The sequence below is a fragment of the Ranitomeya imitator genome, chromosome 7, assembly GCF_032444005.1.
Source record: "Ranitomeya imitator isolate aRanImi1 chromosome 7, aRanImi1.pri, whole genome shotgun sequence".
Taxonomy (NCBI): Eukaryota; Metazoa; Chordata; class Amphibia; order Anura; family Dendrobatidae; genus Ranitomeya; species Ranitomeya imitator.
In genome coordinates, this window is record NC_091288.1 from 100,419,349 (window position 1) to 101,487,153 (window position 1,067,805).

Sequence of the window (1,067,805 nt, forward strand, 5' to 3'; positions counted from 1 at the left end):
CCTTACCTGCAGGACCCCGAGGGACCCCGTGGCCATCTTGGAGCTGGGGATCGATCGCATTGCATTTTCCTAATGGAGGCGCGCCAAGAGCCCCCTCACTGAGCAATGCTTATCTATGCTGCTGTCACTACTGACAGTGGAATCAGAGGGGTTAAATGCCCATTATCGGTGCTACCACCACCAAACGCACTTCCCGCAGAGAAGTACTAGTACGGCGCATGTTGTGAATTAGGTTAGTTACCTCTTATCTTAGGGACACTTCTGACTTCTTACAGTCGATCAGGACTCTAGGGACTATCCCACGTGGCAGCAGGCTGATGACCCTTGATATCAACAGTCTGTATACTAGCATTGGTCAGCAAGATGGTTTAGAATCTGTGGTGGCATTTCTGACCAAATGTACAGCATTCACTAGGGACCAAATACAATTCTGTAAGGATCTACTTACATTGATTCTCACAAATAATTTTTTTCAACTTGAGGTCCAATTTTTTTTTTTCTAAGAAGGAGAATGGCTATGGAGTCAAATGTGACACCTCCATATGCCAATATATTTATGGCGCACTTTGAGATCATTGAGTCATTTGTGTATAATCAACCACTGTTTTCTACCTCTGTCATGTATTGGAAATGATACATTGATGATATCTTCCTTATCTGGACAGGCAGTGATGAGACCCTTCTTCTCTTCATTGAGGACCTTAACGCCTATATTTCAGGACTTACTTTTTCTATCCATCGGGACAATCGATCCATCAATTTCTAGGACACTATAGTGACAATTACGGCTGATGGAACTGTAGAAACAGGCTTATACATCAAGCCCACTGATAAAAATAGTCTCCTCCACTATACAAGTTGCCACTGTCAACATGTAAAAAGGCACTTCCAAAATCACATCATCATAGAATCAGTAAGATTGTTTAATAACGCGAACTGTGTAATTTGAAACAGAGTAAAATGGATGTAAGATTTCGAAGCAAGGGTTATCCCAATGAGGTGCTAAAAGCTTCAGAGAGACCATCTTCACCAAAGTGAGAAAGGACAGAGAGTAGCCTTTGTAAGTACGGTTCAACCTTTTAGTCAGCGGATTAATCAATGTATACTTAAACACTGGAGAATATTGCAGAGTTCGTATCCAGAAATACCAGAATTCACCTCAAAACCAATCATGTGTTTTAGGAGATCCTACAATATCAGAAACCATCTGGTTAGAGCTGATGTGGGCCCCTCAAGAATGGGATCAATACAACGTACTCTTACCACACCTCGTAATGGCAGCTTTCCATGTTTCAGATGCCTACAATGCTCCGATATCTCTAAGGGTGACTCTTTGCACACGCACGATCAGGATGACGCTACCCGATCAAGGGGTACTTCACCTTCAAATTTTCTTATGTGGTTTATTTGATAAAATGTCAAACGACAAACCATTTCAGAAATCTTGTCCAATATTTTTAGCTGCATGGAAGGTCGTATAGAGGTTCCGGGAGGGTGGCGATAGGTGAAGAAGGAATGAGCTTGAGAACTGCAGGGACGATGTTATCCTGTAGTTCCCATAAGTCATACACTTACTTCATGTCTATATATTAACGTATGTACTGGAGATCACATGACTCAGCTTCCTATAATAAAAAGGAGGGAAAGTATAGATGTAACTAAGGTCAGATGAAAAACAAAGAGTTTGGATAACAATTGGCATTATACAGTGAAGAGCAAAAGGGTAGCAATGTTTTACACTTTTGACTTTCAGCCTTCAAATCTTGCCATCCACTACCGCGTTGATCATGAGACTACCATCATTTTGCAGAGAATCATCTTGGATATCTCATACATAGATTTGACTTGCAGCTATTTAGCATATGATTGTAAAAGAAAATATTGACATACAACATTTACCCTCTGCTTTACCCTGAGGAAGCCATGCTCTGTGGCGATACACGTGAGGCTCCTTTCTCCACATATCATGGTGTAACCGTGTGGTCTTTACTTACCTCATCCACTAATAGGTCTTATATAGCCTTGTTCTCTTGGGACTTATATTTGTGCTTCAATAGCTTGTGTTATATCCTCTACACTTAGGATTTGCCTCTTTTCCCATTTACTACTCTTTGGGATTCATAGTATCATAGTTATTAAGGTTGAAGGAAGACTTTGAGTCCATCTAGCTCAACCCATAGCCTAACCTAACATGCCCTAACATGTTGATCCAGAGGAAGGAAAAAAAAACCCATGTGGCAAAGAGTAAGCTCCACATTGGGGAAAAAATTCCTTCCCAACTCTACATACGGCAATCAGACTAGTTCCCATGGATCAACGCCATATCAAGGAATATAATAATAATAATCTTTATTTTTTATATAGCGCTAACATATTCCGCAGCGCTTTACAGTTTTGCACACATTATCATCACTGTCCCTGATTGGGTTCACAATCTAGAATTCCTATCAGTATGTCTTTGGAATGTGGGAGGAAACCGGAGTGCCCGGAGGAAACCCACGCAAACACGGAGAGAACATACAAACTCTTTGCAGATGTTGTCCTGGGTGGGATTAGAACCCAGGACCCCAGCGCTGCAAGGCTGTAGTGCTAACCACTGCGCCACTGCGCCACCGCAGTAGTGTATATACCCTGTAACATTATAATTTTCAAGAAAGGCATCCAGTCTCCTCTTAAATTTAAGTAATGAATCACTCATTACAACATCATACGGCAGAGAGTTCCATAGTCTCACTGCTCTTACAGTAAAGAATCCACGTCTGTTATTTTGCTTAAACCTTCTTTCCTCCAGACGTAGAGGATGTCCCCTTGTCCCTGTCTGAGGTCTATGATTAAAAAGATCATCAGAAGGGTCTTTGTACTGTCCCCTCATATAATTATACATTAAAATAAGATCACCCTTTAGCCTTTGTTTTTCCAAACTAAATAGCCCCAAGTGTAATAATCTATCTTGGTATTGCAGACCCACCAGTCCTCTAATAACCTTGGTAGCTCTTCTCTGCACCCGCTCTAGTTCAGCTATGTCTTTCTTATACAATGGAGACCAGAACTGTACACAGTATACTAAGTGTGGTCGAACTAGTGACTTGCATAGAGGTAAAATTATGTTCTCCTCATGAGCATCTATGCCTCTTTTAATGCATCCCATTATTTTATTTGCCTTTGTAGCAGCTGCCTGACACTGGCCACTAAATGTGAGTTTGGCATCCCCCCATACTGCCAGGTCTTTTTCATTGACGGATTTGCCCAGAGTTTTAGAATTAAGCACATACTTACATATCTTATTACTTCTACCCAAGTGCATGACCTTACATTTATTCCAATTAAAGCTCATTTGCCATTTACCAGCCCAAGCTTCTAGTTTACATAAATCCTCCTGTAACATAAAATTGTCCTCCTCTGTATTGATTACCCTGCAGAGTTTAGTGTCATCTGAAAATATTGAAATTCTACTCTGTATGCCCCCAACAAGGTCATTAATACATATGTTAAAAAAGAGGGCCCAATACTGACCCCTGTGGTACCCCACTGCTAACCGTGACCCAGTCCGAGTGTGCTCCATTAATAACCACCTTTTGTTTCCTATCCCTGAGCCAGCTCTTAACCCACTTACAAATATTTTTCCCTATCCCCATTATTCTCATTTTATGTATCAACCTTTTGTGTGGCACCATATCAAAAGCTTTTGAATAGTCCATATACACTACGTCCACTGGGTTCCCTTGGTCCAGTCCAGACCTAACCCTTCATAGAAATTGATCAGATTAGTCTGACAGGAATGGTCCCTAGTAAACCCATGCTGGTATTGGGTCATGAGGTTATTCCTCTTCAGATACTCCAGCATAGCTGTCATGGTTAGGACAAGGTTGCAAAAACACAAATAGGCGGGCACCGCACACAATATATCCCAAAGGGATCAACCATGTGCATATAAAGAGCATCAGAAAAAACAAAAAAGAAAAAGGACTATGCACATAGTGGGATCAACCTTATAAATTTTATTTTATTCCAACAATTCACCATACACAAAGGCACAGAAAGGGAGAAACAAACATTTGAAAACATTTAAAAATCTGCTGGAGCTCCTTGATGAGAGTGAAGGGGAGGATGGTAAGCGTCGGAGGTTTACGGGGCGTATCCCGTCCCAGGCCTCACCCCCCTTTTCCCTTTTCCTGGTGATACAAATCTTTTTTGAAACTGTAAGCAGGGATATTCACAATCTAAAAATAAAGAACTTGGGGTTAAAAAATCTTACCCGGGAGGAGATATACTGTTTGAGACATCTTAAAAAACAGGACACTTTCGTCATCAAGGAGGCTGACAAAGGGGGCAATATTGTGATCTGGCCTAAGGATATGTACGTGACTGAGGCCAAAAGGCAATTATTAAATACTTCTCATTATCAGGTCTTACCCTCGGATCCCACGGACATCTTTAAGAAACATCTCGATGGATTGGTCTTGACCGCTTATGGTTTGGGAATTATCAACAAAAGAGAGAAGGACTTCTTGGTTATTGAGACGCCCAAGGTGCCCACGTACTACATGCTCCCCAAGGTACATAAAAACCTGGATAACCCCCCAGGTAGGCCTATTATATCTGGCATCGGGGGGTTATTTGAGAGGCCTTGTATATATTTGGATTACTTCTTGCAGCCCCTGGTCTTCTCTTTGGGGTCGTACATTCGGGACTCTATGCATCTGATAGAGATAATTGGCAAATTGGAAATACCAAGGGACACTCTGATTGTCACACTTGACGTAGAGTCCCTGTACACCAGCATTGACCATCAGCTTGGGTTGGAGGCGGTTGCATACTTCCTGGACAAGAAATCAAGCAGAGACAGGGACCATGATTGTTTTGTATTGGACTTATTGAGGGTGGTTCTGGAAAAGAACTATTTTACGTTCGACCGTACCTTCTATAGACAGGCATCTGGCACCGCTATGGGTGCCAGGTGTGCACCGTCTTATGCAAACCTTTATATGGGATGGTGGAAAGAGACCCATGTGTACAAGCTTCAACAGTTCCGCGAGCATGTGCTAGAATGGCACAGATTTATTGATGATGTTTTATTTTTCTGGGTTGGGACTCTGGATACATGCAATAACTTTATTGATCTACTTAACAGGAACCCATGGAACATCAGGCTTACATCTAAGGTTTCCCCTACCAGGGTGGACTTCCTGGATCTAAACATCATCATGAAGGACAACCGCATTATTACGAATCTACACAGGAAGGAGACGGCTACTAACAGCTTACTCCATTACGGCAGTGCACATCCGACTCACCTTCGTAATAGCATACCCAAGGGACAGTTCCTGAGGGTTAAGAGGAACTGTTCGGCTGAGGATGATTTTCAGGCGGAAGCAAAGAAGCTCACTGATAGGTTCCAAGCCAGAGGATACCCACGGAGAGTGATCTCACGGGCATTCCAACACTCCCAGCAGTGTGAGCGTGAGGATATACTCAAACCAAGACAGAAGAAGAACGCACGGACAATTGATTTGATTACTGTATATCATAATCAATGGGGGGATGTGCATGAGATCCTTAGGAAGAATTGGAACATTTTGCTTACGGAACGTAGACTTTGCCTCTGGCTGGCACCTACCCCCAGAATGGTGGCCAGAAGATGACGGAACCTTAAGGATGAGTTGGTGTCTAGCCATTTTAAACGAGCATCCGTTAAGACCAACAGTTGTGGCCGCATTTTTGGCTCTTATCCGTGTGGGAACTGTAACATATGTAGCTTTATGATATCTGATATGGGTTTAACACTCCCGCACATCCCAAAGAGGATTGAACCATCAGCATACTTCAATTGTCGCACTAAAAATTTGGTGTATGCTCTGGTGTGTGGGTGCCCGAAAATTTACGTGGGGTACACGACACAAGAGCTAAGACGCCAAGTGCAGCAACATCTGTCAAGTATTAACACGGCCAAAAGAGATTGGGAGAAGGTAAAAAAAAGCTTCCATCGGTGGCAGGACATTTCTTGCATGAGCATGGGGGCTTTGTTGGGGATTTGAGGGTTATGGGGTTGGAAGGTGTGAAACTTGATATACGGGGTGGTGACATCACATTGGACCTGCTCAAGAGGGAGTCTAAGTGGATCTACAATCTGAATAGCTGGGCTCCGGTTGGGATTAACGAAGAGCTTCTCTTCACCGGCTTCTATAAGCAGGTTTAGCCCAGGTTCAAACTTTAAAATCACCAGGCCCCTACTGTGCCACCAACCGTGTCTTCCTCTTTGCCCTTTTTCTTCCCCCCCTTGCTGCTCACTGACTATTTATACACAGTGGCGAGCTTTGGATACATACATACAGGTGGTTACCCTATATGTCTATTCCTTGTTTCCCCTTGATATAAGGAAGGGAGTAGAAAGAATAATAAAGGTGTGTTTCTCTATATAGGAATTCAAGTGTTCTTTTGTATATGGGGTGCATCAAAGTGATGTTATCTTGGGGCCACGGATAGTGGTTTAGGCTATGGCCTCCTTAGGTTATGCTTGCATCACTCTGTGGTCTCGGGTCCACTTATTATTACTTTTATTTTTATTTTTCTTACCACCGCATGGAAGGACTTCTTCTGTTTACTAGATTCGTTGGCCCATATGTCATTTATTTGGGCGCACATCCACACCCCTTATTGGTTGTCTGGGTGGTTATCTAAACAGACACCTTTGGTCATCAGACAGATATGGGCAACAATGTGGTTTTTGTCCATCTTGTGTGCGCAACACCATTATGGGAGATGGGGGATGCATATAGCTCGGCGTATTAATACATCAGTTGCTGTATGAGTGGTGTGGATGTGGTACCAGACTGCGTGTGTATCTGACCAATTCTTTATGGTCCCCTTTTTTCCACGCTAGGGGGTCTCCTTTTGGGTTAACTGGTGCTTGTGTGCGCAGGACTTACTACTGCGACAGACAATAAATATATATTTGTTCTGCCTCCATCATGCATGCCCGGTCACCCCATTCATGGTAACCCGGGTACATGCGCAGAAACCCCATTGTAAGCCGATCTGGCGTTTAACCGCATGTCACAAATACTTATGCTTTAACATCCCGGCACCTCTCCCAGGATGACTGGTGTGCGTGCGCACCAGGTCTATGATTGTGAAAGCGAAAATTATCCCTGGTCTCCACTGCGCATGCCTGAGCGCCTTCCCCATGGCAACCTGTGCCTGGGCGCATGGATCTTATCGGCGAATCGGCGCTCGTTTGCTGGACCTGTGCGTGTGCGCACTGGCCCTGTTGTGGCCTTTTGTCCAATCGGCGCAGGTCTTTGAAACTTGCTTTGCTTGAGCGCATTATGGTGGATCTGATAGGTCGGCACTTATGCTACCGCTGTGCGCATGTCCGGAATCTCCTCTCCAGTGCCTGGCGTCTTTAGGGTCTCTGGAATATCGCCGGCAGCTTCACAGGTGACTCACATTTTGATATATTAGGTTTCACATATAAAAGGCATGTCTGGGAGGTTATCCTCACTACCTTCCCCTGACGAAGACGCTCTAGTAGCGTCGATACGCGTGGGGCCTCCATCCCCCCTTCTTTTTGGATCTCCCCGGTCTTGGCTCTATTTTCTGTCCCCCCTGACCTCACCTAGGTGCACATATTTATGTGTATTCGCTGCTTTTCATACTTTGCTCAAGGGCACATCTATCCACTGACATCAATGGGGTATTGGCACTTTAGTGGCTGGAAAATTGGTGCTATATTTTGGTAAAGTATGATATGGGGTGTTAGTACTAGGGTAAGATGGCAAGCTAGTTGCATCAGACACTTGGCTGATTTAGCACCTGATCTTTGCTTAGGACAGTATGCTTATTGATCACAGGTTTGCTGTGTGACTGGGGGGTATCCTTTTGCATTTGGATCCTTACTTCGTATAACGCTTTTTTTGTATGAGGGTTCTTTAAGTGGGCAGCACAGAGTATTTAATAAATGTGTCGGCTACTGTATTGATCTGCCTCTTTGTTTAAGTGCCCTTGCATTACTTCTATATTTATCATATGGTGTTATATGGATCCCTGTTATTGTATATGGGGGGATGTGGGTAGGTCTGTTTAGTTTTTAAATGTTTTTAAATGTTTGTTTCTCCCTTTCTGTGCCTTTGTGTATGGTGAATTGTTGGAATAAAATAAAATTTATAAGGTTGATCCCACTATGTGCATAGTCCTTTTTCTTTTTTGGTTAGGACAAGGTTATGTCTTGTACTCTAGGGTTAATGTTCTTAGCCTCTCTTTCAAGATGGGAGGGCTATTTATACTCGCTCCTAACCTGGTATCCTTGTCAGCTATAGGCTTTTCTGCAGTCTGTATGCTTGACCTCTGAAGTGTGTGCTGTCTAGCTTTGTGTCTTGCTGTCACCTGCTTTATTCGTTTTCCTGCATTACTGACTTCTGGCTTGGCTTCTGACTATTCTTTGACCCTCCCTGTTAGTATCTTGTAATCTCCTAGCTACGACCTCTGTTTGTTTCACTATTCTTTTATGCTTATCCCTTCTCTGTTTCCCCGGCATCTGGCTCCGCCCCCTGACTGCCCCCCTCTCTGATCGTAGGTCACATGATCGTTGGTCTTATTGCTTTACCTGATCACTCTGTCTCATGTGGAAGGTCCCGTTGGTGTTCATGTTAGTTACCCGGTGTCTGGTCCAGCTCCGTTGCTGCTGGGTGCAGTTTCCCCTGCAGCCTTTATACCCGGTATCTTGTTAGCGATTGGCTCCCTGTGTGGTGTCCACGCTATTTAAGACCGCCTGTCAGCCATGTTTGTATGCTTGAAAAAGACCAGCATATGGTCGAAACGTCGCTTGTGCTTAATGGCCGAATAAAGGATTTATTTTAATCTATACACCCGGTGGAGCGCTGTTCCTTTGTTCAGACTGTTTATACCCGGTATCATGACAATAGCACCCCTTAGAATGCCCTCCAGGATTTTACCCACAGTAGTGGTTAAGCTTACTGGCCTATAATTTCCAAGTTCAGTTTTTGTCCCCTTTTTGAATGTTGGCACCACATTTGCTCTATGCCAGTCCTGTGGTACAGACCCTGTTATTATGGACTCTTTAAAGATTAAAAATAATTGTCTATCAATGACTGTACTTAGTTCCTGCAGTACTCGGGGTGTATCCCATCCGGGCCCGGAGATTTGTCAATTTTAGTGATTTTTAGACGTCGCCGTACTTCCTGCTGGGTTAAGCAGGTGACACTTAATGGGGAATTTTTGTTATCACTATCACTAGTCATTTTGTCCGCCATGGGATTTTCTTGTGTAAATACTGATGAAAAAAAGTAATTTAGCATATTGGCTTTTTCCTCACCCTCATCCATCATTTCACCCAGACTATTTTTAAGGGGGCCAACACTATCATTTTTTAGTTTCTTACTATTTCTGTTTTGGGGTTTATTTGCTTAGGACTATTTTTATCTGTTCAATTTTAATTGTCTTGCCTATAGCTTGTTACTATGTATCAGATTGACTGCTATGCTATTTGAACAGCTTTTTTCCTGGGACTTTTTTGGGCGTGCGATATCTATAGCATACCCCAGGTGCACAAAGTGAAGGAGTCTGATTGGTCCTTATATCGTTCTCCAGCTGTTATTTACATTAGTCCTTATGGCTTTTTAATTGTTTTTAAATGTGTTTTTTTCTTGCTTTTATATTTGAAACACAATAAATTTAATTTATTTTGTTCATAACGGTGATCCTTGCCATGGTTTACACACTTCTTTCTCTCCCATTCTTCTGTATTTAGCATATGAATAGTTATGAAGATTCTTGTCATGTCACTGCATTGTTGCTGTTTTGCTCCTGGTGGTGAAAAATTATTTTTCTTCCTGAATACTACAAAATATAATCTGTTCTCACATTCCCTAATAGCTCAGTGTTATTAGGCTGATTCCCAAATGAAAGATTATTGGTTTGAATCCAGTAGCAGCCATGAAGACAATTTTCCAAGAAAAGAGAAACAGCATCATTCAGCTCATTGATAGCTGTCTCTGGTCAAGAAAATAGCCAAACTGCATCATGTGAGTGACATGACAGTTGGAAGAATATGAAATGAAGTCCATCCATCCAATCAGAAGCCAAGGGGTGGACATTCAGGCAAAATATCGGCGTCAATATGTCAGCTCATCCCAAGCTCTATCAGTTCTGGAGTGACAAACAGAGCAGTGGAGGTGGCTAAAATGGTTTACAATTGTGGTATCACAGGCATCAATCCAAGAACCGTGTGCAACACATATTACACAAGTCTGGAATTGTGGCCCGAAAAAAATCTGAAGAAACCTCAACTTTAATATTGTCATAAGAAGCATTGGTTCGACTTTGCAAACAAGTATGAAAAGTGGACATTTAAAGATTTGAAATGGGTGATTTGGAGCGATGACCCGAAAGTCAATAGACTAGGCTCTGATAGGTGCAAATGGGTCTGAAAGAAACAAGAGAAAAAGGGGTTAACGGATTCAGAAATTGAAGGAATTGTCAAGTTCGATAGAAGAAGCCTGAAGATATGGGGTTGTTTCACAGTCAAAGACATTGTATACTTGACCAGGATCAATGGTGGTCTCAATGCTGAGCTATATGTGAGTATCCTACAAGATAAGTTACTTTGTACACTTACGTACTATGGGTATGAAAAGGACAACATAGTGTTCCAACAGGGCAACAATACGAAGCATGCGTCGAGATTGGCAAAGAAATGGTTCAATGATAATGAACTAGATGTGCTGGATTGGCCCCCACAGTCCCCAGACCTCAACCCAATCAAACACTTATGGGTAGAATTGAAGAAAAAACTCTATACATACCCAAGTGAGTCGACTAGTATGCACCAATTTTGGGAACATGTAGAAGAAACGTGAGATCAAATTTCAGTCGACACATGTTTGAATCTTATCAAGAACATGCCCAGAAATATTTGGTCAGTGTTGAAAGCAAAACGTGGATTTACAAAATACTAACAAAATAATAAAAAAATAAATTTATATCTTTAGTAGCAAGAGAGTAACAATGCAGTGACATGACAAGAATCTGCATAACTAATCATATGCTAAATAGTTGCAAGTAAAATTTAAGTTTGAGATATCGAAGATAATTGTCTATAAAATCATGGTAGTCTTAAGTTCAAAGCACAAGGGGATAATGAGATATGGAGCCTGAAATTCAAAAGTTTAAAACATTGCTAGCATTTTGCTCTTCACTGTATGTGCACAGGAAACAAATGTTGGAGAGAGTTTCAATAAAGAGGACCTGTCCCCAGATCAAATATTGCCAGTTTTTGCTATTATTTTATCTCTGTTGCTCCTCTGAATATGCCATTGTTTATTAGATCCGCCATATGATTCCAGAGATCCATTTAGCTTGGCATGATCTATTATTTTTAATTTTTTAAAAATGACTTGTCACCAGGTCAAAAGTGGAAAACGATATTCTTTTTAAAATCAGCCATCCAGTTCCAGAGATCTGGGTCTTTTTATTTAGCAATACTTTTTCCATTTTTTTCCCTAAGGGGAATGTTGCCCACAGGATTCTCTAGGGGTGTCTTTAGGTTGTTATGCATCTTTACCCTATAAGCTACATCACCTTGTAAAAACCATATAAATTAGCACAAAAGATAAAGTGCTGATATCTCTAGAACCACATGATGGATTTAACGGAGACCCCCCACCTCACCCCCCAAAAAAACAGAATGGAGCAGAAATAAAATATGAGCAACTACCTGCCACTTTTGACCTGAAGACAGGTCCTCTTTAAATTTTAAAACAATAGATCATACCAAACTAAATGGCATAAATCTCCTAAAAATTATGTCAAGCTTAAGGAGAGGCATAAACCAAAGCTCCTAGGGTATCTAAGTATCAACTGTAACACCCCCTTCTACTCTTGTGCATTTATGATACCGGTGTAATTCTCTGGTTCACAAATTTCCCATTTTCCAAATTTGCTGATCGGTGAATTTCAAACCTGCCAAAATGGGGGAAAAAATAAAAAAGAGAATATTAAACACATGTACTCTACCGTCTTTCACTCTGTAGGTCTTGTATGGATTTCTGTGTCTTCAACAGCTCAGATTTAATAAACTTGAGTGCCTTAAAAGAAGAAAAATCTTATTTTTTGGGAACAAATACAAAATTGTTCACAGCCAGGACATATAGTTTTATTTCTAAATGTAAGCAAATGAATGGATCATAACTAGTGCTGAAGTATAACATAGTAAAATAGTATTTAAGGTTGAAGGAAGACTTTAAGTCCAACTAGTTTGACCCATAGCCTAACATGTTGATCCAGAGGAAAGAAAAAAAACAACATGTGGCAAACACTAAGCTCCATATTGGGGAAAAAAAGAACTGTTTGAGAAGGCCAACAATAACCAGCTTTGGATACAGCATTTCTCATAGTTTGATATTTAAAGGGGGAGATTGTACTTTTAGTACTTTACATAAGTTGCCTAATTAGGACAACCCCTTCTCTAACAACAGCAGCAATCTGATGTAATCTCCAGGAAAAGTTGCTACTGACCTCCAAAAGAGCATATCACACCTTCCCTATACTTCTTTCTTGCACTCACAGTAGATGTGGCAGGGACATTAGGTAAATGTTAGGTCAAAGGTTATTACATCATATTCTAAAATATTAAATATCAAGTTATAGTATGCATATACAGACGTAGACAATTTTATAATGCTATAATTTCAAACCCATGACATTAATCTCTATTCTATATGATGTCAGATACTATTATATGACCACAATATCTCAGATATAACTAATTATTAATTCTACAATATTTCATTTAAATAAAATCAGAAGATAAAAATAAAACCAAGACCACATGAGAATAGTTAAATGAAACCTTGCACTTAACCCCTTCGCCCAAAGCCTGTTTTCACCTTCCTGACAAGGCCAATTTTTTACAATTCTGGCCACTGTCAATTTCTGAGGTCATAACTCTGGAACGCATCAATGGATCCCAGTGATTCTGAGATAGTTTTATCGTGACATACTGTACTTTTTAATAGTGGTAAAGTTTATTTGATATGACTTGCGTTCATTTGTTAAAAAAAAAGTTCAAAATTTCAATTTTTATGTCCTTAAAACAGAGTCATATCCCACAAAATAGCTAATAAATAACATTTCCCACATGTCTACTTTACATCATCAAAATTTTGGAAACATAATTTTTTTCTCTTAGGAAGTTATAAGTAGTGTTGAGCAATACCTTCCGATATTTGAAAGGATCGGTATCGGATGGTATCGGCCGATATCCAAAAAATATCGGATATCGCCAATACCGATACCCGATACCAATGCAAGTCAATGGGACACAAATATCGGAATGTATCCTGGATGGTTCCCGGGGTCTGAAGGAGCGGAAACTCTCCTTCAGGCCCTGGGATCCATATTAATGTAAAAAATAAAGAATTAATATAATAAATATGGCTATACTCACCCCTCCGAAGGACCCTGGCTATCACCGCTGCGAGCGTCTGCCTCCGTTCCCGAGAATTGCAGAGAGTGAAGGACCTTCGATGACGTCGCGGTCAGGTGACCGGTCACCTGACCGCTCACGTGACCGCTCACCTGACCGCGACGTCATCGAAGGTCCTTCACTCTCTGCAATTCTCAGGAACGGAGGCAGACGCTCGCAGCGGTGACAGCCAGGGTCCTTCGGAGGGGTGAGTATATCCATATTTATTATTTTTATTCTTTATTTTTTACATGAATATGGATCCCAGGGCCCGAAGGAGAGTTTCCTCTCCTCCAGACCCTGGGAACCACACGCACCGCACACGCCGAAGATGACTAGGAACTTCCGATTCAGATTTCCGATATCACAAAAATATCGGAACTCGGTATCGGAATTCTGATACAGCAAATATCGGCCGATACCCGATACTTGCGGTATTGGAATGCTCAACACTAGTTATAAGGGTTAAAATTTGACCAGTGATTTCTCTTTTTTTTAAAAAAAAAAAATTGCAAAACCATTTGACCAAGTGACCTTGAGGGGCCTATATATAAAATAAAAATACCCCAAAATGACACCATTCTAAAAACTGCACCCCTCAAGGTACTCAAAACCACATTCAAGAAGTTTATTAACCCTTCAGGTGCTTCACAGGAATTTTAGAATTTTTGGAATGTGGATAAAAAATAAACATTTACTTTTCCTTCACAAAAATTTTCTTTAGACCTAATTTTTTTTACTCTCGCAAGGGTAACAGGAGAAAATGGACAATACATTTTATTTTGCAATTTCTTCTGAGCAAGCCGATACCCTATATGTGGGGGAAATCTACTGTTTGAGCACAGCAGTGCTCAGAAGGAAAGGAGCACCATTTCACTTTTTGAACGTAAAACTTGCTGGCATTATTAGCAGCCGCCATGTCATGTTTAAAGAGCCCCTGATGTGCCTAAACAGTGGAAACTCCCAACAAGTGACACCATTTCGGAAACTAGACCACTTTGGAAACTTATCTAGATGTGTCTAGAGCACCTTGAACCCACAGGTGTTTCACAGAAGGTTTTAACATTACGCTGTGAAAATAAAAAAAATCATATTTTTCCCAGATTAATTTTTTTAGGTCCAAATTTTGCATTTTCATAAGGGTTACAAGAGAGATTGCGCTTTACAATTTGTATTGCAATTTCTCCAGAGTACATCGATACCCCATATGTGGAGGAATACAACTGTTTGGGTGCACGACAGGGCTTGAAAGGAAGAGAACGCCATTTGACTTTTGGAATGTAAAATATGGTGGAATAATTAGCAGTTGCCATGGCACGTTTGGAGAGCCCCTGGTGTGCCTAAACAGTGGAAACCCCCACAAGTGACACCATTTTGGAAACTAGACCCCTTAGTGAACTTATCTAGATGTGTATTGAGCTTCACAGAAGTTTATAATGTAGAGCTGTGGAAATAAAAAAAATCAAATTTTTCCCATATAAATCTTTTCTTGCTCCATATTTTGCATTTTCATAAGGGCTACAGGAGAAATTGCTCCATACAATTTGTTGTGCATTTTCTCCTGAGTACGCTGATACCCCATATGTGGGGGAATACTACTGTTTGGGTGCACAGCAGAGCTTGGAAGAGAAGGAGTGCCATTTGACTTTTTGAATGCAAAATTTGATGGAATAATTAGCGGACACCATGTTGAGCTTGATGAGCCCCTGATGTGCCTAAACAGTGGAAACTCCCCACAAATTACACCATTTTGGAAACTAGTCCCCTTTGGGACCTTATCTAAATGTGTATTGATCACTTGAACTCGTTATTTCACAGAAGTTTATAATGTTAACCCATGAAAATTAAAAAAAAAAAAAAAAAAAAAAAAAAAATCACATTTTTCCCACAAAAATAATTTTTAGCTACAATTTTGTATTTTCACAAGGGCAAAAGGAGAAAATGGACCCCAAAGTTTATTGTGCTATTTCCCTGGGGTCCAGTGATACCCATATGTGGTCAAAAACAGCTTTTCAGGCACAGTGCAAAGCTCAGAAGGGAAGTAGCACCATATTACAGTGCATTTTTTTTTTTGCTGCACTTGTTTGAGGGTGCCATGTTACATTCGCAGAGCCCCTGAGGTGCCAGAACAGCAGGACCCCCCATAAGTGACCCCATTTTACCAATTAAACCTCTCAATGAATTCATCTAGGGGTGCAGTGATTATATTGATACCACAGGTGTGTCACAAACTTTTATATCATTGGGCAGTGAAAAAATAATTTATATTTTTACCACCAGGATTGTGTGTTAGCCCCAAGTTTTACATTTTCACACTGGAAAACAGTAAAAATGTCACAAAATGTATCCCACAATTTCTGCTGAATGTAGAAATAGCCCATATGTGGCTGTACAGTACCACACGGAGAGACTTGGGGGGATGGAGCGCTATTTGCCTCCTGGAGCACAGATTTTCCTAGACTCGTTTGTGGACTCCATAAAAAGAGCCCCTAAGTGCTAGAAAAGCAGAATCCCCCCACAGGTGACCACATTGTGGAAATTCTAACCCTTTGGGAATTTATCCAAAGATGTAGTGACGATTTTGACTCCATGGGTGTGTTCCAGAAACAGGCAGCAATGGATGTTGCTGAGTGAAAATTGCAAACTGCCGTTGTAGTGACCAGTACTCTGTAGTGACCAGTATGTTGCAGTCACCAGAATATTATGCCCAGCTCATGCTTCTGCAGACACACACCTGTAAGTTAGGCGGGCTCTCATGACTACAGAATTGTCAAACATGTGGGTGCTAAATGTGGTTTAGACACACTGGGGCTCTGAAGGGAGGGGGGCTTTTGGATTTGGGAGCGCAGAATTTTCTGAATTTCTTTTGGGGGGCGAGGAGTCATTTAGCTTTTTCAGAGCCTTTGCACTACTAGTAACATGGAAGCCCCTATATTTCTGTTAACAGATGAAAGACCTGAGTGGCGACTTGCTTTTTTTGTGGATTGAGTTAAAGCTTTTATTGGGAACATTTTACATAATATTTTGGATCACAGTTTTCCCACGCTCTACGCTGAATATTTACTTTGTGGCTTCCATCTAAATCTCTGAGTGATGTGACAGATGAAACCTCTGATAGATCCACTCACTATAATGAGGCAGCAGATTTACTCTGGACTCCGTCTGGCCTCTGATCAGCGGTGTCCTTTTCAGACATGAACAAAACTTTGGCAAATGGCACCTTTATATGCAATCCTAAAAAGACAATCACCACCAGATCACAGGTCAGACGGCGACCACAGTGCCTCCATCTGCCTCACTATAGGGAATCTTCCGCCAGGGGTTCTGTCTGAATCACGTATTTCAGAGATTTACACGGAAACCCGGATGTAAGGGCTCAGCGTAGAGCGCAGGATAAATGTGCGCCAAGCCTTACTGCGATCTTTGGAAGGCAGAATGAAAAAAATCAACAGCAGGTGAAGAATTGGCTTAATTTATTTTTTACGTTCCTCATGAAGTGTAAGTTATTAGGCGACTTTATTCTTCAGGTCCGTGCAATTACAGCAATACCAGATTTATATTGGGTTTTTATGTTTGGCAGCTGTCATGCACAAAAAGACGCTTTTTATTGCGAAAACTAGTTTTTGCACCACCATATTTTGAGCTACAATTTTTCCACATTTCGGCTGACAGAGTCATGTAATGGCTTGTTTTTTGCAGGACAAGCTGATGTTTTTATTGGCATTATTTTCGGGCACATGACATTTTTTGATCGCTTTCTATTCTGATTTTTGGGAGACAGAATGAACTAAAACCAGCAATTCAGAAATTGCTTTTTGTTTTGTTTTTTTTTCATACCGTTCTGCATGTGGTAAAATTGGTAAGGCAGCTTTATTTTTCGGGTCAGTACGATTACAGTGATACCCCATATACATTTTTTTTTTATGTTTTGGTACTTTTACACAATAAAAACTATTTCATAGAAAAAAATAATTATTTTTGCATTGCCTTATTCTGAGAGCTATAACTTTTTTTTGCGGGACAAGATGACGTTTTCAGTGGTACAATTTTTTTTTTACATCTTATTGTTCGGTGGTATGATGATAAACCATTGTTTTTTGCATTGTTTTATATTTATTTTTTATTACGGTGTTTACTGAAGGTTTAACTAGTGGAACAGTTTTATAGAGCGGGTTGTTATGGATGCGGCGATAACAAATGTGTACTTTTATTGTTTTTTTTTTATTTACATAAATATATGGATTAATTGGAAAAATATTTCTTTTTTCTTTATTTAGGGATGTTTTAAAAATAATATTTTTAAACATTCTAATATTTTTTCTTGGAGACCATAAGAACAAAGCGATCGTATCAAGTTGTTCTGATGGAAGCACGCAGGGAGCCCCCTCCCTGCGTGATGCTTCTCTATGCCGCCGTCACTACTGATAGCGGCATCAGATGGGTTAAATGACTGAAATCGGTGTTTTCACCAATTGTGGGCATTGCTGTGGGATGTCAGCTGTCACATACAGCTGACACCCGCACCCTATCGCCGTGGCACTCAGCTTGAGGCCGCGCAATCGTGTGCTGTACATATACTTCTCTTTGCAGGAACGCAACTTCCACAGAGCAGTATATTTACGGCACATGTCGGGAACAGGTTAAAGAAGTTGTCTACTACTTGGACAACTTCTTCTCATTCTCCACGTTTGGCCCAGATAAAATATAAAAACTTATACTCACTGCTCCCGAGTTCCACAGTGTCAACATTTGCTCTCCTGGGAGCTCTCGTGCTGTTGTTGTGACATGTGACCCTGGTGCCCAATCAGCGCTGTGATCACTGTCCACACCTCCTGTCGAATTGAACATGAAAAGGAAGCGAGAGATCAGGTGCAGCACAGACTTCCTCTTCATATTTGATTTGTCCGAAGGCGGGGCAGTGATGCCAGCACTGTTTGGGCACTGGAGATACATGCCACAACAACAGCACGAGAGCCTGGGACATGAGTGCGGACACCACTAGAATGACACCAGCACAGGAGTTGAGTATAGTTTTTTTTATTTTAATGAGGCCCAAATATTTAGTTCCATTTAATTCCAAGCCCCTAAACCATCATTCATGTACAGATAAAAAAAACATCATTGTGAATCAGTATTGCACGTTGCTCATGCAATTTCCATATAAAGAAACATATAGAAAAAAAGATTAAAAAAGCTACGTAAGAATGACACTCACTTTGTGTGTAGACTTATTTTACTATAGATTCTAAAGTAACATAAATTTGTTACGTTAAATGTTCTATTCTCATCCATTTTTTGCAAATCAGACATTCAAGTCCAACAAAAAAATGGATGAAAAACAAAATACATATATTTTCCATCAGTTGTCCATTTGATTGTTTTAATTCTCCTATTTCAAAATGAAAAAAAATAGACATCATTGCAAATGTGTTTGCAATAAGACATGGTTCAACTCTGCTGTACGGTCTTAAATATAATCAGACACACCTCTGCAGCAGGCCAGACAGAACTATGAGAGGACAAGTGCTGCTACAAACATTTGTAATGAGGCAAATTTCACTTCTGCTGTACTGTGTTAACTTTGCCTCACTGTGTTTTCTCTGATATATTGTGTTAGCTCTGCTGCACTGTGTTAGCTCAGCTTCACTTTGTTAGCTCAGCTGTACTGTGTTAGATCTGCAGCTGTTGTGAATTCTGCTTTTGGGCTCCCTCCGGTGGTTGTAGGTGGTAATGCAGTTGTCTCTGGGCTGCAGTCCTGGACAGGTGTTTCTACTGATTGCAGTTCTGACTGGAGTATTTAGGTTTGCAGGACTCATTAGTCCTTGCCAGTTGTCAATGTTTCTTGGGAAGGATTTGATCTCTGCCTGGCTTCTCCTGCTTAGCTGCCAATTCAGCAAAGATAAGTGTTTGTTTCTTTTTCTATGGCACACAAGCTGTGTGCTTGTTTTTGATTGTATTCCTGCTCTGAGTTTAGTAGTCTCTGGAGTTGCAGATATACATTCCACGTCTTTAGTTAGATGGAGGAATTTTTGTATAATCTGCTGTGGATATTTTTGGAAGGGTTTTAATACTGACCGCACAGAACTCTGTCCTATCCTTTCCTATTTTAGCTAGAGCGGCCTCTTGTGCTTAATCCTGTTTTCTGACTGTGTGTGTTTTTCCTCTCCTACTCACAGCCAATATTTGTGGGGGGCTGCCTATCCTTTGGGGTTCTGCTCTGAGGCAAGGTAGTATTCCCATTTCCATCTTTAGGGGTATTTAGTCCTCCGGCTGTGACGAGGTGTCTAGGGCTTGTTAGGTACACCCCACGGCTACTTTTAGTCGCGGTGTTAAGATCAGGATTTGCGGTCAGTATAGTTACCACCTACTCCAGTGAAAGTTTTCATGCTGCTCCAAGGTCACCGGATCATAACATGCCGCACTATGTTAGATCTGCATTACTGTGTATGATTATGAGAGCAAAGTGTCAGTCATTACACAACTCACACTGGTAACACATTGTATCATTTAAAATTAGCTCTGGAGGCAGATTTTAGGGGAGATTGGAGTCCAACCCAGAGAAATAAAAATTTAAGTCTCACAGAAGGACTAACTAATGAAGTTTAAAAAAACTTAAAATTTAAAAAAAACAAACAAAATAACCAAGTAAATGAAAAAAATAAAAATATTATACTAATAAATACGTATATTTATGTAAATACAAGAATAAATGCTGTCTCTTTACGGAAAGCACATTAAAGAGATTCATCTTTCCTACAGCATTCCTAATACTTTACTCCCAACCCTCTGTAATAATTACAGCCAAAGGCTATTTCTCCCAAAGCTTTAATATCCTTAATGGAACTAGGCAAGGTTGTTCTCTCGCTTCCTCCCTCTTCACACTATTTATGGAAATTCTTATACACTTATACAAAAAAAAAAATCAGACAAGACCAGATCATTTAGGGTACAAAAATAGAACATTTAGAACTAAAAACTAGATTTTGCCGATAATTTGTTACTTCTACTTGAAAACCCCAAGATATCCTTCCCCAAACTTATCAAACTCTTTAAACAATTTGAAAAATTATACAATTTTAAAATTTATCTAGATAAATCAGAAGCCCTCAACATTTCAGCCCCAAAAAGTGATATTGCTTCCTTCCAGAAAAATACCCCATTTAAATGGCCATCAACGCATACCAAATATATTTAGGTGTCCAAATTACCAGCAACCCAAGAGACTAATACCGAAGCAATGTCTTCCACCTCATCAACTCTGTAAAAGCCCTTCTAAATCCTATGAAGAAAAACACTTTTTCTTTCCCTTTACCTGTGAAGTGAGTACACCGATGAAGGTCGTTTGAGACCAAAATGTCTCTACTTATTTATGGACTGCAATTAAAATCAAGACATTTGTTCCAAAATTCATTTGAGTGCCAGGTTTTTGATATAATTCTAAAATCCTATGTGTTAGGGCTAGAGGAACGCACCAAATAATAAGACAGATAGAGTATGGTGCGTTCGCAGCCCGGGGTCCACCGTGCAGAGACGGAACCTGCTGCCAAGTAATGACGGACTATATGGCGGTACTCATAAGTATACACACGTGGGTTAAACTTCACCCAGCGTGAAGGAAGCGATCCTGTTGCGTCACAGGACCGCGGTACCGCACATAGAGCGCGAGCAAGTAGTCAGCGAACTCAACCCCAACTAGGATTGAAGTCCGATTAGACCCTTGCTGGCACAACACCGCAACTGGGTGTGTAAAGAAACTAAATACCAATATTAAGGCACAAGAGTGCACGCGGTGCCGCACTGACGAACGCCACTAACCACCCAGGCTTGGGTAAGGAAAGCACAGAGGAAGTGCACGGCGCTGTACTAGCGGTCACAGCAACTGGACGCTGTAATGTGTGATTCGTGCTGTAGGATAAGTCGGGCGCTAGATAGCAAACATACACCTTCCGCGAACAGACATTCAATAGGGTAGGGGTATCCAAGGACGACTTGCACTCACAACATACACACATTAACAATTGTACACTAGCGCATGGCCGTGCGGTCATGCGCAGTTTATATAGTTGCAGCACAGGAAGTGGCCACAGAAACTTTGCCCTTCCAAGACCTGCCAAGAGGACCAATGGAATGTGCTGCAGAGCCTGAGCACATGACCCTCGATCTCCAACGGGAGATCTTGCCCTGGGCATGCTCAGTGTGTGCAGACAAGGACTTAGTCCCAGAGAAGTCCGCTCGCTGCTGACCAGCACTGGCTTTAATGGCAGAAGCTGAAGAAGCAGCAGTAACTCTCTGTACAGAGTGAGACTGAGCAGACTCCACTGTGGCTGGATAAGAATGGGAGACCGCAGCGGAGATGGCTCGAGATTCCCCCTGAGCAGAAGCGGGAACTCGAGACCTAACACTATGGCTCTTCAAATGTGACATGGTGTCCGCAATCTATTCCAGCCAAAATGGCATCCCTTCCAAGCTGTTCCTTGTTCCCAAAGAGTAGTTTTCTATACTATATGAGGAATCTGTGTCCTCCGGAAAATTGCACAACAAATTGCCGTGTCCATTTTTTCCTCCTACGCTTATGAAAATAAAAAAAATTGGGCTTAAGCAACATTTTTGTGGGAAAAAAGTGATTTTTAATTTCTGGTTCTGCAGGTGGGGACCACAGACCACATCTCAGTACCAATGCTTTCTGGCTGATGTTTTGGTCACTTTTGAATGTTGGTTGTTCTTTCACACTCGTGGTAGCATGAGACGGACTCTACAACCCACACAAGTGGGTCAGGTAGTGCAGCTCATCCAGTATGGTACATCAGTGCGAGTTGTGGCAAGAAGGTTTGCTGTGTCTGTCAGCATAGTGTCATTAGGCTGGAGGCACTACCAGGAGACAGGCCAGTACACCAGGAGACGTGGAAGGGGCTGTAGGAGGTCAACAACCCAGCAGCAGAACCGCTACCTAAGCCTTTGTGCAAGGAGGAACAGGAGGAGCACTGCTGGAGCCCTGCAAAATGACCTCCAGCAGGACACAAATGTGCCTGTGTCTGCACAAATGGTTAGAAACCGACTCCATGAGGATGGTCTGAGTACCTGACGTCCATAGATCGAGGTTGTGCTCACAGCCCAACACCGTGCAGGACACTTGGCATTTGCCACAGGACACCAGGATTGGCAAATTTGCCACTGACGCCCTGTGCTCTTCACAGATGAAAGCAGGTTCACACTGAGCACATGTGACAGATGTGACAGAGTCTGGAGACGCCGTGGAGAGTGATATGCTGCTTGCAACATCCTTAAAGGGACTCTGTCACCTGAATTTGGCGGGACTGGTTTTGGGTCATATGGGCGGAGTTTTCGGGTGTTTGATTCACCCTTTCCTTACCTGCTGGCTGCATGCTGGCTGCAATATTGGATTGAAGTTCATTCTCTGTCCTCCATAGTACACGCCTGCGCAAAGCAATCTTGCCTTGCGCAGGCGTGTACTACGGAGGACAGAGAATGAACTTCAATCCAATATTGCAGCCAGCATGCAGCCAGCAGGTAAGGAAAGGGTGAATCAAACACCCGAAAACTCCGCCCATATGACCCAAAACCAGTCCCGCCAAATTCAGGTGACAGAGTCCCTTTAAGCATGCCCGGTTTGGCAGTGGGTTAGTAATGGTGTGGGGTGGCAATTCTTTGGAGGGCACAGCCCTCCATGTGCTCACCAGAGGTAGCCTGACTGCCATTAGGTACCGAGATGAGATCCTCAGACCCCTTGTGAAAACATATGCTGGTGTGGTTGGCCCTGGGTTCCTCCTAATGCAGGACAATGCCAGACCTCATGTGGCTGGAGTATGTCAGCAGTTCCTACAAGATGAAGGCATTGAAGCTATGAACTGTCCCGCTTGTTCCCCAGACCTGAATCCGATTAAAGATATCTGGGACAACATGTTTCACACCATCCACCAACGTCACGTTGCACCACAGACTGTCCAGGAGTTGGCGGATGCTTTAGTCCAGGTCTCGGAGGAGATGCCTCAGAAGATCATCCACCGACTCATCAGGAGCATGCCCAGGTGTTGTAGGGAGGTCATACAGGCAAGTGGAGGTCACACACTACTGAGCATCATTTCCTTGTCTTGAGGCATTTCTACTGAAGTTGGATCAGCCTGTAACTTCATTTTCCACTTTGATTTTGAGCATCATTCCATCTCCAGACCTCCATGGGATATTAGTTGTAATTTGCTTTGATAATTTTTAGCTTTTATTGTTCTCAACACATTCCACTATGTAATGAATAACGATTTACAACTGGAATATTTCATTCAGTGATATCTAGAATGTGGGATTTTAGTGTTACATACACTGCTCAAAAAATAAAGGTATGTATATATATATATATATATATATATATATATATATATATATATATATATATATATATATATATATATATATGTAATACCGAGCTCGATGCTTAGTAATGACCAGGTGTCAGCCAGATACCATCATTAATGAAATGGTAAATAGTTAAATAAAAGACACACACGAAATCTGCGTGAAACGCAGTATCTATTTAATTTTCAAAAACTTTATAAGGGTATGTTTCCAAGGTCAGTAAACGCTGCAGGTTGGACGCTGTGTACATCCGCAGCGTCCAACTCGCAGCGGCCAAATATTACAACATAGTGGATGGGATTTGAAGAAATCCCATCTCCACTATGTGTGCACCGGCACCTGCGGCTTCCCTGTGGAGACGGACGTGAGGTGTGTCTTTCCAGACCACAGCATGTCAATTTATCTTGTGGAGACGCTCAGTCTCAGCAAGATAAACGTCCCCGTACACTGTACTGGGCGCTGTGATTCCGCACAGTTCAGTGAACACATGCAGAATCACCTGCATTCAAAAGGCAGCGCTTTGGACGGAGCGGACATGTGCTGCATCCAAAGCGCTTCCGGTTCCTGACCGTGGGAACATATCTAAAAAAAATTGTGTGGACTCCCGCATAATTTTCTAAACCAGCAGAGGTTAAGCCGACTGCTAAGGGCTGATGTTAATATTTTGGGAAGGAGCCAATAGCAATAAAGGTTCCCAGGCTATTAATATCAACTCCCATATGTTTGCTTAGCCTTTACTGGCTAGTTTACAGGGGAACCCCAGAAAAACTTGATATGGGGTCCCCCTATAAAATCGAACCAGCAAAGGCTAGGCAGACAGCTGTGTGCTGATTTTAATAGCCTGGGAATGGGCCATGGATATTGGCACCCCCCAGTCTAAAAACATCAGCTCTCAGCCGCCCCAGAAATTGGGCATCTTACAGATGCACCAATTCTGGCACTTAGCCTCGCTCTTCCCACTTACTCTGTAGCGGTGGCAAGTTGGGTAATATTCGTGGGGTTTATGTCAACTTTGTATTGTCAGGTGACATCAAGCCCACGGCGTAGTAATGGAGCGACGTCAATAAGACACCTATCCATTACTAATCCTATTGTCATAAAGTCCTTTATTAATCTTAATTAACCATACTTACAGCATTGCCTAATCCCAAATCCCTCGATCTCCTGCAACAAAAATAAAATAATAAACCAACATAAATACCCCTGTCCGCTGTCCATTTAATAACGAGCGTCCCACGACGATCTGCCGTGTAGAACAGTCACATCGGGAGAGTTCATCATGAGAATTTTCTCATGCAGCGGTGCCACAAGTGACAGCACGAACTCTGGTGAACTCTCTCATGGCAGCGCAGTGATACACTGCGGGAGGGTACCTCCTGTCACTGTATCACCGGAAGTTGGGTAGAGCTGCCTGTCACATCTCCTGATGTGACTATTCTACACGTGAGATCGTATGGGACACTCGATATTAAAAGGACTACGGCGGAAACGTAAATATATGGTGGTTTATTATTTTATTTTTATTGCAGGAGATCGAGGGCATCGGGGAATTAGGTGTTTGGTGAGTATGAATATTGTATGTGATTATGTAAATTTCGCTTTTGCTTTTTTTTACACTTGTACACAGTCAACAGATGTTGGGACTATTGCCCCATCATCAGCTCATGCTGTCACTGTTATATGTGACAGCAGACATAGCTGGATGGGAACAGTACTCTCATCAGACAATGCCTGGCTACACACACAGACACCCGCAGACTGACACACAGACCTGCACACAGCCGCTCACACACCCGCAGACACCCGCACTGACACACGCAGACACCCACACAGACCCGCGCACAGCTGCGCACACACCCGCAGACACAGAGATACACACAGACACCCGCATACACACAGACACACACAGACACCTGAACACACACACAGATACACACAGACACTCGCACAGGTCCGCACATATTCTCCGCTCACACATATTCTCCGCTCACACACATTCTCTGCCCACACCCACATTCTCCACCCACACACTCTTCCTCCTCCCTTTCTTCCTTTCTGCAGCATTCTTGGCATGCAAATCCGCATCTAATCTGCAGACCTATTTACACCTGTGGTTTAGCTGCGGATTTGACTGACTCAATGTAAGCCATTGGATGAAGAAACGCTGCAGATCCGCAAAAAGAATTGTCATGCTGCGGAAAATAAAATACTGATAATGTGTGGAATTTTCCACAGCCTGTGCACACCAATTTTGGATTTCCATTGATTAACATTGCCTGCGGATTTGGTGCAAATCTGCAAGGAAAAAAAGCTGTGGATCCGCAACAAAATCCTCCATGTGTGCACATAGCCTCATCATTTTTTACATTAAAAATATGATTTCCCTATCCATCATGCTATGTACAGTCTATACACTATGGTGCATTCTAATTACCAGGGTCATATTATGTTTACAGACGCAAGGTAAACCCCCCATGTGATTTATACTGCTCCGATATCTGTCAATCTGCCCATATCACAATTAATGGTATTTAATAGTGCAGCATTAAGGAATTTTTTTATGTAAAGGTTCTATCCCTCATACAGTATCTAAGCTGCTCTCCTATCAGCAATGGCAATTTATAATGAAGCACACCAATCGAGTTGAAGATACAATCCACACTGTAAATTTTGTTGGAATAATGAAAAATTGTGATAGGATCTCACAGTGACCAAAGTAAAACAAAAGGGAAGAATCTTCCTCTGCCGGCCGGCACATCACGACTGGCGCAGTGCGCATGCGCCCGCCATTTTCTTCACGGAGGAAGAAGTCGGCGGCCAGGAGGGGACACAGGAGTACCCAGGGACACCGGTAAGTATAACAGGGTCCCTGAATCCCCCTATTTCTCTGTCCTCTGATGTCCGCTTTTTTTTTTTTTCGGTCGCCGATAAACGGTTAATTACCGGCGATTGCAAAACAGGGGTCAGTAAAAACCGACTCCGATCATGTTCTTTGGGGTCTCGGCTACCCCCGGCAGCCGAGACCCCAAAGATCTGCCGGGTGCTGGTGCGCCCAACATTTTTTTCCCGGAAAAAGATGGTGGCGCCCATCAGGAGCCACGAGGAGCATCAGGGGAGACGGGTCAGTATCGGGGGGGCTATCAGGGACCCCATTTCTCTGTCCTCTGATGTGTGATCACATCGGAGGACAGAGAAATTAAATGGGAAATCGCATTTTGGTTTTTTTTTGTGGCTGCCGGTAAACGGTTATTTACCGGCGATCGCAACCCGGGAGTCGGTAAAAACCGACCTGAATCATGTTCTCTGGGGTCTCAGCTACCCCCGGCAACCGAGACCCCAGAGAAAATCTGACTCTGGGGGGCGCCGTACACTTTATTTTTTTTTTGTTTAAGTACCCTTAACTGCCGCCGATAAAAGGCGTATCGGCGGTCGTTAAGGGGTTAATTGAAAGAATGAAACAGACTCCTTTATTAATTTAAATTAAACCTTACTTATGTAATCGCCTTGTCCACAGAAGCCAATGTCTCCTGTAACAGAATTAAAATAGTAATCAACAATATTCTTTACCTGTCCGCCGAGAAGATAATAATCCAGTGGTTACCACGACAGTGGGGAGCCAGAAGACCGCAGTGTCTGATTGCTGCTACTCCAGTGTTATAAATAAGAACTTCTTCATTTTAATGGTGTTTATTCCTTCTGGCAGAACAGGGGTTAATCGGCCATGTTGGAAATCTCTGTGCTCACAGCTGCACTCAGTTAGCCACTTCTTTCCCCTTTATAATAAGGGACTTTTTTCAAATCCTTGTCAGAGCTAGCATTTGCTGCATGGCTAATTGAGAAAGAGGTGTTCATATGAGAAGGAGAGTTGGAGAAGTTATCTGTGATTGTTGCTTGGTTTGTATGTGTGGTAATTCCCTATCCTTCTCTATTTTAGTCTATTCCGCTAGCTCCACTCCCTGAAGCATTCCACTGTTATATGTAGATGAATACTTTGTATGCCTGGAATTTTCTGTTAACCCTTGTTTGTGTTGCCTTGTTTGTCAGGTTGGTGCACTATGGTGCACAGTAGTGCCCCCTTCCTTGGGTGGGGGAAGAGAACAGACAGAGGGCTGATTCAGAAGATAAGGCAAGGGTGGAGGCCGCAGCATCTTCATCTTCAGGAGTATCTTGGGGAATAGGGCGAGCTAGAGAACCCCCTAGTTTTACGGACAGGAAAGGAGTCACTGCTCCCGGGTCACCCAACATCTGTGTCGTGACCGCATTTTATTGTAATAGCAGTTTTTCTCTGCCTTGTAAATCTGTCACATTTACCATTGAGTATTGCTCACAGTCTGTAGTGATTGTTCTGCAAGTAATATACGGTATATGTATAGCAGGCTTACATTCAGGGACCTGAGGTAACTCAGCCTTACTCTTTGCACCTCCTCCCATTGGAGGTCTTTTCCCACCCGGTTTTGTCTATTGTTAAATGATTTATATATTAATAAAGGATACTACTTTATTTTAGCTAGACTCTCTTTTGTGTCCTGTGGCATCATTCATAGCTGTCAGGGACTGTGTGTGTGTTAATGCTTCATTGGAAGTGTCTAGCATCCAATGCATTGAATTTGGAACATATGTGATTAATTTAGCCTGACAGCCTGCAGAGACACTGAGAAGCGTATGCTAGTGCTGCTCAGTGTCTCGCAGTGTACTCCTATGACCTGACTGATGCCACCGCAAGCGTGATAAAGTTCTCACGCTCGCAGTGCCGTCAGAAAGGTCCTGGGAATTCACAGCCAATGAACTCAGTTTAATTCACTGACAGGAAAAGTTGTAATGGCGCTCGTGCTGACGTCAGTGAGTTGAACTGAAGTAATTGGCTGTAAACTCCCAGGAACTCCCAGTGTTTCTTTCTGTTAATGTTGATGATTATGGCTTGCAGCCAATGAAAACCCAAAATCATTATCTTAGAAAATTAGAATAATTAACAAAAAACACCTGCAAAGGCTTCCTAAGCATTTAAAAAGGTCCCTTAGTCTGTTTCAGTAGGCTCCACAATCATGGGGAAGACTGCTGACTTGACAGATGTCCAAAAGGCAGTCACTGACACACTCCACAAGGAGGGTAAGCCACAAAAGGTCATTGCTAAAGAAGCTGGCTGTTCAGAGCGCTGTTATCTGCTATTGTAGGTCCACTGTGTTTTATCAAGACCAAAGTCAGCGCAGCCATCTACCAGAAAATTTTAGAGCATGCTTTCCTCTGCTGGCAAGCTTTTTGGAGATGGAAATTTCATTCTGCAGCAGGACTTGGCACCTGTCCACACTTCCAAAAGTACCAACACCTGGTTTAAAAACAACAGTATCACTGTGCTTGATTGGCCAGCAAACTCGCCTGACCTTAACTCCATAGAGAATCTATGGGGTATCGTCAAGAGGAAGATGAGACACCAGACCCAACAATGCAGATGAGCTGAAGGCTAGGGTTGAGCGAAACGGATCGTTCATTTTTAAAAGTCACCGACTTTTGGCAAAGTCGGGTTTCATGAAACCCGATCCGACCCTTGTGTGGGGTCGGCCATGCGGTACGCGACTTTCGCGCCAAAGTCGCGTTTCAATGACGCGAAAAGCGCCATTTCTCAGCCAATGAAGGTGGACACAGAGTGTGGGCAGCGTGATGACATAGGTCCTGGTCCCCACCATCTTAGAGAAGGGCATTGCAGTGATTGGCTTGCTGTCTGCGGCGTCACAGGGGCTATAAAGGGGCGTCCCCGTCGACCGCCATCTTACTGCTGCTGATCTGAGCCTAGGGAGAGGTTGCTGCCGCTTCGTCAGAAGCAGGGATAGCGTTAGGCAGGGTCCATTAACCACCAAACCGCTTGTGCTGAAGCGATTTCCACTGTCCAACACCACCTTTTGTTTGCAGGGACAGTGGAAGCTACATTTTTTTTTCCTCAGCGCTGTAGCTCATTGGGCTGCCCTAGAAGGCTCCCTGATAGCTGCATTGCTATGTGTACGCCGCTGTGCAAACCAACTGCTTTTTTCAAAGCACAAATCCTGTTGTTCCTTCCTTTCTGCACAGCTACCTTGTTTGTTTGTCCACATTTTTTATTTCATTTGTGCATCAGTCCACTCCTTATTGCTGCCTGCCATACCTGGCTGAGATTACTGCAGGGAGATAGTAAATGAAGGACAGTCCCTGTTATTTTTTTTTTTTTGTGGGAGATTAAGATTGGCATTTCTGCTAGAGTGCCATCCCTGTGTGTGTGCCATCTCGCTCACATAGTGGGCCATAGAAAGCCTTTTCATTTTTCTGTTTTTTTTGTGGGGTTTATAAATTCTCCCTGATAAAAAAAAATACAGTGGGAGATTAATATTGGCCTTTGGGCTTATGTGCCAGTCCTGAGTGTGCCATCTCTCTCTCAAATAGTGGGCCATAGAAAGCCTATTAATTTTTTTTTATTGGGTTTCTAAATACTCCCAGAAAAAATTTAAAAAAAAATCAGTGGGAGATTAATATTGCCCTTTCTGCTTGTGTGCCACTCCTGACTCCTGGGTGTGCCATATCTCTCTTTCAAATAGTGGCCACTGGGCCATAGAAAGCCTATTTTTTTTTTTTATTGCGTTTCTAAATTCTCCCTGAAAAAATCAAAAAGAAATCAGTGGGAGATTAATATTGCCCTTTCTGCTTGTGTGCCAGTCTTGACTCCTGGGTGTGCCATCTCTCTCTCTCAAATAGTGGGCCATAGAAAGCCTATTTTTTTTTATTTGGTTTCTAAATTCTCCCTGAACAAATCAAAAAAAAAAGTGGGAGATCAATATTGACATTTCTGCTTGAGTGACAGTCCTGCGTGTGTGGCATCTCTCTCATTTGGTGCCACCGAAAAAAGAGTGTGTAACATTGTGCCTGATTTTCCTTGCGGTCTCACCCACCTGTAAAGGGATATCTAAATCATACTGAAGTTATAGCTCACCATGTAAGTTGTTGGACAGCAACAAATACAGTTACTTTGGTTACGTTTTTAAAACAATGAGGAAGTCTGGTGGAAAAGGTTGTGGCCGTGGGCGTTCATTGTCAGCTGGTAATGATGGTAGTGGTAGTGGAGCATCAGGTGGTCGTGGGAAAAAAAATATTGCACCTAAGCCTGGAGTTGTGGAGCCAGGTTCGTCATCTGGCTACAGAAGGCCTCAAACGCTCCCTTTTCTGGGAGTAGGAAAACCGCTTTTAAAGCCGGAGCAGCAAGAGCAAGTTTTGGCTTACCTTGCTGACTCAGCCTCTAGCTCTTTTGCCTCCTCTTTTGAAACTGGTAAATGTAAAAGCAGCGCATCGTTAGTGGATGTTCACGGTCAGGGACAAGTCGCTTCCTTGTCCTCTTCAGCAAAAACAACAACAGAGAAGGATGCAGCAGGCGACACAACCGGTTACTCCATGGAGCTCTTTACACATACCGCCCCTGGCTTAGAAAGTGAAGCAGTTAACAGTCCATGCCCATTACAAGTTGAATCTGACATGCAGTGCACTGATGCACAGCCACAGCCAGACTACGATGCTGGTCCTTTGACTCAGACCACAACATTGCCCTCGCAGGGTACTGATCCAGAATCAGACCCTGATGAGACTATGGTGCCCCGTCACGAACGCTATACCACCGACTTACACGGTGACACAGACGAAGTTGCGCACGAGCTAGAAGAGAAGGTTATAGATGACCCAGTTGTTGAACCCGATTGGCAGCCATTGGGGGAACAGGGTGCAGGCGGCAGTAGTTCTGAAGCGGAGGAGGAGGGGCCGCAGCAGGCATCAACATCGCAACAGGTTCCATCTGCCGGGCCCGTAGATGGGACAAAACGCATGGCAAAGCCAAAAACTGTTGGAGGACAGCGTGTCCATCCGGTTAAAGCTCAGTCTGCAATGCCTGAAAAGGGATCCGAGGCTCGAAAGAGTGCAGTCTGGCATTTTTTTAAACAACATCCAATTGATCCGCACAAAGTCATCTGTCAAAAATGTTCAACTACCTTAAGCAGAGGTCAGAATCTGAAAAGTCTGAATACAAGTTGCATGCATAGACATTTAACCACCATGCATTTGCAAGCCTGGACTAACTACCAAACGTCCCTTAAGGTTGTAGCACCCTCATCCAATGAAGCTACTCACCAACGCTACATCCCTGCCGTCACTGTAAGGCCACCATTTTCCGCACCACCTGCAGTATCTGTGCAGGTTTCTTTGCCAGGCCAAAGCAGTCAGGGTCAGGGAATCACCAGTTTCGTAGTAGGAAACACTGCATCTAGGGCACAGGCGGAAACAATACCGTCTCCAACTGTCTCTAAGTCTGCCATGTCCACCGGCACACCCGCTAGTTCCACGATCTCCAGCTCTCCAGTCCAGCTCACCCTACATGAGACTCTGGTTAGAAAAAGGAAGTACTTATCCTTGCATCCGCGTACACAGGGTTTGAACGCCCACATAGCTAGACTAATCTCGTTAGAGATGATGCCCTACCAGTTAGTTGAAAGTGAAGCTTTCAAAGCCCTGATGGACTACGCTGTACCACGCTACGAGCTACCCAGTCAACACTTCTTTTCGAGAAAAGCCATCCCAGCCCTCCACCAGCATGTTAAAGAGCGCATGATCCATACACTCAGGCAATCTGTGAGTACAAAGGTGCACCTGACAACAGATGCATGGACCAGTAGGCATGGCCAGGGACGTTACGTGTCCATCACGGCACACTGGGTGAATGTGGTGGATGCAGGGTCCACAGGGGACATCAATTTCGGGACAGTTCGGCCTAGCCCACGGTCTAGGAAACAGTTGGCTGTAGGTGTTCGCACCCCCTCCTCCTCCTCCTCGTCCTCCTGCAGAAGCGAGAGCTCGTCCACAGATCGCAGTCGCCCAATCACTCCATCTGCAGCTGCCACTGTTGCACACCAGTTGTCCCATTATGGGGCAGCTACTGGCAAGCGTCAGCAGGCTGTATTGGCTATGAAGTGTTTGGGCGACAACAGACACACCGCGGAAGTTCTGTCCGAGTTCTTGCAGAAAGAAATGCAGTTGTGGCTGGGCACAGTAGATCTTGAGGCAGGCAAGGTAGTGAGTGATAACGGAAGGAATTTCATGGCTGCCATCTCCCTTTCCCAACTGAAACACATTCCTTGCCTGGCTCACACCTTCAACCTGGTGGTGCAGTGCTTCCTGAAAAGTTATCCGGGGTTATCCGACCTGCTCCTCAAAGTGCGCGGACTTTGCTCACATATCCGCCGTTCGCCCGTACACTCCAGCCGTATGCAGACCTATCAGCGGTCTTTGAACCTTCCTCAGCATCGCCTAATCATAGACGTTGCAACAAGGTGGAACTCAACCCTGCACATGCTTCAGAGACTGTGCGAACAGAGGCGGGCTTTAATGTTTTTGTGGGAGGATACGCATACACGGGCAGGCAGTAGGATGGCAGACATGGAGTTGTCAGGTGTGCAGTGGTCAAAGATACAAGACATGTGTCAAGTCCTTCAGTGTTTTGAGGAATGCACACGGCTGGTTAGTTCAGACAACGCCATAATAAGCATGAGCATCCCCCTAATGCGTCTGCTGATGCAAAGTTTGACGCACATAAAAAATCAGGCGTCTGCAGCAGAGGAACAGGAAAGCCTTGATGACAGTCAGCCATTGTCTGGTCAGGGCAGTGTACAGGACGAGGTAGCGGGCGAAGAGGAGGAGGACGAGGAGGATGATGGGGATGAGTATTGTTTTAATGAGGAAGCTTTTCTGGGGCCACTGGAAATTGGTGGCGTGGCAAGGCCGGGTTCTGGTTTTTTGAGGGACACAAGTGACGTAGATTTGCCTGAAACTGCCCCTCAACCAAGCACAACCGCTGATTTGACAACTGGAAGTTTGGCCCACATGGTGGATTATGCCTTACGTATCCTCAAAAGGGACACACGCATTACTAAAATGATGAACGATGACGATTACTGGTTGGCCTGCCTCCTTGATCCTCGCTATAAAGGCAAATTGCAAAATATTATGCCACATGAGAACTTGGAACTAATATTAGCAACCAAACAATCAACTCTTGTTGACCGTTTGCTTCAGGCATTCCCAGCACACAGCGCCCGTGATCGTTCTCACACGAGCAGCAGGGGGCAGCAGAACAGAAGTGTTAGAGGTGCAGAAATCCGAAGTGGCGTTGGACAGAGGGGTTTTCTGACCAGGTTGTGGAGTGATTTTGCTATGACCGCAGACAGGACAGGTGCTGCTGCATCAATTCAAAGTGACAGGAGACAACATTTGTCCAGTATGGTTACTAACTATTTTTCATCCCTTATCGATGTTCTACCTCAACCGTCATTCCCATTTGATTACTGGGCATCCAAATTAGACACCTGGCCAGAATTGGCAGAATATGCATTGCAGGAGCTTGCTTGCCCGGCAGCTAGTGTCCTATCAGAAAGAGTATTCAGTGCTGCAGATTCAATATTAACCGAAAAAAGGACTCATCTGGCCACCCAAAATGTTGATGATCTAACCTTCATTAAAATGAACCACAACTGGATTTCGAATTCTTTTGCCCCACCTTGCCCGGCCGACACCTAGCTTTCCTATGAAAAGGTATTGCCTGTGGACTACTCTGAATGACTTTACCAATCTCGTAATTTGCAGCAGCTGATTGTCCAGCATACAACATGTTTACACCTCCCTAAATGGCCAAACTCCCCACACAGGGCCGTGGTATCGCCACTTGGCGCAAGCACCCGTGAGAGTGCTGTTTGTCTGAAGAGCTGGGTGTGCCCGCTTTTGGTCTACGGCACTGCCACTGGGTCCCTCATAGTACAATAAAGTGTCTCTGGCGGTGGTGGTGCGCACCCAACGTCAGACACACTGTTGTAACAAGAGGGGCCCTGGGCATGTACCGCCGGCCACAAGAGAGTTCACCCACCCCCAGCTCAAACATTGCTCTACCACTTGCACAATTGTCTCTCACAGTTACACCAATGTTTAGTCTATGCGCTGACATCCGTAAATTACTGCCACTGACAATACCATTGTGTTGACATGTAACATAGTAACATAGTAACATAGTTAGTAAGGCCGAAAAAAGACATTTGTCCATCCAGTTCAGCCTATATTCCATCATAATAAATCCCCAGATCTACGTCCTTCTACAGAACCTAATAATTGTATGATACAATATTGTTCTGCTCCAGGAAGACATCCAGGCCTCTCTTGAACCCCTCGACTGAGTTCGCCATCACCACCTCCTCAGGCAAGCAATTCCAGATTCTCACTGCCCTAACAGTAAAGAATCCTCTTCTATGTTGGTGGAAAAACCTTCTCTCCTCCAGACGCAAAGAATGCCCCCTTGTGCCCGTCACCTTCCTTGGTATAAATAGATCCTCAGCGAGATATTTGTATTGTCCCCTTATATACTTATACATGGTTATTAGATCGCCCCTCAGTCGTCTTTTTTCTAGACTAAATAATCCTAATTTCGCTAATCTATCTGGGTATTGTAGTTCTCCCATCCCCTTTATTAATTTTGTTGCCCTCCTTTGTACTCTCTCTAGTTCCATTATATCCTTCCTGAGCACCGGTGCCCAAAACTGGACACAGTACTCCATGTGCGGTCTAACTAGGGATTTGTACAGAGGCAGTATAATGCTCTCATCATGTGTATCCAGACCTCTTTTAATGCACCCCATGATCCTGTTTGCCTTGGCAGCTGCTGCCTGGCACTGGCTGCTCCAGGTAAGTTTATCATTAACTAGGATCCCCAAGTCCTTCTCCCTGTCAGATTTACCCAGTGGTTTCCCATTCAGTGTGTAATGGTGATATTGATTCCTTCTTCTCATGTGTATAACCTTACATTTATCATTGTTAAACCTCATCTGCCACCTTTCAGCCCAAGTTTCCAACTTATCCAGATCCATCTGTAGCAGAATACTATCTTCTCTTGTATTAACTGCTTTACATAGTTTTGTATCATCTGCAAATATCGATATTTTACTGTGTAAACCTTCTACCAGATCATTAATGAATATGTTGAAGAGAACAGGTCCCAATACTGACCCCTGCGGTACCCCACTGGTCACAGCGACCCAGTTAGAGACTATACCATTTATAACCACCCTCTGCTTTCTATCACTAAGCCAGTTACTAACCCATTTACACACATTTTTCCCCAGACCAAGCATTCTCATTTTGTGTACCAACCTCTTGTGCGGCACGGTATCAAACGCTTTGGAAAAATCGAGATATACCACGTCCAATGACTCACCGTGGTCCAGCCTATAGCTTACCTCTTCATAAAAACTGATTAGATTGGTTTGACAGGAGCGATTTCTCATAAACCCATGCTGATATGGAGTTAAACAGTTATTCTCATTGAGATAATCCAGAATAACATCCCTCAGAAACCCTTCAAATATTTTACCAACAATAGAGGTTAGACTTACTGGCCTATAATTTCCAGGTTCACTTTTAGAGCCCTTTTTGAATATTGGCACCACATTTGCTATGCGCCAGTCCTGCGGAACAGATCCTGTCGCTATAGAGTCCCTAAAAATAAGAAATAATGGTTTATCTATTACATTACTTAGTTCCCTTAGTACTCGTGGGTGTATGCCATCCGGACCCGGAGATTTATCTATTTTAATCTTATTTAGCCGGTTTCGCACCTCTTCTTGGGTTAGATTGGTGACCCTTAATATAGGGTTTTCATTGTTTCTTGGGATTTCACCTAGCATTTCATTTTCCACCGTGAATACCGTGGAGAAGAAGGTGTTTAATATGTTAGCTTTTTCCTCGTCATCTACAACCATTCTTTCCTCACTATTTTTTAAGGGGCCTACATTTTCAGTTTTTATTCTTTTACTATTGATATAGTTGAAGAACAGTTTGGGATTAGTTTTACTCTCCTTAGCAATGTGCTTCTCTGTTTCCTTTTTGGCAGCTTTAATTAGTTTTTTAGATAAAGTATTTTTCTCCCTATAGTTTTTTAGAGCTTCAATGGTGCCATCCTGCTTTAGTAGTGCAAATGCTTTCTTTTTACTGTTAATTGCTTGTCTTACTTCTTTGTTTAGCCACATTGGGTTTTTCCTATTTCTAGTCCTTTTATTCCCACAAGGTATAAACCGCTTACACTGCCTATTTAGGATGTTCTTAAACATTTCCCATTTATTATCTGTATTCTTATTTCTGAGGATATTGTCCCAGTCTACCAGATTAAGGGCATCTCTAAGCTGGTCAAACTTTGCCTTCCTAAAGTTCAGTGTTTTTGTGACTCCCTGACAAGTCCCCCTAGTGAAAGACAGGTGAAACTGCACAATATTGTGGTCGCTATTTCCTAGATGCCCGACCACCTGCAGATTTGTTATTCTGTCAGGTCTATTAGATAGTATTAGGTCTAAAAGTGCTGCTCCTCTGGTTGGATTCTGCACCAATTGTGAAAGATAATTTTTCTTGGTTATTAGCAGAAACCTGTTGCCTTTATGGGTTTCACAGGTTTCTGTTTCCCAGTTAATATCCGGGTAGTTAAAGTCCCCCATAACCAGGACCTCATTATGGGTTGCAGCTTCATCTATCTGCTTTAGAAGTAGACTTTCCATGGTTTCTGTTATATTTGGGGGTTTGTAACAGACCCCAATGAGAATTTTGTTACCATTTTTCCCTCCATGAATTTCGACCCATATGGACTCGACATCCTCATTTCCTTCGCTAATATCCTCCCTTAAAGTGGACTTTAGACAAGACTTTACATAGAGACAAACCCCTCCTCCTCTCCGATTTTTACGATCCTTTCTAAACAGACTGTAACCCTGTAAGTTAACTGCCCAGTCATAGCTTTCATCTAACCATGTCTCGGTTATTCCCACTATGTCAAAGTTACCTGTAGATATTTCTGCTTCTAGTTCTTCCATCTTGTTTGTCAGGCTTCTGGCGTTTGCGAGCATGCAGTTTAGAGGATTTTGTTTTGTTCCAATCTCCTCGCTGTGGATTGCTTTAGAAATGTTCTTACCTCCCATCTGAGTATGTTTTCCTGGGTCTTCTTTGTTCAAGTCTAATGTTTTTCTTCCCGTCCCCTCTTCTTCTAGTTTAACGCCCTCCTGATGAGTGTAGCGAGTCTTCTGGCGAATGTGTGTTTCCCAGGTTTGTTGAGGTGTAGTCCATCTCTGGCGAGGAGTCCATCGTACCAGTAATTCACACCGTGGTCCAGGAATCCGAATCCTTGTTGTCTGCACCATCGTGACTCTTAGCCAGTTGTTTGCATCAAGGATCCTGTTCCATCTCCTGGTGCCATGCCCGTCTACTGGAAGGATAGAAGAAAAAACTACCTGTGCATCCAGTTCCTTTACTTTCTTCCCCAACTCTTCAAAGTCTTTGCAGATTGTCGGTAGGTCTTTCCTTGCCGTGTCATTGGTGCCAACATGTATCAGAAGAAATGGGTGGACGTCCTTGGAGCTTTAGAGCTTTGGTATCCTATCGGTCACATCCTTGATCATCGCACCTGGAAGGCAGCATACTTCTCTTGCAGTTATGTCCGGTCTGCAGATGGCTGCTTCTGTGCCTCTCAGTAGTGAGTCTCCCACCACCACCACTCTTCGTTGCTTCTTGGCTGTACTTTTTGCTGTCACTTGTTGCTGTGTGCCCTTTTCTTTTTTGCTTGCTGGTATTGCTTCATCCTTAGGTGTGCCATCTTCATCCTCTACAAAGATTTGATATCGGTTCTTCAGTTGTGTGGTTGGTGATTTCTCCATGGTCTTCTTGCTTCTTTTGGTCACATGCTTCCACTCATCTGCTTTTGGAGGTTCTCTGACACTTTTTTCACCTTCTGTGACCAGTAGAGATGCTTCTGTTCTGTCTAGAAAGTCTTCATTCTCTTTGATGAGTTTCAAAGTTGCTATTCTTTCTTCCAGACCCCGCACCTTTTCTTCTAAAAGGGCCACTAGTCTACACTTCTGACAGGTGAAATTTGATTCTTCTTCTGGTCGGTCTGTGAACATGTAGCACATGCTGCAGCTCACCATGTAGGTCGTCACATCTGCCATGTTGCTCCTAGATCCTGCTGACTTGCTGTGTGTTTTCCTTCTTGTGTAATCTACTCAGCCAAGCTCTCTTGCAATAATATCCTACAGGCAAAAATTCGCGCGCCGTAAGGCGCACGGTTTGGCGATGCTTTCCAAGCAGCTGGTCCCGGCTGTACCCAACGATCTTCTAGCTTAGGGAGACTTCGCTTTTCCAAGAAGGCACCTGGAATATGCAAATTAGCCTCCTCAAGCTTGAATCCCTGGTTTGGCGATGCTTTCCAAGCAGCTGGTCCCGGCTGTACCCAACGATCTTCTAGCTTAGGGAGACTTCGCTTTTCCAAGAAGGCACCTGGAATATGCAAATTAGCCTCCTCAAGCTTGAATCCCTGGTTTGGCGATGCTTTCCAAGCAGCTGGTCCCGGCTGTACCCAACGATCTTCTAGCTTAGGGAGACTTCGCTTTTCCAAGAAGGCACCTGGAATATGCAAATTAGCCTCCTCAAGCTTGAATCCCTGGTACTTAACTTGAATCCCATGTTAAGTACCATGTATGATGGTACTTAACATAGTCAGGGGCAGTGTCCTATATTTACCCAAGTAAATACTTTGTGCAAAATTACTAGGTCTGAAACTACGCAGAGGAGCCCAACCCTGTACCTAATGATTGCACCCTTTTGGTTTTTCTTTTTGTTGTAATGTGAGACATTAACATGTATTGATTTTTTGGGACTACTAACTGGCAGACACTCATTACAATCGTCCGCCGCTGACAACACCAATGGTGCCCACTGCCTGTGTACCCCTGCAAGAGAATTCAAAGTGCCTACAGCCCAATTTTATTATGTTAGGCCTTCGAAGCCTGTCTGCGGTCCCTCCTTCCACTAGGCCTCCACTGACCAGTATACTGCTGCCCGTGTTCCCCTGGAACCAATGTTCAAGTGCCTACAGCCCTAATTTATTATGTTAGGCCTCCGAAGCCTGTCTGCGGTCCCTCCTTCCACTAGGCCTCCACTGACCTGTCTACTGCTGCCCGTGTAACCCTGGAACCAATTTTAAAGTGCCTACAGCCAAATTTTATTATGTTAGGCCTTCGAAGCCTGTCTGCGGTCCCTCCTTCCACTAGGCCTCCACTGACCAGTCTACTGCTGCCCGTGCACCCCTGGAACCAATTCTAAAGTGCCTACAGCCCAATTTTTTTATGTTAGGCCTTCGAAGCCTGTCTGCGGTGCGTTCTTTCTACTACTCCTCCACTGACCAGACCACTGCTGCCCGTGTACCCCTGGGACCAATTATAAAGTGCCTACAGCCCAATTTTATTATGTTAGGCCTTCGAAGCCTGTCTGCGGTCCTTCCTTCCAATAGTTCTCCACTGACCAGACTAATGCTGGCCGTGTACCCCTGGAACCCAGCTGAAAGTGCATGGAGCCTCCTTTTTTTCTTTGTTTTATATTTAGAAAGCCCAGATGAACTACGCTGTACCACGGTTCAAGCTACCCAGTTGACATTTCTTTTGCGAGAAAAGCCATCCCAGCCCTCCACCGGCATGAAAAAGTCTGCATTGTCATAGCACTCAGGCAATCAAACAGTAGAAAGGTGCACCTGACAAGAGACGCATGGACCAGTAGGCATGTCCACAAAAAGTTACGTGTCCATTACGGCGCACTGGGTTAATGTGTTGGATGCATGGTCCACAGGGGACAGCCTACAAAGTCTGTCTGCAGTCCCTAATTCAAATTGTCCTCCGCTGACCACACCACTGCTGCACGTGTACCCCTGGAACCAATTTTAAAGTGCCTACAACCTAATTTTGTTATGTTAGGCCTACTACGCCTGTCTGCGGTCCCTCCTTCCAATACTCGTCCACTGACCACACCACTGCTGCCCGTGGACCCCTGGAACCTATTTTTAATTGCATAGAGCATCCTTTTTTTAATAGTTGGCGTACAAAGTCTGTCTGCGATCCACTATTGAAATTGTCCTCCACTGCCCAGAGCAATGCTGCCTGTGTACCCCTGTAACCTTTTTTAAACTGCAGTGAGCCACATTTTTGGTTTAAGGCCTACTACCTGTGTCTGTCTGCGCCACTCAATACAGCTGTCCTCCTTTGAAAAAAGCAGAGCGTCAATAGTCGTGTTTTCAGCCTCTGAGAATTTTAAAACTGCATTGGGGCTACTACTTTGGTAGGGCCTACTAACGGTGTCTGCCGCCCCAAGGTGTGCCCCAGGTTTCCTCTCCATTGCTTCGATCTTCCTACTCTCGTTTAGTAGTTGTTGCAAACTACACTGCATTAGGCCTACAAATTGGGTATGGGGTGTAGAGACGGTGTGTCCCACTCCAAGGTGTTCCCCAGGTTTCCTCGCCATTGCTTCGATCTTCCGACTCTCGTTTAGTAGTTGTTGCAAACTACACTGCATTAGGCCTACAAATTGGGTATGGGGTGTAGAGACGGTGTGTCCCACTCCAAGGTGTTCCCCAGGTTTCCTCGCCATTGCTTCGATCTTCCTACTCTCGTTTAGTAGTTGTTGCAAACTACACTGCATTAGGCCTACAAATTGGGTATGGGGTGTAGAGACGGTGTGTTCCACTCCAAGGTGTTCCCCTGGTTTTGTCCACATTGCTTCGATCTTCCTACTCTCATTTAGTAGTTGTTGCAAACTACACTGCATTAGGCCTACAAATTGGGTATGGGGTGTAGAGACGGTGTGTTCCACTCCAAGGTGTTCCCCTGGTTTTGTCCACATTGCTTCGATCTTCCTACTCTCATTTAGTAGTTGTTGCAAACTACACTGCATTAGGCCTACAAATTGGGTATGGGGTGTAGAGACGGTGTGTTCCACTCCAAGGTGTTCCCCTGGTTTTGTCCACATTGCTTCGATCTTCCTACTCTCATTTAGTAGTTGTTGCAAACTACACTGCATTAGGCCTACAAATTGGGTATGGGGTGTAGAGACGGTGTGTCCCACTCCAAGGTGTTCCCCAGGTTTCCTCGCCATTGCTTCGATCTTCCGACTCTCGTTTAGTAGTTGTTGCAAACTACACTGCATTAGGCCTACAAATTGGGTATGGGGTGTAGAGAGACGGTGTGTTACACTCCAAGGTGTTCCCCAGGTTTCCTCGCCATTGCTTCGGTCTTCCGACTCTCATTTAGTAGTTGTTGCAAACTACACTGCATTAGGCCTACAAATTGGGTCTGGGTTGTAGAGACGGTGTCCTCCGCTCCAAGGTGTTCTCCAGGTTGCCTCTCCATTGCTTCAATCTTCATGCTCGTGTTAAGTAGTTGTTGAAACAACACTACATTATGCCTACAAGTTGGGTCTGGGTCATAGAGACGGTGTCTTCCGCTCCAAGGTGTTCTCCAGGTTGCCTCTCCATAGCTTCGATCTTCTAGCTCTCGTTAAGTAGTTATTGAAACAACACTGCATTAGGCCTACAAGTTGGGTCTGGGTTGTAGAGACCGTGTCTTCCGCTCCAAGGTGTTCTCCAGGTTGCCTTTCCTGAGCTTCTATCTTCAGGCTCTTGTTAAATAGTTGTTAAATGGAACAACTGCATTTGGCGTACTAGTTGGTTTGGGGCCTACTAACAGTGTCTGCCGCTCCTTGCTGTTCTCCTGGTTTCCTGTCCTGAAATTCCATTTTCAGGCTCTCGTTAAGTAGTTGTTAATGTTAGACTGCATTTGGCCTACTAGTTGGGTTGGGGCCTATTATCGGTGTCTGCCACTCCTTGCTGTTCTCCTCCACTGAACAAAGCTGTGCCGCCTGTTTACTACTGTTGCCAATTTTGAAATGCATTTCGACTACTTACTGATTTGGGCCTACTCTCTGTGTCAGCCTCTCATTCCAGTTGTCCTCCACTGCAATGCCCCCTGGTTAGTCCTGTGTTACCAATTTTGAACTGCATTTAGCCCACTTTATTCTTTTGCCCTATATCTGTGTTTCCTCCTCATCCTGCCCATTGCCCAGCCAGTGATAGATGAGTCTGCTGGTACATTGACCCATAACGCAACATTCCCCGTGCACGCTACACAGCAAGATTGTGACCCTGCTGAAAGTCAGGTTCCTCTTCCCGCATACCATACCACCTTACACGGGGACAAAGAGGAAGGTGCAGATGCCTTCATCAGGTGGGGGGAGGAATACTAGTTGGTGACGTCACTGGCACAGGGCCTCTCATAGTACGCAAAAGTGTTGCTGCCGGTGGGAGGCACCCCCACCGTGCAAACACACCGCTGTACTTTGAGGGGCCCTGTGCCAGTGCCAATGCCAACGAGTGGGCCCCCCCCTGCTTGCTCAGGATCACAGCACTTGCAAAGTTGAAATACTTACCTCTCCCTGCTCCACTGCCGTGACGTGGTCCAGATTTACTGGGCCCATTAATTACTTGAACCAGCCCTACCCCCCACAACTTTAGCCAAATGACCCCCAATTTCAAATGCCTTCCAATTATTATAAGCTAAATTACGATTGACAAGCTTCTGTAACAAGAATGGATGTTTTTGCCATTAAAATGGGCAGTGTAGGTGTTTTCCTGGCCTCCACTCACTGCCGGCTATGCTCCCCCATTGACTTGCATTGGGTTTCGTGTTTCGGTCGATACCCGACTTTTCGCGATAATCGGCCGATTCCACTCGACTCGACTTTTAAGATAGTCGGGTTTCGCGAAACACGGCTCGACTCTAAAAAGGTCAAGGTCGCTCAACCCTACTGAAGGCTGCTATCAAAGCTACCTGAGCGTCCATAACACCTCAGCAGTGCCACAGGCTTATTGCCTCCATGCCACACAATATTGATGCAGTGATTTATGCAAAAGGAGTCTTGACCAAGTATTCAATGCATTTACTGAACATACATTTCAATAGGCCAACATTTCGGATTTTAAAATGATTTTCAAGCTGGTGTTATACAGTATTCTATTTCACGGAGATAATGACTTTTGGGTTTTCACTGGCTGTAAGCCGTAATCATCAACATTAACAGAAAAAACACTGGAAATAGATCACTCTGTAATGACTCTATATAATATATGAGTTTCACTTTTTATATTGAAGAACTGAAATAAACTAACTTTTCGATGATATTCTAATTTTGTGAGAAGAAACTGTATCCTATTCTATCTATTCTATTCTGTTTTGTCACGCTGTGATTTTACTGTATGCGGCAGATAAAATGTCGGATTTTCAAGGACATAGGTGCGTAAAAATAGGACAGTGCTCGCATGGTCCGAATGCCATGCGATTTTTTTAATCACACCTATTGACTTGCATTGGCGAGATTCGTCAAAGAGACGAGGACAATTGCAGCATGCTGCAATTTTATTTTCTAACTCTGATTTCAGCTGATTGATTATTGATTGCAGATGAGCAGGGAATTATGAGTTAACATTAGTCAGAGTGCAATCCGATTTTTTTATCGCATTGCAATCATCTGTTTTCCTTGCAGAAGAGTATGAGCCCAAAAGGTGATAAACTTGTGGCTTTGAAACAAGGTCACCCGGTGTGGTAGTCCCATCCGAGTCAACTTAGGAAACAGTCAGTGAGCACCCTGGGTACCTTGTACAGAGGTGGATCTGATGAATACAATCCACAGGCACGGTCTATAGTCCAGATAATTAAGTCCAGGCTGACGTCTGTGGTCCAACAGGGAAAGCAAACTTTAATGAGAACAGAGATGAGTAGAAGAAAATATAACACCGGCTTCCTGCTCTTTCCCTGACACTGTCCACGGCTGTACCCACAATGGCCACGGTAGCTGAGATCAAGCAAGCAGTCCACATGCTGGAATCTGGATGCATAAAATCCCTTCAGCAAGGGTCCCATCCAGAGTCCTTGGGTCCGTGTTACAGTCCTTAAATCCTTAGTCCTTAATCTTTGGTATGGGGCAGCAGATCCTCTCCCTCCTGGGAGTCTGGCAATGCCCCGGCTGCCTTTCCTGCTGCTGGCCCAGCCCCTATCATTAACTATTGATTGTCCCTAACATAACTACAGCTATACAGAACTGCTTAATCCCACAATACGCCACACAAACACAGTGCAATGGAATACACAGTGATACATCAGATAATATAGTGAACACATTTACATGAAGTGCATACAGCAGCAGACACATATTAGCACACATAACAAGATACAGCATAACACAGTTAATTCAACAAAGTGCACAGGGTCAGCAGCATTTAGGGGGCAGAGAGAATTTCCTACAGCTTTACAAATTGTCTGTCCAACTATTATTTTTCACTTATCTACAAACATATTAAAAAGTCAGATTGTATTTCAGATTTTTTATTCATTGCCATTAACATCAATCTCCCATAAGTTTCATTTTAACTAGTATCATATGATTTATTAACCCCTGACAGGGACATTTTCCATGTTTGCACTTTTGCTTTTCTCTCCTCTTTTTCCAAAAGCTATAACTTTTTAATTTTTGCATGGAAATAGCCATATGAGGATTTGTTTTTTTTGTTGGACAAATCGTAGTTTTGAAAGATACCACTCATTTTACCATTTAGTGCACTGAAAAAAGTCCAAGTCTAGTGAAATGGCACAAAAAATGCATTTCTGAAATAGTTTTTGGGGGTTTGGTTTTACAGTGTTCATTGTGGTCTATAAAATGACCTAGCAATATTATTCTTCAGGGCAGTATAATTATAATGATACGAAAATTGTATATTTTTTTTATTTAAGTGGTGAAAAAAAAATTGGACATCTCTAAAAAAAAAAATATTTTGGTTTTGTCGCCATTGGGACCCATAACATTTTAAGTTTTATTTATAAGCTGTGTGAGAACTTGTTCTTTTGCATAGTTAGTTGACGTGTTTATTGATTTTAGGGTAGATATAACCTTTTGATCGCTGCTTAATGCATCATTTGGCAGAGTTGCAGCAACAGAAAAACTGAATCTGGGTCTTGATTTTTTTTCTCTTTACTGATCACGTTAATTAATTTTACATTTTGGTGAATCAGACTTTTATGGACACAAAATATGAATCAGACTTTTACAGACACAAAAAGAAGGGTGATTCAAGTTTTTATATATTTTTTTCATATTTTTAAAACTTTTTTACTGTATTTTTTTGTTTCCTGCTTAGGGTACTTGAACCTGCAATCATCTGACTGCATATACCAAATACTGCAAACTACAGTATTGCTGCAGTATATAGTAAAATAGACCCTGTGACTGATCTTCACTGAAGGACCAAGAAGACAACAGCGCGATCTTCAGCAGGCCTCTTACTGACATAGTAACACATCAGTTCCACACTTTCTTGGTTTCAAGTAGAAGGCAATGCGCCGCTGTCAGATATTAACAGCGGTATTTGTGTTAAACAACAGTGAGTGGAGTTGAGGCTATGTATCATAGATGGCATTTGTCTGGTATTGTGCAGGCTCAGCTCCTAAGCCTGCTTCATACACAGGGGATATACTGTTACACACTGGCAGACAAAGACAAAAAGGGCCCCGTGCAAGAACATTATATGGGTCCTTTGCAGTCCAGTTGCTCATAAAAATGCACAATTGCACCTGTTTTGGAGGTGAAAATGAACCCTCTTACTTCTTGGGCCCCTATGAGGCTGCACAGGTTGCACCAATATGTCCTCCCCAGCATTACTATACCAGACATAGCACCAAGACAGAAGAAGCACTGTGGCAAAAAATACAATTGAAAGGATGTTCTAGATATTGTGGGTGCACTAGCAGTCAAATCTCACTAGCCTGATGTTTTTTTAGATACATAATTCTATTGTAGAACTGTACAAATTATTAATTTCTCTGCATAACTTCTAATGAGCAGCAAGGACCAAGAGACCATGAAGCAGAGCAGGGATCTCTGTCTCCTATGGTGCATGTAAGCGTCCTGCAGCTCAAGCAGAATCTACTAATCACGGTACATGGACAATGATGGACAATTTGTGTACAATAATTATTTTCCTGTATGACTGGAGGTACACTTTACTGTCTATCAGAAAACCCCATTTACAACATCTATAATATAACGCTGGGAGCGTCACTCTGTCCGAAGCCTTTATAGACTGCGCAAGCGCCGGCGCAGTCTGGCCCCCACAGAGTGACGCTCCCAGGAGATCGCGGTATACGTAAGCACTGAACGCATACCGCGATCTCCACCGGAGAGTCAGGGACCGCCAGGAGGGTAAGTATATTCACCTTTCCCCGTTCCAGCGCTGCGTGCGGCTCCGTCTCCTCTGCTGTGACAGTTCAGAGGGCGCGATGACGCGCTTAATGCGCGCCGGCGCCGCCCTCTGACTTACCAGTCACAGGCAGAGGAGCCGGAGTGTGTCTTCAAGAAAATGGCGCCGGAAAGCGCGGACTGCGCAGGCGCCGATTCCTGCTGCCGGAATCGGCGCCTGCGCAGTCCGAGCTTTCCGGCGCCATTTTCTTGAAGACACACCTGCAGTGGAGCCGGACGATAGGTGAGTATGGTATTTTTTTTTTTTTATATGGCAGCATACGGGGGCATACACACTGGAGCGTCTTATGGGGAGCACATGACAGAACGGGGGTAGGATGGCAGCAGCACATGACAGAACGGGTGCAGGATGGCAGCAGCACATGACAGAACGGGCGCAGGATGGCAGCAGCACATGACAGAACGGGCGCAGGATGGGAGCAGCACATGACAGAACAGGGGAGCAGGATGGCAGCAGCACATGACAGAACGGGCGCAGGATGGCAGCAGCACATGACAGAATGGGGGCGCAGGATGGGAGCAGCACATGACAGAACGGGGGCGCAGGATGGGAGCAGCACATGACAGAACGGGCGCAGGATGGGAGCAGCACATGACAGGATGGGAGCAGCAAATGACAGAATGGAGGCGCAGGATGGGAGCAGCACATGACAGAACGGGGGCGCAGGATGGGAGCAGCACATGACAGGATGGGGATGCAGGATGGAGCAGCACATGACAGAATGGGGGCGCAGGATGGAGCAGCACATGACAGGATGGGGACACAGGATGGAGCAGCACATGTCAGAATGGGGATGCAGGATGGAGCAGCACATGACAGGATGGGGGCGCAGGATGGGAGCAGCACATGACAGGATGGGGACGCAGGATGGAGCAGCACATACCAGGATGGAGACCATATACCAATATAAATGCTCGCCACCCGGGCGTAGAACGGGTTCAATAGCTAGTACAGTATATGGACCTACAGTACAACAGCTTAATAGATAGGCGATCTACCTGCAGTGGTGCAGTATCTACATTTTCCGGAATATGCATCTCGCCCTCCTTGCATTGTTCAGACGGCTCCATACATTCTTGTTGAGACCGGTGATCATTCATGTCTAATAAATAATAATAATCACATATACCAGTTGTTAGTAAATTTGCACCGATGTAATAATATCATTATGAACCAATAAACTTCTGAATTATGCTGGAACTCTTTATTATTGCCCAATTTCACACAGTGTCTTGGGTTTTCTAGATGACATTGACTTTTTTTGTCACAATATTCTCATTGAATAGGATAATTATCAATGTTTTAACTATCTCAAGTCACGTTTCATTTCAGAGGAATTGGAGACATTTATTAAAGAATCCAACTGTAAAATGCTTTGATTAATCTAAGCATTATATATTGTCAATATGTCAAACAAGTCACAAAATGTATCAAGGTCACTGCAGAAAACCATATTTTCCACACGTTAATCACCAACACATTTCCATGTCTTCAGCAATAAAGCTTATCCTGCCTTCGTAACCTATTGGGCAATGTTCAGTCTACTTTTGTATATAGATTGGTAGGAGCTCCAAGTGCATACACCAAACTCATGTATAGAGAGGCACTCAGTCTGCAGAGGTGACAACAGTTAGGCCGGCGTCACACTGGCGTATTGTATCCGATGCGAGATCATCAGATGCGATATGTGTTGTGAGTTCTGTTTTTGGGCTCCCTCTGGTGGTTACTGATGGTACTGGGTGACTTGTGTTCTCTGCGGTCTCTGGTGTCCACCTGTTCCATCAGGTTATGGGAGTTTCCTATTTAACCTGGCTTTTTTGTCATTTCCTCGCCGGCTATCAATGTAATCAGCGTGTCTTTTTACCTCTGCTCCCTGCGTCTGTAATCTTCAGGACAAGCTAAGTTTTGATTTTCCTGTTCCACGTTTTGCTTAATTTTTGTCTTAGTCCAGCTTGCAGATATGTGATTCCTTGCTGCTGGTTGCTCTAGTGGGCTGAAATTACTCCTCATGTTCCATGAGTTGGCACATGAGTTCAAGTAATTTCAGGATGGTTTTTTGAAGGGTTTTTCGCTGACCGCGCAGTTCACTTTTGTATCCTCTGCTATCTAGCTTTAGCAGGCCTCATTTTTGCTGATTCTATTTTCATAACTACGTATGTGCTTTCCTCTCATTTCACCGTTATTACATGTGGGGGGCTGCTATTTCTGTGGGGTGTTTCTCTGGAGGCAAGTGAGGTCTGTGTTTCTTCTTATAGGGGAAGTTAGTCCTTCGGCTGGCGCGAGATGTCTAGGAATCATCGTAGGCACGTTCCCCTGCTACTGCTAGTTGTGTGTTTAGGTTCAGGATCGCGGTCAGCTCAGGTTCCATCACCCTAGAGCTTGTTTTGTTTTTGTGCTTGTCCTTTTGTGATCCCCTGCCATTGGGATCATGACAGATATGCTAATGACACTCGGCTCCTGCTCTGCTGTCAGCAGGAGCCGAGTGTCATGCGTCTGTGCTCCGATTCTCTCACACAGGGAGGATCGGAGCACAGCTGCGGAGGAGGCGGAGAAATGAATTTCTCCATCTCCTCCATTGCTGGGGTCCGCTTATAACGCACATCACTCGGATGATATCCAAGTGATGTGCGCTGTCTCACTCGCACCCATAAGCTTATATGGGTGCGAGTGAGCCGAGAGTTTTCCTTGGTCTCAGACCGAGGAAAACGGCCAACAAAATGTCGGCTGGTGGGAGCTGCCCCATAGCTTAACATTGGTCCGAGTGCAATGAGATTTTTTAATTGCATTGCACTCAGCCGTTACAAAAAGCCAGTGTGACGCCGGCCTTATACCTTTTCTGGCAGTATGGTATAGTATTGTAAACCATGTTATTCCATAGTAAGGAACACAGTAAAATGTATACTGTGCAGAATACCCTTTTTTACAATAAGAGCCTATTAGCCAGTATTCCACTGTGCAGTGCGATGCCCCAGAGCCTTATATTGGAGATATACAGTACATCAGGATATCCTCTAAACTCTGAGGCCACGTTCACACAAGAGTATTAAAAATCATCAGAGTTTCATCCAGAAAAGTTAGACTTTTTTTTTCACTTGTTATCTATGTGCTGTCCATATGCAATCTATTTTTACAGTAAAACCTATTAATAATTTACAAGACCATTCACATTTTCTTTTGTTAGAGAACTGCATAAAAAATCTTTAAAAAAAATGGATTCTACGCTGTGTCTCTGTATGCTATTTTAGTTGCGCATCCAAAGACATGATTTGGTGAGTCTCAACCAACACATGAAACTATTGCATGCTGCAGTTTATTCACTTCCTCTGCACTGCTCCATTGAACAACATTGGTCCGAGTGTTGTCCATTTTTCACAGCCAGCTCTCGGACCCTAAGCATGATGTTCACAGTTTTGGCCATCACTCATATGTTTTTTTTTGCTATTCAACTAGAATATAATTTACTTAATTTACATATCCTCTTGCACAATAGTCAGGCCAGTAAATCTTGGCGTATAAATTCAATATATGCATTGAGAAATCCTACAGACTAGTGATGAGCGAGTATGCTCATTGCTCGTGTTTTCCAAGCATGCTCAGGTGTTCTCCGATTATTTTGGGCGTACTCAGACATTATGTTTAAGTTGCCAAAGCTGCATGATTTGTGGCTGCTAGACTGAATACATGCAGGGATTGCCTGTTTGTTAGGGAATCCCCACATGTATTCAGGCTTTCTAGCAGCCGCAAATCATGCAGCTGTGGCGACTCAAACATAATCTCCGAGTACGCCCAAAATACTCGGAGAACACCTGAGCATGCTCGGAAATCCCAACTAAAGAGCATACCCACTCATCACTACTACAGACACATACAGGAGATTTATTATGTCCATAAGCCCCAGGAGACCCAATGGATGCTATTTATATTCTTAGGCTACACCATCACTTTTGGGTTAGTGTGATTCTCTGGGTGTCCCACCAAATCTGAAAATGAAAGGACTGTAAGATTGATTTAATTCTTCCTCCTCTTTTCCCTTCTAAATGTTCGTGACACAGACGTTCACAATCTCATTTATTTGAATGATCCAGTTACAATTCAACGCACGGTTGTTAGCTGGGGTACAGTGATACCAGTGAAGCTTTGTGCCATATACACACAGCCCTATTAAATACATAACTGCACATAGCTATGCTATATTAACACATGCATACAGATTTTAAGCTAAGTGTATACACTGCAACATTTTGAACTTTGTTTAAGGCATTTGACTGATCTTATAATCTAAGAGGTTCTTCAACTAATCAGGGGAAGATGTGCAGATTCTGCAAAGTTTCTCTCCTGCCTTAGACTGATCAAATAGATCAGAATCAGGCTAAAGGAGAGAGAACCGCACAACTGCATAGTTCTCTCATTGATCGGGACAGGTGCCGTGTCTCAGTCACAGGAAGAAAGCTGCCTGCAGACTATAAGATGCACAGGCAGCGCCCCAGGGTCCTGGTCGTTGCAGTAATGTCATTTTCCTCTAGGGGAGAGTGATATTATGTTTGGAGGCAAAGAAAGACAACTTAATCCAGGTATCACAAATATGCAACACATTTCACACTCCAGGCCACCAGGGGGAGCTCTGCTCCTATTTATTAGGGCACTCCTCACACTTAGGTAAAACTGGTTGCCTGGGGAGGAAGTTAGTTACTTGCTGGCTGAGCTTTGCTCAGGTAGTTGGTCCCTGACAGGGGTGGAATCCTGTCAGAGATCGAGGAAGAAGGACACGGAGCTGTGCATGCCCTGAGAGCTGTAGCTTCCAGAAAGAGACATTGAAGGAGAACTGTATTGCAGAGAGGGTGAAAGAAGTCGTAGCAAAGGAGTGGAATCCAGGAGGGGAACAGCCCTACACAGGCTGCCTCCTTTTGTGGCGCAGGATCCCGGTAGCCGGAACACTGAGGGAGCAATGATCCTTTATGCCTTGCTCCAGAGACCGGCAGGACAGCTAATTTCACGTTATCTGCCTGCCCTATACCCAGGAGGCAAGGTGGCACCCCTTAGAGGCTGGGGCATGATAGAGTCCCTGTAAAACGCCTCAAGCCACCGGTCATACAGGTTTGTCCTATCCATCTGGGGGACAGAGAGAGAGACATAACACCTACATCTGTGAGGACCTTATGAGAAGCTTAGCAGTAAGGCACTACAACACCACGGTGCTGGAGGAAGGCTACCGATTTCTACCTGGACAAGGGGACTCTCGACTTGCCTCCAAACCGGCCGAACTCTGTCTGCCCTGTGATCTTGTGCTCTGGACTGTGGATGCTGAAGCCTTTAGTAAAGGTAAAGAGACTGCAACCTTGTGTCCTCGTTCTTCACTGCGCCTCTCACCATCCACCATCTACACACTGGGAAGCCCTGGGGACATACTTCATCTGTGTGAAGGTATACAATCTAACTGCCATAACATCACCCCAGCGGACCCCTTAAAGCAGCGTTGGTCACCCTGACCGAATACCACAGGTTTCATCACGAACATTTCCCCTTTAAAGACCTTTCCCTTTTACACGGACGTCCCAGGGCCACGGACCGGGTCAGCCACCGTGACATTCCCCTGTCAACTGAAGGACCCAGTACCAAGTACTCCGCTGCCCTTGGGGGCGCTCCAAATCTTTTGGCGTCACGAACAGGATCTACTTAAGCCTGAAAATCAGGTCATGTGCGCCTAGAGACAGTGCCAGAATCGTGCTTGAACTGTGATTTATTGAAGGACTGTGTATTGCAAAAGACCGCCAAAATTCCCGCCCAAACTACCACCATTACCACACCACGAGGAGCGCTGGAGTAGAAGGGCGTGCCGTTGTGGGCGTGAACGAACTGAGACGCGCAAAAAATAATGGCCGCTTAGTCCAAATACCTTGAGGACGTGTCCATCAGCAGCCGAGATCTGCCTCCTGATCCTAAATGACGGGAGGAGACAAAGAAAGAGAAACTACGCCCGGAGGAGAGAGCGGGAAAAAGACCGGGAAGGAGCCAGCCACGAGGAGGACGCCATGGCCAGCCGCCATGGAACCAGAGCGTGGGGTGGAAGCAGAGCACTCCCCCAGCCACCTGGAGTGACACCACAGCCAGGCATCACCCGTTGGCCCTGACTTCCTGCAGGCCGGTGTGGAGGAGTTAATAGACCAGCTCCTGCAGATGCGGCTAAGCGCTAAGGCCACATGTCGGCCGGCGCCTGCGGAAGAGCCATCAGCACTGCTTCCAGCACCGCTTCCGGACCTGCTGCCAGCACCGCTGCTGACTCCACCACCAACGGAACAAACAGGCACCGGAGGGACCACATTTGAAGCAGGTATGAGGAACAACCCTGCCCCGGTGACCAACCCCACTCCAGCGACAGCTTGTGCTGCAGCTACTGACTCCGCTCCAATGACTGACTTTACTGCGGCCACTGACTGTGCCACACTGCAAGCCGATGAGTCACTGGTAGGCCCACTCCCAGCATAAGAGAAAGTAAAAGAAAGATTGTGACTGTAAATAGTTAACTGTTTGCTGCAATTTCCTGAATTGACTGTTGCTTTTTTCAAGTTTGTTGAACCCGACTAGGGTTATGCCTTAAAGGAGTCCTCAGTTATAGGAGGATTCCAAGTTCTGCACCTGTTTTTCACAACTTACTTCCCATTTAAAGACACTGGAGTCATGGACAGTGAGTGGCTCACAAACTTTGCTGTAAATAGTTTGCAACTTCTTAAAGGTGCTTCCTACTGGTATTACAACAGAGGCTTTTACAGAGACTGCCTCCAATAGAGAGTGTTACTAATCATGTTGTGAGAACTGCTTTGTTTTTCAGAGACCTGAAGAAAAACCCGTGGGTACGGCAGAATTCCGGGTCAGGATACACGCCTTGTAGCCCGCCCATAGCCAACGTTGGGGGTTAATAACTGGTCCATCGCACCGTTCCTGCTGTTATAATGTTGATAATTGACTTGAAATATTGATTATTTTGCAGTACCTCAGAAAAGACTTGAGTTCACCCTTAGAAGGGAAGTTTCATTGTTGCCTTTGAAAGAGTATATTAAAGAGTTAATATAATAGATAGAATGGTGTTTACACAGTCAATAGAATGTAGCTGGCAATATAGAGAATAATAATAAAATTGAGATTAAGGCAGATAATAGAAAAATGTTTAATGATGCACTTTTGAATAAAAGGAAGAGAAGGAAAAATGCAGTGAGCCCGTGGGGGTTGATAGATAGTCCTGCATGTGAAGAATAGGAGTAACAAAATGTTGATTTGCACTTTGGGGTTTTAAGATAGTTTACCCGTATGGGTAATTGCACTTCATAGTTAGTTAAAGTACTGTTTTGCTAAATTGTTCTATTTCCGAAAGTAGGCCTACCATGTACAAATGTTTTTGTTATGTAACATTCAAGAGACCTCACCTCCCATAAAGGGAAGCATCAGTTTATATTAACTTGTTTTACAGCATTTCAAAAATTTGTATGTCTTTTGCTAATGTATTGTTGTTTTCTTTTCCCAGTCCAGGAGTACTGGATTTAACGGGGAAGGGGGATGGGGTTGATGTGCGGCACCCCAGGGTCCTGGTCGTTGCAGTAATGTCATTTTCCTCTAGGGGAGAGTGATATTATGTTTGGAGGCAAAGAATCCAGGTATCACAAACATGCAACACATTTCGCACTCCTTGCCACCAGGGGGAGCTCTGCTCCTATTTATTAGGGCACTCCTCACACTTAGGTAAAACTGGTTGCCCGGGGAGGAAGTTAGTTATCCAGGAGGGGAACAGCCCTACACAGGCTGCCTCCTTCTGAGGCGCAGGATCCCGGTAGCCAGAACACAGAGGGATGTTGTGAATTCTGTTGTCAAGCTCCCTCCTGTGGTCGTGAATGGTACTTCGGCTGGTTCTGTCCATGGGCTTCCTCTGGTGGTTGTGAGTGGGGCTGCGGCTTCTGAGTTTCCTTCCACAGGTGACGAGTAGGGTTGAGCGAAACGGGTCGAACATTTTCAAAAGTCGCCGACTTTTGGCTAAGTCGGGGTTTCATGAAACCCGATCCGACCCCTGTGCGTGGTCGGCCATGCGGTACGCGACTTTCGCGCCAAAGTCGCGTTTCAATGACGCGAAAAGCGCCATTTCTCAGCCAATGAAGGTAAACGCAGAGTGTGGGCAGCGTGATGACATAGGTCCTGGTCCCCACCATCTTAGAGAAGGGCATTGCAGTGATTGGCTTGCTGTCTGCGACGTCACAGGGGCTATAAAGAGGCGTTCCCGCCGACCGCCATCTTACTGCTGCTGATCTGAGCTTAGGGAGAGGTTGCTGCCGCTTTGTCAGAAGCAGGGATAGCGTTAGGCAGGGTCCATTAACCACAAAACCGCTTGTGCTGCAGCGATTTGCACTGTCCAACACCACCCTCGGTGTGCAGGGACAGTGGAAGTTTTTTTTTTTCCCCTCAGCGCTGTAGCTCATTGGGCTGCCCTAGAAGGCTCCCTGATAGCTGCATTGCTGTGTGTACGCCGCTGTGCAAACCAACTGCTTTTTTCAAAGCACAAATCCTCTTGTTCCTTCCTTTCTGCACAGCTATCTTTTTTGTTTGTCCACACTTTTTATTTCATTTGTGCATCAGTCCACTCCTTATTGCTGCCTGCCATACCTGGCTGAGATTACTGCAGGCAGGGAGATAGTAGCTGCCTGCCATACCTGGCTGAGATTACTGCAGGCAGGGAGATAGTAATTGTAGGACATTCCCTGTTTTTTTTTTTTTTTTTTTTTGGTGGGAGATTAAGATTGGCAATTTGGCATTTCTGCTAGAGTGCCATCCCTGTGTGTGCCATCTCTCTCACATAGTGGGCCATAGAAAGCCTTTTCATTTTTCTGTATTTTTTTTTGTGGGGTGTATAAATTCTCCCTGATAAAAATACAGTGGGAGATTAATATTGGCCTTTGGGCTTGTGTGCCAGTCCTGAGTGTGCCATCTCTCTCACAAATAGTGGGCCATAGAAAGCCTATTTTATTTTTTTTGGGGTTTTATAAATTCTCCCTGAAAAAAGGGAGATTAATATTGGCCTCTGGGCTTGTGTGCCAGTTGTGAGCGTGCCATCTGTGCCAGTCCTGAGCGTGCCATCTCTCTCACAAATAGTGGGCCATAGAAAGCCTATTTAAATATTTTTTTGGTTTTATAAATTCTCCCAGAAAAAAAGGGAGATTAATATTGGCCTCTGGGCTTCTGTGCCAGTCCTGAGCGTGCCATCTGTGCCAGTCCTGAGCGTCCCATCTCTCTCACAAATAGTGGGCCATAGAAAGCCTATTTAATTTTTTTTTTGGTTTTATAAATTCTCCCAGAAAAAAAGGGAGATTAATATTGGCCTCTGGGCTTCTGTGCCAGTCCTGAGCGTGCCATCTGTGCCAGTCCTGAGCGTCCCATCTCTCTCACAAATAGTGGGCCATAGAAAGCCTATTTAATTTTTTTTTTGGTTTTATAAATTTTCCCTGAAAAAAGGGAGATTAATATTGGCCTCTGGGCTTGTGTGCCAGTTGTGAGCGTGCCATCTGTGCCAGTCCTGAGCGTGCCATCTCTCTCACAAATAGTGGGCCATAGAAAGCCTATTTAATTTTTTTTTTGGTTTTATAAATTCTCCCAGAAAAAAAGGGAGATTAATATTGGCCTCTGGGCTTCTGTGCCAGTCCTGAGCGTGCCATCTGTGCCAGTCCTGAGCGTCCCATCTCTCTCACAAATAGTGGGCCATAGAAAGCCTATTTTTTTTTTGGGGGGGGTTTTAGAAATTCTCCCTGGAAAAAAAAAGGGAGATTAATATTGCCCTTTGGGCTTGTGTGCCAGTACTAAGCGTTCCATCTCTCTCTCTCTCTCTTAGTCAGTGGGCCATAGAACGCCTATTTTTGGTTTTATTTGTTTTCTAAATTCTCCCTGAAAAAATCATTTTATTTTATTTGGTTTCTAAATTCTTCCTGATAAAATCATATTTTTTTTATTATTTTTTTTTCTAAAGTCTCCCTGAAAAAAAAAAAAAAAAAAAAAAAAACAGTGGGAGATTAATATTGGCCTTTCTGCTTGTGTGCCAGTCTTGACTCCTGGGTGCGTCATCTCTCAGTCAGTGGGCCATAGAACGCCTATTTTTGGTTTTATTTGTTTTCTAAATTCTCCCTGAAAAAATCATTTTATTTTATTTGGTTTCTAAATTCTTCCTGATAAAATCATATTTTTTTTATTATTTTTTTTTCTAAAGTCTCCCTGAAAAAAAAAAAAAAAAACAACCAAAAAAAACAGTGGGAGATTAATATTGGCCTTTCTGCTTGTGTGCCAGTCTTGACTCCTGGGTGTGCCATCTCTCTCTCTCTCTCTCTCTCTCTCTCTCTCTCTCTCTCTCTCCAATTGTGGTCCATAGAAAGCCTATATTTTTTTTCCTTGATTTGGGTTCCAAAATCTACCAGAGAAAATAACTACATCAATCATTGGTAGAAAAATATTGGCCTCTGGGCTTGTGTGCCACTTCTGATTCCTGTGTGCGTCATCTCTCAGTCAGTGGGCCATAGAACGCCTATTTTTGTTTTTATTTGTTTTATAAATTCTCCCTGAAAAAATCATTTTATTTTATTTGGTTTCTAAATTCTTCCTGATAAAATCATATTTTTTTTATTATTTTTTTTTCTAAAGTCTCCCTGACAAAAAAAAAAAAAAAAAAAAAAACAGTGGGAGATTAATATTGGCCTTTCTGCTTGTGTGCCAGTCTTGACTCCTGGGTGTGCCATCTCTCTCTCTCTCTCTCTCTCTCTCTCTCTCTCTCTCTCCAATTGTGGTCCATAGAAAGCCTATATTTTTTTTCCTTGATTTGGGTTCCAAAATCTACCAGAGAAAATAACTCCATCAATCATTGGTAGAAAAATATTGGCCTCTGGGCTTGTGTGCCACTCCTGATTCCTGTGTGCGTCATCTCTCACTCAGTGGCCCATAGAAAGCATATAGTTTGTTACATTTGTTTTCTAAATTCTCCCTGCAAAAATCAAATTTCTTTTTTTTTTGGGGGGGTTTCTAAAGTGTTCCTGAAAAAAATAAAAATAAAAAACAAATAATAGTGTGACATTAATATTAACATTTGTGCTTCAGTGACAGTCCTGCGTGTGGGGCATCTCTCTAATTTGCAGCCACCAAAAAAAGAGTGTGTAACATTGTGCCTGATTTTCGCGGTGGTCTCACCAACCTGTAAAGGGGTAGCTAAATCATACTGAAGTTATAGCTCACCGTGTAAGTTGTGTGACTGCAACAAATAACGTTAGTTTGGTTACGTTTTTAAAACAATGAGGAAGTCTAGTGGAAGAGGTCGTGGCCGGGGGCGTTCATTGTCAGCTGGTAATGAGGGTAGTGGTAGTGGTGGAGCATCAGGTGGTCGTGGGGAAAAAAATATTGCACCTAAGTCTGGAGCTGTGGAGCCAGGTTCGTCGTCCGGCTACACAAGGCCTCGAACGCTCCCTTTTCTGGGATTAGGAAAACCGCTTTTAAAGCCGGAGCAGCAAGAGCAAGTTTTGGCTTATCTTGCTGACTCAGCCTCTAGCTCTTTTGCCTCCTCTCGTGAAACTGGTAAAAGTAAAAGCAGCGCGTCGTTAGTGGATGTTCACGGTCAGGGACAAGTCACTTCCTTGTCCTCTTCAGCAAAAACAACAACAGAGAAGAATGCAGCAGGCGACACAACGGGTTACTCCATGGAGCTCTTTACACATACCGTCCCTGGCTTAGAAAGTGAAGCAGTTAACAGTCCATGCCCATTACAAATTGAATCTGACATGGAGTGCAGTGACGCACAGCCACAGCCAGACTACTATGCTGGTCCTTTGACTCAGACCACAACATTGCCCTCGCAGGGTGCTGATCAAGAATCAGACCCTGATGAGACTATGTTGCCCCATCACGAACGCTATACCACCGAACGACACGGTGACACAGACGAAGTTGCGCAGGAGGTACAAGAAGAGTTATTAGATGACCCAGTTCTTGACCCCGATTGGCAGCCATTGGGGGAACAGGGTGCAGGCGGCAGCAGTTCTGAAGCAGAGGAGGAGGAGGGGCCGCAGCAGGCATCAACATCGCCACAGGTTCCATCTGCCGGGCCCGTATCTTGCCCAAAACGCGTGGCAAAGCCAAAACCTGGTGGAGGACAGCGTGGCCATCCGGTTAAAGCTCAGTCTGCAATGCCTGAAAAGGTATCCGATGCTAGAAAGAGTGCAGTCTGGCATTTTTTTAAACAACATCCAATTGATCAGCGCAAAGTCATCTGTCAAAAATGTTCTACTTCCTTAAGCAGAGGTCAGAATCTGAAAAGTCTCAATACTAGTTGCATGCATAGACATTTAACCACCATGCATTTGAAAGCTTGGACTAACTACCAAACGTCCCTTAAGGTTGTTGCACCCTCGGCCAATGAAGCTAGTCATCAACGCAACATCCCTTCCGGCAGTGTAGGACCACCATTTAGCGCACCACCTGCTGTATCTGTGCAGGTATCTTTGCCAGGCCAAAGCAGTCAGGGTCAGGGAATCACCAGTTTCGTAGTAGGAAACACTGCATCTAGGGCACCGGCGGCAACAATACCATCTCCCACCGTCTCTCAGTCTGCCATGTCCACCGGCACCCCCGCTAGTTCCACGATCTCCATCTCTCCAGTCCAGCTCACCCTACATGAGACTATGGTTAGAAAAAGGAAGTACTTAGCCTCGCATCCGCGTACACAGGGTTTGAACGCCCACATAGCTAGACTAATCTCGTTAGAGATGATGCCCTACCGGTTAGTTGAAAGCGAAGCTTTCAAAGACCTGATGGACTACGCTGTACCACGCTACGAGCTACCCAGTCGACACTTTTTTTCCAGAAAAGCCATCCCAGCCCTCCACCAGCATGTTAAAGAGCGCATCGTCCATGCACTCAGGCAATCTGTGAGCACAAAGGTGCACCTGACAACAGATGCATGGACCAGTAGGCATGGCCAGGGACGTTACGTGTCCATCACGGCACACTGGGTAAATGTGGTGGATTCAGGGTCCACAGGGGACAGCAAGTTTGGGACAGTTCTGCCTAGCCCACGGTCTAGTAAACAGTTGTCTGTAGCCGTTCGCACCCCCTCCTCCTCCTCCTCCTCCTCGTCCTCCTGCAGAAGCAAGAGCTCGTCCACAGACCGCAGTCGCACAAACACTCCATCCGCACCTGCCACTGTTGCACACCAGGTCTCCCATTATGGGGCAGCTACTGGCATACGTCAGCAGGCTGTATTGGCTATGAAGTGTTTGGGCGACAATAGACACACCGCGGAAGTTCTGTCCGAGTTCTTGCAGCAAGAAACGCAGTCGTGGCTGGGCACTGTAGATCTTGAGGCAGGCAAGGTAGTGAGTGATAACGGAAGGAATTTCATGGCTGCCATCTCCCTTTCCCAACTGAAACACATTCCTTGCCTGGCTCACACCTTAAACCTGGTGGTGCAGTGCTTCCTGAAAAGTTATCCGGGGTTATCCGACCTGCTCCTCAAAGTGCGTGGACTTTGCGCACATATCCGCCGTTCGCCTGTACACTCCAGCCGTATGCAGACCTATCAGCGTTCTTTGAACCTTCCCCAGCATCGCCTAATCATAGACGTTGCAACAAGGTGGAACTCAACACTGCACATGCTTCAGAGACTGTGCGAACAGAGGCGGGCTGTTATGTTTTTGTGGGAGGATACACATACACGGGCAGGCAGTAGGATGGCAGACATGGAGTTGTCAGGTGTGCAGTGGTCGAAGATTCAAGACATGTGTCAAGTCCTTCAGTGTTTTGAGGAATGCACACGGCTGGTTAGTGCAGACAACGCCATAATAAGCATGAGCATCCCCCTAATGCGTCTGCTGATGCAAAGTTTGACGCACATAAAGGATCAGGCGTCTGCACCAGAGGAAGAGGAAAGCCTTGATGACAGTCAGCGATTGTCTGGTCAGGGCAGTGTACATGACGAGGTACCGGGCGAAGAGGAGGTGGAGGATGAGGAGGATGATGGGGATGAGTATATTTTTAATGAGGAAGCTTTCCCGGGGGCACGGGAAATTGGTGGCGTGGCAAGGCCGGGTTCTGGTTTTTTGAGGGACACAAGTGACGTAGATTTGCCTGCAACTGCCCCTCAACCAAGCACAACCGCAGATTTGACAACGGGAACTTTGGCCCACATGGCGGATTATGCCTTGCGTATCCTCAAAAGGGACACACGCATTACAAAAATGATGAACGATGACGATTACTGGTTGGCCTGCCTCCTTGATCCTCGCTATAAAGGCAAATTGCAAAATATTATGCCACATGAGAACTTGGAACTAATATTAGCAACAAAACAATCAACTCTTGTTGACCGTTTGCTTCTGGCATTCCCTGCACACAGCGCCCGTGATCGTTCTCACACGAGCTCCAGGGGCCAGCAGACCAGAGGTGTTAGAGGGGCAGAAATCAGAAGTGGCGTTGGCCAGAGGGGTTTTCTGACCAGGTTGTGGAGTGATTTTTCTAGGACCGCAGACAGGACAGGTACTGCAGCATCAATTCAAAGTGACAGGAGACAACATTTGTCCAGTATGGTTACAAACTATTTTTCATCCCTTATCGACGTTCTCCCTCAACCGTCATTCCCATTTGATTACTGGGCATCCAAATTAGACACCTGGCCAGAATTGGCAGAATATGCATTGCAGGAGCTTGCTTGCCCGGCAGCTAGTGTCCTATCAGAAAGAGTATTCAGTGCTGCAGGTTCAATACTAACAGAAAAAAGGACTCGTCTGTCTACCCAAAATGTAGATGATCTAACCTTCATTAAAATGAACCACAACTGGATTTCAAAATCTTTTGCCCCACCCTGCCCGGCTGACACCTAGCTTTCCTATGAAAAGGTCTTGCCTGTGGACTATTCTGAATGACTTTTCCAATCTCGTAATTTTCTTCACCTGATTGTCCAGCATACGACATGTTTCCACCTCACGAAATGGCCAAACTCCCCACACGGGGTCGTGCTATCGCCACTTTGCGCTTGGACCCTTGAGAGTGCTGTTTGTCTGAAGAGGTGGGTGAGCCCGCTTTTGGTCGACGGCACTGCCACTGGGTCCCTCATAGTACAATAAAGTGTCTCTGGCGGTGGTGGTGCGCACCCAACGTCAGACTCACCGTTGTAATATGAGGGGCCCTGTGCCTGTACCGCCGGCCACAAGCCAGTTCCCCCCCCCCCCAGCTCAAACAGTGCTCTACCACTAGCAAAATTATCTCTCACAGCTTCACCAATGTGTAGTCTAGGCGCTGACATCCTTCAATGACTGGCACTGACAATACCATTGTTTTGACATTTTTGTTATGTTAGGCCTTCGAAGCCTGTCTGCGGTCACTCCTTCCACTAGACTTCCACTGACCAGACCACTGCTGCCCGTGTACCCCTGGAACCAATTTAAAATTGCCTACAGCCATGTGTGATTATTTTAGGCCGTCGATGCCTGTCTGCGGTCACTCCTTCCACTAGGCCTCCACTGACCACACCACTGCTGCCCGTGTAACCCTGGAACCAATTTAAAATTGCCTACAGCCAGCCCAATTTTTTTATTTTAGGCCTTCGATGCCTGTCTGCGGTACATTCTTTCAACTACTACTACACTGACCAGGGCACTGCTGCCCAAGTACCCCTGGAACCAATTTAAAATTGCCTACAGCCATGTGTTAATATTTTAGGCCTTCGATGCCTGTCTGCGGTCACTCCTTCCACTAGGCCTCCACTGACCACACCACTGCTGCCCGTGTAACCCTGGAACCAATTTAAAATTGCCTACAGCCATGTGTTATTATTTTAGGCCTTCGATGCCTGTCTGCGGTCACTCCTTCCACTAGGCCTCCACTGACCACACCACTGCTGCCCGTGTAACCCTGGAACCAATTTAAAATTGCCTACAGCCAGCCCAATTTTTTTATTTTAGGCCTTCGATGCCTGTCTGCGGTACATTCTTTCAACTACTACTACACTGACCAGGGCACTGCTGCCCAAGTACCCCTGGAACCAATTTAAAATTGCCTACAGCCATGTGTTAATATTTTAGGCCTTCGATGCCTGTCTGCGGTCACTCCTTCCACTAGGCCTCCACTGACCACACCACTGCTGCCCGTGTAACCCTGGAACCAATTTAAAATTGCCTACAGCCATGTGTTATTATTTTAGGCCTTCGATGCCTGTCTGCGGTCACTCCTTCCACTAGGCCTCCACTGACCTGTCTACTGCGGCCCGTGTACCCCTTGAACCAACCTAATAAAATATTTAAAAAATTAATTTGATTATAAAAAATAAGATCGTGTTGAGATCTCAAATGCAGACATTTTAACATTAAAAACAAACACACAACAAAAATCTGGAACTGTACTAAAAAGGTCCACCAGCTACAATTACTTTCTCCTGCAAGAAGTTAACTGAAAGGTTTTTTTGGAGTTGTTAACACAGATATGGCATCCACCGAGTGTTGTCCTGTCGCGTCTCCTTTAAATTATTTCCAATAAGATGTTAAACTATTAATTTAATAAAATCAATAATTAAAAAAATAATTGAGTAAGTCAAAAGCACATTGCAAATAAACATTAATTACAAATCAAGAAGCATGGCGCGTCCGAGGGTGAGTAGATACCGAATAAGAATATAATCACCCTCGGGCGCGCAATGCTTATTTACAACAGCCTTCCTTCCTAAGAATCAGCCCTTCCGTGGTGTAGAGAGAGGTTGTTGTTACACTCCAAGGTGTTCCCCAGGTTGCCTTTCCTGAGCTTCGATCTTCCGGCTCTCGTTTACTAGCTGTTGGAAACTACGCTGCATTAGGCCTACAAATTGTGTATGGGTGAAACAGTGGCGCATCTGCGGTCCCTCCTTCCACTAGGCCTCCACTGACCTGTCTACTGCTGCCCGTGTACCCCTTGAACCAACATCTTAAAATAAAAAAATAATTATTTTGATTATAAAAAATAAGATCGTGTTGAGATCTCAAATGCAGACATTTTAACATTAAAAACAACCACACAACAAAAATCTGGAACTGTACTAAAAGGTCCACCAGCTACAATTACTTTCTCCTGCAAGAAGTTAACTGAAAGGTTTTTTTGGAGTTGTTAACACAGATATGGCATCCACCGAGTGTTGTCCTGTCGCGTCTCCTTTAAATTATTTCCAATAAGATGTTAAACTATTAATTTAATAAAATCAATAATTAAAAAAATAATTGAGTAAGTCAAAAGCACATTGCAAATAAACATTAATTACAAATCAAGAAGCATGGCGCGTCCGAGGGTGAGTAGATACCGAATAAGAATATAATCACCCTCGGGCGCGCAATGCTTATTTACAACAGCCTTCCTTCCTAAGAATCAGCCCTTCCGTGGTGTAGAGAGAGGTTGTTGTTACACTCCAAGGTGTTCCCCAGGTTGCCTTTCCTGAGCTTCGATCTTCCGGCTCTCGTTTACTAGCTGTTGGAAACTACGCTGCATTAGGCCTACAAATTGTGTATGGGTGAAACAGTGGCGCATCTGCGGTCCCTCCTTCCACTAGGCCTCCACTGACCTGTCTACTGCTGCCCGTGTACCCCTTGAACCAACATCTTAAAATAAAAAAATAATTATTTTGATTATAAAAAATAAGATCGTGTTGAGATCTCAAATGCAGACATTTTAACATTAAAAACAAACACACAACAAAAATCTGGAACTGTACTAAAAGGTCCACCAGCTACAATTACTTTCTCCTGCAAGAAGTTAACTGAAAGGTTTTTTTGGAGTTGTTAACACAGATATGGCATCCACCGAGTGTTGTCCTGTCGCGTCTCCTTTAAATTATTTCCAATAAGATGTTAAACTATTAATTTAATAAAATCAATAATTAAAAAAATAATTGAGTAAGTCAAAAGCACATTGCAAATAAACATTAATTACAAATCAAGAAGCATGGCGCGTCCGAGGGTGAGTAGATACCGAATAAGAATATAATCACCCTCGGGCGCGCAATGCTTATTTACAACAGCCTTCCTTCCTAAGAATCAGCCCTTCCGTGGTGTAGAGAGAGGTTGTTGTTACACTCCAAGGTGTTCCCCAGGTTGCCTTTCCTGAGCTTCGATCTTCCGGCTCTCGTTTACTAGCTGTTGGAAACTACGCTGCATTAGGCCTACAAATTGTGTATGGGTGAAACAGTGGCGCATCTGCGGTCCCTCCTTCCACTAGGCCTCCACTGACCTGTCTACTGCTGCCCGTGTACCCCTTGAACCAACATCTTAAAATAAAAAAATAATTATTTTGATTATAAAAAATAAGATCGTGTTGAGATCTCAAATGCAGACATTTTAACATTAAAAACAAACACACAACAAAAATCTGGAACTGTACTAAAAGGTCCACCAGCTACAATTACTTTCTCCTGCAAGAAGTTAACTGAAAGGTTTTTTTGGAGTTGTTAACACAGATATGGCATCCACCGAGTGTTGTCCTGTCGCGTCTCCTTTAAATTATTTCCAATAAGATGTTAAACTATTAATTTAATAAAATCAATAATTAAAAAAATAATTGAGTAAGTCAAAAGCACATTGCAAATAAACATTAATTACAAATCAAGAAGCATGGCGCGTCCGAGGGTGAGTAGATACCGAATAAGAATATAATCACCCTCGGGCGCGCAATGCTTATTTACAACAGCCTTCCTTCCTAAGAATCAGCCCTTCCGTGGTGTAGAGAGAGGTTGTTGTTACACTCCAAGGTGTTCCCCAGGTTGCCTTTCCTGAGCTTCGATCTTCCGGCTCTCGTTTACTAGCTGTTGGAAACTACGCTGCATTAGGCCTACAAATTGTGTATGGGTGAAACAGTGGCGCATCTGCGGTCCCTCCTTCCACTAGGCCTCCACTGACCTGTCTACTGCTGCCCGTGTACCCCTTGAACCAACATCTTAAAATAAAAAAATAATTATTTTGATTATAAAAAATAAGATCGTGTTGAGATCTCAAATGCAGACATTTTAACATTAAAAACAAACACACAACAAAAATCTGGAACTGTACTAAAAGGTCCACCAGCTACAATTACTTTCTCCTGCAAGAAGTTAACTGAAAGGTTTTTTTGGAGTTGTTAACACAGATATGGCATCCACCGAGTGTTGTCCTGTCGCGTCTCCTTTAAATTATTTCCAATAAGATGTTAAACTATTAATTTAATAAAATCAATAATTAAAAAAATAATTGAGTAAGTCAAAAGCACATTGCAAATAAACATTAATTACAAATCAAGAAGCATGGCGCGTCCGAGGGTGAGTAGATACCGAATAAGAATATAATCACCCTCGGGCGCGCAATGCTTATTTACAACAGCCTTCCTTCCTAAGAATCAGCCCTTCCGTGGTGTAGAGAGAGGTTGTTGTTACACTCCAAGGTGTTCCCCAGGTTGCCTTTCCTGAGCTTCGATCTTCATGCTCTCGTTTAGTAGGTGTCGGAAAGTAGGCTGCATTAGGCCTAAAAAATGGGGAATGGGGTGGAGAGAGATGGTGTGTTACACTCCAAGGTGTTCTCCAGGTTTCCTCGCCATTGCTTCGATCTTCCGACTCTCGTTTAGTAGTTGTAGAAAACTACACTGCATTAGGCCTACAAAATGGGTATCGGGTGGAGAGAGATGGTGTGTTACACTCCAAGGTGTTCCCCAGGTTTCCTTGCCATTGCTTCGGTCTTCCGACTCTCGTTTAGTAGTTGTAGAAAAGTACACAGCATTAGGCCTACAAAATGGGTATGGGGTGGAGAGAGATGGTGTGTTACACTCCAAGGTGTTCCCCAGGTTGCCTTTCCTGAGCTTCTATCTTCAGGCTCTCATTAAATTGTGGTTAAATGGAACAACTGCATTTGGCGTACTAGTTGGTTTGGGGCCTACTATCGGTGTCTGCCACTCCTTGCTGTTCTCCTGGTTTCCTGTCCTGAAATTCCATTTTCAGCCTCTCGTTAAGTAGTTGTTAATGTTAGACTGCATTTGGCCTACTAGTTGGGTTGGGGCCTACTATCGGTGTCTGCCACTCCTTGCTGTTCTCCTCCACTGAACAAAGCTGTGCCGCCTGTTTACTACGGTTGCCAATTTTGAACTGCATTTCGACTACTTACTGATTTGGCCCTACTCTCTGTGTCAGCCTCTCATTCCAGTTGTCCTCCACTGCAATGCCCCCTGGTTATTCCTGTGTTACCAATTTTGAACTGCATTTAGCCCACTTTCTTCTTTGGGCCTATATCTGTGTTTCCACTTCATCGTGCCCATTGCCCAGCCAGTGATAGATGAGTCTGCTGGTACATTGACCCATAACGCAACATTCCCCGTGCACGCTACACAACAACATTGTGACCCTGCTGAAAGTCAGGTTGCTCTTCCCGCATACCATACCACCTTACACGGGGACAAAGAGGAAGGTGCAGATGAAAGTGCAGGTTCCTTCATCAGGTGGGGGGAGGAATACTAGTTGGCGACGTCACTGGCACAGGGCCTCTCATAGTACGCAAAAGTGTTGCTGCCGGTGGGAGGCGCCCCCGCCGTGCAAACACACCGCTGTACTTTGAGGGGCCCTGTGCCAGTGCCAATGCCAACGAGTGGGCCCCCCCTGCTTGCTCAGGATCACAGCACTTGCAAAGTTGAAATACTTACCTCTCCCTGCTCCACTGCCGTGACGTGGTCCAGATTTACTGGGCCCACTAATTACTTGAACCAGCCCTACCCCCCACAACTTTAGCCAAATGACCCCCAATTTCAAATGCCTTCCAATTATTTTAAGGTAAATTACGCTTGACAAGCTTCATTAAGAAGAATGGATGGTTTTGACATTAAAATGGGCACTCTAGGTGTTTTCCTGGCCCCCACTCACTGCCGACTATGCTGCCCCATTGACTTGCATTGGGTTTCGTGTTTCGGTCGATCCCGACTTTACGTCATAATCGGCCGATTTCACTCGACCCGACTTTGGACATAGTCGGGTTTCGCAAAACCCGGCTCGACTCTAAAAAGGTCAAGGTCGCTCAACTCTAGTGACGAGGTTAATTCGTTAGCTGGCTGCTCTATTGAACTCCACTTAGATCATTGCTCCATGCCACCTGTCAATGTTCCAGTATTGGTCTTGTTCTCTCCTGGATCGTTCTTGTGACCTGTCTTCCCAGCAGAAGCTAAGTTCCTGCTTGTTTTTCTCTTGTTTGCTGTTTTTCTGTCCAGCTTGCTATTTTGATTTTTGTCTTGCTTGCTGGAAGCTCTGGGACGCAGAGGGAGCGCCTCCGCACCGTGAGTCGGTGCGGAGGGTCTTTTTGCGCCCTCTGCGTGGTCTTTTTGTAGCTTTTTGTGCTGACCGCAAAGTTGCCTTTCCTATCCTCAGTCTGTTCAGTAAGTCGAGCCTCACTTTGCTAAATCTATTTCATCTCTGTGTTTGTAATTTTCATCTTTACTCACAGTCATTATATGTGGGGGGCTGCCTTTTCCTTTGGGGAATTTCTCTGAGGCAAGGTAGGCTTTATTTTTCTATCTTCAGGGCTAGCTAGTTTCTTAGGCTGTGACGAGTTGCATAGGGAGCGTTAGGAGCAATCCACGGCTATTTCTAGTGTGTGTGATAGGATTAGGGATTGCGGTCAGCAGAGTTCCCACGTCTCAGAGCTCGTCCTATATTATTAGTAACTATCAGGTCATTCCGTGTGCTCTTAACCACCAGGTCCATTATTGTCCTAACCACCAGGTCATAACAGAAGGAGCAACAATCCTTTATGCCTTGCTCCAGATACCGGCAGGACAGCTAATTTCAAGTTATCTGCCCACCCTATACCCAGGAGACAAGGTGGCACCCCTCAGAGGCTGGGGCATGATAGACTCCCTGTAAAACGCCTCAAGCCACCAATCAAACGGGTTTCTCTTATCCATCTGGGGGACAGAGAGAGAGACATAACACCTGCAACATCTGTGAGGACCTTAAGAGAAGCTTAGCAGTAAGGGACTACAACACCACAGCGCTAGAGGAAGGCTACTGATTTCTACCTGGACAAGGGGACTCTGGACTTGCCTCCAAACTGGCCGACCTCTGTCTGCCCTGTGATCTGGTGCTCTGGACTGTGGATGCTGAAGCCTTCAGTAAAGGTAAAGAGACTGCAACCTTGTGTCCTCGTTCTTCACTGCGCTTCTCACCATCCACCATCTACACACTGGGAAGCCCTGGGGACATACTTCATCTGTGGGAAGGTATACCATCTAGCTGCCATAACATCCCCCAGCGGACCCCTTTAAGCAGCGTCGGTCACCCTGACCGAATACCACAGGTGGCATCACGAACATTTCCCCTTTAAAGACGTTTCCCTTTTAAAACGGACGTTCCAGTGCCACGGACCGGGTCAGCCACCGTGACATTCTCCTGAGAACCGAAGGACCCGGTACCGAGTACCCCACTGCCTTTGGGGGCGATCCACACACACTTTTTAAAAAGACTTTTTTTCTTGCTAAAAAGCGCAACTTATAATCTAGAAAATATGGTATATATTTGGTATCATCCTAATCATACTAACGTCTAGAGTTATGGTGCAAGTCATTTTTACCAAATAATGAACAATACGAAGCCCCAAATTAATAGAAACATTGTGTTTTCTTAACCATTTCACAACAGTTAGAATTTTTTCCCCCCAATTTTTGGTGTATTACATGGTTAAGTGAATAATATCATCACAGCGACAACTTGTCCCCTAAAAAACAAACATTCATACGGCTATGTCAATGGAAAAAAATGAAAAGTTAAAAGCAACTCTTTTAAGAAAAGAATGAAAAAAATTGAAGAACAGAAATTCTCTTCAGTAAGGGATTAAAATGCTGCCATAGTAATTTACATTAAACAAGAAGTAGAAGCAAGGAACTAAAAGATGTAGTATAAAAATTTACGAATAACGTTTTGTAAGCAATATAACTTAGCATTCTGTCCTTTATTAACCCTAGCGGCATTAGGATGTTGTATTAAGATCCTCAGCAAGAGTTCTCAGGTGTGGAGTGGGCTCCAGCGGTGAGCTCCCTCCACGCGCAGTAGATACTTCTGACTTCTTGCTGAGGTTATTAACTATAATCAGTCATTGTGACTCAATCATGGGGAACTGATGGGTTACTATCGCAGCCTAGAGTCTGCTGAAGACCTCCGTTGCTGTCATCTCAGGCCTCCTGTGAAGCTCAGCCATAAGCTTAGCTCCATTGGAGACTCAGATTTTCACTGTGCACTGCAATAATATAGTATCGCAGTATACAGTATAGATGATCAAATGATCAGGTTGAAGTCTCTTATGGGGACTAAAAAATAAAGAAAAAAAATGAAAAAATAAAAAAATATATGAAAATTCAAATCACCCCTTTTACCCCTGTGAGATAGTGCTCCCTGAGTGCACTGGGCGACACTCGTTTGGCAACAGGATTAAAGCACTCAGGCACGTTTTCTCACAAAAACAGTCTATCCGGTTTATTAAATATCATAAACCGTACCACGAACAGTTCATTACTTACATCAGCGAAACATCATAAGCACTGGCAGTCTGTTCCAAGGGCAGATACTTCTCTGCCCGTAACCCCCTTTATCTGGAATTACCTTACAAGAGCTCCTGCTCCACATACTGACTCCTGTGAGTCCTGGTTCCCAGGGAAGCTGCCAAACTGGGATCACCGTCCTTGTGACCAGGGCACTTCAGATAGTCCAGACCTGCAGACAGAACTGTAGCTTCCCCAACACTGTAGCCATCACAGGCTCTGCAGACACGGCCTCTCCATGCGCTAGTCTGGAAGTCCAGTCCCAAGCAACGCCAACACACAGGCCCTCAGTCCATAGCCTCACCAGGTGCTTCCAGGAATCCAGTCCACTCCAGGACATTCCAACACACAGGCCATACACAGGACCTCACACTCTGACCATTCAGGTCCATACACTTTCAACATGTGACCCAAACCCTGGTCACATTATGTACCTGTAACCACCCCCATAGGTGGGAGGTGTGTGTGGTTAGCCAGTCCCGCCCAGCCTCCCTTTTAACTATACAAATACTTGTGGGACTACAGGTCCCAGAACAACAATACTACAGGCAGGCTTACAGCACAGACTCCCTCTGTGACACATACCGGCCATTTACAATCATACCGGACACTGTTTCATTATTACCATTACACATACGCCTCCATTCGTATCCTGAGGAGCACATACAGCACCCCTTGGCTGTAAAATGGGTCACTGCGTCACACCCCGTTTAAAAAATAAAGAAAAAGAAAAAAAAGAACATTTTTGCCGCATTCAGAAAACTCCAATCTATTTAAATATGGAATTAACCTGATTGATAAACACTATAAAAAGAAAAAAATGAAAATGCCATAATTGCATTTTTTTTATTGATCCCCTCTTTAAAGTCTCCTTTACACAACCATATAACACACGTACATGACAAAACAGTTCTGGTGTTAACAGTGCATCATAAGTGTGTCTGTTTTTACGATCAGTATTATCAGCATTTTTACAGTACGGGTATAGAAATAACTAAATGACAAAGCTTCTCTTAAACTTAGCAATTTTAAATACGGGCAGCACACGGATTGTACACTGATGCCTCCCATGTGCGGCACGTGTTTTGCATTGACCTATAGTCTTGTATTGGCCTTTGGCATCCGTGCTGCCAGAAAAAATGGACGCATCTCCATGTTTTTCTTGGACATATGGTCTAAGTAAATATACGGACTCATGCACAGCAGCATAGATTATAATGGGTACTCGTGGTATCCGAGAAAAAAAGGGATGCCACACGTACTGGAAACACAGACATGTGAAGGAGCCCGAAGTAAGCGTAATAATAAGCAATCAAAGCATAGTATATACAAAAACTTATTGTCAATAAAAACGTTAAATCACAGCATAAAAAACAAGCCCCTCAGGTCTCAAAAAATGAAGACACAAAACAACATTTTTTTTCAATACTATTAATATTTTTTCATTGCTTAAACAGAAAAAAAAAAATCGATGCATTTTTGTCGCTGCCGTAATCAGACAAAAGTGATAACCATGTTCCCAGGTAATTTCTATCACACAACAATAGCTGTAAAACTAAACCCCCAAAAAATGGTGGAATTGTGTTTTTTTTTTTTCAACATTTCATTCTACTTGGAATTTTTTTTACTGTTTTTCAGTATATTATACAGTAAAATAAATGGTGTCATTCAAAATTCCAAATCGCCCTCATGCAGCTATGTGGATGGAAAAATAAAAAAAGTTAAGAATCTTGGAAGAAGAGAAAAACTAATCAAAATGCAACGAAACAGGTAAGTTTAATCAGCTCACCAGTGATCGGGGCACCTGTTTGCACAGCAGGGTGTCTGCGCCCGAGTCAGGGCTACAGTGAACCAAACTTATTTACCATGATTAAGACTATGCGCCAAAACACGTGGCTTTATCAGGTTCTATGTGGATTTGCTGTAATCACTATTTAGTATTTTTCTGATCTAAAATAAATCTAAGTTTTATCCATATCCATCTATTCATCTTTGAAGGATTCCTTTTCTTCTAGGGAAAAACTAAAGTGCAAAATATCCTTGTTCTTAATCTACATTTTGACATAATCCTGTCACAAGGCATAAAAGCTTTTTTAAATTCTTCTTCATATTCTGATGATTAAACAGGCTCCTACCTTTTTTCACCTGTATGCTGTCCTCTTGTCTGTTATTTATGCTCCAAAATAAATAGAGAATAAAATAGAGAAATGTCTGAATTTTCCCTGTAATTGTGCGACCTGTCCCAGATAAAAGCTACCTGAGCACTACCTGCTGCCTGCTGGAGAGAAGCTGCCTGTACTGTGCCTTACAGCAGAATGTTCTGCACCCGCAGCTAATGAACAGGCGCATTAATTAGTAATATGCAGCTTCAATAATTAAAGTCCTCTCTCTCATCTTCTTTTCAGTAGATTATTCACCCTTATACCATAGCCATGTTATTTCCTTTTGGTGAAGTTATACGCAGCACTTTCTGGTTGCTGCAGGAACTCAATATCTCCATAGCAACACAAAAGCAAATGGATTAGTCATGATTGGGCCAAAAAGTACAAAACCTCAATTAATTTAATTAATTAGATACCGCCTGCAAGTGTAACAGAGGGGAGTGATGATGACAGGTTACACAAATGAAGCTGATCAGACATTAAGTGGCACGTTTTACCATACGGCACACCTTTATTGTTCAGCCCCGGGTTTCATGGAAGAATATATTGAATTTATAATAAACTATTAAATTGACATGACAGTGTTTTAATAGACCTCAGACAACTACAGATGTCGTCATGTAACTGTGCAAATCCAGAAATCTAATTTTGCTTGAACAGGTTTTAATATACAATGGGGAAAATAAGCATTTGATACACCGCCGATTTTGCAAGTTTTCCCACCTGCACTGAATGGAGACATCTGTAATTTTTATCGAAGGTACACTTCAACTGTGAGAGACATAATCTTAAAATAAAATCCAGAAAATCACATTGTATGATTTTTACATAATTAATTGGTATTTTATTGCATGAAATAAACATTTTATACAATAGTAAAACAGAACTTAATATTGGGTACAGAAACCTTTGTTTGCAATTACAGAGGTTAGATGTTTCCTGTAGTTCTTGACCACGCTTGCACACAATGCAGCAGGGATTTTAGTCCACTCCTCCATACAGATCTTCTCCAGATCTTTCAGGTTTTGGGGCTGTCACTGAGCAAAATTGAATTTCAGCTCCCTCCAAAGATTTTCTACGAGGTTCAAGTCTGGAGACTGGCTAGACAACTCCAGGAGATTGAAATGCTTCTTTTCAGCCACTCCTTAGTTACCCTGACTGTATATTTTGGGTCAATGTCATGCTGAAATACTCAGCCATGACCCATTTTCAATGAGGGAAGGATGTTTTTGGTCAAAATCTTGCGATACCTGAATCCATCCATCCTACCTTCAATATGGTGCAGTCATCCCAGGGCCGCCATCAGGGCATTACTGCCCTGACTGGCATATTTGGCCCGGGGGGCAGAGGGGGCCACTGGACCCATGTGCAGCCCAAAACTGGATCCTGTATTCTAGATGTGGCCTCACCAGTGATTTATAAAAGGGTAACAATACGTTGGGATAGCAGGATTTTATCTTTCTTTTTATACATCCTAAGATCTTGTTTGCTTTTGCTGCTGCTGTGTGACATTGAGTACTGCTGCTCTGCTTACTTGTAACCAGAATACCCAAGTCCTTCTCTTCATCTGCAGTCCCAAATATACTCCAATTTAATGTATATGTAGCAATGGGATTACTCTGTCCTAAGTGCATTACTTTGCATGTATCTACATTCAATCTAATTTTCCAAGTGTTTGTCCATTCAGTCATCTTGTTCAGATCGTTTTGCAATATTGTAAAGTCAAGGTTAGATTTTAATATCCTAATAGACTTTATGCTCAATCCCATCCACAAAATCATTAATAAAGAGGTTAAAAAGAATAGGTTCTAGCACAGATCCCTGTGGTTAACACTGCTGACTATATCCCATATAGAGAACGTACCATTTATGACAACTTTGTTTCCTGCCATTTAGCCAATTCCTTACCCATCTGCATAGAGTTTCCCCCAGTCCCTGCTTCTGTAGCTTCAGTATAAGGCTGTTATGTGGTACAGTATCAAATGCCTTTGCAAAGTCCAGATAAGTCACATCAGCCGCATTACCAGCATCCAAATTTGCACTTACCTCCCCATAGAAACCCAACATTTTAGTTAGACATGACTTATTCTTCATGAATCCATGCTGGTTGTCAGTTATTATATTACTAGCTGGTGGCCCGATTATTTCTGATGGTCATCTCTTATAATACCCTTAAAAATTTTGCACACTACTGATGTCAGACTTACCGGACGGTTGTTGCCTGGATCCACCTTCTTTCCTTTCTTAAATATTGGTACTACATCAGCCATTTTTCAATCCTGAGAAACTAGCCCTGTTACAAGAGAGTCTAAGAATATGAGATACAGTGGTCTGTGAATTATTGAGCTCAATCCCCTCAGTATCCGTTGATGAATGCCATCCAGGCCTGGGGATTTGACAATGTTTAAATTGCTCAGCCGTAGATGTACTTCTTTTAGTGTTAAACTAGTAATATCAGGTGGTGAATTTTGATTTTTGCCTTGTTGAATGATCCCTGTAACGGACAGTTCATTGGTGAACACGCATGAAAAGTGCCTATTTAATATCTCAGTCTTTTCTTTAGCCTCTGTAATTAATTATCTTGTTATTGTCATCTTTTAAGGGGCTGATACCATCTGTTCTTTTCTTTTTGGCATTAATGTATTTTTAAAAATGTTTTGGATTTATTTTAATGTTGTTGATGATTTGTTTCTCTGTAGATAATTTTGCTAGCTTGATTTCTTTTTTACATTTCTTATTTAGATCTTTATACTCCTGAAATGCTATTTCAGTATTCTCGGCTTTCACGATTTTGAATGCCCTTTAATTTTGTCTTAATAAACTTTGTACTGTCTTATTTATCCATAACATTTATCCTTTACATTTTATTACCACAGTGTATACGTTTTATGCAGGAATCTAGTAGTATTTCCTAAAAAATGCCCAATTTATGTTCGGTATCCCCAGTTACCATGATGTGGTCCCAGTCTACACGATTAAGCTCTTCCCTTAATTTGTTGAAATCAGCTTTTTTAAAGTTCCAGGTTTTGGCATTTGCCCTTTTGAATGTTTGATTGAAAATTACATTGAAACTTACCACCTTATGGTTACTGCTTCCCAAACCTGTATCTGGTATACTTGACAGAACCAGGTCATCGGGGTCCAAAGGAGGAGGGGGACCCCTGCAGGGCGGCTAATGAGGGCAATCTGGCCTGTTTCCCCAACCCAGTGGCTCTGGGGGACCCCTGGCCAGATTGCCCTCATGTGCGCCGGGCACAGAGAACAATCTCTACAGCTGCTGTGCCTACATGAGAAAATGGCAGAGGAAGGGAGCTGCATGGATCCGTCCTGTGCTTCCTGTCTGGCGGTTCCTGTCTGACACAGTTGCGTGGCTGGATGACGTCAGCATTCAGTGTGTGGCTGTGTCAGAGAGAGGAAGCTGCAGAGAACAGTGATGCTGTGTTTTTTTGTTTTACCAAATGCATTGGGGGACTGTGGGGTGGTGGGGGATAGGGCACTGATGGAGATGGTGGGGGAGAGGTCAATGATGGAGGTGGTGGAGGAGAGGTCAATGATGGAGGTCGTGGGGGAGAGGGCAATGATGGAGGTGGTGAGAGGGCAATGATGGAGGTGGTGGGGAGAGGGCAATGATGGAGGTGGTGGAGAGGGCAATGATAGAGGTGGGGGAGGGGGCAATGATAGAGGTGGGGGAGGGGGCAATGATGGAGGTGGTGGAGAGCGCAATGTTGGAGGTGGGAGACAAGGCAATGATGGAGGTGGGGGAGAAAGCAATGATGGGGTGGTGGAGAGGACAATGATAGAGGTGGTGGAGAGGGCAATGATGGAGGTAATGGAGAGGACAATGGTGGGGTGGGGAGAAGGCAATGTTGGAGGTGAGAGACAATGCAATGATGGAGGAGGGGGAGAAAGCAATGATGAGGTGATGGAGAGGACAGTGATAGAGGTGGTGGAGAGTGTAGTGATGGAGGTGATGGAGAGGACAATGATGGAGGTGATGGAGAGGACAATGATGGAGGTGGTGGAAAGGGCAATGATGGAGGTGGTGGAGAGAGCAATGTTGGAAGTGAAGGATAGAGCAATGTTGGAAGTGAAGAAGAGGGCAATGTTGGTGGGGAGATAGCAATGATAGAGGTGGTGGAGAGGCAATGATGGAGGTGGAGAGAAGGAAATATTGGAGATGGGGAGAGGGAATTTATGGAGGTGGTGAGGGAGAACAATGATGGAGGTGGTGGTGAGGGCAAAGATGGATATGGTGGAGAGGACAATGATGGAGGTGGTGGAGAGTGCAGTGATGGAGGTGATGGAGAGGACAATGATGAAGGTGGTGGAAAGGGCAATGATGGAGGTGGTGGAAAGACCAATGTTGGAAGTGAAGGAGAGAGCAATGTTGGAAGTGAAGGAGAGGGCAATGTTGGAGGTGGGGAGAGGTCAATGATGGAGGTGGAGAGAAGGCAATATTGGAGGTGGGGGAGAGGGAATGCTAGAGAATGAAATTTCCATATTCAAAAAGCTTGTCGGCTGAGGGAAGCATGAAATGCTCTAAAATTTCCTGGTAGACGGCTGCACTGACTTTGGTCTTGATAAAACAAAGTGGACCTAGACCAGCAGATTACATGCCCAAGCCATCTCTGATTGTGGTAACTTAACACTAGACCCCAAGTAGCTTTTATTTGTGTGCCTTTCGACTCCAGACTCTTGGACATTGATTTTCAAATGAAATTAAAAATTTACTTTCACCTGAAAACAACACCTTGGACTACTGAGCAACAGTGCAGTTCTTTTTCTCCTTGGCCCAAGTAAGACACTTCTGGCATCTATTGATCATGACTGGCTTGACACAAGGAATGTGTCACTTGTAGCCCATGTCCTAGATACGTCTGTGTATGGTTGCTCTTGAAGCAATTACTCCAGCAGCAGTCCACTCCTTGTGAATCTACCCCAAATTTTTGAGTGGCCTTTTCTTAACAATCCGTTCAAGGTTGAGGTTATCCAAGTTGCTTGTGCACCTTTTTCTACCACATTTTTTCCTTCCACTCAACTTTCCATTAATATGCTTGGATACATTACTCTGTGAAAAGCCAGCTTGTATAGCAATGACCTTTTGTAGCTTACCCTCCTTGTGGGTGCGGCAGTGACTGCCTCCTGGACATCTGTCAAGTCAGCAGTCTTCCCCATGATTGTAGAGCCTGCTGAAACAGACTAAGGGACCTTTTTAAATGCCTAAGAAGCCTTTGCAGGTGTTTTTTGTTAATTAATTTATTTTACTGAGAAAATGACTTTTCTGTTTTCATTGGATGTAAGCCATAATCATCAACTTTAACAGAAATAAACAATTGAAATAAATCAGTTTGTAATGAATCTGTATAATATGAGTTTCACTTTTTGTATTGAAGAACTGAAATAAATTAACTTTTTGATGATATTCTAATTTTGTGAGAAGTAACTGTATGCGACTGTGTTTTTTTCAGGGCTGCGATTATCGTGACAAGATGAGGCATGGCTGGGAGATGTTGACATGAAGGTCTGACCAGATGAAGCAGCAGAAACCAGCTAATGACTTATTCTACAGTCTCACATTTGTGTGAAATGTCCACATGCTTCCAGATTTTTTTTATTAGATGACACAAGGACTCAGAGTTTCATAGGTCCATTCACACATTCATGAAAATCACAGATCTGAGAATGAGATCCATGAGGGTCAGAGAATGTCCTGTTTTGAATTGTTTATTGAGGATCAGAATACGACATGCTCAATGGCTCAGTAAAAAGCTCACAGCACACTGACACTGCACAAATACAGGAATGTTGCCCTATTATGTTTAGCACAGTTCCTTAACAGTGTACTCACTTATTATGGATAGCACAGTCCCTTATTATATAGTGTACTCACTTATGTATAGCGCAGTCCTTTAGTATATAGTGTACTCACTTATTATGTGTAGCACAGTCCCTAATTATGTAGTGTACTCACTTATGTGTAGCACAGTCCCTTAATATATAGTGTACTCTCTTATTATAAATAGTACAGTCGCTTAGTATATAATGCAATCATTATTTATAGCAGTCCCTTAGTATATAGTGCAATCACTTATGTATAGCACTGTCCCTTAGTATATAGTGTACTCACTTATTATGTGTAGAAGAATGTCTGCGTATATAGTGTACTCACTTATGTATAGTACACTCCTTAGTTACATAGTTTCCGCCTTCATTATGTATAACACCGTCCCTTATCCTCTCTAGTTATATATGGTGCCATACCTTATTATATAGCTTCCTCTATTGTTATGTACAGCACTGTCTCTTACATAGTGTATTCTTATTTTTATTATTCACAGAAACCACTTAGGCTGGTTTCACATTTGCGTTTTTTGCCGCTGTGTTTTATCGCAAAAAAGCATGCTTTTTTCCCTATACTTAACATTAAAAATGCATGCGTTTTTTTGCATGCGTTTTGCCGCATTTTGATGACGCATACGTCGTTTCTATGCATGCGTTTTGTTGCAGAAATGCAACATGTAGTAATTTCTAGCAGCTTTTTTTAAGCACATGCGTTTTTAAACGCATGCGTTTTAATAGAAAAACACAAGAATAAACACTGATAAGCCACGCCCAACCCTAAGGGATCCTAACCCTAACGCTAAGGGTTAGGATCCCTAGGGTTAGGGTCCCTAGGGTTAGGATCCCTAGGGTTAGGGTTAGGATCCCTAGGGTCACTAGGGATCCTAACCCTAAGGGATCCTAACCCTAACGGTTAGGGTTAGGATCCCTAGGGTTAGGGTTATAGTTAGGATCCCTAGGGTTAGGATCCCTAGGGTTAGGATCCCTAGGGTTAGGGTTATGGTTAGGATCCCTAGGGTTAGGATCCCTAGGGTTACTATGGATCCTAACCCTAACCCTAGCTATTTCTGTTTATAGTGGGTTTTCTAGTTGATTTTGATGATTGGCAGCTGTCACACACTTCTCATCATGCGTTTCAAAAACGCAAACGCAGGAAAAAACGCATGTAAACGCATCAAAACGCCACGTTTGTTTGAACACATGCAAAAACGCATGCGTCTAAAAAACGCACCGTTTAAACGCGTTTTTTTACCACATGCATTTGCATTTAAAACGCTGCGTTTTTAAACGCTAATGTGAAACCAGCCTTATATGGCATAGTCCGGTCTTTTATTAGAATATCAAATGACTGCTGATGGTGCAGCACCTGACCAGGAGTCAAGTCCATCAGCTTATACAATATATATATATATATATATATATAATGTAGATTTGTCATCATAAAAGGAGGGGGGCCGACACATTTCTTGTACAGGAACCCCAAACTGTCAATGTCCGCCCATGATGCTGATAATGATTCTGTGGTCGCCAAGAACTAGTATCCTGACAGGATTCCCAAGGATGTGATATTATCAGAGGAATAGGGTGTTGGCATCAGCAGTACACAGCGCAGGTGAGGTGCGGCTGGAGGATCTCGTGGTGCAACATCGGCTGATTCTGTGGTCAGCTCTGGAGCAGATGATGTTGCATGCACTGCTGGTGGATAAGGCTCTAAAGAATCTTAAAGTTCTGATGGCGGTAGAGGCATCTTCTGTGTGGGAGTTCTTTTGCATGTTGCCAACAGGTGATTATCTTAGGCAGTATATACTGTAGACTCTGAAAGAGGAAAGTAAGCTGTGGATGTCCTGGCTCACAGAATAGAAACTACAGCTCTCCATCAGAATATGATGTAACATCACCTGCTCATTTAGAAAAAGCATGGGGGTCAGCAAGCCTCAAGTTGTCCTCCTCTCACTTTTCATCAAGCTAATCTATCAGTCAGGCTCCATGCACATTTAGTACCTTGTTAGTGTCATCGCCATCAAGCACTAGTGGTTGCTGTACTCCAAGTACACCTCATCTTTCCATTTCACTGTATAATATTGAACCTATTGTGTATCAGCAGATGTACGCTCATAGTCATCTGCTAATTTGTCAACCAAACTCTCACCTAGTCAAGTTGCTAGTGGTACAGTTATGTCTGCACCATGTCACTAGAAGATATTCAGGTGTAAATATTTGTCTCAAAAAGGGGTGCTCACTTTCTGTCTCAAATGCAGGAGAATCTAGGCTGCCCCGTTAACTTGTGTTTAAGCTCTAATGTGCACTGCACCTGGAGTGGAAACTATGGTCAGGAACAATACATGGGTTTCTTGGCCCACTGGCAGAAAATTTGCAGTGGCAGTGATGCACCACTGTAACCGCAACAGGTGTTGAAGCCTACACGAGTGGGCGCTATATCTGGCACCCCAGCTTTTATCTGTCTCCTTTCCCTGGATCCTACTCAACCGGCATGACCGCTTTCCACACATTGACCGCACTCATTTGTATTATGGCAAGAAAAAAGCAGCTAAGTAAAAAAAAACGAGTGGCCATCATTACTTTAAGAAATGAAGGTCAGTCAGTCCGAAAAATTGGGAAAACTTTGAAAGTGTCCCCAAGTGCAGTGGCAAAAACCATCAAGCGCTACAAAGAAACTGGCTCACATGAGGTCCGCCCAAGGAAAGAAAGACCAAGAGTCACCTCTGCTTCTGAGGATAAGTTTATTCGAGTCACTTTTTTGTTAAGTATATAATTCACATGTGTTAATTCATAGTTTTGATGCCTTCAGTGTGAATTTACCATTTTCATAGTCATGAAAATACAGAAAAATCTTTAAATAAGAAGGTGTGTCCAAACTTTTGGTCTGTACTGTAAATACTGGAAAAAACACTCAACAGAACGCAACAGAGCTACCGGAAAACAGCATCTTGCACATGTTTAACACCATCCTATGTCTGTTGGGTACCGCAGGATTAGGAGAAAGAGGAGGATGAGCAGCAGCAGCAGGTGGATGTGGACATAGAATTGGCATAGAAAGAGGACAAGGTGCACAGAGTCAAAACAACAATGCTTGCCATTAGAACTGTTACAATGAGGTGATGCAAATGAGTCAACAAGGTCCTTGGTTATATTGGTCAGCCAGGCAAGCTGTATGCTGGAATGCTTGTAAGATAATAGGCGTATTGTTGCCTTGAAACAAAGGAATGACTATTGGGGAGACGCTTGTTGACTGGATGACTGACCACCAGACCTCTCTGCAATTCCTGCAAACCCAACGAACCCCAACCCTTGCCAATATTAGGCCTACAACAAATAGCTGAAGAATGTGAACACACTCACAGAAATGACATGGATCCCACATGAAACATTTAGAAATATAGATAAATATCTGGTTCTATCCATGTAAATACTTGGGGACAGTAACGTATACTCCCAATACTTGAAACAACAAAGAGAAAAATGGAGTTCTATACGAAAGTAATAAATATAAATATATTTTATTAAAGTTACATAGAAAAAATATATATCATAAAATGAACAAACAGAAGCAAGGAGACCCTAGTAAAAAGACATCCTGGTCCCAGGCACAGACATAAGTACAGTCACCATGGTATTAGTACCAAAGCACCTATATAAATATATAACAAAAGATATGGTGTATTGCCATATGAAACTGGCTAACCGTAGCATATAGTGTGAAACACCCTATCATAGTAAACAGTAGTTGCTTCCATGTGGACAAGTGTCACCCATACATAAAGGAAACAAAACCGTTAAAATCCATATAGGAAGCAAACAATCTTACCCATGATGTAAGTAATCAGCGCCTGGGACCCTGGAACAACCCCCCTAACGCGCGTTTCGCGTAGCTTTCTCAAAGATCGCTTTTTTAAAAAACTCTGTTAGCTTTGCAAAGAGGGCAATGCTAACAGGATTTTCTGGGGGCTTGTCTTTAGGCTGCTCTGCATTAAAACCTTGTGAGCACTGCCATATTGGTATAGAACATACAAAGTAGCGTAAAAAAGGCTTATATCTTTGGAATTGTGGAACAGATTAAAAAAAAAAGAAATGTAATGAATCTCTATAAACCAATATAGTGTACTCTGTGTTTTGAATGTATATATCCAAACAGAGAAAATTCTTTCATACTTAGCAGAGCACCCTGTTGCTCACAGCTAAAGCTGCCGCCTGCCATGCCAGACATGGTGAGTGCCAACGCAGACACAGATCACGTTTAAAGGGAACCTGTCACCCCGTTTTTTGAGATTGAGCTATAAATACTGTTAAATAGGGCCTGCGCTGTGTGTTACTATAGTGTATGTAGTGTACCCCGATTCCCCACCTATGCTGAGAAATAACTTACCAAAGTCGCCGTTTTCGCCTGTCAATCAGGCTGGTCAGGTCGGGAGGGCGTGTTCACAGCGCTGGTTCTTCCTCAGCTTTACGTTGGTGGCGTAGTGGCGTAGTGGTGAACAAGCAGCGCGCGATCTGCGCTGTCATCCCTTTCGTCGGTGGGGGCGGCCATCTTCCTGGGGCCGCGCGTGCGCAGATCGAGTGCTCTGCTGCACGGGGCTTCAGGAAAATGGCCGCGGGATGCTGCGCGTGCGCATTAGAGATCGCGGCGGCCATTTTCCCAAAGCCGAGATGCAAACTCGGCTTTGGGAAAATGGCCGCCGCGATCTCTAATGCGCACGCGCGGCATCCCGCGGCCATTTTCCTGAAGCCCCGTGCAGCAGAGCACTCGATCTGCGCACGCGCGGCCCCAGGAAGATGGCCGCCCCCACCGACGAAAGGTATGGCGCGCTGCTTGTTCACCACTACGCCACTACGCCACCAACGTAAAGCTGAGGAAGAACCAGCGCTGTGAACACGCCCTCCCGACCTGACCAGCCTGATTGACAGGCGAAAACGGCGACTTTGGTAAGTTATTTCTCAGCATAGGTGGGGAATCAGGGTACACTACATACACTATAGTAACACACAGCGCAGGCCCTATTTAACAGTATTTATAGCTCAATCTCAAAAAACGGGGGTGACAGGTTCCCTTTAAAAAAAGTGAAGAATTACCATAATCAAATGAATATGCAGAGAGACGCCGGGTACCGGATTTAGAGTTGGAACTGCATAATCACAACCGCATCCTCTCCTCATTAGAACATTCGTGACTGTCTTGCTGGATTAAGGACGGTTGTGAGCTGTCGAATTTGTTTCCCAGTTACTTTACTAACTAGAGATGAGCATTTATCTCAGAATTTTACTGTGATTTATTTATTTTAATTCCTAGAAGTGCATGCATTGTGTTTAGTATTGCCCTATTGATTCAGCAAACATTTGGCTGCACTATTTTTGTTGTAAAAATGCCCCAGCTAACATCACACTGAAAACACAGCATTGTTATAAAAAAATGTGACTGAAGGCACCCGGGTTGCAATTTAACATATACCTACCATTTTAGGTGACTGATCAGGATTAACTGTCATATGTGTGTACATGAGGAATAACACAATGTCTGCCATTATATGAGTGCAAAAGGTTTAACCTCTGCAGGCGTTATTGCTAATTGTCAGATATGTCAGTGGGTGCAGGCTCGCTACTATAATGGCTACCATTCTTGACATGCACAGACAAGAAAGATTTGTGATCTTCTGTCTCTATGTAGCACATATCCGGAAGCAGCAACAGCAAAGAGGGCACTATATAACAGTATTAAACAATGTAGCTGTGAATCCAGCTCTGTTGTGAAATAAAAACATATTAGAAAACAGCAAGGGTCTGTGACTTTCTGCCAATTTGTCTCTCACTCTCCTCTTCCTATTTTCTCCACAGAATTTAAAGGGACACTATCAGCACAGAATGACCGAAACCAAGTACAGGTGGTCAGTGCATCATGTTGCAGCAAATCATTTAAATACATTTTCTCACCGTTTTGTTTTCTATCTATCTCCTTACTTTTGTGACTCTATGTAGCCAGAACTGTCAATAAAAGAAGAAGGGGCAGAGATAGATGGAAAACAAGCAGGTGGGAAAGTGGATATAAATGATAGGCCCTAAACCGATGCATTGAGCGCCTGTACTTGGTTTCAGCAGTCATTCTGTGCTGACAGAGTCCCTTTAATAAGAAGGAAGATTTGGGCCTTTTTTCACAGCGGGTGGCTAGTTCTCGAGGCATGTGGTAGGGGAAGAAATGGCTCCCAAGTGTTTAAAGATGCAGATTCCTCTGAAAAGATATATTACCTTTTCTTACATTCACTTTTACTACTGACTTATGCAGTTAGTTGAAAACACAGTGATCATTTAATTGCGATCCTAAAGTGTCTCTTCTAGTAAATATTTGAATTGCCTTACAAACATCGTTAGAAAACATTCTCTAAGAATTCTGCATGATGTCGTTACTCTGTTATTCCTTCTGAGAATGTATAAATGAACTCAAAACTGTGTTACCATTTTCCTTGTCAATGGAGGGTGTCCTAGAGTATGACACTTTCATGGATAATTTATGGTAAATGCAGCAATTTACTCAAACCAACATATCAGGGTGTTTACATGTCCTCTTTAACTCCTTAACAACCGCCGATACGCCTTTTAGCGCCAGCAGTTAAGGGGCCTTCTTCCTCAGCTTTTTAATGGCGCTAAGAAATAAGTGTATAGTGCCCCCAGAGCCTCGGCAAATCTCTGGGGTCTCAGCTACCCCTGGGAGCGGAAACCCCGGAGAACATGATTCAAATCAGTCTTTACCGACCCCAGTCACGTGATCGCCGTCCGATCCCATGAACATATCACAGTGATCAAATTAACAATAAATCAAATCCCTTTTGTCATCCCTTTAGTTAGATAAAAATAATAAAATATATATATATTTTTTATTTGAATCCATTCTTTGCAGTTATAGGTAGGGTTGGGGCTAGGATTATGACTTAAAAAGAAGATCAACAGGTTACAAAACCGATGAGGATGAGGATAGGAATAATTTGAGGATGCCTCCCGCGCTGCTGTGTATGGAAAATGTCACATCTCAGCGATTTATTCAAACAGTGGCTTTTATTCAAGTCAACGCTTTTAAAAGCGTCAATCACTCCTTCCTCCGGAAATGACCACATAAGTGTGTACTGTATGTAACGGAGGGAGAGACTGGCTGTGAAAAGATATGAATGGACTTATCTGTGAAAGAGATACACAAACATATAGATAGTTGGGGATGTGAAATCCTTCTGGCAAATGCCCTTTAAGTTATTTTCCTTTCTCAGTTACGTAAACATTACTTCTTATGCTTTTGTAATAACTGATAAAAAGTCACTGAGTAACAAGACATTATGTAGCAGTAAACCAAATAGGAAAGTTGTGACGGTGTATTTCCACTTTTAGAGCAAAATTTCCTAAAGAATTGATGTATTCTAAAATAACAAATCAGCCTTACTTATCGCCTGTGGCTTCAGTCCCCTCTACAGTGTTCAGTTAGACTTAGGCCTCTTTCACACTTCCGTCGTTTGGCATCCGTCATTTTGGGCAAAAAACGGATCCTGCAAATGTGCTCGCAGGATGCGTTTTTTTGCCCATAGACTTGTATTAGTGACGGATTGCGACGGATGGCCACACGTCACGTCCGTCGTGTTTTTTGCGGACCGTCATCACAAAAAAACGTTCAACTGAACGTTTTTTTGTCCGTCACGTCCGACATTTTCGACCGCGCATGCGCAGCTGAAACTCCGCCCCCTCTTCCCCGGACTGCAGAATGGACAGCGGATGCATCGAAAACTTGCATCTGCTGCCTATGTCATGCAAAACTTTCACAACATGTGTCGGTACGTTGGCCCGACACAGTGCGATGGACCCATACCGACGGAAGTGTGAAAGAGGCCTTAGCTGACATGGCTGTTACACTGAAGTCACCACTATGTCATGTAACTGCTGCAGCCAATTACTGGGATCGGCAGTCTTGTGCTGTCTTCCTGGCCATGACCGCTGAGCCCTGTGATTAGCTGTAGTGGTCACGTGTAGAGGTGACGTCCCCTGAGCAGCCATGTCAACAAAGACCAACAGAGAGCAGAAGAAAGGTGGTGCTTAAGTGGAAGTCAGCACATTCAGTTGTTTGTTTTTTATTTCAAACTTTATCAAGGTTTTTGGAAATGTTGCTATGAAAGCAGACAACCACTTTAACAGAAAGAACTTTAGCTAGGATGGTCAGCTGATTCTTGGATATTTAGTTGATCTTCATCATTAGGTAATGGTGAGTCTTCTTTCACTTCTTTTGACAAATTATCCTGTTCTGAAACAAATTGATACATGCAACATCATATTAAAGAAATTAAATAAATTGTTATTTCCATAACACTAGTGTATTTTCTTTTACAGTATGTAAAACATACAAAACAAAATGACTCCATATATTACGTACTCTATATACACGTCTTTCCCTGAACTATCATTTACCAGGAGTGGCCACGGTTCCATCTTACTGTGGATTCCCTCCAGCGTTCAGCACTGAATTGTTGACTGCAGAATTCTAAAATAAATTGCTATTTTTTTGCCATCACACTACTACATTTAGCCAGTAACAAGTCATTGTTGGGGAAAATTATTCCTGAATAAGTACAAAAAACATGTCTAGACTAGGGTTGAGCGACTTTTACTTTTTTAGGGTCGAGTCGAGTTTCGCGAAACCCGACTATCTCAAAAGTCGAGTCGAGTGGAATCGGCCGATTATGGCGAAAAGTCGGGAATCGACCGAAACACGAAAACCAATGCAAAGTCAATGGGAAATCTAATTCATTCTCTCTCTCTCTCTCTCTCTCTCTCTCTCCCCCCCTCCGTCCCTGAACAGAAAAGCTGGTGTTACACATTGCAAATCGCTACAGCGCACAAGCCACAAGATGGCGATAGGCGTCCACGCCCCTAAGACCTATGTCATCACTCTGCCCACGCTCCTTCATTGAAGGAAACCCGACTTTGCCAAAAGTCGGCGACTTTTGAATTTGTCCGATCCGTTTCGCTCAAGCCTAGTCTAGACGAACATATACTACACATTATGCCTATTACCGATAAGTTCTTCTCCATTGGGTTCTTCAGGTGCAATTTTTTCTACTTGAAGAATTCCAAAAGCAAAGTTCTTTTCCTGAAATACAGATACACTACTATAGAATAGTAAAAATGAATAAATCATACTTAAGCCTCATTAAGACATCGAACTTTCCAAGAACGAGGAAAACCGTGTGAGTTTCATCAGTATTTTTCATTAGTGTGTCAAACGAGTTTCATCAGAGTTTGGTGCATTTTTCCTCAGTTTTTCTCATATATGAGAAAAAAGGTTTGACACCCTTTCCTAACAGTCTGTGAAAAACAGACAGTGCTCTAATGGCATCCAAGTGCTGTCCGACTTTTTATATGGACCCATTGACTTTTATTGCAGAGATTGATCCAACGCTCAGATCACTATCGGACATGTCTCTGCGATTTTGCACTGACCAAAATCACATACCTGGGAAAAACCAGATAGATGATCATAGGTACGAAGTGTTTCCCATGAAAAATAAGGATAGCACTTATAATCGAAAAGCTGATGTGTGAAAGCTGCACAAATGTATATATTATTATCAAGGGAATATAGATAACCTATTTTGTTTATGGATCTATAGAAGTTCGAAATACCTTTGAGGGGCCTACTCATTGGAATATCCCCAAAACTGATACCAATGTTAAAAACTGCACCATGTAAATGATACTAAAATGCTGTCAGAAACTTTGTTAACTTTTCAGGTGCTTCACATCAATTAACACAAAATGGAATGAAAAACTGAAACATTTTATTTTTTCCACTAACCTATTGCTTTAGTCTGAAATATTTCATTTTTACAAAGGGTAATAAGAAAAAACGAACCCAAAATGAACACATAGAGATGTGTTCAAAAACTGCTGTCTGAGCACACGTCAGATCAGAAGGGAAGAAGAGCCATTTGATTTTTGGAGCGCAAATTTGACAGGAAAAGATTGTGGACGCCACATCGCATTTGCAGAGCTCCTTAGGTGCCAAAACAGCAGATAGACCCCAAAAGTGACCCCATTTTTTAAAAACTACACCTTTCAAGGAATTTACCAAGGGATAAAAAGTATTTTGAATACAAAGGTGCCTCAAAAGAATTTTACCATTGGGCCGTGGAAATAATTATATTTTTACAACTAAACTGTTATTTCAGCTTAAAAGATACATTTTTACAAGGGGTAACATGAGCAAATGGACTCCACAATTTTTTAAGCCATTCTCCAGAATGTTTTGACAACCGATATGTTGTAAGAAACTATTGTTTGGTCACAGAGCAGGGCACAAAAGGAAGCAACTCTGTTTGACTGTTCAAGCAGATTTTGATGGAATAGTTTGAGTGTATTATTTGCAAATTCCCCAAGGTGCTAGAATAGCAGAAAGTCCTCTAAAGTGACTCCATTTTGCAAATTACACCCCTCAGTAAATTCATCTACTTGTGCAGTGATTATTTTGGACTCCCGTGTTTTCCAGAGAACAAAAAAAGTATAAAACAAACGTTGCAGAATGAAAATAGCAAATATACCAGCTTAGTGCTCAATACACTGTAGTGCCCAGCTTGTACTTCTGCATACATGTTCCCCGGAAATTGCTACAGCAATTGTCAACGCATGGACGCTAACTACAGTTTAGGTCCACTATGAGGCTCAAAAGGAAGGAGGCATTTGGGATCACAGAATTTTCTGTTTTCCATTGTTGGTGCTATGTCATTTTTCCTTTGAGCTATCAGTTCGAAACAGCGTATTTCCTGAAATGCCCGGAACTAATATAGGTCTCCAGGCTGACGCGTCTAGCCTTATATGTGACTATGAGACCATAATTTCAAGTCTGGAGACCGGCATTAAGTCTGAGCCTTGAAGCTCGTACAGAGATATTGAAATAAGCCTGTCTGAATTCTGCCTAACATGGAAGCTCCTTTTTTCCATTGGAAAATGATGGCACCGAGAGGGGGATTGCTATTTGTAGAACGAGTTGAAGTTATTATTGGTACCATTTTGGGATAAATAACGCGCAACATTTTATAATAGTGTTTCATTTTGATTTTTCAGGCACAAAATGAATAAAAAAACTCTGGAATTGTTTTTTTATCTTTTGTTCCACTGTTCATCATGAGGTACAAGTGATAGAATGGGTTTGTTCTTCAGGTCCATATGATTACAGTGATACCAGATTTATACAGATTATTTTTTTTTAGATTTTGCTACTTTCGATTACTAAAAAACATTTTTTTTTACAAAAAATATGTTATGATAGGTATAACTTTAATTTTTTTGCTGTTATAGGTGGTAGACCTCGATACCCTTAATTTGCCTCAGATTGTCATGGCAACCTTTTGAACCCTGCAAACATTGGGTACCAATGGGGTTAACAGAGGGAGCCTGCATGAATTTTAGCCTTTATTGTTGCTCTATCTGTATAAGTTTTGTAACTAAAACCTAATTTAGTTTGTAGGATTATTCATATATTTAATTTTTTTTCATGATTCTATTACCTTGATTAACTCTACCGCTGCTTGTAACAGGGTCTCCTTGGCATCATCCTGAATTGTAATATCTGTGCATACCTGCCAATCACCATTCTGAAATGTAACCGGCATGGAGAAAACAATATCATCGGGAAGATTAAAAAATCCTAAAAGTAATAGGGAATAAAAAACAGCATAAGAGTATCTCACCATTGCTATTATAAATTATAAATAAAAAAGTCACTTTGGATGTAGTCTTCATTTGTTTTTTTAACCCCTTCTCACCTATGTCAGTTTTTACCTTCTTGACCAGACCAAAAAAAAAGGCGAGCCTTGCCCCTGACCAGGCCAACTATTTCAAATATGACATATCACTTTATGTGTTAACAGATATGGAATTTCGCGATAGACTGTACTTTAAATTCATTGTAAATTGAAGTCAAATATAATTTTCATTCATTCATGAAAATTTTGAAAAAAATGTAAAAAATTCTGAATTTCCATGTCCTTAACCCCTTCATGACCCAGCCTTTTTTGACCTTAATGACCTGGCCGTTTTTTGCAATTCTGACCAGTGTCCCTTTATGAGGTAATAACTCAGGAATGCTTCAACGGATCCTAGCGGTTCTGAGATTGTTTTTTCGTGTTAGTGGTAAATTTAGGTAAATAAATTCTGCGTTTATTTGTGATAAAAACGGAAATTTGGCGAAAATTTTGAAAATTTCGCAATTTTCACATTTTGAATTTTTATTCTGTTAAACCAGAGTTATGTGACACAAAATAGTTAATAAATAACATTTCCCACACGTCTACTTTACATCAGCACAATTTTGGAAACAAAATTTTTTTTTGCTAGGAAGTTATAAGGGTGAAAATTTGACCAGCGATTTCTCATTTTTACGACGAAATTTACAAAACCATTTTTTTAGGGACCACCTCACATTTGAAGTCAGTTTGAGGGGTCTATATGGCTGAAAATACCCAAAAGTGACACCATTCTAAAACCTGCACCCCTCAAGGTGCACAAAACCACATTCAAAAAGTTTATTAACCCTTCAGGTGCTTCACAGCAGCTGAAGAAACATGGAAGAAAAAAATGAACATTTAACTTTTTAGTCACAAAAATGATCTTTTAGCAACAATTTTTTTATTTTCCCAATGGTAAAAGGAGAAACTGAACCACGAAAGTTGTTGTCCAATTTGTCCTGAGAACGCTGATACCTCATATGTGAGGGTAAACCACTGTTTGGGCGCACGGCAGGGTTTGGAAGGGAAGGAGCGCCATTTGACTTTTTCAATGAAAAATCGGCTCCACTCTTTAGCGGACACCATGTCACGTTTGGAGAGCCCCCGTGTGTCTAAAAATTGTAGCTCCCCCACAAGTGACCCCATTTTGGAAACTAGACGCCCGAAGGAACTTATCTAGATGCCTAGTGAGCACTTTAAACGCTCAGGTGCTTCACAAATTGATCCGTAATAATGTCCTTTTTTTTCACAAAAAATTCTTTTAGCCTCAATTTTTTCATGGGCAAAAGGATAAAATGGATCTTAATATTTGTTGGGCAATTTCTCCCGAGTACGCAGATACCTCATATGTGGGGGTAAACCACTGTTTGGGCACACGGCAGGGCTCGGAAGGGAAGGCGCGCCATTTGACTTTTTGAATGGAAAATTAGCTCCAATTGTTAGCGGACACCATGTCGTGTTTGGAGAGCCCCTGTGTGCCTAAACATTGGAGCTCCCCCACAAGTGACCCCATTTGGAAACTAGACCCCCCAAGGAACTTATCTAGATGCATATTGAGTGCTTTAAACCCCCAGGTGCTTCACAGAAGTTTACAATGCAGAGCCATGAAAATAAAAAATAATTTTTCTTTCCTCCAAAATGATTTTTTAGCCTGGAATTTCCAATTTTGCCAAGGGTAATAGGAGAAATTGGACCACAAATGTTGTTGTCCAGTTTGTACTGAGTACGCAGATACCCCCATGTGTGGGGGTAAACCACTGTTTGGGCGCACGTCAGGGCTCAGAAGGGAAGTAGTGACTTTTGAAATGCAGACTTAGATGGATTGGTCTGCGGGCGTCATGTTGCGTTTGCAGAGCCCCTGGTGTGCCTAAACAGTAGAAACCCCCCACAAGTGACCCCATTTTGGAAACTAGACCCCCCAAGGAACTTATCTAGATATGTGGTGAGCACTTTGAACCCCCAAGTGCTTCACAGACGTTTACAACGCAGAGCAGTGAAAATAAAAAATCATTTTTCTTTCCTCAAAAATGATGTTTTAGCAAGCAATTTTTTATTTTTACAAAGGTAACAGGAGAAATTGGACCCCAGCTATTGTTGCGCAGTTTGTCCTGAGTATGCTGGTACCCCATATGTGGGGTAAACCACTGTTTGGGAACACGTCGGGGCTCGGAAATGAGGGAGCACCATTTGACTTTTTGAATACAAGATTGGCTGGAATCAATGGTGGCGCAATGTTGCGTTTGGAGACCCCTGATGTGCCTAAACAGTGGAAACCCCTCAATTCTACCTCAAACACTAACCCCAACACACCCCTAACCCTAATCCCAACTGTAGCCATAACCCTAATCACAGCCCTAACCCCAACACACCCGTAACCCTAATCACACCCCTAACCACAACCCTAATTCCAACCCTAACCCTAAGGCTATGTGCCCACGTTGCGGATTCGTGTGAGATTTTTCAGCACCATTTTTGAAAAATCCGCGGGTAAAAGGCACTGCGTTTTACCTGCAGATTTACTGTGGATTTCCAGTGTTTTTTGTGCGGATTTCACCTGCGGATTCCTATTGAGGAACAGGTGTAAAACGCTGCGGAATCCGCACAAAGAATTGACATGCTGCGGAAAATACAACGCAGCGTTTCCACGCGGTATTTTCCGCACCATGGGCACAGCGGATTTGGTTTTCCATAGGTTTACATGGTACTGTAAACCTGATGGAACACTGCTGCGAATCCGCAGCGGCCAATCCACTGCGGATCCGCAGCCAAATCCGCACCGTGTGCACATAGCCTAATTCTAAAGGTATGTGCACATGCTGCGGAAAACGCTGCGGATCTGCAACAGTTTCCCATGAGTTTACATTTCAATGTAAACTTATGAGAAACAGAAATCGCTGTACACATGCTGCAGAAAAACTGCACGGAAATGCAGCGGTTTACATTCCGCAGCATGTCACTTCTTTCTGTGGATTCCGCAGCGGTTTTACAACTGCTCCAATAGAAAATCGCAGTTGTAAAACCGCAGTGAAATGCGCAGAAAAACCGCGGTAAATCCGTGATAAATCCGCAGCGGTTTAGCACTGGGATTTATCAAATCCGCTGCGGAATGATCCGCAGAGGACCAGAATACGTGTGCACATACCGAAACCCTAACCCTAACCCTAACCCTAGTTCGTACCTCAACCTTAGTGGAAAAAAAAAATTCTTTATTTTATTATTGTCCCTACCTATGGGGGTGACAAAGGGGGGGGGGAGGGGTCATTTACTATTTTTCTTTATTTTGATCACTGTGATGTGTGATTTTATCACAGTGATCAAAATGCACAATGGAACGAATCTGCCGGCCAGCAGCCACAAATCGCTCTGATTGGCAGTTTCACTTTCAACAGCCAATCAGAGCGATCGTAGCCACGGGGGGGGGGGGGGGGGTGAAGCCACCCCCCCTGGGCTGTAGTACCACTCCCCCTGTCCCTGCAGATCGGGTGTAATTGGAGTTAACCCTTTCACCCGATCTGCAGGGACGCGATCATTCTGTGACACAGCATATGCGTCACAGGTCGGATTGGCACCGACTTTCATGACGCATTTGCTGTGTCACAGGTTGGGAAGGGGTTAAAATGGTTACTTTATAAATAACACTCATTATATTTCTGCTTAACATGAGCATAATTTTTGAAATGTCATTTGTTTGTTGCTAGGATATACAAAGGGTTAAAAGTTTAGCAGCAATGTTTCATTATTTCAATGTATGGTAATTTAGCGACCACTTCAGGTTTGATGAGACTTTTAGCATATATTTCAGAAAATTCCCAAACAAGACAACATTTTAAAAACCGCACCCCTCAAGGTATTCAAAACTGGATTCAGAGAGTTTGCTAACCCTTTAGGTAGTTCACAGAAATTAATGTCAGGTGGAATGAAACATTACATTTTTTCCATCAAAATGTTGATTTAGCCCCAAATTTCTAATCTAATTTTCATAACAGCGACATGAGAAAATGGACCCCACGATTTGTTGCACAATTTCACCTGAGTATGCAGGTAACCAATAAGTGATTGGAAACTATTGACTGGGCACACAGCAAGGCTCAGCAGGGGTGGAGCATTACTTGACCTTTGACAGGCAATTTTGGGTGGAATAGACTGTGGACACCATTTTGCATGAAGAGTCCAGAAGATGCCAAAACAGCAGAACCCCCATCCCACAATTGACCCCTCAAGGAATTTTATAACAGTTAGTGGTAAATATAAACAATCAGAAAATGGACCCTTGAATTTGTAATGCAATTTCTCTTGAATATGTATATATATCCAATATATGGTCACAAACTACTGTTGTCGCACACTGCAAAGCTCAGAAGGGTCGGAGTGTCAGTCTAGAGGGCAAATTTAGCTCTAATGGGTTCTAGGTTCCATGTCTAACTGGCAAAGCCCATGAGGTGCCAGGACAGCAGAACCCCTAAAAGTGACCCCATTTAACAAACTACAATCCTCAATTAATTCCTCTAGAGGTATAATAAGTATGTTGACATGTTGACACCACCAATGTTTCATAGAATTTTATACCATTAGGCCATAATGTTTTCATAAAATGTTGGAATTCATCTATGTGTGTACTGACTATTTTGGCCAAAAAGGTATTTTCCAGAAATAAGCACACAGTTTGTGCTGCAGAGTGAAAATTGCAAATATACCAGCTTATAGGCCAATACATTGTGCCCAGCTTGTGCTTCTGGAGATGCATACCCCATAAATTAAGTGGGCTCTCCCCACTACAGTAATGCCAAACATATGAATGCTAGCTGTGGCTTAGGCATACTTTGGGGCAGGTATATGGACATTTGGATTCAGGTACATGCATTTCACTGTTTTTTTTTTTTTTTTTGTTTTTTTTTGGGGGGGGGGGGGTTAAGGGATATATGGAAGCATTTCCAGAGCCTCAGAGCCACCAGTAACTTGGAAACCCACTATATTTCCGTTGAGAGATAATGGACCTGATACAGGGACTCGTTTTTTCTGGGTTTAAGTTTTTATTGGTACAACTTTTGGGTATATAATTTTGGATCATTTTAAAGGACATGTTCACATTTACCCGGACCTCTACACTGAGCACTTACATCAGTGTTTCCATTTAACAATGTATGCGTCATTCAGACATAACCCTCAAGAGATCCAATCATCAGTGAGGCAGGAAGAGTGGCTTCTGACTTCTGTTCCAGCAAAATGTGGCTTTTTAGCTGTGCACAGAGCTGTGGTGAACTGAGCTTTTGTGCATGCCTAAAAAGATGGGACAGCACTGGGTCAAAGGCAGACGGCAGATGGGACCTTTCATGAGAAGTTTTGTTAGTTTTTCACACATTAATGTCTACCATGTGACACGCACCTCACCACAGGTCATCATGAATTAGAGGAGCTGTTGCTTCATGCCCCCGTCCTTCCCCATTTTGCTGGAGCTGGCCGAAACAAGAGTTAAAACACCAAAAATCGCTACATTTTTGGACAACTCAGTGTTGGGCAAAAATGCTGTGAGTTTTCAAAGTGATTTATGCCAGAATTCTAGTGCAATCACTTTAATGAATAAAGGTTTACACTTTGAAAGCCAAAACTTTTTAAATTTTCTATAACAGAGTTATAGGAGGTCTTGTTTTTTGCAGTGTGAGTTGATGTTTTTGGGGTATGTGATCACTTTCTATTCCACGTTTTGGGGGAAAGGATTAACCAAAAAAATAGCACTTCACACATTTTTTACACTGTTCATCATGTGGTAAAAGTGATAAGATAGCTTTGTTCTTTGTGTAAGTACAAGCAATACCAGATTCTTTTTTTGTGTGTTTTCTTTCTTTTGCACACCAAAACTTTATTTTACAAAATATCATTTGTTTTTGCATCACCATATTGTGCGAGCTATAACTTGCTTTATTTTTCTGCCAACAGAGGCATGTGAGGACTTGATTTTTGAGGAACAAGATCATGTTTCCAGTTATATAATTTTTATCTACATATGACAGCAATTTATTCCACATTTTCTGAGGCAGCACAATGAAAAACAGCAATTATTACTGTTTTTTTTTTACTTTGGTGACGTAACCCCAAACTCTGCCCCCTCCTTTCCCGCGGCATCCTCAGCGTTGCTTCCGGCCGGGTCACACTAGGACTTGCCGGCTCCCAGCCTAGCGGTCACACGCTAACAGCTGACAGATTAGCGGTCTTCATCCACAGCACTGTGGCTATCTCCTTGGATTAGAGATACATTACACGCTCCCTAACATCAGCGAATAAATCAGTGAATACCACTAATTTATTTTTCCCTTACAATATTACCCATACATACTCACTGAGCTGTAGCCTAGTGCTGAACTTACTCAGCCTAGTGCTGAACTTACTCACATCTATATGAGTACATAGATATATATACCACGTCCTCAATAGAATCACTAGTAAGTATATTAACTGCAGGATTTACTCTATTTTGATCAGATTAACTAAACTGACTACTATCTTGTTCAAACTAGGAGCATTTTACAGTAAACCACATCTTTTACTTATTTGATCCCCATTGGTGAATTTTCCACACAGAGGATCCATGAACCACACCATCCAATATTTATCAATACGGATCATCAATATATCACACCATCTATTGTGACCCAAGTAAGTCCGCGACATGACAACTATTGGCTTCTGGTGATCACATCGTAGGGGGCTCTTATGGAGTTAGACAAGGACCCCTTCTCTCACAATCTTCTAAATGCCATGATTACAATGATTGTGGATTGACGTTTACAGGATTAACAGCCGGGAACGTTGCTAGCATCAACCCTAAGATTTGCTGTAGGACTTTGGCTGCAAGGTAAGAAGAGCTCCCAGTGGTGATTGTGCTCCTTTCCCAGCATATTTAGCATGACATAACTGTACATCATAATGAGGGAAGAGCTTCCCAATCATGATGTAGATTTACTTTAAATGTTGGGAAGAGGTTAAAGAGAATCTGCCACAAGGTCAAAAGTGGACAGTGTTTGCTACTACTTTATTCCCCCTGCACCACTAAGTATTCCAGGGTTAATCGTGGATCTAGTCCCAACCACTCATTGGTTACAATTTTCCTAATGACAATGATGTTTAATGCCTAAAAACAATAAGCATGCATACTGTTATTGTGTAACTTTTATTACACTTCAGTCCAGTGACATGTATTAGGGGTTTTACAATTAGACCTCCTAATAAGAAATATTGAGTTTATAGAGATGGGGAAACCCGTGAGACCTAATGCAGGATGCCAGTGGAAAGAGCAACTTCTGATCTGGGGGACTCAAAAGACTAACCATGGAATACAAAATATAGATCACGTGAAGTGGTATGCTGCTTCCCAGGAAAACTTAGATAATTAATGAGGGTTTCAGAAGCTGGACCCATGGTAGACATCTGATCGCTAAAGTTTTTCCTGTTGAAAATGCCTTAAGGCTCCCATATACAAATTAATGTCAGCTAAACCTGTCGATATCAACGTGTTTGTTGTATAGTCTTATGTATATTGGGACATTGGCCAACTAATCGGGAAGATGTCAATCAGCCTTGTCCAATTTCTGAATGCCGATCCAATTATTCTCCCGGAGATAAGCCTCTGGCCGATGTGTCAGCTGGTGGCTTTCTCAGAGAGAACTCAGGAGCATTCTGCTGAACAAGTGACCATGTTTATGGGAGAGTTGGCGGAGATGGCTGACGGCTGAACGATTGACCGAAGCATTGTTTGACTAACAGCCATCTAATGTTTATGGTGCTTTTAGTGATAATGGGTTTCGTTATGGTACAGTTACTGTTTTTTACCTTCATTGCGAACACCCAGTGAGACAATCCTTCCGGCGCATGAATCCTGCTGCCAATAAGATATGGCTGTTGCAATGGAATGAGCAGCTGAAAGACCAGAGCGATGTTCCTTCCGTTTTTTCCACTCTGTGACAACATCATTTTTCAGCCATTTTCTGCAAGTAATACAATAAAATAAAAATACATAAAAATACATTAAAAAGGTTCTTTTTCATGAAGGCAAACCCTATCCTAGTCAGGGCCTTAACTCAGGACCCTGCTCTACAATTGTCTAGTGGACATGAGTCTGCCATGCAGAACACGGATATTCAACTGATTGCCGACTATGCAATACTGCATTTACAGTGGCAGCTGCAGGAAGGACGTCTGCTGTGGCGCTGACCAGCAACGGCATCAATCTTAGAATTGGGCACAGGTAATGTATCTTTATACACCTTAGGGCAGGTTTACATAGGTGTATAAAAAAAAAAAAATCGCTCAGCGCTTCATTCAGAGAGGTTGGATGATTTTCTTCTTCCTTGTCATCGTGCGCAATCCATTTTTTTACATTAGCAGCTATTAACGATTTACAAAACCATTTACAGTTTTCTATATGACAGAACAGTAATGTTTTAGTAATAATCAGATGCTATACTGTGGCATCTGATTTTTTTGTGCATTCACAGATTTGGAAGAAACTAAAACTGCGATTTTTTTCACACTGATCTTCCCTAACCCATTTAGTAATATTGGTCCAAGGGAGGACTGCTTTTCTTTTCACTGACACAACTTGGACAAAAAATACTGTCATGTGAATGTGGAAACTCTTAGCATCCATTAGCTTAGGAGCTTCTTTCATGATAGAGGCAATTTTAATTCAGGTCTGACCTATTGGTTTTAGATGACTGCACCACATTTTTAATACTCAATTGTTAATCATTATAATAAGCTAAATTGTATATCTAAATTTCATACATACCGGTCATGTATCATGTGGAGCAATGGTCTAGAGAAATTTGATGGACCCCAAATAGAACTGTCATATTTGTACATTTTGGCCAGATGAAGATCAAGTAGGTTGATGCCACTAATGTTACCCCAAACTACCACATCTTTGATAACTGTAGGGAATGTGAGAAAAAGTATTTGTGAGTTCCATGAAAAACAAACCTCTAATATAAATTTTCAAACAAGAATCCAGAAGAAAAATATTAACTGAAAATTTAGCACATATATTGGCCACTTAGTAATACATCAGTTTCCAGAGGTTAGAACAGGCTTTCTCACAGTAGAGTACAGCAGAGCTGACAGTGCCTTAAGACAAAAGCTGAAAGAGGTGTTTATAATGACAGATAACAATGGTCTATGCCTCATTCCCCCACACTGACTGCTGTGAGATGAAAGCTGCTAGAGGTGTTTGTAATGACACATAGCTTGCTCTAGTCTACACAGATGCCAGCAATCAGATCATGGAGGAAAGTACGTTTGTGTGTCTTGATATGTCTCAAGGGAGAAAGTCTGTTCTGACCTCATAGTCCGGTTCACTATGTATTGATTTAGGACTTCGCCGGATTTTTTTGGAGAGTCTGAAAACTATACATTTTTGGAAAGGTTATAGTATAAGCAATACGAAAAACAATGTTTCCATTTGCCCCGAGTCCCACGTGACCGCCATATTGGATTTGACAAAATGGCTGACGTAAAACCAATTTTCGTTAATATCTCAGCTTATAAATAACATAAAAATAAAATTTGACAGCTAAACATACATTTTAGGGCTAAGAAATGCAATATTACTAGTTGCAGATGTGTTTTAGATATTTACTACAGCAGTTTTTTATAATTAATTAGTATTGACATAATAATACATAATGACAGGAATCACATGTTTTTTTTTTCTTTTATTACAGGAGTTGAACATGACAGACAAACCACAAGCTACTGAAGTCACTTGTGAAGGTGAGGCACCTATCAACTGGAAGCTATGTATGCTCTGTCAGTCTTCCAATGGCAATGAGAAGTTGGTGCAAAATCCTCGGATACAGTCTTACCAGCGCGTTTTGGACATAGTAGCAGAGAGGGCAAGTTTACAAGATGGCAACTATGTTGATATCCATCGACGGATTAGCAACAGGAAAGACACAATCGCTACACATCAGGCAGTCTACCATCGAAGTTGTTACACAAATGCAATTAACAACGACCAAATACAACGAGCCCGGGACCGTTATGCACATGCATTAGCTACTGGTAGCCACATTACCAAGAAACGAGGATTAAAAAGAGGACGTGCTGAAATGGACGAATCAGGTTCATTAACATCTGACTCTTCATCACCATTCACGAGGTCACATACATGGCCACTGGATAAGGAAAAATGTTTCTTTTGTCAGAACGATGAGAATGAGAAGCTTTATAATGTGAGGACAGTCAACGCAGGGAAATCGTTGAAACAAGCTATTGAAACATCAGATAATTTAACACTGAAAACAAGACTGAACACATGCATTGCACCAGGGGAAGCACATTCTATTGACGTCCGGTACCACAAAAGCTGTTGGACAAAGCATGTTTTTCATGGACAACGAGAACGTAGTACCAACAGAACAGACCACAAAGAACCCTTATTACAACGTGCAAGTCTGCTAGAGTTGATAAACCTAGTGGATATTCAAACACAGAACCAATCATATCTATCTATACAAGATATCGAAACCACTTATTTGAATATGCTTGGTATAGAAGGCGTGGAAAATCACAAACCTACATTCACTAGAAAGTGGCTCAAAGAAATTATAATGAATGCCTTGCCACATCTGAAATCCTGTCTTTCAAAAAACAGAAGGGAATCAGCAGTTCTTTATTCACCAGAAGCCTGTGAGGAAATCATGGTTAATTCTGCAATGGAATGTCGTAGTGATGATGCAGACAACATGCAGACAATCTACAAAGCAGCACAGTTAATTAGGAAAAGCATTGCTAATTTTACAACGGAAGTCAATGATAAAAACACCATAACGGTCACTAGTGACATAAACGACGTTCCAGCAGAATTATATTCCGCTATCCGTTGGATCATAACAGGGCCGATTGACAGCCTTGAAACTTTATCATCTGGAGAAGTTTTTTACATGCATGATGTCTCCTGCTTTTGATTGGTTAAGGCTACTTTCACACATCAGGTTTTTCGCCGGATGCCGGTTCCGGTGTCGCGCCGAAGCACCGGATCCGGCTTATTTTGGGAAAACAGGATGAGACGGATCCGGTTTCAGTCTCATCCGGTTGTCATCCAATTCGTCCGGTTTTCCATCCGTTTTTTGACGGATCCGGTTTTTAAAAATGCCCCCTGACAGGCTAAAAATGTGATTGGCCCCCTGAAAACTATATATACAGTGTTCCTACAGGCCATCAGTGACAGGTTTGAGAGGAGCAAGATACAGAGCAAGATGAACGGCATTATTGCGAAGATTCTGCAGAACAATGTGGATTTCATCGTGGAGGTGAATCGATTGAAAACAATTGTTCTTGAGAAGGAGCGAAAGAGACAGCGCATCATGCGTCTGCGCCAATGCCGTTTGTGGATCCACCCCATCATGGCACAGAGAATGACGTGGGGAGTCTTTTCTACTTTATACATGGAGCTACGAGGAGACCCAGACAAGTTTTTAAGCTATTTGCGGATGAAAGTGGAGAACTTTGATGTATTGGTGGAGCGGATTGAACATCTAATAAGAAGTAGTGATACATATTGTAGATTCTCCATTACACCGGCTGAGAGTCTGATGGTCACTCTTCGGTAAGCATTCTTTTTGGATGTACTCTTGTAGCGCACTTTCATTGATTGATATTTTGAATTTGCAGTAATTTCTGCCTTGCTTTTGTTCACAGATTCCTAGCTAGTGGAGAATCCCTGTCTTCACTACATTTCCAGATCAGACTGGGAATTTCAACCATATCTGGAATAGTGAGGCACACTTGCCGTGCACTGTGGGACTCTCTGCACGATGATTTCATTCCACATCCCACAATGCAGACATGGTTGGAAGTAGCAGACAGATTCCAGGAAGTGTGTCAGTTTCCCAATTGCTTGGGCACGGTGGATGGGAAACATATCGTGAAACCGGCTGGTTCTGGATCCGAGTATTTCAACTATAAAAAGTACTTTTCCATCGTGCTAATGGCCATCGCCGATGCGGATTACAAATTTTTAGCGGTGGATATTGGGGCGTATGGCCGCTCAAATGATTCACAAGTTTTCAAACTGTCTTCTATGGGGCGGCATTTGTATGGACAAACCTTTCAATTCCCCCCCAAGACCACTGCCTCAAAAAACCTCTGAGCCACCAATGCCTTTTGTTTGTGTTGGGGGATGAAGCCTTTCAGCTTTCAGAATATCTTTTGAAACCCTACTCCAGCCATGGTTTAAACAATACTAAAATAATTTTCAACTACCGACTCACACGTGCACGGAGAATGGTGGAGTGTGCGTTTGGGATACTAACTGCCTAATGGAGAGTTCTCCTGACATCCATTAACTTGAAGACAGACACTGTGGATGAGGTAGTGAAAGCGTGTGTTGTCCTTCACAATCATGTGCTATCCAAGGAACAGATTTCCATTGAGATCGAACAAACCACTTTGGCTGATTATAGCAACCAAATGTATAGAAGTTCTGCCACTGTTTCCAGAATTCGGGATCAATTTGCAGAATATTTTATTTCACCCAAAGGAAGAGTAGACTGGCAGGATAAGAGAATTTGAACAATTTGTCTTTTTCCTTGTAACAAGTATTTTACCTGTTACCCAAGTTGTGTACCTGTTTGGTTTTACCTTTTACCCAAGTTTTGTACCTATTTGGTTTCACCTTTTACCCAAGTTGTGTACCTGTTTGGTTTTACCTTTTACCCAAGTTGTGTACCTGTTTGATTTTACCTTTTAACCAAGTTGTGCACTGTTTGGGTTGTACCCAAAGTATTTTACCTCTGACCAATAAACCTTGTTTAACCAAAGTTTATCTATATCTTATAAAGATTAAATACAAAATAGCTGTAAACAACACAGTTTTATTATTTTTTTTTTAAATAACAAAAACAAACTTTTATTTTGAAACACAAAAATAAACTTTATTTTGCAGCACACAAAACTATAGATTGGAATAAGTCGGGGTGGAGATAGTGCTGGAGGGGCTGTCGGATAGGGACACTTCGACAGTGAGAGTGTGGAGAGAGGAATGTGTTGGTGGTGGGGAAGGATCAATAGGTAGTGGTGAAGGAGTGGAGAAGGCAATTGAGCGGGTGGACAGGAAAGTGGGATTGGGGTTAGGAATTTGGTAGGATGGAGGGGTGTAGGTGATGTTTTGGGAGGATTGGGAGGCCGAAGCAGTGATATGTGGAGAAAAGCTTTGGGAAGGAGGTGAAAGAAGCTGTTGGTAGTGGGCAGGGAGAGGAGGCACAGATGAAGTAGATGGGAAGTGGTATGGGTTGGGATCATCATATTGGTGGGAAGGGGCACGGGTGGGAGGCTGGTAGTGTGGCAGGTGGGAAGGGGCACGGGAACGCTGGAAGTGTTGTGGCTGGTGGGACGGGGCATGGGCACGGTGTGGGTGATAGTGAGGTTGGTGGGATGGGGCACGGGCAGGTTGGTGGTACAGGTCAGGAGGATGGTAGTGGCTGTAGAGATAAACAGTGGAGGAAGAGGGGGGCAGTTGCCGCATGGGTGGCTAGAGTCTCTGCTTTTGAGGCAATGAGCGCTAGAGTCGACTGGCAGGATTCTATTACTTGCATCTGGTGAGCGTGATCTGTGAACAAAAGCAAGGCAGAAATTACTGCAAATTCAAAATATCAATCAATGAAAGTGCGCTACAAGAGTACATCCAAAAAGAATGCTTACCGAAGAGTGACCATCAGACGCTCAGCCGGTGTAATGGAGAATCTGCAATATGTATCACTACTTCTTATTAGATGTTCAATCCGCTCCACCAATACATCAAAGTTCTCCACTTTCATCCGCAAATAGCTTAAAAACTTGTCGTCCGTCCCTACCGGGGACTGTCCAACACACAAGCATGTGACCTGTCCAGGTGCTATTCAGGACGTCTGTCCAACACCCCAGGCCACCAGGTCCAAAGTCCCACCATGTGCTCTTCAAGGAGACAACACTCCCAACACATAGGCTCTCCAGGACCTTCCAGCATAGACCATTCAGGTCCACACTCAGCGACCATGTGACCCACACCCTGGTCACATTATGAAGCTGTAACCACTCCATAGGTGGGAGTGTGTGTGTGTGTGGCTAGTTCAACCCGCCCATCTCTCATAGCTAGCCTAGTAAGTCTCCCTTCGCCACTATACAAACACTTGTGGGACTACAGGTCCCAGAACAACATTACATCAGACTTACCACGCAGACTCCCTCTGCGACACATATCGGCCACTTACAACTCTGCCAGTCACTGTTTCACCACCATTATAACAACAGATACGCCTCCATGCATATCCCGAGGAGCACACACAGCGCCCCCTAGCTGCCACAGGGGTCACTGCATCACTCCGTCACGATCGGAGCGGGAAAAAAACCCATTGAGAACAGAAACATAGGATTTTATTGGCATGAATGCAATGTGATTTTTAATCGGATCGCATTCGTCCGAATTAATAGCAAGTGGAGCGAGCCCTATGGCTGAACTTCACAAGAGTACCAAGATGGCAGAATAAGGGGCCTTCAGAATCCACCCAAATGACATGGGAACCCATCAATGCCTTGCAATAGCTCCATTTAACCTCCATGGTCAGAGGCTGACAGCGCCATTTCAATGGCTAACAACAACGATCGGAGCTCAACTCTGGACGTGGTTGTTAGATACAGATGCCAGCTATGTAACATGGCCAGTAACTATGTATGTGGAAGAAGCTCGGCTCCAGAGCCCCAGCCACACCGGCAGACATCAGAACTGATACACATACATCATTTTAGAGCAAGGTGTTAAACAGTTATAAAAAACGTAATAATATTGTGAATTCATTATAATAGAAAAAAACAGACATAGAAAACAGACTATGGAACATAGTCAATGGAGACAGAGAAACATTACTGGGTGATCATCAGAATGTAACATAGACAAACATGAATATGACCTCATGACAATGAATCTCCCCCTAGGAAAATAGAATGACTATTGTCACAATTCTCCAGAGAATAATGGAAAATAACACAACATCATCACAAAGGAGAACTGACTACCAAAAGTGGATTTATGTTTTGTGACATCATCAGGGTAAAAGAAAACGTGCAAAGGAAAGATGTCAGAACAGTGTTTGTTCACTATGGAATAACAAACCCTAATGTTACATCATCATAATGAAAACCGCTAAAAAAGTTAACATTCACTATCAACACAATGCAGTATACACAAGGAATACATTGAAACAATTTTTATGACTTGTAGCATTTCCCTAACACTCGCTTTGCACGAGAATAACGCATACAGGCTCGGTTTTCTTACAAAACACAGTCTCTTAGGTTTATTTCACATCCACATAAACAACATCTTCAGGAACTTGACAACAGGATGAACACCGTCTGTACATATTCAGCTTTATCACAGTACCTCACTGATCCCGATCAGCATAACACACGGTTTTCAGACGGTTACCCGTTGGCAACCTACACGGGTTCCTGGACACCTCTTGGCCACAGATGTGCCCCAGACACAATGTCTCTCTCTTTCTTTCACTCTGACCCCGGTCAGTACAACACGGATCTCCATCCGTTACCTGTCGTCGCTGCACAGGTTCTCGGATACCTCTCTTCCTTAGAGGCATCCTTCCAACATTTTCACTCTGACCCCAGTCAGTACAACACGGATCTCCATCCGTTACACAGCCTGGTCTGTGCAAGGTCCAGAGCCCCCTCCATGTGCTCTTCAGGGAGACAGCACTCCCAACACATAGGCTCTCCAGGACCTTCCAGCACAGACCATTCAGGTCCACACTCAGAGCCCATGTGACCAGCCCTCAGTCACATTATATAGTTGTAACCCCTCCCATAGATGGGAGTGTGTTTGGCTAGTTTGACCCTCCCATCTCTCAGAACTAGCCCTGCCAGCCTCCCTAGCTAAACAACACACTTCACTTGTAGGACTACAGGTCCCAGAACATCCTTACTTCAGGCTGACAGTGCAGAGTGGCTTCCTCTGCGACACACACACTGGCCATTCATTCACAACAATGCCGGACTTTGACTCATCACCACAGTTACATCTGCGATTGCCATCCATTCCTATGGCCTCCATGCACACTCTGGGTAGCTCATACAGCGCCCCATACCTATAACATAGGTCACTATACTACAGACTTTACAATCAAGTTCTGCAATGGAACTGGGACAATCACTAATGTGACATCATTCCGGTGGAAGGTTGAAAGTGAAGAAAAGCAAAAACAATTCAGATATCATAATCTGCTCCCACCTCCCATAAGTACTCATACATACCTGATGAATTTATATTCAGCTTCTTGGCGATCTGAGCTTTTGCTTCGAACTCTAGCTGTGTTGGTAGAGCCACTATATTATGAGGGTTGATAGAAGGTGCATGTTTTATGATAAGCAGGGCTATGAGGTTTACATAATTAGTTCCGGATACAATCACCTTCACGTCTTTTCTAGCATTCTGATCAATGAGTGCTCCATACCGAGTGCACTGTTCCTTGATCTTGCTAATCTGAGCTTCTGAACATTGATCCTCATTGGCAAGTACATCATTAAGGACAATTACAAAGTCTGCTTGAAGAAATGCATCATCAGTAATTGTGTGAAGGGTCACTTTCCGTAAACATGGATACGCCAGGTCTTCAGCCTCCATTTTCAGCCCTTGTAAAGTGTGCTGGGAGTGACTGTGGTCCAGTAAATGTAACCAGAGGCCTTGTTTCACACCAAGAACATCACCACTGGCCAAAATAGGGATAAGACTGTAGCAGGCTGGCATTGAAGCTCTAAAATAAAAGCAGAGGAGAAATGCACTCACTTTGGGAATCACAAATGGCATACAAGCACACGTTCAGTATTTGCGGCAGAAACATATTCTTCAAATACCGGAGTATTGAAGAATTGACTTGTTAAGGATTTGAAACTGCTTTAAATCTGCAAGTTAAAAAAAGTAGAATGTGGACGAGATTTCAGAAATCTCGTGCATTTAGCTGGTACAGTAGAAGGCGCGAGTTTTCATGGCAAAGAACAAAAAGTGGTAATAATGTGGAAAACTTGTGAACATACCCTTACAGTAAACAGTGCTGTGAAAAAGTATGTTCCTTGATCTGATTTCTTCTATTTAAGCTAATTTAACCTATTTTAATGTCTCAGATCATCCAACTAATTTTAATGTAGGGAAAAAGATAATACCAGCTAACACAGAAATCAGCTTTTAACCCCTTCACCCCAAAGCCTGTTTTCACCTAAGTGACTGGGCCAATTTTTACAATTCTGACCACTGTCACTTTATGAGGTCATAACTCTGAAACGCTTCAACGGATCCTGGTGATTCTGACACTGTTTTCTCATGACATATTGTACTTCATGATAGTGGTAAAACTTCTTCGATATGACTTGCATTTATTTGTGAAAAAAACAAAAATTTGTCGGAAATTATGAAAATTTAGCAATTTTCAAACTCTTAGTTTTTATGCCCTTAAATTAGAGAGTTATATCACATAATATAGTTAATAAACAACATTTCCCACATGTCTGCTTTACATCAGCACAATTTTGGAAACATAATTTTTTTTTGTTAGGACGTTATAAGGGTTAAAAGTTGACCAGCGATTTCTCATTTTTGCAACAAAATTTGCAAAACCATTTTTTACGGACCACCTCACACTTGAAGTGACTTTGAGGGGTCTATATGACAGAAAATGCCCAAAAGTGACACCATTCTAAAAACTGCACCCCTCAAGGTACTCAAAACCACATTCAAAAAGTTTATTAACCCTTCAGGTGCTTCACAGGAATTTTTTGAATGTTTAAAAAAATTGAACATTTAACTTTTTTTTCACAAAATTTTTACTTCAGGTCCAATTTGTTTCATTTTACCAAGGGTAACAGGAGAAATTGGACCACAAAAGTCGTTGTACAATTTGTCCTGAGTACGCCGATACCCCATATGTGGGGGTAAACCACTGTTTGGGCACATGGCAGAGCTCGGAAGGGAAGGAGCGCCATTTGACTTTTCAATGCAAGATTTGCTGGAATTGAGATCGGAGCCCATGTCACGATTGGAGAGCCCCTGATGTGCCTAAACAGTGGAAACCCCCACAAGTGACACCATTTTGGAAAGTAGACCCCCTAAGGAACTAATCTAGATGTGTGGTGAGCACTTTTAACCTCCAAGTGCTTCACAGAAGTTTATAATGTAGAGCCGTAAAAAAAATTTTTTTATTAATTTTCACAAAAAATGATCTTTTTGCCCCAAATTTTTTATTTTCCCAAGGGTAAAAGGATAAATTGGACCCCAAAAGTTGTTGTGCAATTTGTCCTGAGTACGTCGATACTTCATATATGGGGATAAACCACTGTTTGAGCGCATGGCAGAGCTCGGAAGGGAAGGAGTGCCATTTGACTTTTCAATGCAAAATTGGCTGGAATTGAGATCGGACGCCATGTCGCATTTGGAGAGCCCCTGACGTGCCTTAACAGTGGAAACCCCCCACAAGTGACCCCATTTTGGAAAGAAGACCCCCTAAGGAACTTATCTAGATGTGTGGTGAGCACTTTTAACCCCCAATTGTTTCACTAAAGTTTAGAATGTAGCATTGTGAAAATTAAAAAATCATTTTTTCTTTCCACAAAATGATGTTTTAGCCCGCAATTTTTTTTTCCCAAGGGTAACAGGAGAAATTGGACCACAAATGTTATTGTCCAATTTGTCCTGAGTACGCTGATACCCCACATGTGGGGGGGAACCACCGTTTGAGTGCATGGCAGAGCTCGGAAGGGAAGGAGCACCGTTTGAAATGCAGACTTAGATGGCATGGACTGCAGGTGTCATGTTGCATTTGCAGAGCCCCTGATGTACCTAAACAGTAGAAACCCACCACAAGTGACCCCATATTGGAAACTAGACCCCCCAAGGAACTTATCTAGATGTGTTGTGAGAGCTTTGAACCAACAAGTGTTTCACTACAGTTTATAACGCAGAGCCGTGAAAATAAAAAATATTTTTTTTTCCACGAAAATGATATTTTATCCCCTATGTTTTTATTTTCCCAAGGGTAACAGGACAAATTGGACCCCAAAAGTTGTTGTCCAACTTGTCCTGAGAACGCTGATACCCCATATGTTGGGGGGAACCACTGTTTGGGTGCACGGCAGAGCTCGGAAGGGAAGGAGCGCCATTTGAAATGCAGACTTAGATGGATTGGTCTGCAGGCGTCATGTTGCATTTGCAGAGCCCCTGATGTACCTAAACAGTAGAAACCCCCCACAAGTGACCCCATATTGGAAACTAGACCCCCCAAGGAACTTATCTAGATGTGTTGTGAGAGCTTTGAACCAACAAGTGTTTCACTACAGTTTATAACGCAGAGCCGTGAAAATAAAAAATATTTTTTTTTCCACGAAAATGCTATTTTATCCCCTATGTTTTTATTTTCCCAAGGGTAACAGGACAAATTGGACCCCAAAAGTTGTTGTCCAACTTGTCCTGAGAATGCTGATACCCCATATGTTGGGGGGAACCACTGTTTGGGCACACAGGAGAACTCGGAAGGGAAGGAGCACTGTTTTACTTTTTCAAAGCAGAATTGGCTGGAATTGAGATCGGACGCCCCCTGATGTGCCTAAACAGTGGAAACCCCCAATTATAACTGAAACCCTAACCCCAACCCTAACCCTAGCCCTAACCCTAGCCCTAACCCTAGCCCTAACCCTAGCACTAATGGGAAAATGGAAATAAATACATTTTTTTACATTTTATTATTTTTCCCTAACTAAGGGGGTGATGAAGGGGGGTTTGATTTACTTTTATAGCGTTTTTTTGGCGGATTTTTATGATTGGCAGCTGTCACACACTAAAAGACGCTTTTTATTGCAAAAAATAGTTTTTGCATCACCACATTTTGAGAGCTAAAATTTATCCATATTTTGGCCCACAGAGTCATATGAGGTCTTGTTTTTTGCGGGACGAGTTGACGTTTTTATTGGTAACATTTTCGGGCAGATGACATTTTTTGATCGCTTTTTATTCCGATTTTTGGGAGGCGGAATGAACAAAAACCAGCAATTCCTGAATTTCTTTTAGGGGGGGCGTTTATACCGTTCCACGTGTGGTAAAATGGATAAAGCAGTTTTATTCTTCGGGTCAGTACGATTACAGCGATACCTCATTTATGTAATTTTTTTTATGTTTTGGCGCTTTTACACAATAAAAACTATTTTATATAAAAAAATAATTGTTTTTGCATCGCATTATTCTGAGAGCTATAACTTTTTTATTTTTCTGCTGATGATGCTGTATGGCGGCTTTTTTTTTGCGGGACAAGATGATGTTTTCAGCGGTACCATGGTTATTTATATCCGTCGTTTTGATCGCGTGTTATTCCACTTTTTGTTCGCCTGTATGATAATAAAGCGTTGTTTTTTGCCTTGTTTTTTTTTTTTTTTTTTTTGCGGTGTTCACTGAAGGGGTTAACTAGTGGGATAGTTTTATAGAGCGGGTCGTTACGGACGCGGCGATACCAAATATGTGTACATTTATTGTTTTTTTTGTTTTTTTTACATAAATAAATGGATTTATTGGGAAATGTTTTTTTTTTTTTATTTGGGGATTTTTTTTTTTTTTTTTTTTACACATTCTACTTTTTTTTTTTTTTTACTTTCTAACATTGTCCCAGGGTGGGACATCTCTGTATTAGATCAGATCGTTGATCTGACACTGTGCATAGCACACTGTCAGATCAACAATCTGACAGGCAGCTTAGCTGGCTCTCCAGCGCCTGCTCTCAGCAGGCGCCGGCTAGCCAGGTCACTTCATGACCCGGAAGGAGTCCGGCGGCCATCTTGGATCCGGGGACTCCTTCCGGGTCACCGGAGCAACGCGATCTCATTGCGTTGCTCCGGTGGGAGAGAGCAGGGAGCCCCCGTCCCTGCGCGATCCCCCTCTATGCCGCTGTCACTACTGACAGCGGCATCAGAGGGGTTAAATGCCCGCGATCGGCGATAGCGCCGATCGTGGGCATTGCTGCGGGGCGTCAGCTGTCGTATACAGCTGACACCCGCACCCGATCACCGCGGCGCTCAGCGCGAGACCGCGGTGATCGGTGCGCCGTACTAGTACTGCTGCTGGCACTAATGCAGTGCCGGCAGCGCAGTACTAGTACGGCGCATGTCGCGAAGGGGTTAAAACAATCAATTAATTGACGATAACATATATATTCATATCCATGCAAAATAGTAAGTGCCGCCTCTAAACCAAATAGCTAGTAGGGCCACTGTCGGCGGTCCAATTTATCAAAATATAACATTATTTAACTCAGAGTAAATGTTGTAAAGAAAAGAAAAATGAAGAGTGCAGAAATGTGTTATTTGGGTCATCACACCACATGAAAAAATGCAATAAAAATGCTGAAAATATCCTGTTGCTCCATCAACAGAAAAATTAAAAAAAGTTATAGTTCTCAGAAAATGGCTTCACAAACCAATTTTGTGCTACTGTAATTATATTGACCTGCAGAATCCTATCACAAGGTTGTTTTCACACACTGCCGAAACCCAAACAGCAACGGGAGGATTGCATTTTTTTTACCATTTCAACCTACTTTAATTTTGTTTCCTCATTTTTCAGAAAATTAGACGATGAAGTGAATAGTTGTAGTCAAAATACAACTTGTCCCATAAAAAACAAGCCCTCATATGGCTATATAGAAGGAAAAATATAAAAATGATGATGCTTGGATGAGGAAAAAATGAAAGCACAAAAACAAAAATCACTTACAATGAGTAGAGAGTGAGGTCTTGCTACAGCATCTTCAAGTTAGGACTTAAAGAGGTATTTACAACTCAGAGATCCTATCCCAATATGTAGTAGGTGTAATAATAATAATATTAGCAAATACCTCCAATTAGAAATGTTGTATAGTTTTTCTGATTCACTGTCTCTTTCCTCATGTGCAGGCATTGCAGGACCTTAGGTATCCATAGTTACGACTACTGATATAGTTACAGTTAGTTAGCTAGTTGCTAGTGGTCGTAACCATGGATACCCAAGTGTTGTGCATTCCGCTCTTGGGCTCCCTCCGGTGGTTGTAAGTGGCACTTTTGTGAGTTCTGCTCTTGGGCTCCCTCCGGTGGTTTTAAGTGGTATGGCTGCTCCTTGGATTTAGCAGTCTGCAGCTGCTTCCACTGATTGTCTTTCTGCTCAGCTATTTTTGCCTGGCTCTTCCCTTCAGCAGTGCCACTTGCCAATGGTTCCTGGTTGGATTCACATCTCTCTTGGATTTCCCTGATATCCTGACCAGTTCATCAAAGTTAAGTCCTTGCTTTGCTCTTTTCTGTCCACATGTTGTGGACTTATTCGTTCTGTGCATTCTATGTTTTGTCCAGCTTGTTAGTATGGATTAATTCAGTTTAGCTGGAAGCTCTGGGAAGCAGGTTTACCCTCCATACCTTTAGTCAGGTGTGGAGATTTTTGTAAATTCTGTGTGGATTGTTGTAGTTTTTAATACTGACCGCACAGTATTCTATCCTGTCTTATCTATCTAGCTAGACTGGCCTCCTGTGCTACATCCTGGTTTCATTCTGTGTATGTCTTTTCCCTCTCCACTCACAGTCATTACTTGTGGGGGGCTATCTATCCTTTGGGGATTTTCTCTGAGGCAAGATAGTTTTCCTGTTTCTATCTTTAGGGGTAGTTAGTTCTCAGGCTGTGACGAGGTGCCTAGGGAGTGACAGGAGCATCCCACGGCTACTTCTAGTGTTGTGTTGAGCTTAGTGACTGCGGTCAGTACAGGTACCACCTCCTTCAGAGCTCGTCCCATGTTGCTCCTAAACCACCAGTTCATAACACCCAAGGTCCCAAAATACCTGCCCATAAGTAAAGAGACATAGAGAATCAGAAAAACTATGCTACATTTCTAATTGGAGGTATTTGCTAGTATTATTATTACACCTACTACATATTGGGACAGGTTCTGGAGATGGGAGTCCAAGAAGGACTTGCTTGTGAGCTCTGGATCACTGTCTTGCTGCATAACCCACCTGTGCATGAATCTGAGGTCATGAACTAATGGTTGGATGTGCTCTGATAGTAGATTTCATGGTTCCAACAATAATGAAACGTTGTATAGGTCGCGACAAACCAAAACAGACCCATACCATCACATTACTACTATCACAGAGAACCAAGCCCAACACTTTCTTAGATCATGAATTACTTTCCTTAGAAATAATGAAATAATGTAAAGTCAGAGTACAATTTTAGCTATCATCACCAAAAAAGGAGTAATGTTATCCAGAAGTTCAGCTTCTTACATGTAAAAAGAAAAGCATCAGAGCGTATCACATGAAATATTTTTCAAAAATGTATTGTCTATTTTATTAAAGACAACCATCATCTCTTTTGGTAGTCTCTGGAGCTTGTTTTGGGTAGCCTCAGGGTCATCACAAAAGTGGTATTTTTCATTCAGACATTAGGGACACTATGAATTTTGTTGGATATATGAAAGCAAACGCTTTTCTTACGCAGTTCTTTGCAGATTGATAAAAGAGCCTTTGGCTTTTTTGTTGAGACATACTGAAAAAGAAAATAAGTGTGGTTCTTAAACTGAATGTGAAAGCATTTTCTATGATTCTTTAAGATCTTCACCTTGTCTTGATAGTTGAATAACTTGAAAATAACCAGATGTGGATGATCTATATTATTTTGATAGTCAGGGTCCAAACCATGAGCTCTTTCAACAATGACTGCAGAAGGAAGTTGCAAGGCGTTGGGGAGTCAGATTGAAGTAAGATGTAGAAGACCGTTAAGTGATACTGTAACACAAATGAATTTCCGGTTGTTCCAGCAGCTGCAGAATTCAAGGTCAACTACTTCCTCCATTAAAGTTGTTATCCACTACTTGAACAACTTCTTCCCAATCCCTATTTTTCCTCCTTGTAAAATAATATTTATACTCACCTTTGGTGCCACCGCTGTTCCAGTGGTAGACACTGGCTCTCCTGGGGATTGCATATCATTGTTACGTCACGTGAGCCCTGCGGCCAATCAGCGCTTACATCACTTTCCCCTCCTAGGTGCTCTCACTTCCTCCAAATGTATATGATTTGTCTGAAGGTGGAGAAAGTGAAGCCAGCGTTGATTGGCCGAAGAAATCGCGTGATATAATGTTACGTGATCCCCTGTAGAGCCAGTGCCGACACCGCTAGTATATAGGGGGCACCAGAGGTGACTATAAGTGTTGTAATTTCACTGGGGGGATATAGAAGGGGTTGTCTAAGTACTGGAAACGCCTTTATACTATGGAGTGTTTGTTCTTTGTCTTGGATGTTAGAACTAAAAGGAGGCTGCAGAAAATCTTTGACCTTTAGAATTTTTATTGTGTTCTGTTGCTTGAGACAAGAGGTCGACGGAAGATTGGATGGATTCTAGTCTCGTAACAATAGCTGGCATTAGTATATGTGATATCACTTTGGCTATACTTTGTAAGGAAACCTCAAGAGAGAGAAATCTTCTGCCTCTGTGGCTGTTGGAGCTTGAGAATCTTTATTTTTCATTACAATTCTCATAGAAGAAATAGTTTGAGAGAAATGAACATATTTGTCCAAGTCTATGACAGGTGGAAGAATCGTGAGAGCATTGGCATCAGTGAGCTTGTATGTGGCAGGTAGGGATGCCTATATACAGATTTGTTACATTGTCAGGGTGGTCAAGAAACTGCAGCAAAAGGGCTATTGTCACAGTACAATGTCACTTTGATGTAAAAGCTTTCTCTTGTTCGTGAATCAACACATTTTTGGTATACAGTGGAAAGTATTCATACCCCTTTAAATTTTTCACTCTTTGTTTCATTGCAGCCATTTGGTAAATTCAAGAAAGTTTATTTTTTCACATTAATGTACACTCTGCACTCCATCTTGACTGAAAAAAACAGAAATGTAGACATTTTTGCAAATTTAATAAAAAAGAAAAACTAAAATATCACATGGTCATAAGTATTCAGACTCTTTGCTCAGACATTCATATTTAAGTCACATATTGTCCATTTCCTTGTGATCCTCCTTGAGATGGTTCTACTCTTTCATTGGAGTCCAGCTGTGTTTAATTAAACTGATAGGACTTGATTTGGAAAGGCACACATCTGTCGATAAGACCTCACAGCTCACGGTGCATGTCAGACCAAATGAGAATCATGAGGTCAAAGGAACTGGCCAAGGAGCTCAGAGACAAAAAAGAATTTCTGCAGTACTCAAGGCTCTAAAGAGCACTATGGCCTCCATAATCCGTAAATGGAAGAAGTTTGGGACCACCAGACGTCTTCCTAGACCTGGTTGTCCAGCCAAACTAAGCAATAGTGAGAGAAGAGCCTTGGTGAGAGAGATAAAGAAGAACCCCAAGATCACTGTGGGTGAGCTCCAGAGATGCAGTAGGGAGATGGGAGAAAGTTCCACAAAGTCAACTATCACTGCAGCCCTACAACAGTTGGGCCTTTATGGCAGAGTGGCCCGACAGAAGTCTCTCCTCAGTGCAAGACATGAAAGCCTGCATAGAGTTTGCTAAAAAACACATGAAGGACTCCCAGACTATGAGAAATAAGATTCTCTGGTCTGATAAGACGAAGATAGACCTTTTTAGTGACAATTCTAAGCGGTATGTGTGTAGAAAACCAGGCACTGCTCATCATCTGTCCAATACAATCCCAACAGTGAAACATGGTGGTGGCAGCATCATGCTATGGGGGTGTTTTTCAGCTGGCAGGGACAGGACAACTGGTTGTCATTGAAGGAAACATGAATGCAGCCAAGAACATATCCTGGATGAAAACCTCTTCCAGAGTGCTCTGGACCTCATACTTGGCCAAAGGTTCACCTTCTAACAAGACAATGACCCTAAGCAAATAGCTAAAATAACAAAGGAATGGCTTCAGAACAACTCTGTGACCATTCTTGACTGGCCCAGCCACAGCCCTGACCTAAACCCAATTGAGCATCTCTGGAGAGACCTGAAAATGGCTGTCCACCAACGTTCACCATCCAACCTGATGGAACTGGAGAGGATCTGCAAGGAAGAATGGCAAACGATCCTCAAATCCAGGTGTGAAAAACTTGTTGCATCATTCCCAATAAGACTCATGGCTATACTAGATCAAAAGGGTGCTTCTACGCAATACTAAGCAAAGGGTCTGAATACTTATGACCATGTGATATTTCAGTTTTTCTTTTTTAATAATTTTGCAAAAATTACTACATTTTCTTTTTTGGTCAAGATGGGGTGCAGAGTGTACATTAATGAAAAAAAAAAACTTTTTTGAGTTTACCAAATGGCTGCAATGAAAAATTTAAAAGGGTCTGAATACTTTCCGTACCCACTGTATATTAGGAAATGTTATTGATGAAAATCATGCTCTGTATGTAGTAGATTGTAGGTGGTGTATAAATTGCATCACTTTAAGAAAACTTGGTATAAGTGTAAATCTATCTCAGCAGCTTTGTGTGGTGATGTAGCAGGTTTACGCCAAAATTAGTGGTTTGTGTTTTGGTAATTAGTAAACTACATAGTTAAGGTTGCTTTTATCTTGAGGATAATCTGAAGACTGGATAACTGGACACAGAAATATTTGTTAGCGCTAACCCCATATAGAGGCAAGTGTACAAGTCATTAGCTGTATAGGCAGTTGAACATCTATTTTGGAATAGGAGCTGTATCATAGGGCTATCACCCCACAAAATGATTAACCCCTTCACCACCTAGTCTGTTTTCACCTTCATGGCCAGGTTAAATTTTACAATTCCGACCACTGTCACTTCATGACTTTATAACTCCGGACCACTTCAACGGATTACACAGTGTTAGGGGTCAAGTTCCCGCCTCTGCAAAGGGGGAATCTCAAACCATCTCCACTGCGGTCTCCTATTCTTCTCCAGCCGCAGTGGAGCCTGCTCAGTGGAGACGTCGGTCCCAGCGTCTGGCTCAGCCTGATACTGTGCGGATGGTTGCTGCTGCCTTTCCAGGCTCAGCCATTGTAGCCAGTACCGGTCAGCGGCGAGCAGACATCTCTGGGACTAATTCCTGCTTTTCCGCTTCTGAGCATGCCCAGGGTAAGACCTCTCATTGGAGGTTGGGGGTCACATACTGTGGCAGCTCCTATTGGTCCTCTAGGAAGGTCCTGAAGTTGCTCCGGTACTGTAGCAGCTCCCATTGGTCCTCTAGGAAGGTCCTGAAGTTGCTGCAGCTATAAAAGGCTCGCATGGCCGCATGGCCATGCGCTAGTATCAGTTTATGTTATGAGCTTTAGCTACACAGTGGTCTTGCCTGCTTGTGGTCAGGGTCCGGCTGAAATAAGCCACTAGAATACCAGCACCTCCGGTGAGGAGTTTGTGGTGAATTCAGGACTGGCGTAAAGCCATTAGAATTCCGGCTCCACCGGAGAGGAGGTGTTTGTGTGCTTGCTACTCCCTGACCACTGATTGCTTTTGTTCTGTTAGGCAGCTGTGTTCCCCTGTGACGCTAACAGGGCACAGCGTTTTCCCTTCTGTTCGACTCTGTGAAGTAACAGAGTTCGTTTTTTCCGCCATATTGTGTTACCATTTGCTAGCAGCAAGTTGGTCTCCTGCACGGTGGACCCCGGGCTGCGAATGCACCAATAATATCTAAATATACTCGGTGCGTTCCGCCAGCCCTAACACACAGGTTCTGAGAATGTTTTTTCGTGACATATTGTACTTCATGCTAGTGGTAATATTTGTTCGATATGACTCATGTTTATTTGTGAAAAATGGAAATTTGGTGAAAATGTTGGTAATTTTAACCCCTTTCTGACCTCGGATGTGATAGTACGTCCGAGGTCAGAACCCCCGCTTTGTTGATGCGGTCTGCGGGGGTGAGCTCCTTGAGACCTCTATGGTTACCGATCCCCGGTAGCTGTGAGCGCGTCCCTGTGGTCAGTGCTCATAGCACACCTGCATTTCTGCTGCATAGCAGCGATCTAATGATCGCTGCTATGTAGCAGTGCCGATCGCGTTGTGCCAGCTTCTAGCCTCCTATGGAGGCTATTGAAGTATGACAAAAGTAAAAAAAAATGTAAAAAAAAATGCCCCATTCAAAATAAATCAAGAAAAAAAAAAAAATCAAACCTACACATATTTGGTATTGCCGCATTCAGAATCGCCCGATCTATCAATAAAAAAAGCATTAACCTGATCGCTAAACAGCGTAGTGAGAAAAAAATCCGAAACGCCAGAATTACGTTTTATTGGTCACCGCGACATTGCATTAAAATGCAATAACGGGCAATCAAAAGAACGTATCTGCACCGAAATGGTATAATTAAAAACGCCAGCTCAGCAGGCAAAAAATAAGCCCTCAATCGACCCCAGATCATGAAAAATGGAGACGCTACGGGTATCGGAAAATGGCACAATTTTTTTTTTTTTAGCAAAGTTTGGAATTTTTTTTCACCACTTAGATAAAAAATAACCTAGTCATGTTAGGTGTCTATGAACTCGTAATGACCTGGAGAATCCTAATGGCAAGTCAGTTTTAGCATTTAGTGAACCTAGCAAAAAATTCAAACAAAAAACATGTGTGGGACATCACTTTTTTTGCAATTTCACCGCACCTGGAATTTTTTTCCCGTTTTCTAGTACACAACATGCTAAAACCAATAATGTCGTTCAAAAGTACAACTTGTTTTGCAAAAAATAAGCCCTCACATGGCCATATTGACGAAAAATAAAAAAGTTATGGCTCTGGGAAGGAGGGGAGCGAAAAAAGAACACAGAAAAACGGAAAATCCCAAGGTCATGAAGGGGTTAAAACTTTTAATTTTTATTCCCCTACATCAGAGAGTTATGTCACACAAAATAGTTAATAAATATTTACCAGCAATTTCTAATTTTTCCAACAATATTTACAAAATCATTTTTTAGGGACCACATCACATCTGAAGTGACTTTGGAGGGGCCAATATAACAGAAAATATTCAATGACACCATTCTAAAAACTGCACCCCCTCAAAGTCACAATCAGGAAGTTTATTAATTCTTCAGGTCATTCACAGGAATTAATGCAATGTGTAAGTTAAAAATGAACATTCTACTTTAGTCAAACATTTTTTTACTTTAGCCCCAAATCTTGCATTTTCACAAGGGTAAGAGGAGAAAATGGATCCCAAAATTTGTTGTGCAATTTCTTTTGAGTATGCCAATACCCCATAAATGGGGTAAAACTACTGGACGCATGGCAGGGCTCGGAAAGAAAGGAGCACCGTTTGACTTTTTGAATGCAGAAATGTCTGAAATCGAGAAAGGACACCATGTTGCGTTTGGAGAGCCCCTGATGTGCTTAAACAGTGGAAACCCCCCACAAGTGACCCCATGTTGGAAACTTGACCCCTCAAGATACTTATCTAGATGTGTGGTGAGTACCTTGAAACCCAAATTTTGCATTTTCACAAGGGTAACAGGAAACAATGCACAGCACAACTTGTTGTGCTATTTTTCTTGAGTACCTGATACCCAATATGTGCAGGAAAACTACTGTTTTGGTGCACGGCAGGGCTCGGAAGGAAAGGAGAGCCATTTGACTTTTTGAACGCAAAATTGGCTGGAAACGTTAGCAGATACTGTGTAACATTTGGAGAGCCCCTGATATGCCCAAAAAATGGAAACTAGACACGTAAAGGAATTTATCTAGATGTGTGGTGAGCACTTTGAACCCCTAGGTGCTTCACAGAAGTTTATAACATTGAAAACTAAAAAATAAATTTTTCCTGCAAAAATGTTGGTTTTGTCACAAATTTAGGTAACAGGGGCCAAATGGACCATACAATATGTTGTAGATTTTTTCCTGAGTACACTGACACCTGAGTACACTGACACCTGCAGACCATTTTGTCAAAGTCTGCATTCCAAAACGTCACTCCTTCCTTTCTGAGCCCTGCTGTGTGCCCAAACAGTAGTTTTACTCTGGATATGGGGTATCTGCGTACTCAGGAGAAATTACACAACAAACTTTGGGTTACATTTTCTCCTGTTACCCTAGTGAAAATAAAAAATTGGGGCTAAAATACCATATTTTAGAAAAATCTACAAGTGAACGTTATAAACTTCTGTGAAGCATCTGGAGGTTCAAGGTGCTCACCACACATCTAGATACAATTATTTTAGGGGTCTAGTTTCCAAAATGGGGTCACTTGTAGGGGGAGGTTTCCACTGTTTAAGCACACAAGGAACTCTCCAAAAGGGACATTGTGATTGCTAATGATTACAGCAAATTTGGGGTTAAAAGTCAAATGGCGCTCCTTCCCTTCTGAGCCCTGTCCTGCACCCAAACAGTAGTTTTTCCCCCACATATGGGGTATCAGCATACTCAGGAGAAATCGTACAACAAATTTTGGTGTCCATTTTCTCCTGTTACCCTTGTGAAAATAAATAAAATTGGGTCTAAATTAAAATTTTTGTGAAAAAAATGTAAATGTTATTTTTTTCCTTCCACATTGCAAAAATTCTTGTGAAGAACCTGAACGGTTAATAAACTTATTTAATGTGGTTTCGAGCATATTGAGGGGTGTAGTTTTAGAATGATGGCAATTTTGGTATTTTCTGTTATATAGGCCCTCAAAGTCACTTCAAATATGACGTGGTCCCTAAAAAATGTTTTTTTAAATTTTTTTGGAAAAGTGAGAAATCACTAGTCAACTTTCAAACCTTTTGGCCATGTTCACACAGTGCGTTTTTTACTGCGGAACCGCAGCGGTTTTGCCGCTGCGGTTCCGCAGCTGTTTTCCATGCAGGGTACATTACAATGTAACCCTATGGAAAACAGGAACCGCTGTGCACATGGTCCTGAATTTCACTTAAAAAGCCGCGCAGAATCGGTGCGGGAAAAAAGAAGGAGCATGTCACTTCTTTTTCCTAAACCGCAGCGGTTCTGCACCCATAGACCTCCATTGTGAGGTCAAAACCGCAGTAAAACCCGCAGATCAAAAATATATCTGCGGGTTTTACTGCGGTTTGATGTGCAGAACCGCTGCAGCAGGAAGTGCGGGGAAGCGGGAGGAAGTCCGTGGGCGGAAGTGCGTGGGCGGAGTGTCGTTCCTGAAGAGACTGTCACCATGGAGGCATACCGTCGCATGGGGATCGATGTCGGGCGTCTGATTGATCTGGTATGTCTGTGTGTCCGTCCCCATGCGACGATATGCCTCCATTGTGCTAAGTCGCCGTATGGGACTACTACTCCCATCCGGTATTAGGATGGGAGAGTTGTCCCTGTGTCCGGCGACTTAGCACAATAGTAAAGTTTACACCAAACACCAACACACAATACACAAACATGACACACAGTACAGTACATACAACACATAACATAGAGTATATACTCACCAACACCACACTTGTAGGCGAAGCCCTCGATCCTCCATAAAAAAATCCAAAAATAATAAACCAAATTCATACTCCCTGTCCGCAGAATCCATAACCGAGTGTCCCACGCCGATCTCCTGCTCTCCGGCGATACACTGCCAAGAGCGAAGCTCCTAGCAGTGTATCGCGTACTGTCTCGGAGCTCAATGGCGCCGGCTTCTCGGTTAACGGCAGTACAGCTGCGTTGAACTTTCCCACGCAGCACTGCCGTTAAGCGAGAGTGCCGGGGTCAATGACCGCCGGTAAACTCGCTCGCGCATGCGCAGTAACACACCGACAGGAACTATGGCTCCTGTCAGTGTGTTGCTGCAGCCGTGGAGAGCAGACACATCTCTGGATGTGTCTGTTCTCCATGGAAGATCTTCGTGGGACCCTCGATGGATTTCTGCGGACAGGGCCAGGGAGTATGAATTTGTTTTTTTGTTTTGCCTTTTTTTCAGGTCGAGGGTCTTCAGGACGGATTAAGCGTAAAATAAAACATGGTCAAAAAGTGTGTGTCTTTATTTCATTAAAATATTTTTTTCTAGTCTTTGTGGTTTTTTTTTTAACCCTTTCATTGGCTTAATAATGGATAGGCGTCTTATTGACGCTTCTCCATTATTAACCGGGCTTAATGCCACCTTACAATAGCAAGGTGGCATTAACCCCTCATTACCCCATATCCCACCGCTACACGGGAGTGGGAAGAGAGGGGCTAAGTGCCGGAATTGGCGCATCTTTTTGATGCGCCTTTTCCGGGGCGGCTGCGGGCTTATATTTGTAGCCAGGGGGGGGGCAAATATCCATGGCCCCTTTCCTAGGCTATGAATATAAGCCCACGGCTGTCTGCGTAGCCTTTCTGGCCTAAAAATATAGGGGGACCCCAACACTTTTTTTTTTTGGGGCCCCCTGTATTTCAGTGCCAGAAAGGCTACACAGACAGCTGTGGGCTTATATTCATGGCCTGGGAACAGCCAGGGGTATTTTAACCCCTTCCCGGGCTTCAAATATTGGCCCACGGCTGTCTGCCTAGCCTTTCTGGACTAAAAATATAGGGGGACCCCAACACTTTTTTTTTTTCGGGGCCCCCTATATTTTAGTGCCAGAAAGGCTACGCAGACAGCTGTGGGTTAATATTCATAGCCTGGGAACAGCCATGGGTATTTTAACCCCTTCCCGGGCCTCAAATATTGGCCCACGGCTGTCTGCCTAGCCTTTCTGGACTAAAAATATAGGGGGACCCCAACACTTTTTTTTTTTCGGGGCCCCCTATATTTTAGTGCCAGAAAGGCTACGCAGACAGCTGTGGGTTAATATTCATAGCCTGGGAACAGCCATGGGTATTTTAACCCCTTCCCGGGCCTCAAATATTGGCCCACGGCTGTCTGCCTAGCCTTTCTGGACTAAAAATATAGGGGGACCCTATGTATTTTTTTTAGGGGGTCCACATATATTATAGTAACCCTTAATAGGATTAATAATGGATAGGCGTCTTATTGACGCCTCTCCATTATTAACCGTGCTTAATGCCACCTTACAATCGCAACCCTATCATTAACCCTAGGATCCCTGAGTTAGGGGTAGGGTTAGGGTTTGGATCCCTTTAGGGTTAGGGGTAGGGTTAGGATCCCTTTAGGGGTAGGGTTAGGATCCCTTTAGGGTTAGGGGTAGGGTTAGGATCCCTTTAGGGTTAGGGTTAGGATCCCTTTAGGGTTAGGGGTAGGGTTAGGATCCCTTTAGGGGTAGGGGTAGGGTTAGGATCCCTTTAGGGGTAGGGTTAGGATCCCTTTAGGGTTAGGGGTAGGGTTAGGATCCCTTTAGGGTTAGGGGTAGGGTTAGGGTTAGGATCCCTTTAGGGTTAGGGGTAGGGTTAGGATCCCTTTAGGGGTAGGGTTAGGGTTAGGATCCCTTTAGGGTTAGGGGTAGGGTTAGGATCCCTTTAGGGTTAGGGTTAGGATCCCTTTAGGGGTAGGGGTAGTATCACTTTCCGGTTATGATCCCTTTAGGGGTAGGGTGCTTAGGGTTATGAGCCCTAACCCTACCCTACTATTTCAGTTTATAGTGGGTTTTTTACTTAATTTTTTTGATTGGCGCACGCACCGCTCAGGATTGACGGCGCCAGAGCTAGTAGTAAAAAAACTGCACACGAACGTTTTTATTGGTGTTTGTGTTTTCAGTTTGTGCTTGTGTTCATTTATTAGGGGTTACTTTTATATATTTAAAGCATTTGTGTAACATTACTTGGTCGTGCTATAGATTATGAGATGACACTATTGTATTTATTGTAGGTTCGTGATTATCCGGCCTTGTGGGACCCATCCGATGAGTCCTATAAGGACAAGTACTTCAGGGAGCTAGCCTGGACAAAAATAGTGCGCGACCTGATCCCGGATTGGGATAAATATCCTGGGAATACACAGCAGAAAATCGGTAATTTTAATTAAATTTATGTAGTAAACCTTGAGTATATTACAAATATACTTTGGTGAGATCTCTTAAAAATTGTTGTTGTTTTTTGTAACCTTTTTTTGGTAGATAAAGATGTGAGGCAACGTTGGCGCTCCATTAGAGACCGTTTTACTAAATTCCTCAATGAATGCTCAAGGAGTGGCTCTTCTCCAAGCAAAAGTAAATTCCCGTTTAGTGAAGAGCTGCAGTTTCTTGTGACCAGCAGGACATTGAGAAAGTAAGTTAAAATCCACTCCACAAGATTTTTTATATATAATATGTTGTGCGAAAAATTAATGGTTTTTTTTCCCCAACAGGACGGAAGGAAACATGTCGGTAGCTGATTTGGAGGACAGCGACACAGAAGATGGAGCAGGCAGTTCCTCTGGAGTGGGAGGGACCATCTCGCCCTCCACTCCCTCAGCTTCTGCTGAATCAGCATCCACTTCAGCAGCTGCTGCATCAACATCTACTTCAGCAGCTGCTGAAGCATCTGATTCCGCAGAAGCTGTGAGAGTGGAGAAGAGAGCTGTCTATCCGGTGGCAGCAGAGAAAAAAAAAAAAAAAACCAAGAAGAACCAAGATGACCAAACTGTCCAAATTGCTTGTGACACATTAGATTTATTAAAAAAAACAAGTACCGATGACCATTGCGACTCCTTTGCACAAACTGTCGCCAGAAAAACACGCTCCCTGCCACCGGATAGACAATCTCTTTTCATGTCTATGGTGCAGATGTCCCTCACTGCTCTGGAGGACCCTGCTCCGATTTCTCCCTACAATGAAGTTCTGATGGGGGTGTTGGGACTTTTCAGGCCCCGTCACAGAACACCGGACACACCTGCGAGACCACAGTATTTGGCCCACAGCCAAGGAAGTTCTGGAGACAGAGGCAGTTCACAGCATATGGGGGGAGCACCGTATCAATCTGAGGGAACAAATTTCCTCTATTCTCCCGAATATACATTTCTTAATTGAACGTGGGCAAAAGTTTTCAGTTGCACTACCTTGTGCTTTTGTTTGAAGCCACAGTTGCCATTTTGGATTTGAAAGGGGCTGTTTATTTTTTTGTTTTTTCAAATTGAAAAATCTTTTGGTAAAATTACCAAGAAATTGTGTTCTTAAAAATAAATTTTCTTTCACACAAAAAATTCTCTTTTTTAGACAATGGGGACAAGGCCGCTGTCCTGGGTTTATGGGCTATCGATTAGTGGTTTATGGGTTTATGTGTTAACAATTGTATACCTCATACTGCTGTTAATTTCTGAAAACACCAACCATTTTTTTGACATAAAAAAAAAAACCAAATTCAACCAAAATAGATTTTTTATTTATATTACAACCAATTTTTTTAAACTTTTTTTGGTAACATGAAAAAAAAACTTTTTTCTTAAAAATTTTTGTGTTGGTTGCTGTCGTTTATCATTCTTCGGGATGTTTTCAAAACTGTTAGCAGCGATGTCGGCAACTTTTTTTGGGGGGTCAGTGTAGATGCATCCTTCTCTGCTGGTCAGGCTGCTCAACACCAGCACAGGAGTATTGCCAGTGCACGGCACCTTCTGGACTCATAAAGTAGTCAGTGAAGGATTCTCTCACACGCACACCCGAGTTGGACGGCCTGCCCAGACCCCCGTTGACCACTGGATTAAATACTGGCTGCTGGTACTCCACATCTACGTCAGTGTTGTACTCACGAGCATAGTTGTGGAGTACACAGCAAGCTTTTATCACAGCATCAACGGTGTCTGTGTCCAACTGAATGGCAGTGTGAAAGATCCTCCACTGACTAGTCATGATCCCAAAGGTGCATTCCACATATCTGCGTGCACGACTCAGCCGATAATTAAAAATCCTCCGTCAGGCATCCAGTCCCCTTCGTGGGTATGGGCGCAGCAGGGTTGTCGTTAAGGGAAACGCCTCATCCGATACCATCACAAAGGGCACTGGATGTGTGGAACCCGGCAAAGGTCTTGGGGCTGGGAGCGTGCCGCCATCTCGAAGAATTTGCATCCCAATCTGTGACGTTCGCAACACCCGAGAATCCCCAGTACTACCATAGGCACCAACGTCAATGGCAACAAATTTGTAATGGGCATCAGCCACCGCCATCAGGACCACTGAAAAATACTTCTTATAATTAAAGAAGCGTGATCCTGATCGTGGTGGCTGCTGAACCCTTACATGTTTACCATCGACTGCACCTATGCAGTTTGGGAAATTGGCCACAGACTGAAAGCCTGCTGCAACCTGCAGCCAAGTCTCCTCGGTTGGGGAAGGCATCACCATGGGCTGCAACTTCTGCCAGATGACGGTACATGTACACCTCACAATGTTAGAGATGGTCGATTTACCAACTCTAAATTGGAGGTGCAGGGATGTATAGCTCTCTCCTGTGGCCAAAAATCTGCAAAGAAACAAAAAAGAAAATTAGAAATGTCACACAAAAAGGTAATTACAACACGTCACACGTTAAGGCCGCTATTATATGCGTCCAGCACCATTCAATAATGCTGGTATTAAAACCCAGCACAACACAAAGGGTGTTAAAAACATTAATAAAAGGCCTGATGGGACTTGTGCACACACGCATGCAAGATATGACCGAGTGTTGCATGGTAATCCCCGGACCTGCTGCATGCACTCCGTTGTGGAGCGTGCGGCTCCATGTATTGGTATGTGGGTGCACACTCCGCTCCAGAGTGCAGGCAGCAGGGCCGGTGATTACCATGCAAAACTCGCCCGTATCTCACGTGTGTGTGTGGATGTGTGCCCCCTGTCCAACAGGAGGACTGGGTGGGTTTAATCACACATACTGGACACAGAGACGTGTAAAATAGAGACCTAACGACATTCCCCCCCAAAAATTGTTACTTACCGCAAGGTGATGAGCAGCCTTTCCTCAGCAGAGATGGACTTCCTCATCACTGTGTCTTGCAGTGTTAAATGGGGTGCCAGAATGGTGAGCAGTCTGTCAAATGCCATAATTGGTAGCCGACAAAAAGAGAAAAATTTTTCAGGATATCTGAAAATTGAAAAAGAAACACAAAAAAGGGTTACTTCACAAGTATTGCTAGCAAAAAAATGTAAATTTGGCTACGTTCAGATAAGCGTTTCCCAACGCTGCGTCGGGAAACGCAGCGGCGACGCACGCGTCATGCGCCCCTATGTTTAACATGGGGGACGCATGCGTTTTTCTTGTTGCGTTTTACAACACGTGCGTCGTTTTTGACGCTAGCGTCGGACACAAGAAAATGCAACAAGTTGCATTTTTCTTGCGTACGATTTTCGTCGAAAAACTACGCACGCGTCGCAAAACGCAGCGTTTTTGCGTGCGTTTGCATGCGTTTTTTCGTGCGCCGTGCGTTGCGTCGCCGACGCAGCGGCGCGCAACGCTAATCTGAAGGTAGCCTTAGTCATTCAATATATTTCTACTTACGTCCTCAAATCATTGTACAGCACATAAAAGTGCCCCTTCTCAGTTCGGTCTGCTACAAGCGGGTGCACCCACATTCGTTTCTGCGCACGTCTTCTCTGCCGCCGCTGCCTCTAAAATAAAAAAATATTTTGTAAACACAACAATTAGAAAAATATATCAAACATGCCTGGAAAACAATGTGGATTATGTAAGGGTACGTGTCCACATTCAGGAAGGCCCACCCCCTTCTGGGACGCAATGATGCCAGATGTGTTCATTGTACAAATCCAGCATCATCGCACCCCACGCATAGGGCCCTGTTTTCCTTGCGGAGCCGCAGTTTCACAACAAGGAACACGGACATGCTGTGATCATAAAAGACGCGCAGCATGTCCGGAGTCGCAGGGCTCACGGATGACACAAAGTGGACACGTGATTTCATGACATCACCTCCACTATACTGTTACATGTGGACGCTGCATGTTTGGCGCTGCGGCCACACGCAGCGCCAAACATACAGCGTTTCCAGAACGTGGACATGTACCCATAACCCAATATAAAAAACAAACAGACATCTGCTTACCTGACGTGCATGTCGATTCAGAATTAGAAGCATCAACCCCAGGATCGCAATCCGGTGTGGCGTGCGGAGCTGGATCCGTGGGCTGTCATCTGGCCGACGCTCAGCACGTCCACTCATTTTGATGTGTAAGTTCCAAAATGGAGGATGGAAGAAGAAAAGGGTTGGACAAGGAAATGACATCATTTTTTTTTTTTTTTCCCCCCACTGCAGTAAGCTTTATTTGTGTCAAACACAGACAATCTGCAGAGAAAACTGCATCAAAAAACGCACCAAAAACGCACCAAAAAACGCACCTGCGTTTTCTGCAAAGACCTGCGGTTTCAGTCCTGAAAAAAAAAGGATGGAAATCAGGAACGTGTGAACATACCCTCAACCTTCCTAACAAAATAAAAAACATTTCAAAAATTTTGCTCATGTAAAGTAGACATGTGGGATATGTTATGAATTAACTATATTGTGTGACATTCTGTATTTACCGTATATACTCGAGTATAAGCCGACCCGAGTATAAGCCGACCCCCCTAATTTTGCCACAAAAAACTGGGAAAACTTATTGACTCGAGTATAAGCCTAGGGTGGAAAATGCAGCAGCTACCGGTGAATTTCAAAAATAAAAATAGATGCTCCATACCATTGATTATTGCACCATAGATTATCCATATATAGCTGTGCCATATAGAATGCTCTGCACCATTCATTATGGCCCCATAGATGCTCCATATAAAGCTGTGCCCCATATACAATGCTCTGCACCGTTCATTATGGCCCTATAGATGCTCCTTATAAAGCTGTATGTAAAGAAGCTGCGGAGACACCATCACGTGTTTCTCGACGCAAGCAGTGAATAGCCAGGCCTTTCCCCGGGAAGGAACAACCACAGGAAGGGCAGCATCCTATGAAGGAAAGCCACCTATGCCAAGCATGGTATCCATCCACAGACAGCTGTTTCGGGGTTTTTGACCCTCATCAGTGTGGAGTAGGAATCTGGCTATTAGGAGCAGTGCCTAGTAAAAAGGCTATAAAGGCAGATGATTGGCCTCGGGGAGACCAAAACATCCAACACCGCGGAGACACCATCACGTGTTTCTCAACGCAGTGATTCTAGAACACTGCCCCCATCCCTTATGGGAAATATGCAGATGCATGTAAAGAAGCTGCGGAGACACCATCACGTGTTTCTCGATGCAAGCAGTGAATAGCCAGGCTTTTCCCCGGGAAGGAACAACCACGGGAAGGGCAGCATCCTATGAAGGAAAGCCACCTATGCCAAGCATGGTATCCATCCACAGACAGCTGTTTCGGGGTTTTTGCCCCTCATCAGTGTGGAGTAGGAATCTGGCTATTAGGAGCAGTGCCTAGTAAAAAGGCTATAAAGGCACAGATGATTGGCCTCAGGGAGACCAAAACATCCAACACCGCGGAGACACCATCACGTGTTTCTCAACGCAGTGATTCCAGAACACTGCCCCCATCCCTTATGGGAAATATGCAGATGCATGTAAAGAAGCTGCGGAGACACCATCACGTGTTTCTCGACGCAAGCAGTGAATAGCCAGGCCTTTCCCCGGGAAGGAACAACCACGGAAAGGGCAGCATCCTATGAAGGAAAGCCACCTATGCCAAGCATGGTATCCATCCACAGACAGCTGTTTCGGGGTTTTTGCCCCTCATCAGTGTAGAGTAGGAATCTGGCTATTAGGAGCAGTGCCTAGTAAAAAGGCTATAAAGGCACAGATGATTGGCCTCGGGGAGACCAAAACATCCAACACCGCGGAGACACCATCACGTGTTTCTCAACGCAGTGATTCCAGAACATTGCCCCCATCCCTTATGGGAAATATGCAGATGCATGTAAAGAAGCTGCGGAGACACCATCACATGTTTCTCGACGCAGTGAATAGCCAGGCCTTTCCCCGGGAAGGAACAACCACGGGAAGGGCAGCATCCTATGAAGGAAAGCCACCTATGCCAAGCATGGTATCCATCCACAGACAGCTGTTTCGGGGTTTTTGCCCCTCATCAGTGTGGAGTAGGAATCTGGCTATTAGGAGCAGTGCCTAGTAAAAAGGCTATAAAGGCACAGATGATTGGCCTCGGGGAGACCAAAACATCCAACACCGCGGAGACACCATCACGTGTTTCTCAATGCAGTGATTCCAGAACACTGCCCCCATCCCTTATGGGAAATATGCAGATGCATGTAAAGAAGCTGCGGAGACACCATCACGTGTTTCTCGACGCAAGCAGTGAATAGCCAGGCCTTTCCCCGGGAAGGAACAACCACGGGAAGGGCAGCATCCTATGAAGGAAAGCCACCTATGCCAAGCATGGTATCCATCCACAGACAGCGGTTTTGGGGTTTTTGCCCCTCATCAGTGTGGAGTAGGAATCTGGCTATTAGGAGCAGTGCCTAGTAAAAAGGCTATAAAGGCACAGATGATTGGCCTCGGGGAGACCAAAACATCCAACACCGCGGAGACACCATCACGTGTTTCTCAATGCAGTGATTCCAGAACACTGCCCCCATCCCTTATGGGAAATATGCAGATGCATGTAAAGAAGCTGCGGAGACACCATCACGTGTTTCTCGACGCAAGCAGTGAATAGCCAGGCCTTTCCCCGGGAAGGAACAACCACGGGAAGGGCAGCATCCTATGAAGGAAAGCCACCTATGCCAAGCATGGTATCCATCCACAGACAGCGGTTTTGGGGTTTTTGCCCCTCATCAGTGTGGAGTAGGAATCTGGCTATTAGGAGCAGTGCCTAGTAAAAAGGCTATAAAGGCACAGATGATTGGCCTCAGGGAGACCAAAACATCCAACACCGCGGAGACACCATCACGTGTTTCTCAACACAGTGATTCCAGAACACTGCCCCCATCCCTTATGGGAAATATGCAGATGCATGTAAAGAACCTGCGGAGACACTATCACGTGTTTCTCGACGCAAGCAGTGAATAGCCAGGCCTTTCCCCGGGAAGGAAGAACCACGGGAAGGGCAGCATCCTATGAAGGAAAGCCACCTATGCCAAGCATAGTATCCATCCACAGACAGCTGTTTCGGGGTTTTTGCCCCTCATCAGTGTGGAGTAGGAATCTGGCTATTAGGAGCAGTGCCTAGTAAAAAGGCTATAAAGGCACAGATGATTGGCCTCGGGGAGACCAAAACATCCAACACCGCGGAGACACCATCACGTGTTTCTCAACGCAGTGATTCCAGAACACTGCCCCCATCCCTTATGGGAAATATGCAGATGCATGTAAAGAAGCTGCAGAGACACCATCACGTGTTTCTCGACGCAAGCAGTGAATAGCCAGGCCTTTCCCCGGGAAGGAACAACCACGGGAAGGGCAGCATCCTATGAAGGAAAGCCACCTATGCCAAGCATGGTATCCATCCACAGACAGCTGTTTATAAAGCTGTGCCATATATGCTCTGCACCGTTCAGTTTGGCCCCATAGATGCTCATTATAAAGCTGTGCCCTATATGCTCTGCACCGTTCAGTTTGGCCCCATAGATGCTCCACATAAAGCTGTGCCATATATAACGCTGCTGCTGCAATAAAAAAAAAAAAAACACGTACTCACCTCTCTTGCTTGCAGCTCCCTAGCGTCCGGTCCCGGCGTCTCTCCGCACTGACTGATCAGGCAGAGGGCGCCGCGCACACTATATGCGTCATCGCGCCCTCTGACCTGCACAGTCAGAGTGGAGAGATGCCGGGAAGATGGAGCGGCGCCCGGCGTGTGGATCGTGGACAGGTAAATATGACATACTTACCTGCTCCCGGGGACGGTCCCTGGCTCCTTCTCCTGGACAGCTGGTCTCCGGGTGACGCAGCCTCTTCCTCTATCAGCGGTCACCGTTACCGCTGATTAGAGAAATGAATATGCGGCTCCACCCCTATGGGAGTGGAGTCCATATTCATAAGTTTAATGAGCGGTCCCACGTGACTGCTGTACAGGGGAAGAGCTGCGGCACCCGAAGACAGTGTGACGGGCAGGGGGAGCGTCAGGATCGCCGGGACTAGGTAAGTATGCCTCAGACCTCTCCCCCCCTCACCCGCCGACCCTGCCACAGACCGTGACTCGAGTATAAGCCGAGAGGGGCACTTTCAGCTGAAAATCTCGGCTTATACTCGAGTATATACGGTATTTGGTTTAGGAGCATAAAAACTAAAAGTTTGAAAATTGCAAAATTTTCAAAGTTTTCGCCAAATTTCCAATATTTTTACAAATAAATGCAAGTCATATTGAACAAATTTTATTACTACCATGAAGTACAATATGTCACGAGAAAACAGTCTCAGAATCGGCAGGATTCGTTGAAACGTTCCAGGCTTATTACCGTGTATACTTGAGTATAAGCCGAGATTTTCAGCCCATTATTTTGGGCTGAAAGTCCCCCTCTTGGCTTATTCTCGAGTCATACCCAGGGGTCGGCAGGGGAGGGGGAGCGGGGGCTGTGTAATTATACTCACCTGCTCCTGGTGCGGTCCTGCAAGTCTTTTTCCTGGCGCTGACAGCTTCTTCCTGTACTGAGCGGTCACATGGTACCGCTCATTACAGTAATGAATATGCGGCTCCACCTCCCATAGAGGTGGAGCCGCATATTCATTACTGTAATGAGCAGTAACGGTGTCCGCTCAGTACAGGAAAAAGCTGCCAGCGCCAGGGAACAGACGTGCAGGGACCGCACCAGGAGTAGGTTAGCATAACGGGGAGCGCTGCGCTGCGAGATATATTAACCTGCTCCTCATTCTGGCGCCGCTCTGTCTTCAGCTGTGACGCTCAGGTCAGAGGGTGCGGTGACTTGGTTAGTGCGCGCCCTCAGCCTGAACGTCAGTGCAGGAGACGCTGAAGATGGAGCGGCGCCGGAACGAGGAGCAGGTGAATATTGAAAGTGCCGGGGGCCTGAGCGACGGAGAGGTGAGTATGTGATTTTTTTTATCTTTTTATCGCAGCAACAGCAAATGGGGCACGTGTCTGCATGGAGCATCTATGGGGCCATAACGTTTGTGCAGCATTATAGCATTATATGGGGCCATAACGTTTGTGCAGCACTGTATGGGGCCATAACGTTTGTGCAGCACTCTATGGGGCAAGTGTCTGTATGGTGCCATAACGTTTGTGCAGCACTATATGGGGCAAGTGTCTGTATGGGGCAAGTGTCTGAATGGGGCCATGATCAACGTTTGTGCAGCACTATATGGGGCAAATATCTTTATGGAGCATCTTATGGGGCCATAATCAACATTTGTGCAGCATTATATGGGGCAAATGTGTCTATGGAGCATCTTATGGGGCCATTATTAACCTTTATGCAGGATTATATGGGGCATATTTTAATATGGAGCATCTTATGGGGCCATCATAAACTTTATGGAGCATTTATATGGGGCTCCTGATTCAATATGGATATTCAAAAACACTTTACCTACTGATGTCTCAATTAATTTTACTTTTATTGGTATCTATTTTTACTTTTGACATCTTTTGGTAGCTGCTGCATTTCCCACCCTAGGCTTATAATTGAGTCATTAAGTTTTCCCAGTTTTTTGTGGCAAAATTAGAGGGGTCGGCTTATATTCGGGTCGGCTTATACTTGAGTATATACGGTACTACATAAAGTGACACTGGTGAAAATTGTAAAATTTGGCCTAGTTCTGAAGGTGAAAACAGGCTTGGGTGGGGGTGAAGGGGTTAAAGGTTAGAAGTTGTCAGGCATCCAATATGCAGGCACTTTATCTGAACAATGTGCCCATTAAAGTCCCAAGAGATATTTATTCAGTGATAGATGTTATTTATATAGCCAATCCCTAGTCTGCATAGGGAGGTGCATAGTAGCAATCTCTCAGGAAGATGACTATATTGAGGTTTGCAGTGAGGATATACTGTGACAGTGAAGCACAAGGCACCTGTACATTGCTGGGCTGAGCTGGCCGGCGGCCTTGGGTTCTTCAGCTTTCAATACGACTGTACAGATCACAGAGATACAGTCTGCCTTGTGCCAGTCTGAGATATCGCTTTGATCCCGGCCAGCGGGTTATCTGAGCAGATGTAGCGACGGCCTCAGCAATCATCCACACATCAGGTCGGGCAGTCTTGGACTAGCTTGTAAAAGTGACTCCAATTGTCATTGGAATTTGTATAACTGATTCACTTACTGATATTCACAAATGACAAATATGCAACAATTGGGAAGGGCGCAAACACTGTTTCACAGCGCTGTATATTATTATTTTCATTTTATTACCACTCTACGAAAGAGAAAAAACAAAACCCAAGTTATCCCTAGTTGTAGTGTAGGCTCACTATTTCTGTAAATATCACTATAATATACAGTGGCTTGGGAAAGTATTGACCCCCTTAGGCCTCTTTCACACTTCATTCTTTTCATCAAATAGCGGATCAGCCATTTTTTTTTTTTAGACTTGCATTAGCGACGGATTGTGGCGGATGGTCGTCCGTTCCATCCGCCACGTGACGGATCCGCCGAAATTTGGCGGACATCGTCTAGACATTGACGGACATTGCAACGTTTTTTGTCTGCGCCAAAATGGCGGTTCGCGAACCGCCATTTCATAGAATGGCGGCCTATGGGCGACGGATCCGTCACGACCGTCATTTGGCGTATCCGTCGCCCCAATCCGCTTTTTCAATTTAGCATGCTCCAAAAACTACATACTTTTCCCAGATACATGGATGCGTAAAAAAAACGGATTCGTTAGAACCGTTTGCTCAACAATTTTGACGGATCCGTCGATCCGTCACAATGTCAGAGCAGACTGACGCCAAACAACTGAAGTGTGAAAGAAGCCTTAGCATTCTGTTTTGCTACCTCACAACCTGAAATTTCAGTTTTTTCGGAGGGTTTGCATAATTTGATGTAAAGAACATTTGGTTTTCTTTTAATTGTTAAGCAAACAACAAATACAACAAAGTTACTGAAAAAGTCAGTGTGCATAACTATTCACCCCACCACACCACCCCAAAGTCAGTACTTTATAGAGACTCTTTTTGCAGCCAGCAATTATAGCTGCAAGCCTCTTTGTATAAGGCTGGGTTCACACTGCGTTAGTGTGACCCGTTTAACGGACTACGTTACACCGCGGCTTAACGTGGTGTAACATAGTCCGTTAACGCCGCCATTACTTTCAATGGCGGACGCATCGCTAGCGCACGCCCACAATGGGCGTGCGCTAGCGATGTGCCGTCATTGAGTGACGGACCCGAGACGCGGGCTGCAGCGTTTCCGGGTCCGTCACTGCTAGCGCTCTGCTAGCGCAGATGGAGCTAGCAGATGCTCCATCTGTGCTAGCGCTGTGCAAACTAGTGCAGTCCGTTTAACGGATGTGTTGAAGGGACTGCACAACGCAAGTGTGAACTTAGCCTAAGTCTCTATGAGCTTTCCACATCTTGCCACTAGGATTTTGGTCCATTCGTCAAGGCAAAACTGCTCCAGCTCCTTCATGTTAGATGGTTTCCTCTGGTGAACAACAATCTTAAAATCTGACCACAGATTCTCAATTGGATTAAGGTCTGGGTTTTGACTAGGCCACTTTGCTTTGGGTCATTGTCCTGTTGGATGGTCTCATCTGACCACAGCACCTTCCTCCATACATTTGGGGAGTCTCCCACATGTTTTTTGGAAACTTAAAACGAGCCTTACAATTTTTGAATGTAAATAAATGCTTTTTTCTGCCCACTCTTCCATAATGGCCACCTCTATGGAATGTACTGCTTATTGTGGTTGTATGCAATGATACTCCAGCCTCTGCTTGGGGACTCTGCAGCTCCTTCAGGGTTACCTTTGGTCTCTATGTTGCCTGTTGTGAATTCTGCTCTTGGGCTCCCTCCGGTGGTTATGAGTGGTAGTGCTGCTGTCTTTGGATCGCAGCATTTATCAGGTGTATCCACTTTTTGCAATTTGGGCTGGGCTATTTAGTCCTGCTTTATCCTTTAGTCAGTGCCAGTTGTCCATTGTTTTTGGAGGATTCACATCCATACCTGGTCTCTCCTGTTTTGCTGTTCATTTCAACAAAGATAAGTTCTGGCTTTGTTTTTGCTGTCCACCTGCTGTGGACCTTATAGTTCTGTGCATTTTCATGTTTTGTCTTGTCCAGCTTTGTCTGTGAAGGATTTTTTTGCAGCCAAGCTGTGTCTCTGGAGATGCAGATATACCCTCCATGTCTTTAGTGAGATGTGGAGATTTGTATTTTCTGTGGTGGATATTTTCTAGTGTTTTAATACTGACCGCATAGTACTCTGTTCTATTCTTTCTTTTTAGCTAGAATGGCCTCCTATGCTAAATCCTGATTTCAAGTCTGCGTATGTTATTTCCCTCTCCTCTCACAGTCAATATTTGTGGGGGGCTGTTTATCCTTTGGGGATTTTCTCTGAGGCAAGATAGTTTTCCCGTTTCTGTCTTTAGGGGAAGTTAATTCTTAGGCTGTGTCGAGGGGTCTAGGGAGTGTTAGGTACTCCCCACGGCTACTTCTAGTTGCGGTGCTAAGTTCAGGGTTTGCGGTCAGCACAGGTACCACCTTCTCCAGAGTACGTCTCATGCTGCTCCTAGGCCACCAGGTCATAACAGTTGCCTCTCTTATTAATGCCCTTCTTGCCCGGGCTTAGAGTTTTGGTGAGCGGCCCTCTCTTGGCAGGTTTGTTGTGGTACCATGTTCTTTACATTTGTTAATCATGGATTTGATGGTGCTCCGGGGATCATCAGAGATTGGAATATTTTTTTATAACCCAACCCTGACTTGGACTTGTACTTCTCAACAACTTTGTCCCTGACTTGTTTGGAGATCTCCTTGGTCTTCATGGTGTTGGTTGGTTATTGGGGCCTCTTGTTTAATGGTGTTGCAGCCCCTGTGGTCTTTTAGAAAAGGTGTGTATATACTGACATGTGACACATAGATTGCACACAGGTGGACTTACTTTCACTAAGCATGTGGCTTATGAAAGGAATTGCTTGCACCAGAAATATTTAGGGGCTTTATCACAAAAGGGGTGAATACATATGCGCATGACAATTTTTAGTTACTTGATCCCATAAATTTAATTTACGCCTATAAATACTTTTGCAAGCCACTGTAATATCAGTCACTGTGTTGCATCATTTACGCTCATGTAAATGTTATAATTAAAAACTATGCTAAAACAGCAAGTCTCCCGTCCTGACCTTTGCTCCGATAGTATCTTACTAGTATGCTTCAAGACATGTCCACCACAAATGCTTGCTAGCTGTGGTGTCACCTCCACACACCCACTGATCTGTGCTCACTGCATTCTCTGTGCCCGTTAGTGGAGAGCTGGCTGCATTTTCATAAAGCCCATTCCATTTTAGTTGTGAAGTTGCAGAATGAGCGCCGTAGTATTTTCAGAATAGATAAATGCAGTGTTAATGTTCTGCACTGCATATCATCTCTTAAAAACATTGTCCTCTTTAAAAGATTGGAACTCTGGAGGTTAAGGTGGGCATAAAATACCAACAGAAAGGAACAAACTGAGCTGTTCCTCACCTTCCTGGAGTCCAGCCCTTGCTCTTGCTGCTGCTCGGGTGATTGAGTACAGGCAGCAGAGGAGAGGTCACATACATACACGGTGCTGCAGTCAATCACTGAGCTCAGGGGGCCCATACTGTGGACATCAGCTGTACTGAGTGACTGGCTGCAGCGCTGTTAACATGACATCACTGCTGCAGCCTGTGCAAAATCACCAGAGAAGCAGTGAGAGGCAGCGCTGGACCATGGGGTGGTGAGTAGCAGCTCAGTTTGTTTCTTTTATGCCTCCATTAGCCTTTGGAAAGATGATGTTTCTCATAAAACAGATTGGTCTCTTTTTGTGCCAACATTCGAGTTTTTGGACAGAGCTCTTTTGGAAATGGAGTAAAATGCTTTTCAAAAATACAGTATATTAAAAAGCTTTGGCAAACCCCTGTCCTCCGCACCGCAGGTACGCTTCATCTGCTGACTGCACTGTCTACAGAAGACATGGGTAGGGGATAGTTACACATGGATCTCACTGTAAGTCTATGGGGAATTCTGATGGTGAGGGGGACTGTGGGATGAAGCCTCCTCGGAGTTCACCCTTTTCATTGCAAAGGAGAAAATCTGAAATGAAACTTCACAGTTTTTCCGCACATCTGAAAATCTACAGCATGTGAACAAAAATGTTGAGCTGCACTTTACCAAATAGAAAGTGACAAACAGCACAGTTGTTATTTCCACCGTACCCAGTAATCCAGATATGGAGCGGATTGAACTGTTTCCTAACGTTATCTTCCTCTTCTTCTAAATCAAGGTGGGTTTGCATATTCTCTGCTGAAATCCCCTTCATTAGATCACTCATCATGGCTGATGTTACATTGTAATACTCCTGAAAAACATCATAATAAAGCAATAATAAGTAAGAATGGAAGGTAATAAAGAAAGCTTTATTTCTGATAAATATTATAAATGATTGACAAGACTGTGCATAAGAATGCTAAATGTCAGTGTGTACAGTACTTCCATCTACAGACACATATAAGAGCACAGGTAGCACCTCTATATTACTTATAAGCCAGAATGAATTTGGAGGTTGGTTAGAGTCAATCAAATAATAAGAACTTAATATAAATCCCAGTATGCAGCACCATTTGCTCTTGGCGGGAAAAATGGATACAATTTTAGATATTAAATGGTAATTCCCAAAATTGCAGCATTTTTCAGAAATCGCAATATTAAATTTCTGCTCGCACTTTTATATCTTTATTTTCTCCAATCTGCCCTATGTGCATCCAGCGTCACATAACTAAAAGGGAGGTCCTATTCTTACACTGCTATAACTACATTTCCTAACCGCACACTACTTCTCCTCAGTGCTGCAGACCCCTACCTCTCCTATGTGCTTCTAACTAGCCCCACCTCTCAGAGCTCGACTGGAAACTAGCTGACTGAGGAATATGTAAAACAGCATAGCCATTCCAAACAGCTCTGCTATAATGGGCTCAGCTCTGCTGCATCCACCAGCTACTTGGCACATTATCAAGATAATCTATGTGTAGAATGCACACTTTTATATACTGTATGGTCCTGCATAAAACTCTGCCTGAAGGATTTTATCATCTGCCATCAGCAAAACACAACTGCCTTCACAACAGAGCTTGTAAAAACAAGACCAAGCTGAGCTGAAGAAAGCAAGGCTGACTTGTATTTGATGCCTGCTGCTGACAGATAAATGGTGTACAAATGGAAATTCTGTTCTACAGATGCATATGCCAGAGGATTATCTTCTGCCATATACATTAATAGAGCAGCATTTTCAGTTTCACATAACTAATCTGTCGGCAGCAGGCAGCAAAGACAGCTCAGCCCTGTTTCTTTGTTTTGCTTGTGTGATCTCTGGCAATGCCTCCTTTTATTTAACACTAGCTGAAGAGCCCGGCGTTGCCTGGGCATAGTAACTGACTGTGGTTAGCTATAGCACCTCACTTCTCTCATTTTCCCATCAACATCTGTCACTTTCCCCTCAGTATATGCCTGTATGCCATCTCCTCTGTAAATAGTATATACCTGTATGTCATCTCCTCCTGTATATAGTATATACCTATAGGTCATCTCCCCTGTAAATAGTATATTCCTGTATGTCATCTCCTCCTAATATAGTATATACCTGTATGTCATCTCCCCTGTATATAGTATAGACCTGTATGCCATCTCCCCTGTAAATAGTATATTCCTGTATGCTATTTCCTCCTGTATACAGTATATACCTGTATGTTATCTCCCCTGTATATAGTATATATCTGTGTGTCATCTCCCTGTATATATTATATACCTGTATGTCATCTCCTCCTGTATATAGTATATACCTGTATGTAATCTCCTCCTGTATATAGTATATACATGTGTGCCATCTCCTCCTGTATATAGTATATACCTGTATGTTATCTCCCCTGTAAATAGTATATTCCTGTATGTCATCTCCTCCTGTATACAGTATATACCTGTATGTCATCTCCCCTGTATATAGTATATACCTATGTGTCATCTCCCTGTATATATTATATACCTGTATGTCATCTCCTCCTGTATATAGTATATACCTGTGTGTCATCTCCTCCTGTATATAGTATATACCTGTATGTCATCTCCTCCTGTATATAGTTTATACCTGTGTGTCATCTCCTCCTGTATATAGTATATACCTGTATGTCATCTCCTCCTGTATATAGTATATACCTGTGTGTCATCTCCTCCTGTATATAGTATATACCTGTGTAAGTCATCTCCTCCTGTATATAGTTTATACCTGTGTATCATCTCCTCCTGTATATAGTATATACCTGTATGTCATCTCCCCTTTATATAGTATGTACCTGTATGACATCTCCTCCTGTATATAGTATATACCTGTATGTCATCTCCTTCTGTATATAGTATATACCAGTATGTTATCTCCCCTGTATATAGTATATACCTGTATGTCATCTCCTCCTGCATATAGTATATACCCTGTATGTCATCTCCTCCTGTATATAGTATATACCCAGGGTCGGACTGGCCCACCAGAGAAACAGAGGATTCTCCGGTGGGCCCAGGCACTGACACCTGCTGGCATATTGGCCAGCAGCTGCCTAGGGCCCCCACTGCTCCAGGGGCCCTCCAGCCAGTGGAGTGTCGCTAATAGCGGCACACCCAGCTGCTATGGGGCCCCTGAGTCAAGGGGGGCCCTTCTGGTGCCAGAGAGCAGCAGACGGACATGAGCCTGTCCCCGCTGCTAAAGAGAAATGAATATTCACGCTTCCCCACGCCCCCATGGGCGTGGAGAGGCGTGAATACCATTTCACTTTAATGGCGGGCAGCGTTAGCCGCAGGCTGAGGCTAACACTGCCCGCCGCTGCTGCTGAATGGGGGGCCCCAGAGGTGGGCACCTAAAGGGCGGCGATCCTTGATTGTGATCCCTGCAGCTTGGGACCACAGCGGAGCTGCAGGGATCCACGTCATCCACCTTCCTGCCCGGCACTTCCTGTCTGAATCAGCGCAGCTGGATGACGTCATCATTCAGCGCAGCTGTTTCAGACAGACAGTTGTCGGGATGTGCTGAGGCTGCTGGGAATGTGCGGAGAGGTGAGTGGGTGCTGTGTGTGTGAGTGTGTGTGCGAGTGTGTTTCTGTGGCTGTGTGTGTCTGTGTGTGTGCCTCCATGCGTGCAGCTGTGTGTGTGTGTGGGGGGAGGCAATGATGACGGTGCTGGAGGCAATGATGACGGTGCTGGAAGCAATGACGGTGCTGGAGGCAATGATGACGGTGCTTGTTATGATGCGGTGGTTTAGGAGCAACATGGAACGAGCTCTGAAGGAAGTGGTATCTGTACTGACCGCAGTCCCTAAGCTCAACACAACACTAGAAGTAGCCGTGGGATGCTCCTAACTCTCCCTAGGCACCTCGTCACAGCCTAAGAGCTAACTACCCCTAAAGATAGAAGCAGGAAAACTATCTTGCCTCAGAGAAAATCTCCAAAGGATAGATTAGCCCCCCACAAATAATGACTGTGAGTGGAGAGGGAAAAGACATGCACAGAATGAAACCAGGATGAGCACAGGAGGCCAGTCTAGCTAGATAGATAGGACAGGATGGAATACTGTGCGGTCAGTATAAAACACTACAAAAATCCACGCAGAGTTTACAAAAAACTCCACACCTGACTAAAGGTATGGAGGGTAAATCTGCTTCCCAGAGCTTCCAGCAAGACAGAATTAATTCATACTGATAAGCTGGACAAACATAGAAAGCACAGAACGGATAAGTCCACAATCTGTGGACAGAAAAGAGCAAGCAAGAACTTAGCTTTGCTGAACTGGTCAGGATAACAGGGAAATCCAAAGAGATGTGAATCCAACCAGGAACCATTTACAAGTGGCACTGGCTGAAGGAAAGAGCCAGACATAAATAGCCGAGCAGAAAAGACAATCAGTGGAAGCAGCTGCTGACAGCTAAATCCAAGGAGCAGCCATACCACTTGAAACCGCAAGAGGGAGCCCAAGAGCAGAACTCACAAAAGTGCCACTTACAACCACCGGAGGGAGCCCAAGAGCGGAATTCACAACAGTACCCCCCACTTGAGGAGGGGTCACCGAACCCTCACCAGAGCCCCCAGGCCGATCAGGACGAGCCAAGTGAAAAGCACGAACCAAATCGGTGGCATGGACATCGGAGGCAACAACCCAAGAATTATCCTCCTGGCCATAACCCTTCCACTTGACAAGATACTGAAGCCTCCGCCTCGAAAAACGAGAATCCAAAATCTTCTCAACCTCATATTCCAACTCTCCCTCAACCAACACCGGGGCAGGAGGGTCAACCGAGGGAACAACGGGCACCAGATATCTCCGCAACAAAGATCTATGGAAAACATTATGAATGGCAAAAGAGGCTGGAAGAGCCAAACGAAAAGACACCGGATTAATAATTTCAGAAATTTTATAAGGACCAATAAACCGAGGCTTAAACTTAGGGGAAGAAACCTTCATAGGAACATGACGAGAAGACAACCAAACCAAATCCCCCACACGAAGCCAGGGACCAACACACCGACGGCGGTTAGCAAAACGTTGAGCCCTTTCCTGAGACAACGTCAAATTGTCCACCACATGAGTCCAAATCTGCTGCAGCCTGTCCACCACAGAATCAACACCAGGACAATCAGAAGGCTCAATCTGCCCAGAAGAAAAACGAGGATGAAAACCAAAATTACAAAAGAAAGGTGAAAACAAAGTAGCCGAACTAGCCCGATTATTAAGGGCAAACTCGGCCAACGGCAAGAAAGACACCCAATCATCCTGATCAGCAGACACAAAGCATCTCAAATAGGTCTCCAAGGTCTGATTAGTTTGCTCAGTTTGGCCATTAGTCTGAGGATGAAACGCCGAAGTAAAAGACAAATCAATGCCCATCCTAGCACAAAAGGCCCGACAAAACCTAGAGACAAACTGAGAACCTCTGTCAGACACAATATTCTCCGGAATGCCATGCAAACGAACCACATGCTGAAAAAACAATGGAACCAGATCTGAGGAGGAAGGCAACTTAGGCAAAGGTACCAGATGGACCATTTTAGAGAACCGGTCACAAACAACCCAGATAACAGACATCTTCTGGGAAACAGGAAGATCCGAAATAAAATCCATGGAAATATGCGTCCAGGGCCTCTCAGGGACCGGCAAAGGCAAAAGCAACCCACTAGCGCAGGAACAGCAAGGCTTGGCTCGGGCGCAAGTCCCACAGGACTGCACAAAGGCACGGACATCGCGCGACAAGGAAGGCCACCAAAAGGACCTAGCAACCAAATCTCTGGTACCAAAAATCCCAGGATGACCAGCCAACACTGAACAATGAACCTCAGAAATCACCTTACTTGTCCATCCATCAGGAACAAACAGCTTCCCCACCTGACAGCGGTCAGGCCTATCAGCCTGAAATTCCTGAAGAACCCGCCGCAAATCAGGGGAGATGGCAGAAAGAATCACCCCTTCCTTAAGAATGCCAACCGGCTCAAGGACTCCAGGAGAATCAGGCGAAAAACTCCTAGAGAGGGCATCAGCCTTAACATTCTTAGATCCCGGAAGATACGAGACCACAAAATCAAAACGGGAGAAAAACAGGGACCATCGAGCCTGTCTAGGATTCAGCCGCTTGGCCGACTCGAGGTAAATCAGATTCTTATGATCGGTCAGGACCACAACGCGGTGCTTAGCTCCCTCAAGCCAATGTCGCCACTCCTCAAACGCCCACTTCATAGCCAACAACTCCCGATTGCCGACATCATAATTGCGTTTCGCAGGCGAAAACTTTCTGGAAAAAAAAGCACACGGTTTCATCAAAAAACCATCAGACTCCCTCTGAGACAAAACGGCCCCTGCCCCAATCTCAGAAACATCGACCTCAACCTGAAAAGGAAGAGAAACATCCGGCTGACGCAACACAGGGGCAGAAGTAAATCGGCGTTTAAGCTCCTGAAAGGCCTCAACAGCCGCAGAGGACCAATTTGTCACATCAGCGCCTTTCTTCGTCAAATCAGTAAGGGGCTTAACCACACTGGAAAAGTTGGCAATGAAACGGCGATAGAAATTAGCAAAGCCCAAAAATTTTTGAAGGCCCTTCACAGACGTGGGTTGAATCCAGTCATGAATAGCTTGGACCTTAACAGGATCCGTTTCTATAGACGAGGGAGAAAAAATAAAACCCAAAAAAGAGACCTTCTGAACTCCGAATAGGCACTTAGACCCCTTCACAAACAAAGCATTATCACGAAGGATCTGGAACACCATCCTGACCTGCTTCACATGAGACTCCCAATCATCGGAAAAAATCAAAATATCATCCAAATATACGACCATGAATTTATCAAGATAATTGCGGAAAATATCATGCATGAAGGACTGGAACACAGATGGAGCATTAGAGAGCCCAAATGGCATCACAAGGTATTCAAAATGGCCTTCGGCGTATTAAATGCAGTTTTCCATTCGTCACCCTGTTTAATACGAACAAGATTATATGCCCCTCGGAGGTCAATCTTAGTAAACCAACTAGCCCCCTTAATCTGAGCAAACAAATCAGAAAGCAAAGGCAAGGGGTATTGGAATTTGACCGTGATCTTATTAAGAAGACGATAATCTATACAGGGTCTCAAGGAGCCATCCTTCTTAGCAACAAAAAAGAAACCCGCTCCCAATGGTGATGAAGAGGGCCGAATATGCCCCTTCTCCAAAGACTCCTTAACATGCGGCATGCTCTGGCACAGACAGATTGAAAAGTCGTCCCTTAGGGAACTTGCAACCAGGAATCAAGTTAATAGCACAATCACAGTCCCTGTGCGGTGGAAGGGAACTGGACTTGGGCTCATCAAATACATCCTGGAAATCCGACAAAAACTCAGGGACCTCAGAAGAGGGGGAAGAGGAAATTGACATCAAAGGAACGTCACTATGTACCCCTTGACAACCCCAACTAGTCACAGACATAGTTTTCCAATCCAGCAGCGGATTATGTTCCTGTAACCATGGAAAACCCAGTACAACAACATCATGCAGGTTATGCAACACCAGAAAACACCAGAAAACGGCAATCTTCCTGATGTGCTGGAGCCATGTACATAGTCATCTGCGTCCAGTACTGAGGTTTATCCTTGGCCAAGGGTGTAGCATCAATACCCCTCAAAGGAATAGGGCTCTGCAAAGGCTGCAAGGAAAAACCACAGCGCCTGGCGAATTCTAAGTCCATTAAGTTCAGGGGAGCGCCTGAATCCACAAATGCCATGACAGAAAAGGACGACAATGAGCAAATCAGGGTCACAGATAAGAGAAATTTAGGCTGTATAGTACTAATGGTAACAGACCTAGCGAATCTCTTAGTACGCTTAGGGCAATCAGAGATAACATGAGCAGAATCACCACAGTAAAAACACAGCCTATTCTGACGTCTGAATTCCTGCCGTTCTGTTCTAGTCAAAATCCTATCACATTGCATAGGTTCAGGACTCTGCTCAGAGGACACTGCCATATGGTGCACAGCTTTGCGCTCGCGCAGACGCCGATCAATCTGAATGGCTAGAGACATAGATTCGCTCAAACCGGCAGGCGTAGGAAAGCCCACCATAACATCTTTAAGGGCTTCAGAAAGACATTTTCTGAAAATTGCAGCCAGAGCCTCCTCATTCCATTTAGTGAGCACAGACCATTTTCTAAATTTCTGGCAGTATAATTCTTGTTATGTTTGCTAATGACAGGTGTTAAGAAGGCAATCCAGAAACACAGTGTGCTTAGCGATCAGAGCGCACACAGTGATCTGACAAATACCCAAAAATACAAGAACGAGCTCTGAGACGTGGAAACTCTGTAGACTGCACACCTGATCCTATCCTAAACACAACTAAAAGTCGCTGTGGATTGCGCCTAACAACTACCTAGGCAACTCGGCACAGCCTAAGAAACTAGCTAGCCTGAAGATAGAAAAATAGGCCTGACTTGCCCCAGAGAAATTCCCCAAAGGAAAAGGCAGCCCCCCACATATAATGACTGTGAGTAAGATGAAAAGACAAAACGTAGGGATGAAATAGATTCAGCAAAGTGGGGCCCGATATTCTAGGACAGAGCGAGGACAGTAAAGCGAACTTTGCAGTCTACAAAAAACCCTAAAGCAAAACCACGCAAAGGGGGCAAAAAAAACCCACCGTGCCGAACTAACGGCACGGCGGTACACCCTTTGCGTCTCAGAGCTTCCAGCAAAACAAAAGACAAGCTGGACAGAAAAAAAGCAACAAAAAAAACAAAAGGCACTTAGCTATACAGAGCAGCAGGTCACAGGAACAATCAGGAGAAGCTCAGATCCAACACTGAAACATTGACAAGGAGCAAGGATAGCAGCATCAGACGGAGTTAAGTAATGAAGCAGTTAACGAGCTCACCAGAACACCTGAGGGAGGAAGCTCAGAAGCTGCAGTACCACTTGTGACCACAGGAGTGAATTCAGCCACAGAATTCACAACAGTACCCCCCCTTGAGGAGGGGTCACCGAACCCTCACCAGAGCCCCCAGGCCGACCAGGATGAGCCGCATGAAAGGCACGAACAAGATCGGAAGCATGAACATCAGAGGCAAAAACCCAGGAATTATCTTCCTGAGCATAACCCTTCCATTTAACCAGATACTGGAGTTTCCGTCTAGAAACACGAGAATCCAAAATCTTCTCCACAATATACTCCAATTCCCCCTCCACAAAAACCGGGGCAGGAGGCTCAACAGATGGAACCATAGGTGCCACGTATCTCCGCAACAACGACCTATGGAATACATTATGTATGGAAAAGGAGTCTGGGAGGGTCAAACGAAAAGACACAGGATTGAGAACCTCAGAAATCCTATACGGACCAATAAAACGAGGTTTAAATTTAGGAGAGGAAACCTTCATAGGAATATGACGAGAAGATAACCAAACCAGATCCCCAACACGAAGTCGGGGACCCACACGGCGTCTGCGATTAGCGAAAAGTTGAGCTTTCTCCTGGGACAAGATCAAATTGTCCACTACCTGAGTCCAGATCTGCTGCAACCTATCCACCACAGAATCCACACCAGGACAGTCCGAAGACTCAACCTGTCCTGAAGAGAAACGAGGATGGAACCCAGAATTGCAAAAAAATGGAGAAACCAAGGTAGCCGAGCTGGCCCGATTATTAAGGGCGAACTCAGCCAACGGCAAAAAGGACACCCAATCATCCTGGTCTGCAGAAACAAAACATCTCAGATATGTTTCCAAGGTCTGATTGGTTCGTTCGGTCTGGCCATTAGTCTGAGGATGGAAAGCCGAGGAAAAGGATAGGTCAATGCCCATCCTACCACAAAAGGCTCGCCAAAACCTTGAAACAAACTGGGAACCTCTGTCAGAAACAATATTCTCAGGAATGCCATGCAACCGAACCACATGCTGAAAGAACAAAGGTACCAAATCAGAGGAGGAAGGCAATTTAGCCAAGGGCACCAGATGGACCATTTTAGAAAAGCGATCACAGACCACCCAAATGACTGACATCTTTTGAGAAACGGGAAGGTCAGAAATGAAATCCATCGAAATATGTGTCCAAGGCCTCTTTGGGACCGGCAAGGGCAAAAGCAACCCACTGGCACGAGAACAGCAGGGCTTAGCCCTAGCACAAATCCCACAGGACTGCACAACAGTACGTACATCCCGTGACAGAGATGGCCACCAGAAGGATCTAGCCACTAACTCTCTGGTACCAAAGATTCCAGGATGACCAGCCAACACCGAACAATGAAGTTCAGAGATAAGTTTATTAGTCCACCTATCAGGGACGAACAGTTTCTCTGCTGGACAACGATCAGGTTTATTCGCCTGAAATTTTTGCAGCACCCGCCGCAAATCAGGGGAGATGGCAGACACAATGACTACTTCCTTGAGGATACCCGCTGGCTCAGATAAACCCGGAGAGTCGGGCACAAAACTCCTAGACAGAGCATCCGCCTTCACATTTTTAGAGCCCGGAAGGTACGAAATCACAAAGTCGAAGCGGGCAAAAAATAACGACCAACGGGCCTGTCTAGGATTCAAGCGCTTGGCAGACTCGAGATAAGTCAAGTTCTTATGATCAGTCAATACCACCACGCGATGCTTAGCTCCTTCAAGCCAATGACGCCACTCCTCGAATGCCCACTTCATGGCCAGCAACTCTCGATTGCCCACATCATAATTACGCTCAGCGGGCGAAAACTTCCTGGAAAAGAAAGCACATGGTTTCATCACTGAGCAACCAGAACCTCTCTGTGACAAAACCGCCCCTGCTCCAATCTCAGAAGCATCAACCTCGACCTGGAACGGAAGAGAAACATCTGGCTGACACAACACAGGGGCAGAACAAAAACGACGCTTCAACTCCTGAAAAGCTTCCACAGCAGCAGAAGACCAATTAACCAAATCAGCACCCTTCTTGGTCAAATCGGTCAATGGTTTGGCAATGCTAGAAAAATTACAGATGAAGCGACGATAAAAATTAGCAAAGCCCAGGAACTTTTGCAGACTTTTCAGAGATGTCGGCTGAATCCAATCCTGGATGGCTTGGACCTTAACTGGATCCATCTCGATAGTAGAAGGGGTAAAGATGAACCCTAAAAATGAAACCTTCTGCACACCGAAGAGACACTTTGATCCCTTCACAAACAAAGAGTTAGCACGCAGGACCTGAAAAACCATTCTGACCTGCTTCACATGAGACTCCCAATCATCTGAGAAGATCAAAATGTCATCCAAGTAAACAATCAGGAATTTATCCAGATACTCACGGAAGATGTCATGCATAAAAGACTGAAACACAGATGGAGCATTGGCAAGTCCGAACGGCATCACTAGATACTCAAAATGACCCTCGGGCGTATTGAATGCAGTTTTCCATTCATCTCCTTGCCTGATTCTCACCAGATTATACGCACCACGAAGATCTATCTTAGTGAACCAACTAGCCCCCTTAATCCGAGCAAACAAGTCAGATAACAATGGCAAGGGATACTGAAATTTAACAGTGATCATATTAAGAAGGCGGTAATCAATACACGGTCTCAGCGAACCATCCTTCTTGGCTACAAAGAAGAACCCTGCTCCCAGTGGTGATGACGATGGGCGAATATGTCCCTTCTCCAGGGATTCCTTCACATAACTGCGCATAGCGGCGTGTTCGGGCACGGATAAATTAAATAATCGACCTTTAGGGAATTTACTACCAGGAATCAAATTGATAGCACAATCACAATCCCTATGCGGAGGTAGAGCATCGGACTTGGGCTCTTCAAATACATCCTGAAAATCAGACAAGAACTCTGGGACCTCAGAAGGGGTGGATGACGAAATCGACAAAAATGGAACATCACCATGTACCCCCTGATAACCCCAGCTGGATACCGACATGGAATTCCAATCCAATACTGGATTATGGGTTTGTAGCCATGGCAACCCCAACCCGACCACATCATGCAGATTATGCAACACCAGAAAGCGAATAACTTCCTGATGTGCAGGAGCAATGCACATGGTCAGCTGGGCCCAGTATTGAGGTTTATTCTTGGCCAAAGGTGTAGCATCAATTCCTCTCAATGGAATAGGACACCGCAAAGGCTCCAAGAAAAACCCACAACGTTTAGCATAATCCAAATCCATCAGATTCAGGGCAGCGCCCGAATCCACAAACGCCATGACAGAAAACGACGACAAAGAGCATATCAAGGTAATGGACAGAAGGAATTTGGACTGTACAGTACCAATGACGGCAGACCTAGCGGACCGCTTAGTGCGCTTAGGACAATCAGAAATAGCATGAGTGGAATCACCACAGTAGAAACACAGACCATTCAGACGTCTGTATTCCTGCCGTTCAACTCTAGTCATAGTCCTATCGCACTGCATAGGCTCAGGTTTAACCTCAGGCAGTACCGCCAAATGGTGCACAGATTTACGCTCGCGCAAGCGTCGACCGATCTGAATGGCCAAAGACAAAGACTCATTCAAACCAGCAGGCATAGGAAATCCCACCATGACATCCTTAAGAGCCTCAGAGAGACCCTTTCTGAACAAAGCTGCCAGCGCAGATTCATTCCACTGAGTGAGTACTGACCATTTCCTAAATTTCTGACAATATACTTCTATATCATCCTGACCCTGGCACAAAGCCAGCAAATTTTTCTCAGCCTGATCCACTGAATTAGGCTCATCGTACAGCAATCCGAGCGCCAGGAAAAACGCATCGACACTACTCAATGCAGGGTCTCCTGGCGCAAGAGAAAATGCCCAGTCTTGAGGGTCGCCGCGCAAAAAAGAAATAATAATCAAAACCTGTTGAATAGGATTACCAGAAGAATGAGGTTTCAAGGCCAGAAATAGCTTACAATTATTTTTGAAACTTAGAAACATAGTTCTATCTCCAAAAAACAAATCAGGAATAGGAATTCTTGGTTCTAACATAGATTTCTGATCAATAGTATCTTGAATTTTTTGTACATTTATAACGAGATTATCCATTGAAGAGCACAGACCCTGAATATCCATGTCCACACCTGTGTCCAAAATCACCCAAATGTCTAGGGGAAAAAAAAAAGTGAACACAGAGCAGAAAAAAAAAAAATGATGTCAGAACTTTTTCTTTCCCTCTATTGAGAATCATTAGTGTGGCTCCTTGTACTGTTATGTTTGCTAATGACAGGTGTTATGAAGGCAATCCAGAAACACAGTGTGCTTAGCGATCAGAGCGCACACAGTGATCTGACAAATACCCAAAAATACAAGAACGAGCTCTGAGACGTGGAAACTCTGTAGACTGCACACCTGATCCTATCCTAAACACAACTAAAAGCGGCTGTGGATTGCGCCTAACAACTACCTAGGCAACTCGGCACAGCCTAAGAAACTAGCTAGCCTGAAGATAGAAAAATAGGCCTGACTTGCCCCAGAGAAATTCCCCAAAGGAAAAGGCAGCCCCCCACATATAATGACTGCGAGTAAGATGAAAAGACAAAACGTAGGGATGAAATAGATTCAGCAAAGTGGGGCCCGATATTCTAGGACAGAGCGAGGACAGTAAAGCGAACTTTGCAGTCTACAAAAAACCCTAAAGCAAAACCACGCAAAGGGGGCAAAAAAAACCCACCGTGCCGAACAAACGGCACGGCGGTACACCCTTTGCGTCTCAGAGCTTCCAGCAAAACAAAAGACAAGCTGGACAGAAAAAAAGCAACAAAAAAAACAAAAGGCACTTAGCTATACAGAGCAGCAGGTCACAGGAACAATCAGGAGAAGCTCAGATCCAACACTGAAACATTGACAAGGAGCAAGGATAGCAGCATCAGACGGAGTTAAGTAATGAAGCAGTTAACGAGCTCACCAGAACACCTGAGGGAGGAAGCTCAGAAGCTGCAGTACCACTTGTGACCACAGGAGTGAATTCAGCCACAGAATTCACAACAAATTCTGCCACTTCCTGACCTTGACACAAGGCCAACAGGGTTTTTTCTGCATGATCCACAGAATTAGGTTCATCATACAATAATCCGAGCGCTTGAAAAAATGCGTCTACATTCAATAATGCCGGATCCCCTGTTTCAAGAGAAAAAGCCCAGTCTTGAGGGTCACCACGCAGCAAGGATATGATGATTTTTACTTGCTGAATGGGATCACCAGAAGAACGGGGTTTCAAAGCAAAAAATAATTTGCAGTTATTTTTAAAGTTCAAAAACTTGGATCTGTCCCCAAAAAACAAATCAGGAGTAGGAATTCTAGGCTCTAAAGCCGGAATCTCGACAACATAATCTTGGATACTCTGTACTCTTGCAGCAAGTTGATCCACACGAGAAAACAAACCCTGAACATCCATGCCAGAGCATAAATCCTGAACCACCCAGAAGTCAAGAGGAAAAAAGAGACAAACCAGAGCACAGAAAAAAAAAATGGTTCAGAACTTTCTTTTCCTTCTTTTGAGATGCGTTTAATTCATTTTTGGCCACTTGTACTGTTATGATGCGGTGGTTTAGGAGCAACATGGAACGAGCTCTGAAGGAAGTGGTATCTGTACTGACCGCAGTCCCTAAGCTCAACACAACACTAGAGGCAGCCGTGGGATGCTCCTAACTCTCCCTAGGCACCTCGTCACAGCCTAAGAGCTAACTACCCCTAAAGATAGAAGCAGGAAAACTATCTTGCCTCAGAGAAAATCCCCAAAGGATAGATTAGCCCCCCACAAATAATGACTGTGGGTGGAGAGGGAAAAGACATACACAGAATGAAACCAGAATGAGCACAGGAGGCCAGTCTAGCTAGATAGATAGGACAGGATGGAATACTGTGCGGTCAGTATAAAACACTACAAAAATCCACGCAGAGTTTACAAAAAACTCCACACCTGACTAAAGGTGTAGAGGGTAAATCTGCTTCCCAGAGCTTCCAGCAAGACAGAATTGATTCATACTGATAAGCTGGACAAACATAGAAAGCACAGAACGGATAAGTCCACAATCTGTGGACAGAAAAGAGCAAGCAAGAACTTAGCTTTGCTGAACTGGTCAGGATAGCAGGGAAATCCAAAGAGATGTGAATCCAACCAGGAACCATTTACAAGTGGCACTGGCTGAAGGAAAGAACCAGACATAAATAGCCGAGCAGAAAAGACAATCAGTGGAAGCAGCTGCTGACAGCTAAATCCAAGGAGCAGCCATACCACTTGAAACCACAAGAGGGAGCCCAAGAGCAGAACTCACAAAAGTGCCACTTACAACCACCGGAGGGAGCCCAAGAGCGGAATTCACAACAGGTGCTGGAGGCAATCATGATGGTGCTGGAGGCAATGATGATGGTGCTGGAGGCAATGATGATGGTTCTGGAGGCAATGATGACGATGCTGGAGTCAATGATGATGGTGGTGGGGGCAATGATGATGGTGCAGGAGGCAATCATGATGATGATGGTGGTGGGGGCAATGATGATGGTGCTGGAAGAAATGATGATGATGATGGTGCTGGAGGCAATGATGATGGTGCTGGAGGCAATGATGATGGTGCTGGAGGCAATGAGGATGGTGCTGGAAGAAATGATGATGGTGCTGGAAGAAATGATGATGGTGCTAGAGGCAATGATGATGATGATGGTGGTGGGGGCAATGATGATGGTGGGGAAGAAAGCAATGATTGTTGTGGTGTAAAGGACAAAGATGGTAGTGGTGGAAAGGACAATGGTGGTGGAGAAGGAGGCAATGATGGAGGTGGTAATGGTGGAGGGGGAGAAAAATTATGATGTGGAGGGGGCTGCATTATACCCTATGAGGGGGCTACATTATAATTCTGTGGGGGCTGCATTATTCTCTGAGGGGGCTACATCATGCTATATGAGGGGAGCTGCATTATGCCCTATGAGGTGCTACAGTATACTCTATGGGGGGCTGCCTTATGACGGGTTGGCATTATAGTCTGAGGGGGCTACATTATATTCTGTGGAGGGGCTGCATTATTCTCTCAGGTGGCTACATCATACTATATGAGGAGAGCTGCATTATGCCCTATGAGGGGGCTACAGTATATTCTATGGGGGGTTGCATTATACTCTGAGGGGCTACATTATATTCTGTGGAGGGGCTGCATTATGCCGTATGAGGGAGCTACATTATATTCTATGGGGGGCTGCATTATACCTTATGAGGGGGTTGCATTATATTTTGTGGGGTGCTGTATTATACCCTATGATGGGGGCTGCATTATATTCCATGAGGGAGGCTACATTATATTCTATGAGGGATCTGCATTATAGTCTATGGGGGGCTACATTATATTCTATGAGGGGGGCTACTTTATATTCTATGAGGGGGCCACCCCAACCCTTGCTACAAAATTAAGACATGTACTACCTTATATTATGCCCTGATATTAGCGTGTTTTACCGCACAATTGATGGTCTTGAATGTATTTCTATGTAGATACATAGTGGGCCCCAAGAATGATTTTCTCTGGTGGGCCCAAGGTGCTCCAGTCCGACGCTGTATATACCAGTATGTTATCTCCCCTGTATATAGTGTATACCTGTATGTCATCTCCCCTTTGTATAGTACAAGCTTTGTTATAATGAGAATGTCCTTTGTTGCAGAGCTCAGATTAATTAACTGTAGCAAAATAGAAGCTGAGCTGTGATTGGTTGCTATTGGTAGCGTGATAAATCCCCAGCCAACAGGAAGCCCTCCCCCCTGGCAGTATATATTAGCTCACACATACACGTAATAGACATGTCATGTGACTGACAGCTGCCGTATTTCCTTTATGGTACATTTGTTGCTCTTGTAGTTTGCTTATTAATCAGATTTTTATTTTTGAAGGATAATACCAGACTTGTGTGTGTTTTAGGTCAAGTTTCATGTGTCAAGTTGTGTGTGTTGAGTTACATGTGGCGACATGCATGTAGCGACTTTTGTGAGGTGAGTTTTGTGTGGCGACATGCGTGTAGCAACTTTTTGTGTGTCGAGTTGCATGTGACAGGTTGGTGTAGCAAGTTGTGTGTAGCAAGTTGTGTGCAGCAAGTTTTGCGCATGGCGAGTTTTATGTGTGGTGCGTTTTGAGGATGTGCAAGTTTTGTGTGAGGCAACTTTTGCATGTGTTGCAACTTTTGTGCATGTGGCAATTTTTCCGAGTGTGCAAGTTTTGCGTGTGGCGAGTTTTCCATGAGGTGAGTTTTGCACGTGTGGCGAGTTTTGCGTGAGCCTAGTTTTGCATGTGGCAAATTTTGCGCGTGGCAAGTTTTGAGTGGCGACTTTTGTGTTTCCACTTTTATGCAGCGAGGTTGGTGCATGTGTGGTGAAATGTGTGCTGAGGGTGGTATATGTGTTCAAGCACGTGGCAGTGTGTGGCACATTTTGTGTGTTTGTTCATATCCCCATGTGTGGTGAGTATCCCATGTCGGGGCCCCACCTTAGGAACTGTACGGTATATACACTTTGGCGCCATCGCTCTCACTCTTTAAGTCCCCCTTGTTCACATCTGGCAGCTGTCAATTTGCCTCCAACACTTTTCCTTTCACTTTTTCCCCATTATGTAAATAGGGGCAAAATTGTTTGGTGAATTGGAAAGCGCGGGGTTAAAATTTCGCATCACAACATAGCCTATGACGCTCTCGGGGTCCAGACGTGTGACTGTGCAAAATGTTGTGGACACACACACATTCAGCTTTATATATTAAATAAGCTCTGGAGGCAGATTCTCCTGCAGATCAGTGTCCGGCCCATAGTCCTGAACAAGTCATGTACATATAAGAAAAACGTGGATTTCTCTGGAATATAAGATATCAGATCACATATCAAAGTGACATTTTATTCAGCTTCCTATGGCCTACATGCCCTTATAGACGGCTTAGGATGGTTGATACTGACAAATGCCCTTTAACAATGAGTTATTGGCACAAATGAATAGCTATATATATGCAAATTGCCTCTTCTGAGAAAAAGAGGACTTAAACTCTATAGCGCCACCTGTTGGAAGTAGCGATCCTACAAGTCACAATCAACCCTTTAACGAGTCGTGCAATATGACTTAGGATAAAAGCCAAATCAGTATCTCATTTCGCAGTCGCGGTGTTTTGGGCTGTTGGCCCTCGTCAGTGCGAAGCTATATATGTACATTATTATAAGACCACATTGTGATATTGGGAATAAACCTTAAAAGATATTATTAAATAAGAAAACATGTATACGGACCGATAAGCTTTGGAAAGGAGAAAGTAAAAATATGAATAAAATGACTATATACACAATGTTATCACAAATATCATTTCTTAAAACCAGCCTGGAATGGGTAACACAGGGATTATATTAGTAGCTTGCTGCTATTGCTTTTTGCTAAATTACAAGAAACAAACAATTAGGATAATGAGATATATTAAAAAGACATCACATTGATTCCTGGAATTACCTGGGCATGTTCCATGAAATCATTGAAGCCTCCTAGTAGTAATCCCTTGCTTCCACGATCTAACAGCTCTCTCCATATTACAGGAGAGCGCTTGTGCTTCCATCCATTTCTTAGACATACGTCCGCCAGCCACTCCTACAGAAGAGAAAACAATCTCAGGATTTCTTCTGCACAGACAATACTAGTCCTGAAGGTCGGCCACAGCACATCAGAAGAGGTGTACAGGGGAGAAGACCACCTCTCCATCACACGGACACTGCAGATCGGCTCCGGACCGTGTGAAGCGTCATCACAGTGTTCCCTCTCTGCTGTGCACTTTGCGGAGATTTGGGCGCCATTTCTACAGAGAACACTGTACAACTTGTGCAGAATGCCATTCTAAATGAGTACAGAGCTACACGCAGGGATCTCGTACCTCCCAGGTATCAGGATGTTGTGTCATTTTGTGAATCCGGAAGTTTGGCAGGTTTTTCTGAAGGTAATCTGCTAGAAGTTCAGCTTTGGCATAGTAGGGACAGTCTGCCCTTCCTGTGAATAAAGAAATGAACACATAAAAGAAGGGTGAGCACCCAACGAGAGATGCTTATAACATTATAAATGGGCCTCGTCGTCCAGAGCAAGTCAGTCATTAGCCAGAATTCATCAGCTGTGTAAGATTTACATGAAAGGGAATCTGTCAGCAGGTTTTTGCTATGTAATCTGTGAGCACCATGATGTAGTGGAAGAGACCCCGATTCCAACAATATGTCACTTACTGAGCTATGTTTTGCTCTTGTCAATACTGTAGTGGTTTATCAACAGTAGATTATCACCCCAGGACAACTGTGCTTGCAAGTCCACCCACACCCCCAGCACTGTAAGCAGCTTTCTGTCTCTATATCACTGGAATCAGGATCTCTGTTCCTACCTCAAGCTGTTGTCAGATTACAAAGCAAAAAACTGCTGACATATTCCCTTTCAATAAAAAAGATGTTGGAGACAACATGGAGGTATGTCCCAATGAGAACAATATAATTGAAAGGGTTTGCATCATGATCTGAAGTTATTTCCCATCCATATGAATGCACTTCACTGTTGTGTTCCGATTAGCGGTTATAAGATCTGGTGACGGCTGGATGAAAACGCTGAATGGAGCTGCATTGTACACCCCCGTTCAAGATGTAGTGCAGCTGCCGGGTACTGCAGATCAGCTCCTACTCTCTTTAATTGGATCTGATGTGCAGTTCCTGGCAGTGGCGGTTACATAGAGAACGGAGATGTACAGTGCAGCTCCATTCAGTGTTTACATGCCACCTCTGCCAATCTGATACTGATTACCTATCCTAAGGATATTAATATCATGTGTATACCAGGTGTGCCCTGCATCAGGCAGGTGCTGGCTGTCTTATACCACTGGCATTTGCCTCTAACAACAGTGACTAGAACTAGGTCTGATTGCTGCGGTTTAACCATCTAGATGCCACTGTCTATCACTGACAAATGACTGGGTTGCCAGTTAGCTGATCACCATGGTTGCCATAATGGGTTGCCATAGCAAGCCCCCCATCACTGCCATCTTGGTACTCCTATGCACTGGCGGACACAGACAGACAACAGCCACTGTGCTAGAAGAGTATAAGGACCTTTCACAATCAAACAGGTCAACTAAATGCTCAATTCCATATGTTTTGGAGGTGGAAATAGGCCCCCTTACCTCATGGGCCCCCATTGCAGCTGCAAAGGCTGTACCAATGATATGTCCACCTTTGCTCCTATGTGGTCCTTCCTGTGGCAGGGCTTCATAGATTGTAATATTTTACCATATCCTCCAATACTCAAATATTGTAGTATCAGACAGGGATGTCTCGCAGCCTGGCACAAATGGGTTCTGGGCATAACAGCCGGCATCAAAGTGGGCAAACAGCCAATTATCACAGATTTGAATAAGTAACTGGTGTTTTTACATTGTTAAATGACTTTGGGCCACTGATCTCACACCACCATTACACAGACAGTGATCGGGGACTTGTCAGCAGGCTGGGGTGGTCCTGATGTGATGTAAGTATAATGACATATACAATGGCTCCCACTAGCCCTTCACACAGTATAATGGACCCAACACAACCCTCCACATTGTATAATGGCCGGCATATAGTATAGTGACCCCACCACACAGCCCTCCAAACAGTATAATGGCCCCCATACAGCCCTCCAAAAAGTATAATGGCAATGCATGTAGAAAAGCCGCGGAGACACCATCACGTGTTTCTCAACGCAAGCAATAAATAGCCAGGTCTTTCACCGGGAAGGAACAACCACGGGAAGGGCAGCATCCAAAAAGGAAAACCACCTATGCCAAAACATGGTATCCATCCACAGACAGCTGTTTGGGGGTAATTGCCCATCATCAGTGTGGAGTAGGAAACTGGCTCTTATGAAGCAGTGCCTAGTAAAAGGACTATAAACATAAGGATGAATGACCTCGGGGAGATCAAAACATCCAACACCGCGGAGACACCATCACGTGTTTCTCAACGTAGTGATCCAGAACACTGCCCCAATCCCTTATGGGAAATATGCAAATGCATGTAGAAAAGCTGCGGAGACACCATCTTGTGTTTCTCAACGCAAGCAATAAATAGCCAGGTCTTTCACCGGGAAGGAACAACCACGGGAAGGGCAGCATCCAAAAAGGAAAACCACCTATGGCAAAACATGGTATCTGTTGTGAATTCTGCTTTTGGGCTCCCTCCGGTGGTTGTAGATGGTAATGCAGTTGTCCCTGGGCTGCAGTCTTGGACAGGTGTATTTGCTGATTGCAATTCTGACTGGGGTATTTAGGTTTGCAGGACTCATTAGTCCTGGCCAGTTGTCAATGTTTCTTGGGAAGTGTTGGATCTCTGCCTGGCCTCTCCTGCTTAGCTGCCAATTCAGCAAAGATAAGTGTCTGTTTCTTTTTTTGTGGCACACATGCTGTGTGCTTATATTCTGTGCTATTCAATTGTTTTCTATTGTCCAGCTTAGACTGTGTCAGTGTTTTCTCAGTCTGGTTGGATTCTCTGGAGTTGCAGATATACGCTCCACATCTTTAGTTAGGTGGTGGAGTTTTTGTATTTTCTGCTGTGGATATTTTTGGAAGGATTTTAATACTGACCGCTTAGTATCCTGTCCTATCCTTTCCTATTTAGCTAGAAGTGGCCTCTTTTGCTAAATCCTGTTTTCTGCCTGCGTGTGTCTTTTCCTCTACTACTCACAGTCATTATTTGTGGGGGGCTGCCTATCCTTTGGGGTTCTGCTCTGAGGCAAGATAGTATTCCTATTTCCATCTATAGGGGTATTTAGTCCTCCGGCTGTGTCGAGGTGTCTAGGTTTTGTTAGGCACACCCCACGGCTACTTCTAGTTGCGGTGATAAGATCAGGGTTTGCGGTCAGTATAGTTACCACCTACTCCAGTGAAAGTTTTCATGCTGCTCCAAGGTCACCTGATCATAACAGTACAACTGGCCAATAATGAGTTAAATGCATCTCAGAAGAAGGGAAGAAAGGTCTTGAGCCATTTTTTTTTCTTCAGTCTGCTTTGTTTTCTCCTCCCTCTTTATTTCTGGGTGGCTGAGGAGCCTTGTGCTAGCATGAATGTTTAGGAATTAGCTTCTCGTGTAGACCAGCTTGCTGCTAGGGTACAGGGTATTTCTGATTATATTGTTCAGACTCCTGTTTTAGAACCGAAGATTCCTACTCCTGATTTGTTTTTTGGTGATAGGTCCAAATTTTTGAGTTTTAAAAACAACTGTAAACTGTTTTTTGCTTTGAGACCTCGATCCTCCGGTGATTCCATTCAGCAGGTTAAAATCGTCATCTCCCTGCTGCGTGGCGATCCACAGGATTGGGCATTTTCCCTGGAATCTGGGAGTCCGGCTTTGCTTGATGTAGACTCCTTTTTTCAGGCGTTCGGATTGTTATATGATGAACCTAATTCTGTGGATCAAGCTGAGAAGACCTTGTTGGCCCTGTCTCAGGGTCAAGAGGCGGCTGAATTGTATTGTCAGAAATTCAGAAAATGGTCTGTGTTGACTAAATGGAATGATGATTCTTTGGCGGCAATTTTCAGAAAGGGTCTTTCTGAATCCGTTAAAGATGTTATGGTGGGGTTTCCCACGCCCTCCGGTCCGAGTGATTCTATGTTTCTGGCCATTCAGATTGACCGGCGCTTGCGGGAGCGCAGAACTGTGCGCGCTGTGGCGTTATCCTCAGAGCAAATTCCTGAGCCTATGCAGTGTGATAGGATTCGGTCTAGAACGGAACGACAAGGTTTCAGACGTCAGAATAGGTTGTGTTATTATTGTGGCGACGCTTCTCATGTCATTTCTGTCTGCCCTAAGCGGACAAAGAGGATCGCCAGCTCATTTACCATCAGTACTGTACAACCTAAATTTCTGTTATCTGTGTCCTTGATCTGCTCATTGTCATCATTTTCTGTCATGGCGTTTGTGGATTCAGGCACCGCCTTGAACTTAATGGACTTTGAGTCTGCTAGGCGTTGTGGTTTTCCCTTGCAGCCTTTGCAGAACCCTATTCCTTTAAGAAGCATTGATGCTACACCCTTGGCTAAAAATAAGCCCCAGTTATGGACACAGGTGACCATGCGCATGGCGCCAGCCCATCAGGAAGATTGTCGATTTCTGGTGTTGCATAATTTGCATGATGCTATCGTGCTAGGTTTTCCGTGGTTGCAGGTACATAATCCTGTTTTGGATTGGAAGTCTATGTCTGTGACTAGTTGGGGTTGTCAGGGGGTTCATAATGATGTTCCTTTGATGTCAATCGCCTCTTCTTCCTCTTCTGAAATTCCAGAGTTTTTGTCTGATTTTCAGGATGTATTCGATGAGCCCAAGTCCAGTTTCCTTCCACCGCACAGGGACTGCGATTGTGCTATTGACTTGATTCCAGGCTGTAAGTTTCCTAAGGGCCGACTTTTCAACCTGTCTGTACCTGAACATACCGCCATGCGGAGCTATATTAAGGAGTCTTTGGAGAAAGGGCATATTCGACCATCTTCTTCACCGTTGGGAGCGGGGTTCTTTTTTGTTGCTAAAAAAGATGGTTCCTTAAGACCCTGTATTGATTATCGCCTCTTGAATAAGATCACGGTCAAGTTTCAATACCCTTTACCTTTGCTTTCCGATTTGTTTGCTAGGATTAAGGGAGCTAGTCGGTTTACAAAGATTGACCTTCGTGGGGCATATAATCTTGTTCGTATTAAGCAGGGTGATGAATGGAAAACTGTGTTTAACACACCCAAAGGCCATTTTGAATACCTTGTGATGCCATTCGGACTCTCTAATGCTCCATCTGTTTTTCAGTCCTTCATGCATGATATCTTCCGGACTTATCTTGATAAATTCTTGATTGTATATTTGGACGATATTTTGATTTTTTCCGATGATTGGGAGTCTCATGTGCAACAGGTCAGGATGGTATTTCAGATCCTTCGTGACAATGCCTTGTTTGTGAAAGGGTCTAAGTGTCTTTTTGGGGTGCAGAAGGTTTCTTTTTTGGGCTTTATTTTTTCTACCTCGTCTATAGAGATAGATCTGGTTAAGGTTCAGGCCATTCATGATTGGATTCAGCCCACATCCGTGAAGAGCCTTCAGAAATTTTTGGGTTTTGCTAATTTTTATCGCCGTTTCATTGCTAATTTTTCCTGCGTGGTTAAACCCTTGACCGATTTGACGAAGAAAGGCGCTGATGTGGCGAATTGGTCCCCTGCGGCTGTCTCTGCCTTTCAATTAGACCAGAAAGAAAAAAAAAAAAAAAAAGATCATGTCCATAAAAATGGGAGCACCTCGGACAGATAAATAAAATGCAAAGTTTTTATTATATAGCAACAAGATAATATACCACACACAAAAAACATAGAATATAAAAACATTTAAAAGTGCAAAGTGCAACAGACAAAAGGAAAAACACAGCAGTCATATCCTAATATAGGGAAAATGACAATCCACAACCCTATCTTCTCCTAAGATAACAAGGATATATATATGTACACAAACGTGGTAACCCAAAGAACAATTCCGCGATCACATATACTATATAGATAAACAATAGGAAATTCTCAACCTCAGAAGGGACAATGCAGTCCATACAAGCGCATGTCGCTACTTGATATCACAGTACCATATAGACCTACAAAAACAACCAAAATGTAATGCTCACCGGCACGTGCAATCCCATGCCTGGGCAGTTGTTGAAACAAGGCTCCTAGCACCTAGGTAAAGAGCATGCTGGACACAATGGTCACATACATGTCAAAATTAAACAGGAGCCCACACTGCAAAAAGATCCATAGGCATATGAGAGACCGGATCGTATGCAGGTAACAGAGGGAGAAACATGGGAGAGAAGAAAATGCGCTGTGGGGTGCAACCCACGCGTATCGCCGCAGCTGTGGCGGCTTCCTCAGGGAAAAATCAGCATCACCTGAGGAAGCCGCCACAGCTGCGGCGATACGCGTGGGTTGCACCCCACAGCCCATTTTCTTCTCTCCCATGTTTCTCCCTCTGTTACCTGCATACGATCCGGTCTCTCATATGCCTATGGATCTTTTTGCAGTGTGGGCTCCTGTTTAATTTTGACATGTATGTGACCATTGTGTCCAGCATGCTCTTTACCTAGGTGCTAGGAGCCTTGTTTCAACAACTGCCCAGGCATGGGATTGCACGTTCCGGTGAGCAGGGCCGGCGTCAGCACCCGGCGCACCCGGGCAAATGCCGGGGCCCTGGCAAGACGGGGGGGCCCATTTGGTAGTACACGTCAGCCGCCAGCGCGTGTCACTCACTACATCCACACGTCCCCCGGCGGCGCCTTGGCTGCAGGGGGCACAATCAGCTGTGTCTCTGAGGCCATTTCGCTGGCACCTGGCGCTGCGCAGCTGCAATACTCACCGCCGCCCGGCCCTCACCATGGATACAGAAGAGAGAAGACACTTCCGGGTCGCGACGTTGGGTCATCTCTCCTTACATCCGGTCGGCGGGCAGAGAGGACAGAGTGAGAGAGAGAGTTGCGGTTCGGAGTTGGACCGCGCCGCCTGAAGCCTTCCCATTCCAGGCACTGGTCCAGAATCTATCTGTCCAGGCTGCGTCCACCATCCGAGTCCAGATGATCCAGCACAGGAGAGGACAGATCCGGACTGGCAGCGCCAAGCAGGAGGAGAAGAGGACGAGCAGCAGCTGCAGCCTGCAGGGAGGACGGTGCACCCTCTCCTGCTGTGTCCACAACGAGGGGACCGGCGAAGCAGTGAGTACTGTCTCTGTGTGAGTCTGTCACTGTCAGTGTCAGTGAATCATCTTCGGTGAGGTTAAAAGAGGGTGAGGGTCCGTCCCAACTCCCAACGCTGCACTTTGCGGGGGAAAGGGGGGGGGACCAGCCGGGGCAGTGGAAGTAAGCGCTATAACTACTGAGTCAGTGGTGGAAGTTATGACTAAGCAGTGAATCTAATGTATTCAGCCACCTGTGATACTCGTACAGTCTGCAGCTTTCATGTTTGTTTGTTTTTTTAACAGATTTAAATCGTGAACTGAAAGTCTGAAAGTCACATCTGTGCACATATACATCATGGTTCGCTGACAGTGTAGACTCACGGGCTGTGTGCTATATCCTGTGTGGGCTGTGCGTTATATACTGCGTGGGCTGTGTGTTATATACTGCGTGGGCTGTGCGTTATATACTGCGTGGGCTGTGTGTTATATACTGCGTCACAGACTCACCAGCTGTGCGTTATATACTGCGTCTGCGTGGGCTGTGTTATATACTGCGTGGGCTGTGTGTTATATACTGCGTCACAGACTCACCGGCTGTGTGTTATATACTGCGTCTGCGTGGGCTGTGTGTTATATACTGCGTGGGCTGTGTGTTATATACTGCGTCACAGACTCACCAGCTGTGCGTTATATACTGCGTCTGCGTGGGAAGTGTGTTATATACTGCGTGGGCTGTGTGTTATATACTGCGTCACAGACTCACCAGCTGTGCGTTATATACTGCGTCTGCGTGGGAAGTGTGTTATATACTGCGTGGGCTGTGTGTTATATACTGCGTCACAGACTCACCGGCTGTGTGTTATATACTGCGTCTGCGTGGGCTGTGTGTTATATACTGCGTGGGCTGTGTGTTATATACTGCGTCACAGACTCACCAGCTGTGCGTTATATACTGCGTCTGCGTGGGCTGTGTGTTATATACTACATGGCTGTGTTTATATGCGATCATGAATTGTGGTATGTGTTAAAGGGGGGGCCCACTGAGACTCGTTCGCCCGGGGCCCTCAAAAACCTGGAGCCGGCCCTGCCGGTGAGCATTACATTTTGGTTGTTTTTGTAGGTCTATATGGTACTGTGATATCAAGTAGCGACATGCGCTTGTATGCACTGCATTGTCCCTTCTGAGGTTGAGAATTTCCTATTGTTTATCTATATAGTATATGTGATCGCGGAATTGTTCTTTGGGTTACCACGTTTGTGTACATATATATATCCTTGTTATCTTAGGAGAAGATAGGGTTGTGGGTTGTCATTTTCCCTATATTAGGATATGACTGCTGTGTTTTTCCTTTTGTCTGTTGCACTTTGCACTTTTAAATGTTTTTATATTCTATGTTTTTTGTGTGTGGTATATTATCTTGTTGATATATAATAAAAACTTTGCATTTTATTTATCTGTCTGAGGTGCTCCCATTTTTATGGACATGATCTTTTTTTTTTTTTTCTTTCTGGTCTAATTGTAGCTTTTCAAGTCCTTGGTGAGCCCCAGCATGTAATTATTTAGACATATATCTAGTGGTGCCCTCCGCTTTTCTCTATGTTCACCTGTCTCTGCCTTTCAGGAACTTAAACGTCGATTTACTTCTGCTCCGGTGTTGCGCCAACCGGATGTTTCTCTTCCGTTTCAGGTTGAGGTTGACGCTTCTGAGATTGGGGCAGGGGCCGTTTTGTCTCAGAGGGATCCTGTTGGTTCCTTAATGAAACCATGTGCCTTCTTTTCCCGTAAGTTTTCGCCTACTGAACGCAATTATGATGTTGGCAATCGGGAGTTGTTGGCTATGAAGTGGGCGTTTGAGGAGTGGCAACATTGGCTTGAGGGAGCTAAGCACCGTATTGTGGTCTTGACCGATCATAAGAATTTGATTTACCTCGAGTCTGCCAAACGGCTGAATCCTAGACAGGCTCGATGGTCCTTGTTTTTTTCCCGTTTTGATTTCGTGGTCTCGTACCTTCCGGATTCTAAGAATATTAAGGCTGATGCTCTCTCTAGGAGTTTTTTGCCTGATTCTCCTGAGGTCTTGGAACCGGTCGGTATTCTGAAAGAAGGGGTGGTCCTTTCTGCCATTTCCCCTGATTTACGACGGGTTCTTCAGGAATTTCAGGCTGACAAACCTGACCGCTGTCCTGTGGGGAAACTGTTTGTTCCTGACAGATGGACTAGTAGAGTGATTTCTGAGGTTCACTGTTCCGTGTTGGCTGGTCATCCTGGCATTTTTGGTACCAGAGACTTGGTTGGTAGGTCCTTTTGGTGGCCTTCTTTGTTGCGTGATGTGCGTTCTTTTGTGCAGTCCTGTGGGACTTGTGCGCGGGCCAAGCCTTGTTGCTCCCATGCTAGTGGGTTGCTTTTGCCATTGCCGGTCCCTGAGAGGCCCTGGACGCATATTCTATGGATTTTATTTCCGATCTTCCTGTTTCCCAGAGGATGTCGGTTATCTGGGTTGTTTGTGACCGATTCTCTAAGATGGTTTATTTGGTGCCTTTGCCTAAATTACCGTATATACTCGAGTATAAGCCGACCCGAGTATAAGCCGACCCCCCTAATTTTGCCACAAAAAACTGGGAAAACTTATTGACTCGAGTGTAAGCCTAGGGTGGAAATGCAGCATTTACCGGTGAATTTCAAAAATAAAAATAGATCATTATTTCCCCATAGCTGTGCCATATAGTGCTCTGCACCGTTCATATTTCCCCATAGCTGTGCCCCATATAGTGCTCTGCACCGTTCATTTTGTCCGATAGCTGAGCCCCATATAGTGCTCTGCACCGTTCATTTTGTCCCATAGCTGTGCCCCATATAGTGCTCTGCACCATTCATTTTGTCCCATAGCTGTGCCCCATATAGTGCTCTGCACCGTTCATTTTGTCCCACAGCTGTGCCCCATACTGTGCTCTGCACCGTTCATTTTGTCCCATAGCTGTGCCCCATACTGTGCTCTGCACCGTTCATACTGTCCCATAGCTGTGCCCCATACTGTGCTCTGCAGCGTTCATTATTGTCCCATATCTGTGCCCCATACTGTGCTCTGCAGCGTTCATTCTGGCCCATAGATGTGCCCCATATATGCTCTGCAGCGTTCATTCTGGCCCATATATGTGCCCCATACTGTGCTCTGCAGCGTTCATTCTGCCCCATAGATGTGCCCCATACTGTGCTCTGCAGCGTTCATTCTGCCCCATAGATGTGCCACATACTGTGCTCTGCAGCGTTCATTCTGCCCCGTAGATGTGCCCCATACTGTGCTCTGCAGCGTTCATTCTGCCCCATAGATGTGCCCCATACTGTGCTCTGCAGCGTTCATTCTGCCCCATAGATGTGCCCCATACTGTGCTCTGCAGCGTTCATTCTGCCCCATAGATGTGCCCCATACTGTGCTCTGCAGCGTTCATTCTGCCCCGTAGATGTGCCCCATACTGTGCTCTGCAGCGTTCATTCTGCCCCATAGATGTGCCCCATACTGTGCTCTGCAGCGTTCATGCTGCCCCATAGATGTGCCCCATACTGTGCTCTGCAGCGTTCATTCTGCCCCGTAGATGTGCCCCATACTGTGCTCTGCAGCGTTCATTCTGCCCCATAGATGTGCCCCATACTGTGCTCTGCACCGTTCATATTGGCCCATAGATGCTCCACATAAATCTGTGCCGCCGCCGCCGCTGCTGCTGCAATTAAAAAAAAAAAAAAAGCCATACTCACCTCGCTGCTTGCAGCTCCCGGCGTCCGGTCCCGGCGTCTCTCCGCACTGACTGATCAGGCAGAGGGCGCTGCGCACACTATATGCGTCATCGCGCCCTTTGACCTGAACAGTCAGAGCGCAGATAGACCCCGGGAAGATGGAGGCACCGGGAAGATGGAGCGGCGCCCGGCGGCTGGAACGTGGACAGATGAATATTACATACTTACCTGGTCCCGGCGTCCAGCTCCCTCTGCCTGTCACAGCTGTCTTCGGTGCCGCAGCTTCTATCTCTAATCAGCGGTCACCGGCAGCGCTGATTAGAGAAATGAATAGGCGGCTCCACCCCTATGGGAGGTGGAGCCGCTTATTCATTTCTCTAATGAGCGGTCCCACCTGACCGCTGAAGAAGGGAAGAAGCTGCAGCACAGAATACCCGTGGGACGGCAGGGACAGCGCGAGGATCGCTGGAAGCAGGTAAGTATGCTTCAGCGCCCTCTCCCCCTCACCCGCCGACCCTGCCACCCACCTTGACTCGAGTATAAGCCGATAGGGGCACTTTCAGCCCAAAAATTTGGGCTGAAAATCTCGGCTTATACTCGAGTATATACGGTACCTTCCTCTTCGGATTTGGTTCCCTTGTTTTTTCAGCATGTGGTCCGTTTGCGTGCTATTCCGGAGAATATTGTTTCCGACAGAGGTTCCCAGTTTGTTTCTAGGTTTTGGCGGGCCTTTTGTGCTAAGCTGGGCATTGATTTGTCTTTTTCTTCTGCATTTCATCCTCAGACAAATGGTCAGACCGAGCGAACTAATCAGACTTTGGAGTCTTATTTGAGATGCTTTGTGTCTGCTGATCAGGATGATTGGGTGGCTTTTTTGCCATTGGCCGAGTTTGCCCTTAATAATCGGGCTAGTTCGGCTACTTTGGTTTCGCCTTTCTTTTGCAATTTTGGTTTTCATCCTCGTTTTTCTTCTGGGCAGATTGAGCCTTCTGACTGTCCTGGTGTGGATTCTGTGGTTGACAGGTTGCAGCAGATTTGGGCTCATGTGGTGGACAATTTGGTGTTGTCTCAGGAGGAGGCTCAACGTTTTGCTAACCGTCGTCGGTGTGTTGGTTCCCGGCTTTGGGTTGGGGATCTGGTCTGGTTGTCTTCCCGTCATGTTCCTATGAAGGTTTCTTCTCCTAAGTTTAAGCCTCGGTTTATTGGTCCTTATAGGATTTATGAGATTATTAATCCGGTGTCTTTTCGACTGGCACTTCCGGCCTCGTTTGCTATCCATAATGTCTTCCATAGATCTTTATTGCGGAAATATGTGGAGCCCGTTGTTCCCTCTGTTGATCCTCCGGCCCCTGGAGTTGGAATATGTTGTTGAGAAGATTTTGGATTCCCGTTTTTCGAGGCAGAGGCTTCAGTACCTTGTCAAATGGAAGGGTTATGGCCAGGAGGACAATTCTTGGGTTATTGCCTCTGATGTCCATGCCGCTGATTTGGTTCGTACCTTTCATCTGGCTCATCCTGATCGGCCTGGGGGCTCTGGTGAGGGTTCGGTGACCCCTCCTCAAGGGGGGGGTACTGTTGTGAATTCTGCTTTTGGGCTCCCTCCGGTGGTTGTAGATGGTAATGCAGTTGTCCCTAGGCTGCAGTCTTGGACAGGTGTATCTGCTGATTGCAATTCTGACTGGGGTATTTAGGTTTGCAGGACTCATTAGTCCTGGCCAGTTGTCAATGTTTCTTGGGAAGTGTTGGATCTCTGCCTGGCCTCTCCTGCTTAGCTGCCAATTCAGCAAAGATAAGTGTCTGTTTCTTTTTTTGTTATAAAGGCACAGATGATTGGCCTCGGGGAGACCAAAACATCCAACACTGCGGAGACACCATCACGTGTTTCTCAACGCAGTGATTCCAGAACACTGCCCCCATCCCTTATGGGAAATATGCAGATGCAGGTAAAGAAGCTGCGGAGACACCATCACGTGTTTCTCGACGCAAGCAGTGAATAGCCAGGCCTTTCCCCGGGAAGGAAGAACCACGGGAAGGGCAGCATCCTATGAAGGAAAGCCACCTATGCCAAGCATGGTATCCATCCACAGACAGCTGTTTCGGGGTGTTTGCCCCAAGGGATGGGGGCAGTGTTCTGGAATCACTGCGTTGAGAAACACGTGATGGTGTCTCCGCAGTGTTGGATGTTTTGGTCTCCCCGAGGCCAATCATCTGTGCCTTTATAGCCTTTTTACTAGGCACTGCTCCTAATAGCCAGATTCCTACTCCACACTGATGAGGGGCAAACACCCCGAAACAGCTGTCTGTGGATGGATACCATGCTTGGCATAGGTGGCTTTCCTTCATAGGATGCTGCCCTTCCCGTGGTTCTTCCTTCCCGGGGAAAGGCCTGGCTATTCACTGCTTGCGTCGAGAAACACGTGATGGTGTCTCCGCAGCTTCTTTACCTGCATCTGCATATTTCCCATAAGGGATGGGGGCAGTGTTCTGGAATCACTGCGTTGAGAAACACGTGATGGTGTCTCCGCAGTGTTGGATGTTTTGGTCTCCCCGAGGCCAATCATCTGTGCCTTTATAGCCTTTTTACTAGGCACTGCTCCTAATAGCCAGATTCTTACTCCACACTGATGAGGGGCAAACACCCCGAAACAGCTGTCTGTGGATGGATACCATGCTTGGCATAGGTGGCTTTCCTTCATAGGATGCTGCCCTTCCCGTGGTTCTTCCTTCCCGGGGAAAGGCCTGGCTATTCACTGCTTGCGTCGAGAAACACGTGATGGTGTCTCCGCAGCTTCTTTACCTGCATCTGCATATTTCCCATAAGGGATGGGGGCAGTGTTCTGGAATCACTGCGTTGAGAAACACGTGATGGTGTCTCCGCAGTGTTGGATGTTTTGGTCTCCCCGAGGCCAATCATCTGTGCCTTTATAGCCTTTTTACTAGGCACTGCTCCTAATAGCCAGATTCCTACTCCACACTGATGAGGGGCAAACACCCCGAAACAGCTGTCTGTGGATGGATACCATGCTTGGCATAGGTGGCTTTCCTTCATAGGATGCTGCCCTTCCCGTGGTTCTTCCTTCCCGGGGAAAGGCCTGGCTATTCACTGCTTGCGTCGAGAAACACGTGATGGTGTCTCCGCAGCTTCTTTACCTGCATCTGCATATTTCCCATAAGGGATGGGGGCAGTGTTCTGGAATCACTGCGTTGAGAAACACGTGATGGTGTCTCCGCAGTGTTGGATGTTTTGGTCTCCCCGAGGCCAATCATCTGTGCCTTTATAGCCTTTTTACTAGGCACTGCTCCTAATAGCCAGATTCCTACTCCACATTGATGAGGGGCAAACACCCCGAAACAGCTGTCTGTGGATGGATACCATGCTTGGCATAGGTGGCTTTCCTTCATAGGATGCTGCCCTTCCCGTGGTTCTTCCTTCCCGGGGAAAGGCCTGGCTATTCACTGCTTGCGTCGAGAAACACGTGATGGTGTCTCCGCAGCTTCTTTACCTGTTTCTTTTTTTGTGGCACACATGCTGTGTGCTTATATTCTGTGCTATTCATTTGTTTTCTATTGTCCAGCTTAGACTGTGTCAGTGTTTTCTCAGTCTGGTTGGATTCTCTGGAGTTGCAGATATACGCTCCACATCTTTAGTTAGGTGGTGAAGTTTTTGTATTTTCTGCTGTGGATATTTTTGGAAGGATTTTAATACTGACCGCTTAGTATCCTGTCCTATCCTTTCCTATTTAGCTAGAAGTGGCCTCTTTTGCTAAATCCTGTTTTCTGCCTGCGTGTGTCTTTTCCTCTACTACTCACAGTCATTATTTGTGGGGGGCTGCCTATCCTTTGGGGTTCTGCTCTGAGGCAAGATAGTATTCCTATTTCCATCTATAGGGGTATTTAGTCCTCCGGCTGTGTCGAGGTGTCTAGGCTTTGTTAGGCACACCCCACGGCTACTTCTAGTTGCGGTGATAAGATCAGGGTTTGCGGTCAGTATAGTTACCACCTACTCCAGTGAAAGTTTTCATGCTGCTCCAAGGTCACCTGATCATAACAGTACAACTGGCCAATAATGAGTTAAATGCATCTCAGAAGAAGGGAAGAAAGGTCTTGAGCCATTTTTTTTTTCTTCAGTCTGCTTTGTTTTCTCCTCCCTCTTTATTTCTGGGTGGCTGAGGAGCCTTGTGCTAGCATGAATGTTTAGGAATTAGCTTCTCGTGTAGACCAGCTTGCTGCTAGTGTACAGGGTATTTCTGATTATATTGTTCAGACTCCTGTTTTAGAACCGAAGATTCCTACTCCTGATTTGTTTTTTGGTGACAGGTCCAAATTTTTGAGTTCTAAAAACAACTGTAAACTGTTTTTTGCTTTGAGACCTCGATCCTCCGGGGATTCCATTCAGCAGGTTAAAATCGTCATCTCCCTGCTGCGTGGCGATCCACAGGATTGGGCATTTTCCCTGGAATCTGGGAGTCCGGCTTTGCTTGATGTAGACTCCTTTTTTCAGGCGTTCGGATTGTTATATGATGAACCTAATTCTGTGGATCAAGCTGAGAAGACCTTGTTAGCCCTGTCTCAGGGTCAAGAGGCGGCTGAATTGTATTGTCAGAAATTCAGAAAATGGTCTGTGTTGACTAAATGGAATGATAATGCTTTGGCGGCAATTTTCAGAAAGGGTCTTTCTGAATCCGTTAAAGATGTTATGGTGGGGTTTCCCACGCCCTCCGATCTGAGTGATTCTATGTCTCTGGCCATTCAGATTGACTGGTGCTTGGGGAGCGCAGAACTGTGCGCGCTATGGCGTTATCCTCAGAGCAAATTCCTGAGCCTATGCAGTGTGATAGGATTCGGTCTAGAACGGAACGACAAGGTTTCAGACATCAGAATAGGTTGTGTTAGTATTGTGGCGACGCTTCTCATGTCATTTCTGTCTGCCCTAAGCGGACAAAGAGGATCGCCAGCTCATTTACCATCAGTACTGTACAACCTAAATTTCTGTTATCTGTGTCCTTGATCTGCTCATTGTCATAATTTTCTGTCATGGCGTTTGTGGATTCAGGCGCCGCCTTGAACTTAATGGACTTTGAGTTTGCTAGGCGTTGTGGTTTTCCCTTGCAGCCTTTGCAGAACCCTATTCCTTTACGGGGCATTGATGCTACACCCTTGGCTAAAAATAAGCCCCAGTTTTGGACACAGGTGACCATGCGCATGGCGCCAGCCCATCAGAAAGATTGTCGATTTCTGGTGTTGAATAATTTGCATGATGCTATCGTGCTGGATTTTCCGTGGTTGCAGGTACATAATCCTGTTTTGGATTGGAAGTCTATGTCTGTGACTAGTTGGGGTTGTCAGGGGGTTCATAATGATGTTCCTTTGATGTCAATCGCCTCTTCTTCCTCTTCTGAAATTCCAGAGTTTTTGTCTGATTTTCAGGATGTATTCGATGAGCCCAAGTCCAGTTTCCTTCCACCGCACAGGGACTGCGATTGTGCTATTGACTTGATTCCAGGCTGTGATATCTCTTAATTTGGTGTTTGCTCACAATAAAAAACCACGTTTGTTTGGCAAAGAAATTTCAAGACTTCTTTTTTGAGTGCGACTGTTGTTGTCCAGGACTATATTTTGGAGGACTCCTCCAGGTTCAGTGTGCACCACCAATAGCGAGAGTGCACGTCTTACCCTCTACTAAGGTATCCATCCACAGACAGCTGTTTGGGGGTAATTGCCCATCATCAGTGTGGAGTAGGAAACTGGCTATTAGAAGCAGTGCCTAGTAAAAGGACTATAAACATAAGGATGAATGACCTCGGGGAGATCAAAACATCCAACACCGCGGAGACACCATCACGTGTTTCTCAACGCAGTGATCCAGAACACTGCCCCCATGCTCCTTATGGGAAATATGCAAATGCATGTAGAAAAGCCGCGGAGCCACCATCACGTGTTTCTCAACGCAAGCAATAAATAGCCAGGTCCTAATAGCCAGTTTCCTACTCCACACTGATGAGGGGCAAATACCCCGAAACAGCTGTCTGTGGATGGATACCATGTTTTTGTATAGGTGGTTTTCCTTTTTGGATGCTGCCCTTCCCGTGGTTGTTCCTTCCCGGTGAAAGACCTGGCTATTTATTGCTTGCGTTGAGAAACACATGATGGTGTCTCCGTGGTTTTCTACATGCATTTGCATATTTCCCATAAGGGATGGGAGCAGTGTTCTGGATCACTGCATTGAGAAACACGTGATGGTGTCTCCGTGGTGTTGGATGTTTTGGTCTCCCCGAGGTCATTCATCCTTATGTTTATAGTCTTTTCACTAGGCACTGCTCCTAATAGCCAGTTTCCTACTCCACACTGATGAGGGGCAAATACCCCGAAACAGCTGTCTGTGGATGGATACCATGTTTTGGCATAGGTGGTTTTCCTTTTTGGATGCTGCCCTTCCTGTGGCCGTTCCTTCCTGGTGAAAGACCTGGCTATTTATTGCTTGCGTTGAGAAACACGTCATGGTGTCTTCGCAGCTTTTCTACATGCATTTGCATATTTCTCATAAGGGATGGGAGCGGTGTTCTGGATCATTGTGTTGAGAAACACATCATGGTGTCTCCGTGGTGTTGGATGTTTTGATCTCCCCGAGGTTACTCATCCTTATGTTTATAGTATAATGGCAATCACATAGCCCTTCAAACAGTGTACCGGCCTCCACATACTCCTCGAAATAGTACGATGGTCCCCCCATGTAGCACTCCAAATAGTACGATGACCCCACATACTCCACCAAACAGAATGATGGTGTTCCACATAGCCCTCCAAATAGTATGATGATCCCCACAAAGTATTCTCAGTTCCCCCACTGCTCTGGTGTCTTCAGTGTGTGGCCTGAACAGAAGTCTGCTGAGCACACAGGTCACGATGTAGTAAAGTCATCGGGCCCACTGCGCTGAGACGTCAGATGTACAGGGAGAATGATGGAGGAGGAACAGACGGCTCTCTGTTCTATAACTGAGCTCAACGGTAACTGCATCCAGGATAGGGACACAGCCGAAAGTGCGATGCCGGGTGGGGTAAGACCCCAAACAGCGGTGGGACCCCAAGCAATATTGAAATTAGCCCAAGAATAAGACTGTACATTTTTTACTCAACCTGGTAAATCTGAGACAACACATTCAAATAAATAAACAATAATATCTTGCCCATTTCATGCCAGGTTAATGGCAGGAGTGGATTGTTATACATGGCATTGCCATCTGTGCGCGGCAGGGTTACATCAAAGTCATTTAGCTCTTAACAAACCAGTAACTCATTCACATCAGTACAAAGTTGGAATTTGCCCACTTTGATGCCAGCTGTTATGACCAGGAACGATTTTGAACAGCCTGAAGCAATCTGATTTTGATGTGGGGCTTCCTGTTCTGTGCGTGCTGGTGGTGTTGACCAGTGGTCAATGACAGTGGAGGTGCAGAATTTCAAAAAGGAGGTAAGTCACCGAATAATCATTGACCTGGACAAGAAGCAGAGGAGGTTGGTGGAGGAGGACGCGGAGAACGAGCAGAAGACCCTGCCCCACCTCCCGCCCCAAAACCACAGAACACCCATTTTCTGAAACCATCATAAGGTGAGTACTCAGCAGCCACTGAGCAGCGTCACAGTACTATTATAGCCATGTGCAGCAGTACAGGTAGAAGCCTCCAGCTCCAACAATAACATGGAAAATCTTTCATTGCAGTACAATAACATTGAAGGCTTTGTTGTGAAGAGCCACAAATTGTAGCGAGAAGTGGGCGTCAATCATGGTGATGAGCGGCCGCGTTCCTAACAGTGTGAGTTGTTAGACTCGATCTGTGTCCGCTCATCACCATGGTAGACACCCACTTCTCGCTACAATTTGTGGCTCTTCACAACAAAGCCTTCCATGTTATTGTACTGCAATGTTATGGGATCTAGTTGGAGCTGGAGTCTTCTGCCCTTATTCCTGCACATTGTCTCTGCGTCTGGAGGAGACAGAATCCTGTGCTCCCCACATGGACCCTGTGAAGGCCTCTACAGGGGAGAGCTCAGTCTACTCCATGTTGACTGCCATTATGGCCTTTAGCTTATAGCGCTATATCCGGCTGTATAATGGCCTGTCTGCCCACCCTGATGCCAGCTCTGATGCCTCGGGCCTATTGGGGCCAGGCTGGAGGGACTTGCCTTTCACCTGGCACATCCCGGGATCTTTAAAGCTCATGTGAGGTTAGTGGCTCAAAGTGATCTAATTCTTTATAAACACCAGTGGAAATTGGCCCTGTGCCCACACTGATGCCCAGAACTTGCTTCGGCCAGGCTGGGATGCCCTGTGTCAGAGGCGGACATCACTACATGTGTCTCTGGTGGAAGACCAGTGGCCCAAAGTCATTGAGCCCTTTAACCCCTGTACTGCCTTTGATGTGGGCTCGCACGCCAGGCCCGTATATTGCCCGGCACTTGGTGGCAGATCTAATCAGCCATCCAGCGCCTCTAACGCCTGCGGGCGGAGCGGGTAACCAGTATAATGCTGCTGTCAATCACTGACGGTGACCATTAACAAGTGCCAGGGCAGGCTGGGCAGGCTGGAGAGCGCTGCCTTAGATGGGACATCACCACCTGTGTATCTGTGGTGTGAGATCAGTGCCACAAAGACATTTAACCCTTTTCCTACCGCCCTCCGGTGCCCACTCTGATGGCCATTTTTGTGCTGCTGTTCTCTCTCAGTTATAGTCACGTCCTGGCTCCGCCGCATTGTATTCTATTACTGTGATCATCTATTATTGTTATTAAACCTGTAAAAAAATCCCGGTCCACCACCGCGGTAATCCGGTGCTGATGAGCCGGCACTAGACTGTGTGCCCGAGCCGTGCGCCACCTGCTGGCGGCTCACCATAATGCACAGCGCATGGCCGGTATTACACGCATTAGTGAGTGACAGCCCGGCGGCGGCGGCCCAGGAGAACACAACACTTCTAACCCCCAGGAAACACTAACCGCTTTACCTGCGAGAACGAATTTCGCCATGACAGCCGCCTGTGCTCACCGGAGAGGCGACGCTTGTTGCCAAGCAACGGGAAACACAAGGCGGGCGCTCCTGATTACGTCATTTCGCCCATGTCGGCTTTTCTGGTCTCTTAGCAGCAAGTATCACACATGAATTATCAATAAATATAAAGAAATCCGGGCCGCTAGTTCCACTTTCCTTTGCCGTTTTCTATAGTTCACTCTTTCGTTAAAAAAAAAACACGCCGATACAAAACTTAAAAACGCCATTTTAGAACTTTTGACTGTTGTGAGATGCCGTAGTGGTGGGCGTGGTTTATGTGACGTCACACAATGGCGCTGTCCAAGTAGCAGGCACGTTCTGTCAGCTGTGTGTCGAATGAAGGTGAGTGCAGGGGAGGACGATGACCGCCGTGTCCGGGGTCACAGGAGGGGCCAGTGGGCGCACACTACCGGGCCGAGCGCTCAGGCAGCGGGGTCAGTGTGCACCGCAGCGTCCGCTCCTGCACCGTCACGTGGGAAACGCCAGAGTCTGCAGCTATTAGCGCAGTAGCCGCCGTTAGCGCATTAGCCGCCGTTAGCGCAGTAGCCGCCGTTAGCGCAGTAGCCGCCGTTAGCGCCGTAGCCGCCGTTAGCGCCGTAGCCGCCGTTAGCTCCGTAGCCGCCGTTAGCTCCGTAGCCGCCGTTAGCTCTGTAGCCGCCGTTAGCTCTGTAGCCGCCGTTAGCAATGTAGCCGCCGTTAGCTCTGTAGCCGCCGTTAGCGCATTAGCCGCCGTTAGCGCATTAGCCGCCGTTAGCGCATTAGCCGCCGTTAGCGCATTAGCCGCCGTTAGCGCCGTAGCCGCCGTTAGCGCAGTAGCCGCCGTTAGCTCTGTAGCCGCCGTTAGCGCAGTAGCCGCCGTTAGCGCAGTAGCCGCCGTTAGCTCTGTAGCCGCCGTTAGCTCTGTAGCCGCCGTTAGCTCTGTAGCCGCCGTTAGCGCAGTAGCCGCCGTTAGCTCTGTAGCCGCCGTTAGCGCAGTAGCCGCCGTTAGCTCCGTAGCCGCCGTTAGCTCCGTAGCCGCCGTTAGCTCTGTAGCCGCCGTTAGCTCTGTAGCCGCCGTTAGCAATGTAGCCGCCGTTAGCTCTGTAGCCGCCGTTAGCGCATTAGCCGCCGTTAGCGCATTAGCCGCCGTTAGCGCCGTAGCCGCCGTTAGCGCCGTAGCCGCCGTTAGCGCCGTAGCCGCCGTTAGCGCAGTAGCCGCCGTTAGCTCTGTAGCCGCCGTTAGCGCAGTAGCCGCCGTTAGCTCTGTAGCCGCCGTTAGCTCTGTAGCCGCCGTTAGCTCTGTAGCCGCCGTTAGCTCTGTAGCCGCCGTTAGCGCATTAGCCGCCGTTAGCGCAGTAGCCGCCGTTAGCTCTGTAGCCGCCGTTAGCGCAGTAGCCGCCGTTAGCTCTGTAGCCGCCGTTAGCGCATTAGCCGCCGTTAGCGCAGTAGCCGCCGTTAGCTCTGTAGCCGCCGTTAGCGCATTAGCCGCCGTTAGCGCAGTAGCCGCCGTTAGCTCTGTAGCCGCTGCCGTTAGCGTGGTAGCCGCTGCCGTTAGCTCTGTAGCCGCCGTTAGCTCCGTAGCCGCCGTTAGCTCCATAGCTGCCGTTAGCGCTGTAGCCGCCGTTAGCGCTGTTGGCTCAGATGGCCGTTACCTGCACCGTTATATGTCCCGGGCACTGCTGCGCCACCAAACTGGGAGTATTCATCAGTCGGCGCCTAAGCTCTAAATAAATAATTTAAAAAATAAAAACGCTGTAGGTTCCCCTGTATTTCTGATAACCAGCCAGGCATAACTCACAGCTGGAGACTGCAACCATCAGCTTTCATCTTCAGCAAGGCTTATTATCAAGAATGGAGTGGTCCACACAATTTTTTCAAATTAAATAAATAATTTTGAAAACGCTGCAGGGGGGTCCCCCCCCCCCATTTTTTGACAACCAGCCAAGTGAAAACAGTCAGCTGGGTGCTGGTATTCTCAGGCTGGTATGGGGCATGGATATTGGTTCCCACAGCCGCCCAGAAAAGGAGCTATTAGATGCGGAAATTCTGGCTCTTCCCACTTGCACTGTGCGGTGTCAAGTGGGGTTCATATTTATGGGGTTGATGTCACCTTTTTATTGTCAGGTGACATCTATGACACCTATCCATCACTAATCCTATCTTTATATTGTAGATAAGCACACAGACAGAATAAAGTCATTTATTTCAAATAAAAACACACTTTTACTTTTTATTTAAAAATAGCAAGCACCGTTATACTCACCTAACACCCATTCCACTGAAGCCATTGTCTCCTATAAAAAAACAAAAATAAGAGACACCCATATCCCTTACCTGTCTGTCATTCTCTCCCATGCTGTAATCCAGGTCTGTGGATAAACAGTTTTCAACCTGGACAGTGCCAAGATGCGACCGTCCAGGCTGAGAACCACTGGGGAATGAGCTGCTGCGAGCACAGCCTCAGTGACTAGCAGTGACGTCATCGAGGTTACCGCAGGTCACTGAGGCCGGGCCCCTGAACTGCAGAGACCTCTGTGATATCAGCGCTAGCATGGTGAGAAAAAGTCACGGTGTAGCCGTGAGTTCACCAGGGAAAATTTCTCCTTTCTCAACGTGAACTCTCTGAGCTCATCGCTGCACCATGAGACTTTTTCTCTCTGTGCTAGTGGGGATCTCACCGAGGTCTACGCGGTTCAGAGGTCCGGCAGGGAACGCAGCCTCGGTGACCTGCGGTAACCTCAATGACGTCACTGAGACTGAGCTTTCAGCAACTCGTTCCTCAGTGGGTTTTCAGCCTGGACAGTCGCCTCTTGGCACCAGGTTGAAAACTGTTTATCCCAGACATGGATTACGGCATTGGAAACGACAGACAGGTGAAGGATATGGTTGTTTTTATTCCCGTTTTTTACAGGAGATCATGACGTCACTGGAATGGGCATTAGTTGAGTATAACTGTGTTTTTTACTTTTTTATTTAAAATTAAGTGTGTTTTTCTATTTCAAATAAAAGACTTTATTCTGACTGTGTGCTTATCTACAATATAACTATAGGATTAGTAATGGACAGGTGTCTTATGGACGCTTCTCCATTACTAAGCCGTATTCTTGATGTCACCTGACAATACAAAGGTGACATCAACACCACAAATGTGAACCCCACTTTCCACCACTACAAGGCAAGTGAGACGAGCCAGGCAAAGCGCCAGAATTGATGCATCTTTCCTGGGTGGCATCGGGCTGCTATTTTTAGTCTTGGGCGGCTAATATACATGGCCCCCTACCAGCCTGAGAATACCAGCCCTCAGCTGTCTGATTTAGCAAGGCTGGTTGTCAAAACTGAGGGGGACCCCATGTTGTTTTTTTAAATTATTTAAAATATTGGCATGGGCACCCCTCTTTTCTTGATAACCAGCCTTGCTAACAGATGAAGGTTGCAGCCCACAGCTGTCAGTTTTGCCTGGCTGGTTATCAAAAATACAGGGGAATCCACGCTTTTCTTTATCATTTATTTAGAGCGCCGGCTGTTGGGTACTCCCTTCAGCCGCCACCTGCTCTTGCTGGTATTAGCGGCACAGGCATAGGTTGATGGGACTAGCAATCCTATCAGCCGACACCAGTGACTGGAGGTAACCTTTTACCTTCAATCACATCTGGGAACAGCGGCTCTCTGGCCGGCGGTAATGATTTTATTGCCGATCAGAGGTAGTGTTTGCCACACTGTTATGCACATGATAGTGCAACAAACACCTGGTGTTCAGGGGGCCGAACAGTAACACAGATACCTGGCAAAGTCCATGTTCGGGGTCCATACCTGAACAGTATGTGTTCAGTATCGAGCCTGAACGTTATTGTTGCGGTTCGTCCTTCTCTACGTCTGTATTAATTTTTTTTTTGTCCATTGTACAGTCACAGCAGCTTGCACCTGTTCTCACTTGCTTTGTTCTATCAGAAAGTGATAATCGGTTTTCTTATTTTAATCTACGGTAGATACTATGTGGATACCTCAAAACCCTTTAACTGTTGTGTTCCTTCTTACAGCCAGTGCTCTGGGACAGGAATACTGTTGAAGAACATTACTGGATTTTTTTTAAGAGACTTTCAAAATGCACGAGAAGCCTCTCTCCTGCCTACTACGCACCGTGCGACTATTCCAGTCATGCCACTGTTTATTAGGGGTGAGAATACCTTCACTTCAGAGGAACTATAGCACAAGATCTGAACTTCTGCTACTTCGTGAGGTCAAGCCTTGGACTCCAGCGCCCATCAGGTTTTTACAGCAGACTTCAGTAAATGCAGAAGAGAACAATCCAGTATCTGGAAGCAGAGGCTCCAATCATGACCATGTCCGTGTTGTCCGCAACGAGGATTGCCAGACTGATCCTGGTCTGGAAGGAGAGGGGACTAAGCTCCAGGCTAGCGCTATAGGACCCCCAACAAAGTTATCGTGTGTAGATGTATTGGATGCATTCACCAGTAATTTGCACAGTCAGCAAGACCTCCTTTGTAGTGTCATGAATCTGTGGCGTATCCTCGCTAGTAATAACACATTGACTGCTTCTGACAAGCGGCTTATTTCTGAACACCCAAATTTTTATACCTTATGCAATGAAGTAATGAAGTTGGCCCACTCAATGTCAAACAGCTTCTTGGTTTGTGGCCTCCAGGTCTTTGTGACTTTAGATGTGAATCAGAAGACCCGGCTCATTCAGACTCTTCTTACTGTTTGCCAGGTGAGGACGAAATTTGCAATTTTCAAACTTTTAATTTTTGTACCCTTAAATTAGAGAGTCATATCACACAAAATAGTTAATAAATAACATTTCCCACATGTCAACTTTACATCAACACAATTTTGGAAACATAATTTTTTTTGTTAGGACGTTCTAAGGGTTAAAAGTTTACCAGCGATTTCTAATTTTTCCCACAAAATTTTAAAAAAGCAATTTTTTTAGGGACCACCTCACATTTGAAGTGAGTTTGGGGGGTCAATATAACAGATGCCCAAAAGCGACACCATTCTAAAAACTACACCCCTCCAGGTGCGCAAAACCACATTCAAAAAGTTTATTAACCCTTCAGGTGCTTCATGAGAACTAAAGCAATGTGGAAGGAAAAAATCAACATTCTACTTTTTTCATAAAAAATTACTTTGGAACCAATCTTTTTTTATTTTCACTAGGGTATCAGGAGAAAATGGATGACAAATTTGTTGTGCAATTTCTCCTGAGTACACCGATACTTCATAAATGGGGAAAGCCACTGTTTGGGTGCATGGCAGAGCTCAGAAGGGAGGGAGCACCGTTTGACTTTTTGAATGCAAAATTGTCTGGAATCAATGGTGGACGCCATGTTGCGTTTGGAGATCCCCTGATGTACATAAACAGTGGAACCCCCCCAATTCTAACTCTAACCCCAAAACACCCCTATCCATAACTCTAGCCCAACCCTAACGCTAGCCCAACCCTTTTTCAAACAAACTTTATTAAAGTTTGTAACATGCAAAAATATGGGATAGGAAAGGAAGTTAGGTAAAAGAAGGAAAAGGGATAGGGTAGTTAGCTTTGATAATCTTTATTGCGGAAAAAAACTGGAAGGAAAGTCGGAAGGAAAAGGGGCTGGCCCAAACCTAACCCTAGCCCAACCCTAACCCTAGCTCCCAACCAAAGCTCTAGCACAACCCTAACCCTAGCCCAACCCTAAGGACAGGGTCACACTTGCAAGTTCAATGCGAGAAACTAGCACTGCCGTCAGCACTCGGAATCGAATAGAAATACATGCAGCCACAAACTTCGGTCCCGAGTGCCTGCGGCAGTGCTGGGACTTGATGCGAGAGACTCGCTCGTGTGACCCCGGCCTAATTCTAGCCCCAACCCTAACCATAGCCCAACCCTAATAATAATGGAAAAATGGAAATAACAAAAAATAAAATTATTTTATTTTTTACCTTACTAAGGGGGTGATAAAGGGGGGTTTGATTTACTATTTTTTTTTTTTTTATCACTGTGATAGGGTCTATCAGAGTGATCAAAATGAACCAATAGGAAAAATTTCTTATTGTTGCCGAGTGCCGGCCAGCAGATCTCGGCGAGCGCACTGGGCATGCACCTGCCATTTTCTTCCCAGAAGAAGACGCTGATGGCTGGGGGACAGGACCGGGGGATACAAGAGGGTCCAGGGACACTATAGTTACCGAGCGGAATCGGGGGACCCCATTTCTATCTCCTCTGATGTGCTAATTCACATCAGAGGAGAGAGAAATAAATAGGAAATCTGACTTTTTTTTTTTTTCTGCAGTCGCCATCTGTGAATAACGGTGATTGCAACACTGGGGTTGGTAAGTAGCGGAGACCCCTGAGAATTTCTGACTCTGGGGGGCGTTATAACCTTATTTCTCAGTGCCGTTAAAAGGCGTATCGGCAGTCGTTAAATTGTTAAATAAAAAAAGCTTAAACAAACAACTGTAGCTGTCCATATTCTTTAAATCAACCTGTTAGGTCATTGATTCTGATGAAACAATGGTTCCTGTGCCTGCTGGCTTCTCCTGGCTTGGTTTGATTGACAGGTAGCTCTCTCTATTTGAGTGTCCTGATCACTGTCCTCTCCATTTCCTCCTGCTTGTTAAAACATGGCTGCCTGGTTCATGTTGCACCTGGTTTCTGCAGTATGAATTCCCTGACTTCACTTTGTTAGCGTTCAGGATGGGAAATTCAGGAAGATGATAATATTTCCAGTAATCAAAATGTAGAATAAATCCGACAATCTTTCTGATGGTCGAGCAACAGCTGTCGCTGGTAGGTAAGTGCCTGTGCCAGAGGTGTTGCTCTATCCAGGGCTGTGGAGTCGGTATAAAATGCACCAACTCCGAATCCTGACATATGTAATAAATTGGGTACAGTAGTACAATGCAGGATGTGATGTAAATGTTTTCATAAGAATTTGGGAAAGTTATGGAATGTCCTGTAAATGCCTGTTCTGTTCCTGATCTAAGGATCTCGGCTGTTAGCTGAGATGAATCTGTGCTGCACTTTATGCACATGCTCAGTAATGAGGCTGTGCTGGGGAAATTGAGGAGTGGTAGGTTTGGCTTTCTGACTCCATGGCTCTGGCTCTATCCCCAGCGATCACCTTTTAGCTCTGAGACAGCTCATATTGCTCCAAGCAGACACTGGTCTGGGTTTGATAAAGGTCTTTTGTGACCAAAACGTCATCTTGTACACTATACTTTGGATGGTACAAATAAATATTCTGTAAACAGTGCTGGATTTATTCTAGATTTAGGTTTATAGAGTGTGGCCCAATCTGAGCACCTACATACCCCAGGAATGATGTATGTAAATGCTTTCTGAAAAGCCTCCAGAATATCAATGCTACGCAGTTACATGTACCTGATGTAAGATTCTGATAGAACGGTAATGGGACATCTTGTAGACCGCAAAAAACAAGAATGGAAAGTGTGCTGGAGCAAGAAATGGCTAAACATTATATCACTGTTTTATATAATACATATGTTGAAAACAAATTAGTGCATGCAAGAGCCAATGCAAGAATCATACAATGATATTGAATAGTAGCAAAAAGATGGATAACCTGTAATTGGAGAATCAGTATCTGACGGGACTCCTCCACGTGCATAAAATCACAAATTCCCGGGGAGAATAATGAACTACAAGTCTCCATGAGTAACATGAGGATGTGTATCCTCCCCGAGCCTAAGCACCAGGCAACATGGTCTGTGGTCAAAAGGCTTGTGCACACCATAATACTGTGGCCAATAAAGGCTCGCACTGTTACCACCCCTGTAAATCTCTAGTAAACAACCCTGGCCCTATAAGACATATGGACATCCTGGCGATGATGAGCTGGAATGGGGAGATGCTCTGTAAGGCTGGATGCACGTGATCCGGAACTGGCATTGAACGCAGGTGAATCCTCTGTGATCACTGGACCGTGAGGGTTCACCGCGTCCAATACATTCTATGGGTGAAATTTCTGTTGCGGAGATTAGCGTCTCTCCAAAAGGGAAATTGACATGCTGTGGTCCTGAAAGACGCTCCACATGTCCGTCTCCCCGCGTGATCCACAGCGTCTCTGGACGTATAGTGGGCATGGGATTTCTAGAAACCCGTCCACTAGAGCTCCTGCCCTTCTGACTATATTGCCGACTGTCTGCTGGGCATAGCGTGGCACCTTCATTTTAGGAGTACGTGTCTCTGATGGGAGAGCACATGTTGTGTCCGTGGCCTCATAGTAGTAATATCTACAGCCATACCGTCTGTACGATCTACCTGTGCTTCTTTTTCCTTTTTTTTTTTCTTGATTTCAATCCTTTTGTCACATATTAATGATGTCACTTTTTTGCAGCAACGTCTCGGCACACTAAAATTGGATGAAATTTCTATACTGGCCAATTGTCTGAAAATGATGAAAAATGACAAAAGCGTGGAGATTTTAAGCTCTGGTCTCTAGTAAGTGTAACTTATCATGATGTCTGTATTTCATAAAGCAAACCCATCTCTTCCCCATTAGTAGCCACACCACGTCGAACACGATGCTCCTGGTCGGTGTGTATTACTGTACATCTAGTTTAGGGTTGGAGACCTTATACTACAGTCAGCCCCTCTATAGTGTCTTCTCTGCTACGTGCATCACCTGACTAGGAAGGTGCACAGATCGAGGGGACCCCCAGACTGGAGATACCACCCGAGAGCTTTATAAACCACTGCCGGCAATGACTGCGGACTTGTGTTATGAGCAAAAAAGCTCTAAAAGGGAATCTGTCACTACATTTCACAATACAAACTGTGCACATTATTGAACAGATCGCTGAGACCTATTGAGCTTGGTGTATTTATTTATAATTCATGTCAGACTGGCTGTGTGATTCTGATATTAACATAAGAATTATGAGTCCAGCTATACAATAAAACATGTCATCCTCCACCCACCCAGCCTGAGAGGAGCCCCCACGTGTGCGGACTGGAGTAACAGCTGTCTGCACAATGTTACACAGCCAGCATTTGTGTCTCCCAGCTGTGATTGGCGCTGAGCTCTGGTCACTACTGTAAACCATTTAAATTCCATTGTCAATTGCTGACCGTGGTGTTTAAAAGGCATACATGCCAGTGTTTGTGTGCATTAGCCCTCAGTGACCCGATCACAGGGCACTGATGGGTTAACATGGCAGCTGGGGATCTGTGAAGCTGAGCTTTGCAGAAGACTCACAACTATGGTACATGCAGTATATAGTATGAGCGATCACACAGTCACAGGTTCAAGTCCACTAAGGACATTAAAAACATAAAGTAAAAAATGTTTTTAAAAATATAAAAACCTGTTTAAAAATTGCAGTCATCCTTTTTCCTCCATTAAAAATAAAGACGTTCAAAAATAAACATAGTTGATATCACTGTGTGTAAAATTAATTAACCCCTATGGCAGACGCTGTAAAGAGAAAAACATTAAAACCCCAGAATTGTGTTTTTTCAGCCACCACACCTCCCTAAAAATGTGATAAAAAGCGATCAAAACGGTATCGATATTGGTAATGTCAATAAAATGGCTCTCCACAGAAAAACCGAGCCCTCACAAAGATCAGCCAAGGGAGAAATGAAAGTGGAACCATGGAGAATGCGCGGCCCGTTCTGCATGCGTTCGTACAGGGGATGGCCAGTATTATATATCATTGAGCTGACTGTGAATGTGCTGATCTCCTCGCTTTCCCACACTGCTATAACCTGAGTTATACGCTTTTATTGGCAGTTTACAAATAGAGCTGAAATGTGAAGCCATTCCAGACGTCCCAACACTTCAGAGCTTGATGAGAATCGCTCCGGCCCACCTCAGACGGAAGCTGCAGGTAATATAGGCACTGCGCTGCTTTCTGTTATGTATGTGGGCTAATATTTAGGGGCGGCTTCACTAAGACCGGCGTCGTACGTGGAGGAGTGAGAGACCCCAATTCATTAGGAGAGTGCCCACCACGTAATGGGTTAGGGGGGTCTTAGAAGAGCCGTGCGCCTCTGTCGGAGATCTTACTCCAGTACCGTGGCATAAATTGTCATGGATTAGAAGTGCGGGCTTAGCTAGCTGTCCGGGACTGGCACGAGAACACCAAAAGTTATAACATTCTGAAGTAAACCCTTTAAAAGTCAAAACATTTGTACATAGTTTCCGAGTTGTACAAATATTAAGCAAATTTTGAAGAATTTGACACCTGAATACTGGCATCAACACCCTAAAGGGAACCTGTCACCAGGTTTTCTCCATATAAAGTACGGCTACCATCATTAGGACCATTTTTACTGAATATTGGAAGGCTGTAAAAGAAAAGAGTCCCCAATCCAGTCCGCAGATCCTAAAACATAGCGTTTATTATACTCGGATGGTGGCCCTCTCCGGTCTTGATCCTGGTCTTGCCTAACATCAGCGGTCATGTAGAGGGAAACATGCAGGCTCATTGTCAGAGCCCGCATCAAATGCAGGAACATGACCTTGGATGTACCTATATGTCCATGGTTGTAGGGGGTTAGAAGAACTGTCAGCAAGTTTTTGCTGTTTAATCTGAGAGCACCAGTCCAGCTAATCCGTGTAACCCCGTGCCCACCACTGGTTGTCAGCTCGCTGACAGTGCACACAGGATTGCCAGTCAGGGTGCGGGCAATGCAGAGTTTAGCCCTCATAGCACTGCTACATCTACAGCAGAGAAAGCAGCAATTCTATCACAACTACACCAAGCAGCATTGTAAGGGACACATCACTGGAATCAGCCTCTCAGCCCCTACTTCTAGATTCCTTTTTGTTCCATGTTAGGAGAACCCTGCTGCCATAATGCCCTTATTACATTACCCCTCGTTAATTGTCCCGTCTTCAGCTCTTTTATATGTGCAGTATAAGCTGGATCACGATTGTGCACAGTCTTCCATAGCTTCTTGTGTTCTGTCCATGCTTTCTGTTACGGAAAGGCTTTACAGATGATTGACAAGTTCACGGTGTCCCAGTGCCACCACATGTTCTCCGTCCTCGCTGAAATGAATCTGCATTCAGAGGCTCTTCTGGATTCCTGTAGCCACAAACTCATGGGTGAGTTGATTTCCGGCTCGTTTCCTTCTCGGCCGCGGATGTAATGATGTTTCATGTGCTTTCAGCAGTAATGAGCCCGTCCTCGTAGTAGAAGATATAATCGCAGTGTGATTGTATTATATATCGTTTAGAGAAGATTTCACAAGATTAAATGTTATTCCTTTTCCACTGTTGTCCACCAGTCCACAAAGGTCATCACTTGTGTGAACTTAGTCCTACAGACATGCTCTCTGCATCAGTCCTATGGGCAATGAATGCTCTGCTACTGCATACAATCGGGGGGCACAGGACCCTCTCTCATTGACACGATAGATGATAATTGTAGTTGTTGGACAAGCCATTAATGATAAAATTCATACTGCCGGTAACCACCACTAGGGGGAGCTATGTTCGTACAGTATAGAAAATGAACTCCATAGTAATCCTGTAGTGTTGTTGTGTTCTGTGTCTGCGGTGGACTGTCTACAGAAACATCCAGTGTAACCTCTTGATGAAACACACGCTCGCTAATCATACCTAAGGGTGGGAAAGCCTCTTACATAGGGGAGTAGTTTTCCACCTCTTCACCTACTATAGAAAACCGTTTCCCCCCTTTTTTAGGTTGCTTAGAAGAGCTTTCCTGCAAAAGAATCGTGTCCCTGAGCGGATACTGCTCTAAACTCTCATATTTCAATGAAAAGCTGTTGTCCGCGATTGGAGATAACATAATGAGCAGCATTTATATGTGGAATATATGGCAGGTAAGCGTCCATCAGCGGGATCTTCTGTAAGACGCCGTGTGTGCGCCCCTCTGAATGGTACCATTACAGTTATTCTCACCATAAGTATCTGTCACAAATTCAGTTTGTGCACCTGGAAAAGAAAAGACTGGTGAAGTTCCTTACTGAGAAGTAATCCTTCATATCTCCACGTCTTGTCACAGATCTCCATCGTTCTCAGGAACATGGCCTTCCTCCGTTTCCGATATGTCCCATTACTGGATAACTTTGCTGATAAAATCATCCAGGAGTCAAAACCACTGAGAATAAACCATCTAGTAACAGCCAGCAGAGTGTTCTCCAACTTAAACCACCTCCCCGAGGGAAAGAAAGAGCAGTAAGTATGATGGTCATCTCCTGATGTCACTCATAGTGGCCTGGTCCCCATCTACGCCATTCTGGAGTCTGCAGGAGCGGAGACCATGTACACATGGTTCACTCCAAACACCACGTTTTTCAATTTATTGTATGTACTCAGGCTTCAGATTGGCGCCTTTATCGTTTAAATTAAAAATTGTGGAGCCAAATAACGTTATCTTAATTAAATGTTTGCAAATGTTTTAGACAAGGTACCATATTTTTTAGATTATAAGACGTACTTTTTTCCCCAAAATTTTATAATGTGGATATACCTTACCAGCCGCAGTGGAGCAGGGTTCCAGGGTCGCTGCTGGAGGCAAGAGTGAAGAGTTTCTGCAGGCCGCAGGCTGGGATGAGGGGGCGTTTGGATGTGCGCTGCTTTGGTTGTTCGGTGGTGCGAGGGTTGTACCGACATTTTGTGAAAGCCCAGAGCCCCTGCACTTACATGGTTTACTATGCGGTGGACTCCGGGAAAATGGCTGCTGGGGGCGGCGCATGCACAGATGGAGATCTCGGCACCAAGATCTCAGGAGATGAGATTTCAGCGCCAAGATCTCCATCTGCGCATGCGCCCCCCCCCCCCCCCAGCAGCCATTTTCCCAGAGTCCACCGCATAGTAAACCATGTAGGTGCAGGAGCTCTGGGTTTTCACAAAATGTCGGTACAGCCCTCACACCACCGAACAACCAAAGCGGCGCACATCCAAACGCCCCCTCATCCCAGCCTGCGGCTTGCAGCAACGCTCCACTCTTGCCTCCAGCAGCGACCCTGGGACCCCGCTTCACCGCAGCCACCACCCTTGGGAAGCAATAAGACGCATGGACTGTAAGACGCACCACCATTTTATTAAAAAAAGTTTTTTATTCTTGTTTTTCTCCTCAAAATTTGGGGAGCGTCTTATAATACGGTGCTTATTATAATCCGCCAAATCCAGTATATAATGCTGAACACTAGCTGAGTGGTCTGTCTGTATGTTTAGCGTGGAAAAAGAAAGTGGCATTTATTCACCCCCATCCAGATTCTGAATTTTCTGCTCGGACTACCCCATGGGGTTTGTTGAGAACTTTAAAGATCAAAAAAGACCAATATGTCCATCATTGGGAAATGAAATAAAAAAGATGTTCATCATGGAGGCATGAAATCGTTCTGTACCTATGACATAGAGATTGAGTCGTTGCCCGGCGTGGTGCATACTCTGTCAAGATTCACCAGTATTGCTGATGTGAATGGGACGTCACATGAATGGATGGATGTGATTTGCATGCATGTGGTCATATGCCGACTAGACGTTCTCATTTTCTCTTTATTCACTTGTGTTGAAAGAAGCCGGAAAATCTAGTTGGCATGTGGCTGCATGTATCCAAATCTCCCACTTGCCCGCTCTTGCCAACAGAGCTGGTGAATTCTGATGTGCACCACACGCTGTCAGGATTCAGAAGTGTGCAGTTACAGTATATCGGGTTTTTTCAGACTCTTATCAGACATCTGGAATCACTTTAGTAAATGTATGCCCAGTGCTGATATAGGAAGGTTACTATTAAACCGAGAGGCCTTCTGGATGTGGACCTCGGCGCTCGTATTTCTTTAGGCTTAAATGTACATCATCATGCATAATTACTGAACATGAAATGTGTCTTACGTATTATTTCTGTCTTTTCTACGTCTTTCTTATTATTTTTTGTGTACAATGGTTTTAGTGATATCAGGAGGTGAATTATTACTCGTTAACAAATGAAGTTTCCATGACTTCCTATGTTCCAGTGTACGGTGTGAGTACAAGTGCCTAATGCTCAAGAATGGACGTCCTCTTATGTGATGCACTGTGAATTTTTTTTTAGTGAAGCAGTAATAGCAGACATTTTTCAGTAATATTAATTCTGTGGAATCTCAATGGTGGGGCTAGCCACAAATGATTATAATTCTAAATTTGTCACCATTTTCAAATTTTAGGTCCCATGTGCCATTATTTTGGTCACCTGGTTGCCTAGGGAAAAAAAACTGTACACAAATGGTGACATTTCAGTAATTTTACTTGGGTTATAGAAAATAAAGGCAGTTACAAAGAAATAATGCGCCTGTTCAGCTACGCCACAAAGGGGCTTGAAAACAAGGTAGAAATGTTTAGTTGTTGAGAAAATTATCATTTGGTGGATAATCTTATTTCAATGACTAATGGAAGAATTCACAACTGATTTTAAAATGATTGTCCATTACTAGGAACAGCCCCTTCCTGATGTTTGGCCCTTATAAAATAATAAAACCTATACCCACTTCCTGTGTCTGCACCGTTTCCGATCTCACTGGGTCTCTTGTGCAGTATTGTGACTCTGGCACCCAATCAGCGATGGCGTCACTGTCCCCGCCTTCGGACAAAGGCGGACTGAAGTTGCTGACGGCTTGGTCTCTTAGCTGAATTGGATTTTTGTAATCTCATCCTCTGTATAGACCTAGCTTTGACTACTGTTGTCAGTGATAAGTTCAGCTGCCTGGCTAGGAGTGTGGAGGAGCATGGTGTTAGGAGCTTGGAGTTTTATCTACTTAGATTGTTGTCTGCTGATTTGGTTGCATGTTAAACCTGTTTCCCTCCTTTGTTGTTGCTACCCTTTTTCCTACTCAGTGTTTCCTCTGTGGTTGTGTGAGCTTTTGGGGTGTTTTCTATTTGTTACCTTGTCTGTAATCCCTGTCTATTTGTTGTTTTGCTATTTTTGTGCAGTCCTATTTCCGGGGGGGGGGGGGGGGGGGGGGGCACTGATGGGGTTTACTCAGGAGACAGGGATACGCTGGCGGCTCAGGCCTCCTAACCATTATAGGTACCCCTGAGATAAGGGCAAGTCAGGGCCCCTTTATAGAGTCAGGGATAGGTGCGGGTCCCAGTACACCGTCCTGCCTCTATATCGCCGTTTACAGCGTGACACCAGCGTTGATTGATCACAACACCGTACGAAAGCATCGGGGAGAGGCAGTGTTGACACGACGGGAACAGCGCCGGCACGGGAGCTTAGTATAAGCTTTATTATTATTTTATTGGAGCCAAGCGTTGGGGTATAACAAGATGATGTCCAAGAACTGGTCAACTTCTATAAACTCCTATGCCTTTATTCTCTCTGGTACAGGTTCCTGGAGACCTTGAACACTGCACTGGATGTACATATGAATAGTATGAGGAATAAAGAACTTCTTAAAACTGTTTACAACTTCTGCTTACTTGGACTAGTTCTTCCATTTGCTATCAACAAACTTCTAGAAGACAAAAGTTTGATAAGTGAGTAGGGGAACTACCTTACATTTTCTGCACTGCATTTAGCCTCTTTACTAGGGTACGGTTGCAATAAAAAGTATATATGCAAGTTGTCTCTTCAGAGAGGAAGAGGACTAGGACTCTAGTGTCACCTACTGGAAGCAGCAATCCTAAAAGTCCATATTGACCCTACAATGAGCCTGGCCACATGACTTGTGGTAACAGCCAAACCAGAATCTCAAATTGCAGACACGTGTTTCTGAATGCTTTCCTTCCTCAGTGCAAAGCATGAGATCTGATTTGGCTGTATGAGAGGCCTCTGTCTGGGGTCTAAAGGCCTTCCAATGCTCTGGGAAATTGACTATGCAAATAGCGTCTTCAAAGAAGACTAAACACATTTCTGCAAACTTGAGTTTCTGGTCTGGCATTTAGTCATATGGCAAAGTTCATTAAAAAGTCGATATTGACTTTTTGGATTGCTACTTCCAATAGGTGGCACTACGGTTCTAGTCCTCTTTCTCTCTTACAGTCCATTTTTGTGCTTGGTGTCCTCTCTCTGAAAGCATATCAGGATTTAGTACTTTTTTATTATCATTTAGGTTTTCTGTGCACATGTCAAAAGTGTGTAAAGCTTCCTCATTACCTGAGGTACAATATGGCCAAAAACAATTACAACAGATAGCTTAATTGAAGATACCCCAAAAATATAGTATCCCAGCCTGAAAACTACTATAAACAAATTATTTTTCATTCCTTGCAATTTCAGTGTGATTTACCAGGATACATAGGACACATGTTTGATATTCGCTGAGCGTTTGGCATTTGCCTTGTGTAGCTCAGCGTGCTGCAGCGTCCCTTGCCTGTCGTGCTGCAGCGTCCCTTGCCTGTCGTGCAGCAGCGTCCCTTGCCTGTCGTGCAGCAGCGTCTCTTGCCTGTCGTGCAGCAGCGTCCCTTGCCTGGCATGTACTGGAACTCTAGTGAATTTGTCTTTGCCATGGCTTTCACAAAGTTTTTAATCAATCTCAACTTTATACAGTCATGGCCAAAAGTATTGACACCCCTGCAATTCTGTCAGATAATAGTCAGTTTCTTCCTGAAAATGATTGCAAACACAAATTATTTGGTATTATTATCTTCATTTAATTTGTCTTAAATGAAAAAACACAAAAAGAATTGTCCTAAAGCCAAATTGGATATAATTCCACACCAAACATAAAAAAGAGGGTGGACAAATGTATTGGCACTGTTTGAAAAATCATGTGATGCTTCTCTAATTTGTGTAATTAACAGCACCTGTAACTTACCTGTGGCACCTAACAGGTGTTGGCAATAACTAAATCACACTTGCAGCCAGTTGACATGGATTAAAGTTGACTCAACCTCTGTCCTGTGTCCTTGTGTACCACATTGAGCATGGAGAAAAGAAAGAAGACCAAAGAACTGTCTGAGGACTTGAGAAACTATTGTGAGGAAGCATGAGCAATCTCAAGGTTACGAGTCCATCTCCAAAGACCTGAATGTGCCTGTGTCTAACGTGCGCAGTGTCATCAAGAAGATAAAAGCACATGGCACTGTGGCTAACCTCCCTAGATGTGGACGGAAAAGAAAACTTGACAAGAGATTTCAACGCAAGATTGTGCGGATGTTGGATAAAGAACCTCAACTAACATCCAAACAAGTTCAAGCTGCCCTGCAGTCCGAGGGTACAACAGTGTCAACCCGTACTATCCGTCGGCGTCTGAATGAAAAGGGACTGTATGGTTGGAGACCCAGGAAGACCCCACTTCTTACCCCGAGACATAAAAAAACCAGGCTGGAGTTTGCCAAAACTTACCTGAAAAAGCCTAAAACGTTTTGGAAGAATGTTCTCTGGTCAGATGAGACAAAAGTAGAGCTTTTTGGGCAAAGGCATCAACATAGAGTTTACAGGAGAAAAAAAAGAGGCATTCAAAGAAAAGAACACGGTCCCTACAGTCAAACATGGCGGAGGTTCCCTGATGTTTTGGGGTTGCTTTGCTGCCTCTGGCACTGGACTGCTTGACCGTGTGCATGGCATTATGAAGTCTGAAGACAACCAACAAATTTTGCAGCATAATGTAGGGCCCAGTGTGAGAAAGCTGGGTCTCCCTCAGAGGTCATGGGTCTTCCAGCAGGACAATGACCCAAAAAACACTTCAAAAAGCACTAGAAAATGGTTTGAGAGAAAGCACTGGAGACTTCTAAGGTGGCCAGCAATGAGTCCAGACCTGAATCCCATAGAACACCTGGGAGAGATCTAAAAATGGCAGTTTGGAGAAGGCAGCCTTCAAATATCAGGGCCCTGGAGCAGTTTTGCCAAAGAAGAATGGTCTAAAATTCCAGCAGGGCATTGTAAGAAACTCATTGGTGGTTACCGGAAGTGGTTGGTCGCAGTTATTTTGGCTAAAGGTTGTGCAACCAAGTATTAGGCTGATGGTGCCAATACTTTTGTCTGGCCCATTTTTGGAGTTTTGTGTGAAATGATCAATGTTTTGCTTTTTGCTTCATTCTCTTTTGTGTTTTTTCATTTAAGGCAAATTAAATGAAGCTAATAATACCAAAGAATTCGTGTTTGCAATCATTTTCAGGAAGAAAATGAGTATTATCTGACAGAATTGCAGGGGTGTCAATACTTTTGGCCACGACTGTATGTAGTGGAGGAAGAAATATTTTTGTTGGAGCAACTAAAGGATGATGCTGAACATTGTCTCTACCTGGAGCATAGATGCTTCTCTGTCTCCAATCATGACGAATATAATGCTCTATGTATTTCTACTGTCCCATAAACAGAAGAAGCAACAATATTTTGTGAAACCTTCCCATTCTCATTAGCAGACCAATCACTTTCAAATCTCCAGATATTCCATTGATGATGCTTATATTGTATAACATCCAAAACAACTGGCAGATTTTCATAACTTTCCTTTAGATGACATGAGTGAGCAATAGGGATTGATGGTTTCATATTTCCATTGTGAAGCAACACTGCTTTCAAACGTCTCTGAGATGAGTCAATAAACAATCGCCAATCTGCAACAAAATTCTCTTGATTCAGTTCTTCAAAGAGACCATTCACATTGTTACAGTACACCATTGGTCCATCAACTGTGAAAAATTGTGTTAAATTGTTACTTCTGTTTCGGTAATAACACACCTTGACATCATCAAGGGTCAGCCTATTCCTTAAGGTACCTTCACACTCAGCAACTTTACAACGAGAACAACAACGATCCGTGACGTTGCAGCGTCCTGGATAGCGATCTCGTTGTGTTTGACACGCACCAGCGATCTGGATCCTGCTGTGATATCGCTGGTCGGAGCAGAAAGGCCAGAACTTTATTTGGTCCTCAGATTGGCGTGTATCATCGTGTTTGACAGCAAAAGCAAGGATGCATGCAATGATTTACATGGAGCTAACGACCTGTGACGACCTGTGAGAACGATAAGTGAGTAACCCTTACGTCACTGGATCGCTCCTGCATCGTTCTGGAGCTGCTGTGTTTGACATCTCTACAGCAACCTAAACAGCGACGCTCCAGCGATCGGCTCGTTGTCTATATCGCTGCAGCGTCGCTGAGTGTGACGGTACCTTTACAGATGAGCAGATGAGCATTTGCAGACAGGCAGTTTCTCAGTGTGATATTGGCTGCTTTCAGGTTCTCTCTCTGTGGAGACCTTCACCCAGTTACATCTCAGTGACTGAGCTGTATTCTTCCCTCTGAGGCGACTTTCCCTCCCAGAAATGCAGTGAAAATCCTCTCACAATGGTGGCTGTCCGCTGCCTTCCCTTCTATCTCCTTGTGGCAGTGCTCAGATCCCTGTAGAGTCCTGTCTCCTGTCAGTCTCACATACTAGTCCTTGCTGCCATCACCATCCTTTTCTGACGGACTCAAACCTTACGGCCTCATAACATTTAGCTCCTCCCCATAACATGTGACTTTCCGAGAAGCAGTTATTGGTTGACTGCACTATCAATACTCCTTCCGATAAAACTCACTAAAACCTTTACTCATGTTGTCCCTGTAAGAAAATTCACAATTAAGTAAGACAAGCAAAGAAATGGGAATAACATAGGAAAAACCACATACATTGAAAATGTAGAATAATGTAATAACAAAAATACTTCTATCTCAGAAACTTTATGTGCTAGAGCAAAACTAAGCATATTTTTGAATCGGCACATCAAACTCCATCAAACAGACATATTACCTTTGCTGATGATTTTTTTTGTGTTAACTAGATCGCGGCGTGGCATAGAGGCGATCAGCCTGTGGCACTGCTGAGGTGTTATGGAAGCCCAGGTTGCTTTGATAGCAGCCTTCAGCTCGTCTTCATTGTTGGGTCTGGTGTCTCATCTTCCTCTTGACAATACCCCATAGATTCTTTATGAGGTTAAAGTCAGGTGAGTTTGCTGGCCAATCAAGCACAGTGATACTGTTTTTTGTAAACCAGGTATTAGTACCTTTTGGCAGTGTGGACAGGGGCCAAGTCCTGCTGGAGAATGAAATTTCATTTTCCAAAAAGCTTGTCGGCAGAGGGAAGCATGGAGTGCTCTAAAATTTCCTGGTAGACGGCTGCGCTGACTTTGGTCTTGATGAAACACATTGGACCTACACCAGCAGGTGACATGGCTCCTCAAATCATCACTGATTGTGGAAACTTCACACTAGACCTCAAGCAACTTAGATTGTGGCCTCTCCACTCTTCCTCCAGACTCTGGGCCTTAATTTCCAAACTAAATGCAAAATTTACTTTAATCTGAAAACAACACCTTGGACCACCGAGCAACAGTCCAGTTCTTTTCTCCTTGGCCCCGGTAAGATGATTCTGGCATTGTCTATTGGTCATGAGTGGCTTGACACAAGGAATGCGACACTTGTAGCCCATGTTCCGGGTATGTCTGTATGGTGGCTCTTGAAGCACTGACTCCAGCAGCAGTCCACTCCTTGTGAATCTCCCCAAAATTTTTGAATAGCCATTTTTTAACCCCTTCCCGACCTTTGACGCACCGTATGCGTCATGAAAACCTGTGCCAATCCGACCTGTGACGCAGCATATGCGTCATGGCCAGATTGGGCTCCTGCAGGCCGGGTGAAAGGGTTAACTGTAATTTCACCCGGCCTGCAGGGACAGGGGGAGTTGTACTTTAGCCCAGGGGGGGTGGCTTCACCCCCCGTGGCTACGATCGCTCTGATTGGCTGTTGAAAGTGACGTTTCACTTTCAATCAGAGCGATAGTAATATTTTAGCAATGAAAATTGGTGAAATATTACGATCCAGCCATGGCCGATGCTGAAATAGCATCAGCCATGGCTGGAGATTGTGATCTGACCACCCCGTTAGGGTTAGGGTTTGGGTTGCGGCTAGAATTAGGGTTAGAACTAGGCTTAGGGTTAGAATTAGGCTTTGTGCTGCGGATCTGCAGCAGATTTGGCTGCTGATCCGCAGCGGATTGGCCACTGCGGATTCGTAGCAGTTTTCCATCAGGTTTACAGTACCATGTAAACCTATGGAAAATCAAATCCGCTGTGCCCATGGTGCGGAAAATACCGCGCGGAAACGCTGTGTTGTATTTTCCGCAGCATGTCAATTCTTTGTGCTGATTTCTCAGCGTTTTACACAGGTGAAATCCGCACAAAAAACACTGGAAATCCGCGGTAAATCCGCAGGTAAAATGCAGTGCCTTTTACCTGCGGATTTTTCAAAAATGGTGCGGAAAAATCTCACACGAATCCGCAACGTGGGCACGTAGCCTTAGGGTTAGGGTTGGAATTAGGGCTAGGGTTGGAAATAGGGTTAAGATTAGGCTGGGGTTAGGGGTGTGTTGGGGTTAGGGTTGGGATTAGGGTTAGGGTTGGGATTAGGGTTAGGGGTGTGTTGGGGTTAGGGTTGTGGTTAGGGGTGTGTTGGGGTTAGGGTTGTGATTAGTGTTATGGCTAGAGTTGGGATTAGGGTTAGGGGTGTGTTGGGGTTTAGTGTTGGAGTTAGAATTGAGGGGTTTCCACTGTTACGGCACATCAGGGGTCTCCAAACGCAACATGGCGCCACCATTGATTCCAGTCAATCTTGCATTCAAAAAGTCAAATGGTGCTCCCTCCCTTCCGAGCCCCGACGTGCGCTCAAACAGTGGTTTACCCCCACATATGGGGTACCAGCATACTCAGGACAAACTGGGCAACAATTATTGGGGTCCAATTTCTCCTGTTACCCTTGTGAAAATAAAAAATTGCTTGCTAAAACATTTTTGAGGAAAGAAAAATGATTTTTTATTTTCACGGCTCTGCGTTGTAAACGTCTGTGAAGCACTTGGGGGTTCAAAGTGCTCACCACATATCTAGATAAGTTCCTTGGGGGGTCTAGTTTCCAAAGAGGGGTCACTTGTGGGGGGTTTCTACTGTTTAGGCACATCAGGGGCTCTGCAAACGCAACGTGACGCCCGCAGACCATTCCATCAAGTCTGCATTTCAAAAGTCACTACTTCCCTTCCGAGCCCCGACGTGTGCCCAAAGAGTTGTTCACCCCCACATATTGGGTATCAGTGTACTCAGGACAAACTGGACAACAACTTTTCGGGTCCAATTTCTCCTGTTACTCTTGAAAAAATAAAAAATTGTGGGCTAAAAAATAATTTTTGAGGAAAGAAAAGTGATATTTTATTTTCACGACTCTGCGTTATAAACTTCTGTGAAGCACTTGAGGGTTTAAAGTGGTCACCACACATCTAGATTAGTTCCTTTGGAGGTCTAGTTTCCAAAATGGGGTCACATGTGGGGAAGCTCCAATGTTTAGGCACACAGGGGCTCTCCAAACGCGACATGGTGTCAGCTAACGATTGGAGCTAATTTTTCATTCAAAAAGTCAAATGGCGCTCCTTCCCTTCTGAGCCCTACCGTGTGCCCAAACAGTGGTTTACCCCCACATGTGAGGTATCGGTGTACTCAGGAGAAATTGCCAAACACATTTTAGGATCCATTTTATCCTGTTACCCATGTGAAAATGAAAAAATTGAGGCTAAATAAATTTTTTGTGAAAAAGTACTTTTTCATTTTTACGGATCAATTTGTGAAGCACCTGGGGGTTCAACGTGCTCACTAGGCATCTAGATAAGCTCCTTGGGGGGTCTAGTTTCCAAAATGGGGTCACTTGTGGGGGAGCTCCAATGTTTAGGCACACAGGGGCTCTCCAAACGCGACATGGTGTCCGCTAAAGATTGGAGCCAATTTTTCATTGAAAAGGTCAAATGTCGCTCCTTCCCTTCCGAACCCTGTTGTGCGCCCAAACAGTGGTTCCCCCCCACATATGGGGTATCGGTGTACTCAGGACAAATTGTACAATAACTTTTGGTGTCCAGTTTCTCTTTTTACCCTTGGGAAAATAAAAAAAAATTGTTGCTAAAACATCATTTTTGTGACTAAAAAGTTAAATGTTCATTTTTTCCTTCCATGTTGCTTCTGCTGCTGTGAAGCACCTGAAGGGTTAATAAACTGCTTGAATGTGATTTTGAGTACCTTGAGGGGTGCAGTTTTTAGAATGGTGTCACTTTTGGGTATTTTCAGCCATATAGACCCCTCAAACTGACTTCAAATGTGAGGTGGTCCCTAAAAAAAAATGGTTTTGTAAATTTTGCTGTAAAAATGAGAAATCGCTGGTCAAATTTTAACCTTTATAACTTCCTAGCAAAAAAGAATTTTGGTTCCAAAATTGTGCTGATGTAAAGTAGACATGTGGGTAATGTTATTTATTAACTATTTTGTGTGACACACCTCTCTCGTTTAACAGAATAAAAATTCAAAGTTTGAAAATTGCAAACTTTTCAAAATTTTTGCCAAATTTCCATTTTTTTCACAAATAAACGCACAAATTATCGACCTAAATTTACCACTAACATGAAGCCCAATATGTCACGAAAAAAAAAATCTCAGAACCGCTAGGATTCGTTGAAGCGTTCCTGAGTTCCTCATAAAGGGACACTGGTCAGAATTGCAAAAAACGGCCAGGTCTTTAAGGTCAAAATAGGCTGGGTCATGAAGGGGTTAACAATCCTTTCAAGTCTGCGGTTATCCCGGTTGCTTGTGCACCTTTTTCTACCACACTTTTTCCTTCCGCTTAACTTTCCATTAATATGCTTGGATACAGCACTCCGTGAGCTGCCCGCTTCTTTAGCAATTACTTTTTGTGGCTTATCCTCCTTGTGGAGTGTGTCAGTGACTGCCTTCTGGACATCTGTCAAGTCAGCAGTCTTCCCCATGATTGTGGAGCCAACTGAATTAGACCAAGGGACCTTTTTAAACACTTATGAAGCCTTTGCAGTTGTTTTTTATTAATTATTCTAATTTACTGACATAATGACTTTTGGGTTTTCATTGGCTGTAAATTATAATCATCAACATTAACAGAAATAAACACTTGAAATAGATCACTCTGTTTGTAATGTCTCTATATAATACGAGTTTCACTTTTTATATTGAAGAACGGAAATATGTTTTTGATGGTATTCCAATTTATTGAGAAGCACTTGTAGATTAGTGTGAGCCACGATTAGGGAACAGCTATCTCTGGGATTGGGAAACATGCGAAGTCTGCATTCTCCCACATCACAGGAAGCTGCCTCTGGACTATAAGATGCGCACACTTTTAACCAAGAGTTTTTCTTGCTAAAAAGTGCATCTTATGGTGTGTGTGTATAATATATATATATACTAGCTGAAGAGCCCGGCGTTGCCTGGGCATAGTAAATATCTGTGGTTAGTTATAGCACCTCACTTCTCTTATTTTCCCATCACGCCTCTCATTTTCCCAATCACATCTTTCATTTTCCCCCTCACATCTCTCATTTTCTCCCTCACACCTTTCATTTTCTCCCTCACTCCTCTCATTCCCCCCTAACACTTGTCATTTCAACCTCACATCTGTCATTTTCTGATCACTCCACTATTTTTCCTCACTCCTCTCATTTTGCACTCACACCTTTTCATTTTCACCTCACACCTCTCATTTTCACCTCATCACCTCAGTATATACATGTTTGTCATCTCCCTTATATATAGTATACATCTGTATGTCATCTCCTGTATATAGTATATACCTGTGTCATCTCCCCTGTATATAGTATATACCTGCTGTGTCATCTCCCCTATATATAGTATATACCTGTATGTCATCTCCTCCTGTATATAGTATATACGTGTGTCATCTCCCCTGTATATAGTATATATCTGAGTGTCATCTCCTCCTGCATATAGTATATACCTGCATGTCATCTTCTATATATAGCATATACCTGTATGTCATCTCCTCCTGTATATAGTATATACCTGTATGTCATCTCCTCCTGTATATATATGTACCTATATGTCATCTCCTCCTCTATATAGTATATACCTGTGTGTCATCTCTCCTGTATATAGTATATATCTGTGTGTCATCTCCCCTGTATATAGTATATACCTGTGTGTCATCTCCTCCTGTATTAGACCTCGTTCACACGTTATTTGCTCAGTATTTTTACCTCAGTATTTGTAAGCTAAATTGGCAGCCTGATAAATCCCCAGCCAACAGGAAGCCCTCCCCCTGGCAGTATATATTAGCTCACACATACACATAATAGACAGGTCATGTGACTGACAACTGCCGTATTTCCTATATGGTGCAATTGTTGTAGTTTGTCTGCTTATTAATCAGATTTTTATTTTTGAAGGATAATACCAGACTTGTGTGTGTTTTAGGGCGAGTTTCGTTTGTCAAGTTGTGTGTGTTGAGTTGCGTGTGGCGACATGCATGTAGCGACTTTTGTGAGATGAGTTTTGTGTAGCAACATGCGTGTAGCAACTTTTTGTGTGTCGAGTTGCATGTGACAGGTTAGTGTAGCAAGTTGTGTGCAGCAAGTTTTGCGCATGGCGAGTTTTGCGCGTTGCGAGTAGTATGTGTGGTGCCTTTTGAGTATGTGCAAGTTTTGTGTGAGGCAACTTTTGCATGTGTTGCAACTTTTGTGCATGTGGCAATTTTTCCGCGTGTGCAAGTTTTGCGTGTGGCGAGTTTTTCATGAGGAGAATTTTGCACTTGTGGCGAGTTTTGCAAGAGCCTAGTTTTTGCATGTGGCGAGTTCTGCGCGTGGCGAGTTTTGAGTGGCGACTTTTGTGTTTTGACTTTTATGTGGCGAGGTTGGTGTATTTGTGGTGAAATGTGTGCTGAGGGTAATATGTGTTCAAGCACGTGGTAGTGTGTGGCGCATTTTGTGTGTGTGTTCATATCCCCATGTGTGGTGAGTATCCCATGTCGAGGCCCCACCTTAGCAACTGTACGGTATATACTCTTTGGCGCCATCGCTCTCATTCTTTAAGTCCCCCTTGTTCACATCTGGCAGCTGTCAATTTGCCTCCTACACTTTTCCTTTCATTTTTTCCCATTATGTAGATAGGGGCAAAATTGTTTGGTGAATTGGAACGCGCGGGGTTAAAATTTCGCCTCACAATATAGCCTATGACGCTCTCGGGGTCCAGACGTGTGACTGTGCCAAATTTTGTGGCTGTAGCTGCGACGGTGCAGATGCCAATCCCGGACATACATACATACATACATACATACATACATACATACATACATACATACATACATACATACATACATACATACATACATACATACATACATACATACATACATACATACATACATACATACATACATACATACATACATACACACATTCAGCTTTATATAGTAGATTGGAGGCACCATATCGAGAGGGGATTTGCCCTGGGATGCTGTACCATATATCGGTTTCGGTTTTGACATTTCGACTATGATAAGCTAAGTAACCCCTTATCAACATGTATTGCTCCTGATGAACCTCATGTAACAGTGAGGGGAAACGCGTCGAGTCTACAAGGGATGCTTTTGCAAATATATAAATTGAGTCTATAAGTGATGCTTTTATAGATACATTATTAAGATATTTTGTCGGCCCAAAAGGGTTTTGTACGGATTCTTAATAACAAGGGTACCGACTGATTGTGGTCTTTTTTCTTTTGGTCCGACTGGGTGTACCACCCAGTGTTTTTGGATTATGTATTTTGGTGTCCAGTCAGTGTATCAGACTGATCTGGATGAACATTAGACCAGATATTTATATCTTTTGTATATCAAACTACATTTTGTCTGGAGTACCTGGATTATGAATGTGTGTTATATTAAGAGGATCCATACATGTATGTCTAACCCTTGGGAGTATTTAGACATGGTTTACAAGCACTACAGCACCTTATTATAAATACAATATCTTATTTCCCTAAAACATCTAATAAGGGACAGGCTAGTGGACAGTCGTCGTTGAGCGGGGGCGCCACTGTCGTACTATAATAGGGTGCCAACCTCCGCTGACAGGTAGGGGTAGAGCAGGTAGCAATATAGACTCCCCCTTTCTTTCTATCATACATACTATGGTATTTTTGTATGACTGTTTTTGTGTTCCCATCCCATCCTATTAGGGCCCAATAGGGGTAGGAGGGATAGTCGACGGTGAGCGGGGGCGCCAACTGTGCAGGATTATAGGGTGCCAACCTCCGCTGGTAGGTAGGGTGCAGGTAGTGCAGTATAGGGCTAGGCATCACCTTGGTCTTTTCTATTATATGTTGTTGTCATGGTGACTGTTTACGTTAAGTGCACTTATTTTTGATAGGTTTTAAGATTAATTAATAAAGGTATTTTTATCTAGTTTACACTGGGGATTTTTTTCTGTGAATTTATTACTGAGACGTACATTTTCAGCACCAGAATGACTAGGCAAATCTACACATTTTCTCTTAATTATAAACCCTGCCCAAGGACCCAAATCGATAGCAGCTAGGCATTGTTTGGTCTCTAAGCATAGATAAAATACCAATACAAAAGATGACATCAGTCTCGACCTTCTGTAATCGCACTATGAGGAGTTATTGTATAAATTAGGACTTCCTAGAATCAATAGGACTGAGACCAGCCCACAACCGCCCCGTGTGAGGTCATGACAGGGGAGGGTGTTGGTGGGACACAGGGTCTAATAAAAGATTATCATCAGTGTTCGTACAGAGAATTATATATCCTGTGTATGCAGGGACCCCATTTTTTTGAAGGCCAATTCGAAGCGCTCTCCTTCAGCTAAAGTGAATCGTCTCTACGATCGGTGTAGTAAGTTCTCCTGTTAATCCCTTTTATTTTATGGTAACTGTTTATGCTGTATTGTTTTGTCCCTCTTGAAAAATCTTTAGTATATTTTTCATAAACACTGCCTCCCTTTGGATTAAAGGTAACCTGTCACCCCCAAAATGGAAGGTGAGCTAAGCCCACCGGCATCAGGGGCTTATCTACAGCATTCAGTAATGCTGTAGATAAGCCCCCGATGTAACCTGAAAGATAAGAAAAAGAGGTAATGGTACCGTCACATTAAGCGACGCTGCAGCGATATAGACAACGATGCCGATCGCTGCAGCGTCGCTGTTTAGTCGTTGTGTCGTCGCTGGAGAGCAGTCACACAGACAGCTCTCCAGCGACCAACGATGCCGAAGTCCCGGGTAACCAGAGTAAACATCGGGTTACTAAGCGCAGGGCCGTGCGTAGTAACCCGATGTTTACCCTGGTTACCATTGTAAATGTAAAAAAAAAAACACTACATACTTACATTCCGGTGTCATAGTAGCCCATTTAATGAAGCTTCTTAGGTTAAAGATAATTATCCCTGTGGTGTAGTATTCCATACAATGTGATATGGTGTATCGGGGTCTTTGCACAGGTGCTGACAAAGGAAGGTTCCACACAGTAGGTTCTGGTGTGGAGCTGTCGCTATCTGTTGGTGGCACAGTGGTAGATGCTGACACTTCAGTGTCTAAGCGAGGTGTACACCATATCACATTGTATGGAATACTACACCACAGGGATAATGATCTTTAACCTAAGATGCTTCATTAACCCCTTCATGACCTTGGGATTTTCCGTTTTTCTGTGTTCGATTTTCGCTCCCCTCCTTCCCAGAGCCATAACTTTTTTATTTTTCAGTCAATATGGCCTTGTGAGGGCTTATTTTTTGCGGGACAAGTTGTACTTTTGAACTCCATCATTGGTTTTAGCATGTCTTGTACTAGAAAATGGGGAAAAAATTCCAAGTGCGGTGAAATTGCAAAAAAAGTGCAATCCCACACTGTTTTTTTGTTTGGCTTTTTTACTAGGTTCACTAAATGCTTATACTGGCCTGTCATTATGATTCTCCAGGTCATTACAAGTTCATAGACACCAAGCATGTCTAGGTTCTCTTTTATCTAAGTGGTGAAAAAAACTCCAAACTTTGCTAAAAAAAAAAAAAAAAATTGTGCCATTTTCCGATACCCGTAGCGTCTCCATTTTTCATGATCTGGAGTCGAATGAGAGCTTATTTTTTGCGTGCCGAGTTGATGGTTTTATTGATACCACGTTTGTGCAGATACGTTCTTTTGATCGCTCATTATTGCATTTTAATGCAATGTCGCGGCGACCAAAAAACGTAATTCTGGCATTTCGAATTTTTTTCTCGCTACGCCATTTAGCAATCAGGTTAATCCTTTTTTTATTGATAGATCAGACGATTCTGAACGCGGCGATACCAAATATGTGTAGGTTTAATTTTTTTTTTTTATTTTGAGTGGGGCAAAAGGGGGGTGATATAAACTTTTATATTTTTTTTTATTTTTTTCACTTTTTTTTTTTTTTACTTTTGCCATGCTTCAATAGCCTCCATGGGAGGCTAGAAGCAGGCATAGCACGATCGGCACTGCTACATGGGAGCGATCATCAGGTCGCTCCTATGTATCTGAATTCCTGCATTGCTATGAGCGCCGACCACATGGTGGCGCTCATAGCAACCCGGCATCAGCAACCATAGAGGTCTCAAGGACCTCTATGGTTACTATGCAGACGCATCGCTGACCCCCCGATCATGTGACGAGGGTCAGCGATGCGCTCATTTCCGGCCGTGCGGCCGGAAGCACCGATTAAATGCCGCTTTCAGCGTTTGACAGTGGCATTTAACTAGTTAATAGTGGCGGGTGAATCGCTATTTCACCCGCTGCTAATGTGGGCACATGTCAGCTGTTCAAAATAGCTGACATGTCCTGGCTTTGATGTGGGCTCACCGCCGGAGCCAGCATCAAAGCGGGGGTACTGACATCAGACGTACTATCCCGTCCGAGGTCAGAAAGGGGTTAAATGGGCGACTTTGTGATCAAGGCTATTAACTGGCCGAAACGTCATTTTGCCTGTTGCTTCAGCAATCACTATTAATAAATTCTCACTTGAAGCATAATTTTCAGCTCGTACATGTGCAGTGTTTTTTTAAACTATTGGGCTCACATACATTGGCCAATTTATGTGCGAAGTACCTTCCTTTTTTCATAACAATTTTTGCAGATAAATATTTTGTGTACATTATATAGCGCTTTTTTCCTATTTCCTATGGCAGTAATGCATTTTCAATGTTCTAGAACAATAATTCTTGGTAAATAATGGTGCAATCTTTATCGTTTTTCAAATTACAATCCCTGACATAAACCATCAGCCATAACAAAGGTTGACCCTGATGATAATGTTACTGTGTAGGTACAGGCCACAGCGTGTTGTGTGAATATGTACCATAGACTGAAGCAATCCTTTACCTGAACACTTTGTCCCTTTTTCCCTAAGGCACGCTGGACAACTCTGAAAAATCTTTTCTGAGCCATATGAAACAGTGTTTGTTACTGGAGTTGGGTACATGGCCATTTTCAATAGATGATATGAAGAAGATTGAGGTCAACCATAGTCATTCGGTCTTCATGTGTCACACTTTCCTGATCAGCTATTTTAAAGACCCAGCATTGTACCAAGAAAACATGCAGTTTCCCAGCAGCTACTTTATAGGTAAGGACAGTCTGATTAGTGCGTGATCTCATTAAAAGGTTTATAGAAATATTCGCAATTGTAACAAACCCATGAGCTCCAGCATGCCTGTACAGACTTCTTGTTCTGGATTAGTGTGTGTAATATTCACCTGTAAATGCTCAAAAATGCAAAAACCTCATCGCTGCCCAGCAGCCAAACTGTCCTTATCCCCTTGACGCCGTGGCCAATTTCCATGTTTTCCTTCCCTTCTTCCCAGAGCCATAACTCTTATTTTTCTGTCCACATAGACAAATGAAGACTTGTTTTTTTGCGGGACGAGTTGTACTTTTGATTTATACCATTCATTTTTTCCACATACTGTATTGGAAATTGGTAAAAAAAAAAAATCCAAGTGCCATTAAATTGTGAAAAAAAAATGCAATTCTGACTTTGTTCTTTGAGAATTGTTTTTATGGTGTACAGACCAAAAGTTTGGACACACCTTCTCATTTAAAGATTTTTCTGTATTTTGTATGAAAATTGTGCATTCACACTGAAGGCATCAAAACTATAAATTAACACATGTGGAATTATATACTTAACAAAAAAGTGTGAAACAACTGAAATTATGTCTTATATTCTAGGCATAGCTCCCCATCACTCTCCTTCTTTGTCAAATAGCCCTTACACAGCCTGGAGGTGTGTTTGGGGTCATTGTCCTGTTGAAAAATAAATGATGGTCCAACTAAACGCAAACCGGATGGAATAGCATGCCGCTGCAAGATGCTGTGGTAGCCATGCTGGTTCAGTATGCCTTCAATTTTGAATAAATCCCCAACAGTGTCACCAGCAAAGCACCCCCACACCATCACACCTCCTTCTCCATGCTTTACGGTGGGAACCAGGCATGTAGAGTCCATCCGTTCACCTTTTCTGCGTCGCAAAAAGACACGGTGGTTGGAACCATAGATCTCAAATTTGGACTCATCAGACCAAAGCACAGATTTCCACTGGTCTAATGTCCATTCCTTGTGTTCTTTAGCCCAAACAAGTCTCTTCTGCTTGTTGCCTGTCCTTAGCAGTGGTTTTCTAGCAGCTATTTTACCAAGAAGGCCTGCTGCACAAAGTCTCCTCTTAACAGTTGTTGTAGAGATGTGTCTGCTGCTAGAACTCTGTGTGGCATTGACCTGGTCTCTAATCTGAGCTGCTGTTAACCTGCGATTTCTGAGGCTGGTGACTCGGATAAACTTATCCTCAGAAGCAGAGGTGACTCTTGGTCTTCCCTTCCTGGGGCTTTCCTCATGTAAGCCAGTTTCTTCGTAGCGCTTGATGGTTTTTGCCACTGCACTTGGGGACACAAAAAGGGGTCAAAAACTGAACTCGGAAATTATAGGCCAGTAAGCTTAACCTCTACTGTGGGTAAAATCCTAGAGGGCATTCTAAGAGATGCTATGCTGGAGTATCTGAACAGGAATAACCTCATGACCCAGTATCAGCACGGGTTTACTAGGGACCGTTCCTGTCAGACTAATCTGATCAATTTCTATGAAGAGGTAGGTTCTGGACTGGACCAAGGGAACCCAGTGGACGTAGTGTATATGGACTTTTCAAAAGCTTTTGATACGGTGCCACACAAAAGGTTGAAACATAAAATGAGAATAATGGGGATAGGGGAAAATATGTGTAAGTGGGTTAAGCGCTGGCTCAGGGATAGAAAATGAAGGGTGGTTATTAATGGAGCACACTCGGACTGGGTCACGGTTAGCAGTGGGGTACCACAGGGGTCAGTGTTGGGCCCTCTTCTTTTTAACGTATTTATTAATGACCTTGTAGGGGGCATACAGAGTAGAACTTCAATATTTGCAGAAGACACAAAACTCTGCAGGGTAATCAATACGGAGGAGGACAATTTTATATTACAGGATGATTTATGTAAATTAGAAGCTTGGGCTGATAAATGGCAAATGAGCTTTAATGGGGATAAATGCACTAGGGTAGAAGTAATCAGATGTATAACTGTGTGCTTAATTCTTAAACTCTGGGCAAAACCGTCAATGAAAAGGACCTGGAAGTATGGGTGGCTGACAAACTCACATTTAGTGGCCAGTGTCAGGCAGCTGCTACAAAGGCAAATAAAATAATGGGATGCATTAAAAGAGGCATAGATGCACATGAGGAGAACATAATTTTACCTCTATACAAGTCACTAGTGTGACCACACTTAGAATACTGTGCACAGTTCTGGTTTCCAGTGTATAAGAAAGACATAGCTGAACTGGAGCGGGTGCAGAGAAGAGCGACCAAGGTTATTAGAGGACTGGGGGGTCTGCAGTACCAAGATAGGTTATTACACTTGGGGGTATTTAGTTTGGAAAAATTAAGACTAAGGGGTGATCTTATTTTAATGTATAAATATATGAGGGGACAGTACAAAGACCTTTCTGATGATCTTTTTAATCATAGACCTGAGACCGGGACAAGGGGGCATCCTCTACGTCTGGAGGAAAGAAGGTTTAAGAATAATAACAGACGCAGATTCTTTACTGTAAGAGCAGTGACACCAGTGGGGACTGGATGCCTTTCTTGAAAAGTATAATGTTACAGGGTATATATACTAGATTCCCTGATAGGGTGTTGATCCAGGGAACTAGTCTGATTGCCGTATGTGGAGTCGGGAAGGAATTTTTTTCCCCAATGTGGAGCTTACTCTTTACCACATGGTTTTTTTTTGCCTTTCTCTCGATCAACATGTTAGGGCATGTTAGGTTAGGCTATGGGTTGAACTAGATGGACTTAGTCTTCCTTCAACCGGCTACAAACCCACAGTGACCCAGTACTCTTGTGCCCGCTGTAAGAGAAAGTGGGCTTCAGTCCAGCCGTCGCCTTTCTGTCTGGACTGCAGGACAGACAGAAAGGCGACGGCTGGACTGTCTGTCCTGCAGTCCTTCCATCATGTCCGTCCCTCAGGAAGCTCCTATTGCTTGGGATGAGTGCACTCCCCCAGAGTGGGCTGTTGCTATGTCTGTCAGTCTCAGACCTGACAAAAGTGTCCCAGTCCCTGGTACAGGTCCTGGAACGCTTGTTGCTTCTATCTTCTGCCACCAGTGCCACGAAGTCCTCCCATGGCGATTCGCTCGCACCCGACCACTACCCGCACAGGGTCAGATTGGAGAAAGGATCCAGAAAGAGGACTCTGTCTTTTTGCTCATCCAGCTCTCCGGACCTCGCGGCACCATCTAGAATACCCCTCTCCACCCGTTCGCCCTCCTCTGAGGCGGACGTCGGGTCTGATGTACTTTCGCACTCAGAGTCTGATTCATACAGATCAGACCTCTGGCACGCAGGACATGGTAGATAGCCTTATTTCGGCTATTATTCAAACCCTTGAACTTAAGGAGGAGGATTCCACCTCCCAGGAGGGCTCAGTTTCATTGAAACGGCCCTCTAGAGTTTTTCTCAACCACAAAGAGTTTGAGAAGACTCCAAGACCCTCCGGATCTTTTATCGCAGGGGCCCCTCTTCCACCCGAATTCTCGGTCTCTGAATTTCGGCTTTGCAGGTTTGCAAAGCTGCAACCTGGTCGTCCCTTCACACCTTCGTAAGGTCCTACAAGGTGCATACTCGGGCTTCTGCGGATGCAGGCCTGGGTAGGAAGATACTGCAGGTGGCGGTTTCTCACCGGCCGACCTAAGTCTTCTTTTCTCGAACTATTTTTTTCCCACCCTTGGGACAGCTTTTGGAAGTTCCATGGTTACCTGTGTCCGCCAATGAAGCGAGAAAGAAACAGGGTTTTTTGGTTCTTACCGTAAAATCTCTTTCTTGGAGCCTTCATTTGGGGACTCAGCACCCTCCCTTTATTTTGTACCGTGTTGGCCAACGTGCCGTTGTTTTGTTTTGGTACATAGGTTGAGTCCCTTATTCTTACTCCTACGACTGCTTTAGCACCAAAATGTGTTGCATTGTGCCTGTCGGAGGGTGTATACTGCCGAGGAGTTAACGTTTCCTTATTTGCATAGTTTCAGCCTCCTAGCGACAGCAACATACACCCATGGTTACCTGTGTCCCCCAATGAAGGCTCCAAGAAAGAGATTTTACGGTAAGAACCAAAAATCCCTCTTTATACCTCATGGTAATTTTCAGGTTTCAGTCATGTGTTTGGCATCGGTTCAGTCTGTATTGTGAGCGGTGGCCGTAACCGCACCCCCGGCAGTGACTGACAGCAGGACATCATTAAAGTTGACTGTCAGTGAATGTAGAGGGTGTGGTTTCACCCTCCGCTGTCTATACACAGAGCGGTGACTGACCCTACGCCTCCACTGCCCCTGTGACTGAAACCCGAACACTAACAGGAGAAATAAAGATAAGTTTTGGTATTTCATCTGAAAGCAGCCTGATGTATGGGCTGAGAGCCTGATTACAGGGATGTTTTGAATGCTGTAGTTTCAATAGAATCAGTGTTTTATCAGCAGGAGATTATCACATCATTTCTAAGTGTTGTGTGCCAGGCAGTCCAGCTAATATAGGTAACCCTGCCTGACCACTGATTAATAGCTTGCTGGCTGTTTACAGCAGGGCTGTGGAGTCAGTAAGCCAAACCACCGACTCCTCAATTTCTCTGACTACTGACTCCCTATCACAGCTCAATATTCAGTGCACAGAACAATAACTGCGTAATCAGTGCTAAAGGGTGTCTCAGGATAATAACTCCTCACATATGTACAGGACCACTGAGACGTGGTGGCGACCAGTCCTAAGGACGGGCCTTTGAAGTCTATGTGTCAGTTCCCCAACGATATCTATTTCATGTCATTATGGTGGCCGACCCCTTTATCTTTTAGTTAATGGAGTTTTTTTTTTTTCTTGATCGCCACTAAATCTTCCAATCATTTTCTGGCAGACTTTGTGCTCACTTTGGATAGAGAACAGAACAAGCTGGTTCCAGCAGGGGATTGTTCCACGGACACAACACGGTAAGAAAGGACTGTTGATACGTCATTTGCTTTCTCCTTCCTAACTGTGCCCAAAACATCGGTAAAGTTGGATGAGTGCTACTAAATATGTAGTTGTATTAAGTACCATGGTTTTCAGACTATGAGGCACTTTATTATGCGATACATAAAAAATAAAAGGCAGAGATGCTGGGACTGCTAACACTGCCTCCAGGAAAGCGTTTAGGCAAACACTGTTGTGGATTAGCAGATATAGCGGTTAGTGATGAGTGAGCTGGGATAAGGTCGGTGTTATCCGGGTGCTAACTGAGACTCTTCGCGTGCTTGAATACTATGTTCCAGTCCCCGCACCTGCATGTCTCGTGATTGTTCGACATCTGCAACACATTCAGGAATTGCCTAACAAACGGGAAATCTCTACGTGTTGCGGCTGTTGAACAACCACGAGACATGCAGCCGCAGGTACTTGAATATTTTTTTTAACACGCCGAAGACACTGTTAGCACACGAGCATATGCGGATAACACCTTATCTGAGCAGGTCCGCTCATCACTAATAGTGGTACAAAATTGTGAGCAAAAAAAGAAAAAAAATTGGCTGCACAGTCTTAGTGCTGAAATTTAAACCAGAAAAAGCCCAAAGTGATCCCATTTTGCAACCTTCATCCCCCTTACTCCCCAATCAGTTCATCTATGGATGTACTGCACATTTTCACACCACAGGTGCCTCACAACATTTTAGAACATTTTATAGTGAAAATGAATAATTCATGTGGTTGCACACTACTGTTTAGAGTGCAGGTTCGCTGGAATGGATTGTGGACACCTCGTCATCAGTATGAGATTGTTGGGCTTCCAATAGCCCCACTTATGAGCTGAAAACGGCATCAGCAATGGAAGGCAAGTCATGGACAGGTGGGACTCACCAGCCCCATACAGTGCTTATTGGCCGCTGCCAAATATTGCAGCACATTCACTTGGACGGGAGATCACAAACAGATGGAAACATCATGTTGTCTGTCACATATGCCCCTATACGAAGCACTACATTCTTATGTTATATCAATAAAGCTCCGGTATCAAAAGATTCCAAGTTAGAATGCGGTTGATTTTCTACAAGTGCAATGCTCAGCAGCAGTCACTAGGCAATGATTGGGGCTCGTGTTCTGCCCATACATCACCTTAGCTCCAATCGCTGCCAAAGCAGTTTTCAGCTCATTGGGAGCATCAGACCACCGCCAGTCTTGGATTGATGAGCGATCCTGTAGATAGGTCATCAGTCATTAATTTCTGGACAGCCCCAGAGTTCTTCTCTCTGCAACAGTGCCATACACATCGGAATTATCTGTAGTTTGGCACACTGCAGGACTTAAACCCTATTCACACATCAGTTTTTTGCCATCAGTCATAATCCGTTGACTCAACGGATCCGTCGCAGATTGTGAAAAACTGATGCGACTGATTTGTTTTTTTTCCGGATCCGACTAGCGGATCTGGCTAATTGGATCCGAGCAAGCTCAGTTGAAAAAAAGCTGAATCCGTCGCCGGATTCCGTCATTTGACGGATTCGGCGCCATATGCTTCACTTCTAGCAAACGACGGACAGTGACGGATCTGTCGCTGTCCAATTTTTCAACGTACACAAAAATGTTACTTTGTCCGTCGTCTCCGGCCGCCGGACAAACAATTTTCGACAGATCCGGCAAACGACAGATGAAACGTGAGGCCATTTTCAGGGGGTGAGGCTCTCTATCCCCACCCCCTGAAGATGGCTGGACCATCATTGTAAATACATCATTGTAAATACACACCTGTACTTTGTATCTCCCCCACCTCATTGTAGATTGTAAGCTCTCATGAGCAGGGTCGTCTTATTTTGCTTTAATTATTGTATTGTTAACATTGTTACTTATGACTGTTGTGTTTGAAATTGTTAAACTGTAAAGCGCTGCGAAATATGTTGGCGCTATATAAATAAAGATGATTATTATGAGAAAAAGACGGATCCGGTGGCATCAGTCGCTGGATCTGTTTTTCTCCTTTGTCTCATTGAGGGACACAGGACTGTGGGTGTATGCTACTGTCGCCAGGAGGCTGACACTAGGCAGATAAAAAAAAAAAAAAAAATTAGCTCCTCCTCTGACATATACACCCTGACACTGGCCGAGACAGCTCCAGTTTATGCTTAGTGTCCATAGGAGGCACATCTCTGGGTTTTTTCCCAGATCCTTTTCCTTTAAAACCATGAAGATTAGACAGGGGCGACGGACCCTTTTGAAGGGGTCCGATCTCCCCAAACCTACAACGGGCGAGCACGTGGAGTGTCGCCTCCACATATCCTCTCCCGCGACATGAGAACACTTGCCAGACTTGCCCATGTCCACCCTAAGGTAATGAAACCCTAGGCTGTACAGGCACATATTGTCTGTCCGTGCAGCCTCCACTTCATCACCAATGCACTGACAGCGGTGATTGAGAGGCAGACAGTCCCTCTCCTCACCTCCTGAAGGGGTGACTGAGTTGGGGTGCCTGCACCGTCTTATACATAAGCCCCCCCTCTGACCTTGGTTCTGGCAGTGAGGGGCTGGAGGGCTCCGACAGCGCTATGGTTTATTTTGTGTGCCAGGATGGCGCGGTTTCGTTCCGCAGCAGTGGCGCTGCTGGGAACTATATCCCGGGTACTCCCTGTGCGCCGGCTAATTAAGTTCCCGGCTGTTGGCATGTTAGGCCGCAGGCGGAAGTCCCGTCTCTTACTGCGTCTTCTTCCAGCGGTCACGCCTCCTCCCCTGGAAAGATCCAGGAGCAGAATCTAGGCCCCGGCTTCTGCCTGTAGTAGGCCGCAGCCGGAAATAACCCTTCCCCCTCGTGGTGGATCCGACCTCCAATCGAGCGCACTGTGTTATAAGGATGGCGCTAACACTTCTCCCAGTGACAGCCTTCACTACAGGCATGGGGACACAGGACTGGGGTAAGTGCTACTCCCCCCAGACTGACAGCTGAAATACTTGATTCAGCAGCGTTATTTTTTGAGGGCACGGTTTTAAATACCACGTATGTTGCCTGCCGGTCTTCTTTTCTGCATGCCCAGAGCAACCGTCTCTGTGAGGCCTGCGATTCTGAGCGTGCTCAGGAGCCCTCCCCTGTGTCTCTGTCCAGTGTGCCTGTATCTGAGACTGCGGTGTCCCCCCCTGCATGGTTCGCATCCTTGACACAGTCTGTCGTCCTTAACTAACACGATCGAGTCCCTCCAGACCCCGGCTGGGGCCAGGGACGACGGTTCATCTGTCTTAGAAAAATCCTCCGGTTCACAGGAACCTCCGGCCTGCAGGGGCCGCGCTCCCTCTAGGCATACGCGGGGGAAACAAACTCATACAGCGTCTCCCAGTCCATCAGGTGCATCTGCATCCTGGAGTTCCGTGTCCTGTTCTCCCTCTCCTGCAGAGGTGAGTGAACATGGTTCAGACTATGACTCCGAAGGTTCACTTGATTTAGAGGCTCCTGATTACCAGGAGTCAGTAAGACAGCCTCATCGAGGCCGTTAATCAAACCTTGGGAGTGGAGGATGAAGCCACCTTGACTTCCGGTCATAAGGTGTCTTTTAAGAGGTTCAAGCAGCCTCATACTTTTTTCCGCTCATCCTGAATTTGGGGACCTAGTCCAGAGCCACATGGAGAGGCCTCTAATACTCTCTTATCCCTGCCCAGTGGTTCCTCTATTAGGGATCCAACGGATTGGCTCATAGAGAGTTTAGCTCGTTCTGTTTTTGAGGCTTCTGGCTCAGCTCTCGCGCCTTCTTTTGCGGCGACCTGGGTAGCCAAAGCCATGATATCCTGGTCAGAGTCTTCGATAAGGCTCTTCAGGATAGAGGATTACCGATAGATGTGACAGAAATGTCAAATCAGATAGCTTTAGCCGGAAGTTACCTGATCAATGCATCCTTGGATGCAGCAAATTGTGCTGCATTAGCAGCTGCTAATGCAATATCCATTAGAAGGGCTCTATGGTTGAGAACTTGGCGGGCGGATTCTTCCTCAAAGAAATCTCTTACAAATCTCGCCTATCAGAGAGGCCGACTTTTTGGCGAAAAGTTGGATCAACTCATTTCGGATACCACAGGAGGAAAGAGTAATTTCTCCCACAACAAAAGGTTAAACAGCCGTTTTGTCGCCATTTTCCGGCAAGGTTTAAGCCCTTTCGTATCTCCAGGTGGACCACAGCAGCAAACCCTGTCGGTCCAGGTCGGTCTAGCCAAGACAGATCATCAGGTCTCATATAGAGCCAACCCATTGGGAAGAATGCGGTCTCAATGGCCAAGGTCAAGGGGATCTAGATCCCATCAGTCCTCAGTCAAATGACTGGAGGCATCCACGGCTCATTTCCAACAGAGTAGGCGGTCGTCTGCTCTTGTTTCATCAGTCTTGGCTCACCGTCATTTCCGACAGATGGGTAAGAGACCTGGTGTCTTCGGGGTACAAGATATTTTTCTCTTTTTTCCCCGAGCCGTTTTTTTCCATCCCGTCTCCCCAGTTCAAAAACCCGTATGCAAGCGTTGGTCAAAGCCGTCTAATCCCTTCAGCTCAACGGGGTCATTTCTCCTGTCCCAAAGGAACAAAGGTTTCAGGGGTTTTATTCCAACCTGTTCATCATTCCCAAAAAGGACGGAACAGTAAGGCCCATTTTGGACCTAAAGTGTTTAAACAAATTTGTCTGCATTCGTCGGTTCTGAATGGATTCCCTCCGGTCAGTCATTGCGGCTATGGAAAAGGGAGACTTCCTAGCTTCCATAGATATTCAGGATGCCTATCTTCATATCCCTGTATTTCCTTCACATTGAAAGTTCCTACGCTTTTCCATAGGCGATCGGCACTTCCAGTTCACAGCCTTGCCCTTCGGGCTTGCCACAGCTTCCAGAATATTCATAAAGGTAATGGCAACAGTTGTGTCTATTCTGCATTCTCGGGGCATAGTCATCATGCCATATTTAGATGACGTTTTGGTAAAAGGTTCAACTTTTTTGGCATGCGAGGAGAATGTCAACATTACTATGGATACTCTCTCGCCTAGGGTGGCTAGTGAATTTAAAGAAGTCGTCTCTGGTGCCATCCCTGAAAATTTCCTTTCTAGGGATGGTCTTCGACACCTCCCGAGGTCTAACGGTCCTTCCCCAGAACAAGGTCCTGACCCTCCGGCAGGAAGTGAGGGTCCTTCGCCAGCCAGGCGCCCACACGATCAAGTTTTGCATGAGGGTCTTAGGAAGGATGGTGGCAGCAATAGAGGCAGTGCCTTTTGCGCAACTTCATCTTCGCCCTCTCCAACATGCGCTTTTAACATCCTTTGACAAAAGTCCATCCTATCTCAATCTCAGGTGTCGTATGTCTCTCCAGGTCAGACAAGCTCTGACATGGTGGACAATGAGTCCCTCTCTGCAGCAGGGGAAGCCTTTTCCCCCAGCCCATTGGCTGGTGGTCACAACAGATGCCAGCCTGCTCGGTTGGGGAGCAGTATTTTGCCACCACCCAGCCCAAGGACGCTGGTCCTCAAGGGAGTCAATCCTTTCGATCAACCTGTTGGAGATTTGGGCGATTCGGCTGGCTCTGCAGCACTTTCATCCCTTTCTGGCAGGCTTCCCGGTCAGGATCCAATCAGACAATGCCACGGTGGTGGCATACATAAATCACCAGGGAGGCACCCGCAGCAGGGCAGCCATGCACGAGGTGAAACAAGTCCTCGGCTGGGCCGAGAGGAACCACTCTGTTATCTCGGCGGTTCATATACCGGGCAAAGAAAATTGGGCAGCGGACTTTCTCAGCAGGCCAGGGCCTTGCGTCCGGGGAATGGTCTCTCCATCCCGACATGTTTTGCAGATATGCCAGCATTGGGGAATCCTGGACGTGGATCTAATGGCCTCAGGATTGAATGCCAAGGTTCCCAGGTTCGTTGCCCGGTATTGAGATCCACAGGCAATTGCGGTGGATGCATTCGTTCTACCTTAGAACCAGTTTCGGCTTCCATATCTATTTCCCCCTCTGGCACTACTCCCGAAGGTGGTCAGGAAGGTAAAGATAGAGGGAGTTCCTGCAATTCTAGTGGCCCCAGATTGGCCTCGTCGGTCATGGTACGCAGACCAGGTGCAGTTGCTCGCCGAAGCTCCTTGGCGGCTGCCTGCCCGTCCGGATCTTCTGTCACAAGGTCCGATATTCCACCAGAACTTACAGGCTCTGCGTTTAACGGTTTGGCCATTGAATCTTGGATTCTGACGCAGGCTGGGTTTTCTCAGAAAGTTGCTGATACTATGATTAGCGCCCGGAAATCCACCTCAGCGCGAATTTATCACCACACCTGGAAGGTTTACCTTTCATGGTGCAGGAAGCAAAGTCTTCCCCCTCTTCGTTTCTCCATTCCTAACATCCTAGCATTTCTTCAGTACAGCCTGGATTCGGGCCTCACACCTAGTACCCTCAGAAGACAAATATCAGCATTGTCGCTGCTCTTTCAGCGTAAGATAGCTATCAATTTGCAGGTAAAAACTTTTTTACAGGGAGTTTCTCACAAAGTACCGCCTTATAGGGCCCCCCTGGAAGCCTGGGACCTTAATCTGGTCTTAAGTGCACTACAGAAGGCTCCTTTTAAGCCTCTTCAAGATGTCTCTTTATCGTACCTCTCTTGGAAAGTTGTGTTTTTGGTGGCCATAACCTACATTAGGCGGGTTTCAGAGCTGGCGGCCCTGTCCTGCCAGGCTCCGCATTTAAGGTTTCATCAAGATAAGGTTGTGCTCAGGCCAGTACCTTCCTTCTTGCCAAATGTGGTTTCCTCGCGCCACATTAACGAGGATATTGTCTTACCTTCCTTTTGTCCAGCACCAGCCCATCGTGTGGAAAAAGCTCTCCATATGTTAGACCTAGTGAGAGCTCTGAGGAGATACGTTTCAAGGACTGCATCTTTTCGTCAGACAGATGTTTTGTTCGTTCTTCCTCAGGGTCGTAGGAAGGGACTCGCAGCCTCAAAATCTACCTTAGCCAGATAGATACGATCAACTATTCAGGAAGCTTACCGTATCAAGGGTACGGTCGTCCCGGCTGGGATCAAGGTGCACTCAACTCGAGCAGTGGGGGCTTCCTGGGCGCTTCGGCACCAGGCATCAGCAGAACAGGTTTGCAAGGCCGCAACCTGGTCCAGTCTGCACACCTTTGCTAAGCACTATAACATCCATACTCAGGCCTCTGCAGATGCAAGCCTGGGTAGAAGGATTCTTCAGGCAGCGGTAGCACACCTATGGGCGGTAAGTGCCTAGGGAGTTATTCAGCTGGGTTTTCTTCCCCCCCCCCCCAAGGACTGCTTTGGGACATCCCACAATCCTTGTAGAAAAGCCGCGGAGACACCATCACGTGTTTCTCAACGCAAGCAATAAATAGCCAGGTCTTTCACCGGGAAGGAACAACCACGGGAAGGGCAGCATCCCAAATGGGAAAACCACCTATGCCAAAACATGGTATCCATCCACAGACAGCTGTTTCGGGGTATTTGCCCCTCATCCCTTTTGGGATGCTGCCCTTCCCGTGGTTGTTCCTTCCCAGTGAAAGACCTGGCTATTTATTGCTTGCGTTGAGAAACACGTGATGGTGTCTCCGCGGCTTTTCTACATTCATTTGCATATTTCCCATAAGGCATGGGGGCAGTGTTCTGGATCACTGCGTTGAGAAACACGTGATGGTGTCTCCGCGGTGTTGGATGTTTTGATCTCCCCGAGGTCATTCATCCTTATATTTATTATCCCACAATCCTGTGTCCCCCAATGAGACGAAGGAGAAACATGGATTTTTGTGTTACTCACGGTAAAATCCTTTTCTCCGAGTCATTCATTGGGGGACACAGCTCCCGACCCTTATTTTTATTGATTATCTCTTTTCAGCTGGTGGAGTTATTCTAGACATGTTGTCTCTATATTAATGCTGTTTTACTTTCTCCTACTGCTTTTGCACCAAACTGGAGCTGTCTCGGCCAGTGTCGGGGTGTATATGTCGGAGGAGGAGCTCATTTTTTTTTATCTACTTAGTGTCAGCCTCCTGGTGGCAGTAGCAAACACCCACAGTCCTGTGTCCCCCAATGAACGACTCGGAAAAAAGGATTTTACGGCGAATAACACAAAAATCCATGTTTTTCAAAATTCGACGGATTGCGACTGATGGCAAAAAAACGATGTGTGAAAGGGGCCTTAAACAGGAGGGGGAATTTGGCTTTGGGAGCCTTTTTTTTGCTGGATTGGCTTTTGGGAGTCGTGTAATTTTTTCACAGCCAACTAGTAATGTGAAAACCTCCTATTTTTCTGTGGACTGATGAATTGAAGTTTTTTTTGGCAAAATGAATTTTAAAAAAAAACAGCAATTCGGGAAACTTTTTGTATTTTTTTTTTTTTGCCCCATTCACCATGCAGTAAAAGTGTACAGAGAACTTTGTTCTTTAAGCTTATACAATTTCAGGAACTATAGATTTATATATGCATACATACATTACACACATATATATATGCACACACATATATAATATACTGTATATGTGAATATAAAATATATCAAATATATTTAGCTAGTTTTGCACCCTTAATTTATGTTTTAAAAATATATACTTTTTTTAAGTTTAAAATGTACATGTAATTTTATCAAAATATGAATTCCATCCATAGGCTTGTAGCTTTGGTGCTTCTTATGTCTTCTCTGGTGTTTGAGCACATACAGGTGTTATCATGCAGAGAGCCCCTAAGCTGCTGCACAGTTACTGGTCATGCACACTTTCCATGAGAGGATACCCAGCCGGGAGGAGGTTACAGCATTTCCAGCCTAGACTGAGAACCTTCTCTCTGTATTGTTGCGTTAGCTGTGGTAGAAAAGAGATGGTGATAAGTCAGCAGCACATTGAGAGTCAGAGGACAGATGAAGGTGGTGGAGTGGTAGAAGAGGAGATCAAGCTGAGGGGCAGCAGTGTGCATAGGAATGGTTTGTGCCTGGTTGGGTCCTGTTCAGATATGAGACAGGAGCTGCGACAGGCAGTGACATACTCTGTGAGCTATTGCTTACAGCTGTATGGGAAGTAAGAATTATTATTTATTTATTATTATATTCTTAATATATCCTTACCTTGTAATGTCTTCATATCCTGTTCTGCCCAGATGTGTCCGGATCCCAGAATTCCAAGAGGCAGAATTTCACCGACCGCCATATTGGGACACCAATATGCTGGTACCAACCTATTACGCGGTACCACCAACGGAACACCGTTGCACCACACACACACTCACTCACACACTCACGCAGCCTTTTGCATGGTACCACTGGCGAAACACCATTGCACCACACACACGCACCACACGCACGCACGCACACGCGCACACACACACACACAGTATATGCTGTACGCACCACACACACACACACACACACACACACACTGTATATGCCATACGCACCACACACTCTGTATACGCCGTATGCACTACACACACACATTGTATAGGCCGCACGCAGCCTCTTGCGTGGTACCACCAGCGAAACACCATCGCGAACACGCCGCCGCCAGGATCAGCTAAGTGATTCACTGACCGCCGCCATCTTTGTACAAGAGGAGCGCATGTGCAGTTTTAATGTGACCGCTGCTGTCTGTCTGCACAAAGATGGCGGCTGTCTGATTTCAGGGTGAGTGCATATAGGAAAGAGGGCACACGGGGGGAGACAGCTCAAATGAGAGAATACATGAGGGAAGAAGACAGCACAGTGATGGAGGGAGAGCACATGGGGTACACAGGTCAAAGAAGACATGACATGAGAGGAGAAGACAGCAGATGGGGGAGAGAGAAAGCGCACAGGGGTGAGAGAGACAGAGTTCAGGGGGAGACAGCTCAAACGGGACAGCACATGAGGAGAACACAGTACAGGAAGGAGAGAGACAGCAGACAAGGGGGATAGCACATGGGGTAGACAGGTCAAAGAAGAGAGCACAGACGGGAGAAGTCAGCACATGGGGGGGAGAGATTGTCAACACTGCAAAGCCTGCCCCCATTGTGACATTACTGTCCTCCCAATGAGATAGCATCGGGCCTCCATCTAGTGTTATATAATTGGAAAGTAGGTTATGGTTCTGCAGCAGAGCTGAGTTGTAGGGATGGAGGACAGGTAATACTGTGTGGACAGTGCAGAGATGGGGGAGAGGAGGGACAGAAGAGTGACAGTGAGTAAGCGGTAAGCGGCGGCCCCCACGTTCTGTCTGCTCTGGGTACAGCCGCTCACAGCAGAAGCAAAGTCCTGCCCCACATCCAGAGACCAGTCTGTGCTTCTGGTACTAGAGAGGATTTGTCCAAACAAGGAGTGAGCAGCAAGATACAGAGGAAGGGAACGCCTAGTGCCCTGCTATGTTACGGTAGTGATACAGGGGGGACACAACGTATTTACAGTTTTCCTATTTAGTAAACTAAGTATAAAATGGAGAAAAGTGTATAGAAACAACAGTAACACCCTTTAATGTGTCTTGCAACATAACTATGGATACCAGTTGAACCCGTTGCAGACAGCTCTTTTGGGGTGAGTGGTACTGGTTTCCTAGAGGAGATATGCAGGAGACAAGCTGCTGTTTCCATTGCACCGCTTCTTGGCTGCTGTGCACAATAGCAGGACTGTCTCCACCATTTATGTACACAAGGATCTGGCTGGTGGGACTGAGCTTGTGTGGCCTCCGGCACAGTATGGATGTTCTGAGAAAAGGTCAGGGCGCCATACTGAGTATGTGTCCACCAGTATGAGGGTGCAAGGATTCCAATTTTATTACACTTCACATGATGTTTATCTATGCTATGATCTATCCAGGAGACGTCCCCTGTAAGGTGTGCAGCTGGAGGCCATATATCTGTGCAGATGGATTTGTCCGTGTGATTTTATGTTTGTTCTCAATATATTAATAGGCAGCCGGCCCTGAAATCCACATTCTGCAGGTGGATCTTCTGATTCAGGCCTTTCTATACTTTGGCTTACAATTGCCGAGGACTTTACCAGTGTCTGTTTTGTATCCCTCCCTGTAGGATTGCTGTGTTATGCTGCACTGCCAATGCTTTTACTTTGGGAAGTCTTCACCCAGTTGGAAAGACGGCTTTAAAAATGAGGCAGCTAGAAGCGCTGGGATTCACTGTTGTGGTGGTGAGTGTCTTATATAGGAAAACTGTTATAGTAAAAAAAAAAAAAAAAAAAGTCGAGATAAACCTTACTGGCTGCAAATAGCTAAACTATCGCAGAAAAGATCAACTTTGTATCTTCATGTAATGGAGTCCCCGCATGCTCTGAGGATGGACTGCTTCTCCGCATTATGCTCTGCCTCGCACCACATGGACTTGACTGACTTCTCTTCGGCGCCATTACTATTGGCAGTGAAAGCGGAGTCCGTGCCTGGCTCAGCACATGCGCAGTGCTCGCCCCTCTGTGCCACTGATGGACGGCACATGCCTAATACTTCAGGAAGCACACAACATGTAAGAGATGTTACACCAAGAAGTCTATTTCATGTACACACTTCACACCCTTGTAATTTAACACAGTGTCTGTACATCTCTATTTTTTTCTGCCCTACCATTTGCAGCACTGTTGGAGTGGCTTATCTACTCACTTTTTACATACACACTAACTATATATATATATATATATATATATATATATATATATATATATATATATATATATATATATACAGTGGGGCAAAAAAGTATTTAGTCAGTCAGCAATAGTGCAAGTTCCACCACTTAAAAAGATGAGAGGCGTCTGTAATTTACATCATAGGTAGACCTCAACTATGGGAGACAAACTGAGAAAAAAAAATCCAGAAAATCACATTGTCTGTTTTTTTAACATTTTATTTGCATATTATGGTGGAAAATAAGTATTTGGTCAGAAACAAACAATCAAGATTTCTGGCTCTCACAGACCTGTAACTTCTTCTTTAAGAGTCTCCTCTTTCCTCCACTCATTACCTGTAGTAATGGCACCTGTTTAAACTTGTTATCAGTATAAAAAGACACCTGTGCACACCCTCAAACAGTCTGACTCCAAACTCCACTATGGTGAAGACCAAAGAGCTGTCAAAGGACACCAGAAACAAAATTGTAGCCCTGCACCAGGCTGGGAAGACTGAATCTGCAATAGCCAACCAGCTTGGAGTGAAGAAATCAACAGTGGGAGCAATAATTAGAAAATGGAAGACATAGAAGACCACTGATAATCTCCCTCGATCTGGGGCTCCACGCAAAATCCCACCCCGTGGGGTCAGAATGATCACAAGAACGGTGAGCAAAAATCCCAGAACCACGTGGGGACCTAGTGAATGAACTGCAGAGAGCTGGGACCAATGTAACAAGGCCTACCATAAGTAACACACTACGCCACCATGGACTCAGATCCTGCAGTGCCAGACGTGTCCCACTGCTTAAGCCAGTACATGTCCGGGCCCGTCTGAAGTTTGCTAGAGAGCATTTGGATGATCCAGAGGAGTTTTGGGAGAATGTCCTATGGTCTGATGAAACCAAACTGGAACTGTTTGGTAGAAACACAACTTGTCGTGTTTGGAGGAAAAAGAATACTGAGTTGCATCCATCAAACACCATACCTACTGTAAAGCATGGTGGTGGAAACATCATGCTTTGGGGCTGTTTCTCTGCAAAGGGGCCAGGACGACTGATCCGGGTACATGAAAGAATGAATGGGGCCATGCATCGTGAGATTTTGAGTGCAAACCTCCTTCCATCAGCAAGGGCATTGAAGATGAAACGTGGCTGGGTCTTTCAACATGACAATGATCCAAAGCACACCGCCAGGGCAACGAAGGAGTGGCTTCCTAAGAAGCATTTCAAGGTCCTGGAGTGGCCTAGCCAGTCTCCAGATCTCAACCCTATAGAAAACCTTTGGAGGGAGTTGAAAGTCCGTGTTGCCAAGCGAAAAGCCAAAAACATCACTGCTCTAGAGGAGATCTGCATGGAGGAATGGGCCAACATACCAACAACAGTGTGTGGCAACCTTGTGAAGACTTACAGAAAACGTTTGACCTCTGTCATTGCCACCAAAGGATATATTACAAAGTATTGAGATGAAATTTTGTTTCTGACCAAATACTTATTTTCCACCATAATATGCAAATAAAATGTTAAAAAAACAGACAATGTGATTTTCTGGATTTTTTTTTCTCAGTTTGTCTCCCATAGTTGAGGTCTACCTATGATGTAAATTACAGACGCCTCTCATCTTTTTAAGTGGTGGAACTTGCACTATTGCTGACTGACTAAATACTTTTTTGCCCCACTGTGTGTGTGTATATATATATATATATATATATATATATATATATATATATATATATATATATATATATATATATATATATATATATATATATATATATATATATATATATATATTTATTTATATATTAGATTGTGGCCCGATTCTAACGCATCGGGTATTCTAGAATATGCATGTCCCCGTAGTATATGGACAGTGATGATTCCAGAATTCGCGGCAGACTGTGCCCGTCGCTGATTGGTCGAGGAAACCTTTATGACATCATCGTCGCCATGGCAACCATTATGACATCATCGTCGCTGTGCCCGTTGCTGATTGGTCGATTGGCCTCGACCAATCAGATTCGCGGGATGTCTACGTCCTTTATGACATCATCGTCGCTGTGCCTGCCGCTGATTGGTCGAGGCCTGACAGCCTCGACCAATCAGACGCGGGATTTCTACGTCGATACTGTGCCCGTCGCTGATTGGTCGAGGCCTCGACCAATCAGAGACGCGGGATTTCCAAGACAGACAGACAGACGGACGGAAAAACCCTTAGACAATCTATATATATAATTGTCTAAGGGTTTTTCCGTTTGTCTGTCTGTCTCTGTCTTTCTGTCTGTCCTGGAAATCCCGCGTCTCTGATTGGTCGAGGCCAGGCGGCCTCGACCAATCAGCAACGGGCACAGCGACGATGATGTCATAAAGGATGTAGACATCTCACGTTTCTGATTCAGCGACGGGCACAGTATCGACGTAGATGTCATAATGGTTGCCATGGCGACGATGATGTCATAAAGGTTGCCTCGACCAATCAGCGACGGGCACAGTCTGCCGCGAATTCTGGAATCATCATTGTCCATATACTACGGGGACATGCATATTCTAGAATACCCGATGCGTTAGAATCGGGCCACAATCTAGTATATATATATATATCTATAATATAATGCTGGGAACGTCACTCTGTCCGAAGCCTTTATAGACTGCGCAAGTGCCGGCGCAGTCTGGCCCCCACAGAGTGACGCTCCCAGGAGATCGCGGTATGCGTAAACACTGAACGCACACCGCGATCTCCACCGGAGAGTCAGGGACCGCCAGGAGGGTAAGTATATTCACCTGTCCCCCGTTCCAGCGCTGCGTGCGGCTCCGTCTCCCAGGTCCTCTGCTGTGACGTTCACAGTTCAGAGGGCACGATGACGCGCTTAATGCGCGCCGGCGCCGCCCTCTGACTGAACTGTAGCAAGTTCTGGGGGCAAGTGCTGGGGGCCTGAGCTAGCGGTGATACCGGTACCTGATCCCCACAGCGCGTCAGGCCCCCAGCACTCGGCGCCCAGCGACCATAGGTGAGTATGGTATTTTTATTTTTTTTTATATATGGCAGCAGCATACGGGCCATATACAATGGAGCATCTTATGGGGGTCATATAATACAATGGAGCATCTTATGGGGGTCATATAATACAATGGAGCATCTTATGGGGGGCATATAATACAATGGAGCATCTTATGGGGGGCATATAATACAATGGAGCATCTTATGGGGCCATCAACCATAATGGAGCAGTGTACGGGGGCATACATTATGGAGCGTCTTATGGGGGCCATAAACCTTTATGGAGCAGTGTACGGAGGCATACACTATGGAGCATCTTATGGGGGCCATCAACCTTTATGGAGCAGTGTACGGGGGGCATACACTATGGTGCATCTTATGGAGGCCATAAACTTTTATGGAGCAGTGTACGGGGGGCATACACTATGGAGCAACTTGTGGGGGCCATAAACCATAATGGAGCAGTGTACGGGGCATATACTATGGAGCATTTTATGGGGGCCATCAACCATAATGGAGCAGATTATGGGGCATATGGATGGGAGAAGCATATTAAAGAATGGTGGCGCAGGATGGGAGCAGCACATGACAAAACGGGGGCGCAGGATGGGAGCAGCACATGACAGAACAGGGGCACAGGATGGAAGCAGCACATGACAGAACGGGCGCAGGATGGGAGCAGCACATGACAACAGGGGCACAGGATGGGAGCAGCACATGACAGAATGGGGGCGCAGGATGGGAGCAGCAAATGACAGAATGGAGGCGCAGGATGGGTGCAGAACATGTCAGAATGGAGGCTCAGAATGGGTGCAGCACATGTCACAATGGGGGCGCAGGATGGGAGCAGCACATGACAGAATGGGGGCGCAGGATGGGTGCAACACATGACAGAATGAGGGTGCAGGATTGGAGCAGCACATGTCAGAATGGGGGTGCAGGATGGGTGCAGCGCATGACAGGATGGGGACGCAGAATGGAGCAGCTCATGACAGGATGGGGACGCAGGATGGAGCAGCACATACCAGGATGGAGACCATATACCAATATAGATGCTCGCCACCCGGGCGTAGAACGGGTTCAATAGCTAGTCTATAATATAACGCTGGGAGCGTCACTCTGTCCGAAGCCTTTATAGACTGCGCAAGCGCCGGCGCAGTCTGGCCCCCACAGAGTGACGCTCCCAGGAGATCGCGGTATGCGTAAACACTGAACGCACACCGCGATCTCCACCGGAGAGTCAGGGACCGCCAGGAGGGTAAGTATATTCACCTGTCCCCCGTTCCAGCGCTGCGTGCGGCTCCGTCTCCCTGGTCCTCTGCTGTGACGTTCACAGTTCAGAGGGCGCGATGACACGCTTAATGCGCGCCGGTGCCGCCCTCTGACTGAACAGTCACAGCCAGAGGAGCCGGAAGATGGCGGCGCGCAGCGGTGGAACGGGACAGACAGGTGAGTATAGCAAGTGCTGGGTGCCTGAGCTAGCGGTGCTACCAGCACCTGACCCCCACAGCGCGCCGGTGTCCCCGCCTGCTCAGGCCCCCAGCAATCGGCGCCCAGCAACCATAGGTGAGTATGGTATTTTTATTTTTTTTATATATGACAGCAGCATACAGGCCATATACAATGGAGCATCTTATGGAGGGCATATAATACAATTGAGCATCTTATGGGGGCCATATAATATAATGGAGCATCTTATGGGGGGCATATAATACAATGGAGCATCTTATGGGGCCATCAACCATAATGGAGCAGTGTACGGGGGCATATATTATGGAGCATCTTATGGGGGCCATAAACCTTTATGGAGTAGTGTACGGGGGCATACACACTGGAGCATCTTATGGGGGCCATCAACCTTTGTGGAGCAGTGTATGGGGGGCATACACTATGGTGCATTTTATGGGGGCCATCAACCATAATGGAGCAGCTTATGGGGCATATGGATGGGAGAAGCAAATAAAAGAATGGTGGCGCAGGATGGGAGCAGCACATGACCGAACGGGCGCAGGATGGGAGCAGCACATGACAGGATGGGTGCAGAACATGTCAGAATGGAGGCGCAGGATGGGTGCAGCACATGTCAGAATGGAGGCGCAGGATGGGTGCAGCACATGTCAGAATGGGGGCGCAGGATGGGAGCAGCACATGTTAAAATGGGGGCGCAGGATGGGAGCAGCACCTGACAGAATGGGGGCGCAGGATGGGTGCAACACATGACAGAATGGAGGCACAGGATGGGTGCAGAACATGTCAGAATGGAGGCGCAGGATGGGTGCAGCACATGTCAGAATGGAGGCGCAGGATGGGTGCAGCACATGTCACAATGGGGGCGCAGGATGGGAGCAGCACATGACAGAATGGGGGCGCAGGATGGGTGCAACACATGACAGAATGGGGGCGCAAGATGGGTGCAACACATGGCAGGATGGGGGTGCAGGATGGGTGCAGCACATGTCAGAATGGGGGTGCAGGATTGGAGCAGCACATGTCAGAATGGGGGTGCAGGATTGGAGCAGCACATGTCAGAATGGGGGTGCAGGATGGGTGCAGCACATGACAGGATGGGGACGCAGGATGGAGCAGCTCATGACAGGATGGGGACGCAGGATGGGAGCAGCACATGACAGGATGGGGACGCAGGATGGAGCAGCTCATGACAGGATGGGTACGCAGGATGGAGCAGCACATACCAGGATGGAGACCATGTACCAATATAGATGCTCGCCACCCGGGCGTAGAATGGGTTCAATAGCTAATATATATATATATATATATATATATATATATATATATATATAATTAGCTATTGAACTGGTTCTATAATATAATATATATATATATTAGCTTTTAAAAAATAGGATTACATGTATAATATATCTAAGTAATCGGATAAGATGATAATTTTCAGCTCACTGGAATCCTAAAAGTACGTAAAAGTACATATGGTAAGATAGAATAGGTACATGAAAAGTATCAAGTTTACAAATAATGTCCACAGTGGTAAAGAACCTACATTATAAACATGAACCTATTCACATACCGTTAGGGAAAATAAGTATTTGATACATTGCCGATTTTGCAAGTTTTCCCACTTACAGAGAATAAAGAGGTCTGTAACTTTTATCGTAGGTACACTTCAACTGTGAGACAGGATGTTAAAAAAAAAAAAATCACATTATATGATTTTAACATAATTGATTTGCATTGTATTGCATGAAATGTGTATTGATTAGTTATGAGCGAATTTATTCGTTACTTGAGATTTCCCGAGCATGCTCGGGGGTCCTCTTAGTATTTGTTAGTGCTCAGATATTTAGTTTTCATCGCCGCAGCTGAATGATTTACATCTGTTAGCCAGCATAAGTACATGTGGGGGTTGCCTGGTTGGTAGGGAATCCCCACATGTAATCAAGCTGGCTAACAGATGTAAATCATTCAGTTGCCGTGATGAAAACTTAATCTCCGAGCACTAACAAATACTCGGAGGACCCCGAGCGTGCTCTGAAAATCTCGAGTAACGAGTATATTCGCTCATCACTAGTATTGATACAATAGAAAAACAAGATGCTAATGAAGCAAGAGGAGGCGGCGCCCGACCACTGGCAGCTCTGAATTCTGTGTCTGAATAGGACAGTGGCCATACTTGTGCACCCCTGCTCCATTTATTCTCTATGGCAGATAGCAGAGCACAGCGCTCGACTTCATAGAGAATGACTGGAGCTGAATAATGGATGCCATTTAGCAGCTATATTATGTCAATTAGAAAATGAGTTTGCTTTACCTCCTACAGCAGTAATCCTTCATTTGCTGGATAATATTGTATTATAATAATTTTTTACCATTCCTTATCTCCGTCTCCTTTTTCTTTTCCAGGTTCCTGTAAACCAGTTTATAATGATGACTGAAGCTCAGAAAGTGGAGTTCTTGGGAGAAAATATTTTTGGGGGTCTCTCCTCCAGTCAAAATTTAGTGCAGGCAGATAAAACACAACAGATTGAATCTCATGAGAACGATATAATTTAATGGAACCTGATAATGGGCTTCTAGGATTCAGAATGGCCTTTCTGCTACTTCGTCAGTCTTTTTAACTATGTAAAATTATTTGATAAATTAAAAATCTCTCCCATTTTAGCAGTGTCTTTGGCTTATTTGATTAATCGACTAGTATAATATAAGATGAGCTGATAAATCCAAGCGGACTCCATGTCCTGTCTCTTCATAGAACATTAGACACAAGGACCTCGTCAAGCACTTGTGAATAGTCCCATTGGCCGGATTTATCAGCACTGGCGTTGTGCATTCCCGCCTTAATGAAGGGGTGCGTTGGAGTAAGATGCCCTAAATTCATTGAGAGGTGTCCTCCTCTTTAATGTGTTTGGCATATCTTTCAGCTGGTGTGTGCCATAGTCAGGTAATGGAGGAACATTTCTTTCCTGATTTATGACACTTTTAAGATGTAAAGAAGCTGCGGAGACACCATCACGTGTTTCTCGACGCAAGCAGTGAATAGCCAGGCCTTTCCCCGGGAAGGAACAACCATGGGAAGGGCAGCATCCTATGAAGGAAAGCCACCTATGCCAAGCATGGTATCCATCCACAGACAGCTGTTTCGGGGTTTTTGCCCCTCATCAGTGTGGAGTAGGAATCTGGCTATTAGGAGCAGTGCCTAGTAAAAAGGCTATAAAACAGCTGTCTGTGGATGGATACCATGCTTGGCATAGGTGGCTTTCCTTCATAGGATGCTGCCCTTCCCGTGGTTGTTCCTTTCCGGGGAAAGGCCTGGCTATTCACTGCTTGCGTCGAGAAACACGTGATGGTGTCTCCGCAGCTTCTTTACATGCATCTACATATTTCCCATAAGGGATGGGGGCAGTGTTCTGGAATCACTGCGTTGAGAAACACGTGATGGTGTCTCCGCGGTGTTGGATGTTTTGGTCTCCCCGAGGCCAATCATCTGTGCCTTTATAGCCTTTTTACTAGGCACTGCTCCTAATAGCCAGATTCCTACTCCACACTGATGAGGGGCAAACACCCCGAAACAGCTGTCTGTGGTTGGATACCATGCTTGGCATAGGTGGCTTTCCTTCATAGGATGCTGCCCTTCCCGTGGTTGTTCCTTTCCGGGGAAAGGCCTGGCTATTCACTGCTTGCGTCGAGAAACACGTGATGGTGTCTCCGCAGCTTCTTTACATGCATCTACATATTTCCCATAAGGGATGGGGGCAGTGTTCTGGAATCACTGCGTTGAGAAACACGTGATGGTGTCTCCGCGGTGTTGGATGTTTTGGTCTCCCCGAGGCCAATCATCTGTGCCTTTATAACTTTTAAGATGCAAATTATGATGAATTTGTCTGCAGCTCTGACTCACCTTCTCTCTTCTAAGCTTTATCAAAATTTGTTGGAGCTGGTCAAAACTCACCTAAAAATGCCAAAAGCTATTAAGCCCATATTGATTAGATTACTGTATCTTGAATACTGTAAACTTTGGTAAACCTCTAAAATCCAAAACTTGTCACTGTCCAAATATTTCTGGGCCTAACTTTACAAGGAGTCTTCTGTACTCCATTTTTTTTTTCAGTTTTTATGTTCCATTGTTTCCCCACTCACATACTTGTGACAAAAGGCAGACAAGAGTTTTACAAGTAGGGGTGGTCTAACCTATGCAAAAATGGTATTCCTGCAGGGGACCAGCAGAGTGGCTGCGTTATAGCAGAGGATAGGTGGGGTACTTTATGGTTGATTGTGTATGAGACTAATTAGTCTTAGGCAATTTTCATAAAATTCTGAACAGTGCGTGACTTTAAACAGAACCTGTCATCAGCATTTTATACCCCAACTAATGGCATTTATTTATAGGGGCTTTATTGATGATTGAATCCTTACCTTTCTTGTAGAAACCTGTTTTACAGAAATCTATGGTTTGAAGAGGATAGTCCCATCTCTGATATACTATCCCACATATATGTATGAATGAAAACCTATAGAGGGCCAATATGTAGGGGTACTTCCCAAAATAGATATGTATCAAAAAAACAGAAGCAGACAAATCCCAAATAATAAAATTGACAATTGTATTAAACTGTTTTGTTTTTGCTTGTTTCATTAAAAGGGTGAAAACTGGACTGAGAAAATCCCCTGCATAGAACAGTCTATGCAGATTCCAAATAAATGAAATTGAATACTGATCATTACATGATTTTAAGTGTTTAAGGTCCATACAAACATTATATATATATATATATATATATTACACCCAATTATGACAAAAGTGATCATAAAGGAGCGTAAATATGAAGCTACAGTGAGTAAAAATATTACTTATAAATAAATGCAATGAGGACGCCAAGTGGTTCCATAAATAATTACACCATAAATAATGAAACTATTTGGAAATGGAAGGAGCCAATTAAAAGACTAGATGGATCAGATAGAACATGGAAAGTAACACAGATATGCACCAGATAACATTGGTCCAAAGCAGCTCATATGATTTATTTACTTTTTACAATTACACCACTGTGTGTGTGTTACTTTTCTTGTCACCAGTCACTTGTTGCATTACTTTCTCCTATAAATAATATCCTATGAGCTGCTTTGGATCAATGTTATCTCGTGCATATCTGTGGTACTTTCCATGCGTCGTACATCTCGTTGTACGTCTCAGACATGTGATGCAGCCACGATGAGCAATGCATCTTCAGCCTGTGGCTGTGACCATCAGCATCCGTGGGTCTGCAGCTTGCCTAGGTGGCAAGGGTTGCCTAGCTTGGGCCTTTTTTGACACTGCAAAGGATGAGCCAACTCGCGTAATCTGTCAACTTTGCAAAAAAATTTGAAGTAAAAAGTACAATTTTTTGACTACTAAATGTAAGAACCTTGCACGATCAACATGTGTTACTGTGGGAATCCCTCTACGCAAAAATGTGGACCTCAACACCCATCAATCGCATCTGCTGCTTCTTCCTCCTCTGTGTCCATGCCATCTATTGGAGCGCAGGTCTTCGACCGCAGAATCTTGGGTTCTTTAACCGCTCCAGTCATGCTGACTGAGAGCCAGCCATCAGCTGTAACGGAAGTGGACATGCCAGTTGTTTTTGACCGATTTCCGAGAATGAGCTCACGGCCCAGCAGTTTGTCCACTTCACCGTACTCCACCCTCTCTCAGCACTGCAGCCAGCTCACGGTTCCGCAGTTGGGGTCACGTAAAAGATTGTTTCCTCCTACGCATGACAAAGCTAAGAGGTTGAACTCTACCATCTCCAATCTGTTGGCCACGAAAATGCTGCCTTTCCGCCTGGTAGATACAGACCGTTTCTGATAGCTGATGGCCAGCGCAGTTCCCCAGTACCAATTGCCCAGTCGCCATTTCTTTTCTAAGAAAGCTGTGCCTGCGCTACACCAGCATGTCGCAGACAACATCACCCGTTCCTTGACTAAATCTGCCAGGGTACATTTCACCAGACACTTGGCCAAGGGCGTTGCATCTCGGTGACTGGTGGCTGTGGGGGAGGCGCTGCTCCACAAGTCTTGGAATCCCCAAAGCTTGCAGGACAAACCTCTACATTTAACACTTCCTCCACTGCTTCTGCCTCCTCTATCTCCTCAAGGGCCTCCACCTGCACCCTCAACCTCTGCCTTAATGAGACCCGCGTTCCAACAGTACAGAGCGAATCCCCACCACCTCTACTGCACAGCCAGGGTTCACTGCAATCAGGCAGTATTAAAATTGATATGCCTTGGAGATCGCGGTCATACAGCTGAAGAGTTGTGGACAGCTCTCCAGGCTGAGTTTGATCAATGGCTGTCCCCACTGAACCTGCATCCAGGAAAGGCACTTTGCATGGCTCACGTCCTCAACCTGGTGGTACAGCATTTTCTCTGCCACTATCCTGGCCTGGGTGAGCTGCTGCAGAAAGCACGTAAGCTGTGTGCTCATTTCTGACGTTCACACCCCTCAGGTCATCGACTTTCAACGATACAGCGGTCTTTGTCCAAGGACCTCTGTACCCTTCTGCACCATCATCTATATGCTGGAGCAGGCTTTGAATAGCTTGTGGGAGGAGATGGTGGTCCCAGAGGAAGCGCAGGATGCAAAAGGGATAACATTGTCTCTAAAGGTACCGTCACACTAAACGATATCGCTAGCGATCCGTGACGTTGCAGCGTCCTGGCTAGCGATATCGTTCAGTTTGACACACAGCAGCGATCAGAATCCTGCTGTGATGTCGTTGGTCGCTGCAAAAAGTCCAGAACTTTATTTCATCGCTGGACTTCCTGCTGACATCGCTGAATCGGCGTGTGTGACACCGATTCAGCGATGTCTTCGCTGGTAACCAGGGTAAACATCGGGTTACTAAGCGCAGGGCCGCGCTTAGTAACCCGATCTTTACCCTGGTTACCAGCGTAAAAGTAAAAAAAAAAAAAAACACTTCATACTTACATTCCGCTGTCTGTCCCCGGCGCTCTGCTTCTCTGCCCTGTGTAAGCACAGCGGCCGGAAAGCAGAGCGGTGACGTCACCGCTCTGCTTTCCGGCCGCTGTGCTCACAGTCAGTGCAGGAAAGCACAGCGCCGAGGACAGACAGCAGAAGGTAAGTATGAAGTGTTTTTTTTTTTTTTCTTTTACGCTGGTAACCAGGGTAAACATCGGGTTACTAAGCGCGGCCCTGCGCTTAGTAACCCGATGTTTACCCTGGTTACCGGGGACCTCGGGATCGTTGGTCGCTGGAGAGCTGTCTGTGTGACAGCTCTCCAGCGACCAAACAGCGACGCTGCAGCGATCCGGATCGTTGTCGGTATCGCTGCAGCATCGCTTAGTGTGACGGTACCTTAAGTTCCAGACTATCACCACACAGGCGGGTTCCAAGGGAAGGTGGATTACTATGATGGGGGGGGGGGTGATTTCAGACAAACCTGTATCGAAAGTGCAAGATCCGAGGAACAAATGGAGGAGAAAGAGGTGATGGGCGTGCAACTGTCAGATGAAGAGCATAATCCCCTCCTCTCTTGTTCGTGGTTTGCGGGAGGGGATGGAGGAAACAATCCATTGTTACCCAGCCACCAACACATGGGCTTGGACCTCATCGTAGTGCCCGACATATGAGTGCCTCCTTGCTGCAAAATGTTCCCCGTACTGTTATCATACTGCTGAAAACTGGGTTGCCACTCTGTTAGATCCACGTAATAAAAACAAATTTTTCCAGGTACTTCCTGCTCTGGAAAGGGACCTGCAAATGCTGGAGTACGGAAACACGCTTTTACACAACCCTAAGAGAGGTTTTCCCCAAGACAGCAGTCAAGCACACAGTTCGCATCGCAGCTTTAGACTTCCAACCTGCGGCATGTCAATGCCAAAACATTCTGAGGACTAAGAACGCTACACGTGTTCGAAACGCGTTCAGTGGTCCATGGCATTTTTCATTGGCAAACGCCGATCATTTGTAAGCGGCTTCTCATTTTAAAAATATCAAAATAAAGACTTTTGCTTTTATCTCCGAAGCTGGATACCTTTTTTTGCTCCTCACATTGGTCTACATCTGCTGGGTTAGCTGTAGTGAAAGACGTGTCGGTCCCAATTATACTATTTCTATTCTCGTGACATTTATTAGATTTTGGTGGTGTCAGGCCCTCATTTTTTAAAATGTGAAAACTCCAGGTTGGGTGTCCATCTGCTGGATTGGATGTATGGGAAGACCTGTCTGTCCCTATTGTACCATTTCTACTGTGGCGAAATTGATGCCACTTTGGTATTGTCTGCCAATATTTTTTGGAAATGTGAACACTCCTGGATGTGTGTTCATCTGCTGGATTGGGTGTAGTGGAAGACCTGTCGTTCCCTATTATACTATTTCTACTGTCCAGCAGAACACCCAACCGTGAGTGTTCACATTTCCAAAAATTATTGGCAGACAATACCAAAGTTTTCTCACGGTGCTAGCGGCGATCTCACTGAGGTCACGCAGTTCAGCCGGGCTGGAAACGCAGCCTCAGTGACCGGAGGTAACCTTGGTGACGTCACGGAGTCTGCACTGGACAGTCGCATCTTGGCACCGTCCAGGTTGAAAACTGTTTCCCCAAACATGGATTATGGCGTGGGCCAGAATAACTGACAGCTTAGGGATATTGTTGTTTTTTATTTTTGTTTTATTACAGGAGAATGAGGGCTTTGGTGGAATAGACGTGTGGTTGACAGGGACCCCATGCCATTTTTTAAAATAATTTAATTAAAATATGGTATGGGGACCGCTCTATTCTTGATATCCAGCCTTGTTGAAGCTGTGAGTTGCAACCCCCAACTGTGAGTTTTGTCTGGCTGGTTATCAAAAAGACAGGGAAACCCACGCCGGTTTTTTTAAAATTATTTATTTACAGAGCAGGAGCCGGCTATTGAATACTCCCATCAGCAGCTCCTGCTCTCGCTGTTATTAGTGCAGCAGATATCGGATGCTGGGAGCTGTAGTCCCATCCGCTGACACCAGTGACTGGAGGTAAACTTTATACCTCCGATCACAGCTGAGCGCTCACACTGTCTTTGGTGGGAACCGCAGCTCTCTGACCGGCAGGGATGATTTCACCGCTGATCAGAAGCGGTGTTTGCCGTGTTGTCATGCACATCACAGCGTGACAGACACACCCGGTGTTCGGGCAGCCGAACCCGAACAGTAACACGGACTTCCTAATGAAGGCCGTGGTCGGTGTTCGTGCCCGAACAGTAGGTGTTCGGTACGGACGTCAAACTTTACTGTTCGAGTTTGCCTACCTGTTGTGTCTGCCAATAATTTTTGGAAATGTGAACACTCCTGGTTGCGGCCTACTGCATGTTGCCTGTAGCAGTAGACCTCCGAGACCGTCAGTCCTCCACTTCCTTTCACTCAACTACCCGTGTTTTGTTACTATCCTTACATTTTTCTGACAATGGTTGTCTACAAAACTGATATTTGTGTCACCTGAGTGTGGCTCAACATGAAAGCAGGTAAAGGTGTTGCATGTGGTATCAAAGCTCCAAGCAAAGGAGGCCTACATCGATCCATCACCCACCTCGTCTTCCTGTGACATTCAATTGAAAGCTGTAAATGCGGTCCCAGACACCGATACCTCATGGATTGCTGCAGTGCCATGCTACAATTTGCACTGTGGGTGAATTGAGGCCACTTTCCTGGTGTCTGTCCCTCATTTTTTGTGCTTTGGGAACATTTGGGGCCATTATACGGTGCTGTGCTTGCGTTTATTTTTGCCTCCCATTGACATGAATGATGTTCGGCGAATATTCAATGAATTAATCAGCGATATTCCAAACTTAGCGATTGTAATCTGAACCGAACATTGAAATATTCGTTCATCTCTAGTCTTCACCGCTTTTCAGTGCTGATTCGGTCCTCTTCTCAATGACATGACATCAAGTCAGACTAGCTGGATCATGCATGTATTTGGGGGCCATGATAGGGGTAACATGCTGCATAGTTAGTTACACCTATCGGCCTCATTAAGAGCATTATTTCTGTATGGATGCATATGAAGAACTGGACAATATTTGGTATTGTCTCAGCACCACAGAACGTGTCCCTCTTTATCTTTTAGGCCATGTGCCCACGTTCAGGAAAGTGTGCAGAATTTTCCTGAGCAAATCCGGACTACTTTCACAGGAAATCCGCACCCGTATTTTCTTGCGTTTTTTGTGCGTGTTTTTTGCGGATATTTTGTGTTTTTTTTCCGGAGCTTCCCAATGCAATAATATAGCTGGAATCCACAAAATTAATGAACATGTTGCGTTTTTTTCCGCGATGCGTTTTATCACGGAAAAAAACGCAACATGTGCACAAAAATTGCGAAATGCATTAAAAATGATAGGATGCTTAATGTAAGCTTTTTTAAGCGTTATTGCAGCAGAAAACCACCGAAAAAACGCGAAAAGTCCGCAACGTGTGCACATATAATCAACCACAATCCAAAATTAGCACACACAAACCTCAAAAACGATAAATATACTCATTTCCCCAAAACAGAAAGGAGAAAAACCGAGGCATACGAAGATAAAAATTGTATAACAAAATTTTATTAAAGAAACAATAAAGAACAAAAATTGATGAGCCCAACGGATATATAAATACAGAAAAACTCAATAAAAACAAACAGCAACGGACCAACATGAGAAACAATAAAGAAATTGCCATACAATGGCATGGGCTATGAAATAAAGGCGCTGGAAAAAATATATATACGACCAATTATAAACATGTACCAAAATCACGACTAAAGTGCTCAGTGCTAGAGAAAAGCAGTCTCAATGGAACTGCAAATCACTAAAAGTGCTAAAGTACATGTCAAATGAACATTTACCAGCTTCCTGCCTCAAATACTGAACGCTATTGTAGCAGCCCAACCGCCATAAGGCTAATATACAAATGGATGTAACTTACATGCTGCGTACAAGTGTACCTATCCGGTCCGTGCTGCCACCCCGACAGCGCCGTTTCGCCTACCAGGCTTCTTCCATATGGGGGTAAGATGTGTGTCTATCAGAAAATCTCTCCTCTTATAGTGTGCAGTGAAATGAATTGCACCTGTGAAGTAACGCCGCATGGTACGATCCTCAATAGCGCATGCGTCGTCCAAATAGCCTCACCTGCATAGAAAAAGAGACTTCCGACCGACCGCATCTGAGACGCAAGCGTGGAACGCTCAGGTCACATGGTGAGCGGGACCGGAAGTCATTGGGAGGCTAAAGGTGAGGCATGCGCAGTATGGATCAACAGCCCCATGGTAAGTATAGGTACTATCGCAATACACAGTCGCTAAGTGACATGAATTACTAACATGTGAAGACTTAATAACTGCATCTACAGACAAGTGAATAAGATAGTGTAAGATGAGCAATTATGCATCAGCCGCAACAAATATAATATAAAACGCCAAAAAAGGCGCCTGATATGAATATGGGACAATACAGAAAAAGGGACTATATAAAAAGAATAGCATATATATATATAGGACAATACAGAAAGGGACAATATAAAAAGGATGATATATATATATATAGCCATGATGTGTGCCGGTAACACTGTGAAAGTGATCACAATATTACCGCAGAGAAACGTCACGATTTGCAAGACGCTATACAGGATAAAAAGAAGTGTCTATATATGAATAGTCACCAACACCTATAAACTACCCCTATACATCCTGCTACCAGAATATAAATGCTAATACGTGATAAATATAAGAGTGCAACATACGCAGTGTGAATAAACTATTTTAAGTAAAATCGCAATACCTACTTCACTAGGTGACATGATTTGCTGCCATGTGAACAATTGTCAATATCTAAACCAACATAGACATGAAATAAGCTACAATTTGCCGCAAAAACACGGCAAGGATAAACAAAAAGTGCAAATATGTATAGCAGCACCTGTAAATTACTCGATGCATACAGGTGAAAAATATATTACAAATTATGGTACAATAAAATGCACTAAATAAACGTGAACCACTGGAATGTGGTCCACTGGCGAAAATCCTACAATCTGCGACAATCAATATAAAAAAACAACCTAGACACCAATGGACCATACAGCCACACTAGTGTCAGGTAAGTCTGTACCCACAATATAAGGACACAGCGAATTCATACACAGTAGAACAAACTGACACTACAAGTAAATAAATATAGGAGAAACGTCCATGATGAACTCCAACCAAACTTCTTATCATGAATTTTGATAGTAGATTTCACCAAAAGATGATACGGTCCATGGAATATTTCAGATCCTGAGGCAGATCTCTTTCATCCTGACGAAATCAAACGGAACCTCTCAGAAATGTCACCATAATAAGAAACGATGGGCTAAAATCCAACTGACAAAAATAAAACAATAAATATCAAAACAATAAACACACATATGATTAAAATCCGGAAACAGGATGTACTTCAAATATCACCTAAAGTAAGGGATGGCACAGAAAAAGAGCAGGTGGGGCCTAAATTTATAAAAAGGAACTAAATCCCATAGTTTCATTAAGACCTTGTGGTGTTAAAGTGCCAAGTTGGTATATCCACCTACTCTCCTTCTGCGCCAAAACTTTCCCCAAATTACCCCCTCTGCAATTCAGAACAACCTGATCAATAGCTTTGATCTTAAGGCCTGTTGGATTAGAGTTGTGAAAAAGTCTGAAATGTCTGGGAAGGGTCTTCAACATACTCACGTCTTCAGCCGCCGCAGCTTTCTCAATATCGAGCACATGTTCTCTGGTGCGTAATTTGAGCTCTCTAGTTGTTAATCCAATATATACCTTTCTGCAGGGACATTCGGCATGGTATATAACCCCTTTTGACACACATGATAGATTTTTCCAAATGGAATAAGTCCTAGAGCCATCATGGTTGCAGAAAGATTGACTTTTACTATGGTTACTGCACGCCTTACACCTATTACATGGGAAAAAACCCTTTCTAGTAGATGCAGATGCTCCAGATGTGTTATCTTTGTTTGAAAAGTGGCTGTGTACCAACATATCTTTCAGATTTTTGCAACGTTTTGGCACTAAAGATGGATGTTTTGGTAAGATATTTTTCAAAATTGGATCACAAAACAACACATTCCAATGTTTGTGCAAAATAGACGTAAGCTCCGATCACTGTTTGTTGTAATTAGTAATGAACCTCACTTGGTCATTCTTTCATTGACTAACCGGAAAATCACGTCTTCCATAGAGTAGTTCTTCCCTTGGCATTTTGGACGCCCTTCTGCAGCCCCTTTTTATCTGCCTATTACTATATCCTCGATCTTGAAAACGGCAGGCCAAATCTTGTGATTGTCTTTGATAATCCTCTTCATTAGAGCAGATCTTTTTTACCCTCAAGAATTGTCCTATCGGGATACCATTGATTGTAGGCTTAAAATGCGATGATGAGGCATGCAGAAGGGTATTCGTTGCCATGGGTTTTCTGTGTACATCAGTAATGATTTTGCCACTTGGGGACACCAAGATTTTGAGGTCCAGGAATTCCAGAGATCTGCCACTTTTATACGTGAGATTAATGTTGTAGTTGTTAGAATTAAGTTTTTTCATCAATGTCACAAGTTGGTCGTCACTGCCTTCCCAGATGAAAAGGATGTCGTCGTTATAACGACTCCATCCATGTACGAAATTAATTTCCTCTATCTGGTCATTCCGGAAAACCTCTCTTTCCCAATATCCCATGAATAGATTGGCGTATGCAGAGGCGCAAGTTGCGCCCATGGCAGTACCTTGTTTTTGAAGAAAAATATTTTTATTAAAAATAAAACAATTATGCTCAAGGACAAATTTCAACAAAATCAAAATCAAATCTATCAATGATTTCTCCAAATTACTCCCATTATTTACATGAGAGTAATTTGGAGAAATCATTGATGGCAACCCATGGCAACGAATACCCTTCTGCATGCCTCATCATCGCATTTTAAGCCTACAATCAATGGTATCCCGATAGGACAATTCTTGAGGGTAAAAAAGATCTGCTCTAATGAAGAGGATTATCAAAGACAATCACAAGATTTGGCCTGCCGTTTTCAAGATTGAGGATATAGTAATAGGCAGATAAAAAGGGGCTGCAGAAGGGCGTCCAAAATGCCAAGGGAAGAACTACTCTATGGAAGACATGATTTTCCGGTTAGTCAACGAAAGAATGACCAAGTGAGGTTCATTACTAATTACAACAAACGGTCGGAGCTTACGTCTATTTTGCACAAACATTGGAATGTGTTGTTTTGTGATCCAATTTTGAAAAATATCTTACCAAAACATCCATCTTTAGTGCCAAAACGTTGCAAAAATCTGAAAGATATGTTGGTACACAGCCACTTTTCAAACAAAGATAACACATCTGGAGCATCTGCATCTACTAGAAAGGGTTTTTTCCCATGTAATAGGTGTAAGGCGTGCAGTAACCATAGTAAAAGTCAATCTTTCTGCAACCATGATGGCTCTAGGACTTATTCCATTTGGAAAAATCTATCATGTGTGTCAAAAGGGGTTATATACCATGCCGAATGTCCCTGCAGAAAGGTATATATTGGATTAACAACTAGAGAGCTCAAATTACGCACCAGAGAACATGTGCTCGATATTGAGAAAGCTGCGGCGGCTGAAGACGTGAGTATGTTGAAGACCCTTCCCAGACATTTCAGACTTTTTCACAACTCTAATCCAACAGGCCTTAAGATCAAAGCTATTGATCAGGTTGTTCTGAATTGCAGAGGGGGTAATTTGGGGAAAGTTTTGGCGCAGAAGGAGAGTAGGTGGATATACCAACTTGGCACTTTAACACCACAAGGTCTTAATGAAACTATGGGATTTAGTTCCTTTTTATAAATTTAGGCCCCACCTGCTCTTTTTCTGTGCCATCCCTTACTTTAGGTGATATTTGAAGTACATCCTGTTTCCGGATTTTAATCATATGTGTGTTTATTGTTTTGATATTTATTGTTTTATTTTTGTCAGTTGGATTTTAGCCCATCGTTTCTTATTATGGTGACATTTCTGAGAGGTTCCGTTTGATTTCGTCAGGATGAAAGAGATCTGCCTCAGGATCTGAAATATTCCATGGACCGTATCATCTTTTGGTGAAATCTACTATCAAAATTCATGATAAGAAGTTTGGTTGGAGTTCATCATGGACGTTTCTCCTATATTTATTTACTTGTAGTGTCAGTTTGTTCTACTGTGTATGAATTCGCTGTGTCCTTATATTGTGGGTACAGACTTACCTGACACTAGTGTGGCTGTATGGTCCATTGGTGTCTAGGTTGTTTTTTTATATTGATTGTCGCAGATTGTAGGATTTTCGCCAGTGGACCACATTCCAGTGGTTCACGTTTATTTAGTGCATTTTATTGTACCATAATTTGTAATATATTTTTCACCTGTATGCATCGAGTAATTTACAGGTGCTGCTATACATATTTGCACTTTTTGTTTATCCTTGCCGTGTTTTTGCGGCAAATTGTAGCTTATTTCATGTCTATGTTGGTTTAGATATTGACAATTGTTCACATGGCAGCAAATCATGTCACCTAGTGAAGTAGGTATTGCGATTTTACTTAAAATAGTTTATTCACACTGCGTATGTTGCACTCTTATATTTATCACGTATTAGCATTTATATTCTGGTAGCAGGATGTATAGGGGTAGTTTATAGGTGTTGGTGACTATTCATATATAGACACTTCTTTTTATCCTGTATAGCGTCTTGCAAATCGTGACGTTTCTCTGCGGTAATATTGTGATCACTTTCACAGTGTTACCGGCACACATCATGGCTATATACAGTGGGGCAAAAAAGTATTTAGTCAGTCAGCAATAGTGCAAGTTCCACCACTTAAAAAGATGAGAGGCATCTGTAATTTACATCATAGGTAGACCTCAACTATGGGAGACAAACTGAGAAAAAAAAATCCAGAAAATCACATTGTCTGTTTTTTTAACAATTTATTTGCATATTATGGTGGAAAATAAGTATTTGGTCAGAAACAAACAATCAAGATTTCTGGCTCTCACAGACCTGTAACTTCTTCTTTAAGAGTCTCCTCTTTCCTCCACTCATTACCTGTAGTAATGGCACCTGTTTAAACTTGTTATCAGTATAAAAAGACACCTGTGCATACCCTCAAACAGTCTGACTCCAAAGTCCACTATGGTGAAGACCAAAGAGCTGTCAAAGGACACCAGAAACAAAATTGTAGCCCTGCACCAGGCTGGGAAGACTGAATCTGAAATAGCCAACCAGCTTGGAGTGAAGAAATCAACAGTGGGAGCAATAATTAGAAAATGGAAGACATACAAGACCACTGATAATCTCCCTCGATCTGGGGCTCCACGCAAAATCCCTCCCCGTGGGGTCAGAATGATTACAAGAACGGTGAGCAAAAATCCCAGAACCACGCGAGGGGACCTAGTGAATGAACTGCAGAGAGCTGGGACCAATGTAACAAGGCCTACCATAAGTAACACACTACGCCACCATGGACTCAGATCCTGCAGTGCCAGACGTGTCCCAATGCTTAAGCCAGTACATGTCCGGGCCCGTCTGAAGTTTGCTAGAGAGCATTTGGATGATCCAGAGGAGTTTTGGGAGAATGTCCTATGGTCTGATGAAACCAAACTGGAACTGTTTGGTAGAAACACAACTTGTCGTGTTTGGAGGAAAAAGAATACTGAGTTGCATCCATCAAACACCATACCTACTGTAAAGCATGGTGATGGAAACATCATGCTTTGGGGCTGTTTCTCTGCAAAGGGGCCAGGACGACTGATCTGGGTACATGAAAGAATGAATGGGGCCATGTATCGTGAGATTTTGAGTGCAAACCTCCTTCCATCAGCAAGGGCATTGAAGATGAAACGTGGCTGGGTCTTTCAACATGACAATGATCCAAAGCACACCGCCAGGGCAACGAAGGAGTGGCTTCGTAAGAAGCATTTCAAGGTCCTGGAGTGGCCTAGCCAGTCTCCCAGATCTCAACCCTATAGAAAACCTTTGGAGGGAGTTGAAAGTCCGTGTTGCTAAGCGAAAAGCCAAAAACATCACTGCTCTAGAGGAGATCTGCATGGAGGAATGGGCCAACATACCAACAACAGTGTGTGGCAATCTTGTGAAGACTTACAGAAAACGTTTGACCTCTGTCATTGCCAACAAAGAATATATTACAAAGTATCGAGATGAAATTTTGTTTCTGACCAAATACTTATTTTCCACCATAATATGCAAATAAAATGTTAAAAAAAACAGACAATGTGATTTTCTGGATTTTTTTTCTCAGTTTGTCTCCCATAGTTGAGGTCTACCTATGATGTAAATTACAGATGCCTCTCATCTTTTTAAGTGGTGGAACTTGCACTATTGCTGACTGACTAAATACTTTTTTGCCCCACTGTATATATATATATATAATCCTTTTTATATTGTCCCTTTCTGTATTGTCCTATATATATATATATATATATATATATATATATATATATATATATATATATGCTATTCTTTTTATATAGTCCCTTTTTCTGTATTGTCCCATATTCATATCAGGCGCCTTTTTTGGCGTTTTATATTATATTTGTTGCGGCTGATGCATAATTGCTCATCTTACACTATCTTATTCACTTGTCTGTAGATGCAGTTATTAAGTCTTCACATGTTAGTAATTCATGTCACTTAGCGACTGTGTATTGCGATAGTACCTATACTTACCATGGGGCTGTTGATCCATACTGCGCATGCCTCACCCTTAGCCTCCCGATGACTTCCGGTCCCGCTCACCATGTGACCTGAGCGTTCCACGCTTGCGTCTCAGATGCGGTCGGTCGGAAGTCTCTTTTTCTATGCAGGTGAGGCTATTTGGACGACGCATGCGCTATTGAGGATCGTACCATGTGGCGTTACTTCACAGGTGCAATTCATTTCACTGCACACTATAAGAGGAGAGATTTTCTGATAGACACACATCTTACCCCCATATGGAAGAAGCCTGGTAGGCGAAACGGCGCTGTCGGGGTGGCAGCACGGACCGGATAGGTACACTTGTACGCAGCATGTAAGTTACATCCATTTGTATATTAGCCTTATGGCGGTTGGGCTGCTACAATAGCGTTCAGTATTTGAGGCAGGAAGCTGGTAAATGTTCATTTGACATGTACTTTAGCACTTTTAGTGATTTGCAGTTCCATTGAGACTGCTTTTCTCTAGCACTGAGCACTTTAGTCGTGATTTTGGTACATGTTTATAATTGGTCGTATATATATTTTTTCCAGCGCCTTTATTTCATAGCCCATGCCATTGTATGGCAATTTCTTTATTGTTTCTCATGTTGGTCCGTTGCTGTTTGTTTTTATTGAGTTTTTCTGTATTTATATATCCGTTGGGCTCATCAATTTTTGTTCTTTATTGTTTCTTTAATAAAATTTTGTTATACAATTTTTATCTTCGTATGCCTCGGTTTTTCTCCTTTCTGTTTTGGGGAAATGAGTATATTTAACGTGTGCACATAGCCTTAGAGTTGCAAAGCTTGCATTATAGGAACATTTATTTAAAGGAATAAGGGGAAAATACATTTTACTGGGAAGCACAGTTAAACAGCCGTATAAATACAGATGTCGATTGCATCACAATGCTCTGACTGGCTGTCGGCTCTCCTGACCTAGAGTGACAGCATGTAATTCTATAAGGAGAGCTGCCGGACAGTCTGAACATTGCAGTTCGATTATCATCCGTGTTATATGGCCGTCTGAATGCTCCCTTAATATTACATTCAGCAGAGAGATTAGAGGTGCTATGCAAGCCCCCTGCTGTGCTGACTGTAATCTCTTGTAACAAGTAAGCCCACCTTTCCCTCTGAACCTGCTCTCCACTAATGTGTCCTCAGGGTGGAGCTGTTGCTCCATGTGTTTCTAGGACATGGCGCCCTCATGCTTATTCACAGAGTGGAGCACAGTGCTCACCCAGGGAAAAGGTGGCTTTGCTATTTTGTGAGTGTTTAAGCTTTGTCCTCACCGACTCCTCTTGTCCTCAGAGAGTAGCGCAAGAACATCTGCAGCTTAACCCAAACTGATCTTTTTTTAGCAGGGTATTTTGCTCGTATGATGTGACCGGCTTATTACTTTCAGAGTGTCTTGTGAAATGCAACATTTGATAACTGCAGCTATTATACCCAGAGTTGTGTTTGCTTCGGTATCAATTTATAGTATTAAATGTAGTGTATATTTACATTCACACACTTGTAATTAATAACTTGTGTGTAAATATGTGTCCTCTATCTTTTGCTAACAATACCAGTAAGGGCCCATGCCAAAATGAGCAAATGATAAACAACAAGCTGGTCAGATTGTGGCAACTTAGTAAAACTACGAAGCACCTGCAAAAATGAGGGATCTCACTCAGAATTCATAATAAATGGACGATTTGATCGTTTTATTTAAAAAAAAAAAAACAATACAGTATTTAAGGATTTGTCATGCCAACAAAATATGTGACAGTCACTGGTCAGATGTGAGTAGTTCCCAATGACACATTACACCTAGGGGATGAGCGAATAGTTTTGGATAAGAGCCTATCCGAATAGTTATAGCACTTGCCGAATAGCTGCCTCGGTAAGCTGGGTACCTGATAATCAACTGTTTGCCTCCTCAGCTGCATGTGTCACGGCTGTGTGACAGACATAACAATCAGGCTCTCCATACATGTGTTATGACTGCAGCTGACACATGCAGCTGCGGAGCCCAACAGCTGATTATCAGGAGCGCTCCAGGTAGCTGGGTTACCGAGGCAGCTCTTATCCAAACCTATTACATCAACCATAATTACAACACAATACCCAGTAGTAAGTATCATTACCTAGACAGTGACGTGTTTGAGCCTAGTTCTACATAAATGGACTAAATCAGTAAAATATAATAGCAGCAATGTTAAAAACAAGAAAGTGTTTGACCCTGATTCATCATGGTGTTTTCGCCTGAATTGTGGTGTAAAACTCCTTCAAATGTCGCAAAATTTTTGCACAGCACAAATTTGCAGAAAAATTTAGTGACTTGTCACTCCAGTTTTGGCTAACTCCACCAAAATGGGTGGGTCAGGGTAGGGAAGGGCAAGACAAAGCCCACCTGATAAATGAAATAAAAGTTGCGGCGTACCTTACCCAGATACCCATTCTTTATTAAGATGCCTTAAACAGGATCAGCTATCACTTGCTTGAAAAAAAATGAGTTAAGTAACTTATAAATCCTTGAGTTCCCCTGATTCTGCCACTTCTTATGCTGTACCCTGTCACTCCATTGCAGAAATATTCACATCTGTTTATTCTGCAATATAGTATATGAAATCTCTACTTGCAGTTCAACGGAGCTTTTCTTCAGAGTCTCTCCTTGAGGCGTGCACATTCACATTCTCTCAGACTCTGCCAATTTCAGCTTAGCAATGTCAGAGATTGCAAGATCAGGAATCAAAGGAGAGCAGGGTGTTTAAATGGTATTTGGCTCAATTTTTTAAGCAAGTGACAGATCCTTTTCAAAGTGAAATTGACAGTAGGATCAACCCTACTAAGCCATATGGTCATGTAGGTCAGAGGAAGCTGAATAACATAATACCTTGATGTCTGTGATTTGATATCTTATTCCAGAGAAATCCATGTTTCTTAATATGTAAATAAGCTGTTCAGATCTATGGGCCGGATGTAGATCTTGCAGAGAGTCTGCCTCCAGAGCTTATTTTAAATGAAAAGGGGCATTACCAGTAATGACTGACCTTCTGTTCTCCTGCTCCACATGTCTCACACTGGTAACATCCCCTTCCATTAAAAATAAGCTCCACAGGAAGATCTCAAGGAGATCTATGTCCAGCCCATAGATCTTAACAGCTCATTTACTTCTCTGGAATAAGACATTGGATAGCAGATATTAAGGTACCATTTTAGTCAGCTTCTTATGACCTACATGCTCATATAGATGACATAGGAAGGTTGATGATCCTATTAAAAAATTTCCTTTAAGACATCTTAATACAGGCTGGGAAATGGTTGGTGTGCAATTCAGAAGTTGATTGGTTTGTTGTGTGATTGCCATTTCTCCAAGGTGACCGAGGAGACTATTTTCAACATGACAATGCCAGGCCACACTTTGCTTGTGCTTTTGTATGTATCCTGCGTCACCTAGACATACTACCATGGCCTGAAGTGTCTCTGGACTTGTCTGACATCAACCACATCTGTGACAGTTGCAAAGGTAGCTGCCAGCAGTGGGTCTTGATGATTCCACCAAGTGCATTCAGCATGGCAGAACATTCCTCAGTCAACCATTAGTAACCTCATAGACAGCAGCCAAGGAGTGTGGCTGCCGTCACACTAGCAGTATTTGGTCCGTATTTTACATCAGTATTTGTAAGCCAAAACCAGGAGTGGAACAATTAGAGAAAAAGTATAATAGAAACATATGCACCACTTCTACATTTATCACCCACTCCTGGTTTTGGCTTACAAATACTGATGTAAAATACTGCTGACCAAATACTGCTAGTGTGACGGCAGCCTTAGTGTGGGTATTTCTACACGTGTACTCATACTGAATAAATCAAGTTGTAAAAATTTTATTTCCATCACTGGAATGTCAGTGACATGCTATAATAACTTTTCCTTCTATGTGTTCCAATTTCAATGTTGTAAATTTTTTGATAAGAACGAAGGATAACGGAAAGGTATAAAGCTCGCTAATAATCTGGGACAGCTGTGCTTGCTTAGTCTTCAGTGCACATACGAACAGTAAAAATTCAGGTGTGAGATGGCAAAGTAGTAAGGAAAGTCTGATTCTAAAAAGTCTGCTCTGGAACATTAGTACGAAAGTGCTGAGCCTTCTTCAGAGCTTTATGCTGAAATAATAACTGCGTAGATGGAGATACCTTACTCTATAAAATATTGAGCTTCGTCAGCAACGTGACCGTACACATCAAACAACAGTCAGACATTAATGAGTAATGGGGACAAATTCATTAATCAGATTCAAGCCTGATCTGGGAACGCGCTGCCGAGCGACAGAAGGGGACGAATCTCTTAGCACCATTCTGTTCATTTGTGCCTGTCTGACTTAACCAAGACTCTGTCCATTAACCCATTGGCCTGCTAGAGGCGAGCTGGAAATTTGCATGATAAAGGTATATTGTCCTAAAGTAACCGATGTACTACACGCAGCTGAAAAAGATGTCAGAAGAGAAAGCAAGGAGTCATAGGCAGCGTCTGATGCCAGGCTTTAAGGATCCAAGCGAAACCCTCTGTCTGTCAGCCGTCACAGCTGGAAAGATTACCGTAGTTATTGAGAAAGTGCAGGAACGGTAAATGACATTGTCCTTTTATTTAGGCTGCTTTGTAAAACAGAATCCCCAGAATATACAAATGTTTCACATGAATAATAATCCTTTTATGTTCATAACACAGGATGAAATTCACAAAGTGCATCTAAGCGGAGCTTCACTTAATTCTTTTTATATAAAATTCTGACATTTCTGAGAATAATATTAGCCATTAATTAATGTCCTTTATCTGTTTTTATATAACTTGTGCTGCAATTATTCTCATTCTGGCAGCTGTATACAGTGTAGTGTATTGTGGGCATTTGACTTGTGCTACTCAATCATACTGACACCTATGGCATCTGTGGCTTTGTACTTTTCTGTCTGATTCGACCCCCATATGTGAGCCATAACGACCCGCTATGATAAACCAGGCTGAACCATGCATTACATGGTTGTCCAATCATTTTTAGTCCACATGTCTTGACCAGCTATGTGAGCTGATCACCTGGGGTTAAAAAGACTGGAGATACTGCTGAACTTGGGACAGTTTCTGAAGACACAAAAGAGAATAGTAAAACCAAAAACACTCAGTTTGAAAAAATGTTGCAGTAATCCGCAAGTGCTAGTAAAAGTTGTAAAAAACAGGGTATTTGGTTGATACGTTTTTTGCAAAAAATGTATACTAAGCTGCTCTACCAATCTTCACGGTATACCCTTATCAGAGCAGTCCTAACTAATGTATGCAATCCCTATCTGATGTATTTAAAAACCTGATCATCTGTATATAACCTGTGTGAACAGGGTTCAGAGAGGAAAAATCCATGTGTGCATACAGGGTAGAACAGCTTTTGTGCAGATAGCCCAAGAGGAGTGGTGGAACTCCCCAGTCTTGTAGACACAAGAGAACAATTATGGAAACAGGAACACATGGGCTACTTGCACAGTGAACAAGTCTGTATGATCATGTTCACACACCACCAAGAAACCTGAAGACACAAAAGAGAATAGTAAAACCAAAAAACACTCAGTTTGAAAAAATGTTGTAGTAATCCGCAAGTGCTAGTAAAAGATGTAAAAAACAGGGTATTTGGTTGATACGTTTTTTGCAAAAAATGTATACTAAGCTGCTCTACCAATCTTCACGGTATACCCTTATCAGAGCAGTCCTAACTAATGTATGCAATCCCTATCTGATGTATTTAAAAACCTGATCATCTGTATATAACCTGTGTGAACAGGGTTCAGAGAGGAAAAATCCATGTGTGCATACAGGGTAGAACAGCTTTTGTGCAGATAGCCCAAGAGGAGTGGTGGAACTCCCCTGTCTTGTAGACACAAGAGAACAATTATGGAAACAGGAACACATGGGCTACTTGCACAGTGAACAAGTCTGTATGATCATGTTCACACACCACCAAGAAACCTGAAGACACAAAAGAGAATAGTAAAACCAAAAACACTCAGTTTGAAAAAATGTTGCAGTAATCCGCAAGTGCTAGTAAAAGATGTAAAAAACAGGGTATTTGGTTGATACGTTTTTTGCAAAAAATGTATACTAAGCTGCTCTACCAATCTTCACGGTATACCCTTATCAGAGCAGTCCTAACTAATGTATGCAATCCCTATCTGATGTATTTAAAAACCTGATCATCTGTATATAACCTGTGTGAACAGGGTTCAGAGAGGAAAAATCCATGTGTGCATACAGGGTAGAACAGCTTTTGTGCAGATAGCCCAAGAGGAGTGGTGGAACTCCCCAGTCTTGTAGACACAAGAGAACAATTATGGAAACAGGAACACATGGGCTACTTGCACAGTGAACAAGTCTGTATGATCATGTTCACACACCACCAAGAAACCTGAAGACACAAAAGAGAATAGTAAAACCAAAAACACTCAGTTTGAAAAAATGTTGCAGTAATCCGCAAGTGCTAGTAAAATACGTATCAACCAAATACCCTGTTTTTTACACCTTTTACTAGCACTTGCGGATTACTGCAACATTTTTTCAAACTGAGTGTTTTTGGTTTTACTATTCTCTTTTGTGTCTTCAGGTTTCTTGGTGGTGTGTGAACATGATCATACAGACTTGTTCACTGTGCAAGTAGCCCATGTGTTCCTGTTTCCATAATTGTTCTCTTGTGTCTACAAGACTGGGGAGTTCCACCACTCCTCTTGGGCTATCTGCACAAAAGCTGTTCTACCCTGTATGCACACATGGATTTTTCCTCTCTGAACCCTGTTCACACAGGTTATATACAGATGATCAGGTTTTTAAATACATCAGATAGGGATTGCATACATTAGTTAGGACTGCTCTGATAAGGGTATACCGTGAAGATTGGTAGAGCAGCTTAGTATACATTTTTTGCAAAAAACGTATCAACCAAATACCCTGTTTTTTACATCTTTTACTAGCACTTGCGGATTACTGCAACATTTTTTCAAACTGAGTGTTTTTGGTTTTACTATTCTCTTTTGTGTCTTCAGGTTTCTTGGTGGTGTGTGAACATGATCATACAGACTTGTTCACTGTGCAAGTAGCCCATGTGTTCCTGTTTCCATAATTGTTCTCTTGTGTCTACAAGACTGGGGAGTTCCACCACTCCTCTTGGGCTATCTGCACAAAAGCTGTTCTACCCTGTATGCACACATGGATTTTTCCTCTCTGAACCCTGTTCACACAGGTTATATACAGATGATCAGGTTTTTAAATACATCAGATAGGGATTGCATACATTAGTTAGGACTGCTCTGATAAGGGTATACCGTGAAGATTGGTAGAGCAGCTTAGTATACATTTTTTGCAAAAAACGTATCAACCAAATACCCTGTTTTTTACATCTTTTACTAGCACTTGCGGATTACTGCAACATTTTTTCAAACTGAGTGTTTTTGGTTTTACTATTCTCTTTTGTGTCTTCAGGTTTCTTGGTGGTGTGTGAACATGATCATACAGACTTGTTCACTGTGCAAGTAGCCCATGTGTTCCTGTTGGGACAGTTTCTATAGACTGGAGATACTGCTGAACTGGGGACAGTTTCTATAGACTGGAGATACTGCTGAACTGGGGACAGTTTCTATAGACTAGAGATACTGCTGAACTTGGGACAGTTTCTATAAAGACTGGAGATACTGCTGAACTTGGGACAGTTTATATAGACTGGAGATACTGCTGAACTTGGGACAGTTTCTATAAAGACTGGAGATACTGCTGAACTTGGGACAGTTTCTATAAAGACTGGAGATACTGCTGAACTTTTGACAGTTTCTATAAAGACTGGAGATACTGGTGAACTTGGGACAGTTTCTATAGACTGGAGATACTGCTGAACTTGGGACAGTTTCTGTAGACTGGGGATACTGCTGATCTTGGGACAGTATCTATAGACTGGAGATACTGCTGAACTTGGGACAGTTTCTGTAGACTGGAGATACTGCTGAACTTGGGACAGTATCTATAGACTGGAGATACTGCTGAACTTGGGACAGTTTCTGTAGACTGGAGATACTGCTGAACTTGGGACAGTTTCTATAGACTGGAGATACTGCTGAACTTGGGACAGTTTCTATAGACTGGAGACACTGCTGAACTTGGGACAGTTTCTGTAGACTGGAGATACTGCTGAACTTGGGACAGTTTCTATAGACTGGAGATACTGCTGAACTTGGGACAGGTTCTATAAAGACTGGAGATACTGCTGAACTTGGGACAGTTTCTATAGACTGGAGATACTGCTGAACTTGGGACAGTTTCTGTAGACTGGGGTACTGCTGAATTTGGGACAGTTTCTATAAAGACTGGAAAAACTGCTGAACTTGGGACAGTTTCTATAGACTGGAGATTCTGCTGAACTTGGGACAGTTTCTATAGACTGGAGATTCTGCTGAACTTGGGACAGTTTCTATAAAGACTGGAGATACTGCTGAACTTGGGGCAGTTTCTATAGACTGGAAGTACTGCTGAACTTGGGACAGTTTCTTTAGACTGGGGATTCTGCTGAACTTGGGACAGTTTCTATAGACTGGAGATACTGCTGATCTTGGGACAGTTTCTATAAAGACTGGATATACTGCTGAACTTGGGACAGTTTCTATAGACTGGAGATACTGCTGAACTTGAGACAGTTTCTTTATACTGGGGATACTGCTGAACTTGGGACAGTTTCTATAGACTGGAGATACTGCTGATCTTGGGACAGTTTCTATAAAGACTGGAGATACTGCTGAACTTGGGACAGTTTCTATAGACTGGAGATACTGCTGAACTTGGGACAGTTTCTATAAACTGGAGATACTGCTGAACTTGGGACAGTTTCTTTAGACTGGAGATTCTGCTGATCTTGGGACAGTTTCTTTAGACTGGAGATACTGCTGAACTTGGGACAGTTTCCATATAGACTGGAGATACTGCTGAACTTGGGACAGTTTCTTTATACTGGGGATACTGCTGAACTTGGGACAGTTTCTATAGACTGGAGATACTGCTGAACTTGGGACAGTTTCTATAAACTGGAGATACTGCTGAACTTGGGACAGTTTCTTTAGACTGGAGATACTGCTGAACTTGGGACAGTTTCTTTAGACTGGAGATACTGCTGAACTTGGGACAGTTTCTATATAGACTGGAGATACTGCTGAACTTGGGACAGTTTCTATAGACTGGAGATTCTGCTGAACTTGGGACAGTTTCTATAGTCTGGAGATACTGCTGAACTTGGGACAGTTTCTTTAGACTGGGGATACTGCTGAACTTGGGACAGTTTCTATAGTCTGGAGATACTGCTGAACTTGGGACAGTTTCTATAAAGACTGGAGATACTGCTGAACTTGGGACAGTTTCTATAGACTGGAGATTCTGCTGAACTTGGGACAGTTCTATAGACTGGAGATACTGCTGAACTTGGGACAGTTTCTATAGACTGGAGATACTGCTGAGCTTGGGACAGTTTCTATAGACTGGAGATACTGCTGAACTTGGGCCACTTTCTATTTTAAAAGTGCTTGATGTACTGAAGTAACCCCTTTAAGGGGCTTGTATGATATTAGTCTAAATGTTTTCCCTAAAATAGCGCAACTCAATCCCTGCCTTTATATTGTGAGTCGTGACTGTTAAGTTACTAAGTGTTGTGTGATTACATTTTAAAGGTAGTCTATCACCAAGTTTTTGCCCTCACCTCTGAGAGCAGCATGATGTAGGGGCAGAGATCCTGATTCCAGCGATTTATAACTTACATTACTTGGTGCTGCAGTTAAAATTTTCTCTGTTACAGGTCTAGCAGTTCTCTGAATGCTGAGCCCTGTATAAAGTGCTGCACTTTATATACATGCTCAGTAATGACTAGTGCTGTGGGGTCAGGAGTCAGGGAAATTGAGGAGTCGGAGGTTTGGCTTATAGACTCCACAGCTCTGCAATAAAGCCTGCAAAAAAAAGTCTGAAAATGTATAAACCCTGCTAATTCCTAATTTATTTGGACCAATGACTCATTTCTCAATATATATTGTTTTAAGTAGCAATTAAAAGAAGCATTCAAAGTACTGTATATTCTGCAGATATTTTTTTAATTTAGGCAATGATTTCAAAGGTAGGTGTAGAAGGATTTGTGCTTATGTCTTGATAAGATTTGGATAAACACCTTACTTTTCTGTGTTGGTTTTCTTGTGCAGAAAAGATCTGCAAGAGCACATTCCACCCATTCTTCTTATTCTTGCCAGTCCTTAATTATTAATTAATTATATTGGTCAAAAATAAGCATCTATGATGGACTTGGCGTCCAGTATACCTCCTGTATGAATATCTGAATTGAGCAGAGATTATAATTTCATGAGTCACACTTTCCGATTTGTGAAATGTACAGAAAGCTTTTCAGACATTATCTTGGGCTGTTGGAGCTATAATTGATGAGCGCTCTTGCCTTAATTTTAGATAGCAAAACTGAAATGTCTTCAAAATATTGTGGTTTTGAAAAAAAAGAATCATAATTTTCGAATCTTCTGTGCTTTTATTTGTGATTTTCGTTTAAATTTGCAATACGGACGGTTATTAAAAAATTTATAAAATTACAAGCATATCTAAAACTGATACTAGAAGGAAAGTTAGGGGAAAATGACAAATGAACACCATGAAGTCAGTCTCCAATTTACTTTTAAAACTGGAAAGTTTCACTAATACCATGGCATCCCTGGTGTGATTGAAACACAGCCATGACTGCCAGTGGTGTATGGTTAGAGTGTCTTAGGCTCTCCACCTCAAATGTATTTTTGCAAGAATCTGATTAATATCACAGTCAGGGATTGGAGAAGAGTGATTTCAGGTCTTCTGTGTTTCCTTATCACTCTTACACCCTATATTCATTTAGCCTTAACAAGGGTAACCTGACCATCCTATATAAAAAGCATATTTTTTGGGCAGTATGCCCCTAGCCATCAGGTTATCAGACAAGGCTGTGCAACTAAAAATTGTCACCGAGCTGACAGATGGGAAGGTATGAAAAAATATGTGACCTGCAGGTATTGTGATGGCGCACACCAGGAAAACTAGTAGCCAAGTGTATCGTGCTGGTCTTGGAGGTCCACATTTCGCAGGAGATTTACTTTAATCTATAATTTAAGTGTCCTAGTTCATTTTGTTTTCGACTTGTTATACATATCTGCCACATTTATCCTTCAAGTTATGTCAATAGGAGAACTGTTAAGAATGTAGAAAGAAAAGCATACGAATAAAGATTCCCACAGGTTTTTGATGCCTGATTCGGGAAATACTTGTCATTCACATACTCGATAATTTTCAGTACACCGGCCATGGTTTCTTCACATGTTGGTTGAATTTGGTCTTCTGGCAATACAAACTGGTAAGTGCCATTGTCTCTTAACTCTATAGTGTAAGAAAACTCAATTCCAAGGTCGTGGACCCAATCTTGAGATGTCCCAGAGGCTTCATCTAAAACACAATATCACATGTAACAAGAAGTAAAGTTAAGCTTTATATTAGAAGCAGAAACCCAAATGAGACAGGGGAAACATCCAAACATTGAGAACAAGAACTGACTTGGCGAATAGCGGGAATTTGAATCAAGGTCTAAACAAGTTCTTTTTGGTTTTCAATCAGTGGTGGAGCCTTATAATGGAGATCAAAATCATCTCATAGTGCTGGTTTTGTCACCTAGAATAATGAGTCCTATGGTGGTGAGGAGGCTGGCACTGACATGGCTTCCATCACACAAATCACATCACTAAGGAGCTCTTGGGTAGGCGGAGTCCATTGTGAAGTCTCTGACTTGTGTGCATGCTTGTACACCACTGAGCACATTCAGAACCATGTGCAGCAAGAATCAGAGCCTGGCTGCATGACTGCAACCAAGTATGTTTTATTATGAAAAACTGTGGCCTTTCTGAGTAAATATACAGGGTGGGCCATTTATATGGATACATCTAAATAAAATGGGAATGGTTGGTGATATCAACTTCCTATTTATGGCACATTAGCATATGGGAGGTGGAAAACTTTTCAAGATGGGTGGTGACAATGGCATCCATTTTGAAGTCAGCCATTTTGGATCCAACTTTATTTTTTTCAATGGGAAGAGGGTCATGTGACCCATCAAACTTATTGAGAATTTGTCAAGAAAAACAATGGTGTGCTTGGTTTTAACGTAACTTTATTCTTTCATCAGGAGACCTGGAAAGTGGATTGGTCGTCGTGGGCCATTTGAATGGCCATCAAGGTCTCCCGATCTGACCCCTTTAGACTTTAATCTTTGGTGTCATTTGAAGGCAATTGTCTATGCTGTGAAGATATGAGATGTGCAGCATCTGAAACAACGGATACTGTAAGCCTGTGCTAGCATTTCTTCTGCGGTGTTGCTATCAGTGTGTCACGAGTGGGAGGAGAGGGTTGCATTGACAATCCAACACAATGGGCAGCATTTCGAACACATTTCATAAGTGGTCATAAACTTGTAAATAACTCATGAAAGAATAAAGCTACATTAAAGCCAAGCACACCATTTGTCTCTATGTAAAGTCTTGTCTAAAGTCCACTTTAAGGGAGGATATTAGCGAAGGAAATGAGGATGTCGAGTCCATATGGGTCGAAATTCATGGAGGGAAAAATGGTAACAAAATTCTCATTGGGGTCTGTTACAAACCCCCAAATATAACAGAAACCATGGAAAGTCTACTTCTAAAGCAGATAGATGAAGCTGCAACCCATAATGAGGTCCTGGTTATGGGGGACTTTAACTATCCGGATATTAACTGGGAAACAGAAACCTGTGAAACCCATAAAGGCAACAGGTTTCTGCTAATAACCAAGAAAAATTATCTTTCACAATTGGTGCAGAATCCAACCAGAGGAGCAGCACTTTTAGACCTAATACTATCTAATAGACCTGACAGAATAACAAATCTGCAGGTGGTCGGGCATCTAGGAAATAGCGACCACAATATTGTACAGTTTCACATGTCTTTCACTAGGGGGACTTGTCAGGGAGTCACAAAAACACTGAACTTTAGGAAGGCAAAGTTTGACCAGCTTAGAGATGCCCTTAATCTGGTAGACTGGGACAATATCCTCAGAAATAAGAATACAGATAATAAATGGGAAATGTTTAAGAACATCCTAAATAGGCAGTGTAAGCGGTTTATACCTTGTGGGAATAAAAGGACTAGAAATAGGAAAAACCCAATGTGGCTAAACAAAGAAGTAAGACAGGCAATTAACAGTAAAAAGAAAGCATTTGCACTACTAAAGCAGGATGGCACCATTGAAGCTCTAAAAAACTATAGGGAGAAAAATACTTTATCTAAAAAACTAATTAAAGCTGCCAAAAAGGAAACAGAGAAGCACATTGCTAAGGAGAGTAAAACTAATCCCAAACTGTTCTTCAACTATATCAATAGTAAAAGAATAAAAACTGAAAATGTGGGCCCCTTAAAAAATAGTGAGGAAAGAATGGTTGTAGATGACGAGGAAAAAGCTAACATATTAAACACCTTCTTCTCCACGGTATTCACGGTGGAAAATGAAATGCTAGGTGAAATCCCAAGAAACAATGAAAACCCTATATTAAGGGTCACCAATCTAACCCAAGAAGAGGTGCGAAACCGGCTAAATAAGATTAAAATAGATAAATCTCCGGGTCCGGATGGCATACACCCACGAGTACTAAGAGAACTAAGTAATGTAATAGATAAACCATTATTTCTTATTTTTAGGGACTCTATAGCGACAGGGTCTGTTCCGCAGGACTGGCGCATAGCAAATGTGGTGCCAATATTAAAAAAGGGCTCTAAAAGTGAACCTGGAAATTATAGGCCAGTAAGTCTAACCTCTATTGTTGGTAAAATATTTGAAGGGTTTCTGAGGGATGTTATTCTGGATTATCTCAATGAGAATAACTGTTTAACTCCATATCAGCATGGGTTTATGAGAAATCGCTCCTGTCAAACCAATCTAATCAGTTTTTATGAAGAGGTAAGCTATAGGCTGGACCACGGTGAGTCATTGGACGTGGTATATCTCGATTTTTCCAAAGCGTTTGATACCGTGCCGCACAAGAGGTTGGTACACAAAATGAGAATGCTTGGTCTGGGGGAAAATGTGTGTAAATGGGTTAGTAACTGGCTTAGTGATAGAAATCAGAGGGTGGTTATAAATGGTATAGTCTCTAACTGGGTCGCTGTGACCAGTGGGGTACCGCAGGGGTCAGTATTGGGACCTGTTCTCTTCAACATATTCATTAATGATCTGGTAGAAGGTTTACACAGTAAAATATCGATATTTGCAGATGATACAAAACTATGTAAATCAGTTAATACAAGAGAAGATAGTATTCTGCTACAGATGGATCTGGATAAGTTGGAAACTTGGGCTGAAAGGTGGCAGATGAGGTTTAACAATGATAAATGTAAGGTTATACACATGGGAAGAAGGAATCAATATCACCATTACACACTGAATGGGAAACCACTGGGTAAATCTGACAGGGAGAAGGACTTGGGGATCCTAGTTAATGATAAACTTACCTGGAGCAGCCAGTGCCAGGCAGCAGCTGCCAAGGCAAACAGGATCATGGGGTGCATTAAAAGAGGTCTAGATACACATGATGAGAGCATTATACTGCCTCTGTACAAATCCCTAGTTAGACCGCACATGGAGTACTGTGTCCAGTTTTGGGCACCGGTGCTCAGGAAGGATATAATGGAACTAGAGAGAGTACAAAGGAGGGCAACAAAATTAATAAAGGGGATGGGAGAACTACAATACCCAGATAGATTAGCGAAATTAGGATTATTTAGTCTAGAAAAAAGACGACTGAGGGGCGATCTAATAACCATGTATAAGTATATAAGGGGACAATAAAATATCTCGCTGAGGATCTGTTTATACCAAGGAAGGTGACGGGCACAAGGGGGCATTCTTTGCGTCTGGAGGAGAGAAGGTTTTTCCACCAACATAGAAGAGGATTCTTTACTGTTAGGGCAGTGAGAATCTGGAATTGCTTGCCTGAGGAGGTGGTGATGGCGAGCTCAGTCAAGGGGTTCAAGAGAGGCCTAGATGTCTTCCTGGAGCAGAACAATATTGTATCATACAATTATTAGGTTCTGTAGAAGGACGTAGATCTGGGGATTTATTATGATGGAATATAGGCTGAACTGGATGGACAAATGTCTTTTTTCGGCCTTACTAACTATGTTACTATGTTACTATGTTACCTTACCATTGTTTTTCTTGTCAAATTCTCAATAGGATTGATGTCACATGACCCTCTTCCTATTGAAAAACTAAAGTTGGATCCAAAATGGCCACCATAGTCACCACTCATCTTGAAAAGTTTTCCCTCTCCCATATACTAATGTGCCACAAACAGGAAGTTGATATCACCAACCATTCCCATTTCATTTAGGTGTATCCATATAAATGGCCCACCCTGTACATTGAAACCCCAGCTGCGCACTACAGACCACTTGCATTTGTTTTTTCATCTAGTTTATTGCATTTTGCACTTTTTTGGTTTGCCATTAATTCATTATTCTATTTTTGCCTTTTTTAATGTCTATTCTATATGTGCTCACCAGTTTTTTCTTTTTTATTCTGCTTTGTGGACAGAGTAAAGCAATTCCAGATGGTTTTGCCTGATTTATTAATGGCGACTTTTTAAAAAGGCGCTAGATTTAGTGCAATTTCACTCCATTTACCGCCATTTCCGATGCATTTTTTGAGTACACTAGGTTTTGGTGCATTTTTTGTGAATTTTGGCGCCAAAAGTGACAAAATCAATTCAAGACTGAGAGAAAGCAATTCTTGGCTTTCTGTCTAATTCAAGAATCTTGTCCGTCATTTTGATTAATTTGATGCCCAAAATGGCAACTTGTACCACAAGGCAAAAAAGGAAAGTCACTTAAGAAAACCCCGCAAATGATGATTTGGAGCCTACGTGTTTCATGCCACTAGTCCAAGTCAGGTTCCCGGAGGCTGCTCACCACATATGGAGAGACTTGTCAGTCACCTGGAGCAGGGCAGGGCAAAGGTGGCTGGGGACCTGACTCACCAAATGCAACATATCATGATGTGTCAGCCTTCAATACCATATCATAGTGAAGTATATCGTGGCACAACTGTGTCGGTGCTCAAGAGAGGTTTCCCACACCAGTATATATAGTAAATAAATAACTTGGCACTCAACTTAGTGGGTATTGAAAATAAACAGAAAATTTTTTATTACTTGAATTGCAGCCCAGCATAAACGTTTCGGTTTTACATTTAAACCTTCTTCAGTAAACCGACTGCTGGCGTAATGGTGAATATGGGGCACAGATGTATGCAGAGAGGGTCCTATGATGTAGTAATTTGTTGGACCTCAATGTTATAGGTAGGTATCCAGATAAATGAGATACGTATGTATATTTTCGTCCAGAATGGGCTGGTAGAGTAACTAGCTAGTACGAATAACTAGACCTATAAAAGGTGCTGGAATAATGCCAAAGCTCAAGATAAAGAGTGGTATCCAAATAGATAGCCTGGAATAATGTATTCTGGCCGAAGTAGAGATATATTACACCGGAGGAACGGATGATAATCTAATGCACAAATTTTCATGGAGAAGATTCCATAGTGGAGGTATGAGGCAGGTCTACTCCGGTATATAGTGAGCAAGAGGTGTGCATCAACGTGGTGTCCGCAGCTAGTTGAATAACTAGCGGCGGACACCGCGTTGATGCACACCTCTTGCTCACTATATACCGGAGTAGACCTGCCTCACACCTCCACTATGGAATCTTCTCCATGAAAATTTGTGCATTAGATTATCATCCGTTCCTCCGGTGTAATATATTGCTACTTCGGCCAGAATACATTATTCCAGGCTATCTATTTGGATACCACTCTTTATCTTGAGCTTTGGCATTATTCCAGCACCTTTTATAGGTCTAGTTATTCGTACTAGCTAGTTACTCTACCAGCCCATTCTGGACGAAAATATACATACGTATCTCATTTATCTGGATATCTACCTATAACATTGAGGTCCAACAAATTACTACATCATAGGACCCTCTCTACATACATCTGTGCCCCATATTCACCATTACGCCAACAGTCGGTTTACTGAAGAAGGTTTAAATGTAAAACCGAAACGTTTATGCTGGGCTGCAATTCAAGTAATAAAAAATTTTCTGTTTATTTTCACTACCCACTAAGTTGAGTGCCAAGTTATTTATTTACTTCAATACCATATCAGACTTCAGCACTGTTCCTTCTCTCCAAAGCACCTGTCTCCAGTTCCTGGCTTCACTACTACTCTCCTAGGACTCTCTGCATATTTGGTTACTATATTACACCTTCAAATCAGCGCAGTAAATTCTGCTTCTTTTGAGATTTGTAACCAGAAATAGGTATACCGTAAATTGTCTTTGAAATGCACAATTCATAAAAATGTGCAGTCTATGAAATGAAAATATATGATACTCACATAGGAGGTTGGCAAAACTCCCCACTTTATAAACCGTGCCATACTTTTTCTTCAGTTCTGAAGCTGCCATCTCTGCAACTTTTATCTGGGAAAAAATAAGGTTTACAATTTGGTCAAACCAGAAAAGTACTGGCTTAAGGTGCCTTCATACAAAAACGGTAGATTTCAAAAAAACACTTTTTTTTGCAGCATATTTTCTGTGGTTTACTGGCATATGGCATCGTACTGCTGGGACTCCTCACCAATGCTGATAATAATCAATTTGTTTGTAATGCTGGTTTAGCTCAGTGGATCCTTCACAGTTTTTACCTGCATGGATGAGGTCTTGGAAGTGTCAATGGAGTTGCATTCAATTTAAATGGTTTATCTGAGACTACTTTATTTTTTCTCATGGGCAAAGAAGTGACAGACAAGAAGTTGTGAAAATTACCTGCCTGATCTGGCTGAAACCAGCTCAGAGAAGTCATGACTGCTCCTGCTGGTGATTCAGCTGCTTCATTTGACCTCACATCAATGGGGCAGCATTACTTTTTGCCAACGTCATGCTGAAGGACAGACAGCTCCTCACAGCAGCGAGCTAGTTGTCCATTATCATGACGTCAACAGTCACGCCCTGTCAACAGAGCAGATTGGTAGAGAAGCAGTGTCTCTGTTCATGTGTCATCACGCAAAGCTGCACAATCGGCAGGAGCTGTCTGTGACTGCTCTAAGATGGCAGAGATCAGACCTGGGCACAACAGGCAGGTAGTTAGCAATTACCTGCTGGTAAGTTCTACGGTCTATAAGAAAAAGAAAAAAATACTCACAGATAACCTTTTCAATGGGATAAATTCTCATGATCAATTTGGGACCAAACCCAATATACAGTATCTAATGGATCTCAAGCCACTACATCAGACTGAATCCACAGACTTGTGACAATGTTGGAGTCATATTCGAGATCCAAAATCATTGTGGGCATATTCAAAATAAATTAGATAATGAAATTAAGAGGAATCCTCAGAGCAAATATGACATTTACATAAACTTTCACAACTGATGTCACTGGAGCCATTTTTGTGGCTAGAAATTGTCTCCACATGGATAACAATTGTTAGTCTAAGTTCACATTTGCGTTGTGCGCCGCAGCGTCGTCGCCGCAACGCACAACGCAAACAAAAACGCACCAAAACGCATGTACAACGCAGCGTTTTGCGCCGCATGCGTTCAACGCATGCGTCGCAAAACGCTGCGGGTTTTTGAAACGCAGTTGCGTTTTTACCAAAAAACGCAGCGTTTTTAGACGCATGCGTTTTTAGTGCAGTGAGTCATTCATCATCCCCCACCCACAATAAAAAGTGTCTACACAATAGATAAAGAACCACCAATGGCTAGAAGAGGGTTGGTGTTAACAAATGTGTATATACCCTGGCAGAGATGAATTCCTCACATTTTGCTGGTATTCATGATGGAGCGAACCATGAACAGTATCTACATGGATATGGATATGGAATTTGCCTTGGCTCATGCCTATGCTGTTGCCTGTTTTAATGAAAGGGAAAGGGAAAGACGGAGATGGAGTCGTCGCCGCTTTTGGATCCACCCTATAGTTGAAGTCCGGGAGAGTCGTGGAGCATACCATTGCTTGTTTGGCGAACTGAATGACAACCGGGAAAAATATTTCGAATATACCCGGATGTCACAGGAGAGCTTCCGCTATCTTCTGCGTCGGGTGGAAGGATCCATTAGCAGGCAGGACACGCAGCTCCGGAGAGCTATTTCCGCAGAGGAACGGCTGCTGGTGACTCTACGGTACGTTGCTGTTTGAATGACTGTGATATCTATTTACTTTTTATTTTATTTTATTAATTTTTTTCAATTGTAATGGTCAATGTACTTTTATAAATTATAATGTGCTTTATTCAAAATTTCTTTATCTTCTTTGCAGTTTCCTGGCTACCGGAGAAACGTTTAGGTCACTTCATTTTCAATTCCGGATTGGAGTCTCCACTCTTTCAGGAATTATTGCTGAGACATGCCGCGCTTTGTGGGATAATCTCCGGGAGGAATATTTACCTGTCCCTACAAGTGCAATCTGGGAGGCCAACGCACAGAAATTCAACCAAGTGTGTAATTTTCCAAACTGTATTGGCGCTGTCGATGGAAAGCACATTCGGATTACCAAGCCTGCGAAAAGTGGATCCCTTTTCTACAATTATAAAAAATACTTTTCAACTGTTCTCATGGCAATTGCCGGTGCGGACTGCCGTTTTCTCGCAGTGGACATTGGTGCATTTGGGCGTGCAAATGACTCGCGCACATTTAAAGAGTCGGATATGGGCCAAAAGTTATATGGAAACAATTTTAATTTCCCACAGCCACGACCTCTTCCCCACACCGAAGGCCCGGCGATGCCATTTGTTGTGGTAGGGGATGAGGCATTCCAAATGTCTGCCAACCTATTGAAACCCTACTCCAGTCGGGGCTTGGACCATACAAAAAGGGTTTTCAATTACAGACTGTCCAGGGCCAGAAGGACTGTGGAGTGCGCCTTTGGCATCCTCGTTTCCAAATGGCGGATATTGGGATCGGCCATTAATCTTAAAATTGAAACAGTGGATGAGGTGGTGAAGGCTTGTGTGGTTCTCCACAATTTCATTATGGCCAAAGAGAGAATAAATGTTGAACTGGATGAACCCATAGCCAACCCCTTGCCCGATTACCATGATCATCCTCTGAGGACAAGTGTGGAAATTGCGCAGATGCGTGATCGTTTTGCGGCCTATTTTGTGTCAGATGTTGGCCGTGTGTCATGGCAAGATCAAATGGTGTAGTAATGTTACTTTTGGACTGTCTTCTGATTGTAACTACACCAATAATACCTCTACTGTGACAGTTAGAAATATATTAAAAAAAAATAATTTTACATTAAATGTGCAATCAAAGTTCCGTTTAGGTTGGTTTGGTATATGTCAAATTTTGCATCTAAGTATAGTTCACAAATTTAATGTTCCTATAAAAACTTGAACCTGTTGTTTTTAAAATATTAAAGAAAAAAGTTTTTAAATTCTATACCGATTCAAATACAATTTTTATACCATAATATTACATATACTTGTTTGTCTGATCGACCTGTATCTTTGTGTTTTACCTGATAAGCAACGATAACAGCGATGTTTTCCAATTGAAACCAGGGTAAATATCTGAAGCGTGGCCCTGCGCTTATCAACATGATGTACGTGGGCCTCTGCATCGTTGTTCGCTGGAGAGATGTCTGTGACAGCTCTCCAGGGACCAACCAGCGGACGCTGCAGTGATCTGCATCATTGTCTGTTTCGCTGCTGCATTAAGTGTGAACACCTCATACAGCAATGAGAGACACCCAAAAAAAGACAAACTAAAAATTGAAAAAATAGTGTCTGACATTGCATATATGAGGTGTTTGAAGCACAAAATATGTGTAGACAGCACATGGCGTGATTTGCCGAGAAAAATTCTGGAAAATAATAGCATAAATAATAACAAATAGTGTTTTTTAAAAATAACATTTTTTATTGGGGGAAAACAGAAAACAAAAAGGGTTCTTAAACTTAGGGGGTTTCCACCTGTGCCACCAGAGGGGAATGGTAGGTGTCTTCTCTGGAATGGTGAGAGAAATGGGAGGATGATGGAGAAGATGACGATGATGGCGAAGAGGAGGATACATAGTCAAGTAGACTTGATGGGAGATCCAAACCCTCCCCAGGGTATACTGGGGAGGAAACCGCCACCTCTGTAGGGGAGGGAGGAGGCAACACAAGCCTTGTTTGGCCATGGCTGCTCCTACTGCGACTCGAGCCCCTACGGACAGTTGGTGTTGTCACTGGAACAGCAACCTGAGCCTCTTTGTGTGCCCGTCTGTGTTTCCTCTTTTTTTTTTTTTTTTTGGGTCCTGTGGCAGGTTCCCCAGCATGATGACGCCTACGGGAGGATGAAGGCATGGCAGGAGCAGGAGTCGGCGGCACTATATGGTGCCTGTGGTGGCGTCGCTCGGCACGTGGACCACGGTGGGGTGGCTGGAGTGGCTCTCCAGCAGGAGTGGGAGTCATGCTTGCCAGCGACGGCACTACTGCCATTGTCGCTGACTGCATGACCCCAGCCTGCTGGAGAGCCCTCACGTAGGAAGTGTTGCAGGACTGCATCACTGAAATCTGTAGTTCCGGCGTAAGGTGTTCCACCATGCCCTTAGCAATGGTACTAAAAAAATGTTTTGCCGGATTTGAGAGCTCGGTTTCAATTGTTTCAAGGCGCCGGTCGATATTGGACAGACGAGTGTCCATGTTATCGCTCAACGCCTTGAAACAGTTCTGGAAAACCGTGCTCAAATGCAAAAATTCGGGCATGGTTGGCCTGTCCGAGGCCCGCTGGCGCTGTCGGGAATACCCAAACGAAGGTGCGCCAGAGGCCTCGGCCAGGGGAACACCTGATGTACCGGCTGCCGGTTCACCAGATGGTGGTGCAAGCCTGCTGTCGCTGTGGGAGGGCTGTGATGGATCAGATGGCGATTCATGAAGGACCGCTTCTGCGGGGCGAGCTCTCTCGAGGGTGCTGCTGTGTGTCCTGTGAAAAGATAATGAAAAAATTAGTCTTCAATGAAAAACCTCTCCCATACGCCAACTCCTGGAATAAAAATAGCATTACATTACACAATAATACAAATCCTCTGTCTCACAGTCTGTGTGGCCAATAATTAATTTCTGATTGTTATCGCCAGCTGACCGTTAGGGCCGACGATAACAATCATGAACATTCCCGCTGTCAAAGCATTTTGACCGTATACCACTGTGGGTATAAAAATTTTGTAATCGAAAACTCTTTCTGGAAGCTGCCTATGCCACAAAAATAGTTGAAAATTTAATGTCAAGATAAAAAATTAAATAAAAAAAAAACCAGTGATTTCACTGATCTGATTGCAGGAACGACCATGATGTTAGACTCATGTGATCGAGACTTCATCATTATTCCTGCAATCAGAACTACCCTGACTCAGAACTTAACCTGTCATGGACTACAAGGACTCACGCTTAACCCAAAAAATTAACTAATGGCCTATATAGCATTTTAATAGGGATACATTTACGTGGATGGCCAATATGTTACGCTGACTACATGGATGGGCAATACAGTATGTGCCTGTGAAATATACTATGTGGATACGTGGCTAGAACGTGTGGTATGTGGCTGCGATATTGTTACCTGCCAATATACTATGTGGATGCACAATGTACGTGGCTGGGCAATGTACTATGTGTTTGTGCAGTAGGCTATGTGGCTGGGCACTGTAATGGGGCTGTGCAATATGTTTTGTGGACAAAATACTTACTGACGGCGGCCAAGGACTGGTCTTAAGAACTGTAAACATTTGGAATATTTATAGGGCACAGACTTGGCCGCAGCAGCACCACTCTTCGAGCGCTCCTCCTCTGCCCGTAGCCCCTTATTGAAACGGTCCTTGATGGATCGCCATCTGATCCTCAACCTTTTAACTGTGAATGCAAAGGAAAAAAAAGGTTACATATGTAGCATTTGAAATGGATAAAACAACCGTGTGCGATGCAAAACTTTAGGTGTTTATTGCATCACACACGGTTGTGTTTATCCTGGAAAGATGGTGGGTCATAGCAACGTATCTGCACGGCGTATCAGCAATACTCACCAAAGTTGGCTTTGTCCTTTGCAGGAGCTATGTCAAAGCCCTCCCACAGCGACTTTGCCACCTCTACCCACAAACGCCTCAACACCACCTGGTCCATGTGCCGGGAGTCACGGCTGTCCCACAACGGGCCACGCTCCTGGATGCTTGATATGAGGAGCTCCACATCAATGACTCCATGGTCCCGTTGTGAAACCTAGAAAAATTACAAACAGAAAAGGTTACAAATATGCAAATATTAACAAACACCAGCACCTGTCATGATATGTACCTTGGCCCTATCCTTTGTCATTTGATATATGTATATTGATGGTTTCTACACCTGTATTTTTGAATGTTTTGGTTGTTTCACCTTTGCTATCTTCCCCCAATACTTGCTACCCTGAAAAGTTTGAATGTAAGCTTACTAAACATCCCTAGTGAAAGCAGGATGCTAATCAAAAAAAAAAAAAGAAATTGTTTAATAAAAATACTCACTCGCCGTCCTGACGCCACACCTTGGCCCTGACCTCTCTGCTCCCGCTGACTTCCTTCACCCTCACTTGAAGAAGCCTGTAAAAATTGTATAAAGAAATTATTTTAAAAACTACAAATGACTGCGAATAGTAAGGAAATTGACATAATTACTCACCACACTCCCCTGCGCCGATTGGCTCGATTCTGACACAGTGGCCATTGTAGCACGTTTGTTCTGGCATGAAAAAATGAAAAAAAAAAATCAAAACAAAACCTAAATATGGCACATACAATAAAATATGCCAAAAATTTTTTACAACAACCACATTTGACTTTTGACTGATCGGACAAAGCAAAAATAAGAAAGCGACACCACAACGCCATACATTGCAAGAGAAGACAATCAATAGAAGAAACTATACAAGAATAGACCCAAACCAAAAAGCAAAAATAGACACCTATGTCCAAAAATGGACATATCAAAACTTTCTGAAAAAACATTACAGGCACAAAAATACAATGAAAGAGCAAAATAATGAACGCAATACTTTACAATTGCAACAAGACATGATCCTAAAAAACAACATCTTGTGACATCTAACCACAGAAAGACAAAAGGCAATAAAAACCATTCTAGATAACAAGCAATAAACATTACGGGTCAACCGCTGTAAAAATATACAGCAACCCAAACATAAACCATAGCCAAATAGAAAATAAAACACATGGAATTTTTAAAAAAGGCCACCACCAAAAATAATATAAACAAATAAAAATTATACTACACACTTCGCAATGCAATCAGTCAATGAAGGAAGATATATGCCATACGGAAAACGACGTAAAAACATCAGCGATATTTTTTAAAATAAAGGGAAAGTACAATTGAAACTATAATGGCATAGCAGCAGCACGGAACTATACAATACAAAGACATCATAAATGTTGCCCCCCCACCAGCAAGAAAATACACTCAAGGAAAGAAAAAATAAAGCCAACAGCATAATCCAAAACACAGCAAGACATGAGCCAAGAAAATGCCACACAGTTACCACCAACAATAGAAACCAGAAAAACATGCACCAGAAATTTTACAAGACAAAATGAGCAAAAATCAATACATTGAACAACCACATGACACAAGAACAAAACACATAACCAAACCCAAAGTAACGTAAAAAAAAAAAATAAAAGAAAAAAAAATTAAATAAAATAAATGCAATCCTATCAGAACCAGACAAACAATTTTTCAATAACAACCCATAACCGTAATAGCACAGACCAAACATTACAAAAATATAGACAAATCAAGAAATAAAACACAGAATACAAAATGTGCAAAGAGAAATATATACTTACAAGTTTGGAAAGCAGATTCTCCAGTCTAGTCTTGTCTGGTGTGATGACTTGTGAAAGACAATGGCAAACCCCTCGTTTCTTTATATATATAGGTTGTTTTTTTTGTGTCTAGACAAAGTCTAGACAATGTTTTGCATTTTTTATTGGAAAACGCATGCGTCGTACAACGCACCACGACGCAAGTACTTGCGTCGTCTGCGTTGTCAATACAAGTCAATGGGAAAAAAGGCGCATCGCCGACGCAAACACGACGCAAACACGACGCATGCGTTTTTTAAAAGGTCGGCGCCACCAGAAAAATGCAACATGTTGCGTTTGCCGCGCCCAGACAGGTGCGCCCTAACGCCGCATGCGGCGTAAAACGCAACACAACGCAACACAACGCATGCACATGCGGCCCCATGCGGCGCCAATGTTAAAGATAGGGCCGCACGACGCATGCGTTTTGTTGCGGCGGCGACGCTGCGGCGCAAACCGCAAATGTGAACGTACCCTTACAGAGACTATTTGTTTTCCAGCCTTGTGTATCCTCATAAAGGTTATGTGGATATAACCTTAGCACGCTCCTCATTACCAGAGACTATTATCCAAGTAGCAGGGCTTGTACACTGCTTTCTTGTTTACCAGACCATAACTAAGTAGCATTTATGGCCATGCCGCTTGTTTCCTTGCAGCACTCTGTGATGAACTGTGATCACTGCCCAGTATTCTGGATTCACTGGGATGGGGCGGCACATCCTGGTGGGTAAATCAGGTGAAGATGACATATTAGTAGAGTACACGTCACATAGCGTAAGTAGAAATATTCACCAGCTAAATCATGTTTTGCTCCTATTCAGATACTGTCCAACCCGATATATTATCTAAGTGTTACAGTTTGTTAGAGACATCTAGATATTTCAGGAGCAATCTTGTAAAGCATTTTCCTTCACAAGCTTCTCAGCTAGAAGATCCCTGGCCCTTGAATACTCATTTTCCTTGTCACCTTTTTCAGTATTTTTTCCAATTATTCTAATTTTAGATTTTCATTTCCATTAAAATACACGTAATCTTAGATATTTAACCTCTGCCGGTATCATTCCTAAAATATCTTTTTAAATATTTTTATTGAAACTTTGCATAAGAAATGGTAGGGGATAAAGGGAAGGGAAGATGGGGAAGGGGTTAACATTGGAAAAAAAAGGGTGAGGGAAAAGGGAATCAATATAATTAGAGAACCAAATATCAATCTCGAATAGACAAGAAAAAAAAGACATTAAATATGATCTTTTGAATAGAATATACTACAATTTTTCTTATGCAATGCATTGGAAAAAGATATAAAGTAACAATCTTTATCCACTTTGCATGACTACAAGAAATTTACTCTTTACAAAACTTGTAAAAGTTGGATGATTGTCTTTCGCTAATTTCACCTCCTGTAGAAATACAATATTGGCACGAGAACGAATAATCTCTTTCCAAATGGTAAATCTTTTATTAGGGCTGTTGATGCCTCTAACATTATAAGAAAGGATTTTCATTATTAATTATGAATGAAACAAAACTGAGCGATAAAGATAAATACAACAAAACTGGTGGTTGGCCTATCTAAAACTAGCCAAAATACACAAGAACTAACTTAGGGGTTCTCCTGGAGGACTCCAAATTTATTGAGTCTCACGTAAGTGTGGGGTATACAAGACTTGTGGCTGAGGCCCACAAAGACACCTCAGAGTTAGAGGTCTAATGAAAGAATGAAATTATGAAAATAATAATAAGCATATTTTCTAATGTTTATCTTTAAAGGCAGGTTCTTCCATGAGGAATTTAATAAATCTCAAGCCTTCTTGAGGGGTATCGATTGGATAATTTTTGCTGTTGTACCACACTAAGAGTTTTGTTGGGAAGCCCCATCTATAGGGCACTTTGAAGTCTCTAAGTTTAGCTGTTATGTCTTTAAATGATCTATGCGCATCCATCGTCGCTTTGGAGAAGTCTGAGAACAATTTTATGTTCCTATACGGGTCAGGGAAGGAACCTTTTTCCTTGATGCCTTTCAAAATCTTTTATTTTGTATCGAAGAAATGTACTCTAAGGATAGTATCCCTGGGCTTGTCTTGGGGTATCCCCTTAGGATGTGGCAGGTGATGGATACGGTAAATGTTCAGTTGTAAGTCAGAGAGATTGGGGACCAGTTGTTTGAATAGATTTTTAGTGTAGTTTCAGAGGTCGCCTTGCAGGACGGATTCAGGAATGCCTCTTATCTTTAAGTTATTTCTTCGACTACGATCTTCGAGGTCTGTTAACTTATTTTTGAGGGTAAGGATCTCAGCTTGAAGATTAGAATTCTGTTCGGATAGGTAAATGGTGTCTTTTTCAACAAGAGTTAATCTTTTTTCATTCTTCTCGAATCTTTGAATGAAATTGTTGCAAGTTTTCTGCAGGGTTTTGCTCTGTAATTCAAATCCTATCCTCATAGATTCATTAAATGACCTAAAAAAGCTAGCCAAGAAACCTTCAGTGGCAGGCTTGTTAGAACTAAGTAATTCATCCAGGTTAATTAAAGGAGGTGGGCTCTTCGCTATTGGTGGCACCTCTATGTGATCTGTTTTAACTCTTTGTCTGTCTGGGCTATTGTTCGGTGAATAGTCATCAGACTGGTTGTCCAAATCTTCAGTGGAAGGGTCATTTTTACTCCCATGGTCACTAGGACCTTTTCTTTTAAATGATCTGGAAGTATCCATTTCATTAGGTGAGATGGTATTTAGAATTGGAAGTTTGGACACTCCATTGGGGTCTCCTTTACGGGATGACATGCTTATTGGCAATTTGGATGTTGAATTTTTTCGTATAGTCCCTTCCTTTGTAGCTTTACTATATGTTAGGAATGAGAATTGTTTTATATATGTAGAACTTGGTTCCCCTGACTTAACAGGGGACCTTGATCTAGTAGGACTAGGTGAGTTGGGGAAATCTTCATAAGATTTAGAGTGAGCCCTTTGTAGAGATTGTCTACTTGTTTGGGATTTATTTTTTGTTTTCCCTGTTTCTGTCTGCATTTTGGTCGGTCTCATTTATTGACACTTGGATAGATATAATAGTATGATACAATTAATTATAGTATATAGCCCTTGGAACTCAATATACAGGGGGGACGTGGCCTAGGCAGCAATGGTGTAAGGTGTGCGGTGCCTAAGCTCCTGAGTGACATCGTCTGAAATCAACTCAAACCATGGAAAAACAGCATCCTTTGGTAAAAATAATCGAGGATATGTTCCCAGTATCTCTCTAGGATAACAGAGAGCCTAAATTTGTGACTTAATTGTCTCTTCTGAGAGAAATTCCTGTCAGCATTTTGAGGCCTGTCAATCTTTGTGACAGGAATCCTCAGCTGTTTTTCCTGCCGGTTTTCTCCCTGTTAAATTGACTGTGATTCCTCAACTTGTCCACCAAGTACTGTGACAACCCACCTGACAACAGAAGAACCCTCAAAATTAACGGGTCACAGAGTTTATTACCTTTACCCCGACACCGGCCCGGCTAATTAGAGAAGTACCAGCTCTCCGGGCGCCATCTTAGAAAATCGTCATCTGACACAATAGGAGTATTTACCTGCCCATCTCTATACAGCACCAAGCCTCCCCGGTCTGAAAGGCGGAGGCAGAAAAGAACAATTAAGGATTCAGGGAGGATCCGGTGAAGTGACAGACAGCGCTTCTCGCCACCTCCAACACTCCCCTGGACTTTGCATCATAGGAGAAAACAGAAGACGCCGCCATTTTATTAGTGGCCAGCGGCGGACCAGGCGACACACACGACCGACTCCTGTTAAAGCTGCGCTGGACAACCCAAGCTGGACCCGATCAGCTGCAAATCTAATCGGCGGTAAGTTCCAGCTCCTGGCTGGGAAAGACCCTGCACCGGAAGACGACAACGCGGCAACACAAGCTGAGGACTTAGACAGCCGGCCGGACTGCTTCAGCGCCATTTCTGGAGGTGGTGAGTTCCAGCTTATGCTGGATGCTGCATCACAGGGGGTAGAGAGATTAACGGAGTCCGACGGTCCGGAACGCCGTTGGCTTTGAAGACCCTGCCAGATCCACTAGCAAGAAGAGGAGACTACAACACAACTAATCCTGCTGACGACTAGTTAGGAGCCTGAAGGGCTTTTAATGCAAAAGAGCTATAACCTAATTTCTCTGGTAGGATCAAACCCAGGTGAATAGTATTAGTTTACACACCCCGCTGCATCTCTGCATAGTCATAACTACTGCCTGCCTATATAGTACCTTCTCTCTCCTAAATTATATTCTTAGGGTTATTCTAATAAGCAACCCTTTGTCTCTTACTTCAGAGTTACCAGTAGAGAATTCTGATTAATCCTCCCTGAAATTCTTCCACGACAACATATAAATCATTCTATATAACTCCAACTTTGCTGGGAGATTTAGAGTGTGGGCAACCCTCCTACCCTATTCTGTGACTGTCTTAGTTACTACTATCTGAATTCTAGAGCACGGATCGGGGATAATTATGAGTAAATCCTCGGCCAAACCCCAATTCTTAAACATGGCCTTATCTAATTCTCAAAAAGCCCAAAAATTTAAAGGGGTAGGGCGAAATACATCAAAAGACTTGATAACTAAAACAAGTCCCAATAGGTCCAGGTCCCCACTAAAAGATGAGGAAGATTCAGACCACGAAAAACTCTGTAACCAAAATGAAGTAAAACAATCCTCCCCCACTACTATTATAGAGATGGATTCATCTACCTCTTTAAAGAGGAAAATTCCAGAGGTTATAGCCGAAAAATACACTACTCCACATGACTCATCTGACGAGGTCTCAGAAACCTCTCCTAACTTGAGTCCAGCTAAATCCAAGCAAAAAATAAGCAACCCAAACATAGACGATACCCAGGGATTTGATCTGAATTCTGTGGGGATTCTTATATCTAAATTGACAGAGAAAATGGACAAATTCGAAAATGGTATGAATGAAAAATTCGATAAACAAAATAAATTACTAGAAGACTCATTGTCCCTCCTCAGCAAAAGGATGGACGGGTTTGAGGACAGAATTAAAAAAATAGAAGAGAGGCCAGATCTAACCTCTAAAATAAATAAAGACATCACAAAAGAGTTGCACAAGCTGAAGCTCAAAGTAGCGGATTTAGAAGATCGAAATCGCAGAAACAATATTAAAATTAGGGGCATCCCCGAGACCATAGGCCCAAACAAACTGGAGGAATTTACCAAAAAATTATTCAGGAAAATTATTCCCTCCCTAACAGAGCAAGAGCTAGAAATTGACAGAATACATAGGCTGCGAAAACCGCCCACCATCCCTAAAGACCTACCCAGAGACACACTCATGAGAGTGCACTTCTTCAAAGCAAAAGAAATAATCCAAAATTACTTTAGAGAAAATAAACATTTCCCTGAGCCATTTGAAAAACTAAAAATATATGCTGACCTCTCCAAAGAAACGATTAAAGGGAGGAAAACTTTTCAAAGCATTACCATACCTCTCAGGGACAATGAAATCTCCTATAAGTGGGGATTCCCACTCAAGTTAATAGTCAACTACAAAGGCAACTTTATCGTTCTTAATTCTCCAGAGGAAGGCAGAGACTTCTTGCACTCCATCAGTATTCCTCTTCAACCACGACATAAGGATCGCCTTGACTCTGATGGTAAAACATGAAGAGTTTTTGTTCAAGTTTATTGTTTACTTAAATGGGAAACTATCCCGATAAGAAGCTAATACCTATTTTTGGTCGTTCTTGTTAATGTTGCATGGGTATAAGTTCAACAACCAAGAAGGTGTTGCTTGGGAGCTAGTAACACGAACTTTTCCCCCAACAGGTGAAGTCAGGTTCACTGTAGTGGACCACTTCAAGTGGACATTACAGTTTATTGTTTATTGTTCTTACTCTTACTTAACGTATATTGATTTCTTAATCCTCACAGGTTTGCTGCTACACAATGAGTTTAAAGACATTATCTTACAATGTTAGAGGCTTAAATAGTCCACACAAAAGACACACCCTTTGGAGAGAACTATCCAAAAGCCATGCCGATATAATTTGTTTACAGGAATCCAAATTTAAACACTCAGACAACCCAAAATTTTCGCATAAAAATTTCCCACATATTTACAAGTCGGACAACACAAAAAAGAAAGCCGGTGTGGTCACAATCGTTAAAGGATCTATCTCATTTGAATTTCTAGAGGAGATCAAAGATGCTAAAGGGAGGATTCATATTCTTGTTTGTTCCTTGAATAACCAGATTTGCACAATCATCAATATTTGCGCCCCCAACACAGGTCAAATAGGTTTTCTGAACAAAGTAAATAAAAAAGTAATGTCAATCAAGAGAGGTGCCATGATTTGGTTGGGAGACTTTAATTTGGTACCAAATGCAAATATGGATTCCTCCACCCCAAATAGATACCGACCACATACTTTAGACAATTGGATACACCAAAATGAATTATTTGACATCTTTCGGTGTCTAAACACCACTTCAATTGAATACACCCATTTCTCTGACCCTCATCAATCAGCGTCACAAATTGATTTAATCTTATCGGACATTTTTACGCTCCCTAAAATCTATAGAATCACAATAGAAAGGAAAACATTCTTGGACCACTCCCCAGTTTCAGCAGAAATCCAAATTGGCCACTCGGTTAATAAAAATTCACTATGGAAATGTGACGCTAACCTACTACACCACCCTGACCATAGATCAATATTAGAAAAATCACTAACAAATTATTTCACAGAGAATTCACCTACTGAAACATCCCCTTTCACCCATTGGTGTGCCCATAAGGCAGTCATGAGGGGTATCATGATCCAAATCTCTGCAAAAAGGAAAAGGTTGCTTAGAATTCAGATTGAAGACATTCAAAATAAAATAAAAGACAAAGAAAACAAACAACTAAGTTTAAACCCCCCGTCTACTCAAATTAAAATAGAGCTACTGAACCTCAGGCAGGAGCTTAAGAAAATCATATTTTCATCATTCCACACCATGGTCAAAATTTCCAAAATGAAGCAATATTCCTCAATTAATAAGCCAACGCGTTACATGATTAATAGAATGAAAAAAATAAGACAAGCAAACAGGATCACCAAAATACAAACAAAAAATGGTACAACGGTATCTCATCCCCAAGATATAGCCAACTCCTTCGCAGATTATTACAGCAAATTATATAATTTACATTCCCAGCCCTCCACCCCACTTCCAAATGTTTCTGACATTGAAAAATTCTTGACCTCAATTAGCCTTCCAAAATTGACCCTTGATGATTTAGAAAACCTAACCTCCCCTTTTTCCCTAGAAGAAATAGAAAGAACCATTCTTCAACTCAAGGACTTTAAATCGCCAGGCCCTGATGGTTTTGGAAATGAATATTATAAAACCTTCACCAAATTACTCTCCCCACATCTACAAAACCTTTTTAATATAGCTAGTTCCTCAGGTAAATTCCCAGCAGAAATGTTAGAATCGACAATTATTTTAATTCCCAAACACAATTCGGACTTAACCCTTGTTAATAATTACAGGCCAATTTCCTTAATCAATACAGATCTGAAAATTTACTCCAAGCTAATTGCAAATAGGCTCAAATCCTATTTGCCGTTATTGGTTCATGGGGACCAAATGGGTTTTATAACAGGTCGTCAAGCGTCAGATGGTACTAGAAGACTTATCAACTCAATTAAATTGATTCATTCCTCTAAAGTGCCATCTGTAATTATTACTCTAGACGCCGAAAAGGCTTTTGACCGATTAAACTGGCTTTATTTAACATCAGTACTTCAAAAATTTGGGTTTAATGAAAAATATATCAACAGCGTAATGGCACTCTATTCAAAACCAACAGCCAAAATTTATGCAAACAACTACTCCTCTACACCATTTAACATTTCAAATGGTACAAGACAAGGGTGCCCTTTATCTCCGCTGCTTTTTATTTTATCAATGGAACCACTAGCGCAATCAATTAGGCAAAATAATTCCATAAAAGGTCTACAAACGCGAACACGCCATTATAAGATAGGGCTCTTTGCCGACGACATGATGTTTACCCTGACGGACCCCTATGAATCAGTTTCGGAGCTACAAAAAACCCTTCAATTTTTTTCAACTATTACCCTTTTTAAGATAAACGAAAATAAATCCAAAATATTGCCATTTTACTTGACGGAATTAGAAACAAAGAAAATAAAAGATATAGTTTCATTCAGTTGGTCGGAAGGAGACCTAGACTATCTAGGTATAATCATTTCAAAAAACTTAGACACATTAATGAAGAAAAACTTGAACAAACTCTTGGAAAATATAAACAAAGACCTGGGTTTCCTCGGTACAAAAGGCCTCTCATGGTGGGGCAGAGTATTGGCAACTAAAATTTTTATTGTCCCAAAAATCTCTTATATACTGAGAACACTTCCCCTAAAAATCAACACTTCCTACCTGACTAGCTTCCAATCAACAATAAATACGTTTATTTGGAATAAAAAAGGGCCCGCATTTCCACAAACATTCTATATAAATGCAAGGAATTTGGGGGCATAGGCTTACCAAACATTACAGCTTTATATCTATCGAATTTAATAAAACAAAGCCAGTATTGGTTCATGAAAGAAGATCCTCCGAATTGGCTTGACCTTGAAATTGAACTTAACCATAGGAAATCTCCCAAAGAATTGGTTTTTGACCATATTCTCAACAGACCTTATAAGGCATACGCCCATCACCCTATCTTTTCTCCCATTATATATGCCTGGAATAAATTGTCCAAACGAAAGAGAGGCTCCAACAGGAAAATCCTCCTCCAAAATACCCCTATAGAGATTATCATGCTTACCCAAAATATTAACCCCTCCCCCATATGGAGAGACAATGGGATTCAAAAATTAAATGATATTCATGATGGGGTTAAATTTCTCACCTTCAGCTCTATTAGACAACAATTTAAAATACCCTCCTCAGCCTTTTTCCCTTACATGGTACTAAAGGATCAAGTTCAAAAATTCATTACAAACAAACCAAAAATATCTGAAGCAACTATTAATTTACTAAAAAATCCCACACACAATTTATTTTGGAATAACAAGCAAATATATCGGTGGTTTAACAATGACATACAATTCAATAAGTTAGCTCATATGATAAAATGGGAAGGGGATCTGAATGTAACGTTCACTCCAGAACAGTGGGAAAATGCAATCCACTTTACTTATGCATCAAACATCTGCATGACACTGAAAGAGGCCTATTATAAAATAATAACAAGATGGTACTATACTCCGGCTCGCCTTTCTCATCTGCCGTCAGGAGGATCTCCATTATGCTGGAGAGAATGTGGAGAGCGTGGAAGTTTGCTACATGTGTTTTGGTCATGCCCCCGGGTAAAACCCTTATGGAGGCAAGCCATAAAATTAATTAACAAATTATTAACAGGTAATATTATAGTTACCCCTGCAATGGCCTTGTTGTCCCTGAACTGGGAAAAAATAGACACAAATGTGAGATCTCTTATCATCCATATCTGCCTTGTGGTCAAACAAATTATAGCTTTCCATTGGAAGAATCCGACTTTACCGGCTTTTACTGAAATTATAGACCAAATTAACTTACACAAGACATACGAAGAAAACTTCGCAATAGTAAATAATTACTATACGAAACATGATAGGAAATGGAAGAAATGGGTTGAGGTAAACTCCAATCTATCGCATTAAAGGAAAGATGATGGCTTCTACATACCTGTGAGGTTATTACGACTTATTATATGCTCTTTGCTATTATTATATGCTATTATATGTTACTATATGTTAATCTGTTAAAAATTGTTAATCATTATCAAATTTTGTTTAAAATGGACAGTGTGTCCACAATGTTGTTCTTACCTTTCCCCAAACCCTCCCCACCTCCTTCCCCTATTCCCTTGTGAGCTGACTCCACATGCTAATATTAAATTTCAAAGATATAATAAAATTATTTGAATAAGTATGATCACAGGTTACCATTCCCCAAACCCATCTCCCCTACCTCCCTCCCTCTCCTTACCCTTATTCCCTTGCGAGCTGACTATATGATTATTTCCACATGCTAATATTAAATTTCAAAGTTATAATAAAAATTATTTGAACAGGAACTCAATATACAGGTAATTGCATGTAAATATTGCTATATTATACAATATATTGATAAAAGAATAGCTGTCAGTCAAACAAATAAAGTTGGTAACCTGAAACACAAGATACTACACACAAAGGTTCAGCATGCGAAGCTTACAAGTTAAAGTAGGCAGATAATTACCTCATAGGCCTCTCAAGTTTTGTAAAGAGTAAATAGGGTAATGTAACTTTTAGATCTAGAATCTTTCATGTGGTAGCGTAATGAGATTTATATCCAGCCAAGAAAGAGGTTAAAGATTAAATAAACAGCCTGTGTAAGGTACAATGGGAGTATAGGAAGATTCTTGATTCCTTGATCAGGATGAAGAAAAGAATACAATGATTCCTATTCCTCAAATTTGCCCAAACAAACTGCGAGTAACAGAGCTGAGCCTATGGATGACAGTAGGATTAGAAGATAAGGGGAGTAAAGTCTCATTAATATTATGTATTATAGGACACTTATAAGTCCCCTAATTAAATATATATGGGGCTTGGATGCCACTAACCAAAATGAAATATGAACTATAAGGTATAAACTTATAAGGCACTATTTATGAGATGGTCTATATACAACCCCTAAATCCTCTCCCTTTGCATTCTAGGTACAAGTAACCTTTAAAGTTCTCTGAAAGCCGTCAATTCCTTATGGGACTGAATCCCAAGACACCACCCAGGCAACCAGAGTCGCCTTTTTTGTTTCAAAATGTCTTCACCTTGAGATTCTTATCTGGTTGATAGGGAAACAGGATCCTACAATGATGGGTGCTATTTAAAAAAAAAAAACAAAAAAAAAACTATCCTCCTCCTTTCTGGTGTTCCAAAATTGCAGTCTCCTTCGGTGTTCTGTCTTCAAACAATTCAGCCCCTTTGATCTTAGATAAGCAATGTATCTGTATTGATGGTCGGCGGCGTGGAAGCAAGTGCCTGAAGTGCTCCTGGATCTGTAATCTTGCTGAAGCAGGAGCTTGCCGCAGTAAGTCAAATGGAGCGTCCGGAACTACTTTCTACCTCAGGTGAAAATGCTGTTAAGCTGTGCAGTATTCCAGCCGGGTTTTACTGGTAAATCTCGGATGTGCCACCTCTAATCTTTCAGATATATGTGTCAAAATGACAGGATGATAAATCTAAGTTGTCCACTGAGTTAAAACTAGGTGCACTGGTCATCAATTTAATTATATCCTGCAGTCAAAAATATATGAAGTGGGTATCCCTCCGCCTTTACACCGTAGGGAAGAATGCAGTTTCAGTGCACAAGAGACCCAAATAAAAATAAATCTCAGCAATATGGGCACCCAAATGACCAGGGATAACTGTCCAATTGGCTCTTAGGTGGAAAATGCAAGCACTGACCTTAAAGTTGAATCCTGGTGTGAAAAAATAAAAAAATAGGTAAAGGTATCCCTCCGCTTTTCAAAATGTCGTCTCCGGTTTTATCTCCTACATTCTATGAAGTAAAAATTCTTGATTGAAAATGTTTTTTGACAGTAAAATGTTCCAATTCTGTTGTAGAGGGATAATAACTCAATAAAAATTATAAATAAATGCCTCTTGTGGATTTTTTTCGTCGCTTTTTGGGTTCTTTAGTGGGAGCTCAGAGCTCTTACCGCCTACATCGCCAGAGCTCAGGCCACGCCCACCTCATTCCTAAAATATCTAACCACTTTCCTTTTTTCTTAGTGCTTAGTGCATCTTCTCAAATTCCAGTAACTTTTTGAAACCTATCTTTCAGTCTGGCAAATAGTTCTCCATTCTGACTGTGCAGTGCAAAACTGCGTCTCTAAGCAGAAAGGGGACAAGGGGAATGGGCGCCAAATTTCATAAAATGACTTAATATTCCAGCTACAGGTCAGTACATCTAGCAGCCAAACAGCACAAAAACGTTCTGCCATTTCACTAACAGGAATATATGAAGTCCATAGCAATGCGTCGGCTATATCCATGCAAGAAGTGGTCCGCTGCCCCTCAGCACAAACAGACTGCTAATCACCAGCCCACCAGACTCCTCTCATCAATACCGAACTCAGAACCCTCAGACTACTGTATGCTTTCAGCACTCCGAAGAGCCAAACAGCACAACGTTTTGTGCCATTTTTGCTACCAGGTGGATGGATCTGTAGATACATATTAAATGCCGCCAGAATGTATCTTTTCCCTAAGAAAGAAGTCACAAATAATTTGGATGCACTACCTCACTTTTACTTCATCCCATTGATAATTTTCACCATTTTTTGTATGTTAGACTACCCACCATGTTAATATTATAATTTTAGCTTATGTGATTTACATACATACGGACACATGCCTACTAGATGGGCGTGGCCTCACTCAATGTAAGTGTATTGAGCGAGACTGGATACAGTCTAGTCAGAATGTGGTCGAAAGTATGCAGATCGCACCCGCTATGAGGATTCACATGTCTGCAGTCACATAGACTAACTGCAGACTTGTAGCCTAAGGCCAGACAACCCCATTAAAGTCTTGTAAGTTGTCAGGTGGGGTCCCCATGCATCCAACATCCCGCAGACACTCAATGTGACTGAGGTCTTGAGATTTTAGTGGGAAAGTTATACATTAAACTCTTTGTTACATTCTTCAAACTATTCGTGAAATGTGTTTGGAGTATGACAGGATGCATTACTGCATTACTCTTCTGAAAGATGCTACTGCTGCTGGGAAATACTGTTGCCATGAAGAGGTGAGCTTGATCTGCAACAATGTTTAAGCAGGTGATACACTGCAACGTAACCTTTGCATAAAGGTATACTGCCTCTGCCGACTTTCCTTCTTCTTAAAGTGCATCCTTGCGCCATCCCCTCGCCAGATAAACAATGAACAATGGTAAAAGAAAGCATAGTTCATCAGATCAAGCCGTGCCCTTAGGGCATGTGCACAATGATTTTTTTTAGGCATTCATAGAGCACAGACTCTTCAAATACTCCTAAAAACACAAAACTCCTCAAAATCTTGAAGTTTCTGGGTAGTTTCCACTTCAAAGACTGAGCAAAAAAACTCCATGTGAACACCTCCTTACACTGATCCACTGTTTCGATGCATTGTTCACATGCTGATAGTAGGTGCTTTTGACAGTGGACAGTTCCATATAGTCGGACCAATCTGAATGAGCCCTAAATGTATATTGCTTCATAGCTGAGGAAAGGGACAAGAACATTTTACAACTTCAAGCTCTGAAAGGCTGAATGCAATGAAAAAAGTTTAATTACAGAAATAATCCAAAGTTTAATTACCGTTTCATTATAGCTGTTTGGAAGATTCTTCGTGTAGCCATGTGCAGTTAAGATGAATTGACTGTATGAGTGTATTGTCAGGAAGCAAATCATTTCTGATTTTCTTATCTCCACAAAATCTACTACAGCCTTAGTTTCTGGTTCTGAAACAGGTGACGTTCCGCAGAATAAATTACTTGTGCAATTTGTAGATGATCCAAAACCTGAAGAGATAAAATACACAAATAACAGAAAGATATATTTTTTATTTAATACTACTGTGACTATTGATATAGGTTTTATTGCTCGCAGTATTAGAAACAAAATAAAACAATCATCTTCTAGATATGGTACCTTTAATTTAATGACTAACAAACCTGAACAAAGAAAGTTTGAGAAATGTCTCCTCTCTTCTGTGCTTGTATAGATATATTTTTCCTCAGACCTAAGGCTATCGTCACACAGTAGGGTCTTGTAGGGTTTTTTCACGTGAATCCTCTCCAATAATGCTTCCTAATCATTTCTACGAGAAATCTAATTTGCTGTTTATATCAGTAGAGTTTTTTTTTTTTCTTTTTTTTTTCTTGAGGAGGTTTTGGAAACCAACTTAAGGATAAATAAAAGAGCATGTAACTTCTTAGAAGTGCACCCTGAAGCAATCTGCTCCAATCTTGACACCGTCAAATCTAAAGGCTACAAAAACTGTTTCAGGCAAAAACTCTTTCAAGGGTATGTGCACACAGCATCTTTCACAGCAAAAAAAACATTTTCATAGACTGATTTTGATGGCATCTTTTCAGATGTTTTTGCGTTGGGTCCACCGCTGGTGTTTTTTATTCAATAGTATAGAAAATGGGCTTCCTAGCAGAAGCTGCCCGAAGGGGGGACATGTTACTTTTTTCATCCACTTCACAGTTTCTGAAGATTCCGAATCCTGAAGCAATTAGAAGAATTGCCATAAGATGGAACAATGTCATTTTGAAATTTCTGTGCACTTACGTTAATTTTATCTGGTTCTTTTGGGGCATTTGTTTTAGGTGTATTTCAAACTGAATCCACCTGAAAAAACACACATAGTGCACATACCCTAAAACTGTTCAAATCCATTTTAAAAGAGCTTTAGAAAAAAGAAAAACTCCTCAAAAAAATCTCAAAATGGGGCATTTCCTGAAACAGTTTCCACTTAATATTATTAAATTTATGTTTCCTGAGCATTTTTCCTGTATTTTTTCTGCTGGCGTTTCTTGGGGTGTTTTTTCCAGGTGTTTTTAAACTCCATTAAGCAATACAGAAAACACTTTCATTTTTTTCTGGTGGAAACGCTAAAAAAAGTGTGAAAAAAATCTTCCAAGAGCCATCTTTTTAGCCTTCTCCTTGACTTGTATTGTAAATATAGAGTGTTTTTCGAGAAGAAAATGCCAGAAGAATGTATATTTCTTCTTTTAAATACTTTGTGTCTTTTGAAAGCCTAAAGCATTTACAATACACACAAAAGCCTGAACATATGAACAGCAAGTCATTTTTATATAGAAATAGATGTGTTTATCCTTTTAAGCAATTTTTTGTGGGTTTTTTTGCTGCATTTTCTATGCAAAAATCAGCAGAAAAACACGCAGTGTGAGAACACTCAAAAGTTAAACTCAAAAGTTTATTTTATAATATAATTTCTGACTATCCTACTGTAACTCTACATCCTGATTCACTTCAGGCAACAACTAAAACAAGTTTACTTATTCTCCATGTGTTTCTACGGTATACAAAAAAAATAAAGTCTGTATTTCATTGTGATTTCTTAAAGACAACAATACTCACTGCACCACTTCACATTGAAGTTGCGGTTAAGGTCTACACCATAACAGGTGCCATTTTCATGCTTGGAACGAGATTTCCTCCAGAGTCTGTCCTATTTGGTGATATTGAAGAATTAGTTTTCGCCATAGCTAATAATATGTCTGTTGATTCATACATTCATTTTATCTGTTTACAACATATTGTTTTTATTTTGCTCTATTTAATCAAGCATTTCCTATCATTGTGCTCTCCTATATTTTCTATAGCTTGTGTGTAATTCATTCTTCATTTCAGGCTATTGTGTGTAATTCATTCTTATCAGTCGTCCATGACAGCACCACGGAGAGAGGGGATCCGCCCTTCAGGAACAGGAAACCTACAGCTACATAAGGGCGGCACCTCTCCCACGCATCAGTTGGTTTCCTGTTCCTGGAGGACAGGATTCCCTACAGATATGACTTCGTTCACCTATCAATACCTAGGCTGGCTGTCCGACCCAGGTAGCGAGGGGGTCTCCTACCTTGGGCAGTGCGGGTCCCTGGAAGCGCCACGGTGGGTCCGGATAGGGCTCCATGACAGTGAGCGGTGCAGAGTGGAACGGCGTCCGGAGGAGGTTCGTCTCCAGAAGCCAGCGAGGTAAGTATGTCTCCCTTCACTGGGGGTCCATTCACTCTCTTGGGCCTCTGTCTTCCCTGCCTCTAATCCTCGTCGGTGCAGTGCCAGGCTTCCTGGAGCGCCCCTCTGCGCTCCTTTCGGTTCAGAGGTCGGCGGAGCCAGGAGTCGGACGCTGGCTTCTGCCACAATCGCCGCCGTGCTGTGGCCGCACGCGGCGATGGTGTAGCGGCGTGCGGCTGGGTGGCCGGCGCCGCCGTCCATGGCTTCTGGGCGCATCCCTGAGCGCACTGCCCGATACCGGAAGTGACGCGCAGGGGGCGGGGCCGGGACCGGAAATCAAACGCCGGCCGGCTTTAGCTGGGAACGCCGCTGTCCTGCATGCAGCAAGGGTGGCAGGGGGGAGCGATCAGAGGTGGAGGGGGGTGGAGCAGTGACCAGCACGTGGGGGGATGGATTCTGGCCACACACCTGCACATGTTCCGGATCCAGGAGAAGGGCTATATATAGCTGAACAGAACACTGCAGGGCTGCTTGTGAGCCCATCTGCAGCTATGGATGAGCTGGAAGCTACCGTCGGTCTGCTGGAGCAGGAGCAGGACAGAGCCTCAGAGAGGTCCCATGCAAACCCCCAGCCGAAGACCTGCGGACGCAGTAACCAGCCCAGTCGCAGATCCAAACAGAAGGATCTGGGGAGACCCCCCAGTAATCCGGTACCTACCGCTACTGCCTGGGTAAGAGATCTTCGTGAATGTACCCTGATGCAGTCTTTTCCTATGTTTATTTCCTTAGGGGAAAAAATGCGCTGGTAAGGTAAAGAACAAGGAGTGCGCGCTATGCGCTTGCCCTTTGCCAGACGCCTACCCTAAAAGACTTTGTCAGTCATGTGTGCGGCAGACGGTAGGGAATAGATTGATGGGAACACTGTATAGTGGTAGCACCGGATAAATTACATAGCCTTTTTCTCCGCTTCAAATCTCCTGATTTTACTTCAGACCTTAGGGAGATTATCAGGAAGGAAGTAAAAGATTCCTTAAAATCCCTGTCCCGGGGGGAGCCTTCCAAAAGAAGAAGGGAGGCTAGCGCCTCAGATTCGGATTCATGTGCTGGCCCTAGAAGGGAGAATGATTCAGAAACCGCTGTCTCCTCGGCGTCCTCTTCAGAAGAGGATTCTAATCGTTTCTGCTTCCCGCTGGACCAGATGGACAAGCTGATTAAATCAGTTAGATCCACCATGGGGGTGGCTGACGAAAGACCAGAACTTTCAGCGCAGGACCTAATGTTTGGCGGGCTAGACCCGAAAAAGCGTAGATCATTTCCGCTTAATGACAAGGTTCAGAACCTTATCAAAAGGGAATGGAAAAAGCCAGAGAAAAAAGGCTCCTTTCCACTGGCCTTTAAACATAGATATCCCTTTGAGGACCCCCTGGTGAACACGTGGGATAAGGCACCAAAATTGGACTCAGCGGTGGCTAAGGCGTCTAAAAAATCATCTATTCCCTTTGATGACATGGCTTCCCTAAAGGATCCTCTCGATAAGAAGGCAGACTCGTTGCTTAAAGGGACATGGGAGATGTCAGCGGGTGCCCTAAGACCTGCAGTAGCTGCGACATGCGCAGCCAGATCAATGATGGTCTGGCTGGATCAACTAGGGTCTAAATTGGAAGATGGCGTCTCCAGAGAGATTCCATGTTAAAATTCCTGCCAACAAATCAGAATGCCGCTGCCTTTCTCGCGGACGCATCTGCAGATTCTGCAAGAATGGCGGCTAGAGCAGCAGGATTATCAAATGCAGCACGCAGGGCCCTATGGCTGAAATGTTGGCCAGGTGACCTTCAATCCAGATCCCGTCTGTGCTCTATCCCATGCGAATACCTGTTCGGTCCAGTCCTAGACGAACTGCTGGAGAAAGCCGGAGACGAGAAAAAGAAATTTCCCAGTCTACCGACTACTTCTTACAGGCGTCCCTTCACAGGGAAAAGGTTTTTTCGAAGAAGACCAGCTAGAGACCAGAGCAGATGGGACGATAAAGAGAAGAAAGGTACTGGATTTATGTTTGGAGGTGGGGGACATCAGGAGCCATCCCGTGAGGTAAAAAAACCACCCCAATGACTAGTCGCCCTGGTGGGAGGTAGACTATCTGCCTTCTACCCGGCCTGGTCCAAAATTTCCAGTAGCGATTGGATTTTGTGAATAATAGCTACGGGTCTGCGGCTAGAGTTCTCCTCTATCCCTCAGAATTTCTTCACAATTATCCCACTCAGGTCCTCTCCAGCAGAGCAAGTGGCCCTGGAAATGGAAGTTCACGACCTGCTCGATAAGAGTGTCCTATCGGAGGTTCCAGAAGGAGAACAGGATAGAGGGTTCTACTCTCCTCTATTCCTGATACGTAAACCTGACGGCTCCTTCAGAACAATTGTTAACCTTAGGGCTCTTAACAACTTTCTGACCGTACAATCATTTAAAATGGAGACTATTAACACCGCAATAAAGCTGCTGTTTAAAAACTGCTTTATGGTAGTATTGGATTTAAAGGACGCCTATTACCATATCCCCATTTATGCAGGACACCAACGATTCCTGAGGGTGGTGGTACGGTTGGATGGGGTAGTCAGACACTTCCAGTATAGGGCCCTCCCTTTTGGTATATCGGTCGCCCCTCGGGTGTTTACCAAGGTAATGGCTGAAGTTATGGCCCACCTACATGAGTCTGACATTCTAATAATTCCCTACCTGGACGATCTCCTTATCGTGGATAAAACGGCGGATCACTGTTTAGATCAATTGCATAAAGTAATGTCTGCCCTGGAGCATCTGGGGTGGTTGCTGAATGTCAAAAAATCACGGTTAAAGCCCATGACAGTGCAGCGATTTTTAGGCCTGACCCTGGATTCCCTGGTTTTGGAATGCCATTTACCTCACGAGAAAATTGATCGCCTGCACCTTCAGGTGCTAAACGCCTCTAAAATCCCCACCATGTCCCTGAGAAGAGCCATGTCTCTGTTAGGCTCTCTCTCGTCCTGTGTTCCAGCGGTCCGATGGGCCCAGTATCATACAAGGATACTTCAGGGCGAGGTGCTGTCACAACTAGGGTTGAGCGACTTTTACTTTTTCAGGATCGAGTCGGGTTTCGCGAAACTCGACTTTGTCAAAAGTCGGGTCGGGTGAAATCGGCCGATCATTGCGAAAAGTCGGGGGGCCGACTGAAACACGAAACCCAATGCAAGTCAATGGGGAATAAAAGTCGGCAGTGAGTGGAGGATAGAAAAACACCTACAGAGCCCCTTTTAATGTCAAAAACATCAATTCTTGTTACTTAAGCTTGTCAATCCTAATTAACCTTATAATAATAGTTAGGTATTGAAAATTGGGGGTCATTTGGTTAAAGTTCTGGGGAGGGGGAGGGCTGGCTCAATTTTTTCTTGGGCCCAGGAAATGTGGAATACATCACGGCGGTGGAGCAGGGAGAGGTAAGTATTTCAACTTTGCAAGTGCTGTGATCCTGAGCAAGCAGGGGGGGGCACACTCATTCGCATTGCCACTGGCACAGGGCCCCTCAAAGTACGGCGTTGTGATTGACGGCAGGGGCGCCTCCCACTGGCAGAGACACTTTTGCGTACTATGAGGGGCCCTGTGCCAGTGACGTCGCCAATGAGTATGCCCCCCCCACCTGTTGAAGGAACCTGCACTTTCATCTGCACCTTCCTCTTTGTCCCATGTAAGGTGGTATAGTATGCGGGAAGGGGAACCTGAGTTTCAGCAGGGTCAGATTCAGGCTGTGTAGAGTGCAAGGGGAATGTAGTGGTCTGTGTCAATGTACCAGCAGACTCATCTAGCAGTGGCTGGGCAATGGGCAGGAATGAGGAGGAAACACAGATATAGGCCCAAAATAAAAAAGTAGGCTAAAAGCTGTTAAAAATTGGTAACAGGAGTAAACAGGCGGCATTCGTTTGTTCAGTGGAGGAGAACAACAATCAGCGGCAGACACCGTTAGTAGGCCCAACCAAACAAGTAGGCCAAATGCAGTTTCATATTCTAAATATAGGCCGAAAACCTGAAGATTGAAGCTCAGCTTTGTGTAGTAGAGGAAAACAAGAGGCAGCAGCAGACAATGTTACTAGGCCCAAACCAAGAAATAGGCCAAATGTAGTTTCATATTGTTGTTACAGGCCGAAAGCCTGAAGCTTCAAGCTCAGCTTTGTTTAGTAGAGGAAAACAAGAGGCGGCAGCAGACAATGTTACTAGGCCCAACTCACCAAGTAGGCCAAAATGCAGTTTAATATAAAAAATATTTAAACGAAAGCCTGAAGATTGAAGCGCAAGAAAAATAAACCAGGAGAACACCAAGGAGTGGCAGACACCGTTAGTAGGCCCCAACCCAACAAGTAGGGCAAATGCAGTTTAATAGTTGAAACGGGACAACAGTTGAAGTTCAGCTTTGTTCAGTGAAGGAAAAAAAAGATGCAGCGGCAGACACCGTTATTACGCCCAAATAATAAAGACAGTGGTAGTAGGTGCAAAGTATTTAATGGAGTCCAGGGCCCCTGTATATTTTAACTATCATCTATCATTTCAAATAATTCGTATTGGCAGTGCCATTTCAGGTTTTACCCGCACAGACTACACAGTGGTGGAGCTAGGAGAGGTAGTATTGCAAGTGGTAGAGCACAGTTCAATCTGGGGGGGGGACACTCTCTCGTGGGCGGCGGTACTGGCACAGGGCCCCTCATATTACGACGGTGTAATATGAGTTGTGGTTCAGTGTCTTCCCCCCAAAAATGAGGAAGTCTGGTGGAAGAGGCCGTGGGAGGGGGTTGCCAGCTGCTACTGATGGTGCTGGTGGTGTTGCATCTCATGGTAGTGGCAAAAGCACAGTAGCACCTAAGGCTGGAGGTGTTCAACCTGCGTCATCGTCTGGCTACACAAGGCCTCGAAGGCTCCCTTACCTGGAAGTAGGAAAACAGCTTTTAAAGCCGGAGAAGCAGGAAAAAGTGTTGTCTTTCCTTGCTGACTCACCCTCTAGCTCTTTCGCCTCCTCTTCCCAAAGTTCTAAATGTAAGAGCAGCCAGTCGTCAGTGGATGCTCCCGGTCAGGAAAAAGACGTTTCCTTGTGTCCTTCTCCCAAACCAAAAGTGAAGGATGCAGCAGGCGACACTGCAGGCTACTCCGTGAAGCTCTTTACACATACCGTGCCTGGGTTCGAAAGGGAAATTGTACACTGCCAATTACAAGAAGAATAGGACATGGAGTGCACTGATGCACAGCCACAGCTAGATTGTGATGCTGTTCCATTGACTGTGATCACTACATTGCCCTTGCAGTTTACTGAGCCAGAATGTGACCCGAATGTGACTATGGTGCCCTGTCCCGAACGCTATAGCACCTTACACGGTGACACTGAGGAAGGTGCACATGACATTGATGAGGAGGTGATAGATGACCCAGTTGTTGACCCAGATTGGCAGCCATTGGGGAAAGAGGGTGCCGTTGCCACTAGCTCAGAAGCGGAGGAGGATGATCCGCATCAGCCATCTACATTGCAACAGCTGTCATCTGGCAGGCCCGTATCAGGCCAAAAATGTTTGCAAAAAACAAAAACAGTGTTAGGAGAGCGTGGTCATTCGGTGAAAGTAGTACAGCACACAATGCCTGAAAAGGTTTTCGATAGTAGGAAGAGTGTAGCGTAGCAATTTTTTCACCAAGATCAGAATGATCAGTCAAAAGTTATCTGTAAGAAATATTCCAAGACCTTTAGCAGAGAGGAGAATCTTCAAAATTTAAATACAACGTGCATGCTTATACATTTAACCACCATGCACTTGCAAGCCTGGACTAACTACGAAACGTCCCGTACCATTGGTTCACCTGCTCGGAGTGAAGGTAGTCAGCAATGCTACATTGCTTCCCTCACTGTAAGCCCACCGGTTAGGACACCACCAGCAGCAAATGTGGAGGTATCGTCGTAAGGCCAAAGCAGTCAGGGAATCACAAGGTTATTGGTAGGAAAGACTCTATGTTGGGCAACAACAAGAATACCATAACAAACTCTCTCTCAATCCGCCATGTCCACCACCACCACCACCGCTAGTTCCGCCATATGCAGCTCTCCAGTCCAGCTCACCCTACAAGAGACTCTCGTTAGGAAAAGAAAGTACTCATCCTCTCATCCGCGTACACAGGATTTGAATGCCCACATTGCTATACTAATCTCATTACAGATGATGCCCTACCGTTTGGTTGAAAGCGAAGCTTTCAAAGACCTGATGGCCCACGCAGTACCATGCTATGACCTACCCAGTCGACATTTCTTTGCGAGAAAAGCCATCCCAGCCCTCCACCAGCATGTCAAAGACCGCATTGTCCATGCCTTGAGGCAATCAGTCAGTGGAAAGGTGCACCTCACAACAGATGCATGGACCAGTAGGCATGGCCGGGGACGTTACGTGTCCATCACGGTGCACTGGGTTAATGTGTAGGATGCAGGGTCCACAGGGGGCAGCCATAGTGCGACAGTTCAGCCTATCCCACAGTCTCAGGAAGTTGGCATACAGCGTTCGCAACTCCTCCTCCTCCAGAAGCGAAAGCTCGTGCACAGAGCGCAGTCGCCCTACCACTCCATCCGCAGCTGCCAGTGTTGCACACGGGGTGTCCCATTATCGAACAGCTAGTGGTAAGCATCACCAGGCTGTGTTGCAAATGAAGTGTTTGGGCGACAACAGACACACCGCGGAAGTACTGGTGGAGTACTTGCAGCAACAAACTCAGTCATGGCTGGGCAGTGTACATCTTGAGGCAGGCAAGGTATTCAGTGATAACGGAAGGAATTTTATGGCTGCCATAGCCCTATCAGAACTGAAACACATACCTTGCCTGGCTCACACTTTTAACCTGGTGGTTCAGGGCTTCCTCAAAAATTATCCAAAGTTACCAGCCCTGCTCCTGAAGGTGCGAAGGCTTTGCTCGCACATCCGCCAGGTGCCCATACACTCCAGCCATATGCTGAACCATCAGCGATCGCTGAATCTTCCCCAGCACCGCCTAATAATCGACGTTGCAACAAGGTGGAACTCCACACTGCACATGATTCAGAGGCTGTGCGAACAGAGGCGTGCTGTTATAAATTTGTGGGAGGATACACGGGCAGGCACTTGGATGGCAGACATGGAGTTGTCTGGTGTGCAGTGGTCGACGCCATCCTAAGCATTAACATCCCACTCATGCGTCTGCTGATGCAAAGTTTGACGCACATTAAGGAGCAGGCGTCTGCAGCCGAGGAGGAGGGAAGCCTTGATGACAGTCAGCCATTGTCTGCTCAGGGAACTGTACAGGACGAATTGGCGGACGAAGAGGATGAGGAGGAGGATGATGGGGATGAATATGTATGGGAGGAGGATGATTCTCAGGTGACAATAGAAACTGGTGGCATTGCAAGGTCTGGTACAGGTTTATTGCGGGACACTTGTGATGTTGATTTGCAAGAAAGTGGGCCTCAACCCAGCAGAAACAGTTAATTCACACCTGGAACATTGGCCCACATGGCTGAGTATGCCTTGCGTATCCTAAAAAGGGACCCCCGCATTTTTAAAATGATGACCGATGACGACATCCGGTTGGCCTGCCTCCTGGATACAAGATATAAAGGAAAACTGCAAAATATCATGCCACATGAGAACCTAGGTCAAATATTGGCTACCAAACAAGCAACTCTTGTAGACCGTTTGGTTCAGGCATTCCCAGCACACAGCGCCGGTGATGGTTCTCACACGAGCTGCAGGGGGCAACATGGCAGAGGTGCTTTAGGTGCAGAAATCCGAAGTGGCGTTGGACAGAGGGGTTTTACGACAAGGTTGTGGAATGATTTCGCAATGACTGCTGACACGACAGGGACAGCTGCATCGATTCAAAGTGACAGGAGACAGCATTTGTGCAGTATGGTTACAAACTACTTTTCCGCCCTTATCGATGTTCTCCCTCTCAGGTCATTCCCCTTTGATTACTGGGCATCTAAACTAGACACCTGGCCTGAATTGCCAGAATATGGATTACAGAACCTCGATTGCCCTGCTGTCAGTGTGCTTTCAGAAAGAGTGTTCAGTGCTGCTGGTTCAATACTGACCGAAAAAAGGACACGTCTGGCTACCAAAAATGTTGATAATCTAACCTTCATTTAAATTAACCAATCATGGATTTCACATTCTTTTGCCCCACCTTCCCCTGCTGACACATAACTTGCCTGAAAGATGACTTGCTTTTGGGCGGAGACACAGAACCCCAACTCTGGCCCTGTGGTATAACACAACACTATGAACGTGGAACAAAGTGTCTGCCTGATATACGATGCACTAGCAGTACAGCTAAATATACACTGTGTGAGAATTTGAATCTCCATTTTTGGGGGGGAGACACTGAACCCTAACTCTGGCCCTGTGGGATAACACAACACTATGAACATGGAAGAAAGTGTCTGCCTGATATACGACGTACTAGCAGTACAGCTGAATATACACTGTGTGAGAATTTGAATCTCCATTCTTGGGGGGGAGACACTGAACCCTAACTCTGGCCCAGTGGGATAACACAACACTATGAACATGGCAGAAAGTGGCTGCCTGATATACGACACACTAGCAGTACAGCAGAATATAAACTGTGTGAGAATTACGATCTCACTTTTGGGGGGAGACACTGAACCCTAACTCTGGCCCTGTGGGATAACACAACACTATGAACGTGGAAGAAAGTGTCTGCCTGATATACGACGCACTAGCAGTACAGCTGAATATACACTGTGTGCGAATTTTAATCTCCCTTTTTTGGGGGGGAGACACAGAAGAACAACTCTGGCCCAGTGGTATAACAGTAAACTATGAACGTGGCAGAAAGTGGCTGCCTGATATATATGACACACTAGCAGTACAGCAGAATATACACTGTGTGCGAATTTTAATCTCCCTTTTTTGGGGGGGGGAGACACAGAAGCACAACTCTGCCCAGTGGTATAACAGTAAACTATGAACGTGCCAGAAAGTGGCTGTCTGATATATACGACACACTAGCAGTACAGCAGAATATACACTGTGTGCAAATTTTAATCTCCCTTTTTTTGGGGGGGGAGACACAGAAGCACAACTCTGGCCCAGTGGCATAACAGTAAACTATGAACGTGCCAGAAAGTGGCTGTCTGATATATACGACACACTAGCAGTACAGCAGAATATACACTGTGTGCAAATTTTAATCTCCCTTTTTTTGGGGGGGAGACACAGAACCACAACTCTGGCCCAGTGGTATAACAGTAAACTATGAATGTGCCAGAAAGTGGCTGCCTGATATATACGACACACTAGCAGTACAGCAGAATATACACTGTGTGCGAATTTTAATCTCCCTTTTTTTTTGGGGGGGGAGACACAGAAGCACAACTCTGGCCCAGTGGTATAACAGTAAACTATGAACGTGGCAGAAAGTGGCTGCCTGATATATACGACACACTAGCAGTACAGCAGAATATACACTGTGTGCGAATTTTAATCTCCCTTTTTTGGGGGGGGAGACACAGAACCACAACTCTGGCCCAGTGGTATAACAGTAAACTATGAACGTGGCAGAAAGTGGCTGCCTGATATATACGACACACTAGCAGTACAGCAGAATATATACTGTGTGCGAATTTTAATCTCCCTTTTTTTTGGGGGGGGAGACACAGAACCACAACTCTGGCCCAGTGGTATAACACAACACTATGAACGTGCCAGAAAGTGGCTGGAATTATTATTTAAAAAAAAAAAATAAATAAGAAAAATAACAAGCTTCCTACAATGAGCTGAGGACAAGTATGGCAGCAATAAAAAGGACTGCTTAACACAAAAATGTGCACAAATAAACAAGATAGGTAACTGTGCAGAAAGGAGCAACAGGAATGTTGCTTTAAAAAAATCAGTTGGTTTGCACAGCACCGTGCACACAGCTATGCAGCTGCTGCACTAAAATACGACCTCCACTGTCCCTGCACAAAAAGGTGGTGTGGGACAGTGAAAATCGCTCCAGCACAAGCGGTTTGGGGGTTTATATTTCCTCCCTAACTCTGTCCCTGCTTCTGACTAACTGCAGCAACACGTCTCCCTATGCTCAGATCGGCAGAAGTAAGATGGCGGTCGGCATGCACGCCCCTTTATACCCCCTGTGACGCCACAGACAGCAAGCCAATCACTGCCATGCCCTTCTCAAAGATGGTGGGGACCGAGACCTATGTCATCACGCTGCCCACACTCTGCGTCCTCCTTCATTGGATGAAAAATGGCGGTGACAGCGTCATATGAAACGCGACTTTGGCGCTCTGATCGTGTACCGCATGGCCGATCCCACTGTAGGATCGGTTTGGGTTTCATGAAACTCGACTTTGCCTTAAAGTCGACGATTTATGAAAATGACCGATCCGTTTCGCTCAACCCTAGTCACCACAAAAAAGGTTGGGGGGATGTCTGGAGAGCCTGCTGACCCTATCCCATGACGCTATTGTATCCCTTGAATGGTGGCTAGACCGAGAGAACCTGTCCGCTGGGGTCCCCTGGACCCCCCATGCCTAAGGGCTATGTCAATATCTAACCTATGGGTCTTGCCAGACATCCCGGATCTCCTATCCCAGGGCCCAGTCTACCATCCTCTTGAGCGGGCGCTGTTAAGTGATAGGGGGTTCTCTCCGGGCCTCATTAACACTCTGCTGAAGAGCAGAAAAATAATCACCACAAAAATTTATGTCAGAATCTGGAAGAGATTTCTTCAGAACTCAGGGGTATTAGCTGGTCAGTCAATACCAATAGACCAGATTTTGGAATTCTTACAGAAGGGGTAGATATGGGGTTATCCCCAAATACGTTTAGAGTACAGGTATCGGCCTTAGGGGCCCTCTTTGGCTGCAACATTGCTGAGAATTACTAAGGGCTACAAAATGGTCTAGGCCAATGGTGAAGAATAGGGTCATGCCATGGGACCTGAACCTAGTCCTCTCAGCCATGACAGAGGCCCCATTTGAACCAATTTCTTCAGCATCTATTAAAAATCTATCTCTTAAAGTAGCCCTAAAATCGGCACGTAGGATAGGAGACATCCAGGCATTATCCAGGGTTCCCCCTTATATGCAGCTTAGGGATGATAGAGTGATACTGTCCCCTGATCCAGCATATCTTCCTAAGGTTGTGTCCAGATTCCACAGAACACAGGAGATAGTTCTTCCATCGTTCCTCCCTAATCCTACTAACGATAAGGAAAGGAAAGGAAGCTACACACTTTAGATGTAAAAAGATGTATCCTGGAATATCTAGCAGTGACTGATCCTTGGAGGATAGATAACGCCCTATTCGTGTCCTATCAGGGTAGCAGGAAACGTCATAGAGCATCGAAATCTACATTAGCTAGGTGGATCAGGGAGGCTATCTCGCTAGCATACATCTCAAAGGGCAAGCCGGCGCCTGAAGTTCTAAAAGTGCATTCCACTAGAGCTATGGCGGCCTCGTGGGCGGAAAGATTGGAGGTGTCGATCAACCAAATTTGTAAGGCTGCTACTTGGTCTTCTCCAACCACATTCTATAACCAATATAGATTGAACCTGGGTGCCTCTTCGGACCTCTCTTTCGGTGTAAGGGTGCGGCAAGCCGTAGTCCCTCCCTAGATAGTTACTCTCTGTTAGGGTTGAGCGACTTTTACTTTTATAGGATCGGGTCGGGTTTCACGAAACCCGACTTTTTCAAAAGTCGGGTCGAGTGAAATCGGCCGATCCTATAAAAAATTCGGGGTCGGGGTCGGCCGAAACACGAAACCCAATGCAGTGCATTGGGTTTCCAATGGTTCCCAGGGTCTGAAGGAGAGGAAACTCTCCTTCAGGCCCTGGGATCCATATTTAAGTGTAAAATAAAGAATTAAAATTAAAAATATTGCTATACTTACCCTCTGACGCGCCCTGGCACTAACCGGCAGCCTTCCTTCCTTAGAATCAGCGCGTGAATGACCTTAGATGACGTCGCGGCTTGTGATTGGTCGCGCGACCGCCCATGTGACCGCTCATGCGACCAATCACAAGCCGCGACGTCACCGAAGGTCCTTCAAGCGCTGATTCTTAGGAAGGAAGGCTGCTGGAAAGAAGCAGGGCGCGTCCGAGGGTGAGTATATTCCTATTAGGTATATACTCACCCTCGGACGCGCCCTGCTTCTTTCCGGCAGCCTTCCTTCCTAAGAATCAGCGCTTGAAGGACCTTCGGTGACGTCGCCGCTTGTGATTGGTCGCGTGAGCGGTCACATGGGCGGTCGCGTGACCAATCACAAGCCGCGACGTCATCTAAGGTCATTCACGCGCTGATTCTAAGGAACGAAGGCTGCCGGTTAGTGCTAGGGCGCATCAGAGGGTAAGTATAGCAATATTTTTTATTTTAATTCTTTATTTTACACTTAAATATGGATTCCGATACCGATTTCCGATATTGCAAACATATCGGAACTCGGTATCGGAATTCCGATACCAGATTCAGAAGATCGCCGACCTCATGGCCGACCCCACGCAGGGGTCGGGTCGGGTTTCATGAAACCCGACTTTGCCAAAAGTCGGCGACTTCTGAAAATGGCTGACCCGTTTCGCTCAACCCTACTCTCTGTAATTCTCTCCGTGGTGCTGTCATGGACGACCAATAAAGTCTTAGTTACTCACCGGTTAATGGTGTTTTTCGGAGTCCATGACAGCACCCGTACATACCCTCCCGTCTTCTTAAGTTCTGGGTGTACACCTCTTCCTTTATTTATATAATTCACGGGTAGTGAATAGTTAATTGTTGTATCATTGTTTATTAAGTATGCTATTAACCTTGGTGGTCTTCTTGTGCTCTGTAAACCAACTGATGCGTGGGAGAGGTGCCGCCCTTATGTATCTGTAGGTTTCCTGTTCCTGAAGGGCGGATTCCCTCTCTCCGTGGTGCTGTCATGGACTCCGAAAAACACCGGTAACCGGTGAGTAACTAAGACTTTCATTACAGGTTCTGGACATACTCTATAACTTTAATACCCACAAAGTTTGGATGCTGTGTAAAATGTAATGAAAAAACAAGAATGCAATGATTCAGAAATCTCTTTCACAATAGAACATAAAATAATTTGAGCATCAGACATTTTTTCATTTCATGTGAAAAGTTAACTCATTTAGAAATTGATAGAAGCAACACATCTCAAAAAATGTAAGACAGGGCAACATCTACTTTTACATAGTTAGCAACATAGTAACATAGTTAGCAAGGCCAAAAAAAGACATTTGTCCATCCAGTTCAGCCTATATTACGTCAGAATAAATCCCCAGATCTACATCCTTCTAAAGAACCTATTAACTGTAAGATGCCATATTGTTACGCTCCTGAAAGACATCCAGGCCTCTCTCGAACTCCTCGACTGACTTTGCCAACACCACCTCCTCAGGAAAGGAATTCCAGATTCTCACTACCCTAACAGTAAAGAATCCTCTTCTATGTTGGTGGAAAAACCTTCTCTCCTCCAGACGCAGAGAATGCCCCCTTGTGACCGTCACCTTCCTTGGAATAAACAGATCTTCGGAGACATATTTGTATTGTCCCCTTATATACTTATACATGGTTATTAGATCGCCCCTCAGTCATCTTTTTTCTACACTAAATGATCATAATTTTGCTAATGTCTCTGAGTACTGTAGTTCCCCATCCCCTTCATTAATTTTGTTGCCCTCCTTTGTACTCACTCTAGTTCCATTATATCCTTCCTAAGCACCGGTTCCCAAAACTGTACACAGTACTCCATGTGCGGTCTAACCAGGGATTTGTACAGAGGCAGTATAATGCTCTCATCATGTGTATCCAGACCTCTTTTAATGCACCTCATGAACATGTTTGCCGCTCCAGGTAAGTTTATCATTACCTAGGATCCCCAAATCCTTCTCCATGTCAGATTTACCCAGTGGTTTCCCGTTCAGTATGTAATGGTGATATTGATTCCTTCTTCCCATGTGTATAACCTTACATTTATCATTGTAAAACCGCATCTGCCACATCTTGGCCCAAGTTTCCAACTTATCCAGATCCATCTGTAGCAGAATACTATCTTCTCTTGTATTGACTGCTTTACATAGTTTTGTATAATCTGCAAATATTGATATTTTACTGTGCAATCCTTCTACCAGGTCGTTAATAAATATGCTGAAGAGAATAGGTCCCAACACTGACGCCTGCGGTACCCCACTGGTCACAGCAACCCAGTTAGAGAATATACTAAGCAGAGACACATAATAAGAAAAGCTTTTCCTTCTTGTTGGCAGTCTCCATGTAACAGGAGATTCTCTCTCTCTACTCTGTGTAAACACAAACAGAAAACATAATTAAAAAATGCCAAAGTTCACTCAAGGTCCTTGTTATCAGAAGTGTCATCCAACTGTATAGAAATAACACATTACTCCATGATCCATAGGGATTCTTATACTTGATACAGTGTGTGCACTTGTGCTATTAAATCATGTGCCCTTGGCTTTCTGCACTGCTGATCAGCTATTTTACTATCTTACTGTATTCTTACAATCATTATTACTGTAACAGGCAACAATTTTTAACTTGACTTACTGTGGTCCAGGTATAGATGTAGCCATCAATGTTTAGAACAGGCAGGACATACAGATCTATATTCTTCAGAACTTTCTGTATACGGGAATCTCTCTGGTGGTTCAGTACAATCTGACAAGGAGAAAATAATTTATTTCACATAGTACCACAAATGCGCACAGTACTGTGAAAACGTTTTAGGCAGGTGAGGAAAACAATTCATTTTATTCACTTTATTTTTATCAATTAATAAAATACAATCAACATATCTATTTTTAAAACATTCTAACTTTGCCACTTTTTTCAATAACTGCCTTAATTTTTTGCATAGTACAATATATATATGAAATTTATTTGTTTGTTGTTGTCATGATTAAGGGAGCTTAGTCTCCAGAAACGCGTTGAGATTCTTACCCATATGGTTCGTGCTAAAGTCTGTATCCTCTATGCTTAAAGTTTGTGAATAAAGAAAACTATTTTTTACGGATTCAGTGAAGCTGGACATTCTCTTCTTTTTTTGGACTTTATACGCCTGGACACAGCGGGTCCGTGCTCCTGAAGTTTGGTTTATGCATCACGGGTGAGCTGGCTTATATTTCTTCTTTCCTACATTCAGACGTCCATATAAATCGACCGTGATTGGACAGCAATGCACTAACAGGTGACGGGTCTCCTGAACTCTGAAGCATGACAGCTTCATAGAAATATCTGAATCTCTCATGATCGGGTCGGGAGACCCGTCGGCCAGTCTGTGCATTACGGTCCATTCTCAGTCTGATTTAAACAGATGTCTGAATGCACCCTTAGTGATAATTGTCAGTGCACTAAATCACTAAGTTTTCAAAAGATACATGGTCCCTTACACTCACCTTTTGTTAAACAATATAAATCACTTAATTTGGTTTTTTTTTTCACCACTATCGGGAATTTGGGTCAAGCTTATTACATAGTGACTTATAAGGCTACTTTCACACTAGCGTTTTTTTCAATACGTCGCAATGTGTCGTTTAAGGGAAAAAACGCATCCTGCAAAGTTGTCTGCAGGATGCGTTTTTGCCCCATAGACTAACATTAGCGACGCATTGCAACGCATTGACACACGTCACAACCGTCGTACCACGGTTGCGCCGTGTTGTGGCGGACCGCCAGGAGCAAAAAACGTTACATGTAACGTTTTTGCTTCCGACGGTCCGCCATTTCCGACCGCGCGTGCCCGGCCGAAACTCCTCCCCCACCTCCCCACACCTCACAATGGGGCAGCGGATGCGCTAGAAAAATGCATCCGCTGCCCCCGTTGTGCGGCGCATTCACTGCTAGCGTCGGTACCTCGGCCCGATGCACTGCGATGGGCCGAGTACGACGCTAGTGTGAAAGTAGCCTAAACTGTAGATTGGAAAACTCACCTCTTTAACAAACCACTGGCAGAAAGCTGGAGCAATCCATTCACGAGCGTGAATACCACAGTCCATCCAGATAATTTTTTTAGGGTCATTTGAAGGTTTACTGATCTGCAAAAAAAAATGGTATTAGATTATCCATTTTGTGATGTGGTGTCAGTTATGCCTTGTACAGAAGTAATATCTTAGTGACAGACCAATGTTTTTTAGTGGTGATTTTTTTTATCCTAAAGAAATATTGTTTTTTCTTGTTCATGGAATATATTATGCTTTTGTTACTCACCTGTCCCAGCACCAGTTGCAGGCCTTGCTATATTCCTAAGGCTAGTTTTACAATTGCGTTTAAATCCGCAGCGTTTAAAACGCTTCCGCAAGTGGTGGAAAAAATGCATATAAACGCGTACAAACGCAGCATTTTTTAGACGCATGCGTTGTCGCATGCGGTTAAAAAAATGACGCGTTTGTACGCGTTTACATGCGTTTTTTCCTGCGTTTGCATTTTTTGTGCGCATGATGAGAAATTTCACAAGAGAAAAATCAAGATAACCAGACACCACCAATGGAACTACAGAGGGCATGTATTATGGGATCTCTATGTATAGACCCTAGGGCTACTGAAAATGTAACAGTTTGCTACTGTATCCTGTGTCATGATGGATCTTCGCATGGAGAGCTTTTATTTCAACCTGGATTTCAGCTTCAAGCTGTTTCTTGCCTGTGTTTTTGCTTGGGAGCAAGACAGAAATCGCGAAAGATGGAGAAGGAGACAACGTAGGCGTTTTTGGAGGCACCCCATTATCGAACTACGTGAGAGCCGTGGAGCCTATCACACGCTCTATGCCGAGCTTAATGCCAACCCGGAGAAATTCCAGGAATACACACGAATGTCGCAAGATTCGTTCTGGGATTTGCTTTCTCGTGTCCAAGGAGCCATACGGCGACAGGACACCCAGCTCCGTAGAGCGACTCCACCCGAGGAACGTCTGCAGGTTACATTAAGGTACGTTCAAAATCTAAACCAATGACAGTCCAAATTTAGTGTTTTCTGACATGTATTTTTTGGGTATTTTCCTTTCTTTATCGTAACCACACCATAAAAAGAATAGATTGTAATTTTTTTTGTGTTTGTTTTTCTTCCAGATTTCTGGCCACCGGAGAGAGTTTATCATCCTCCCACTTCCAATACCGGCTTGGAATATCCACCCTGTCTGGAATAGTTGTGGACACCTGCCAGGCTTTGTGGAATGTACTCCGGGATGAGTTTATACCCCTACCCACCTTGGACATGTGGCTTGAAATTGCGGAAAAATTCTAGAATGTGTGTGATTTCCCCAACTGTTTAGGAGCGGTGGATGGAAAGCACATTCGCATTATCAAACCAGCCAGAACAGGATCGGAGTACATCAATTACAAAAAATATTTTTCTGTGGTGCTCATGGCAATAGCCGATGCGAACTGTCGCTTCATCGCCATGAACATTGGAGCTTTTGGCCGTGGCAACGATTCCCAGACTTTCAAGAACTCGGATATGGGCCGCCGTGTGTATGGTAACAATTTCAATTTTCCACCGCCACAACCTTTCCCCAACACTCAAGGTGCACCGATGCCATTTGTTATGGTTGGGAATGAGGCCTTTCAGATGTGTGAAAACCTACTGAAGCCCTATTCCAGTCGGGACTTGAACCACACTAGAAGGATCTCTAACTACAGACTGACCAGGGCCCGAAGAACAGTAAAGTGTACCTTTGGCATTCTGGTCGCTAAATGGCGCATTCTTGCATCAGCCATAAATCTAAAAGTGTAAACAGTCGACGATTTGGTCAAAGCCTGTGTGGTTCTGCACAATTATATAATGGTTAAGGAGCAACCCAACATTGAACTGGATGAACCAGTTGCACACCCACTGCCCGATTTCCAGCATCACCCGCTGCAGTCAACTGCAGCCGTTGGTCACATGCGGGACCAATTTGCTGCCTTTTTTGATTCAGATATTGGACGTGTGTCATGGCAGGACAATGTTGTGTAAATGTCCTGTTGTAATTACATCTGTACCAGTAATTTTCTACAATGATAATAATATTTCTCATTAACAAACTTTAGTTTTGGTTGTGTTGACCGTCTCTCCTATCTTTTTCCTCTCCAAACCAAGGCTGTCCTAAAACTGGCAGTATTTGAACTGTATTTAATATCAGTTTTTGTAATCCAAAACCAGGAGTGGGTGATAAAGGCAGAGGTGCTAGTTATTATGTTAACCCCTTTACCTCCAAGGGTGGTTTGCACGTTAATGACCGGGCCAATTTTTACAATTCTGACCACTGTCCCTTTGTGAGGTTATAACTCTGGAACGCTTCAACGGATCCCAGTGATTCTGACATTGTTTTCTCGTGACATATTGTACTTCATGACAATGGTAAAAATTATTTGATAGTACCTGCGTTTATTTGTGAAAAAAACGGAAATTTGGCGAAACTTATGAAAATTTCGCAATTTTCCAACTTTGAATTTTTATGCAATTAAATCTCAGAGATATGTCACACAAAATACTTAATAAGTAACATTTCCCACATGTCTACTTTACATAAGCACAATTTTGGAACCAAAATTTTTTTTTGTTAGGGAGTTATAAGGGTTAAAATTGACCAGCAATTTCTCATTTCTACAACACCATTTTTTTTTAGGGACCACATCTCATTTGAAGTCATTTTGAGGGGTCTATATGATAGAAAATACCCAAGTGTGACACCATTCTAAAAACTACACCCCTCAAGGTGCTCAAAACCATATTCAAGAAGTTTATTAACCCTTCTGGTGCTTCACAGGAATTTTTTGAATGTTTAAATAAAAATGAACAGTTAACTTTTTTTTCACAAAAAATTTAATTCAGCTCCAATTTGTTTAATTTTACCAAGGGTAACAGGAGAAAATAGACCCCAAACATTGTTGTACAATTTGTCCTGAGCACGACAATACTCCACATGTGGGGGTAAACCACTGTTTGGGCGCATGGCAGAGCTCGGAAGCGAAGGAGCGCCATTTGACTTTTCAATGCAAAATTGACTGGAATTGAGATGGGACGCCATGTTTCGTTTGGAGAGCCCCTGATGTGCCTAAACATTGAAACCCCACACAAGTGACACCATTTTGGAAAGTAGACCTCTTAAGGAACTTATGTAGATGTGTGGTGAGCACTTTGACCCACCAAGTGCTTCACAGAAGTTTATAATGTAGAACCGTAAAAATAAAAAATCATATTTTTTCACAAAAATTAACTTTCGGCCCCCAATTTTTTATTTTCCCAAGGGTAAGAGAAGAAATTGGACCCCAAAAGTTGTTGTACAATTTGTCCTGAGTACGCTGATACTCCATATGTGGGGGTAAACCACTGTTTGGGCGGATGGGAGAGCTCGGAAGGGAAGGAGCGCTGTTTGACTTTTCAATGCAAAATTGACAGGAATTGAGATGGGACGCCATGTTGCGTTTGGAGAGCCACTGATGTGCCTAAACATTGAAACCCCCCACAAGTGACACCATTTTGGAAAGTAGACCCCCTAAGGAACTTATCTAGAGGTGTGGTGAGCACTTTGACCCACCAAGTGCTTCACAGAAGTTTATAATGCAGAGCCGTAAAAATAAAACAAAAAATTTTTCCCACAAAAATTATTTTTTTAGCCCCCAGTTTTGTATTTTCCCGAGAGTAACAGGAGAAAGTGGACCCCAAAATTTGTCGCCCAATTTGTCCTGAGTGCGATGATACACCATATGTGGGGGGAACCACTGTTTGGACGCATGGGAGGGTTCGGAAGGGAAGGAGTGCCATTTGAATGCAGACTTAGATGGAATGGTCTGCAGGTGTCACATTGCGTTTGCAGAGCCCCTAATGTACCTAAACAGTAGAAACCCCCCACAAGTGACACCATTTTGGAAAGTAGACCCCCTAAGGAACTTATCTACATGTGTGGTGAGCACTTTGACCCACCAAGGGCTTCACAGAAGTTTATAATGGAGAGCCGTAAAAATAAAACAAAAATTTTTTCCCACAAAAATTATTTTTTTGCCCCCAGTTTTGTATTTTCCCGAGGGTAACAGGAGAAATTGGACCCCAAAATTTGTTGTCCAATTTGTTCTGAGTGCGCTGATACCCCATATGTGGGGGGAACCACTGTTTGGGCGCATGGGAGGGCTCGGAAGGGAAAGAGCTCCATTTGGAATGCAGGCTTAGATGGAATGGTCTGCAGGTGTCACATTGCATTTGCAGAGCCCCTAATGTACCGAAACAGTAGAAACCCCCCACAAGTGACACCATTTTGGAAACTAGACCCCCTAAGGAACTCATCTAGATGTGTTGTGAGAGCTTTGAACCCCCAAGTGTTTCACTACAGTTTGTAACGCAGAGCCGTGAAAATTGAAAAAAAAAATCTTTCCCCCCAAAATTATTTTTTAGCCCCCAGTTTTGTATTTTTCCGAGGGTAAGAGGAGAAATTTGACCCCAAAAGTTGTTGTCCAATTTGTCCTGAGTACGCTGATACCCCATATGTTGGGGGGAACCACCGTTTGGGCGCATGGGAGGGCTCGGAAGGGAAGGAGTGCCATTTGGAATGCAGATTTAGATGGAATGGTCTGCAGGCGTCACATTGCGTTTGCAGAACCCCTAATGTACCTAAACAGTAGAAATCCCCCACAAGTGACCCCATATTGGAAACTAGACCCCCATGGAACTTATCTAGATGTGTTGTGAGAACTTTGAACCCCCAAGTGTTTCACTACAGTTTATAACGTAGAGCCGTGAAAATAAAAAATCTTTTTTTTTCCCCACAAAAATTATTTTTTAGCCCCCAGTTTTGTATTTTCCCAAGGGTAACAGGAGAAATTGGACCCCAAAAGTTGTTGTCCAATTTGTCCTGAGTATGCTGATACCCCATATGTTGGGGTAAACCCCTGTTTGGGCACACGGGAGAGCTCGGAAGGGAAGAAGCACTGTTTTACTTTTTCAACGCAGAATTGGCTGGAATTGAGATCGGACGCCATGTCGCGTTTGGAGAGCCCCTGATGTGCCTAAACAGTGGAAACCCCCCAATTATAACTGAAACCCTAATCCAAACGCACCCCTAACCCTAATCCCAACAGTAACCCTAACCAGTAACCACACCTCTAACCCTGAAACACCCCTAACCCTAATCCCAACCCTATTCCCAACTGTAAATGTAATCTAAACCCTAACCGTAACTTTAGCCCCAACCCTAACTGTAGCCTTAACCGTAGCCCCAACCCTAACTTTAGCCCCAACCCAAACTGTAGCCCTAACCCTAGCCCTAACCATAGCCCTAACCCTAACTTTAGCCCCAACCCTAACTGTAGCCCTAACCCTAGCCCTAACCATAGCCCTAACCCTAGCCCTAGCCCTAACCCTAGCTCTAACCCTAGCCCTAACCCTAGCCCTAACCCTAGCCCTAACCCTAACCCTAGCCCTAACCCTAGCCCTAACCCTAGCCCTAACCCTAGCCCTAGCCCAAACCCTAACCCTAGCCATAGCCCTAACCCTAGCCCTAATGGAAAAATGGAAATAAATACATTTTTTAAATTTTTCCCTAACTAAGGGGGTGATGAAGGGGGTTTGATTTACTTTTATAGCGGGTTATTTAGCGGATTTTTATGATTGGCAGCCGTCACACACTGAAAGACGCTTTTTATTGCAAAAAATATTTTTTGCGTTACCACATTTTGAGAGCTATAATTTTTCCATATTTTGGTTCACAGAGTCATGTGAGGTCTTGTTTTTTGCGGGACAAGTTGACGTTTTTATTGGTAACATTTTCGGGCATGTTAAATTTTTTGATCGCTTTTTATTCCGATTTTTGCGAGGCAGAATGACCAAAATCCAGCTTTTCATGAATTTCTTTTGGGGGAGGCGTTTATACCGTTCCACGTTTGGTAAAATTGATAAATCAGTTTTATTCTTCGGGTCAGTACGATTACAGCGACACCTCATTTATATCATTTTTTTATGTTTTGGCGCTTTTATATGATAAAAACTATTTTATAGAAAAAATAATTATTTTTGCATCGCTTTATTCTCAGGACTATAACTTTTTTTTTTTTTTTTTGCTGATGATGCTGTATGGCGGCTCGTTTTTTGCGGAACAAGATGACGCTTTCATCGGTATCATGGTTATTTATATCTGTCTTTTTGATCGCGTGTTATTCCACTTTTTGTTCGGTGGTATGATAATAAAGCGTTGTTTTTTGGCTCGTTTTTTTTTTTTTCTTACGGTGTTTACTGAAGGGGTTAACTAGTGGGCCAGTTTTATAGGTCGGGCCGTTACGGACGCGGCGATACTAAATATGTGTACTTTTATTGTTTTTTTTTTATTTAGATAAAGAAATGTATTTAGGGGAATAATATTTTTTTTTTTTTTCATTATTTAGGAATATTTTTTTTTATTTTTTTTTACACATTTTGAAATTTTTTTTTTTACTTTTTTGCATTGTCCCAGGGGGGGACATCACAGATCAGTGATCTGACAGTGTGGAAAACACTCTGTCAGATCACTGATCTGACATGCAGCGCTGCAGCCTTCACAGTGCCTGCTCTGAGCAGGCTCTGTGAAGCCACCTCCCTCCCTGCAGGACCCGGATCCGCGGCCATCTTGGATCCGGGGCTGGAGGAAGCAGGGAGGGAGGTGAGACCCTCGCAGCAACGCGATCACATCGCGTTGCTGCGGGGGGCTCAGGGAAGCCCGCAGGGAGCCCCCTCCCTGCGGGAAGCTTCCCTGTACCGCCGGCACATCGCGATCATCTTTGATCGCGGTGTGCCAGGGGTTAATGTGCCGGGGGCGGTCCGTGACCGCTCCTGGCACATAGTGCCGGATGTCAGCTGCGATAAACAGCTGACACCCGGCCGCGATCGGCGGCGCTCCCCCCGTGAGCGCCGCCGATCGCGCTGGACGTACTATCCTATCCATGGTCATGGGGGCCCACCCCACCTCGACGGGATAGTACGTCCCATGTCAGAAAGGGGTTAATATCATAATTTACCTCTAATTGTTCCACTCCTTGTTTTGGCTTACAAATACTGATATAAAACACTGGCCACATACTGCTAGTAATGGCAGCCATGTTGCTTTATTGGTAAGCTTGTTGATGTCATTGCGTCATGATTCTCTTCTCCTGTATCCATTGGACACAAACTGAAGAGACAATCACTGTCACACTATCTATACTCATCAAGTCAGGTGTCAGACATAATAAATTCATGATAAACATATACAGGCTCATGAATTCACTATTTCTGACACCTGTGCAGGTGAGCATAGATATGTAGTGTGTGACCACCATTGTCCCCTCAATTTGTGTGTAATAGATTATGTATAAAGAAGAGAAAATGGTGGTTATACAAGGCAGTTATCTACTCAACAGGTCAGGTGTCATAACTAATGAGTTTTTTGGCACCTGACCTGTTCAGTAGAGGTCTGCACCATTTTCTCTTCAGACTGCCACACTAGGTACAGACAAAAAGAGATTATGGAGATACATGTAATATTTTTTGGCCCACCTCATATCTGTATACTAAAGACACACAAAGCTGCAGTCTTTTTATTTTTAACTACTGGAGATATGATGTGGCCCAAAAAGTAAGTGTGTGGCGACGTTTCTTGGCGCACGGTATGTGTTGCCGGCGGCAGAAGACACAATAAACCAAACATAATTGTGGCAAATCAAGCTTTTTTAATTTTGTTAACAACTCAAAAAATTATTTTTTACTGCGCCGGCTTGGGGTAGAGTGATGTAAACGGGGGGTGTGAAGAACTGAGGCCTGGCTAACCGTGGACGACGCAGAGGTGGCAGGAGAAGGGGCAATGAAACTAGAAGGGTCTGGAAGTTCAAGATGGGGCTTGACACATGACAGGCTTGAGACGCACTGGAAGGGTGAGACAAACCTGACATTACAGACACATTGGTAGGTGAAGGGGGAGGAATGCTAAGAGTCCTCTGTTTTTTTTCCTGTGTTTTTTTTTTGGTTTGCCTGGTTGGGGGAGGTCTTGGTGGGCTCATATGGCGTGGCGTGGTGGCGGGTGACCTGTCAGGGTCTGGCTGCACTGTGTCAGAGTCCATAGTGCTCGTAGATCGTGCAGCCATGCCAGAGTCCATAGTGCTCGTAGAGCGTGCTGCCATGCCAGAGTCCATAGTGCTCTGTTATGACCTGGTGGTGAGGACAATAATGGACCTGGTGGTTAAGAGCACACGGAATGACCTGACAGTTACTAATAATACAGGACAAGCTCTGAGACGTGGGAACTCTGCTGACCGCAATCCCTAATCCTATCTCACACACACTAGAAATAGCCGTGGAGCGATCCTGACGCTCCCTAGGCGCCTCGTCACAGCCTAAGGAACTAGCTAGCCCTAAAGATAGAAAAATAAAGCCTACCTTGCCTCAGAGAAATTCCCCAAAGGAACAGGCAGCCCCCCACATATAATGACTGTGAGTAAAGATGAAAATTACAAACACAGAGATGAAATAGATTTAGCAAAATGAGGCCCGACTTACTGAACAGACAGAGGATAGGAAAGGTAACTTTGCGGTCAGCACAAAAAGCTACAAAAAGACCACGCAGAGGGCGCAAAAAGACCTTCCGCACCGACTCACGGTGCGGAGGCTCTCCCTCTGCGTCCCAGAGCTTCCAGCAAGCAAGACAAAAATCAAAATAACAAGCTGGACAGAAAAATAGCAAACAGAGAAAAACAAGCAGGAACTTAGCTTCTGCTGGGAAGACAGGTCACAAGAACGATCATGGAGCGAACTAGACCAATACTGGAACATTGACAGGTGGCATGGAGCAAAGATCTAGGTGGAGTTAAATAGAGCAGCCAGCTAACAAATTAACCTCATCACCTGTGGAAGGAACCATTCAGTAGCCGCCGCCCCACTCACAACCACCAGAGGAAGCCCATGGACAGAACCAGGCGAAGTACCATTCATGACCACAGGAGGGAGCTTAACAACAGAATTCACAACAGTACCCCCCCTTGAGGAGGGGTCACCGAACCCTTACCAGAGCCCCCAGGCCGACCAGGACGAGCCAAATGAAAGGCACGAACCAGATCGGCAGCATGAACATCAGAGGCAAAGACCCAGGAATTATCTTCCTGACCATAACCCTTCCACTTGACCAGGTACTGGAGTTTCCGTCTCGAAATACGAGAATCCCAAATCTTCTCCACCACATACTCCAACTCCCCCTCAACCAACACCGGGGCAGGAGGATCAACGGATGGAACCACAGGCGCCACGTATCTCCGCAACAACGACCTATGGAATACATTATGGATGGCAAAAGAAGCTGGAAGGGCCAAACGAAATGACACAGGATTGAGAACCTCAGAAATCTTACACGGACCAATGAAACGAGGCTTAAACTTCGGAGAGGAAACCTTCATAGGAACATAACGAGACGACAACCAAACCAAATCCCCAACAATGTCAAATTGTCCACCACATGAGTCCAAATCTGCTGCAACCTATCCACCACAGTATCCACACTAGGACAGTCCGAAGACTCAACCTGCCCTGAAGAGAAACGAGGATGGAAACCAGAATTGCAGAAAAACGGCGAAACCAAAGTAGCCGAGCTCAGCCAAAGGCAAAAAGGACACCCAATCATCCTGATCAGCAGAAACAAAGTATCTCAGATATGTTTCCAAAGTCTGATTAGTACGTTCGGTTTGCCATTTGTCTGAGGATGGAAAGCCGAGGAAAAAGACAAATCAATGCCCAACCTAGCACAAAAGGACCGCCAAAACCTCGAAACAAACTGGGAACCTCTGTCCGAAACGATGTTCTTCGGAATGCCATGTAAACGATCCACGTGCTGGAAAAACAACGGCACCAAATCAGAGGAGGAAGACAATTTAGACAAGGGTACCAAATGGACCATCTTAGAGAAGCGATCACAAACCACCCAAATGACCGACATCTTTTGAGAGACAGGGAGATCCGAAATAAAATCCATAGAAATATGCGTCCAGGGCCTCTTCGGGACTGGCAAGGGCAAAAGCAACCCACTGGCACGAGAACAGCAGGGCTTAGCCCGAGCACAAGTCCCACAGGACTGCACAAAAGAATGCACATCCCGTGACAAAGACGGCCACCAAAAGGATCTAGCCACCAAATCTCTGGTACCAAAGATTCCAGGATGACCAGCCAACACCGAACAATGAACCTCAGAGATAACTCTACTAGTCCATTTATCAGGGACAAACAGTTTCTCCGCTGGGCAACGGTCAGGTCTATCAGCCTGAAATTTTTGCAGCACCCGCCGCAAATCAGGGGAGATGGCAGACAAAATTACCCCCTCTTTGAGAATACCCGCCGACTCAGGAACACCTGGAGAGTCGGGCACAAAACTCCTTGACAGGGCATCAGCCTTCACATTCTTAGAGCCCGGAAGGTACGAAACCACAAAATCAAAACGGGAGAAAAATAGCGACCAACGAGCCTGTCTAGGATTCAACCGTTTAGCAGACTCGAGATAAGTCAAATTCTTGTGATCCGTCAAGACCACCACGCGATGCTTGGCTCCTTCAAGCCAATTACGCCACTCCTCGAATGCCCACTTCATGGCCAACAACTCTCGATTGCCAACATCATAATTGCGCTCAGCAGGCGAAAACTTTCTAGAGAAGAAGGCACATGGTTTCATCACCGAGCCATCAGAACTTCTTTGTGACAAAATAGCTCCTGCTCCAATCTCAGAAGCATCAACCTCGACCTGAAACGGGAGCGAAACATCTGGCTGGCACAACACAGGGGCAAAAGAAAAACGACGCTTCAACTCCTGAAAAGCTTCCACAGCCGCAGGAGACCAATTGACCACATCAGCACCCTTCTTGGTCAAATCAGTCAACGGTTTAGCAACACTAGAAAAATTACTGATGAAGCGACGATAAAAATTAGCAAAGCCCAGGAACTTTTGCAGACTCTTCACAGATGTCGGCTGAGTCCAATCATAAATGGCCTGGACTTTAACAGGGTCCATCTCGATAGTAGAAGGGGAAAAAATGAAACCCAAAAATGAAACTTTCTGAACTCCAAAGAGACACTTAGACCCCTTCACAAACAAAGAATTAGCACGAAGGACCTGGAACACCATTCCGACCTGCTTCACGTGAGACTCCCAATCATCCGAGAAGACCAAAATATCATCCAAATATACAATCAGGAATTTATCCAGGTACTCTCAGAAGATGTCATGCATAAAGGACTGAAATACTGATGGAGCATTGGAAAGCCCGAATGGCATAACCAGGTACTCAAAATGGCCCTCGGGCGTATTAAATGCTGTTTTCCATTCATCGCCCTGTTTAATACGCACCAGATTATACGCCCCTCGAAGATCTATCTTGGTGAACCAACTAGCCCCCTTAATCCGAGCAAATAAATCAGACAGCAGCGGCAAAGGGTACTGAAATTTGACTGTGATCTTTGTTGTGAGTTCTGTTTTTGGGCTCCCTCTGGTGGTTACTGATGGTACTGGGTGATTTGTGTTCTGTTGTCTCTGGTGTCCACCTGTTCTATTAGCATTTGGGAGTTTCCTATTTAACCGGGCTTTCTTGTCATTTCCCCGCCGGCTATCAAGGTTATCAGAGTGTTTTGTTACCTCAGCTTCTGGCTTCAGTAATCTTCAGGACAAGCTAAGTTTTTGATTTTCTTGTTCCACGTTTTGCTTTATTTTTGTCTTGTCCAGCTTGCATATAATTGTTTCTTTGCTGCTGGTTGCTCTAGTGGGCTGTAATTGCTCCTCATGTTCCATGAGTTGGAACATGAGTTCAAGTAATTACAGGATGGTTTTTTGAAGGGTTTTTTGCTGACCGCGCAGTTTACTTTTGTATCCTCTGCTATCTAGTTTTAGCGGGCCTCATTTTGCTGAATCTGTTTTCATACTGTGTATGTGCCTTCCTCTCATTTCACCGTCATTATATGTGGGGGGCTGCTATTTCTGTGGGGTATTTCTCTGGAGGCAAGAGAGGTCTGTGTTTCTTCTAATAGGGGAAGTTAGATCTTCGGCTGGTGCGAGACGTCTAGGATCAACGTAGGCACGTTCCCCGGCTATTGTTATTTGTGTGTTCAGGTTTAGGGTCGCGGTCAGCTCAGGTTCCATCACCCTAGAGCTCGTTGGTGCTTGTCCTTTTGTGATTCCCTGCCATTGGAATCATGACAGATCTTATTAAGAAGGCGGTAATCTATACAAGGTCTCAGCGAACCATCCTTCTTGGCCACAAAAAAGAACCCTGCTCCCAATGGTGACGATGACGGGCGAATATGACCCTTCTCCAAGGATTCCTTTATATAACTCCGCATAGCGGCGTGTTCTGGCACAGATAAATTGAACAGTCGGCCCTTAGGAAACTTACTACCAGGAATCAAATTGATAGCACAATCGCAATCCCTATGAGGAGGTAGGGCACTGGATTTGGGCTCATCAAATACATCCCGGTAATCCGACAAAAACTCCGGGACTTCAGAAGGGGTGGATGACGAAATAGACAAAAATGGAACATCACCATGTACCCCCTGACAACCCCAGCTGGACACAGACATAGATTTCCAATCCAATACTGGATTATGGACCTGTAGCCATGGCAACCCCAAAACGACCACATCATGCAGATTATGCAACACCAAAAAGCGAATATCCTCCTGGTGTGCAGGAGCCATGCACATGGTCAATTGGGTCCAGTACTGAGGCTTATTCTTGGCCAAAGGCGTAGCATCAATTCCTCTCAATGGAATAGGATACTGCAAGGGCTCCAAGAAAAAACCACAGCGCCTGGCAAACTCCAAGTCCATCAAATTCAGGGCAGCGCCTGAATCCACAAATGCCATTACAGAATCGGATGACAAAGAGCAAATCAGAGTAACGGACAAAAGAAATTTAGACTGTACCGTACCAATGGTGGCAGACCTAGCGAAACGCTTAGTGCGCTTAGGACAATCGGAGATAGCATGAGTGGAATCACCACAGTAAAAACACAGCCCTTTCCGACGTCTGTGTTCTTGCCGTTCAGCTCTGGTCAAAGTCCTATCACATTGCATAGGCTCAGGTCTATGCTCAGATAATACCGCCAAATGGTGCACAACTTTACGCTCACGCAAGCGTCGATCGATCTGAATGGCCAAAGACATAGACTCATTCAGACCAGCAGGCATGGGAAATCCCACCATGACATCCTTAAGGGCTTCAGAGAGACCCTTTCTGAAAATTGCTGCCAGCGCACATTCATTCCACTGAGTGAGTACAGACCACTTCCTAAACTTCTGACAATATATCCCTACCTCATCCTGACCCTGACACAGAGCCAGCAAGATTTTCTCTGCCTGATCCACTGAATTAGGTTCATCATAAAGCAATCCAAGCGCCAGAAAAAAACGCATCAACATCACGCAATGCCGGATCTCCTGGCGCAAGGGAAAATGCCCAGTCTTGAGGGTCGCCACGTAATAAAGAAATAATGATTTTCACTTGTTGAACAGGGTCACCTGAGGAGCGAGGTTTCAAAGCAAGAAACAATTTACAATTATTTTTGAAATTCAGAAATTTAGATCTATCCCCAAAAAACAAATCAGGAATTGGAATCCTAGGCTCTAACATCGGATTCTGAACCACAAAATCTTGAATGTTTTGTACCCTTGCAGTGAGATAATCCATACAAGAGAACAGACCTTGAATGTCCATATCTACACCTGTATCCTGAACCACCCAGAGGTAAAGGGGAAAAGAGAGACAAAACACAGTGCAAAGAAAAAAAAAATGGTCTCAGAACTTCTCTTATCCCTCTATTGAGATGCATTAGTACTTTTGGCCACCTGTACTGTTATGACCTGGTGGTGAGGACAATAATGGACCTGGTGGTTAAGAGCACACGGAATGACCTGATAGTTACTAATAATACAGGACAAGCTCTGAGACGTGGGAACTCTGCTGACTGCAATCCCTAATCCTATCACACACACTAGAAATAGCCGTGGAGCGCTCCTGACGCTCCCTAGGCGCCTCGTCACAGCCTAAGGAACTAGCTAGCCCTAAAGATAGAAGAATAAAGCCTACCTTGCCTCAGAGAAATTCCCCAAAGGAACAGGCAGCCCCCCACATATAATGACTGTGAGTAAAGATGAAAATTACAAACACAGAGATGAAATAGATTTAGCAAAGTGAGGCCCGACTTACTGAACAGACAGAGGATAGGAAAGGTAACACACGGTGCGGAGGCGCTCCCTCTGCGTCCCAGAGCTTCCAGCAAGCAAGACAACAAATTAAATAGCAAGCTGGACAGAAAAATAGCAAACAGAGAAAAACAAGCAGGAACTTAGCTTCTGCTGGGAAGACAGGTCACAAGAACGATCCAGGAGCGAACTAGACCAATACTGGAACATTGACAGGTGGCATGGAGCAAAGATCTAGGTGGAGTTAAATAGAGCAGCCAGCTAACGAATTAACCTCGTCACCTGTGGAAGGAACCTCAACCTCAACCTCAACCACTCACAACCACCAGAGGAAGCCCATGGACAGAACCAGGCGAAGTACCATTCATGACCACAGGAGGGAGCTTAACAACAGAATTCACAACAGTGCTCGTAGAGCGTGCAGCCATGCCAGAGTCCATAGTGCTCGTAGAACGTGCAGCCATGCCAGAGTCCATAGTGCTCGTAGAGCGTGCAGCCATGCCAGAGTCCATAGCGCTTGTAGAGCGGAAGGCCATGCCAGGGTCCTGCTGCATCATGGTGGTGGCAATACGGAAGGCCATGCCAGGGTCCTGCTGCATCGTGGTGGTGGTGGTACAGAAGGCCATGCCAGGGTCCTGCTGCATCATGGTGATGGCGGTACAGAAGGCCATGCCAGGGTCCTGCTGCATCGTGGTGGTGGCGGTACGGAAGGCCATGCCAGGGTCCTGCTGCATCGTGGTGTCAGTGGAGGAGGTCCAAGCAGGAGCAGCGGTGGTCATGGTGGTGGTGGTGGTGGGATATCCAATTGCACTCGGCATGGTGGTGCTGTAGTGGTGTCTGGCTGTGGAAGGAATTGAGATGGCCGTGCAGTGGGATGCAGCATAGGTCGGCATTGAGGACAATCATGACAGTGAAGGCACAGGTGGATATGCCCCCACTGTCTGCTGGAAATACCGACTCTGCTGCATAGCCTGCACGTAAGCAGCATTGCAGGCCTGCATGACACTCAGCTGGAGATCAGGAGTAAGGTGTTCCAACATGCCCTGCTCAATTTGATTAAAAAAATGATGTGCTGGCCTCTGGAGGTCGGTTTTCACTTGATCAAGGCTTTTGGTGACCTCCTGGATACGTGCATTTAAGAGGTTATGTGAAACATCCATTCGGTCACCCAAAGCCTTGATTGCGTCGTGTAAAACCGAGCTCAAGTGCAAAAACTCGGGCATGAGTGAATTGTTTGAAGCCCTCTGCCGCTTCCGGGATGAGCTCCAAAAAAAGGGGGCAGTGGAAGAGGACTGCGGAAGGGGAAGACCTGATGGACCAACTCCCTGGTCTCCAGTTAGTGTGGAAGGCCCACTTGCTGCTGCACTGCTGGATGGCTGGGACAGGCCCGTGGCTGTCGGATGAAGGACCGCTCCAGAACCTGGACCGACAGTCGTGCTGTATGTGCTGTGAAAAAAGGAAAAAGAAAATTATTATCAAAAATTTACCAGACGCAAAATCCTGTGGAATTTAAAAATACAGATTATGGCAATACAATACAACCTAATGCACGTGATAAATACTTACGTTCTCTGGACAAGGACCGCGGTCTTAAAAATTACAGAACGCGATGGTATTTGTAGCGTCTGATCCTTGCTCCTGAACCACTGGGAACACGGCTCTCTTGACGCACGTCCTTGTTGAAGCGGTCCTTCATCGAACGCCAACGTGTTTTGACTTTGCCCACTGTTAAAAAAAACATTATGGTCAGAAAATGGACTTTTTGCTGTGCTCACACAACTGTGTGTGATGAGAGAGACTCCTGAGAGTTTCTCTCATTACACACAGTTGAGTGAGCACGGCCAAGGTCTCTGCTGCTTCACACTGCAGTGCAATACTTACCAAATGCAGTTCGGACCCATGTCGGGGTGTTGTTCCAGCCATCCCACATCGCTTGGGCCACCTCATTCCATAACCGCCGGATCGTGATGTTGTTCGAGTGCAGTGGATCCCGGCTCTCCCACAACGGGACTTGCTCCTGGACCAGGGTGATAAGGAGGTCATTCTCTATCAGATCATCATCCCGTTGTGAAACCGAAAAATTAAAGAAAGTCATTAAAGTTTGCTCAATTACATAAGGAAAAGAAAGAAAAAAGATGCTGAGAAATGGCATGAATAGGAAAGTCAACATACAAAAGGATTCCAGAAAAAAAAGTAAAGAAATACGAGTGGAAAGAAAGGAAGATTCAAGAATATTACACTGAGGACAGTAAGCTTTGTATACGTACCCGCTGCCGTCTTTCCACCGGACCTTGACTCCGCTGCTCCTGCCCTGTCTCTGCCGCAGTAGAAGAGCTCTAAAAAAAAAGGAAAAATCAAATTGTCACATGTGTCGATGTGAAAGTGAATACTTACCAATCTGACGAGGCAAATACTCACCTCACTGACATGCTCCACTTCCGACTGTCCTGGCCGAAACTCCTCACCAGATGAAGAATCCGAAGAAGACATTCTGATGCATGTAGAAAGAAAGAAATGGCAGAAATTAGGACATGTAGAGACAGAAAATAGAAAATAAAGGCATTGGCTAGGATATACTCACATTGTTCAGGGTCTTGTTATCCTCCAAGATGTAGCCTGTCTGTGTCTCGTCTGCTTCAGAGTCTGGTGAGAAGTGACATGCAACTGTCCACACCCTCCCTTTTATCACCTTGATGGTGGGGGGTGGCTTATCAGTGTCTAGACATGTTTTTCTCAATTGAAACGCATGTGTTCAAAAACGCAACCAAACGCATGTGCTTAAAAACGCATGCGTTTACCTAGACAGCAATGCGTTTTTTTGACGCAAACCTTGCGCAATCGACCGCATGCGTTTCCTGGCGGCAAATAGATGCCTCTAAAAATTACTACATGTTGCATTTCCGCGCCAAGCCGCAAACGACGAGACGAAGCATGCGTCGTCAAACGCGGCGAAACGCGAACAAAAAAAAACGCATGCTTTTTAATGTTAAATATAGGAATACACGACGCATGCGTTTATATGCGGTACAAACGCTGCGGCAACAACCGCAAATGTGAAACCAGCCTAAGTGATCCAATGAAGTATCTATTTATCTTCCCAGCTACTTATGTCTGCAGTCCAGCAATCAGCTACTAGTTACAAGTTTAGTCTAGCAACTTCTGGCTTTATTGCACTCTCAACTCTAACTGCATCTCTGTAAGCAAGTTCCAGTTTGTCTAGACATCTCTGTTATTCCTGTGTCTAACTGCATCTCTGTAAGCAAGTTCCAGTTTGCCTCTGCATCTCTGCTATTTGCGTGCATAACTGCACTTTTGCAAGCCAAATTCCACTTTGCATATAGATCTCTGGTATGTCTGTGGTTATCTGCACTCCTGCACAAAGATACCAGTTGCCTACATATCTCTGCTGTTCCTATACTATCCACACACCTGGCTCAGCTGAATCTAATGAGTCTATCTTCACTTGCCCACCTGCTGCCCTGCATACCCTCATCACTGATCTGCATGCCTTTTGGCAAGTCCTACTCCACAGCATCATTGCCTCCAGGCTGTGCTGCTCACTCTGATATACAGTTTAGATAGTCCACCTCACCAGGTGATCCCTTAACACCATTAAAATAGTACTAAAAAAGAAGCAGTAAGCATTATAATTTTTAGATATGAATACATTTTGCTTCATTGCTTCCATTTGTAACACATTACTAGAAAACTATATAAATACAAGACCTACCCAGATATTTCTGTAGTCTACCCAAGTAATCTTATACCAAATGTATCAATGTACAATCTCATATGTTGTACCTTAACATTAACAACATGCACTACACCTTGTTCTGTAGGTAGCTGGTCACTTTGAGACTGTCGTTTTGTGCATGCCTTGGCACGATGGCAATATTGTGTCAATCGGCCCGCTTCTTGCTACTGTTTGACACCAGATATGCCATGAACTGGAGTTAGGTGAGGATATGATTTTTTTTAATGCTAATAATAACTGTAGGGTGACTATAGAGGCAACATACAGTGCGGTGGCCTCTGTGGGGTCTTCGTAAAGAGTGGGTCATTATACAGTGTCTGGGCTACCTTGAGGACCATCAAACTGTGTGGGATATGCTTTGGGGCATCATACTGTGGGGTCATCACACATTGTGGGGACTACTATGAGTACAATCATGCATAGTGGGGACTATTTTGGGGGGCATGATATAGTGAGTGTGGAGACGACTGTGAGGGCCATCATACAATGTGGAGACTACTGTGGAAGCCATCATACAGTGTGGGGACTATTGGGTCCAGCATACAGTGAGGCTATGGGTGCATCATACCATGTATAGGACTACTGTGGGCCCATCATACTAAATATAGGGGGCTGTGGGGCATCACACTGTGTGTTGGAAACTGTGGGCCCATCATAATGTATACTGTGTGCACAATTAGGCAACTTGTATTTTTGATGATTAATTTTAATATTGAACAACTAGAGTGCTGTTGGTCAATACAAAAGTTTAATAAACCTAAATGTTTAAGAAAGTGAAATGTTGTCTTTTTGTGTTTGTATATCTTGATATATTTGACTTTTCCTGACATGAAAATACCAAATATGTTTATTTTTTAAATAATTTCTTTATTTTTGAAGGTGGAATTTTTTTTATACATATAAACATATTTTTTAAACATTTTGGAGTAATTCTTTTTTTGGCCCTGTATGGGACTTGACCCTGTGATCATTCAATCACTTATACAATAGCATGCAGCATCACAGTATTGTGGTTTATAGTGATATTGTGGTTCCTCTATAAAGATCCTCACAGGAGGACCAAGATGGCCGTTATGAGGCCCTTCAGCAGGCCCCTGGCTGCCATGGTAACACATAATTTCCCAGTGATTACATAATTTAAATGCAGCTGATAGAGATGGGCAGCAGCGTTTAAGTGACTAACTACAGGCAAGCTCCAGTCGCTGTAGTGATGGGCAGATGCCAGCTATGTAACACTGCTAGCGTCTGCTTAGTATGAAGTGGGCTCCGTGCCATAGGTAAGGCTCAGGCTAAGTTTCATAGGTCAGGTTCAAACTTTTTGTTTTCAGTTGTTTACCAGTTAATTTGATGGTTGACGATGCAAAAACATATGTTCACCAAAAGTTCAATATTTTTATCAATAGAAATATATTCTATCCTAATAACTAGTAAAACAGAAGATGATAGAAGTTAGATTTTATACTAGGACCAACCTTTAAATAATGAATTGGCCTGGACTCGTAGGTGAAGCCCAAGTTGTGCTGAGTTACCAGATCACCGTGCTTCTCTGTCATTAGATTGATCCAGTCGTAAATCTGGAAGTAAAGAAACAATAAATGTTACCTGTATCGGAAAAATGTGTTTTTCCCACTGATTATAAACTTTTTCTTGCATCTGTTACATTTCCATAGCTCAAGTCCATCAACTTTGGTTCACATGCCCAATGTGAATTCTCTGTGATCGGTGGTTCCCTTCAATTTTTTATATTAAAAGGGGTAAAGATTTTTATTGGCTTTTACTGCAGGCCATTTTTCACAAATTAATCATGTCAGGACTTTTTCCTGCATGAAATTCACCCATAATCTGTACAAATTCATTGAGAAACAATCTGAAATTATTTTGAGGGGAAGGCGGGGTGGGAAATGAAGTAGCGAAATTAAAATAATGTAGTTGCTTAAGTGTGAGCACTCTCTTATAAGATGTGGTTGTGTTCAGAATTTGCAAAATCACATTTACACTGATGTTAAATAGTAGTCAGTACATAGCTGCCATCATACAAACTGATCCTGATTAACACCATGCAACAGTAAATTGAGAGGATAGCGGCACACCACTGATGAAAAAATGAAAAAGCTTTATTTAGGTATAGCAAGCCATATTAAAAACATGAACAGCCTTACGCGTTTCAGGTGCATGCAGGATATACAATTAAAATCACAGCCAGAAGAAATATCAATGAACAACCAATCACAGATGACAAATGATTAATTACATATGCACAAGATGTGGATGCAAACACATCAGCGAAGGGGAAAAAAACACATGTCAACAAATATAAAATAAATAATTTCTTGAGTTCATGCCCATCAGATATCTCGTGTCCAGCTCTAGAATCCAGAATGCCTCCCTTGAAGTCAATAGTTTGTTTGTTTCCACCCTGAATAGGATTAAAAATCTTTTCAAATGTATAAAAAGCAAAATGTGTGACGTCTCCTTGGTGAATATTCACAAAGTGTTTTGAGGCACAGGCGTAAGACACATTTTTGTTTTGAATATTGGCTAAATGTTCAGCTATGTGTTTTTTAATCTTTCTGTAGTGCAACCAACGACAAACAACAGATGCAGTAAATTACATATTGTGTATCACAATTCATGAAAGACATAACCTTCTGTGAAAAACCGGAAAAAGAACTAATAGATTTAGTTTCATCAAGTGCGTAAACGCACACATTGCAAAGATTACCAGCACATTTGTAAAAACCAGTAGTGGACAACCAGGATTTAGGAGTAGAATGTTGTTTGAAAACACTAGGAGAAAGCGCATTACCTAAACTAAAACCTTTCCTTGCTACATATCTGCTGCCATTCCAGGTAATTTGACGTACCGTATATACTCGAGTATAAGCTGAGATTTTCAGCCCAAATTTTTGGGCTGAAAGTGCCCCTCTCGGCTTATACTCGAGTCAAGGTGGGTGGCAGGGTCGGCGGGTGAGGGGGTGAGGGCGCTGAGGTATACTTACCTAGTCCCAGCGATCCTGGCACTGTCCCTGCAGTCCCACGGTCTTCTGTGCTGCAGCTTCTTCCCCTCTTCAGCGGTCACGTGGGACCGCTCATTAGAGAAATGAATAGGCGGCTCCACCTCCCATAGGGGTGGAGCCGCCTATTCATTTCTCTAATCAGCGGTAACGGTGGCCGCTGATAGAGAAAGAAGCTGCGGCACCGAAGACCGTGGGACAGGCAGAGGGAGCCGGACGTCGGGACCAGGTAAGTATGTCATATTTACCTGTCCCCGTTCCAGCCACCGGGCGTCGCTCCATCTTCCCGGCGCCGCTCTGTCTTCCCGGCGTCTATGCGCTCTGACTGTTCAGGTCAGAGGGCGCGATGATGCATATAGTGTGCGCGATGCCCTCTGCCTGATCAGTCAGCGCCGGCCGGCACCGGGAGAATCTTTGGGGTCTCGGCTGCCGGGGGTAGCCGAGACCCCAAAGAGCATGAGCGGGGTCGGTATTACCGACCCCTGTTTTGCGATCGCCGGTAATTAACTGTTTACCGGCGACCGCAAAAAAAAAAAAAAAAGTAAAGTGTTCTCTGTCCTCTGATGTGATCGCACATCAGAGGACAGAGAAATAGGGGGATTCGGGGACCCTACAATACTCACCTGTGTCCCTGGATCCTCTTGCTGCTCCTCCTGGCCGCCGGCAGAAGAACATGGCGGACGCATGCCCAGTGCGCCCGCCATCTGTCTCCATCTGCCGGCCGGCAGGAGAACAGCAGTTGGAGCTAAAATTAGGGTTAGGGGTAGGGTTAGGGTTAGGGGTAGGGTTAGGGTTAGGGGTAGGGTTAGGGCTAGGGTTAGGGGTAGGGTTAGGGGTAGGGTTAGGGTTAGGGGTAGGGCTAGGGCTAGGGTTAGGGGTAGGGTTAGGGGTAGGGTTAGGGGTAGGGGTAGGGTTAGGGGTAGGGTTAGGGGTAGGGGTAGGGTTAGGGGTAGGGTTAGGGGTAGGGGTAGGGTTAAGGGTAGGGCTAGGGTTAGGGGTAGGGTTAGGGCTAGGGTTAGGGCTAGGGTTGGGGCTAAATTTAGGGTTAGGGTTGGGGCTAAATTTAGGGTTAGGGTTGGGGCTAAATTTAGGGTTAGGCTTCTTTCACACTTACGTCGGTACGAGGCCGTCGCAATGCGTCGGCCCGACATACTGACGCACGTTGTGAAAATTGTGCACAACGTGGGCAGCAGCTGTAGTTTTTCAACGCATCCGCTGCCCAATCTATGTCCTGGGGAGGAGGGGGCGGAGTTACGGCCACGCATGCGCGGTCAGAAATGGCGGATGCGACGTACAAAAAAACGTTTCATTGAACGTTTTTTTGTGCCGACGCTCCGCCAAAACACAACTGATCCAGTGCACGACGGACGCGACGTGTGGCCATCCGTCACGATCCGTCGGCAATACAAGTCTATGGGCAAAAAACGCTTCCTGCGGGCACATTTGCAGGATCCGTTTCTTGTCCAAAACGACGGATTGCGACGGAATGCCAAACGAAGCAAGTGTGAAAGTAGCCTTAGGGCTAGGGTTAGGGTTGGGGCTAAAGTTAGGGCTAGGGTTGGGGCTAAAGTTAGGGTTAGATCTGGGATTAGGGTTAGGGTTTGGATTAGGGTTGGTATTAGGGTTAGGGTTGGCATTAGGGTTACGCTTGGGATTAGGGTTAGGTTTGGGATTAGGGTTGTGATTAGGGGTGTATTGGGATTAGGGTTAGGTTTGAGGTTAGGGTTGAGATTAGGATTAGGGGTGTGTTGGATTTAGGGTTTTGATTAGGGTTATGGTTAGGGTTGACATTAGGGTTGTTTTGGGGTAAGGGTTGTGATTATGGTTAGGGTTAGTGATTAGGATTATGGATCAGGTTGGGATTAGGGTTAGGGGTGTGTTGGGGTTAGGGTTGGAGCTAGAATTGGGGGGTTTCCACTGTTTAGGTACATCAGGGGGTCTCCAAACACGACAGCCAATTTTGCGCTCAAAAAGTCAAATGGTGCTCCCTCCCTTCTGAGCTCTGCCGTGCGCCCAAACAGTGGGTTACCCCCACATATGGCGCATCAGCGTACTCGGGATAAATTGGACAACAACTTCTGGGGTCCAATTTCTCTTGTTACCCTTGTGAAAATAAAAACTTGGGGGCTACAAAATCTTTTTTGTGAAAAAAAAAATATTTTTTATTTTCATGACTCTGCATTCTAAACTTCTGTGAAGCACTTGGGCATTCAAAGTTCTCACCACACATCTATATAAGTTCCTTGGGGGGTCTAGTTTTCAAAATGGGGTCACTTGTGGGGGGTTACTACAGTTTAGGTACATCAGGGGCTCTGCAATCGCAACATAATGCCCACAGACCATTCTATCAAAGTCTGCATTCCAAAAAGGCGCTCCTTCCCTTCCGAGCTCTGCCATGCGCCCAAACAGTGGTTTACCCCCACATATGGCGCATCAGCGTACTCGGGATAAATTGGACAACAACTATTGCAGTCCAATTTCTCCTGTTACCCTTGTGAAAATAAAAACTTGGGGGCTACAATATCTTTTTTGTGGAAAAAAAAAATATTTTTTATTTTCACGACTCTGCATTCTAAACTTCTGTGAAGCACTTGGGCATTCAAAGTTCTCACCACACATCTAGATAAGTTCCTTGGGGGGTCTAGTTTCCAAAATGGGGTCACTTGTGGAGGATTTCTACTGGTTAGGTACATCAGGGGCTCTGCAAACGCAACATAATACCCGCAGACCATTCTATCAAAGTCTGCATTCCAAAACGGCGCTCCTTCCTTCCGAGCTCTGCCGTGCGCCCAAACAGTGGTTTACCCCCACATATGGGGTACCAGCATACTCAGGACAAATTGGACAACAACTTTTGGGGTCCAATTTCTCTTGTTACCCTTATGAAAATAAAAACTTGGGGGCTAAAAATCTTTTTTGTGGAAAAAAAAATATTTTTTATTTTCACGGCTCTGCATTATAAACTTCTGTGAAGCACTTGGGCATTCAAGGTTCTCACCACACATCTAGATAAGTTCCATGGGGGGTCTAGTTTCCAAAATGGGGTCACTTGTTGGGGGATTTCTACTGTTTATGCACATCAGGGGCTCTCCAAACGCGACATGGCATCCGATCTCAATTCCAGCCAATTCTACATTGAAAAAGTTAAACGGCACTCCTTCTCTTCCAAGCTCTGCGGTGCGCCCTAACAGTGGTTTACCCCCACATATTGGGTATCAGCGTACTCAGGAGAAATTGCACAACAACTTTTGTGGTCTAATTTCTCCTGTTACCCTTGTGAAAATAAGAATTTGTGGGCGAAAAGATCATTTTTGTGTAAACAAAAGCGATTTTTTATTTTCACGGCTCTACGTTATAAACTTCTGTGAAGCACTTGGGGGTTCAAAGTGCTCACCACACATCTAGATAAGTTCCTTAAGGGGTCTAGTTTCCAAAATGGTGTCACTTGTGGGGAGTTTCCACTATTTAGGCCCATCAGGGGCTCTCTAAACGTGACATGGCGTCCGATCTCAATTCCAGCCAATTCTGCATTGAAAAAGTCGAACGGCGCTCCTTCACTTCTAAGTTCTGCGGTGCGCCCAAACAGTGGTTTACCCCCACATATGGGGTATTGGCGTATTCTGGAGAAATTGCATAACAAAATTTATGGTTACATTTCTGTTTTTACACTTGTGAAAATAAAAAAAATGGTTCTGAATTAAGATGTTTGCAAAAAAAACTTAAATGTTCATTTTTTCCTTCCACATTGTTTCAGTTCCTGTGAAGCACGTAAAGGGTTAATAAACTTCTTGAATGTGGTTTTGAGAACCTTGAGGGGTGTAGTTTTTAGAATGGTGTCACACTTCATTATTTTCTATCATATAGACCCCTCAAAATGACTTCAAATGTGATGTGGTCCCTAAAAAAAAATGGTGTTGTAAAAATGAGAAATTGCTGGTCAACTTTTAACCCTTATAACTCCCTAACAAAAAAAAATTTTGTTTCCAAAATTATGCTGATGTAAAGTAGACATGTGGGAAATGTTATTTATTAACTATTTTTCATGACATATTTCTCTGATTTAAGGGCATAAAAATACAAAGTTTGAAAATTGCAAAATGTTAAAAATTTTCGCCATATTTCCGTTTTTTTCATAAATAATCGCAAGTAATATCGAAGAAATGTTACCACTAACATGAAGTACAATATGTCACGAAAAAACAATCTCAGAATCAGCGGGATCCGTTGAAGCGTTCCAGACAGCCAATTTTGCGCTCAAAAAGTCAAATGGTGCTCCCTCCCTTCTGAGCTCTGCCGTGCGCCCAAACAGTGGGTTACCCCCACATATGGGGCATCAGCGTACTCGGGATAAATTGGACAACAACTTCTGGGGTCCAATTTCTCTTGTTACCCTTGTGAAAATAAAAACTTGGGGGCTACAAAATCTTTTTTGTGAAAAAAAAAATATTTTTTATTTTCATGACTCTGCATTCTAAACTTCTGTGAAGCACTTGGGCATTCAAAGTTCTCACCACACATCTATATAACTTCCTTGGGGGGTCTAGTTTTCAAAATGGGGTCACTTGTGGGGGGTTACTACAGTTTAGGTACATCAGGGGCTCTGCAATCGCAACATAATGCCCACAGACCATTCTATCAAAGTCTGCATTCCAAAAAGGCGCTCCTTCCCTTCCGAGCTCTGCCGTGCGCCCAAACAGTGGTTTACCCCCACATATGGCGCATCAGCGTACTCGGGATAAATTGGACAACAACTATTGCAGTCCAATTTCTCCTGTTACCCTTGTGAAAATAAAAACTTGGGGGCTACAATATCTTTTTTGTGGAAAAAAAAAATATTTTTTATTTTCACGACTCTGCATTCTAAACTTCTGTGAAGCACTTGGGCATTCAAAGTTCTCACCACACATCTAGATAAGTTCCTTGGGGGGTCTAGTTTCCAAAATGGGGTCACTTGTGGAGGATTTCTACTGGTTAGGTACATCAGGGGCTCTGCAAACGCAACATAATACCCGCAGACCATTCTATCAAAGTCTGCATTCCAAAACGGCGCTCCTTCCTTCCGAGCTCTGCCGTGCGCCCAAACAGTGGTTTACCCCCACATATGGGGTACCAGCATACTCAGGACAAATTGGACAACAACTTTTGGGGTCCAATTTCTCTTGTTACCCTTATGAAAATAAAAACTTGGGGGCTAAAAATCTTTTTTGTGGAAAAAAAAATATTTTTTATTTTCACGGCTCTGCATTATAAACTTCTGTGAAGCACTTGGGCATTCAAGGTTCTCACCACACATCTAGATAAGTTCCATGGGGGGTCTAGTTTCCAAAATGGGGTCACTTGTTGGGGGATTTCTACTGTTTATGCACATCAGGGGCTCTCCAAACGCGACATGGCATCCGATCTCAATTCCAGCCAATTCTACATTGAAAAAGTTAAACGGCACTCCTTCTCTTCCAAGCTCTGCGGTGCGCCCTAACAGTGGTTTACCCCCACATATTGGGTATCAGCGTACTCAGGAGAAATTGCACAACAACTTTTGTGGTCTAATTTCTCCTGTTACCCTTGTGAAAATAAGAATTTGTGGGCGAAAAGATCATTTTTGTGTAAACAAAAGCGATTTTTTATTTTCACGGCTCTACGTTATAAACTTCTGTGAAGCACTTGGGGGTTCAAAGTGCTCACCACACATCTAGATAAGTTCCTTAAGGGGTCTAGTTTCCAAAATGGTGTCACTTGTGGGGAGTTTCCACTGTTTAGGCACATCAGGGGCTCTCTAAACGTGACATGGCGTCCGATCTCAATTCCAGCCAATTCTGCATTGAAAAAGTCGAACGGCGCTCCTTCACTTCTAAGTTCTGCGGTGCGCCCAAACAGTGGTTTACCCCCACATATGGGGTATTGGCGTATTCTGGAGAAATTGCATAACAAAATTTATGGTTACATTTCTGTTTTTACACTTGTGAAAATAAAAAAAATGGTTCTGAATTAAGATGTTTGCAAAAAAAACTTAAATGTTCATTTTTTCCTTCCACATTGTTTCAGTTCCTGTGAAGCACGTAAAGGGTTAATAAACTTCTTGAATGTGGTTTTGAGAACCATGAGGGGTGTAGTTTTTAGAATGGTGTCACACTTCATTATTTTCTATCATATAGACCCCTCAAAATGACTTCAAATGTGATGTGGTCCCTAAAAAAAAATGGTGTTGTAAAAATGAGAAATTGCTGGTCAACTTTTAACCCTTATAACTCCCTAACAAAAAAAAATTTTGTTTCAAAAATTGTGCTGATGTAAAGTAGACATGTGGGAAATGTTATTTATTAACTATTTTTCATGACATATCTCTCTGACTTAAGGGCATAAAAATACAAAGTTTGAAAATTGCAAAATTTTAAAAATTTTCGCCATATTTCCGTTTTTTTCATAAATAATCGCAAGTAATATCGAAGAAATGTTACCACTAACATGAAGTACAATATGTCACGAAAAAACAATCTCAGAATCAGCGGGATCCGTTGAAGCGTTCCAGACAGCCAATTTTGCGCTCAAAAAGTCAAATGGTGCTCCCTCCCTTCTGAGCTCTGCCGTGCGCCCAAACAGTGGGTTACCCCCACATATGGGGCATCAGCGTACTCGGGATAAATTGGACAACAACTTCTGGGGTCCAATTTCTCTTGTTACCCTTGTGAAAATAAAAACTTGGGGGCTACAAAATCTTTTTTGTGAAAAAAAAAATATTTTTTATTTTCATGACTCTGCATTCTAAACTTCTGTGAAGCACTTGGGCATTCAAAGTTCTCACCACACATCTATATAAGTTCCTTGGGGGGTCTAGTTTTCAAAATGGGGTCACTTGTGGGGGGTTACTACAGTTTAGGTACATCAGGGGCTCTGCAATCGCAACATAATGCCCACAGACCATTCTATCAAAGTCTGCATTCCAAAAAGGCGCTCCTTCCCTTCCGAGCTCTGCCGTGCGCCCAAACAGTGGTTTACCCCCACATATGGCGCATCAGCGTACTCGGGATAAATTGGACAACAACTATTGCAGTCCAATTTCTCCTGTTACCCTTGTGAAAATAAAAACTTGGGGGCTACAATATCTTTTTTGTGGAAAAAAAAAATATTTTTTATTTTCACGACTCTGCATTCTAAACTTCTGTGAAGCACTTGGGCATTCAAAGTTCTCACCACACATCTAGATAAGTTCCTTGGGGGGTCTAGTTTCCAAAATGGGGTCACTTGTGGAGGATTTCTACTGGTTAGGTACATCAGGGGCTCTGCAAACGCAACATAATACCCGCAGACCATTCTATCAAAGTCTGCATTCCAAAACGGCGCTCCTTCCTTCCGAGCTCTGCCGTGCGCCCAAACAGTGGTTTACCCCCACATATGGGGTACCAGCATACTCAGGACAAATTGGACAACAACTTTTGGGGTCCAATTTCTCTTGTTACCCTTATGAAAATAAAAACTTGGGGGCTAAAAATCTTTTTTGTGGAAAAAAAAATATTTTTTATTTTCACGGCTCTGCATTATAAACTTCTGTGAAGCACTTGGGCATTCAAGGTTCTCACCACACATCTAGATAAGTTCCATGGGGGGTCTAGTTTCCAAAATGGGGTCACTTGTTGGGGGATTTCTACTGTTTATGCACATCAGGGGCTCTCCAAACGCGACATGGCATCCGATCTCAATTCCAGCCAATTCTACATTGAAAAAGTAAAACGGCACTCCTTCTCTTCCAAGCTCTGCGGTGCGCCCTAACAGTGGTTTACCCCCACATATTGGGTATCAGCGTACTCAGGAGAAATTGCACAACAACTTTTGTGGTCTAATTTCTCCTGTTACCCTTGTGAAAATAAGAATTTGTGGGCGAAAAGATCATTTTTGTGTAAACAAAAGCGATTTTTTATTTTCACGGCTCTACGTTATAAACTTCTGTGAAGCACTTGGGGGTTCAAAGTGCTCACCACACATCTAGATAAGTTCCTTAAGGGGTCTAGTTTCCAAAATGGTGTCACTTGTGGGGAGTTTCCACTGTTTAGGCACATCAGGGGCTCTCTAAACGTGACATGGCGTCCGATCTCAATTCCAGCCAATTCTGCATTGAAAAAGTCGAACGGCGCTCCTTCACTTCTAAGTTCTGCGGTGCGCCCAAACAGTGGTTTACCCCCACATATGGGGTATTGGCGTATTCTGGAGAAATTGCATAACAAAATTTATGGTTACATTTCTGTTTTTACACTTGTGAAAATAAAAAAAATGGTTCTGAATTAAGATGTTTGCAAAAAAAACTTAAATGTTCATTTTTTCCTTCCACATTGTTTCAGTTCCTGTGAAGCACGTAAAGGGTTAAAAAACTTCTTGAATGTGGTTTTGAGAACCTTGAGGGGTGTAGTTTTTAGAATGGTGTCACACTTCATTATTTTCTATCATATAGACCCCTCAAAATGACTTCAAATGTGATGTGGTCCCTAAAAAAAAATGGTGTTGTAAAAATGAGAAATTGCTGGTCAACTTTTAACCCTTATAACTCCCTAACAAAAAAAAATTTTGTTTCCAAAATTGTGCTGATATAAAGTAGACATGTGGGAAATGTTATTTATTAACTATTTTTCATGACATATCTCTCTGATTTAAGGGCATAAAAATACAAAGTTTGAAAATTGCAAAATTTTTAAAATTTTCGCCATATTTCCGTTTTTTTCATAAATAATCGCAAGTAATATCGAAGAAATGTTACCACTAACATGAAGTACAATATGTCACGAAAAAACAATCTCAGAATCAGCGGGATCCTTTGAAGCGTTCCAGAGTTATAACCTCATAAAGTGACAGTGGTCAGAATTGCAAAAATTGGCCTGGTCATTAAGTACCAAATTGGCTCTGTCACTAAGGGGTTAAGTATATAAGGGGACAATACAAATATCTCTCTGAGGATCTGTTTAGACGAAGGAATGTGACTTTCACAATGGGGCATTCTCTGCATCTGGAGGAGGGAAGGTTTTTCTACCAACATAGAAGAGGATTCTTTACTGTTAGGGCAGTGAGAATCTGGAATTACTTGCCTGAGGAGGTGGTGATGGCAAACTCAGTCGAGGGGTTCAAGATAGGCCTGGATGTCTTCCTGGAGTGCAACAATATTGTATCTTACAATTATTATGTTCTTTAGAAGGACGCAGATCTGGGGATTTATTCTGACGTAATATAGGCTGAACTGGATGGACAAATGTCTTTTTTCGGCCTTGCTAACTATGTTACTATGTTACTATGTATGTTATAAAAAAAAGACTATCCTCATCAGGAAGGGGTTAATTCATGGCAGCAAAGATTACCTATTGTATTAAATTTGTCATAAATATTCACCTTCATTTCTTCTTTGAACAAAACTAAGTTATGTTCGGACAGCACGATGGCTCAGTGGATAGCACTGCAGCCTTGCAGCGCTTGAGTTCTGGGTTCTAATCCCACCTTGGACACCATCTGCAAGGAGTTTGTATGTTCTCCCCGTGTTTGCGTGGGTTTCCTTCGGGTTCTCCGGTTTCCTCCCACATTCCAAAGACATACTGATAGGGAATTTAGATTGTGAGCCCCATTGGGGACAGTGAGGATAATGTGTGCAAAACTGTAAAGCGCTGCAGAATATGTTAGCGCTATATAAAAATAAAGATTATTGTATTGTATATTATTAAGTTGCTCTTGCTTCAGTTGGTTATTATGATCATGATCATTAGTAAAGGCTATCTTACTTCTTCCATTGGATGATATTTGGTGTAGTCATAATCTGATGTGGATCGTTGCTGTCTTATTCTTGTTTCCTTTGGACTGCCCGTTAGCTGCGATAAATTGTCAACCAGAATTCTATAAAATAAAAGGAGGACCACTTATTACTTATATGTCTGATTAGTTCATATGAGCACAATCTATTATTATCTACAATGAGGAGGACTATAAACTGTTGATTGAATCATGAAATTGACACTTCTTCTTGCAATGAGGCACTGAAAATGTATATGTCGCACATCACCATTTACGATACGATACGATACGATACACTTTATTGATCCCAGGGGAAATTACTTTATTACAGCAGCAATACAAACAGCAGTACATAAAATATTAGGACACAAATCTTACACAAGTATACCAACATTACATAACAAATAAATGTGTGTAGTTCAGGTATATACAGTAAGTACTATTAATTGACATTAGTACACCTGCAATCAGTCATTGTTGTCTACCACCCTTAGGAAATTATGTAGTAGGTACAAATGATTTCCTGAATTTCTCCTTTTTACACCTTAGTAGGATTAGTCAGCTGCTGAATATGCTATTCTGAATGTGAATGTTGCGAAGCATTAACTGATGACTTTTCACTAAAGTTAAATGAAAATTTTATCTGCATAATTTGTGCCTTCACTTGCCAAAGGACTGAATGAAGGAAGGTGGCTTCAGCATCCAAGGATTATTATTGCAGTACAAATCCAGGAACAGAAGCAACGTCTCAACCCCTAGTATAGATCTGAGCCAACGGACTGAGAAAGGGACATATACATTCATTGCCTGTGCCCCTCAATTAAAAGAATGTTGCATAGAACCTCCTCAGGACCCAGGTACAATTGAATAGAATGTTGAGGCAAAAAGCCGGTGGAGAAGTCTTTTATTTACCACTAGATGGTGGCCCGATTCTAACGCATCGGGTATTCTAGAATATGCATGTCCTCTTAGTATATTGCACAGCCCACGTAGTATATTGCCCAGGCACGTAGTATATTGCCCAATCACATAGTATATTGCCCAGCCACGTAGTATATTGCCCAGCCACATAGTATATTGCACAGCCACGTAGTATATTACCCAGTGATGTAGTATATTGCCCAGGCACGTAGTATATTGCCCAATCACGTAGTATATTGCCCAGCCACGTAGTATATTGCCCAGCCACATAGTATATTGCACAGCCACGTAGTATATTACCCAGTGATGTAGTATATTGCCCAGGCACGTAGTATATTGCCCAGCCACATAGTATATTGCACAGCCACGTAGTATATTACCCAGTGATGTAGTATATTGCCCAGGCACGTAGTATATTGCCCAATCACGTAGTATATTGCCCAGCCACGTAGTATATTGCCCAGCCACATAGTATATTGCACAGCCACGTAGTATATTACCCAGTGATGTAGTATATTGCCCAGGCACGTAGTATATTGCCCAATCACGTAGTATATTGCCCAGCCACGTAGTATATTGCCCAGCCACGTAGTATATTGCCCAGCCACGTAGTATATTGCCCAGTGATGTAGTATATTGCCCAGCCACGTAGTATATTGCCCAGCCACGTAGTACAGGTCCTTCTCAAAAAATTAGCATATAGTGTTAAATTTCATTATTTACCATAATGTAATGATTACAATTAAACTTTCATATATTATAGATTCATTATCCACCAACTGAAATTTGTCAGGTCTTTTATTGTTTAAATACTGATGATTTTGGCATACAACTCCTGATAACCCAAAAAACCTGTCTCAAAAAATTAGCATATTTCACCCATCCAATCAAAAAAAAAGTGTTTTTTAATAACAAACAAAAAAACCATCAAATAATAATGTTCAGTTATGCACTCAATACTTGGTCGGGAATCCTTTGGCAGAAATGACTGCTTCAATGCGGCGTGGCATGGAAGCAATCAGCCTGTGACACTGCTGAGATGTTATGGAGGCCCAGGATGCTTCAATAGCGGCCTTCAGCTCAACCAGAGTGTTGGGTCTTGCGTCTCTGAACTTTCTCTTCACAATATCCCACAGATTCTCTATGGGGTTCAGGTCAGGAGAGTTGGCAGGCCAATTGAGCACAGTAATACCATGGTCAGTAAACCATTTACCAGTGGTTTTGGCACTGTGAGCAGGTGCCAGGTCGTGCTGAAAAATGAAATCTTCATCTCCATAAAGCATTTCAGCCGATGGAAGCATGAAGTGCTCCAAAATCTCCTGATAGCTAGCTGCATTGACCCTGCCCTTGATGAAACACAGTGGACCAACACCAGCAGCTGACAAGGCACCCCACACCATCACTGACTGTGGGTACTTGACACTGGACTTCAGGCATTTTGGCATTTCCTTCTCCCCAGTCTTCCTCCAGACTCTGGCACCTTGATTTCCGAATGACATGCAAAATTTGCTTTCATCAGAAAAAAGTACTTGGGACCACTTAGCAACAGTCCAGTGCTGCTTCTCAGTAGCCCAGGTCAGGCGCCTCTGCCGCTGTTTATGGTTCAAAAGTGGCTTTACCTGGGGAATGCGGCACCTGTAGCCCATTTCCTGCACACGCCTGTGCACGGTGGCTCTGGATGTTTCCACACCAGACTCAGTCCACTGCTTCCTCAGGTTCCCCAAGGTCTGGAATCGGTCCTTCTCCACAATCTTCCTCAGGGTCCGGTCTCCTCTTCTCGTTGTACAGCGTTTTCTGCCACATTGTTTCCTTCCAACAGACTTACCATTGAGGTGCCTTGATACAGCACTCTGGGAACAGCCTATTTGTTGAGAAATTTCTTTCTGGGTCTTACCCTCTTGCTTGAGGGTGTCAATGATGGCCTTCTTGACATCTGTCAGGTCGCTAGTCTTACCCATGATGGGGGTTTTGAGTAATGAACCAGGCAGGGAGTTTATAAAAGCCTCAGGTATCTTTTGCATGTGTTTAGAGTTAATTAGTTGATTCAGAAGATTAGGGTAATAGGTCGTTTAGAGAACCTTTTCTTGATATGCTAATTTTTTGAGACAGGTTTTTTGGGTTATCAGGAGTTGTATGCCAAAATCATCAGTATTTAAACAATAAAAGACCTGACAAATTTCAGTTGGTGGATAATGAATCTATAATATATGAAAGTTTAATTGTAATCATTACATTATGGTAAATAATGAAATTTAACACTATATGCTAATTTTTTGAGAAGGACCTGTATATTGCCAAGTGACGTAGTATACAGCACAGAGCCACGTAGTATATTGCCCAGTTACGTAGTATATTGCCCAGTGACATAGTATACAGCACAGAGCCACATAGTATATTGCTCAGTTACGTAGTATATTGCCCAGTGACATAGTATACAGCACAGAGCCACGTAGTATATTGCCCAGTGACATAGTATACAGCACAAAGCCACATAGTATATTGCCCAGTTACATAGTATACAGCACAGAGCCACGCAGTATATTGCACAGCGACGTAGTATACAGCACAAAGCCACATAGTATATTGCCCAGCCACGTATGTCACAGGTTAAAAAATAAAAAATAAACATATACTCACCTTCTGAGGGAGCCCTTGTAGTCATGTCGCCTGTGTGCGGTGTACTCGGTAGCTTCCGATCCCAGGGTTGGTAGCGCAGGACCCGTGATAACGTCGCGGTCACATGACTGTGACGTCATGGCAGGTCCTTGTCGCATACCATCCTTGCCACTGGAAGCTGCAGCTTGCATGGAGCGGTTAACGGAGCGTCGCGAGGAGCTGGAAAAGTGGCGGAAGGTGAGTATATAATGATTTTTTATTTTTTTATTATTTTTAACATTAGATCCTTTTACTATTGACGCTGCATAGGCAGCATCTATAGTAAAAAGTTGGCGACACACAGGGTTAATAGCGGCGGTAACGGAGTGAGTTACCCGTGGCATAATGCGGTCCAATACCACTGGGATTAACCCTGTGTGAGCAGGGACTGCGGGGAGTATGGAGCCGGTGCCGGACACTGACTGGAGGGGAGTAGGGAGGGACTAATCGGACTGTGACCGTCGCTGATTGGTCGCGGCAGCCATGACAGGCCGCTGGCGAGACCAATCAGCGACAGAGAGAGACAGAGGCCTCGACCAATGAATATGCGTGACAGACAGAAAGACAGACAGAAGGACAGAAAGACGGAAGTGACCCTTAGACAATTATATAGTAGACACTGCCTAGGTAGAGCCTGAAAAGGTCCTGCAAGTGCCTGTGTCTGTAGGGCTTGGAGGCATCAAGAGCATTATACTGCGGTCTGCGTAAGAGGGGCTGTGGGTGAGTCATACTGTGTGATGGTTTTGGGAGCATCATATTTTATGGGGGCTGTAGGGAGATAATACTGTGTGGGGAACTATAGGGGCTTCATACTGATTGAGAGTGTGGGGGAATTGCACTCTGTTGGAAACTGTAGAGGCATCATACTGAGTGTGGGGCATAATGTTATTCCAGGGGCTGTGAGGGGCATCATGCTTTCTGGGGGCAGGGCTTAGCTGTCAGCCAGAGCTTTGAAACTTCCAAATGAAGAACGGTCTTGATGAGCTTTGAAGTGGCAAGTAATCCTTGCAGTGTGACTGACTTGTTTATCAAGTGGTTTGTGCATACATAATTGTGCACATGCTGTGTGTTTGTGCTTGCCTGATATACATATATACATATATATATATAATTGTCTAAGGGGTACTTCCGTCTGTCTGTCTTTCTGTCTGTCGGCAACTTCCGTTATGGAAATTCCACGTCACTGATTGGTCTTGCCAGCTGCCTGTCATGGCTGCCGCGACCAATCAGCGACATGCACAGTCCGATTAGTCCCTCCCTACTCCCCTGCAGTCAGTGCCCAGCGCCCGCATACTCCCCTCCACTCACCGCTCACACAGGGTTAATGCCAGTGGTAATGGGCCGCGGGTACCGCACTCCGTAACCGCTGCTATTAACCCTGTGTGGACAAGTTTTTACTATTGATGCTGCGTATGCAGCATCTGTAGTAAAAAGATCTAATGTTACAAAAAAAAAAACGTTATTCTCACCCTCCGACGTGGCGCTGTCCTCGGCAGTGCAAGCGGCAGGTTCTGGTGCTAAGGATGCTATGCGAGAAGGACCTGCCATGACATCACGGTCATGTGACCGCAACGTCATCACAGGTGCTGCGCTTATACCAATCCTGGGACCGGAAGCTGCCGCGTGCACCGCACACAGGCACCAGGACTACAAGAGCCCTTCAGAAGGTGAGTATGTTTATTTTTTATTTTAAGTCTTTTTTAACCTGTTACATACGTGTCTGGGCAATATACTACGTGGCTGGGCAATATACTACGTAACTGGCCAATATACTACGTGACTGGGCAGTATACTACATGTCTGTGCTGTATACTACGTGGCTCTGTGCTGTATACTACATTGCTGTGCAATATACTACGTGGCTGGGCAATATACTACATGACTTGGCAATATACTATGTGGCTTGGCAATATACTACGTCGCTGGGCAATATAGTACGTGACTGGGCAATATACTACGTGGCTGGGCAATATACTACGTGGCTGGGCAATATACTACGTGACTGGGCAATATACTGTACTACGTGACTGGGCAATATACTACGTGGCTGGGCAATATACTATGTGGCTTGGCAATATACTACGTCGCTGGGCAATATACTACGTAGCTGGGCAATATACTACGTGGCTGGGCAATATACTACGTGGCTGGGCAATATATTACGTGGCTGGGCAATATACTACATGGGCTGTGCAATATACTACGAGGACATGCATATTCTAGAATACCCGACGCGTTAGAATCGGGCCACCATCTAGTATATCTATATACATATATATATACTGTATACTGTATATTCTGTTTGTGTTCTGCAAGTCTGTGCTCCATGCTTGTCTGATGTGTCTGCTGTGCTTGTATGACATGAAAGATGTGTGCGCTATGCTTGTGTGATGTGTGCGCTGTGCATGTGTAAAGGTCATCCAGGGCAGTAGTCGTGGCTAGGTTTCTCTGGCAAGATATACCCTTTTCTCCCCTTACAGAAAACTCATATGCCTCTTCATTCCTGGCGCCCGTGGGGCCTACCCTCCTTTTCGTTGGGTCGCGTTTGGCCTTACGCGAATGAACAGAGACACAGTCCAAGTATAACTCAAAATGCAAAACTTTACTTTCAGAACTTTGCAGCACATGCAGATTAATTTCATCATTGGCGACAGCTTCCACATTGTACATTACTGCATCTTTCCCTTCTCTTCTCTCCCTAACACACGGCTCGAGGTCAAGTCGTACCATCCTGTACATTTTCCCGTCATCCTCATCATATGGGTTCACAGCGCGCTGGGGATCCCTCATCTGTTTCGCACCGGCACCAAGGGAGTCTACCCATTCTAGCAATCTCCACATCTTGAGCGACCTGGCTGCCTGTCCTGCCGTGTCCTGTTCTGCAGTCTTCTTTTCTGGGAATCTCTTTCCCCTGTCACTGACGCTGTCACTCCTTTAGCTGTCTTACTATTTCTGGATGGCTGGGCCTTTCCTTTAATGTCACAGGGTATTGGGATGCTTGTGCATATTGCACACCTGAGCACTGTGGGTTTCCTGCCTAACTGACTCCAAACTAGGAAGTCCTATTCTCTTACTCCCCAGCAAACCCCTCCTATGGTTAACTATTAACAGGGTGACTAGACGAAGGACTCTGTATCCCCATCTAGTGGCTTTAGCACTAACAACACTGTCCCTATAATATACATTGTGCAGCAAGAAGATATGTAACACACATATACACTACCGTTCAAAAGTTTAGGGTCACCCAGACAATTTTGTGCTTTCCATGAAAACTCATACTTTTATTAATCAAATGAGTTGCCAAATGAATTTAATGTCTAGTCCAGACATTGACAAGGTTTGAAAAAAAGATTTTTATTTGAAATAATAATTTTCTCCTTCAAACTTTGCTTTTGTCAAAGAATGCCCCTTTTGCAGCAATTACAGCATTGTAGACCTTTGGCATTCTAGCAGTTAATTTGCTGATGTAATCAGGAGAAATTTCACTCCATACTTCCAGAAGCCCCTCCCACAAGTTGGTTTGGCTTGATGGGCACTTTATGCCCACCATATGGTCAAGCAGCTCCCACAGCAGCTCAATGGAGTTGAGATCTGGTGACTGCACTGGCCACTCCATTACAGATAGAATACCAGCTGCCTGCTGCTTCCCTAAATAGTTCTTGCATAATTTGGAGGTGTGCTTTGGGTGATTGTCCTGTTGTAGGATGAAATTGGCTCCAATCAAACGCTGTCCACAGGGTGTGGCATGGCGTTGCAAAATGGAGTGATAGTCTTCCTTATTCAATATCCCTTTTACCCTGTACAAATCTCCCACTTTACTAGCACCAAAGCAACCCCAGACCATCACATTACCTCCACTATGCTTGACAGATGGCATCAGGCACTCTTCCAGCATCTTTTCAGTTGTTCTGCGTCTTACAAATGTTCATCTGTGTGATCCAAACACCTCAAACTTAGATTTGTCTGTCCATAACTCTTTTTTCCAATCTTCCTCTGTCCAATGTCTGTGTTCTTTTGCCCATATTAATCTTTTCATTTTTTTAACCAGTCTCAGACATGGCTTTTTCTTTGCAACTCTGCCCTGGAGGCCATTTTGAGAGTTTAATGGAGCCAACAAATGTAATGCTCCAGATTCTCAACTAGCTCAAAGGAAGGTCCGGTTTATGCTTCTCTAATCAGCCAAACTGTTTTCAGCTGTGTTAACATACTTGCACAAGGGTTTGCAAGGGTATTCTAACCATCCATTAGCCTTCTTACACAGTTAGCAAACACAAAGTACCATAAAAACACTGGAGTGATGGTTGATGGAAATGGGCCTCTATACACTTCTGAAGATATTGCATTACAAACCAGATGTTTGCAGCTAGAATAGTTATTTACCACATTAACAATGTATAGAGTGTATTTCTGAATCATTTAATGTTAGCTTCACTGTAAAAAAAAGATTTTCTTTAAAAAATAAGGAAATTTCTAAGTGATCCTAAACTTTTGAACAGTGGTGTATATATACAGCAGCATATATTATTACATTACACAGGAGGACGTGTTTAAGGGCTTAGCGGTGTAATATAGTCCTTGTAACCCCTTACATTTCCCCTTCCTTTTACCATTGTCATCCCGGACAATCTTACACCAAAAATACAACTTTATTATGTTACAATAAATGCTCCACACAGGGAGACCTCATATATACAGTAGCTCAACAGGAGCCAAGTCCAAATGAGTTAAGTGTTCAATATTTTTTTTCCCTAGTGCCTGTACAGACAGTCCATAGGTGGTGTCCATTATATCACCAATATATAGGGTAGGCCATTTATATGGTTACACCTAAATAAAATGGGAATGATTGGTGATGATATCAACTTCCTGCTTGTGGCACATTAATATATGGGAGGGGGAAACTTTTCAAGATGGGTGGTGACCATGGTGGCCATTTTGGATCCAACTTTACTTTTCCCAATGGGAAGAGGGTCATGTGACACACCAAACTTATTGAAACTTTCACAAGAAAAACAATGGTGTGCTTGGTTTTAACGTAGCTTTATTCTTTCATGAGTTATTTGCAAGTTTATGACCACCTATAAAATGTGTTCAAAGTGCTGCTCGTTGTGTTAGATTGTCAATGCAATCCTCTTCTCCCACTCTTGACACATTGATAGCAACACCGCAGAAGAAATACTAGCACAAGCTTCCAGTATCCTTTGTTTCAGATGATGCACATTTTGTATCTTCACAGCTTAGACAATTGCCTTCAGATGACTCCAAAGATAAAAGTCTAAGGGGGTCAGATCGGGAGACCTTGGTGACCATTCAACTGGCCCATGATGACCAATCCACTTTCCAGGAAACTGTTCGTGCAGGATGGCTCGGACCTGACACCCATAATTTATGGTATGGTGTGGTATATGGGGTACAAAGATAGTGGGGCCATTCTTCATCAATGGAAACCTCAATGCCACTGGATATCTGAAATTGCTACACTGAAAGCATCAAAACTATGAATTAACACATGTGGAATTATATACTTAACAAAAACGTGTGAAACAACTGAAAATATGTCTTATATTCTAGGTTCTTCAAAGTAGCCACCTTTTGCCTTGATGACTGCTTTGCACACTCTTGGCATTCTCTTGATGAGCTTCAAGAGGTAGTCACCGGGAATGGTTTTCACTTCACAGGTGTACCCTGTCAGGTTTAATAAGTGGGATTTCTTGCCTTATAAATGGGGTTGGGACCATCAGTTGTGTTGTGCAGAAGTCTGGTGGATACACAGCTATTAGTCCTACTGAATAGACTATTAAAATTTGTTTTATGGCAAGAAAAAAGCGGCTAAGTAAAGAAAAATGAGTGGCCATCATTACTTTGAAATTAAGGTCAGTCAGTCTGAAAAATTGGGAAAACTTTGAAAGTGTCCCCAAGTGCAGTGGCAAAAACCATTAAGCGCTACAAAGAAACTGGCTCACATGAGGACCGCCCCAGGAAAGAAAGACCAAGAGTCACCTCTGCTTCTGAGGATAAGTTTATCCGAGTCACCAGCCTCAGAAATCGCAGGTTAACAGCAGCTCAGATTAGAGACCAGGTCAATTCCACACAGAGTTCTAACAGCAGACACATCTCTACAACAACTGTTAAGAGGAGACTTGTGCAGCAGGCCTTCATGGTAAAATAGCTGCTAGGAAACCACTGCTAAGGACAAGCAACAAGCAGAAGAGACTTGTTTGGGCTAAAGAACACAAGGAATGGACGTTAGACCCGTGGGAATCTGTGCTTTGGTCTGATGAGTCAAAATTTGAGATCTTTGGTTCCAACCACCGTGTCTTTGTGCGACGCAGAAAAGGTGAACGGATGCACTCTACATGCCTGATTCCTACCGTGAAGCATGGAGGAGGTGTGATGGTGTGCGGGTGCTTTGCTGGTGACACTATTGGGGATTTATTCAAAACTGAAGGCATACTGAACCAGCATGGCTGCCACAGTATCTTCCAGCGGCATGCTATTCCATCCGGTTTGCGTTTAGTTGGACCATCATTTATTTTTCAACAGGACAATGACCCCCATCACTTATTTTTCAACAGGACAATGACCCCAAACACACCTCCAGGCTGTGTAAGGGCTATTTGACCAAGAAGGAGAGTGATCGGGTGCTACGCCAGATGACCTGGCCTCCACAGTCACCAGACCTTAACCCAATCGAGATGGTTTGGGGTGAGCTGGACCGCAGAGTGAAGGCAAAAAGGCCAACAAGTGCTAAGCATCTCTGGGAACTCCTTCAAGATTGTTGGAAGACCATTCCCGGTGACTACCTCTTGAAGCTCATCAAGAGAATGCCAAAAGTGTGCAAAGCAGTCATCAAAGCAAATGGTGGCTACTTTGAAGAACCTAGAATATAAGACATAATTTCACTTGTTGCACACTTATTTGTTAAGTATATAATTCCACATGTGTTAATTCATAGTTGTGATGCCTTCAGTGTGAATGTACAATTTTCATAGTCATGAAAATACAGAACAATCTTTAAATGAGAAGGTGTGTCCAAACTTTTGTTCTGTACTGTATATATATACTAGCTGAAGAGCCCGGCGTTGCCTGGGCATAGTAAATATTCGTGGTTAGTTATAGCACCTCACTTCTCTTATTTTCCCATCACGCCTCTCATTTTCCCCATTACATCTTTCATTTTCCCCCTCGCATCTCTTATTTTCTCCTTCACACCTCTCATTTTCCCCCTCACTCCTCTTATTTTCCCCCTCACTCCTCTCATTCCCCCCTCACTACTCTCATTCCCCCCTAGCACTTGTACTTTCGACCTCATATCTGTCATTTTCCGATCACTCGACTATTTTCCCTCACTCCTCTCATTTTGCACTCACACCTTTTCATTTTCACCTCACACCTTTCATTTTCACCTCACACCTCTCATTTTCACCTCACACCTCTCATTTTCCCCTCAGTATATACATGTTTGTCATCTCCCTTATATATAGTATACACCTGTATGTCATCTCCTGTATATAGTATATACCTGTATGTCATCTCCCCTGTATATAGTATATACCTGTATGTCATCTCCCCTGTAAATAGCATATACCTGCTGTATGTCTTCTCCTCCTGTATATTGTATATACCTATGTGTCATTTCCTCCTGTATATAGTATATACCTGTATGTCATCTCTTCTGTATATACAGTAGTATATACCTGTATGCCATCTCCTCCTATATATAGTATATACCTGTATGTCTTCTCCTGCATATAGTACATACCTGTATGTCATCTCCCCTGTATATAGTATATACCTGCTGTATGTCATCTCCTCTATATACCTATGTGTCATCTCCTCTTTTCTATAGTATATACCTGTATGTCATCTTCTCCTGTATATAGTATATACGTGTGTTATCTCCTTCTGTACATAGTATATACCTGTGTGTCATCTCCTCCTATATATAGTATATACCTGTATGTCATCTCCTCCTGTATATAGTATATACCTGTGTGTCATCTGCTCCTGTATATAGTATATACTGTACCTGTGTGTCATCTCCCCTGTATATAGTATGTACCTGTATGTCATCTCCTCCTGTATTAGACCTCATTCACACGTTATTTGGTCAGTATTTTTACCTCAGTATTTGTAAGCTAAATTGGCAGCCTCATAAATCCCCAGCCAACAGGAAGCCCTCACCCTGGCAGTATATATTAGCTCACACATACACATAATAGACAGGTCATGTGACTGACAGCTGCCGTATTTCCTATATGGTACAGTTGTTGCTCTTGTAGTTTGTCTGCTTATTAAACAGATTTTTATTTTTGAAGGATAATACCAGACTTGTGAGTGTTTTAGGGCGGGTTTCATATGTCAAGTTGTGTGTGATGAGTTGCGTGTGGCGACATGCATGTAGCGACTTTTGTGAGATGAGTTTTGTGTGGTGACATGCGTGTAGCAAGTTTTTGTGTGTCGAGTTGCATGTGACAGGTTAGTGTAGCAAGTTGTGTTCAGCAAGTTTTGCTCATGACGAGTTTTTCGCGTGGCGAGTTTTATGTGTGGTGCGTTTTGAGTATGTGCAAGTTTTGTGCGAGGCAACTTTGCATGTGTTGCAACTTTTGTGCATGTGGCAATTTTTCCGCGTGTCCAAGTTTTGCGTGTGGCGAGTTTTCCATGAGGTGAGCTTTGCACGTGTGGCGAGTTTTGCGTGAGCCTAGTTTTGCATGTGGTGAATTTTGCGCGTAGCGAGTTTTGAGCGGCAACTTTTGTGTTTTGACTTTTATGTGGCGAGGTTGGTGTATGTGTGGTGAAATGTGTGCTGAGGGTGGTACAGTATATGTGTTCAAGCACGTGGTAGTGTGTGGTGCATTTTGTGTGTGTGTTCATATCCCCGTGTGTGGTGAGTATCCCATGTCGGGGCCCCACCTTAGCAACTGTACGGTATATACTCTTTGGCGCCATCGCTCTCATTCTTTAAGTCCCCTTGTTCACATCCGGCAGCTGTTAATTTGCCTCCAACACTTTTCCTTTCACTTTTTCCCCATTATGTAGATAGGGGCAAAATTGTTTGGTGAATTGGAAAGCGTGGGGTTAAAATTTCATCTCACAACATAGCCTATGACGCTCTAGGGGTCCAGATGTGTGACTGTGCAAAACTTTGTGGCTGTAGCTGCGATGGTGCAGATGCCAATCCCAGACACACACACATATATTCAGCTTTATATATTAGATATATACAGTAGCATACATTATTACATTACAAAGGAGGACATGCTTAGGAGTTAGGGGTGTAGTATAGTCCTTGTAACCCCTTACACATGCATGACATATCTGATGTGTGCTCAGTGATTTTGTGGTGTGTCTGATTGGTGCACTGTGTTTGTGTGATATATGGGCTGTGCTTATGTGATATGGCTGATGTGTGCGCTATGCTTGCGTGATGTGTAGAATCTGTGTGCAGTACTTCTGTGATGTGAATGATGTTTGCTTGTGTGATTTGTCTCATGAGTGCTATGCTTGTGTGGCATGTCTGACGTGTTCACAGTGTGCATTGTGTTTATGTGATATGACCAATGTGTGTGCTGTTTGGCTAATGCTTGCATTGTGCTTGTGTTATGAGTTTGATGCGTGCAATGTGCATGTGTGAAGTATTTTATGTTCGCACTATGCTCTTGTGATATCTGTGTTGTGTGCTCCGTGCTCATGTGATGAATTTGCTGTGCTTTTGTGGCGTGTCTGATGTGTTCACTATGCTCTGTGGCATCATACTGTGTGGAGGTCTGCGGGGTCATCATACTTTGTGAGAAGGGATGTGAGGGCATGATACTTTGTACAGGAGAATGTACTGTGCGGGGCATTATACTATGTTGTGGGTTGTATTTTAAGGGTTATTATACTCTGTGTGGGCAGATGTACTTTAGTGGTTATTATACTGTGTGTGAGGGGATTACTGTGAGGCATCATACTGTGGGGGAATGTACTTTGGGTGCATAATACTGTGTGTAGCATCACTTTTTTGCATGGAAAAGACTGTGAGAGAATCCTACTGTATTTGGTAGCATGATACTGTGTGTGGAGTGATGTTCTTTGGAGGCATGATACTGAGTGTGGAGTGATGTTCTGTGCAAGCCTTATTCTGTGTATAAGGGGGAATTTAACAACTGAGAAGGGATTGGTCAAGATTCCTCCTATATGAATGTTTGGTCACAGTGGATGACAGTTCTGATGTCCAATCTAGGAATGGGGCATGTTGAACTGTCAGTATGGTGATGGACATATCAGCCGTCCAATCAGATACTGAGGCATGCTGAGCTATCAGTGTCTGGAGTGACAGTTTAGACATCCAAGTGCAGCGCCCGAGAGATCTGGTCGTTGCAGTATGACACTCCAGCCACTAGGGGGAGAAAAAGGCTTTATTTATTGGGCCACTCCTCACACTGGTAAAACTAGGGGCTGGGGAGGAAGTTAGTCAGAAGCTGACTGGGTTGGATTCAGGCAACATCCCGTGGCAGGGGGTGTTGCGGGGAGAAGACACAGGAGGGTCCCTGTCAGGCGTGGGAACCTGGCAGGAGCCTAGCGAACAGAACAGAACGTTACGGAACCGCGCCTGCACTTCCTTGCAGCGGTATCCTAAGAAAGAGATAAGAAAGGGAAGGATATTGTGGAACAGTGTAAATGAGATCAAGCAAAAAGGAGTACCAGCAGGAGTCGTGCCGTGAGACCGAGGCAACATCCTACTGAGGCGTGTAGCCGGTGGCCGGAACACCGCGGGAGTAACTGACTTCAGGCCTTACTTCGAACTCCGCAGGACAGTTAATTATAGGTTGGCTGTCTACCTTAAATTTCCTAAGAAGACATAGGGGGCAACATTGGGAGAGGGGCGTCTCTAGGGTCCCGGAAGACCTCTAAGCCTTCCCGTCATACGGGTGCGTCCTAGCCAAAACATACTGGGGGACGAGAAACTAGTAACATCTGGAACAAAAGAGAGAGAGAGAGCTGTAGAGAACGAACGAACGAGAACAGCAGTTGTGAGGACTATACCGAATGCTCAGCAGGGTAGGACTACAACACACAGGCGCTAGTGGTAGGCAACGATTTCCATCTGCGTGGGAAACTCTGGAAGTGCCCATCAGATCGGCCTGTCTCTGATAGCCCTGTTAAACGTGCTCTGGATTGAGGATCCTGAAGTCTTCAGTAAAGAGGTAAAGAGACTGCAACCTTGTGTCCTCGTTATTGCCTGCACCTCATACCATCGCTACCTACACCACTGGGAAGCCCTGGGGACCTACTTCACCTGTGGGAAGGTATACCATCCAGCTGCCATTCCATCACCCCAGCGGACCCCATAGCAGTGTCGATCACCCTGACCGAACACCACAGGTGGCGTCACGAACCCCTGACAGACTGTACCACCACTTTCATTTGGATGCCCCTTAGCAGGGTCACGGACCGGGTCTAGCCACCGTGACAACCTCAGAACCGAACCAGAGAGGCCTGGTACCGAAACGCGTGGCCCTGTGTCTGGGGGCGATCCACAATCAGGACCAGGGTGTGCCGAGACTTCCTCCATGTGTCTGTTGTCCAAAGTAATTACCTGGCCATTTAACAAGATCTCTACCTTCAATTCCTGCCAATTGTAGTTTTGCTCATGAGGTGTGTGCTTGCCTTGCTCTGTGATCCTTGTCTGGTATTCTGATCTTTGCTGCTCAACCTAGGATTTGTCTGGACCATGCATTTGCCTAGCCCTTTTGTTGTGATACGCTATCTTCTTGGAACATTGACCACGGACTCTTTCCTGACTACACCTTCATCTCACCCCATTGTCTGTGATGTACTTTTTTGTCTCTTGACCTCAGACCTCTTGACTACCCAGCCTCAAGGCTTATCCGTGAGTAGTGACTAGCATCACAGGATTGTCCAAGTAGGGAACAAGCCCTTTAAACATTAACTGGATAAATGCGAAAACGCACACACTGGCACTCTCCACACTCAAGGACAAGAAATAGGTGATAGAAAGTGAAGTTATGCACCCTATTAAATGGCAGAACAAAAATGATTACCTCAATGAACAAAAATAAAAAAAAAAGAATTTGTGATAAATATTGACCTGTCCATTCAAGGACATTTTAGCTATAGTATGAAATCCTGTTTTTCTTGTCTGTGGAATTGCCTTTGTACTGTTTGTTGTGAAACTGCCGCCCACGAAACTGTTTTCTTTTCTTTTCTTTCTTTCCTGTTTTGTCTCTTTGTTTAAACATGCAAAACTTGTATAACCACTAAACCTACTGAAACAGCTATATAAAGAAGGGATAGCACATTGAAGGCAGGCGTGCTTCAGAGACTTCCCAGTGATACACTATACAAGACGTGTCTTGTGTATTATTTCTGGTGATTCACCACTTCCAAAGGCTGCTCCGACTGAGTGTGATCCCGACATTTCCTGGCGCCTGAACAGGGACCCGAGGTCTGTGTATTCCTTCAAGAACACCGGCAGAATACGAACGAAAAGAGAATCTGGGATAATGGACGGCAGATGAACAAAAACCTGGCCAGGTAAGAGACACTGTTAGATGTCTTATATCTGCCCTGCACTGTCCGTAAGATTTTCTGTGTCGTGTTCTTTAGCGGGTAGTTCTAGTAGAGGAGGATACCTATAGCTCGGGTTCTTGAACTATTTAGGAATTGATCACCTCACGGAGTACGGCATTGAATGAGAGTGAATGTGAATAGAAGGTGTGTGGAAGTTGGGAATAGCCCTATAAGCCGCCCAGGGGGTTGAAACAGAAGAAGTGACTGTCCCACTGGGCAACGTGGTTGCGTCCTTTCGGGGAGACCTCCGCGCCTATGTTCAATCTCTCTGATCCTGTCTTTGACAAAAACCTGGTGACGGATAAGTGTATGATAGTATGAGCCCAGGACAGATAAATTAGCCTGGGACAAGAATACGTTGTATGTGATAGTATGAGCCCAGGACAGATAAATTAGCCTGGGACAAGATACGTTGTATGTTCTTTTTCTTTTTCTGTCTGGTTGCATTTGTGTTGTTTGCTATAGGTGTAGGAATCAGGATTTTCTTACATCAACACAGTTTAAACATCCTAGCTCCTTAGGAAGAAGGTAACGAGGTATTCTCATACCCAAACGCCACCTAGGGCAAGAAAAAGACATCCTAGCTCCTTAGGAAGAAGGTAACGAGGTATTCTCATACCCAAACGCCACCTAGGGCAAGAAAAAGACATCCTAGCTCCTTAGGAAGAAGGTAACGAGGTATTCTCATACCCAAACGCCACCTAGGGCAAGAAAGCTCAGGATAAGAAAATGGGGAATAAGCAAACAAAGTCGGAACCAGAAGAATTAGATATCTATACTATCATAAAGGAGAGAAGTGGTGAAGATGCCACTAAGGGGCTGAAAAAGATTTTTAGTAAGTTTGGAGTTACTAGGGCAGAAGCTTTTAGTAGAAAACTATGGGAAGGAATTCAGGAAAGGAAAAAAGGCATAATCAGAGACAAGAAATGGATAGATCAGATCCAAGCATTGATTGATGTCTCTAGGGTAGCAGAAAATGGGGGATGGACATATAATCAACAGAGTAAAAAGTGGTGTATTAGACCCACAGGCTGTGGAGAAAAACAAAATGTGGAATCTAAAAATACCCCACCCCCATACCTTAACCCACATGCCCCATCTTTTCTCCAAACACCACCTCAAAGTTTAGCCGGACCAGGAGGATGGGTATGTCCGCACTGTGGACAACAAAATCCAGACTGGAGAAATGATTGCCTAGCCTGTGGTACACCTAGACATGGCACTGTACTTGCCCCTGTTAGGGTAGTACCAAGACCCTTTAGGGAACCTGGTGCTGACGGAGTAATGGGAACTAGATATCACCAAACTCGACAATATTTCCCTTGGTCCCCCGCTGAAGGCATGTCTCTCTTGCATAACGCACCAGATCCCACCCAGTGTCCAGTTAGATTTGCACAATATATACAGCAAATTATGCAGACTCACGCTGGAGTTTGGGCAGATGGAGAAGAATTATGTAGAATGAAAATGACTCCTGGACTCTTCCAGGAGCTATTAGCAAATCTACAGGTACATAGGCCCCAAGCAGGAGATGGTGCCTTACAAACGATAGAATCAGGTACACAATTTGTAGATCACTTAATGGTTTTCATGAGGGAGAGACAGAGGCAGAGAGGAACAACGGGAGTGGTGGCTCAGAAATCTGGACAATCAGTAGACGAATATTATCTAAGTGTAGAAAATAATTTCAGAGATGAAGGCATGGATCTAACCGCTCCAGGAATGATGAGGTTAGTTACAAAAACCTTTATAGATGGATTGTCTCCAAAAGTGAAGGAAAAGCTTAAGGCCGCAACCCCTGATTGGAGAACCTTGGAAGACCCACACCTGGCTAGACAGAAAGCTGTAGGGATAGAAATGGACTTAAGAGAAAATTCTAAGCCAGTAAGAATTGCACAGGCTAATACTGGCTCTGCTAATCAAAAGTTTACTTGTCATTACTGTAAGAAGCCAGGACATTTCCAAAGGGAATGTAGGAAGAGAAAAGCAGATATAGATTCAGGAACCTTTGTACCCAAAAATAGGATAAATAACCCAGTGCCTGATCAAACAGACAGCTCAGAATGACTGAAAGTTATGCAGGTCTCTCTTCCTTCTAGAAGACCAATAATACAAGTTGAAGTTGAGGGTAAAAATGTACCTTTTCTGATAGATACGGGAGCAACATCCTCCATTTTAAATCAGGACTTTTTACCATATCCTGACAATATATCCTCAAAGGTTACATATGCAGAAGGGTATGATGGTAAAATTCAGGCGTTGCCCTTTACAAAACCTTTAAATGTGAGCTTTGGCCCTAAAACTTTTGTATCCAAATTTTTATTTGCTAAAGGTGCACCTACCTGCTTGTTGGGTACTGATGTCTTAAGTAAAATGCATGCAAACATCCATTTTAGAGAAGATGGCACAGTTATGCTGACCATCCCTGAAGATGCAGAAACTCTGGAACCATATGTTAGAATACAGGCAATGGAGGATTTTCCCGAAATTTACACTCAACAAGCAAAAATTGACTTGTCTCGGGTTCCTGAGGAGACACTGATGTAGGATTTTTATCAGTAGCTCCTATACTGTTAGAAACTGCCCCGGGAACCATATTACCTCAGCTTAGGCAATACCCCATCAGCGCCCAGCAAGAACAGGCGATTTCTCAACAAATTCAGGATTATGTGTTACAAGGTGTTTTGGTAGAAATCAGGTCACCCGCCAATACACCCTTATATCCTGTTAAAAAGAAAGTGTCCTCCAAAGAAACTATGGTGAAATATCGCATGGTGCACGACTTACGGGAAATCAATAAGGTTTTGGCACCGGTCACCCCTGTGGTACCGAATCCTCATACCTTACTGTCTCAAATTCCCAGCACTGCTGCATATTTTACGGTAATTGACTTATCAAACGCATTTTTTTCTGTGCCACTACATAAGAACTGTTGGCATTTGTTTGCCTTTACATTCAAGGGTAAACAATTAGCATGGACAAGATTGCCACAAGGTATGGTACACTCACCAACTTTGTACTCTGAAGCAATGCAGACCGTGCAAAAAAATTTCATCCCAGAACCAGGAGTAGTCATTCTACAGTATGTAGATGACTTACTTATTTGTTGCCCTGATGAACAGACGGCAGTTACCTCAACTGTTAATTTCTTAATTTTCCTAGCGCAAGAAGGCTGTAAAGTAAATAGACAGAAACTCCAGGCTTGTCAACAAACAGTCGTGTTTTTAGGTCACTGCATATCACAGGGCATCAGACACCTCACACCTCAACGTACGGAAGCCATACGTAACATGCTTGAACCCAGGAATCACAAACAGCTGCGTGCTTTCCTAGGTATTGTTTCACACTGTAGACAGTGGATCATACATGCAAGTCAACTCATGCAGCCTTTATATGACTGTATTGCCAACACACCATATTCACTCAGTGAAGAGGCTAAACAGTCATTTTCCTCTTTGAAAACAGCACTGGTATCAGCTCCGGCTTTGGGACTCCCAGACTACACTAAACCTTTTCAATTGATGGCAGCTGAGATATCCTCACATGCTACAGGGGTGCTCACACAAAAACATGGAAACAAACAGAGACCTGTGGCATACATATCAGCTCATCTGGACCCTGTAGCTAGAGCCGCACCTTCTTGTGTAAGAGTAGTAGCCGCAATTTCACTGTTATTAGATAAAGCTTCTGAGATTGTTCTTGATCACCCACTTCTAGTTCAGACCACTCATGATGTACATGGCATTCTTAACCAGGTCCAACCTAAACATATTTCAATGGCCAGACACCTCCGTCTCCAATGTTCCCTACTACTGCCGCCCAACATTTCCTTTGCCAGGATTCAGACTCTTAATCTCGCGTCTTTGCTCCCTTTAGAGTCTGAGGGGGGTACCATACCTGAGGAAACTGCACTCTCCAACTCCTTTGACCCATCAAAGTCAATGCATGATTGTGTACAATTAATGGAACAAGAGACTCAGGGCTTATGTAATGTACGTGACAAGCCACTCTGTAATGCTACATTTGAACTTTTCATAGATGGCAGTAGATATGCAGATATGAATGGACAATTTCATACAGGTTATACGGTAGTAACTCAGCATGAAGTGCTGAAAGCAGAACCTCTCCCTGCTAATCAGTCTGCAAAAGAAGCAGAACTTACGGCATTAGTTGAAGCTCTAAAAATAGCCAAAGATCAGACAGAAAACATATACACTGATTCTAGATATGCACATGGCATTATTTTCGATTTTGGCGTAATATGGAGAGCCAGAGGTTATATGACTGCTTCAGGCCAACCTGTTAAACATGCCTCCCTCATTAGACAGATTCTGGAGGCAGCACAAGAAACTAAAGAAATAGCGGTGATAAAGGTAGCTGCACATGTGAGACTCGACACCGAGGAAGCCAGGGGTAACGATAAAGCCGATAAGGCAGCAAAACAGGCAGCACGTAAACCCTTACATCATGCCCACACACTAGATAGCTCTGAAGATGATGAGGAAAGATTGAAGGAAGCTCAGAAACAGGTAGACGACGAAGAACGAGGGCAGTGGCAGAAAAAAGGGGCAGAAGATCAGCAAGGATTATGGAAAAAAGGAACTTTGTTGTGTTTACCCAGAGCCTGGTACCCCGCAGTGGCAAGTGACCTCCACCTACCCACGCATGTGTCGGCAAATGGTATGACGCTCAAGGTAAAAGAAAGGTGGTTGGCTCCAGGCTTTGGTAATTTTGCTCGGAACATGTGTGCTGCATGCGCTATATGCCTGGCACACAATCCAGGTCAGGCCATTAAAACCCCAACCAAGCATCATGTAAGACCACTGTATCCCTTTCAAAGACTCCAGATCGACTACATCCAACTTCCTAGGTACAATGGATACGAATATGTGCTTGTGTGTGTGGACATGTTCTCAGGGTGGCCAGAGGCTTATCCAGTTCGTAAAGCCTCAGCAAAAACTACTGCCATTAAAATAGCACATGAACTGATACCCCGTTACAGCATGCCTGAGGTGATCGAGTCAGATAGGGGTACCCATTTTACTGGGGAAATATTCCAGAATGTTATGAAAATGTTGGGAGTAGAAAACCAGTTTCACACTCCATATCATCCACAGAGTTCAGGTAAAGTGGAAAGATTAAATGGGACAATAAAATTAAAAATCCAGAAGGCCATGGCAGAAACAGGAAAGCCTTGGACCGAGTGTCTACCACTTGCCCTGTATTCCATCCGAAATACCCCAAGGGGGAAGGCTAAGCTGTCATCACATGAGATTCTTTTTGGTAGAGCAGCAAATTTGGGTTGTTATTTTCCACAACAACTGATGTTGAATACTGAGACTTTAACTGCTTATGTACAAGAATTACAAAAACGTTTAACTAAAGTGCATTCGCAAGTTTTTGCTTCCCTTCCAGATCCAGAAAATCTCGAAGGAGGCCACAAGTTGGAACCTGGTGATCAAGTCTACGTGAAAAGACACACCAGAAAGACTCTGGAACCGAGATTTGACGGACCTTTCCAAGTCCTGTTAACAACTCCAACAGCAGTCAAGCTTGAAGGAAAGGCATCATGGATACATGCAAGCCATTGCAAAAAAGCAGTATAAGACTCATGATATTGATGTTAATAATGTTAACCTCAACGGAGGCATGGGAAAGACTGAATTCTCTAGCCCCTTTGAACAATAGATTCGTACAACATCATAGAAAATTAGTGCATGACTTGTTAAATAATACGCAACCCCTGGCAGATTGTTGGATCTGTACCCATTCACCAGGATCAGCCACAAGTATACCTTTTCTTTTCTTAACCCGGCCAATTGGTTCAGAGGGATCGGTGGGTGGGTTACCGGGATTATGCAAAGCCTAATACATACAGTTATGGTTATTGTAATTATATATGTATTATTCAAGGTTGTACTCAAGGGTATCTCGGTATGCACAAATAAATTTTGTGTAATGGATGCGAGAATATAAAGTTTTTTTTTGTAATATCACAAAAAGAATGACTAAAATGATCGACAAGGTTTTGAATGGAATATGTCAAAGGGGGGATTGTGAAGAGCAGAACAAAAATGATTACCTCAATGAACAAAAATAAAAAAAAAAGAATTTGTGATAAATATTGACCTGTCCATTCAAGGACATTTTAGCTATAGTATGAAATCCTGTTTTTCTTGTCTGTGGAATTGCCTTTGTACTGTTTGTTGTGAAACTGCCGCCCACGAAACTGTTTTCTTTTCTTTTCTTTCTTTCCTGTTTTGTCTCTTTGTTTAAACATGCAAAACTTGTATAACCACTAAACCTACTGAAACAGCTATATAAAGAAGGGATAGCACATTGAAGGCAGGCGTGCTTCAGAGACTTCCCAGTGATACACTATACAAGACATGTCTTGTGTATTATTTCTGGTGATTCACCACTTCCAAAGGCTGCTCCGACTGAGTGTGATCCCGACAACCCCTAGCTGCTTGGGACCACAAACCAGGATCTGTGCCTATCCTGAAAACAAAAAATGTATCACAAGAAAAACAAAGTGATGCCGCGCTCAGGGGTGGATGCAGCGTGGTGTGGCCACTACAAAGGGGGGGGGGGTTACTTGTGGGTGCTTGATAGTAGCCACAAATATACCCTCGTTAGGGATCGGACATGACCTATGCACTAACCGAAACAAATGCGCTTATGTGTATACACCTAAATGCTATGTAATATAAAGGTGCTTACCCGATGCATAGATGCGCTAGTGGATGTATTGATGGTCCCGCTGTGGCTGTACTAGTGGAGGCGTACGTGTTCCCAATGCAGGAACCCGGAGGGTGTCCGGTCCGGCCGCCGCTGGAGGCTGGTGCGGCGAGTGGGGAAGATAAGGGAGCGGGGGGATGAATAGCAGCTGCGCGATACCTAGGAGCCTCGGCCAAAGGCGTCCCTGGTAATTGCGAAGGGAAAGATGGTTGCTAGGGCCGGCTCGCGCGTGCCTGTACTGTGACGTCACTGAAGGTACGGAGCGGCGTTGGGGCCAAAAAGGGAATGACTAACCAACGCGTTTCGAAGGTACTCGGCCTTCTTCCTCAGGGTACGCCGCTCCGTACCTTCAGTGACGTCACAGTACAGGCACGTGCGAGCCGGCGCTAGCAGCCATCTTTCCCTTCGCGGTTACCAGGGACGCCTTCGGTCGAGGCTCCTAGGTATCGCGCAGCTGCTATTCATCCCCCCGCTCCCTTATCTTCCCCACTCGCCGCACCAGCCTCCAGCGGCGGCCGGACCGGACACCCTCCGGGTTCCTGCATTGGGAACACGTATGCCTCCAATAGTACAGCCACAGCGGGACCATCAATGCATCCACTAGCGCATCTATGCATCGGGTAAGCACCTTTATATTACATAGCATTTAGGTGTATACACATAAGCGCATTTGTTTCAGTTAGTGCATAGGTCATGTCCGCTCCCTAACGAGGGTATATTTGTGGCTACTATCAGGCACCCACCAGTAACCCCCCCCCCTTTGTAGTGGCCACACCACGCTGCATCCACCCCTGAGCGCGGCATCACTTTGTTTTTCTTGTGATACCCTTTAAACATTCTTTTTACTAGCCTAGCAATGTAGTGAGTTTGGTAATCCTAAAACTCTTAACAAGTTATTTTAAAGGGAATCAGTCACAAGGTTTTTGCTACCCCATCTGAGAACAGACAAAACCTAAGATAAAAACAGAATGATCAAATACTGTGCAGTAAATAAATATAAAGCAATAATGCATGAAAATAACAGAGTACTTAATAATTTTGATAAAAAAACATAAAAGCCATCTCACTGTATCAAGGTGACCCTAAAGAGATTAACTGGAAATTGTTAGTATGCATGCAATGTTTAGGCACATGTTCACACTGGCCAATAACAGACAAGACCTAAGATTAAAACAAAGTGAGCAAATATCCTGCAGTAAATAAATAGCAATAGTGCATGAAAATAACATAGGGTACTTAGATAACATAATTTTGATTAACAAATTTGTGATGGTCCTAATCTCTATTATTAAAACCTTACCATATGTCAAATGACGTAAATGTGACTAAGGGCTGAGTAGGACTGACCATTAGGGTTGAGCGAAACAGGTCGAGATTTTTCAAAAGTCGCCCAGTGTGGGGTCGGCCATGAAGTCGGCGATCTTTTGAATCTGGAATCGGAATTCCGATACCGATTCCCGATATGTTTAAGATATTGGGAATTGGTATTGGAATTCAGATTAAAGTGTAAAATAAAGAATTAAAATAAAAAATATCGCAATACTTACCCTCTGACGCGCCCTGGTACTAACCGGCAGTCTTCCTTCCTTAGAATCAGCCTTCCAGGACCTGGCGGTGACGTCGCGGTGACGTCGCGGCTTGTGATTGGCCGCGCGGCCGCCCATGTGACCGCTCGCGCGACCAATCAGAAGCCGTGACGTCACCGAAGGTCCTTCAAGCGCTGATTCTTAGGAAGGAAGGCTGTCGGAAGGAAGCAGGGCGCTTCCGAGGGTGAGTATATTCCTATTAGGTATATACTCACCCTCGGAAGCGCCCTGCTTCCTTCCGACAGCCTTCCTTCCTAAGAATCAGCGCTTGAAGGACCTTCGGTGACGTCACGGCTTCTGATTGGTCGCGCGAGCGGTCACATGGGCGGCCGCGCGGCCAATCACAAGCCGCGACGTCACCGCGACGTCACCGCCAGGTCCTGGAAGGCTGATTCTAAGGAAGGAAGACTGCCGGTTAGTACCAGGGCGCGTCAGAGGGTAAGTAACATAGTAACATAGTTAGTAAGGCCGAAAAAAGACATTTGTCCATCCAGTTCAGCCTATATTCCATCATAATAAATCCCCAGATCTACGTCCTTCTACAGAACCTAATAATTGTATGATACAATATTGTTCTGCTCCAGGAAGACATCCAGGCCTCTCTTGAACCCCTCGACTGAGTTCGCCATCACCACCTCCTCAGGCAAGCAATTCCAGATTCTCACTGCCCTAACAGTAAAGAATCCTCTTCTATGTTGGTGGAAAAACCTTCTCTCCTCCAGACGCAAAGAATGCCCCCTTGTGCCCGTCACCTTCCTTGGTATAAACAGATCCTCAGCGAGATATTTGTATATATATACTTATACATGGTTATTAGATCGCCCCTCAGTCGTCTTTTTTCTAGACTAAATAATCCTAATTTCGCTAATCTATCTGGGTATTGTAGTTCTCCCATCCCCTTTATTAATTTTGTTGCCCTCCTTTGTACTCTCTCTAGTTCCATTATATCCTTCCTGAGCACCGGTGCCCAAAACTGGACACAGTACTCCATGTGCGGTCTAACTAGGGATTTGTACAGAGGCAGTATAATGCTCTCATCATGTGTATCCAGACCTCTTTTAATGCACCCCATGATCCTGTTTGCCTTGGCAGCTGCTGCCTGGCACTGGCTGCTCCAGGTAAGTTTATCATTAACTAGGATCCCCAAGTCCTTCTCCCTGTCAGATTTACCCAGTGGTTTCCCATTCAGTGTGTAATGGTGATATTGATTCCTTCTTCCCATGTGTATAATCTTACATTTATCATTGTTAAACCTCATCTGCCACCTTTCAGCCCAAGTTTCCAACTTATCCAGATCCATCTGTAGCAGAATACTATCTTCTCTTGTATTAACTGCTTTACATAGTTTTGTATCATCTGCAAATATCGATATTTTACTGTGTAAACCTTCTACCAGATCATTAATGAATATGTTGAAGAGAACAGGTCCCAATACTGACCCCTGCGGTACCCCACTGGTCACAGCGACCCAGTTAGAGACTATACCATTTATAACCACCCTCTGTATTGCGATATTTTTTATTTGAAATCTTTATTTTACACTAAAATATGGATCGCAGGGCCTGAAGGAGAGTTTCCGCTCCTTCAGACCCTGGGAACCATGGAAACCCAATGCTCTGCATTGGGTTTCGAGTTTCGGCCGACCCCGACCCCGACTTTTTTATAGGATCGGCCGATTTCACTCGACCCGACTTTTGAAAAAGTTTCGTGAAACCGACCCGATCCTATAAAAGTAAAGGTCGCTCATCCCTACTGACCATCTGAGAACACCGTGATGTACGGTCAGAGATTCTGATTCCAGGGATTTATCACTTTCTTTGCTCCTTGCCTATTTTTAATAAAATCAGTTTTCTCTGTGGCAGATCTACCAGTTATTTGAATGCTGAGCTCTATATATGTCCACCCACACCTAACTGTATACATATTAACCAGATGGATTAACACATTATCACAAATTCGGGGCCAGTTAGTGTCATATCATATACATGTTACTATTGTCCTGTCTGTGAGGCATTGACTTTGCTGCTTCAATGGAACATGAGGAGTTGTTCTCAAGTGTTGGGCGTTTCTATTATTTCCCATTTCTCATATACATTGGTAAACAAATGTTTAAATGCGATGAAAGCCACATAAAGATTTAAGTATGACGACTTGGGATTCTAAATTTCTCATTCTCTTGCCAAATCACGAGTCATAAAGAGAATGAGATTTCATATCCACATAATGGTTCCTCGGTTGACTACATGAGCCATCCCTTCTCTCTGGCTATAGATACGCAAGTACCTACCAGCAGCGTTTATATACAAGGTAATTCCCTCAGTGACTGTTACTTCTGAATTGCTTTATCACCTCCCCTAATATGAGAGGCAGCACCACTTCACTACCGGTTATTGTAATGCAGTTAAAGATCTGACAAGTAAATTGAAACTAATGAAATAAATGTTTATATCTCTCCAGTAATGCGAACACTGGTGAAAAGCTTTTAGTAGCTGAAAATTTAACCCTTTCACCCAAGCTGCGAATTCTGCACAATACCAGCACGTATCCTTACAGGCAAAAGCAGTTAATATTTTCTTTAATTTCCACAATAATTCAGCTCATAAATGCCACCCAGAAACTGAGGAGCAGAAACGTATTATTATTAAAATGAGCAGTGCTTGTTAAATGGAAAATGCTTCATCTAACATAAGCTGTCCCCTGATATTTCACATAATGTGCGCAGCGAAATATCGTTGTGCTAAAGTAAGATCCTCGCCTGCCTCTTGGCTCTTCATTTAAATGAGGATGTCTCATTCAGATAAATCTTTTACATCTCATTTATCACGGATTCTACTATGAGACGAGCCATTTGTTTTCATGAGCTTTTCTAAGTATGTCCTTTATAAAGCAATTCTGTCATTTCCTAATAATTTATTACAGAATACACTGAGTGGCTACTGTGTCACATCCTTCTTACCAGAATGGGTTTTCTCCTTCACTTGTACTCACAAAATTTAGATTGTTTTTTTTAAGTTGACTAAATTACGGTAATTTTTAAATCTTTTATACTCTATTATATTCTATATAGATCACCCTGCAGGGTGTGCCTACATAGCCCACCAATCTCTTAAAAGATCAGTGAGAAGTGGACGTCACAGGAAACAGAAGAACACAGTTCTGGATGGAGCAATCGCACAGAGTTGAGTACAGATTCCATAGAAAATCAATGGAATTTGAGCAATCAGAGGAGATATCAGGACTAGAGTTGAGAGAATATGTTCAGAATCTTTCACCGAATCTGATTTTGCCACATTCGTGCCATATTGGTATCCTATTCTTACCGAATTTATGTTTGATGATCAGTTCCTAACATATTCGGACATTTCTACTCCCATTTACTCCAATGACATTTGGCTGTGTTCAGCGAATATTGCATAAACAATATTTACCACTGATCTTAATCGGAACCAAATTTTGAAAAATTCACTCAACTATACTCAATACCCAGACTCCCACTGCTCTACAGGGAATTTACAGGGTTCCAAAATATAAAGAATTTTACCAAAGTTGAGTTACAGTTACATTTCCTGTACAAAGCTTTCCCAACAGAAGGTTGATTTAACAATGTCAAGTTGTATGGTCAATGTATTCATTATGTCTCGTTATAAGATTCCAGAACAACATGAATTTAGCTTCACCAGGAAATGTTCTTTCTTATGATTCACCTTTCAAATATATCATTCACACTGTGTGTTAAACTACAATAAACACATTTTGATAAGAAGATTGAAAAAGATTGGCTTCATCCATGAAAAAGCCTTTTTAGTTTCCACTACTGTACAGTTCATAAGATTGACTGACTGATCAATACCTGCATGATTCATCAAATATAAGAAAATCATAGTGTTTCCTCAATGAAGCTAGCCAGCTACTATGAAACATTGAATGCTAGGAGTTTGTCTTTATTTTTATTTTTCTAGAAAAGTTAAGCTACATTTACACTGAAAGATAAACCCCATCACATGTGCCGAATATATACGGCACATATTGTGTCTCCCCCTTTGATGTGAGCTCCAGCGCTGAGACCACATCTTTTTAGGCACATGGCAGCTGAATTTATCAGCTGACATGTGTCCCTAAGAGCCACAGGTGGAATCGCGATCCACCCACTGCTGTTAACATGTTAGATGCTGCTGTCAATCTCTGATAAACCCTGCTCATTGGCACCCCTGTCACATGATCGTGTGGTGCCGAAGGGTTGGTATGACAGCGCAAGGTCTGCAGGAGACCCCTGTGGTTGTCATAGCTGATCTACTATGAGCGTCGTCCAGTGGCTGGCGCTCATAGCAGATGAACATTTCTGCTACACAGAGAAGGGCTAAAGCTCTGCTCTGTGTAGCACAAGTGATCAGAAGATCACAGCTTGAAGTCTCCTAAGAAGACTATTGAAGCATTTAAAAAATATTAAAATATATATATATATATATGAAATGCAAATCCACCCCATTTTGCCTTATCGAAAATAAAACAAATAAAAAATAAAAAATACACATTTCTAGTATCGCCATGGTCAGAATCTCCCGATCTATCAAAATATCAAAAGAATTAATCAGATCGGTAAACGTCATAAGGAGAAAAAAAATAAACATGTCAGAATTACGTTTTTTGATCGCCACAACATTGCAACAAAATGCAATAACAGGTGATCAGAACATCATATCTAACCCAAAATGCTATGAATAAAAACATAAGCCCTCACCCAGCCCCAGATACCAAAAAATAGAGACGCTATGAGTTTTGGAAAATTGCGTCTTTTTAAACAAATATTGGATTTTTTCCACCACTTAAATAACTAAGTTTCGTATCTACAAACTCAAAATTACTTGAAGAATTATAATGGCAGCTCAGTTTTAGCATTTGGTGAACATGGTAACAAAAAAAAAAACAATTGTGGAATTGCACTTTTTTTTGCTATTTTACTGCACTTCGAATTTTTTTCCCGTTTTCCAGAAGGTTACGGCAAAATCAATGCAGTTGTTCAATAGTAAAACTCGTCCCACAAAAAAAACAAGCCCTGACATGGCCATATAGATGGAAAAATAAAAAAGTTACGGCTTTGGGAAAAAGGGGAGCAATAAATGGAAATGCAAAAACTTAAAATGGCCCTGAAGTGAAGGGGAGATATCACACGAACAAAGTTAGTTTTAAAGTTCATTTTAATCCATACATCTTGGAATAACAATAATTTCCACAATTGGATATGTTTAAATAAAATGTCCCTGTGCTGAGATAATCTTATAAATGTCCCGTGCTGTTCCATGCACATGAGGGCTTGTTTATTTTTAATGGAGAAAAAGGGAGGCGATTTGAACTTTTATATATTTTAAATCATTTTCATCTTTTTAAACACATTTTCTATTCACTGTAAACTGCATTTGCTAGTTCCCTTAGGAGACCTAAAACTGCGATCATCCAATCACTAGTATTATACCTAGCAATATCATAGTATTGCTGTGCATAACAAAAATCACAGTCTCCTATGAACGCCAGCTACAGGAGTAAAATCAGCAGACAACTGGCCATCATGGCAACCCATTGGCACCCCGTGATCATGTCATTGCTGACGTGCATAAAATCTTATTGTAACAGATTTACAATGACATTTAACTGACATTTAACAGGTTAGCAGCCACTGCTCCACCAGTGGCTGTTAGAGGCAGATGATGGCTGAATAGTCCAGCCATCATCTGCTGGGAAAGATGTTGTTCAGTCTACCAGGATTTCATATGTTGGTAAGGGGTTAAACGTGGAAAAAGTTCTGAAATTATTCTTTTAGGCAAGAGTTTAGTTTACATGTCAAAAACCTGGCATTTTAACAGGAGTGTGCAGATTTGTTTTATAGTAGTCAAAGCCTATTTTCTCATCCTGAGAAACACCCTGAACTCTGCATTAGTCAAGAGACTTCACCAAATACTTATCCCACGGAGAGATGCACATGTCGTCCCACAAAATAATGGTTTGCTCCAGCCATTTCAGTGTCCCCCACAAACAAAGAAACTCCAAAACTACCATTTATTGAACATACTACTGGGTTCGTATGAGAGTGTAGGTTGGTGGATCAGTGGTTAGCACTGCTGCTTTGCAGTGCTAGAGTCTAGTGTTCAAATCCCACCAAGGGCAACTTCTGCAAGGAGTTTCTGCGTGGGTTTTCTCTGGGTATGTCGGCTTTGTCCCACACTCCAAAGACATACTGAGGGAATTTAGACTGTGAGCCCCAATGGGTACAGCGATGCTGATGTCTGTAAAACACTGTAGAATTATCCAAACTGTATCTAAAAATAAATAGAGGCAACATTAAAGGTTGATGTTGAAAATGCCCCATATGTTCTTCACAAACATTGATCGAGGAGACTAAAATACACCCTTTCAAGGGACACAAAACAGGATATTTTGTTGCTCTTCATCACATAGATTGGGTCCAACTCGCTCTAGATATTGGGTCCAACTCGACAGGGGGCCATCACACCAAGCTTGCCAATACTGCTCCTGTCTAAGATCTTATGGGCAAAACTACTGCTGACATTTTCAATAGAGTTTCTCCAACACTTCCGATGTTCAGACCCCATACTCACTAATCGTGGACCTGCCTTGCAATCTCAACTCTTCCATGGGCTGTGCAAGCACCAAAATTATAGAGATAGTAAGAAGCTTTTGCACTCAATGTTCTGTCTTCCTCCACGTAGGATGCTGTGTGGATTCCAACATACGGCTAAACCTTCATCCACATCCCAGTAAACAGACTGTGTTGATGCTTAAGTCTTATTTATTAGGGTGATGATAACCAAAACTATAACGTTGAACAACAATGGTGGACAGTATTCATAGTAGATGATCGAATAGTGAATGATGTTGATGTACAAAGTGGATGTTCAGTGAATAATCATAGTGGATGACTGATCATAGTGGATGACTGATCATAGTGGATGACTGATCATAGTGGATGACTGGTGAAAAACTGTAAAGAATAACAGCATTTCAGTATAAGCACATACAGGGTGCAATCACATAAATAACTGGGACATTACAGCAGAAATTATACAGAGTGCATTACACAGTAATTCTGCAGCACTGCCCTATTCTATACAAAGATGCATCTATCTAAATGCAGAGTACACATTAACCTAACTGCAAGCTGCAAAGCACATCTGCCTAACTATATCTGACTATAGGAGCTGCATAAGGCTTAAATACTAACACAAACATAAGATGCATTAAACCTTTATGAACGTACCGAGATCCGTTAGGACAGGGGTAAGAAAGTAAGCGAAACAGGAGCACGTGTGCCTCTCTGCAGATCTGAGGAAAAATGGCTACTGAAGCTTGTCTTCACAAGAAGAATGTGGGCGGAACTAACCCATAAGACATTGCTCTCGGAGGGAAAGGTTGGTAAACAACATGACAAGTAGGCAACTGATGACCTCCAGTGGCCACAACTTGAATAACATGATAATTAACTTTCTGCACATTAAGATGGGCAGAACACTCCCCGCTTGGCGTCAACAGATGCCACAATTAGGTTCTTTTGGGGAAAATAATAATACAAGCTCGGTATCAGGCCTGAGGAACAGTTTGTTTTCTCCAAGCTTGCACACTCTGACTTCTACTTTCCGCACTTTCCCATCTTTACTGGGAAGGGTCTTAATGACTAGGCCGAGTGGCCACTCGTTCCGATGTGACTGACTGTCTTTGACGAGTACAACATCGCCAGATTGAATGTTTGGGCGGTCTTTCTGCCACTTTGTCCTGCTTTGCAGAGTGGAGAGATACTGTTTCCTCCATCTATCCCAGAAGACGTTGGACACGCTTTGTACTTGCCTCCATTGTCGTCTGTAGAGGTCTTTGTAATTGAATTCTTTGAGTGGAGCTTTCGGGACACAAGTTCTGCCATAGGTTTCTCTTTGTACGACACGAAGTATTATAACCTTGGCTCTTTCCAGGTCGGGAGCAGTAAACGCAAGCCTGCAGTGATGCCAACCTTTACAACGTCTCTGGCTATCAGGTAGTGCTGACTTGTAGGACTGGGTTACATGAAATAGACAAGCTATAGCTCGAACAAGTGACTTCCAGGTTTAGAACCTGCTGAACCGGTGAGATTCGAGGTGGCAGCTTGAAATCTCTGTATGTAGAGCAGACACTTGAGGTCGGATCACTTCGTCTGCGTCTGGACCCACTAGTTCGAAAGTTTCAGGCCTGCTGATGTGGGACATCGAACGGTACAAAGAGGTAGGACCTGTGAACCATGAAGTGTCCTTCAGATGACTGGGTGCAATGGATCTAGTCGCGTGGTCCGCAGGATTGTGGTGAGTAGGTACGTAGTGCCACTGATTAGGGTCGGTGGATCTTCTTATCCGAAGTACCCGGTTGCTGACGTAGACGTAGAAGCGTCGCGTCTCGTTACAGATGTACCCCAGTACCACCTTGCTATCGGTGTAGAACTCTGCATCCTTGATCTTCAGCCTCATCGCATCCGAGATCAGTACGGCCAACTCAACTGCGAGGACAGCAGCACAGAGTTCCAGTCTGGGTATCGTGTTCACGAAGTGGTGCCAATTTCGTCCGACTCATAACGAACCCGATATGGCATTGTCCGCTTACGTCTGTGGATTTGAGGTACGCTACTGCTGCAATCGCTTTGACTGATGCATCACAGAAAATACAAAGTGTTTGCGTTTTGACCTCTGTGGATGGCACAGGAGCATACGGTCGTTTCACACGAAGGTTGGTCAGGGCTTCAAGAGACTTCCTCCACTCTGCCCACAGGTCAGCCTTTTCTGCTGGAAGTGGATCGTCCCAATCAGTAGTGTCTTGGGTGAAGTCCCTGAGCATCATCTTCCCTTGGATGGTTACTGGAGCTACGAACCCCAAGGGGTCGTACAAACTATTCACGAAGGAAAGAACTCCTCTGCGCATGAAGGGTTTCTCATCCTTGCTGATCTGAAAGGTGAAGGTATCGGTCTTCAGGTCCCACAGCAATCCAAGGCTCCGCTGCATGGGAAGGGGGTCGATGCTGACGTCTAAATCCTTTAGATCGCTGGAATAGTCTTCAGAGGGAAAGGCTTCCATCAACTCTCGGCTGTTGGAAGAAATCTTGTGTAACCTTAGGTTAGACAGAGCGAGCATGTCACGAGTCCTCTTTAGTAGACTGATTGCGGCCTCACTTGTCACTTGTCGGTGTGGACTTCAAACAGTCATCCACGTAAAAATCCTTTTCCACAACGGACCTGACGTCCGAGCCATACTCTTCTTCACCCTTTTTGGCAGAATGTCGGAGGCCGTAGATTGCGACCGCTGGGGAAGGACTGTTCCCAAAGATGTGTACCCGCATCCGGTACTCTGCGATGTCTTCGTCCGGGTCGTTGTCACGGTACCAGAAGAACCTCAGGTAGTTTCTGTGTTCCTCTTTGACGAGAAAACAGTGGAACATCTGTTGTATGTCAGCCATAAATGCCACTGAATCTCTACGGAAACAGAGTAATACTTCCAGAAGTCTGTTGTTGAGGTCTGGGCCCAACAGTAAGACATCATTCAATGACACGTCTTCGCATTTGGCACTTGAGTCGAATACCACTCTAATTTGACCTGGCTTCTTAGGATGGTACACTCCGAAGATGGGCAGGTACCAACACTCCTCTCTGTGTCGAAGTGCAGGTGCAATCTCTGCGTGGTTGTTCTGGAATATCTTTCCCATGAAGGTAAAGAAATGTTCCTTCGTCTCAGGTGACTTCTGAAGCTTGTGTCTTAGGGAGATGAATCTGCTGTAGACCAATTCCTTGTTGTTGGGTAGGCGTCTCCTCTGAGGTCGAAATGGTAGAGGTGCGACCCAACTATTCGACTTATCCTTGACTATTTGTTCGTCCATGATGTCCAGGAATATCTTGTCTTCTATAGACATCGCTACCTTATTGTCTTCCTTCGTCCTGTGGAAGACTGTACATCCTATGTGGTCTTGTTCACCTTCACAGGCGTGGTCTTCGTTGGTAGGAACTGAGAAAGGACAAGGTAGGGGAGTGCTGCTCGGTAGTTCCTTTACCAGCAGACTATTGTGACACGGCTGGAAGAGAGATAGACGTCCATTTTCTAGTGTGCTGGTAAGCATACTGTTGACTGAGACCGGCTTGTGTGCTCCTCCTAGACAGACATCTCCTACAATGACCCATCCAAGGTCTTGCCTCTGCACGTATGGAGCATTCCGTGAGCCGTTGATATATTCTCTAGTCTTGTGGACTCGTAGTATATCTCTTCCCAGAAGTATAGCTATTGGCGCTTCTGGTTCCAACTCAGGTATCAGGTGGGCTATACGCTTCAGGTGGGGGTGATACGTTGCCACCTCTGGTGAAGGTATCTCAGACCTGTTGTCAGGAATCTGGTTGCACTCCAGGATGGTCGGTAGTGACAGACAGGTCTGGCCATCCATGGACTCCACTTTGTATCCGGTTGCTTTCCTCCCCGCCGTCTCGATGGTACCTGAACATGTCCTAAGGGAGTAGGGAGAACCGGGGCCTACAATGTTGAAGTTGTCAAAGAAGATGGACCTGGCTAAAGACCTATTACTTTGGTCATCTAGGATTGCATATATCTTGAGCGCTTTGTCTCTGTGGCCTGTTGGATAGACTCGGACAAGGCAGATTTTTGAGCAGGATCTTCCTCCCTTGAGTCCCTTACAGATCTCCGTACATTGAGAGGTGACCGCAGGGGTGTCTTCGTCAGTGTTCTTCTGTTTCTCATCGTGCTCCTCTGCTTGTGACAACACTCCTGGAGGTGGTCCAGGATGTAAGGCTGTATTGTGATCCGTGCTGCTGCATTCTGCACATTTCACGCTAGCTCCACAGTTCCTGGCGAAGTGAGAGGTTGTAGCACAGCATTTGAAGCAGATGTTGTTTTCCTTGAGGAAACCTTTGCGATCCTCTAAAGTCTTCTCCCTGAAGGCTCTGCACTTTAGTAGAGGATGTGGTTTCCTGTGTAGAGGACACTGCTTACTGACATCCTGAGGTTTGCTCTCTTCCGTAGGGGGCTTAGTTGTCTTGTGTGGAGGACCTGTGGAATCAATATCAGTTTTATGGACTGCCACGGGTGTCTTACTGGGTTTGACACCAGGGGTAGTGGAACATGACAGAGTGAAATCAAAACTAGGGTCATTTCTGATCTTGGCTTGCTGGGTGACAAACTCAACAAATACAGTAAAAGGAGGGAATGGTACGTTATGAATTTGTTTATACCGTGAACCATGTATAATCCACCTTTCTTGAAGATTGTAAGGAAGTTTTTGTACTATTGGATTGACACCCCTAGCAGTGTCTAAGAATGCCAATCCAGCCAAGTGACCTTCCTTCTGGGCGACCTGTAACTCTATCAATAAATCACTCAATTCTCTAAGTCTTTGATAACCCTTGGGCCCTATCTTAGGGAAATCATCAATTCTTTTGAATAAAGCATTCTCTATTACTTCTACGGACCCATAGCATTCATCAAGTCTTTCCCACACTTTACTTAAACCTATGTGTGGGTATTCTATGTTAATGTCTCTTAGTCTTTTAGCATGCTCGACCGATTCAGTTCCAAGCCACTTTACCAGGAGATCTAACTCCTCACTACTAGAAAGGTCCAGTCCCTGAATGGCGTTCTGGAAAGAAGCTCGCCACGACCTGTAGTTTTCGGCTTTGTCAGTGAACTTTACAAGTCCTTTTGTTACCAGTTCTCGGCGGGCAAAGAACTTTGCCAAGTCTATGGTGGCTTGATCAGTGTTGGTACGAGCCGGTATGTTATAGCCATGTCTAGTGTGTGGTGCATCACCATACCTGTGAGACGCTCTTGGCTTCGGACAGTCTGCATAGTACCTTTCTGGTGAAGAAGATGTCTCTTTAAGGTGAGGTGGGAGCTGTACCTTCTTCTCAGTGGAACGGTAGCTGTGGTCGACTCCTCTGTGTTGGACGTCTTCTTGTTTGTAGTAGTGAAGTTCGGGGTTGGATCGATGATAATCGACGTAGGCTGATCGTTGTAGTCTGTCGAGGGTGTTGTCCATGCTGGAGTGTCGATGAACGTACTCTGCGACGCGCTGAGCTGGATCTTGCTGCTCTAGATCTGTTCCTAGAACGTTGCTGCGTCTCTCATAATCAGGATTCTTCATGGCTTCCAAGTACTCTGCCTTAGCTATTGCAGCTGCTGCCTCTTTGTCTACCATAAGTCTTTCTAGAGACACTTGCAGGCGCGCACCTTCTGCTTCTTGCTCTGCCCGCAAACGTGCGGTTTCAGCCTGCAAGCATGCATTTTCTGCTTCATGCTCTGCCCGCAAACGTGCGGTTTCAGCCTGCAAACGTACATTTTCTGCTTCATGCTCTGCCCGCATACGTGCATTGTCTGCTGCATGCTCTGCTTGTCTCAGCTTTAGATGCATTTCTTTCTCAGCGAAGGAAGACCTCGCTTTGGCTGCTTCAGCTTCAGCACGAGCGACAGCAGCCAGCTCTGCTAATGATGACCTGCTAGAGCTTGCTCGTGACCTCGTCTTGAGTGAGGATGTGCTGTTTCGAGACATTGTGCGCTTAGCTGCGTACTGCTGAGTGTTTTGGCGGGAAACTGAGTCTAGGTGCGGTGAGCTTCCGCGTGGCGGGAATGATGTAGCTCCTCTTGGCGGGCTGCAGTATAGTCCTGCGGCTGTATGGCGGCTGCTGTGATACCCGAATGCGGAGCAGTGTGGGTGTTAGCGGTTCCGTACAGTCTGAACAACTACAGCCTGCGACCGGCTATCAGTTTCACTGAAGGCAGCTAATCTGTTCTTACTTTACAATCACCGCCTGCGACTGGCGGTCTCGTTTTTCACTGTTCTTTCTTCCTCCACGTAGGATCATGTGTGGATTCCAACATACGGCTAAACCTTCATCCACATCCCAGTAAACAGACTGTGTTGATGCTTAAGTCTTATTTATTAGGGTGATGATAACCAAAACTATAACGTTGAACAACAATGGTGGACAGTATTCATAGTAGATGATCGAATAGTGAATGATGTTGATGTACAAAGTGGATGTTCAGTGAATAATCATAGTGGATGACTGATCATAGTGGATGACTGATCATAGTGGATGACTGATCATAGTGGATGACTGGTGAAAAACTGTAAAGAATAACAGCATTTCAGTATAAGCACATACAGGGTGCAATCACATAAATAACTGGGACATTACAGCAGAAATTATACAGAGTGCATTACACAGTAATTCTGCAGCACTGCCCTATTCTATACAAAGATGCATCTATCTAAATGCAGAGTACACATTAACCTAACTGCAAGCTGCAAAGCACATCTGCCTAACTATATCTGACTATAGGAGCTGCATAAGGCTTAAATACTAACACAAACATAAGATGCATTAAGCCTTTATAAACGTACCGAGATCCGTTAGGACAGGGGTAAGAAAGTAAGCGAGACAGGAGCACGTGTGCCTCTCTGCAGATCTGAGGAAAAATGGCTACTGAAGCTTGTCTTCACAAGAAGAATGTGGGCGGAATTAACCCATAAGACATTGCTCTCGGAGGGAAAGGTTGGTAAACAACATGACAAGTAGGCAACTGATGACCTCCAGTGGCCACAACTTGAATAACATGATAATTAACTTTCTGCACATTAAGATGGGCAGAACACTCAATTCAATGAGTGTAGGTGCCCAGAAAGAAAAACAATATGCAGTAGTAGAAAACACCTCTGGCACTCAAAAAAGGGATAATTTTTGAGAATATTCCGTGTAACAAGAAAATCTTTATTTACAGCCGATATATGACATAGACAAGACAAAATATCCGAAGTTTCATCTCTCAGGTGTTTATCAAGGATGCATGTCACAAGATGAATTGGTGTGCATGGTGTGCTTGCACCCAGGAGAAAGCACGCCATGCACTTCGATTCATCTTGTGACAGACATCCTTGATAAAGGCCTGAGAGCCGAAATGGCAGAAATGTTGTCTTTTTCATGTCATATATCAGCTGTAAATAAAGATTCTCCTGTTACACAGAAAATTCTCAAGAACTATCCCTTTTTTTGAGTACAAGCATCAAAATTGCAAGAAAATATGCACCACTACTTACCATGCACAGGGCAATGGACTGTGTGAGAGAATAAACTAAGTGTTACGCTTGCACCCTGAAAGATTGGCGTGAGCGTGGAGGGTGTGGCCCCATTGTGCCACAAACCAGACTACCCAAGAAGGGGCGTGACTAAGCAGCTACCTTGGTGTTCACTGGAGCCTCTGCTGGTGAAATCAGGCTTGTGCGGCAGGTAGCTGCCAGTTACCACTACAGTGTGGTGTCTGGCTGTGGCTGCTGATCCCACTGGAGGACGGAATGCTAGGACAGGAGCAGGCAACGGGCTTGACTGGCAGACACAGCTGAGACACTGGCAGCCGGGCACGGCTGAGACACTTGCAGGCGGGTACGGCTAAGACACTGGCAGGCGGGAACGGCTGAGACACTGGCAGGCAGGCACAGCTGAGACACTGGCGGGACAGGTACTGACTTCGTTGGGACAGGAATACTGGCAGGTATATGGAAACAGGTAGGGACCTGTTCAGACTGGAAGGTATATGGGAACAGGTAGGGGCCTGACCTGCAGGTTGCAGAACAGAAGTAGAACAGAGGCGCTGGTTGCAGTGCAGCAAGCGGAAACGCAAGGAGCGGATGCGAAGCAGAACCGCAAGAGGCGGAGCAAAGACCAGAACTGCAGGAGGTGGAGCAAAGACCAGAACCGCTGGAGGCAGAGCAAAGACCAGAACCGCAGGAGGCAGAGCAAAGAACAGAACCACAGGAGGCGGAACAAAGAGCAGAACAGCAGGAGGCAGAGTATAGCCGAAGGATGAGGAGCAAAGAGCAGAGCCGAAGGAAGCAGAGCAAATAGCAGAGCCAAAAGAGATGGAGCAAAGACCAGAACTACAGAAGGCAGAGCAAAGAGCGGAACAGCAGGAGGCGGAGCAAAGAGCATAGCCGAAGGAGGCAGAGAAAAGAGACGGAGTGAACACAAGGAAACACACAGCAGATTAGGAAAGGCTACACACAGGGACACAAACAGACACAGGTATACAAATAGGTTCAGACAGGGTCAGGAATGGGAACAAGGCACAGAAACAAGGACTCAGACCTGGGTATGAAGCCCCACTCGGTGGCAGAAACAAGAGACACAGGTACAAGCCAGGATATGAAGTCCCTCTGGTGGCTGACACAAGAGAAATAGCAAGACAGGACCTGGCACCTCAGCAGCAAGACACTAACTGAGGAAATAAGTTGCTCAGGCATCCTCCTATGGGCAGGGATGCCTTAAAGGGAAGGTGCCACAATTTTGTTTTTGTATTAAAAATGATTGTTTATATAAACAATTATTTTTAATACAAAAATATTTTTTTTAACTTTAATATTTTTTTATTATTAATTATTTTTGCAGCCACTGGGCGCCGCCATTTTGCATTGCAGGAGTGTAAGTGTAGCTGCACGACACCTACACTCTGCAAATACGGCAGCCCTGGACATAGGACTCAGCAGTTGGCATCCGACAGCATACCTATCATTGTGCAACGTGCTGCTCCCTGCTGTGATGTGGCCACGCCCCCTGGGCTGTCTCCACATCACAGCAGAGGCAGGAGGTCGGCGCCATCTTTCTTCAGCCACAATGGAGTGTACCTGTGAGCTCCACTGTGACTGAGAGCTGCGCTGTTGGAGAGGCAGCTCCATCTGTCTCCCCTCACATTGTCGGCGGCCGTTCCCTGTCCTCTGCTGCCTGTCTGATGTCCTCTTATCACGAGCTGCAGAGGTAACACGGGGGAGGGGGAGTGTTGTGAATTCTGTTGTCGAACTCCCTCCTGTAGTCGTGAATGGTACTTCGGCGAGTTCTGTCTATGGGCTCCCTCTAGTGGCTATGAGTGAAGCTGCTGCTTCTGAGGTTCCTCACACAGGTGACGTGGGTTATCCTTTGGTTGGCTTCTCTATTTAACTCCACTCAGATTGTTACTCCATGCCAGCTGTCAATGTTTTAGCATTGGTTCAGTTTGCTCCTGGATCTGCTTGGTGACCTGTCTTCTCCTGCAGAAGCTAAGTTCCTTATTGTTATTTTTGCTCATTGTTTCTTTGTCCAGCTGGTTATCCTGATTTTGTCTTGCTAGCTGGAAGCTCTGGGATGCAGAGTGGCACCCCCCGCACCGTGAGTCGGTGCGGAGGACCCTTTTGCACACTCTGCATGGTCTTTTGTAGGTTTTTGTGCTGACCGCAAAGATTCCTTTCCTATCCTCTGTCTATTTAGTAAGTCTGGCCTCCCTTTGCTGAAACCTATTTCATTTCTGCGTTTGTGACTTTCATCTTTACTCACAGTCATTATATGTGGGGGGCTGCCTATTCCTTTGGGGAATTTCTCTGAGGCAAGTTAGGCTTTATTTTCTTCTCTAGGGCCAGCTAGCTCTGAGGCTGTGACGAGTCGCCTAGGGAGTGTCAGGAGCGCTCCACAGCTATTTTTAGTGTGTGCGATAGGATTAGGGCTTGCGGTCAGCAGAGCTCCCACATCCCAGAGCTCGTCCTGTATGAGTTTAACTATCAGGTCGGGTGCTCCTAACCACCAGGTCATAACAGGGGAGAGTCTCTCTGTGCTGCTCGATCCCTGCCTCTCACTGCAGCCACTGATCAAGGACATCAGACTGTGGTGTATCTATGACTATACTGTGTGATACTGACTGCTGAACCGAGTATGTAATCCTCTGCTGTGTGATACTGTCTGCCAGCCGTGTATCTAATTCACTCCTGTGTGACACTGACTGCTGAGCCGAGTATGTAATCCTCTGCTGTGTGATACTGTGCTGAACTGTGTATCTAATTCTCTCCTGTGTGATACTGACTGCTGAGCCGTGTATCTAATCCTATCCTGTGGGATGCTGACTGCTGAGCCCTGTATGTAATCCTATCCTGTGGAATGCTGACTGCTGAGCCGTGTATCTAATCCTATCCTGTGTGATACTGTCTGCTGAGTTGTGTATCTAATCCTATCCTGTGTGATACTGTCTGCTGAGCTGTGTATCTAATCCTATCCTGTGTGATACTGTCTGCTGAGCTGTATATCTAATCCTATCCTGTGTGATACTGTCTGCTGAACCGAGTATGCAATCCTCTGCTGTGTGATACTGTCTGCCGGCCGTGTATCTAATTCTCTCCTGTGTGATACTGACTGCTGAACCATGTATGTAATCCTCTGCTGTGTGATACTGTGCTGAACTGTGCATCTAATTCTCTCCTGTGGGATACTGACTGCTGAGCCCTGTATCTAATCCTATCCTGTGGGATACTGACTGCTGAGCTGTGTATCTAATCCTATCCTGTGTGATACTGACTGCTGAGCTGTGTATCTAATCCTATCCTGAGGGATACTGTGCTGAGCTGTGTATCTAATTCTATCCTGTGTGATACTGACTACTGAGCCGTGTATCTAATCCTATCCTGTGTGATACTGTCTGCTGAGCTGTGTATCTAATCCTCTCCTATGCAATCCTCTCCCCCTGCATGTCTTTCCCCATTGCACATACAGCTCAGTGCATGCAATAACAGGAGCAGCTGCGGTCATGCTGTATTATGGCATTATGTGTGATCTATGGCTGTATTATGTGATCTATATGGCAGTATTATTTTTATCCAGTATTGTGGAATGATGTAAAAGCTATACGACGGTATATGAGAACAAAATTGTGGGATTATGTGTGATATGTGGCGGTATTATGTGAAAATTATATGGTGGTATTGTGTGTGTTCTATGTGGCGGTATTATCTGAGACGTATGTGGTGGTATTATGTGTGATCTATATGGCGGTATTATGTGTGATCTATATGGTGGCACTGTGTGATCTATATGGCGGCATTATGTGTGATCAATATGGTGGCATTATGTGAGAACACTATGGTAGTATTATGTTAGAACACTATGGCAGTATTATCTTCAGAAAGGGGAGCCATTCTAGGGTGGTTGTGGCTGAGCACCTGCACACGGGTCTAGGGTAATAGAGGGGGCAGCATGACCTCCAGTTAAGTGCAGTCAAGGGAGGGCTGGTGAGGCAGCTGAAGAGAGGGGTCTCATTTTTATCGTTACTATATGGCTACATTTCCTTCCCATCTTTCACACATTGCCAGGACAGGATGGAGAAGACAGGATCTAAGGAAGGGAATGGGGTCTTTGCATGTAATGTCTGGATCAGAACAGGCCATCAATCCGCAGAAATGTTTCCTGGATTTCTGTGAAGCAGACGGTCCATCCATGTGTATAAAAGACAGCGCTCTATGTACAATCCCTGGCTGCTCCACGCACCAAACAGGGGGCCCCCATAAACCAGCACATTGCTCTCCTGAAATACTCTGCGCTGCTGTCACCCTGTTCCCTCCACCATATATCTCCCAGAATCCTTGCTGCCTGCCATCCTCTGTGACTGTCTACTTGTCAGTATAACTTTGCAATCACCAACAAAATGGCTGCTCACTGGGTTCCTGAATATCATCCTCTTATCCCTTAGCAAACACCCAGAAGGGGAGGAGAGGAGACATCACACACATGTCAGCAGACTCCGCCCATATTTACTGCAGTGCTGTAATGTGAGCTAGTTGTACACTAGCTTTTTGTCAAATTTCAGCAGCTGCTCCCTCTAGTGTTTAAAAATGGAAATGCCAAACCTTTTCAAATTATTTTTCATATTTTACTAAATTATAAACAAATGATAATGTTTTTTAAGAAAATGTGAACATTAATTCTTTACATTTTTTCAATTGCTGGAAAAAAATTTTTTTTGATGGCACCTTCCCTTTAAGTACCTGAGGCCTCTTGACAATTGGCTGGGGACACCTTAGCAAGATGCACACTGACTCAATAAGAATCAGGGAGTGCCGGCGCCACTCCCCCCATGGCCCGGAGTAGTGAGTAAGTTGGTATGTAAGGCAGGTAGGGGATGGGAAGCCATGCAGTGATGTCGGCAGAGTTGTTACAGTATTCCCTTTGCGCCCCCTCTTCTTCAAGCCCGCCAGAATGACCTGCAGAAGAAGAATAGGACTACACACAGTCCAAGCCATCATGACAACCCTCAGGTAGAATGAGGCAGGTGTGTCCTCAGGAATCTCAGAATGGCAAGTCTCTCCATGCCTGACGAGGTCAGCTCCCTCCACAGAAGATATAAAGGCCTGGACCTCTTCCTTCAGATTGGTGGAAAGCAGAGACTTAGAAGCTTTCATCTTGGCATCTTCATCACGCGACCACCTGGAAGCTGAAGATACTCACACTGGATCCATCTTCCACCTGTTATCCTGAGAAAACTGGACCTCCTCTTCCGAGTCAGAGGAAAGCAGAGATGAGTAAACTTCCGTTTTGGTATCTTCACCAACTGGCCACTTGGAAGCTGAAGGTACCCACATAGGATCCATCTTCTGCTCATTATCCAGAAGAAAACATCCAAGAGGCAGGGTTGTTCCTGGGAACAGATCACTGGTATAGTTGTTGGGGCAGTGTGGAGAGAACGCCACTGCTTCCCCTTGATTGGAGACATTCTCACCCCTTGACTTGATGACTAGCAGACCAGATGAAGAAGACGACACTGCTAACTGACTCTGATGCAAGGGAACCTGACACCTCTTGCAATTTGGTTGTTTCAATCGCAGCAGCTTGCTGGGTCTCCAGAACTGAACAGGAAACAGAGTTCTTGGCTCAGAATGGCCCATGGACATACCAGACAGCATATGAAAGATGAACTTCTTTGTGTACAATTCTTCAACTTGGAGCTGAAATTATCCCTGAAGGATTAGACTGCTCTTAATTAGGGCTCGACCATCACCAGACAACACCCTCACCAGATTCTGGAGCTGTATGACAGAGATCACACACCGACTCCATATGGCTGGCGGCTTAAACACACCAAACATCCCAGAAGACAGAGACACAGTCATTGACTTTAATGGAGAGAAAGTACTTTCGCCAAGGGCAGCCTCTCCTACTGGCCCAGGATTTTGGAGTATAGGCTTCACAGGGCAGAGACCATCAGGATGTTCCTTACAACCGCAGTAATTCTGTATTTCATTCTCAGGACTAGATTCAGGCTGCAGGTGTGCTAGCCCACTTTTATCAGACCTCTTGGATCTTCCTCGGGTGGCTGCTTTGGCAGGTTGTGGAACAGGTGAGTCTTGGACGGTCATGGACGGATGTGATGGTTTATTTTGTCTGGTCCGTCTCTGTGAGCTTGAGGGGGAAGACTTTTTAGAAGACGCTGTGCTAGACTTATCGAAGACCTTACAGAAGGCCACCAGGAATGCCAGCAGATTCGAGGTGATGGGGTCCCCTGCTTCCCAGAGGGGGTTGAGCCACTTCAAAGCATCTCCTGCTAGATAGGTCATTAACCCCTTCATGACCCAGCCTATTTTGACCTTAAAGACCTTGCCGTTTTTTGCAATTCTGACCAGTGTCCCTTTATGAGATAATAACTCAGGAACGCTTCAACGGATCCTAGCGGTTCTGAGATTGTTTTTTCGTGACATATTGGGCTTCATGCTAGTGGTAAATTTAGGTCAATAAATTCTGCGTTTATTTGTGATAAAAGTGGAAATTTGGCGAAAATTTTGAAAATTTCGCAATTTTCACATTTTGAATTTTTATTCTGTTAAACCAGAGAGTTATGTGACACAAAATAGTTAATAAATAACATTTCCCACAGCACAATTTTGGAAACAAAATTTTTTTTTGCTAGGAAGTTATAAGGGTTAAAATTTGACCAGCGATTTCTCATTTTTACAACGAAATTTACAAAACCATTTTCTTAGGGACCACCTCACATTTGAAGTCAGTTTGAGGGGTCTATATGGCTGAAAATACCCAAAAGTGACACCATTCTAAAAACTGCACCCCTCAAGGTACTCAAAACCACATTCAAGAAGTTTATTAACCCTTCAGGTGCTTCACAGCAGCAGAAGCAACATGGAAGGAAAAAATGAACATTTAACTTTTTAGTCACAAAAATTATCTTTTAGCAACAATTTTTTTATTTTCCCAATGGTAAAAGGAGAAACCGAACCACGAAAGTTGTTGTCCAATTTGTCCTGAGTACGCTGATACCTCATATGTGGGGGTAAACCACTGTTTGGGCGCACGGCAGGGTTTGGAAGGGAAGGAGCGCCATTTGACTTTTTCAATGAAAAATCGGCTCCACTCTTTAGCGGACACCATGTCACGTTTGGAGAGCCCCCGTGTGCCTAAAAATTGTAGCTCCCCCACAAGTGACCCCATTTTGGAAACTAGACGCCCGAAGGAACTTATCTAGATGCATAGTGAGCACTTTGAACCCCCAGGTGCTTCACAAATTGATCCGTAAAAATGAAAAAGTACTTTTTTTTCACAAAAAAATTCTTTTAGCCTCAATTGTTTCATTTTCACATGGGCAACAGGATAAAATGGATCCTAAAGTTTGTTGGGCAATTTCTCCTGAGTACACCAATACCTCACATGTGGGGGTAAACCACTGTTTGGGCACATGGTAAGGCTCGGAAGGGAAGGAGCGCCATTTGACTTTTTGAATGAAAAATTATCTTCATCGTTAGCGGACACCATGTCGCGTTTGGAGAGCCCCTGTGTGACTAAACATTGGCGCTCCCCCACAAGTGACCCCATTTTGGAAACTAGACCCCCCAAGGAACTTATCTAGATGCCTAGTGAGCACTTTAAACCCTCAGGTGCTTCACAAATTGATCTGTAAAAATGAAAAAGTACTTTTTTTTCACAAAAAAATTCTTTTAGCCTCAATTTTTTTCATTTTCACATGGGCAATAGGATAAAATGGATCATAAAATTTGTTGGGCAATTTCTCCTGAGTACGCCGATTGCTCATATGTGGGAGTAAACAACTGTTTGGACACACGGCAGGGCTCAGAAGGGAAGGCGCGCCATTTGACTTTTTGAATGGAAAATTAGCTCCAATTGTTAGCGGACACCATGTCGCGTTTGAAGAGCCCCTGTGTGCCTAAACATTGGAGCTCCCCCACAAGTGACCCCATTTTGGAAACTAGACCCCCCAAGGAACTTATCTAGATGCATATTGAGCACTTTAAACCCGTAGGTGCTTCACAGAAGTTTATAACGCAGAGCCATGAAAATAAAAAATAATTTTTCTTTCCTCAAAAATGATTTTTTAGCCTGGAATTTCCTATTTTGCCAAGGGTAATAGGAGAAATTGGACCCCAAATGTTGTTTTTCAGTTTGTCCTGAGTACGCTGATACTCCATATGTGGGGGTAAACCACTGTTTGGGCGCACGGCAGGGCTCGGAAGGGAAGGCACGCCATTTGGCTTTTTAAATGGAAAATTAGCTTCAATCATTAGCGGACACCATGTCACGTTTGGAGAGCCCCTGTGTGCCTAAACATTGGAGATCCCCCAGAAATGACCCCATTTTGGAAACTAGACCCCAAAGGAACTAATCTAGATGTGTGGTGAGGACTTTGAACCCCCAAGTGCTTCACAGAAGTTTATAACGCAGAGCCATGAAAAAAAAAAAAAAATATTTTCTCAAAAATGATCTTTTAGCCTGCAATTTTTTTATTTTCCCAAGGATAACAGGAGAAATTTGACCGCAAAAGTTGTTGTCCAGTTTCTCCTGAGTACGCTGATACCCCATATGTGGGGGTAAACCACTGTTTGGGCACATGCCGGGGCTCGGAAGTGAAGTAGTGACGTTTTGAAATGCAGACTTTGATGGAATGCTCTGTGGGCGTCACGTTGCGTTTGCAGAGCCCCTGATGTGGCTAAACAGTAGAAACCCACAAGTGACCCCATTTTGGAAACTAGACCCCGAAAGGAACTTATCTAGATGTGTGGTGAGCACTTTGAACCCCCAAGTGCTTCATAGAAGTTTATAATGCAGAGCCGTGAAAATAATAAATACGTTTTATTTCCTAAAAAATAATTATTTAGCCCAGAATTTTTTATTTTCCCAAGGGTTACAGGAGAAATTGGACCCCAAAAGTTGTTGTCCAGTTTTTCCTGAGTACGCTGATACCCCATGTGTGGAGGTAAACCACTGTTTGGGCACACGTCGGGGCTCAGAAGGGTAGTAGTGACTTTTGAAATGCAGACTTTGATGGAATGGTCTGCGGGCGTCACGTTGCGTTTGCAGAGCCCCTGGTGTGCCTAAACAGTAGAAACCCCCACAAGTGACCCCATTTTAGAAACTAGACCCCGAAAGGAACTTATCTAGATATGTGGTGAGCACTTTGAACCCCCAAGTGCTTCACAGACGTTTACAACGCAGAGCCGTGAAAATAAAAAATCATTTTTCTTTCCTCAAAAATGATGTTTTAGCAAGCATTTTTTTATTTTCACAAGGGTAACAGGAGAAATTGGACCCCAGTAATTGTTGCGCAGTTTATCCTGAGTATGCTGGTACCCCATGTGTAGGGGTAAACCACTGTTTGGGCACACGTCGGGGCTCGGAATTGAGGGAGCACCATTTGACTTTTTGAATACGAGATTGGCTGGAATCAATGGTGGCGCCATGTTGCGTTTGGAGACCCCTGATGTGCCTAAACAGTGGTAACCCCTCAATTCTACCTCCAACACTAACCCCAACACACCCCTAACCCTAATCCCAACTGTTGCCATAACCCTAATCACAACCCTAACCACAACCCTAATTCCAACCCTAACCCTAAGGCTATGTGCCCATGTTGCGGATTCGTGTGAGATTTTTCAGCATCATTTTTGAAAAATCCGCGGGTAAAAGGCACTGCGTTTTACCTGCGGATTTTCCGCGGATTTCTAGTGTTTTTTGTGCGGATTTCACCTGCGGATTCCTATTGAGGAACAGGTGTAAAACGCTGCGGAATCCGCACAAAGAATTGACATACTGCGGAAAATACAACGCAGCGTTTCCGCGTGGTATTTTCCGCACCATGGGCACAGCGGATTTGGTTTTCCATAGGTTTACATGGTACTGTGAACCTGATGGAACACTGCTGCGAATCCACAGCGGCCAATCCGCTGCGGATCCGCAGCCAAATCCGCACCGTGTGCACATAGCCTAATTCTAAAGGTATGTGCACACGCTGCGGAAAACGCTGCAGATCCGCAGCAGTTTCCCATGAGTTTACAGTTCAATGTAAACCTATGGAAAACAAAAATCGCTGTACACATGCTGCGGAAAAACTGCACGGAAACGCAGCGGTTTACATTCCGCAGCATGTCACTTCTTTTTGAGGATTCCGTAGCGGTTTTACAACTGCTCAAATAGAAAATCGCAGTTGTAAAACCGCAGTGAAATGCGCAGAAAAAACGCGGTAAATCCGCCATAAATCCGCAGCGGTTTAGCACTGCGGATTTATCAAATCCGCAGCGGAAAAATCCGCAGAGGACCAGAATACGTGTGCACATACCGAAACCCTAACCCTAGCCCTAACCCTAGCCCTAACCCTAGCCTTAACCCTAACCCTAGCCCTAACCCTAGCCCTAGCCCTAACCCTAGCCCTAACCCTTTTTTATTTTGATCACTGTGATAGATTATATCTCAGTGATCAAAATGCACTTTGAAACGAATCTGCCGGCCAGCAGATTCGGCGGGCGCACTGCGCATGCGCCCGCCATTTTGGAAGATGGCGGCGCCCAGGGAGAAGACGGACGGACCCCAGCAGGATCGGTAAGTATGATGGGGTGGGGGGGAGCACGGGGGGGGTCGGAGCATGGGAAGGTGGATCGGAGCGCGGGAGGGGTGGAACGGAGCACGGGGAGGTGGAACAGAGCACGGGGGGTGGATCGGAGTGCAGGGGGGGTGATTGGAGCACGGGGGGGTGATTGGAGCACGGGGGAGCGGACAAGAGCACGGGGGGAGCGGAGCACAGGACGGAGGTGAGCCGGAGCAGTGTACCGGACAGATCGGAGGGCTGGGGGGGCGATCGGTGGGGTGGGGTGGGGGCACATTAGTGTTTCCAGCCATGGCCGATGATATTGCAGCATTGGCCATGGCTGGATTGTAATATTTCACCAGTTATAATAGGTGAAATATTACAAATCGCTCTGATTGGCAGTTTCACTTTCAACAGCCAATCAGAGCGATCATAGCCACGGGGGGGTGAAGCCACCCCCCTGGGCTAAACTACCACTCCCCCTGTCCCTGCAGATCGGGTGAAATGGGAGTTAACCCTTTCACCGGATCTGCAGGGACGCGATCTTTCCATGACGCCACATAGGCGTCATGGGTCGGATTGGCACCGACTTTCATGACGCCTACGTGGCGTCATGGATCGGGAGGGGGTTAAGAATCCTACTTTAATCCAATCTGTGGTGAAATAGGGAGCATGCCATTTGAAATAACGTAAACACTGCTCCAAGAATATACGGCACTGCTTTGGATCCCCATCTTAGCTTGGCGGATCGGCTGGGATGAATTCAACTTTAGGAGCGCAAGTAAGCCACAGCTGAATGATTTACATCTGCAACCCCACGTGTACTTATGCTGGCTAACAGATGTAAATCATTCAGCTGTGGCAAGAAAAACGAAATCTTCGAGCACTAAAAAATACTCGGAGGACCCCCAAGCATGCTTGAGAAATCTCGAGTAACGAGTATATTCACTCATCACTAGTAGCAACACAAGACACAAATAATGAATGTTAATGCAGTGGTAGCTGATGAACCCCGGTCACCTCACTTATGGCACTGCTCACATTGTTGGAAAATTCTCACTAAAAATTCTCACTCAGCAAGTGTTGCCGTAAGTGAGGTGACCGATGTTCATCAGCTACCACTGCATTAACATTCATTAATTGTGTCTTGTGTTGCTATATATTGTGCCCTCATCGATTTGACCGTTTACTATTTTTTATAACTTTGTACATTGGAAATCTATTTTTATTAGTCTCAATAAAATATTTACATTTTATATAAATTTTATATACTCTTCATTAGTTTTTTCCATCTCCTGGGGGTTTATGTACTCCATGTTTTTCCATTTCTCTATTTCTTCCCATTTTGTGGATTATGATCCCCTGGCAATTTTTATATATGTAGGATGATGAGAGTAGTACTCTGATTGTCTGACACATTTGATTGGCGGTAACCTTTTTACACAGTTCACACATCTGATAGCGTGGGAACCGCAGTGCTCTGACAGGTGGTAATGATCTGGTACCCGAACCAAACTTTTAAAAAAATGTTATGCCGAACCTGAACATCCACGGATTCACGCATTAATTTTTTCTTGACCACCCAATGGTATAAAATTCTGTGACACATCAGTGGTGTAAATATGATCACGTCACCCTTAGATGAATTCATTAAGTGTATTTTGTAAAATGGGGTCACTTATGAGGGTTCTGCTGTTATATCACCTCAGAAATTAGGTGAAATATGGGTATATCAAACTCGACTTACAAAAACATAATACGCTTTAAAAGTATACATTTTATTAATAAAGATTAAAATTTACCAAAACCATTTGTGTACACATGTGAATTAAAATTATTCACCATACATAGATATGTAAGTAGAGAGAGGGATACTTTCCCTGATCTAGACTATGAGTCTGTCCCTACCTGGCAGTAGAGGTTGGCAGTTGGCACCCTAGGGAAATTTGAATTGGTGCCGCCGCTCCACAGCGGCTTACTCTCAGTGTTCTATATTCTCCCTATAAAAGGGACAATATTTCAACACTCTTGCCCATGTAGAAAGGGTTATTAGTAAAATTATGTCTTATGCCCTGATGGAAGGGTTATATTAAGGTAGAATATTTGTCCTAATTTGGACACAGTCAGTTAATTACCAGTTTTAGGGTCACAAGATTGTCCACCCTTGTCAGACCAATCTCTACCCAAAAGAACATATAATACTAGATAGGACAGTCATGTCAGCAGTGATTATATTGTTTGTTTGTTATTATCCCTCTTAATCATCCTAAATTGATAAATACATATAAGGGGATAATCGATATATATAATTGTCTAAGTGTCTGTTTGTCTGTAACCGAAATCCCGCGTCTCTGATTGGTCACGCCAATAATATGGAGGACAGTCTGTGAGGGAGAGAATAGCATGAAGGACAATCTGTGAGGGAGAGAATAACATGGAGGACAGTCTGTGAGGGAGAGATTAACACGAAGAACAGTCTGTGAGGGAGAGAATAACACGGAGGACAGTCTGTGAGGGAGAGAATAACATGGAGAACAGTCTGTGAGGGAAAGAATAAAATGGAGGACAGTCTGTGAAGGAGAGAATAACATGGAGGACAGTCTGTGAGGGCGAGAATAACATGAGGACAGTGTGTGAGGGAGAGAATAACATGGAGGACAGTCTGTGAGGGAGAGAATAACATGGAGGACAGTCTGTGAAGGTGAGAATAACATGGAGGACAGTCTGTGAGGGCGAGAATAACATGGAGGACAGTGTGTGAGGGAGAGAATAACATGGAGGACAGTGTGTGAGGGCGAGAAGAACATGGAGGTCAGTCTGTGAGGGAGAGAATAATATGGAGGACAGTATGTGAGGGAGAGAATAACATGGAGGACAGTCTGTGAGGGAGAAAATAACATGGAGGACAGTCTGTGAAGGAGAGAATAACATGGAGAACAATCTGTGAGGGAAATAATAAAATGGAGGACAATCTGTGAGGGAGAGAATAACATGGAGGTCAGTCTGTGAGGGTGAGAATAACATGGAGGACAGTGTGTGAGGGAGAGAAAAACATGGAGGACAGTCTGTGAGGAAGAGAATAACATGGAGGACAGTCTGTGAGGGAGAGAATAACATGGAGGTCAGTCTGTGAGGGCGAGAATAACATGGAGGACAGTGTGTGAGGGAGAGAATAACATGAAGGACAGTCTGTGATGGAGAGAATAACATGGAGGACAGTCTGTGAGGGAGGGAATAACATGGAGGACAGTCTGTGAGGGAGAGAATAACATGGAGGACAGTCTGTGAGGGAGAAAATAACATGGAGGACAGTCTGTGAAGGAGAGAATAACATGGAGGACAGTCTGTGAGGGAGAGAATAGCATGGAGGACAGTCTGTGAGGGAGAGAATAATATGGAGGACAGTGTGTGAGGGAGAGAATAACTTGGAGGACAGTCTGTGAAGGAGAGAACAACATGGAGGACAGTGGGTAAGGGAGATAATTAACATTTTCCCCGTTTTTAAGTTTATTATATGGTAAAATAAATGGTGTCTTTGAAAACTGTAAGTCATCCTGTAGAAAACAAGCTGCCATACAGCGATAGATGACTAATAAAGTTTTGACTCTTAAAATAAAGACAGGAGAAAAACAATGGCAGTGTGTCCAATGGGTTAAAACATAAATGTAAGCACCAATGTTTATATGATTACTAGATGGTGGCCTGATTCTAACGCATCGGGTATCTACTATATAATCGTCTAATTCTGTCTGTTTGTCTGTAACAGAAATCCTGCATTGTTGATTGGTCTCACCAGCTGCCCGCGACCAATCAGCGACAGGCACAGTCCGGCCACGAATTGGCGCGGGATTTGAACCAAGCTTCGCTGATTGGTCGCGGCCGGCCGGGTGCGACCAATCAGCGATATTGGCGCAGTCTGGCCGCGAATTGCACGGGATTTGAACCACGCTTCACTGATTGGTCGCGGCTGGCCGGGCACGACCAATCATCGATATTGGCGCAGGATTTAAACACCGCTTCACTAATTGGTAGCGCCCGGCCGGCCACGACTAATCAGTGATATTAGCATGGGATTTAAACACCGCTTCACTGTTAATGTATATATTTCACCCGGAAAATCCTGTGTATTCATTGCATTATTCTTAAATCTTCATAAATAAACTACATACATATTCTAGAATACCCGATGCATTAGAATCGGGCCACAATCTAGTCTCCCTATAAATGCCTAACATATACTTTCCCTACTTGCCAGCGGAGGTTAGCATCCTAGTGGAGACAAAATATGGCACCCCCGCTCTACAGTAGCTGTCCCTTCACTTTCCTTAGTTAACCTTTTCGAAAGGGGAGGGTAAGTGGGGGAGGGGTTATGTTGATGAAAGGAAAAATAAATATAGTTTCTAATGTCACTCATCAAAAAATATATAGAGTATATACTCCTATCTTCATGTTGTCACTCATCTCAAACATTAGTAGGATATATTCTCCTGCCCCTATGCGTTTCCCCTCATTCCAGAGGTTCCTCAGAAGGCTTTACAATGATTAGGTATGCACTCTCTGATATAGCCAGATCTCCATTATTCTGCCATGATATCCATCTCATGAATGATATATATCTTTTGATGAGTGGCATTAGAAACTATATTCTTTTATAATTGTGCAAACAATGCCTATGATCATCTTTGTTATCTGCTATCTACTGGTCTCCATACATGGTTTATTTACTGGTCATCTTATTTAAATTTATGAGTTGGGATACATATATATTTTTTCTTTCATCAATATAACCCGTCCCCCACTTACCCTCCCCATTTTGAAAAGGTTAACTAGGGAAAGTGAATGGAGAGCCGCCGTGGAGCGGGGGCACCATATTGTGTCCCCCCTATGGTGCCAAACTCTGCTGGTAGGTAGGGACAGACTCATAGTCATAGTCTAGAGCAGGAAAAGTATCCCATTATCTACTAGCATATCTATGTATGTGAATAATTTTTATTCATGTGTGTACACAAATGGTTTTGATAAATTTTAATCTTTTTTAATCGGTATCCAAGAAGTATTGTTTCTTGTTGTGGAGAGTGACATGTTAAGCATGCCGGGATGAGAAGACTTAAAGCTGCAATGCAAATTGTCTCTTCAGAGAGGAAGAAGACTAGAACTCTTGTGCCATCTATTGGTAGTAGCAATCCTAAAAGTCATTGTCGACCCTTTAACGAGCCTTGTCACATGACTTGCTAATTTGCAAATTGAGATTCTGGTTTTGGCTTTTATCCTAAGTCATGTGACAAGGCTTGCTAAAGGGTTGACATTGGCTTTTAGGATTTCTACTTCCAATAGGTGGCACTTTTGTTCTAGTCGTCTTCCTCTCTGAAGAGACAACTTGCAATCTTTTTAAATAAAATTTATACTTTTAAAGGGTATTATGTTTTTGTAAGTCTGTCACCTCAGAGGCTCTTTCAGTGTGTCATGACTAGTGTTGAGCGATACCATCCGATATTTGAAAGTATCGGTATCGGATGGTATCGGATATCGCCGATACCGATATCCGATACCAATACAAGTCAATGGGACACAAATATCGGAAGGTATCCTCTATGGTTCCCAGGGTCTGAAGGAGAGGAAACTCTCCTTCAGGCCCTGGGATCCATATTGATGTGTAAAATAAAGAATACAAATAAAAAATATTGAAATACTTACCCTCGGACGCGCCCTGGTTGTCACCGCTGCAACCGCCATGATTCCCTTCCCAAGAATGAGCGCGTTAAGGACCTTCGATGACATCGCGGCTTGTGATTGGTCGCGTGAGCGGTCACATGACGCTCATGCGACCAATCACAAGCCGCGAAGTCACCGAAAGGTCCTTAACGCGCTCATTCTTAGGAATGAGCATGTTAAGGACGTTCGATTACGTCGCGGCTTGTGATTGGTCGCGTGAGCGGTCAGATGACGCACACGCGACCAATCACAAGCCGCGACGTCATCGAAGGTCGTTAACGCGCTCATTCTTAGAAACGGAAGCATGGCGGTTGCAGCGGTGACAACCAGGGCGCGTCAGAGGGTAAGTATATCAATATTTTTTATTTTTATTCTTTATTTTACACATGAGTCTTAATCCCGATACCGATTCCCGATATCACAAAAATATCGGAACTCGGTATCGGAATTCCGATACCGCAAATATCGTCCGATACCCGATACTTGCGGTATCGGAATGCTCAACACTAGTCATGGCACCTGCAAACCATAAAAGCCAAATCTGCACTATAATATGGCGCTCCTTCCCTTCTGAGCTTTCCATTAAAAAGTAGCTTCAGATTGGATGTAGGGAATTGGCGTACTTAGGAGAATTTGCACAACAGAATGTGAGGTCCATTTTTTCCCATTAGCCGTTATAATAATTAAAAACTTGGGGCTAAAACAATATTTTATTGGTAAAAATGTAATTATTTTCTCTTCACCGCCCAATCGTATACATTTCTGTGAGACACGTGTTGTCAATATGCTCACTGCACCCCTAGATTAATTCACTGAGAGGTGTAGTTTCTAAAATGAGTTCATATATAAGGGGTTTCTGTTGTTCTGGCATCTCAAGATCTCTGCTAATGTGACATGGCACCCTCAAACCATACCAGCAAAATCTGATCTCCTATATGGCACTCCTTCCTTTTTGAGCTTTCCACTGTGCCTCAATAGTAGTTTTCAATGCCATATAGGGTATTTATTTACTCAGAAAAAATTGTGTAACAAATTAAATGGTTCATTTTCTCCTATTACCCTTTTAAAAGCAACATTTTAGTGGAAAAAAATGGTAATTTTTCATTGACTCAGCCCAACGATATCACATTCTGTGAAGCACCTGTGGGTTCAAGGTGCTCACCACGACTCTAGATAACTTCCTTGAGGGGTATAGTTTCCAAAATGGGGTCAGTTGTGGGGGGTTTTCCACTGTGTGGGCACATCAGGGGTTCTCCAAATTCGACCTGGCATCCGCAATCAATTCAAGCCAATTTTGCTTTCCAAAATTGCAAACCTTTTACCAATATTCCGATAATTTCACAAATAAACAATAAAAAATGTCAGCCTAAGTTTACAACTAACATGAAGTGCAATGTGTTGTGAAAAAAAAATTCTCAGAATCACTGGGATACATTGAAAGGTTCCAGAATTACTATCACATAGAGTGATACTGGTCAGAATTGTTCGGGAGTGCAGAAATTAATGTTGCTAAATTCTTTTTCCTTACTTATTCTTACATTACTAAAAAATAACTTTATTAAAGCCTATATCTAAAATGAAATCATATTATGTAAGACACAATAGAAATCTGTTTCAACATTTAAAAAATCATTTGGCAGAGAGCTCAATTACCCCACAGAATAGCAGATGTACGAGGTCATTTATAATTTATGTTCTCTCTCTAATATCTCTGCTTCCATTCTTAGACCCTACTTTCCAGTAAGCCTTGGGGAAAGATATTATGGTAATTTTAAACTTGCTTTTGATTTTATTATATTATGTATTAAAGCAAACCTGTCACTTCTCTTCTGTGTCACAGCGGTGAGCCCTGGTGTTGGACTAAAGACATAACTCAATTATTTTAATCTAACAGTGTTGTTTCCCTTAATCTTACTATAAGGGCTCACTCACGCAATGCGAGAAAACATCAAATTGCACTATGACCAATGTTATTCAATGAGTCAGTGCTGATCTGCAAGTTTCTCCCCAGCTGTAATTGGGCTGAGGAAAAAAATCACTGCATGCAGGGTGTGGCTGTGTATATTGGAAGAGACTCGCCAATGCAAGTCAATGGGTGTGAAAGAGAAAACGGACGGCACATGGACCATGCATGTGCTGTCCGATTTTTACACACACACCTCAAAGGAACCAGGAAATTTCATCAGCCAAGTTCAGGAAATTCACAGCCAGAACCCTCAGAATAGATAGATACTATAGATAGATATATAGATAGATAAATAGATAGATAAGATAAGATAAATACTGTAGATATCCTGCAGATATATAATGCCACAAGCCTCTCATATATAATAAGCTCTTACCATTTAGTGCCTTTTATGCGGCACCAAAGGGTGTTTATCCTTGTTTATCCTAATAAATAAACAATTAAAAAAACTATGTGTTCCCCCTATTTTTGATAACTGGCAAAGGAAAAGCAGACAGCAGAGATGATATTATCAGGCTGGTAAGGTCCATGGTTATTTGGCCCTTTGCAGCCTAAAAATACCAGCCGGCAGCTGCCCTTGAAGTGGCACATCACACTAGATGTGCCAACTCTAGAACTTTGCCCGGCTCTTCCTTATTGCCCTGGTGTGGTGGCAATTGGGGTAATGGTATTTGGTGTTGATATCAGCTGTAATTTGTCAAAAATCACAAAAATCAGATACCCCCACAGTAACTAAGTAATAAAAAAAAATCACAAACACAAAAATAAATTATATTTTAAAAAAAACACTCCCTGGCACGTTCTCTGGTTCACCAATATATTTTTAACTAAAATAAAAAGCCACACAGGTCCACTGCAGTCCAGGAAATCCACTGTAGTCCACTGAATCCGCTGTAGTCTACCAATGGAAACCTGAAAAACGTAAAGACAGAGAAAAAAATAACAATACACTATCCATCATTCACCAGTTTTATTTGAAGAAATGTTTCCACGCAGGTCCAATATAATCCAGTGTTCCCCAAAACCAGCCCTGTTGACTCTGAACAGAAGTAACATTACAGCTATTCACAGTCTCTGGGAAGTGACGTCACTGCTCATCAGAATTGCGAGACCCGGGGGGCATGGCCTGCATGCAGACTAGAGAGGAAGCATAACTCACAGGCTCCTGCTACTCTGGACTTAAACCGGCTAATATCAGCACTTTTTATTATCTCTTCTCCTCTCTGTCCACTGTTACGGCTCCCGGAAGATCTTGGGCACATGATGACTCGAGGGAGATCGCAGAGACGCAGTTCCCCACCGAAGCTCCCGGATTTCTTCCCCTGGAGACAGTCTGCACATGCGGCAGGTAAAATGGCGGCAGCTTCCCCCTCAGCTTCTTCCAACTCGTCTGGTGGCTCCGGAGGGAGGGAGACATCTGAGACTCTCAGCAACTTAACTCCTATTACTAAAGGAGACATGAAAGAATTTTTAGCCTCTATCCGTGCTTCTCTAAAGGAAGACATGCAGTCTATGCTGCAGGAGATTAGGGGGGAAGTCTCGTCCTTGGGGGAGAGGACTGCACATGTTGAGAGCAAGATGGCTGAATATGCCAAAGCTATAAATGCTTTAGTGGATGAAAATAAAGCTTTGAGGGAGGATATGGATATGGTTCAAGATAAGATGCATGACTTGGAAGATAGATCACGGAGAAATAATGTACGTGTCAGGGGTATACCGAAGGACATTCCAGACAAAGATCTAGCTGACTTTTTACTTAAATTCATGCAATCTGTGCTCCCTTCCTTGCTCCCCAGGGATTTCCTAATTGATAGGATACATAGACTCCCTAAGCCTCGGCATGTGAACCCAGCCTTGCCCATAGACACTTTGGCGCGCATTCACTTCTATTCTACCAAAGACACCTTCATGCAGAAGATAAGAAAAATCCCTGAGCTCCCTGCTGAATACCATGGCTTACAAGTGTTCCCGGACTTATCAGCGCCCATGCTGGAAAAGAGGCGAGAATTTGCTCATGTCTGTAAAGCGCTACATGATGTTCATATCCGATACAAATGGGGATTCAACCCTGTCAAGCTGATAATTTCCTATGAAGGTCGTGGTGTAGTCTGTCAATCTCCCAAGCAGGCTGAGATCATGCTAACTGAATGGAAGATTTCCTTCGCTCCCCGTCAAAATCCAACAGGAAAGAAAATTGTCCAGGACTGGTTTCAAACTTGAAGAGGAGAATGAGATGATGTCCGGATGCAGGACTATGCTGTGAGGGTGCTACGGATTTTACACTCTGTTTTTCTATTTTTGTTGTTTTTTCTTTCTCTCTCCGCCTTTTTTCTCTCTGCTCCAGCACCCCGTCCAAGATAACTCCCGGTTATTTTCATCTGTTTGGGAGTGACTCTTGGAATTGCCCTGAGCTGGCATCCACCTACGGTCTAGGACTGACCTTCTAGGTGTTTATTGCCTAACCAGCCTGGCCTTTGGCCTAGTGGCTACATGACTTTGTGCTTAGAAGTTCTTCTAGTTTTCTTTGTGTTTTGTTCCCCTTGTCTTCCTTTCTTTAGGTACTCCTTCGATATGGGTCTTTTTAATGTGGTTCCTGTGATCTTTTATGTGGCTAACACAGGTGCACTGATGCGGGTGATGTGGGTTAATGAAGATGTATGTGTGATAGCAAGGTTTAGAATGTTCAATTATGAGTGTTACCATTATGTCTCTAAATATTTGGGGGTTGAACTCCCCCTGTAAGAGGTCCATCCTATGGAAAGAAGTGAAAAAATCAGGTGCGGAGATCATCTGCCTGCAGGAGACACATCTGATAGAAGATGATAATTTTAGGCTTCGTCACCCGCAATTCTCTAATATCTACTTCGCTAATAATAACACTAAAAAAGCTGGGGTGTGCATTCATCTTTAAAAATACCTTAGCCTTTAAGTATATTCGGATGGTGGCGGATCCTGCGGGCAGATTTCTGATCCTCATATGCACATTGAATGGCGAGTTGCACACTATCACAGTCCTGTATGCCCCAAATCATTCACAGCAGTCATTTATCCGCATGGTATTACAAAGAGTGGATGGTTTGGCACCGGGTGAAAAGTTATATTGCGGAGACTTTAATCTCCCCATGGATAGAGAGCTAGACTGCTCTCGAGGTGGTGTTCGGCCTAGGGGGGAGTTGAAAGGTTTAATCAAAGAATATCATCTACATGATTTCTGGAGATACTCCCATGTGAGCGAAAAAGATTATACCTTCTATTCTTTCCGACACTGTACATACTCTCAGATAGACCATATTTTGGTAGATACTACGGTTCTTTCCAGATGCGTCTCCTCCAACATAGGACTAATTACCTGGTCTGACCATGCCCCCATTGTGTTACAGTTAGCATTAAAACATCATGTGAACCCTGCCTTTAGATGGCGTCTAAACCCTTCTCTCTTGCTAAATGAGAGGGTGACGTGTGGTATCTCTAATGAGCTGACCCACTATTTCCACGTTAACGATAATGGGGAAGTTTCAGATGAAACGTTATGGGCTGCACATAAAGTGGTTATTCGGGGATATCTCATCCAACAAGCCTCCATACTGAAGCGCAATAGGGGGTTACGGGATGACCTCTTAACTAGACTTGATCAATTGGAATCACTGAACAAAACCTCACCCTCTCAGGCGGTATCGGATGAGATATACGGAGTTCGCTTTAAATTGCGGGAGAATTTGCTCTCTACCTATGCCCATAATTTACGTCAATTTAAAACTCACTTTTATGCCACTGGAGACAGGGCGGGAAATATACTGGCCCGTAGGGTACGCAAACGAGAGGCTAAATCCAGATTGGATGGTTTGCTAGGTCAGAATGGGTGTTTGGTTAGGAATCCGATTGAAATCGCAGAGACTTTTGCAAAGTATTACTCCCATTTATATAACTTACATTCTGACCAGCAGACCCGTCAACCCACCCAGGTATCAATCGACTCATACCTACAGTCAGTTAATTTACCATGCATATCCCAAGAACAATTACTCTTGTTAAATGCCCCATTTAGAGAGGAGGAGATTAAAAAAACCATTAAAAGTAGTAAGCTGCACGCCGCACCTGGTTCAGATGGGCTATCAAATGAATATTATCGCACTTTCCAAGATATTCTGGCTCCATATCTATTGAGGTTGTTTTCAATTTGGCGGGATTCAGGCAAAGTTGCTGTCTCCAATCTGGAAGCTATTATTACCACTCTCCCTAAGCCAGGTAAGACTCCTGATAGTCCTGGAAATTTTAGGCCCATTGCTTTAATGAATTGTGATTTAAAGATATATACCAAATTGTTAGCCTCCCGCCTTCATTTGATAATCCCCTCTCTTGTCTCTCCCGACCAGGTCGGTTTTGTGGCTGGCCGAGAAACTAAGGATGGTACCCGCCGAATGTTGAATCTCATCAGGGTGGCGTAACTGTCAGGCCTTCCCAGTGCCTTTTTGTCCTTGGATGCTGAGAAGGCTTTTGATAGGGTACATTGGGGTTATTTGGGAAGTGTTCTTCGAAAGTTCGGTTTGGAGGGCCCCATCCTATCAGCGATTTCAGCCATATATTCCACTCCATCTGCCAGAGTTCTCGCCTCTGGAGTAGTGTCTGCTCCCTTTCTGATCACCAATGGGACGCGGCAGCGATGTCCACTATCCCCCATTATATTTGCATTATGCATGGAGCCTTTGGCAGAGAAAATCCGTGGTAACTCTGATATCTCAGGTTTGATGGTGGGCCCGGCTGCTCATAAGATTGGTCTTTACGCGGATGACGTTATCATAACCTGTGTGGACCTGGAGCAGTCGTTCTCGGCCGTCATGGCTGAACTAGAGGAGTTTGCGGCAGTATCCTATTACAAACTGAACGCATCCAAATCTTTGGTATTCCCTGTCGCGGTCCCTTTGGTCGACTCGTCAGAACTGAATTAGAGAATAAGTTTCCCTTTCGTTGGACTGATCAGGGTATCCCTTTTCTTGGTATAAAGCTTACATGTTCTCAACATATTATAGAGGTGAATTATTCTGCTCTATCCAGGTTGATTAAGACTGAGTTAGACTCCTTGCATATGTTCATAACATCCTGGGTGGCCAGAATCAACATTTTCAAAAATTCTCCCCAAGATATTATATTATTTTAGATGTCTCCCTTTGAGGGTTCCAAGCAAAATTATAACAAACCTTCAACGCTTAACAAATAGATACATATGGGCCCACAAAACTCCTAGAGGTTGAAGCTTTGGGGCCGCGGACAGGTAGGCTCCCTCTACCGACCATGTCTACTGCACTGCATTTTTGGACACAGACGGTCCCGACCCTTATTAAGATTCCATTAACTGAAGTGTCACTGAAGGCACTAGAATTACATATTCCATATTTAGATTTACAGCCATGGATACGGGCTGGTGTAAAATCACTTCATCAGCTGCTTGATGACACAATGATTAAACCATTTGATCGCCTAGTTGCGAAACACCCTGATATTCGGCATAGATTTTATCAGTTTTTACAATTAAGACATCTTATACACACTACACAACTGACGCCTTTTTTTAATAACAACCTAGTTCGTACAGTAAATGGTCTTTTCTTGGTGCCTGGTCCTAGTACTCGCAATGTATCTATTTTGTATAGAGCCCTGAATGATCCTGACTCAGAGGTTAAGTTGAAATTCATGAGTCAGTGGGAAGATGACTTGCAGGTCACCCTAGCGCCTGATGGGTGGCGGGAAGCGGTGTTAGAGGTTCGGAGCGTGTCCTCCTGTGTAAACCATCTGGAACAATTGAAAAAAGTCCACTTACACTGGTACTACTACCCAGTTAAAGTTGCCCATTTTGGCCCTCAATGCTCCCCATTGTGCTGGAGAAGCTGCGGTATGTTGGGGACGCTTAGCCATATGTGGTGGTCGTGTCCGAAATTACTGAATCTTTGGGTTAGTTTGGAGGACGTGATAGCGGAGGCGACTGGGATTCGGATGGCCCTGCGACCTAATATGGTTTTATTGCATATTGGTTTGGATGAGATCCCACATGAACTGAGAGGTGTGTTCTCACTTTTGTTTATAGCCGCTAGACTGGCAATAGCTTCCAAGTGGAGAGTGACTAGCGCACCAACCATACAATCTGTGATTGATAGGATGAACCTTCATTGCCAATACGAACGAGCGCTGGTGTTATCTGCATCATCAAGAACAAAAAAGTCTCAGATCTGGAAGCCGTGGCTTGATAGCCGGTTTTCCTTTATCCCTTCGTGAAGAGGATTGTGCTGTGGTGATCCGGGATCTGATACTCTCGGACCGTGACAAATTCTTGCTCTGTGCCTGGCTGTTTAGTTTATATGGCGCTTTGACTTTCAGGAACCGGTATTTTGGTAGGTTAGTTAATGTTTAGACCTTCGATCTAAGAAATCTACAGTTGCATACCTATGTGTACCTACCGCCTTCCCCCCCCTTTGAGTTGGATTGTGTTTTCTTATTGTATTATTATTCTACTCTGCTCTGTTTGCAGAATTGTTTTGTTTATCTGTTTAATCTGAAAACAAATTTTTTATAAATATGATTCAGTAAAAAAAAAAAGAATTGCGAGACCCCATGACTCTGAACAGCGGTAACGTCATTAACTATACCACTCATCAGAATTGCTGGGTCTCGCGTGGGAACATTTTTTCAAATACATTGGTGAACAAAGGGTAGTGAATTGTTTTTTTTCTCTATTTTTATGTTTTTCAGGTATCTATTGGTGGACTACGTTATATACGGTGGATTCCCTGGACTATGCCGGACCTGCATGGCTTTTTTTCCTTATTTAACCCCTTTCTGCCATTGGACATACTATTCTGTCCATGTGGGGTGGGCCTTAATTCCCAAGGACGGAATAGTACATCCAGCGCGATCGGCCGCGCTCACGGGGGGAGCGCGGCCGATCGCGGCCGGGTGTCAGCTGCTTATCGCAGCTGACATCCGGCACTATGTGCCAGGAGCGGTCACGGACCGCCCCCGGCACATTAACCCCCGGCACACCGCGATCAAACATGATCACGATGTGCCGGCGGTGCAGGGAAGCATCGCGCAGGGAGGGGGCTCCCTGCGGGCTTCCCTGAGACCCCTGCAGCAACGCGATGTGATCGCGTTGCTGCGAGGGTCTCCTACCTTCCTCCCTGCAGCAAGGCCCGGATCCAATATGGCCGCGGCATCTGGGTCCTGCAGGGAGGGAGGTGGCTTACCAAGTGCCTGCTTAGAGCAGGCACTTGGTAACGCTGCATCGCTGTTTGACAGATCGGTGATCTGACAGAGTGCTGTGCAAACTGTCAGATCACCGATCTGTATTGTACCCCCCTGGGACAAAGTAAAAAAGTAAAAAAAAAAATTTCCAAGTGTGTAAAAAAAAAAAAAAAAAAAATCCTAAATAATGAAAAAAAAAAAATATTATTCCCATAAATACATTTCTTTATCGAAATAAAAAAAACAATAAAATTACACATATTTAGTATCGCCGCGTCCGTAACGACCCGACCTATAAAGCTGTCACACTGGTTAACCCCTTCAGTAAACACCGTAAGAAAAAAACAAAAACGAGGCAAAAAACAACGCTTTATTATCATACTGCCGAACAAAAAGTGGAATAACACGCGACCAAAAAGACGGATATAAATAACCATGGTACCGCTGAAAGCATCATCTTGTCCCGCAAAAAACGAGCCGCCATACATCAACATCAGCAAAAAAATAAAAAAGTTATAGTCCCCAGAATAAAGCGATGCAAAAATAATTATTTTTTCTATAAAATAGTTTTTATCGTATAAAAGCGCCAAAACATAAAAAAATGATATAAATGAGATGTCACTGTAATCTAACTGACCCGTAGAATAAAACTGCTTTATCAATTTTACCAAACGTGGAACGGTATAAACGCCTCCCCCAAAAGAAATTCATGAATAGCTGGTTTTTGGTCATTCTGCCTCACAAAAATCGGAATAAAAAGCGATCAAAAAATGTCACGTGCCCGAAAATGTTACCAATAAAAAATCAACTCGTCCCGCAAAAAAAAAGACCTCACATGACTCTGTGGACTCAAATATGGAAAAATTATAGCTCTCAAAATGTGGTAAGGCAAAAGATATTTTTTGCAATAAAAAGCGTCTTTCAGTGTGTGACGGCTGCCAATCACAAAAATCCGCTAAAAACCCCGCTATAAAAGTAAATCAAACCCCCCTTCATCACCCCCTTAGTTAGGGAAAAATTAAAAAATTTAAAAAAATGTATTTATTTCCATTTTCCCATTAGGGTTAGGGCTAGGGCTAGGGTTAGGGCTAGGGTTAGGGCTAGGGTTAGGGTTAGGGCTAGCGTTAGGGCTAGGGTTAGGGTTAGGGCTAGGGTTAGGGCTAGGGTTAGGGCTAGGATTAGGGTTAGGGCTAGGGTTAGGGCTAGGGTTAGGGCTAGGGTTAGGGTTAGGGCTAGGGTAAGGGTTAGGGCTAGGGTTAGGGCTACGGTTAGGGCTAGGGTTAGGTTTAGGGCTAGGGTTAGGGCTAGGGTTAGGGTTGGGGCTAGGGTTAAGGCTACAGTTAGGGTTGGGGCTAAAGTTAGGGTTAGGGTTTGGATTACATTTGCGGTTGGGATTAGGATTAGGGGTGTGTCTGGGTTAGAGGTGTGGTTAGGGTTACCTTTGGGATTAGGGTTAGGGGTGTGTTTGGATTAGGGTGTCAGTTATAATTGGGGGGTTTCCACTGTTTAGACACATCAGGGGCTCTCCAAACGCGACATGGCGTCCGATCTCAATTCCAGCCAATTCTGCGTTGAAAAAGTAAAACAGTGCTCCTTCCCTTCCGAGCTCTCCCGTGTGCCCAAACAGGAGTTTACCCCAACATATGGGGTATCAGCATACTCAGGACAAATTGTACAACAACTTTTGGGGTCCAATTTCTCCTGTTACCCTTGGGAAAATACAAAACTGGGGGCTAAAAAATATTTTTTGTGGGAAAAAAAGAGATTTTTTATTTTCACGGCTCTGCGTTATAAACTGTAGTGAAACACTTGGGGGCTCAAAGTTCTCACAACACATCTAGATAAGTTTGTGGGTGGGTCTAGTTTCCAATATGGGGTCACTTGTGGGGGGTTTCTACTGTTTAGGTATATTAGGGGCTCTGCAAACGCAATGTGATGCCTGCAGACCATTCCATCTAAGTCTGCATTCCAAATGGCGCTCCTTCCCTTCCGAGCCCTCCCATGCGCCCAAACGGTGGTTCCCCCCCACATATGGGGTATCAACGCACTGAGGACAAATTGGACAACAACTTTTGGGGTCCAATTTCACCTTTTACCCTCGAAAAAATACAAAACTGGGGGCTAAAAAATAATTTTGATGGGAATTTTTTTTTTTTTTTCACGGCTCTGCGTTATAAACTGTACTGAAATACTTGGGGGCTCAAAGTTCTCACAACACATCTAGATTAGTTCCTTGGGGGTCTAGTTTCCAATATGGGGTCACCTGTGGGGGGTTTCTACTGTTTAGGTACATTAGGGGCTCTGCAAACACAATGTGACGCCTGCAGACCATTCCATCTAAGTCTGTATTCCAAATGGCGCTCCTTCCCTTCCGAGCCCTCCCATGCGCCCAAACGCTGGTTCCCCCCCACATATAGGGTATCAGCGTACTCAGGACAAATTGCACAACAACTTTTGGGGTCCAATTTCTCCTGTTACCCTCAGGAAAATACAAAACTGGGGGCTAAAAAATAATTTTTGTGGGAAAAAATTTTTGTTTTATTTTTACGGCTCTGCATTATAAACTTCTGTGAAGCTCTTGGTGGGTCAAAGTGCTCACCACACATCTAGATATGTTCCTTAGGGGGTCTACTTTTGAAAATGGTGTCACTTGTGGGGGGTTTCAATGTTTAGGCACATCAGTGGCTCTCCAAACGCAACATGGCGTCCCATCTCAATTCCTGTCAATTTTGCATTGAAAAGTCAAACGGCGCTCCTTCCCTTCCGAGCTCTCCCATGTGCCGAAACAGTGGTTTACCCCCACATATGGGGTATCAAAATACTCACGACAAATTGTACAACATCTTTTTTGTCCCAATTTCTTCTTTTACCATTGGGAAAATAAAAAATTGGGGGCGAAAAGATAATTTTTGTGAAAAAAAAATGATTTTTTATTTTTACGGTTCTGCATTATAAACTTCTGTGAAGCACTTGGTGTGTCAAAGTGCTCACCACACCTCTAGATAAGTTCCTTAGGGGGTCTACTTTCCAAAATGGTGTCACTTGTGGGGGGTTTCAATGTTTAGGCACATCAGTGGCTCTCCAAACGCAACATGGCGTCCCATCTCAATTCCTGTCAATTTTGCATTGAAAGGTCAAACGGCGCTCCTTCCCTTCCGAGCTCTCCCATGCGCCCAAACAGTGGTTTACCCCCACATATGGGGTATCAGAGTACTCAGGACAAATTGTGCAACAACTTTTGTGGTCCAATTTCTTCTCTTACCATTGGGAAAATAAAAAATTGGGGGGCAAAAAGATAATTTTTGTGAAAAAAAATAATTTTTTATTTTTACGGTTCTGCATTATAAACTTCTGTGAAGCACTTGGTGGGTCAAAGTGCTCACCACACCTCTAGATAAGTTCCTTAGGGGGGTCTACTTTCCAAAATGGTGTCACTTGTGGAGGGTTTCAATGTTTAGGCACATCAGGGGCTCTCCAAACGCAACATGGCGTCCCATCTCAATTCCAGTCAATTTTGCATTGAAAATTCAAATGGCGCTCCTTCCCTTCCGAGCTCTGCCATGCGCCCAAACTGTGGTTAACCCCCACATATGGGGTATCAGCGTACTCAGGACAAATTTTACAACAACATTTGGGGTCCATTTTCTCCTGCAACCCTTGGTAAAATAAAACAAATTGGAGCTTGAATACCGTATATACTCGAGTATAAGCCGACCCGAGAATAAGCCGACCCCCCTAATTTTGCCACAAAAAACTGGGAAAACTTATTGACTCGAGTATAAGCCTAGGGTGGAAATGCAGCATTTACCGGTGAATTTCAAAAATAAAAATAGATCATTATTTCCCCATAGCTGTGCCATATAGTGCTCTGCACCGTTCATATTTCCCCATAGCTGTGCCCCATATAGTGCTCTGCCCCATACAGTGCTCTGCACCGTTCATTTTGTCCTATAGCTGTGCCCCATACAGTGCTCTGCACCGTTCATATATCCTCATAGCTGTGCCCCATACAGTGCTCTGCACCGTTCATATATCTTCATAGCTGTGCCCCATACAGTGCTCTGCACCGTTCACATATCCTCATAGCTGTGCCCCATACAGTGCTCTGCACCGTTCATATATCCTCATAGCTGTGCCCCATACAGTGCTCTGCACCGTTCATATATCCTCATAGCTGTGCCCCATACAGTGCTCTGCACCGTTCATATATCCTCATAGAAGTGCCCCATACAGTGCTCTGCACCGTTCACATATCCTCATAGATGTGCCCCATACAGTGCTCTGCACCGTTCACATATCCTCATAGATGTGCCCCATACAGTGCTCTGCACCGTTCATATATCCTCATAGATGTGCCCCATACAGTGCTCTGCACCGTTCATATATCCTCATAGATGTGCCCCATACAGTGCTCTGCACCGTTCATATATCCTCATAGATGTGCCCCATACAGTGCTCTGCACCGTTCACATATCCTCATAGCTGTGCCCCATACAGAGCTCTGCACCGTTCATATATCCTCATAGCTGTGCCCCATACAGTGCTCTGCACCGTTCACATATCCTCATAGCTGTGCCCCATACAGTGATCTGCACCGTTCATATATCCTCATAGATGTGCCCCATACAGTGCTCTGCACCGTTCACATATCCTCATAGCTGTGCCCCATACAGTGCTCTGCACCGTTCACATATCCTCATAGCTGTGCCCCATACAGTGCTCTGCACCGTTCACATATCCTCATAGCTGTGCCCCATACAGTGCTCTGCACCGTTCACATATCCTCATAGCTGTGCCCCATACAGTGCTCTGCACCGTTCACATATCCTCATAGCTGTGCCCCATACAGTGCTCTGCACCGTTCACATATCCTCATAGCTGTGCCCCATACAGTGCTCTGCACCGTTCACATATCCTCATAGCTGTGCCCCATACAGTGCTCTGCACCGTTCACATATCCTCATAGCTGTGCCCCATACAGTGCTCTGCACCGTTCACATATCCTCATAGCTGTGCCCCATACAGTGATCTGCACCGTTCATATATCCTCATAGATGTGCCCCATACAGTGCTCTGCACCGTTCACATATCCTCATAGCTGTGCCCCATACAGTGCTCTGCACCGTTCACATATCCTCATAGCTGTGCCCCATACAGTGCTCTGCACCGTTCACATATCCTCATAGCTGTGCCCCATACAGTGCTCTGCACCGTTCACATATCCTCATAGCTGTGCCCCATACAGTGCTCTGCACCGTTCACATATCCTCATAGCTGTGCCCCATACAGTGCTCTGCACCGTTCACATATCCTCATAGCTGTGCCCCATACAGTGATCTGCACCGTTCATATATCCTCATAGATGTGCCCCATACAGTGCTCTGCACCGTTCACATATCCTCATAGCTGTGCCCCATACAGTGATCTGCACCGTTCATATATCCTCATAGCTGTGCCCCATACAGTGCTCTGCACCGTTCACATATCCTCATAGCTGTGCCCCATACAGTGCTCTGCACCGTTCATATATCCTCATAGCTGTGCCCCATACAGTGCTCTGCACCGTTCATATATCCTCATAGCTGTGCCCCATACAGTGCTCTGCACCGTTCACATATCCTCATAGCTGTGCCCCATACAGTGCTCTGCACCGTTCACATATCCTCATAGCTGTGCCCCATACAGTGCTCTGCACCGTTCACATATCCTCATAGATGTGCCCCATACAGTGCTCTGCACCGTTCATATATCCTCATAGATGTGCCCCATACAGTGCTCTGCACCGTTCATATATCCTCATAGATGTGCCCCATACAGTGCTCTGCACCGTTCATATATCCTCATAGATGTGCCCCATACAGTGCTCTGCACCGTTCATATATCCTCATAGATGTGCCCCATACAGTGCTCTGCACCGTTCATATATCCTCATAGCTGTGCCCCATACAGTGCTCTGCACCGTTCATTTTGTCCCATAGATGCTCCACATAAATCTGTGCCGCCACCGCTGCCGCTGCTGCAATAAAAAAAAAACACATACTCACCTTTCTTGCTTGCAGCTCCCCAGCGTCCGGTCCCGGCGTCTCTCTCCGCACTGACTGATCAGGCAGAGGGCGGCGCGCACACTATATGCGTCATCGTGCCCTCTGACCTGAACAGTCAGAGCGGAGCGACGCCGGGAAGATGGAGCGGCGCCCGGCAGCTGGAATGCGGACAGGTGAATATTACATACTTACCTGGTCCCAGCGATCCTGACGCTCCCTCTGCCTGTCACAGCTGTCTTCGGTGCCGCAGCCTCTTTCTCTATCAGCGGTCACCAGCACCGTTGATTAGAGAAATGAATACGCGGCTCCACCCCTATGGGAGGTGGAGCCGCCTATTCATTTTTCTAATGAGCGGTCCCACGTGACCGCTGAAGAGGGGAAGAAGCTGCAGCACAGAAGACCGTGGGACGGCAGGGGGAGCGCCAGGATCGCTGGGACTAGGTAAGTATGCCTCAGCGCCCTCTCCCCCTCACCCGCCGACCCCACCGCTAACGTGACTCGAGTATAAGCCGAGAGGGTCACTTTCAGCCCAAATTGGGCTGAAAATCTTGGCTTATACTCGAGTATATACGGTAAATTTTTTGTGAAAAAAAGTTAAATGTTAATTTTTATTTAAACATTCCAAAAATTCCTGTGAAGCACCTGAAGGGTTAATAAACTTCTTGAATGTGGTTTTGAGAACCTTGAGGGGTGCAGTTTTTAGAATGGTGTCACACTTGGGTATTTTCTATCATATAGAGCCCTCAAAATGACTTCAAATGAGATGTGGTCCCTAAAATAAAATGGTGTTGTAAAAATGAGAAATTGCTGGTCAACTTTTAACCCTTATAACTCCCTAAAAAAAAAAAAATTTGGTTCCAAAATTGTGCTGATGTAAAGTAGACTTGTGGGAAATGTTACTTATTAAGTATTTTGTGTGACATATCTCTGTGATTTAATTGCATAAAAATTCAAAGTTGGAAAATTGCGAAATTTTTCAAAATTTTCGCCAAATTTCCGTTTTTTTCACAAATAAACGCAGGTAATATCAAAGAAATGTTACCACTGTCATGAAGTACAATATGTCACGAGAAAACAATGTCAGAATCACCGGGATCCGTTGAAGCGTTCCAGAGTTATAACCTCATAAAGGGACAGTGGTCAGAATTGTAAAAATTGGCCCGGTCCATAACGTGCAAACCACCCTTGGGGGTAAAGGGGTTAAAAATAAATAGGTGAACAAAGGAAAGTGTTGGGGAGTATTTTTTTCAAATAAAATTTATTTTTCTGTGTGTGTGATGTTTTTTTTATTACTGGGTTAGTGTCTGATAGACAGCTTTCCATTTCTAACACCAGGGCTTGATGCCAGCTGTGATTTTTGACAAATCATAGCTGACATCCACCCAAATAACATTACCTCGATTGCCACCACACCATTATATATACTGTATATATGTTGTGTCTTTCTATATCCTTACATAAGATTGCTTTATTAGTTTGCTAAACTAGCTTTAAGTTATACAGTGTGTTATAGTATGTAATAGATGATGTTAAAAACAGATGTTATACAGATGCTAGGTGAGAAAAAAATCACTCGCATTGAACTCGCATTACATATGGAGTGACATACGCATGACACTTGTATGACTCTTATTCAGCTTTTCAGGATGAACATCAGAGCGATTTTTTATACGATGATGTGTGTGAGATGTGTGTCGGACCACCAGGGCGGTATAATTGAGGATACTTGTATGCAAGTCTGACTAATCCCTATACTTGCTGCAAATGTATTTGTTTCTTTATAGTTAACTTTGTTAAGCCACAAGATGTTGCTGTTGTTGAACATGGTTAAGAGACTGTGTTATGCTATAAGATGTGTTAGCAGGGTTTTATAAAATGAAACACAGGAAAAGGAAGCGTGGCCATCTTTTGCTGGATCTGCAGGAATTAGGGGTGAGTGAGGCTGTGCTGGAGAGGTCATTTGGTACCGTTAGTACCTTTATTACCCTTTATTTATTACCTTTATTGCCCTTTATTACATTTTTTCTCCGATCCTTTTGTTGCTCCCAGCTGTCTCACCAAGAGGTCTCATTGTTTATGTATATTGTGTTTTAATTATTTCTTATTAAAAATATATTTTTATTCAATTGGTTACGGTTGCTCTAGCCTCTTTTTTCCCTTTATATTCTGATATGGGAAAGTTGGTTTATTATGAATATTATGAGGTGTGCACTATATGGTTTGTGGACATATGATAAAATTATAGTGTGCTGGAGAGGAATCTGACTCTATCCTCTCGTGACAGCACCCCTCTGAGTTAGAAGCAGTGGCAGATTGGAGCTGAGCCGGCCCGGGATCTGAACCTGTTAAGAAACAGAAGGGACTTGGACCTGGAGAGAGAGGTGCTATGCCCTGTCACACCCCAAGCATCTTCGATATCGCTCACCGACTGGAGGAACTCTGCATCCACCTGCGTGTGCAGATTATTTTTTTCTGAGCAGACCCGGTGAAAGAACACTAAAGCCCACTGCGACACCGCAGTAAGTAAGTTAGTCAGTTAGGTATATTGACTTTACGGACCGCCTTCTATTGCGGTTCAGTAACTGAATATTCTATTCTACTCTTGGTGCTGGCACAGAACGCAGGGAACACCAGAAAAGACTTGTGTTTCCTATTTGTCTGCTGGAAGAGGAGTCTCTATGGAACAATATAAAATGGAGCAGTGGATCAGCTCCAGCAGACTTGGTCTTGGTCAGACTTTGCTGATATGTTTGTAAATATGGTTAATTTTGGAATATTCTTAATATAGTCGAGGACAGACTTTTCCTCTAGTTTTATTGAGATTATACTGGAATGGGAGGGGAATATTTGATTGGGAAATAGGTAAAGAAGTATATATTCTTAGAATTGAAGAATTGAATTAGAATTGTGAAACACTGTGCTTTGCATTCATTTAATTAAACCATCTTCTCTCAGGGTGTAATAAGGTAACGGCGGCTGGTTCATATGAGCACGCCAACAGGTAAATTTACGTAGAAAATATAACAGAAACAGTTGTCTTGGGTGCCAAGCTGTTCAGCAAAGAGAATATAGCCTTCTGGCAAAATATTTGCTTGATGTGTTCTCTTTGTGTGGTTATCAAAACCAAGTAGGAATAATTTCATCCCTAAGTAAAATAGTTACAGAAAGTGACTCCGCTGTATCTGGAACAACAGCCTCGGTGCATGATTTACAATGTGAGAAAACCCTAAAGCATATTTTGGTGCATTATGAAATATTTACCCTTAAAAATTCACCTGTTAAGTTGATACAACTTTCAAGCATTTTTTTTCTTGAACATTTGTCTAGATCCCAAAACTCTGCAAACTTAAGCAGTTTTGCAATCATTTCCTGGTTTCCTGGTGTGTCTTTTTAACCAACTGGCTAGGCAAAGAAAATTCAAGGTACAAGTGATTTGTTTTTTTTTTCTTCCATTTTTTTCTTTGGTGAGGGGGTGGGGACTTTTATAATAAAATACATGTATCTCTTCCCCTTTGTCATTTTTTGCACTATTTAACTTGCATGAAAAGCTGCAGAAGGCTATTACTAGCCCAAACATTTAAAGAGCTTCTCTAACAGCTTGCTCTCCTTCTGGCGCAGCCAACAGGGGGGCACCATTGGGCCTCCTTATGCGGTGGTCTGAGGTGTCTCCCCAGTTGCTGCCTTTTTCCTGCCCCGTATTCTGGGATTCAGCCATCCCCTGAGGCAGCAGAGAAGGTGCAGTACGCTGTCTCTCAGTAATCAACTGTACTCGCGTCTTTCAGACCCGAGTACAATTAAAGCCTTTGGCACTTCCGGGTCAGGGCAACATCAGCAGCATGATCAGTTCATATGATCACGCTGCTGATGTCACTCACTTGCTATGCAGAGGCAAAGATGACAGGGCATAGCGTTGGTGGTAAGTGCTCCAGCCTCTAATGGAGGTGAAGACACTGATGATGAAGGTGGAAATTTGAGGACCTAGTTTGGGGGGATAGGAAGGGATGTGTGGGGATGCAATATAGGGAGTCATGGTGGGAGAAGTTTGAGTACCCAATATGAAGAGCAAGGCAGAGATGGGGGTATGTATGAGAAAACAATAACAAGTGGGGGATGAGTGCAGACATATGTATTGGGAGCAGGGGTGAGAAATTGGAGGACAGTTTGAGGAGCAAATTGGCTGGATGGGTGCATACACATGTATGGAGAGCGGGGGAGATACATTTTAGGACAGTATGAGGAGCGAGTACCATTTACTCACAGTATGGGGAGAGAGGTGGGATGTTTACGGACACATTATGAGGAGTAAGGGGGAAATGTAAGTGGACACAGTATGGGGAGCGATGATGATGGGATGAGTGCAGACACAGTATGGGGAATCAGGGAGATGTGTGAGGAGGTAGTATGGATTGAGCTGGTAAACATATGAGGAGACAGTATGGTTAGCAGGAGAGGAGACAATATGAGGAGAGAGGGGGAAGTGTGTGAGGAGACTATTGAGGGGAATACTGTGAAGAGACAGTATGGGTGGAGAAAAGTGTGAGTGGACACAGAATAGTGACTGAGTAGTTTGTGGGGGTTTACATGGGGAGACAGAGTAAGGGCACAGCCAGGAGGGGACAGTATGCCAAGGAGAGGGAGTGTGATGATGGGGGAAACATTGTAAAGAGGGGGCCAAGTATGGAAAGAGGAGGACTGTGTGGAAGGCATGTCCCATAAGAGGGACAGGGTGTGGGTCATATTTTATGCAGGGAATTTAGTGAGGGGCAATTATTTATTCAGTATAGGGCAGATATTTTCATTTGGGAGCATTATAATGACTCTGCTATTTTTAAGGGTATCGTGTGGGGAGGTGCTGCAGAAGACCGGAGAAGATGGAAGTCTGCAGAGAAGAGCTGTAAAAAGTCATCATAGCCTCTGGACAAGAAAAGAAAGAGAACGACCCCAAATCAGAGACAATGTCATCTATCGGGTACCTGCTGGAAAAAAAAGTGGAATAAAACGCGATAAAAAAGATGATTGTAAATAAAAATAGTATGCCTGAAAATTTCAACATGTTCCACAAAAAACAAGCCGCCATACAGCTCCATCAGCGGAAAATTAAAAAGTTATAGCTCTTAGAATACAGCGATGCAAAACTAATTCTTTTTTTCTACAAAAATTTTTATTGCGTAAAAGCACCAAAACATAAAAAATTACATAATTGAGGTATTGCTGTAATCGTACTTACCCAAAGAATAAAGCTGGCTTAACAATTTTACCACATGTTAATGGCATAAAAAAAAAATTCCTGAATTGCTGTTTTTTGTTAATTCTGCCTCCCAAAATTTGGAATAGCAAGTGATCAAAAATGTTATGTGCCAAAAAATGGTACCAATAAAAACGTCAACTAGTTCCACAAAAAACAAGCCATAACATGACTCTGTTGGCAGAAATATGGAAAAAATAAAGCTTTCAAAATATGGCGATGCAAAGTCTAGTTTTTTTTTTTTTTTTTTTAAAGTGTCTTTTAGTGTGGGATAGCAGCCAAAGATACAGAAATATATAAAACTGGTATCACTGTAATCGTACCAACTTGAAGAATAAAGTTGTACTAGGAACAGAGTAAAAAATAAATAAAACCAATTCTTCACCTGCTGTTGATCTTTTTTATTTTGTGTCCCAAAGATCACAGTAAGGCTACGGTCATGCTACCAGTATGTGGTCAATATTTTACATCAGTATTCGTAAGCAAAAACCAGGAGTGGAACAAACAGAGGGGAAAGCTATACTAGAAACACATCACCAAGTCTGTATTTTTTACCCACTCCTGGTTTTGGCTAACAAATACTGATGTGAAATACTGACCAAATACTGATAGTGTGACCGTAGCCTAAGACTCGGCGCACATTTATCCTGTGCTCTATGCTGAGCGCTCACACCGCGGTTTCCATGTAAATCTCTGAAATATGTGATTCAAATGGAACCCCCGGCAGAAGATTCCCTATAATAAACCAGAGGGAGGCAATGTGGATGCCATCTGGCCACCTGTGATCAGGTGGTGTCCGTATTTTTAGGTGTGCATAAAAGCAAGGTCGGCTACAGTTTTGTGCATTTCTGAAAACAAGGACACCACTGAACAGAGGCCAGATGGAGTCCAGAGTAAGGGCTTGTTTCCACTTGCGAGATATACGTCCGTGTCTCGCATGTGGAAACGAAGCTCTGGCGCCGGCACTTTGGAGCGGAGCGTGCAGCCGCATAGCAACACATGCAGCCACACGCTCCACTCTGGAGTGCCGGCGCCAGAGCTTCGTTTCCACATGCGAGACATGGACGTGTTCCTCGCAAGTGAAAACAAGCCCTAACTCTGCTGCCTCATTATCCCCGGTCCCGCACGCTCGGTGCCTCGGGGTGATCCTTGACTCTACCCTCTCTTTCAAGCCATGTGGCCATCCAAGCCCTTGCCTCCTCTTGCCGATTTCAACTCAAAAACATTTCCCGGATCCGTACATTCCTTGACCACAAAACCACAAAATCACTAGTACATGCCCTTATCATCTCCCGCCTCGACTACTGCAACCTCCTACTCTCTGGCCTCCCTTCTAGCACTCTGGCACCACTCCAATCCATCATAGACTCTGCTGCCCGACTAATCCACCTGTCTCCCCGTTACTCCCCAGCCTCTGCTCTCTGCCAGGCCCTTCACTGGCTTCCCATTGCCCAGAGGCTACAGTTCAAAACACTAACAATGACATACAAAGCCAAACACAATCTGGCTCCTCCCTATATCTGTGACATGGTCTCCCGCTACCTACCTACACGCATCCTTCGATCATCTCATGATCTCCTACTCTACTCCTCTCTCATCTCTTCCTCCCACAACCGCATCCAAGACTTCTCCCGTGCTTCCCCCATACTCTGGAACTTTCTACCCCAACACATCAGGCTCTCACCTACCACAGAAACCTTCAAAAGGAACCTGAAGACCCATCTCTTCCGACAAGCCTACAACCTGCAGTGATCCCCAGTCTACTGAACCGCCGCATGACCAGCTCTACCCTCACCTAGTGTATCCTCACCCATCCCCTGTAGACTGTGAGCCCTCGCGGGCAGGGTCCTCTCTCCTCCTGTACTTGTGTGTGCTTTGTTTTACTCATGTTTATTGTACTTGTCTATATTTGCCCCATTCACATGTAAAGCGCCATGGAATAAATGGCGCTATAAAAATGAATGATAATAATAATAATAATAATAAAAAATTATATTGAATAGATCCCTCGGGGCCTTCATCTGGATCACATCACTCAGAGATTTAGATGTTAACTCCAATGTAAGTGCTCTGTGTAGAGCGCAGGCTAAATGTGATCCAAAATATTGTGTAAAATGTTCCCACCAAACGCTTCAACTCAACCCAAAAAAAAAACAAGTTCCCATTCAGGTTCGTCATCTGAAATATAGGGGGCTTCGATGTTACTAGCAGTACAAACGCTCTGGAAAAGCGCTATGGCTCCACTTCCCCCAAAATAGTTTTAGTGAATACTCAGCTCCAATGCCCCTCTTCCTTCTGAGCCCCACAGTGTGCCTAAACCACATTTAGCGTCCACATGTTTGGCAGGGGTATTATTTCCAAAATGGGGTCACTTGAGGTGGAATTCTGCTATTCTAGGAAAATTTGCGCACCAGGAGGAGCTCCTTCCATTCTGAGTCTTGCCAAAAGACTGAAGTGTGAAAGAGGACTAAGCAGTACTGTACAGCCAGATATGAGGTATTTTCACGTTCAGCAGAAATTGTGTGACAAATTTTGGTGCCATTTTTACCTATTTCCCTGTGTGAAAATGTAAAATCTGGGGCTAAAACAAAATATTTGTGGTAAATATTTAATCACTACTTTTTCACTGCTCAATGGTATAAAATTCTGTGACACACCAGTGGTACCCATATGATCACTGCACCCTTAGATGAATTCATTGAGAGGTGTAGATTGTAAAATGGAGTCAGTTATGGGGGTTCTGCTGTTCTGACACCTCAAGATCTCTGCTAATGTGACAGTGGGTCATGGCACCGAAACAGTAAAATCTGCACTATAATATGGCACTCATTCCCTTCTAACATTTGCACTGTGCGTCAAAAGTAATTCTTGATTACATGCAGAGTATTAGCGCAATCAGTAGAACTTTCACTCTGAGATCCAGTTTTTCCTTTTAGCCCTTATAAAAATTAAAAATTTGCGGCTAAAACAACATGGTAGTGTTAAAAATTTAATTATTCTTTCTTCATGACCCAATGGTATAAACTTCTGAGAGGCCCAAGTGGTGTCAACATGCTCATTTTAACCCCTAGATAAAATCAATGAGAGGTGTAGATTGTAAAATGGAACCACTTATGAGGGTCTCTGCTGTTCTGGCACCTCAGGGGCCCTGCCAATGTGACATGGCACCCTAAAACCCTTCCAGCAAGATCTGAACTCCAATATGATGCTTTTGCTCTTTGGGCTTTACACTGTGCATCAAAAGTATTTTTTGACAACATATGTGGTATTGGCGCACTCAGGAGAGACTGCGCACCACATTTTACTTTCCAAATATTTTTTGTGGGAAAAATTTGATTTATTGTTTCTACAGCTCTATGTTATAAACTTCTGTGAAGCACATGAGGGTTAAAGGTGCTCACGACACATCTAGATACCTTGAGGGGTCTAGTTTCCAAAAATAGTGTTACTTATGGGGGGTTTCCACTGTTTAGGCACATCAGGGTATCTCCAAACGCTACATGGTGTCTTGATACCAGCCATTTTTTACATCAAAAAGTTAAACGGAGCTTCTTCCCTTTTGAGCCCTGTCATGCACCCAAATAGTAGTTTTCACCAACATATGGAGACTCAGGAGAAATTGCACAACGAGCCTTGCAATATCACACCAATGAGATAATTTGCATATTTAATTAACCAGTGGAGCATGCAAGGCGTTTAAGTCTCCTCTTACTGTCATGTAAGGCCTGGTATGTCACAAAGAGAAAACTTACCCTGTAGTTCCCAGTCTTAGCCTCTCACCTAGCCAAATCAGATTTCTTACTTTGGACAGTTTCTGCAATTGAGATACTGATTTGGCTTTTATCTTAAGTCATGTGGCAAGTCTTGGTAACACCTTACCGACCTCCGCCGTACTAGTACTGCGAAGGTCAGATCCCCTGCTTTGATGCGGGCTCCGACGGTGAGCCTGCATCAAAGCAGGGACATGTCAGCTGTTTTGAACAGCTGATATGTGCCCGCAATAACGGCGGGTGGAATCGTGATTCACCCGCTGCTATTAACTAGTTAAGTGCCGCTGTCAAACGCTGACAGCGGTATTTAACTGCCGCCTCCGGCCATTGGGCCGGAAATTAGCGCATCGCCGAGCCCGTCACATGATCGGGCATCAGTGATGTGTTGGCATAACAACCAAAGGTCTCCTTGAGACCTCTATGGTTGTTGATGCCGGATTGCGATGAGCGCCACCCTGTGGATCGCTCCTATGTAGCAGAGCTGATCGAGTTGTGCCAGCTTCTAGCCTCCCATGGAGGCTATTGAAGCATGGCAAAAGTAAAAAAAAATGTTTAAAAAAAAAATATGAAAAAAATTAAAAAAAATATAAAAGTTTAAATCACCCCCCCTACACATACTTGGTATTGCAGCGTTCAGAATCGCCCAATCTATCAATAAAAAAAAAGATTAACCTGATCGCAAAATGGCGTAGCGAGAAAATATTTGAAACGCCAGAATTACGCTTTTTCGGTCGCCACAACATTGCATTAAAATGTAATAACGGGCGATCAAAAGAACGTATCTGCACCAAAAACGTCAGCTCGGCATGCAAAAATAAGCCCTCACCTGACCCCAGATCACAAAAAATGGAGACACTACAGGTATTGAAAAATTGAACATTTTTTTTTTTTAGCAAAGTTTGGAATTTTTTTTTACCACTTAGATAAAACATAACCTACACATGTTTGGTGTCCATGAAATCATAATGACCTGGAGAATCAAATAGCAGGTCAGTTTTAGCATTTAGTGAACCTAGCAAAAAAGCCGAACAAAAAACAAGTGTGGGATTGCACTTTTTTGCAATTTCACCGCACTTGGAATTTTTTTCCCGGTTTCTAGTACACGACATGCTAAAAATAATGATGTTGTTCAAAATTAGAACTTGTCCCGCGAAAAACAAGCCCTCACATGGCTATATTGATGGAAAAATTAAAAAGTTTTGGCTCTGGGAATGAGGGGAGCGAAAAACAAAAATGCCAAAACGAAAAAGGGCAATGTCTTGAAGGGGTTAAAGGGTCGATATTGGCTTTTAGGATTGCGCCATCCAATTGGTGGCACTAGAGTTCAAGTAGTCTTCCTCTCTGAAGTGACAATTTGCATATTGGCTTATAGACAATTGACTTATGGCTGTAATGCTCTATATTTACATAGGGAAACATATTCAACTGATAGATCTGCTTTAAACATATGTTGAAGTTCACAGCACACACTTTTAAACACAACACGGTGTTACCTGGCCTTGTTTTCTGACAGTTAAGGCAAATCTGTTACCAGATTTCACAATAACAACCGAATACATTATAAAATAGATCTCTTAGCAAGTAGGCTGGTGTACTTACTTTGAATATCCATGTCAGAATGACTGCATAATTCTTTAACTGTAGTCATGCGCATGTTGTTTTTGATATCAGGTGAGAATATTTTCAAAAAATATTATATCCATTCTTTTTCAGAAAAATCCTGTATTTGCCTGTTAAAATTTAAATGTCCATCTCTTTGATAGGGAGGGTTGTTGGTGGGTATGATCAGGCTAAAATCATTCCTAACCGGACACAGAAACTATTTTATTGGGTCCCTTTAAAAACACCCATTCTATCTAAAACCTAACGCCAAGAATGAAGAAAAGTAAGCTATCAGACGCATATACAGCTCTGGCAAAAATTAAGAGACCACTGCAAAATGTTCAGTTTGTCTGATTTTTCTCTTTATAGGTATATTTTTGAGCAAAATGTAAATTGTTCCTTTATTCTATAAACTTCTGACAACATGTCTCTGGATTTCCAAGAAATACATTTTGTAGTTTTTTTTTTTTTTTAAACCCAGTGCTTTCAGACCTCAAATAATGAAAGAAAACAAGTTCATAATCATTAAGAAACAACAATACTAATGTTTTAACTCAAAAAGAGTTCAGAAATCAATATTTTGCGGAATAACCATGATTTTTAATCACAGCTTTCATGCGTCTTGGCATGCTTTCCACCAGTCTTTCACACTGCTCCTGGCACAAAAATGTAAGCAGTTCTTCTTTGTTTGATGGCTTGTGACTATCCATCATCCTCTTGATCAGGGGTGTCAAACTGCATTCCTCGAGGGCTGCAAACAGGTCATGTTTTCAGGATTTCCTTGTACTGCACAGGTGATAATTTAATCACCAACTCATTATCTGCGTAGGTGATTAAATTATCACCTTTGCAGTACAAGGAAATCCTGAAAACATGACCTGTTTGCAGCCCTCAAGGAATGCAGTTTGACACCCCTGCTCTTGATTACATTGCAGAGGTTTTCAATGGGGTTCAGGTCTGGAGATTGGGCTGCCCATGACAGGGTTTTGAATTGGTGGTCTCTTAATTTTTGCCAGAGCTGTATAACGTGACAGTATTCCCCAGTTGCTGCCTTGTGACTCCCGTGTGGCCCGTGTGTATGGTTAGTGTGTATTATACATACTGTAAGTGTCTAGGAATGGCTATAAAGATATATCTGAGGTCTTGCTGTCTTATAGGTCCTTACAATAAGGAAATATGAGAGGATAGATCCAATATTATTGGTCTTTCATATAATTTTCCTTCCCTGAGCCAAAAAGATTGCTTGCTCTGAACTTTTCTTTTTTTTTGTTTTTGAGTACTGATTGTATAGTAATCTTGCGATTGAAAATAATAATGCCTGTGTAAAAGTAGATTGTTTTCTGCACCTTCGAACATGCCTGATGTGCACTCTCCACTTCAGCGTGTCACTGCATGACTGATACTCAATTCCAACCAAAGTCTAGAAGATTAAAACTGCTCAACTCACATCAGTTCACTTACTTAAAAGATAGTGAACAGTGAAGCATGGCTTCGTTCACGGGCTGCAGAGCAATGGATGGGATCCTGACATGCACTACACTTCTGACATTGATATCTTCTGGCTGGAGAGGCTTCCATAGATCCAACTGTTGGAAAATAATAATAATAATAATAATAAATCACACATCATGCAGTTTATGAACAGAACAAGGCTCACAATGAATGATACCTAGGAATAATGGTCATTAGTATTCAGTATGAAGAAGGACAGGCTGAGATTTACTGCGCTACACGCATGCCATGCTTAATTGCTTTCCCTCCACATTAATTACTCTATATCTGTAATTCACAAGAAGCCAGGTGAATCTGCAGTAATGAGGTCTAATAAAAGGCTCTGTGGTAGAACACTTTAGATGGCCCATCAACAAAGCTACATTTACACATTGTATTTACCAATATCTATGGTGGTCATATTTGGCTACATATGATGGTATGTCTCATACAGTTTAACCATATATAAGATGAAGACAATAGACAAATTATCTGGGAGTGAGGCTAACGTGGGACATTTGTTATGGCTGGCAATCAGGCAACACAGCGTGCAGTAATCAGCGCACATACAGAGATCTGGCAATAACCAAAAACAATAGGACGAGCTCTGAGACGTGGAATCTCTGTAGACTGCAGTACCTGATCTATCCTCACACAACTATAAGCAGCAGTGGATTGCGCCTATCAACTACCTATGCAACTCGGCACTGCCTGAGGAGCTGACTAGCCTGAAGATAGAAATACAAGCCTGACTTACCTCAGAGAAATACCCCAAAGGAATAGGCAGCCCCCCACATATAATGACTGTTAGCAAGAAGAAAAGACAAACGTAGGAATGAAATAGATTCAGCAAAGTGAGGCCCGATATTCTAGACAGAGCGAGGATAGCAAAGAGAACTATGCAGTCTACAAAAAACCCTAAAACGAAAACCACGCAAAGGGGCAAAAAGACCCACCGTGCCGAACTAACAGCACGGCGGTGCACCCCTTTGCTTCTCAGAGCTTCCAGCAAAAGTTAATAGCAAGCTGGACAGAAAAAACAGAAAACAAACTAGAAGCACTTATCTAGCAGAGCAGCAGGCCCAAGGAAAGATGCAGTAGCTCAGATCCAACACTGGAACATTGACAAGGAGCAAGGAAGACAGACTCAGGTGGAGCTAAATAGCAAGGCAGCCAACGAGCTCACCAAAACACCTGAGGGAGGAAGCCCAGAGACTGCAATACCACTTGTGACCACAGAAGTGAACTCAGCCACAGAATTCACAACAGTACCCCCCCCTTGAGGAGGGGTCACCGAACCCTCACCAGAACCCCCAGGCCGACCAGGATGAGCCACATGAAAGGCACGAACAAGATCTGGGGCATGGACATCAGAGGCAAAAACCCAGGAATTATCTTCCTGAGCATAACCCTTCCATTTGACCAGATACTGGAGTTTCCGTCTAGAGACACGAGAATCCAAAATCTTCTCCACAATATACTCCAATTCCCCCTCCACCAAAACAGGGGCAGGAGGCTCCACAGATGGAACCATAGGTGCCACGTATCTCCTCAACAACGACCTATGGAATACATTATGTATGGAAAAGGAGTCTGGGAGGGTCAGACGAAAAGACAAACGTAGGAATGAAATAGATTCAGCAAAGTGAGGCCCGATATTCTAGACAGAGCGAGGATAGCAAAGAGAACTATGCAGTCTACAAAAAACCCTAAAACGAAAACCACGCAAAGGGGCAAAAAGACCCACCGTGCCGAACTAACAGCACGGCGGTGCACCCCTTTGCTTCTCAGAGCTTCCAGCAAAAGTTAATAGCAAGCTGGACAGAAAAAACAGAAAACAAACTAGAAGCACTTATCTAGCAGAGCAGCAGGCCCAAGGAAAGATGCAGTAGCTCAGATCCAACACTGGAACATTGACAAGGAGCAAGGAAGACAGACTCAGGTGGAGCTAAATAGCAAGGCAGCCAACGAGCTCACCAAAACACCTGAGGGAGGAAGCCCAGAGACTGCAATACCACTTGTGACCACAGAAGTGAACTCAGCCACAGAATTCACAACAGACATTTCTCCAAGGGAAGGAATATGCCACAGGGTTACTGCAACAGAGAGGACCTAGAATACCGCAGCGTCTGATTGCTCCTACTCCTGCACTGAAAAGAAGCACTTCTGTTCTTTTTAAATGGTGTTTATTTCTTTTGGCAGTACAGGAGTTAATCAGCCATGTTGGGAGCTCTGGGAGTCTTTGCTCCCAGCTGAGCTTGGTTAGCCACTCCTAACCCCTTTATAATTGGGAGCTGTTTGTAACACATTGTCAGAGCTAGCTTATGCTGCATGGCTTGGAGGAGAGGTGTTTTGGTGCTTGTGTTGAGAAGGAGTTTGGAGGAGTTATGTGACTGTTGTGTGGACTTGTAAGTATGATAATTCCTTTCCATCTTCTTATTTTGTTTTTTCTCCATCTTCCAATTTCTGGGGCATTCCTCTTTTATACGTGAGTGAATATTTGTATGCCTGGTATTTTCATTTACCATTGTTCATGTTGCCTTGTTTGTCGGGTTGGTGTACTGTGGTGCATGGCAGCTCCCCTCTTCCCTGGGTTGGGTAAGGAAACAGACTGATGGCAAGGCAAAAGGTGGAGGCCCGGCATCTTCACCTTCAGAAGTATCCCAGGGAATAGGGCAAGCTAGGGTGCCCCCTAGTGTTCGGGACAGGGAAGGAGCCCCTGGTCCTGGGTCACCCGACAGCTGAGTAGTGACTAGTGTTGAGCGATACCGTCCGATACTTGAAAGTATCGGTATCGGATAGTATCGGCCGATACCCGAAAAATATCGGATATCGCCGATACCGATATCCGATACCAATACAAGTCAATGGGACATCAAGTATCGGAAGGTATTCTCATGGTTCCCAGGGTCTGAAGGAGAGGAAACTCTCCTTCAGGCCCTGGGATCCATAGGGATGTGTAAAATAAAGAATTAAAATAAAAAATATTGATATATTTACCTCTCCGGCGGCCCCTGAACTCAGCGCGGGTAACCGGCAGGCTTCTTTGTTCAAAATCAGCGCTTTTAGGACCTGAGAATCACGTCCCGGCTTCTGATTGGTCGCGGGCCGCCCATGTGACCGCCACGCGACCAATCACAAGCCGCGACGTCACCGCAAGCTATTAGCGCGCTCATTTTTGAAAAATGAGCGCGTTAATGACTTTCAAAGACGTAGCGGCTTGTGATTGGTCGCGGCCACGCGACCAATCACAAGCCGCGACGTCACCGCAAGCTATTAACGCGCTCATTTTTAAAAATGAGCGCGTTAATGGCTTTCAAAGACGTAGCGGCTTGTGATTGGTCGCGTGGCCGCGACCAATCACAAGCCGCTACGTCTTTGAAAGTCATTAACGCGCTCATTTTTCAAAAATGAGCGCGCTAATAGCTTGCGGTGACGTCGCGGCTTGTGATTGGTCGCGTGGCGGTCACATGGGCGGCCCGCGACCAATCAGAAGCCGGGACGTGATTCTCAGGTCCTAAAAGCGCTGATTTTGAACAACGAAGCCTGCCGGTTACCCGCGCTGAGTCCAGGGGCCGCCGGAGAGGTAAATATATCAATATTTTTTATTTTAATTCTTTATTTTACACATCTCTATGTATCCGATACCGATACCCGATACCACAAAAGTATCGGATCTCGGTATCGGAATTCCGATACCGCAAGTATCGGCCGATACCCGATACTTGCGGTATCGGAATGCTCAACACTAGTAGTGACAGAATGTTTCTGTTGTGTTCTAAATTGACATTAGCAATGGCCTCCATACAAAATGCATACCAATTAACCAGTTTTCCCACCCTCTTTTAAGTCTGAATCTGATGTTGCTATGAGAATCTCCACTCTTATGTGAGGACTAGGTATATGATGCTTCAGGTTGCAGGGTCACCAAGATTCTGTTCACATCATATGTTTGATCTTCATATTATGATTATTAAAAACTGTATTACATTTGTGTCCCAAGACAGTCTCTCTATGGCTAGATAACAGTTGGTACTCAGGTGACAAACAGCTTGTGGACATTATTGCAAAGATTCACAACAACATGGCATTTTAGTGAGGTATCCTCCCATTTTTTTACCTTAAATCCTAATAAATGTGAACTTTACTGACTGAACTCATAGGTCGCAATCCACAGGATAGTCTCCTATTAATGGTTAGGTTGCAGGGTCAGAAATTTGGTCAAAATAGATCTGTGTCAGTAAACAGGTAGTTTGGTCCTGAAATCGGTGGCTGAAGACAGGATCAGGAGCCAATCATCCAGTCCACTAATATCCTGTTTTTTACTGATGATGAGCAGGAAACAATGGCCCTCTTCTCTTTTTTTTTGAGGAGTGCTGTTCTCGTTGAAATGAAACAGCTCTTTTCTGGAAGGAAAAAGCTAATTTGTGTCCCGTCTATTAACATAAAAGTACTAGTATCCAATTTCTAGATCCTCTCATTGATATAGAAATTGTATACTAGAAATTGTATACTAGAAATTGGATACTAGATCCTCTCATTGATATATATATATATTTTTAATTCCTATGAAGTTCTCACATGGTGTGGCTACTCGTTGATTACTTCATTTTGTAGCAAAAGAGTTATTTCACTTGGAAAGCCTTATGGCCTATCAAAACTGTCAGTTGTGAATGCAGCCTAACATGGGCTACAGCTATACGGAGACATTTAATAGTCGCACTTGTTTTCTATACAGTAAAGATGAGTAGATGAAATCACGGAACTCCAGTCCAGCGTCTAGGTCAGTGATACTTGGCCACTAGATGGGAGGCCCACGAATCTCTTACCTTCTGGTGTCCCCGGCATGACTTTTGATTAGCCAGGGCTGGCACAATGCCGTGTGTGTAATGTCGCACAGATGAAGATGTGCCAGCCCTGACAAATCAATAACTATGCAATGGATGCTTGAAGGTAAGAGATTCGCCAGCCTCCCATGTAGCAGCGAGGTGCTACTGACCTGGATGCTGAACGCGAGTCCTGTGAATCGATCTACTCATCTCTACTATACAGTAAACCTTAAGAAGTTTCCAAATTTCCAGAGTAGTAGGAGGCTTTAAAAACCTTATCTTTTCCATGCAGTTTAATCTCCAGACTTAGGCTGCTTTCACACATCAGTTTTTTGCCGTTAGGCTCAATCCGGCGAATTCTGAAAAAAACGGATCCAGCAAAAGTTGCCGCCGGATCCGTTTTTTTTCTCATAGACTTGTATTAGCGACGGATTGCGACGGATGGTCTCACATTTCTTAAATTTTTTGCCGGATCCGTCGAAAATTGGCTTTCCGGCGGCTGAAAAAAAAATGGACATAGTAACTTTTTTGGGTCCGTTGAAAAAATGGACAGCGACGAATCACTCACCGTCTGTTGTTTGCTAGAATGGAAGCCTATGGTGCCAGATCTGTTAAATGATGGATATTTTATCTGAGCATGCTCCAATCTTGTTGGATCCAATTAGCTGGATCAGCTAGTCGGGTCCGTTGACAAAATGGATCCGTCGCATCAGTTTTTCACAATCTGTGACGGGTCCGTTTTTTTCAACATTCGAAGGATTGTGCCTGACGCCAAAAAACTGATGTGTGAAAGCAGCCTAAAGAGAACTTGCAGCTCACTATCCCTTAAGAGCATTATGTGACCATAGAACTATGGGAGCTTTAGTGATAGTAATGCCCCAGACCATTAGAAAAGGATGGTCCCATCTTGCAGAAGCCCCCTGAGGAGATGAAGATAAGACCCTTGAGGAAGGAAACAGGAACAAAATTTAGCAATTTGAATATAAAGTTTAGGTACTGCATTTGTCAGGGCGGTAGTCAATGTGGGGCCTTTGAGAGTCCAAAGCAATACAGGTGTGTAACAGGGATAGAATAGTATCCTGACCTGCTATACTGTAGGACAACTACATGAATGTGATGTCAATAGGTGGTACCACAGTCGGGATGTACATACAGTAGAGACCAAAAGTTTGGACACACCTTCTCATTTAAAGATTTTTCAGTATTTTCGTGACTATGAAAATTGTGCATTCAAACTGAAGGCATCAAAACTATGAATTAACACATGTGGAATTATATACTTAAAAAGTGTGAAACAACTCAAAATATGTCTTAGATTCTAGGTTCTTCAAAGTTGCCACCTTTTGCTGTGATGACTGCTTTGCACATTCTTGGCATTCTCTTGATGAGCTTCAAAAAGTCGTCACCGGAAATAGTCTTCCAACAATCTTGAAGGAGTTCCCAAAGATGCTTAGCACTTGTTGGCCCTTTTGCCTTCATTCTGCGGTCCAGCTCACCCCAAACCATCTCGATTGGGTTAAGGTCTGGTGACTGTGGAGGCCAGGTCATCTGGCATAGCACCCCATCACTCTCCTTCCTGGTCAAATAGCCCTTACACAGCCTGGAGGTGTGTTTGCGGTCATCGTCCTGTTGAAAAATAAATGATGGTCCAACTAAACGCAAACCGGATGGAATAGAATGCCGCTGCAAGATGCTGTGGTAGCCATGCTGGTTCAGTATGCCTTCAATTTTGAATAAATCCCCAACAATGTCACGAGCAAAGCACCACCACACCATCACACCTCCTCCTCCATGCTTCCAGTTGGGAACCAGGCATGTAGAGTCCATGCATGCACAAAGACACGGTGGTTGGAACCAAAGATCTCAAATTTGGACTCATGAGACCAAAGCACAGATTTCCACTGGTCTAAAGTCCATTCCTTCTGTTCTTTAGCCCAAACAAGTCTCTTCTGATTGTTGCCTGTCCTTAGCAGTGGTTTCCTAGCAGCTATTTTACCATGAAGGCCTGCTGCACAAAGTCTCCTCTTAACAGTTGTTGTAGAGATGTGTCTGCTGCTAGAACTCTGTGTGTCATTGACCTGGTCTCTAATCTGAGCTGCTGTTAATCTGCGATTTCTGAGGCTGGTGACTCAGATAAACTTATCCTCAGAAGCAGAGGTGACTCTTGGACTTCCTTTCCTGGGGCGGTCCTCATGTGAGCCAGTTTCTTTGTAGCGCTTGATGGTTTTTGCCACTGCACTTGTGGACACTTTCAAAGTTTTCCCAATTTTTCGGACTGACTGACCTTCATTTCTTAAAGTAATGATGGCCACTCGTTTTTCTTTACTTAGCTGCTTTTTTCTTGCCATAATACAAATTCTAACAGTCTATTCAGTAGGACTATCAGCTGTGTATCCACCAGACTTCTGCTCAACAGAACTGATGGTCCCAACCCCATTTATAAGGCAAGAAATCCCACTTATTAAACCTGACAGGGCACACCTGTGAAGTGAAAACCATTCCCGGTGACTACCTCTTGAAGCTCAGCAAGAGAATGCCAAGAGTGTGCAAAGCAGTCATCAAAGCACAAGGTGGCTACTTTGAAGAACCTAGAATATAAGACATATTTTCAGTTGTTTCACACTTTTTTGTTAAGTATATAATTCCACATGTGTTAATTCATAGTTTTGATGCCTTCAGTGTGAATTTACAATTTTCATAGCGATGAAAATATAGAAAAATCTTTAAATGAGGTGTGTCCAAACTATTGGTCTGTACTGTATGTACCACCATGCTCATCGGTATCCCCACCAACAAAAAAATTGTAATAGCACTTATTTCAAAGAAAGTTTTCACAGTGATGAAATGAAAATATAAACACAATACTTAAACTACATGGTGCGCAAAGAACAAAAATAACTTAAAGACACAAAAAACAACTCTCACATCCTCTCCAACCCCACCAAAAATAACTAAAATATAATTTATTTATACCCTAAAATGGTTCTATTAAAAATGTGTTGTAATATTGAAAGCAAAAAAAGCAAATGGTAGCATGTTGTGGTTATTTTTTTTTTTTGCATAAGAAACATGCAATTATTATGTAAAGGTAGTAAACAGAAAAACAACTGTTTGTATTCCAATACACGGAATAAAGCTCTAGGGTCTCTCCATGCACAGAATCTTCCTTTGTCAGGGCTGGAAGTCCCGGCCTAACTTGAGAGGCCCTGAGAGGTTAGTGGTAATGTGAGTATAAGTATTTTTTAACCTTTTGATGGCCTCTCAAGGCTCAGAAAAATGTTGGCCAGTGGTCGCCATTTTGCTGAAACAGCAAAGAGTGGAATTACAAAACATCTGCATTTAAATTCCACCCAAATATATTGGTTCCTCTCTAGCTTGTATGATTACAGTGACATATCAGATGTTACATTTATTTCAGGGATAATAAAAGGATGAGTCAAACAAATTACGGAAGAACATTACATAATAGAAGGTATAAGGCTGGGGTCACTAGAGAATTATCATTTCATTAATAACAATAAAAAATCTGCGCAACAATATTTGTCACAATATTTCTATTTCTGTTTTTCTCCCTGAGTATAGCCATCTTTTATACCAACCTGGAAGGTCCTGCATACACGCTGAAAGCATTCAACTTGGTCCTTATGCTCTGGGATGATTTGTAAAACCTGGTCCCTAGATGAAAAAGAAGACTGATGGCTGGCACATCGAAATATATTCATCTCCATGTGGGCAATCACAATTCACATAGAAAACTGTTGTAACATGAAAGAGTTTTAACGATGCCGGTTTTAAGCTAGCGCCTAAATAAGAAATATATAGCAGCTCCTCCCCTGTCAAAGCTGACAATAATGAATCCTTTATGAATACATTCATGCCTTCCTCATTTAATAACTGTAGCGACCTTGAACATTTCTGCAGGATTCCTTTTTATCTGTCTTACATCTTAAATTCGCAGGCATGGTAATCTGCTAGAATCGATTTTTATTTTCCAAAAGAGAGGCGTTCTTAACCCTCTGAGGGAACAATTAATGTGCTTAATACAGCACTAAAGTTTAGCGCTAAATCTGAGGCATATCCCATCGAGAATACAGTTTACATGGTTTCTCCAATTTAGAGGTTTTATAGCATTTGTAGGCGAAATGGCTTCAGTATAACTTTTTACTACACTAAAGGGCATAGATTTTCTGTATACAGTTTCCTCATATAAAAATACATGCAAAATGAAAAGGTACATTTTAGAATCTGCTGCCTGTCACATCCCTACTGGTGTCTCTAAGAGGTTTTGTATGTAACTAACACACCTACACTTCATAATGTAAAGTTTTTCTGTGCTTTAACACCTTCTCGACCTTGAGTTTTTCCACTTTTAAGTTTCCGTTTTTTGCTCCCCTTCTTCTCTCAGAGACATAACTTTTTTATTTTTCCATCAATATGGCCATTTGAGGGCTTGCTTTTTGTGAGACGAGTTGTACTTTTGAACGACACTATTGGGTTTGCTGTATAAAATACTACAAAATGGGAAAAAATTGTGTGTGGTGAAATTGTAAAAAAGTGCAATTCCTCAATAGTTTTTTATATTGCTGTTCTATCACGTTCCCTAAATGCTACAACTGACCTGCCATTATGAGTCTCCAGGTCAGTATGAGTTTGTAGATACCAAACATGTCTATATTCTTTTTTATTTAAGTGGTGAAAAAAAAATCCAATGTTTGTAAAAAAAAAAAAAATCACAATTTTCCGAGACCCTGTAGCATCTACATTTTTCGTGATCTGGGGCTGGGTAAGTGCTGATTTATTGTGTGACAAGATTATTATTATTATTATTTATTTATTTATATAGCACCATTAATTCCATGGTACTGTACATGTGAAAAGGGGTTACATACAGGGTTATAGATATCGTTAACAGTAAACAAATTTACAATGACAGACTGGTACAGTGAGGAGAGGACCCTGTCCTTGCGGAATTACATTCTTCGGGATAATGGGGAAGAGACAGGAGGTCGGTGTGCTGCAACACTGGTGGTGGTGAGGCGGCTGCTCTGGTGGTGGTGAGGCGGCAGCTCGGGTGGTTGGTGAGGCGGCAGCTCGGGTGGTTGGTGAGGCGGCAGCTCTGGCAGTGGTGACGTGGCAGCTCGGGAGGTTGGTGACGTGGCAGCGACTCGGGTGGTTGGTGAGGCGGCAGCTCGGGTGGTTGGTGAGGCGGTTTTAAGATGACGTTTTTTAAAGATACCATTTTGGTGTTGATGCGGTCTTTTGATCACCCATTATTGCATTTTAATGCAATGTCGCGGTGACCAAAATAATGTATGTAATTCTGGCATTTTGATTTTTTTTTGTTACGCCATTTAGTGATTTAATTAATTCTATTTGTATATTGACAGATCGGTCATTTCTGAATGCGGTGATACCAAATATGATTTTTTTTTAAATAATTTTGTTTTACATTGAATGGGGCAAATGGGGGGTGAATTGAACTTCATATTTTTTTTTTTTTTTAAACTTTTTTTTACTTGCTTCAATAGTCTCCAAGGGAGACTAGAAGATGTGATTATTAGAAGCTTGCTTCCGCCCTGCTCTATGGAGCTAAAATGATCACTTGTTATGAGCGCCGACTGATGGGCTGCGCTCATAGCAATCCGGCAGTGACAGCCACACGGGTCTTCTGCAGACCGCGGGTTGTCATGCCTACATATCGGCGACCCGCATGTTAGGAGTTGAGTTTCCTCTGCTGCACAGGGGGAATCTCGACCCGTCTCCGCTGCGGTCTCCCATTCTCCTCCAGCCGCAGTGGAGTCTGCTCAGCAGGGACGTCGCTCCCAGTGTCTTGCTCGCTCTCACTCTGTACAAAGAGTTACTGCTGCTTCTTCAGCTCCTGCCATTAAAGTCAGTGCTGGTCAGCGGCGAGCGGACTTCCCTGGGACTAAGTCCTTGTTTGCGCACACTGAGCATGCCCAGAGCAAGATCTCCCGTTGGAGATCGGGGGTCATGTGCTCTGGCTCTGCAGCGCATTCCATTGGTCCTCTTGGCAGGCCCTGGAAGGGCAAAGTTTCTGTGGCCACTTCCTGTCCTGCAATTATATCAACTGCGCATGACCGCACGGCCATGCGCTAGTGTACAATTGAATACGTGTGTTTGTTGTGAGTGCAAGTCGTTCATTAAATACCCCTACCCTATTGTATGACTGTTCGCGTATGGAGTATGGCTGCTATCTAGCGCCCGACAAATCACTCAACGTGTCACACACGTATCAGCGTCTATTGCTGTGACCGCCAGTGCGGCACCACGCGCCAGTAGTGCGCTTCCTGACCCACGTCTGGGTGCTTAGTGGTGCCTGCCAGCACGGCACAGTTCGCACTTCGGTGCTCTAATTATAAGAGTTGCCTAACACACCCTGTTGCGGTGTTGTGTCAGCAAGTGGTCTAATCGGACTTCAATCCTAGTTGGGGTTAAGTTCGCTGACTGCTTGCTCGCCTTCTATGTGCGGTACCGCGATCCTGTGACGCAACAGGATCGCTTTCTTCACGTTGGGTGAAGTTTAACCCATGCGAGTATACTTATGAGTACCGCCATATAGTCCATCATTACTCAGCAGCAGGTTCCATCTCTGCACGGTGTGTCATGATTCCAATGGCAGGGAATCACAAAAGGACAAGCACCAAAGAGCTCTAGGGTGATGGAACCTGAGCTGACCGCGACCCTAAACCTGAACACACAAATAACAATAGCCGGGGAACGTGCCTACGTTGATCCTAGACGTCTCGCACCAGCCGAAGATCTAACTTCCCCTATTAGAAGAAACACAGACCTCTCTTGCCTCCAGAGAAATACCCCACAGAAATAGCAGCCCCCCACATATAATGACGGTGAAATGAGAGGAAGGCACATACACAGTATGAAAACAGATTCAGCAAAATGAGGCCCGCTAAAACTAGATAGCAGAGGATACAAAAGTAAACTGCGTGGTCAGCAAGAAAAACCTTCAAAAAACCATCCTGTAATTACTTGAACTCATGTTCCAACTCATGGAACATGAGGAGCAGTTACAGCCCGCTAGAGCAACCAGCAGCAAAGAAACAATTATATGCAAGCTGGACAAGACAATAATAAAGCAAAACGTGGAACAAGAAAATCAAAAACTTAGCTTGTCCTGAAGATTACTGAAGCCAGAAGCTGAGGTAACAAAACACTCTGATAACCTTGATAGCCGGCGGGGAAATTACAAGAAAGCCCGGTTAAATAGGAAACTCCCAAATCCTAATAGAACAGGTGGACACCAGAGACAGCAGAACACAAATCACCCAGTACCATCAGTAACCACCAGAGGGAGCCCAAAAACAGAACTCACAACAGTACCCCCCCCTTGAGGAGGGGTCACCGAACCCTCACGAGAACCACCAGGGCGACCAGGATGAGCCCTATGAAAAGCGCGGACCAAATCATCAGCATGAACATCAGAGGCAACCACCCAAGAATTATCCTCCTGACCATAACCCTTCCACTTGACCAAATATTGGAGTTTCCGTCTGGAAACACGAGAATCCAAGATCTTCTCCACAACATACTCCAATTCTCCCTCCACCAGCACCAGAGCAGGAGGCTCAAGCGAAGGAACAACAGGTACCTCATACCTCCGCAACAACGACCGATGGAACACATTATGAATAGCAAACGATGCCGGGAGATCCAAACGAAACGACACAGGGTTAAGAATTTCCAAGATCCTATAAGGACCGATGAACCGAGGCTTGAACTTAGGAGAAGAGACCTTCATAGGAACAAAACGAGAAGACAACCACACCAAGTCCCCAACACGAAGTCGAGGACCCACGCGGCGACGGCGATTAGCAAACTGCTGAGCCTTCTCCTGGGACAACTTCAAATTGTCCACCACATGACTCCAAATCTGATGCAACCTATCCACCACCATGTCCACTCCAGGACAATCAGAAGGCTCCACCTGACCAGAGGAAAAACGAGGATGAAACCCCGAATTACAAAAGAAAGGAGAAACCAAGGTAGCAGAACTAGCCCGATTATTAAGGGCAAACTCGGCCAGCGGCAAAAAGGTAACCCAGTCATCCTGATCAGCAGAAACAAAACACCTCAAATAAGTTTCCAAGGTCTGATTAGTTTGCTCCGTCTGGCCATTCGTCTGAGGGTGGAATGCAGACGAAAAGGACAAATCAATGCCCATCTTAGCACAGAACGTCCGCCAAAATCTAGACACAAACTGGGATCCCCTGTCAGAAACGATGTTCTCCGGAATCCCATGCAAACGAACCACGTTCTGGAAAAACAGAGGGACCAACTCAGAGGAGGAAGGCAACTTAGGCAAGGGTACAAGATGAACCAATTTAGAAAAGCGGTCACACACAACCCAGATGACGGACATTTTTTGAGAGACAGGGAGATCCGAAATAAAGTCCATGGAAATGTGCGTCCAAGGCCTCTTCGGGATAGGCAAAGGTGACAACAATCCACTGGCTCGAGAACAGCAAGGCTTAGCCCGAGCACAAACCTCACAAGACTGCACAAAAGAACGCACATCCCTCGACAAGGAAGGCCACCAAAAAGACCTGGCCACCAAGTCTCTAGTACCAAATATTCCAGGATGACCTGCCAACGCAGAAGAATGGACCTCGGAGATGACTCTACTGGTCCAACTATCCGGAACAAACAGTCTCTCAGGCGGACAACGATCAGGTTTACCCACCTGAAACTCCTGCAAAGCACGTCGCAAGTCTGGGAAGACGGCCGACAAAATCACCCCATCCCTAAGGATACCAGTGGGCTCAGAATTTCCAGGGGAGTCAGGCACAAAACTCCTAGAAAGAGCATCCGCCTTCACATTCTTTGAACCTGGCAGGTATGAAACCACAAAATTGAAACGAGAGAAAAACAGTGACCAACGAGCCTGTCTAGGATTCAGACGCCTGGCAGACTCAAGGTAAATCAGATTTTTGTGATCAGTCAAGACCACCACACGATGTCTAGCACCCTCCAGCCAATGACGCCACTCCTCAAATGCCCACTTCATGGCCAAAAGTTCCCGATTATCAGACAAAAATACAGGAACCTCAGAACGAGTAGATGAAGCGATAGAAATCGGAGGTGCATCATCATGAACCCCCTGACATCCCCAGCTTAACACAGACATTGTTTTCCAGTCAAGGACTGGATTATGAGTTTGTAACTATGGCAGACCAAGTACTAGAACATCATGTAAATTATACAATACCAGGAAGCGAATCACCTCCTGATGAACGGGAGTCATACGCATGGTCACTTGTGTCCAGTACTGAGGTTTATTCATAGCTAAAGGTGTAGAGTCAATTCCCTTCAAAGGAATAGGGACTTCCAGAGGCTCAAGACTAAACCCACATCGCTTGGCAAATGACCAATCCATAAGACTCAGGGCAGCGCCTGAATCTACATACGGAAATGGATGATAATGAGCAAATCAGAGTCACAGACAGAATTAACTTAGACTGTAAAGTACTAATGGCAACAGACTTATCAACCTTTTTTGTGCGTTTAGAGCATGCTGATATAACATGAGCTGAATCACCACAATAAAAGCACAACCCATTTTTCCGCCTATAGTTTTGCCGTTCACTTCTAGACTGAACTCTATCACATTGCATTGTCTCAAGTGCCTGTTCAGAAGACACCGCCAAATGGTGCACAGGTTTGCGCTCCCGTAAACGCCGATCAATCTGAATAGCCATAGTCATAGACTCATTCAGACCCGTAGGCGCAGGGAACCCCACCATAACATCTTTAATGGCCTCAGAAAGGCCATCTCTGAACTTTGCAGCCAGGGCGCACTCATTCCACTGAGTAAGCACTGACCATTTCCGAAATTTTTGACAATATATTTCTGCTTCATCTTGCCCCTGAGAGAGAGCTAATAAAGCTTTTTCAGCCTGAATCTCCTGGTTAGGTTCCTCATAGAGCAAACCCAATGCCAGAAAAAACGCATCCACATTAAGCAACGCAGGATCCCCTGGTGCCAATGCAAATGCCCAATTTTGAGGGTCACCCCGCAGGAAAGATATAATAATCTTAACCTGCTGAGCAGGGTCTCCAGAAGAGCGAGATTTCAAAGAAAGGAACAGTTTGCAATTGTTCCTAAAATTCAGAAAACTAGATCTATCTCCAGCAAAGAACTCTGGAATAGGAATTCTAGGTTCAGACATAGGAGTATGTACAACAAAATCTTGTATATTTTGAACCTTAGCAGCAAGATTATTCAAGCTGGAAGCTAAACTCTGGACGTCCATGATAAACAGCTAAGGTCAGAGCCATTCAAGGATTAAGAGGAGGAAAAAAAAAAAAAAAAATCAGCCTGGCTGCAATTAAGGCTAGGCAGCAACCTCAGAGGAGAGAAAAAAAAAAAAAAAAACTTCCTCAGACTACTTTTCCTCCTACTTCAGCCCAAACATTTTGGCCGGCTATTCTGTCATGATTCCAATGGCAGGGAATCACAAAAGGACAAGCACCAAAGAGCTCTAGGGTGATGGAACCTGAGCTGACCGCGACCCTAAACCTGAACACAAAAATAACAATAGCCGGGGAACGTGCCTACGTTGATCCTAGACGTCTCGCACCAGCCGAAGATCTAACTTCCCCTATTAGAAGAAACACAGACCTCTCTTGCCTCCAGAGAAATACCCCACAGAAATAGCAGCCCCCCACATATAATGACGGTGAAATGAGAGGAAGGCACATACACAGTATGAAAACAGATTCAGCAAAATGAGGCCCGCTAAAACTAGATAGCAGAGGATACAAAAGTAAACTGCGCAGTCAGCAAAAAACCCTTCAAAAATCCATCCTGTAATTACTTGAACTCATGTTCCAACTCATGGAACATGAGGAGCAGTTACAGCCCGCTAGAGCAACCAGCAGCAAAGAAACAATTATATGCAAGCTGGACAAGACAAAAATAAAGCAAAACGTGGAACAAGAAAATCAAAAACTTAGCTTGTCCTGAAGATTACTGAAGCCAGAAGCTGAGGTAACAAAACACTCTGATAACCTTGATAGCCGGCTGGGAAATGACAAGAAAGCCCGGTTAAATAGGAAACTCCCAAATCCTAATAGAACAGGTGGACACCAGAGACAGCAGAACACAAATCACCCAGTACCATCAGTAACCACCAGAGGGAGCCCAAAAACAGAACTCACAACAACGGTGGACCCCGGGCTACGAACGCACCGTACACTATCAGTCTTATTATTTGGTGCGTTCCGCTAGCCCTAACATTACACTAGCGCCAGGGTCTGGCTAGTGATGACGGACAAACAGCAATCCCTGCGGTATATACAGCAGCTGGAGGGTAGGTTGGCGGCTCTCGAGAGCGCAACCTCAGCTGTGGATGTTACCGCAGTTGCTGTACAGGCTGCCAGCGTGGCTGCAGCAACTTTGTCCATTGCCACCCCTGTTCCGACATTTTCTCGCCTCCCGCTGCCAGAAAAATTTTCTGGTAATAGCAAATTTTGTAGGGGATTCGTGAGTCAGTGCTCTATTCATCTCGAGCTTCTGGCTGCATGTTTCCCCACAGAGCAGGCTAAGGTGGGATTTATTGTGTCTCTATTGTCGGACAGGGCGTTGGAATGGGCTACGCCGCTGTGGGAGCGTGGCGATAATGTGGAGCAGAGTGCTCCTCTGTTTTTGAGCACTTTAAAACAGGTCTTTTTAGGACCTCAAGTCACCCATGACACTGCGCTCCAACTGCTGGCATTAACTCAGGGTGAGTCCTTGGTCAGTCATTTTGCCGTCCAATTCCGCACTTTAGCATCTGAGCTGGAATGGTCGGATAAAGCTCTTATCCCCATATTTTGGAGGGGCTTGGCTGACCATGTAAAGGACGCTCTGGCCACTAGGGAGATTCCTGCCACACTGGAGGAGTTAATAACAGTCTCCACTCGAATTGACCTCCGTTTTAACGAGCGGAGGTTAGAGCGAGCCCAGTGTAGGCAGAGGTTTCGGCTGGCTCCTACTTTCGCCAAACCTCTGGAATCTCAGGTCCTTGTTCCTGAGTCACATGAGGCCAGGGAAGTGTCACAAGCGGGACCTAAGTCCCGGACCGCTTGTGCACTCAGGGTCTGTCATGTTTGCCAGCAGTCTGGACATTTAGCCACCAGATGTCCTCAGCGGTCGAGGAAACGTCAGCGTCTAGTGGTCGTAGGTGGAGGTACACTAGACACGGCGACGTTTGCCTCTAAATTGTCCTTTAAGGGGACAATTACTATAGGCTCATTCTCCCACTCGGTAGAGCTCTGCGTGGATTCTGGGGCGGAGGGCAATTTTATGTCTTCTGCCTTCGCCCAACGCCACGCAATACCTCTGGTTATGCTAGCTCAACCTGTAACGGTACGAGTGGTGAATGGGTCGACTCTGCCCTCACAGATAACTCACCAGACCATCCCTTTTACTCTGTCCATGTCGCCATCTCATCAGGAGATTATTTCTCTGCTCGTCATTCCAGAGGGAATTGATGAAGTCCTGTTGGGAATACCTTGGCTACGGTACCACTCTCCTCATATCGAGTGGTCCTCAGGCAGAATTCTGGGATGGGGTGAATCTTGTGGGGGTAGGTGTCAGAGGGAGTGCGTTCAGGTAGCTACAACTGAGGTACCCGCAGATCTTTCCTCTCTCCCCAAGCAGTATTGGTCGTATGCAGACGTATTCTCCAAAAAGGCGGCGGAGACCCTTCCGCCCCATCGCCCCTATGACTGTCCTATTGACCTCTTGCCTGGTGCTGAGCCTCCCCGGGGTCGAGTCTATCCGCTATCTCTCCCGGAAATGGAGGCAATGTCACAGTACATCCAGGAAAATCTGGCAAGAGGGTTCATCAGGAAGTCAGTGTCACCTGCTGGGGCAGGGTTCTTCTTCATGCAGAAGAAGAGTGGGGAATTGCGTCCATGCATAGACTACAGGGGTCTTAACGCCATCACCATTAAGAATAAATATTTATTGTGGTCATGGATCATGGTAATTACATTCAGATGTGCGTTTCCATTCTTTCTGATAGATCATCTTATGAGATACTGAAAAATGATCCAACGATGGATTATACTGCTGAGTTGTCACGTATTTTGGCACGGGCCTTTGATTTGAGACTCATTTCTAAAAATGAATTAAATTTTTTGTTACCCAAATTTCCTGTGGTGTCTACCTTTTATGCCCTGCCCAAAATCCATAAGGGCTTGAGTCCCCTTAAAGGACGCCCTATAGTGTCGGGGGTTGATGCCTTATCTCAAAACTCGAGTGTTTACCTGGACAGGTTACTAAGATCTTTTGTTACAGCTCTCCCCTCGTATATTAGGGACACTAGTGACCTTCTAACCAAACTAGAGGGGGTCATAATTGAGTCTGACACCATCATCGCCTCCATAGATGTGGAGGCGTTGTACAGTAGCATTCGACATAAAGATGGACTGGGAGCTATTGGATACTTCCTCAACACCAGAGGAGTGCATTGTGGACGCCATAATGCATTTTTACTTGAACTTTTGGAGTTCGTTCTGCAGCGAAATTATTTTCTCTTTGGCGGGAAGTACTACCACCAGCTCAGGGGCACAGCGATGGGGAGCCCTTGTGCCCCCACATATGCTAATTTGCTCCTGGGCTGGTGGGAGGATAATTTTGTTTTCAAAGACGAGGATGAAACGTGGAGCCCCAGGATTGTTTTCTGGGGACGTTTCATAGATGATATTCTTGTCTTGTGGAAGGGTGATGCCTGTTCTTTTACTGGTTTCGTTAATTACCTCAATACCACCATTGAAGGTCTTTTTTTCACCTACGAGATCGGGGGACAGAGCATAAATTTCTTGGATGTCAGAATTTGCAGACAAATGGATGGCTCTCTCAGTACTACAATTTTTCGTAAACCAACAGCTACTAATAGCTTACTGAGATGGGAAAGCCACCACCCCTTTCCGCTAAAGAGAGGTATCCCTAAGGGACAGTTCCTGCGACTTCGGAGGAACTGTTCCTCCCTTAGTGACTTTGAGTATAAGTCACTTGAACTGCAAAATCGTTTCAGAGATAGGGGATATCCGCAGGACGTGATTGACTCTGCTTATCTTGCAGCACGTAGGTCAAATAGAACATCGCTACTGATACCTAAGACCAAAACTGATGGTTCAGCCATTACACGGCTAATTGGTACTTTTGATGACCAGTCTAGGAGGGTTTTCGAGATTTTTAAGCGACATTGGCAGATACTTAAATCGGACCCTGTTACGGGCAGTTTTGTGTCCCCACATCCGTCTATCACATATAGGAGGGGGAGGTCTATTAAGGATAGTATTGTCCATAGTCATTTTGTCCCCCCGAAAAAACAAAGCACGTGGTTAACTAATAGAGCCACTGGTACTTTTAAATGTGGACACTGTTCCTTCTGTAAATACATTGGGGTGTCTAAAACATTTAGTAGTTCAGCTACGGGAAGGATTTTTTCTAATAGGCAGTTTGCGAACTGTAAAACTGTTGGTTTGGTGTATCTGTGTACGTGTTCCTGTCCCAAGGACTATGTTGGAAAGACCAAACGTGAATTTCGGGTTCGCATTAGTGAGCACCTTGGAGACATTAGACACGGGAGAGATACACCAATAGCACGACACATCAATGTTGAACATGGGGGTGACACTGGGTCTGTATCGTTTAGAGTCATTGAAGTTATTACTCCCTCGGCTAGACTTGGGGATTTGGATAAGAGAATTCTACAACGTGAGTCTAGGTGGATTTACCTGCTCAGATCTATGAGTCCTGTTGGCCTGAATGAGCAGTTATCCTTTGCTAGTTTCATCTAGCTGCTTTTTCGTGGTTTTCCTGTATATGAACATATGGCCATATATATTTATATAGTTCATAATGAGGTCTATTTAGTTGATTCTCTCTGTATTTTACTATTGTATGACCGTGTATTTATTTTCGTTTTGTTCAAATAGCCACTTTCCATTATAGGTACTTTAGTAGTGGCTTTAATACGGTATATTATGTTCTAGTGTGTGTATTTTTATTTACCGCTGGTATTTTTTGCCTGTAGTAGCATTTTAATAGGCATTGCCTAACATCATATGAGGCAAGCAATACGTATGTATGGCTGCAGCTGTTTTCTTGTAGCGGTACGTAATTGCACCCCTATCCTCTATCTATTTGCCTATGCGCATGCGCGGCGGCTATGTGGTAAGCCGCTCCAGTGTGCTTTGGCTGCAGCGGCCATTTTCTTGTAGCCGTACATGGATGCGCCTTTATTTTCTATTTATCTGCCTATGCGCATGCGCGGCTGGTACGGCCATTACAACGCCGTTCTATTATGTAGCAGTCGCTACTGTGTTATGCTGGATGCAGGCGCCGCACGCTAGAACGTCACTTCCGGCTCACTCCACGTGGAGCCGGTTATCGGCACTATCTATCAGTGTATATAAAGATTGATATGGTGAGTGGCATACACCTTTACAGCTCCTCTATTTCGTGTGTGGCTGCCTACCCCTGATGAACCCCCGTCATTCCCTATGGGGGAGAAACGCGTCGGGCACTGTTTTGGGACAACATGATGACAGCTGATTTCGGCAACTTGTGATGAACCATCTGATATTCCGGTAGCTTTGTGATCTACACCTCGAGAGACCCCAGTGAATAGATAAGTACATTAGTGGCTGTATATCTTGCTACTTATCTCACTGTACCAATTGGATGATAGAGTCCTTTTTATTCGGTTGTTTGCATGAAGGAGTCTCTCCATATGTGTATTGGGTGTGATCTTTATCAATTTCTTTTGCTACCGTGTATTGTCTGTTACCTTAGTCCACGTTTTGATCTAACACTGCTATATCTATGGAGTGTGGCTAGTGTGAACATTTGTCTGCTACTTTATATGCTTGTTGTCCAGTTTTTCCATGACTATTGACATAGCATATTTTGTCTATTTTGGAGGACATGTTATAGTCTGTGTTCTACACTTATCACTGACACACTAAGACAGTGGTACAAGTGTGGACAACATTTAATAAGATTAATGTGGACGATATTTAACAAGATATAAACGAGATTAATGTGGACGTTACTGAACAAGATTCACTGTAGGAGTGTATATAATGATATCTTATTGTTTAATATAGGCATTAATATGCTATTTTATCCTATTTGGACAAAACATATATCTTTTCTACACTCCATGTACCCGTTGGGTTTAAACATCTGACTGCACTCTATTAGGTGGGCATGGCTCGTTTAGTTATTATGCTCTACAGTGCCTTTGTTCCTGTACTCAGGTGAACTACATTTATCTATTTCGATAGTGAGGGAGGCGTTATTTTGTAGACATTGCATCTTTTATTGCCCCCTCTGATACATTGACAAATTATACATATGTATATAATTTTTTTTGTGTTGTTTCTTGTGTTTAGTTTTTTTGCATTTTGTTCTGCTTTGTGTTTTTTCTCACGGGTATTGGAGTGATATGTGGGACATTATCTTTTGTCTATCTCTTTATTTAGGGATGGTTAGGGACCCTAGGGTCAGCCGTCGTTGAGTGGGGGCGCCTACCGCAGTAAATTAGGGTGCCAACCTCCACTGTCAGGTAGTTGTTTATTGATAGGTTCTTATAGGGCCCACCAGCTTTTCCTTATTATAGGTATCTTTTAGGGCTTGGTAGGGTGAGCCGTCGAGGAGTGGGGGCGCCTACCGCAGTAAATTAGGGTGCCAACCTCCACTGCCAGGCAGGGCTTATTGTAGCTTGACGTAGGGTCTTTATAGGTACATTTAATACTATTTTATCTTATACTTTGAAAAAACGGTCTTTTTAGATGTATTATTAAAAGTTATTTTTTAGGGATTCTTGTTTTTTTTGGTTTATACTCTCTTCTGGGATTCATAAGTATTGTAGGTTGGTTTAGTTTAGCATTAAGAATAAATACCCTTTGCCTTTGATATCTGAACTGTTCGATAGGCTTCGGGGAGCAAGGGTATTTACTAAATTAGATCTGCGGGGTGCTTACAACCTGATTCGCATCCGTGAGGGGGACGAATGGAAGACGGCTTTTAACACCAGGGATGGGCACTATGAATATCTGGTGATGCCCTTTGGGCTCTGTAATGCCCCAGCCGTTTTCCAAGACTTTGTGAATGATATCTTCCGGGATATGCTTTCCACCTCGGTCGCAGTCTATCTGGATGATATTCTCATCTACTCTCCAGATATTGACTCCCACCGGAGAGATGTTTGCAAAGTCTTCGACCTCCTACGGGCAAACTCCCTCTATGCCAAGTTGGAGAAGTGTATGTTTGAGCAGGAGTCCTTAACTTTCCTAGGCTACATCATCTCAGCCCAGGGATTGGCTATGGATCCTGCCAAACTACAGGCTGTGATGGACTGGCAGGAACCCCATTCTCTTAAAGCGGTGCAGCGCTTTATGGGGTTCATCAATTATTATCGCCAGTTCATCCCGCACTTCTCAACTTTGGTAGCTCCCTTGGTTGCCCTCACCAAGAAGGGGGCGAATCCCAAATTGTGGTCTGAGGAGGTCTCCAAGGCTTTTATCTCTATAAAGTCACACTTCGCTAGCGCTCCCATTCTTCATCGCCCCGATGTTGATAAGCCATTTATCATGGAGGTGGATGCCTCTTCTGTTGGTGCTGGAGCAGTCCTCTTCCAAAAGGATGCTCAAGGTCGGAAGCATCCTTGCTTCTTTTTCTCCAAGACCTTCGCACCAGCAGAGAGGAATTATTCCATCGGGGACAGGGAGTTGCTAGCCATGAAGTTGGCTTTCTCAGAGTGGAGACATCTCTTGGAGGGAGCACGTTTTCCCTTCCAAGTCTTCACAGATCACAAAAATTTGGTGTATCTGCAGACAGCTCAGCGGTTGAATTCTCGCCAGGCCAGATGGTCCTTGTTCTTCTCCCGGTTTCATTTCACCCTCCATTTCCTTTCTGGGGAGAAGAACATTCGGGCCGACGCTCTCTCTCGCTCCGTTGTGTCATCTGCGGAGGAGGAGGAGGAGCCTCGGCTTATTGTCCCCACCGAGAGTTTGAGAACCGTGGCCCCGGTTTCGCTGGAGTCTGTGCCCCCGGGCAAGACTTTTGTTCCATCTAGTTTGCGACCGGAGGTTCTCTCTTGGGCGCACTCGTCCAGGGTGGGTGGACATTTTGGTACTAAAAGGACATCAGTGTTGTGAGTTCTGTTTTTGGGCTCCCTCTGGTGGTTACTGATGGTACTGGGTGACTTGTCTTTCCTGGGTTTCTGGGTTCCACCTGTTCCATCAGCATATGGGAGTTTCCTATTTAACCTGGCTTTGCTGGCATTTCCTCGCCGGTTATCAATGTATCCAGTGTGTCTTGTTACCTCTGCTCCCTGCTCCTAGAACCTTCTGGACAAGCTAAGTTTGGATTTTCCTGTGTTGTGTTTTGCTTAATTTGGTTTTTAGTCCAGCCTGCAGATATGTGATTCTCTGCTGCTGGTTGCTCTAGTGGGCTGAAATTGCTTTTCATGTACCATGAGTTGGCACATGAGTTCAAGTAATTTCAGGATGGTTTTTTGAAGGGTTTTTCGCTGACCGCGCAGTTCACTTTTGTATCCTCTGCTATCTAGCTTTAGTGGGCCTCATTTTGCTGAAACTGTTTTCATACTACGTATGTGCTTTCCTCTCATTTCACCGTCATTATATGTGGGGGGCTGCTATTTGCTGTGGGGTATTTCTCTGGAGGCAAGAGAGGTCTGTGTTTCTTCTGATAGGGGAAGTTAGATCTTCAGCTGGAGCGAGACGTCTAGGATCATCGTAGGCACGTTCCCTGGCTACTTTTATTTGTGTGTTAGGTTCAGGGTCGCGGTCAGCTCAGGTTCCATCGCCCTAGAGCTTGTTTGTATCTGTGCTTGTCCTTTTTGTGATCCCCTGCCATTGGGATCATGACACATCAGAGTTACTGGCGAGGACATACTGGTGGCCGCATATGGCTCGTGATGTCACGGAGTACGTTCGGGCGTGTGTCTCTTGCGCCAGGAACAAGACTCCTCGGCAACGGCCAGCTGGGTTGCTTTATCCTCTGCCCGTGGCTGACAGGCCCTGGGAGATGGTCGGGATGGACTTTGTGGTTGGCTTACCCAAGTCTCGTAATTGCACCATTATCTGGGTGATCACCGATCATTTTTCCAAAATGGTGCATTTGGTGCCTCTTCCACGGCTACCATCTGCACGGGCGTTGGCTGTCTTGTTTATCAAGCATATCTTTCGCTTACACGGTATGCCAGACAAAATTGTTAGTGACCGGGGTCCCCAGTTTGCGTCTCGATTCTGGAGGGAGCTATGTCGTCTACTCAGTATTGAGTTAAATCTCTCTTCGGCATATCATCCCGAGACGAATGGGTTGGTAGAAAGGACCAAACAAACCTTGGTCACATATCTGCGACATTTTGTTTCTGCCAGACAGGATGACTGGGCATCCTTGCTACCGTGGGCAGAGTTTGCACTTAACAATGCCGTAGCCGACTCTACCGGTCAGACTCCATTCCTCTTAAATTACGGCCAGCATCCGCGTGTTCCTGTGCCCATGCCTGTGTCTTCCGCTGATCCCAGGGTGGCAGACTGGGCTGTGGAGGCACGGAACATTTGGGATCGCACGCAGGATGCCATTCGGGCCTCCAAGGAGAGAATGAGGTCCTCCGCCGATGTTCATCGGCGCCCCGCTCCGACTTTTGTCCCTGGCGACTTGGTGTGGCTCTCCGCCCGTAACATCAGGCTGCGAGTTGAGTCCACTAAGTTTGCTCCTCGCTACTTGGGTCCCTTCAAGGTTCTCAAACAGGTTAATCCTGTGGTCTACCGCCTGGCTCTTCCTCCACGCTTGGGTATCACCGACACCTTTCATGTGTCCCTCTTGAAACCCGTATACATGTCCCGGTTTTCCGAGTCATCTACCGGGACATCGGGTTCGTCTACGGACGATTACGAGGTGAACGCTATTTTGGGGTGCAAGGTGGTACGCGGCAAAAAGTTTTATTTGGTGGATTGGAAGGGTTATGGTCCAGAGGACAGGTCTTGGGAGCCTGCTGAAAACATTCGGGCCCCACAGCTCATTGCTGCCTTTGAGCCTAGCGAGGCCCAAGGAGGGGGGGGCCCTAGGAGGGGGGGTAATGTTAGGAGTCGAGTTTCCTCTGCTGCACAGGGGGAATCTCGATCCGTCTCCGCTGCGGTCTCCCATTCTCCTCCAGCCGCAGTGGAGTCTGCTCAGCAGGGACGTCGCTCCCAGTGTCTTGCTCGCTCTCACTCTGTACAAAGAGTTACTGCTGCTTCTTCAGCTCCTGCCATTAAAGTCAGTGCTGGTCAGCGGCGAGCGGACTTCCCTGGGACTAAGTCCTTGTTTGCGCACACTGAGCATGCCCAGAGCAAGATCTCCCGTTGGAGATCGAGGGTCATGTGCTCTGGCTCTGCAGCGCATTCCATTGGTCCTCTTGGCAGGCCCTGGAAGGGCAAAGTTTCAGTGGCCACTTCCTGTCCTGCAATTATATAAACTGCGCATGACCGCACGGCCATGCGCTAGTGTACAATTGAATACGTGTTTGTTGTGAGTGCAAGTCGTTCATTAAATACCCCTACCCTATTGTATGACTGTTCGCGTATGGAGTATGGCTGCTATCTAGCACCCGACAAATCACTCAACGTGTCACACACGTATCAGCGTCTATTGTTGTGACCGCCAGTGCGGCGCCACGCGCCAGTAGTGCGCTTCCTGACCCACGTCTGGGTGCTTAGTGGTGCCTGCCAGCACGGCACAGTTCGCACTTCGGTGCTCTAATTATAAGAGTTGCCTAACACACCCTGTTGCGGTGTTGTGTCAGCAAGTGGTCTAATCGGACTTTAATCCTAGTTGGGGTTAAGTTCGCTGACTGCTTGCTCGCCTTCTATGTGCGGTACCGCGATCCTGTGACGCAACAGGATCGCTTCCTTCACGTTGGGTGAAGTTTAACCCACGCGAGTATACTTATGAGTACCGCCATATAGTCCGTCATTACTCAGCAGCAGGTTCCATCTCTGCACGGTGGACCCCGGGCTACGAACGCACCGTACACTATCAGTCTTATTATTTGGTGCGTTCCGCTAGCCCTAACACTGCAGTTATGTGAAATGGGAGCCGATGGGCAGGATTAGGATTAAGATTGTTCAAATCAGCTGACATGTGCCGGAAAAGTTGTGGCCTCATCGCCGGAGCCCGCAGCAAACAGGGGGAACCCACCTTAGACATAACTATATTTTTAAGGTGGGAAAGGGGTTAGTACATCTTTTAGATCATTTCCTTATTTTCTTTCCTTGCGATCAGCAAATTGGGACATTCTTCGAAGAGTGCCACCCCATAAAGCAGAGGTGCACATCCTGCAACAAAGGGGCAATATGAGCCCTTCCAAATCAGTTGGACACCGACATGTTTGTCTGTATTTTGGGGATTAAGGAAGAAGCTGCAGTGGAAAGACAGAGCAGAAATGTCTTTCTGTGTCGGCCTCTCCCACTTTGCCACCAATGATGGCTCTCTTGACCTGGATCGCGGTCCCCGGTGCACTGCCAATGGATTTTTAAGCATCTTTAGTCTCTAAGGAAAAGCGTGCACATACAGCACCGTTACCGCTATCTACTTTAGTCCCAGCCGGCTCAAGGCTACACGGCAAATTCTTTCCTGGTTAGATGTTGTATATACACCATTCCTCATGCTCTCTGTTGGGACCATTGGCCATATATTCCTATATGAGGTTAAGGCTTGGTCATCTTCTCTATTGATTATCTCAACACAACAAAACATCCAGTTATAGAAACGAACCGCCACAGAGGCATTATTGTGATCAAAGCCACTGGGTGGCCGAAACGTTAATTGCCTGTAATTACCTGTCGTTTCATCTCCATCACCATATTCCAATAAAAATGTTCACTTAACTAACTGTAGTTATAGGAAGACAGCCATCAGTGCAGGACTTGGAAGATACATGATAGCGCCCCCTAGTAGCTGCTCACATGAAAAATTCATATGGCAAAAAGCAGCTCGGCTTGTTGTAGCTTGGACAGGTAAATGCTAATGGTGCACTGTGTGGCTGACACTGTTTAGGGGGTTATGTATATTCGGCACTGTATCTCTGTTACAGTTAGGCAATGTACAATGCAGATATTCTCTGGATTTCCTATATTAAACATACAATGTCATAGTCATAGTCATATATGTGATGTCATGCACAATGTCATAATGACTGAATCAGTAGACAAATACTGAGGTTCAGAAGGTAACTGCTCAGATCAAGAGATGTCAGTACAGGAGCCATGATAATGGTAAATGCAGGCTCTTATGTTATTATCCTAGCATTCTGAATTTGACACAAGATACCCACATATTAGCCATAAAAGAGATGCTGAGGTTATAAATAATTTACACATGATTATTACGAGTGACCAGGAAACTTTACAGTTTTGACATTCTGGGGTGGATGGGAGTTACCTATTGATTTCTACACGGCAGTAATATTGGCCTTTTGTGGTGATGTTAATTACTTATAGTACTCAGGAAAATTGAAAGCTGCTTTGATTGGTTGATATAGGCAACCACCATAGTTTATGTGAATCTACCCCATTTTGCTGTGACTCAGAAAAGGAGCAGAACCGCGCCTGATCCCGGAGAAAATGGCGGTAGGTGAATATATTAATACACTCTCACACTTTTCATTTAAAAAAATATAGATGGGAGTGTTTTTTTTAATGATGTTTTATGAAACAAAATCAGAATCTAGTGAGATCTTTAATGACTCAATCATGGATGTATACTATATGCTAAAACCCACACATACCTCTACCTATTCTTTAACATTTACAGCCATCGGGACCCATGAACAATGTTCAGTTTTAAAAGGGATCAATTTTTTTTTATAAGTTATGAGAGAGGTGTAGCTACAAAAAGTACAATTGCGGAGAAAGATAAGTTTGTACATTATTTGCTATGAAATAAAGCCAAATGAAGGATGATACGAAGAGCGGTAGAGAGATAGATAGGGGTGAGTAGCGGAATGACACGGCATCATCAAGTATGATCTAGAGTAATGCAATAATCCACTCAGATGTGAATGGGTTCAGTGTTGGAATTTATTACAACAGGAGCCGTTGGTAATGTTTTGCTGTTTATTTGATTTTAGCAGCAGGAGGTAAGAATCTGTCCATACTAACTCAACCTTTCTAGCTTCGGTTACTTATGATCCGTTTATCCTCTCAAATGTCATAATATAAGGCATTAGGATACCAAATGTAATTGAAAAATACGATTAATCGAAGTTGCATTTAAAGTGGACTGGTCACCGGGCCAAAAGTGGGCAGTTGTTGCTCTTATATTGTTCCTGGGGCCCTCCATATTATTCAGTCTTTAGTGTTTTATTTCTTAAATCTACCTTGTGGTTCCAGAGATTTGCACATTTCTATCTAGTGCTAATTTTTATGGTATTTACAAGGGGGCGTGGCTCACAGGATTCTCTGGGGGTGTGTCACACAGGAATCTCTGGGGGCATGTCTCACTGGATTCTCGAGGGCGTGGCTCACAGGATTCTCGAGGGTGTGGCTCACAGGTTTCTCTGGGGGGGTGTCACACAGGAATCTCTGGGGGCGTGTTTCACAGGATTCTTTGGGGGTGTGGCTCACATGATTCTCTGGGGGTGTGACTTACAGGATTCGCTGGGGGCATGTCTCACTGGATTCTCGAGGGTGTGGCTGACAGGATTCTCGGGGGCATGGCTCACAGGTTTCTCTGGGGGTGTGTCACACAGGAATCTCTGGGGGCATGTCTCACTGGATTCTCGAGGGCGTGGCTCACAGGATTCTCTGGGGGGTGTCACACAGGAATCTCTGGGGGCGTGTCTCACAGGATTCTTTGGGGGGGTGGCTCACATGATTCTCTGGGGTGTGGCTCACAGGATTTTATGGGGCGTGTCTTAGACTTCTTTGCACTAAATGATCGATGTTTTAGCATCTTGTTAAAGACCATACAAATTAGCATTCAGGGCACAATAAAAAAGGACATATAAGTGGAAAAATATGGCAGATTTAAAAAAAGAAAAAATCAGAATACTCAGGGAACACAAGGAATAAAATAAGAGCAAAATGGATCACTTTTCACTTGCGTTTTTGCCTTTTAATTTTCTCCTCCCCTTCTTCCAAGAGTGATAACATTTTTATTTTTCTGTCTACATGTACGTATGAGGGCTTGTTTTTTTCTACAGGACGAGCTGTGCTTTTGAATGACACTGTTATTTTTAGCACATAATGTACTGGAAAACTGGAAAAAAATTCCAAGTGTAGTTCAATTGGAAAAAGAACACAATCCTGACAATGCTTTTTGGGAATTGTTTTTACGGTGTATATTGTGTGGTAAAAATTACTTGCCAATATGATTCTCCTCAATAGTACAATTATGATGCTACTCACCCCTATTTATCTCTATAAAACTCTTCGTATCATCTTGTCCTTCATTTGGCTTCCTTTCACAGCAAATTATGTACAAAGTTATCTTTCTCAGCAATTGTACATTTTGTAGCTAGACCTCTCTCGTAACTTACAGTAAAAAAAATATGTGATCCCTTTAAAAACTGAACATCGCTCAGGGAACTCGATGGCCCTCCTCATCCTCATGTTAATAGAGTGGTAGTGCCCATGTGTGCCCACCAATCCCATAAACAGTGACAAGTGCTGCTGTCAGGTGTGCACACTTTGGCTAGATGATCAATGTTTATCATTGGATAACCCCTATAATCATCTCTAATAAAATAAGATATATTGGTGGGCACAAGCCTTTTACTATTGTAGCTGTAAATGTTAAAGAAAATGTAAGTGAATACTTTTCTGCCCATTGATGTCAAAAGTATTCTAGGAGTGACGCCTTTATTGGCTAACCAGAAAATAATATGTACCACAATACAATTTGTTATTGTACATCAAAGAAAATGTAAAGAATAGGTATAGGCATGTGTGGCTTTTAGCACATGGACAGCACAGTGGCTCAGTGGTTAGAACTGCAGCCTTGCAGCGCTGGGGTCCGGGGTTCAAATCCCACCAAGGACAACATCTGAAAGGAGTTTGTATGTTCTCCCTGTGTTTGCGTGGGTTTTCTCTGCGTTCTCTGGTTTCCTCCCACATTCCAAAGACATACTGATAGGGAATTTAGATTGTGAGCCACAATGGGGACAGTGTTAATAATGTTTGTAAAGCACTGCGGAATTAATGGTGCTATATAAGTGAGTAAAATAAATATAGTATACATCTATGATTGATTCACTAAATACCTCATTGGACTCTGATGTTGTCTCATAAAATGTCAGTAAAAAACACTCCCATTAACATTTTTTTTAATTAAATGTGTGAGAGTGTATTAATATACTCACCTACCGCCATCTTCTCCAGGATCCAGCTCTGTTCTGCTCCTCTTCTCAGTGACATCACCACTCTGCAGACTCTCCGGGTCACACTGTGTTCTGCGAGACCCAGAAATGGCTTCTACAATGTAAGTCTATGGAGCGTCAGAATGAGACTTTCATTGTAAAATAGACTTCCGGCTCAGGCATAGAGCATAGAGTGATCTGGAGAGTCTGAAGAGGGATGACATTACTGAGAAGAGGAGCAGAGCAGAGCTGGACACCAGAGATCTGCGGTAGGTGACTATATGAATATGTTCACACTATTCCATGCACATATACACCCATTTAATAAAAAATATTAATGGGAATGCTTCTTTAAAGACTGCACCTACAAGTGTATCTGTGTAACTTACCTTAGTAATCATTGATCAATTGCAGTCTGCTAATACACAACATAATAAGTAATATGATCCCTACCCAATCATTCATCCATAAACCCCGAGCTGGGCAAGCAGCTAAAGTATACCAAGGAGGTATTGAAAAAGATTTTCCATTATTTATATTTCATAGTACTATAGCGAGAATGAAAAGTTGTATCATTCAGCAACAATTTGTGTGTAATTATACACACAAAGGACATAAGTGTGTATAAGAAAACATGTGTAATTGCAATCATTTTCTGGAAGAAATATTTTGTTTTATGGAACAATTTCAAGGGTGCCAACACTTTCGGCCATGACTGTAACACCAATTCTGCTCCCCGCAAAGCTTCTGTGGGGGATATTGACTACAAAAGCTCTTGTTCTGGTCCAAGAATGATAGGAATTTTGCTTTCTTTACTGTACTTTGCCAGTGTAGCATAACCATGTAAGTATGTGATGCTAGATACATATCTACAGTTATTGAAGCATATAATAACAAACACGATCCTAGAGTCCTGCCCATTGTTAATTCTAAATGTGTAACGCTGATGCTAAAAGACGACAATCCATTACCCCCAGAAAGCCTTCTGCTAAATAAACCTCAAAGGGGGAATGTCTACATATATTAAGCTGAACACAAGAATATGTAAGCCCATACTTATCAGGACACGTACATAGTCACTACTCCACTATGGTTCATTTTGAGGAGAAGCATGTTTTTTATAGACACTTTGTAGATCTTTTTACTTGTACACTGACCTAATGCAGAAGTCACAGCAATAATGATTGAAATGCATTCACATGGCCTGTCTGGCAGAAGAGCAGACTGCCAAGGACACACATCGGTGACAGATATATGGAGTAGATTTATGGCGGCATTGAAACAGACAAGGCGTGCAGGCACTGTTCTGATTTGGGACATTTTTATCCAGACATTAAATTAAACTAGAAGAATACAAGTTAGGTTGACTGTAGGGAGAAACTGGCAAGTCTTTAATGCCTACTGCCCTAAACACCACTAATAACGCAGATCTGCCATGTGTAATGTAAAGCAGCCAAGAATTTATCAGAAAATAAGGGAAATTCTTACCCATCATAGTTCATCTTCATGGCCAGCATCGGCGGGATCAAAATTCCCAGAACACCGGTGTTCCACAGGACAAGATACATCGTGTTGAAGCTGCATAAAGACAAGTCAGTTAACAGACTGTAACCTGCTGACTGGACTTTGGAAGACTGATCGCTCGCTCCGCACACTTACAGCAGTTATTAACCCACACCTATCTGAGACCGAGGAACACTTTGGGATTCTTCCCAAACCCTCCCTGAAGGCTAAATCAGTGGAATCCTCATTCTGCTGTGGCATCAGACATGCTGGCATTCTGGCTGATATATGCCATTGTCCTTGTTTCATTTAACTAGCATTGTCTAGATCCTTAATAGGAGCGATCATATGATGTGAGGAGCGAGGGGCCTCTGCACTTCCACAATAGAGATCACTGCTTTACAATGGATTCAATATGCAAGAAGACATAACTAAGTGAAATAATACAGAACATGTAAAACGTAAACCTCGTTTTCAGATGTTTTTCATAAATCAATAGTACACATTAAAATGAAAAACTTTGTAATATATCTTAACAGATAAATCTGCTTCTTTCTTTCCCAAAATTGATCAGCCGTTATCAAAATTCTCACTTCTGAGGTAAAATCTGTATCCAGTGCAGGCAGCCTGTCCCATTAATGAGATAGGAGATGGCAGATACTGCTGATAACAAGTCTATAGATGAGGGAGGAGCTCTGACTTTAGCCCCTCCCCCTCCTATCTACATAGGAGATGGCAGATACTGCAGATAAGAGTCTATGTAGATGAGAGGGGGAGGAGGAGGAGGGAGGAGCTCTGCCTTTAGCTCCTCCCCCTATGTGCATAGAATGGTATCGGGGCATCATGACCACATACCACATTAGTCTGCAAAAATATATAATTCATCTCATTGTTATTGTCTTGTATCTAATGTAATTAGTAAGTTAGCCTCTTGCATCATTCAAATGCCTATAATATAGCCAGTGAGGTGCAGACATGTGGATGAAGTTTATATTTCCTCAAACTTTGGCATTTTGACTATATGTGATGTAGCACTGTAGAAACTAGACACATAGTGGTCATAGTGATCATTGCGTTACTCTGTTGAATTTACATGTGCTTATTATTAATTTTCCATAATGTTTATGAATTTTTAGAGACAATATACACCTATCTTTTCTTTGGGTGGTATTCATAGATTGTATCTGTAGTATCTGCCTTCTTCTGCCTTCAGATTTTTCCTCAGAATTGAGAATTTTGATAATGACTAATTAATTCTGAGAGAGAAAGAAGCAGATTTATCTGATAAGATATGTTATAAAGTGTATTAATTTCATGTGTACTATTGATTTATGAAATAAAAATTACAATCATGGTTACGCTTTCAAATATATTGACAAATGCAAACAAAACATAATCCCCTGCTAAGAGACTCAAAGGACACATATAAGATATACAAACAGTATCTATCAACATGATAGGGAACAATAAACATGTATTATACTCAGCCTACCTTATTTCATCATCTGGGGGAACCCCTGTTGAATTAAGAGACCTGACGGTTGTAAGGTAGGACTTTATGTATGATAATGAGTACTCATACTCGGAGCTGCTAAGCAGTTACCAGAAACATAGTAGAACAGTATAAAAACGTGTGTTATGGCTTCCATACATATTTTTTAAAAGTTGGCTGAACTCCCCAATTTCAGTGGGATCAACTCACTAGCTAATGTGTAAGGGGCCTCCCATCTCTTCCCCAACCGGCACAGAAGGATTGGGCAGTTTGAATTGTAGCACCCAACTTGTTTTTTCTTATCACCTTTAGGGAGAATGGCCACCACCAGGGTTGTGTGGCCATGGCCTCTCTACATTGAAACCACATTAATGCTTGGCTGAGCCAAACGTTCATATGAATTGAGAGATAGCTGGAAGCTTTCACATATGTATGGTCAGCCTGAGTGTTATGCTAGTGTAACAACTCACTCCGAAAAATAGGTGACACACTAAAAACTGCAGCTAACTCTGCCGATTACTGTACAGAGTAGAGATCCTGACCGAACAGTCCTAAGTTGTTCCTCCGTGAGCTGAGATAGCCCTTACCACAGAAAAGACAATGGTAACTCGGATCTATGCAGAGCAGAGTGGAAATTACCTACAGAACAGAAAGTGTGCTGAAATAGAAAGTGATCGCAGAGTCAGTAAAACAAACCATGAAATACAAAATAAAGGATTAAGTAAGCACTTCTAGAGAATATGTCGCCTATATCCTAAGCTAGAAATAGAAGTTAAGTGCTTGGTAAAGAACATAAACAGCAGAGAGATAAACTCTAGCTGGTCTTACATTGCCTGGCTAACAGTACAGCAGTATGGCTGGACATCCAAATGAGACTATCATCAGCAGGAAATAACAGCAGGGGAAAAGCAGGAAGTACTGTATTTTTCAGTCTATAAGATGTACTTTTCCCCAAAAATTTGGGAGGAAAATGGGGGTGCATCTTATGGTATAAATGTAGCTTACCGAGGGGGCACTGTGGTGGAGCGGTTTCACAGGATTCAGGGTCACTACTGCAGGAAGCGGGCAGTGGCGGCAGGAGTGAGGCAAAGTCAGAAGGGGGTGTCCCTGGGCTTCAAGAAAATGTCGGTGGTCAGGCAGGAGCGAAGTCCCCACTCAGTACATTGATTTCCTGGTGGTGGACTTAAAGGAACTTGCTGCCGGAGGTGGCACATGCACAGATCTAGATCTCTGCCCTACCTCCTGTGACCCAGCTCCTCAGCTGCTGCCCCCTTAGTACTCTAAATTCAGGCTGTAGGATGGATCTCCCCATTTTAACATTAACATTCTTTTCCTATTTTTTCCCCTCAAAATTTGGGATACATCTTATGGCCTGGTGCATTTTATAGTCCAAAAAATACGATATATAAAGCCGTACCATAAGGTGATAAGGCAGACAAATGAGTAAATAAATATACCTTTTCTCTTGAAAAGACTTAAGCAAAGATAGCAGAAACTAAACACTCAGAGAAAAGATGTATCTGCTGTGGCTCGGGGGACAGAGAGGCTAACCACAAAACACAGGCTCAGGGGTTCGAACCAAGTTTATGACACAGACTCAGAACCATAACTTGCTGGCTTGGGTGAATTCTGATGGTGAGAAAGAAGTTGTTATGGAATTGTTGCTGAAATGCACGAGAAAAATCAAGTTAATTCTGCATATAATGATCATTTATAGTCAAAAAGTTAATGTGTTGTGTTGTGGAATTATGTCAATCGGTGTAAATATATGACTAGCAGAGCTATATTAGGTGCAGAGTTTGAAATTTCACATGAGCACTGGAGACTAGGTGGGCCCAAAAGGTTCCTTTGCCCTGTGTGAAAATACTTCCTATTAAAGAGCTGTGTTAGCTGAGGGCCCTGTTGGAGATTTTGCATTGGGGCTCGCAAGCTTCAAGTTACGCCCAATGATCCCAAGCACACCACCAGGGCAACAAAGGAGTGGCTTCGTAAGAAGCATATGAAGGTCCTGGAGTGGCCTAGCCAGTCTCCAGATCTCAAACCCATAGAAAACCTTTGGAGGGAGTTGAAAGTCCGTGTTGCCCAGCGACAGGCTCCAAACATCACTGCTCTAGAGGAGATCTGCATGGAGGAATGGGCCAACATACCACCAACAGTGTGCACCAACCTTGTGAAGACTTACAGAAAACGTTTGACCTCTGTTATTGCCAATAAAGGATATATAACAAAACTTTTGTTAATGACCAAATACTTATTTTCCATCATAATATGCAAAATGAATCTTGCCAATTCAGACAAGGTGATTTTCTGGATTTGTTTTCTCCATTCTGACCCTCATAGTTGTGGTCTATCTATGATGTCAACTACAGGCCTCTCTCATCTTTTAAGTAAGAGATCTTGCACAATTGGTGGCTGACTAAATAGTTTTTTTCCCCACTGTATATACCCCAGTGTGGTCACTGCTAACTCCACAAAAACCTAAGAACTACTCGCTGCCACCACCAATTGCTTTTTAAAGGCCGATCGGACACCTGGTTTATGGTAGCATATGACTTTCAGGAGTGTGGTTTAAAGAACAGAAGGAAAATAACTATTACATTTTATATTTCATCCAGAGTAATAGGTTGTGTTTAGAAACAAAATATACAAAATATTTTACAAATGGACAAACAATACAGCATATAGAGTTACACAAAATAAACAGGATTAACAAAAGAAACTATTTGCTAGTCACAGAGATGGTCAGAGATTAGCAAAGAAGAGCACTTCGATTGGAAATGCCCAGTGAACGTGGGTCATGCACACACTGATATGTATCTCTCTGCAAGGGATCCAGATCATAATTCACCTCGTCCTTTTATCAGCACCTAAGTTACACCCACACACTTCCCCTGGATGACTCATAATAGGGCTGATCATGGGATGTGGCTTCAGTTTCATAAAATTATGATATTCCCAACATTTACAATATTTTCACTCCTGACAATCACATACATTCGATTTTGCTGTCATATTTTTTTAATCATGATTTTACCTTTTTATAGATAGGAAACATTTCATGGCTGTCAGCGATCTGGACCCTATTGATTTGATATGCATATTGTCCCCTATTAGTCCTGTAGTTTAAAATTTGTGTCTCATCAATATCTGATCTGATTGGTGCATTCTGCTGCAGAATATTGTGCTCCAGTATAGTAGTCACATGAATGCAATCGACACTCAGCTGAACAACTCTATGCACATAATATCTGGTGCCATCAGATCTATGCCCATCCACTGGTTACCTGTCTTGAGCCATATCACACCTGCAAACCTGAGAAGACAAAAGCTCCTACCTAAAGAATACACCAAAGTAGTGAATAATGAAAATCTCCCAAATCATCAAAATGTCCAAGATGTTCAAATACAGCGACTGAAATCAAGACATCCACCCATCTGAACTGCAATTACTTTGTATGAACATGATTTTAATTCAGAAGAGAATTGGCGAGAACTTTGGGTCAGTGTAGTAGACGGTGAGCTTCAATCGTTTCCTCACTTACAAAATCCCCCAAGGAAAACCTGGGTTACTCTGAATCGTATCAAAACAAACTTTGTTGTCTGTACAGATCTTATGCATAAGTGGGGAAAATCTGACTCTCCTACCTGTGACTGTGGAGCTGACCATCAAACAATTCAGCACATTGTTGAGGAATGTCCCCTCAGATCTTACACTGGTGACAATAATGATTTTTACACTGGAAATGACAATGTTATTGTATACATAGAGAATCTCGATATTTGATTTGAGCTCTGTTCCTTTGTTCCTTTTCAATCACTGTTTATTGTTCATTATGCATTCTTATATGAGATCGCATGTAGCGATGCCCAAACATTTGAACAGCCACGGTCACATGAAGGCGATGGTGGGAAAGTGTCACAAGAGGTGGACGATGATGAGACACAATTGCTAGAAAGTCAGGAGGAGAAGCGGGGTGTGGATGTGGAAGACGAGGTGGTGGATGACATAGTGACTGACCCAACCTGGTAGGAGGACATGCAAAGCGAGGACAGTAGCACACATGAGGAAGGAGGCATATCACCCCAACAGGCAGGAAGAAGCAGTGTGGTGGCCGCAGACAGAGGCATGCATCTGTTTCCCGTAACACCAACATGACAGAAGTTGCCATTCCAACTGTTAGATCTTTCCGAGTCTGGTTATTTTTTTAAAGACTCTGCCAACAACCCCAAACAGGCAATTTTCAGCACTTGCCATGCCCGCATCAGCAGGGGTAGCAAAACTACCATCCTGACCACCACCAGCATGATTAGGCACATGACAGCAAAGCACGCGACTTTGTGGGCTGAACCCCAGGCTCCAGGAACACTGTCTGCAGGTGACAACACTGCTTCTTCCACTGTTTTGCATAGAAGCTAATCCCCAGTTCACCGTGCCTGTGAAGATGCCTCAGGTCCTGCACCTGTTGTTGCCCACAGTCAACCAGCACCATCATCAAGCCCGTCCATGTCCTTGTCCCAGCTCAGCCTTCAGTTGGCTATACCCCAGTCATTGGAACGCAAGCGGAAATACCCAGCCAATGCCTCACAGTCCACAGTACTTAATTTGAACATTTCTCATCTGCTTGCGCTCGAAATGTTGCCTTTTAGGTTCGTTGAGATGGAAGCTTTCCACAACCTGATGGCGGCGGCAGTCCCATGGTACTCCGTCCCCAGTCATCACTATTTCTCCCGGTGTGCCTTACTGGCATTACACCAGCATGTGTCCCACAACATTACCCATGCCTTGAACAATGCTGCTACTGGGATAGTCCACCTAACCATGGACACGTGAACAAGTGCTTGTGGGTAGGGATGGTACATCTCACTGACGGCACACTGGGTTAACATAGTGGAAGTCGGGACCCAGTTGGACCTTGGGGTGGAACACATCCTCCCCACGGCGTTGATTGTGGGCCCTACGTCAGTCAGGGTTGCCCCCACAGTCTACAGCTCCTGCACCTCCTCCTCTTCTTCAGTCTCCATCTCTGTAGTGAACATATCAGTCAGAAGCTGGAAACACTGCAGCATTTCCTTAGCCAAGTGGCAACAGGCTGTGCGAAAGCTAATCTGCATAGGTGGACAGTGCTGAAAGAGCAGTCAGACATTTGGATGATACTGCTGAATCTACAGCCAGGCATGGTTGTGTGTGTCCATGGCCGGAACCTGGTGGTGGCTCTGAGGCTAAGTGAGCTCACCCACGTACATTGCCTGGCCCATGTGCTTAACCTCGTCATTCAACATTTTCTGAAAAGCTACCCGGAGCTGTCGGATCTGCTAGTGAAAGCAAGCCATCTGTCTCCCCATTTTAGAAAGTCAGCTACAGCTTCAGCCGCCCTTGCCATGCTTCAGCAGCGTTTGCAGCTTCCGGCTCACTGACTGATGTGTGATGTCCCCACACGTTGGAACTCTACTCTGCATATGTTGGAAAGGATTTTTGAGCAGAAGAGGGCAGTTGTTGACTACCAGCATTAACAAGGCTGTCGATATCCAGTTGAGACTTCACACATAAGACCTCAGGAGTGGACATGGATGTCAGACATATGTACCATCCTCCAGAACTTTGAGGACTGCACCAAGATGGTGAGCGGTGATGATGCCATAATTAGCATCACCATCCCGCTTTATTAGCATTCTGAAAACCTCTCTGCTCACAATTAAGGAGGATGCATTGCAGGCAGAGCATGAGGACATGGAGCAAGGAACCATACAGGGTGATTACACTCAGCCCAACCTTATGTCATCACAACTTGGATTGGTAGACAATGAGGAGGAGGAAGAACAGGAGCTACTTTCATGTGCTATAGACAATACTACAAGCACAGCTGTCATACCGTCTATTCAGCGGGGATGGCCTGAGGATGAGGAGGACAGTGAGTAGGGCAATGGGGATACTCGGTACCGGGTCCAGTCGCTCTTAAAGGGAATGTCACGGTGGCTGCGACCCGGTCCGTGGCCCTGGGCGCTCAGCAAAAGGGGGAAAGCGTATTAAGGGTTTTTAGTAATAAAGTCTATTCTGTCCAGGTTGAAGGTTACAACAGTTCCTGACTGTATAGGTCCACTATTGGTAGGTCTAGCTGCACGGGACAGAGCTTTAGCTAGTAGGTTCCTTTTCTCCATAGCCTCCCATCTAGCTCTATGTTGTTTTTCCTCTGTGGCCAGTTTTAAGATCTGCTGTCTGCAGTAATTTTCTGTTTCAGTTATTTTAACACTATTAGCTGCGGATTGGGCCTCTATTTGGAATCCCATTAAGTCTGTTTTAGGATGCCTCCAATGAACAGTCTCTTTGGGCCTGCATTCTTTCAAGGGCAATGGTTCAGGTACCATTGGTTCAGTAAGTGCGCCTCCCATATCAGGCATATGGTCCCAGGATACTATGACTGTCACTGATTGGCCAGGTGATAAAGTCGGTGGGGTTGCTAGGGGTCCCACTAGGGTGTCTTCAGCTACCGGGGCAGTTTGCATACCTGTCTCACCGGTGCCTGGTCTTTTTCTGCCTCCGCTGGGGTCAGAATCGCTGGTTGCAGGGACTGGTGCTGCGGGGTTGTCATCTCTGATTGCGGCGTCTTGCTTTCTGGCTCCACTGAGGTCACAAGTGCGGGCTCCGCGTTCTCCGTTGGTGTCGTCTCACTTTTCGGCAATGCCTCACTTTCTGTCTCCATCGGGGTTACAGGTGCAGGCTCCGAATCTGTCCCTGGCGCCATCTCCTGCAGCACCGTCACTCCCTCTGGCTCTGCTGGGGCTGTGAGCGCTGGTGGTAAGCTCCAGTGAGTTTCAGTCTTCATTCTGCAGATCAGGGACTCCTTCCAGGTGGCCACCGCTGTCATCTGGGTCCGCAAGAGTCGCAGGGCCAGCTCGTCCATCTCCGCAGCGAGGAGCTCCGGGTCTAAGATAGGCTTCGGGTCTGAGGTTTCTTGCCGCTGCGGACTGGGGGTCTTTCTGTTTGTGTCAGCAGGTCTCGGCGGCTCTGCACTGCTGTCCGTCAAAGCATTTTCGAGGTATCGTGAAGCCACGCTTTCCTGCGTCTTTCTCCTTCTTCATCCATGGACTTTCTGGGCGGTGTCTTTTCCACTTTCCCTCCAGCCATCTCCAGGGGCGTATCCGTCCTGGTGACGGACATGTTTTGTTGGCATTAGAGTCTCTGTAGGGGGTGCATCAAGCTTTCACGCCGGTTATTGAACTCCACCCATGGCAACAGATCTTCTTCCTCCTTTATCCGCCTCGTGGTGCAGCAATGGCGGCCATTAACAATTTTACACAGTCCATTATAGTCCATGGTGCACAGAACCCATTCCAATAGGTCGGTCCATCCTGATCGTGACACCAAGGTTTAGTCGCCTAGTAGGGCAATGGGGATACTCGGTACCGGGTTTGGTCGCTCTTAAAAGGGATGTCACGGGGGCTGCGACCCGGTCCGTGGCCCTGGGCACTCAACAAAAGGGGAAAGTCTTTAAAGGATTTTTGGTAATAAAGTCTATTCATGATGCCACCTCTGGTTCTCGGTCAGTGGGACCGACGCTGCTTAAAGGGGTCCTCTGGGGTGGTGTTCATGTAGCAAGATGGTGACGTTTCCCACAGCTGAAGCGGGGTCCCTAGGGCTCCCAAGGTGCATGGCAGGGGTAGTGTATGCTGACGAATAAGTGAAGGACACAGAGTTGTAAAGTCTTTACCCGGTTTACTGGTAGAAGCAGTCCACAGTCCAGGATACCAGGCACGGGTGGTGATGTGGTCCGGCCGGCTTGGAGGCAAAGGTGACCCCTTTCCCAGGTGAGGTCTGTAAGCCTTCCTACTGCGCTAATATGCGAGGTCCCTGCTGCTCATAGCTTGCACTCACTCCTGTCCTAGAACAGGTACTCGTATGATGGACAGCTTGAGCCATTTTACAGGGTCTCTATCAGGAGCCGGGCTCTTCAGGTGCTGCTTCACCTCCAGGTGTGGTGTGGGCAAATCACATAAAGTTCTAAGCCCTCAGGTTCTGCTAAGTGTCCTAGAGTTCCATTAAAGCCTCAGGCTCCTGGTGCCCGGTCTCTGCGCTTCAGCTCTGAGAGTGCCCGGTCACAGTTCCCCTCCGAGCCCTTTTCCTCTCCTGTGCCCTTTCCTCAATTGCTTCACTGCACACATCAACTCCTCGGGTTCTTTTCCTTTCCTGGAGCTGCAGCTCAGTCCTGGCTGCACAGCTCCATAGTCTGCTCTCTGCTCCAGACTTCCTTTCTTCTCAGTGTCTCTCTCCAACTGAACTAACTCCTCCTCCAGACAAGAATACTTAAAGTTGGGGAAGCTCCCCTGAATCTGAATCATGAGCTCCCCCTTCTGGCCTGTATTCAGAATGTGTTGTGTGTTGGTAGATACCTGGTAAAGAGAATCCTCCTTGCCTCCACGCATGATATTGCCCTCCCCGAAAGGAAGGCAACATCACTGTAACAACCGATTACCTGGGGTGTTACAACAGCATGTTCAGTCGTCCTGTTGGTGAGGACACGGAAGTCTTGCCTGTTAGTAGTCTGGCACGCATGGCTGACTTTATGTTGTGCTGAGTTTCCCGTGACCCTCGCATTATTAAAATTTTCAGTGACATTCATTACTGGTTGGTGACACTTCTAGACCAACACTACAAGTTGTATAAAAATATTGCTGTATCAGAGGGCCCTTGTAGTGGAATTACTGAAAAAATTCCCATGTGAGAACGCTGGAAGCAGACGTCAGAGTTTGTTGTACAACCAAGGAGTCCAAGCGAGAGAGAAAGAAGTACAATCCAGTTCAGTCAGGGGAACAATGGCAAAGTTCTGGGACAGTTTTCTCAGACCCTCCCATCGTGTCAGCACAGAGGCAAGGGGTGCTGGCACAAGAAGTGCAATGTTTGGGAAGATGCTGAGGGAGTACCTTGCACATGTGGCATGAACTGGCTCTCTACACCTTGGAGGTCCTGGCCTGCCCTGCTGCTAGCATTCTGTCAGAGCGAGTTTTTAGTGCCGCTGGTGGAATTATAACAGATAAGCACATTCGCCTGTCAACTGACAATGTTGACAGGCTGACTCTTATAAAAATGAACAAGGTTTTATTGGGCAAGACTTCTGTGCACCATCGAATAAAAACAGCGAAACATATCCTCAAATACATTGTCTTTTTTGTGAAGGTGTATCTCATGCACCTCTTCCCAACCACACATGAGTATCCTCTTCCAGATTTTGTCTGTTTGGTGTTATCCTCCTACTTATCCTCATCCTCATCATACACAATACCAGAGTGAACGTATTCCGTGATGCAAAAGTCACTATTAGGGTTGAGCGAAACGGGTCGTTCATTTTCAAAAGTCGCCGACTTTTGGCAAAGTCGGGTTTCATGAAACCCGATCCGACCCCTGTGCGGGGTCGGCCATGCGGTACGCGACTTTCGCGCCAAAGTCGCGTTTCAATGACGCGAAAAGCGCCATTTCTCAGCCAATGAAGGTAAACGCAGAGTGTGGGCAGCGTAATGACATAGGTCCTGGTCCCCACCATCTTAGAGAAGGGCATTGCAGTGATTGGCTTGCTGTCTGCGGCGTCACAGGGGCTATAAAGGGGCGTTCCCGCCGACCTCCATGTTACTGCTGCTGATCTGAGCTTAGGGAGAGGTTGCTGCCGCTTCGTCAGAAGCAGGGATAGCGTTAGGCAGGGTCCATTAACCCCTTCATGACCAGGGGATTTTTCATTTTTCCGTGTTCGTTTTTCGCTCCCCTCCTTTCCAGAGCCATAACTTTTTTATTTTTCCGTCAATTTGGCCATGTGAGGGCTTATTTTTTGCGGGACGAGTTGTACTTTTGAACTACATCATTGGTTTTAGCATGTCTTGTACTAGAAAACGGGAAAAAAATTCCAAGTGCGGTGAAATTGCAAAAAAAGTGCAATCCCACATTGGTTTTTTGTTTGGCTTTTTTGCTAGGTTCACTAAATGCTAAAAATGACCTGCCATTATGATTCTCCAGGTCATTACGAGTTCATAGACACCAAACATGACTAGGTTATTTTTTATCTAAGTGGTGAAAAAAAATTCCAAACTTTGCTAAAAAAAAAAAAAAAAAAATTGCGCCATTTTCCGATACTCGTAGCGTCTCCATTTTTCGTGATCTGGGGTCGGTTGAGGGCTTATTTTTTGCGTGCCGAGATGACGTTTTTAATGATAGCATTTCGGTGCAGATACGTTCTTTTGATCGCCCGTTATTGCATTTTAATGCAATGTCGCGGCGACCAAAAAAACGTAATTCTGGCGTTTCGAGTTTTTTTCCCGCTACGCTGTTTAGCGATCAGGTTAATACTTTTTTTTATTTGATAGATCGGGCAATTCTGAGCGCGGCGATACCAAATATGCGTAGATTTGATATTTTTTTTATTGATTTATTTTGATTGGGGCGAAAGGGGGGTGATTTAAACTTTTATGTTTTTTTTATTTTTTCCACATTTTTTTAAACTTTTTTTTTAACTTTTTCCATGCTTCAATAGCCTCCATGGGAGGCTAGAAGCAGGCACAGCACGATCGGCTCTGCTACATAGCAGCGATCTGCTGATCGCTGCTATGTAGCAGAATTGCACGTGTGCTGTGAGCGCCGACCACAGGGTGGCGCTCACAGCGACGGGCAATCAGTAACCATAGAGGTCTCAAGGACCTCTATGGCTACAATGGAGACGCATCGCCGACCCCCGGACATGTGACGGGGGTCGGCGATGACGTCATTTCCGGCCGCCCGGCCGGAAGCGGTAGTTAAATGCCGCTGTCTGCGTTTGACAGCGGCATTTAACTAGTTAATAGGTGCGGGCAGATCGCGATTCTGCCCGCGCCTATTACGGGCACATGTCAGCTGTTCAAAACAGCTGACATGTCCCGGCTTTGGTGCGGGCTCACCGCGGAGCCCTGCATCAAAGCAGGGGAGCCGGCATCGGACGGTATAGTACGTCCGATGCCGGTAAGGGGTTAACCACCAAACCGCTTGTGCTGTAGCGATTTCCACTGTCCAACACCACCTTCGGTGTGCAGGGATAGTGGAAGCTACATTTTTTTTTTTTTTCTCAGAGCTGTAGCTCATTGGGCTGCCCTAGAAGGCTCCCTGATAGCTGCATTGCTGTGTGTACGCCGCTGTGCAAACCAACTGCTTTTTTCAAAGCACAAATCCTCTTGTTCCTTCCTTTCTGCACAGCTATCTTGTTTGTTTGTCCACACTTTTTATTTAATTTGTGCATCAGTCCACTCCTTATTGCTGCCTGCCATACCTGGCTGAGATTACTGCAGGGAGATAGTAATAGTTCCTTTTTTGTTTTTTGTTTTTTGTGGGAGATTAAGATTGGCATTTCTGCTAGAGTGCCATCCCTGTCTGTGCCATCTCTCACTCAGTGGGCCATAGAAAGCCTATTTATTTTTTTGCTTGATTTGGGTTCTAAAATCTACCTGAAAAAATCACTACATCAATCAGTGGGAGAAAAATATTGGCCTCAGGGCTTGTGTGCCACTCCTGACTCCTGTGTGCATCATCACTCACTCAGTGGGCCATAGAAAGCCTATTTATTTTTTTGGTTGATTTGGGTTCTAAATTGTACCTGAAAAAATCACTAAATCAATCAGTGGGAGATTAATATTGGCCTTTGGGCTTGTGTGCAAGTCCTAAGCGTGCCATCTGTCTCTCAAATAGTGGGCCATAGAAAGCCTATTTATTTTTTTTTTTATTGGGTTTATAAATTTTCCCTGAAAAAAAAAAAAAAAAAGTGGGAGATTAATATTGGCCTCTGGGCTTGTGTGCCAGTCCTGAGCGTGCCATCTCTCTCACAAATAGTGGGCCATAGAAAGCCTATTTATTTTTTTTTTTTTTGGTTTTATAAATTCTCCCTGAAAAAAAAAAGGGAGATTAATATTGGCCTTTGGGCTTGTGTGCCAGTCCTAAGCGTACCATCTCTCTCTCTCTCAGATAGTAGGCCATAGAAAGCCTATTTATTTATTTTTTATTGGGTTTATAAATTTTCCCTGAAAAAAAAAAGTGGGAGATTAATATTGGCCTCTGGGCTTGTGTGCCAGTCCTGAGCGTGCCATCTCTCTCACAAATAGTGGGCCATAGAAAGTCTATTTATTTTTATTTTTTTGGTTTTATAAATTCTTCCTGAAAAAATAAAAAGGGAGATTAATATTGTCCTTTGGGCTTGTGTGCCAGTCCTAAGCGTGCCATCTCTCTCTCTGAGATAGTGAGCCATAGAAAGCCTATTTATTTTTTTGGTTGATTTGGATTCTAAATTCTACCTGAAAAAATCAATAAATCAATCAGTGGGAGATAAATATTGGCCTCTGGGCTTGTGTGCCACTCCTGACTCCTGTGTGCATCATCTCTCACCCAGTGGGCCATAGAAAGCCTATTTTTTGTTTTATTTGTTTTCTAAATTCTCCCTGAAAAAATCATTTTATTTTATTTGGTTTCTAAATTCTTCCTGAAAAAATCATTTTATTTTATTTTGTTTTGTTTCTAAAGTCTCCCTGAAAAAAAAAAAAAAATCAGTGGGAGATTAATATTGCCCTTTCTGCTTGTGTGCCAGTCTTGACTCCTGGGTGTGCCATCTCTCTCTCTCAGATAGTGGGACATAGAAAGCCTATTTATTTTTTTGGTTGATTTGGGTTCTAAATTCTACCTGAAAAAATCAATAAATCAATCAGTGGGAGATAAATATTGGCCTCTGGGCTTGTGTGCCACTCCTGACTCCTGTGTGCGTCATCTCTCACTCAGTGGGCCATAGAAAGCCTATTTTTTGTTTTATTTGTTTTCTAAATTCTCCCTGAAAAAATCATTTTGTTTTATTTGGTTTCTAAATTCTTCCTGAAAAAATCATTTTATTTTATTTTGTTTTGTTTCTAAAGTCTCCCTGAAAAAAAAAAAATCAGTGGGAGATTAATATTGCCCTTTCTGCTTGTGTGCCAGTCTTGACTCCTGGGTGTGCCATCTCTCTCTCTCAGATAGTGAGCCATAGAAAGCCTATTTATTTTTTTGGTTGATTTGGGTTCTAAATTCTACCTGAAAAAATCAATAAATCAATCAGTGGGAGATAAATATTGGCCTCTGGGCTTGTGTGCCACTCCTGACTCCTGTGTGCATCATCTCTCACTCAGTGGGCCATAGAAAGCCTATTTTTTGTTTTATTTGTTTTCTAAATTCTCCCTGAAAAAATCATTTTATTTTATTTGGTTTCTAAATTCTTCCTGAAAAAAATCATTTTATTTTATTTTGTATTGTTTCTAAAGTCTCCCTGAAAAAAAAAAAAAATCAGTTGGAGATTAATATTGCCCTTTCTGCTTGTGTGCCAGTCTTGACTCCTGGGTGTGCCATCTCTCTCTCTCAGATAGTGGGCCATAGAAAGCCTATTTATTTTTTTGGTTGATTTGGGTTCTAAATTCTACCTGAAAAAATCAATAAATCAATCAGTGGGAGATAAATATTGGCCTCTGGGCTTGTGTGCCACTCCTGACTCCTGTGTGCGTCATCTCTCACTCAGTGGGCCATAGAAAGCCTATTTTTTGTTTTATTTGTTTTCTAAATTCTCCCTGAAAAAATCATTTTATTTTAATTGGTTTCTAAATTCTTCCTGAAAAATCATTTTATTTTATTTTGTTTTGTTTCTAAAGTCTCCCTGAAAAAAAAAAAATCAGTGGGAGATTAATATTGCCCTTTCTGCTTGTGTGCCAGTCTTGACTCCTGGGTGTGCCATCTCTCTCTCTCTCTCCAATTGTGGGCCATAGAAAGCCTATTATTTTTTTTGCTTGATTTGGGTTCCAAAATCTACCTGACAAAATCACTACATCAATTATTGGGAGAAAAATATTGGCCTCTGGGCTTGTGTGCCACTCCTGATTCCTGTGTGTGGCATCTCTCACTCAGTGGGGCATAGAAAGCCTTTTTTTTTTTTTTTTCATTTGGTTTCTAAATTGTCATTGGAAAAATAATTTTATGTTATTTGGTTTCTAAATTCTTCCTGAAAAAAATCATTTTATTTTATTTTGTTTCTAAAGTCTCCCTGAAAAAAAAAAAAAAAACAGTGGGAGATTAATATTTACATTTGTGCTTCAGTGACAGTCCTGTGTGTGTGGCATCTCTCTCATTTGGTGCCACCAAAAACAGAGTGTGTAACATTGTGCCTGATTTTCGTTGTGGTCTCACCCACCTGTAAAGGGGTAGCTAAATCATACTGAAGTTATAGCTCACCGTGTAAGTTGTGTGACAGCAACAAATACCGTTAGTTTGGTTACGTTTTTAAAACAATGAGGAAGTCTGGTGGAAGAGGTCGTGGCCGGGGGCGTTCATTGTCAGCTGGTAATGAGGGTAGTGGTAGTGGTGGAGCATCAGGTGGTCGTGGGAAAAAAAATATTGCACCTAAGTCTGGAGCTGTGGAGCCAGGTTCGTCGTCTGGCTACACAAGGCCTCGAACGCTCCCTTTTCTGGGAGTAGGAAAACCGCTTTTAAAGCCGGAGCAGCAAGAGCAAGTTTTGGCTTATCTTGCTGACTCAGCCTCTAGCTCTTTTGCCTCCTCTCGTGAAACTGGTAAATGTAAAAGCAGCGTGTCGTTAGTGGATGTTCACGGTCAGGGACAAGTCGCTACCTTGTCCTCTTCAGCAAAAACAACAACAGAGAAGAATGCAGCAGGCGACACAACGGGTTACTCCATGGAGCTCTTTACACATACCGTCCCTGGCTTAGAAAGTGAAGCAGTTAACAGTCCATGCCCATTACAAGTTGAATCTGACATGGAGTGCACTGATGCACAGCCACAGCCAGACTACTATGCTGGTCCTTTGACTCAGACCACAACATTGCCCTCGCAGGGTAATGATCAAGAATCAGACCCTGATGAGACTATGTTGCCCCGTCACAAACGCTCTCCCACCGACTTACACGGTGACACAGACGGAGTTGCGCACGAGCTAGAAGAGGAGGTCATAGATGACCCAGTTGTTGACCCCGATTGGCAGCCATTGGGGGAACAGGGTGCAGGCGGCAGCAGTTCTGAAGCGGAGGAGGAGGGGCCGCAGCAGGCATCAACATCGCAACAGGTTCCATCTGCCGGGCCCGTATCTGGCCCTAAACGCGTGGCAAAGCCAAAACCTGTTGGAGGACAGCGTGGCCATCCGGTTAAAGCTCAGTCTGCAATGCCTGAAAAGGGATCCGATGCTAGAAAGAGTGCAGTCTGGCATTTTTTTAAACAACATCCAATTGATCAGTGCAAAGTCATCTGTCAAAAATGTTCAACTACCTTAAGCAGAGGGCAGAATCTGAAAAGTCTCAATACAAGTTGCATGCATAGACATTTAACCACCATGCATTTGCAAGCTTGGACTAACTACCAAACGTCCCTTAAGGTTGTAGCACCCTCGGCCAATGAAGCTAGTCATCAACGCAACATCCCTTCCGGCAGTGTAGGGCCACCATTTTCCGCACCACCTGCAGTATCTGTGCAAGTTTCTTTGCCAGGCCAAAGCAGTCAGGGTCAGGGAATCACCAGTTTCGTAGTAGGAAACACTGCATCTAGGGCACCGGCGGCAACAATACCATCTCCCACCGTCTCTCAGTCTGCCATGTCCACCGGCACCCCCGCTAGTTCCACGATCTCCAGCTCTCCAGTCCAGCTCACCCTACATGAGACTATGGTTAGAAAAAGGAAGTACTTAGCCTCGCATCCGCGTACACAGGGTTTGAACGCCCACATAGCTAGACTAATCTCGTTAGAGATGATGCCCTACCGGTTAGTTGAAAGCGAAGCTTTCAAAGCCCTGATGGACTACGCTGTACCACGCTACGAGCTACCCAGTCGACACTTCTTTTTTCCAGAAAAGCCATCCCAGCCCTCCACCAGCATGTGAAAGAGCGCATCGTCCATGCACTCAGGCAATCTGTGAGCACAAAGGTGCACCTGACAACAGATGCATGGACCAGTAGGCATGGCTAGGGACGTTACGTGTCCATCACGGCACACTGGGTGAATGTTGTGGATGCAGGGTCCACAGGGGACAGCAATTTTGGGACAGTTCTGCCTAGCCCACGGTCTAGGAAACAGTTGGCTGTAGCCGTTCGCACCCCCTCCTCCTCCTCCTCGTCCTCTTGCAGAAGCGAGAGCTCGTCCACAGACCGCAGTCGCACAACCACTCCATCCGCAGCTGCCACTGTTGCACACCAGGTCTCCCATTATGGGGCAGCTACTGGCAAACGTCAGCAGGCTGTATTGGCTATGAAGTGTTTGGGCGACAACAGACACACCGCGGAAGTTCTGTCCGAGTTCTTGCAGAAAGAAACGCAGTCGTGGCTGGGCACTGTAGATCTTGAGGCAGGCAAGGTAGTGAGTGATAACGGAAGGAATTTCATGGCTGCCATCTCCCTTTCCCAACTGAAACACATTCCTTGCCTGGCTCACACCTTAAACCTGGTGGTGCAGTGCTTCCTGAAAAGTTATCCGGGGTTATCCGACCTGCTCCTCAAAGTGCGTGGACTTTGCTCACATATCCGCCGTTCGCCCGTACACTCCAGCCGTATGCAGACCTATCAGCGTTCTTTGAACCTTCCCCAGCATCGCCTAATCATAGACGTTGCAACAAGGTGGAACTCAACACTGCACATGCTTCAGAGACTGTGCGAACAGAGGCGGGCTGTTATGTTTTTGTGGGAGGATACACATACACGGGCAGGCAGTAGGATGGCAGACATGGAGTTGTCAGGTGTGCAGTGGTCGAAGATTCAAGACATGTGTCAAGTCCTTCAGTGTTTTGAGGAATGCACACGGCTGGTTAGTGCAGACAACGCCATAATAAGCATGAGCATCCCCCTAATGCGTCTGCTGATGCAAAGTTTGACGCACATAAAGGATCAGGCGTCTGCAGCTGAGGAAGAGGAAAGCCTTGATGACAGTCAGCCATTGTCTGGCCAGGGCAGTGTACAGGACGAGGTAGCGGGCGAAGAGGAGGAGGAGGACGAGGAGGATGATGGGGATGATTATATTTTTAATGAGGAAGCTTTTCCGGGGCCACTGGAAATTGGTGGCGCGGCAAGGCCGGGTTCTGGTTTTTTGAGGGACACAAGTGACGTGGATTTGCCTGAAACTGCCCCTCAACCAAGCACAACCGCAGATTTGAGAACTGGAACTTTGGCCCACATGGCGGATTATGCCTTACGTATCCTCAAAAGGGACACACGCATTACTAAAATGATGAACGATGACGATTACTGGTTGGCCTGCCTCCTTGATCCTCGCTATAAAGGCAAATTGCAAAATATAATGCCACATGAGAACTTGGAACTAATATTAGCAACCAAACAATCAACTCTTGTTGACCGTTTGCTTCTGGCATTCCCTGCACACAGAGCCCGTGATGGTTCTCACACGAGCTGCAGGGGCCAGCAGACCAGAGGTGTTAGAGGGGCAGAAATCAGAAGTGGCGTTGGCCAGAGGGGTTTTCTGACCATGGTGTGGAGTGATTTTGCTATGACCGCAGACAGGACAGGTACTGCAGCATCAATTCAAAGTGACAGGAGACAACATTTGTCCAGTATGGTTACAAACTATTTTTCATCCCTTATCGACGTTCTCCCTCAACCGTCATTCCCATTTGATTACTGGGCATCCAAATTAGACACCTGGCCAGAATTGGCAGAATATGCATTGCAGGAGCTTGCTTGCCCGGCAGCTAGTGTCCTATCAGAAAGAGTATTCAGTGCTGCAGGTTCAATACTAACAGAAAAAAGGACTCGTCTGGCTACCCAAAATGTTGATGATCTAACCTTCATTAAAATGAACCACAACTGGATTTCGAAATCTTTTGCCCCACCTTGCCCGTCTGACACCTAGCTTTCCTATGAAAAGGTCTTGCCTGTGGACTATTCTGAATGACTTTTCCAATCTCGTAATTTTTTGCACCTGATTGTCCAGCATACGACATGTTTACACCTCCCTAAATGGCCAAACTCCCCACACGGGGCCGTGGTATCGCCACTTGGCGCCAGCACCCGTGAGAGTGCTGTTTGTCTGAAGAGGTGGGTGTGCCCGCTTTTGGTCGACGGCACTGCCACTTGGTCCCTCATAGTACAATAAAGTGTCTCTTGCGGTGGTGGTGCGCACCCAACGTCAGACACACCGTTGTAATATGAGGGGCCCTGGGCCTGTACCGCCGGCCACAAGACAGTTCCCCCCCCAGCTCAAACAGTGCTCTACCACTTGCAAAATTATCTCTCACAGCTCCACCAATGTTTAGTCTATGCGCTGACATCCTTCAATGCCTGGCACTGACAATACCATTGTATTGACATTTTTGTTATGTTAGGCCTTCGAAGCCTGTCTGCGGTCCCTCCTTCCACTATGCCTCCACTGACCATTGTACTGCTGCCCGTGTACCCCTGGAACCAATTTTAAATTGCCAACAGCCCTATTTTGTTATGTTAGGCCTTCGAACCCTGTCTGCGGTCCCTCCTTCCACTAGGCCTCCACTGACCATTGTACTGCTGCCCTTGTTCCCCCGGAACCAATTTTAAATTGCCAACAGCCCTATTTTTTTATGTTAGGCCTTCGAAGCCTGTCTGCGGTCCCTCCTTCCACTAGGCCTCCACTGACCATTGTACTGCTGTCCTTGTACCCTTGGAACCAATTTTAAATTGCCAACAGCCCTATTTTTTTATGCTAGGCCTTCGAAGCCTGTCTGCGGTCCCTCCTTCCACTAGGCCTCCACTGACCATTGTACTGCTGCCCTTGTACCCCTGGAACCAATTTTAAATTGCCAACAGCCCTATTTTGTTATGTTAGGCCTTCGAAGCCTGTCTGCGGTCCCTCCTTCCACTAGGCCTCCACTGACCATTGTACTGCTGCCCGTGTACCCCTGGAACTAATTTTAAATTGCCAACAGCCCTATTTTGTTATGTTAGGCCTTCGAAGCCTGTCTGCGGTCCCTCCTTCCACTAGGCCTCCACAGACCATTGTACTGCTGCCCTTGTACCCCTGGAACCAATTTTAACTTGCCAACAGCCCTATTTTTGTTATGTTAGGCCTTCGAAGCCTGTCTGCGGTCCCTCCTTCCACTAGGCCTCCACTGACCATTGTACTGCTGCCCGTGTACCTCTGGAACCAATTTTAAATTGCCAACAGCCCTATTTTGTTATGTTAGGCCTTCGAAGCCTGTCTGCGGTCCCTCCTTCCACTAGGCCTCCACTGACCATTGTACTGCTGCCCGTGTACCCCTGGAACCAATTTTAAATTGCCAACAGCCCTATTTTGTTATGTTAGGCCTTCGAAGCCTGTCTGCGGTCCCTCCTTCCACTAGGCCTCCACTGACCATTGTACTGCTGCCCTTGTACCCCTGGAACCAATTTTAAATTGCCAACAGCCCTATTTTGTTATGTTAGGCCTTCGAAGCCTGTCTGCGGTCCCTCCTTCCACTAGGCCTCCACTTACCATTGTACTGCTGCCCTTGTACCCCTGGAACCAATTTTAAATTGCCAACAGCCCTATTTTGTTATGTTAGGCCTTCGAAGCCTGTCTGCAGTCCCTCCTTCCACTAGGCCTCCACTGACCATTGTACTGCTGCCCTTGTTCCCCCGGAAACAATTTTAAATTGCCAACAGCCCTATTTTTTTATGTTAGGCCTTCGAAGCCTGTCTGCGGTCCCTCCTTCCACTAGGCCTCCACTGACCATTGTACTGCTGCCCTTGTACCCCTGGAACCAATTTTAAATTGCCAACAGCCCTATTTTTTTATGTTAGGCCTTCGAAGCCTGTCTGCGGTCCCTCCTTCCACTAGGCCTCCACTGACCATTGTACTGCTGCCCTTGTTCCCCCGGAAACAATTTTAAATTGCCAACAGCCCTATTTTTTCATGTTAGGCCTTCGAAGCCTGTCTGCGGTCCCTCTTTCCACTAGGCCTCCACTGACCATTGTACTGCTGCCCTTGTACCCCTGGAACCAATTTTAAATTGCCAACAGCCCTATTTTTTTATGTTAGGCCTTCGAAGCTTGTCTGCGGTCCCTCCTTCCACTAGGCCTCCACTGACCATTGTACTGCTGCCCTTGTACCCCTGGAACCAATTTTAAATTGCCAACAGCCCTATTTTGTTATGTTAGGCCTTCGAAGCCTGTCTGCGGTCCCTCCTTCCACTAGGCCTCCACTGACCATTGTACTGCTGCCCTTGTACCCCTGGAACCAATTTTAAATTGCCAACAGCCCTATTTTGTTATGTTAGGCCTTCGAAGCCTGTCTGCGGTCCCTCCTTCCACTAGGCCTCCACTGACCATTGTACTGCTGCCCGTGTACCCCTGGAACCAATTTTAAATTGCCAACAGCCCTATTTTGTTATGTTAGGCCTTCGAAGCCTGTCTGCGGTCCCTCCTTCCACTAGGCCTCCACTGACCATTGTACTGCTGCCCGTGTACCACTGGAACCAATTTTAAATTGCCAACAGCCCTATTTTGTTATGTTAGGCCTTTGAAGCCTGTCTGCGGTCCCTCCTTCCACTAGGCCTCCACTGACCATTGCACTGCTGCCCTTGTACCCCTGGAACCAATTTTAAATTGCCAACAGCCCTATTTTTGTTATGTTAGGCCTTCGAAGCCTGTCTGCGGTCCCTCCTTCCACTGGGCCTCCACTGACCATTGTACTGCTGCCCGTGTACCTCTGGAACCAATTTTAAATTGCCAACAGCCCTATTTTGTTATGTTAGGCCTTCGAAGCCTGTCTGCGGTCCCTCCTTCCACTAGGCCTCCACTGACCATTGTACTGCTGCCCGTGTACCCCTGGAACCAATTTTAAATTGCCAACAGCCCTATTTTGTTATGTTAGGCCTTCGAAGCCTGTCTGTGGTCCCTCCTTCCACTAGGCCTCCACTGACCATTGTACTGCTGCCCTTGTACCCCTGGAACCAATTTTAAATTGCCAACAGCCCTATTTTTGTTATGTTAGGCCTTCGAAGCCTGTCTGCGGTCCCTCCTTCCACTAGGCCTCCACTGACCATTGTACTGCTGCCCGTGTACCCCTGGAACCAATTTTAAATTGCCAACAGCCCTATTTTTTTATGTTAGGCCTTTGAAGCCTGTCTGCGGTCCCTCCTTCCACTAGGTCTCCACTGACCATTGTACTGCTGCCCTTGTACCCCTGGAACCAATTTTAAATTGCCAACAGCCCAATTTTTTTATGTTAGGCCTTCGAAGCCTGTCTGCGGTCCCTCCTTCCACTAGGCCTCCACTGACCATTGTACTGCTGCCCGTGTACCCCTGGAACCAATTTTAAATTGCCAACAGCCCTATTTTGTTATGTTAGGCCTTCGAAGCCTGTCTGCGGTCCCTCCTTCCACTAGGCCTCCACTGAACATTGTACTGCTGCCCTTGTACCCCTGGAACCAATTTTAAATTGCCAACAGCCCTATTTTTGTTATGTTAGGCCTTCGAAGCCTGTCTGCGGTCCCTCCTTCCACTAGGCCTCCACTGACCATTGTACTGCTGCCCTTGTACCCCTGGAACCAATTTTAAATTGCCAACAGCCCTATTTTTTTATGTTATGCCTTCGAAGCCTGTCTGCGGTCCCTCCTTCCACTAGGCCTCCACTGACCATTGTACTGCTGCCCTTGTACCCCTGGAACCAATTTTAAATTGCCAACAGCCCTATTTTGTTATGCTAGGCTTTCGAAGCCTGTCTGCGGTCCCTCCTTCCACTAGGCCTCCACTGACCATTGTACTGCTGCCCTTGTACCCCTGGAACCAATTTTAAATTGCCAACAGCCCTATTTTTTTATGTTAGGCCTTCGAAGCCTGTCTGCGGTCCCTCCTTCCACTAGGCCTCCACTGACCATTGTACTGCTGCCCGTGTACCCCTGGAACCAATTTTAAATTGCCAACAGCCCTATTTTGTTATGTTAGGCCTTCAAAGCCTGTCTGCGGTCCCTCCTTCCACTAGGCCTCCACTGACCATTGTACTGCTGCCCGTGTACCCCTGGAACCAATTTTAAATTGCCAACAGCCCTATTTTTGTTATGTTAGGCCTTCGAAGCCTGTCTGTGGTCCCTCCTTCCACTAGTCCTCCACTGACCATTGTACTGCTGCCCTTGTACCCCTGGAACCAATTTTAAATTGCCAACAGCCCTATTTTTGTTATGTTAGGCCTTCGAAGCCTGTCTGCGGTCCCTCCTTCCACTAGGCCTCCACTGACCATTGTACTGCTGCCCGTGTACCCCTGGAACCAATTTTAAATTGCCAACAGCCCTATTTTGTTATGTTAGGCCTTTGAAGCCTGTCTGCGGTCCCTCCTTCCACTAGGCCTCCACTGACCATTGTACTGCTGCCCGTGTACCCCTGGAACCAATTTTAAATTGCCAACAGCCCTATTTTTGTTATGTTAGGCCTTCGAAGCCTGTCTGCGGTCCCTCCTTTCACTAGGCCTCCACTGACCATTGTACTGCTGCCTGTGTACCCCTGGAACCAATTTTAAATTGCCAACAGCCCTATTTTGTTATGTTAGGCCTTCGAAGCCTGTCTGCGGTCCCTCCTTCCACTAGGCCTCCACTGACCATTGTACTGCTGCCCTTGTACCCCTGGAACCAATTTTAAATTGCCAACAGCCCTATTTTTGTTATGTTAGGCCTTCGAAGCCTGTCTGCGGTCCCTCCTTCCACTAGGCCTCCACTGACCATTGTACTGCTGCCCGTGTACCCCTGGAACCAATTTTAAATTGCCAACAGCCCTATTTTGTTATGTTAGGCCTTTGAAGCCTGTCTGCGGTCCCTCCTTCCACTAGGCCTCCACTGACCATTGTACTGCTGCCCGTGTACCCCTGGAACCAATTTTAAATTGCCAACAGCCCTATTTTTGTTATGTTAGGCCTTCGAAGCCTGTCTGCGGTCCCTCCTTCCACTAGGCCTCCACTGACCATTGTACTGCTGCCCGTGTACCCCTGGAACCAATTTTAAATTGCCAACAGCCCTATTTTTTTATGTTAGGCCTTCGAAGCCTGTCTGCGGTCCCTCCTTCCACTAGGCCTCCACTGACCATTGTACTGCTGCCCTTGTACCCCTGGAACCAATTTTAAATTGCCAACAGCCCTATTTTGTTATGTTAGGCCTTCGAAGCCTGTCTGCGGTCCCTCCTTCCACTAGGCCTCCACTGACCATTGTACTGCTGCCCTTGTACCCCTGGAACCAATTTTAAATTGCCAACAGCCCTATTTTTGTTATGTTAGGCCTTCGAAGCCTGTCTGCGGTCCCTCCTTCCACTAGGCCTCCACTGACCATTGTACTGCTGCCCTTGTACCCCTGGAACCAATTTTAAATTGCCAACAGCCCTAATTTTTTATGTTAGGCCTTCGAAGCCTGTCTGCGGTCCCTCCTTCCACTAGGCCTCCACTGACCTGCCTACTGCTGCCCGTGTACCCCTGGAACCAATGTAAAAGTGCCTACAGCCTGTCCAATTTTTTATGTTAGGCCTTCGAAGCCTGTCTGCGGTCCCTTCTTTCTACTACTACTACACTGACCAGACCACTGCCGCCCGTGTACCCCTGTAACCTATTTTAAAGTGCATACAGCCAATTTTTTTTCTCTATTTTACAATTATAAAGCCCAGATGGACTACGCTGTACCACGGTAAGAGCTACCCAGTCGTCACTTCTTTTGCGAGAAAAGCCATCCCAGCACTCCAGCATCATGTAAAAATCCACATTGTCCATGCTCTCTGGCTATCTAATAGTAGAAAGGTGCACCTGACAACAGATGCATGGACCAGTAGGCATGTCCACGAAAGGTTAGATGTCCATTACGGCGCACTGGGTTAATGTTGTGGATGCATGGTCCACAGGGGACAGCCTACAAAGTCTGTCTGCAGTCCCAAATATAAATTGTCCTCCGCTTACCACACCAATGCTGCCTGTGTACCCCTGGAACATTTCATAAACTCCATTGACCAAAATTTGGGGTTTACAGCCTACTACCAGTGTCTGCCGCTCCAAGGTGTTCCCCGGGTTGCCTTTTCTGAGCTTTGATCTTCAGGCTCTTCTCAAGTAGTTGTTGAAAACAACACTGCATTCGGCCTACAAGTTGGGTCTGGGGTGTATAGATGGTGTGTTCCACTCCAAGGTGTTCCCCAGGTTTCCTCGCCATTGCTGCGATCTTAATGCTCTCGTTTAGTAGTTGTTGGAAACTACACTGCATTAGGCCTACAAATTGGGTATGGGGTGTAGAGAGATGGTGTGTTCCACTCCAAGGTGTTCCCCAGGTTTCCTCGCCATTGCTGCGATATTAATGCTCTTGTTTAGTAGTTGTTGGAAACTACAATGCATTAGGCCTACAAATTGGGTATGGGGTGTAGAGAGACGGTGTGTTACACTCCAAGGTGTTCCCCAGGATTCCTCTCCATTGCTTCGATCTTCTGGCTCTCGTTTAGTAGTTGTTGGAAAATACACTGCATTAGGCCTACAAATTGGGTATGGGGTGTAGAGAGACGGTGTGTTACACTCCAAGGTGTTCCCCAGGTTTCCTCGCCATTGCTTCGATCTTAATGCTCTAGTTTAGTAGTTGTTGGAAACTACACTGCATTAGGCCTACAAATTGGGTATGGGGTGTAGAGAGATGGTGTGTTACACTCCAAGGTGTTCTCCAGGTTGCCTTTCCTGAGCTTCTGTCTTCAGGCTCTCATTAAATTGTGGTTAAATGGAGCAACTGCATTTGGCGTACTAGTTGGTTTGGGGCCTACTATCGGTGTCTGCCACTCCTTGCTGTTCTCCTGGTTTCCTGTCCTGAAATTCCATTTTCAGGCTCTCATTAAGTAGTTGTTAATGTTAGACTGTATTTGGCCTACTAGTTGGGTTGGGGCCTACTATCGGTGTCTGCCACTCCTTGCTGTTCTCCTCCACTGAACAAAGCTGTGCCGCCTGTTTACTACGGTTGCCAATTTTGAACTGCATTTCGACTACTTACTGATTTGGGCCTACTCTCTGTGTCAGCCTCTCATTCCAGTTGTCCTCCACTGCAATGCCCCCTGGTTAGTCCTGTGTTACCAATTTTGAACTGCATTTAGCCAACTTTATTCTTTGGGCCTATATCTGTGTTTCCTCCTCATCCTGCCCATTGCCCAGCCAGTGATAGATGAGTCTGCTGGTACATTGACACATAACGCAAAATTCCCCGTGCACGCTACACAGCAAGATTGTGACCCTGCTGAAAGTCAGGTTCCTCTTCCCGCATACCATACCACCTTACACGGGGACAAAGAGGAAGGTGCAGATGAAAGTGCAGGTTCCTTCATCAGGTGGGGGGAGGAATACTAGTTGGCGACGTCACTGGCACAGGGCCTCTCATGGTACGCAAAAGTGTTGCTGCCGGTGGGAGGCGCCCCCTCCGTGCAAACACACCGCTGTACTTTGAGGGGCCCTGTGCCAGTGCCAATGCCAACGAGTGGGCCCCCCCTGCTTGCTCAGGATCACAGCACTTGCAAAGTTGAAATACTTACCTCTCCCTGCTCCACTGCCCTGACGTGGTCCAGATTTACTGGGCCCACTAATTACTTGAACCAGCCCTACCCCCCACAACTTTAGCCAAATGACCCCCAATTTCAAATGCCTTCCAATTATTATAAGCTAAATTACGATTGACAAGCTTCTGTAACAAGAATGGATGTTTTTGCCATTAAAATGGGCAGTGTAGGTGTTTTCCTGGCCTCCACTCACTGCCAACTATGCTCCCCCATTGACTTGCATTGGGTTTCGTGTTTCGGGCGATACCCGACTTTTCGCGATAATCGGCCGATTCCACTCGACTCGACTTCTAAGATAGTCGGGTTTCGCGAAACACGACTCGACTCTAAAAAGGTCAAGGTCGCTCAACTCTAGTCACTATATTTTTGTGCAAGGGTGTTTTTATGATGCCCATAACTAATTAGAAACCAAAAGAAATGTTACTCCCCCAGGGGGAACGGCATCAAAATGAGATGTACATATATTCTTCCCATTTATTCTTATATTTTCCAGTTTTACTATCTCTGTTTCATACTTGTATGACTTAGTGTAGATCTGTACAATTGAAAAATATGGAAATACTATTATATTACATTTTTATTTATATCCCTGTCTCTGAGCTGTTGCTAAGGACCAACATATCTCGTTGGACACATTCTGGCTTCATATCTATGAACCTGTGTTCGCCCCTCTCTTTTGTTACTTACTTTCATAGGTGCATTCACATCCTTTATTCTTTTTTTAAAATTTCAGTATGATTGATCATTTATTATGTCTCCTCATTCTCCACCACTACATCACCTGGGTTAACGTGTTGCGTGCTGCTACAGCCAGTCCAATTTTTGGGAAGGGTGTCTATGATGCCCATGAAACATTTTTAACAATTTTACTCCCCCAGGGGGAAATGTTTGTCAGCCCATGCACTTAGTGTATGGGCATTACAAGTCTAGGAGACCCGCTCATTTGTAATGGTACTTTTTTTTTAGGAGGTCATTCTCCTTGTTTCTTCCAAGGGGGGATTGGGGTGCGTGCAAATTTTGTTCAAGGCAGCCCTTGCATTCAATGCATAACAAAACTGTATGGCAGGACCAACTGAAGACTGTGAAATGGGTTTTCCTGTGGCCTTCCAGTATCTGGGTTCAAAGGCTTATTGGGGTGCATATGACTTGATAACAGGGCAGTCCTTGCATTCAATGCAACATATTTTCAGGAGACCCTCCTGTACCTCTCATGAAAGGGGTGTTGGGGTGTGTTGTAATTCTTGGCAGCCCAGCCACTCACTGCATAGGCAAAAACAGCATAGGAGACCCAATGTTTAATAATGACCAGTTAAGAATATTAATGCCGCCTTCAGAAATGAAACAAGATGTGTCTCCTTATGTGTCACACATTACATGGCCAGCTAAGGTTGTTAAATGTTACAATGATGTTAAAGTTGAAAAACGCATCCAAAAACGCTGCGTGTGAACATGGTAAAAGTGGAGGAGGAACATTTCATTCTGGGGTAAATTATTTTGCCTTATATGCAAGTCATTATCCTGGAAAGGATGTACCTTAACATATTTCCCAGCAAAATCCATTTTGGTTTCATTCTTGTATGCTTTTTGGTGCACCTGTAAAAATGTTGTGAAACTCTGACAACATTGCTTACAGCTGTGACCTAGGAGTCAGAAATGCTTCCAGGGGAGATCCCCATGATATTCCCATGTCAAATGAGCAGTGTTTCCATAATTTTCAGACGGTTTTAGACCTTAAAAGGACCCCCAGGGGGATTGCTGTAAAAATACTCGGGCTTCCCATAGACTTACATTGTGCTTGTTGCTCGGGTCGAGTACTCGAGTATTCCAATTTGCAATTAGCAAAGAGCACCCGAGCATTTTAGTGCTCGCCCCTCACTAGTGAAGTCCCATTTACACCAGCCTATAATCGGCGAGCAAGCATGCCCTCTGTGTAAACTAGGGGATGATTTACAACAACATCATAAGGTGTGTAAAAATATATTTAAATATTGATGTAGCCATTTAAGGGAGTTCACTGCCACAAGAAAAAGCATTTTCTATTTTCTACTATTAAGAAATTCTGAGTTACCGGAGTCTCCTCAGAGACAACCAATCTCAGATTATAGCTGACATTAGGGACCCTGCATCCTCAGCAAACAGCTATTTTTCTGGGGAAGCCATACACCCTCCCTTACATAGCTGCCATTCAATTAAGAGCTGCTCTGAGTAAGAGAGACTGTTCTTGAGCATGGAGCCTCCGTTAGGACGATTTTCTTCATAACTAAACCCCTTTAATAAAGAAAAGTTTCCAGTGTAGTTCTCCTTCTATTTATCACCTGCATGGACCTACTACAAAAATATATAAAGTAATACTTTACTTCCCATGTGACAGTGTATAGCGCCAGTTTCACCCACCACTGACAGCTGATCATGGCCTTCGGATATGGTGTTATTAGTTGAACATTGGGGAGACTCTTTGAACACAAGGATGGATCAAAACTATTTTTGCACTATAAAACTAAACCTATTTGTGCATCTAGTATAAAAGAAACGGATGCAAGATTGCATGAGATTGGGTCCTTTGATATACCGAGTTGCATTAAACAGTGTTCTACTAAGGCCTTTACCAACAAAGGGTGGTGTGCACGTTAATGACTGGGCCAATTTTTACAATTCTGACCACTGTCCCTTTATGAGACTAAAACTCTGAAACGCTTCAACGGATCCTGATGATTCTGACATTGTTTTCTCGTGACATATTGTACTTCATGATAGTTCTAACATTTCTTTGATATTACCTCCATTTATTTGTGAAAAAATGGAAATTTGGTGAATATTTTGAAAATTCTGCAATTTTCCAAATTTGAATTTTTATGCCCTTAAATCACAGAGATACGTCACACAAAATACTTAATAAGTAACATTTCGCACATGTCTACTTTACATCAGCACAATTTTGGAACCAAATTTTTTTTTATAGGGAGTTATAAGGACTAAAATATGACCAGCAATTTCTCATTTTTACAACACCATTTTTTTTTAGGGAACACATCACATTTGAAGTCACTTTGAGGAGTCTGTATGATAGAAAATACCCAAGTGTGACACCATTTTAAAAAATGAACATTTAACTTTTTTTCACACAAAATTTACTTCAGCTCCAATTTGTATTATTTTGCCAAGGGTAACAGGAGAAATTAGACCACAAAAGTTGTTGTACAATTAGTCCTGAGTACGCTGATACCCCATATGTGGGGGTAAACCACTGTTTGGGCACATGGCAGAGCTCGAAAGGGAAGGAGCGCCATTTGACTTTTCAATGCAAAATTGACTGGAATTGAGATAGGATGCCATGTCGCGTTTGAAGAGCCCATGATGTGCCTAAACACTGAAACCCCCCACAAGCGACACCATTTTGGAAACTAGACCCCTAAGGAACTTATCTAGATGTGTGGTGAGCACTTTGACCCACCGAGTGCTTTACATAAGTTTATAATGCAGAGCCGTAAAAATAAAAAAATCATATTTTTTCACAACAATGATATTTCGCCCCCAATTTTTTATTTTCCCAAGAGTAACAGAAGAAATTGGACCCCAAAAGTTGTGCAATTTGTCCTGAGTACGCTGATACCCAAAAGTGGGGGTAAACCACTGTTTGGGCACATGGCAGAGCTCGGAAGGGAAGGAGCGCCGTTTGAGTTTTTAATGCAAAATTGACTGGAATTGAGATAAAACAACATGTCACGTTTGAAGAGCCCCTGATGTGCCTAAACATTGAAACCCCCCACAAGTGACACCATTTTGGAAAAAAGACCCCCCAAGGAACTTATCTAGATGTGTTGTGAGAACTTTGAACCTCCAAGTGTTTCACTACAGTTTATAACGCAGAGCCGTGAAACTAAATAATTTTTTTTTTCCACAAAAATAATTTTTAAGCCCCCACTTTTGTATTTTCCCAAGGGTAACAGGAGAAATTGGACCCCAAAAATTGTTGCCCAATTTGTCCTGAGTATGCTGATACCCCATATGTGGGGGGGGGGACCACCTTTTGGGTGCATGGCAGAGCTCGGAAGGGAAGGAGCTCTGATTTGAATGCAGACTTAGATGAAATGGTCTGCAGGCATCACATTGCGTTTGCAGAGCCCCTGATGTACCTACACAGTAGAACCCACCCCCACAAGTGACCCCATATTGAAAATTAGACCCCCCAAGGAACTTATCTAGATGTGTTGTGAGAACTTTGAACCCCCAAGTGTTTCACTACAGTTTATAACACAGAGTCCTGAAAATAAAAAATCTTTTTTTTCCACAAAAATAATTTTTAGCCCCAGTTTTTGTATTTTCCGAAGGGCAGCAGGAGAATTTGGACTGCACAAGTTGTTGTCCAATTTGTTCTGAGTACACTGATGCACCATATGTTGGGGTAAACCCCTGTTTGGGTGCACAGGAGAGCTCGGAAAGGAAGGAGTACTGTTTTACTTTTTCAACGAAGAATTGACTGGAATTGAGATCAGACGCCATGTCGCATTTGGAGAGCCCCTGATGTGCCTAAACAGTGGAAACCCCCCAATACTAACTGAAACCATAACCCAAACACACCCTTAACCTTAATCCCAATCATAACTCTAACCACACCGCTAACCCTAATCCCAACCCTAATCCCAACCGTAAATGTAATCCAAACCTTAACTTTTGCCCCAACCCTAACCCTAATTTTAGCCCTAACTCTAACTTTAGCCCCAACCCTAACCCTAACTTTAGCCCCAACCCTAACCCTAACTTTAGCCCCAACCCTAACTGTAGCCCTAAGCCTAACTTTAGCCCCAACCCTAACCCTAACTTTAGCCCCAACCCTAACCCTAATTTTAGCCCCAACCCTAACCCTAACTTTAGCCCCAACCCTAACCCTAATGGGAAAATGGAAATAAATACATTTTTTTCATTTTATTATTTTTCTCTAACTAAGGGGGTGATGACAGGGGGTTTGATTTACTTTTATAGCGGGTTTTTTAGCGGATTTTTATGATTGGCAGCCGTCACACACTAAAAGATGCTTTTTATTGCAAAAAAATAGTTTTTGCGTCTCAACATTTGGAGAGCTATAATTTTTCCATATTTTGGTCCACAGAGTCATGTGAGGTCTTGTTTTTTGCAGGATGAGTTGACATTTTTATTGGTACCATTTTCGGGCACGTGACATTTTTTGATCGCTTTTTATTCTGATTTTTGGGAGGTAGAATTAACAAAAACTAGCTATTCATGAATTTCTTTTGGGGGGGCGCATATACAGTTCGACGTTTGGTAAAATTGATAAAGCAGTTATGTTTTTCAGGTCAGAACGATTACAGCGATATCTCATTTATATTTTTTATGTTTTGGCGCTTTTAAATGAAAAAAGCTATTTTATATAAAAAATAATTATTTTTGCATCGCTTTATTCTGAGGACTATAACTTTATTCTTTTTTCGTTGATGCTGCTGTATGGTGGCTTGTTCTTTGCGGGACAAGATGACGTTTTCTGCAGTACCATGGTTATATATATCTGTCTTTTTGATCGCATGTTATTCCACTTTTTGCTTGGCGGTATGATAATAAAGAGTCGTTTTTTGCCTCGTTTTTTTTACGGTGTTCACTGAAGAGGTTAACTAGTGGGACAGTTTTATAGGTCGGGTCGTTATGAACGCGGCGATACTAAATATATGCACTTTTATTGTTTTTTTATTATTTAGATAAAGAAATGTATTTATTGGAATATTTTATTTTCTATTTATTTAGGAATATTTTTTTTTTACACATGTAAATATCATTTGTTTTACTTTTTTACATTGCCTCAGGGGGGGGACATGACTATATAGTGTCAGATCGCTGATATGACACTTTGCAGTGCACTGTGTCAGATCAGCGATCTGACAGTCACTGCAGGGAGGCTTCCTGGCGCCTGCTCGGTGCAAGCGCTTGAAAGCCACCTCCCTGCAGGACCTGGAAGGCCCCCCGTGGCCATTTTGGATCTGGGACTGCAGGGAGAAGGAGGTAGGAGACCCTCGGCGCAACGCGATCACTTCGTGTTGCTCCGAGGGTCTCAGGGAAGCACACAGGGAGCCCGCTCCCTGCGCAATATTTCCCTATGCCACCGGAATGCTGCAATCATGCTGCAATGGTCAGCTGACACCCGACCGCGATCGTCCGCGCTCCCCCCGTGAGCGTGGCTGATCGCGTTAGACGTACTATCCTGTTGGTGGTCACACGGGCCCATACCACCTCGATGGGATAGTACGTCTAATATCAGAAAGGGGTTAAATTTGGCCTTGGGTTCACCTCATACATGTCAAAATGTTAAGGCAACAGCTTTAGGGTGGAAAGGTGTTGAAAACTGTAAGTACAACAAAGAGTGTAAAATATGCTTGATATTCTATGAAAACCCTGTAATGGCACAGAGATGGCACCCTTCAAAAGCTGCCCACTTTTGGCAGGAGTCCCACAATAACTGTGCTATTTATCATATCAGAGCAAGCTTGAATATTTGGCCAACACTGGTTACTCCAGTTGTACAGTATTGTTCTGTTGACAAACTTTGAATGTGCTACATGGTCTAATTTTTTTCATGAAGCATTTAGAACTAAGACTATAAAATGCCATTTCAACTACTATTCTATTTCATTTAAATTTCTAATGGAAACATTTTACTGATTTTGTATACTTTTTCTTATTTTACAAAGTTAACAATTTCAGTAAATTCTAATTCTGATGTTTGTTGTTTTTAAATCTTTGTAAATGTGATAATTACAGTGTAGGCTGGCCTACCTAGTTCCATCTAGCTGATAAAATCCCAAAGCAGCTGTTATTGTTAGGAATAATGCAGACAATAGATGATAGTGCATGATAATGTGGTCATAGGTATGGCAGACCATAATCAATTTCAGGAACAGAATCAAGACCAAGAAATAAACCAGAAATGGTACCAGAGGATGGAGACTCCTCACTACTATGTAAAATGATAGTTACATTTTTACATGATATGTATCTATAGGAAGTGAATATATGTGTTTATGGATTTTGAAAGATGCATATTACCATACAGGTAATTGGTATGCAATTAATTCATTGCACTGACGGGGATGTCTTTGAATACATGGACCTTGCGTTAAAAAAGACTAAGGGAATGTTCACACTGGTTGTTTTTGCTGTATTTTTTAATGCTAATTTTCAGCTGTTTTTTTCAGTACCAGCAAAGCCTATGAGATTTCAGAAATCTCATGCACACATATTGTTTTTTTTTTGTCATCAGGATTGTGTGCTTTGCTTTGGTGAAAAAATGCTGCAAATACACAGGTTGATGTTTTTGCAGCGCATTTGCTGCAGAATAGACAAGGACAGGAGGATGTGACCTCACAGTCAGCTCCGCTACATCTAGATGGCAGGCTGCGATGTAGCGGACCCAAACCTCATTCACTTGAATGGGGGGCTCGACAATACAGTGTCTGACACCCTGTCATATGCATGACAGCGTAGCAAACACCGCTTCTGATCGGCGGTGAAACCATTCATGTTGGTTAGAGAGCCGCGGTTCCCACTTTGTCAAAAGACAGTTTGAGCGCTCAGCTGTGATCTGAGGAATACAGTTTACCTCTGGTCACTGGTGTCAGCTGATGGGACTACTGCTTCCATCATCTAACACCTGCTGCCGCTAATAACAATGAGAGCAGGAGCGGCTGATGGGAGTATTCAGCAGCAGCTCCTGCGCTGTAAAAAAATAAAATAAAACCTGTGTGGGTTCCCCCGTATTTTTGTTAACCAGCCAGGGCTGGTATTCTTAGGCTGGTAAGGGGCCATGGATATTGGCCCCAACCTAAAAATAACAGCCTGCAGCTGCCCAGAAAAGGCACATCTATTAAATGCACCAATTCTGGCGCTTTGACCGACTCTTCCCACTTGCCCTGCAGTAGTGGCACTGGCAAGTGGAGTTCATATTTGATGACATCACCACTAGTCACTGTTGCTGCACTCACAGCAGCTCATTCACCAGTGGTTCTCATCCACAAGTCGCATCTTGGCAGGTTGAAAACTGTTTTTCCCCAGATATGGATTATGACGTGGGACAGAACAACAGACAGGTGAGGGATATTGTTGTTTTTTATTTCTATTTTTTTTTACAGGAGAACGAGGGCTTCGGTGGAATCAATTGTTAGGTAAGTTTATCTGTGTTTGTTAGTTTTTAAATATTATTATTATTATTTACTAGCTGAAGAGCCCGGCGTTGCCTGGGCATAGTAAATATCTGTGGTTAGTTATAGCACGTCACTTCCCTTATTTTCCCATCACGCCTCTCATTTTCCCAATCACATCTTTAATTTTCCCCCTCACATCTCTCATTTTCTCCCTCACACCTCTCATTTTCTCCCTCACTCCTCTCATTCCCGCCTAACACTTGTCATTTCGACCTCACATCTGTCATTTTCCGATCACTACACTATTTTCCCTCACTCCTCTCATTTTGCACTCACACCTTTTCATTTTCACCTCACACCTCTCATTTTCACCTCAGTATATACATGTTTGTCATCTTCCTTATACAGTTAGGGCCAGAAATATTTGGACAGTGACACAAGTTTTGTTATTTTAGCTGTTTACAAAAACATGTTCAGAAATACAATTATATATATAATATGGGCTGAAAGTGCACACTCCCAGCTGCAATATGATAGTTTCCACATCCAAATCGGAGAAAGGGTTTAGGAATCATAGCTCTGTAATGCATAGCGTCCTCTTTTTCAAGGGACCAAAAGTAATTGGATAATGGACTCTAAGGGCTGCAATTAACTCTGAAGGCGTCTCCCTCGTTAACCTGTAATCAATGAAGTAGTTAAAAGGTCAGGGGTGGATTCCATGTGTGTGGTTTTGCATTTGGAAGCTGTTGCTGTGAGCAGACAACATGCGGTCAAAGGAACTCTCAATTGAGGTGAAGCAGAACATCCTGAGGCTGAAAAAAAAGAAAAAATCCATCAGAGAGATAGCAGACATGCTTGGAGTAGCAAAATCAACAGTTGGGTACATTCTGAGAAAAAAGGAATTGACTGGTGAGATTGGGAACTCAAAAAGGCCTGGGCGTCCACGGATGACAACAGTGGTGGATGATCGCCGCATACTTAATTTGGTGAAGAAGAACCCGTTCACAACATCAACTGAAGTCCAGAACACTCTCAGTGAAGTAGGTGTATCTGTCTCTAAGTCAACAGCAAAGAGAAGACTCCATGACAGTAAATACAAAGGGTTCACATCTAGATGCAAACCATTCATCGATACCAAAAATAGACAGGCCAGAGTTAAATTTGCAGAAAAACACCTCAAGAAGCCAGCTCAGTTCTGGAAAAGTATTCTATGGACAGATGAGACAAAGATCAACCTGTACCAGAATGATGGGAAGAAAAAAGTTTGGAGAAGAAAGGGAACGGCACATGATCCAAGGCACACCACATCCTCTGTAAAACATGGTGGAGGCAACGTGATGGCATGGGCATGCATGGCTTTCAATGGCACTGGGTCACTTGTGTTTATTGATGACATAAGAGCAGACAAGAGTAGCCGGATGAATTCTGAAGTGTACCGGGATATACTTTCAGCCCAGATTCAGCCAAATGCTGCAAAGTTGATTGGACGGCGCTTCATAGTACAGATGGACAATGACCCCAAGCATACAGCCAAAACTACCCAGGAGTTCATGAGTGCCAAAAAGTGGAACATTCTGCAATGGCCAAGTCAATCTCCAGATCTAAACCCAATTGAGCATGCATTTCACTTGCTCAAATCCAGACTTAAGACGGAAAGACCCACAAACAAGCAAGACCTGAAGGCTGCGGCTGTAAAGGCCTGGCAAAGCATTAAGAAGGAGGAAACCCAGCGTTTGGTGATGTCCATGGGTTCCAGACTTAAGGCAGTGATTGCCTCCAAAGGATTTGCAACAAAATATTGAAAATAAAAATATTTTGTTTGGGTTATGTTTATTTGTCCAATTACTTTTGACCTCCTAAAATGTGGAGTGTTTGTAAAGAAATGTGTACAATTCCTACATTTTCTATCAGATATTTTTGTTCAACCCTTCAAATTAAACGTTACAATCTGCACTTGAATTCTGTTGTAGAGGTTTCATTTCAAATCCAATGTGGTGACATGCAGAGCCCAACTCGCGAAAATTGTGTCACTGTCCAAATATTTCTGGCCCTAACTGTATATAGTATACACCTGTATGTCATCTCCTGTATATAGTATATACCTGTATAGCATCTCCCCTGTATATAGTATATACCTGCTGTGTGTCATCTCCCCTGTATATAGTATATACCTGTATGTCATCTCCTCCTATATATAGTATATACCTGTATGTCATCTCCTCCTATATATAGTATATACCTGTATGTCATCTCCTCCTATATATAATATATACCTGTATGTCATCTCCTTCTATATATAGTATATACCTGTATGTCATCTCCTCCTGTATATAGTATATACCTGTGTGTCATCTCCCCTGTATATAGTATATATCTGTGTGTCATCTCCTCCTGTATATAGTATATACCTGTATGTCATCTTCTATATATAGCATATACCTGTATATCATCTCCTCCTGTATATAGTATATACCTGTAGGTAATCTGCTCCTGTATATAGTATATACCTGTGTGTCATCTCCTCCTGTATATAGTATATACCTGTATGTCATCTCCTCCTGTATATAGTATGTACCTGTATGTCATCTCCTCCTTTATATAGTATATACCTGTGTGTCATCTCTCCAGTATATAGTATATATCTGTGTGTCATCTCCCCTGTATATAGTATATACCTGTGTGATCTCCTGTATTAGACCTCGTTAACACATTATTTGCTCAGCATTTTTACCTCAGTATTTGTAAGATAAATTGGCAGCCTGATAAATCCCCAGCCAACAGGAAGCCCTCCCCCTGGCAGTATATATTAGCTCACATATACACATAATAGACAGGTCATGTGACTGAGAGCTGCCGTATTTCCTATATGGTACATTTGTTGCTCTTGTAGTTTCTCTGCTTATTAATCAGATTTTTATTTTTGAAGGCTAATACCAGACTTGTGTGTGTTTTAGGGCGAGTTTCGTTTGTCAAGTTGTGTGTGTTGAGTTGTGTGCGGCGACATGCATGTAGCGACTTTTGTGAGATGAGTTTTGTGTGGCAACATGCGTGTAGCAACTTTTTGTGTGTCGAGTTGCATGTGGCAGGTTAGTGTAGCAAGTTGTGTGCAGCAAGTTTTGCGCATGGCGAGTTTTGCGCGTGGTGAGTTTTATGTCTGGTGCCTTTTGAGTATGTGCAAGTTTTGTGTGAGGCAACTTTAGCATGTGTTGCAAATTTTGTGCATGTGGCAATTTTTCCGCATGTGCAAGTTTTGCGTGTGGCGAGTTTTCCATGAGGTGAGTTTTGCACTTGTGGCGAGTTTTGCGTGAGCCTATTTTTTGCATGTGGCGAGTTTTGCGCGTGGTGAGTTTTGAGCGGTGACTTTTGTGTTTCGACTTTTATGTGGCGAGGTTGGTGTATGTGTAGTGAAATGTGTGCTGAGGGTGGTATATGTGTTCAAGCACGTCGTAGTGTGTGGCGCATTTTGTGTGTGTGTTCATATCCCCGTGTGGTGAGTATCCCATGTCGGGGTCCTACCTTAGCAACTGTACGGTATATACTCTTTGGCGCCATCGCTCTCACTCTTTAAGTCCCCCTTGTTCACATCTGGCAGCTGTCAATTTGCCTCCAACATTTTTCCTTTCACTTTTCCCCATTATGTAGATAGGGGAAAAATAGTTTGGTGAATTGGAAAGCGCGGAGTTAAAATTTCACCTCACAACATAGCCTATGACGCTCTCAGGGTCCAGACGTGTGACTGTGCAAAATTTTGTGGCTGTAGCTGCGACGCCTCCAACACTTTTCATTTCACTTTTTCCCCATTATGTAGATAGGGGCAAAATTGTTTGGTGAATTGGAAAGCGCGGGGTTAAAATTTCACCTCACAACGTAGCCTATGACGCTCTCAGGGTCCAGACGTGTGACTGTGCAAAATTTTGTTTCTGTAGCTGCGACGCCTCCAACACTTTTCCTTTCACTTTTTTCCCCATTATGTAGATAGGGGCAAAATTGTTTGGTGAATTGGAAAGCGCGGGGTTAAAATTTCACCTCACAACGTAGCCTATGACGCTCTCAGGGTCCAGACGTGTGACTGTGCAAAATTTTGTTTCTGTAGCTGCGACGCCTCCAACACTTTTCCTTTCACTTTTTTCCCCATTATGTAGATAGGGGCAAAATTATTTGGTGAATTGGAACGCGCGGGGTTAAAAGTTCGCCTCACAATATAGCCTATGACGCTCTCGGGGTCCAGACGTGTGACTGTGCAAAATTTTGTGGCTGTAGCTGCGACGGTGCAGATGCCAATCCCGGACATACACACACACATAAACACACACACACACACACATTCAGCTTTATATAGTAGATTATTATAGCGCCATTTATTCCATGGCACTTTACATGTGATACAATACAAAAGTAAAACTGTGTTTTGTTTTATTTGAAATAAAAGACTTTATTCTAGCTGTGTGTTTATTTACCATATAACTATAGGATTAGTAATGGATATATGTCTTATAAATGCCTCTTCATTACTAAGCCTTGAGCTTGATGTCACCTGACAATAGAAAGGTGACATCAACCTCACAAGGTTTACTCCGGTCACTGAAGCTGTGTTTCCAGCCGGGCTGAACTGAGGTGACGTTAGTGAGATCCAAGATAGCACCATGAGAAAGTCGCACGGTGCAGAGGCGAGTTCACCAGGAGAATTTCACTGCGGTGAATTTCAACTGCGGTGATCTCTCCTCTGCACCGCGTGACTTTCTCACAGTGTTAGCGGGGATCTAAACTAGGTCAGCCCGGCTAGGAACGCAGCCTCAGTGACGTCACCACTGGTCACCGAGGCTGCGCTCCCAGCAGCTCATTCACCAGTGGTTCTCAGTCTGGACGGACACATCTTCGCACCGTCCAGGTTGAAAACTGTTAATCCCCTAGACATGGATTACGGCGTGGGGCAGAACGACGGACAGGAGACGGAAATGGTTGTTTTTTATGTTTAACTATTTTGCAGATGACAAGGACGTCGGTGAAATAGGCGAGGTAGTAAGAATGGTTTACTTAAGATTTATTAAAGTAGTCTGTGTCCTTCTTTAAATTAAAGGACATTAGTCTGGGTGTATGTGTATTTATACAATATGACTATGGGGTTAATAATGGGGATGCCTTATTGATGCCTCTCCATTACTAACTTCGGGGCTTGATGTAACCTAACAATACAAAGGTGACATAAACTACACCAACTATCAGCCCACTTGCCACCGCTACAGGGCAAGTGTGAAGAGCGAAGATAAGTGACAGAAATGGCGCATCTTAGAGATGCACATTTTCTGGGGTGGCTGAGAGCTGATATTTTAAGCCTGGGGAGGGGGGCAGTATCCATATCCTCTTTTTAGACTAATAATATTAATATCAGCCTGCAGCTGTTTGCATAGCCTTTGCTGGTTATTAATTGTAGGGGTACCCCATGTCATTTTTTTGGGTGTCCCCCATTTTAATAGCCAGTAAAGGCTAATTATACAACTGTGAGCTGATATTAATAGCCTCGGAAGCTCCATGGGTATGACCTCCTTCCCAGGCTATAAACATCTATCCTAACCTTTGACTCTCCTTCTGCTAGTTACAAAAATTCCGCTATTTTTATCAGAAAAATAATCTTTTATTAATGAAATACATGTACAGTAAGCTGCACACACTGTGCTAACTGTATTTGTCACAGACACCTGTATATCTACCTATTTTATGTGTATTTATGGTATGCAATCCATCTATTATATGCTGCCGGCTCCTGCAGTGATTTTACAGCACACGGCAGATGAATTGCAAGCTTTTCTTCTATCTATGTAATATATATACATATATACAACTCTGGCAAAAATTAAGAGACCACTGCAAAATGTTCAGTTTGTCTGATTTTTCTCTTTATAGGTACCGGATATTTTTTAGTAAAATGTAAATTGTTCTTTTATTCTATAAACGTCTGACAACTTGTCTCTGAATTTCCAAGCAATAATTTTTGTATTTTTTTCTGACAAAGAAAAATGGTCAAAATAAAAACAAAGAAGCAAGGGTTTCAAACCTCAAATAATGCAAATAAAACAAGTTCATAACCATTTAGAAACAACAATACTAATGTTTTAACGCAGGAAGAGTTCAGAAATCAATATTTTGTGGCGTAACCATGATTTTATTCACAGCTTTCATGCGTTTTGGCATGCTTTCTACCAGTCTTTCACACTGCTTCTGGTGCAAAATTTTAAGCAGTTCTTCTTTGTTTGATATCTTGTGACTATCCATCATCCTCTTGGTTACATTGCAGAGGTTTTCAATGGGGTTCAGGTCTGGAAATTGGCCTGCGCATGACAGGATTTTGATGTGGTGGTCTCTTAATTTTTCCAGCATTGTATAGCTTACAGCTTGGAACAGCTGATTATCGGGAGCGCTCCTGTTATCCAGGTTCCCCATGCAGCTATTCTGTAAGCGCTATAGCTATTCGGATATGGAGTTATCCAAGGCTATTCTCTCATCTCTATTCATCATTTCTAGAACTTTGTGTTTTTTTAATGCTAAGGTTAGTCCTTAATGCCATTGGCTGTATATTTGGAGCTGCAGTCCTGCTTCTGAATGCATTTGGAGCCAATGGATGCTGGTTACCTGGTATGGGTTTTTCCACCAAGATACTCCAACTGATAGTAGTTGCTCCATTTGAGAGACATGATGCATCTAACAAAGATGTGATACTACTGTATGTTCAGGCACTGTCACTTGACTATTAATGATTTTTCTAGGCCAAAATCCCTTACCCCTGACACCAAATTGTGAATGAGCAGGTTTTGTATCATCTGAGCATTTTCTACTTGACCTTGTCTCCTATTTATATTTATTTGTCTGTATATCTGTCCTTTGATATCTTGAATAAAATGTATGATATTTTTAGTGGACTTATTGACTCCATGTTTTTTTTCTGTAATTGCCTCCTTAAAGTTGTTGCTTGATGGATAAGTATCTAACTGTATTTCTGAGCATTCATAACACCAAGAAATAGGCAACATTGAGAATCACGGATGCAGTGGTCACCAAACGAAAGTTAGTGCCGTGGAAAAACACATCATTACTTCCTTTTGAAACTGAAAGATTTCCAGCATTGTCATCAACTCAGAACTGGCAGCAACTAGTGGGACCCAACTACACTGATCTACTGTTCAATTAAGTCTGACCAAACTTGGTCTTCAAAGAAGAATTGTGGCCAAAAGCCATGCCTTTACATGAAAACATGGCCAATTGACTGAACTTTGCATGGAGATTGCATAAGTAAAGATGTGGATGACATTATCTTTTTGAGAACAGCATAACCATATAAAAGATTTACTGACAGATTCCTTTTAACCTCTTGATGACATGTGCTGTATATGTACAGCGCATGTTGTGAGCTCCGGCGCAGATCTTTTCCAGCACATGCCAGCTGATTTCAACAGCTGGCATGTGCCCCTAACAGCCGCGGGTGGAATTGAGATCCACCCATCAGCGCTCATGTCACATGACCGTGGGTCACCGATGGGTTGGCACGACAAATCGGGTTCTGCAGGAGACCCTTGTTTATATCATAGCCGGATAGCTATAAGCGGCATTTCTGCTACACAGAGCAGGGCTCTGTGTGACATAAGCAATCGGATAATCACAGCTTCTAGTCTTCCATGGAGACTATTGAAGCAGGTAAAAAAAATGCAAGTTTAACCCCTTCCCAACCTTTGACGCACCGTATGCGTCATGAAAACCTGTGCCAATCCGACCTGTGACGCAGCATATGCGTCATGGCTGGATTGGGCTCCTGCAGGCCGGGTGAAAGGGTTAACTGTAATTTCACCCGGCCTGCAGGGACGGGGGAGTTGTACTTTAGCCCAGGGCGGGTGGCTTCGCCCCCCCCCCCGTGGCTACGATCGCTCTGATTGGCTGTTGAAAGTGACGTTTCACTTTCACTTTCAATCAGAGCGATAGTAATATTTCACCAATGAAAATTGGTGAAATATTACAATCCATCCATGGCTGATGCTGCAATAGCATCAGCCATGGTTGGAGATCGTGATCTGACCCCCCTACCGCCACCGATCGCCTCCCCTCCGGTCCTCCGTCCTGTCATCTACTGTCCCCCGCTCCCCTCCGGTCTCCTGTCCGCTCCCCCCGCTGTCCACTCCCCCCCGCTGTCCGATCACCCCCCTCATACTTACCGACCTGGGTCCCTCCCGGTGTCCAACCATGTGTTCGATGGGCGCCGCCATCTTCCAAAATGGCGGGCGCCGGTCAGCAGATTCGTTACAGGTACATTTTGATCGCTGTGATAGGTTCTATCACAGTGATCAAAATAAAAAAAATAATAAATAAACCCCCCTTTATCACCCCCATGGATAGGGACAATAATAAAATAAAGAAAAATGTTTTTTTCTTTGCCCCACTAGGGTTAGGGTTAGGGTAAGGGTTAGGGTTAGGGTTGGTTCACACTGCATCTAAGCAGTCCGTTAGACAGACTATGTTACACTGCAGCATAAACGCGGTGTAACATAGTTCGTTACGGCCGCCATTGACAGCAATGTCGGACGCATCACTAGCGCACGCCCACAATGGGAGTGCGCTAGGGATGTGCCGTCATTGAGTGACGGACCCGGAGATGCGGGCTGCAGCGTTTCTGGGTCCATCACTGTTAGCGCAGATAGAGCTAGCAGATGCTCTATCTGCGCTAGCGCGATGCAAACGTTGGCACTTGCGCTAGCAGCAGCCCGTTAGCGTATGTGCTGAACGGGCTGCTGCTCGCGCAGTGTGAACCTGGCCTTAGGGTTAGGGTTATGGCTAGAATTAGGGTTAGAACTAGGGTTAGGGTTAGAATTAGGCTATGTGCACACGGTGCGGATTTGGCTGCGGATCTGCAGCGGATTTGGTTGCGGATCCGCAGTGGATTGGCCTCTGCGAATTCGTAGCAGTTTTCCATCAGGTTTACAGTACCATGTAAACCTTACGAAAACCAAATCCGCTGTGTCCATGGTGCGGAAAATACCGCGAGGAAACGCTGTGTTGTATTTTCCGCAGCATGTCAATTCTTTGTGCGGATTCCGCAGCGTTTTACACCTGTTCCTCAATAGGAATCCACAGGTGAAATCCGCACAAAAAACACTGGAAATCCGCTGTAAATCCGCAGGTAAAATGCAGTGCCTTTTACCTGCGGATTTTTCAAAAATGGTGCGGAAAAATCTCACACGTAGCCTTAGGGTTAGGGTTGGAATTAGGGCTAGGGTTGGAAATAGGGTTAAGATCAGGCTGTGGTTAGGGTTATGGTTAGGGTTAGGGGTGTGTTGTGGTTAGGGTTGGGATTAGGATTAGGGTTGGGGTGATTAGGGTTATGGCTAGAGTTGGGATTAGGGTTAGGGGTGTGTTGGGGTTAGTGTTGGAGTTAGAATTGAGGGGTTTCCACTGTTACGGCACATCAGGGGTCTCCAAACGCAACATGGCGCCACCATTGATTCCAGTCAATCTTGCATTCAAAAAGTCAAATGGTGCTCCCTCCCTTCCGAGCCCTGACGTGCACCCAAACAGTGGTTTACCCCCACATATGGGGTACCAGCATACTCAGGACAAACTGGGCAACAATTATTGGGGTCCAATTTCTCCTGTTACCCTTGTGAAAATAAAAAATTGCTTGCTAAAATATAATTTTTGAGGAAAGAAAAATGATTTTTTATTTTCATAGCTCTGCGTTGTAAACTTCTGTGAAACACTTGGGGGTTCAAAGTGCTCACCACATATCTAGATAAGTTCCTTGGGGGTCCAGTTTCCAATATGTGGTCACTTGTGTGGGGTTTCTATTGTTTAGGCACATCAGGGGCTCTGCAAACGCAATGTGACGCCCGCAGACCATTACATCAAGTCTACATTTCAAAAGTCACTACTTCCCTTCCGAGCCCCGACGTGTGCCCAAACAGTGGTTTACCCCCACATATTGGGTATCAGTGTACTCAGGACAAACTCGGCAACAACTGTTGGGGTCCAATTTCTCCTTTTACCCTTGTGAAAATAAAAAATTGCTTGCTAAATCATCATTTTTGAGGAAAGAAACATGATTTTTTTTATTTTCACGGCTCTGCGTTGTAAACTTCTGTGAAGCACCTGGGGGTTCAAAGTGCTCACCACATATCTAGATAAGTTCCTTGGGGGTCTATTTTCCAAAGAGGGGTCACTTGTGGTTTTTTTTACTGTTTAGGCACATCAGGGGCTCTGCAAACGCAACGTGACGCCCGCAGACTATTCCATCAAAGTCTGCATTTCAAAAGTCACTACTTCCCTTCCGAGCCTCAACGTGTGCCCAAACAGTGGTTTACCCCCACATATGGGGTATCAGTGTACTTAGGACAAACTCGGCAACAACTTCTGGGGTCCAATTTCTCCTGTTACCCTTGTGAAAATAAAAAATTGCTTGCTAAAACATCATTCTTGAGGAAAGAAAAATGATTTTTTATTTTCACGGCTCTGCGTTGTAAACTTCTGTGAAGCACTTGGGGGTTCAAAGTGCTCACCACATATCTAGATAAGTTCCTTGGGGGTCTAGTTTCCAAAGTGGGGTCATTTGTGGGGGGTTTCTACTGTTTAGGCACATCAGGGACTCTGCAAACGCAACGTGACGCCCGCAGACCATTCCATCAAAGTCTGCATTTCAAAAGTCACTACTTCCCTTCCGAGCCCCGACGTGTGCCCAAACAGTGGTTCCCCCCAATATATGCAGTATCAGCGTACTCAGCACAAACTGGACAAAAACTTTTCGGGTCCAATTTCTCCTGTTACTCTTGTGAAAATAAAAATTGTGGGCTACAAAATAATTTTTGAGGAAAGAAAAATTATTTTTTATTTTCACGGCTCTGCGTTATAAACTTCTGTAAAGCACTTGAGGGTTTAAAGTGGTCACCGCACATCTCGATTAGTTCCTTGGGAGGTCTACTTTCCAAAATGGGGTCACATGTGGGGAAGCTCTAATGTTTAGGCAAACAGGGGCTCTCCAAACACGACATGGTGTCAGCTAACGATTGGAGCTAACTTTTCATTCAAAAAGTCAAATGGCGCTCCTTCCATTCCAAGCCCTGCCGTGTGCCCAAACAGTGGTTTACCCCCACATGTGAGGTAACAGTGTACTCAGGAGAAATGGCCCAATACATTTTAGGATCCATTTTATCCTGTTGCCCATGTGGAAATGAACAAATTGAGGTGAATAGAAATTTTTTGTGAAAAAAAAGTACTTTTTCATTTTTACGGATCAATTTGTGAAGCACCTGGGGGTTCAAAGTGCTCACTATGCATCTAGATAAGTTCCTTGCGGGGTCTAGTTTCCAAAATGGGGTCACATGTGGGGGAGCTCCAATGTTTAGGCACACAGGGGCTCTCCAAACGCGACATGGTGTCCGCTAACGATTGGAGCTAATTTTTCATTCAAAAATCAAATGGTGCTCCTTCCCTTCCGAGCCTTACCATGTGCACAAACAGTGGTTTGTGACCACATATGAGGTATCGGTGTACTCAGGAGAAATTGCCCAACACATTTTAGGATCCATTTTATCCTGTTACCCATGTGAATATGAAAAAATTGAGGCTAAAAGAAATTTTTTGTGAAAAAAAAGTACTTTTTCATTTTTACGGATCAATTTGTCAAGCACCTGGGGGTTCAACATGCTCACTATGTATCTAGATAAGCTCCTTGGGGGGTCTAGTTTCCAAAATGGGGTCACTTGTGGGGGGATCTGCAATGTTTAGGCACACAGGGGCTCTCCAAATGCGACATGGTGTCCGCTAAAGATTGGAGCCAATTTTTCATTGAAAAAGTCAAATGGCGCTCCTTCCCTTCCGACCCCTGTCGTAGGGAAGGAATGGGGTCGCAGCACCATTGAATTAAAATGCAATAATGGGAGGGTGATCAAAATATCATATCAACACAAAAATTGTATCAATAAAACCATCAGTTCATTGCACAAAAATATGCCCTCACCCAGATCCCAATAAATGGAGCTGCTACGTGTCTCGGATGACGCAATTCCTCTTTCTTTTTTCTTTTTTTAAACAAACTTTGGATTTTGTTTCACCACTTAAATAAAAAATAACCTATACATGTTTGGTATCTACGAACTTGTACGAACTTGTAATGACCTGGAAAATCATAATAGCATGTCAGTTTTAGCAATTAGTGAACATGGTAAAGACAAAAAACTAAACAAAAACAATTGTGGACTTGAACTTTTTTTGCAATTTCGCCGCACTTTGAATTTTTTTCCCATTTTCCAGTACACTGTGTGGTAAAACCAATGGTGTCGTGTAAAAGTACAACTTGTCCCACAAAAAAACAAGCCCTCACATGGTCATATTGACAAAAAAATAAAAGTTATGGGGAGCAAAAAACAGGAATACAAAAACTGAAAAGGGCCAGGGGTGAAGGGGTTAATGTGAATGTTGGTGTCTTCTAGTGTTTGTTGTGTTTTTCTGCCTGAAAATGAACTTTAAACCTTTTTGCTTGAGTACCTCAGTGTTGGATGTGTTCATATTCTCTGTTTGCTACCTGTACCTATGCTGAGTTTCATCAATATACAATACTACAAATGGTCTGTTCAGAAAACTTGTATATGTAGTGGCATGACCCTATGTTAACTTTACTTTAACACTGAAAAAATATGAACCAGTTTATCAAGTCTTGTACAATGTTAATTCTTTCTGAATGCCATGGAGAGCTGTATGAGATAAACCAGCCTGGAGGACTGGCAGAAAAAGTAGTCAGGTAGCCGTGTCAAACCAAATGATGTCTAAATCAAAGGCAGAATTATCAGGCAGATGGATAATCGGGAAAAAGGGTTAAGGGGGGCCTGAGAGTATTTACTCATGAATATTGTCAGAAGTTAACTGCTGGGATATATGGATCTCTTCCACGAAATCCAGGGACACAGAAGATATGACTATCCTCTAAGCTAGTATAGGAATTTGTTCAGAGACCTCAGTTTGGAAAGGACAGAAGCTAGTGTACAGATCATCAGTTTTAACAACATTCTTGGTACATGGTCTAAATGTCAACACAAAATCAAACCTAAAGAAGAGCAAAGCCTGTCTAGTTTGCCTAGCATCATTTAACCTTTTGGCTCATTTGAGACACATATGTTTCTTGTGGTTCATGATAACCATAACTTTATGTTTGACACCTTTGAGGAAGTGGCATTCATCAAAGGTCCACTTGACTGCCAACAATTCACGATTGCTGATATTATAATTCTGTTCGGCAGCAGAAAATTTTCTTGAAAAGAAGGAATACAGATGGAATCAAGCAATAGATGGTTGGTGTACCCTGTGATAACAATGCTAGAATTTCCACCTCAGAGACATCTATCGTAACCATGAAAGGACATTCTAGGTCAGGCTGGACTATCACGATGTCAGGTGAGAAACATTTTAATTTCAAGAAGGCCTTGATTGCCTCAGGGTTTTAGTTAACAACATCAGCCCCCTTTTTAGTTAAATTGGTCAACGGTTAGCCATTTTAGACTTTTTTTAATTCAATATTTAGATAATAGTTAGTGAGCCCAAGAAAGCATTGCAATGCCTTAAGAGATTTGGGTTACTCCCAGTCCTTAATAGCTTGGACCTTAGAGGGTGCCATATGGAAACCTTTACCAGACCTTTAAGATATCTCCCAAGAAGTTAACCCCTTAGACCTAGAAAACACATTTCTCAAGTTTAGAAAATAATGAATTATCTCTGAGTCTTTGCAGTACATACATGTCGGATATGAGATTCATAATCAGGACAAAAAAATGATGACATTTACATAAACAACCATATACTGACCCCTTATATCTCTGAATGTCATTAATAGGAATAAGCCAACCTGAACTTCTAGTGTTCGGTACCCGACCTCGAATACGGACTTCTCACTGTATGTTCGGGTTTGTCATCCTTTTCTTTCAACGTTCTTTTTATTAAGTAAAAAAATAACAAGGAACAGAGAAAATACAGTAATCTTGATCATGTCAACAAAGGACTTTAAAGAATTGTGAAAAGAGTGTCGAAGTAGAGTCCTTTTTAGTAAGCAATACATCAATTATAGGTCCAGGTGTTAAGAGAATCAGAATAATCAAAAATTTGATTAGTTTTCCTGGAACAACTATAGTGAGATTAATGATAAAGTAAACAAAACATTCAAGAGATGAGGATATCAAACAAGAATTAGACAAAAGAAAAAAAAGGGGGGTAAGAGTGGGGTGGGTAGGTAGGAAATAATAGGGGGGGGGGGTGACCCGGCGGAGAATGTTCAGAAGCAAGATATAGATAGGGTGAGAGGTTTTAGTTTTCAAATCAACTATCAGATATTTCTAGTGTGAAGTTGGGATTGGATCTAAATTGGATCCAGGGTTCCCATGTCTTGCGGAAAGAGAATGATGATTCTTGTGTGTTGGCTACTATTTCAGCCGTGTGAAATAATAGATCGATTTTTTCCAGGACTTGCTTTTTGGAGGGGGTTTGGGTTGACTTCCATCTAGTAGGAATTAGGTATTTGCCAGCTGCTATAATAATATTAGCCATCTTGGAAGCTGAGGGATTCTCTGGCCATAAAGGTAGATTAAGAAGAGCAGATTGAGGTTTCATCAAAGGGACTTGGCCCAGAACTTTTGTAATTATTTCACCAATCAGTTGCCAAAAGATCTTAATCACTGGACATGTCCACCATATGTGAAAATAGGTGCCTAAGTCTGCGGGTTTGTCATCCTAATAAAACTTGTTCAAAGGCTGCAGCGTAGCCAATCAACAAATTTTAAGGCTGTGGGCACTTCCGGCTCCATCATAGTCATGTCATGACTGTGATTAGCGGGTAAAATATGTGACCTGGCCTGTCTGTGTAAAATAAGAAAATAATAATGAAAAGCAATGGCGCGCAGTCCCTGTCTTTCTTAAAACTAGCCAAGGGAAAACAGACTGCTGTGAGCTGGTGTTATGTCAGCTCACATATGTCTGCACAGCTTTTACTGGTTGTTAAAAGGGGTATCCCCAAAAAAGTAATGTGAGGTCCCCCTAAATTGAATAGCCAGCAAAGGCTATGCAGACAGTTGTGAGCTGATATTAATAGGCTGGCAACAGGCAATGGGCAATGGCCCCCTCCTAGTCTAATAACATCAGCCCTCATCTGCCCCAGAAATGCTGCATCCATTATATGTGCCATTTCTGCCACTTAGCCTCGGCTCTTCCCATTTGCCCTGGTGTGTTGGCAAGCTGGTAATTGGTTTTCCGGTTGATATCAGCTGTTTTATGACTGCTGACTTCAAGCCCAGCATGAGCCGGAACGCTCTGACAGTAGCGTGTGAATCCGGCTACTGCAATGAGCCATGACTGTTATGATCTGGTGGTTTAGGAGCAACATGGAACAAGCTCTGAAGGAAGTGGTATCTGTACTGACCGCAGTCCCTAAGCTCAACACAACACTAGAAGTAGCCGTGGGATGCTCCTAACACTCCCTAGGCACCTCGTCACAGCCTGAGAACTAACTACCCCTAAAGATAGAAACAGGAAAACTATCTTGCCTCAGAGAAAATCCCCAAAGGATAGATAGCCCCCACAAGTAATGACTGTGAGTGGAGAGGGAAAAGACATACACAGAATGAAACTAGGATGAGCATAGGAGGCCAGTCTAGCTAGATAGATAGGACAGGATGGAATACTGTGAGGTCAGTATAAAACACTACAAAAAATCCACACAGAGTTTACAAAAATCTCCACACCTGACTAAAGGTATGGAGGGTAAATCTGCTTCCCAGAGCTTCCAGCATCACAGAATTAAATCATACTGACAAGCTGGACAAACATAGAAAGCACAGAACGGATAAGTCCACAACCTGTGGACAGAAAAGAGCAAGCAAGGACTTAGCTTTGCTGAACTGGTCAGGATATCAGGGAAATCCAAAGAGATGTGAATCCAACCAGGAACCATTGACAAGTGGCACAAGCTGAAGGAAAGAGCCAGGCTAAATAGCCGAGCAGAAAAGACAATCAGTGGAAGCAGCTGCTGACAGCTAAATCCAAGGAGCAGCCATTCCACTTAAAACCACCGGAGGGAGCCCAAGAGCAGAACTCACAAAAGTGCCACTTACAACCACCGGAGGGAGCCCAAGAGCGGAATTTACAACACATGACGTCACTAAAATTATCACAGTTCATAGCCATTGAATTGCGACAACCTTACTGGTGTCACCTCAGTTCACACGCGCCGTTTCTCACGAGCTCAGAGCGAGTACTGAATTGATGAGTGTCTTCTCATTAACCTGGAACTGGGGCTAAACACTTGAGATCCAGCTCCTTTGAACTTAAGGTACCTTCACACATAACGATATTGTTAACGATATCGTTGCAACATCACGCTTTTTGTGACGTAGCAATGATCCCGCTGACAATCTCGTTATGTGTGACAGCGACCAACAATCAGACCCCTGCTGGGAGATCGTTGGTCGTTGGGGAATGATCAGGACCTTTTTTTGGTCGCTGATCACTCGCTGTCATTGCTGGATCGGCGTGTGTGACGCCGATCTAGCGATGTGTTCACTTGTAACCAGGGTAAATATCGGATTACTAAGCGCAGGGCCGCGCTTAGTAACCCGATATTTACCCTGGTTACCATTGTAAAAGTTAAAAAAAAAAACAGTACATACTCACATTCCGATGTCTGTCACGTCCCCCGCCATCAGCTTCCCTGCACTGACTGTCAGCGCCGGCCGTAAAGCAGAGCACTGCGTTGACGTCACCGCTGTGTTCTGCTTTACGGCTGGCGCTGACACAGTCAGTGCGGGAAGCTGACGGCGGGGGACGTGACAGACATCGGAATATGAGAATGTAGTGTTTTTTGTTTTTAACTTTTACAATGGTAACCAGGGTAAATATCAGGTTACTAAGCGCGGCCCTGCACTTAGTAACCCGATGTTTACCCTGGTTACCCGGGGATTTCGGCATCGTTGAAGACAGTTTCAACGATGCCGAAGTCTTTCACCTGATCGTTGGTCGCTGGAGAGTGATGTCTGTGTGACAGCTCCCCAGCGATCACACAACGACTTACCAGCGATCACGGCCAGGTAAGTCGTTTAGTGTAACTGTACCTTTAGGTGACCTCAATAAGGTCACCTAAATTCACAGACGCCGGTTCTCAGGAGTTAAGAGCGAGTGGCGGAATAATGAGCAGAGTGGAATGACTCCGCGCTCCGTACAGCTCTGTGACATGCTATCAGTAAGGGTGAAGGATGCCTTAGCGCTGTATGCGACTTCAGTTTTCCTTGAGGCAGCCATGTCTTTGGCTATCCATGTGGATCGCCATCTTCGCCAGAGACATAAAGAGACTCCCCAATGTGCGGAAGGTCCAGGGCCAAGGGAAACCTGGTTTCAGTCTTCTGAGGAATTCATGCACATGGAATGCAGTCTGTTGTTCGGCACAAGGGGGAATATATTTTTACTGTTGTAAAAAGGGCCATTTCATGGGCACTTGTCCTTCTGTATCTCACTGTAAACAGCCGCCAGAAAACTAAGGAGCCCGGGTTGTGGGGAGATGAGCAACCCGAGTGTACATGTGTCCTCGGTGGGTAGGACACAATTTTTTTATCGCTGCCTTTCTAGACAGTAGAGCGGGGTTTAACTTGATTGACGCTAGGTTCGTCCAGGTCTAGGGCCTCAAACCACATAATCTGTACAGATATATACCCAGAATCGCCATTGACTCTGCACTTTTGAGATGAGTATTTTACTTAAGCCGTCCAGGGGTTATATCTACAGGTAAAGGTCATGCACTCGGAAGGTTTTGACTGTGAAGTGCTAGAGGTTCTGCCCTCTCCTGTGGTACTTGATCTTCCTTGACTCACTCTGTATAACCATGTGGTAGATTGGCAGACTCGAGACGAGGTAAAGTGTAGTGTGTAATGTCAAGGACACTGTTTGGGCACCCAGCTTGCAAGGGTGGATACCCAGTCTATGCCTAAATATCTGTCGAACTTTCGGGATGTGTTCTCGGGGCAGGGGTGGCAAGAACTTCCACTCCATTGCCCTTATGAGTGCGCCGTAAATCTTGACTCTGGGGTAAAGCTACCAAAAAGCAGACTATATACAGCTCTGGCAAAAATTATGAGACCACTGCAAAATGTTCAGTTTGTCTGATTTTTCTCCTTATAGGTATATTTGTGAGTAAAATGTAAATTGTTCTTTTATTCTATAAACTACTGACATGTCTCCAAATTACCAAGCAATAATTTTTGTATTTTTTTCTGACAAAGAAAAATGGTCAAAATTAAAAAAAAACAGTGCTTTCAGACCTCAAATAATACAAAGAAAACATGTTCATAATTAGGGTTGAGCGAAACGGGTCGAACATTTTCAAAAGTCGCCGACTTTTGGCGAAGTCGAGTTTCATGAAACCCGATCCGACCCCTGTGCGTGGTCGGCCATGCGGTACGCGACTTTCGCGCCAAAGTCGCGTTTCAATGACGCGAAAAGCGCCATTTCTCAGCCAATGAAGGTAAACGCAGAGTGTGGGCAGCGTGATGACATAGGTCCTGGTCCCCACCATCTTAGAGAAGGGCATTGCAGTGATTGGCTTGCTGTCTGCGGCGTCACAGGGGCTATAAAGGGGAGTTCCCGCCGACCGCCATGTTACTGCTGCTGATCTGAGCTTAGGGAGAGGTTGCTGCCGCTTCGTCAGAAGCAGGGATAGCGTTAGGCAGGGTCCATTAACCACAAAACCGCTTGTGCTGTAGCGATTTCCACTGCCCAACACCACCTTCGGTGTGCAGGGACAGTGGAAGCTCCTTTTTTTTTTTTTCCTCAGCGCTGTAGCTCATTGGGCTGCCCTAGAAGGCTCCCTGATAGCTGCATTGCTGTGTGTACGCCGCTGTGCAAACCAACTGCATTTTTCAAAGCACAAATCCTCTTGTTCCTTCCTTTCTGCACAGCTATCTTGTTTGTTTGTCCACACTTTTTATTTAATTTGTGCATCAGTCCACTCCTTATTGCTGCCTGCCATACCTGGCTGAGATTACTGCAGGGAGATAGTAATTGAAGGACAGTTCCTTTTTTTTTTTTTTTTTTTTTGTGGGAGATTAAGATTGACATTTCTGCTAGAGTGCCATCTCTGTCTGTGTCATCTCTCACTCAGTGGGCCATAGAAAGCCTATTTATTTTTTTGCTTGATTTGGGTTCCAAAATCTACCAGAAAAAATCACAACATCAATCAGTGGGAGAAAAATATTGGCCTCAGGGCTTGTGTGCCACTCCTTACTCCTGTGTGTGCCATCTCTCACTCAGTGGGCCATAGAAAGCCTATTAATTTTTTTGCTTGATTTGGGTTCTAAATTCTACCTGAAAAAATCAATAAATCAATCAGTGGGAGATTAATATTGGCCTTTGGGCTTGTGTGCCAGTCCTAAGCGTGCCATCTCTCTCTCTCTCAGATAGTGGGCCATAGAAAGCCTATTTTTTTATTATTTATTGGGTTTATAAATTTTCCCTGGAAAAAAAAAAAAAGTGGGAGATTAATATTGGCCTCTGGGCTTGTGTGCCAGTCCTGAGCGTGCCATCTCTCTCACAAATAGTGGGCCATAGAAAGCCTATTTATTTTTTTGGTTGATTTGGGTTCATAATTCTACCTGAAAAAATCAATCAATCAATCAGTGGGAGATTAATATTGGCCTTTGGGCTTGTGTGCCAGTCCTAAGCGTGCCATCTCTCTCTCTCAGATAGTGGGCCATAGAAAGCCTATTTATTATTATTTTTTTTATTGGGTTTATAAATTTTCCCTGGAAAAAAAAAAAAATGGGAGATTAATATTGGCCTCTGGGCTTGTGTGCCAGTCCTGAGCGTGCCATCTCTCTCACAAATAGTGGGCCATAGAAAGCCTATTAATTTTTTTGCTTGATTTGGGTTCCAAAATCTACAAAAAAAAATCACTAAATCAATCAGTGGGAGATTAATATTGGCCTCTGGGCTTGTGTGCCACTCCTGACTCCTGTGAGCGTCATCTGTCACTCAGTGGGCCCTAGAAAGCCTATTTTTTGTTTTATTTGTTTTCTAAATTCTCCCTGAAAAAATCATTTTATTTTCTTTGGTTTCTAAATTATTCCTGAAAAAAATCATTTTTTTTGTATTTTTTTTTCTCTAAAGTCTCGCTGAAAAAAAAAAAAAAAAAAAAAAAAAATCTGTGGGAGATTCATATTGCCCCTTCTGCTTGTGTGCCAGTCTTGACTCCTGGGTGTGCCATCTCTCTCTCTCTCCCCAATTGTGGGCCATAGAAAGCCTATAAATTTTTTTGCTTGATTTGGGTTCCAAAATCTACCAAAAATAATCACTAAATCAATCAGTGGGAGATTAATATTGGCCTCTGGGCTTGTCTGCCACTCCTGACTCCTGTGTGCGTCATCTGTCACTCAGTGGGCCCTAGAAAGCCTATTTTTTGTTTTATTTGTTTTCTAAATTCTCCCTGAAAAAATCATTTTATTTTCTTTGGTTTCTAAATTATTCCTGAAAAAAATCATTTTTTTTGTATTTTTTTTTCTCTAAAGTCTCCCTGAAAAAAAAAAAAAAAAAAAAATCTGTGGGAGATTCATATTGCCCCTTCTGCTTGTGTGCCAGTCTTGACTCCTGGGTGTGCCATCTCTCTCTCTCTCCCCAATTGTGGGCCATAGAAAGCCTATAAATTTTTTTGCTTGATTTGGGTTCCAAAATCTATCAAAAAAAATAACTAAATCAATCAGTGGGAGATTAATATTGGCCTCTGGGCTTGTGTGCCACTCCTGACTCCTGTGTGCGCCATCTGTCACTCAGTGGGCCCTAGAAAGCCTATTTTTTGTTTTATTTGTTTTCTAAATTCTCTCTGAAACAATCATTTTATTTTCTTTGGTTTCTAAATTATTCCTGAAAAAAAATCATTTTTTTTGTATTTTTTTCTCTCTCAAGTCTCCCTGAAAAAAAAAAAAAAAAAATCTGTGGGAGATTCATATTGCCCCTTCTGCTTGTGTGCCAGTCTTGACTCCTGGGTGTGCCATCTCTCTCTCTCTCCCCAATTGTGGGCCATAGAAAGCCTATTAATTTTTTTGCTTGATTTGGGTTCCAAAATCTACCAAAAAAAATAACTAAATCAATCGGTGGGAGATTAATATTGGCCTCTGGGCTTGTGTGCCACTCCTGACTCCTGTGTGTGTCCTCTCTCACTCAGTGGGCCCTACAAAGCCTTTTTTTTTTTTTTTTCCTAAATTCTCCCTGAAACAATCATTTCATTTTATTTGTTTTATAAATTCTTCTGTAAAAAATAATTTTTTTTTAATTTTTTTTTTTCTGAAGTCTCCCTTTTAAAAAAAACAAACACAAATCAGTGGGAGATAAATATTTACATTTGCGCTTCAGTGACAGTCCTGCGTGTGTGCCATCTCATTTGTTGCCAACAACAACAACAGAGTGTGTAACATTGTGGCTGATTTTCGTTGTGGTCTCACCCACCTGTAAAGGGGTAGCTAAATCATACTGAAGTTATAGCTCACCGTGTAAGTTGTGTGACAGCAACAAATACCGTTCCCCTGGAACCAATTTTAAATTGCCTACAGCCAGCCCATTTTATTATGTTAGGCCTTCGAAGCCTGTCTGCGGTCCCTCCTTCCACTAGGCCTCCACTGACCTGTCTACTGCTGCCCATGTTCCCCTGGAACCAATTTTAAACTGCCTACAGGCAGCCCAATTTATTATGTTAAGGCTTCGAAGCCTGTCTGCGGTCCCTCCTTCCACTAGGCCTACACTGACCTGTCTACTGCTGCCCGTGTACCCCTTGAACCAACATCATAAAATAAAAAAAAAAGTATTTTGCTTATAAAAAAGAAAATACTGGTGAGATATCAAATGCAGACATTTTAACATTAAAAACAAACACACAACTAAAATCTGGTACAGTACTAAAAATGGCCACCAGCTACAATTACTTTATCCTGCAAGTATTTAACTGAAAGGTTTTTTAAATTGAAAACACAGATATGGCATCCACCGAGTGTTGTCCTGTCGCGTCTTCTTTATATTATTGCCGAGAAGATGCAAAACAATGAAAATAATAAAATCATTAATTACCAAAATAATAGAGAAAGTCAACACCACATTGCAAATAAACATTCATTCCAAATAAAGAAGCAGGGCGCGTCCGAGGGTGAGTATATACCTAATAAGAATATAATCACCCTCGGACGCGCAATGCTTATTTCCAACAGCCTTCCTTCCTAAGAATCAGCCCTTCCGTGGTGTAGAGAGACGTTGTGTTACACTCCAAGGTGTTCCCCAGGTTGCCTTTCCTGAGCTTCGATCTTCAGGCTCTCGTTTAGTAGTTGTTGGAAACTACGCTGCATTAGGCCTTCAAATTGGGTATGGGGTGTAGAGAGAGGGTGTGTTACACTCCAAGGTGTTCCCCAGGTTGCCTTTCCTGAGCTTCGATCTTCCGGCTCTCGTTTAGTAGTTCTTGGAAACTACACTGCATTAGGCCTTCAAATTGGGTATGGGGTGTAGAGAGAGGGTGTGTTACACTCCAAGGTGTTCCCCAGGTTGCCTTTCCTGAGCTTCGATCTTCCGGCTCTCGTTTAGTAGTTCTTGGAAACTACACTGCATTAGGCCTACAAATTGGGTATGGGGTGGAGAGAGATGGTGTGTTACACTCCAAGGTGTTCCCCAGGTTTCCTTGCCATTGCTTCGGTCTTCCGACTCTCGTTTAGTAGTTGTAGAAAAGTACACTGCATTAGGCCTACAAAATGGGTATGGGGTGGAGAGAGATGGTGTGTTACACTCCAAGGTGTTCCCCAGGTTGCCTTTCCTGAGCTTCTATCTTCAGGCTCTCATTAAAGTGTGGTTAAATGGAACAACTGCATTTGGCGTACTAGTTGGTTTGGGGCCTACTATCGGTGTCTGCCACTCCTTGCTGTTCTCCTGGTTTCCTGTCCTGAAATTCCATTTTCAGGCTCTCGTTAAGTAGTTGTTAATGTTAGACTGCATTTGGCCTACTAGTTGGGTTGGGGCCTACTATCGGTGTCTGCCACTCCTTGCTGTTCTCCTCCACTGAACAAAGCTGTGCCGCCTGTTTACTACGGTTGCCAATTTTGAACTGCATTTCGACTACTTACTGATTTGGCCCTACTCTCTGTGTCAGCCTCTCATTCCAGTTGTCCTCCACTGCAATGCCCCCTGGTTATTCCTGTGTTACCAATTTTGAACTGCATTTAGCCCACTTTATTCTTTGGGCCTATATCTGTGTTTCCACTTCATCGTGCCCATTGCCCAGCCAGTGATAGATGAGTCTGCTGGTACATTGACCCATAACGCAACATTCCCCGTGCATGCTACACAACAACATTGTGACCCTGCTGAAAGTCAGCTTGCTCTTCCCGCATACCATACCACCTTACACGGGGACAAAGAGGAAGGTGCAGATGAAAGTGCAGGTTCCTTCATCAGGTGGGGGGAGGAATACTAGTTGGCGACGTCACTGGCACAGGGCCTCTCATAGTACGCAAAAGTGTTGCTGGCGGTGGGAGGCGCCCCCGCCGTGCAAACACACCGCTGTACTTTGAGGGGCCCTGTGCCAGTGCCAATGCCAACAAGTGGGCCCCCCCTGCTTGCTCAGGATCACAGCACTTGCAAAGTTGAAATACTTACCTCTCCCTGCTCCACTGCCGTGACGTGGTCCAGATTTCCTGGGCCCACTAATTACTTGAACCAGCCCTACCCCACACAACTTTAGCCAAATGACCCCCAATTTCAAATGCCTTCCAATTATTATAAGGTAAATTACGCTTGACAAGCTTCATTAAGAAGAATGGATGGTTTTGACATTAAAATGGGCACTCTAGGTGTTTTCCTGGCCCCCACTCACTGCCGACTATGCTGCCCCATTGACTTGCATTGGGTTTCGTGTTTCGGTCGATCCCGACTTTTCGCCATAATCGGCCGATTTCACTCGACCCGACTTTTGAGATAGTCGGGTTTCGCGAAACCCGGCTCGACTCTAAAAAGGTCAAGGTCGCTCAACTCTATTCATAATCATTTAGAAACAACAATACTAATATTTTAACTCGGGAAGAGTTCAGAAATCAATATTTTGTGGAATAGCCATAATTTTTAATCACAGCTTTCATGCGTCTTGGCATGCTTTCCACCAGTCTTTCACACTGCTCCTGGCGCAAAAATTTAAGCAGTTTTTTTTGTTTAATGGCTTGTGACTATCCATCATCCTCTTGAATACATTACAGAGGTTTTCAATGGGGTTCAGACCTGGAGATTGGGCTGCCCATGACAGGGTTATGATGTGGTGGTCTCTTAGTTTTTGCCAGAGCTGTATAATATCTCTGGTCCAAATAGACAGGCCATGATGGACTATATAGCAGAAAGTTTTTCAAAGGGTCATCTCAGTCCATCCTCATCACCCATTGCTGCAGGTTTTACTTTGTAAAGAAGAAATTATGGGGGGTTACACCCCTGCCTAGATTTCTGTGAACTCAATCAGATCACGGTCTAGGATCCGTATCCGCTCCCTCTCATCCCGGACCTCTTTAATCAGAGTGTAAGAGCAAAATGGTTTTCCAAACTGGTACTCAAGGGGGCATATAATTTCATTCGCATTAAAGAGGGAGATGAGTGGAAAATAGCTTTTAATGTGCCTACAGGACAATATGAGTACCTTGTGATGCCATTGGGGTTGACGAATGCTCTTGCCGTCTTTCAGCGCTTTGTTAATGACATCTTTAATCACCTGGTTGGTAGGATTGTGATAATCTATCTTGATGACGTATTAATTTATTCTCCTGACCTTGAGGCACATCAGGTACATGTCAGGCAGATCTTACAGATTCCGAGATACAATAAATTATTTGTCAAATCAGAGAAATGTATTTCTAGGTTATCCTTTTCTAGGATATGTTTTATCGTCCACCTGTTTTCGCATGGATCCAGTGAGTCCAGGCCAAACTGGATTGGGATCATCCTGAGAATTTGAAGGCATTATAAAGGTTTTTGGGTTTCGCCAACTACTACTGTAAGTTCATAAAAAAAATTTTTCGGTAGTGGCCAAACCTCTGACAGATATGACCAGGAAAGGAACAGACTTTTCCAAGTGGTTCAGTCCAGACAGGGAGCCATTCTATACCTTGAAGGAGTGTTTTGCATGTGCACCGATTCTCATACAGCCTGGAGTCACTCAGCCTTTTATTGTAGAAGTTGACGGGTCTGAAGTTGGAGCTGCATTGTCGCAGAGTGTATCTGCTGGCAAATGGTGTCCATGTGCATACCCTTCTAAAAAAAACTATCATCTGCAGAGAGAAATTATGACATTGGTAACAGGGAACTCTTGGCAATCAAGTGGACCTTTGAAAAGTGGCGTCATTTTCTGGAGGGAACAGTTCATCCGGTTATGGTAATCATGGATCATAAGAATCTCTTATACCTAGAGTCTGTGAAAAGTCTAATGACTCAACAGGCAAGATGGGCATTGATATTTACTAGGCTTAACTTTATTGTTACATATAGGCCAGAAAACAAGAATATTAAAGCGGATGCCTTATCTCATTGTTTTCCTTGGAGTGGAGATAATTGTGAACCAGTTCCTACACTACAAAAAGGGGTGATTATTGTGTCTATATGCTCTGATCTTGAAAAAGGGGTTGTTGATGCTCAGGGGAAACACCTGCTGCCGATCCGTAAACTGTTTGTGCCTGTGAATCTCCTTCTGAGAGTTCTTAGTAAACATCAAGATTCAGTTTTGACCTGATATTCCGTAATAAAGCCATCACCTTCTTACTCTGAGTTTTTGGTGGTCAGGGGCACATCAGGATGTCCATAAGTATGTAGCCGCCTGCAGTGTCTGTGCGCGTTCTAAAATCTCTCATACTAAACTGACTGGGTCTCTCCAACTATTGACGATTCCCAAGAGACATTGGACTCCTTCATCGGTCGATTTTATCACTGATATACTGGTGTCGGCAGGTAATACTGTAATTTTAGTGGTGGTGGACAGATTTAGTAAGATTTAGTGAGATAAACAAAAATTACATGGAATTCCTACCAATATTGTGTCTGACCGGGGGGTGCAGTTTATTTCCAAATTTTGCATTCGTTTTTAGATCCACCTGTCATTCTCTTCTGCATTTCACTCACAGTCTAATGGGCAAACTGAATGGGTTAAGCAGAATCTTGAGACTTATATTCAGTGTTTTCTGTCTGAGAATCAGGAGTATTGGGTTACCTACTTACCTCTAGCTGAATTTGCAGTAAATAATCGTTGTCATGAATCTACTGGTAAGTCCACATTTTTCGGACATAAAGGTTTCATCCTCAGTTCAACTCATTTAATAGAAATCATTCTTCTGGAATATCCAAAGAAGAACGATTTTCATCATTTGGCTTCTTCACTTTCTTTCCACTGACATTCCCACTATCATCATGGGTGACTTCAACATCCCCACTGATACCCTTCAGTCAACAGCCTCCAAACTTATGTCCCTTACTTCATCTTTTGGACTTACTCAGTGGTCATCCACAGCCACCCACACAGATGCACATACATTAGACCTGTTTTTCACCCATCTCTGTGCTCTATCTAACTTCACCACCTCCCTTCTACCTCTATCCGACCACCATCTACTCACTTTCTCATCCCTGTCCTCCTCACCTGTCACCCATGTCCAGCAACATGCGCACCCCAGCAGAAACCTCGCACACCTAGACACCAACACACTCTTTGACTCTATTCTACAACTGGCATCCATATCCTCACTCCACAACACAGACAGTGCCATAGCTTTCTACAATGCCACTCTCACATCAGCTATTGACACGGTCGCCCCTCTTGTTCATGGCAGAGTGCGACGTATCAATAGAAAACCTTGGAACAATATCATCACTAAAAAGCTCCAGCAAGTGTGCATAGTTGCAGAGCGGTGTTGGAAAAAAGCAAATTCGTAAGATGATTTCACTACATTTAAACAGGCAACACTTGTTTTAAAATCTGCCCTCACCTCTGCTAAACAGGCCTAATTCACAACCCTTGTATCTTCCCTTTCCTACAACCCCAAACAGTTATTCAAAACTTTTAACTCCCTCCTCCACCCACCACTGCCCCTTCCAACCTCCCTCATCTCTGCTGAGGACTTTGCCACACACTTCAAAAATAAGATCTACCAAACAAGGCAAGTCTTTATTGTTCAGCCACCACACCCCTTTGTATACCAGGCCAATCCCCAAACCCCATAACCTCCCTGTCCATCATCACTGAAGAGGAGCTTAATTGTCTCCTCTCCAAATATCACCTCACCACTTGTGCACTAGACCCAACCTCACCACCACACTTATCCCATCCCTAGCCCATCTCTTCAGCCTATCACTAACTTCTGGTACCTTCCCTTCTGCTTTCAAACATGCCACAATCACGTCTATCTTTAAAAAGTCAACCCTCGACCCAACCGCTATGTCCAGCTATCGCTTAATATCACTGCTCCCTTTCGCTTTCAAACTCCTGGAGCAGCATGTGAACACTCAACTTTCATCCCACCTCTCATCTACCTTGCTCTTTGACAATCTACAATCTGGTTTCCGTCCCCATCATTCCAATGAGACTGCCCTGACAAAAATTACTAACTACCTACCTACAGCCAAAGCTAACGTACAATACTTTATACTCCTCCTTCTAGACCTGTCCTCTGCTTTCGACACAGTTGACCACTGCCTCCTACTACAGATTCTGTCCTCCCTTGGCATCAAAGACCTTGCCCTATCCTGGATCTCCTCACACCTTTTCAACCACACATTCCGTGTCTACCTCTCCCACTCCCCCAAGGCTCTGTTCTAGGACCCTTACTCTTCTCAATCTATCCACTTGGCCCGGGACAACTTATAAAGTCCCATGGAGTCCAGTACCACCTGTATGTTGATGATACTCAGATTTACCTCTCTGGCCCAAACGTCACCTCTCTGCTGTCCAGAATCGAGGAGTATCAATCAGCCATATCCTCCTTCTTCTCCTCTCGCTTACTCAAACTCAATGTGGACAAATATGAACTCATCAGCTTTCCTCCATCTCACAGATCTTCCTTACCTGACCAATCTACCGCAATTAACGACATCACACTTTCCCCCGTACCGGAAGTCTGCTGCCTCGGAGTAACCCTTGACTCTGCCCTGTGCTTCAAACCGCATATCTAAGCTCTTTCCACCTTCTATATTTATATTGAAGAAAAAGACCACTCACCCTCCACAAACTTTTTTTGTCTTTATTCTGGCATCATATAAATAGCAGGAACACCTGCCTAGACCCGTAGAAGCGCGACAGCACGAAACGGCTGTCGTCTTTTGGATCCACTGTTCTCCCTATATGTTCCTGCTATTTATATGATGCCAGAATAAAGACTGAAAAAGTTTGCGGAGAGTGAGTGTTCTTCTTCTTCTTTACCAATATATTTGTTTGGACTCACTCTTCACTTGAATGAGCACCCGAATTCCGCTATTGGCAATATAACGCAAAGTCAGCTGTGACCAGTAATAAGTGATGATGATCTAGCGTGCTGTTGGTGCGGACTCAATTTTTTCTTTTCTGTTTCTTTCCACCTTCTGTCGCCTCCAGCTAATAATAATAATATTTATTTTTATATAGCGCTAACATATTACGCAGCGCTTTACAGTTTGTACACATTATCATCACTGTCCCCGATGGGGCTCACAATCTAAATTCCCTATCAGTATGTCTTTGGAATGTGGGAGTAAACCGGAGTACCTGGAGGAAACTCACACAAACACCGGGAGAACATACAAACTCCTTGCAGATGTTGTCCTTGGTGGGAACTGAACCCAGGACTCCAGCGCTGCAAGGCTGCAGTGCTAACCACTGAGCCACCGTGCTGCCCAAAATATCTCCAGAATCCATCCTTTCCTTAACCCTCAATTTACTAAAATGTTGTGCATGCCCTTATCATCTCCCGCCTCGACAACTGCAACATCCTTTTCTGTGGCCTCCCTGCTAACACTCTCACACCTCTCCAGTACATCCTTAACTCTGCTGCCAGACTAATTAATATCTCTCCTCGCTACTCCTCTGCTTCACACCTTTGCAAATCTTTCTACTGGCTCCTATTCCCTCAGCGTATCCAGTTCAAATTAATAATACTGACCTACAAAACCATTCATAACCTGTCTCCTCCATATATCTCTGAACTAATTTCCCGATATCTTCCCTCATGTAATCTCTGGTCCTCCCAAGACCTCCTTCTCTCCTCCACACTTATTTGCTCCTCTCCTAACCACCTCCAAGACTTCTCCTGAATATCCCCCATCCAATGGAATTCTGTGCCCCAACACGTCAGACTATCAACCACATTCAGACCCTTCAGACAGAACCCGAAAACCCACCTCTTCAAAAAAGTCTACAGCCTGCAATGACCATGCTGTCTCCTCACCACTGACGGAGCAACCGCCTCACCAACAGCGGAGCTGCCACAAACCCCCAACCTACTGTCTCCTTCCCCACCATCCTGTCAAATGTAAGCCAGCAAGGGCAGGGTCCTCTCTGCTCTGTATAAGTCTGCTATTGTTAGTCTGTTTACTGTAATTTGTATGTAACCCCTTCTCAAGTACAGCACCGTGGAATCAATGGTGCTCTATAAATAAATAAATAATAATAATAATCAAAGGTGTCCAAATATAAGAGTGTGGCTGCTTGAGACATTTGGTGGGTCGGGCCTGTGTGTTGGTGACTTGGTGTGGTTGTCCTCAAGGAACATTAAGTTGAAGGTTCCTTCTTGGAAACTGGGTCCCACGTTCATCAGTCCTGATAAGATTGTGGCCGTTGTCAATACCGTAACATTTTGCCTCATTTTTAGGATCTGTAATGTGTTTCTTTGATCTCTACTAAAAAAATACACTGTGTTCTCTGTATCATCACTGCTACCACCAACCTCCAGTCATTGTGGGTGGAAATTTTGAATTTAAAATAGCCAAGATTCATGATTCTCGCTTAGTTCATCGGTTGCCTCAGTATCTGGTACACTGGAAGGGATACAGTCCTGAAGAAATGATGTGAGTATCAGCATCTGACGTCTATGCGGAGTGGCTGATCCGATCTTTCCATGTGTCACACCCTGATAAACCTGGATGTGAAGTTCCGAAGGTCCCTCATAGAAGGGGGTACTGATTTTTCCTATTCCTGCATGGATTAGAAGCACTTCACCTTCTTACTAAACAGTGTAAATTTCTTTGGGTAGTGCAGGGATTAATCTGCTCTGTTGCGCGCTCCTGGAAGCTTAAGGCTCTCAGCTGTGAACTGTTAGCCATTCCCATCTCCTATATAAAATGGGTTCTTGCTAGCACGCATTGCCAGAGATAGTTTTTGCTGCATGGCTGGAGGTTGTTGCAGGTGGTTACTGGAGAAAGGCGTTTAGTGGGTTTATCTGTGACTGTTGCTAGGTTTTTGAGTGTGTGACAATTCCCTTCCTTCCCCTACTTTGGTTTAACCCCATCCTCCATGCTTCAGTGCATACCTGTGTTATTTATGTGTGTATATTTGTATGTTTGGTAATTTTTGTTACTCCTGTTCATATTACCTTGTTAGTCTGGTTGGTGTTTTACGGCACAGTACTACTTTCCTCTTCCCTGGGTGGGGGAAGGGTACAGACTGAGGGCGGATTTAGGAGCTAAGGCAAGTTATGTGGCCCCGGCATCTTCACCATCAGAAGTAATCTGGGAAACAGGGCGAGCTAGGACGACCCTAGATTTGGGGACAGGGAAGGAGCACCTGGTCCTTGGACTTCTGGCAACAGAGTCATGACAATTATTATGCCAGTAGTGACTATAGGTAGAGAGGGAGCACTTGAATGAGATGACATTCAGCTCATAGATCATATGTTGTCTGTAAACTTATCAATGAATGCACTTTATGCTCTTTTGTAAACCATTACTTCCATCTTTATAATAAAGTTAGATGAAATATAATCCAAAAGTACATACAACTGGAAAGTAGTGCTGAATAAAGTAGGTGTTCGCGGAGCACAATGAACAAAATCTCATCCTTCAACAATAAAGATGAGGCCCAAAATAGAAACAGTGAAAAATACCTAATTGACTTTGTTACAGTTTTGGAAAGAGGAATTTGTGCCAAATATAAAAAGTCTTCAGTAGTTATAAATATGACTTTATCTAAGTAAGAATAGATCAAATATATTGGTACTATAGTAGGAATAACAAAGGTGAAAGCAATATTTTCAGTAAACTAAAAATCCCAAAAAGTGTTCATCATGATGATAGTCTTCGAAAACTGAAACAAAAAGAAGAGCCCAGCACCTTTTGAATTGAGTGTTGGTCATGCATGTACAATACTGCTACCTTTATTGTCCATTGGACTGATGAAGATAGTGGAGCACTGTACACGGATATCTCTGTCAATACTATAGACAATGAGCAGCACGCAGGCACAACTACTGCTTTATTCAAATGGGGGATACAGGACCCCCTGAACCCAATGTACAAACTCTAAATCCTATATCGCGCAGAGAAGTGAAAAGTTATAATGATGGGATATCACAACAAAATGTTAAATATAGTTCTTAAGAATTCTGTTTGTCAATAAATTATAAATGGAGATTTAAAAAAAAATATTTTATACAAAATAGTATGATTAAGTTGATAAAAATTACATGGAAATGTTTTACTGCCAAGAGGTCTAGATTAGGTAATGAAAATACAACATGTTCCTTAATGTGTAGTGTTTGACCGTTTGATCAACATCTGTGGCCTATAATCACTGATATCAACTTGGTTTTGGCTTGTCAAAAGTGTTATTTAGACTGGCACTAAACGGCGACAGGTCGTGCGGGCAAAGAGCGCTATGTGCCGCTGCTATGTGTTGCAGTGTAATGCAGGACACTACGACAAGCAAGCTGCAAAAGGTAAGACCCACATTTTTGTGACTTGCTTATTCGGATTGCAGTATCCTAGGGCGTCATAATATAACCTCACCTACCTGCATTATGCTGTAATTCAGAAGCAGCACATTGTGATCTTCGCTTGTGCAATCTGTGACACGGCCAGAGCCCCCTTTTGCACTAGCAAGAGAATACTCCTTAGCAGAATTAGCTCATTTTTTCTGTATTCAAAGTAAAAACTGAGCTACACCCAGACTTGACATTATTGTACTATTATATAGCTAATTGACATGGCACTTAAAGAAGCACTCCTCCCATCAAAGTTTTTATCATCTTTATATATTGCAATAATCATACTTACAATTGCTCATTTTGCCTTTCTATCTAGTTAATTCTTCTCTTGTCCAAAGGGTCTATGACATCACGTGATTAAAAACTAATTATCCAAATCCTTCTTAGCTCTATGAAGAAAAAGGAAGTCTATTTCCCTGCATGAGCCATGATTAGAAATACAATTCTACATCACTGCAAAATATTCCGTGCCCAGGCTCTGGGCCTCTCTGTCCTCTCCTGGTGCCTGCGTAATGCAGTACTTTGCTTTGCCCTCAACAAGGCAGATAAAGTACGCCTGCGCAGGAGCCGCGGCAGGAAGCAAAGAAGAGGACGTCATTGTATGAATAGGAAGTGCTGGACCCGGATCGTGACGCCCATCGGACCGGACCGAACCGGGACCGCCCCTGGGTGAGTATAATATAACCTGTTTTTCTTATCTTGCAGGTTACATCGGGGGCTTATCTACAGCATTACAGAATGCTGTAGATAAGCCCCTGATGGTGGTGGCTGCATCATATAAGCAAAAATTGGCGTGACAGATTCACTTTAAGAGGATAAACATTTTGATGAGAGGAGTGCTTCTTTAATAAGAACTAGTAGACACTGTTTTTAATATTGCAAGAATAAAAATGCTGAAAAAACAGACTTTTCTATATTCAGATTGAATTCGTATTCCATTTGAGATATTTACCAAGTTCTAAAATTGTTTAAAGCTCTGTAGGACTTTGATCGTGTGTTTCCCGTATGTGCATAAAGACTGTATGGAAGCACATGGAGTCTCCACTGCTTGGAATGACTGAGCTGTGAACTCTCCCTATACCAGGTCGTGGGGTCCTATACAGTGACTTTTTATGGAATTATTTTACCTAGTATATTTATTAGCTCTGAAATACAGCATCTGTTAGAGCCGGTGAAGATTTATTGTTGGTTACATATTTAATCAGAGAGAAGAAAAGCTCTGCAAGCTTCAGAATGAAATCAGAGGCGTATGCAGGATGGAGGTAGAGTATGGTCCTATGGAGGTTTATAGGTGCAGTCCATTGCTCTGCGCACCACAGAGGTTAGACATATGATCATGTGCATGACTCAGCAACATTGTTTCTTAAACCAAGCAAAGCATCATGAGGATAAAACATAATTATTATTTTCACTTACCACCATGAACTACAATACATTTTCTCAAGGATGATATTAACAATCTGCTGTAGAAAGTCATTCACTAGAATAATTAAAGTCTGGCACAAACAAAGAGACAATGAGCTTCAATACATATTCCAGTAACAAAGGGGTTAAGAAGGACACTGATCCCAGATGTTTACCTGCTAAAGCTTCCCCCTCTTTTCCTTTTCAATCTGTTCTTTGCTGGGATAGAAATGGCCAGAGCCAGCTGCCCGCTATCTTATGTGCTTGGCTCCATTTTAATACACTGGTTACCCACGATGCTCAGGGAGCTGATGTCAGCGCATCAGCAGGGTCCCTGGAGCGTGTCTGAACGGAGACCATTATAGTGACGATTTAAAGACAGGTTTTTAAAAACAATAGTGACAGAATTAAACAAATGAATGGCACGCATGGCTAGATCCTTAGCTGTTCTTTTCCAAACAAAAGAAAATGCACATATGGAGAAAGGCACGCTTTAATTAATCCAATGATCCCTTATTAAAGCTGTAGTCCCACTTACTACAGTGACATACCCTGTAACTGCCATGCAGGAAAACTAAGCATACTATGAACTCTGCAGAGAAGATTGATGATTAATATGATGGGAAAATGCAACTTTTCTCTTTACTGCTATTTAATATTTGCAGTACAATTAAGTTTACATAACTCTGTTTTGGATTTTAATTAAGACACGTACACATCTTATTTTAAGGCTGGAGTCACACTAGTGTAAAAAAATCGGTCCTATGTTGATCCAGAAAAGTAGGATGAGTGTCGTGTGAGTATCATGCAATTACAATGCGATTTTTTTCAACTGGCATCCATATGACATCCTTATGATCAGTGTCAGACTGGGGTGCCAAGAGATGACCAGTAACCAACTCCAGAGCCCTACTTTTCAACTACATACAAACGTGACATTTTCCTCAAACACAATTTTATATAACAATGAGCTAGGTAGATTGTTAAAGGAATAAGATGAGGAATAATGTGACAGGGTCACTGGCACAGTATATGAGGGGAGATATGTGTCACGATGATTGCCTTTTACCTTGATCTAGAAACTCATAAGTTTCTGTCCAGCATGCTAGGTGCTGGAGGAGTTAATCAGCCGTGTTATGGGTGGGTTTGTAGGTGAGTAGGTAAGAGATGGGAGGGACACCTACTCACCATTAGGGTTGAGCGACCTTGACCTTTTTAGAGTCGAGCCGTGTTTCACGAAACCCGACTATCTTAAAAGTCAAGTCGAGTGGAATCGGCCGATTATCGCGAAAAGTCGGGGATCGACCGAAACACAAAACCCAATGCAAGTCAATGGGGGAGCATAGTCGGCAGTGAGTGGAGGCCAGGAAAACACCTACACTGCCCATTTTAATGGCAAAAACATCCATTCTTGTTACAGAAGCTTGTCAATCGTAATTTAGCTTATAATAATTGGAAGGCATTTGAAATTGGGGGTCATTTGGCTAAAGTTGTGGGGGGTAGGGCTGGTTCAAGTAATTAGTGGGCCCAGTAAATCTGGACCACGTCACGGCAGTGGAGCAGGGAGAGGTAAGTATTTCAACTTTGCAAGTGCTGTGATCCTGAGCAAGCAGGGGGGGCCCACTCATTGGCATTGGCACTGGCACAGGGCCCCTCAAAGTACAGCGGTGTGTTTGCACAGCGGGGGCGCCTCCCACCGGCAGCAACACTTTTGCGTACTATGAGAGGCCCTGTGCCAGTGACGTCGCCAACTAGTATTCCTCCCCCCACCTGATGAAGGAACCTGTACTTTCATCTGCACCTTCCTCTTTGTCCCCGTGTAAGGTGGTATGGTATGCGGGAAGAGGAACCTGACTTTCAGCAGGGTCACAATCTTGCTGTGTAGCGTGCACGGGGAATGTTGCGTTATGGGTGAATGTACCAGCAGACTCATCTATCACTGACTGGGCAATGGGCAGGATGAGGAGGAAACACAGATATAGGCCCAAAGAATAAAGTGGGCTAAATGCAGTTCAAAATTGGTAACACAGGACTAACCAGGGGGCATTGCAGTGGAGGACAACTGGAATGAGAGGCTGACACAGAGAGTAGGCCCAAATCAGTAAGTAGTCGAAATGCAGTTCAAAATTGGCAACAGTAGTAAACAGGCGGCACAGCTTTGTTCAGTGGAGGAGAACAGCAAGGAGTGGCAGACACCGATAGTAGGCCCCAACCCAACTAGTAGGCCAAATGCAGTCTAACATTAACAACTACTTAACGAGAGCCTGAAAATGGAATTTCAGGACAGGAAACCAGGAGAACAGCAAGGAGCGGCAGACACTGTTAGTAGGCCCCAAACCAACTAGTACGCCAAATGCAGTTGTTCCATTTAACAACTATTTAACAAGAGCCTGAAGATAGAAGCTCAGGAAAGGCAGCCTGGAGAACACCTTGGAGCGGAGGACACCGTCCCTACAACCCAGACCCAACTTGAAGGCCTAATGCAGTGTAGTTTTCAACAACTACTAAACGAGAGTAGGAAGATCGAAGCAATGTGGACGAAACCTGGGGAACACCTTGGAGTGGGACACACCGTCTCTACACCCCATACCCAATTTGTAGGCCTAATGCAGTGTAGTTTGCAACAACTACTAAACGAGAGTAGGAAGATCGAAGCAATGTGGACGAAACCTGGGGAACACCTTGGAGTGGGACACACCGTCTCTACACCCCATACCCAATTTGTAGGCCTAATGCAGTGTAGTTTGCAACAACTACTAAACGAGAGTAGGAAAATCGAAGCAATGTGGACGAAACCTGGGGAACACCTTGCAGTGTTACACACCGTCTCTCTACACCCCATACCCAATTTGTAGGCCTAATGCAGTGTAGTTTGCAACAACTACTAAACGAGAGTAGGAAGATCGAAGCAATGGCGAGGAAACCTGGGGAACACCTTGGAGTGTGACACACCGTCTCTACACCCCATACCCAATTTGTAGGCCTAATGCAGTTTAGTTTGCAACAACTACTAAACGAGAGTCAGAAGACCGAAGCAATGGCGAGGAAACCTGGGGAACACCTTGGAGTGGGACACACCGTCTCTACACCCCATACCCAATTTGTAGGCCTAATGCAGTGTAGTTTGCAACAACTACTAAACAAGAGTAGGAAGATCGAAGCAATGTGGATGAAACCTGGGGAACACCTTGGAGTGTAACACACCGTCTCTCTACACCCCATACCCAATTTGTAGGCCTAATGCAGTGTAGTTTGCAACAACTACTAAACGAGAGTAGGAAGATCGAAGCAATGGAGCGGAAACCTGGGGCACACCTTGGGGCGGCAGACACCGTTAGTAGGCCCTACCAAAGTAGTAGCCCCAATGCAGTTTTAAAATTCCTAGAGGCTGAAAACAAGACTATTGACGCTCTGCTTTTTTCAAAGGAGGACAGCTGTATTGAGTGGCGCAGACAGACACAGGTAGTAGGCCTTAAACCAAAAATGTGGCTCACTGCAGTTTAAAAAAGGTTACAGGGGTACACAGGCAGCATTGCTCTGGGCAGTGGAGGACAATTTCAATAGTGGACCGCAGACAGACTTTGTACGCCTACTATTAAAAAAAGGATGCTCTATGCAATTAAAAATAGGTTAAAGGGGTCCACGGGCAGCAGTGATGTGGTCAGTGGATGAGTATTGGAAGGAGGGACCGCAGACAGGCGTAGTAGGCCTAACATAACAAAATTAGGTTGTAGGCACTTTAAGATTGGTTCCAGGGGTACACGTGCAGCAGTGGTGTGGTCAGCGGAGGACAATTTGAATTAGGGACTGCAGACAGACTTTGTAGGCTGTCCCCTGTGGACCATGCATCCAACACATTAACCCAGTGCGCCGTAATGGACACGTAACTTTTTGTGGACATGCCTACTGGTCCATGCGTCTCTTGTCAGCTGCACCTTTCTACTGTTTGATTGCCTGAGTGCTATGACAATGTAGACTTTTTCATGCCGGTGGAGGGCTGGGATGGCTTTTCTCGCAAAAGAAATATCGACTGGGTAGCTTGAACCGTGGTACAGCGTTGTTCATCTGGGCTTTCTAAATATAAAACAAAGAAAAAAAGGAGGCTCCATGCACTTTCAGCTGGGTTCCAGGGGTACACGGCCAGCATTGGTCTGGTCAGTGGAGAACTATTGGAAGGAAGGACCGCAGACAGGCTTCGAAGGCCTAACATAATAAAATTGGGCTGTAGGCACTTTTAAATAGCTTCCAGGGGTACACGGGCAGCAGTGGTCTGGTCAGTGGAGGAGTAGTAGAAAGAACGGACCGCAGACAGGTTTCGAAGGCCTAACATAATAAAATATGGCTGTGGGCACTTTAACATTGGTTCCAGAGGTACACGGGCAGCAGTAGACTGGTCAGTGGAGGCCTAGTGGAAGGAGGGACCGCAGACAGGCTTCGAAGGCCTAACATAAAAAAATTGGGCTGTAGGCACTTTATAATTGGTTCCAGGGGTACACGGGCAGCAGTAGACAGGTCAGTGGAGGCCTAGTGGAAGGAGGGACCGCAGACAGGCTTCGAAGGCCTAACATAATAAAATATGGCTGTAGGCACTTTAGAATTGGCTCCAGGGGTGCACGGGCAGCAGTAGACTGGTCAGTGGAAGCCTAGTGGAAGGAGGGACCGCAGACAGGCTTCGAAGGCCTAACATAAAAAAATTGAGCTGTAGGCACTTTTTAATTGCTTCCAGGGGTACACGGGCAGCAGTGGTCTGGTCAGTGGAGGAGTAGTAGAAAGAAGGGACCGCAGACAGGCTTCGAAGGCCTAACATAAAAAAATTGGGCTGTAGGCACTTTTAAATAGGTTCCAGGGGTACACGGGCAGCAGTGGTCTGGTCAGTGGAGGAGTAGTAGAAAGAACGGACCGCAGACAGGCTTTGAAGGCCTAACATAATAAAATATGGCTGTAGGCACTTTAGAATTGGTTCCAGGAGTGCACGGGCAGCAGTAGACTGGTCAGTGGAGGCCTAGTGGAAGGAGGGACCGCAGACAGGCTTCGAAGGCCTAACATAAAAAAATTGGGCTGTAGGCACTTTTAAATAGCTTCCAGGGGTACACGGGCAGCAGTGGTCTGGTCAGTGGAGGAGTAGTAGAAAGAAGGGACCGCAGACAGGCTTCGAAGGCCTAACATAAACAAATTGGGCTGTAGGCACTTTTAAATAGGTTCCAGGGGTACACGGGCAGCAGTGGTCTGGTCAGTGGAGGAGTAGTAGAAAGAACGGACCGCAGACAGGCTTCGAAGGCCTAACATAAAAAAATTGGGCTGTAGGCACTTTTAAATAGGTTCCAGGGGTACACGGGCAGCAGTGGTCTGGTCAGTGGAGGAGTAGTAGAAAGAACGGACCGCAGTCAGGCTTCGAAGGCCTAACATAATAAAATATGGCTGTAGGCACTTTAGAATTGGTTCCAGGGGTGCACGGGCAGCAGTAGACTGGTCAGTGGAGGCCTAGTGGAAGAAGGGACCGCAGACAGGCTTCGAAGGCCTACCATAAAAAAATTGGGCTGTAGGCACTTTTAAATAGGTTCCAGGGGTACACGGGCAGCAGTGGTCTGGTCAGTGGAGGAGTAGTAGAAAGAACGGACCGCAGACAGGCTTCGAAGGCCTTACCTAAAAAAATTGGGCTGCAGGCACTTTTAAATAGGTTCCAGGGGTACACGGGCAGCAGTGGTCTGGTCAGTGGAGGAGTAGTAGAAAGAACGGACCGCAGACAGGCTTCGAAGGCCTAACATAATAAAATATGGCTGTAGGCACTTTAGAATTGGTTCCAGGGGTGCACGGGCAGCAGTAGACTGGTCAGTGGAGGCCTAGTGGAAGAAGGGACCGCAGACAGGCTTCGAAGGCCTACCATAAAAAAATTGGGCTGTAGGCACTTTTAAATAGGTTCCAGGGGTACACGGGCAGCAGTGGTCTGGTCAGTGGAGGAGTAGTAGAAAGAATGGACCGCAGACAGGCTTCGAAGGCCTAACATAAAAAAATTGGGCTGTAGGCACTTTTAAATAGGTTCCAGGGGTACACGGGCAGCAGTGGTCTGGTCAGTGGAGGAGTAGTAGAAAGAAGGGACCGCAGACAGGCTTCAAAGGCCTAACATAAAAAAATTGGGCTGTAGGCACTTTTAAATAGGTTCCAGGGGTACACGGGCAGCAGTGGTCTGGTCAGTGGAGGAGTAGTAGAAAGAACGGACTGCAGTCAGGCTTCGAAGGCCTAACATAATAAAATATGGCTGTAGGCACTTTAGAATTGGTTCCAGGGGTGCACGGGCAGCAGTAGACTGGTCAGTGGAGGCCTAGTGGAAGAAGGGACCGCAGACAGGCTTCGAAGGCCTACCATAAAAAAATTGGGCTGTAGGCACTTTTAAATAGGTTCCAGGGGTACACGGGCAGCAGTGGTCTGGTCAGTGGAGGAGTAGTAGAAAGAACGGACCGCAGACAGGCTTCGAAGGCCTTACCTAAAAAAATTGGGCTGTAGGCACTTTTAAATAGGTTCCAGGGGTACACGGGCAGCAGTGGTCTGGTCAGTGGAGGAGTAGTAGAAAGAACGGACCGCAGACAGGCTTCGAAGGCCTAACATAAAAAAATTGGGCTGTAGGCACTTTTAAATAGCTTCCAGGGGTACACGGGCAGCAGTAGACTGGTCAGTGGAGGAGTAGTAGAAAGAAGGGACCTCAGACAGGCTTCGAAGGCCTAACATAAAAAAATTGGGCTGTAGGCACTTTATAATTGGTTCCAGGGGTACACGGGCAGCAGTAGACAGGTCAGTGGAGGCCTAGTGGAAGGATGGACCGCAGACATGCTTCGAAGGCCTAACATAATAAAATTGGGCTGTAGGCACTTTGAATTCTCTTGCAGGGGTACACAGGCAGTGGGCACCATTGGTGTTGTCAGCGGCGGCCGATTGTAATGAGTGTCTGCCAGTTAGTAGTCCCAAAAAATCAATACATGTTAATGTCTCGCATTACAACAAAAAGAAAAACCAAAAGGGTGCAATCATTAGGTACAGGGTTGGGCTCCTCTGCGTAGTTTCAGACCTAGTAATTTTGCACAAAGTATTTACTTGGGTAAATATAGGACACTGCCCCTGACTATGTTAAGTACCATCATACATGTCAACACAATGGTATTGTCAGTGGCAGTAAGTTACGGATGTCAGCGCATAGACTAAACATAGGTGTAACTGTGAGAGATAATTGTGCAAGTGGTAGAGCAATGTTTGAGCTGGGGGTGGGTGAACTCTCTTGTGGCCGGCGGTACATGCCCAGGGCCCCTCATGTTACAACAGTGTGTCTGACGTTGGGTGCGCACCACCACCGCCAGAGACACTTTTTTGTACTATGAGGGACCCAGTGGCAGTGCCGTAGACCAAAAGCGGGCACACCCACCTCTTCAGACAAACAGCACTCTCACGGGTGCTTGCGCCAAATGGCGATACCACGGCCCCGTGTGGGGAGTTTGGCCATTTAGGGAGGTGTAAACATGTCGTATGCTGGACAATCAGCTGCTGCAAATTACGAGATTGGTTAAGTCATTCAGAGTAGTCCACAGGCAATACCTTTTCATAGGAAAGCTAGGTGTCGGCCGGGCAAGGTGGGGCAAAAGAATTCGAAATCCAGTTGTGGTTCATTTTAATGAAGGTTAGATCATCAACATTTTGGGTGGCCAGACAAGTCCTTTTTTTGGTTATTATTGAACCTGCAGCACTGAATACTCTTTCTGATAGGACACTAGCAAGCTCCTGCAATGCATATTCTGCCAATTCTGGCCAGGTGTCTAATTTGGATGCCCAGTAATCAAATGGGAATGACGGTTGAGGTAGAACATCGATAAGTGATGAAAAATAGTTAGTAACCATACTGGACAAATGTTGTCTCCTGTCACTTTGAATTGACGCAGCAGTACCTGTCCTGTCTGCGGTCATAGCAAAATCACTCCACAACCTGGTCAGAAAACCCCTCTGTCCAACGCCACTTCGGATTTCTGCACCTCTAACACTTCTGTTCTGCTGCCCCCTGCTGCTCGTGTGAGAACGATCACGGGCGCTGTGTGCTGGGAATGCCTGAAGCAAACGGTCAACAAGAGTTGATTGTTTGGTTGCTAATATTAGTTCCAATTTCTCATGTGGCATAATATTTTGCAATTTGCCTTTATAGCGAGGATCAAGGAGGCAGGCCAACCAGTAATCGTCATCGTTCATCATTTTAGTAATGCGTGTGTCCCTTTTGAGGATACGTAAGGCATAATCCGCCATGTGGGCCAAAGTTCCAGTTGTCAAATCTGCGGTTGGGCTGGGTTGAGGGGCAGTTTCAGGCAAATCTACGTCACTTGTGTCCCTCAAAAAACCAGAACCCGGCCTTGCCACTCCACCAATTTCCAGTGGCCCCGGAAAAGCTTCCTCATTAAAAATATACTCATCCCCATCATCCTCCTCGTCCTCCTCCTCTTCGCCCGCTACCTCGTCCTGTACACTGCCCTGACCAGACAATGGCTGACTGTCATCAAGGCTTTCCTGTTCCTCTGCTGCAGACGCCTGATTTTTTTATGTGCGTCAAACTTTGCATCAGCAGACGCATTAGGGGGATGCTCATGCTTATTATGGAGTTGTCTGCACTAACCAGCCGTGTGCATTCCTCAAAACACTGAAGGACTTGACACATGTCTTGTATCTTCGACCACTGCACACCTGACAACTCCATGTCTGCCATCCTACTGCCTGCCCATGTATGCGTATCCTCCCACAAAAACATTGCAGCCCGCCTCTGTTCGCACAGTCTCTGAAGCATGTGCAGTGTTGAGTTCCACCTTGTTGCAACGTCTATGATTAGGCGATGCTGGGGAAGGTTCAAAGACCGCTGATAGGTCTGCATATGGCTGGAGTGTACGGGCGAAAGGCGGATATGTGAGCAAAGTCCGCGCACTTTGAGGAGCAGGTCGGATAACCCCGGATAAGTTTTCAGGAAGCACTGCACCACCAGGTTTAAGGTGTGAGCCAGGCAAGGAATGTGTTTCAGTTGGGAAAGGGAGATGGCAGCCATGAAATTCCTTCCGTTATCACTCACTACCTTGCCTGCCTCAAGATCTACTGTGCCCAGCCACGACTGCGTTTCTTTCTGCAAGAACTCGGACAGAACTTCCGCGGTGTGTCTGTTTTCGCCCAAACACTTCATAGCCAATACAGCCTGCTGACGCTTGCCAGTAGCTGCCCCATAATGGGACAACTGGTGTGCAACAGTGGCAGCTGCGGATGGAGTGATTGAGCGACTGCGATCTGTGGACGAGCTCTCGCTTCTGCAGGAGGACGAGGAGGAGGGGGTGCGAACGCCTACAGCCAACTGTTTCTTAGACTGTGGGCTAGGCAGAACTGTCCCGAAGCTGTTGTCCCCTGTGGACCCTGCATCCACCACATTCACCCAGTGTGCCGTGATGGACACGTAACGACCCTGGCCATGCCTACTGGTCCATGCATCTGTAGTCAGGTGCACCTTTGTACTCACAGATTGCCTGAGTGCATGGACGATGCGCTCTTTAACATGCTGGTGGAGGGCTGGGATGGCTTTTCTCGAAAAGAAGTGTCGACTGGGTAGCTCGTAGCGTGGTACAGCGTAGTCCATCAGGGCTTTGAAAGCTTCACTTTCAACTAACCAGTAGGGCATAATCTCTAACGAGATTAGTCTAGCTATGTGGGCGTTCAAACCCTGTGTACGCGGATGAGGGGATAAGTACTTCCTTTTTCTAACCAGAGTCTCATGTAGGGTGAGCTGGACTGGAGAGCTGGAGATTGTGGAACTAGCGGGTGTGCCGGTGGACATGGCAGACTGAGAGATGGTTGGAGACGGTATTGTTTCCGCCTGTGCCCTAGATGCAGTGTTTCCTACTACGAAACTGGTGATTCCCTGACCCTGACTGCTTTGGCCTGGCAAAGAAACCTGCACAGATACTGCAGGTGGTGCGGAAAATGGTGGCCTTACAGTGACGGCAGGGATGTAGCGTTGGTGAGTAGCTTCATTGGCCGAGGGTGCTACAACCTTAAGGGACGTTTGGTAGTTAGTCCAGGCTTGCAAATGCATGGTGGTTAAATGTCTATGCATGCAACTTGTATTCAGACTTTTCAGATTCTGACCTCTGCTTAAGGTAGTTGAACATTTTTGACAGATGACTTTGTGCGGATCAATTGGATGTTGTTTAAAAAAATGCCAGACTGCACTCTATCGAGCCTCGGATCCCTTTTCAGGCATTGCAGACTGAGTTTTAACCGGATGGACACGCTGTCCTCCAACAGTTTTTGGCTTTGCCACGCGTTTTGTCCCATCTATGGGCCTGGCAGATGGAACCTGTTGCGATGTTGATGCCTGCTGCGGCCCCTCCTCCTCCGCTTCAGAACTACTGCCGCCTGCACCCTTTTCCCCCAATGGCTGCCAATCGGGGTCAACAACTGGGTCATCTATAACCTCCTCTTCTAGCTCGTGCGCAACTTCGTCTGTGTCACCGTGTAAGTCGGTGGTAGAGCGTTCGTGATGGGGCAACTTAGTCTCATCAGGGTCTGATTCTGGATCTGTACCCTGCGAGGGCAATGTTGTGGTCTGAGTCAAAGGACCAGCATGGTAGTCTGGCTGTGGCTGTGCATCAGTGCACTCCATGTCAGATTCAACTTGTAATGGGCATGGCCTGTTAACTGCTTCACTTTCTAAGCCAGGGACGGTATGTGTAAAGAGCTCCATGGAGTAACCCGTTGTGTCGCCTGCTGCATCCTTCTCTGTTGTTGTTTTTGCTGAAGAGGACAAGGAAGCGACTTGTCCCTGACCGTGAACATCCACTAACGACGCGCTGCTTTTACATTTACCAGTTTCAAAAGAGGAGGCAAAAGAGCTAGAGGCTGAGTCAGCAAGATTAGCCAAAACTTGCTCTTGCTGCTCTGGCTTTAAAAGCGGTTTTCCTACTCCCAGAAAAGGGAGCGTTCGAGGCCTTGTGTAGCCAGACGACGAACCTGGCTCCACAGCTCCAGGCTTAGGTGCAATATTTTTTTTCCCATGACCACCTGATGCTCCACTACCACTACCATCATTACCAGCTGACAATGAACGCCCACGGCCACGACCTCTTCCACCAGACTTCCTCATTGTTTTAAAAACATAACCAAAGTAACGGTATTTGTTGCTGTCAAACAACTTACACGGTGAGCTATAACTTCAGTATGATTTAGATATCCCTTTACAGGTGGGTGAGACCGCAAGGAAAATCAGGTACAATGTTACACACTCTGTTTTCGGTGGCACCAAATGAGAGAGATGCCACACACGCAGGACTGTCACTCAAGCACAAATGTCAATATTGATCTCCCACTGATTTCTTTTTGATTTTTTCAGGGAGAATTTAGAAACACAATAATAAAAAAAAAAAATAGGCTTTCTATGGCCCACTATTTGAGAGAGAGAGATGGCACACCCAGGAGTCAAGACTGGCACACAAGCAGAAAGGGCAATATTAATCTCCCACTCATTTCTTTTTGATTTTTTCAGGGAGAATATAGAAACACAATAAAACCAAAAAAATAGGCTTTCTATGACCCACTATTTGAGAGAGAGAGATGGCACACCCAGGAGTCAAGACTGGCACACAAGCAGAAAGGGCAATATTAATCTCCCACTGTTTGTTTTTTTTAAGGAGACTTTAGAAACAAAATAAAATAAAATGATTTTTTCAGGAAGAATTTAGAAACCAAATAAAATAAAATTATTTTTTAAGGGAGAATTTAGAAACCAAATAAAAAAAAAATAGGCTTTCTATGGCCCAGTGCCCACTATTTGAAAGAGAGAGATGGCACACCCAGGAGTCAGGAGTGGCACACAAGCAGAAAGGGCAATATTAATCTCCCACTGATTTCTTTTTGATTTTTTCAGGGAGAATTTAGAAACACAATAAAAAAAAAATAGGCTTTCTATGGCCCACTATTTGAGAGAGAGAGAGATGGCACCCCCAGGAGTCAGGAATGGCACACAAGCAGAAAGGGCAATATTAACCCCTCTGTGACCTTAGACGTACTATCCCGTCGAGGTGCCCTGGGCTTATCTGACCCTGGACGGGATAGTACGTCATAGCCGATCGGCCGCGCTCACGGGGGGAGCGCGGCCGATCGCGGCCGGGTGTCAGCTGCTTATCGCAGCTGACATCCGGCACTATGTGCCAGGAGCGGTCACGGACCGCCCCCGGCACATTAACCCCTGGCACACCGCGATCAAAGATGATCGCGATGTGCCGGCGGTGCAGGGAAGCACCGCGCAGGGAGGGGGCTCCCTGCGGGCTTCCCTGAGCCCCCCGCAGCAACGCGATGTGATCGCGTTGCTGCGAGGGTCTCCTCACCTCCCTCCCTGCTCGAGCCCCGGATCCAAGATGGCCGCGGATCCGGGTCCTGCAGGGAGGGAGGTGGCTTCACAGAGCCTGCTCAGAGCAGGCACTGTGAAGCAGCCTGCACTCCTATCAGATCAGTGATCTGACAGAGTGCTGTGCAAACTGTCAAATCACTGATCTGTGATGTCCCCCCCTGGGACAAAGTAAAAAAGTAAAAAAAAAAATTTCCAAATGTGTAAAAAAAATAAAAAAAAATATTCCAAAATAATGAAAAAAAAAAAAAAATATTATTCCCATAAATACATTTCTTCATCTAAATAAAAAAAAAACCCAATAAAAGTACACATATTTAGTATCGCCGCGTCCGTAACGACCCGACCTATAAAACTGTCCCACTAGTTAACCCCTTCAGTAAACACCGTAAGAAAAAAAAAAAAAAAACGAGGCAAAAAACAACGCTTTATTATCATACCGCCGAACAAAAAGTGGAATAACACGCGATCAAAAGGACAGATATAAATAACCATGGTACCGCTGAAAGCGTCATATTGTCCCGCAAAAAAAGAGCCGCCATACAGCATCATCAGCAAAAAAATAAAAAAGTTATAGTCCTGAGAATAAAGCGATGCAAAAATAATTATTTTTTCTGTAAAATAGTTTTTATCGTATAAAAGCACCAAACCATAAAAAAATGATATAAATGAGGTATCGCTGTAATCGTGCTGACCCGAAGAATAAAACTGATTTATCAATTTTACCAAACGCGGAACGGTATAAACGCCTCCCCCAATAGAAATTCATGAATAGCTGGCTTTTGGTCATTCTTCCTCACAAAAATCGGAATAAAAAGCGATAAAAAAATGTCACGTGCCCAAAAATGTTTTCAATAAAAACGTCAACTCGTCCCGCAAAAAACAAGACCTCACATGACTCTGTGGACCAAAATATGGAAAAATTATAGCTCTCAAAATGTGGTATTGCAAAAAATATTTTTTGCAATAAAAAGGGTCTTTCAGTGTGTGACGGCTGCCAATCATAAAAATCCGCTAAAAAACTCGCTATAAAAGTAAATCAAACCCCCCTTCATCACCCCCTTAGTTAGGGAAAAATAAAAAAAAATGTATTTATTTCCATTTTCCCATTAGGGCTAGGGTTAGGGCTAGGGCTAGGGTTAGGGCTAGGGTTAGGGCTAGGGCTAGGGTTAGGGCTAGGGTTAGGGCTAGGGTTAGGGCTAGGGTTAGGGCTAGGGTTAGGGCTAGGGCTAGGGTTAGGGTTAGGGCTAGGGTTAGGGCTAGGGTTAGGGCTAGGGCTAGGGTTAGGGCTAGGGTTAGGGCTAGGGCTAGGGTTAGGGTTAGGGCTAGGGTTAGGGCTAGGGTTAGGGCTAGGGTTAGGGTTAGGGCTAGGGTTAGGGCTAGGGTTAGGGCTAGGGTTAGGGTTAGGGTTAGGGTTGGGGCTACAGTTAGGGTTGGGGCTAAAGTTAGGGTTAGGGTTTAGATTACATTTACAGTTGGGAATAGGGTTGGGATTAGGGTTAGGGGTGTGTCAGGGTTAGAGGTGTGGTTAGGGTTACCATTGGAATTAGGGTTAGGGGTGTGTTTAGATTAGGGTTTCAGTTATAATTGGGGGGTTTCCACTGTTTCGGCACATCAGGGGCTCTCCAAACACGACATGGCGTCCGATCTCAATTCCAGCCAATTCTGCGTTGAAAAAGTAAAACAGTGCTCCTTCCCTTCCGAGCTCTCCTGTGTGCCCAAACAGGGGTTTACCCCAACATATAGGGTATCAGCGTACTCAGGACAAATTGGACAACAATTTTTGTGGACCAATTTCTCCTGTTACCCTTGGGAAAATACAAAACCGGGGGCTAAAAAATAATTTTTGTGGGAAAACAAAAAGATTTTTTATTTTCACGGCTCTGCGTTATAAACTGTAGTGAAACACTTGGGGGTTCAAAGTTCTCACAACACATCTAGATAAGTTCATTGAGGGGTCTAGTTTCCAATATGGGGTCACTTGTGGGGGGTTTCTACTGTTTAGGTACATTAGGGGCTCTGCAAACGCAATGTGACGCCTGCAGACCAATCCATCTAAGTCTGCATTCCAAATGATGCTCCTTCCCTTCCGAGCCCTCCCATGCGCCCAAACGGTGGTTCCCCCCCACATATCGGGTATCAGCGTACTCAGGACAAATTGGACAACAACATTTAGGGTCCAATTTCTCCTGCTAACCTTGGAAAAATACAAAACTGGGGGCTAAAATATAATTTTTGTGGAAAAAAAAATATTTTTTATTTGCATGGCTCTGCGTTATAAACTGTAGTGAAATACTTGGGGGTTCAAAGCTCTCACAACACATCAAGATGAGTTCCTTAGGGGGTCTACTTTCCAAAATGGTGTCACTTGTGGGGGGTTTCTACTGTTTAGGTACATTAGGGGCTCTGCAAACGCAATGTGACGCCTGCAGACCATTCCATCTAAGTCTGCATTCCAAATGGCGCTCCTTCCCTTCCGAACCCTCCCATGCGCCCAAACGGTGGTTCCCCCCCACATATGGGGTATCAGCGTACTCAGGACAAATTGGACAACAACTTTTGGGGTCCAATTTCTCCTGTTACCCTAGGGAAAATACAAAACTGGGGGCTAAAAAATAATTTTTGTGGGAAAAAAATTTTGTTTTATTTTTATGGCTCTGCATTATAAACTTCTGTGAAGCCCTTGGTGGGTCAAAGTGCTCACCACACATCCAGATAAGTTCCTTAGGGGGTCTACTTTCCAAAATGGTGTCACTTGTGGGGGGTTTCAATGTTTAGGCACATCAGTGGCTCTCCAAACGCAACATGGCGTCCCATCTCAATTCCTGTCAATTTTGCATTGAAAAGTCAAACGGCGCTCCTTCCCTTCCGAGCTCTCCCATGCGCCCAAACAGTGGTTTACTGCCACATATGGGGTATCAGCGTACTCGGGACAAATTGGACAACAACTTTTGAGGTCCAATTTCTTCTCTTACCCTTGGAAAAATAAAAAATTGGTGGCAAAAATATAATTTTTGTGAAAAAATATGATTTTTTATTTTTACGGTTCTGCATTATAAACTTCTGTGAAGCACTTGGTGGGTCAAAGTGCTCACCACACCTCTAGATAAGTTCCTTAGGGGGTCTACTTTCCAAAATGGTGTCACTTGTGGGGGGTTTCAATGTTTAGGCACATCAGTGGCTCTCCAAACGCAACATGGCGTCCCATCTCAATTTCTGTCAATTTTGCATTGAAAAGTCAAACTGCGCTCCTTCCCTTCCGAGCTCTCCCATGCGCCCAAACAGTGGTTTACTGCCACATATGGGGTATCAGCGTACTCGGGACAAATTGGACAACAACTTTTGAGGTCCAATTTCTTCTCTTACCCTTGGAAAAATAAAAAATTGGGGGCAAAAATATAATTTTTGTGAAAAAATATGATTTTTTATTTTTACGGTTCTGCATTATAAACTTCTGTGAAGCACTTGGTGGGTCAAAGTGCTCACCACACCTCTAGATAAGTTCCTTAGGGGGTCTACTTTCCAAAATGGTGTCACTTGTGGGGGGTTTCAATGTTTAGGCACATCAGTGGCTCTCCAAACGCAACATGGCGTCCCATCTCAATTCCTGTCAATTTTGCATTGAAAAGTCAAATAGCGCTCCTTCCCTTCCGAGCTCTCCCATGCGCCCAAACAGTGGTTTACTGCCACATATGGGGTATCAGCGTACTCAGGACAAATTGGACAACAACTTTTTGGGTCCAATTTCTCCTGTTACCCTTGGTAAAATAAAACAAATTGGAGCTGAAGTAAATTTTTTGTGTAAAAAAGTTAAATGTTCATTTTTATTTAAACATTCCAAAAATTCCTATTAAACACCTGAAGGGTTAATAAACTTCTTGAATGTGGTTTTGAGCACCTTGAGGGGTTCAGTTTTTAGAATGGTGTCACACTTGGGCATTTTCTATCATATAGACCCCTCAAAATGACTTCAAATGAGACGTGGTCCCTAAAAAGAAATGGTGTTGTAAAAATGAGAAATTGCTGGTCAACTTTTAACCCTTATAACTCCCTAACAAAAAAAAAAATTGGTTCCAAAATTATGCTGATGTAAAGGAGACATGTGGGAAATGTTACTTATTAAGTATTTTGTGTGACATATCTCTGTGATTTAATTGCATAAAAATTCAAAGTTTGAAAATTGCGAAATTTTCAAAATTTTCGCCAAATTTCCGTTTTTTTCACAAATAAACGCAGGTACTATCAAAGAAATTTTACCACTATCATGAAGTACAATATGTCACGAGAAAACAATGTCAGAATCACCAGGATCCGTTGAAGCGTTTCGGAGTTATAACCTCATAAAGGGACAGTGGTCAGAATTGTAAAAATTGGCCTGGTCATTAACGTGCAAACCACCCTTGGGGGTAAAGGGGTTAATCTCCCACTGATTTTTTTTTTTTCAGGGAGACTTTCGAAACAAAATAAAATAAAATGATTTTTTTCAGGAAGAATTTAGAAACCAAATAAAATAAAATGATTTTTTAAGGGAGAATTTAGAAACCAAATAAAAAAACAATAGGCTTTCTATGGCCCAGTGCCCACTATTTGAGAGAGAGAGATGGCACACCCAGGAGTCAAGACTGGCACACAAGCAGAAAGGGCAATATTAATCTCCCACTGATTTTTTTTTTTCAGGGACACTTTAGAAACAAAATAAAATAAAATGATTTTTTCAGGAAGAATTTAAAAACCAAATAAAATAAAATTATTTTTTAAGGGAGAATTTAGAAACCAAATAAAAAAAAATAGGCTTTCTATGGCCCAGTGCCCACTATTTGAAAGAGAGAGATGGCACAACCAGGAGTCAGGAGTGGCACACAAGCAGAAAGGGCAATATTAATCTCCCACTGATTTCTTTTTGATTTTTTCAGGGAGAATTTAGAAACCCAATAAAAAAAGAAAAAATAGGCTTTCTATGGCCCAGTGCCCACTATTTGAAAGACAGAGATGGCACACCCAGGAGTCAGGAGTGGCACACAAGCAGAAAGGGCAATATTAATCTCCCACTGATTTCTTTTTGATTTTTTCAGGGAGAATTTAGAAACACAATAAAAAAAAATAGGCTTTCTATGGCCCAGTGCCCACTATTTGAAAGACAGAGATGGCACACCCAGGAGTCAAGAGTGGCACACAAGCAGAAAGGGCAATATTAATCTCCCACTGATTTCTTTTTGATTTTTTGAGGGAGAATTTAGAAACACAATAAAAAAAAAATAGGCTTTCTATGGCCCACTAGTTGAGAGGGAGAGAGAGAGATGGCACACCCAGGAGTCAGGAGTGGCACACAAGCAGAAAGGGCAATATTAATCTCCCACTGATTTTTTTTTATTTTTTCTGGGAGTATTTAGAAACCCAATAAAAAAAAATTAATAGGCTTTCTATGGCCCACTATTTGAGAGAGAGATGGCACACTCAGGACTGGCACAGAAGCCCAAAGGCCAATATTAATCTCCCACTGTATTTTTTTTATCAGGGAGAATTTATAAACCCCACAAAAAAAAACAGAAAAATGAAAAGGCTTTCTATGGCCCACTATGTGAGAGAGATGGCACACACAGGGATGACACTCTAGCAGAAATGCCAATCTTAATCTCCCACAAAAAAAAAAAAAACAGGGACTGTCCTACAATTACTATCTCCCTGCAGTAATCTCAGCCAGGTATGGCAGGCAGCAATAAGGAGTGGACTGATGCACAAATGAAATAAAAAGTGTGGACAAACAAACAAGATAGCTGTGCAGAAAGGAAGGAACAACAGGATTTGTGCTTTGAAAAAAGCAGTTGGTTTGCACAGCGGCGTACACACAGCAATGCAGCTATCAGAGAGCCTTCTAGGGCAGCCCAATGAGCTACAGCGCTGAGGAAAAAAAAATGTAGCTTCCACTGTCCCTGCAAACAAAAGGTGGTGTTGGACAGTGGAAATCGCTACAGCACAAGCGGTTTGGTGGTTAATGGACCCTGCCTAACGCTATCCCTGCTTCTGACGAAGCGGCAGCAACCTCTCCCTAGGCTCAGATTAGCAGCAGTAAGATGGCGGTCGGTGGGAACGCCCCTTTATAGCCCCTGTGACGCCGCAGACAGCAAGCCAATCACTGCAATGCCCTTCTCTAAGATGGTGGGGACCAGGACCTATGTCATCACGCTGCCCACACTCTGCGTCCACCTTCATTGGCTGAGAAATGGCGCTTTTCGCGTCATTGAAACGCGACTTTGGCGCGAAAGTCGCGTACCGCATGGCCGACCCCACACAAGGGTCGGATCGGGTTTCATGAAACCCGACTTTGCCAAAAGTCGGCGACTTTTAAAAATGAACGATCCGTTTCGCTCAACCCTACTCACCATATCTCCACCTCAAGAGTGTGGCTGGGATGTTAAATGTCTATTGCTTTTTTTCAGTCTGTGTTATGTGGAGGAAGGAAGCCTCCAGACTGAAGCTCCTGCGAGAGCTGCCATATGTGTTGTCGTTGAAGTACTGGGCACGACTTTATATGAACTTTTTACTTTCATTTGAGCCAGAAAGGCTGTTTTCTATTACCAGTTTGGTATTTGGTTTATGACACAATAAACCACCCAGAGACCTTAACCAAACGTGTTCCTGTGTCTACCTCGAGGAGCAGCTAAGTGAACCGAACTTCCACAAGTGGTATTTCAAATACAGGCAATGCTCCAGGAACATAGGTAGCAGTAGTGGCTAAACCATATGTCCTGGGTGAATGCAGCTACAGGGATAGAACAACGGTCGGACAAAATGGAGAAGCTAATGGTGGGAGATGTCCACAGCAGAGAGACTTCCCGATTCTCAAATCAAGGTGATGACTCATGCATCCGGAAAGCGGTAAGACGAGCCATGCAAAAGAAGACCCCAGGGGATGATGTGGAGGCATTTTTGTCTGTGTTCGAGTGGGTGGCAGAGTATGAGAAGCTACCACCAGAGCAATGGGCAAAGGTGCTGGCCCCCTATTTGACAGTTGAGTCTTAGAAAGCCTATTATGATTTGACATTACAGGATGCACAGGAATATGCCAAGCTGAAAACGGAGTTATTGGCACACTCAATGGTCACTATGTTTGACAGAGCCCAAAGGGTTCATCACTGGGCATATTATGGTGATAAACCTTCCTGCTCACAAACATTTGACTTATTGCATTAGGTCCAGAAATAGCTATAGCCGGAGTCCTCCACTACAACCCAGATGGTCAAGCGGGTGGTCATGGATAGGTTTCGAGCACGCATGGTGCTCTTTGTGGACAAAGAGCACCATGCGTGCTCAAAACACGCTCAGCTAACTAATGGCTTCTTTTCTGGAATAGTTGTGCAGTTACTTGCAAGCAGCTTTTTCCGAATTTTAAATATGTGGAAATAAAATTGATGACTTTTACTCCGGAGCTGGATTTTTTTTCTTACTTACTCAGCAAAGGCAGGGGTGCCATGTGACTAAGGCAGGAGCCAGCACAACCCTGATGAATCCCCGTTGGAGGTGGAGAAGTTCCCCTTGTGTGTCCTAGCTGGTGATGAGGATGAAACGGTGACCAGTGAGGCCGAGGTTCCTGAATTGGGGGTTTCTGGGGAAAATTTTGGGACTGCTCAAATGCGGGATCTTACCCTAAAAGGTGACTTTGAAAATGTGTCTGTGATTCATGGAGTTGCTCAAGAACCAGGGGCTGACACCAGGTACCCAACTTTGCAGTCAATAGCAAATTGTTGTATTGAGTGACTACAGTGAGGGGAGGTGAGATAGTGGAGCAGCTGTTGGTTCCAGGACTACACTGGCAGAGGCTTCTAGCCATGACCCATTCGCATATTTTGGGGGACATATGGGGCTAGAGAAAATGTAAGAGAGAATATTGCAGATGTTCTATTGGCCGGGATGTTATCGGGAGATCCTGAATTATTGTAGGTCCTGCCCCACCTGCCAGATAACTGCTCCTTCTTTTAATTTCCGAAGTCCCATAGTCCCATTACCAGTAATAGAGATCCCATTCGATCAAATTGCCATGGACCTAGCAGGTCCTTTAGTTAAGTCTGCATGAGGGTACCAATATATCCTAGTGGTCATGTACTACGCCGCCCGGTACCCTGAAGCAGTACCCCTAAGGAACTCTTTGGCTAAGAGTATCACCCGGGATCTTGTCCATTTTTACTAGGATGGGCCTGCCAAAGGCCAAGGAACCCCCTTCATGAGCAAGGTAATGAAAGAACTGTGTAGGGTTCTCCAGATTGCCCAGCTGCAAACCTCAGTGTATCATCCACAGACTGAGAGCCTAGTAGAGCGCTTCAATAAAACCTTGAAAGCCATGCTCAAAAAGGGCATTGAGATGGAGACTGGGACTACCTGCTTCTGTTTCTGCTCTTCTCAGTCATGGAAGTTCCCCAAGCCTTTACTGGCTTCTCACCATTCGAGCTCCTATATGGTCGACATAAACAAGGGCTCCTGGACATTGCCAAAGAAAAATGGCCAAGGTCATGGCACACCAGAGCATGTCACCCAGCTACAGGAGAGAATGGTGAAAGTGATGACTATCATGAAGGAGCATCTTCTCCAGGCACAGGAGGCACAGGCAATAGTGTGGACCACGTGCTAGTGCTTATCCCCATGGTACGGAGCAGGTTCCTAGCCAAGAGGCAAGGCCCATACGAAGTGGTGTAAAAACTGGGCAAAGTTAATTACTAGGTAAACCAGCCGGGTCGAAGGAAGCCACACCAAGTCTATCATGTGAACTTGCTCAAACCCTGGCAAAACCGAGAATCGCTGGACACCTCTTGCCAGGAAGCCAGTCACCAAAGTCACAGTGGACGATGTCACCATTGCAAAAACTCTGACTCCTGCCCAGAGGTAGCAGTGTCAGGAGCTGTTGCAGCGGAACCGTGACCTTTTCTCAGAGTTGCCAGGGCATACGCAGGTGGCGGAGAATGAAATGTTGACAGAACCCATGTAAGGGTGAACCTTAAGCCCTTTAGAATTCTGGAAGCATGGAGAGAGGTGATATTAAATGAGGTGAAGAGGATGCTAAAGCTTGGAGTGATAGAGGAGTCAAAAAGTGTATGGTCGACTCCCATCATCCTCATGCCGAAGCCCGACGGTGAGTGGCGATTTTGTAATGACAGCCACAGGCTGAATGAAGTCTCAATTTTTGTTGCTTACCCCAGAGGTGTCAAACTGCATTCCTCAAGGGTCGCAAACAGGTCATGTTTTCAGGATTTCCTTGTATTGCACAAGGTGCTGGAATCATTCTGTGCAGGTGATTAAATTATCACCTGTGCAATACAAGGAAATCCTGAAAACATGATCTGTTTGCGGCCCTTGAGGAATGCAGTTTGACAACTCTGGCTTACCCGATGCCTTGTGTGGACGAACTCATTGAGAGTCTTAGACCCGCGAGATACCTTACAACCCTTGACCTGATGAAGAGCTGTTGGCATATCCTCATGTCCCAGAGTGCCAAGGAGAAGACAGCCTTATTGATGCCTGATGGGTGTTTTCAATACACCAGGATTCCTTTCGGTCTGCAGGGGACCCCGGTCACCTTCCAGAGGGCAATGGATCGGATCCAGCTCCGCATAAGACAAATATCGCAGCATACCTCAATGACATTGTGGTCTTTAGCCCTGACTGGGCTAGTCATCTGCCAAAGTGACAGTTGGTTCTGGATGCTTTAAGTAATGTGGGGTTCACCATAAGTCCAAAAAAGTGTGGCATAGAGAAGAAAGACGCCAAGTACCTAGGCTATGTTATCGGGAGGGATGATATTAAGCCGTAGATAAACAAGATCGAGGCGATTCAGAAGGGACCGCAATCGCTTTCCAAAAAGCAAGTGAGGGCATTTCATGGAATTGTGGGATATTACCAGCAGTTCATCCCAAGTTTTGCTATAATCGCGGCACCATTAAAGGATCTTCTTAAAGGCACCAAGTCGACAATAGTTAAATGGACTGCTGTGCTGACACATAGATGGCATTCCAGGAGAGGAAGCAGGCTCTGTGTAAACATCCAGTTCTGGCCGCTTTAACCTTCAGCAAAGAGTTCATGGTCCAGATGTATGCGTCAGAAGTCGGGTTGGGAGCAGTGCTGTCTCAGGAAGTAAATGGGGAAGAGCATTCCATCCTGTATCTGAGCTGGAAGCTCTCATCAAAAAATTGTGCCATTGTGGACAAAGAGTTTCTAGCCAAAAAATGGGCTGTGGATACATTGAGGTATTATCTACTAGGCTGAATGTTCAAACTTGTGTCTGGTCATGCCCCTCTGAGAAGGTTAAGAAAGAAAAAGAGTAAGAATGCCCCAGTGACTACATGATTCTTAGGCCTCCATGATTTCAGATTCCACGTAGAACATAGACCTGGAAAGTTACATGGGAATGTAGATGCCCTCTCCCGAAGTTCCTGTTTGGTGTTCGAATGTACCAAAGCCCCCGGCTTTTGGCAGAGGGAGGAATGTGTGACAGGGTCATTGGCACGGCATATGAGGGGAGATACGCGTCAGAAAGATTGCTTTCTTCCATGATCTAGAAACCCATACATTTCTATTCAGCGTGCTAGGTGCTGAAGGAGTTAACTGGCCGTGTTATGGGAGGGTTTGTAGGTGAGTAAGTAAGAGACAGGCAAAATGCCTACTCACCTTATTTCTACCCCAAGGGTGTGGCTGCGATGTCAAATGTCCAGCCAGTGTTTTTTTTTTTTTGTCTGTTGTGTGGAGGAAGGAAGCCTCCAGACAGAAGTTCCTGCGAGAGCTGCCATATGTGTTGTCCCATAGCTACTGGACAAGGCTGTTTTCTATTACCAGCTAAGGTTTTTGGTTTATGGCGCAATATATTACACAGAGACTATAACCAAAGGGTGCTTATGTCTACCTTGAGGAGCAACTAAGTGAACTGACCTTCCACAATAGTGATTTAAGTATATTGTGCCAAGTACTGCTCATATAAGAGTGTGGCGGCCCACTATTGCACAGGGGCCAACTGAAGGATTCTACTGCTCTGCTGTTGGCCAGTCCAGGCCTGCAAATGTCATAGATATGCTATCCGTATGCAATGCGTTTTTAACAACATCTGTTGCCACCAAACCAATCGGGAAGATCTGAGGCTAAGCATCAGAATTGGTGCATCTAATGGAAGCCCCATTCCTGGGGTGCCTGAGGCTTGGTCTTATTAGGCTGGGAAGGGGCCAATATCCATGGACCTTTCTAACCTATTAATAACAGCCCGTAGCTATCTGCTTAGCCTCTGCTGGTTATTAAAAGTAGAGGGGTTCCCCCCATTTTAATAAGCAGTAAAGGCTAAGTAGACAGCCGTGAGATGATACTAATAGGCTGGGAAGTTCTATAGTTATTGGGCCCTTCACAGTCTATATCTATGCACTCGCTTGGCAATGGAATAAATGCAGACAGGCATGATTTTTCACTTAAACAGTCTATCCGGTTTATTTGCTGCAGCATAAACGGGTTCATGCACAGTTTATTACATACATTTTATATAGCTTCAACTCACAGTGACTAAACATGCCAGACTTCTCACTTCGTCCAGTTACCATGGGTGACCATACGCTGAACAGTTCATCAATGTCCATGGAACACAACAAGCACCAACAGTCTGTTCCATTGGCAGATACTTCTCTGCCATTATTTTAACCCCCTTTATCTGGAGCTACCTTTCAGGAGCTCCTGCTCCACACGCTGACTCCTTGTCAGTCCACACTCCTGGGAAGCAGGCAAACAGGGATCACCAACTTGCCTGGTAGGCACACATCAGTCAGTTCCAAACCCACCAAAGTACGGTAGCTTCCCCAACACAGTAGCTGTCACCTGCTCTGTAGATCCATGGCCTCACCTTGTGCTCTTCAGGGATCCGGTCCACACTCTGGACCTCCCAACACAGAGGTCACTCAGGATCATGGCCTCAACTCGTACTCTTCAGGGATCCGGTCCACAGTCTGGACCTCCAAACACAGAGGCCACTCAGGATCACAGCCTCTCAGTGCACTATTCAGGGATCCGATCCTACTCCCAGGATTTTCCAACACACAAGCCTTCAGGTCCCTGGCCTCTCAATGCGCTATTCAGGGATTCGGTCCACACATATGACCTCCCAACACACACAAGCCTTCGGACCTACACACTCTCTCCCACAGAGACCATGTGACCACACCATGGTCACATTACGTATTTGTAACCACTCCCATAGGTGGGAGGTGTGTGTGGTTTGCCACACCTGCCCAGCTCTCCAACTAACCCTGCAAGCCTCCCTTTACAAACTTTACAAATACTTGTGGGACTACAGGTCCCAGAACAACAACATTACTTCAGGCTTACAGTGTAGACTCCCTCTGCGACACATTCCTGTCATTTTTCAATCATGTCAGACACTGTTCATTATCACCATTACAGATATGCCTCCATGCGTATCCTGAGAAGCACATACAGCGCCCCCTGGCTGCAGCATGGGTCACTGCTAGTGTTGAGCATTCCGATACCGCAAGTATCGGGTATCGGCCGATACTTGCGTTATCGGAATTCCGATACCGAGATCCGATACTTTTGTGGTATCGGATATCGGTATCGGATCCATAGGGATGTGTAAAATAAAGAATTAAAACAAAAAAATATTGATATATTCACCTCTCCGGTGGCCCCTGGACATCACGCTGGTAACCGGCAGGCTTCTTGGTTTAAAATGAGCGCGTTTAGGACCTGCGAATGATATCGCGGCTTCTGATTGGTCGCGTGCCGCTCATGTGACCGCCACGCGACCAATCAGAAGCCGTGACGTCATTCGCAGGTCCTAAATTCCTAGAATTAGGAGTTAAGTGAATGAGAATGACGTCGCGGCTTCTGATTGGTCGCGTGGCGGTCACATGAGCGGCACGCGACCAATCAGAAGCCGTGACGTCATTCTCATTCACTAAACTCCTAATTCTAGGAATTTAGGACCTGCGAATGACGTCACGGCTTCTGATTGGTCGCGTGGCGGTCACATGAGCGGCACGCGACCAATCAGAAGCCGCGACGTCATTCGCAGGTCCTAAACGCGCTCATTTTAAACAAAGAAGCCTGCCGGTTACCAGCGTGATGTCCAGGGGCCGCCGGAGAGGTGAATATATCAATATTTTTTATTTTAATTCTTTATTTTACACATTAATATGGATCCCAGGGCCTGAAGGAGAGTTTCCTCTCCTTCAGACCCTGGGAACCATCAGGATACCTTCCGATACTTGGTGTCCCATTGACTTGTATTGGTATCGGATATCGGTATCGGCGATATCCGATATTTTTCAGGTATCGGCCGATACTATCCGATACCGATACTTTCAAGTATCGGACGGTATCGCTCAACACTAGTCACTGCATCACATACCTCCCTCTGTTCAAACTTGTGGGGTAAAACAACTGTCATACACCCGACGTCTTGAGACAGGTCACGCACATTGCCTTGCCCTACAAGTCAAGAGAACCGTCTGTCTGTTTAGAGCATCATACATCATCACACCTTTGTTAGGTTTTCCCCGCCCCAGTGGTCAACAAGTAGGCCTTGTGCTTTGGCCCTTAAGTCACAGTCTGCCTGTGTAACCAGACCTTTAGTCACCACACTTCCCAAGTGCACCCCTTCACATGACCTTTCTTTCCATGGCCGCCACCCACGGTTGTTGTGGTCATGCGTCCACCGTCCAGTCGAGCCTAGCGATTGATCTGAGTCTGACCCTTTGCTAGCATGTCCGCTACCGTCCATGTCCGTTCGTTTTGTACTGGGAGTAGAACTGCCACTTTCAGATACTCATAGTAAGGCTACGTTCACATTAGCGTCGCGTCGCTGTTGCGTCGGCGACGCAGCGGCGACGCACGGAAAAACGCGTGCGTTTTGCGACGCGTGCGTCGTTTTTTGACGAAATCGGACGCAAGAAAAATGCAACTTGTAGCGTTTTCTTGCGTCCGACGCTAGCGTCTAAAACGACGCACGTGTCGGAAAACGCGTGCAAAAAGACGCACGCGTCCCCTATGTTAAACATAGGGGCGCGTCGCCGCTGCGTCGCCGACGCAACAGCGACGCGACGCTAATGTGAACGTAGCCTAACATAGTTAGTAAGGCCGAAAAAAGACATTTGTCCATCCAGTTCAGGCTATATTCCATCATAATAAATCCCCAGATCTACGTCCTTCTACAGAACCTAATAATTGTATGATACAATATTGTTCTGCTCCAGGAAGACATCCAGGCCTCTCTTGAACCCCTCGACTGAGTTCGCCATCACCACCTCCTCAGGCAAGCAATTCCAGATTCTCACTGCCCTAACAGTAAAGAATCCTCTTCTATGTTGGTGGAAAAACCTTCTTTCCTCCAGACGCGAAGAATGCCCCCTTGTGCCCGTCACCTTCCTTGGTATAAACAGATCCTCAGCGAGATATTTGTATTGTCCCCTTATATACTTATACATGGTTATTAGATCGCCCCTCAGTCGTCTTTTTTCTAGACTAAATAATCCTAATTTCGCTAATCTATTTGGGTATTGTAGTTCTCCCATCCCCTTTATTAATTTTGTTGCCCTCCTTTGTACTCTCTCTAGTTCCATTATATCCTTCCTGAGCACCGGTGCCCAAAACTGGACACAGTACTCCATGTGCGGTCTAACTAGGGATTTGTACTGTTAGGGCTAGCGGAACGCACCAAATAATAAGACAGATAGAGTATGGTGCGTTCGCAGCCCGGGGTCCACCGTGCAGAGATGCAACCTGCTGCCAAGTAATGACGGACTATATGGCGGTACTCATAAGTATACACACGTGGGTTAAACTTCACCCAGCGTGAAGGAAGCGATCCTGTTGCGTCACAGGACCGCGGTACCGCACATAGAGCGCGAGCAAGTAGTCAGCGAACTCAAGCCCAACTAGGATTGAAGTCCGATTAGACCCTTGCTGGCACAACACCGCAACTGGGTGTGTAAAGAAACTAAATAACAATTTTAAGGCACAAGAGTGCATGCGGTGCCGCACTGACGAACGCCACTAACCACCCAGGCTTGGGTAAGGAAAGCACAGAGGAAGTGCACGGCGCCGTACTGGCGGTCACAGCAACTGGACGCTGTAATGTGATTAGTGCTGTAGGCTAAGTCGGGCGCTAGATAGCAACCATACTCCTTCCGCGAACAGGCATACAATAGGGTAGGGGTATCCAAGGACGACTTGCACTCACAACATACACACATTAACAATTGTACACTAGCGCATGGCCGTGCGGTCATGCGCAGTTTATATAGTTGCAGCACAGGAAGTGGCCACAGAAACTTTGCCCTTCCAAGACCTGCCAAGAGGACCAATGGAATGTGCTGCAGAGCCTGAGCACATGACCCTCGATCTCCAACGGGAGATCTTGCCCTGGGCATGCTCAGTGTGTGCAGACAAGGACTTATATAATAATAATAATAATAATTTTATTTATATAGCGCCAACATATTCCGCAGCGCTTTACAAATTATAGAGGGGACTTGTACAGACAATAGACATTACAGCATAACAGAAATACAGTTCAAAACAGATACCAGGAGGAGTGAGGGCCCTGCTCGCAAGCTTACAAACTATGGGGAAAAGGGGAGACACGAGAGGTGGATGGTAACAATTGCTTTAGTTATTCGGACCAGCTATAGTGTAAGGCTCAGGTGTTCATGTAAAGCTGCATGAACCAGTTACCTGCCTAAGTATGTAGCAGTACAGACACAGAGGGCTAATACTGCATAAAGTGTATGAGAACATGATGCGAGGAACCTTTTTTTTTTTTTTTTTTTTTATTATAAATAGACTTAGTCCCAGAGAAGTCCGCTCGCTGCTGACCAGCACTGGCTTTAATGGCAGAAGCTTAAGAAGCAGCAGTAACTCTCTGTACAGAGTGAGACTGAGCAAGACGCTGGGACCGACGTCCTTGCTGAGCAGACTCCACTGTGGCTGGATGAGAATGGGAGACCGCAGCGGAGATGGCTGGAGATTCCCCCTGTGCAGAAGCGGGAACTCGAGACCTAACATTACCCCCCCTCCTAGGGCCCCCCCCTCCTTGGGCCTCGCTACGCTCAAAGGCAGCAATGAGCTGTGGGGCCCGAATGTTTTCAGCAGGCTCCCATGACCTGTCCTCCGGGCCATAACCCTTCCAATCCACCAGATAGAACTTTTTGCCGCGTACCACCTTGCACCCCAAAATAGCGTTCACCTCGTAATCGTCCGTAGACGAACCCGATGTCCCGGCAGATGACTCGGAAAACCGGGACATGTATACGGGTTTCAAGAGGGACACACGAAAGGTGTCGGTGATACCAAAGCGTGGAGGAAGAGCCAAACGGTAGACCACAGGATTAACCCGTTCGAGAACCTTGAAGGGACCCAAGTAGCGAGGAGCAAACTTAGTGGACTCAACTCGCAGCCTGATGTTACGGGCGGAGAGCCACACCAAGTCACCAGGAGCAAAGGTCGGAGCGGGGCGCCGATGAACATCGGCGGAGGACCTCATTCTCTCCTTGGAGGCCCGAATGGCATCCTGCGTGCGGTCCCAAATGTCCCGTGCCTCCACAGCCCAGTCTGCCACCCTGGAGTCAGCAGAAGACACAGGCATGGGCACAGGAACACGTGGATGCTGGCCGTAATTTAGGAGGAATGGAGTCTGACCGGTGGAGTCGGCTACGGCATTGTTAAGTGCAAACTCTGCCCACGGTAGCAAGGATGCCCAGTCATCCTGCCTGGCAGAAACAAAATGTCGTAAATATGTGACCAAGGTCTGGTTGGCCCTCTCTACCAACCCATTCGTCTCAGGATGATATGCCGAAGAGAGATTTAACTCAATACTGAGTAGACGACAAAGCTCTCTCCAGAATCGAGACGCAAACTGGGGACCCCGGTCACTAACAATTTTGTCTGGCATACCATGTAGGCGAAAGATATGCTTGACGAACAAAACAACCAACGCCCGTGCAGAAGGTAGCCGTGGAAGAGGCACCAAGTGCACCATTTTGGAAAAATGGTCGGTGATCACCCAGATAATGGTGCAGTTACGAGACTTGGGTAAGCCCACCACAAAGTCCATCCCGACCATCTCCCAGGGCCTGTCCGCCACCGGCAGAAGATAAAGCAAACCAGCTGGCCGTTGCCGAGGAGTCTTGTTCTTGGCGCAAGAGACACACGCCCGAACATACTCTGCGACATCACGAGCCATATGCGGCCACCAGTATGTCCTCGCCAGTAACTCAGATGTCCTTTTGGTACCAAAATGTCCACCCACCCTGGACGAGTGTGCCCAAGAGAGAACCTCCGGTCGCAAACTGGATGGAACAAAAGTCTTGCCCGGGGGCACAGACTCTAGCGAAACCGGGGCTACAGTTCTCAAGCTCTCGGTGGGGACAATAAGCCGAAGCTCCTCCTCCTCCGCAGATGACACAACGGAGCGAGAGAGAGATGCCGAAGAGAGATTTAACTCAATACTGAGTAGACGACAAAGCTCTCTCCAGAATCGAGACGCAAACTGGGGACCCCGGTCACTAACAATTTTGTCTGGCATACCATGTAGGCGAAAGATATGCTTGACGAACAAAACAGCCAACGCCCGTGCAGAAGGTAGCCGTGGAAGAGGCACCAAGTGCACCATTTTGGAAAAATGGTCGGTGATCACCCAGATAATGGTGCAGTTACGAGACTTGGGTAAGCCCACCACAAAGTCCATCCCGACCATCTCCCAGGGCCTGTCCGCCACCGGCAGAGGATAAAGCAAACCAGCTGGCCGTTGCCGAGGAGTCTTGTTCTTGGCGCAAGAGACACACGCCCGAACATACTCTGCGACATCACGAGCCATATGCGGCCACCAGTATGTCCTCGCCAGTAACTCAGATGTCCTTTTGGTACCAAAATGTCCACCCACCCTGGACGAGTGTGCCCAAGAGAGAACCTCCGGTCGCAAACTGGATGGAACAAAAGTCTTGCCCGGGGGCACAGACTCTAGCGAAACCGGGGCTACAGTTCTCAAGCTCTCGGTGGGGACAATAAGCCGAGGCTCCTCCTCCTCCGCAGATGACACAACGGAGCGAGAGAGAGATGCCGAAGAGAGATTTAACTCAATACTGAGTAGACGACAAAGCTCTCTCCAGAATCGAGACGCAAACTGGGGACCCCGGTCACTAACAATTTTGTCTGGCATACCATGTAGGCGAAAGATATGCTTGACGAACAAAACAGCCAACGCCCGTGCAGAAGGTAGCCGTGGAAGAGGCACCAAGTGCACCATTTTGGAAAAATGGTCGGTGATCACCCAGATAATGGTGCAGTTACGAGACTTGGGTAAGCCCACCACAAAGTCCATCCCGACCATCTCCCAGGGCCTGTCCGCCACCGGCAGAGGATAAAGCAAACCAGCTGGCCGTTGCCGAGGAGTCTTGTTCTTGGCGCAAGAGACACACGCCCGAACATACTCTGCGACATCACGAGCCATATGCGGCCACCAGTATGTCCTCGCCAGTAACTCAGATGTCCTTTTGGTACCAAAATGTCCACCCACCCTGGACGAGTGTGCCCAAGAGAGAACCTCCGGTCGCAAACTGGATGGAACAAAAGTCTTGCCCGGGGGCACAGACTCTAGCGAAACCGGGGCTACAGTTCTCAAGCTCTCGGTGGGGACAATAAGCCGAGGCTCCTCCTCCTCCGCAGATGACACAACGGAGCGAGAGAGAGCGTCGGCCCGAATGTTCTTCTCCCCAGAAAGAAAATGGAGGGTGAAATGAAACCGGGAAAAGAATAAGGACCATCTGGCCTGGCGAGAATTCAACCGCTGGGCTGTCTGCAGGTACACCAAATTTTTATGGTCTGTGAAGACTTGGAAGGGAAAACGCGCTCCCTCCAAGAGATGTCTCCACTCCGAGAAAGCCAACTTCATGGCTAGCAACTCCCTGTCCCCGATGGAATAATTCCTCTCTGCTGGTGAGAAGGTCTTGGAGAAAAAGAAGCAAGGATGCTTCCGACCTTGAGCATCCTTTTGGAAGAGGACTGCTCCAGCACCAACAGAAGAGGCATCCACCTCCATGATAAATGGCTTATCAACATCGGGGCGATGTAGGATGGGAGCGCTAGCGAAGTGTGACTTTATAGAGTTAAAGGCCTTGGAGACCTCCTCAGACCAAAATTTGGGATTCGCCCCCTTCTTGGTGAGGGCAACCACGGGAGCTACCAAAGTTGAGAAGTGCGGAATGAACTGGCGATAATAATTAATGAACCCCATAAAGCGCTGCACCGCTTTAAGAGAATGGGGTTCCTGCCAGTCCATCACAGCCTGTAGTTTAGCAGGATCCATAGCCAATCCCTGGGCAGAGATGATGTAGCCTAGGAAAGGTAAGGACTCCTGCTCAAACATACACTTCTCCAACTTGGCATAGAGGGAGTTTGCCCGTAGGAGGTCGAAGACTTTGCAAACATCTCTGCGGTGGGAGTCAATATCTGGAGAGTAGATGAGAATATCATCCAGATAGACTACGACCGAGGTGGAAAGCATATCCCGGAAGATATCGTTCACAAAGTCTTGGAAAACGGCCGGGGCATTACAGAGCCCGAAGGGCATCACCAGATATTCATAGTGCCCATCCCTGGTGTTAAAAGCCGTCTTCCATTTGTCCCCCTCACGGATGTGAATCAGGTTGTAAGCACCCCGCAGATCTAGTTTAGTAAATACCCTTGCTCCCTGAAGCCTATCGAAGAGCTCAGATATCAAGGGCAAAGGATACTTATTTTTAACGGTGATGGCGTTAAGACCCCTGTAGTCTATGCATGGACGTAGTTCCCCATTCTTCTTCTGCACGAAGAAGAACCCTGCCCCAGCAGGTGACACTGACTTCCTAATGAATCCTCTTGCCAGATTTTCCTGGATGTACTGTGACATTGCCTCCGTCTCCGGGAGAGATAGCGGATAGACTCGACCCCGGGGAGGCTCAGCACCAGGCAAGAGATCAATAGGACAGTCATAGGGGCAATGGGGCGGAAGGATCTCCGCCGCCTTTTTGGAGAACACGTCTGCATAAGACCAATACTGCTTGGGGAGAGAGGAAAGATCTGCGGGTACCTCAGTAGTAGCAACCTGAACGCACTCCCTCTGACACCTACCCCTACAAGATTCGCCCCATCCCAGGATTCTGCCAGAGGACCACTCGATATGAGGAGAGTGCTACCGTAGCCAAGGTATTCCCAACAGGATCTCATCAATTCCCTCAGGAATGACGAGCAGAGATATAATCTCCTGATGAGATGGCGACATGGACAGAGTAAAAGGGATGGTCTGGTGTGTTATCTGTGAGGGTAGTGTCGACCCATTCACCACTCGTACTGTTACTGGTTGAGCTAGCATAACCAGGGGTATTGCGTGACGTTGAGCGAAGGCAGAAGACATAAAATTGCCCTCCGCCCCAGAATCCACGCAGAGCTCTACCGAGTGGGAGAATGAGCCTATAGTAATTGTCCCCTTAAAGGACAATTTAGAGGCAAACGTCGCCGTGTCTAGTGCACCTCCACCTACTACCACTAGACGCTGACGTTTCCTCGACCGCTGAGAACATCTGGTGGCTAGATGTCCCGACTGCTGGCGTACATGACAGACCTTGAGTGCACCTGCGGTCCGGGACTTAGATCCCGCTTGTGACACTCCCCTGGGCTCATGTGACTCAGGAACCAGAACCGGAGATTCCAGAGGTTTGGCGAAGGTAGGAGCCAGCCGAAACCTCTGCCTACACTGGGCTCGCTCTAACCTCCGCTCGTTAAAACGGAGGTCAATTCGAGTGGAGACAGTTATTAACTCCTCCAGTGTGGCAGGAATCTCCCTAGTGGCCAGAGCGTCCTTAACGTGGTCAGCCAGGCCCCTCCAAAATATGGGGATAAGAGCTTTATCCGACCAATCCAGCTCAGAAGCTAAAGTGCGGAATTGGACGGCAAAATGACTGACCAAGGACTCACCCTGAGTTAATGCCAGCAGTTGGAGCGCAGTATCATGGGTGACTTGAGGTCCTAAAAAGACCTGTTTCAGAGTGTTCAGAAACAGCGGAGCACTCTGCACCACATGATCGCCACGCTCCCACAGCGGCGTAGCCCATTCCAACGCCCTGTCCGACAAGAGAGATACTATAAATCCCACCTTAGCCCGCTCTGTAGGAAAACGTGCAGCCAGGAGCTCGAGGTGAATAGAGCACTGACTCACAAATCCCCTACAAAATTTGCTATCACCAGAAAATTTTTCTGGCAGCGGGAGGCGAGAAAATGTCGGAACAGGGGTGGCAATGGGCAGGGTTGCTGCAGCCACGCTAGCAGCCTGTACAGCAACTGCGGTAACATCCACAGCTGAGGTTGCGCTCTCAAGAGCCGCCAACCTACCCTCCAGCTGCTGGATATACCGCAAGGATTGCTGTTTGTCCGTCATTACTAGCCAGACCCTGGCGCTAGTGTAATGTTAGGGCTAGCGGAACGCACCAAATAATAAGACAGATAGAGTATGGTGCGTTCGCAGCCCGGGGTCCACCGTGCAGAGATGGAACCTGCTGCCAAGTAATGACGGACTATATGGCGGTACTCATAAGTATACACATGTGGGTTAAACTTCACCCAGCGTGAAGGAAGCAATCCTGTTGCGTCACAGGACCGTGGTACCGCACATAGAGCGCGAGCAAGTAGTCAGCGAACTCAAGCCCAACTAGGATTGAAGTCCGATTAGACCCTTGCTGGCACAACACCGCAACTGGGTGTGTAAAGAAACTAAATAACAATTTTAAGGCACAAGAGTGCATGCGGTGCCGCACTGACGAACGCCACTAACCACCCAGGCTTGGGTAAGGAAAGCACAGAGGAAGTGCACGGCGCCGTACTGGCGGTCACAGCAACTGGACGCTGTAATGTGATTAGTGCTGTAGGCTAAGTCGGGCGCTAGATAGCAACCATACTCCTTCCGCGAACAGGCATACAATAGGGTAGGGGTATCCAAGGACGACTTGCACTCACAACATACACACATTAACAATTGTACACTAGCGCATGGCCGTGTGGTCATGCGCAGTTTATATAGTTGCAGCACAGGAAGTGGCCACAGAAACTTTGCCCTTCCAAGACCTGCCAAGAGGACCAATGGAATGTGCTGCAGAGCCTGAGCACATGACCCTCGATCTCCAACGGGAGATCTTGCCCTGGGCATGCTCAGTGTGTGCAGACAAGGACTTAGTCCCAGAGAAGTCCGCTCGCTGCTGACCAGCACTGGCTTTAATGGCAGAAGCTGAAGAAGCAGCAGTAACTCTCTGTACAGAGTGAGACTGAGCAAGACGCTGGGACCGACGTCCTTGCTGAGCAGACTCCACTGCAGCTGGATGAGAATGGGAGACCGCAGCGGAGATGGCTGGAGATTCCCCCTGTGCAGAAGCGGGAACTCGAGACCTAACATGTACAGAGGCAGTATAATGCTCTCATCATGTGTATCCAGACCTCTTTTAATGCACCCCATGATCCTGTTTGCCTTGGCCGCTGCTGCCTGGCACTGGCTGCTCCAGGTAAGTTTATCATTAACTAGGATCCCCAAGTCCTTCTCCCTGTCAGATTTACCCAGTGTTTTCCCATTCAGTGTGTAATGGTGATATTGATTCCTTCTTCCCATGTGTATAACCTTACATTTATCATTGTTAAACCTCATCTGCCACCTTTCAGCCCAAGTTTCCAACTTATCCAGATCCATCTGTAGCAGAATACTATCTTCTCTTGTATTAACTGCTTTACATAGTTTTGTATCATCTGCAAATATCGATATTTTACTGTGTAAACCTTCTACCAGATCATTAATGAATATGTTGAAGAGAACAGGTCCCAATACTGACCCCTGCGGTACCCCACTGGTCACAGCGACCCAGTTAGAGACTATACCATTTATAACCACCCTCTGCTTTCTATCACTAAGCCAGTTACTAACCCATTTACACACATTTTCCCCCAGACCAAGCAATCTCATTTTGTGTACCAACCTCTTGTGCGGCACGGTATCAAACTCTTTGGAAAAATCGAGATATATCACGTCCAATGACTCACCGTGGTCCAGCCTATAGCTTACCTCTTCATAAAAACTGATTAGATTGTTTTGACAGGAGCGATTTCTCATAAACCCATGCTGATATGGAGTTAAACAGTTATTCTCATTGAGATAATCCAGAATAACATCCCTCAGAAACCCTTCAAATATTTTACCAACAATAGAGGTTAGACTTACTGGCCTATAATTTCCAGGTTCACTTTTAGAGCCCTTTTTGAATATTGGCACCACATTTGCTATGCGCCAGTCCTGCGGAACAGACCCTGTCGCTATAGAGTCCCTAAAAATAAGAAATAATGGTTTATCTATTACATTACTTAGTTCTCTTAGTACTCGTGGGTGTATGCCATCCGGACCCGGAGATTTATCTATTTTAATCTTATTTAGCCGGTTTCGCACCTCTTCTTGGGTTAGATTGGTGATCCTTAATATAGGGTTTTCATTGTTTCTTGGGATTTCACCTAGCATTTCCTTTTCCACCGTGAATACCGTGGAGAAGAAGGTGTTTAATATGTTAGCTTTTTCCTCGTCATCTACAACCATTCTTTCCTCACTATTTTTTAAGGGGCCTACATTTTCAGTTTTTATTCTTTTACTATTGATATAGTTGAAGAACAGTTTGGGATTAGTTTTACTCTCCTTAGCAATGTGCTTCTCTGTTTCCTTTTTGGCAGCTTTAATTAGTTTTTTAGATAAAGTATTTTTCTCCCTATAGTTTTTTAGAGCTTCAATGGTGCCATCCTGCTTTAGTAGTGCAAATGCTTTCTTTTTACTGTTAATTGCCTGTCTTACTTCTTTATTTAGCCACATTGGGTTTTTCCTATTTCTAGTCCTTTTATTCCCACAATGTATAAACCGCTTACACTGCCTATTTAGATGCTCTTAAACATTTCCCATTTATTATCTGTATTCTTATTTCTGAGGATATTGTCCCAGTCTACCAGATTAAGGGCATCTCTAAGCTGGTCAAACTTTGCCTTCCTAAAGTTCAGTGTTTTTGTGACTCCCTGACAAGTCCCCCTAGTGAAAGACAGGTGAAACTGCACAATATTGTGGTCGCTATTTCCTAGATGCCCAACCACCTGCAGATTTGTTATTCTGTCAGGTCTATTAGATAGTATTAGGTCTAAAAGTGCTGCTCCTCTGGTTGGATTCTGCACCAATTGTGAAAGATAATTTTTCTTGGTTATTAGCAGAAACCTGTTGCCTTTATGGGTTTCACAGGTTTCTGTTTCCCAGTTAATAGCCGGGTAGTTAAAGTCCCCCATAACCAGGACCTCATTATGGGTGCAGCTTCATCTATCTGCTTTAGAAGTAGACTTTCCATGGTTTCTGTTATATTTGGGGGTTTGTAACAGACCCCAATGAGAATTTTGTTAACATGTTTCCCTCCATGAATTTCGACCCATATGGACTCGACATCCTCATTTCCTTCGCTAATATCCTCCCTTAAAGTGGACTTTAGACAAGACTTTTCATAGAGACAAACCCCTCCTCTCCGATTTTTACGATCCTTTCTAAACAGACTGTAACCCTGTAAGTTAACTGCCCAGTCATAGCTTTCATCTAACCATGTCTCGGTTATTCCCACTATGTCAAAGTTACCTGTAGATATTTCTGCTTCTAGTTCTTCCATCTTGTTTGTCAGGCTTCTGGCGTTTGCGAGCATGCAGTTTAGAGGATTTTGTTTTGTTCCAATCTCCTCGCTGTGGATTGTTTTAGAAATGTTCTTACCTCCCATCTGAGTATGTTTTCCTGGGTCTTGTTTGTTCAAGTCTAATGTTTTTCTTCCCGTCCCCTCTTCTTCTAGTTTAACGCCCTCCTGATGAGTGTAGCGAGTCTTCTGGCGAATGTGTGTTTCCCAGGTTTGTTGAGGTGTAGTCCGTCTCTGGCGAGGAGTCCATCGTACCAGTAATTCACACCGTGGTCCAGGAATCCGAATCCTTGTTGTCTGCACCATCGTCTTAGCCAGTTGTTTGCATCAAGGATCCTGTTCCATCTCCTGGTGCCATGCCCGTCTACTGGAAGGATAGAAGAAAAAACTACCTGTGCATCCAGTTCCTTTACTTTCTTCCCCAACTCTTCAAAGTCTTTGCAGATTGTCGGTAGGTCCTTCCTTGCTGTGTCATTGGTGCCAACATGTATCAGAAGAAATGAGTGGACGTCCTTGGAGCTGAAGAGCTTTGGTATCCTATCGGTCACATCCTGATCATCGCACCTGGAAGGCAGCATACTTCTCTTGCAGTTATGTCCGGTCTGCAGATGGCTGCTTCTGTGCCTCTCAGTAGTGAGTCTCCCACCACCACCACTCTTCGTTGCTTCTTGGCTGTACTTTTTGCTGTCACTTGTTGCTGTGTGCCCTTTTCTTTTTTGCTTGCTGGTATTGCATCATCCTTAGGTGTGCCATCTTCATCCTCTACAAAGATTTGATATCGGTTCTTTAGTTGTGTGTTGTGAATTCTGTGGTCACAAGTGGTATTGCAGTCTCTGGGCGTCCTCCCTCAGGTGTTTTGGTGAGCTCGTTGGCTGCCTTGCTATTTAGCTCCACCTGAGTCTGTCTTCCTTGCTCCTTGTCAATGTTCCAGTGTTGGATCTGAGCTACTGCATCTTTCCTTGGGCCTGCTGCTCTGCTAGATAAGTGCTTCTAGTTTGTTTTCTGTTTTTTCTGTCCAGCTTGTTATTATCTTTTGCTGGAAGCTCTGAGAAGCAAAGGGGTGCACCGCCGTGCTGTTAGTTCGGCACGGTGGGTCTTTTTTGCCCCTTTGCGTGGTTTTCGTTTTAGGGTTTTTTGTAGACTGCATAGTTCTCTTTGCTATCCTCGCTCTGTCTAGAATATCGGGCCTCACTTTGCTGAATCTATTTCATTCCTACGTTTGTCTTTTCATCTTGCTAACAGTCATTATATGTGGGGGCTGCCTATTCCTTTGGGGTATTTCTCTGAGGTAAGTCAGGCTTGTATTTCTATCTTCAGGCTAGTCAGCTCCTCAGGCAGTGCCGAGTTGCATAGGTAGTGATAGGCGCAATCCACTGCTGCTTCCAGTTGTGTGAGGACAGTTCAGGTACTGCAGTCTACAGAGATTCCACGTCTCAGAGCTCGTCCTATTGTTTTGGGTTTTTGCCAGATCTCTGTATGTGCGCTGATTACTGCACGCTGTGTTGCCTGATTGCCAGCCATAACAGTACAAGGAGCCTATTCAATGATTTCCAATAGAGGGAAAAAAGAAATCCTGACATCATTTTTTTTTCTTCTTAGCTCTGTCTTCAGTCTTTTTTTTCCCCTAGACATTAGAGTGCTTCAGGACACAGCTGTGGACATGGATATTCAGGCTCTGTGCTCCTCAATGGATAATCTCGTTGTAAATGTACAAAAGATTCAAGATACTATTGATCAGAAATCGATGCTAGAACCAAGAATTCCGATTCCTGATTTGTTTTTTGGTGACAGAACTAAGTTCCTGAGCTTCAGAAATAATTGTAAGCTATTTTTGGCCTTGAAACCTCATTCTTCTGGTAATCCTATTCAACAGGTTTTGATTATTATTTCTTTTTTGCGCGGCGACCCACAGGACTGGGCGTTTTCTCTTGCACCAGGAGATTCTGCATTGAGTAATATTGATGCATTTTTCCAGGCGCTGGGATTGCTTTACGATGAGCCTAATTCAGTGGATCAAGCTGAGAAAAATCTGCTGGCTTTATGCCAGGGTCAGGATGATGTAGAACTATATTGTCAGAAATTTAGAAAATGGTCAGTACTCACTCTGTGGAATGAATCTGCACTAGCGGCTTTGTTCAGAAAGGGTCTCTCTGAAGCTCTTAAGGATGTAATGGTGGGATTTCCTATGCCTGCTGGTTTGAATGAGTCTATGTCCTTGGCCATTCAGATCGGTCGTCGCTTGCGCGAGCGTAAATCTGTGCACCATCTGGCGGTATTGTCTGAGAGTAAGCCTGAGCCTATGCAGTGCAACAGGACTATGACTAAAGTAGAACGGCAAGAACACAGACGTCTGAACAGACTGTGTTTCTATTGTGGTGATTCTACTCATGCTATTTCTAATTGTCCTAAACGCACTAGGCGGTTCGATAGCTCTGCCGTTATTGGTACTGTACAGTCCAAATTCCTTTTGTCCATTACCTTAATGTGCTCTTTGTCATCATATTCTGTCATGGCGTTTGTGGATTCAGGCGCTGCCCTGAATCTGATGGATTTGGATTATGCTAAACGTTGTGGATTTTTCTTGGAGCCTTTGCGGTGTCCTATTCCGTTGAGAGGAATTGATGCTACACCTCTGGCCAAGAATAAGCCTCAGTACTGGGCCCAGCTGACCATGTGCATGGCTCCTGCACATCAGGAAGTTATTCGCTTTTTGGTACTGCATAATTTGCATGATGTGGTCGTGTTGGGGTTGCCATGGCTACAAACCCATAATCCAGTATTGGATTGGAACTCTATGTCGGTAACCAGCTGGGGTTGTCAGGGAGTACATGGTGATGTTCCATTTTTGTCTATTTCGTCATCCATTCCTTCTGACATCCCAGAGTTCTTGTCGGACTTTCAGGATGTATTTGAAGAGTCCAAGTCTGATGCCCTTCCTCCGCATAGGAATTGTGATTGTGCTATCGATTTGATTCCTGGTAGTAAATTCCCTAAGGGTCGTTTATTTAATTTGTCCGTACCTGAACACACCGCTATGCGCAGTTATGTGAAGGAGTCCCTGGAGAAGGGACATATTCGCCCATCGTCGTCACCATTGGGAGCAGGGTTCTTTTTTGTAGCCAAGAAGGATGGTTCGCTAAGACCGTGTATTGATTACCGCCTTCTTAATAAGATCACTGTTAAGTTTCAGTATCCCTTGCCATTGATTTCTGACTTGTTTGCTCGGATTAAGGGGGCTAGTTGGTTTACTAAGATTGATCTTCGTGGTGCGTATAATCTGGTGAGAATCAGGCAGGGAGATGAATGGAAAACGGCATTTAATACGCCCGAGGGTCATTTTGAGTATCTGGTGATGCCGTTCGGACTTGCCAATGCTCCATCTGTTTTTCAGTCTTTTATGCATGACATTTTTCGTGAGTATCTGGATAAATTCTTGATTGTTTACTTGGATGACATTTTGATCTTCTCAGATGATTGGGAGTCTCATGTAAAGCAAGTCAGAATGGTTTTCCAGGTACTGCGTGCTAATTCCTTGTTTGTGAAGGGATCAAAGTGTCTCTTCGGTGTGCAGAAAGTTTCATTTTTGGGGTTCATCTTTTCCCCTTCTACTATCGAGATGGATCCGGTTAAGGTTCAGGCCATCCAGGATTGGACTCAGCCGACATCTCTAAAAAGTTTGCAGAAATTCCTGGGCTTTGCTAATTTTTATCGTCGCTTCATCTGTAATTTTTCTAGCATTGCCAGACCATTGACCGATTTGACCAAGAAGGGTGCTGATTTGGTTAATTGGTCTTCTGCTGCCGTGGAAGCTTTTCAGGAGTTGAAGCGTCGTTTTTGCTGTGCCCCTGTGTTGTGTCAACCTGATGTTTCTCTTCCGTTCCAGGTCGAGGTTGATGCTTCTGAGATTGGTGCAGGGGCGGTTTTGTCACAGAGAGGTTCTGGTTGCTCAGTGTTCAAACCATGTGCTTTCTTTTCCAGGAAATTTTCTGCTGCTGAGCGTAATTATGATGTGGGCAACCGAGAGTTGCTGGCCATGAAGTGGGCATTCGAGGAGTGGCGTCATTGGCTTGAGGGTGCTAAGCATCGCGTGGTGGTTTTGACTGATCATAAGAACCTTACTTATCTTGAGTTTGCCAAGCGCTTGAATCCTAGACAGGCCCGTTGGTCGTTATTTTTTGCTCGTTTTGATTTTGTGATTTCATACCTTCCGGGCTCTAAAAATGTGAAGGCGGATGCTCTGTCTAGGAGTTTTGTGCCCGACTCTCCGGGGTTATCTGAGCCGGCGAGTATCCTCAAGGAAGGAGTCATTGTGTCTGCCATCTCCCCTGATTTGCGGAGAGTGTTGCAGAAATTTCAGGCTAATAAACCTGATCGTTGTCCGGCCGAGAAACTGTTCGTCCCTGATAGGTGGACTAGTAAAGTTATCTCTGAACTTCATTGTTCGGTGCTGGCCGGTCATCCAGGAATCTTTGGTACCAGGGAGTTGGTTGCTAGATCCTTTTGGTGGCCGTCTCTGTCGCGGGATGTGCGTGCTTTTGTGCAGTCCTGTGGAATTTGTGCTAGGGCTAAGCCCTGCTGTTCACGTGCCAGTGGGTTGCTTTTGCCCTTGCCGGTCCCGAAGAGGCCTTGGACACATATTTCGATGGATTTCATTTCTGACCTTCCCGTTTCTCAAAAGATGTCTGTCATTTGGGTGGTCTGTGATCGCTTTTCTAAAATGGTCCATCTGGTGCCCTTGGTTAAATTGCCTTCCTCCTCTGATTTGGTGCCTTTGTTCTTCCAGCATGTGGTTCGTTTACATGGCATTCCTGAGAATATTGTTTCTGACAGAGGTTCCCAGTTTGTCTCAAGGTTCTGGCGAGCCTTTTGTGGTAGGATGGGCATTGACCTATCTTTTTCCTCGGCCTTCCATCCTCAGACTAATGGCCAGACCGAACGAACCAATCAGACCTTGGAAACATATCTGAGATGTTTTGTTTCCGCTGACCAGGATGATTGGGTGTCATTTTTGCCGTTGGCTGAGTTCGCCCTTAATAATCGGGCCAGCTCGGCTACCTTGGTCTCTCCATTTTTCTGCAATTCTGGGTTCCATCCTCGTTTCTCTTCAGGACAGGTTGAGTCTTCGGACTGTCCTGGTGTGGATTATGTGGTGGACAGGTTGCAGCAGATCTGGACTCAGGTAGTGGACAATTTGACCTTGTCCCAGGAGAAGGCTCAGCTTTTCGCTAATCGCAGACGCCGTGTGGGACCCCGACTTCGTGTTGGGGATCTGGTTTGGTTATCTTCTCGTCATATACCTATGAAGGTTTCCTCTCCTAAATTTAAACCTCGTTTTATTGGTCCGTATAGGATTTCTGAGATTCTCAATCCGGTGTCTTTTCGTCTGACCCTCCCAGACTCCTTTTCCATACATAATGTATTCCATAGGTCGTTGTTGAGGAGATACGTGGCACCTATGGTTCCATCTGTGGAGCCTCCTGCCCCTGTTTTGGTGGAGGGGGAATTGGAGTATATTGTGGAGAAGATTTTGGATTCTCGTGTCTCTAGACGGAAACTCCAGTATCTGGTCAAATGGAAGGGTTATGCTCAGGAAGATAATTCCTGGGTTTTTGCCTCTGATGTCCATGCCCCAGATCTTGTTCGTGCCTTTCATGTGGCTCATCCTGGTCGGCCTGGGGGTTCTGGTGAGGGTTCGGTGACCCCTCCTCAAGGGGGGGGTACTGTTGTGAATTCTGTGGTCACAAGTGGTATTGCAGTCTCTGGGCGTCCTCCCTCAGGTGTTTTGGTGAGCTCGTTGGCTGCCTTGCTATTTAGCTCCACCTGAGTCTGTCTTCCTTGCTCCTTGTCAATGTTCCAGTGTTGGATCTGAGCTACTGCATCTTTCCTTGGGCCTGCTGCTCTGCTAGATAAGTGCTTCTAGTTTGTTTTCTGTTTTTTCTGTCCAGCTTGTTATTATCTTTTGCTGGAAGCTCTGAGAAGCAAAGGGGTGCACCGCCGTGCTGTTAGTTCGGCACGGTGGGTCTTTTTTGCCCCTTTGCGTGGTTTTCGTTTTAGGGTTTTTTGTAGACTGCATAGTTCTCTTTGCTATCCTCGCTCTGTCTAGAATATCGGGCCTCACTTTGCTGAATCTATTTCATTCCTACGTTTGTCTTTTCATCTTGCTAACAGTCATTATATGTGGGGGCTGCCTATTCCTTTGGGGTATTTCTCTGAGGTAAGTCAGGCTTGTATTTCTATCTTCAGGCTAGTCAGCTCCTCAGGCAGTGCCGAGTTGCATAGGTAGTGATAGGCGCAATCCACTGCTGCTTCCAGTTGTGTGAGGACAGTTCAGGTACTGCAGTCTACAGAGATTCCACGTCTCAGAGCTCGTCCTATTGTTTTGGGTTTTTGCCAGATCTCTGTATGTGCGCTGATTACTGCACGCTGTGTTGCCTGATTGCCAGCCATAACAGTTGTGTGGTTGGTGATTTATCCATGGTCTTCTTGCTTCTTTTGGTCACATGCTTCTCTGACACTTTTTTCACCTTCTGTGACCAGTAGAGATGCTTCTGTTCTGTCTAGAAAGTCTTCATTCTCTTTGATGAGTTTCAAAGTTGCTATTCTTTCTTCCTGACCCCGCACCTTTTCTTCTAAAAGGGCCACTAGTCTACACGATCTGTGAACATGTAGCACATGCTGCAGCTCACCATGTAGGTTGTCACATCTGCCATGTTGCTCCTAGATCCTGCTGACTTGCTGTGTGTTTTCCTTCTTGTGTAATCTACTCAGCCAAGCTCTCTTGCAATAATGTCCTACAGGCGCGCGGTTACGGCGCGCGGTTTGGTGATGCTTTCCAAGCAGCTGATCCCGGCTGTACCCAACGATCTTCTAGCTTAGGGAGACTCTTCGCCTTTCCCAGAAGGCACCTGGAATATGCAAATTAGCCTCCTCAAGCTTGAATCCCTGGTTTGGTGATGCTTTCCAAGCAGCTGGTCCCGGCTGTACCCAACGATCTTCTAGCTTAGGGAGACTTCGCTTTTCCCAGAAGGCACCTGGAATATGCAAATTAGCCTCCTCAAGCTTGAATCCCTGGTTCACCTCTTTGTCTCTCTGAACGTCTTTGGCGGTCAGCCATTCCATTATTTGGAAGGTCCCTTTTGTTCCCTTTTCCTTGGGTTGAAGGTGGCCACATCTTATGTTCTGCAGCTGTTTATTAACCTGCAGTCGGTCCAGTCTTAGCTGCTCTATTTCTTTCAGGTACGCCATGCGATACCCCAGGAGCATCCGGATATTCCCAAGACTGTCCATGAACCCGACAACAAGGAATAGAACCATACCATCTTCACCCACAACCTGGGCCTAGTCATCAGCTGGAATCCTCAGTCTCTTCGCACCATCTCTATTTACAATCTCCTACTTTCCGATATCTTCCGATGACTTTCCCCAACAGATTTCTGGGTACTTGCACTATGTCTTCCACCAAGCCCAGCCGACTTTGAACTTTTCTTGCATGCTCCAGACGTCGAGTGGCTTCCTTATTTCTCAACAGGATCATCTGTTTCGTGAGGAGGCTGTTGTGAATTCTGCTCTTGGGTTCCCTCCAGTGGTTGTTGGTGGGAATGCAGTTGTCTCTGACTCGCAGTCCTGGCCAGGTGTATCGGATAATTACAATTCTGACTGGGATATTTAGGTGTGCAGGATCCTTTAGCCCTTTCCAGTTGTCAATGTTCCTAGTGAAGTGTTGGATCTCTTTCTGGCTTCTCCTGCTTGCTGCCAAATTCTGCAAAGATAAGTGTTTTGTTTTTGTATCTGTGGCACACTGCTGTGTGCTTGTTTCAGTTTATTCCTGCTCTGTTTGTAGGATTCACTGGAGTTGCAGATATACGCTCCTATATCTTTAGTTAGATGTAGGAAGTTTTTTGTATATTCTGCTGTGGATTTTTTGAAGGGTTTTAATACTGACCGCACAGAACTCTGTCCTATCCTGTCCTATCTAACTAGAGTGGCCTCCTGTGCTAAATCCTGTTTTTTCTGCCTGTGTATGTTTTTTCCTCTCCTACTCACCGCCAATATTTGTGGGGGGCTGTCTATCCTTTGGGGATTTTCTGTTATGAACAGGTGATTCAGAACCACAATGGACCTTAAAGTTCAGAGCACACAAAGTGATCTGACAATTACCAAAAACATAGGACGAGCTCTGAGACGTGGGAACTCTGCTGACCGCAATCCCTAATCCTATCCAACCACACTAGAGGTAGCCGTGGAGCGCTCCTGACCAGTCCTATGCGCCTCGAGCACAGCCTGAGAAACTAGCTAGCCCTAAGAAAGAAAAATAAGCCTAGCTTGCCTCAGAGAAATACCCCAAAGGAAAAGGCAGCCCCCCATATATAATGACTGTGAGTTGAGATGAAAATACAAACGCAGAGATGAAATAGACTTAGCAAAGTGAGGCCCAACTTACTGAACAGACCAAAGATAGGAAAGATTGCTTTGCGGTCAACACAAAACCCTACAAACAACCACGCAGAGGGGGCAAAAAGACCCTCCGCACCGACTAACGGTACGGAGGTGCTCCCTCTGCGTCCCAGAACTTCCAGCAAGCAAGAAAAACCAATATAGCAAGCTGGACAGAAAAAATAGCAAACAAAAATAACACAAGCAAAACTTAGCTTATGCAGGATAGACAGGCCACAGGAACGATCCAGGAGAAAGCAAGACCAATACTAGAACATTGACTGGAGGCCAGGATCAAAGCACTAGGTGGAGTTAAATAGAGCAGCACCAAATGACTTAACCTCATCACCTGAGGAAGGAAACTCAGAAGCCGCAGTACCACTCTCATCCACCAAAGGAAGCTCATAGACAGAACCAGCCGAAGTACCACTCACGACCACAGGAGGGAGCTTGGCCACAGAATTCACAACAGTACCCCCCCTTGAGGAGGGGTCACCGAACCCTCACCAGAGCCCCCAGGCCGACCAGGATGAGCCACATGGAAGGCACGAACCAGATCGGCAGCATGGACATCAGAGGCAAAGACCCAGGAATTATCTTCCTAACCATAACCTTTCCACTTAACCAGATACTGGAGTTTCCGTCTCGAAACACGAGAATCCAAAATCTTCTCCACTATATACTCCAACTCCCCTTCAACCAAAACCGGAGCAGGAGGATCAATAGATGGAACCACAGGTGCCACGTATCTCCGCAACAATGACCTATGGAACACGTTATGGATGGAAAAAGAAGCTGGAAGAGTCAAACGAAAAGACACAGGATTAAGAACCTCAGAAATCCTATATGGACCAATGAAACGAGGCTTAAACTTAGGAGAGGAAACCTTCATAGGAATATAACGAGATGACAACCAAACCAAATCCCCAACACGAAGTCGGGGACCCCCACAGCGCCTGCGGTTAGCGAAACGTTGAGCCTTCTCCTGGGACAAAGTCAAATTGTCCACTACATGAGTCCAAATCTGCTGCAACCTATCCACCACAGTATCCACACCAGGACAGTCCGAAGACTCAACCTGCCCTGAAGAGAAACGAGGGTGGAACCCAGAATTGCAGGAAAACGGCGAAACCAAAGTAGCCGAGCTGGCCCGATTATTAAGGGCGAACTCAGCCAAAGGCAAAAAGGACACCCAATCATCCTGATCAGCAGAAACAAAACATCTCAGATATGTTTCCAAGGTCTGATTGGTTCGTTCTGTCTGGCCATTTGTCTGAGGATGGAAAGCCGAGGAAAAAGACAAATCAATGCCCATCCTAGCACAAAAGGCTCGCCAAAACCTCGAAACAAACTGGGAACCTCCGTCAGAAACGATGTTCTCTGGAATGCCATGTAAACGAACCACATGCTGGAAAAACAATGGCACCAAATCAGAAGAGGAAGGCAATTTAGACAAGGGCACCAAATGGACCATCTTAGAGAAGCGATCACAAACCACCCAAATGACCGACATTCTTTGAGAGACGGGGAGATCCGAAATAAAATCCATAGAGATATGTGTCCAAGGCCTCTTCGGGACCGGCAAAGGCAAAAGCGACCCACTGGCACGAGAACAGCAGGGCTTAGCCCGAGCACAAATCCCACAGGACTGCACGAAAGAACGCACATCCCGTGACAGAGACAGCCACCAAAAGGATCTAGCCACCAAATCTGTGGTACCAAAGATTCCAGGATGACCAGCCAACACTGAACAATGAACCTCAGAGATAACTTTATTCGTCCACCTATCAGGGACAAACAGTTTCTCCGCTGGGCAACGGTTAGGTCTATTAGCCTGAAATTTTTGCAGCACCCGCCGCAAATCAGGGGAGATGGCAGACAAAATTACCCCCTCTTTGAGAACACCCGCCGGCTCAGGCAAACCCGGAGAATCGGGCATAAAACTCCTAGACAGGGCATCCGCCTTCACATTTTTAGAGCCTGGAAGGTACGAAACCACAAAGTCAAAACGGGAGAAAAACAGCGACCAACGAGCCTGTCTAGGATTCAACCGTTTGGCAGACTCGAGATAAGTCAAGTTCTTGTGATCAGTCAAGACCACCACGCGATGCTTAGCTCCTTCAAGCCAATGACGCCACTCCTCGAATGCCCACTTCATGGCTAGCAACTCTCGATTGCCAACATCATAATTTCGCTCAGCAGGTGAAAATTTCCTGGAAAAGAAGGCGCATGGTTTCATCACCGAGCAATCAGAACTTCTCTGCGACAAAACAGCCCCTGCTCCAATTTCAGAAGCATCAACCTCGACCTGGAACGGAAGCGAAATATCTGGTTGGCACAACACAGGGGCAGAAGAAAAACGACGCTTCAACTCCTGAAAAGCTTCCACAGCAGCAGAAGACCAATTGACCACATCAGCACCCTTCTTTCTTTAAATCAGTCAACGGTTTAGCAATACTAGAAAAATTATTGATGAAGCGACGATAAAAATTAGCAAAGCTCAGGAACTTCTGCAGACTCTTCAGAGATGTTGGCTGAGTCCAATCATAAATGGCCTGAACTTTAACAGGGTCTATCTCGATAGTAGAAGGAGAAAAAATGAACCCCAAAAATGAAACCTTCTGAACACCAAAGAGACACTTTGACCCCTTCACAAACAAAGAATTAGCATGCAGGACCTGGAACACCATTCTGACCTGTTTCACATGAGACTCCCAATCATCCGAGAAGACCAAAATATCATCCAAGTATACAATCAGGAATTTATCCAGGTACTCTCGGAAGATGTCATGCATAAAGGACTGAAACACTGATGGAGCATTAGAAAGCCCGAATGGCATAACCAGGTACTCAAAATGGCCTTCGGGCGTATTAAATGCTGTTTTCCATTCATCGCCCCGTTTAATACGCAGAAGATTATATGCACCACGAAGATCTATCTTGGTGAACCAACTAGCCCCCTTAATCAGAGCAAACAAATCAGACAGCAGCGGCAAGGGGTGCTGAAATTTGACCGTAATTTTATTTAGAAGGCGGTAATCAATACAAGGTCTCAGCGAACCATCCTTCTTGGCCACAAAAAAGAACCCCGCTCCCAATGGCGACGATGACGGGCGAATATGACCCTTCTCCAAAGACTCCTTCACGTAAATCCGCATAGCCGCGTGCTCAGGTACAGATAAATTAAACAGTCGACCCTTAGGAAACTTACTACCAGGAATCAAATCGATAGCACAATCACAATCCCTATGCGGAGGTAGGGCATTGGACTTGGGCTCATCGAATACATCCCGGTAATCAGACAAGAACTCTGGGACCTCAGAAGGGGTGGATGATGAGATAGACAGAAATGGAACATCACCATGTACCCCCTGACAACCCCAGCTGGACACAGACATTGATTTCCAATCTAATACTGGATTATGGACTTGTAGCCATGGCAACCCCAATACGACCACATCATGCAGATTATGCAACACCAGAAAGCGAATATCCTCCTGGTGCGCAGGAGCCATGCACATGGTCAGCTGGGTCCAATACTGAGGCTTATTCTAGGCCAAAGGCGTAGCATCAATTCCTCTCAATGGAATAGGACACTGCAAGGGCTCCAAGACAAACCCACAGCGCCTAGCAAACTCCAAGTCCATCAAATTCAGGGCAGCGCCTGAATCCACAAATGCCATGACAGAATAGGAAGACAAAGAGCAGATCAAAGTAACGGACAAAAGAAATTTTGACTGTACCGTACCAATGGTGGCAGACCTAGCGAACCGCTTAGTGCGCTTAGGACAATCGGAGACAGCATGAGTGGAATCACCACAGTAGAAACACAGCCCATTCTGACGTCTGTGTTCTTGCCTTTCAGCTCTGGTCAAAGTCCTATTGCACTGCATAGGCTCAGGTTTATGCTCAGATAATACCGCCAAATGGTGCACAGATTTACGCTCACGCAAGCGTCGACCGATTGGAATGGCCAAGGACATAGACTCATTCAGACCAGCAGGCATAGGAAATCCCACCATGACATCCTTAAGGGCTTCAGAGAGACCCTTTCTGAAAATAGCTGCCAGCGCACATTCATTCCATTGAGTGAGCACGGACCACTTTCTAAACTTCTGACAATAAATCTCTATCTCATCCTGACCCTGACACAGAGCCAGCAAATTTTTCTCTGCCTGATCCACTGAATTAGGTTCATCGTACAGCAATCTGAGCGCCAGAAAAAACGCATCAATATTACATAATGCAGGATCTCCTGGCGCAAGGGAAAATGCCCAGTCTTGAGGGTCGCCACGTAATAAAGAAATAATGATCTTAACTTGTTGAACTGGGTCACCAGAGGAGCGGGGTTTCAAAGCCAGAAATAGTTTACAATTATTTTTAAAATTCAAAAACTTAGCTCTATCTCCAGAAAATAACTCAGGAATAGGAATTTTAGGTTCTAACATAGGATTCTGAACCACTAAATCTTGAATATTCTGTACATTTAGGCCATGTTCACACAGTGCGTTTTTTACTGCGGAACCGCAGCGGTTTTGCCGCTGCGGTTCCGCAGCTGTTTTCCATGCAGGGTACATAACAATGTAACCCTATGGAAAACAGTCACTGCTGTGCACATGATCCGTAATTTCGTTTAAAAAGCCGCGCAGAATAGCTGCGGCAAAAAAGAAGGAGCATGTCACTTCTTTTTCCTGAACCGCAGCGGTTCTGCACCCATAGACCTCCATTGTGAGGTCAAAATCGCAGTAAAACCCGCAGATCAAAAATATATCTGCGGGTTTTACTGCGATTTGATGTGCAGAACCGCTGCAGCAGGAAGTGCGGGGGAGCGGGCGGAAGTGCGTGGGCGGAGTGTGGCTGCCCCCCCGTGCTCCGATCCCGCCCCCCGTGCTCCGATGCCCCCCCCCGTGCTCCGATGCCCCCCCAGTGCTCCGATGCCCCCCCCGTGCCCTAATCTCCCCCCCTTATACTTACCCGGCGTCCCGGTGTCCGTCCGGCCGTCTTCTCCCTGGGCGCCGCCATCTTGCAAAATGGCGGGCGCATGCGCAGTGCGCCCGCCGAATCTGCCGGCCGGCAGATTCGCTCCAAAGTGCATTTTGATCACTGAGATATAACCTATCTCAGTGATCAAAATAAAAAAATAGTAAATGACACCCCCCCACACTTTGTCACCCCCATTGGTAGGGACAATAAAAAAATTAAGAATTTTTTTTTTTTTTTCACTAAGGTTAGAATAGGGGTAGGGGTAGGGTTAGGGGTAGGGTTAGGGTTAGGGGTAGGGTTAGGGGTAGGGTTAGGGTTAGGGTTAGGGGTAGGGTTAGGGGTAGGGTTAGGGTTAGGGTTAGGGGTAGGGTTAGGGTTAGGGGTAGGGTTAGGGTATTTTCAGCCATTTTAGCCCTAAAAAGCTTCCTAGGAAACACACAGTCTCTGCATAGAAAACTGCATAAAAAAAGGATAAAAAAACGCATCAAAAAACGCATCAAAAAAGGACAAAAAAAGACCAAAAAAGGACCTGCGTTTTCTGCCAAGAGCTGCAGTTTTTTAAAAAAACTGTCCTGAAAAAAAAAGGATGGAAATCCTGAACGTGTGAACATACCCTTATAGCGAGATTATCCATCAAAGAGAACAGACCCTGAATGTCCATGTCCACACCTGTGTTCTGAACCACCCTGATGTAAAGGGGAAAAGAAAGACAGAACACAGTGCAAAGAAAAAAAAATGGTCTCAGAACTTCTCTTTTCCCTCTATTGAGAAGCATTAGTACTTTGGGCCTCCAGTACTGTTATGAACAGGTGATTCAGAACCACAATGGACCTTAAAGTTCAGAGCACACAAAGTGACCTGACAATTACCAAAAACATAGGACGAGCTCTGAGACGAGGGAACTCTGCTGACCGCAATCCCTAATCCTATCCAACCACACTACAGGTAGCCGTGGAGCGCTCCTGACTAGGGTTGAGCGAAACGGGTCGTTCATTTTCAAAAGTCGCCGACTTTTGGCAAAGTCGGGTTTCATGAAACCCGATCCGACCCCTGTGCGGGGTCGGCCATGCGGTACGCGACTTTCGCGCCAAAGTCGCGTTTCAATGACGCGAAAAGCGCCATTTCTCAGCCAATGAAGGTAAACGCAGAGTGTGGGCAGCGTGATGACATAGGTCCTGGTCCCCACCATCTTAGAGAAGGGCATTGCAGTGATTGGCTTGCTGTCTGCGGCGTCACAGGGGCTATAAAGGGGCGTTCCCGCCGACCGCCATGTTACTGCTGCTGATCTGAGCTTAGGGAGAGGTTGCTGCCGCTTCGTCAGAAGCAGGGATAGCTTTAGGCAGGGTCCATTAACCACGAAACCGCTTGTGCTGTAGCGATTTCCACTGTCCAACACCACCTTCGTTGTGCAGGGACAGTGGAATCTACATTTTTTTTTTTTTCCCTCAGTGCTGTAGCTCATTGGGCTGCCCTAGAAGGCTCCCTGATAGCTGCATTGCTGTGTGTACGCCGCTGTGCAAACCAACTGCTTTTTTCAAAGCACAAATCCTCTTGTTCCTTCCTTTCTGCACAGCTATCTTGTTTGTTTGTCCACACTTTTTATTTAATTTGTGCATCAGTCCACTCCTTATTGCTGCCTGCCATACCTGGCTGAGATTACTGCAGGGAGTAATTGAAGGACAGTTCCTTTTTTTTTTTTTTTGTGGGGGATTAAGATTGGCATTTCTGCTACAGTGCCATCCCTGTCTGTGCCATCTCTCACTCAGTGGGCCATAGAAAGCCTATTTATTTTTTTGCTTGATTTGGGTTCTAAAATCTACCTGAAAAAATCACTACATCAATCAGTGGAAGAAAAATATTGGCCTCAGGGCTTGTGTGCCACTCCTGACTCCTGTGTGTGCCATCTCTCACTCAGTGGGCCATAGAAAGCCTAGTTATTTTTGTTGCTTGATTTGGGTTCCAAAATCTACCTGAAAAAAATCACTACATTAATCAGTGGGAGAAAAATATTGGCCTCAGGGCTTGTGTGCCACTCCTGACTCCTGTGTGCATCATCACTCACTCAGTGGGCCATAGAAAGCCCATTTTTTTTTTTTTTGCTTTATTTGGGTTCTAAATTCTACCTGAAAAAATCAATAAATCAATCAGTGGGAGATTAATATTGGCCTTTGGGCTTGTGTGCCAGTCCTAAGCGTGCCATCTCTCTCTCTCAGATAGTGGGCCATAGAAAGCCTATTTATTTTTTTTATTGGGTTTATAAATTTTCCCTGAAAAAAAAAAAGTGGGAGATTAATATTGGCCTCTGGGCTTGTGTGCCAGTCCTGAGCGTGCCATCTCTCTCACAAATAGTGGGCCATAGAAAGCCTATTTATTTTTTTTTTTTTGGTTTTATAAATTCTCCCTGAAAAAAAAAAGGGAGATTAATATTGGCCTTTGGGCTTGTGTGCCAGTCCTAAGCGTGCCATCTCTCTCTCTCAGATAGTGGGCCATAGAAAGCCTATTTATTATTTATTTTATTGGGTTTATAAATTTTCCCTGAAAAAAAAAAAAAAAAAAGTTGGAGATTAATATTGGCCTCTGGGCTTGTGTGCCAGTCCTGAGCGTACCATCTCTCTCACAAATAGTGGGCCATAGAAAGCCTATTTATTTTTTTGGTTGATTTGGGTTCTAAATTCTACCTGAAAAAATCAATAAATCAATCAGTGGGAGATAAATATTGGCCTCTGGGCTTGTGTGCCACTCCTGACTCCTGTGTGCGTCATCTCTCACTCAGTGGGCCATAGAAAGCCTATTTTTTGTTTTATTTGTTTGCTAAATCCTCCCTGAAAAAATCGTTTTATTTTATTTGGTTTCTAAATTCTTCCTGAAAAAATCATTTTTTTTTATTATTTTTTTTTCTAAAGTCTCCCTGAAAAAAAAAAAAATCAAATCAGTGGGAGATTAATATTGCCCTTTCTGCTTGTGTGCCAGTCTTGACTCCTGGGTGTGCCATCTCTCTCTCTCTCTCCAATTGTGGGCCATAGAAAGCCTATTATTTTTTTAGCTTGATTTGGGTTCCAAAATCTACCTGAAAAAATCACTACATCAATCATTGGGAGAACAATATTGGCCTCTGGGCTTGTGTGCCACTCCTGACTCCTGTGTGCGTCATCTCTCACTCAGTGGGCCATAGAAAGCCTATTTTTTGCATTATTTGTTTTCTAAATTCTCCCTGAAAAAATCATTTTATTTTATTTGGTTTCTAAATTCTTCCTGAAAAAATCATTTTTTTATTATTTTTTTTTTTTCTAAAGTCTCCCTGAAAAAAAAAAAAAAAAACAAATCAGTGGGAGATTAATATTTACATTTGTGCTTCAGTGACAGTCCTGCGTGTGTGGCATCTCTCTCATTTGTTGCCACCAAAAACAGAGTGTGTAACATTGTGCCTGATTTTCCTTGCGGTCTCACCAACCTGTAAAGGGGTAGCTAAATCATACTGAAGTTATAGCTCACCGTGTAAGTTGTGTGACAGCAACAAATACCGTTAGTTTGGTTACGTTTTTAAAACAATGAGGAAGTCTGGTGGAAGAGGTCGTGGCCGGGGGCGTTCATTGTCAGCTGGTAATGAGGGTAGTGGTAGTGGTGGAGCATCAGGTGGTCGTGGGAAAAAAAATATTGCACCTAAGTCTGGAGCTGTGGAGCAAGGTTCGTCGTCTGGATACACAAGGCCTCGAACACTCCCTTTTCTGGGAGTAGGAAAACCACTTTTAAAGCCGGAGCAGCCAGAGCAAGTTTTGGCTTATCTTGCTGACTCAGCCTCTAGCTCTTTTGCCTCCTCTCGTGAAACTGGTAAATGTAAAAGCAGCGCGTCGTTAGTGGATGTTCACGGTCAGGGACAAGTCGCTTCCTTGTCCTCTTCAGCAAAAACAACAACAGAGAAGAATGCAGCAGGCGACACAATGGGTTACTCCATGGAGCTCTTTACACATACCGTCCCTGGCTTAGAAAGTGAAGTAGTTAACAGTCCATGCCCATTACAAGTTGAATCTGACATGGAGTGCACTGATGCACAGCCACAGCCAGACTACTATGCTGGTCCTTTGACTCAGACCACAACATTGCCCTCGCAGGGTAATGATCAAGAATCAGACCCTGATGAGACTATGTTGCCCCATCACGAACGCTATACCACCGACCGACACGGTGACACAGACGAAGTTGCACACGAGCTACAAGAAGAGGTAGTAGATGACCCAGTTCTTGACCCCGATTGGCAGCCATTGGGGGAACAGGGTGCAGGCGGCAGCAGTTCTGAAGCGGAGGAGGAGGGGCCGCAGCAGGCATCAACATCGCAACAGGTTCCATCTGCCGGGCCCGTATCTTGCCCAAAACGCGTGGCAAAGCCAAAACCTGTTGGAGGACAGCGTGGCCATCCGGTTAAAGCTCAGTCTGCAATGCCTGAAAAGGTATCCGATGCTAGAAAGAGTGCAGTCTGGCATTTTTTTAAACAACATCCAATTGATCAGCGCAAAGTCATCTGTCAAAAATGTTCAACTACCTTAAGCAGAGGGCAGAATCTGAAAAGTCTCAATACAAGTTGCATGCATAGACATTTAACCACCATGCATTTGCAAGCTTGGACTAACTTCCAAACGTCCCTTAAAGTTGTAGCACCCTCGGCCAATGAAGCTAGTCATCAAGGCAACATCCCTCCCGGCAGTGTAGGGCCACCATTTTCCGCACCACCTGCAGTATCTGTGCAGGTTTCTTTGCCAGGCCAAAGCAGTCAGGGTCAGGGAATCACCAGTTTCGTAGTAGGAAACACTGCATCTAGGGCACCGGCGGCAACAATACCATCTCCCACCGTCTCTCAGTCTGCCATGTCTACCGGCACCACCGCTAGTTCCACGATCTCCAGCTCTCCAGTCCAGCTCACCCTACATGAGACTATGGTTAGAAAATGGAAGTACTTAGCCTCGCATCCGCGTACACAGGGTTTGAACGCCCACATAGCTAGACTAATCTCGTTAGAGATGATGCCCTAACGGTTAGTTGAAAGCGAAGCTTTCAAAGCCCTGATGGACTACGCTGTACCACGCTACGAGCTACCCAGTCGACACTTTTTTTCCAGAAAAGCCATCCCAGCCCTCCACCAGCATGTTAAAGAGCGCATCGTCCATGCACTCAGGCAATCTGTGAGCACAAAGGTGCACCTGACAACAGATGCATGGACCAGTAGGCATGGCCAGGGACGTTACGTGTCCATCACGGCACACTGGGTGAATGTTGTGGATGCAGGGTCCACAGGGGACAGCAATTTTGGGACAGTTCTGCCTAGCCCACGGTCTAGGAAACAGTTGGCTGTAGCCGCTCGCACCCCATCCTCCTCCTCCTCGTCCTCCTGCAGAAGCGAGAGCTCGTCCACAGACCGCAGTCGCACAACCACTCCATCCGCAGCTGCCACTGTTGCACACCAGGTCTCCCATTATGGGGCAGCTACTGGCAAACGTCAGCAGGCTGTATTGGCTATGAAGTGTTTGGGCGACAACAGACACACCGCGGAAGTTCTGTCCGAGTTCTTGCAGAAAGAAACGCAGTCGTGGCTGGGCAATGTAGATCTTGAGGCAGGCAAGGTAGTGAGTGATAACGGAAGGAATTTCATGGCTGCCATCTCCCTTTCCCAACTGAAACACATTCCTTGCCTGGCTCACACCTTAAACCTGGTGGTGCAGTGCTTCCTGAAAAGTTATCCGGAGTTATCCGACCTGCTCCTCAAAGTGCGTGGACTTTGCTCACATATCCGCCGTTCACCCCTACACTCCAGCCGTATGCAGACCTATCAGCGTTCTTTGAACCTTCCCCAGCATCGCCTAATCATAGACGTTGCAACAAGGTGGAACTCAACACTGCACATGCTTCAGAGACTGTGCGAACAGAGGCGGGCTGTTATGTTTTTGTGGGAGGATACACATACACGGGCAGGCAGTAGGATGGCAGACATGGAGTTGTCAGGTGTGCAGTGGTCGAAGATTCAAGACATGTGTCAAGTCCTTCAGTGTTTTGAGGAATGCACACGGCTGGTTAGTGCAGACAACGCCATAATAAGCATGAGCATCCCCCTAATGCGTCTGCTGATGCAAAGTTTGACGCACATAAAGGATCAGGCGTCTGCAGCTGAGGAAGAGGAAAGCCTTGATGACAGTCAGCCATTGTCTGGCCAGGGCAGTGTACAGGACGAGGTAGCGGGTGAAGAGGAGGAGGAGAACGAGGAGGATGATGGGGATGATTATATTTTTAATGAGGAAGCTTTTCCGGGGCCACTGGAAATTGTTGGCGCGGCAAGGCCGGGTTCTGGTTTTTGGAGGGACACAAGTGACGTGGATTTGCCTGAAACTGCCCCTCAACCAAGCACAACCGCAGATTTGAGAACTGGAACTTTGGCCCACATGGCGGATTATGCCTTACGTATCCTCAAAAGGGACACACGCATTACTAAAATGATGAACGATGACGATTACTGGTTGGCCTGCCTCCTTGATCCTCGCTATAAAGGCAAATTGCAAAATATAATGCCACATGACAACTTGGAAATAATATTAGCAACCAAACAATCAACTCTTGTTGACCGTTTGCTTCTGGCATTCCCTGCACACAGCGCCCGTGATCGTTTTCACACGAGCTGCAGGGGCCAGCAGACCAGAGGAGTTAGAGGGGCAGAAATCAGAAGTGGCGTTGGCCAGAGGGGTTTTCTGACCAGGTTGTGGAGTGATTTTGCTATGACCGCAGACAGGACAGGTACTGCAGCATCAATTCAAAGTGACAGGAGACAACATTTGTCCAGTATGGTTACAAACCATTTTTCATCCCTTATCGACGTTCTCCCTCAACCGTCATTCCCATTTGATTACTGGGCATCCAAATTAGACACTTGGCCAGAATTGGCAGAATATGCATTGCAGAAGCTTGCTTGCCCGGCAGCTGGTGTCCTATCAGAAAGAGTATTCAGTGCTGCAGGTTCAATACTAACAGAAAAAAGGACTCGTCTGGCTACCCAAAATGTAGATGATCTAACCTTCATTAAAATGAACCACAACTGGATTTCGAAATCTTTTGCCCCACCTTGCCCGGCTGACACCTAGCTTTCCTATGAAAAGGTCTTGCCTGTGGACTATTCTGAATGACTTTTCCAATCTCGTAATTTTCTGCACCTGATTGTCCAGCATACGACATGTTTACACCTCACTAAATGGCCAAACTCCCCACACGGGGCCGTAGTATCGCCACTTGGCGCCAGCACCCGTGAGAGTGTTGTTTGTCTGAAGAGGTGGGTGTGCCCGCTTTTGGTCGACGGCACTGCCACTGGGTCCCTCATAGTACAATAAAGTGTCTCTGGCGGTGGTGGTGCGCACCCAACGTCAGACACACCGTTGTAATATGAGGGGCCCTGGGCCTGTACCGCCGGCCACAAGACAGTTCCCCTCCCCCCAGCTCAAACAATGCTCTACCACTTGCAAAATTATCTCTCACAGCTCCACCAATGTTTAGTCTATGCGCTGACATCCTTCAATGCCTGGCACTGACAATACCATTGTATTGACATTTTTGTTATGTAAGGCCTTCGAAGCCTGTCTGCGGTCCCTCCTTCCACAAGGCCTCCACTGACCATTGTACTGCTGCCTGTGTACCCCTGGAACCAATTTTAAATTGCCAACAGCCCTATTTTTTTATGTTAGGCCTTCGAAGCCTGTCTGCGGTCCCTCCTTCCACTAGGCCTCCACTGACCATTGTACTGCTGCCCTTGTACCACTGGAACCAATTTTAAATTGCCAACAGCCCTATTTTTTTATGTTAGGCCTTCGAAGCCTGTCTGCGGTCCCTCCTTCCACTAGGCCTCCACTGACCATTGTACTGCTGCCCGTGTACCCCTGGAACCCATTTTTAATTGCCAACAGCCCTATTTTGTTATGTTAGGTCTTCGAAGCCTGTCTGCGGTCCCTCCTTCCACTAAGCCTCCACTGACCACACCACTGCTGCCCGTGTACCCCTGGAACCAATTTAAAATTGTCTATAGCCATCTGTTATTATGTTAGGCCTTCGATGCCTGTCTGCGGTCCCTCCTTCCACTAGGCCTCCACTGACCACACCACTGCTGCCCGTGTACCCCTGGAACCAATTTAAAATTGCCTACAGCCAGCCCAATTTTTTTATTTTAGGCCTTCGATGCCTGTTTGCAGTCACTCCTTCCACTAGGCCTCCACTGACCACACCACTGCTGCCTGTGTACCCACGGAACCAATTTAAAATTGCCTACAGCCATGTGTTATTATGTTAGGCCTTCGATGCCTGTCTGCGGTCACTCCTTCCACTAGGCCTCCACTGACCACACCACTGCTGCCCGTGTACCCACGGAACCAATTTAAAATTGCCTACAGCCATGTGTTATTATGTTAGGCCTTCGATGCCTGTCTGCGGTCACTCCTTCTACTAGGCCTCCACTGACCACACCACTGCTGCCCGTGTACCCACGGAACCAATTTAAAATTGCCTACAGCCAGCCCAATTTTTTTATTTTAGGCCTTCGATGCCTGTCTGCGGTCCGTTCTTTCTACTACTACTACACTGACCAGGCCACTGCTGCCCGTGTTCCCCTGGAACCAATTTAAAATTGCCAACAGCAATGTGTTATTATGTTAGCCCTTCGATGCCTGTCTGCGGTCCCTCCTTCCACTAGGCCTCCACTGACCACACCACTGCTGCCCGTGTACCCCTGGAACCAATTTAAAATTGCCTACAGCCATCTGTTATTATGTTAGGCCTTCGAAGCGTGTCTGCGGTCCTTCCTTCCAATAGTTCTCCACTGACCAGACCAATGCTGGCCGTGTACCCTTGGAACCCAGCTGAAAGTGCATGTAGCCTCCTTTTTTTCTTTGTTTTATATTTAGAAAGCCCAGATGAACTACGCTGTGCAACGGTTCAAGCTACCCAGTCGACATTTCTTTTGCGAGAAAAGCCATCCCAGCCCTCCACCGGCATGAAAAAGTCTGCATTGTCATAGCACTCAGGCAATCAAACAGTAGAAAGGTGCACCTGACAAGAGACACATGGACCAGTAGGCATGTCCACAAAAAGTTACGTGTCCATTACGGCGCACTGGGTTAATGTGTTGGATGCATGGTCCACAGGGGACAGCCTACAAAGTCTGTCTGCAGTCCCTAATTCTAATTTTCCTCCGCTGACCACACCACTGCTGCCCGTGTACCCCTGGAACCAATTTTACAGTGTCTACAGCCTAATTTTGTTATGTTAGGCCTACTACGCCTGTCTGCGGTCCCTCCTTCCAATACTCGTCCACTGACCACACCACTGCTGCCCGTGGACCCCTGGAACCTATTTTTAATTGCATAGAGCATCCTTTTTTTAATAGTAGGCGTACAAAGTCTGTCTGCGGTCCACTATTGAAATTGTCCTCCACTGCCCAGAGCACTGCTGCTTGTGTACCCCTGTAACTTTTTTAAGCTGCAGTGAGCCACATTTTTGGGTTAAGTCCTACTACCTGTGTCTGTCTGCGCCACTCAATTCAGCTGTGTTCCTTTGAAAAAAGCTGAGCGTCAATAGTCTTGTTTTCAGCTTCTAGGAATTTTAAAACTGCATTGGGGGTACAACTTTGGTAGGGCCTACTAAAGGTGTCTGCCTACCCAAGGTGTGCCCCAGGTTTTTTCGCCATTGCTTCGATCTTAATGCTCTTGTTTAGTAGTTGTTGGAAACTACACTGCATTAGGCCTACAAATTGGGTATGGGGTGTAGAGAGATGGTGTGTTCCACTCCAAGGTGTTCTCCAGGTTGCCTTTCCTGAGCTTCGATCTTCCGGCTCTCGTTTAGTAGTTGTTGGAAACTACACTGCATTAGGCCTACAAATTGGGTATGGGGTGTAGAGAGATGGTGTGTTCCACTCCAAGGTGTTCCCCAGGTTTCCTCTCCATTGTTCGATCTTCATGCTCTCGTTTAGTAGTTGTTGGAAACTACGCTGCATTAGACCTACAAATTGGGTATGGGGTGTAGAGAGATGGTGTGTTCCACTCCAAGGTGTTCTCCAGGTTGCCTTTCCTGAGCTTCGATCTTCCGGCTCTCGTTTAGTAGTTCTTGGAACCTACACTGCATTAGGCCTACAAATTGGGTATGGGGTGTAGAGAGATGGTGTGTTCCACTCCAAGGTGTTCCCCAGGTTTCGTCCACATTGCTTCGGTCTTCCAACTCTCGTTTAGTAGGTGTTGGAAACTACGCTGCATTAGGCCTACAAATTGGGTATGGGGTGTAGAGAGATGGTGTGTTCCACTCCAAGGTGTTCCCCAGGTTTCCTCGCCAATGCTTCGATCTTCATGCTATCGTTTAGTAGTTGTTGGAAACTACGCTGCATTAGACCTACAAATTGGGTATGGGGTGTAGAGAGATGGTGTGTTCCACTCCAAGGTGTTTTCCAGGTTGCCTTTCCTGGGCTTCGATCTTCCGGCTCTCGTTTAGTAGTTCTTGGAACCTACACTGCATTAGGCCTACAAATTGGGTATGGGGTGTAGAGGGATGGTGTGTTCCACTCCAAGGTGTTCCCCAGGTTTCGTCCACATTGCTTCGGTCTTCCGACTCTCGTTTAGTAGTTGTTGGAAACTACGCTGCATTAGACCTACAAATTGGGTATGGGGTGTAGAGAGATGGTGTGTTCCACTCCAAGGTGTTCTCCAGGTTGCCTTTCCTGAGCTTGGATCTTCCGGCTCTCGTTTAGTAGTTCTTGGAACCTACACTGCATTAGGCCTACAAATTGGGTATGGGGTGTAGAGAGATGGTGTGTTCCACTCCAAGGTGTTCCCCAGGTTTCCTCGCTATTGCTTCGATCTTCATGCTCTCGTTTAGTAGTTATTGGAAACTACACTGCATTAGGCCTACAAATTGGGTATGGGGTGTAGAGAGATGGTGTGTTCCACTCCAAGGTGTTCCCCAGGTTTCCTCGCCAATGCTTCGATCTTCATGCTCTCGTTTAGTAGTTGTTGGAAACTACGCTGCATTAGGCCTACAAATTGGGTATGGGGTGTAGAGAGATGGTGTGTTCCACTCCAAGGTGTTCCCCAGGTTTCGTCCACATTGCTTCGGTCTTCCGACTCTCGTTTAGTAGGTGTTGGAAACTACGCTGCATTAGGCCTACAAATTGGGTATGGGGTGTAGAGAGATGGTGTGTTCCACTCCAAGGTGTTCCCCAGGTTTCGTCCACATTGCTTCGGTCTTCCGACTCTCAATTAGTAGTTGTAGAAAACTACACTGCATTAGGCCTACAAATTGGGTATGGGGTGTAGAGAGATGGTGTGTTCCACTCCAAGGTGTTCCCCAGGTTTCCTCGCCAATGTTTCGATCTTCATGCTCTCGTTTAGTAGTTGTTGGAAACTACACTGCATTAGGCCTACAAATTGGGTATGGGGTGTAGAGAGATGGTGTGTTCCACTCCAAGGTGTTCCCCAGGTTTCCTCGCCAATGCATCGATCTTCATGCTCTCGTTTAGTAGTTGTTGGAAACTACGCTGCATTAGGCCTACAAATTGGGTATGGGGTGTAGAGAGATGGTGTGTTCCACTCCAAGGTGTTCCCCAGGTTTCGTCCACATTGCTTCGGTCTTCCGACTCTCGTTTAGTAGGTGTTGGAAACTACGCTGCATTAGGCCTACAAATTGGGTATGGGGTGTAGAGAGATGGTGTGTTCCACTCCAAGGTGTTCCCCAGGTTTCCTCGCCAATGCTTCGATCTTCATGCTCTCGTTTAGAAGTTGTTGGAAACTACACTGCATTAGGCCTACAAATTGGGTATGGGTTGTAGAGAGATGGTGTGTTCCACTCCAAGGTGTTCTCCAGGTTGCCTTTCCTGAGCTTCAGTCTTCTGGCTCTCGTTTAGTAGTTGTTGGAAACTACGCTGCATTAGGCCTACAAATTGGGTATGGGGTGTAGAGAGATGGTGTGTTCCACTCCAAGGTGTTCCCCAGGTTTCGTCCACATTGCTTCGGTCTTCCGACTCTCGTTTAGTAGGTGTTGGAAACTACGCTGCATTAGGCCTACAAATTGGGTATGGGGTGTAGAGAGATGGTGTGTTCCACTCCAAGGTGTTCCCCAAGTTTCCTCGCCAATGCTTCGATTTTCATGCTCTCGTTTAGTAGTTGTTGGAAACTACACTGCATTAGGCCTACAAATTGGGTATGGGGTGTAGAGAGATGGTGTGTTCCACTCCAAGGTGTTCTCCAGGTTGCCTTTCCTGAGCTTCGATCTTCCGGCTCTCGTTTAGTAGTTGTTGGAAACTACACTGCATTAGGCCTACAAATTGGGTATGGGGTGTAGAGAGATGGTGTGTTCCACTCCAAGGTGTTCTCCAGGTTGCCTTTCCTGAGCTTCAATCTTCTGGCTCTCGTTTAGTAGTTGTTGGAAACTACGCTGCATTAGGCCTACAAATTGGGTATGGGGTGTAGAGAGATGGTGTGTTCCACTCCAAGGTGTTCCCCACGTTTCCTCGCCAATGCTTCGATCTTCATGCTCTCGTTTAGTAGTTGTTGGAAACTACACTGCATTAGGCCTACAAATTGGGTATGGGGTGTAGAGAGATGGTGTGTTCCACTCCAAGGTGTTCCCCAGGTTTCCTCGCCAATGCTTCGATCTTCATGCTCTCGTTTAGTAGTTGTTGGAAACTACACTGCATTTGGCCTACAAATTGGGTATGGGGTGTAGAGAGATGGTGTGTTACACTCCAAGGTGTTCTCCAGGTTGCCTTTCCTGAACTTCTATCTTCAGGCTCTCATTAAATTGTGGTTAAATGGAACAACTGCATTTGGCATACTAGTTGGTTTGGGGCCTACTATCGGTGTCTGCCACTCCTTGCTGTTCTCCTGGTTTCCTGTCCTGAAATTCCATTTTCAGGCTCTCGTTAAGTAGTTGTTAATGTTAGACTGCATTTGGCCTACTAGTTGGGTTGGGGCCTACTATCGGTGTCTGCCACTCCTTGCTGTTCTCCTCCACTGAACAAAGCTGTGCCGCCTGTTTACTACGGTTGCCAATTTTGAACTGCATTTCGACTACTTACTGATTTGGGCCTACTCTCTGTGTCAGCCTCTCATTCCAGTTGTCCTCCACTGCAATGCCCCCTGGTTAGTCCTGTGTTACCAATTTTGAACTGCATTTAGCCAACTTTATTCTTTGGGCCTATATCTGTGTTTCCTCCTCATCCTGCCCATTGCCCAGCCAGTGATAGATGAGTCTGCTGGTACATTGACCCATAACGCAAAATTCCCCGTGCACGCTACACAGCAAGATTGTGACCCTGCTGAAAGTCAGGTTCCTCTTCCCGCATACCATACCACCTTACACGGGGACAAAGAGGAAGGTGCAGATGAAAGTGCAGGTTCCTTCATCAGGTGGGGGGAGGAATACTAGTTGGCGACGTCACTGGCACAGGGCCTCTCATAGTACGCAAAAGTGTTGCTGCCGGTGGGAGGCGCCCCCGCCGTGCAAACACACCGCTGTACTTTGAGGGGCCCTGTGCCAGTGCCAATGCCAACGAGTGCCCCCCCCCCTGCTTGCTCAGGATCACAGCACTTGCAAAGTTTAAATAGTTACCTCTCCCTGCTCCACTGCCGTGACGTGGTCCAGATTTCCTGGGCCCACTAAATACTTGAACCAGCCCTTCCCCCCACAACTTTAGCCAAATTACCCCCAATTTCCAATGCCTTAATATTATTATAAGGTAAATTAAGATTGACAAGCTTCAGTAACAAGAATGGTTGTTTTTGCCATTAAAATGGGCACTGTAGGTGTTTTCCTGGCCTCCACTCACTGCCGACTATGCTCCCCCATTGACTTGCATTGGGTTTCGTGTTTCGGCTGATCCCCGACTTTTCGCGATAATCGGCCGATTCCACTCGACTCGACTTTTGAGATAGTCGGGTTTCGCGAAACCCGACTCGACTCTAAAAAGGTCAAGGTCGCTCAACCCTACTCCTGACCAGTCCTATGCGCCTCGAGCACAGCCTGAGAAACTAGCTAGCCCTAAGAAAGAAAAATAAGCCTAGCTTGCCTCAGAGAAATACCCCAAAGGAAAAGGCAGCCCCCCATATATAATGACTGTGAGTTGAGATGAAAATACAAACGCAGAGATGAAATAGATTTAGCAAAGTGAGGCCCAACTTACTGAACAGACCGAAGATAGGAAAGATTGCTTTGCGGTCAACACAAAACCCTACAAACAACCACGCAGAGGGGGCAAAAAGACCCTCCGCACCGACTAACGGTACGGAGGTGCTCCCTCTGCGTCCCAGAGCTTCCAGCAAGCAAGAAAAACCAATATAGCAAGCTGGACAGAAAAAATAGCAAACAAAAATAACACAAGCAAAACTTAGCTTATGCAGGATACACAGGCCACAGGAACGATCCAGGAGAAAGCAAGACCAATACTAGAACATTGACTGGAGGCCAGGATCAAAGCACTAGGTGGAGTTAAATAGAGCAGCACCTAACGACTTAACCTCATCACCTGAGGAAGGAAACTCAGAAGCCGCAGTACCACTCTCATCCACTAAAGGAAGCTCATAGACAGAACCAGCCGAAGTACCACTCCTGACCACAGGAGGGAGCTTGGCCACAGAATTCACAACAATTTTCTCTGAGGCAAGATAGTATTCCGATTTCCATCTTTAGGGGTATTTAGTCCTCCGGCTGTGATGAGGTGTCTAGGTGTGTTAGGTACACTCCACGGCTACTTCTAGTTAAGTTCAGGTTTGTGGTCAGTATAGCGGCCACTTTCTCCAGTGAAAGTTGTCATGCAGCTCCAAGGTCACCAGATCATAATAGGAGGCACTATAAGTGCATATCCTTCAGGATAGCCACCTGCTTCACTGTGACTTCTCTAGTCGACAGTATCACCAACTGTTTTGTCTGTGGTGCCCAGTTCACACTACAGGCTTCAACTGCCTTTATAAAAACTTCATGCACACCCTCACTGGTACATGCATCCCGCATGTCCTTGGGTACATAAATCATGCACTTGAAGAGCAAAGTCTCATTCTCTTCATGGATGGATGGTTCCCGTTTTGCCTTGGACATTTCCATGAAGACATCTGACATGACCAGGTGACTGTCTTGTTCTGCTTTTAGCGCCAACTCTTTCGCTGCTTTACACTCTTCCAGACCCCTGGCCAAGATGGTCATTGGTAGCTTTACCTCATAACCACTCTGGCACTGCCGCTGTAATTCTGCAACCACCATCTTCTCCTCTGGTGGTAGACCTCTTAATGCTTCTCTGAGCACTTCCACATCTTCCCTTAAGGCCTTATACACACTTTGCATTGTGGACAGGTGACCTTTGAACTCAGTGACTTCCTTCTCCAGCTCATCCACCCTGTGCTCAGCCGCTTGTCTCAGGACCCTTTCTCGTTCGACATGGTCTTTCACTGTCTCTTTAATCATTTCTATTTTGTGATCCTGCTCTCTTTTGGCTAGCATGTGTCGCACCATAACTTCTTTAAATATATTTTCAGATGGGCCAGCTTGCCCATCCACACTCTGCCACATCATAGTTCTACCTATTTCTTCATCAACAGGTTAAGCTTTCTCATGGGTCTTCCCTCCATTACCTTCAACTGACTCTAGGGTCTCTGCTTCAGGCCCCAATCCTTTGGTGACTTCTTCCACCTCTGCACCCTTGAACTCAGCATTGTCATCTTTAGCCCTCTCTTGGGTCTCAGAAGTGACATCCTTAACTTTGCCCCATTTCTCTGGGACTTTAGAGTACTTTACACGCTCCAGCCCCTTAGCATCAGGTTTTCTGGAGCCTTCAATATACCTTGCCCTAGCGATTCCTACGGCAATGACATGTCACCTTCCTTCCTGATCTCTTCAGTGTCTGAAAGAGATCTCACATGGGAAGTAGAAGTAAGAACCTTCTATTATCAGCCAGAGTCATTTAAAAACTTCCTTATGGCCCTTAGTCCTCTGGCGATGGGAGGACTTGCCTTTCTTGTTGGGCTCTTCTTTACTGTACTCCCTTACTTTCTCAGTTACAGTCACCCCCAGAGTCTGTGTCACACCCAACAGTATGGTGAATCCCAAGTCACTCTCTATCTGGATGCCAGCACCACTCTGTTTATCTACCACACCACTATCAGTCATATTGTGGCACACGTCAGGTGATATCTTGTCCGTCAGTTGGGCAGACGAACACTTCCCATTGGTCAACCTGATGTCTGACCAGTCAATTCTGGAAGGTATTAATGCTTTTAAGTACACAACCCAATCAGCCAAGAGCCCTCCATCCTCCTCTTGGATCTCCCTTCTCGCACAAGTCTGAGTATAACCTAGAGTCTGGACCTATTATCACCGGACAGGTTAAGTTTGGGACTATAGCGACATCATGGAATGCAATGTCCCTGGCCGTCTCGAGGATCACCCTGGCGACTGGATAGTCCTTAGTGTCCCCATGGTTGCAGATGACACCAATCTTCCAATTTGGCACTACCCATTCCTTGGGCACAACCCTCACCAGAGTCTTCGAGCTCCAAGAATCGACTAGTCCGAACACATCCTCTTCATTGATCTGCAAGGCACATCCACGTAGCCTCTTGCCGAGTGGGTTGTTCATAGAGCACATTGGACACACATAGTACAATTGCCCCTGGCAACAGTTCATCTATGTAACCCCTTTGGAACGCTCCGCCCCCTTTTGGGTAACTACCATTCCCTGGGACTCCACCCCCTTTTGGGAGTCCACCTTTATTGGGCAACCATCCCTGTTTCAGTTACCGCCACCTTTTGGGACTCCATCCCTTTTTGGGACACCACCCCCTTACTGAGGTTTACCCCGTAGACTCCCCCACAGTATTTTCAGGCCCCAGTTCACACAGCACACTTATGAGACATAAGTGTGCTGTGTGAACTGGGGCCTGGGTCGCATTGGCCCTTCAAGAGTTTGTACGACCTGGACCACCAATGTTTTTATGACACCTCACCAGCTCTGGCTTGTATAGCCACAGCTCCTGCTGCAGTCACAAACCGCCGGCATCTTCAGCTGCCTATCACAAGCCGCTGCTGCTGCCACTGCACCTCCAGCTGCTGCAGAACCTCTTGCTGCAACTGCAGCTCCTCTCCACAAGGCTCTGCACCGCAGACTTCGCGGACCATCTGATCCACAACAAAACTTCGTAACCCCGCCGAGTTATAACCAGATGCTTGCACACTTCGTGGACCCACCGATCCACAGCAAACTTCGTAACCCTGCCGAGTTACAGCAATCATCTCCGCACGTGCTTCCTGGACCACTGCCCGCAGTCTAGCACCATATGTAAGATAGTGCTTACAGCATGTGTTGGGGACACTTGCTTGGTAATGGGATTAACGCAGACAGGCACGGTTTTTCACTTAAACAGTCTATCCAGTTTATTATGTGCAGCATAAACCGGGTCATGCACAGTTCATTACATACATTTTATACAGCTTCAACTCACAGTCATTAAACACGCCGGACTTCTCACTTTGTCCAGTTACCATGGGTGACCGCACACTGAACAGTTCATCAATGTCCATGGAACACAACAAGCACCAACTGTCTGTTCCACTGGCAGATACTTCTCTGCCATTATTATAACCCCCTTTATCTGGAGTTACCTTTCAGGAGCTCCTGCTCCACACGCTGACTACTTGTCAGTCCACACTCCTGGGTGCAGCCAAACAGGGATCACCAACTTGCCTGGCAGGCATACATCAGTCAGTTCCAGACCCACCGAAGGACTGTAGCTTCCCCAACACATTAGCCATCCCAGCTCTGCAGATCCATGGCCTCACCTCGTGCTCTTCAGGGATCCGGTCCACACTCTGGACCTCCCTACACAGAGGCGACTCAGGATCACAGCCTCTCAGTGCACTATTCAGGGATCCGGTCCAAACACATGATCTCCCCACACACAAGACTTCAGGACCTACACACTCTCTCCCACAAAGACCATGTGTTAGGGCAAGCGGAACGCACCAAATAATTAGAGAAAAGGAATAAGGTGTGTTCGCTACCCGGGGTCCACCGTGCAGAGATAGTACCTGCTGCTAAGCAATGGTGGACTATATGGCGGTACAACGAGGATACCCACGGGTTAGCTTCACCCTGTGTGAAAGAAGCGAACCCTGTTGCGTCACAGGGCCGCAGTACCGCACGTAACAAAACTAATAATTAAATAGCACGACAGTGCATTTGATGCCGCACTGGCGGACGCCACTAACCACCCAGACTTGGGTTTGGAAAGCGCGGTGATAGCACACAGCGCCGCACTGGCGGTCACAGCAATAGACGCTGTTTGTCTACCAGTGTTGGTTACAAGTCGGGCGCTAGATTACAATCATCCTCCTTACGCGAGTATTCAAACACAAGGGAGGGGATTATTTAAAGAGCGACTTTCACTCACAACATAAACAAGTGTATACTGGGTGTGCGGTTATGCAAACCTTTTATAGCTGCAGCATGTACAGGACCTTCCCAGAAGGACCAATGGGAAGCTGCCACAGAAGTTTAGCACCTTCAGGACCTTCCTGGAAGACCAATGGGATCTACTGCAGTATCTGAGCATGTGACCCTCGATCTCCAATGGGAGATCTTGCCCTGGGCATGCTCAGAAGGGGAAAAGCAGGACTTAGCCCCCAAAGCATCTGCTCGCCACTGCCCAGCACTGGCTTCAATGGCAGAAGCAGGAAAAGCAGCAGTAACCCTTTGCACAGAGTGAGACTGAGCAAGACTCTGGGACCGACGTCTCCGCTGAGCAGGCTCCACTGCCGCTGATGCGGAATGAGAGACCGCAGCAGACATGGTTCGAGATTCCACACCATGGTTACATTATGTACCTGCAACCACTCCCATAGGAGGGAGGTGTGTGTGGTTTGCCAGACCCTCCCAGCTCTCCGACTAACCCTGCAAGCCTCCCTTTACAAACTATACAAATACTTGTGGGACTACAGGTCCCAGAACAACAACATTACTTCAGGCTTACAGCGTAGACTCCCTCTGCGACACATACTGGCCATTTACAATGATGCCGGACACTGTTTCATTATCACCATTACAGATACACCTCCATGCATATCCTGAGCAGCACATACAGCGCCCCCTGGCTGCAGCATCGGTCACTACATCACAGTATATATACAGCTCCGGCAAAAATTAAGAGACCACCACATCAAAACCCTGTCACGGGTAGCCGAATCTCCAGACCTGAACTCCATTGAAAACCTCTGTAATGTAATCTAGAGGATGATGGATAGTCACAAGCCATCAAACAAAGAAGAACTGCTTACTTTTTTGCGCAAGAAGCAGTGTGAAGACTGGTGGAAAGCATGCCAAGACGCATGAAAGCTGTGATTAAAAATGATGGTTATTCCTCAAAATATTGATTTCTGAACTCTTCCTGAGTTAAAACATTAGTATCGTTGTTTCTAAATGATTATGAACTTGTTTTCTTTGCACTATTTGAGGTCTGAAACCACTATTTTTTTTTTATTTTAATTTTGACCATTTCTCCTTTTCAGAAAAAAATACAAAATGCACTGCTTGGAAGTTCGGAGACATGTTGTCAGAAGTTTATAGACTAAAAGAACAATTTACATTTTACTCAAAAATATAAAGAGAAAAATCTGACAAACTGAACATTTTGCAGTGGTCTCTTAATTTTTGCCAGAGCTGTATGTAGGCAAATAGATTAATCAAATAATTATATATAGGTGTATATACAGTTGTGCTCAAACGTTTACATAACCCGGCAGAATTTTTGCTTCCTTGGCCTTTTTTCAGAGAATTTGAATGATAACACCAAAACTTTTTCTCCCCTCGTGGTTAGTGGTTGGGTGAAGCCATTTATTGTCAGACTACTGTGTTTCTCTTTTTAAATCATAATGAAAACCCAAAACATTCAAATCAATCATCTTTGCACTTTATTTACCTGGACTGTTGCCTTTTTCTACTCAGACTCGCAATAAAACATAGAAAAGCTAAACCAAAACGGATTTTCCTGGGTAAGATGTTAAGGAACATCCTTTCCAGGGTAATGACTTGTATATAAGGAAAAATAAATAACTAAAAACAAAAATGCCCCTCCACACCTTGGGCTATGTTCACAAGTAGTGTTTTTGATGCGTGTTTGAACTTTAGCATTGCTTTCAACCAAGACAAATGCATTCACTAGGAAATATCATTTTCCATTTTACAACCTTTTCTGGCCATGTGGTGTGTGACACATCATCAGACACATCCTGTTTCATTTATGAAGAAGGGACTCTGAAAGTCACAAAGCCTATTTTTAATATAGTCATCAGGTGGCCTTTACTATTCATAAAGGGCCAGCAGTCGTCCCTCATTATTCTTAAAGATTCATCAGCCGGCTATGCTTTGTTGATCCCATTATTAAACAGTGGGTCTCCTATACTGTATGTGTATGCAGTGAGTGGCAGGGCTGCCAAAAATTAGGATGCACCCCAATACCCCTTTGACAAGACGTACAGGAGGGTCTCATGAAAAAATTTTCCCATTATTAGGAAGTGGTTCTCCCATAGTGTTTGCTTATGCAGTGAGTGGTAGTGGTAGGGCTGCCCAAAATTTGGACGCACCCCAATACCTCTTTGAAGAGATGTACAGGAGAGCCTCATGAAAAATTTTCCCATTATTAGGAAGTGGGTCTTTCATAGTGTTTGCCTATGCAGTGAATGCAAAGGCTGCCAAAAATGTGAACGCACCCCAATACCCCTTTGACGAGACGTACAGGAGGGCCTCATGAAAAAATGTTCCCATTATTATGAATTTAGTCTCCCATAGTGTTTGCCTATGCAGTGAATGCAAGCGCTGCCAAAAATTTGGACACACCCAAATACCCCTTTGATGAGATGTACAGGAGAGCCTTTTGAAAACAATGTCCCCATTATTAGGAAGTGGGTCTCCTATAGTGTTAGCCTACGCAGTGAATGCAAGGGCTGCAAAAAATTTGAACGCACCCCAATACCCCTTTGAGGAGAAGTACAGGAGGGCCTCATGAAAAAATGTTCCCATTATTAGGAAGTAGGTCTTCCATAGTGTTGGCCTATGCAGTGAGTGGCAGGGTTGCCCAAAATCTGAACACACCCCAATACCCCTTTGAAGAGACGTACAAGAGGGCCTCCTGAAAACAATGTCCCCATTATTGGAATTGGGTCTCCTATAGTATTTGCCTATGCAGTGAATGCAAGGCTGCCAAAAATTTGGAGGTACTCCAGTGCCCCTTGGAAGAGACGTGGAGGAGTGCCTCATATAAAAAATGTTCCCATTAAAAAGGAGCAGATCTCCTATACTTGTAATGCCCATGCACTAATTGTATGGGCCGACAAACATTTACCCCTGGGGGGTATACATGAACACACTGTCTTTCAAATTGTTTTTAGAGGCATCATAAACATCCTTTAAAAAAATGATGTGGGTGTTCCATCACGAACCACATTCACCCTTGTGATATTGTGGTGGAGGATGAGGAGGAATAGAAAGAGGAGGACAACAGCAAATAGCCAAATCAGGAAGCATATACCCATGTGTGGGTGTGAAGAGGTGCATGGGAATAGACCTCCCCAAAAAACCCACAGGATTTGAGTGTATGTAATGCTGCTATCATTTGGTGATGTTGAGAAGTCTGTCCCAATCCAGCAATCCAGTGCTTGTTCATTTTTATGAGACAGCCTGTCAGCATTTTCAGTTGACCGGCGGATGCGCTTATCAGTTATAATTCCACCAGTGGCACTAAAAGCCCGCTATGACAAAACGTTAGCGGCAGGGCAGGCCAGGACCTCGAAGGTGTAGAAAACCAGTTCTTGCCATGTGTCCAGCTTGGATACCCAATAACTATAAGGCACAGAGGAATCACGGTGGACGTTGGTACGGTCAGCAATGTACTCTCTCAGCATCTTTCCAAACTTTGCACTCCTTGTGAGTGTATCCCGCACCTCAGGTCCTGTGCAATGGGAGGGTCTGAGAAAACTCCCCCAGAACTGTGATAGTGTTCTGCTGAATTGGAGTTGTGTCTCTCTCGCCTGTACTCCTTGGCTGTCCAACGAACTGTGACCTCTGCCGCCAGCGTTTTCAGATGGGAATTTTTTTTAATAATTCTGCAACAATGGCCTTCTGGCACTGCCTCATTTTAGTAGACCTGTCCGCCTTGGGAATAAGAAATAGAAAGTTCTCCTTGTAGCGCGGGTCTAGAAGTGTCACCAATAGTGTTGAGCGATACCGTCCGATACTTGAAAGTATTGTATCGGATAGTATCGGCCGATACCCGAAAAGTATCGGATATCGCCGATACCGATACCCGATACCAATACAAGTCAATGGGACACCAAGTATCGGAAAGTATCCTGATGGTTCCCAGGGTCTGAAGGAGAGGAAACTCTCCTTCAGGCCCTGAGATCCATATTAATGTGTAAAATAAAGAATTAAAATAAAAAATATTGATATAATTACCTCTCCGGAGGCCCCTGGACATCACCGCTGGTAACCGGCAGCCTTCTTTGCTTAAAATGAGCGCGTTTAGGACCTGAGAATGACGTCGCGGCTTCTGATTGGTCGCATGCCGCTCATGTGACCGCCACACGACCAATCAGAAGCCGCGACATCATTCTCAGGTCCTAAATTCCTAGAATGAGGAGTTTAGGACCTGAGAATGACGTCGCGGCTTCTGATTGGTCGCGTGGCGGTCACATGAGCGGCACGTGACCAATTAGAAGCCGTGACATCATGGAAGTCCCTAAACGCGCTCATTTTAAACAAAGAAGGCTGCCGGTTACCAGCGGTGATGTCCAGGGGCCTCCGGAGAGGTGAGCATATCAATATTTTTTATTTTAATTCTTTATTTTACACATTAATATGGATCCGATACCGATTCCCGATACCACAAAATTATTGGAACTCGGTATCGGAATTCCGATACCGCAAGTATCGGCCGATACCCGATACTTGCGGTATCGGAATGCTCAACACTAGTCACCAACCAATAATGGCTGTCGCCCAAAATTTTGACAAAGCGAGGGTCAGGGGAAAGGCAGCCTAACATAAATTCAGCCATGCGTGCCAGACTGCTAACAGGCAAGACTTCCATGACCTCACCAAGAGGAAGACTGACCATGCTCTCCTCCTCCTCCTCCCTGTCCTCAGGCCATCCACGCTGAACAGATGGTAATACAGCTGTGCAGGTAGTACAATCTATTGCACATGAAACTAGCTATTGTTCTTCTTCCTCCTTCTCCTCTTCCTCATTGTCACCCAATCCATGTTGGGATGAGATGAGGCTGGGCTGTGTGTTTTCACCATGCATGGTTCCTTGCTTCATCTCATCGTGCTCCGCCTGCAATGCATCCTCTTTGATTGTGAGAAGAGAGTATTTCAGAACACAGAGAAGCGGATTGGTGATGCTAATTATGGCATCATCACCACTCGCCATCTTGGTGGAGTCCTCAAAGTTGTGGAGGATGGTACATATGTCTGACATCCATGTCCACTCCGGAGGTCTTATGTGTGAAGTCTGAACTGAATACAGATGGCCTTGTTGATGCTGGTAGCCAACAACTGCCCTCTTCTGCTCACAAATCCTTTCCAACATCTGCAGTGTAGAGTTCCAACGCGTGGGGAGTCTGGGACATCACACATCAGTCGCTGAGCCAGAAGCTGCAAATGCTACTGAAGCACAGCAAGGGCAGGGGAAGCTGTAGCTGACTTTCTAAAATATGCACACAGGCGGTGTACTTTGACAAGCAGATCCGGAAGCTCTAGGTAGGTTTTGAGAAACTGAGGTTAAGCAAATGGGCCAGGCATGGCATGTGTGTGAGCTCGCCTCGCCTCAGAACCGCCACCAGGTTCCAGACATTGTCACACATGACCATGCCTGGCTGTAAGTTCAGCGGTGTCAGTCACAGATCTGCCTGCTCTTTCAGAGCTTTTCACAACTTTTCAGCATTGTGCGGTTTGTCACCTAAGCATATTACACAACACCAATAACGTATCCTATTGTGGTTAGCCAAACATAATATAAACACCTATAAGAAAAGGCACCACACAAGAATGAGCATATAAAAAAATCCTTTATTAATAACAACAAGACCACAGAGTAGTCATAAAATTGCCTAAACAGGCAAAGGTGAGACAGAACAGACACAAGACAGATGGTGGACAAAAAAACCTGGAAGTAACAATAAAGTACATATGTACATTCAGTATATATATATATATATATAGGCAAGTATATACCCACATGATGGAGAGGAACCAGGAGTCCACCACACCCGAAGCGCGTTTCGCAAGGAAATGCTTCGTCAAGGGGTCGAAGCATTTCCTTGCGAAACGCGCGTCGGGTGTGGTGGACTCCTGGTTCCTCTCCATCATGTGGGTATATACTTGCCGCTTAGGCACTCTAGTGGTTATACTGTTATAAGGTTATGGCGTCCTCTTTATTGCTCACGGACCTGTATATATGGCTCATTTAGCCTTGCTATTTATAACATGGTACACACTGGGTCTGTGTGCAATGAGGGGACTACGCTTTGTTTTTCTCTATACATTGAGTATTAATTATAGCACTGTCTATTGATTACCTCTGCCGTGTTCCACTTTACTTGCCTTGCTACTTGAGCTAGTTTACTCATACCCCATATGTGTATTACTTTTTATATATATATATATATATATATATATATATATATATATACATATATATATATATATATATATATATACTGAATGTACATATGTACTTTATTGTTACTTCCAGGTTTTTTTGTCCACCATCTGTCTTGTGTCTGTTCTGTCTCACCTTTGCCTGTTTAGGCAATTTTATGACTACTCTGTGGTTATTAATAAAGGATTTTTTTTTAAAATGCTCATTCTTGTGTGGTGCCTTTTCTTATAGGTGTTTACCTAAGCATATTAGCTTCAGCACGCCTGTTGCCGCCTGGCTGAGGTAGTGCTGCAGTGCTTCCAGCTTGTGACTGATGTGGCTGAAGAGGAGGAGTGTTGTGAATTCTGTGGCTGAATTCACTCCTGTGGTCACAAGTGGTACTGCAGCTTCTGAGCTTCCTCCCTCAGGTGTTCTGGTGAGCTCGTTAACTGCTTCATTACTTAACTCCGCCTGATGCTGCTATCCTTGCTCCTTGTCAATGTTTCAGTGTTGGATCTGAGCTTCTCCTGATTGTTCCTGTGACCTGCTGCTCTGTATAGCTAAGTGCTTTTTGCTTTTTTGTTGCTTTTTTTCTGTCCAGCTTGTCTTTGTTTTGCTGGAAGCTCTGAGACGCAAAGGGTGTACCGCCGTGCCGTTAGTTCGGCACGGTGGGTTTTTTTTTGCTCCCTTTGCGTGGTTTTGCTTTAGAGTTTTTTGTAGACTGCAAAGTTCGCTTTACTGTCCTCGCTCTGTCCTAGAATATCGGGCCCCACTTTGCTGAATCTATTTCATCCCTACGTTTTGTCTTTTCATCTTACTCACAGTCATTATATGTGGGGGGCTGCCTTTTCCTTTGGGGAATTTCTCTGGGGCAAGTCAGGCCTATTTTTCTATCTTCAGGCTAGCTAGTTTCTTAGGCTGTGCCGAGTTGCCTAGGTAGTTGTTAGGCGCAATCCACAGCCGCTTTTAGTTGTGTTTAGGATAGGATCAGGTGTGCAGTCTACAGAGTTTCCACGTCTCAGAGCTCGTTCTTGTATTTTTGGGTATTTGTCAGATCACTGTGTGCGCTCTGATCGCTAAGCACACTGTGTTTCTGGATTGCCTTCATAACACCTGTCATTAGCATACATAACAGTACAAGGAGCCCAAACTAATGATTCTCAATAGAGGGAAAGAAAAAGTTCTGACATCATTTTTTTTTTTTTTTTCTGCTCTGTGTTCACTTTTTTTTTTTCCCCTAGACATTTGGGTGATTCTGGACACAGGTGTGCACATGGATATTCAGGGTCTGTGCTCTTCAATGGATAATTTCGTTATAAATGTACAAAAAATTCAAGATACTATTGATCAGAAATCTATGTTAGAACCAAGAATTCCTATTCCTGATTTGTTTTTTGGAGATAGAACTAAGTTTCTAAGTTTCAAAAATAATTGTAAGCTATTTCTGGCCTTGAAACCTCATTCTTCTGGTAATCCTATTCAACAGGTTTTGATTATTATTTCTTTTTTGCGCGGCGACCCTCAAGACTGGGCATTTTCTCTTGCGCCAGGAGACCCTGCATTCAGTAGTGTCGATGCGTTTTTCCTGGCGCTCGGATTGCTGTACGATGAGCCTAATTCAGTGGATCAGGCTGAGAAAAATTTGCTGGCTTTGTGCCAGGGTCAGGATGATATAGAAGTATATTGTCAGAAATTTAGGAAATGGTCAGTACTCACTCAGTGGAATGAATCTGCGCTGGCAGCTTTGTTCAGAAAGGGTCTCTCTGAGGCTCTTAAGGATGTCATGGTGGGATTTCCTATGCCTGCTGGTTTGAATGAGTCTTTGTCTTTGGCCATTCAGATCGGTCGACGCTTGCGCGAGCGTAAATCTGTGCACCATTTGGCGGTACTGCCTGAGGTTAAACCTGAGCCTATGCAGTGCGATAGGACTATGACTAGAGTTGAACGGCAGGAATACAGACGTCTGAATGGTCTGTGTTTCTACTGTGGTGATTCCACTCATGCTATTTCTGATTGTCCTAAGCGCACTAAGCGGTCCGCTAGGTCTGCCGTCATTGGTACTGTACAGTCCAAATTCCTTCTGTCCATTACCTTGATATGCTCTTTGTCGTCGTTTTCTGTCATGGCGTTTGTGGATTCGGGCGCTGCCCTGAATCTGATGGATTTGGATTATGCTAAACGTTGTGGGTTTTTCTTGGAGCCTTTGCAGTGTCCTATTCCATTGAGAGGAATTGATGCTACACCTTTGGCCAAGAATAAACCTCAATACTGGGCCCAGCTGACCATGTGCATGGCTCCTGCACATCAGGAAGTTATTCGCTTTCTGGTGTTGCATAATCTGCATGATGTGGTCGTGTTGGGGTTGCCATGGCTACAAACCCATAATCCAGTATTGGATTGGAATTCCATGTCGGTATCCAGCTGGGGTTGTCAGGGGGTACATGGTGATGTTCCATTTTTGTCGATTTCGTCATCCACCCCTTCTGAGGTCCCAGAGTTCTTGTCTGATTATCAGGATGTATTTGAAGAGCCCAAGTCCGATGCTCTACCTCCTCATAGGGATTGTGATTGTGCTATCAATTTGATTCCTGGTAGTAAATTCCCTAAAGGTCGATTATTTAATTTATCCGTGCCCGAACACGCCGCTATGCGCAGTTATGTGAAGGATTCCCTGGAGAAGGGACATATTCGCCCATCGTCATCACCACTGGGAGCAGAGTTCTTCTTTGTAGCCAAGAAGGATGGTTCGCTGAGACCGTGTATTGATTACCGCCTTCTTAATAAGATCACTGTTAAATTTCAGTATCCCTTGCCATTGTTATCTGACTTGTTTGCTCGGATTAAGGGGGCTAGTTGGTTCACTAAGATAGATCTTCGTGGTGCGTATAATCTGGTGAGAATCAGGCAAGGAGATGAATGGAAAACTGCATTCAATACGCCCGAGGGTCATTTTGAGTATCTAGTGATGCCGTTCGGACTTGCCAATGCTCCATCTGTGTTTCAGTCTTTTATGCATGACATATTCCGTGAGTATCTGGATAAATTCCTGATTGTTTACTTGGATGACATTTTGATCTTCTCAGATGATTGAGAGTCTCATGTGAAGCAGGTCAGAATGGTTTTTCAGGTCCTGCGTGCTAACTCTTTGTTTGTGAAGGGATCAAAGTGTCTCTTCGGTGTGCAGAAAGTTTCATTTTTGGGGTTCATCTTTACCCCTTCTACTATCGAGATGGATCCAGTTAAGGTCCAAGCCATCCAGGATTGGATTCAGCCGACATCTCTGAAAAGTCTGCAAAAGTTCCTGGGCTTTGCTAATTTTTATCGTCGCTTCATCTGTAATTTTTCTAGCATTGCCAAACCATTGACCGATTTGACCAAGAAGGGTGCTGATTTGGTTAATTGGTCTTCTGCTGCTGTGGAAGCTTTTCAGGAGTTGAAGCGTCGTTTTTGTTCTGCCCCTGTGTTGTGTCAGCCAGATGTTTCTCTTCCGTTCCAGGTCGAGGTTGATGCTTCTGAGATTGGAGCAGGGGCGGTTTTGTCACAGAGAGGTTCTGATTGCTCAGTGATGAAACCATGTGCTTTCTTTTCCAGGAAGTTTTCGCCCGCTGAGCGTTAATTATGATGTGGGCAATCGAGAGTTGCTGGCCATGAAGTGGGCATTCGAGGAGTGGCGTCATTGGCTTGAAGGAGCTAAGCATTGCGTGGTGGTATTGACTGATCATAAGAACTTGACTTATCTCGAGTCTGCCAAGCGCTTGAATCCTAGACAGGCCCGTTGGTCGTTATTTTTTGCCCGCTTCGACTTTGTGATTTCGTACCTTCCGGGCTCTAAAAATGTGAAGGCGGATGCTCTGTCTAGGAGTTTTGTGCCAGACTCTCCGGGTTTATCTGAGCCAGCGGATATCCTCAAGGAAGGAGTCATTGTGTCTGCCATCTCCCCTGATTTGCGGCGGGTGCTGCAAAAATTTCAGGCGAATAAACCTGATCGTTGTCCAGCAGAGAAACTGTTCGTCCCTGATAGGTGGACTAATAAACTTATCTCTGAACTTCATTGTTCGGTGTTGGCTGGTCATCCTGGAATCTTTGGTACCAGAGAGTTAGTGGCTAGATCCTTCTGGTGGCCATCTCTGTCACGGGATGTACGTACTTTTGTGCAGTCCTGTGGGATTTGTGCTAGGGCTAAGCCCTGCTGTTCTCGTGCCAGTGGGTTGCTTTTGCCCTTGCCGGTCCCAAAGAGGCCTTGGACACATATTTCGATGGATTTCATTTCTGACCTTCCCGTTTCTCAAAAGATGTCAGTCATTTGGGTGGTCTGTGATCGCTTTTCTAAAATGGTCCATCTGGTGCCCTTGGCTAAATTGCCTTCCTCCTCTGATTTGGTACCTTTGTTCTTTCAGCATGTGGTTCGGTTGCATGGCATTCCTGAGAATATTGTTTCTGACAGAGGTTCCCAGTTTGTTTCAAGGTTTTGGCGAGCCTTTTGTGGTAGGATGGGCATTGACCTATCCTTTTCCTCGGCTTTCCATCCTCAGACTAATGGCCAGACCGAATGAACCAATCAGACCTTGGAAACATATCTGAGATGTTTTGTTTCTGCAGACCAGGATGATTGGGTGTTCTTTTTGCCGTTGGCTGAGTTCGCCCTTAATAATCGGGCCAGCTCGGCTACCTTGGTTTCTCCATTTTTTTGCAATTCTGGGTTCCATCCTCGTTTCTCTGCAGGACAGGTTGAGTCTTCGGACTGTCCTGGTGTGGATTCTGTGGTGGATAGGTTGCAGGAGATCTGGACTCAGGTAGTGGACAATTTGATCTTGTCCCAGGAGAAAGCTCAACTTTTCGCTAATCGCAGACGCCGTGTGGGTCCCCGACTTCGTGTTGGGGATCTGGTTTGGTTATCTTCTCGTCATATTCCTATGAAGGTTTCCTCTCCTAAATTTAAACCTCGTTTTATTGGTCCGTATAGGATTTCTGAGGTTCTCAATCCTGTGTCTTTTCGTTTGACCCTCCCAGACTCCTTTTCCATACATAATGTATTCCATAGGTCGTTGTTGCGGAGATACGTGGCACCTATGGTTCCATCTGTTGAGCCTCCTGCCCCGGTTTTGGTGGAGGGGGAATTGGAGTATCTTGTGGAGAAGATTTTGGATTCTCGTGTTTCTAGACGGAAACTCCAGTATCTGGTTAAATGGAAGGGTAATGCTCAGGAAGATAATTCCTGGGTTTTTGCCTCTGATGTTCATGCTTCCGATCTTGTTCGTGCCTTTCATGCGGCTCATCCTGGTCGGCCTGGGGGCTCTGGTGAGGGTTCGGTGACCCCTCCTCAAGGGGGGGGTACTGTTGTGAATTCTGTGGCTGAATTCACTCCTGTGGTCACAAGTGGTACTGCAGCTTCTGAGCTTCCTCCCTCAGGTGTTCTGGTGAGCTCGTTAACTGCTTCATTACTTAACTCCGCCTGATGCTGCTATCCTTGCTCCTTGTCAATGTTTCAGTGTTGGATCTGAGCTTCTCCTGATTGTTCCTGTGACCTGCTGCTCTGTATAGCTAAGTGCTTTTTGCTTTTTTGTTGCTTTTTTTCTGTCCAGCTTGTCTTTGTTTAGCTGGAAGCTCTGAGACGCAAAGGGTGTACCGCCGTGCCGTTAGTTCGGCACGGTGGGTTTTTTCTTGCTCCCTTTGCGTGGTTTTGCTTTAGAGTTTTTTGTAGACTGCAAAGTTCGCTTTACTGTCCTCGCTCTGTCCTAGAATATCGGGCCCCACTTTGCTGAATCTATTTCATCCCTACGTTTTGTCTTTTCATCTTACTCACAGTCATTATATGTGGGGGGCTGCCTTTTCCTTTGGGGAATTTCTCTGGGGCAAGTCAGGCCTATTTTTCTATCTTCAGGCTAGCTAGTTTCTTAGGCTGTGCTGAGTTGCCTAGGTAGTTGTTAGGCGCAATCCACAGCCGCTTTTAGTTGTGTTTAGGATAGGATCAGGTGTGCAGTCTACAGAGTTTCCACGTCTCAGAGCTCGTTCTTGTATTTTTGGGTATTTGTCAGATCACTGTGTGCGCTCTGATCGCTAAGCACACTGTGTTTCTGGATTGCCTTCATAACACCTGTCATTAGCATACATAACAGAGGAGGATGAGGAGCAGGAGCTGTAGACTGTGGGGGCATCCCTGATTGACCTAGGGCCCGCAATTGTTGGCATTGGGAGGATGTGTTCCATCCCAAGGTCCGACTGGGTCCCAGCTTCCATTATGTTAACCCAGTGTGCCGTCAGCAAGATGGATTTTCCCTGCCCTCAAGCACTTGTCCACTTGTCCGTGGTTAGCTGGACTTTCCCAGTAACTGCATTGTTGAGGGCACGGCTAATGTTGTTTGGACATTGTGTAATGCGGGGATGGCACACCGGGAAAAAATAGTGGCGGCTGGGGACCGAGTACCGAGGGCAGGCGCCGCCATATGATTGTGGAAATCTTCCATCTCCACGAGCCTAAATGGCAACATTTAGAGCGCAAGCAGTCGCAAATTGTGTGAATTTAGAAGTATGGCAAGTGGGGCGATGGCTGCGTATTTGTGTCTGCGCTCCAAGGACTGGGGTATGGACAACTGAACGCTGCACTGGTACAAGGACGTGGATGTGTTTGCTGATGGTGCTAGTTGAGTGGGTGCAATGTCAGGTGCAGGGTAGGAGGCGTCTTTGCATGCATCATGGACAGGGGATTGGCTTGCAGCAACAGTGGAAGAAGTAGTGGTGTTACCCACAGACACTGTTCCTGGAGCCTGGGCCCACAAAGTTGGGTGCTTTGCTGCCATGTGTCTGATCATGCTGGTGGTGGTCAGGCTGGTAATTTTGCTGATGCTGGCCTGGCAGGTGGTGTGTAACACCACAAGTAACCGGTTGTTACAGTGATGTTGCCTTCCTTTTGGGGAGGGTAATATCATGCTTGGAGGCAAAGACGATTCCCTTTACCAGGTAACACACCTACATGCAATACATTCTGAATCCAGGCCAGAAGGGGGAGCTCTGAACCCAGATTCAGGGGAGCTTCCCCAACTTTATGTATTCTGGTCTGGAGGAGGAGGTAGACAATTGGTCCAGGGAGACCAAGGAGGACAGTTGTTCTGAGACAGTGGCAGAGTGAGGACGAAAGAGCAGAGAGTGGGGCCGTGCAGCCACGTGTGAGCTGCAGCTCCAGGAAAGGAAGATAACCTGAAGGGTTGGAATGTAGTGAGCATTTGAGGAAAGAAGCACAGGAGAAAGAAAGGGCTTAGAGGAGAACTGTGACTGGGCACCCTCTGAGCCGAAGCGCAGGAACTGGGCACCGGGAGCCCGAGGCTGTGTTGTACTCCAGAGCACATTGCAGAACCGGAGAGTAAAGGACTTTATGCAATTTGCCCACACCCACACCTGAAGGTGCAGCAGTACACGAAGAGCCTGGGTCATGATAGAGACCCTATAAATAGGCTTGCACTGCCCACCATATGGGTAACGATCCCAGGAAAGGAGAGGACTTTGACAGCATGCCACAGGCAGCAAGGACCTTGCATACGAGCACAAGTAGGAAGGTTTACGAACCTCACCACCTGTTCTTGGTACCCTGGACTGTGGCCTGCTACCACCAGTAAACCAGTTAAAGACGTTACAACTTCCCCGTCCCTTGCTATGCGCCTTGCCCATTTTAAATGGCGTATGATATTTTTCAATGTTCACTACAAATGGCTGAATTTGGAGCAAACTTATATGTGATCCGTGTGAGGGAAGACCCTAGTCTAAAATATCTGGCCTGTAGGTAAATTTTTTTTTTTTTTTGCAAACTGGTGACAATAACTTGCCTAAGACACTGCAACAAAATTTACATTGAGGCATGAAAAGGCACAATTTTGACCTCACTGATATGCGATCCGTGTGACAGGCAAACCCCAGTTTAAAATAGCTGTCCTGTAGGTAACTATTTTTTTTTCAGCAAACTGGTGTCTTATCTAAGACACTACAACAAAATTTAAAAGTAGGCCACAAATGGCAGAATTTTCAACGCACTGTTTCCACGTCCACACTACGACTATCATGGGTGAGGTTCAGTCTTATACATACTTTTATGATTGGGTTTGTCAGTGGAACAGTTAGTGTTCACTACCATTACTTAGACTATACAACTGATTGAACTTGAACCTCAGGTCGGACTATAACACATTAGTGTGGATACATGGATAATTTAGCTGTATCCTTTGCTCATAGAGTGACCCTTAAGTGATTATGTGTGTTCTGTACTAAAAACCTATATTAGTGAATTAATTATACTGTGTTATTTAATAAATGTTACAACTTTTTTTTATCAAAAATACAGTTTTTGACTCCATTTGTCTAATTATATATATTAATTATAATAATGGCTGGACCATACACAACACAAGCACTTTTGGCATTTTGAGTTGCCTCATTTAGATTGTAAGATTGCAGGCATGACAATGGTATTGTCGAGCCCTTGGGTATACCGGGTGACCACCTTTACCCTTGATCACTTCCCTTTTCTCCGTTACCCATCCCCCTTCCCGTTCCCACAAAACACAAGACAAGAATTATCTTTGGAATAATTTGGCCACAGCAGCCTTTTATTTAACACAAAGAATAAATAACAATTAACCACAATGTAAATATTACTCTTGAACTAGGAGGAGTCCTTGAAGCTACAAAGGATCTGGCGAATACCCCAAACATAACTGTGAACATAACAGTAAACACATAATTACTCCCAGCCGCTACCACCCTGGCTCGGGAGCACCAATAAACCCAAGGGTTTAACTGTTCACGAAAACTTCACGGGGATTCAGCCATGCCAGCCGAAAGTCCCCACCACAATTCACCAGATCCAAAACCTGTTAAACTCCGAAAAACAGGGGACCCATATGCCGATGGATCCCCAGAACCAATTTCCACCAACTCCAAGGACTCCCCCCAGCCGCCTCAGCCGCAATGACCCGTTAAGCAAAACATCAAAACCCTATAAACTGAACCCACCTATTGTACCTAGAAAAAAAGGGGCGGGAGGGAGGGATGCTCCGGGCTTGAAGAGCGGGAACTGACAGGCCCCACCCCCCAACTATCCCCATATTACCCCCCATACCTAGACCCTCCTCCAAATTACCCTAAATACCCTCCTCCAACCCCTTGTCTTGCTGGCCTCCGCTCAGGCCTTGCTGTGGGGGTTGGGCGGCCCGGGTCCAGCCATTACTGGACCCTCACTCCTCTTGGTAATCGTTGAATTATGTATTGCTGCAATATGTAATGTCTGATATTGTCTACATATGTGAATTGCAAAGTGCTGCGGAATATGTTGGTGCTATATATTATTATTATTAGTCCATGTTGTATGTATCTGTATATATTACTCCCTTGCAAATAGTGTGCTGCTGACTGGATAATTACATTTGGTGATACATTGTTTTACAATCTTTGAAATACCAAAATGATGCAGATTCTTTTTCTATCGATTTTTATTTCTATTTTTGGGTATTGCTATAGATAGCTTTTACATCCTGAGGACCTTGGATATTTTACATTGACTATTCTTAAAGTGCATTGGATACACAAAGCAGATACAACTCATCCTCTGAGTAGAGTCCAAATAAACATTTTGATTTATAAGCTTTGGAAATACATTAGATTTTCACCCCTCCAGTTCTCGATTTATTCCTCTTGCCTTCTGAGTATTTGTATTTTTATCACAATGACTTTGTGCCCCATGTGTCCCCCCCTATAATCCTGCCCCTAGCACAAGAGGCTTTGCTCAAGCACCAGTGATCCTGGAAACAATGGTGAATTTGCTAAACTACTTATCTCTATATCACAAGCTTGTCACCTACCAAGAAAACTGATAAAGAGGAGCAAAAAGTTATATTTAAAGTCAACGGAGTCTGCTTTTTGGATCCTCAATATGCATATTAATAGTATTTACAGCAGTCTTGATTGACATATTTATAGTAGGAATTTTTACTCCTTCAAGTCTGAAAATTTGGTCACATACAATGGAAGATGTCTAAACTAGAGTAACCACAGGATTTGGGAATGTTTAGTCAATCAAATCAGTGTGCAAAGGTTCTTGTCCTTTGCTGTGCTCTGCCTTCAGGCCTGGTAGGTATGAAAGGACTATCTCTCCTATTGATAGACCTGTTGTTCTGCAGAAGTGGTTCTGGCTTCAAATAGGACCTTTGCTCTGTATGCTACATCAGCTAGTGGCTTATTTTAATCCAAAAAACATCAAAATTGTCTTCATGGGCTTAGCAGCATCACTATGTTACAGGTCTGTGCAATTCTGGAGCTGTGAAATAACACCCATAAATGTATATGCATCATAAAGTACAAGTGTAGGCCTCCCATTTCATGCGCCAAACAGAATTGTTTATTTCATGGATTCACATAGCTTTATAAATATAAACTGTGCTACGTTTCATTGTGTCTGTATTATCACGGAGGATACTTTAATAGTGCAGTCATATCCGGACCATACTGGCTCATCATCAGTTCATTCTCATGTAGAGTAGATTGACTAACAAGTACTAATGTACATTAACTAATTTGCCCCAATGTTGTTATCCACTTTGAAAACCAATTTAGAAAATTCTAAAATCCACATTAAATATGGAAAGAACACTCTCTTCTCCATTAGAAATTAAGTCAATATGACTCCAATAACCTCACACATTAGAATGAATTAGAACAAAGAGAAATTTCCACTGCAAAATAATGGTTCTTAACCCCTTAGTGAAAGAGTCAATTTTGCACGTTAATGACCAAGTCAATTTTTTACAATTCTGACCACTGACACTTTATGAGGTTATAGCTCTGGAACGCTCCAACGGCTCCCACTGATTCTGAGATTGTTTTTCCATGACATATTTTACTTCATGTTAATGGTAACATTTCTTTGATATGACTTGCGTTTATTTATGAAAAAAATGGAAATTTGGCAAAAAGTTTGAAAATTTTGCAATTTTCAAACTTTTAATTTTAGTGCCCTTAAATCAGACAGTTCTGACACACACAAAATAGTTAATAAATAACATTTACCAGATGTCTACTTTACATCAGCACAATTTTAGAAACATTTTTTTTTGTTAGGATGTTGTAAGGGTTAAAAGTTGACCAGCGATTTCACATTTTTCCAACAAAATTTACCAAACCATTTTTTTAAGGACCATCTCAATTTTAAAGTGAGTTTGGGGGGTCAATATAACAGAAAATACCCAAAAGTGACAACATTCTAAACTGCACCCCTCAAGGTCCGCAAAACCACATTCAAGAAGTTTTTAACCTTTCAAGTGCTTCACGAGAACTAAAACAACGTGGAAGGAAAAAAATGAACATTTTACTTTTTTCACAAAAAATTTACTTTGTTTCCAAGCTTTTTTATTTTCACAAGGGTATCAGGAGAAATTGGACCACAAAATTTGTTGTGCAATGTCTCCTGAGTACACCAATACCCCGTATGTGGAAAGCCACTGTTTTGGCACAAGGCATGGTTCAGAAGGGAGGGAGCACCATTTGACTTTTTGAACGCAAAATTGGTTGGAATTAATGGCGGGTGCCATTTTGCGTTTGGAGACCCCCTGATGTACCAAAACAGTGGAAACCCCCAAATTCTAACTTCAACTCTAACACAGCCATTACCCCAACCCTAATCCCAACACACACCTAACCCTATTCCCAACTCTAACCATGACCCTAACCACAACCCCAATCCCAACACCACCCTAACCCCAACACTACAACCCTAACTCAAACACAACCCTAACCCCAACAAAACCCTAACCCTAGCTCTAACTCGTTGTTAAGATGGTGGAACGCACCAAGAAAGGTGATATAGATGCGTTCGCAGTCCGGGGTCCACCGTGCAGGTGAAAACCTGCTGCTAGTAAATACAGGCTATATGGCGGTACACTAAAGTATATACACGTGGGTTCAACCTCACCCAGCGTGAAGGGAGCAATCCTGTTGCGTCACAGGATCGCGGTACCACACCTAAAGCGCGAGCGAGTAGTCAGCGTACTTAACCCCAACTGGGATTGAAGTCCGATTAGACCCTCGCTGGCACTACACCGCAACTGGGTGTGTAAGGTAACTAAATATAAATATATGAATGCACAGGAGTGCGAGCAATGCCGCACTGACGGACGCCACCAACCACACTGGCTTGGGTATGGAAAGCGCAAGGCAAGCGCACGGCGCCGTACAGGCGGACACAGCAAGAGGACGCTGCAATGTGTGTTTCGTGCTGTTGGATAAGTCGGGCGCTAGATTAGCAAACATACACCTTCCGCGAACAGACAGGGAGGGTTATTTAAAGAGCGACTTTCACTCACAACACACACACATATTTACAAGACAATACTAGCGCATGGCCGTGCGGTCATGCGCAGTTTATATAGTTGCAGCACAGGAAGTGGCTACAGAACTTTTGCCCTTCCAAGACCTGCCAAAAGGACCAATGGGATGTGCTGCAGCACCTGAGCATGTGACCCTCGATCTCCAACAGGAGAACTTGCCCTGGGCATGCTCAGTGCGTGCAAACAAGGACTTAGATCCAGAAACGTCCACTCGCCGCTGCCCAGCACTGGCCTTAATGGCAGAAGCAGGAAAAGCAGCAGCAACTCTTTGCACAGAGTCAGACTGAGCGAGACGCTGGGATCGACGTCCGTGCTGAGCAGACTCCACTGCGGCTGGAGGAGAATGGGAGACCGCAGCGGAGATGGATCGAGATTCCCCCTGTGCAGCAGAGGAAACTCGACTCCTAATATTACCCCCTCTCCTAGGGCCCCCCCCTCCTTGGGCCTCGCTACGTTCGAAGGCAGCAATGAGCTGCGGAGCCCGAATGTGCTCAACAGGCTCCCAGGACCTGTCCTCGGGACCATAACCCTTCCAGTCCACCAAATAATATTTTTTACCACGCACCACCTTGTACCCCAAAATAGCGTTCACCTCATAATCGTCCGTAGACGAACCCGATGTCCCAGCAGATGACTCGGAGAACCGGGACATATACACGGGTTTCAAGAGGGACACATGAAAGGTGTCGGTGATACCCAGGCGTGGCGGAAGGGCCAAACGATAGACCACAGGATTAACCTGCTCGAGGACCTTGAATGGGCCCAAGTAGCGAGGAGCAAATTTAGTGGACTCAACTCGCAGCCTGATGTTACGGGCGGAGAGCCACACCAAGTCGCCAGGAGCAAAGGTCGGAGCGGGGCGCCGATGAGCATCGGCGGAGGACCTCATTCTCTCCTTAGAGGCCTGAATGGCATCCTGAGTGCGGTCCCAAATATCCCGTGCCTCCACAGCCCAGTCTGCCACCCTGGAGTCGGCGGAAGACACGGGCATAGGCACAGGTACCCGTGGATGCTGACCATAGTTGAGGAGGAATGGGGTTTGTCCAGTGGAGTCGGCTACGGCGTTGTTCAGTGCAAACTCTGCCCATGATAGCAAGGATGCCCAGTCATCCTGCCTGGCTGAAACAAAATGTCGCAGGTATGTGACCAAGGTCTGGTTGGCCCTCTCTACCAACCCATTCGTCTCGGGATGATAAGCGGACGAGAGATTCAACTCAATACTGAGAAGACGACAGAGCTCTCTCCAGAACCGAGACGCAAACTGGGGACCCCGGTCACTGACAATTTTGTCTGGCATACCATGCAGGCGGAAGATATGTCTAATGAACAACGCTGCCAAGGCCCGTGCAGAAGGTAACCGTGGTAGCGGCACCAAATGCACCATTTTTGAGAAATGATCGGTGATGACCCAAATGATGGTACAGCCGCGAGACTTGGGCAAACCCACAACAAATTCCATCCCGACCATCTCCCAGGGCCTATCTGCCACCGGCAGGGGATGGAGCAAACCAGCTGGCCTTTGACGTGGAGATTTATTTTTGGCGCAGGAGACACACGCCAGAACATAATCCCTGACATCCCGGACCATATGCGGCCACCAGTACGTCCTCGCCAGTAGCTCAGATGTCCTCTTTGTCCCAAAGTGTCCACCCACCCTGGACGAATGAGCCCAAGAGAGAACCTCCAGTCGCAAATTAATGGGCACAAAAGTCTTGCCCGGAGGCACAGACTCTAGCGAAACCGGCGCCACGGTTCTCAGGCTCTCGGAAGGGACAATAAGCCGAGGCTCCTCTTCCTCCTCCTCAGTTGACATAAGGGAGCGAGAGAGAGCGTCAGCATGGATATTCTTCTCCCCGGCGAGATAATGAAGAGAAAAGTGGAACCGGGAGAAGAACAGGGACCATCTGGCCTGGCGAGAATTTAGCCGCTGGGCTGTCTGCAAATAGACCAAATTTTTGTGGTCCGTGTAAACTTGGAAGGGAAACCGCGCACCTTCCAGAAGGTGTCTCCACTCCGAAAAGGCCAACTTCATTGCTAGCAACTCCCTGTCCCCGATGGAGTAGTTCCTCTCTGCTGGCGTGAAGGTCTTAGAGAAGAAGAAGCATGGATGCTTCCGACCTTGAGCATCCTTTTGGTAGAGGACTGCTCCAGCACCAACGGACGAGGCATCCACCTCCATTAGGAAAGGCTTATCCACATCGGGACGATGTAAGATGGGAGCACTAGCAAAGTGGGACTTAATAGAAGTGAAGGCCTTGGAGACCTCTTCCGACCACAATTTGGGGTTCGCTCCCTTCTTGGTGAGGGCTACCAAGGGAGCTACCAGAGTTGAGAAGTGGGGAATGAACTGGCGGTAATAGTTTATGAACCCCATAAAGCGCTGCACCGCTTTAAGAGAATGGGGCTCTTGCCAGTCCATCACAGCCTGTAGTTTGGCAGGATCCATAGCCAATCCCTGGGCGGAGATGATATAGCCCAGGAAAGGTAAGGACTCCTGCTCAAACACACACTTCTCCAACTTCGCTTAAAGAGAGTTTGCCCGTAGGAGGTCGAAGACTTTGCCAACATCTCTCCGGTGGGAGTCAATATCAGGAGAAAAGATGAGAATATCATCCAGATAGACTACAACTGAGGTGGAAAGCATATCCCGGAAGATGTCGTTGACAAAGTCTTGGAAAACGGCAGGTGCATTACAGAGCCCGAAGGGCATCACCAGATACTCATAGTGCCCATCTCTGGTGTTAAATGCTGTTTTCCACTCGTCCCCCTCACGGATGCGAATCAGATTATAAGCACCCCGCAGATCTAGTTTAGTAAACACTCTAGCTCCCCGAAGCCTATCGAAAAGCTCAGATATCAACGGCAAAGGGTACTTGTTCTTAACTGTGATAGCATTAAGACCCCTGTAGTTTATGCATGGACGTAGTTCTCCATTCTTCTTCTGCACGAAAAAGAACCCTGCCCCAGCAGGTGACACTGACTTCCTGATGAACCCTCTTGCCAGATTCTCTTGTATGTACTGAGACATTGCCTCCGTTTCCGGGAGAGATAATGGATAGACTCGACCCCGGGGAGGCTCAGCACCAGGCAAGAGATCAATAGGACAGTCATAGGGGCGATGGGTCGGAAGAGTCTCCGCTGCCTTTTTGGAGAACACGTCTGCATAAGACCAATATTGCTTGGGGAGAGAGGAGAGATCTGCGGGTACTTCTGTAGTAGTAACCTGAACGCACTCTCGATGACACCTGTTCCCACAAGATTCACCCCATCCCAGAATTCTGCCTGAGGACCACTCGATGTGAGGAGAGTGGTACCGTAACCAAGGTATTCCCAAGAGAACCTCATCAATTCCCTCAGGAATGACGAGTAGAGATATAATCTCCTGATGAAATGGTGACATGGACAGAGTGAAAGGGATAGTTTGATGTGTAATCTGTGTGGGCAGTGTCGACCCATTCACCACTCGTACCGTTACTGGTTGAGATAGCATGACCAGAGGAATTGCGTGACGTTGGGCGAAGGCTGAAGACATAAAATTGCCCTCCGCCCCAGAATCCACGCAGAGTTCTACCGAGTGAGAGGATGAGCCCAATGTTATTGTCCCCTTAAAGGACAATTTGGAGGCAAACGTCGCCGTGTCTAGTGCACCTCCACCAACTACCACTAGACGCTGACGTTTCCTCGACCGCTGGAGACATCTGGAGGCAAGATGTCCAGACTGTTGGCAAAGATGACAAATCTGGAGTGCACGAGCGGTCCGGGACTTAGATCCTGCTCGAGACTCTACCACAGGCTCATGGGGCTCAGGAGCCTGGTCTGGAGATTCCAAAGGTTTGGCGAAGGTGGGAGCCAGCCGAAACCTCTGCCTACACTGGGCTCGCTCTAACCTCCGCTCGTGAAAAGGGAGATCAATTCGAGTGGATAGAGTTATTAATTCCTCCAGTGTGGCGGGAATCTCCCTAGTGGCCAGGGCGTCCTTAACGTGGTCAGCCAGCCCCCTCCAAAATATTGGAATGAGGGCTTTATCCGACCACTCCAGCTCAGATGCTAAGGTGCGGAAGTGGACGGCAAAATGACTGACCAAGGACGAGCCCTGAGTCAATGCCAACAATTGGAGCGCCGTATCATGGGTGACACGAGGTCCCAAAAAGACCTGTTTCAGAGTGCTCAGAAACAACGGAGCACTCTGCACCACATGATCGCTACGCTCCCATAGCGGCGTAGCCCACTGCAACGCTCTGTCCGACAGAAGAGACACTATAAATCCCACCTTAGCCCGCTCTGTAGGGAAACGAGAGGCCAGAAGCTCGAGATGGATAGAGCACTGACTCACGAAACCCCTACAAGACTTACTGTCACCAGAGAATTTCTCTGGAAGCGGGAGGCGAGTTAGAGTCGGGACAGGAGCGGCAGTGGACAAGGTGGCTGCAGCAACACTAGCAGCCTGTACAGCGACAGCAGTGACATCCACAGCTGAGGTTGAACGCTCAAGAGCCGCCAACCTTCCCTCCAGCTGCTGGATGTACCGCTGTGAACGCTGATCGTCCATCATTTACTAGCCAGACCCTGGCGCTAGTATTATGTTAGGACTGGCGGAACGCACCAAGAAAGGTGATATAGATGCGTTCGCAGTCCGGGGTCCACCGTGCAGGTGAAAACCTGCTGCTAGTAAATACAGGCTATATGGCGGTACACTAAAGTATATACACGTGGGTTCAACCTCACCCAGCGTGAAGGGAGCAATCCTGTTGCGTCACAGGATCGCGGTACCGCACCTAAAGCGCGAGCGAGTAGTCAGCGTACTTAACTCCAACTGGGATTGAAGTCCGATTAGACCCTCGCTGGCACTACACCGCAACTGGGTGTGTAAGGTAACTAAATATAAATATATGAATGCACAGGAGTGCGAGCAATGCCGCACTGACGGACGCCACCAACCACACTGGCTTGGGTATGGAAAGCGCAAGGCAAGCGCACGGCGCCGTACAGGCGGACACAGCAAGAGGACGCTGCAATGTGTGTTTTGTGCTGTTGGATAAGTCGGGCGCTAGATTAGCAAACATACACCTTCCGCGAACAGACATTCAATAGGGAGGGTTATTTAAAGAGCGACTTTCACTCACAACACACACACATATTTACAAGACAATACTAGCGCATGGCCGTGCGGTCATGCGCAGTTTATATAGTTGCAGCACAGGAAGTGGCTACAGAACTTTTGCCCTTCCAAGACCTGCCAAAAGGACCAATGGGATGTGCTGCAGCACCTGAGCATGTGACCCTCGATCTCCAACAGGAGAACTTGCCCTGGGCATGCTCAGTGCGTGCAAACAAGGACTTAGATCCAGAAACGTCCACTCGCCGCTGCCCAGCACTGGCCTTAATGGCAGAAGCAGGAAAAGCAGCAGCAACTCTTCGCACAGAGTCAGACTGAGCGAGACGCTGGGATCGACGTCCCTGCTGAGCAGACTCCACTGCGGCTGGAGGAGAATGGGAGACCGCAGCGGAGACGGATCGAGATTCCCCCTGTGCAGCAGAGGAAACTCGACTCCTAATACTCGTACCCCAACCCTAGCCCCAACCCTAATGGAAAAATGGAGAATTTTTTTTTAATTTTATTATTTTTACCTAATTAAGGTGGTGATACAGGGGGGTTTGATTTACAATTTTTTATATTTTGATCACTGTGATATGCCAGATCACATCAGAGGAGAGAGAAATAAATGGGAAATCTGACATTTTTTTTTTGCGGTCTATGTTATTCGGTGAATAACGGCGATCGCAACACTGGGGACAGTGAAAACAGACCCGAATCATGTTCTCTGGGGTCTCAGCTACCCCCGGTAGCCGAGATACTGAATATTTTCCAATGCTGGGGTGCACTATAACCTTATTTCTCAGTTCCATTGAAAAGCAGAGCTAAGGAATAAGTAGCGGCGGTTAAGGGGTTAAAAATGCTCGTTTCACGATTATCTTGCCATATAAACAGACTACTAATCCTCCTATAAACAAGGAAAACGTTAGTTCATCGGGTGATATGATGTTTTATGCAGCATAAAAGATCATTGTTCTCAGCAATCTGCCTGTTTAAACAGGATTCGCACTGCCAAGAATTATGGCCGCCTGTGTGCACTAGTATGGATCGATCAGTGCGCATTGTTTACTTTGGTCTGTCTGTGGGAACAGGCATTAAAGCGAACGCTGATCAATAAAAGTTTACTGATCAGCGGTCTTCTTGTGCTGCCATTAGGTCTGTGTAAACGGACTCTAATGCTCGGTTCGCAACATGTCAGTGGCCCTATTCCTATATCTCTTAAGGACTTCCATCTGAAGTCACAAAAAATAGAATTAAGATGTGCCGACGACTTCAATTAGGCAAATAGCATCTAAAATATCAACCTTTGGACACCATTTGACCTCCTCTCTGATGGTGTATTTTAAGCCTAGCTCAAAAGTATAACACTTTCTTGTATCTGACTAAAAGGTGGCCACCACCAGTATTAAGATCAAACAAAGTCCAAAGATTCATGTTTAAATGGAGGTATGTCTCAATCACGTTTTTTGCTCATTCCCATGGAAGCTACACAGAGTCGAGAATGAGGGCACAGATGTGGTGTGGATCAGGCCCTACAAGACAGTCACCTCAACCTTATGACCTCCTTCAATAACTCATCAATGCTTATAGAATCCACACATCAGATATGTAATAATTCTAGCATTGTTAGTGAAAGGCTGTTAGACAGCTGATAGATAGTTGTATTAGCTAATGCATGGTAAATGAGGTGCAGTAGAAATCCCATATATTAGCAGAGACTGAGGGTTTTATAACCATTAGATGGCACTAAGTGACTGTTCTTCACCTTCTTAACTACATCAAGCTGATCTCAGGAAAACAAGGACCTTGAAATACTCATTTCTTTTGTTAGAATCTAGAAGCATGAAAATTGGCAGCATTGATTGGATATTATTTCATACATGTAATGACTAAAATTGCGTACTGCTGGCATCTACACTAACACCCCCAACACTGGCATCTATGGAAATACAAACAAAATAATCCATCTACCAATCTTTCTACTCCATTCTATCTATTTATCTGTCTGTCTCTGTCTGTATGTCTATCTATCACAATCCATATTTAGCAATCCATCCATATTTCTTAATGCACAGCCAATCTACATGCTGAAATGAAACAGCTTTCTATGTGAGGCCTTCAAGGAATACACAGCACCTAATTTACATGTAATATCTGTGCATATGTCTGCCTCGAGCATTTAATAGACACAGTATATACTGACATTGATAATATAATGTAACTATGTCATCATAGAGTGTTATCAAATTGTAAAGACTTACCAGGGGTCTCTTCAGCCAGAACAGTATGTCATCAGATTATCAAGCTCCTATGTAATGATGCTGTAAGCTTGCATTAAAAGGGTTGTCTCATGCCTTATAGGGCATGTGGCCATTATATAGGGCTTCACTGTGTAAGAGCGACTTCCATTTTGGTGGACTAAATCTGTCTTTGCTTTACAAAAAAACAATTTTGTGGCATGGAAAATGCCCTTCTGGCTGCAGCTTCCACTAACAAAACCAACTGCTTGCAAGGGATGCCGGGAACGGGTGCTAAGACGATTAGTTGGTCACCCATGCTGGATTTTCAAAGTGGCCTCTGATGTGAAAACTGTGGATTATACTAACAGGGGCGTCTCTTGGCATATAGTCATGGCTAAAGGTTTTGAGACTGACAAAAATTCTGGTTTTAACAAAGATTGCAGCTTCAGTGGTTTTAGATGTTTTAGTCAGATGTTTCTTTTTTACTGAAGTACAATTATAAGTATCTCATACGTAGTGATGGGTGGAACCCTGGATGTACCGGGTCAGCGGGTTAGGCCGAACAGTTAAAAAATGTTTGATTTGGGTACCAGAACAGTGCCCGAACTTGGACCCCATTCATTTAAATAGGGGGCCCGAACATCCAATGTTTGCCATGCTGTTATGTGCATGACAGCGCTGCAAACGCTGCCTCTGGCAGTAAAATTATTACTGCCGGTCAGACTGCCGCAGTTCCCATGTTGTCAAATGACAGTCTGAGCCCTCAACTGTGAGCAGAGATAAAAAGTTTACCTCCAGTCACTGGCGTCGGCTGATGGGACTACTACTCCCATCGGCCTATACATGCTGCCGCTAATAACAGTGAGAGCAGGTGGCAGCGGATGGGAGTATCCATCAGCCGGCGTCTGCGCCCTAAATAAATAATTAAAAGAAAACCAGACTGGAATCACCTGTATTTTTAATAACCAACCAGGAAAAATTGACAGCTTGGGCCTGCAACCCTAGCAAGGCTGGTTATCAAGAATAGAGAGGTCCCCACGCCGTATTTTTTAAATTAGTTAAATAAATAATTTTAAAAGTGGCATAATAATAATAATTTGTATTTATATAGTGCCAACATATTCTGCAGCACTTTACAATTAAGCCGGACATGTACAGACAATAAATTCAGTACAAGCTAAGACAATTTAAACAGTGACATTAGGGGTGAGGTCCCTGCTCGCAAGATTACAATCTACAAGGAAATGGGGGGACACAATAGGTGAAAAGTACTTGTTATTTCAGGTCTGGCAATTATAATAAATAGGGATTTTCATAAAAAGCTGCATGATCCGGTCATCAGCCCGTGTGTTTAAGTGCAATAGTCAAGTATCAAGTGCAGTTATCATGTGCATGGAGGGTGTGGAGACAGATGAATACTAGGGTGCAGATTCAGAATAATATTTGGAAGGAGGGAACAGGACAAAGTTAGTTTACTGAATAGTTGATGTGGTAGGCTTGTTTGAAGTGATGGGTTTTTAAAGCGCGCTTGAATAGGTCGGGGCTAGTCTGATCGTCTGGGGAAGTGCATTCCAGAGAGCTGGCGCAGCACGAGAGAAGTCTTGGAGATGGAGGTGCGAGGTTCGGATTACGGGGGATGTTAGTCTTAGGTCATTTGTAGAACGGAGGGCACGTGTAGGGCGATAGACGGAGATGAGAGAGGAGATATAAGGCGGTGCAGAACTGTAGAGAGCTTTGTGGGTGAGAGAGATGAGTTTATACTGGACCCTGTAGCGAATGGGTAGCCAGTGTAATGACTGGCACAAGATAGAGGCATCGGTGAAGCGGCTGGACAGAAATATGACCCTGGCTGCTGCATTCAAGATGGATTGGAGAGGAGAAAGTTTGGAAAGAGGGAGACTGATCAGAAGAGAGTTGCAGTAGTCCAGACGAGAATGAATAAGAGTAAGAGTCTTAGCAGTTTCAAAGGTGAGAAAAGGTCGGATTCTGGAGATGTTTTTAAGATGCAGGTGACAGGAGCGAGTGAGTGATCAGATATAGGGATACATATATGCTAGCCACCTTAGGGAGAGACCCAAGTTGGGCTAAATGTAGCGGGACGAAAGAGACCGAAAAGCCCTCTACTTAAAGGAAATACATAGTGGATGCTTTCCTGAAACGGAAAGTACTTGCAAGCAGCATAATACAAAGAAGACAGGGGTGGAAAGAGATGATTTGCATAGCCCCGCCTACTGCAAAGGATTCTGGGTAAACCTGCTATTCTTTGTATTATGCTGCTTGCAAGTACTTTCCGTTTCAGGAAAGCATCCACCAGATATAGGGAGTAAAGGAAAGTTCAGTGTCGAATATGACTCCAAGACAGCGGGCATGCTGCTTTGGAGTTATGGTTGAACCCTCCAGGGTAATTTCGATGTTGGGTAGAGTGAGGTTAGTAGAAGGGAGTTCAGTTTTGGACAGATTTAGTTTCAGATAGAGGGAGGACATGATGTTAGAAACAGCAACAATCCTTGGTATTTTGAATTAGGGTAGGGGTGGTGTCGGGGGAAGAAGTGTATAATTGGGTGTCATCAGCATAGAGATGATACTGGAACCCAAATCTGCTGATTGTTTGTCCAATAGGGGCTGTGTATAGAGAGAAAAAGAGGGGGCCTAGGACTGAGCCCTGCGTAACCCCAATAGTAAGGGGACGAGGAGAGGAAGAGGAGCCGCAAAAGATACAGTGAAGGAGCTGTCAGAGAGGTAGGAGGAGAACCAGGAGAGGGCTGTGTCCTCGAGGCCTATGGGGACATGGCATGGCATGGGGTCCCCCTCATTTTTGACAGCCAGCATTGCTAAAGCAGACAACTGGGGGCTGGTATTCTCAGGCTGGTAACGGGCCATGGATATGGGTGCTGCCAGCCTAAAAATAGTAGCTCGCAGCCGCTCAAAAAAGCTATATCTATTAGATGCGCATTTTTCCTTTAAACTGTATGCACTTGGAAAGTGTCAGAAAAGCTGGGAGATTTGTTGTGGCATGCCAGATGCACAGAACAACTACTACTACACTTGCTTTTGGTGCTAGACAGCTCATCACTCATATCGTAGTTGCCTTTGGGCAATCTAAGCATGTATCTATTAAATCCAAGTGGTATTTATGCTCGTTCCTTTCCAGTCAGTTTCCCCAGTGTATTGTTCTGGGACTTGAATAGTTAATACGTCTGACCCCTCCCTATTTAATCTGTTCCCGGCCACTGACTGTAAATAAATGTTGGTATGTAAGGGTGTGGACTGTATTTCTCTGTTTCTATCCCTGAAGACAACAATCATGCAATGTGAATGTTGTAATGTATCTCCATGCATCTTGTGTATAATATGCATGATGTGTAGAAATGTATAGTGTTGGTGCTGAACGTAGGGTAGAACATACATTAGGGCCTAGGGCATAAGATAATGACAATAAGTTTAGTACATACTGGTATAGGATAAGATATAGTTAATGCTTGGGGCTAACCCACAGTGGGAGGTGATTAGTGAGGTTGCAAAAGGGACTCAATTCCTGAAAGATAGCAGATTGGGAAGTACAGTGACCAAGTATAGTTCAGGTGCGGTGGGCTGCTAGGACCAGCATGTACCAGTCGTTCAAGACAGTGGGAGGCCTTATTAATATCCCTTGTGGACATTCTGGCATCATCAGGTGCCCAAAGCTTGGCATGGGAGCTGATGGGTGCATCGTCTCTTTTGGACGTGGAACCGTGTGAAGCAGAGGTGTCTGTTCTCGAATGCACTGCAGAACTTCATAGGAAGTCCCTGGGGCAGAGGGAGTCACTGGGCTTAGGGATAGTGCAGGAGGAACAAATTGTAGAACTGAAGATGTGTTGGGCTACAGAAATAAGAAATATGTTGTGCCCTATCCCACATGTTACAACCTGATGAACTTAAACTGACCAGTAAACGTTTGCTCGTTTCAATGAACTTGGTGTCCCCTTAGTTGTGTGTGATGGCTCTTGAGGATGGAGGCCTGGAGATAGTGGAGGCATGTGGCCTACAAGTGAGTGTGATGCATCTGTAAAGGTGTGACAGGGGTTGTCTTGTGCCTCTCCCTCCTTAGGCCGTGTTGACTTAGGCTGTTATACTATGTTATGCTCCATAGAATTTTATGGACACTACTGTATTTGGTTAATATTATATAGTGATTAATGTTAATTATGCATAGTGTTTAGTTAAAGATTAGAGATTAGGATAGGATTGGGTACATTTCAGTGGTGCACAATAGAGTTAGGAAACTAGGGTAGAAGTATAGGAATAGTTAAAATAAAAGATTTTCCCAGTGGGGAGGGGTAGGTGTGAGTGAGGTTTTCAAGGGGAGACTTCATGTTTGCCAGTTATTCAGTGGTAGCTGTGGAAATTAGTGTATTTCATAAGAAGGCAGAACAGACCATAGGGCCATACAGTATGGAAAGGCACAGGATGCTTGGGAAAAGCAGAATGCGGTCAGCTGCCACTTGGTACAATTGTGTCCCTTAGAGAATCCGGGACCTACAGCTCGAATCAGGTTTGGACACGGGAGCCTTTCTCATCTCCTGGTGAAGGGAGAGGGAACCAGTACAGGATAGTGTGCACACAGGAACATGGGTATTGCAGTGCCAGGATGAGCATCTCAGAGGATAGAGGAGCCAGCATTGAGAGGGAAAGCTCAGGCTCAAAATATGAACTTGTGCTGTACTGAGACTGCCATGGGTTCTGTTTTATCAAGTAAAGTTACACTGTTAAAGTGGAATACGGTATTTGATCCTGAGTGTGTGATATCATCCAGAGTTGGGACTATGGGATCAGCAGGATCTGCAAACTCAAACGTGAGTTTTGTGCAATACTCTCCTACCACAGATGGGACATTATATTTTCTTTGCAGGGTACCAGGGTGTGTGGAACAGCAGCCCGTTGCCATGACTACCACCCTGGCCACCTCACACCCTACACCTAGCAACACACTGGTATTCTGACACTGTTTTCCTTAAAATGCCTGAGCATAACTGGACAGCAGCTTGATCATAAGTACCTCTCTTGGCTAAAGTTAATGTTAAGTTAAGGGAATATATTCGGAATCGGTTGGTGAATCTGAATTTGCCACATTCGTGCCATATTGATACCCTATTCGTGCCAAATTTATGTTTAATGATCGGTTCCAAATATATTTGGTCATTTCTACTCCCATTGACTCCAATGACCTTCGGCTGTGTTCAGTGATTATTGCAAAAACAATATTTGCCGCCGATCATAATCGGAACCTAATTTTGAAACATACGCTTAATTCTACTCTTGGCCACTTTACAGAGGCTTGTTGGACTTTGTGCAGCACCTTTGTTTCTCTATAATCTGTGGTCTGCAGAGCTCAGGAACCCAAGAGTACTGCAAGGGCCAGGATTCCAATGCAGAATGCTGCATCTGACCAGAAAAATCATTGGTACCTGATTGGCCAAGGTCCCGGTGATGTTATCCTTGTATTATCTTCTAGATGCTGCAATCAATAACATTTAGAAGATTGCACTAAAATGATTACAGGGAAGCCAAGGGTTGTCATGGCAGTCAGAGGTCACATAATCACCTCCGGTTCTGCCAGCTACGACGGCTTGTTAGACCCAGCCAGAAGCAGGGTCTATCAGGCGATATTATCTGTCGGTGTAAAGCTGGCAGCAAGGCTGCCACAAGGAATTTCGGGGCCCCATACTGGCAAAATTTTCAGCCCCCTTGAGATTCTGCCCAGGCTCCGCCCCAGCTCCATCTCCACCCTTCGCTCCACAGTCCCACTGTCCACTATTGAAAAAACTCAACTTCTCCACCACATCCTTACCAATCAGATATTAATAGTTCCCATAAAATACCAGATCACATTCATAATCGGCAGCTTTTGTTCTGACCAAAATAATTTTTAAACTGCCACCATGACATGGTAGACTCTTTTGGCCGGGCTCTACTCTACTCTAACCTATTAAATATAAATATATATTTTATGTATTTTTCTTTAAGGGAATGAGTCACATACATTTTTCATGTTTTTAACCCCTTCACCCCAAAGCCTATTTTCAACTTCCTGACCAGGCCATTTTTTTCAATGGTCATAACTCTTAAACGCTTCAACGGATCCTGCTCATTCTGAGATTCTTTTTTTGAGACATATTGTACTTTATGATAGTGGTAAAATTTCTTCAATATGACTTGCGTTTACTTGTGGAAATTTGGCGAAAATTTAGAAAATTTTGCAATTTTTGAACTTTGAATTTTTATGCCCTTAAATCAGAGAGATACTGTATGTCACAAAAATTGGTTCATAAATAATATTTCCCATATGTGTACTATACATCAGCACAATTTTAGAACCAAAATATTGTTTGGTCAGGAAGTTATAAGGGTTAAAATATGACCTGCGATTTTTCATTTTTTCAATAAAATTTAGGAAATCATTTTTGGGGGGATCACCTCACAGTTGAAGTTACTTTGAGGGGTCTATATAACAGAAAATACCCAAAAGTGACACCATTCCAAAAACTGCACCCCTCAAGGTACTCAGAACCACATTCATGAAGTTTATTTACCCTTCGGGTGCTTCACAGGAGCTGAAGCAATGTGGAAGGAAAAAATGAACATTTAACTTTTTAGTCACAAAAATGATCATTCGGCATCAATTTGTTTATTTTCACAAGGGTAAAAGGAGTAAATGGTCCACTAACATTGTCGAGCAATTTCTCCTGAATACGCCGATCCCCCGTATGTGGGAGAAAACAACTGTTTGGGCGCACAGCAGGGCTCCGAAGGCAAGGAGCACCTTTTGACTTTTTGAATGCAAAATTGGCTGGAATTGAGAGTGGACGCCATGTCGCGTTTGAAGAGACCCTGATGTGCCTAAATATTGGAAACCCCCCACAAGTGACACCATTTTGGAAACTAGGCCCTTTAACGAAGTTATGCAGCTGTGTGGTGAGCACTTTGAACCCCCAGGTGCTTCACAGAAGTTTATAATGTAGAGCTGTGAAAAAAATCACATTTTTTCCACAAAAATGATCTTTTACCACAAATGTTTTTATTTTCACAAAGATAAGGCTGGTTTCACACTTGCGCTTTAAAACGCAGCGTTTTAAAAGCAAACGCATTTGGTGCAAAAACGCGTTTAAACGTGTTTAAACGCAGAGTTTTTTTAGACGCATGCGTTTTTGCGTTTGACGCGTTTAGACGCGTTTTTTCCTGCGTTTGCGTTTTTGAAATGCATGATGAGAAGTCTGTGACAGCTGCCAATCATCAAAATCAACTAGAAAACCCACTATAAACATAAATACCTAGGGTTAGGGTTAGGGTTAGGATCCCTAGTAACCCTAGGGATCCTAACCCTAACCCTAACACAAAACCTAACCCTAGGGATCCTAACCCTAACCCTAACACAAACCCTAACCCTAACCCTAAGGATCCTAACCCTAACCTTAACCCTAACACAAACTCTAACCCTAACCCTAGGAATCATATCCCTAACCCTAACCCTAACCCCAACACAAACCCTAACCCTAAGGATCCTAACCCTAACCCTAACCCTAACACAAACTCTAACCCTAACCCTAAAACACAAACTCTAACCCTAACCCAGTCTGTAAAACAAACTCTAACACAAACCCTAACACAAACCCTAACCCAAACTCTAACCCTTACCCTAACCCTAACCCTAGGGATCCTAACCCTAACACAAACTCTAACCCTAACCCTAACCCTAGGAATCCTAACCCTAACCCTAACACAAACCCTAACCCTAACCCTAGGGATCCTAACCCTAACCCTAACCCAAACCATAACCCTAGGGATCCTAACCCTAACCCTAACACAAACCCCAACCCTAACCGTAACCCTAACCCTAACCCTAACCCTAGGGATCCTAACCCTAACCCTAACCCTAGGGTTAGGGTTAGGATCCCTAGGGTTAGGGTTAGGGCTAGGGTTAGGGTTAGGATTTGGGCTAGGGTTAGGGTTAGGGTTTGTGTTAGGGTTTGTGTTATAGTTTGGGTTAGAGTTTGTGTTACAGTTTGTGTTAGAGTTTGTGTTTTAGGGTTAGGATTTGTGTTAGGGTTTGTGTTAGAGTTTGTGTTACAGTTTGTGTTACAGTTTGTGTTAGAGTTTGTGTTAGAGTTTGTGTTAGAGTTTGTGTTTTAGGGTTAGGGTTTGTGTTAGGGTTAGGCTTAGGATCCCTAGGGTTAGGGTTAGGGTTTGTGTTAGATTTTGTGTTACAGTTTGTGTTAGAGTTTATGTTAGAGTTTGTGTTACAGTTTGTGTTAGAGTATGTGTTAGAGTTTGTGTTACAGTTTGTGTTAGAGTTTGTGTTAGAGTTTGTGTTACAGTTTGGGTTAGAGTTTGTGTTTTAGGGTTAGGGTTAGGGTTAGGGTTTGTGTTAGGGTTAGGATCCCTAGGGTTAGGGTTTGTGTTAGAGTTTGTGTTAGAGTTTGTGTTGGAGTTTGTGTTACAGTTTGTTTTAGAGTTTGTGTTAGAGTTTGTGTTAGAGTTTGTGTTAGAGTTTGTATTACAGTTTGTGTTAAAGTTTGTGTTAGAGTTTGTGTTAGAGTTTGTGTTACAGTTTGGGTTAGAGTTTGTGTTAGAGTTTGTGTTACAGTTTGTGTTACAGTTTGTGTTAGAGTTTGTGTTAGAGTTTGTGTTACAGTTTGGGTTAGAGTTTGTGTTTTAGGGTTAGGGTTAGGGTTGGGGGGTGGCTTATAAGTGTGTATTCTTGTGTTTTTCTATAAAAACGCATGTGTTTTAAAATGCATGCAAACGCATGTGCTTAAAAACGCATGCGTTTACATAGACATCAATACGTTTTTTTGCCGCGAAAAAACGCATGCATTTTTTCACGGCAAAAAAAACGCCGCTAAAATTACTACATGTTGCATTACTGCAACAAAATGCATGCAGATTAAAAACGCATGCATTGCAAAAACGCATCAAAACGCATGCAAAAAAACGCATGCGTTTTTAATGTTAAGTATAGGGAAAAAAACGCATGCGTTTTTTGCGTTTTTTACCGCAAAAACGCAAAAAAACGCAAATGTGAAACCACCCTAACGGGTAAAAATAAACCACTAAAGTTGTTGCACATTTGCCGATACCCAATATGTGGGGGAAAACCACTGTTTGTGCGCACGGCAGGGCTCAAAATGGAAGGAGTGACGTTTTGGATTGCAGATTTTGATGGAATGGTCTGCAGGCATCATGTTGCGTTTGCAGAGCCCCTGATGTGCCTAAATAGTGGAAACCACTCACAAGTGACCCCCATTTTGGAATCTACACCCCTGAATTAATTTATCTAGAGGCATAGTTTTATAGTTTTGATTATAATGCTTTTTGTTTTACTGGTGTATGAATTTATAATGTGGTGTTATATGTAAGATGAAATGAACGAGAGATTCATCAATAGCGATGTCCCTCTGGGGTATGTATGCCTCAGCAAATTTTCTGCTGAAGTGTTCAACCACTGGCCGAATTTAATATAGACGATCAAAGTTAGGATCGTCTCGGGAAGGACACTGTGCATTATCACTATAATGCAAAAATCTTTGGATCCCTTCAAATCGTGTCCTTGTCATGGCCATGCAGAATACCGGTGTACTGTAGAGAATGTCAGTACTCCAGTACTGACGAATCTCTGTTTTTTTATTATTCCCATATGCAGCACAATTCCCCAAAATGTCATTATCTCTGCTGCATTTACGGGGGTCCATCTGGCGTATGATGACGTGGGATTTTGGGTGAAAAATTGCTGGGCATACAGGTTCGTCTGGGCCACCATAAGATTTGTTATTTCCTCACCGAAAAAGAATTTGAAGAAGTCAATTTCAGTAAGGCCAGTGGTGTCAAACTGGATTCCTGAGCTGCTGCTGAAATCCAGAATGACGGGCTGAAAATTTTCGGGGGGTGCAATCCATACGGGATCAATTGCTGCAGGAGTTCCCTGGGTCATAGGGCGCCTTGTTGGGGGTCCTTCCTCACCAGATGAGGAGGATGAGGAGGAGGAATAGAGGAATGTGGGATCTTTCTCACTGGCTGTATCCGTGTCGGACGCAAGGATGGGGTAAGCCTCCTCTGTTGAATAACGCCTTGCTGACGAATGGGCCATTTTTATTTTTTTCCCAAACCCCGGGGATGTGTATGTAAGTGGTGCTTTTACACGTGTAATGTGTGGGGCTTGTGTATAGGGTACTCTTTATTATAACAAAACAGAGAAAAAAGAAGTAGAGAGGTAAAATGTAGAAGAAAAAATGTAAACAAAAATCAGATTTAAAAAAAAAGTTTGTATAAAAAAAAACAGACATTCACTACACTGATGCCCTCTCTATAAATTTATCCGATGAAAATTCTTTTTTACAAAAGAAAAACGGACATCACCAACAATGTGACATACGCTCCCCTAATGCACTTTTTATGCAAGAAAAAAAAAGCTACCTCCCTACCTATAAAACTACTCTGTACTTTTTTTTTCTAAAACAAGATCGGTCGTCACTAGTGTTGAGCGATACCTTCCGATATCGGAAAGTATCGGTATCGGTTTGGATCGGCCGATATTCAAAAAATATCGGATATCGCCGATACCGATACCCGATCCCAATGCAAGTCAATGGGACCAAAATATCGGAATTAAAATAAACCCTTTCTTTCCTTGTAGGTTCATTCTACATGAAGGAAAACAACTAAGAATAATGCCGGATGTATTTGGGGAGGTGGCGGAGACATTAAAGTCATAGAGGTTTATCCCAATCAAATAGAATAGCATGTTTTTTGTTTTTTTTTAAGACGTTCGGAGTGACAAAGATATTGACTATGTAAATTTTTTTTTTATTTTGTCAGATATTGATGTTTCACTATTCCACGCCCTTCCCCTTCTTTTTTTTCTTTTTTTTTTTCTTTTCCCACACTTTCATCTTCATCATCATCAGCATCTTTGACATCAACTTCTTCACCTTATTCATCTTCTTCTTCATCTTCTACCTATTTTTTTTTTTTTATTACATTCTTCATATTCATTTTATTCAACTATTATTATTCTTCTTATTCTACATATTCTTTTTATTCCACTGTTATTATTCTTCCTATTCTACTTCTTCATCATATTCTCATTTGTGACAGGCATTCCCGTAGTTGTTATCTATAAAAGTTTGAAGATTACACCTTCCGTTCTGCCAGTCACAAAAGTTACATTTGTCCGCGTTCAGTTTGGCCTGCAGCATCAGGCTTTATCCAGGGGCACCACGAGGAGGAACGGACTCACCCCCATACACTGCTTAGTCTTCTTCTGCATATAATTTAGATAATATCTTTTGCTCTGATATTAAGTCTTATGCTTAATGTTCTTCTGCTCTTTGTTCTGCAGCCTCTTGTTCTTCTGCTTCTCGGTCTTCCATGTTGTCGTCTCCAGGGTCGTCGTCTCCAGTGTCGTCATCTCCGCCGTCGTCGTCTCCGCCGTCGTCGTCGTCGTCATCGGGGTGGTCTTCCGTGTCGTCGTCATCGTGGTGGTCTTCCGGGTCGTCGACGTTAGGGTCTTCAACTTGGAAATGTAGCAGAAGGTACAAGAAGGCTGAGAAAATGCCAAGAACCAGCTGATGGAACTGGAACTCGGATGGCTACCCGAAGGTTCAAGAGCCTATGGAACTACCGAGGACCAGCTGACGTTACTGGAACCCGGTTACTAAGCAGGAGGTACCCGTGCTAAAAAGCACTACCAAGGACCGCCTGACGTTGACGGAACTCGGATACCCAGAAGGAGGCACCTAAGCCAAAGGCTCTGCCCGGAACCAGCTGACGTTACTGGAACCAGGATGGGGAGCAGAAGGTACAAGAGCAAAAGACACTGCCGAGAACCAGCTGACGGTACTGGAACCCGGATGGGTAGCCGAAGGTCCAAGAGCCAATGGAACTACCGAGGACCAGCTGACGTTACTGGAACCCGGTTACTAAGCAGGAGGTACCCGTGCCTGAAAGCACTACCAAGGACCACCTGACGTTGGTGGAACTTGGATACCCAGAAGGAGGCACCTAAGCCAAAGGCTCTGCCCGGAACCAGCTGACGGTACTGGAACCAGGATGGGGAGCAGAAGGTACAAGAGCAAAAGACACTGCCGAGAACCAGCTGACGGTGCTGGAACCAGGTGGTGGACCCGAAGGTCCACAGGAGAGGAGAGAACAGCTAGGCCGCGAGGCAGCCGCAGTTACCGAACCCCAACAGTCCTACAGGGGGAGCTGGGCCTACTGGCACTACAGAACCAGCCTTGACTACCAGTTCACGCAGCCCACATAGGAAGCTCCTAAACTGGAGGCACCCTGGAGTTGGCTAACCCGACCGCACCACGACGAGGCAAGCATAGGTGTCTCAGTGAGCTTGACACAACCCGGAAACAGCTGACGGTGCTGAAACCAGGCTTGGCACGAGGGAGTACCTGTGACAAAAACACTGCCGAGAACCAGCTGGCGGTGCTGGAACCCGGATGCGTTGCCCCAGTGTGCAAGAGCCAATGGCACGACCGAGGACCAGCTGACGGTGCTGGAACCCGGTTACTAAGCTGTAGGTGCCCGCGCTTAAAAGCACTACCAAGGACCGCCTGGCGTTGGCGGAACTCGGATACCCAGGAGGAGGCACCTAAGCCAAAGGCTCGGCCCGGAACCAGCTGACGGTGCTGGAACCAGGTGGTGGACCCGAAGGTCCACAGGAGAGGAGAGAACAGCTAGGCCGCGAGGCAGCCGCAGTTACCGAACCCCAACAGTCCTACAGGGGGAGCTGGGCCTACTGGCACTACAGAACCAGCCTTGACTACCAGTTCACGCAGCCCACATAGGAAGCTCCTAAACTGGAGGCACCCTGGAGTTGGCTAACCCGACCGCACCACGACGAGGCAAGCATAGGTGTCTCAGTGAGCTTGACACAACCCGGAAACAGCTGACGGTGCTGAAACCAGGCTTGGCACGAGGGAGTACCTGTGACAAAAACACTGCCGAGAACCAGCTGGCGGTGCTGGAACCCGGATGCGTTGCCCCAGTGTGCAAGAGCCAATGGCACGACCGAGGACCAGCTGACGGTGCTGGAACCCGGTTACTAAGCTGTAGGTGCCCGCGCTTAAAAGCACTACCAAGGACCGCCTGGCGTTGGCGGAACTCGGATACCCAGGAGGAGGCACCTAAGCCAAAGGCTCGGCCCGGAACCAGCTGACGGTGCTGGAACCAGGTGGTGGACCCGAAGGTCCACAGGAGAGGAGAGAACAGCTAGGCCGCGAGGCAGCCGCAGTTACCGAACCCCAACAGTCCTACAGGGGGAGCTGGGCCTACTGGCACTACAGAACCAGCCTTGACTACCAGTTCACGCAGCCCACATAGGAAGCTCCTAAACTGGAGGCACCCTGGAGTTGGCTAACCCGACCGCACCACGACGAGGCAAGCATAGGTGTCTCAGTGAGCTTGACACAACCCGGAAACAGCTGACGGTGCTGAAACCAGGCTTGGCACGAGGGAGTACCTGTGACAAAAACACTGCCGAGAACCAGCTGGCGGTGCTGGAACCCGGATGCGTTGCCCCAGTGTGCAAGAGCCAATGGCACGACCGAGGACCAGCTGACGGTGCTGGAACCCGGTTACTAAGCTGTAGGTGCCCGCGCTTAAAAGCACTACCAAGGACCGCCTGGCGTTGGCGGAACTCGGATACCCAGGAGGAGGCACCTAAGCCAAAGGCTCGGCCCGGAACCAGCTGACGGTGCTGGAACCAGGTGGTGGACCCGAAGGTCCACAGGAGAGGAGAGAACAGCTAGGCCGCGAAGGCAGCCGCAGTTACCGAACCCCAACAGTCCTACAGGGGGAGCTGGGCCTACTGGCACTACAGAACCAGCCTTGACTACCAGTTCACGCAGCCCACATAGGAAGCTCCTAAACTGGAGGCACCCTGGAGTTGGCTAACCCGACCGCACCACGACGAGGCAAGCATAGGTGTCTCAGTGAGCTTGACACAACCCGGAAACAGCTGACGGTGCTGAAACCAGGCTTGGCACGAGGGAGTACCTGTGACAAAAACACTGCCGAGAACCAGCTGGCGGTGCTGGAACCCGGATGCGTTGCCCCAGTGTGCAAGAGCCAATGGCACGACCGAGGACCAGCTGACGGTGCTGGAACCCGGTTACTAAGCTGTAGGTGCCCGCGCTTAAAAGCACTACCAAGGACCGCCTGGCGTTGGCGGAACTCGGATACCCAGGAGGAGGCACCTAAGCCAAAGGCTCGGCCCGGAACCAGCTGACGGTGCTGGAACCAGGTGGTGGACCCGAAGGTCCACAGGAGAGGAGAGAACAGCTAGGCCGCGAGGCAGCCGCAGTTACCGAACCCCAACAGTCCTACAGGGGGAGCTGGGCCTACTGGCACTACAGAACCAGCCTTGACTACCAGTTCACGCAGCCCACATAGGAAGCTCCTAAACTGGAGGCACCCTGGAGTTGGCTAACCCGACCGCACCACGACGAGGCAAGCATAGGTGTCTCAGTGAGCTTGACACAACCCGGAAACAGCTGACGGTGCTGAAACCAGGCTTGGCACGAGGGAGTACCTGTGACAAAAACACTGCCGAGAACCAGCTGGCGGTGCTGGAACCCGGATGCGTTGCCCCAGTGTGCAAGAGCCAATGGCACGACCGAGGACCAGCTGACGGTGCTGGAACCCGGTTACTAAGCTGTAGGTGCCCGCGCTTAAAAGCACTACCAAGGACCGCCTGGCGTTGGCGGAACTCGGATACCCAGGAGGAGGCACCTAAGCCAAAGGCTCGGCCCGGAACCAGCTGACGGTGCTGGAACCAGGTGGTGGACCCGAAGGTCCACAGGAGAGGAGAGAACAGCTAGGCCGCGAGGCAGCCGCAGTTACCGAACCCCAACAGTCCTACAGGGGGAGCTGGGCCTACTGGCACTACAGAACCAGCCTTGACTACCAGTTCACGCAGCCCACATAGGAAGCTCCTAAACTGGAGGCACCCTGGAGTTGGCTAACCCGACCGCACCACGACGAGGCAAGCATAGGTGTCTCAGTGAGCTTGACACAACCCGGAAACAGCTGACGGTGCTGAAACCAGGCTTGGCACGAGGGAGTACCTGTGACAAAAACACTGCCGAGAACCAGCTGGCGGTGCTGGAACCCGGATGCGTTGCCCCAGTGTGCAAGAGCCAATGGCACGACCGAGGACCAGCTGACGGTGCTGGAACCCGGTTACTAAGCTGTAGGTGCCCGCGCTTAAAAGCACTACCAAGGACCGCCTGGCGTTGGCGGAACTCGGATACCCAGGAGGAGGCACCTAAGCCAAAGGCTCGGCCCGGAACCAGCTGACGGTGCTGGAACCAGGTGGTGGACCCGAAGGTCCACAGGAGAGGAGAGAACAGCTAGGCCGCGAGGCAGCCGCAGTTACCGAACCCCAACAGTCCTACAGGGGGAGCTGGGCCTACTGGCACTACAGAACCAGCCTTGACTACCAGTTCACGCAGCCCACATAGGAAGCTCCTAAACTGGAGGCACCCTGGAGTTGGCTAACCCGACCGCACCACGACGAGGCAAGCATAGGTGTCTCAGTGAGCTTGACACAACCCGGAAACAGCTGACGGTGCTGAAACCAGGCTTGGCACGAGGGAGTACCTGTGACAAAAACACTGCCGAGAACCAGCTGGCGGTGCTGGAACCCGGATGCGTTGCCCCAGTGTGCAAGAGCCAATGGCACGACCGAGGACCAGCTGACGGTGCTGGAACCCGGTTACTAAGCTGTAGGTGCCCGCGCTTAAAAGCACTACCAAGGACCGCCTGGCGTTGGCGGAACTCGGATACCCAGGAGGAGGCACCTAAGCCAAAGGCTCGGCCCGGAACCAGCTGACGGTGCTGGAACCAGGTGGTGGACCCGAAGGTCCACAGGAGAGGAGAGAACAGCTAGGCCGCGAGGCAGCCGCAGTTACCGAACCCCAACAGTCCTACAGGGGGAGCTGGGCCTACTGGCACTACAGAACCAGCCTTGACTACCAGTTCACGCAGCCCACATAGGAAGCTCCTAAACTGGAGGCACCCTGGAGTTGGCTAACCCGACCGCACCACGACGAGGCAAGCATAGGTGTCTCAGTGAGCTTGACACAACCCGGAAACAGCTGACGGTGCTGAAACCAGGCTTGGCACGAGGGAGTACCTGTGACAAGAACACTGCCGAGAACCAGCTGGCGGTGCTGGAACCCGGATGCGTTGCCTTGCCTATTAAAGATTGTCTTCCTAGAGCCCCAACTAGCGGTGTTGGAGCAAAGGGTAAGCAGGGGGAGATGAGTGTAGGCCGAAGCCTGCACTGGAGGCAGCTTTGTGTCTGCGTTGCGTTTGCAGGACACTTTGCCGGCTACACACTGGGGGAACAGCTGGCGTTGCTGAACCCCACTAACACAATGGCGTGTGTTTTTCTCTGTGCAGCTAGCACTTGCGGGCAAAAACTAGCGATGTTAGAGCCCGTGTTGAAGCAGGAGGAGGAGGAGAGGAGCAGAGTGTAGGCCGAAGCTTAGTTGAACCAATTTCAAAGGAAACCTTTAACCCCCCCCTCAGGTGTTACAAAGTACAAGAGACACACCTTGTGCAGTATTAATGCTGCACAAGTGAAAGGTTGCTCTATTAATTTGTCTACTTGCACACGCTGAATGAAAGACATACACAATTTACCCCATTCTACAGTCAAACTGTAGTGGATGCGTGACTTGGTTTTTTGATGAGACGCAGCACAGGTGTCCAAAATAACGCCTTGGTGCTTGGAGCAGCTTCCTGAGCGTTGTTATTTGCTGTACAGGAGTCTGCGCTCTTGTGTTATCCCTTGGCAATGCCCTGTTAGCGCTGCCCATCTTATGACATCATTTCATGTTGGCCGGTGCGGTTAACGATGGCCATAAATCCCAGACCCACAGTGTCTTTTCATAAAGCCACACTGCGGTGCTGGGATTCGTGGCCTTGAGCAGTAAATATTTTGGCCGCTCACACACGTCCTTACACCTGCTTCAGACTGGGCGGCCTCTGCTGATCCCTTCTCGCATGCCGCGGCCATGAGGCTGCACAGTCTGAAGAAGGCTGAAGGAGATGAGTTAAGACAGGCGAAGATATGCACTGCTCGTGCCCATCAATCACACCCTCGCAGTCAAAATAATTAAGACAACGAGGAGCATTTTATTCAGGCAGGGCGGACGAACAGGCGCAAGTAGCCAACCAATGATGTCAGAAGACGGGAAGCGCTACCAAGGGGGGTGCTGCGTATCATTAGAAAGGAAAGTCACACCTCAGGGACAGTGGAATGGTCTCAAAGAGACACATTTTGTACGTGTTGAGTTCCACGTGGGCAAGGAGAAAACATCAGCCACCTTGTACAAATGCAGCAGTACTGCTGTACAAGGTGGCTGTTATACATAGAAACACCTGGGGGTGGGGGCCAGGCTCCCTTCAATTTCAGTTCATGTGCCTGCGTGGCGTTTGCAGGTCACGTTGCAAGCTGCACAGCAGGGGAACAGCTGGCGGTGCTGAACCCCACTAACACATTGGCTGGTGTTTTTCTCTGTGCAGCTAGCATTTCCGGGCAAAAACTAGCGGTGTTTGAGCCCAGGGTCAGCAGGAGGAGGAGGAGAGGAGCAAAGTGTAGGCCGAAGCCTGCACTGGTGGCAGCTTTTGGTCGGTTGTGCCAGCGTGGCTTGTGCTGGACACGATGCCGGCTACACAGCGGGGGAACAGCTGGCGTTGCTGAACCCCACTAACACATTGGCTGGTGTTTTTCTCTGTGCAGCTAGCATGTCCGGGCAGAAACTGGCGTTGTTTGAGCCCAGGGTCAGCAGGAGGAGGAGAGGAGCAAAGTGTAGGCCGAAGCCTGCACTGGTGGCAGCTTTTGGTCGGTTGTGCCAGCGTGGCTTGTGCTGGACACGTTGCCGACTACACAGCAGGGGAACAGCTGGCGGTGCTGAACCCCACTAACACATTGGCTGGTGTTTTTCTCTGTGCAGCTAGCATTTCCGGGCAAAAACTAGCGTTGTTAGAGCCCAGGGTCAGCAGGAGGAGGAGAGGAGCAGAGTGTAGGCCGAAGCCTAGTTGAACCAATTTCAAAGGTTACCTTTAACCCCCCCTCAGGTGTTACAAAGAACAAGAGCCACTCCTTCTGCAGCATTAATGCTGCACAAGTAAAAGGTTGCTCTATTAATTTGTCTACTTGCACAAGCTGAATGCAACACGTAGACTATTTAGCCCATTATACTGTTTAACAGTAGTGGAGGCGTGACTTGTCTTTTTAAAGAAAAGCAGCACAGGTGTCGAAAACAACACCTTTTTGCATGGGCGCAGCTTCCTGAGCGTTGTTAGTTGCTGTACAGGAGTCTGCGCTCTTGTGATCCTTTGGCCATGCGCTGTGAGCGCTTCCTGTCTTATGACCTCATTTCATGTTGGCCGTTGCGGTTAGCGATGGACATGAATCCCAGACCCACAGTGTGTTTTTAAAAAATCACACTGCGGTGCTGGGATTCGTGCCCTGGTGCAGTAAATATGTTTGCCGCTCACACATGTCCTTACACCTGCTTCAGACTGGACGGCCTCATCTGATCCCTTATCGCCTGCCGAGGCCATGAGGACACCCAGTCTGAAGAAGGCGGAAGGAGATGAGTGAACACAGGCAAACATATGCACTGCACATGCCCATCAATCACACCCTCGCTGTCCAAAAAAATAAGACACCGAGGGCCGTTGTTTCGAGCAGGGGAGATGCACAGGCGCAGCCAGCTAACCAATGATGTCAAAAGACGGGCAGCGCTAACAAGGGTGGTGCTGCGTGTCATTACAAAGGAAAGTCACACCTCAGGGACATTGTAATGGTCTCTAATGAGACACATTTTGTACGTGTTGAGTTCCACGTGGGCAAGGAGAAAAAGTCAGCCACCTCGTACAAATGCAGCAGTACTGCTGTACAAGGTGGCTGTTATACATAGAAACACCTGTGGGTGGGGGGCAGGCTCCCTTCAATTTCAGTTCATGTGCCTGCGTGGCGTTTGCAGGTCACGTTGCAAGCTACACAGCAGGGGAACAGCTGGCGTTGCTGAACCCCACTGACACATTGACTGGTGTTTTTCTCTGTGCAGATTGCATGTCCGGGCAAAAACTAGCGGTGTTAGAGCCCAGGGTCAGCAGGAGGAGGAGGAGAGGAGCAAAGTGTAGGCCGAAGCCTGCACTGGTGGCAGCTTTTGGTCGGTTGTGCCAGCGTGGCTTGTGCTGGACACGATGCCGGCTACACAGCGGGGGAACAGCTGGCGGTGCTGAACCCCACTAACACATTGGCTGGTGTTTTTCTCTGTGCAGCTAGCATTTCCGGGCAAAAACTAGCGGTGTTTGAGCCCAGGGTCAGCAGGAGGAGTAGAGGAGCAGAGTGTAGGCCGAAGCCTAGTTGAACCAATTTCAAAGGTTACCTTTAACCCCCCCCCTCAGGTGTTGCAAGGTACAAGAGCCACACCTTGAACAGCATTAATGATGCACAAGTCAAAGGTTGCTCTATTTAATTTTGCTCCTTGCACACGCTGAATTAAACACGTACACTATTTAGCCCATTATACTGTCAAACAGTTGTGGAGGCGTGACTTGTCTTTTTAACGAGACGCAGCACAGGTGTCAAAATTTGCACCTAGGTACTGGGCGCAGATTCCTGAGCGTTGTTATTTGCTGTACAGGAGTCTGCGCTATTGTGTTATCCCTTGGCAATACCCTGTTAGTGCAGGCCGTCTCATGACCTCATTTCATGTTGGCCGGTGCGGTTAACGATGGCCATAAATCCCAGACCCATAGTGGCTTTTCCTAAAGTCACACTGCGGTGCTGGGATTCGTGGCCTTGTGCAGTAAATATGTTCGCCGCTCACACATGTCCTTACACCTGCTTCAGACTGGGCGGCCTCAGCTGATCCCTTATCGCATGCCGCGGCCATGAGGCCGCACAGTCAGAAGAAGGCGGAAGGAGGGGAGTGAAAACAGGGGAACATATGCACTGCTCGTGCCCATCAATCACACCCTCGCAGTCAAAATATATGAGACAACGGGGGGCGTTGTGTCGGGCAGGGGGGACGCACAGGCACAGCCAGCCAACCAATGATGTCAGGAGACGGGCAGCGCTAACAATGGGGGTGCTGCGTGTCATTAAAAAGGAAAGTCACACCTCAGGGACATTGTAATGGTCTGTAATGAGACACATTTTGTACTTGTTGAGTTCCACGTGTGCAAGGAGAAAAAGTCAGCCACCTTGTACAAATGCAGCAGTACTGCTGTACAAGGTGGCTGTTATACATAGAAACACCTGTGGGTGGGGGGCAGGCTCCCTTCAATTTCAGTTCATGTGCCTGCGTGGCGTTTGCAGGTCACGTTGCAAGCTACACAGCAGGGGAACAGCTGGCGTTGCTGAACCCCACTGACACATTGACTGGTGTTTTTCTCTGTGCAGATTGCATGTCCGGGCAAAAACTAGCGGTGTTAGAGCCCAGGGTCAGCAGGAGGAGGAGGAGAGGAGCAAAGTGTAGGCCGCAGCCTGCACTGGTGGCAGCTTTTGTTCTGTTGTGCCAGCGTGGCTTGTGCTGGACACGTTGCCGACTACACAGCAGGGGAACAGCTGGCGGTGCTGAACCCCACTAACACATTGGCTGGTGTTTTTCTCTGTGCAGCTAGCATTTCCGGGCAGAAACTGGCGTTGTTTGAGCCCAGGGTCAGCAGGAGGAGTAGAGGAGCAGAGTGTAGGCCGAAGCCTAGTTGAACCAATTTCAAAGGTTACCTTTAACCCCCCCCTCAGGTGTTGCAAGGTACAAGAGCCACACCTTGAACAGCATTAATGATGCACAAGTCAAAGGTTGCTCTATTTAATTTTGCTCCTTGCACACGCTGAATTAAACACGTACACTATTTAGCCCATTATACTGTCAAACAGTTGTGGAGGCGTGACTTGTCTTTTTAACGAGACGCAGCACAGGTGTCAAAATTTGCACCTAGGTACTGGGCGCAGATTCCTGAGCGTTGTTATTTGCTGTACAGGAGTCTGCGCTCTTGTGTTATCCCTTGGCAATACCCTGTTAGTGCAGGCCGTCTCATGACCTCATTTCATGTTGGCCGGTGCGGTTAACGATGGCCATAAATCCCAGACCCACAGTGGCTTTTCCTAAAGTCACACTGCGGTGCTGGGATTCGTGGCCTTGTGCAGTAAATATGATCGCCGCTCACACATGTCCTTACACCTGCTTCAGACTGGGCGGCCTCAGCTGATCCCTTATCGCATGCCGCGGCCATGAGGCCGCACAGTCAGAAGAAGGCGGAAGGAGGGGAGTGAAAACAGGGGAACATATGCACTGCTCGTGCCCATCAATCACACCCTCGCAGTCAAAATATATGAGACAACGGGGGGCGTTGTGTCGGGCAGGGGGGACGCACAGGCACAGCCAGCCAACCAATGATGTCAGGAGACGGGCAGCGCTAACAATGGGGGTGCTGCGTGTCATTACAAAGGAAAGTCACACCTCAGGGACATTGTAATGGTCTCTAATGAGACACATTTTGTACGTGTTGAGTTCCACGTGGGCAAGGAGAAAAAGTCAGCCACCTCGTACAAATGCAGCAGTACTGCTGTACAAGGTGGCTGATATACATAGAAACACCTGTGGGTGGGGGGCAGGCTCCCTTCAATTTCAGTTCATGTGCCTGCGTGGCGTTTGCAGGTCACGTTGCAAGCTACACAGCAGGGGAACAGCTGGCGTTGCTGAACCCCACTAACACATTGGCTGGTGTTTTTCTCTGTGCAGCTAGCATGTCCGGGCAGAAACTGGCGTTGTTTGAGCCCAGGGTCAGCAGGAGGAGGAGAGGAGCAAAGTGTAGGCCGAAGCCTGCACTGGTGGCAGCTTTTGGTCGGTTGTGCCAGCGTGGCTTGTGCTGGACACGTTGCCGACTACACAGCAGGGGAACAGCTGGCGGTGCTGAACCCCACTAACACATTGGCTGGTGTTTTTCTCTGTGCAGCTAGCATTTCCGGGCAAAAACTAGCGGTGTTTGAGCCCAGGGTCAGCAGGAGGAGTAGAGGAGCAGAGTGTAGGCCGAAGCCTAGTTGAACCAATTTCAAAGGTTACCTTTAACCCCCCCCTCAGGTGTTGCAAGGTACAAGAGCCACACCTTGTGCAGCATTAATGCTGCACAAGTAAAAGGTTGCTCTATTTGTTTTGCTCCTTGCACACGCTGACTAAAACACGTACACTATTTAGCCCATTATACTGTCAAACAGTTGTGGAGGCGTGACTTGTCTTTTTAACGAGACGCAGCACAGGTGTCAAAATTTGCACCTAGGTACTGGGCGCAGATTCCTGAGCGTTCTTATTTGCTGTACAGGAGTCTGCGCTATTGTGATCCCTTGGCCATGCGCTGTGAGCGCTTCCTGTCTTCTGACCTCATTTCATGTCGGCCGTTGCGGTTAGCGATGGACATGAATCCCAGACCCACAGTGTGTTTTTAAAAAATCACACTGCGGTGCTGGGATTCGTGCCCTGGTGCACTAAATATGTTTGCCGCTCACACATGTCCTTACACCTGCTTCAGACTGGGCGGCCTCATCTGATCCCTTATCGCCTGCCGCGGCCATGAGGACACCCAGTCTGAAGAAGGCGGAAGGAGATGAGTGAACACAGGCAAACATATGCACTGCACATGCCCATCAATCACACCCTCGCTGTCCAAAAAAATAAGACACCGAGGGCCGTTGTTTCGAGCAGGGGAGATGCACAGGCGCAGCCAGCTAACCAATGATGTCAAAAGACGGGCAGCGCTAACAAGGGTGGTGCTGCGTGTCATTACAAAGGAAAGTCACACCTCAGGGACATTGTAATGGTCTCTAATGAGACACATTTTGTACGTGTTGAGTTCCACGTGGGCAAGGAGAAACAGTCAGCCACCTCGTACAAATGCAGCAGTACTGCTGTACAAGGTGGCTGATATACATAGAAACACCTGTGGGTGGGGGGCAGGCTCCCTTCAATTTCAGTTCATGTGCCTGCGTGGCGTTTGCAGGTCACGTTGCAAGCTACACAGCAGGGGAACAGCTGGCGTTGCTGAACCCCACTGACACATTGACTGGTGTTTTTCTCTGTGCAGATTGCATGTCCGGGCAAAAACTAGCGGTGTTAGAGCCCAGGGTCAGCAGGAGGAGGAGGAGAGGAGCAAAGTGTAGGCCGAAGCCTGCACTGGTGGCAGCTTTTGGTCGGTTGTGCCAGCGTGGCTTGTGCTGGACACGATGCCGGCTACACAGCAGGGGAACAGCTGGCGGTGCTGAACCCCACTAACACATTGGCTGGTGTTTTTCTCTGTGCAGCTAGCATTTCCGGGCAAAAACTAGCGGTGTTTGAGCCCAGGGTCAGCAGGAGGAGTAGAGGAGCAGAGTGTAGGCCGAAGCCTAGTTGAACCAATTTCAAAGGTTACCTTTAACCCCCCCCTCAGGTGTTGCAAGGTACAAGAGCCACACCTTGTGCAGCATTAATGCTGCACAAGTAAAAGGTTGCTCTATTTGTTTTGCTCCTTGCACACGCTGACTAAAACACGTACACTATTTAGCCCATTATACTGTCAAACAGTTGTGGAGGCGTGACTTGTCTTTTTAACGAGACGCAGCACAGGTGTCAAAATTTGCACCTAGGTACTGGGCGCAGATTCCTGAGCGTTCTTATTTGCTGTACAGGAGTCTGCGCTATTGTGATCCCTTGGCCATGCGCTGTGAGCGCTTCCTGTCTTCTGACCTCATTTCATGTCGGCCGTTGCGGTTAGCGATGGACATGAATCCCAGACCCACAGTGTGTTTTTAAAAAATCACACTGCGGTGCTGGGATTCGTGCCCTGGTGCACTAAATATGTTTGCCGCTCACACATGTCCTTACACCTGCTTCAGACTGGGCGGCCTCATCTGATCCCTTATCGCCTGCCGCGGCCATGAGGACACCCAGTCTGAAGAAGGCGGAAGGAGATGAGTGAACACAGGCAAACATATGCACTGCACATGCCCATCAATCACACCCTCGCTGTCCAAAAAAATAAGACACCGAGGGCCGTTGTTTCGAGCAGGGGAGATGCACAGGCGCAGCCAGCTAACCAATGATGTCAAAAGACGGGCAGCGCTAACAAGGGTGGTGCTGCGTGTCATTACAAAGGAAAGTCACACCTCAGGGACATTGTAATGGTCTCTAATGAGACACATTTTGTACGTGTTGAGTTCCACGTGGGCAAGGAGAAACAGTCAGCCACCTCGTACAAATGCAGCAGTACTGCTGTACAAGGTGGCTGATATACATAGAAACACCTGTGGGTGGGGGGCAGGCTCCCTTCAATTTCAGTTCATGTGCCTGCGTGGCGTTTGCAGGTCACGTTGCAAGCTACACAGCAGGGGAACAGCTGGCGTTGCTGAACCCCACTGACACATTGACTGGTGTTTTTCTCTGTGCAGATTGCATGTCCGGGCAAAAACTAGCGGTGTTAGAGCCCAGGGTCAGCAGGAGGAGGAGGAGAGGAGCAAAGTGTAGGCCGAAGCCTGCACTGGTGGCAGCTTTTGGTCGGTTGTGCCAGCGTGGCTTGTGCTGGACACGATGCCGGCTACACAGCGGGGGAACAGCAGGCGGTGCTGAACCCCACTAACACATTGGCTGGTGTTTTTCTCTGTGCAGCTAGCATGTCCGGGCAGAAACTGGCGTTGTTTGAGCCCAGGGTCAGCAGGAGGAGGAGAGGAGCAAAGTGTAGGCCGAAGCCTGCACTGGTGGCAGCTTTTGGTCGGTTGTGCCAGCGTGGCTTGTGCTGGACACGTTGCCGACTACACAGCAGGGGAACAGCTGGCGGTGCTGAACCCCACTAACACATTGGCTGGTGTTTTTCTCTGTGCAGCTAGCATTTCCGGGCAAAAACTAGCGATGTTTGAGCCCAGGGTCAGCAGGAGGAGTAGAGGAGCAGAGTGTAGGCCGAAGCCTAGTTGAACCAATTTCAAAGGTTACCTTTAACCCCCCCTCAGGTGTTGCAAGGTACAAGAGCCACACCTTGTGCAGCATTAATGCTGCACAAGTAAAAGGTTGCTCTATTTGTTTTGCTCCTTGCACACGCTGACTAAAACACGTACACTATTTAGACCATTATACTGTCAAACAGTTGTGGAGGCGTGACTTGTCTTTTTAACGAGACGCAGCACAGGTGTCAAAATTTGCACCTAGGTACTGGGCGCAGATTCCTGAGCGTTCTTATTTGCTGTACAGGAGTCTGCGCTATTGTGATCCCTTGGCCATGCGCTGTGAGCGCTTCCTGTCTTCTGACCTCATTTCATGTCGGCCGTTGCGGTTAGCGATGGACATGAATCCCAGACCCACAGTGTGTTTTCAAAAAATCACACTGCGTGGCTGGGATTCGTGGCCTTGTGCAGTAAATAGGTTGGCCGCTTACACATGTCCTTACACCTGCTCCAGACTGGGCGGCCTCAGCTGATCCCTTATCGCCTACCACGGCCAGGAGGCCGCACAGTCTGAAGAAGGCGGAAGGAGATGAGTTAAGACAGGCGAACATATGCACTGCTCGTGCCCATAAACCACACCCTCGCTGACAAAATAAATATGACAACGAGGGGCGTTGTTTCTAGCAGGGCGGATGCACAGGCGCAGCCAGCTAACCATGATGACAAAAGACGGGAAACGCTACCAAGGGGGGTGCTGCGTATCATTACAAAGGAAAGTCACACCTCAGGGACAGTGGAATGGTCTCAATGAGACACATTTTGTACGTGTTGAGTTCCACGTGGGCAAGGAGAAAAAGTCAGCCACCTTGTACAAATGCAGCAGTACTGCTGTACTAGGTGGCTGTTATACATAGAAACACCTGGGGGGGTGGGGCCAGGTTCCCTTTTAATTTCAGTTCCTGTGCCTGCATGGCGTTTGCAGGTCACGTTGCCGGCTACACAGCAGGGGAACAGCTGGCGTTGCTGAACCCCACTAACACATTGGCTGGTGTTTTTCTCTGTGCAGCTAGCACTTCCGGGCAAAAACTAGCGGTGTTTGAGCCCAGGGTCAGCAGGAGGAGGAGAGGAGCAGAGTGTAGGCCGAAGCCTGCACTGGTGGCAGCTTTTGTTCTGTTGTGCCAGCGTGGCTTGTGCTGGACACGTTGCCGACTACACAGCAGGGGAACAGCTGGCGGTGCTGAACCCCACTGACACATCACCTAGTGTTTTTTTCTGTGTAGACAACACTTCCAGGTGGCAACTGACAGTGTTGAAACCCAGGGAATCAAAGAGGAGCAGAGTGTAGGCCGAAGCCTGCAGTGGAGCAAGTTGAAAGGGAACCTTTAACCCCCCCCCCCCAGGCATTTGTTGCTGAAAGAGCCATCTTGTACAGCAGTAATACTGCACATGGAAAATGGTGGCTCCGAAAATTATGCTCCTTGCAAACGCTGAAGTACACACTCATATAATGTGTCCCCTCACACCGTCAAACCATCCCGGAAGTGGGACTTTCCTTTGTAATGTGACACAGCACAGCCGTCATTCCAACCCCCTTGGTGCCGGGCACCACCTCCTCAACGTTGTTTGGTTCTGTCACGGAGCCCGCACTGTAATGTTATCCCTTGGCCATGCACAGTTAGCGGTGCCCGTCTTCTGACATCATGTAGGTGTCAGGCTGGCAGTGCCTGTGCGTCCAAGCTGCCCGAGATCCAACCTTGCAGTGTCATCTAATGTAGTCCCACTGCGGGCCAGGGATCCATGGGCATGCGCAGTGCATATCATCGCCTCTCACTCACCTCCTTCCTGCTTCTTCAGACTGTGCGGCGTCACGGCCGTGGCATGCTATTAGGGATCAGCTGACGCCGCCTAGTCTGAAGAAGCGTGAAGAAGGGGAGTGAGAGGCTAGTATATGCACTGCGCATGGCCATGGATACCAGGCCCACTGTGGGATCACATTAGACGACACTGCGAGGTGTGATTTCGGGCAGCGTGGACGCACAGGCGCAGCCAGGACGACAACAAATGATGTCAGAGGACGGGCAGCGCAAACTGTGCATGGCCAAGGGATAACATAACAGCGCAGGGTCCATGACGGAATCAAACAACGCTAAGGAGGCAGCGCACGGTGCCAAGGGGGTAGCAATGACGGCTGTGCTGTGTCACATTACAAAGGAAAGTCCCACCTCCGGGACGGTTGGACGGTGTGAGGGGACACATTACATGAGTGTGTAGTTCAGCGTTTGCAAGGAGCATAATTTCAAGAGCGACCTTTCCCTTGTGCAGTATTAGTGCTGCACATGGTGGCTCTTTCAGTAACAAACGCCTAGGGGGGGGGGGGGGGACAGGTCCCCTTACATTTTAGTTGTGCCAGCGTGGCGGTCGCATGACACGTTGCCGGATACACAGCTGGGGATCAGCTGACGTTACTGAACCCCAATAACAGAGGAGCGACTGTTGACTGTGCACACAGCACTTCCAGGCACCAACTGGCGGTGTTAGAGCCCAGGGACAGCAGGAGGAGCAGATTGGAGGTATTGCCGCACACACAGCTGGGGATCAGCTGACGTTACTGAACCCCAATAACAGAGGAGCGACTGTTGACTGTGCACACAGCACTTCCAGGCACCAACTGGCGGTGTTAGAGCCCAGGGACAGCAGGAGGAGCAGAGGAACAGAGTGTAGGCCGAAGCCTGATTGGAGCAAGTTGAAAGGAAACCTTTAACCCCCCCCCCCAAGACGTTTGTAGCTGAAAGAGCCATGTTGTGCAGCACTAAGGATGCAAAAGGAAAAGGTTGCTCTTTTAATTATGCTCCTTGCAAACACCGAAGTAAACACTAAAAATGTGTCCCTTTATACCGTTAAACCGTTCCGGAGGTGCGAATTTCCTTCGTAATGGGACACAGCACAGCTGTCATTCCTATCCCCTTGATGCCGTGCGCTGCCTCCTCAGCGTTGTTTTAAGCTGCCACGGAGCCTGCGCTGTTCTGTTAGCCCTTGGCCATGCCCAATTAGCGCTGCCTGTCTTCTGACATAATTTGGTGTCAGGCTGTCAGTGCCTGTGCGTCCACGCTGCTCCAGATCCCACCTCGCAGTCTCATCTAACGTAATCCCACTGCGGGCCTTGGAACCATGGGCATGCACAGTGCATAACCTCGACTCTCACTCCCCTCCTTCCCTCTTCTTCAGACTGTGCGGTGTCACGGCCGTGGCATGCTAGGGATCAGCTGACGGCGCACAGTCTAAAGAAGGCGGAGGGAAATGAGCGAGAGCCCGAGGGGAAGATATGCACTGCGCATGCCCATGGATCCCAGGCCCGCAGTGTGACTCAATCAGAAGACACTGCGAGGCGGGATCTCGGGCAGCGCGGCCGCACAGGCGCAGCCAGCCTGACACCAAATTATGTCAGAAGACAGGCAGCGCAAATAGGGCATGCCCAAGGGATAACAGAACAGCGCAGGCTCCGTGACAGCTTAAAACAACGCTGAGGAGGCAGCGCATGGCACCAAGGGGGTAGGAATGACGGCTGTGCTGCGTCACATTACGAAGGAAAGTCCCAGCTCCGGGACGGTATAACGGTATCAGTGAACACATTTTATAAGTGTTAAGTTCTGCGTGTGCAAAGAGCTAAAAAAAAAGAGCTACCTTTTCCTTGTGCAGCATTACTGCTGCACAAGATGGCTCTTTCAGTAACAAACGACGGGGGGGGGGGGGACAGGTTCCCTTACATTTAGGTTGTTGTGCCAGCGTGGCGGTCGCAGGACACATTGCCGGCTACACAGCTGGGGATCAGCTGACGTTACTGAAACCCAATAACACTGGGTCGTATGTTTTTACTGTGCAGCCTGCACTTCTGAGCCGCAACTGGCGGTGTTGGAGCCCAGGAATAGCAGTTCAGGTGGTAGAAAGATGAACACAGCAGGAGACCTGGATGACACCCAATTACTTAATCAGGCAGAGGAGTGGCAAATTCCTGCGAGATCCAGGCCTGGTTCATTTTCAGGAAAGTAAGCCGGTCAACGTTATCGGAGGATAGTCGCATGCGACGGTCTGTTAGTACACCACCTGCGGCACTAAAGACACGTTCCGATAAGACACTAGCCGCAGGGCAAGCCAGCACCTCCAATGCATACTGGCTTAGCTCTGGCCATGTATCCAGCTTAGAGACCCAAAACTTGAACGGGGAAGAGCCGTCTGGGAGTACAGTAAGAGGGCAAGCCATGTAGTCTGTCACCATCTGACGGAACCGTTGCCTCCTGCTGACTGGAGCCGCCGGTGATGGTGTAGACATTTGGGGCGGGCACACAAAAGTGTGCCAGAGTTGTGCCATACTGGGCTTGCCTTGGGCAGAGGCACTGCTTCTGCTCCCTCTTTGGGCAGAGCCTCCCCCACTGCCTCGACGCACTGAGCTGCTTTGTAAAGCACTAGCAGCACTCCTCTCAGTTGGACAGGAGAAGATGATGGAATTCACCAGTGTGTCGTGGTACTCCCGCAATTTACGCTCCCGGGTCAACGCAGGGATGAGGTTTTGGACGTTGTCCCGGTAGCGAGGATCGAGGAGGGTGAACACCCAATAATCAGGCATGTTGAGAATGTGGTCGATGCGGCGGTCGTTTCTCAGGCACTGCAGCATGAAATCCACCATGTGCTGCAGAGTGCCAACCGGCCCAGAAACGCTGTCCCCTGCTTGAGACATGATCTCTGCCCGCTCGTCATCACCCCACCCTCGCTGTACACACTGACCACTGGACAATTGTGTCGCTCCCTCCTCTGGACGGAGCTCTTCCTCCTCCATTGACTCCTCCTCATCCTCCTCACAAATTGGCCCCTGCGTACCCCTTTGTGAGGAACCACGTGGCGCTGACTCTCCAGAAGCTGATGGAAAAGGTGACTCCTCATCCTCCACCTCTTCCACCACATCATCCCTTAACCCTTGCAAAGTTTGCTGAAGCAGGCAGATAAGGGGGACAGTCATGCTGACTAGTGCATCATCTGCACTTGCCATCCGCGTGGAATAATCAAAAGGACGCAAAACCTGGCAGACGTCCTTCATAGTGGCCCACTCTGTGGTTGTGAAGTCTGATCGGCGCTGACTGCGACTTCTTTGCGCCTGATGCAGCTGGTACTCCATAACTGCTTGCTGCTGCTCACACAACCGCTCCAACATATGTAACGTGGAATTCCACCGGGTAGGTAGGTCACATATGATGCGGTGTTCCGGAAGGCGGAATCGGCGCTGCAGAGCAGCAATGCGGGATCTGGCCAAGCTGGAACGCCGCAAGTGAGCACACTCTAGGCGGACCTTGTGCAGCAGGGCATCAAGATCCGGATAGTCCCTCAGAAAACTCTGCACAACCAAATTGAGCACATGTGCCAGACATGGGATGTGAGTGAGGTTGCCAAGGGCCAAAGCTGCCACCAGATTTCGGCCATTGTCACACACTACCATGCCTGGCTGGAGATTCGCTGGCAGTAACCACACATCGCTCTCCTGCTTGATGGCATTCCAGAGCTCCTGCGCTGTGTGGCTTCGATGCCCCAATGAAACTAGTTTCAAGACGGCCTGCTGACGTTTGGCCACGGCTGTGCTCATGTCGGTCATAGGTAAACGTTCACGGGTCCATGTGGGGGTGGACTGTGACGGATCCTGCAGAGAGGAATCAGAGGAACTGGTGTAAGAGGAGGAGTCGATGCGTACAGACTGGATTCCTGCAATCCTTGGAGTGGGCAGGACACGTCCTGCGCCACTCGCACGATCTGTACCTGGCTCAACAACATTAACCCAATGGGCAGTGAGGGAAACATATCGCCCCTGTCCATGCTGACTGGTCCACGCATCGGTGGTGAGGTGGACCTTGCTACTGACGGCGTTCAGTAGCGCATGTTTTATGTTTGCCTCAACATGCCTGTGCAGGGCAGGGACAGCCTGCCTGCTGAAGTAAAAGCGGCTGGGCACCTTGTACTGTGGGACTGCCAATGCCATCAAGTCACGGAAGCTGTCAGTCTCCACCAGCCTGAACGAGAGCATTTCCAGGGACAACAGTTTGGCAATGCCTGCATTCAGAGCCTGTGCTCGGGGGTGGTTGGCCGAGAATGCCCGCCTTTTCTCCCATGCCTGTACTACCGATGGCTGTAGAGTAGACTGGGAGTGTGAGGATGACTGGGAAGGTGGTGCTGTGGGTGGAATTACACAAGGTCTCTGGGAGGAAGCCAAACCAGCTGTGCGTGAGCTGGAGGAAGAGGCAACACGAGCTGAAGAGGTGGTAGCTGCCGCTGTTGGTTGGCCTACATCTTCAGTGTGTTTCTGTAACTCCACCGCGTGCCTGGTCCGCACATGTTTCCACATATTTGTGGTATTGAGGTTGCTGACATTTTTCCCTCTTTTTACTTTATGATGACACAGCTTGCATTTGACAAAACAAATGTCATCTGCAACTGTGTCAAAAAAGGACCAGGCACTGCAAGTCTTGGGAGCGCCCTTTTTGGCTTTGGAAAGAGACAGGCTCCTAACGGGTGCCAAAGTGGAGGCTACAGGCTCCGCAGTCTTCCCCCTCCCTCTCCCTCTTTGGCCCGTAAGAGGAAGCTCTTCCTCTGAGCTGCTCCCACCACCTTCCTGTTCCTCACGCCACGATGGGTCAAGGACCTCATCATCTCCACTACCCTCTGCCACCAACTGCTCCTCCTGGGTAGTCTCAGCAGCACAGTACGCACGAGAAAGCGGCACCTGAGTTTCATCATCAGATGCGTACTGCGCTGTGGTCACCGGAGGCACTGGCCCACCTGCCTCTTCAGAGTCAGAGAGATAAAGCTTTTGGGCATCACTGCACACTGCCTCTTCTTCCATTTCTCCAATGCTGCTTGGCTGGCCCCCTGTTTCCAAGCCAAGAGATTCAGAGAACAGAAGTAGAGACGGCTCCTGTCCTGGGCTCTCTGACTGCCTGGCCAATTTGGCAGGTGGTGAAGAGACAGATGGCTGCTCTCCAGTGCTCTGTGCCTGAGAGGATGTGGCACTAACTGAAGTCGATGCCGAGGCGTTAGCTGCCATCCACCCGACAACGGCTTCAATTTGGTCTTCACGCAGCAGCGGTGCACGGCGCTCTCCGACAAAGCTGCGCATGAAGGACTGTTCCCTGCTGAAACTGAGTGACGACGAGTCACCGGCGCCCGCAGCAGGCACAGAATCACCACGTCCTCTCCCTGCTCCTCTCCCTGCTCCGCGCCCACGCCCACGTGCCTTACTCCCTGCCCTCTTCATCTTGGTTGACAGATAAAGATAAGCAGAAAAGTACTAAGGCCTTAGTGTGCTTATTCCTGTAATGCTCCTCCTAACAGGTGTAAGAAACACTAATGTTGTAAATTGTGGACTAAACTTTATTATTTTTCAAATGTGGCCTACACAAGTGTAAGTTGTGTTTGGTGAACTTAACCTTTTTTTTGGTGCAGATCGGGCTACAGAGCTAGTTTAAATCACACGGAGACCGTGCAGACAGCCGTAAACGGCGCTGCAAGGCCAAGAAACCCTCCTCTAGGTTATCCTATATAGTGTTTTTCCACTATTTAGCTGGATACAAGTGGAAAGACACTAATAGGAATTTTTTTTTTCAAATTTTAAACTGGCTGCACTATTTGAAAAAAAGGAAATTGTTTTTCAAGGTATGAGGCAGTAACGCACCCTGAGCTGAATCCAACCGGCTATGGCTGCACACAGACTACAGGGCGAGCTGGGCTCACACGGAGACCGTGCAGACAGCCGTAAACGGCGCTGCAAGGCCAAAAAACCCTCCTCTAGGTTATCCTATATAGTGTTTTTCCACTATTTAGCTGGATACGAGTGGAAAGACACTAATAGGAATTTTTTTTTTCAAATTTTAAACAGGCTGCACTATTTGAAAAAAAGGAAAATTTTTCTCAAGGTATGAGCCAGTAACGAACCCTGAGCTGAATCCAACCGGCTATGGCTGCACACAGACTACAGGGCGAGCTGGGCTCACACGGAGACCGTGCAGACAGCCGTAAACGGCGCTGCAAGGCCAAAAAACCCTCCTCTAGGTTATCCTATATAGTGTTTTTCCACTATTTAGCTGGATACGAGTGGAAAGACACTAATAGGAATTTTTTTTTTCAAATTTTAAACAGGCTGCACTATTTGAAAAAAAGGAAAATGTTTCTCAAGGTATGAGCCAGTAACGAACCCTGAGCTGAATCCAACCGGCTATGGCTGCACACAGACTACAGGGCGAGCTGGGCTCACACGGAGACCGTGCAGACAGCCGTAAACGGCGCTGCAAGGCCAAAAAACCCTCCTCTAGGTTATCCTATATAGTGTTTTTCCACTATTTAGCTGGATACGAGTGGAAAGACACTAATAGGAATTTTTTTTTTCAAATTTTAAACAGGCTGCACTATTTGAAAAAAAGGAAAATTTTTCTCAAGGTATGAGCCAGTAACGAACCCTGAGCTGAATCCAACCGGCTATGGCTGCACACAGACTACAGGGCGAGCTGGGCTCACACGGAGACCGTGCAGACAGCCGTAAACGGCGCTGCAAGGCCCAAAAACCCCCCTCTAGGTTATCCTATGTAGTGTTTTTCCACAATAGAGCTGGAGACTGGTGGAAAAACACTAATAGGAAATTTGAGAAAAAATGTGCAGCAGGCTGCACTAAGAGCAAAAAAGAACAACTGTGTGAGGCAGTGTGAACCCCCCCTGAGCTGAATACAACCGGGTATATGGCTGCACACAGACTACAGAGTGAGCTGCACACACACACACACAGAGACCTTGCAGAACGCTGTTAAAACAGCGCTGCAAGGCAAGAGCAAGGTGAACAGTGAAGAACACACAGCGTTTTGCTAAATTAGCCTTTGGAAAGGAAAATAAAGCAATTAGCTAGCTCAACTGGCCCTCAGTTAGAACACAGCGTCCTGTCCCTAACTGAAATCACAGCAGAGTGAGCGCAAAATGGCGGCAGCGCTTTTTTATAGTGCAGAGTGACATCATTTCAGCAGCCAATCCAAGCCTTGCCAGTACTTACATGCCCACCATGCTAAACAGGATGTGCCCACACTTTCATTCATTCCTCATTGGCTGCTGCGTTCAATTTGAATTCTGGGAACTTCCGATTCCGGTATCCGATACGCGGGAAGTATCGGAATTCGGTATCGGAATTCCGATACCGCAAATATCGGCCGATACCCGATACTTGCGGTATCGGAATGCTCAACACTAGTCGTCACTAACCCTGTGACGCCGGCTGTACTAACACGCTACCACTAAAACTACGCTGTACAAGTTTTTTTTCTCTAAAAGAAGATCGGTTGTCACTAATGTTGTGACGCCGGCTACGCTACCTTGCTATATCTAAAACTATGCTGTACTAACTACGATTATTATTTTTTTCTAAAAAAACTTGGATGTCACTTAGACTGCGAAGTCCACTACACTAACTAGCTAAAAAAGAAAAATTCCCGTGGCGCAGTATCTGATCAGCAGTGATAATGATCAAAGTGCGGCGGACACAGGAAGAGCACGAATGCTGTGCGCGGGACGCTGCGTACAGGAAAAAAAGCACAAAAAAGTGCGCACGAAAATCAATTGAAAGGAGGAGAGGGAGGTACTGGAACAGAGAGGGGGGATGAGAAAGGGGACCTCAAACACTGACGCTGGCTACAAGCCTGAAACTACACTGTACTAACTACGATTATTATTTTTTTCTAAAAAAAATCGGACTTCACTCAGACTGCAAAGTCTGCTACACTAACTAGCTAAAAAAATAAAAAGTCCTGTGGTTCAGTCTCTGATCAGCAGCGATACTGATCAAAGCGCTGCGAACACAGAAAGAGCACGAATGCTCTGCGCGGAACGCCACGCACAGGAAAAAAAAGCGCAAAAAAGTATGCAAAAAAATCAATTGGAGTGAGGAGAGGAGGGGGGGTACTGGAACAGGGATGGGAAAGGGGTGGGGGAGTTGCTGCTGCTGTGATCACAGACCTCACACAGCAGGCAGATAGCAGCAGAGAGCACAGAGCACAAAGCACCAGCCAATCACAGCGATCGCCGACACGGGGGGGGGGGGCAGATCAGCCCCTCGTGGTGACGTGCCAGGATGGCCTGCTGTTAGAAACAGCAGCCATGCTCATCCGGTCACCGCGCCTATGCAGCGCGGTGACTGTAAATAGCAGCGCCGCACTAGTACTGCGGTTTGCGGGAACACAGTTCCCGCAGCGCAGTACTAGTAAGGCGCATGTCAGGAAGGGGTTAATATGGCTTGCTATGCCTGAATAAAGTTTTTTTTCATTTTTTCATCAGTGGTGTGCCACTATCCACTCAATTTTCCTATTTGGCTGTGCTCACTAGCCTTGCGAGCACCCACCTGCCTTCTGATTTGGAAATCTGTGCTTTGGTCTGATGAGTCCAAATTTGAGATCTTTGGTTCCAACCACCGTGTCTTTGTGTGACGCACAAAAGGTGAACGGATGGACTCTACATGCCTGGTTCCCACCGTGAAGCATGGAGGATGAGGTGTGATTGTGTGGGGGTGCTTTGCTGGTGACACTGTTGGGGATTAATTCAAAATTGAAGGCATACTGAACCAGCATGGCTACCAGAGCATCTTGCAGCGTCATGCTATTCCATCCAGTTTGCGTTTAGTTGGACCATCATTTATTTTTCAACAGGACAATTACCTCAAACACACCTCTAGGCTGTTCAAGGGCTATTTGACCAAGAAGGAGAGTGATTGGGTGCTACGCCAGATGACCTGGCCTCCACAGTCACCAGACCTGAACCCAATCGAGATGGTTTGGGGTGAGCTGGACCGCAGAGTGAAGGCAAAAGGGCCAACAAGTGTAAGCATCTCTGGGAACTCCTTCAAGATTGTTGGAAGACCATTCCCAGTGACTACCTCTTGAAGCTCATCAAGAGTATGCCCAGAGCGTGCAAAGCAGTCATCAAAGCAAAAGGTGGCTGCTTTGAAGAACCTTGAATATAAGACATATTTTCAGTTGTTTCACACTTTTTTGTTAAGTATATAATTCCACATGTGTTAATTCATAGTTTTGATGCCTTCAGTGTGAATGTACAATTTTCATAGTCATGAAAATACTGAAAAATCTTTAGATGAGAATGTGTGTCCAAACTTTTGGTCTGTACTGTACTTATATATGTATTGCCAGCTATGGTAGGGGCTGGTTTCTCTTTGAGAAAAACTGAATTCACATATTTTACCCCATCCCTTACATAGTGACTGTGAACTTTTGCCTGAACCAGGAGGTGTGCAAGATCCCTCAGGGAAGAGGAGGTGCTTCTGAGAGGTTGCCATGTGCAGAGCAGTGAAGATGTAGGAAGAGATAAACATTTGGAGGTATGCAGGCAGAGGAGAGGAGCATGCTTTCTCTGCCAGGACAAGCTACATGAGGCAGGGTATCAGTCCCTAGAGCACAGAGACTTCCAGGGTCCGTGCTAGTCTAAAAGACTGCTCAGTTTTCATATAACGAGCAGTAGTGTGCTTTTGCCCAGGAGCTAAGCAGCGCATAGAATCAGTGACACTGCTGCAAGAGAGAGTGTTTGCCACAGGATTTGAGCTGCCTGCTGGCTGAAAAGGATCAGGGATCCAGCAACTGTTTACCTTGGACCCCTGGTGGTCCAAGAAATGTTTACCAGAGGTATAATTAGCAGCAGGATGGCTACTCTACACACAACAGAGAAACTGAACTCTCACCATGCAGATCTGACCAAAACCCTGTATGTTAATTGTATGGAAGCTTTTGGAACTGTTTGCGGAACTTCAGTAAAAAGGTAGAAACTGATCATTACCCTGTCTAATGCTGATTATTTTCTGCTGCATCATTCCTGCTCTACCTCCACTGGGAGTGAGCCCTAGTTGGGAAGGGGTTAATTATCTGGCACTGTCCATCACCACCTAGCTCCCAGGGACCTTCATCAGTGTCCAGCCATACCAGGCCAAACATCCCAACTAGCATCACAAACAATTTAATTTTTTACCGGCACAATTGACAAAGACTGGCACATGCCCTGGTCAGACTCGACCAGCACTCGGAACCACCGTGACCCAGTACCATAACTGCAGTGGTCTGGCTGGGGTGATATATAAACAGGCGACAGAGCAGTATGCGTCTTTTCCTAGGCCGAAATTCCACTGCATGAATGGTGAGGCCACAAGATGTTGAAAAGTTATTAGAATGGATGGCTGGGAATGGTTCCTGTTCCTTCACATTATCTTCCACCAGGTCTACTGCAGAAAGTGCACAGTCACCACCTGAGAACCATGGTCATCCAGCTTCCCCTTTCAAATTAGCCAAACAGTCTGAGCCCCAAGTTATGCAGCAATCTCTTCTGCTTTTTGATGACACTGCTGGCTGTGGTTCCGTGGCCCATCCGCCTTGCGCTGCCCCACAAGTGGAAGAGACTGAGTGCACTGGTGCCCAAGCACTTGTTATGTTGGAGGTTCAGTACGTGGGAGGGCTAGTGCACACAGTCAGTAGACCACTTCAGGACATGTCAGATGAGGATGAAACTCAGTTGCCAACTGCAGGGTCTTTCATTGTGCAGACCTTTCTTTTTATTTTGGTGGTTTCTGCTGTTTTGGCATGTCAGTGGCTCTTCAAATCTGACATAGTATCTGCAATTTATTCCAGCCAATATGGCGTCCTTTTCGAGCCATGCCATGACCCAAATCAGTAGTTTTCCCCCACATATCGGGTATTGGTGTATTCAAGAGAATCTGCACAACAAATTTTACAGTCCATTTTCTCCTGTTACCTTTGTGAAAAATAAAAATGTTACGCTAAAGCAACTTTTAATTTTTTTTATTTACACGGTTCAATTTTATAAAATTTTGTAAGGCACCTCTAAGTTCAAGGTACTCACCACAACTCTAGATTAATGCCTTGGTGGGTGTAATTTCTAAAATGGGGTTACTTGAGGGGGATTTCCACTGTTTAGGTACATAAAGGGTTCTGCAAGCGAGATAGTGTTCGCTATCTATTCCAGCTAATTTTATGCTCCAAAAAGTTAAATGGCGCTCCTTCCCTTCCGAGCCCTGTTATGAGTCCAAACAGTAGATTACACCACATATCGGATATTGGTGTAATCAGGAAAAATTGCACAACAAATTGTATTGACCATTTTCTCCTGATACCCTTTTGAAAATGAAAAATTTAGGGCTAAAGCAACATTTTTATGGGAAAATGTGATTTTTTTTTATTTTTACAGCTAAATGTTAGAAAATTTTGTGTAATAACTGTGGATTCACTGTGCTTACCACATCTTTAGATAAATTCTTTGAGGGCTGCAGCTTCCAAAATGGGGTCAGTTGTGAGGTGTTTCCATTGTTTAGGCAATTTCAACGTCACGTGACATCCGCTATCAATTCCAGACAATTTTGTGCTCCAAAAGTCGAATTATGCTCCTTCTTTTCTGAACCCTGCTGTGTGCCCAAACAACAGTTTTTCCCCACGTTTGAGGTATCAGTAAACTCTGGAGAAATTGCACAACAAATTTTATGGTCTATTTCTCCTGTTACCCATGTAAAAATGCAAAATTTGGGGCAAAGCAATAACTCTGTGGGAAAAATAAAATTTTTAATTTTTTTTCTTCCACATTGCTTAAATTACTGTGTGCACTTTGAGGGGTGCAGTTTTTAAAAGTGAGTTACTTTTAGGTATTTTCTGTCACATTGGACACTCAAAGTCACTTGAAATGTGATATGGTCCCTGAAAAAATTTGTTTTGCACATTTTGTTGAAAAAATAAAAATTCATGTTAAACTTTTAACCTTTATAACTTCCTAACAAAAAAAACTATTTAAAAAATGGTGTTGATGTTAAGTAGGCATGTGGTAAATGCTATCTTGTGTGGTATAACTATTTGGTTTAAGGAAACAAAAATTCAAGGTTTTAAAATGCAAAATTGTAAAAAAAAATAGAATTTTTTTTATATTTTAATAAATAAACTCAGCTCATATAGAACAAAACTTACCACTAACATGTCATGAAGAAAACAATTTCAGAAGCACTGGCTATTGAAGTATTCCAGAGTTATTATCACCACATAAAGTGATACTGGTCAGAATTGGACTGGTCAGGATGGTGAAAACAGACTAGTGCGTGAGAGGTTTAACCCCTTAAGCCCCAAGGGTGGTTTGCACGTTAATGACCAGGCCAATTTTTACAATTCTGACCACTGTCCTTTATGAGGTTATAACTCTGGAACGCTTCTACTGATCCTGATGATTCTGACACTGTTTTCTCGTGACATATTGTACTTCATGATAGTGGTAAAACTTCTTCGATAAGACTTGCATTTATTTGTGGGAAAAAAATGGAAATTTGGCGAAAATTTCGCAATTTTCCAACTTTGAATTTTTATGCCCTTAAATCACAGAGATATGTCACACAAAATACTTAATAAGTAACACTTCCTACTTGTCTACTTTACATCAGCACAATTTTGGAACCAACTTTTTTTGTTAGGGAGTTATAAGGGTTAAAAGTCGACCAGCAATTTCATTTTTACAACACCAATTTTTTTAGGGACCACATCTCATTTGAAGTCATTTTGACGGGTCTATATGATAGAAAATAACCAAGTGTGACCCCAATCTAAAAACTGCACCCCTCAAGGTGCTCAAAACCACATTCAGGAAGTTTATTGATCCTTTCGGTGTTTCACAGGATTTTTTGGAATGTTTAAATAAAAATGAACATTTAACTTTTTTTCACACAAAATTTAATTCAGCTCCAATTTAATTTATTTTACCAAGGGTAACAGGAGAAAATGGACCACAAAAGTTGTTGTACTATTTGTGCTGGGTACGTTGATACCCCATATGTGGGGGTAAACCACTGTTTGGGCGCATGGCACAGCTCGGAAGGGAAGGAGCGCTATTTGACTTTTCAATGCAAAATTGACAGGAACTGAGATGGGACGCCATGTTGCGTTTGGAGAGCCCCTGATGTGCCTAAACATTGAAATCCTCCACAAGTGACACCATTTTGGAATGTAGACCCCCTATGGAACTTATCTAGATGTGTGGTGAGCACTTTGACCCACCAAGTGCTACATAGAAGTTTATAATGCAGAGCCGTAAAAATAAAGAATCATATTTTTTCACAAAAATGATATTTTTTCCCCCAATTTTTTATTTTCCCAAGGGTAAGAGAAGAAATTGGACCCCAAAAGTTGTTGTGCAATTTGTTCTCAGTACGCTGATACCCCTTATGTGGGGGTAAACCACTGTTTGGGTGCATGGCAGAGCTCGGAAGAGAAGGAGCGCCGTTTGACTTTTCAATGCAAAATTGACTGGAATTGAGATGGGACGTCATGTTGCGTTTGGAGAGCCACTGATGTGCCTAAACATTAAAACCCCCCAAAAGTGACACCCTTTTGGAAAGTAGACCCCTAGGATCTTATGTAGATGTGTTCTGAGAGCTTTGAACCGCCAAGTGTTTCACTACAGTTTATAACGCAGAGCCGTGAAAATTAAAATTATTTTTTTCCCACAAAAATTATTTTTTAGCCCCCAGTTTTGTATTTTCCCAAGGGTAAGTGAAGAAACTGGACCCCAAAAGTTGTTGTCCAATTTGTCCTGAGTACACTGATACGCCATTTGTGGGGTGGAACCACCGTTTGGGCACATTGCAGAGCTCGGAAGGGAAGGAGCGCCATTTGGAATGCAGACTTAGATGGAATGGTCTGCAGGCGTCACATTGCATTTGCAGAGCACCTGATGTAACTAAACAGTAGAAACCCCCCACAAGTGACCGCATATTGGAAATTAGACCCCCAAAGGAACTTATCTAGATGTGTTGTGAGAACTTTGAACCCCCAAATGTGTTTCACAACAGTTTATAACGCAGAGCCGTGAAAATAAAAAATCATTTTTTCCCACAAAAATGGTTTTTTAGCCCCCAAAATTTTTGTTTTCCCAAGTGTAACAAGAGAAATTGAACCTCAAACGTTGTTGTCCAATTTGTCCTGAGTACGCTGATACCCCATATGTTGGGGTAAACCCCTGTTTGGACGCACGGTAGAGCTCGGAAGGGAAGAAGCACTGTTTTACTTTTTCAATGCAGAATTGGCTGGAATTGAGATCGGACTCCATGTCGCGTTTCAAGAGCCCCTGATGTGCCTAAATAGTGAAAAACCCCAATTCTAACTGAAACCCTAATCCTAGCCCCAACCCTAACCCTAACCCTAACACTAGCCCTAACCCTAATTCTAGCCCTAACCCTAGCCCTAGCCCTAACCCTAGCCCTAACCCTAAACCTAGCCCTAAGCCTAACCCTAGCCCTGACCCTAGCCCTAACCCTAACCCTAACCCTAGCTCTAACCCTAACCCTAGCCCTAATCCTAGCCCTAATCCTAACACTAGCCCTAATCCTAACCCTAGCCCTAACCCCAGTCCTAACCCTAGCCCTAACCCTAACCCTAATGGGAAAATGGAAATCAATACATTTTTTTAAATTTTATTATTTTTCCCTAACTAAGGGGGTGATGAAGGGGGGTTTGATTTACTTTTATAGCATTTTTTAAGCGGATTTGTATGATTGACAGCCGTCACAGACTAAAAGACGCTTTTTATTGCAAAAAATTGTTTTTGCGTCTCCACATTTTGAGAGCTATAATTTTTCTATATTTTGGTCCACAGAGTCATGTGAGGTCTTGTTTCTTGCGGGATGAGTTGACGTTTTTAATGGTAACATTTTCGGGCACGTGACTTTTTTTATATCACTTTTTATTCCGATTTTTGTGAGGCAGAATGACCAAAACCAGCTATTCATGAATTTCTTTTTGGGGGTGCTTTTATAACGTTCCGCGTTTGGTAAAATTGATGAAGCAGTTTTATTCTTCGGGTCAGTACGATTACAGAGATACCTCAGTTACATGATTTTTCTATGTTTTGGCACTTTTATATGATAAAATCTATTTTATAGAAAAAATAATTATTTTTGTATCACTTTATTCTGAGGATTATAACTTTTTTATTTTTTCGCTGATGATGCTGTATGTCAGCTCGTTTTTTGCGAGACAAGAAGAAGTTTTCAGCGGTACCATGATTATTTATATCCGTCTTTTTGATCGCGTGTTATTCCACTTTTTGTTCAGCGGTATGATAGTAAAGCATTGTTTTTTTCCCTCGTTTTTTTTTTTTTTACCGTCTTCACAGAAGGGGTTAACTAGCAGGACAGTTTTATAGGTGGGGTCATTACGGACCCGGCGATACTAAATATGTGTACTTTTATTGCTTTTTTTATTATTTAGATAAAGAAATATATTTAAGGGAACAATATTTTTTTCTTCTTTATTTGGGAATTTTTTTTTTTTACACACGTGAATATTTTTTTTTTACTTTAGAACATTGCCCCGGGGTGCATCATGACACTTTGCACAGCACTGCGTCAGATCAGCGATCTGACATGCAGGGCTGCAGGCTTACCAGCGCTTGCTCTGAGCAGGCACTGGTAAGCCACCTCCATGCAGGACCTGGATGTAGCCCTGCGGCCATTTTGGATCCAGGGCCTGCAGGGAAAAGAAGGTAGGAGACTCTCGGAGCAACGCGATCACATCGCGTTGCTCCGAGGGTCTCAGGGAGGCCCACAGGGAGCCCCCTCCCTGCGTGGTGCTTCCCTATGCCGCCGGAACACTGCGATCATGTTTGATCACAGTGTGGCGGGGGTTAATGTGCCAGGGGCAGTCCGTGACTGCTCCTGGCACATAGTGCCGGATGTCAGCTGTGATAATCAGCTGACACCCGGCCGCGATCGGCCGCGCTCCCCCCGTGTGCACGGCCGATCGCATATGACGTACTATCCCATCACTGGGAATTAAGTCCCAGGTCACCTCAACGGGATAGTACGTCATGATATGGGATTAAGGGGTTAAACCTTTTACAGTCAGTCCTTGGCTACAAGTTATAGTAACTGTTCTGCTGGTTGTTTGTGGATCCCCTTGTGCGTAATTCTGTTTATCTGTGTTCTGATCGTGGCCTGTTTTTCAGACGTTCCACCTACCTTATCATTCTACCTTTGATTTGGACTTCCTGGTTTTGACACTGCCTCCTGCCTACCCTTTGCCTGCTAGTCTGCCTGGCTGGTAATTCTGCACTACTGCCCATGACAATAACCTAGCTAAACAGAATATGAATGTCTACATATACAGTGGCTTGTGTAAGTAATTCACTCCGTTGACATTTTTCCTATTTTGCTAACTCACAAACAGGAACTCGGTTCACACTGCGTCTAGACAGACTGCGTTACACCGCGACATAATGCGGTGTAACACAGTCAGTTAACGCCGCCATTATGTCTTTTGTCGGACGCATCTCTAGCGCACGCCCACAATGGGCGTGCGCTAGCGATGTGCCATCATTGAGTGACGAACCCTGGGACGCGGGCTGCAGCATTTCCGGGTCCGTCACCGCTAGCGCAGATAGAGCATCTGCTAGCTCTATCTGCGCTAGCATAATGACTAGTGTTGAGCATTCCGATACCGCAAGTATCGGGTATCGGCCGATATTTGCGGTATCGGAATTCCGATACCGAATTCCGATACTTCCCGCGTATCGGATACCGGAATCGGAAGTTCCCAGAATTCAAATTGAACGCAGCAGCCAATGAGGAATGAATGAAAGTGTGGGCACATCCTGTTTAGCATGGTGGGCATGTAAGTACTGGCAAGGCTGGGATTGGCTGCTGAAATGATGTCACTCTGCACTATAAAAAAGCGCTGCCGCCATTTTGCGCTCACTCTGCTGTGATTTCAGTTAGGGACAGGACGCTGTGTTCTAACTGAGGGCCAGTTGAGCTTGCTAATTGCTTTATTTTCCTTTCCAAAGGCTAATTTAGCAAAACGCTGTGTGTTCTTCACTGTTCACCTTGCTCTTGCCTTGCAGCGCTGTTTTAACAGCGTTCTGCAAGGTCTCTGTGTGTGTGTGTGTGTGCAGCTCACTCTGTAGTCTGTGTGCAGCCATATACCCGGTTGTATTCAGCTCAGGGGGGGTTCACACTGCCTCACAGAGTTGTTCTTTTTTGCTCTTAGTGCAGCCTGCTGCACATTTTTTCTCAAATTTCCTATTAGTGTTTTTCCACCAGTCTCCAGCTCTATTGTGGAAAAACACTACATAGGATAACCTAGAGGGGGTTTTTAGGGCCTTGCAGCTCCGTTTACGGCTGTCTGCACGGTCTCCGTGTGAGCCCAGCTCGCCCTGCAGTCTGTGTGCAGCCATAGCCGGTTGGATTCAGCTCAGGGTTCGTTACTGGCTCATACCTTGAGAAAAATTTTCCTTTTTTTCAAATAGTGCAGCCTGTTTAAAATTTGAAAAAAAAAATTCCTATTAGTGTCTTTCCACTCGTATCCAGCTAAATAGTGGAAAAACACTATATAGGATAACCTAGAGGAGGGTTTTTTGGCCTTGCAGCGCCGTTTACGGCTGTCTGCACGGTCTCCGTGTGAGCCCAGCTCGCCCTGTAGTCTGTGTGCAGCCATAGCCGGTTGGATTCAGCTCAGGGTTCGTTACTGGCTCATACCTTGAGAAAAATTTTCCTTTTTTTTCAAATAGTGCAGCCTGTTTAAAATTTGAAAAAAAAAAAATTCCTATTAGTGTCTTTCCACCAGTCTCCAGCTCAATTGTGGAAAAACACTACATAGGATAACCTAGAGGGTTTTTTTTGGGCCTTGCAGCGCCGTTTACGGCTGTCTGCACGGTCTCTGTGTGAGCGCAGCTCGCCCTGTAGTCTGTGTGCAGCCATAGCCGGTTGGATTCAGCTCAGGGTGCGTTACTGCCTCATACCTTGAAAAACAATTTCCTTTTTTTCAAATAGTGCAGCCAGTTTAAAATTTGAAAAAAAAAATTCCTATTAGTGTCTTTCCACTTGTATCCAGCTAAATAGTGGAAAAACACTATATAGGATAACCTAGAGGAGGGTTTTTTGGCCTTGCAGCGCCGTTTACGGCTGTCTGCACGGTCTCCGTGTGATTTAAACTAGCTCTGTAGCCCGATCTGCACCAAAAAAAAAGTTAAGTTCACCAAACACAACTTAACACTTGTGTAGGCCACATTTGAAAAATAATAAAGTTTAGTCCACAATTTACAACATTAGTGTTTCTTACACATGTTAGGAGGAGCATTACAGGAATAAGCACACTAAGGCCTTAGTACTTTTCTGCTTATCTTTATCTGTCAACCAAGATGAAGAGGGCAGGGAGTAAGGCACGTGGGCGTGGGCGCGGAGCAGGGAGAGGAGCAGGGAGAGGACGTGGTGATTCTGTGCCTGCTGCGGGCGCCGGTGACTCGTCGTCACTCAGTTTCAGCAGGGAACAGTCCTTCATGCGCAGCTTTGTCGGAGAGCGCCGTGCACCGCTGCTGCGTGAAGACCAAATTGAAGCCGTTGTCGGGTGGATGGCAGCTAACGCCTCGGCATCGACTTCAGTTAGTGCCACATCCTCTCAGGCACAGAGCACTGGAGAGCAGCCATCTGTCTCTTCACCACCTGCCAAATTGGCCAGGCAGTCAGAGAGCCCAGGACAGGAGCCGTCTCTACTTCTGTTCTCTGAATCTCTTGGCTTGGAAACAGGGGGCCAGCCAAGCAGCATTGGAGAAATGGAAGAAGAGGCAGTGTGCAGTGATGCCCAACACCTTTTTCTCTCTGACTCTGAAGAGGCAGGTGGGCCAGTGCCTCCGGTGACCACAGCGCAGTACGCATCTGATGATGAAACTCAGGTGCCGCTTTCTCGTGCGTACTGTGCTGCTGAGACTACCCAGGAGGAGCAGTTGGTGGCAGAGGGTAGTGGAGATGATGAGGTCCTTGACCCATCGTGGCGTGAGGAACAGGAAGGTGGTGGGAGCAGCTCAGAGGAAGAGCTTCCTCTTACGGGCCAAAGAGGGAGAGGGAGGGGGAAGACTGCGGAGCCTGTAGCCTCCACTTTGGCACCCGTTAGGAGCCTGTCTCTTTCCAAAGCCAAAAAGGGCGCTCCCAAGACTTGCAGTGCCTGGTCCTTTTTTGACACAGTTGCAGATGACATTTGTTTTGTCAAATGCAAGCTGTGTCATCATAAAGTAAAAAGAGGGAAAAATGTCAGCAACCTCAATACCACAAATATGTGGAAACATGTGCGGACCAGGCACGCGGTGGAGTTACAGAAACACACTGAAGATGTAGGCCAACCAACAGCGGCAGCTACCACCTCTTCAGCTCGTGTTGCCTCTTCCTCCAGCTCACGCACAGCTGGTTTGGCTTCCTCCCAGAGACCTTGTGTAATTCCACCCACAGCACCACCTTCCCAGTCATCCTCACACTCCCAGTCTACTCTACAGCCATCGGTAGTACAGGCATGGGAGAAAAGGCGGGCATTCTCGGCCAACCACCCCCGAGCACAGGCTCTGAATGCAGGCATTGCCAAACTGTTGTCCCTGGAAATGCTCTCGTTCAGGCTGGTGGAGACTGACAGCTTCCGTGACTTGATGGCATTGGCAGTCCCACAGTACAAGGTGCCCAGCCGCTTTTACTTCAGCAGGCAGGCTGTCCCTGCCCTGCACAGGCATGTTGAGGCAAACATAAAACATGCGCTACTGAACGCCGTCAGTAGCAAGGTCCACCTCACCACCGATGCGTGGACCAGTCAGCATGGACAGGGGCGATATGTTTCCCTCACTGCCCATTGGGTTAATGTTGTTGAGCCAGGTACAGATCGTGCGAGTGGCGCAGGACGTGTCCTGCCCACTCCAAGGATTGCAGGAATCCAGTCTGTACGCATCGACTCCTCCTCTTACACCAGTTCCTCTGATTCCTCTCTGCAGGATCCGTCACAGTCCACCCCCACATGGACCCGTGAACGTTTACCTATGACCGACATGAGCACAGCCGTGGCCAAACGTCAGCAGGCCGTCTTGAAACTAGTTTCATTGGGGCATCGAAGCCACACAGCGCAGGAGCTCTGGAATGCCATCAAGCAGGAGAGCGATGTGTGGTTACTGCCAGCGAATCTCCAGCCAGGCATGGTAGTGTGTGACAATGGCCGAAATCTGGTGGCAGCTTTGGCCCTTGGCAACCTCACTCACATCCCATGTCTGGCACATGTGCTCAATTTGGTTGTGCAGAGTTTTCTGAGGGACTATCCGGATCTTGATGCCCTGCTGCACAAGGTCCGCCTAGAGTGTGCTCACTTGCGGCGTTCCAGCTTGGCCAGATCCCGCATTGCTGCTCTGCAGCGCAGATTCCGCCTTCCGGAACACCGCATCATATGTGACCTACCTACCCGGTGGAATTCCACGTTACATATGTTGGAGCGGTTGTGTGAGCAGCAGCAAGCAGTTATGGAGTACCAGCTGCATCAGGCGCAAAGAAGTCGCAGTCAGCGCCGATCAGACTTCACAACCACAGAGTGGGCCACTCTGAAGGACGTCTGCCAGGTTTTGCGTCCTTTTGATTATTCCACGCGGATGGCAAGTGCAGATGATGCACTAGTCAGCATGACTGTCCCCCTTATCTGCCTGCTTCAGCAAACTTTGCAAGGGTTAAGGGATGATGTGGTGGAAGAGGTGGAGGATGAGGAGTCACCTTTTCCATCAGCTTCTGGAGAGTCAGCGCCACGTGGTTCCTCACAAAGGGGTACGCAGGGGCCAATTTGTGAGGAGGATGAGGAGGAGTCAATGGACGAGGAAGAGCTCCGTCCAGAGGAGGGAGCGACACAATTGTCCAGTGGTCAGTGTGTACAGTGAGGGTGGGGTGATGACGAGCGGGCAGAGATCATGTCTCAAGCAGGGGACAGCGTTTCTGGGCCGGTTGGCACTCTGCAGCACATGGTGGATTTTATGCTGCAGTGCCTGAGAAATGACCGCCGCATCGACCATATTCTCAACATGCCTGATTATTGGGTGTTCACCCTCCTCGATCCTCGCTACCGGGACAACGTCCAAAACCTCATCCCTGCATTGACCCGGGAGCGTAAATTGCGGGAGTACCACGACACACTGGTGAATTCCATCATCTTCTCCTGTCCAACTGAGAGGAGTGCTGCTAGTGCTTTACAAAGCAGCTCAGTGCGTCGAGGCAGTGGGGGAGGCTCTGCCCAAAGAGGGAGCAGAAGCAGTGCCTCTGCCCAAGGCAAGCCGAGTATGGCACAACTCTGGCACACTTTTGTGTGCCCGCCCCAAATGTCTACACCATCACCGGCGGCTCCAGTCAGCAGGAGGCAACGGTTCCGTCAGATGGTGACAGACTACATGGCTTGCCCTCTTACTGTACTCCCCGACGGCTCTTCCCCGTTCAAGTTTTGGGTCTCTAAGCTGGATACATGGCCAGAGCTAAGTCAGTATGCATTGGAGGTGCTGGCTTGCCCTGCGGCTAGTGTCTTATCGGAACGTGTCTTTAGTGCCGCAGGTGGTGTACTAACAGACCGTCGCATGCGACTATCCTCCGATAACGTTGACCGGCTTACTTTCCTGAAAATTAACCAGGCATGGATCTCGCAGGAATTTGCCACTCCTCTGCCTGATTAATTAATTGGGTGTCATCCAGGTCTTCTGCTGTGTTCATCTTTCTACCACCTGAACTGCTATTCCTGGGCTCCAACACCGCCAGTTGCGGCTCAGAAGTGCAGGCTGCACAGTCAAAACATACGACCCAGTGTTATTGGGTTTCAGTAACGTCAGCAGATCCCCAGCTGTGTAGCCGGCAATGTGTCCTGCGACCGCTACGCTGGCACAACAACCTGAATGTAAGGGAACCTGCCCCCCCCCCCCCCCCGTCGTTTGTTACTGAAAGAGCCATCTTGTGCAGCAGTAATGCTGCACAAGGAAAAGGTAGCTATTTTTTTTGGGCTCCTTGCACACGCAGAACTTAACACTTATAAAATGTGTTCACTGATACCGTTATACCGTCCCAGAGCTGGGACTTTCCTTCGTAATGTGACGCAGCACAGCCGTCATTCCTACCCCCTTGGTGCCATGCGCTGCCTCCTCAGCGTTGTTTTAAGCTGTCACGGAGCCTGCGCTGTTCTGTTATCCCTTGGCCATGCCCTATTTGCGCTGCCTGTCTTCTGACATAATTTGGTGTCAGGCTGGCTGCGCCTGTGCGGCCGCGCTGCCATAGATCCCGCCTCGCAGTGTCTTCTGATTGAGTCACACTGCGGGCCTGGGATCCATGGGCATGCGCAGTGCATATCTTCCCCTCGGGCTCTCGCTCATTTCCCTCCGCCTTCTTTAGACTGTGCACCGTCAGCTGATCCCTAATAGCATGCCACGGCCGTGACAACGCACAGTCTGAAGAAGAGGGAAGGAGGGGAGTGAGAGTCGAGGATATGCACTGTGCATGCCCATGGATCCAAGGCCCGCAGTGGGATTACGTTAGACGAGACTGCGAGGTGGGATCTGGAGCAGCGTGGACGCACAGGCAATGACAGCCTGACACCAAATTATGTCAGAAGACAGGCAGCGCTAATTGGGCATGGCCAAGGGATAACAGAACAGCGCAGGCTCCGTGACAGTTTAAAACAACGCTGAGGAGGCAGCACATGGCACCAAGGGGATAGGAATGACAGCTGTGCTGTGTCCCATTACGAAGGAAATTCGCACCTCCGTGACGGTTTAACGGTATAAGGGGACACATTTTTAGTGTTTCTGTGTTTGCAAGGAGCATAATTAAAAGAGCAACCTTTTCCTTTTGCATCCTTAGCGCTGCACAAGATGGCTCTTTCAGCTACAAACGTCTTGGGGGGGGGTTAAAGGTTACCTTTCAACTTGCTCCAATCAGGCTTCGGCCTACACTCTGTTCCTCTGCTCCTCCTGCTGTCCCTGGGCTCTAACACCGCCAGTTGGTGCCTGGAAGTGCTGTGTGCACAGTCAACAGTCGCTCCTCTGTTATTGGGGTTCAGTAACGTCAGCTGATCCCCAGCTGTGTGTGCGGTAATACCTCCAATCTGCTCCTCCTGCTGTCCCTGGGCTCTAACACCGCCAGTTGGTGCCTGGAAGTGCTGTGTGCACAGTCAACAGTCGCTCCTCTGTTATTGGGGTTCAGTAACGTCAGCTGATCCCCAGCTGTGTGTGCGGTAATACCTCCAATCTGCTCCTCCTGCTGTCCCTGGGCTCTAACACCGCCAGTTGGTGCCTGGAAGTGCTGTGTGCACAGTCAACAGTCGCTCCTCTGTTATTGGGGTTCAGTAACGTCAGCTGATCCCCAGCTGTGTGTGCGGTAATACCTCCAATCTGCTCCTCCTGCTGTCCCTGGGCTCTAACACCGCCAGTTGGTGCCTGGAAGTGCTGTGTGCACAGTCAACAGTCGCTCCTCTGTTATTGGGGTTCAGTAACGTCAGCTGATCCCCAGCTGTGTGTGCGGTAATACCTCCAATCTGCTCCTCCTGCTGTCCCTGGGCTCTAACACCGCCAGTTAGTGCCTGGAAGTGCTGTGTGCACAGTCAACAGTCGCTCCTCTGTTATTGGGGTTCAGTAACGTCAGCTGATCCCCAGCTGTGTATCCGGCAACGTGTCATGCGACCGCCACGCTGGCACAACTAAAATGTAAGGGGACCTGTCCCCCCCCCCCCTAGGCGTTTGTTACTGAAAGAGCCACCATGTGCAGCACTAATACTGCACAAGGGAAAGGTCGCTCTTGAAATTATGCTCCTTGGAAACGCTGAACTACACACTCATGTAATGTGTCCCCTCACACCGTCCAACCGTCCCAGAGGTGGGACTTTCCTTTGTAATGTGACGCAGCACAGCCGTCATTGCTACCCCCTTGGCACCGTGCGCTGCCTCCTTAGCGTTGTTTGATTCCGTCATGGACCCTGCACTGTTATGTTATCCCTTGGCCATGCACAGTTTGCGCTGCCCGTCCTCTGACATCATTTGTTGTCGTCCTGGCTGCGCCTGTGCGTCCACGCTGCCCGAAATCCCACCTCGCAGTGTCGTCTAATGTGATCCCACAGTGGGCCTGGTATCCATGGCCATGCGCAGTGCATATACTAGCCTCTCATTCCCCTTCTTCATGCTTCTTCAGACTAGGTGGCGTCAGCTGATCCCTAATAGCATGCCACGGCCGTGACGCCGCACAGTCTGAAGAAGCATGAAGGAGGTGAGTGAGAGGCGATTATATGCACTGCGCATGCCCATGGATCCCTGGCCCGCAGTGGGATTACATTTGATGACACTGCAAGGTTGGATCTCGGGCAGCTTTGACGCACAGGCACTGCCAGCCTGACACCTAAATGATGTCAGAAGACGGGCACCGCTAACTGTGCATGGCCAAGGGATAACATTACAGCGCGGGCTCCGTGACAGAACCAAACAACGTTGAGGAGGTGGCGCACGGCACCAAGGGGGTTGGAATGACGGCTGTGCTGTGTCACATTACAAAGGAAAGTCCCACTTCCGGAATGGTTTGACGGTGTGAGGGGACACATTATATGAGTGTGTACTTCAGCGTTTGCAAGGAGCATAATTTTCGGAGCCACCATTTTCCATGTGCAGTATTACTGCTGTACAAGATGGCTCTTTCAGCAACAAATGCCTGGGGGGGGGGGGTTAAAGGTTCCCTTTCAACTTGCTCCACTGCAGGCTTCGGCCTACACTCTGCTCCTCTTTGATTCCCTGGGTTTCAACACTGTCAGTTGACACCTGGAAGTGTTGTCTACACAGAAAAAACACTAGGTGATGTGTCAGTGGGGTTCAGCACCGCCAGCTGTTCCCCTGCTGTGTAGTCGGCATCGTGTCCAGCACAAGCCACGCTGGCACAACCGACCAAAAGCTTCCACCAGTGCAGGCTTCGGCCTACACTTTGCTCCTCTCCTCCTCCTGCTGACCCTGGGCTCAAACACCGCTAGTTTTTGCCCGGAACTGCTAGCTGCACAGAGAAAAACACCAGCCAATGTGTTAGTGGGGATCAGCAACGCCAGCTGTTCCCCTGCTGTGTAGCTGGCAACGTGTCCTGCAAACGCCACGCAGGCACATGAACTGAAATTGAAGGGAGCCTGGCCCCCTCTCCCCCAGGTGTTTCTATGTATAACAGCCACCTTGTACAGTAGTACTGCTGCATTTGTACAAGGTGGCTGACTTTTTATCCTTGCCCACGTGGAACTCAACACGTACAAAATGTGTCTCTTTGAGACCATTCCACTGTCCCTGAGGTGTGACTTTCCTTTCTAATGATACGCAGCACCCCCCTTGGTAGCGCTTCCCATCTTCTGACATCATCGGTTGGCTAGTTGCGCCTGTGCGTCCGCCCTGCCTGAATAAAATGCTCCTCGTTGTCTTAATTATTTTGACTGCGAGGGTGTGATTGATGGGCACGAGCAGTGCATATCTTCGCCTGTCTTAACTCATCTCCTTCCGCCTTCTTCAGACTGTGCAGCCTCATGGCCGCGGCATGCGAGAAGGGATCAGATGAGGCCGCCCAGTCTGAAGCAGGTGTAAGGACATGTGTGAGCGGCAAACATATTTAGTGCACCAGGGCACAAATCCCAGCACCGCAGTGTGATTTTTTAAAAACACACTGTGGGTCTGGGATTCATGTCCACCGCTAACCGCAACGGCCAACATGAAATGAGGTCATAAGACAGGAAGCTCTCACAGCGCATGGCCAAAGGATCACAAGAGCGCAGACTCCTGTACAGCAACTAACAACGCTCAGGAAGTTGCGCCCATGCAAAAAGGTGTTGTTTTCGACACCTGTGCTGCTTTTCTTTAAAAAGACAAGTCACGCCTCCACTACTGTTTAACAGTATAATGGGCTAAATAGTGTACGTGTTGCATTCAGCGTGTGCAAGTAGACAAATTAATAGAGCAACCTTTTACTTGTGCAGCATTAATGCTGCAGAAGGAGTGGCTCTTGTACTTTGTAACACCTGAGGGGGGGTTAAAGGTAACCTTTGAAATTGGTTCAACTAGGCTTCGGCCTACACTCTGCTCCTCTCCTCCTCCTGCTGACCCTGGGTTCTAACAACGCTAGTTTTTACCCGGAAATGCTAGCTGCACAGAGAAAAACGCCAGCCAATGTGTTAGTGGGGTTCAGCAATGCCAGCTGTTTCCCTGCTGTGTAGCTTGCATCGTGTCCAGCACAAGCCACGCTGGCACAACCGACCAAAAGCTGCCACCAGTGCAGGCTTCGGCCTACACTTTGCTCCTCTCCTCCTCCTCCTGCTGACCCTGGGCTCTAACACCGCTAGTTTTTGCCCGGAACTGCTAGCTGCACAGAGAAAAACACCAGCCAATGTGTTAGTGGGGTTCAGCACCGCCAGCTGTTCCCCCGCTGTGTAGCCGGCATCGTGTCCAGCACAAGCCACGCTGGCACAACCGACCAAAAGCTGCCACCAGTGCAGGCTTCGGCCTACACTTTGCTCCTCTCCTCCTCCTGCTGACCCTGGGCTCTAACACCGCCAGTTTTTGCCCGGACATGCGATCTGCACAGAGAAAAACACCAGCCAATGTGTTAGTGGGGTTCAGCAACGCCAGCTGTTCCCCTGCTGTGTAGCTTGCAACGTGACCTGCAAACGCCACGCAGGCACATGAACTGAAATTGAAGGGAGCCTGGCCCCCACCCCCAGGTGTTTCTATGTATAACAGCCACCTTGTACAGCAGTACTGCTGCATTTGTACAAGGTGGCTGATGTTTTCTCCTTGCCCACGTGGAACTCAACACGTACAAAATGTGTCTCTTTGAGACCATTCCACTGTCCCTGAGGTGTGACTTTCCTTTCTAATGATACGCAGCACCCCCCTTGGTAGCGCTTCCCGTCTTCTGACATCATTGGTTGGCTACTTGCGCCTGTTCGTCCGCCCTGCCTGGATAAAATGCTCCTCGTTGTCTTAATTATTTTGACTGCGAGGGTGTGATTGATGGGCACGAGCAGTGCATATCTTCGCCTGTCTTAACTCATCTCCTTCCGCCTTCTTCAGACTGTGCAGCCTCATGGCCGCGGCATGCGAGAAGGGATCAGCAGAGGCCGCCCAGTCTGAAGCAGGTGTAAGGACGTGTGTGAGCGGCCAAAATATTTACAGCTCAAGGCCACGAATCCCAGCACCGCAGTGTGGCTTTATGAAAAGACACTGTGGGTCTGGGATTTATGGCCATCGTTAACCGCAACGGCCAACATGAAATGATGTCATAAGATGGGCAACGCTAACAGGGCATTGCCAAGGGATAACACAAGAGCGCAGACTCCTGTACAGCAAATAACAACGCTCAGGAAGCTGCGCCAAGCACCAAGGCGTTATTTTGGACACCTGTGCTGCGTCTCATCAAAAAACCAAGTCACGCATCCACTACAGTTTGACTGTAGAATGGGGTAAATTGTGTATGTCTTTCATTCAGCGTGTGCAAGTAGACAAATTAATAGAGCAACCTTTCACTTGTGCAGCATTAATACTGCACAAGGTGTGTCTCTTGTACTTTGTAACACCTGAGGGGGGGGTTAAAGGTTTCCTTTGAAATTGGTTCAACTAGGCTTCGGCCTACACTCTGCTCCTCTCCTCCTCCTCCTGCTTCAACACGGGCTCTAACATCGCTAGTTTTTGCCCGCAAGTGCTAGCTGCACAGAGAAAAACACACGCCATTGTGTTAGTGGGGTTCAGCTACGCCAGCTGTTCCCCCAGTGTGTAGCCGGCAAAGTGTCCTGCAAACGCAACGCAGACACAAAGCTGCCTCCAGTGCAGGCTTCGGCCTACACTGATCTCCCCCTGCTTACCCTTTGCTCCAACACCGCTAGTTGGGGCTCTAGGAAGACAATCTTTAATAGGCAAGGCAACGCATCTGGGTTCCAGCACCGCCAGCTGGTTCTCGGCAGTGTTCTTGTCACAGGTACTCCCTCGTGCCAAGCCTGGTTTCAGCACCGTCAGCTGTTTCCGGGTTGTTTCAACTTCACTGAGACGCCTATGCTTGCCCCGTCGTGGTGCGGTCGAGTTAGCCAACTCCAGGGTGTCTCCAGTTTAGGAGCTTCCTATGTGGGCTGCGTGAACTGGTAGTCAAGGCTGGTTCTGTAGTGCCAGTAGGCCCAGCTCCCCCTGTAGGACTGTTGGGGTTCGGTAACTGCGGCTGCCTCGCGGCCTAGCTGTTCTCTCCTCTCCTGTGGACCTTCGGGTCCACCACCTGGTTCCAGCACCGTCAGCTGGTTCCGGGCCGAGCCTTTGGCTTAGGTGCCTCCTCCTGGGTATCCGAGTTCCGCCAACGCCAGGCGGTCCTTGGTAGTGCTTTTAAGCGCGGGCACCTACAGCTTAGTAACCGGGTTCCAGCACCGTCAGCTGGTCCTCGGTCGTGCCATTGGCTCTTGCACACTGGGGCAACGCATCCGGGTTCCAGCACCGCCAGCTGGTTCTCGGCAGTGTTCTTGTCACAGGTACTCCCTCGTGCCAAGCCTGGTTTCAGCACCGTCAGCTGTTTCCGGGTTGTGTCAACTTCACTGAGACGCCTATGCTTGCCCCGTCGTGGTGCGGTCGAGTTAGCCAACTCCAGGGTGCCTCCAGTTTAGGAGCTTCCTATGTGGGCTGCGTGAACTGGTAGTCAAGGCTGGTTCTGTAGTGCCAGTAGGCCCAGCTCCCCCTGTAGGACTGTTGGGGTTCGGTAACTGCGGCTGCCTCGCGGCCTAGCTGTTCTCTCCTCTCCTGTGGGCCTTCGGGTCCACCACCTGGTTCCAGCACCGTCAGCTGGTTCTAGGCAGTGTCTTTTGCTCTTGTACCTTCTGCTCCCCATCCTGGTTCCAGTAACGTCAGCTGGTTCCGGGCAGAGCCTTTGGCTTAGGTGCCTCCTTCTGGGTATCCAAGTTCCACCAACGTCAGGTGGTCCTTGGTAGTGCTTTCAGGCACGGGTACCTCCTGCTTAGTAACCGGGTTCCAGTAACGTCAGCTGGTCCTCGGTAGTTCCATTGGCTCTTGGACCTTCGGCTACCCATCCGGGTTCCAGTACCGTCAGCTGGTTCTCGGCAGTGTCTTTTGCTCTTGTACCTTCTGCTCCCCATCCTGGTTCCAGTAACGTCAGCTGGTTCCGGGCAGAGCCTTTGGCTTAGGTGCCTCCTTCTGGGTATCCGAGTTCCGCCAACGTCAGGCGGTCCTTGGTAGTGCTTTTTAGCACGGGTACCTCCTGCTTAGTAACCGGGTTCCATTAACATCAGCTGGTCCTCGGTAGTTCCATAGGCTCTTGAACCTTCGGGTAGCCATCCAAGTTCCAGTTCCATCAGCTGGTTCTTGGCATTTTCTCAGCCTTCTTGTACCTTCTGCTACATTTCCAAGTTTAAGACCCTAAAGTCGACGACCCGGAAGACCACCCCGATGACGACGACGACGACGACCCGGAAGACCACCCCGATGACGACGACGACGACGGCGGAGACGACGACGGAGACGACGACGGCGGAGACGACGACGGTGGAGATGACGACACTGAAGACGACGACCCTGGAGACGACGACATGGAAGACCGAGAAGCAGAAGAACAAGAGGCTGCAGAACAAAGAGCAGAAGAACATTAAGCATAACACTTAATATCAGAGCAAAAGATATTATCTAAATTATATGCAGAAGAAGACTAAGCAGTGTATGGGGGTGAGTCCATTCCTCCTCGTGGTGCCCCTGGATAAAGCCTGATGCTGCAGGCCAAACTGAACGCGGACAAATGTAACTTTTGTGACTGGCAGAACGGAAGGTGTAATCTTCCAACTTTTATAGATAACAACTACGGGAATGCCTGTCACAAATGAGAATATGATGAAGAAGTAGAATAGGAAGAATAATAACAGTGGAATAAAAAGAATATGTAGAATAGGAAGAATAATAATAGTTGAAGAAAATGAATATGAAGAATGTAATAAAAAAAAAAAATAGGTAGAAGATGAAGAAGAAGATGAATAAGGTGAAGAAGTTGATGTCAAAGATGCTGATGATGATGAAGATGAAAGTGTGGGAAAAGGAAAAAAAAGAAGGGGAAGGTCGTGGAATAGTGAAACATCAATATCTGACAAAATAAAAAAAATTTACATAGTCAATATCTTTTTCAATCCGAACGTCTTTAAAAAAAAAAAAAATCATGCTATTCTATTTGATTGGACTAATCCTCATTGCCTTTAATGTCTCCGCCACCTCCCCCATACATCCTACATTATTCTTAGTTGTTTTCCTTCATGTAGAATGAACCTACAAGGAAAGAAAGGGTTTATTTTAATTCCGATATTTTGGTCCCATTGACTTGCATTGGGATCGGGTATCGGTATCAGCGATATCCGATATTTTTTGAATATCGGCCGATCCAAACCGATACCGATACTTTCCGATATCGGAAGGTATCGCTCAACACTAATAATGACACATCGGCACTTGCGTTAACAGCAGCCCATTAGCGTATATGTATTGAACGGGCTGCTGTTAATGCAATGTGATCCCGGCCTTAGGGTTTGCATCTGTTGATGTAAAGAACATGCATACAACTGTGGACATTTGGTTTTCTTTTTATTGTGAAGCAAACAAGAAATAGAACAAAATTACTGAAAACTTAAGTGTGCATAACTGTTCACCCCTAAAGTCAGTACTTTGAAGAGACTCCTTTACAATTACAGCTGCAAGTCACTTTGGATAGGTCTCTATGAGCTTTCCACATCTAGCCACAGGGATTTCTGCCCTTTCCTCAAGGCAAAACTGCTTCAGCTCCTTCAAGTTAAATTATTTTCTCTGGTGAACAGCAATCTTCAAGTCTGACCACAGATTATCAATTGGATTAAGGTCTGGGCTTTGACTAGGCCACTGCAAGACATTTACACATTTCCCCTTAAACCACTAAGTGTTGCTATAGCAGTATGCTTTGGGTCACTGTCTTGTTGGAAGTTGAGCCTCTGTCCCCGTCTCAAATCAAAGAGACTGAAACAGGTTTTGCTTAAAATATTATTGTATTTTGTACCATCCATCTTCCTCTCGAGTCTGACCATTTTCCCTGTCCATGCTGCCGAAAAACATCCCCACAGCATGATGCTGCCACCACCATGTTTCACTCTGGGGATGGTGTCCTTGGGGTGATGAGCTGTGTTGTTTTGGCCTTATATATATAATTTACCTTAGTGGCCAAAAAGTTCAGTTTTGGTCTCATCTGACCACAGCACCTTCCTCAATACATGTGGGGGGTCTTGTTGTGAATTCGGTTGTCGGGCTCCCTCCTGTGGTCATGAATGGTACTTCGGCTGGTTCTGTCCATGGACTTCCTCTGGTGGGTGTTTCTGAGTTTCACAGGTGACGAGGTTAATTCGTTAGCTGCTGCTCTATTTAACTCCACTTAGAGCTTTGCTCCATGCCACCTGTCAATGTTCCAGTATTGGTCTAGTTCACTCCTGGATCGTTCTTGTGACCTGTCTTCCCACCAGAAGCTAAGTTCCAGCTTGTATTTCTTTGGTTTGCTATTTTTCTGTCCAGCTTGCTATTTAATTTGTTGTCTTGCTTGCTGGAAGCTCTGGGACGCAGAGGGAGCGCCTCCGCACCGTGAGTCGGTGCGGAGGGTCTTTTTGCGCCCTCTGCGTGGTCTTTTTGTAGGTTTTTGTGCTGACCGCAAAGTAACCTTTCCTATCCTCAGTCTGTTCAGTAAGTCGGGCCTCACTTTGCTAAATCTATTTCATCTCTGTGTTTGTATTTTCATCTTTACTCACAGTCATTATATGTGGGGGGCTGCCTTTTCCTTTGGGGAATTTCTCTGAGGCAAGGTAGGCTTTATTTTTCTATCTTCAGGGCTAGATAGTTTCTTAGGCTGTGCCGAGTTGCATAGGGAGCGTTAGGCGCAATCCACGGCGATTTCTAGTGTGTTTGATAGGTTTAGGGATTGCGGTCAGCAGAGTTCCCACGTCCCAGAGCTCGTCCTTATTATCAGTAACTATCAGGTCATTCCGTGTGCTCCTAACCACCAGGTCCATTTTTGTCCTGACCACCAGGTCATAACAGTACAGGTGGCCCAAAGTACTAATGCATCTCAATAGAGGGATAAGAGAAGTTCTGAGACCATTTTTTTTTCTTTGCAGTGTGTTTTGTCTCTATTTTCCCCTTTACCTCTGGGTGGTTCAGGACACTGGTGTAAACATGGACATTCAAGGTCTGTCCTCTTGGATGGATAATCTCACTACAGGGATACAAAACATTCAAGATTTTGTGGTTCAGAATCCGATGTCAGAGCCTTGGATTCCAATTCCTGATTTGCATTTTGGTGATAGATCTAAGTTCTTGAATTTCAAAAATAATTGTAAATTGTTTCTTGCTTTGAAACCTCGCTCCTCAGGTGACCCTGTTCAACAAGTAAAGATCATTATTTCTTTGTTACGTGGTGACCCTCAAGACTGGGCATTTTCCCTTGCGCCAGGAGATCCGGCATTGCGTGATGTTGATGCGTTTTTCCTGGCGCTTGGATTGCTTTATGACGAACCTAATTCAGTGGATCAGGCAGAGAAAATCTTGCTGGCTCTGTGTCAGGGTCAGGATGAAGCGGAGATATATTGTCAGAAGTTTAGAAAGTGGTCTGTGCTCACACAGTGGAATGAATGTGCCCTGGCAGCAATCTTCAGAAAGGGTCTCTCTTAAGGATGTCATGGTGGGGTTTCCCATGCCTGCTGGTCTGAATGAGTCTATGTCCTTGGCCATTCAGATCGATCGATGCTTGCGTGAGCGTAAAGCTGTGCACCATTTGGCGGTACTATCTGAGCATGGGCCTGAGCCTATGCAGTGTGATAGGACTTTGACCAGAGCTGAACGGCAAGAACACAGACGTCGGAATGGGCTATGTTTTTACTGTGGTGATTCCACTCATGCTATCTCCGATTGTCCTAAGCGCACTAAGCGGTTCGCTAGGTCTGCCACCATTGGTACGGTACAGTCTAAATTTCTATTGTCTGTTACTCTGATTTGCTCTTTGTCATCCTATTCTGTTATGGCATTTGTGGATTCAGGCGCTGCCCTGAATTTGATGGACTTGGAGTATGCTAGGCGCTGTGGTTTTTTCTTGGAGCCCTTGCAGTATCCTATTCCATTGAGAGGAATTGATGCTACGCCTTTGGCCAAGAATAAGCCTCAGTATTGGACCCAATTGACCATGTGCATGGCTCCTGCACATCAGGAGGATATCCGCTTTCTGGTGTTGCATAATCTGCATGATGTGGTCGTTTTGGGGTTGCCATGGCTACAGGTTCCTAATCCAGTATTGGACTTTAAATCTATGTCTGTGTCCAGCTGGGGTTGCCAGGGAACACATGGTGATGTTCCATTTTTGTCTATTTCGTCTTCCACTCCTTCTGAAGTTCCAGAGTTTTTGTCGGATTATCGGGATGTATTTGATGAGCCCAAAGCCAGTGCCCTACCTCCTCATAGGGATTGCGATTGTGCAATTAATTTGATTCCTGGTAGTAAGTTTCCTAAGGACCGATTGTTCAATTTATCTGTGCCAGAACACGCCGCTATGCGGAGTTATATAAAGGAATCCTTGGAGAAAGGCCATATTCGCCCGTCGTCATCACCGTTAGGAGCAGGGTTCTTTTTTGTGGCCAAGAAGGATGGTTCTTTGAGACCTTGTATTGATTACCGCCTTCTTAATAAAATTACTGTCAAATTTCAGTATCCTTTGCCGTTGCTGTCTGATTTGTTTGCTCGTATTAAAGGGGCTAGTTGGTTCACCAAGATAGATCTTCGAGGGGCGTATAATCTTGTGCGTATTAAACAAGGCGATGAATGGAAAACAGCATTTAATACGCCCGAGGGCCATTTTGAGTACCTGGTTATGCCATTCGGGCTTTCCAATGCTCCATCAGTATTTCAGTCCTTTATGCATGACATCTTCCGAGAGTACCTGGATAAATTCCTGATTGTGTATTTGGATGATATTTTGGTCTTTTCGGATGATTGGGAGTCTCATGTGAAGCAGGTCAGAATGGTGTTCCAGGTCCTTCGTGCGAATTCCTTGTTTGTGAAGGGGTCAAAGTGTCTCTTTGGAGTTCAGAAGGTTTCATTTTTGGGGTTCATTTTCTCCCCTTCTACTATCAAGATGGACCCTGTTAAAGTCCAGGCCATTTACGATTGGACTCAGCCGACATCTGTGAAGAGCCTGCAAAAGTTCCTGGGCTTTGCTAATTTTTATCGGCGCTTCATCGCTAATTTTTCTACTGTTGCTAAACCGTTGACTGATTTGACCAAGAAGGGTGCTGATGTGGTCAATTGGTCTTCTGCGGCTGTAGAGGCTTTTCAGGAGTTGAAGCGTCGTTTTTCTTCTGCCCCTGTGTTGTGCCAGCCAGATGTTTTGCTTCTGTTTCAGGTTGAGGTTGATGCTTCTGAGATTGGAGCAGGGGCTGTTTTGTCGCAGAGAAGTTCTGATGGCTCGGTGATGAAGCCATGTGCTTTCTTTTCTAGAAAGTTTTCGCCTGCTGAGCGTAACTATGATGTTGGTAATCGTGAATTGTTGGCCATGAAGTGGGCATTCGAGGAGTGGCGACATTGGCTGGAAGGAGCCAAACATCGCGTGGTGGTCTTGACAGATCACAAGAATTTGACTTATCTTGAGTCTGCCAAACGGTTGAATCCGAGACAGGCTCGATGGTCGTTATTTTTCTCCCGTTTTGATTTTGTGGTTTCGTACCTTCCGGGCTCTAAGAATGTGAAGGCTGATGCCCTGTCAAGGAGTTTTGTGCCTGACTCTCCGGGTGTTCCTGAGCCAGCGGGTATTCTCAAAGAGGGGGTAATTTTGTCTGCCATCTCCCCTGATTTGCGGCGGGTGCTGCAAAAATTTCAGGCTGACAGACCTGACCGTTGCCCAGCGGAAAAACTGTTTGTCCCTGATAGATGGACTAGTAGAGTTATCTCTGAGATTCATCGTTAAGTGTTGGCTGGGCATCCTGGAATCTTTGGTACCAGAGATTTGGTGGCTAGATCCTTCTGGTGGCCGTCTTTGTCGCGGGATGTGCGTTCTTTTGTGCAGTCCTGTGGGACTTGTGCTCGGGCTAAGCCCTGCTGTTCTCGTGCCAGTGGGTTGCTTTTGCCCTTGCCGGTCCCGAAGAAGCCCTGGACGCATATTTCTATGGATTTTATTTCTGATCTCCCCGTCTCTCAAAAGATGTCGGTCATTTGGGTGGTTTGTGATCGCTTTTCTAAGATGGTCCATTTGGTACCTTTGTCTAAATTGCCTTCCTCCTCTGTTTTGGTGCCATTATTTTTCCAGCATGTGGTTAGTTTACATGGTATCCCGGAGAACATAGTTTCTGACAGAGGTTCCCAGTTTGTTTCAAGGTTTTGGCGATCCATTTGTGCTAGGATGGGCATTGATTTGTCTTCTTCCTCGGCTTTCCATCCTCAGACAAATGGCCAAACCGAACGAACTAATCAAACTTTGGAAACATATCTGAGATGCTTTGTTTCTGCTGATCAGGATGATTGGGTGTCCTTTTTGTCGTTGGCTGAGTTCGCCCTTAATAATCGGGCCAGCTCGGCTACTTTGGTTTCGCCGTTTTTCTGCAATTCTGGTTTCCATCCTCGTTTCTCTTCAGGGCAGGTTGAGTCTTCAGACTGTCCTGGTGTAGATACTGTGGTGGATAGGTTGCAGCAGATTTGGACTCATGTGGTGGACAATTTGACATTGTCCCAGAAGAAGTCTCAACGTTTCGCTAACCGCCGGCGCTGTGTGGGTCCCCGACTTCATGTTGGGGATTTGGTTTGGTTGTCGTCTCGTTATGTTCCTATGAAGGTTTCCTCTCCTAAGTTTAAGCCTCGTTTCATTGGTCCGTTTAAGATTTCTGAGGTTATCAATCCTGTGTCATTTCGTTTGGCCCTTCTTGCTTCTTTTGCCATCCATAATGTGTTCCATAGGTCGTTATTGCGGAGATACGTGGCGCCTGTGGTTCCATCCGTTGATCCTCCTGCCCCGGTGTTAGTTGAGGGGGAGTTGGAGTATGTGGTGGAGAAGATTTTGGATTCTCGTGTTTCGAGACGGAAACTCCAGTACCTGGTCAAGTGGAAGGGTTATGGTCAGGAAGATAATTCCTGGGTTTTTGCCTCTAATGTTCATGCTGCCGATCTGGTTCGTGCCTTTCATTTGGCTCATCCTGGTCGGCCTGGGGGCTCTGGTGAGGGTTCGGTGACCCCTCCTCAAGGGGGGGTACTGTTGTGAATTCGGTTGTCGGGCTCCCTCCTGTGGTCATGAATGGTACTTCGGCTGGTTCTGTCCATGGACTTCCTCTGGTGGGTGTTTCTGAGTTTCACAGGTGACGAGGTTAATTCGTTAGCTGCTGCTCTATTTAACTCCACTTAGATCTTTGCTCCATGCCACCTGTCAATGTTCCAGTATTGGTCTAGTTCACTCCTGGATCGTTCTTGTGACCTGTCTTCCCATCAGAAGCTAAGTTCCAGCTTGTATTTCTTTGGTTTGCTATTTTTCTGTCCAGCTTGCTATTTAATTTGTTGTCTTGCTTGCTGGAAGCTCTGGGACGCAGAGGGAGCACCTCCGCACCGTGAGTCGGTGCGGAGGGTCTTTTTGCGCCCTCTGCGTGGTCTTTTTGTAGGTTTTTGTGCTGATTGCAAAGTAACCTTTCCAATCCTCGGTCTGTTCAGTAAGTCGGGCCTCACTTTGCTAAATCTATTTCATCTCTGTGTTTGTATTTTCATCTTTACTCGCAGTCATTATATGTGGGGGGCTGCCTTTTCCTTTGGGGAATTTCTCTGAGGCAAGGTAGGCTTTATTTTTCTATCTTCAGCGCTAGCTAGTTTCTTAGGCTGTGCCGAGTTGCATAGGGAGCGTTAGGCGCAATCCACGGCTATTTCTAGTGTGTTTGATAGGTTTAGGGATTGCGGTCAGCAGAGTTCCCACGTCCCAGAGCTCGTCCTTATTATCAGTTACTATCAGGTCATTCCGTGTGTTCTTATCCACCAGGTCCATTTTTGTCCTGACCACCAGGTCATAACAGGGTCTCCCAAATATCTTTTAGCAAACGCAAAATGAGCACTACAGTTTTTTAGAGTAAGTAAATATATTTTTCAGTCCAGTGTTCCATAAAGGCCACTCTATGGAGTTTACAGCTTGTTGTGGTCGTATGAGTAGATACTCTAGTCTCTGCTTGGGATCTCTGCAGCTCCTTCAGAGCTAGCTTTGGTCTCTGTGCTGCCTCTCTGATTAATACCCTCCTGCCTAGGGTGAGAGTTTTGGTGGGCCGCCCTCTCTTTGCAGGTTTGTTGTGGTACCATGTTCTTTCCATTTGATGATAATGGATTTGATGGTGCTCCAGGAGATCCTCAGAGATTGAGATTTTTTTTTGTATGATCCAACCCTGACTTGTGCTTCTCAACAACTTTGTCCCTGACTTGTTTGGAGATCTTTTTTGTCTTCTTGGTGTTGTTTGGTTAGTGGTGTCTCTTGTTTAACCCCTTAACAACCAGAGGCATTTTTGGTTTTGCATTTTCATTTTTTGCTCCCCTTCTTCCCAGAGCCATAACGTTTTTATTTTTTGGTCAAAATGGCCATGTGTGGGCTTGTTTTTTGTGGCACGAGTTGTACTTTTGGATGACACCATAGGTTTTACCATGTTGTGTACTAGAAAACAGGAAAAAAATTCCAAGTCCGGTGAAATTTCAATAAAAGTGCAATCCCACACTTGTTTTTTGTTTGGATTTTTAATTGGGTTCACTAAATGCTAAATCTGACCTGCCATTATGATTCTAAGCAGTGAAAAAAATCCAAACTTTGCGAAAAAAAATTAAAGATTGCGCCATTTTCCGATACCCGTAGTGCCTCCATTTTCTTGGGTCGGGTGAGGGCTTATTTTTTGCATGCCGGGCACATGTCAGCTGTTCAAAACAGCTGATATGTGCTGGGAAAGATGTGGGCTCACAGCCAGAGCCCACATCAAAGGGAGGGAGTCCGACATCTGCGTAAATGTTTGCCCGATGTTGGAAAGGGTTTAATGGTGTTTCAGCCTCATTGGCATTTCAGAAAAGTTGTGTATATACTGGCAGACATGTGCCACTTAGATTGCACACAGGTGGATTTACTTTCACTAAGCATGTGACTTATGAAGTTAATTGCTTGCGCCATAAATTCTTATAGGCTTCATAGCAAAAGGAGTGAGTACATATGCACATGTCAATATTTAGTTATTTGATCACATAAATTTATCAATTTATGTCTATATTTTTCTGACTTCACTTCACCAACTTAGACTATTTAGTTATTTATTGCTGATGCATCACACACAAATCGGATTGCAAAAATATTTAAACACAAGCTGCAATGTAACAAAATAGGTAAAAAGCTAAAGAGGTGAATACATTCGCAAGCCACTGTAGGTACATAAGTAAAATAATATGGTTAGTGTGGAGATTGGAGTATCCATTTAGAATTTTAGACTGGAACGCAGAAAATACACAGATTTGGATAATTTATAGGAAATTACTTTAATTATCTAATGCAATTGTAAAAGAAGGGAAATGCCCCAAAATGTATATCTTTATATAGATGTGTTTAGTGCATGTTTTATGTATATACACATTTATATATACATGTATGCCACATGGAGCAAAGCCCCCCTTCCAGCCTGCTGTAAAACAAAGCTGTCATGAGCTAGAAAAACAAGTTTCATTTAGGACTGAGGGGATGTATCTTAGTGGACAATAGACGTGACCTCATTCTCCACACCTGGGGCTGGTCACACCTCTTTTAGTTGGTCACATATAAGGGACAAGACCAGGTGGTTCTCCCTCTTTTGCTGTGCCTGCATGCTGGAATGATGATGGACCCACATGACTTAAGTATACTCTGTATCCCCTTTTCCCAGAACTATTCATTAGGGATAGCTAGCCATAGGTGGGAGGGCTGATATTGTATGTGTGATTTGGGTAATCGGGCAGTTAATTGATTGTTGTGCTATTACTGGTTACTGTGGGTTATTACTGTGTGATATTGTTGGGATATCACTGTATACTGTAGTGATATTACTGTAATAGAGTTGTAATATCCGTATAGTGTGTATATATATATACAGTGGGGCAAAAAAGTATTTAGTCAGTCAGCAATAGTGCAAGTTCCACCACTTAAAAAGATGAGAGGCGTCTGTAATTTACATCATAGGTAGACCTCAACTATGGGAGACAAACTGAGAAAAAAAAATCCAGAAAATCACATTGTCTGTTTTTTTAACATTTTATTTGCATATTATGGTGGAAAATAAGTATTTGGTCAGAAACAAACAATCAAGATTTCTGGCTCTCACAGACCTGTAACTTCTTCTTTAAGAGTCTCCTCTTTCCTCCACTCATTACCTGTAGTAATGGCACCTGTTTAAACTTGTTATCAGTATAAAAAGACACCTGTGCACACCCTCAAACAGTCTGACTCCAAACTCCACTATGGTGAAGACCAAAGAGCTGTCAAAGGACACCAGAAACAAAATTGTAGCCCTGCACCAGGCTGGGAAGACTGAATCTGCAATAGCCAACCAGCTTGGAGTGAAGAAATCGACAGTGGGAGCAATAATTAGAAAATGGAAGACATATAAGACCACTGATAATCTCCCTCGATCTGGGGCTCCATGCAAAATCCCACCCCGTGGGGTCAGAATGATCACAAGAACGGTGAGCAAAAATCCCAGAACCACGCGGGGGGACCTAGTGAATGAACTGCAGAGAGCTGGGACCAATGTAACAAGGCCTACCATAAGTAACACACTACGCCACCATGGACTCAGATCCTGCAGTGCCAGACGTGTCCCACTGCTTAAGCCAGTACATGTCCGGGCCCGTCTGAAGTTTGCTAGAGAGCATTTGGATGATCCAGAGGAGTTTTGGGAGAATGTCCTATGGTCTGATGAAACCAAACTGGAACTGTTTGGTAGAAACACAACTTGTCGTGTTTGGAGGAAAAAGAATACTGAGTTGCATCCATCAAACACCATACCTACTGTAAAGCATGGTGGTGGAAACATCATGCTTTGGGGCTGTTTCTCTGCAAAGGGGCCAGGACGACTGATCCGGGTACATGAAAGAATGAATGAGGCCATGTATCGTGAGATTTTGAGTGCAAACCTCCTTCCATCAGCAAGGGCATTGAAGATGAAACGTGGCTGGGTCTTTCAACATGACAATGATCCAAAGCACACCGCCAGGGCAACGAAGGAGTGGCTTCGTAAGAAGCATTTCAAGGTCCTGGAGTGGCCTAGCCAGTCTCCAGATCTCAACCCTATAGAAAACCTTTGGAGGGAGTTGAAAGTCCGTGTTGCCAAGCGAAAAGCCAAAAACATCACTGCTCTAGAGGAGATCTGCATGGAGGAATGGGCCAACATACCAACAACAGTGTGTGGCAACCTTGTGAAGACTTACAGAAAACGTTTGACCTCTGTCATTGCCAACAAAGGATATATTACAAAGTATTGAGATGAAATTTTGTTTCTGACCAAATACTTATTTTCCACCATAATATGCCAATAAATTGTTAAAAAAACAGACAATGTGATTTTCTGGATTTTTTTTTCTCAGTTTGTCTCCCATAGTTGAGGTCTACCTATGATGTAAATTACAGACGCCTCTCATCTTTTTAAGTGGTGGAACTTGCACTATTGCTGACTGACTAAATACTTTTTTGCCCCACTGTATATATATATATACATATATTTATAGTCACCAGCTTGGGTATAAATATATATGTACGTTATAGACTGCAGACGTGTGTGTAATAAATACCCTTTATTGATACACGGTTTTATCTCAGTTAGTATAAGGAATAGATAACAGTTAGTGTATAGTATAAGGTAAAGATAATGTTGTGGTATTTAGTGGATATTAATTATTAATAGTCAAGTTTGGCGATAATAGTTAATATCGGACCTCATTAGAGGTGCAAGGAGAGTTCCTCTTTGGTAACCATAGGGTTAATATTTTGTTTAAGACCTGATGTAAAATCCTGCCCTTTTATAGCTATTTATTTATATTCTGCATTAACATTTAGTGGTTCTTTATGAACTCTTATATTGGTAAGAAAATACCACTTCTAATTATACTTGCCATTTTTTTTCTCTTTTAACACATTAACAGAACTGATATTTTAGAATGGTTACTCAATATATTCCATCAATTGACAGGCACTATTTTAGTACAACAAAATTACCTATGTATCTATCTGCTTTCCATGTGGCATATTATTTTTTATTCTGGCTTATACAATATAGCAATAGCTAGAGGAAATACTGTCAGTCATACAAGAGATGTAGCCACTTAAGTCTTAGCCACTTAAGTCTTATTTCTAGGTCAACTTTGTATTAGCAAAAGTGTTAATACAATTAGATCACCAACATCATACTTTGATCCCCACTCATAAAGGTGCGATCTGTAAGAAAGAGCCTCAAACCATAAAATGACAAGTGTATATGGAAGGATAAAAATAATCTTGGTTAAGAAGCTTACTGAATGAAGAGGCAAAGCATGTGTTTCTAATATAGTCTTTGTCATCCTGAGAAGTGCTTGGTACTTAGTGTCTGACTACCAGGTTTACAGATAATAAGTATCAAGTATGTGAAAGGTGATAAGTTGGAAACATTTTTCCTTCTGCAAGGCGCGGAGTCTTATTTCCACGCTGTTGCTGAGTTTAGGATTCTTTTTCAGGCATCTCGCCAAATAACTTTTAAGACAATTTATTGGTCAATGCATAAAGTCCTGCAACCACTTGAAAAAGCACAGAGAAAGCACATCATACAGTGATCCTGAATTTGAAAACTGACTTACATAGTATGCATTGTAACATACACTTAAAGGCAGGGCCGGACAGGCCATCTGACAATTCTGGCAAATGCTAGAAGGGCCTGTCTGGTCATGGGCTGCCTTGTCTGCTACATTGTTAACAGAATCTGTGTTCTCATGATAACCTATAATGTTAAGAGTTGTAATGAAGCACAAAGTTGCTGACTCTGTCACTTACCCCAGCAGGCCACGGGTATCATATTGGTCTTGTAGAACATTTTCCTTTCCTCTATCCAGGGTAATATTAGTAATATATTCCATCTGGTTCATGGGGACGGGGACTACATGGGCCTGTGTGATTTCAAATGCCAGGACTGAATTTCAGCCCCAGTTCGCACCTGCTTAAAGGGAAGCTGTCACAGGCAACATGAATCAGAGCCTGGCTGCAGCCATGTTCATTCTTTGGAACATTAGTGATGTCACCTCTCACAGCGTGTGAACTTACTGCAGGTTCTCTGCGAGCGGTGATGTCAGTAAGGTTACCACAGTTCATCGACTGTGAACTGCAATAACCTAACTGACGTCAGCGCTCGTCACAGCAACTGGATTCACACACTACTCTAAGTGTCATCTGGCGGCCATTGTCATATTATGATTGTCACCGCTCAGCAGAGCATGTAGCAGCGTCAGGGATCGCCATGGGACTGCCTTGTTATGGATTTACTTTGGACCCCTTAGGATTATTTTATTTTTTAATGGTATTAAATTGGTAAAAGAGGATTGAAGAGTGCTTTTTACAATTAAAACACTATTTCTTGTGTTTACTTCTTTTGACTACAGGGTTAGTAATGGGATGTCTCATAGATACCTCTCCCTTACTTACCTCTGAGCTTGATGTCAGTGGACATTACACAGCTAACTTCAACCCCAAAACCATTACCCTGATTGCTAACGCACCAGGACAATCAGAAACAGCCAAGGCTAAGTGCCAGAATTGGTGCATCTAATAGATGCGCCATTTCTGGGGATATTGAGGGCGGCTACTATTAATCTGGGAGAGGGACGATATCCATGGCCCCTTTCCAGCCTGTTAATATCAGCCTGCAACTGTCTGCTTAGCCTTTGCTGGCTATTAAAAACAGGAGGGACCCCACGTCAAGTAGATAGCCGTGGGCTGTTAGGCTAGGTCCACAGTGCGTTAGGGCATTCCGCTTAACAGATCCATTTCTAAGCGGCACTAACGCGATCTAACATATCCGTTAATGCGCCTATAGACTACAATTAGTGTAACGCATCTTAACGCATGTCAAAATCAGCAGCATGCACTGACAGTGGTCCGTTACTTTGTGACGCACCTTTGAACGCAGACTACCACGTTTTGGGGTACGTTATGGCGAACGCACAGCAAATGGAAGCGTTCGCTGTGCATAACGTCTATTGCTAATACAGGCCGACGTAATGCAACCATGCATTAACGTGATTGCAAAAATAAAAACAATTTGGGAATATCGTTAGAGTATCTGTTTAATGGATCCGTTAAAAGGAATGCCCTAACGCTATGTGAACGTAGCCTTATTAATAGTCTCAGAAAAATAAATCTTGCCAAATCAGACAAGGTGATTTTCTGCATTTCTTTTCTCATTTTGACTCTCATAGTTGTGGTCTACCTACGATGTCAATTACAGGCCTCTCTCATCTTTTTAAGTAGGAGTATTTGCACAATTGGTGGCTGACTAAATACTTTTTTTCCCCACTGTACTTGTGTATAAGCCGAGTTTTTCAGCACATTTTTCGGTGCTGAAAACACCCCCCTCGGCTTATACATGAGTCATTGTCCCAGAAAGATTGTGGGGGAGGGGGAGCGGCGGAGCAGCGGCTCACAGAGCCAAGAGCCCACAGCTGCAGCTGTAACTGTGTCCGCTGCTAAAGAGAAATGAATATTCACTGTGCTAGCAGTGAATATTCATCTCTCTTAAAGCCCGCACAGTTAAAGCCGCAGCCTACATACCTTCCCTGCGTGCCTGGGCTGGCAGCTGACGTCAACGCACATGGCGCCGGCGTATGTCGTCATTGTCATTCGCCAGCGAGTGCGTGCCTGAAATACCGGGAGTGATCTTCGTCGCAGGTGCGTGGCCAGGTAAGCAGAGATTTTTTTATTATTATTATTGAAAGCGGCAAGCCACAATGTGTTTCACCAGCAGGTTGGAGACACATGGACTATGTGGCTCCATCCTGCCCAGCACAGAATGGAGACAAGGGGCAGGATGAGAGGCATGGGGGCAGAACGGAGACAAGGGGCAGGATGGGAGACAAGAGGGCAGAATGGAGACAAGGGAGCAGAATGGAGACACAGGGGCAAGATGGAGACAAAGGACAGAATGGAGACAAGGGGCAGAATGGAGACACGAGGGCAGAATGGAGATGGGGCAGAATGGAGACACGGGGCAGAATGGAGACGCGGGGCAGAATGGAGACACGGGGTCAGAATAGAGACACGGGGCAGAATGGAGACATGCAGGGAAGTATGGAGACATGGGGGAAGAATGGAGACACAGGGGCAGGATGGAAACACGGGGCAGGAGGGAGACACAGGGCAGAATGGAGACATGGGGGCAGGATAGAGACATGGAGGCAAGATGGAGACACAGGGAAGGATGGAAACACGGGGCAGGATGGAGATGGGGCAGAATGGAGAAGGGGCAGAATGGAGACATGGGCAGAAAGGTGACACGGGGGCAGGATGGGAGACACATGGGGCAGGATCGGAGACACAAGGGGCAGGATGGAGTCAGATGGTGCAGGATCATGGTGCTGGATGGAGACATGGTGCAGGATGGAGACAGATGGGGCAGGATCATGGGGCAGGATGGATACAATGGAGACAGATGAGGCAGGATGGATACGATGGAGACAGGTGGGGCAGGATCATGGGACAGATGGGGCAGGATCATGGGACAGATGGGGCAGGATGGGACATCACATGGGGTCAGAATAGATACCCATAAGGGCAGGATAAAAGAACAAATGGCTGGAGCCAGGAATGAGACACACGGGGGCCAGGATGGGGGATATTATTACCATAAGGGCTAATTTAGGGATATTATTACTGCAATGAAATATTTATTTTATTTTTTGAGGATACTGTTTTAAATGGAGGAGGCGGTCCTGTTACTGTGCAGAGCGACACTGTCATCTTTTTTTTCTTCATCTGATGTAGTTTAGAAATTTGGAAAAAATTAAGTAATGTGCTCTGCAAGCGGAGCTCTAGATAACTGTGTTATTTCCTGCAGAGATGAGCCCTGGCTGGAAAAAGTGATGGCGGTCTGTGCTGGATGAAGATGAAAAGCAAAGATGAAGGACTTCACCTAGAGACGTCACTGGTGAGTCAGTGTGTTACATGTACACTGACACTATACACTGTATATTATATACAGGGGTCCTGTGTATAAAGTCACCTGTGATCACTGTATTACCTTTACACTGACACTATATACAGAGCTCCTGTGTATAATGTCACCGGTAATCACAGTATTACGTGTACACAGACACTGCATACCAAGTACAGATCTCCTGTGTATAATGGCACTTATAGTGATATTAGTATTGTGACTTTTTTTTAAATGACCAGTATTGTGGTATTCAGTCACTATGTGGTGGTAATATGTTGTCTGGCCATGGTGTGGCGGTATTTGTTTCTTGTATGTGCTATTATTTGGTCACTATGTGGTGGTAATATGTGGTCTGGTCATGGTGTGGTGATATTTGTTCCTTGCATGTGGTATTATTTGGTCACTATGTGGTGGAAATATGTGGTCTGGACATGGTGGGATGTATTTGTTCCTTGTAATTGGTATTATTCGTTCATGTGGTATTATAGGTCTCTATGTGGTGGTAATATGGTGTCTGGTCATGGTGTGGTCGTATTTGTCCCTTGCATGTGATATTTTTGGTCATTTTAAAAATTGAAAAATAAATAAAAATATGCCTAAATTGTAATGGATATTTTAACAAATGTTTAATAGGATTAGAGTAGAGTAGAGCTCGGCCAAAAGAGTCTACCTTGTCATTTTGGCGGCTTAAAAAATCTTTTGGCCAAAACAAAAGCTGCTGGCTATATTTGTAATCTGGTGATGGGAACTCTTAATGTGTGATTGGTGAGAAGTGGAGTTTTTCCAAGAGAGAGCGGTGGGACTGTGGACAGTTCGAGAGGTGGATGAGGGGCTGGGGTGGAGCCTGGGCGGAGTCTTAAGGGGGCCAAAAAAATGTTGCCAGTATGGGGCCCCGAAATTCCTAGTGGCAGCCCTGGGGCTTATTATCTAAATCCCCAACAGTTTGGCTTTGGCATGTGGGAGGAAGCCAACACAAACATGGGGTTCCCTTTCAGAACTGTCATAGCTTCTTCACTGATGTTCACCTGTGACCTGATCCTACAAATGCCAAAAAAACTTTACATTTTCCATCTTTCTACTGACTGAAAATAACACTATCTATATTCCAGGCAATGGAGGATGTGCCATTGCTAAGGACGGAGCTCAAGTAAAGGGGAGGGTTGCTCAAAACATCCGTCTTGACTTTAGCTTGTGCCCAGTATTGCAATCAACCCCTTTTTAGGTAAATCGGCCTGATCTGGAGAAAAGAAGACCACCTTTATCTAATCACATACAACCTCTATAAAAACTGCTATCAGAATTTTCCTGTTTCCATCGCAGATTTGGACAAGTTTTATTAATTGCTGCAGAATAATTTGTTGCTTTATAAGCAACTGAAGATTACCAGCAGGGTAAAACATTACAATATTTACGATTTTTTTTCCATTACGGCAAGTGTTTTATTTTAATTATTTTTTAAATTTTGGAGCATTTTATGTGTTCCTGTATTTTGTCATGTATTGTTTTATTCTTTCAAAATTATTTGTTTTCTCTGTCTGTTAATACACAATTTACAGTACAATGAAAGAGAACTGCACCCAGTCCCAAGAAACAGAATTATAGTATTCTTCCCAGCAACATCTGACGGCTTTTGGTGCTCCAGGGCTCACAACCTAAAGTTTCATTATATCTATGCTTTTTCCAGTTGTCAGTATTTCTAATGTGCTACATCAGCAAGCCATCTACAGGAGTTTCCAACTAAAGTCCAGGACAGGAGCATCAATGGACTGAAAACATGAGCAGGATTGTTCAAAGCGGCACAGATTATTGAATGAAGTCATTGGTTCTTTTATACCAGTGGGTGATTTATTGCATAATATACAACTTTAGAAAGATCCCTTTAACTTCTTTCATATTAACCTTTAAGTGAGGATTTCATACCTCAAACCAATAACATGAATGTACAGGCACTTGCATGCTGATTACATCCATTCTTTGTAAAAATAGGTTTTACTACAGTATTTCTCAGCAACCGAGCATTAACTTATATGTAGTTCTCTTCCCCTCCTGCGTCTAATTGACAGGTAATGGAGGGAGGCTTCTGAATCCAGAGTGACCGCACCTGTCAGTCAGACACAGGCGGCAGGCAGTAGTGTGGAAGGGCAGCAGAGCTGCAAGTGCAAGGTCCATCCTGCTGCACTTGCAGCTCATCTGCACATAAATTCCACACTGGATTTCTCAGAAATGGCAAATCTGATTTCTGCCATCAAGATATGGATATAATCAGCATGACAGCACCTGTACATACATGTTACTAATTTCAAGTATGAAATCCTCATTGACGGTTTTCTATAAAAGACAAAAAAAATATTTCTAATATTTTATATTGTTCAATAAAGCACCCACTGTTATAAAACAAAGTGACTTCATTCAATGATCTGTGCCATTTTGAATAATCTTAAATTCAGTTATTGTAATGATTTCCTAGTAAATGAGTATTCAGAAAAACAAATTTATCTGCAACAAAATTAAGAACAGTTGGTACAGACCACAAAATACCAATACAGAATTAGCAGGTACTGTGCTGATTTTTTGGAAACAATCTCGGCAAATTCATGCATGTCCCTAGCTGAAATGTTGGTTCATGAAACTAGAGGCTCAGGATGAACAATTTACCAAATTGTGTCAGGACCCTGAATTTATATGATAAGGTGACTAGTTACTCTTGATATTATTATCCTTAAGTAATCTGACAATAAACTTTCTTTTATGGAGCTTACTGGAACAAGCTATCTATTTACAAGCAACATTAAAACTAAGTTTTACAAAAAATGTATAAAAAGGAAGGAATTCTATGCGTGCAATCTAGATACATGCAAGTTTGCATAAGGGTGTCTGTGTGTGCTTAAATTAGGAGCCACAATAAATATTCTCCGCGAAAAAAACCAAAAATGCAATTTTCATAAAAGGCAAATAAACAGCTTTACAGATTGGTAAATATGTAAGTACATCTGTTTCTCGACAGTTTTATAAAGATTCTCACAGATTGAAATACTGAACTAATGAGATAAAGATGAAAACCTGCCTTCTGTGTTCATGTTTTTAAACAACAGGAACATCGTTTTTCAAATTGCACTAAAAATAAAATAATGAAGTTCATGGCAGTACATGGCATCGTACCTGTTTATATGTCGGGCATTACATGCATGAAAGCGGCTGTCTGTTATCAGTATACAGTGTATAGAGCTGAGCTTCTCATACTGGGAGACAGATCGCACCGATTAAACCAGGGGTCCCCAACTCCAGTCCTCAAGGCCCACCAACATGTCTTGTTTTCAGGATTTTCTTAGTCTTGCCAAGGTAATAATTGCATCACCTGTGCAATGCAAATGAAATCCTGAAAACATGACCTGTTGGTGGGCCTTGAGGACTGGAGTTGGGGACCCCTGGATTAAACTACCCATAGTTTTGGATTGACATGACATGCATCCAAGAACCCTTGATAGAGAGCAATCCCACTCACCCTGGACTCTTGGCAGGGTCCTCCATCACAGATTACTTTTTCTGAGAGCAGGGACAGTTTTAGGCAAAGTGGATCCATCTGCAAAAGTTTAAAATGGGGCCCCAAATGCAAACATATTGCACCGTCACACAGAAACATTTCGGTTGTATTTACATGCACTAATATCAGGCTGCTATAACAGTGTGATCAACAATTTTCAAGTCGTTAGACACTTGTTTCCCGGCATCTTTACACCGGCTGAGGAAAAATGAAGGAGACAGAATGATCACTAGTAGATCTCTCTGTCCCCATACAGTGTCATGTTATCAGCAGCATATCTGCAGTTTTCACTGGGCGATGTGCTGCCAAGAACAATGTTTTTTGTTCCGGTGTAACAAGCCAGAATATACCCTGTCAACATTATAGCCCTCCAGGCCAAAATACCCCAGGTGTTAAAATAGCCTGGGACAGACTATGCCTGGGGTTAACCCCTTTCTGATGTTGGATGGGATAGTATGTCCGACGTCAGTATCCCACGCTTCGAGGTGAGTTCACATATTTATTCACATTTTGATTCAATCATCTACTGTCAGTGTAATGCAACTCCTCCAACACATACCGTAAATGTAGCCCTACTTTCTGCCTTTGTATTCATTCTGTAGAACAATTACAGCAGGAAAACCACAACAATATTCGGCCTTGGAGGGATATAGTTTAGCCTAGACTAGAATATACGCGGGGTATACTTTGGCCTAGGCTAGAATATACCCGGGGTATACTTTGGCCTAGGCCAGAATATACCCAAGGGATATATTCTGGCCTGAAGGGGTATAAAGTGGCCTAGGCCTGAATATGCCCCAGAGTATACTTTGGCCTAGGCCAGAATATACCCGGGGTATATTCTGGCCTAGGCCACTTTAACTCCAGGCATGGAATATGGGATGGGGTACATTCTGGCCTGATACACCAGCATAACCAATCCAATCACTTGATGAATAGGCAGAATATTGCTTGTTTAGTACAATGCACTCCCCATAGTCCTCCTTATAGTATAATACACTACCTATAGTCCTTCATATAGTATAATACACTTTCCATAGTCATTCATATAGTATAATACAGTCCCCATAGTTCTCCATGTAGTATAATACACTCCCTATAGTCCTTCATATAGTATAATACACCTCCCATAGTCCTCCATAAAGTATAATACACCCCCATAGTCCTCCATATAGAATAATACACTTGCCCTATTCTTCCATATAATATAATACGCTACCCATAGACCTCCATAAAGTGTAATATACACCCCATAATCCTCCTTATAGCATAATGCACCCCATAGTCCTCCATATGTTAAAATACACTCCTCAGTCCTCCATATAGTATAATGCACTCTTTATAGTCCTCCATGTAGTACAATGCACTGCCCATAGTATACTGCACCCCATAGTTCATCACATAGCATAATGGATTCTTCATAGTCCTCAATACAGTATAATGTAGGTCTCATATAGTACATATAGTATAATGCAACACCCATAGTATGACAGAGTAGAATGCAGCCGCCCCATAGATTATAATGCACCCACCCCATAGAGTATAATGCAGCCACCTATAGCATAAAATGTAATTATTCCATAGAGTATAATGCAGCCACCCATAGCATAAAATGCAATTACTCCATGGCAAAAAATGCAGCCATCCCATAGAGTAAAATGCAACTACCCCATAGCTTAAAATGCCACCCATAGGGTATAATGCAGCCACCCCATAGAGTATAATGTAGCCCCTATAGAATATAATGCAGCCCCCTCATAGAACATAATGTAGCCACCTCAAGGAATATAATATAACCCCCTCAGAGTATAATGTAGTCCCCCATAGCATATAATGTAGCTGCCCCATTGAATATAATGCAGCTCCTATATATAATAATGCAGCCCCCCTCATAGGGTATAATGCAGCCCCCATAGAATATAATGTAGCCCCAATATAATATAATGCAGCCTCCCCATAGATTATAATGCAGCCTCTAATAGAATATAATGCAGCCCCCCCATAGAATATAATGCAGCACCTCTCATATAGTATAATGCAGCCCCCGTATAATATAATATAGCCCCATATGGTATAATGTAGCCTCCCTCATAGAATATAATATAGCCCCCTAATAGAATATAATGTAGCCCCCTCAAAGAATATAATGCAACCTTCATATAGTATAATTCAGCCCCCCTTATATAGTATAATACAGCCCCCCTCATAGAATATAATGTATCCTGGTATGCATGGCCCTCATAAGAAAAAAAACAAAGCATAAACCATTCTACTTACCTCCCCTGCGCTCCCTTGCAGAATCCTGTTCTGACACCAGCAGCTGATTTCAGCTTATAAGCAGCACATGACAGTAATATCATGTGCTGCTTACAAGCCAAGGACAGCTGCTAGAAAACTCCCTGCTCCCCATGCACAGGACTATAGAAGTGGAGAGCAGTGAATATTCATTTCACTTTAATAGCAGGCGGTTTTAGCCACAGCCGCAGGCTTACTGCAGCTTGGCGATCACGTGTGCCCACTACTAAAGGAAATGAATATTCATATTCTCCACTACTATGGGCATTGAGAGCAGTGAATATTCATTATCTTCAGTAGGGGCACACGTGATGGCCCAGCTGCTGCAGGAACTGGCTACTGCGACTAACACTGCTCGCTATTAAAGTGAAATGAATATTCACTGCTTTCCATGCCCATGGGAGTGGAGAGAAGTGAACAGTCTTCTTCTTTAGTAGTGGGCACACATGATCTCCCAGCAGCGGGAAGCTTGTGGCTGGGGCTACTGCGCCTGTTATTAAAGTGAAATGAATATTCACTGCTCCCCACACCCAAAGTCCCTTCCATCTCTTGGCACTGGCTTCAGTTCATAGAGGTGGGAGGAACTATAGGTGTGGGGAGCAGTAAATATTAATTTCTCTTTAGGGCACAGGGGTCACCTGCTGCTCTGCCACTGCTGCTCCATTGGTGCCGGGTGCCCCCCCCCGACTCACTGGCCCCATGGCAGCTGCGTAGTGTGCCGCTATTAGTGACATGCCACGGGCTGGGAGTCCCTGGGCTAGCAGCAGCCCTAGGCAGCTGCCTATTCTTCCTGCCCCTAACGCCAGCCGATTTTGGGAGTATACTTTTGCCAAGAAACAGATATATAAGGATATAAGTGCCATTTTGTAACTTTTCTCCTACAGCGGAAGACGCATGAATGTGGAAAGTTTATACTGACTGGGGGCACACTGGGTGCTATAATAAAATTATAATCTAGCCGGTCCACCGTAATTCATAGCAGTCTACCCATCACCATAGAGGAATACTAAGGCACTGGACACTAATAGAGTCTAGTAAAAATAAACACCAAACTGTCAAGGATGGGAAAACCCAATATTATATCCTTAAAGGAATATACAAGTGTAGAATTCCCTCACTATAACCACAAAGATCAATCCCAAGGGTCAAAAGCACATAGATATTAGGTTATGTGCACATGTTCATGTTTTATCGTGATTTTTAGCTATAAAACGCAAAAAAACTCTCACATTAAGCATCCTATTTTTAGAATACAATCTGCATTTTGTGTGCACATGCTGTTTTTTTCTGCGGCGGGATCGCATTCCGGAAAAAAAAGCAGCATGTTCATTCTTTGTTCGGAATCGCGGGGATTCCGCACACATAAGAATGCATTGATCCGCTTACTTCCCCCATGGGGCTATGCCCACCATGAGGGAAGTAAGCGGATCATGTGCGGACCGTACCCAGGGTGGAGGAGAGGAGATTCTCCTCCAGGCCCTGGGTATGATATAATTATTAAAATAAAAGAATTAAAATAAAAAAGCATGATATTCTCACCTTCCGGCGTCCCCTGGCAGGCTTCCCGCTCCTCGCGATGCTCCGGTCCCAGTAATGCATTGCACAATGACCTGTGATGACGTAGCGGTCTCGCGAGACTGGTAAGTCAACTACGGTCATGCCGCAAAGCATTACTGAGACTGGAGCATCGCAAGGAACGGGAAGCCTGCCGGGGGCGCAGGAAGGTGAGAATATCACGATTTTTTATTTTTTAAATTATTTTAACACTCTATCTTTTATTATTGATGCTGCATAGGCATCAATAGTTGGTCACAAAAGTTGGTCACAAAAGTTGGTCACATTTGTCAAACACTATGTTTGACAAGTGTGACCAACCTGTCAATCAGTTTTCCAAGCGATGCTACAGATCGCTTGGAAAACGCTAGCGTTCTGCAAGCTAATTACGTTTGCAAAACGCTAGTGTTTAGCGGGAAAACGTATGCCAATTCCGCATGCGATATACCCATGGCAGGAGTTGCAGAATTGCTGCGGAAATTTCTGCGGCAATTCTGCAACGTGTGCACTTAGCTTTAATTGCACTTAGCCCTAAATGTGTGGAATATATTATTTATCATCTGAATGTGGACAGCCCAGATCCCACATGGCTGAATTGGGCTATACCAACTGGCACATTTAAATGTGGGTCCTGTAGGGCATGTGATTTTGTGAGCAAGGGATCTACTTTTGCAAGTGATACGACAGACAAAATTTATCATAATAGAGAATTTTTTAACTGTCACTGAATGTATTGTTTATTTAGCCAAAACAACCAGTCTGAAGTCATATGTGGGTAAGACCAGGCGTCAATTTAGGAAACGAATCTTGGAGCATATAGGGGATATTAGGAGAAAGGAGGATGCCCCTATCTCCAGGCACGTGTGGGATTTGCATGGGTGGATCGCGGGTGGGTGGATTCCACCCGTGGCTTTTCCGCTTTTCAAAACAGCTGACATGTGTCGGGAGGGCGTCCGACATCGGCGTACTATTATGAGGAACTAAATACAGATAAAGTTGAAACCAAGTGATTACATACACAATATAAAAAGACACATATGTATGTTTTTCTCAATATCTGACATGAAATCAGAATAAACCTTTACCATTTTAGGTCAATTAGGATTACCATAATTATTAATATTTGCCAAATGCCAGAATAATGAGAGAGAGAGAGACAATGTTTTAAGGCATTTTTCTGATTTCATGTCAGATAGTGAGAAAAGCATGCATATGTGTCTTTTTATATAGTGTATGTAAACTTCTGGTTTCAACTGTAGGTAGGTAGGTGACAGATAGATAGATAGATAGATAGATAGATAGATAGATAGATAGATAGATAGATAGATAGATAGAAATATGTCAGTGTGCTATATAATTAGTGCTTTGTGTGTTTTTTTCTGTACTTGTTTTTTATTTTTAAGTAAATTATTGAAAACAAAAAGGTGTGGGCTCCCGCATAATTTTCATAACCAGCAGTTGATCGCTGGGGGCTGATATTTATAATCTGTGAAAGGGGCCATTAGCTCTAAATGGTTCCAGTCTATTATATAACAGCTCACAGCTGTTTGCTTAGCCTTTACTAGTTCATCTACATGGAGATCCCAGAAAAAAAATGGAGTAGGGTCCCCCTATAAATTGTAACGCAGCTTCAGTGACTTGCGGTGGCGTTATTAAGTTAAGTGCAGGTCACTGAAGCTGTGGTTCCCATGAGCAGCTAATTGTGAGTGGCCCAATAAACAGCAGTGACCTCAATGAGATCACCACTATCACAGTGAAAAAATTCTCACAGTGTGGTGGTGATATAATGAAGATTACGGCAGTCCATCAGTTTGCTCACAGTGAACTGAGAGTGGCAACAACTGGCAGTGACCGGCGGTAACCTTTATGACGTTACTGCTTGTCACTGAAGCTCAGCTCAGTGTGTCATGGTTTTATGGCTTAGCAGTCACATCATTCCATTGCTCAGTAATGTAATCCATATGTAGCAGAGCTGCACTTGTTCGTGGGACAAATGGATTGTCGTCGGTCAGGTGAGGAATTTTTTATTATTATTTCCATTTTTACAGTAATAAATTGGAAAATGAGGGTGGGGTGGGTCTATTTAAATTAAAGGACTTTTTTCTTGCTGTGTCTTTTTTATGATATGATGGTGGGGTTAGGAATTGGTGTCAGCTGACAGTTCAAAACTGACATTAACCCTAACCCTATTACCCCACTTTCTACCACACCAGGGAAAGTGGGAAGAGTGGAGCTAAGCGCCAGATTTTGGACATCTTATGGAGGCGTCATATCTGGGGTGGCTGAGAGCTGATGTTGGTAGCCTGGAAGGAGGGGGCAATATCCCTGTCCCTTTCCAAGGCTATTAATATTGACCCACAGCTGTCTGTTTAGCCTTTGCTTGTTTGAATTTATAAGGGGACCCTACATAATTTTTTTTCTGGGGTCTCCCGTACATTAACCAGTAAAAGCTAAGCAAAGAACTGTGAGCTGTTATTAATAGCCTGGTAACCTTTTGGGATATTGTCCCCTTTCCCAGATTAGTACCATCAGCTCCCAGCTATGGGCTTTCCCCCTGCTGGTTATTAAAATTATGCTACAGCCCATGCCAATTTTTTTTTAAATTCTTAATTTTACACACAAAGTACACAGTAGGTGCTGATTACGACTCCCATCATTGTCACCTGGTCGTGCTGATCATAGGCAGACAAGGAGGCAATGATGAGAGCCATCTTCAGCACCCGACGCCTGGGAACAGAGCAAATTGTACCACTTTTTCTCAGGTGCTGGTACATATCACGCATGCTAGCCATTTCTAATATGATCATCTCCTCGTCGGTCATGTATTTATTGCGTCATGTTACTCATAAAACAGAAAACTATTGGTCAGGATAAGCAGTTTTGACTTGATGATAATCAAGAATTGAACTGGGCAGATATTCATTGTCTACTACCTGTAAAACTAACAGATTATTATTAGTGTAAGTGTAAAAACACAAAGATTGCAAAGAACTGAGCGAGGATGTTTATGGTGGGTTGGGATAAATGTGTATGTCTAGCTCCAGACTGGGAAAGTGGTCAACTCCAGCTCAGCTCAAGGACAATGCTATTCTGACAGTACAAGGAGATGTATGTGACAGCAATAGTGCAGTGATTGAAGACAATGCCGGCGCCAAGAACATTAATTGATAGATTTATTATTAAGCTAGACTTATCTGTAGATGTCATTATTTGCTTTCACATGGGAAATCAACTCCTAATCACCGAAATATCAAGTCAGCTATTAAGAAAAAAATACTCATGTAGGGTTTTCATATGCATATACTGTATATGGTATTTAACTCTGCACATGGCTGTTTTTTTATAGGAATGCAGCATAGAAGATTTTATTTCTGATTTGGTGACCAATATCAAATATGTCAGTGACCTACAAATAACAAAATATCTGGTAGTAATGTACTGTATATCATACACGGTTAGTTTTCTTTTTAAGTTTAGTTTGAGTGTCTCCAGGCACGTTTTAAAAAATTGAACTGATGTTAGCAACATATATAGTTATAAAACAGTCATTACTAGTGTTGAGCATTCCGATACCGCAAGTATCGGGTATCGGCCGATACTTGCGGTATCGAAATTCCGATACCGAGATCTGATACTTTTGTGGTATCGGGTATCGGTATCGGATCCATAGGGATGTGTAAAATAAAGAATTAACCCCTTAATGACCGCCAATACGCCTTTTAACTGACCTTACATATAAGAGAATAGCCTCCCCATACAGGTAACAATCCAGCATCTGTCGGCTGTACACTATAGCTGACAACTTTCTGCATCAGCCACGATCAGTGTTTGCACCGTTCAAATCTGTTTAACCCCTTAGATGCTGCTGTAAATAGTGACTACATCATTATATATGGTTAACAGAGTGTGGGGGCTTCCTCTTTATCCCAATTGGTGCCCTCAGATCATGATTGTGTGGTCCTGATGTTTGCCATGGCAATTCATGACCAAATAGCGGCCTTCGAGTCTGATGGCTGTTGTAACCTGTTCAGAAGTTGCCGACATTTAGGTGGTAAAAATACACATTTTCATTTCTGTCATACCACTTTGCATTAATTCCTGTAAAGCACCTGAAGGGTTAATAAACTACCTGACAGAAGTTTTTGATATGTCAGGGGGTGCTGTTTTTAAAATGGTATCACGTTTGGGGGTTTCCCAATATATGAGACCCCTAAAGTCACTTCAAACATGGATAAGTCCCTAAAAAAATTAATTTAGTACATTTCCTTGAAAAAATGAAAAATTGCAGCTACATTTTTAAACCTCCTAAAATGCTAAAAAAATAAAATAACATTTTACAAATGATGCTGATGTAAAGCTGATATGTGGGAAATGTTATTTATTAATGTTTTGCTGTGGTATGACTATCTGGATTAAAGGGATAATCATTCAAATTTAGAAAATTGCTAATTTTTTAACATTTTTCTCAAATTTTTGATATTTTTTATAAATAAACACAACATACTGACCTAAATTTACCATTATCATAAAGTATAATATGACACGAAAAAACAATCTCAAAATCACTGGGATTTGTTGCAGCGTTGCAGAGTTATTACCACATAAAGTGACACTGGTGAGATTTCAAAAATTTGGCTCCGTCACTAAGGGGTTAAAATAAAAAATATTGCTATATTCACCTCTCCGGCGGCCCCTGGACATCACGCTGGTCACCGGCAGGCTTCTTTGTTTAAAATGCGCGCGTTTAGGACCTGCGAATGACGTCCCGGCTTCTGATTGGTCGCGTGCCGCCCATGTGACCGCCACGCGACCAATCAGAAGCCGTGACGTCATTCGCAGGTCCTAAATTCCTAGAATTAGGAGTTTAGTGAATGAGAATGACGTCCCGGCTTCTGATTGGTCGCGTGCCGCTCATGTGACCGCCATGCGACCAATCAGAAGCCGCAACGTCATTCTCATTCACTAAACTCCTAATTCTAGGAATTTAGGACCTGCGAATGACGTCACGGCTTCTGATTGGTCGCGTGGTGGTCACATGGGCGGCACGCGACCAATCAGAAGCCGGCACGTCATTCGCAGGTCCTAAACGCGTGCATTTTAAACAAAGAAGCCTGCCGGTGACCAGCGTGATGTCCAGGGGCCGCCGGAGAGGTGAATATATCAATATTTTTTATTTTAATTCTTTATTTTACACATTAATATGGATCCCAGGGCCTGAAGGAGAGTTTCCTCTCCTTCAGACCCTGGGAACCATCAGGATACCTTCCGATACTTGGTGTCCCATTGACTTGTATTGGTATCGGATGTCGGTATCGGCGATATCCGATATTTTTCGGGTATCGGCCAATACTATCCGATACCGATACTTTCAAGTATCGGACGGTATCGCTCAACACTAGTCATTACACATACAGTGGGGAAATAAAGTATTTAATCTGCCACCAATTGTGCAAGTTCTCCCACTTAAAAAGATGAGAGAGGCCTGTAATTGACATCTTAGGTAGACCACAACTATGAGAGCCAAAAGGAGAAAACAAATCCAGAAAATCACCTTGTCTGATTTAGCAAGATTTATTTTGTTAAATATGGTAGAAAAAAAGTATTTGGTCATTAACAAAAGTTCATCTCAATATTTTGTTATGTATCCTTTGCTGGCAATGACAGAGGTCAAATGTTTTCTGTAAGTTTTCACAAGGTTGTCACACACTGTTGGTGGTATGTTGGCCCATTCCTCCATGCAGATCTCCTCTAGAGCAGTGATGTTTTGGGCCTGTCGCTGAGCAACATGGACTTTCAACTCCCTCCAAAGGTTTTTTTTATGGAGTTGAGATCTGGAGACTGACTAGGCCACTCCAGGACCCTCATATGCTTCTTACGAAGCCACTCCTTCATTGCCCTGGTGGTGTACTTGGGATCATTATCAAGACGCATCCACGTTTCATTTTCAATGCCCTTGCTGATGGAAGGAGGTTTGCACTCAAAATCTCACGATACATGGCCCCATTCATTCTTTTATGTATACAGATCAGTTGTCCTGGTCCTTTTGCAGAGAAACAGCCCCAAAGCATGATGTTGCCACCCCCATGCTTCACAGTAGGTATGGTGTTCTTTAGATGCAACTCGTCATTCTGTCTCCTACAAATACAATGAGATTTGTTTCCACCAAACAGTTCTACTTCGGTTTCATCAGACCATATAACATTCTCCCAATACTCTTCTGGATAATCCAAATGCTATTTAGCAAACTTCAGACGGCCCCGGACATGTACTGGCTTAATCAGGCAGACACATCTGGCACTGCAGGATCTGAGTCCTTGGTGGCGTAGTGTGTTACTGATGGCAGCCTTTGTTACGGTGGTCCCAGCTTTATGCAGGTCATTCACTATGTCCCCCCGTGTGGTTCTGGGATTTTTGCTCAGCGTTCTTGCGATCATTTTTACCCCACGGTCTTCCATTTTCTTATCATTTCTCCCACAGTTGATTTCATCACACCAAGCTGCTTGCCTATTGCAGATTCAGTCTCCCCAGCCTGGTGCATGTTATAATTTTGTTTCTGGTGTCATTCGACAGCTCTTTAGCTCTTTTTTCTCCATATTGGAGTTTGGAGTGTGACTGTTTGAGGTTCTGGACAGGTGTCTTTTATACTGATAACAAGTTCAAACAGGCGCCATTTCTACAGTAATCAGTGGAGGACAGAGGAGTCTCTTAAAGAAGAAGTTACAGGTCTGTGAGAGCCAGAAATCTTGCATGTTTTTAGATGACCAAATACTTTTTTTCCACCATAATTTGTAAAAATAAATCTTGCCAAATCAGACAAGGTGATTTTCTGGATTTTTCTCATTTTGACCCTCATAGTTGCGGTCTACTTATGATGTCAGTGCAGTGCCCCAGAGTCCTGGTTGTTGCAGTAATGTCGCTCTGCCACTAAGGGGAGTGATGTTATGTCTGATTGCACTAAAGGAGTTCAGCTGACCAGGTATCACAGTCACACATTACACTTCACACTCCGGCCACCAGGGGGAGCAAAAGGCTCTATGTATTAGGCCACTCCTCACACTTGGGTAAAACTGGGGGTTGGATAGGAAGTAAGAGAGAACCAGCCTGGGAGAGTTCCAGGGAGGACCTGTCAGGGGTGGGTTCCTGGCAGGGACCTAGCAGAAGGGACAGATCGTTATGGAGCCACGCCTGCACTACCTTGCGGCGGCATCCTAAGGAAGGACATGAAGAGTATTGTGGAGAAGTGAGAAACGAGATCACAGCAAAAAGGCGATAGAACCAGTAGGAGTCGTGCCCTTAAGTCTGCGGCAACATCCTACTGAGGCGCGTAGCCGGTGGCTGGAACGCCGAGGAAGTAACAGACTTCAAGCATTACTTCAAACAACGGCAGGACAGTTGATTATAGGTTGGCTGTCTAACTTAAATCACCTAAGCAGACATAGGAGGCAATCGTGGGAGAGGGGCGTCTCTAGGGTCCCAGAATAACTTAAGGCCTACCTGTCATACGGGTGCATCCTAGCCATATTATCTGGGGGACGGAGAGAGAGAAAGAACAGATACGACAGTTGTGAGGACTATCCCATGGTGCTCAGCAGGGAAGGACTACAACACACAGGCGCTAGTAGGTAGGCACTGATTTCCACCTGTAAAGGGAACTCTGGATGTGCCTTCGGACCGGCCGGACTCAGCCAGCCCTGTTAGCAGTGCTCTAGATTGCGGATCCCGAAGTCTTCAGTAAAAAGGTAAAGAGACTGCAACCCTGTGTCCTCGTTATTAACCGCGCCTCATATCATCACCACCTAAACTACTGGGAAGCCCTGGGGAAGCACTTCACCTGTGGGAAGGTATTCGATCTAGCTGCCATAACATCACCCCAGTGGACCCCCAAGCAGCGTTGGTCACCCTGACTGAATACCACAAGTGGCGTCACGAACACTTGACAAACTTTCATCACCTTTCACTGGACGCCCCTTAGCAGGGTCACGGACCGGGTCTAGCCACCGTGACAACCCCAGGACCGAGACAGAGAGGAACGGTACCGAGTACCCCGCGGCCCTGCGTCTGGGGGCGCTCCATCTATTACAGGCCTCTCATCTTTTTAAGTGGGAGAACTTGCACAATTTGTGGCTGACTAAATACTTTTTTCCTCACTATGTTATACTTCGTTTATAACTCTTAGGAATTGTTAAAGACCACAAATTGTGTACAATCATGACCACCTTTTAATTAGAGTGTATACAGAATGCAATGAATGGTCAGAAGTGATCCCAAGCCCAATCTCTTGATAAGTAAAGGTCCTATAGGTTATACCCACACTTATAAGACACATATGACATTTCCATCTGAATTTGCAGATGTGAAATTTGAAGCTAAATGCAGTTGAAAGAAAGTGGTAGACATGACCTAAAGTCACTTACATGCTGCGGACACATTATGGACAAATATTGGCTTTTAACCCCTTACATTTTGAACATGAGCACACATCAGATATGTTTGTCATGCTGATTGCTCGCTACTGCAAACCTGCTGTATCTGCTAGGGCCGGAGTTCTCCCCAATCCTAGCAGTTTAACCCCTCATGTGCCAATGTAAGCGCATTAGGAGTTTATCAATGACAGATAAGGAGTTTGCCAGGAGAGCGCTCCATCTGTCAACTCATCAGCACCTACAATGCACAATTTCAGGGTCCTAGTGGGTTCCTAGGCAAACCAGAAACCTGACAATGTCTACATCTACAAGTAGTTGCAGATTTTTCATAATCAGCTTAATGGGGAAATCAAAGTTTAAAAAAATATAAATGAACCACTATATTAACATGCCCTGGCATTTCCATGACTCTTTGCTTGATTCCCTGCCACTTCTGCCAGTCTCAGGCTTCTGTGATGATATCAAGACCAATGCAACCGAGGCATCATGGCAGGATGCTGAGTAGTGCAAAGACACCAGAAAACAAGAAAGAGAAAAAGAAATGAGAGCTGAAGTTAATATACTGCATTACTCTGTATTTTCTCTACATACTGCGCTGTTTTCTGCAGGGAAATCAGCAGCAAAATCCAAATCAACATCAAAACCCACACTGTTTGCTGCTGTGGGTTTTCTGTTCGATTGGCGGCATGTATCGGAGAGTGGCTGCACCATTACAGCCATAAATGCCGCAGTGTTTCAGCGTCAAACATATCTGTCTGTAATGGTGAAGCCAATGTCTTAGGGTATGTTTTCACGTGCAGGAAACGCTGCGTGTCTGACGCTGCATAGAGCCGCAGCGCCAGACACGCAGCGTCCAGATGTTACAGCATAATGGAGGGGAATTAATGAAATCCCGTCTCCACTATGCGTGGTAACACGCACGCGGCGGCCCTGCGACTCCGAACATGCTGCGCGTCTTTTCAGATCGCAGCATGTCCGTATATCTTGCGGCGACACTGCGTCGCCGCAAGATATAGCACAGGGCCCTATGCGATGGGTGCGATTATGCCGTATGTGTGCTGTGAACACATCCGGCATCATCGCGTCCCAGAAGGGGGCGGGGCTTAGCGCAGAGCCGCAAAGCCGCTCCGACGATACCGCCGGCCATCCTGAGCGTGGACACGCAGCCTGCCCGTGGATCAGGAAGCATGTATCGGATGTCAGGTTCCCTGAAAAAACTGTAAAAACTACAAATATTCTTTATCTTTAAGTCACAATTCATCCTTACAATTGCATCAAACTTTGCAAAAAAAAATTTCCAATTATTTAAAAAAATGTAATCCCATCTTTAGTCGGTTTATAGCAAAATGGTGGGTAAGAACCAGGTAAATAGTTACCTAGAGAAATCCAGGAATAGCCTTCCGTGACCTAATTCTTGGTAAATTGGGCACAAAGCAGACTTTAGGCAATCCATTATCTCCTACTCACACTCTTGCTGATTGATTCTGTATAATTACTTTCCTTTGGTCACTGTTTCTCTCTATAACTTACGATACATGCCTAGTGGACACGGGAAATGTGTCGTTCCTGGACTCCATGGATCCTAATCCTGGTATTCATACTTATCTTTGTCTTAATTTGCCTGAAGGTCATTTGAGTCTGCTCTGTCTACAAATCAATCTACAGCCACCACATTAATACCATATTTAATTGAATATTTGTCTGATAGAAATCACGGATGAGTTACACAACATTAATAATTGTTAATGGTCATCCATTCTTCACCCCCACACGTTTCACAGCCATAGGAACAGCAATACAAGCAGTAATTAGACTGTTTGCAGGCTGGAGCTAGGGCAATCTAATGCTGAGGAATATATTATTTCTCTGGAAACATTGCTGGACTTCATAGATGCTTTATGGAAAAATCAATAAATAACAGATAGAGGTTAGATTCAATATAGATAACTGGATTACGCAGGGAGAGGAAAGGATTAAATAGATAAGAGTATTATAGACATGTACAATATAGGATTATATGGCCAAAAAGATTATGTATGTGAATGATAGTATGAGCCAGGTTAGTGGCTGAACGGCACTGCAGCCGATGTCTTACCTATCAAATACTTGTTATATTCCAATATCTGATACGCCGTCGCAGTATAAGAGTTATCCACAATATCACTCAGAGAACGTGCCACCGTTCTGCTTTTTCACAGATTTTTGTGCACAGTATTTAAAATGGGCAAATATAAGACTTAGAGAGGAATTCATCAAGGCTTGGGGTTCATACTTTTAATTGAAATCCGTGGATGTGTCATTTTCCTCCAATTCAAAAAAGATGTTAAATCCTTACTGGTGATCTTTAGGGTATATAATAAAATCCATGAGACATGGCCATGGTATTCACTACTTTTCTGTCGCCTCTGCTCCCTTATTTGTAGAATGACTGTGAATATGTGCGCAGACACGCCGGAAACACCACAGTGAATACTATAACGTGTCATGCGGATTTTAATTCTTGATCTATTCCCTGTTGATTTCCAATAAAGAAGCAACGTCTTTTAATAAAATCTGTGGATGTGACGTTTTCCTGTATTTAAAAAAAGTTGAGAATCCCCAACAGGACCCCACAGGACCCCGCAGAGTAAAATAGAAAACTTCATAAATGCAGACGTGGTATGATCATAAGCATTTTTCTTGTGTTTCATGGAATCTATCAGCAGGTTTTTGCCACTTAATCTGAGAGCAGCATGATGAAAAGACAGAGACCTTCAAGTGAATGGATCACTGAAAAAAGGAGCAGCACACAGACGGTATACCTCTATTATTCACAGACTGGTTGCTAGAAGACGTTTGGGAAATCTCCATCTCTTTTTTTTTTTGTTGCATAAGAAAAAATGGTAGTTCTGTCTGATGGAGAAAATGGACGCACTGAGCCAAAATGTATTAAATCTTGATCCAGCAAACTGATGAAAAAGGTCAGTTTTTTAAAGACTGAGAAAAAGGTCACTGCTGCGTGAATACGGCCATGGACTGATTTTATTATTTTCCACATTCCAAACCTTTGGACTAAAAAACTTAGATATGAAAAACGTCCTTAATGCTTATTGTACTTGTATGGACAATCACAATGGCAAACAAAATGGCACCTTTTCATTGTGGAATAATTTGGTCAGTTGGTGCAGAAGTATGCCTACCTTACCATAAGCCTCTCTTTTCTCCCGGAACTTGAGTCACAGAAGTACGCCCTGCATCAAGATTGTATTGTGTCCCTCCAACAGATTCTATTAAAAAAGGGAAAAGAGAATATTAGACTGCAATTAAGATAACTGATTAAGATAAAAATGGAAGGTGACAGGTTTTCTTCAGAGCACATTGTCCTAAGTGATGGGTCGTCCATGAATAAAAGGCTGCGGTCTCTCCTGTATTGTATTTGTATTGTATTGCAGGTACTTAGGAAAGGCATCAACCTCTAATATTAAATAAACTGCAAAACAGTAGACCTTAAAAGCTTGTTCCATGAGGTTTCTAAAGTACAGAATGTTCATCTACCAAAATGTCCATCAGAGGAGAATGTCAACTAATTCATTATGCAAAAATGTTGACAGGACAATGGTGTCAAAGTGACACATCTGTAAGGTCAAGGATGCTGGAGAATCATCAAAAGCCAGATCGTCCTGCAGCAGAATTGCATAGACATCTACATACAATGTCAATCACCGTTCTAAAATGGTTTGCAGAAATATTAAAGAATTTACACCAAAATATTCAAAATATTTGTACAAGTAATTTACACAAATCACAATTAGGTCAGAGTCACACTACAGTGAGATACGGCCGAGTCTCGCAGGTTAAAACCAAGCTCTGGCACCGGCACTCCGAAGCGGAGCATGCAGCTCCATGTATTGCTATGCGGCTGCACGCTCCGCTGTGGAGTGCCGGCGCCAGAGCTTGGTTTTAACCTGCGAGACTCGGCCGTGTCTCACTGTGTGTGATCCCGGCCTTAATGATATAAACATATAGCAGTGTTTGAGATCCAAAATCGACACATGTTTGTATCCTAAGGTTAATGTCCTGGCTGGGGTGAGTTTTAGTTCCTTTTACTCTTATATGCCAACCCAGTTACTTTGCGCTGCCGTGGAAGGAAAGATGAGAGATGCCACATTTATTTAAGGCAGTTTGTTTGTCAATGCATTTCAAAGAATACAATTTTTTCATCAGGACAAGCCACTATAGCTATTGTTATTGCTATTGACTTTTTTTCTCGCTACGCCGTTTAGCGATCAAGTTAATCCTTTTTTTATTGATAGATCAATTGATTCTGAATGCAGCGACACCAAATATGTGTAGATTTGATATTTTGATTGTTTTATTTTGAATGGGGAGAAAGGGGGGTGATTTGAACTTTTATATTTTTTTATATTTTTAAAAACATTTTTTTTACTCTTGGCATGCTTCAATAGTCTCCATGGGAGACTAGAAGCTGCCATAACTCGATTGGCTCTGCTACATACAGGTGATGATCAGATCACCTGTATGTAGCAGAATTACTTGCTATGAGTGTCGACCACCGGGCGGCGCTCATAGCAATCCGGCAGTGACAACTATAGATGTCTGCCGGAGACCGCTGGTTGTCATGCCAACCCTTTGGTGACACGTGATCACGTGATGAGGATTATCAATGGGCGGATTTCCGGCGCAATTGCTGGAAGCGCGTGTTAAATGCTGCTGTCAGAGTTTCACAGGGGCATTTAAAGGGGTTAATAGCCGTGGGTGGATTGTGATTCCACCCGCAGCTGTCCCGGGCATATGTCAGCTGTTCAAAACAGCTGACATGTGCCTGGAAAGATGTGGGCTCACCACCGTAGCCCACATCAAAGGGAGGGTGTCCGACATCGGCGTATTATTATGCATGATGTTGGAAAGGGGTTAAACATGTACTGTTGACACAGCATCCATGTAATTCACATCCAACAACTTGGAAAAAAATTAAGGGAAAATGCCCGGAAAATGAGCGTTTTGATTGCAGCGATTTTACTGCAAATAGAGCAGGTTTTAGCTGCAGAAAAAATGCAGCCAGTACTGCAACAAGAAATACTGCATGTGAACATAGCGTTAGGGTGTGTGCACACATTAAGTACTTGTTGCTTACATTTCTGCCTCAAAGATGTGTCTAAAATGCTGCACAAAATAGGCGCATTTTTGTATCTTTTACTTGCATTTTTATGCATTTTTTGCCTGTGTTTTTTCCCTATGTATTGGAATTAGAGATGGGTGAATTCAAACAGTAAAGTTCGGCGTCCATACCAAACACCTACTATTCAGGCACTGTATAAGCAGAAAAAATGACCAGCACATCTCAACTAGTGTGAATAGGTGCCAGCTAAGGGTGGTTTCACACTTGCGTTTTTGTCTGCAGCGTTTTTTTGCACAAAAAAACGCATGCGTTTTTTCCCTATATTTAACATTGAAAACGCATGCATTTTTTTGTGTATGCGTTTGGTCGCGTTTTGAATCGCATGCGTTTTTTTACTGCATGCGTTCATTTTCAAAAATGCAACTTGTAGTATTTTTGAGAGGCGTTCTTTGGACACAAAAAAAGCATGCATTTTCATGCGTTTTTTTGGGTCAAAAAACACATTGGAGTCAATGGGAACGCATGCGTTTTTTGTGCATGCGTTTGCATGCGTTTTTGAACGCATGCGTTTTTTAAAGATAAGGTTGACTAGAATGTAGATAAGGTTGTCTAGACACTGATAAGCCTCCCCCTAGCAGCAGGGTGATAAAAGGGAGGTTGGGGGAAGTGTTATGAAAGGTAATTCAGTACCACAATGGACATAGAGGTCAGCGCACATACAGTGACCTGGCAATAACCCAAAAAACAAGAACGAGCTCTGAGACGTGGGAACTCTGTTGACCGCAATCCCTAATCCTCTCAAACCACACTAAAGGCAGCCGTGGATTGCGCCTAACGCTCCCTATGCAACTCGGCACGGCCTGAGAAACTAGCTAGCCTGAAGATAGAAAATAAGCCTACCTTGCCTCAGAGAAATACCCCAAAGGAAAAGGCAGCCCCCACACATAATGACTGTGAGTCAAGATGAAAAGACAAACGTAGAGATGAAATAGATTTAGCAAAGTGAGGCCCAACTTTCTGAACAGAGCGAGGATAGGAAAGGTAACTTTGCGGTCAACACAAAACCCTACAAAAACCACGCAAAGGGGGCAAAAAGACTCTCCGTACCGAACTAACGGCACGGAGGTACACCCTCTGCGTCCCAGAGCTTCCAGCAAGCAGAAAAAAACAAATTGACAAGCTGGACAGAAAAAAACAGCAAACAAATAGCAAAGAGGAACTTAGCTATGCAGAGCAGCAGGCCACAGGAACGATCCAGGAGGAAACAGGTCCAATACTAGAACATTGACTGGAGGCCAGGATCAAAGCACTAGGTGGAGTTAAATAGAGCAGCACCTAACGACTTCACCACATCACCTGAGGAAGGAAACTCAGAAGCCGCAGTACCACTTTCCTCCACCAACGGAAGCTCACAGAGAGAATCAGCCGAAGTACCACTTGTGACCACAGGAGGGAGCTCTGCCACAGAATTCACAACAGTACCCCCCCCCTTGAGGAGGGGTCACCGAACCCTCACCAGAGCTCCCAGGACGACCAGAATGAGCCATATGAAAGGCACGAACAAGATTGGGAGCATGGACATCAGAATTATCTTCCTGAGCATAACCCTTCCACTTAACCAGATACTGGAGTTTCCGCCTTGAAACACGAGAATCCAAAATCTTCTCCACAATATACTCCAACTCCCCCTCCACCAAAACCGGGGCAGGAGGATCAACAGATGGAACCATAGGTGCCACGTATCTCCGCAACAATGACCTATGGAATACGTTATCTATGGAAAAAGAATCTGGAAGGGTCAGACGAAAAGACACAGGATTAAGAACCTCAGAAATCCTATACGGACCAATAAAACGAGGTTTAAACTTAGGAGAGGAAACCTTCATAGGAATATGACGAGAAGATAACCAAACCAAGTCCCCAACCCGAAGTCGGGGACCCACACAGCGTCTGCGATTAGCGAAACGTTGAGCCTTCTCCTGGGACAAAGTCAAATTGTCCACTACATGAGTCCAAATCTGCTGCAACCTGTCCACCACAGTATCCACACCAGGACAGTCCGAAGACTCAACCTGCCCTGAAGAGAAACGAGGATGGAACCCAGAGTTGCAGAAAAACGGTGAAACCAAGGTAGCCGAGCTGGCCCGATTATTAAGGGCGAACTCAGCCAAAGGCAAAAAGGACACCCAGTCATCCTGATCAGCAGAAACAAAGCATCTCAGATATGTTTCCAAGGTCTGATTGGTTCGTTCGGTCTGGCCATTAGTCTGAGGATGGAAAGCCGAGGAAAAAGACAAGTCAATTCCCATCCTACCACAAAAGGCTCGCCAAAACCTCGAAACAAACTGGGAACCTCTGTCAGAAACGATATTCTCTGGAATGCCATGTAAACGAACCACATGCTGGAAAAACAATGGCACCAAATCAGAGGAGGAAGGCAATTTAGACAAGGGTACCAAATGGACCATCTTAGAGAAGCGATCACAGACCACCCAAATGACTGACATCTTTTGAGAGACGGGAAGATCTGAAATAAAATCCATAGAGATATGTGTCCAAGGCCTCTTCGGGACCGGCAAGGGCAAAAGCAACCCACTGGCACTAGAACAGCAGGGCTTAGCCCGAGCACAAATCCCACAGGACTGCACAAAAGTACGCACATCCCGCGACACAGACGGCCACCAAAAGGATCTAGCCACCAAATCTCTGGTACCAAAGATTCCAGGATGACCAGCCAACACCGAACAATGAACCTCAGAGATAACTTTATTCGTCCACCTATCAGGGACAAACAGTTTCTCCGCTGGGCAACGATCAGGTTTATTAGCCTGAAATTTTTGCAGCACCCGCCGCAAATCAGGGGAGATGGTAGACACAATTACTCCCTCTTTGAGGATACCCGCCGGCTCAGATACACCCGGAGAGTCGGGCACAAAACTCCTAGACAGAGCATCCGCCTTCACATTTTTAGAGCCCGGAAGGTATGAAATCACAAAGTCAAAACGGGCAAAAAACAATGACCAACGAGCTTGTCTAGGATTCAACCGCTTGGCGGACTCGAGATAAGTCAAGTTCTTATGATCAGTCAAGACCACCACGCGATGCTTAGCTCCTTCAAGCCAATGACGCCACTCCTCGAATGCCCACTTCATGGCTAGCAACTCTCGATTGCCCACATCATAATTTCGCTCAGCAGGCGAAAACTTCCTGGAAAAGAAGGCGCATGGTTTCATCACCGAGCAATCAGAACTTCTCTGCGACAAAACAGCCCCTGCTCCAATCTCAGAAGCATCAACCTCGACCTGGAACGGAAGCGAAACATCTGGTTGACACAACACAGGGGCAGAAGAAAAACGACGCTTCAACTCTTGAAAAGCTTCCACAGCAGCAGAAGACCAATTGACCACATCAGCACCTTTCTTGGTCAAATCGGTCAATGGTTTAGCAATACTAGAAAAATTGCAGATGAAGCGACGATAAAAATTAGCAAAGCCCAGAAACTTTTGCAGACTTTTCAGAGATGTCGGCTGAGTCCAATTATGGATGGCTTGGTCCTTAACAGGGTCCATCTCGATAGTAGAAGGGGAAAAGATGAACCCCAAAAATGAAACCTTCTGAACACCAAAGAGACACTTTGATCCCTTCACAAACAAAGAATTAGCACGCAGGACCTGAAACACCATTCTGACCTGCTTCACATGAGACTCCCAATCATCCGAGAAGATCAAAATGTCATCTTAGTACACAATCAGGAATTTATCCAGGTACTCTCGGAAGATGTCATGCATAAAGGACTGAAACACTGATGGAGCATTGGCAAGTCCGAATGGCATTACTAGATACTCAAAATGGCCCTCCGGCGTATTAAATGCAGTTTTCCACTCATCGCCTCGCTTAATACGCACAAGATTATACGCACCACGAAGATCTATCTTGGTGAACCAACTAGCCCCCTTAATCCGAGCAAACAAATCAGATAACAATGGCAAGGGGTACTGAAATGTAACCGTGATCTTATTTAGAAGGCGGTAATCTATACAAGGTCTCAGTGAACCATCCTTCTTGGCTACAAAAAAGAAACCTGCTCCTAATGGCGACGATGACGGGCGAATATGCCCCTTCTCCAAAGACTCCTTCACATAACTCCGCATAGCGGCGTGCTCAGGCACAGACAAATTAAACAGTCGACCTTTTGGGAATTTACTACCAGGAATCAAATCGATAGCACAATCACAATCCCTATGCGGAGGTAGGGTATCGGACTTGGGCTCATCAAATACATCCCGGTAATCAGACAAGAACTCAGGAACCTCAGAAGGGGTGGATGACGAAATAGTCAGAAATGGGACATCACCATGTACCCCCTGACAACCCCAGCTGGACACAGACATGGATTTCCAATCTAATACTGGATTATGGACTTGTAGCCTTGGCAACCCCAACACGACCACATCATGCAGATTATGCAACACCAGAAAGCGAATAACCTCCTGATGTGCAGGAGCCATGCACATGGTCAGCTGGGTCCAGTACTGAGGCTTATTCTTGGCCAAAGGCGTAGCATCAATTCCTCTCAATGGAATAGGACACTGCAAGGGCTCCAAGAAAAACCCACAACGCCTAGCATACTCCAAGTCCATCAGATTCAGAGCAGCGCCTGAGTCCACAAATGCCATGACAGAATAGGATGACAAAGAGCAGATCAAGGTAACGGACAGAAGAAATTTTGACTGTACCGTACCAATGGTGGCAGACCTAGCGAACCGCTTAGTGCGCTTAGGACAATCAGAGATAGCATGAGTGGAATCACCACAGTAGAAACACAGCCCATTCAGACGTCTGTGTTCTTGCCGTTCAACTCTGGTCAAAGTCCTATCGCACTGCATAGGCTCAGGTTTAAGCTCAGGTAATACCGCCAAATGGTGCACAGATTTACGCTCGCGCAAGCGTCGACCGATCTGAATGGCCAAAGACATAGACTCATTCAGACCAGCAGGCATAGGAAATCCCACCATGACATCCTTAAGAGCTTCAGAGAGACCTTTTCTGAAAATAGCTGCGAGCGCACCTTCATTCCACTGAGTGAGTACGGACCACTTTCTAAATTTTTGACAATATACCTCAATTTCATCCTGTCCCTGACACAGAGCCAGCAAATTCTTCTCTGCCTGATCCACAGAATTAGGCTCATCGTACAGCAATCCGAGCGCCAGGAAAAACGCATCAATATTACTTAATGCAGGATCTCCTGGCGCAAGAGAAAATGCCCAGTCCTGAGGGTCGCCACGCAAAAAAGAAATAACGATCCTAACTTGTTGAACTGGGTCACCAGAGGAGCGAGGTTTCAAAGCCAGAAATAGTTTACAATTATTTTTGAAACTCAGAAATTTAGTTCTATCTCCAAAAAACAAATCAGGAATAGGAATTCTCGGTTCTAACATAGAATTCTGAACCACAAAGTCTTGAATACTTTGTACTCTTGCCGTGAGCTGATCCACACATGAAGACAGACCTTTAATGTCCATCGCTACACCTGTGTCCTGAACCACCCAAATGTCTAGGGGAAAAAAAAGGCAAAACACAGTGCAAAGAAAAAAAAATGGTCTCAGAACTTCTTTTTTCCCTCTATTGAGAATCATTAGTACTTAGGGCCTCCAGTACTGTTATGAAAGGTAATTCAGTACCACAATGGACATAGAGGTCAGCGCACATACAGTGACCTGGCAATAACCCAAAAAACAAGAACGAGCTCTGAGACGTGGGAACTCTGTTGACCGCAATCCCTAATCCTCTCAAACCACACTAAAGGCAGCCGTGGATTGCACCTAACGCTCCCTATGCAACTCGGCACGGCCTGAGAAACTAGCTAGCCTGAAGATAGAAAATAAGCCTACCTTGCCTCAGAGAAATACCCCAAAGGAAAAGGCAGCCCCCACACATAATGACTGTGAGTCAAGATGAAAAGACAAACGTAGAGATGAAATAGATTTAGCAAAGTGAGGCCCAACTTTCTGAACAGAGCGAGGATAGGAAAGGTAACTTTGCAGTCAACACAAAACCCTACAAAAACCACGCAAAGGGGGCAAAAAGACCCTCCGTACCGAACTAACAGCACGGAGGTACACCCTCTGCGTCCCAGAGCTTCCAGCAAGCAGAAAAAAACAAATTGACAAGCTGGACAGAAAAAAACAGCAAACAAATAGCAAAGAGGAACTTAGCTATGCAGAGCAGCAGGCCACAGGAACGATCCAGGAGGAAACAGGTCCAATACTAGAACATTGACTGGAGGCCAGGATCAAAGCACTAGGTGGAGTTAAATAGAGCAGCACCTAACGACTTCACCACATCACCTGAGGAAGGAATCTCAGAAGCCGCAGTACCACTTTCCTCCACCAACGGAAGCTCACAGAGAGAATCAGCCGAAGTACCACTTGTGACCACAGGAGGGAGCTCTGCCACAGAATTCACAACAGGGAAGTTTCTGGTCACTTCTCATCAGACTCCAAAGAAGATAAGACACTGCCAGGATGCATTTAGGTGGACAAGACCCAGAGCAATGTGAGTATATCCTAGCCAATGCATTTATTTTCAATTTTTTGGATCCACATGTCCTAATTTCTTCCTTTTTTTTCTTTCAACATGCATCAGAATGTCTTCTGCGGAGTCTTCATCTGATGAGGAGTTTGAGCCACGTCAGTCAGAAGTGGATCATGTGAGTGAGGTTAGTTTTTTGTTCGTCAGCTTGGTAAGTATTGACTGTCACATCGACACATGAGACAATTTGATTTTTTTTTTTTATAGAGCACTTCTACTGAGGGACAGAGAGGGATGTAGCAGCGGAGTCAAGGTCCGGTGGGAAGACAGCAGCAGGTATGTATACAAGGCAGACTGTCCTCATTGTAATATTCTTGAATCTTCCTTTCTGTACCCTTAATTTTCTTTTAATGTTTCTTGTAGAATCCTTTTCTGAGTTGACTTTCATATTCATGCCATTTCTCATCTTCTGTTAATTTTTTTTCCTAATGTGATTGAGCAAACTTATATGATTTTCTTTTAATTTTAGGTTTCACAACGGGACGATGACCGGATCGATATTGACCTCCTGATCACCCTTGTCCAGGAGCAAGTCCCATTGTGGGACAGCCGGGATCCACAGCACGCAGTCAACAGTACGCTCCATCGGTTGTGGAGTGAGGTGGCCCAAGCGTTGTGGGATGGCTGGGAGAATGCCCCGCCACGGGTCCGTAATGCATTTGGTAGGTATTAAAATGCAGTGTGAAGCAGCTGAGATCTTTGCCGTGCTCTCTTGACTGTGTGTGATGAAAGAAACTTTTCGTAGTTTCTGTCATCACACACAGTCAAGAGAGCACGGCCAAAAGTCCATTTTCTGACCATTATATTTTATTGTTATTTCACAGTGGACAAAATAAGAACACGTTGGCGTTCCATGAAGGACCGCTTCAACAAGGACCTTCACGCAAAGAATCGTGCTGCAAGTGGTTCCGGAGCAAGGCACCGGCTGTACAAATACCGCCGTGTGCTGTCCTTTTTAAGACCGGTCCTTCTCATGAGAACGTAAGTATTTCTCACATGCTTCCGGTTGTATTGCATTGACATAATATGTAATTTTAAATTCCACAGGATATACCGTCTTGTTATATTTTGGTATTAATTTTCTGTTTCCTTTTTTCACAGCACACACAGCACAACTGTCGCACCAGGTTCTGGAGCGGTCCTTCAGCCGGCAGCCACGGACCCGTCCCAGCCATCCAGCAGCGCAGCAGCAGGTGGGCCTTCCACACTCACTGGAGACCAGGGAGCTGGCCCATCAGGTATTCCCCTTTCGCAGTCCTCTTTCACTGCACCCATTTTTGCAGGCTCATCCTGGCAGCGACAGAGGGCTTCGGATAGGTCACTCATGTCCGAGTTTTTGCACTTGAGCTCGGTTTTACACGAAGCAATCAAAGCTTTAGGTGACAGAATGGATGTGTCCCATAACCTCCTAAATTGCCGGATCCAGGATGTCGCCAAAAGCCTTGATCAAGTTAAAGCCGACCTCCAGAGGCCAGCTCATCATTTTTTTAACCAAATACAGCAGGGCATGTCGGAACACCTTAGCCCTGATCTCCAGCTGAGTGTGATGCAGGCCTGCAATGTTGCTTTTGTGCAGGCAATGCAGCAGAGTCAGAGTCGTAATTTACAGCAGACAGTGGCGGCATATCCAACTGTGCCGTCACTGTCATGATTAACCTCCATTCCTACCTCTGCTGCATACCACTGCACGGCCACCTCTATTCCATCCACAGGTGTACTCCACTACAGCGCCAACACGATGACGAGTGCTGTTGGACATCCCACCGCCACCACCGTGACAACCGCTGCTCCGGCTTGGACCTCCTCCGCTGACACCACGATGCCGCAGGACCCTGGCGTGGCTTTTCGGCACGGCCCCCTCCCGATGCAGCAGGAGCCAGGCATGGCATATCGGACCGGACTCCCCCCGATGCAGCAGGACCGAGGCATTGCTTTCCGGGCAGGACACCCCCCGATGCAGCAGGACCCAGGCATGGCGTATAGGACCGTCCCCCCATGCCGCAGGACCCAGGCATGGCGTATCGCACCGCCCCCCCCCCCCCCCCCCCGATGCAGCAGGACCCAGCCATGGCTTTCCGGGCAGGACCTGTTATGATCTGGTGATTAAGGAGCGACATGCGTTTAGCTCTGAGCAGGTGGCAACTATACTGACCGCAGTCCCTAAGCTCAACACAACACTAGAAGTAGCCATGGAATGCTCCTAACTCTACCTAGGCATGTCGTCACAGCCTAAGAGCTAACTACCCCTAAAGATAGAAGCAGGAAAACTATCTTGCCTCAGAGAAAATCCCCAAAGGATAGATTAGCCCCCCACAAATAATGACTGTGAGAGGAGAAGGAAATGACATACGTAGTATAAAACAAGATTTAGCACAGGAGGCCACTTCTGGCTAGATAGAAAATAGTACAGGACAGAACGCTGTGCGGTCAGTAATAAAAACTAGAAAAAGTCCACCGCAGAGAAATGCAAAAATCTCCACACCTGACTAAAGGTGTGGAGGGCAAACTCTGCTGCCCAGAGCTTCCAGCTTAGCTGAATAGATCCATACTGAAAAGCTGGACAAATGAACAAAAACAAAGAAAGTGCTGAACAACAAAGTCCACAACAAGAGAACCGCAAAAGGACAAGCAAGGACTTAGCTTTGATGAACTGGTCAGAGTGTCAGGAAAGTCCTAAGAGCAATGACTCCAGGCAGGAACAATTGACAACTGGCATTGAATGAGGGATAAGGCCAGACTAATATAGCCGAGCCAGAAAGACGATCAGTGAAAACAGCTGCTGAAGCTAAATCCAAGAAGCAGCCATACCACTCAAAACCACAGAAGGGAGCCAAAGAGCAGAACTCACAAAAATGCTACTTACAACCACCGGAGGGAGCCCAAGAGCGGAATTCACAACAAGGACCCACCCCGATGCAGCAGGACCCTGCCAGGGCTTTATGTTCCCCCCCACCAGCAATGCAGCGGGACCCTGGGAGGGCATTATGTTTCCCCCCTCCAGCAATGCAGCAGGACCCTGGGAGGGGTTTATGTTTCCCCCCCACTATGATGCAGTTGGACTCTGGCGTTGCCGAGCGATCCACAATGGAAACGGACTGTGAAATAGTGGAGCCGGACCCTCACGTGTCTCCCGCCAACACGCAACAACATATTAGCCCAACAAGACATCCCCCTACCAGGAAAACACAAAAGAAAACTCAAAAAACACATAAAAAACAAAAAACTCTTAGTATTCCTCCCCCATCACCTACCGATGTGTCTGTATTGTCTTTTGTGTCTCACCCTTCCAGTGCGTCTCAAGCCTCTCATGTGTTAAGCCCCATCCCCGAACTTCCAGACCCTTCCAGTTTTATTGCCCCTTCTCCTGCCACCTCTGCCTCCTCCACGGTGAGCCAGGCTTCAGTTCTTAACACCCCCCGGTTACGTCACTCTACCCCAAGCCATCGTGGTACAACCCGTCGCGGTACAAAAAAATAAATGTTTAAATTTGTTTGTTAACTCAATAAAAAAATGTTAATTTGCAACAATTATGTTTGGTTCATTGTGTCTTTCACCGCTCTCAATACACACCAATAGGGTTGAGCGACTTTTACTTTTATAGGATCGGGTCGGGTTTCACGAAACCCGACTTTTTCAAAAGTCGGGAGTGAAATCGGCCGATCCTATAAAAAAAGTCGGGGTCGGCCGAAACACGAAACCCAATGCAGTGCTTTGGGTTTCCGATGGTTCCCAGGGTCTGAAGGAGAGGAAACTCTCCTTCAGGCCCTGGGATCCATATTTAAGTGTAAAATAAAGAATTAAAATAAAATATATTGCTATACTCACCCTCTGACGCGCCCTGGTACTAACCGTCAGACTTCCTTCCTTAGAATCAGCGCGTGAAGGGCCTTAGATGACGTCGCGGCTTGTGATTGGTCGCGCGACCGCCCATGTGACCGCTCGCGCGACCAATCACAAGCCAAGACGTCACCGAAGGTCCTTCAAGCGCTGATTCTTAGGAAGGAAGGCTGCCGGAAAGAAGCAGGGCGCGTCCGAGGGTGAGTATATTCCTATTAGGTAAATATTTTTTGTAGTTAAAAAACTCCGATCCGGTTCTGGCAGGTTTGATAGTGCGCCACATGTCCACGGTGGGTACTGGTATAAACTCCTCACAGAGTACATTCCATAACACACGACAGGTGTCCACAACTATTCCGGAGAGGGTGGATATTCCAAGGCGGTATTGGAAGTGGAGGGAAGATAAACTCTCTCCTGTGGCAAGAAATCTAGAAGAAAAAGAAACAAAAAAAAATAAAATTAAAATCTACTCTTTTTATGGTGTGTTTAAAAATAATAAAAAGAAAAAAACACATAAAATACATGTCATAACCAAAATTTGGACTGTCATTGGTTTAGATTTGGAACGTACCGTAATGTCACTAGCAGACATTCCTCGGGTGGAATCGCTCTACGGAGCTGTGTGTCCTGTCGCCGTATGGCTCCTTGGACACGAGACAGCAAATCATGGAACGAATCTTGCGACATTCTCGTGTAATCCTAGAATTTCTCCGGGTTGGCATTCAGCTCCGCATAGAGCATGTGATAGGCTCCACGGCTCTCACGCACTTCAATGATTGGGTGCCTCCAAAAACGCCTACGCTGTCTCCTTCTCCATCTTTGGCGGTTTCAGTCTTGTTCCCAAGCAAAAGCACAGGCCAGGAAAATCTTGAAGCTGAAATCCAGTTGGAAATAAAAGCTCTCCATGGAAAGATCCATCATGACACCGGAAACAGTAGCAAGCTGTAAAAATTTCTGTACCCCTAAGGTCAATATATAGAGAGACAATCATATACGCCCTCTCTATTCCCATTGGTTGTGTCTGGTTATCTTTTTTTGGCTCCTAATTTTTGGGGGGAAATGTTGAAAAAAACGCAAACGCATGCAAAAACGCATGTAAACGCGTGTAAACGCTGCGTTTTTTGGATGCATGCGTTAAACGCATGCGTCAAAAAAACGCAGCGTTTACATGCGTTTTTTCATCATGCGGTTTTTTTAAACGCATGCGTTTCGAAACGCAAGTGTGAAACCAGCCTAACATAACAGTTGAAAGAAAATATGAAGCTTCATTCTCGATTGTTTAGAATGGTACTTCTAGAAAACTGGAACTGTATTATTGCCATAGAACATTGATTAAGTGCTATAATATGTACTGTACATGTGGAATTATGAAGAATTGGAAAAGCAATATTGCTATTGGAAAATATACAGTAAAAAGAAGTCACTTAGCACATAAATTGGCCAATGTATATGAGCCCAACTGCAACGTCCAGAGGCGTAGCTAGAGCTTTTGCCGCCCGGGGCTGGTCCCGAGCTTGGCGCCCCCCCCCCCCCCCCCCAGCAGGAATAAGACCTCAGATGTAGAACTTTAATTGTTTCGCCGGTGAATGTTACCATCACATGATCGGGACTGCAAAAAAAAACAAGTTCTGCTTACCTGACCGCGCTCCTGCTCTCTCCACGCAGCTGAAACGTGCACTCGCCGGCGACTGACAATGATGTCAGACGCCGGCGACATGCACACTGGGACTGACGTCAGCTGCCAGCCTCAGATTGGCTGGCTGCTGTTAACTATTGACGTGCGGGCGCGGGCCCACACGTCAATGGCGTTAAACAGCTGCCGCGCCGGCCGCAGCCCGGTGACCCACCCCCAGGGCCGGCTCCAGGTTTTTGAGGGCCCCGGGCAAAAGAGTCTCAGTGGGTCCCCCCCCCTTTAACACATACCACGATTCATGATGCCCAGATACGGCAGAGAAATCTAGGTATAGTACAATGCCAGATTTCACTTCTAACATGAGTGACAGCTATTGCAAATTCTACAGTGTATATATACAGGACAGGAGAGGTACTGTGCAGTGTATATATACAGGGCAGTGGTACTGTGCAGTGTATATATACAGGGCAGTGGTACAGTGCAGTGTATATATACAGGGCAGTGGTACTGTGCAGTGTATATATACAGGAGGAGTGGTACTGTGGAGTATATATATACAGGAGGAGTGGTACTGTGCAGTGTATATATACAGGAGGAGTGGTACTGTGCAGTGTATATATACAGGGCAGTGGTACGGTGCAGTGTATATATACAGGGCAGTGGTACTGTGCAGTGTATATATACAGGGCAGTGGTACGGTGCAGTGTATATATACAGGGCAGTGGTACTGTGCAGTGTATATATACAGGAGAGTGGTACTGTGCAGTGTATATATACAGGGCAGTGGTACTGTGCAGTGTATATATACAGGGCAGTGGTACGGTGCAGTGTATATATACAGGGCAGTGGTACTGTGCAGTGTATATATACAGGGCAGTGGTACGGTGCAGTGTATATATACAGGGCAGTGGTACGGTGCAGTGTATATATACAGGGCAGTGGTACTGTGCAGTGTATATATACAGGGCAGTGGTACTGTGAAGTGTATATATACAGGGCAGTGGTACTGTGCAGTGTATATATACAGGGCAGTGGTACTGTGCAGTGTATATATTTCAGCAGCCGCCCAGGCCCCCAGCACCTGTCCTGTATATATATTATATATACTGTCATGCAGGCTGTACACATACAGTATATACATATACAGGACAGGTGCTGGGGGCCTGGGCGGCTGCTGAAGTATATAATATACAGTATATCAGCTGTGGCCGCCCCAGGTCACCCAGACTGTCAGAATACAGGGATACATCGCACTCACTCAGGGCGGCAAGGCTTGCCAAGGAGCTCCTCAAGAATCTGCCTGTCCTGATGTAAGTTCAGCAGTCAGCGAGGGGCGGGCGGAGAGCAGAGCAGGAGAACTCTCCGCCCACAAACAATGTCATGCTGGCTGCCTTGTTAACCCCGATGTGCCTGCACTGCCTGGCCCTGCACTGACTGAAAAGATGCTTGTGCCAGCAGGGCTAGATGCCCGCCCCCCGCATTGTGCCGCCCGTGGCGGCCCGCCCCCCCTGCACCCCATTTCCTACGCCACTGGCAACGTCAATGCATACCTGTTCAATGGCAGTAATGAAGTTCCAATTTTCTAGATGTACCATTGTAAATAATCCAGAGTGCAGCTTCATATTTTCTTAGAATTGTTATGTTAGATGCCACCTATTCACATTAGTTGAGATGTGCTGGTCAGTTTCTTCTGTTTATAGCAAACTCATGTGACATGTAGTGTTCAGGCACAGAAGCCCCCGAACACCGTGTGTTTGTCGCTCTGTCATGCGCATTACAGTGTGGCAAATACTGCTTCTAATCGACTGTAAAATCATTACCGCTGGTCATTCATGGTTCCCACACTGTCAAATGACAGCGTGAGCCCGCAGCTGTGATCAGAGGTAAAAAGTTTACCGGGCATTGGCATTGGTTGATGTGGCCATTGCTCCCATCAGCTGACTCCTACTGGCTCTAATAAAAGCGAGAGTAGGAGCGGCTGATGGGAGTATTCATTAGCCTTCACCTGTGCTCAAAATAAATCATTTTAAAAAGCAGCGTGGGTTTCCATGTATTTTGACAACCAGCCAGGCAAAACTCACAGCTGGGGGCTGCAATTCTCAGCTGTCCGCTTCAGCAAGGCTGGTTATCAAGAATAGAAGGGTCCCCACGCTATTAGATGCGTGAATTTTGGAGCTTTGCGTGGCTCTTCCCACTTGCCCTGTAGCGGTGGCAAGTGGGGCTCATATTTGTGGGGTTGATATCACCTTTGTATTGTCCGGTGACATCAAGCCCATGACTTAACAATGTAGAGGCATTAAGTATTACTAATCCTATAGTTATATTATAAGTATATACACAACTAGAGAGTTCACCGGGAGAATTTCACTGTGGTGAATTTGAGCTGTGGTGAACTCGCCTCTGCACCTTCAGACTTTTTCTCACTGTGCTAGCAGTGATCTCGCCAGAGGGAGGTCACCAAAGTTCATTGGCCCAGATGAGAATGCAGCCTCAGTAACCGGTGATAACCTTAATGAGGTCACCGTTGCTCACTGATGCAGTGCTCAAAACAGCTCATTCACCAGTGGTTCTCAGCCTGGACGGTCACATCTTGGCCCCATCCAGGTTGAAAACTATATATCCCCAGACATGGATTATGGCGTGGGACAAAACATCGGATAGGTGAGGGATATTGTTGTTTTTTGTTTTATTAGAGGAGATAAGGCATTCAGTGGAATGGGCGTTAGGTGAGTATAACGGTTTGTTATTTATAAATAAAAAAAGGAAAAGTGAGTTTTGTTTTTACTTCAAATAATAAACTTTATTCTGGCTATGCCTTTATTTACCATGCAACTATAGGATTAATAATGGATAGGTGTCTTATAGACGCTACTCCATTACTAAGCTGTGGGCTTCATGTCACCTGACAATACGAAGGTGACATCAACCCCACAAATATGAACCCCATTTGCCACAGCTACAGGGCAAGTAGAAGACCCAGGTAAAGAGCCAGAATTGAGAATTGGTGCATCTAAAAGATATGCCTTTTCTTGGTGGCTGAGGGGTTACTATTTTCAGGCTTTGGGGGCTAATATCCATGGCCTCTTGCCAGCCTGAGAATACCAGCCCACAGCTGTCTACTTTAGCAAGACTGGTTGTCGAAAAGGAGGGGAGCCCCATGCCATTTTATTATGATTTATTTAAATAATGTAAAAAAAACACTGTGGGGTACCCCTCTATTCTTGATAACCAAACCTGCTAAAGCTGAAAGCTGAGGGTTGCAGTCCCTAGTTGACAGTTTTGCCTGGCTGGTTATCAAAAATACAGGGTAATCCAGGTTCTTGTTTTTTTACATTATTTATTTAGAGAGAAGCGGCTGGTTGATGAATACTCCCATCAGCCGCTGTCTGCTCTCACTGTTATTAAGAAAACCTACACAAAAGAAGTCTTCCAGTAAATTCATATAAAATGTATATATTATTGAACCATATCTAAAAAATATTTAAGATGGGATAACATCATACAGAAAATAATGTAACAGCAAGCAAACATTGGGCAGAGGGATGAATCAGGTCCAACAATAATAATAAATACATTGAGAGCAACAATAGGGTTCCTCCGTAAATAAATAAATAAATGAAAGCACAGTGCTTAAAGTAAATCATGTGCAAAAGTGCATGTGAATAAGGACCAAACACATCCTGCAGGACTGGGTGAAGTTATTTGAATAATATAGTGCAATGCATAGTAAGTAAGGTTATTTAGGAGCTTTATAAAACAAGAAACATTTCTCTGCACATCATAGCCAAACATAGAAACATGTTAAGGAAAGTACATGATAAGTGTTGGCTGAAAAGTACATATAATTACCCAAAGTCCAGACTGCCACAACGTACCCCCTCAGGACTTCTGGAGGACTTATTCTGTGTAGGTTTTCTTGAGTTCCACGGTTCTCCGTGTTTATGGTCTAGGCCACTTTTTTGTGTTCTCACTACAATTAGCGGCAGCAGGCGTTGGCTAATGGGAAAAGTAGTCCTATCAGCTGACCCCAATGACCAGAGATAAAAATTTTACCTCAGCTGTGGGCTCATTTGATATTGTGGGAGCCACTGCTGTCTGAGAGGCAGTAATAATTTTGCTGCTGATCAGAAGTAGTGATTGCCGTGCTGTCAAGCAAATGACAGCATGGCAAACACTGGATGTTTGAGCCCCCCATTCAAGTTGATGGGGTCCGGTCTGGGTACTGCTCTATTCCTCGAACCTGAACTTTGCTTAACTGCTAGGCTAAACTCACCCGAGCCGAAAATCCATGGGTCCGCCCATCTCTGCAAAAATGCTGACAGAATTGACATACTGCAAATTTGAAGATACTTCAAATCTACAAGAAAACAATAAGCAACATGGGCATGAGACTTCAGGAATCTCACTCTTTTTGTGACAAAATTTCATAGAAAAAATGCAGCAAATGCTCAACGTGTGCACATATCATTAAGTGGACTTTAATGGATCCACTATGTGCTAGTGCAGGTCCTGAAAGGACCGGACATCCAGTGTGATTCTCTCTTGTGGCATGTCCCATCTCCTCGGCCCTGCACTTAAGCATAACTATACAGGATTTGGATGCAAATATTATAACCTAACCAGTATTATTATTATTGACATTTTTGTTTACAGTAATTTTTTTTAAAGAATTGACAAAATAGGTCATGTTGTAACTGGCACCAATATGTTAGCAGTATGTCCTTCAAGTGTGATGGGGTTGGAAATGCAAGGAGGTCTTTCAGGCTAGGGTGAGGCCAAATGGTCCTTGTGGCTCAAATAAAAATACTAAGAATTTGATTCATTTATGTATTGCAACAAGTTTTCTGAAGTGAAACACTTTTTCAAGCCAGTCTCAGTAAAATCCATTAAAGTATGTGGAGCATGTGCAGGACAAGGAATGACAGCATTCTTCAACAGTTACGCCACTTTAGTGATGTAACTTATGCCAGAAATGTTACTCCAATGCTTCACTAGAGTATTATTTTTTGTGAGGTATGCAGAGGCACACACCACTCAGAATATGTATCAAATTCATGAAGTTGTGTGCATCTCTTAATGAATTTGGCACATCTTACCCCACCACGTTCCTTCATTAGGACTGGTGTGTATAATGCAAATCTTAATGAATCAGTCCCTAATATTATTGAAGCCTTGTAATGGATAATTGAATTTTAATATATTTGTCATGTGTTTGCATCTGAACTAATAAAGATTATGACAATTTAAGAATTCTTTCAAGCTGGAGAAAACTGTGTTTACTTGAATTATCTTAGTGGATGAGCCATGCCGCTCCATGTACTCTTGTTTGTTTGAGGCCTGTGCTAAAGGATTACTGAAGACTGAGTAACTCTTTTTCTGCTATAAAGACCTATGATAATTGAGGGCCCTGTTGGAGATACTGCACTGGGGAAAAGATATTCACTAATATCCACATCTCTGGTCTTATTGTTATGGATAATGTGTATTTTCTATTTTTGGCTTCTCATAAACTTCATTTGATGCTGACATTGTCTCTGTAATGTGTGAGTCAAGGATGAAAATCCACTTAAAGGGACTCTGTCACCTGAATTTGGCGGGACTGGTTTTGGGTCATATGGGCGGAGTTTTCAGGTGTTTGATTCACCCTTTCCTTACCCGCTGGCTGCATGCTGGCTGCAATATTGGATTGAAGTTCATTCTCTGTCCTCCATAGTACACGCCTGCACAAAGCAATCTTGCCTTGTGCAGGCGTGTACTATGGAGGACAGAGAATGAACTTCAATCCAATATTGCAGCCTGCATGCAGCCAGCAGGTAAGGAAAGGGTGAATCAAACACCTGAAAACTCCGCCCATATGACCCAAAACCAGTCCCGCCAAATTCAGGTGACAGGTTCCCTTTAATGTTCATGACTATAAGTAAATGCTGTACCATCCATACTAAAGTGTACATTACAGAACATAGTCATATGTTCTTATTTATCTATTATGTAAGACATATCCTCATAGTCTTCTATTATACAGTATATTTAAATAGACAAGGGGGCGAGTTTTGGTGTTTTCGGATCACTTTGGATCAGCAATGCCATAATCGGGTGGCGATACTAAGGAGAAGCCCCAAATTCATAAAAAAGCAATCCTTTGAAGATTTTTTTAAATACATCTGTGTATTTGTGTATGTAATATAGTGTGTATGTGTTAATATACACTGTTAAGCAAAAAGGTAACACTATTTTGATCTTTTAATTTCAGGCCCAATTGTCACCATCCACTACTGTTTCGAACATGAAACAACCATCATTTTACAGACAATCATCTTGGCTATATCACACATAAATTTGACTTGAAACTATTTATCATTTGATTAGTTATGTAGAATCTTGTTATACCGCTGCATTGTGTACTGTTTTACTTCTAAAAATCGAAATTTTAATTTTTAGAATTTTGTTAGTATTTTGTAAATCTACCTTTGGCTTTCAACACTGCCTGAATCCTACAGGACATGCTCTCAATCAGATTCAAGCATGTCTCAACCAAAATCTGATACCATGTCTCTTCTACACGTTCCCAAAGTTGGTGCATACTGATCGTCTCCCTTGAGCATTTTTACAGCTTTTTCTTCAACTCTACCCATGAGTCTGGGGACTGTGGTGGCCAATCCAGCACCTTTACCTCATTGCCATTGAACCATTTCTTCACCAATCTCGATGTATGCTTTGAGTCGTTGTCATTAGGGTTGAGCGAAACGGGTCGAAATTGTTCAAAAGTCGCCGACTTTTGGCAAGGTCGGGTTTCATGAAACCCGACCCGACCCCAGTGGGGGGTCGGCCATGAAGTCGGCGATCTTTTGAATCTGGAATCGGAATTCCGATCCCGATTCCCGATATGTTTAAGATATCGGGAATTGGTATCGGAATTCAGATTAAAGTGTAAAATATAGAATTAAAATAAAAAATATTGCAATACTTACCCTCTGACGCGCCCTGGTACTAACCGGCAGCCTTCCTCCTTCGAATCCGCGCTTCTAGGACCTTGCCGTGACGTCGCGGTGACGTCGCGGCTTGTGATTGGCCGCGCGGCCGCCCATGTGACCGCTCGCGCGGCCAATCACAAGCCGCGACGTCACCCGCGACGTCACCGAAGGTCCTGGAAGGGCTGATTCTTAGGAAGGAAGGCTGTCGGAAGGAAGCAGGGCGCTTCCGAGGGTGAGTATATACCTAATAGGTATTACTATTAGGTATACCTAATAGGAATATACTCACCCTCGGAAGCGCCCTGCTTCCTTCCGACAGCCTTCCTTCCTAAGAATCAGCCCTTCCAGGACCTTCGGTGACGTCGCGGGTGACGTCGCGGCTTGTGATTGGCCGCGCGAGCGGTCACATGGGCGGCCGCGCGGCCAATCACAAGCCGCGACGTCACCGCGACGTCACGGCAAGGTCCTAGAAGCGCGGATTCGAAGGAGGAAGGCTGCCGGTTAGTACCAGGGCGCGTCAGAGGGTAAGTATTGCAATATTTTTTATTTTAATTCTATATTTTACACTTAAATATGGATCCCAGGACCTGAAGGAGAGTTTCCGCTCCTTCAGACCCTGGGAACCATGGAAACCCAATGCACTGCATTGGGTTTCGAGTTTCGGCCGACCCCGACCCCGACTTTTTTATAGGATCGGCCGATTTCACTCGACCCGACTTTTCCAAAAGTCGGGTTTCGTGAAACCCGACCCGATCCTATAAAAGTGAAGGTCGCTCAACCCTAGTTGTCATGCTGGAACACTATGCCATCCTTTTTTAAATACCTATAATACTCAAGTCTACGAAGTAACTCATCTTGTAGGATACTACCAAATAGCTCAGCAATGAGACCACAATCGATTGTGGTCAAGTATCCAATTCCTTAGGCCGTGAAACAACCCCATATCATCAGGCTTCCTCCACCAAATTTGGAAGTTCCTTCAATTTCTCAATCCCTTTTTCCCTTGTTTCATTCAGACCCATTTGCACCGATCAGAGCCTAGGCTATTGACTTTTGTCTCATTGCTCCAAATCACCCGCTTCCAATCTACTGCTGTCAAAGTTTTGTAATTTTTGGAAACTTGAGCCAATGCTTCTTATGATGATGTAGAAACCGAGGCTGCTTCTTCTTTTTCGGGCCACCATTCCAGACCTGTGTAACTGTGTCTCACGGTGATGCATTGACATTTGTGATCTCACTATTACGAAGCTTAAGAGACACCTTCACTGCCGTGTCTGTCATGCCAGAACTGAGCCGTTGACTCCAATATTTCGCCTGGATGTCCACCTCTTGGTTTTTGAATGGATGGGCGGCCGTCATTTCATATTCTTCCAACTGTCATGGCACTGACATAATGCCATTTGGCAATTTTCTTGGCCAAGACACTGCTATGGATGAGCTGAATGATGCTATTTCTCTTTTCTTGAGAAATCTTCTTCATGGCTGCTCCTCGATTCGAACCAGTGACATTTAGCTTGGGAATCAACCTAATAACAAACTGAGCTATTAGGGAATTGTTACAACAGGTTGTAATTTGTACTATACCTGAAGAAAAAGATTTTTTCACTTATAGGTGCAAAACAGTAGCAATGCAGTGACATGGCAAGAATCTGCATAACTAAACATATGCTAAGTACTTTCAAGTCAAATTTATGTATGAGATAGCCAAGATGATTGTCTATACAATTAGGGTATGTGCACGTCAGGATTTCTTGCAGAAATTTTCCTGACAAAAAACGGACATTTCTGCCAGAAATCCGCATGCGTTTTTTGACACATTTTTGATGCGTTTTTGACGCATTTTTACGCGTTTTTTTGTGCGTTTTTCCCAAATGCATAGAATTACGGGAAAAACGCAGAAAATCTGCAAAAGAAGGAACATGCTCATTTTTTTACCGCGATGCGTTTTTTTCGCGGAAAAAAATGCATCCTTGTGCACAAAACATGCAGAATGCATTCTAAATGATAGAATGCATAATGTATGCATTTTTAATGAGTTTTTATAGCATTTTTAGCGTGAAAAAAACACAAAAAGCCTGAACGTGTGCACATGGCCTTAGGGTAGTCTCATGTTCGAAGCAGTAGTAAATGCTGAGATATGGAGCCTGAAAGTCAAAGGTTCAAAACATTGTTACCCTTTTGCTCACCAGTATACTCGCCTACTGATGACTTCTCTGGGATCCATTACCATTGTGTTCCTTTTCTGAGCTGAGTGATGACTAGTGTTGAGCGATACCTTCCAATATTTGGAAATATCGGTATCGGATTGGATCGGCCGATATCCAAAAAATATCGGATATCGCCGATACCGATACCCGATACCAATGCAAGTCAATGGGACAAAAATATCGGAATTAAAATAAACCCTTTCTTTCCTTGTAGGTTAATTCTGCATAGCTTGGGGAAGCATTCGTGCAGGGGTGCATTCGTGCACTATTATTCGTGTATTTTTATTCAAAGTACTTTTTTTCTAAGTATTCGGCAGTTATAACATGGCAGTTAGACAGGGCAGGAGACAGGTAAGAAAAACTAAATATATTCACTATTCCCTTGAAACAGAACAAATACTCACCATATGTATTTGTATAATCTATATCCTGGCTGCTGCATTCACTCACATTCACCGCCCTTGCATTAACTCTCCTTCCATATTGGCCCCTCTGTCCTTGCCTCTCCTATGTATAGCACTCATGCTCTGTTCACATTGCTTAACTGCGCAGATCCATTCAGTCCCACCATCCAACACAAGAGACGCTCTCACAAATCACTTAACCATCTGCTCACTCTTTCTATCCTCCTTCTCCTAGTCGCTGGAGACATCTCTCCAAACCCCGGCCCCCCATGTTATAGCCAGTCAAACCTCCCAATTGCTACACCCAGAAACCCCTCTAACCTTATTAATATTCCATGCATGCCTTCTGTCTCTTTCAATTGTGCCCTTTGGAATTCTCGCTCTGTGTGTAATAAACTCTCCTTCATTCATGACTTTTTCCTTTCTAATTCTCTTAATCTCCTGGCTCTTACTGAAACCTGGATCCAGCAGTCAGACACCACCGCTGCTGCTGCTCTTTCATATGGTGGACTACATTTTTCTCATACCCCAAGATCAGACAACAGAGCAGGTGGAGGCGTTGGTCTGCTCCTTTCACCCAAATGTACTTTCCAAGTTATCCCCCAAGTACCCTCACTTGTTTTTCCTTCCTTTGAGGTCCATGCTGTCAGACTCTACGTCCCCTTCTCCATGCGAGTCGCGGTGGTATATCGTTCTCCCGGCCCCTCTCATCAGTTCCTGGATCACTTTGCCACCTTGCTTCCACACTTTCTCTCCTGTGACACCCCCACCCTTATCATGGGTGATTTCAACATCCCCATTGCTTCTCCCCTCTCCCCACCTGCTTCTCACCTTTTATCTCTAACCTCCTCTTTCGGCCTCTCGCAGCATACTATCTCTCCAACGCATGAAGATGGAAACTCCCTTGACTTGGTCTTCTCCCGGCTTTGCTCAGTGGATGATTTCACAAACTCCCCTCTCCCGCTCTCTGACCACAACCTTCTTTCATTCTCTATCAAGAACTGCCATCCCGCTCAGGTCACCCCCACTTTCCACACTTATAGAAACATACAGGCCATTAACACCCAGAAACTTATGAAGAACTTGCAGTCATCATTGGCCCCTATCTCCGCCATCTCATGTCCTGATTCTGCTCTGAAGCATTACAATGAAACCCTGCAAAGTGCCCTGGATGAAGCTTCACCTCCTATACATAGAACAACTCTGCACAGACGGCGACAACCGTGGCACACGCTGCAAACACATTTCCTGCAGCGGTGCTCCAGGTGCGCCGAACGTCTGTGGAGAAAATCTAATCTACCCGAAGATTTCATCCATTATAAGTTCATGCTAAAAACATACAACTCTGCCCTTCACCTCTCCAAACAAACCTATTTCAACAGCCTCATCACCTCACTGTCCAATAACCCTAAACATCTCTTTGACACTTTCCAGTCCCTACTCAACCCAAGAGAGCAGGCCCCAGCCACAGATCTCTATGCTGACAATCTGGCCAATTACTTCAAAGACAAAAATTGACCACATTCGACAGGAAATCATCTCCCAATCTCTTCATACCATGCACTGTCCTCCCTCCCCCACTGCATCTAGTTCACTCTCTGACTTTGAACCAGTTACAGAAGAAGAAGTAGGCAGGCTCCTTGAATCTTCTCGCCCGACCACTTGAACCAGTGACCCCATTCCGTCACATCTCCTCCAGTCCCTTTCCCGGCTGTCACCTCTCACCTAACAAAAATATTCAACCTTTCCCTCACTTCCGGTATTTTTCCCCTCCTCATTTAAGCATGCCATCATACATCCATTACTTAAAAAACCATCCCTCGATCAAAACTGTGCCGCTAATTATAGACCTGTCTCTAATCTTCCCTTCATCTCTAAACTCCTCGTACGCCTGGTCCACTCCCGTCTTACACGCTATCTCTCAGATAACTCTCTTCTCGACCCTCTTCAATCTGGCTTCCGCTCTTTACACTCTACTGAAACTGCCCTCACTAAAGTCTCTAATGACCTACTAACAGCTAAATCTAATGGTCACTACTCCATGCTAATTCTCTTGGATCTCTCTGCAGCATTCGATACTGTGGATCATCAGCTCCTCCTCACTATGCTCCACTCCATCGGCCTCAAGGACACCATTCTCTCTTGGTTCTCCTCCTATCTCTCTGACCGATCCTTCACTGTATGTTTTGCTGGTTCCTCCTCCTCCCACCTTCCCCTTACTGTTGGGGTTCCTCAAGGATCAGTCCTAGGCCCCCTCCTCTTCTCGTTGTATACTGCCCCTATTGGACAAACAATCAGTAGATTTGGTTTCCAGTACCATCTCTATGCTGACGACACCCAATTATACACCTCTTCTTCTGTTATCACGCCGACCTTTTTAGAAAACACCAGTGATTGTCTTACCGCTGTCTCTAACATCATGTCCTACCTCTATCTTAAACTGAACCTGTCAAAAACTGAACTCCTCGTGTTCTCTCCCTCTACTAACCTACCTTTGCCTGACATTGCCATCTCCATGTGCAGTTCCACCATTACTCCAAAGCAACATGCCCGCTGCCTTGGGGTTATCCTTGATTCCGAGCTTTCATTCACCCCCCACATCCGATCACTGGCTCGCTCTTCTTATCTGCATCTCAAAAACATTTCTAGAATTCGCCCTTTTCTTACTTTCGACTCTGCAAAAACTCTTACTGTCTCACTTATTCATTCTCGTCTGGACTATTGTAACTCTCTACTAATCGGCCTCCATCTTACCAAACTCTCTCCGCTCCAATCTGTCCTGAATGCTGCTGCCAGGATCATATTCCTCACCAACTGTTACACCGATGCCTCTACCTTGTGCCAGTCATTACACTGGCTACCCATCCACTCCAGAATCCAGTACAAAACTACTACCCTCATCCACAAAGCACTCCATGGCTCAGCACCACCCTACATCTCCTCTCTGGTCTCAGTCTACCACCCTACCCGTGCCCTCCGCTCCACTAATGACCTCAGGTTAGCATCCTCAATAATCAGAACCTCCCACTCCCGTCTCCAAGACTTTACACGTGCTGCGCCGATTCTTTGGAATGCACTGCCTAGGTTAATACGATTAATGCCCACAGTTTTAAGCGTGCCCTAAAACTCATTTGTTCAGACTGGCCTACCACCTCAATTCATTAACCTAACTATCCCTGTGTGGCCTATTAAAAAAAAAATAATAATAATCAGGTTCCTCGCATCACGTTCTCATACACTTTATGCAGTTAATAGCCCTCTGTGTCTGTACTGTTACATACTTAGGCAGTTAACTGGTTCATGCAGCTTTACATGAACACCCGAGCCTTACACTATGGCTGGTCCGAATAACTAAAGCAATTGTTACCATCCACCTCTCGTGTCTACCCTTTTCCTCAGTTTGTAAGCTTGCGAGCAGGGCCCTCATTCCCCCTGGTATCTGTTTTGAACTGTGATCTCTGTTATGCTGTAAGGTCTATTGTCTGTACAAGTCCCCTCTATAAGTTGTAAAGCGCTGCAGAATATGTTGGCGCTATATAAATAAAAATTATTATTACATGAAGAAAAACAACTAAGAATGATGTAGGATGTATTGGGGGAGGTGGAGGAGACATTAAAGGCATAGAGGTTTAGCCCAATCAAATGGAATAGCAGGAATTATTTTTTTTTAAGACGTTCGGAGTTACAAAGATATTGACTATGATAAGATTTTATATATTTAGTCAGATATTTATGTTTCACTACTTCCATGCTCTTCACCTTCTTTTTTACTTCTCCCACACTTTCTTCTTCATCATCCTCAGCAGCAGCATCTTTTTCATCAACTTCTTCACCTTATTCATCTTCTTCTTCACCTTCTTCCTACTATTCTTTTTTTTTACATTCTTCATATTCTTTTTGTTCAACAATTCTTCTTTCATATTCTACTTCTTCATCTTCTTCATATTCTTCTTCTTCATCATATTCTTATTTGTGACAGGCATTCCTGTAGTTGTTATCTATAAAAGTTTGAAGACTACAACTTCCGTTCTGCCTGTCACAAAAGATTTACAACAGGATTTGTCCGCATTCAGTTGGCCTGCAGCAGCAGGTTTTTTCCAGGGGCACCACGAGGAGGAACGGACTCACCCCCATACACTGCTTAGTCTTCTTCTGCTTATAATTTAGATAATATCTTTTGCTCTGATTTTTAGTCTTATGCTTAATGTTGTTCTGCTTTTTGTTCTGCAGCTTCTTGTTCCTCTGCTTCTCGGTCTTCAGGGTCGTCGTCTCCAGGGTCGTCGTCTCCAGGGTCGTCCTCTCCGGGGTCGTCGTCTTCTTCGGGGTGGTCTTCAGGGTCGTCGTCTTTAGGGTCTTGAACTTGGAAATGTAGCAGAAGGTACAAGAAAGCTGAGGAACTGCTGAAAACCAGCTGATGGTACTGGAACCCGGATGGTTACCCGAAGGTACAAGAGCCAATGGAAACACTGAGTACCAGTTGACGGTACTGGAACCCGGTTACTAAGCAGGAGGTACCCGTGCCAGAAAGCACTACCAAGGACCACCAGACATTGGTGAAACGCGGATACCCAGAAGGAGGCACCTAAGCCAAAGGCTCTGCCTTGAACCAGCTGATGGGACTGGAACCAGGATGGGGAGCAGAAGGTACATGAGCCAATGGAACTACTGAGGACCAACTGACGGTACTAGAACCCAGTTACTAAGCAGGAGGTACCTGTGCCAGAAAGCACTACCAAGGACCACCAGACATTGGTGAAACTCGGATATCCAGAAGGAGGCACCTAAGCCAAAGGCTCTGCCTGCAACCAGCTGATGGTACTGGAACCAGGATGGGGAGCAGAAGGTAAAAGAGCCAAAGACACTGCCGAGAACCAGCTGACGGTACTGGAACCTGGACGGGTAGCAGAAAGTACAAGAGCCAATGGAACTACCGAGGACCAGCTGACGGTACTGGAACCCGGTTACTAAGCAGGAGGTACCCGTGCCAGAAAGCACTACCAAGAACCACTAAATGTTGGTGGAACTCAGATACCCAGAAGGAGACACCTAAGCCAAAGGCTCTGCCTTGAACCAGCTGACGGTACTGGAACCAGGGGGACCTATTCAACATTGTCTTCCAAAGAACCAGCTAATGGTGCTGGAACTCAGATAGGCAGCAGAAGATCCACATGAAAAAAAAATTGCTAGGCTGCGAGCCGGCCGTAGTTACCGAAAACCCACAGCCCTACAGGGGGGAGCTTGTCCTATTGGCACTACAGAACCAGCCTTGATTGCCAGTTCCCGCAGCCCACATAGGAAGCACCTAAACTGCAGGCACCATAGAGTTGGCTAACCCGACCGCAACCCGACAGGACAATGTATTGGAGGCAAAGTGACCAAGACACTACCCGGAAACAGCTGGCATGCTGGAACCAGGCTGGGCAGGAGGGAGTACCCATGCCAAAGACACTGCTGAGAACCAGCTGACGATACTGGAACCCGGATGCATTGCCGAAGGTACAAGAGCCAATGGAACTACCGAGGACCAGCTGACAGTACTGGAACCCGGTTACTTAGCAGGAGGTACCCATGCCAGAAAGCACTACCGAGGACCACCAGACATTGGTGGAACTCGGATACCCAAAAGGAGGCACCTAAGCCAAAGGTTCTGCCTTGAACCAGCTGACGGTACTGGAACCAGGGGGACCAATTCAAGATTGTATTTCAAAGAACCAGCTAATGGTGCTGGAACTCAGATAGGCAGCAGAAGGTCCACATGAAAAAAAAATTGCTAGGCCGCGAGCCGGCTGTAGTTACCGAAAACCCACAGTCCTACAGGGGGAGCTTGTCCTATTGGCACTACGGAACCCACCTTGATTGACAGTTCCCGCAGCCCACATATGAAACACCTAAACTGCAGGCACCATAGAGTTGGCTAACCCGACCGCAACCCGACAGGACAACGTATTGGAGGCAAAGTGACCTTGACACTACCCGGAAACAGCTGGCATGCTGGAACCAGGCTGGGCAGGAGGGAGTACCCGTGCCAAAGACACTTCTGAGCAGCAACTGGCGGTGTTGGAGCCCAGGGATTACATGAGAAACAGAGTGTAGGCAGAGGCCTAATTGGAGCAAGTTTAAAATATGTAGTTGTTAGGGCTAGCGGAACGCACCAAATAATAAGACTGATAGTGTACGGTGCGTTCGTAGCCCGGGGTCCACCGTGCAGAGATGGAACCTGCTGCTGAGTAATGACGGACTATATGGCGGTACTCATAAGTATACTCGCGTGGGTTAAACTTCACCCAACGTGAAGGAAGCGATCCTGTTGCGTCACAGGATCACGGTACCGCACATAGAAGGCGAGCAAGCAGTCAGCGAACTTAACCCCAACTAGGATAGAAGTCCGATTAGACCACTTGCTGACCCAACACCGCAACAGGGTGTGTTAGGCAACTCTTATAATTAGAGCACCGAAGTGCGAACTGTGCCGTGCTGGCAGGCACCACTAAGCACCCAGACGTGGGTCAGGAAGCGCACTACTGGCGCGTGGCGCCGCACTGGCGGTCACAGCAATAGACGCTGATACGTGTGTGACACGTTGAGTGATTTGTCGGGCGCTAGATTGCAGCCATACTCCATATGCGAACAGTCATACAGTAGGGTAGGGGTATTTAATGAACGACTTGCACTCACAACAAACACACGTATTCAATTGTACACTAGCTCATGGCCGTGCGGTCATGCGCAGTTTATATAGTTGCAGCACAGGAAGTGGCCACAGAAACTTTGCCCTTCCAAGACCTGCCAAGAGGTCCAATGGAATGTGCTGCAGAGCCTGAGCACATGACCCTCGATCTCCAATGGGAGATCTTGCCCTGGGCATGCTCAGTGTGCGCAAACAAGGACTTAGTCCCAGGAAAGTCCGCTCGCCGCTGACCAGCACTGACTTTAATGGCAGGAGCTGAAGAAGCAGCAGTAACTCTCTGTACAGAGTGAGAGCGAGCAAGACACTGGGAGCGACGTCCCTGCTGAGCAGACTCCACTGCGGCCGGAGGAGAATGGGAGACCGCAGCGGAGACGGATCGAGATTCCCCCTGTGCAGCAGAGGAAACTCGACTCCTAACAGTAGTGGTGTCAATGTGGAGGGAGCAGGAGAAATTGCCGCACACACAGCTGGGGATCAGCTGACGTTACTGAACCCCAAAACACTGGAGCATGTGTTGACTGTGCAGACAACACTTCTGAGCAGCAACTGGCGGTGTTGAAGCCCAGGGTCAATCAGGGTGTAGGCCGAGGCCTAATTGGAGCAAGTTTAATATCTGTTGTAGTGTGAGTGTGCACGGAGCAGGAGAAATTGCCGGATACACAGCTGGGGATCAGCTGACGTTACTGAAACCCTATAACACTGGGTCATGTGTTGACTGTGCAGATGGCACTTCTGAGCAGCAACTGGCGGTGTTGGAGCCCAGGGATTACAGTTCAGGTGGTAGAAACATGAACACAACAGGAGACCTGGATACTGTTGCCAAACAATTATTTAATCTGGAAGAGGAGTGGCAAATTCCTGCAAGATCCAGGCCTTGGTCATTTTCAGAAAAGTAAGCCTGTCAACAATATCGGAGGATAGTCACATGCGACGGTCTGTTAGTACACCACCTGTGGCACTAAAGACGCGTTCCAATAATACACTAGCAGCAGGGCAAGCCAGCACCTCCAATGCATACTGGCTAAGCTCTGGCCATGTATCCAGCTTAGAGACCCAAAACTTGAAGGGGGAAGAGCCGTCTGGGAGTACACTGAGAGGGCAAGACATGTAGTCTGTCACCATCTGACGGAAATGTTGCCTCCTGCTGACTGGAGTCGTCTGTGATATTGTAGACATTTGTGGCGGACACAAAAAAGTTTGCCACACTTGGGCCATACTGGTCTTGCCTTGTGCTGAGGCACTGCTTCTGCTCCCTCTTTGTGCACAGCTTCCTCCACTGCCTCGATGCACTGAGCTGCTTTGTAAAGCACTAGCAGCACTGCTCTCGGTTGGACTGGAGAAGATGATGGAATGCACCAGTGTGTCTTGGTACTCCCGTATTTTACGCTCCCGGTTCAACGGTGTTAAGAGGCTATGTAAGTTGTCCCGGTAGCAAGGATCTAGGAGGGTGTACACTCAATAATCAGCCATGTTGAGAATGTGGGCGATGCGGCAGCCATTTCTCAGGCACCGCAGCATGAAATCAACCATGTGCTGCAGACTGCCATCTGGCCAATAAACGCTGTCCCCTGCTTGAGGCGTGATCTCTGCCTGCTCTGCATCACCCCATCCTCGCTCTACATACTGACTACTAGAGAATTGTTTAACTCCCTCCTCTGGACAGATGTCTTCCTCCTCCATTGACTCCTCCTCATCCTCCTCACAAAGTGTCCCCTGCCTAGGCCTTTTTGAGGAACCACGTTGCGCAGACTGTCCAGAAGCAGATGGCATTTGTGATTCCTCATCCTTTACCTCTTCCACAACCTCATCCCTTAGCGCTTGCAGTGTTTTTTCAAGCAGGCAGATAAGGGGGACAGTCATGCTGACTAGTGCATGATTTGCACTCGCCATCCGCGTGGAATCATTGAAGGCACGCAAAACCTGGCAGATGTCTTTCATAGTGGCCCACTCAGTGGTTGTGAAATCTGAATGGCGCGCAGTGCGACTTTTTTGCGACTGATGCAGCTGGTACTCCATTACTGCTAGCTGCTGCTCACACAACCGCTCCAACATAAGTAACGTTGAATTCCACCTGGTGGGTAGGTCACATATGATGTGATGTTCCGGAAGGCGGAATCGACGCTGCAGAGCTGCAATGCGCGATCTTGCCTTGCTGGAATGTCGCAAGTGAGCACAATCTAGGCAGACCTTGTGCAGCAGTGCATCAAGATCCGGATAGTCCCTCAAAAAACTCTGCATGACCAAGTTGAGCACATGTGCCATACATGGTATGTGAGTGAGGTTGCCTAGGCCCAGAGCTGCCACCAGATTTCGGTCATTGTCACACACTACCATGCCTGGCTGGAGATTCGCTGGCACAAACCATACGTCGCTCTCCTGCTTGATGGCATTCCAGAGCTCCAGCGCTGTGTGGCTTCGATTCCCCAAAGAAATTAATTTCAATATGGCCTGTTGACGTTTGGTCGTAACAGGTAAGCGTTCACGGGTCCATGTGGAGGTGGACTGTGACGGCTCCTGCAGCGCTGATTCAGAGGAACTGGAGCATGAGGAGGAGTCAATGTGAACAGACTGGATTCCTGCAATCCTTGGAGTTGGCAGAACACGTACAGCGCCACTAGCAAGATCTGTACACGGCTCCAAAACATTTACCCAATGGGCAGTGAGGGAAAGGTATCGTCCCTGTCCATGGTGACTGGTCCACACCAGTCCACCACTCATCGGTGGTGAGATGGACCTTGCTACTGACGGCGTTTAAGAGCGCATGTTTAATGTTTTCCTCCACATGCTTTTGCAGGGCAGGGACGGCTTGCCTGCTGAAATAAAAGCGGCTGGGCACCTTGTATTGTGGGACTGCCAATGCCATCAAGTTACGGAAGGTGCCAGTCTCCACCAGCCTGAATGACAGCATTTCAAGGGACAGTAGTTTTGCAATGCGAGCATTCAGAGCCTGTGCTCGGGGGTGGTTTGCCGAGAATGGCTGCCTTTTCTCCCATGCCTGTGCTACCGATGGCTGTAGACTGGGCTGGGAGTGTGTGGATGACTGGGAACGTAGTGCTGTGGGTGGAATTACACTGGGTCTCTGTGCAACAGTGCCAGAGGTTCTTCCATGGCGATTCTGTGAGGAAGCCGAACCAGCTGTGTGTGAGCTGGAGGAAGAGGCTACAACATGAGCTGAAGAGGTGGTAGGTGCCGCTGTAGGTTGGCCTAGGTCTTCAGTGTGTTTTTGTAACTCCACCACGTGCCTGGTCCGCACATGTTTCCACATATTTGTGGTATTGAGGTTGCTGACACTTTTCCCTCTTTTGACTTTCTGATTACACAGCTTGCATTTGACAAAGCAAATGTCATCTGCAACTGTGTCAAAAAGGACCAGGCATTGCAAGTCTTGGGAGCACTGTTGTGAATTCTGTTGTCGGGCTCCCTCCTGTGGTCATGAATGGTACTTCGGCTGGTTCTGTCCATGGACTTTCTCTGGTGGCTGTGGGTGTTTCTGAGTTTCCTTCCACAGGTGATGAGGTTAATTCGTTAGCTGGCTGCTCTATTTAACTCCACTTAGATCTTTACTCCATGCCACCTGTCAATGTTCCAGTATTGGTCTAGTTCACTCCTGGATCGTTCTTGTGACCTGTCTTCCCAGCAGAAGCTAAGTGGTTTGCTATTTTTCTGTCCAGCTTGCTATTTTGATTGTTGTCTTCCTTTCTGGAAGCTCTGGGACGCAGAGGGAGCGCCTCCGCACCGTGAGTCGGTGCGGAGGGTCTTTTTGCGCCCTCTGCGTGGTCTTTTTGTAGGTTTTTGTGCTGACCGCAAAGCTACCTTTCCTATCCTCAGTCTGTTCAGTAAGTCAGGCCTCACTTTGCTTAATCTATTTCATCTCTGTGTTTGTATTTTCATCTTTACTCACAGTCATTATATGTGGGGGGCTGCCTTTTCCTTTGGGAAATTTCTCTGAGGCAAGGTAGGCTTTTTTTTCTATATTTAGGGCTAGCTAGTTCCTTAGGCTGTGCCGAGTTGCATAGGGAGCGTTAGGAGCAATCCACGGCTATTTCTAGTGTGGTTGATAGGATTAGGGATTGCGGTCAGCAGAGTTCCCACGTCCCAGAGCTCGTCCTATATTATCAGTAACTATCAGGTCATTCCGTGTGCTCTTAACCACCAGGTCCATTATTGTCCTGACCACCAGGTCATAACCGAGCACCCGTTTTGGATTTTGGAAGAGGCATGCTCCTAATGGGTGCCGAAGTGGAGGCTACAGGCAATGCAGTCTTCCCCCTCCCTCTCCCTCTTTGGGCCATTCAGGGAATCTCTTCCTCAGCACTGCTCCCACCACCTTCCTGTACCTCACGCCATGATGGGTCAAGGACCTCATCATCTACACTACCCTCTTCCAACAACTGCTTCTCCAGGGTAGTCTCGGCAGCAGAGTACGCACCAGAAAGTGGCACCTGAGTCTCATCATCAGATGCGTATTGAGGTGTGGTGTCCGTAGGCACTGGCCCACCCGCCTCTTCAGATTCAGAGAGACAAAGCTGTTGCACATCACTGCATACTACCTCTTCAGATTCTAGAATGCTGCTTGGCTGGCCCCTTCTTTCCAAGCCAAGAGATTCAGAGAACAGAAGTAGAGATGGCTCCTGTACTGGGCTCTCTGACTGCCTGGGCAATTTGGCAGGTGGTGAAGAGACAGATGGGTGCTCTTCAGTGCTCTGTGCCTGAGAGGATGTGGCACTAATTGAAGTCGATGCATTAGCTGCCATACATCCGACAACGGCTTCAATTTGTTCGTCCCGCAGCAGTGGGGTACAGCGAGCTCCTACAAAGCTATGCATGAAGGACTGTTCCCTGCTAAAACTGGGGGATGATGAGTCACCGGTGCCCGCAGCAGGCACAGAATCCCCACGTCCTCTCCCTGCGCCACCTCCACACCCATGACCACGTGCCTTACTCCCTGCCTTCTTCACTAATTTTATAAATTGTGGACTAGACTTTAATATGAGCTAATGTGGCCTACACAACTGTAAAGTGGAGTGTTTGGTGAACTTTTTTAACTTTTGTTTTTTTTCGCAGAACAGACTACAGCGTGAGCTGAATTCACACAGAGACCTTGCAGACAGCTGTGAACTGCACTGCAAGGCCAAAAAAAGCTTCTCTATGTACTACTATATAGTGTTTTTCCACAATCTAGCAGGATACGGATGGAAACCCACTAATAGGATAAATCTGGAAAAATGTGCAGCAGGCAGCACTAATTGAAAAAAGGACAATGGAACAGTATGAGGCAGTGACCAACGCTGAGCTGACTCCAACCAGCTGTGGCTGCAGAACAGACTACAGAGTGAGCTGCACTCACACAGAGACCTTGCAGACAGCCATGAACGGCGCTGCAAGGCCTAAAAAAGCTCCTCTATGTACTCCTATATAGTGTTTTTCTACAATCTAGCAGGATACAGATGAAAACCCACTAATAGGATAAATCAGGACAAAATGTGAAGCAGGCAGCACTAATTGAAAAAAGGACAATGGAACAGTATGAGGCAGTGACCCACGCTGAGCTGACTCCAACCAGCTGTGGCTGCAGAACAGACTACAGCGTGAGCTGAACTCACACAGAGACTTTGCAGACAGCTGTGAACTGCACTGCAAGGCCAAAAAAAGCTTCTCTATGTTCTCCTATATAGTGTTTTTCCACAATCTAGCAAGATACAGATGGAAACCCACTAATAGGATAAATCAGGACAAAATGTGAAGCAGGCAGCACTAATTGAAAAAAGGAAAATGGAACAGTATGAGGCAGTGACCCACGCTGAGCTGACTCCAACCAGCTGTGGCTGCAGAACAGACTACAGCGTGAGCTGAACTCACACAGAGACCTTGCAGACAGCTGTGAACTGCACTGCAAGGCCAAAAAAAGCTCTATGTACTCCTATATAGTGTTTTTCCACAATCTAGCAGGATACGGATGGAAACCCACTAATAGGATAAATCTGGAAAAATGTGCAGCAGGCAGCACTAATTGAAAAAAGGACAATGGAACAGTATGAGGCAGTGACCCACGCTGAGCTGACTCCAACCAGCTGTGGCTGTAGAACAGACTACAGAGTGAGCTGCACTCACACAGAGACCTTGCAGACAGCCATGAACGGCGCTGCAAGGCCTAAAAAAGCTCCTCTATGTACTCCTATATAGTGTTTTTCTACAATCTAGCAGGATACAGATGAAAACCCACTAATAGGATAAATCAGGACAAAATGTGAAGCAGGCAGCACTAATTGAAAAAAGGACAATGGAACAGTATGAGGCAGTGACGCACACTGAGCTGTCTACAACCAGCTGTGGCTGCAGAACAGACTACAGTGTGAGCTGAACTCACACAGAGACCTTGCAGACAGCTGTGAACTGCACTGCAAGGCCAAAAAAAGCTTCTCTATGTACTCCTATATAGTGTTTTTCCACAATCTAGCAAGATACAGATGGAAACCCACTAATAGGATAAATCAGGACAAAATGTGAAGCAGGCAGCACTAATTGAAAAAAGGACAATGGAACAGTATGAGGCAGTGACCCACGCTGAGCTGACTCCAACCAGCTGTGGCTGCAGAACAGACTACAGCGTGAGCTGAACTCACACAGAGACCTTGCAGACAGCTGTGAACTGCACTGCAAGGCCAAAAAAAGCTCTATGTACTCCTATATAGTGTTTTTCCACAATCTAGCAGGATACGGATGGAAACCCACTAATAGGATAAATCTGGAAAAATGTGCAGCAGGCAGCACTAATTGAAAAAAGGACAATGGAACAGTATGAGGCAGTGACCCACGCTGAGCTGACTCCAACCAGCTGTGGCTGTAGAACAGACTACAGAGTGAGCTGCACTCACACAGAGACCTTGCAGACATCCATGAACGGCGCTGCAAGGCCTAAAAAAGCTCCTCTATGTACTCCTATATAGTGTTTTTCCACAATCTAGCAGGATACAGATGGAAACCCACTAATAGGATAAATCAGGACAAAATGTGAAGCAGGCAGCACTAATTGAAAAAAGGACAATGGAACAGTATGAGGCAGTGACGCACACTGAGCTGTCTACAACCGGCTGTGGCTGAAGAACAGACTACAGAGTGAGCTGCACTCACACACAGACACCTTGCAGACAGCCGTGAACAGTGCTGCAAGGCAAAAACAAAGTTCTCACACAGCGGTTGCTAAATTAGCCTGGGTAAAGCACAATGAAGCAAATCGCTATCTCAAACTCGCCCTCAGTCAGAACAAAACCGTCCTGACCCTAACTGAATTCACAGCAGAGGGAGCCCAAAATGGTGGCGGCAACTTTTATAGTGCATCATGACATCATTTCAGCAGCCAATCACAGCCATGCCAGTAGTTACATGACTAACATGCATAACAGGATGTGCCCACACTTCTTAGGAGTCCTCATTGACTGAATTAAATGAAACTGGCTCATTGAATTATGGGAACTTCCGATTCCGGTATCCGATATTGAGAAAGTATCGAAACTCGGTATTGGAACTCGGATACCGCGAATATCGGCCGATACCTGATATTTGCAGTATCGGAATGCTCAACACTGGAGTTGAGCAACTTTTACTTTTTTGGGCTCGAGTCGGGTTTCGCGAAACCCGACTTTGTCAAAAGTCGGGTCGGGTGAAATCGGACGATTATTGCGAAAAGTCGGGGGCCGACTGAAACATGAAACCCAATGCAAGTCAATGGGGAATCAAAGTCGGCAGTGAGTGGAGGACAGGAAAACACCTACAGTGCCCATTTTAATGCCAAAAACATCAATTCTTATTACTTAAGCTTGTCAATCTTAATTTACTTTATAATAATAGTTAGGCATTGAAAACTGGGGGTCATTTGGCTAAAGTTGTGGGGGGGGTAGGGCTGGCTCAAGATTTTCGTGGGCCCAGGAAATGCGGAATACGTCACGGCAGTGGAGCAGGGAGAGGTAAGTATTTCAACTTTGCAAGTGCTGTGATCCTAAGCAAGCGGGGGGGCCCACTCGTTGGCACTGGCTCAGGGCCCCTCATAGTACGGCGGTGTGTTTGACGGTGGGGGCGCCTCCCACTGGCAGAGACAATTTTGCATACTATGAGGGGCCCTGTGCCAGTGACGTCGCCAATGAATATGCCCCCCCACCTGATGAAGGAACCTGCACTTTCATCTGCACCATCCTCTTTGCCCCCGTGTAAGGTGGTATAGTATGTGGGAAGGGGAACCTGACTTTCAGCAGGGTCAGATCCTGGCTGTGTAGAGTGCAAGGGGAATTTAGTGGTCTGGGTCAATGCACCAGCAGACTCATCTAGCAGTGGCTGGGCAATGGGCAGGATGAGGAGGAAACACAGATATAGGCCCAAATAATAAAGTAGGCTAAATGCAGTTCAAAATTGGTAACAGGACTAAACAGGCGGCATTGCTTTGTTCAGTGGAGGACAACTGTAATGAGTGGCAGACACAGTTAGTAGGCCCAAATAATAAAGTAGGCTAAATGCAGTTCAAAATTGGTAACAGGACTAAACAGGTGGCATAGCTAGGTACAGGGGTGGGCTCCTCTGCTGAGTAGCAGACAGTGGTAGTAGGCGCAAAGTATTAACTGGTCTAAATGGAGGCCAGGGCCCCTGTATATTTTAACTATCATCTATCATTTCAACAAATTTGCATTGGCAGTGCCATTGAAGGATTTAACAGCACAGACTACACAGTGGTGGAGCAGGGAGAGGTAAGTATTGCAAGTGGTAGAGCACTGTTCGAGCTGGGGGGGAACACTCTCTCGTGGGCGGCGGTACTGGCACAAGGCCCCTCATATTACGAAGGTGTGTCTGATGTTAGTTGCGCACCACCACCGTCAGAGACACTTCATTGTACTATGAGGGACCTTGTGCCAGTGCCATCGTTCAAGAGTGGGCACACCCACCTGTCCAGGCAAACGGCACTCTCACGGGTGCTTGCGCCAGGTGGTGACCACGGCCCTGTGGGGGGAGTCAGCCCATTTATGGAGGTATAAAAATGGCTTATGGTGGACATTCAGCAGCTGCAAATGGAGGAATTGGAGAAGTCAGTAAGAGGAGGCCAAAAGCAAGACATTTTTCCGGCAAGCTACGTGTCTGCAGGGGAAGGTGGGGCAAAATAATTTGAAATCCATGATTGGTTCATTTTAATGAAGGTTAGATCATCCGGCTTCAAAGCTGTTTTCCTACTCCCAGATAAGGGAGCCTTTGAGGCCTTGTGTAGCCAGACGATGACACTGGCTCAACACCTCCAGCCTTAGGTGCTATTGTGCTTTTGCCACTCCCACCAGATGCACCACCACCACCACCATCAGAACCAGCTGGCAACCACCACCCACGGGCTCTTCCACCAGACTTCCTCATTTTTTGGAAAATCTAACCAAAATAACAACCATTATATGGTACTGTAAAACAAGGTAGAAGGTGTATATAAACTTGTTGAGAATTTAAATCTTTTTTTGGGGGGAGACTGAACCAAAACTCAGGCCCTGTGCATAAAACAAAGCAATGTAAGTGGCAGAAAGTGGCTGGCTGACATACGACAAACTAAAAGGACTGCAGTAGATCCACTTTGTGAGAATTTGAATCTCACTTTTTTGGGGGGAGACTGAACCAAAACTCAGGCCCAGTGAATAAAGCAACACAATGTAAGTGGCAGAAAGAGGCTGGAAGATATATGAAAAAATACAAGGACTATAGTACAATTTCAATTTCCCTACAATGATCTCAGGAAAAGTATGGCAGCAATATAAAGGACTGCTGCACACAAAAGTATGGACAAATAAACAAGATAACTGTGCAGAAAGGAGCAACAGGATTTTTGCTTTTAAAAAAGCAGTTGGTTTGCACAGCAGCTTGCAAACAGCAATGCAGCTATCAGGGAGCCTTATAAGGCAGCCTAATAAGCTACAGAGCTGATGCACAAAAATATAGCCTCCACTGTCCCTGCAAACAAATGATAGTGTTGGACAGTGGAAATCGCTACAGCACAAGCAGTTTGGGGGTTAATCTTCCCTCCCTAACTATATCCCATCTTCTGATGAAGCTGCAGCAACCTCTCCCTATGCTAAGATCGGCAGAAGTAAGATGGCGGCTGGCGTGCACGCCCCTTTATAGCCCCTGTGACGCTGCAGAAAGCAAGCCAATCACTGTCATGCCCTTTTCTAAGATGGTGGGGACCAAGACCTATGTCATCACGCTGCCCACACTCTGCGTCCTCCTTCATTGGATGAAAAATGGCGCTGAAAGCGTCATATGAAATGCGACTTTTTCGCACAGATCGCCGACCTCATGGCCGATCCCACACTAGGATCGGGTCTGGTTTCATGAAACCCGACTTTGTCGAAAGTTGGCAAATTTTGAATTTGTCCAATCCGTTTCGCTCAACCTTACTTAACACTAGTGATGACACTGCCGTTCAGACTCTCTGGCTCACTCTATGCATGAGCCGGAAGTCTTTTTTACAGTGCAAACCTAAGGAGACTGGTTCTGATGCTCCATAGAGTTACACTGTAAATGCCACTAGCAGGTCACACAGAGCACAGTACTACCTGGAGAGATGGTGACATCACTGTGAAAAGGAGAAAACGGTGCTGGATCCCGAAGAAGGCGTCATTAGGTGAATATATTAACACACTCACAATACATTATGTACACTGTAGTGCAGCGATATCCATGCTGTGCAGCGATGAGGCAGTGACCCAAGAAAAGTTCAAAGTAAATTGTCTTTTAATATTCAGCGTACTAACAAGCAAAACATAACTCAGGCCCTCCGGATCGCAGCCGTGAAAACTAGATAGTCCATGACCGGATGCCATGGGTGTCTGCACCGCCATGTACACTGAGGGTGCTTGGCTTTTTGGCTCTGCTTTGCCCTTTGTTGCCTCACACAGGTAGTACTATGCAGAGCCGACTGTTCTGCCTGCTTGCAAGACCAAAACTGACACACCCAACCCTCTGCTGCAAGGGTTTTTACAATAACCTGTGGCCATAAGCCATATGGAAAACCCGGCAGGGGGAGGAATCAGAACAAGCTCACTACCTTCCTGTAGTCCATTTAAAAAATAAAAACCCATGACAGGTTTTCCTAAATCTGCCTTGACCAAATAGCTTGCCCACAGCCAACACTCACTTTTATTCTGCATTGCAACCACAGCTATACCTGTGACTGCAGTGCACTCCCACAGCCTTCATATGCTTATTTGCACATCCTGGGGGACACATAGCGACCCTTGCATATAACACTGGTTACTCCCTCACAACACACATAAAGTGATTATAAATAATCTTTATGGGAGTGCTTCTTGTAATTGGCAACCTCATCATGATTTTGGCTCCTGTACTACTTAAAGGGAACCTGTCACCCTCAAAATCGAAGGTGAGATAAGCCCATTCTGGAATGCTGTAGATAAGCCCCCAATGTATCCTATAAGATGAGAAAAAGAGGTTAGATTATGCTCACCCAGGGGTGGTCCCGGTCTGGTCCGATGGGAGTCGCGGTGCAGTCCGATGGGAGTCGCGGTCCGGTCCGGCGCCTCCTATCTTCATCAGATGACGTCTTCTTCTTGTCTTCACGCTGCGACTCTGATGCAGGCGTACTGTGTCTGCCCTGTTGAGGGCAGAGCAAAGTACTGCAGTGCGCAGGCGCTGGGCCTCTCTGACCTTTCCCAGCACCTGCGCACTGCAGACTTTACTCTGCCCTCAACAAAGCAGACAAAGTACACCTGCGCCAGAGCCGCAGCGTGAAGACAAGAAGAAGACATCATCTGATGAAGATAGGAGGCGCCGGACCGGACTGCTATGCCCATCGTACCGGGACCGCCCCTGGGTGAGTATAATCTAACCTCTTTTTCTCATCTTTTAGGATACATCGGGGGCTTATCTACAGCATTACAAAATGCTGTAGATAAGCCCCTGATGCTGGTGGGCTTAGCTCACCTTCGATTTTGGGGGTGACAGGTTCTCTTTAAGCAAAACTAGTGAAGTGCGAGTGTGCTCTACGCCAGTCCTATTGAATCACCTAAAAGATTTTTTCTACATTGTATATTATTTCATGAAAAACTCAAGGAGAGTTTACAGCAGATTAAAAATAGAAATTAACAATCTAAAATAATCTTGCAAAACAGTTGGCAGAAAAATAATGCCAGCAAATCAAGGTACGAATTATAAGGCATTGATCAGTTAAAAAAGTAATCTGCATCTCGCCTAGAGATTATGGCATTGGCTTCCTTTAGTTGCTGCTAGATTAGAAATGCATTGCTCCAGGAACTGAATCAGCATGGAGGACATAACTCATTTTATGTGACCCTTAATGAACAAGGACACTGGGAACACATCCAAAGTATATAAAGGAAACCAAGGCAACATATATTTAAGACCATCTTGTAAGCTATCACTGATTGGTCTACCACAGAGCTCCTACTGCTTAGTAACAGGGATATATGTATATGCGGCTCTTTTGACCACTTTGAGAAAACCGATTGGTAAGTTATACTGGTTAATAATGGTTTTTCGCAACACGTGTTAAATATAAAAAAAGAAAGGGAACTGTTAAGTCAAATGCTATTTCTGCACTAGTTTTCATATCACATCATGATTGAACCCTAATGTTCAACTGTTCATAATTACAAGTGTCCCATAGGCCAAGCCGTAACCATGCTGCGTAGATTATAGATGTGAATGCATCGTATTTCAATTTTCTACATAGTGTCATAGTATTGCTGTACAGTAATGTACAGTGAGTGCACTTATGTGTAGGGATGGGCAGACCCGTGGATGTTTCGGTACGTCAGGTTGGGCCGAACGTAAAGGGAACCTGTCAGCAGGATTGTCCACAGTAACCTACAGACAGTGTCAGGTCTGCTCCATTATACTGATTACAATGATACCTGGGTTGATGAAATCCATCTTGTTGTTCTCTACCCGGGACGGCCTGTGGGTAGTCTTTATGTGGTGCTCTGCTTACATATTCATCTGTATGGCTTCTGGCAGATCACTGATCCCTCAGTGACCTTCCCCCTAATTTAGATAATGAATATAATATGTTTTGAAAAAAAAAATTATATCCAGCAGGCAGGCACCTGCAGTTACTTGCATTTTTTCATTGTTTTTTGGTCCTTTTTTACATGCATTTTTATGTTGTCTTTATACTGCAGTTTTTATCTCTTGTTTATATGTCATGTGTGAGGCAGCAACTGGTGTTATATGCAGGGGTCGTTATGTGTCCCCCAGGATGTGCAAAGAAGCATATAGAGGCCGTGGTAGTGCATTGCAGTCACAAGTATAGCTGTGATTGCAATGCAAAATAAAGGTGAGTATTGGTTTTGGGCATGCTATGTGTCCAGGGCAGAGATAAGAAAACCTGCTCTGGGCTTTTATTTTTTAAATGGACTACAGGATGGTAGTGGGGCAGTCTGATTCCTCCAAGGCCCTAGGTTTTCCATGTGGCCACAGGAAGGGCCACAGGTTCTTTTGCAAAAAACCCTGCAGCAGAGGGTTGGGTGTGTCAGGGTGGAGTTTGCAGCAAGCAGAGCTTATAGCTCTGTAAAAGCTCAGCCTGTGAGAGGGAACACAGAGCCAAACAGAGTGAACTCCTGGCACCCCGCAGTGTGATACGGTGGTGCAGTCGCCCTCGATAACTGGACACACTTATGGACTGTCGTGTTTCCCGGCTGCACTCCAGAGGATACTATGTGCTGTGCACTGTGTAAGTTTGGATATTAAACACGTTTTGTTTTGAACTTTTGCCTCATCATTGCACAGCATGGATACCGCTGCACTACACATGTTTTAAATAAAGCTGCTTTGTTTTTTTTATGTCTCCTGCTATTTGGGTTTGAGAAAATTTTATTGCTACTGTCATGTGTGGATTGCATGCATTTTTGATGCATTTCCACTGCAGAAATGCACTAAAAACACGCTTGTTTTTAACAGGTAGATTTTCTGTTATAGAAATTGCCATGTTGCGGATTTGAAACATGCACTTCAGGTTAGCTTATGCTGAGTAAAGAAAAATAACACAATAGGCACGAGACTTCTATAAATCCCATCCACTTTTCTGGAATTGTAAGACACTGTGATTTTAAGCAGTAAAAATATGCAGCCTCAAAAATGCACCAAAAGCTCATTGTGGGCACACAGCTTTGGTATTACTATATTCGCTAGGTGTTTCAAAAATTCAAGAACTCTTTCTCTTTGAGAGGCTATTTGCATAATTAAAGTAGCACTCCCATGAATACTATTTCTCCCCAAATGTGTGTATATGCATGTAATGTAGTATGAGTGTATTTATATACTTACCTACCAGTCACTTTCTCTGGGATCCAGCACCGTTCTCCTCTTCTCAGTGATGTCACTCTATGCTCTATGCGTGGAACAGAAGTCTCTTTGACAATGTTTGTCTATGAAGCCTCGTTCTGACATTGTAAAAGCCACTTCCGAGTCACGCAGAGCGCAATGTGACCCAGAGAGTCTACAGAGCTGTGACGTCACTGAAAAAATAAGCAGAATAGTTCCCAGAGAGAGCAACAGTAGATGAGTACATTAAAGATCTCACCCTACATTCCATGCATATACACACATTTAATTATTAAAATAGATGGGAGTGACCCTTTAACCCCTTCATGACATTTGACATAAGTTCATGTCAAGGCCGGGAAAGGGTTCCCGCAAATGGACGTAAATTTACATTATGGCGATCATGCGTGCACAGGAGCTGTCAGAGACAGGAATGCTGTTTGACCCTCTGGATAGAGATCACAGCATTTAGAGGTCAGGACGTGGGAAGGGGGCTTCTTCTTCCCTCCAATTGGTGCCCCATGACATCATCACAATGGCCCGAACATTTCTATGGCAACCCAAGGTCACCATGATGACATACGGGCTGCCCAGCTACTGCAAGTCTGTAGACCCTGCTCAGAGCATGGTCTAAGAGGCTTCTGTCAGTGCAGCATTATACAAGCGATCAGACTAATAAAAGATTTTAAAAAAGTTAAAAAATTGTGAAAATATTTTAAAAAAATTATAAAAGAAATAAAAATAAGTATTAAACCAATTAAAAGGTACATTTATTTAAAAAGAAAAAAAAAATTGGTATTGTCATATTTGGAACAACGTAACCTATCAAACTGTCACACTATTTAACTCCTTCTGTGAGCTCTGTAAAAAATAATAAAAAATGTGCCAAAAAAGTATGCTTATTCATCATAAAGAAAAGTGAAATAAAACACAATTAAAAAGTCAAATGTTAATAAAAATGATATTGCTGAAAACATCACCTTGTATAGCAAAATGAAAGTCATAAAACAGATCCATCAGAAAAATATTATAGTAATGCAAAAAAATTATTTTTTGTATAAAATTATTTTTATTGTGTAAAAGGGCAAAACATGAGAAAATGATATAAATGTGGTAGCTCTGTATTCATAGTGACTTGAAGAATAAAGCTGTCTCCATCACTTTTACCATACGGTGAAGAGCATAAGAAAAAAAAAACAATTCCTGAATTCCTGTTTTTTATCCATTCTGCCTCCCAAAAATTGGAATACAAGGTGATAAAAAATTATGTGCCCGGAAATAGTACCAATAAAAATGTCAACTCATCCTGCAAAAAGCAAGGCAACATATGACCCTGTCGCCAGAAGTATGTGCAAATATTGATCTCAAAATATGACAATTCAAAAACTTTATTTTGCAAAACAAAGCATCTTTTAGTGTGTGATAGCAGCCACATATAAAAAAAGATATAAATCTGATATCACTGGAATCATACCCACAGAAAGAATAAAGTCATCTAATCATTTATTACCGCATAAGGGACGGTGTAAAAAAGTAAATAAAAGCAATTCTTGACCTGCTGTTAATTTCTTCATTCTGCCTCCCAAAGATCTCAACATGGCTTAGCTCATATTTATCCTGCACTCTACGCTGAGTGCTTACACTGGGTTTTCCATTTAAATCCCTGAAATACATGATTCAGAAAGAACCTCTGGCAAAAAATTCCCTATAATGAGGCAGATTGAGGCACTGTGGATGCTGTCTGGCCTATTATCCAACGGTATCAGTCTTTTTAAGTGTGCATAGAAGTGCAGTCGGCTACAATTTTGTGCACCATTGAAAAGAAGGACACCAATGAAGAGAGTCCAGACTAACTCTGCTGCCTCATTATAGTGACTGGATCCCTCAGGGAGTTTTATGTGAATCACATCATTTGGAGATTTAAATGGAAGCCGCAATGTGAGTGCTCAGCGTACAGCACCGGATAAATATGATCCAAAATGTTATGTAAAATGTTCCTAACAAAAGCTTCAGCTCAATCCACAAAAAAAACCCACTCAAATCCATCATCTGTCAATGCAAATATAGGGGGCTTCCACATTACTGGTAGTAGAAAGGCGTTGCAAGAGCGCTAAAGCTCCTTGCCCCCAAAATGAAACCAGGGAATTCTGAGCTCCCAAATTCAAATGCCCCTCTCCGTTCTACGCCCCATACTGTGCACAGTGTGCCTAAACCACATTTAGAGTCCAAATATTTGGCATTTTTATGGTGATGCAAGCCTGCCTAATTTATGGGTGCATATCTACTATAATTGTCTAAATGTCACTTCCGTCTGTCTGTCCTTCTGTCTGTCCTTCTTTCTGTCATGGATATTCATTGGTCGAGGCCTCTGTCTGTCATGGAATCCAAGTTGTTGATTGGTCGCGCCAGCTGCCTGTCATAGCTACCGCGACCAATCAGCGATGGCCACAGTCCGATTAGTCCTTCCCTACTCCCCTGCAGTCAGCCCCCAGCGCCTGCTCCATACTCCCCGCAGTCACCGCTCACACAGGGTTAATGCCAGTGGTAACGGACCGCGTTATGCCGTGGGTAACTCACTCCGTTACCGCCGCTATTAACCCTGTATGACCAAGTTTTTACTATTGATGCTGCCTATGCAGCGTCAAAGGTAAAATATGTAATGTTAAAAATAATAAAAAAAATAAAAAATCATTATATACTCACCTTTTGGTGACCGCTCCATGCAAGCGGCAAGTTCCGGTGGCAAGGATGGTATGGGAGAAGGACCTGCCATGATGTCACGGTCATGTGACCGCGACGTCATCACAGGTCCTGCGCGCCTGCGCGAGAAGGACCTGCCATGACGTCACGGTCATGTGACCGAACTACAAGGGGCCCTCAGAAGGTGAGTATATGTTTATTTTTTATTTTTTAACCTGTGACATACGTGGCTGGGCAATATACTACGTAGCTGGGCAATATACTACGTGACTGGCCAATATGTTACGTGGCTGGGCAATATACTACGTAGCTCTGTGCTGTATACTACATCGCTGTGCAATATATTATGTGGCTCTGTGTTGTATACTATGTCACTGGGCAATATACTACGTAACTGGGCAATATACTACATGGCTGGGCAATATACTACGTCACTGGGCAATATACTATGTAGCTGGGCAATATACTACGTGGTTGGGCAATATACTGCGTCTCTGGGCAATATACTATGTGACTGGGCAATATACTACATGGCTGGGCAATATACTACGTGGCTGGGCAATATACTACGTGACTGGGCAATATACTACGTGGCTGGGCAATATATTCTACGTGGCTGGGCAATATACTATGTGGCTGGGCAATATACTCAAAATTGTGACTACACCTGTAGATAAATTCAATTTGGCGCTCTTTCCCTTCTGAGCTTTCCACTTTTCCTGAAAAATAGTTTCCCATTACATGTAGGATATTGCCACACTGAGGAGAAATTGCACAATAAATTGTGAGGTCCATTGTTTCCTATTGGTCTTTAAAAAAATTAAAAACTTGAGACTAAAATGACATTTTAGTGGAAAAAAATTAATTATTATTTCTTCACCGTCCAATGGTATAAAATTCTGTGATTCATATGTGGTGTCAATATGCTCACTGCACCCCCTAGATGAATTCATTGAGAGGTATAGTTTGTAAAATGGGGTCACTTAAGGTAGGTTCTGCTGTTCATCTCAAGGTCTCTGCCAATGTGACATGGCACCCTCAAACTATTCTAGCAAAATCTCAACTCCAATGATGCTTCTACCCTTCTAGGTTTGCATTGTTCATCCAAAATAGTTTTCAAAGCGAAATTGACGCACGAAACATTGAGTAACAAGTTACACCATTAATTTTCTTCTATTATCACTTTTGAAAATTAAAAACTCGAGGCCAAAGCAACATTTTAGTGGAAAAATTATAATTTTCTATTTACGCAGCCTAATGTTATACACATCTGTGAATCGCCTGAAGGTTAAAAATTCTCACTACACCCCTAGATGAATTCTTTACGAAGTGTAATTTCCAAAATGGGACCATTTGTTGGGGTTTCTGCTGTTTTGAAATGTCAGGGTATCAGGACTAAGGAAGTGGACCCTCTGGGTCACGGCTTCAGAGCCCCCGAGGACGAGTGAACCAGATGATGCCCCTGTACAGGGAGCGTTAGGGACAGGCCCAAGGAGGGTGCCTTCTGAGCTTTGCCCTGTGTCTGAAAAATATTTCCCGATTACATGTAGGGTATTGTCGCACTCAGGAAAAATGGAACTCAGTTTGTTGTAAAAAAAAATCCTATTAGCCCTTAGAAAAATTAAAAACTTGGCGCTAAAACAAAATTTTTGTGAGGAATATGTGATATTATTTTCTTGGCTCAATGGTATATACTTCTGTGAAGCACCTGTGGGTTCAATATGCTTACCACACATCTAGATCAGTTCCCTGACAGACTTGTTTCCAAAATGGTGCCCTATGTGGAGGATTTTCACTGTTTAACCAGAATAAATCAGTGTGGTCTTTCATATAGTGTTTTATCATAGAAAAAGACCAAAAATAATCTTTACTGAATATATATTAACCCCTTAATGACCGCCGATACGCCTTTTAACGGCGGCAGTTAAGGGTACTTAAACCACAGTGCCGTTAATTAACGGCGCTGTGGAAAAAGTGAATAGCGCCCCCCAGAGTCGGATTTTCTCTGGGGTCTCGGTTGCCGGGGGTAGCCGAGACCCCAGAGAACATGATTCAGGGGGGTTTTACCGCCCCCGAGATGTGATCGCCGGTAATTAACTGTTTACCGGCGATCGCAGAAAAAACCCCGCAATTTCCCTTTTAATTTCTCTGTCCTCCGATGTGATCGCACATCGGAGGACAGAGAAATGGGATCCCAGATCGCCCCCCGATACTTACCCGTCTCCCCCGGTGCTCCTCGTGGCTCCCGATGGGCGCCGCCATCTTTTTTCGGCAAAAAAAATGGCGGGTGCATGCGCAGTGCGCCCGCCGGCCGGCACCGGGAGGATCTTTGGGGTCTCGGCTGCCGGGGGTAGCCGAGACCCCAAAGAACATGATCGAAGTCGGCTTTACTGACCCCTGTTTTGCGATCGCCGGTAATTAACTGTTTACTGGCGGTCGCAAAAAAAAAAAGATGTGTTATTCTCTGTCCTCTGATGTGATCGCACATCAGAGGACAGAGAAATAGGGGGATTCGGGGACCCTATTATACTTACCGGTGTCCCTGGGTCCGCCTGCGTCCTCTCCTGCCCGCCGGCGTCTTCTTTGGGAAACAAAATGGCGGGCACATGCGCAGTGCGCCCGCCATCTGTCGCCATCTGCCGGCCGGCAGGAGAAAGCAGTTGGGGCTAAAATTAGGGTTAGGGTTAGGGTTGGGGCTAAATTTAGGGTTAAGGTTAGGGTTGGGGCTAAATTTAGGGTTAGGGTTGGGGCTAAATTTAGGGTTAGGGTCGGGGCTAAATTTAGGGTTAGGGTTAGGGTTGAGGCTAAATTTAGGGTTAGGGTTGGGACTAAATATAGGGTTAGGGTTGGGGCTAAATTTAGGGTTAGGCTTTCACACTTGCGTCAGCACGGGGCCGTCGCAATGCGTCGGCCCGACATACCGATGCACGTTGTGAAAATTGTGCACAACATGGGCAGCGGATGCAGTTTTTCAATGCATCAGCTGCCCAGTCTATGTCCTGGGGAGGAGGGGGCGGAGTTACGGCCACGCATGCGCGGTCGGAAATGGCGGACGCAACGTACAAAAAACGTTACATTGAACGTTTTTTGGTGCCGACGGTCCGCCAAAACACAACTGATCCAGTGCACGACGGACACGACGTGTGGCCATCCGTCGCGATCCATCGGCAATACAAGTCTATGGGCAAAAAAACGCATCCTGCGGGCACATTTGCAGGATCTGTTTTTTTGTCCAAAACGACGGATTGCGACGGATGCCAAACGACGCAAGTGTGAAAGTAGCCTTAGGGCTAGGGTTAAGGTTGGGGCTAAAGTTAGGGCTAGGGTTAGGGCTAAAGTTAGGGCTAGGGTTGTGGCTAAAGTTAGGGTTAGAGTTGGGATTAGGTTAGGGTTTGGATTAGGGTTGGGGTTGGCATTAGGGTTATGCTTGGGATTAGGGTTAGGTTTGGGATTAGGGTTAAGCTTAGGGTTGGGATTAGGGGTGTATTAGGATTAGGGTTAGGTTTGAGGTTAGGGTTGAGATTAGGATTAGGGGTGTGTTGGATTTAGGGTTTTGATTAGGGTTATGGTTATGTTGACATTAGGGTTGTTTTGGGGTTAGGGTTGTGATTATCGTTAGGGTTGTGATTAGGATTATGGATCGGGTTGGGATTAGGGTTAGGGGCGTGTTGGGGTTAGGGTTGGAGTTAGAATTGGGGGGTTTCCACTGTTTAGGTACATCAGGGGGTCTCTAAACACGACAGCCAATTTTGCACTCAAAAAGTCAAATGGTGCTACCTCCCTTCTGAGCTCTGCCGTGCGCCCAAACAGTTGGTTACCCCCACATATGGGGCATCAGCGTACTCGGGATAAATTGGACAACAACTTTTGCGGTCCAATTTCTCCTGTTACCCTTGTGAAAATAAAAACTTGGGGGCTACAAAATCTTTTTTGTAGAAAAAAAAATATTTTTTATTTTCACGACTCTGCATTCTAAACTTCTGTGAAGCACTTGGGCATTCAAAGTTCTCACCACACATCTAGATAAGTTCTTTGGGGGGTCTAGTTTCCAAAATGTGGTCACTTGTGGGGGGTTTCTATTGTTTAGGTACATCAGGGGCTCTGCAAACGCAACATAATGCCCACAGACCATTCTATTTAAGTCTGCATTCCAAAACGGCGCTCCTTCCTTCCGAGCTCTGCCGTATGCCCAAACAGTGGTTTACTCCCACATATGGGGCATCAGCGTACTCGGGATAAATTGGACAACTTTTGTGGTCCAATTTCTCCTGTTACCCTTGTGAAAATGAAAACTTGGGGGCTAAAAAATCTTTTTTGTGGAAAAAAAAAAATTTTTTGTTTTCACGACTCTGCATTATATACTTCTGTGAAGCATTTGGGCATTCAAAGTTCTCACCACACATCTAAATAAGTTCCCTGGGGGGTCTAGTTTCCAAAATGGGGTCACTTGTGGGGGGTTTCTATTGTTTAGGTACATCAGGGGCTCTGAAAACGCAACATAACGCCCGCAGACCATTCTATCTAAGTCTGCATTCCAAAACGGCGCTCCTTCCTTCCGAGCTCTGCCGTGTGCCCAAACAGTGGTTTACTCCCACATATGGGGCATCAGCGTACTCGGGATAAATTGGACAACAAATTTTGCGGTCCAATTTCTCCTGTTACCCTTGTGAAAATAAAAACTTGGGGGCTAAAAAATATTTTTTGTGGAAAAAAAATATTTTTTATTTTCATGACTCTGCATTATAAACTTCTGTGAAGCACTTGGGAAGTCAAAGTTCTCACCACACATCTAGGTAAGTTCCATGGGGTTCTAGTTTCCAAAATGGGGTCACTTGTGGGGGGTTTCTACTGTTTAGGCACATCAGGGGCTCTCCAAGCGCGACATGGCGTCCGATCTCAATTCCAGCCAATTCTACATTGAAAAAGTAAAACGGCACTCCATCTCTTCCAAGCTCTGCGGTGCAAACAAACAGTGGTTTACCCCCACATATGGGGTATTGACGTACTCAGGAGAAATTGGACAACAACCTTTATGGTCTAATTTTTCCTGTTACCCTTGTGAAAATAAAAATTTTGGGGCAAAAAGATCATTTTTGTAGAAAAAATTCGATTTTTTATTTTCACGGCTCTTTGTTATAAACTTCTGTGAAGCACCTGGGGGTTTAAACTGCTCACCATACATCTAGAAAAGCTCCTTAAGGGGTTTAGTTTCCAAAATGGTGTCACTTGTAGGGGGTTTCCACTGTTTAGGCACATCAGGGGCTCTCCAAACGCGACATGGCGTCCGATCTCAATTCCAGCCAATTCTACATTGAAAAAGTAAAACGACACTCCTTCTCTTCCAAGCTCTGCGGTGCGCCCAAACAGTGGTTTACCCTCACATATGGGGTATCGACGTACTCAGGAGAAATTGCACAACAATTTTTGTGGTCTAATTTCTCCTGTTACCCTTGTGAAAATAAGAATTTGTGGGCGAAAATATCATTTTTGTGTAAACAAATGCGATTTTTTATTTTCACAGCTCTACGTTATAAACTTCTGTGAAGCACTTGGAGGCTCAAAGTGCTCACCACACATCTAGATAAATTCCTTAATGGGTCTAGTTTCCAAAATGGTGTCACTTGTGGGGGGTTTCCACTGTTTAGGTACATCAGGGGCTCTCTAAACGTGACATGGCATCCAATCTCAATTCCAGCCAATTCTGCATTGAAAAAGTCAAACGGCGCTCCTTCACTTCCAAGTTCTGCGGTGCGCCGAAACAGTGGTTTACCCCCATATATGTGGTATCGACGTATTCAGGAGAAATTGCACAACAAAATATATGGTTTAATTTCTGTTTTTACACTTGTGAAAATAAAAAAAAATGGTTCTGAAGTAAAATGTTTGCAAAAAAAAGTTAAATGTTCATTTTTTCCTTCCACATTGTTTCAGTTCCTGTGAAGCACGTAAAGGGTTAATAAACTTCTTGAATGTGGTTTTGAGCACCTTTAGGGGTGCAGTTTTTAGAATGGTGTCACACTTGGGTATTTTCTATCACATAGACCCCTCAAAATGACTTCAAATGTGATGTGGTCCTTTAAAAAAAATGATGTTGTAAAAATGAGAAATTGCTGGCCAACTTTTAACCCTTATAACTCCCTAACAAAAAAAAAATTTGTTTCCAAAATTGTGCTGATGTAAAGTATACATGTGGAAAATGTTATTTATTAACTATTTTTCATGATATATCTTTCTGATTTAAGGGCATAAAAATACAAATTTTGAAAATTGCAAAATTTTAAAAATTTTCGCCATATTTACGTTTTTTACATAAATAATTGCAATATCGAAGAAATGTTACCACTACCATGAAGTACAATATGTCACGAAAAAACAGTCTCAGAATCAGCGGGATCCGTTAAAGCGGAATAACCTCATAAAGTGACAGTAGTCAGAATTGTAAAAATTGGCTCGGTCATTAAGTACCAAATTGGCTCTATCACTAAGGGGTTAAAAGGACATAATCATCCTAGAGAACAGACAACATACACATAGACAAACTGATAAAATAAAATGGAATATTGCTACCATTGTCCTACACTATGCCCTATATTACCACCTGCCTGTCAGCGTAGGTTGGCACTCTAGGGGACACAACAATAATGGCGCCCCCGCTCCTTGGCAGCTCTCCCTGCTGCTTTAGATGACCCTTCCAAGACTCAAGAAAGAAAAGAAAAGATGAAGGGAGAAGAAGGTATACTTGGTGTATCGCCCAGGCGGCCTACGTAGCAACTGCAATCTAGGCCTGATATATCTAAAACACCCAGTTGAATGACAGCTGGCAGGTTAGTCTAAGCAGGTGTATGATGAAGGGTGACCTGTTACTGATAGGATTATGTTAGTATGAGTATTCCCTTAGTGCAATGCCCAGCTGTATTAACCCTACATGCATCCTGCGGTGAATACCTGCCTATCAGCGGAGGTTGGGACCCTAACCTGAGAGTCAATGGTGCTCCTGCTCCTCGGCGGCTGTTCCTACTGTCCCTATAGAAAAGCCCTAAATGCTTATAAGGTGGGACCCCACACTCTGATATTTTGTAGAGAGAATTTAGACAGCCAAGGTATGAAAAGTTTTAGCCCTACAGAGAAATGTCCCACCACAAACTTTTATCCGATATTTAGAAGACACAAAAGGTAGCAGAAAAAAATCAAATGAACAAATAAATGAAAGTGAATACATAACAACATCAGACAGACGGGAACAAATGATAACTAAATATTCCCTAGTGTACCAGTATTCTATTGATCCATGGCTAAATCACCTGTTTTCTATCAGGGTTTGCCCCTAGATGTGCAGCCCAATACCCCTGTTGACAGGTGAGTATCCTATAATTCAAACCCCGCATCTGAACGTGAGGTCATCCAACCTTCCATACAGTAAATCATTGATAAATCACACTTATAGGGCATAGTGTAGGGCATTGGTAGCAATATCCCATTTTCTTTTATCAATTTGTCTATGTGTATGTTGTCTGTTCTCTAGGATGATTGTCCTTTTAATATATATTCAATAAAGATTATTTTAGGTCTTTTTCTATAATAAAGATTTTCACTGTTTAGGCACATTAGAGGCTCTACAAACGCATCATGGTGTCCGCTAATTGTTGCAGCAGATTTTTCATTCAAAAAGTCAAATGGCACTCCTTCCCTTCCTGAGCTCTGCCGTGTGCCCAAACAGTGGTTTTCTACCTCATATGGGGTATCGGCATGCTCAAGAGAAATTACACAATAAATTTTGTGGTCCATTTTTTTTCTGATACTCCTGTCAAAACAAAAAACATTGGAACTGAAGTCAATTTTTTGTGTAAAAAGTTAAATGTTAATTTTTTTTCTAAAAATTCCTGTGAAGCACCTGAAGGCATAATATACTTCTTGAATGTGGTTTTGAGCACCTTGAGGCATGCAGTTTTTAGAATTGGGTAACTTTTGGGTATCTTCTTTCATACAGACCCCTCAAAGTGACTTCAAATGTGATATGGTCCCTAAACAAAAATGGTTGTGTAAATTTTGTCGGAAAAATGAAAAATCGCTGATCAACTTTTAACCCTTATAACTTCCTAACAAAGAAAAACTGGGGTTCCAAAATTGTGCTTATGTAAAGTAGACATGTGGGAAATGTTATTTGTTAACTATTTTACATGACATATCTTTGTGATTTAAGGACATGAAAATTCAAAATTTGAAAATTGCAAAATTTTCCAAATGTTCGCCAAATTTCTGGTTTTTTTTTTTCACAAATAAACACAAGTCATACTGAAGAAATTTTACCACTATCATGAAGTACAATTTGTCATGAAAAATTATTCTTAGAATCATCGGGATCCGTTGAAGCGTTCCAGAGTCATAACCTCATAAAATGACAGTGGTCAGAATTGCAAAAATTGGCCCGGTCATTATAGTGCAAAACCACCCTCTGGGGTAAAGTGTTTTGGGGGTAAAAGCAGCTTGGATTTAGATTTAGTGCTGACTACAGAATTCATGTCATCTGTAGCGGGTACTTCTGGTTTCCATGAAAACAACATAAACCCGTGTATGTCAACCACATTACTATGACTAACTATAACTGCAATTTTCTGTAGGATTAGAAGAATCTTCATTGAGAGGAATGCATTAATATATGATTGCGCTTTTTAATGAATTGTACTTTGAGTACTACCAGATATCTTTCAGATGCCCATTGCCCATAGCGGGCAAACAGCTGTGCTTAATAATGATAATATCTTTTCAACAGCCATCTGTCAAAATGAATTTCTTATTCCCCTTAGCACTAATTAGAACTCACCTAACTTCGTCCTCTAAATATCTGCATAGGTACAAATGAATTGCATCTGGAGTATCGTGTACCAAGATGTAACCTTACATTTTTCTCATTGACAATATATACTATATGCATATAATAACACACAATGTGGTTTTCACATGGCATTAACCTTCTTTATGGCTAATCATATTTTTACAGTTTATTGTATACTAACATTTTGCATCTAATTGTAAAACCCAAATAATGAAGGAATAAAACAAATGATTTTTCAGCATTTTAGAACATCATATGGTCAGACATCTTCTGTGTGATCGGTGGAAGATAACTGTATCCACTCATTGTGAATGGTTTAATTATTATAACTAATGCTGAATCTTATAGTGTTTTAAAGAATGATATCATGTAAAGCTATCAGGCCCACTTCTGAGGCAAGATAAGTACTGCGCCTTTGGCGTAGGTGTCACACTGGGTAAAGGACAAGTAAGTGCACAGCAAAGGGGAAAGGCAGGGGAACCCATCACTAGGGGAGTTGGGAGTGGAAACCCCTATGCTGATCTTAAATCACTCTTTCTGCTCTAACCATCCCTATATAGGTTCTGCATCTATCACCGAGCAGGAACCTAATCCCTGCCTGACCCTAGCGATAGGCTCTGGTAAGTGAGGGGATGGTGTGAGTGCCCAGTATAACTAAAGACAAAGAGGGTAAACAAACAAGGGGAACTCTTAGCTTGAGAAGACAACGGAGATGTCATGCCAGCAATCCTTCTAGAGTCCTCTGAGAAGGAACTAACCGACTGTTAGTACATTCATCTAGCATAGACAAGTATACTCCCTGACAGAAGTTATGTCACTTATCCATGTTATGTAAATAAAAGCTTATAACCTGACGTTAAATTCATCCATTGGTTGTATAAATTGTTCTTTTGAAAGTCGAACCCCTCCGAAATGTTGATCAGTTAATGGACACAGAATGGTCAGATTTTGGCAAGACAAAAGTTTTGTCGCCTGGTCATATAATGCTCCCAATCCTAGTTTACATCCTCACCTGTGCTCAGTAAATGATCAGTTAATTAGTGTGTGTGTATAAAAAGAAACCCAGCACCCCAGACCTTCACTTGAACTACAACTTGAACTCTGACAACATGCCAAAAATCCACCCTGCAACCAAAGCCTGGATTATCAAGAGGCTGAAGACCAGATCCACTGCAGAGGAAGCTGGCACCTTTAATGTGTCTCAACGTCAAGAACAAAGAATTAAAAAAAGATTTGAAGAGACTAGAGATGTGTTTGACAAGCCCAGGTCCGGTAGACCCCGTAAGACAACTGCTTAAGAGGAACACTTGATGGTTAGAAAATCCAAAGCAATCTCCTCTTCCACTGCAGCAGAGCTCCAACAGGCCTGGTCACCTCAAGTCCCTGTCTCAACTAGAACAGTTTGTAGGATTCTGTCTCAAAATGGTCTCCATGGTCGAATCAGTGCCCAGAAGCCATCACTAAACAAAAGGCAAATAAAAAACCATGTGGCATTTGCAAAGTCCCACAGCCTGCTAAACATCAGTCCTTCAAGCTCATGGAAGTCACAAAATATTAATATTATTATATTATATAATTAATAATATTAAATATGACTGTAATAGCACCACAATGTCATTCACCAATGTTATGCAACATATATTTGTATTTTAGTTAATAATTTGTTTGAATATCACATTACTTTTTGTGGGCGACAAAACTTTTGTCTTGCCAAAATCTGACCATTCTGTGTCCATTAACTGATCAATATTTCTGCATTGATGGCAATTTATTTTCTTAACCTAAACCACATTTTGGAGGGTTTCAGCTTTCAAAAGAATAATTTATAAAACCAATGGATGAATTTAACGTCAGGTTATGAGTAGTGTTGAGCGATACCTTCCGATATCCATAAGTATCGGTATCGGATTGTATCGGCCGATATTCAAAAAATATCGGATATCGCCGTTACCGATACCCGATACCAATGCAAGTCAAAGGAAGGAAAACAACTAAGAATAATGTAGGAGGGGGGAGGTGGAGGAGACATTAAAGGCATAGAGGTTCAGACTGTGCCGCGTCAGCTGATCCCAAATCTTATGCGGCACAGTCTGAAGAAGGCGGAAGGAGATGAGTGAGAGGCCAATATATGCACTGCGCATGCCCATGAATCCCAGGCCTGCAGTGTCTTCACATTTATTCACACTGTGAGCCTGGGATTCGTAGGCATGCACAGTGCATATTTTGGCCTCTCTACCATCTCCTTCCACCTTCTTCAGACTGTGCCGCGTCAGCTGATCCCAATTTGTATGCCATGGCTGTGACGCAGCACAGTCTGAAGAAGGCGGAAGGAGATGAGTGAGAGGCCAAGATATGCACTGCGCATGCCCATGAATCCCAGGCCCGCAGTGTGAATAAATGAGACACTGTGGGGCGTGTTCTCAGGCAGGGCGGCTGCACAGGCACAGCCAGACTGACAACAAATGATGTCAGAAGACGGGCAGCGCTAACTGCGCATGGTCAAGGGATAACATAACAACGCTAGCTCCGGGACAGATTCAAACAACGCTGAGAAGGTGGAGCCCAGCGCCAAGGGGTATGAATGACGGCTGTGCTGCGTCTCATTAAGAAGAAAGTCCTGCCTCCGGGGCGATTTCAGGGTATGTGGGGACACATTTTATAAGTGTTAACTTCAGCGTGTGCAAGGAGAATAACTAAAAGAGCCACCTTGTCCAAATGCAGCATTAGTGCTGCACAAGGTGGCTCCTTAAGTTACAAATGCCTGGTGGGGACAGGTTCCCTTTAATTTCTGTTTTAGTGTCAGCGTGGAGGTCGCAGGGCACATTGCCAGATACACAGCTGGGGAGCAGCTGATGTTACTGAACCCCAATCACATGGCTACAAGTGTTGACTGTGCAGACAGCACTTCCAGGCAGCAACTGGCGGTGTTGGAGACCAGGGACAGTAGGAGGAGCAGGGTGTAGGCCGAAGCCTGCACTCGAGGCAGTTTAATATCTGTTGTTGTGTCAGCGTGGCGGTCGCAGGACACATTGTTGGATACACAGCTGGGGATCAGCTGACGTTACTGAAACCCAATAACACGGCAGCAAGTGTTGACTGTGCAGACAGCACTTCCAGGCAGCAACTGGCGGTGTTGGAGCCCAGGGACAGTAGGAGGAGCAGAGTGTAGGCCGAAGCCTGCACTCGAGGCAGTTTAATATCTGTTGTTGTGTCAGTGTGGCGGTCGCAGGACACATTGCTGGATACACAGCTGGGGATCAGCTGACGTTACTGAAACCCAATAACACGGCAGCAAGTGTTGATTGTGCAGACAGCACTTCCAGGCAGCAACTGGCGGTGTTGGAGCCCAGGGACAGCAGGAGGAGCAGAGTGTAGGCCGAAGCCTGCACTTGAGGCAGTTTTATATCTGTTGTTGTGTCAGCGTGGCGGTTGCAGGACACATTGCCGGATACACAGCAGGAGATGAGCTGACGTTACTGAAACCCAATAACACGGAAGCAAGTGTTGACTGTGCAGACAGCACTTCAAGGCAGCAACTGGCGCTGTTGAAGGCCAGGGACAGCAGGAGGAGCAGAGTGTAGGCCGAAGCCTGCACTCGAGGCAGTTTAATATCTGTTGTTGTGTCAGCGTGGTGGTCGCAGGACACATTGCCGGATACACAGCTGGGGATGAGTTGACGCTACTGAAACCCAATAACATAACAGCAAGTGTTGACTGTGCAAACGGCACTTCTGGGCAGCAACTGGTGGTGTTGGAGCCCAGGGAATGCAGGAGAAGCAGAGTGTAGGCTGAGGCCTAATTGGAGCAACTTGAAAGGAAAATTTTAAAATGAGTCCCCTGTTATGCTGTGCTATCAGGCAACACAGTGTGCAGTAATCAGCGCACATACAGTGATATGGCAATAACCAAAAACAATAGAACAAGCTCTGAGACGTGGAATCTCTGCAGACTGCAATACCTGAACCTATCCTCACACAACTAAAAGCAGCAGTGGATTGCGCCTAACACTACCTATGCAACTCGGCACTGCCTGAGGAGCTGACTAGCCTGAAGATAGAAATACAAGCCTGACTTGCCTCAGAGAAATACCCCAAAGGAATAGGCAGCCCCCCACATATAATGACTGTTAGCAAGATGAAAAGACAAAACGTAGGAATGAAATAGATTCATCAAAGTGAGGCCCGATATTCTAGACAGAGCGAGGATAGCAAAGAGAACTATGCAGTCTACAAAAAACCCTAAAGCAGAACCACGCAAAGGGGGGCAAAAAGACCCACCGTGCCGAACTAACGGCACGGCGGTGCACCCTTTGCGTATCAGAGCTTCCAGCAAAAGAGAATAGCACAGCTGGATAGAAAAAACGGAAACAAAAACAAAGTAACACTTATCTAGCAGAGCAGCAGGCCACAGGAAAGATGCAGTAGCTCAGATCCAACACTGGAACATTGACAAGGAGCAAGGAAGACAGACTCAGGTGGAGTTAAATAGCAAGGCAGCCAACGAGCTCACCAAAACACCTGAGGGAGGAAGCCCAGAGGCTGCAATACCACTTGTGACCACAGGAGTGAATTCAGCCACAGAATTCACAACAGTACCCCCCCCTTGAGGAGGGGTCACCGAACCCTCACCAGAACCCCCAGGCCAACCAGGATGAGCCACATGAAAGGCACGAACAAGATCTGGGGCATGGACATCAGAGGCAAAAACCCAGGAATTATCCTCCTGAGCATAACCCTTCCATTTGACCAGATACTGGAGTTTCCGTCTAGAGACACGAGAATCCAAAATTTTCTCCACAATATACTCCAATTCCCCCTCCACCAAAACTGGGGCAGGAGGCTCCACAGATGGAACCATAGGTGCCACGTATCTTTTCAACAACGACCTATGGAATACATTATGTATGGAAAAGGAGTCTGGGAGGGTCAGACGAAAAGACACCGGATTGAGAATCTCAGAAATCCTATACGGACCAATAAAACGAGGTTTAAATTTAGGAGAGGAAACCTTCATAGGAATATGACGAGAAGATAACCAAACCAGATCCCCAACACGAAGTCGGGGACCCACACGGCGTCTACGATTAGCGAAAAGCTGAGCCTTCTCCTGGGACAAGGTCAAATTGTCCACTACCTGAGTCCAGATCTGCTGCAACCTGTCCACCACAGAATCCACACCAGGACAGTCCGAAGACTCAACCTGTCCTGAAGAGAAACGAGGATGGAACCCAGAATTGCAGAAAAATGGAGAGACCAAGGTAGCCGAGCTGGCCCGATTATTAAGGGCGAACTCAGCCAACGGCAAAAATGACACCCAATCATCCTGGTCAGCAGAAACAAAACATCTCAGATATGTTTCCAAGGTCTGATTGGTTCGTTCGGTCTGGCCATTAGTCTGAGGATGGAAGGCCGAGGAAAAAGATAGGTCAATGCCCATCCTACCACAAAAGGCTCGCCAAAACCTCGAGACAAACTGGGAACCTCTGTCAGAAACAATATTCTCAGGAATGCCATGCAAACGAACCACATGCTGGAAGAACAAAGGCACCAAATGAGAGGAGGAAGGCAATTTAACCAAGGGCACCAGATGGACCATTTTAGAAAAGCGATCACAGACCACCCAAATGACCGACATCTTTTGAGAAACGGGAAGGTCAGAAATGAAATCCATCGAAATATGTGTCCAAGGCCTCTTCAGGACCGGCAAGGGCAAAAGCAACCCACTGGCACGTGAACAGCAGGGCTTAGCCCTAGCACAAATCCCACAGGACTGCACAAAAGCACGCACATCCCGTGACAGAGATGGCCACCAGAAGGATCTAGCCACTAACTCTCTGGTACCAAAGATTCCTGGATGACCAGCCAGCACCGAACAATGAAGTTCAGAGATAACTTTACTAGTCCACCTATCAGGGACGAACAGTTTCTCGGCCGGACAACGATCAGGTTTATTAGCCTGAAATTTCTGCAACACTCTCCGCAAATCAGGAGAGATGGCAGACACAATGACTCCTTCCTTGAGGGTACTCGCCGGCTCAGATAACCCCGGAGAGTCGGGCACAAAACTCCTAGACAGAGCATCCGCCTTCACATTTTTAGAGCCCGAAAGGTACGAAATCACAAAATCAAAACGAGCAAAAAATAACGACCAACGGGCCTGTCTAGGATTCAAGCGCTTGGCAGACTCGAGATAAGTAAGATTCTTATGATCAGTCAATACCACCACGCGATGCTTAGCTCCCTCAAGCCAATGACGCCACTCCTCGAATGCCCACTTCATGGCCAGCAACTCTCGGTTGCCCACATCATAATTACGCTCAGCAGCAGAAAATTTCCTGGAAAAGAAAGCACATGGTTTCAACACTGAGCAACCAGAACCTCTTTGTGACAAAACCGCCCCTGCTCCAATCTCAGAAGCATCAACCTCGACCTGGAACGGAAGAGAAACATCTGGTTGACACAACACAGGGGCACAGCAAAAACGACGCTTCAACTCCTGAAAAGCTTCCACGGCAGCAGAAGACCAATTAACCAAATCAGCACCCTTCTTGGTCAAATCGGTCAATGGTCTGGCAATGCTAGAAAAATTACAGATGAAGCGACGATAAAAATTAGCAAAGCCCAGGAATTTCTGCAGACTTTTCAGAGATGTCGGCTGAGTCCAATCCTGGATGGCCTGGACCTTAACCGGATCCATCTCGATAGTAGAAGGGGAAAAGATGAACCCCAAAAATGAAACTTTCTGCACACCGAAGAGACACTTTGATCCCTTCACGAACAAGGAATTAGCACGCAGTACCTGGAAAACCATTCTGACTTGCTTCACATGAGACTCCCAATCATCAGAGAAGATCAAAATGTCATCCAAGTAAACAATCAGGAATTTATCCAGATACTCACGGAAAATGTCATGCATAAAAGACTGAAAAACAGATGGAGCATTGGCAAGTCCGAACGGCATCACCAGATACTCAAAATGACCCTCGGGCGTATTAAATGCCGTTTTCCATTCATCTCCCTGCCTGATTCTCACCAGATTATACGCACCACGAAGATCAATCTTAGTAAACCAACTAGCCCCCTTAATCCGAGCAAACAAGTCAGATATCAATGGCAAGGGATACTGAAACTTAACAGTGATCTTATTAAGAAAGCGGTAATCAATACACGGTCTTAGCGAACCATCCTTTTTGGCTACAAAAAAGAACCCTGCTCCCAATGGTGATGACGATGGGCGAATATGTCCCTTCTCCAGGGATTCTTTCACATAACTGCGCATAGCGGTGTGTTCAGGCACGGACAAATTAAATAAACGACCCTTAGGGAATTTACTACCAGGAATCAAATTGATAGCACAATCACAATTCCTATGCGGAGGTAGGGCATCAGACTTGGGCTCTTCAAATACATCCTGAAAGTCAGACAAGAACTCTGGGATGTCAGAAGGAATGGATGACGAAATAGATAAAAATGGAACATCACCATGTACACCCTGACAACCCCAGCTGGTTACCGACATAGAGTTCCAATCTAATACTGGATTATGGGTTTGTAGCCATGGCAACCCCAACACGACCACATCATGCAGATTATGCAGTACCAGAAAGCGAATAACTTCCTGATGTGCAGGAGCCATGCACATGGTCAGCTGGGCCCAGTACTGAGGCTTATTCTTGGCCAAAGGTGTAGCATCAATTCCTCTCAACGGAATAGGACACCGCAAAGGCTCCAAGAAAAATCCACAACGTTTAGCATAATCCAAATCCATCAGATTCAGGGCAGCGCCTGTATCCACAAACGCCATGACAGAATACGATGACAAAGAGCATATCAAGGTAATGGACAGAAGGAATTTGGACTGTACAGTACCAATGACGGCAGAGCTATCGAACCGCCTAGTGCGCTTAGGACAATTAGAAATAGCATGAGTGGAATCACCACAGTAGAAACACAGCCTGTTCAGACGTCTGTGTTCTTGCCGTTCAACTTTAGTCATAGTCCTGTCGCACTGCATAGGCTCAGGTTTACTCTCAGACAATACCGCCAGATGGTGCACAGATTTACGCTCGCGCAAGCGACGACCGATCTGAATGGCCAAGGACATAGACTCATTCAAACCAGCAGGCATAGGAAATCCCACCATGACATCCTTAAGAGCTTCAGAGAGACCCTTTCTGAACCAAGCCGCCAGTGCAGATTCATTCCACAGAGTGAGCACTGACCACTTCCTAAATTTCTGACAATATACTTCTACATCATCCTGACCCTGGCATAAAGCCAGCAAATTTTTCTCAGCCTGATCCACTGAATTAGGCTCATCGTAAAGCAATCCAAGCGCCTGGAAAAACGCATCAACATTACTCAATGCAGGGTCTCCTGGCGCAAGAGAAAACGCCCAGTCCTGTGGGTCGCCACGCAAAAAAGAAATAATAATCAAAACCTGTTGAATAGGATTACCAGAAGAATGAGGTTTCAAGGCCAGAAATAGCTTACAATTATTTTTGAAGCTCAGGAACTTAGTTCTGTCACCAAAAAACAAATCAGGAATAGGAATTCTTGGTTCTAGCATAGATTTCTGATCAATTGTATCTTGAATCTTTTGTACATTTATAAGAGATTATCCATTGAGGAGCACAGAGCCTGAATATCCATGTCCACAGCTGTGTCCTGAAGCACTCTAATGTCTAGGGGAAAAAAAACAAACAAAAAAAAAAAAAACTGAAGACAGAGCTGAGGAGAAAAAAATGATGTCAGGACTTCTTTTTTCCCTCTATTGAGAATCATTGGTTTGGCTCCTTGTACTGTTATGCTGTGCTATCAGGTAACACAGTGTGCAGTAATCAGCGCACATACAGTGATATGGCAATAACCAAAAACAATAGAACAAGCTCTGAGACGTGGAATCTCTGCAGACTGCAATACCTGAACCTATCCTCACACAACTAAAAGCAGCAGTGGATTGCGCCTAACACTACCTATGCAACTCGGCACTGCCTGAGGAGCTGACTAGCCTGAAGATAGAAATACAAGCCTGACTTGCCTCAGAGAAATACCCCAAAGGAATAGGCAGCCCCCCACATATAATGACTGTTAGCAAGATGAAAAGACAAAACGTAGGAATGAAATAGATTCAGCAAAGTGAGGCCCGATATTCTAGACAGAGCGAGGATAGCAAAGAGAACTATGCAGTCTACAAAAACCCTAAAGCAGAACCACGCAAAGGGGGGCAAAAAGACCCACCGTGCCGAACTAACGGCACGGCGGTGCACCCTTTGCGTCTCAGAGCTTCCAGCAAAAGAGAATAGCACAGCTGGACAGAAAAAACGGAAACAAAAACAAAGTAACACTTATCTAGCAGAGCAGCAGGCCACAGGAAAGATGCAGTAGCTCAGATCCAACACTGGAACATTGACAAGGAGCAAGGAAGACAGACTCAGGTGGAGTTAAATAGCAAGGCAGCCAACGAGCTCACCAAAACACCTGAGGGAGGAAGCCCAGAGGCTGCAATACCACTTGTGACCACAGGAGTGAATTCAGCCACAGAATTCACAACAGTCCCCGCATACCGTGTAACCATCCCGAAGGTGGGACTTTCCTTCAGAATGACACGCAGAACAGCCGTCATTCCTCCCCCTTGGCACCGTGCGCCACTTCATCAGCGTTGTTTGAATCTGTACCATAGCATGCGCTGTTATGTTAAACCTTGGGCATGCACAGTCAGCGCTGCCCGTCTTCTGACATCATTTGGTGTCAGGCTGACTGCGCCTGTGCGGCCGTGCTGCCAGAGATCCCACCTCACAGTGTCTTCGGATTTAATCACACTGTGGGGCTGGGATTCATGGGCATGCGCAGTGCATATGTTGGCCTCTCACTCATCTCCTTCCACCTTCTTCAGACTGTGCGGCGTCACAGCCGTGGCATGCAGTTAGGGATCAGCTGACGGCGCACAGTGTGAAGAAGGCGAAGGGAGATGAGTGAGAGCCTGAGGTGAAGATATGCAGGCAATTCCCATGCGTATTGCTGCTCTTGCAGCTTCGTCAGAGGAAGTGAGCAGAGTCTCATCCTTCCACTGACTTGCCAGGATAACAACAGCTGAGACTTCAGAGCTTCCAAGACTGACTACCCCACCTGTGGCAAGCACACAAAGAGAAGGTAACAACAAGCTTAGGATAATGACATTCTATTGAGGTACAAGACCAGTTGACTGGAGGGTCACAACCTGGCTTCAGCTTCCAGGGCTGACTACCCCTCCTGTGGCACTCACAGAGAAGAGATAACGACAAGCTTAGGAAGATGACAGTCCATTGAGGTACCGGGCCAGTTGACCGGAGGGTCACAACCTGGCTTCTCCGAACATCTCCTTTGAGCCAGGCAACTGACTGGTCCCATTCCTGGCCCCCACAAATGTATGGGGCTCAGGCAACCGGTGGGTCCAAATCCTGAGTACCCCAAACATATCCATGGATTTGTGATGGACTGGTCAATGGAGCAGATCTGTATTCTTCCAGCCAAAGCTGGTATCCTGTAGAATGACAAATCTGTGTCCCTCGTGATGGAGCCATGATGTCTTGGCTGCTGTCCTGTAAAAAGTCTCTGGTTCTTTGGATCTCTGGATCTCTTGGCTGTCTGGATGTCTGGAGGTATCTCTGATGTTACAAAGGCATATAACCTATTTTTATAGTTAACAACTGTCCTTCATCCAGCATTCACAGGTAAAAGGGAAGAATGGTAATCTATTTGCATAGTTTTTCCTCCTCTGCAAGTCAACAAACTAGTTGGCCTGGACAATGTGTAATCAGCATACCAGCAAGCATCATTGTTCAATGACTCTGCGTGACTGTCTTGCAAAGATAGCAGACAATAATTTGTAAGAGTTGATATACTGTGCAAAACACTATCCATTCATCCATTTAGAAATATGAATTTAACCTACAAGAAGAGTCAACATTTCAGACTCTTGGCCAGCAAGAAAGAAACACATACATTCAAAACTCAACATATAGATAGCAGTTTATTCCTCCTGTTTTGCTGAAAATACACATCTGGTTAATTAAGATAAAATGCTGTGTTGTCACATAAGGTATTCTATTTTTTAGCATAAGTGATCACATATTCGAAGGTTTAAGTCCCCTAGGAAGACTAAATAATAATAGTTAATACCATAAAAGCAAAACCCCCAAAACAATGACAGAATTGCATTTTTTTACTGCAGGTTTAAATTGCACTGTTGGGAGGGGCACCATTTCAATTTTCACCTCAAGCAGCAGAAAAGTTAGATTCGGCCCTGAATATTAAAATGATACAGACCAGATAAGTCCAGCTTGTCCATGTATCAGCTTATCCTCTCTTCCCTGCACTGAAGATTTCTAAGAACCTATAAATATATAGAAAGGAAAAAAGTGGAGAATTCGCACTGCTGGTAAATGAAGGCGAATCCAGGTCCAAACTTGGAGACTATGCAGTTTTATTATGTCTACGCATTTTGAAGTATCTTACTTCTTCATCAGGACAAAAACCATCTGGTTTACGCTAAACTGTACATGCCTGGTATTATTTTAGTAGGGACTGCGTCCCCTGCAAAATGCTTTATGCAGTCTAATTATCATTTTGGGGTGACAGATTCCCTTTCAGTAAGCTTAAAATTAATTTCACCCAACAAAATAATGTTTCTCTCGTGCATCGGGTGATTGACAGCCTGCTTAAATAGATTGATAATCAGGTTCCCAGCATCAGCTGCAGTGTTAAAGGGGTTGCCTGGTCTAAACTTACAAATATGCATTCACTCTATTCTCAGATCATGCACTGCTTGCTGAGAGGATACTCTGGTGTCACCATTGGGATGTGCAATCATGTGCCTGCAAGTATGTGATTTCCATACTTCTGTTCACAATCTGAGTATGTAAGTAAATTGAGCGAGGCCATAACCATCTAGTCGGGTTCTGGATAGGAGTATGCATATTGCATACTTCCTGTCACATGACCACTGTTCCTGACGTTGAAACCTGAAAATCTTCAAAACAAGCAGTGCGTGTGGTGAGAGGTTTTGCAACTCTGCAGTCACACAGTGACAACAAATTTGTAGTTTTAGGCCGGACAACCCCTTTAATGCTCATTAAATGGGTTATTTCACGCTTTAAGGTTATCATGTATCCGCAGGTGGTTGAACCTCCAGCGTTTCTGGAAACTGGGGCAGCGGTCGATCACCCGCACTACCGCTCCATTGATTCTTAATGGGAGTGCCGGAGATTACTGAGTAGAGATGAGCGAATATTTTCAGCTCCCACCTTACTTTGCAAGCTATAGCACTTACCGAATAAGCTGCAGAGGGAACCCGGCTAACTGTAGCGCTCCCGATAATCAGCTGTTCCGATCCGCAGCTGCATGTGTCACGGCTGTGTGACAGGCACAACACATGCATGCAGAGCTCAACACACAGGCTCTCCATGCATGCAACTTATTTGATGATTTTTTTTTCTATTGCAAAAGCAATTTAATACAGAACTAATAAACCTTTTGGGCTGCATTGTTTGGTCGCTTAACCCACATTACACAATCATGAGTCAAAAAAGCTCACATATTAGGAATGATTGCCTGTTTATATGGATCTTTGGCTGCAATTAATCCTCAGTGCAAGAACTCAGACATCAAAGTTACCAATATGGTGCACTATGAAAACCTGGTGAGAAAATCATTAGCCAACAATATGCAGAATAAATCACCACAGCTCCTTTCTAGTACATGACAGTAAATGCAGCACATCTTATCAGAAATATTCCCCTTATCAGAGAGATCAGGCTGGGAATTGGATTTCCTCACCTGCTTAATCTTGCATGAACAATATTTGTTAATGGTACAGTTGCGTGCACTAATAAAATCCTTTCATTGTGTCGCTTAGTATAAGTGGCAACAAGGGGCAGAATTTATCTCACAGCCTCCGGCAGAGGAATGACTAGGACCAATCCTGGAAAGAAACAGCTGTTGTTGGCGATTTTATAAGGCAGCGTTCATGCTCCTGACACCGCATGCTGTCCTTGTCAGCACCATTTTGCACCCATAAAGCAGCATCTTCGCTCAATACAAGTTAATGATTTCCCTGCAACCACGACAATTGCCACTCTGCAAATTTTCCCTCGCATTAAGAGGGCTTAAACCCTGGAGACATTTTTCCTTACGTAATTTTGATGCATGCAAATAACAGAATAGTTCATAAAATGAAGTCACCAGAGGATTATTGCAATAAAAATAAATAGAGTGTGTGCCAAAAAGCCAAACAAGCCATTCCCCACTCCTACCTGCTCCATTTATTTTAACTAGTGCGGTATTTATAGAACACAAAACAGCAGGGAGCGGGGGATGGAAATGCATTCTCACTCGTTAGGGAATGACTAAATGACTCATAAACGCACAAATTAAATACACATCTGCCTGGAAGAAGCTCAGACTGCCATCGGATATTCTGCTCCGAGCATCCTGCTCTCCGGGGTTAACATTACGGCACTCATTCATTCTGCAGCATCTCTCTGCTGTTCCTTCCTTCTTGAGGCTGATCTTTTGTCTTGCAGCCTTTGTTTCATTCAGCTTTCATGTGCCTGTTTGTGTCTGTCTATCCTGGCGTGTGTGTGCCTTTCCTTCTCCCTTTGTCTCTGGTTGTCTTTATTTTCTGTGGACAATCATTGTTGTCTGTCTTTTCGACTCTGGATATGCCTCCCGCCCTTTCCTTATTCTCTTTTATTTTCCTCTTGTGAATCCAGATCTTTGTATACAATATCTATTGAAGCCTAGTATTATTTGTACACGTGCTCCTTATTATAATGCTAAAGTGCACAAGAACAAGTCCAATCATGCATTGTACATGGAGAATCCAAGTGTTGGCCAAGGCTGTATCTTCTACCGGAATTACAAGTTGGCATCTTCTGCTAACACCAGAGGTGTTCCTTGCAGATTGCAAGTTAGGTGTGAAAATTAGCTTATATGTGAGTTTGTTTCCACAAGCCCATTATTTCAATAAAACCCCAAAAGGTGTTAAAGAACAATCAGGGACATTCCCACTTTGGCATAGATTTAACAGCACTTTGCTCCGTACATTTTACAATGCTAGAAGCCAAGCGTTATTCTGTTCCTCTGTAGTCTTATAAAATACAGCCTTGTGTGTTTCTCCTTGCTCCAGTAAGCACCAGAACCAGTACCAAGTGCTGATGACCATCTGGGACTGACATGTCCCATGCACCACATGGCACTGTGAGCACCAAAGTCACAGGAGGGTCTACAACTGGACCGTCCTTAAGTAGACTGCACGTCACTGGAATAGATCGCTGCTGTGCTTTCCCCGGTGTTCTTTTTTTAATAGCAACAAACAATTTGTTATTCAATTTTTCTTTATTGAAGAAAGGTATTAATTAACAATGTATCAGAAACAGTTATAAATATGTGTGGCACATTAGTCTTAAAGGGAATCTGTCACCCCCTGGGATCCTTTTAAGTGATTACTATGGGCAAGAAGTTGATAGAATTGTTAAAATAGAAATGTTCCATATTAAACAATTTGTTAACTGCAACACTGATTTTGCGATCTATCTATTAAAGTGCGATTATGTTACAATATGTAGGTCGCACGACCCAAGTGATCAATAGTAGGATGAATGGCCACAGGTAGGACATTAGAAAGGTATAACATGCCACAGTTGGGCCAGGCACTTTCTCCTAGAATACAAACAAGATCCCACAAGCTTAAAACACATTATTAGTGATGAGCGAATATACTCGTTACTCGAGATTTCTCGAGCATGCTCGGGGGTCCTCTGAGATTTACATCTGTTAGCCAGCATAAGTACATGTGGGGGTTGCCTGGTTGCCTGGGAATCCCCACATGTACTTATGCTGGCTAACAGATGTAAATCATTCAGCTGCGGCAAGAAAAACTAAATCTCCGAGCACTAAAAAATACTCAGAGGACCCCCAAGCATGCTCGAGAAATCTAGAGTAACGAGCATATTCGCTCATCACTACACATTATCCTGATGACATACCCGACAGACTGCAAAGATTCATTAAGGCCGGGGTCACACTTGCGAGTTTGATGCAAGAAACTCACGCGAGTCTCACATCAATACCCAGCACTGCCGCTGGCACTGGGACCAGAGTGTGTGGCTGCATGTATTTCTATGCAGCCGCACACTCCGGTCCTGAGAGCTGGCGGCAGTGCCGGGTATTGATGGAAGACTCGCGTGAGTTTCTCGCATCACACTCGCAAGTGTGACCCCGACCTAATAAGGAATCTCATTGGATTTTTAAATTTTCCATGTCAAACCAGATGGTGTAAATGAGTTTATGGAGAATATGGTATATGAATAGGTAGTATGTTATAATATTATAAGAATTTGGATATTTGTAATTTTTCTGCTTGTATACACTGATACTTGTTTTTATAAATTCTTTAATTGTGCTGCATTAGTTGATCCAACCAATCATGAAATTCAGCATTTGCATACCACTGGATCCGCACTGGAAAGAGTAGCAATAATTGGCTATGTTCACATGTGACACTTTTGCTGAATTTTTTTCTTCAGCGAAACCTGCTCTCTTCACAGCAGAGAAGCTGCGGAAAAAAATGCAAGATTTGCTTGATTTTTCTTGTGTTTTTTTGCTGAATTTGTCATGTTACATTTGTCTCTTGTGCATGCTGATATATCCCAGTGATGTTGAGATTTTTCTTGTGACAGATTATATTTTATTTTAATGGTAAATCTTAGTTGCTATGTTTTGCATTTATTCATAAAATATTAAAAATTTGACAAAAAAATTAGCAATTGCCAAACGTTGAATGACTATCCCTTTAACCCCTTTACCCCCAAGGGTGGTTTGCACGTTATGGAGCGGGCCAATTTTTACAATTCTGACCAATGTCCCTTTATGAGGTTATAACTCTGGAACGCTTCAACGGATCCCGGTGATTCTGACATTGTTTTCTCGAGACATATTGTACTTCATGACAGTGGTAAAATTTCTTTGATAATACCTGCGTTTATTTGTGAAAAAAATGGAATTTTGGCGAAAATTTTGAAAATTTAGCAATTTTCCAACTTTGAATTTTTATGCAATTAAATCACAGAGATATGTCACACAAAATACTTAATAAGTAACATTTCCCACATATCTACTTTACAACAGCACAATTTTGGAACCAAAAATTTTTTTTGTTAGGGAGTTATAAGGGTTAAAAGTTGACCAGCAATTTCTCATTTTTACAACACCATTTTGTTTTAGGGACCACATCTCATTTGAAGTCATTTTGAGGGGTCTATATGATAGAAAATACCCAAGTGTGACACCATTCTAAAAACTGCACCCCTCAAGGTGCTCAAAACCACATTCAAGAAGTTTATTAACCCTTCAGGTGTTTCACAGGAATTTTTGGAATGTTTAATTAAAAATGAACATTTAACTTTTTTTTCACAAAAAATTTAATTCAGCTCCAATTTGTTTTATTTTACCAAGGGTAACAGGAGAAAATGGACCACAAACTTTGTTGTACAATTTGTCCTGAGTACGCCGATACCCTACTTGTGGGGGTAAACCACTGTTTGGGCGCATGACAGAGCTCGGAAGCGAAGGAGCGCCATTTGACTTTTCAATGCAAAATTGACTGGAATTGAGATGGGACGCCATGTTGCGTTTGGAGAGCCACTGATGTGCCTAAACATTGAAACCCCCCACAAGTGACACCATTTTGGAAAGTAGACCCCCTGAGGAACTTATCTAGAGGTGTGGTGAGCACTTTGACCCACCAAGTGCTTCACAGAAGTTTATAATGCAGAACCGTAAAAATAAAAAATCGTTTTTTTCACAAAAATTATCTTTTCGCCCCCAATATTTTATTTTCCCAAGGGTAAGAAAAGAAATTGGACACCAAAAGTTGTTGTACAATTTGTCCTGAGTATGCTGATACCCCATATGTGGGAGTAAACCACTGTTTGGGCGCATGGGAGAGCTCGGAAGGGAAGGAGGGCCGTTTGACTTTTCAATGCAAAATTGACAGGAATTGAGATGGGACACCATGTTGCGTTTGGAGAGCCACTGATGTGCTTAAACATTGAAACCCCCCACAAGTGACACCATTTTGGAAAGTAGACCCCCTAAGGAACTTATCTAGAGGTGTAGTGAGCACTTTGACCCACCAGGTGCTTCACAGAAGTTTATAATGCAGAACCGTAAAATTAAAAAATCATTTTTTTTTCACAAAAATTATATTTTCGCCCCCAATTTTTTATTTTCCCAAGGGTAAGAGAAGAAATTGGACCCCAAAAGTTGTTGTACAATTTGTCCTGAGTACGCTGATACCCCATATGTGGGGGTAAACCACTGTTTGTGCGCATGGGAGAGCTCGGAAGGGAAGGAGCGCCGTTTGACTTTTCAATGCAAAATTGACAGGAATTGAGATGGGACGCCATGTTGCATTTGGAAAGCCACTGATGTGCCTAAACATTGAAACCCCCCACAAGTGACACCATTTTGGAAAGTAGACCAACTATGGAATTTATCTAGATGTGTGGTGAGCACTTTGACCCACCAAGGGCTTCACAGAAGTTTATAATGCAGAGCCGTAAAAATAAGACAAAAATTTTTTCCCACAAAAATTATTTTTTAGCCCCCAGTTTTGTATTTTTCCAAGGGTAACAGCAAAAATTGGACCCTAAATATTGTTGACCAATTTGTCCTGAGTACGCTGATACCCGATATGTGGGGGGGAACCACCGTTTGAGCGCATGGCAGAGCTCGGAAGGCACGGAGCATCATTTGGAATGCAGACTTAGATGGAATGGTCTGCAGGCGTCACATTGCGTTTGCAGAGCCCCTAATGTACCTAAACAGTAGAAACCCCCCACAAGTGACACCATTTTGGAAAGTAGACCCCCTAAGGAACTTATCTAGATATGATGTGAGATCTTTGAACCCCCAAGTGTTTCACTACAATTTATAACGCAGAGCCGCGCAAATAAAAAATAATTTTTTTTTCACAAAAATTATTTTTTAGCCCCCAGTTTTGTATTTTTCCAAGGGTAACAGCAAAAATTGGACCCTAAATATTGTTGACCAATTTGTTCTGAGTACGCTGATACCCGATATGTGGGGGGAACCACCGTTTGAGCGCATGGCAGAGCTCGGAAGGGAAGGAGCATCATTTGGAATGCAGACTTAGATGGATTGGTCTGCAGGCGTCACATTGCGTTTGCAGAGCCCCATATGTACCTAAACAGTAGAAACCCCCCACAAGTGACCCCATATTGGAAACTAGACCCCCCAAGGAACTTATCTAGATGTGTTGTGAGAACTTTGAACCCCCAAGTGTTTCACTACAGTTTATATCGCAGAGCCGTGAAAATAAAAAATCCTTTTTTTTTTCACAAAAATTATTTTTTAGCCCCCAGTTTTGTATTTTCCCAAGAGTAACAGGAGAAATTGGACCCCAATAGTTGTTGTCCAATTTTTCCTGAGTACGCTGATACCCCATATGTTGGGGTAAACCCCTGTTTGGGCACACGGGAGAGCTCGGAAGGGAAGGAGCACTGTTTTACTTTTTCAACGCAGAATTGGCTGGAATTGAGATCGGACGCCATGTCGCGTTTGGAGAGCCCCTGATGTGCCTAAATAGTGGAAACCCCACAATTATAACTGAAACCCTAATCCAAACACACCCCTAACCCTAATCCCAACGGTAACCCTAACCACACCTCTAACCCAGACACACCCCTAACCCTAATCCCAACCCTATTCCCAACCGTAAATATAATCCAAACCCTAACCCTAACTTTAGCCCCAACCCTAACTGTAGCCTTAACCCTAGCCCCAACCCTAGCCCTAACCCTAGCCCCAACCCTAACCCTAGCCCTAACCCTAGCCCTAACCCTAGCCCCAACCCTAACCCTAACTCTAGCCCTAACCATAGCCCTAACCCTAGCCCTATCCCTAACCCTAGCCCTAACACTAACCCTAGCCCTAACCCTAACCCTAACCCTAGCCCTAGCCCTAACCCTAACCCTAGACGTAACCCCAACCCTAGCCCCAACCCTAGCCCTAACCCTAGCCCCAACCCTAACCCTAGCCCTAACCCTAGCCCCAACCCTAACCCTAACCCTAGCCCTAACCCTAGCCCTAACCCTAGCCCTATCCCTAACCCTAGCCCTAACACTAACCCTAGCCCTAACCCTAGCCCTAGCCCTAACCCTAACCCTAGCCCTAACCCTAACCCTAACCCTAGCCCTAACCCTTGCCCTAACCATAGCCCTAACCCTAGCCCTAATGGGAGAATGGAAATAAATACATTTTCTAAATTTTTTAATTTTTCCCTAACTAAGGGGGTGATGAAGGGGGGGTTTGGTTTACTTTTATAGCGGGTTTTTTAGTGGATTTTTATGATTGGCAGCCGTCACACACTAAAAGACGCTTTTTATTGCAAAAAATATTTTTTGCGTTACTACATTTTGAGAGCTATAATTTTTCCATATTTTGGTCCACAGAGTCATGTGAGGTCTTGTTTTTTGCGGGACGAGTTGACATTTTTATTGGTAACATTTTCGGGCACGTGACATTTTTTGATCGCTTTTTATTCCGATATTTGTGACGCAGAATGACCAAAAACTAGCTATTCATGAATTTCTTTTGGGGGAGGCGTTTATACCGTTCCGCGTTTGGTAAAATGGATAAAGCAGTTTTATTCTTCAGGTCAGTACGATTACAGCGATACCTAATTTATATCATTTTTTTATGTTTTGGCGCTTTTATACGATAAAAACTATTTTATAGAAAAAATAAAAATTTTTGCATCGCTTTATTCTGAGGACTTTAACTTTTTTATTTTTTTGCTGATGATGCTGTATGGCAGCTCGTTTTTGCGGGACAAGATGACGCTTTCAGTAGTACCATAGTTTTTTATATTGGTCTTTTTGATCACGTGTTATTCCACTTTTTTATAGTTAAATAAATAGGGCAGCACACTGCAGCGCCAAAACATGCAAACTTGAAAAAACGAAATTTGAACTGCATTACTGTACTAGAAATATGAAAAATGAGAGCTTTTAGCACACAAAAATGGCCAATTTTATGTGTACCTCGTAGCCACGTTAAGGCATCTCTCTTATACGAGGTCCTACGCTTGACCTACCTCACTGAGAATAAACGTCTCCATCTGAATGGGTACATGTAAAAACCTCTTCTTGGACTCAAATTCTCTCTCTATGTGGAGGGGTATTGGACCTACTATAATTAAAACACCTGAAGCTAGGAGGCGGGGAGTGCACGATCAGAAGGCTAGAGAATACATTTCAAAAACCTGACCTGCACATCCAAACATAGACTGAGTGTGAACAGGTGCTGAACCCAGAGTCGCCAACTCGTATATAGTTAAATAAATAGGGCAGCACACTGCAGCGCCAAAACATGCAAACTTGAAAAAACGAAATTTGAACTGCATTACTGCACTAGAAATATGAAAAATGAGAGCTTTTAGCGCACAAAAATGGCCAATTTTATGTGTACCTCGTAGCCACGTTAAGGCATCTCTCTTATACGAGGTCCTACGCTTGACCTACCTCACTGAGAATAAACGTCTCCATCTGAATGGGTACATGTAAAAACCTCTTCTTGGACTCAAATTCTCTCTCTATGTGGAGGGGTATTGGACCTACTATAATTAAAACACCTGAAGCTAGGAGGCGGGGAGTGCACGATCAGAAGGCTAGAGAATACATTTCAAAAACCTGACCTGCACATCCAAACATAGACTGAGTGTGAACAGGTGCTGAACCCAGAGTCGCCAACTCGTATATAGTTAAATAAATAGGGCAGCACACTGCAGCGCCAAAACATGCAAACTTGAAAAAACGAAATTTGAACTGCATTACTGCACTAGAAATATGAAAAATGAGAGCTTTTAGCGCACAAAAATGGCCAATTTTATGTGTACCTCGTAGCCACGTTAAGGCATCTCTCTTATACGAGGTCCTACGCTTGACCTACCTCACTGAGAATAAACATCTCCATCTGAATGGGTACATGTAAAAACCTCTTCTTGGACTCAAATTCTCTCTCTATGTGGAGGGGTATTGGACCTACTATAATTAAAACACCTGAAGCTAGGAGGCGGGGAGTGCACGATCAGAAGGCTAGAGAATACATTTCAAAAACCTGACCTGCACATCCAAACATAGACTGAGTGTGAACAGGTGCTGAACCCAGAGTCGCCAACTCGTATATAGTTAAATAAATAGGGCAGCACACTGCAGCGCCAAAACATGCAAACTTGAAAAAACGAAATTTGAACTGCATTACTGCACTAGAAATATGAAAAATGAGAGCTTTTAGCGCACAAAAATGGCCAATTTTATGTGTACCTCGTAGCCACGTTAAGGCATCTCTCTTATACGAGGTCCTACGCTTGACCTACCTCACTGAGAATAAACGTCTCCATCTGAATGGGTACATGTAAAAACCTCTTCTTGGACTCAAATTCTCTCTCTATGTGGAGGGGTATTGGACCTACTATAATTAAAACACCTGAAGCTAGGAGGCGGGGAGTGCACGATCAGAAGGCTAGAGAATACATTTCAAAAACCTGACCTGCACATCCAAACATAGACTGAGTGTGAACAGGTGCTGAACCCAGAGTCGCCAACTCGTATATAGTTAAATAAATAGGGCAGCACACTGCAGCGCCAAAACATGCAAACTTGAAAAAGCGAAATTTGAACTGCATTACTGCACTAGAAATATGAAAAATGAGAGCTTTTAGTCCACAAAAATGGCCAATTTTATGTGTACCTCGTAGCCACGTTAAGGCATCTCTCTTATACGAGGTCCTACGCTTGACCTACCTCACTGAGAATAAACGTCTCCATCTGAATGGGTACATGTAAAAACCTCTTCTTGGACTCAAATTCTCTCTCTATGTGGAGGGGTATTGGACCTACTATAATTAAAACACCTGAAGCTAGGAGGCGGGGAGTGCACGATCAGAAGGCTAGAGAATACATTTCAAAAACCTGACCTGCACATCCAAACATAGACTGAGTGTGAACAGGTGCTGAACCCAGAGTCGCCAACTCGTATATAGTTAAATAAATAGGGCAGCACACTGCAGCGCCAAAACATGCAAACTTGAAAAAACGAAATTTGAACTGCATTACTGCACTAGAAATATGAAAAATGAGAGCTTTTAGCGCACAAAAATGGCCAATTTTATGTGTACCTCGTAGCCACGTTAAGGCATCTCTCTTATACGAGGTCCTACGCTTGACCTACCTCACTGAGAATAAACGTCTCCATCTGAATGGGTACATGTAAAAACCTCTTCTTGGACTCAAATTCTCTCTCTATGTGGAGGGGTATTGGACCTACTATAATTAAAACACCTGAAGCTAGGAGGCGGGGAGTGCACGATCAGAAGGCTAGAGAATACATTTCAAAAACCTGACCTGCACATCCAAACATAGACTGAGTGTGAACAGGTGCTGAACCCAGAGTCGCCAACTCGTATATAGTTAAATAAATAGGGCAGCACACTGCAGCGCCAAAACATGCAAACTTGAAAAAACGAAATTTGAACTGCATTACTGCACTAGAAATATGAAAAATGAGAGCTTTTAGCGCACAAAAATGGCCAATTTTATGTGTACCTCGTAGCCACGTTAAGGCATCTCTCTTATACGAGGTCCTACGCTTGACCTACCTCACTGAGAATAAACGTCTCCATCTGAATGGGTACATGTAAAAACCTCTTCTTGGACTCAAATTCTCTCTCTATGTGGAGGGGTATTGGACCTACTATAATTAAAACACCTGAAGCTAGGAGGCGGGGAGTGCACGATCAGAAGGCTAGAGAATACATTTCAAAAACCTGACCTGCACATCCAAACATAGACTGAGTGTGAACAGGTGCTGAACCCAGAGTCGCCAACTCGTATATAGTTAAATAAATAGGGCAGCACACTGCAGCGCCAAAACATGCAAACTTGAAAAAACGAAATTTGAACTGCATTACTGCACTAGAAATATGAAAAATGAGAGCTTTTAGCGCACAAAAATGGCCAATTTTATGTGTACCTCGTAGCCACGTTAAGGCATCTCTCTTATACGAGGTCCTACGCTTGACCTACCTCACTGAGAATAAACGTCTCCATCTGAATGGGTACATGTAAAAACCTCTTCTTGGACTCAAATTCTCTCTCTATGTGGAGGGGTATTGGACCTACTATAATTAAAACACCTGAAGCTAGGAGGCGGGGAGTGCACGATCAGAAGGCTAGAGAATACATTTCAAAAACCTGACCTGCACATCCAAACATAGACTGAGTGTGAACAGGTGCTGAACCCAGAGTCGCCAACTCGTATATAGTTAAATAAATAGGGCAGCACACTGCAGCGCCAAAATATGCAAACTTGAAAAAACGAAATTTGAACTGCATTACTGCACTAGAAATATGAAAAATGAGAGCTTTTAGCACACAAAAATGGCCAATTTTATGTGTACCTCGTAGCCACGTTAAGGCATCTCTCTTATACGAGGTCCTACGCTTGACCTACCTCACTGAGAATAAACGTCTCCATCTGAATGGGTACATGTAAAAACCTCTTCTTGGACTCAAATTCTCTCTCTATGTGGAGGGGTATTGGACCTACTATAATTAAAACACCTGAAGCTAGGAGGCGGGGAGTGCACGATCAGAAGGCTAGAGAATACATTTCAAAAACCTGACCTGCACATCCAAACATAGACTGAGTGTGAACAGGTGCTGAACCCAGAGTCGCCAACTCGTATATAGTTAAATAAATAGGGCAGCACACTGCAGCGCCAAAACATGCAAACTTGAAAAAACGAAATTTGAACTGCATTACTGCACTAGAAATATGAAAAATGAGAGCTTTTAGCGCACAAAAATGGCCAATTTTATGTGTACCTCGTAGCCACGTTAAGGCATCTCTCTTATACGAGGTCCTACGCTTGACCTACCTCACTGAGAATAAACGTCTCCATCTGAATGGGTACATGTAAAAACCTCTTCTTGGACTCAAATTCTCTCTCTATGTGGAGGGGTATTGGACCTACTATAATTAAAACACCTGAAGCTAGGAGGCGGGGAGTGCACGATCAGAAGGCTAGAGAATACATTTCAAAAACCTGACCTGCACATCCAAACATAGACTGAGTGTGAACAGGTGCTGAACCCAGAGTCGCCAACTCGTATATAGTTAAATAAATAGGGCAGCACACTGCAGCGCCAAAACATGCAAACTTGAAAAAACGAAATTTGAACTGCATTACTGCACTAGAAATATGAAAAATGAGAGCTTTTAGCGCACAAAAATGGCCAATTTTATGTTTACCTCGTAGCCACGTTAAGGCATCTCTCTTATACGAGGTCCTACGCTTGACCTACCTCACTGAGAATAAACATCTCCATCTGAATGGGTACATGTAAAAACCTCTTCTTGGACTCAAATTCTCTCTCTATGTGGAGGGGTATTGGACCTACTATAATTAAAACACCTGAAGCTAGGAGGCGGGGAGTGCACGATCAGAAGGCTAGAGAATACATTTCAAAAACCTGACCTGCACATCCAAACATAGACTGAGTGTGAACAGGTGCTGAACCCAGAGTCGCCAACTCGTATATAGTTAAATAAATAGGGCAGCACACTGCAGCGCCAAAACATGCAAACTTGAAAAAACGAAATTTGAACTGCATTACTGCACTAGAAATATGAAAAATGAGAGCTTTTAGCGCACAAAAATGGCCAATTTTATGTGTACCTCGTAGCCACGTTAAGGCATCTCTCTTATACGAGGTCCTACGCTTGACCTACCTCACTGAGAATAAACGTCTCCATCTGAATGGGTACATGTAAAAACCTCTTCTTGGACTCAAATTCTCTCTCTATGTGGAGGGGTATTGGACCTACTATAATTAAAACACCTGAAGCTAGGAGGCGGGGAGTGCACGATCAGAAGGCTAGAGAATACATTTCAAAAACCTGACCTGCACATCCAAACATAGACTGAGTGTGAACAGGTGCTGAACCCAGAGTCGCCAACTCGTATATAGTTAAATAAATAGGGCAGCACACTGCAGCGCCAAAACATGCAAACTTGAAAAAGCGAAATTTGAACTGCATTACTGCACTAGAAATATGAAAAATGAGAGCTTTTAGTCCACAAAAATGGCCAATTTTATGTGTACCTCGTAGCCACGTTAAGGCATCTCTCTTATACGAGGTCCTACGCTTGACCTACCTCACTGAGAATAAACGTCTCCATCTGAATGGGTACATGTAAAAACCTCTTCTTGGACTCAAATTCTCTCTCTATGTGGAGGGGTATTGGACCTACTATAATTAAAACACCTGAAGCTAGGAGGCGGGGAGTGCACGATCAGAAGGCTAGAGAATACATTTCAAAAACCTGACCTGCACATCCAAACATAGACTGAGTGTGAACAGGTGCTGAACCCAGAGTCGCCAACTCGTATATAGTTAAATAAATAGGGCAGCACACTGCAGCGCCAAAACATGCAAACTTGAAAAAACGAAATTTGAACTGCATTACTGCACTAGAAATATGAAAAATGAGAGCTTTTAGCGCACAAAAATGGCCAATTTTATGTGTACCTCGTAGCCACGTTAAGGCATCTCTCTTATACGAGGTCCTACGCTTGACCTACCTCACTGAGAATAAACGTCTCCATCTGAATGGGTACATGTAAAAACCTCTTCTTGGACTCAAATTCTCTCTCTATGTGGAGGGGTATTGGACCTACTATAATTAAAACACCTGAAGCTAGGAGGCGGGGAGTGCACGATCAGAAGGCTAGAGAATACATTTCAAAAACCTGACCTGCACATCCAAACATAGACTGAGTGTGAACAGGTGCTGAACCCAGAGTCGCCAACTCGTATATAGTTAAATAAATAGGGCAGCACACTGCAGCGCCAAAACATGCAAACTTGAAAAAACGAAATTTGAACTGCATTACTGCACTAGAAATATGAAAAATGAGAGCTTTTAGCGCACAAAAATGGCCAATTTTATGTGTACCTCGTAGCCACGTTAAGGCATCTCTCTTATACGAGGTCCTACGCTTGACCTACCTCACTGAGAATAAACGTCTCCATCTGAATGGGTACATGTAAAAACCTCTTCTTGGACTCAAATTCTCTCTCTATGTGGAGGGGTATTGGACCTACTATAATTAAAACACCTGAAGCTAGGAGGCGGGGAGTGCACGATCAGAAGGCTAGAGAATACATTTCAAAAACCTGACCTGCACATCCAAACATAGACTGAGTGTGAACAGGTGCTGAACCCAGAGTCGCCAACTCGTATATAGTTAAATAAATAGGGCAGCACACTGCAGCGCCAAAACATGCAAACTTGAAAAAACGAAATTTGAACTGCATTACTGCACTAGAAATATGAAAAATGAGAGCTTTTAGCGCACAAAAATGGCCAATTTTATGTGTACCTCGTAGCCACGTTAAGGCATCTCTCTTATACGAGGTCCTACGCTTGACCTACCTCACTGAGAATAAACGTCTCCATCTGAATGGGTACATGTAAAAACCTCTTCTTGGACTCAAATTCTCTCTCTATGTGGAGGGGTATTGGACCTACTATAATTAAAACACCTGAAGCTAGGAGGCGGGGAGTGCACGATCAGAAGGCTAGAGAATACATTTCAAAAACCTGACCTGCACATCCAAACATAGACTGAGTGTGAACAGGTGCTGAACCCAGAGTCGCCAACTCGTATATAGTTAAATAAATAGGGCAGCACACTGCAGCGCCAAAATATGCAAACTTGAAAAAACGAAATTTGAACTGCATTACTGCACTAGAAATATGAAAAATGAGAGCTTTTAGCGCACAAAAATGGCCAATTTTATGTGTACCTCGTAGCCACGTTAAGGCATCTCTCTTATACGAGGTCCTACGCTTGACCTACCTCACTGAGAATAAACGTCTCCATCTGAATGGGTACATGTAAAAACCTCTTCTTGGACTCAAATTCTCTCTCTATGTGGAGGGGTATTGGACCTACTATAATTAAAACACCTGAAGCTAGGAGGCGGGGAGTGCACGATCAGAAGGCTAGAGAATACATTTCAAAAACCTGACCTGCACATCCAAACATAGACTGAGTGTGAACAGGTGCTGAACCCAGAGTCGCCAACTCGTATATAGTTAAATAAATAGGGCAGCACACTGCAGCGCCAAAACATGCAAACTTGAAAAAACGAAATTTGAACTGCATTACTGCACTAGAAATATGAAAAATGAGAGCTTTTAGCGCACAAAAATGGCCAATTTTATGTGTACCTCGTAGCCACGTTAAGGCATCTCTCTTATACGAGGTCCTACGCTTGACCTACCTCACTGAGAATAAACGTCTCCATCTGAATGGGTACATGTAAAAACCTCTTCTTGGACTCAAATTCTCTCTCTATGTGGAGGGGTATTGGACCTACTATAATTAAAACACCTGAAGCTAGGAGGCGGGGAGTGCACAATCAGAAGGCTAGAGAATACATTTCAAAAACCTGACCTGCACATCCAAACATAGACTGAGTGTGAACAGGTGCTGAACCCAGAGTCGCCAACTCGTATATAGTTAAATAAATAGGGCAGCACACTGCAGCGCCAAAACATGCAAACTTGAAAAAACGAAATTTGAACTGCATTACTGCACTAGAAATATGAAAAATGAGAGCTTTTAGCGCACAAAAATGGCCAATTTTATGTGTACCTCGTAGCCACGTTAAGGCATCTCTCTTATACGAGGTCCTACGCTTGACCTACCTCACTGAGAATAAACGTCTCCATCTGAATGGGTACATGTAAAAACCTCTTCTTGGACTCAAATTCTCTCTCTATGTGGAGGGGTATTGGACCTACTATAATTAAAACACCTGAAGCTAGGAGGCGGGGAGTGCACGATCAGAAGGCTAGAGAATACATTTCAAAAACCTGACCTGCACATCCAAACATAGACTGAGTGTGAACAGGTGCTGAACCCAGAGTCGCCAACTCGTATATAGTTAAATAAATAGGGCAGCACACTGCAGCGCCAAAACATGCAAACTTGAAAAAACGAAATTTGAACTGCATTACTGCACTAGAAATATGAAAAATGAGAGCTTTTAGCGCACAAAAATGGCCAATTTTATGTGTACCTCGTAGCCACGTTAAGGCATCTCTCTTATACGAGGTCCTACGCTTGACCTACCTCACTGAGAATAAACGTCTCCATCTGAATGGGTACATGTAAAAACCTCTTCTTGGACTCAAATTCTCTCTCTATGTGGAGGGGTATTGGACCTACTATAATTAAAACACCTGAAGCTAGGAGGCGGGGAGTGCACGATCAGAAGGCTAGAGAATACATTTCAAAAACCTGACCTGCACATCCAAACATAGACTGAGTGTGAACAGGTGCTGAACCCAGAGTCGCCAACTCGTATATAGTTAAATAAATAGGGCAGCACACTGCAGCGCCAAAACATGCAAACTTGAAAAAACGAAATTTGAACTGCATTACTGCACTAGAAATATGAAAAATGAGAGCTTTTAGCGCACAAAAATGGCCAATTTTATGTGTACCTCGTAGCCACGTTAAGGCATCTCTCTTATACGAGGTCCTACGCTTGACCTACCTCACTGAGAATAAACGTCTCCATCTGAATGGGTACATGTAAAAACCTCTTCTTGGACTCAAATTCTCTCTCTATGTGGAGGGGTATTGGACCTACTATAATTAAAACACCTGAAGCTAGGAGGCGGGGAGTGCACGATCAGAAGGCTAGAGAATACATTTCAAAAACCTGACCTGCACATCCAAACATAGACTGAGTGTGAACAGGTGCTGAACCCAGAGTCGCCAACTCGTACATAGTTAAATAAATAGGGCAGCACACTGCAGCGCCAAAACATGCAAACTTGAAAAAACGAAATTTGAACTGCATTACTGCACTAGAAATATGAAAAATGAGAGCTTTTAGCGCACAAAAATGGCCAATTTTATGTGTACCTCGTAGCCACGTTAAGGCATCTCTCTTATACGAGGTCCTACGCTTGACCTACCTCAATGAGAATAAACGTCTCCATCTGAATGGGTACATGTAAAAACCTCTTCTTGGACTCAAATTCTCTCTCTATGTGGAGGGGTATTGGACCTACTATAATTAAAACACCTGAAGCTAGGAGGCGGGGAGTGCACGATCAGAAGGCTAGAGAATACATTTCAAAAACCTGACCTGCACATCCAAACATAGACTGAGTGTGAACAGGTGCTGAACCCAGAGTCGCCAACTCGTATATAGTTAAATAAATAGGGCAGCACACTGCAGCGCCAAAACATGCAAACTTGAAAAAACGAAATTTGAACTGCATTACTGCACTAGAAATATGAAAAATGAGAGCTTTTAGCGCACAAAAATGGCCAATTTTATGTGTACCTCGTAGCCACGTTAAGGCATCTCTCTTATACGAGGTCCTACGCTTGACCTACCTCACTGAGAATAAACGTCTCCATCTGAATGGGTACATGTAAAAACCTCTTCTTGGACTCAAATTCTCTCTCTATATGGAGGGGTATTGGACCTACTATAATTAAAACACCTGAAGCTAGGAGGCGGGGAGTGCACGATCAGAAGGCTAGAGAATACATTTCAAAAACCTGACCTGCACATCCAAACATAGACTGAGTGTGAACAGGTGCTGAACTGTCTGTACCCATTCAGATGGAGACGTTTATTCTCAGTGAGGTAGGTCAAGCGTAGGACCTCGTATAAGAGAGATGCCTTAACGTGGCTACGAGGTACACATAAAATTGGCCATTTTTGTGCGCTAAAAGCTCTCATTTTTCATATTTCTAGTGCAGTAATGCAGTTCAAATTTCGTTTTTTCAAGTTTGCATGTTTTGGCGCTGCAGTGTGCTGCCCTATTTATTTAACTATATACGAGTTGGCGACTCTGGGTTCAGCACCTGTTCACACTCAGTCTATGTTTGGATGTGCAGGTCAGGTTTTTGAAATGTATTCTCTAGCCTTCTGATCGTGCACTCCCCGCCTCCTAGCTTCAGGTGTTTTAATTATAGTAGGTCCAATACCCCTCCACATAGAGAGAGAATTTGAGTCCAAGAAGAGGTTTTTACATGTACCCATTCAGATGGAGACGTTTATTCTCAGTGAGGTAGGTCAAGCGTAGGACCTCGTATAAGAGAGATGCCTTAACGTGGCTACGAGGTACACATAAAATTGGCCATTTTTGTGCGCTAAAAGCTCTCATTTTTCATATTTCTAGTGCAGTAATGCAGTTCAAATTTCGTTTTTTCAAGTTTGCATGTTTTGGCGCTGCAGTGTGCTGCCCTATTTATTTAACTATATACGAGTTGGCGACTCTGGGTTCAGCACCTGTTCACACTCAGTCTATGTTTGGATGTGCAGGTCAGGTTTTTGAAATGTATTCTCTAGCCTTCTGATCGTGCACTCCCCGCCTCCTAGCTTCAGGTGTTTTAATTATAGTAGGTCCAATACCCCTCCACATAGAGAGAGAATTTGAGTCCAAGAAGAGGTTTTTACATGTACCCATTCAGATGGAGACGTTTATTCTCAGTGAGGTAGGTCAAGCGTAGGACCTCGTATAAGAGAGATGCCTTAACGTGGCTACGAGGTACACATAAAATTGGCCATTTTTGTGCGCTAAAAGCTCTCATTTTTCATATTTCTAGTGCAGTAATGCAGTTCAAATTTCGTTTTTTCAAGTTTGCATGTTTTGGCGCTGCAGTGTGCTGCCCTATTTATTTAACTATATACGAGTTGGCGACTCTGGGTTCAGCACCTGTTCACACTCAGTCTATGTTTGGATGTGCAGGTCAGGTTTTTGAAATGTATTCTCTAGCCTTCTGATCGTGCACTCCCCGCCTCCTAGCTTCAGGTGTTTTAATTATAGTAGGTCCAATACCCCTCCACATAGAGAGAGAATTTGAGTCCAAGAAGAGGTTTTTACATGTACCCATTCAGATGGAGACGTTTATTCTCAGTGAGGTAGGTCAAGCGTAGGACCTCGTATAAGAGAGATGCCTTAACGTGGCTACGAGGTACACATAAAATTGGCCATTTTTGTGCGCTAAAAGCTCTCATTTTTCATATTTCTAGTGCAGTAATGCAGTTCAAATTTCGTTTTTTCAAGTTTGCATGTTTTGGCGCTGCAGTGTGCTGCCCTATTTATTTAACTATATACGAGTTGGCGACTCTGGGTTCAGCACCTGTTCACACTCAGTCTATGTTTGGATGTGCAGGTCAGGTTTTTGAAATGTATTCTCTAGCCTTCTGATCGTGCACTCCCCGCCTCCTAGCTTCAGGTGTTTTGATTATAGTAGGTCCAATACCCCTCCACATAGAGAGAGAATTTGAGTCCAAGAAGAGGTTTTTACATGTACCCATTCAGATGGAGACGTTTATTCTCAGTGAGGTAGGTCAAGCGTAGGACCTCGTATAAGAGAGATGCCTTAACGTGGCTACGAGGTACACATAATATTGGCCATTTTTGTGCGCTAAAAGCTCTCATTTTTCATATTTCTAGTGCAGTAATGCAGTTCAAATTTCGTTTTTTCAAGTTTGCATGTTTTGGCGCTGCAGTGTGCTGCCCTATTTATTTAACTATATACGAGTTGGCGACTCTGGGTTCAGCACCTGTTCACACTCAGTCTATGTTTGGATGTGCAGGTCAGGTTTTTGAAATGTATTCTCTAGCCTTCTGATCGTGCACTCCCCGCCTCCTAGCTTCAGGTGTTTTAATTATAGTAGGTCCAATACCCCTCCACATAGAGAGAGAATTTGAGTCCAAGAAGAGGTTTTTACATGTACCCATTCAGATGGAGACGTTTATTCTCAGTGAGGTAGGTCAAGCGTAGGACCTCGTATAAGAGAGATGCCTTAACGTGGCTACGAGGTACACATAAAATTGGCCATTTTTGTGCGCTAAAAGCTCTCATTTTTCATATTTCTAGTGCAGTAATGCAGTTCAAATTTCGTTTTTTCAAGTTTGCATGTTTTGGCGCTGCAGTGTGCTGCCCTATTTATTTAACTATATACGAGTTGGCGACTCTGGGTTCAGCACCTGTTCACACTCAGTCTATGTTTGGATGTGCAGGTCAGGTTTTTGAAATGTATTCTCTAGCCTTCTGATCGTGCACTCCCCGCCTCCTAGCTTCAGGTGTTTTGATTATAGTAGGTCCAATACCCCTCCACATAGAGAGAGAATTTGAGTCCAAGAAGAGGTTTTTACATGTACCCATTCAGATGGAGACGTTTATTCTCAGTGAGGTAGGTCAAGCGTAGGACCTCGTATAAGAGAGATGCCTTAACGTGGCTACGAGGTACACATAATATTGGCCATTTTTGTGCGCTAAAAGCTCTCATTTTTCATATTTCTAGTGCAGTAATGCAGTTCAAATTTCGTTTTTTCAAGTTTGCATGTTTTGGCGCTGCAGTGTGCTGCCCTATTTATTTAACTATATACGAGTTGGCGACTCTGGGTTCAGCACCTGTTCACACTCAGTCTATGTTTGGATGTGCAGGTCAGGTTTTTGAAATGTATTCTCTAGCCTTCTGATCGTGCACTCCCCGCCTCCTAGCTTCAGGTGTTTTAATTATAGTAGGTCCAATACCCCTCCACATAGAGAGAGAATTTGAGTCCAAGAAGAGGTTTTTACATGTACCCATTCAGATGGAGACGTTTATTCTCAGTGAGGTAGGTCAAGCGTAGGACCTCGTATAAGAGAGATGCCTTAACGTGGCTACGAGGTACACATAAAATTGGCCATTTTTGTGCGCTAAAAGCTCTCATTTTTCATATTTCTAGTGCAGTAATGCAGTTCAAATTTCGTTTTTTCAAGTTTGCATGTTTTGGCGCTGCAGTGTGCTGCCCTATTTATTTAACTATATACGAGTTGGCGACTCTGGGTTCAGCACCTGTTCACACTCAGTCTATGTTTGGATGTGCAGGTCAGGTTTTTGAAATGTATTCTCTAGCCTTCTGATCGTGCACTCCCCGCCTCCTAGCTTCAGGTGTTTTAATTATAGTAGGTCCAATACTCCTCCACATAGAGAGAGAATTTGAGTCCAAGAAGAGGTTTTTACATGTACCCATTCAGATGGAGACGTTTATTCTCAGTGAGGTAGGTCAAGCGTAGGACCTCGTATAAGAGAGATGCCTTAACGTGGCTACGAGGTACACATAAAATTGGCCATTTTTGTGCGCTAAAAGCTCTCATTTTTCATATTTCTAGTGCAGTAATGCAGTTCAAATTTCGTTTTTTCAAGTTTGCATGTTTTGGCGCTGCAGTGTGCTGCCCTATTTATTTAACTATATACGAGTTGGCGACTCTGGGTTCAGCACCTGTTCACACTCAGTCTATGTTTGGATGTGCAGGTCAGGTTTTTGAAATGTATTCTCTAGCCTTCTGATCGTGCACTCCCCGCCTCCTAGCTTCAGGTGTTTTGATTATAGTAGGTCCAATACCCCTCCACATAGAGAGAGAATTTGAGTCCAAGAAGAGGTTTTTACATGTACCCATTCAGATGGAGACGTTTATTCTCAGTGAGGTAGGTCAAGCGTAGGACCTCGTATAAGAGAGATGCCTTAACGTGGCTACGAGGTACACATAATATTGGCCATTTTTGTGCGCTAAAAGCTCTCATTTTTCATATTTCTAGTGCAGTAATGCAGTTCAAATTTCGTTTTTTCAAGTTTGCATGTTTTGGCGCTGCAGTGTGCTGCCCTATTTATTTAACTATATACGAGTTGGCGACTCTGGGTTCAGCACCTGTTCACACTCAGTCTATGTTTGGATGTGCAGGTCAGGTTTTTGAAATGTATTCTCTAGCCTTCTGATCGTGCACTCCCCGCCTCCTAGCTTCAGGTGTTTTAATTATAGTAGGTCCAATACCCCTCCACATAGAGAGAGAATTTGAGTCCAAGAAGAGGTTTTTACATGTACCCATTCAGATGGAGACGTTTATTCTCAGTGAGGTAGGTCAAGCGTAGGACCTCGTATAAGAGAGATGCCTTAACGTGGCTACGAGGTACACATAAAATTGGCCATTTTTGTGCGCTAAAAGCTCTCATTTTTCATATTTCTAGTGCAGTAATGCAGTTCAAATTTCGTTTTTTCAAGTTTGCATGTTTTGGCGCTGCAGTGTGCTGCCCTATTTATTTAACTATATACGAGTTGGCGACTCTGGGTTCAGCACCTGTTCACACTCAGTCTATGTTTGGATGTGCAGGTCAGGTTTTTGAAATGTATTCTCTAGCCTTCTGATCGTGCACTCCCCGCCTCCTAGCTTCAGGTGTTTTAATTATAGTAGGTCCAATACCCCTCCACATAGAGAGAGAATTTGAGTCCAAGAAGAGGTTTTTACATGTACCCATTCAGATGGAGACGTTTATTCTCAGTGAGGTAGGTCAAGCGTAGGACCTCGTATAAGAGAGATGCCTTAACGTGGCTACGAGGTACACATAAAATTGGCCATTTTTGTGCGCTAAAAGCTCTCATTTTTCATATTTCTAGTGCAGTAATGCAGTTCAAATTTCGTTTTTTCAAGTTTGCATGTTTTGGCGCTGCAGTGTGCTGCCCTATTTATTTAACTATATACGAGTTGGCGACTCTGGGTTCAGCACCTGTTCACACTCAGTCTATGTTTGGATGTGCAGGTCAGGTTTTTGAAATGTATTCTCTAGCCTTCTGATCGTGCACTCCCCGCCTCCTAGCTTCAGGTGTTTTAATTATAGTAGGTCCAATACCCCTCCACATAGAGAGAGAATTTGAGTCCAAGAAGAGGTTTTTACATGTACCCATTCAGATGGAGACGTTTATTCTCAGTGAGGTAGGTCAAGCGTAGGACCTCGTATAAGAGAGATGCCTTAACGTGGCTACGAGGTACACATAAAATTGGCCATTTTTGTGCGCTAAAAGCTCTCATTTTTCATATTTCTAGTGCAGTAATGCAGTTCAAATTTTGTTTTTTCAAGTTTGCATGTTTTGGCGCTGCAGTGTGCTGCCCTATTTATTTAACTATATACGAGTTGGCGACTCTGGGTTCAGCACCTGTTCACACTCAGTCTATGTTTGGATGTGCAGGTCAGGTTTTTGAAATGTATTCTCTAGCCTTCTGATCGTGCACTCCCCGCCTCCTAGCTTCAGGTGTTTTAATTATAGTAGGTCCAATACCCCTCCACATAGAGAGAGAATTTGAGTCCAAGAAGAGGTTTTTACATGTACCCATTCAGATGGAGACGTTTATTCTCAGTGAGGTAGGTCAAGCGTAGGACCTCGTATAAGAGAGATGCCTTAACGTGGCTACGAGGTACACATAAAATTGGCCATTTTTGTGCGCTAAAAGCTCTCATTTTTCATATTTCTAGTGCAGTAATGCAGTTCAAATTTCGTTTTTTCAAGTTTGCATGTTTTGGCGCTGCAGTGTGCTGCCCTATTTATTTAACTATATACGAGTTGGCGACTCTGGGTTCAGCACCTGTTCACACTCAGTCTATGTTTGGATGTGCAGGTCAGGTTTTTGAAATGTATTCTCTAGCCTTCTGATCGTGCACTCCCCGCCTCCTAGCTTCAGGTGTTTTAATTATAGTAGGTCCAATACCCCTCCACATAGAGAGAGAATTTGAGTCCAAGAAGAGGTTTTTACATGTACCCATTCAGATGGAGACGTTTATTCTCAGTGAGGTAGGTCAAGCGTAGGACCTCGTATAAGAGAGATGCCTTAACGTGGCTACGAGGTACACATAAAATTGGCCATTTTTGTGCGCTAAAAGCTCTCATTTTTCATATTTCTAGTGCAGTAATGCAGTTCAAATTTCGTTTTTTCAAGTTTGCATGTTTTGGCGCTGCAGTGTGCTGCCCTATTTATTTAACTATATATGAGTTGGCGACTCTGGGTTCAGCACCTGTTCACACTCAGTCTATGTTTGGATGTGCAGGTCAGGTTTTTGAAATGTATTCTCTAGCCTTCTGATCGTGCACTCCCCGCCTCCTAGCTTCAGGTGTTTTAATTATAGTAGGTCCAATACCCCTCCACATAGAGAGAGAATTTGAGTCCAAGAAGAGGTTTTTACATGTACCCATTCAGATGGAGACGTTTATTCTCAGTGAGGTAGGTCAAGCGTAGGACCTCGTATAAGAGAGATGCCTTAACGTGGCTACGAGGTACACATAAAATTGGCCATTTTTGTGCGCTAAAAGCTCTCATTTTTCATATTTCTAGTGCAGTAATGCAGTTCAAATTTCGTTTTTTCAAGTTTGCATGTTTTGGCGCTGCAGTGTGCTGCCCTATTTATTTAACTATATACGAGTTGGCGACTCTGGGTTCAGCACCTGTTCACACTCAGTCTATGTTTGGATGTGCAGGTCAGGTTTTTGAAATTTATTCCACTTTTTGTTCGGCGGTTTGATAATAAAGCGTTGTTTTTTGCCTCGTTTTTTTTTTTTCTTACGGTGTTTACTGAAGGGGTTAACTAGTGATATAGTTTTATAGGTGGGGTCATTACGGACGCGGCGATACTAAATATGTGTACTTTTATTGTTTTTTTTTTATTTAGATAAAGAAATGAATTTATGGGAATAATATTTTTTTTTTTCATTATTTAGGATTTTTTTTTTTTCACACGTGTGGAAATTTTTTTTTTTTTACGTTTTTACTTTGTCCCAGGGGGGGACATCACAGATCAGTGATCTGACAGTTTGCACAGCACTCTGTCAGATCACCGATCTGACTTGCAGCACTACAGGCTTCACAGTGCCTGCTCTGAGCAGGCTCTGTGAAGCCACCTCCCTCCCTGCAGGACCCGGATGCCGCGGCCATCTTGGATCCGGGTCTGGAGCAGGGAGGGAGGTAGGGAGACCCTCGCAGCAACGCGATCACATCGTGTTGCTGCGGGGGGCTCAGGGAAGCCCGCAGGGAGCCCCCTCCCTGCGCGATGCTTCCCTGTACCGCCAACACACCGCGATCATGTTTGATCGCGGTGTGCTGGGGGTTAATGTGCTGGGGGTGGTCCGTGACCGCTCCTGTTACATAGTGCCGGATGTCAGCTGCGATAGGCAGCTGACACCCGGCCGCGATCGGCCGCGCTCCCCCTGTGAGCGCGGCCGATCGCGCTGGACGTACTATTCCGTCCTTGGGAAGTAGGGCCCACCCCACATGGACGGAATGGTACTTACATTGGCAGAAAGGGGTTAATCCAGACTGTCATAATAATACACAAATTAGTCAATGAATCGCCTTCCCCTTATCTCTGCTTTACATCAGCACCATTTGCAATATGTTCTTTTATTTTAAGATGTTAGAAGCTTTAAAATTGTAGCAGGAATTTTTCATTTTCTCAAGAAATTTAACAAAACGTTTTGTTTTTAGGGACATATTCAGTTTTGAAGTGACTTTGGGGGACCTATATATTGGAAACTCCCTCAAAATTAAAAACCATTTAAAAATCCGCACCCCATATTTAAAACTGCTGTCAGGTAGTTTGTTAACCATTCAGGTGATTTTCTGAAATTAACACAAAGTGTCATAACAGAAATTATTTTTTTTATTTTTACTGACTAAATGTAGCTAATTTCTGAACAGGTTACTATAGCAGGCAGACTGTAAGGCTGCCGTCACACTAGCAGTATTTGGTCAGTATTTTACATCCGTATTTGTAAGCCAAAACCAGGAGTGGAATAGAAACATATGCACCACTTCTGCATTTATCACCCAAATGGCTTTGGCTTACAAATACTGATGTAAAATACTGACCAAATACTGCTAGTGTGACGGCAGCCTAAGACTGATATTGGCCGTAAAATTCCATGACATACATCAGGGACACACAATCATTATCTCAAGATTCCAATGGGGTTAAAGAGAGAGCCTCCCCTGTTAACTGTCTGGATGCAGTAGTCACTATCGACAGCAGCATCTAAGGAGTTTAACGGTCATGATCGATGCCAACACTGATTGACAGTGACTGATGCAGCATATTGTCAGCTATAGTTTACAACTGAAAGCTGCAGCATTTTCACTCGATGGGGGATGCTCTTTCCTTATATCTCAGATCCATTTTAAGGCAGTGGTGGTCACTACTGGGATAAACCATGTGATGGAGACAGTGCAGAGGATAGGTTGAGGGACAGGATGGTGTTTCCAGTAGAACATGTAACCTTCTTAATGGAGGCTTGCACAAAATATTGTAAATATGATGGGTCATTGTATTTAATGGATCAGGAAAGCATATCTGCAGATTCAGATTCTCTCCAGATTTCCCAATTTTTATAAAAAAAAAACCTGCCTACATTGATTTTTAGTAAACTTGTATTCATACCAGAGGCTTGGTCGGGGGGCGCGAAACTTCTAAGTGGACCACTAACCATGTAACTTTGATTACAAATATTGTGGTGCACACTAAGGCCGGTTTCACACGTCCTGATATTTCCGGTACCGGAAAAAATGGTACCGGAGATATCAGTGTCCATTTGTCCATCTACGTACTATGTGTGGCACATGTGTGGCAATCATGTGCCACCCGTGTGCCGCATGAGTACCACACGGACGGCCGCCGGGGAAGCAGCGCTATAGTAAGCGCTGTTCCCTTGCCTGTGGTGCTGAAGCTGGCTGTCATCCCTTCTCTCCTGCTACAGCGCAAGTGGGAAGAACCGGGCAAAGCTCCAGAATTTCCGGACAGCTGCGGGCTGCTGTTTTTAGGCTGGGGGGCCCATATCCATGGCCACTTACCAGCCTGAAAATAGCAGCCCCCCTGTGAGTTTTGCCTGGTTGGTTTAAAAACATAGGAGGACCCCACAACGGGTTTTTCTTTCATTCATTCTCCCCTGCTTGTATTGGTTTGTTATTTTTACTTTTTTACAGGAGATCGAGGGCTTCACTTGGATTGGCAGACTAATAAAGATGGTCAACTTTGTGATGTATGATTTCATTAAAAGACTTTATTCTTACTGTGTGGTGTTTTATTAACCCTTTAACAACTTTCATTCATTCTCCCCTGCTCGCTCTGCTCGCCGGCAGAACAGAGGAGATGGGATGACAGCCGGTTTCAGCACCACATGCAGGTGAACTGCACTTACAGTAGCGATTCTTCCCCAGTGGCTGTCCATGCCCATGGAGGACAGTGTGCATTGTTCTCCATGTGCACGTGTGTGGCATATGACAGAGCTGTTACTAAAAAAATCTCTAAACAAAGACCAACATTGATATTACCGCCATATGGTGACATATAGTGGTAGATATCAGTACTGCAGAACAAGAGATTACAGTACAGTTACTGATGGTGACAGACAGCTGACGATCTTTCTGGTGGAATCGTTAACTTTTCCTGTTTTGTACTCTGGCCCAGATAGGAGTGGCTAACAGTGAACAAATGGGAGCCTTAATGCAGAAAAACTTAATTTGGTCAGTTGAGAGGTCTTGGGAGTTTTCCTGCATTGAGGCCCCCAGCTGTTATGATCTGGTGGCCTAGGAGCAGCATGAGACGGACTCTGGAGAAGGTGGTCCCTGTACTGACCGCAAACCCTGAACCTAGCAGCGCAACTAGAAGTAGCCGTGGGGGGTACCTAACACTCCCTAGACCCCTCGGCACAGTCTAAGATCTAACTACCCCTAAAGACAGAAACAGGAAACCTATCTTGCCTCAGAGAAAATCCCCAAAGGATAGATAGCCCCCCACAAATATTGACTGTGAGAGGAGAGGGAAATAACATACGCAGATATGAAATCAGATTTTAGCATAGGAGGCCATACTTGCTAAAAAGAAAGAATAGATCAGAGTACTATGCAGTCAGTATAAAAACACTAGAAAATATCCACAGCAGAAAATACGGATCACCACATCTGACTAAAGACATGGGGGGTATATCTGCATCTCCAGAGAAATAGCTAGGCTGCAAAAAATCCTTCACAGACTAAGCTGGACAAGACAAAAACATGAATATGCACAAAACTATAGGTCCACAGCAGGTGGACAGCAAAAACAAAGCCAGGACTTATCTTTGTAGAAAAGCACAGCAAACTGGAGAGACCAGCAGGGAAGTGAATCCTTCCAGAACAATGGACAACTGGCACTGACCAAAGGATCCTGCAAAGCTATATACCCCAGTCAGTTTTGCAATTAGTAGATACATCTGTCCACTCCTGCAGTCCAGGCACAACTGCATTACCCTCTACAACCAACGGAGGGAGCCAAAAAGCTGAATTCACAACAGTACCCTCACCAGAGCCCCAGGCAGATCAGTATAAGCCCGATGAAAGGCACGAACCAAATCAACGGCATGGACATCAGAGGCAGAAACCCAAGAATTATCCTCCTGGCCATAACCCTTCCACTTGACAAGGTACTGAAGCTTCCGCCTCGAAAAACGGGAATCCAAAATCTTCTCAACAATATATTCCAACTCCCCATCGACCAATACAGGGGCCGGAGGATCAACAGAGGGAACAACGGGCTCCACATATTTCCGCAACAAAGATCATGGAAGACATTATGAATAGCAAAAGAGGCTGGAAGCACCAGGCGAAAGGACACCGGATTAATAATCACAGAAATCCTATAAGGACCAATAAATCGAGGCTTAAACTTAGGGGAAGAAACCTTAATAGGAACATGACTGGAAGATAACCAAACTAGATCACCAACCCGAAGCCGGGAACCAACACACCGATGACGGTTAACAAAACGCTGAGCCTCCTCCTGAGAAAACACCAAATTGTCCACCACATGAGCCCAAATCTGCTGCAACCTGTCAACCACAGAATCCACAACAGGACAGTCAGAAGGCTCAACCTGCCCAGAAGAAAAACGAGGATGAAAACCAAAATTACAAAAAAAAGGCGAAACCAAAGTAACCGAACTAGCCCGATTATTAAGGGCAAACTCGGCCAATGGCAAAAAAGCCACCCAATCATCCTGATCAGCAGACACAAAGCATCTCAAATAGGTCTCCAAGGTCTGATTAGTTCGCTCAGTCTGGCCATTTGTCTGAGGATGAAATGCAGAGGAAAAAGACAAATCAATGCCCAGCTTGGTACAAAAGGCCCGCCAAAACCTGGAAACAAACTGGGAACCTCTGTGGGACACAATATTCTCTGGAATACCATGCAAAAGCACCACATGCTGAAAAAACAACGGAACCAAATCAGAAGAAGAAGGCAATTTAGGCAAAGGCACCAAATGAACCATCTTAGAAAATCGGTCACAGACAACCCAGATAACCGACATTCTTTGGGAAACAGGAAGATCGGAAATAAAATCCATAGAAATATGCGTGCAAGGTCTCTCAGGGACCGGCAATGGCAAAAGCAACCCACTAGCGCGGGAACAGCAAGGCTTAGCCCACGCACAAATCCCACAGGACTGCACAAAAGAACGCACATCCCGTGACAAAGAAGGCCACCAAAAGGACCTACTAACCAAATCTCCGGTACCAAAAATCCCAGGATGGCCAGCCAACACAGAACAATGAACCTCAGAAATCACTTTACTAGTCCATCTATCAGGAACAAACAGTTTCCCCACAGGACAGCGGTCAGGCTTATCAGCCTGAAATTCCTGAAGAACCCGTCGCAAATCTGGGGAGATGGCAGAAAGAATCACCCCTTCCTTCAAAATGCCGACCAGCTCAAAAACCCCAGGGGAATCAGGAAAAAAACTCCTAGAGAGGGCATCCGCCTTAACATTCTTAGTACCAGGAATGTACGAGACCACAGAATCAAAACGGGAGAAAAACGGGGACCATCGAGCCTGTCTAGGATTCAGCCGTTTGGCAGACTCGAGGTAAATCAGATTCTTATGATCGGTCAGGACCACAATACGGTGCTTGGCCCCCTCAAGCCAATGTCGCCACTCCTCAAATACCCACTTCATAGCCAACAACTCCCGATTGCCGACATCATAATTGCGTTCCGCAGGCGAAAACTTCCGAGAAAAGAAGTCACACGGTTTCATCAAGGAACCATCAGAATTCCTCTGAGACAAAATGGCCCCTGCCCCAATCTCAGACGCGTCAACCTCAACCTGAAATGGAAGAGAAACATCTGGCTGACGCAACACAGGGCAGAAGTAAATTGGCGTTTAAGCTCCTGAAAGGCAGAAACAGCCGCGGAGGACCAATTCGTCACATCAGCGCCTTTCTTGGTCAAATCGGTTAGAGGTTTAACCACACTGGAGAAGTTGGCAATGAAACGACAATAAAAATTAGCAAAGCCCAAGAATTTCTGAAGGCTCTTCACAGATGTGGGCTGAATCCAATCATGAATGGCCTGAACCTTAACCGGATCCATTTCTATAGATGAGGGAGAAAAAATGAAACCCAAAAAAGAAACCTTCTGCACTCCAAAGAGGCACTTTGACCCCTTCACAAATAAAGCATTATTACGGAGGATCTGAAATACCATCCTGACCTGTTTCACATGAGACTCCCAATCATTGGAAAAAATCAAAATATCATCCAAATATACAACCATGAATTTATCAAGATAACTCCGAAAGATATCATGCATGAAGGATTGGAACACAGATGGGGCATTAGAGAGTCCGAATGGCATCACAAGGTATTCAAAATGGCCTTCGGGCGTATTAAATGCAGTTTTCCATTCGTGACCCTGCTTGATACGAATAAGATTATATGCCCCTCGAAGGTCAATGTTAGTAAACCAGCTAGACTCCTTAATCCTAGCAAACAAATCAGTAAGCAAAGGCAAGGGGTATTGAAATTTAACCGTGATCTTATTCAAGAGGCGATAATCAATACAGGGTCTCAAGGAGCCATCCTTCTTGGCAACAAAAAAGAACCCCGCTCCCAACGGTGAAGAAGATGGCCGAATATGCCCTTTCTCCAAAGACTCCTTAATATAGCTCCGCATGGCGGTATGTTCAGGCACAGACAGGTTGAAAAGTCGGCCCTTAGGGAACTTACAACCTGGAATCAAGTCAATAGCACAATCACAGTCCCTATGCGATGGAAGGGAACTGGATTTGGGCTCATCGAATACATCCTGGAAGTCAGACGAAAACTCAGGAACTTCAGAAGAGGGGGAAGAGGAAATTGACATCAAAGGAACCTGATCATGAACCCCCTGACAACCCCAACTAGTCACAGACATGGATTTCCAATCTAACACCGGATTATGTAGCTGCAACCATGGAAAACCCAGCACAATATCATCATGCAAATTATGCAACACCAGAAAATGACAATCTTCCTGATGGGCTGGCGCCATGCGCATGGTCAGCTGTGTCCAAAACTGAGGTTTATTTTTAGCCAACGGTGTAGCATCAATGCCCCTCAAGGGAATAGGGTTCTGCAAAGGCTGCAAGGGAAAACCACAACGTCTGGCAAATTCTAAGTCCATTAAGTTCAGAGCGGCGCCTGAATCCACAAATGCCATGACAGAAAATGATGATAATGAGCAGATTAAGGTCACGGATAACAGAAATTTAGGTTGTATAGTACTGATGGCAACAGAACTAGCGATTCTCTTAGTACGCTTAGGGCAATCAGAAATAACATGAGCAGAATCGCCGCAGTAAAAACACAACCTATTCTGACGCCTGAATGTTTGACGTTCAGCTCTAGACAAAATCCTATCACACTGCATAGGCTCAGGGCTCCGCTCAGAGGGCAACTCAGAGGGCAACGCCACAGTGTGCACAACTCTGCGCTCGCGCAAGCGCCGATCAATCTGAATGGCCAGAGACATAGAATCACTCAGACCAGCAGGCGTGGGGAACCCACTCATCCTCATTCCATTTAGTCAGTACAGACCATTTTCTAAATTTTTGGCAATACAATTCTGCCGCTTCTTGACCTTGACACAGGGCTAACAAGATTTTCTCAGCCTGATCCACAGAATTAGGCTCATCATACAACAACCCCAATGCCTGAAAGAACGAATCAACAGGATTGCCAGATTCCAGGGAAAATGCCCAATCCTGTGGGTCACCACGCAGCAGAGATATGATGATTTTAACCTGCTGAATAGGATCACCAGAAGACCGGGGTCTTAATGCAAAAAACAGTTTACAGTTATTTTTGAAACTCAAAAATTTGGATCTGTCACCAAAGAATAAATCAGGAGTGGGAATCGTAGGCTCTAAGGCAGGAGTTTGAACAATGAAATCTGAAATACCCTGTACCCTAGCAGCAAGCTGATCCACCCGAGAAACTAACTCCTGAACATTCATGTTAATACTAGACTCCGTAGCCACCCAGAGGTAAAGAGGGAGGAAAATACCAAACAGGTTAAGGAAAAAAAAATGGCTCAAAAGCTTCCCGCCCTTCTTCTGAGATGCAATTAACTCACTGTTGGCCAGTTGTACTGTTATGATCTGGTGGCCTAGGAGCAGCATGAGACGGACTCTGGAGAAGGTGGTCCCTGTACTGACCGCAAAACCTGAACCTAGCAGCACAACTAGAAGTAGCCGTGGGGGGTACCTAACACTCCCTAGACCCCTCGGCACAGCCTAAGATCTAACTACTCCTAAAGACAGAAACAGGAAACCTATCTTGCCTCAGAGAAAATCCCCAAAGGATAGATAGCCCCCCACAAATATTGACTGTGAGAGGAGAGGGAAATAACATATGCAGATATGAAATCAGATTTTAGCATAGGAGGACATACTAGCTAAAAAGAAAGAATAGAACAGAGTACTATGCAGTCAGTATAAAAACACTAGAAAATATCCACCGCAGAAAATACGGATCACCACCTTCCAGAACAATGGACAACTGGCACTGACCAAAGGATCCTGCAAAGCTATATACCTCAGTCAGTTTTGCAATTAGTAGATACACCTATCCACTCCTGCAGTCCAGGCACAACTGCATTACCCTCTACAACCACCGGAGGGAGCCAAAAAGCTGAATTCACAACACCCAGCTGTTCACTGTTAGCCACTCCCATCTCCTATATATTCAGGGGCCCTGGCAAGCACTAATTGCCAGAAAGGCTTCATGCTGCATGGTTTTGGAAATGGTGGTTTGTTGTTGTTTGGTGAATTTATCTAGCACTGCTGTAAGGTTTTGGTTGTGTGATAATCCACTTATTCTCCTACTTTGGCTTTTTCCCCATCCTCCACTCTCTGGTGTTAACCTCTGTTGTTTGTGTGAGTATATTTGTATGATTGGCATTTTACCTTATCCCTGCTTGTATTACCTTGTTTCTGATTGGTGTATTATGGTCCCCTCTTCCCTGGGTGGGGAAAGGGTACAGACTTGGCTCGGATTCAAGAGCTAAAGCAAGCTATGTGGCCCTGGCATCTTCACCATCACAAGTCATCTGGGGAACAGGGCAAGCTAGGATGTTCCAACCCAATTTTAAGTCGCTGCAGCCATATACAGTGGGGAAAAAAGTACTTAGTCAGTCACCAATTGTGCAAGTTCTCCCACTTACGGTGGAACCCAATTATGATGGAAAATAAGTATTTGGTCACCTAGAGACATGCAAGATTTCTGTCTCTCACAGACCTGTAACTTCTTCTTTAAGAGACTCCTCTGTTCTCCACTCATTACCTGTAGAAATGGCACCTGTTTGAACTTGTTATCAGTATAAAAGACACCTGTCCACAACCTCAAACAGTCACACTACAAATTCCACTATGGTGAAGACCAAAGAGCTGTCGAAGAACACCAGAAAAAAAATTGTAGCACTGTACCAGGCTGGGAAGACTGGACCTGAAATTGGCAAGCAGCATGATGTGATGAAATCAACTGTGGGAGCAATAATAAGAAAATGGAAGACATACAAGACCACTGATAATCTCCCTCGATCTGGGGCTCCACGCAAGATTTCACCCCGTGGGGTCAAAATGATCACAAGGATGATGAGCAAAGATCCCAGAACCACATGGGTTGACCTAGTGAATGACCTGCTTAGAGCTGGAACCACCGTAACAAAGGCTACCATCAGTAACACACTACGCCGCCATGGACTCAGATCCTGCAGTGCCAGACGTGTCCCCCTGCTTAAGCCAGTACATGTCCGGGCCCGTCTGAACTTTGCATTTGTATTATACAAAAAGGTATTGGAGAATGTCATATGGTCTGATGAAACCAAAGTAGAACTGTTTGGTAGAAGCAAAGCTCGTCATGTTTGGAGAAGACAGAACGCTGAGTTGCATCCAAAGAACACCATAACACCATACCTACTGTTGCCCAGCGACAGGTCCAAAACATCACTGCTCTAGAGATCTGCCCCCATATTTTGGTTTATATGGTGTGTACAATTGTTTTTTATTTGCACTATTTTCTTGGCACCAGCACTTTTTGAACTTCTTTGCACTTTTTCAAAAAAATTTTAATGAATACATTAAAAGGTAATTGTCACGGATCCCTTCTCTGTGGTGTAACTAATTTGGCACGCGACTTGGGTTGTGTCTGCAAGGGTTAATCTATCTCCCCACTCTCAGTCCAGCATTAAACCTCTGTCCTATGCTGTAATGGGAGCACAAATCACACACTGACCCAGGCCACACACCCGCTCATACACGCTGCCACCACTCATCGAACACACGGGCGATGAGTCCTGGAAATATTAATACTAATAATGTCTACCACTCATAAGGCTCACACACCTTAGGCTATGGATTCTTTTAGAACATTCAAGGTTCAGCTTGTTAAAGTTTTATACGTGAATACAAAAGGGTCAGTGCTTACAGTAAGAAAAGGTATATAAATATGATAATAAAAAGACATACAACTTATGCAAAACAGTATAAAAATAAACAGGAGAAAACGTACAGAAATCATCTAACTGGTAGTTTGCTTTCTGCTCCCTGATCGGGGGTGAATGGAGTTGGTGGAACACATTAGCGTCTCCGGCTGCCTTTACATGTGAACGCGTTTTTAGGTATACAGGTCTAATTTATAGCTTTGGTCTGGAGGTCAGGTTTCTAGACCAGCCCCTCAGGTTAATATCATAATTGCCTGTTTTTTTATTGGACCACGGCCGCGCCCCCCAATGAATATATTATTTTCTCTTGAGATCCTTTGTGTAAAAGTTCTCACAGAGATACTATCAGGCCATAATTAACATCTCTCTTCCAAGAGCTAGGAGGTGTCAAATGTTACCTTTCTTCTTGGCTTCCAGCAGGACCCCCAGGTGAGATTGGAGACAGAAGTCTACTTGTCTCAGGAAAATACATATTAACACCTGGGTGCGACCTTCAGCTTTTCAGGACAGATGTTACATTATTGCCAGTAACACAATAAATCTTCACATAGTCCACTGTATATATATATATATATATATATACATATATATATATATATATATATACACACATATTTCACCACAGTAAAAGTTTTAAGTATATTTTCTAACAGCTGCAAATATAGAATTTAGGTTGGATTTGAGTATTGTCCTGCTGAAAAACCCTTTCATTGCACTTGCAAAGTATGATGTCAACAAAAGTGACCCCACTAAGATATCCCTACAGTTAATTCCTTCACAGTATCCTCCACATGCACAGTATGATGACCCTACAGTACCCTACCCCTCATCTTCCCTGGAAAAATATGGTGACCACAGCACAGTATGTTTTCCACACAGCCCCACATGCAATATAATGGGCCTACATACAATTTAATGGCTCCCACTCAACCGTTCACAGAGTATGATGGACCCCACACAAACCCTCACACTGTATAATTGCTTGCATACAGTTTAAAGGCTCCCACGTAAGCCTAGAAATATTATAATAGCCCTCACATAGTCATCCATACAGTATAATGCACCCCATAGCCCATACACTGTAATGCACCCCACAGCTCATACAGTATAATGCATCCCACAGTCTATACAACATAATGCACCACATCGTCCATACAGTATAATGCACCGCGTAGTCTGAACAGTATAATGCACCCCATAGTCTATACAGTATAATGCACCATATGGTCCATTTAGTATAATGCACCCCTTAGTCCATACAGCATAATGCACCCCATAGTTCTGTATATACAACATAATGCGCTCTATAGCCTATACCGTATAATGCATCCCATAGCTCATACAGTATAATACAGGGTGGGCCATTTATATGGATACACCTAAATAAAATGGGAATGGTTGGTGATATCAATTTCCTGTTTGTGGCACATTAGTGTATGGGAGGGCGAAAACTTTTCAAGATGGGTGGTGACCATGGCAGCCATTTTGAAGTTGGACATTTTGGATCCAACTTTATTTTTTCCAATGGGAAGAGGATCATTTGACACAGCAAACTTATTGGGAATTTCACCAGAAAAGCAATGGTGTGCTTGGTTTTAACATTACTTTGTTCATTCAGGAGTTATTTACAAGTTTATGACCACATATAAAATGTGTTCAAAGTGCTGCCCGTTGTGTTGGATTGTTAATGCAACCCTCTTCTCCCACTCTTGACACACTGAGAGCAACACCACAGAAGAAATGCTAGCACAAGCTTCCAGTATCCGTTGTTTCAGAAGCTGCGCATCTCGTATCTTCACAGCACAGACAATTGCCTTCAGACGACCCTAAAGATAAAAGGGGGTCAGATCGGGAGACATTGGTGGCCATTCAACTGACCCATGATGACTAATCCACTTTTCCAGAAAACTGTTCATGTAGGAATGCTCGGACCTCTCACCCATAATATGGTGCACCACCACATTATGGGTGTCAGGTTCATGCCTCAATACAGTTTTATGGCTACCACAATAATCTAAAAAAAATATAATAAAATACAATACTCACCTCTCCTCCTCATTCCTACACTGCTTCCGCCTCGGCAGTTTATCTTCTGAAGTGTTGCACATCTCAGCATAGAGGACACCATGTAGTGACATCATCGCACTTCCACAATGGAAGTGCAGGGAGATTCTATCTTCCAAAATGGTGTCTGTTATGGGCTGTTTCCACTGTTCAGGCACATCAGGGGCTCTCCAAACCCGACAGGGCAAATTATTCCAGCAAATTTTACATTCAAAAGTCAAATAACGCTCCTTCCCTTCCAAGCCCTGCACCCAAACAGAATTTTCCCTGACATGTGGAGTATTAGCGCACTGAGGAGAAATTGAAAAACTAATTGTATGGTGCAAATTTTTCTTTTTCTCTTGTGAAAGAATATACTAAACACCATTAGCTCACACCAGTATCATGTATGCTAAAACCAGCTACTATTGTATTAGTTTACAGTCCTTGGCCAGTACATTTTTATAGGTGCTGTATGTTTGCAATTTTAGCTGTTAGTGCTGTTTTGATTTTGCGATTCAGGCTTATCCTGGTTACATAGTTGGCAATAGGCATAGTGCAGGGCATATGTTTCATGTATCGTTTCATATATTGGTGATTTTTTAAACATTATTTACCTGCAGAGAACCACTATGTGACCAGAGAACTTATGTTTTTTAGCTGATAGATATACATTCTAAGTGGCAGTGTGATATACACACGTGGTCAAAATTATTGGAACCCCTCGTATAATGACAGAAAAACCCACAATGGTCACATTCATAACTTGAATCTGACAAAAGTAATAAATAAAAAATCTATGAAAATGAACAAATGAAAGTCAGACATTTTTTTTTAACCATGCTTCCACAGAATAAAAAAAATAATACAACTTATGAAATAGGCCTGGACAGAAATGATGGTACCCTTAACTTAATATTTTGCTGCACAAACTTTTGAGGCAATCACTGCAATCAAACGATTCCTGTAACTGTCAATGAGACTTCTGCACCTCTCGACAGGTATTTTTGCCCACTCCTCAAGAACAAACTGCTCCAGCTGTCTCGTGTTTGAAGGTTGCCTTTTCCAGAGAGCATGATTCAGCTCTTCCCAAAGATGCACAATAGGATTTAGGTCAGGGCTCATAGAAGGCCACTTCAGAATAGTCCAATGTTTTCCTTTTAGCCACTCTTGGGTGTTTTTAGCTATGTGTTTTGGGTCATTATACTGTTGCAAGACCCATGACCTGCGACTGAGACGTAGGTTTCTGACACAGGGCAGCACATTTCTCTCTAGAATCCCTTGATAGTCTTGATATTCCATTGTACTCTGCACATATTCTAGACCCTCTGTGCCAGATGCAGCAAAGCAGCCCCAGAACATAACAGAGCCTCCTCCATGTTTCACAGTAGGGACAATATTCTTTTCTGAATATGCTTCATTTTTCCATCTGTGAACATAGAGCTGATGTGACTTGCCAAAAATTTCCATTTTTGTCTCATCTGTACATAGCAAATAGATAAATGGCTGCACTCAATTGTACTAAAGCAAATTAATGTGTGACACATGAAATGTGAATAGCATAATGGCTTGGGAAATCTATGAAAAAACATATGAGATGCTTAGCACAAAATTTGGCCAAAAATGTGAGCCCATCCACCATCGTCAAGTTAATCTCATGAATCGGATGGGTCCCTGACATAATTGCCTAGAGTGAACACTTACCTCTGGCTAATGTTATGGTAAAACCTGTATTTATAGGAAGGTCAGAACTAAATGTGTTTGGATGTAATTAAAATCACAGCATGGTGAAGGGCGGGTTGTTCAAGTCAGAAAAAAATAGTACATAGCAAGTAATGGTAAACTGACTGAACAGAGAACTAGTCTGAACTGGTGCATAACCAAAAATAACTTACATAGCAAATAGATAAATGGCTGCACTCAATTGTACTAAAGCAAATGAATGTGTGATACATAAAATGTGAATAGCATAATGGTTTGGGAAATCTATGAAAAAAAATGTTTTTGGCCAAATTTTGTGCTAAGCATCTCTTGTGTTTTTTCACAGATATCCCTAGTCATTATGCTATTCGTATTTCATGTATCACACATTCATTTGCTTTAGTACAATTGAGTGCAGCCATTTATCTATTTGCTATGTAAGTTGTTTTTGGTTATGCACCAGTTCAGACTAGTTTTCTATTCAGTCAGTTTACCATTATTTTCATCTCTCCATAGGACATTCTCCCAGAAGCTTTTTGGCTTGTCAACATGTAGTATGGCAAATTCCAGTCTGGCTTTTTTATGATTTTTTTTCAACAATGGTATCCTCCTTGGTTGTCTCCCATGAAGTCCACTTTGGCTCATACAACAACGGATGGTGCGATCTGACACTGATGTTCCTTGAGCTTGAAGTTCACCTTTAATCTGTTTAGAAGTTTTTCTGGGCTTTTTTTAAATAATTTGTATTATCCATCTCTTTGATTTGTCATCAACTTTCCTCCTGTGGCCACGTCCAGGGAGGTTGGATACAGTCCCATGGATCTTAAGTTTCTGAAAAATATGTGCAACTGTGGTGACAAGAACATCAAGCTGATTGGAGATGGTCTTATAACTTTTACCTTTAACATGTTTGTCTATAATTTTCTTTGTAATTTCCTGAGAAAACTCTTTCCTTCGCTTCCTCTGGTCCATGTTGAGGGTGATACACACCATGTCACCAAACAGCACAATGAGTATCTGTAGCCCTATATACAGGCCCACTCACTGATTCCAAGATTGTAGACACCTGTGATGTAAGTTAGTGGACACATCTTGATTTAACATGTCCCCTTTTGTCACATTATTTTCAGGGGTACCATTATTTCTGTGCAGGCCTATTTTATTAGTTAATTTAAAAAAAAATTCTCTGGAAGCATGGTTGAAAAGCAATGTCTGACTTTAATTTGTTAGTTTTCATTGATCTTTTATTTATTATTACTTTTGTCACATTCAAGTTATTTCTGTGACCATTGTGGGCTTTTCTGTCATTAAACGAGGGGTACCAACAATTTTGACCACATGTGTATCTCTCTCCCTATGTGGTCTCTGCTATTACCATCACACCTCTGTAATTTTTCATTATAACACTGGTTCTTTGGTTTATCTGATTCAGAGGCACATTTTACAGAAAGTCCTTATACCAAATTGTATGCACTCATGCATTATAGATTTTTTACTTCAGAGTTCCATACAAATCTTTATATTTACAGCATGCACTAGTTTTTAGATTTCATCTGTATTGCCATAAACACTTATAGCACAATTCTGAAAGAATCATAGAAATAGACACTTCTGCAGCACCAAATTCAGCACATCCTATTATTGTATAGATAATTTACAGTGAAACATCTTTAAAAGACCAGCTCTTTGAGAAGACCCCCTCATTATCCAGATCGTACTTTCTCGGAAATATTTTAAGTTCCACCATATATTATGCTTACTGGCTTGTTTCTTTGAGAATACCACTCTCTTAGAAGACTATTTTTCAATACAATTTAGGGTGGTTTCCTCAATAATTCCTCCGCACATGGAAACTTAGCTTTTCACAACTTACATAATGTTAACAGCAAACTAAAGTTTCATTTAAAGCCAAGATACCAATTTCATAAGACCTTACCTTTTCTTGTCTTGGAGTGTAAGCCAGCTTTAATCAACTTTTATTTTATCAAAACCTGGGTGTGGACCTATCTATTAATGAGATGTATAGCACCCTGTTATAACATGAATCCAAATGATGAAATACACCCAACTTGTTTTAAATTGACTGTCAGGAACCCTTCAGGTTGGATAACATTATTAATCTGCAGACACAGGGTTAACAGTGTTATGAATGTGTCTGGCCATAGTACTGAATGTGCAGCACCTGGGAGAAAATTAACTTTATTCCTCCCAGGAGCAACAGGCTTTCAGTCTTTCAGGCATGCTGGGAACAATTAAAGTTACTGCTCACAGCACTAAGGCTGCGTGTCCACGATCAGGATGGCCGGCGTTATCGTCAGAGCGGCTTTGCCGCTCTGCGCTAAGCCCCGCCCCCTTCTGGGACGCGATGATGCCGGATGTGTTCACAGGACACATCCGGCATCATCGCACCCATCGCATAGGGCCCTGTGCTATATCTTGCGGCGACGCAGCGTCGCCGCAAGATATACGGACATGCTGCGATCTGAAAAGACGCGCAGCATGTCCGGAGTCGCAGGGCCGCCGCGTGCGTGTTACCACGCATAGTGGACACGGGATTTCATTAAATCCCCTCCACTATGCTGTAACATCTGGACGCTGCGTGTCTGACGCTGCGGCTCTATGCAGCGTCAGACACGCAGCGTTTCCTGCACGTGGAAACATACCCTAAGAGTCAGCAGTGGAGTTTTTGCTACATTATTGAGATAAAGTTTGAATGGATTTGCAAGTGAGGCTTAAAAACTATTTGTAGATCTGAAGCCTCTGCCACTCCAGCTCTATCACCTTCCCAGTGTTGTTGCCTCCTCCTGCTTGACTTACGGCTCCTTTGCATGAAGCAGGAGGAATATTCTGACTCCATGACTAGGCTGCAAGTGTGGGGCTCTTGAGACTCCGCTTCTATGGATATCTCTGTAAAGCAGTAGCCACATGAAGAGATTTAATCAGGTAGCTTAACTCGGCTGCAGAGGCATGTATGAAGATTCCAGAAGAAGGTTTATTTTCAAGCTGTATTTGTCTAGTTATGCATAAGTACATTAGGTAATACAAGCTATTCTAAACCAGAAATGCAATACATCATTCTTCTTAATATGACTGACATACACACCATGAGGAAGACTAAGGGAGGGGTTACTGACATCAGAGCTAGGGGGGCAGACAGGGAGAAAGGAAGGACAAAATTCTAAAATGCAATACTTATTTAATTTTACTGCAACAGCAAGAATGCAATACAATACTATATGCAGCGCCCCAGAGATCTGGTTGTTGCAGTATGACACTCTGCCGCTAAGGGGAGTGATGGTACGTCTGATGGCACTGAAGGAATTCTACTGACCAGGTATCACCAGCACACATTACACTTCACTCTCCGGCCACTAGGGGGAGAAAAAGGTTTTATTTATTGGGCCACTCGTCACACTGGTAAAACTAGGGGTTGGATAGGAAGTTAGGCAGAAGCTGACTGGGTTGGATTCAGGCAACATCCCGTGGCAGGGGGTGTTGCAGGGAGAAGACACAGGGGGTCCCTGTCAGGCGTGGGAACCTGGCAGGTGCCTAGCGAACAGAGCAGAACGTTACGGAACTGCGCCATGAGACCGAGGCAACATCCTACTGAGGTGCGTGGCCGGTGGCCGGAACACCGCGGGAGTAACTGACTCTAGGCCTTACTTCGAACTCCGCAGGACAGTTAATTATAGGTTGGCTGTCTACCTTAAATTTCCTACGAAGACATAGGGGAGAGGGGCATCTCTAGGGTCCTGGAAGAGCTCCGAGCCTTCCCATCATACAGGTGCGTCCTAGCCATAACATACCTGGGGGACGAGAAACTAGTAACATCTGGAACTAACGAGAGAGAAATAAAGAGAACTAGAAAGTAAGAACGAACGAGAACAGCAGTTGTGAGGACTATTCCGAATGCTCAGCAGGGTAGCACTACAACACACAGGCGCTAGTGGTAGGCACTGATTTCCACCTGCAAAGGGAACTCTGGATGTGCCCATCGGACCGGCCGGTCTCAGAAAGCCCTGTTAATCGTGCTCTGGATTGAGGATCCTGAAGTCTTCAGTAAAGAGGTAAAGAGACTGCAACCCTGTGTCCTCGTTATTGACTGCACCTCACACCATCACCATCCACCTTACTGGGAAGCCCTGGGGACACACTTCACCTGTGGGAAGGTATACCATCTAGCTGCCATTCCATCACCCCAGCGGACCCCACAGCAGCGTCGGTCACCCTGACCGAATACCACAGGTGGCGTCACGAATCCCTGACAGACTCCTATCACCTTTTATTGGACGCCCCTTAGCAGGGTCACAGACTGGGTCCAGCCACCGTGACAGCCTCAGAACCGAATCAGAGAGACCCGGTACCGAGAACTCATGGCCCTGTGTCTGGGGGCGATCCAACTTGGCGTCACGAACAGGATCGTACTTAAGCCAGAGAAACAGGTCATGTGACAGAAGCATCTCTACTGGTCACAGAAGGTGAAAAAAGTGTCAGAGAACCTCCAAAAGCAGATGAGTGGAAGCATGTGACCAAAAGAAGCAAGAAGACCATGGAGAAATCACCAACCACACAACTGAAGAACCGATATCAAATCTTTGTAGAGGATGAAGATGGCACACCTAAGAATGAAGCAATACCAGCAAGCAAAAAAGAAAAGGGCACACAGCAACAAGTGACAGCAAAAAGTACAGCCAAGAAGCAACGAAGAGTGGTGGTGGTGGGAGACTCACTACTGAGAGGCACAGAAGCAGCCATCTGCAGACCGGACATAACTGCAAGAGAAGTATGCTGCCTTCCAGGTGCGATGATCAAGGATGTGACCGATAGGATACCAAAGCTCTTCAGCTCCAAGGACGTCCACCCATTTCTTCTGATACATGTTGGCACCAATGACACGGCAAGGAAGGACCTACCGACAATCTGCAAGGACTTTGAAGAGTTGGGGAAGAAAGTAAAGGAACTGGATGCACAGGTAGTTTTTTCTTCTATCCTTCCAGTAGACGGGCATGGCACCAGGAGATGGAACAGGATCCTTGATGCAAACAACTGGCTAAGACGATGGTGCAGACAACAAGGATTCGGATTCCTGGACCACGGTGTGAATTACTGGTATGATGGACTCCTCGCCAGAGACGGACTACACCTCAACAAACCTGGGAAACACACATTCGCCAGAAGACTCGCTACACTCATCAGGAGGGCGTTAAACTAGAAGAAGAGGGGACGGGAAGAAAAACATTAGACTCGAACAAAGACGACCCAGGAAAACATACTCTGAAGGGAGGTAAGAACATTTCTAAAACAATCCACAGTGAGGAGATTGGAACAAAACAAAATCCTCTAAACTGCATGCTCGCAAACGCCAGAAGCCTGACAAACAAGATGGAAGAACTAGAAGCAGAAATATCTACAGGTAACTTTGACATAGTGGGAATAACCGAGACATGGTTAGATGAAAGCTATGACTGGGCAGTCAACTTACAGGGTTACAGTCTGTTTAGAAAGGATCGTAAAAATCGGAGAGGAGGAGGGGTTTGTCTCTATGTAAAGTCTTGTCTAAAGTCCACTTTAAGGGAGGATATTAGCGAAGGGAATGAGGATGTCGAGTCCATATGGGTTGAAATTCATGGAGGGAAAAATGGTAACAAAATTCTCATTGGGGTCTGTTACAAACCCCCAAATATAACAGAAAGCATGGAAAGTCTACTTCTAAAGCAGATAGATGAAGCTGCAACCCATAATGAGGTCCTGGTTATGGGGGACTTTAACTACCCGGATATTAACTGGGAAACAGAAACCTGTGAAACCCATAAAGGCAACAGGTTTCTGCTAATAACCAAGAAAAATTATCTGTCACAATTGGTGCAGAATCCAACCAGAGGAGCAGCACTTTTAGACCTAATACTATCTAATAGACCTGACAGAATAACAAATCTGCAGGTGGTCGGGCATTTAGGAAATAGCGACCACAATATTGTGCAGTTTCACCTGTCTTTCACTAGGGGGACTTGTCAGGGAGTCACAAAAACATTGAACTTTAGGAAGGCAAAGTTTGAACAGCTTAGAGATGCCCTTAATCTGGTAGACTGGGACAATATCCTCAGAAATAAGAATACAGATAATAAATGGGAAATGTTTAAGAACATCCTAAATAGGCAGTGTAAGCGGTTTATACCTTGTGGGAATAAAAGGACTAGAAATAGCAAAAACCCAATGTGGCTAAACAAAGAAGTAAGACAGGCAATTAACAGTAAAAAGAAAGCATTTGCACTACTAAAGCAGGATGGCACCATTGAAGCTCTAAAAAACTATAGGGAGAAAAATACTTTATCTAAAAAACTAATTAAAGCTGCCAAAAAGGAAACAGAGAAGCACATTGCTAAGGAGAGTAAAACTAATCCCAAACTGTTCTTCAACTATATCAATAGTAAAAGAATAAAAACTGAAAATGTAGGCCCCTTAAAAAATAGTGAGGAAAGAATGGTTGTAGATGACGAGGAAAAAGCTAACATATTAAACACCTTCTTCTCCACGGTATTCACGGTGGAAAATGAAATGCTAGGTGAAATCCCAAGAAACAATGAAAACCCTATATTAAGGGTCACCAATCTAACCCAAGAAGAGGTGCGAAACCGGCTAAATAAGATTAAAATAGATAAATCTCCGGGTCCGGATGGCATACACCCACGAGTACTAAGAGAACTAAGTAATGTAATAGATAAACCATTATTTCTTATTTTTAGTGACTCTATAGCGACAGGGTCTGTTCCGCAGGACTGGCGCATAGCAAATGTGGTGCCAATATTCAAAAAGGGCTCTAAAAGTGAACCTGGAAATTATAGGCCAGTAAGTCTAACCTCTATTGTTGGTAAAATATTTGAAGGGTTTCTGAGGGATGTTATTCTGGATTATCTCAATGAGAATAACTGTTTAACTCCATATCAGCATGGGTTTATGAGAAATCGCTCCTGTCAAACCAATCTAATCAGTTTTTATGAAGAGGTAAGCTATAGGCTGGACCACGGTGAGTCATTGGACGTGGTATATCTCGATTTTTCCAAAGTGTTTGATACCGTGCCGCACAAGAGGTTGGTACACAAAATGAGAATGCTTGGTCTGGGGGAACATGTGTGTAAATGGGTTAGTAACTGGCTTAGTGATAGAAAGCAGAGGGTGGTTATAAATGGTATAGTCTCTAACTGGGTCGCTGTGACCAGTGGGGTACCGCAGGGGTCAGTATTGGGACCTGTTCTCTTCAACATATTCATTAATGATCTGGTAAAAGGTTTACACAGTAAAATATCGATATTTGCAGATGATACAAAACTATGTAAAGCAGTTAATACAAGAGAAGATAGTATTCTGCTACAGATGGATCTGGATAAGTTGGAAACTTGGGCTGAAAGGTGGCAGATGAGGTTTAACAATGATAAATGTAAGGTTATACACATGGGAAGAGGGAATCAATATCACCATTACACACTGAACGGGAAACCACTGGGTAAATCTGACAGGGAGAAGGACTTGGGGATCCTAGTTAATGATAAACTTACCTGGAGCAGCCAGTGCCAGGCAGCAGCTGCCAAGGCAAACAGGATCATGGGGTGCATTAAAAGAGGTCTGGATACACATGATGAGAGCATTATACTGCCTCTGTACAAATCCCTAGTTAGACCGCACATGGAGTACTGTGTCCAGTTTTGGGCACCGGTGCTCAGGAAGGATATAATGGAACTAGAGGGAGTACAAAGGAGGGCAACAAAATTAATAAAGGGGATGGGAGAACTACAATACCCAGATAGATTAGCGAAATTAGGATTATTTAGTCTAGAAAAAAGACGACTGAGGGGCGATCTAATAACCATGTATAAGTATATAAGGGGACAATACAAATATCTCGCTGAGGATCTGCTAATACCAAGGAAGGTGACGGGCACAAGGGGGCATTCTTTGCGTCTGGAGGAGAGAAGGTTTTTCCACCAACATAGAAGAGGATTCTTTACTGTTAGGGCAGTGAGAATCTGGAATTGCTTGCCTGAGGAGGTGGTGATGGCGAACTCAGTCGAGGGGTTCAAGAGAGGCCTGGATGTCTTCCTGGAGCAGAACAATATTGTATCATACAATTATTAGGTTCTGTAGAAGGACGTAGATCTGGGTATTTATTATGATGGAATATAGGCTGAACTGGATGGACAAATGTCTTTTTTCGGCCTTACTAACTATGTTACTATGTTACTATGTGCCTTGGAACTGTGATTGAAACGTGTTTGGACTGTGATTTATTGCAAAGACTGTATTGCTATCTGCCGCAAGATTTCCCCCAAAACCGCCGCCATTGCCGCGCCACGAGGAGCGCAGGAGAAGAAGGAGGGCATGCCATGGGAGAAGACTACCAAAGTGGTGACCGCCCCCTCCGATTGCTGTTGCAGGAGGACGATCTACCCCGAAGCAGAGGAGAACCGCCCCCTGATTGGCAACGGCGGGAACCAAGACAAGAAGGAGCTCCACCCCCAGGAAATAGAGGAGCAGTGTGTGAGTGCCATCGCAAATCCCGGAGTGGGGATGACGACCAGCGGGTACCCGAACGACGAGGGAGTAACCCTGGCCTGTCCCCGTAAGTCAGAGGAGGATCCGGACTCGAATCTGCCGCGGCTGGAGGACTCGGACTTCTTGGAGGCGCGGGCGGAGGAGCCGAGTCGGCCTATTCCGAGAGTGGAGCCAGCCGATGTGAAGCAATGGAGGTCGGAGCCGTCACCGAGGACCGCATCGGGAGAACCGCGATCCGAACCGCAGCCGACTCTAGTGTCCTCATCAATGGAACCGATCGGCATCGGTGGAACCACATCAGACGGAGGTATGGAAAACGCCCCTGCCCTCCTGACCGATCCGGCTCCCGTGACCGCTCCCCGTCCTGACAGTGACCGAGTCCTTGCTCCTGAACTGGTGGTTATAGCCCCCGGCACCATGAAGAAGCTGGTGCCTCCGCTACCGACGACTATGGGGATACCACTGGATGTAAGCGCAGAGGGGGTGATCTTCCAGTGGGACACCCCAAGGATTGGGCCAGACGGAACCAGGCAGGAGGGTCTCAGCATCACTGCACTCACTTGGGAACAATATAAACAATGCCTAATTTTACACTGGAAAGACCAAAAAGCGACAGAACAAAGTGACCCACCGAAAGTACAAGGACCAAAGACAGAATGCAGTAAAGGAAGTCCGGTAAAGCGGGGAACTGTGCTAGCCTTTCACCCGAAGCGGGGTTGGGGCTATATACAGGAACCGGGGCTACCGACGGAAATCTTTTTTACTAGCTACAATGTGAAGACCCCGCGCCGCGATAGATGTGATAATCGGCTGCTATATAAAGGAGACCAGGTGACGTACACCCGCCATCGGAGTGCGCAAGGGTGGTGTGCTCGAAACGTCTACCGATGCGAGCCGGTAATGGCGCCACCTGCTGTCCTGACTACGACTAACCCTGATTTGACGAATTCCACCCCTGTCACCACAGTGTGCATTATCGCCGCTACTGAACTTGCAACCAAAGCTGACATTCGGATCCAGGCCGCACCTGAGAGACGAACCCATGATACAGACACCGCATCAGGCGAGAACACGGAACCAGAGCTTCCACGGCCGGGAGGTGTTCACTACCGATTGATGCCTTGCAACCTGCTATAGAAATAAACCTCGAAGAACTGAAAAAGATGTAAATAGTTAACTGCTTCCTGCTTTTGCTACTTTAAACCCGTTCAGGGTTATTTCTTAAAGGGATCCGTTTGTTGACTCGGGATCCCTACTGTTTTACATTTCTCTTTTTATTTCCTTTTGCACAAGTTATCATTGTTTCCAAAGACTGCCGGATAATGAACAGTGAATGATTCCAAAACTGTTTTGTACATAGTTTGCACCTTCTTAAAGGCGCCCCCTACTGGTTTTACATCGAAAGAAGACTTTGCGAAGATACTGCTTTTGGACATGACGCAGAAGATCTTGCTTTCATTGGACTTGCAGACGGAGAGAATCTGCACTACCTCATAGAGACTTGGTTCCCTCTTAAAGGGAATGTTCACATGTTGCCTTAGGAAAAGTTGAAATGTTGATAATGTTGTGATTTAGAAAAGTTTGATAATGTTAATAGAGATTGAGGACAGGAAAGATTGAAAGTGAGAGAGAGAGTCCTCCTGAGAACCATAGAACAACAGTTGGTTGCTGAAAGAGAGACAATGACAGTAGGCCCAGCCCGGGAGCTCGGCGGTCCTGCATTGGTGAAGCTAGAAAGGAAAGAAAAGTTGAGTTATTTGTATAGTATTTTATAGTAGGCCTTTAGTGGGTTCAGCTTATACGCCCTTAAAGAAAAAGTTAAATTATTGTTCAGAATTTGCACTTAGTAGAATACCCGGCTGGGTAATGAGAGTTATTGATAGTACGTAGGATAGGATGTTATTTAAAAATATTTAAACTTGTTTTGTTTGTAACGTTCAAGTGTCCTCACCTCCCATAAAGGGAAGCATTGTTCTATTTACTTGTTTTAAGCATTTCAAAATTTTGTATGGCTTTTGCTGAAATGTATTGTTGTTCTTCTTCCCAGTCCAGGAGTACTGGATTTAACCGGGGGGGGGGTAGTGCAGCGCCCCAGAGATCTGGTCGTTGCAGTATGACACTCTGCCATTAAGGGGAGTGATGGTACGTCTGATGGCACTGAAGGAATTCTACTGACCAGGTAACACCAGCACACATTACACTTCACACTCCGGCCACTAGGGGGAGAAAAAGGCTTTATTTATTGGGCCACTCCTCACACTGGTAAAACTAGGGGTTGGATGGGAAGTTAGGTAGAAGCTGACTGGGTTGGATTCAGGCAACATCCCGTGGCAGGGGGTGTTGCAGGGAGAAGACACAGGGGGTCCCTGTCAGGCGTGGGAACCTGGCAGGTGCCTAGCGAACGGAGCAGAACATTACAGAACCGCGCCTGCACACCCCTCGGCGGTATCCTAAGAAAGTGACACGAAGGGAAGGATATTGTGGAACAGTGAGAAACGAGATCAAGCACAAAGGAGAGCCAGTAGGAGTCGTGCCGTGAGACTGAGGCAACATCCTACTGAGGCACGTAGCCGGTGGCCGGAACACCGCGGGAGTAACTGACTCTAGGCCTTACTTCGAACTCCGCAGGACAGTTAATTATAGGTTACATAGTTACATAGTTATTAAGGTTGAAGGAAGACTATAAGTCCATCTAGTTCAACCCATAGCCTAACCTAACATGCCCTAACAGGTTGGCTGTCTACCTTAAATTTCCTACGAAGACATAGGGGGCAACGCGTGGAGAGGGGCGTCTCTAGGGTCCCGGAAGAGCTCCGAGCCTTCCCGTTAAACGGGTGCGTCCTAGCCATAACATACCTGGGGGACGAGAAACTAGTAACATCTGGAACTAACGAGAGAGAAATAAAGAGAACTAGAAAGTACGAATGAACAAGAACAGCAGTTGTGAGGACTATTCCGAATGCTCAGCAGGGTAGCACTACAACACACAGGCGCAAGTGGTAGGCACTGATTTCCACCTGCAAAGGGAACTCTGGATGTGCCCATCGGACCGGCCGGTCTCAGAAAGCCCTGTTAATCGTGCTCTGGATTGAGGATCCTGAAGTCTTCAGTAAAGAGGTAAATAGACTGCAACCCTGTGTCCTCGTTATTGACTGCACCTCACACCATCACCATCCACCTTACTGGGAAGCCCTGGGGACACACTTCACCTGTGGGAAGGTATACCATCTAGCTGCCATTCCATCACCCCAGCAGACCCCACAGCAGCGTCGGTCACCCTGACCGAATACCACAGGTGGCGTCACGAATCCCTGACAGACTCCTATCACCTTTTATTGGACGCCCCTTAGCAGGGTCACGGACCGGGTCCAGCCACCGTGACAGCCTCAGAACCGAATCAGAGAGACCTGGTACCGAGAACTCGTGGCCCTGTGTCTGGTGGCGATCCACTATATGATACCCAAGTCGTGGGACATGACAAGGAAGCTGTACTGGGCAGATTTCTCGGTCACCCTGGAGTCACACACAATGTATAAAAAAACGGTCTGTTTTCCACGGACGACAATTTCATAAATGTTCCCTGAACAGTGATTTGTATGTCATCCGTGTGCAGTGGGAGGATGTGATTTTCTCACAAGCATCCGTGTGACATCCGTATGGTATCGGTATAGCGAGATTTTCTCACCGTCTTACAAAATGGACATATACTTGGTTCCATGGGGTCAAATATTCGTGAAAACACATATACAGTCTATGTACAGTATATATACAGTATTTATATTTCATACAGAGCTAAATAGCAGAATAGCCGGTAATTCATTTGTCGGCTTTTGTTAAATCATTACAGAACCCGACACGATATGAGACATGGTTTACATACAGTAAACCATTGCATATCAGTTAGTTTTTTATGTACCTCACTAATAAAGCTAGTGGTATATGTGTGTAAAATTTTGGAGCTGTAGGTGTTAAATTAAAGAATTAAATTACAGAAAAAAACTTGCGCCAGAGAGGGAAAGCCAGTGACTGAGGGCAGATGTTTATAGCCTAGAGAGGGACCATGGTTATTGCCCCCCCGGGCTAAAAACATCTGCCCCATCCACTCCAGGAAAGGCGCATCTGTAAGATGCGCCTATTCTGGCAATTAGCCTCTCTCTTCCCACTGCCCTGTAGTGGTGGCATATGGAGTAATAAGGAGTTAATGTTACCTTGCTATTGTAAGATGACATTAATCCCGGTTAATATTGGAGAGGTATCAATAAGACACCTCTCCATTATTAATCCACTAGCATGAAAGGGTTAAAAATACACACATGCAGAAAATATTTCAATTAAATAATTAAACACACAGGTTGTTAGGGCTAGTGGAGCGCACCGAGTATAGAAAGGTAGCTACAAGGTGCGTTCGCAGCCCGGGGTCCACCATGCAGAGATATCTGCTGCAAAGTAACAGCGGATAAACTCTGAGCTTACACGTGGGTTAAGCTTCACCCCATGTGAACTGGAAGCAATCTCTATTGCCTCACAAAGTCGCACTGTACACAAAACTATTACCCTAACTAGGGTTGTGCTTGCTCTGGAACTCTTCTGTGCTAACCGTACACATGAAGGAACCAGATGCTAAGCAAAGTGACTATTTGCCCCCACAGACGCTAGCTGCCTGCCTGAGTGTACAGTCCCAAAGCTACAGCCTCACACCACATATATATAGAGTGGCATAGTATCCACTGGCATAAGCCAAACACATTTGATACTAGCGCATGGCTGTGCGGCCATGCAAACCTTTTATAGTTGCAGCTTTTTCAGGACCTTCCTGGTGGACCAATAGGAGCTGCTACAGGGCCTGAGCGTGTGACCATCGACCTCCTATGAGAGGTCCTCCCGTGGGCATGCTCAGTGCTTGAAAAGCAAGACTTAGTCCCAGAAAAGCCTGCTCGCCGCTGACCAGTGCTGGTTAAAAAGGCAGAGCCTGGAAAGGCAGCAGTAACCATTCGCACAGTATTAGGCTGAGCCAGACGCTGGGACCGACGTCTCCGCTGAGCAGGTTCCACTGCAGCTGGAGGAGAATGGGAGACTGCAGCAGTCATGGTTCGAAATTCCCCCTGTGTAGCGGCAGGAACTTGACACCAGGGCTGGACTGGCCATCGGGCCATTCTGGCAAATGCCAGAAGGGCCTGTGCCAGTAGTGGGCCTCTGCGTGCCGACTCATCAGCACCACCGCTGCATTCAACTATACCGGTGTCTATGATGCCGGTACAGTTGAATGCAATGATGGAGGAGAGCGCGTCTGCTGATGCCCCCTCTCCCATCATTCCCCGCTCTGCCTCTGACACTGTGGGGGCGTGCGCACTCACTGTATGCCAGGCAGTGCAGCCGCCGAGACAGGAGCAGGGAGCAATGCGGGCACGAGGAAAGGTGAGGAGTGTTTTTTTTTTACTGGACTGTGGGGGTATTCTCGGGGGGGAGGAGAGATGCGGGCTGTGCTGTATACTACTGTGTGGGCTGTGCTGTATATTACTATGTGGGCAGTGCTGTATACTACTATGTGGGCAGTGCTATATACTACTGTGTTGGCTGTGCTATATACTACTATGTGGGCAGTGCTGTATACTACTGTGTGGGCTGTGCTGTATACTACTATGTGGGCAGTGCTGTATACTACTATGTGGGCTGTGCTGTATACTACTATGTGGGTTGTGCTGTATATTACTATGTGGGCAGTGCTGTATACTGCTATGTGGGCAGTGCTATATACTATTGTGTTGGCTGTGCTATATACTACTATGTGGGCTGTGCTGTATACTACTGTGTGGGCTGTGCTGTATACTACTGTGTGGGCTGTGCTGTATACTACTGTGTGGGCTGTGCTGTATACTACTATGTGGGCTGTGTTATCTGCTATGCGGGTTGTGCTATATGCTATGCGGATTGTGCTATACACTATGCGGGTTGTGCTATATACTATGCGGGCTTTACTATATACTATGGGGGGTATATTATATTCTATGGGGGAGGCCGTGTTGTATACTTTGTGGCTGTGTTATATACTATTGCGGGGGTATATGTTATTCTATGGGGGAGGCTGTGTTATATACTATTGGGGCTATATTATATTATATGGGGGAAGCTGTGTTATATACTATGGAGGGCTGCATTATATTCTATGGGGCTACATTATATATTATGGGGAGGTGGGCTGTATTATATTCTTTGGGGGGCTGTATTAGATTTTATGAGGGATGATTGCATCATACTCTTTGATGGGGCTGCATTATTTTCTATGGGGAAGTGGGCTGTATTATATTCTATTTGGGGCTACATTATATTCTATGGGGGGCTGTATTATATTTATATTCTTTGAGGGGTGATTGCATCATACTCTATGAGGGGGCTGCATTAAACTATAAGGGAGGCAGCATTATACTCTGGAGTGGCTGCATTACACTCTGGGGTGGCTGCATTATATTCTGTAGGTTGGTGGCTGCATTATACTATATGTGGGCTGCATTATACTGTATCGAGGACTATGGGGAATACATTATACTATATGAAGAACTATGGGGTGCATTATAATATGGGAAGTGAATTCTACTACATGGATGACTATGGCGGGGCATTATACTTCATGGAGCACTATGAGGAGTGTATTATGCTATATGGAGGACTGAGCAGTGTATTTTAATATATGGAGGACTATAGGGAGTGTATTATACTATATGGAGGACTGTGGTGCACATTATAATATATGGAGGACTATGGGGTGTATTTTACTAAACAAGTAAAATGCTGCATACTCAGATTGTTTTTGCTGTAACAAAAATCATTGTTCTCAGCAGCACATCGCCGGTGTAAACTGTAGATGTGCTGCTGATAACATGATACTGTATGGTGATCTCTTAGTCAACATTCTGTTCCGTCATTATTCCTCAGCTGGTGGAAAGAGGCCGGGAAACAAGCGTTAAACAACTTCAGTATTGTCGATCAAACTCATTTAGTGGCCTGAACTCAGCGCATGTAGATACAACCGAAATGCTTTTGTGTCATGTACAATATGTTAGCATTTGGGGCCCCATTTTAAACTTTGCCTAAAACCGGCCCTGCCTACAAGTGTACAAAGATATTATACAGTCACCATGTGACAAGTGGGCCTGTGTAACTTCAAATGCCAGGGCTGAATTTTAGTCCCAGTCCGGCCCTGCTCGATGCCTAACATTACCCACCCTCCTAGGGCCCCCTTATCCTTGAGCCTCACTATGCTCAAAGGCTGCAATGAGCAGCGGAGCCTGAATGTGCTCCACAGGTTTCCAGGTTCTGTCCTCTGGGCTGGTGCACTTCCAGTCCACCAGATAGTATTTCTTGCCACATACCTCCTTGCACCCCAAGATAGAGTTCACCTCGTACTCATCCGTGTATGAACCCGATGTCCCGGCAGATGACTTGGAAAACCGAGACATATACATGGGCTTTAGGAGGGAAATATGAAAGGTGTGGGTGACACCAAGGCACGGAGGAATAGCCAAACGATAGACCACAGGGTTAACCTTTTCCAGAACCTTGAAAGGACCAATATAACAAGGCACAAACTTAGTGGACTCAACTCACAGCCTGATGTTACGGGCAGAGAGCCACACTAAGTCGCCAGGAGCGAAGGTCGGAGCGGGGCGCCGATGTGCACTGGCAGAAACCCTCATTCTCTCCTTGGAGGCCTGAATGGCATCCTGTGTGCGGTCCCAAATGTCACGTGCCTCCACTGCCCAGTCTGCCACCCTTGAATCAGTGGATGACAGGACACGCGGATGCTGGCCGTAATTAAGGAGAAATGGAGTCTGCCCAGTGGAGTCGGCTATGGCGTTGTTCAAAACAAATACCGCCCAAGGTACCAAGATGCCCAGTCATCCTGCCTAGCAGAGACAAAATGTTGCAGGTATGTCACCAGAGTCTGGTTGGCCTTCTCTACCAATCTATTCATCTCGGGATGGTATGCAGAAGAGAGATTCAGCTCAATGCAAAGTAAACAACAGAGCTCTCTCCAAAATCGAGATGTGAACTGGGGACCCCGGTCACTGACAATTTTGTCAGGCATGTCATGTAGATGGAAGATATGTTTTATGAACGCCGCCAAGGCCCCTGCAGAAGGTAACCGTGGAAGCGGCACCAAGTGCACCCTTTTAGAAAAATGATCGGTGAGTACCCAGATAACGGTGCAGCTACTAGACTTAGGTAAGCCCACCACGAAGTCCATCCTGACCATCTCCCAGGGCCTGTCTGCCACCAGCAGTGGGTAAAGTAGCCCAGCAGGCTGTTGCAGGGGAGAGCGATTCTTGGCGCAGGAGACACATGCCCGAATGTAATCCCCAACATCATGAGCCATATGCGGCCACCAGTATGTCCTTGCCAGAAGCTCAAATGTCCTCTTGGTCCCAAAATGTCCACCCACCCTGGACGAATGAGCCCAAGAGAGAACCTCCGGACGCAATTTAGATGGTACAAAAGTCTTGCCCTGGGGGCACAGACTCTAACGAAACCGGAGCCACGGTTTTCAGGCTCTCAGAAGAGACAATAAACCGAGGCTCCTCCTCCTCTGATGACACTACGGAGCATGAGAGAGCATTGGCACGAATGCTCTTCTCCCCGGAGAGAAAATAGAGGGTGAAATGGAATCGGCAGAAGAACAGGGACCATCTGGCCTGGTGAGAATTTAGTCGCTGGGCTGTCTGTAAGTACACCAAATTTTTGTGGTCTGTAAAAACTTGGAAGGAAAAGCAAGCTCCCTCCAGGAGGTGTCTCCACTCTGAAAAAGCCAACTTCATGGCTAACAACTCCCTGTCCCCGATGGAATAATTCCTCTCCGCTGGTGAGAAGGTCTTGAAAAAAAAGAAGCAAGGTTGCTTCCGATCTTGAGCATCCTTTTGGAAGAATACTGCTCCAGCACCAACGGAAGTGGCATCCACCTCCATTATAAACGGCTTATCTACATTGGGGCAATGCAGGATAGGAGCGCTAGCGAAGTGTGACTTAATAGCGAGAAAGGCCTTGGAGACCTCCTCCGACCACAATTTGGGGTTTGCTCTCTTCTTGGTGTGGGCAACCAAGGGAACTACCAAAGTTGAGAAGTGCGGAATGAACTGGCGATAGCAATTAATGAACCCCATAAAGCGCTGCACCGCTTTAAGAGAATGGGGTTCCTGCCAGTCCATCACAGCGTGAAGTTTGGCAGGATCCATAGCCAATCCCTGGGCAGAGATGATATAGCCCAGGAAAGGCAAGGACTCCTGCTCAAACACACAATTCTGAATCATGTAGACCCAGAAAAAATCTTTATTAGACTAGATTAAAAATGCCACCAACCTGTGGCTGCACCAGGAAAAAATAATAAAACAAAAACACACAAAAAACACCGTGAAAAAACTAGGGTGGGGGAAAGGACAAATCCCTAGACCATACCTAGGTCAGACCTGCCTAACAGCGGGGGTTGGCACCCTATGGGGAACGATATGGCGCCCCCGCTCAGCGTCGGCTCACCCTAGGGTCCCTGATAAACCCTAATGATCCCCAAGGGGTCCCTCTACCCACACAATAGTGTACTAAAGGTACCCCTGGAAGCTAAACATATATCAACTGAATCTAGGGAAACCTCAAACCCCACACCTGTGTATTAAAAGCAATATGAGAACATGCAGAGGGCTATTTTACGACCGCATTTTGCCATTATCACGTATGATCCGTGACCTTTGGGGCAAAAACTACACTTAGGCAGATGATACTGCCTATGCTTCTATCGATACTGTGGGGGGCATGCACTTGCAAGATTCCACCCCACCACAAACAATGCAGATAAACAAATTATGCCTCATAACCCAAAGTCCAATGCTATTGACAGATGCAGGCATATGTGTATAGCGATACTCATCATGAAGTGCTGCGCCGTCAGCCCACTGTTCCTTAATAGCCTCAACGCGTTTCGCCTCGCTGGCTCATCAGGAGGCCCGATTTCATGTCATGTGTCTCGATGGTGCAAGATATCTAAAGGATTCTGATGTATGTTACCTCAGTTTTAAACAGGGCCCGCCGGAAAACCACGCCACCATCCACTTCCTGTATCGATCTGGAAGGAGAATGGGTACTTGGCCCTAATTGGTGGAGCAGAGAGCTCTCCCTGCGGTTGCGCACAGTGGACCGCAACATGCGTGTCACCCAGTGCCGAAAGCTGGCGATAGATGTATGAGAGTTTAAAGGAAACCCTTTCTTAATCCACTGCGCCTGCGCTCCTCTCAAGGGCGCAGTCCTGATTGGTAGACCGGAAAAATATCACTGCAGTTGCGCAGCTTGAGCCTCAGGCTGCGTACCACCCTGAGCCCTGATAGAAGGTGGGCGTATACAAAAGCAGCAGCGCGGCCCGATTGTCTTACTGCGGCTGCGCAAGCCTGGAGCACACCCTCCTCTCCAGGGCGCAGTCATGATTGGTTGAGCGGAGAAACTATTACTGCGATTGCGCAGCTTGAGCCGCAGGCTGCGTGTCACCCGGAGCCCTGATATGAAGTGGGCGTGTGCGAAGGCCGGAGCGCAGCCCAGATTGTCTTTCTGCGGCTGCGCCGACCTGGAGCAAACCCTCCTCTCAAAAGTGCAGTCCTGATTGGTCAAGTGGAGGAACTATTACTGCGATTGCGCAGCTTGAGCCGCAGGCTGCGTGTCACCCGAAGCCCTGATGTAGGGTGGGCGTGTGATAAGGCAGACACGTAGCCCAGATTGTCTTTCTGCGGCTACGCAAGCATGAAGCACACCCACCTAGCCATCTCCTGTCACTGCATACGTATGGGATCACCCCATACTGTGCATGCGCGATGTTTGAACACTGATGATCAGCGGTGAGACAGGGCATACTCCATACACTGTACAGCAAAAATAGCTGACGAGATATGGCGATACCCTGATCACCAAACTGCACCACTGAACCACATGTATAAGTATTGTCTATCCATGTCTAAAATTGGGCAGCATTTACTACGGATATGCAGTCCGAGTATTCCAAGATCTCAGAACTCCGTACCATTACCAAAAGCATCTGCCATATGTGGTGGGGTGCCACCCACAAACACATAAGGTTACTCCTCTTATCCAGTGTCCACCAGCTAGCAACCTCATGTACTATAGATGGACATATCCTTCCACCACAGACATATTGGAAAACATAATACAGAAGGACATCAACCAATAACTATATCCGGTCCCCATAAAATTCAGAGAATCATTTAGAACCCTCTGAATAGCGAAAAAATATATAAACTCATAAATTCCATCTCACCCCTACAAAGTCAATTCCAGTAAACGAACGCTGAAACTGAGGATTTCTGTTCCAACTATCACACACACTGATCTGTGCATAACCCCCAAGAAACGAGGCGTAGATCTAGGGTAGAGCACGAGAAAGCCTAACTTATGGCAAAGAACATTTCCCATATTTCCCTTATCCAAAGGAGATGATAAAATTTGTACATATTGTGTTGATAAAATTTGTGAAATTTGTGAAGGAAACAGATCCAGGCAAACGGCGGGCACCAAAAGATCATAAACGTACTACAGGAAACATGCAAAGGATTGTTGTTCATTAAGGCCTTTTGGGCTAATTGAGTCCATCCTAAAAATCCACTCACATTCTCTCTGTAAAATAGTTTTGTCGAGGTCCCCTCCCCTCGGGTTGGGCTTGACCACCTCTACCACAGTGAATTTTAGGTTCAGGGTATCATGTGGATGTTTTGATCTCATGTGTCTGGCCAGTGGAGTGTCCCTATCATGTCTTATATCCCCCAGGTGTTCCCCCACATGCCTGCGAAACTCTCTTTTTGTTTTCCCAATATAATCCAGGGGGCAAGGGCACAAAGCCCTATATACCACCCCCGTTGATTTGCAATTGGAAAAATCACGTTGAAAGAAGACCTTCCCTGAGGAGGAGCTACTGAAGGATTTGTTTGGAATCATTAGCCTAAAAAATTGGCAGTTGCCACAACGGTAAAAACCACAAGGTCTTCTCTCTAGCCACGTACCATCCGGTTTTGGTTTCATGTAGTGGCTATGTACTAGCGAGTCTTTCAAAGATCTCCCCTTCCTAAATGTGATGTCCGGACGTGGGCCCAACAGATCCTTCAGGTCTGGGTCCATTCTCAGGATGTCCCAGTGTTTGTTGAGAACCTCTCTCACCCTCTGATGTTGGCAATCGAAGGTGCCTATAATCCTGATGATGTCATTTTCTATTGGGATAACACTGCTTATAATCTCACTAATGTAGAGAGGGAAGCATTGGAAGCTCTTAAAGGGAACGACCAGGTTATAATTAAAGCATCTGATAAGGGTGGTAACCTGGTCATTATGGACCATAAAGTATACCGTGAAATGTGCTACAACATCCTACAAGACAGGAGCACATATGAAATTCTGTGCTCCGATCCAACAGGAGCCTACAAAACGGAATTGAAGGAGGTCCTCGATGAGGCCTTGACCAATGGATTGGTGTCTAGATCCGAATTTGATTTTTTACTCCCTAAGTTTCCCCTACAGGCTACCTTTTACACTCTACCCAAAATACATAAGGGGGTGACCCCCCTGAAGGGACGGCCCATTGTGTCGGGTGTGGACTCCCTCACCCAAAACTGTGGTCTGTATTTAGAGGAGATCCTACGGCCATTTGTGATCGCCATTCCCTCATATCTTAGGGACACTACAGATTTACTACAGAAACTAGAGGGCCTGCAACTAGATGGCAGCTTCCTGTTGGGGTCAATTGACGTGGAGGCCCTCTATAGCAGTATCCCACATGAGGTGGGTTTAAGGGGAGTTAACTACTTTCTCCAACAGAGATCGGTAGCCTGTAGGGAACATAACAATTTCGTGATGTCCTTATTAAAGTACATCCTCACCCACAATGCATTTAAATTTGACGGTAAGTACTACCACCAGCTCAGGGGCACTGCGATGGGGTGCCCATGTGCCCCGTCGTATGCAAATTTGTCCCTGGGCTGGTGGGAGGAAACTGTCGTCTTTGGGGATGAGAAAAAATGGTGGAATTAATTTGTAGCAATATGGCTCAGATTCATAGACGATGTCTTTGTCATCTGGACGGGCATAACTTCATTATCGAGTTGAATTGTAATCAGATCAGCCTAAGGTTCACCTCGGAAATTCAGAAAGAGGAATTGGCTTTTTTGGATGTCCTGATAAAGAAGACACCAAATGGAAGTCTAACGATGAGCATATACCGCAAACCAACGAGTACGAACAGTCTGCTGAACTGGAATAGTCATCACCCTATCCCCCTTAAAAAGGGGATTCCAAAGGGCCAGTTCCTTAGACTGAGGCGGAACTGCTCAGAAACTGGGATGTTTCATAGCCAAGCAAAAGATATGCTTAATAGATTTAGAGAGAAAAACTATCCTCCACATGTGCTGCATACTGCATATACAACTGCGGCGAACATCGATAGACAGCAATTATTACATAAAAAGAAAGACCCAATAGAAAATGACATCATCAGGATTATAGGCACCTTCGATTGCCAACATCAGAGGGTGAGAGAGGTTCTCAACAAACACTGGGACATCCTGAGAATGGACCCAGACCTGAAGGATCTGTTGGGCCCACGTCCGGACATCACATTTAGGAAGGGGAGATCTTTGAAAGACTCGCTAGTACATAGCCACTACATGAAACTAAAACCGGATGGTACGTGGCTAGAGAGAAGACCTTGTGGTTTTTACCGTTGTGGCAACTGCCAATTTTGTAGGATAATGATTCCAAACAAATCCTTCAGTAGCTCCTCCTCAGGGAAGGTCTTCTTTCAACGTGATTTTTCCAATTGCAAATCAACGGGGGTGGTATATAGGACTTCGTGCCCTTGCCCCCTGGATTATATTGGGAAAACAAAAAGAGAGTTTCGCAGGCGTGTGGGGGATCACCTGGGGGATATAAGACATGATAGGGACACTCCACTGGCCAGACACATGAGATCAAAACATCCACATGATACCCTGAACCTAAAATTCACTGTGGTAGAGGTGGTCAAGCCCAACCCGAGGGGAGGGGACCTCGACAAAACTATTTTACAGAGAGAATGTGAGTGGATTTTTAGGATGGACTCAATTAGCCCAAAAGGCTTTAATGAACAACAATCCTTTGCATGTTTCCTGTAGTACGTTTATGATCTTTTGGTGCCCGCTGTTGTGAATTCTGTGGCAGAGCTCCCTCCTGTGGTCACAAGTGGTACTTCGGCTGATTCTCTCTATGAGCTTCCGTTGGTGGAGGAGAGTGGTACTGCGGCTACTGAGTTTCCTTCCTCAGGTGATGTGGTGAAGTCATTAGGTGCTGCTCTATTTAACTCCACCTAGTGCTTTGATCCTGGCCTCCAGTCAATGTTCTTGTATTGGACTTGCTTCCTCCTGGATCGTTCCTGTGGCCTGCTGCTCTGCATTGCTAAGTTCCGCTTTTGTTATTTTGTTTGCTGTTTTTTTCTGTCCAGCTTGCTTATTTGGTTTTTCTTGCTTGCTGGAAGCTCTGGGACGCAGAGGGTGTACCTCTGTGCCGTTAGTCGGTACGGAGGGTCTTTTTGCCCCCTTTGCGTGGTTGTTTGTAGGGTTTTGTGTTGACCGCAAAGTTACCTTTCCTATCCTCGCTCTGTTCAGTAAGTCGGGCCTCACTTTGCTAAATCTATTTCATCTCTACGTTTGTCTTTTCATCTTAACTCACAGTCATTATATGTGGGGGCTGCCTTTTCCTTTGGGGTATTTCTCTGAGGCAAGGTAGGCTTATTTTCTATCTTCAGGCTAGCTAGTTTCTCAGGCTGTGCCGAGTTGCATAGGGAGCGTTAGGCGCAATCAACGGCTGCCTCTAGTGTGGTTGGAGAGGATTAGGGATTGCGGTCAGCAGAGTTCCCACGTCTCAGAGCTCGTTCTATGTTTTTGGGTTATTGTCAGGTCACTGTATGTGCTCTGACTTCTATGTCCATTGTGGTACTGAATTACCTAATCATAACAGTACTGGAGGCCCAAAGTACTAATGATTCTCAATAGAGGGAAAAAAGAAGTTCTGAGACCATTTTTTTTTCTCTGCACTGTGTTTTGCCTCTTTTTTCCCCTAGACATTTGGGTGGTTCAGGGCACAGGTGTAGCGATGGACATTAAAGGTCTGTCTTCATGTGTGGATCAGCTCACGGCAAGAGTACAAAATATTCAAGACTTTGTGGCTCAGAATTCTATGTTAGAATCAAGAATTCCTATTCCTGATTTGTTTTTTGGAGATAGAACTAAATTTCTGAGTTTCAAAAATAATTGTAAACTATTTCTGGCTTTGAAACCTCGCTCCTCTGGTGACCCAGTTCAACAAGTTAGGATCATTATTTCTTTTTTACGTGGCGACCCTCAGGACTGGGCATTTTCTCTTGCGCCAGGAGATCCTGCATTAAGTAATATTGATGCATTTTTCCTGGCGCTAGGATTGCTGTACGATGAACCTAATTCAGTGGATCAGGCAGAAAGAAATTTGCTGGCTCTGTGTCAGGGTCAGGATGAGATAGAGGAATATTGTCAGAAATTTAGAAAGTGGTCCGTACTCACTCAATGGAATGAAGGTGCGCTCGCAGCGATTTTCAGAAAGGGTCTCTCTGAAGCCCTTAAGGATGTCATGGTGGAATTTCCTATGCCTGCTGGTCTGAATGAGTCTATGTCTTTGGCCATTCAGATCGGTCGACGCTTGCGTGAGCGTAAATCTGTGCACCATTTGGCGGTATTATCTGAGCATAAACCTGAGCCTATGCAGTGCGATAGGACTTTGACCAGAGTTGAACGGCAAGAACACAGACGTCAGAATGGGCTGTGTTTCTACTGTGGTGATTCCACTCATGCTATCTCTGATTGTCCTAAGCGCACTAAGCGGTTCGCTAGGTCTGCCACCATTGGTACGGTACAGTCAAAATTTCTTTTGTCCGTTACCTTGATCTGCTCTTATTCTGTCATGGCATTTGTGGATTCAGGCGCTGCCCTGAATTTGATGGACTTGGAGTATGCTAGGCGTTGTGGTTTTTTTTTTGAGCCCTTGCAGTGTCCTATTCCATTGAGAGGAATTGATGCTACGCCTTTGGCCAAGAATAAGCCTCAGTACTGGACCCAGCTTACCATGTGCATGGCTCCTGCACATCAGGAGGTTATTCGCTTTCTGGTGTTGCATAATCTGCATGATGTGGTCGTGTTGGGGTTGCCATGGCTACAAGTCCATAATCCAGTATTAGATTGGAAATCCATGTCTGTGTCCAGCTGGGGTTGTCAGGGGGTACATGGTGATGTCCCATTTCTGTCTATTTCGTCATCCACCCCTTCTGAGGTTCCAGAGTTCTTGTCTGATTACCGGGATGTATTTGATGAGCCCAAGTCCGATACCCTGCCTCCGCATAGGGATTGTCATTGTGCTATCGATTTGATTCCTGGTAGTAAATTCCCAAAAGGTCGACTGTTTAATTTATCTGTGCCTGAGCACGCCGCTATGCGGAGTTACGTGAAGGAGTCCTTGGAGAAGGGGCATATTCGCCCGTCATCGTCGCCATTAGGAGCAGGGTTTTTTTTTGTGGCCAAGAAGGATGGTTCGCTGAGACCTTGTATAGATTACCGTCTTCTAAATAAGATCACGGTTAAATTTCAGTACCCCTTGCCGCTGTTATCCGATTTGTTTGCTCGGATTAAGTGGGCTAGTTGGTTCACCAAGATAGATCTTCGTGGTGCGTATAATCTTGTGCGTATTAAGCGAGGCGATGAATGGAAGACCGCATTTAATACGCCCGAGGGCCATTTTGAGTATCTAGTAATGCCATTCGGACTTGCCAATGCTCCATCAGTGTTTCAGTCCTTTATGCATGACATCTTCCGAGAGTACGTAGATAAATTCCTGATTGTATTCTTGGATGATATTTTTATCTTCTCGGATGATTGGGAGTCTCATGTGAAGCAGGTCAGAAGTGTGTTTCAGGTCCTGCGTGCTAATTCTTTGTTTGTGAAGGGATCAAAGTGTCTCTTTGGTGTTCAGAAGGTTTCATTTTTGGGGTTCATTTTTTCCCCTTCTACTATCGAGATGGACCCTGTTAAGGTCCAAGCCATCCATGATTGGACTCAGCCGACATCTCTGAAAAGTCTGCAAAAGTTCCTGGGCTTTGCTAATTTTTATCGTCGCTTCATCTGCAATTTTTCTAGTATTGCTAAACCATTGACCGATTTGACCAAGAAGGGTGCTGATGTGGTCAATTGGTCTTCTGTTGCTGTGGAAGCTTTTCAAGAGTTAAAGCATCGTTTTTCTTCTGCCCCTGTGTTGTGTCAACCAGATGTTTCGCTTCCGTTCCAGGTCGAGGTTGATGCTTCTGAAATTGGAGCGGGGGCTGTTTTGTCGCAGAGAAGTTCTGATTGCTCGGTGATGAAACCATGCGCCTTCTTTTCCAGGAAGTTTTCGCCTGCTGAGCGAAATTATGATGTTGGCAATCGAGAGTTGTTGGCCATGAAGTGGGCATTCGAGGAGTGGCATCATTGGCTTGAAGGAGCTAAGCATCGCGTGGTGGTCTTGACTGATCATAAGAACTTGACTTATCTCGAGTCTGCCAAGCGGTTGAATCCTAGACAGACTCGTTGGTCGCTGTTTTTTGCCCGTTTTGACTTTGTGGTTTCGTACCTTCCGGGCTCCAAAAATGTGAAGGCGGATGCCCTGTCTAGGAGTTTTGTGCCCGACTCTCCGGGTTTATCTGAGCCGGCGGGTATCCTCAAAGAGGGAGTAATTGTGTCTGCCATCTCCCCTGATTTGCGGAGAGTGCTGCAAAAATTTCAGGCTAATAAACCTGATCGTTGCCCAGCGGAGAAACTGTTTGTCCCTGATAGGTGGACGAATAAAGTTATCTCTGAGGTTCATTGTTCGGTGTTGGCTGGTCATCCTGGAATCTTTGGTACCAGAGAGTTAGTGGCTAGAACCTTTTGGTGGCCATCTCTGTCGCGGGATGTGCGTTCTTTTGTGCAGTCCTGTGGGATTTGTGCTCGGGCTAAGCCCTGCTGTTCTCGTGCCAGTGGGTTGCTTTTGCCCTTGCCGGTCCCGAAGAGGCCTTGGACACATATCTCTATGGATTTTATTTCAGATCTTCCCGTCTCTCAAAAAATGTCAGTCATTTGGGTGGTTTGTGATCGCTTCTCTAAGATGGTCCATTTGGTACCCTTGTCTAAATTACCTTCCTCCTCTGATTTGGTGCCATTGTTCTTCCAGCATGTGGTTCGTTTACATGGCATTCCAGAGAATATCGTTTCTGACAGAGGTTCCCAGTTTGTTTCGAGGTTTTGGCGAGCCTTTTGTGCTAGGATGGGCATTGACTTGTCTTTTTCCTCGGCTTTCCATCCTCAGACTAATGGCCAGACCGAACGAACCAATCAGACCTTGGAAACATATCTGAGATGCTTTGTTTCTGCTGATCAGGATGACTGGGTGTCCTTTTTGCCTTTGGCTGAGTTCGCCCTTAATAATCGGGCCAGCTCGGCTACCTTGGTTTCGCCGTTTTTCTGCAACTCTGGGTTCCATTCTCGTTTCTCTTCGGGGCAGGTTGAGTCTTCGGACTGTCCTGGTGTGGATGCTGTGGTGGACAGGTTGCAGCAGATTTGGACTCATGTAGTGGACAATTTGGCCTTGTCCCAGGAGAAGGCTCAACGTTTCGCTAATCGCAGACGCTGTGTGGGTCCCCGACTTCGTGTTGGGGATTTGGTTTGGTTGTCTTCTCGTCATATTCCTATGAAGGTTTCCTCTCCTAAGTTTAAACCTCGTTTCATTGGTCCGTATAGGATTTCTGAGGTTCTTAATCCTGTGTCTTTTCGTTTGACCCTTCCAGATTCTTTTTCCATCCATAACGTATTCCATAGGTCATTGTTGCGGAGATACGTGGCACCTATGGTTCCATCTGTTGATCCTCCTGCCCCAGTTTTGGTGGAGGGGGAGTTGGAGTATATTGTGGAGAAGATTTTGGATTCTCGTGTTTCAAGACGGAAACTCCAGTATCTGGTTAAGTGGAAGGGTTATGCTCAGGAAGATAATTCCTGGGTCTTTGCCTCTGATGTCCATGCTCCCGATCTGGTTCGTGCCTTTCATATGGCTCATCCTGGTCGTCCTGGGGGCTCTGGTGAGGGTTCGGTGACCCCTCCTCAAGGAGGGGGTACTGTTGTGAATTCTGTGGCAGAGCTCCCTCCTGTGGTCACAAGTGGTACTTCGGCTGATTCTCTCTATGAGCTTCCGTTGGTGGAGGAGAGTGGTACTGCGGCTTCTGAGTTTCCTTCCTCAGGTGATGTGGTGAAGTCATTAGGTGCTGCTCTATTTAACTCCACCTAGTGCTTTGATCCTGGCCTCCAGTCAATGTTCTTGCATTAGACTTGCTTCCTCCTGGATCGTTCCTGTGGCCTGCTGCTCTGCATTGCTAAGTTCCGCTTTTGTTATTTTGTTTGCTGTTTTTTTCTGTCCAGCTTGCTTATTTGGTTTTTCTTGCTTGCTGGAAGCTCTGGGACGCAGAGGGTGTACCTCCGTGCCGTTAGTCAGTATGGAGGGTCTTTTTGCCCCCTTTGCGTGGTTGTTTGTAGGGTTTTGTGTTGACCGCAAAGTTACCTTTTCTTTCCTCGCTCTGTTCAGTAAGTCGGGCCTCACTTTGCTAAATCTATTTCATCTCTACGTTTGTCTTTTCATCTTAACTCACAGTCATTATATGTGGGGGCTGCCTTTTCCTTTGGGGTATTTCTCTGAGGCAAGGTAGGCTTATTTTCTATCTTCAGGCTAGCTAGTTTCTCAGGCTGTGCCGAGTTGCATAGGGAGTGTTAGGCGCAATCCACGGCTGCCTCTAGTGTGGTTGGAGAGGATTAGGGATTGCGGTCAGCAGAGTTCCCACGTCTCAGAGCTCGTTCTATGTTTTTGGGTTATTGTCAGGTCACTGTATGTGCTCTGACTTCTATGTCCATTGTGGTACTGAATTACCTAATCATAACAGCCTGCCGTTTGCCTGGATCTGTTTCCTTCACAAATTTCACAAATTTTATCATCTCCTTTGGATAAGGGAAATATGGGAAATGTTCTTTGCCATAAGTTAGGCTTTCTCGTGCTCTACCCTAGATCTACGCCTCGTTTCTTGGGGGTTATGCACAGATCAGTGTGTGTGATAGTTGGAACAGAAATCCTCAGTTTCAGCATTCGTTTACTGGAATTGACTTTGTAGGGGTGAGATGGAATTTATGAGTTTATATATTTTTTCGCTATTCAGAGGGTTCTAAATGATTCTCTGAATTTTATGGGGACCGGATATAGTTATTGGTTGATGTCCTTCTGTATTATGTTTTCCAATATGTCTGTGGTGGAAGGATATGTCCATCTATAGTACATGAGGTTGCTAGCTGGTGGACACTGGATAAGAGGAGTAACCTTATGTGTTTGTGGGTGGCACCCCACCACATATGGCAGATGCTTTTGGTAATGGTACGGAGTTCTGAGATCTTGGAATACTCGGACTGCATATCCGTAGTAAATGCTGCCCATTTTTAGACATGGATAGACAATACTTATACATGTGGTTCAGTGGTGCAGTTTGGTGATCAGGGGTATCGCCATATCTCGTCAGCTATTTTTGCTGTACAGTGTATGGAGTATGCCCTGTCTCACCGCTGATCATCAGTGTTCAAACATCGCGCATGCACAGTATGGGGTGATCCCATACGTATGCAGTGACAGGAGATGGCTAGGTGGGTGTGCTTCATGCTTGCGTAGCCGCAGAAAGACAATCTGGGCTGCGTGTCTGCCTTATCACACGCCCACCCTACATCAGGGCTTCGGGTGACACGCAGCCTGCGGCTCAAGCTGCGCAATCGCAGTAATAGTTCCTCCGCTTGACCAATCAGGACTGCACTTTTGAGAGGAGGGTTTGCTCCAGGTCTGCGCAGCCGCAGAAAGACAATCTGGGCTGTGCTCCGGCCTTCGCACACACGCCCACTTCATATCAGGGCTCCGGGTGACACGCAGCCTGCAGCTCAAGCTGCACAATCGCAGTAATAGTTTCTCCGCTCAACCAATCAGGACTGCGCCCTGGAGAGGAGGGTGTGCTCCAGGCTTGCGCAGCCGCAGTAAGACAATCGGGCCGCGCTGCTGCTATCAGGGCTCAGGGTGGTACGCAGCCTGCGGCTCAAGCTGCGCAACTGCAGTAATATTTTTCCGGTCTACCAATCAGGACTGCGCCCTTGAGAGGAGCGCAGGCGCAGTGGATTAAGAAAGGGTTTCCTTTAAACTCTCATACATCTATCGCCAGCTTTCGGCACTGGGTGACACGCATGTTGCGGTCCACTGTGCGCAACCGCAGGGAGAGCTCTCTGCTCCACCAATTAGGGCCAAGTACTCATTCTGCTTCCGGATCGATACAGGAAGTGGATGGTGGCGTGGTTTTCCGGCGGGCCCTGTTTAAAACTGAGGTAACATACATCAGAATCCTTTAGATATCTTGCACCATCGAGACACATGACATGAAATCGGGCCTCCTGATGAGCCAGCGAGGCGAAACGCGTTGAGGCTATTAAGGAACAGTGGGCTGACGGCGCAGCACTTCATGATGAGTATCGCTATACACATATGCCTGCATCTGTCAATAGCATTGGACTTTGGGTTATGAGGCATAATTTGTTTATCTGCATTGTTTGTGGTGGGGTGGAATCTTGCAAGTGCATTTTCCCCACAGTATCGATAGAAGCATAGGCAGTATCATCTGCCTAAGTGTAGTTTTTGCCCCAAAGGTCACGGATCATACGTGATAATGGCAAAATGCGGTCGTAAAATAGCCCTCTGCATGTTCTCATATTGCTTTTAATACACAGGTGTGGGGTTTGAGGTTTCCCTAGATTCAGTTGATATATGTTTAGCTTCCAGGGGTACCTTTAGTACACTATTGTGTGGGTAGAGGGACCCCTTGGGGATCATTAGGGTTTATCAGGGACCCTAGGGTCAGCCGACGCTGAGCGGGGGCGCCATATCGTTCCCCATAGGGTGCCAACCCCCGCTGTTAGGCAGGTCTGACCTAGGTATGGTCTATGGATTAGTCCTTTCCCCCACCCTAGTTTTTTCACGGTGTTTTTTGTGTGTTTTTGTTTTTTTATTTTTTCCTGGTGCAGCCACAGGTTGGTGGCATTTTTAATCTAGTCTAATAAAGATTTTTTCTGGGTCTACATGATTCCTAATTGAATAGAAGCCCATTTGCATATACTTTTTGACAAACACACAATTCTCCAACTTGGTGTAGAGGGAGTTTGCCCGTAACAGGTTGAAGACTTTGCAAACATCTCTCCGGTGGGAGTCAATATCTGGAGAGTAGATGAGACTATCATCCAGATAGACTACGACCGAGGTGGTGAGCATATCCCGGAAGATATTGTTCACAAAGTCTTGGAAAATGGCTGGGGCATTACAGAGTCCGAAGGGCATCACCAGATATTCATAGTGCCCATCCCTGGTGTTAAATGCCGTCTTCCATTCGTCCCCCTCACGAAAGCGAATCAGGTTGTAAGCACCCCGCAGATCTACTTTAGTAAATAACCCTCGCTCACTGTAGCCTTTCAAAGAGCTCAGATATCAGAGGTAGTGGGTACTTATTCTTAACGGTGATGGTGTTAAGACCCCTGTAGTCTATGCATGGACGTAGTTCTCCACTCTTCTTCTGCACGAAGAAGAAACCAGCCCCAGCAGGTGACACTGACTTCCTAATGAATTCTCTTGCCAGATTCTCTCAGATGTACTTGGATATTGCCTCCATCTCCGGAAGAGATAACGGAGAGATTCGACTCTGGGGAGGCTCTGCACCAGGCAAGAGGTCAATAGGACAGTCATAGGGGTGGTGAGGCGGAAGGGTCTCTGCAGCCCTTTTGGAGAAAATGTCTGCATAGGGCCAATAGTGCTTGGGGAGAGAGGAAAGCTCTCCGGGTACCTCAGTTGTAGCAACCTGAACGCACTCCCTCTGACATCTGCCCTCACAGGATTTACTCCATCCCAGAATTCTCCCTGAGGACCACTCCATATGAGGAGAGTGGTAGCGTAGCCATGGTATCCCCAACAGGACCTCATCAATTCCCTCGGGAATGACTAGTAGGGAAATAATCTCCTGATGAGATGGAGACATGGAAAGAGTGAATGGAATGGTTTGGTGTGTAATCTATGAGGGTAGTGTCGACCCATTTACCACTCGAACGGTCACGGGTTTGACGAGCATCACCAGGGGTATTGCGTGTCGTTGGGCCATAATGATTGTGCAGTACTATAAGGGGCAGTGTCTGTATGGAGCATCTGTATGGGGCCATAACGATTGTGCAGTACCATAAGGGGCAGTGACTGTATGGAGCATCTCTATGGGGCCATAACGATTGTGCAGTACTATAAGGGGCAGTGACTGTATGGAGCATCTGTATGGGGCCATAATCATTGTGCAGCACTATAAGAGGCAGTGTCTGTAGGGAGCATCTGTATGGGGCCATAACGATTGTGCAGCACTATAAGGGGCAGTGACTGTATGGAGCATCTGTATGGGGCCATAATCATTGTGCAGCACTATAAGAGGCAGTGTCTGTAGGGAGCATCTGTATGGGGCCATAACGATTGTGCAGCACTATAAGGGGCAGTGACTGTATGGAGCATCTGTATGGGGCCATAATCATTGTGCAGCACTATAAGAGGCAGTGTCTGTAGGGAGCATCTGTATGGGGCCATAACGATTGTGCAGCACTATAAGGGGCAGTGACTGTATGGAGCATCTGTATGGGGCCATAACGATTGTGCAGCACTACAAGGGGCAGTGTCTGTATGGAGCATCTGTATGGGGCCATAACGATTGTGCAGCACTATAAGGGGCAGTGACTGTATGGAGCATCTGTATGGGGCCATAACGATTGTGCAGCACTACAAGGGGCAGTGTCTGTATGGAGTATCTGTATGGGGCCATAACGATTGTGCAGCACTATAAGGGGCAGTGTCTGTATGGAGCATCTGTATGGGGCCATAACGATTGTGCAGCACTATAAGGGGCTGTGTCTGTATGGAGCATCTGTATAGGGCCATAACGTTTGTGCAGCACTAAAAGGGGCAGTGTCTGTATGGAGCATCTGTATGGGGCCATAACGATTGTGAAGCACTATAAGGGGCAGTGACTGTATGGAGCATCTGTATGGGACCATAACGATTGTGCAGCACTATAAGGCGCTAGTGTCTGTATGGAGCATCTTATGGGGCCCTTATTACCCTTTATGCAGGATTATATGGGGCATATTTTAATATGGAGCATTTAATGGGGCCCATCAAACTTTATGGAGCATTATATGGGGCTCCTGATTCAATATGGATATTCAAAAACACTTAACCTACTGATGTCTCAATTAATTTTACTTTTATTGGTATCTATTTTTACTTTTGACATTTACCGGTAGCTACTGCATTTTCCACCCTAGGCTTATACTCGAGTCATTAAGTTTTCCCAGTTTTTTGTGGCAAAATTAGGGGGGTCGGCTTATACTCGGGTCGGCTTATACTCGAGTATATATGGTATATATGTTTGTCAATGACATATATACAATACAGACCAAAAGTTTGGACACACCTTCTCATTTAAAGATTTTTCTGTATTTTCATGACTCTGAAAATTGTACATTCACACTGAAGGCATCAAAACTATGAATTAATACATGTGGAATTATATACTTAACAAAAACGTGTGAAACAACTGAAATTATGCCTTATATTCTAGATTCTTCAAAGTAGCCACCTTTTGCTTTGATGACTGCTTTGCACACTCTTGGCATTCTCTTGATGATCTTCAAGAGGTAGTCACCGAGAATGTTTTCCACTTCACAGGGTGTACCCTGTCAGGTTTAATAAGTGGGATTTCTTGCCTTATAAATGGGGTTGGGACCATCAGTTGTGTTGTGCAGAAGTCTGGTGGATACACAGCTGATAGTCCTACTGAATAGACTGTTAGAATTTGTATTATGGCAAGAAAAGAGCAGCTAAGTAAACAAAAACGAGTGGCCCTCATTACTTTAAGAAATGAAGGTCAGTCAGTCCGAAAAATTGGGAAAACTTTGAAAGAGTCCCCAAGTGCAGTGGCAAAAACCATCAAACGCTACAAAGAAACTGGCTCACATGAGGACCGCCCCAGGAAAGGAAGACCAAGAGTCACCTCTGCTTCTGAGGATAAGTTTATCCAAGTCACCAGCCTCAGAAATCGCAGGTTAACAGCAGCTCAGATTAGAGACCAGGTCAATGCCACACAGAGTTCTAGCAGCAGACACATCTCTACAACAACTATTAAGAGGAGACTTTGTGCAGCAGACCTTCATGGTAAAATAGCTGCTTGGAAATAACTGCTAAGGACAGGAAACAAGCAGAAGAGACTTGTTTGGGCTAAAGAACACAAGGAATAGACATTAGACCAGTGGAAATCTGTGCTTTGGTTTGATGAGTCCAAATTTGAGATCTTTGGTTCCAACCACCGTGTCTTTGTGCGACTCAGAAAAGGTGAACGGATGGACTCTACATGCCTGGTTCCCACCGTGAAGCATGGAGGAGGTGTGATGGTGTGGGGGTGCTTTGTTGGTGACACTGTTGTTGATTTATTCAAAATTGAAGGCATACTGAACCAGCATGGCTACCACAGCATCTTGCAGTGGCATGCTATTCCATCCGGTTTGCGTTTAGTTGGACTATCATGTATTTTTCAACAGGACAATGACCCCAAACACACCTCCAGGCTGTGTAAGGGCTATTTGACCAAGAAGGATAGTGATGGGGTGCTACACCAGATGACCTGGCCTCTACAGTCACCAGAGCTGAACCCAATCGAGATGGTTTGGGGTGAGCTGGACCGCAGAGTGAAGGCAAAAGAGCCAACAAGTGCTAAGCATCTCTAGGAACTCCTTCAAGATTGTTGGAAGACCATTCCCAGTGACCTCTTGAAGCTCATCAAGAGAATGCCAAGAGTGGGCAAAGCAGTCATCAAAGAAAATGATGGCTACTTTGAAGTACCTTGAATATAAGACATATTTTCAGTTGTTTCACACTTTTTTGTTAAGTATATAATTCCACGTGTGTTAATTCATAGTTTTGATGCCTTCAGTGTGAATGTACAATTTTCAGAGTCATGAAAATACAGAAAAATCTTTAAATGAGAGGGTGTGTCCAAACGTTTGGTCTTTACTGTATATATATATTGTGAGATAGAACTCACTAACGGGTTGGGGAATACTCGCTTGGCAGCAGGATAAACATAGACAGGCATGGTTTTTCTCATAAACAGTCCATGTGGTTTACTATACACTCAGCATAAACTACTGTAGGCCATGTTACACATCACAGACCTCACATAGTCCTTACCACTTCAAAGTATACGGCTACATCTCGCTGACACTAAACATGCCGGATCTTACTTTGTCCTGTTGCCATGGGTGACCGCATCCCGCACAGTTGAATAGTTCATAGCACACAATAAGCACCAACAGTCTGTGGAGGTACCTTATGGGAGCTCCTGCTCCACCTGCTGACTCCTTGTCAGTCCTCTCTCCCTGGGAAAGCTGCCTTATGGGAATCACAAACTTGCCTGGAAGGCACACCTCAGTCAGTCCAGACCAACTGAAGGATGGTAGCTTCCCCATCGACTCTGCAGGTCCTTGACCTCACCTCGTGCTCTTCAGGAGTCCAGTCGTATTCCCAGGATCTCCCAACACAGGGCCACTCAGGATCACGGCCTCACCTGGTGCTATTCAGGGATCCGGTTCCCACTCTGGACCTCCCAACACCCAGGCCACTCAGGATCACGGCCTCACCAGGTTCTATTCAGGGATCCAGTCCCCACTCTGGAACTCCCAACATCCAGGCCTTTCCTTTTACAGGATCTTCCAGCCCAGAAGCATTCAGATCCATACACAGGAACCATACACAGGAACCCTGCAACCCACACCCTGGTCACATTATATACTTGTAACCACTCCCATAGAGGGGTGGTGTGTGTGTGTGTGTGGCTAGTCCGACCCGCCCAGCTCTCAGAACTAGCCTTGCCAGCCTCCTTCTAAAACAACACAATTTCGCACAGTTATGCCTGTCATTGCCATGCATTCCTATGGCCTCAATACGCCTCCATGCATATTCTGGGGAGACCAGTTTGTAACGCAGAGCCCCCAGTTTTGTATTTTCCCAAGGGTAACAGGAGAAATTGGACCCAAAAAGTTGTTGTCCAATTTGTCCTGAGCTCGGAAGGGAAGGAGCGCCATTTGGATTGCAGACTTAGATGGATTGGTCTGCAGGCTTCACATTGCATTTGCAGAGCCCCTGATGTACCTAAACAGTAGAAACCCCCACAAGTGACCCCATATTGGAAACTAGACCCCCCCAAGGAACTTATCTAGATGTGTTGTGAGAACTTTGAACCCTCAAGTGTTTCACTACAGTTTATAACACAGAGCTGTGAAAATAAAAAATCTTTTTTTTTCACAAAAAAATATTTTTTAGCCCCCAGTTTTGTACTTTCCTAAGGGTAACAGGAGAAATTGGACCCCAAAAATTGTTGTCCAATTTGTCCTGAGTACGCTGTTACCCCATATTTGGGGGGGAACCACCCTTTGGGCGCATGGCAGAGCTCGCAAGGGAAGGAGCGCTGTTTGGAATGCAGACTTAGATAGATTGGTCTCCGGGCATCACGTTGCATTTGCTGAGCCCCTGATGAACCTACACAGTAGAAACCCCCCACAAGTGCCCCCATATTGGAATCTAGACCCCCAAGGAACCTATCTAGATGTGTTGTGAGAGCTTTGAACCCCCAAGTGTTTCACTACAGTTTATAACACAGAGAATATAAAATCCTTTTTTTTCCGCAAAAATTATTTTTTAGCCCCCGGTTTTGTATTTTCCCAAGGGTAACAGGAGAAATTGTACCCCAAAAGGTGTTGTCCAATTTGTCCTGAGTACGCTGATACCCCATATGTTGGGGTAAACCCCAGTTTGGGTGCACAGGAGAGTTCAAAAGGGAAGGAGCACTGTTTTACTTTTTCAACGCAGAATTGGCTAGAAATTAGATTGGACGCCATGTCGCTTTTGGAGAACCCCTGATGTGCCTAAACAGTGGAAACCCCCAAATTCTAACCGAAACCCTAACCCAAACACACCCCTAACCCTAATCCCAACCCTAACCATAACTCTAACCTCACCCCTAACCTGAACATGCCCCTGGCCCTAATCCCAACCACACCCCTAACCCCAACACACCCCTAACCCTAATCCCAACCTTAATTCCAACCGTAAATGTAATCCAAACCCTAACTTTAGCCCCAACCCTAACCCTAACTGTAGCCCCAACCCTAATCCTAACTTTAGCCCCAACCCTAACCCTCATTTTATCCCAACCCTAACCCTAACTGTAGCCCCAACCCTAACTGTAGCCCCAACCCTAACTTTAGCCCCAACCTTTACCCTAACTTTAGCCCCAACCCTAAGCCTAACTTTAGCCCCAACCCTAACCCTGACCCTAACCCTAATGGGAAAATGGAAATAAATACATTTTTTAAAATTTTATTATTTTTCCCTAACTAAGGGGGTGATGAAGGGGGGCTTGATTTACTTTTATAGTGTTTTTTTTTTTGCGGATTTTTATGATTGGCAGCCGTCACACACTAAAGGACGCTTTTTATTGCAAAAATAGTTTTTGCGTCACCACATTTTGAGAGCTATAATTTTTCTATATTTTGGTCCACGGAGTCATGTGAGGTCTTGTTTTTTGCGGGACAAGTTGACATTTTTATTGGTACCATTTTTGGGCATGTGACATTTTTTGATCGCTTTTTATTCTAATTTTTGTGAGGCAGAATGACTAAAAACCAGCTATTCATGAATTTCTTTTGGGGGGGGCGTTTATACCGTTTCACGTTTGGTAAAATTGATAAAGCAGTTTTATTCTTCGGGTCAGTATGATTACAGCGATACCTGGAGGGCAAGCAAGTCCTCTCCAGAGGAAGACAAACTTCAGGATCTCAACAAACACTCCCCCTACACAAGAAACCACATCCTCTGCTAAAATGCAGAGCCTTCAGAGAGAATTCTCAAGGAGACCGCAAAGGTTTCCTCAAAGAAAACATGATACGTTTCAGATGCTGTGCAAGGACCTCACACTTCACCAAGAACTGTGAAACTAGTGTCAAATGCGAAGAATATGGTAGCGTGGAGCACAACACAGTCTTACACCCTGGACCACCCTCAGGGGTATCGTCACAAGTAGAAGAGCGTGGTGAAAGGCAGATGGGCACCGACGTAGACACCACAGTAGTCACTTCTCAGTGTACAGAGATCTGTAAGGAGCTTGTATCAGTAAGATCCTCCTCAAAGATCTGCCTTGTCAGAGTCTACCCAGCGAGCCACCAGGATAAGGCAATCAAGGTATATGCAGTCTTGGATGATCAGAGCAACAGGTCTCTAGCCAACTGCTTTCTCTTCAACACCTTCAACATTGCTGGCCCCGATTCTCCTTACTCCTTGAAGACATGTGCGGGTACTGTCGAGACGGGGAGAAAAGTAACTGGATTAAAGGTAGAATCTATAGACAGTCAAACCTGCATAGCCTTGCTATCAATACTGGAGTGCAACCAGATTCCTGACAATAGGTCCGAGATACCTACACTAGAGATAGCAGCTCACCATTCCCATCTGAAGCGTAGAGCCCATCTGATACCAGAACTGGATCAAGAAGGTCCGATTGTCTTACTCCTCGGAAGAGACATGCTATGAGTCCATAAAGCTAGAGGACAGATTAACAGCTTACATAATGCCCCATATACACAGAGACTTGAGATGGGATGGGTCATTGTAGGAGACATCTGTTTAGCCATCCTCAGTCAGCAGTATGCTCATAAATACTCTTGAAAATGAATGTCCGTCTCTCTTCCAGCCATGTAAGAGTAGCTTCCTGATAAAAGAGTTGTCACGCAATGCTCCTCTACCTTGTCTGTTGGCTGATCCTTCCTGTGAAGACCATGCATGTGATGGTGAAAAAGATCATATAGGGTGCACAGTTTTCCACAGAACAAGAGAAGACAGCAAGGTAGCAATGTCCGTAGAAGAAAAACTGTTTTTGGACATCATGGATCGAGAGATAGTAAGAGATGAGTCAAAGAGTTGGATAGCTCCTCTACCATTTAAAAACCAGAGGCAACACTTACCCAACAATAGAGAACTTGTCTACGGTTGATTTGTCTCCCTCAAATGCAAACTGCAGAAGGCATCTGAAATGAGAGAGCACTTCTTTGCCTTCATGGAGAGAATATTTCAGAATGGCCATGCAGAAATTGCACCTGTACTTCAAGATTCTGAGGAATGTTGGTATTTACCCATTTTCGGCATGCATCATCCTAAGAAACCTTGGTCAAATAAGAGTAGTATTTGACTCAAGCACCAGATATGAAGGTGTCTCACTAAACAACGTCTTTGTCTTGCCCAGACCTCAATAACAGACTACTAGGAGAACTTCTTCGCTTCCGCAGAGATGCAGTGGCATTTATGGCTGACATACAACAGATGTTTCATTGCTTCCTTGTCAAAAAAGAACATAGAAACTATTTGAAGTTCTTCTGGTACTGCGATAATGACCCCTACAAAGACATGGTGGAGTATCGGATGAAAGTACACATCTTCGGGAACAGCCCTTGCCCTGCTGTCGCCATCTAAGGCCTTAGACATTCAGCCAGAGAGGGTGAAGCAAAGTACTGGTCGGATGCTAGATCTTTTGTGGAGAAGGATTTCTACGTAGATGACTGCTTGAAATCCACACCAATGGATGAATCGGCAGTTAGTCTCCTAAAAAGGCACAACAAATGCTCGCTTTGTCCAATTTGAAGCTGCACCAAATCGCTTCCAGCAGCCTAAAAACGATGGCAGCTTTTCCCTCTCAAGATTACTCAACTTATCTGTCAGATTGCACACCGTGTCAACGTGTATGAAAGCAGAACAACTGGTTAACAGACGCGGGTGGCTGTTAAAGGCACTTGATGGCTGAATAAATCAGTCATCATGTGTGGGGAAAGATGCAAGCCCACATCAAAGGCAGGGACACAAACTTTGACGTAAATATACCTCATGAAGCAGTTGTGCCAGAAACACGTCAGGTTTCTTTTAATTCTGTTAACAAGGTTCAATAAATTGATGTTTTACCTGGATGGCCATGCTGGATTGAATCCTCCCTTTTCCACTGTGATGAAGCTTATTTGATTTCTATAACCTCTAAACTGTCAAAAGTGAAAAATGGCCAATACTAATGTGAGATAAACTAATATAGTGCACATAACCCTGTAAATGTCAGCTGTACCTTTACAGGAAACAGGCCTCAAGTTATGATCTGTGGTAATGGTGTAAAAGTGAGGTGCCAGCAGTAAATTTTTACATATCTTTACAGTCTTTCTGGCTCCCGGGATTTACTCCAGAATGTTACAGTATACTGTTTATTGCATTATTGGAAGCAATGAAAAAAAGCAATCTACAGCAGACGGGAGAGGCCCTACAGGCAATTACACTGCTTCTTATATGGCTAATCCCTCATTATGAAATGAGTGGCTTCTGAAGGTAATGAAGATGGTAGCAGATGAAGAACATTGGCACATAAGCAATGCAAGAAAAGAGAGACCAGAACATATAGGATAGTTAATTCATGTGTTGCAATAAAATCCATTGACTTTAAAGATTCGTTCTAAAGGAAGATATTTAGTCAAAGACAATAATGTACGATTTGGGTGGAATAAAGGATTCTACAAATATGATTTACTTCAGTATACATTACATGATAAAACATGATGGAATGTTAAAGTAGTTGAACTCTATCCTTGGAGCTGCCCAAAAGACCACACTAGGTAAATTAAAAAAGAGCAATAACATAATGCAGTCATTGGAAACAATCACTTTAGTACAGCATGACAGCGAGAATTTTCTTTTTATCCATTATCCTGAACATTTGCCTGAAAGGTGAAGGCTGCAATTTACATCTGTTTTTCACTGTAATATGTCCCCATAGAATTGTTAGGGACCCTACATTATTACTGTATCCCTCTGATTTCATATAGATGTAAGGAGAGTTTTTCCTCTTATATTCATTAAGAATCAGACAGGAAACAAACTGTGGCCTGAACTCTTAGATGGCATATTACCGTATATACTCGAGTATAAGCCGACCCGAGTATAAGCCGACCCCCCTAATTTTGCCACAAAAAACTGGGAAAACTTATTGACTCGAGTATAAGCCTAGGGTGGAATGCAGCATTTACCGGTGAATTTCAAAAATAAAAATAGATCATTATTTCCCCATAGCTGTGCCATATAGTGCTCTGCACCGTCCATTATTGTCCCATAGCTGTGCCCCATACAGTGCTCTGCACCGTTCATTATTTCCCCATAGCTGTGCCATATAGTGCTCTGCACCGTTCATTATTGTCCCATAGCTGTGCCCCATACAGTGCTCTGCACCGTTCATTATTTCCCTATAGCTGTGCCCCATATAGTGTTCTGCACCGTTCATTATTGTCCCATAGCTGTGCCCCATACAGTGCTCTGCACCGTTCATTATTTCCCTATAGCTGTGCCCCATATAGTGCTCTGCACCGTTCATAGTTCCCTATAGCTGTGCCCCATATAGTGCTCTGCACCGTTCATTATTTCCCTATAGCTGTGCCCCATACAGTGCTCTGCACCGTTCATTATTTCCCTATAGCTGTGCCTCATATAGTGCTCTGCACCGTTCATTATTGCCCTATAGCTGTGCCTCATATAGTGCTCTGCACCGTTCATGATTGTCCCATAGCTGTGTCCCATATAGTGCTCTGCACCGTTCATGATTGTCCCATAGCTGTGCCCCATATAGTGCTCTGCACCGTTCATAGTTCCCTATAGCTGTGCCCCATATAGTGCTCTGCACCGTTCATGATTGTCCCATAGCTGTGCCCCATATAGTGCTCTGCACCGTTCATAGTTCCCTATAGCTGTGCCCCATATAGTGCTCTGCACCGTTCATGATTGTCCCATAGCTGTGCCTCATATAGTGCTCTGCACCGTTCATAGTTCCCTATAGCTGTGCCCCAAATAGTGCTCTGCACCGTTCATTATTTCCCTATAGCTGTGCCCCATACAGTACTCTGCACCGTACATAGTTCCCTATAGCTGTGCCTCATATAGTGCTCTGCACCGTTCATAGTTCCCCATAGAAAGCTCTGCCATTGCCGCTGCTGCAGTAAAAAAAAAAAAAAAAAGCCATACTCACCTCTCTTGATTGCAGCTCCCGGCGTCTCGTTCCGGCGTCCGGTTCCGGCGTCTCTCTGCTCTGACTGATCAGGCAGGGGGCGCCGCGCACACTAAATGCGTCATCGCGCCCTCTGACCTGCACAGTCAGAGCGCAGACGCCGGGAAGATGGAGCGGCGCCCGGCGGCTGGAACGTGGACAGGTGAATATTACATACTTACCTGGTCCCGACGTCCGGCTCCCTCTGCCTGTCACAGCTGGTCTTCGGTGCCGCAGCCTCTTTCTCTATCAGCGGTCACCGTTACCGCTGATTAGAGAAATGAATAGGCGGCTCCACCCCTATGGGAGGTGGAGCCGCCTATTCATTTCTCTAATGAGCGGTCCCACGTGACCGCTGAAGAGGGGAAGAAGCTGCAGCACAGAAGACTGTGGGATGGCAGGGACAGCGCCAGGATCGCTGGGACTAGGTAAGTATGCCTCAGCGCCCTCACCCCCTCACCCGCCGACCCTGCCACCCACCTTGACTCGAGTATAAGCCGAGAGGGGCACTTTCAGCCCAAAAATTTGGGCTGAAAATCTCGGCTTATACTAGAGTATATACGGTACCTTGGCATTCTGCCATATACTTGCATGTTGCCATACAGATTCCCGAGCCCATACAGTAAATCCATAAAGTGCAGAGCTGAAAGCCTGGTGTCTAAGAGCGGCCGTATGAACCGAGGTAGGAGCACAACGCTAGGACTGGTTGTCGATCTACCTTACCTGAGCTTGAGAGCTGCATAGAAATATATGAATCTGTCACGCTCTGGACGGGGAGCTGCTGACGAGTCTGTCTATTGCGGTCCCAATTTATATGGCCGTCTGACTGCGCCCTAACACTGAGGGTAGGCTACCTGTATCTGCAAACAGGCTTTTCTCACAGGTCTGCAGGTCATTATCTGAATACTTTTATTTGTATTTTCTATCAGTCAAAGTGAATTATTTTTACCAACACAATACTTTAACATTACATGCCAAAACAAGCAACACTGAAGTTGAATATTTTCTATACTCATATTTTCACATGCCTGTTGTTTCTATCAATATTTTAGTTGATTCAGTCAAATTTAAAAGTCATATGCTTGACGATTAAGCAGATTTCAATAGCAGGTTATTACTATTTAACCTAAGGACAGCATAAGGTAGGGGTTAAAATACAGATTTCAAGATGCGGCAAATGTCAGACTGTGTGTTGTTTACCTACACTGAAGGTTTTATCACCTGGTGATCATCATTGCCCAGGCTACAGCTGCTACAGCAGCAGGTGCATTCTAGTCCAACTCCACCCCTCCTCTGTTAAGCAGCTCACTGTCAATAGACTATGTACATAGCCTGGTGTGGGTGGGGTTAGCTTTCTCAGCTCTGCTACATTCTAAATCTAGGATCTTGCATTGTGTAACAACTGCTACACCCAGTAAGCTAAGTAGAATCAGGGTCTCTTTGCCTACATCATACAGCTCTCACATGAGGTAGCAAAAAACTTGCTGGCAGATTCCCTTTAAGCAAAACTCGAATGATAATCGCAGTAATGCATCAATTTCCTTTTGCTAATTTTAGGAATATAAAACAGAAAAAGTAACAAATGGCAAACATATTCAGAACACCAATTAGTAAACAGAGCATGTAAAAATGATTCATTAGTAATTCTGAAGGGCTGGTGAATAATTACAAAGTGAAAAATGAGTTTCCCCTTTAAAGAAACGTGCAGCAGCAGAGAAAGTGTAATATATATAAGTCATATCAGAATAATAGATGGTATATTATATGAGTGTAATGATGACTATCAATATCTCTAAAGCCAAGTATTTTGTTTTGAGCTTTGGCAGATATTTGATCTTTAAACTTAGTTTAGAATTTCCAATACTAGTCAGATGTCTGCAAAGGTAAAGTCAAGTTACGTAGGATCCTCTTTTACTGCAATTACTGCTGCACGTCATTTGGGGTATATCTCTACTAGCTCTGCACATCTAGAGGCTGAATTTTTTTCCCATTCTTCTTTGCAAACTAGCTCTAGCTCAGTGAGATTGGATGGTGAGCATCTGACAACAGCAAGTCTTACCGCAGATTATCAATGGAATTTAGGCCTGGACTGTGACAGGGCTATTCACACATGAGTATGCTTTCATCTAAACCATTTAACTGAAGCTCTGCCAGTATGTTTAGGGTCATTGCCCTGCTGAAGGTTAGCCTATGCCTTAGTCTCGAGTCTTTTATTATTATTATTATTATTATTTATTGTTATAGCGCCATTTATTCCATGGCGCTTTCCATGTGAGGAGGGGTATACATAATAAAAACAAGTACAATAATCTTAAACAATACAAGTCATAACTGGTACAGGAGGAATGAGGACCCTGCCCGCGAAGGCTCACAATCTACACAGCCTCTAACTGGTTTTCCTCCAGGATTGCACTGTATTAAGCTGCATACATCTTTTCATCAACTACTGACCAGCTTCCCTGTCCTTTCCTTGCTGATGAAAAGCATCAGCATCCTCACAGCATGATGTTGCCACCACTATGTTTGACTATGGGGATGGTGTTCTCAGGGTGGTACGCAATGTTAGTTTTACACTACACATAGCGTTTTACCCCAAAAGTTCTACTTTGGACTCATCTAACCAGAGCACCTTCTTCCACTTGTTAGCACTGTCCTCTTCATGTCTTTTTGCAAAGTGCAAACAGAACTTCTTATGGCTTGCTTTCAAAAATAGCTTATTTCTTGCCACTCTTCCATAAATGCCATGTTTGTAAATTTGTGGAGCATGTGACTAACAGTTGTCTTGGGACAGAGTCTCTGATCTGAGCTGAGGATGTCCGCAGGAACTTCAGAGTGAACATGGGCCTACCAGCTGCTTTTCTAATTAGTGATCTCCTTGCTTGGGATGTCAGTTTAGGTGGATGGTCATGTCTTAGTTGGTTTGCATTTGTGCCATACTCCTTCCATTTTTTATAATGGATTGAACAGTGCTCTGTAAGATGTTCAGAGTTTGGCCTATTTTTTCTAGCCTAACTCTTCTTTACTCTTCTGCACAACTTTATCCTTGACCTGTATGGTGTGTTCCTTGGATTTCCTGATGATGCTTGGTCCCTAATATTCTCAAACACACCTCTGAGGCCTTGCCAGAAAAGCTGTAGTTACCGGAAGAATAAATTACACTCAGGTGGATTCAGTTTACTAATTATTGGATTTCTGGAGGCAATTGGTCAGTCAAGATTTTATATAGTGATATCATACTACAAAGGAATGAATACAAATGTATGTCACTATTTCCTTATTTTTCAGACCCTAAGATGCCCTGGATCTTAAGACGCACCCTAATTTTTAGGCGTGGAAAATAGGAAAAAAAAAGATTTTTGTAAGATGGGCGTCCATCTTATAGTCCGAATTTAAGGTATCTAAGGCTACGTTCACATTAGCGTCGCGTCGCCGTTGCGTCGGCGACGCAGCGGCGACGCACGGAAAAACGCGCGCAAACGCGCGCAAAAACGCGCGCGTTTTGCGACGCGTGCGTCGTTTTTGACGAAAATCGGACGCACAGAAAATGCTACATGTAGCGTTTTCTTGCGTCCGACGCTAGCGTCGGAAACGACGCATGTGGCGAAAAACGCCACCAAAACAACGCACGCGTCCCCTATGTTAAACATAGGGGCGCGTCGCCGCTGCGTCGCCGCTGCGTCGCCGACGCAACGGCGACGCGACGCTAATGTGAACGTAGCCTTACTTGGACGGTGGAGTGGGGTCACAGGAGGCATAGTCGCTGCTTCAGGAAGATGGTGGCGGCATGAAAAGGGCAATGCTTCGGGCCCTGGGTGAGAGGAGGGGGTATCCCAGTGGTGTAATGCTGCGGGCTCAGTGTCAGCAATGAGGCACAGCAAAGTGTGTTGTGTGGAGCAGGGTCCCTTCCTCAGGAAGCCAGCGTGGCAGAAGTGTGGCGATGCTGTGGCCTGGTGTCTGCGTTGAGTAGAGCCGAGTGCATCATTGTTTTGTTGAAGGTGTGTGTGCAGATCTCAAACTGCGCATGTGCGGTCTCCAGTAGCCATTTCCCTGAAGCCCACAGCCTTAGGAATATGACCGCTATAGGCGGTGCCTGCGCAGATTGAGATCTCAGCTAGATCACGTTGCTAGAGGTGGACCGTGGCTTCAGGAAAATGGCTGCCGGGAACACCAGGCCGCAGTATCGCCACACTTCTGCAGCTACCAGCACCCTGGGGAATGGACCCTGCTCCACCACCACCGGAACTCCCCGGTAAGACTGCATTTGGACTATAATACGCACCCCCTATTTTCCTCCCAAATTTGGGGGGGGGAGTGCTTCTTATAGTCCGAGAAATATGGTATATTTGTTAAATAATTTTAAAACCATATATCATTTCCTTTACGCTTAGCAAATACTTGCTAGTTTGTGTTGGTAAATCACATAAAATCCCAATAAAATAAACTTAAGTTTGTGGGTATAAAGTGAAAAAAAAATTGGAAAAGTTCACAAGGTATGAATATTTTTTCACGTACATGCGGTTCAACCTAAGGGCAGAATGATCATTTACAAAGTTCCATTGCCTGTTCTCTTCATCCATACTTCACTTGACTATATGTTTCTTCCTCCTTGGTGTTCTGACATCTTTCCTGCCTTAAATTGATCCCATTATCTTTTTTCCTAGTAAAGCTCTTCCTGTTTCCTAAACCTTTTTAGCCATATCAGCTTTGTTGTCTTCTGGATGCAGTAATGACCCGGCAGACTTCAGCATTGAATCAACTCATTTGGCTTTATTAAGCTGTGACTGATTTCTGGCAATACAATTCACATTTTATTAAAGGGAATCAGTCACCTTATTTTTCGCATATAAGCTGCGACCCCTGCCATTAGGGGCTTATCTACATCATTCTGTAATGCTGTTAATAAGCCCCTGATGTAACCTGAAAGATAAGAAAAACAGGTTAGATTATACTCACCCAGGGGCGGTCCCAGTTCGGTTCGGGTCCGATGGGCGTCGCAGGTCCGGGTCTGGCACCTCCCATCTTCATGCGATGATATCCTCTTCCTTGCTTCTGTCGCGGCCCCTCTATGATCTTTCCCGGCGCCTGCACACTGCAGTACTTTGCTCTGAGGGCAGAGAATTACGCCTGCACCGGAGCCGCGACAGAAGCAAGGGAGAGGACGTCATCGTATGAAGATGGGAGGTGCCAGACCCGGACCTGCGACACCCATCGGACCCAAACTGAACCGGGACCGCCCCTGGGTGAGTATAATCTAACTTGTTTTTCTTATCTTTCAGGTTACATCGGGGCTTATCTACAGCATAATCTATAGTGAAATATCAAATGTACTACACATAATGCCTTTTATTGCATATAGATAGCTTTTTTACATGGTGGACAGTGTTTTTTCTCAAAATCTAGAACGGCTCTAACTAGTGTAAGGAAAAAAGGGACAATGTCTGCGAAAACAATTCACTCACTCGTTGGCGGTAGTGCTTCCCTGCTTGGTCTCAGGACGTTGCCAGTGTTCACATGAGCATCCAAATATAGATGACGGAGTCCGGCATCTAGATAAAACATTCAATTTAATTAAAGTGCATAAAATTCCAAGGTCCACAAAGACAGCAGTGGGCTAGGCATCGCCGCGTTCATGGTTCAGGCGCCACTCACCTCCTAATCATGGCAATTAGGCTGGCGCAGGTGCTGCTAAAATACACTTGAGATCATGTTAAAATGACATCATCAAAGCTGCATGCTTGTTAACTAATTCTATGCCTCATGTCAGGAAGCCATTGGTACTATGGATATTGAAAAGGACCTCTAATATAGTAAGGAAAAGGAATCGAAAGAGTTTAATTTTCGCTGACTCATGATCGCTGATTGACGACGTTCACTCCTCTAATTATCTAGTATTAAAAAACCTGTTCTGGTGCTAAATAAAGGCTTGTGCAGATGACTGCAATTTTGGTCTGAATATGATTGGGTTGCACTTGGAACATAAAAAAAAATCACAGCTTGCATGATTTGCCTCTGATAATCGGATGGTACTCGGCCATTTAAAGCTATGGGCCAGACTGCACTCGGATGAAATCTGAGTGCTGTCCAATTTCAGGGACTGACAGAATGGAGAAAACTTTTTTTATTTTCATTCTCCACAGCTGAGAGATTGATCAGAGTCTGATTAACAAAATTGGACAGTTTTTCTCAGATGGAGAACCTACCCTACTGTAAGGCTACATTCCCACGATGACCTTTTGGTGTGTTTTGGATACTGTGTCATTTTGCTCCATTAAAAATGAGCATCTTACAGTTCCAGCAAAGTGGATGGAAATGATAGAAATCTCATGCCTACTGTGCTTTAATATTAGCGTAAACTGACCTGCGGTGCGTGTTTCAAATTAAAGATGCAAATTGCCTCTTCTGAGAAAAAGAGGACTTAAACTCTATAGCGCCACCTATTGGAAGTAGCGATCCTACAAGTCACAATCAACCCTTTAACGAGTCGTGCAATATGACTTAGGATAAAAGCCAAATCAATATCTCAATTCGCAGACACGGTGTTTCGGGCTGTTGGCCCTCGTCAGTGCGTAGCATGAGAACTGATTTGGCTAGGTAAGAGGCTCTGGACTGGGGTCTAAGGGGTATTGTTTCTCCTTATGGAGAGTGACATACCATCTCACTACCAGATACATTGTCAACCATTTAACCTGGTACCCGGATCAGTACTTATGCAGGGTTGCTTTTTTGGAGTACTGGATGATGGAGCAAGCTGGCAGAGAACAGTACGAATGCTGGATATAACCAGGAGGTCGTATTCAGGAACAAAACCAAGAGGCAGTTGGGTAGTCATAACACAAGCCAATGTAAATGATGGCCAAAAACCAAGCTGAGTCAATGCAGAGTAGCAGGTGTGGACCAGATAAAATACAACCTGTAGGGGCGCAGTCAGACAACCATATAAATCGTATCGATAACAGACCACAGTGCTGAACTGACCAGCCGGTGTCCCAACCGGAGAGAGACAGCTTCATAGACATATGTGAAGCTTTCATGCTCAGGTCTGGAGACCCTCCGGACCATCCGTGCACTGTGGTCTGATGTATACGGTCATCTGACTACGCCACTGTGGGAGTTTTAATAGGGAGGATCCTCAATCATGGATCCCAGCAGATAGCTAATTACACTGGTAACCAGCCCTCTGCTCCCAAACACAAATGACCTAGAGAGCCACCAACAGGTCACGTTTTCAGGATTTCCTTAGTATTGCCCACGTGATAATTGTATCAACTGGACAGCAAGAATTCCATCACCTGTGCAGTGCTAAGGAAATCCTGAAAACATGAAGTGCTGGTGGTCTTGGGGAACACTGACCTAGAAAAAGAGAAGGAACTGCTAGATCGATATGTCGTCACAGTAAGCAGGAAAATTGCTGTCAGGAGGGGTCCATGACCACCGTGAGATGGGAGAGATCATCGCACGGCTGGACAGGCACAGCTAGCAGATACCGCCGATAAGTGCTTTATAGTAACATAAAGTCCCGGATAACCTCTAACTCAGAATTCCCTAAACCAAACTGCTGTGGACAATGTTCTAGTAATCCTGCAAATCTCTTTTACTGCATTTTACATACTACATTCTGGGCAAGGGAAACATATCAAGTTTGCAGCAGGGCAAATTCAATCATATCACAACTTTTTTTAGCTGTACCTCTTTTTGATGTAGGGAATACATTTGCCATGTTTCTCAACTGGAGAAAGCTCAGTATATTAACAGGCATTTACATACACAACATAGCTCTCTTATTTATGAAAGCTATTGACTTTTAGTGGAGTCTATCAGGTTGCCATAAGAATTATGGTATTTTTTATGGCATTTTGATGTCATGAACAACACTGCAGCTTACAATATTCTTTCAAGAACAAAAATAGAGCACCAAATGGAAAGTAAAGAGAAGAAGAATGTTGGTCAATGAAACTGGAAGTCAATAGTTTACTTTCATTTGTAGCGATCATTAGAGAGAACGTTTTTGCACAAAAAAAATCATTAATTTCCCCACTTGTCATATACAGCTCTGGCAAAAGTTAAGAGACCACTGCAAAATTTTCAGTTAGTCTGATTTATTTCTTTATAGGTATATTTTTGAGCAAAATGTAAATTGTTCTTTTATTCTGTAAACTACTCACAACATGTCTCCAAAGTTCCAAGCAATACATTTTGTATTTATTTTCTGAAAATGAGAAATGGTCAAAATAACAAAAAATGCATTGCTTGCAGACCTCAAATAATGCAAAAAAAAAAAAAAAAAAACAAGTTCATAGTCATTTAGAAACAGCAATACTAATGTTTTAACTCAGGAAGAGTTCAGAAATCAATGTTTTGTGGAATAACCATGATTTTTAATCACAGATTTCAAGCGTCTTGGAATTCTTTCCACCAGTCTTTCACACTGCTTTTGGGTGACCTTATGCCACTCCTGGTACAAAAATGTTAGCAGTTCTTCTTTGTTTGATGGCTTGTGACTTTCCATCTTCCTGTTGATTACATTCCAGAGGTTTTTAATGAGGTTCAGGTCTGGGGATTGGGCTGGCCATGACAGGGATTTGATGTGGTGGTCCTTCATCCACACCTTGATTGACCTAGCTGTGTGGCATGGCGCATTGTCCTGCTGGAAAAACCAGTCCTCAGAGTTGGGGAACATTGCCTGAGCAGAAGCAATCAAATGTTTTTCCAGGATAACCTTGTATGCGGCTTGATTCATATGTCCTTCGCAAAGAACAACCTGCCCAATTCCAGCCTTGCTGAAGTATCCCCAGATCATCATTGATCCTCCACCAAATATCACAGTGGGTGCAAGACACTGTGGCTTGTAAGCCTCTCCAGGTCTCCGTCTAACCATTAGACGACCAGGTGTTGATCTGTGGTATCAACCTTTCACGCCGTAAGCAGTGATAAAGGGGCAGGACAGTGTACTGGGACCCGCACCTGTCCCTACCACTATAATGGGGCCCTGGCTTTCCCTTATCTTGGGGGTACCTATGATGGTTAGGAGGCCCGAGCTGCCAGCGTATCTCTGTCTCCTGTGCAGGCCCTATTAGTGGCCACCTTTCCCCCCAAAGGAGGTGGACTGCACCAGTGTAAAAATACAACAAATACCAGGGTATACAGACAAGGTAACTAAAAGTCTCAAACTCACCAAATGCTCACACAACCACAGAGGGTACACATAGAAGGGAAGAGAAGGAGAAAAACTAGGAAGGAAAACAGGTTTAACATGCAACCAAAACAGCAGACACCAATGTCTGTTAATAAACCTCCAACACCAACACTATGCTCCTTCAACCTCCAAGCCAGGCAGTGAACGAGGCCCAGAGCGCTGCGGTTCTCTGGAACCTCTCTGTCGCGGTAGCCCCGTGACACAACCACTGAAGACTCTCAATTCTAAATATTATTCTATCTACTGGCTAACAAGGTACAAAGATTTACATATCTTTCCTATATCAAAACTTTGGGAGGCAAGGAGCCATAGAACTTTTCCAGAGTTTTTGTGTTACCAGTAACATGGAAGTTCCCTATATTTCTTGAGTGGGGACTTGCTTTTTATGTGAATTAAGTGGATACATTTTCCATAATATTTGGGATCACATTTATCCTGCACTCTACGCTCAGCACTTACATCATGATTTCCATCTAAATCTACAAATGATACAATTCAGACAAAACCCCTGAGGGATCCATTGACTATAACGAGGAAGCAGAGTTACTCTGGACTCCGTTTGGGCTTTATTCAGCAGTGTCCATCTTTTCAGAGGTGCACAAAACTGTGGCCGACTGCGCTTTTATTGCACTCTTTACTTTTTATGCCTCATTATAGGAATCTTCCATCATGGGTTCCGTCGCGTATTTCAGGGATTTACACCGAAATCCCGGTGTAAGCGCTTAGTGTAAAGCGCAGGATAACTGTGAGCTAAGCCTTACTGCAATCTTAGTGAGGCAGAATGAACAAATCAACAGGTCAAGAATTGGTTCTATTTATTTTTTAGGCCATTTCTCGTGTGGTAGCTCCTATCACACACTAAAAAACACTTTTATTGCAAAAAAAAAGTTTTTGCATCACCATTAGTGTTGAGCGATACCTTCCGATATCGGAAAGTATCGGTATCGGTTTGGATCGGCCGATATTCAAAAAATATCGGATATCGCCGATACCGATACCCGATCCCAATGCAAGTCAATGGGACCAAAATATCGGAATTAAAATAAACCCTTTCTTTCCTTGTAGGTTCATTCTACCTGAAGGAAAACAACTAAGAATAATGTAGGATGTATGGGGGAGGTGGCGGAGACATTAAAGGCAATGAGGATTAGTCCAATCAAATAGAATAGCATGTTTTTTTTTTTTTTTTAAAGAAGTTCGGATTGAAAAAGATATTGAGTATGTAAATTTTTTTTATTTTGTCAGATATTGATGTTTCACTATTCCACGCCCTTCCCCTTCTTTTTTTTCTTTTTTTTTTTTTTCTTTTCCCACACTTTCATCTTCATCATCATCAGCATCCTTGACATCAACTTCTTCACCTTATTCATCTTCTTCTTCATCTTCTACCTATTTTTTTTTTTATTACATTCTTCATATTCATTTTCTTCAACTATTATTATTCTTCCTATTCTACATATTCTTTTTATTCCACTGTTATTATTCTTCCTATTCTACTTCTTCATCATATTCTCATTTGTGACAGGCATTCCCGTAGTTGTTATCTATAAAAGTTGGAAGATTACACCTTCCGTTCTGCCAGTCACAAAAGTTACATTTGTCCGCGTTCAGTTTGGCCTGCAGCATCAGGCTTTATCCAGGGGCACCACGAGGAGGAACGGACTCACCCCCATACACTGCTTAGTCTTCTTCTGCATATAATTTAGATAATATCTTTTGCTCTGATATTAAGTCTTATGCTTAATGTTCTTCTGCTCTTTGTTCTGCAGCCTCTTGTTCTTCTGCTTCTCGGTCTTCCATGTTGTCGTCTCCAGGGTCTTCGTCTCCAGTGTCGTCATCTCCGCCGTCGTCGTCTCAGCCGTCGTCGTCTCCGCCGTCGTCGTCGTCGTCGTCATCGGGGTGGTCTTCCGGGTCGTCGTCATCGGGGTGGTCTTCCGGGTTGTCGACGTTAGGGTCTTCAACTTGGAAATGTAGCAGAAGGTACAAGAAGGCTGAGAAAATGCCAAGAACCAGCTGATGGAACTGGAACTCGGATGGCTACCCGAAGGTTCAAGAGCCTATGGAACTACCGAGGACCAGCTGACGTTACTGGAACCCGGTTACTAAGCAGGAGGTACCCGTGCTAAAAAGCACTACCAAGGACCGCCTGACGTTGGCGGAACTCGGATACCCAGAAGGAGGCACCTAAGCCAAAGGCTCTGCCCGGAACCAGATGACGTTACTGGAACCAGGATGGGGAGCAGAAGGTACAAGAGCAAAAGACACTGCCGAGAACCAGCTGACGGTACTGGAACCCGGATGGGTAGCCGAATGTCCAAGAGCCAATGGAACTACCAAGGACCAGCTGACGTTACTGGAACCCGGTTACTAAGCAGGAGGTACCCGTGCCTGAAAGCACTACCAAGGACCACCTGACATTGGTGGAACTTGGATACCCAGAAGGAGGCACCTAAGCCAAAGGCTCTGCCCGGAACCAGCTGACGGTACTGGAACCAGGATGGGGAGCAGAAGGTACAAGAGCAAAAGACACTGCCGAGAACCAGCTGACGGTGCTGGAACCAGGTGGTGGACCCGAAGGCCCACAGGAGAGGAGAGAACAGCTAGGCCGCGAGGCAGCCGCAGTTACCGAACCCCAACAGTCCTACAGGGGGAGCTGGGCCTACTGGCACTACAGAACCAGCCTTGACTACCAGTTCACGCAGCCCACATAGGAAGCTCCTAAACTGGAGGCACCCTGGAGTTGGCTAACTCGACCGCCCCACGACGGGGCAAGCATAGGCGTCTCAGTGAAGTTGACACAACCCGGAAACAGCTGACGGTGCTGAAACCAGGCTTGGCACGAGGGAGTACCTGTGACAAGAACACTGCCGAGAACCAGCTGGCGGTGCTGGAACCCGGATGCGTTGCCCCAGTGTGCAAGAGCCAATGGCACGACCGAGGACCAGCTGACGGTGCTGGAACCCGGTTACTAAGCTGTAGGTGCCCGCGCTTAAAAGCACTACCAAGGACCGCCTGGCGTTGGCGGAACTCGGATACCCAGGAGGAGGCACCTAAGCCAAAGGCTCGGCCCGGAACCAGCTGACGGTGCTGGAACCAGGTGGTGGACCCCAAGGCCCACAGGAGAGGAGAGAACAGCTAGGCCGCGAGGCAGCCGCAGTTACCGAACCCCAACAGTCCTACAGGGGGAGCTGGGCCTACTGGCACTACAGAACCAGCCTTGACTACCAGTTCACGCAGCCCACATAGGAAGCTCCTAAACTGGAGGCACCCTGGAGTTGGCTAACTCGACCGCCCCACGACGGGGCAAGCATAGGCGTCTCAGTGAAGTTGACACAACCCGGAAACAGCTGACGGTGCTGAAACCAGGCTTGGCACGAGGGAGTACCTGTGACAAGAACACTGCCGAGAACCAGCTGGCGGTGCTGGAACCCGGATGCGTTGCCCCAGTGTGCAAGAGCCAATGGCACGACCGAGGACCAGCTGACGGTGCTGGAACCCGGTTACTAAGCTGTAGGTGCCCGCGCTTAAAAGCACTACCAAGGACCGCCTGGCGTTGGCGGAACTCGGATACCCAGGAGGAGGCACCTTAGCCAAAGGCTCGGCCCGGAACCAGCTGACGGTGCTGGAACCAGGTGGTGGACCCCAAGGCCCACAGGAGAGGAGAGAACAGCTAGGCCGCGAGGCAGCCGCAGTTACCGAACCCCAACAGTCCTACAGGGGGAGCTGGGCCTACTGGCACTACAGAACCAGCCTTGACTACCAGTTCACGCAGCCCACATAGAAAGCTCCTAAACTGGAGGCACCCTGGAGTTGGCTAACTCGACCGCCCCACGACGGGGCAAGCATAGGCGTCTCAGTGAAGTTGACACAACCCGGAAACAGCTGACGGTGCTGAAACCAGGCTTGGCACGAGGGAGTACCTGTGACAAGAACACTGCCGAGAACCAGCTGGCGGTGCTGGAACCCGGATGCGTTGCCCCAGTGTGCAAGAGCCAATGGCACGACCGAGGACCAGCTGACGGTGCTGGAACCCGGTTACTAAGCTGTAGGTGCCCGCGCTTAAAAGCACTACCAAGGACCGCCTGGCGTTGACGGAACTCGGATACCCAGGAGGAGGCACCTAAGCCAAAGGCTCGGCCCGGAACCAGCTGACGGTGCTGGAACCAGGTGGTGGACCCCAAGGCCCACAGGAGAGGAGAGAACAGCTAGGCCGCGAGGCAGCCGCAGTTACCGAACCCCAACAGTCCTACAGGGGGAGCTGGGCCTACTGGCACTACAGAACCAGCCTTGACTACCAGTTCACGCAGCCCACATAGGAAGCTCCTAAACTGGAGGCACCCTGGAGTTGGCTAACTCGACCGCCCCACGACGGGGCAAGCATAGGCGTCTCAGTGAAGTTGACACAACCCGGAAACAGCTGACGGTGCTGAAACCAGGCTTGGCACGAGGGAGTACCTGTGACAAGAACACTGCCGAGAACCAGCTGGCGGTGCTGGAACCCGGATGCGTTGCCCCAGTGTGCAAGAGCCAATGGCACGACCGAGGACCAGCTGACGGTGCTGGAACCCGGTTACTAAGCTGTAGGTGCCCGCGCTTAAAAGCACTACCAAGGACCGCCTGGCGTTGGCGGAACTCGGATACCCAGGAGGAGGCACCTAAGCCAAAGGCTCGGCCCGGAACCAGCTGACGGTGCTGGAACCAGGTGGTGGACCCCAAGGCCCACAGGAGAGGAGAGAACAGCTAGGCCGCGAGGCAGCCGCAGTTACCGAACCCCAACAGTCCTACAGGGGGAGCTGGGCCTACTGGCACTACAGAACCAGCCTTGACTACCAGTTCACGCAGCCCACATAGGAAGCTCCTAAACTGGAGGCACCCTGGAGTTGGCTAACTCGACCGCCCCACGACGGGGCAAGCATAGGCGTCTCAGTGAAGTTGACACAACCCGGAAACAGCTGACGGTGCTGAAACCAGGCTTGGCACGAGGGAGTACCTGTGACAAGAACACTGCCGAGAACCAGCTGGCGGTGCTGGAACCCGGATGCGTTGCCCCAGTGTGCAAGAGCCAATGGCACGACCGAGGACCAGCTGACGGTGCTGGAACCCGGTTACTAAGCTGTAGGTGCCCGCGCTTAAAAGCACTACCAAGGACCGCCTGGCGTTGGCGGAACTCGGATACCCAGGAGGAGGCACCTAAGCCAAAGGCTCGGCCCGGAACCAGCTGACGGTGCTGGAACCAGGTGGTGGACCCGAAGGCCCACAGGAGAGGAGAGAACAGCTAGGCCGCGAGGCAGCCGCAGTTACCGAACCCCAACAGTCCTACAGGGGGAGCTGGGCCTACTGGCACTACAGAACCAGCCTTGACTACCAGTTCACGCAGCCCACATAGGAAGCTCCTAAACTGGAGGCACCCTGGAGTTGGCTAACTCGACCGCCCCACGACGGGGCAAGCATAGGCGTCTCAGTGAAGTTGACACAACCCGGAAACAGCTGACGGTGCTGAAACCAGGCTTGGCACGAGGGAGTACCTGTGACAAGAACACTGCCGAGAACCAGCTGGCGGTGCTGGAACCCGGATGCGTTGCCCCAGTGTGCAAGAGCCAATGGCACGACCGAGGACCAGCTGACGGTGCTGGAACCCGGTTACTAAGCTGTAGGTGCCCGCGCTTAAAAGCACTACCAAGGACCGCCTGGCGTTGGCGGAACTCGGATACCCAGGAGGAGGCACCTTAGCCAAAGGCTCGGCCCGGAACCAGCTGACGGTGCTGGAACCAGGTGGTGGACCCCAAGGCCCACAGGAGAGGAGAGAACAGCTAGGCCGCGAGGCAGCCGCAGTTACCGAACCCCAACAGTCCTACAGGGGGAGCTGGGCCTACTGGCACTACAGAACCAGCCTTGACTACCAGTTCACGCAGCCCACATAGAAAGCTCCTAAACTGGAGGCACCCTGGAGTTGGCTAACTCGACCGCCCCACGACGGGGCAAGCATAGGCGTCTCAGTGAAGTTGACACAACCCGGAAACAGCTGACGGTGCTGAAACCAGGCTTGGCACGAGGGAGTACCTGTGACAAGAACACTGCCGAGAACCAGCTGGCGGTGCTGGAACCCGGATGCGTTGCCCCAGTGTGCAAGAGCCAATGGCACGACCGAGGACCAGCTGACGGTGCTGGAACCCGGTTACTAAGCTGTAGGTGCCCGCGCTTAAAAGCACTACCAAGGACCGCCTGGCGTTGACGGAACTCGGATACCCAGGAGGAGGCACCTAAGCCAAAGGCTCGGCCCGGAACCAGCTGACGGTGCTGGAACCAGGTGGTGGACCCCAAGGCCCACAGGAGAGGAGAGAACAGCTAGGCCGCGAGGCAGCCGCAGTTACCGAACCCCAACAGTCCTACAGGGGGAGCTGGGCCTACTGGCACTACAGAACCAGCCTTGACTACCAGTTCACGCAGCCCACATAGGAAGCTCCTAAACTGGAGGCACCCTGGAGTTGGCTAACTCGACCGCCCCACGACGGGGCAAGCATAGGCGTCTCAGTGAAGTTGACACAACCCGGAAACAGCTGACGGTGCTGAAACCAGGCTTGGCACGAGGGAGTACCTGTGACAAGAACACTGCCGAGAACCAGCTGGCGGTGCTGGAACCCGGATGCGTTGCCCCAGTGTGCAAGAGCCAATGGCACGACCGAGGACCAGCTGACGGTGCTGGAACCCGGTTACTAAGCTGTAGGTGCCCGCGCTTAAAAGCACTACCAAGGACCGCCTGGCGTTGGCGGAACTCGGATACCCAGGAGGAGGCACCTAAGCCAAAGGCTCGGCCCGGAACCAGCTGACGGTGCTGGAACCAGGTGGTGGACCCCAAGGCCCACAGGAGAGGAGAGAACAGCTAGGCCGCGAGGCAGCCGCAGTTACCGAACCCCAACAGTCCTACAGGGGGAGCTGGGCCTACTGGCACTACAGAACCAGCCTTGACTACCAGTTCACGCAGCCCACATAGGAAGCTCCTAAACTGGAGGCACCCTGGAGTTGGCTAACTCGACCGCCCCACGACGGGGCAAGCATAGGCGTCTCAGTGAAGTTGACACAACCCGGAAACAGCTGACGGTGCTGAAACCAGGCTTGGCACGAGGGAGTACCTGTGACAAGAACACTGCCGAGAACCAGCTGGCGGTGCTGGAACCCGGATGCGTTGCCCCAGTGTGCAAGAGCCAATGGCACGACCGAGGACCAGCTGACGGTGCTGGAACCCGGTTACTAAGCTGTAGGTGCCCGCGCTTAAAAGCACTACCAAGGACCGCCTGGCGTTGGCGGAACTCGGATACCCAGGAGGAGGCACCTAAGCCAAAGGCTCGGCCCGGAACCAGCTGACGGTGCTGGAACCAGGTGGTGGACCCCAAGGCCCACAGGAGAGGAGAGAACAGCTAGGCCGCGAGGCAGCCGCAGTTACCGAACCCCAACAGTCCTACAGGGGGAGCTGGGCCTACTGGCACTACAGAACCAGCCTTGACTACCAGTTCATGCAGCCCACATAGGAAGCTCCTAAACTGGAGGCACCCTGGAGTTGGCTAACTCGACCGCCCCACGACGGGGCAAGCATAGGCGTCTCAGTGAAGTTGACACAACCCGGAAACAGCTGACGGTGCTGAAACCAGGCTTGGCACGAGGGAGTACCTGTGACAAGAACACTGCCGAGAACCAGCTGGCGGTGCTGGAACCCGGATGCGTTGCCCCAGTGTGCAAGAGCCAATGGCACGACCGAGGACCAGCTGACGGTGCTGGAACCCGGTTACTAAGCTGTAGGTGCCCGCGCTTAAAAGCACTACCAAGGACCGCCTGGCGTTGGCGGAACTCGGATACCCAGGAGGAGGCACCTAAGCCAAAGGCTCGGCCCGGAACCAGCTGACGGTGCTGGAACCAGGTGGTGGACCCGAAGGCCCACAGGAGAGGAGAGAACAGCTAGGCCGCGAGGCAGCCGCAGTTACCGAACCCCAACAGTCCTACAGGGGGAGCTGGGCCTACTGGCACTACAGAACCAGCCTTGACTACCAGTTCACGCAGCCCACATAGGAAGCTCCTAAACTGGAGGCACCCTGGAGTTGGCTAACTCGACCGCCCCACGACGGGGCAAGCATAGGCGTCTCAGTGAAGTTGACACAACCCGGAAACAGCTGACGGTGCTGAAACCAGGCTTGGCACGAGGGAGTACCTGTGACAAGAACACTGCCGAGAACCAGCTGGCGGTGCTGGAACCCGGATGCGTTGCCCCAGTGTGCAAGAGCCAATGGCACGACCGAGGACCAGCTGACGGTGCTGGAACCCGGTTACTAAGCTGTAGGTGCCCGCGCTTAAAAGCACTACCAAGGACCGCCTGGCGTTGGCGGAACTCGGATACCCAGGAGGAGGCACCTAAGCCAAAGGCTCGGCCCGGAACCAGCTGACGGTGCTGGAACCAGGTGGTGGACCCCAAGGCCCACAGGAGAGGAGAGAACAGCTAGGCCGCGAGGCAGCCGCAGTTACCGAACCCCAACAGTCCTACAGGGGGAGCTGGGCCTACTGGCACTACAGAACCAGCCTTGACTACCAGTTCACGCAGCCCACATAGGAAGCTCCTAAACTGGAGGCACCCTGGAGTTGGCTAACTCGACCGCCCCACGACGGGGCAAGCATAGGCGTCTCAGTGAAGTTGACACAACCCGGAAACAGCTGACGGTGCTGAAACCAGGCTTGGCACGAGGGAGTACCTGTGACAAGAACACTGCCGAGAACCAGCTGGCGGTGCTGGAACCCGGATGCGTTGCCCCAGTGTGCAAGAGCCAATGGCACGACCGAGGACCAGCTGACGGTGCTGGAACCCGGTTACTAAGCTGTAGGTGCCCGCGCTTAAAAGCACTACCAAGGACCGCCTGGCGTTGGCGGAACTCGGATACCCAGGAGGAGGCACCTAAGCCAAAGGCTCGGCCCGGAACCAGCTGACGGTGCTGGAACCAGGTGGTGGACCCGAAGGCCCACAGGAGAGGAGAGAACAGCTAGGCCGCGAGGCAGCCGCAGTTACCGAACCCCAACAGTCCTACAGGGGGAGCTGGGCCTACTGGCACTACAGAACCAGCCTTGACTACCAGTTCACGCAGCCCACATAGGAAGCTCCTAAACTGGAGGCACCCTGGAGTTGGCTAACTCGACCGCCCCACGACGGGGCAAGCATAGGCGTCTCAGTGAAGTTGACACAACCCGGAAACAGCTGACGGTGCTGAAACCAGGCTTGGCACGAGGGAGTACCTGTGACAAGAACACTGCCGAGAACCAGCTGGCGGTGCTGGAACCCGGATGCGTTGCCCCAGTGTGCAAGAGCCAATGGCACGACCGAGGACCAGCTGACGGTGCTGGAACCCGGTTACTAAGCTGTAGGTGCCCGCGCTTAAAAGCACTACCAAGGACCGCCTGGCGTTGGCGGAACTCGGATACCCAGGAGGAGGCACCTAAGCCAAAGGCTCGGCCCGGAACCAGCTGACGGTGCTGGAACCAGGTGGTGGACCCCAAGGCCCACAGGAGAGGAGAGAACAGCTAGGCCGCGAGGCAGCCGCAGTTACCGAACCCCAACAGTCCTACAGGGGGAGCTGGGCCTACTGGCACTACAGAACCAGCCTTGACTACCAGTTCACGCAGCCCACATAGGAAGCTCCTAAACTGGAGGCACCCTGGAGTTGGCTAACTCGACCGCCCCACGACGGGGCAAGCATAGGCGTCTCAGTGAAGTTGACACAACCCGGAAACAGCTGACGGTGCTGAAACCAGGCTTGGCACGAGGGAGTACCTGTGACAAGAACACTGCCGAGAACCAGCTGGCGGTGCTGGAACCCGGATGCGTTGCCCCAGTGTGCAAGAGCCAATGGCACGACCGAGGACCAGCTGACGGTGCTGGAACCCGGTTACTAAGCTGTAGGTGCCCGCGCTTAAAAGCACTACCAAGGACCGCCTGGCGTTGGCGGAACTCGGATACCCAGGAGGAGGCACCTTAGCCAAAGGCTCGGCCCGGAACCAGCTGACGGTGCTGGAACCAGGTGGTGGACCCCAAGGCCCACAGGAGAGGAGAGAACAGCTAGGCCGCGAGGCAGCCGCAGTTACCGAACCCCAACAGTCCTACAGGGGGAGCTGGGCCTACTGGCACTACAGAACCAGCCTTGACTACCAGTTCACGCAGCCCACGTAGAAAGCTCCTAAACTGGAGGCACCCTGGAGTTGGCTAACTCGACCGCCCCACGACGGGGCAAGCATAGGCGTCTCAGTGAAGTTGACACAACCCGGAAACAGCTGACGGTGCTGAAACCAGGCTTGGCACGAGGGAGTACCTGTGACAAGAACACTGCCGAGAACCAGCTGGCGGTGCTGGAACCCGGATGCGTTGCCTTGCCTATTAAAGATTGTCTTCCTAGAGCCCCAACTAGCGGTGTTGGAGCAAAGGGTAAGCAGGGGGAGATGAGTGTAGGCCGAAGCCTGCACTGGAGGCAGCTTTGTGTCTGCGTTGCGTTTGCAGGACACTTTGCCGGCTACACACTGGGGGAACAGCTGGCGTTGCTGAACCCCACTAACACAATGGCGTGTGTTTTTATCTGTGCAGCTAGCACTTGCGGGCAAAAACTTGCGATGTTAGAGCCCGTGTTGAAGCAGGAGGAGGAGGAGAGGAGCAGAGTGTAGGCCGAAGCCTAGTTGAACCAATTTCAAAGGAAACCTTTAACCCCCCCCTCAGGTGTTACAAAGTACAAGAGACACACCTTGTGCAGTATTAATGCTGCACAAGTGAAAGGTTGCTCTATTAATTTGTCTACTTGCACACGCTGAATGAAAGACATACACAATTTACCCCATTCTACAGTCAAACTGTAGTGGATGCGTGACTTGGTTTTTTGATGAGACGCAGCACAGGTGTCCAAAATAACGCCTTGGTGCTTGGCGCAGCTTCCTGAGCGTTGTTATTTGCTGTACAGGAGTCTGCGCTCTTGTGTTATCCCTTGGCAATGCCCTGTTAGCGCTGCCCATCTTATGACCTCATTTCATGTTGGCCGGTGCGGTTAACGATGGCCATAAATCCCAGACCCACAGTGTCTTTTCATAAAGCCACACTGCGGTGCTGGGATTCGTGGCCTTGAGCAGTAAATATTTTGGCCGCTCACACACGTCCTTACACCTGCTTCAGACTGGGCGGCCTCTGCTGATCCCTTCTCGCATGCCGCGGCCATGAGGCTGCACAGTCTGAAGAAGGCGGAAGGAGATGAGTTAAGACAGGCGAAGATATGCACTGCTCGTGCCCATCAATCACACCCTCGCAGTCAAAATAATTAAGACAACGAGGAGCATTTTATTCAGGCAGGGCGGACGAACAGGCGCAAGTAGCCAACCAATGATGTCAGAAGACGGGAAGCGCTACCAAGGGGGGTGCTGCGTATCATTAGAAAGGAAAGTCACACCTCAGGGACAGTGGAATGGTCTCAAAGAGACACATTTTGTACGTGTTGAGTTCCACGTGGGCAAGGAGAAAACGTCAGCCACCTTGTACAAATGCAGCAGTACTGCTGTACAAGGTGGCTGTTATACATAGAAACACCTGGGGGTGGTGGCCAGGCTCCCTTCAATTTCAGTTCATGTGCCTGCGTGGCGTTTGCAGGTCACGTTGCAAGCTGCACAGCAGGGGAACAGCTGGCGGTGCTGAACCCCACTAACACATTGGCTGGTGTTTTTCTCTGTGCAGCTAGCATGTCCGGGCAGAAACTGGCGTTGTTTGAGCCCAGGGTCAGCAGGAGGAGGAGAGGAGCAAAGTGTAGGCCGAAGCCTGCACTGGTGGCAGCTTTTGTTCTGTTGTGCCAGCGTGGCTTGTGCTGGACACGTTGCCGACTACACAGCAGGGGAACAGCTGGCGGTGCTGAACCCCACTAACACATTGGCTGGTGTTTTTCTCTGTGCAGCTAGCATTTCCGGGCAAAAACTAGCGGTGTTTGAGCCCAGGGTCAGCAGGAGGAGTAGAGGAGCAGAGTGTTGGCCAAAGCCTAGTTGAACCAATTTCAAAGGTTACCTTTAACCCCCCCCTCAGGTGTTGCAAGGTACAAGAGCCACACCTTGAACAGCATTATTGATGCACAAGTCAAAGGTTGCTCTATTTAATTTTGCTCCTTGCACACGCTGAATTAAACACGTACACTATTTAGCCCATTATACTGTCAAACAGTAGTGGAGGCGTGACTACTAGTCTTTTTAAGGAGACGCAGCACAGGTGTACAAATTTACACCTAGGTGCTGTGCGCAGATTCCTTACCGTTGTTATTTGCAGTACAGGAAACTGCGCTCTTGTGTTATCCCTTGGCAATACCCTGTTAGTGCAGGCCGTCTCATGACCTCATTTCATGTTGGCCGGTGCGGATAACGATGGCCATAAATCCCAGACCCACAGTGGCTTTTCCTAAAGTCACACTGCGGTGCTGGGATTCGTGGCCTTGTGCAGTAAATATGTTCGCCGCTCACACATGTCCTTACACCTGCTTCAGACTGGGCGGCCTCAGCTGATCCCTTATCGCATGCCGCGGCCATGAGGCCGCACAGTCAGAAGAAGGCGGAAGGAGGGGAGTGAAAACAGGGGAACATATGCACTGCTCGTGCCCATCAATCACACCCTCGCAGTCAAAATATATGAGACAACGGGGGGCGTTGTGTCGGGCAGGGGGGACGCACAGGCACAGCCAGCCAACCAATGATGTCAGGAGACGGGCAGCGCTAACAATGGGGGTGCTGCGTGTCATTAAAAAGGAAAGTCACACCTCAGGGACATTGTAATGGTCTGTAATGAGACACATTTTGTACTTGTTGAGTTCCACGTGTGCAAGGAGAAAAAGTCAGCCACCTTGTACAAATGCAGCAGTACTGCTGTACAAGGTGGCTGTTATACATAGAAACACCTGGGGGGGTGGGGGGCAGGCTCCCTTCAATTTCAGTTCATGTGCCTGCGTGGCGTTTGCAGGTCACGTTGCAAGCTACACAGCAGGGGAACAGCTGGCGTTGCTGAACCCCACTGACACATTGACTGGTGTTTTTCTCTGTGCAGATTGCATGTCCGGGCAAAAACTAGCGGTGTTAGAGCCCAGGGTCAGCAGGAGGAGGAGGAGAGGAGCAAAGTGTAGGCCGAAGCCTGCACTGGTGGCAGCTTTTGGTCGGTTGTGCCAGCGTGGCTTGTGCTGGACACGATGCCGGCTACACAGCGGGGGAACAGCTGGCGGTGCTGAACCCCACTAACACATTGGCTGGTGTTTTTCTCTGTGCAGCTAGCATGTCCGGGCAGAAACTGGCGTTGTTTGAGCCCAGGGTCAGCAGGAGGAGGAGAGGAGCAAAGTGTAGGCCGAAGCCTGCACTGGTGGCAGCTTTTGTTCTGTTGTGCCAGCGTGGCTTGTGCTGGACACGTTGCCGACTACACAGCAGGGGAACAGCTGGCGGTGCTGAACCCCACTAACACATTGGCTGGTGTTTTTCTCTGTGCAGCTAGCATTTCCGGGCAAAAAATAGCGGTGTTTGAGCCCAGGGTCAGCAGGAGGAGTAGAGGAGCAGAGTGTAGGCCGAAGCCTAGTTGAACCAATTTCAAAGGTTACCTTTAACCCCCCCCTCAGGTGTTGCAAGGTACAAGAGCCACACCTTGAACAGCATTAATGATGCACAAGTCAAAGGTTGCTCTATTTAATTTTGCTCCTTGCACACGCTGAATTAAACACGTACACTATTTAGCCCATTATACTGTCAAACAGTTGTGGAGGCGTGACTTGTCTTTTTAACGAGACGCAGCACAGGTGTCAAAATTTGCACCTAGGTACTGGGCGCAGATTCCTGAGCGTTGTTATTTGCTGTACAGGAGTCTGCGCTATTGTGATCCCTTGGCCATGCGCTGTGAGCGCTTCCTGTCTTCTGACCTCATTTCATGTCGGCCGTTGCGGTTAGCGATGGACATGAATCCCAGACCCACAGTGTGTTTTTAAAAAATCACACTGCGGTGCTGGGATTTGTGCCCTGGTGCACTAAATATGTTTGCCGCTCACACATGTCCTTACACCTGCTTCAGACTGGGCGGCCTCATCTGATCCCTTATCGCCTGCCGCGGCCATGAGGACACCCAGTCTGAAGAAGGCGGAAGGAGATGAGTGAACACAGGCAAACATATGCACTGCACATGCCCATCAATCACACCCTCGCTGTCCAAAAAAATAAGACACCGAGGGCCGTTGTTTCGAGCAGGGGAGATGCACAGGCGCAGCCAGCTAACCAATGATGTCAAAAGACGGGCAGCGCTAACAAGGGTGGTGCTGCGTGTCATTACAAAGGAAAGTCACACCTCAGGGACATTGTAATGGTCTCTAATGAGACACATTTTGTACGTGTTGAGTTCCACGTGGGCAAGGAGAAAAAGTCAGCCACCTCGTACAAATGCAGCAGTACTGCTGTACAAGGTGGCTGATATACATAGAAACACCTGTGGGTGGGGGGCAGGCTCCCTTCAATTTCAGTTCATGTGCCTGCGTGGCGTTTGCAGGTCACGTTGCAAGCTACACAGCAGGGGAACAGCTGGCGTTGCTGAACCCCACTGACACATTGACTGGTGTTTTTCTCTGTGCAGATTGCATGTCCGGGCAAAAACTAGCGGTGTTAGAGCCCAGGGTCAGCAGGAGGAGGAGGAGAGGAGCAAAGTGTAGGCCGAAGCCTGCACTGGTGGCAGCTTTTGGTCGGTTGTGCCAGCGTGGCTTGTGCTGGACACGATGCCGGCTACACAGCGGGGGAACAGCAGGCGGTGCTGAACCCCACTAACACATTGGCTGGTGTTTTTCTCTGTGCAGCTAGCATGTCCGGGCAGAAACTGGCGTTGTTTGAGCCCAGGGTCAGCAGGAGGAGGAGAGGAGCAAAGTGTAGGCCGAAGCCTGCACTGGTGGCAGCTTTTGTTCTGTTGTGCCAGCGTGGCTTGTGCTGGACACGTTGCCGACTACACAGCAGGGGAACAGCTGGCGGTGCTGAACCCCACTAACACATTGGCTGGTGTTTTTCTCTGTGCAGCTAGCATTTCCGGGCAAAAACTAGCGGTGTTTGAGCCCAGGGTCAGCAGGAGGAGTAGAGGAGCAGAGTGTAGGCCGAAGCCTAGTTGAACCAATTTCAAAGGTTACCTTTAACCCCCCCCTCAGGTGTTGCAAGGTACAAGAGCCACACCTTGTGCAGCATTAATGCTGCACAAGTAAAAGGTTGCTCTATTTGTTTTGCTCCTTGCACACGCTGACTAAAACAAGTACACTATTTAGCCCATTATACTGTCAAACAGTTGTGGAGGCGTGACTTGTCTTTTTAACGAGACGCAGCACAGGTGTCAAAATTTGCACCTAGGTACTGGGCGCAGATTCCTGAGCGTTGTTATTTGCTGTACAGGAGTCTGCGCTATTGTGATCCCTTGGCCATGCGCTGTGAGCGCTTCCTGTCTTCTGACCTCATTTCATGTCGGCCGTTGCGGTTAGCGATGGACATGAATCCCAGACCCACAGTGTGTTTTCAAAAAATCACACTGCGTGGCTGGGATTCGTGGCCTTGTGCAGTAAATAGGTTTGCCGCTTACACATGTCCTTACACCTGCTCCAGACTGGGCGGCCTCAGCTGATCCCTTATCGCCTACCACGGCCAGGAGGCCGCACAGTCTGAAGAAGGCGGAAGGAGATGAGTTAAGACAGGCGAACATATGCACTGCTCGTGCCCATAAACCACACCCTCGCTGACAAAATAAATATGACAACGAGGGGCGTTGTTTCTAGCAGGGCGGATGCACAGGCGCAGCCAGCTAACCATGATGACAAAAGACGGGAAACGCTACCAAGGGGGGTGCTGCGTATCATTACAAAGGAAAGTCACACCTCAGGGACAGTGGAATGGTCTCAATGAGACACATTTTGTACGTGTTGAGTTCCACGTGGGCAAGGAGAAAAAGTCAGCCACCTTGTACAAATGCAGCAGTACTGCTGTACTAGGTGGCTGTTATACATAGAAACACCTGGGGGGGTGGGGCCAGGTTCCCTTTTAATTTCAGTTCCTGTGCCTGCATGGCGTTTGCAGGTCACGTTGCCGGCTACACAGCAGGGGAACAGCTGGCGTTGCTGAACCCCACTAACACATTGGCTGGTGTTTTTCTCTGTGCAGCTAGCACTTCCGGGCAAAAACTAGCGGTGTTTGAGCCCAGGGTCAGCAGGAGGAGGAGAGGAGCAGAGTGTAGGCCGAAGCCTGCACTGGTGGCAGCTTTTGTTCTGTTGTGCCAGCGTGGCTTGTGCTGGACACGTTGCCGACTACACAGCAGGGGAACAGCTGGCGGTGCTGAACCCCACTGACACATCACCTAGTGTTTTTTTCTGTGTAGACAACACTTCCAGGTGGCAACTGACAGTGTTGAAACCCAGGGAATCAAAGAGGAGCAGAGTGTAGGCCGAAGCCTGCAGTGGAGCAAGTTGAAAGGGAACCTTTAACCCCCCCCCCCAGGCATTTGTTGCTGAAAGAGCCATCTTGTACAGCAGTAATACTGCACATGGAAAATGGTGGCTCCGAAAATTATGCTCCTTGCAAACGCTGAAGTACACACTCATATAATGTGTCCCCTCACACCGTCAAACCATCCCGGAAGTGGGACTTTCCTTTGTAATGTGACACAGCACAGCCGTCATTCCAACCCCCTTGGTGCCGGGCACCACCTCCTCAACGTTGTTTGGTTCTGTCACGGAGCCCGCACTGTAATGTTATCCCTTGGCCATGCACAGTTAGCGGTGCCCGTCTTCTGACATCATGTAGGTGTCAGGCTGGCAGTGCCTGTGCGTCCAAGCTGCCCGAGATCCAACCTTGCAGTGTCATCTAATGTAGTCCCACTGCGGGCCAGGGATCCATGGGCATGCGCAGTGCATATCATCGCCTCTCACTCACCTCCTTCCTGCTTCTTCAGACTGTGCGGCGTCACGGCCGTGGCATGCTATTAGGGATCAGCTGACGCCGCCTAGTCTGAAGAAGCGTGAAGAAGGGGAGTGAGAGGCTAGTATATGCACTGCGCATGGCCATGGATACCAGGCCCACTGTGGGATCACATTAGACGACACTGCGAGGTGTGATTTCGGGCAGCGTGGACGCACAGGCGCAGCCAGGACGACAACAAATGATGTCAGAGGACGGGCAGCGCAAACTGTGCATGGCCAAGGGATAACATAACAGCGCAGGGTCCATGACGGAATCAAACAACGCTAAGGAGGCAGCGCACGGTGCCAAGGGGGTAGCAATGACGGCTGTGCTGCGTCACATTACAAAGGAAAGTCCCACCTCCGGGACGGTTGGACGGTGTGAGGGGACACATTACATGAGTGTGTAGTTCAGCGTTTGCAAGGAGCATAATTTCAAGAGCGACCTTTCCCTTGTGCAGTATTAGTGCTGCACATGGTGGCTCTTTCAGTAACAAACGCCTAGGGGGGGGGGGGGGACAGGTCCCCTTACATTTTAGTTGTGCCAGCGTGGCGGTCGCATGACACGTTGCCGGATACACAGCTGGGGATCAGCTGACGTTACTGAACCCCAATAACAGAGGAGCGACTGTTGACTGTGCACACAGCACTTCCAGGCACCAACTGGCGGTGTTAGAGCCCAGGGACAGCAGGAGGAGCAGATTGGAGGTATTGCCGCACACACAGCTGGGGATCAGCTGACGTTACTGAACCCCAATAACAGAGGAGCGACTGTTGACTGTGCACACAGCACTTCCAGGCACCAACTGGCGGTGTTAGAGCCCAGGGACAGCAGGAGGAGCAGATTGGAGGTATTGCCGCACACACAGCTGGGGATCAGCTGACGTTACTGAACCCCAATAACAGAGGAGCGACTGTTGACTGTGCACACAGCACTTCCAGGCACCAACTGGCGGTGTTAGAGCCCAGGGACAGCAGGAGGAGCAGATTGGAGGTATTGCCGCACACACAGCTGGGGATCAGCTGACGTTACTGAACCCCAATAACAGAGGAGCGACTGTTGACTGTGCACACAGCACTTCCAGGCACCAACTGGCGGTGTTAGAGCCCAGGGACAGCAGGAGGAGCAGAGGAACAGAGTGTAGGCCGAAGCCTGATTGGAGCAAGTTGAAAGGAAACCTTTAACCCCCCCCCCAAGACGTTTGTAGCTGAAAGAGCCATGTTGTGCAGCACTAAGGATGCAAAAGGAAAAGGTTGCTCTTTTAATTATGCTCCTTGCAAACACCGAAGTAAACACTAAAAATGTGTCCCTTTATACCGTTAAACCGTTCCGGAGGTGCGAATTTCCTTCGTAATGGGACACAGCACAGCTGTCATTCCTATCCCCTTGATGCCGTGCGCTGCCTCCTCAGCGTTGTTTTAAGCTGCCACGGAGCCTCCGCTGTTCTGTTAGCCCTTGGCCATGCCCAATTAGCGCTGCCTGTCTTCTGACATAATTTGGTGTCAGGCTGTCAGTGCCTGTGCGTCCACGCTGCTCCAGATCCCACCTCGCAGTCTCATCTAACGTAATCCCACTGCGGGCCTTGGAACCATGGGCATGCACAGTGCATAACCTCGACTCTCACTCCCCTCCTTCCCTCTTCTTCAGACTGTGCGGTGTCACGGCCGTGGCATGCTAGGGATCAGCTGACGGCGCACAGTCTAAAGAAGGCGGAGGGAAATGAGCGAGAGCCCGAGGGGAAGATATGCACTGCGCATGCCCATGGATCCCAGGCCCGCAGTGTGACTCAATCAGAAGACACTGCGAGGCGGGATCTCGGGCACCGCGGCCGCACAGGCGCAGCCAGCCTGACACCAAATTATGTCAGAAGACAGGCAGCGCAAATAGGGCATGCCCAAGGGATAACAGAACAGCGCAGGCTCCGTGACAGCTTAAAACAACGCTGAGGAGGCAGCGCATGGCACCAAGGGGGTAGGAATGACGGCTGTGCTGCGTCACATTACGAAGGAAAGTCCCAGCTCCGGGACGGTATAACGGTATCAGTGAACACATTTTATAAGTGTTAAGTTCTGCGTGTGCAAAGAGCTAAAAAAAAAGAGCTACCTTTTCCTTGCGCAGCATTACTGCTGCACAAGATGGCTCTTTCAGTAACAAACGACGGGGGGGGGGGGGGGGAGAGGTTCCCTTACATTTAGGTTGTTGTGCCAGCGTGGCGGTCGCAGGACACATTGCCGGCTACACAGCTGGGGATCAGCTGACGTTACTGAAACCCAATAACACTGGGTCGTATGTTTTTACTGTGCAGCCTGCACTTCTGAGCCGCAACTGGCGGTGTTGGAGCCCAGGAATAGCAGTTCAGGTGGTAGAAAGATGAACACAGCAGGAGACCTGGATGACACCCAATTACTTAATCAGGCAGAGGAGTGGCAAATTCCTGCGAGATCCAGGCCTGGTTCATTTTCAGGAAAGTAAGCCGGTCAACGTTATCGGAGGATAGTCGCATGCGACGGTCTGTTAGTACACCACCTGCGGCACTAAAGACACGTTCCGATAAGACACTAGCCGCAGGGCAAGCCAGCACCTCCAATGCATACTGGCTTAGCTCTGGCCATGTATCCAGCTTAGAGACCCAAAACTTGAACGGGGAAGAGCCGTCTGGGAGTACAGTAAGAGGGCAAGCCATGTAGTCTGTCACCATCTGACGGAACCGTTGCCTCCTGCTGACTGGAGCCGCCGGTGATGGTGTAGACATTTGGGGCGGGCACACAAAAGTGTGCCAGAGTTGTGCCATACTGGGCTTGCCTTGGGCAGAGGCACTGCTTCTGCTCCCTCTTTGGGCAGAGCCTCCCCCACTGCCTCGACGCACTGAGCTGCTTTGTAAAGCACTAGCAGCACTCCTCTCAGTTGGACAGGAGAAGATGATGGAATTCACCAGTGTGTCGTGGTACTCCCGCAATTTACGCTCCCGGGTCAACGCAGGGATGAGGTTTTGGACGTTGTCCCGGTAGCGAGGATCGAGGAGGGTGAACACCCAATAATCAGGCATGTTGAGAATGTGGTCGATGCGGCGGTCGTTTCTCAGGCACTGCAGCATGAAATCCACCATGTGCTGCAGAGTGCCAACCGGCCCAGAAACGCTGTCCCCTGCTTGAGACATGATCTCTGCCCGCTCGTCATCACCCCACCCTCGCTGTACACACTGACCACTGGACAATTGTGTCGCTCCCTCCTCTGGACGGAGCTCTTCCTCCTCCATTGACTCCTCCTCATCCTCCTCACAAATTGGCCCCTGCGTACCCCTTTGTGAGGAACCACGTGGCGCTGACTCTCCAGAAGCTGATGGAAAAGGTGACTCCTCATCCTCCACCTCTTCCACCACATCATCCCTTAACCCTTGCAAAGTTTGCTGAAGCAGGCAGATAAGGGGGACAGTCATGCTGACTAGTGCATCATCTGCACTTGCCATCCGCGTGGAATAATCAAAAGGACGCAAAACCTGGCAGACGTCCTTCATAGTGGCCCACTCTGTGGTTGTGAAGTCTGATCGGCGCTGACTGCGACTTCTTTGCGCCTGATGCAGCTGGTACTCCATAACTGCTTGCTGCTGCTCACACAACCGCTCCAACATATGTAACGTGGAATTCCACCGGGTAGGTAGGTCACATATGATGCGGTGTTCCGGAAGGCGGAATCGGCGCTGCAGAGCAGCAATGCGGGATCTGGCCAAGCTGGAACGCCGCAAGTGAGCACACTCTAGGCGGACCTTGTGCAGCAGGGCATCAAGATCCGGATAGTCCCTCAGAAAACTCTGCACAACCAAATTGAGCACATGTGCCAGACATGGGATGTGAGTGAGGTTGCCAAGGGCCAAAGCTGCCACCAGATTTCGGCCATTGTCACACACTACCATGCCTGGCTGGAGATTCGCTGGCAGTAACCACACATCGCTCTCCTGCTTTATGGCATTCCAGAGCTCCTGCGCTGTGTGGCTTCGATGCCCCAATGAAACTAGTTTCAAGACGGCCTGCTGACGTTTGGCCACGGCTGTGCTCATGTCGGTCATAGGTAAACGTTCACGGGTCCATGTGGGGGTGGACTGTGACGGATCCTGCAGAGAGGAATCAGAGGAACTGGTGTAAGAGGAGGAGTCGATGCGTACAGACTGGATTCCTGCAATCCTTGGAGTGGGCAGGACACGTCCTGCGCCACTCGCACGATCTGTACCTGGCTCAACAACATTAACCCAATGGGCAGTGAGGGAAACATATCGCCCCTGTCCATGCTGACTGGTCCACGCATCGGTGGTGAGGTGGACCTTGCTACTGACGGCGTTCAGTAGCGCATGTTTTATGTTTGCCTCAACATGCCTGTGCAGGGCAGGGACAGCCTGCCTGCTGAAGTAAAAGCGGCTGGGCACCTTGTACTGTGGGACTGCCAATGCCATCAAGTCACGGAAGCTGTCAGTCTCCACCAGCCTGAACGAGAGCATTTCCAGGGACAACAGTTTGGCAATGCCTGCATTCAGAGCCTGTGCTCGGGGGTGGTTGGCCGAGAATGCCCGCCTTTTCTCCCATGCCTGTACTACCGATGGCTGTAGAGTAGACTGGGAGTGTGAGGATGACTGGGAAGGTGGTGCTGTGGGTGGAATTACACAAGGTCTCTGGGAGGAAGCCAAACCAGCTGTGCGTGAGCTGGAGGAAGAGGCAACACGAGCTGAAGAGGTGGTAGCTGCCGCTGTTGGTTGGCCTACATCTTCAGTGTGTTTCTGTAACTCCACCGCGTGCCTGGTCCGCACATGTTTCCACATATTTGTGGTATTGAGGTTGCTGACATTTTTCCCTCTTTTTACTTTATGATGACACAGCTTGCATTTGACAAAACAAATGTCATCTGCAACTGTGTCAAAAAAGGACCAGGCACTGCAAGTCTTGGGAGCGCCCTTTTTGGCTTTGGAAAGAGACAGGCTCCTAACGGGTGCCAAAGTGGAGGCTACAGGCTCCGCAGTCTTCCCCCTCCCTCTCCCTCTTTGGCCCGTAAGAGGAAGCTCTTCCTCTGAGCTGCTCCCACCACCTTCCTGTTCCTCACGCCACGATGGGTCAAGGACCTCATCATCTCCACTACCCTCTGCCACCAACTGCTCCTCCTGGGTAGTCTCAGCAGCACAGTACGCACGAGAAAGCGGCACCTGAGTTTCATCATCAGATGCGTACTGCGCTGTGGTCACCGGAGGCACTGGCCCACCTGCCTCTTCAGAGTCAGAGAGAAAAAGGTGTTGGGCATCACTGCACACTGCCTCTTCTTCCATTTCTCCAATGCTGCTTGGCTGGCCCCCTGTTTCCAAGCCAAGAGATTCAGAGAACAGAAGTAGAGACGGCTCCTGTCCTGGGCTCTCTGACTGCCTGGCCAATTTGGCAGGTGGTGAAGAGACAGATGGCTGCTCTCCAGTGCTCTGTGCCTGAGAGGATGTGGCACTAACTGAAGTCGATGCCGAGGCGTTAGCTGCCATCCACCCGACAACGGCTTCAATTTGGTCTTCACGCAGCAGCGGTGCACGGCGCTCTCCGACAAAGCTGCGCATGAAGGACTGTTCCCTGCTGAAACTGAGTGACGACGAGTCACCGGCGCCCGCAGCAGGCACAGAATCACCACGTCCTCTCCCTGCTCCTCTCCCTGCTCCGCGCCCACGCCCACGTGCCTTACTCCCTGCCCTCTTCATCTTGGTTGACAGATAAAGATAAGCAGAAAAGTACTAAGGCCTTAGTGTGCTTATTCCTGTAATGCTCCTCCTAACAGGTGTAAGAAACACTAATGTTGTAAATTGTGGACTAAACTTTATTATTTTTCAAATGTGGCCTACACAAGTGTAAGTTGTGTTTGGTGAACTTAACCTTTTTTTTGGTGCAGATCGGGCTACAGAGCTAGTTTAAATCACACGGAGACCGTGCAGACAGCCGTAAACGGCGCTGCAAGGCCAAGAAACCCTCCTCTAGGTTATCCTATATAGTGTTTTTCCACTATTTAGCTGGATACAAGTGGAAAGACACTAATAGGAATTTTTTTTTTCAAATTTTAAACTGGCTGCACTATTTGAAAAAAAGGAAATTGTTTTTCAAGGTATGAGGCAGTAACGCACCCTGAGCTGAATCCAACCGGCTATGGCTGCACACAGACTACAGGGCGAGCTGCGCTCACACAGAGACCGTGCAGACAGCCGTAAACGGCGCTGCAAGGCGCCCAAAAAAACCTCTAGGTTATCCTATGTAGTGTTTTTCCACAATTGAGCTGGAGACTGGTGGAAAGACACTAATAGGAATTTTTTTTTTTTTCAAATTTTAAACAGGCTGCACTATTTGAAAAAAAGGAAAATTTTTCTCAAGGTATGAGCCAGTAACGAACCCTGAGCTGAATCCAACCGGCTATGGCTGCACACAGACTACAGGGCGAGCTGGGCTCACACGGAGACCGTGCAGACAGCCGTAAACGGCGCTGCAAGGCCCAAAAACCCCCCTCTAGGTTATCCTATGTAGTGTTTTTCCACAATAGAGCTGGAGACTGGTGGAAAAACACTAATAGGAAATTTGAGAAAAAATGTGCAGCAGGCTGCACTAAGAGCAAAAAAGAACAACTGTGTGAGGCAGTGTGAACCCCCCCTGAGCTGAATACAACCGGGTATATGGCTGCACACAGACTACAGAGTGAGCTGCACACACACACACACACAGAGACCTTGCAGAACGCTGTTAAAACAGCGCTGCAAGGCAAGAGCAAGGTGAACAGTGAAGAACACACAGCGTTTTGCTAAATTAGCCTTTGGAAAGGAAAATAAAGCAATTAGCTAGCTCGACTGGCCCTCAGTTAGAACACAGCGTCCTGTCCCTAACTGAAATCACAGCAGAGTGAGCGCAAAATGGCGGCAGCGCTTTTTTATAGTGCAGAGTGACATCATTTCAGCAGCCAATCCCAGCCTTGCCAGTACTTACATGCCCACCATGCTAAACAGGATGTGCCCACACTTTCATTCATTCCTCATTGGCTGCTGCGTTCAATTTGAATTCTGGGAACTTCCGATTCCGGTATCCGATACGCGGGAAGTATCGGAATTCAGTATCGGAATTCCGATACCGCAAATATCGGCCGATACCCGATACTTGCGGTATCGGAATGCTCAACACTAATCACCATATTTTGAGAGCTATAATTTTTGCATATACAGCTCTGGCAAAAATTAAGAGACCACTACAAAATGTTCAGTTTGTCTGATTTTTCTCTTTATAGGTATATTTTTGAGTAAAATGTAAATTTTTCAAATATTCTCTAAACTACTGACAACATGTCTCTGAATTTCCAAGCAATACATTTTGTATTTTTTTCTGAAAAGGAGAAGTGGTCAAAATAAAACAAAAACAGTGCTTTCAGACCTCAAATAATGCAAAGAAAACAAGTTCATAATCATTTAGAAACAACAATACTAATGTTTCTGAAAAGTTCAGAAATCAATATTTTGTGGAATAACCATGATTTTTAATCACAGCTTTCATGCGTCTTGGCATGCTTTCCACCAGTCTTTGACACTGCTTCTGGTACAAAAATGTAAGCAGTTCTTCTTTGTTTGATGGCTTGTGACTATCCATCATCCTCTTGATTACATTCCAGAGGTTTTCTATGGGGTTCAGGTCTGGAGATTGGGCTGCCATGACAGGGTTTTGAGGTGGTGGTCTCTTAATTCTTGCCAGAGCTGTATCTGCCAACAGAGTCATGTGAGGGATTATATTTTGAGGGATGAGTTGACATTATTGTTGATACTATTTTCGGGCACATAACATTTTGGATCGCTTTCTATTTCTATTTTTGGGAGGCAGAATGAACAAGATCCAGCAATTCAGGAATTGTTTTATGGGTGTTTTTTATGCCGTTCACTGTGTGGTAAAAGTGGTAAGACAACTTTGTTCTTCTGGTCAGTACCATTACAGCGATACCATATTTATACAATGTTATAATTTTTTGACGCTTTTACACAATGAAAACTATCTTATAGAAAAAAGAATTGTTTTTGCTAAATTCTGAGAAGTATAACTTTTTATTTCTCCACTGATGGAGCTGTACTGTGGCTTCTTTGGCATTTTCAGCTATACCATTTTTATTTCCATTTGACTTTTTGATCGAGTTTTAATCCACTTTTTATTTGGCGATGTGATGAAAAACCCTAGTTTTTTGCCACTTTTTTTATTGATTTTTTTTTTTACAATGTTCACTGAAGGTGTTAACTAATGTTTATAGGTCGGGTCGTTCCGGATTCAGAAATACCAAATATGAGTACTTTTGTTTATTTTTTTTTTTACAGAAATATGTGAATTTATTGTTATATTTTTTCCCATTCTTCTTGTTCTTTATTTTGTGATTTTTAAAGCAAATATTGCTATTTTTTACTTTTTAACTTAGCCCCTTTATGGAGCATTATTTTTTTTACTCTGATAGCTGGTATAAAGCATGATCTAACAGGCTTACTGTAGCTGGCTGACCCGGATGTCATCATGACGACCTTGGGTTGCCATGGCAATGATCATGCCCTCGAGATGATGTCACGGTGGCGGCGATTCATAGGGAGAGGAAGCCTCCTTCCTCTCCCAGCCTTCTAAATGCTGTGACATCAGTCATGCATTGAGGGGTTTAAATGGCCTATGGTGGAGCGTGCACTGCTCCTGGCAGTGACAGCCGGGTCTGGGCTTTAACTTAAGCCAGGTTCCCAGTGGTGATCGCACAGTCACGGCAATGATAAACCACATACTGCATCTATCACCACATCATGGCTTCACAGAAGACATCGGGTGATGAACCGGCCACCTGCAGTCCAGACCTTTCACTAACAGAAAACATTTGGCGCATTATGAAACAAAACATCCGGAAAAGACCCCAGACTGGAGCAGTGAGAGTCCTACATAGTCAAGAATGGGACACAATTCCTCTCCCAAAATTCCAGCAATTGGTTTTTTCACTTCACAGACATTTAGAGACTGTTTAAAAATAAATGAGGATGCTACACAGTGGTAGACATGACCCTGCCCCATCTATTTTGAGATCTGTTGCTTCCATAAATTTGTAAATATGTAAATAGTTTTCAAATGAAATGGACAAATGCCTAATGTTCACCTTATGATCTGTGATCTATGTTCTGTTGTGAATATGGCTGCACGAGATTTCCAAATCATCACATTCTGCTTTTCTTTACATTTTATGCAACATCCCAATTTTTAGGAATTGGTATTGTAATAAATGATGCTATATTGCCGTGTATAACATCTGCTGTACTATACACTAATTGTTGGAGATGAAACATTGTGCTAGCGTTGTGTCAGCTAAATAAAATGTATTCAGCATTGAATGACTCTACCGCAGCTCCCTCCTTTTCTTGTGTTATATCTCTTACCATCTTGGCCGGCTATAGAAAATCAGTAAGTGCATTATGTAAGTCTCGTGCACGCAGCAATGAAAAGGTTACAGTCTCCTCATAAAGGATCCATATTGGTATCCACAGCCGTCCTACTGTTACCATGGAGCCAGAAGCAGCAATAAAAAGCGAACAGGAAATGTAAGACTCTTTTATCACAGGCATCTCTTCCTTGGGAAGACTTAAGGTTATACAGCCATGTACCATGCTATATGAGTATTTAACCCTCCATGCACTGGAAAGAAATGACGTTCTGACATTGTCACCAGGAAAATGCAACTTTGAGTTTAGATGTCAGCAAAACATCCATTATTAATATTATTATATTTAAGGCACCATTACTTCCATGACGCTGTACATGAGAAGAGGATTTACATACATATAATACATATATAAATTATATGTGTCAGAGTGACCCTAACCCTCTCCTCGTGGCACTCTACATTCATGTGGCCACCATCTTTCTTTCTAGACCATGTAACTATAATTATGTAACTTAGTTATACCCCTTTGGACTCAGTCAATCCTCACACAACTTATTACACCAGGTTTTGTAAAATGGCCCAAGCCCCCAATGAATTGTCAAGTGCTTTGTACCACATTGCATTATGGCATTATTGTTTCCGCAATATGCAAGCCACAATGATTCCATATGCCACGAGCTTGCAGTGAATTCTATCTGAGACATGTGAAGATACATTAAAGCCCAATTGATGACTATGGTCTAGAGCAGGCCCAGCAGGTGATTAGAGGCTATCAGAGAACATATCTTTCCACAGGGACATGGCTAATGGAGACCAACCATTGCATGTTGCCCCAGGTGCTTGGTGCCCGGTGTGCCACCAGCAATCCACTTTGCCTCGGCCAGGGTACAGGGATAAAAGGTGAGGGTAGGGAACTTAACCGAAGCCTACCTACATCTCTGTTTCTTTATATAAAGTCTCGTGAGTTGAACAACGAAAGTCACAAAATATTCTCCATTCTATGTGAAATTGTAAAGGATAAGCCACCAGGTTGTAAAGATGAGATGAACCATGATAAGATCACTGATATCTCAGTTACCAAATTAAATCATTCAGAGGCACATTAGATGCTTTAAGGTAATGCAGGCTTAAAGACAGATTATCTATTTTCCTAAATGCCTCAAATATGGGTCTTACTATGATATAAGAATAATGGGTGAAAAATTGTGTAGGACCATGTACCATATTTAATATGTAATAAAATTGACAGAATGTGCATATACACATAAGCATTCTGTCATTTTTTTTACCCTACATGATTAAAGGCTATGTTTTATCTACCTTACTTTGGTCCTGGAGAACATCCGCTTTTGGACTATTCAGAGCTATTTGACCTGGAAGCCAGACCCGCAAATATTCCACGCACCCCACCCAGACCACAGACTGTCCACCCTGGATGTGTCCTGGGACTCGTATCTCTAACATGAGTGGTGAGCTGCACTGACACCATTTCTACTTTTTGTACATATTTACTATGCCTTAACTGAAGGCCATGAGTGTAATGTGAATGTGGCAACAGAGGCTACGCCACCTTTTATGGTGCATTACTCTGGGCGCCATTATTGAAGCTATTGTACAAATGACTATGGATTCTCTACATTCATAGTTCCGTTCCACATAAACCTCCTAATCATATGCAGAGTTTTACAAGAACTACTACTGCCTGAACCAATGGCACATCTGTCCGAACAACAAATTTTAACAGATGCTTCCAAACATAAATCACTTTAAAAAGGCTGAGCTAATTTTCTAGAACCAAGTTATGAGTGTTCTGGGGAGAAGGAGGTGAGAAGGGTTAATAACACTACTTATTCTACATGATCCCTCTTGAAAGGGTTAGAAGCTTGCACAGCCATTGTAAAATCACCGAGCAGTTTAATGTGCTTGTAACCCACTAACCGTTCCCTTTTCCTTAATTGAGTTCATCCTGACATTGTGGAAGCAATATTACTTAGATGTCAATATTTGCTCTTCCCCTTTATATTGTTATGATGTGCAGATCTTTGGGGATTAGTGCTGTAGGGTTGGAGCACTTTTGGAATGATTGATTATGGAAATCATACTGCCAACCTGACCTCCGTCTGATTGCTGCACAGCAATATTAGCTGCAGCACTTCAGCTCAGATATTGAGATAAATATGAATCTGGCAGCACTGGACTTGTAGACTACATTTCTGCAGCCGGTCTGCTTAATTTCAGACTTGTAAAGTCAAGGTAATATGCCCGTTACATGCTTTTCTACATCATAGTGACGCTTTAATTTTACAAGGAAAAAAGAAAGTATGGGGTAATATAGATTAATATTATGCTTTGCATGGAAGACAGCCTATTTGCCACTGCAGATAAATGAACAATATTATCCTAAACCATTGTTGGCAAGATTTATTATGTCAGGAAAAATCTCAAATTAGTAAGCACCTAATTAACAATGCGCCATTCACACTCATTCAGAATTTGAATCTCAGAAAATGCTAGATCTCATAGAGAAGGCCAAGTGTATTATTATAGTCCATAAGGATATGACCATCATTGCTCTAAGCCCTCAAACATTGCTTCTGCAGGAAAATCTCTAATGCATCCCATAGAACATATAGAATTTATTTTGTGGGCTCCCAACAATGTACTGATACATTGGTAATGGTTCTCCATTGAAATAGTCCTCAACAAAGAAGGAGCAGAACGGCACCAGGTAAGGCGATGAGCAAAATGCTGAACAGGCAGATATCTCATGTGACCATGAAGCGCTGGTGGTTTTAACTCGCAGTGCGGTGCTCGACCAAGAAGTAATCCATAATGAAAATTATAAAGAGAAAAGAAATAGTGGCATTCACCAAGTGATACGTTTAAAAGTCCTTTTATTCTCCCCCTTGGCGGGGTGAGGACATGCCTCTAGGGTGGCGGGTGTTCACGAAGGTGCAAGGAGCAAACAGGACGACGGCCATTTGGCGCCGACTGCACTTCAACGGGTCCAGGTGTGTGATTAGGACTCATGTCAGTTCCTTTATAGGGAAATCTAAACCATCTGTGTAGCACAAATCTCTACATAACAAATTGTGCATGAATATATACAATCTAAAAACATGACCATAATCACATACAAATGCAGAACAAACAAAAAACAATAATCATAAAAAGACGGACATGTCTAACTTATCGTTCAGACCCATTGGACCCTGAGCATTTGTTCTCATAATCCATTTACGGTAGCTTTATGCTGCAAGAGGAGTTTATTGTGGTTTCCTCCCCTCCAAGGGTGCTTAACTATTTCTAAACCTGCAAAGCTCAACAACCTAGGGTTAACATCATGCTTTTCCTGCATATGGCTAATAAGTCGCAAAGAACCGTTTCCTGAGGTTATTGAACTATAATGTTCTCTAAACCTCGTGCACATAGGGCGAATAGTCTTCACTGTATAATAAAAAGAGCAAGGGCAATAGAGGATATACATCACATTTTTACCTCTACATGAAAGAAAGTCTTTAGTTCTATGTTCAAAGGGACCTATTTTGAGAGGACTATGTGTTAAATGAAACCGGCAATAGTTGCAATTCCCGCACCTATAATTTCCTGGGGTGGTTTTTAACCAATTTTTTTCCTCCGGTAAAATGCTATTATGCACCAATAGATCCCCAAAATTTTTTGTGCGTCTATAAGCAAATTGTGGATTGCCAATATTTATTTTAGCTAAATCTCGATCTGATTGCAAGATATGCCAGTTACTTCTGATGGCTGTATGAGCAGCTCTATCCTTTGGACTATGTTTAAATTTAAAAATAACCTTCTGCTCAACTTTCTCTTTTTGAGTGTGCATTTTGTTATTCTTATGTCTTTGTTTTTGAAGAAGGTCCACCAGTGTAACATTCTCAGCACGTTGTTCTGCTTCATCCAGCAAAGATTTCGGATAACCCCTTCCCAAAAACATTACCTCAACTCCTTTAACTGTTCTTTTTATGTCTCTACAACGGGCAGCACGGTGGCGCAGTGGTTAGCAGAGCAGCCTTGCAGCGCTGGAGTCCTGGGTTCAAATCCCACCAAGGACAACATCTGTAAAGAGAGTTTGTATGTTCTCTCTGTGTTTGCGTGGGTTTCCTCCGGATACTCTGGTTTCCTCCCACATTCCAAAGACATACTGATAGGGAATTTAGAATGTGAGCCCCAACGGGGACAGTGATGATAATGTGTGAAACCTGTAAAGCGCTGCGGAATATGTTAGCGCTATATAAAAATAAAGATTATTAACATTAATAATCTTTCGATATCTAAGCATTTAACTATAGGGCAATCCTCACTTACTGTAAAGAGGGTGCGCGCTGTAATATCGTAACATATTATTTGTAGCCGTAGATTTTTTATGGACACAAGTGTTTACTCGTCCATCTATGATGTCAATCTTAACGTCTAAAAACACTAGGCCACTGCCTCCAAAACATGATGTGAAATGCATATTATCAGTATTCTCAGAATTTAGATAATCTACAGAACCCTCGAAGTCCTCTTTTGTCCCATCCTGTATAATAATTACTAGGGCTGAGCGAAACGGATCGGACAAATTCAAAAATCGCCGACTTTTGGCAAAGTCGGGATTCATGAAACCCGACCCGATCCTAGTGTGGGATCGGCCATGAGGTCGGCGATCTTCGCGCCAAAGTCGCATTTCGTATGACGCTTTCAGCGCCATTTTTCAGCCAATGAAGGAGGACGCAGAGTGTGGGCAGCGTGATAACAAAGGTCTCGGTCCCCACCATCTTAGAAAGGGCATGACAGTGATTGGCTTGCTTTCTGCGGTGTCACAGGGGCTATAAAGGGGCGTGCACGCCGACCGCCATCTTACTTCTGCCGATCATAGCATAGGGAGAGTTTGCCGCAGCTTCATCAGAAGAAGGGATATAGTTAGGGATTGAAGATTAACCCCCGAAACTGCTTGTGCTGTAGCGATTTCCACTGTCCAACACCACCATTTGCTTGCAGGGACAGTGGAGGCTACATTTTTGTGCATCAGCTCTGTAGCTTATTAGGCTGCCTTATAAGTCTCCCTGATAGCTGCATTGCTGTTTGCACGCCGCTGTGCAAACCAAACTGCTTTTTTAAAAGCAAAAATCCTGTTGCTCCTTTCTGCACAGTTATCTTGTTTATTTGTGTGCAGCAGTCCTTTTTATTGCTGCCAAACTGTTCCTGACATCATTGTAGGGAGATTGAAATTGTACTACAGTCCTTGTATTTTTTCATATATCTTCCAGCCACTTTCTGCCACTTACATTGTGTTGTTTTATACACTGGGCCTGAGTTTTGGTTCAGTCTCCCCAACAAAAAGTGAGATTCAAATTCTCACAAAGTGGATATTCTGCAGCCTGTTAGTTTGTTGTATATCAAATGAACAATTTATTGTGTACATCAATCATATAGCATCACTGTGCAAAATGAAAATTTTCATTTTGTACAGTGATGCTATATGATTGATGTACACAATAAATTGTTCATAATTTATATACCACCTTACACGGGGCAAAGAGGAAGGTGCAGATGAAAGTGCAGGTTCCTTTATCAGGTGGGGGGCATACTCATTGGCGACGCCACTGGCACAGGGCCCCTCATAGTACGCAAAAGTGTCTCTGCCAGTGAGAGGCGCCACCCGCCGTCAAACACACTGCCGTACTATGAGGGGCCCTGTGCCAGTGCCAATGAGTGGCCCCCCCTGCTTGCTCTGGATCACAGCACTTGAAAAGTTGAAATACTTACCTCTCCCTGCTCCACCGCCGTGACGTATTCCGCGTTTCCTGGGCCCACGAAAATCTTGAGCCAGCCCTCCCCCCCCCCACAACTTTAGCCAAATGACCCCCTGTTTTCAATGCCTAACTATTATCATAAAGTAAATTAAGATTGACAAGCTTAAGTAATAAGAACTGATGTTTTTGGCATTAAAATGGGCACTGTAGGTGTTTTCCAGTCCTCCACTCACAGCCATCTTTGATTCCCCATGACTTGCATTGGGTTTCGTCTTTCAGTCGGCCCCCGACTTTTCACAATAATCGCCCGATTTCACCCGACCCGACTTTTGACAAAGTCGGGTTTCACGAAACCCGACTCGATCCGAAAAAAGTAAAAGTCGTTCAACTCTAATAATTACGTCATCAACAAATCTTAAAAGACAACGAATATGTTTAAGATAAGGATTAAGAACGCTATAGATGTACTTCTCTTAAAATACCGCTAGGAACAAGTTTGCAAAGACGCATGTGACCGGTGTATCCATAGCAGTACCGGTCTTTTGCAAGTACCACTTGTCAAGAAATTTAAAAGTATTATGTGATAAGACAAATTGTAGACCCTCTATAATAAAGGAAGTAAGGTCTTGATCTACACTACCGTTTATCAGATTTTTTTGAATAGCCTCTATGCCCACATCTTGTGGAATTCCAGTATACAGGCTGACAACATCTATAGAAGCTTAGGAGAAGCTAGTTTGCCAATTAAACTCCTTTAATACAGACTGGAAATCCCGAGAATCATTCATGAACGAGGGTTGTTACCGCAATAACGGCTTCAATAACCAATCCAGGTATTGCGATAATGGTGCTGTTAAAGACCCTGCCCCAGTGGCACTTGCAAAAGACCGGTACCGCTACGGATACACCGGTTGCATGTGTCTTTGTAAACTTGTTCCTAGCGGTATTTGAAGAGAAGTACATCTATAGCATTCTTAATCCTTTTCTTAAACATATTCATTGTCTTTTAAGATTTGTCGATGACGTATTTATTATATGGGATGGGACGAAAGAGGACTTCGAGGGTTCTGTAGATGATATAAATTCTGAGAATACTGATATTATGCGTTTCACATCATGTTTTGGAGGCAGTAGCCTAGTGTTTTTAGACATTGAGATTGACATCATAGATGGACAAGTAAACACTTGTGTCCATAAAAAATCTACGGCTACAAATAATATGTTACGATTTGACAGCGCACACCCTCTTCACACTAAGCGAGGATTGCCCTATAGTCAAATGCTTAGATATCGAAAGATTATTAATGTTGAAGAGACATATAAAGAACAGTTAAAGGAGTTGAGGTCATGTTTTTGGGAAGGGGTTATCCGAAATCTTTGCTGGATGAAGCAGAACAACGTGCTTAGAATGTTACACTGGTGGACCTTCTTCAAAAACAAAGACATAAGAATAACAGAATGCACACTCAAAAAGAGAAAGTTGAGCAGAAGGTTATTTTTAACTTTAAACATAGTCCAAAGGATAGAGCTGCTCATACAACCATCAGAAGAAACTGGCATATCTTGCAATCAGATCGAGATTTAGGTAAAAAATATTGGCAATCCACAATATGCTTATAGATGCACAAAAAATTTGGGGAAAATATTGGTGCATAATCGCTTTATACCGGAGGAAAAAAATTGGTTAAAAACCAACTCCAGCCCAGGAAATTTTAGGTGCAAGAATTGCAACTATTGCCGGTTTCATTTAACACATAGTCCTCTCAAAATAGGTCCCTTAGAACATAGAACTAACTTTATTTCCTGTAGAAGTAAAAATGTGGTGTATATCCTCTATTGCCGTTGCTCTTTTTATTATGTAGTGAAGACTTTTCGCCCTATGTGCACGAGGTTTAGAGAACATTATAGTTCAATAACCTCAGGAAAAGGTTTGTTGTGACTTATTAGCCATATGCAGGAAAAGCATGATGCTGACCCCATATGCAGGAAAAGCATGATGCTAACCCTAGGTTGTTGAGCGTTGCAGGTTTAGAAATAGTTAAGCACCCTTCGAGGGGAGGAAACCTCAATCAAATCCTCTTGCAGCATGAAGCTAAATGAATTATAACAACAAATGATTAGAGTCCAATGGGTCTGAACGATAAGTTAGATATGTCCGTCTTTTTATGATTATTGTTTTTTGTTTGTTCTGCATTTGTATGTGATTATGGTCATCTTTTAAGATTGTATATATTCATCCACAATTTGTTATGTAGAGATTTGTGCTACACAGATGGTTTAGATTTCCCTATAAAGGAACTGACATGAGTCCTAATCACACACCTGGACCCGTTGAAGCGCAGTTGGCGCAAAACGGCCGTCGTCCTGTTTGCTCCTTGCACCTTCGTGTACACCCGCCGCCCTTGAGGCATGTCCTCACCCCGCCAAGGGGGAGAATAAAAGGATTTTTAAACGTATCACTTGGTGAGTGCCACTATTTCTTTTTTCTTTATAATTTTCATTCTCCATTGAAATACCTTAGTAGTGTATTTGAGCTCCGTGTCTAAGGGCTAAAGTTTCTCCTCAAGGAAAATGACATGCTTAGCATGCCAGTGTAAGGAGACTTAGGCTGCCGTCACACTAGCAGTATTTGGTCAGTATTTTACATCAGTATTTGTAAGCCAAAACCAGGAGTGGAACAATTAGAGGAAAAGTATAATAGAAACATAGTTACTGTACAATTGCACAGTCTGCCGCAATTAGATGCACCTTTCCTGAAACTAGCTGAATATAGTGGGAGACTAAACTCTTATATCACTGTCAGATAGTAATACTTGCTACTTACACATGAATCACATGTCGCCCAATTTCCAGTTTTATGAAATCATTCACAATGATCGTAGATCGTCAGCCATGGCCATAGTCATGGCTGAGCTACTCGGGCTTTGCACGCCCTGGCCTCCCTCTACATAAAAATCATGTTCCTTTGTCAGCTCACCTGCCGCCCCACTCTCTGTACTGGCAGGTCTTCTCCTCAGCTCCAATCGGACTGCTCCAGTCCTTTGGCAAATAATGGAGACAAAGTCCAAGTATAACTTCAAACACAACACTTTACTTCCATTTCTTCGCAGCTCATTCAGTTCCATTACAGCAGTTACATCAGGTTTCACAGTGCACGTCACTTCAGCTGTCCCTCTAATCCTCTACTCCTCACGTGGCTCGAGCCTGGGTCCTACCGTCTCATACGGCATTTCAGCATCCTCCCTGTCCAGATTTCTTGCCTCATGTGGGGGTTTCCCTCAGCCGCTGTTTCGCCCCGAATCCGAAGGCATCAGCCCACGCAAACATCTGCCACATGACGAGTGACCTGCCCGTCTTTCCTGCTGTGTCTACTTTAAATAAATCTTCCGTACTAAAGCTGCTAACGCTTGTATAGTTTTGGCCAAGATGGTAATGGGGTTCTGGATGGCTGGGCACTATGCTTGAGAACGTTGAGGGGTCTAACTGTTGCTCGGGCTAACAGCCCACCCGAACTCTATGGGCGCCCTCGCCCTTCTCACTCTAAACAGGAAGCTCCTTTCCACTTACTACCATGACCCCTCCTACATTAACTATTTACACTGATCCGGAGCATTGCTAGTCTATGTGTATAAAATGCCCCCATCTAGTGGCCCAAAATGTGTACTTTGCTCTCCCTGCATACCATACATTTGGTACAGCCACAGGAACTTTAAAATACGTGCGTTCAATATATATACATATATATATATATCTATAATATAACGCTGGGAGCGTCACTCTGTCCGAAGCCTTTATAGACTGCACAAGCGCAAGTGCCGGCGCAGTCTGGGCCTCACAGAGTGACGCTCCCAGGAGATCGCGGTATGCGTAAACACTGAACGCACACCGCGATCTCCACCGGAGAGTTAGGGACCGCCAGGAAGGTAAGTATATTCACCTGTCCCCTGTTCCAGCGCTGCGTGCGGCTCCGTCTCCCGGGTCCTCTGCTGTGACGTTCCCAGTTCAGAGGGCGTGATGATGCGCTTAATGCGTGCCGGCGCCGCCCTCTGACTGAACAGTCACAGCCAGAGGAGCCGGAAGATGGCGACGCGCAGCGCTGGAACGGGACAGACAGGTGAGTATAGCAAGTGCTGGGGGCCTGAGCTAGCGGTGACTCCGGCACCTGACCCCCACAGCGCGCCGGTGTCCCCGCCTGCTCAGGCCCCCAGCACTCGGCGCCCAGCGACGATAGGTGAGTATGGTATTTTTTTTTTTATATATATGGCAGCAGCACACGGGGCATATATAATGGAGCATCTTATGGGGGGCATATAATACAATGGTGGCGCAGGATGGCAGCAGCACATGACAGAACAGGCGCAGGATGGCAGCAGCACATGACAGAACGGGCGCAGGATGGCAGCAGCACATGACAGAACGGGCGCAGGATGGCAGCAGCACATGACAGAACGGGCGCAGGATGGTAGCAGCACATGACAGAACGGGCGCAGGATGGCAGCAGCACATGACAGAACGGGCGCAGGATGGTAGCAGCACATGACAGAACGGGCGCAGGATGGTAGCAGCACATGACAGAACGGGGGCGCAGGATGGCAGCAGCACATGACAGAACGGGGGCGCAGGATGGGAGCAGCACATGACAGAACAGGGGCGCAGGATGGGAGCAGCACATGACAGAACAGGGGCACAGGATGACAGCAGCACATGACAGAACGGGGGCGCAGGATGGGAGCAGCACATGACAGAACTGGGGCGCAGGATGGCAGCAGCACATGACAGAACAGGCGCAGGATGGGAGCAGCACATGACAGAACAGGGGCGCAGGATGGGAGCAGCACATGACAGAACAGGGGCGAAGGATGGGAGCGGCACATGACAGACTGGGGGCGCATGATGGGAGCATCACATGACAGAACGGGGGCAGGATGGCAGCAGCACATGACAGAACGGGCGCAGGATGGGAGCAGCACATGACAGAACGGGGGCGCAGGATGGCAGCAGCACATGACAGAACGGGCGCAGGATGGGAGCAGCACATGACAGAACAGGGGCGCAGGATGGGAGCAGCACATGACAGAACGGGGCGCAGGATGGCAGCAGCACATGACAGAACGGGTGCGCAGGATGGGAGCAGCACATGACAGAACGGGCGCAAGATGGGAGCAGCACATGACAGAACAGGGGCGCAGGATGGCAGCAGCACATGAAAGAACGGAGGCACAGGATGGGAGCAGCACATGACAGAACGGGGGCGCAGGATGGCAGCAGCACATGACAGAACGGGCGCAGGATGGGAGCAGCACATGACAGAACGGGCGCACGATGGCAGCAGCACATGACAAAACGGGCGCAGGATGGGAGCAGCACATGACAGAACGGGGGTGCAGGATGGCAGCAGCACATGACAGAACGGGGGCGCAGGATGGCAGCAGCACATGACAGAACGGGCGCAGGATGGGAGCAGCACATGACAGAACAGGGGCGCAGGATGGGAGCAGCACATGAAAGAACGGGGGCACAGGATGGGAGCAGCATATGACAGAACGGGGCACAGGATGGGAGCAGCACTGTTGAGGATTCTGTTTTTGGGCTCCCTCTGGTGGTTACATATGGTACTGGGTGACTTGTGTTCTCTGCGGTCTCTGGTGTCCACCTGTTCTATCAGGATATGGGAGTTTCCTATTTAACCTGGCTTTCTTGTCATTTCCTCGCCGGCGATCGATGTAATCAGTGTGTCTTGTTACCTCTGCTTTCCGCTTCTGTAATCATCAGGACAAGCTAAGTTTTTGATTTTCCTGTTCCACGTTTTGCTTTATTTTTGTTTTAGTCCAGCTTGCTGTTATGTGATTCCTTGTTGCTGGTTGCTCTAGTGGGCTGATATTGCTCCTCATGTTCCATGAGTTGGCACATGAGTTCAGGTAATTTCAGGATGTTTTTTTGTAGGGTTTTTCGCTGACCGCGCAGTTCACTTTTGTATCCTCTGCTATCTAATTTTAGCGGGCCTCATTTTGCTGAATCTGTTTTCATTACTACGTATGTGCTTTCCTCTCATTTCACCGTCATTACATGTGGGGGGCTGCTATTTCTGTGGGGTGTTTCTCTGGAGGCAAGAGAGGTCTTTGTTTCTCCTAATAGGGGAAGCTAGTCCTTCGGCTGGCGCGAGACGTCTAGAATCATCGTAGGCACGTTCCCCGGCTACTGCTAGTGTTGTGAATTAGGTTCAGGATCGCGGTCAGCTCAGTTTCCATCACCCTAGAGCTTGTTCTGTTTTTTGTGTGCTTGTCCTTTTGTGATCCCCTGCCATTGGGATCATGACACAGCACATGACAGGATGGGAGCAGCAAATGACAGAATGGAGGCGCAGGATGGGTGCAGAACATGTCAGAATGGAGGCGCAGGATGGGTGCAGCACATGTCACAATGGGGGCGCAGGATGGGAGCAGCACATGACAGAATGGGGGCGCAGGATGGGTGCAACACATGACAGAATGGGGGCGCAAGATGGGTGCAGAACATGTCAGAATGGAGGCGCAGGATGGGTGCAGAACATGTCAGAATGGGGGCGCAGGATGGGAGCAGCACATGTCACAATGGGGGCGCAGGATGGAAGCAGCACATGACAGAATGGGGGCGCAGGATGGGTGCAACACATGACAGAATGGGGGCGCAAGATGGGTGCAACACATGGCAGGATGGGGGCGCAGGATGGGTGCAGCACATGACAGGATGGGGACGCAGGATGGAGCAGCACATGTCAGAATGGGGGTGCAGGATGGGAGCAGCACATGTCAGAATGGGGGTGCAGGATGGGTGCAGCACATGTCAGGATGGGGACGCAGGATGGAGCAGCTCATGACAGGATGGGGATGCAGGATGGAGCAGCACATACCAGGATGGAGACCATATACCAATATAGATGCTAGCCACCCGGGCGTAGAACGGGTTCAATAGCTAGTATATGTATATAGCAGCATAAAATATACATTTTAACAATAGTACGAGACAACGTATGTACATCTACAAATACTCCAACCTGGGATGTGCTAGGGGGCTCAGGACGGCTAATGCGACCCCCTTACACAGACTTCAGAAACCTGCAAGACTTTAAATGTTCTTTTGAGATGGTCACAGATTCCAGGATGAGATGTTATTGGCCCCAAGGAGTAGTTTGGGCTGGCCAGCCTCTCCTGGGGACCAGTCATTACTCTTTCAAGTCTTCCATGTGGTAATAACATCTCTGCTCTGAATGAAAGAATTGGACGCTGTAGCCTTATCAGGTATAATTCGGAAATGTTCCATTTATGACACAAATGTATTAAAAAAAACAGTAGGTTTAGTTTAAAGAAAATCTCCAGTTTCCTAAATATTTCTACCAGGTACATGCTGGGATCCAGTCATATTCTCTTATTTATTTCACAGTGTCATCTACTTATTATGAAATGTTCATCTTTCAATTTTAGAGCCTAAGGGTATGTGTCCACTTTCAGGATGGCCGGCGGTTTCGTCGGTGCGGCTTTGCCGCTCTGCGGTAAGCCCCGCCCCCTTTCTGGGACGCGATGATGCCGGATGTGTTCATAGCACACATCCGGCATCATCGCTCCCCACCATTGGGCCCTGTGCTATATCTTGCGGCGACGCAGCGTCGCCGCAAGATATACGGACATGCTGCGATCTGAAAAGACGCGCAGCATGTCCGGAGTCGCAGGGCCGCCGCGTGCGTGTTACCACGCATAGTGGAGACAGGATTTCATTAAATCCCCTCCGCTATGCTGTAACATCTGGACGCTGCGTGTCTGACGCTGCGGCTCTATGCAGCGTCAGACACGCAGCGTTGCCTGCACGTGGAAACATACCCCAACAGTTATGTTTTTTTCCCTCATTGGCTTCTCAATCTAGACATGGTGACTGTCATTCTGTTATGTTGTGGGAATGAGAGAGGCTGGTGGGTGATATTCTGTACAAATCGAGTCAAAATCGCAATGCCAGAAAACCGTGTAAATCCATGTAAATCTCAGATTATGCATACAGACCTTGATCAAGCTCAGTGGTCATAGATGAGGGAAAGCAAAGTCATTCTAAAATCAAAAACAAGGGCCAGCAGACCTGTTAATATAAGTATAATATATACAGTGGGGGAAATAAGTATTTGATCTCTTGCTGATTTTGTAAGTTTGCCCACTGACAAAGACATGAACAGTCTATAATTTTAAGGGTAGGTTAATTTTAACATTGAGAGATAGAATATCAAAAATAAAATCCAGAAAATTAAACTGTATAAATTATAGAAATGTATTTGCATTTTGAAGAGAGAAATAAGTATTTGATCCCCTACCAACCATTAAGAGTTCTGGCTCCTACAGACCAGTTAGACAATCATAATCAACTCGTTACCTGCATTAAAGACAGCTGTCTTACATAGTCACCTTTATAAAAGACTTCTGCCCATATAAAAAATAAAATCCAGAAAATCACATTATAGGAGGTTGTCACTCAGGATTTTATGGTACATGGCTCCATACATTCTCCCATTGATGTGGTGAAGTAGCCCTGTGCCATAGCAGAGAAACAACCCTAAAACATAATCTTTCCACCTCCATGTTTGACAGTGGGGACGGTGTTCTTTGGGTCATAGGTAGCATTTCTCTTCCTCCAAACATGGTGAGTTAAGTTAATGCCAAAGACCTCAATTTTTGTCTCATCTGACCACAGCACCTTCTCCCACTCACTCACAGAATCATCCAGGTGTTCATTGGCAAACTTCAGATGGGTCTGCACATTATTATTATTATTTATTGTTATAGCGCCATTTTTTCCATGGCGCTTTACATGTGAGATGTGCCTTCTTGAGCAGGGGGACCATGCGGGCGCTGCAGGATTTTAAACCTTTACAGTGTAATGTGTTACCAATGGTTTTCTTGGTGACTGTGGTCCCAGCTGACTTGAGATCATTAACAAATTCCCCTCGTGTAGTTTTAGGCTGATCTGTCACCTTCCTCATGATCAAGGATACCCCTCGAGGTGAAATTTTGCATGGTGCCCCAGATCAATGTCAATTGACAGTCATTTTGTATTTCTTCCATTTTCTTACTATTGCACCAAAAGTTGTCTACTTCTCACCCAGCATCTTACTTATGGTTTTGTAGCCCATTCCAGCTTTGTGCAGGTCTGCGATCTTCAAAAGTAGTATTCCCCTACATAAGGGGCATCGGCGTACTCAGGAAAGATTACACAACTAATTGTATGGAGCAATTTCTCCTTTTACCCTTGTGAATATAAAAAATGGGGCTAAAATAACATTTTTGTGGGGAAAATGTGATTTTATTATTTTCATGGCTTAACGTTATAAACTTCTGTGAAGCATCTGGGGGTTCAAGGGGCCCATCACATCTAAATACATTCCTCGAGGGGTCTAGTTTCCAAAATGGGGTCACTTGTGGGGAGTTTCCACTGTTTACGCACATAAGGGGCTCTCTAAACTGGACATGGCGTCCGTTAATGATTCTAGCAACTTTTGCATTCAAAAAGTCAAATGATGCAGTGCACTCCTGCTGGCTCATTACCTCTGATAAGAGACAGAGAGAGAGTGCACTGTCACTGTGCATATTGCAGTGGCAAGAAGAGTACCAATTGGACTTGATAACCGCTACCTGTTCAGTAGAGCAGCCACTAGCCCAGCCCCAGGTCAGTGATGATGATTCATTTTTCAGGGATGTCGCTGATTACACTTCATTTGAGTATTTCAATATGCACTAGGATTCTCAAACAGAATATCATCAAAAAGAGAGTAGTAAAGAAAAAAATAAAACAGTTTAATAGTGCAGTTCGGGAATAGTAGGGACTTTTTAATTAAAGTGTATTAGAAAATAGATCACATTATCACGTTAAATAGCTGGCATTTAAGATGAAAATTAATTTGTGCTTTCGCCCTTTTAAATCAATATGGTAATGGCATGGAATGGGAACTAAATGTTATCATGTGTCATGACTCCGTAATCTGGAATTACTTTATGACTGGCAAAATCGATAACTTCCAAAATAAAGGCTAAGCTCAAGATGTGAGGAATTTTTTTCCCACAACACACACCTGGTGTGGTAGGTAGAGTAGAGGAGGAGCTAATTAGGAGGGAAAGTTAGTCAGATTGTGAGAGGAGAGGGATGGAGTGAGACATACTGAGAAGGAGCTCCCAGTCAGAGGGAGCTAGAGAAAGAGATTGCAGAGAGGAGTCTGTGAGAAGGAGTGGAGCAGAGGAGACGTTAGAGAGAGTTGGAGCTGGGGACTTGAGCAGTGAGGAGCTGGTCCCAGCATCAGAGAACAGAGAGAGAGAAGCTCCTGATAGAAGCAAGAGAGAGAAGGGGTACTAGGGGCACGGGAAGTGAGCATTCCAATCGCCTGATGCAGGGACAAGGTCGCAGTAGTAAACCGGCCCCCAAGATTAGTGGAAAACTACAAGGCTCAGCTAGTCAGTCGGAGGCTGTGGTATCTGTACGTGCCTCAGCCACATCCACACATATTCACTGAAAAGGCAGCCACATAGGACTCAGGGGACCAGAGAGATGTCGCCCGACAAGATCCGGGGCTGCTGGCTTGGGACACTGTGTGTGAAGGCGCAGGGCAGGAGAGGTGAGAACCAGCACAGTGAGACAGCCAGGAAAGGAACATAAGAGAGGAGTTCTGGAGAAGTGAAAACATCTGGGGGTTGGCTGGACCACAGACCCAGAGGACAACGCACAAGGCTGTAGACAGCAATCTGCAGAACTGTGAATAAAATGTTGAAAACTGCACCCAGCTGTGTCCTCTGGATTATTCCTGCAACACTTGCCCTGCACTACAACTACCACAACCACCATCATCACAATTAACACCTATATCTGCCCTAGACACTAGATCTTCCAGTGGAGAGCTGAAACATCTTAGCTGCATCACCAACTGCGCCAGTGGATCTAAACTGCCATATATACCAAGTACCACAGGTGGCATCACGAATAATTCCCCTATAAACTTTATGCCATTCCCCTTTTACTTCAATTGACTCTTTTATTGGATGCCTAGGGCCATGGACTGGGTCACAGCGACCGTGCCACATCCCTTTAAGAACCGGCCCGGTACCAAGTATCCCCGTGGCCCTGGCGGGCGCTCCATAGTCATATACTCAACTTCAGCCGTCTTCACTCTTTCTAGGTGGCGGTCCGGTCCTGCAGCGCGATCTTGTGAGCGCAGCTTCTGATTGGCCAGAAGTCAGAAGCTACTTCACAAGTTCTCAATGCAACTCTATGAGAAGCAGAACGAAGCCAGAATGAGGCTCTCATAGACTAACATTGATTAGTGGCCTCCAACTCACTCCATGAAACACTGGAGCAGCCTGCTGTTCACACTAACCTCGGACTTTGGGCTCTGATAAGGCCTTTGACAGTTCTGCACTTGAGCGAGCAAGATCAGGGTGCAATGTTGTGATGACTTGACTTTTTACGTGCCAGTGCAGATACCTCTAAGGCCTCATCCTGAACCACTGTGAGAGTTCTGGGGACTTCAGTGGTCGTGGTTGGATCAGACGATGCAATAGGGACTGGACATGTGATAGTGAGGAGATGAGGGTCCAGAGAGCTGATCGGTAATGTGAGCATAAGAATTTTATTTATTTTTTTACATATTGCATTAATTTTGCTCTGAAGAGGCCCCAAAACATAATAAGGTTCACTAAATTCATGAAAAATAACTTCTCCGCTAATTGAATTTCCTGCGAAAATTCACATTTTGCCTGATCCACTCATCTCTAATTATAAAACCACCATGGGCATACTGGGTGATAGGGTTGAGCGAAACGGGTCGAACATTTTCAAAAGTCGCCGACTTTTGGCGAAGTCGAGTTTCATGAAACCCGATCCGACCCCTGTGCGTGGTCGGCCATGCGGTACGCGACTTTCGCGCCAAAGTCGCGTTTCAATGACGCGAAAAGCGCCATTTCTCAGCCAATGAAGGTAAACGCAGAGTGTGGGCAGCGTGATGACATAGGTCCTGGTCCCCACCATCTTAGAGAAGGGCATTGCAGTGATTGGCTTGCTGTATGCGGCGTCACAGGGGCTATAAAGGGGAGTTCCCGCCGACCGCCATGTTACTGCTGCTGATCTGAGCTTAGGGAGAGGTTGCTGCCGCTTCATCAGAAGCAGGGATAGCGTTAGGCAGGGTCCATTAACCACAAAACCGCTTGTGCTGTAGCGATTTCCACTGCCCAACACCACCTTCGGTGTGCAGGGACAGTGGAAGCTCCTTTTTTTTTTTTTTTCCTCAGCGCTGTAGCTCATTGGGCTGCCCTTGAAGGCTCCCTGATAGCTGCATTGCTGTGTGTACGCCGCTGTGCAAACCAACTGCTTTTTTCAAAGCACAAATCCTCTTGTTCCTTCCTTTCTGCACAGCTATCTTGTTTGTTTGTCCACACTTTTTATTTAATTTGTGCATCAGTCCACTCCTTATTGCTGCCTGCCATACCTGGCTGAGATTACTGCAGGGAGATAGTAATTGAAGGACAGTTCCTTTTTTTTTTTTTTTTTTTTTGGTGGGAGATTAAGATTGACATTTCTGCTAGAGTGCCATCTCTGTCTGTGTCATCTCTCACTCAGTGGGCCATAGAAAGCCTATTTATTTTTTTGCTTGATTTGGGTTCCAAAATCTACCAGAAAAAATCACAACATCAATCAGTGGGAGAAAAATATTGGCCTCAGGGCTTGTGTGCCACTCCTTACTCCTGTGTGTGCCATCTCTCACTCAGTGGGCCATAGAAAGCCTATTAATTTTTTTGCTTGATTTGGGTTCTAAATTCTACCTGAAAAAATCAATAAATCAATCAGTGGGAGATTAATATTGGCCTTTGGGCTTGTGTGCCAGTCCTAAGCGTGCCATCTCTCTCTCTCTCAGATAGTGGGCCATAGAAAGCCTATTTTTTTATTATTTTATTGGGTTTATAAATTTTCCCTGGAAAAAAAAAAAAAGTGGGAGATTAATATTGGCCTGTGGGCTTGTGTGCCAGTCCTGAGCGTGCCATCTCTCTCACAAATAGTGGGCCATAGAAAGCCTATTTATTTTTTTGGTTGATTTGGGTTCATAATTCTACCTGAAAAAATCAATCAATCAATCAGTGGGAGATTAGTATTGGCCTTTGGGCTTGTGTGCCAGTCCTAAGCGTGCCATCTCTCTCTCTCAGATAGTGGGCCATAGAAAGCCTATTTATTATTATTTTTTTTATTGGGTTTATAAATTTTCCCTGGAAAAAAAAAAAAAGTGGGAGATTAATATTGGCCTCTGGGCTTGTGTGCCAGTCCTGAGCGTGCCATCTCTCTCACAAATAGTGGGCCATAGAAAGCCTATTTATTTTTTGGGTTGATTTGGGTTCCTAATTCTACCTGAAAAAATCAATCAATCAATCAGTGGGAGAAAAATATTGGCCTCAGGGCTTGTGTGCCACTCCTTACTCCTGTGTGTGCCATCTCTCACTCAGTGGGCCATAGAAAGCCTATTAATTTTTTTGCTTGATTTGGGTTCTAAATTCTACCTGAAAAAATCATTAAATCAATCAGTGGGAGATTAATATTGGGCTTTGGGCTTGTGTGCCAGTCCTAAGCGTGCCATCTCTCTCTCTCAGATAGTGGGCCATAGAAAGCCTATTTATTATTATTTTTTTTATTGGGTTTATAAATTTTCCCTGGAAAAAAAAAAAAATGGGAGATTAATATTGGCCTCTGGGCTTGTGTGCCAGTCCTGAGCGTGCCATCTCTCTCACAAATAGTGGGCCATAGAAAGCCTATTAATTTTTTTGCTTGATTTGGGTTCCAAAATCTACCTGAAAAAAATCACTAAATCAATCAGTGGGAGATTAATATTGGCCTCTGGGCTTGTGTGCCACTCCTGACTCCTGTGTGCGTCATCTGTCACTCAGTGGGCCCTAGAAAGCCTATTTTTTGTTTTATTTGTTTTCTAAATTCTCCCTGAAACAATCATTTTATTTTCTTTGGTTTCTAAATTATTCCTGAAAAAAATCATTTTTTTTGTATTTTTTTTTCTCTCAAGTCTCCCTGAAAAAAAAAAAAAAAAAAAAATCTGTGGGAGATTCATATTGCCCCTTCTGCTTGTGTGCCAGTCTTGACTCCTGGGTGTGCCATCTCTCTCTCTCTCCCCAATTGTGGGCCATAGAAAGCCTATTAATTTTTTTGCTTGATTTGTGTTCCAAAATCTACCGAAAAAAATCACTAAATCAATCAGTGGGAGATTAATATTGGCCTCTGGGCTTGTGTGCCACTCCTGACTCCTGTGTGCGTCATCTGTCACTCAGTGGGCCCTAGAAAGCCTATTTTTTTGTTTTATTTGTTTTCTAAATTCTCCCTGAAACAATCATTTTATTTTCTTTGGTTTCTAAATTATTCCTGAAAAAAATCATTTTTTTGGTATTTTTTTTTCTCTCAAGTCTCCCTGAAAAAAAAAAAAAAATCTGTGGGAGATTCATATTGCCCCTTCTGCTTGTGTGCCAGTCTTGACTCCTGGGTGTGCCATCTCTCTCTCTCTCCCCAATTGTGGGCCATAGAAAGCCTATTAATTTTTTTGCTTGATTTGGGTTCCAAAATCTACCAAAAAAAATAACTTAATCAATCGGTGGGAGATTAATATTGGCCTCTGGGCTTGTGTGCCACTCCTGACTCCTGTGTGCGTCCTCTCTCACTCAGTGGGCCCTACAAAGCCTTTTTTTTTTTTTTTTTTTTCCTAAATTCTCCCTGAAACAATCATTTCATTTTATTTGTTTTATAAATTCTTCTGTAAAAAAATAATTTTTTTTTAATTTTTTTTTTTTCTGAAGTCTCCCTTTTAAAAAAAACAAACACAAATCAGTGGGAGATAAATATTTACATTTGCGCTTCAGTGACAGTCCTGCGTGTGTGCCATCTCATTTGTTGCCAACAACAACAGAGTGTGTAACATTGTGGCTGATTTTCGTTGTGGTCTCACCCACCTGTAAAGGGGTAGCTAAATCATACTGAAGTTATAGCTCACCGTGTAAGTTGTGTGACAGCAACAAATACCGTTCGTTTGTTAACGTTTTTAAAACAATGAGGAAGTCTGGTGGAAGAGGTCGTGGCCGGGGGCGTTCATTGTCAGCTGGTAATGAGGGTAGTGGTAGTGGTGGAGCATCAGCTGGTCGTGGGAAAAAAAATATTGCACCTAAGTCTGGAGCTGTGGAGCCAGGTTCGTCGTCTGGCTACACAAGGCCTCGAACGCTCCCTTTTCTGGGAGTAGGAAAACCGCTTTTAAAGCCGGAGCAGCAAGAGCAAGTTTTGGCTTATCTTGCTGACTCAGCCTCTAGCTCTTTTGCCTCCTCTCGTGAAACTGGTAAATGTCAAAGCAGCGCGTCGTTAGTGGATGTTCATGGTCAGGGACAAGTCGCTTCCTTGTCCTCTTCAGCAAAAACAACAACAGAGAAGAATGCAGCAGGCGACACAACGGGTTACTCCATGGAGCTCTTTACACATACCGTCCCTGGCTTAGAAAGTGAAGCAGTTAACAGTCCATGCCCATTACAAGTTGAATCTGACATGGAGTGCACTGATGCACAGCCACAGCCAGACTACTATCCTGGTCCTTTGACTCAGACCACAACATTGCCATCGCAGGGTGCTGATCAAGAATCAGACCCTGATGAGACTATGTTGCCCCATCACGAACGCTATACCACCGACCGCCACGGTGACACAGACGAAGTTGCACACGAGCTACAAGAAGAGGTAATAGATGACCCAGTTCTTGACCCCGATTGGCAGCCATTGGGGGAACAGGGTGCAGGCGGCAGCAGTTCTGAAGCGGAGGAGGAGGGGCCGCAGCAGGCATCAACATCGCAACAGGTTCCATCTGCCGGGCCCGTATCTTGCCCAAAACGCGTGGCAAAGCTAAAACCTGTTGGAGGACAGCGTGGCCATCCGGTTAAAGCTCAGTCTGCAATGCCTGAAAAGGTATCCGATGCTAGAAAGAGTGCAGTCTGGCATTTTTTTAAACAACATCCAATTGATCAGCGCAAAGTCATCTGTCAAAAATGTTCAACTACCTTAAGCAGAGGACAGAATCTGAAAAGTCTCAATACAAGTTGCATGCATAGACATTTAACCACCATGCATTTGCAAGCCTGGACTAACTACCAAACGTCCCTTAAGGTTGTAGCACCCTTGGCCAATGAAGCTAGTCAGCAACGCAACATCCCTTCCGGCAGTGTAGGGCCACCATTTTCCGCACCACCTGCAGTATCTGTGCAGGTTTCTTTGCCAGGCCAAAGCCGTCAGGGTCAGGGAATCACCAGTTTCGTAGTAGGAAACACTGCATCTAGGGCACCGGTGGCAACAATACCATCTCCCACCGTCTCTCAGTCTGCCATGTCCACCGGCACCCCCGCTAGTTCCACGATCTCCAGCTCTCCAGTCCAGCTCACCCTACATGAGACTATGGTTAGAAAAAGGAAGTACTTAGCCTCGCATCCGCGTACACAGGGTTTGAACGCACACATAGCTAGACTAATCTCGTTAGAGATGATGCCCTACCGGTTAGTTGAAAGCGAAGCTTTCAAAGCCCTGATGGACTACGCTGTACCACGCTACGAGCTACCCAGTCGACACTTTTTTTCCAGAAAAGCCATCCCAGCCCTCCACCAGCATGTTAAAGAGCGCATCGTCCATGCACTCAGGCAATCTGTGAGCACAAAAGTGCACCTGACAACAGATGCATGGACCAGTAGGCATGGCCAGGGACGTTACGTGTCCATCACGGCACACTGGTTAAATGTGGTGGATGCAGGGTCCACAGGGGACAGCAAGTTTGGGACAGTTCTGCCTAGCCCACGGTCTAGGAAACAATTGGCTGTAGCCGTTCGCACCCCCTCCTCCTCCTCTTCGTCCTCCTGCAGAAGCGAGAGCTCGTCCACAGACCGCAGTCGCACAACCACTCCATCCGCAGCTGCCACTGTTGCACACCAGGTCTCCCATTATGGGGCAGCTACTGGCAAACGTCAGCAGGCTGTATTGGCTATGAAGTGTTTGGGCGACAACAGACACACCGCGGAAGTTCTGTCCGAGTTCTTGCAGAAAGAAACGCAGTCGTGGTTGGGCACTGTAGATCTTGAGGCAGGCAAGGTAGTGAGTGATAACGGAAGGAATTTCATGGCTGCCATCTCCCTTTCCCAACTGAAACACATTCCTTGCCTGGCTCACACCTTAAACCTGGTGGTGCAGTGCTTCCTGAAAAGTTATCCGGGGTTATCCGACCTGCTCCTCAAAGTGCGTGGACTTTGCTCACATATCCGCCGTTCGCCCGTACACTCCAGCCGTATGCAGACCTATCAGCGTTCTTTGAACCTTCCCCAGCATCGCCTAATCATAGACGTTGCAACAAGGTGGAACTCAACACTGCACATGCTTCAGAGACTGTGTGAACAGAGGCGGGCTGTTATGTTTTTGTGGGAGGATACACATACACGGGCAGGCAGTAGGATGGCAGACATGGAGTTGTCAGGTGTGCAGTGGTCGAAGATTCAAGACATGTGTCAAGTCCTTCAGTGTTTTGAGGAATGCACACGGCTGGTTAGTGCAGACAACGCCATAATAAGCATGAGCATCCCCCTAATGCGTCTGCTGATGCAAAGTTTGACGCACATAAAGGATCAGGCGTCTGCAGCTGAGGAAGAGGAAAGCCTTGATGACAGTCAGCCATTGTCTGGCCAGGGCAGTGTACAGGACGAGGTAGCGGGCGAAGAGGAGGAGGAGGACGAGGAGGATGATGGGGATGATTATATTTTTAATGAGGAAGCTTTTCCGGGGCCACTGGAAATTGGTGGCGCGGCAAGGCCGGGTTCTGGTTTTTTGAGGGACACAAGTGACGTGGATTTGCCTGAAACTGCCCCTCAACCAAGCACAACCGCAGATTTGAGAACTGGAACTTTGGCCCACATGGCGGATTATGCCTTACGTATCCTCAAAAGGGACACACGCATAACTAAAATGATGAATGATGACGATTACTGGTTGGCCTGCCTCCTTGATCCTCGCTATAAAGGCAAATTGCAAAATATAATGCCACATGAGAACTTGGAACTAATATTAGCAACCAAACAATCAACTCTTGTTGACCGTTTGCTTCTGGCATTCCCTGCACACAGCGCCCGTGATCGTTCTCACACGAGCTGCAGGGGCCAGCAGACCAGAGGAGTTAGAGGGGCAGAAATCAGAAGTGGCGTTGGCCAGAGGGGTTTTCTGACCAGGTTGTGGAGTGATTTTGCTATGACCGCAGACAGGACAGGTACTGCAGCATCAATTCAAAGTGACAGGAGACAACATTTGTCCAGTATGGTTACAAACTATTTTTCATCCCTTATCGATGTTCTCCCTCAACCGTCATTCCCATTTGATTACTGGGCATCAAAATTAGACACCTGGCCAGAATTGGCAGAATATGCATTGCAGGAGCTTGCTTGCCCGGCAGCTAGTGTCCTATCAGAAAGAGTATTCAGTGCTGCAGGTTCAATACTAACAGAAAAAAGGACTCGTCTGGCTACCCAAAATGTAGATGATCTAACCTTCATTAAAATGAACCACAACTGGATATCGAAATCTTTTGCCCCACCTTGCCCGGCTGACACCTAGCTTTCCTATGAAAAGGTCTTGCCTGTGGACTATTCTGAATGCCTTTTCCAATCTCGTAATTTTCAGCACCTGATTGTCCAGCATACGACATGTTTACACCTCACTAAATGGCCAAACTCCCCACACGGGGCCGTGGTATCGACACTTGGCGACAGCACCCGTGAGAGTGCAGTTTGTCTGAAGAGGTGGGTGAGCCCGCTTTTGGTCGACGGCACTGCCACTGGGTCCCTCCTAGTACAATAAAGTGTCTCTGGCGGTGGTGGTGCGCACCCAACGTCAGACACACCGTTGTAATATGAGGGGCCCTGGGCCTGTACCGCCGGCCACAAGACAGTTTCCCCCCACCACAGCTCAAACAGTGCTCTACCACTTGCAAAATTATCTCACAGCTCCACCAATGTTTAGTCTATGCGCTGACATCTTTCAATGCCTGCCACTGACAATACCATTGTATTGACATTTTTGTTATGTTAGGCCTTCGATGCCTGTCTGTGGTCACTCCTTCCACTAGGCCTCCACTGACCACACCACTGCTGCCCGTGTACCCCTGGAACCAATTTAAAATTGCCTACAGCCATGTGTTATTATTTTAGGCCTTCGATGCCTGTCTGCGGTCCATTCTTTCAACTACTACTACACTGACCAGGTCACTGCTGCCCGTGTACCCCTGGAACCAATTTAAAATTGCCTACAGCCATGTGTTATTATTTTAGGCCTTCGATGCCTGTCTGCGGTCACTCCTTCCACTAGGCCTCCACTGACCACACCACTGCTGCCCGTGTACCCCTGGAACCAATTTAAAATTGCCTACAGCCAGCCCAATTTTTTTATTTTAGGCCTTCGATGCCTGTCTGCGGTCCATTCTTTCAACTACTACTACACTGACCAGGTCACTGCTGCCCGTGTACCCCTGGAACCAATTTAAAATTGCCTACAGCCATGTGTTATTATTTTAGGCCTTCGATGCCTGTCTGCGGTCCATTCTTTCAACTACTACTACACTGACCAGGTCACTGCTGCCCGTGTACCCCTGGAACCAATTTAAAATTGCCTACAGCCATGTGTTATTATTTTAGGCCTTCAATGCCTGTCTGCGGTCACTCCTTCCACTAGGCCTCCACTGACCACACCACTGCTGCCCGTGTACCCCTGGAACCAATTTAAAATTGCCTACAGCCAGCCCAATTTTTTTATTTTAGGCCTTCGATGCCTGTCTGCGGTCCATTCTTTCAACTACTACTACACTGACCAGGGCACTGCTGCCCGTGTACCCCTGGAACCAACATCAGAAAATATAAAAATAAGTATTTTGCTTACAAAAAAGAAAATACTGGAGAGATATCAAATGCAGACATTTTAACATTAAAAACAAACACACAACTAAAATCTGGTACAGTACTAAAAATGGCCACCAGCTACAATTACTTTCTCCTGCAAGTAGTTAACTGAAAGGTTTTTTCAATTGAAAACACACATATGGCATCCACCGAGTGTTGTCCTGTCGCGTCTTCTTTATATTATTGCCGAGAAGATGCAAAACAATGAAAATAATAAAATCATTAATTACCAAAATAATAGAGAAAGTCAACACCACATTGCAAATAAACATTCATTCCAAATAAAGAAGCAGGGCGCGTCCGAGGGTGAGTATATACCTAATAAGAATATAATCACCCTCGGACGCGCAATGCTTATTTCCAACAGCCTTCCTTCCTAAGAATCAGCCCTTCCGTGGTGTAGAGAGACGTTGTGTTACACTCCAAGGTGTTCCCCAGGTTGCCTTTCCTGAGCTTCGATCTTCCGGCTATCGTTTAGTAGTTGTTGGAAACTACGCTGCATTAGGCCTTCAAATTGGGTATGGGGTGTAGAGAGATGGTGTGTTCCACTCCAAGGTGTTCCCCAGGTTGCCTTTCCTGAGCTTCGATCTTCCGGCTCTCGTTTAGTAGTTGTTGGAAACTACGCTGCATTAGGCCTTCAAATTGGGTATGGGGTGTAGAGAGATGGTGTGTTCCACTCCAAGGTGTTCCCCAGGTTGCCTTTCCTGAGCTTCGATCTTCCGGCTCTCGTTTAGTAGTTCTTGGAAACTACACTGCATTAGGCCTTCAAATTGGGTATGGGGTGTAGAGAGAGGGTGTGTTACACTCCAAGGTGTTCCCCAGGTTGCCTTTCCTGAGCTTCGATCTTCCGGCTCTCGTTTAGTAGTTCTTGGAAACTACACTGCATTAGGCCTTCAAATTGGGTATGGGGTGTAGAGAGAGGGTGTGTTACACTCCAAGGTGTTCCCTAGGTTGCCTTTCCTGAGCTTCGATATTCCGGCTCTCGTTTAGTAGTTGTTGGAAACTACACTGCATTAGGCCTACAAATTTGGTATGGGGGAAACATTGGCGCATCTGCGGTCCCTCCTTCCTCTAGGCCTCCACTGACCTGTCTACTGCTGCCCGTGTTCCCCTGGAACCAATTTTAAATTGCCTACAGGCAGCCCAATTTATTATGTTAGGGCTTCGAAGCCTGTCTGCGGTCCCTCCTTCCACTAGGCCTCCACTGACCTGTCTACTGCTGCCCGTGTACCCCTTGAACCAACATCATAAAATAAAAAAAAAGTATTTTGCTTATAAAAAAGAAAATACCGGTGAGATATCAAATGCAGACATTTTAACATTAAAAACAAACACACAACTAAAATCTGGTACAGTACTAAAAATGGCCACCAGCTACAATTACTTTCTCCTGCAAGTAGTTAACTGAAAGGTTTTTTCAATTGAAAACACACATATGGCATCCACCGAGTGTTGTCCTGTCGCGTCTTCTTTATATTATTGCCGAGAAGATGCAAAACAATGAAAATAATAAAATCATTAATTACCAAAATAATAGAGAAAGTCAACACCACATTGCAAATAAACATTCATTCCAAATAAAGAAGCAGGGCGCGTCCGAGGGTGAGTATATACCTAATAAGAATATAATCACCCTCGGACGCGCAATGCTTATTTCCAACAGCCTTCCTTCCTAAGAATCAGCCTTCCGTGGTGTAGAGAGACGTTGTGTTACACTCCAAGGTGTTCCCCAGGTTGCCTTTCCTGAGCTTCGATCTTCCGGCTCTCGTTTAGTAGTTCTTGGAAACTACACTGCATTAGGCCTTCAAATTGGGTATGGGGTGTAGAGAGAGGGTGTGTTACACTCCAAGGTGTTCCCCAGGTTGCCTTTCCTGAGCTTCGATCTTCCGGCTCTCGTTTAGTAGTTCTTGGAAACTACACTGCATAAGGCCTACAAATTGGGTATGGGGTGGAGAGAGATGGTGTGTTACACTCCAAGGTGTTCCCCAGGTTTCCTTGCCATTGCTTCGGTCTTCCGACTCTCGTTTAGTAGTTGTAGAAAAGTACACTGCATTAGGCCTACAAAATGGGTATGGGGTGGAGAGAGAGGGTGTGTTACACTCCAAGGTGTTCCCCAGGTTGCCTTTCCTGAGCTTCTATCTTCAGGGTCTCATTAAATTGTGGTTAAATGGAACAACTGCATTTGGCGTACTAGTTGGTTTGGGGCCTACTATCGGTGTCTGCCACTCCTTGCTGTTCTCCTGGTTTCCTGTCCTGAAATTCCATTTTCAGGCTCTCGTTAAGTAGTTGTTAATGTTAGACTGCATTTGGCCTACTAGTTGGGTTGGGGCCTACTATCGGTGTCTGCCACTCCTTGCTGTTCTCCTCCACTGAACAAAGCTGTGCCGCCTGTTTACTACGGTTGCCAATTTTGAACTGCATTTCGACTACTTACTGATTTGGCCCTACTCTCTGTGTCAGCCTCTCATTCCAGTTGTCCTCCACTGCAATGCCCCCTGGTTATTCCTGTGTTACCAATTTTGAACTGCACTTAGCCCACTTTATTCTTTGGGCCTATATCTGTGTTTCCACTTCATCGTGCCCATTGCCCAGCCAGTGATAGATGAGTCTGCTGGTACATTGACCCATAACGCAACATTCCCCGTGCATGCTACACAACAACATTGTGACCCTGCTGAAAGTCAGGTTGCTCTTCCCGCATACCATACCACCTTACACGGGGACAAAGAGGAAGGTGCAGATGAAAGTGCAGGTTCCTTCATCAGGTGGGGGGAGGAATACTAGTTGGCGACGTCACTGGCACAGGGCCTCTCATAGTACGCAAAAGTGTTGCTGCCGGTGGGAGGCGCCCCCGCCGTGCAAACACACCGCTGTACTTTGAGGGGCACTGTGCCAGTGCCAATGCCAACAAGTGGGCCCCCCCTGCTTGCTCAGGATCACAGCACTTGCAAAGTTGAAATACTTACCTCTCCCTGCTCCACTGCCGTGACGTGGTCCAGATTTCCTGGGCCCACTAATTACTTGAACCAGCCCTACCCCACACAACTTTAGCCAAATGACCCCCAATTTCAAATGCCTTACAATTATTATAAGGTAAATTACGCTTGACAAGCTTCATTAAGAAGAATGGATGGTTTTGACATTAAAATGGGCACTCTAGGTGTTTTCCTGGCCCCCACTCACTGCCGACTATGCTGCCCCATTGACTTGCATTGGGTTTCGTGTTTCGGTCGATCCCGACTTTACGTCATAATCGGCCGATTTCACTCGACCCGACTTTTGAGATAGTCGGGTTTCGCGAAACCCGGCTCGACTCTAAAAAGGTCAAGGTCGCTCAACTCTACTGGGTGATATTGCAGTTGTGGGTTTAAAGGCTTTGAATATATAATGTATAATATATCAGGCACTGAAAATATCAACTCATTGGAATCAGCCTGTCTCTACTTTGGTTCAAGAACTTAATATACTAAACTAATGAATATTAAAAAGAAGTGTATACCTAAATTTTAAGTTATTGTTGGGCAGATGGAGAGATATACCTAGTCGCCCTTTGAAGGCCATATTAGATACTAGGCTTATATTGACATACAGTATATTCATAAGTTATTGGAGATGGATTATACATAGCCTTAAAATGATTTCAACCTCATAACCCTTTTTAACCCCTTCATGACCCAGCCTATTTTGACCTTAATGACCTGGCCGTTTTTTGCAATTCTGACCAGTGTCCCTTTATGAGGTAATAACTCGGGAACACTTCAACGGATTCTAACGGTTCTGAGATTGTTTTTTCATGACATATTGAGCTTCATGTTAGTGGTAAATTTAGGTAAATAATTTTTGTGTTTATTTGTGAAAAAATGGAAATTTGGCTAAAATTTTGAAAATTTTGCAATTTTCAAATTTTGAATTTTTATTCTGTTAAACCATAGAGTTATGTGACACAAAATAGTTAATAAATAACATTTCCCGCATGTCTACTTTACATCAGCACAATTTTGGAAAGAAAATTTTTTTTTCCTAGGAAGTTATAAGGGTTAAAATTTGACCAGCGATTTCTCATTTTTACAACGAAATTTACAAAACCATTTTTTTTAGGGACCACCTCACATTTGAAGTCAGTTTGAGGGGTCTGTATGGCTGAAAATAACCAAAAGTGACACCATTCTAAAAACTGCACCCCTGAAGCTACTCAAAACCACATTCAAGAAGTTTATTAACCCTTCAGGTACGTACTTCACAGCAGCAGAAGCAACATGGAAGGAAAAAATGAACATTTAACTTTTTAGTCACAAAAATGATGTTTTAGCAACAATTTTTTTATTTTCCCAAGGGTAAAAACAAAAACTGGACCCCAAAAGTTATTGTACAATTTTTCCTGAGTACGCCGATACCCCACATGTGGGGGGAAACCACTGTCTGGGCGCACGGCAGGGCTCGGAAGGGAAGGAGCACCATTTGACTTTTTGAATGAAAAATTGGCTCCAATCTTTAGCGGACACCATGTCGCGTTTGGAGAGCCCCTCTGTGCCTAAACATTGGAACTCCCCCACAGTGACCCCAATTTGGAAACTAGACCCCCCAAGGAGCTTATCTAGATTTATAGTGAGCACTTTGAACCCCAAGGTGCTTCACAAATTGATCCGTAAAAATGAAAAAGTACTTTTTTTCACTAAAAATTTCCTTTAGCCTCAATTTTTTCATTTTCACATGGGCAACAGGATAAAATGGATCCTAAAATGTGTTGGGCAATTTCTCCTGAGTACACCAATACCTCATATGTGGTCACAAACCACTGTTTGTGCACATGGCAAGGCTCGGAAGGGAAGGAACGCCATTTGACTTTTGAATGAAAAATTAGCTCCAATCATTAGCGGACACCATGTCGCGTTTGGAGAGCCCCTGTGTGCCTAAACATTGGAGCTCCCCCACATGTGACCCCATTTTCGAAACTAGACCCCCCAAGGAACTTATCTAGATGCATAGCGAGCACTTTGAACCTCCAGGTGCTTCACAAATTGATCCAAAAAAATGAAAAAGTACTTTTTTTCACAAAAAATTTCATTTAGCCTCAATTTGTTAATTTCCACATGGGCAACAGGATAAAATGGATCCTAAAATTTATTGGGCAATTTCTCCTGAGTACACTGATACCTCAGATGTGGGGGTTAACCACTGTTTGGGCACGCGGCAGAGCTCGGAAGGGAAGGAGTGCCATTTGATTTTTTGAATGAAAAATTAGGTCCAATCGTTAGCGGACACCATGTCGCGTTTGGAGAGCCCCTGTGTGCCTAAACATTGGAGCTCCCCAACATGTGACCCCATTTTGGAAACTAGACCTCCCATGGAACTAATCTAGATGTGCGGTGACCACTTTAAACCCCCAAGTACTTCACAGAAGTTTATAACGCAGAGCCGTGAAAATAAAAAATCATTTTTCTTTCCTCAAAAATTATTTTTTAGCCTGCAATTTTTTATTTTCACAAGAGTAGCAGGAGAAATTGGACCCCAAAAGTTGTTGTCCAGTTTGTCCTGAGTACGCTGATGCCCCATATGTGGGGCAGAACCACTGTCTGGGCACACGTCGGGGCTCGGAAGGGAAGTAGTGACTTTTGAAATGCAGACTTTGATGGAATGGTCTGCGGGCATCATGTTGCGTTTGCAGAGCACCTGATGTGCCTGAACAGTAGAAACCCCCCACAAGTGACCCAATTTTGGAAACTAGACCCCCCAAGGAACTTATCTAGATATGTGGTGAGCACTTTAAACCCCCAAGTGCTTCACAGAAGTTTACAAGGCAGAGCCGTGAAAATAAAAAATCATTTTACTTTCCTCAAAATTGATGATTTAGCAAGCAATTTTTTTATTTTCACAAGGGTAACAAAAGAAATTAGACCCCAATAGTTGTTTCCCAGTTTGTCCTGAGTACATTGATACCCAATATGTGGGGGTAAACCACTGTTTGGGCACACGTCTCTGGGCTTGGAAGGGAAGTAGTGACTTTTGAAATGCAGACTTTGATGGAATCGTCTGTGGGCGTCACGTTGCATTTGCAGAGCGCCTGATGTGCCTAAACAGTAGAAACCCCCCACAAGTGACCCCATTTTGGAAACTAGACCCCCCAAAGAACTTATCTAGATATGTGGTGAGCACCTTGAACCCCCCAATGCTTCACAGAAGTTTTTAACGCAGAGCCGTGAAAATAAAAAATAATTTTTCTTTCCTCAAAAATTAAGTTTTAGTAAGCAATTTTTTATTTTCACAAGGGTAACAGGAGAAGTGGACCCCAATATTTGTTGCTCAGTTTGTCCTGAGTATGCTGATACCCCATATGTGGGGGGAACCACCGTTTGGGCACACGTCGGGGCTCGGAAGGGAAGTAGTGACGTTTTGAAATGCAAACTTTGATGGGATGGTCTGCGGGCCTCACGTTGCATTTGCAGAGCCCCTGATGGTCCTAAACAGTAGAAACCCCCCACAAGTGACCCCATTTTGGAAACTAGACCCCCCAAGGAACTTATCTAGATGTGTGGTGAGCACTTTCAACCCCCAAGTGTTTCACAGAAGTTTATAACGCAGAGCCGTGAAAACAAAAAATAATTTTTCGCTCCTCAAAAATTATGTTTTAGCAAGCAATTTTTTATTTTTGCAAGGGTAACAGGAGAAATTGGACCCCAATAGTTGTTGCCCAGTTTGTCCTCAGTACGCTGGTACCACATATTTGGGGGTAAACCACTGTTTGGGCGCATGTCAGGGCTCGGAAGGGAGGGAGCTCCATTTGACTTTTTGAACGCAAGATTGGCTGGAATCAATGGTGGCGCCATGTTGCGTTTGGAGACCCCTGATGTGCCTAAACAGTGGAAACCCCTCAATTCTAACTTCAACACTAACCCCAACACTCCCCTAACCCTAATCCCAACTGTAGCCATAACCGTAATCACAACCCTAACCCCAACACACCCCTAACCACAACCCTAACCCCAACACACCCGTAGCAGTAATCCCAACCCTAACCCTAACCCTAATCCTAACCCTAATCCCAACCCTAATCCCAACCCTAACCACAACTTTAATGCCAACACACCCCTAACCCTAACAATAACCCTAACCACAAGCCTAATCTTAACCCTATTTCCAACCCTGGTCCTAATTCCAACCCTAACTCTAATTCCAACCCTAACCCTAAGGCTATGTGCCCACGTTGCGGATTCGTGAGAGATTTTTCCGCACCATTTTTGAAAAATCCGCAGGTAAAAGGTAGAGTTGAGCGACCTTGACCTTTTTAGAGTCGAGCCGGGTTTCGCGAAACCCGACTATCTCAAAAGTCGGGTCGAGTGAAATCGGCCGATTATGACGTAAAGTCGGGATCGACCGAAACACGAAACCCAATGCAAGCCAATGGGGCAGCATAGTCGGCAGTGAGTGGGGGCCAGGAAAACACCTAGAGTGCCCATTTTAATGTCAAAACCATCCATTCTTCTTAATGAAGCTTGTCAAGCGTAATTTACCTTATAATAATTGGAAGGCATTTGAAATTGGGGGTCATTTGGCTAAAGTTGTGGTGGGTAGGGCTGGTTCAAGTAATTAGTGGGCCCAGGAAATCTGGACCACGTCACGGCAGTGGAGCAGGGAGAGGTAAGTATTTCAACTTTGCAAGTGCTGTGAACCTGAGCAAGCAGGGGGGGCCCACTCGTTGGCATTGGCACTGGCACAGGGCCCCTCAAAGTACAGCGGTGTGTTTGCACGGCGGGGGCGCCTCCCACCGGCAGCAACACTTTTGCATACCATGAGAGGCCCTGTGCCAGTGACGTCGCCAACTAGTATTCCTCCCCCCACCTGATGAAGGAACCTGCACTTTCATCTGCACCTTCCTGTTTGTCCCCGTGTAAGGTGGTATGGTATGCGGGAAGGGGGACCTGACTTTCAGCAGGGTCACAATCTTGCAGTGTAGCGTGCACGGGAAATGTTGCGTTATGGGTCAATGTACCAGCAGACTCATCTATCACTGGCTGGGCAATGGGCAGGATGAGGAGGAAACACAGATATAGGCCCAAAGAATAAAGTGGGCTAAATGCAGTTCAAAATTGGTAACACAGGACTAATCAGGGGGCATTGCAGTGGAGGACAACTGGAATGAGAGGCTGACACAGAGAGTAGGCCCAAATCAGTAAGTAGTCGAAATGCAGTTCAAAATTGGCAACAGTAGTAAACAGGCGGCACAGCTTTGTTCAGTGGAGGAGAACAGCAAGGAGTGGCAGACACCGATAGTAGGCCCCAACCCAACTAGTAGGCCAAATGCAGTCTAACATTAACAACTACTTAACGAGCGCCTGAAAACGGAATTTCAGGACAGGAAACCAGGAGAACAGCAAGGAGCGGCAGACACCGATAGTAGGCCCCAAACCAACTAGTACGCCAAATGCAGTTGTTCCGTTTAACCACAATTTAATGAGAGCCTGAAGATAGAAGTTCAGGAAAGGCAACCTGGAGAACACCTTGGAGTGGAACACACCATCTCTCTACACCCCATACCCAATTTGTAGGTCTAATGCAGCGTAGTTTCCAACAACTACTAAACGAGAGCATGATGATCGAAGCATTGGCGAGGAAACCTGGGGAACACCTTGGAGTGGAACACACCATCTCTCTACACCCCATACCCAATTTGTAGGCCTAATGCAGCGTAGTTTCCAACAACTACTAAACGAGAGCATGATGATCGAAGCATTGGTGAGGAAACCTGGGGAACACCTTGGAGTGGAACACACCATCTCTCTACAGTGGAACACACCATCTCTCTACACCCCATACCCAATTTGTAGGCCTAATGCAGCGTAGTTTCCAACAACTACTAAACGAGAGCCGGAAGATCGAAGCTCAGGAAAGGCAACCTGGAGAACACCTTGGAGTGGAACACACCATCTCTCTACACCCCATACCCAATTTGTAGGCCCAATGCAGCGTAGTTTCCAACAACTACTAAACGAGAGCCGGAAGATCGAAGCAATGGAGAGGAAACCTGGGGAACACCTTGGAGTGTAACACACCATCTCTCTACAACCCATACCCAATTTGTAGGCCTAATGCAGCGTAGTTTCCAACAACTACTAAACGAGAGCCGGAAGATCGAAGCAATGGAGAGGAAACCTGAGGAACACCTTGGAGTGTAACACACCATCTCTCTACACCCCATACCCAATTTGTAGGCCTAATGCAGCGTAGTTTCCAACAACTACTAAACGAGAGCATGAAGATCGAAGCAATGGAGAGGAAACCTGGGGAACACCTTGGAGTGGAACACACCATCTCTCTACACCCCATACCCAATTTGTAGGCCTAATGCAGCGTAGTTTCCAACAACTACTAAACGAGAGCATGAAGATCGAAGCAATGGAGAGGAAACCTGGGGAACACCTTGGAGTGGAACACACCATCTCTCTACACCCCATACCCAATTTGTAGGCCTAATGCAGCGTAGTTTCCAACAACTACTAAACGAGAGCATGATGATCGAAGCATTGGCGAGGAAACCTGGGGAACACCTTGGAGTGGAACACACCATCTCTCTACAGTGGAACACACCATCTCTCTACACCCCATACCCAATTTGTAGGCCTAATGCAGCGTAGTTTCTAACAACTACTAAACGAGAGCCGGAAGATCGAAGCTCAGGAAAGGCAACCTGGGGAACACCTTGGAGTGGAACACACCATCTCTCTACACCCCATACCCAATTTGAAGGCCTAATGCAGTGTAGTTTCCAAGAACTACTAAACGAGAGCCGGAAGATCGAAGCTCAGGAAAGGCAACCTGGGGAACACCTTGGAGTGTAACAAACCCTCTCTCTACACCACGGAAGGGCTGATTCTTAGCAAGGAAGGCTGTCGGAAAGAAGCAGGGCGCGTCCGAGGGTGATTATATTCTTATTAGGTATATACTCACCCTCGGACGCGCCCTGCTTCTTTATTTGTAATGAATGTTTTTTTGCTATGTGGTTTTGACTTACTCTATTTTTTTGGTAAATAATGATTTTATTATTTTCATTGTTTTGCATCTTCTTGGCAATAATATAAAGAAGACGCGACAGGACAACACTCGGTGGATGCCATATCTGTGTTTAAAATTGAAAAAACCTTTCAGTTAACTACTTGCAGGAGAAAGTTATTGCAGCTGGTGGCCATTTTTAGTACTGTACCAGATTTTTGTTGTATGTGTTTGTTTTTAATGTTAAAATGTCTGCATTTGATATCTCTCCAGTATTTTCTTTTTTATAAGCAAAATACTTATTTTTATATTTTCTGATGTTGGTTCCAGGGGTACACGGGCAGCAGTGGTGTGGTCAGTGGAGGCCTAGTGGAAGGAGTGACCGCAGACAGGCATCGAAGGCCTAAAATAATAACACATGTCTGTAGGCAATTTTAAATTGGTTCCAGGGGTACACGGGCAGCAGTGGTGTGGTCAGTGGAGGCCTAGTGGAAGGAGTGACCGCAGACAGGCATCGAAGGCCTAAAATAATAACACATGGCTGTAGGCAATTTTAAATTGGTTCCAGGGGTACACGGGCAGCAGTGGTGTGGTCAGTGGAGGCCTGGTGGAAGGAGTGACCGCAGACAGGCATCGAAGGCCTAAAATAATAACACATGGCTGTAGGCAATTTTAAATTGGTTCCAGGGGTACACGGGCAGCAGTGGTGTGGTCAGTGGAGGCCTAGTGGAAGGAGTGACCGCAGACAGGCATCGAAGGCCTAAAATAATAACACATGGCTGTAGGCAATTTTAAATTGGTTCCAGGGGTACACGGGCAGCAGTGGTGTGGTCAGTGGAGGCCTAGTGGAAGGAGTGACCGCAGACAGGCATTGAAGGCCTAAAATAATAACACATGGCTGTAGGCAATTTTAAATTGGTTACAGGGGTACACGGGCAGCAGTGGTGTGGTCAGTGGAGGCCTAGTGGAAGGAGTGACCGCAGACAGGCATCGAAGGCCTAAAATAATAACACATGGCTGTAGGCAATTTTAAATTGGTTCCAGGGGTACAAGGGCAGCAGTGGTGTGGTCAGTGGAGGCCTAGTGGAAGGAGTCACCGCAGACAGGCATCGAAGGCCTAAAATAATAACACATGGCTGTAGGCAATTTTAAATTGGTTACAGGGGTACACGGGCAGCAGTGGTGTGGTCAGTGGAGGCCTAATGGAAGGAGTGACCGCAGACAGGCATCGAAGGCCTAAAATAATAACACATGGCTGTAGGCAATTTTAAATTGGTTCCAGGGGTACACGGGCAGCAGTGGTGTGGTCAGTGGAGGCCTAGTGGAAGGAGTGACCGCAGACAGGCATCGAAGGCCTAAAATAATAACACATGGCTGTAGGCAATTTTAAATTGGTTCCAGGGGTACACGGGCAGCAGTGGTGTGGTCAGTGGAGGCCTAGTGGAAGGAGTGACCGCAGACAGGCATCGAAGGCCTAAAATAATAACACATGGCTGTAGGCAATTTTAAATTGGTTCCAGGGGTACACGGGCAGCAGTGGTGTGGTCAGTGGAGGCCTAGTGGAAGGAGTGACCGCAGACAGGCATCGAAGGCCTAACATAACAAAAATGTCAATACAATGGTATTGTCAGTGGCAGGCATTGAAGGATGTCAGCGCATAGACTAAACATTGGTGGAGCTGTGAGATAATTTTGCAAGTGGTAGAGCACTGTTTGAGCTGGGGTGGGGGGAAACTGTCTTGTGGCCGGCGGTACAGGCCCAGGGCCCCTCATATTACAAAGGTGTGTCTGACGTTGGGTGCGCACCACCACCGCCAGAGACACTTTATTGTACTAGGAGGGACCCAGTGGCAGTGCCGTCGACCAAAAGCGGGCTCACCCACCTCTTCAGACAAACTGCACTCTCACGGGTGCTGTCGCCAAGTGTCGATACCACGGCCCCGTGTGGGGAGTTTGGCCATTTAGTGAGGTGTAAACATGTCGTATGCTGGACAATCAGGTGCAGAAAATTACGAGATTGGAAAAGGCATTCAGAATAGTCCACAGGCAAGACCTTTTCATAGAAAAGCTAGGTGTCAGCCGGGCAAGGTGGGGCAAAAGATTTCGAAATCCAGTTGTGGTTCATTTTAATGAAGGTTAGATCATCTACATTTTGGGTAGCCAGACGAGTCCTTTTTTCTGTTAGTATTGAACCTGCAGCACTGAATACTCTTTCTGATAGGACACTAGCTGCCGGGCAAGCAAGCTCCTACAATGCATATTCTGCCAATTCTGGCCAGGTGTCTAATTTTGATGCCCAGTAATCAAATGGGAATGACGGTTGAGGGAGAACATCGATAAGGGATGAAAAATAGTTTGTAACCATACTGGACAAATGTTGTCTCCTGTCACTTTGAATTGATGCTGCAGTACCTGTCCTGTCTGCGGTCATAGCAAAATCACTCCACAACCTGGTCAGAAAACCCCTCTGGCCAATGCCACTTCTGATTTCTGCCCCTCTAACTCCTCTGGTCTGCTGGCCCCTGCAGCTCGTGTGAGAACGATCACGGGCGCTGTGTGCAGGGAATGCCAGAAGCAAACGGTCAACAAGAGTTGATTGTTTGGTTGCTAATATTAGTTCCAAGTTCTCATGTGGCATTATATTTTGCAATTTGCCTTTATAGCGAGGATCAAGGAGGCAGGCCAACCAGTAATCGTCATCATTCATCATTTTAGTTATGCGTGTGTCCCTTTTGAGGATACGTAAGGCATAATCTGCCATGTGGGCCAAAGTTCCAGTTCTCAAATCTGCGGTTGTGCTTGGTTGAGGGGCAGTTTCAGGCAAATCCACGTCACTTGTGTCCCTCAAAAAACCAGAACCCGGCCTTGCCGCGCCACCAATTTCCAGTGGCCCCGGAAAAGCTTCCTCATTAAAAATATAATCATCCCCATCATCCTCCTCGTCCTCCTCCTCCTCTTCGCCCGCTACCTCGTCCTGTACACTGCCCTGGCCAGACAATGGCTGACTGTCATCAAGGCTTTCCTCTTCCTCAGCTGCAGACGCCTGATCCTTTATGTGCGTCAAACTTTGCATCAGCAGACGCATTAGGGGGATGCTCATGCTTATTATGGCGTTGACTGCACTAACCAGCCGTGTGCATTCCTCAAAACACTGAAGGACTTGACACATGTCTTGAATCTTCGACCACTGCACACCTGACAACTCCATGTCTGCCATCCTACTGCCTGCCCGTGTATGTGTATCCTCCCACAAAAACATAACAGCCCGCCTCTGTTCACACAGTCTCTGAAGCATGTGCAGTGTTGAGTTCCACCTTGTTGCAACGTCTATGATTAGGCGATGCTGGGGAAGGTTCAAAGAACGCTGATAGGTCTGCATACGGCTGGAGTGTACGGGCGAACGGCGGATATGTGAGCAAAGTCCACGCACTTTGAGGAGCAGGTCGGATAACCCCGGATAACTTTTCAGGAAGCACTGCACCACCAGGTTTAAGGTGTGAGCCAGGCAAGGAATGTGTTTCAGTTGGGATTGGGAGATGGCAGCCATGAAATTCCTTCCGTTATCACTCACTACCTTGCCTGCCTCAAGATCTACAGTGCCCAGCCACGACTGCGTTTCTTTCTGCAAGAACTCGGACAGAACTTCCGCGGTGTGTCTGTTGTCGCCCAAACACTTCATAGCCAATACAGCCTGCTGACGTTTGCCAGTAGCTGCCCCATAATGGGAGACCTGGTGTGCAACAGTGGCAGCTGCGGATGGAGTGGTTGTGCGACTGCGGTCTGTGGACGAGCTCTCGCTTCTGCAGGAGGACGAAGAGGAGGAGGAGGGGGTGCGAACGGCTACAGCCAATTGTTTCCTAGACCGTGGGCTAGGCAGAACTGTCCCAAACTTGCTGTCCCCTGTGGACCCTGCATTCACCACATTTACCCAGTGTGCCGTGATGGACACGTAACGTCCCTGGCCATGCCTACTGGTCCATGCATCTGTTGTCAGGTGCACCTTTGTGCTCACAGATTGCCTGAGTGCATGGACGATGTGCTCTTTAACATGCTGGTGGAGGGCTGGGATGGCTTTTCTGGAAAAAAAGTGTCGACTGGGTAGCTCGTAGCGTGGTACAGCGTAGTCCATCAGGGCTTTGAAAGCTTCGCTTTCAACTAACCGGTAGGGCATCATCTCTAACGAGATTAGTCTAGCTATGTGTGCGTTCAAACCCTGTGTACGCGGATGCGAGGCTAAGTACTTCCTTTTTCTAACCATAGTCTCATGTAGGGTGAGCTGGACTGGAGAGCTGGAGATCGTGGAACTAGCGGGGGTGCCGGTGGACATGGCAGACTGAGAGACGGTGGGAGATGGTATTGTTGCCACCGGTGCCCTAGATGCAGTGTTTCCTACTACGAAACTGGTGATTCCCTGACCCTGACTGCTTTGGCCTGGCAAAGAAACCTGCACAGATACTGCAGGTGGTGCGGAAAATGGTGGCCCTACACTGCCGGAAGGGATGTTGCGTTGCTGACTAGCTTCATTGGCCGAGGGTGCTACAACCTTAAGGGACGTTTGGTAGTTAGTCCAGGCTTGCAAATGCATGGTGGTTAAATGTCTATGCATGCAACTTGTATTGAGACTTTTCAGATTCTGTCCTCTGCTTAAGGTAGTTGAACATTTTTGACAGATGACTTTGCGCTGATCAATTGGATGTTGTTTAAAAAAATGCCAGACTGCACTCTTTCTAGCATCGGATACCTTTTCAGGCATTGCAGACTGAGCTTTAACTGGATGGCCACGCTGTCCTCCAACAGGTTTTGGCTTTGCCACGCGTTTTGGGCAAGATACGGGCCCGGCAGATGGAACTTGTTGCGATGTTGATGCCTGCTGCGGCCCCTCCTCCTCCGCTTCAGAACTGCTGCCGCCTGCACCCTGTTCCCCCAATGGCTGCCAATCGGGGTCAAGAACTGGGTCATCTATTACCTCTTCTTGTAGCTCGTGTGCAACTTCGTCTGTGTCACCGTGTCGGTCGGTGGTATAGCGTTCGTGATGGGGCAACATAGTCTCATCAGGGTCTGATTCTTGATCAGCACCCTGCGAGGGCAATGTTGTGGTCTGAGTCAAAGGACCAGCATAGTAGTCTGGCTGTGCCTGTGCATCAGTGCACTCCATGTCAGATTCAACTTGTAATGGGCATGGACTGTTAACTGCTTCACTTTCTAAGCCAGGGACGGTATGTGTAAAGAGCTCCATGGAGTAACCCGTTGTGTCGCCTGCTGCATTCTTCTCTGTTGTTGTTTTTGCTGAAGAGGACAAGGAAGCGACTTGTCCCTGACCGTGAACATCCACTAACGACGCGCTGCTTTGACATTTACCAGTTTCACAAGAGGAGGCAAAAGAGCTAGAGGCTGAGTCAGCAAGATAAGCCAAAACTTGCTCTTGCTGCTCCGGCTTTAAAAGCGGTTTTCCTACTCCCAGAAAAGGGAGCGTTCGAGGCCTTGTGTAGCCAGACGACGAACCTGGCTCCACAGCTCCAGACTTAGGTGCAATATTTTTTTTCCCACGACCAGCTGATGCTCCACCACTACCACTACCCTCATTACCAGCTGACAATGAACGCCCCCGGCCACGACCTCTTCCACCATACTTCCTCATTGTTTTAAAAACGTAAACAAACTAACGGTATTTGTTGCTGTCACACAAATTACACGGTGAGCTATAACTTCAGTATGATTTAGCTACCCCTTTACAGGTGAGTGAGACCACATCGAAAATCAGGCACAATGTTACACACTCTGTTGTTGGTGGCAACAAATGAGAGAGATGCCACACACGCAGGACTGTCACTGAAGCACAAATGTAAATATTAATCTCCCACTGATTTGATTTTTTTTTTTTTTAAGGGAGACTTTAGGGAAAAAAATAATAGAATAAAATGATTTTTTCAGGAAGAATTTAGAAACCAAATAAAATAAAATGATTTTTTCAGGGAGAATTTAGAAAACAAATAAAACAAAAAAAGGCTTTCTATGGCCCACTGAGTGAGAGATGACGCACACAGGAGTCAGAAGTGGCACACAAGCCCAGAGGCCAATATTTATCTCCCACTGATTGATGTAGTGATTTTTTCAGGTAGATTTTGGAACCCAAATCAAGCTAAAAAAATAATAGGCTTTCTATGGCCCACAATTGGAGAGAGAGAGAGAGATGGCACACCCAGGAGTCAAGACTGGCACACAAGCAGAAAGGGCAATATTAATCTCCCACTGATTTGTTTTTTTTTTGTTTTTTTTTCAGGGAGAGTTTAGGAAAAAAAAAATAGAATAAAATGATTTTTTCAGGAAGAATTTAGAAACCAAATAAAATAAAATGATTTTTTCAGGGAGAATTTAGAAAACAAATAAAACAAAAAAAGGCTTTCTATGGCCCACTGAGTGAGAGATGACGCACACAGGAGTCAGGAGTGGCACACAAGCCCAGAGGCCAATATTTATCTCCCACTGATTGATGTAGTGATTTTTTCAGGTAGATTTTGGAACCCAAATCAAGCTAAAAAAATAATAGGCTTTCTATGGCCCACAATTGGAGAGAGAGAGAGAGAGAGATGGCACACCCAGGAGTCAAGACTGGCACACAAGCAGAAAGGGCAATATTAATCTCCCACTGATTTGTTTTTTTTTTGTTTTTTTTTCAGGGAGACTTTAGGAAAAAAAAAAAATAGAATAAAATGATTTTTTCAGGAAGAATTTAGAAACCAAAGAAAATAAAATGATTTTTTCAGGGAGAATTTAGAAAACAAATAAAACAAAAAAAGGCTTTCTATGGCCCACTGAGTGAGAGATGACGCACACAGGAGTCAGGAGTGGCACACAAGCCCAGAGGCCAATATTTATCTCCCACTGATTGATGTAGTGATTTTTTCAGGTAGATTTTGGAACCCAAATCAAGCTAAAAAAATAATAGGCTTTCTATGGCCCACAATTGGAGAGAGAGAGAGAGAGATGGCACACCCAGGAGTCAAGACTGGCACACAAGCAGAAAGGGCAATATTAATCTCCCACTGATTTGTTTTTGTTTTGTTTTTTTTTCAGGGAGACTTTAGGAAAAAAAAAAAAATAGAATAAAATGATTTTTTCAGGAAGAATTTAGAAACCAAAGAAAATAAAATGATTTTTTCAGGGAGAATTTAGAAAACAAATAAAACAAAAAAAGGCTTTCTATGGCCCACTGAGTGAGAGATGACGCACACATGAGTCAGGAGTGGCACACAAGCCCAGAGGCCAATATTTATCTCCCACTGATTGATGTAGTGATTTTTTCAGGTAGATTTTGGAACCCAAATCAAGCTAAAAAAATAATAGGCTTTCTATGGCCCACAATTGGAGAGAGAGAGAGAGATGGCACACCCAGGAGTCAAGACTGGCACACAAGCAGAAAGGGCAATATTAATCTCCCACTGATTTATTTTTGTTTTTGTTTTTTTTCAGGGAGACTTTAGGAAAAAAAAAAAATAGAATAAAATGATTTTTTCAGGAAGAATTTAGAAACCAAAGAAAATAAAATGATTTTTTCAGGGAGAATTTAGAAAACAAATAAAACAAAAAAAGGCTTTCTATGGCCCACTGAGTGAGAGATGACGCACACAGGAGTCAGGAGTGGCACACAAGCCCAGAGGCCAATATTTATCTCCCACTTTTTTTTTTTTGTTCCAGGGAAAATTTATAAACCCAATAAAAAAAAAAATAAATAGGCTTTCTATGGCCCACTATCTGAGAGACAGAGAGAGATGGCACGCTTAGGACTGGCACACAAGCCCAAAGGCCAATATTAACCCCTCTGTGACCTTAGACGTACTATCCCGTCGAGGTGCCCTGGGCTTATCTGACCCTGGACGGGATAGTACGTCATAGCCGATCGGCCGCGCTCACGGGGGGAGCGCGGCCGATCGCGGCCGGGTGTCAGCTGCTTATCGCAGCTGACATCCGGCACTATGTGCCAGGAGCGGTCACGGACCGCCCCCGGCACATTAACCCCTGGCACACCGCGATCAAAGATGATCGCGATGTGCCGGCGGTGCAGGGAAGCACCACGCAGGGAGGGGGCTCCCTGCGGGCTTCCCTGAGCCCCCCGCAGCAACGCGATGTGATCGCGTTGCTGCGAGGGTCTCCTCACCTCCCTCCCTGCTCGAGCCCCGGATCCAAGATGGCCGCGGATCCGGGTCCTGCAGGGAGGGAGGTGGCTTCACAGAGCCTGCTCAGAGCAGGCACTGTGAAGGCTGCAGCGCTGCATGTCAGATCAGTGATCTGACAGAGTGCTGTGTAAACTGTCAGATCACTGATCTGTGATGTCCCCCCCTGGGACAAAGTAAAAAAGTTAAAAAAAAATTTTCCAAATGTGTAAAAAAAATTAAAAAAAATATTCCAAAATAATGAAAAAAAAAAAATATATATTATTCCCATAAATACATTTCTTCATCTAAATAAAAAAAAAAAAACAATAAAAGTACACATATTTAGTATCGCCGCGTCCGTAACGACCCGACCTATAAAACTGTCCCACTAGTTAACCCCTTCAGTAAACACCGTAAGAAAAAAAAAAAAAGAACGAGGCAAAAAACAACGCTTTATTATCATACCGCCGAACAAAAAGTGGAATAACACGCGATCAAAAGGACAGATATAAATAACCATGGTACCGCTGAAAGCGTCATATTGTCCCGCAAAAAAAGAGCCGCCACACAGCATCATCAGCAAAAAAATAAAAAAGTTATAGTCCTGAGAATAAAGCGATGCAAAAATAATTATTTTTTCTGTAAAATAGTTTTTATCGCATAAAAGCACCAAACCATAAAAAAATGATATAAATGAGGTATCGCTGTAATCGTACTGACCCGAAGAATAAAACTGATTTATCAATTTTACCAAACGTGGAACGGTATAAACGCCTCCCCCAATAGAAATTCATGAATAGCTGGCTTTTGGTCATTCTTCCTCACAAAAATCGGAATAAAAAGCGATAAAAACATGTCACGTGCCCAAAAATGTTTTCAATAAAAACGTCAACTCGTCCCGCAAAAAACAAGACCTCACATGACTCTGTGGACCAAAATATGGAAAAATTATAGCTCTCAAAATGTGGTATTGCAAAAAATATTTTTTGCAATAAAAAGGGTCTTTCAGTGTGTGACGGCTGCCAATCATAAAAATCCGCTAAAAAACTCGCTATAAAAGTAAATCAAACCCCCCTTCATCACCCCCTTAGTTAGGGAAAAATTTAAAAAAATGTATTTATTTCCATTTTCCCATTAGGGCTAGGGTTAGGGCTAGGATTAGGGTTAGGGTTAGGGCTAGGGTTAGGGCTAGGGCTAGGGTTAGGGCTAGGGTTAGGGCTAGGGTTAGGGCTAGGGTTAGGGCTAGGGTTAAGGTTAGGGTTAGGGCTAGGGTTAGGGCTAGGGCTAGGGTTAGGGCTAGGGTTAGGGCTAGGGTTAGGGCTAGGGTTAGGGTTAGGGCTAGAATTAGGGCTAGGGCTAGGGTTAGGGTTAGGGTTAGGGCTAGGGTTAGGGCTAGGGTTAGGGTTAGGGTTGGGGCTACAGTTAGGGTTGGGGCTAAAGTTAGGGTTAGGGTTTAGATTACATTTACAGTTGGGAATAGGGTTGGGATTAGGGTTAGGGGTGTGTCAGGGTTAGAGGTGTGGTTAGGGTTACCATTGGAATTAGGGTTAGGGGTGTGTTTAGATTAGGGTTTCAGTTATAATTGGGGGGTTTCCACTGTTTCGGCACATCAGGGGCTCTCCAAACACGACATGGCGTCCGATCTCAATTCCAGCCAATTCTGCGTTGAAAAAGTAAAACAGTGCTCCTTCCCTTCCGAGCTCTCCTGTGTGCCCAAACAGGGGTTTACCCCAACATATGGGGTATCAGCGTACTCAGGACAAATTGGACAACAACTTTTGTGGACCAATTTCTCCTGTTACCCTTGGGAAAATACAAAACTGGGGGCTAAAAAATAATTTTTGTGGGAAAACAAAAAGATTTTTTATTTTCACGGCTCTGCGTTATAAACTGTAGTGAAACACTTGGGGGTTCAAAGTTCTCACAACACATCTAGATAAGTTCATTGAGGGGTCTAGTTTCCAATATGAGGTCACTTGTGGGGGGTTTCTACTGTTTAGGTACATTCGGGGCTCTGCAAACGCAATGTGACGCCTGCAGACCAATCCATCTAAGTCTGCATTCCAAATGATGCTCCTTCCCTTCCGAGCCCTCCCATGCGCCCAAACGGTGGTTCCCCCCCACATATCGGTTATCAGCGTACTCAGGACAAATTGGACAACAACATTTAGGGTCCAATTTCTCCTGCTAACCTTGGAAAAATACAAAACTGGGGGCTAAAATATAATTTTTGTGGAAAAAAAAATTTTTTTTATTTGCATGGCTCTGCGTTATAAACTGTAGTGAAATACTTGGGGGTTCAAAGCTCTCACAACACATCAAGATGAGTTCCTTAGGGGGTCTACTTTCCAAAATGGTGTCACTTGTGGGGGGTTTCTACTGTTTAGGTACATTAGGGGCTCTGCAAATGCAATGTGACGCCTGCAGACCATTCCATCTAAGTCTGCATTCCAAATGGCGCTCTTTCCCTTCCGAACCCTCCCATGCGCCCAAACGGTGGTTCCCCCCCACATATGGGGTATCAGCGTACTCAGGACAAATTGGACAACAACTTTTGGGGTCCAATTTCTCCTGTTACCCTAGGGAAAATACAAAACTGGGGGCTAAAAAATAATTTTTGTGGGAAAAAAATTTTGTTTTATTTTTATGGCTCTGCATTATAAACTTCTGTGAAGCCCTTGGTGGGTCAAAGTGCTCACCACACATCCAGATAAGTTCCTTAGGGGGTCTACTTTCCAAAATGGTGTCACTTGTGGGGGGTTTCAATGTTTAGGCACATCAGTGGCTCTCCAAACGCAACATGGCGTCCCATCTCAATTCCTGTCAATTTTGCATTGAAAAGTCAAACGGCGCTCCTTCCCTTCCGAGCTCTCCCATGCGCCCAAACAGTGGTTTACTGCCACATATGGGGTATCAGCGTACTCAGGACAAATTGGACAAGAACTTTTGAGGTCCAATTTCTTCTCTTACCCTTGGAAAAATAAAAAATTGGGGGCAAAAATATAATTTTTGTGAAAAAATATGATTTTTTATTTTTACGGTTCTGCATTATAAACTTCTGTGAAGCACTTGGTGGGTCAAAGTGCTCACCACACATCCAGATAAGTTCCTTAGGGGGTCTACTTTCCAAAATGGTGTCACTTGTGGGGGGTTTCAATGTTTAGGCACATCAGTGGCTCTCCAAACGCAACATGGCGTCCCATCTCAATTCCTGTCAATTTTGCATTGAAAAGTCAAATAGCGCTCCTTCCCTTCCGAGCTCTCCCATGCGCCCAAACAGTGGTTTACTGCCACATATGGGGTATCAGCGTACTCAGGACAAATTGGACAACAACTTTTTGGGTCCAATTTCTCCTGTTACCCTTGGTAAAATAAAACAAATTGGAGCTGAAGTAAATTTTTTGTGTAAAAAAGTTAAATGTTCATTTTTATTTAAACATTCCAAAAATTCCTATTAAACACCTGAAGGGTTAATAAACTTCTTGAATGTGGTTTTGAGCACCTTGAGGGGTGCAGTTTTTAGAATGGTGTCACACTTGGGCATTTTCTATCATATAGACCCCTCAAAATGACTTCAAATGAGACGTGGTCCCTAAAAAAAAATGGTGTTGTAAAAATGAGAAATTGCTGGTCAACTTTTAACCCTTATAACTCCCTAACAAAAAAAAAAATTGGTTCCAAAATTATGCTGATGTAAAGGAGACATGTGGGAAATGTTACTTATTAAGTATTTTGTGTGACATATCTCTGTGATTTAATTGCATAAAAATTCAAAGTTTGAAAATTGCGAAATTTTCAAAATTTTCGCCAAATTTCAGTTTTTTTCACAAATAAACGCAGGTACTATCAAAGAAATTTTACCACTATCATGAAGTACAATATGTCACGAGAAAACAATGTCAGAATCACCAGGATCCGTTGAAGCGTTTCGGAGTTATAACCTCATAAAGGGACAGTGGTCAGAATTGTAAAAATTGGCCTGGTCATTAACGTGCAAACCACCCTTGGGGGTAAAGGGGTTAATCTCCCTTTTTTTTTAAGGGAGAATTTATAAAACCAAAAAAAAAAAAAATAAATAGGCTTTCTATGGCCCACTATTTGTGAGAGAGATGGCACGCTCAGGACTGGCACACAAGCCCAGAGGCCAATATTAATCTCCCACTTTTTTTTTTTTTTTCCAGGGAAAATTTATAAACCCAATAAAAAAAATAAAAAATAAATAGGCTTTCTATGGCCCACTATCTGAGAGAGAGAGATGGCCCACTTAGGACTGGCACACAAGCCCAAAGGCCAATATTAATCTCCCACTGATTGATTTATTGATTTTTTCAGGTAGAATTTAGAACCCAAATAAAGCAAAAAAAAAAAAAAATGGGCTTTCTATGGCCCACTGAGTGAGTGATGATGCACACAGGAGTCAGGAGTGGCACACAAGCCCTGAGGCCAATATTTTTCTCCCACTGATTGATGTAGTGATTTTTTCAGGTAGATTTTATAACCCAAATCAAGCAAAAAAATAAATAGGCTTTCTATGGCCCACTGAGTGAGAGATGACACAGACAGGGATGGCACTCTAGCAGAAATGTCAATCTTAATCTCCCACAAAAAAAAAAAAAAAACAGGGAGTGTCCTTCAATTACTATCTCCCTGCAGTAATCTCAGCCAGGTATGGCAGGCAGCAATAAGGAGTGGACTGATGCACAAATTAAATAAAAAGTGTGTACAAACCAAAAAGATAGCTGTGCAGAAAGGAAGGAACAAGAGGATTTGTGCTTTGAAAAAAGCAGTTGGTTTGCACAGCGGCGTACACACAGCAATGCAGCTATCAGGGAGCCTTCTAGGGCAGCCCAATGAGCTACAGCGCTGAGGGGAAAAAAAAAAATATGTAGCTTCCACTGTCCCTGCACACCGAAGGTGGTGTTGGGCAGTGGAAATCGCTACAGCACAAGCGGTTTGGTGGTTAATGGACCCTGCCTAACGCTATCCCTGCTTCTGACGAAGCGGCAGCAACCTCTCCCTAAGCTCAGATCAGCAGCAGTAACATGGCGGTCGGCAGGAACTCCCCTTTATAGCCCCTGTGACGCCGCAGACAGCAAGCCAATCACTGCAATGCCCTTCTCTAAGATGGTGGGGACCAGGACCTATGTCATCACGCTGCCCACACTCTGCGTTTACCTTCATTGGCTGAGAAATGGCGCTTTTCGCGTCATTGAAACGCGACTTTGGCACGAAAGTCGCGTACCGCATGGCCGACCCCGCACAGGGGTCGGATCGGGTTTCATGAAACCCGACTTTGCCAAAAGTCGGCGACTTTTGAAAATGAACGACCCGTTTCGCTCAACCCTAGTAAAAGGCACTGTGTTTTACCTGCGGATTTACAGCGGATTTCACCTGCGGATTCCTATTAAGGAACAGGTGTAAAAGGCTGCGGAATCCGCACAAAGAATTGACATGCTATGGAAAATACAGCGCAGTGGTATTTTCTGTACCATGAGCATAGCGGATTTGGTTTTCCATAGGTTTACATGGTCCTGTAAACCTGATGGTAAACTGCTACGAATCTGCAGCGGCCAATCCGCTGCGGATTCGTGGCCAATCTGCTGCGGATCCACAGCCAAATCCACACCGTGTGCACATAGCCTAATTCTAACCCTAACCCTAGTTCTAACCCTAGCCCTAACCCTAGCCCTAACCCTAACCCTAGCCCTAACCCTAACCCTAGTTCTAACCCTAACCCTAGTGGAAAAATGGAAAAAAATATATATTTTCTTGATTTTATTATTTTCCCTACCTATGGGGGTGATAAAGGGGGGGGGGGTTTATTTATTATTTTTTTATTTTGATCGCTGTGATAGAAGGTATCACAACGATCAAAATGTACCTGTAATGAATCTGCCGGCCGGCAGATTCGGCGGGCGCACTGCGCATGCGCCTGCCATTTTGGAAGATGGCGGCTTCCATGAAGAAGACCGACGGACACCGGGAGGCTCGGTAAGTATGAGGGGGGGGAGATCGGAGCACAGGGGGGATCGGAGGATGGTGGCATCGGAGCATGGGAGGAGCGGGCAGGAGGACGGGGGAGCAGACAGGATGACGGAGGGGAGCAGAGCACCGGATGGAGGACTGGGGAGGAGATCGGTGGTGCTGGGGGGGCAGATCAGTGTTTCCAGCCATGGCCAATGATATTGCAGCATCAGCCATGGCTGGATTAATATTTCACCAGTTTTCATAGGTGAAATATTACAAATTGCTCTGATTGGCTGTTGAAAGTGAAACTGCCAATCAGAGCGATCGTAGCCACGGGGGGTGAAGCCACCCCCCTGGGCTGAAGTACCACTCCCCCTGTCCCTGATCAGGTAAAATTGGAGTTAACCCTTTCACCCGATCTGCAAGGACGCGATCTTTCCATGACGCCACATAGGCGTCACAGGTCGGATTGGCACCTACTTTCATGACGCCTACGTGGCGTCAAAGGTCGGGAAGGGGTTAACCCTTTTACACCATAAAGTGGTTTGCATGTTAAAGATCAGGCCAATTTTTACAATTCTGACCACTGTAAATTTATGAGGTGTGAGATAGAGCTCCCTGACTGCGTTGGGGGACACTCACTTGGCAACGGGATTAAAAGACACAGGAACAGTTTCTCACAAAAACAGTCTGTCAACCCCCCTTGTCTGAGGTTACCTTCCAGGAGCTCTGCTCCTCAAGCTGATTTCTTGTCAGACCTGGCTTCACCAACACAGAAGCCGTCCCAGGCTCTGCAGGTACACGGTCTCACCAGGTGCTATTCAGGAAGTCTGCCCATTACTAGGACCTTCCAACACCGACCTTCAGTCCATGGCCTCACCATGTGCTTGTAGGAACCCAGTCCACTCCAGGACATTCCAACACTGACCATTCAGGACTTTACACAGTGACCATTCAGGTCCATACACTCTGAACATGTGACCCAAACCCTGGTCACATTATGTACCTGTAACCACCTCCCATAGGTGGGAGGTTTGTGTGGTTAGTCAGTCCCACCCAGCTCTCCAACTTACCCTGTAAGCCTCCCTTTAAAGCTACTCAAATACTTGTTGGACTACAGGTTCCAGAACAACAACACTGGCTTACAGCACAGACTCCCTCTGCGACACATACCGGCCATTTACAATCATGCCAGACCCTGTTTTAAAAACGCAGCTACGCATCCATGCATATCCTGAGGAGCCTTCGACTGGTTGCACCTGATGTGCCTAAACAGTTCAAATCCCCCATAAATGAGACCATTTTGGAAACTAGACCCCTCAGGGAACTTATCTAGATGTATGGTGAAAACATTGAACCTCCAGGTGCTTCACACAAGGTTGAGCTGTGAAAGTAAAATAAAAAATCACAAGAAAATGTTTTTCAGCCCCAAATTTAGCATTTTCATAAGTATAACAAGAGAAATTGCACCATGCAAGTTGAAGTTCTATTTATCCTGAGTATGCCAATACCTCATATGTGGGAGAAAACTACTGTATGGGTGCATGGCAGGACTTGCAAGGGAAAAAGCATCATTTGACTTTTTGAATGCAAAAGTTGCTGGAATCATTATCGGACACCATGTCCAGTTTGGAGAGCCTCTTATGTGCGTAAACAGTGGAAACTCCCCACAAGTGACCCCATTTTGGAAACTAGACCCCTCGAGGAATGTATTTAGATGTGTGGTAAGCCCCTTGAACCCCCAAATGCTTCACAGAAGTTTATAACGTTAAGCCATGAAAATAATAAAATCACATTTTCCCCACAAAAGTTATTTTAACCCCATTTTTTATTTTCACAAGGGTAACAGGAGAAATTGCTCCATTCAATTAGTTGTGCAATCTTTCCTGAGTACGCCGATACTCCATATGTAGGGGAATACTACTTTTGAAGCACAGTGTAAAGCTCAGAAGGGAAGAAGCGCCATATCTGAGATCAGATTTTGCTGGAATGGTTTGAGGGCGCCATGTCACATTGGCAAAGCCCCTGAGGTGCCAGAACAACAGAAACCCCCCATATGTGAGCTCATTTGTCAAAATACAATCCCCAATTATTTCATCTAGGGGTGCAGTGATCATATTGACACCACATGTGACTTACAGAATTTTATACCATTGAGCGGTGAAGAAAGAATAAATTACATTTTTACTACTAAAATGCTGTTTTAGCCCCAGATTTTATATTTTCACACAAGAAGTGGGTAAAAATGGTGCCATAATTTGTCCCACAAATTCTGATGAATGTGGAAAATATGCCATATGTGGCTCTACAGTACTGCTTAGTCATATGGAGAGGTACGAAGCGTTATTTGCCTCCTGGAGCACAGTTTTCCCTGAATAGCTTGCAGACTTCATATACGACTCCCAGGGACGCTGCTATCATGAGGCAAGTTGAGTACTTTGCTTCAGGTGGCAGTGGTGACTGAAAGACAGGTGGCAACAGAGCGGCAGTCAGAACATGTGGTGCCGACTCTCCATAATCCCTGACATTTGTTGAGTGTCCTTGGGTACAGTGCATGCCCCTGCTCACAACCCACAACCTAACCGTTAGGTTAGTCACAACCCATGGTGTGCAATATCAGCCGGTCATCCCTGCACCCGCAGACCAGCACACCACATATAGGCTGCTCTGTGAGCACAGGACCTGTGATGAGGTCACAGGAGGGGAGGAATCAGGGGTCACATGATCGGGAGGACCGCCGTGGATTGCAGAACTCTGCTGTGCTGGTTGCCATGGTGCTGCTGGAGGTAAGCTGCCTTATGTCTGGGGTCAGGAAGGGTTTACAGTGTGAATATAGCAGAGCCGTGTGTGTACGAGGTGTATGGAGCGGAGCTAAATGTGCACGAGGTGTACGGAGCAGAGCCGTGTGTGTATGAGGTGTATGGAGCAGAGCTGTGAGTGTATGAGGTGTGCAGAGCAGAGCCGTGTGTGTATGAAGTGTACAGAGCAGAGCCGTGTGTGTACGAGGTGAACGGAGCAGAGCTGAATGTGTACGAGGTATACGGAGCGGAGCCGCATTTGTACGAGGTGTACGGAGCGGAGCCACGTGTGTGCGAGGTGTATGGAGCAGAGCCGCGTGTGTACGAGGTGTATGGAGCAGAGCCGTGTGTGTACGAGGTGTACGGAGAAGAGCCGTGTGTGTACGAGGTGTACGGAGAGGAGCCATGCGTGTATGAGGTGTACGGAGCGGAGCCATGTGTGTAGGAGTAACTATGTGTAGCCATTATACGCTACGCAGTATCATGTACGGCCAATATACAGTAGGGAGCATCATGTGTGGCTATTATACTGTATGGTACCCAAAATATCGTGTGGAGCAATATATGGGGCTCATTATACTGTATGGAGCAATATATGGGACATGTAATTCTGTATGGAGCACTGTGCGGTGCCCACAATACTGTATAAAGGACTATGTGGTGCCCATAATACTGTATGGAGCAATATATGGGGCATGTTATTCTGTATGGAGCTCTATGCGGTGCCCACTATACTGTATGGAGGACTATATGGTGCCCATAACTGTATGGAGCCATATATGGGGCTCATTATACTGTATGGAGCAATATATGGGGCATGTTATTCTGTATGGAGCGGTACGTGGTGCCCATAATACTGTATGGAGCAATATATGGGGCATGTTATTCTGTATGGAGTGCTGTGTGGTGCCCACAATACTGTATGAAGGACTATGTGGTGCCAATAATACTGTATGGAGCCATATATGGGGCTCATTATACTGTATGGAGCAATACATGGGGCTCATTATTCTGTATGGAGCAATATATGGGGCTCAATATACTGTATGGAGCAATATATGGGGCTCATTATTCTGTATGAAGCACTGTAATGCCCAGAATACTGTAAGGAGGACTATACTGTCTGATTTATGACCTATTGTAGAATGTACAATAGTTATCACTCATGTAATGTATGGGGGGACTGTATATGAGATGGGAGCCCTATAGGGGGGCTGTACTGTATATGTGTTTTGGGGGTACCGTTTTAACCCCTTCACGACATGCGCCGTACTAGTACTGCGCATGCCGTGTCACCCCCTTTGATGTGGGCTCCGGCGGTGAGCCCACATCAAAGTCGCGACATGTCAGCTGTTTTGTACAGCTGACATGTGCACGCAATAGCGGCGGGTGAAATCGCTATTCACCCGCCGCTATTAATCTGTTAAATGCCGCTGTCAAACACAGACAGCGGCATTTAACTACCGCATCCGGCCAAGCGGCCGGAAATGACGTCATCGCCGACCCCCGTCACATGATCGGGGGTCGGCGATGCATCAGGAAGGTAACCATAGAGGTCCTTGAGACCTCTATGGTTACTGATGCAGGCCTGCTGTGAGCGCCCCCCTGTGGTCGGCGCTCACAGCACACCTGCATTTCAGCTACATAGCAGCGATCTGATGATCGCTGCTATGTAGCAGAGCCGATCAGGCTATGCCAGCTTCTAGCTTCCAATGGAGGCTATTGAAGCATGGCACAAGTAAAAAAAAAATGTTTTTAAAAATATGAAAAAAATATAAAAAATATAAAAGTTTAAATCACCCCCCTTTCGCCCCATCCTAAATAAAACAATTAAAAAAAAAATCAAACATACACATATTTGGTATCGCCATGTTCAGAATCGCCCGATCTATCAATTAAAAAAAAGCATTAACCTGATCGCTAAACGGCGTAGCGAGAAAAAAATACGAAATGCCAGAATTACGTTTTTTTGGTCGCCACGACATTGCATTAAAATGCAATAACGGGCGATCAAAAGAACGTATCTGCGCAAAAATGGTATCATTAAAAACATCAGCTCGGCACCCAAAAAATAAGCCCTCACACGACCCCAGATCATGAAAAACAGACAGCTGTTTCGGGGTTTTTGCCCCTCATCAGTGTGGAGTAGGAATCTGGCTATTAGGAGCATCTGCATATTTCCCATAAGGGATGAGGGGCAAAAACCCTGAAACAGCTGTCTGTGGATGGATACCATGCTTGGCATAGGTGGCTTTCCTTCTTAGGATGCTGCCCTTCCCGTGGTTGTTCCTTCCCGGGGGAAGGCCTGGCTATTCACTGCTTGCGTCGAGAAACACGTGATGGTGTCTCCGCAGCTTCTTTACATGCATCTGCATATTTCCCATAAGGGATGGGGGCAGTGTTCTGGAATCACTGCGTTGAGAAACACGTGATGGTGTCTCCGCGGTGTTGGATGTTTTGGTCTCCCCGAGGCCAATCATCTGTGCCTTTATAGCCTTTTTACTAGGCACTGCTCCTAATAGCCAGATTCCTACTCAACACTGATGAGGGGCAAAAACCCCGAAACAGCTGTCTGTGGATGAATACCATGCTTGGCATAGGTGGCTTTCCTTGTTAGGATGCTGCCCTTCCCGTGGTTGTTCCTTCCCGCGGAAAGGCCTGGCTATTCACTGCTTGCGTCGAGAAACACGTGATGGTGTCTCCGCAGCTTCTTTACATGCATCTGCATATTTCCCATAAGGGATGGGGGCAGTGTTCTGGAATCACTGCGTTGAGAAACACGTGATGGTGTCTCCGCGGTGTTGGATGTTTTGGTCTCCCCGAGGCCAATCATCTGTGCCTTTATAGCCTTTTTACTAGGCACTGCTCCTAATAGCCAGATTCCTACTCCACACTGATGAGGGGCAAAAACCCCGAAACAGCTGTCTGTGGATGGATACCATGCTTGGCATAGGTGGCTTTCCTTCTTAGGATGCTGCCCTTCCCGTGGTTGTTCCTTCCCGGGGAAAGGCCTGGCTATTCACTGCTTGCGTCGAGAAACACGTGATGGTGTCTCCGCAGCTTCTTTACATGCATATGAACTCGTAATGACCTGGAGATTCATAATGGCAGGTTAGTTTTAGCATTTAGTGAACCTAGCAAAAAAGCCAAACAAAAAAACAAGTGTGGAATTGCACTTTTTTTTCAATTTCACCGCACTTGGAATTTTTTTCCCGTTTTCTAGTACACGACATGGTAAAACCAATGGTGTCTTTCAAAAGTACAACTTGTCCCGCAAAAAATAAGCCCTCTCATGACCATATAGACGGAAAAATAAAAAAGTTATGGCTCAGGGAAGGAGGGAAGTGAAAAACGAAAACGCAAAAATGAAAAAGGGGTTAAAGTTCGCCTCAGGCTGCAGTGTTGCTAGGTTCACCCCTGATGACTCCATATACAGAGCCCCTAAGTGCTAGGAAAGCAGAATCCCCCCCCTCAAGCAGGGTTGGACTGGGGTGTCTGGGGCCCACCAGGGGAATGGACGCTAGGGGCCCACCCTACAGCTATAAGCAAATATCTGTTAGTCGTTATCCCCATTATAGTTGAGCATCGACTGTAAAACACAGGCGGCTCCTGCACATCTACTGTGCGCCCCCATAACTGGGATGTACAATTATAGTATTTTACATTAAAGGTTCTATGGTTAAAACAAGTTATCACCGATCCATGGGCTCCACAGGATAGGTGATCGTTTAGGTCCGACCATTGGAAACTACACCGATCAGAAGAATGTGGGAGTTTTATCCATTACTGGACACTAGGGTTGAGCGACTTTTAGTTTTTCAGGGTCGAGTCGGGTTTCGCGAAACCCGACTATCTCAAAAGTCGAGTCGAGTGGAATCGGCTGATTATCACGAAAAGTCGGGGATCGACCGAAACACGAAACCCAATGCAAGTCAATGGGGAAGCATAGTCGGCAGTGAGTGGAGGCCAGGAAAACACCTACAGTGCCCATTTTAATGGCAAAAACATCCATTCTTGTTACTGAAGCTTGTCAATCTTAATTTACCTTATAATAATAGTAAGTAGGGTTGAGCGAAACGAGTCGTTCATTTTCAAAAGTCGCCGACTTTTGGCAAAGTCGGGTTTCATGAAACCCGATCCGACCCCTTTGCGGGGTCGGCCATGCGGTACGCGACTTTCGCGCCAAAGTCGCGTTTCAATGACGCGAAAAGCGCCATTTCTCAGCCAATGAAGGTAAACGCAGAGTGTGGGCAGCGTGATGACATAGGTCCTGGTCCCCACCATCTTAGAGAAGGGCATTGCAGTGATTGGCTTGCTGTCTGCGGCGTCACAGGGGCTATAAAGGGGAGTTCCTGCCGACCGCCATGTTACTGCTGCTGATCTGAGCTTAGGGAGAGGTTGCTGCCGCTTCGTCAGAAGCAGGGATAGCGTTAGGCAGGGTCCATTAACCACCAAACCACTTGTGCTGTAGCGATTTTCACTGCCCAACACCACCTTCGGTGTGCAGGGACAGAGGAAGCTACATTTTTTTTTTTTTTCCCCCTCAGCGCTGTAGCTCATTGGGCTGCCCTAGAAGGCTCCCTGATAGCTGCATTGCTGTGTGTACGCCGCTGTGCAAACCAACTGCTTTTTTCAAAGCACAAATCCTCTTGTTCCTTCCTTTCTGCACAGCTATCTTTTTGGTTTGTACACACTTTTTATTTAATTTGTGCATCAGTCCACTCCTTATTGCTGCCTGCCATACCTGGCTGAGATTACTGCAGGGAGATAGTAATTGAAGGACACTCCCTGTTTTTTTGTTTTTTTTTGTGGGAGATTAAGATTGACATTTCTGCTAGAGTGCCATCCCTGTCTGTGTCATCTCTCACTCAGTGGGCCATAGAAAGCCTATTTATTTTTTTGCTTGATTTGGGTTATAAAATCTACCTGAAAAAATCACTACATCAATCAGTGGGAGAAAAATATTGGCCTCAGGGCTTGTGTGCCACTCTTGACTCCTGTGTGCATCATCACTCACTCAGTGGGCCATAGAAAGCCTATTTATTTTTTTGCTTGATTTTGGTTCTAAAATCTACCTGAAAAAATCACTACATCAATCAGTGGGAGAAAAATATTGGCCTCAGGGTTTGTGTGCCACTCCTGACTCCTGTGTGCATCATCACTCACTCAGTGGGCCATAGAAAGCCCATTTTTTTTTTTTTTTTTTGCTTTGTTTGGGTTCTAAATTCTACCTGAAAAAATCAATAAATCAATTAGTGGGAGATTAATATTGGCCTTTGGGCTTGTGTGCCAGTCCTAAGCGTGCCATCTCTCTCTCTCAGATAGTGGGCCATAGAAAGCCTATTTATTTTTTATTTTTTTTATTGGGTTTATAAATTTTCCCTGGAAAAAAAAAAAAAAGTGGGAGATTAATATTGGCCTCTGGGCTTGTGTGCCAGTCCTGAGCGTGCCATCTCTCTCACAAATAGTGGGCCATAGAAAGCCTATTTATTTATTTTTTTTTGGTTTTATAAATTCTCCCTTAAAAAAAAAAGGGAGATTAATATTGGCCTTTGGGCTTGTGTGCCAGTCCTAAGCGTGCCATCTCTCTCTGTCTCTCAGATAGTGGGCCATAGAAAGCCTATTTATTATTTTTTTTATTGGGTTTATAAATTTTCCCTGGAACAAAAAAAAAAAAGTGGGAGATAAATATTGGCCTCTGGGCTTGTGTGCCACTCCTGACTCCTGTGTGCGTCATCTCTCACTCAGTGGGCCATAGAAAGCCTTTTTTTGTTTTATTTGTTTTCTAAATTCTCCCTGAAAAAATCATTTTATTTTCTTTGGTTTCTAAATTCTCCCTGAAAAAATCATTTTATTCTATTTTTTTTTTTTTCCTAAAGTCTCCCTGAAAAAAAAAACAAAAAAAAACAAATCAGTGGGAGATTAATATTGCCCTTTCTGCTTGTGTGCCAGTCTTGACTCCTGGGTGTGCCATCTCTCTCTCTCTCTCTCCAATTGTGGGCCATAGAAAGCCTATTATTTTTTTAGCTTGATTTGGGTTCCAAAATCTACCTGAAAAAATCACTACATCAATCAGTGGGAGATAAATATTGGCCTCTGGGCTTGTGTGCCACTCCTGACTCCTGTGTGCGTCATCTCTCACTCAGTGGGCCATAGAAAGCCTTTTTTTGTTTTATTTGTTTTCTAAATTCTCCCTGAAAAAATCATTTTATTTTATTTGGTTTCTAAATTCTTCCTGAAAAAATCATTTTATTCTATTTTTTTTTTCCTAAAGTCTCCCTGAAAAAAAAAAAAAAAAAACAAATCAGTGGGAGATTAATATTGCCCTTTCTGCTTGTGTGCCAGTCTTGACTCCTGGGTGTGCCATCTCTCTCTCTCTCCAATTGTGGGCCATAGAAAGCCTATTATTTTTTTTAGCTTGATTTGGGTTCCAAAATCTACCTGAAAAAATCACTACATCAATCAGTGGGAGATAAATATTGACCTCTTGGCTTGTGTGCCACTCCTGACTCCTGTGTGCGTCATCTCTCACTCAGTGGGCCATAGAAAGCCTTTTTTTGTTTTATTTGTTTTCTAAATTCTCCCTGAAAAAATCATTTTATTTTCTTTGGTTTCTAAATTCTTCCTGAAAAAATCATTTTATTCTATTTTTTTTTTCCTAAAGTCTCCCTGAAAAAAAAAAAAAAACAAACAAATCAGTGGGAGATTAATATTGCCCTTTCTGCTTGTGTGCCAGTCTTGACTCCTGGGTGTGCCATCTCTCTCTCTCTCTCTCTCCAATTGTGGGCCATAGAAAGCCTATTATTTTTTTTAGCTTGATTTGGGTTCCAAAATCTACCTGAAAAAATCACTACATCAATCAGTGGGAGATAAATATTGGCCTCTGGGCTTGTGTGCCACTCCTGACTCCTGTGTGCGTCATCTCTCACTCAGTGGGCCATAGAAAGCCTTTTTTTGTTTTATTTGTTTTCTAAATTCTCCCTGAAAAAATCATTTTATTTTCTTTGGTTTCTAAATTCTTCCTGAAAAAATCATTTTATTCTATTTTTTTTTTCCTAAAGTCTCCCTGAAAAAAAAAAAAAAATCAGTGGGAGAATAATATTTACATTTGTGCTTCAGTGACAGTCCTGCGTGTGTGGCATCTCTCTCATTTGTTGCCACCAACAACAGAGTGTGTAACATTGTGCCTGATTTTCGTTGTGGTCTCACTCACCTGTAAAGGGGTAGCTAAATCATACTGAAGTTATAGCTCACCGTGTAATTTGTGTGACAGCAACAAATACCGTTAGTTTGTTTACGTTTTTAAAACAATGAGGAAGTATGGTGGAAGAGGTCGTGGCCGGGGGCGTTCATTGTCAGCTGGTAATGAGGGTAGTGGTAGTGGTGGAGCATCAGCTGGTCGTGGGAAAAAAAATATTGCACCTAAGTCTGGAGCTGTGGAGCCAGGTTCGTCGTCTGGCTACACAAGGCCTCGAACGCTCCCTTTTCTGGGAGTAGGAAAACCGCTTTTAAAGCCGGAGCAGCAAGAGCAAGTTTTGGCTTATCTTGCTGACTCAGCCTCTAGCTCTTTTGCCTCCTCTTGTGAAACTGGTAAATGTCAAAGCAGCGCGTCGTTAGTGGATGTTCACGGTCAGGGACAAGTCGCTTCCTTGTCCTCTTCAGCAAAAACAACAACAGAGAAGAATGCAGCAGGCGACACAACGGGTTACTCCATGGAGCTCTTTACACATACCGTCCCTGGCTTAGAAAGTGAAGCAGTTAACAGTCCATGCCCATTACAAGTTGAATCTGACATGGAGTGCACTGATGCACAGCCACAGCCAGACTACTATGCTGGTCCTTTGACTCAGACCACAACATTGCCCTCGCAGGGTGCTGATCAAGAATCAGACCCTGATGAGACTATGTTGCCCCATCACGAACGCTATACCACCGACCGACACGGTGACACAGACGAAGTTGCACACGAGCTACAAGAAGAGGTAATAGATGACCCAGTTCTTGACCCCGATTGGCAGCCATTGGGGGAACAGGGTGCAGGCGGCAGCAGTTCTGAAGCGGAGGAGGAGGGGCCGCAGCAGGCATCAACATCGCAACAGGTTCCATCTGCCGGGCCCGTATCTTGCCCAAAACGCGTGGCAAAGCTAAAACCTGTTGGAGGACAGCGTGGCCATCCGGTTAAAGCTCAGTCTGCAATGCCTGAAAAGGTATCCGATGCTAGAAAGAGTGCAGTCTGGCATTTTTTTAAACAACATCCAATTGATCAGCGCAAAGTCATCTGTCAAAAATGTTCAACTACCTTAAGCAGAGGACAGAATCTGAAAAGTCTCAATACAAGTTGCATGCATAGACATTTAACCACCATGCATTTGCAAGCCTGGACTAACTACCAAACGTCCCTTAAGGTTGTAGCACCCTCGGCCAATGAAGCTAGTCAGCAACGCAACATCCCTTCCGGCAGTGTAGGGCCACCATTTTCCGCACCACCTGCAGTATCTGTGCAGGTTTCTTTGCCAGGCCAAAGCCGTCAGGGTCAGGGAATCACCAGTTTCGTAGTAGGAAACACTGCATCTAGGGCACCGGTGGCAACAATACCATCTCCCACCGTCTCTCAGTCTGCCATGTCCACCGGCACCCCCGCTAGTTCCACGATCTCCAGCTCTCCAGTCCAGCTCACCCTACATGAGACTATGGTTAGGAAGGAAGTACTTAGCCTCGCATCCGCGTACACAGGGTTTGAACGCACACATAGCTAGACTAATCTCGTTAGAGATGATGCCCTACCGGTTAGTTGAAAGCGAAGCTTTCAAAGCCCTGATGGACTACGCTGTACCACGCTACGAGCTACCCAGTCGACACTTTTTTTCCAGAAAAGCCATCCCAGCCCTCCACCAGCATGTTAAAGAGCGCATCGTCCATGCACTCAGGCAATCTGTGAGCACAAAGGTGCACCTGAGAACAGATGCATGGACCAGTAGGCATGGCCAGGGACGTTACGTGTCCATCACGGCACACTGGGTAAATGTGGTGGATGCAGGGTCCATAGGGGACAGCAAGTTTGGGACAGTTCTGCCTAGCCCACGGTCTAGGAAACAATTGGCTGTAGCCGTTCGCACCCCCTCCTCCTCCTCTTCGTCCTCCTGCAGAAGCGAGAGCTCGTCCACAGACCGCAGTCGCACAACCACTCCATCCGCAGCTGCCACTGTTGCACACCAGGTCTCCCATTATGGGGCAGCTACTGGCAAACGTCAGCAGGCTGTATTGGCTATGAAGTGTTTGGGCGACAACAGACACACCGCGGAAGTTCTGTCCGAGTTCTTGCAGAAAGAAACGCAGTCGTGGCTGGGCACTGTAGATCTTGAGGCAGGCAAGGTAGTGAGTGATAACGGAAGGAATTTCATGGCTGCCATCTCCCTTTCCCAACTGAAACACATTCCTTGCCTGGCTCACACCTTAAACCTGGTGGTGCAGTGCTTCCTGAAAAGTTATCCGGGGTTATCCGACCTGCTCCTCAAAGTGCGTGGACTTTGCTCACATATCCGCCGTTCGCCCGTACACTCCAGCCGTATGCAGACCTATCAGCGTTCTTTGAACCTTCCCCAGCATCGCCTAATCATAGACGTTGCAACAAGGTGGAACTCAACACTGCACATGCTTCAGAGACTGTGTGAACAGAGGCGGGCTGTTATGTTTTTGTGGGAGGATACACATACACGGGCAGGCAGTAGGATGGCAGACATGGAGTTGTCAGGTGTGCAGTGGTCGAAGATTCAAGACATGTGTCAAGTCCTTCAGTGTTTTGAGGAATGCACACGGCTGGTTAGTGCAGACAACGCCATAATAAGCATGAGCATCCCCCTAATGCGTCTGCTGATGCAAAGTTTGATGCACATAAAGGATCAGGCGTCTGCAGCTGAGGAAGAGGAAAGCCTTGATGACAGTCAGCCATTGTCTGGCCAGGGCAGTGTACAGGACGAGGTAGCGGGCGAAGAGGAGGAGGAGGACGAGGAGGATGATGGGGATGATTATATTTTTAATGAGGAAGCTTTTCCGGGGCCACTGGAAATTGGTGGCGCGGCAAGGCCGGGTTCTGGTTTTTTGAGGGACACAAGTGACGTGGATTTGCCTGAAACTGCCCCTCAACCAAGCACAACCGCAGATTTGAGAACTGGAACTTTGGCCCACATGGCGGATTATGCCTTACATATCCTCAAAAGGGACACACGCATAACTAAAATGATGAATGATGACGATTACTGGTTGGCCTGCCTCCTTGATCCTCGCTATAAAGGCAAATTGCAAAATATAATGCCACATGAGAACTTGGAACTAATATTAGCAACCAAACAATCAACTCTTGTTGACCGTTTGCTTCTGGCATTCCCTGCACACAGCGCCCGTGATCGTTCTCACACGAGCTGCAGGGGCCAGCAGACCAGAGGAGTTAGAGGGGCAGAAATCAGAAGTGGCGTTGGCCAGAGGGGTTTTCTGACCAGGTTGTGGAGTGATTTTGCTATGACCGCAGACAGGACAGGTACTGCAGCATCAATTCAAAGTGACAGGAGACAACATTTGTCCAGTATGGTTACAAACTATTTTTCATCCCTTATCGATGTTCTCCCTCAACCGTCATTCCCATTTGATTACTGGGCATCAAAATTAGACACCTGGCCAGAATTGGCAGAATATGCATTGCAGGAGCTTGCTTGCCCGGCAGCTAGTGTCCTATCAGAAAGAGTATTCAGTATTATGTTTACACCTCACTAAATGGCCAAACTCCCCACACGGGGCCGTGGTATCGACACTTGGCGACAGCACCCGTGAGAGTGCAGTTTGTCTGAAGAGGTGGGTGAGCCCGCTTTTGGTCGACGGCACTGCCACTGGGTCCCTCCTAGTACAATAAAGTGTCTCTGGCGGTGGTGGTGCGCACCCAACGTCAGACATACCGTTGTAATATGAGGGGCCATGGGCCTGCACCACCGGCCACAAGACAGTTTCCCCCCACCCCAGCTCAAACAGTGCTCTACCACTTGCAAAATTATCTCACAGCTCCACCAATGTTTAGTCTATGCGCTGACATCCTTCAATGCCTGCAACTGACAATACCATTGTATTGACATTTTTGTTATGTTAGGCCTTCGATGCCTGTCTGTGGTCACTCCTTCCACTAGGCCTCCACTGACCACACCACTGCTGCCCGTGTACCCCTGGAACCAATTTAAAATTGCCTACAGCCATGTGTTATTATTTTAGGCCTTCGATGCCTGTCTGCGGTGACTCCTTCCACTAGGCCTCCACTGACCACACCACTGCTGCCCGTGTACCCCTGTAACCAATTTAGAATTGCCTACAGCCATGTGTTATTATTTTAGGCCTTCGATGCCTGTCTGCGGTGACTCCTTCCACTAGGTCTCCACTGACCACACCACTGCTGCCCGTGTACCCCTGGAACCAATTTAAAATTGCCTACAGCCATGTGTTATTATTTTAGGCCTTCGATGCCTGTCTGCGGTCACTCCTTCCACTAGGCCTCCACTGACCACACCACTGCTGCCCGTGTACCCCTGGAACCAATTTAAAATTGCCTACAGCCATGTGTTATTATTTTAGGCCTTCGATGCCTGTCTGTGGTCACTCCTTCCACTAGGCCTCCACTGACCACACCACTGCTGCCCGTGTACCCCTGGAACCAATTTAAAATTGCCTACAGCCATGTGTTATTATTTTAGGCCTTCGATGCCTGTCTGCGGTCACTCCTTCCACTAGGCCTCCACTGACCACACCACTGCTGCCCGTGTACCCCTGGAACCAATTTAAAATTGCCTACAGCCAGCCCAATTTTTTTTATTTTAGGCCTTCAATGCCTGTCTGCGGTCCATTCTTTCAACTTCTACTACACTGACCAGGACACTGCTGCCCGTGTACCCCTGGAACCAATTTAAAATTGCCTACAGCCATGTGTTATTATTTTAGGCCTTCGATGCCTGTCTGTGGTCACTCCTTCCACTAGGCCTCCACTGACCACACCACTGCTGCCCGTGTACCCCTGGAACCAATTTAAAATTGCCTACAGCCATGTGTTATTATTTTAGGCCTTCGATGCCTGTCTGCGGTCACTCCTTCCACTAGGCCTCCACTGACCACACCACTGCTGCCCGTGTACCCCTGGAACCAATTTAAATTTGCCTACAGCCATGTGTTATTATTTTAGGCCTTCGATGCCTGTCTGCGGTCACTCCTTCCACTAGGCCTCCACTGACCACACCACTGCTGCCCGTGTACCCCTGGAACCAATTTAAAATTGCCTACAGCCATGTGTTATTATTTTAGGCCTTCGATGCCTGTCTGCGGTCACTCCTTCCACTAGGCCTCCACTGACCACACCACTGCTGCCCGTGTACCCCTGGAACCAATTTAAAATTGCCTACAGCCATGTGTTATTATTTTAGGCCTTCGATGCCTGTCTGCGGTCACTCCTTCCACTAGGCCTCCACTGACCACACCACTGCTGCCCGTGTACCCCTGGAACCAATTTAAAATTGCCTACAGCCATGTGTTATTATTTTAGGCCTTCGATGCCTGTCTGCGGTCACTCCTTCCACTAGGCCTCCACTGACCACACCACTGCTGCCCGTGTACCCCTGGAACCAATTTAAAATTGCCTACAGCCATGTGTTATTATTTTAGGCCTTCGATGCCTGTCTGCGGTCACTCCTTCCACTAGGCCTCCACTGACCACACCACTGCTGCCCGTGTACCCCTGGAACCAATTTAAAATTGCCTACAGCCATGTGTTATTATTTTAGGCCTTCGATGCCTGTCTGCGGTCACTCCTTCCACTAGGCCTCCACTGACCACACCACTGCTGCCCGTGTACCCCTGGAACCAACATCAGAAAATATAAAAATAAGTATTTTGCTTATAAAAAAGAAAATACTGGAGAGATATCAAATGCAGACATTTTAACATTAAAAACAAACACATACAACAAAAATCTGGTACAGTACTAAAAATGGCCACCAGCTACAATAACTTTCTCCTGCAAGTAGTTAACTGAAAGGTTTTTTCAATTTTAAACACAGATATGGCATCCACCGAGTGTTGTCCTGTCGCGTCTTCTTTATATTATTGCCAAGAAGATGCAAAACAATGAAAATAATAAAATCATTATTTACCAAAAAAATAGAGTAAGTCAAAACCACATTGCAAATAAACATTCATTACAAATAAAGAAGTTAAGTAGTTGTTAATGTTAGACTGCATTTTGCCTACTAGTTGGGTTGGGGCCTACTATCGGTGTCTGCCACTCCTTGCTGTTCTCCTCCACTGAACAAAGCTGTGCCGCCTGTTTACTACGGTTGCCAATTTTGAACTGCATTTCGACTACTTACTGATTTGGGCCTACTCTCTGTGTCAGCCTCTCATTCCAGTTGTCCTCCACTGCAATGCCCCCTGGTTATTCCTGTGTTACCAATTTTGAACTGCATTTAGCCAACTTTATTCTTTGGGCCTATATCTGTGTTTCCTCCTCATCCTGCCCATTGCCCAGCCAGTGATAGATGAGTCTGCTGGTACATTGACCCATAACGCAACATTCCCCGTGCACGCTACACAACAACATTGTGACCCTGCTGAAAGTCAGGTTGCTCTTCCCGCATACCATACCACCTTACACGGGGACAAAGAAGAAGGTGCAGATGAAAGTGCAGGTTCCTTCATCAGGTGGGGGGGAGGAATACTAGTTGGCGACGTCACTGGCACAGGGCCTCTCATAGTACGCAAAAGTGTTGCTGCCGGTGGGAGGCGCCCCCGCCGTGCAAACACACCGCTGTACTTTGAGGGGCCCTGTGCCAGTGCCAATGCCAACGAGTGGGCCCCCCCTGCTTGCTCAGGTTCACAGCACTTGCAAAGTTGAAATACTTACCTCTCCCTGCTCCACTGCCGTGACGTGGTCCAGATTTCCTGGGCCCACTAATTACTTGAACCAGCCCTACCCACCACAACTTTAGCCAAATGACCCCCAATTTCAAATGCCTTCCAATTATTATAAGGTAAATTACGCTTGACAAGCTTCATTAAGAAGAATGGATGGTTTTGACATTAAAATGGGCACTCTAGGTGTTTTCCTGGCCCCCACTCACTGCCGACTATGCTGCCCCATTGACTTGCATTGGGTTTCGTGTTTCGGTCGATCCCGACTTTACGTCATAATCGGCCGATTTCACTCGACCCGACTTTTGAGATAGTCGGGTTTCGCGAAACCCGGCTCGACTCTAAAAAGGTCAAGGTCGCTCAACTCTAATAGTAAGGCATTGGAAATTGGGGGTCATTTGGCTAAAGTTGTGGGGGGTATTTAGTGGGCCCAGGTAATCTGGACCACCTCAGGGCAGTGGAGCAGGGAGAGGTAAGTATTTGAACTTTGCAAGTGCTGTGATCCTGAGCAAGCAGGGTGGGCCCACTCGTTGGCATTGGCACTGGCACTGGAACAGGGCCCCTCAAAGTACGGTGGTGTGTTTGCACGGCAGGGGCGCCTCCCACCAGCAGCGACACTTTTTGCATACTATGAGGGGCCCTGTGCCAGTGACGTCGCCAACGAGTATTCCCCCCCCCCCACCTGATGAAGGAACCTGCACTTTCATCTGCACCTTCCTCTTTGTCCCCATGTAAGGTGTTATGGTATGCGGGAAGGGGAACCTGACTTTCAGCAGGGTCACATTCTTGCTGTGTAGCGTGCACAGGGAATGTAGCGTTCTGGGTCAATGTACCAGCAGACTCATCTATCACTGGCTGGGCAATGGGCAGGATGAGGAGGAAACAAAGATATAGGCCCAAAAAATAAAGTGGGCTAAATGCAGTTCAAAATTGGTAACAGGACTAACCAGGGGGCATTGCTTTGTTCAGTGGAGTACAACTGTAATGAGAGGCTGACACAGTGAGTAGGCCCAAATCAGTAAGTAGGCTAAATGCAGTTCAAAATTGGTAACAGTAGTAAACAGGTGGCACTGGTTTGTTCAGTGTAGGAGAACATCAAGGAGCGGCAGACACCGTTGGTAGGGCCAACAAAACAAGTAGGCCAAATGCAGTGTTATACTAAAAACAATTTAACGAGAGCCTGAAGATGGAAGCTAGGGAAAGGCAACCTGGAGAACACCTTGGAGCGGAAGACACCATTTGTAGTACCCAGACCCAACTTGTAGGCCTAATGCAGTGTTGTTTCAACAACTATTTAACGAGGGCCTGAAGATTGAAGCTCAGGAAAGGCAACCAGGAGAACACCTTGGAGCGGCAGACACTGGTAGTAGGCTGTTACGATACGGTGGTCTAGGAGCAACATGGAACGAGCTCTGAAGGAAGTGGTAACTGTACTGACCGCAGTCCCTAAGCTCAACACAACACTAGAAGTAGCCGTGGAATGCTCCTAACTCTCCCTAGGCATCTCGTCACAGCCTAAGAGCTAGCTACCCCTAAAGAAAGAAGCAGGAAAGCTATCTTGCCTCAGAGAAAATCCCCAAAGGATAGATTAGCCCCCCACAAATAATGACTGTGAGTGGAGAGGGAAAAGACATACACAGAATGAAACCAGGATGAGCACAGGAGGCCAGTCTAGCTAAATAGATAAGGACAGGATGGAATACTGTGCGGTCAGTATAAAACACTACAAAAATCCACGCAGAGTTTACAAAAAATCTCCACACCTGACTAAAGGTGTGGAGGGCAAATCTGCCTCCCAGAGCTTCCAGCAAGACAGAATTAATTCACACTGATAAGCTGGACAAACATAGAAAGCACAGAATGGAAAAGTCCACAATCTATGGACAGAAAAGAGCAAGCAAAAACTTAGCTTTGCTGAACTGGTCAGGATAACAGGGAACTCCAAAGAGATGTGAATCCAACCAGGAACCATTCACAAGTGGCACTGGCTGAAGAAAGAGCCAGGCCTAAATAGCCGAGCAGAAGAGACGATAAGTGGAGGCAGCTGATGACAGCTAACTCCAAGGAGAAGCCATACCACTAGAAACCACAAGAGGGAGCCCAAGAGCAGAACTCACAAAAGTGCCACTTACAACCACAGGAGGGAGCCCAAGAGCGGAATTCACAATAGTAGGCCCCAACCCAACTAGTAGCCCCACTGCAGTTGTTCGATTAAAAAACTATTTAACGAGAACCTGAAGATTGAAGCTCAGGAAAGGCAACCTGGAGAACACCTTGGAGCGGCAGACACCGTTAGTAGACCCCAACCAAACTAGTAGCCCCACTGCAGTTGTTCGATTAAAAAACTATTTAACAAGAGCCTGAAGATTGAAGCTCAGGAAAGGCAACCTGGAGAACACCTTGGAGCGGCATACACTGGTAGTAGGCCCCAACCCAACTAGTAGCCCCACTGCAGTCGTTCGATTAAAAAACTATTTAACGAGAGCCTGAAGATTGAAGCTCAGGAAAGGCAACCTGGAGAACACCTTGGAGCGGCAGACACCGTTAGTAGGCCCCAACCCAACTAGTAGCCCCACTGCAGTTGTTCGATTAAAAAACTATTTAACAAGAGCCTGAAGATTGAAGCTCAGGAAAGGCAACCTGGAGAACACCTTGGAGCGGAAGACACTCGTAGTAGGCCCCAACCAAACTAGTAGCCCCACTGCAGTTGTTCCATTAAAAAACTATTTAACAAGAGCCTGAAGATTGAAGCTCAGGAAAGGCAACCTGGAGAACACCTTGGAGCGGCAGACACTGGTAGTAGGCCCCAACCCAACTAGTAGCCCCACTGCAGTTGTTCGATTTAAAAAACTATTTAACGAGAGCCTGAAGATTGACGCTCAGGAAAGGCAACCTGGAGAACACCTTGGAGCGGCAGACACCGTTAGTAGGCCATAACCAAACTAGTTTCCCCACTGCAGTTGTTCGATTAAAAAACTATTTAACAAGAGCCTGAAGATTGAAGCTCAGGAAAGGCAACCTGGAGAACACCTTGGAGCGGCAGACACCGTTAGTAGGCCCCAACCCAACTTGTAGCCCCACTGCAGTTGTTCCATTAAAAAACTATTTAAAAAGAGCCTGAAGATTGAAGATCAGGAAAGGCAACCAGGAGAACACCTTGGAGCGGCATACACTGGTAGTAGGCCCCAACCCAACTAGTAGCCCCACTGCAGTTGTTCGATTAAAAAACTATTTAACAAGAGCCTGAAGATTGAAGCTCAGGAAAGGCAACCTGGAGAACACCTTGGAGCGGCAGACACCGTTAGTAGGCCCCAACCCAACTAGTAGGCCAAATGCAGTTGTTCCATTTAACAACTATTTAACAAGAGCCTGAAGATTGAAGCTCAGGAAAGGCAACCTGGAGAATACCTTGGAACGGCAGACACCGTTAGTAGGCCCCAACCCAACTACTAGCCCCACTGCAGTTGTTCCATTTAACAACTATTTAACAAGAGCTTGAAGATTGAAGCATAGGAAAGGCAACCTGGAGAACACCTTGGAGCGGCAGACACTGTTAGTAGGCCCCAACCCAACTAGTAGCCCCACTGCAGTTGTTCCATTAAAAAACTATTTAACAAGAGCTTGAAGATTGAAGCTCAGGAAAGGCAACCTGGAGAACACCTTGGAGCGGCAGACACCGTTAGTAGGCCCCAACCCAACTAGTAGGCCAAATGCAGTTGTTCCATTTAACAATTATTTAACAAGAGCCTGAAGATTGAAGCTCAGGAAAGGCAACCAGGAGAACATCTTGGAGCGGCAAACACTGGTAGTAGGCCCCAACCCAACTAGTAGCCCCACTGCAGTTGTTCGATTAAAAAACTATTTAACAAGAGCCTGAAGATTGAAGCTCAGGAAAGGCAACCTGGAGAACTGTTATGACCTGGTGGTAAGGACAATAATGGACCTGGTGGTTAAGAGCACACGGAATGACCTGATAGTTACAAATAATATAGGACGAGCTCTGAGATGTGGGAACTCTGCTGACCGCAATCCCTAATCCTATCACACACACTAGAAATAGCCGTGGATTGCTCCTAACGCTCCCTATGCAACTCGACACAGCCTAAGGAACTAGCTAGCCCTGAAGATAGAAAAATAAGCCTACCTTGCCTCAGAGAAATTCCCCAAAGGAAAAGGCAGCCCCCCACATATAATGACTGTGAGTAAAGATGAAAATACAAACACAGAGATGAAATAGATTTAGCAAAGTGAGGCCCGACTTACTGAACAGACTGAGGATAGGAAAGGTAACTTTGCAGTCAGCACAAAAAACTACAAAAAGACCACACAGAGGGCTCAAAAGACCCTCCGCACCGACTCACGGTGCGGAGGCGCTCCCTCTGCGTCCCAGAGCTTCCAGCAAGCAAGACAAAAATCAAAATAGCAAGCTGGACAGAAAAATAGCAAACTAAAGAAAAACAAGCAGGAACTTAGCTTCTGCTGGGAAGACAGGTCACAAGAACGATCCAGGAGTGAACTAGACCAATACTGGAACATTGACAGGTGGCATGGAGCAATGATCTAAGTGGAGTTAAATAGAGCAGCCAGCTAACGAATTAACCTCGTCACCTGTGGAAGGAAACTCAGAAGCCGCAGCCCCACTGACAACCAACAGAGGCAGCCCATGGACAGAACCAGCCGAAGTACCATTCATGACCACAGGAGGGAGCTTGACAACAGAATTCACAACAGTACCCCCCCCTTGAGGAGGGGTCACCGAACCCTCACCAGAGCCCCCAGGCCGACCAGGACGAGCCAAATGAAAGGCACGAACCAGATCGGCAGCATGAACATCGGAGGCAAAGACCCAGGAATTATCTTCCTGACCATAACCCTTCCACTTGACCAGGTACTGGAGTTTCCGTCTCGAAATACGAGAATCCAAAATCTTCTCCACCACATACTCCAACTCCCCCTCAACCAACACCGGGGCAGGAGGATCAACAGATGGAACCACAGGCACCACGTATCTCCGCAACAACGACCTATGGAATACATTATGGATGGCAAAAGAAGCTGGAAGGGTCAAATGAAACGACACAGGATTGAGAACCTCAGAAATCTTATACGGACCAATGAAACGAGGCTTAAACTTAGGAGAGGAAACCTTCATAGGAACATAACGAGACGACAACCAAACCAAATCCCCAACACGAAGTCGGGGACCCACACAGCGCCGGCGGTTAGCGAAACGTTGAGCTTTCTCCTGGGACAATGTTAAATTGTCCACCACATGAGTCCAAATCTGCTGCAACCTATCCACCACAATATCTACACCAGGACAGTCCGAATACTCAACCTGCCCTGAAGAGAAACGAGGATGGAAACAAGAATTGCAGAAAAACGGCGAAACCAAAGTAGCCGAGCTGGCCCGATTATTAAGGGCGAACTCAGCCAAAGGCAAAAAGGACACCCAATCATCCTGATCAGCTGAAACAAAGCATCTCAGATATGTTTCCAAAGTCTGATTAGTTTGTTCGGTTTGGCCATTTGTCTGAGGATGGAAAGCCGAGGAAAAAGACAAATCAATGCCCATCCTAGCACAAAAGGCTCGCCAAAACCTCGAAACAAACTGGGAACCTCTGTCCGAAACGATGTTCTCCGGAATGCCATGTAAACGAACCACATGCTGGAAAAACAATGGCACCAAATCAGAGGAGGAAGGCAATTTAGACAAGGGTACCAAATGGACCATCTTAGAGAAGCGATCACAAACCACCCAAATGACCGACATCTTTTGAGAGACAGGGAGATCCGAAATAAAATCCATAGAGATATGCGTCCAGGGCCTCTTCGGGACCGGCAAGGGCAAAAGCAACCCACTGGCATGAGAACAGCAGGGCTTAGCCCGAGCACAAGTCCCACAGGACTGCACAAAAGAACGCACATCCCGCGACAAAGACGGCCACCAAAAGGATCTAGCCACCAAATCTCTGGTACCAAAGATTCCAGGATGACCAGCCAACACCGAACAATGAACCTCAGAGATAACTCTACTAGTCCATTTATCAGGGACAAACAGTTTCTCCGCTGGGCAACGGTCAGGTATATCAGCCTGAAATTTTTGCAGCACCCGCCGCAAATCAGGGGAGATGGCAGACAAAATAACCCCCTCTTTGAGGATACCCGCCGGCTCAGGAACACCCGGAGAGTCGGGCACAAAACTCCTTGACAGGGCATCAGCCTTCACATTCTTAGAGCCTGGAAGGTACGAAACCACAAAATCAAAGCGGGAGAAAAATAGCGACCAACGAGCCTGTCTAGGATTCAACCATTTGGCAGACTCGAGATAAGTCAAATTCTTGTGATCCGTCAAGACCACCACGCGATGCTTGGCTCCTTCAAGCCAATGACGCCACTCCTCGAATGCCCACTTCATGGCCAACAACTCTCGATTGCCAACATCATAATTGCGCTCAGCAGGCAAAAACTTTCTAGAAAAGAAGGCACATGGTTTCATCACCGAGCCATCAGAACTTCTTTGCGACAAAACAGCCCCTGCTCCAATCTCAGAAGCATCAACCTCGACCTGAAATGGGAGCGAAACATCTGGCTGGCACAACACAGGGGCAGAAGAAAAACGACGCTTTAACTCCTGAAAAGCTTCCACAGCCGCAGAAGACCAATTGACCACATCAGCACCCTTCTTGGTCAAATCAGTCAACGGTTTAGCAACACTAGAAAAATTACTGATGAAGCAACGATAAAAATTAGCAAAGCCCAGGAACTTTTGCAGACTCTTCACAGATATCGGCTGAGTCCAATCATAAATGGCCTGGACTTTAACAGGGTCCATCTCGATAGTAGAAAGGGGAAAAAATGAAACCCAAAAATGAAACCTTCTGAACTCCAAAGAGACACTTTAACCCCTTCACAAACAAAGAATTCGCACGAAGGACCTGGAACACCATTCTGACCTGCTTCACGTGAGACTCCTAATCATCCGAAAAGACCAAAATATCATCCAAATATACAATCAGGAATTTATCCAGGTACTCTCGGAAGATGTCATGCATAAAGGACTGAAATACTGATGGAGCATTGGAAAGCCCGAATGGCATAACCAGGTACTCAAAATGGCCCTCGGGCGTATTAAATGCTGTTTTCCATTCATCGCCCTGTTTAATACGCACAAGATTATATGCACCACGAAGCTCTATCTTGGTGAACCAGCAAGCCCCCTTAATCCGAGCAAACAAATCAGACAGCAGCGGCAAAGGATACTGAAATTTGACCGTGATCTTATTAAGAAGGCGGTAATCAATACAAGGTCTCAAAGAACCATCCTTCTTGGCCACAAAAAAGAACCCTGCTCCCAATGGTGACGACGACGGGCGAATATGACCCTTCTCCAAGGATTCCTTTACATAACTCCGCATAGCGGCGTGCTCTGGCACAGATAAATTGAACAGTCGGCCCTTAGGAAACTTACTACCAGGAATCAAATTGATAGCACAATCGCAATCCCTATGAGGAGGTAGGGCACTGGATTTGGGTTCATCAAATACATCCCGGTAATCCGACAAAAACTCCGGGACTTCAGAAGGGGTGGATGACGAAATAGACAAAAATGGAACATCACCATGTACCCCCTGACAACCCCAGCTGGACACAGACATTGATTTCCAATCCAATACTGGATTATGGACCTGTAGCCATGGCAACCCCAAAACGACCACATCATGCAGATTATGCAACACCAAAAAACGAATATCCTCCTGATGTGCAGGAGCCATGCACATGGTCAATTGGGTCCAGTACTGAGGCTTATTCTTGGCCAAAGGCGTAGCATCAATTCCTCTCAATGGAATAGGATACTGCAAGGGCTCCAAGAAAAAACCACAGCGCCTAGCAAACTCCAAGTCCATCAAATTCAGGGCAGCGCCTGAATCCACAAATGCCATAACAGAATAGGATGACAAAGATCAAATCAGAGTAACGGACAAAAGAAATTTCGACTGTACCGTACAAATGGTGGCAGACCTAGCGAAACGCTTAGTGCGCTTAGGACAATCGGAGATAGCATGAGTGGAATCACCACAGTAAAAACACAGCCCATTCCGACGTCTGTGTTCTTGCCGTTCAGCTCTGGTCAAAGTCCTATCACATTGCATAGGCTCAGGTCTATGCTCAGATAATACCGCCAAATGGTGCACAGCTTTACGCTCACGCATGCGTCAATCGATCTGAGTGGCCAAAGACATAGACTCATTCAGACCAGCAGGCATGGGAAATCCCACCATGACATCCTTAAGGGCTTCAGAGAGACCCTTTCTGAAGATAGCTGCCAGGGCACATTCATTCCACTGAGTGAGTACAGACCACTTCCTAAACTTCTGACAATATATCTCTACCTCCTCCTGACCCTGACACAGAGCCAGCAAGATTTTTTCTGCCTGATCCACTGAATTTGGTTCATCATAAAGCAATCCGAGCGCCAGAAAAAACGCATCAACATCACGCAATGCCGGATCTCCTGGCGCAAGGGAAAATGCCCAGTCTTGAGGGTCGCCACGTAACAAAGAAATAATGATTTTCACTTGTTGAACAGGGTCACCTGAGGAGCGAGGTTTCAAAGCAAGAAACAATTTACAATTATTCTTGAAATTCAGAAACTTAGATCTATCCCCAAAAAACAAATCAGGAATTGGAATCCTAGGCTCTAACATCGGATTCTGAACCACAAAATCTTGAATGTTTTGTACCCTTGCAGTGAGATTATTCATACAAGAGGACAGACCTTGAATGTCCATATCTACACCTGTATCCTGAACCACCCAGAGGTAAAGGGGAAAAGAGAGCCAAAACACACTGCAAAGAAAAAAAATGGTCTCAGAACTTCTCTTATCCCTCTATTGAGATGCATTAATACTTTGGGCCACCTGTACTGTTATGACCTGGTGGTAAGGACAATAATGGAACTGGTGGTTAAGAGCACACGGAATGACCTGATAGTTACAAATAATATAGGACGAGCTCTGAGACGTGGGAACTCTGCTGACCGCAATCCATAATTCTATCACACACACTAGAAATAGCCGTGGATTGCTCCTAACGCTCCCTATGCAACTCGACACAGCCTAAGGAACTAGCTAGCCCTGAAGATAGAAAAATAAGCCTACCTTGCCTCAGAAAAATTTCCCAAAGGAAAAGGCAGCCCCCCACATATAATGACTGTGAGTAAAGATGAAAATACAAACACATAGATGAAATAGATTTAGCAAAGTGAGGCCCGACTTACTGAACAGACTGAGGATAGGAAAGGTAACTTTGCGGTCAGCACAAAAAACTACAAAAAGACCACACAGAGGGCGCAAAAGACCCTCCGCACTGACTCACGGTGCGGAGGCGCTCCCTCTGCGTCCCAGAGCTTCCAGCAAGCAAGACAAAAATCCAAAAAGCAAGCTGGACAGAAAAATAGCAAACTAAAGAAAAACAAGCAGGAACTTAGCTTCTGCTGGGAAGACAGGTCACAAGAACGATGCAGGAGTGAACTAGACCAATACTGGAACATTGACAGGAGGCATGGAGCAATGATCTAAGTGGAGTTAAATAGAGCAGCCAGCTAACGAATTAACCTCGTCACCTGTGGAAGGAAACTCAGAAGTCGCAGCTCCACTGACAACCAACAGAGGCAGCCCATGGACAGCACCAGCCGAAGTACCATTCATGACCACAGGAGGGAGCTTGACAACAGAATTCACAACAGAGAACACCTTGGAGCGGCAGACACCGTTAGTAGGCCCCAACCTAACTAGTAGGCCAAATGCAGTTGTTCCATTTAACAACTATTTAACAAGAACCTGAAGATTGAAGCTCAGGAAAGGCAACCTGGAGAACATCTTGGAGCGGCAGACACCGTTAGTAGGCCCCAACCTAACTAGTAGGCCAAATGCAGTTGTTCCATTTAACAACTATTTAACGAGAGCCTGAAGATTGAAGCTCAGGAAAGGCAACCTGGAGAACACCTTGGAGCGGCAGACACCGTTAGTAGGCCCCAACCCAACTAGTAGGCCAAATGCAGTTTTTCCATTTAACAACTATTTAACAAGAGCCTGAAGATTGAAGCTCAGGAAAGGCAACCTGGAGAATACCTTGGAGCGGCAGACACCGTTAGTAGGCCCCAACCCAACCAGTAGCCCCACTGCAGTTGTTCCATTTAACAACTATTTAACAAGAGCTTGAAGATTGAAGCATAGGAAAGGCAACCTGGAGAACACCTTGGAGCGGCAGACACTGTTAGTAGGCCCCAACCCAACTAGTAGCCCCACTGCAGTTGTTCAATTAAAAAACTATTTAACAAGACCCTGAAGATTGAAGCTCAGGAAAGGCAACCTGGAGAACACCTTGGAGCGGCAGACACCGTTAGTAGGCCCCAACCCAACTAGTAGCCCCACTGCAGTTGTTCAATTAAAAAACTATTTAACAAGAGCCTGAAGATTGAAGATCAGGAAAGGCAACCAGGAGAACACCTTGGAGCGGCATACACTGGTAGTAGGCCCCAACCCAACTTGTAGCCCCACTGCAGTTGTTCGATTTAAAAAACTATTTAACGAGAGCCTGAAGATTGACGCTCAGGAAAGGCAACCTGGAGAACATCTTGGAGCGGCAGACACCGTTAGTAGGCCCCAACCTAACTAGTAGGCCAAATGCAGTTGTTCCATTTAACAACTATTTAACGAGAGCCTGAAGATTGAAGCTCAGGAAAGGCAACCTGGAGAACACCTTGGAGCGGCAGACACCGTTAGTAGGCCCCAACCCAACTAGTAGGCCAAATGCAGTTTTTCCATTTAACAACTATTTAACAAGAGCCTGAAGATTGAAGCTCAGGAAAGGCAACCTGGAGAATACCTTGGAGCGGCAGACACCGTTAGTAGGCCCCAACCCAACCAGTAGCCCCACTGCAGTTGTTCCATTTAACAACTATTTAACAAGAGCTTGAAGATTGAAGCATAGGAAAGGCAACCTGGAGAACACCTTGGAGCGGCAGACACTGTTAGTAGGCCCCAACCCAACTAGTAGCCCCACTGCAGTTGTTCCATTAAAAAACTATTTAACAAGACCCTGAAGATTGAAGCTCAGGAAAGGCAACCTGGAGAACACCTTGGAGCGGCAGACACCGTTAGTAGGCCCCAACCCAACTAGTAGGCCAAATGCAGTTGTTCTATTTAACAATTATTTAACAAGAGCCTGAAGATTGAAGGTCAGGAAAACAACCTGGAAAATACCTTGGAGCGGCAGACACCGTTAGTAGGCCCCAACCCAACCAGTAGCCCCACTGCAGTTGTTCCATTTAACAACTATTTAACAAGAGCTTGAAGATTGAAGCATAGGAAAGGCAACCTGGAGAACACCTTGGAGCGGCAGACACCGTTAGTAGGCCCCAACCTAACTAGTAGGCCAAATGCAGTTGTTCCATTTAACAACTATTTAACGAGAGCCTGAAGATTGAAGCTCAGGAAAGGCAACCTGGAGAACACCTTGGAGCGGCAGACACCGTTAGTAGGCCCCAACCCAACTAGTAGCCCCACTGCAGTTGTTCAATTAAAAAACTATTTAACAAGAGCCTGAAGATTGAAGATCAGGAAAGGCAACCAGGAGAACACCTTGGAGCGGCATACACTGGTAGTAGGCCCCAACCCAACTTGTAGCCCCACTGCAGTTATTCGATTTAAAAAACTATTTAACGAGAGCCTGAAGATTGACGCTCAGGAAAGGCAACCTGGAGAACATCTTGGAGCGGCAGACACCGTTAGTAGGCCCCAACCTAACTAGTAGGCCAAATGCAGTTGTTCCATTTAACAACTATTTAACGAGAGCCTGAAGATTGAAGCTCAGGAAAGGCAACCTGGAGAACACCTTGGAGCGGCAGACACCGTTAGTAGGCCCCAACCCAACTAGTAGGCCAAATGCAGTTTTTCCATTTAACAACTATTTAACAAGAGCCTGAAGATTGAAGCTCAGGAAAGGCAACCTGGAGAATACCTTGGAGCGGCAGACACCGTTAGTAGGCCCCAACCCAACCAGTAGCCCCACTGCAGTTGTTCCATTTAACAACTATTTAACAAGAGCTTGAAGATTGAAGCATAGGAAAGGCAACCTGGAGAACACCTTGGAGCGGCAGACACTGTTAGTAGGCCCCAACCCAACTAGTAGCCCCACTGCAGTTGTTCCATTAAAAAACTATTTAACAAGACCCTGAAGATTGAAGCTCAGGAAAGGCAACCTGGAGAACACCTTGGAGCGGCAGACACCGTTAGTAGGCCCCAACCCAACTAGTAGGCCAAATGCAGTTGTTCTATTTAACAATTATTTAACAAGAGCCTGAAGATTGAAGGTCAGGAAAACAACCTGGAAAATACCTTGGAGCGGCAGACACCGTTAGTAGGCCCCAACCCAACCAGTAGCCCCACTGCAGTTGTTCCATTTAACAACTATTTAACAAGAGCTTGAAGATTGAAGCATAGGAAAGGCAACCTGGAGAACACCTTGGAGCGGCAGACACCGTTAGTAGGCCCCAACCTAACTAGTAGGCCAAATGCAGTTGTTCCATTTAACAACTATTTAACGAGAGCCTGAAGATTGAAGCTCAGGAAAGGCAACCTGGAGAACACCTTGGAGCGGCAGACACCGTTAGTAGGCCCCAACCCAACTAGTAGGCCAAATGCAGTTTTTCCATTTAACAACTATTTAACAAGAGCCTGAAGATTGAAGCTCAGGAAAGGCAACCTGGAGAATACCTTGGAGCGGCAGACACCGTTAGTAGGCCCTAACCCAACCAGTAGCCCCACTGCAGTTGTTCCATTTAACAACTATTTAACAAGAGCTTGAAGATTGAAGCATAGGAAAGGCAACCTGGAGAACACCTTGGAGCGGCAGACACTGTTAGTAGGCCCCAACCCAACTAGTAGCCCCACTGCAGTTGTTCAATTAAAAAACTATTTAACAAGACCCTGAAGATTGAAGCTCAGGAAAGGCAACCTGGAGAACACCTTGGAGCGGCAGACACCGTTAGTAGGCCCCAACCCAACTAGTAGCCCCACTGCAGTTGTTCAATTAAAAAACTATTTAACAAGAGCCTGAAGATTGAAGATCAGGAAAGGCAACCAGGAGAACACCTTGGAGCGGCATACACTGGTAGTAGGCCCCAACCCAACTTGTAGCCCCACTGCAGTTGTTCGATTTAAAAAACTATTTAACGAGAGCCTGAAGATTGACACTCAGGAAAGGCAACCTGGAGAACATCTTGGAGCGGCAGACACCGTTAGTAGGCCCCAACCTAACTAGTAGGCCAAATGCAGTTGTTCCATTTAACAACTATTTAACGAGAGCCTGAAGATTGAAGCTCAGGAAAGGCAACCTGGAGAACACCTTGGAGCGGCAGACACCGTTAGTAGGCCCCAACCCAACTAGTAGGCCAAATGCAGTTTTTCCATTTAACAACTATTTAACAAGAGCCTGAAGATTGAAGCTCAGGAAAGGCAACCTGGAGAATACCTTGGAGCGGCAGACACCGTTAGTAGGCCCCAACCCAACCAGTAGCCCCACTGCAGTTGTTCCATTTAACAACTATTTAACAAGAGCTTGAAGATTGAAGCATAGGAAAGGCAACCTGGAGAACACCTTGGAGCGGCAGACACTGTTAGTAGGCCCCAACCCAACTAGTAGCCCCACTGCAGTTGTTCCATTAAAAAACTATTTAACAAGACCCTGAAAATTGAAGCTCAGGAAAGGCAACCTGGAGAACACCTTGGAGCGGCAGGCACCGTTAGTAGGCCCCAACCCAACTAGTAGGCCAAATGCAGTTGTTCTATTTAACAATTATTTAACAAGAGCCTGAAGATTGAAGGTCAGGAAAACAACCTGGAAAATACCTTGGAGCGGCAGACACCGTTAGTAGGCCCCAACCCAACCAGTAGCCCCACTGCAGTTGTTCCATTTAACAACTATTTAACAAGAGCTTGAAGATTGAAGCATAGGAAAGGCAACCTGGAGAACACCTTGGAGCGGCAGACACTGTTAGTAGGCCCCAACCCAACTAGTAGCCCCACTGCAGTTGTTCAATTAAAAAACTATTTAACAAGACCCTGAAGATTGAAGCTCAGGAAAGGCAACCTGGAGAACACCTTGGAGCGGCAGACACCGTTAGTAGGCCCCAACCCAACTAGTAGGCCAAATGCAGTTGTTCCATTTAACAATTATTTAACAAGAGCCTGAAGATTGAAGCTCAGGAAAGGCAACCAGGAGAACACCTTGGAGCGGCAGACACTGGTAGTAGGCACCAACTCAACTAGTAGCCCCACTACAGTTGTTCCATTAAAAAACTATTTAACTAGAGCCTGAAGATTGAAGCTCAGGAAAGGTAACCTGGAGAACACCTTGGAGCGGCAGACACCGTTAGTAGGCCCCAACCCAACTAGTAGGCCCACTGCAGTTGTTCCATTAAAAAACTATTTAACAAAAGCCTGAAGATTGAAGCTCAGGAAAGGCAACCAGGAGAACACCTTGGAGCGGAAGAATCAGTTTGTAGACCACAACGAAACTTGTGGCCCCAATGCAGTTTTATAATTCTGACAGGCTGAAAACCAGCCTTTTTTTTTTTAAGAGGAGAACAGCTGTATTAAGTGGCGCAGACAGACACTGCTAGTAGGCCTTACACCACAAAGTTGGCTCACTGCAGGTTGAAAAAAAGGTACATGGGTACATGGTCGGCATTGGTGTGCTCAGCGGAGGACAAATGGAAGGATGGACCGCAGACAGACTTAGTAGGCCTACAATAAAGAAAGTAGGCTCTATGCACTTTTAAATAGGTTACAGGGGTACACAGGCAGCATTGGTGTGGTCAGCGGAGGACTATTGGAAGGAGGGACCACAGACAGACTTAGAAGTCCTAAAATAAAAAAAATTAGGCTCAATGCAGTTCGAATTATCTTGCAGGGGTACAAAGGCAGCATTGGTTTGTTCAGCGGAGAACGATTGGAAGGAGTGTCTGACACAGTTAGTACTCCCCAAAAATAAATAGATGTTAATGTCTCTCAAAACAACTAAACCAAAAAACAAAAGGGTGGCATACTTAGGCACAGGGGTGGGTTCCTCTGCTGAGTTTCAGACATAGTAATTTGGCGCCGCTAAGTATTTACTGGTGTCAATATAGGACACTGACCCTGACTATTTTAACTAGCATCATACATGTCAACAAATTGGTATTGTCAGTGCCAGGCATTGAAGGATGTCAGCGCATAGACTAAACATTGGTGGAGCTGTGAGAGATAATTTTGCAAATCGTAGAGCACTGTTTGAGCTGGGGGGGGGGAACTCTCTTGTGGCCGGCGGTACAGGCCCAGGGCCCTTCATGTTACAACGGTGTGTCTGACGTTGGTTGCGCGCCACCACTGCCAGAGACACTTTATTGTACTATGAGGGACCCAGTGGCAGTGCCGTCGGCCAAAAGCGGGCACACCCACCTCTTCAGACAAACGGCACTCTCACAGGTGCTTGCGGAAAAAGTGGCGAGACCACGGCCCCGTGGGGGGGGAGTTAGCGCATTTAGGGGGGTGTAAACATGTCATATGCTGGACAAACAGCTGCTGCAGATTAAGAGATTGGAACAGTCAGTAAGACCAGTCCACAATCAAGACCTTTTTATAGGAAAGCTAGGTGTCAGCTGGGAAAGGTGGGGCAAAATAATTCGAAATCCATGAGTGGTTCATTTTAATGAAGGTTAGATCATCAACATTTTGGGTAGCCAGACGAGTCCTTTTTTCGGTCAATATTGAACCAGCAGCACAGAATACTCTTTCTGATAGGACACTATCTTCTGGGCAAGCAAGCTCCTGCAATGTATATTCTGCCAATTCAGGCCAGGTATCTATTTTGGATGCCCAGTAATCAAATGGGAATGACGGTTAAGGGAGAACATCGATAAGGGATGAAAAATAATTAGTAACCATACTGGACAAATGTTGTCTCCTGTCACTTTGAATTGATGCTGCAGTACCTGTCCTGTCTGCGGTCATTGCAAAATCACTCCACAACCTGGTCAGAAAACCCCTCTGTCCAACGCCACTTCTGATTTGTGCACATCTAACACCTCTGCCCTGTTGCCCCCTGCACCTCGTGTGAGAACCATCACCGGCGCTGTGTGCTGGGAATGCCTGAATCAAATGGTCTACCAGAGTTGCTTGTTTGGTTGCTAATATTTGTTCGAGGTTCTCATGTGCCATGATATTTTGCAATTTGCCTTTATAGCGAGGATCAAGGAGGCAGGCCAACCAGTAATCGTCATCGGTCATCATTTTAAAAATGCGTGGTTCCCTTTTGAGGATACGTAAGGTATAATCTGCCATGTGGGCCAAAGTTCCAGTTGTCAAATCTGCGGTTGTGCTGGGTTGAGGGGCAGTTTCAGGCAAATCTACGTCACTTGTCTCCCTCAAAAAACCTGAACCCGGCCTTGCAACGCCAAGTTTCTATTGGCCCCTGAGAAGCTTCCTCATTCAAAAAATACTCATCCCCATCATCCTCCTTGTCCTCCTCCTCTTCACCCACTATCTCGTCCTGTAGACTGCCCTGACCAGACAATGGCTGACTGTCATCAAGGCTTTCCTCTTCCTCGGCTGCAGACGCCTGCTCCTTTATGTGCATCAAACTTTGCATCAGCAGACGCATTAGGAGGATGCTCATGCTTATTATGGCGTTGTCTGCACTAACCAGCCGCGTGCATTCCTCAAAACACTGAAGGACTTGACACAGGTCTTGTACCTTCGACCACAGCACACCTGACAACTCCATGTCTGCCATCCAACTGCCTGCCCGTGTATGTGTATCCTCCCACAAATACATAGCAGCACGCCTCTATTCGCACAGTCTCTGAAGCATGTGCAGTGTGGAGTTCCACCTTGTTTCAATGTCGATGATTAGGCGATGCTGGGGAAGGTTCAAAGACCGCTGATGGTTCTGCATACGGCTGGAGTGTACGGGCGAAGGGCGGATATGCACGCAAAGTCTGCGCACTTTGAGGAGCAGGTCGGGTAACCCCGGATAACTTTTCAGGAAGCACTGCACCACCAGGTTTAAGGTGTGAGCCAGGCAAGGAATGTGTTTCAGTTGTGAAAGGGGTATGGCAGCCATAAAATTCCTTCCGTTATCACTCACTACCTTGCCTGCCTCAAGATGTACAGTGCCCAGCCATGACTGAGTTTCTTTCTGCAAGAACTCGGACAGAACTTCCGCGGTGTGTCTGTTGTCGCCCAAACACTTCATTGCCAATACAGCCTGCTGACGCTTGCCACTAGCTGTCCCATAATGGGACACCTCGTGTGCAACAGTGGCAGCTGCGGATGGAGTGGTCGTGCGACTGCGGTCTGTGGATGAGCTCTCGCTTCTGCAGGAGGACGAGGAGGAGGAGGAGGGGGGGCGAACGCCTACAGCCAACTGTTTCCTAGACCGTGGGCTAGGCAGAACTGTCCCAATATTGCTGTCCCCTGTGGACCCTGCATCCACCACATTTACCCAGTGTGCCGTGATGGACACGTAACGTCCCTGGCCATGCCTACTGGTCCATGCATCTGTTGTCAGGTGCACCTTTGTACTCACATATTGCCTGAGTGCATGGACGATGCGGTCTTTTACATGCTGGTGGAGGGCTGGGATGGCTTTTCTCGAAAAGAAGTGTCGACTGGGTAGCTCGTAGCGTGGTACAGCGTAGTCCATCAGGGCTTTGAAAGCTTCGCTTTCAACTAACCGGTAGGGCATCATCTCTAATGAGATTAGTCTAGCAATGTGGGCATTCAAACCCTGTGTATGCAGATGCGAGGATGAGTACTTCCTTTTCCTAACGAGAGTCTCATGTAGGGTGAGCTGGACTGGAGAGCTGCAGATGTTGGAACTAGCGGGGGTGCCGGTGGACATGGCAGACTGATAGAGGTTTGGAGATGGTATTCTTGCTGGTGCCCTACATGCAGTGTTTCCTACCACGAACCTAGTGATTCCCTGGCTGCTTTGACCTGGCGACGAAACCTGCACATTTACTGCAGGTGGTGCGGGAAATGGTGGGCTTACAGTGAGGGAAGGGATGTAGTGTTGCTGACTAGCTTCATTGGCCGAGGGTGCTACAACCTTAAGGGACGTTTGGTAGTTAGTCCAGGCTTGCAAATGCATGGTGGTTAAATGTCTACGCATGCAACTTGTATTTAGACTTTTAAGATTCTGACCTCTGCTTAAGGTAGTAGAACATTTTTGACAGATGACTTTGCGCTGATCATTTGGATGTTGTTTAAAAAAATGCCAGACTGCACTCTTTCTACTATCGGATACCTTTTCAGGCATTGCAGACTGAGCTTCTTTAAACGGATGGCCACGCTGTCCTACAACTGGTTTTGCCACGCGTTTTTGGCCAGATACGGGCCCGGCAGATGGAACCTGTTGCGATGTTGATGCCTGCTGCGGCTCCTCCTCCTCCGCTTCAGAGCTACTGCCGCCTGCACCCTGTTCCCCCAATGGCTGCCAATCGGGGTCAACAACTGGGTCATCTATGACCTCCTCTTCTATCTCGTGTGCAACTTCGTCTGTGTCACCGTGTAAGCCGGTGGTATAGCGTTCGTGACGGGGCACCATAGTCTCATCAGGGTCTGATTCTGGATCAGTACACTGCGATGGCAATGTTCTGGTCTGAGTCAAAGGAACAGCATAGTAATCTGGCTGTGGCTGTGCATCTGTGCACTCCATGTCTGATTCAACTTGTAATGGGCATGACCTGTTAACTGTTTCACTTTCTAACCCAGGAAAGGTATGTGTAAAGAGCTCCATGGAGTAACCCATTGTGTCGCCTGACGCATCCTTCTCTGTTGTTCTTGGTGAAGAAGACAAGGAAGCGACTTGTCCCTGACCGTGAACATCCACTAACGACGTGCTGCTTTTACATTTAGCAGTTTAAGAAGGGGAGGCGAAAGAGCTAGAGGCTGAGTCAGCAAGGAAAGCCAAAACTTGTTCTTGCTGCTCCGGCTTTAAAAGCGGTTTTCCTACTCCCAGAAAAGGGAGCGTTCGAGGCCTTGTGTAGCCAGACGACGAACCTGGCTCAACAACTCGAGACTTAGGTGCTATATTGCTTTTCCCACGACCACCTGATGCTCCACCACCACTACCATCATTACCAGCTGGCAATGACCGCCCACGGCCACGACCTCTTCCACCAGACTTCCTCATTGTTTGAAAAACGTAACCAAACTAACGGTATTTGTTACTGTAAAACCAGTTACAAGGTGAACTCAAACTTCTGTTGGATTTATAGATCCCTATATATGTGGGTGAGACTGCAGGGAAAATCAGGCCCAATGTATAACAGTACACAGCTTCAGTGGCAGACAGATATGCCACTAACAGGACTGACGCTGATGCAGACACTAACAATTAAAATCTCCCCCTTTTTATTTTTTCTGGTAGAATATTGAAGAAATGTGGCCCACTCTTATACAGTATATGTTCTGTGGCACAAAATTAGAGACAGATGCCACACACAGCACTGGCACTGAGGCAGAATTGCCAATCTTAATCTCCCACTATTTGTTTTTTTTCCAGGGAGAATTTAAAAGAAATCTGGCCCAGTGTTACACACTAGGTTCAATGTGGCACAAAATTAGAGACAGGTGGCACACACAGGAATGGCACCGAAGCATAAATGCCAATCTGAATCTCCCACTATTTTTTTTTCCAGGGAGAATTTGAAAAAAATCTGGCCCAGTGTTACACACTAGGTTTAATGTGGCACAAAATTAGAGACAGGTGGCACACACAGGACTGGCACCGAAGCAGTAATGCCAATCTTAATCTCCCACTATTTTTTTCTTCCAGGGAGAATTTAAAAGAAATCTGGCCCAGTATTACATACTAGGTTTAATGAGGCACAAAATTAGAGACAGGTGGCACACACAGGAATGGCACCAAAACAGTAATGCCAATCTTAATCTCCCACTATTTTTTTTTTCCAGGGAGAATTTAAAAAAAAATCTGGCCCATTGTTACACACTAGGTTTAATGTGGCACAAAATTAGAGACAGGTGGCACACACAGGACTGGCACTGAAGCAGAAATGCCAATCTTAATAACCCACTATTTTTTTTTTCAGGGAGAATTTAAAAGAAATCTGGCCCAGTGTTACACACTAGGTTTAATGTGGCACAAAATTAGAGACAGGTGGCACACACAGGAATGGCACCGAAGCAGAAATGCCAATCTTAATCTCCCACAATTTTTTTTTTCAGGGAGAATTTAAAAGAAATCTGGCCCAGTGTTACACACTAGGTTTAATGTGGCACAAAATTAGAGACAGGTGGCACACACTGGAATGGCACCGAAGCAGTAATGCCAATCTTAATCTCCCACTCTTTTTTTTTTTCCAGGGAGAATTTAAAAAATATCTGGCCCAGTATTACACACTAGAGTTTCTGTGGCACAACATTAGAGACAGATGCCACACACAGCACTGGCACCGAAGCAGAAATGCCAATCTTAATCTCCCACTATTTTTTTTTTATTTATGTGAGAATTGGCAAGAAATCAGGCCCACTGTTAGACTGTATGTTTTCTGTGCCAGAAAATGAGACACAGATGCCACACACAGGACTGCCACTGATGCAGATTTGTCAATTTTAATCTGCACCCTTTTTTTTTTTTTTCTTCAGGGAGACTAGTGAATAAATCTGGGCCACTGTATTAGAGTATATTTTCTGTGGCAGAAAGTGGCTTGAAGAGATATAACGAAAACAAAAAAAGGGACTGTCCTACAATTACTATCTCCCTGCAGTAATCTCAGCAAAGTATGGCAGGCAGCAATAACAAGGAGTGGACTGCTGCACAAAAAAGTCAAAAGTGTGGACAAACAAACAAGATAGCTGTGCAGAAAGGAAGTAGCAACAGGATTTGTGCTTTGAAAAAAGCAGTTGGTTTGCACAGCGGCGTACAAACAGCAATGCAGCTATCAGGGAGCCTTCTAGGGCAGCCCAATGAGCTACAGCGCTGAGGGAAAAAAATTTTAGACTCCACTGTCCCTGCAAACAAAAGGTGGTGTTGGACAGTGGGAATCGCTACAGCACAAGCGGTTTGGGGGTTAATGTACCCTGCCTAACGCTATTCCTGCTTCTGACGAAGCGGCAGCAACCTCTCCCTATTCTCAGATCAGCAGTAGTAAGATGGCGGTCGGCGTGCACGCCCCTTTATAGCCCCTGTGACGCCGCAGAAAGCAAGCCAATCACTGCAATGCCCTTCTCTAAGATGGTGGGGACTGAGACCTATGTCATCACGCTGCCCATACTCTGCGTCCACCTTCATTGGCTGAGAAATGGCACTTTTCGCATCATTGAAACGCGACTTTGGCGCGAAAGTCGCGTACCGCATGGCCGACCCCACACAGGGATCGGGTCAGGTTTCATGAAACCCGACTTTGCCAAAAGTCGGCAACTTATGAAAATGAACGATCCGTTTCGCTCAACCCTACTGGACGCTTATCCCCATTTTAAAATGCAGCAGCAGTTCAGATGTCTGACCGCAGCTTTATTCATTTTCTTTGGGGCTTCCAGAAAAAAATGAGAGCAGCCACAGAGTGAATGAATGGATCAGTGTTCAAGTCAGACATACCGCTACAGTCTAAAGAGGATAAAAGTTCCACATTCTGCCGACTGGGTCTCAGCAGTCAGACCCCCCCACCACCAATCAGTATGTTATCACTAGTCCTGTGGAGAGGTAATTACTTTTTTCACAGGAGAACCCCTGTAAGTACATCTCTGATGCTGTGATCCAAGTATCTAATCTCTAATGGAAATAAAGAATCTTCTCCTAATTAATATCAGAGAGAACAGATGACCACCATATTCAACACAATCCACTATACCAAGACCAATAATACCCCATACAGGGAAGAAATACCACCACACCATGAATAGATCACATAGTGACCAAATAACACCACATAATGCTAGCATATGGGCACCAAATAATACCACATACATAGATAAATACTGCCACACCATAACTAGACTACATATTCCACCACAGTGACTGAATAATACCACATACAGGGGATAAATACTGCCATACTGTGACCAGATCACAAATTACCACCACATAGTGACTGAATAATACCACGTATAGGGGATATACACCACCACACTGTGACCAGACCACATATTACCATCATGCAGTGACTGAATACTACAATACTAATCATGAATACAAACCACAATACTAACAACACTGTTATTATCACCAGTGACATTATACACAAGAGCTCTGTATATACTGTCAGTGTACATGTAATACAGGGATCACCAGTATCATTATACACAGGTGATCTGTATATAGTGTCAGTGTACAGGTAATACAGTGATCACAGGTGACATTATACACTGGAGCTCTGTATATAGTGTCAGTGTACAGGTAATAGAGTGAAAACCAGTGACATTTATACACAGTGTTAGGGTTGGCGGAACGCACCAAATATATAATTTATTAAATGGAATTGGTGCATTCGCAACCCGGGATCCACCGTGCAGGAAAGCACCTGCTGCTAAATAATGGCGGCTCTATATGGCGGTATATACCAACTCTGTTAGCTTCACAGAGTAACCGCGAGAGGAAAGCTCTCTGCCCTGTTAGACTTTCACAGAGGCACAGGCCAACTACCCAGATGTGAGCAGTGAGTGGTCATGCATGCATACAAAACTCCTCGCCGGAGATGCCAGCATTCTAGGGGCTTATTTCAGCCGGGTCCCTGAACACACTTAAACACAATCTCCTCGCCGGAGGTGCCAGCATTCTAGGGGCTTATTTCAGCCGGGTCCCTGAACACATTCAAACACATGACCACATTGGCGCAAAGCATATAGCATAAGACGATACTAGCGCATGGCCGTGCGGTCATACGCAGTTTATATAGTTGCAGCACAGGAAGCTGCTACTGAAGTTTTTGCCCTTTCAGGACCTTCCAGAAGGACCAATGGAAAGTGCTACAGTACCTGAGCATGTTTTGCCCTTTCAGGACCTTCCAGAAGGACCAATGGAATGTACTGCAGCACCTGAGCATGTGACCGAACATGTGGCCCTCGACCTCCAATGGGAAACCCTGCCCGGGCATGCTCAGTGTGAGTAAACAAGGACTTAGTCCCAGAGAGGCTCGCTCGCCGAAGATCAGTGCAGGGTACCATAGGAAAGCCAGAAAAGGCAGTAGTGACCCTATGCACCGAATCAGCCCCAGCGAGACGCTGGGAGCGACGTCTCCGCTGAGCAGAGCCCACTGCGGCCGATACCGAATGGGAGACCGCAGCAGACACGGATCGAGATTCCCCCTGTGCAGCAGAGGAAACTCGACTCCTAACATTACCCCCCCTCCTAGGGCCCCCCCTCCTTGAGCCTCACTACGCTCAAAAGCTGCGATAAGCAGCGGAGCCCGAATGTGCTCCACAGGCTCCCAGGTTCTATCCTCTGGGCCGTGACCCTTCCAGTCCACCAGATAAAATTTCTTGCCACGTACCACCTTGCACCCCACAATAGCATTCACCTCAAACTCATCCGTGGATGAACCCGATGTCCCAGCAGATGACTCGGAAAACCGGGACAAATGAACGGGCTTTAAGAGGGAAACGTGGAAAGTATCGGTGATACCAAGGCGTGGAGGAATAGCCAAACGGTAGACCACAGGGTTGACCTGTTCCAGAACCTTAAACGGGCCAATGTAGCGAGGAGCAAACTTAGTGGACTCAACTCGCAGCCTGATGTTACGGGCGGAGAGCCACACTAAGTCGCCAGGAGCAAAGACCGGAGCGGGGCGCCGGTGTGTAACAGCCGAAACCCTCATTCTCTCCTTGGAGGCCCGGATGGCATCCTGTGTGCGGTCCCAGAAGTCACGTGCCTCCACCGCCCAGTCTGCTACCCTAGAATCGGTGGATGACACGGGCATGGGCACAGGGACACGCGGATGCTGGCCGTAATTAAGGAGAAAAGGAGTTTGACCAGTGGAATCGGCTACGGCGTTGTTCAGGGCAAATTCCGCCCAAGGTAGCAAAGATGCCCAGTCATCCTGCCTAGCAGAGACGAAATGTCGCAAATATGTCACCAGAGTCTGGTTGGTTCTCTCCACCAACCCATTCGTCTCGGGATGGTATGCAGAGGAGAAGTTTAACTCTATGCTGAGTAAACGGCAGAGCTCTCTCCAAAACCGAGATGCGAACTGGGGACCCCGATCGCTGACAATCTTATCAGGCATACCATGCAAATGGAAAACGTGTTTAATGAACAACACCGCCAAGGCCCGTGCTGAGGGTAACCGAGGAAGCGGCACCAAATGCACCATCTTGGAGAAATGGTCGGTGACAACCCAAATAATGGAGCAGCCACGCGACTTGGGTAGACCCACCACAAAGTCCATCCCGACCATCTCCCAGGGCCTGTCTGCCACCAGTAGAGGGTAAAGCAAAGCAGCAGGCCGTTGCCGAGGAGACCGATTCTGGGCGCAAGAAACGCACGCCTGAATATAGTCTTTGACATCTCGGGCCATATGCGGCCACCAGTATGTTCTCGCCAGAAGCTCAGATGTCCTCTTGGTCCCAAAATGCCCACCCACTCTGGAGGAGTGAGCCCAAGAGAGAACCTCCGGTCGCAAGTTAGCTGGTACGAAAGTCTTGCCCGGGGGCACAGACTCTAGCGAAACCGGAGCTACAGTTCTCAGGCTCTCAGAAGGCACAATAAGCCGAGGCTCCTCCTCCGATGACACCACGGAGCGGGAGAGAGCGTCAGCACGAACGTTCTTCTCCCCGGAGAGGAAATGGAGAGTAAAATGGAACCAGGAGAAGAACAGGGACCATCTAGCCTGGCGAGAATTCAGCCGCTGGGCCGTTTGCAGATACACCAAGTTCTTGTGGTCAGTGAAGACTTGGAAGGGAAAGCGAGCTCCCTCCAAGAGATGTCTCCACTCCGAAAAAGCCAACTTCATGGCCAGCAACTCCCTGTCCCCGATGGAATAATTCCTCTCCGCTGGTGTGAAGGTCTTGGAGAAGAAGAAGCAAGGATGCTTCCGACCTTGAGCATCCTTTTGGAAAAGGACTGCTCCAGCACCAACGGATGAGGCATCCACCTCCAAGATAAATGGCTTATCAACATCGGGGCGATGTAGGATGGGAGCGCTAGCGAAGTGTGACTTGATCGAGAGAAAGGCTTTGGAGACCTCCTCTGACCACAACTTGGGATTTGCTCCCTTCTTGGTGAGGGCAACCAAGGGAGCTACCAAAGTTTAGAAGTGTGGAATGAACTGGCGATAGTAATTAATGAACCCCATAAAGCGCTGCACCGCTTTAAGAGAATGGGGTTCCTGCCAGTCCATTACAGCCTGTAGCTTGGCAGGATCCATAGCCAAACCCTGGGCAGAGATGATATAACCAAGGAAAGGCAAGGACTCCTGCTCAAACACACACTTCTCCAACTTGGCGTAGAGGGAGTTTGCCCGTAAGAGGTCGAAGACTTTGCGAACATCTCTCCGATGGGAGTCAATATCTGGAGAGAAGATGAGAATATCATCCAGATAGACTACGACCGAGGTGGTGAGCATATCCCGGAAGATGTCGTTCACAAAGTCTTGGAAAACGGCTGGGGCATTACAGAGCCCGAAGGGCATCACCAGATATTCATAGTGCCCATCCCTGGTGTTAAAAGCCGTCTTCCATTCATCCCCCTCACGGATGCGAATCAGGTTGTAAGCACCCCGCAGATCTAATTTTGTAAATACCCTCGCTCCCCGTAGCCTATCAAACAGCTCAGATATCAGGGGTAGTGGGTACTTGTTCTTAACGGTGATGGCGTTAAGACCCCTGTAGTCTATGCATGGACGTAAGTCTCCAGTCTTCTTCTGTACGAAGAAGAACCCTGCCCCTGCCGGTGACACTGACTTCCTAATGAATCCTCTTGCCAGATTCTCCTGGATGTACTGGGACATTGCCTCCGTCTCCGGGAGAGATAACGGATAGACTCGACCCCGGGGAGGCTCAGCACCAGGCAAGAGGTCAATAGGACAGTCATAGGGGCGGTGAGGCGGAAGGGTCTCCGCAGCTCTTTTGGAGAACACGTCTGCATAGGGCCAATAGTGCTTGGGGAGAGAGGAAAGATCTGTGGGTACCTGTGTAGCAGCAACCTGAACGCAATCCCTCAGACATCTACCCTCGCAAGATTTACTCCAACCCAAAATTCTCCCAGAGGACCACTCAATATGAGGAGAATGGTAGCGAAGCCATGGTATCCCCAACAGGACCTCATCAATTCCCTCAGGAATGACTAATAGGGAGATTATCTCCTGATGTGATGGAGACACAGATAGCGTGAAAGGAATGGTTTGGTGGGTAATCTGTGAAGGTAGTGTTGACCCATTTACCACTCGAACGGTTACCGGCTTGGCGAGAATCACCAAGGGTATTGCGTGACGCTGGGCAAAAGCGGAAGACATAAAGTTACCCTCTGCCCCAGAATCCACGCATAGCTCGACCATAAGAGTGGATGGGCCTATGGTAATTGTCCCCTTGAAGGACAACTTTGAGGCAAACGTCGCCGTGTCTAGTGTACCTCCTCCAACTGCCACTAGACGCTGACGTTTCCCCGACTGCTGAGGACCCTTGGAGGCAAGGTGTCCTGACTGCTGGCAAACATGACGGACCTTATGTGCACGGGCAGACTGAGACTTGGATCCCGCTCGTGTCACCTCTAAGGCCTCATTTGACTCGGATGCCTGGACTGGAGATTCCAAAGGTTTGGCGAAGGTGGGAGCCAGCCGAAACCTCTGCCTACACTGGGCTCGCTCCAACCTCCGCTCGTTAAAACGGAGGTCAATACGAGTAGATACGGCTATGAGCTCCTCCAGTGTGGCGGGAATCTCCCTAGTGGCCAAAGCGTCCTTCACATGGTCAGCCAGCCCCCTCCAAAATACGGGAATGAGGGTTTTATCTGGCCATTCCAACTCAGACGCTAATGTCCGGAAGTGAACAGCAAAATGGCTGACCATGGTTGAACCCTGAGTCAAAGCCAGCAGTTGGAGCGCTGTATCATGGGTGACTTGAGGTCCTAAAAAGACCTGTTTCAGAGTGTCCAGAAACCTAGGAACACTCCGCACCACATGATCGTTGCGCTCCCACAGCGGTGTAGCCCACTCCAACGCTCTGTCCGACAGGAGAGAGATTATGAATCCCACCTTTGCCCACTCAGTAGGGAAACGTGCAGCCAGAAGCTCGAGGTGTATACCACATTGGCTCACGAAACCCCTACAGGACTTACTGTCCCCAGAGTATCTCTCAGGCAAAGGAAGGTGAGATAGGGTCGGAACAGAGGTGGCAGTGGGTAAAGCTGCTGCAGCCACGCTAGCAGCCTGAACAGCTATTGCGGTAACATCCACCGCCGAGGTTGCACGCTCAAGAGACGCCAACCGGCCCTCCAGCAGCTGGATGTACCCCTGCAATCGCTGTTCATCCGCCATTACTTAGCCCGATCCTGGCGCTAGTATACTGTTAGGGTTGGCGGAACGCACCAAATATATAATTTATTAAATGGAATTGGTGCGTTCGCAACCCGGGATCCACCGTGCAGGAAAGCACCTGCTGCTAAATAATGGCGGCTCTATATGGCGGTATATACCAACTCTGTTAGCTTCACAGAGTAACCGCGAGAGGAAAGCTCTCTGCCCTGTTAGACTTTCACAGAGGCACAGGCCAACTACCCAGATGTGAGCAGTGAGTGGTCATGCATGCATACAAAACTCCTCGCCGGAGATGCCAGCATTCTAGGGGCTTATTTCAGCCGGGTCCCTGAACACACTTAAACACAATCTCCTCGCCGGAGGTGCCAGCATTCTAGGGGCTTATTTCAGCCGGGTCCCTGAACACATTCAAACACATGACCACATTGGCGCAAAGCATATAGCATAAGACGATACTAGCGCATGGCCGTGCGGTCATGCGCAGTTTATATAGTTGCAGCACAGGAAGCTGCTACTGAAGTTTTTGCCCTTCCAGGACCTTCCAGAAGGACCAATGGAAAGTGCTACAGTACCTGAGCATGTTTTGCCCTTTCAGGACCTTCCAGAAGGACCAATGGAATGTACTGCAGCACCTGAGCATGTGACCGAACATCGAACATGTGGCCCTCGACCTCCAATGGGAGACCCTGCCCTGGGCATGCTCAGTGTGAGTAAACAAGGACTTAGTCCCAGAGAGTCTCGCTCGCCGCAGATCAGTGCAGGGTACCATAGGAAAGCCAGAAAAGGCAGTAGTGACCCTATGCACCGAATCAGCCCCAGCGAGACGCTGGGAGCGACGTCTCCGCTGAGCAGAGCCCACTGCGGCCGATACCGAATGGGAGACCGCAGCAGACACGGATCGAGATTCCCCCTGTGCAGCAGAGGAAACTCGACTCCTAACACACAGCAGCTCTGTATATAGTGTACAGGTAATACAGTGATCACCAGTGACTATATACACAGTAGCTCTGTATATAGTGTTGGTGTATAGGTAATACAGTGACCACCAGTGACATTATACCCAGGTGTTCTGTATATAGTATATAGTGCCAGTGTACAGGTAATAGAGTGATCACCAGTGACATTATACACAGGAACTTGTAGTATATAATGTCAGCGTACAGGTAATAGAGTGATCACCAGTGACATTATACACAGGAGCTCTGTTTACAGTGTTAGTTTACAGGTAATACATGGATCACCAGTGACATTATGCACAAGAGCTCTGTATATAGTGTCAGTGTACAGGTAATACAGTGATCACCAGTGACATTATACACAGGAGCTCTGTATATAGCGTCAGTCTACAGGTAATACAGGGATCACCAGTGATATTATACACAGGTGTTCTGTATATAGTGTCAGTGTACAGGTAATACAGTGATCATCAGTGACATTATACACAGGAGTAAACACAAAAACCTCAGTGACATCTTAGTGTCATCAAGATAGGAATATAGGTAGCCCATCCAAACAAAGAACAAAACAAATACCCACTCCAAATAACATATATGAAAGGAGAAAATAGGAGCAACCAGCTATAATAGAAGTGTATCTTTTATTAATAATTTCAAAGTAAAACATATAACCCCCAAAATTCCATCACAAAAATCTAAATGTAAAACATATGCAGGAAGGAAAACAGAGAAACCAGGAAACCAACAATTGCAACTGCCCGACGGCAAGCCAAACCCTCACAAAATAGGTGCCAAATGCATAGATCCAAAGTGGGATCACAGGAGTGACATAGACGTACCACGGGCAGAAGCTGAAGGACCCTGGGCCAGGTGTAGATAGCCCCGTCACGCGGTTCGCATGTCTAATGCACAGCTTTCTCAAGGGGAATACACAAATGCAGCTGCAAGGACCTTTTATGGTCATGTGGTAGAGCACATGGTACAGAAATGGCCAATAGCAGTGGTTGGAATTGGCACATGCGCACTGCTCACCAAAGATCCCGGCAGATACACCAAAGTGTCAAGGTGGAAAGGCAGTCCCCGCACGTGAGAGGGAGGCAAAGAGATGCGCCGATGTACGCCGGGAATCCCAGGCAGCAGCATGCATGCGCACAACCACTGCATCACCAATTAAATATATTTTTAAAAGGAAAAGTGTTATGATGGCAATCCAGTAACACAGTGTGCCAGTAATCAGAGCACATACAGTGATCTGACAATAACCCAAAAACAATAGAACGAGCTCTGAGACGTGGAATCTCTGTAGACCGCAATGCCTGAACCTATCCTAAACACAACTAAAGGCAGCTGTGGATTGCGCCTGACACTACCTATGCAACTCGGCACAGCCTGAGGAACTGACTAGCCTGAAGATAGAAATACAAGCCTGACTTGCCTCAGAGAAATACCCCAAAGGAAAAGGCAGCCCCCCACATATAATGACTGTTAGCAAGATGAAAAGACAAAACGTAGGGATGAAATAGATTCAGCAAAGTGAGGCCCGATATTCTACATAGAGCGAGGATAGCAAAGAGAACTTTGCAGTCTACAAAAAACCCTAAAGCAAAAAACCACGCAAAGGGGGCAAAAAGACCCACCGTGCCGAACTAACGGCACGGCGGTACACCCTTTGCGTCTCAGAGCTTCCAGCAAAAACAAATAGACAAGCTGGACAGAAAAAACAGCAACAAAAGTAAGAAGCACTTATCTAAGCAGAGCAGCAGGCCACAGGAAAGATCCAGAAGCTCAGATCCAACACTGGAACATTGACAAGGAGCAAGGAAGACAGAATCAGGTGGAGTTAAATAACAAGGCAGCCAACGAGCTCACCAGAACACCTGAGGGAGGAAGCCCAGAAGCTGCAGTACCACTTGTGACCACAGGTGTGAATTCAGCCACAGAATTCACAACAGTACCCCCCCCTTGAGGAGGGGTCACCGAACCCTCACCAGAGCCCCCAGGCCGACCAGGATGAGCCACATGAAAGGCACAAACAAGATCTGGAGCATGGACATCAGAGGCAAAAACCCAGGAATTATCTTCCTGAGCATAACCCTTCCATTTAACCAGATACTGGAGTTTCTGTCTAGAGACACGAGAATCCAAAATTTTCTCCACAATATACTCCAATTCCCCCTCCACCAAAACAGGGGCAGGAGGCTCAACAGATGGAACCATAGGTGCCACGTATCTCCGCAACAACGACCTATGGAATACATTATGTATGGAAAAGGAGTCTGGGAGGGACAGACGAAAGGACACAGGATTGAGAATCTCAGAAATCCTATACGGACCAATAAAACAAGGTTTAAATTTAGGAGAGGAAACCTTCATAGGAATATGACGAGAAGATAACCAAACCAGATCCCCAACACGAAGTCGGGGACCCACACGGCGTCTGCGATTAGCGAAAAGTTGAGCCTTCTCCTGGGACAAGGTCAAATTGTCCACTACCTGAGTCCAGATCTGCTGCAACCTGTCCACCACAGAATCCACACCAGGACAGTCCGAAGACTCAACCTGTCCTGAAGAGAAACGAGGATGGAACCCAGAATTGCAGAAAAATGGAGAGACCAAGGTAGCCGAGCTGGCCCGATTATTAAGGGCGAACTCAGCCAACGGCAAAAAGGACACCCAATCATCCTGGTCTGCAGAAACAAAACATCTCAGATATGTTTCCAAGGTCTGATTGGTTCGTTCGGTCTGGCCATTAGTCTGAGGATGGAAAGCCGAGGAAAAAGATAGGTCAATGCCCATCCTACCACAAAAGGCTCGCCAGAACCTCGAAACAAACTGGGAACCTCTGTCAGAAACAATATTCTCAGGAATGCCATGCAAACGAACCACATGCTGGAAGAACAAAGGCACCAAATCAGAGGAGGAAGGCAATTTAACCAAGGGCACCAGATGGACCATTTTAGAAAAGCGATCACAGACCACCCAAATGACTGACATCTTTTGAGAAACGGGAAGGTCAGAAATGAAATCCATCGAAATATGTGTCCAAGGCCTTTTTGGGACCGGCAAGGGCAAAAGCAACCCACTGGCACGTGACCAGCAGGGCTTAGCCCTAGCACAAATCCCACAGGACTGCACAAAAGTACGTACATCCCGTGACAGAGATGGCCACCAGAAGGATCTAGCCACTAACTCTCTGGTACCAAAGATTCCAGGATGACCAGCCAAGACCGAACAATGAAGTTCAGAGATAACTTTACTAGTCCACCTATCAGGGACGAACAGTTTCTCCGCCGGACAACGATCAGGTTTATTCGCCTGAAATTTTTGCAACACTCGCTGCAAATCAGGGGAGATGGCAGACACAATGACTCCTTCCTTGAGGATACCCGCCGGCTCAGATAAACCCGGAGAGTCGGGCACAAAACTCCTAGACAGAGCATCCGCCTTCACATTTTTAGAGCCCGGAAGGTACGAAATCACAAAATCGAAGCGAGCAAAAAATAACGACCAACGGGCCTGTCTAGGATTCAAGCGCTTGGCAGACTCGAGATAAGTAAGGTTCTTATGATCAGTCAATACCACCACGCGATGCTTAGCTCCTTCAAGCCAATGACGCCACTCCTCGAATGCCCACTTCATGGCCAGCAACTCTCGGTTGCCCACATCATAATTACGCTCAGCAGCAGAAAACTTCCTGGAAAAGAAAGCACATGGTTTCAACACTGAGCAACCAGAAGCTCTCTGTGACAAAACCGCCTCTGCTCCAATCTCAGAAGCATCAACCTCGACCTGGAACGGAAGAGAAACATCTGGTTGACACAACACAGGGGCAGAACAAAAACGACGCTTCAACTCCTGAAAAGCTTCCACGGCAGCAGAAGACCAATTAACCAAATCAGCACCCTTCTTAGTCAAATCGGTCAATGGTTTGGCAATGCTAGAAAAATTACAGATGAAGCGACGATAAAAATTAGCAAAGCCCAGGAACTTTTGCAGACTTTTCAGAGATGTCGGCTGAGTCCAATCCTGGATGGCTTGGACCTTAACCGGATCCATCTCGATAGTAGAAGGGGAAAAGATGAACCCCAAAAATGAAACTTTCTGCACACCGAAGAGACACTTTGATCCCTTCACGAACAAAGAATTAGCACGCAGGACCTGGAAAACCATTCTGACCTGCTTCACATGAGACTCCCAATCATCTGAGAAGATCAAAATGTCATCCAAGTAAACAATCAGGAATTTATCCAGATACTCACGGAAGATGTCATGCATAAAAGACTGAAAAACAGATGGAGCATTGGCAAGTCCGAACGGCATCACTAGATACTCAAAATGACCCTCGGGCGTATTAAATGCCGTTTTCCATTCATCTCCTTGCCTGATTCTCACCAGATTATACGCACCACGAAGATCTATCTTAGTGAACCAACTAGCCCCCTTAATTCGAGCAAACAAGTCAGATAACAATGGCAAGGGATACTGAAACTTAACAGTGATCTTATTAAGAAGGCGGTAATCAATACACGGTCTCAGCGAACCATCCTTCTTGGCTACAAAAAAGAACCCTGCTCCCAGTGGTGATGACGATGGGCGAATATGTCCCTTCTCCAGGGATTCCTTCACATAACTGCGCATAGCGGTGTGTTCAGGCACGGATAAATTAAATAAACGACCTTTAGGGAATTTACTACCAGGAATCAAATTGATAGCACAATCACAATCCCTTGCGGAGGTAGGGCATCGGACTTGGGCTCTTCAAATACATCCTGATAATCAGACAAGAACTCTGGGACCTCAGAAGGAGTGGATGACGAAATAGACAAAAATGGAACATCACCATGTACCCCCTGACAACCCCAGCTGGATACCGACATAGAGTTCCAATCCAATACTGGATTATGGGTGTGTAGCCATGGCAACCCCAACACGACCACATCATGCAGATTATGTAGCACCAGAAAGCGAATAACTTCCTGATGTGCAGGAGCCATGCACATGGTCAGCTGAGCCCAGTACTGAGGTTTATTCTTGGCCAAAGGTGTAGCATCAATTCCTCTCAACGGAATAGGACACCGCAAAGGCTCCAAGAAAAACCCACAACGTTTAGCATAATCCAAATCCATCAGATTCAGGGCAGCGCCTGAATCCACAAACGCCATGACAGAATACGATGACAAAGAGCATATCAAGGTAATGGACAGAAGGAATTTGGACTGTACAGTACCAATGACGGCAGACCTATCGAACCGCTTAGTGCGCTTAGGACAATCAGAAATAGCATGAGTGGAATCACCACAGTAGAAACACAGCCCATTCAGACGTCTGTGTTCTTGCCGTTCAACTCTGGTCATAGTCCTATCGCACTGCATAGGCTCAGGTTTAATCTCAGGTAATACCGCCAAATGGTGCACAGATTTACGCTCGCGCAAGCGACGACCGATCTGAATGGCCAAAGACATAGACTCATTCAAACCAGCAGTCATAGGAAAACCCACCATGACATCCTTAAGAGCCTCAGAGAGACCCTTTCTGAACAAAGCTGCCAGCGCAGATTCATTCCACAGAGTGAGTACTGACCACTTCCTAAATTTCTGACAATATACTTCTATATCATCCTGACCCTGGCACAAAGCCAGCAAATTTTTCTCAGCCTGATCCACTGAATTAGGCTCATCGTACAGCAATCCGAGCGCCAGGAAAAACGCATCGACACCACTCAATGCAGGGTCTCCTGGCGCAAGAGAAAATGCCCAGTCCTGAGGGTCGCCGCGCAAAAAAGAAATAATAATCAAAACCTGTTGAACTGAATTACCAGAAGAATGAGGTTTCAAGGCCAGAAATAGCTTACAATTATTTTTGAAGCTCAGAAACTTAGTTCTATCACCAAAAAACAAATCAGGAATAGGAATTCTTGGTTCTAGCATAGATTTCTGATCAATTGTATCTTGAATCTTTTGTACATTTATAACGAGATTATCCATTGAAGAGCACAGAGCCTGAATATCCATGTCCACAGCTGTGTCCTGAAGCACCCTAATGTCTAGGGGAAAAAAAAGACTGAACACAGAGCTGAAAAAAAAAATGATGTCAGAACTTCTTTTTTCCCTCTATTGAGAATCATTAGTTTGGCTCCTTGTACTGTTATGATGGCAATCCAGTAACACAGTGTGCCAGTAATCAGAGCACATACAGTGATCTGACAAAAACCCAAAAACAATAGAACGAGCTCTGAGACGTGGAATCTCTGTAGACCGCAATACCTGAACCTATCCTAAACACAACTAAAGGCAGCTGTGGATTGCGCCTGACACTACCTATGCAACTCGGCACAGCCTGAGGAACTGACTAGCCTGAAGATAGAAATACAAGCCTGACTTGCCTCAGAGAAATACCCCAAAGGAAAAGGCAGCCCCCCACATATAATGACTGTTAGCAAGATGAAAAGACAAAACGTAGGGATGAAATAGATTCAGCAAAGTGAGGCCCGATATTCTAGATAGAGCGAGGATAGCAAAGAGAACTTTGCAGTCTACAAAAAACCCTAAAGCAAAAAACCACGCAAAGGGGGCAAAAAGACCCACCGTGCCGAACTAACGGCACGGCGGTACACCCTTTGCGTCTCAGAGCTTCCAGCAAAAACAAATAGACAAGCTGGACAGAAAAAACAGCAACAAAAGCAAGAAGCACTTATCTAAGCAGAGCAGCAGGCCACAGGAAAGATCCAGAAGCTCAGATCCAACACTGGAACATTGACAAGGAGCAAGGAAGACAGAATCAGGTGGAGTTAAATAACAAGGCAGCCAACGAGCTCACCAGAACACCTGAGGGAGGAAGCCCAGAAGCTGCAGCACCACTTGTGACCACAGGAGTGAATTCAGCCACAGAATTCACAACAGAAAAGGCATTCCTGTGAATCTATCCTGACATTATACACAGCTCCGTATATAGTGTTAGTTTTCAGGTAATACATGGATCACCAGTGACATTATGCACAAGAGCTCTGTATATAGTGTCAGTGTACAGGTAATACAGTGATCACCAGTGACATTATACACATGAGCTCTGTATATAGTATCAGTGAACAGGTAATCCAGGGATCACCAGTGACATTATACACAGGAGCTCTGTATATAGTGTCAGTGTACAGGTAATACAGTGATCATCAGTGACATTATACACAGGAGCTTGTAGTAAATAGTGTCAGTGTACAGGTAATACAGTGATTACCAGTGACATTACACACAGGAGCTCTGTATATAGTGTCAGTTCACAGGTAATACAGGGATCACCAGTGACATTATGCACAAGAGCTCTGTATATAGTGGCAATGTACAGGTAATACAGTGATCACCAGTGACATTATACACAGGAACTCTGAACTCTGTACACAGTATATAGTGTATAGTGTGCGTGTACATGTAATACACTGACTGACATCTCTAGTTGAAGTCCTTCTTCACTTTTCTTTCTCATCCGGTACAGACCGCCATCACTTCTTCCAGCCAGTACTCATCTCTGCAAAAAATAGCACACAGTCATCAATTGCTGATCGCTTTCAGAGCACTTTCCCCACTTCTTCCCCGACTTCTACGCTATGTCAGATGAAGAAAAAAAGCGACGTAGTGCCACCCTGCAAATTATCAGGACCCCCATTTTGTTCCCTCCATGAAAAACTGTTCCCTAAAAATTAAATTATTTTACAATAGTAATAATGTCCCTAATTGGACCCTAAAGAAATTATGCTCCCCACTTGTCACCATGAACTAATATATGTTCCTCATTCTGGCCCCCAAACAGTAATTAAGTCCCTCATCTTGGACCCCTTTATTAAATAATCTCGCCCAACCTGGTCCCCTTTATTTTATAATATGCCCCAGCCTGGCCCCTTATATGCATCCTGGTCCATTGTCCGGACCTCCCTCCGGATTAATCCATATCCTGGCTCCCCCCATATATCCATCCTGATCCCACTTATATATGCATCCTGGCTCCCCCATATAGCCATCCTGGCCCCCCCATATATATATGCACCCTGACTGCCCTATATATATATCTATATATATAATTGTCTAAGGGTTTTTCCGTCTGTCTGTCTGTCTTTCTGTCTGTCTGTCTGTCTTTCTGTCTGTCTGTCTGTCCTGGAAATCCCGCGTCTCTGATTGGTGGAGGCCGCCAGGCACAGCGGGCACAGCGACGATGATGTCATAAAGGACGTAGACATCCCGCGTCTCTGATTGGTCGAGGCCGCCAGGCACAGGCAACGGGCACAGCGACGATGATGTCATAATGGTTGCCATGGCGATGATGATGTCATAAAGGTTGCCTCGATCAGCGACGGACACAGTCTGCCGCGAATTCTGGAATCATCATTGTCCATATATTACAGGGACATGCATATTCTAGAATACCCGATGCATTAGAATCGGGCCACAGTCTAGTATATATATATATGTATATATGCATCCTGGCTCCCCATATATATACATCAGCGACGGGCACAGTATCGACGTAGAAATCCCGCGTCTCTGATTGGTCGAGGCCGCCAGGCCTCGACCAATCAGCGACCGGCACAGCGATGATGATGTCATAAAGGATGTAGACATCCCGCGTCTCTGATTGGTCGAGGCCGCCAGGCCTCGACCAATCAGCGACGGGCACAGTGACGATGATGTCATAAAGGACGTAGAAATCCCACGTTTCTGATTCTGCGATTGGCACAGTATTGACGTAGATGTCATAATGGTTGCCATGGCGACGATGATGTCATAAAGGTTGCCTCGACCAATCAGCGACGGGCATAGTCTGCCGCGAATTCTGGAATCATCATTGTCCATATACTACGGGCACATGCATATTCCAGAATACCCGATGCGTTAGAATCGGGCCACAATCTAGTACTTTATACCCACCCTGGCTCTATTATATATATTCATCCTTGTCCTGCCCCCTATATATCCCTCCTGGCCCCCCATATATATGCATCCTGTTCTCTTGTCCTGCCCCCCATAAATCCACCCTGGCTCCCTTATTTGGATCCTTGGCCCCCATATACTGTATATGCATCCTGGCTCTACCATATATCCATCCTGGCTTCCCATTTATATGTATACTGGCTCCCCCATATATCTGCATCCTGGCCCCCCATATATATGCATCCTGGCCCCATATGTATATGAATCCTGTTCCCTTGTCCTGCCCCCTCCCATAAATCCATCCTGGTCCCCCCATATATCGATCCTGGCCCCTCATATACTGTGTATGCATCCTCGCTCTACCATCAATCCATCCTCACCAACCATACATCTGCATCCTGGCCCCCCATATATATGCAACCTGGTCCTTTGTCCTACCCCCCATATATATCCCGGGCTTCCCATACGTATCCATCCTGGCCCCTCACATGTATCCATCCTAGTCCTTTGTCCTGCCGCCCCTCTTATTTCCATCCTGGTCATTTTTTCCTGCCCCCATATATCCATTCTGCCGCCCCCTTATAGCCATCCTGGTCCTTTTTTCCTGCCCTCTCATATATCCATCCTGCAGCACCCTTTATATCCATCCTGGTCCTTTTTTCCTGCCCCCATATATCCATCCTGCCGGTCCCCTTATATCCATCCTGGTCCTTATTTCCTGCCCCCATATATCCATCTTGCCACCCCCCTTATTGCCATCCTGGTCCTTTTTTCCTCCCCCCATTTATCCATCCTGCTGCCCCCCTATATCCATCCTGGTCCTTTTTTCCTGCCCCCCATATATCCATCCTGCAGTCCCCTTATGTCCATCCTGGTCCTTATTTCCTGCCCCCATATATCCATCCTGCTGCCCTCCTTATAGCCATCCTAGTCCTTTTTCCTGCCCCCCATTTATCCATCCTGCGGCCCCCCTTATATCCATCTTGGTCCTCATTCTGCCACCCTCCTTATATCCATCCTGGTCCTTTTTTCCTGCTCCCAAATATCCATCCTGCAGCCCCCTTTTATCCATCCTGGTCCTTATTTCCTGCCCCCCACATATATCCATCCTGCAGCCCCCATATATCCATCCTAGTCCTTTTTCCTGCCCCCCATATATCCATCCTGCTGCCCCAATTATATCCATCCTGGTCCTCATTCTGCCACCCTCCTTATATCCATCCTGGTCCTTTTTTTCTGCCCCCATATATCCATCCTGCAGCCCCCTTTTATGCATCCTGGTTTTTATTTCCTGACCCCCATATATCCATCCTGCTGCCCTCCTTATATCCATCCTGGTCCTTTTTTCCTGCCCCCCCCCCATATATATATATCCTGCTGCCCCCTTACATCCATCCTGGTCCTTTTTTCCTGCTCCCCCCCCATATATTCATACTACTGCCCCCTTATATCCATCCTGGTCCATTTTTCCTGCCACCTTATATCCATCCTGGTCCTTTTTTCCTGCTTCCCCCATATATCCATCCTGCTGCCCCCACTTATATCCATCCTTGTCCTTTTGTCCTGCTCCCCCTCCCATATATCCATCCTGCTGCCCCTTTTATATTTATTCTGGTCTTTCTCCTGCCCCCATATATCCATCCTGCCGCTCCCTTATATCCATCCCAGTCCTTTTTTCCTGCTCCCCCATATATCCATCCTGCTGCCCCCCTTATATTCATCCTGGTCCTTTTTTCCTGCTCCCCCCATATATCCATCCTGCTGCCCCCCTTATATCCATTCTGGTCCTTTTTTCCTGCCCCCTTATATCCATCCTGGTCCTTATTTACTGCCCCTCATATATTCATCCTGCTGCCCCTTTATATTTATTCTGGTCCTTTTTTCCTGCCCCCATATATCCATCCCGCCGCCCCATTATATCCATCCCGGTCCTTTTTTCCTGCTCCCCCATATATCCATCCTGCTGCCCCCTTATATCCATTCTGGTCCTTTTTCCCCTGCCCCCCTTACATCCATCCTGGTCTTTATTTACTGCCCCTCATATATCCATCCTGCTGCCCCTTAATATTTATTCTTGTCCTTTTTTCCTGCCCCCATATATCCATCTTGTCGCCCCCCTTATATCCATCCTGGTCCTTTTTTCCTGCCCCCCTATATCCATCCCGCTCCTTTTTTCCTGCTTCCCCATATATCCATCCTGCTGCCCCCCTTATATCCACCCTGGTCCTTTTTTCCTGCCCCTCATATATCCATCCTGCTGCCCCCTTTATATTAATTCTGGTCCTTTTTTCCTGCCCCCATATATCCATCTTGCTGCCTCCTTATATCCATCCGGGTCCTTTGTTCCGGTTTCCCATACATCCATTCTGCCGCCCCCCATATCTATTCAGGTCCTTTTTTCCTGCTCCCCCATATATCCATCCTGCTGCCCCCTTTATATTTATTCTGGTCCTTTTTCTGGCCCCCATATATCCATCCTGCTGCCCCCTTTATATTTATTCTGGTCCTTTTTTCCAGCCCCCATATATATTCATCCTGCTGCCCCCCTTATATTCATCCGGGTCCTTTTTTCCTGCCCCCATTTATCCATCCTGCCGCCCCCTTTTATCCATCCTGGTCCTTTTTTCCTGCCCCCCAAATATCCATCCTGCCCCGCCCCCTATATTCATTCTAGTCCTTTTTTCCGGCCCCCATATATCCATCCTGCCGCCGCCCTTATATCCATCCTGGTCCTTTTTTCCTGCTCCCCCCATATATCCATCCTGCTGCCCCCTTATTTCCATTCTGGTCCTTTTTTCCTGCCCCCCTTATTTCCATCCTGATCCTTATTTACTGCCCCTCATATACCCATCCTGCTGCCCCTTTATATTTATTCTGGTCCTTTTTTCCTGCCCCCATATATCCATTCTGCCGCCCCCTTATATCCATCCCGGTCCTTTTTTTCCTGCTCCCCCATATATCCATCCTGCTGCCCCCCCTTATATCCATTCTGGTCCTTTATTCCTGCCCCCCTTATATCCATCCTGGTCTTTATTTATTCTGGTCCTTTTTTCTGGCCTCCATATATCCATCCTGCTGCCCCCCTTATATCCATCTGGGTCCTTTTTTCATGCCCCCATATATCCATCCTGCCACCCCCTTCTATCCATCCTGGTCCTTTTTTCCTGCCCCCCAAATATCCATCCTGCCCCCCCCCCCCCCCTTTATATCCATTCTGGTCCTTTTTTCCTGCCCCAATATATCGATCATGCTGCCCCCATATATCCATCCTGCCACCCCCTTCTATCCATCCTGGTCCTTTTTTCCTGCCCCCCAAATATCCATCCTGCCCCCCCCCACCCCCTCCCCCGCTCCCCTTTATATCCATTCTGGTCCTTTTTTCCTGCCCCAATATATCGATCATGCTGCCCCCCTTATATCCATCCTGGTTCTTTTTTCCTGCTTTCCCCCGATATATCCATCCTGCCGCCCCCCTTATCCAGGCCTCATGGAGAGACAGACAGAGAGACAGACAGACAGAAGATTCCTCTTACCTTCCTGCGCTCCCGGCCGTGGCGTTCTCCTTCTCCTCTCTGCAGGTCAGCGCGCACATAGTAAAATGGCCGCCGACCTAGCAGAGGCCGGTGGCTGATGTGTGCCCGTCGCATGCAGCGCATGACACTGATGTCGTACGCCGGTGATGACGGCTCACACCTGACAGCTACTATCGGGACGCACGTTGCAACAGTTCAGGTAATGAACACTGCGTGCACACACTCCTGGACTTTCTCTGTCTGCACTTTAAAGGGCCGGTGCCCCTAAAAGATGCAAGCTTTTTTTTTTCTTCTTTTCTTTCTTCTTCTTCTTCTCCTCCTCTCCTGCCCCCAGAGACAAGGGCCCACTGAGGATTTCCCCGATACCCCGCCAGGCCAGTCCGACCCTCCCCTCGAGTGACCCTATTTTGGAAATTATACCTCTTTGGGAATTTATTGACAGATATAGTGACGATTTTGACTCCATGGGTGTTCCCCAGAACCAAGCAGCAATGAGTCTTGCCAAGTAAAAATTGCAAACAACTGTCACACACTAAAAAATGCTTTTTCTTGCATCACCATATTTTGAGAGCTGTAATTTTTCCATATTTCAGCCCATATTTGCAGGACGAGTTGACGTTTTATTGGTACCATTTTTGGGCACATGACATTTTTTGATCACTTTCTATTCTGATTTTTTAGGAGGCAGAATGAACAAAAACTAGCAATTCAGGAATTTTTTATTTTTTTATTTTATGTCGTTCCGCGTGTGGTAAAATTGACAAGACAGTTTTATTTTTCAGGTCAGTTCGATTACAGTGATATCCCATTTATATATTTTTATGTTTTGGGACTTTTACAGAATAAAACCTATTTTATAGAAAAAAATAATTATTTTTGCATCACTTTATTGTGAGAGCTTTTATTTTTCCACTGTTTTATGGCTTGTTTTTTTACAGGATTAATAAAGGAAAACATTCAATAAAGGAAAACCACCTATGCCAAGCATGGTATCCATCCACAGACAGCTGTTTTGGGGTTTTTGCCCCACGCAGTGATCCAAAACACTGCCCCCAAATATGCAAATGCATGTAGAGGAGCTGCGGAGACACCATCACGTGTTTCTCAACGCAGGCAGTGAATAGCCAGGCCTTTCCCCAGGAAGGAACAACCAAGGGAAGAGCAGCATCCAATAAAGGAAAACATCCAATAAAGGAAAACCACCTATGCCAAGCATGGTATCCATCCACAGACAGCTGTTTCGGGGTTTTTGCCCCTCATCAGTGTGGAGTAGGAAACTGGCTATCAGGAGCAGTGCCTAGTAGAAAGTCTATAAAGGCACGGATGATTGACCTCGTGGAGACCAAAACATCCAACACCGCGGCGACACCATCACGTGTTTCTCAACGCAGTGATCCAGAACACTACCCCCCAATATGCAAATGCATGTAGAGGAGCTGCGGAGACACCATCACGTGTTTCTCAACGCAGGCAGTGAAAAGCCAGGCCTTTCCCCGGGAAGGAACAACCAAGGGAAGGGCAGCATCCAATAAAGGAAAACATCCAATAAAGGAAAACCACCTATGCCAAGCATTGTATCCATCCACAGACAGCTGTTTCGGGGTTTTTGCCCCTCATCAGTGTGGGGTAGGAAACTGGCTATCAGGAGCAGTGCCTAGTAGAAAGTCTATAAAGGCACGAATGATTGACCTCGTGGAGACCAAAACATCGAACACCGCGGAGACACCATCACGTGTTTCTCAACGCAGTGATCCAGAACACTGCCCCAAATATGCAAATGCATGTAGAGGAGCTGCGGAGACACCATCACGTGTTTCTCAACGCAGGCAGTGAATAGCCAGGCCTTTCCCCGGGAAGGAACAACCAAGGGAAGGGCAGCATCCAATAAAGGAAAACATCCAATAAAGGAAAACCACCTATGCCAAGCATGGTATCCATCCACAGACAGCTGTTTCGGGGTTTTTGCTCGGGGAAAGGCCTGGCTATTCACTGCCTGCGTTGAGAAACACGTGATGGTGTCTCCGCAGCTCCTCTATCATTGTTAATAGACTGTTTCAGTGTATAGTGGGCGGGGGGGAGATATATCTGTGCTGAAATAACGCCGATCTCCATTTTTTTTTCTTTCCCGCATTGACAGGGGGCGGTGCAGTCTCTCAGCCTATCAGCAGTGCGCACACACACAGCAATGTGCATGTGATGCACACAAGCAAGGGCATGTGTCATTGGCTGTGTATGTCACATGTCCTCCTTGCCCTATAAGAACCAGCCATTTGCCCCGTCGCCACCATTTCCTCACTGCTGCAGCTTAGTGTTAGACGGCACCGCTGCTGCTGTGGGCGCTATATAGACTAAGAGTGTTTTTTGGAGCGAATTGTCAGAGAGATAGGTTTAGGGAGTCGGGAGGAGTCGGGACTAGTTGTAATATCAGCCCTTTTCAGGGTAGGTTACAGCAGTTCATAGCACTGTTTGCCAGGCAGGTCTGTGCCAGTGCTGTGCAAGTGTTTGTCACAGCATTTAGTGTAATCTAGCTCAGCCAATCCTTTTGGGCTAGTAGCATTTTCTGATAGTCATCTGAGTAGCCCGCCTGTGAAGCTAGCTACACTGCCTGTGCATCTCAATTTTTACTGCATCTAACCCAGTTAATAGTTTTGGGCCTAGGAGCAGTGTCTGTACGTCAGCAGAGTAGCCCACCTGTGAAACAAACTACACACCTGTGTATCTCTATTTTCACTGCATCTAATCCAGTTAATAGTTTAGGGCCTAGGAGCAGTGTCTGCATGTCAGCAGAGTAGCCCGCCTGTGAAACTAACTACATCGCCTGTGTATCTCAATTTTCGCTGCATCTAATCCAGTTATTATTTTAGGGCCTAGGAGCAGTGTCTGCACGTCAGCAGAGTAGCCCACCTGTGAAACTAACTACACCGCCTGTGTATCTCAATTTTCCCTGCATCTAATCCAGTTAATAGTTTAGGGCCTAGGAGCAGTGTCTGCACTCAGCAGAGTAGCCTGCCTGTGAAACAAACTATACCGCCTGTGTATCTCAATTTTCACTGCATCTAATCCAGTTAATAGTTTAGGGCCTAGGAGCAGTGTCTGAACGTCAGCAGAGTAGCCCGCCTGTTAAACAAACTATACCGCCTGTGTATCTCAATTTTCACTGCATCTAATCCAGTTATTAGTTTTGGGCCTAGTACCACAGTTTGGCCACTCAGTTCTGCTCGGTTTTCATCCATCGGTTGTTGTGCCAACAACCGATGGATAAAAACCGAGCAGAACTGAGTGGCCAAACTATGGTACTAGGCCCAAAACTACAGATACAGAGTTGCCAATTAGTTAAGCACTAAAATGAGTGCTTATGAGCGGTCACGTGGGGCCGCCGATTACAGTCATGAATATGCGGCTCCACCTCCCATAGGGGTGGAGCTGCATATTCATTACTGTAAATGAGCGGCCCCACGTGACCGCTCATACAGTAGAAGGTGCGGCCAGGACAGGAAGCAGCGCCAGCGAGGGAGCCGGGTGAGTATTTTAATAACAGTGGGCGGGCGCACAGGGGGTGGGAGGGGGGTGGGGACATTGATCTTTATGTTAAATACGAGAAACAAAAAAAAAGAATTATTCATATCTTCTCTACAGCAAATGCTGCTGCAGAGAAGATATGAATGGCGGCTTCAGCACCACGTGGGGGGGACAGCGCTTAATGTAGCACTGTCTCCTGCACGGCACACGGACTGCACACGGACAACATCTGTGTGCGGTACGTGTTTTACACGGACCCATTGACTTTAATGGGTCCGTGTAATCCGTGCGCTCCCACAAACACTGACCTGTCTCCGTGTTTGGCACACGGAGACACGGTCTGCAAAAAATCAATGACATCTGCACAGATGCATTGATTTCAATGTGTCTACGTGTGTCAGTGGCTACGGTACATGAGGAAACTGTCACCTCACGTACCGGAGCCACTGACGTGCGAAACCGGCCTTAGACCATCCTTTGCAAGGCCACAGGAGACAAGAAGTCTGACGCACAGCCAACGCCTAGAGAGGATGGTACAAGAGTTTCTCCAAGTTAACATCGATGCCATGACTGTGGAACTGGACCCTTGCTCATTTTGGGCTTCCAATCTTGAAAAATGGCCTGAGCTCGCCACTCACGCCTTGGAGATCTTGTCGTGCCCTGCAGCCAGCGTTCTCTCTGAACGTGTGTTCAGCGCTGCTGGTGGTATGCTGACTGATAAGCGCACGCGGCTTTCCAGTGACAATGTAGACAGACTAACGTTCATCAAGATGAACAAATCCTGGATCCGCAAGGACTTTTCTACCCCTGTGTCATCTTGGGGAGACTAAAAGCTTGATGATTTTTAAAAATCACCTCACCAACCATTTAAAAAACTCTGGCGAAATTGATGCCACGTAAGTGGTGTCTGTGGACGAATTTTTGGAAAAAATGGAGACTCTTTTATTTAGTCACCTTGCTGAGTTTTACATGACGTTGCCATCGTCAATTCCTGGTGGGTGGGGTCGTCTGCAGAGTTGTTTCCTCATACTATGGCCTGGGATTCAGAGGTCTGCTCCAAAGCTTCAGTGTCTGCTAGTCAACAGAGTAGCCCAGCCACCCACCGCCTGTTTACCTAAGTACTATTTTTAACGGCATCTGGCCCAGGAAATCCTTTTGGGCCTAGTAGAATTTGGTGCTACTCAGCAGCGTACTTCTCCCATGAAGCAAGCTACACCGCCTGTTTACCTAACTACCTATTTTGTAATGGCATCTAGCCCAGGAAATCCTTTTGGGCCTAGTAGAATTTGGTGCTACTTAGCAGTGTACCCCACCCATGAAGCAAGCTACACCACCTGTTTACATAACTACTATTTTGTAATGGCATCTAGCCCAGGAAATCCTTTTGGGCCTAATAGAATTTGGTGCTACTCAGCAGCGTACTTCACCCATGAAGCAAGCTACACCGCCTGTTTACCTAACTACTATTTTTTAATGGCATCTAGCCCAGGAAATCATTTTGGGCCCAGTAGAATTTGGTGCAACTCAGCAGCGTACCCCACCCATGAAGCAAGCTACACCGCCTGTTTACCTAAGTACTATTTTTTAACGGCATTTGGCCCAGGAAATCCTTTTGGGCCAAATGTTTGCAGGCATTGAGAAAGTGAACTTGCCAGCCAGAGGGGGAGATTTAAATAATTTACTCCTCAGGTGTGAGGCAAAATGGATTATGCACAGCAATGCGATGGGACCATTAGGGTTCAATGACAGGGTTGACCTGTCGATATTTTTGTGACAGATTAGTTCTCTGATTTTGGATTAAAATATGTTAGATTGATCTTTATGACTCCTATGAAAATGTGAAAGAAAGAAAGGGAAGGAAGGAAAAAAAAGGAAAAGAGAAAGAAGGGAAAAAAAAAAAAAAGTAATTTTTTTTTTTTGTTATCTTTGCGATACCAGTCAGCATTAGTAATATGTATAAGCCATATGTAATTATTCTGTTCTTTTGTCATACTTGTTACAGTTGTTTTTAAGTGTGCTTTTATATGATTGTGTTTTAGTTGTGGGAGGGTTCTGGGAATGTGGAGGGGGAGGTATATTTCCGCCACCTGATCTTGCCACAAACTGACCTGTTGAAGCGCAAGCACAGCGCGAAACGATCGTCGTCCTGACCCCCCCTGCTCACACGAGCTACGGCTCATTCAACTCCGGCCATGGATTTTTAACAAGTTGTATCTATTAATAAAGTACGAATCACGGTGAAGACTGGTGAGTGCCCTCATTTCTTGTATTGGATCGTATTGAACACTGTTTTTACTGAGGAGCACCCGAAGTCAGGATTCGTTGGAGTTGTGCTTCTATTTGTCGGATCTGTTGACACAGCCTGTCAGATGTTTTAAGCCATCGAGGATAGTGCCGCTCGGCGTGTTGTTTGTCCAGCTCTTGTTGTATTATGCCTATATCTGTGTCTCCTCCTTCTTTTACTCCTCCACCTCTTTTCTTTTCGCATGACTATATGTAGTTGTGACTTTTCCATGTGTTTGTTGTATCTTCTGAGGAGTTTGTCAGCTTTTGGACACATTTTAAGGTGTTTTCTATGTGTTTTCCATGTGCTTGTATGTGTTTGTGTTTGCCTGCCGTTGGTTTCAATGGGTTTCGACGGTGTTCGTCGAACACGTCCCTGTTTGTCGAACCGAACCCGAGCACTAGGGAGGTGGCTCAACACTATTTATAAAGGATGTGGTGGAAGTAACATTGCTTATGGGCAGGCGTATAACCATGAGCTCATATCACATCGGCACTAAGTTAAAATACTAATTTCCTATTCACTTAGCCAAAAGAAATGTCTTTGCTATTGGTTTAATTAAAAGTTGCATAATTATTCATGCACACCCAGACAATAAGTGGGTTGTTAACGGATGCTAAATGCTGATGGAAATGAGGGGATAATGCGTTTTAGATACTTTCTTGTAGATTAAGATACAATGTGTAGACTATTATTACAAAGTAAACATAACAGATGGCACAAAATAAGTCATAAAAGATTTCATTTTCGGCATTACAAGATCATTTGTTTTCTGAGGAGCAAAAAAGCACATTATTATCATGTGCTTAAATATAGTTAAAGCGGTTATTCAAAAATGTATTTTTTGCGATGTGTCTAAAAACTAACAGGTAGTTGCTAACAGAGGAAAATAGCTGTCGGTTGTGCACTGCATCAACTCAGATCAGTCACTAACCACTCCTGCCAACACTTCAGCTGCTACATGTCAACAGAGCACCTTTTCTTCTTCTGGGCTTCTCAATGGGGCGTGACTGCAGGTATCATGCTGATTGATAGCTTCCTGAATATTGATAGCCAGCTTCCTCCAGTTAGGCAGCATGGAGCCGGCTGTCAATCAGCATGACATCAGCATTCCTGCCCTATCAACAGAGAAGGGCCGAAAATAAGCCCCCGCTCTGTCAACGTGACATCAGCGGAGAGCACACTGAATCGCCGGCAGGGGTGGTCTGTGACCACTCTATGCCAGCAGAGATTGGCGCTGGGCACAAGAACCAGGTAGTTAACAACTACTTGCCTGTTAGTGCTTAGGCACATTGTAAAAAAAAGTGCCAGATAGCCCCTTCAAGAGTTAACGCTGTCTATATTTTCTTAAAAGCACCCTTTACCCAAAAACTATCACGTTTCTTTAATAAACACAACATGTAAGAATTACCCATTGCACTCAAGTTTTGCAGCCTCTTCAACCTTTCAATTTCCAGTGTTAAGCTTCCAAAATTTACTGGTTTACCAGATGATAATAACTTACATATTGGTCATCTCCACCTGGTAATGCTGCAGAACAACTCTTTATCTGAATTACCGTACTTAAAAATCCCTATTTTGTACCTTATTACCCTATTCCAATAGGTTGCATTAGGAGCTGTACAAACATAGCTGGACTGTAGTCTGGTCAATAGTGCAATTTGCAATGGGACCTCCACCCCATACAGGCCTACACAACTTAGAATCCTCCAAATCTCGCAACCACGAGCATTAGCTGGCCACTTGCTGTGGGCATGACTTCCCACCTCCATCTGGCCTCCTGCACATTCTCCTGTATGATCTCGGTTAAAACCAGCGAAAGGGGAAAGGGGCGTCTGCACAACACTGAGGAGTCTCATGTTCCTCACATCTGGTCTCAGTGCACAGCTGTTCAGCTCTAGCGGTGCAGAAACAAGAGACATAAATTATGCCACCACTGATTGACCAGACATTTGCCAATAAGACTTACAGCTTTATACCAACCTCCCAACATCGCCTGTACCCAGTGTGATGCAGTGACCCCTGTAACAGGTAGGGGGCGCTGCATGGTCTCCCCAGTATGCGCACGGAGGCGTATTGAGGCCGTGCGTGGCAATTGTGTGCATGGATGTGATGGTGAGACAGTGTCTGGAATTGTGGTTAATGGGAGGTATGTGTCACAGGGATGGATGCTCCCTGCGATGCAACCCGGAGTATCTTGTCTTTAGAGCGCATGAGCACTGAAGATGTTATTTAGTGCACCTGGGTCCGGGTTGCGGGTAGCTATGAGAGATGGGAGGGTCTGGCTACCCACATACCTCACTCTGAGTGGGGGTGCTCACTGTATCTTTTTCCCTGCATGTGTTTGAGGACCTGCAGTGATGTCATGATCATGTGACCAGTGCATGTGATGTTACCTCACCTGTGGGTGTGGTTACAGGCTACCTAAAGGAGGTGTGTTAGCACATGGCAGAGAGTGTTTGGGAGTCTGCAAGTCTGGGCAGACTTTCATGTGTCCTGGCTGGACACTGCAGATGGGCCCTATGTATGAGTGACCTGTGGAAGCCTGTGTTGCTTCCTGGAAAGCACATGATAGCGTGGGAGGTCCTGGGAGTAGGACTGGATCCCTGAGCAGAGCAGTGGAACTTGGGGAAGCTACAGTCCTCGGTGGGTCTGGACTGACTGAGATATGCCGCAAAGGCAAGTTGGTGATCCCCGTTTGGCAGCTTCTCCAGAAGAGAGGACTGACAAGGAGTCAGCTGGTGGAGCAGGAGCTCCCGTAAGGTACCTTCATAGACTGTTGGTCCTTATTGTGTTATGAACTGTGTGGTAACCCACGGCAACTGGTCAGGAGGACCATCGTGTTTAGTTGCTGCAACCTGTGTTCTATGAACTGTGTGGTAACCCACGGCAACTGGTCAGAGGAGGACCAGCGTGATTAGTTGCTGCAACCTGTGTGATATGAACTGTGTGGTAACCCACGGCAACTGGTCAGGAGGACCAGCGTGTTTATTTACCACAGACTAAGGTTCTGAGACTTAATGTGAAAATAATGTGTTAACGAATGGACTACATGTAAGACAGTGATATGCAACTTGGCTTACGATGCGGTTTATGCTGTACAAAATAAACCGTATGGACTGTTTTGTTTAAAAAAATCGTGCCCGAGTACGTCAATCCCGTGCCAAGCGAGTAATCCCCTACCCGTTAGTAAGAGCAATCTTACACCAGCTTTAATTACCAAATTGCCAAAAGGCAAATAGACCCTAACTAAAGATCCTTCGACAATAAAATATAATTTTTAATGATTAATTATAATGAAAAAAATGTGCTCATTAACCCCTTAGCGACCGCCGATACGCCTTTTAACGGCGGCCGCTAAGGGTACTTAAACCACAGCGCCGTTAATTAACGGCGCTGTGGAAAAAGTCCGTAGCGCCCCCCAGAGGCCAATTTTCTCCGGGGTCTCGGCTGCCGAGGGTAGCCGAGACCCCAGAGAACATGATTCGGGGGGTTTTTAACCCACCCCGCATTTGCTATCGCCGGTAAATAACCGTTTACCGGCGATCGCAAAAAAAAAAAAAAAAAAAGCGATCTCTTTTTAATTTCTCTGTCCTCCGATATGATCGCACATCGGAGGACAGAGAAAAGGGGTCCCAGGTGGCCCCCCAATACTCACCTAGCTCCCCCGATGCTCCTCGTGTCTCCCGGTGGGCGCCGCCATCTTCAAAATGGCGGGCGCATGCGCAGTGCGCCCGCCGGCCGGCACCGGGAGAATCTTTGGGGTCTCGGCTGCCGGGGGTAGCCGAGACCCCAAAGAGCATGATCGGGGTCGGTATTACCGACCCCTGTTTTGCGATCGCCGGTAATTAACTGTTTACCGGCGACCGCAAAAAAAAAAAAAAAAAGTAAAGTGTAATTCTCTGTCCTCTGATGTGATCGCACATCAGAGGACAGAGAAATAAGGGGATTCGGGGACCCTAGCATACTCACCTAGGTCCCTGGATCCTCTTGCTGCTCCTCCTGGCCGCCGGCAGCAGAACATGGCGGACGCATGCCCAGTGCGCCCGCCATCTGTCTCCATCTGCCGGCCGGCAGGAGAACAGCAGTTGGGGCTAAAATTAGGGTTAGGGGTAGGGTTAGGGGTAGGGTTAGGGGTAGGGTTAGGGGTAGGGTTAGGGTTAGGGTTAGGGGTAGGGTTAGGGTAGGGTTAGGGGTAGGGTTAGGGTAGGGTTAGGTTAGGGTTAGGGGTAGGGTTAGGGGTAGGGTTAGGTTAGGGGTAGGGGTAGGGTTAGGTTAGGGGTAGGGCTAGGGTTGGGGCTAAATTTAGGGTTAGGGTTGGGGCTAAATTTAGGGTTAGGGTTGGGGTTAAACTTAGGGTTAGGCTTCTTTCACACTTACGTCGGTACGGGGCCGTCGCAATGCGTCGGCCCGACATACCGACGCACGTTGTGAAAATTGTGCACAACGTGGGCAGCAGCTGTAGTTTTTCAACACATCCGCTGCCCAATCTATGTCCTGGGAAGGAGGGGGCGGAGTTACGGCCACGCATGCGCGGTCAGAAATGGCGGATGCGACGTACAAAAAAACGTTTCATTGAACGTTTTTTTGTGCCGACGCTCCGCCAAAACACAACTGATCCAGTGCACGACGGACGCGACGTGTGGCCATCCGTCACGATCCGTCGGCAATACAAGTCTATGGGCAAAAAACGCATCCTGCGGGCACATTTGCAGGATCCGTTTCTTGTCCAAAACGACGGATTGCGACGGAATGCCAAACGACGCAAGTGTGAAAGTAGCCCTAGGGCTAGGGTTAGGGTTGGGGCTAAAGTTAGGGCTAGGGTTGGGGCTAAAGTTAGGGTTAGAGCTGGGATTAGGGTTAGGGTTTGGATTAGGGTTGGTATTAGGGTTAGGGTTGGCATTAGGGTTACGCTTGGGATTAGGGTTAGGTTTGGGATTAGGGTTAAGGTTAGGGTTGTGATTAGGGGTGTATTGGGATTAGGGTTAGGTTTGAGGTTAGGGTTGAGATTAGGATTAGGGGTGTGTTGGATTTAGGGTTTTGATTAGGGTTATGGTTAGGGTTGACATTAGGGTTGTTTTGGGGTAAGGGTTGTGATTATGGTTAGGGTTAGTGATTAGGATTATGGATGAGGTTGGGATTAGGGTTAGGGGTGTGTTGGGGTTAGGGTTGGAGCTAGAATTGGGGGGTTTCCACTGTTTAGGTACATCAGGGGGTCTCCAAATACGACAGCCAATTTTGCGCTCAAAAAGTCAAATGGTGCTCCCTCCCTTCTGAGCTCTGCCATGCGCCCAAACAGTGGGTTACCCCCACATATGGGGCATCAGCGTACTCGGGATAAATTGGACAACAACTTCTGGGGTCCAATTTCTCTTGTTACCCTTGTGAAAATAAAAACTTGGGGGCTACAATATCTTTTTTGTGGAAAAAAAAAAAAATTATTTTCACGACTCGCATTCTAAACTTCTGTGAAGCACTTGGGCATTCAAAGTTCTCACCACACATCTAGATAAGTTCCTTAAGGGGTCTAGTTTCCAAAATGGGGTCACTTGTGGATGGTTTCTACTGGTTAGGTACATCAGGGGCTCTGCAAACGCAACATAATACCCGCAGACCATTCTATCAAAGTCTGCATTCCAAAACGGCGCTCCTTCCTTCCGAGCTCTGCCGTGCGCCCAAACAGTGGTTTACCCCCACATATGGGGTACCAGCATACTCAGGACAAATTGGACAACAACTTTTGGGGTCCAATTTATCTTGTTACCCTTGTGAAAATAAAAATTTGGTGGCTAAAAAATCTTTTTTGTGGAAAAAATAAATATTTTTTTATTTTCACGGCTCTGCATTATAAACTTCTGTGAAGCACTTGGGCATTCAAGGTTCTCACCACACATCTAGATAAGTTCCATGGGGGGTCTAGTTTCCAAAATGGGGTCACTTGTGGGGGATTTCTACTGTTTAGGCACATCAGGGGCTCTCCAAACGCGACATGGCGTCCGATCTCAATTCCAGCCAATTCTACATTGAAAAAGTAAAACGGCACTCTATCTCTTCCAAGCTCTGCGGTGCGCCCAAACAGTGGTTTACCCCCACATATTGGGTATCGACGTACTCAGAAGAAATTGCACAACAACTTTAGTGGTCTAATTTTTTCCTGTTACCCTTGTGAAAATAAAAATTTGTGGGCAAAAAGATCATTTTTGTAGAAAAAATGCAATTTTTTTTTTCACGGCTCTACGTTATAAACTTCTGTGAAGCACATGGGGGTTCAAAGTGCTCGCCACACATCTAGATAAGTTCCTTAAGGGGTCTAGTTTCCAAAATGGTGTCACTTGTGGGGGGTTTCCACTGTTTAGGCACATCAGGGGATCTCCAAACGCGACATGGCGTCCGATCTCAATTCCAGCCAATTCTACATTGAAAAAGTAAAACGGCACTCTATCTCTTCCAAGCTCTGCGGTGCGCCCTAACAGTTGTTTACCCCCACATATTGGGTATCAGCGTACTCAGGAGAAATTGCTCAACAACTTTTGTGGTCTAATTTCTCCTGTTACCCTTGTGAAAATAAGAATTTGTGGGCGAAAAGATCATTTTTGTGTAAACAAAAGCGATTTTTTATTTTCACGGCTCTACGTTATAAACTTCTGTGAAGCACTTGGGGGTTCAAAGTGCTCACCACACATCTAGATAAGTTCCTTAAGGGGTCTAGTTTCCAAAATGGTGTCACTTGTGGGGAGTTTCCACTGTTTAGGTACATCAGGGGCTCTCTAAATGTGACATGGTGTCCGATCTCAATTCCAGCCAATTCTGCATTGAAAAAGTCAAACGGCGCTCCTTCACTTCTAAGTTCTGCGGTGCGCCCTAACAGTGGTTTACCCCCACATATGGGGTATTGGCGTATTCAGGAGAAATTGCATAACAAAATTTATGGTTACATTTCTGTTTTTACACTTGTGAAAATAAAAAAAATGGTTCTGAATTAAGATGTTTGCAAAAAAAAGTTAAATGTTCATTTTTTCCTTCCACATTGTTTCAGTTCCTGTGAAGCAGGTAAAGGGTTAATAAACTTCTTGAATGTGGTTTTGAGAACCTTGAGGGGTGTAGTTTTTAGAATGGTGTCACACTTCATTATTTTCTATCATATAGACCCCTGAAAATGACTTCAAATGTGATGTGGTCCCTAAAAAAAAATGGTGTTGTAAAAATGAGAAATTGCTGGTCAACTTTTAACCCTTATAACTCCCTAACAAAAAAAATTTTGTTTCCAAAATTGTGCTGATGTAAAGTAGACATGTGGGAAATGTTATTTATTAACTATTTTTCATGACATATCTCTCTGATTTAAGGGCATAAAAATACAAAGTTTGAAAATTGCAAAATTTTAAAAATTTTCGCCATATTTCCGTTTTTTTCATAAATAATCGCAAGTAATATCGAAGAAATGTTACCACTAACATGAAGTACAATATGTCACGAAAAAACAATCTCAGAATCAGCGGGATCCGTTGAAGCGTTCCAGAGTTATAACCTCATAAAGTGACAGTGGTCAGAATTGCAAAAATTGGCCTGGTCATTAAGTACCAAATTGGCTCTGTCACTAAGGGGTTAAAAATACAGAGTCCACAATAGTTATTGATGTCCTGGTTTGATGTATTGCTGGTATACTGCACCCCCCTCAGCAGGTTGGTTTAGATCAGATAGTTCACACCATTGCAAAATAGCATAAGAGTGGTCCGCCGCCAACAAAGCTAAAATATAATAATTGCTGTCCTGAAAGCTAATTATAGGTTTCACATGGGGAAGTACTAAAAATATGTACCCTGCAAAGGCTAATAGCCAGTGAAATGAATTACTTTAACTCGCATAAAGGGAGGAATTGAACAATACCTACCCTCATGTGAGACTATCTATCATTATAAGTTCCATACACTAAGGCTATTTGCTCACGTTGCGGATTGTATGCGTGTTTGCCGTGTTTTTTCACTGCGAAAATGCATACACAACACAGCCAATTAAATTCAATGGGATTCCGCAATGCTGTGCTAATGCTGCTTATTTTTCCGCGGTGGAATCGCAATGCGGAAAAATACGCAGCATGCTCATTCTTTCGCCATGATTCCCCACACATAGGAATGCATTGATCGGATCACTTCCCGCATGGGGCTATGCCCACCATGTGGAAAGTAAGCGGATCATGTGCGGATGGTACCTGGGTGTGAAGGAGAGGAGACTCTCCACCAGGCCCTGGGAACCATATACCTGTAAAAAAAGATAATTAAAATAAAATAAAAAATAGTTATATACTCACCTTCCGACAGCCCACGAATCCAGCCCAGGCCTTAGTGATGCTACTCAAGTAAATAAGGCAGCACACTGCAGCGCTAAAACATGCAAACATGAAACACGAAAATTGAACTGCATTACTGCACTAGAAATATGAAAAATGAGAGCGTTTAGCGCATAAAAATGGCCAATTTTATGTGTACCTGGTAGCATCAGTGATGCTCCTGGCAGCTCCCGTTTATGAGTGATGCTTTGCGACAATGACCTGTGATGACATAGCCATCTCGCGTGATGCTACGTCATCTGGGGTCATTGTCGCGATGCATCTCTGGGAAAGGGAGCATCGCGAGGAGCTGGACGGCTTTTTTTTTTAATTTTTTTTAATTATTTTTAACATTATATCTTTTTACTATAGATGCTGCATAGGCAGCATCAATAGTAAAAAGTTGGTCACACTTGTCAAACACTATGTTTGACAAGCGTGACCAACCTGTCAATCAGTTAGCATTCTGCAAGCTAATTACACTTGCAAAACACTAGTGTTTAGCGGGATAACTATTGTGGACTCTGTATTTTTAATGAGCACAATTTAGTCATTATTATTATTATGATTAATCAATAAAAGTTATATTTTATTGTCTAAGGATCTTTAGTTAGGGTCTATTTGCCATTCGGCAATTTGGTAATTATTGTATTAACCCCTTCCCGACCCATGACGCCACGTAGGCGTCATGAAAGTCGGTGCCAATCCGACCCATGACGCCTATGTGGCGTCATGGAAAGATCGCGTCCCTGCAGATCGGGTGAAAGGGTTAACTCCCATTTCACCCGATCTGCAGGGACAGGGGGAGTGGTAGTTTAGCCCAGGGGGAATGGCTTCACCCCCCCCCCGTGGCTACGATCGCTCTGATTGGCTGTTGAAAGTGAAACTGCCAATCAGAGCGATTTGTAATATTTCACCTATTATAACTGGTGAAATATTACAATCCAGCCATGGCCGATGCTGCAATATCATCGGCCATGGCTGGAAACACTAATGTGCCCCCACCCCACCGATCGCCCCCCCAAGCCACCGATCTGTCCGGTACACTGCTCCGGCTCCCCTCCGTCCTGTGCTCCGCTCCCCCCCGTGCTGTTGTCCGCTCCCCCCATGCTCCAATCACCCCCCCGTGCTCCAATCACCCCCCCTGCACTCCGATCCACCCCCCTCCGTGCTCCGTTCCACCCCCCCGTGCTCCGTTCCACCCCCCCGTGCTCCGTTCCACCCCCCCGTACTCCGTTCCACCCCTCCCGCTCTCCGATTAACCCCCCCATGCTCCGATCCCCCCCCGTGCTCCCCCCCTACCCCATCATACTTACCGATCCTGCCGAGGTCCGTCCGTCTTCTCCCCGGGCGTCGCCATCTTCCAAAATGGCGGGCGCATGCGCAGTGCGCCCGCCGAATCTGCCGGCCGGCAGATTCGTTCCAAAGTGCATTTTGATCACTGAGATAGACTATATCTCAGTGATCAAAATAAAAAAAATAATAAATGACCCCCCCCCTTTGTCACCCCCATAGGTAGGGACAATAAAAAAATAAAGAATTTTTTTTTCCACTAATGTTAGAATAGGGTTAGGGTTAGGGTTAGGGGTAGGGTTAGGGCTAGGGTTAGGGTTAGGGCTAGGGTTAGGGTTAGGGGTAGGATTAGGGCTAGGGTTAGGGCTAGGGTTAGGGCTAGGGTTAGGGCTAGGGTTAGGGTTAGGGCTAGGGTTTCGGTATGTGGACACGTATTCTGGTCCTCTGCAGATTTTTCCGCTGCGGATTTGATAAATCCGCAGTGCTAAACCGCTGCGGATTTATGGCGGATTTACCGCGTTTTTTCTGCGCATTTCACTGCGGTTTTACAACTGCGATTTTCTATTGGAGCAGTTGTAAAACCGCTGCGGAATCCGCACAAAGAAGTGACATGCTGCGGAATGTAAACCGCTGCGTTTCCGTGCAGTGTTTCCACAGCATGTGTACAGCGATTTTTGTTTCCCATATGTTTACATTGAACTGTAAACTCATGGGAAACTGCTGCGGATCCGCAGCGTTTTCCGCAGCGTGTGCACATACCCTTAGAATTAGGCTATGTGCACACGGTGCGGATTTGGCTGCGGATCCGCAGCAGTGTTCCATCAGGTTTACAGTACCATGTGAACATATGGAAACCAAATCCGCTGTGCTCATGGTGCGGAAAATACCGCGCGGAAACGCTGCGTTGTATTTTCCGCAGCATGTCAATTCTTTGTGCGGATTCCGCAGCGTTTTACACCTGTTCCTCAATAGGAATCTGCAGGTGAAATCCGCACAAAAAACACTGGAAATCCGCGGAAAATCCGCAGGTAAAACGCAGTGCCTTTTACCCGCGGATTTTTCAAAAATGATGCTGAAAAATCTCACACGAATCCGCAACGTGGGCACATAGCCTTAGGGTTAGGGGTGTGTTGGGGTTAGGGTTGTGATTAGAGTTATGGCTACAGTTGGGATTAGAGTTAGGGGTGTGTTGGGGTTAGGGTTGTGATTAGGGTTACGGCTACAGTTGGGATTAGAGTTAGGGGTGTGTTGGGGTTAGTGTTGGGGGGTTTCTACTGTTAAGCCACATCAGGGGCTCTGCAAACGCAACGTGACGCCCACAGAGCATTCCATCAAAGTCTGCATTTCAAAACGTCACTACTTCACTTCCGAGCCCCGGCATGTGCCCAAACAGTGGTTTACCCCCACATATGGGGTATCAGCGTACTCAGGACAAACTGGACAACAACATTTGGGGTCCAATTTCTCCTATTACCCTTGGCAAAAAAGGAAACTCCAGGCTAAAAAATCATTTTTGAGGAAAGAAAAATTATTTTTTATTTTCATGGCTCTGCGTTATAAACTTCTGTGAAGCACCTGGGGGTTTAAAGTGCTCAATATGCATCTAGATAAGTTCCTTGGGGGATCTAGTTTCCAAAATGGGGTCACTTGTGGGGGAGCCCACATATGAGGTATCAGCGTACTCAGGACAAATTGGACAACAACTTTCGTGGTTCAGTTTCTTCTTTTACCATTGGGAAAATAAAAAAATTGTTGCTAAAAGATAATTTTTGTGACTAAAAAGTTAAATGTTCATTTTTTCCTTCCATGTTGCTTCTGCTGCTGTGAAGCACCTGAAGGGTTAATAAACTTCTTGAATGTGGTTTTGAGTACCTTGAGGGGTGCAGTTTTTAGAATGGTGTCACTTTTGGGTATTTTCAGCCATAAAGACCCCTCAAACTGACTTCAAATGTGAGGTGGTCCCTAAAAAAAAATGGTTTTGTAAATTTCGTTGTAAAAATGAGAAATCGCTGGTCAAATTTTAACCTTTATAACTTCCTAGCAAAAAAAAATTTTGTTTCCAAAATTGTGCTGATGTAAAGTATACATGTGGGAAATGTTATTTATTAACTATTTTGTGTCACATAACTCTCTGGTTTAACAGAATAAAAATTCAAAATGTGAAAATTGCGAAATTTTCTAAATTTTCGCCAAATTTCCGTTTTTATCACAAATAAACGCAGAATTTATTGACCTAAATTTACCACTAACATGAAGCCCAATATGTCACGAAAAAACAATCTCAGAACCGCTAGGATCCGTTGAAGCGTTCCTGAGTTATTACCTCATAAAGGGACACTTGTCAGAATTGCAAAAAACGGCAAGGTCTGTAAGGTCAAAATAGGCTGGGTCATGAAGGGGTTAAACCCTATGCTGATTCCGGTTGAACTATATCTGTTAGCTATACCCAGCTTTATCACACACAGATATCCTTGATAAAGACCACCTTTTGGCTGAAATGTTAGATGACATCTGTTTTTCTTTTGGTGCCGGATCAGAACAAAATGTTTATATAGCAAGATCTATGATTCCTGTTGTCTTCTTCAGTGCTGAAGTGTTCACTATAATTCTTCCACATCTTAGGTACATCCAAGGAAGCTGATTCGCTGCTTATCTCATGACACACAGCACATCAACAGACACATCCTGAGCTGCAGATTAACTGCTTGGTGTAGACCACTATAATCTGCTGCCAAGTACTGCCGGTTGTCTTCTATGGAAGTGGATAGCCAGTTCCCAGCAGTGATGATGGAGCATTACTGTTCCACAGCTGCTTACACCCTGCCACCACTGGCACTGAGAATTGCTAATCGGTGTCGGACCCCCACTAATTTAATATTACAGGTGTGCTCAAAAGTTTACATACCCCCGCAGAATTTTTGCTTTCTTGTCCTTTTTTCAGAGAATATGAATGATAAACATTTTCTCCACTCATGTTTAGTGGTTGGGTGAAGCCATTTATTGTCAAACTACTGTTTTCTTTTTTTAAATCATGACAACCCAAAACATCCAGATGACCTTGATCAAAAGTTCACATACCATGGTGATTTTGGCCTGATAACATGCACAGAAGTTGACACAAATGGGCTTGAATGGCTACTAAGGTAACATCTTCATCTGTGACCTATTTGCTTGTAATTAGTGTGTGTGCATAAAAGCTGAGTGAGTTTCTGGGATCCAGACAGACTCTTGCATCTTTCATCCAGCGACTGACATTTCTGGATTGTGAGTCACGGTGTCACGACTGGACTGGCGAGTAAACTGGGACCAGGGGCACCTTTCCTGGCCCTAGCACCAGGGGGCGCCCTAACTTGCCCTGTTCCCCGGGATACCTCAGATGGCGAGGATGTCAGCGCCTCTGCCCTTGCCCTGTCTCCTAACTGCAGCCCTGCGTCTGCTCCCTTCCCCACGCGGGGAAGAGAGGGGCTACTGTGTACCGTAGTACACAAACCCGACAAACAGGGGAACCAAGACAAAGGTAAAAGAAAACTCCACTCACACAAAATATTCTCTCACAAATAACAGAGCAATTCACAAGGGTATGAACAACGGGGAAAGAAAATAAGGCAGGTAAGGATGAGGAATTTCCAAGCGTACAAACCAAACCACTGTCGCACAATAAACTCCTCCAGCTCTCCAGACACCAGCTCCTCACTACTCCAGGTCTATCTAGCAAGTGATATCTCATACAAGGATCTGGCCAGAAGGCCTAGCTTTTATAGGAGAGAGGAGTGGTTAACTGAGAGCAGCTGAAAGCAGGGATTTCCACATGGCCTCTTATCCGCTGTCCGGCTGAAAGAAAACAAACACCTCTAATACACTGGAGAAGTACTTCTTCTCAGCTGCAAAGCAGGAGCCATCAGATGCTGCGGTTGTCTGGCACTGCTCTGTTGCGGTAACTAACTACGTGACACATGGAGAAAGCAAAAGAATTGTCAACGGATATACGGGAAAAGGTAGTTGAACTGTATAAAACAGGAAAGGGATACAATAAGATATCCAAAGAATTGATAATGCCAGTAAGCAGCGTTCAAACTGTTATTAACAAATGGAAAATCAGGGGCTCTGCAAAAACAAAACCACATTCAAGTAGACCAACAAAAATGTCATCCACAACTGCCAGGAAAATTGTTCGGGGTGCAAGGAAAAACCCACAAATAACATCAGCTGAAATACAGGACTCTCTGAAAACTAGATGTGTGGCTGTTTCAAGATGTACAGTAAGGAGGCACTTGAAGAAAAATGGGCTGCATGGTCGGGTCACCAGAAGAAAGCCATTACTGCGCAAATGCCGCAAAGTATCTCACCTACAATATGTAAAACAGCACAGAGACAAGCCTCAAAACTTCTGGCACAGTGAATTTGGAGTGATAAGACCAAAATTTATCTTTTTGGCCACAACCATAAACCTTACATTTGGAGAGAGGTCAACAAGGCCTATGATGAAAGGAACACCATTCCTACTGTAAAGCACGGAGGTTTATCGCTGATGTTTTGGGGATGTGTGAGCTATAAAGCCACACAAAACTTAGTCAAAGTTGAAGGAAAGATTAATGCAACATGTTATCAGCAAATACTGGAGGCAAATCTGCTCTCATCAGCCCAGAAGCTGCGCATGGGACTTACTTCGACATTCCAACATAACAACGATCCAAAACACAAGGTAAAGTCGACCTGTCATTGGCTATAGCAGAACAAAGTGAAGGTTCTGGAATGGCCCTCTTAGTCTCCTGACCTCAATATCATTAAGCTACTCTGGGGAGATCTCAAGCACGCAGTTCATGATAGACAGCCCAGGAATTTACAGGAACTGGAGGCTTTTTGCCAAGAAGAGTGGGCAGCTTTACCATCTGAGAAAATAGAGAACCTCATCCACAACTACCACAAAAGACTTCAAGCTGTCATTGATGTAAGAGGGGGCAATACACGGTATTAAGAGATGGGCTATGTGAGCTTTTGATTTCAGACTGAAAATTTTTCTGCTGGACCCAACAAACAGGTCTGGAGGCCTGAGAAAAAAGCTGACATGGATGGGAAACAGCTAAAACTAAATGGGAACAGCATGGAGAAGATGCCTGCATGCCTTTCTGACTCACATATGGTATCTGGGAATAAAGTTGCGCCTGTTTATGGATTTATAAAAAGACCTACCAAACTAAACCTAATTTTTTTTTTTAAAGGGAAAAATGCTAAGAAACATTTTAACCTTCATAATTAGATGTATATAATGCAAAATAAAAATAAAATTATATCTCCCCTTTAGCATATGTTCATACAGAGTATATTGGCTTTTTTTTTTTTTTTACCTCTGTGAGGGCTATCCTTCCCTAATTCCAAATTATTAGCTAGATAGTGGAATACATATTCCCCATCCCTTTACAATGCCATTTCAAACATGCCCATTTGAATTTTGGCCTTCGCCCACCACCATCACAACCATGTCCACTGCCATGTCATTATGCGGCCATCACTTCACATTTTCAGAGGGCCAGTAGGCGCCATGAAACCTGAGTTTTGTGAGCTCCACAGTTCATTTTTGCCATCAGATCCCAATGGAGCCACTGTTATAGTGGGTGAATCTGCTGTAAGGTGAATATAATACAGGAGTTGGGAGAGCTGTATGATCAATGTCAGTAAATTGGATTCTATCAGACACCAAAAGTATTAGAATTAAATTCTGAATACAGTATATGTAAGTGAAGGCCTGTATGGTGATCAGTCTGTCAGGCCTGAAACCCATGTCAGGAACATGTACAAGCCTCATTTTACTTGGAAGCAGCCTCCTCAAGGGAAAGAGACAGGAGTGCCATTGACTTAGGCTAGGTTCACATTTCGTTAAGTACATTCCTTTAAACGGATCCGTTAAACGCATGTACAGAAAAGAGCCACATTTGTTGAAAATTTGGCTTCACGTTAACGCTTGCGCTAACGCACGTGACTGCGTTTATGTCATTCTGATGTCCGTTCGTGAGGCATCCGTTTGTCTGCATTTGGCACTGTCAATAAAGTTGTTCTCTTTTTTTTTTTTTTTTCCTTTTGTCATGTGTGGGTGCATACACGTTCTCCATTTTGAAAGCATTGAGTGAACTTCTGCTAGCAAGATGTTTGTGTCTGAGCTCGTTAGATTTCACTTGATACGGTTGCGATTTCGGCAGAGAAAGCATATTTCTCAAAGGAGATATTGGATCCATGAAGTGAATTTCTTACGGAATACATATGGTGCCTTTCACGCCCTGTATATTCAGCTTCGGGATCATCCCTTCAAATTCCAGCGTTATCTACGGATGTCCATTGAGACCTTTGATGTTCTGCTCTCGCATGTGAAGGATGAGATACATCATCAGAGCAGCACTTTCCGTGAAAGCATTTGTGCGGAGCAACGTTTAGTGGTGACTCTGAGGTAATTGTAATTTTTTTGAACATTCTTCTATTGACAAAGACAAGATGTAATTTATCGTGGGGCATAATTATGTACATTTAGGCAATTGTATTATCCCATTTTAACTAGCCTTTTTGTTAGTTGTCCTTTAAAATCCTAACAATATTTTTTTTTTCTTTGTGATTGCCGACAGATATCTGGCTACCAGAGAATCTTTTGCGTCACTGCATTTTCAATTTAGACTTGGGAAGTCAATCATTTGCCAACTGGTTCGGGAAACTTGTGATGCCATTTGGAACAACTTGCAACCACTTGTGCTACCAACCCCAACAACAGAAATGAGGCTAGCGATTTCTCAACATTTCGAGGATGTGAATTTCCCCAATTGCATTGGTGCCGTGGACGGCAAGCACATTCGTATTCAGAAACCAGCGCATAGTGGATCACTATACTATAACTATAAAAAATACTTTTCTATTGTATTGATGGCTATTGCGGATGCTGGATACCATTTTGTTGCTGTGGATATTGGTGCATATGGCCGGACGAACGATTCCAGAATTTTCAGAGACTCCAACATGGGGAGATGTTTGTACAGCAACAACTTCAACATACCCTTAGCACGACCTCTTCCGGGGACCGAAGGCCCAAGTTTGCCCTATGTTTTAGTTGGGGATGAGGTGTTCCAACTCGGACAAAATCTCCTGAAGCCATACTCAAGCCGTACTCTAAACTCCACAAGACGCATTTTTAATTATCGCTTGAGCCGGGCAAGACGTTATGTGGAGTGTGACTTTGGTATTTTGACCTTAAAATGGCGAATCTTACTAACTTGCATGCAACTGCAACCTGAAAATGTGGACCGTGTAGTGAAGGCATGCATCTGTCTGCACAATTTTGTTTCCAGACATGAACCCCAGGTGGTTGACCCCGATGACTGTGATTCGAACCTCATCAGCATAGATTCGACTGCTGTTTGGTCTACAGTTGAAATTATGAGGATTCGTGATCAATTTGCTAGTTACTTCACACGTGAAGGCCTTGTTCCATGGCAAGACATACACGTGTGAAAATGTTGAAGCCTGATGTTATAGCCTGATGTTATTGGTGAAATGTGTGGGGCAATTTTTGTTTGTTTGAGTTCCCATAACCTTATTTATCTAGTGTAAAAAGTTAAAGTCATATTATGTAGTGTAAAAAGTTAAAGTCATACAAGAATATGAAATTTTAAAGTAACAGTTTACTATAAATGTTAAAAAAATTTTAAAACGCAGTGGTGCTAGACATTTTTAACATATGATGTCCCATAGGGATGAACAAAAACATACACAAAAAATTGGGTGAAATGAAATTAAACACAAAAAATGTAAACGATGAAATTGCAACAGGTTGGTGACAGTGAACAGTACTTATAGACTGTGATACTGCACGGGCGTATTGTCTGCCCAACTGTACGATGGACTGCTACATTGCCTCTGCTGTTCCATGCTCAGTTCACCCTGGCCTCTGTATTGTGGGTTGCAGGCCGGCATGTCCATGCTTCTTGTTCTCAAGGAAGAGGGTTCCTGGGGGCCCAAAAATTCCTCAAGTAGGTCATTCAGTCTTTGCCTAAACATAATGTTTCTGAGTGCCGGGATATTTTGAGCTACAGGCACATAGGACAAAAACAGGAGCTTCCACTCATTGGATGCATATACAGACTCACGGGATTGCAAGTCCGTAATTTCCCGCCTCAAGTCTCTGTGTTCACTGCGACCCATATCCTCTACCCGTTGGAGTCCATCGACAATGATGGCATCAGCTTCATCTTTTTGGGATGCTCGCTTGCGTCCACGCTGTGCTTGCAAACGGGCACTGACACCAGAAGCCACTGTACTTCTCTCCACAGATCGTGGCTCGCTCTCGCCAGACACATCTTCAGCGCCCGTCTGCTGGCTTGGTTCCAGTGGAGATGGCTCCGGTTCCTCTGCCTCTCTAGGCGCAGCGGTACTGCATATCGTTCTGTAACCAAAAAAAAAAAGTTAATTATTTTAATTTAAACTATTTTGTCTCGCACACCTAAAAAATCTTTTTACTTACGAGCGCTGCGACAAAGTTTTTTTGCAGAAAGAGCAATTGCTCATAATGCACATATGGGGTGACCCATTTGCCACCAAATCCACTGGGTGTGGTTTGGCTGTTGCGGAAGTCACGTACAAAGCGATCCCTAATCGATCTCCAATGGGTTTGGACAGCATCGGCTTTAAAGAATTTTTTTAAGATAAATAGATGATAGATAGATAGTAGATAGATAGTTGATAGATATATAGTAGATAGATAGTAGATAGATAGATAGATAGATAGATAGATAGTTGTTAGATAGTTGATAGATAGATAGTTGATAGATAGTGGATAGATAGATAGTTAATAGATAGCTGATAGATAGATAGTAGATAAATAGTGGATAGATAGATAGATAGTAGATAAATAGTGGATAGATAGATAGATAGATAGATAGATAGATAGATAGATAGATAGATAGATAGATAGATAGATAGTGGATAGATAGGTCCATATATATTTGGACAGAGACAACATTTTAATTTTGGTTATAGACATTACCACAATGAATTTTAAACAAAACAATTCAGATGCAGTTGAAGTTCAGACTTTTAGCTTTCATTTGAGGGTATCCACATTAAAATTGAATGAAGGGTTTAGGAGTTTCAGCTCCTTAACATGTGCCACCCTGTTTTTAAAGGGACCAAAAGTAATTGGACAGATTCAATAATTTTAGATAAAATGTTCATTTCTAGTACTTGGTTGAAAACCCTTTGTTGGCAATGACTGCCTGAAATCTTGAACTCATGGACATCACCAGACGCTGTGTTTCCTCCTTTTTAATGCTCTGCCCGGCCTTCACTGCGGTGGTTTTCAGTTGCTGTTTGTTTGTGGGCCTTTCTGTCTGAAGTTTAGTCTTTAACAAGTGAAATGCATGCTCAATTGGGTTGAGATCAGGTGACTCAAGTATAGAAATATACCGCACACTCAATTTTGGTATGATGCAAAAAAGGAAGGTTTTGTGCCAAATTTATTCAAATACAATAGTATTACAGGGTTCTCTCTACCATTTTCAATGTGGCAACTTTTTGTATTCTGTATTTGAATAAATTTGGCACAAAACCTTCCTGTTTTGCATCATACCAAAATTGAGTGTGCGGTATATTTCTATACTTGATTGACTTGGACCACACGGTCCGTTATACCAGCACCTCCATGTCCCAGACTCGAGTGCACACCATCACCCCTACATTTGAGATCAGGTGACTGACTTGGCCAATCAAGAATATTGCACTTCTTTGCTTTAATAAACTCCTGGGTTGCTTTGGCTTTATGTTTTGTGTCATTGGTCGTCGTTTCATACTACAGATGGACAATCAGTTTGGCTGCATTTGGCTGGATCTGAGCACACAGTATGTCTCTGAATACCTCAGAATTCATTCGGCTGCTTCTGTCCTGTGTCACATCATCAATAAATACTAGTGACCCAGTGCCACTGGCAGCCATGCATGCCCAAGCCATCACACTGCCTCCGCCGTGTTTTCACAGATGATGTGGTATGCTTTGGATCATGAGCTGTACCACGCCTTCGCCATACTTTTCTCTTTCCATCATTCTGGTAGAGGTTGATCTTGGTTTCATCTGTCCAAAGAATGTTCTTCCAGAACTGTGCTGGCTTTTTTAGATGTTTTTTAGCAAAGTCCAGTCTAGCCTTTTTATTCTTGATGCTTATGAGTGGCTTGCACCGTGCAGTGAACCCTCTGTATTTACTTTCATGCGGTCTTCTCTTTATGATATATTTGGATATTGATACACCAACCTCTTGGAGAGTGTTGTTCACTTGGTTGGCTGTTGTGAAGGGGTTTCTCTTCACCATGGAGATTATTCTGTGATCATCCACCACTGTTGCCTAGCGTGGGCGCCCAGGTCTTTTTGCATTGATGAGTTCACCAGTGCTTTCTTTCTTTCTCAGGATGTACCAAACTGTAGATTTTGCCACTCCTAATATTGTAGCAATTTCTCGGATGGGTTTTTTTTGTTTTCGCAGCTTAAGGATGGCTTGATTCACCTGCATGGAGAGCTCCTTTGACCTCATGTTTACTTCACAGTAAAACCTTCCAAATGCAAGCACCACAACTCCAAACCTTTTATCTGCTTAATTGAGAATCAAATAATGAAGGGATTGCCCACATGTGTCCATGAAATAGCCTTGGAGTCAATTGTCCAATTACTTTTGGTCCCTTTAAAAACAGGATGACACATATTAAGGAGCTGAAACTCCTAAACCCTTCATCTAATTTTAATGTGGATACCCTCAAATGAAAGCTGAAAGTCTGAACTTCAACTGCATCTGAATTGTTTTGGTTAAAATTCATTGTGGTAATGTCTATAACCAAAATTAGAAAAATGTTGTCTCTGTCCAAATATATATGGACCTAACTGTAGATAGTAGATAAATAGTATATTTTTTTTTTTTGGGGGGGGGGGTAAGTTTTTTAGGTAGATTTAGTAGATTAAAAAAAAAATATTACAAAATATGTTTGACTGTTTGCAATCTTTACATTTTGCAAGTTAACTTCAACAATATTTACCAATTTTTTTCTTAGAGGATGCCGACTTCTCCATATATCGTTGGTCAAAATGGCATATAATTTTATCCCACAACTTCCTGTTTTTTACTATGTCGTGGTGGGAACTGTTGCTTTGGTCCCATATGGATGGATTGGCTTCCACTAAAGTGATCAGCGTCTCGTTATGAATGTCCAAGGGCTCTTCGTCAACCACAATCCTTTTTTTTTTGCTGGGCGGCTTGGACTATGTAAACACAAAACGTTATATTGAAAGGTTAAATTTCACTGGATGGATAGATAGATAGATAGTTTATAGATATAGTAGATAGTGGATAGATAGATTGTAGATAAATAGTGGATAGTAGATAGATAGTGGATAGATAGATTGTAGATAAATAGTGGATAGATAGATAGTAGATAGATAGTGGACAGATAGTAGATAAATAGTGTATATGCTTGATTAGTCCCCATCCTCTTGAATTGATTGAATTGATTGAATATCCCCCATCCTCTGGAATTCTTTGCCCCAACACGTCCGACTATCAACCACATTCGGATCCTTCAGACGGAACCTGAAAACCCATCTCTTCACGAAAGCCTACAGCCTGCACTGACACCGCTGCCCTCTCATCACTACCAAAGCTACCGCCTCACCAACACCGGAGCTCCTGCAACCCTCAACCTACTGTCTCCTTCCCCATAATCCTGTAGAATGTAAGCCCGCAAGGGCAGGGTCCTCGCCCTTCTGTATCAGTCCGTCATTGTTAGTTTGTTTACTGTAAGTGATATCTGTAACTTGTATGTAACCCCTTCTCATGTAAAGCACCATGGAATCAATGGTGCTATATAAATAAATAAATAATAATAATAATAATAATAATAATTAGGTTTTTTTTGTAGATTTATTAGCTTTTTTAATACTAAAAAAATAGTAGATTTTTAAATACAAAAAAATAAAAAAGGGAAAGGTTTTTTTGTTTTTTTTGTGTCAAAAAGGAACATTAATAGCGTGATATTTACCACTGGGAGGTGTGGCAACGACAGGTGGCGAGGCTGTTTTTTTTTTTTTCCTCTGTCCTCCTTGTTCAACAACCTATGGTGTAGTTAAAAAATTTTTTTTGTAAAAATGTACAATTCTTGTATCAATAAATTTATGTGTGAAAAACACAAAATGTGTGCCATGTACCTTTCCTTTGTCGCTTTGGCCTGTTTCTTGGGGGGGGGGGGGAGGCCTAGCAGGCTCCGATGACTCCTATTTGCAATAAAAACATGATTATACACGTGCTTACCTCAATACACTGGAGTGACACACAACATTATTGTGTTGTGGCTTTTTAAAGTGCAAGCCTACCGTTTGCGAAGAGAACACGGCAGACACGCTGCTGCTGCTGCTTCCCTCACTATCCGACATCTGTGTGCAAACAAAACAATACATTTTTAGTACACACACATCCGACGTGCACTACACACTCACATGATGTATACAGAGATATATAATATAATAATACATAGAATTGTACTTACATTGCCTCTGATCTCTTGCAAGACACTCTCACAATGTGATGCAGGCGTCTGGAAAATGTGTAGTAGTGTCATTCCTCCTAAAAATGGCTGAAATCATATTTCCTGTCACATGACCACATGGACCACCCTCAAACGCAATTCAAACGTATGGTTTTATTTGGGAATTTTGCATTATTTGCGTCTGGCTGCGTTTGCAATAGCCTTCAATGGCAGAATTAACGCTTACATTAGTCTTGCGTTAGCTTGACCGGACCCGAAAACGCTGCAAGCCGCGTTCCAAGGTCCATCATAAAAAAACGTAATGTGACAAACGCATGTCAATTTTGGCATGCGTCACGATGCGTCAGACAATGCAAGTCTATGGGTGCGTTACAATGTCCGTTACATTGCGTTTTCACTACTTAAAAACGTGTCCGTTAGACGGACTCACCTAGCACAATGTGAGCCTAGCCTAATCTGCACAAACCTACGCAGTTCTTCTGGAAACTAACCAACCAGGCATAATATATCTTTTGCATGGTTTTGAGCAACAATGGAGTAATTTCAGGATATGTCCCAGAGAGTGATGAGATCTGTGGGGTGTATTACTCGGGTGACAGGCAGTGCTACAGAGCTCAGGTAAAGGCCTTAGTGTTGCATTTACTATGTTCCAATATATGTAAGGCTGCGGCCTGTATAGGTCTGTGGAGCGTATTAACCCAGTATCTTAGACGTGCTTAAAATGTAAAGAAAATGTCCAATTCCTTAGCAGTTAAATTTAGCCAGTGGTAAAATCCAAAAGGTATTGAGGTATTTGCGTACTGGATTAAGATATAACCTTTAATTAAGGAGAGTAGAGGAGAACGTCTCACGATTTGTGACAAAATTTTCTAACGGGGCAGTTGAAATAAGGAACATCTTTCGCCGTCATTGGGAGATACTTCATATGGATATGGATATCAGAGACTCAATAGGCCCTACACCTCAGATCACATTTCGAAGAGGGAGATCCGGGACCAGATGATCCTCCAAAAAGAGTGCAAATGGATCTTCTGGCTACAGACAGTTCATCCAAAGAGTCTGAACGATCAACTCTATTTTTCCTCTTTTCTATAGATCAGAACGTATTAGGGCTAGCAGAGAAGGACAGCCGCCGATGAGTGGGGGCGCCAGTGCGCAGGTTCTAGGGTGCCAACCTCCGCATGAGGTAGGATTGAGTTAGTTTAGGGCACCCTAGGGATTATATAGACCCCACTTGTCCAATATTCTTTACTCCCTTCCTTCTTTCTATCCTTTCCGCTGGTTCTGGTCTCCTGAGTTAGATCGGTCTGTTGGTATGAATATGTTGCTAAATTGATCCTTGTGTCATTGCCACTCATCATGTATATCTATATTTATAGTTGCCTTTTGTTAATAATCTAGCCTTGTGGGAGGTGCCTTGTCTCATGTGGGTCATTGTCCATATTAGAATATCCTATGGTGTCCTCTTTGGTGTGAAACCTGTACATAATAAAGTTGTACTATTATGGACCAGTTTCCAGCTCCTAATGGTTAAATACCGCTATTGCCCGCTACAGCTGAGTATTGTATATCGCTCTGTGTTAAGGGCATGGGGTTATATGTTTATCCCCTCATTTGTACAACAGATTGAGTAATATGGGATAATTCCCACATGGGCGCATGCGCGTATATGACGCTTGCGTTCCTTGTTATGATCGGCGTCTCACATGCAGAACCTTTCGATCACGTGTGCGTTTCACTGAGTGAATTTCCGGTCTGGTGATGCCCTCCAAGGACTGGAGATTGCGCAGAGCATAAACCGGAAGTCTGTGAAGGTTTGTCTGCAAGGCGCGAATATAAGTCCGGATTGCGCTACCTTGTCCACGCGCAATGACAGCGTCCAGAGCTGGCATGATCACATCGGCCCAAACTATCCCCTGATGAGCATAGCGAAATGCGTCGGGGGTGAGGGATGTGAGTCCACCGCTGTATTTGGATCTAAGGTCGTGTTCGTGACAGTATCCAGGCGGGTGAGATTGTTTCAATATGTACAATATGCCAAACACATATGCTGCGTCAATCCCCTTATAACTTAATGAGTAGGTGAAAATGTTTGTCTTAAAGGTGCATCAATTATTGTTAGTGTTTGCATCAATAAGAGGTAATACCTAGGGATTGATATTTTTGACACTGTTGAACTCTGTAAATCTGCTACATAGTAGTCCCTTTGGACGTATAGGTTCAGTGAAGGTCTTATGTGTGGCAAATATCCAGACCTAACTGATGTTATTTGAGTTCTGGTATATGGTCAGACCCACCATTTTGATACAGTATTCTATATATATAAAATCTGTACCCTATTGAGGGTTAATACAGTGGGTGTTTTATGACCAGTAGAGTTATATGGAGGATGCACTGACCAGGCATGACCATAACTGGGGAATGTCAAAAAGATTTGTTCCCGCAGTGAATTTATATACACACCGTATATCAAAAAAACAAAAATTTGGGGGTAGTGTGGTAGGATAATCAAGTTAGCAGTTTATCTTTATCTAAGGCCGGTTTCACACGTCAGTGGCTCCAGTATGTGAGGTGACAGTTTCTTCACGTACCGGAGACACTGACTCACGTAGACACATTAAAATCAATGTGTCTCTGCACATGTCAGCGTGTTTTCACGGACCGTGTGTCCATTTGGAAAACATGGAGACATGTCAGTGTTCGTGGGAGCGCACGGATCACGCGGACCCATTAGAGTCAATGGGTCCGTGTAAAACACGTACCGCACACGGATGTTGTCTGTGTGCAGTCCGTGTGCCGTGCAGGAGACAGCGCTACTGTAAGCGCTGTCCCCCCCACGTGGTGCTGAAGCCGCCATTCATTTCTTCTCTCCAGCAGCGTTCGCTGGAGAGAAGATATGAAAACTCTTTTTTTTTTTTTGGGTGTTTAAAAAAAAGATCCCTGTCCCCAACCTCCTCCCACCCCCTGTGCGCCCCCCCGCAGTTAATAAAATACTTACCCGGCTCCCTCGCTGCTTCTTCTCCTCGCCGCAGCTTCTCCTGTATGAGCGGTCCAGTGGTGCCGCCCATTACAGTGATGAATATGCGGCTCCACCTCCTACATCCCAATTCAAGTAAAAAGGGAGAATGAAGAGATCCATAAGTTAAAAATTAACTTTTATTCATAGAGATTTAAAATGCAAGAATAAAAACTAACAATGCAGTGTGCCTCACATAGAGAGCGGTCCAGGCTGCCAGAAGCTAATATTACATAAAGGTACAGTATATCAATGCTAAGTAGAGATAAATCACTTACCAGCAAAACTGGTGAAATGACCTACATGTAGCTTAGAGAGCCTCTATAAAGTGTCTAGTGCTCTATATAACAATATCCAAACTTATCTTTGTTTAGCAGCTACCTCAAAGATGAGGGATTAATCAGAAAAGCATCTCAAAACCATAATGAGTGAAGGTGTAATACATATTGAATAATAGCAGGAGTGCAAGGAGAATACCGAAACCTATTATGCTAACCACCCATGATAAAGGCAATAATTGATTTTGTATATGTTGGTACTACCTAATATTATTTGTCTCTATAAAGAGCTGATTTGTATATTATGGTGGAGGATGAAACCCTCCCTATTTCTCCCTAATCCCACAGTCTGTTCTTAATACTAACCTATACAACACAATGGAAAATAGCAGAGATCTGCAGCATGTACTTGCAATGATGATAACACCCAGGTGCTTGCCTTTTACTCTCCTTCCTATTATTCTCTCCCTACGCTATATCCACCTAACAAAGAACTAATCTTCACAATCTTAGCTCTTAAAAGTGCTTTTTGGAATGAATGACTTTCCCTGTATGCTCCTATCACTCTCTCTACGCTCCCCCTATGCTGTTTCCGGCCGGCTGCAATGTGCGCAAGATGGTGCACACAGCCTTTAAATATCCCCTATGATGCAGTAAGGCCAGCCAATCACATTAATGCCACACCAAAGATGGCGCCGCCATTACTGTTATTGGCAAGCCAGACCAACATGTTCATTGGCTGCAAATAAAGCGCCAAAAATTCTGGGCGGGTTACTGGAATATACCGAGGCGAATACCAAATTACTCGCCGCGTAACGAATAGCCTGAATAGCGTACTATTTGTGCGATTAACGAACAGTGCCAAATGTATTCGCTCATCACTATATAATATCACACCCTATGGCCAAATATGTGAATCTGTTTTCATATATTACAACTGGATACTTGTTTGGATACTTGTGACTAGTGTCACAACTCTGTTGTTGGGTGTCCCAGGACCAGGGGCTTCTTTCTTGTCCCTAATGCTAGTGGTACCCTGTTCCCCAGATTACATCTGATGGTGAAGACGCAGGGGCCACGTACATTGCCTTAGCTCCTGTACCCCTCTCCCACCCAGGTAAGAAGGGAGTAGTAGTGTACCGTAATACACCAACCAGACAAACAAGGTAATATGAACAGGGATAATGAAATATGCCAAACATACAAATATACTCATTTAAAAAAACTGACCGTCACATCCAAACATAGACTAAGTGTGAACAGGTGCTGAACCTAGAGTCACCAACTCGTATACAGTCAAGTAAATAAGGCAGCACACTGCAGCGCTGAAACATGCAAACATGAAAAACGATAATTGAACTGCATTACTGCACTAGAAATATGAAAAATGAGAGCGTTTAGCGCATAAAAATGGCCAATTTTATCTGTACCTGGTAGCCACATTAGGGCATCTCTCTTATACCAGGTCCTACACTTTCCTTTCCTCGTTGAGAATAAACGTCTCCATCTGAATGGAAAGCACCTGTTCACACTTAGTCTATGTTTGGATGTGACGGTCAGTTTTTTAAAATGTATTCTTTAGCCTTCTGACCGAGCACTCCGCCTCTTAGCTACAGGTGTCTTAATCGCAACAGGTCCATTACCCCTCCACAGAGAGAGAGAATTTTAGTCTAAGAAGAGGTTTCACAGGTACCCATCCAGATGGAGACGTTTATTCTCAGCGAGGAAAGGAAAGTATAGAACCTGGTATAAGAGAGATGCCCTAATGTGGCTACCAGGTACACATAAAATTGGCCATTTTTATGCGCTAAACGCTCTCATTTTTCATATTTCTAGTGCAGTAATGCAGTTCAATTATCGTGTTTCATGTTTGCATGTTTCAGCGCTGCAGTGTGATACAAATATACTCACACAGACAACCGAGGAATGCACCTTTGAGTGGAGGATGGGGTTAAACCAAAGTAGGAGAAGAAAAGGTATTTCACACACTCAAAACTTAGCAACAATCACAGATAAATACACCAAACGCCTTCTCCAATAACAAAAACCAACAACATCCAGCCATGCAGCAAAGGCTACTCTGACAATGAGTGCTAGCCAGGGCCCAGATTATATAGAAGACGGGAGTGACTAACAGTGAACAGCTGAGAGCTTTAATGCAGGAAAGCTTCAAGAAGCTCTCACCTGAGCATATTAATCCCTACACTGCTATATGAAACCTGCACCATTTAATATGAAGGCTAAGGCTACTTTCACACTAGCGTCGGAATCTCCCCGTCGCAATGCGTCGGGCAGAGATTCCGACGCTAGCGTTTAATGCACTGCACAACGGAGGCAGCGGATGCATTTCTCCGGGGCATCCGCTGCCCCATTGTGAGCTGCGGGGAGGTGGGGGCGGAGTTCCGGCCGCGCATGCGCGGTCAGAAAAAGCGGTCAGTCAGGAGCAAAAAACGTAACATGTAGCCTTTTTTGCTCCCGACGGTCCGCCAAAGCAATCCGTCGCAATGCATCGTCAATACAAGTCTATGGGGAAAAAACGCATCCTGCAAGCACTTTTGCAGGATGCGTTTTTTCTGCAAAACGACGCATTGTGACGGATTGCAGATAACGCTAGTGTGAAAGTAGCCTTAGTGCTTCTAAACAGTGCAGGAGGAGGAGAAATCTGACGTTGTGGTCTTCTGGCTCCTCTCTGTCGAGGTAAACCCGTGAATCTGGTTTATTTTTTGTGCTGCTCCACTTTTTTCCATAGATAGATAGATAGATAGACTGTATACCATCTATGGCATGAAAATAAGTATACATTTTATATACATTTAAAACCCGAGCTTTGCAAATACATGTTAGAAGTTTTGAGCCTGAATAATCTTTGGCCATTTACCAGCATTGATTATTTCTTGCATTTTTATACACACCTAAGCTAAATACTTACTTCAGGCTTGGGCAGCTTTGACTCTAACCTTATTTCTATAAGTTCTGGAATGGTTCACTGTGTTTCAAAGCAAAAATCACTTAAGTGCACAAGACACATTAGCAACTGTGGTTTATAAGAGGTAAGAAAGTGTTTTAAATTGATTAGTAGTGTATATTAATAGAAAGTAGTCCAAGATGGGACCCAACCATTAATAACTATCTTTAGCATAAAGCCTTTAGGAAACCGGTTGTGCTCAATAAATAATTGCATGAAACCATATCAAGAAGAATGGTGCATGAAGTGACTGTAAGCAATCATATACTTCATCAGCAATCTTCTTCTAACGTCAGCCAGATTACATTACTGTGATTGACTGTGAGTGTATGGGGGGACGTTTCTCCTTGTGGAGAGTGTCAAGCCAATTTAAGTAGGGGCAAATTCACGAAAAATGTGTCTACAAATGGAGTTCCTGTTTGGCTTTTTGTCCTAAGTCAAGTGCTGGTTCAAGGGTCAATATTGACTTTTAGGATCGATACTTTCAATAGGTGGCACCAGAGATAAACCACTCTTCCTTCTGAAGAGGCTATTTGGATTTTTTAATTTTCAGAGGAACATTATATCGCCTATCAATCTCCTTATTCCGGCTTGGCACTCTCCACAAGGAGAAACGTTCCTCGAACACCAGTCAGAGACCTAGCCAAATCAGATTACCTTCTTTGCAATCACCCCGAAACATATCTGCAAATGGAGGTTCTGCTTTGGCTTCTTATACTCAGTCATGTGGCCAAGATTATTAAAGGGTTGACATTAACTTTTAGGATTTTTACATCCAGTAGGTGGAGCCAGAAATAAACTCCTCTTCCTTCTGTAGAAGCTATTCTCATAAGTGATTGACAGGAAATTGGACTTTCAATGATAGTCATATGTCACTATAACTCCTGCAACGGGTTTAGTTATCATTCACACCATTGAATCAAGGAATGTCAAAGAAAGCAGCTACCAATATCAAATTTATATTCTGGCATTATGAATGCAATTTTATTAATTAATTGCCCAATCAGCATACAGTTAATCTAAAGGTGTATGCTGCAGGGGAAGCAGGTATGTTATGGAAAGACAGTTTTTGAAATGATTAATTTTATGGAATGTATGTAAGCTAGGTACTGACAACTTCTGGAGTATTTTCTATGATACTTCAAGTCCCTAAATCAGATCTTGCTATGACTACCGTCACCGCTGTATTTGCTTTGACAAGCGTTCTGCATGGCAAGGAAAAAGGACATAGCATTCTTTTTAGCATTCTATATATAGTTTGCATATCGCTAGATACACTCCAAGTAAACTAACAAAAAACACTTTTTTAAAGCTATTTTTGTTAATAGGAAACCACAATTTTAAGTAAAGCTGGTGTTATTTCAATAATGTAAAAATGACCAGACACATTGGACTGAAATTGGTGTAACCCAATGATTTTGGCAGCACCTGTCTAACATGTAAGGTTCTGCTGTTCTTTTTTCGGCAATTTTAATATTCTTGGTCCTTTGTTATCAGGAGAGATAGTCAATCACCATGGGTGTTTGGTAGCAGTCTATTCCACTCTGAAAACACAATCACATCTCCGAGCTGCTACTGCACAGGCGGTGCCATCTTGGAGGATAATTTTTTCACTCTTCTCCGCCGGCGCATGTGCAGTAGCAGCTATCGGATCACCGCAGCAGACACCAATAGCAGCTACTGCTCAGGCATGGCGGGCACCATTTTTAAATTATTTTTTTTCCTCTAGCTGAAAAAAAATGTATTATTGGCACACAAAACATGTGATTTTGCTGCAGAGCAAGTGCCACAGCTGGCACCTGCCTGCAGAAGAGATTTTTTTTAAGTATATACAGATATTCATTATGCAAATTAGGGGGCAGGTCACTGAGAGATCAGTGACCTGTCAGCAGTCTGCATTATCAATATTTAATCAGAGCACCACGTGAAGACCCCCCATCCAGACCCACCCACAAGCATATCATTAACTACAAACTGAAAATATAGATTAAAGAACAACCAAAAGACGAATTTCATCAACCAAGGCATCATTTTAATCAATATAGCGACGCCGACCAGACACTTTGTGTAGGTTGCTGTGCACAATTTTGCTGACAGGTTCCCTTTAAAATTATAGACGGCACATGTCTTTGTCAGTATATATGTATAGCACCATCCCTCAGTATATAGTGTAGTCACTTTTTATGTATAGCACAGTCCCTTAGTATATAGTGTACTCACTTATGTATAGCACAGTCCCTTAGTATATACTGTGCTCACTTATTATCTCTAACACAGATCCTTAGTATATACAGTGCCTTGCAAAAGTATTCGGCTCCCTGGAACTTTTCAACCTTTTCCCACATATCATGCTTTAACCCCTTTACCCCCAAGGGTGGTTTGCACGTTAATGACCGGGCCAATTTTTACAATTCTGACCACTGTCCCTTTATGAAGTTATAACTCTGGAACGCTTCAACGGATCCCAGTGATTCTGACACTGTTTTCTCGTGACATATTTTACTTCATGATAGTGATAAAATTTATTTGATATTACCTGCGTTTATTTGTGAAAAAACGGAAATTGTGCAAAAATTTTGAAAATTTCGAAATTTTCCAACTCTGAATTCTTATGCAATTAAATCACAGTGATATGTCACGCAAAAATACTTAATAAGTAACATTTCCCACATGTCTACTTTACATCAGCACAATTTTGGAACCAACATTTTTTTTGTTAGGGAGTTATAAGGGTTAAAAGTTGACCAGCAATTTCTCATTTTTACAACATCATTTTTTTTAGGGACCACATCTCATTTGAAGTCATTTTGAGGGGTCTATATGATAGAAAATACCCAAGTGTGACACCATTCTAAAAACTGCACCCCTCAAGGTGCTCAAAACCATATTCAAGAAGCTTATTAACCCTTCTGATGCTTCACAGGAATTTTTGGAATGTTTAAATAAAAATGAACATTTAACTTTTTTTCACAAAAAATTTGTTTTTTGCCCCCAATTTTTTATTTTCCCAAAAGTAAGAGAAGAAATTGGACTCCAAAAGTTGCTGTACAATTTGTCCTGAGTACGCTGATACCACATATGTGGGGGTAAACCACTGTTTGGGCGCATGGGAGAGCTCGGAAGGGAAGGAGCGCCGTTTGACTTTTCAATGCAAAATTGACAGGAATTGAGATGGGACGCCATGTTGCGTTTGGAGAGCTACTGATGTGCCTAAACATTGAAACCCCCCACAAGTGACACCATTTTGGAAAGTAGACCCCATAAGGAACTTATCTAGATGTGTGGTGAGCGCTTTGACCCACCAAGGGCTTCACAGAAGTTTATAATGCAGAGCCGTAAAAATAAAAAAAAATTTTCCCACATAAATTATTTTTTAGCCCCCAGTTTTGTATTTTCCCAAGGGTGACAGGAGAAATTGGACCCCAAAAGTTGTGGTCCAATTTGTCCTGAGTGCGCTGATACCCCATATGTGGGGGGAACCACCGTTTGGACGCATGGGAGGGCTCGGAAGGGAAGGAGCACCATTTGGAATGCAGACTTAGATGGAATGGTCTGCAGGCATCACATTGCGTTTGCAGAGCCCCTAATGTACCTAAACAGTAGAAACCCCTACAACTGACCCCATATTGGAAACTAGACCCCCCCAAGGAACTTATCTAGATGTGTTGTGAGAACTTTGAGCCCCCAAGTGTTTCACTACAGTTTATAATGCAGAGCCGTGAAAATAAAAAATCTTTTTTTCCCACAAAAATTATTTTTTAGCCCCCAGTTTTGTATTTTCCCAAGGGTAACAGGAGAAATTGGACTCCCAAAGTTGTCCTATTTGTCCTGAGTACGCTGATACCCCATATGTTGGGGTAAACCCCTGTTTGGGCACACGGGAGAGCTCGGAAGGGAAGGAGCACTGTTTTACTTTTTCAATGCAGAATTGGCTGGAATTGAGATCGGACGCTATGTCGCGTTTGGAGAGCCCCTGATGTGCCTAAACAGTGGATTATAACTGAAACCCTAATCCAAACACACCCATAATGCTAATCCCAACAGCAACCCTAACCACACCTCTAACTCTGACACACCCCAAACCCTAATCCCAACCCTATTCCCAACCGTAAATGTAATCTAAACTCTAACCGTAACTTTAGCCCTAACCCTAACCCTAACTTTAGCCCCAACCCTAACTGTAGCCTTAACCCTTGCCCCAACCCTAACCCTAACCCAAGCCCTAACCCTAGCCCTAACCCTAGCCCTAACCCTAGCCCTAGCCCTAACCCTAGCCCTAGCCCTAACCCTAGCCCTAGCCCTAATGGGAAAATGGAAATAAATAAATTTTTTTAATTTTTCCCTAACTAAGGGGGTGATGAAGGGGGGTTTGATTTACTTTTATAGCGGGTTTTTCATGGATTTTTATGATTGGCAGCCGTCACACACTGAAAGATGCTTTTTATTGCAAAAAATATTTTTTGCGTTACCACATTTTGAGAGCTATAATTTTTCCATATTTTGGTCCACAGAGTCAAGTAAGGTCTTGTTTTTTGCGGGACGAGTTGACGTTTTTATTGGTAACATTTTCGGGCACGTCACATTTTTTGACCGCTTTTTATGCCGATTTTTGTGAGGCAGAATGACCAAAAACCAGCTGTTCATGAATTTCTTTTGGGGGAGGCGTTTATACCGTTCCACGTTTGGTAAAATTGATAAAGCAGTTTTATTCTTCAGGTCAGTACAATTACAGCGACACCTCATTTATATCATGTTTTTATGTTATGGCGCTTTTATACGATAAAAACTATTTTATAGAAAAAATAATTATTTTTGCATCGCTTTATTCTGAGGACTATAACTTTTTTATTTTTTTGCTGAAGATGCTGTATGGCAGCTCGTTTTTTTGCGGGACAAGATGACGTTTTCAGTGGTACCATGGTTATTTATATCTGTCTTTTTGATCGCGTGTTATTCCACTTTTTGTTCGGCAGTATGATAATAAAGCGTTGTTTTTTGCCTCGTTTTTTTTTTCTTATGGTGTTTACTGAAGGGGTTAACTAGTGGGCCAGTTTTATAGGTCGGGTCGTTACGGACGCGGCGATACAAAATATGTGTACTTTTATTGTTTTATTTAGATAAAGAAATGTATTTATGGGAATAATATTTTTTTTTCATTATTTACGAAATTTTGTTTTTATTTTTTTTACACATTTGGAAATTTTTTTTTTAACTTTTTTACTTTGTCCCAGGGGGGGACATCACAGATCGATGATCTGATAGTGTGCATAGCACTCTGTTAGATCACCGATCTGACTTACAGCAGTGCAGGCTTACCAAGCGCCTGCTCTGAGCAGGCACTTGGTAAGCCACCTCCCTCCCTGCAGGACCCGGATGCCACGGCCATTTTGGATCTGGGCCTGCTATAGGGAGGGAGGTAGGGAGACCCTCGCAGCTACGCGATCACATAGCGTTGCTGCGGGGGTCTCAGGGAAGCCCACAGGGAGCCCCCTTCCTGCGCGATGCTTCACTTTACCGCCGGCACACCGCGATCATGTTTGATCGCGGTGTGCCAGGGGTTAATGTGCCAGGGGCGGTCCGTGACCGCTCCTGGCACATAGTGCCGGATGTCAGCTGCGATAGGCAGCTGACACCCGGCCGCGATCGGCCACGCTTCCCCCGTGAGCGCGGCCGATCGCCCTGGACGTACTATTCCGTCTTTGGGAATTTAGGCCCACCCCACATGGACGGAATAGTACGTCCAATGGCAGAAAGGGGTTAAACATAAAACATAAAGATACCTAATGTAAATTTTTGGTGAAGAATCAACAACATGTGGAACACAATTGTGAAGTTGAATGAAATTTATTGGTTATTTTAATTTTTTTGGGAAATTTAAAAACTGAAAAGTGGGGCGTGCAATATTATTCGGCCCCTTTAACTTAATACTTTGTTGCGCCACCTTTTGCTGCAATTACAGTTGCACGTCGCTTGGGGTATGTCTCTATCAGTTTTGTACATTGTCAGTCTGAAATTCTTGCTCATTCTTCCTTGGCAAACAGCTCGAGCTCAGTGAGGTTTGATGGAGATCGTTTGTGAACAGCAGTTTTCAGCTCTTTCCACAGATTCTCGATTGGATTGAGGTCTGGACTTTGACTTGGCCATTCTAACACCTGGATACGTTTATTTGTAAAACATTCCATTGTAGATTTTGCTTTATGTTTGGGATCATTGTCTTGTTGGAAGACAAATCTCTGTCCCAGTCTCAGGTCTTTTGCAGACTCTAACAGGTTTTCTTCACGAATGGTCCTGTACACTGTGTGCAGAATTATTAGGCAAGTTGTGTTTTAGAGGATTAATTTTATTATTGTTCAACAATAGTGTTGAGCGATACCATCCGATAATTGAAAGTATCGGTATCGGATAGTATCGGCCGATACCCGAAAAGTATTGGATATCGCCGATACCGATATCCGATACCAATACAAGTCAATGGGACACCAAGTATCGGAAGGTATTCTGATGGTTCCCAGGGTCTGAAGGAGAAGAAACTCTCCTTCAGGCCCTGGGATCAATATTAATGTGTAAAATAAAGAATTAAAATAAAAAATATTGATATATTCACCTCTCCGGCGGCCCCTGGACATCACCGCGGGTAACCGGCAGGCTTCTTTGTTTAAAATGAGCGCGTTTAGGACCTGAGGAATGATGTCGCGGCTTCTGATTGGTCGCGTGCCGCCCATGTGACCGCGACGCGACCAATCAGAAGCCGTGACGTCATTCCTCAGGTCCTAAATTCCTAGAATGAGGAGTTTAGTGCCTGAGAATGACGTCGCGGCTTATTGGTCGCGTCGCGGTCACATGGGCTGCACGCGACCAATCAGAAGCCGCGACGTCATTCCTCAGGTCCTAAACGCGCTCATTTTAAACAAAGAAGCCTGCCGGTTACCCGCGGTGATGTCCAGGGGCCGCCGGAGAGGTGAATATATCAATATTTTTTATTTTAATTCTTTATTTTACACCTCACTATGGATCCGATACCGATACCCGATACCACAAAAGTATCGGATCTCGGTATCGGAATTCCGATACCGCAAGTATCGGCTGATACCCGATACTTGCGGTATCGGAATGCTCAACACTATTCAACAACTATGTTCTCAATCAACCCAAAAGACAGTCATAAGTATCAAAGCTTAATATTTTTGGAAGTTGAAGTGTTTTTTTTTTTTTAGATTTGGCTATCTTAGGAGGATATGCAGGTAACTATTACTGTGCAGAATTATTAGGCAACTTAATAAAAACCAAATATATTCCCATCTCACTTGATTATTTTCACCAAGTAAACCAATGTAACTGCACAAAATGTAGAAATAAACATTTCTGACATGCAAAATCAAAACCCCCCAAAATTAGTGACCAATATAGCCAGAAGGAATATAAACCAGCTCACCCGTGATGCATAAACCAAACTTCGGGAGCACGGACCCAGGTGTGTAAAGTCCGAAAAAAAGAAGAGAATGTCCAGCTTCACCGAATCCGTAAAAAAGAGTTTTCTTTATTCACAATCTTTAAACATAGAGGATACAGACTTCAGCACGAACCATACGGGTAAGAATCTCAACGCGTTTCTGGAGACTAAGCTCCCTTAATCAACCAATATAGCCACCTTTCTTTATGATGACACACAACAGCCTTCCATCCACAGATTCTGTCAGTTGCCTGATCTCTTTACGATCAACATTGTGTGCAGCAGCCACCACAGCCTCCCAGACACTGTTCCGAGAGGTGTACTGTTTTCCCTCCCTGTAGATGTCACATTTTATGAGGGACCACAGGTTCTCTATAGGTTCAGATCATGTGAACAAGGTGGCCATGTCATTATTTTTTCTTCTTTGAGACCTTTACTGGCCAGCCACACTGTGGAGTAGTTGGAGGCATGTGATGGAGCATTGTCCTGCATGAAAATCATGTTTTTCTTGAACGATACCGACTTCTTCCTGTACCACTGCTTGATGAAGTTGTCTTCCAGAAACTGGCAGTAGATCTGGGAGTTGAGCTTCACTCCATCCTCAACCCGAAAAGGTCCCGCAAGTTCATCTTTGATGATACCAGCCCATACCAGTACCCCACCTCCACCTTGCTGGCGTCTGAGTCGGAGTGGAGCTCTCTGCCCTTTACTGATCCAGCCTCTGGCCCATCCATCTGGCCCATCAATAGTCACTCTCATTTCATCAGTCCATAAAACCTTTGAAAAGTCAGTCTTAAGATATTTCTTGGCCCAGTCTTGACATTTTATGTTATGTTTCTTATTCACAGGTGGTCGTTTTTCAGCCATCCTTACCTTGGCCATGTCCCTGAGTATCGCACACCTTGTGCTTTTTGTTACTCCAGTAACGTTGCAGCTCTGAAATATGGCAAAGCAGGTGGCAAATGGCATCTTGGCAGCTTCACGCTTGATTTTCCTCAATTCATGGGCAGTTATTTTGCGCCTTTTTTGCCCAACACGCTTCTTGCGACCCTGTTGGCTATTTGCCATGAAATGCTTGATTGTTCAGTGATCACACTTCAAAAGTTTGCCAATTTCAAGACTGCTGAATTCCTCTGCAAGACATCTCACAATTTTGGACTTTTCAGAGCCCATCAAATCTCTCTTCTGACCCATTTTGCCAAAGGAAAGGAAGTTGCCTAATAATTATGCACACATTATATGGGGTTTTGATGTCATTAGCCAACACCCCTCCTCATTACAGAGATGCACATCACCTTATTTACTTAATTGGTAGTTGCTCTCAAGCCTGAACAGCTTGGAGTAGGACAACATGTATGAAAAGTATCATGTGATCAAAATACAACTTGCCTAATAATCCTGCACACAGTGTATTTGGCTCCATCCATCTTCCCATCAATTTTAACCATCTTCCCTGTCCCTGCTGAAGAAAAGCAGGCCCAAACCATGATGCTGCCACCACCATGTTTGACAGTGGGGATGGTGTGTTCAGGGTGATGAGCTGTCTTGCCTTTACGCCAAACATCATTTGGCATTGTTGCCAAAAAGTTCGATTTTTGTTTCATCTGACCAGAGCACCTTCTTCCACATGTTTGGTGTGTCTCCCAGGTGGCTTGTTGCAAACTTTAAACAACACTTTTTATGGATATCTTTGAGAAATGTCTTTCTTCTTGCCACTCTTCCAAAAACACCAGATTTGTGCAGTGTACGACTGATTGTTGTCCTATGGACAGACTGTCCCACCTTAGCTGTAGATCTCTGAAGTTCATCCAGAGTGATCATGGGCCTCTTGGCTGCATCTCTGATCAGTCTTCTCCTTGTTTGAGATGAAAGTTTAGAGGGATGGCCGGGTCTTGGTAGATTTGCAGTGGTATGATACTCCTTCCATTTCAATATGATCGCTTGCACAATGCTCCTTTTTGGATGTTTAAAGTTTTGAAAATCATTTTGTATCCAAATCTGGCTTTAAACTTCTCCACAACAGTATCACGGACCTGCCTGTTGTGTTCCTTGGTCTTCATCATGCTCTCTGTGCTTCAAACAGAACCCTGAGATTATCACAGAGCAGGTGCATTTATACAGAGACTTGATTACACACAGGTGGATTATATTTATCATCATTAGGCATTTAGGACAACATTGGATCATTCAGAGATCCACAATGAACTTCTGGAGTGAGTTTGCTGCACTGAAATTAAAGGGGCCAAGTAATATTGCACACCCCACTTTTCAGTTTTTGAATTTCCACAAAAATTTAAAATAACTTTCGTTCAACTTCACAGTTGTGTTCCACTTGTTGATTCTTCACCAAAAATTTACATTTGGTATCTTTATGTTTGAAGCATGATAAGTGGGAAAAGGTTGAAAAGTTCCAGGGAGCCGAATACTTTTGCAAGGCACTGTAGTGTACTCACTTATTATGTATAACACTGTCTCTTATTACATACCATCCTCTCTTGTTATATATGGTGCCGTCCCTTATATATCTTCCTCTGCTTTTAGGTACAGTGCTGTTTCTTACATAGTGTATTCTTGTTATTTGTGTTATTCACAGCGCCCTATTTTATTACATAGTCCGCTCTCTTGTTAGATGTAAAATGATGCTGATGGAGGAGCCGGTGACCAGACTATCAGTCCATCATCTCCTCCATTACAAAATAAGCTTTCCCATGCTCCATCAGCCATCAGTGCATTATATTTCTAACAAGATAGGACAGTATGTAATAAAAAACAGGGCTCTACTGTATATAATCCAATATGTAAGGGACATAACAAGAGAGGGCACTGTATAAGGGACAGCAATATACAGTACAGACCAAAAGTTTGGACACACCTTCTCATTTCAAGATTTTTCTGTATTTTCATGACTATGAAAATTCTACATTCACACTGAAGGCATCAAAACTATGAATTACCACATGTGGAATTATATACTTAGCAAAAAAGTGTGAAACAACTGAAATTATGTCTTTTATTCTAGGTTCTGCAAAGTAGCCCCCTTTTGTTTCGATTACTGATTTGCACACTCTTGGCATTCTCTTGATGAGCTTCAAGAGGTAGTCACTGGGAATGGTCTTCCAACAATCTTGAAGGAGTTCCTAGAGATGCTTAGCACTTCTTGCCCTTTTGCCTTCACTCTGTGGTCCAGCTCACCCCAAACCATCTCACCAGCACCCTATCACTCTCGTTCTTGGTCAAATAGTCCTTACACAGCCTGGAGGTGTGTTTGGGGTCATTGTCTTGTTGAAAAATAAATGATGGTCCAACTAAACGCAAACAGGATGGAATAGCATGCCGCTGCAAGATGCTGTGGGAGCCATGCTGGTTCACTATGCCTTCAATTTTGAATAAATCCCCAACATTGTCACCAGCAAAGCACCCCCACACCATCACACCTCCTCTTCCATGCTTCACGGTGAGAACCAGGCATGTAGAGTCCATCCGTTCACCTTTTCTGCGCCGCACAAAGACACAGTGGTTGGAACCAAAGATCTCAAATTTGGACTCACCAGACCAAAGCACAGATTTCCACTGGTCTAATGCCCATCCCTTGTGTTCTTTAGCCCAAACAAGTCTCTTCTGCTTGTTGCCTGTCCTTAGCAGTGGTTTCCTAGCAGCTATTTTACCATGAAGGCCTGCTGCACAAAGTCTCCTCTTAACACTTGTTGTAGAGATGTGTCTGCTGCTAGAACTCTGTGTGGCATTGAACTGGTCTCTAATCTGAGCTGCTGTTAACCTGCAATTTCTGAGGCTGGTAACTCAGATAAACTTATCCTCAGAAGCAGAGGTGACTCTTGTTTTTTTATTTCCTGGGGCGGTCCTCATGTGAGCCAGTTTCTTTGTAGCATTTGATGGTTTTTGCCACGCACTTGGGGACACTTTCAAAATGTTCCCAATTTTTTCGGACTGATTTACCTTCATTTCTTTGGGGTCATTGTCCTGTTGAAAAATAAATGATGGTCCAACTAAACGCAAACCGGGTGGAATAGCATGCCGCTGCAAGATGCTGTGGTAGCCATGCTGGTTCAGTATGCCTTCAGTTTTGAATAAATCCCCAACAGTGTCACTAGCAAAGCACCCCTACACCATCACACCTCCTCCTCCATGCTTCACGGTAAGAACCAGGCATGTAGAGTCCATCCGTTCACCTTTTCTGCGTCGCACAAAGACACGGTGGTTGGAACCAAAGATCTCAAATTTGGACTCATCAGACCAAAGCACAAATTTCCACTGGTCTATTGTCCATTCCTTGTGCTCTTTAGCCCAAACAAGTCTCTTCTGCTTGTTGCCTGTCCTTAGCAGTGGTTTCCTAGCAGCTATTTTACCATGATGGCATGCTGTACAAAGTCTCCTCTTAACAGTTGTTGTAGAGATGTGTCTGCTGCTAGAACTCTGTGTGGCATTGACCTGGTCTCTAATCTAAGCTGCTGTTAACCTAAGATTTCTGAGGCTGGTGACTTGGATAAACTTATCCTCAGAAGCAGAGGTGACTCTTGGTCTTCCTTTGGGGACACTTTCAAAGTTTTCCCAATTTTTCAGACTGACCGACCTTCATTTCTTAAAGTAATGATAGCCACTTGTTTTTCTTTACTTAGCTGCTTTTTTCTTGCCATAATACAAATTCTAACAGTTTATTCAGTAGGACTATCAGCTGTGTATCCACCAGACTTCTGCACAACACAACTGATGGTCCCAACCCCATTTATAAGGCAAGAAATCCCACTTATTAAACCTGACAGGGCACACCTGTGAAGTGAAAACCATTCCCGGTGACTACCTCTTGAAGCTCATCAAGAGAATGCCAAGAGTGTGCAAAGCAGTCATCAAAGCAAAAGGTGGCTACTTTGAAGAACCTAGAATATAAGATATAATTTCAGTTGTTTCACATTTTTTTGTTAAGTATATAATTCCACATGTGTTAATTCATAGTTTTGATGCATTCATTGTGAATGTAGAATTTTCATAGTCATGAAAATACAGAAAAATCTTGAAAAGAGAAGGTGTGTCCAAACTTTTGGTCTCTGCTGTATATAATAAAGGAGACTATGTAAAATATATACATGTATGTGTGTGTGGAGATATATATATATATATATACATTGCTCAAAAAAATAAAGGGAACACTTAAACAGAATATAACTCCAAGTAAATAAAATGTCTGTGAAATCAAACTGTCCACTTAGGAAACAACAATGTTTGACAATCAATTTGTGCAAATGGAGTAGACAACAGATGGAAATTATTGGCAATTATCAAGACACACGCAATGAAGGAGTGGTTCTGCAGGTGGGGACTACAGACCACATCTCAGTACCAAAGCTTTCTTGCTGATGTTTTTGTCACTTTTGAATGTTGGTTGTACTTTCACACTCGTGGTAGCATGAGATGGACTCTACAACCCACACAAGTGGCTCAGTTAGTGCAGCTCATCAAGTATAGCACATCAATGCGAGCTGTGGCAAGAAGGTTTGCTGTGTCTGTCAGCATATTGTCCAGAGGCTGAAGGCCAGTACACCAGGAGATGTGGGGGGGCCATAAGAGGGCAACAACCCAGCAGCAGGACCGCTACCTCAGCCTTTGTGCAAGGAGGAACAGGAGTAGCACTGTCAGAGCCCTACAAAATGACCTCCAGCAGGCCACAAATGTGCACGTGTCTGCACAAATGGTTAGAACCCGACTCTATGAGGATGGTCTGAGAACCCGACATCCACAGATGGGGGTTTTGCTCACAGCCCAACACCATGCAGGACGCTTGGCATTTGCCACAGACCACCAGGATTGGCAAATTTGCCACTGGCATCCTGTGCTCTTCACAGATGAAAGCAGGTTCACACTGACACCATGTGACAGACGTGACAGAGTCTGGAGATGCCACGGAGAGCGATTTGGTGCCTGCAACATCCTTCAGCATGACCGGTTTGGCAGTGGGTCAGTAATGGTGTGGGGTGGCATTTCTTTGGCGGGCCGAACAGCCCTCCATGTGCTTGCCAGAGGTAGCCTGTCTGCCATTAGGTACCGAGATGAGATCCTCAGACCCCTTGTGAGACCATATGCTGGTGTGGTTGGCCCTGGGTTCCTCCTAATGCAGGACAATGCCAAACCTCATGTGGCTGGAGTGTGTCAGCAGTTCCTGCAAGATGAAGGCATTGAAGCTAAGGACTGGCCCGCCCATTCCCCAGACCTGAATCCGATTGAACACATCTGGGACATCATGTCTCGCACCATCCACCAACGTAACGTTGCACCGCAGACTGTCCAGGAGTTAGCGGATGCTTTAGTCCAGGTCTGGGAGGAGATCCCTTAGGAGACCATCCACTGCCTCATCAGGAGCATGACCAGGCATTGTAGGGAGGTCATACAGGCACACGGAAGCCACACACACAACAGAACATCATGTCCTTGTCGTGAGGCATTTCCACTGAAGTTGGACCAGCCTGTAATTTTATTTTCCAGTTTGATTTTGAGTATCATTCAAAATCCAGACCTCCATGGGATATTAATCTTGACTTACAATGATCATTTTTATGTATTATTGTTCTCAACACATTCCACTATGTAATGAATAAAGATTTGCAACTGAAATATTTCATATATATATATAATAATCTTTATTTTTTATATAGCGCTAACATATTCCACAGCGCTTCACACACATTATCATCACTGTCCCCGATGAGGCTCACAATCTAAATTCCCTATCAGTATGTCTTTGGAATGTGGGAAGAAACCGGAGTACCTGGAGGAAACCCACGCAAACATGGAGAGAGCATACAAACTCTTTGCAGATGTTGTCCTTGGTGGGGTTTGAACCCAGGACTCCAGCGCTGCAAGGCTGCAGTGCTAACCACTGCGCCACCGTGCTGATATATATATTCTAATTTTTTAGTTTTTAATTTTTTAATTTGCATCTGTTTTCCTTTATATGTTGTTAAATATGTCAATAAAATATATATTTTTATACATATTGGTGATCCATTATATACTGTAGCATGCATTTTTTCCTTGTTCTCCATTCAGTCTTCCCAGGTTAGCAGCACTCCGTTTCACTGGTGCTAGTGAAAGGTGCCTCTTGGGGTCGTGATCGAGTGTGGTGCCACGTCAGTGACTGCATGGGCGACATCCTCTCACTCCCCATGCCTCCTTGGGCCCGTCTGTGTAAAACTGTACCAAGCTGACCTTGCGTGTCCTCAGGGAGTGCGGAATTTCACTTTGGAGAAAGTGGGAAGACCACATTATGTGATCCGTCAGACGTAGTAGTGGTCAGTCAAGGTGGCAAAGTGCAGGTTCATCACACAAGGAATTATTTTATTCAGCTTCCTATGACCTATATGTCCTTATAGACGGCTTGATCTTACTCATAGTTGATCTTTAATTTTGTTCTATACGCTAAGCATTCAATACTACAAAATAAATCTTGTGCCAAAATGGCCTTTCAGACAAGCAAATTAAAACACTTCGAATTTTTATTCCACTGCACTTTTCTATTCAGACTGCATTTATCTACTTTACATAGTAGATAAACAGTTTATGTTTGTATTTTACCATTTCAGCCAATGGCTATTGCATGTCACTGTACAGAACACACAGTGGTATATGTTGGAGGCATATATTGGGAAATATGTCTAGCATGTTCCCCTGAATAAGAAGCCTAGTGTGATGTCACCAGAGCATAGTATATAGCATTTCTGTAGGATATATAGTATACTAGGCATCTGCCAGCTGGAAAATAAAGTGAAAAAGCATGGTTCTTATCTGTTTCCACCCGCATGCTGATCTTCCTGTTCTTTTTCCTGACAAGCTGTCCAAGAATGGCAGGAACTAGAGGTCCTGAGTCAGGAGAAGGAGAGGTTTGTAAACATTCCCATCCCTGAGGACCAACTAAAGAAAACACAAACTTTACAGGAAGAAAGGAAACCTCCATGTATACTGAAACTCGAAACGCAAAAGTCAGGCATCTGGTAAAAGCTGCTATGCTTCACATTTGTCAGATCTGTTATTCTGTAGGATGCAAGAACTTTGTAAGAGATTCATTTCAAAAGAGAATCCAGCCAAGTTACGTCACATCTTTTTAAACATCTGCAGCCATGCAGCCTAAGGGTACCGTCACACAGTGCAATTTTCATCGCTACAGCGGTACGATCCGTGACGCTCCAGCATCGTAACAATATCGCTCCAGCGTCGTAGACTGCTGTCACACTTTGCAATCTACGACGCTGGAGCAATAATTTCATGACGTATGTGTGATGTAGAAGCCGTTGGTTACTATGCGCACATCGTATACGATATATGTTACACCATGCGATCATGCCGCCACAGCGGGACACTAGACGACGAAAGAAAGTTTCAAACGATCTGCTACGACGTACGATTCTCAGCGGGGTCCCTGATCGCAGGAGCGTGTCAGACACTGCGATATCGTAACTATATTGCTCGAACGTCACGAATCGTGCCGTCGTAGCGATCAAAATTGCACTGTGTGACGGTACCCTTAGGCTCGGTTCCCACATTGAGCATTTAGTAAAGTTCTGAGATTGCAGAAATCTCATGCACGTAATTGTTTTTTTCTGACTGTATTGGAAAACTAGTGCGTTTTTGAAAATTAAAACATGTCACTTCTTTCAGCATTTTTTCACCGTAAAATGATAAAGTGCAAAAATTTTGCAAAAACGCTAGTTTTTATAGTTTTTAGGAGAATAATGGAATGTGTATACAATTAGTGCTAGTTCAGGCTTTGGCACAGGTGAATTTCCACATAAATTCCACACCTGTGCTCAACTGAGTTTTTTAATGCGTTTTTGTATGCGTAAAAAACGCATGTGGTTTTGTAAAGTATAGATAGATAGATAGATGAAGGCAGTATTTCAAAGGTTAAAAAAATAGTGGTTTATTGACCCAAATGTGCAACTTTTTATTGGCTTTAAAAAGTTCCACATCTTTGTATGCATATTGGAGGTTTGGTTTATGCCTAGGAGGCTTTGCATCCCTGCCCCCCTTTTTTGCTGATGAAGCCTTGATTTTTTTCTAGATAGATAGATATAAGATAGATAGATAGATAGATGTGGGTTAGATATTTGTGAGATTAATTAGTGCTTTGCGTACTTGTATTATAGTAATAAATAAATAATTTTAAAAAACGAAGTGGTGTCACCTCTAGTTTTAGTAACCAGCCAAGATAAAGCTGACAGCTGTGGGCTTATATTATCAGGTTGGGAGAGTCCATGGTTATTTTTCCCTAATGCGATGGCTAACTATTACCCCTATTACCATTGCAATGGGGCAATCAGAAAGAGCCCGCATTGGCGCCTCTAACGGATGCACCAATTGGAGAGGGGTTGTGGGTTAGTATTTTTAGGCTGGGAAGGGCAATATAACCATGGACCTTCCAAACCTGATAATTAGGGTTGAGCGACCTTGACCTTTTTAGAGTCGAGCCGTGTTTCGCGAAACCCGACTATCTTAGAAGTCGAGTCAAGTGGAATCGGCCGATTATCGCGAAAAGTCGGGTATCGCCCGAAACACGAAACCCAATGCAAGTCAATGGGGGAGCATAGTCGGCAGTGAGTGGAGGCCAGGAAAACACCTACACTGCCAATTTTAATGGCAAAAACATCCATTCTTGTTAAAGAAGCTTGTCAATCGTAATTTACCTTATAATAATTGGAAGGCATTTGAAATTGGGGGTCATTTGGCTAAAGTTGTGGGGGGTAGGGCTGGTTCAAGTAATTAGTGGGCCCAGTAAATCTGGACCACGTCACGGCAGTGGAGCAGGGAGAGGTAAGTATTTAAACTTTGCAAGTGCTGTGATCCTGAGCAAGCAGGGGGGGCCCACTCGTTGGCATTGGCACTGGCACAGGGCCCCTCAAAGTACAGCGGTGTGTTTGCACGGCGGGGGCGCCTCCCACCGGCAGCAACACTTTTGCGTACTATGAGAGGCCCTGTGCCAGTGACGTCGCCAACTAGTATTCCTCCCCCCACCTGATGAAGGAACCTGCACTTTCATCTGCACCTTCCTCTTTGTCCCCGTGTAAGGTGGTATGGTATGCGGGAAGAGGAACCTGACTTTCAGCAGGGTCACAATCTTGCTGTGTAGCGTGCACGGGGAATTTTGCGTTATGGGTCAATGTACCAGCAGACTCATCTATCACTGGCTGGGCAATGGGCAGGATGAGGAGGAAACACAGATATAGGCCCAAAGAATAAAGTGGGCTAAATTCAGTTCAAAATTGGTAACACAGGACTAACCAGGGGGCATTGCAGTGGAGGACAACTGGAATGAGAGGCTGACACAGAGAGTAGGCCCAAATCAGTAAGTAGTCGACATGAAGTTCAAAATTGGCAACCGTAGTAAACAGGCGGCCCAGCTTTGTTCAGTTGAGGAGAACAGCAAGGAGTGGCAGACACCGATAGTAGGCCCCAACCCAACTAGTAGGCCAAATGCAGTCTAACATTAACAACTACTGAACAAGAGCCTGAAAATGGAATTTCAGGACAGGAAACCAGGAGAACAGCAAGGAGTGGCAGACACCGATAGTAGGCCCCAAACCAACTAGTACGCCAAATGCAGTTGTTCCATTTAACTACAATTTAATGAGAGTCTGAAGATAGAAGTTCAGGAAAGGCAACCTGGAGAACACCTTGGAGTGGAACACACCATCTCTCTACACCCCATACCCAATTTGTAGGCCTAATGCAGCGTAGTTTCCAACAACTACTAAACGAGAGCATGAAGATTGAAGCAATGGAGAGGAAACCTGGGGAACACCTTGGGGAGGCAGACACCGTTAGTAGGCCCTACCAAAGTTGTACACCCAATGCAGTTTTAAAATTCCTAGAGGCTGAAAACAAGACTATTGACGCTCAGCTTTTTTCAAAGGAACACAGCTGAATTGAGTGGCGCAGACAGACACAGGTAGTAGGACTCAAACCAAAAATGTGGCTCACTGCAGCAGAAAAAAGTTACAGGGGTACACAAGCTGCAGTGCTCTGGGCAGTGGAGGACAATTTCAATAGTGAACCGCAGACAGACTTTGTACGCCTACTATTAAAAAAAGGATGCTCTATGCAATTATAAATAGGTTCCAGGTGTACACGGGCAGCAGTGGTGTGGTCAGTGGAGGCCTAGTGGAAGGAGTGACCGCAGACAGGCATCGAAGGCCTAAAATAATAACACATGGCTGTAGGCAATTTTAAATTGGTTCCAGGGGTACACGGGCAGCAGTGGCCTGGTCAGTGTAGTAGTAGTAGAAAGAACGGACCGCAGACAGGCATCGAAGGCCTAAAATAAAAAAATTGGGCTGGCTGTAGGCAATTTTAAATTGGTTCCAGGGGTACACGGGCAGCAGTGGTGTGGTCAGTGGAGGCATATTGTAAGGAGTGACCGCAGACAGGCATCGAAGGCCTAAAATAATAACACATGGCTGTAGGCAATTTTAAATTGGTTCCAAGGGTACACGGGCAGCAGTGGTGTGGTCAGTGGAGGCCTAGTGGAAAGAGTGACCGCAGACAGGCATCGAAGGCCTAAAATAAAAAAATTGGGCTGGCTGTAGGCAATTTTAAATTGGTTCCAGGGGTACACGGGCAGCAGTGGTGTGGTCAGTGGAGGCCTAGTGGAAGGAGTGACCGCAGACAGGCATCGAAGGCCTAAAATAATAACACATGGCTGTAGGCAATTTTAAATTGGTTCCAGGGGTACACGGGCAACAGTGGTGTGGTCAGTGAAGGCATAGTGGAAGGAGTGACCGCAGACAGGCTTCGAAGGCCTAACATAACAAAAATGTCAATACAATGGTATTGTCAGTGGCAGGCATTGAAGGATGTCAGCGCATAGACTAAACATTGGTGGAGCTGTGAGATAATTTTGCAAGTGGTAGAGCACTGTTTGAGCTGGGGGGGGGGGAACTGTCTTGTGGCCGGCGGTACAAGCCCAGGGCCCCTCATATTACAACGGTGTGTCTGACGTTGGGTGCGCACCACCATTGCCAGAGACACTTTATTGTACTAGGAGGGACCCAGTGGCAGTGCCGTCGACCAAAAGCGGGCACACCCACCTCTTCAGACAAACAGCACTCTCACGGGTGCTGTCGCCAAGTGTCGATACCACGGTCCCGTGTGGGGAGTTTCGCCATTTAGTGAGGTGTAAACATGTCGTATGCTGGACAATCAGGTGCAGAAAATTACGAGATTGGAAAAGGCATTCAGAATAGTCCAGAGGCAAGACCTTTTCATAGGAAAGCTAGGTGTCAGCCGGGCAAGGTGGGGCAAAAGATTTCGAAATCCAGTTGTGGTTCATTTTAATGAAGGTTAGATCATCTACATTTTGGGTAGCCAGACGAGTCCTTTTTTCTGTTAGTATTGAACCTGCAGCACTGAATACTCTTTCTGATAGGACACTAGCTGCCGGGCAAGCAAGCTCCTGCAATGCATATTCTGCCAATTCTGGCCAGGTGTCTAATTTTGATGCCCAGTAATCAAATGGGAATGACGGTTGAGGGAGAACATCGATAAGGGATGAAAAATAGTTTGTAACCATACTGGACAAATGTTGTCTCCTGTCACTTTGAATTGATGCTGCAGTACCTGTCCTGCCTGCGGTCATAGCAAAATCACTCCACAACCTGGTCAGAAAACCCCTCTGGCCAACGCCACTTCTGATTTCTGCCCCTCTAACTCCTCTGGTCTGCTGGCCCCTGCAGCTCGTGTGAGAACGATCACGGGCGCTGTGTGCAGGGAATGCCAGAAGCAAACGGTCAACAAGAGTTGATTGTTTGGTTGCTAATATTAGTTCCAAGTTCTCATGTGGCATTATATTTTGCAATTTGCCTTTATAGCGAGGATCAAGGAGGCAGGCCAACCAGTAATCGTCATCGTTCATCATTTTAGTTATGCGTGTGTCCCTTTTGAGGATACGTAAGGCATAATCCGCCATGTGGGCCAAAGTTCCAGTTCTCAAATCTGCGGTTGTGCTTGGTTGAGGGGCAGTTTCAGGCAAATCCACGTCACTTGTGTCCCTCCAAAAACCAGAACCCGGCCTTGCCGCGCCACCAATTTCCAGTGGCCCCGGAAAAGCTTCCTCATTAAAAATATAATCATCCCCATCATCCTCCTCGTCCTCCTCCTCCTCTTCGCCCGCTAACTCGTCCTGTACACTGCCCTGGCCAGACAATGGCTGACTGTCATCAAGGCTTTCCTCTTCCTCAGCTGCAGACGCCTGATCCTTTATGTGCGTCAAACTTTGCATCAGCAGACGCATTAGGGGGATGCTCATGCTTATTATGACGTTGTCTGCACTAACCAGCCGTGTGCATTCCTCAAAACACTGAAGGACTTGACACATGTCTTGAATCTTCGACCACTGCACACCTGACAACTCCATGTCTGCCATCCTACTGCCTGCCCGTGTATGTGTATCCTCCCACAAAAACATAACAGCCCGCCTCTGTTCGCACAGTCTCTGAAGCATGTGCAGTGTTGAGTTCCACCTTGTTGCAACGTCTATGATTAGGCGATGCTGGGGAAGGTTCAAAGAACGCTGATAGGTCTGCATACGGCTGGAGTGTACGGGCGAACGGCGGATATGTGAGCAAAGTCCACGCACTTTGAGGAGCAGGTCGGATAACCCCGGATAACTTTTCAGGAAGCATTGCACCACCAGGTTTAAGGTGTGAGCCAGGCAAGGAATGTGTTTCAGTTGGGAAAGGGAGATGGCAGCCATGAAATTCCTTCCGTTATCACTCAGTACCTTGCCTGCCTCAAGATCTACAGTGCCCAGCCACGACTGCGTTTCTTTCTGCAAGAACTCGGACAGAACTTCCGCGGTGTGTCTGTTGTCGCCCAAACACTTCATAGCCAATACAGCCTGCTGACGTTTGCCAGTAGCTGCCCCATAATGGGAGACCTGGTGTGCAACAGTGGCAGCTGCGGATGGAGTGGTTGTGCGACTGCGGTCTGTGGACGAGCTCTCGCTTCTGCAGGAGGACGAAGAGGAGGAGGAGGGGGTGCGAACGGCTACAGCCAACTGTTTCCTAGACCGTGGGCTAGGCAGAACTGTCCCAAACTTGCTGTCCCCTGTGGACCCTGCATCCACAACATTCACCCAGTGTGCCGTGATGGATACGTAACGTCCCTGGCCATGCCTACTGGTCCATGCATCTGTTGTCAGGTGCACCTTTGTGCTCACAGATTGCCTGAGTGCATGGACGATGCGCTCTTTAACATGCTAGTGGAGGGCTGGGATGGCTTTTCTGGGAAAAAAGTGTCGACTGGGTAGCTCGTAGCGTGGTACAGCGTAGTCCATCAGGGCTTTGAAAGCTTCGCTTTCAACTAACCAATAGGGCATCATCTCTAACGAGATTAGTCTAGCTATGTGGGCGTTCAAACCCTGTGTACGCGGATGCAAGGCTAAGTACTTCCTTTTTCTAACCATAGTCTCATGTAGGGTGAGCTGGACTGGAGAGCTGGAGATCGTGGAACTAGCGGGGGTGCCGGTGGACATGGCAGACTGAGAGACGGTGGGAGATGGTATTGTTGCCGCCGGTGCCCTAGATGCAGTGTTTCCTACTACGAAACTGGTGATTCCCTGACCCTGACTGCTTTGGCCTGGCAAAGAAACCTGCACAGATACTGCAGGTGGTGCGGAAAATGGTGGCCCTACACTGCCGGAAGGGATGTTGCGTTGCTGACTAGCTTCATTGGCCGAGGGTGCTACAACCTTAAGGGACGTTTGGTAGTTAGTCCAGGCTTGCAAATGCATGGTGGTTAAATGTCTATGCATGCAACTTGTATTGAGACTTTTCAGATTCTGTCCTCTGCTTAAGGTAGTTGAACATTTTTGACAGATGACTTTGCGCTGATCAATTGGATGTTGTTTAAAAAAATGCCAGACTGCACTCTTTCTAGCATCGGATACCTTTTCAGGCATTGCAGACTGAGCTTTAACCGGATGGCCACGCTGTCCTCCAACAGGTTTTGGCTTTGCCACGCGTTTTGGGCAAGATACGGGCCCGGCAGATGGAACCTGTTGCGATGTTGATGCCTGCTGCGGCCCCTCCTCCTCCGCTTCAGAACTGCTGCCGCCTGCACCCTGTTCCCCCAATGGCTGCCAATCGGGGTCAAGAACTGGGTCATCTATTACCTCTTCTTGTAGCTCGTGTGCAACTTCGTCTGTGTCACCGTGTCGGTCGGTGATATAGCGTTCGTGATGGGGCAACATAGTCTCATCAGGGTCTGATTCTTGATCATTACCCTGCGAGGGCAATGTTGTGGTCTGAGTCAAAGGACCAGCATAGTAGTCTGGCTGTGGCTGTGCATCAGTGCACTCCATGTCAGATTCAACTTGTAATGGGCATGGACTGTTAACTGCTTCACTTTCTAAGCCAGGGACGGTATGTGTGAAGAGCTCCATGGAGTAACCCGTTGTGTCGCCTGCTGCATTCTTCTCTGTTGTTGTTTTTGCTGAAGAGGACAAGGAAGCGACTTGTCCCTGACCGTGAACATCCACTAACGACGCGCTGCTTTGACATTTACCAGTTTCACGAGAGGAGGCAAAAGAGCTAGAGGCTGAGTCAGCAAGATAAGCCAAAACTTGCTCTTGCTGCTCCCGCTTTAAAAGCGGTTTTCCTACTCCCAGAAAAGGGAGCGTTCGAGGCCTTGTGTAGCCAGACGACGAACCTGGCTCCACAGCTCCAGACTTAGGTGCAATATTTTTTTTCCCACGACCAGCTGATGCTCCACCACTACCACTACCCTCATTACCAGCTGACAATCAACGCCCCCGACCTCTTCCACCAGACTTCCTCATTGTTTTAAAAACGTAACCAAACTAACGGTAATTGTTGCTGTCACACAACTTACACGGTGAGCTATAACTTCAGTATGATTTAGCTACCCCTTTACAGGTGAGTGAGACCACAACGAAAATCAGGCACAATGTTACACACTCTGTTGTTGGTGGCAACAAATGAGAGAGATGCCACACACGCAGGACTGTCACTGAAGCACAAATGTAAATATTAATCTCCCACTGATTTGATTTTTTTTTTTTTTCAGGGAGACTTTAGGAAAAAAAAAATAGAATAAAATGATTTTTTTCAGGAAGAATTTAGAAACCAAATAAAATAAAATGATTTTTTCAGGGAGAATTTAGAAAACAAATAAAACAAAAAAAGGCTTTCTATGGCCCACTGAGTGAGAGATGACACACACAGGAGTCAGGAGTGGCACACAAGCCCAGAGGCCAATATTTATCTCCCACTGATTGATGTAGTGATTTTTTCAGGTAGATTTTGGAACCCAAATCAAGCTAAAAAAATAATAGGCTTTCTATGGCCCACAATTGGAGAGAGAGAGAGAGATGGCACACCCAGGAGTCAAGACTGGCACACAAGCAGAAAGGGCAATATTAATCTCCCACTGATTTGATTTTTTTTTTTTTCAGGGAGACTTTAGGAAAAAAAAATAATAGAATAAAATGATTTTTTCAGGAAGAATTTAGAAACCAAATAAAATAAAATGATTTTTTCAGGGAGAATTTAGAAAACAAATAAAACAAAAAAAGGCTTTCTATGGCCCACTGAGTGAGAGATGACGCACACAGGAGTCAGGAGTGGCACACAAGCCCAGAGGCCAATATTTATCTCCCACTGATTGATGTAGTGATTTTTTCAGGTAGATTTTGGAACCCAAATCAAGCTAAAAAAATAATAGGCTTTCTATGGCCCACAATTGGAAAGAGAGAGAGAGATGGCACACCCAGGAGTCAAGACTGGCACACAAGCAGAAAGGGCAATATTAATCTCCCACTGATTTGATTTTTTTTTTTTTTCAGGGAGACTTTAGGAAAAAAAAATAATAGAATAAAATGATTTTTTCAGGAAGAATTTAGAAACCAAATAAAATAAAATGATTTTTTCAGGGAGAATTTAGAAAACAAATAAAAGAAAAAATAGGCTTTCTATGGCCCACGGAGTGAGAGATGACGCACACAGGAGTCAGGAGTGGCACACAAGCCCAGAGGCCAATATTGTTCTCCCAATGATTGATGTAGTGATTTTTTCAGGTAGATTTTGGAACCCAAATCAAGCTAAAAAAATAATAGGCTTTCTATGGCCCACAATTGGAGAGAGAGAGAGAGATGGCACACCCAGGAGTCAAGACTGGCACACAAGCAGAAAGGGCAATATTAATCTCCCACTGATTTGATTTTTTTTTTTTTTCCAGGGAGACTTTAGAAAAAAAAAATAATAAAAAAAAAAATGATTTTTTCAGGAAGAATTTAGAAACCAAATAAAATAAAAATGATTTTTTCAGGGAGAATTTATAAAACAAATAAAACAAAAAATAGGCTTTCTATGGCCCACTGAGTGAGACATGACGCACACAGGAGTCAGGAGTGGCACACAAGCCCAGAGGCCAATATTTATCTACCACTGATTGATTTATTGATTTTTTCAGGTAGAATTTAGAACCCAAATCAACCAAAAAAATAAATAGGCTTTCTATGGCCCACTATTTGTGAGAGAGATGGCACGCTCAGGACTGGCACACAAGCCCAGAGGCCAATATTAATCTCCCACTTTTTTTTTTTTTCAGGGAAAATTTATAAACCCAATAAAAAAAATAATAAATAGGCTTTCTATGGCCCACTATCTGAGAGAGAGAGATGGCACGCTTAGGACTGGCACACAAGCCCAAAGGCCAATATTAATCTCCCTTTTTTTTTTCAGGGAGAATTTATAAAACAAAAAAAAATAAATAAATAGGCTTTCTATGGCCCACTATTTGTGAGAGAGATGGCACGCTCAGGACTGGCACACAAGCCCAGAGGCCAATATTAATCTCCCACTTTTTTTTTTTTCAGGGAAAATTTATAAACCCAATAAAAAAATAAATAAATAGGCTTTCTATGGCCCACTATCTGAGAGAGAGAGATGGCACGCTTAGGACTGGCACACAAGCCCAAAGGCCAATTTTAATCTCCCACTGATTGATTTATTGATTTTTTCAGGTAGAATTTAGAACCCAAATAAAGCAAAAAAAAAAAAAAAGGCTTTCTATGGCCCACTGAGTGAGTGATGATGCACACAGGAGTCAGGAGTGGCACACAAGCCCTGAGGCCAATATTTTTCTCCCACTGATTGATGTAGTGATTTTTTCAGGTAGATTTTAGAACCCAAATCAAGCAAAAAAATAAATAGGCTTTCTATGGCCCACTGAGTGAGAGATGGCACAGACAGGGATGGCACTCTAGCAGAAATGTCAATCTTAATCTCCCACAAAAAAAAAACAAACAAACAAAAAAAAAAACAGGGAGTGTCCAACAATTACTATCTCCCTGCAGTAATCTCAGCCAGGTATGGCAGGCAGCAATAAGGAGTGGACTGATGCACAAATTAAATAAAAAGTGTGGACAAACAAAAAAGATAGCTGTGCAGAAAGGAAGGAACAAGAGGATTTGTGCTTTGAAAAAAGCAGTTGGTTTGCACAGCGGCGTACACACAGCAATGCAGCTATCAGGGAGCCTTGTAGGGCAGCCCAATGAGCTACAGCGCTGAGGGGGAAAAAAAAAAATGTAGCTTCCACTGTCCCTGCACACCGAAGGTGGTGTTGGGCAGTGGAAATCGCTACAGCACAAGCGGTTTGGTGGTTAATGGACCCTGCCTAACGCTATCCCTGCTTCTGACGAAGCGGCAGCAACCTCTCCCTAAGCTCAGATCAGCAGCAGTAACATGGCGGTCGGCGGGAACGCCCCTTTATAGCCCCTGTGACGCCGCAGACAGCAAGCCAACCACTGCAATGCCCTTCTGTAAGATGGTGGGGACCAGGACCTATGTCATCACGCTGCCCACACTCTGCGTTTACCTTCATTGGCTGAGAAATGGCGCTTTTCGCGTCATTGAAACGCGACTTTGGCGCGAAAGTCGCGTACCGCATGGCCGACCCCGCACGGGGTCGGATCGGGTTTCATGAAACCCGACTTTGCCAAAAGTCGGCGACTTTTGAAAATGAACGACCCGTTTCGCTCAACCCTACTGATAATATAATCCTGCACCTGTCTGCTTAACCTGAGCTTGTTATCAATAATAGGGGGGACCCCACATAATTTTTTTTCAATTATTTATAATATACCGTAGATATATTTTTAGGGTGCGTTTATTCTGCATAAACGCAGTTTACAATGCATGTCCTTTTTGTAAACTGCGCAATTACCGCATCTAATGCAAGTCTATGGGGAAGACTTAGCATTCCCATAAGAGAAATTGACATACTGTGGCTGGTATGCCCACCCGCTCTGCAGGTGATTTTACACAGCATAGAAAAGCACAGTGGACATGAGACTTCTATTATTCCCATACACTGTGCTTGTACTGTACAATTATGGAAACAGGAACACATGGGCTACTCCACACAGTGAACAAGTCTGTAGGAACATGCTCACACACCACCAAGAAACTTGAAGACACAAAAGAGCATAGTAGAGCCAAAAACACTCAGTTTCAAAAAATCACAGTAATCCGCAAGTGCTAGTAAAAAGATGTAAAAAACAGGGTATTTGGTCGATACGGTTTTTGCAAAAAATGTATACTAAGCTGCTCCACCAAATGTCACATTATACCCATATCAGAGCAGTCCTAACTAATGTATGCAATCCCTATCTGATGTATTTAAAAACCTGATCACCTGTATATTACCTGTGTGAACAGGGTTCAGAGAGGAAAAGTCCATGTGGCACGGTGGCGCAGTGGTTAGCACTGCAGCGCTGGAGTCCTGGGTTCAAACCCCACCCAGGATAACATCTGCAAAGGGTTTGTATGTTCTCGTCGTGTTTGCGTGGGTTTCCTCCCGGCACTCCGGTTTCCTCCCACATTCCAAAGACATACTGATAGGGAATTTAGATTGTGAGCCCCATCGGGGACAGCGATGATAATGTGTGCAAAATGTAAAGCGCTGCGGAATATGTTAGCACTATATAAAAATAAAGATTATTATTATGTGGACATGCTGAGTGGAACAGCTTTTGGGCAGATAGCCCAAGAGGAGTGGTGGGTAACTCCCCAGTCTTGTAAGACACAAGAGAACAATTATGGAAACAGGAACACATGGGCTACTCCGCACAGTGAACAAGTCTGTAGGAACATGTTCACACACCACCAAGAAACTTGAAGACACAAAAGAGCATAGTGCTTTGGAAGCGGTAAAAATAAGCTGCGTCCAAAATGCTACTATTCTTGATTGTGGGCGCATAGCCTAAAACTAACTTTTTTAAACATGTACTGTAGACAAATGACACGTATAATCCGCACCAAAAAGCAGAAAAAACTGCTTTCTATAAGAAGCTTGTTTACTCCCAAGACAGCAGGTTTTGCCTGCAGTTAAACACAGCAAAAACGCAACGTGAAAACATAACCTTAGGTTATATGATAAATGCTTACTTGCATTTTTCATTGCGTTTTTGACACTGCATTTTTTGTCTCTTTTTGTGATGTCATGTTATAAATAATAGAGCTAGAATGCAATAGAAAGAAGCGCAATAGGGTTTTATCCTGTTAAAATTTATTAAAAATTAATAAGGTTATGCTAACCTGGATAGGTTATGATCACAACAATATTAGAGCATGTTAAGAGCTGCTGGCTGCCGGTCCACGGGTCCTCGGAACAAATATGAACTTGCGTAAGTAAAGGAGATTGTGGCTTTTCCGCGCTGCTGGTGGGTGTCATAGCAAATCTAGGTTCACATAGGAAAGGTAGGCAGTTTTTTATTTGTCGACAATATGTTTTTTTTGTCCTGAAGAAGTATGATATATTTGAAACGTGTCAGCAAAATAAAAGCGGCATACCCTTCCTGCGTGTACCTGGATTTCCTATTCCACCCATCAGCAGCGCAGAACATCCACAATATCCTTTACTTACGTTTTAAATAAAGCTGCTTTGCTAATTACAGATGTGTGAATTGGCTGTGTTTCTAATGTGTTATTTACCTGTGTATTTTCAGCATTTAATGCAATTCTATGGGAAAAATCTGTACATAAAACTAAGGGTACTTGCATGAGAAACTGACAAGTTGCGGATTTCGAAAACGCACCGCAGCAACATAAGAAAGCACAGCAGGCATGAGAATCCTATGAATCCCATCCACTTTGCTGGAACTGTAAGATGCTAAAATACAGAGATTAAAAACCCACCAAAAACTCATTGTGAGAACTTAAGATTAGATCAGATTCACACATCAGTTTTTTTCTCATAAGCAAAAAAAAAACCGGATCATTTTTCATCAGTGTGTCGAATCTGATTTTCATCTGCTTTTGTTCCACTTCTAAAGCTTCTCAGCGATAAATGGACAGTATACAGATGTAACATGGACAAGGTCCAAGTTGGGCAGAGCCACTCGATTAAATAGGCAAGTTTGGACAGACCAGTGCTATTACAAGAACCAAACACAATACAAGTTTATGTACATGGCATTACTGCATTGATGAGCCTGTGATGCAAGGCCCTTGCCGTCGGTATGTACTCCACGTGTCCATAGGGTACTGTATTCTTACCTAGAAGTCATGTTTCAGGGAGGAGAACACCTCTGACTTATGGTGGTTCCATTACAGATCCAACATGTATGTATCCATGAGAATATAAATAGGGGCCCAGGGTCCATAGCAGTCTATGGACACCATATTACGCCATCGTCCACAAGGATCCTACGTTGAAGCAGCAGGCATGAGCCCTAACTAATAGTGTTATTTTTTCATATTGTGCCCAGAATTCACTGCTGGATATAATGAGAACCATCAGTGACAATGATTGCCAGTGTCAGCAATGGACTTGTTAGTAAAAATTCACAAACACATTCCTCTAAATGGTATCTCAAGGATAGGAATGCGTAATTTTTTATTACTCAATTCCAAAACACAAGCTCAGAGTTACAACCCTTATTATCTTTTTATTATTCTAGTTACTCGTATGTGACATTTTATCAAGCATTTGCGATTCAGAATCCATGTGATTTTTTTTTTTACTTTTCTGCCACTAAAAAAATGCCAAACAATAATAAGAATAATGTTCCAAAACTTTCATATAACAAAGCAAATATCTGGAATTATTACATTTTCCATTTTAGCGTTAAACTTTGGAAACTAGTGACATTTAAAGCACTTTCCAAGTCAGAATTTAATCAAAGCTCATCATTATGAATATTTAAATACAATAAAACGACACCGTGCAACATTCTTGGAAATGATTTCAATTGATCCCATCATTCCAGGAATATGAGCGTCTTAATGTGAAAGATACTATTCAGCATATTAATAAATAAAAAAGCTCTAAGGATTTTCAACAACATAATTAGGAAACAAGTTTCTATTTATGCAGAAAAAAAACAAATAAAATACATATTACGGCAGCACGGTGGCGCAGTGGTTAGCACTACAGCCTTGCAGCGCTGGGGTCCTGGGTTCTAATCCCACCCAGGACAACATCTGCAAAGAGTTTGTATGTTCTCTCCGTGTTTGCGTGGGTTTCCTCCGGGCACTCCGGTTTCCTCCCACATTCCAAAGACATACTGATAGGGAATTTAGATTGTGAGCCCAATCGGGGACAGTGATGATAATGTGTGCAAACTGTAAAGCGCTGCGGAATATGTTAGCGCTATATAAAAATAAAGATTATTATTATTACATATTTTCCTTAATGTTTTAAGATAAAATCTCAAGTAAAGAAAACCTATATACTTTTCTTCACTACAAACAGTATAAATAGGGTTTGCTCCAGAATAACATATGTTGTACCATGCATTTGGCTTAATGGGTATACCATGCTGAAAGTCCATAACCAGTTTAGACCTGAGATGCCTGTAACTCCAATCTTCCTTTCCTTTGTATATGGGTCTGGAGGAAAGGAAAACATTTTCTATTCTTCCCTATAGAGTGACTAGCAGTTGTACGTACATTCCTCAGTATTTCAGTTTCCTGTGAGTAAAACATGCAGAAAGGATTGGTAAAGGTCACTGCCGCTTCATTCTAGTAATGGTGGGATCATATTAGACTCTATGTCCTATTGATGTCATTAATGAGACAAATCTTTAAAACTTCATTGATCTGTTATTTGGAGTTTTAATGATGTTATGCCTAAAGTTGTGTTCAGACGAGTGTATGAAAAACTATCATATTTTCTTTCAGAAAAATTGGATGACTTTGATCTGTATTGTCACCTGAGTTCCATCCATGTGTCCATTTTTTACATCCATGTGACATTTGTATGGCATTTGTATTTTAACATCAACAGTTAAAAATGTATATATTCAAATACAGTTTCTTATATTAATATGGCAATATATCTGTAAAAATTGGATTCTATAAGAATGATTCATGTGGGATCTGATTATTTTTTCGCACCCATTGACTTGAATATTGAGTCTCATCCAAAATACGGAAGGGAGTAATGCATGCTGTGATTAATTTCAGGTCCGAGTGTCATCAGGTCTGAGTATCAGCTCTATTAAATAACATTGGTCAGCGTGCTGCCTGATTTTAAAGGTGTTGTCCACTACGAAGACCACTCTTTCTCATGTTTATCACGTGTAAAATAATGACATCTATACTCATCTCTGATGCCTGCGCCATTCCCGAGGTGTTGGCACTGGCTCTCCCAGGGATTTCGTGACATTGCTATGTCATGTAATCTTTGGGCCAATCAGCGCTGGCTTCACCCTCCTCTTCTTTGGAAAATCACTTACATGTGGGGGAAGTGAGCGTTAATGCTGACACCACTGGAATGGCACCGGCGCCGGAGGTGAGTATATGTGCTATTATTTTACAGGGGGGAAGCAGTTATTGAGAAGATGTTGTTGGACTAGTGGATGACGCCTTTAAGATGGATAGCACATGTCCGTATAATACGCTCATATGAACAATTGCTCAGGGCTGGCTACCAGGCATCATTATTTATAGATCACTAAGATGAAAGGCATTATTATTGTTTAAATCCTTCATGTAAAAACTTGATATAACTATCTATTGGGTAATATAGTGCACGCTTCCATAACACTGTTCTCAACTCTTGAAGTATAAGTAGTTTCTACATTGTGCTAAAAGTGCTCTAAATTATATTGTAATCCATGTATGAATTGTTGCAGATTTCAGTTTTTAGCAGAAACATCAGCACTTAGACATTGCGGGAGAATGAATTGTTTTAGGACATACAGCAATCATCATTTAAATCATCACAACATGGAAGATTACAGAAAAGAACACCCACAAAACTGACAGGTCTTGCAATAAAGACTGGAATCACACTACAAATGCTCATAAAAAAAGCGATAAAGTTATGGTTCTCTGACAAGTCTTTGTTGACCCCTTGACGCGACATCTTACAGTTCCAGAAGAGCTTAAACTGACCTGTGGTGCGTATTGCAAATTCGCAACATATCAATTTCTCCTGCAAGTTCGTTGATACTTACGTGTAGATTTTCTTCATACAATTGCATTAGATGCAGAAAATACACCGGTAAAAAAAGCATATAATCGCCACATGATTGTATCAATGAAGTTTTGTCAAAGCCAAATAGCAGGTAATATAAAAAACAAAGCAGCTATTTATGTAAAGCATCACATGCCCGAAAGAGAAAAAAAGCTGCAACATCAAAAACTCAATAAAAACCTCATGTAAATAAACACACTCAAAACGCAATGACAACTACGCGAGTAGCCAAAGAAATGCAAAAATGATGCAGAAAATCTGCATCATCAAAAATTCACTAAAGAGTCATCTTGGAAATGTAGTCTAAGAATAAACACCACGCCATCAACTGACTGCTCAGCAGAGTCCCTCCAGTACATAGGTCTGCAGCTGCTGTATACTGTATATTCGAGTAAGAATAGCTGTATGATAATTATAAAAGTACTAATATTCATTTTAATACTAGGCGGAAAATCTCAAAATTGTTTATATACAGCCTTTCTGACAAGGATTTTGAAAGTAAGTACACCAGACTCATCAGGCCAGATACTCCTTAACATATTTATTATTATTATTATTATTATTTATTTCATCGGAGTATGATTTTATTGCCGTTAGTAATGTGAAACTACAAAGAATTCCTCAGGAGAGTCGACAGTAGCGACTTGACCTTTAAATGCTTATATATTAGGTATATGGAGTAATTCAGTGGTATCTTAGCCAGCAGTACAGGTCCTTCTCAAAAAATTAGCATATAGTGTTAAATTTCATTATTTACCATAATGTAATGATTACAATTAAACTTTCATATATTATAGATTCATTATCCACCAACTGAAATTTGTCAGGTCTTTTATTGTTTTAATACTGATGATTTTGGCATACAACTCCTGATAACCCAAAAAACCTGTCTCAATAAATTAGCATATTTCACCCATCCAATCAAATAAAAGTGTTTTTTAATAACAAACAAAAAAACCAACAAATAATAATGTTCAGTTATGCACTCAATACTTGGTCGGGAATCCTTTGGCAGAAATGACTGCTTCAATGTGGCGTGGCATGGAGGCAATCAGCCTGTGACACTGCTGAGATGTTATGGAGGCCCAGGATGCTTCAATAGCGGCCTTAAGCTCATCCAGAGTGATGGGTCTTGCGTCTCTCAACTTTCTCTTCACAATATCCCACAGATTCTCTATGGGGTTCAGGTCAGGAGAGTTGGCAGGCCAATTGAGCACAGTAATACCATGGTCAGTAAACCATTTACCAGTGGTTTTGGCACTGTGAGCAGGTGCCAGGTCGTGCTGAAAAATGAAATCTTCATCTCCATAAAGCATTTCAGCCGATGGAAGCATGAAGTGCTCCAAAATCTCCTGATAGCTAGCTGCATTGACCCTGCCCTTGATGAAACACAGTGGACCAACACCAGCAGCTGACATGGCACCCCACACCATCACTGACTGTGGGTACTTGACACTGGACTTCAGGCATTTTGGCATTTCCTTCTCCCCAGTCTTCCTCCAGACTCTGGCACCTTGATTTCCGAATGACATGCAAAATTTGCTTTCATCAGAAAAAAGTACTTGGGACCACTTAGCAACAGTCCAGTGCTGCTTCTCTGTAGCCCAGGTCAGGCGCCTCTGCCGCTGTTTATGGTTCAAAAGTGGCTTTACCTGGGGAATGCGGCACCTGTAGCCCATTTCCTGCACACGCCTGTGCACGGTGGCTCTGGATGTTTCCACACCAGACTCAGTCCACTGCTTCCTCAGGTTCCCCAAGGTCTGGAATCGGTCCTTCTCCACAATCTTCCTCAGGGTCCGGTCTCCTCTTCTCGTTGTACAGCGTTTTCTGCCACATTGTTTCCTTCCAACAGACTTACCATTGAGGTGCCTTGATACAGCACTCTGGGAACAGCCTATTTGTTGAGAAATTTCTTTCTGGGTCTTACCCTCTTGCTTGAGGGTGTCAATGATGGCCTTCTTGACATCTGTCAGGTCGCTAGTCTTACCCATGATGGGGGTTTTGAGTAATGAACCAGGCAGGGAGTTTATTAAAGCCTCAGGTATCTTTTGCATGTGTTTAGAGTTAATTAGTTGACTCAGAAGATTAGGGTAATAGGTCGTTTAGAGAACCTTTTCTTGATATGCTAATTTATTGAGACAGGTTTTTTGGGTTATCAGGAGTTGTATGCCAAAATCATCAGTATTAAAACAATAAAAGACCTGACAAATTTCAGTTGGTGGATAATGAATCTATAATATATGAAAGTTTAATTGTAATCATTACATTATGGTAAATAATGAAATTTAACACTATATGCTAATTTTTTGAGAAGGACCTGTATACCCTATAAGTATCTTTGCCCTGGTTTTCAGCTGTTCATTTATTTGAAGGTTAAAATAATACACGAGAGACAATTGATCATTTCCAGGCCAAACACATTCTACTGTTTATTACACATATTACATTCTTAAATAAAAATGCGTCACATAACATTTTTGCATAGATATCTTACAATATACCAATTTAAAAAAGAATTATGAAACAGACCAGTAACAAAAATAAATTTTTTTCTTCATTAATAATTTTGTAACATTAACATACCACCATCATATAATACAAATAATATTTTATTTAAATCTTAAGACTTTTTGTACAGCAAAAAAAAGACAAAGTAATATATTCATATATAAAAAAAGACTAAAAAATAAAAGGTAACAAAATCAACAAAAACACAAAATAAAATCATAAAGGGAGAACGGAGAGCTATAAATTGGGTATTTCTGAGATATAGGAGAAATACCATAAAGGCCTGAGAGAATATAATTGAGGGTCTCTCCATAAGCACTTGTTCGACACGCCTGGCCAAAAGAAGACAGGAAAACAAAAATCCTAAAATTATAGTGCAAAATTAAATTCCTTCAAGCAATTTTCTCAAGTGTGAAAAGCATTCAGAATTTTCTCATATTCGCATTTTCATATCTTAGCACAAACGTGCTTTCAAAATGTGCAATCCAAATTAGCAATACATCTTGGCTATGTAGCATCAAGGACCAGAATGCAAAGGCTGAGCCTTAAGGCAATTTATGGTCCACTTATCTAAATGGACAATAATTTGTCAGATGTAAAATGATCGTCTGTGTACCAATAATTTCACAGGCTATTACACTTCTTTTCTAGGTCTTCACATTCAGTTACAAGCTTTTTGCATACAATTACTTGTCCAATCAACAAAACTAAATGCAAACCTGCATCATATGGAATGACAGATCTCGTCAATATGTCCAAATTGATGAATCTGTTCCTCTTCTGCAGTTATTTTGGTCCTGAATCAGTAAATCAATTGAAATCAATCGCAAGCTGTGATAACTTTTAGAAAACCAATGAATTTCAATTACAGACCATGATGCATTATCGGCACAGATATTATCACCAGAATCAACCTGTGCATTGATATTCATTCATTTTGTAAATTAAATTGCAATTAAATATTTTAAGCATTTTTCTGTATAAAATGATATATACTATTTAGATGGTAGAGAGGAGTCAACATTGGATGGGTACTTTAGGGAGAGGGGAGTCAGCATTGGATGGGAAAATTAGAGAGGGGAGTCAGCATTAAATGGGGACGTTAGAGAGAGGGGAGTCAGCATTGGATGGGGACGCTAGAGAGATGGGAGTCAGCATTGGACGAGGACGTTAGAGAGAGGGGAGTCAGCATTGGATGTGGACGTTAGAGAGAGGGTAGTCAGCATTGGATGAGGACATTAGAAAGAGGGGAGTCAGCATTGGAAGGACACGTTAGAGAGACGGGAGTCAGCATTGGATGGGGATGTTAGAGAGAGCGGAGTCAGCATTGGACGGGTATGCTAAAGAGAGGGGAGTCAAGATTGGATGGGGACATTAGAGAGGGGAGTCAGCATTAAATGGAGATGGTAGAGAGAGGGTAGTCAGCATTGGATGAGGACATTAGAAAGAGGGGAGTCAGCATTGGACGAGGACGTTAGAGAGAGGGGAGTTAGCATTGGATGTGGACGTTAGAGAGAGGGAAGTCAGCATTGGACGGGGACATTAGAGAGGGGAGTCAGCATTGGATGGGGACGCTAGAGAGAGGAGTCAACATTGGATGGGGAGGTTAGAGAGAGTGGAGTCATCATTGGTTGTTCTATCTCTTTGCTATAGAGAACCTGTATAGGTCTCCACACTTTAGGGTAACTGCACAGGATGGGATACTGTGAAAGCCCAATGCTCTTGTAAAGAACATGGCCAGAAATCAATCACCTTCCGTCTTATATGATAAAATTGGACATTATAATGTTTATCCATCTTATAAGGCCCCTCACTTTAATGTACAAAATTGACCCTTGTCTGTCAAGAAAAAATGATAGCTAACTAAGCAGTATTACCAGCTTTACGAACACTGCACAGTATTGGGGATATACAAGGCTTTTCCTACTCTTACAAAAAGGCATTTTAAGTTCTGCACGGTCTTCAATTTCTGAGGAATCAATCATCCGCTGAAATATTTCATTTCTAAAATGAGTCTCTTCATTGGAAGTTTACTTTTACATGAAATTGTAAAAAAGATGTCAAGTTTTGAAAGTGAATAAAAGAAACTCCACAGAGTGTACGGAGGGCATAAAATTATTACAAAACTGTTATACTGTATGTGAAGCATATTCTTCTCGAACCATGGCAGAACAATGTCAGATTTTAGAATAGATGGAACAGAAATTGGGTGCTGTGGTGGTATTATAACCCAAAACTACTCACAAAACTTCAGGTGCCACCATTAAAATCTTTCTCAATAGGAACAGTAGTTGCAGAAGAACAGAATAGTCAGTCGTAGAGATAAAACTGTATATTCAAAAATTCTGAATGGTCTTCAACTTTTTAGCACACACAAAAACAGGCCTGAAAAGGAGTGATAAAAGGAATTGTAATGTGTTAACGTTCCAGTGCCACAGAACCAGGCAATACATTGCATCACTGGTCCTCTTATGATAGGGGATTTAAAAAAAAAAACATCAATGTAGCTTCAGGCTTCTAAATGTTCTATCTAACTACACAACTCCACTCTTGATATTTGAAAATAAGGCAGCAGAAATAGTTCCTACTCACTGAATATCTGCTTACCAAGAGTTACCAATAGGTGAGTTTACAAAGCAAGCAATCACTCGTCCCTTTCATTCATGCGAGGAAGGCAGAGGAAAGAGGTCTACCTTCTCAGCTTCTCTGATCTCAGTACAAGATTGAAAAAAGTGCAACATTAATGGAATACTACACTAGGCTTCATCATAAAGTGATCATTTTAGGGTACACTCCAGGGGAAGAAAGAAAAATAGCCCAAGTTCCAACAAGCAAATGGGTACTTGTAACATATATAAAAAGTCAACTAAATGGGAATGTGAAGTGTATTAAAACAAGATCATTCAGATCTTATTCTTCTATTTAGTGGTGGTATATCCATTTGTTCTAAACGACAGCTACTTAGAATATAAGAAATTTTACTAAAAGAATAGATAAAACTAGATTTCCTGAACCTTTCCCTTGGTTCCTGTGAAGCATTAATAGGTATAAAACATGATATTCCCAGCTTTTTAATGTATACCTTGTTCTACAATGTTGGGCAAAAGCAACAATATGGTAGGTCAGAAATGCCAAACTCATTGCTATGTTTAATTACTATATAGTAATCAACTCTTGTCAATCACATCGCTATCAATTTTGCCTACAAAATATGAACACTGAGTTAAGCAGAATAAAGTCACGCATTTGTAGAGGATTCCTAACTGTGTGGACAAGAAGGTAGGATCCCCATTCATATTGTTTATTCTGCCAAGGTAGAGCAAATCATATCACAGGGCATGTAAAATCATGCAAGAAACAAAAATACCCCCCCCCCCCCAGCATGGGTAAAAATTAAAAAAGTAGGAGGATTGGCAGGTGAATTTATTTATTTTTCACTTTCTAGCCACGCTCGGTGGTTTTTGAAAAATAAAGAAAATAGATACCCCCCCTCAATTTTGACAATCTACACTGTATATTGTCGGAAAGACCAAAACTAATCTAACCGTGACTGCTTTGGCACACTTCAAAAGGAGAATTTAGCTGTTTATAGCAAAAGCTAGAATTACAATGAAACTTAACAGGGATGAAGTACTATCTAAGCAGTTAGGAAAAGTAACCTAAATGAGTAGATAAACATTACTTGGTGCTTTGTGTTGTTTTGCCATATATGATTTTACCAACTAATACCTGTTCTGCGCTCTCTAGTTCACAGTTAAACCATGCTAGAAATTTGTACTGGCATGCAGATCAATGTGGTTTTGCAGCCATGCTTGTGTGGTCAGCTGGGAGGATTACCTTCTTCTATAAGGTGCGATCGTTATTTTGGGAAGGGTATGTTTTTAAAGGGAGTTCATCACCCCAATTTTATATGGTCTATACAGTGTTGTAGGTGGGTCATTCCCTATAATAGCCATACTAGCACTGACCGTGTCACCGATGCAGTGCCTGAGAAAATAATTTTCAATTTGTTTGCAGATATGGGGGTTATGGTGTGCCCTGCATCATTATGCCGTCTTCTTTGCATAGGAAGGGCCCTTCCCCCTCTGATTGACAATGTCATTCCCAGAGCATGCGCAGTCTGAATGTTGCCGACCTGTGTGCGCATGCGTATTGACATTTTCCTCCCTGTTTTCTTGCCACTGAAGCTGCTTGCTATATTACACCTGTAAGTATAGCGAGCGGCTTCCGAGAACTCATCTATAAAGCTGCTGGCTAGACTTCTGACCACGCAGCATCAGCACAAAGAAAATGAGGAAGAGAACGTGCCCAGCCACTGTGTGCTTACCGCTGGGCACAGGCAGTGCGCATGCACACATGCGCACACAGGTCGGCAGCACTCAGACAATGCTCGCTTTGTGGAGCAGCCACTGTCAATCATAAGTGGAGGAGGCCCCCAATATGCAAATGAGGAGGTGTAACAGTGCACCGAACTTTTGGCCACCCCAAGGGAGCATGGAAGCCCCTTCATTTGCATACAAAAGTTATTTTCTCAGGCACTGTACCAGTAACAGGCAGAATGCCAGTATGGGTGTTATAGGGACTAAGCCCCCTACAACACTTTATAGCCAATTTTGGTGGTGACAGACTCTCTGTAAGAATAACATGTCTGTCATAATTTCAGTATCGCCTTATAAAGGGAATGCATCAAGCAACATTAGCACCTGCTTTATAGTACTAACTGCAATAAAAGAAGAACTTTACATTTCTATCACTTGCCACAAGTAGCCACTGCCCCATCAATGAATTTGTATTGAGCAATAAAGGCTGAAAATGGCTGCGGCAGCTATATGAATGGGGCCGTTTCAATCAGTTTAAGGTTCTTATGCAGAATAAAGATTGCAAAGAGAAACTAGGAATATGTGTTTATAAAGAGCTCCAGAGATGAGCCGAGCATCAGCTATCCCACGCTTCATGAAACACCTCCTTGGATACTATTTCACATTCAAGGGAGGAAGCTTTTTGCAATCTGCTGCACAAGCCCATGAAGCAGCCAGGAGAACACATAATAAATATTAAAGATGATATTGAGGTGTTTGAACTATGCAATAATGAACCAATCGTTCTGTTCAAATCCATTTAACTTTAGCTATAAAGTAACTCATGATGCCCAACACAGTATAAACGAGGCATAGTCAAAAAGGCCTTGATGTACTACCGTCAATTTCAATATCACTCACAGATGGTGCATCATTGTGACAAGACAGAACGGCCCATAAAGAAAGCAAATCAAAAGCCGACACTTTCTCTATCGGAGTCTTATTGGGATAGCAGAAAAGTATTTTCAGGTCAGCGATAAAATATGGCTAATTAATGAGGACCTTCAACTAAAGTTTCCCAATTTCAAATTTCACTGGAAATGTGGAATAGTTTCCACACTAAATTTAGGCTACGTCTGCCAGAATTAAGTCTAATAGTTTGAAGTGAGCTTGTATAGATAAATATAGGAAATTACAGTGATTGTCTTAAAACAAAAATAAATAAATAAATAATTATGTGATGTAAAAATTAATAATATAATTTATAATTTAATTCTACTTCTATTTTGCTAAACATATTGCCTGATTAGAAGCACTCAGTCTTCAGGCCTTTTAATAAAAACAAATAAGAATTGTCTGCTACATTTTATTTGGACTCTTTTCAGATTGAATTGGCTGCTCATTTTGCACCTTTAGTGCATAACCCCAATATGTCATATATGTCTGACAAGTGCCGATCCCACCATTGGTGCATGATAAGGAGCTTTAGGAACGCACACATACAAATGTATGGAGAGTTGTGCACGTGTGGCCACCCCGCCATTTCCGGCAGCTACCTGGAATTGCTGTTTTAAACTGGCTTACATGTATGGCAAAATAACACTTATAAGATGTCCACACTTGGAAATCTTTCATGGTGAATTCAGTAAGATCCCATCCAGTAGAGCAAAGACTGACACCGAAATGTGGTAGAATAGGTTTATATGACTGCAGCCAATATTACCATTTACCC

At 45.0% G+C, this 1,067,805-nt stretch overlaps 7 protein-coding genes and 1 long non-coding RNA gene across 17 annotated transcripts; 2 read left to right on the forward strand and 6 right to left on the reverse strand.

The window, feature by feature from the left end:
• Positions 1-1,273: 1,273 nt before the first annotated feature.
• Positions 1,274-72,837, reverse strand: LOC138645879 (uncharacterized). The gene is made up of 4 exons (XR_011314789.1): positions 72,740-72,837; positions 48,050-48,153; positions 12,031-12,101; positions 1,274-1,625 (listed from the first exon to the last, which is right to left on the reverse strand). It is a non-coding gene; the product is annotated as an uncharacterized lncRNA (long non-coding RNA).
• A 13,873-nt stretch (positions 72,838-86,710) lies between these two features.
• MDH1B (malate dehydrogenase 1B) lies at positions 86,711-176,228 on the reverse strand. The gene is made up of 10 exons (XM_069733686.1): positions 176,168-176,228; positions 156,616-156,728; positions 156,201-156,335; positions 138,457-138,599; positions 106,663-107,162; positions 99,152-99,293; positions 98,194-98,348; positions 90,151-90,290; positions 87,662-87,737; positions 86,711-86,891 (listed from the first exon to the last, which is right to left on the reverse strand). Exons 1-10 carry the CDS (start codon positions 176,187-176,189, stop codon positions 86,794-86,796), a joined length of 1,524 nt encoding a protein of 507 aa, XP_069589787.1. The 5' UTR covers positions 176,190-176,228; the 3' UTR covers positions 86,711-86,793.
• Positions 125,966-128,476, reverse strand: LOC138644827 (uncharacterized). 2 transcript variants are annotated; one of them, XM_069733688.1, is made up of 4 exons: positions 128,220-128,476; positions 127,658-127,761; positions 127,097-127,243; positions 125,966-126,625 (listed from the first exon to the last, which is right to left on the reverse strand). In XM_069733688.1, the coding sequence occupies exons 1-4, from the start codon at positions 128,400-128,402 to the stop codon at positions 126,079-126,081; spliced, it is 981 nt and encodes a 326-aa protein (XP_069589789.1). In that variant the 5' UTR covers positions 128,403-128,476; the 3' UTR covers positions 125,966-126,078. The 2 variants fall into 2 exon arrangements, with proteins under 2 accessions (XP_069589789.1, XP_069589788.1); XM_069733687.1 differs by having other exon boundaries at positions 127,658-127,767.
• A 220-nt stretch (positions 176,229-176,448) lies between the features above and the next one.
• Positions 176,449-230,227, forward strand: FASTKD2 (FAST kinase domains 2). Of its 5 annotated transcripts, none has more exons than XM_069733689.1 (12): positions 176,449-176,553; positions 180,228-180,919; positions 184,551-184,654; positions 185,949-186,045; positions 187,145-187,268; positions 187,869-188,008; positions 188,191-188,363; positions 191,494-191,648; positions 206,327-206,542; positions 211,401-211,473; positions 222,514-222,628; positions 229,970-230,227. In XM_069733689.1, the coding sequence occupies exons 2-12, from the start codon at positions 180,293-180,295 to the stop codon at positions 230,117-230,119; spliced, it is 1,974 nt and encodes a 657-aa protein (XP_069589790.1). In that variant the 5' UTR covers positions 176,449-176,553; positions 180,228-180,292; the 3' UTR covers positions 230,120-230,227. The 5 variants fall into 5 exon arrangements, 4 of the variants coding, with proteins under 4 accessions (XP_069589790.1, XP_069589791.1, XP_069589792.1 ...); XM_069733690.1 differs by having other exon boundaries at positions 191,500-191,648; XM_069733691.1 differs by having other exon boundaries at positions 187,151-187,268; positions 191,500-191,648.
• Positions 176,618-177,787, reverse strand: LOC138646102 (ice-structuring glycoprotein-like). The gene has a single exon (XM_069735567.1). The coding sequence runs from the start codon at positions 177,785-177,787 to the stop codon at positions 176,618-176,620; it is 1,170 nt and encodes a 389-aa protein (XP_069591668.1).
• Positions 230,228-255,449: 25,222 nt separating the features above from the next.
• CPO (carboxypeptidase O) lies at positions 255,450-855,521 on the reverse strand. 5 transcript variants are annotated; one of them, XM_069733693.1, is made up of 13 exons: positions 855,407-855,521; positions 701,418-701,499; positions 446,863-446,952; positions 423,571-423,646; positions 415,113-415,237; positions 332,907-333,018; positions 321,616-321,717; positions 302,178-302,282; positions 300,796-300,906; positions 285,587-285,677; positions 283,796-283,998; positions 262,876-262,960; positions 255,450-256,844 (listed from the first exon to the last, which is right to left on the reverse strand). In XM_069733693.1, the coding sequence occupies exons 1-13, from the start codon at positions 855,504-855,506 to the stop codon at positions 256,576-256,578; spliced, it is 1,551 nt and encodes a 516-aa protein (XP_069589794.1). In that variant the 5' UTR covers positions 855,507-855,521; the 3' UTR covers positions 255,450-256,575. The 5 variants fall into 5 exon arrangements, with proteins under 5 accessions (XP_069589794.1, XP_069589796.1, XP_069589798.1 ...); XM_069733695.1 differs by lacking the exon at positions 855,407-855,521 and adding an exon at positions 768,845-768,881; XM_069733697.1 differs by lacking the exon at positions 855,407-855,521 and adding an exon at positions 744,598-744,714.
• LOC138644832 (uncharacterized) lies at positions 264,013-265,781 on the forward strand. The gene is made up of 2 exons (XM_069733700.1): positions 264,013-264,666; positions 264,803-265,781. The coding sequence occupies exons 1-2, from the start codon at positions 264,320-264,322 to the stop codon at positions 265,686-265,688; spliced, it is 1,233 nt and encodes a 410-aa protein (XP_069589801.1). The 5' UTR covers positions 264,013-264,319; the 3' UTR covers positions 265,689-265,781.
• On the reverse strand, positions 266,317-269,264 carry LOC138644831 (uncharacterized). Its single transcript, XM_069733699.1, has 5 exons — positions 269,178-269,264; positions 269,024-269,098; positions 268,550-268,742; positions 268,217-268,379; positions 266,317-267,453 (listed from the first exon to the last, which is right to left on the reverse strand). Exons 1-5 carry the CDS (start codon positions 269,220-269,222, stop codon positions 266,445-266,447), a joined length of 1,485 nt encoding a protein of 494 aa, XP_069589800.1. The 5' UTR covers positions 269,223-269,264; the 3' UTR covers positions 266,317-266,444.
• Positions 855,522-1,067,805: the final 212,284 nt, after the last annotated feature.

What these genes read in the sequence shown, in the direction of transcription:
- LOC138644827 (XM_069733687.1), bottom strand. Translation starts at nt 128,402, where the DNA reads ATGATGTCATTTCCTTGTCCAACCCTTTTCTTCTTCCATCCTCCATTT. An exon ending in TGAATCGACATGCACGTCAG is followed by an intron (nt 127,768 to 128,219) that starts GTAAGCAGATGT and finishes TTTTTATTTTAG; the next exon opens with AGGCAGCGGCGGCAGAGAAG. An exon ending in CTGTACAATGATTTGAGGAC is followed by an intron (nt 127,244 to 127,657) that starts GTAAGTAGAAAT and finishes TTCAATTTTCAG; the next exon opens with ATATCCTGAAAAATTTTTCT.
- MDH1B (XM_069733686.1), bottom strand. Translation starts at nt 176,189, where the DNA reads ATGGCGAAATTCGTTCTCGCAG. An exon ending in AACATCCTGATACCTGGGAG is followed by an intron (nt 156,336 to 156,615) that starts GTACGAGATCCC and finishes TCTCTTCTGTAG; the next exon opens with GAGTGGCTGGCGGACGTATG. An exon ending in CTCCATATCTGGATTACTGG is followed by an intron (nt 107,163 to 138,456) that starts GTACGGTGGAAA and finishes CTTTTATTTTAG; the next exon opens with AGCTTCAATGCCAGCCTGCT.
- LOC138646102 (XM_069735567.1), bottom strand. Translation starts at nt 177,787, where the DNA reads ATGGAGCTAACGGCGGCTACGGAGCTAACGGCGGCTACAGAGCTAACG.
- FASTKD2 (XM_069733689.1), top strand. Translation starts at nt 180,293, where the DNA reads ATGCACGAGAAGCCTCTCTCCTGCCTACTACGCACCGTGCGACTATTC. An exon ending in CTCTTCTTACTGTTTGCCAG is followed by an intron (nt 180,920 to 184,550) that starts GTGAGGACGAAA and finishes ACTTTTTTGCAG; the next exon opens with CAACGTCTCGGCACACTAAA. An exon ending in TCCCAGCAGCTACTTTATAG is followed by an intron (nt 206,543 to 211,400) that starts GTAAGGACAGTC and finishes ATTTTCTGGCAG; the next exon opens with ACTTTGTGCTCACTTTGGAT.
- LOC138644832 (XM_069733700.1), top strand. Translation starts at nt 264,320, where the DNA reads ATGATGGAGCGAACCATGAACAGTATCTACATGGATATGGATATGGAA. An exon ending in CGGCTGCTGGTGACTCTACG is followed by an intron (nt 264,667 to 264,802) that starts GTACGTTGCTGT and finishes TCTTCTTTGCAG; the next exon opens with TTTCCTGGCTACCGGAGAAA.
- LOC138644831 (XM_069733699.1), bottom strand. Translation starts at nt 269,222, where the DNA reads ATGGCCACTGTGTCAGAATCGAGCCAATCGGCGCAGGGGAGTGTG. An exon ending in AATCGGCGCAGGGGAGTGTG is followed by an intron (nt 269,099 to 269,177) that starts GTGAGTAATTAT and finishes CAATTTTTACAG; the next exon opens with GCTTCTTCAAGTGAGGGTGA. An exon ending in CCAGTCCTTGGCCGCCGTCA is followed by an intron (nt 267,454 to 268,216) that starts GTAAGTATTTTG and finishes ATCTTTTCACAG; the next exon opens with GACACACAGCAGCACCCTCG.
- CPO (XM_069733693.1), bottom strand. Translation starts at nt 855,506, where the DNA reads ATGTTTTATCTAGATGCCGGACTCCGTCATCTATATTTGGATGCTCAT. An exon ending in ATGAAGATGAACTATGATGG is followed by an intron (nt 423,647 to 446,862) that starts GTAAGAATTTCC and finishes TTTTTCATCTAG; the next exon opens with GGACCAGGTTTTACAAATCA. An exon ending in GAGTTTTGCCAACCTCCTAT is followed by an intron (nt 256,845 to 262,875) that starts GTGAGTATCATA and finishes ATTGTGTTTTAG; the next exon opens with ATGAAGCCTCTGGGACATCT.